Source organism: Elephas maximus, chromosome 1 (assembly GCF_024166365.1).
Source record: "Elephas maximus indicus isolate mEleMax1 chromosome 1, mEleMax1 primary haplotype, whole genome shotgun sequence".
Taxonomy (NCBI): Eukaryota; Metazoa; Chordata; class Mammalia; order Proboscidea; family Elephantidae; genus Elephas; species Elephas maximus.
In genome coordinates, this window is record NC_064819.1 from 196119576 (window position 1) to 197160343 (window position 1040768).

Genomic DNA, 1040768 nt, shown 5'->3' on the forward strand with positions numbered 1-1040768 from the left:
CCAAACAAGTTGGCAAAATTATATATATATATATATATAGTGTCAGAATTGGAAAGGAAAGAACAAAATTATTTGTTTGCAGAAGACATGATATTTTATACAGAAAACTCCAAAAATTTCACAAAATGACTGTTAGAGCTAATAAGAGAATTCAGCAAAGTTGCAGGATACAACATTAACACACAAAAAATTAGTCATATTTCAATACGGTAGCAATGAACAATATAGAAAGGCAATTAACAAAAGAATTTCATTTCCAATAGCATCAGAAAGAATAAAATACCATGCCTCACACCATATACAAAAACAAATTCAAAATATATTAATGACCTAAATGTACAAACCAGAACTACAAAATTCTTAGAAGAAAATGAAGGGGCAACAATGTCAGGCCTAGCTTTTAACAAAGGATTATCTAATATGATAACAAATGCACAAAGAGCAAAAGACAAAATAAACAAACAGGACCTCATAAAAATTAAAAACTTTGGTTCATCAAAAGACTTTACCAAAAAAGTGAAAAGTCGAGCTATCAACTGGGAGAATATCTTCTGAAACCATATATCTGATAAGAATCTAATAACCAAAATGTATATACAACTTAACAACAAAAGGACAAATGAATCAATCATAAAATGGCCTAAGAACCTGAACAGAAATTTCACCAGAGGATATTTGAATAGCCACCAAACACATTAAAAGATGCTCACCATCATTAGCCATCAGGGAGATGCAAATCAAAACCACAATGAGATACAACTTCACTCCCAGTAGAATGAGTAAGGAGTCCGGTGGTTAAGAGCTCCCCTGCTAACCAACAGGTCTGCAGTTTGAATCCACCAGCTGCTCCTTGGAAACCCTATGAGGTGGTTCTACTCTGTCTAATATGGTCTCTATGAGTTGGAATCAAATGGACGGCAACAGATTCTTTTTGCTTTTGGTTTAGGATGGCAAAGATAAAAAAACAAACAAACAAAAAATAACAAATGTTGGTGGGGATGTGGGGAAATTAGAACCCTCATCCATTGCTGGAGAAATTATTGAACAATATCATTTTATCATTAATACCATACACTAGTAAAACTTTGCTGAAGATCATTCAAAAGCAGTTGTAGCAGTATATTACAGAGAACTGCCAGAAATTCAAGCTGGATTCAGAAGAGGACATAGGATGAGGGATATCATTGCTGATATCAGATGGATGCTGGCTGAAAGTACAGAATACCAGAAAGATGTTTACCTGTGCTTTATTAATTATGTGAAGACATTTGACCGTGTGGATCATATCAAATTATGGATAACATTGTGAAGAATGAAAATTCCAGAACATTTAATGGTGCTTATACGGAACCTGTATACAGATCAAGAGGCAGTCATTTGAACTGAGGAAGGGGATATCGAGAAAGGTGTGCATCAGGGTTGTATCCTTTCACCATACTTATTCAATCTGTGTACAGAGCAAAAAATCAGAGAAGTTGGACTATACAAAGAATGTGGCATCAGGATTGGTGGAAGATTCGTTAACAAACTGCTATATGCAGATGATACAACCTTGCTTGCTGAAAGTGAAGAGGACTTGAATCACTTACTGATGTAGATCAAAGACTACTGCTTTCCGTGTGGATTACATCTCAACATAAAGGAAACAAAATCCTCATAACTGGATCAATAAGCAATATCATGATAAACAGAGAAACGACTGAAATTGTCAAGGATTTAATTTTACTTGGATCCACAATCAACAACCATGGAAGAAGCAGTCAAGAAATCAAAAGACTCATTGAATTGGGCAAATCAGCTGCAAAAGATCTCTTTAAAGTGTTGAAAAGCAAAGATGTCACTTTGAGGACTAAGGTGCACCTAACTAAAACCGGGGTATTTTCAATCGCCTCATATGCATGCTAAAGCTGGGCAATGAATAAGGAAGATCAAAGAAGAATTGATGCATTTGAATTGTGGTGTTGGTGAAGAATATTGAATATACTATGGACTGCCAGAAGAAAGAACAAGTCTATCTCGGAAGAAATACAGCCAGCATGCTCCTTGGAAGTGAGGGTGGCGAGACTTTGTCTTACGTACTTTGGACTTGTTATCAGGAGGGACTAGTCCCTGGAGAAGGGCATCATGCTTGGTGAAGTAGAGGGTCAGTGAAAAAGAGGAAGACCCTCAATGAGATGGATTGATATAGTGGCTACAACAATGGGCTCAAACATAAAAATAATTGTGAGGATGGAGCACGCCTGGGCAGTATTTTCTTCTGTTGTACATAGGGTCACTATGAGTTGTAACTGACTCAATGGCACCTAACAACAACATCCATTGCCAGTGGGAATGCAAAATATTACAGCCACTGTGGAAAACAGTGTGGCTGTTCCCCAAAAACTAAAAATAGAACTACCATACCAAAAAACCAAAACCACTGCCGTTGAGTTGATTCCAACTCATAATGACCCTGTAGGACTGAGTAGAACTTCCCCACAGGGTTTCCAAAGCTGTAAATCTTTGCAGAAACAGACTGCCACATCTTTCTTTCGCTGAGCTGCTGGTAAATTCAAACTGCTGACCTTTCAGTTAACAGCCAAGCACTTAACCACTGAGCCACCGGACTTCTCAGAACTACCATATGACCCAGAAATTCCTAGGAATATACCCAGAAGACTCGTAAGCAGAGATTCAAAAAGAGATTTGTACAGCAATGTTCATTGCAGCATTATAATATCCAAAAGGTGGAAACAAAATAAATGCCCATCAACAGATGAATGGATAAACAAAATGTGGTACATTCATACAATGGAATATTACTCCACAGGTAGGAGAAATGAAGTCTTGATAATTGCTACAATATGGATAGAGCTTGAAGGCATCATGCTGAATGAAATAAGTCAATCACAAAAAAACAAATATTGTATGACCTTACTTATGTAAAAAGAGAAGAACAGGCAAATGTATTGAGACCAAAGTTTACTAGTGGTTACCAGGGGCAGAAGGTGGGGAAAACGGTGTTAATGGTGATGAAAAAAATTGCATTGATTAAGGGTCGGGTTACACAGCAATTATTGTAATTGCCATCATAAATAATATGCCTGTAAAGAGTTAAATTGGAAAAAAGTAGCTGAGGCTGCTTATGTACAATCAAACACCCCATGAGATTTGGTTCCTTAGTTTGGAGGTTTAGGATCATGGTTTCATGGGACAATCCAGTTAATTGGCCTAATAATGTGTTTAGTGCTTCTGTTCTGTCTTCCAATGAAGTGCATAGTCTCAGGGTCTTAAAAGCTTGCAAGCAATCATTCAAGGTACAACAATTGTTTTCTATTCACTTGGAGCAACAGAGAAAGAAGGAGAGTCAAGAATATAGAATGTGTGGCTAATTGCCTTGGTGAACAACTGCCTCCTTTGCCATGAGACCAGAAATGAATGATGTCCAGCTACCACTACTGAACATTTTAATCAAAGATTCTATAGAATAATCCTGATCAAAAGGGGGGAAATGCAGAACAGAATTTCAAATTCTCATGGACTCCAGACTTTCTGGAGCCATGGGTGCTAGATGAACCCCTGATACTATTGCCCAGAGATTTTCTTTAAACCTTTAACCAAAAATATTCCCTAAAGTCTTCTTAAAACCAAATAATCAGTTGGCTTAACTAGTAAAAAATGTCTGCCTTGAGCATTACGCTTTTTTAAGAACTATCTTTTATATATATATATAGTATCAAATGGACAATTGCAACTCAAAAATTTAGGGGGCAGTGAGTTTAGGTCAATGGAGGAAGAATAACTCAGAAAAGGAGGGTGAGATTAGTTGCACAACTCAAAAAATCTAATAAATGTCACTAAATTTAACATGTAGAAATTGTTGAATTGGTTGTTTTGCTGTGTATATCCTCAAGAACAACAACAAAATAAATAGAATTTAGAGAAAAAAAAGAATAAAGTACTTAGGAATAAATTCAACCATGGAGAAGAAAATTTGTATGCTAAAAGCTACATTTGATCGAAATGTTTAAATGGAGAAAATATTGAAGTTGTGAAGGATTTCATTTTACTTGGATCCACAATCAATGCCTGTGGAAGCAGCAGTCAAGAAATCAAACAACACATTGGATTAAGCAAAACTGCTGCAAAAAACCTCTTTAAAGTGATAAAAAGCAAAGATGTCACTTTGAGGGCTAAAGTGCACCTGATCCAAGCCATGGCATTTTCAATTGCCTCATATGCATGTAAAAGCTGGACAGTGAGTAAAGAAGACTGAAGAATTGATACCTTTGAATTATGAAGTTGGCAAAGAATATTGAATATACCAGGGACTGCCAGAAGAACGAACAAATCTGTCTTGGAAGAGGTTCAGCCAGAATGCTCCTTAGAAGCAAGATTGGCTAAACTTTTTCTCATGTACTTTGTACCTGTTTTCAGGAGCAACCGGTCCCTGGAGAAGGACATCATGCTTGGTAAAGTAGAGGGTCAGCAAAAAAGAGGAAGACCCTCAAAAAGATGGACTGACACAGTGGCTGCAACGATGGGCTCAAGCATAACGATTGTAAGGATGGTGCAGGACCAGATATTTCTGTTGTACATAGGGTCACTATGAATTGGAATCAACTCAACAGCACCTAACAACAAAAACTACAAAACATTGCTGAAAGAAATTAAGGAAGACCCCAATAAAAGAAAAGATATTTGTGTTCAGAGATTGAAAGACTTAATATTGTTAAGATGTCAATACTACCCAAAGCCACCTACAGGCTTCACGCAATTTCTATCAAAATCTAAAAGGTGTTATTTTACAGATATAGAAACATTCATTCCAAAATTCTCATAGAATGCCAAGGAACCCCAAAAGCCAAAACAATCTTGAAAAAGAATAAAGCTGGAGGACTCGCACGTCTTGATTTTAAAAACTTACTACAAAACCACAATAGTCAAAACAGTGTGGTACTGGCAAAAGGATAGAAACATACATAGATCAATGGAATAGAGAAGACAGTCCTGACATAAACTCTCATGTATTTGACCAATTGATATTTGACAAAGGTGCAAAGTCCAATCAATGCAGAAAGGATAGCCTCTTCAACAAATGATCCCAGGAAAACTGGATATCCACATGCAATATAATTGAACCCTTACCTTACACCATATACAAAAGTTAACTCCAAATGGATCAATGATCTAACTTTAAGTGCCAAAACTATAAAACTTTTAGACGAAAACATAGGGAAAAATCATCATAGCCTTGGATTTGACAATGGTTTCTTCAATATGATGACAAAAGCACAAGCTACAAAAGAAAAAAATAGATAAATTGGACTTCATCAAAATTAAAACAACAGCAACGCTTTTGTACATCAAAGGACATTATCAAGAGAGTGAAAAGACAACTTACAGAATGGGATAAAATATTTACAAATCACGCATCTGATAAGAGTTTAATACCTGGAATACATAAAAGAATTCTACAACTTAACAACAACAACAAAAAAGAACCAACAACCTAATTTCAAAATGGACAAAAACTTGAACAGATATTTCTGAAAAGAAGACATGCAGATGACGAATGAGCACAAGTAAAGGTGTTCAACATCATTAGTCAGTGCTGTTGTTGATCATGTGCTACCTCCTGACATGGTTGAATGTCACTGAATACTTCTTGGTTTAGTGACTCTATATTCCTTCCACCTTTTTTTGATACTTCCTGCATCATTTAATGTTTTCCCCATAGAATCCTTCAATATTGCATCTTGAGGCTTGAATTTTTTCTTCAGTTCTTTCAGCTCAAGAAATGCCCAGTGTGTTCTTCCCTTTTGGTTCTCTAACTCCAGGTCTTTTCACATTTCATTATAATACTTTACTTTCTCTTCTTGAGCTGCCCATTGAAGTCTTCTATTTAGCTTTTACTTTGTCGTTTCTTCTATTTGCTTTAGCTACTCTACATTCAAGAGCAAGTTTCAGAGCCTCTTGTGATACGCATTTTGGTCTTTTCTTTCTTTCTTGTCTTTTTTTTTGTGGTTTAAGTGAAAGTTTATAAATCAAGTCAGTCTCATACAAAAATTTATATACACCTTGCTATGTACTACTAGCTGCTCTCCCCACAATGTGTTAGCACACTCCTGTTCTCCACCCTGTATTTCCCCTGTCCATTCAACCAGCTCCTGTCTCCCTCCGCCTTCTCATCTCGCCTCCAGACAGGAGCTCCCCACATAGTCTCATGTGTTTACTTGAACCAAGAAGCTCACTCCTCACCAGCATCATTTTCTGTCTTATAATCCAGTCCCTGAAGAGTTGGCTTTGGGAATGATTCCAGTCTTGGGCTAACAGAAGGTCTGGGGACCATGACCTCCAGGGTCCTTCTACTCTCAGTCAGACCATTAAGTCTAGTCTTTTTATGAGAATTTGAGGTCTACATCCTACTGTTCTCCTGTTCTACCAGGGATTCTCTGTTGTATTCCCTGTCAGGGAAGTCATCAGTTGAAGTCTGGCACCGTCTAGTTCTTCTGGTCTCAGGCTAATGTAGTCTCTGGTTTATGTGGCACTTTCTGTCTCTTTGGCTCATAATTACCTTGTGTCTCTGGTGTTCTTCATTCTCCTTTGCTCCAGGTGGGTTGAGGCCAATTGATGTATCTTAAATGGCCACTTGCTAGCTTTAAAGACCCCAGACACCACTCACCAAACTGGGATGCAGAATGTTTTCTTAATACATTTTGTTATGCCAATTGACTTAGATGACCCCTGAAACCATAGTCCCTAGACCCCTGACCCTGCTACTCTGGCCTTCAAAGCATTCGGTTGTATTCAGGAAAATTCTTTGCTTTTGGTTTAGTCCAGTTGTGCTGACCTCTCCTGTACTGTGCGTTGTCTTTCCCTTCACCTAAAATAATTCTTGTATACTATCTAATTAGTGAATACCCCTCTCCTCTCCCTCCCTCCCCACCATCGTAACCATCAAAGAATATTTACTTCTGTGTTTAAACTATTTCTTAAGTTCTTATAATAGTGACCTCATGCAATATTTGTCCTTTTGCAACTAATTTCACTCAGCATAATACCTTACAGATTTCTCCATGTTATGAGATGTTTCACAGACTCATCATTGTTCTTTATCGATAAGTAGTTTCCTGCTGTGTGAATATACTATAATTTATTTATTCATTCATCCATTTATGAGCACTTTGGTTGCTTCCATCTTTTTGGTATTATAAACAGTGCTGCTATGAACATGGGTGTGCATGTATCTGTTCATGTAAAGGCTCTTATTTCTCTAGGATATATTCCAAGGAGTGGGATTGCTGGATCGTATGATAGTTCTATTTCTAGCTTTTTAAGGAAGCGCCAAATCGATTTCCAAAGTGGTTGTGCCATTTTACATTCCCACCAGCAGTGTATCAGTGTTCCAATCTCTCCAAAACCTCTCCAACATTTATTATTTTGTATTTTTTGGATTAATGCCAGCCTTGTTGGAGTGAGATGGTATCTCGTTATAGTTTTGATGTGCATTTCTCTAATGGCTGATAATCGTGAATGTTTCTTCATGGATCTATTAGCTGCCTGAATGTATTCTTTGGTGAAGTGCCTGTTCTTATCCTTTGCCCATTTTTTAATTGGGTTATTTCTCTCTTTGTAGTTGAGTTTTTGGAGTATTATGTAGATTTTAGAGATCAGATGCTCATCAGAAATGTCATAACTAAAAACTTTTTACCAGTCTGTTAAGTAATCTTTTTACACTTTTGGTGAAGTCTTTGCGTGAGCATAGGTGGTTGAGTTTTAGGAGCTCCCAGTTGTTTAACTGAGGAAAATATGCTCTACCCTGCTTAGTTCTGAAATCTTTTCACCATAAAAATGCTGGAAGTTTATCCTCAAGAGGCAATGTGGCCTCATGGTTATGAATGCAGACTGTGAGCCAGCAGACTTGGGTTCAAATCCTGGCTCTGTTACTTCTTCACTCTATGACTTTGGGCCAGTCACTTAGTTGCTCTGTACCTCAGTGTTCTGATCTGTAAAAATGCCAGGAGCCAACACAGATACTGTACTAGGATAGTAGTTAGAAAAGCCTACTTCTTATTCTCTAATATATTCCAGAACCTTGCATTAGCTTTCTCATTGGAGGAATGAGATTTCAATTTGCCATACTGGTATCCTGGTAAATCATTAATGATAGAAACTTTCTTATATAATATGTTCCCACTTATGTCACATGTTATACATTCATCGACATGTCTATCATTGCATTGTTAGTAATTTTCCATATACTGTTTATGCCATGTATTAGGGCTACTAGCATTGTCCCTATTTTTTGTTCCATTATCTTTATCGTTTTAGATTTTATATTTAAGTCTTTGATCTGTTTTGAGTTAGGTTTTGTTCACGTTGTGAGGTATGGGTCTTGTTTCATGTTTTTTCAGATGGATATTCAGTTATGCTAGCACCATTTGTTAGAGACTCTCTTTTCCCCAATTAACTGACTTTGGGCCTTTGTCAAATATCAGGTGCTTTTTTTTTATGTGGATGGATTTATGTCTGGGTTCTCAATTCTGTTCCATTGGTCTATGTATCCGTTGTTGTACCAATACCAAGCTGTTTTGACTATTATGGCGGTATAATAGGTTCTAAAATCAGGTAGAAAGAGGCCTCCAACTTCATCCTTCTTTTTCAGTAATGCTTTACTTATCCGGGGACTCTTTCCCTTCCATATGAAGTTGGTGATTTGTTTCTCCATCCCATTAAAAAATGCCATTGGAATTTGGATCGGAATTGCATTGTATCTTTAGATCGCTTTGGGTAGAATAGACATTTTTACGATGGTGACTCTTCCTATCCATGAGTAAGATATATTTTTCCATTTATGTAGGTCTCTTTTGGTTTCTTGCAGTAGTGTCTTGTAGTTTTCTTTGTATAGGCCTTTTATGTCTCTGGTTAAATTTATTCCTAAGTATTTTATCTTCTTGGGGCTATTGTAAATGCTATTGATTTGGTGATTTCCTTTTCAATGCTCTTTTTGTTGGTGTAGAGGAATCCAACTGATTTTTGTATGTTTATCTTGTATCCTGATACTCTGTTGAACTCTTATTAGTTTCTTTAGTTTTCTTGAGGGTTCCTTAGTGTTTTCTGTGTATGAGATCATGTCATTGCAAATAGAAATAATTTTACTTCTTCCTTACCAATTTGGATGCTCTTTATTTCTTTTTTTTTATTAACTTTTATTAAGCTTCAAGTGAACGTTTACAAATCCAATCAGTCTGCCACATGTAAGTTTACATACATCTCACTCCCTACTCCCACTTGCTCTCCCCCTCTTGAGTCAGCCCTTTCAGTCTCTCCTTTCGTGACAATTTTGCCGGCTTCTCTCTCTCTCTATCCTCCCATCCCCCCTCCAGGCAAGAGTTGCCAACACAATCTCAAGTGTCCACCTGATGTAATTAGCTCACTCTTCATCAGCGTCTCTCTCCCACCCGCTGACCAGTCCCTTTCATGTCTGATGAATTGTCTTCGGGGATGGTTCCTGTCCTGTGCCAACAGAAGGTTTGGGGACCATGGCCGCCGGGATTCCTCTAGTCTCAGTCAGACCATTAAGTCTGGTCTTTTTATGAGAATTTGGGGTCTGTATCCCACTGATCTCCTGCTCCCTCAGGGGTCCTCTGCTGTGCTCCCTGTCAGGGCAGTCATCGATTGTGGCTGGGCACCAACTAGTTCTTCTGGTCTCAGGATAATGTAGGTCTCTGGTTCATGTGGCCCTTTCTGTCTCTTGGGCTCTTAGTTGTCGTGTGGCCTTGGTGTTCTTCATTTTCCTTTGCTCCAGGTAGGTTGAGACCAATTGATGCATCTTAGATGGCTGCTTGTTAGCATTTAAGACCCCAGACGCCACATTCAAAGTGGGATGCAGAATGATTTCATAATAGAATTATTTTGCCAATTGACTTAGAAGTCCCCTCAAACCATGTTCCCCAAACCCCCGCCCTTGCTCCGCTGACCTTTGAAGCATTCATTTTATCCCGGAAACTTCTTTGCTTTTGGTCCAGTCCAATTGAGCTGACCTTCCATGTATTGAGTGTTGTCTTTCCCTTCACCTAAAACATTTCTTATCTACTGATTAATCAATAAAAAACCCTCTCCCACCCTCCCTCCCTCCCCCCCTCGTAACCACAAAAGTATGTGTTCTTCTCAGGTTTACTATTACTCAAGATCTTATAATAGTGGTCTTATACAATATTTGTCCTTTTGCCTCTGACTAATTTCGCTCAGCATAATGCCTTCCAGGTTCCTCCATGTTATGAAATGTTTCACAGATTCGTCACTGTTCTTTATCGATGTGTAGTATTCCATTGTGTGAATATACCACAATTTATTTACCCATTCATCCGTTGATGGACACCTTGGTTGCTTCCAACTTTTTGCTATTGTAAACAGAGCTGCAATAAACATGGGTGTGCATATATCTGTTTGTATGAAGGCTCTTGTATCTCTAGGGTATATTCCGAGGAGTGGGATTTCTGGGTTGTATGGTAGTTCTATTTCTAACTGTTTAAGATAACGCCAGATAGATTTCCAAAGTGGTTGTACCATTTTACATTCCCACCAGCAGTGTATAAGAGTTCCAATCTCTCCGCAGCCTCTCCAACATTTATTATTTTGTGTTTTTTGGATTAATGCCAGCCTTGTTGGAGTGAGATGGAATCTCGTTATAGTTTTGATGTGCATTTCTCTAATGGCTAATGATCGGGAGCATTTTCTCATGTATCTGTTGGCTGCCTGAACATCTTCTTTAGTGAAATGTGTGTTCATATCCTTTGCCCGCTTTTTGATTGGGTTGTTTGTCTTTTTGTGGTTGAGTTTTGACAGAATCATGTAGATTTTAGAGATCAGGCGCTGGTCGGTGATGTCATAGCTGAAAATTCTTTCCCAGTCTGTAGGTGGTCTTTTTACTCTTTTGGTGAAGTCTTTAGATGAGCATAGGTTTTTGATTTTTAGGAGCTCCCAGTTATCGGGTTTCTCTTCATTATTTTTGGTAATGTTTTGTATTCTGTTTATGCCTTGTATTAGGGCTCCTAGGGTCGTCCCAATTTTTTCTTCCATGATCTTTATCATTTTAGTCTTTATGTTTAGGTCTTTGATCCACTTGGAGTTAGTTTTTGTGCATGGTGTAAGGTATGGGTCCTGTTTCATTTTTTTGCAAATGAATATCCAGTTATGCCAGCACCATTTGTTAAAAAGGCTTTCTTTTCCCCAATTAATTGACACTGGTCCTTTGTCAAATATCAGCTGCTCATACGTGGATGGATCTATGTCTGGGTTCTCAATTCTGTTCCATTGGTCCATGTGCCTGTTGTTGTACCAGTACCAGGCTGTTTTGACTACTGTGGCTGTATAATAGGTTCTGAAATCGGGTAAAGTGAGGCCTCCCACTTTCTTCTTCTTTTTCAGTAGTGCTTTGCTTATCCGGGGCTTCTTTCCCTTCCATATGAAATTGGTGATTTGTTTCTCTATCACCTTAAAATATGACATTGGAATTTGGATCGGAAGTGCGTTAAATGTATAGATGGCTTTTGGTAGAATAGACATTTTTACTATGTTAAGTCTTCCTATTCATGAGCAAGGTATGTTTTTCCACTTAAGTATGTCCTTTTGAATTTCTTGTAGTAGAGCTTTGTAGTTTTCTTTATATAGGTCTTTTACATCCTTGGTAAGATTTATTCCTAAGTATCTTATCTTCTTGGGGGCTACTGTGAATGGTATTGATTTGGTTATTTCCTCTTCGGTGTTCTTTTTGTTGATGTAGAGGAATCCAAGTGATTTTTGTATGTTTATTTTATAACCTGAGACTCTGCCAAACTCTTCTATTAGTTTCAGTAGTTTTCTGGAGGATTCCTTAGGGTTTTCCATGTATACGATCATGTCATCTGCAAATAGTGATAGCTTTACTTCTTCCTTGCCAATCCGGATACCTTTTATTTCTTTGTCTAGCCTAATTACCCTGGCTAGGACTTCCAGCACGATGTTGAATAAGAGCGGTGATAAAGGGCATCCTTGTCTGGTTCCCGTTCTCAAGGGAAATGCTTTCAGGTTCTCTCCATTTAGAGTGATATTGGCTGTTGGCTTTGCATAGATGCCCTTTATTATGTTGAGGAATTTTCCTTCAGTTCCTATTTTGGTAAGAGTTTTTATCATGAATGGATGTTGGACTTTGTCAAATGCCTTTTCTGCATCAATTGATAAGATCATGTGGTTTTTGTCTTTTGTTTTATTTATGTGATGGATTACATTAATCGTTTTTCTGATATTAAACCAGCCTTGCATACCTGGTATAAATCCCACTTGATCAGGGTGAATTATTTTTTTGATGTGTTGTTGGATTCTATTGGCTAGAATTTTGTTGAGCATTTTTGCATCTATGTTCATGAGGGATATAGGTCTACAATTTTCTTTTTTTGTAATGTCTTTACCTGGTTTTGGTATCAGGGAGATGGTGGCTTCATAGAATGAGTTGGGTAGTATTCCGTCATTTTCTATGCTTTGGAATACCTTCAGAAGTAGTGGTGTTAACTCTTCTCTGAAAGTTTGGTAGAACTCTGCAGTGAAGCCGTCTGGGCCAGGGCTTTTTTTTTGTTGGGAGTTTTTTGATTACTGTTTCAATCTCTTTTTTTGTTATGGGTCTATTTAGTTGTTCTACTTCTGAATGTGTTAGTTTAGGTAGGTAGTGTTTTTCCAGGAATTCATCCATTTCTTTTGGTTTGCAAATTTGTTAGAGTACAATTTTTCATAATAATCTGAAATGATTCTTTTAATTTCATTTGGTTCTGTTGTGATGTGGTCCTTCTCGTTTCTTACTCGGGTTATTTGTTTCCTTTCCTGTATTTCTTTAGTCAGTCTAGCCAATGGTTTATCAATTTTGTTAATTTTTTCAAAGAACCAGCTTTTGGCTTTGTTAATTCTTTCAATTGTTTTTCTGTTCTCTAATTCATTTAGTTCAGCTCTAATTTTTATTATTTGTTTTCTTCTGGTGCCTGATGGATTCTTTTGTTGCTCAGTTTCTATTTGTTCAAGTTGTCGGGACAGTTCTCTGATTTTGGCTCTTTCTTCTTTTTGTATGTGTGCATTTATCGATATAAATTGGCCTCTGAGCACTGCTTTTGCTGTGTCCCAGAGGTTTTGATAGGAAGTATTTTCATTCTCGTTGCTTTCTAAGAATTTCCTTATTCCCTCCTTGATGTCTTCTATAACCCAGTCTTTTTTCAGGAGGGTATTGTTCATTTTCCAAGTATTTGATTTCTTTTCCCTAGTTTTTCTGTTATTGATCTCTAGTTTTATTGCCTTGTGGTCTGAGAAGATGCTTTGTAATATTTCGATGTTTTGGACTCTGCAAAGGTTTGTTTTATGACCTAATATGTGGTCTATTCTAGAGAATGTTCCATGTGCGCTAGAAAAAAAAGTATATTTTGCAGCAGTTGGGTGGAGAGTTCTGTATAAGTCAATGAGGTCAAGTTGGTTGATTGTTGTAATTAGATCTTCCGTGTCTCTATTGAGCTTCTTACTGGATGTCCTGTCCTTCTCCGAAAGTGGTGTGTTGAAGTCTCCTCCTATAATTGTGGAGGTGTCTATCTCACTTTTCAATTCTGTTAAAATTTGACTTATGTATCTTGCAGCCCTGTCATTGGGTGCATAGATATTTAATATGGTTACGTCTTCCTGATCGATTGTCCCTTTTATCATTATATAGTGTCCTTCTTTATCCTTTGTGGTGGATTTAAGTCTAAAGTCTACTTTGTCAGAAATTAATATTGCTACTCCTCTTCTTTTTTGCTTATTGTTTGCTTGATATATTTTTTTCCATCCTTTGAGTTTTAATGCATTTCTGTCTTTAAGTCTAAGGTGTGTCTTTTCTAGGCAACATATGGACAGATCATGTTTTTTTATCCATTCTGCAAGTCTCTGTCTCTTTATCAGTGCATTTAGTCCATTTACATTCAGCATAATTATTGGTAGGTATAAAAAAATAAAAAATAATAAATATATATATTTTTTTATGAGTTTAGTGCCGTCATTTTGATGTCTTTTTGTGTGTGTGGTTGACACTTTCTTTTTTCCACTTAGTTTTTTGTCTTTTCTTCTTTTTTGTTGTTGTTGATTTTGTTTTTGCTGAGTCTTTATGTTTTTCTTGTATTTTGTTTTGATTTACAGGATTGTTAGTTCCCTTTGTGATTACCTTAATATTTACCCCTATTTTTCTAAGTTTAAAGCAAACTTTTATTTCTTTATATCACCTTGACTTCCTCTCCATATTAAAGATCTACGACTACATTTTTTAGTCCTTCTTTATTTATGTAATGTTGTCATCTTTTACGTAATGACATTGCTGTTTCCCTGTTTTGAGCATTTTTTTAAGTCTTGATTTATTCTTGTGATTTCTCTACCTGGGTTGATATCTGATTGCTCTGTCCTGTGTTCTAGTCTTGTGTTGATATCCGATATTATAGCTTTTCTAATCAGAGAACTCCCTTTAGTATTTCTTGTAGTTTTGGCTTGGTTTTTACAAATTCTGTAAACTTTTGATTATCTGGAAATGTCCTAATTTTGCCTTGATATTTGAGAGACAGTTTTGCTGGATATATGATTCTTAGCTGGCATTTTTTTCCTTCAATGCTTTATATAAGTCATCCCATTGCCTTCTTGCCTGCACGGTTTCTGCCAAGTATTCTGAGCTTATTCTTATTGACTCTCCTTTGTAGGTGACTTTTAGTTTGTCCCAAGCTGCTCTTAAAATTCTCTATCTTTGGTTCTGGGAAGTTTGATTATAATATGTCTTGGTGGCTTTCTTTTGGGATCTGCCTTATGTGGGGTTTAATGAGCATCTTGGATAGATATCTTCTCATCTTTCATGATATCAGAGAAGTTTTCTGTCAACAAATCTTCAACAATTCTCCCGGTATTTTCTGTTATCCCTCCCTGTTCTGCTACTCCAATCACTTGTAGGTTATTTCTCTTGATAGAGTCCCACATGATTCTTGGTGTTTCTTCATTGTTTCAAATTCTTTTGTCTGATTTTTCTTCAAATATATTGGTGCCATGTGTTTTATCTTCAATCCCACTAATCCTGACTTCCATTTCCTCAATTCTGCTCCTCTTTCTATTGAGTTGTCTAATTCTAAAATTTGTTGTTAATCTTCTGAATTTCTGATTGCTGTCTCTATGGGTTCTTGCAGCTTATTAAATTTTTCATTATGTTCTTGAATAACCTTCTTAATTTCCTCAACTTCTTTACCTGTGTGTTCCTTGGCTTATTCTGCATTTTGCCTGATCTCCTTCCTGATCTCTTGAAGAGTTCTATGTATTAATCTTTTGTATTCTACTGCTGGTAATCCAGAAATATACGTTCATCCGGAAGTTCCTTGATTCTTTGTTTTGAGATCTTGTTGAAACGATCATGGTCTGCTTCTTTATGTGATTTGATATTGACTGTTGTCTCTGAGCCATCTGTAAGTTATTGTATTAATTTATTTTATGTTCGCTTACTGTATCGTAGCTTCTTGCTTTGTTTTGGTTTGATATGCCCAAAGAGGCTGTTTGAGTGAACTAGCTTGATTATTCACACTTTTGAAGCTCTAACATCCTGTCACCAGATGGCTAAAGCTGTTGCCAGGTATATAAGCCTAGGGGTCCATTCAGTTTTCTTGTATGGATTCAGCTCAGGTGTCCAGGTAGTTGGTCATCAAGTGTATGGTGCAGGCTCTGTCCTACAGTCTTAGAGGGGCAGGTGTGATTGGTGTAGGCACAGATATCAGGTTGCAGCAGGGGATCACGCTTTGAATGAGGGAGGGAGCTGACAACCCTCTGCCGAGTGTCTGTGAGGAAAGTGTGTCCCTGTTCCCTAGAGTGCACAAGTGGGTGGGTTCTGCAGCCCGACCATGGGTGCCCAATGCTTTTGGTTTTAAGGACTGGGAGGTACCACTTATCCTTGGATCCCTGTAGTGGGTGGCTAGGTGATGTGGGTGGAGCCACCAGTCCTAAGCCCTCTGATGTGCATAGGTGAGGACCCTGTTTAATAGACAAAGCAGTGTCAAACATCAAAAACCTGCCTCTCCACCCCACAGCTAAAATAGCTGAAGCCCAATCTCAAGTACATACAGAGTTGCAGTCTGCCAACAAGGCCTAAACTCCTGAAATGGGCCCACACAGGTCTATTCAGGGGTGAAAGGTATTAAAAGTCCATGGACTACTGTTTGTGACTGGACAGGAGCAGCTTCTGTCCTGGGCACCTCAGCTTAGGGAAGCTGGCAGATTATCTTTTCCCCCAGTTGTTAATTTATTCCTTCTTCAAGGCCAAGAGAATGTCTGAGGACCTATCTCAGGCCCAGGGAAATAGACAGCCACTGAAGCCAGCTTGGGGTCTTGAAGCATGGTAAAATAGATGCAAGTACTAGCTTTTGCCAAGAGCTCTGTTCTTCTCTGATTCCAGAGGTGTGAGTAGACTGCGTGGCTCAGTGTCTCTCCCTGAGGAAACCACATCCTAAAAGCTACTGCCAGTCCTGTTGCAGTCGTGCCAGGGGATCGTGACTGAGGGGTGCCAGTTCCTGCCAAGTCAGGTCCGGCAACTCCTCACTGCTTCTGAACTGACTGCCCCTCCCTCTGCTGCTCAGTCCGATTTCCTAACTTTGCCTTTGATGTTCAGGGCTCCTAACTTGTCATATACATAATGATTTCACTTGTTTTTTCATGACTTTGTTGTAAGAGGGATCACCAGAAGCATCTGACTACTCTGCCATCTTTGCCTCACCTCCCTTTTCTGTCTTTTTAATGACCTCTTGCTTTCTTCATGTATGATGTCCTTGATGTCATTCTACAACTCCTCTGGTCTCCAGTCATTAGTGTTCAATGCATCAAAGCAATTCTGGAGATGGTTTCTAAATGCAGGTGGGATATACTCAAGGGGGTACTTTGACTCTTGTGGACTTGTTCTAATTTTCTTCAGCTTTGATTGAACTTGCATAAGACTATTTGATGGTCTATTCCACAGTCAACCTCTGGCCTTGTTCTGACTGATGATATTGACCTTTTCCATCATCTCTTTCCACAGAAGTAGTTGATTTGATTCCCGTGTACTCCATCTGGTGAGGTCTGTGTGTACAGTTGCCATTTATGTTATTGAAAAAAGATGCTTGGAATAAAGAAATCATTGGTCTTGCAAAATTCCATCTTGCGATCTCCGGCATAGTTTCTATCACCAAGGCCGTATTTTTCAGCTACTGATCCTTCTTCTTTGTTTCCAACTTTCACATTCCAGTAACTGTTAATTATCAGTGCACACTCATTGCATGTTTGATCAATTTCAGACTCCAGAAGTTGGTGAAATCCTTCAATTTCTTTATCCATGGCCTAGTGGTTGGTGCATAAATTTGAATAATAATCGTATTAACTGGTCTTCCTTGTAGGTGTATTGATATTATCCTATTGCTGACAATGTTGTTTTTCAGGATAGATCTTGAAATGTTCTTTTCGATAATGAATGCAATGCCATTCCTCTTCAATATGCCACTCTCGGCATGGTAGACCGTATGATTGTCTGATTCAAAATGGCCAATACCAGCCTATTTCAGCTCACTAATACCTAGGATATTGATCTTTATGTATTTCATTTCATTTTTTAGGATTCCAGTTTTCCTAGATGCATACTTTGTACATTCCACATTCGAATTATTAATGGAAATTCGCAGCTGTTTCTTCTCATTTTGAGTTGTGCCACATCAGCAAATGATGGTCCTGAAAACTTGACTCCATCTACTTCATTAAGGGTGACTCTACTTTGAAGAGACAACTCTTCCCTAGTCGTCCAACCTGAGGAGCTCACCTTTTGGCACTGTATTGGACAATGCTCCACTGCTATTCATAAGGTTTTCACTGGCTAATTCTTTTCAGAAGTAGACTGCCGGGTTCTTTTTCCTAGTGTGTCTTAGTCTGGCCCCTGCTCACCTGAAACCTGACTACCATGGATGACCCTGCTGGTATTTGAATACCAGTGGCATAGATTACAACATCACAGCAACACACAAGCCCCAGAGTACAACAAACTGACAGACATGTGGGGTCACCTCCACTAGGGTAGCTATTATTTAAAAATAATAATAATAAAGTAACAAAAATGGAAAACAGCAAGTGTTGGCAAGGATGTAAAGAAATTGGAACACATATGTGTTACTGATGGGAATGTAAAATTGTGCGGCCTCTGTAGAAAACAGTTTGGCAGTTCCTGAAAAAGTTAAGCATAGAATTTTCACATGATCCAGCAATTCCAGTCCTGGATATATACTCAAAAGAATTGAAAACAAGGTCTCAAATACACACTTTTACACCAGGGTTCATAACAGTGTTATTCACAAGAGTCAAGAAGTGGAAACAACCCAAGTGTCCATCAAAAGATGAATGGATTAATAAAACGTGATATATATATATACAATGGAATATTATTCAGGCATAAAAAGGAATGAAATTCTGTTACATGCTATAATGTGAATAAACTTTGAAAACATTATGCTATGTGAAATAAGCCAGACAAAAGCACAAGTATTGTATCATTTTGCTTATATGTATGAGTTATCTAGAATAGACAAATTCATAGAGTTAGAACTAAAAATAGAGGTTACCACAGACTAGGGGTGGACAGGATGGGGAGTTACTACTTAATGAGTATGAAGTTTCTATTTGAAATAATGAAAAAAGTTCTGGAAATGAATAGTGGTGATGGTTGCATAACATTGTGAGTGTACTTAATGCCACCGAATTGTACACTTAAAAACTGTTAGAATGTCAAATTTAAATTTGTTATGAATATTCTACAACAATTAAAAAAATAAGTCTTTAAAAAACATTGAGGATTGGCAGCAGCAGGAGAGAAAACAAAATGTAAAACCAAAAAACAAAAAAAAAATTCATTCCCATTGAATCAATTCCGACTCACAGTGACCCTATAGGACAGAGTAGAACTGCCCCCATAAGGTTCTAAGGAGCAGCTGGTGGATTCAAACTGAGACCTTTTGGTTAGCAGCCAAACTCTTAATCACTGTGCCACCAAATAGGTGTCAAATTTCATGTTTTTAACATGCTTGTCATGTGTTTTATAAAACAATAAGAAGACTGAAAGTCAATGAAATATTAACTGTTTTTTTCTTGAACATACAGAGATTATATAATTTTTTCTTAATTCTGTAATTTCCAGAATCTTCTTTTCACTCTTCTCATTCATGTCACTTATGACCACTTTAGTTTTTATTATATCTTGTGGATATTTTCATTCTGTATCTTATCTTCATATTCATGTGTACTCCCTTCTCCTTGAAATACTCTTTCCATGGCTTCCCTCATTTTTCATTCTATTTTTATGCTTGCCCTTTCTTTCTCAGTCTTATTTATTGCAGCCTCTTCTTTCTTTTAAATATTGTTGTGATGTCACTCACGACATTTGTCTTGGGTATTCAATTGCAATATCTACCTTCAAACATGATGTAAAAATAGGTAATATAAAGTACTGAAGAGGCTGAGTTTAAGAAAAAGGAGTTGCGATACTGTGATAAAGCATATGGTCCCACTGAGAGTGGGTTGCTATATCTCCAGCTCATTGTCAGGGAGGAATTGCTGGGTTTTCAAGAATGATTAAAAATGATGTTCTTTGAAGGGGGCCAAGATGGCTGACTAGGTAGAAGCTACCTCGGATCCCTCTTGCAACAAAGACCCGGAAAAACAAGTGAATCGATCACATACTTGACAATCTACGAACCCTGACCATCAAACACAGATCTAAAGAGTTGACCTGAGTGACAGAGACTGAGAACGAATAACCACGGGGAAGCAGCGACTGTTTTCGGAGCCTGGAGCCAGCATCCCAGTCAGGAAACCTTGGCGCAGGGCTTTGGACTGGGTGTGGGAGAGCTGAGCACGGCATCCTGTGATGGCACAAAGATAGGGTGCAGCCCTAGCCCCCTGAACTGACCTCGGGGGAAGCCCAGCCAGGGCATGCAGGCAGCGCAGCAATGCGGCTGACAGGAGAAGAAGTCACCGGGAGGCAGCAACTGGTTGTGGAGCTGGGAGTGTGGCGTCCCAGCCGGGGAAACTTGGTGCTGGGCTTTGGACTGGGAGTGGAGGAACTAACCGTGGCTTCTGAGACAGCAAAAGCAGAGGACGCGGGCCTGACCCTCAGGGGCAATCTCTACCAAGCCAGCGCACACAGTCCATGCACCCCTCGGGAATCTCAGATAAAACAGTCATCCCAAGCAAGATAAGTAACTTTGTCTATATTTCGGGGTGCTACTCTCTCCTATTTATCTGAACCCTCCCCTCCCCTTCCGAGGCGGTTTCATTAACAGTGGAATTTCCTGAGCCAGAGAGTGAACTGCACTGCGGGTTTTCTTTCTTTTTTTCTTTTTTTTTTGGTCTTTTCCTAACCCATTCTCCTGGCCTGAGAGAAGCAGCTACAAAAAACCCAGGGACCAAAAATCCTTCCCTAATTGGACTAAAAACACAGAACCAGCTCCAGACAAAAATATGTGATCTACAGTCTTGGACTTTCATCCCTACAGGGAACAAGGTGGCTATTATAATGCAAAGGCAATTCTGATAGGGATCTGACTGTTATTGTTTTAGCAGATTCTGGAAAGACAAGTTTCCCAGGTCTGATATCTCTGTGTATTCAACAGAGCCCTCACTGACCCACAAGAGGGAACAGAGGGCTGAAGCTCCCCCCAGACCACCTATCCTCCTGCCTTAGGGGTCTAAGGAGGGTGACACCTACCAATCTATAGAGGCACTTGCATTGGGGGCGTAAGGTACAGCTGCAGAGCCCACCCACCAAGGTGCTTTAGGAATAGACACACCTACCTCACTGGCACTTGGGGGAAGCCTGTCAGCATCCTGCCCCCCCTGGAGTGTGAACCCCTGCTGCTACTAGAATCTGGTGCACACAACTATCACCACTACTTCTCTAGGTGGATAGGTGACAGTCTGCACCACACATTTGATGACCCAAAATCAGATTCTACTCAAGAATAAAGAATGGACTTAGGCTTATATATCTGGTAACAGCCCAAACCAGCTGGTAATATGACATAAGTGAGTCAAGGGCTACAACATTCAAGACAGCGCAATCTAGTAGCCCATCTACGTATATTGAAAGAAAACAAAACAAGATAAGACTCAGTGAGCAAATATAGAATAAATCACTACAATATCTTAGTGATGGATCGGAGACAGCAGTCGATATCAAACCACATAAAGAAGCAGACCACGATAGCTTCTACAACTCCCCAAAATAAAGAATCAAAATCTTTGTCAAATGAAGATACCATCCTGGAATTGCCAGATACAGAATATAAAAAACTAATTTGCAGAATGCTTCAATACATCAGGGATGACCTCAGAAATGAAATAAGGCAATCTACAGAAAAAGCCAAGGAACACACTGATAAAGCAGTTGAAGAACTCAAAAAGATTATTCAAGAACATAGTAGAAAAATTAATAAGTTGCAAGAATCCATAGAGAGACAGCATGCAGAAATCCAAAAGATTAACAATAAAATTACAGAATTAGACAACACAACAGAAAGTCAGAGGAGCAGACTCGAGCAATTAGAATGCAGAGTGGGAGATCTGGAGGACCAGGGAATTGACACCAATATAGCTGAAAAAAAATCAGATAAAAAAATTAAAAAAAATGAAGAAACCCTAAGAATCATGTGGGACTCTATCAAGAAGAATAACTTGTGTGTGACTGGAGTCCCAGAACAGGGAGTGATAACAGAAAGCACAGAGAGAATAGTTGAAGATCTCTTGGCAGAGAACTTCCCTGACATCAAGAAAGACGAAAGGATATCTATCCAAGATGCTCACTGAACCCCATTTAAGATTGATCCAAAAAGAAAATCACCAAGACATATTATCATCAAACTTGCCAAAACCAAAGATAAAGAGAAAATTTCAAAAGCAGCCAGGGATAAAAGAAAGGTCTCCTACAAAGGAGAATCAATAAGAATAAGTTCAGACTACTCAGCAGAAACCATGCAGGCAAGAAGGCAATGGGATGACATATATAGAGCACTGAAGGAGAAAAACTGCCAACCAAGGATCATATATCCAGCAAAACTCTCTCTGAAATATGAAGGCAAAATTAAGATATTTACAGATAAACACAAGCTTAGAGAATTTGCAAAAACCAAACCAAAGCTACAAGAAATACTAAAGGAAATTGTTTGGTCAGAAAACCAATAATATCTGATACCAGCACAACACAAGGTCACAGAACAGAACATCCTGATATCAACTCAAATAGGGAAATCACAAAAACAAATTAAGATTAATTAAAAAAAAAAAAAGCTCAAAACAGGGAATCATTGAAGTCAATATGTAAAAGATCACAATAATCAAAAAGAGGGACTAAATACAGGTGGCATAGAACTGCCATATGGAGAGGGATACAAGGCGATATAGGACATTACAAGTTAGGTTTTTACTTAGAAAAATAGGGGTAAATATTAAGGTAACCACAAAGAGGTCTAACAACTCCATAACTCAAAATAAAAACCAAGAAAAACACAACGACTCAGCAAACATAAAGTCAAATACTATGAAAATGAGGACCACACAATTTACAAAGAAAAACATCTCAGCACAAGAAAGTAAGTGGGAAAATGAAATTGTCAACAACACACATAAAAAGGCATCAAAATGACAGCACTAAACAAAAAACAAAAACACATACTTATCTATAATTAAGCTGAATGTAAATGGACTAAAAGTACCAATAAAGAGTCAGAGAGTCTCAGACTGGATAAAGAAACATGATCCGTCTATATGTTGCCTACAAGAGACACACCTTAGACTCAGAGACACAAACAAACAAAAACTCAAAGGATGGAAAAAAATATATCAAGCAAACAATAAGCAAAAAAGAGCAGGAGTAGCAATATTAATTTCTGACAAAATAGACTTTAAAGTTAAATCCACACAAAGGATAAAGAAGGACACTACATAATGATAAAAGGGACAATTGACCAGGAAGATATAACCATATTAAATATTTATGCACCCAATGACAGGGCTGCAAGGTACATAAAACAAACTTTAACAGACCTGAAAAGTGAGATAGACACCTCCACAATTATAGGAGGAGACTTCAACACACCACTTTCGGAGAAGGACAGGACATCCAGTAAGAAGCTCAATAGAGACACGGAAGACCTAATTGCTACAATCAACCAACTTGACCTTATAGACTTATACAGAACACTCTACCCAACTGCTGCAAAGTATACTTTTTTTCTAGTGTGCATGGAACATTCTCTAGAATAGACTACATATTAGGTCATAAAACAAACCTTTGCAGAATCCAAAACATCGAAATATTACAAAGCATCTTCTTAGACCACAAGGCCAGAAAAGTGGGAATCAATAACAGAAAAATTAGGGAAAAGAAATCAAATACTTGGAAACTGAACAATACCCTGCTGAAAAAAGACTAGGTTACAGAAGACATTAAGGAGGGAATAAAGAAATTCATAGAATGCAATGAGAATGAAAACACTTCCTATCAAAACCTCTGGGACACAGCAAAAGCAGGGCTCAGAGGTCAATTTATATCGATAAATGCACACATACAAAAAGAAGAAAGAGCCAAAATCAGAGAACTGTCCCGACAACTTGAACAAATACAAAGTGAGCAACAAAAGAATCCATCAGGCACCAGAAGAAAGCAAATAATAAAAATTAGAGCTGAACTAAATGAATTAGAGAACAGAAAAACAATTGAAAGAATTAACAAAGCCAAAAGCTGGTTCTCTGAAAACATTACCAAAACTGATAAACCATTGGCCAGACTGACTAAAGAAATACAGGAAAGGAAACAAATAACCCGAATAAGGAACGAGATGGGCCACATCACAACAGTCTCAGCTGAAACTAAAAGAATCATATCAGATTATTATGAAAAATTATACTCTAACAAATTTGCAAACCAAAAGAAATGGATGAATTCCTGGAAAAACACTACCTACCTAAACTAACACAATCAGAAGTAGAACAACTAAATAGACCCATAACAAAAAAAGAGATTGAAACAGTAATTAAAAAACTCCCAACAAAAAAAAAACCCTGGCCCGGACGGCTTTACTGCAGAGTTCTACCAAACTTTCAGAGAAGAGTTAACACCACTACTACTAAAGGTATTTCAAAGCATAGAAAATGATGGAATTCTGCCTAACTCATTCTATGAAGCCACCATATCCCTGATACCAAAACCAGGTAAAGACATCACAAAAAAAGAAAATTACAGACCTATATCCCACATGAACATAGATGCAAAAATCCTCAACAAAATTCTAGCCAATAGAATTCAACAACGTATCAAAAAAATAATCCACCACGACCAAGTGGGATTTACACCCGGTATCAAAAAAAAAAAAAATTTTTTTTTATGCAAGTCTGGTTTAATATTAGAAAAACCATTAATGTAATCCACCATATAAATAAAACAAAAGACAAAAACCACATGATCTTATCAATTGATTCAGAAAAGGCATTTGACAAAGTCCAATACCCATTCATGATAAAAACTCTCAGCAAAATAGGAATTGAAGGAAAATTCCTCAACATAATATAGGGCATCTACAAAACCAACAGCCAACATCACTCTAAACGGAGACAGCCTGAAAGCATTCCCCCTGAGAACGGGAACCAGACAAGGATGCCCTTTATCACCACTCTTATTCAACATTGTGCTAGAGGTCCTAGCCAGAGCAATTAGGCTAGACAGAGAAATAAAAGGCATCCAGATTGGCAAGGAGGAAGTAAAATTATCTCTATTTGCAGATGACATGATCTTATACACAGAAAACCCGAAGGAATCCTCCAGAAAACTACTGAAACTAATAGAAGAGTTGGGCAGAGCTTCAGGTTATAAGATAAACATACAAAAATCACTTGGATTCCTCTACATCAACAAAAAGAACATGAAAGAGGAAATTACCAAATCAATACCATTCACAGTAGCCCCCAAGAAGATAAAATACTTAGGAATAAATCTTACCAAAGATGTAAAAGACCTATGAAAAAAAACTACAAAGTACTACCGCAAGAAACTAAAAAGGACCTACTTAAGTGGAAAAACATACCTTGCTCATAGATAGGAAGACTTAACATAGTAAAAATGTCTATTCTACCAAAAGCCATCTATACATACAATGCACTTCCAATCCAAATTCTAGTGACATTTTTTAATGTGATGGAGAAACAAATCACCAACTTCATATGAAAGAGGAAGAAGCCTCGGATAAGTAAAGCATTACTGAAAAAGAAGAAGAAAGTGGGAGGCCTCACTCTACCTGATTTTAGAACCTATCATACAGCCACAGTAGTCAAAACAGCCTGGTACTGGTACAATAACAGGCACATAGACCAATGGAACAGAATTGAGAAAAAAAAAAAATGAATTGAGAACCCAGACATAAATCCATTCACATAGGAGCAGCTGATATTTGACAAAGGCCCAGTGTCAGTTAATTGGGGAAAAGATAGTCTTTTTAACAAGTGGTGCTGGCATAACTGAATATTCATTTGCAAAAAAATGAAACAGGACCTATACCTCACACCATGCACAAAAACTAACTCCAAGTGGATCAAAGACCTAAACATAAAGACTAAAATGATAAAGATCATGGAAGAAAAAAATAGGGACAACGTTAGGAGCCCTAATACAAGGCATAAACAGAATACAAAACTTTACCAAAAATGACGAAAGAAACCAGATAACTGGGAGCTCCTAAAAATCAAACACCTATGCTCATCTAAAGACTTCACCAAAATAGTAAAAAGACCACCTACAGATTGGGAAAGAATTTTCAGCTATGACATCTCCGAGCAGTGCCTGATCTCTAAAATCTATATGATTCTGTTAAAACTCAACCACGAAAAGACAAACAACCCAATCAAGAAGTGGGCAAAGGATATGAACAGGCACTTCACTAAAGAAGATATTCAGGCAGCCAACAGATACATGAGAAAATGCTCTCGATCATTAGCCATTAGAGAAATGCAAATTAAAACTACGATGAGATTCCATCTCACTCCAACAAGGCTGGCATTAATCCAAAAAACACAAAATAATAAATGTTGGAGAGGCTGCGGAGAGATTGGAACTCTTATACACTGCTGGTGGGAATGTAAAATGGTACAACCACTTTGGAAATCTATCTGGCGTTTTCTTAAAAAGTTAGAAATAGAACTACCATACAACCCAGAAATCCCACTCCTCGGAATATACCCTAGAGAAATAAGAGCCTTCACACGAACAGACATATGCACACCCATGTTTATTGCAGCACTGTTTACAATAACAAAAAGCTGGAAGCAACCAAGGTGTCCATCAACGGATGAATGATTAAATAAATTGTGGTATAGTCACACAATGGAATACTACACATCGATAAAGAACAGTGACGAATATGTGAAACATTTCATAACATGGAGGAACCTGAAAGGCATTATGCTGAGCGAAATTAGTCAGAGGCAAAAGGACAAATATTGTATAAGACCACTATTATAAGATCTTGAGAAACAGTATAAACTGAGAAGAACACATACTTTTGTGGTTACGGGGGGGGGGGAGGGAGGGAGGGGGGAAGGGAGGGAGGGTGTGAGAGGGTTATTTACTGATTAGTTAGTAGATAAGAACTACTTTAGGTGAAGGGAAGGAGAATACTCAATACACAGAAGGTCAGCTCAATTGGACTGGACCAAAAGCAAAGAAGTTTCCAGGATAAACAGAATGCACAAAGGTCAGCGGAGCAAGGGCGGGGGTTTGGAGACTATGGCTTAAGGGGACTTCTAAGTCATTTGCAAAATAGTTCTATTAGAAAACATTCTGCATCCCACTTTGAAATGTGGCGTCTGGGGTCTTAAATACTAACAAGCGGCCATCTAAGATGCATCAATTGGTCTCAACCCACCTGGATCAAAGGAGAATGAAGAACACCAAGGACACACGATAACTATGAGCACAAGAGACAGAAAGGGTCACATGAACCAGAGACTTACATCATCCTGAGACCAGAAGAACTAGATGGTGCCCCCAGCCACAACCGATGACTGCCCTGACAGAGAGCACAACAGAGAACCCCTGAGGGAGCAGGAGATCAGTCGGATGCAGACCCCAAATTCTCATAAAAAGACTAGACTTAATGGTCTGACTGAGACTAGAGGAATCCCAGTGGTCATGGTCCCCAAACCTTCTGTTGGCCCAGGACAGGAACCATTCCTGAAGACAACTCATCAGACATGGAAGGGACTGGACAATGGGTAGGAGAGAGATGCTGATCAAGATTGAGCTGTTTGTATCAGGTGGACAATTGAGACTGGGTTGGCATCTCCTGTCTGGAGAGGAGATAGAAGGGTAGAGAGGGTTAGAAACTGGCAAAATTGTCACGAAAGGAGAGACTGAAAGGGCTGACTCATTAGGGGGAGAATAAGTGGGAGTATGGAGTAAAGTGTATATAAGCTTATATGTGACAGACTGACTTGATTTGTAAACGTTCACTTAAAGTTCAATAAAAATTATTAAAAAAAAAAATCTTAGAGTCTAAAAAAAAAAAAGATGTTCTTCTAGTCAAATCACATTTGTAACTTTGCAACTAATTCTCATTTTTAAGAAAGCTGGCCAAATTCTGATTTTCATGTGAAATAACTACCTGATCTTTATGAACTGTGTTACTTATTATCATAAAAACATGTGGTGGCAAAAAAGGAGGGGGCTACCCATTACGCCCATTGACCTGCATGGTGATGCTGCTAAATCTGTATCTCTACCCAAACTCTTTCTGAGTTCCAGACCTATTTAAATTCTTCTGGATATTTTTCAAATGTATTAAATTCAACATACACAAAACTGAGTATTTAATTCCTTTTGTGTTCTTTACTCCCAACTTCCCAAAATCTGTTCTCTCCTATATTCTCTATCTCCGTAAACGGTACCGCTTTACACTCAACTTTCCAAGCCAGAATCCTGGTTGTCATTACAACACTTATTTCTCTACCATGCCCTTCACTTTGTGGAGGATTTGGTCAAATGGATGGACCTGTATATTTTTTGCATGGGTTTCAGCCTATTGCCAGTTACTGCAAAACTGGAACACAGGTTGAAATGTGAGTCCCTGCAGAGAGAAACAATGTGATATTGGTGTTCTTTCTCCTTCTGTTCTCTTACCGAACCCTGCCCTGATGTTTTGCCTTGATTTAAGACTCAATTCCTTTCCTCAGAACCAGTCTGATCAAAAATAAAATGTATTTACTCATAAAATATATTCCAATTTCTCTCTCCAAATGGTGATATGATTGTAACATTTTCTTCTGACTTTATATGGCATTATTTTAAAACTAAGCAGCAACATGACCTAGAAAGGATACTCCAATTTTAATGGTTCTTCTAATTTTCACACATTTGTTATACCTGAAAAAAATTAAGAAAATCATTTACATTTCAGCGTGATAACACTTAGAGTCTCAAAAAAACAACTCACCCCAATAGGTTTTAAAATCAATTTCTTAAATACCTAAACAATTGTCTATTATGAATTAAACACTAAGTTGCCAACCCCATAAAAAATCAAATCTTTTAGATTTTAGAACTAAAAAATAAAATAATATATTTTATATATTACCCCTGAGTGGTGCAAACAGTTAAGTGCTCGACTACTAGCTGAAATATTGGTGGTTTGAACACATCCAAAGCCTCCTCAGAAGACAGGTCTGGCCGATCTGCTTTGGAAAGGTCACGGCCTTGAAAACCCTGTGGAGCAGTTCTACTCTGCACATGTGGGGTCACCATGATTTGGAATTGATTTGATGGCACTTAATAATGATATATTACATATGTAATACATCTCATTTATATATGAATTTTATTATAAAGATGAAATATGTTTCTCAAAGTTTCTTCATTTTACAAACTAAGTACACGGCATACAATTTGATTGAGATAATTTTCAGAGCTGGAAAAGTCATAAATACCTTGTCAAGAAAATGTGGGGCTGGAAGTACTTACCAAAAGAAGCTGGTCCATTGAGAAACTGCCCCTTAAGACAAAATCTGAAAGGAAGGGATTGAAAGAAGGGAGCAACAGAAGATATTTACCGATTTACTTTATAGAAGAAGAATGACTTTAGATTTCATTACTTTCTAGTGTATCCAATTTTCTTTTTTTGTTTATATGAAATAGCTGAGGACAAATGAAGTAAAGGGCTTGTTACAGATGATGATTTTTCACAAGATTTATAGTTATATTTCAAGTTAGCATCAGTGCTGTGTATTCCAATTAAAGTCTGAGAGCATTGCAACAAGTCTTATCATTTTGTTAGCTCATTGTTTCAGAAGATGTATTTATTTCATTCTTAATAATCCTGAATTTATCTTGAAGAGTTTGTGATCTGGGCAGGAAACTCTCGATACCATGGACAGTTAAAACCACATTAAGTGAGTGAGTGTTTTCTGACGGTATCTACTCAAAAGCAATTTAATATTTTTATTCATTTCCATCAAACCTATACCCAGAATACAATCATCTGAATAGGACAAGGCATTAGGGAAACTGTCCATGCCCCAAGGAAGGTAATTTGAGGAGTTCACATTTGAAGTAGAGCTTATAAAATAGACATCATTTTTTTAATATTTAAATAAATATTTAATTTTAGAATAGGCTTAGATTTACAGAAAAGCTTCAAACATAGTACAGACAGTTCCTGTTTACTCTTATCCAGTTTCCCCTGTTATTAACATTTTAAGCACAGTGGTTAAGAGCTACAGCTGCTAACCAAGAGGTCGGCATTTTGAATCCACCAGGCCCTCCTTGGAAACTGTATGGGGCAGTTTTACTCTGTCCTATAGGGTTGCTATGGGTCAGAACTGACTCAATGGCAACAGGTTTGATTCTTTGGTTTTTATGGTGCATTTAGAGGAGCCCTGGTGGTGCAGTGGTTAAAGCACTCAGCTGCTAACCAAAAGATCAGTGGTTGGAACTCACCAGCTGCTCTACAGGAGAAAGATGTGGCAGTCTGCTTCCATAAAGATTTACAGTCTTGGAAACCCTATGAGGAAGTTCTACTCTGTCCTAGAGGGTCGCTATGAGTTGGAATTAACTTGACAGCAACAGGTTTTGGTTTGGTTTGGTTACAGTGCATTTGTCATAACTTGGAAATGAATATTGAAACATTATTATTAACTAAACTCTATACTTCATTAAGGAGTCTCTGGGTAGCACAAACGGTTGAGCACTTGACTACTAGACAAAAGGTTGGTGGTTCAAACCCACCCAGAGATGCCTCAGAAGACGGGCCTGGTGGTCTTCTTGTGAAAGGTCACAGCCTTGAAAACCCTATGGAGCAGTTCTACTCTGCACACATGAGGTCGCCATGAGTCAGAATCTACTTGACAACATTTGTCACCACTTAGAAGCCAGTATTGAAACATGAAATAAACTCCATACATTATTAGAATTGTAATAATTTTTCCCTAATGTCCTTTTCCTGATCCAGGATCTCATCCAGGATACCATATTACATTTAGTTGCTTATTTTTTTAGGTGCCTCTGAGCTGTGACAGTTTTTCAGACTTTTCTTGTTCTTGATCTTGATCTTGACCAGGAGTACTGGTCATGTATTTAATAGAATATCTCTCAATTTGGGTTTGTCTGATGTTTTTCTCAAGCTTAGACTGGGGTTATGGATTTGGGGAGGAAGATTATGAAGTACTATTCTTATCACATCATATCAAGGGTCCCTGCTACCAACATGATTTACCACTATGATGTTAATTTTGATCACTAAGGTAGTGTTTGACAGGCTTCTCCATAGTGAAGTTACTTTCCCCTTTTTCCATACTGTATTCTTTGGAAGCAAGTCACTAAGCCTGGCCCAGAGTTGGGGGATCCTTTGGAAGCTAGCCTGCATCACACTAAGTCCTGAGGTGGGCACCTGGCTGAGAGGATTGAAGAGCTGTGGAAATCACACTGGGATTTCCAAGCTTCCACATTACCTTAGACCCAGGAATCCCTTATGTCTAGGACTGGTCTGAGAAATTCTTCACACTGGAAACTTAAATCCACATTTGAGAAAATCCACACTCATTACCTTAGAGTATGACCTTCTTCTATGGTCTAAGTTGAAGTATTAAAAAACATAATATACAACTGAAATTTTAAAAGCATTAAGCAAATGTAGAGGAGAAGCTATAATCTTACTGAAAAAATGGCAAATGTTATATATCTTTTTCTGTCACAATATTCTATAACAGTGTCTTTCATAAGTGTATTTTCTAACAGTTCCTTGCACAAGAAACAATGTTTTTTTGGCTTACAAAGCACACCCTCTTTAGTGCAGAGGATAAGGCTTCCAGAACCCAGCCTGAACTCACCACATTTCCAAGGTTCTGCCATGAATTCTGTTGTCTTGGCTAAGGGATCAACTTGTATTCCAGATTGGAAAAAAAAAAAAAAAAGTTACTGTCTAGTTGATTCCAGCTCATAGCAACTCCATGTGTGTCAGGGTAGAATGTGTTCCACAAAGTTTTCAACGGCTGATTTGTCGAAGTAAGTCACCAGGCTTTCTCTTCAGAAGTGCCCAAGTGCATTAACTATTTGTACCACCCAGGGAGCTCCTGTTTGCACCATCCAGGGACTCCAGATACATGTCCCTAATTCCAGTGGAAAGAGATTGTGTGCTGTTCTCAGTGGTGTGACTGGGTCATACACCGATTCCTGAACAATCTCAGGGACCAGGTGAATGTAATGCTCTGACTGGCCAGCTGAGGTCAGGGGCCCACTCTGATACCGGAAGTAAACCATCTGGATGGACAGAGAGAATATACTATGTTCCTAGATTACTGATATTGAATTGGTAATGACAACCAAGGACTGTGTGCACCTTAGGACTTAATCTGGAGGAAATATTGCTCTCAAACTCCTTACCTCTTTCGTTTTCATTGGCATAAATGCTATGCCAGCCCCTTTTTATGCCTCTAGACCTCAGAGGTAAGGCGTTATTCTAGTTCTAATGCATTTAGTGTTAAGTTGGGTCCCTTTTGAAATGCATGAAGCTCAGCAGACCAGAGCTGGAGCCTCATTGTTGTGTAGGTTGAGCATTCTATCAGGTAATGCTTCCTGGATGTGTTAGTTCTGTAAACTTTTGCCTTTTTTGTTTTCTTTGCCCTTTTTCTTTTATTTCTGTGAGATAAGGCTTGCAAGCATAATTACAGCTTTCCTGTATGATAGTTAGGGAGCCCTGGTGGGTTTGTTTTGGTTTTTCTGTGTCATATTTGGAAAACTAGAGGCTCTCCATGTAATCTAATGGAAAGGCACCCACAATAAATTATTTATCTAGCTCTCATTGATATATTCTCATACCACAGATCAGTGGCATTACAGCGCCACTCACCTCACTGGTGGCTTGTATTACCAGATTCTATTTCTCAAAATCCATATTACCAACCAAAAATTTAAACACATTCAATTAGTAAGCATGCATTCTGATACTGAAAACACAAGCCATCAAAAAAAAAAAAATTTTTTTTTTTTTTTGAGAAAAAATATAGTACTGAAAGGGTAACTCAACAGCACAGAGAAAGGTAGAGGTCAAGTCTTATTATTGCTATTCCTATAAGGACAGGTCTGGAAATATTAAGGAAAACGTATATTCCTTTTTCTTGTTGCTTTGTAAATCCCTAAAGGATGAATCTCTATGCAGTGTATCATTTCATATAGAGTGGACAGATGTGATTTTTTGGCCATCCCGCCTCCTCTACTGGCTTCCATCAAGCCCTGATTTTTGTCTGAGGCTTCACCACTCAAGGCACAGATGCAGCTGGAATGCTGCCTGGGGTAAAATGAAGAAGATTCAGAAACTTCATGGTGCCTTCCTATTCCAATTTCTATTCATGTGGCTCAAACAAGATCCTTCTGCCTGGCTCAAGGGGTAAGCAAGAACCAGAATCTGTCTCTGGGAAGCTTGATTATTGAGTATAGTAAGGCAAAGAGAGTAAGACAATTAGAATAGTGGCATTCATTTGCTTCAGTGGCTGGCAGCGCTCAGACAAGATAGGTAAATAGTTCCTGCTGCACTGCCTCCTGTTCAAGTTCTAAATCTGATTCTTGAGGCTTCAGGTAGAACCAGTGAGTCCCTCAATATCCTTAAAATCAATTTTCCTCCTGCTTAAGCGAGAATCAGCTTCTGTTGCTTGCAACAGAGAACCTTAAATGATAGGCTACCAGTCAATTGCTTCAGGTTGCCCTGAGGCACAGGGGAAGATGGAGACCATTAAATTGATGACAAGGTCTGAACGCCTAGGCTCCGGATCACTGGTAAGAAACAGAGACTCCCAAACCAGGACTAAGAAGTTTTCTTCCACAAGAGCACTAGGTTTGAAATGTAGTCCATGTATTCTAGATAATGGTAATAGACTGAAACAAACAAACAAAAAATATAAGAGTTGCATTTCGAGAGAAAACAAAGCCTGCCACATGACAAAGCCTTGGATTATTCAACTTGTGCTGTTGTTCTTGAGTGCCATGGAATCAATTTTCTACTCATAGCGACTCCATGTGCCAGAGTAGGACTACACCAAAGAATTTTCTAGGCTGTAATCTTTATGGGAGCAGATAGCCAGGTCTTTCTCCTGCAGAGCCTCTGGGTCGGTTCAAGCTGCAGTCTTCAGTTTGCTGCCGAGTGCTTAACTGTTGTGCTAGCAGGGCTCTTTATTCAACCCGTAAATAATCCTAAATACCATAAGCTATAAGTGGAGTGGTCCCTGAAACTCCCAAAGCTATCTTACGTATAGCCTAGAGATCAAGATCAAAAGAGCAAAAGGCAGTCAAACTTCCAGTTACATTTTGGGACTGTAACACACAACAGTAATTTCTGGTACCAATGTCTCTATGAATTACAGTCCTTTGGTTGCAAGCAACATACACCAACTCTAACTATTTAAAGCAAAATGAGAAATTCATTAAAAGGACGATGTATACAGAATTGACAGGATGCTGAAAACAGAGTAGGAACCAAGGCAGTAGGATCCTGAACATATGAATTCTGCACCTCGCTCTTTCACATTGCCCTAACCGCCAATCAGCAATTATAAGTGCTTCCCTATGCCAAACCTCCTTGAGACGACCATTGTTTTAAATACTTTTTGATCTATCTGCTCTAGCACAGGACAGTTCCCTTCTCTTGGAATGATCTGCAGGGCAGGGTCCTGTAGTCATGTTTGTATTACATGATTACTACCTGGGCCATAGTTGATTTAGCAAGACCAACATCTGAGACAAGCTAGGCCAACCAGTTTCTCTTTCTTTGGGGTTTGAACTTTGAACTAGAAGATATGCAGGAAGTTGGGGATTAAGAAAAATTAAATATAGAGCTTTTGTGAAATTATCTACAAACTCCTCTTTCTGAGGCCTTTCTGTGCTGGTTTCCACATTTCCAAGGCCTGTTGGTTCAATATTTTGTTGGGCTCCATGAGATATAATAATATATTTCTTGTAAATTCTACCCTTCTGCTTAAATTAGCATGAGTCAGCTTATTTTATTGTTATCTGAGAGAGCCCTAACCAATATATTTTCCAGTTAATGTTCTCAGTGCTAATCTTTAAGAATCATGCACAACCATTCTAACCTTGGAAGCCATCCATGCTCCTTAAACTATTTTCATAGATAGATCCTAATCCCAGCCCAGGAATTGCCTCATCATTAACTCCAAACTAGCACTTGCACTCCAAAGGACAGAATCCCAATGTTAAATAAATACTTAAGTAAACAAACCCATGTAGAACATATGTCCTATAATTAGCAGTCTAATCCTGAAGGAAGAGAATTTAAGGGTTATCAACCCGATCCTACTGGTAATAGTACTAATTCTTTTGCTGAAATTGGTATCTAGTGTAGGTGCCTGGAATTGGCCATTTGAAGGAAGAAAACTCTGACAGCATATACGTAACCAGTGGCTGTTATGGCCCTTGGAAATCTTATGCATGAGTATTGTCCCACAAAGATCTGTACATTTGATCACAGAGGCTGATGCTAAGGATTGCTATTTTCATAAGGGCACCAGACTTACCCAGGACTTCTTTCCTGCAGAGAAGAAGGGATTCCTGAAGGGTTACTACTCCTACTCCACTAGCCAAAGAGATTGATGTTGAAGACCTGTGTAAATGTAAACCCTTAATGTTCAGAATGCCCAATTTGTGAACCTGGTGTGTCTACAAAGAAGGTAGAGCTCTTACATCTTAATGTGGTTAAATGCAGATTGGGTCAGACTCAGTATTTCCTGCTGTCTTAGCAGTAAGTAAGAACAACCAATCCCAGTTAGAAAAACTGAAAGAGTAAAATTTTATGTTTCAGAATGCGTTAAAGGCATGCATGTAGCTTGGGATCAAGTAAAAACCGGAACCACAAATTGAAGAGCCATCAGGAACTCTCCAGTGTTCTTTCTCCACCTCTCATCGCATTTTTGTACTCTCTGCATATCAAGAAAGAGCCTAAGAAATCTGCTCAAGTTCACTCAACTAGTTTGCAACAGGGGAGGAACTGAAATCTAAATCTTTTGACTTCTGGTCCTGAGCAGTTTCTACTTCACTTTATACTCTACCTTGAGAGCAATTAATCAGTTATGCAAATCTAACTCCTTCTGTATTTTACTCAATGGCAAATTGCACTAAATGAATAGGTGTTAAATGAGGTTGATGTACAGTTACATAAAGGCCTACTTATTTCTGCCTGCTTCTTTTCTAATATAGAGTAGCAGGTAGAGTCATTGACCATGAAGTCACATAGTTCCGACTCTGCACCTCACCAGGCAGACCATGAGCAAGTCATCTGAACTCTCTAAGCCTTGGTCTTTTCATTTTTTTTTTTTTTTAAATAATAATTGTATCTCCCTCAGAGTGTTGCTGAGAGAGCTAAATGAGGTAATGCACACACACAGCACACATAGTGCACCAGTCATGGTAGGCTTTTTGATGGATGCTAACTATGATTATTTCTCTTTCTATGTCAACCTGCCAAACAGCTCTGCTATCTGGTCTCCAATTCTAAACACAAACACCATGGTCTTGAGTATTCTTCAAGCAGAGATATTTATACTGATGAAACATTTTAGTGTTTTAATGGAGGGGAAGGTGAGGTAAACAGATGAATTGACATTCATTTGTGACCTAATCCAAGTGTCAAAGTCTCTTTTCCCAAAGAGAGTGGTCAGTATTTCTAGGCAGCTGTCAAACCTTCCCAATTTACACAGATGCGACAGCGCCTACTGAATTAACCTGTGGCATTTACCAAAACCAAACCCTGCCCAAAACAAATCCCTCTCCTGGCATAACGAATAAGAGACAGAGATTCATTTAACATTTACTGAGACACTTCAAGATAGTCTCAGGTAACAGGAAGTGTTTTGAGATTTGTTTGGCATAGTTTAAGTGCACATAAAACAGCAGGAGACACACAGGGAACATTTCTGAGACTTTTTTTCTTTTCAATCAACCTCCTCTGTGACTTTTACACTATAATTTATTTTTAAAGAGGTGTCATAGTTTTCTGGGTACCATAAAAAAAAATCTAAAATAAATATTTTCACCCGGATAAGCACTATTAAAGGGAAAGGATACTGAATTCATTTAAATACATTTGCAAAAGATTGATTTTCTCAAGGAAGTGTACATATTCTATTTCCTTAATTATTCTTGAGGTTTTGCCTATCAACTGACAATATCCTGCAGAAGGGAAGCAAAACAGCCCGACTTTCCTGTCAGCAAAGAGTTATAATCATACCAGAACGAAAATGGGTTTGTCACTTTCCATGTCTGTTCTAATGTCTGAGTTACTAGAAGCCAGAAACACAACAACCCCCACTCTAGTGAACACAGTTTCTCAGAATATATTAAACTGAAAAGTAAATTCAAAGTCAACTTTCTCTAGTTTTTGAGAATCAGTATACTCATTCCTAACTCTAAGTAACCAGTGTGAAATTGGGACAAAATATGGTCATGTTTGCTTTATTTTTCCAACTGATCACTTCATCGACTCTATATTAGAAGGGGAGTCCATTTTTTCCCACATGGGGCCACTCAGCAACAAAATTGCTTACTTAAGATAAGGAAGGCCTCTTAAGAGAAAACTGGAGTGTTGAAATAGTCCCTTACCTTTGTGGCTTTGGTCTCTGTTATACAGTGTCACAGTGAAAGACTGGCCCTAATCATCACAGTCAATACTTTCCCACTCCATAGGGATGTCCTTCCCTGTTTAGATCCCTGTTCCTTTGGTTCACACCCCAGCTCCTCTTCTCTAAATCCCAGCACAATACTATTGTGGCTGCTAACAGCAGGGTTTCTCAGCAATGTGCAGGCACTGGAACAAGCCCTCCCAACCTGTGCACCAAGGCTACGTCACCAACCCAAGATCTCCTTTCTATCTTAGCAGCTTTTCTCTAGAAGTCATAGTTTCTTTCCTGTCATTGGACATGGTTCAGGGCAACCCTGGTCCTCCCTAAGAAGTAATTATCCTAGGGAACAGAAGCACTGACTTCCCAGAGGAACCTGGGCTTCTTTTACCGATAGGTTCACTATCATTCTGTATCTCTGTATGCCAAAGGGAAAAGCTTTGCGTGCGAAATCAAAGACACACAGAATAAAACCATCCTTTTATATCCCCTTTCCCTTCTCCTTCAGGGAATGGAATATAATTCTCTTTCCCTTGAATTTGCATGGGCTTATGACTCACTTAAAACCAACTGAATGTGGCAGATATGATGTTGTACAACTTCTGAAGCTTGATAATTAAAGGTACTTCAGGTTCTTTCTTGCTTGCTTAAACTCATGTTGGATCCCTGGACTTTCCTGTAAACAGTCCAACTACCCTGAAGCCACCATACTGTCAGGAAGCTCAAACTAACCCACACAGAGAGATTAATGGAGAAGCCTTACGACTGCGTGAACAGAGGGCAATGTAGCCCTCAGCTGCTTCAGCTCCAGTCACTGTCTAGACCCTGGGCCAGAATTGCTCAGTCAGGCCAGTCCCAAATTCCTGAACCACAGAAACCGTAAGAGATAAAACAATTATTTTGTCATTTTTGATCCAATAAATTTTGGGGTAATTTGTTATGCAGCAATAAATAATTAAAACAGAATTTGATACCTGAAAATGAGACGCCATAATAAAAAACAATAATATGCAGCATTTATTTTGGAACTAGGGAGGGGCAGATGCTGGAAGGGCCTTGAGGAGATTACTATGCAAAGCCTAAAGATCCTGGGAAAGAATTTAATTACAGGTTTTGGCCTGGCTTCTTCTAGCTGCCTAAACTAAAATGAGAGAAAAAGGAGAGCAAATAAAAACAAAGTATTCCGGTTTTAAATTAAACTAGAAGAATATGCAAACGACTCAAAATAGTCTTTTCAGCTAGCAAAACCCTTTCAAAGAAAGGAGCTTACGTCAAATATCAAATTCGAAATGGCAATATGACATTGTTAGATAGATCTAAGATAGTGGCCCCTGGCACTTTTCAGAGAATCAAAAAGATCTTAAAGGACATTAAGGGCATGCATCATAAATCTATTTAATTAAATAAAATGGTTTCTAAGAATCTTAACAGTATTGTCCTTCCACAACCTCAGAGGTAAACCCAAGGTAGAGAAGGGCTTATCTTGAAGAACATCTGAGGGCATGTCTTTTGTCTAAGGAAGTAGATTATAAATTAGAACACATGAAGTCCACAGAATTTTTAAGGAATTTTGTTAGAGAAAATAAAAAATTAAAGGAGACCTTTGGACTCTTCAGCTTCCAAAGGCAAAAAAGCAGGAAAAGAAAACTACTCAACTGGAAACACAAGAGACTTTTATTGGATGGGAAAGAATGACTCAGAAGATAGAAGCAAAAGCCTATGTAGAAGATCCAGGAAACATAAAGAACTCCCAAGAAGTAAGAACAAAACCGATTAAAAAAAAAAAAAAAAAATATATATATATATATGGCAACATGAACCTGGCTAGATTTCAGAATTGCTACAGAGTAGTGACTGCTGTATGCCTCCCTAGTGAGTGGGGGTGGCTATTGCAGCTATTGTATACCTGCCCCACAATTGTACACTGGGTATGTATAAGTTATAATGCTTAACCTTCATGCTTATAATTTTCAATTCTTTGCATTACACTTGGAATGAAATCTTAATTCTTCATCATGGTCTAAGCACTACATGATGTGGCTCCATGAGCCACTCTAACCCCAAGCCATGTGGTTCACTTCCTAGTTCATTTTGACCTAGGTACACTCGACTGTATTCTGTTCTTTGAACAAGCTAAGCTTTTTGTTAGTTTAAGGATTTGCATTTATTTATCCTTCAGAATAGAAAGATCTTCCTTTAGGTCCTTACATTGGTAGCCTCTTGTCATTTGTTACTACATTCAAAGATCATCTTCTTAGAGAGGCCTTCTCTGACCACATTTCTAATGCTGTCCACTCATACTCAGTACTCACTCCCATCACTCTATCATAATTACTCTATTTTCCTTACCACACTCACAACTATTTGAAATCATTAATTTGTTTACTTCAGTTTTGGTCTCCTCCTAAATTAGATTATATGCATCATGAAAGACAAAACCATTTTTGGTCATACCCACCACTAAGAATAGTGATTAGCATACATTTGAGATTTAGGAAGTACTTGTTGCATGAAGAAATGAGTGAATCCTGTTCTAATGAGCTCTAATTCTGCTAGAATAAGCGTAGCAAATACTGCTGATTAGTTGACCCTAAACCCATCAACAAAACCTTACTCCGTATCTTTCAATAATTACTTTAGGAATAGTCATGTGGCCCAGTTATAGACAAGAAGATGTAACTAGAAAACACAGGATGGAAATTCTTTGAAAACCCTTTAATAGGTCAAATGTTGTTGGCACGAACTTTTCGGCCTTTTACTCTTTCTTCTCCTTCCTGACTAGAACAAGTAATATGAGATGGGGAAGTAAAACAACTATCTTGCAAACAGAAGGACAAACCTATATGAGAAGGATGGCAAAAAGGAGTGATAATACGAAACAAACCTCACAGAATGGGGGAAAATTGTTTATCTAAGTAATTTTGGAAATCAGTGGAGTCTTTAAGACTAAAGGCAAAAGGAACTGTACACAGGCACGTACTCTGGCTGGTAAAGTGATTTCCCATGGGGATATGGGTTACCAATTTTTATATGGATACACGTTTATACTGGCGTTGAACAATTAAGCAAATGGACGGTGGATGGTAGGTGCCAAATTTTTCATGTTTGGAGTGGGAGGTTAGAGATAAACAAGGGTAGGAAGCTAGAATGGATTAGTATTGGAGAAATCAATATGACCTCATGTTTAGCTTAATATAGACACAAATGCACACATATAGAAATTTTTATAAATAAGTGTGTGTATATATGTATATGGGATACTATACACACCTGTTTCCTTTATCATCTGAGAGAGCCTCCAAATAACAACATCACAGTAGCAACAAGTAAACCTAGTCCACAGATCTTGGTTTCTAATATTGTTCTCCAATAAAATGAACTAGGTTTCCTTGGAGAAGTGGCTGATTTTAGGACTAGGGTAGAAAATATACAACGTGAACCTGGAGCATCTTGTAGTGTCAGAAAGGAAGTGCTCAAAACAAAGCAAAGCAAAACAAAAATCCACGATGATGGCGTACATCAAAGGGACAGAGGAGCCAAGTGAAATAATTCTCAATAGCCAAATCTGGAAAAATGTGAGCAACAAAATTAATGACATAGTATTGGATTATAACCCAAAGTACAAAATAAATATTCATGAGTCCATATCGATAGAAGTAAATCACTGAATAACTAATGGGAGAAAACAAACAGCCTGTGCAAAAGAATTCCAAATAATTTATGTAGATACTCTCTCTCTCAAGGAGGTAGAGTTTAACTTCTCACTCTTTAAGTGTGGCATGTGTGTAGTGACTTACTTCAAAGTGTACAGTATGGATAGGGGGAAAAAGGTTAACTTTACAGTGGAAAAACATAACAAACACTACCTTAGCCAGGTGATCAAGGTCAACGTCAAAAATGCATGTTTATAGCATGTATCCTTAATATAATGTGACGGAATAGTATTTCACTTCTGTCTTCTTCCTCTCCAAAACCCTAAATCCCAGCCTAATAATGAGAAAACATCAACAAACCCAAACTGAGAGATATTCTGAGAAATACCTGACCAGTTCTCCTCAAAACTGTCAAGGTTATCAAAAGCATGGAAAGTCTGAGAAACTGCCACAGACAAGATGAACCTCAGCAGAAAATGATGACCAAATGTAACGTGATATCCTGAACGGAATCCTGGAACAGTAAAAAGACATTAAAAAACAACTAAGAAAATCTAAAGTATGAAGCTTAGTTAATAATGTATCCTTATTGTATGTTTGTTGTTATTGTTAGATGCTGTCGAGTCGGTTCTGACTCACAGTGACACTATGTACAACAAGATGAAATACTGCCTGATCTTGTGCCATCCTCACAATTGTTACTATGTTTGAGACCACTGTTGCAGCCACTGTGTCAATTCATCTCATTGAGGATCTCCCTCTTTCTCATTACCCTCTACTTTGCCAAGCATGTTGTCCTTCTCCAGGGCCTGGTCTCTCTTGACACCATATCCGAAGTATGTGAGGTGAAGTCTCACCATCCTCCCTTCTAAGGAGCATTCTGACTGAACTTCCAAGACAGACTTTGTTCATTCTTCTGGCAGTCCATGGTACACGCAATATTTTTTGCCGACTCCATAATTCAAAGGCAACAACTCTTCTGCAGTCTTCCTTGCTCATTGTCCAGCTTTCTCATTCACATGAAAAAAAAAAAATTTTTATTTTATTTTATTTTTTTCATAAGGCAGTTGAAAATACCATGGCTTGGGTCAGATGTAGCATAGTCCTCAAGGTGATATCTTTGCTTTTTATCACTTTAAAGAGGACTTTTGCAGCAGATTTGCCCAATGCAATACATTGTTTGATTTCTTGACTGCCATTTTCATGGACATTGATTGTAAATCCAAGTGAAATTAAATCCTTGACACCTTCAATATTTTCTCTGTTTGTTGTGGCTTTGCTTATTGGTCCAGATGCGATCTATATTGCATCAATATTGGTGAAATAGGGTGCACAGTATATGAGAATTCTTTTTACTATCTTTGCATCTTTTTCTGTGAGGCTAAAAACTATTCTAACAAACTTTTATTTTTTTAAGAAAGTAATTACGGAAGGAACTGAGCGCTAATGGCATCACAGAGTTGCTATACCAATCCTGGTTTACCTATCACTGGACTTCTTAGGGCATCAGGCAAATTCCTATGTGTTTAAATTACTCTTGATATAATTTTGCACTCCTCCCTGACAGAGCAATGCAAAGATAAATGGTTATACTGGGTCTCAGAGGTGTACAAAAAGAATGTCAGAGCTGAGGAAAAAAAGCATCCTAGAAAAGACTAAGTCCTTTCCGAGACAGAATCATTATTACCTGTTCCTGGCTTCCAAGGCCATAATTATGTGAGTAGCTGCATTTTTTCTTTTTTTAACGGAGAGAATAGTTTGCTTTCCGTAGCTGGAGAAAAATCCCTAATTGTTGCTGTAGGTTGTTTTATGGGAAATAAAGAAGGATACTTAAAAATATAGAGATTAAAATCTATGGATGTCCAGACATAGCAAATGAAGTATGGTGAGGACAAGGGGGAAAAACAAGGCTGAGAGTATTTGGAATGGCATTTTTAAGGTCTATAGCGGAAGGAGGTCATTTGGATACAAAAGTTCATACTACCATATGAAGAATCTCTGGTGTTATCTATGATCCTCAGAGAGCTATTCTTGTTAGGCAAATTTGAAGACCCTACTATCTGCACGACAAAAAAAAAAAAGGAGGTGAAAAATCTGGCAGCCCCTTTTTCGTCTCTGAGATTTTGTGTATCTCTGAGCAGAAGCCACAGAGGGGCAGTACATAAGTGAATGTCTCATGGGATTCCACGGGAAGGGTCTGGGCCCTCTTGTTAAGTGCTTGGACGGCTCAGCAGTTTATTGTCCAAGGTCAAGGATGCCACATGCAAAGCATCATTTAAGGACAAATAAAAGGAAGTGGACTTAGGTTAGAAACCCAGATATCTGTATCTGAAGGGAAGACCAGTCAGAACCAGTTACCACTGAGCTGATTCCAAGTCATGGCAACCCTGTGTGTGTCAGAGTAAAAATGTACCCCAAACCGGCTAGCTTTTTTGGAAACCGATCATCAGGACTTTCTATCTTGGCCCCTCTGGGTGGATTCAAATTTCCAGGCTTTCGGTGAGTGCGTTCACCTTTTGCACCACCAACGGACTATGGAGAGGAAGCAGAAACAACACAATAAAAATTCTATGAGGTCAGAAATAGAGAAGCAGAATGTGGTAACCTAGCAAAGCCATAGCAGGAGAAGGCGGTAAAACAGAAGAAAAGTCGTGATTTTTGTTCCTGGGCTATTAAGGAGGAATGCCCCAAAACAGATCACTGCACAGAGGAGCTAACGTTTGTTTGCTTCTAGCTGTAACTCACCAGTTGGAAGTATGTGAAGGCAATCCCTATAGGCTTGTAATAAAGTGGATATGGCGGTCCAGTTGTGGTCCCAAACTTTGACACCCTAAGAATGGAGAGGCTTTAGAGATAAACTTTGCATTTTATTCCTTTCTCAGAAAGCTTCATGTCTCATTTCATAAATTAAAAACTTGGCATGATATATTTAATTGTAATTTCCTTCCCGGCCTATGTAAAGTTCAATCTGAAATAATTTCAAAGTGTTTCATTTTAATGACTGAAATGTGTATTCAATTCCTATAAAGATCCAAAGCTCTATTCCAAATGCAGCTGACATTCTCCAGCACATCATTTAAATTTCTCCTAGTAATTTTCAGCCTTCTGTGAGACAGTTATATTACATTGCCTCAGGCATTCTGCATATTTTGTTGATTTTAACATTTAAAGCCCTGGTAGTTTTTATTCTCTCATGATGCCCCTGTTCGTGTCCCATATTTCTCTCCACTTCTCTTTAGGAAGGAGAGAGAAAACTTAAATAATTTGTGGGATTCATTTACATACATAAAATGCCATTTCTCTAAGATGGGGACTTGTGAGGGTTTGAGACGGAAGCATTGATGAAGATATCAGTAGTCAAGAGAGCTTGCTCTGGTTACAATGGCTGTGGAATTCTTCTATCTGCTATGTATAAATACTCAAAATGTAAGCTGAAGACTAGAATCACTTTTAAGCATTTTAGGAAACAAAAGAATTAAAAAATAAAAACAGAATTAATAAAACCACTATATTATTTGAAATCTCTTAGATAAACTGATAGGAAAGATGTGGGGGAAAAAATGATAAAGTCCTCCATGTCTCTGGCTTTTCAAAGATAAACTCTGTTGAGTGGAAAAGAAACACTTGAATGAAAACAAGACAAAAGAATAAAAATAACCTGATCAAAAAGCAGGGCCAAGAGCCATTATATCTGCTGAAATTTTCTAGAGAGCTCCATTCCAATGTATTAGTATGAAAAGAAACTGTCAGCCCCGTATCTACTTATAATATATATGTTATATATTTCACATCTTAACGTCTAGACTATGATACATCCATAGGGTCACTATGAGTCAGAATTGACTCGACAGCAGTGGGTTTTGGTTTATGACACATATTCCCAGGTGTTTTTAAACCTTCAATAGTAATATTCCTTCTAAGTATTTTGGTTCTTAATATTCTCTGAGATCTAGATTTTTTTTCTGTTCATCCATCAATGCATTCATCCCTCTAACACTTATTGAGAAGTACCAGTGTGGTAGATTAAGTAAGGCCACAAATTCTTTGACACTTCTCCCACTGAGCCTGGGGTCTATGTCCCCTCCTTTTGAATCTAGGTGGTCTCTGCAACTGCACTGACCAATTAGAATATTAACCAAGCAGAATTAACGTCCTTCCATTTTTTGAGTCAAGCTTTAAGAGACTGAAAGTTTTTACTTCCTTTCTCTTGAAATGTTTGCTGTAGAGGAACTCAGATACCATGCTAGAAATTGGATGACACTGAGACTACCATAGTATGAAGAAGTCCAAGCTAGCCACATGGAGAGGACGTGTAGAAAGAGAGGGTGACCAGTCCAGGTGTTAGATATGTAAGGGATGAAGCTTTTTGATGACTTCAGCCACAACTCATCTGACTGCAACCATATGAGTGTCTGTCAACAAAGATTCATGAAAGATAAAAGCTAAATTGTTATTCTGAGCAACTACGTTTTGGGGTGGATTGTTACATAGCAATAGATAACCAGAACTAGACCAATGTAGACTGCTACGAGGGTACAAAAAAAAACATAAAACAAGAATGCTTCCCTCAGAGAAAAAGTAGAAAAGAGTTTTAATTAACATTGTGAGGAATATTATAAAAGTAGCGTGAACTAAATCTACAAGGTCAAAGAGGAATAAGGGATTAAGATGTCCAGGATCAGGTTTCAGAAAAGTTCATTGCTGAATAAAATAGATGATTGTGTTGTGTGAATCACTTATATACACTAAACGTCAGTATCTTAGTTTGTAAAATGTTATAAAGATTAATTCATGTAAAATACAGTCTAGTCTATAATATGTGGTCAATGATATATATTAGTTGCTACTATTATTGTTATTGTTTTATCAGCAGCACTAGCAATGAAAAGCACCTCCATCTCTAGATATAGCTGAAAAGGAACAGCAGCACTCCCAAGTGAGGTTTGCTAGCCATTGGTGAAAGAAGAGTCTGTAGCTATGTTCTTGTGAGCATCTTTGATCTTCAACAGCAATCACTGCTACAGTTCATGCTACTCTGTTTCCAACAATTTTTACTAAACAGCATTTAGAAGACAGATTATGGCATTAAAAGTTGGTTGAAAAAAACTTTTTTTTAAAAGTGGATTCAAATCCTGGCTCAAACATGTACTGGCTATGTGACTTTATGTGATTCAGTTGTCTTATCTCTACAACAAACAAACAAAAGATAATTCCCTCAAAAAGTTTTCATAAGAATGGAATGAGATAATGCATGTAGTCTTAACATATGGTATTGAATGTGAGCTGTTATTATTACTATTGGCAATTAATGGTAATACAGTCCCTACTACATGCCAGTCATTAAACAAGTCTGAGTTGTTTGATAAACAAAACAAAAATACAACTGGACCAATAAGCAATATTATGTAAATGGAATAAATACTGAACTTGTCAAGGATTTCATTTTACTTAGATCCAAAACCAATGCCCACAGAAGCAGGAGTCAAGAAATCAAACGATGTATTGCATTGGGCAAATCTGCTACAAAAGAAATCTTTATAGTGTTAAAAAGCAAAGATGTCTCTTTGAGACCTGGGATGTGCCTGACTCAAGCCATGATATTTTGAATCGTCTTGTATGTGTGCAAAAGCTGGACAATGAGCAAGGAAGACCGAAAAAAACTGATGTCTTCGAATTATGATGCTGGCAAAGAATACTGAATATATCAGAAGAATGAACAAATCTCTCCTGGAAGAAGTACAGTCAGAATGCTCCTTAGAAGCAAGGATGGAGAGATTTCATCTCACATACCTTGAATGTGATATCAAGAGCAACCAGGCCCTGGAGAAGGACATCATGCTTGGTAAAGTAGAGGATCAGCAAAAAAAGAGGAAGACCCTCAATGAGATGAGTGGACACAGTGGCTGCAACAATGGACTCAAGCATAGCAACAGTTGTGAGGATGGCACAGGACCAGACAGTGTTTATCGTTTTGTTTTACCTAGGGTCACTATGAGTTGCATACGACTCAATGGCACCTGCAAAAACAGCAGTTGTAGTTATTATTATTTCACCTCTATGGATCAGAAAATTGAGGTTTGGACACAATTATTTGCCCACTGCCACCTAGCAAGTAGCTGATAAAGTCAGACTTGAGCCCACAGCTAGCTGATTTTACCCTCATTCCCTTTCTACTATGTCATTCTTTCTTTAAAAAACAATAAAATTAACATAAACAGGATTAACCCACTTTTATTAAGGTTGTCCGATTTCACTAATAAAAGTAAAAAATATTCATTGTTTTTCCAAAATTCAAATTTAACTGAATAGCCTGTATTTATCTGGCAACCTCACACCTTCAGCTTTTTGCCTAAACTCATTTTTGTTTTTTGCTAACAACTGAAAATCAGAGATCTCACCTTTGGGCATTTGTTAGATAAAATTTAGTTGAGAGGTGGAATATGTTCTGGTATTAGATATTCTCCCAACCATAACCCCCAGTAAACCCAGTGCCGTCGAGTCAATTCTGACTCCGACTCATAGCGACCATATAGGACAGAGTAGAACTGCCCCATAGAGTTTCCAAGGAGCGCCTGGCGGATTTGAACTGCTGACCCTTTGGTTAGCAGCTGTAGCACTTAACCACTATGCCACCAGGGTTTCCCTCTCAACCATAGATTCACAAATTATTACCCAAACCAGTTGAAGAAAGAACCTCTACCGAGGTTTGGGTCAGGTTCATGTCTCAAAATGCTTTTGGAATGGAAACAGCAGTCAAGGATCCTCAGGAATCTTTCGTAAGGAAAGATCTGTGCAGCAAGAAAACACGTAATAAACAATGCGTACAGAAAATATAAAGCAACAAGAACTTTGTGTGGCTATCTGGCAACATAGAAATTAACACTTTTCTTTCTTCTACGTTGTTGTTATTAGGTGCCATCAAGTAAGTTCCAACTTATAGCAGCCCTATGTAAAACAGAATGACACACTGCTTAGTCCTGAGCCATCCTCACAATCAATCGTTCTTATGCTTAAGCCCATTGTCGCAGCCACTGTGCCAATCCGCCTCATTGAGGGTCTTCCTCTTTTTTGCTGACCCTCTACTTTACCAAGCATGATGTCCTTCTCCAGGGACTGGTTGCTCCTGATAACATGTTCAAAGTACTTAAGACAAAGTTTTGCCATCTCTGCTTGTAAGGAGTGTTCTGGCTGTACTTTCTTTAAGACGATTTGTTCATTCTTCTGGCAGGCCGTGGTGTATTCAATATTTTTATCAACGCCGTAATTCAAAGGCATCAATTCTTTTTCAGCCTTCCTTATTCATTGCCCAGCTTTTTTTTTTTTTTTAAGGTGACTGAAAATACCTTGGTTTGGGTCAGGTGCAACTTAGCCTTCAAAGTGATATCTTTGCTTTTTATCACTTTAAAGGTGTCTTTTGTAGCAGATTTGCCCAATGCAATACATCATTTGATGTCTTGTCTGCTGCTTCCATGGGTGTTGATTATGAATCCAAGCAAAATTAAATCCTTGACATCTTCAGTTTTTTCTCCCTTTATCATGATGTTGATTATTGGTCCAATTGTGAGGATTTTTTTATTTTAATGTTGAGATACAATCCATATGAAGGCTGTAGTCTTTGATCTTCATCAGTAAGTGCTTCAAGTCCTCTTCATTTTCATCAAGCAAGGTTGTATCATCTGCATATTGCACGTTCTTAATAAGTCTTCCTCCAATCCTGATGCTGCATTCTTCTTCATATAGTCCAGCTTCCCAGGTTATTTGCTCAGCATACAGATTGAATAAATATGGCTGAAAGGATACAACCCTGACACACACCTTTCCTGACCTTAAACTACACAGAATCCCCTTGTTCTGTTGGAACAAGTGCCTCTTGATTTATTTACAGGTTACTCATGTACACAATTAAGTGTTCTGGGATTCCCATTCTTTGCAGCGTTATCCATAATTTGTTATGATCCACACAGTCAAATGCCTTTGCATAGTCAGTAAAACACAGGTGAGCATCTTTCTGATACTCTCTGCTTTCAGCCAAGATCCATCTGACATCAGCAACTATATCTCTCATTCCACATCTCTTCTGAATCCGATTTGAATTTCTGGCAATTCCCTGTGGATGTACTACTGCGATCATTTCTGAATTATCTTCAGCAAAATTTTACTTGCGTGTGAAATAAATGATATTGTTTGATAATTTCTGCATTTGGTTGGATCATCTTTGTTGGAATGAGCATAAATATGTATCTCTTCCAGTTGGTTGGCCTCGTAGCTGTCTTCCAAATTTCTTGGCATAGACGAATGACCACCTACAGTGCTACATCCATTTGTTGAAACATCTCAGTTGGTATTCTGTCAATCCTGGGGCCTTGTTTTTCCCCATTACCTTCAGTGCAGCTTGAAGTTTTTCCTTCAGTACCATCAGTTCTTGATCATATACTACCTCCTGAAATGGCTGAACATCGACGAATTCTTTTTGGTACAGAGGCTCTGTGTATTCCTTCCATCTTCTTTTGATATTTCATTGTTTTTCAATATTTTTCCTTTAGAATCCTTCAATTTTGCAACTCAAGGCTTGAATTTTTGTTCAGTTCTTTCAGCTTGAGAAATGCCTAGTGTTTTCTTCCCTTTTGGTTTTCTAACTCCAAGTTTTCGCACATTTCATTATAATACTTTACTTTGTCTTCTCAAGCTGCCCTCTGAAATCTTCTGTTCAGCTCTTTGACTTCATCATTTCTTTCTTTTGCTTTAGCGACTCTATGTTCAAGAGCTAGTTTCAGAGCCTCTTCTACATCTATTTTGGTCTTTTCTTTCTTTCCTGTTTTTTTAATCACCTCTTGCTTTCTTCATGTATGAAGTCCTTGATGTCATTCCACAACTCATCTGGTCTTTGGTCATTAGTGTTCAACGTGTAAAATCTATTCTTGAAATGGTCTCTAAATTAGGGTGGGATATACTCAAGGTCGTACTTCAGCTCTTGTGAACTTGTTCTAATTTTATTCGGCTTCAACTTGAACTTGCAAATGAGCAATTGATGGTCTGTTCAGAAGTCATCCCTTGGCCTTGTTCTGACTGATGATATTGAATTTTTCCATCATTTTTTTTCCACAGATGTAGTCGTCGATTGGATTCCTGTATATTCCTTTCAGAGAGGTCCATGTGTACAGTCGCCATTTATGTTGCAGAAAAATGGTATTTGCAGTGAAGAAGCCATTGATCTTCCAGAATTCTGTCATGTGATCTTTGGCTTCCTTTCTATCCCCAAGGCTGTATTTTACCAATCCTTTTTTCTTTACAACTTTCACATTCCAATCACCAGTAATGATCAATTCATCTTGATTACATGTTTGGTCAATTTCAGACTGTAGAAGTTGGTAAAAATTTCCAATTTCTTCATTTTTTCCTTAATGGTTGGTGTATAAATTTGAATATTAGCTGTACTCACTGGTCATCCTGATAAGTGTGTGGATGTTATCCTATCACCGACAGCGTTGTACTTCAATATAGATCTTAAAATTTTTTTTGACAATGAATGTAACTCCATTCCTCTTCAAGTTGTCATTCCCACCATATGATTGTCCCACTCAAAATGGCTAATACCGGTCCATTTCAGCTCAGTAATGCCTAGGATATCAATGTTTATGCATTCCATTTCATTTTTGAGGATTCTAATTTTCCTAGACTCACATTTCACACATTCCACGTTCTTATTATTAATAGATGTTTGTAGTTATTTCTCATTTTGAGTTGTGCCACACTGGCAAATGAAGGTCCTGAAAGCTTGACTCCATCCACATCATTAAGGTCAACTCTACTTTAAGGAAGCAGCTTTTCCTCAGGCATCTGTTGAGCGCCTTCCAACCTGAGGGGCTCATCTTTTGGCACTATATCAGTGTTCCACTGCTATTCATAAGGTTTTGACTGGCCACTTTTTTCAGAAGTAGACCACCAGGTTCTTCTACCTAGTCTGTCTTAGTCTGGAAGCTCTGCTAAAACCTGTCCACCGTGGGTGACTCTGCTGGTATTTGAAATAGTGGTTGCATATCTTCCAGTAACAAGCAATCCACCACAATACATCAAACTGACAGATGAATGATGGCTTTCTTGTACGGCTGGGAGAAATTCCAAACCCACTTACCAAGCCCCAGGTAAATACTTTGACCATTCCACTATTCATGTTGAAGCGCCACACGGACAGAATAGACTGTCATTACCATATCTGTAACATAAAATACAATGGACCAAAGTTTGATGCAAAGCTATATTACAGCATCATCATCATCACTCTCATCATCATCACTCTCATCATCATCATCATCATGTTACATCTATTTGCATTCTGCATCATCTTAGGAATTCCATTCAGTGAGAAAATCATAAAACAAAGGAAACCTTTTGAGGAAGGCAACAGAAGCCCTAACTAAGATTTAGTCACAGGGAAGGGCAGTGGAGTCCATGAAATAAATTTATAAGAGACAGAAGCAGAGGTTGACACACAGGAAATGAAAGAAAGCAATTTTGGATCTGTGAGCTGGAAAAACTGGAAGGAGGCATGCACTCTGGGGAAATACATGCATCTAAAGAGCTGCAACCCTGACAGCCAGGCCAGCTTTTGCATGGAGCTCTCTTAACAGCATATCTCTGGAGGCATGGGGTTATCACCTCTGACCAGGCCAGAAATCTGAACTAGCAGCCAATAAGAAAACAAACAAACAAAAAAACCCACTGCGTTGAGTCGATGGATCCCAACTCAGTGACCTTATAGGACATAGTAAAGCTGCACCTCACAGTGACCCTACAAGACATAGTAAAAGTGCCACAAGGGGTTCCCAAGCCTGTAAATCTTTACCGAAGCCGACTGCCACATCTCTCTCCCTCAGAGCAGCTGGTGGGTTTAAACCCCTGACCTTTGGTTTAGAAAACCAGCGCTTGACCACTGTACCAGCAGGGCTCCTTTCCGCATCTGTAAAATGTTAATGGCAGTGTCTATCTCATGTCTATTGCACCAGCTAAAGTACTCAGTAAATGCTCACTGTTAATATTACCTATTATCCACTGTAGAAGAGAAGAATTTTTGCTTTATTAAAATAAAAGAAGCTGTAGTCTTGGGCACCAGGAACAGTTTTGAGTCTGGAATTTCCCGATTACACTGAAGGAGTGAGGGGGAGTTTCTCTGAAGGACCATCTGTCCTAAGCAGCTGAAGGAAACACAACCTTCTCAGCCTTCCCTGTAACTCTGAAACCGGTTCTCAGGCATAGTGGTGTAGCAGGGTGCTGGAGCACCTCAGAGAAACAAACAAAATGGTGAGCACGGGGCACTCTCCAACATCAGGGCAGGCATCTCGGGGTCAGCTCCAGCGCTGGGATCTGGGAGTAAATATGACTGGCTACGGTGGCCAATGATGAACACACGAAATTCCTTCACATGTAAGGGGAAGGGGGAGGTTCTGACAATGACTGAAAGCTGGTAGAACTTTACTCTTCAGGTACCACCTCAAAGTGTGACGTGGTATTCCTCACACAGACACAGGAAAAAAACAGTAGCATCGAGTATTCTTTCTGTGAAGAGCAGAGAGCATACTGCTCAGGTAAAAAGAGAGGGAGAAATATATATTCTCTTGTAGGTCACTGGTATGAATGCTTCCTGTAGTTTCGCTTTTGAGGAAAAAAAGACACAAATTCTACTTCTTTCTCTGCAACAGTTCTATTTTGCCTTAGGCAGTATAACATGTTTTAAAATTTTTAGCAAGTCTTAGATATGGCTGAGTTAGGAATTTATAATAGAATAGTAATGTGTGACATTTGATTAAAAAAAAAACTGACATAGAACATTTCTTTACCCTTTTAGTAGACTTTAAGTTCCAAAGACACTTTGGAAAAGGTAAAAATATAAGAGCAAAACATAATTTTACATATGTTTTTCAACAATCTTCCTCTTGATGATTCATCTTGTTTTTGTGATTCACTGTTTGAGTGTTTGACACTGAGGCAATTAACTCTTAATTTTTTTTTTTTTTTGTAACGTGCAGCCTCCTGGTGAAAGCACATTTACCGCTCTTTGCTGTTTCCTTCTCCTCCATCAGTTCTTATCATAAATACAGTAGTTACAGTTCATAAAATGACAGTATACGGCGCTCTTTCCAACACTTTTAGAAACACATTTAGTGGTATGTTTGTGGATGGCAAAAAGATGTCAGTGCATTTATCCATCTGCCTTGCCACTAAATTGTAGATCAATGCAGGGTATTTGCTGTATACTGCACATTATAAGGAAACCCTGGTGTCATAGTGGTTAAGTGCTACGGCTGCTAATCAAAAAGTCAGCAGTTCAAATCCACCAGGTGCTCCTTGGAAACTCTACGGGGCAGTTCTACCCTGTCCTATAGGGTCACTGAGTCAGAATCCACTAGACAGCAACTTTTTTTTTTTTTTTTTGGGTGTATTATAAACGCTGTCCTCTACACTTTTGAAAACGAACTACACCAAAAGCTATGAGCATGAATCCGTGATACATTATTTAGGGGGAAAAATACACACATCTCAGAATAGCTTAATTCTACATTGATTCTTCTGCGGAAGAGAAAAAAAATCTTTGGAGATTATGTTGGATAGAATTTTCTCTCTGAAAAAAACTAAACAAACAAAATATTTAAAATCCTGTTTCTTTCAGGGAAGCCCTTGCACTTTTTCCCAGGAATAAAACAATTGTAAGACCTCATCAAATAAGACCTAGATTTCCAATTCTATCTATAATGACATAGCTTGGGGCAGATCAACTCTTTCTCTGAGAACAATTAGGCGAGCTGGTTATAATATGCCCATATTATACCAGTTGCTGTTGGGTCTGTACTGATTCGTGTCAACTACGTGTGTGTCAGAATAGAGCTGTGCTCCATAGGGGTTTCAAAGACTCATTTTTTTGGAAGTAGACAGCCAGGAATTTCTTTTGAGGCACCTATGGGTGGACTCAAACCTCCAATCTTCTTGTTAGCAGCCGAGCACATTAAGAGTTTGCACTACCCAAGGACTTGATTATATAAGGCATTTTAATGTAAATGACTGCTCCTTCTACCTTTGTTTGCCAACCACACCTTCTCCCTGCAAGGTATTTTCATAAGTGCGCTCTTCTGATTTGTTTTTACAGCAACATGTAAAAAAAAAGTTGGCATAGCAGTGCTTTGGAGAACTGCTGAGGCACACAGAACTTAAGGACTCAAGGCAGATGCTGAAAAGAAGGAAAACTTGTATTTCCCTCAGGGCATTTGCCAAATTTTGGAGCACAGTGAGAGGCCAAGAACCTGGATACAGAGCTTAACCAGAGGGTGACTGTGAAGAGGTTGAGAATCCAACAACCTTTTGGCAATGTCAAGGTGCTGGAGAAACAAAAATTGGATTCTGCACTGCTAAGGCAACCAATGCTTGTAAGTAGCAGACAGGTTTATAATTTCTCAACTGATTTTTCTTCATCACACACACAAAAATGGATATACTGAAGAAGACTGGCAATTCCAGCGTCAGTGAGTGTGTGGAATGACTGGAACTCTCATATTTTGTTGGAGCGGGCCGGGGTTTAAGTGTTACAGTCACTGTGTGAAACTGTTTGGCAGTCGGTATCTACCAATGGAAAACGTGTATTTTCCACTGCTACGTATACACTTAGCAGAAATAAGTACATATGTTCATGAAAAGGCATGTACACTAATGCATAACACCAGTATTCTTAATAGGCAAAACTGAAAACAATCCAAATGCCCATCACAGTAGAACAGACAAATAAATGGTGGTATATTCATACAATAACATTTGATGGCTCAACAAGAGTGAATGAACTCTTCCTACGTGCAAGAGGACAGCTAATCACACAAACATAATGTTGATTGAAAGAAGCCAAATGTAAAATAATTCCTGCTATTTGATTTCATTTATATAAGGTTCAAAAACAGGCAAAATCAATCTATGCTGTTAGAAGTCAGGGTAATCGTAATCTTGGAAAGAGTAGTGACTGGAAGTGGCCATGAGGGTGGTTCTGGGATACTGCCAATGTTCTGTTTCTTGATCTGCTTTCTGGTTACATGGGTATTTTCCCTTTGTGAAAAATTCATCATGCTGTACACTTACGATTTGTGCACATTTGCATGTAAGCTATACATCAATAAATAATTACTGCTACTAATAATAAGATCTTGCCCCCATACCTTCATGGGTTTTACTTCTAGGAGGCCCACCAATTTTTCATGGTGAAGACCCAGGAAAGATCCCCTCCTGTCTGGCAGTGGAGAGGAAAAGTAACCATTTTGAAATACACTCTAAGCATTTCACATAACAAAGGACTTTCCAGGTGTCATGGATTGAATTGTGTCCCCCCAAAATTTCTTCCTGGCTAGGTCATGATTCCCAGTATTGTATGTTTGTCTACCATATTGTCATCTATATGCGATTTCCCTGTGTGTTGTAAATCCTATCACTATGATGTTAATTGCGTGGATTAGTGGTAGTTATATTGATGAAATCTACATGATTAGATAGTGTCCTAAGCCAGTCTCTTTTGAGATATAAAAGAGAGAAGTGAGCAGAGAGATATGGGACCTCATACCATGAAGAAAGAAGCTCCGGCAGCAGAGTATGTCCTGTGTAGAGAAGCTCCTAGTCCAGGGGAAGATTGATGACAAGGACCTTCCTCCAGAGCTGACAGAGAAAGCCTTCGCCTGGAGCTGAAGCCCTGAACTAGGACTTCTAGCCTACTTGACTGTGAGAGAATAAACCTCTGTTTGTTGAAGGCATCCACTTTTGATATTTCTGTTATAGCAGCGCTAGATGACTAAGAAACCAGGGAAAAAGACTTTACCAGAGCTGTACCCAGGTAGGAGGAAGGGCATTTTCCTAACACGAGCCCCTCCAGCTTTCCTGTCTCATCAAAGAGGGGAAGGAAAAAGCTAAGAAACACTTGTGAAGATTACAGGCTAGGTCACATGCCCATTAAAGACTAAGATTTAATTAAAAATTGTAGATTGCTTCTCCTCTCCCATGCCTTATCACTGCATCAAGAGGCCTCCAGTCTAGCAGTGGGTTAAAGCTGAGAGACCTGCAATGTACAGATTCTATCTAAGGAGAAATTCTTAGGGAAGCCCAGAACACCAAACAGGGAGACAAATACAAGAACATCACAGAAATGTGAAGCCTCTGGCAACCTACAGCCACAGCAAACACTAAACACAGCCCAACACCCAGCCAGCAACATAAAACCTTAATTAATAGACCTTAATTGCTATTACCCAACTTTGAACAACAATAACAAAAAATTACAAGGCATGGTAAAAGGCAAACTAAAATAAGATCTCCAAATCCAAAAAAAAACCCACTGTCATCAAGGCTATTCTGACTCATGACCACTCCTTGTGTTAGAGAAAATCTGCTCCATATAGTTTTCTTGGCTGCACTCTTTACAGAAGCAAACCACCAGGATTTTTCTTCCACAGCACCACCAGGAGGGCTCGAACAACCAACCTTTCAGTGAGTTGTTGTTGTTGTGTGCCATCAAGTTGATCCTGACTCATAGCAAGCTTATATGACAGAGTAAAACTGCCCCATTGGGTTTCCTACACTTTCAAGGGCTGGTGGGTTTGAACCACTGACCTTCAGGTTAGCAGCCGAGGTCTTAACCATTGTGCCAACAGGCTCCTTTTTTGGAGAGCAGTCTGCTTAGACTGTTTGGGCCACTCAGGCCCACTATGTAGTTTTCATATATAGTATAAGCTGTCTCCTGAAAAGCTGAATTGATCTACCTAACTTAGTAATTTTTCTTCATTGGGTAAAAGGGTTATTGTCTGTTTGAGCCATAAATAGTACCAAACTTCTGGAGATTGTAATATTGAATTTAATTAACACTTTTTTCTCCTAACATGCTTAACAATGTGCTATACCTCAGATCTCTACTCAAATGTCACCTCATCAGTGAGCCCTTATGTCACTTAAAATAACAACATACCTCTGCACCCTTCATCCACCTTCCCTGCTTTATTTTTCTCCATAGCACTTATCTTTATTCAATACATTGTGTATTTTACTTCATTGTTTATTGTTTGCCTCTCTCCACTACAATGTAAACTCCATGGGAACTGTCTATTTTACTCATTGTCCCTCCCAAAGGGCTTACAACAGTTGTTTGGTAAATACATATTCAACAAATGAATGCATGTTCATTCTGTCAACATTTATTCTTAGTTAAATAAATATATAATATTGCTAATAGTAGCTAACATTCATTCAATTCTTACTATGTGTTATGAACTATACAGCTGTGGGTTTTCCATGGATTACTTTATTTGAGCTTCACAACTCTAAATTAGATACTTTTATCTTCCACCTTTTGCAGATGAGAAAACTGAAGCACAAAGAGATTAAGTAAATTATCCAACCTCCCCCACCCCCCCCCCCGCCGCCCCACAGATATTTACATATGTATAACAGTATGTTAAATTTTCCTAATCTCTTAGGATGTTGTCTAAATTACCAACATTGTCTTTAAGGAGGCAGATCACCAGATTTTTTCTGTGGCACTACTGGTGGGTTCAAACTGCCAACATTTAGGTTAGTACTCAAAAACAAACCATCTGTAACACCCAGGGACCTGGGTAGCAACATTATAAACCACAGACTAAAGAAAAGCCAATATATACATCTTTGTAGGACTTATTAAAGGAGCCCTGGTGGTACAACGGTTCGAGCTTCTCTGAGGGTAAAAAGACCTGATGATCTTCTCCCATAAAGAAGACAGCCTAGGAAACCCTATTGGGCAGTTCTACTCTGTCGTATAGGGTCACTATGAGTCAGAATCGACTCGAGGGTACACAACAACAATAGGACTCACAAGGTATGTAAAGAGAAGACTAGGAATTTAGAGAAGGTTTCATAAAAGTAAACTAATTGTCTTTGCGGGGAGTCACTGTGCTGGGTTATGGAGAAAGCTATGTCTTTTCTTTCCCCTCCTCCAACCCTAGGCCAAACAACCCAAGAAAAACAACCCCCAAAAAAACAACTGGCCCAAGATAATTGTCTCATTTTCTGACTCCATACGTGTTGACCTTCAGAATTCACAGACCCTCCCTAGCTAGCACCAAAGTGAGGTACAGTGAGAGAAATCTCAACATCTTAACCTGTGTCCTTTTGGAGGTTTGGGAGCATACATGAACAGAGAATCAAATATCTGCTTCTCACCTGGATAATGCTGAAGTTGAATTGATAGCTGAAGTAGCCCCTGATACCAAAATCACAAGACAGGGAGCTATACTCAGCCATCACTCTCAACAGTTTGCCGTGACAGAGCTGGAATTAATTCATGCTGAAGGTCCCGTATTTGAAGGCAGACTGCTGGGGCTGTGGCAGGTCAACAGTAAGAGATCGTGGGATAAGCCCACCAGGTGTAGAAGCTGAACTGGGCATGGCCAGAAATCAGTCAGAGGGCATCCCCCATTTTTGGAGTTGGTGCAGTAAAGAACTCCCCACATCTTCTCCCAGGGACCAAATGCAGCTTAAGCTGACATTTGGGTATGTGTCCCAGAGCAGGCATTGGCAGCCTAGCTACTCGTGGTACCCAAGAGAAAATGAAACTGCAGAACCAAAGAAGTAAAAAATAAATAAGAAGGTTATCCCTTTGTTCTAATCTCTTCTCTCCTCCACAGTGCAGCTTCAGATTCCTTTCAAGTAAAGTGAGAGTAAGGAAGAGAGAATAAATAGGCGCTCCACCAACGCAAGACCACAAGCCCCACAGTCAACCTGAATTGGAATAGGGAAGGGGGATGCTTTTAACTGGAGTAAGATTTAACTTATATTGTGGTCTTTATCACATAAACTTCTTCTAGTTGAAAGGTTATCAGAAAGCTATGGGATCTGTCCAGCCTAGGAATCATTAAGGGACAAAGAAGGCAAGATGGAATCAAACATGTTGAAAGCAATGGTGGATAAAAAGAAACTTCCCTGCTCATATACAACCAGGTTTGGATTATTGTATAAAAAATTTACAATTATAATAACGATACTATCATAGCCTTAATACATAAAAATAAGTAATTAAAAAGGAATGTAAAATAATCTTCATGATCTCTAAAAACACTCTGAGATATGCTAAATCTGAACTGAGAATCCCCACTTTATATTTTGGTATCACAAGGGTGGAGCAAATGGTTAAGTGCTCGACTACTAGCAGAAAGGTTGGCAGTTTGAAACCACCCAAAGGCACCTCAGAAGACAGGCCCGGCAATCTGCTTCTGAAGGTTTGAATTAATAGCGGAAGCAGCCCCTGATGGCAAAGCCAGAAGACTGGGATCTATACACAGCCATCACTCTTGAAAACCCTGTGGAGCAGTTCTGCTCTGCACATGTGGGTTTACCATGAGTCGGAATCAACTCAATAACAACTACCAGCAACAACAACAAAAGTCTAGGTTTGTAGCTTCAGTCCTGGCACAGACTCAACACTTCAATTCTGCCAATTATTTTGCACCTATTCATTAACTATATGTGGAATTTGAACTATACAGCAAAGACCAAGTCAACGGAGAAGGTGCAGCATATTTATCTGCTAAGAGCCCATGGGATTATCAAAATTATATGTGAAGGGACAGAAAAACCTTAGGTGACAAAATGATAACCACAATCACTAATTGAGTGACTTAACTCATTTAAACCTCACAACCAACCCATGAGGTAGATCCATTGTCATTTCCATTTTACAGAGGAAGATACTCAGGCACAGAGAGATTAAGAAATTTATTTTTCAGGCAGCTAGGAGATAGTAGAGACAGGACTTGAACGTAGGCAGCCTGGGTTCAGTTTACACTTTCTGTAATACTTACATTAAAAAATGCTTTCAGTGACAAATGAGAACTAGTCAAAATTCCTAAAAAGTAGTTGAGATGAAGTATAAGAGAGTTGCTCCCTGTGTTTCTTAAGAACCCAGAACTCCTTAATGCTGGAGCTGTCATTTTTGAAAAATTTCCTCTGCCCAAAGTTGATTATAGCATTATTATAAAATTCTCAGAGCCTGTCTCTTCTGGATCTTCAAACCCAGTGTAGTGGGCAGGGATTTCTTTAATGTCAAATTTAGCCGGAGGGGAAAAATTAATCATTAAAGGTGGACTGGACCCAAAGGCTTAGCGTTTCTGTTCTTTTATCTTTATCCTTACTTCTTGTAATACTAATATTACAAGATTATATATTTCTGCATATTTTTCTTTTCTCCTTTAAAGCCTGAATATGTATCAGTGTTATACTTTTATTACTTGATTAACACCCCAGTTGAAATAAAAATTAAGCATTCAAGACTAATGCTTTAATCCCTTCAGCTGCTAAGAGTGTTGCTTCCAATGGCTCCCAGTTGAGTTCCTTTCTAGGAATTGTTTTTGGCTGCAGGAAGCTGCTTCAGTCAAGGTTAAGATGCTTCCCAGAGGACTGCTTGAATCCAGTGAGTATTTAATATTGTGGTACAAAGGTCTTAACTTCCTTGACTCAAATGACACAAATCTGAAGGGCTCTCTCAGCTCCAGAATCCTTCATAGGCTCAACTGAGGCCTCTGCTGTAACTCATCACAGTTCAATTTCTCCCTTTGTCCCATTTCACCTCTCGTATCTCTCACTCGTATTGTTCCTCAGTAAAAGCCGTCTGCAATAAGCCTACTGCATGAATATCTCAGAATCTTAGTCTGTTTCTTGGGGAATCCGGCCTAAGAGTTGGCACTAGCATTCCTAGGAAGAAAACTCAGAAATGTGATTTTGGAGCTAGATGCACTGCTGGCCATGTGACAATAAGGACACCACCACTGGAGGTGGGTGGAGCAGTCAGAGTCCCTGGCATGTACTTGCAGTGCGATTGTTATAACTTTTACCAGTGATGAACTGGAAAGAGATACTGGTAAAAGGGAATGCACTTTAATTCAAAAAACACAAAATAATAAATGTTGGAGAGGCTGCGGAGAGACTGGAACTCTCATACACTGCTGGTGGGGTTGTAAAATGGTACAACCACTTTGGAAATCCATCTGGCGTTATCTTAAACAGTTAGAAATAGAACTACCATACAACCCAGAAATCCCACTCCTCGGAATATACCCTAAAAATACAAGACCCTTCACACAAACAGATATATGCACACCCATGTTTATTGCAGCTCTGTTTACAATAGCAAAAAGCTGGAAGCAAACAAGATGTCCATCAACGGACGAATGGGTAAATAAATTGTGGTATATTCACACAATGGAATACTACGCATCGATAAAGAACAGTGACGAATCTCTGAAACACTTCATAACATGGAGGAATCTGGAAGGCATTATGCTGAGTGAAATGAGTCAGTTGCAAAAGGACAAATATTGTATAAGACCACTATTATAAGATCTTGAGAAATAGAAAAAACGGAAAAGAACACATACTTTTGTGGTTACAAAGGGGGGAGGGAGGGAGGGAGGGAGGGAGGGAGAGGGCTTTTTATTGATCAATCTGTAGATGGGAACAGCTTTGGGTGAAGGGAAAGACAACACTCAAAACATGGAAGGTCAGCCTAATTGGACAGGATTAAAAGTAAAGAGGTTTCCGAGATAAAATGAAAGCTTCAAAGGATAGCGAAGCAGGGGCTGGGGTCTGGGGAACTTGGTTTGAGAGGACTTCTAAATCAATGGGCAAAACAATTCTATTATGAAAACACTCTGCATCCCACTTTGAATTGTGGCACCTGGGGTCCTAAATGCCAACAAGCAGCCATCTAAAATACATTAATTGGTCTCAACCCACCGGGAGCAAAGGCAAAGGAAGAACACCAAGGTCACACGACAACTAAGAACCCAAGAGACAGAAAGGGCCACTTGAACCAGAGACCTACAATATCCTGAGACCAGAAGAACTAGTTGGTGCCCGGCCACAATCGATGTCTGCCCTGTCAGGGAACAGAACAGACAACTCCTGAGGGAGCAGGAGACCAATGGGATGCAGACCCCAAATTCTCATTAAAAGACCACACCTAATGGTATGATTGCGACTAGAGGAATCCCAGAGACAATGCTCCCCAGAACTTCTGATGGCACAGGACAGGAACCATCCCCGAAGACAAATCATCAGGCATGAAAAGGACTGGTCAGTGGGGGGGAGAGAGATACTGATGAAGAGTGAGCTAATTAAATCAGGTGGACACAGGAGAGTGTGTTGGCAACTCTTGACTGGAGGGGGGATGGGAAGATAGCGAGAGAAGGAAGAAGGTAAAATTGGCACGAAATGAGAGACTATAAGGGCTAACTCAATAGGGGGAGAGCAAGTGGGAGAAGGGAGTAAGATGTATGTAAACCTACATGTGACAGACTGATTGGAATGGTAAATGTTCACTTGAAGCTTAATAAAAATTTAAAAAAAAAAAAAAAAAGGGAATGCACTGGCAGGCACCAAAATATTAAGATTTTGAGATATTTGGGAAAAGTAACAATTATAAGAACTGGAATCAGATATAATTGCTGGGATCACTGAAAGACTGAAAAAAAAAATAAAAACTTCAGGTGATTAATCACCAACGTAAGGCAAAGAAAATTGAAAAGAGATTTGGGGACGATGAATGTGGCATGGAGTATGAAAATTTCATATTGCATGTTAATACCAGAGAGCATTCATCACAATCAAGTGGACAGAATTACACACCTAGTTGATGATCACATGGCCTTGGTCCTTTGCCACTTGGAAATTTTCAACCTGCTGGCAACACTGAGCCCCCAATATGGTACCATCTCTTGAGATAAAGCAGTCATTTGTTGGCAAGTTTATCACACTGGATTCATTCTACACTGGTATAACCAGTGATTTATTTTGACTAGGATCCACAGTTATTCTGGGTATGGGTTATCTTTCCTGCTTCCAGGCTTTTAACCAGTGCCACTATCTGAAGACTTACAGAGTTTTGATTCACCAACATAGATTCCACATAACAACTTATAAAACCAAGAGAACCATTTTAAAGCGCATGGGGTCCATTGGTTCTATTACGTTCCATACTATCCAGAAACTACCAGATTGATAGAGTGGTAAAATAGTTTGTTGAATATACAGATGAGGCACCAGCTTAGATATGCAGATGAGACACCAATTTGCATAATGAGAAATCATCCTTCATGATGTGACATACACCTCAAATCAATATCCATTATATTGTGCTGTGTTCCCAAAGGGTGGAGGTAGGAGTGGCCCCATTCATCAATCTAGGTGACCCAATTGGAGTTTTGCTTCCTGTGCCTTCAACTGTAGGTTCTGGGGCTCTAGAGATTCTAGTTCCCGGAGAGGAAACACTTCCATCAGAGGACACACTGATAGTCCTCTTAAAATTTAAGCCAAGATTGGCCCCTAATGACTTCAGACTCCTTGTGACCACAGACCAGCAGTTAAAAGAATGGAGTCACCATCCTGGCATGTATTATTGATCCTAATGACCAGGTGGAGGCAAGGCTGCCAGTACACAGTGGGGGCCGGGAACAATTCCTTTGGTACCCAGGTGATCCACTGGGGCATCTGTTGGTTCTCCTCTGCCCGCTTTTGACAGAAGATTGTTAATTACAGCAGGTTCGGTTTTGGAAAGGCATGGGCCACTTGTCAAGGATGAGGGCTGCATCACCCAACAACATAAGCCATCAAGACCAGCAGCTGTGCTAGTCTAGGGTGAAACAAATCTAGACGTTGTAGAAAGGGAGAGTAGGGGAGAGAGATGACATTATCTTTGAAGTCAGTCGCACAAGTGGAGTGTAGTGTGTGCTGTTAACCTTCATCTTATGTGTTTCCCTACAACCAAAATCTTGGAAGAGCTGAATCCTGATGGAGTGAATTTACTATGTGAAGTAAATGGATCCAAGAGACACAAAGGGGCAAACTGGAGTGGATGCTGTGGTGTACCATCAATCTTTCTTTAGGGCCGCGGCACTTATCTACCAGCTACTGGAAGTGTTGACTGTTGATAGTTCTTGGCAAATTTCCTCTCCATGAATTACTCTTGATTTATAGAAGTCTGCTCATCCAAAGTTACTCCTGTTCCCCCTAGACAGTCTGCAGCCAATGACTGGGTGATGCAGGGATATACAGCTCTGGTTTCTTTGCCTCAGTTGGGGCAATCTTGAAGGATCATCCCAGCAATAGAGTTCCTTAAAAGATTGCTTGAGGCCTCTGATGCTACTGTCACATTTTAACTTCTCCCTCTGCCCAAGCACACTTCTCTCAGCCCTCACAGATATTGTTCTCCAGAGCTTCTTGTTGTTATTAACTGTCTCCTAGTCACCTCTGACTTGTGGCAATACCATGTATAACAGAATGAAACACCGTCCAGTCCTGTGCCATTCCCACAATTATTGGTATGTTTGAGTCCATTGCTGCAGTCATTGGTACCTCATCTGCATATTGACATGGTGGCCTTCTACTTTTCCTTCTCAAGAATCAGTCCTTCCTGATGATGCCCCCAAAGTAGGTCAAAGTCTCAGACAATATTCTGTGATCCATAGGGTTTTCATTGGTTAGCCTTTGGAAGTAGAATACTAGGTCTTTCTTCCTAGTCTGTCTTAGTCTGGAAGCTCTGCTGAAACCTGTGTACCATGGGTGACCCTGCTGGCATTTGAAATACCAGTGGCATAGCTTCCAGCATCATAGTAACATGAAAGCCATCACAGTATGACAAACTGATAGACGGGTGGTGGATCCTCTAGGGCACTCCCCGATAACCCACTCCATGCTAATCCCCATTTCAGGGTCTTTTCATGGTAACTGACTTGTAAAGTTTACCAACTCTGTTAGAATGATGCTTCTTTTTTTTTTTTCTTACCTAGCTGTTATAGAAAAAAAAAAAAAGACGTGTACTTAATTATTTTGTCAGTGTTGTTTTTCTTTCCAAGACAATGAGTAGTACTTTTAAACTTAAAAAAAAAAAATAATAATAAAACACTGAAATGACTCATTCATGTCTCTTCAAGGCCTGTGTGTCAAATTTCAATTAGCCTTTTTTTCTTTGCCTTCTTCATAAGAAAAAATTGCCAGAGCTTGGTAACTGCTGACACAGCCTAGATCTGGTATTTACTCTTCTACTATCCCAAAGTGCTATAATCTATTTCCTCTATTTCTACAGTCCTAGCATAAAAAAAAATCTTGCAACAGCTCCATTTAATATAAAACAACCCAAAGTTTTTAACAAAGCCACCAATTTCCTGTAACGTTAAGCTTCTTTGTCTCACTTCAGGAACCACAAACACTGTCATTAACAAAAGCCAGCAGCATTCTCAACCTAAACTTAAATTTAATGTTTCAGTTGAAGTTTTACCACTAAAAACATCTCCAGGGTTTTTAGTGTCATTTTTGTTGCTTAGATAACATTCCTTAGAAAACAAAATAAAGTTCAAACTCCTGCCTTGTTAGTTTTGCATATTTGTCTTTAAATTACTCTCCACTATGTTTTCTGTCTACTAACCTAGAGGTTGGCAATTTGACCCCACCCATCAGTGCTGCAGAAGAAAGGCCTGGCAATCTGCTTCTGTAAAGATTACAACCAAGAAAACCCCATGGAGCAGTTCTAATCTGTAGCGCAAGGGGTCTCCACGAGTCAGAATCAACTTGATGGTTATACAGTGCTCCATCCAAACTGGCTGTTATACAATTCAGTAACATATCTAGTCGCTTTACGGAGTGCCTTGCCTTCTCACAACTCTCCCATTCATTAGTCAAGCCCCTTCTGTCATGCCATCTCTTCCATAAAGCTTCATGGCCAACACAGGAAAAACAGAGCAATAGTTTCTGATTGCTTTTAGGAGAAATATAATCTTCAGCATAGCCTTGAAGGTCCTGCATTTTATGGTCTCTCTCTTCCTCTCCAGCTTTACCTGCCCCTTCCTCACTGAGCTTTAGCTCTGTTGGCAGCATTTCTCTTCATAGCACCATGTTGTTCCTGCCAAAGGCTTACTTGCATACCATTCCTCATTCCTGACATACTTTCTCTGTTCTGAAAGCTCCAGTCCGTTGCCTACCTAACTCCTATTTGTGCAGATCTAAGATTAGTGTCCAATTCTTCAGGGAAACATTATCTGACCTACCATAATAAGTAAGAATTTCTGTTATGTTATGCTTTCACAGGATATATAATTCTCCCTCATAGTTGTAGTTATATGATGTTGTGATGTTGTTGTAGTTGTTAGGTGCCATCAAGTTGGTTCTGACTCATAGAGACCCCATGTACAGCTGAACAAAATGTTGCCCGGTCCTGTGCCATTCTCACAATTGTTATACTTGAACCCATTTTGCAGCCACTGTGTCAATCCATCTCGCTGAGGGTCTTCCTCTCTTTTTTGCTGACCCTCTACTTTACCAAGCACAGTGTTCTTCTCCAGAGAGTGGTTCCTCCTGATAACATGTCCAAAGTACACGAGATGAAGTCTCACTATACTCACTTCTAAGGAGCATTCTGTCTGTACTTCTTCCAAGACAGATCTGTTCATTTTTCTGACAATCCATGGTATATTCAATATTCAGCTTTAGTCTCAGTAAGTCATTTTTTTTTCCCCACTGATACAATCAGGGTGTAGATAAACCAAAAAAAAAAAAAAAAAAACCCACTGCCTTTGAGTCAATTCTGACTCATAGTGACCCTATGTAGAACTGCCCCCTTGAGTTTCCAAGGCCATAAGTCTTTATGGAAGCAGACTGCCACGTCTTTCTCCCATGGAGGGGAAGGTGGGTTCAAACCACAGATCTTCCAGTTAACAGCCAAGCACTTTAACGAAGTGCCACCAGGGCTCTACTGATACAGGCAGGGTATAGATAGAAAAACAGAAACAACTTTAAGTATTTCCATGAGGAAAAGTTAAATATAGGAGTTTAAGGCTTAAAAAGCTCTTTGGAAGAGCAGGAAGAGAGAAAAAGCCTAGGGAAAACTGACTTTCAAATTTAGGAAATCATGAAATGCATGAATCATTTAAGTCCCCGATTAGGCCTGGATACTACTGATGAAACTGCCTGCTAGCCTTCTGACAAAGCCCAGGAAATGTCCTACACCGTGTAGGAGAATACTGCCTTCTACTTCTTAAAAAACAATAGCAGTTCGGGTGTGTATATTTCACCACAATTTATCTATTTGTTTATTAATTTATTTATTGTGCTTTTTTTTAGGTGAAGGTTTACAGAGCAAATTAGTTCCCCATTCAATAGTTTATACATACATTGTTCTATGACATTAGTTGCCGTCCATGCAATGTGTCAGTACTCTCTCCTAATTACCACCCTGAGTTCCCCATTTCTATTCATCTGGTTATCCTGCCCCTTCCTGCCTTCTCATCTTGGCTTTTGGGCAGATGTTGCCCTTTTGGTCACATATAGGTGACTGTTCTAAGGAGGACTTTCCTCACTGGTATAACTGTTTATTGGTTTATTGTGTTAGGCCTCTTTATAATTTCGCTGAAAAGTGATCTCCAGGAATGGCTTCAGTTCCAAGTTAGAAGGGTGTATAAGGGCCATAGTCTCGGAGTTCCTTCAGTCTCTCTTTGACCAGTAAATCTGGTCTCTTTTATAAATTTGAATTTTGTTCTACATTTTTTTTCCCACTGTAACTGGGACCTTGTGATCTTGGTCAGAGCGGGCAGTGTTGATAACTTGGCACCATCTGGTTCTTCTGGTCTCAGGATAGTGGAGGCTGTGGTTCCTTTGGACTAATTATTTCTTTGAGTCCTTGGTTTTCTTCACTCTTCTTTGCTCTGGATGGAAAGAGACTAACAGTTGTATCTTAGATGCCCACTCACAAATTTTAAGATCCCATAAGAACACTGTCTTTATGATCTATGTTATGCCAATTGATCCAGGAGTTCCTCGACACTATAGTCTTTAGCCCTCAAGTCCAGTAACTCAGTCTCACTAAGTGTTCGGTTATGACTAGGATGTTTCCATGACAGTGACCCCTGTGTGCTCTATTATATATATGAATATACATCCAGCACATACAAATACCTATGTAGAAATACCTACTGCCAAAACTATATATGCACTTGGGTGTACTCTCATTCACTCTCCCACACCTATTCAGCATGCATATCTACCTATGTATCCACTCATAAATTATTGTTTATTACTGTCATTGCAGGATTGTATATGTTATAGTATTTACTGTTGTTGACTTTTATTCTTGTGTACCTTTCAATGTCTTCCTTTCTTAGGCTGGGTTCTCCAGAGAAGCAAAACCAGTAAAGCCTATAAATATCTATATAGAGAGGTTTATATCAAGGAAGTAGCTTACATGGTTATAGAGGCTGAAATGTCCCCAGTCTGTGGGTCAGGCTGGAGGCTTCTCCTAATTCATGTAGCCACAGGTGCTGACAAACCCATGATTGGCAGGTCAGACAGCAGGGCTTTTGCTCACAGACTGTGAAGACTGCCAAATTCCAAGATAGGCAGACAAGAAGGCAAATAAGCCACTAGCTCAAGTCCCAAGAAGTGGAGGTCAGGCTAACAGGAACCAGCTGCAGGATCCAGAGCAAGCAAAAGCCTTAGAGCCTTGCCGTTATATTGGATTCAAGTCACACCCCCAAGGAATCTCTCTTTCAACTGATTGGCTTCTCACAGCAGATCCTATCCTGGAGGTGATCATATTATATCAAATCTCATCATGGAAGTGATCACAGCGTCATACCACTTCCAAAATACATCATAACTGCCAAACCACTGAGAGTCATGGCCCAGCCAAGTTGACACACAACCTTAACTATCACACCTGCCTTGCCTTGGTCACATTGTGCTGACTTCCCCCATATTGTATACTGCCTTTTCCTTCACCAGTTAACATGTGTCTACTCTCTGATTGGTGATTTTCCCACCCTCCTCCTCTCATCCCTGGTAACCATCAAAAATGTTTCTTTCTGTGTTTAAACCTTTTCTTGACTACTTATAAGAGAAGTCTCATACAATATTTGTCCTTTTGTGATTGACTTATATCACTCAGCATAATATCCACTGAGATGTTTCACAAATTCATCACTACTTTTTATCATTGCATAGTATTCCACAGATTGTTTATTCATTCATCCATTGATGGGAACTTAGATTGTTTCCATCTTTTTGCTATTGTGAATAATGCTGCAATGAACATGGGTATGCATATGTCTATTCTTGTCACAGATCTTATTTCTCTAGGGTATGTACCAAGGAATGGGATTGCTGGATCATAGGCATTTCTATTTCTAACTTTTTAAGGAAGCCCCATACCATTTCTCATAGTAGTTGTACCATTTTACATCCCCACCAACAGTATATAAGAGTTCTAATCTCCTTACAACCTTGTCAGCATTTATTATTTTCCTTTTTTTTTTTTGATGATTCAATTCTACTCCTATATCCTTTCATTATCTATTTCTGAAATTTTAGTGTTAATCTTCTAGATTTCTAGTTGCTGTTTTTACTTGGTTTCTAATTGTCTATTTTGTCATTTTTTTCTTGTATTGTCTTCCTGAACCCTTCTAAGGTTTTTCTCTGTTTTCCTTGGTTTTGTCTGTATTTTCCTTGATCTTTTGGAGGATCCTATATATGTCTTTTGAATTTCTTATCAGGTAGTTCCATTACCATTTCTTCCTCAGGAAGGTTTTCTGGCCCTTTATTTTGGTCACTTGCTTGAGCTATATTGTTTTTGCTTCTTTATGTGACTTGATATTGTCTGTTGTCTCCAAGAAATTAAGGAGCTATTATATTTGTTTATTGATTGTATGTTTGTTTGTCTCATTCTGTTTTTTTTTGTTTTGTTTTGTTTTGAGATATCTGGGTGGGCAGGGTGGGCATGCTACTCTGGTTCCTAGTCTGGCAGTCCTGGAGCACTCACTACCTGTTTCTGGGTGGGCGGGGCAGCAGCTGGGAGTGTGAGAATGGGTTTTTATTTACTGGCTATGCAAGCCTTGGTGGGCATTGGCTGCCATCTTTCATCAATCCAGTGGCTCAGGAACAGGCAGTGCTTCTCATTGAGTGGATGGGAAGATAGGTTTGGTGGGTGTGGTGGATGAGCGGGGGGGCTTTGTCATCAGGGGGAGGGGGTGGCAAGGGAACATGCATGTGTTCATGTGGTTGTCACTACTCATGAGGCTGGAAGTGTGTATGGCAGGTGGGTGAGCACAGGGGCACATGGTCCCTGCAGCTCACTGGTCCTGGGTGTGTGAATGGTGGGGGGTGAGAGTGAGGGGGTGCACTTATTGTGCTCTTCAGGTGGGTGGGGGTGGTGGATGGGGCTGGAGGAAGGGAGAGGGACTTGTATTATGGTCTCCAGTCGGGCGGAGTGACTGAGGTATGAGACCCTCCTCTGGTTTTGGTCAGGAGTGTACCTTGTTGGCTAGCAGCAGTGTATGCCCAGGAACTCCCCATGTCCACTGCAGCCAGCAGTCAGGATCTGTTCCTGACCATGTGCAAGGAGAGGGAGCCTCCCAGAGTCTGCTGATTCACCTTCTAGTGTGCACCACCCACCTTGGAGATCAGAGCCCACTACTTGTGTGTATACCTGACTCTGGATCCTGGCTCCCTCCCTGCTCTATGGATGGCAGGATGGCAGGGTCCCTGGATTTCTTGCTCTCCTTTTTGTGTTTTCCTCCCTTAGATTTGGATCATGATCTGTTCACCTTGCTTCTCTCTGGGTATATTTATACAGTTTCTTTGTCTCTTATGAAAATGCCATGAAGTTGCTTTTCTGTGCTCTTCACCCAGGGTTGCTACTGGCTTTGTCTCAGGATGGCCACTTTAAGCCAGGATGCCTGGCAGAGCCTCTTCAATCCTTGTCACTCCTCTTTTGCTGTGTTCATTCAATTTTTTATTCTAGTCAGTATTCAATTAAATTCTTTATCTTTCCTTTTTGATATTCAGGGTTCCAGGATTGTTACCTGCACCTGTTTCACGTGGTTTCTTGAATCTTTGCTGTAGAAGGATGGCATGGTGCATCTAACTAAGCTCTTCCTTTTCACCACAATTAAAAAAAAAAGAGAAAGTTACATTGAGTCCACTCCAATGACAACCTTATGTGTGTCAGAGCAGAACTGTTTCAATAGCTGAATTTTTGGGAGTAGATTGCCAGGCTTTTCTTGTGAGACATCTCTGGGTGGACTTGAGCCTCCAGTTTTTTAGTTAACAGCCTGACATTAACGGTTTGCATCAATCAGGGTCTCCTTTACTTCTTTACTTCCTTCTAAATCTCTAGTGGAATCTAATCTGCTTTTCAGAATTTGGGACAAGGTAGTTCCCAGGGTTCTATATCAGGGTTCTATATCAGGGCATTTTTACAAAGTCGCTATTTTAGACTTTGCTATTTTAACCTGGAAATTACCTGTAGATACTGAAATTTCAATTTCAGATAATGTTTATGTGTTACAAACTCTTATTTTTCCTTTTTTTTTCCCCAACCTCCTGAAAATATAAAAATTATTCTTAGAATGCAGGCTGAGTGTAGGTCACAGGACAGATTTGGCCACAGGCCAAGCCCTGTTTAAACCCTTCAAGACTAAAGAGAACATGGAAGGGCAGAAATGGTGCTGATATGCTAACAGACAATATTTTTCTAGCATCTTAATGATGCCTGCAAAAGTGTGGTTTAAGAGAGAGGCAATCAAAAGGAGGGGAAGATGCCATGGGAATCTGAGCCACCCACTCCTGAAATGTACTAGTGAATTCTTGACCTGCTCAGGTGCAGTCTTATATATACCAATTCCATTTTATAATGGGATGTTGCTGCGTGCATGCATCTTTATAATTCCTAATATTCAGTTCATAGTGGTAGCTCCATTCTCCTAGTTACTTCATGTTTCATGGTCAGCTGTCCCAATTCTCCAAGAAGTGAGAAGCAAATGAAAAACAACTTTATAAATGGAGAATAACAGTAGGCAGAAGAGGCCATAGCCTTTCTCTAAATTTCCAGGGATCTGAATTGCAATATTATTACTGGTGCACACTGGCCTCATGCTATATCCCTTTCTGCCACAAATACTTCACGTACCACTCAGTTTGCAGGGTCATAGGTCCAAGTAGCAGAGCAGTTTGTGCAGCCACTTGGACCTGCCACAGAAGCCTCCCTTGCTCCAAATAACTCTTGAAACAGGTAGTCTTACAGGTTACCCAATAGAAGGATCAGAGATGTATACCCAAATGGGGTATTTGTTAGCTCCAAATTCCAGTGATATATACCAATTGCTAGGGCTCTTTCTTTCTTTGTGGGATTTCCAAGGTAAAGCAACTTGTCTCTCATTTGAAAGGGAATATCCTGACATTCCAACCCCTGTTCCACAAGAAACTTTACCATATGACAGGTCCATGAACTTTCACATGATTTGTTCTCTTTCTCTGGTATGTGTTTGTCTTCTTAAAGTATCTGGTTGTTAGCTACTTCCTGATGATATAGTCTATTTAGTATGGCCCAAAATGGTATTATGTTGGGTATCAAGATGATTGAGTTCCTCTAGACCAGATTACCAGCCACTCAAAGCCCTGTCTGCAACACCGAGTTAAGGAGCTTGCACCAGAATGTAGTCAGCATACTGCTCCCTCATCAAAAATGTCCTGCTGAGAAAAACATGTCAGCTGAACAGTATGTTTAGTGACATAGTTCACATTCTGGTACAACCTCTTTTATTCACTGGGGACAAGTAAGAAGCATGAACCAGAGACCAGGTTATAAACAACACTTTGAGGATCATTGCTTTAGTCTAGTCTATAACATGACAGAGGTCAGACAGAACCTTGATAAAAGACAGTGAAGGTGTACTGCTGAACCTCTGGGCAAAGGTGAGATGCTTCAGGTTATATCTGGTGGAGGGAACAAAAAAGAAAACATTTGCTAAGTCATTAGGTACATATTGTATGCCGGAGGCTGAATGACTTATTTTAGTAAAGATACCAGCCATTGCTTGCCTCAGATTACCAATGCTCTATATCTCCCTGGTAAAATGTATCCACATATGTATCAAAAGAATGGGTGACCCAGTCTCAACTTCCGATTGGATGAACAGTGTCCTAGGGCTAATTTTGGAGCCAATTATTGTGTCAGCTAAGATTTTGACAGGGAATGAATGGCACACTTGAACAGTTAATTGAGGGTATGTTAAGCAAATTTTTTAAAATACTGTTTACAGTAATATTAGTACACGCATCTCCATGAGCAGAAATCAGTTTAACAGCGATAGATTTGGTTTAGGTTTAGCAGAGTTAAAGAAACCAATAAGACTTGGAAAAGCACCGAGGAAGTAGTAACGACTGGAATTCGTTATCACCCCTATGCCTGTGAGGGTGAAGCAGTGTTACTGGAATCCGGTGAGCAGAAGCCATAGGCTGAGGGGCTGGACAATAGGAGGTTGTTAGAGGAATGCAGCCACTATAAAAAATGTGGACCAGTAAGAGAAACCATGACTTTGCTCTTCTCCTGTCAGCTGGCCACTTGCTGATACTGCCCTTTGCCAAACCCAACTCTAAATCAGAGATCAAGGAAGCTCAAGTGATTCAGTCCAAAGAGATCAGCCTCCCACCACACAGAGCCTGGTACAGAAGGGCAGGGAATGGCTCCAGAAAGTGGAGAATAACATGTATCTGTTCCCAAGAGAAAGTTCTGATAAAATAGGCTATATAGCTACAGTCCAATATCATCCCGCAATTGAAGAAATGAACTAGCTTTACAACATGAATGCAGTGGCAGTGGGTTACAACATAAATAAATCAGAACACTATCGTAAGTGTAAAACAACAAGCAGCAGAAGGATACTGTACTCACTAGGGCTGCCATAACAAAGTACCACAAACTGGGTGGTTTGAAAAAACAGAAATTCATTCTCTTACAGTTCTGGAGGCTAGAGTCTGAAATCAAGGTATCAGCAGGGCTATGCTCTCTCTGAAGGCTCCAGGGGAAGATCCTTTCTTGTCTGTTTCAGCTTCTGGTATTCCTTAGTTTGTGGCAGTGTAACTCCAATCTGTGTCCCCATCTTCACGTGGTGATTTTCTCCCTCTGTTTGTTTCTTTCTGTCTCTTTTCGTCTTTATTTTAAGGACACCAGCCACTTTGGATTAGGGCCCATCCTACTTCAGTACAACCTCATGTTATCTTAACTAATTCCATCTGCAAAGACCTTATTTCCAAATAAATTTATATTCATAGGTATCTGGGATTAGGGCTTCAACATATCTTTTTGGGAGATGCAAATCAACCAATAACAGATATCCACGGTATAACATTTATGCAATGTTTAAAATCTAGTAAAGCCATAAATATGAAGGAAAAGGCTGGTCTGGCAGTAACCATCGTCTCAAGCCTCTTACCCAGAATGAATGGCATAGCAGTCAGGTGCCAACGAGCACAGGTGGGTGACCCCATCATTCAACCAAGTGTAGTCTCTGCCTTTCCAGCCCTGATATGGTTCAGGCCCCAGCTATATGGACATATTGTGCCCTGGATCCCACCACGTCTCCTACTGTCAGCCCCGTGACTTCATTTTGGCTCTGTCCCTATCCTGTTCCCCTGACACCCTCAAGCCACTCATCTTCAGCCCCCACTCACTGCTATGTCTTTCAATTTGCTTTTTAGGAAAACCTTTCCATTTCTGATTGATGAAGTTTCCTTTTCTGGTTTTCATAGTAGGCTCTGTGTTCATAAAATAAGTTTATATATTGCTATCATTTACGTATTTGGACTCAAATGGAGGAAGATTTTGCTTATACTCCATCAGAAATATTGAATTGGATGTCTGCCACAGTCTCTGTAGACTCAGATTTATTTTATGTTTTCCATGGTCCTGAGTCAAATTACTTACTAAAGAGCGCATTAAATTCCTGAATACTATAAATGCAGTGCCAAAGTACTTAGGGGAATGAGCTATCCAGTGTACTCAAAGGATAATCCTGGAAAGTTACCAGGAGCAGGTGCTGTTGGGTTTTGTTTGTCTGTTTTTTAGAATCAGAGGCACCATATGATGTAGTGGGGAAAACACAGGAGAAGAAAGAAAAAGCTTGGGTCATAGGCTTGGCTATAAATATTACCTAATAAACATTTATTGACATCTGCCATATGTAATATGATGCATTAAGCTCTGGATTATGCAGTATGATGGAGAACAGAATGAAGGACAAAACAAAATAATAATCCAAACTCAGGCTATGGCTTACAAAATCCCACACAGTGTGGACTGGTTATGCTGACCTCCAGCGATTCCTTTGTCTCCAATATGCTCCAGCCTCACAGCCACTTTCTCTTCCTTGTACACATCCAGGCTTTTCCCATTTTAGAGCTCTGGATTGAAGGATACTGTCCTGGTTAAGATTGTGTGTCAACTTGGCTAGGCCATGGTTCTCAGTGTTTTGGCAGTTGTATAATGTTGTGATCATTTCCCTGTTGAAATTATACGTGTGATCACCCCCATGATGAAATCTGCTGAGTGGTACTGGTGGGGGTGGGGCCTGTGGCACCTCACTGCCCCCTCAGCCTTCATCTCTCCGCCTTCTGCTGCCTACTCCCTTCCTGCTCACCTTGCAAAGGTTGTTGGCTTGTTCTTGATCCAGCAGCTATCTCTTGTCCGACCTCTGGTTCTTGGGACTTGAGCTAGCAGCTTCCCTGTCCATCTTGGGTTTTGGACAAGCACAGGTTTTGATTAAAATTCTATTCTCTTTTCCTTTTCCTCTGGATGCTATTACTACTCCCACAGTTAGAGATGGAACATGCTGAAGTGGGTAATTTTTCATTTTGAAAAAGAGATTCTGGACTCAGGGGTTAATTATGACATAATATTTTCCTCTGGGTTCAATAAATGGGGAGATGACATTGGGTTATCTGCTACTGTGAAGTGGTTGAACATTTTCATAGTCATATATTGGATAGTTGGATCACTGAGAGATGTGTGTGGTGGGGAACATCTTTGAAGGCACATTAGAAACATGTATCTAAACATACAAATACATGAACACATGTATTCCACATACGCTACAGATAGTGGGTTTCTAAATCAGAACTGTTTCCTCACATGGCTGTCTTATATCCAAAATTGAGGAGCCCTGTTGGTGCAGTGGTTAAGTGCTGGGCTGTTAACTGAAAGGTGGGTGGGTTTGAATCCACCAGCTGCTCCGCAGGAGATGTGACTGTCTGCTTCCATAAAGATTTCAGCCTTGGAAACCCTATGCAGCAGTTCTACCCTGTCCTATAGGGTCGCTACGAGTTGGAATTGACTTGACAGCAATGGGTTTGGTTTTTATGTCCAAAGCCAGGTAAAAAAACAGAAAGATGCCTGTTTATGGTCTTGAGGCAGAATCTTTTCCCTCAGGAAATCTCAGTTTTTGCTGTTAAGGCCTGCTCACATTATAAACGGTAATCTGTTGTCTTAAAGTCAACTGATTTAAATTTTAATCACATGTAAATACCTTTATAGCAACATTTAGGCTAGTGTTTGACAAAAACATTGGGCACCAGAGCCTAGTCAAATTGACATATAAAATTAACCATCACTACAGGCAATTTTAAATTCTATTTTGGACATCTTGTATATTATGTTAGAAAACACTGGGTTCTATTTTATCTTAGTGGGCAATCACCTTATTTAGGTTTGTGGGCTGTGATTCCAATGACAGTTTGGTTATCAGAATTTTTTTCATGTTATTTTGATCCACTTTGTTTTATTTGGAGCCCTGGTGTCTCAGTAGTTAAGAGCTAGGACTGCTAACCAAAAGGTCGGCAGTTCAAATACACCAGCCACAACTTGGAAGCCCTATGGGGCAGTTCTACTCTGTCCTGTAGGGTCACTGTGAATCGTAATCAACTCAATGGCAGTGGGTTTGGTTTTGGTTTACCTGGTGGCCCTCAGGCTCTTACTTGTTAGTCACTACTGGTGTTGCCTGATGGGGCAGAAGGGATTTCCCCAGGCTTCTAGATGGGAGATGGGATCTCAGGTCTGATGGGACAAAGACTCTTCCTGGCTCAGGTCACTTGTAGAGGGGTCTCTTTTGCCATTGCTGTCCATAAAAATGCCCTGTTATATCTGTGAGGGGAAGGGGAAACTCAGGCCCATTGGGACAAAGAGTCTTCCTGGGCTGAGGCACTTGTCATGGCTGGGTCTCTCTTGCTGTTTCCTCCTAGCCACCCTAGTACCTCCTGGTTGAGGAAGGAGCTTCAGGCCCACAGGTGTAAAGAGGTTTCATGGGCCAATTTGCTTATTTTGGCAGGGTCCCTTTTGATGTGGCCTTGGCCTCCCTGTCGTCTACGGGAAAGGAAAGGGAGACTCAGACCCAAGGAGGCAAAGAAGCTTCATGGGTTGGGCCACTTTTCTTTCTGGTACCATTGGCCATCCCTGTTCTCTGGACAGAGTGGGGACAAAGAGGTTTCCCAGACCAGGCCACTAGTTATTATGGGGACCCTGTTTCTGGTGCCACCTGGCTGTACTGTTATAGCCTTCCCCATTTCTTCGCAGAGGATGGGAGTCTCAGACCTGGTAGAAGAGGGAGGTCCTTATCCTGTCTTCTTATTGTCATAGAGTTCCCAATCAAATCCCCTTGCTAGTGGTGCCTGGCTCTCCTGGTGTTGTTGGTGGAACTCCCATTGAAGCCAATGAAAGATGGAGTCTACCTGGGCTACCTTCTGTAGCTCTGTTGGGGGTTGGGAAAAGCTGGGTTTGCATTGCCTTGTTTTCTTGGGTGTGGGTGTATAAGATACCCTGCTGCTGTGTTGTTTCTTGAGTTATGGGGTCACAAATAACTCACATTCGTCTTATCACCTTTCAGATTTCTCCTTTCATTGTCTTTTGCATCATTTCCAAGTTTTATAATTGTATTTACTGGGAGGGCCAGTGAGAAACAGATCCATGCCATCTTGCCAGAACTGGAAATCTATACTTTCTTTTAAAGGGCTCACTTCATTAGATCAGACCCACCTAGGCTAATTTCCCTCTTAATTAACTCAAGTTCAAAAGATTTGAGATCTCTACAAAATTCTTTACCATTGTTGTATGTTGTTGTTGGATGCCGTCAAGTTTTTTTTCAACTTATAATGAGCCTATATGACAGAGTAGATTTGCCCCAGAGGGTTTTTTTGTCTGTTATCTGAAAGATCACCAGGTCTTTCTCCCACAGAGCCACTGAGTGGGTTTGAACCATCAACCTTTCAGTTAGCAGCTGAGCGCTTAATTGTTTGTGTCACCAGGGCTCTTTATAAATATTAATAGAAGTATACAAAATTGTATAAACAATACAATTATCAAAATATTTATTTTTTTGTTTATAGGTGTGTTTATATATGATCTAGTTGCATATTAAGACACCCACATGTATATCAAAAGGTTAACAGTGTTGTAAATGGGTGCTGGCATAATGAATGGTATTTATTTTTGTCTTTGCAACCCAATTGCAGGAATGATAGATATCCCACCATAGTCACAGGTGCACCCCACATTCAAGTAGAGGGGGTCATACAGGACATGTACATGGTGATGGTAGGGTGAATCCTGGGGACCTTCTAGGATTCTGCCTATCACCCCTACTCTTTTATTTAATGACCGTTAATGTTATTAAACTTACATTTTATTTTCCATATTACAGAATACACAGTTGGAATTGTGACTCAGCTGGATGAGAAATTACTGTTGCCTACAGACTGTTTATTGTGACTGATATAGTTTTGTGCACCTTTTTTTGGGGGGGGATGATGAGAATATCTTCATTTGTGCAAGGCATTCTTGCATTTTCTGAGACAGAAGCAGATGGGGGTAGTTATTGTATGTATGGAAGTTAAACATAGGTGGAGTTGTAAGAGAGGATGCCAAGTAGCCAAAGTACAAACTATGAATACCTACAAAACACAAACTACATGAAAACAGTAAACCACAAACTATATTTCATTTACAAACTATGTTTCCCAAACTCCATTATCAGCTGTTTCCAGTAAGAACTTTCCAAGAGAAGGCACTGGTAGAATATTGGAAAGTAAAAGATAAGTTGCTCTTCTCTTTCTCTAGTGATGTCTCTGGCAGCAGTGGGAAAATACAGGCTCCTTGCGGCCTTTAGGGGTTCTAACAGAGCAGGAGCCTGCCCCAAACTACTGAAAGCTACAGGTTCCAGAAGCATTGGCTTTCCCAGAGCAGTGGTTTCTACAATGGTACCAGTGTCCACCAGTGTCAACAGATGCTGACACTCTTCTCTTTGTTTCACCAGCCCTAGGAGAGGTAGCAACTCTCTGTAGTTAATATTCTCTGGTTTCCTTCATCTTCCCATTTTTGTTTCCTTAATTCTTCAGATACTTTAGCAACTCCTTCCTGTGTTAAAATTCCTCTGGTTGAAATTCCTGGCATGTTCCTGTTTACCTAACCAGACCCTGACTGTTGCTGTGAGAAAATTAGATTCTATCTTAGAATTCAAAACTTTCACAGAGATACACAGAGAATGAACACCTTGGAGCTGGGTTACATGCATTGCTACCGCTCATATCCCAGAGCTGTCCAAGTGCCTGCTTTCCCAAATCATGGATGTTCAACACTGCCTTCACTCTCCCGGAAAGCTTCAAATAAACTTCTCATTTTGTGGTTAGGAAGAGTAAGTGTCTTTTAAATAAGTAAAAGAAGCTTATGTGGTACAATTGATTCCAGGAGATGTGGCTGTAGAGATAAGTAGGTTCCAGGTCATTCTAGGCCTTGTACCCCATACTAGAGAACTTGAACTGTGTCCCAAAGCAATGGGGATCCTTCAAGTAATATTTGAAACAAGAAAAATATTCACTAATGCATTAAAAATAAAAATGGTGCCTGTTTATATTAGCTGCTGTAACAGCAACAACAACAAAATCCTAAATTATCAACAAGCTTACAAAATAGAAGTTTATTTCTGCTTCTTCTGCTTTGTTGTTATTTTGTGGTCCTGAGTCAGTTCTGACTCATAGTGACCCCATGTGACAGGGGAGAACTGCCCCATAGGGTTTCCTCTTGTGTAATCTTTATGGGAGAAGATTGCCAGGTCTTTCTCCTGTGGAGCAGCAAATGGGTTTGAATAGCAGACCTTTTGGATAGCAGCTGAGCACTTAACCATTATACCACCAGGGCTCCTCTTATTTCTGCTTACATAATAATATAAAGCAGGTGCTCTTTAGCAGTGGATGGCTTTTCTCCATGTGCTTGTTCAGGACCCATGATTCTTTCAGCTTACGGTTATTTCATTCCCTAGGGTTCCTCATTGACATCACCTACGTGCAGCAGGCAGAAGGAAATGCAAGTATTACCTCTCATACTGAACTGGCAAGAACTACATATGGCCTCACTTACATGCATTGATGGCTGGGAAATATTCTTATGGGCCGAAGCAATCACTTTCCAGGGACAATGCCATACTGTGGAAGGTGGACTCAAATTTTGGTGGACAAGTGGCTGTCTGTACCATAGGGAAAGATAGAGATTATAAAGAAATTAAGTTGATAGTGCTTTAGGGTTAATTATGTGTGGGGGGAGGTAGTAAGGAAGTGGGAAGGGTTTTAGACGGATTCTATATTTCTGATTCTAGGTGAGTTAGTATAAGATGATGTCTTAGTCATCTAGTGTTGCTGTAACAGAAATACCACAAGTAGATGGCTTTAATAAAGAGAAATTTATTTTCTCACAGTCTATTAGGCTAGAAGTCCAATTCAGTGTGTCAGCTCCAGGGGGAAAGCTTTCTCTCTCTGTCGGCTCTGGAGGAAGATCTTTGTCATCAGTCCTCCTCTAGACTAGAAGCTTCTCCACACAGGAGCCCCAGGTCCAAAGGACGTGCTTGTCTCCCAGCACTGCTTTCTTGGGGCTATGAGGTCCCCAACTCTCTGATTGCTTCCCTTTCCTTTTATCTCTTGTATGATAAAAGGTGGTACAGGCCACACTCCAAGGAAACTCCCTTTACATTGGATCAGGGATGTGAGCTGAGCAACGGTGTTACGCCTCACCCTAATCCTCTTTAACCACAGGCAGAGATTATGATTTATAACGCATAGGAAAATCACAAAATGGGGGACAACCACGCAACACAGGAAATCATGGTCTAACCAAGTTGACACACATTTTTGGGGGACACAATTCAATCCATGATGGGTGATGTCACCAAAAGAGAAAAATAAAGATAAGGGCTTGGTTTAGAAAGGAAAGAGAATGAACTCTGTTTCTGTATTTGTTGAATCTGAGATGCCTGTTGGATATTTCTATAGAAATGTCTACTAACCAGGTAGCTCTCTGAAAAAGTCATCAGTAACTAGGCAACAGTTAAAACATTTTGAATACAAATAGTACAAGGGTGCTGTTGTTGTTAGCTCCCGTCAGTTGGACCCTGACTCATGGTGATCCCACACATAATGGATCAAAAAGCTGTCCAGTCCTGTGCCATCCCCATGATTGGATGCAGATAGGACTGTTGTGATCCACAGGGTTTTCACTGGCTGATCTTAGGAAGTATATCTCTCAGGCCTTTCTTCCTAGTCTACCTTAGTCTAGAAGCTCCACTGAAACCTGTTCAGCATCATAGCAGCAAGCAAACCTCCACTGAAACATAGGTGGTGCCTGTGTGCTGGCTGAGAATTAATCCTGAGCCTCCCTCACGCAAGGCAAGAATCCTACCACTGAACCACTGATGCGCCTTTTATGATGTAAGGGTAAGAAAAGAGCCAAAAAAGAAAACGTGGGGAAACACCAACATTCAAAGTGTAGTCAGAGAAAATGTGGAAGGGAAGAGAAATGTGTCCTTTGCTGGACAGAGGACAGCGCTTGCTGTCTTGTAGGAGACCAGCAACCTGGATGGGTCATAATTTGATCCTATTTGTTTTGGCTAAATTACTCCAGTATCTCAGTTTTTAAAATAGTTGTAGATGGTGACGTAGTCCTACCCAATTCAGCTTTGACTTTGAAATGAGAGTTCTGGAAAGATTATGGGAGTTCATGGTAGAAAAATTGTAGGAAGAGAGTATGTGGAAATGAATTAGTTTCCAGATTACTAATCAGATAAATTTCTTGGACTTCTCAGCCTCCTTGTTGGCTGTTATAGCTAGCCATGAAGTTAAATACTGGCAAATCTAAATCCTTTACAAGCATTGGACTTGTACATATAGACTGTGGGAGAAAAGGCAAAAATGCGTTAAAGGGAATAATAGAATACATAGTCACAGATACAGGAGCTAGCAGGTTGCATGGTAGGCAAAATAGCATGGCTAGAGCACAAAGTATAGACCTATGACACCAATCTAGGGGTGCAGGTGCTATATCTTACATCGAGAAGAGCAAATCAACATAACATTTCTATGGAAATCTTATGAAAATTCTTTACGAAATAGAAGTTGAATATCAATATCAACTTAAGTCTGCAGATATTCTAAGTCAGTGATCTTGTTCATTCTAGGTCAGTTGAAAGAACCATCTCCTATATTATGGGCAAGACAAACATAGGTGAAACAGACAAGGCGATTTTGGCCACTGTTATGAATTGAATGTGTCCCCCCAAAAATATGTATTGTAAACCTTAAACTCTATCCTGTGGTTATAATCCCATTTAGGATAGGTTGTGTTTATTATGTTAAAGAGGCAGGATTAGTGTATGGTATATTTTGAGTCAGTCTCTTTTGAGATATAAAAAGAGATTAAAGAAGCTAGCAGAGAGAGAGATGCTGCAAGATAGATGCCAAGACACATGGAGATTTCCAAGGAACCAGGAAGCAGAAATGGAAGAAACAAGGACCTTCCTCCAGAACATACAGAAAGAGAAAGCCATCCCTTAGAGCTGGCACTCTGAATTCAGATTTATAGCTTCCTAAACTGTGAGAAAATAAATTTGTTTGTTAGAGCTGTCCACTTGTGGTGTTTCTGTTATAGCAGCACTAGATAACTAAGAATTTGGTATCAGAAGAGTGGGGTGCTGCTCTAACAAATATCTAAAATGTGGAAGTGGTTTTGGAATTGGGTAATGGGTAGAGGCTGGAAGAGTTTTAAGGTGCCTAAATTTTTTTAATAGTAAAAGTCTAGATTGCCTTGAAGAGAATGTTGGTAGAATTATGGACATTAAAGGCAATTCTGGCGATGGCTGGGAAGGAAGTGAGGAGAGCTATGGAGAAAGTCTCTATATTGAGCCAGCAACAGAATGTAGCTAGAAATGTGGACATTAGATGTGTTTCTGGTGAGGCTTTAATGCACTCCCAGGGCCCCAAAAGAAAATGGGTGAACATGTAATTGGACAATGGAGGAAGGGGGATGCATTTTATGCATCGAGGATCCACAGTGCATAGCCAACACCCAGAGTCCGGTGGGTGGGGCCGTTGCCCAGGTGGTCCCAAAGCACAGAAGATTATTTTCAAGACTTGAGAGCTAATACAAATGAGTAAATTGTTCTGCTGGATTTGAGACTTGCTTGGTGCCCATCATCCCTTTTTCCTTACATTTTTTGCTATTTGTAAAGGAAATGTCTACCATGTGCCTGTTTTGTCGTTGTGTGCTGGAAATAGATAACTTGTAGTTTAGATTTCACAGGTTCACAGATGAGGAGGAATTTTGCTCCAAGATGGAATATGCCTACGGTCTCACCCATATTTAATTTATATAATTCAGAAGGACTTTTTGGATTTGGAGTTAATTTAAGACTTTTGGGATGATGCAATGGCGTGATTGTGCTTTGCGTGTGAAAAGGACATGAATTTCGGGGGTTGGCAAAGGGTGGAATGTTATAGATTGAATTGTGTTCCCCCAAAATATGTGTTGTAAATCCTAATCTCTATGCCTGTGGTTATAATTCTATTTGAAAATGGGTTGTTTGTTATGTTAATGAGGCAGGATTAGTGTAGGGTGTATCATGAGTCAATCTTTTCTGAAACATAAAGAGATTAAACAAGAAAGCCAATAAGCAGAGATTGAGTAAGATAGATGCCAAGACACAGGGGCATCTCCAGAGAACCTGGAAGCAGGAGCTGAAAAGAAAGACCTTCCTCTAGAGCCAACAGAGAGAGAAAGCCTTCCCCTAGAGCTGGCGTTCTTAATTGAGACTTCTAGCCTCCTAAACTGAGAAAATAAATTTGTTAAAGCCATTCACTTGTGGTATTTTGGTTTTGGCAGCACAAGGTAACTAAGATAGTCACTGAAGCCACTTCTGCTTTCAAAAGCAATGATGAATCAGACCTTAAAATCTGTCATTTTTTGGTAGAATGTTATGAGCCTATATTCCCTGAGTGTTTATATCTAGTAATCAATATGTACTAGATCAATAAGCAACCAGGATTGTCCTTACTCACTCTACAACACATTTGCACGTTTTCAGAATTCTTCAACAGAATCTAGTGGGAGAATATTTTGTATTATGAGCAATAATCATATGCTATGTAACTGCCGTGTTTTTCTTTCTTAGTTAGAACAATATATTAGGGAAATCTCCACAGCCAATGAAAGAGGGTTAAAACCAAAAAACCAAACCCAGTGCCGTCGAGTCGATTCCAACTCATAGTGACCCTATAGGATAGAGTAGAACTGCCCCATAGAGTTTCCAAGGAGCGCCTGGAGGATTCGAACTGCCGACCCTTTGGTTATCAGCCATAGCACTTAACCACTATGCCACCAGGGTTTCCAAAACAGGGTTAGAGCAGCAATATTCACAATTTAAGATCTGAAAGATCTGGAAGGATTAGTAGAAATCTATCACCACACTCTAGGATCAGTTACAGAAAAATAACTAGGAATGTAAATGGCCAAATAAGTGGACATTAGTTGTCTAGCACCTACAAAAGAATCAGCAAAAACAATATTGGTCTCAGAGGCAAAGATCTCAGTCCAGGAACCAGCTCTACCATTATCTAGACTAGAAGTCCACAAATTATGGCCCAAGGGTCTAGCATCTATTTTTCTAAATGAAGTTTTTTTTGGAACACAGCCATACTCATTCATTTACTTGTTGTCTACGGCTACTTCTGTGCCTCAGTACTGGGTTTAAGTAGTTTTAACAGAGACCTAGAAACCATATGGTCTGCAAAGCCTAAAATATTTACAATCTGCCCCTTCAAAACCACCCTTTAGCAGATAGAAATATAACTTCTCTAGGCTTTAATTTTTTAACAGTAAAGGATATTGGATATGGTAATCTCTAATGTCCCACTCCATCCTCTCTCTTATTTTGTCATACTGTGGTGGATTGTGTATCGCTAAGATGCTGTAAGCTATGCTACCAGTATTTCAAATACCAGCAGGGTCACCAGCGGTGGACAAGTTTCAGTTGAAAGTCCAGACTAAGACAGACTAGGAAAAAAGGCCTGGCAATTTAGTTCCAAAAATTAGCCAGTTAAAACCCTATGGATCACAACAGACTATTGTTTGATACAGTGCTGGAAAATGAGCCCCCTAGGTTGGAAGGCATACAAAATACACCATGGCCACAACAAATGGACTTGAGCATACCAACGATAGTGAAGGTGGCACAGAACCAGGCAATGTTTTGTTCTTTTGTACATGGGGTGGCCATGAGTTGGAGCTGACTTTATGGCAACTAACAACAACGTCTTCTAATATTTTATCATTTCATGGGAAAATCAATCCTTTGATTTCGTATGTCAAGATTGGTCTTTTTCCTTTAATGATCACATTTGATATCAGGCAGTAAAGAACCTGACATTGGAAAATAAGGAATTAACAAATACTTTACCATGACAAGAATATAAAATGAAAATGAAAACAATTTCAGTCTGTAGTCTGCATTTCAGGTATTAGATTTATGCAATTGGAGTTCAGGTTCACGTTGTGGGCTGGCAAGATCCCACACTGTTTTGCACCTGCCATGGAAGTCAGCAGGTACCATCACAATCTGGAAGTGCGGTGCCTCCACAGATACTCTTCGCATTCATGACATGACTCACAGAACAAGTCCTCCCTTTTTGAGTTCTCAATACTATTATTTCCAGAAGAACTATTTTCTAGTCATCATTTTGGGGGTGCTTAGAAAAAAAAAAAAAAAAAGAGATTTCTCTCTTTTTTTTTAATAGGTGAAATGTGTGAGTTACTTCCGATATATGGTTTTTTGAATTTAGTCCAGGTAGGAGCAGGCAGAAAGACACTGACCTTGTTCTTTTTTTTTTTTTCTGTCTTCGGAGTCAAGAATCATCTGCACTTCATTTAAAACAGAAAAATATATGAAAAAAATAAGGGAAATACGAAACAAAGAATAGATGTGGAAAAAGAATTGTGATAGATATTTTAAGATAATAAAAACTCATTTTTTAAGGACACTTTTAAAAGGTCAAAACAGCAGAACGTCTAAAACAATAGCTGTTCTACCACAGAGTTGCGATCTGTGGATCTACTATGGCCCCACAAGATTCACCCTTCAGATGAGTTTTGTTTGTTCTGTAGAGTTAGGACAAAGGTTTTTGTATTTTAGTGCTTTGCCAACACTTAAAAATTTTAAGAATTTACATACAATTTTAAATTACCACAATCTTTGGAAAAAAATTGAATGCTCTGACACTCCTGGTTCACATTCCCCACAGCAAACACTGTCTTGAGACATCACATGTTCTCTCTAGTACATTTTTCTCTCTGGTGTCCTTATCAAACAACAGTTGCCATTTATCATCACACTCATGTTCTTGTGTTTCTTATAATAGAGTTAACAGTAGGATATCTAGTATCCATTTCTCAAACAACAGTGGGGAAATGCAAGAAGGACCAAGAGGGCCATGTGTTTTAAGAAAAAAGGGAGATAGGATTTTTTTTTTTTAAATAGATATGAAGAATATTCCCAGTATAAAATGCACAAGCTAAGGATGTCTATGCTGTAATAATACAACCTGAGCCTGTTTCCTTCACTCAGAGAACTGCTGGTCCTGTAGACATTTGAGTTTGTCATTCCTCTTCCTTAATAAATTAACAAATGAATGCTATGATAACCATGTTTCTCTACTTTCCCAGTTTGATTTAGTCTCTTAGACCATGGAACATAGTTTAAATGAATGGTTTTTGTCTATACAACCTAATTTCTATTTGAGAACTCATTGGTGACTCAGTTTATATGTTCTTGTTCTTCACATTCTATATTTGAATTTATTTGACCTAAACATTGTAACATTATATGGTATTTTCAATAGTCTCATATGCATGTGAAAGCTGGACAATGAATAAAGAAGATGAAAGAAGAACTGATGCCTTTGAATTATGATGTTGGCGAAGAATATTGAATATACCATGGACTGTCAGAAGAATGAACACATCTGTCTTAGAAGACGTACAGCCAGAATGCTCCTCATAAGCGGGGATGGTGAGATTCTGTCTTGATTACTTTGGACATGTTATCAGGAGGGACCTGTCCCTGGAGAAGGACATCATGCTTGGTAAAGTACAGGGTCAGTAGAAAAGAGGAAGACCCTCAATGGGATGGATCAACACAGTGTCTGCAACAATAGGCTCAAACACAGAAATGATTGTGAGGATGGTGCAGGACCGGGCAGTGTTTCCTTCTGTTGTACGTAGGGTCACTATAAGTCATAATCTAATCGATGGCTCCTAAGAAAAACAACTAATATTACATATCCCCTAATTGCATCAAGACTAATGGAGACTAATACTACTGCATCAGAATAAATCATCGATGGCACTGGGTTTGGTTTTTTTTTTTTTCTTTTGTATGTTAGATGTCAGGTATATAGATCGTTTTCTACAACTGGCAAGTGCACCTTGAGAGATGATATCTGTCATAAAATCCATCCTCTCTCCTCTCACCTGGGAAGATTTTAACATTAAAGGGCTTTCAGATATTCTATAGGGACCTTATGTCTTCTACAATGGTTTAGAAATCCCTCCATTGGTCTTTTGGGATTCGATAACAACAGTGTCTCTCTGGTGTTTGTTATCTTCCAGGTTATAATTTCGACTCACTTTGGAGGGAGCTGGGAGTTCAATAGTGTTATATCTACCACATTTCCATTGATTTTTGGACAATTTATATTCTTGCAGCCACTTGTAACTTACTTAAAGTAGATCCCAAGACAGAGCTTTTCCTAAAATAATATTATAATACTCTGCAGACTGCTTGAATAGACCAGAGTTGTGAAAAAATTCAGATAATATCTCTCCCATCCCAAGCCTCTCTAAGCTGTGGGGATACTTTTCAAATAAGTTTCAAGTAGAAATTATTAAGGGATACACAGCCAGCTGTCTTCTATCTTCACTTAGGAGAGTGGTGAATAAAATATATTGCGCCTACATTAAATAGTGGTGTTTGCTAAAACACTGAGATGAGTATAAAAAGGCTGTGAAGTTTTTGCAAATAGGAGTGTTTTATAGGGTAAAAGTCACCAACACTCTACCAGTGGGATATAGGATAGAATCTTGATTTCAGGCTATTTTGTTACGGGGAAAAAAAAAAAAGGTTACTGAAGGGCATAGAATTAGGTGTAAATACACAATGGTCATTCCTCTGTGAAAGTAAGGCAAATTTCAAAGGCATTCTTCCAAAGCTAGTAAACTATCTTGTATTTCCAGTTAAGCTACAGACAGTCATTTCTGTCCTGCATATTAATTTTTTTGATGTTCAGTAAATTTTTCAGATGCCAGGAACTTCTTTATTTACACGGTTTTCTGGAAATAGAGCAGATTTGAGCACGAGCAGCTGCTGATGTCCAACTTCCAAACTTATTACATGAGTGCCTGGAACCCAAGAGATTCTCAGTAAGGTGAATGTTGAATGAGCACATCAGCACATTATTGTAGAGGTAAGACCTTTCCTTTATCCAAAGACTATTAGAAAAACTCTAGGCAGCTCAGACAGCTAACATGTATTTTCAAGAGTACTTGGTTAAAACTCATAAATTCCCAGCTCAGTGTGTATCTCTAGCCTAAATACTTCCAACATTTCCCTACTGATTGTATGTAGGAGAGGAATCTACAAATTTTAACTTTATGATAGCCACTTAAGGGATAACTTTACAGGGGCAGGAGGCCCTCAACTATGAAAGGCATGACTACTTTTTGAACTCTGCTAGGACATCTGCTCAGGACAGAGCAAGGTGGGATATGACCACGCACAGAACTATGACAAGAAGCTCCACAGGGCTATAAAATATGACTTTCTGAATGTGGGTTTTGAGAAAAACACTTAGGTACCACCCCTACTGCACTGTCTCCTGAGAATTGGCTTCTGTGGTGCCCAAATACAGCAAACATGCCATTTTTATTTCCTGTCAGAGAAAGAAAGAGAGAGAGAGTGTGAGCGAAAGAGCATTCCTCTGGCTCTGCTTGAATTTTGGAGGCCACATGGACCTCCAGACAGCTGTATGTGTGGCGATTTTGGTGGTGTGTATGCAAGCATATGAGTAGAAATGAAATTAGGTCATAAAGCAAAGCAAAATCCTCCACAAGATCAACACCATGAACATTACTGGGTAAAGAAATCTTGGGTAACTTTGGGTGAATTCCTGTGGGCTGTTTGTTAAATGCCTCCACGCCTTTCTAGAAAAAGAGAAAGTACTTTTATCTGAATTCTTACTAATGAAAGTTGCAAATGTTCTAATAATGTAAATAGCAAAAGGGAGTTGTGATGCCCATAATGATAAAACTTTATGAGGAAACCAATTAACGAGGAACTATAAGAATGAAGTGCCAAATTTTCTTTGTCATATCAACAGGGGAGCAGTATATTTAGTGGAAGAGTGAGGTGCTAAGTCAGACTCGGATTTAATCTGTTGAAAAATCATTTTCCTTCTCATTAGCTTCAGTTTCATCATCTGTAAAACAAGATAATAATTACCATTTGCCAACTTTGTTATTACGGAAGAAGTAAGGAAATGCATATTACGTAAAAGGACAAGTGGAATGGAGACAAAGAAAGGCAAAAAGAAAAAAATAAATTGATATCAGTCCATCTTTCCCCTTCATTACCTGGACCTTATGACATTCAATTTAAAGAAAAATATGATAGAAACTAATATGGACCTTTATTTTGCTTTTAATAGAATTTCTGTGATCTACTTATGTCAATGAGTAAAAAAAAAAAAAAACAAAAACCTGTTGTTACTGAATCAATTCTGACTCATGGGGCCCCATGTGTTATAGAGTAGAGCTGAGTCCCATAGAGTTTTCTTGGCTGTAATCTTTATGGAAACAGATTGCCAAGGCTTTCTTCCACAGCATCAGTGGGTGGGTTTGACTGCCAACCATTTGGTTAGCAGCCAAGTGAAAACCGTCTGCACCACCCAGGGTCCTGTCAATGGATACAGAAATAGCCTATCTACTGGGGAAAATTAAGAACAGAAGATAATGTGCAAACAATAGTTATTGTAATTATAAAAATTTTATTTCACTCCTACTTTAATTAAATCTTTATAAGCACCATGTCATGTACTGGCAATCTAGAAAGAGGATACTGGAATGCTTTAGTCAATAACAAACTGCAAGCTGATGATGTGAAGTTACAGCTACATGGAGCATGTGAACAAGACCACATTTAGAAAGGTTCACTTGGGAATCCCATGGCAATGCACAAAACAGGAATCTGGCATTGATTTATTCACACTTCTGATGGTCGGAACCCAAAGCTTGTGCATGTAAACATCAAAAGAAATGTTTTATCACCTTGACAGTTAACAGTTTGCTAAAACTTGACCCTGAAAGCATAAATGTTGCCGTCTTGTTTTCTTGACCAGTGCTTGGCTACAGGTTGAAAATATTGATTCCTTTAAAGTTTAAATGATGCCTAAAGGCTATGTTCAACATTGTGCAGTTCAGTTATCAGCAAGGCCTTTGAATGTGTGCATTTCTCATATGTGATCACCAAACCATTATTCACCTAATGAAACTGAAAAAATTAAACATCTTCAGCCAATGTTTTAATTTGGTCCTCTATTAAAAGACCCAATTGCCAAGGTGTTTTACATAAATTTAATTCACAAGTATGTACACAAGAGAATCACTATAAAGGACACTGCTTCCTGGTTTATGAAGAGAAAGCTTGCCCTCTACATACACTAAAACATACAAAAAAATAATCTACAAAAATCATTTACAATTGATTTTAGCTAAAGAAAAAGCTTTCTTGGGGGAAAAAAAAATGATTCTGTGGTAGTAGTATTTTAACCATCAAAAAGGAATGTGAGTAACCAATAAATATAATGTGCTTTCTTCATATAGACATATTTACACTTGAGTCTTTGGCTTATGTTATTTTCTAAAAAGAACTTTAAATGATCCAGCCATCATTGCACATTAAAAGAAAATAAGACAGTTATATATATTTATATAGAGATCTGTTACACTTGAAACATATTAAAAAATGAAATATACTATGAATTTCCACGGCTTTTCTTTTCCTCTTCCGTTAAGATTTAACATCCTTTATCTAAAAAAGGGAGAAAAATGTCACATAGGAAGTATTAATTCATGCAACAAGTGGTGGTTGCTCTACTGAAACCAGGAGAGAAAAGGCTGCATATTCACTATACAAACACAGCTAAGTTCTCATTTGACCAGGTTTTTTCAATCTGGTTCTTATTAAATATAACTTACGTGGCACGAAATGTTGATGCTGTAACACAGTAATAGAAACTAATTCAGTCCTTTTTATTAAGATACACAACTTCATAAGAAAAATACTTTTACTTCTTGAATGTAAAAGTCCCCCACCCCCCACATTAAAATCTTTCTGCACAGGTGTAATAGGTACAACAATTGCTGGCTCAACAGACGGACAGGCTTCTGTTTGGATGTACTTTTAAAAGTCTCACCCAACTAAGACGATTCCAGGTACTCCAAAGCTACATCATAGCAGAAACGGTACTGCTCCTGAAAGACGTTAAACAAAAGGGTTGAGAAAAGTTAAAAAAAAAAAAGGTAATAAAAATAATAGCTATCAAATAAACACTCAACGATTTAGAGTATTTAAGAATTACATTTTTTTCTATATATGATTTTAATATCTGGGTGTACAGGGTTTACATGTGAGTCTAAATGATCCTGGGTTAAGAAAGAAACGTGAAGTAAAAAGATATGCTATCTTTGACTAATTTTTTCTATCAAACTTTGTTTCACATCTCTACAATTCTTATTTGATTATGCTAGTAATATCTGATTATTATAGAAAAATTTCCCAGCATATAAAAATACAAGAAAACAAAAAAAGTATTTCTATATATAATTCTATTATCATAAGCAATTGCTGTTAAAGTCCTACCTTATTTTGCTTCCATTTTTTTAATGAAGGTTGAAATATGGCAGTAATTATTTTGGAGTAAATATTTTTTTAAAATATATAATTATATATGTATATTTCAGGATTAATTTTATATTTTCCTTTCTTTGCTTAACATTTTGAGTCTTTTTCCATATTATTAAACATCTCTTTTAACACAATTTTGATACTACATAAAAATCTAACATATGGAGCGTTTGACCGTCAAGTTACCTTTTTTCTTTTTTCTGTTATAAATAATGCTACAAGGAACATGTGCAAACATTCTTCTCCGCATTTCAGATTATTCCTTCAGGATTAAAAAAAATCCATTTTTATCTGTCATTTCTCAATTTTAAATTCATTATTTTTTACAATTTTTGATTCATCGGAGTATTTAAGTAAATTTTTCAAGGGTGGCTAATGGTTCTTAAATTTTCTGAGGCTTTTTATACCTGAACATTTATTTCTGCTGCCTTTATAAATTTAAGGCAACTTGGCTGGCAATAAAATTTGCGTGTTTTAACCACTTTCCCTCTAAGTCCATCTCTGTGTTACTCCATTATAAAGAATTTAGAAAATTCAGAGACTGTATTCCAAATTATGACTTACAGTATGTAACTCATTAAAAAAAACTCTGTAATGTAAAAAAAAAAAAAAAAAAAAAATTCTGTAATGCAGTCAAAGTGGGTAAAACGCATGCTGAATTGGAGAATAATTTAAAAGGCAGATTATTTAAAGAGAGCTTCCAGGTGTCTCCAGCAATAAACTAGGGTAATAAGAACTTTCTGAGAGTTCTTTATTAGTCCCACCCTAATTATCAAGTAGGTGTGATTTAAATTAGCCTACCACTGTGGTAAGTGCATCTGAAGAACCAAAAATTGCCTGTAACAGTTAAGTCTCTTACATCGGTCTCTAGCAATTTTGTTTACGCTCTAAATTTTCTTAGCAAACTTGTCAGTTCAACTCAACAGCACACTAAACTAATCATTAACTGTGACTAAACACAAATTTTAAACACAAATTAGAGGGTGGTGTGTTTAGTTGGAATTCATGGGACATGAATATAAAGGAAAATAGCAGCTATTTTTTTTTTTTTTTAGAATGCCAGAGTTTAGCCCCCCACCTTTTTTTCCTTTTTAAGTAAAAGTGGAGAACCCGGGTTAGATCTGGATGTCAAGAGTTGAATTCTGAAGCTAGGAGTGGGCCCCCTGATGGTTTTAAGAAGGCTCGATCTTAGAGATGGAGGCAAAGTTCACATAAGAAATCTTAAAACAGCGAGGAGCTTAAAGACATAACCACTACCCATTCAATCTGTAAGAAAGACCTGAGAGTTCTTCCTTTAAAATCCCTCAAATCCATCCCCCTTTCTCGATTTCCTCTGCCAGCACCCCAGCTGCAACCAACGTCATCTTGTCCAGATAACGGAAATAAACTACAGAAGAATGGCATGGCATAGCGGGAATTTGGAGAAGGGGTAGAAGTCTGTTGTCACTCATAAAAGTGAAACGGTATAAACCTAACTCTTCAAATTTTGCCTCAGGAAGCATTGCACCTCTTCTGTGAGCAATCCATGAGCAGGAAGTGGTGAAAATGCTTTAACGTTTATTGAATTGCTCATTTTAGTTATCTGATCATCTTGATAAATGTAGGGCAAGCAACAATGATGTCTTGGTTTTTCTGGTTCGCTTTTCTTTGAGTATGTAAACTACACAGCTGCTCCAGGCCTGATCCACCACACACATGTTTTTAACCCACAGAAATCTCTCTCTTTAGAAGTAAGATGTATTAGAGAAGTTTAACTTTGTTACTCTGCATACGGCATCCTCACCCCAGGGGCCCCCACACACTTACGCCTATTATCTCTCTGTAAACACGCACGGACTGTGTTCTGATTTTACGAGTCCTGGCAAACTCAAGCATCATATAAATTGTGTGGTCTGGAGTACTGAGACTTTAGAAAGCATTATGCAAATAAGGGAGTTCCCTGCCATATCCTACAAATAATCATAAAGAATGCTCAAAGTATCAGTCAGCACCTGCCACTAAGCAGAGTGAGCAAGATATTGCATCCCATGTATTGGAGGTATCACGGCGATAGAAACAAAAAAAGAAAAGAATAAAGAGGTTGTGGTTGGTAAAAAAAAAATTGTACATACTTTACACAAAAGTAATGAAATGGAAAATCATTTTCAATATGAATAAACACATCCTTTTTTTTTCCCTTTACTACAGAGGCAGCTATCTAATAGGGCATTTTCCCAGTGAGCAGGCAGGCAAACCTGATCTAACGAGCAGGTTCAATAAGATCTGTGCTTACACCAGGTCAGGATCAAGACCACTCTCCTCTACAGCAACATTCTTTGTTGTTTGTTGTTGTTGTTAGGTGCCTTCAAGTCAATTTTCCACTCATAGTGACCCAGTGTAACAGAGAAGAACCGCCCCAAGGGTTTCCTAGGCTGTAATCTTAACAGGAGCAAATAGCCAGGTATTTTGTCCAGAAGAGCGGCTGGGCAGATTTGAACCTCTGAACCTTTTGGTTAGCAGTCGAGATGCTTAACCATTGTGCTACCAGGGCTCCTTAGAGTTGGCTAAGATAAAGCTGGGACTGATTCCCTAGGGGAGGTGGCTGCCTCTGCTTATTTCCTCTGTGTCAGTACTTTAGCAACCTAACCTAGGAGTAAACATTTCCTTGATGGTGGGCTGTAACAGGGCACAGTAGTAAATTGAATCATTATTCCTATTCCAGAAGGGTGGGGTCTTTTACACATAGCACCCTAACATTAGGAGCTGCACAAACATGGGTGTGGTCTCTACAAATTCCCTGCTTTGACTCAGGAAAAAGACTATTTAAAAGGTACGCCTCCAGGTGTGCCACACACATGGTTTTCCCCAATTACAATGAAGCTCTAAAATATCTAGTTATGGGTACAGTCCATCCGCATTATCCCTCATTTCTGATTCCTTATTCAGGAATTCATATTCACTAAAAATACCCATGGCACATTTACAGACGTGCGCATGCGCAGAGCAGCAAAAATATTCCAGCTGAGGTTGAATAAGGCTGGTTCGGTATTTGCTAACTTAGTATTTGCAAGGACTTTATTGAACATAGCAACCCTACGGGACAGAGTAGAACTGTCCCAGTGTTTCCAAGGAGCAGCTGCTGGATTTGAATGGCCTATCTTTTGGTTAGCAACCATAGTTCTTAACCACTGCACAGCCAGGCTCCAATTTATTGACCATAGCTACTGCAAATAATGAGAATAAACTGTATTTAATTCTGGTTTCTGATCTATTACAGTACTGACTTGATCCAGTCCACTTCACTCCTCCCACCCCCCACCTTTCCACATAAAGGATCAAATAATCAAAGAAATTATTAAATATTTTAATTATTGACTATACATTTTCCTTTCCAACCACTAGTTTTTACTAATAGCAGATGAAAACTGCTTTATAGCCCCTGTGGTTCACCAGATTTCAAAACAGGTACAAGCTGAAAATTGCCAATGAGGCAAGCTTACCAATTTACAATTTGACCACAAAATGAGGAATTACAGATTATGACTAAAATAAATTTCAGCTATCTTTCAAAAATGTTGGGTATCTAAAGTACTGATCGAGCCTATGAGTGTACTCCTCAGTTCAATGCTTTACCAGTTATTTTAATGTGCTCAGAAAACATGAAAATACACAAGAATAAAGGCTAGATAGCAGGATCTATTCCTATTTTAGAACGATTTACCAATGGTTATAGTAGCAAATATTTATTGGCTGTTAATAGAAAAAAAAAAATTTCTTTTTTAATAGAAAAAAAAATCTACAAATTTCCCAAATTAAATGAAAATAGTTCTCTTTATCATCAGCAGTTGTATGTAATGTGCGATTAAAAGTTTATATGGGTAGAATGAGATATTCAGCAATCCACTAGTTAGGTGAGAAAGTCCCCAGAAAGGCTCATTTACACATCTGATTCCCCACATATGTCTGAAGTCAAATCAACCAGGAGGTACATGACTAAACTCTACAATCCCTTCTAAGTCTAAGATTCCATGACTTACCGGGGCTTCCACCATGTTTGGCTTGCTATTCCTTAGTGTCTTTACTGCATGGAAAACATCAACAACATTTTGCCGTTTTACCATTTCAACAACAATGCCTATAGCACAGAACATGCCACTTCGCCCACCACCATTTCTGAAAGCAAAGAAAGGAAAGGCATTTTACATAGCAGCTTTTGGTGACTATAGGCTACATCATTCTATATGTTTGGGGTGAAAACAAAAAACAAAAAACTGTCTTTTTTTGTTTTTCTTTTCCACCTGCCTCCTTATTTTGCTTCATGTATGTGTGTGTATGTGTACAGGGCAGACGGGAAGGAAGCTTGAGCTAACTCCACCCTGGTAGTTTACACATACGGATGTACTATAGGCATGCATTGCTGCAACCTAGATACCTTGAGATTTCAATATATTTGTGAACTGTAAATCATAAAAGTGGTTCAGAGTAGTGCTCAGAATAGTTTCAATCATATAAAAACTATATAATAATACATATTTTTAAAAAATACAAAAATTAAAATTAGTAGTTAATTATATTTCTGGGTAGGGTAAGCAGACTGTTTTAAAACAACTATGGAGGTCTGTAAGATGTGACTCAGATACTCTTTACCATAAAAATGCAAAGGCTACTAAGAAAATGAGCACCAAGGCCCCCGAACGGCCAGGCCAAGTTGCCATACTCACAGGCAGTGGATGATCGTCCGGCCTTCCCCTTCCTCGCATTCCTCCTGCCATTTTTCCACCTGGAGTATCAGTTTCAAGAATGACCGTTTAGAGCCAGGCACTTCCCGATGAGAAGCCCACCCTAAGTACTGAAACTGCTGTACCATCAGATAACCTTCCTGTGGCTGTAAAGGCAAAAAAATTTCCATAAGTAAGTTGGGACTACAATTTTTACAAAAAAAAAAAAATTGCGTATCTCAATTTATACCAGAATATAAGCAACATTTACATTGGGTTAAGTCTAGTTGAGGTAAGTTACAGGAGCAAGAAACACGTTACCCTTTGTATCTGCCACTCCCTCACAACCCATATTCAATAATCAGTTCCCGTGAATGTACTTCCTAAATAACTTTCAAATCCATCTCTATTCCTCTCCACTGCCATCAATGCACTCTAAGTCTGAATCATCTTTCACATGAGTTAAGATATCATCTCCTGTTTGATTTCCTTGAATAATCTTTTGTCTCCTTCTAATCCATTCTTACTGCAGCCATCATGATTATTTTGAAATATAAATATGATCTTGTCATTTCCCCGCTTTTGTGGCTTCTAAATTATCTTAGCATGAAATCTAAATCCCTACTATGACTTTAAAATTCTCATGTGATCTGGCTCCACCTCCATCCCCAACTTTCCCTTCACTATGTAACATGTTGTTCACATTCTAGACACACATACACACACACACACAAATTTGTGTCATTTAAATGGTAAAAAAGAACTATATAACACAAAATTGGCTATCTTAACCATTTTTAAGTGTACAATTCAGTGACATTAATTACTTTCATCATGCTGTGTAACCATCACCTCTATCTAGTTCCAAAAGGTTTTCATCACCCTAAACAGAAACTCAGGACCCCATAAGCAATAACTCCCTAGTCCTCCTGCCCCTGGCCCACTACTACTAATAAACTTTTGTTTCTATGCACTTGCCTCTACTAGATATTTATTTCATACAAGTGAGATCACACAATATTTGTCCTCTTGTGGCTCATTTCACTTAACATAATGTTTTCAAGTTTCATCCCTGTTGCAGCATGTATTAGAACTACACTACTCTTTCTGGCTAAATAATATTCAATTGTATGTATATACCACATTTTGTTTAGCCATTCATCTATTGATAGACATGAGTTGTTTCCACCTTTGACTATTATAAATAATGCTGTAATGAACACTGTCATACAAGTATTGTTTGAGTTTCTGTTTTCAAGTCTTTTGGGTGTATACCCAGAAGTGGAAATCTGGATCATATGGTAGTTCTATGATTAACTTCCTGAGGAACTAACCACCCAATGTTTTCCACAGTGGCTGCACCATTTTACATTCCCACCCGCAATGGATGAGGGTTCCAATTTCTCCTCATCCTTGCCTATTTTTCTGATGATAGCCATCCCAGTGGGTGTGAAATGGTATTTCATTGAGGTTTTGATTTGTATTTCATTTAATGACTAATGATGTTGAGCATCATTCATGTGCTTGTCGATCATTTGTATGTCTTTTTGGAGAAATGTCTATTCAGCTACTTTGCCCATTTTTAATTCAGTTGTTTTTATGTTGTTGAGTTGTGGGTGTTCTTTATATATTCTGGACATTAAACACTTCCTGGATATATGGTTCCCCCAAATTTTCTCCCAATCTGTAGGCTGTCTCTTCATTTTCTTGATAAAGTCCTTTGACACAGAGTTTTGTTTGTTTTTTATTTTAATTTTGAGGGAGTCCAACTGATGTATTTTTTCTTTTTTTGCTTATACTTGTAATGTCATACCTAAGAATCCATTGTCAAAAAGAAGGTTCTGAGTGCCACCCCTGTTTTCTTCTAAGAGTTTTAGGTTTTAGTTCTTACATTTAGATCACTGCCTCATCTTGAGTTGATTTTCATATGGACCCATCCTAAAATGTTAACTCTTTCAATTCATGAACATGGGGTCCAATTATTTAGGTCTTCTTTAATTTTTTTCAGCAATGTTTTATAGTTTTCAGTGTACAAGTCTTTCATCTCCTTAAATTTAGTCTTAGATATTTATTCTTTTAGATGTTATTGTAAATGGAATTATTTTGTTAATTTCCTTTTCAGATTGTTCATTGCTGGCATATAAAAACAACTGTTTTTGTGTGTGTTGATCTTGTACTCTGCAACTCTGCTGAATGCATTTATTAGCTCTACTAGCTTCCTCGTGAATTCACTGGGATTTTCTACATATAGGATCATATCATTTATTAATAGAAAACAGCTTTAGTTCTACCTTTCTGATTTGGGTGTTTTTTATTTCTTTTTTTTTTTCTAAGTGTTCTGGCTAAAACTTCCAGTACAATGCTGAACAGCAGTGGTGGAAGCAGGCTTCCTTGTCCTGTTCCTGATCTTAGAGGGAAAGCTCTCAGTCTTACCCCGTTGAGTATGATGTTTGCTATAAGTTTTTCATAATGTCTTTTATCGTGTTGAGGAATTTCCCTTCTATTCTTAGTTTGCTGATTGTTTTTTATCATGAAACGGTGCTGGATTTTGCCAAATGCCTTTATTCCATCAATAGAGATGACCATATGGTTCTTTTCCTTAGTTTTATTAATGTGGTATATTACATTAATTTTCTGATGTGGAACCACACTTGAATTCCTGGGATAAATTCCACTTAATCATGGTGGTGTATAATCCTTGTAATGTGCTCTTGGATTTACTTTGCTAGTATTTTGTTCAGGATTTTTGTATTATATTCATAAGGAATATTGGTCTATAGCTTTCTTTTCTTATGATGTCTTTATCTGGATTTCGTATTAGGGTAATATTGGCCTCATAGAATGAGTTAGAAAGTGTTCCCTCATCTTCTATTTTTTGCAAGGCTTTGAAAAGGATTGGTGTTAATTTGTTAAATATTTAGTAACATTCTCCAATGAAGCCATCTGGTCCTAGACTTTTCTTTGTTGAAAGATTTTTGATTGTTGATTGCTTTACTTGTTATAGGTCTGTCGACATTTTCAATTTTTCTTGAGTCAATTTAGATATTTTGTGTGTTTCTCAAAATTTGTCCATTTCATCTAGGTTATCTAGTTTGTTGGTATACAACTGTTCATAGCACTCTGTTACAATCCCTTTTTTTGTTTCTGTAGGGTTGGTAGTAATGTCCCCACTTTCATTTCTGATTTTAGTTATTTATATCTCTTCTCTTTTTGACTTGTCATTCTAGAAAAAGGTTTATTTTTTGACAAAACCAACTTCTGGGTTTATTGATTCTCTCTCTCTTGCTCTTATTCTCTATTACATTCATCTCCACTCTAATCTTTATTATTTCTTTCCTTTTGGTAGCTTTGGGCTTCATTTGCTCTTCTTTTTGTAATTTCTCAAGGTGTAAAGTAAGGCTATTGATTAGATCATTCCTCTTTTTTAATGGAGTTTTCAGCTATAAATTTCCCTGTGAATATTGCCTTTACTGCATTCCATAAGTTTCAATATGCCGCACTTTCATTAGCTTAAGTTGTTTCCTAATTTCTGTATTTATTTCTTCTTTGACCCATTCGTTGTTTAATAGTGTGTTATTTAATTTTCATATATTTGTGAAATTTCCAGTTATATTTCTATTATTGATTTCTAGTTTCATTCCATTGTGGTTGGAGAAGATGCCTTGTACAATTTCAATCTTTGTATATTTACTGAGATTTGTCTTGTGACCTAACATATGGCCTATTCTGGAGAATGATTCATGTGTACTGGAGAAGAATGTATATTCTATTGTTGGATGGAATGTTCTATATATATCTGTTAGGTCTAGTTGGTTTACAGTATTGTTCAATTCCTCTATTCCCTTATTGTTCTTTTATCTAAATGTTCTAACATGTTCACCTTTTTTAAATCCATCGATCATGCCATGTTCATTTCCACCTCAGGGACTTTGTCCATGTTGTTCCCTTTGTCTTGAATGCTTCCTTCTTCCTTGTTCTTCTCATTCTCAATTACAGTGACTACCTTATCTCAGCTTCCTCAGAATTTTTCTGGTTTTAGCACTGACATATGTGTATCCGAGGAAACCTCTCTGTCCTGAGCAAACCAGGACAGTTAGTTACTATACACCCAGATAACTCCTACCAATTCTTTAGATTTTAGCTTAAACATCACTGGCCAAAGAAGTCTTTTTGATTACCTGGCTAAGCTACCCAGTACAATACCCATCTTGTCATTGGTGTACACTACATATTTGATGAATGAAAGATGTCAAATCAGCGAGACTGCAGACATAAAAAAAAAAAAAAAAATCATGCAGTAACAGGGACTAGTACTAGTACACCAAATATACCAACCAAAAAGCCAAACCTAGTGCCGTCAAATCAATTCTGACTCATAGCGACCCTATAGGATAGAGTAGAACTGTTCCATAGAGTTTCCAAGGAGTGCCTGGTGGATTCGAACTGCTGACACTTTGGTTACCAGCTGTAGCACTTAACCACTACGCCACCAGGTTTCCACACCAAATACAGGGGAAATAAAATAAAATTAAATAAATAAGTAAATAAAATGTTGACAAAATAAATGTAATACAGACTTCAGTTCCTAGAATTTTTTTTCATATAAACAGCACAATAGACAGATCCTACTTTCTTAGTTCAGCAGCTATGATTTCTCATCTAAAATATTACTAGAACCATAATGTAACAGATGTGCAAACATAATGAGATTCCATTTAAATTAACATCTAAGATATGGAAGAATATTATGACATGACTGAAGCTATTCCTTTTTTCTCCACTGAAATGAGCAATAGAATTGGATATGATTTTATCCTCTGCTTATAAGTTATATACTTATAGACTTATTAACCAGACACACATAGAGCCATTTTGATGAAAAACACTGAAATATGACAATCCTAATCACATACCTAAATAATATACAAACATAGAGCTGGTACTGTAAAAAACAGAGCATTTTTTCTTTTTAAAAACAGTGTAATTTCATGGAAGTTACTAATGTTTTCTTTTCAAATTTTGCTTAGTATTTGATTTCATAATCTAAAGAGTTATTAGTACTTTTTTTTTTTTTTTTAGAGAGAGTCCTTAAATTTAATTTGCCATTTAATAAAAAGCACACGAAAAGTCAGGGAACGGCCTCCTGAAGGACATAGTTGCTACTTTGCTCCTGGTAAAAGGCACAGCAGTAGCAGCACTGGTTCCACCTTCAGAGCTGGGCAAAGTCAGATGTTGGGGTATTTATTGCTGTTGTAAGATGTTGTAGAGTTGGTTCCAGCTCATAGTGACCCTACGTACAACTGAATGAAATACTGCCCAGTCCTGTGCCATCCTCACAATTGTTGTTATACTTGGTCCCATTGTTGCAGCCAGTGTGTCAATCCATATCACTGAGGGTCTTCCTCTTTTTCACTCACTGTCTACTGGTCCCTTCTGATAATATGTCCAAAGTATTTGAGACGAAGTCTTGCCTTTCTTGCTTCTAATGAGCATTCGGCTGTACTTCTTCCAAAAGAGATTTGCTTGTTCTTTTGGCAGTCCATGGTATATTCAATATTCTTGGGACATTTAGAAGTATGAAATTGTAGGTAGAAGCAGAATTGATGACAGCTGTGATTTACCTCTATCTGCATGCATAGGTCATTTTCTTATATGGAGCCCTTCTACAAGGGTCCTTCTGTTCCAACATATCCCTTCCTCCTGACGTAAAGTTTCTCTGTTGTTGATGTTATTATTATATAATTTTTCAATCCGAAGCCTTTTCTGGGCCGGATGTCAATACTAATAAAACATTCAGTCATTCTTGAGATAAATCTACATATGCTCAGGGGCCAGGCACAGACAATCAAACTAAATTGAATCAGTGCATCTGAATCTAGATTTCCAGTAGGAATAAGTTAGTCTAGCAACTCACGAGAGAACCTAGCTCCCAGCATACCTGCATTCCTGCTTTTAGAATGCATATTTCATTCTAGTTCTAAGGTGTAAGAGATTACTGGCTTTGGAATTGACTATGTGGTACTTATTATTACTGTTCTCTCTGTTATCTGAATATAATTATACCCCATCCTGGTCATAATTTTAACTCCTGTATCAGCTCAGTTAGAATGATTAAGCAATGACTTACTCTTGTTAGGTTGCATATCCTAAAAATCCGGTTGATCACATCACAATCCATTGAACAAGACATACATTCCACTTGGATAGGGCCATATCGCAGCGTCCCTTCTTCAGGCCAATACTGAGGGCAGCCCTAGAAGATGAATGTTTTGAAAGAAAAAGAAAATTGGAGTTATTTTTTCTAATTAGGGTAGTAAAGTACAGATTTTAGCATTTTACTACTACTAAGTGTGTACAAGTACACAAAAGCAGCTCATAGGCATTAACCTGGGACAAGTCGACTTCATTTAACATCACAATGGACGTACAGCCATAATCATACACTAATCTCCAGAAGTCTTTCACAGTATTTGGCAGAGGGTATTGTGTGACGATGAAAGCAGCTGGCTGCCTGTAGCTCTGTGAAATAACAAGGTAAATGGAGAAACATAAGAGACTTGAAATGCACGATCAATTGTAAAAGCAGATTCAATATACTAATAAGACCTAACAGCTTCAAATAGAGATTGAATTGGATTGCTGTTTAAGCCATGGGATAATAGATACGGACTACTGGAATATTCTAGAATTAGTAATTAGTTAGTTTGAGGGTAAGACTTTGATCTGCCTTGGCAACAAGTCTAAAATCAGGAACTGAATGTTTACTTTGCTGAGAAAAATAAACACAGGACCAAAAAAAAAGAAGAAGGAACTAAAGAACTTCTTGAGGTTAAGGACCTCCATGAGGTACCTCTTGGGCTGTTTCAGTTTTCCAAAAGTAATCACTGTCAGTGAGGCTGAAGGCAAAGTAAGCTCATTTCCTAGTGTGTGTGTGTTTGTGTAGCTATCTACTGGAAACCCTGGTGGTGTAGTGGTTAAGAGCTATGGCTGTCAATCAAAAGACTGGCAGTTTGAATCACCAGGTGCTCCTTGGAAACCCTACAGGGCAGTTCTGCTCTGTCCTATAAGGCTACTCTGAGTCGGAATCAACTCGACGGCAATAGGTTTGGGTTTTTTTTTTTTTTTTTAATAATTTTTATTGTGCTTTAAGTGAGAGTTTACAAATCAAGTCAGTCTGTCATATCTAAGCTTATATACACCTTACTACATATTCCCATTTACTCTCCCCCTAATAAGTCGGCCCGCTCCCTCCTTTCAATCTGTCTTTTCGTGACCATTTTGCCAGTTTCTAACCCTCTTTACCCTCCCATCTCCCCTCTGGACAGAAGATGCCAACACAGTTTCAAGTGTCCACCTGATACAAGTAGCTCACTCTTCATCAGCATCTCTCTCCAACCCATTGTCCAGTCCTTTCCAAGTCTGATGAGTTGTCTTAGGGAATGGTTCTTGGCTTGGGATTCTTCTAGTCTCAGTCAGACGATTAAGTCTGGTCTTTTTATGAGAATTTGGGGTCTGCATCTTGGGGGTTTTTAAAAATCTATCTACTGACTGTTATGTATACTGTCAATTCTTGTTATACACAGTAGTCATGCTCTAAAGCTGTTGCAAACACTGAATTTCCAAATATTGAACCATTTCTCTCAGGTGAAATATAGGGTTAGATTCCAGTGAGCTTCTAGTTATAACAGTTTCATTACTGATCAACATATAACCTTGTTTTGTGCGTTTCTGTTTAAAGATGCTTTATTTAATATATATTGCTGATTTATTAACATCAAACTCATTGCTAATTGCACTACAATTCATGCACAAAGCTTATCTAACTTAAGTATTTTCTTCCTAAAACACATTGCAGCCTTCTTGTGCTTAGGAACACTAGATAGCACCTCAGCACTATGCTTGGGGGCCACTTTAAACAGTGAAATCACCGACAGAAAGCACACATACACACACACAAAATGTAGAGCTAAACAGACTACAAAAAGGACACTTGTTTACAGTATGAGAGCTAAAACAAGAAAGCAGAGCATAGCCTTGTTCAACCTCAACCCATCTGGCCAGGGCAATCTGTTATTCTACAGACTGACGATGTATGTAGTGATATAAACCAATGATTTGTTAAAAAAAAAAAAAAAAAAAAAAGATGCCTGGGATAGATTTCCTCAATGTTGATAAAAAATTTTTTTTGTGCTCTCCTAAATCATTAGTATCATACAGGTGTCTTAACATCAGTGTAGAAGCTGATCCTTGGATTTCACTGGGACATGTTAACCATAGTATTCCATTCTAAAAGACTCTGAGATAAATCTAAGTAGATGGTAATTCACCTGGCTACTTTTAACTGACCAAGACCTTACTAAGTTACGCCTGCATCTGCGGTAAATACCTCCTAAGAATGGTATGAAGGGCATGAGAAAGGATCAGATGAAAGAAGTAAGCTTTCTCCCAACTAAATGTCTGATCTACTAAATGGGAAGTAAGGCAAAGCAGACTGATAACTATTCATTTTTTGAGTCACAGAGAAGAGAGGTGAATGAGGAGGTGATGGTAGGGGAGAAGACTGAAGAGTTCCTATTTGTTTTCCTTATTAAACGCAGAAGCACATCTAAGGCTTTGAAATCATAGAATCCTTGGCCTTACCTCCTAATTCTTCATAATAGGCAGGGTAAAAGGGTGTGTAACACTAACAATGGGGTTGAGGTAGGGAGAGGGGGAAGAGTCCAGTCCTATTCCTGAAACCCAAACCAACCATTACTCTCTGAAGGCCCAACCACACTATTAAAACCACAGAAAAGTTTCAACTATAAAATTTATCTTTGTCGAGTCACAGAGAGTAGGAGCAAGTAGAATAAAAGGTCCAGTGTTTATATTGAAAAGGTAATCTGGAAATTGAGATAAATGTGACAGAGATGCCAAAGACAAAACATTCAAAGGCATCAATACCTTTCTTTGTGTCAACTCAAGACAAGAACACTGGACAGAGCAATCAGATGTCAACCCAGATAGAGAAATGACGAAAATAAATCATGATAAAAAAATGCTCAAAACAGGGAAACAGTGATGTCATTATGTAAAAGAAGACAACATTAAAACAATAAAGAGGGACTAAGAAATATAGTCATAGATCTTTCATATGGAGAGGAAGATGGAGAGGAAGACAGGGCGATATAAAGAAATAAAAGTTAGGTTTAAACTTAGAAAAATAGGGGTAAATATTAAGGTAACCACAAAGAAGACTAACTATTCTACTCATCAGAATAAACTACAAGAAAAAAATAGAGACTTAGCAGAAACAAAATGAACAACAAATAAGAGGAAAAGTGAATATATAAAGTACTCAGCACAAAAAATTAAGTGGGAAAAAGAAGCTATCAACACACAAAAAAGGACATCAAAAACTCATACCTATCCATAATTACGCTGAATGTAAATGGACTAAAAGCACCAATAAAGAGACAGAGAGGGGCAGAATGGATAAACAAAACAAAACAAAACAAAACACAATCCATCTAAATGCTGCCTATGAGATACACACCTTAGACTTAGAGACACAAACAAACTAAAACTCAAAGGATGGAAAAAAATATATCCAGCAAACAACAATCAAAAAAGATCAGGAGTAGCAATATTAATTTCTGACAAAATAGACTTTAAAGTTAAATCCACCACAAAGGATAAAGAAGGACACTATATAATGATTAAAGGGACAATATACCAGGAGGATATAACCATATTAAATATTTATGCACCCAATGACAGGGCTGTAAGGTACATAAAACAAACTTTAACAGCACTGAAAAGTGAGATAGGCAGCACTACAATTATAGTAGGAGACTTCAACACACCACTTTAGGTGAAGGACAGAACATCCAAAAAGAAGCTCAATAAAGACACGGAAGATCTAAATGCCACAATCAAACAACTTGTCCTCACAAACATATACAGAACACTCCACCTGATAGCAGCCAAGTATACCTTCTTTTCCAATGCACATGGAACATTCTCTAGAATAGACCACATATTAGGTCATAAAGAAAGCCCTAACAGAATCCAAAACATAAAAGTGTTACAAAGCATCTTCTCTGACGATAAGGCCATAAAAGTAGAAATCAATAACAGAAAAAGCAGGGAAAAGAAATCAAACACTTGGAAACTGAACAACACCCTTCTCAAAAACAAATGGATTATAGAAGACATCAAAGATGGAATAAAGAAATTCATAGAATCCAATGAGAATGAAAATACTTCCTATCAGAACCTTTGGGACACAGAGAAAGCAGCGCTCAGAAGTCAATTTATATCAAGCAATGCACACATACAAAAAGAAGAAAGGACCAAAATCAAAGAATTATCCCTACTACTTGAACAAAAAGAAACATAGCAACAAAAGAAACCCTCAGGCACTAGAAGAAAGCAAATACCACAAATTAGAACAGAATTAAATGAAATACAAAGCAGAAAAACAATTGAAAGAATTAAGAAGACCAAAAGCTGGGTCTTTGAAAAAAATTAAGAAACTTGATAAACCATTGGCCAAACTGACAAAAGAAAAACAGGAAAGGAAACAAATAATCCGAGTAAGAAATGAGATGAGCGATATTGCAACAGACCGAAATGAAATTAAAAGAATCATATCACATTACTATGAAAAATTGTACTCTAACAAATTTGAAAACCTAGAAGAAATGAATTCCTGGAAACACACTACCTACCTAAACTAACACAAAGAGGTAGAACTACAGAAACCCTTAACAAAAGAAGAGATTGAAAAGGTAATCAAAAAACTCCCAACCAAAAAAAGGCCCGGGCCCGGGTAGGTTCACTGCAGAGTTCTACCAAAATTTCAGAGAAGATTTAACACCACTTTTTTTTTTTTTTTATAAAGGTATTTCAGAGCATAGAAAAGGACGAAATACCCCCAAACTCATTCTATGAAACCAGCATGTCCCCAACACCAAAACCAGGTAAAGACACCACAAAAAAAGAATATTACAGACCTATATCCCTCATGAACTTAGATGTAAAAATCCTCAACAATATTCTAGCCAATAGAAGTCAACAATGTATCAAAAAAATAATTCACCATGACCAAGTGGGATTCATACCAGGTAGGCAGGGATGGTTCTACCTTAGAAAAACAATGTAATCCATCATATAAATAAAACAAAAGACAAGAACCACACGATCTTATCAATTGATGCAGAAAAGCCATCTGACAAAGTTCAATATCCATTCATGATAAAAACTCTCAGTGAAATAGGAATAGAAGGAAAATTCCTCAACGTAATAAAGGGCATTTATACAAAGCCAACAGCTGACATCATCCTAAACGGAGAGAGTCTGAAATCATTCCCCTTGAGATTGGGAACCAGACAAGGATGCCCTTTATCACCACTCTTATTTGACATTGTGCTGGAGGTCCTAGCCAGAGCAATTAGGCTAGATAAAGAAATAAAGAGCACTCAGATAGGTAAGGAAGAAGTAAAAGCATCTCTATTTGTAGATGACATGATCTTATACACAGAAAACCATAAAGAAAACTACTGAAAGTAATAAAAGAGTTCAGCAGAGTATCGGGATACAAGATAAACATAAAAAATCAGTTGGATTCCAACAAAAAGAGCATTGAAGAGGAAATCACCAAATCAATACCATTCATGGTAGCCCCCAAGAAGATAAAATACTTAGGAATAAATCTTACCAGGGATGTAAAAGACCTATACAAAGAAAACTACAAGACACTGCTGCAAGAAACCAAAAAAGACCCACATAAGTGGAAAAACATCCCTTTTTTTGTGGATAGGAAGACTTAGCATTGTTAAAATATCTATTTTACCAAAAGCCATCTATAGATACAATGCAATTCCGATCCAAATTCCAACAACAGTTTTTAATGAGATAGAAAAACAAATCACCAACTTCATATGGAAGGGACAGAGGTCCTGGATAAGTAAAGCATTACTGAAAAAGAAGAAGAAAGTGGGAGGCCTCACTCTACCTGATTTTAGAACTTATTGTACCACCACGGTAGTCAAAACAGCCTGGCACTGGTACAACAACAGGTACATACACCAATGGAACATAATTGAGAATCCAGACATAAATCCATCCACATATGAGCAGCTGATATTTGACAAAGGCCCAAAGTCAGTTAAAAGGGGAAAAGACAGTCTTTTTAACAAATGGTGCTGGCATAACTGGATATCCATCCGTAAAAATTAAACAAGTCCCATACCTCACACCATGCGCAAAAACAAGCTCAAAATGGATCAAAGACCTAAATATGAAATCTAAAATGATAAGGACCACAGAAGAAAAAATAGGAACTATGCTAGGAGCCCTAATACATGGCATAAACAGTATGCAAAACATTACTAATAATGCAGAAGAGAAACTAGATAACTGGGAGCTCCTAAAAATCAAGCACCTGTGCTCATCCAAAGACTCCACTGAAAGAGTAAAAAGATTACCTATCCAAACTGGGAAAAAGTTTTTAGCTATGACATTTCCAATCAGCATCTGATCTCTAAATTCCACATGATACTGCAAAAACTCAACTACAAAAAGACAAATAACCCAATTAAAAAATGGGCAAAGGATATGAACAGGCACTTCACAAAAGAAGACATTCAGGTAGCTAACAGATACATGACGAAATGCTCATGATCATTAGCCATTACCCATTGCCATCAAGTCATTAGAGAAATGCAAATCAAAACTACAACGAGATTCCATCTCACTCCAACAAGGCTGTCAGTAATCCAAAAAACACTAAACAATAAATGTTGGAGAGGCTGTGGAGAGATTGGAACACTTCTACACTGCTGGTGGGAATGTAAAACAGTATAACCACTTTGGAAATCGATTTGGCACGTCCTTAAAAAGCTAGAGATAGAACTACCATATGATCCAGCAATCCCACTCCTTGGAATATATCCTAGCGAAATAAGAGTCTTTACACGAACTGATATATGCACACCCATGTTCATTGGAGCACTGTTTACAATAGCAAAAAGATGGAAGCAACCAAGATGCCTATCAATGGATGAATGGATAAATAAATTATGGTATATTCACACAATGGAATACTATGCATCGATAAAGAACAATGATGAATCCGTGAAACATTTCATAACATGGAGGGATCTGGAAGGCATTATGCTAAGTGAAATTAGTCAGTTGCAAATGGACAAATATTGTATGAGACCACTATTATTAAGAACTCGAAAAATAGTTCAAGCAGAGAAGAAAATATTCTTTGATGGTTGCAAGAACGGGGAGGGAGGGAGAAAGAGGGGTTTTCACTAACTAGATAGTAGATAAGAACTATTTTAGGAGAAGGGAAAGACAACACACAATACAGGAGATGTCAGTACAAATTGGAGTAAACCAAAAGCAAAGAAGTTTCCTGAATAAACTGAATGCTTCGAAGGCCAGCATAGCAGGGGCGGGGTTTGAGGACCATGGTTTCAGGGGACATCTAAGTCAAGTGGCATAATAAAATCTATTAAGAAAACATTCTGCATCTCACTTACGAGAGTGGCACCTGAGGTCTTAAATGCTAGCAAGCAGCCATCTAAGATGCATCAATTGGTGTCAACCCACCTAGAGCAAAGGAGAATGAAGAACACCAAAGACACTAGGTAATTATGAGCCCAAGAGACAGAAAGGGCCACATAAACCAGAGACTACATTAGCCTGAGACCAGAAGAACTAGATGGTGCCTGGCTACAACCGATGACTACCCTGACAGAGAACACAACAGAGAATCCCTGAGGGAGCAGGAGAGCAGTGGGATGCAGACCCCAAATTCTCGTAAAAAGACCAGACTTAATGGTCTGACTGAGACTATAAGGACCCCAGAGGTCATGGTCCCCAGACCTTCTGTTAGCCCAAGGCAGGAACCATTCCCAAAACCAACTCTTCAGACAGGGATTGGACTGGACTGTGGGATAGAAAATGATATTGGTGAAGAGTGAGCTTCTTGGCTCAGGTAGACACATGAGACTATGTGGGCAGCTCCTGTTTGGAGAAGAGATGAGAGGGCAGAGGGGGTCAAGAGCTGACTTAATGGAAATGAAAACAGTGAGTCAGTGGAGTGTGCTGTCTCGTTAGAGGGAGAGGAACTAGGAGTATATAGCAAGGTGTATATAAGTTTTTGTATGATAGACTGACTTGGATTGTAAATTTCACATAAAGTACAGTAAAAATTAAAAAAAAAAGAACAAACTAAACCCATGGCCATCATGTTGATTCTGACTCATAGTGACCCTATAAGAAAAAAAAAAATTTTTTTTTTTAGGACAGAGTAGAACTGCCCCATAGCGTTCCTAAGGAGTGGCTGGTAGATTTGAAATGCCAAAATTTTGGTTAGCAGCTGAGCTCTTACCTACTGCACCACCAGAGCTCCTATCTATAAATAATCTCTATTAATTAATGGTCAATGAAAAGCAGTTAGAATTAAGTTATTGGAACATCAAATGTCAGAGATAAAAATTTCCCAAATTAACACAACTTCTGTAGAATATGACATTCAAGGATTTTTCAAATTCATTCCTAAATGTATTCAAAATAGATAAACATGATTTTCTTTTTTGAAAATAATTAAGATCAAAAATATCACCTGCAGATATTTCCTCTAGAGAATATAAAAATTCATAATCAAGCTCCACAACTGCAATAAAACTATAAAATTATAGTTCCTAAGAGTCACTGTAGGAGAAATCCAAAATCACTCTTAAAGCAAAAAAAAAAAAAAAAAAAACATACAACTGTACTTCAATGGAAGTTTCCAGTTTTTTCTTTTTAGGCCATTTTTAATTTCCCAGTAAAGAAAACTAGTCAGTATTTCTGTTGCATTATGTAGCTTTTCATGGATTCCTGGCACTTTACATTAACAAAGAGGGCAGTCTCTTACGTCCATAAGAGCAGCATTGATGTAGTTACTGCTCTCCCCATCAATTGTAATTAAAAAAGGCAGACATCTGTCAGGTGGCAGCATGTCCATGAAACGATTCTTGTCATGGTTCCTTGGCAGGCATGCTATACTGCAGTCTTCAGCTTGTAGTCGAGGGGTGACTGAATTCAAGGTCTACAAAGAAAAGGGAACCCGGGTTAAAACACAGTGACCCATTTAATAGCAGAACATAGATGCATCAAGTATTTAGAAGGCGAAGTAGAAAGTGAAAGATTTGTGTAAAGCAATGGCATTTGCCACTATGACCAGCTAATGGACTTTGTAGTTAAAGCTAATAAAGCCTGAGAAGTAACAAAGAAGTAAAATATACATTGTTCAAAGTGCCCCTTCTTAAAAGAAAAAAGGAAGCAGGATAACATAGCTACCTGTAAAATGTATTGCATAACTAAAGAAAAGACAATCCAGATGGTCCATTATCATGACCCTTCACCAAAGTTGGAAATTACATCATTTGTAACAACCTTTTGGCATTCCGTATTTGGAGTTAGGCTGTGGCATGATGGAAAGGGTGCTGGGCCAAGAATTATGGTTTTAGAGCCACTGTTTACTTCATATTCACACATCTTCAGGGATATTTTAACATTTGGGGCTATTTAGACACAATGCTTAGTATAAACTTCAGCTATGACATTGTGAGTAACATAGAAGGTCAAAATCCATAAGGCTGCATGAAAAAAAAAAGTTGCAAATACACATAAATCACCACCAGATTTGACTTTATGATACCTTTTTCCACATACTCTTTCCTGAGCCTGAACTTATTTGCCCTTTAAGATATTACAGATATGAGCTCATTAATACAAAAGTGACTCCATAATCCATATAATGAAAGAGACAGGTATTATACTTAACACAGGGTCAAAGTTTATAAATTTGACTTGAAAGACCTTCCTTTAAAGAATGAATACTGCCCAGAACAAATTCTATTAAATTGCTTATAAATGAGGCCCTAGAAATAGCAAATACCTGAAATTCATCTTTGAGATGTGAAGAGTTGGTCTGAGAGTCTATTCTAATCATATCAAAATATGCAGCTTTAAATTCACAGACAGGTATGGCAGTTTCTCCACATAAGCAGGCTTCTAAAATGGCATCATGAATAAAAATGTACTGTTCCTACCAAAAGAAGGAAAAAAAAAATTCAAATGATTTTAATAAAACATTTCTGTCATCAAAGGCAGAGATTAGAGAATTTTTTTTTCTATATAGCAATATTAATGAAAAAAATCAGTATTTTCCACTATGACTTGATGAACTAAGAAGAATCTATTATTTTGTTTGATATATACTGGAAGGAAAAGAAAAGAAAAAAAAAATAACACTAGCGGTAAATCAACATACCTCTGTCTGGACCATATTGATACGACGAGATCTTAAGGCTTTGACACAGTTGTAGATGTCAACAACACCCTCCCTTTCAGCCATGTCCAGCATAATGTCAATCACAATATAACAGCCAGTCCGTCCAGCACCAGCACTAAAAAAAAATTCAAAGCCACACTTAAAGAATTCTAGGAAACATAATTGTCTATGAAACTTTAATCAATAAAAAATAACTTTATTAAAACTTTAATAAAGATGCCCTCCACTTTCAGATAGGTGAAGTCAAATTGATTCAACTAAGGGCAAGAAACACAATTTGTACACACTGTGTAAACAATGTACAAACAACGTTGTGTAGAGCATCTGCTTTCGTGTAAACTGAGGACTGGAACAAGAGTTTCAAATTAGAGGACACAACTTAAAATCAAATTGTTTTAAAAATAATATAATACATTATTCAAGAAAGTTCCATACCTTTCTTACAGAGGCCTTGTTTTAAGTACATTTAATACACATAATTTCAAAGTCATAGAATTGGGTAAGTAGTGATTTATGTTTTAAACTTTAACTTCAATCCGAAAGACTTTTATAAGCATGTAGTTGTGGCTCTTCTGGCAACATGGGAAGTTGCTGGCTTACTGTTTTAGTCAGAGAAACTCTTGTAAGTTCCAAGGAAAAACACCATAGACACCAAAAGCTTTAAGTGGGATATCTGAGGAGCCACAATTCAGGGGAGGTTCTAATGGTGAGGGTGGGAAGAAAGAAGAATCAAAGGGAAGAAGACCTATAGTAGAAAGCGTATTGGGACAGTGATCTGAAGGAAAGATAAAAAGAGCTGTTAGGTGCAGAATATGATTCTCAGCAGGTGACAAAGTTAGTTTCTGTCTTACTATATCCAATTTAGAAGTCGAATCATAATATACTGTTGATTATTTTACCCCTTGGATATGCTTCTGCAATTATATGTATATAATCACAACTGGACCAATGAGCAACATCAAGATAAATGGAGAAGAGATTGCAGTTGTCAAGGATTTCATTTTACTTGGATCTGCAATCAACACCCATAGAAGCAGCAGTCAAGAAGTCAAATGACACATTGCATTGGGCAAATCTGCTGCAAAAGATCTCTTTAAACTGTTAAAAAGCAAAGATGTCACTCTAAGGACTAAGGTGCACTTGACCCAAGTCATGGTGCTTTCAGTTGCTTCATATGCATGCAAAAGCTGGACAACGAACAAGTAATACCGAAGAAGAATTGACACCTGTGAATTATGGTGTTGACAAAGAATATTGAATATACCACGGACTGCCAAAAGAACAAACAAATCTGTCTTGGAAGTACAGCCAGAGTGCTCCTTAGAAGCAAGGATGGAGAGACTATGTCTCACATACTATGGACATGTTATCAGGAGGAACCAGTCCGTGGAGAAGGACATCAACATTGGTAAGGTAGATGGTCAGTGAAAAAGATGAAGACCCTCAATGAGATGGGTCGACACAGTAGCTGCCAAGCATAACAATGATTCTGAGGATGGCCAGTGTTTCATTCTGTTGTACACAGGGTTGCTATGAGTTGGAACCCACTCGATGCTACCTAACAACAATAAAAACATATATTTTTATATATATTAGTGAAGGAAACAGGATATAGTTTTGGTTTCACGGGGGGGGGGTGGGGAATTCACTTTGTAGCTGGCTCCTTCTTTTCTGTAATTAGAGAGACACCTGAGTGTAAGAGAAAAATAACACTTCTGCTTCAAGAGTGTCTGAGAATCTTGGCACATTTCTAAATCAAACAATTCATAAGAAAGTAAGCCTCTGTGATAAATCAAGAAATCCCTGAATTGAAAACCTATCTATCTCATTTTCTAAATGCTTAGATGGGCTACTAACATTATTTCTTTGTTGTAGAGATTTGGTCACTTCTCTTAAGCTCACTGTTCATTTAGAAATTTAAGCAAAAGATCTTGCGGCTATCTCTAGTTCTTTTTCCCCCCTACCATCTCTTCTCAATCACTGTTCCCAGGGTTTGAGACAGGAAAGTAATTGAAAAGTACATCAGATTTCTTGAGGGGGATTGAACTGAAGATTTTTTTTTTCAGGGTACATAGTATCCTGATCCTTAAGCGATGTCTTACCTTTATTTCATTCTCTGTTTCCTTTTCTTCCCCTTCTGTACTTGGTTATTTAAATTCTGAATAGGTTGGATTTTCAGGAAAAAAAAAAAAAGCTTAACTACAACCTATTATGTAGCTTGAGGGAGTAGTATGTGAGAATGGTATGTAGCATTTAGAAAAAGCTTTTCACATTCAGTACTTGTTTTTCTGGTCACATCTCAAAAATGAGGCCATGTAATTTGCTTTAAAGTGTCTCTGAATGATTGTTTCAAAAGAAGTTTCTAATCAAAAGAAAGTCTGGATATAATCTGCACATTTCACTAGCATATACTTGCTGGATTTCACTGATGTAGTTTTCAAGGTCCTCTGATGGATAGATTTTTTTTTTTTTAATTCTTAAATAGCTGTTTCGCAGTACAAATTCGGGCAATTTAGACCATTTAGTAACTTTGCATGTCTCAAATTTAGTTTTAAAAGCTAGGATTCTATTGGGAATTTACTAAATTGGCAAGAAATCTTGATTTCAACCTACCATCCTATACCATATGGGATTTTCAAAAATGATAAAAAACAACACAGATATTGCCACTAAAAGACAGATTTTCTTACATTCACAACTGTGGACAACACTGCATACATTGAGATGAATGCAGTTATTTCTTAAGTTTCTATTTTATATCCTATGTATAGCTAACTTTTATTGCTGTTTTACCTCATCTATATGCAAGCTGGAACTTTGCAAACGTACAGTAGTTTTCATGCTTAAAAGCCTTATCTTGATACTCTCTAAGAAAAACTGACTATGAACAGTTGACAGCATTGGGATTACTGCTCACCTGCAATGCACAACGATGGGGCCAGCACTGGGAGGGTTGGACAGCTTGACTCGCCGGATAAAGGAAAGAAGTCCTGTAGCATGGTATGGTACTCCATGATCAGGCCATCCAGTGAAATGGAACTGTTTAACCTCACGGATTTCATTATATCCCCTCTGTGCAAAAATGGAAAGAACTGTTTTCAAAAGGACCAAAATAAAGCCATTAAACACACACAGTCATGGGCACTAGATTTGACAGAGACAGTGATGAAAAAATGTGTCAAAGATCACGTTTTTTTAAAAAAAATTTTCCTGAGAAAGGCTTCTGACCTGACATGGCTTAGGAGTTTACCTTGATTGTCATACAATTGCCAAAGGAAGAAAATCAAAAGCCTTGCTCAATTCTTAAAGTCTGGTTAAATTTTATTTACCTTGACAATTTGTTCCTTACTGGGAATGACAACACACAAAATTATTAGGTAAAAAGGAAAAAAATGGGGAAGCTAAAATGCTGCCCTATTGACCCAATGCACTGAGTTCTCAAATGGTGTATAAAAGCAACTTTCGAGCTTCTCACCTCACAAAGAAATTTTGATGCCTTGCTTATCCATGTTGAAAATGGTTTTGAAGCATAGCATGTAGGGATTTTCCAGGATAGTGCTACTCTAGATTGGTTTGTGAAAATACACAGCCAGCTAAAATGTTCTTTGGGCAAACTATTTTTCTTAGCTCTGTGAGATAATTCAGCACACAGCACATTATTTATAGTAACAAAAATACAAAATGAAAGAAGTGAAACATCCATTGTTGTGCCCCTCTCCCACTGGGTTAATGTAAGAGAACCCTTTAAATGCACATTTCACAGCTTTTTGCTTCCCGTTTTGCTAAAAGAAGCCTGTAGATTGTGGTAGCATAGTTTAAGAGGCGAGATGAAGAGTCACAGAATTTATTTTTAAAAATATACATTTGTAGAAAAATAAAAACTTTATATAATTCCAACTCTACTGTGAGCTGTTTGTGCAACTTCCACCTCCTTTGCTCAATTAGAAAAGGTAGGAAAATTACATGAAATAAAATTTAGAAAGATAGTTTATCTTTACATTCTTTATTATACAGATCAGTATTCCCAAAACCTTGGAAGCCAGAGATCACGTCTTATACTTAGTCTTAGTTCCAGTTCTCAGCACAATACCCTATGCAAAGCATGGTTCAACAAATAATCACCACAATACTCAACATCATGAAATCAACAAACGGAAAAATCACCTTCTTTGCTTCTCGTTAAGTCATTCTAGTGAGGAAGGTCATAAATTGTTTTAAGGCCTGATTTTTGACAATTACTTTATCTTTTCCATATTAATCTTTTTTTTTTTTTTTTTTTTTTACCAGACTTGTCCTATGGGGCTTGTTCCCACTTCAGTAAATTTTAATATCTGGCAGTGCATGTTCCAAAAAAGAAACAAACAAAAATTTAAAACTACTTTGTTCCAGTTCAAAAGAACAAAACAAATTAACAATAAAAAGCCAATGATGTTTCAATTAGGATTGCACTGAATCTTTATAGTGATATTAATATCAAGTGCTCCCCATTCTGCAGAGTATTCCAATTAGGACCGCACTCTTCTTGGGTCAAACTTTGGGACTTACTATTTGCTAGAAAATCTGTCTCTAATCTATTTCTTTAAGTTTGCACATAGTGCTTTTGTAATTATCTTAATAGCATGTATAAGTGTAGTTATAGCCCCTTTGTGTTTTCTAACATTTTCTTTTCGTTGGATCTCACTTAAGATTGACAGTGGTTTAGTTACTTTGTTGATCTTTTTGAGGAACTAGACTGTTAATTTTATCATTTCTTGTTTGTGGTTTTTCCTATTCCATTTTCTCCTCTTTTTTTCCCCAGATTTTCTAATTTGTATGATTTTTCATGTGATTTTAGACTGTCTTTTCTAAACAGAAATGATTTGTGGGTATAAAATTTACCTGAGGTAAATTCTGATATAAAACCATTGATCTTTACCATATAACTTAATTTTGTGGTAATCATTCATTGACTATTATTTGAAGGAGGATTTTGTGATTTTTTAAGAGGCTAATTTGTGGGAGTATTGGCCAGTGATTTGTTGTTTGCTTTCTATTCAATTGTAGAAACATCTCAACATTTTGTAATATATTAAAGTTTCCTTTGTGAAAAAGTTATGACTGATTTTTTATAAAACTTTTATGAATTTGAGAGAAGAATGTATATTTCATATTATCTTTTTATATAGTAATGGGATCTAGTTATGTATTAAGCTTGATGATTCTCTTTTTGAAATCTGCTATATCATTGTTTATTTTATTCTACTTGATTTATCTAAGAAATTTTTATACAGTTTATAAGTTGTGATAATTGTAATTATGTTCTTTTGCATAATGGTACTTTTCATTTAATATTTCCCCTAAATATTTTTCAATAACCATTTTTCTATTATTTACAAATATCATTCATAAAAATGGTATTTCTATATCATGTCTATAATAATTTAATTATTTCTCTATTGCTGGGCATTTATGGTTATCTATAATTTTCCAAGACTAGAAGGAAAACTTTGTATTTAAAAAAAATTCCTTAGGATAGGTTCATAGAAGGTAAACTTAGTCAAAGGACATCAATATTTTAAAGCCCCCAGTGACAGACTGTTTTATTCATTTATTGGAGGTTTTCAGCAATTTGGTGCCCTGGTGGCCCAGTGATTAACAGCTTGGCTGTGAACCAAAAGGTCTTCAGTTCAGATCCACCAGCAGCTCCTTGGAAACCCTATGGGGCAATTCTGCTCTGGCCTACAGAGTCGCAAGGAGGCAAATCGACTTGACAGCAACAGGTTTGGGTTTTGGTTACAGCAATTTAAGTGTGATCATCAACGTCTGAAAACATGTCTTACTACATCCTTATAAGCAATGAGGATTATTATTCTTTCCTTAAGGTTTCTACTAATTTGAAAGTACAAGATGGTCTATCAGTACATGAGGTTAAACATTCTTAAAAGGTATGTCAGCCACTGCACTTCTTTGGAGAGTCTATTATTTGTCTATTTGAATTAATACTATGAATTAAATATACTAATAACCTTAAGTTTCTTTTTTACGTATGCACCTTTTAATACATTTTGATACAGAAAATTTTACATTTTTGTGTGGTGTGGTTAAATTTATTAAGTTTTTCCACAGCAATTTATTTCACAGCTTCCATGTCCTGCTTTAATCTTACATGGGCCACCCTGCTTTAGTCTTTCCTCAAAACCAACTTGAGTGATCCTGTTAAAAATAAAAGTCAGATCATGTTACCCCTGTGTTCAAAACCTCCAGTGACTGCCCAGCTCACTTTTAATACAAACAAAAGTCATCATAATGGCCCACAAGGCCTCATTTATCTGGCCCTGTGACCTCTCTGACTTCATTTTGTATTTCTTTCCCCTTCACTCACCCTTCTCTGCATACTCTGGCCTTCTTGCTGTTTCTTACTGTGACAGGCATACTCATGCCTCAAGGCCACTAAAATGACACTTCCCTTTGCTGGAAACATTCTTCCCTTGGACATGACCCATGACTCACTCCTTGCTTCCTTCAGGATTTTACTAACATGTCACTTTCTAAATGAGTCCTTTTCTGATCATCCTTTCAAAATTGTAAGCTATGCCTAACCTTAACTTAACAATATTTCTTCCTTCCATTTCTAACATTATTTTTCTCCATACCACTTATAGCATATATTTGCTTGCTTGGTTATCCATCTGCCTATCTACCCATCTATTTATTTATTTTTTTGTTGTTGTTGAGAATATACACAGCAAAAACATAAACCAATTCAAGTTTCTACATGTACAGTTCAGTGATGCTGATTAAAAATTCTTTGAGTTGTGCAACCATTCTCACCCTCCTTTTCTGAGTCGTTCCTTCATATCTACTTGTTTTTTATTGTCTGTCTCTGCTCAATAGATTGTAAGCTCCACAAGAACACGGGTTTTAATATGTCCCATGGTCTATAAATGTATCTGGTAAATGGTAAGCTCTCAAATAAATATTTGTAGAATGAATGAATGAATTTTGTAACAACATCAAAATAAAGCCCGATAGATATTTTAAAAAGAGAAACCAATTTCAATATACAGATTTTTAAGATAGAGTTTTAAGATACTTACCCTTTCCAGGGTGAATGTCCTAACTACATATTCAGCAAGTGGTTCCATTTCTACACAAGTTACTTTGAAGTCACCATAAACTTCAGTATCATCAGGCCAATACTTATAGCACTTTACCTAAATGACAAAAATAATAGATGAATCTAAACAGATAATACACATAAAGCAACATGACTTAATTTCAGTGATAACTATTCACATAACAATTAAATAATAGGATTTGTATTTAAAAATACATAAATGAGATAGAAGAATATGTTTGCAATAAATAAAAATGCGTTATCAGTCTCATAAAAAATATAAGCCTCATTGCGCAATTAGTTCAGTATAAAATCAAAGTTTATTACTCAGTGAGAAATCAAGTAATTCCTTTTTTTTATAAATTTATTTATTTATTTTTCTACTAAGAGCTTTTATTTAATTAATGCACAAAGGTTGGTGTATAGGTCATTGCAGGTAACAGGCTTAATGCAAGTACTAGGTGTAGGAGCTAATTCAAGACTAATGTTGATTTTTTAAATATGTTTTTCCTGCAGTCTGCTAAAATTTTTTTTTATAATAACTTTTATTGAGCTTTAAGGGAACGTTTACAAATCAATTCAGTCTGTCACATATAAGCTTATATACACCTTACTCCATACTCCCACTTACACTCCCCCTAATGAGTCAGCCCTTCCAGTCTCTCCTTTTGTGACAATTTTGCCAGTTTCTAACCCTCTCTACCCTCCCATCTCCCCTCTAGACAGGAGATGCCAACACAGTCTCAAGTGTCCACCTGATACAAGTAGCTCACTCTTCATCATCATCTCTCTCCTACCCATTGTCTGGTCCCTTTCATGTCTGATGAGTTGTCTTCAGGAATGGTTCCTGTCCTGGGCCACCAGAAGGTTTGGGGACCATGACCACTGGGATTCCTCTAGTCTCAGTCAGACCATTAAGTCTGGTCTTTTTATGAGAATTTGGGGTCTGCATCCCACTGATCTCCTGCTCCCTCAGGGCTACTGTCAGGGCAGTCATCGGTTGTGGCTGGGCACCATCTAGTTCTTCTGGTCTCAGGATGATCTAATTCTCTGGTTCATGTGGCCCTTTCTGTCTCTTGGGCTCTTAGTTATCGTGTGACAGTGGTGTTCTTCATTCTCCTTTGATCCAGGTGAGTTGAGACCAATTGATGCATCTTAGATGGCCGCTTGTTAGCATTTAAGACCCCAGATGCCACATTTCAAAGTGGGATGCAGGATGTTTTCATAATAGAATTATTTTGCCAATTGACTTAGAAGTCCCCTTAAGCCATAGTCCCCAAACCCCTGCCCTTGCTCCGCTGACCTTTGAAGCATTCAGTTTATCCCAGAAACTTCTTTGCTTTGGTCCAGTCCAGTTGAGCTGACCTTCCATGTATTGAGTATTGTCCTTCCATTCACCTAAAGTAGTTCTTATCTACTAACTAATCAGTAAATAACCCTCCCCCACCCTCCCTCCCTTCCCCCCCTGTAACCACAAAAGTATGTGTTCTTCTCAGTTTATACTATTTCTCAAGATCTTATAATAGTGGTCTTATACAATATTTGTCCTTTTGCCTCTGACTGATTTCGCTCAGCATAATGCCTTCCAGGTTCCTCCATGTCATGAAATGTTTCACCGATTCGTCACTGTTCTTTACTGATGCGTAGTATTCCTTTGTGTGACTATACCTCAATTTATTTAACCATTCATCTGTTGATGGACACCTTGGTTGCTTCCAGCTTTTTGCTATTGTAAACAGAGCTGCAATAAACATGGGTGTGCATATATCTGTTTGTGTGAAGTCTCTTATTTCTCTAGGGTATATTCCGAGGAGTGGGATTTCTGGGTTGTATGGTAGTTCTATTTCTAACTTTTTAAGAAAATGTCAGATAGATTTCCAAAGTGGTTGTACCATTTTACATTCCCACCAGCAGTGTATAAGAGTTCCAGTCTCTCCGCAGCCTCTCCAACATTTATTATTTTGTGTTTTTTGGATTAATGCCAGCCTTGTCGGAGTGAGATGGAATCTCATGGTAGTTTTAATTTGCATTTCTCTAATGGCTAATGATCAAGAGCATTTTTCTCATTTATCTGTTAGCTGCCTGAATATCTTCTTTAGTGACGTGCGTGTTCATATCCTTTGCCCACTTCTTGATTGGGTTGTTTGTCTTTTTGTGGTTGAGTTTTAACAAAATCCTATAGATTTTAGAGATCAGGCGCTGATCAGAGATGTCATAGCTGAAAATTCTTTCCCAATCTGTAGGTGGTCTTTTTACTCTTTTGGTGAAGTCTTTAGATGAGCATAGGTGTTTGATTTTTAGTAGCTCCCAGTTATCTGGTTTCTCTTTGTCATTTTTGGTAAAGTTTTGTATTCTGTTTATGCCTTGTATTAGGGCTCCTAAGGTTGTCCCTATTTTTTTCTTCCATGATCTTTATCATTTTAGTCTTTATGTTTAGGTCTTTGATCCACTTGGAGTTAGTTTTTGTGCATGGTGTGAGGTATGGGTCCTGTTTCATTTTTTTGCAAATGAATATCCAGTTACGCCAGCACCACTTGTTAAAAAGACTATCTTTTCCCCAATTAACTGACACTGGGCCTTTGTCAAATATCAGCTGCTCCTATGTGAATGGATTTATGTCTGGGTTCTCAATTCATTTTTTTTTCCCTCAATTCTGTTCCATTGGTCTATGTGCCTGTTGTTGTACCAGTACCAGGCTGTTTTGACTACTGTAGCTGTAGAACAGGTTCTAAAATCAGGTAGAGTGAGGCCTCCCACTTTCTTCTTCTTTTTTAGTAATGCTTTGCTTATCCAAAGCTTCTTTCCCTTCCATATGAAGTTGGTGATTTGTTTCTCCATCACATTAAAAAATGTCATTGGAATTTGGATTGGAAGTGCATTGTAAGTATAAATGGCTTTTGGTAGAATAGGCATTTTTACTATGTTAAGTCTTCCTATCCATGAGCAAGGTATGTTTTTCCACTTAAGTAGGTCCTTTTTAGTTTCTTGTAGTAGTACTCTGTAGTTTTCTTTGTATAGGTCTTTTACATCCTTGGTAAGATTTATTCCTAAGTATTTTATCTTCTTGGGGGCTACTGTGAATGGTATTGATTTGGTTAGAGATATCAAATAATTTTTAAGACACTGAAGGTCCACTTAGGAGCAGTGATTTGAAATATTATGCCTTGCCTATAAGCTTTTTTTTTTTTTTTAATTGAAGGATATTCTATTTTAAGTGTATTATGTTTTGCTATTCAACTTATTCTCATATTTTAGAAGAAGAACAACATAAATCTTCTTATCCCCTTACCCGGCCAACCTCAACTAAATTTGTAACCATCACAATGCAGGCAGACTGTTCTTGCCAAATCATCCTCCAGAAATCATATACTGTTTCATGAACCGGACCTATGAAGAAATTAATTTGAATATTATGTTATTAGAGCAATTTTGTAGTTTGCAAGAAGCTTAGATAAAATAAAAAGCTAAATAAACCAAAACAAGAATAAGAGAATTAAAAGTCTAACACAAAATGTCTCTGCAAGTTCTTAAAATTAATTTTATATAGGAATTCACATAATAGATAAAAATTGTGGGCATATGCAAGGTTTCCCCCCTCTAATTTTCCTTCTCTAGTTCGTTTTGTTTGTTTTAGTTCTCAATTTAGAAGAAGCTATCACTAGTTAGTAGGGTATTTATGTTTGTCACCAAGTTGCTTTAATGCATTTTCAAACACATGTGAAAAGGAGAACTTTTCATGCCACTATCAACCAAAGAGCATATAATCCCAATTAAATAAATGTACATTGTTTATAAACAGTCCGTGCTTAGGGGTTAATGAAGAAGGATTCTTATAGATAAGTACTCATCCTAATCTTGTCATTTCCAAACTGCGAAAGCATGTACTGGGCTATAGTCTATCTAGTACCTTAAAACTAGAATGTCATTCACCACGGTTGAGCTTTCTAAATTTAAAGAATGTACAATTTAATTCAATTACTCCCAGGGTATGTGCAAAACACTTAGAAAATGATCTCTGATAAAAGAGCAAACATAGCTTATATTTCACTTTCCTTTTCTATTAATAGATGTGCAGATTTTTCTTCAGATGGCCAGTGATCAATTTAGGAAACTTTTATTTCCTAATGTGCCAACTATAATAAGATTTCCTTACTTTCTACTTATTTTCCATGAAGAACGAACTTGACTAAGTTCCCTTTAGCTCTTTGTTTTGCCTCAGTCTTGGCTTGTCAAAAAATTGCTGTAAGACAGTACATCTCATTATAACAATATTGGTCTTGGGTACTGTTACATTCCAGGCTGTCAAACTGTACTGCAAAGAGACAGACACTTTACACAAGTGAGCCTTCTCTTCCTTTTCATCAGGGATAAGTAATTTCTCCGACCAGGTGACTAATGCTCTGAGACATCAGGATACCGGGAAACAAATCACACAACTACCAACAGCTTCTCTTTCACTTTTAATTTTAAAAAAAAAGGTCTTTAATTTGTTTTCCACAGGTAAAAAGACTTCCATTATACAAATGAATAAAGAGCAGTGTTATACAGAAGAGCTGATTTCTTTTTCAGCTAAATCAGATAAAAATGCAAAAAACAAACAAAAAACCCCCAAACTTATATGGATCCTTTGAAACAGCAAGTTTGTTTGTTTCATAACATTTTAAAAACGCAAAGCTTTTACCTTGGGTTGCAATATAGTGGCTTGGTCTCTGATAGCCCTATAATAGGAAACAAATTGGTTATTATTTTACATTAGAATAAGAAAGAAATGAATGAAGGCATAAAAAGATGAAGACAACCACCTGTTAAGATTAAGTTACAGTAAAAAGTCCAGAAATGAGTAGTGAACACATATAGTTCACTTCTCAAACCTAGGTTATCTGAAACGTAAACATAAAACAAAAATTAAATATTTAAAAGGCTCTGATTAGAATAAAAAAAAATATTTAAAGGGCTCTGATTAGAATACATACTGCATAATTGAGCGTTGTTTGATACGTAATAACCTTATAGATTTTGTTTGGTTTCACTGAAATGTTTATGCCTTCACGTGAATCTTTAGTTACTCATTCCTGACAAGACTGTGTTCAAAATTATTAATTCTCTTTTTATCATCCAAGGGTACAACACACTGCATTACAAATGGACAACGACATATTAGAACCTTCAAATAATAACAGAACATTCCAATGTTAAAGCTGGACAATGCATGAGTGCATGAAATCAAAGTTCTGCTGAGATTTTTTAGAGAATATTCCTGTTCTATAATCTGTTCAGGAATCTGCCAAAATTATTTTTTTGTGTGCTGATAATATTAATTTATACACACATAATTATACACACATATATAGGGAAAGAAGAGTTTTTTTTTTTTTTTTAAATGCCTCTTATCCTGAAAAAAAAAAATGTTTGGTACTTTTTTTAAGTGTGCCAAGAGCTCTGAATTGTTAAACATTTAATACTTTCTTCAGTAAAGAAATTGCTCCCATAAGGAATAATGTGTTAATTACACTTAATTGGTTTGAATTCCAACAGATCAGGAGTTGCAAAAAATGTCAATGATAGGATTAAGTTCTGAATTTGTTGTTTATTCACCAAAGGGCTTTAATAAAAACATTTGGCACAACTTGTCTACATTTTGGGGTTGTTGTTGTTACGTGTCATCGAGCCAATTTCAACTCCTAGTGACTGACTCCATGTGATGTCGTAGAACTTTCCCATGCAGTTTTCTTGGCTGTAATCTTTACCAAAGCAGATTGCTAGGTCTTCTTCCCACAGAGCACTGGGTGGGTTTGAACCTCCAACCATTCAGTTAGCAGCTGAGTGCTTAACCATTCGTGCCACCAGGGCTCCTTATATTTCAGGGTAAGCAACTCAATACACATTTAAATGCATATAAACTGAAATCTTCAAGCTAAAATTTATCATAGCTGAGCATTACACTCTTGCAAAATTTGGAAGTTTCTTATTTTTTACTACACCAATGTTACACAAGGTTTTATGGAAAATATTATTCTAAGCTTTAAGCATTTTATCTCTTGTTTTTCATGAAAATTTACCAATTGCAGAGTATGCCTTTTAAGTATAATAAAGTAACGGAAGAGGACAAATGATGAAATTGTGTAGTAATCAGCCAAAATACACTGGGGTCTTAAAAGGAAGATTGGATAACAACACAGTTTCATTTAATTCTACCACATAACAGTATTATAACAAGACTCCAGTGTATACACCTTGGCAGAAAACCAAGGTTCAAATAAAGAGGGAAGAACAATTACAAATTTGTTAAACAACTATTGCTTTTTTAGTTCTAAAGGGTAGACTGTTAGCTTAATTTTTAAGGAGGAGATGTCTGATTAATTTAAAATATTGAATGAGATTGAGATTATGATTAGAAATTTAACCAAGATACTCATATCCTATACTTATTAAAATACATTAATTCAAATACATAAATAATTACAATTCACAAAATAACTGTAAAACAGAAATATAATAAATGTGATGAAAATTATTTCCTCTTTATGGAAATCAGAAAAAGTTGGGTTCTAAATTTCCTATCTTTTATGTACATAAACATATGCATATATGTTGCAACACTTGATAATTAATTGTTCTACGTTTTGACTTATAATTAACACATATTTTGAATTCAACAATTTTTAGCACACCCAGATTTTAATTATAAAAAATAGCTAAAATTTAATGAGCATTTATTATGTGCTAGAGGCATTGTACTAATTGCTTAACATGCATTACTTCGTTTAATTCTCACAACAAAGTGATGAATTTGGTACTATTATCTTCCCTGCTATAAAGATGAAGAAACTGAGGCACAGAGAGATGAAGTAACATTCCCAAGATCTCTGTTGTGATTTGGAACCAGGTAGTATGATCAAAAAGCCTGTACTATCAACTAATATATTGCCTTCTTAAAAATACTTTATCTTTTATTTGATAATTAATTTTCATTAAATAAAGGATTTCCATGGAGGTAAGCTTGTAATCAAAATTTAGCAATGGAGTCTGATCAAAATAAACTATTTGATTTGTATGATTCGATATATATGTGTGGTATGGATACTTTACAAATGCAGTTTAGTAAATTATTTTGCCTAAGTAATTTATTACTTCACAAGCCAATACTACACACTACAAAATAATCTCCCTATCCATTTTTATCATAAGTCAAATATAAAGAGTAAAATTTCAGAAACACTAATACACATCATACTATCCAGCTTCTCACATATTGTTTGGGGGAGGGTAAGAATACAACCAGAAACAGAAATCATCAACAAAACGTGAATACATAATAAGTTGTCAAAAGCTAAAAAATGGCCCTGTTTTTTCTAAACATAGACAAGGAAAAGAGGTAAGATAGATCTTTACACATGTAAAAGAGTTACAAAAAAATGAACATAGATATATCGTATGAGGCTAATTAGGTGAAGCATGCAGAGGTGACTAGTAGTAAGCATTAGTAATAACTGTAATTAAGACTAGTTATAGTACATGTTTACAATAGGGTGTTGTTATTTACATATAGTGGTACTTACATCCCTGTACAGCCAAATCTACAGCCCAAACCAAAGTCAGGTGTGAAAGAAAGCACAACAACGTCAGTAAGTACTAGGACGTAGAACAAGGAAAAGTGTACAGTTTGTTCTTTATTTTAAAAAGCTAGGAATTACTTTATAGGCAATAACACGCAAAAAGATTCACATAGATAAGCCAACAAATTGGGACAACTGAACTGTAAAAATACTTACATCTATGTAGTTGGCATTAATGTAATCTGAAGAAGGATCATCCTCAACAGGTTGCAAAATTACTCTGGAGTGATCATCTAAAATTTTTAAATAACAAAATATCAGCTATTAACTTTCCACCCTGTTCTGAGAGAATGGCATAGTGTACACTGGCAGAGATTTAAAATAATAGCCTATCTATAAGACTGTGAATAGCTCCCTAAACATCATATTTATAAGATATTTTAAAAATAATTTGAATTGTGAGTAGAGTGGTTTAAGTCAATCAGCAGCGAGTTACAAGTTAAACTATCACTTCCCTTAAGCTCCTGCTGTATCTGATGAAAACTCCCTTATGTTTGCCAGGTTTAGATCTTAAAGACTTAATCAGGAGGAAGTTCCCAAGGGTAATCAACAGGGAACAACTGAAGTTCAGACACTGGCTCCCTGTGATGCATAAAGGTCTGCGGCAAGAATAACACTTTCTCCTTGAATATGTTTGGTGGGAGTGTTATAGTAATTTAGATAAGATCTTTCTTTTTCACTATCCTGCTATTCTCAGCTGTTTTAAACAGCCCCATACATTTTCACTGGGTACACATTTATTTATGTACAAACATGAAATCAAACAGCATGTTATCACCACAAGGTGAAGAGTCCGAGTCAATTTAATTAATGAGGATGATGACAATTTCAGAGTCACTGCCAGTAGCCAATACTGTTTTAATATTAAACAGATAACTTTATAAGTAGATATAACACCCTCTGGGAATCTCCTAACATTTTAAATCATATAAGGAGGAGTTGGAACTCACCCTTTATCTTTTTACACACAATATTTACTTTCAACTTACATGCTATAATGTTTCCATATCGGTTTTTTGCTCTATTTTGGTCTTTTTTAGCTACATCCCAAGATGCTGACTGTCCTTCAAAGAAGCTCTAAAAAAAAAAGAATTAACAAGAAGACTGAATTTAATTCCTTTTTTTTGAATCAGGTTGATCTGTTCTGAAGACCAAAATAGTAACAGCCACTTTCTCAGGGAGGAAAGAAGTCCTGCAGTAGTAAACAAGTTTCATTCTCTGACCTCAAAGTTTGTTTGTTGGATTCATACTTGTTCATCTTGGTATTGGATTTTGTTCAAATTAAGGACAAGAAATAACTTTAGAGAAAAAAAAAAGGACCTTGAAAGTATTTCAAATTTAAGATCTCCAGAACTTTATATGAGGGAGGTAGAGAAAGCATCGTTCATTTCCAACAGTACTGAATATATCAAAAACTTCAAAAATACTTTTAGTATCTTTCAAATGTGCTTACCTTATAGCACTTATGACAAAAAAAATAAAACCTCACATTTTAGTTTCTTTGAAAACCATGAAAAGGACAGAGTTTCTACAACAAGAGACCAAATGAAAATTAGAGTCACCATCTCCAAAATCTTGGAACAGATGAAGTTGTTGATTGGTTTAATTACTATATACAGCAATTAAAAATGTGGGTAGAGATGTCTTTTTTTCAGAAAATCTTAAGCTTTGCTCAACACAGGAAACGGGGTCTTCAAAGAGCCAACGGTCTTTGAAGTGAGGCACACAGGAATACACACGAAACGAAGAAAAAGAACTCGCTCTGGCAGAATATTCTAATTCCTTACACTTATTGTTACCACAGCATAGTGTTTCCAATATATATATGAAATCAACTTTCAAAATTCAAAGATAATTTCAGTCACTTCCAAACTAATGTACACGATTCATTTGTAAACTGGTCTGTTAAAAAAGATACTTCATGAAGTTGTATTTTGGAAGGTCTTTCAAAGCAAAGTATTGCTTGAATTCTTTCATTTTAAATGTGTGTGTGTGTGTGTGTGTGGTGGGAGTCCTGGGGATGAGATGGGGGGTGATGGAGCTTCCTCAAGGTCCCAGACTTATATTTCTCAGTAAGCGAAAAGTCACAAAGAAACCTTTTCCTATTTGCAATATTATGTTTATTGGGATGTCCAGATTAAATCACTTCCTTTGCAGTTTCAATCCCGGTACTTTGGTTTCAAGAGGAAGGAAAAATACAACTGGAAGAAGAATTTCCCACATCCTTCTTTTGGCTTCTTAATGTTGTTTACTGGATTTGCGGTACTCTGTTTTTCTTTCAAGCCACCCTCAACCAACAATCACAAAACTAAACTAGGGAGTGGCAAGTAGTACTTTTGGAGCACAAAGCTTGCTCTCCTTTCTCAATCAAAGGGTCAACAAGCAAAGAGGCAGAGAAGCTATTCAAATGATAGAATCTCTAATGGTACAATGGGATTCAAGGTATCTTGCTATAAATTTTTGAGTGGGGAAAATATAAGATATAAAGTGTATTTAAGAACACAGCGAAATAAAATGTGGAATAAAACATTTTTTAATTCTTATAATGAATTTAAACCCAGATAAATCCATGGGAAATGCCCTTTTAATTCCTTCCTCCCTCCCCCTCAGCCTGCTAACAGACACACACTGGATTGTATACTCATCAACACAGGATTAAAGGGCCTACAGAGCATTCCATTCCTTGTTATGTTAAAGGACGACAAAAATGGCAAATTCCACTAGTATCCTGGTTAAAAATAAAATTTTATAAAGTATTGAAACTTTTACCTCATACTCCTCTTTGAACCCATAGCTATCTGATGTCTTCATGAGATTAATGTGCTGCAGCAAGTCGGCTACCCTGATGGCTGGGTGCAGCTGTCCTGTCTGGTAAGGGGATTCTGTCCCCTCACAGAGGTAGCGAGGCACATCTAGAAGACGACTGGACTCTGCTGTAGCACTGTGGTTCTCATCTGCCATTTTTCAGATTTGAGAAGATTAAAAAGAAAACAAAGTTATCTTGTTTAATATGTATCCATGCAAAGAAGAGTTTAAGCCCTTAAGATCTTTCTGATAACAGGAAGAAGAGAATGAAATACTAGATAGGATAGGCCCAGGGCAGCATCTCCATAGAGATAAAGCCTCAGCCTTTTACCTCAGCTCTAGGTTTGAGGTTAAGAGTATATGACATGTGTATCAGCAAGAAAACAAATGCTATGAGAGGCAAGGGGACATCTGATCCACTTAAAAAAGTTATAAGCGGGCGATTTTTCTGAGTTCTTACTTTTTCTTGCATCTGAAGTCAGAGCAGTGTAGAGTGGGACCATGTGGTCAAGTTGTCAGCTGAAGAGGTATTTTCATTATTGATTAAATTGAATAAGCTCCTTCCCACCCATACCTGAACCTCCCTCAGGGACCCCGACCTAAGCAAGTCATGTCCACAGAGCTACTCTTCTTGCCTTCTTGCCTTGTGGCCTACCACCCAGGGCTTCTTACCAAAATACACTCCAGACTGGGAAACATGGCATTCTACAGATCACCCCAGTGTGTCTGCTGGCCAGGTTACATGTGTATTTATACTCAATCTCCACTCCCATGGTTAATTATTAGTAGTGTTGTTGTTGTTGTCTTTACTACTAATATATTTTGACTCTCCATATTTGTGTGAGTGAGACTAGGGTATGCCTCTGGGATAAAACACGTGGGTACCTCCGCTGGAATTCTTTCCTGCTCATCCAGGCAGGGTTACAAAGCTTCTGCTTCATATTCCCATAGTTTCCTGTTCTCATATATGTTCTTCACGTGCCCTGTGTTCTAATCATTTATTATCTTTTTTCTTCACTAAACTCTAAACTCTTTAGGACATAGACAAAGCAATATATTTTCTTTGTATTCCCAGTGCCTGCATAGCAGTCAATTTTAATTTTAATAAACTAAAATCAATTGAGTCCCCACCACCCGCATTTAAGTGTAGCCCCATCACAACTGCGTTATGAATAAAATGAAAACAAAACAAAAAAAACCTTTTTAGTCTTTTTCTGTCATGAGAAGGAAGAAAAGAACAAGAACATTTTTACCTATGAAGAATAAATATTATTTTAATGACCATAGTACTCATCATTACAATGAGAAGCATGCTTGTATTTTTCACATTTAAACTTACCACTTTAAAGAAAAAACAAAACAAAACAAATGTTTAAGGGGTGTTATTCTGAAAAGCATTACACTGCCATACTCATTAACAGAAGAGAAAGTGCACCCTTAGGGGAGCTTTTGTTTTAAATGATAATGCATACTGTAGAAAATGATATTTAATTAACAGTTAAACATATCTCAAGTGCTGGTACATTTGCCTGTTCTATCACCAACTCTACAAATAGGATATGGCAAAAAATGAATTGTTGTCCCCATGATAAACATTTTTTCTTCCTGGAGAAGGGGAAAAAAAAAAAAAAAAAAAGAACCCCACAATCAGATTTCATGTCTCTGATTTAGCTTGATTGCATTTATCTTTACATCTTTTATTAGAATGAATGCATTTTTTTTTTTTTTCGCAATCACTCCCCATAATATCACACTGAATCAAAAATCTCCTGGTGGATTCTATTGTGACCTAATCACCCAACTGAAATCAAACCCTTTACTCAGGTTCTGCCCACTGCTTTATACATAAACATTTTGCTAGCAAAACATGATTCATGAGAGCTCCTTCTTCTTCCTGTGAGGTCACTCTCAATTGATCTATCTTTGTTAAAGTATTACAATCAACAGATCAACATAAAGAATGTATACATCTCCTCAGTAAAATTAAATTCAGAAGCCACTGATGTGGGCACTATCACAATATATACAGCTTAGGAGGAGAAGTAAAGAGAATAGATAATTTCAGGGAGACAAAATGTAATCACCCAAGCTGGGATGGGCTCTCTGGATGAGCCCCAGAGCTCACTGGGTCTCTTGGAGCAGCAGAATATTTACAATTGTAAAAATCTCAGTGAGAAAGGCAGAAATTACCCATATTCCGAATCTTACACATGATGGTGTCCCAGTATGGAATAGACAGTGCCTTTTGTTTTGCTTAAGCTTTAATATGGTGTACAATGAGCAGTAAGGTCTTTAGAAAAATCACATATGAATTATTAATCTCAATACATTTTCACCTCATTAAACCACCTAATAATGTGACTAGTGGTGAGGGTACATGTATTAATCGCTACCTTTATTACACATTTAAGAATAATAATTTCAAATATTTCCTTGATTGAAAGGTTTTCTAAGAGTTCTTTGCAATACACTTACCAGTTATAGGGACTTTAACCCAATGAAGCAGTAAAACAAAAAAACAAAAACAAAAACATGAATCAATAAAAAAAAAATTTTCTAAGCCCTTTTAAAATCATTAAGTAGATATTAATATTCAGCAATATTTGAAGCAGTTTCAAAAATTGCTTCATAAATACAAAATCAGTTGGATGCAGAACAACTGCAAACACCACAATTCTGAGAATGATGAGAGTACAACACATTTCTACATCTAATATGATTAATGAGAGATTTAGCTTTTAAAGAATGAATGACAATATTGAAAAAAATATCGATAAGCTTGACTTTCAAAATGAAATAAAATGCATGATTGTGCTGCAAATAGATTTTGACTCCATTGTGTTAACTTTAGCCATCTTTAAACATACATGTTCCTTTCCACATGGAAAATTATTATAATAATCTTTTAAGCTCTACAGTTTGTTAGACTCTTTCATATACATTATCTCATTTTCTTTTTGAAACCCCTGTGAAATAAGTCTGGTGGAGGTTATTATACTCTGTTTTACAGATGAGGAAGCAAGACATAAGATATTTTTATGAGTTCGTATGTGAGTCCAGAGAGGGACTGAAACTTGGACCCAATACTACATGATCTTTTCTAGAGAATATTACTGTAATGAAAAATTTACATTTAGGCAGCTAATTATTTTCCTATGAGTTTCTTAATATTTTAATTAAATTTTATTCCCCAGTTATTAATTTAAGGCTGACAAAATCCCACAGCGCTCAATAGAAGATGACGTTTTCAGAGGCATTTGACACCTCCCCAATATTCTGGGTTCCTGGTTCTACCTACATGATCATGCCACCCCTCGAGACAAGCCCTCCCGTTCACTTTCCTGCCATTATTAGTGTCGACATCAAAGGGAGAATATGGTCTGAGATAGAGAACATTGACTTTCAGATTCTTTTAGAATACATATCCTTTACATCAATTGTACAATTTAAATTTTATGTAATTATTTTAGTGAAGAGAGAGGTGTTATTAGTTGTATCATTCTTATTTAGTTGAATTTGTTGTTTTATTCCAAAATATGTTCATAAGGTAATTGAATTTTGAGTAGATGGATAATAAACATATGTGGATAAAATGTAAAGTTCTATGTTCATGAGTAATATTAAATATACATAACAAATGTGAGAAATACAAAATTTTAAAATTGGTTTAGGTGACAATTTCCATGTTCTCTGACTAAAAGTTGAACACTAGAAATACTGTGGTAAAACTTACATGGATTTTTATATATTTAAGCAAGCCGGTCATGGATCATTGGTGTATAAGTAATCGAGGAATAGGGTACAAATAAAAATGAAACCTATTCCATTCTCAAATATAGAGTTAGATTAATAAATTAATGTAATTTTACATCTGAGAAGGCCTTAACCATCACTAGTAAAATCAGTTGTCTTAGATGTTATATAGAGGTAAACCAAATGGCTTGTTCTAAATTTCTTAAAAGAAACATTGCTTATATTATGTAAGGTTCAGAGAGGATATAAAACCTCATACCAAGGTTCTGGCAAGTTTACCTGCATTTAATCAAGACAAAAACTAAAACAAATGCACACATTCCTAATGTTCACTAGTAAATATATTCTTTGTCATAAATTAAGAGAATTTAGAAAATTTCTTTCCATCAGGCAGGCTTCTTTTTCTTCTTCTTTTTTTTTTTTTTTTTTTTAATTTAAGCAGCATTGCCCCCAGGGACTTGATATATTTGGGTTCATTCTACTAGCTTGGGAATATAAACATCAGTCATACATTAAGGACCTTTATACTTTTACTCCAAATCTATCAGAACTAAGATTTAAAGAATGGGTTTCTTTAAACAGCATACCCTTTGTAATCTGAAATCTACCTGCGCTGATAGAGTTGACCTCAGTTGTTTTCTTTGATAAAGGCATGACTGTCTATTTTCAAAAATTAAGTTGCTTCCTGCACTGTAAATAATTATTGTGTTGACAAAGCTATAACCATGCAAGGAGGAGTGATCCATGCAAGAATAGATGATAAAGAATTAGGGCCTCACCTAACACAGCAGTCGGCACAAGTGGATCATTGGGCACTGCAGGAAAACAAAGCTCATGAAGGAATATATTGCCCTAAAGTTGTGTTTTAAACACTTTTCTTTTTTTCTTTAAAATAGATTTTTCTAGTCTTAAAAAATATAATCATTAAACTTTCTTTGATTACTGTAACCTGCAAAGTAAATTTTTTTAGCTTTGGTTACCTTAAGACACAGGGAAAGGTGCATCTATGATTATACTTCAGTAAACTTCTCAACTTAAAAGCCAGAAAAGTCAATTTTACATTATTAAGGTTATAAAACTAAAAGGAAAAAATACATTTTGGATATAGTAAAAATAAGGTACTTAGAGAAATAATTATATCATATTCGTTCCAAACAAAAGTTTTTCATTTAGTTGTGGGAAACAGACATAATCCTTTCTGTAAAATCATAAGTGGATATTTACAGTTACAGCACTAATTTCAAACTTCCTAAAAAAAATTTTTTTTAATAAGGTACTAAGACAGGCAATAGATAGAGAACCTTGAGGAAGAGGAATGCTTTCAATCCTTTAATTGATCTGATATTAAACTACATGGTTAGACAGATGGCACATCTATATTTTCAGCAAAAATTACTTTCAATAATAATAGTATTTTGTGTTCTTCTCTATCATTTACCTTATAGTGACATAAAAATAAGATAGACCAGAAAGGCTCTATCACGATTAAAACTGAATTGTGAAATGACTCACACAATAGTTCTAATTACTAATTTGGTGTAGATATATACCGGGGAAATGATGGGCTACATTCAGAGCCAATAATTACTGAAGTTTCACCAAGGGCCAATAATTACTGAAGTTTCATCAAACTGAATATTTGAGAAAAATCTTCCTTCCCCGAAAAGGCATAAACACACATAACTTACAAATATTTTTGTTCTCCACCTTAACACTAAAAATCTTTATAAGCTGTAGAGAAAATAATATTTCTATTGCTTATTTCTTTCCTTATACATGTGTCTTTCAGAGTGGGGTAAGCATACCTCTGGGATCTGTGGCAGAGTGCCCCTGTCTACACAAGGCCATGGGAGTAACATGATTTGCCCTCCTCAAGCATCATTTTTACTTGAGGATTTGAACCAACAAAGTTAGGTAATTTAACTTGTAAGTAACTTAAACACAGGTACTGTATAACAGAAAACAAAATTCATAGAAATTTTGAAGATGAAATAGTAATATTGACTGTAGGACAATTATTCAAATCTTGTGCCATTAGATAGAACTTCAGTGGAAACATTTTAAAATCTCTGCCTTTGTAGATTAGTATTTGAAATTTTTAATATAGATGGATGGATGGATGAATGGATGGATGAACGGATGGATGAACGGATAGATGGATGGATTTGACCAGCCCCTGCCAATCCACCAATTCATTTATATGTTTGAACTACACACCAGATACTTACGAGCATGTATATTAATTTTCCCCTAATTAACTTTTTATTATTAAAATTTCCAGGAGTCCATAGTAGAGTTTTTAATGGACTAATTTTATCTATGCCAATAATGCTCAGAAATAATTACTATGCCTCTTGCTGCAAAAGAAACTTAATTTTATATAGAGGAAAATGCAAATGACAAAATTATAAATTACAACCAGAGATAACTTCATGTAGGCAGTTGAGTATTTTAACTTAAAAGGATGACATGATTCAATCTAAGCAGTAGATGTTTGAACTATCTCTTATGGTACAGTAATAAAATCAACATAGTTTGAAGTTAAACTAAATCAGTACTGAAAATGAGTCTTTTTTAAATTCCATAATATTCTGTATCTCTTTTTCTCTGTTTCAACCCTCTTCTTCCCTCTCTCTTTTTTACCCTTTCTCACAATTGAAAAGGTAATATGTAAAAGTCAAAGGAGACTTAATGAACTTGAGGAATTACTTGTTAAAATTTTAACGTGGAACTTACATCTTGGACTAAAGTTGTGTTGGTCCATGAAGGTGATGGAAAGAGGATCTTCTGCATGCAGGGTGCTCTGATCAGCATAACTTCGATCCATTGCGCTCACCATGTGAGTCATCTCCTGCCGGGTGTTCCCCATAGCATCTTTTCGTTTTTTAGCAAGTTTGCTGCCAAGGCAAGATGCAAAATGAAAACCTTAGTGTGAGCTTTAAAGGAGAGTTGACTCCAGCAGTAAGTAGCTCAGGACAGCCCAAGGATAAGGCTGAGGTTGATAAGGATGTGGTTTAGAAACACGAAGAGCTAGCCATAATTTCAGGAATTAAAGTTGACATTCAAACAATTACATTTTTTTGGTTGCAATAAAACTATTATATTTGTGGTATGTCTATTTCAAAATTTAAGCTGTCAGCCCAAGCCTCTCATCACTTCCTGTACGTCATTCTGTTGTTAAAATGAATATATCAGAAAATTTAACTTTATTTTATGAAAGCCATAAATAAATACTTCCCTTGTACAGTAGCTCAGGAAAATTTAAGCTAAAACTAAGTTTTGGTTTTCCTCTTGGGTAATTAATTCTTTTGATCAACTTTAAGAAGCTTCTCTTGAGAATAATATGTTTCATGCTTGTTTTACTGTTATCACCCAAATGAAATACACAAATATTCTATACTTCATTATGTGTGCTATTATTAATATATACTTATAACATTAATGGAAAACTAATCTGAAGACTGTCAGAATCAACCACAATTATACATAATACAAATACACAGGAATATGTGGGATTAAATGACATACTGTGTAAGAAAAGTACTTTGAAAAATAGTTTTAAAAATGCTCTGTAAAGATACCATAGGATTTATCATCACCTTGGGATTACAGACATGGGCAAATCCCCCAAAATATGTTTTGGAATTGCACTACAGAATGCCTCATAAATGCAGCACAGCAAATGACTCATGGGATTTGGAAAGTAGCGGAGCTCGAATTTTGAGCTACTTCACACTGACGTCTTTATCTTGCATATGAAGGATATAAAACATATTCTGGTTATTTGTGAATGTTCCACATAAAACATGCAATGAAAAAAATTCATTAAAGGTATAAAAACTCAGAACCCGGTGCTGTCGAGTCGATTCTGACTCATAGCGGCCCTTTAGGACAGAGTAGAACTGCCCCATAGAGTTTCCAAGGAGAGCCTGGTGGATTCAAACCGCTGACCCTTTGATTAGCAGCCGTAGCACTTAACTACTACGCCACCAGGTTTTCCCCATTAAAGGTATATAACACTTAAATCACTTTAACAATGTAATTTATACATGATATAAATAAAGACACTCAAAAAGCCTGTACAAAGCAGATTATGTTTCCAAGTTTATGGCAGCAGTTTATAATGCCTTGGAAATATTCTTCAGTTGTTTTAAGGAAGCTAACTCTCAGTTAGATTATAAATGAGGACATTCTCTTCTGATCCTCACTAGTATCTAGATAGGAGTAAATGTACTATAAATATTTTTAAAAGGATCAATGAATAGATTGAGTTTATGTCCAAAGTCTTTTTCCATTAAAAAATAAATACAGCAATTTGAAAGCTGCTCCTGCATAAGATGATTTTCCTCTGAGGATGACAGTGCCTAATATCTGTTGCTATACACCCAACACACTTAATACACTGACACAACCGACCTGAGGCCTAGAATAAGATTAAAAAAAAAACAGTCCCAGCTAAAATTTGGAGGTAGAAATGGCCTCAATTTTTCCAGAAAATAATAATGAAAAAAAAAAGTTAGTATTAGTAATCATAAAAAGGAAACAATGACAAAAAACATAACAAGAACTACTAGCACCACTACCACCACCATGACTACCACTACCACTACAGCATCACAACCACTACGGCCGCCACCATCATTTATGAGCAATATTTGTGATGTTCAGTAGAAGTACTATTATATCTCTTTTTTTCTAGGCTAGGGTTACAAATCGTTTACATACTGCTAGGTTTCAGGCAGGTAATTTGAATGAGTGATGCTGCCAGTGGCAAGACACCATATGGAAGTGTGGAGACTGTGAAGAACTGGACAACAGTTCAGGAGGCAGTTTGCCTCAGTGACTATTGGCAACTAATCTCAGTTTTGAGCTTTTAACTTTTAAAAATTTTTAAAAAGATATTATGAATCTGAATGTTTATATTAAACTCCTTGATCCACCCCTTCCCCAACTAGTTATTTTTTGGGAACACTGAATGGGCCATGCTAAACATCAGCAGGTCATATTTAGCCTATAGGTTTCCACTTTCTGCTAAGCCTTCATATAGGATGTTTGTTCTTTGACCCAAAACATTTTTTACGTCTAATATCTGGCTAACTTCCATCCATTCTGTCTCAAAGGATACTTTATCAGAGAGGGATTATCTAACTGATCCCAAAAACATCCGTCTCAGGTTAGGTTTCCCTGGTAAGTGTTATTATAATACCATGTTCTCTCCCTATAATAACAATCATCACATATCATTGCAATTATCCTTTTAATTACCTGTTTTCCCTGCTGTGTGTTCAATGAAGGAAAGAACCATCTCTGTCTGTACATCCCTGGGACTTAGAACAGTGCCTGGTATGCAGCAGACACTCAATAAATACTTGTTGAATGGGTGGATTAAGCCTGTTAAATGCTTGGCACATTTCATCTTGTGACTTACATCAACGCCCTGAAAAAGTCATAAGGGCTCTAATTGTATAAATGAAGTCATTGAGGCTCAGAGGAGTTAAATAACTTGCCCAAGGTTACTTATTTAATTCACAGTGAAGGATGAGCTGGTTTCAAGCCTAAGCTCTTACACTATACCTTCTTGTTCACAATTTTTTTATTGTTGCAATACAAAATACTATAAAACCCGCTGCCATCGAGTCAGTTCTGACTCATAGCACCCCATAGGTTTTCCAAGGCTGTAAATCTCTACGGAAGCAGACTACCTTATCTTTCTCTGGCAGAGCCCCTGGTGGTTTACGAACTGTTGACCCTTCGGGTAGCAGTCGATCATTTTAACCACTGCGCCACCAGGGCTCGGCACCTACTTACTCGAGAACTTAAACGTCAGTTGTTTTAATTTGAAAAGAATATAAACACAGCACAAACATTTTGTCATTTTTTAAGTTTAAAACAGCAAAATAATAGTTTAAAAAATAACTTCCAACCTTGGTTTCTTGGGCAAGAAGAATGAATTTATTCCTCAAAAATTTCGAGAGAGAGAACTGGATAAAAATAACATGTACTTGAAATTCGGTTTCAAAATAATGTTGTAATTTTGAAGATGGGCAGTTCACAGCAAGTAGAAAAGGCAAGTTTAAACTTTGAGACCTTACTTTAAAACATGAATAAATTGGATGTATTTCATCACTGAGGAATCGTAAGTTATGGGTTTGTCAAATGCACGACAGCTAAAAATTTTCCTAGCAATGAAGGACTTTTATTTTTCAGATTCAGAAACGCTTATTAGTTGACATGTTACAAGGGAATATAACCTCTGTTGAGACCTGTTGGCCATGCATTATCAGCTTGGTTCTTATACCTTAATCCTCACAACAGCCCTGTGAGGTAGGCTTTCATTCAGGTTATTACAAAACAAACACAAATTAACATCAGAGTTAACTGTTTTGATCAAGAATTGACAGTTACCACAACGTCAAAGAATATTAGCTCATAGATTGCATCTGGTTTTCTTTTAAGTTCCACTCTAATTTATTTCTACTTTTATAAAAAGAAATCTCCAATTCAGATTAGCTTCATGAAATACGTTCAAGTAGCCTTTCAAACCATACCTCTGTAAAGCTTTTTTCCCTGCTAACGAAGTCCTAAGTATTACAATAACATTTTCATAACCAGCTCTCTAGTCTAACATACTGCAATGTCATCCATCCACCAGAAATGCAATCCCATTCTAATATTACAGACACATTGATGGTTAATGGTAAGCTTATTGAGAGTCTCATAATTAAATACTTATTGATCCCCTGTATATCTGATGCTTTAATCCCCTGAGCAACCAGTTTATATAATCTGCACTTCGGGACAGTTAGGCATTTCATTTGCAACTGCTTGAATTTGACAGATGTGCAAATGGCTTCCATTATCAAAGCAACCAACAGTGTAAACTTCCGCAGGTGGATGTATAGGATGGACTATAAAGGGGAAAAGTGATCCGTAATTGTATGAAAAAAAAAGCAAAAACCCATTGCTGTTGAGTCGATTAACTCATAACGACCCTATAGGACACAGCACAACTGCCCCATACGGTTTCCTGGTGGATTCAAACACTGACCTTTTGGTTAAGCAGCTGTAGCTCTTAATCAATACACCACCAGGGTTTCCACTGTATGAAATAGTACAGTTAACTACCTCTGGCTTCATCAAAAGTGACTTAACAAGGATATTATGAGTCATCACAATAAGCTAGGAGCGCTGTTAGTTTGTACTTGCTTGTTTTAACAGATTTTATGAAGCCAAATATTTATAATATTTAAACTGTTGGCAGAATTATCAGTCATTGAGAGTCTTACCAAAAAAGTTAGCTTATCTGGTGGTATAAATACTGTGGTACATATTTCCCAAACATACTTAATCTCAATTCTTAAACCTTGAAAGTTGGTAGATCAAATATTAGTCAAAGTCCAAGAATGTTTTGTTGTAACGTTCCTTTTGACTGGATGAATAACTACCCTGGCATCCAAGGTGGTATACTGAAGATGACTCAAGAAATAGAGTAGACAATCCTCTCCATCCTTATCCAAACTATCATTCCATACCAAAGTCCAGCATGAGCCCACAGCCTCCGGAAGAGAAAAGCAGATATGTGACACCAATCTGTGTGCCTGTGCATGTAGATGGGAGGACCTTTTGGCCTTGGTGTTATAAAACCATTGTCCTGTTTAAGTCATAATAAACAAACTCAATTTTTTTTCTCTAGAAAGAATTTTTATTTATGTATTGCTGCAACATTATGATTTTATCCATTTGTTTTTATAGGAGCATACTGATTGCCTTGATGGCCCAGACCAAGGGTGTTCTGAAGTTTAACCCATTCTGGATTCCTGGAAATGTGGAGAGAGATGTTATCGTTTGCAGACCTGACCTAGTTTACATCCTGAAAATATTCTGAATGTTTTTCTATCAGCATATCACTGTGCTCATTTGGCCAAAAATAGTCGAGTGACATGGAAGATAGGGATGAGTTACAGCCACTATCTCTACCAGAGACGTGAAGTCTCATATTACTAGGATAAGGTACAAGTTGGACAAGAGTAAAATAAATGATGATTTTGGCTGTAGACTAAAGCTAATAATGAAAAAGTATAAATAAAAATTAAAAGTAGCTGAACATACAGAAATACAATATCCCTTTTTAAAAAGGATTAGTAAAATGAGTAATGGATAAACTTTATAGTTTTCGAGTTGATAAAAATGTATTTTTTGAAATGTCACCAAAATTGCCAACATTCTCTGTTATCATTGTTGTTTTTTGAAAAGGGATACTGCACCTTTAACACATGTAAAGTCGCACATCACCCATATTCTACTTACAGGTAGTAGGAGTAAGAATAGTAGCTCCTCCTGGCAAGCAAATCACAGACAGTGGAAAAAGAGAAGCAATGGTGAATGAAAAGCGTGACTCTGTCACATCCAATAAAGCAGAAAAATGTGAGTTAAAAAATAAAATAAAATAAAATTCATGTTTCTTTGGTTTGCATTTCAATTTGCTCATGCACTGGTTAGATTTCTTTTGCCATGCAATTAAACAGATATGCAATAGAAAAATAAAATTTTAAATACATAGTTGGGGGAAAAAATAACATGCTGACATGTTTTCTTGCCAAATAATTGAAAAATTAAATAAATTGTGTTTTTTGACATGCAATTAAGCATAATATCATCCATTACCATCTAAATGTCATGACAAATGGAATAGCTGTGTATAGAACTTGTACACTAATTTCCTTTAGACATAAAATATAAAGATTTATTAGGTTAATATATAAAATATGCAGAATGACACCCAACTTTCTATTAAGAAGTTATTATATCTTAATGGTACACAGGTATATACATATGTTATATGAATATACATATGCACCATACATTATATATACACAAAGAGATTTCTACAGTAAATGTATGTGATCACAGTACCAAACACATTTACTGTTTTGAAACATAATTTCAAATCCTGGTGTTTGGAAATATTAATGTGTTCATGATGCGCATATAAAATATAATACATAACCAATGAAGAAATGGCATACATTTGGAAATAAACAGCAATTAAATAAAAATAAATGACATTGTGTTTTGAAAGATGCGATATCCCTTTTCTTAGCCTAAAAACTTACTTTATATATACCCTCAGCTGTAAAATTGTACTAAATTGGACTCCAAACCATTTCTTTACAAAACAACCAGAAAGACACGGAACCTTTTTCAACATGAAAAAATATGTCTATGTGTATTATTTCCAATGAGGATAGAGAAAATTAACAGTTTCCCATAAAGGTATAGATAGGAGGCCAATATAATTTGCTTTCCCATTCTTTTCATTATAGATGCATGGATTAAAAGGGAAGCTACAATATATACTAAAACTGTTTAGCTGAACTTGATAATATGCAATCTCATCATACTATTTATGCTTTTCTATGTGGATAATAAACATAATTGTGATTAAATCATACAAGACACAAGTGTGATTCATACTACATATGAGCAAAAATCATTACAGTGTCGTTTAAGTAAGAAGTTCAGGTAATTTCGATATTATATATCGAAGGTAACATATCTAAATATGGAACTTCGTCTATCTACCTATAAAATCTGTAAGACTGTAACTTTTCCTAGCAGTAGAAGTGCTGGTGAGGAAGAGAAGCAAAAGCTCTAGCATACTTTTTATGAGAAGAAAATTAAAACACAATTATAAAAAAATTATCAAACAGTAACCATTTCAACAGAGGCTCATTTATCAAACTACTTTAAAATATAAACCAGAAAAAGAAGAGTTTGTTGCATTATGCAATTTTAGAGAGCTATTAGAGAATTTGTTCCCTCTCCCAACTAAAAAAAAAAAAAATCCTGCCTAGTGACTGTTTCATTGTACTTTAAGAAATTCTAATTTCCATTTTTTTTTTTTGTATTACTTAAACAGAGGGCCATATATAAAGAGGGCTATTGGTACCAAATTAAGGGTTTCAAAAAAGTAGCGAATGAACTAAACCAATAAGCTTAACCCAGCTCTAACTCAGGACATAATCAGAAGCCACTTTCATGCTTGCATATCCAATCTGAAGTGACTGGAATAATTTTAATTGTGAAGCAATGTTTAGTTAACTCTGTAAACATTTTCGTTAACTGTTCAAAAATAAATTTAAACTAAATAGACACATAAGATCTGAATGTTGTAGTTGATGTTTCTAATGATCTTTATTGACAAATTTCTATTACTAAACTGCTTAAATTTTCTTGCCTCACATATGATGTATTTTCCAACCACAGAGGTAGACAACAGCAAAAAGAGAAAGCACTATTGGGAAAAGCACGTATGTAGCTAAGTTAACACAAAACACTATAATGCATACCTAATGTTTCTAATGCAGATGTATCTTCTCCAACATATATATCTCCAGGGGATAATTGTAAAGAGGCAATACATTAATATAAACTCGGATTCAATTGTTAAAACATTGTACTATGAGTCTTATCTATAATGTTAATGTTTTATTTTGAGTATAAAATAATAATAATCATCTCAATAAACAACTATAGGATTTAATGTAATGTAAGCAATATTAATTATTATATCATTCAATATAATTCATAAATTACAATCACTTCTATATACAAAGCTGTTTTAGGACCATACTCTGTGTGTAAAGTTAAAAAAAAAAAGGCCAAATTATCCAAAGTACATGATTGGAAGGATTAGAGAGTTTTATTATTTTCCAAGACCGTACCTATAGATTATTATATTATATATAATGGGTAAAAATTCAAATTATAAAAAAATGTATACTTTGAAATATTTTTCAACAGGAGTATACCTTAATCTTAAGAATAGAGTTCACTTTAAATTCCAATAAATCTTAACATCTTCATATAACTCCAGAAGATGGCGATATTGGTTGTTAGAGTATGAAAGACTAATGTTCAACTTAAAAAACAAAACAAAACCAAAAACTTTATTTTTAAATGCTAGATATTTTAGCCAGGGAATGTAATATACAACTTCACCAAGAATATTTATATGGTTTTGTATCTTATTTGGAGCCAAGATTTAGAAAAATACAGAATAAGAGTACAAAAGAAGTCATAAACTATAGTCCAAGTATCACACTAAGTGTATGCTTTGACATTTTTAATAAACACCACTTCAGATATTTGATATTTAACATCTCAAGTATGTCTGCATTTGAGAAATTTGAATTCTTACATCAAATTAAAAAATTAACTTGACTAAAGGAATATGCATATATCCAAAATTGAATGGCAAATAACCAACAAGAATTTTTTTTTTTATCATGAGAAATAGACTCAGACACTAGCAACACTGTTAAAATTCAGTGCTTTTTCTTGTTATTTCCTCTAACTTAAAAAAATCTCAAGAAGAAAAGGTATTTTTAAACTATTGACATAAATGGCAGTAAGTAGGACAGGACAATATCAGGTCTTACCTCTTTTTCACAATTAATATGACAACCAGGAGTAGAACGATGAACACTAAAATTCCAGCACTAATTCCTGCTATTTTCACCACTCTGTCTGTCTGCTTGGCTGGATCTGGAATCACTTCAGGTTCTTCTGTTGCTGCTGCTAAATGAATTAAAAAAATAAGTTACTGAAAGTAGCTAATTATCACAAAAAGTCAAAAATTACTACAGAAAGGCAACTTATTTAATTGATTAAAAATAATCCAAAAAATATAAATACCGAAGCATGCTAAAGTACGGCATGAGAGATTTAAGGCAAAGCTTTGTTAACACAAAAAGTAAAAACAAAAAGCCAGAAAAAACTACCAAAGCTAATGGTGAGCTATTAGTCTCCAAATGTCCTTAAAAGTCATAAATAAAGTTTTCTAGCAAATAGTCCATTGGAAAGAGACAGGGTCAGATTTAGAGATTTGTTTATCAGTTCATTCAGCAAACACCTCAACTCTAAAAACGAGATGCTTTAAAGAATGTATAGAACACTTGTATAGGACCCAAGGAGTGAGGTTAAATAAATACCTAGTCTAACTTCTACAGGTGTGAGCTTATGGTTTGATATATAAGATTCAAGATGAATAGGTGGTTTAACAGAAGAAAACGATAAGAAAAGCATAACAGACACATGAAGGAATATTTCACATTCTCTTACCAAATAAAATCCAGATAATAAACTTGGGAAACACAACTTTGATATGAGGTTTTTTTGGAAAACTCTTTGTATCCTCTCACTTCCTTTCTTTTCCCAACTTACTCATCCCCAATATACACGTACAATTAAAATTATAAACTTTAATCCATTTACAAACTCCTGTAATCCTCAGAAGACATCTTCCTTTTACTTCATTTACCTATAACACTGTCAAGTATTATTATCTACATTTTAGGTATAAAAACCTGAGGCTTAGAGAGATAAGGAAATACTATAAATTTGCTAAAGGGCTACAATGAATCTAATACGCCTTCTATCTTCTAAAGCAGCATTTCTCAATGTTCTAGATCTGCAGCCCCTGCCACTAAGAATCTTTGTGTGACAAGAGCCCAGGTGATTCTCCGGATTGGCACGTTTGGGAAACTGCCTTAAAGTACCCATCATAGCTCTTGGATTTGGAGTCGAGAGCTGTTGACCAAACAGACACATAAATGAATCTCGAAATCTAACCTCATCTTTTTCCAATAGACAATTTGCTAACTCCCTCGAAAATTATTTATTCTTCCACATTTCAATTCCTTCTCCTTTAGCTTTTCTCTTTAGGCTTTTTCCCAAGTTCTAGATACTTAAATATCTATTCCAGTTTTCCCGCCAGCCACAGTTTTCCCCAAAAGAAAACAATGTTGTTAACGTTTAATGATTCTAAGTTAAGAAATTTAAAAAAAGAACCAATAGATCTAACATCAATATCATTTCATAAAAGAAATGGTAGTTCCATCGGTAGGAAAGACACAGTTTGAAAAAAGTGGTAGCAAGGACACTGTTAACTTTGTAAGAAAGAATTCACTGTATTGTCCTAACTTGTCTTATTCCAATTGGATAGGATAAAACTTTCCCATGGGCCAGCATTTCGGTAACCATCATTCTTAAGAAAGAAGAAAGCAAACTTTCAGCTTGTTTCTTCTAATAACCAAAGGGAGGTTTTTTCGTTCTTTTGTTTTTGAACTGATTCTTTCCATACATCTAAACTTTAGGGAATAACAATGAAGAGGCAGCGGAATGCTTATAACATTCTAACTACACATTATGGTTCCATTCATCAAGGGACAACTTTAGAAATACACATATATATATATCAGTCTTAAAGTGTATATCTATATATTTAAATGCTGAAAACAAGTGGATTGGATATCCTGAATTGGATCTGAACTGTAGAAAGAACATATCTATTTATTATTTATAATTCCCAAATTTACAGCCCTCACCACTGGCTTGACACAGTTACTGATTCAAATAGTAAGTGCAAAAGAATGGTTGAAGTAGAAACCACCACCACCACCCCCCTCCAAAAAGGGGAAAACTTAAGTCCGTGCAATAAATAATCCTTGTTCACTAATTAAAGCTTACTCTCATTGGGTTCTGTGTTATACTTAACCTTCAGAGAAAATGATCCCTTTGTGATTTTCTGACATAGATATTGCACTTACAAAATTAAATGTTTCTAGAACTCTCTGAGAGAACAGTTCTTGTTTGATGAAGCCAATATTTTTTAATATGACATTTTAATTAAATATAACCCATGCTATTATGGGATAATTTTCTAAAGATACTATGCCATAAATAACATATGTTGTATTTCATACAAATCTTCAGAACTGCTAAGCCCCACCAGAAGCAGGCGATCTTCCAAATTTACACAGGAATGAATAAAAACTGTTATCATATAAACTGAACAGCCAGCCTTAATACCACCTGGATTTAGCAACCAAATAGCAATGCAGACATGAAGGTGACAGGTAAATAATTTCAAATTCAGAAGACTAAGACTTTTCTAAAGTCTTATTAAATAACATAGATTTGTTAATGAATAAATCTCAGCATATTTCCAGAAATGAAAATCCAAATCTGAAAGTAAATTTTTGAACAGAGATACTGATAACCTTACAGAGGTACCCTAGGGTGCAAATCAGTGAGACTTTTAGTATTGCTTATAAAAACCAGTGTTATTATTTTAAAGTTATAGTCCATGTCTTTGTTAAAGACTGGACTTCAATTAATATTTACCAGGAGGTTAAAATAAACAAACAAACAAATCACCAAGTTAATTTATTTGGGTTGAGCAAGGGAGCTTGCCTGTCATGATTTCTATTCTTGTGCAGAGTTGTTCATCAATCCTGAACACAATTATTAAACATGAATATAGAAGGCTAATAAAATTCTTTAAGTGCATATAGTTTGGCAGTTATCTTCCCTTGATTATTAATCCTCCTCAAAGTCTTTAGCTGTGATATATATTATTATTATTAAAATACTATTTAATCAAATACATCTGTAGAAATTTATTACTTTATACACTTTAATCACATATTTTTCTCAGTTTCTGGCTTATCAGAACCAGGGAACAAAAATATTCTATTTAAAGTCATTCAAGCTTAGAAGACTCATTATTGGAAACATAACCAGTAGCTCTAAGTGAACATTTTCTATTTTCTTCAAAGAGAGTAGAAAGCTATTATAGTGACTGTACCCTTGAGCTCTGTTCATAATTTATGCACATACACAAAGACAATGTACAGCACCTTTCTCAGAAATGCTTTCTTTTGCCATAAATCTTTACCTTTTTTCCCTGCCAGAGAACATTCTCACAATCTCCAGTGTTCTGAAGCCAAGAGCAGCATTACCCTTTGGGCAACTAAGGCAGTATTTCATTTGTATTGAACAAATTTATAAAATGAATTTTTTGAGGGGGGCAAAAAATAGTTAATATAACTTTATAAATTGCGTTATCACTCCCAGTATTTAAAAATAAAATTATTCAAATTTCCCTACAATTTTTAAATTATCCTAATTGGTAGAATCACACAAAATCATCCTTCCATTTTCAAGCCGGATAGTAGATACAGAAGCCTCCAGGTATGACGTATCAGGTGATCTATTACAGCGGCTACAGATACACCATCCTTTCACAAATGCTCCAGGTAGTTCACCAGCTCTTTCTTCCCTTCTCATTTGTAATTCTGGAAAATCACTCACATTCACTTCATTAAATACTGTATTACTTACTCCTTAAAATCTTATAATCAGGCTTATACCTCCCAGCCCCATCAAACCACCATCACCAATGCCTCTACTGACTTTAAGTTACTGAACCCGATGTGCACTTTGTTCATCTTATTTTATGTGACCTCTTAATAGCATTTTACACTGCTGTCCACATCCTCCTTCTTGCAACACTGTTTTCCTGGGGCCTTCATTACTTGACCATTTCCCGATTTTCTTATGTTTCTGGCCTCTCCTTTCCAGATCTCCTTTGTGAGCTGCTCCTTTTTCATCCATCCCTTAAAAGTAGGTGCTCCTTTCAGTTCCTCAGGGATCTAGGCTTCTTCACGTTGCTTTCTGTACATTCTATCTTGGGGATCTCATCCATTTTCATCATTCCAGTTACTATCCATGCTGATAACTCTCACATTATATATCTCTACCTAAGAGCTCCAACTGAACTCCTGACCCACGGGTCATCTGATTACTGTAGTTTTCATTCCAGTGCATGACAATCGCCTTATACACATCATGTCCGTACCTAAACTCGTCATCTTATCCCAATACCAGTTCGACCTCTAGTATATTTCCTTTTATTTAATGGCACAACTATCCACACAGTCATTCAAGATTCAAACCTGGGGGGTATCATTCTTGAATCCTCCTATCTCTCCTTATCTCTAGGTTAATATAAAATTTATCATCCAAATCAAGATGCTTTTCATAGGGAAAGGGGAGACCCTTAATAATTGTAACAGGAAAAAATTGGGATTGTCCTGAGAAAACTGGGATGTAGGGTTACTTTACTTCTCCTTCTCATACAATCAGTTACAAAGTACTACTACTTCCAAATTATCTCTTGTCTTCACTAGTTTCCATCCCCACTGCTACTACCTTAATTCAGATCAACATCAACTCCTATCCAGATTACATAGTAGTTGCCTTTCTAGTCTCCCTGACAGCACTCTCTGTCTATTGTATACCAAAACCCACGTTGTAGCACATAATATTCTAAGACTCCAATCTTGCCATACCACTCCACTGATTAGAGCTTTCTGATGGTTTTCCACCATTGGAATGTTAAGACAAAGTCCAGGAAAGCGAGGATCATGTTTATTTTGTTCACCATTTTATTTCTAGTAGGACTTGGCAAGGAGAGAGCATACAAAAATTATTGGCTGAATAAATGAAAGAGTTACACTAAGGCTGTTTATGGCAGATAGTACTGGTGTATAGAAAATCAGTTGCCTTCTTAAAAAACAGAAGGTTTTTGATCAGTTATTTCTTTTTTTTTTGTTTTAATGCTGGGGTCTGATGAACTTGGTATGTATATTTTTGAATTGCCTTTGGAAATTTCAAGCCCCTGTTCAAGCCCTTCCTTCACAGGGCTAACTATTCCCACCTTCTACAACCATCTATCACCAAGTCAAAGTACAGTGAAATTACATCATCATGGAAAGTACAAGAAAGGTGACACCAGCCAAGACCCAGTTTTGACTCTTATCTCCTCTTATTTGTTGTGCAACAATGAGAAAGTTTGTGTTTCTTAAGAGTTAATGCCTTCATCTATAAAACAGGAATATTAACAGTACCTTACTATATACTTTTTCAAGTGAAATAATGGATGTAAGAGCTTTTATAAACTGTGAAACACTAGTAATATTAGAAGTAGTGGAAGTATAAGTATCAGTAGATGCTGGGCTTCTAAGTAGATATTGCCTAGATGTTAGCATTTTAAGTCCATCACATAAAAATTAAAAGTTATAAATAGAAGAGCTGACATTACTGACAAACAGCTTTTAAAAATTTTAGAGGCCTATTGTATAAATATATAATGAGTTTGTATTAATCAAATAGTAATGATGTTATTAATCACATAGTCTGCAACAGTGGATATCTAGGCCTTATGGGTACCTTGAAGTATGTATCATTTAGCTCAATGATCCTTTAAAGTCATTTGCTTCATCATGTCATATGATCTTAAGTTATTAGGTTCTTGACAATACTCTTAGGTTATTGACAATAAAATTAGGGTCTATCAGAAGTGCTGCATGAACTGCTTTTTATTGATGAAACAAAAAAACAGCCATATGCCACACATTTTGCTTTAATGGTATCTGGAAAATAATTTATTATTGGTTAATAAAGCTATGGATGTAACCTGAAAAATTCTGAATTGAAAAATAATAGTACAGAAGTCTATGAAGTCTTTAAAAAACTAGGAAATTAAAAGTATAGATTAATATGATAAATTATAATTTGTATTTATAAATTATATTACAAATATTATAAATATCTATAATTATTTAAATATTACAAATATTTAAAATTAACTTCACACTGCTTGAGGCATCTCCTTCCGGACAACAACTCTCCAAATTTGTTTGGTTTTAAAAACTCACTTTAAAATATTACATAAAGTTCTGAAGAAATTATAGACATACTTTAATGAAAGGAATAAAATAAACATCATGCTTTAGGAATACATTTAAAGATAAAAAATATGTGAAATATTTAGCTTCATAGCAATTTGATGAAGGGCAAATATGGTAGTTTACATATGAATTTTTCATCAAGCTTCCCATTTAATTAAATTCATACAATTAGGTAAACCAGGTAGCCTTAGGTTGTTCTTTTACTTTTTAAACTCAGTTGATTCTATTTGCTAAGTTATCTCTGAATTCTGTTAATTGTTCATCCCAATTTCCTCTGTTTTAGGGAGGACTCAATAGCCTTCCTATTTCCAATATCGACCTCTTAAGACTTATCCTATATATTGATACCGGGATGAGTTTTCTAAAATGCAAACGTTGCTTTCCATTCAAGAGAAAAAGATAAAAGTTCTTGGTATGGCATATTAAAAAAAAAAAAAATAACAACAAACCCATTGCCACGGAGTCGATTCCAACTCATAAAAATCAGGCTCCAATTACCCATTTTAACCTCATCTACCAACCATTCCTTTAGGCTATCCTATACTCTAAAAAGGAAACCCTGGTGGAGTGGTGGTTAAGAGCTTCAGCTGTTAGCCAAAAGGTTGGCAGTTTGAATCCACTAGGCACTCCTTGCAAACTATATGGGGCAGTTCTACTCTGTCCTAGAAGGCTCGCTATGATTCGGAATTGACTAGACAGCAATGGGTTATGGGTTATACTCTAATAAAGACTCCAGGGTGGCCCAAATCGTTTGCACTGGACTACTTACTAAAGATTGGCAGTTTGAATTCACTCAAAGGTCCCTTTGGAGAAAGACCTGGAAATCTGCTTCTGAAAGGTCACAGCCTTAAAAATTCTATGGGGCTCAGTTCTATTCTGTAATACATGAGTTTGTCATGAGTTGGAGTCCACTTGACAGCAACTTTTTTGGGGGGTGTGGGTAACCCTGGTTAGTCATATATGTTGAAAATATCTTCTATTGGGTGTCTTTTCTTTCACTTTATTTATGGTATCTTGATGAATACAAAACAACAACAACAACAAAAAAACAAACCTGTTGCCCTCAAATTGATTCTGACTCATAGCGACCCTACAGGACAGAGTAGAACTGCCCCATAGGGTTTCCAAGGAGCGGCTGTTCGATTCAAACTGCTGCCGACATTTCGGTTAGCAGCCAAGCTCTTAGTCACTGTGCCTCCAGGGCTCCATATCTTGTTGAATAGAAGTCCTTAAATTTACCCAAAATATATCTATCTATGTAGACAATGTATTAATCAGTTCTTTTATAATTAGTGATTTTTGTTAAGAAGTCCTTTCCTAGCATGAATTCATAAAAAATATTCTTTTTTCTCTAGAAGTTTTAAAACCTTTGCATTTCATATTTAGTCATGGATATATGTGGAATTGCTTTATGTATAAATTGCACACTAGGAAGGCACTCCAAGTGTTTTTCTCCACGAAGATACCCAGTTATCTCAGGAAAATTTTAAATTTTATCCAAGAATCTACAAAGCCACTTTTGTCCTATATCAAAATTACGTAAATGCATGAGTCAATTTCTGGACTTTCCATTACTTTCCAAGAGCCAAAATATCAGTTCTGTACTGATATCGCATGATTTTCATTACTATAGCTCTATAATATATTGTTATATATGATAGGCCTGTTCCCTAGTCTCATTGCTCTTCTTGAGCATCTTGGCTCTTCTTTATCTTTTGTTTTGGGTAACTTCTGCAGGTCTATTGTCCAGTGCATAAATTTCTTCACTTCTGTCAAATCTACATTTAATCCATCTAAAAAGTTATTTTTTAATTTGAACGATTATACTTTTTCTTCCCAGAATTTCCATTTGGTTCTTTACAAATGGTTCTTTGCTTAGTTACACCTGATAGCATCTAATTGTTTGCTACTCTTTATGATTTGCATTTCATTTCTTTAAATATTTTCTATGCAGCTTTTTTGTATTTTATACTTGACCAATCCAATACCTGTAGCCCTTTAGGGAATTAGATGTTGTTTCTGCTAACTCTCACAGTAAGTTACCTTCATGAATGCTTGGTGACCTCTCATTGTGAGTTAATTGCTTTATGTTAGTCTGTGAAAATCCTGCAACCCTAAATTAAGCATAATTTCATATAAAAAAGAATTTGCATCTGCTTCTGCCCATTTTTTTTTTCTCCCCATAGCCATGAGCACCACAGAACTCAGACTACCTATGAATCCCTCAAAAGTGCCAAGTCCATATGAAAGTCTCAGGCTAGGCAAGCCCTTCATTACCAGCCTGATGGTAAGTGTCACAAAGGTAATATAATAGCTTTGGCATCCACCTTCAGAGACTACCAACCTCTCTCATCTGTCTATTGGTCACTGTTCTCGGCTTCAGTCCCCCCCTTAACTACACTCTTATCTCTAAAACACCATCAGTAAAATGGCGATGATAAAGGTACCCATCTTGTAGGTTGATGTAAAGATTAAATGCATTAAATATGTAAAGTATTTATGACCATACCTGTACATAAAAAGGCCTCGGTAAGTATTAGCAATTATTACTAGTGTATATGTAATTAAATTCAAATGAAATTGATGTTCTAAACCTAGATTTCTTAACCATAGCTAATATAACTTCAAATCTACAGTATTAGATGTATAGAAGTCTAATTTCTCAAAATAGAGATATATTAATTTGCTGCTGTTCATCATTTGTCAAATATTTATTGAACACCTGAGTGGTACAAAACACTGTCTGTACTAGGCAAAAAACCCTGAAAGATGAACAAGTGTTTTTCCTTCAGAGAGTGTATAAACTAGAAGAAGAGATAAATACTCAAATAACTGCACTTATCAGTAGAATATGACAAGTACTACAAAAGAGGCACAAACAATGCTCTTGCACAGGGGGATGAAATTCCATCTGGTTTGCTGACATCCTAAAACTTTTCTTGGAATAGTTGAGCATAAAAGCCCAACTCTGATTTTCAGATAAAAAACAAACTCAGAAGAGGTAAGTAACTTTCTCATGGACACAGCAGCAGTTATTGATACAATTAAAACTATAGCCTATGTTTCCTAACACCCATCTGGCACTTTGAATTGGGAGAGACATGATTAGTTACCTCTACTAGGAATAATTTTCACCACTGTCTTCTCTGAGAAAAGAAAACAAAATTATACAAAGAAAAGCAACAACAAACAAAACAAATGAAAACATGGGGAAATACCACAGAGATATCAATCTAAACCACTACCTAACAAAAAGAAAGAAAAAAAAAAAAGGAGAAAGGTGGATAGAAATACGATTGAATTGGCAGTTGTTCACACAAAATATTTTTTGAAAAAAAAAAAAGCAGGCATGGATAGATAGATGGACAGAGCATCTGAGAGGATTCTTACAGGAAATCATAAAAGTGAAAAAAAAAAAATGCCTAAATAAGGCATTTTGTTCTTTTTCTCCACTTACTTTCATTAACTAAATAAATAATGTGTTGTCCCTGGCATGTGCCCAGCACATTCTAGGCTCTGAAGAATCATCACTGAACAAGACAACAAATATCTCTGATTTCATGGAGTAAGCATGTCAAGAATGATACACATGTAAACAAACATCACCCGATAAAGAAATGTTCTATACAAAGGATTAAAATTGGGTGATGAGACAGAATGCATTGGAGAATACTTAACACTGGGGACAGAAGACCTTCCAGAGGAAGACATGAAAGTGGGTGGTGTAGCTAGCTATTCACTGAGATGAGAAAGAGTTGGTCACATCTATAGCAAAAATGTTTTTAGTGCCTTGTGTATGTGTTAGGCTTTAAAGGGATTTTAGATATCATTAAAGGGATCAGAGATTATGGAACTGTCTAAAAAACAAACCAAAAAAAACCCAGCTGTCAATGAGTCAATTCCAACTTATGGTGACACCACATGTGTCAAAGTGGAACTGTGAAAACCCTCCATAGGGTTTTCAATGGCTGACTTTTTGGAAGTAGATCACCAGGCATTTATTGTGAGGCACCCCAGGGTAGATTCAAACGTCTAACCGTTCAGTTTGCAGCCAAGCTGTGCACCACCCAGAGACACTGTGGAGCTATTAAATTGATTAAAAAAAAAAAAATTATTTTGTTTTAACCTCAAATAATAGAGGAGATCAGAGAAAAAGAATAGAGTGGAATTAAAAATTAACTTGGGGAAGTCAAAGAAAAAGAAGCCAAACAATATAATGCCTTAACCCTGGTGAATAATGACCTGGTCCACACTTACGCCAAAGATGCAGAAAAGGGAACCAAAGTGTAAATGATAAGGAACTACGTCTTCCATATACTGAGTATTAGGTGTGGACCATTGAAGTAGTAATTACCTATTAAGAGTAAAATAGGTTGAGAGGAAAACTACTGAGAAATAAGAGGGATTAATAATAACAAATGATGCTCGATCATGTATACCCACACAATGTTTACAGCAAAGCAGACTACTGAACAACAACATCTGAACCTTAAAGTGTAATGTTTATGAAATGATATGTAAAGGTATCTGGAGATTTAAGGCGGAAAAAAGCTTCATGATAATGTAAACAGTTTTTTTTTTTTTTTCTTCTCTCAAAAAACTACAGGATCAGGAAAGTGTCTTCTTCAGGGAAAAATGTGAAATACTAAAATCTAGGACCTGCATGTAATTTTTTTTTGTTGGCACAGAACTCAGAATGCCAGATCTGGGCCAGTCATCCAAACATGCCATTCAAAGCACTAACAGGAAGAAAAGAAAATACACACTTAAATGTAATATAATTTGAGATATTAGAGCAGGAGTGACAGAAATCAAGTAAAACCTTCAACAGTGCTCAAACTGTACGGCTTTGATGTGATCTACAATAATAAAAATGACCCACCTCTTTAACCTATTTCTACTTTCCTTATTTAGAAAACGAGGGGTTAAGACTAGCTGATTCTTTGGCTGCTCTTTTTGAATTCTGTTTTCATTTTCAGCAGGTCATTTTTCACCAAGGCTTGGATAATTCATTAATCTGGCATATCTCAGGAGAACACACAACACGGTTTAAATCATATTAATAAAGGTTGCGCCGCAATTTTCACAGGTGTTTATTTACTAAATTAGAGAGTGCCTTAATATTGGATGGGAGAGCCAGATTAAAAAATGATTTTCTTTGAGTTCCAGCTTTTCCAAAATAATATAGTATAAAGGGTAAATTATTAATAAATGTTTATAATTTGCGATTTGTTTTTAATGCTAAAATATCTTTGACCTTGAGTGAGTTGGTACGAGCCACATTTGACACTGATATCAAATTGATCTTTTTTAAATGGCTCTTTGTCATCTAGAATTATCTAACTTTATCATCCAGAATTATCTAAGTACTCACTACATTTCCCAATGTCTACCTCTCAAAATATTTAACACTTACACCTAATAGACTTTCATTAACTATATATATATATATATATGTATATATATATTTTACCTCTAGATAATGAACCTTCTTTCATACTCAAAGCCTTCCCCTGGTTTCTAATTGTCTAAATGGGACCTGAAATCAATACGGAAGTTCCGTCTCCTCCAAGAAGCTTTCTCCAGCCCTTCGACCCTACCATCTACTGAATTCCTATGCATTTACTGGCTCTATTTCTTATTTATACTCTAAATCTCTTCCTAAAAGAAGCAGCACAGAATTGTAGGAGGGGCAAGTGTTTCTGAGGTCACCATTCACTGATTATACAGACTTGGGAAGATAAAACAATTTCTATGAATTTCAGTTTCTTCATTTATAAAATGGGGCAATGATATTCTTTCATTCATATTCCAAGATTAAACGAGATAATGTTGAAGAATGCCCATAAAGGCTTTTTCACTTGTATGTGCGTTTCTATATCTTTCCTCTCCACTTTCTAACAGAGAGTAAGGACTCAGCAAATATTTGATCCCAAAATTCCTCACAAACATTAGATTTAACCATTGGCAATCTGATACACCACTGTTTGGGAAATAAGAGTTTTACAGGGTAAATGCCGAGGGACTACCTTTTGCCTACTATCTCAAAAGCAAGGTAAGCTGATATAAATTCACTCTCAGAAGAAATTAAGCCCCTACCAGAGGTGCCTTTAGCTCTCTCGCACTCTTAGCAATACCATTTTCTCCTTTATCCCTACCTCAGATGCTACTGCACCAATTTTTAAGACATTATAGGGGTTTTTTGGTCTGTTTTGCCTCTTTGCCATCCCAACTTTTGGTTCCTTATTTTTTCCCTTAATATCTAGTTCTCGGCAGCCTTCTTTGACTTTTAGTATGTTTGTTTTTCAATTACCTCCAAACTCACTGAATCCACTGTTCACATACTTCTTCCAGTTACTGTTCTGAATCCCTTAAAGCGGGGTTTGAAACGCCTCGCTCCAAATGAGTCCTGCTACTGTCAATGACTCCTTGCTGATGGAGACAAGGAAACATCTGCATTTATCCTGAAGAGATTTCTGATGTTTCACTTCTTCCGCCATCACCAGGTCACACAGCGCAGCTCTGGGTTCGTGGCTGAGCCACTCAAACTGGATGATGTTGACCAACTCCATCTACTAACCTCGATGTAAACTCGCTCTTTTACAGGCTTCATCAAGCCTTACATTTTATGAGCATATTTCTTCGTTCAGTCCACCACAATATGTTTCTACATTTTTTGTGGATAGAAAGCTAAGCTTTTCAAAGAAAGAAATCCACACTCAATGGGTAGATCAGGAGCTAGATCCTGTCTAACTTTAGCTACTTGGGAATAAACCAACACGCTCTGACAAAGAAACTAAAAGCTTAAATTATAAAATTTCATCCTCACCATATTTTCCCTGCTTTAAAAATACTGAACAACTTCTCTGAACTGAGTAGTGGGTCTGGAAGAAACAAGGAAACAGACAAAAGAAGGATTAAACCAAAGGATAAAATCTACAAAACCAAGTAGAGCTTGAGAAATAGAGATTCATAAAAAGCATTCAATAAGCTATTAATAGTAATGCCAGATGTGAATGTTCACAATTATTCCAAAATTCTTAGACAAAGACTGATTTCTGATCACCTCACCAAGAAGTAAGCTGAAGTTACAAGTGAAGAATCAGGTGAAATCATAAGCTTTACTTTACTATTTTTTTTTATCGGTTTTTACAACAAATTAATTCCTTCAGTTTTGAAAGAATAAAGTTTAGTCTTTACTCTTATTTGCTAGTTTCCATCTCTCAACTTCTCTTCCTTTCATTTTCTCTAAGTTATGCATACTCTAATTGCTCCATATTTTCTTTACTGTATCATATCAAGCCTGTGAGATGTCTCCCAACAACCTAGTTTTGTGTCTGCAGAAAATAAGAGCATAAGTGTGGAGAGGTGTCCCTCTCAGGATAACTCCTTTCACTTACGCACTCATGCTGGATCTGTGGTTCCCATGCTGCATTTATGGTGGGAGAAGCTGGCAAAATGCCATCCACCCCTCTCTCATCAGAAGCAGACCCAGAGTCAAAGGAATTCAATCCAAATTGGCACATGAAATCTGTCCCTGTCCCTTTCTGATAGCAAAATGAATGAACATTGACAACTAGTGTGATTTCTCGTGAACAGACAGGTCTCAGTTCCTGCAAACAAGAGCCCAATGTCTCTTTGCACAATAATGCGCATGTTTACCTGCTAAGGGACAGTGGGAATGGGTAGGTCTGGTTTTACAGAATGGTGAGACCAAAACCATGCTGATGGGAGAAAGATGTTATCCTGGATTTAGACTGTATTGTGTTCAAAGGAAAAAAAAAGACGAAAAGAATAAAAACAAACAAACAAAAATGTATATTTGCAAGGTGTCCCTATATCACAGGGGATTCAGTAAGGAGACTCAACCTCAAAACAATTCCTCCCTAGAAAAGAAACAGCATCCCGGGTGGCTGCCTTAGTTATGTAGTGCTGCTATGACAGAAATATCACAAGTGTATGGCTTTAACAAACAGAAATTTATTCTTTCACAGTCTAGGAAGCTAGAAGTCTGAATTCAGGGCACAGGCTCCAGGGGAAGGCTTTCTCTTTCTGTTCGCTCTGGGGGAACTTCCTGGTCATTGATCTTCCCCTAGTCTAGGAGCTTCTCAGTGCAGGTACCCTGGGTCCTAAAGACAAGCTCCGCTCCCAGAGGTTCTTCTTGGTGGTATGAGGCCTCTCTCCTCCCTGGTAGATTCTCTCTTTTATATCTCAAAAGAGATTAACTCAAGATACAACCTAATCCTGTAGATTCAGTCCCGCTTCATTAGCATAACTGCCTCTAATTCTGCTTCATTAACATCATAGGTTAGGATTTTCAACACATAGGATAATCACGGAAACCTTGGAGGCACAGTGGTTAAGTGCTAAGGCAGCTAACCAAAAGGTAAGCAGTTCAAATCTACCAGGCGCTCCTTGGAAACTCCATGGGACAGTTGTACTCTGTCCTATAGGGTCGCTATGAGTCAGAATCAACTTGACAGCAATGGATTTGGTTTGGAGGATAATCACATAAGAGTACAAAATGCTGTGCAAACACATAAGACTGGGAATCATGGCCTAGCCAAGCTGACACACATTTTTGGGTGACACAATTCAATCTATAACAGTGGCTGAACGAGATCTGAGAGGGTGTCTGGTCATATCAGTGCTCCAATTAAGACTGAGTGGAGAGCAGAAAGCCTATATCTGGAGATCAGTGGTCACCACTCTCATGGGAGTTTGGACCCAAACAGTTTGGACCTACTGTTTAGACAGCACCAGAAGACCTCAGGCTCCACCTCTTTGTTTTCATAACGTTGAAGTCCCTCCCTAAATGAAGTAGGAGTCCCTTAGTGGTACAAATGGTTAATGAGTTTGGCTGCTAACTGAAAGGCTGGAGGTTTAAGTCTACTCAGAGGCACCTTGGAAGAAAGGTCTGGCAATCTACTTCTGAAGAATCAACCTTGAAAACCCTATGGAGCAACGTTTACTCTGACCCACAGGGTGTCACCGTGAGTTGTAACTGACTCGCGAACAAATGATGTGGCTACCACATGAACTAACTGCTGACCTTGAACTCACACCTTCCAGAAGTGAAATTTTATCCATCAAACCTCTCTGGAAGGTAGACTCACGTCTCAGCCCCTCCTGTCTCCACTCTCCCTCAGCCCTAGACCAGGTGTTGCCACTCTCCTTATCCTATCCTTCACGTAATCTTCACCACTAAATCTGCCAGCAGTATGCTTCCTTTTTAAAAAATTTCCTATGGTTTCCCATTATACAACTCTGGTGGAAAGCATTCTTTTTGAAAATTTGATAAAAAATAAACAATCACTTCTCATCTGGTATATTTTAAAACAGAATTATTTGATCTCTGATCTCTGATTTTTAACCTAAATAGAGAACATCTCTAAGGCAATCAGATAATTCAGAGATTTTAGTTTCTATCCACTTATATTTTTCTTCTCAAAATAGGTATTTAACCTACTCCTGTAGTTCAAAGCTATTTAAATATTCCAAGTCATAACAGTACCTCAATCCTTTAAGCATATAACATTTCAACTCATATGAGCACACTAAAATAATTCCTTGTAAGAGCTGTGTAAACATCTGGACAAATCTTATCCTATCACATCATAGTGTACTTTAGAAACTGAAAGTCTATTCTAAGCACATGACCACAACTACTTGCATTGTAACAGATGATGTTCTCGGTATATGATTATGTTGCTATGGCACCAGCAAACCAAGATTTTATGAATCCTTTTGTTTACCAGAAACATTTTTAAGGGGGAAAAAAAAAGATTAATGTTCCCTATGATATCATATGAGGAGCTCTGGTGGCGGGTGGCTAAACGTTTGTCTGCTAACCGAAAAGTCAAACCTACCAGCTGCTCAGCGGGAGAAAGATGTGGCAGTCTGTTTCTGTAAAGACTTCCAGCGTTGGAAAGCCTATGGGGGAGTTCTACTCTGTCCTATAGGGTCACTACGAGTTGAAATAGACTTGATTGCAATGTATTTGGTTTTTTGGTTATTAATTTTTTTTTTATATCATATGTTTGGACTTATAATCAGTGTATAAATTCAGCATCAGGTATAAAAAGTAATATTTTAATGTTTTCTTAGTGTACAAAATCACAACTACATTTTCACTAATCTTTGATAATTCCCAGGATTTATCTGTAGACTGGACAGTATCAGAACAATATTTTTGTAATTTATTAACACATACCAACCAATAGAATAAATATGAAAGAATAAAATGCAAACTGCGATATTTACATTTTCAACAAAGGCCATGCACAGTGTTAATTTATTTTACAGTATAATAAGTATATCTTTGACATATGTGGAATAAATTCCACATAGCTGAAGGAATTTGCCAGTCCTTTTGAATTAGATTATCTCAAGCTATTTCCAAATCCCCAACAGTGAAACAAGAGTTTTTCATTCTATGTGTATAAACTTGACTGACAACAAAGATCTGCATAAAACACTCTCTCCCTATGAGGCCAAGTGTTGTTTTCCTTCATTAGTTTCTGTGAATTCATATTCCAAAGTCTCTAACTCAGACAGACTGCTTTCTCCAAGTTTTGTTATATCAAAGTCATTTTAGCTAAACCTCAAAAGAGACAACGCATCCTTATAAATCTTTGGCTAAATCGTCCTACCTTACAAAGGAAGAATAAATAAGCATTAAATGAATATGAAAATCAATTGCTCACCAATTAGAAAAGCCTGGTTCCCAAATAAGAAAAAATGCTGACTAAGCAATTGCACCACAGAGAAAGGTTATATAATGATATTCCATATGTGTATTAGTTTCCTATGGTTGTTATGAAAAACTATTAGAAACTTGGTAGCGTAATTCAAAACACATTTATCCTCTTGCAGTTCTGGGGGCCAGAAGTTTTAAATCAATTTCACTAGGACAAAATCAAAGTTGTCACTAGGGCCACACTCCATCCAGAGCCTCTAGAGGAGAATCAGTTCCTTGCCTTTTCCTGCTTCTAGTGGCTGACAGCATTCCTTGACTTGTGGCCACATCACTCCAATCTCTGCCTGTGGGGTCATATTGCCTTCTCTTCTGTGTGTCAAATCTTCTGCCTCCCTCTTATGAGGATATATATGACTGGATTTAGAATCCACCTAGATAACCCAGGATAATCTCCCCATGTAAAGATTCTCATAAGGTAACATTTACAGGTTAGAACCTGATATCTTTGAGTGGCTATTATTCAGCCTGCTATAATCTATGTGCTTTACATAATCAAAAGAATCCCATAGGAGAGACATTTAACGACGGTATTGAGTGAACAAGACAAAGATTATCATTTACCACATCTGGCAGATCTTGGTAGGCAGGTCTACTTCTCTTTCTTCATTTCCCACTCTTAGTTATTTGCTTTCAGTGCTGACAGAACCTCTCTCCACATTGTCCACATACCCACACAAATAGCAGTTTTGGGCAACTTGGTACAAATCTTTATTCTTCTCCTCTTTGTATGTGTGCCAAAATATTCTTTCCTTGAAATTATGTAAAAGAACACAATCCAGTCATACTAACTGAATCCCAATAGCTGAACAGTTACATTTAGAAGAGGGATGAGACTCATTCTCTATACCCCAGCCTTGCTTTCACAAAACTTTTACTATTTCATCATCAAAAAGAAGATTTCAAGATCTATCCTGCAGTACAACGATGTCAGTGATAGGATAATAGCCAAATGACTACAAGGGAGACAAGTTAATAGTAACACTTATTATTCAAATTTATGCACAAACCACTAATGCCAAAGAGGAGGAAATTGAAGATTTTTACCAACTTCTACAGCCTGAAATTGACTAAACATGCAATCAAGAGCATTGATAATTTTAGTGATTGGAATAGAAAAGTTGGAAAAAGAAGGATTGGTAATTGGAAAGTATGGAATTGACGGAATATCAATTGAGATGTTTCAACAAATGGATGCAGCAATAGAGGTGCTAACTCATCCATGCCAAGAAATGTGGAAGACACGTACCTGGCCAGATGACTGGAAGAAACTCATATTTGAGCCCATGCCAAAGAAAAGTGATCCAGAAGAACAAACAAATTATCAAAGTCATTAATATTATACACAAGTAAACTTTTGCTGAAGATCAAGCAGTTGCAACAGTACATGAAAAGGGAGCTGCCAAAAATTCAAGCTGAATTCAGAGAAGGACATGGAACCAGGGATATCATTGCTGATGTCAGATGCATTTTTGCTAAAAACAGAGAGTACCAGGAAGATGTTTACCTGTGTTTTATTGACTATGCAAAGGCATTCAACTGTGTGGATCATAACAAATTATAGATAATATTGCAAAGAATGGGAATTCCAGAACACTTAATTGTGCTCACGAGGAAACTATACTAGACCAAGAGGCAGCTGTTCGAACAGAACGAGGGGATGCTACAGGGTTTAAAGTCAGGAAGGGTGTGCGTCAGGGTTGTATCCTTTCTCCATATTTATTAAATTTGTATGTTAAGCAAATAATTCGAGAAGCTGGACTCTATGAAGAAGGACGAGGCATCAACATTGGAGGAAGACTCATTAACAACTTGTGATATTCAGATGACACAATGTTGTTTGGTGAAAGTGAAGAGGACTTGAAGCAGTTACTGATGAGGATCAAGTTCTACAGTCTTCAGTGTGGACTACACCTCAATATAAAGACAACAAAGACCTCACAACTGGATCAATAACCCAACATCATGATAAATGCAGAAAATATTGAAATTGTCAAGAATTTCATTTTACTTGGATCCACAATTAATGCCCACGAAAGCAGCAGTCAAGAAATCAAATGACACATTGCATTTGACAAATCTGCTGCAAAAGACCTCTTTAAAGTGTTAAAAAGCAAAAATGTCACTTTGAGGACTAAGGTACGCCTGACTCAAGCCATGGTATTTTCAATTGCCTCATGTGCGTGTGAAAGCTGGACAATGAATAAGAAAGATGGAAGAAGAATTGATGCCTTTGAATTGTAGGCGTTGGCGAAGAATACTGAATATACCATGGACTGCAAGAACCAACAAATCTGTCTTGGAAGAAATACAGCCACAATGCTCCCTAGAAGCAAGGGTGGTGAAACTTCCTATCACTTACTTGAGACATGTTATCAAGACGGACCAATCCCTGGAGACAGAAAACATGGTTGGTAAAATAGAGCGTCAGCAAAAAAGAGGAAGACCCTCAATAAGATGGACTGACACAGTAGCTGCAACAATGGGCTCAAGTATAACAATTATGAGGATGGTGCAGTACCGGGCTGAGGATATATTGGCCAATAAGAAAAGAATCAGTTTGTCTTCTTAGCCTGGAAGGTGAAAGAGACAACAAATAAAAATTTTATTACTAGCTGTCATAAATGCTCTGATGTAAAGGAGAGAATATTATGTAATCATGTGAGGGAAAACTGTAATTTTGTTCTGTTGTACATAGTAGGGTCACTATGAGTGGGAACGGACTAGACAGCACCTAACAACAACAGCAACAACACCACTATTCCTCTTGCTTTTTCACAGGTTCCAAGCTCATTTGCATCTACAACCTTTAATGGGGCTGCTGACCTGCCCCATCCATCTTCTGCCAGTCCAGTTACCTTTTACTCCTTCAATGTCTGCCTCAAGTCCACTTTTTCTATGAAACTTTCAGCACTTGCTCTGGTAATATAGTATACACTGTTCATATAGTATACACTCTTGGTCTTTTTTTTTTTTTTCTGTGTAAGCCTTAATTATTCCTTGTTCAATAAAAAAAAAAAAAATACTTAGTTAAAAATATATACATTGTCCCCACTATACTGTAAGCTCTTTAAAGTCAAGAATGGTCTTATTGAAATTGATATTCTGTACCCTCATTCCCTTCCCTATTCACCCACATCTTGTTACAGAGACATCCATACAGCTGAGTTTCCATAATTGTTCAATTACACCTGTTTTCTGCTTTGGGCACAAATTCTCTAGCTATATGACATTGCTTTCCCAGCCAAATTATAAAGAAGACAGATTATTTCTTCTAATTCTTAGCAAAAAGGTAGTTATAAGACGTGTAATGCATAGTTATTTTTTAGGGATATGAATTTCTTAAAAGGACACTCTTTATACATGAAGTTGTTACTACATTTTAAATAGCTACCTAGAAAAAAAAATCATCCTTTCGAAGAGGAGAAATAGTTTTTAAAGTAGTACATTATGGCATATGCATTATTTTTTCAAATTATGTTATTTCTTCTGAAAAATAAAATTTATTTTAAAAGTGAAAATTCAAGTAACTGTTTAAAACATTACTTAAAAAAATTTTTTTTATTGTGCTTAAAGTGAAAGTTTACAAATCAAGTCAGTCTCATATAAAAATTTATATACACCTTGCTATATACTCCTAGTTGCTCTCCCCCTAATGAGACAGCACACTCATGCCTTCCACTCTCTATTTTCGTGTCCATTCAGTCAGCTTCTGATGCCCTCTGCCCTCTCATCTCCCCTCCAGACAGGAGATGCCCGAGAGTCTCATGTGTCTACTTGAGCCAAGAAGCTCACTCTTCACCAGTATCATTTTCTATCCCATAGTCCAGTCCAATCCCTGTCTGAAGAATTGGCTTTGGGAATGGTTCCTGTCTTGGGCTAACAGAAGGTCTGGGGACCATGACCTCCGGGGTCCTTCTAGTCTCAGTCAGACCATTAAGTCTGGTCTTTTTATGAGAATTTGGGGTCTGCATCCCACTGCTCTCCTGCTCCCTCAGGGGTTCTCTGTTGTGTTCCCTGTCAGGGCAGTCATAGGTTGTAGCCAGGCACCATCTAGTTCTTCTGGTCTCAGGCTAATGTAGACTCTGGTTTATGTGGTTCTTTCTGTCTCTTGGGCTCATAATTACCTTGTGTCTTTGGTGTTCTTCATTCTCCTTTGGTCCAGGTGGATTGAGACCAATTGATGCATCTTAGATGGCCACTTGCTAGCATTTAAGACCCCAGACGCTACTCTCCAAAGTGGGATGCAGAATGTTTTCTTAATGGATTTTATCATGCCATTGACTTAGATGTTCCCTGAAACCATGGACCCCAAACTCCAGCCCCTGCTATGCTGGTCTTCAAAGTGTTCAGTTTATTCAGGAAACTTCTTTGCTTTTGGTTTAGTCCAGTTGTGCTGACCTCCCCTGTATTGTGTGTTGTCTTTCCTGTCACCTAAAATAGCTCTTATCTACTATCTAATTGGTGAAACCCCTCCCCATTCTTGTAAGTATCAAACAATATTTTCTTCTCTGTTTAAATTATTTTTCAAGTTCTTTTAATAGTGGTCTCATACAATCTTTGTCCTTATGCAACTGACTAATTTCACTCAGCATAATGCCTTCCAGATTCCTCCATGTTATGAAATGTTTCACAGATTCATCATTTTATCAATGCGTAGTATTCCATTGTGTGAATACACCATAATTTATTTATCTATTCATCTGTTGATGGGCACCTTGGTTGCTTCCATTTTTTGTTATTGTAAACAGTGCTGCGATGAACATGCATGTGCATATATCTGTTTATGTAAAGGCTTTTATTTCTCTAGGATATATTCCAAGGAGTGGGATTGCTAGATCTTATGGTACTTCTATTTCTAGTTTTTTAAGGAAGTGCCAAATTGATTCCCAAAGTGGTTGTACCATTTTACATTCCCACCAGCAGTGTATAAGTGTTCCAGTCTCTCTACAACCTCTCCAACATTTATTATTTTGTGTTTTTTGGATTAACGCCAGCCTTGTTGGAGTGAGATGGAATCTCATTGTAGTTTTTATTTGCATTTCTCTAATGGCTAATGATCGAGAGCATTTCCTCATGTATCTGTTTGCTACCTGAATGTTTTCTTTAGTGAAGTGCCTGTTCATATCCTTTGCCCATTTTTTAATTGAGTATTTTGTTTTTTTGTAGTTGAGTTTTCGCAGTAACATGTAGATTTTAGAGGTCAGATGCTGATCGGAAATGTCATAGCTAAAAACTTTTTCCCAGTCTGTAGGTAATCTTCTTACTCTTTTGGTGAACTCTTTGGATGAGCATATGTGTTACTTTTATATATATATATATTTCAAAACATACAATATCACAAATACTTTTTTTTTTTAATCCAAGTGAAGAACTATAGAACCCTAATTCATTAAACACATGCTTGAGTGTTTTTACATGCCAGGCACTGTGTATATACTATGGATGTATTAGCTAATAAGAAAAGAGTCAGCCTATCTTCTTAGCCTGGAGGGGGAAAGAGAGAGCAAATAAAAATTTTATAACTAGCTGTCTGATGTAAAGGAGAGTATTATGTAACCACGTGAGCGTAGATCCTAATCTAGTTTGGGGAGTAAGGAAAGGTAATTATTTTGAGGCCTAAAGGATAGGTAGTAGTTAAAAATGGGGTGATGGAGTAGATGTGCTTTTCATAAAGGGTCAAAGGCTCTATCTCAACAAGCAGTGTAAAACATTTAGTGTGACTGCCACTTACTTAGCTTGTGGGAAGTGCAAAAGCCACAACTGAAAGCTGTGTTACAACCAGATAATGTAGGTTCTTGCAGGCCAGGTTAAAGATTTTGGAAAACCATAAAAGTGTTTTCAACAAGTGACATGATCAGATGTACATTTTTAAACAATTTCTCTGGCTCTAATATGGGGAACCAATTAGTAGATATGGGAAATATTACAGTGATATGAGAACTTCAGTGATATTAGAATAATCCAGGCAGGACATTAAGGGGACTTAGACTAAACCAGCAGCAGTGGAAATGGGGAATAAAGAGGACAAATTTAAGATGCTTAGTAAACTCCAACAGTACTTGGTGATTGGTTAGATATGGGAGGTTACAAAGAATGAGTAGTTAACCGTAATTCCCAAGAGTTTGAGCAACTCAATGGATGACAGTGTTATAAACTGAGATAGGGGACAGTATCTCAGGAGCAGATTTGGGAGGAAAGATCAGATTAGATTGGACTTCTTTGCCAGTGAGACAAAGGTGTTCAATGAACAGACATTGCAATTATGGGGTATGGCTCTGAAGAGAGGTCTGAAATAAGAGAAATAGATTTGTTAAGTCATCTTGATATAGAATGTGGTTATAGCCATGGCAAAATCTTAGAGACAGTACAAGTAAGAGGGAAAGAAGGCCCAGAACCAGGCCTGGAGAATTTCTAAAGGGAGAGTAAAAGCTAATATAAAAAACTGTGAAATTATGGATGGATATAAGAAAAAAAATGAGACAGTAAGGTGTCACGGAAGAAGCCAAAAAAGCAAAATTTTTGGTTTAGTTATATCCTAAGTTTGGATAAACAAGAGAAGTATCTACCCAAAAGATTATTTTTAATTGTAGGTCAGAGAGTAGAGGGCAAAGAACATGTAATTATTTTTATTTGGACATTTTAAAATCTTATAAAAGACTTAATTTCAGTTTTTTTTAAAGTGAAAAACATATTATTTTAAATTATATGTACTGAATAATTATGTTACTAAGAATGATGTATCTAAAATCTGTAAACTACTTATAGATAGCAATTAGAAACTGACACAGAGTAGTTTTCGGGGGTAAAGCTGAAATACCAGTTATTAATGATTGGTAATTCTCCAAAAGTTTATGGCCCATGAAAATTTAATCTACATATGTACTTTTTATTACAGTGATGAAAATCTTATTATGATTTGCTTGGATCTATATAGGCTCTTTCTTCCACACATCTTAGAATAAGTTTACAGGTGACACCTTTAAAGAGATCAGAAACCAAAAACCAAAACACCAAACCCACTGCCATTGAGAAAGCAGCAAGAAAAAATTTTAGTGAGGAAAAATTTGTGTGTTATCTGGGGCAAGTTGTTGTGATTTTTCAAGACCCAGTTTTCTCAACTTATTTTAAAGTAAATTGAGCTTACATTCCAGGTTTATTTTGAAGATCGCTGAATATATTTTTAAAGAATCTGGAAATGCTTGATACATAGTAGTTGTTGTTAGCTTGAGTCGCTTTCGACTCATAGTGATTCTATGTGCAACAGAAAGAAACGCTACCCAGTCCTTTGACATCCTCACAATCATTGTTATGCTTGAGCCCATTGTTGCAGCCACTGTGTCAATCCATCTCACTGAGGATCTTCCTCTTTTTCATTGACTCTCTGCTTTACCAAGTATTATGTCCTTCTCTGGGGACTAGTCCTTCCTGATAACGTCCCGTGTATGTGAGACAAAGTCTCGCTATCCTTACTTCTGAGGAGCATTCTGGCTGTAGTTCTTCTAAGACAGATTTGTTGGTTTTTCTTGCAGTCCGTGGTATGCTCAATATTCTTCGCTAACATCATAATTCAAAGTATCAATTCTTCTTCCATCTTCCTTGAAAACCATGGCCTGGGTCAGGCGCACCTAGGTTCTTAAAGGGACATCTTTGCTTTTTAACACTTTAAGGAGATCTTTTCAGATTTGTCCTATGTGATACATCATTTGATTTCTCAACTGATGCTTCCATGGGTGTTGATTATGGATCCAAGTAAAATGAAATCCCGACAACTTCAAACTTTTCTTTATTATCATGATGTTGCTTATTGGTCCAGTTGTGAAGATTGTTGTTTTCTTTATGTTGAGTTGTAATACATACTGAAGGCAGTAGTCTTCAATCTTCTTAAGTGCTTCAAGTCCTCTTTACTTTCAGTAAGCAAGGTTGTATCATCTGCATAACTCAAGTTGTTAATGAGTCTTCGTCCAATCTTGATGCCTTGTTCTTCTTCAGATAGTCCAGTTGCTCAGATTCTTTGCTCAACATACAGGCTGAATAAGTATGGTGAAAGGATACAACTCCGACCGCAACTTTCTTGATTTTAAACCACTCAGTATCCCCTTGTTCTGTTTGAACAACTGCCTCATGAGCACAATTAAGTGTTCTGGAACTCCCATTCTTCCCAACATTATCCATAATTTGTTATGATCCACATAGTCAAATGCCTTTGCATAGTCAACAAAACACAGGTAAACATCTTTCTGGTATTTTATGCTTTCTGCCAAGACACATCTGACATCAGTAATGGTATCCCTCATTCCATGTCCTCTTCTGAATTTGGCTTGAATTTCTGGTAGTTCCCTGTCAATGTACTGCTACAACTCTTTTGAATGATCTTTAGCCAAACTGACACATAGTAAGAACTTAGTATTACTACTAAAAAAACAAAAAAGCAAAAAACCAAACCTCTTGCTGTTGAGTTGATTCTGACTCAAACTGACCCTACGGGACAGAGTACAACTGTCCCATAGGATTTACAAAGAGCGCCTGGGGGATTTGAACTGCTGTCCTTTTGGTTAGCAGCTGTAGCTCTTTACCACTATACACCAGGGTTTCCAGTATTACAACTAGGGAGTAAAAAATTACTGGCATACAAAACCCTATATACTTGGCAAGATTACATAATTTTGAAAAATATAATAAACATTCTTTTAATATCTTTTTTTTAATCATGCAGCAGTGTTCTTTTTTATCTTAAATGGAGCACAGATTCAGTACGAGGAAGTTATTATATCAGTTTCCTTCCTGTTGCGAAAAGCACTTGTTATCACTCTGAAATTATGACTGACCATACACTTTAACCAGTGTCGCATTTCATTCATTCACTTCTTATTCAGTAATACATTAATAAATATTTTTGAAGCCTGTGCTGTGCTGACTGCTAAGAGCAGGTTCAAGATAGACACGTGCCCTGCTCACAAGGAGTCTGCAGTCTAGAAGAGGAGATAGGCATTAAGGAAATAATGAATTACAATTAAGGTCAGTTCTACAGAGGAAAAGGACATTTTACTCTTTTAAACACTGGCTTTTATTTTACAGCGTTCAGAAAATTTGGCTTCTTGGTGGCCCTTACTACTCATCTTGAAACATACACAATCATTTTTTGGCCCACTCATACGCACGTCAGAGCCCTAGTGGCACAATAGTTAAGAACTTGGCTGTTCACCAAAAGATCAGCAGTTCGAATCCACCAGCTGCTCCTTAGAAACCCTATGGTGCAGTTCCACTCTATACTATAGGGTCGCTGTGAGCTGGAATTGACTTCTGGCAATGGGTTTCGGTTTTGGTTGTAATGTGCATATCTAACACATGCTTTTACTGACAAAAGAAGAAAACTCATGTCAACATGTGATGACTAAAGTATTTGCACTTACTCGTTATTTCTTAGAACAGGATTACATCACTTTCATTAAATGCAGAATCTACTAGCATGTCTCCACTAGACAGACATATTTGTCTATTTAGCAAATAGATAATTATGCTTGGACATTCATTAGATTGCTCATTGAAGAAATATGTGTGTTGGGAAACAATGCATGACAAGCAGTGTAGCTGGCACAGGAAGATGAGTAAGACAGTCCCTGCCTTCAAAAATTTCAAAGAGTCTTTCAGGAAACAAGGCGCCTAAAAGCCAAAGTAACCCTCCCCTCAACTTGAGCTTCCTTCGTTGAATGAATGACCATTTGAAAGCTTCAGAAATATTATTTTTTTGAATATATCACCTCAATTAACTTCCACAAGCACCATGAGGCTTAAGAGGCAGGTATTTGTATGTGCCCTCTCTTGCAGATGAGCATGAGGACACCACATGGTTGGTGTAACTTCTTTCCTAGTCTACTCTGCAGCGGTTCCCTCAAGTTTCTGACTCCAAGTCCTACTTCCTTCAATCTGTTTGCAATTTTAATGCGTGACTTTTCTAAGGTCCAAATATGTTCCTATCACTGCCTTGTTTTACAGCCTATCGAGCTTTCAGGGGAAATGAAAATGGGAATACATAACAATATTCAGCCATTTAAAAAGAAAATGCATAATAATGTGGGAAAAGCTTATGATAAAATAGTAGCCACAAAGAATTACAAATCTCAATTGCTGCAATTATGAAAAAAATATTTATGTAAGCATTTTATCAGAGAAGGGAAAAATCACCAAAACGATAATAGTTGTTTTGAAATATTGTTGCAAAAACTTTTTCATGTTATTATATTGTTTCAATAATTCTTAAAGCAGAGAGGAAACTGAGATCCCACAACAATGTTCACAGCCCCCACCCCCAACAGGATAAAGTTTAATCCCTTGTGTTACATCCTTTTCTTAACTCCGCATCAACATACCTTTTAGCTTACTTTCTCACCAATTTCCATGAATACACTGTACTATGAATGTTTCCTTCAACATTCCATTAACTTTTATGGCTACATACCATTGCTCATGCTGTTTCCTATACCGATATAGTCTTTCCTTTCTATTAGCCCATCTCAAGTGCCACTTTGTCTGGAATTCTGTTTCAGGTCTAGACACATAGCATCACAATTATGAGCTTCTTGGGTTCTCTCACTACTCTTAACTCCTTGAGAGTATGGATCCCATTTATTTTTCTTTTCTCAATGCCTGGCACAGGGTACATGCAACAGTAGATATACAACAATATTATGTTGATTAAATATCTCTATGTTTTCTTAAGTGAGAATATTTTTTGTTTGATATGATGCTTCCCCCTATTTAAGGTTAGGATGTTCAGTGGATTCTACTTTGACATTATCATAACACTATTCCCCAATTCTACCAACTTCTGATTCTTCAATGAGATAAGAATTCAGATTGAAAGTGAAGTTGGAACTGTGCTGGACTGCTTGTGACTACAATTATCCATCCTCCCCTGTGAATCCTTCTGTAAAGATTTACAGCTTTAGAAGCCATATGGGGCAGTTCTACTCTGCCCTATAGGGATACTATGAGTCAGAATCAACTCGATGGCAATAGATTGATCAGTTCACCATTGACTATGAGCTAATGGAGACTGGAAGGTGGGTGCATAAGGCCCTGGACAAAGCAAATGATATTCAGCTGCCAGTGATTCTCCTGAGCAGGAAAGCTTGAGCCATTAGCAGATAACGTCCACAGACTCTGGGGAGTGGGTCCACGAGCTTGGTAAATGGACCCGGGAAGGGTATCAAAAACATCAACTAAAGTCACACAAAAGCACAAGTGACAGCATAACTGGCTCTTTAAAAAGAATAGAAAGCAGCAAGGAGAGACATTTTGAAAGATAAAAATCCTACGTTTTTTAGCTTAACTAGGAGTGTTTCTAGCTCAACCAAGAGTTGTGCATATTTATCTGTATAGCCTGACATTATCTATAGCAAGTCCTCAAAACCTGAGTCTTCCATTAGGTGACTGTGTCATGTGAGATATGAATTTTTCTTAGTTTCTGTTTCTCACTGAGCAACCTGAAATTGCCTCCTTGGATTACTGTAATCTTATCAAAGCTCTCATATATGTGACTTAACCCAAAAAAGGAGGGATTCTTCATTTCCAGAATAAGTCCTACATGGCTGATCAGATAGCTGCTGGATTACTCTTTCAAAATCAGTTCATTCTCTGCACAAAGCATGTGCATACCAGGCTTGCTTCTCATTTTCCTAGGTCAGAAATCAAGTTTAAGAAGAATTTTTAGCTGACATACAAAGAATTCCCCTCAAAAGTCTAAAATGTCATTGTCTATGGGCTCTACTCAACTTTTGTCACATGGAAATTGTCATTAACATCTGAACATTGCATGACTGAGTCATAAGCATGCATTCTTCTCCCAAAAAATATTTATTAAACACTGAGTAGAATCAAAGAAGTATGCTAAAATAGATGACAGATAAAATAAAGAAATAAAGTGAAATTCGGTTTGGAAGAAATATTAGACATCATCACAAACAGTGAGACTTTTATAAGCAGTGGATTAAAAAAAAAGAAATCTTAGGTAGAAACCCAATATATGGAATAAATAAGAAGGCAGGCACACTCATTGAAATAGAGGTTGAGTGCCCAAGCCTTGACTACTCTGCCTTCATCTTGGCTATGTCTTTGAAAACCACTCACTTGACCTGATTAACAGTTTAAAAAAAAAAAAAAAAAACAGTTTAGGCAATCTAAACTCGGAAAGGTGATTTATTTAAGGCCACACATCTGGTTTGTAAAACCCATGTCATCTGATACCAAGTACAGTATATTTTCTACCACATCACAGCTGAAGTTACTTCGCAATGTGTTTTGTGGAGAGAATAAACGTAAAATAATAATACAAGTTTGTGTGACATGAAACCCTCTACTTCCTCCCAAAAAAACCAAACCAGTTGCTGTCCAATAGATTCTGACTCATAACGACCCCATGTGTTGCAGAGCGGAATTGTAACTCCATAGAGTTTTCAAAGCTGTGACCTCTTGGAAGATGATAGACCAGGTCTTTCTTCCGAGGTGCATCTGAGTGGATTCAAACCACCAACTTTCCAGTTAGTAATTGAGCACTTAACTGTTTCCACCACTCAGGGACTTGTGTGACACCAGATGCTATATAAATGCTGCAGAATAAAAAAAAATAAATGCTGATAATTCAGAGGAAGGGGAGATGTGAAATAGAACTCCTCTGAATTACTCTCAGAAGAAACTTAAACGCTTATGTAAAATTTCTGGGTGTATGAAAGTCTATGGTCATTACCCCTTTTCAGGAAACAAAAAGCTAAGGAGAAAATGCCATTAACCAAGTAAAAACTCCAATCTCATTTTTTAAAATTATCTATGCTCTTAACCCCCAGTAGCCTACCCTCCAAACGTATTTGCAATCAAAGTGCTTGAACTTAGCCTTTTCTTTTTCTTCCTTTCTTTTCTCTCTCCATTTGTAGATTTTGAACTCCTTTTTTTAAGATAGTTTAAGAAGGACTACAATTTGAAGTGACAAAGACAAATAGATATACTGCCCCTACTTTTTTCCCATATAAGAAAAGCATCTGAATTGTCCAGTGACCTGTCTGAATCAGCACCCTCAATCTTATGTCTTGTCTTTTTCTGCACCTTCATCCAGCGTCAGGCTCCGCCAGGTATGACAAGCTACTGAACCGCGAGTGTCTCTGGCTTCAGCAGGCCACAGCCTGGCAGCCAGTCACAACAGCAAGAACTTCCTGTGGAAGGCAGGCTTTATTTTAACAGTTCATTTGTTTCTGCCTTGTTGTGTCTGCTCTGATCTCAAAATCCTTTCTGATTTTGACCTATGGCCTGTTCCTAATTTTCAGCTTCTGCCTAACTCTGTCTACTGGGGCTTCCTCTTGTGCTGCCTCTCACCTCCAGAGTCCCTGTAAGCCCTGCCTTCTGATTTAATCTTCTCTTCCAATCAATGCCTGTTGGTTTCTGCCCCACCCCACCCCCCTGCTTCTGGGCTCTGTGCCGTGTTTTTCAGCCTCTTTGAGGTTTTCCTCCTTCTGGGTTCTGGCTTTGTGTGACAGGTCACAGTTCTTCACACAAGCTTCTCCAGTAAGCTCATTCAGATCAGTAACAGGAGATTCACTAGTTTGTTAAAGGTTTGTAAAGACCATAGCTCTAATAGCTTCATCTAGTCATATGTCTAAAAGAACAATTTTAAATTTTTATTTTAAGTATTCCAAGACAGTGGAAACAGAAGAGTTTTGCATTTTCAGCCAAATATATGGGTCATTATAATGTCCTACTGGCCTATAAATTGATTGTAACTAGATTTTTAAACAATCAAGTAAACGTGCAAATATGAACAGTTAATTAAACCATAAAGGTGAAAATATTCACCTCTTGAAGAAGGATGAAAAGATGCAATAATTCTGGTCTCCAAGGGTTACAAGTCCTAAGGTTTTATAGTTCCTACATTTTCGAAATTTTAAATCAATCCTATAAAGGAAGGAGCAGTAGCATCAGACAGAGATCCATAGATCTGGTCGCTGAAGGGATATTAGCAGTGAGGTTTGAGATAGGACCACCTTGACCTAACATCAGATCTTATTCCCTTGAAGGTTAAACACACAAAAAAATAAACTATTGTTGATATTCCATATATATATCCTGAACCAGTTCAAAGCTACATGATCCATCCAGAGAGAAAGCAGCGGAGTTTTTCATGTCTGAACAACTTACGGAAAGGGTGGGTCAAGGTAATATGGGGCCATTAGGCAGTGGAGGGGGCTGTAGAAGTGGAGAAGCTAGGAAAAGAATAAACATGCTTTTAGTATTTCTAAAGTGTTTCCAGTTGCTCATATTCCCTGAGTAATAACTCTGAGAAAAGCACTACTGATTTTAGTGCATAAGGGTAGCACTTGGGGCCTGGCACAGATGCCAGAGTTATGCTTTTAATTTGAAAGGGGATTTTGTTTGGAAATGTCTGGAGATACTGAGGTATAATGGATACATTCTGGTAGAAGCCAGCAGCTGTTGAAGTCAGAGATTTAGGGCATGAAAATCCAGCTGACAAATCTCTCTTTCCAAAGGGTTTAGGACTATATTCAAACTTCATGAGATCATAACTATCTTCACAATTTTCATCTTGCCAGATTTCTGAGGATTTTCGAAAAGCATATGTCTGCTATCATTGCATTAAATTTTAGTTTTATTTTACTAACACACAGACTTAGAAGTTAAATGAAATGGTGGTTTTATATTTAACAAAAGATTTTGTATTAAAGGATAAAATTGGTAATGAAAGATCAATCTGATAATTCAAGAACAGTTTTATACACACATTTGGTCTGATTAGAGTCATATGAATGCCAAAGTGGATCTGAACCCTTGAGGCATCAACCACCTTATCACACAGAGAGAAACACTCCGCTATACATACGACCAGCTCCTTGAATCCAGACTGGCCCTCCAGAACAAGCTGTGCCCCTGGTCAATAACTGTGTAGGTAGGATAAGTAAACCATCCATATAATGGTGTTATTGATATTATCGTGGTTTTTTACAAAGAGCAGTGCATTTTTTAAAAAAATCTACAGAAAGAACTGTATGTACTGTTAAAGGAATTAAAATCTAAATATTCCTTACTACTGTATAAAGAAAGGGTAACCAAGACAGTCCAATCAACTTGTCCTTTGTATTTTCAGAAATAATTTAATACAATGATTAAAAAAAAAAAACCTGTTGCCGTCGAGTTGATCCTGACTCATAGTGACCTTATAGTTTCCAAGGAGCGCCTGGTGGATTCAAACTGCCAACCTCTTGGTTAACAGAAGTAGCTCTTAACCCCTACACCAGCAGGGTTTCCAATACCACGATAGAAAAGTGAAAACATGCATGCAAACTAAGGTTCAATTTTTAATCAGCAGCATATCATCCATCCGAGTACTGAGTATAAATTTCCTTTGGTAAGGAAAAGAATCCTTAGAATCTTCATAGAGCAAATACATTTGCTTGTTTAAATCCTTATATTTGCATGTTTAACAAACAAATTGTATTCGTTCACATCTTCATGCATTCACTCACAGATACAGTCAATACAAAACTATTAAATATCCAGAGTACTGTAAGGTAAATGTTTTGTTGTAGAGACTGCTACAAATGGAAACAAATAAGAGTTTGAGTGTTATGAAACCTATAGTCTCTATCGATTTTAAAGTAGGTCCCTATGAGTCGGAATCCACTCGACAGCAGTAGGTTTTTTTCATTAGACCAAAAAATAAAACCTTGAAGATTTTTATGATTCCCCTATGGAGAAAAGAGTAGTTGTGTTGGATTTGTTTATATGCTTCCTTTTAATCTAAAGAAAAATGATTGAAAAATAAAAAGAAGGTGAACAAGATTTGATAACTGAAACATAAACTGCAGTTTTGTAAAGTATGTAAGTCCTTAAATATTTGTGGATTAATTAGAGGCACGTTTAAATCAAAGTGGCAAACAGTGAAAAATTTATTGAAGAAGCACATACCTGAAGTAAAATGAAGTGTTTCACAGCATATGAGAAAAATACATTAAGGATAGATGCAAATGAGACAGCCACAAGATTTTGAAACTGCTTTATTTAATGTTCCTTGTGCTAGTTAAAGAAAATGCAGAGTCCTCACTTTCTGCTGCTTAAAATTTTGTGTTCCCACTCATAAGATCCAAAAAAAAAAAAAAAAAAACCCCAAGCCCGTTGCCTTTGAGTCAATTCCAATTCATAGCAATCCTATAGAACAGAATAGAACTGCCCCATAGGGTTTCCAAGAAGCAGCTGGTGGATTCAAACTGCTGACCTTTTGGTAAGCAGCTGAGCTCTTCACTGCTGTGCAACCAGGGCTCAAAAGATACTGCCCATTAAAATTTATTAAAATAAGTCTCCTTTTTAATCAAAAGTTACTGACTTATTCAGTGTTTTCTGCCAAGATGATTTAGAGTTGATGGCAACATGGTACAGTATAATACAAGCAAAGTCAGAATTTCAGTTTATGATCTGCCACTTGAAGATGTACTTAGTTAAATATTAAAAACATCATGTCCAACTATGTGCACATCTGGGATCGATTCTGAGGAACAGAAAAGAAAATATTCTGAGATTCTCCGTGCTTATGGAAGTTCCAAAGAAAAGCCTTCCTCAAAGCACCAAATACAGAGACTGATGTCAGAAAGAAGCATTGAAATTGAAGGATATGTTCTATGGTAGTGGTTCTCAGTAGAGCAAACAGGAACTTCTGGGGGCATTTAGGAAAAATAGAGCAGCACGACTCAAACTGAGAAGAAACAACTGCAAAAAGCCATTACTGACTGGAACGTGGAATATAGAAAGTATGAATCAAGGAAAATTGGTAGTTGCCAAAAATGAAATAGAACACTTAAAGATATACATCTTAGGCACTGGTGAGCTGAAATGGACTGGTATGGGCCATTTTAAATCCAACTATCATACGGTCTACTATGCCAGGAATGACAAATTGAAAAGGAATGGTGTCGCGTGGAGTCACTATGAGTCGAAAATGACTAGATGGTACCTAAGAACAACAACCAAGGAACAGGAAGTTGAAGGCCATGGTAAAATGACCCCATGGAAAGAACTGAGTCATATGGACATATACACCGTGGTGGTCAACTCATGCTTCTTTGAGCGGCTACATGCAAAAGGTGCTCTGCAGACAAATACTCTTATGAATAACCAAACTAAGATGGTTACTAACAACAGAGTTTTACAGAGAACGCTAACTTTATAGGTAAGAAATGATCACAATAAAGGGATTGTTAAGAGAAGTAAAAGTTCCTGGTAATAAACAAAAGCCTTCATCAATAGAAAATGGTAAGAAAAAGAAAGAATAGAGAACTGTGATTACGATATGAGTGCCCAAAGGTCATTGAGCATATCTTACTCATTTTCTTATTACTGAGCCTATTTATGGCAGGTACTTAATAAAATAGAATACTGAAATAAATACGAGAAATCAACAAAAATGGCAAACAATAGCTATATCACAAAATTATAAAAAGGACAACCGATCAGTGTCTGATCTTTTTGAAGGTAAATGACCTGATTTCTCTCAGTCTCCTCCTTCTCCAAAGCACATTCATTTGGTTTTGCTTGGAAGGAAGCCATTCACTGCACTCCCACGTCCTTTTATTTTGAACTAATCAGATTTTCCTGCCTCCTTTTATAAGCAGGCCTGTATATTGGATCGCCAGACCGAAGTCTCTGTCACTGATAGATCCTATTTGGGAGAAACTAGAGACATTATATACTAAGTCATTTAAGTCATCCCAGATTAAGACTGAATTAATTTACATCTTGAGGGAAATCTGAAGCAGGAGTCTCCTATCCTGAGGTCCCTTTACGTCCCGCAGAAAATTTAATTTAGGTCATTTTCTGATTCCCCGCATGATGGGCAACTGTTCCTGTGAAAGGATCCAAACAAAACCATGATGCAAATGTGAGGAAAGTCAGTTCTCAGAGAGTTACCCAATTTGAAACTTCAGAACTCTCCTCAGAGCTTCCTAGAACATTCACCGATCAAGGTTAAGAATGTCTATCTTAAAACAATATTAAAAACATCTAATTTAGAATTTGTTATGATTCACATGATGATAACACATTTAGGAAATAAGTCTAGCATAATTAGGATCTTCTACATATTTGTCATGAAGTACCGATTTAGAGAAAGAAAAAGAGAAGTCAGTTTTAGAGTATCTGCAAACATCATTTAAGCATCATTGTGATAAATAAGGAAACCCTGGTGGTGTAGTGGTTAAGTGCTACAGCTGTTAACCAAGAGGTTGGCAGTTCAAATCCACCAGGCACTCCTTGGAAACTCTATGGGGCAGTTCTACTCTGTCCTATAGGGTCACTATGAGTCGGAATCGACTCGACGGCAGTGAGTTTGGTTTGGTTGGTTTTTGGTGATAAATAAATATCTTGTTTCGGAGAAGAGGTTAGGGAGATGCACAGGAGTTATTTGGTCAATTCTAAAACTGAATTCCTGTGGAACTAAAAACGAGAAGCAATTCAAAGTTCAGCAATGTAAAACATCCTGCCATTTTCTTTGTAATATAGGCAGTGGTGGGATCACAAATGACTTCCGTTCCTAAATCTGTCTTTAAGTGGAATTTGTAAGTAAGTCAAGTTGAAACAGTTAAGTACTGTTTGTATCTAACGTCAGCTAGTCAAATGTTTGTCTTAGTATATACTATGTAGTGTGCCTTTCTATGCATAAAAACATTAAAAAAACACTTCCATATAAAACACCTTTAACATTACAATACAGTACTACTACTACTAATAAAAATGTTCTGATATGTGTTAAAAAATAGTGCCCATTCATTATTATGAACTATTATATCTATTTCAAATTTTTAATATAACAGGATTTACAGGGGTTGGTTCTTAACTATGAATTGTACTTAAGTTGGACATTTGGAACTGGGGACTGCCTGTATATTTCTTTAAATGGCTGTATGTATTATGGTGAAATTTGACTTTATTCCACAAGATTTTTAAAACAATTACTATATTGGCAGTAAAACCAAAATTGTGCTTTACCAAAAGTTTCCATGTGGTTTTAACACAGATTTCCAAAGCCATATGCTTTTTATCAACACACAGTATCTTATAGCTTAGATGTTTCATGGCAATGTCAGACACAGGCACCATTATATGGAACAATGAAAAAAACTTCTATCAAAAAAAAAATTTAAAAAATTTTTATTTTTTATTTTTGTCAAAGCACCCAGTAAACAGAAGTCAAAATGAACTGAGCTTATGAGGTACATACACTTCTTTTATCGAGTTGGTTATTTATCTTAGGAGAGATGTAGATATATTTCAGGTGAAATTTAAAATAATAAATGTATTTTTTAATGACTATTGTGACATTCATCTTGCTGTCTTCTGCAAAGTATTGTGAGAATTTTTCAAATAGTTACTTTAAGCTAGATTAAAAAGAAAATCACTCTTAGCAGTGAATACAAAAATAATCTCCACACTTGCCACTGCCACCTGGCTTACCTAATGAATTCCAAGTTACTCGTATAGCTAGTCATGATTTATTCAATGTTAATTAACTATTTTGGACACACTTTATTTTTCTAAAAGAAAAAAATACAGTTTTCATTATGGAATTATATGAATTCATTTTTTTTTTTTCCTTCTTTTGGAATCAAGGAAAGTGACTTTGAGTTATAGGTAGTGGTCTTACACGCTTCTTGAGAAAAATCCCCCTAAATTCTCTAGGGATGTGTCCCCACTTCATGTGAAAATGTCTGAAGAATTATGAAATCAGAGACTGTCAGTGATTAATAAATGAATATCATAAGCACAGATGATTTAGAATCTATCGCAGCTCAGGAATTGTGACAGAACCACTATGCACTTAAAACATTCCAAAGCAAACTAAAGTATTTCCAGAAATTCCCTAAGCAGTGAGTTTGAAAGTTTGTTGATTTGGTCATTCATCAACTTGAAACAAAATGCTTCATATAAATTGAACAGTTGATTGTGTGCATACGAACATCTTTTCTTTCTTTACGGAAGAGTTTTAGAACAAGCTGTGGTAACATTATCTAATCATTTGTTAATACTAAAATACCATAAAATGTTAATTATATTTGCCTATCAGACAGGCAAAATTTAAAAGACCAGTAACAATTAGTAGTAGTAAATGTACAGGGAATTGAGACGTAAATTTGTATAAATCTTTATGAGGGTAATTTGGTTACGATTATGTAAAAGAATGCACATATCATATGACCTAGTAATATGCTTCTAGGGATTTATCCTGTGACAGAGAATGCAAAGATCTTAGCTAAGAACGTTTATTACTTTATTGCATGTAGTACAAAGAAATAAAGTGGTGCAAATGGTTAACATTCTCTGCTGCTAACCAAGCATGTTCAAGTCCACCCAGAGGTATTGTGGAAGAAAGGCCTGGAAATCTGCTTTTGGAAAATCAGCCATTGAAAACTCCATGGGGCAGCTCTACTCTGACACTGATAGGGTGATCATGAGTTGGAGGTGACTCATCAGAACTTTTTTTGTTTTACATGCCTGTTGATACAGGAATGATTAAACAAAACATTCATACAATGAAATATTTATATTCTCTAATTTAAAAATGGAAACCCTGGTGGCGTAGTCATTAAGAGCTATGGCTGCTAACCAAAAGGTCAGCGGTTTGAATCCACCAGGCGGTCCTTGGAAACCCTATGGGGCAGTTCTACTCTGTTGTGTAAGGTGGCTATGAGTCAGAATCGACTCCATGATAACAGGTTTTTTTTTTTTTGATATCCTAAAAACACTTCCAAAACATATTTTAAGTTGAAAAATGCTAGTTTCAGACCAATATTATAGAATAGCATTTAAAAAAAATCTGTAGATCTTTTCATCTACAGATGGACACATAAAAATATATATGCCTCTATGATCATAAATAAGTCAGCAAAGATATTCTCATTTTAAGTAAATAGATAAAATTTTATTCCTACACTTTAGATTGGTGATTTGTTTTATAAAATCTGAACCAAAAAGCCTACATACTTTTCAGACAAGAATATGTTTCTTTAATGGTGGTTAATTCTAAAATTATAAGTTATAAATATTCTACCAAAATGAAAATGGAAGAACAGATCTTGGTAGAGTTGTAGAAACTCCATGAGATGGATGATTTCTCAAGTTTTAAGGCAGATGTAGTCCATGTCTATCTCTATCCCAAACCTGCTCTGCACAATGTTTACTGTATACAGTTTTCATGTCTTTCCTCCCACAATCCTCTCTTTGGAGTCCAATATCTGGCCTAGTGCATGACAGAGAATAAACACACAATATATTCTGAATGGATGACCAAATTCCCAGTGTTTAGCAGCTGTTGGGATAGTTGCACAACCTTAAGCAATGGACAAGCTCAGATGTATTCAAGGACGACTGTTTTTCACCATACTTAATCATAAATGAAAAAATCTCGCAACAATAAAGTACTTGCTACTATTAACACTTCTGAGGAGTGCTGTGCTAGGGTAGACAAGAGAAAAAGCCCGAATTAGGTGAGGCGAGGTTTTACAGATTTGTTTTGGCCTTTTAATTTTCTTTCTATTACAATTTTCTTATTTGTTTTAGCCTCTAGACTACTCTTTGACTACCAACAATGAAGCCACATATGTTTCAGGCTTTGTCCCCTAATACTTGAATTTGTCGGAAAATTATTAACTAAGGCAATACAACGAAGCTTTTTTAAAAGAGTTAGATCCAAGATGATGGTTATCAGGGTGAAGAGATGGAAGTGCTATTAATACTGTGAAGCTACCTGAAAAGCATAGCACAGTTGGGTTTAGATCCAGATAGAACAGCATCAAATGCGCCAGGAAAGCAGAAAGTGTAAAAGAATTGGGTGGTTTCCTCAAACTAAGTCCAAGACTGGCATTTTAAGAGGCAACAATGCAAAAATGCAAAGCCAGGTGTAAATAACAGCTGTAGCTAGCAATTAAAATACAATCTTTCTGAATTTACAATATGGAAGAAGACCTGCACACACAAACAACAGTCAGGAGAAGTAGCACTGCCTTAAAGAAAATCTGTATGTTTACTGAAGGGTCCTTTGTTTGAGTCCTTTGTTGCAGTCACTGGGTGAATCCATCCCGTTGAAGGTCTTCCTCTTTTTTGCTGACCCTCTACTTTACCAAGCATGATGTTTACCACCAGGGATACAAAAAATTCGATGAGGATCACTGTATCCCTCTGTCATCATATCTGTCAATACATCATTTTCTGCATTTCTTTGATATAGAATTTCTATATAAACAAGCAGAAAAAAACTTTTTTTTTTTTAACTTGTGAATTCGGCAGGGGCTTCTGAATAAACAAGAGGAAATATAAGAAGTGAAACAACATTCTAAATTTTGAAGCTCACTCAGGATCTGCATCGAAAACAGGAGGTGATGGAACTACTTAGAGGTTTGGATAACCTCTGTTTTTAAAATGAAAACACACAAAACTATATAAGTACTCAAGTATGCGATGTTTTTTTATAGCCTGTTTTCACAAAATCTGAGAAGTTTCATTTTAAATTAAATCAGAATTTCTTCATGATTTTTTATCAGTGTAATAGTGGATACACAATGTATTTGAGAAAAGCGATCACAAAAAATACTTCACTTATCTAAAATAGTCTTAAACACATAAAACAAACGAGAAAAATGTATGATTTATTATCTATTCCTCCTAGCCTCAATCATACACGGTGGTCATTAGTCATTCAAGAAAGACACAATTAACTTTCTACACTACTGTCATTTATTAAATCAGAGAGTTAATCTTTAAAGTAATCCAGATTTCATTAAAAATGGAATAGAATTAATAATTTCAGGTACTACACTGATGGATGGTAAAGAATATTTTATTTGTTATGAAGCAATAATCATGAACTAATGCTCTCTAACAATCTGCAAACGTGTTTCAATGAGGCCAAACTGGATTTTAATCTTTTTTCCCTACAATAGGATAAATATAAAAAAAAGAGGCAGAGCTCATATCACCATGATATTGCAACAAAATTAATGTAATCCTATTGATTCAGAAATTTACTCTAAAGACCTGTTTTTAATTGTTAAGAATAAAAATATATAAACTTCTCTGCAATTTAGTATTTGCCTTCCTCAAAATTAAAGTATTAAAATAGGGAATCTGTACTGCCACTAAATTATAATAATAATAATAATCATAATAGGCTTTGGAAAGAATGTACCTGCAACACTTCTCATTGCTTACAAGTTTTGCTTTTCACATAGCTGCAGAACTCAGTTCAGCTCGGTTTCTGCCATTATATAACAAGGTTCCCCTTAACTACAGTTTCCATGGCTATGTCCCTCACTTCCTTCCGAGCCTCCACCAAACAAAGCTTTTGATATTCATATTTTTATCAACAGTTTGTTTATGATGATTTAGACAGTCAAACTCTAAGATGATACAGGTTTTTTCTACTCTTCTTCTCCCTTCCTTCTGAGTTGTCCCCGGTAGCGTCTTTCACACCCATATTAGCACCTTTCACACCCATATTTCTATTTTCTCTACAGGCAGTTTAGGTTACTTTTTATCATGCTCCACTAGGTTTTTTTTTTTCCTCAAAATTTTCCAGACTTTACCCACTGTCCAATTCCACAGTCATTTCTACATTCTTAGGTACTAGTTACAGCAGCACTCCAATTCCAGGTGCCAAAATCTTTTATAGCATTCTATTGCTACTGTAACAAATTAGCGCATATTTAGTGGGTTAAAAACGACACAAGTTTCCTTCCTTCAGTTCTAGAGGTCAGAAGTCCAAAATGAGTCTTAAAGGGTGAAAATCAAGGTGATGTCAGGGCTGCATTCCTTCTGGAGGCTCCAGGGGAGAGAATCTGTTTACCTGCTTTTTCCATATTCTAGAGGCTGCCTATGTTGCTTGACTGGGATCCCCTTCTTCCTTCTTCAGAGTGCATCACTCCAGCCTCTGTTTCCATCACAACAACCTCTTCTTTGCCTTTTCACACCCCTTCTCTGACTCTGGTTTGCCAAAAGTCCTCTTCAATGACCCTTGTGGTTACATTGAGTCCACCAGGATAATCCGGGATAGTCTCCTCATCTCAAAATCGTTAATCACGTCTGCAAAGTCTCTTTTGCCTTATAAAATAACATATTCACAGGGCCCAGAGATTAGAAAACGGGCATCGTTGAGGGATCATTATTCAGCAGACTCAGAGCCTCAAATCAAGAATTACTCCTATTATAAGTCACAAATTTATTTAATGCAATATAATTCTCTAGAAATGTTAACTGGCTCAGTTTTGAATGACAGATCTAAAAAGGGATAATGTAGAGGGATAACCCTAATCCAAGAGTTTTGCCATGTCAGATAATGTTGTTTCTGACTCCTGCTCATAAATGTCTATGGAAATATGAGTAATGGAGTAATCTGAGTCTCATTCACTTAAGGCAATATTTGTAGAATTAAAGACTCTTAGCTTCTGATATTATGTGAATCAAATTCTAAATAATAAAATTCCTCCTGATAACAAATGGCATGTTTGGTTTGATGTTATCAGAATACTTTACCAAATAAAAAATCTCTGGATTGTTCTTTAAACACTTTAAAGAAATGATTAACATTGTAGACCTCAAGTAATCACATTGTCCTGATTGACATGAAATGAGGACCGAATATATATTAGTATTCAAACTGGCGACTCTAGATAGGCAGTGTGGAATAAGTATGATATATTTTTAAAAAGTACACTTTCTAGTCTGTATTCCCTCAGAAAATCAAACCATCAATGAACAGCAGTTCATGAACAGCCATAAAATGAGGGCAGTGACTAAAATCAGAGGTTCCAAACTTTTTTGCATAAAACTATTTTATAAAAGAAATCCTAAATGGAATATAGGTTTTTTTTTTTAAATATAAGTTTATAAGTTCAGATTTACTTATTACTACTTCCATTACTTATTATAAAGTCATTCAGTGGAAACATAAGAAATGTTCAGAGGCAAACTTGGAAGCAGGGGTTATGGCGGCAGCTGTAACATTATAGAAATCTGTTTATTTTAATATTTCCTTTTGATTGTACATTATCCATACATGTAATCACAAATGATACTCTCATTTTAGTACCTTACTTTGCAATTTCTAATTAAAGAGAAATAGAAGGAAATGTTTTATTTTTATATCACCTCAGAAATAAACTTTATGACAAAATTTGACATTTTTTCCTACTAGTCTATGTATAATAGATTTGTGTATATATTCATGGTTTTTGTTAATAGTAGTTTATTCTACAATAGCAATTTTATAAAAGTAAAATAAATGTTCTTGAAATCCCTAAAATGCCTGCCAAATAAATAGGAAAATCTTTGGAATATATAATCTTTAAGTTACTTTTGAGTTTGAAAATTCTGATTCTAGTTTCCAAAGACAAAACTGACTTTTCTACTATATAAAATATTACATTTTCAGTCCTTATTCTGTACAAATAATACTGAAATGACTCATGGATTTCAATTTCACCTTTCTTAGATTTCAAAGATCATAATTTTCTACATCACACAACCAAATGAAATGGCAACATCATCCACTTAGTTGTCCAAGCCAAGACTTTGTCAGCCTTAATTTTTCTCTTTCCCTCATATATTACATTTAACTTATGATTAAGTCCTATGCATTTATCTCTAAAAATATTAAATATGTGCATTTCCCACTCATTTCTACTGCCATTGTATTTGTTCTACCACCAATGTTGCATGTACGACTGCCATATTCTTATAAGTAGCATGCAATCTTTTAACACAATTTGATGATATTACAATCTATTCTCCATAGAGCATACACAGTAATCCTTAAAAAACACATATGAAATCGTATGACTCTCTCTTTAAATACTCCCGTGGGTCTATTTTGCACTTAAAATGCAAACTCCTTAGCATGGTTTACAAGGCCATCAAGATCAGAACCTGCCTACCTCTCTATATTCATCTCCAATGACTCTCTGCCTTTCTCAATAGATTCCATCTACATCAGTCTCCTCCCCTTTCTTCAAACACCCAAAAGTTTGTTCCTACTTCAATGTCTTTGCATTTGATGTTTTTTCTCTTTGGAAGGCTCTGCTGGCAATTTATATATAAACCCACTGCCGACCTTTGGTTAGCAGCCCAATGCTTAACCACTGCACCACCAGGGCTCCAATTTACTTATGAAAGGCCCATTTTTTCATTTAAGTTTCATCTCAGATATCATCTCAGAGATAGTTTCTTTGAAATTCTATCAATTAGCTTTACTTCCAAAAGTCCCTCAAAATCACATCATCTTGCTTTGTTCTTCATTGAGTGTACCAAAATTTGAAAACTATAAACCACTACCCACTGCTGTTGAATAATCTATATATAGTTTTCAGTTATATTGAAAACTATATATAGGTTATTTAATTTATACTTATATATTTTCTGCCTCCCCAGCTAAAATATAAGCTCCTTGAGAGTATTCATCATTCTAGTTCTGTAACCTACAATCATGCCTGGTACAAAGGTGGTGCTCAAAAAAGTTTTGTTGAATAAATGAATGAATTTGTTGGAGAAACTCTCATCTCACTTGTTAGTTGTAACCTTTCTACTTTTGTATATGCCATTCACATAGTTAAAAATTCAACTGACTTAAGACAGAGATGGGAATTGGTCACTTCTCAGAAATTTTCATAAGTAACTGTTGCTGAGCTTTTTTTTGAAAACTTCCCAAAACTTTAGTAGAATACATATAATAATAAAAAAAAAAACCTATGTATATTACATACATAATTTTAATTGTATTTCTGGTAGTCTGTAATTTTTCTCAGGTTTTATTATATTTATGTTATTAGACCATAAGCTTCTCAAAGTCAAGGATTCCTATACCACTTGCTTCCTCTATGTACAATAATGATGATATTTTCTCCAGGGGAAGGGTAAAAATTTAACTATTATTTTAAGTTACTCTTATTATAAAGAAGAAAGATGAAAATTAACATAATAAATGGTGAAATAAGAATGTAAGCAAACCCTTTCTTTCTACATTTTGTATGTTCTAAGAGTGTAGTGTAGTGTAGTTTATATCTGGGGGAAGCTAGAGTTGTCTGGAATACTAAGATGGCAAATATTTATTCATATTTCTTTTTTTTTCTGTAGAAGATAAATACTTTATATTGTTTCTCAATTACATCAACAAAATGGAAATGTAATAGAAAAAAGAAACCTAATATATCCCTAAGGCACTGAAAAGTAGCATAATTTTGGAAAACAAAAATATTAATTAGTCCATCCATCCCAAAGAGATGGGCTGCATTTTCATTAAATATGTGGCATTGACTTAACAAATATAAGCAGGCTGGCATCCCTAACCTCATAAGCCTTACAGCCATTCAGACAGCTCTTCATTCTAAGAAACTTCTGACTAATAAGTTGGCTAATCATTGGTCTTCAAACCCATTTTGGAAATATATTTTTATTCTACTCTAGTTCTTAAAAAGTAAAAATTTATTTCAGTGTTTCAAACAGAATGAAAAAAAAAAAATCTATTCACTGTTCCTTATTTAGTAACTTCCTCTACATGAAGAGGTCTTTGACAAGGCAATAGGAAATATTAGTGCCTATCAAAGGTTTTTTTTTTTTTTTTTTTTAATCAAAGGTTAGTTTCAAGTCATGAACCACTGATTTAAGCTTTATTAAAATTGCACTTGTTCCTGGCTTGGTTTTGCTTATATGTGCTTTCATTTCCCTCAGGCTGTATCTTTTACTGTGTTAGTAATACACTTTTCTGCTACTTCCTCCTTTCTGAGTTCAAGAAAAATGAAATCTCAAATAAGATTAATTTTTGAAAACCAGTACATAGATCCAAAAGGCAGGAAGAATGATGCACACTTGTTTCCTTGCAAGAAAAAAGACAGCTTAGAAATTCAGAGGAAAAAAAAAAAAAGTTATTTTCAATGATTACATATTTTTCAGAAGGGCTGGTAGCTTCCTCAAAGCAATTCCTTCTTAAGGTCAAAGAAAAGTCACACCCCTGTCCAAAGATTCTGAATGGCCAGACTAAACTACCATAGTGAGTAGTAATCAGTTGATCATAGTTTCCATCAGCTTGAAAAAGTGGTATAAAAGAAGGAACCTGAAAATTTCTTCCTGACACTTGCGTATTTTGTTCAACATGTAGCTGGCTAATATAAAACAAGTATCTTACTACAGTTTAAGAAATTAATGTTTGTAGATCCTGACACCCGTTATATATATATATATATATATATATATATATATATATATATATACACACACATTTATAAATATACAGATTTACATGTTGAACAAAATACGAAAGTGTCAGGAAGAAATTTTCATGTTCCTTTAAACCACTTTTTCAAGGTGTTGGCAAAGAATATTGAATATACCATGGACTGCCAAAAGAACGAACAAATCTGTCTTAGAAGAAGTACAACCAGAATGCTCCTTAGAAGCAAGGACAGCGAGACTGTGTCTTACATACTTTGGACATGTTGTCAGGAGGGATCAGGCGCTAGAGAAGGACATCATGCTTGGCAGAGTACAGGGTCAGTGGAAAAGAGGAAGACCCTCAACGAGGTGGATCGACACAGTGGCTGCAGTGATGAGCTCAAGCATAACAACGATTTTAAGGATGGCTCAGGACCCGGGAGTGTTTTGCTCTGTTGTGCACAGGGTTACTATGAGTCGGAACTGACTGGACGGCACCTAACAACAACAACAACATATATACATACACATATATATTATTCACTTATTTTCTTTAGGCTTCACCCTTGCCTTTAAGGCACCCTCCACTTTAGTTGTACTCTGTAAGGGGTCCCCACCGCCGTTGAGTCAATTTCAACTCATAGTGATCCTACAGGACAGAGTAGAACTGCCCCATAGAGTTTCCAAGGAGCACCTGGTGGATTCTAACTGTTGACCTTTTGGTTGGCAGCCTTAGCACTTAACCACTACACCACCTTTAAGTGCTATGGCTGCTAACCAAAAGATCGGCAGTTTGAGTCCACCAGGAGCTCCTTGGAAACTCTGTGGGGCAGTTCTACTCTGTCATATAAGGTTGCTATGAGTCGGAATCGACTCGACAGCAGTGGGTCTGTAAGTGATAAAGTGCAGGGATGCAATTTCAGAGATGAGATCGCTGAGTTTTTCTCAAGTTCAAATTCACCAGTAGAAGATATGATGAGGATGAGTTCAGTCAAATAGCTTCCACACACATGGCACGACCAAATGGAGCTTCCATGGTTTTCCTGTAACTTCTTGACAGATTAAGTGTTCTTTTCCTTCTTGGGTTTTTTATTTTTGAATGTCTGTCACTTAAAAAGACATTTTCATCCATCTGCGCGCTCAAAGAAAAGGGCACCAATGAAAGGTTTCAAAAAAGCAGTAAGAGACAAAATTAAGTTTATGAAGAAAACGCTTAAAAAAAAAAAAACAGTAATTAGGAATAAACAACAAAGAAGGGAAGGGAGAATAAAGGAAGAAACTAAGATGCATTAGTCTTTGTATGTTTTACCAGGTATTTTGGATAAAATATTCCTTACACACTTATGCTTTTGGGTCAGGTTCTTAACATAGGAATGCACGTTTAAATTGCCTGCTAGGATTGAAGTCAAGATTTTTTGGAGAGTGGGAAAGGACCTATATCATCATTGTCCAGCATAAGTAATATTCTGAATAAATAATGACCTGAGTTAGAGCATTCCTAGGGTAAGAATAATGGCACAGGCTCACCCCCAGCATTCCCCAGCCTCCTACCCCAACTGCTTTATTTTTCTCCAGAGAGTTTATTACCATCGCCAACTCATGGCGACCCTGCTTGTGTCAGAGCAGAACTGTGTTCCATATGGTTTTCAATGATTGCTTTTTTGAACGTAGATCGCCAAGCCTTTTTTCTGAGGTGCCTCTTGGCCTTTTGATTAGGGGCACATTAACCCTTTGCACCACCCAGGGACTCCATCTGGTATATAATAGCCATCAAATAAATATTTGCTAAATGAATGACTGGAATGCTGATGTACAAATGAAATAGAAATAAGTCAAAGAATACCTAACCGGAAGGCAAACAACAGTCTCCATGAAAACAAATTACTTATAAATGGCATTCTGGAATAAAATCTATTCATGATTCGGAAGTTAAGTGTTCATAAGGGTAATATAAAATATAGCCATATTTCATTTGCTTTCATCTTAAATGTCATGTTCAAATAAGTTTACACATATTTCAAATGTTTTGTTTTCTATCAAATTTGATAATTTTTATCAATGGAAAGGTCTCATTTCTTTTTTTTTTAAATGGACTGATTTAACCAACAAAGAAACCTCCACCAAAATAAATGTTAAGTACCCAGTTTTCTTCTAAAAACACAGAAATTCATATATGAAGGAGAAATTAGGCACAACCAAAATAGTTTCAGAATGTAAGCTATTTACATAAACAGATTATAATACTTTCAATTTCACATACTATTGCTTTTGTTTCTTAGCCATATTCAATATCTTGATTTCTTATTAATACTTGCTCATTTTACTTTCAGAACAATTTTACGTAATTGAGCACATGGGTCTACAAATGATTACATATTGAGAAAATTTTAAATAACATGAAATGCTATATATTATTAAGCGAGATATAATAAAATTTCCATTTAAATGCATGCTTTCTTAGCTTAATATGAACAAAGCATATTTCCACAGAAGTAGTTTTGGAAATCCTATGAATAAATTTTATTATAATAGATATAGTATTTGCATGAATCAGTATATTTAAATCGAACAATAAAAGTGTTGCTCATTGAAATAATTTCCTTGAGAAGAAAATTAAGTTGTCACAATATCACACTATGAGTTGTTGCACTATCGCACAAGATTTTTAGCAGCTGATATGCAAATTGTTTTGTGTTTATGTGTGGGTGTGTGTACTAAATTAGGGCACTGTTACAAATTGTATGCAAAAAGATAGGGACCAAACCAGCATGAAACAATCTGAAACACAGTATTTTTTTTCAGTGGTGGTTAGAAAGACCTGGGCCTAGAAAGAATAGAGAACTGGGGGTGTGTAAACTGCACGGGGCTGCCACCTCCATACACACATGACCTTCCAGTGTTGTCTCTTGTTTTTTATGTAACACAAACATCATTTATGAGACTTATTGTCCTTTTCAAAGATACAGTAGACTAAATTCCTTTTCATATGTTTATAACACTTCCGGTTTGGGATATGTTATTTTATAAATGACTTTCATTACTTCCAGTATCACTTTGATAAGGAAAGGCCACCCTGAGATCTATCTTCACAGCAACTTGTTTCCCAAATAAGAGTAAGAGAGCAACAATGTTATCTGTACTGCACTGGACATAACTCCCAGAACACCTCTTTACTTCTCTAATAATTTATATTTGTATTGATATTTATTCCAGACATTGTGATGTTGATTATTTAATTCATATATTTAAAAATATTCAAATCAATGTCTGTATATGCTTTACATGCTGGCTGCCAGCAGGTATAAGTTCCCAGAAGGCAGAAACAGATTATCTAGTACACTGGAAAATTTTTAGAACAGTTCTCACATGTCAAAAAATTTTCAAGATGATCATATTATTCAAATATGTCTTGTTAATTGTTCTTGGCTTTTAAATTCCTTAATATTACCCACAAAAGATTTTTAAGCCTTTTTTTAAAAGAATATTTTCTGGTCTCTTGTTGCCCTTCTGATACTTTTAGTACAGGGCTCATCTAATTTGACTCCTCCCCTCAAATTTTTCTGTTGGTGTCACTTGTCCTTTTGTCTTATGCCACAGATTCAACTATTCCCTGCTTATTAAAATATGGATTTCTCCATTTGTTTAATTCTATCACTATTTACTTCTGAGAATATATTCTCTCTTATATATCTTCAATAATTTGGCTCTATTGGTATCTTTCCTCTGATCAACAAACATGCTCAAGTTTCTACCACAGTCACTGTATCTTTTTTAACTTAAAAAAAAAACTAATAATCTTTGTCCCATCAGTGATAAATTTCTGGAATGAAGCAAATCCTTGAGATATTGCTTCTAACTACTATCTTCATGCCCAGCTGTTCTATTGAATATTCCCTTCCCAAACTCAACCATGTTGTTGTTGTTAGGTGCTGTCAAGTCCATTCTGACTCATAGCAACCCTATGTACAACAGAACAAAACACTGCCTAGCCCTTCGCCATCCTCACAATTGTTGTTATGCTTGAGCCCATTGTTGCAGCCACTGTATCAATTCATTTTGTTGAGGGTCTTCCTCTTTTTTGCTGACCCTCTACTTTACTGGCACTGGGGTGGGGCTACTTTACCGAGCATGATGTCCTTCTCCAGGGACTGATCCCTCCTGATAACAGGTCCAAAGTATGTGAAACATAGTCTTACCATCCTTGCTTCCAAGGAGCATTTTGGTTGTACTTCTTCTAAGACAGATTTGTTCATTCTTTTGGCAGTCCATGATATATTCAATATTCTTCATTACCACCAGAATACAAAGCTGTCAATTCTTCAGTCTTCCTTACTCATTGTCCAGCTTTTGAATGCATATGAAGCGACTGAAAACACCATGGCTTGGGTCAGGGACACCTTAGCCTTCAAAGTGACAACTTTGCTTTTCAACACTTTAAAGAGGTCTTTTGCAGCAGATGTGCTCAATGCAATGCGTCTTTTAATTTCTTGACTGCTGCTTCCATGGGTGTTGATTGTGGATCCAAATAAAATCACTTTTTAAAAATGTCATTCCTTCTGTGAAACATTTCATAACATGGAGGAACCTGGAAGGCATTATGCTGAGTGAAATCAGTCAGAGGCAAAAGGACAAATATTGTATAAGACCACTATTATAAGATCTTGAGAAATAGTATAAACTGAGAAGAACACATACTTTTGTGGTTACGAGGGGGGAAGGGAGGGAGGGTGGGAGAGGGTTTTTTATTGATTAATTAGTAGATAAGAACTGCTTTAGGTGAAGGGAAGGACAACACTCAATACATGGAAGGTCAGATCAATTGGACTGGACCAAAAGCAAAGAAGTTTCTGGGATAAAATGAATGCTTCAAAGGTCAGCGGAGCAAGGGCGGGGGTTTGGGAACCATGGTTTAAGGGGACTTCTAAGTCAATTGGCAAAATAATTCTATTATGAAAACATTCTGCATCCCACTTTGAAATGTGGCATCTGGGGTCTTAAATGCTAACAAGCGGCCATCTAAGATGCATCAATTGGTCTCAACCTACCTGGAGCAAAGGAGAATGAAGAACACCAATGTCACATGACAACTAAGAGCCCAAGAGACAGAAAGGGCCATATGAACCAGAGACCTACATCATCCTGAGACCAGAAGAACCAGTTGGTGCCCGGCCACAATCGATGACTGCCCTGACAGGGAGCACAATAGAGAACCCCTGAGGGAGCAGGAGATCAGTGGGATGCAGACCCCAAATTCTCATAAAAAGACCATACTTAATGGTCTGACTGAGACTAGAGGAATCCCGGCAGGCATGGTCCCCAAACCTTCTGTTGGCACAGAACAGGAACCATTCCCGAAGACAACTCATTAGACATGAAAGGGACTGGACAGTGGGTAGGAGAGAGATGCTGATGAAGAGTGAGCTAATTATATCAGGTGGACACTTGAGACTGTGTTGGCATCTCCTGTCTGGAGGGGGGATGGGAGGATAGAGAGAATTGGAAGCTGGCAAAATTGTCATGAAAGGAGAGACTGGAAGGGCTGACTCATTAGGGGGAGAGCAAGTGGGAGTATGGAGTAAGATGTATATAAACTTGTACGTGACAGACTGACTTGATTTGTAAACGTTCACTTGAAGCTCAATAAAAGTTAATAAAAAAAAAATGTCATTCTTGGATTCTTATCTTTTCTGTCTCTGATTGACACCCAATCGTCCTAGTAGGGCCAGGTCAGGCAGAAGTTCAACATCACATTCAACACTTTAGCTTCCTTGCTCCCAGAAACCTCCAAGGCATGTAAATTCTTTCTCCATTATGTTTCCACATCCATCTTTGCATTCCCTATTAAAAGCTCTAATCTCCTCTTACTTGTTTTAGTGTAACAGTTTTTAAACATTCTTTTTTAAAAATCACAAACTTACAGAAAATTTGAAAATACAGTACACAGGTTTTTTTTTTTTTTCCCACTTAACCATGTGAGAGTAAGTTGCTGATCTGATGCCTCCATCATCTAGAACACTTTAGGGTGCATTTCCTACAAATAAGAACACTTTCCTCTACAATGCAAAACAACCATCAAAATTGGGAAAATTACTCTGATATATTACTACCATCTAAAAAACTCAGGATCCATTCAAGTTTTGTAAACTGGCCTAATCATGTCCTTTATATCAAAATTATCGAATTCAGAGTCATGTGTCATATTTAGTCATCTCGTCTCTTTGGTCTCCTTCAGCCTTCCCTTCAATTTTATGACCTTAATGTTTCTGAAGATTACAGGCGAGAAATGTTGTAGAATGTTTATAATTTGGATTTGTCTGATCTTTCCTCATGGTTAGATTAAGGTTATGTATCTTTGGCAGGAATATCACAAAAGTGATGCCGTGCTCTTCTCCTTGCACTCTTGTGGTGCTGTTCACTTTGATCACTTGATTAAAGTATCTGCCAGGCTTTTCCTCTTTGCAATTAATGAGTTCTTGTGGGGAGATACTTTGAAACCATGTAAACATCCTGTTTCTAATCTCTTTTTTATTTATATTTATTTATATCTGGAAAGACTCATGGCTTCCTATTTTATCCAGTGTTATAACCCATTACTATCATTATTTATTCTAACGCTCAAATTGATTTCTATTCAGTCCATGGAGGTCTGTCAGTGGACTGAGCTACGGGAACATACACACACAATTTCATCTATGTTTATTTTCTATACCTATCTCTTTATATATGTGAGAACCATGAAATCACATCAATACTTCCAATTCCAATCCAACAATTCGGGGTTCATTCTAGTTTTCTCCCTTTCCATATTTGTACCCCCTTCTCTGACTTCGAGAAACCTTGCTATCATTTTCCTTAATTCATTTATGTATCTGATCAGTCTTCTGGTAGGTATTCTCTGCTGTCACCTCCTTCCCTGTGTAGCTGCCCTCCTCATCAGACTCAGACTTAGGCACCCTGCACCTGGCAGCTCTCTGTGTGGAAGTCCTTCTAGTCTGATTAGACTCTGACACCGTGCATGGACCATCCTCCTGGTGAAAACCTTCCTTATCCCACTTGACTCTGATTCCCCAATGTCAAGCTCCTCACCTTGCTTGAGCTCTGACTTCTCACAGCAGGATGTGCCATCCCCTGCCCCTGTGTCGATGGCTTTCTGGAACTGCTCAGTCTCGCCTATGCCAGGCTGCTCAGGCTCTGACAAGGTACGCTGAGCCCCATGGCTGCTTCTCCATTCCTACTGGCATGAATGTCTAACTTGCTCTCCTCCACTCCAATGGTTTTAGGAGATTTATTCAGAAAATGAAGGAAGCTAAGTATAAAATCCAAAAACCCAGTGCTGTTGAGTTGATTCCGACTCATACTGACCCTATAGGACAGAGTAGAACTGCCCCATAGAGTTTCCAAGGAGCACCTGGCAGATTCGAACTGCTGACCTTTTGGTTAGCAGCTATAGCACTTAACCACTACGCCACCAGGGTTTCCGAAGGGAAGTATGGTGGTTAATTTGATGTGTCTACTTAGCTAGGGTATGGGGCCCAGTTGTTTCGTAAAATAATAGTCTAGATGCTGTTATGAAAGGATACATGTGATTAAATCAGTTACCCTTTAGCAAAGTAGATTACCCTTCATGATGTGGGTGGGCCTCAACCAATCAGTTGAAGGCTTTAAGAACAAAAATGGAGTTTTCCATAGGGAGTATTCTGTCTCCAGACTATAAACAAACATCTTCCCAGAACTCCACTCTTCCCATTGCCTGAACTACAGATTTTGGGACACAAGACTGTAGGAATGCCTTCCCCAGCACCTGATCTATGAATTTTGGGACACAAGACTGACAGAATCTCTAGTGTATTGCATGAGCTACAGATTTTGGACTTACCAATCCCCACAATCATGTGAGCCAATTCCTTAAAATTAATCTGTGTGTGTGTATATATATATATATTTACTGCATCAATCTAACATGTTGTTATCATTGTTAGGTGCCGTTGAGTTGGTATCGACTCATAGTGACCGTATGCACACAGAATGAAACACTGCCCAGTCCTGCGTCATCCTCACAATTGTTGTCCTGCTTGAACCCATTGTTGCAGCAACTATGTTAATCCATCTCGTTGAGGGTCTTCCTCTTTTTTGCTGACCCTCTACTTTATCAAGCATGATGTCCTTCTCCAGGGACTGATCTACCCTGACAACTAGTCCAAATATGTGAGATGTAGTCTCACCATCCTTGCTTCTAAAGAGCATTCTGGTTGTACTTCTTCCAAGAGAGATTTGGTTGTTCTTTTGGCAGTATGTAGTATATTCAGTATTCTTTGCCTGACAATTCAAAGGTGTCAATTCTGCTTTGGTTTTCCTTATTTATTTTACAGCTTTTGCATGCATATGAGGCGACTGAAAACACCATGGCTTGGGTCAGGTGCACCTTAGTCCTCAAGGTGACATCTTTGCTTTTCTACACTTTAAATAGGCCTTTTCCAGCTGATTTGCCCAATGCAATGTGTCTTTTTGGTTTCTTGACTGCTGCTTTTGTGGCTGTTGATTGTGGATCCAAGTCAGATGAAATCCTTGACAACCTCAGTCTTCTCTCCGTTTTTCATGATGTTGCTTGTTGGTCCAGTTGTGAAGATTTTTGTTTTCTTTATGTTGAGGTGTAATCCATACTGAAGGCTGTGGTCTTTGATCTTCATCAGTAAGTGCTTCAAATCAATCTAACATATATGCTGTTAAATGATTTCCCCCGCGAGATACTACATACAGCTGTGATTAAGCCACTTCCCTCTTCAAAAGCTTTCAGTGATTTGCTGTTAAATTCATAAATGCAATTTGAAATGAAGGCCCTATAAAATGTGACCATAAACCTTCTAGCTTTTCCCCTTCTGAATCCATATTAAGGAGGGTTAGTAATTGTAATTCTTTAGATATATAGTATACTTTTAAGTCCTGTAGCTTTTGTTTTACCTGATTACTTGTAATGTGAATTGCCTTCCCTTTCATATCTAACTTTCAAAATAATATCTATCTTTAAATGTGCAGTTTAAATATTACTTCCTTCATAAAATCCTTCTCTTAGTTTCTCAAACACAAGTACTTATGTTTAATATTAATGATGACAATACTAGCAACAATAGTTTTAATAGCTGCCATTTATTGGAAATGTCTCCCTTATGAGGTACTTTACTAGCAAGTTCATATGTATTATTTCTGGTTCTTACATTAATTCTGAAAATTAATGGTTTTCAAACCCATTTTCATTTTATATACAAGAAAATTTAAGCACAGAGAGGTTAGGTAACTTGCTAAAGGCCTAATAGCTAGTAAATAGCAGAGGGAGGGCTTAAATCTACAACTTTCTGAATGCCAGGCTAATGTTCTTTGCATTGGGATAAAATCTTTGCTCATTCCACTTGTTCCCAGCAACCTTGCCTTCTTTTGGACACAGCACATTTTGCATCCTATTTTATTTAAATTTCACGTATAACTTAAAAGGGACAAAGCTCCAAGAGGGCAAGTATATCTATTCAATTTCACATTCCTACCACCATGGAAACATACCCATGAAGGACATTCAGCAGGAAGTGGAAAGAATAACCATGTACTGAGAGAGTCAGGAAGCTTGGCTTGTAATACTGGCTTTGCCACAAGCCACAGGCTATGAAATGACATTTTAAGTAGATATTTAACTCCCCTGAAATGATGTTTCCATATTTGTAAAGGACGCTGGTTAGACTGTTTGACTTTTATAACCTCTATCCAAACTTATCCAAACTATTCAAAAATGGCTGCAGCAGTATATCAACAGGGAACTTCCAGAAATTCAGGCTGGTTTCAGAAGAAGACGTGGAACCAAGGATATCATTGCTGATGTCAGATGGTTCCTGGCTGAAAGCAGAGAATACCAGAAGGATGTTTACCTGTGTTTTACTGACCATGCAAAGGCATTCGACTGTGTGGATCATAACAAACTATGGATAACACTGTGAAGAATGGGAATTCCAGAACACTTAATTGTGCTCACGAGGAACCTTTGCATAGACCAAGAGGCAGTTGTTCGGACAGAACAAGGGGATACTGATTGGTTTAAAGTCAGGAAAGGTGTGAGTCAGGGTTGTATTCTTTCACCATACCTATTCAATCTGTATGCTGAACAAATAATCGGAGAAGCTGGACTATATGAAGAAGAATGGGGCATCAGGATTGGAGGAATACTCATTAACAATCTGCGTTATGCAGATGACACAACCTTGCTTGCTGAAAGTGAAGAGGACTTGAAGCACTTACTAATGAAGATCAAAGACCACAGCCTTCAGTATGGATTACACCTCAACATAAAGAAAACAAAAACCCTCACAACTGGACCAATGAGCAACATCATGATAAAAGGAGAAAAGATTGAAGCTGTCAAGGATTTCCTTTTACTTGGATCCACAGTCAACAGCCATGGAAGCAGCAGTCAGGAAATCAAAAGACGCATTGCATTGGGTAAATCTGCTGCAAAGGACCTCTTCAAAGTGTTGAAGAGCAAAGATGTCACCCTGAAGACTAAGGTGCCCCTGACCCAAGCCGTGGTATTTTCAATCACATCATATGCATGTGAAAGCTGGACAATGAATAAGGAAGACCGAAGGAGAGTTGACGCCTTTGAATTGTGGTGTTGGTGAAGAATATTGAATATACCATGGACTGCCAAAAGAACGAACAAATCTGTCTTGGAAGAAGTGCGGCCAGAATGCTCCTTAGAGGCAAGGATGGCGGGACTGCGTCTTACATACTTTGGACATGTTGTCAGGACGGATGAGTCCCTGGAGAAGGGCATCATGCTTGGCAGAGTACAGGGCCAGCGGAAAAGAGGAAGACCCTCAACAGGATGGATTGACACAGTGGCTGCAGCAGTGAGCTCATGCATAATGATTGTAAGGATGCCTCGGGACCGGGCAGTGTTTCGTTCTGTTGTGCATAGGGTCGCTATGAGTTGGAACCGACTCGACGGCACCTAACAACAACAACAATCCAAACTAAATCCTTGACTCACTTGATTTTAATGAGTAATTAAATAAATAACTTTAAAATAAAAAGTAATAAAAAATCCTCTCACATATACTTTCTTCTTTCCATATATTTGGGAATATATGGTTTTACGGCACTTTCAGTTTTAAGAAACTATTCCATTAAAACATCTAAATCGATCATCATCCTCAGTGTAGAAAAGTTACATAGTTTTTGGTTGTTTTTTTTTTTATGTCAAAAGCCAATAGAATCCATCTCCACACCACTCATAAGCACTCATAAAAGGATGAGGAAAAAAAAAAAATATGTTAAGACAATAACAAAAAATGAAAAGGAATATTTTAATCTAAAAATGACCTACAACTAACACATACAAAGAAAGTGTTCCTATAATATTTAGCTTCAACTTTATAATTCATAATGGCTTGAATCTTAAATAACAGGTTGTTTTTGCAAGGCGCTGTCAAGTTGATTCTGACTCACAGTCACCCTATAAGGCAGAGTGGAACTGCCCCACAGGGTTTCCAAGGCTGTAATCTTTATGAAAGCAGACTGCCATGTCTTTCTGCCATGGAGCGGCTGGTGGGTTTGAACTACTAACCTTTTGGTTAGCAGCTGAGTGCTTAACCACGGTGCCACTAGGGCTCTTTAAGTAATGGGTAGGGAGTTGGATATACATATTTTTTCTATCAGGTTCTAACCATTCATGTACTTAGGATCACAAAATCCTTTACCAGTGTGTTCTTGTACTTTTATTTTTCCCCGTCTCATCCTCGTTTTCTCAAGACTCTTTGCATTTGAGATAATTGTTGCCTAAACATTTTCCCCACTGCTTATTGTATTTCTAAACTCCTGCTGGCTCCTTTACTATCAATGTTCTTCACTCAGGAGATATGCCTTTATTCTATAATAAATTTTGAGGTAAGGTGGCAAGATGAATGTGCATGTCTTTTCCTTTTCTTAGATTGGTGCTCATTTTATTGTAGTTTTTACTGAGCATAATATAACAATTTTTGGAATGACCTACAGATACCTCTATTAGGCTTCTTCTTTCTTTTCCCCTACTTTCTATTGTTTTCCAGATTTGATTCTGCACATTGCTAATATGGGCAAAGAGTATTTAATGAAATGGGACTAAGGCCAGGTTTTTACCGATATGTAGAATGTCCCCAAGGTCTACTCTTTGAATACTACCTTAATCTTCTGTGCAATGCTCTTTCTACTTACCACCACAATTCTCAAGGTATATATTATCATTTATTTTCATTCTTCAGTCTTTATTTTCCTTTTGTTCCACACCTAACATATGTCCTCAAACATTTAATCTTGCCTATTCCACAGAGGCCATCAGGTTTGTGCAAGCCTGAATTACACTTGTGTAAGATGTAAAAAGATGGTGAAAATGTGAACAGGTAATGGAAAAACATAATTGTTTCATAATTCCGTAAAAACACCAGAAAACCAAACTCGATGCCATCCAATTGATTCTAACTCCTAACAACCCTATAAGACAGAGTAGAATTGCCCCATAGGGTTTCCAAGGAGCAATGGATTCGAACTGTTGACATTTTGTTTAGGAGCCAAATGCTTAACAACTATGCCACCAGGGCTCCAAGCTCATAATTCCATAGGGACTAATAAGTACAATGAATCAGAGTATAATCAGGCAAATGTCTAAATGAGCTATTAATTCTTAGAAAGTTCTCAAAAGTGTTTTCAACAAATTCTTTCAGAACTATTTTAAATCCCTAAATAGTCTCATATTCTTTAACGACAGAAGGCTCAGGGAAGAGGTAGCCTTCTGGCCACTGTATCTTATACTTCCCCTTGAAGGTGCCCTCATGTCCTGTCCGAGTCAATAGGACCATGTCATTTTGACTATTAAATATGTCTCCAGAATGTATCTGCCTTAAAAGGGACATTTCTGAAAATATATTCATGATGTTTGATAATGCCCTACCAGAAAACTTTTTATTTTCATACTGAGAAATTTCATACTGAAGCTGACCAAACTTACATGGCGTTAGCTTAAAATGGTGTCAGGCAATAACCTCATGTTACCTGAATAAGTGTGGTTTTGCCTATGTGGAAAAATGCTAATTGTCCAGAGGAGGAATCTCATTAGATCTGGATAGCAACATTAAAAAAAAAAAATGCCCCTTTTGTTTTTGCCAAACCACATACATCGTAAAAGTTTGGGTTTTTTTTTTTGCATATATATTTCTTTCACAACTGCATAACAAAAATTATGTCCTTCTGAAGTAAGATGCAAAAAGATTATAATAATTGTAATAGTGATAAAAATAGCAGCTAACCCTTCTGTAGTACTTACGACATGATAGGCACTATTCAGGCAATTTAGATATATAATTTTTTTTTAATCTTCAGAATAATAGTAAAGGAGTTGTCTCATGGATTGAATTCTGTCCCCTCAAAATATATGACAACCTGGCTAGGCATGATTCCCAGTACTGTGTGACTGCCCACCATTTTGTCACCTGATGTGATTTTCCCATGTTGTAAATCTTACCTTTATGATGTTAATGGAGTAGGATTAGAGGCAGTTATGTTAATGAGGCAGGACACAATCTACAAGATTAGGTTGTGTCTTAAGGCAATCTCTCTTGAGATATAAAAGAGACAAGGGAGCAAAGAGACAGTGGGGATTTCAAACCACCAAAAAACAAGAGCCAGGAGAATAGCATGCCCTTTGGACTTGGGTTCCCTGCACTGAGAAGCTCTTAGCTTAGGGGTTGACTGATGACAAGGACCTTCCCCCAGAGTCCACAGAGAGAGAAACCCTACCCCTGGAGATGGCATCCTGAATTCGGACTTCTCGCCTCCTGTGCTATGAGAGAATAAATTTCTCTTTGTTAAAGTTGTCTACTTGTGGTATTTCTGTTATAGCAGCACTAGTTAACTAAGATAGGTAGGAACATGATTTTTCTATTTTGGGGATGAAGGATTAAATTATAAAATGCCAAAGAACTAGTAAGGAATAGAGTCAGTACTTGAACCCAGACAGCCTGGGGCCAGAGCCCTTACTCTTACTCACTACCCCACACTGCCAACCCTAGAGGCAGAAGTACACAGGACTATATTGTTAAACAACAAATAACTACCACAGATAGACTCTTTCTTCCTACCTCTGAGATTCTGGCTAACTTTTTATGTCACATAGTAAGATCAATTTCCATGATCTCAATCTTCCTGTAGTCTAAATAAATATTGTATTTGTCATTGTAATTTTACTTGTATTGAGACAGGAACAAAATGGCACTTGAACTACTCGTGGTAAAGCAAATAAATAATTGAATTAGAATATTATTTACAGCTATCTTTACTCAGTTATAGAAATATGGCAAGACAATATCTAAAGACTCTCTGGGAGGCTAACGTGAGATCCTTTTACATTTCTGGGTCTATTTTAAACACAGAAAAGCATAGCTGATATGCACCTAAATGTCTTCTGTCATTATCTTCTAAAAATTTCAATTCTTAACTCCTGGTCCATGAGCTAAAATTTTAAAATAAAATGAATACTTTTACATTATATGTATTTCCATATATTTTCTTTTTCCCTCCTTTAAGACACTTTAGTTTGTTTTCTTTAACTATCATGAGAAATTTTCATATTTGAATTGAAAAGTGTACTTTCCTGTGAAGCCTCTTTATTCCTTCTCACGGGTCAAAGGAAAACAATCTTTCTTTATTGCTGTTACAAATCAAGAGTTAAATACAAATGCTTAATCGAGCAGATTGATGATTAGATGGAGAAAAATGATGGAAGGAAAGATGCCAGCACAAACAGAATATGCCCTTTCATTTTTAGTCCCAACAAATTGAGTGTTGCTCATGAATGTGGGTCTAACGTTAACTCTGGCAGCAAATCACTAGAGAATCAACCCTTTGAGGAGGGCCACGTCAGCATGCAGGAAGATTCTTCTTGCTTCTCTTGCTAGAATACATCAAGTAGCTTTCTCTCTCTTTTCAGTGCAATAAAATAACTCTTACACGATGGATTATAAGGACAGCAGATACAAGAGACTCTTCCCCCACTCTGAGCACTAGAACTCATTTAAAGATGAAAATGTTTTTTCTTCTCAAAGAAACTAGAAAACTAAACCACAATATGCAGCGTCAGTAGGGATTGCCCTGGTCATTAGCCACCTCAGATCTAATTTCTTGACATCAGTTGAATTAATGGAAAAAAACAAACAAACAAAAAAAGCAAGCCATCTTTAATCAAACTGCCCTACTGATGGATATGGCCCAGTCTCTATGCCTATACTGTTATACATGCATGAGCTACCTTGATTCTTTTTATGTTTTTGTCTACCGCAGAGAGCAACAGAGGTTATTAAATAAGCAACTTAGCTATTTTGAGCTGATACTGTTGAGGTTTTCCTAATACGTTGGCTGATCAGCAGCACAAGACTTTTCAAACTCTAAATGGCTGAAGTAAGCCCTTCTAAGGTTTCCTAAATCCTTCCTATTCTCATAACAAGATTCCTCCAGTTTAGCACCCAAGTGAGGCTGAGGACTTGGCTGGCAGTGTAACTGGTCCCTACTGCAAATACTCTGTAATAGAAATGCCACATTTAATTAGCCCTGAAGCAGGGAACAAAGCTCTTTCATCTTAGAAAGGGGGAAATGAGTTAAAAAAAAAAAAAGCAGCAGCAGCAGCAGCAGCAAACATCCTACCTTTTGTAGCAATTCGTACACACTGGGTTTTAGTTTCCTGTTGGAGTAAAAATGAAAGAAAATAGTCAGTGCACAGACAATGTGCCCTGTTTCATGAACTATATTATGAGGATCAATCTGAGGTTATAAAATAGGATTATAAGGAATAGAATTCTGGCACTGAAAAACTTTAAAAAGTTTATATATATATATATATATGCTCTCAGGGAAATTAAAAAAAAAAAATTCTAAAATAAGACCTTTTAAAAAAATTTCCAGTCTTTTTTAAGATGCAGGTACCTGTTTTAACCTTGTAATGAAAAAGGCTCTTGTGTCTGGAACAAAGAGTACAGCATTATACTTGCATTTACTGGACTTTTTGAACTCTCAGAAAGAAACTGTGTTTGCAAAGCTAACACAAATCAGGCGCAAAAATAAATATCATTTTCACTTCATATCTGTAGACTCAGACCACACCTGAATTTTGCATGCTTTCACTTGGATCCTAGCATGACTAAAGAGCTAAATGATAGTACATGTACTTAGAAAGCTCATCAACAAGTTGTAGCATACTTGCACTTAAATTTATCTATTATTATTCATATTTTTTATTTATTTAACTGTTAGGAGGAAAACATTTCTCATTATAAATAATTTTCCTTCTCTTGCCAGGCAGATGGGGTGGAGGCAGCAGAAGCAGATGAAGGAAAGGGCAGGAATTATTTCAAATCTTATTCTTTTCTTACTTTTTTTTTTTTTTTTAATGTTCTGGCGTGACAGTAGAGGGTGGAAAATGTGTTGACACTGGCTACTTCTAGGCCCACACCTCACTCCTCCAGGACTTGGTTCATTTAATGTTTATCTTTAAATTTGAAAAGATGCCAAAGCCCATGCGCAAAACAGAGGCTATTTGTTGCCAAGATGCATTTATAATTCCATCTTGAGTAGTTTTATGCGTTGACAAGCCAAAAAAGTTTATAAATTTCTCTAAAGCATTTATTATTTTAAAATTAGACACAATAAAGCATTGAAGAGGAGGTTAGTAATTAAAAAATAAAACTTTGCACTTCTGTTACTTAATTGTGACCTGAGGACTTCACAGCAAACTGTAAGAGACAATTCCACATTCCAGTAATGCCCAAAGAGACTGTGATTTCCTAAAAGCAATTGCTGTTGACTACATCGGCATTATCAGCCTCTGCTGATGGGAGCCACGTTAATTTTAAAACTCTTTGCCAAGGTAACTGTGAAATACATTGTTGCTATTTGGTACTTTGATTATACCACAGTGTAGATATATTAGCAATTAGAAGAGAAAATTTATATCAAAGTGTTTAAATGGTGCCAGAGACATTAATTAACACTCCTCTCATACCACAGACCAAGTAACAAAAGTTAATTTGGAATCTCTCACCTCTCTAAAGATAAAAACCAAACACTATATTTTCTATCCCTATGCTGCTTTGTTTTTGGAACAAAATAATAATTCTGTAGTCTTCTGCCCAGTTGTACCAGTGGTATAGGATGATGTCTATGTGGGAAGTGGGCGCCTGACTCACCTCTAGACTCCCAGTTATACAGAAATAAGCTAGAAGAAAAGAAAAGTGTCTTCAACCATGTGCACTGTCTGGCTTTTCTAAGTATATCTTAGAAGATGCTTTGCCACTTTTCATTGATATACAATGTGAGCTAACCATATAGGTAAGCAGAATGATAAAAGCTTTATTTCAAAAGCAGTCCAAAAGCCAATCAAATGCCCAGTGTTCTCATGGCCTCTACAGAAATGCAAATGGTTGTCATGAATATCTTCTAATTAAATTATTGCAAGATATAATATGACTGATGCAAGTAATACCACATTATTTCACATCATCTGTCAGGTTCCCACCTTAGGGACTTAATTACTCAAATCCAGTGATTTCCTACATAGTTATTGTTCTGTGCTGTTGAGTGGATTCCAGCTCATAGCGACCTTATACAACAGAGCAGAATTGCCCCATAGGGTTTCCAAGGCTGTAATCTTTATGGGAACAGACTGCCACCTCTTTCTCCTGTGCAGCGCCTGGTGGGTTCGAACCGTTGACCTTTTGTTTAGCAGCCGAGTGCTTAACCACTGTGCCACAAGGGCTCCTTTCTTATATAGTTACAAGTGTTAAAAATGTCATTCTTGAATTGGATTTTAAATTGTAGAAGTTTCTATCCTCAACATTTTTTCCCCTATCACTCTGTAAAAAATAAAAATAAGCAAATAAATAAGTTTAAGGAAAGAAAATTTCTCAAGGAAAACAGCATGGGGCATAAAAGACCAGGTTGTTTCCCCACATATGGAACCACTGGTTAGCTTCTAACTTCCTGTTGTGTTTTCCTCTTCAATATTCATTTGGAATCAGCAGCAGTGTTCAAAAACAGCTGTGTCCAAAATGGGAAAAGGAGGGGCAACCAGGCAAACGGAAAGCCGGCTTCTCTAACGGCACAGCATCCAGCCACCTTCAGGCAGCCTTCTGTTTAGATTCTGTCAGATGTGCCAGAGAGCCCTATTACTTTGTAATCAGAGGACTGTTACTCATTATTTACTATTTGGCTTGTACTCCTGAAAAGTTTATAACGGTTTAGTAGCCTGCTATGGAATGCACATTTTGTTTATCCTGCAGTAAATTTAATCTTTTAAAGTGTGCCATTACTGAGAAAAGAAGCCTGAACAATGCCTGATATTGGGGTGGGGCCCTGGCAGCAGCACACCCACCTTCTCAAATAATTTTACTCACAATTGCTACTGTGGGCTTTCCTAAAGAAAACCCAGGTGGAGACAGTTATTAGAAAATAGGTATCCTATAAAAAGTAACTGCCTTGCGGCTGTAGCCCTATGGTAGGCCCCAAACTGTGGGCACTGTTGGAAACAGAAACAATTCCCTTGACACGCATTTTTTTTTTTTTTTTTTGACAAATGCTACTGAGTATATATAAAGTTTAACTCCTGCTTTCCCTCAGAATAGGAAAAAAAATATATTGGTGGAAACTCACCTTCTCCACACTGCTCATTGCCTGGAAATAGATGTTGTAGCCTTTGCGTGGGGCCAAAGGTGGGTTCCAAAATCCCTGGTAGGTCCTATTGTCCCCTACTGTGAATGGAGCAGGTTCGGGTAGATTCCCTGGGGGTAGCTCTGCAGCAAAGTAGTATGGCGCACCCCCACTCATGGCATTTTGGTATGTGACAGGAACCTGGTAGCATTCCATCGCCCCAGCTTCTCTCTTGGTTCGGTGTGGGTGCAGTTCTTCCACAACAATCTGATAGGCACTGTTTGCAAAAAAGAAAAATGCACATTTAGAGATTGGAGATGCTAAGATTTTTCAGTAAAGGAGCAGGGCTTTTAATATTAACACACAATAATGAAGAGTATTCCTGGCCGACGCACCTCACATACAACCGCCACCTGTTTGTCGGTGGAGGCTTGCGTGTGGCTGAGATGCTGAATAGGTTTCAGTGGAGCTCCCAGACTAAGACGAACTAGGAAGAAAGGCCTGTAGATCTACTTTAGGAAAACCAAGTGAAGCACAACAATCTGATCTACAACAGATCATGGGGACGGCCAAGACCAGGCGTTATTTCATTCCGTTATGCGTGGGGTCACCATGAGTCGTCAGGGTCTGACTCCATAGCAACTAACAACAACTAAGTTAGTCTTAACCCTCTGCATTCATATTTCCAGCTTTTTTGCACTAAAATGGAATTTCATGTGGACTCTGCTCTCCCCCAGCTTCAGTAGGGTTACTAAGGAACATAATAAAATAAGAAAAACCACCATAGAATTCGCCACATTTTTAAAATGTTGAGAAATAAGCCATCCTAATAAGGAACCTGACATTAACAAAAGACACATAATAGATTAAGTTCTTTGTCTGATATTTTAAAAGGTTTAAAGTTAACATTTTCTTTTGAAGTGATATTATGGAAGGCCCAGCTCCAAGGCCCAACAGAATGACTGCCTCAGGGAAGTGCTTGAAGCACCAGTCCGCAGTTGTCATAGCATTAGAGACAGAATGTGCTGACAGGCTTCTCCACCTCTTGACCTTGCTATGGCATCTACATTGGCTCAGAGCTATGCAGATCTAAAGTACAAGTGACATGCTGCAATACAGGCACAGATGGACAGAAATCTGTCCTCACCACTGAAAGGCACCAACTCCTCCTTTTAGAGTTGTTAATAATAAAATGTTACAAATTGTAGAAACAAATGGCATTTGGCCTATTAAAGCTCTAACCTAAATCTTCTAATACCTTTCTTAGCAGTCTTAAAGCATTTCTACAATAGCTATTATTTTATAAAGGGGAGAAAAGAAAGAAAAAATAATGCAACATTAAAATAAGGATTAGAAATTAGAAACTTTCTGATCACTAATAAAATGATTTTTTATTAATTTCCAAAACTGGTACATAAATAATATTCTTTTCTCATAAGAATTTTTTTAGGTACAGTGTACCTCAGACAGTTGATGTTATTAATATATTCAAAAGAAATATGTTTCAAAAAATCTTAAAAATTATGAGAAAATGCATTGTGGTAGCTTACATAAATTGAATATAAATAAGTTATGTGTACTTCTATATGTCTGAATCTTCAATCTCCAGGCAAATATGCTCCTTCTATATAGGGAAAGGACACCCTGGTGACGCAGTGGTAAAGAGCTACAGCTACTAACCAAAAGGTTGGCAGTTCGAATCTACCAGGTGCTCCTTGGAAACTATATGGCACAGTTCTACTCTGTCCTATAGGGGCACTATGAGTCAGAATTGACTCGATGGCAACAGGTTTGGTTTGGGTTTTATATAGGAAAAACATCTGTATTCAATGACCCTCTAGCAGCAATAGACTTCCATAAAAAGAAATAAAGAGGAGGGGGAAGGAGAGAGAAAGAAGGAGAGGGCAAGCAAGAGCAAGCATGAGCATAATTGAACTTGAATCTATGAAAATTGAAACACTTTAGAACCTGGTATAAAATTCTAACTTAATATAAACTTTGTTATACCTTCAAACAAAAGATCTTCATAGATTTAACCAAACCAAAAAACCCATTGCCGTCGAGTCGATTCCGACTCATAGTGACCCTGTAGGACAGAGAAGAACTGCCTTACAGAGTTTCCAAGCAGTGCCTGGTGGATCTGAACTGCTGACCTTTCGGTTAGCAGCCATAGCACTTAACCACTACGCCACCAGGGTTTCCTCATAGATTGAAAGAAAGGCATTTTATAAGTTAAAGACTTTCTTTCTTACTAATCATTCAAGTTTCCATTTCCCATTAAAATAGTCCTAAGAAAAAGATAGGTTGGTATCCTTTAGCAATAAGACAGAAATTGTGTTAATATCCGAACTCAAGACGTGAACAAGTAAGTTAAGGCAGAAGTCTATGTTACTAGAAATTATGCTTACTGAGCCATTCTCTCTACCTCTGCCAAGTTGGGTTGCTAAGCTTCTAGGAATTCTATTGATAAAGATACATGATCTCTGAGGCATCAACAGAATAGACACTTGTCAGTTTTCAAATCCAGGAAAAACACAAGCATAGTCCTTGGAGGGGATGTGAAAAGAAGAGCACAGCAGACATATGCTATGTTACGTAAACTTTGCTTTTTTTTTGCTTGTTTTACTTTGAATTTATTAATCCACATTTGTATATTATACACTTGCATACTGTGTGGATACTTATACGTATGCACATGAATACACCACATATGTATTTCCCAAACAAACCTAATCTCGTATTCTTTTCCCAATAAACGATAATGATAATTACCTACCCTTGTTAATCAGTTACACTAATCCTTAAAAAATATATTCCTTGTTAATTATCTCATATTTCTAGGGAAAAAAACAAACAAAATCTAGTGAACATTCAATCTTACCTAATTCTATTAAGTTGGCATAGGTTCTACTTTTCAAATTAATGATATATCATGCAAGATAATTTGTTCCCCAGATCATTTAGGACCAAAGCAAACTGCCAGTGCCGAACAGTAAAGGAAGAAAAGGTGCATCTGCTCCTTGGGAAAGGACTTTGAGTGTGGTTTCATAAAAGATAAGAATCAACACACTGGATTTCATTTTCAGATTTGGCACTGTTTCCAATTAAATGAAAGAAAAACCTGCTCTAAAATTATTTTAATTTTATAAGTTAGGGATGCTTCTTGAATGAATATAAATTAAGAAAATTACTTCCACACATATGTACAAATATACAGCTCTAGGCATATGCTTTAATCTTGTAATATGCTTTTCCTTTACTAATAATATCCACTTATCCCTTAAATAGTTATAGAAGAAATGAGGTACCATGTCTGTGCTGGGAAGGGAAAAAAAAAAAAAAAAGAGCTTCCTTCTTGTTAAAATTTTAAAGCAGGAGTCTCACTTTTTTCTTTCCACATTTTATACTATACATTATAGAAAGTCTTCTGAAAATTGGCTTTAGAGGGCCTCTAAAATATTCTTTGTGCAAGGATTGACATCAGCTAGAAAGCTAGATGGAGATAGTGTTCTCTCTGGAGAAACGTCTTCATGGTATAACACTTAGCTCAGTTTCTGTATATTTTTAAACCCCAACTATGCTTAACTCCACAAGCTGAAATAGTAACCATAGCATTTTATATTCAAGTGTGGTTTTCAAATAGGATATTGGGTATTTAAAGAGAATCTGTGGAATGAATAAATTGTTTTTGCCTTTTCCGTAGGTGCCTTTGGTTACTTAGGGTATAACCAAGGGGCTATTTTTTCTTTCTCCATGAAACTGGCTTTGTCATCTCAAATATATGAATTCTATTTGTAAATAAGAATTTCCTTAATTAACTTTCTGTCTATAACTTTGCATTCATTCAACTATCATCATTTGTCAATTGTATATTGAGCAATTACCATATATAATGAATGTACTGTTCTAGGCACTCAGAAAAGAAAGGTGAGAAGTCTCTTGTTCTCATGACCCTTACATTTACTTTTCTAGTGTTCTATTGTTAGAATACTTTCTGGTCCCTTCGATTTCAATAAGTTGAAGAATACATAAAAGTAAAAATATCTGTGTTCTTTAAAACCCTCTCCATTTGTAACCTGTGGCTGTTTACAGTAACCATTGAAAAATGACTGAAACAGTCTTTCAGAAGTAAATTTTCGGAGTCATCTTAAATCATTTTTCATATACCCTTTGCCCTTACACTCAAACCAAGCTGAAATAGTACTATTATTCTTCTATATTATCACCCATAAACACCTTTAAAAGTTTAAAATCTTGGTCCACTGATGCCTGGTATACTGCAATCCTTCCTTACAGAACACCCTAAGCATGCTATCCTTCCAGCATACTGAAAATATGAAAAGTACCCTTCCATGTAATGATACTGCTTAAATCCTCTAGTGGCATTTTACAGCCATTAGTTGGGCTCAGTCTTCAATTAGCTCCTTTCAAGACACATCACTTTCTTCATTTATATTTTTATTCATGCACATCGCAAAGAATGTGTATAATCTATACAGAGATCAACTGTAATCATGGTGAGCTCTTAAAAATTGTTTAAACTTAGTGAAAAGTCACTATAAAAATAATTTAAAAGTCATTAAAGGAAGAGATGTCATCTAACTTGAGATGGAGCTACAAACAAAATTATAAAATTCATTTTTAAAAGAAATTGTTGCTGTTAGGTGCTCTGGAGTTGGTTCTGACTTATAGTGACCCTATGTACAACAGAATGAAACACTGCCTAGTCCTGTGCCATCTCAAAATCACTGCCATGTTTGAGACCATTGCTGCAGCTGGTGTGTCAATCCATCTTGTTGACGGTCTTCCTCTTTTGCACTGACCCTCTGCTTTATCAAGCATGATGTCCTTCTTCAGGGACTGATCCCTCCTGATAATAAGTTCAAAGTACGTGCTCAGAGTAAGTCTTGCCATCCTCACTTCCAAGGAGCACTCTGGCTGTAACTCTTCTAAGACAGATTTGTTTGTTCTTCTGGCAGTCCATGGTATATTCAATATTCTACACCAGCACCATAATTCAAAAGGCATCAATTCTTCTTTCGTCTTCTTTTTTCATTGTCCAGCTTTCGCATGCATATGAGGCTATTGAAAATACCATGGCTTGGGTCAGGCACACCTTAGTCCTTAAGGTGAAATCTTGGCTTTTTAACACTTTCAAGACATCTTTTACAGCAGATTTGACCAATGCAATATGCTGTCTGATTTCCTGACTGCTGCTTCCATGGGTATTGATTGTGGATCCAAGTAAAATAAAATCCTTGACAACTTCAATCTTTTCTCCATTTATCATGATGCTGCTTATTGGTCCAGGTGTGAGGATTTTTGTTCTCTTATGTTGAGGTACTATCCATACAGAGAGCTGTAGTCTTTACTCTTCATCAGTAAGTACTTCAAGTACTCTTTGCTTTCAGCAAGCAAGGCTGTGTCATTTGCATATCACAGGTTGTTAGTAAGTGTTCCTCCAATCTTGATGCTGTGCTTTTGGTGAAAGGATATAACCTGGCACACACCTTTCCTCATTTTAAACCAGGCAGTATACCCTTGTTTTGTTCCAGTGACTGCCTCTTGGTCTATGTATAGGTTCCACATGAGCACAATTAAGCATTCTGGAATTTCCATTCTTTACAAAGTTATCCATAATTTGTTGTGATCCACACAGTTGAATGTCTTTGCATAGTCAACAAAACACAGGTAAAACACTGGTATTCTCTGCTTTCAACCAAGATCCATCTGACATCAGCAATATCCCTCATTCCACATCCTCTTCTGAATCCAGCTGGAATTTCTAGCAGTTTCCTGTGCATATACTGCTGCAAAACTTTTGAATTATCCTCAGCAATATTTTACTTGCGTGTGATACTAATGATATTGTTTGATAATTTCCACATGCTGCTGGATCACCCTTTTTTGGAATGGGCACAAATATGGATCTCTTCCAGTCAGTTGGCTAGGTAGTTGTCTTCCAAATTACATAGCATAGATGAGTGAGCACCTGCAGCATTGCATTCGTTTCTTGAAACATCTCAATTGGTGTTCTGTCAATTCCTGGAGCCTTGTTTTTTGCTAGTGTCTTCAGCGCAGCTTGGACTTCTTCCCTCAATATCATCAGTTCTTGATCATATGCCACCTTATGAAATGGTTGAACATTGACCAGTTATTTTTGGTACAGTGACTCTGTGTATTCCTTCCATCTTCTTTTGAGTCTTCCTATGATTCTAAATTTTTTGTCCATGGAATCCTTCAATATTGCAACTGAAGGCTTGCTTTTTTTCTTCAGTTCTTTCGGCTTGAGAAATGCTGAGTGCGTTCGTCCATTTGGTTTTCCAGCTACAGGTCTTTGCACACTCCATTATAATACTTTGTCTTCTCGATCAGCCCTTTAAAATCTTCTGTTCAGCCCTTTTATGTGATCATCCCTTTCTTTCGTTTTAGCTACTCTACGGTCAAGAGCAAGTTTCAGAGTCTCTTGTGACATTAATTTTGGTCTTTTCTTTCTTTCCTGTGTTTTAAATGACCTTTTGCTTTTTTCATGTATGATGTCCTTTTGTCATCCCACAACTTTGGTCATTAATGTTCATGTGTCAAATCTATTCCTGATGGTCTCTAAATTCAGATGAGATATGCTCAAGGTTGTATTTTGGCTCTCATGGACTTGTTTTAATTTTCTTCAGGTTCAACTTGTACTTGTATATGTCCAGTTGATGGTCTGTTCTGCAGTCAGCCCCTGGCCTTGTTCTGACTGGTGATATGGAACTCTTCCATCGTTTCTTTCCACAAATGTAGTTGATTTGATTCCTGTGTTTTCCATCTGGTGAGGTCCAGGTATATAGTCACCATTTATGTTGTTGAAAAAGGTACTTGCAATGGATAAGTCATTGGTCTTGGAAAATTCTATCATGAGATCTCTGGTATCCTTTCTATCACCAAGGCCATATTTTCCAAATACTGTTCCTTCTTTGTTTCCAACTTTGCATTTCAATCACTGGTAATTATCAATGTATCTTGATTGCATATTTGATCAATTTCAGACTGCAGAGGTTGGTAAAAATCTTCAGTGTCCTCATCTTTGGCATTAGCTGTTGGAGTGTAATTTGTATAGTGGTGTTAACAGGTCTTGTAGGCATATGGATATTATCATATCACTGACGGCACTGTACTTCAGAACAGATCTTGAAATTTTCTTTTTGATGATGAATGTGATGCCATTCCTATTCTATTTGTCATTCCCGGTGTAGCAGGTCATATGATTACTAAAAATATTTGTTGTGACTTAACGTCAAAAACCAATACCTTGAATTCTTAGGTGACTTTTTGCTCCTCTACCACTTCTAAAATGAAAACTACCATCATTTCTTACCTAAAGTACTCCTCCTCATTCCCCTTTTCACCTATCACTAAGCTTTATACATCTTGCCTATGTAAAACTTCGTATAGGATTCACAGCCTCACCTGCATTTCCATTGGTACTGCCTTAATGTAGCCCATTATCACTTTTCACCAGGAGCATTCCAGTCTCTAGGCTTCCCCCGCCCCAGTTCATTCTCTATATTTCAATCAGTATGATCTTTCTAAAATTAAAATTGTGATGATTTTCCAGTTAGTCTTTCTTTCAGCAGTCATCTTCAGTTTTCTGGTTAGCACTCAACAGCCTCTTCTTCTGGCCTGTGCTTCTCTCTCCAGCCTCTGCCGTTGTCACTCTCAATGGCCTGAACTACTTGCAGTTCTTGAACTCACCATGCTATGCCACATATGCAGCCACATATCACAGCTCCCTTTTGTGGGAGGCCCATTGTCCCTTCTCTTCACAACATTCTCTCCCCCCTTGTCAAAATGGCTCTTGGGCAAACTCAATTCTACCTCTCTTACAAAACTCAGCTTTTGAACAGCATTTTCTAACTGCTGTCATTGCACTTATCATGCTGAACTGTTATTAATCTTTGATTTATTACGAGTCTACCATCGTATCTGAGGGCACTTACTATATGGCCTTAAGTGAATTTGTATTCCAAGTATCCAGTTCAGTTCCTGGAACATATTGAATGTTATTGAATCAATGAATTTATAGAAACCATTGTCACCATTAGCTTTCTTTTTCTTTTTTTTTTAGGATGTGCAAATTCTAATTTTTTTTAATTTATTTTATCATTACACATAACATATACTTAAAGTACAAATAATAATAATAGGAACATTCAGGTACCCAGTTTAAGAAATAGAATATTAAGACTCTATATTTCTTCATTATCTCATCCCACTCCTTTCCTTATGGGTATCCACTACTCTGAATTTTGTATTTATCATTCTCTTTTATTTCTTTAAAGCTTTACTGCATATATATATATCCTTAACAACCATTTTTTTAGCTTTCTTAATAAAACTAAACTAATGAAACTAAACAAAACACACAGAGCCTAAACAGCAAGGCTTTCCTAGTTGTTGTAACAGAGGCTTTTGAATTTGGATTTGTTTGACATTAGGAAGACCAGGGCAGAAAGAAGAAGAGCTATTTCCACTAGAGTTTGGACAATGTATGATGAAGGGCAGGATGATAGAGGCTGATAATGGCATAAGGCAGGCAAGAAGAGAACTGAATATTTTGGGCTAACCATAGCAGACAAAGCTAATAGATGGATGCTCTCAAGAGGTCTAGCTAGGTGGAAATAGGGCAGGCTTTTGGGGGGCTAGGGGGTGGAGATAGGCCTCAGACAGAGTGGAATGGCACCAAGCATTATTTAGAGATGAGATCCTGATAGTTTGACATGCATGAATAAGAAATTGGGCAAAAAGTCAATTAGTTTCAAGTACATCTGAAGGTAGTGAGTGATATTGATTCAATTAAAGGTTTGAGGTACCAAACCATAAATTCAGTTCTAGGAAAAATTAATCACATCAAGCTGAAACCTCATTTTCAAAGGAATTAGGGCAGTGGGCAAGATAAGCCCCAAAATAAAGCTCTAGTTACTGGTAGTGAGACTTCAGGTAGGAAGGTGGTCAGAAAAAGAAAGACAGGCTCCCTGAGAGGAGGAATCAAAGAGCAAAGGAGGAAGGACTCATCTAAGGCTGAATTCCTGACTGAACCATTCTGGTTCTACCACCTGGTCCCCACCTATGAGTGATCCCAGGGAGTTGAGCAAGTCATTACAAAAGATTAGAGATGGGCAAGATGGGATAGAATATCAGTTGGAAAACAGATTTCTGCTCCCCTGGTAGTAACATTCTTTAAAGAAAAAAAAAAAAAGAACCTGTCATTTGTTTATATATCATTACATCATTTCTTCTTGTAGTGTTACAGGTTTTAAATTTATTTTGTTGAATACTAATCTCCTACAGCACATACTGTGGAGTTCTCAGCCACTGGGCTCAACTCCGGAAATGGTCAAATGTATTTCCAACAAATACAAAAAAAGTGCATTCCTGAGTTTAGAGAAAGATGGATATATGATTATTTAGAAATTCTTTTTTGCACAGCCATTAGTTCAGACCATATGAGCCCTCAGTAATTACAAACCCTAAGTAAAAGTAAACAACGTGAATGCCAGGAAGACTTGATTTAAAGATGTATGATCAATAATATGCTCATTAATTCAAAAAACTCCTTAGCACTAGCTATCAACAAAAGATTTACAAGGTTGCAGGTATCTTGGATGGCCCATGATGAACTGGACACTGGGTTTCTGTGTTTAATTGTGATAATTTTATCTTTGTTTATGTGTCTGGTGGCACAGTGGTTAAAGTGATTAACTGCTAACCAAAACGTCGGTGGTTCGAAACCAACAGTGGTGCCACAGTTGAAAGATTGGTAGTTCGCCTCCATAGAGATTTACAGTCTTGGAAACCCTATGGTTGCTATAAGTCAGAATTGACTTGATGGCAGCGGGTTTGGGTTTGGCACAAAATACATGGTCAATCATTATTTATGAAATAAATTGATTAAGTGAATAAAAAGTTAGTATAAGCTATGTTATACAACATAGTCATCAAATAATAATAATACACTAAGTTTGCAACTTACATAAAGTAAAGCTGAATTCCCTCAAACATAGAACTCTTAAAAGGTAAATGCAAGTACCCTGGCTGCTTGTTTAAACAGCAGCAGTAGACTTAACACCTACAAAGTAAATTTTATCATAGGTAGGAACATGTGAATGACCCTGATTACTTGTCAATAGAAAAAAGGCGTTGAGTGAAGAAATTTTTCTTCTTTGGATCAGCAGTCAGATTCACTCACAGATCACTGATACATGAATAGCACCAGGTACTCACTTTGAATTTTCAAGTAGCTAGTGCTTTGCAGGTGTTTATGCTACAAGAACACTCAACCATCTCTCTTCTCTGCTGTGGTATTCCCATGAGTTTTAGCCAGGCAGGACTCAAGAGAGTTTCCTATATAGGCTCATGTTCTTTTATCAAGGTTTTCTTTACTTAATTAAGAAAAAAATTTTGCCCCTTTACAGTGACATAGGATTATTTGCCTGGTCAATGTGTGCTCATAAGCTCAAATATATTCATTTTATACATAGAACACAGATTTATTTTTTAAATGAACATGCAAACAACTTGAGATGATCCAATTATGAAATACCTACACTGATTTCTTTGCCTTGATTTCTTTCTCTATAGAAGCTGGATAACAAAATATCCACAAAACCTATGAGTTTCAAGTGGAATCTTGCTTAAACTTGAGACAGTTATCAAATTACAAATGTACAGAAATTGGTTGGAATAATTTGATGCAATCTCTGAAAACAACATAGTGTTAAATTTTCTGCAAGATGACGAATATATGATAGCTTAATACTGGAAAGAAAACTGACACGGTGAAATAATTTTAATATTTACTATGCAATTCTGGAAAAGGACAATTCAGTAATTAATAGGTCACAAGGCTACATTAGTTACATTTATTTTCCTTTTATTTCCTCAAGGCTTCCTACTATTTTCAATCATTCATATGAAATTATTCATAAGTGATTTACTACATTGGACAGGAATTATTTTCTCATTCTACTTTTGACAAATATCTTCAAAGCTCATATACCATAGATATCAATAGAGGAAGGGAAATGAAATGGTACTAGAGGGAAAAAAGAACAATGACCTTTATTGACTGCTAAGCAATTGCGGAAAAACATCACTCATAGTGGCTGTTTGTTTCCTTTAACTATTATTTTTTTCCGCTCTTACCTGATAGGTGCACCTTTGGCCTGTGCTGGTCTCAACAACACAGTTATTGTGGTGGCGGTTTCATTGAGAGAGGCATCAACTCCTTCGTAGTCAGGTAAAGTTGGAGCTGATAAATGATTAATGAGGTAAAAAAGTTTCAATTAATTAACAGTAATATCACCATTCAAGAAGAATAAATAAATAATCCCAACTAAGGAAAAAATCCATTTAATACTTAAATATTTAAAATATATCTTATTTTATAGGATAACATATGCCACTGAATATTAAAACTCTGGGAACCTAAGGCATCTGAAGGTATTAAGACAAGATTTGTTGTTAAGTTTTAAATAATAATCTGGCAATTTTTGATACACACCTCAAAAATTCTGTGAAGATGCTGCAACTTTTAGTTTCCTGAGACCTTGAAATTGGCAATGATGGAATGGGAAGAAGGTAGTAACAGCATAGACTCTGGAGAGTTTTGGTTATGGAGACACATATGGAGATGCATGTGGCAGGAACTGAGATACAGACTGCCTGTTGAGGCAGCACCATTTATGATCTAACAGTTGGGGAGCCCCAGTGTTCTTATCTGTACCATTTTTACCGTTATAGAAACCTATCAAGCAAGTGTGGTGAATGGAAATGGGCACCTTAGTTTTTATTAGTTGCCAGGTTTTCGAAAAGAAGAAAGTTAATGGGGGAGAATGCCTAATCTTGAGCTAGGTGAAAAAGTAACTTCAAAATGGCTTTAGGTTATTTCCATGTAGAAAGATGTTCAAAGGAGTATATACTCAGTAAAATGTGTGCATTATCTATCAGAAAGAACTTAGAGCAAATGGCCTCAAATTTTTAAAATGTGTTTAATGCATTCCTTTAATATTCACTGAATATATACTATTGCCAAGTTTTCTGATGTGCTATAAATATAAAGACAAAGCATGATCTCTGATAAATGCTGATTTCTAAAATTAAAAGGATTCAATTTTTATCAACAGTGAGAGTCTTATAAACAAACAAAGAATATATAGCCAAAGGAGGAAGACAAATGATTTGCCAAAATGGTGGTTGTTAAAGTAGGGAGATCAACATTACCTGGAGGGCTTGTGAAAACAGACTGCTAGCTACCTACCATCAACCTCCTCTCCTGAGTTTCTGATTCAGTAGGTCTGAGGAGAAGCCTAATCAATGTGCACTTCTTGAAAGTTCCCTGGTGATGCTGATGCTTTTGGTCAAAGGACCAAACTCTGACAACCACTAGTGTAAATTAGTGTTGGAAGTTGGAAAGGTGACACAGAGAAGACTTCAGGGTCTTGGTGATGCTTGTGTTAAATCTTAAAGGAAGACTAAAAAACTTATCAAGAGGACTAAGCATGGAATAAAATTCCAGGGAGAGGAAACAGTATGTTTGAAGACCCCAACTTTGAAAGGACATTTTGTATTTGAAAAGCTACAAACATTTGCTATGTCCGGAACTTTGGGTTCAAGGTGAGAAGTGGAGGTTGGGAGGAAATATGCCGTGAAAGGCAATGAATGCTAATCATGTGTTGATATTCAGTCTTTATCCTACTGGACACAAGAAGATTTGGAAGAAATTTAAGAAGAAAATATGTGTTAATCAATGGAAAAATACACTGAAGCAGCGTGTAAGTCTGAAGGCAGGAATACTATTTAAAAGATATTTCAATGATGTGTTTTAAATATAGTCCACATGCAAAGGAAGAAAAAGTGACATGAGAAGGAGGTAACTTATCTGAGAGTTCTTTAGGAAGCAGAATCAACAGATACTAAATATTATACATGCACAATATGGGTATGTGTATTATCCATCAATGTTCAACTATCACGCCTCCAATAACCCGATCTCACTTTTACTTAAATAGCTTTTAAAAATGCTGAAGAATATAATTACTGGACCAAAAGGACAAAAAACAGTAATTTATCTCAAAGATTCCAATGATGCTGAGAACCATACTGACCATAAATTTTATCAGACTTATCTGTACATTTGTTCACTGTTCTTGTTTTTATAATTTTATGTAAATATAGTGGTAGATTAAATATCTCAGTGGTGCAAATGTCTAACACCTCGGCTACTAACTAACTGAAAGGTTGGATGCTCAGAGTCCACCCAGAGTGCTTCAGAAGGAAGCATGGATTGCCCACTTCTGAAAATCAGACGTTGAAAACTGTATGGTGCACAGTGCTACTCTGACACACAAGGGTGGCCGTGAGTCAGACTCGACTCGAGAGCAACTGTTTTTTATTTATTTATTTTTTAATTCAACATATTTGCAAATAACGTTTTAGACTTAAAACAATTTGGAGAAGAGAATGCGTAGCTATTTTTTGAGGCAAACGTTACAGATTCGGAACAATGATACATATCTTCCAGTCCTATTATAACATAAAAAACATATCACTAATATATGCTATGTGGGACTATAATGAAAATGAACATACACAAGAGAGCATTTTGGATTCAAGATTAGTGTTTTAATATAGTGAATGCCTGATCCTTAAAAAATGTATTATTAAAAATTTCCTTCATTAGCTATATAATATATATTTATTTTAGTAATCTTAAATAAGATAAAACATATAAGCTGGAGTAGATTTATGGCATATTATTTTTTTATAATGCTAATTGCTAGCAAGCATTTAATCATTGCACCTGTAAACAGTTTTGTCAAATGCAAACTATAAAATTGTGAGCACAATACAATGTAAAATTTCATCATATTTTTTCCATAAAATTCTCCTGCGCATCCCAATTTTCAAATTTAGATCCCCATACATTTATGTGAGTCTCTGAGAGACAAGAGCACATATTTGTTTAAAATTACCAGAATATCAGGAAAAGTGGAACACAGACAAAGTATGTGGTACTATAGTACTAGAACAAGGATCTTCCACAGTTCTTTGGATAAAAATTCGTTTAATAAAGACTTGAGGTTATTAGTGTTTATAATAAACTTCGGAAATTTTTAATAAAGTACAATTTTTCTTAAAAGAACACTGCCAATTAAAAGTGACTATCTTATCTGAGATATGTTTGGGATTGGACATATAAAAAGATAATGTGTACTCCAATGACTCTTTAAAGTGTCTTCAATCATGTAAAAAAAATTAAAGATTCAATAAGCAAGACAAACTCCTTTTTTATGTGTATGAGATTCTCCATCACGTGCTATTACAAACCATGAGCGTGATCAACCCTGTTTGCACTTTACTCATTTGTATACCTGAGATGTTAGTTGTCACATTGATGGCTGTAGCTGGTCCAAAGCCTTTGACTGTGCTAGCTCTTATGAAAAACTGGTAGGTGGTCCCTGGGTGAAGATGCATAAAGACATGGTGTGTACTGTTCCATAAATTTGATACAGTCTGGGGTGGTCCAGCCACTGGAACTGCAGGATCAAAAGACCTTATGCTGCTATAGCTGACCTGTTTTAAGAAATATATCTCCTGTTACATATCCAGCCTAAGTAATATTAAATTGTAAATAAACCCTTCTAAAATAAGGCTGTATGCTAAATAACATCTCTCTGGAGTCAAACATAATTTTTTCCATCTCTTGTCCTTTTCATTTTTGATATGGTTATTTTTCTGTAATTCTGTATCTATCTATTATCTATCAATCCACCCATACATAAACCTAGATAGTTATATTTGACCAGACCAATATACATTCCATTTTCTTCAAGCAAAAAAAAAAAAAAATCAGACAATATATTAATATACTTAAACATGAATATATATTCATACTAAATCTTATGGCTATAGAGTTCAGTGTAGATGAAACATAGAAAGCGTTAAAAAAATGTTTGTTACTATCAACATTTTTCCATACTCCGTCAAAGTTATACAGCAAATTTCATGCAAATATTACTCAAGGATGCTACTATAGTCACATGTTATAAGACTATGCTAGTGAAGCCAATTTCCATGATGCACTCACCATCAAAACCAAACCAAACTCACTGCCATCGAATTGACTCCAACTCATAGCAACCCTGTAGGACAGGGGAGAATGCCCCATAGAATTTCCATGGCTGTAAATCTTTACAGATGCAGGCTGTCACAACTTTCTTCTGTGGAATGGGTTCAAATCGCTGACCTTTGGGCTAGCAGCCGAGCACTTATCCACTGTGCCACCAGGGCTCCTGATGTACTCGATAGCCACTAGAAATTTGGGCATTTTATGCTCTAATCAACACTCAGTACCCAGGAAAAGAGCTATACCTTTGTGCAATTGAAATGATCCTTTGGTTTCTTCATTTTAGGTTGTCATATTTGAAAATAAGATAATGATTTATATTCAAAGTTGACATGAAACTCTGGATTAGTCAGGTTCATAATATGTTTTCTTTTTTTTTTTTTGATATTAATTACTCTGAAACCATTAACATTCATTGGTCTCATCTAAATCACAGTATGAAATATAAGCTTCTTAATTTTATATAAAGGAAAATCAGGGATTTTTATACGTGATCTTTCATGACAACCATCACTAAGTCTGTCTTGCCAACGCCAACCTTGTTTCCCTAAAAAATACGTTTAACTTTAAAAAAAAAAAAAAAATAGGAATCTGAAAATTGTAGATGCCAGACAATATTCATTTTGATTCTCATTCTTGGGATCAAAGAGCTTGTAAATCAAAACAGAGGCAACTAAAAATGATTTTAATCCCCTAACCCCTACTTACTTCTTTTCCTTTATTTCTCTCTAAACTTTTCCTTTTTCTCTCCCTCTTATCCCTTCAATCCATAATTCAATGAACTTCCTTATTCTCCCAATACCTCATATTGAGTGATGATTCCATTTGGATCCAAAGGTTCCTTCCAGTTCAAGAAGATCTTATTTTCAAAGGATGTTCCTTTAAGGGATTTGACTGGTACAGGGCCAGGCACTACAAATACATACATTTTTTGGTTAGAAGCTCCTCACATAAGAAACAGAACTAGTTAAATAAACCAAACTAAAAATAAAATAAAATAAATAAAAAAGTGCATAAAGAAAAAAATAAGCTATATGATCAGTATTCTGACTTTATTTTGATATTTGGGAATTTAAAGTAAGTCTATGAGCTTCTAATACAGAAAATTTGTAAGTGTAAAGTTATTTTTATTCAAAAGAATATACTATCACCTCAGAGAGTTGAATAAATTGTACGGTCTAGTTTTCTCTGTTGTATACCTTTAATAACATGAAGATCTCATTTGTAATTTGTTTCAAGAACAGAGCTGTAATTCCCTGAAAGATTTTTTGAAGATTATAAGTCTCTAAAGAGTTTCCATAAACAAAGTTCATAAAATAATGAATTATTGTAATAATTAACACTCCTTGGAATTAAAAGCGAAATCACATAGCACTAAATTGAAATGTTTCTTAATAATCAACCTGACTTACGTAACTGAAATTATTAAATTTCTATAATTAAAAAAAGAGTGAGAGAGAGTGTTGGTGACTACAACTTTTTAAAAAAGTTGTTTAATATTAATGGTTCAAATGTCATTGCTTTAGTCTTTTAAATGAAATGCATTTTTTCAAAGCTAAGAACCAAATCATCTTATAACATTGGACATGTTTAAAACTTTAACAATCAACATAACTAGTTCTGAAGTGTCCCCAGGTATGACAAGATTTGAGAAGCCTTCACTCCAGGCTTTATTTGCCAATGTCATATAACTGGCAATACCCAGTGGCGGCACTGGATAATTGGTCACCCTCTATTGAAAACATACACGATTCAAGATTCATTTTCTCTTGTATGTTTTCCTTTTATAGATTTTATTTAGATATCCAGTTATTATTTATTCACATGAATACCCAGTTGCTAGTTCTGATAAATGGGAAAAATAAATAGAAATAATAACAATGTTTTAAAATATATACTACCCATCCTAATTGCTTTAACACGTGTTTCCTTTGAAAATATCAACCCCAACATTCTGCAAGTATGGTTTTTAATTAATATTTTTATTAATATCTAATATTTCAGTGAACTTCACACATGACATTATCTAGAAATGTAGTTTCAGTGTATATAGCAATTTTGCGAGGACAGAAATAAATTAAAAATCACTGGATCAAAGGAAATGCTTTGCATTGTGGCTAGAAGTATCAAGAAATTGTGAATGGTATCTCACAAAAGTAAGATTTATTTCAACCTATGAGGAGACCGTGAGTGATGTTATGACCTCTGGGACCAAAAACCAAATCAAACCCAGTGGTGTCGAGTCGATTGCGACTCATAGTGACCCTATAGGACAGAGTAGAACTGCCCCCCACAGAGTTTCCAAGGAGCACCTGAAGGATTCGAACTGCCAACCCTTTGGTTAGCAGTCGTAGCACTTAACCACACCCAATGTAATTTGGAACGTTTGTAATAAATTTATAAAGGAAAGGAATCCACAGTAAACAGAAGAGACGCCAATATTGAACTTCCGAAGATGTGTTCATGCATTTGTCAGCAGAAGGTCTGGGGAGAAGTTAACCAAAGGCATCCACTCCCTCTCTGCCCCACGGTATTGGTGCAGGCTGTGCAGCTGATAAAGACAGGCCATGACAGACCCTCCCTTCTGTGCAATCCACGGTACCTGCTGAGGCTGCCACGGACATTTGTTTGTTTTCTAAGGGAGTATTTGTTGTTTCCTTCTACTCAAATGATGCAAGCTGATGAATGTGATTAGGGGAAAATATTTCTCCATCTTTAGGTATCTCCCATAGAAGATGATTGAAGAGACAGAGGGCAAAACCCCCAGGTAGTGAATAAATGTTTATTTGATGGTATTATAACTGCCTATGCTCATTCTATGGAAACCCTGGTGGCATTTATTCAGCATAATTTGGCTTGCAAATACTATGAAAAAAAAAAAAACCTGTTGCCACGAGGATTATGACTCATAGCAGCCCTATAGGACAGAGTAGAACTGCCCCATAGGGTTTATAAGGAGAGGCTGGTGGATTCGAACTGCTGACCTTTTGGTTAGCTGGTGAGTACTTAATCACTGCACCACCAGGGCTCCAATAATATTTGTATTTCCAATTGTTTATAAAGAAATACTTTTAAATGTTTGCATAATCCTGCTTTGAAAGGGGTAGAATTGGAGAGTAGTTTACCTTCCCTAAAATTTCTGTATTTCTTTGCTCTTCTTATACATAGTCTACTTTGCCAATAGGATTAACCTTGTCAATAGGACACATCTGTGAGAGGGGTAAAAGTTGTTTGTGGGAAAATTATGGAAAAAAGGGTATAATACCACTGATCCTGGACTATATAATGGGCCAGAGAAAGAACTAGGCAGGTGAACTATAACACATACTAACACATACACAAAGAGGACAGGTCAGGGTATGGGGCATAAAATAGACAAATTATATTCACTAACCATACATTAAGGAGCCCTGGTGATGCAATGGTTAAGCTCTTGGCTGCTAATCGAAAGATCAGCAGTTCGACCCTACCAGTAGCTCCTCAGGAGAAAAGACCTGGCAATCTGTTCACATAAAGACGGCAGCCTAGGAAACCCTACGCGGCAGTTCTACTCTGTCCTATGGGTCACTATGAATCTGAATTGACTCAACGACACACAACAACAGTGCATTTGAAAGAAGACAATGTCTACAAATAAAGACAGCGTCTGTATCTAAATACAACATGAAGTTAATAAGATCCTTATCATGGCAGTAATGGCCCTTCACGTTTCTACATCAAACCTTTGAGTGGAGGCAGAAAGCTGACTTGTTAACTTGCTGTGATTTATTTGAGATATTTTAGCTAATTTTTTGAGTATAGAAGTTTCTCTAAAATACAGCTGTCAGAATCGAAAAGAGGGCAAATGAGATGTGGGTGGGAAAAGATTATATGAAATAAGCATCACAGTCTTTAAAATGTAATAAATGTATATTTAGAAATAGCTTTGTAGTCTCAAAAATATACCCAAATCAAGCTTTTCTGTTGAGCTAACTTCATAATATTGATTTTTATGAATGCTGGAATAAAAAAGAAAGAAAACAAAACCTTGTATAAAAAAGGTACCAATGTGTTAAAAAAAAGTGTGCAATAAATTAAATATAAATCCTACCTTGGGATTCTGCTGGGAAATCATTCCAGCTTTGCTCTCATGATTTATGGATGTCCTCAGAATCTTTTCATGAAATTATACCTTTTTATTGGGTGGTTGATAATTTATCTTTTTCTATGTATGTAGGGCAGCAATAATTTAGTAAAACTGACTTAATCAGGTCGTCAAAATCCATTGATCTTTGCAACAATAGGTTATGATTTAGATAGTTTGGTCCCTCCCCCCCAAAAAACAAAAAAACAAACAAATAAAAACATCAAGACACATCAAATATTGCATGTAGGAACTGAAGCTCACAGGGCAGATTTGAAGACTAAAACCCAAACCACCCAATGCCATCGAGTTGCTTCTGACTCATAGCGACCCTATAGGATAGAGTAGAACTGCCCCATAGAGTTTCCAAGGAGCACTTGGCAGATTTGAACTGCCAACCCTTTGGTTAGCAGCCGTAGCACTTAACTACTACACTACCAGGGTTTTCTGAAGACTAAAGCACTTGCAAATACTTCATGGAAAGTTTGTACTTTGATCATTAAGTCTTATATATACAACAAAAGAAAAAACAAACTCACTGCTGAAGAGATTAATCCTAGTAATACTATCAACTCATAATAATATGCAACTCAATATCATTAAGACCTATTAAAATTTTAAAGGAGAGGTTAAGAAAACCTAGGATTGCAAATAATACTGAAATCGAATACATAGTTGATGGTATTTTACTCCTAGAAGACTATTTCTGGATAAAATAAACAGCACAGCCATACATTTGATCAATTTAGGACAAAATTTAAAATTCCATAGCAACTTATTTTCTGATTAATAATCTAATCATATGTGTATCCAAAAATACATTTCAAAAGTGAATGCAATATGAGAAAGATTATATAAAGATTATATAAGCCTGACTACATTCTTTGGTTTGTGGTAAAGAGAGGCAGACTAACAAAGCATACCAAAGAATATCATCAAAATGAATTGTATCGTTGGAGGGTGATTGGCTAAAGCAGTACAAAACTCATGTAACTGACTCTAAAATTACCAATTAAAAAATTATTGTTTTTAATTTTATGTGCAGTCAATAAAAAGTGTGTATACTCTTATCACTAAAAACATGAGTTACAAGATGGCTAGTGGGATGCAGATATTTTAATATCCATTCCACTTCCTAAGATTTCTCAGAGCTTTGGATCTACGTGTAGATATCCCATCTCTATCATCCACCAATGAAACATTTATCCCTAACCATTCTTTCTTGCACAAGAATGTGTTTCACTTTTTTTGTGTGTATTTATCAGAGGACAAGGTTTGTTAGCTAAAAATATTGTTGCTGCTTCAGTTAGAAGCAAGTACAAACATAATAGCTGAAAAGGTTATCTCAAAACAGACAATGATGCATTTATCATAAACAAGTCTAAAGTTTATACTTTGAAATTTTAGGAATATAAGAATTAATTCCATGCATACTTTTAGGACTATAGTAATTTTTCCCTTCAAAGACTGAGCTCAATGAGGTTAAAGAACTCTCGCTTCCCCTTATCACAATGAAAACAACCAGGACAAACCAAGGTCATTTCCACTTTTCAGAGGGGGAAGGCTTGAAATGATAAGAAGCATTTCTAGAAATTGCGGTACATTAGTCATTTCATGGCAATTTCACACTTGGTAGGTACCAAACTATAGATATGACCCTAAAGTTCAGGACTTGAAGGACATTAGCAATACTTGAGTATGAAACATATCCCGTTTTCTGAAACACAAATAAACATGTAGCCTTGCTGTCAAGGTATTTAAGTAGAAAGAATTTTAGAAGGGGACGGAACTCAAGAGATCATCTAATTTAAAATCTTCATTTAGAGATAAGAAATAAAGAGCCACAGAGGTGAAAGGATTTGCTGAGGTTACAAAGGTATTAGGGCCAGGACTTAAAGCTCATGATTCCTGACTCTCAGTTCACCTTCGCCTCAGCTCACTATGTAGCACATTTTTCTTTTTTGGGCTACATGTTTTCACTCGTAAAGGAAAATTTAGAAAATGACATGTCTTACATCAAGAGAGTACATTATCATCATTTGAAGACTTTTTGTATAGTATCCAAAACATTTTTGTTGATCAGGAAATGTATTCATATTCATATTGATCATGCATTGCTATAACAAGTGTGTACATATTATAATATTGATATAAATGTTTCTATTAATTCAGAAGAAGTACACATACAAGTACATACAGGGCAATGCAATTACTTGGATGTTAATAACTTCTTTATTAAAATAAGATGTATAAAGGATGCTGATATTGTTTTCAAATTTATGTAAAATGAAAGCAACTAGTACTGCTTTGTAAAATGCAGAAACCCAGTTTTTTTAAAACAACAAATGTATTTTCCAATATGTAGTTGATATAGTGACATGAATAGTGCAACTTTGAAATCTAATAAAAAAATTGCAAACTTTCATTATAGTTCCCACTTCAATCACATTGTATAAAGAGAGAAGACACTAGAAGTATATTTGATTTAGTATTTGGATACTTCTTTGAAGAATATTAAGCATTTTTTTGTTAAAGGCAAACTCTTTTCAATGCTCACCTCAGATTTCAGGCTTCAACTCAGTATCAGGTAATACAGGGAAAATTTTAAGCAATTACATAATTCCCTCTTTTAAATAACAAAGTATGAACGTACCATCTTCATCAGTTTGAATAATCGTCTCTTCACTCTCCTTCCTCCCTTCTGGATTGGTTAAGATCATCTTGAGGCTGACGTTTGTATAAGGTGGCAGATGGCTCACAACATGCTGAGGGGCTTTGGGATCCATGTCCAAGCAGTCTGCCTTGCTCTCGTTGTGACCACGGAAGTAATGGTAGCAGATAGTAACATTAAAAGTGTGGCAACGAGTAATGTTGTATCCCAAGGATTCCCAGTCCACAGCAATGCGTCTTGCCTGTATCTCGGCAATCTTTAAAGTCTTTGGGGTTCGCATAGGTTCTGAAAAATAAATAAAAAATTCAGACAGCAGTCAACTTTACCAGAAATAATCTTGAAAAAATAAAAAAGTGAGCATGATATAACATATGGAAACCTAGGAGAATGTGGGCACCCTCGTTGCTATTCTCATATTCTTTTTTTATTCACGATATTATCCTTGAAGGATTCAATCAGGGACTATGACTGATCAATAGGAAGAGAAATAAAATGTAATATGTCAACAATCCATAATACTTAGGAACTTGGTGGAAAAATAAAAACCTAAAAACATGGCCACAATGCCTATACTATTGCTGTTGTTACTGCCCAATTCCCTGTCTTTATTTTCTTTTGACCTTATTGAGTAAGTGAATTAGCTAATATATCCTAATGGATAAGAGTCAACACGTTCTGCACTATGATTTGTCATGTCACCAAGCTATGCTGTACACTAATTACTCTAATTGTGGTACTCAACTACCATTTACAAAAAATGATGCAGATATTAATTAACATTTATTATTTAGGTAATGATGTTGTTCATCAAAGCAAAAAAAAAATCAGAAAGATTTCAGGAGCACATGGGGATATTCACATTGTCATCTTTCCTTCTTGATCTCTTTTTGTCTTTTATTAGGCAACACACAGGTCTGGCAATCCATTCACTGTCACCCAAACCAAACTGGGAGGTGAATTTCCACTCAACTGGAAAATGCTGGCAGAACTAGGCACTCCAAAGATTGGAGTCCATCCATCACTGCTTCCCAAGTGTATTCTTTCCTTATGCAAGACTAGTTTTAAGCGTTTAACTTAATCAAAATAATTACTCTGTGAAAGTCATGTTTATGACAATGTCTACAAAGCAAAGAAACCAACACCTAGCATAACCTTAATATTTTAATTTGATGTAGACAATAAAGGCAAGGCTAGGTCATTGTCTTGCTGATGCTACCCTTTTAACTCACTAAGGATAGTCCATGTTCTTGCTAAATGAAAATCATTAGGAAAAAAAAAGAAGAAAATAGTAAAACAAAAAAGACCAATGTGGGTGTTTAAATAAATTTTCATTTTTTGAGATTAAATTCTCCCTTATGTAAAAATAACTAGCACAGTACACAGATGGCAAGTCAACATTGGGATTCCAGTTCAATGTACTTAATGTGTGATCTGAAATACACACTAAAAAATAAAACCAAACCCTTTGCCATCGAGTCGATTCCAACTCATAGCGACCCTATAGGACAGAGTAGAACTGCCCCATAAAGTTTCCAAAGAGTGCCTGGTGCATTTGAACTGCCAGCCTTTAGGTTAGCAGCTGTAGCTCTTAACCACTATGCTACCAGGGTTTCCCAAAATACATACTATGGACCTTTAACATAAAACCTCAAAACTATTAAATAACACACACACACACCCCAATGAATCTTCAGTAGAGCCTGATGCTTCGATTTAAAATGTTGTCTATCAATCTTTCGAGTGTTCACAGTACCCAGTGTCCTTATTTTACTACCACTTTTGCTTTATGTGCTATCAGTAGGCTGGAAGGAGGATGTACCTTTTTCTTCATTAAAACAAAAACAAAACTCTTTATTTGTGTAGCCCTATGCTAACATGTTTCCCACTGGGGCAAGAGTGAGGTGATGATACTCGTAGTTCAGTTCAGTCAGAATACTGAAAACAGTCTTCAGCACCACTGTCAGCCAACTGACCAGGCAGTAAGTAATAGCTAGAGTCACCCTATAAATTCTCAGATAAACTGTGAGTTTGCTGCCTGTGAGGTAGCAGCCAGATATAATTTAGTGGCCATGTTCAGGGAAGTTCATACTTTACTCTAAAACCACTTAGAATGAATAAGTAAGAATTTCCAAGAAAATACCTAGAGCATATGAATGAAAATTTCCCATTAAGAAATGACAGAAAACACCAATATATATTTACTTCCCTATTTAGTTTTTTTCAGGCCTAGCATTTATATGCTTGTTTTTATACACCTCTCATTTTGAATGTGCTATTTTCCCTCTTTATGAATTTCTCTTATTTCCAAGTCATCTATTTCACTAGTCTTTTCATTTTTCCTCACTTCAGTTTGCACTTACTCTGCATTCTAATACAATTTTAAAAGCATATCTAGATAGTTCCCACACTGTGAAAAAGACAGTAACTCTACATTCTCAATTATCACATTCATCAGAATTGGCTACAGATATATTTATTAACTATTTGTTAGAAAATACATAGAGTTCACTTTGAATGAACACTCTGTTTTGGTGTCCTCAAATGCTATTTATGTTGGTACTCATAGTGACTTAAATTAAAAACTCTTATTTAAAATTGGGGAACAGTAGTTTATTTATCTTATATGTATAAACCACCATCAAAATTACAGCAAGCAATACTTTATTAACTAGTAAAGATAGCCAAAGAGGTGTGGAAAGAAACTGTTTTTGAAGAGGCCAAGAATCTTTCTACAAGTTTAACATGGTCTTTAAAATCTATTGTTTTCTCAGTAGCATAAACAAATGCTGCAAACTGCCCCATTGTTGCAAAAATAGTGACTTAAAATATAATTTTACTTTCTCCTCAGGGCAATATTCTGAAAAAAACACACAAAGTAAACACACAATTCTAAAGGCAAACTTGATTGTTTTGAGCTCTATGACATCTCCATTAACTCAGAGAGAGTTGTCTAATTACACTTCCTCTCAATTGGCTTGTGCTTTAAAGTTTTTTCCAGATTTTTTGAGGTGGGACCTTCTCAGGAATATACATATAATAGGCACTTTACTATGCAGCACCTCTAAATTCTATTAGGTCTAATATGGGCTGACAAATATATGCAGATGGCTTTTTATAATACAGTTTTTATAAATAGCAGTGACTTGAGACTGCTCTACTACTATGAAATTCACTGAAAGGAATTCCATCAAAGAACTCAGTAGTAAAATTGCCTAAATTCCTCACCATGATCCATTATTTCTTGCACTTTACTATTATTCCATTATATTTCTGGGGTATAAAAACATAAATACAATTTTTAAATTTCTAAATCAGAATAATTACTTGAATGGCCACAGAATAACTGGAGGCAGAAAGATATTGCTTGGAACCCATTATGTTACATATGAGCTGGGTGTAAGGCCTGTTTTAAGTATTAAATAACTTATAGAAATGACCTAGCATTGTGAACAGTACATAGTGGGATCACAGTAAATCATATTTATAAATAAACAACATGAATAATCATATCGAGAGTAAAATAACAGAGACCAAAGCCAAGTGTTTTAGAATTTCCTAAATGTTTCTCCTTCCCACTTTTTCAACTTTCCATTCCGAAATTTCTTTTGAGTATTTCATACATGGAAACCCTGGTAGCATAGTGGTTAAGAGCTACAGCTGCTAACCAAAAGGTTGGCAGTTCGAATTCACCAGGTGCTCCTTGGAAAGTCTAAGGGGTAGTTCTACTCTGCCTTATAGGGTCACCATAAGTTGGAATCAACTCAACCACAAAGGGTTTGGGTTTTGTTTTATTTCATAAATGTGGTTTTATATAATAGTTCTCACTTTTTCAGCTGTTCTGGTAAAATGACAATTGGGAAAGACAGAAGAGATTGCAAAAATTGTGGGGAAAGATTTTGGTAGAAACTTAGAAGCATGGCAAGGGAGTGACCTTTGACAGCAAAGGATTACATTAAAAGACTTAGACCAAATCATCCAACCTAAGAAACAAAAATAGACTGTCTATTATATAATGTTTACAATACTAGACACTGCAGGGGGTAATAAAGAAAATAAAACAATGCTAGACTTCAAGAAGCTTGCTATTAGTAAAGATGACAAACTAAGAAAAAAAGTAAATAGTATAAGATAGCATAAGCAGTATATGAATGGAATAAAATGCTATAAGAATCCAAGAAGCGGAAATAACTTCTACTTGGAAAACAGAGGAGGCATTTGTGTCATGTCTCAATGGATAAAGATGGTATCTATAGGCATAGTTTGGGTAAATGATACAAATACAGAAGAAAAAAAGGTGAATAAAAATGCAGAACATAGTTGTAAAAAATATGTAATCCCATCTGGCTGCTGTACAAGTATCTCGTAAAACTCACTGCCATCGAGTTGATTCTGACTCCTAGCTACCCTACTGGACAGAGTAGAACTGCCCCATAGAGTTTCCAAAGAGGGCCTGGTGGATTTTAACTGCTGACCTTTTAGGTTAGCAGTCACAGCTCTTAATCACTATGCCACTAGGGTTTCCAAACAGGTATCTAGTAGGAGGTAATACAGGAAAAATGGTTTGGGAAAATTTGGATGTCATGGTAAGGGTCTGAACTTGATTTAATATTTTTTTTTTTAGGTATCACTAAGAGCTTCTGAATAAGAAATTAACATAATCAAGCTGTTGATTTGGAAAGATTAATCTGGTGATTGTGTCAAGATGGACTGAAGTATGGTGGAGACACTGGTGGGTAAGAAATCAAGACTGCAATGAGTAAAGGGAGAATAAGGGGCCAAGCAAGAAGGATGACAGCAAAACAGAACGGATGTTACTGACATGGAAGAAAAATTGAAAAGCTTGGTGGCTATTTGAATTTAAGATATGTAAGTAGATACAATCTAGCTAATGTGTCCAAACTGAATGACTAAGAAAATTTGGTCGTCTTAAATAAACAGAGAAGACACAGATCTGGGATTAAAATGATCCTGTAATTCAGTGCCATTTATTTAGTGTTTTCTCTCAGCCAGGTGAAGTCCTATTGGCACAATGGTTAAGAGCATCGTGGCTAACCAAAAGGTTTGCAGTTCAAATCTACCAGCTGCTCTTTGGAAAACCTAAGGGGCAGTGCTACTCTGTCCTATATGGTAGCTATAAGTCAGAATTGACTAGATGGCAATGAGTTTTTTTTTTTTCTTTCTTTTTTTGGTTGGCCAGGATGTATTCTAGAAACTATGACTACAAAGATCAATTACACAAGTTAACTTAGTACGCAAAGCGTGCAAAGTAACGATTGAACTGATCTGTGTTTTAGATAACTCGAAGAACATTCTGAAGGAAACAAAAAGAAAACAAACAGTTGCCATTGACTTGACTCCCACTCATGGTGACCCCTATGTGTGTCATAGTAGAAATGTGCTCCACAGGGTTTTTAATGGCTGGTTTTTCAGAAGTAGATTGCCAGCGAGGCCTCCCTTCTAAGGTAAGAGGTCTAAATGGGAGCACCAGTCAACCTTAATCAGCCTATGGAACACTCTTCTCCTTTCAAAAATAAGAGGAATAACATGAGGGAAGATAAGAGAGAGGGAGAAGAAGAGACAGAGGGCACAGGGAGGAGAAGAGAGAGGAGTAAAGAGAGGAAGAGAAAGAGAAGAGAGAGAGGAAGCTTGAAGGAAAGGAGGGTGTTCAAATCATATAAAGATACAAATTTATCCTACAGAAGCCAAAGTTCTTAGTCTAACTTTCCCCCAATCCCATTTAATAGATGAAAAAAATGAGTTCCAAGGGAGGCTACCTGGTATTTCAATAGAGAGCCAGTAAGTCAGCAAAAGTCATCTTTGTAGCCTCAGCTCCTAGAATTGGGCTTGGTCTATTGCAAAACCAAAAAACTGAATCCATTGCCATCGAGTCAATTCTGACTCATAGCAAGGTCACTGAATAAACATTTTTTTTTTGCTCAGAACAGTGCCATGACCCATATATTTGGTTCCTAATTATTAATTTGTTGAATACATGCTGTATGCTATGAACTGGGTTAGGTAAACCAAAACACAGAGCCTGATCATCAAGAATTGAAAGCTCAAATTCATTTTTATGTGTAGAAGAAAAATAGAATGGTTTTATTCTTAGTAAAATGAAAGAGGTTAGGTCATGAGAATGAAGGGAGGGTTTGGGGAAAGAGAAATAATTGTTAGCGGTAGCAATTAGAGGAATTCCCTAGGGAGTTATGGTTAGAACATTCATTCAGAATGCTTTTTGACACTGGTGGAAATGAAGACACAGATATTCAAAAAAGATCTCAAAAGGGAGGAGGCAAAAGGATTGCAGAACAAAAAGTGGTAAGAATTCAGCTAAGGAGACTGAACGTGTTTATGTGATAGACTCTAACAACACGATTTCTTTATTTTCTACAGACGTTTTGAACTATATAACCTAGAGAAAATAGACAATAGTGCTACCTTCAGGAACAGCTTGGCTAAGACAGTGAAAGAAAAACCATGAAGTCAAACTTCCTCAAATCGTTCTACTTATTTTTGAAATCTGTGTGTTTAGTACACACATCCCTTCAACTCTCCCTAAACCATCAGTAAGGGCATTTAGACTGGATGAAACCTATGAAAAAAACACTGAGAACACCAGCACAAGAACAAAGAAGGATTAAGGTCTCACATGTCTTGATAAATTTGAAGAATAGAATGGGAGCAGAGATAACATTAAGAAACAAGTGGAAGAACTGGAATTGGAAGCAAATTTAGCCCTTTTCCCATTTTGCATTTTAGCTGATGAATTTCAACTTGTCTTATTAAGAGCTCTGTGGACACATGTACAACCAAATAGGTATAAAGTTCTCTGTTCATTAACTTACAATAAACCCTAAGAAAATACTTACCTATTAAAAAAAAGCAAAAAACAAACACATGCAATGAGAAACGTCAGCTTTACTAGTTTTCTTAATTTTGCCTTCCAAATGTCGGATCAGCAAGTTTACTAACTTTTCTAATACTCTTTTTCCTTTTATTGTCTACCGACTTCCTAGGTGTTACAGTGAGAAAGGCTACATGAAGTCAAGAGGAAATAAAGAAGAATGGCAGAAAAGTTTGCTATTAAACCTATGGCCAGTATTATATAATAAGTACATAAACAAAGAAGTAATGCATTACTGCCCTCACTTAAATTCTAAATAGTTCAAGGATTTTTGCCTGTAATAATTTTTGTATCAAACATTTAAACCCATTCCATAGGATAAAATGAATGATTACTTAAGAATCCTCTGAAGGTTAATTAAAGGCAACGTGAACAGATAGAACCTGTTGACTTCCAGTCACCTCTGGACAGCAAGATGATTTAATAAGTGGTTCTAGATAACAGATAAAAGGGAGTTCAATTCTTTTTCTTTTTTTGGTACTTGCCACACAACATGTGACATAACAAGTCAATATCCATGTCCTTTTGTAGCGATAATCTCTAGTTACTCTGAAAGAGTTGTGAAAACAAAAGCTTTAGCAGCTACAAGAGAATCAAGGGCAGGGATCATATTTCTCTAGAATCAGCTTTTAATGATAAAATTTATTATCCAGCTGTCAGTCAGAGAAAAACAGAAGATGTCCCAAAGCTCACGCCAAGAGAAAAAAAGGAAGATCTTGTCAAAGATGTACACAAACTAAGAACATTGAAGCATGACAGGAGCTTCATGCTGCCGGCTGCCTTTTCATCAGAAATCCTCGAAGCTGACTGCAAAGCACAATTTCCATTCCATTTATCTGAACAAATAGAAGGGCTGTGAATTTTCCTGACTGCCAGAGAAAGTATTTGTTAACGTGAAATAAAAATGAACTGAGATAAAATTTCTGAACAAAGGTGAGTTTAAAAAAATGAAAAGGAAGAAAACAGTGCCACACCTTTGGAAAGGAAAACAAAACAAAACAAAGCCAAAAAAAAAAAAATTCAGGTCCTCTGGAAGACAATGTCTTTTACCCATTAGATGCTTTGTATTCTTTTCCTCATGGTAAAAACTGAGGATAATCAAGCTTTTACACTGCACATCTTTCAATGTATAGCAGCATTAGTCTTGCCAAAAAGGTTTTATCTCTGGTCCCACGGGTCAAACTGAGTTAATGATAAGTTGGTGAGATGACTGAATTAGTACTGTATCATGAGGGAGCCTCAGGTTCAGGAACAATCACAAGACAACTGTCAGCTCTTTTGGCCACATTTCTGGCTTTGTTGCTGAAGTGACATGCTTGGACTTAGGGGATGTGGAGTGACAGGGGTGCATGGCTTACTCAGCTCTCCTGTAGAGTCAGAGTAATATTTACCCAGTGTCATCACAACCATACAAAGCATATCATCAAATTAAATGAAAATAAGTCAATGTCTCTACTCTCAAGAGTCTCACTGAAGTTCATAAGGAAATTCTAATAAAATTAACATTTGGACTCCTGCTAATATAATGCCAAAGAAATTGTTTGATTTTTAGAGAATAATACTAACAAAGTAACATGGAAAAAAAAAAAAAAAAAAAGACAAAGAGATCTCTTTTTATAGTAGAAAAATACTATTGAATGCCTTATCATAAAACTTAGTTTTCAAAGTGTGGGCAGTTAAAACCTTTGGGACTCTTTAATTTTTTCACCTAAATTTTTATTCACAATATTAAATTTTGTTGGAAGAAACATGGATTTACAATCAATGAATCCATTTAAATATATTTCTGATATTGCATATCCCATTTATTTTGTTTTAATTAAAAAATAATAAAATATTCTCCATAGGTAACTACGTTTGGATGAAACGTAAAATAGAAAAAAGTAAAAGCAATATTCTTAATTTACAGAAGAAACAGGAAGAGAATAATCTACCCCTGCTGTACAAAAAAAGCTTTGTCATAAAATGTTAAGCAACAGCGTAAATTACACACACTAAAATGTAGAGTAAAAACAAAAAAACAAAACTAATATGGAAAGCACTGCTTCATATTATACAGAGTAAAGGTAAGGGGACTACAGAGGAGCTGCATATAAAAATGACAAACCTCTAGAGGGGATTTGTAATACCTTCTTTATCCCTAAAAAGAAGATACTTCTTAGGTTACTCTGAAAAACAAAGTAAAAATTTTGCATGCAAAGTACAGTGACTGGCTCATAGCATATGTTTGGAAAATTTTACTTTCCGAACAATATAGCAAAGAGTTTTGATATATTTTAAGCTCAAGAATTAATGAAAATAGAATCCAAGAACCCAACTGTCCTCTGTGATAGTTGCAATTAGGGCTCCATTTCTTCACCCTTCCTTGTATCCACAGTTTGCCATGTGCCTTTGCAATTCCTCACACCAAAGATTTGATTTTGGGTTTGCCTTGTGACTTGTTTTGGTACACAGAATGAGGTGAAAGTGACAGTGTTCTAGTTCCAAGCCTATATCTCAAAAAGCCGTGTGTGTTTCTATCTGCTCTCATGCCTCTGCCATCACTTCTAGAATAGGAGATACAGGTAGAGCAGATCTCAGTCACCCCAGTTGTCCCAGCTGAGGTCAGCCTAAATCAGCAAAGAGTCCGTCCATCAGCAGGTATGTGAGCCAGCCAAGGTCATCAGAGGCTTTAGACAACAGCTATGGAAGAGAAAGTCATACATGCTTGCCGTATGCCACTAAGATTTTGTGGTTAGTTTTTGCTCAACACTTGACACAGCCTTTATTCCCAATCTCTTAATTTTGTAAAGTACATTAATATTTGTGTTATGCCAGTGATTTCTTTACAGAATGGCACTTTAAGAATTTTATTAATTTTATTAATGGGTTGTGCTGAAGTACTACAAGCTTATTTAGTATTAAAAAAAAGGAAACAGTTATTAAGTGGTCGGTATATGCGAGGCAATGTGATAGTATAGCATATGCTTTATAAAATGATTTTAAATTAATGTTTTTCTGTCTTCATTTTCCATAAGCTCTTTTTGTAGGTTCATTTCTTTATTATGCTTCTACAGAGCTTAATTAATAATATTCTGAATAAGATACATCAAAATTTTATTCAAAATTATAATAATTGAGATAGTAGTTATCCAGTACCCCACTCTTTCACAACACTTACTAAATTATTTTACTTTGTTGATATGATTTTGTAGGTGTATATAAAAGGAGCTCCGATGGCACACCAGTTAAGCACTCAGCTATTAACTGAAAGGTTAGCGGTTCAAACGTACCCAGTGGCTCTGGGAGAAAAAGACTGGAAATCTACTATGGTAAAGTTTACAGCCAAGAAAATTCTATGGGGAAGTACTACTCTGCCACTTGGGGTTGCTATGAGTTGGGATCTACTCAACTGCACCCGACAGCAACAGGTATATATAAAAACGAATCTGTAATACAATCTAAATTTCTTTAATTTTGATTGCATAGAACTGACAGACAAAACATATTTACATATATATTAATCAAACCACCAAACACTGTGTAACTACAAAAGTAGATATATCTTTTCCTCAACTGCATAGCACCCTTGTAAACACCTTACAATGGTTCTTAAATAAGTCAGCCAATTAAAAATAGGGAAATTTATTATAAAACATATTAGTTTATGAAATGTTAAAGGGCCCATTTAAAGTGAGGCTATCTTATGAAATGGACCTCTCTGACCAAATCAAAGTAAAACAAAGAATTATATTATGATATTCTAAGTATGTACTGCTAATTTCCACCACTCATCTGCAGCTTGTTGTACTGTGGTAACTTGCGTGTCGCTGTGATGACGGAAGCTATACCACTGGTATTTCAAATACGAGTAGGGTCTCCCTTAGTAGACAGGTTTCAGCAGAGTTTCCAGATTAAGAAAGACTATGAAGAAGGTAGATATACTTCTAAAAAAAAATAGGCTAGTGAAAACCTTATGAATAGTAGTGGAACACTGGTATAGTGATGGAAGATGAGCACCTCAGGTTAGGAAAAAAAAAAAAAGCAAAAAACCAAACCTATTGCTGTCAGCTTGATTCTGACTCATAGTGACCCTAATGGACATGGCAGAGCTACCCTGTAGGGTTTCCAAGGAGGGGCTGGTGGATTCAAACTTTCGACCTTTGGTTAGCTGCCAAGATCTTAACCATTGTACCAATCAGGGCTCCCCTAAAGGTTAGAAGATACTCAAAATATGAGTAGGGAGGAGATGCCTCCTCAAAGCACACTCAACCTTAATGATGTGGATCAAATCAAGCTTTTGGGACATTCATTTGGGGATGTGGCATGACTCGAAAAGAGAAGAAATAGCTGCAAACATTCATTAATAATTGGAACATGTAATGTACCAAGTATGAATCTAGGAAAATTGGGAGTCATCAAAAAAGAAATAGAATGCATAAAGATTGATATCCTAAGCATTAGTGACCTGAAATGGACTGGTATCGCCAGTTGAATCACACATTCATATAGGCTACTATGTCGGGAATGACAAATTGAAGAGGAACAACATCACGTTTGTTGTCAAAATGAACATTTCAAGATCTATCCTGAAGTACAACACTGTTAGTGATAGAATAATATTCATACATCTACTAGGAAGAGTAGTTAATATGACTATTATTTAAATTTACCCACCAACCACTAATCCAAAGATAAGGAAATTGAAAATTTTTTCCAACTTCTGCAATCTGAAATCGATTAAGCATGCAATCAAGATACACTGATAATTATTGGTGATAGTAATGTGAAAGCTGGAAATGAAGAAGGGTCGGTAGATGGAAAATATAGCCTTAGAGATAGAAATGATATCGAAGATCAAATGAAAGAATTTTGCAAGACCAAGGACTCATTCACTGCAAATACGTTTTTTCAACAACATAAACGGCAACTATACACATAGACCACCCTAGATGGAATACACAGGAATCAAATTGACTATATCTGTAGAAAGAGACAATACAGAAGCTCCATATCATCACTCAGAAAAAGGCCACGGGAGACTAAGTAATAAACCATCAATTGTTCATATGCAAGTTCAAAATGAAGCTGAAGAAAATTAAAACAAGTCCACAAGAGACAAAGTACAACCTTCAGTATGTCACAATTGAATTTAGAGACCATCTCAAGAACAGATTTGATGCATCGAACACTAATGACCAAAGACCAGGGTAATCATGAGATGACATCAAGAATATACATGAAGAAAGCAATATGTCATTAAAAAGACAGGAAAGAAGGAAAAGACCAAAATGGATGTCAGAAGAAACTTGCTCTTGAACATAGATAGGGTGAGAGGGAGATCACGTAAAAGAGATGAACAGAAGATTTCAAAGGACAGCTCAAGAAGACAAAGAAAGTATTATAATGAAATGTGCAAAGATCTGGAGTTAGAAAACCAAAAGGGAAGAACATGTTCGGCATTTCTGAAGCTAAAAGAATTGAAGAAAAAATTCAAGCCTTGAGTTGCAAGAGTGAAGGACTGTATGGGCAAAATATTGAATGACTAAGGAAGAAACAAAAGAAGATATAAGGAATACACAAAGTCGCTGTACCAAAAAGAATTGGTTTACATTCAACCATATCGGGAGGTAGCATATGATCAAGAACTGATAGAACTAAAGTAAGAAGTCCAAGCAACATTGAAGGCATTGTCACATTGCTGAAAAAGAAGGCTCTGGAAATTGATGAAACAACAATTGAAATGTTTCAACAAACGGACGCAATGCTAGAGGTGCTCAGTTATCTGTGCCAAGAAATCTGGAAGACAGCTACCTGGCCAACTGACTGGAGAGATCCATATTTGTACCCATTCCAAAGAATGTCAATCCAATAGAAGGTGGAAATTCCCAAAAAATATTACTATCACACACAAGTAAAATATTGCACAAGATAAGTCAGAAGTGATTGCAGCAGTACATTGACAGGGAATGGCCAGAAATTTGAGCTGGATTCAGAAGAGGAAGTGGAATGAAGGATATCATTACTGATGTCAGATGGATCTTGGCTGAAAGCAGAGAATATCACAAAGATGTTTACTTGTAGTTTCATTGAGTGCACAAAGGTATTCCATTGTATGGATCATAACAAATTATGGAAAACATTGCAAAGAATGGGAATTTAAGAACACTTAATTGTGATCATGGGCAAATTGTACAGAGACCAAGAGGCAGTTGTTTGAATAGAACAAGGGAAAATTGAGTGGTTTAAAATCAGAAAAGGCGTGCATCAGTGTTTTTATCCTTTCATCGTACTTATTCAACCTGTATGCTGAGCATAAAATCTGAGAAGCTGGATTATATGAAGAACTGGCATCAGGACTGGAAGAAGACTCATTAACCAGCTTTGACATGCAGATGATAGAACCTTGCTTGCTGAAAGTGAAGAAGACTTGAAGCCCTTGCTGATGAAGATCAAAGACAGCCTTCTGTATGGATTATACCTCAACATAAAAGAAAAATTTCCACAACTGGACCATGAAGCAACATCATGATAAAAGCAGAAAATATTGATGCTGTCATGGATTTCATTTTACTTGGATCCACAATCAATGCCCAGGGAAGCAGCAGTCAAAAAGTCAGAAGATGTATTGCATTGGGAAAATCTGCTACAAATGACCTCTTTGAAGTGTTGAGAGGCAAGGATATCACTTTGAGGACTAAGGTGTGCCTGAGCCAAGCCATGGTATTTTTAATTGCCTCATATACATGGGAAAGCTAGACAATGAATAAGGAAGACCAAGGAAGAACTGATGCCTTTGTACTGTGATGTCAGGGAAGAATATTGAATATACTACGAGCTGCCGGAAGAATGAACAAATCTGTCTTGCAAGAAGTACAGTTAGAATGTTCCTGAGGATAGAGAAGTGAAGACTTTGTTTCATGTACTTTGGACATGTTATGGGGGGGCCAGTCCCTGGAGAAGGACATCATGCTTGGTAAAGTAGAGGGTCAGTGAAAAAGAAGAAGACCCTCAATAAGATCTATTGACACAGTGGCTGCAGCAATGGGCTCAACCAGTGCAGGACCGGGAGGTCTTTTGTATGTCGTGTGTGGGATTGCTGTGAGTCAGAGCTGACACTACAGCGCCTAACAAGAACACTGCTCATTTCATTCCTTACAAAGCTTATGATATCCATACATAACGAATAATGTCCTGTCCTTTTATTCCTCTGGAAACTTATCAAATAGACTAATTTTTTTTTTTTTGATCACATATTTGTAGGAAGAAGAGAAAACTAAGTTATAATATAAATGTTACGGAAGTTCCAAAGGTGATCACAATTATTGATACACTTTAACACATCTTTCGATTTTATAAAATGCAGTGTCTAGTAACATGCTTGCTTCAGGACAATAAAAAAACCAGGCAAAGACTGCAGGTTTGATGATTATTTGTTCATTTCCTTTTTGAAGCCACCATTTATTCTATGCTTTCATGCATGATTAACAGCTTGCAGAGCCTTCACATGTAATCAATATTTGTGAAGTTTTATATTAGTTTAGAGATTAGACAGCCTTGATTATAAATTTTTTCGATTTGTACAGCTTAGCTGCAGAAATCCCTGTACATTTTTCAGAGATTAAATTAAAAGGAGATATATGGCCTATACACACAAGAAATGCCAGTGTGATTATAAGGCGTGACCTCTTTATACTCATTCCTCTAGATGAATAAAATCTATCTAGTGCACTAAAACATGAATCAGCATGTCAACAAGCATCAAGCTGAGATAGTAAACACAGTGAAAATGTGACAAAAAGAATTACAGAACTGCAAGAAAACCTGCTTAAGATATAATTAATACAGGCGACTCGCAAGAATTAATTGCTTCAGCTCATTTTTGTAAATTAGGAAATCGGCAGAGATAAGAATAATGAAATCCTTAACTTATACCTGGAAAATCTGAACCCATATTAAAACTGAAGATTTATGATCTGTTTTAAGATAAACAATGATAACAGTTTTTTCTTAATTGCTAGATGAATAAATATGACTTTTTTTTTTTAAGGATAGTAAATAATCTAAACCCATTGCGGTTGAATCAATTTTGACTCATACTGACCCTATAGGAAAGAGTAGAACTGCCCCATAGCATTTCCAAGAGCCCTTCTAGCACAGTGGTAAAGAGCTACAGCTGCTAATCAAAAGGTCAGCAGTTCGAATCCACCAGCTGCTCCTTGGAAACTCTATGAGGCAGTTCTACTCTGTCCTACAGCATCTGTATGAGTTAGAATTAACTTATAGGCAGTGGATTTTAATCTTTATGGAAGAAGACTGAGACATCTTTCTTCCAGGGAGCGACTGATGTGTTAGGACCACTGACCTTACAGTTAGCAGCTGAAATAAACAGAAGGTAGTTCATCTTGATAAGTATTTTGAAGGATTCATTTACTTACCTTGGAAAAGGTATTCATCAATATCATTTAGATGGTGTTAGAGAAATGCTTGAATATGTTTTATATCGGCCTTAAAAGAAAATTAAATCCCCTTAAATTGTATAAAGAAAAAAGTATATGTATAATTAAATACTTTCTGGAAGAGATTTGACAAAGATATATTCATTTGCAATCTACTAATATTTTCAAATAATTCTACAGGAAACAATAAAATGATGACAACACATAGAAATGACAAGGCAGGAGATTGCTTTTCTTTGTTTTCACAGATAGCAATACCCTAGTAAGATTAGATTTTGAAGTATCAGAGAGGAATATTAATAGATATTCACAGGAGAACAGAAAACAAAGAAAAATCTGTAAAAGTTTATAAACATTACGGAAATGTTTTGTTTGTTCTGTGCATATGCTACTATAGTAATCACATTCATGCCAAACCCAAATCTATACTACCAGTTCCAGTTAAAACAATTAACCAGCCTAGTACATTTGCAATGTACAGGTTTTTAAAACACAGAACCAACTCCAAAATCAGTTCCCATTACACCATTTAAATATTAAGAATGATTATCTTTAACAAACACTTATCAAGTAAATACAAACGGGCCAGACTAGTTGCTTAGGAACCAAAGATGACTAAGACATGCCTCCTGTCCTTGTACAACTTGAATTGTGGTAAATGTACAGGCCCAGAAACAGGTAAATCGTAGTTTAATGTGGTCAGAAAAAAGCACTGTTGAACTAAGGAGATAAATGAAATTTAAAACTTCTGTTGATAGGAACAATGTTTCACCACAGAAGTTACAATGAAGCTCTTTTCCAAAGGACTACTGGACATTTTCATTGTGAAGGGAGTGGGGATAAAGGACCTTCAAAAATAATAGGATTACAGTGAATCCTGGCTGTCTTTTCTGGCAGGAAGGGAGAACTTCCGCTCACACCTTCAGCATTTCTCTTTTGTGATACTCATTCATCCCTGGTGGAACAAAGGGTGCATCCCATTGCTACTGAGTCGATTCCGACTCATTGTCAACCATATAGGACAGAGTAGAGCTGCCCAATAGTGTTTCCAAGGAGCAGTTGGTGGATATGAACTGCTGACCTTTTGCTTAGCAGCGGAGCTCTTAACCACTGTGGCACTGGGACTCCAAAAGGTGCGTGGAGAAAGTAAACACTTTTGAATGTTAATCTCCTGCTAGACCTCTCCCTTAACTACAGACTTACATACCCAATTGCATACTAATGTTTCAACTTAAGTTGTCTGATGGGTACCCCAAACTTAAAATCCTTAAACCTGAGCTAATGTTATTCCATAGCCTGGGCTTCTAACGGTCTCCACCATCTTAATAAAATAACTCCATTATTCCAATAAGTTAGTGAAATGACTCACCCAAAAGCTTTCCTTTCTCTTACCCCTCACATACATTTCATTAGTCAATTCTTTCCATTCTATCTGCAACATATGTTTAAAATCTGACCACTTATCATCGCTTCCACCACTGGTATTTATTTCATCCTAGCAATTATCATTTCAGACTGGAATTAGTGAAACTGCTTCCAAACGAAACTGGAATGAACCCCTGCTTCCTCTTTTGCAGTCAGAGGGACCCTGAACTACTCTCCAGTGACTGTTTACCTCACTCAGAATCACTTCTGAGTGGGTTCCTAGGCTCTGCACATTCTGCTCTCCACTCCTTGTCTGACTTCATCTCCCACTACTCTTGATCTTGTTCCTCCACTCTCAGCCACAGTGGCCTCCTTGCAGTTCCTCAAACATGTCGGGCACATTCTTACCTCAGGCAAGGTCTTTGCACTTGCTCTTCTCTGCCTAGAAGGCCCTTCTCCCAGATGTCTACTTGTCTCACTCTCTTACCTCCTACAGGGCTTAATTCTTGTCTTACCCTCTCACCTCCTACAGGGCTTAATTCAAATTGCTGTCTTAGTGAAGCTTTCCTTGACCATCTTACTTAAAATCCAGTGTTCCTTTACTGCTTCATTTCTCTCCTTAGCACTTATCACTATCTACTATCATTTGTATTTACTTATTTATCTGGATTATTTTCTGTCTCCCCACACTAAAATGTCTGGTACATAGTAATTACTCAGTAAATATTTGGGTTGATAAACTGCTGAATGAATATATAAATTGATGATCTTTGTATCTTCTGGCATATAATATGTAGTAAATGAACTATAAATTTTAGCTGATTGAAGGCTACTCTTTAATACTAGAAAACATACTAAAACCTGAATTTATTTGTAAAATGAATGTCAAACAACTAAACAGTCCCAGCCTCTAGAAATCATCTTACAGGTTTTAAGGCTTAAAACGCAAAGTAAAGATTTTGGTTGAATAACAAAAAATGTCAAACTGTTGGATGAAATTGTAGATCTTGAAAAACTAAGGTAGAAAATCTTTGAAAAAGTATACACTTAAAGTTGGAAATTTGAAGCATACTTAAAACATTTAATGTATCATGAATATTAGGCTGGTTTAATGATATTCATCTTGAACTACTTTTTATCATTTTTTTGATCTTTCAAGCTTTTTTCTTATTTTCTCAACTAGAGAGCAAGTTTCTTCGGGGCAAGGAATGTATTTACTACTTCACTTATTTCCTATTCAGTGCTAAATATATAGTAAGAAAGTGATGAATACATTAACTTTAAGCAATTTTACTCTAAAGGAGGTGTTGTGAAATGTAAGGGTTTTGAACATAAAATATCAAAATAAACCTCATCAAGAGGGAGGAAAGAAAAAAATCCTTGAAGTCACTCGATGCTATTTTCAAAGCATAGGAAGAATGGACCTTTGATATCTCAGATTATTTGATATTCCAGCTTAAAAATTAGATGTCCTATATAAATTGAGCTTAATTCATGAACAACTGATTTTGTTTTAGGTTACATTGTGGAACAGATGGTGTCATTAAATTCACATTAAACTTCTTTTTCATTCCCATGGAGACCTAAAGAATTAGCTCCTTAATTGGAGTCTGAGTCATTACTGTTTACCATGGGTTTACACATTCACTTGCTGTCAATCATGCCCTGATTCCTAAGCTCAGTGCCTTTGTGAGCTACTTTTAATTTATGCTAGCTTGATTATTATAGTGGCCTAGAACAAGTTTCACAAGGCTATTTCCTAGTCTTCACGTGTTTGCAAATGTGATCTAGATCTTACACTACAGAGCGTAGAGGTACCCTGATTTGTGAAAGGCCATATATATGTATGAAATAGCTTACAGGACTAGGCTGTGGAATGAGGCTACCTGTTATTTAAACACAAGCTACTTAACGTCCATATGCATCATAATCTCATCCATGAAATCGGAAAAATGTAACACCTGTGCTCAGGACTGTTGTTGTTTGATACCATGGAGTCAATTCCGACTCATAGCAACAATAAGATTGTAGTAAGGCTAAAGTCAGATATAATGTGTAACTTATATAATGAGTAGCAACTTAGAAAAACATAGTTTATGGATGAAATGTGGCTCTTATTTTTATTGTAGTTACTTATTTGTGGTTTAGTAGCATTATTACCTATAAGAATAAAATCCTTGAAAAGCATGAAGAGAGGTTTGTGTGTGTGTGTTTGTTTTTTCCAAACACAATTAAGTGTCACCTGTAGCTATTTACTCATCTTCTACCCCACTGTAGAATGTAAAAGCATTAATTTATAATTTTCGAAATGTCAAGCTAAATAATTTTTGAAACAAAGCTTGGTTTCTGGATTGTTCTACCTATTTTCAGGTTCTTGAAGCATATGTGCATAAGGTAGTAGGGGAAATAGCTAACTAGGAATAAAAATAGCACTAAAATCTAACAAAAATCTAACATAGAAAATTTTACAAAAGACTAGATATTGCTGCTAAACACAAAGATTTTCTACTAGACTGAATCCCTTGGGCCCACCCACTCGCTTTTCATACATGAGTACAAACTTTGTCTTTCTCTACAAGTGAAGTTTTCAGTATATCATTAAACACTAAACCCCAAAAAACAAACCCACTGCTATTTAGTTGATTGTAAGTCAGTGACCCTCTGGGACAGAGCAGAGCTGCCTCATAGGGTTTCCAAGGCTGTAAATCTTTATGGAAATAGACTGCCACATCTTTCTGGCAGAGCAGCTGCTGATTTCCAGCTGCTGACCTTTCTGTTAGCAGCTGAGCACCTTAACCACTGCACAACAGGGCTCCACTAGTATAGTAGTGCTTGGTATTTTAAAAATCCTTGTTTTGAAACTAAAGGTATAGGGAAAGTTGTTTAAAAAGGTTTTGTTGTTTATCTTCTTTATGTATGGTTGCTCAAGCACACTTCTAGTACCCAAATGTCATGTTCAAATGGTATCTATTTATAATGTTCCAGCATTCTCTTATGCTTTCTTGGAACATTTCAGTATGTTTTCCACAAATGTTTAACAAAACAAAACAAAACTTGATGAGTATAAATGATCTCAGCACCTAACAAAAGACATTTTCCTTGAATCGTTCAAAATCAGGTTTAATTTAAAGAAGTATCCAAGTAGTTAAGCTTTGGATTGATCTGAAATTACAATTTGTCTTAAATATAGAACATTTCTAGACATCTACTAATACAGTCTAGTACTCCGCTTTCATGCACTCCCATTGCCATTGAGTTGATTTCGACTCATAGCAACCCTATAGGACAGAGAGAACTACCCCATAGAGTTTTCAAGGAACAGCTAATGGACTTGTACTGGCTGACTCTTTTTAGTTAGGAGCCGAGTTCTTAACCTCTGCGCCACCAGGGCTCTGCTGTGGCACCATGGGTTCCTTATAGTCTAATAAATACAAACCAAATTAAATAATCCATATAATTATACTTCAAGAATTATGGTTGACAACACGTTTTTTCTTTGTTTTTAGGAGCCCTGATGATGCAATGGTTCAGTTTGGCTGCTAACCAAAATGTCGGCAGTTCGAATCCTCCAGCTGCTCCTTAGAAACCTTATGCGGCACTTACACTCTGTCCTGTAAAGTCAATATGAGTTGGAATTGACTCCATGGCAATGAGTTTTATAGCATAAGTGAGGGAAGGGCTTAAGGAAATTATTAAAATAATACTCAGCAACTGGTATATGGGAGTTCCATCTTCTTCCTATATTTTTTTATGTTTTGACAATGCAAAGCATTGAAATCTGCACGTATTTTCAAAAGCAAAGTATTATTTCATTTCCCTGGTTCATCGAGGAATGAGGTACACCAGAAATATATGTTTAAAGATATTTTGCAACATTCCTCTTACAGTTTGGTTATTGTAACTATTTAGAAAGCCATTTTTCAAAAAAGTCAGCAATACTTTTTTGACATCTTAAACACTGTGTCATGAAAATTTTAAGTAAAACAATTATTCAAGTTTATTTATGGCTGTGGTTTTATTATATGTACTCACATAGCTGTGGCCTTGTGTGCTATTAAAGCTTGAAAAGCAGTTATTCTTACACTAAACAGCAAAACTGGTAATGTTTTTGTGTTTTTTGGTCTAGATATTTTTGAAAGGGTATTTTCCTTTCTTGATATTACTTTCTTGGTTAAGCTATTTTTCCCAAATTTGAAATATTTCTTTGCCTTTTCAAATGTCTTCTCTACCCCAAGGGAATTTTGCATTTTGTGAGGACAAGTATTACATCATATTTTTTTGCATTAATTACAGACCCAAGTATAATTTCAAATAGTAGATGCTTACTTAAAAATAACCTATTGCATGAACAAATGAATAACTTCATTAATTTTAATGAATGAAAACATCAAATACATCTTTTAATATTACAATGTCATCTTTTTAATTAATGTCCTTTGAATGAGCAGAAGCAGCATGTATTAGGACTTTTAGCCCCAAGCAGTATAATACAAAAACTGATCAGAAAAAAATTGTATTTATTCAATGCCTTCAAACATTATTTATATTTATATAAAAAGTAAATATAATTTTAAAGAAAAGTATGATCAGATATTTTGTCAAAACTTATAACAAAGAGCAAAGGTGTTAATAGTACATCAATTTGCCCTAATTCAGTTATACATTATTTTTATCACATTTCTTCTAAAAAAAAAAGTCATAGCTATATCATCATTAAATCATAATGTTGCTAGCTGCTGCTGAGTTGGCCTCAGACTCATGGAGACCACATGCAAATCAGAAGGAAATGCTACCTGGTGATCGGTTTCAGACCAGGCTATTGTGATCCATAGGAAATCATAATATTAGTGATAGCTTGAGACATAAAGATTTTCAATCTTCTCCAATGGAAAAGCTGATTCTCTCACTGTGGACGTGCTTCACTGAATTAGGACTCATATCGAGAAGCATAATTGAGATGACACTGCCTGCTGAGCAAGACAGCAGCCCCATTCATGGGGACAAGCCTTATACTTCCTTTTCACTTGTAAACCATCTAAATCATCTTATCACTGTGATTTTCCTTTTATTTTACATGGATTTGAATGCTATCTCTCAACTGTTTCATGATGTCACCAGGCCTCACAAAAATCTAACCAAACCCCTGCAGAGCAAAAAAAAAAAACACACTTCACTCAAAATTAGCTATTTCTAGGCAAATGATTAACATGGGTAGGTGGCAGTACTGGTTGTCTGAAAACAGTACTAAATTTATTGATTCCTCCATATGAACCTAAAATTACAAACTAACTTAATATAATCATTTTAGTGAATAAAAATTATCTAAAACAACTAAATACTATCAATGAAAACCCAGTTAAAAAACAAAAAGAGTAAAACAAAATTTTAACTTTGTAATGTGATTACATAGTATAGCTCTAAGAATATTATCTCATTTAATATCCGTAACAACGCTAAAAGGCAAATAACTTTAGAGAAGAGGGGACTGAGACTCAGAGGGGTTGAGTAACTTATTGACAGTTGAGTCAGAATTAAAATCCAGTTTTGACTGACTCAAAATACAGTCTTTCTAACACTGTAGAGAGTTTATATTAAGAAATCTGGAGTCTTGGGGGACAACTTAGTCAATTGGCGTAACAATAGTTCACAAAGACAATGTTTTACATCCTAGTTTGGTAAGCAGCGTCTGGGATCTTAAAAGCTTGTAAGCAGCTATCTAAGATGCAACTATTGGTCTCTACTTATATGGAGCAAAAGAGAATGAAAGAAATCAAAGTTTCAAAGAAGAAACTAGCCCATATGAACCACATCCTTTTCTAACCTAAAACCAGAAGAACTAGATGGTCCCAGCTACCACTACAGACCATTTTGTCCAGGGAAACAATACAGGGTTCCAGATAGAATGGAAGAATGTACAACAAAACCCAAATTCCTAAAACAAAGCCAGATCTACCAGACTGATAGAGACTAGAGGAACCTCCGAGACTCCTGTCCTCAGATATCCTCTGAACTAGGAATTGAAGCTATTCTGTGGATCATTTTTCAGCCAAATAATAGATTGGCTTATAAAATAAACAATATCACCCATGAGTAATGTGCTCTCTTAAACAATTAACTGTATGAGACTAAGCGGTCAACATTTACCTAAAAGCAAAAATGAGAAGGCAAGCAGGAGAAGGGAAACTAGATCAATGGAAATGGATAAAAACAGAATGAAAATAATGAGAATGCCAATAACACTGTAAAAATTGTAACAAATGGCATGGAATAATTCGTATATAAATTGTTAAAAAGGAACCTAATTTGCTGTGTAAACTTTCACTTAAAACACAATAAAATATTATTAAAAAGAAAAAGAAATCTGGAAAATGTAAGCATTTCTGTATAAAACATTTTCCAGAGAAAAGGATTAAAATTTACTATAACTTTTTTTTTGTAATTTAAAACATTATGTGCCAATAATTACATTTAGTTTATACTTTTGTGACAATAACCTTTTAAGTAATATCGAAGAGTAGCTGAATGCAAATGAACAGCCACAGCAGCCTACTAAATGAGCCCTATCCTTCTTGTGATGCCCTTTTTCACGTTTCAGAAATTTGAAATGCAAGATTAATTATGATTTCCAATGTAACCCACTTACATTCTTAATAATTGTTACATTATTAATGGAGCACACCTGCCACAAGGACTGTGTTGGTCCAGTTGTCTCATCTAACTTATTTTCAAGCTGTGTGTGCTACTATTTACATACATTAAATATGCTTTTTAAATTGTTCTTTTTTGTTGCTATATGGCATCATCAACAACAAAATATACCAGTGTCTCGGAACTGGTTCACTGAATCATAAAAATAGTGACAAACATAGCCAGGTCCTTAATGCAAAAAGTGAAGAGGCACTGAGAAAATTAATGATAAATACTATGCATACAATGGGCTCAAGCGTAACAGTGATTGTAAAGGTGGCGAAGGACCGATCAGGCAGTGTTTAGTTCTGTTGTACATAGAGTCGCTATGAATCAGATCCAACCCGATGGCACCTAACAACAGCAACAACAACATGTCCACAAAAAATGAGAAAAGACTATTAGCAATATGTCTGTATCAATGAACACTGTTAGACACTGCATAAAGTCAACGAGGAGGAGCTCTACAACGGAGAAGGGCAATTTTTGTCTATTGGAAGTAGTAGCAGGCACTTCATTCAACAGTTAAACTACTAAAGTAGAGGATATGCTCTTGAAGGATGTGTGGAATAAATGTAAGGGAAAAATGCTCCATAAATCTTGGTACTAGTTATCCCAGAAAACCAGGGCTACAGATGCAGGAACAAGGCAGTGAATTTAATACTGGAGGAACATTGTATGAACATTATCTCTGCAGAGGGGAAGGTTGGCACTTTGAAAGGAAAATGACTTAAAACTCAAATGTCAATATATATATTTTTATTCATTAAGAACAGTTAAGAGTCAAGTATAATGCCACTTGAACTTGATTCAGTGTTGAAGGAAATAATAAAAACTGTGACTATAATTGCCTTCCCTTTTCAGTGTCTTGAGTGAAGAAATGGGCAGTGAATATAAGACTGGCTTGGTATACTGAAGTATGCTGACTATCAAGGGGAAAGAAGCGCTACGGGTTTTCAAATGAAGAATGAGATCAGCATTTTGCTTCCTGACACTGATCATGCTATTAAAGCCCATTTCAGAGATTTCAAGTGGCATGTCCAAATGGCCCAACTTCAGCAATATAATCACTTCATTGAATATCTAGACCTATCACAGCCAAAATATTACCATATTTTATTTTGAGGATCAGGAAGGAGATTTCTCAAGATGACTGAATAGTGGTACAAATGACACAACTGACACAAGTCTGGCTATAAACTACTTCAATGCACAATGGTTTTCTATACTTTTTTAGAGGAAGAAATTGGCTTCCTATTGGTACATATATTTAAGACCATACCTGATATCAAAACATGAAAAAATAATCTGTATTCCTGAATGCAGCAAAGGAGTGTATTGAAATCCATTTGTTGTTATGGCCTAAATTAAAACACTTAGCCCTCTAGGTTTGAGTAGGACATGCTTATGATAACTTCTACTCTGACAGCTTGTTAAAAGTAGTTTCCAATAAAATACCTAACCCTCACTTCTGGTTCCATATTAGACCCCAACATCAGGAAGTATAAAATACTTGCTAGAGATGATTCCCATGACCTAAAATAATTATGATTTAGTATTTACTAAGTTAGAGGAAAGAAAGAGTAAGAAAAATATAGATTAGACACAGCTTTAAATACTGATTCAAAAGTACTATTCTGAGGTACGCTTAATCAGTGTTTAACAATGAAAATTTGCAATTAATGGCATCATTTTTTTCTGAAATAAATATTGTCACTTTTAATTTCATATACAGTTTTACTTTAACCTAAGGAAAAAAAAATGCCTATAACCAGGTTTTCCAAGTTGCATTAACCACCCTTACGTCATCTATGTATATCAAAGCTGTGACTAACATGGACCTACTAGGTAAAGTCTAAGCTCCTTAGAAAAAGATTTATCCTCAGTGATCCAGACTCTGATTACCTGTTACCTGCTTTCCTTTACCACTGCCTACATCTTACTTCATGTTTCTGGAACACCAAACTATTTGTCCTTCTCCATATCCTCATATTCTTTTCTTACCTCCATAATTCTGTTCTTGCAGTTTTCTCTGATATAACATACTTCCCTTTTTAATAAACCTCCCTCACCCAGCCATCCCATGTGGCTACCTATTCCTCAGCATCCGTTAATATCATGTAGCTCAGGTGTCCTCCAGGAATCCTTCGCTGACCCCACATCTTCTCTTCGCTTCATTAGATGCCTTTATAACACTTTGTGGTACTAGAACCATTGAATTTATACTTCTAAAAATTATTACTTTTTATGCCTGTGTATGTACATGTCTGTCTGCCTGCACTGCACATGCAGACAGGCTTTGTCTCAAACTTCTAGGCAGCCACTAGACTGGTAGGAATGAGGCATGTAAACCCACTGACATTTTACGAGTGCTACATTCAACCATGATCGAGCTGGACACAGGGAATAGTTACACAGTTTTGGCAAAGTGAATATTTATAGAAAGCAAACAGTAAAAAAAATAACAGATTGATTCCCAAAGGGGAAATGCTTCCCTTCCCAAATTACCCGCATCCATTCTTATGTCACTGGGTAGGCACGCCATAGTTCACGTCAGACACTGTGTTCATATCACCACTGCCTTCAGCTACCACCATGCTGCTCAGGGGGTCTGCGTAGCTCCCAAGGCTTCTGCTTTGTTGCTGGGCCTTGCTGGCCTTTGCTCTTAGCTTCTGCCATAACACCCAGACCTGTGGGGCTCTCTTGCCGCCACACTACCTGGGCCCCACTGCCCAGGGAGGGAGTGTGCAACCCCTGCATGCGGCACATTCAGGCCTCTGCTCTGCACAGGCAAATGTTACAGCTCTTTTAGCTCCACTGGCAAGCCTCCTGCCCAAAGGCACTCAGCTCTCAGTCTGTTGGCCGGCAACTGCACTGCAGCTGCCTCACTCCACTGGCCTGCAAGCCCACCGCTGCTGTCTCTCACCATCTTATGGCCTATTCAGTGTTACAGCTCTTTCTTCTGGGTCTAGGAGGTTCTTAGGGCAGGAAGCCCGAGGCCTTGGTCCAAAGGATGCACTCTGTTCCACACTCATCTTGATGATAGTGAAGTCCCCCTGATCCTCTGTGGGATTAACCCTTATATAAGCAAACCCCTTATCAATTTCAAGGCATGGTCCTCCTGTCACGACAACAAACTGACCAATCCCTTTGGTAGACCGAAAGTCACTCAATTGCATACTCCTAGCCAATCGTTTTGTGAGAATAACAAGACCACGCCTAGAAAGGGCATATAAAAGTGATTCATTACACCACAGCCTGTTTCTGGTGCTGAAGTGTGAGCATCTCTAATTTCTTTTTCATTTTCATATTCACAGAATATTTACATTCACAGAATATAGCATAGTTGCCAGCACATAGGAGGTGATCCATAAATGACTTATGATTGAATGAATGCTCAATTTTAACTGAGAAGATAGAGAGAGGGTATTGGTAAAGAGATCCTAGAGGAACTCACTCATTTTAAATCTTGAAAGGTGGAATTTTGTGGAAAGGCTCAATTTTACAGTTTTAATAAATCTATCCTTCTAATGTTAAATAAATATCACTATTCTCACTCTCTATATCTGGGTGTGAATGGGGAAGTAAATCATGATGAGTCCAGTGAGCTGACTGTGAGGGGTAGTTACAGAGTAGCTTAAAAAAATTACTTTTTGAAATTGACTTTAGCTTATTATTTACACTTTTTAAGATAAAAAACAAACAAAAAAAACCCCCACTGCCATCAAGTCAACCCCATACTCGTAGCAACACTATAAAAAAAAATACCATTCATAAAGTTGTATTTTATTTTTAATGACACCAAATCCTTGCTTCCTGCCTTTAGTCAGGATCACATTAAAGAGAAATTTAATAAATAGAATGGAAAAAAATGGAAAAATATCTACAATCAAGACTCATACATATGGTATAGTTTCTTAAGGTGTATATTATAACCTTCTTGGATGGAAACACATTAAAAACAAAATCAAAGTAATGAAGAACAAGCACTTTTTAAGTTAATATGAGATCCTGGCATTTAATTTTATTATGGAGAGTACATATATTAGTAAATCACAATCAATTCTACTGGCTTAGCAACGGAAAAACCCTTGTTTATGAAAAATGTGGTACACTAGAAACATGTGACAGTCAATGTAAAAATTAGTAATATCACAGAGTCAAAGCACTGGAAGAATTCTTGACAGGTTATCTGGGCTGGCAATTCTGCTGCCCTGGCAAGACCATTTTCAAAACACAGCAGACCAATGCTTCTGTGTACTTAAACAATACTTCCAGGAGAAGAGGAGTCATAATGTCTCTTAATAATCCACTAAGCCAAATATAGTTCAACACAAAAAGCCCAAAGTCCATATTCTTCTGCTTTCACTTCAGTGCTGAATTAGAATAGCCTTCATTCACTGGGCAAATGCAGTCTGATTTCTTCCAGGCAACTCAAACTCATGTCAATAACTGAACTCATCATGTTCTCCCTCTATCTCCATTTCTAAACTGGTTCCTCCTTCTATAGGCACCTACCCAGTTGTTCAAACCTGGGAGTCAACCTGGATATACATGCTTTTCCCTTTCTTCCATACACTTATGTCAAATGGAACCCCAAATCTTACCATTTGTTACTCTGAAAATCAGCCCTTCCTCTCTACTCCCAGTCTCACATAAACTGATAAAATTCCCTCCTATCTAATCTCCTTACTTCCAGTTCTATCCATTTTCTCCTCGTACTTTCCAATTATGCAGAAAAATATTTAGTATGACAGTGACATAAAGATGGAAACAAAACACATCTGTGGTATTGTTCCAACTAAATACACTCAGATTTAATACACAGATGTATACAGAGATAGGAGAAATTAACTGGAAAGAATTACACAAAAGTGTTGACAATACTATTGTAGTGCCTGAATTACAGATTCTTTTGTCCCGATATTTATTTTCTATTTCTTTAACAAAAATCATTGAATTCTATTACATTCCAGATTCTGACGTAGGCAATAAAGAAAAAACAGTCTACTGGGGAAACAAACATTTATCCATTTAACAAATATTTTTTAAGTACATAAAATATGTCACACGAACACACACACACATATACCCACATGTATACACAAATACACATGGGTATTTTTTTTATGCATACTATCCTAATAACATAATATGTATATATGAATGGTATCATATTTTGTTTCATTAAAATTGTGATTAATGTCATAAAGGGAAAGTACAAGGAGTGATGGCAACATTTAATGAGGGAGCTTTGATCAATACTAAGACATTAAGAAAGGCTTTCTTGAAGAAGGACCATGTCAGTTGAACCTTGAAGGATGAATAGCAGTTGATCAGTCCGAGTTGTTCCAGGCAGAGAGCTCAGCAGGAAGGCGAGGCAGAGCACACACCAGAGGTAGAGCATAGTTCTCCCCAGAGAAGCCATGAAAATAAAGGGAGCTGTGGCAGGAGCAAAGGCATGTAAGTGCCGAGTGGAGCCAATGAGGCTTGTGAAATAGGAGGTGTTCACGTCAAGCTGCACCATAGACATAAGAATTATGATCTTTATGTTTTTCTGCAATTGCTTCTCTGTTTACACGTATGTTTTAATTTATGATTGAAAACATTAAATGAAAATACTGTTTCCTAGGGTGATGTTCCTAAAATGCAATCCCATCATGCCACTCCTCTGCTCCCTATTACATTCAGGATAATGTCAAAAACTCCCAGAAGCTGACCAAGCACTCTGCATTCTGGGCAGGTTCTGGCTTTCTGGCCTGCACCTCTCATCCACGACCCACAAGCACACAAGGCTCCAGCCAACCTGAACAGCTGAATGTCCTTGACTGAACACAATCACTTACTCTGTGACTTTGCATCTAACACACTTTTCCCTTAGAATTCCCTGGCTCATACAAGCAGGATTTCAGAACTAAACAACAGCAAGTACTACAGTCAACACACCCTCTGTGCTCACATATAAAATTAGGGCTGTCTGCTGTCTCTGCCTTCCCTGTGTGCCCCCCTTGGACTAATCAAATATACACTTAGGTAAAAATGTGGAAAATACCTAAAATTATAGAAAAGTAACCATAAGATGAATAATTTTATCAAGGAAAATGGATTGTAAAAGTGAAATTTGAAAGTACTTGGCATACAGTCAAAGATTAATTAAAGAGGTAAAAAGAAAAATTGTATACTAGAATTTTAGAGAAGCTTTTATTATCAATAAAATGGGAATATTAATATCTCCTTTGTAACACTCTAAAAGTTATGAATATGATATGGATTAATATACATGAACGATTTAAAAAATAATTTGTATAAATATATTTCATTATTACTTTTAGGTTTAGAATAAAAAACCTGAATGTTGACATGCTAGTGTATCAAACAAGTCTTATGATACGATAAATGTGCAATAATTAAATCTGCAATGCAATATACGTATTATTTTTCTTCACCCATAATTGACAGATACTAATCACTAACTTTCTTTATTTGATGCCCTAATCTCTCTTTTTATCTATGTACAAAATCTGTTACTGATCAGGAATCAATTAAGGTTAACTGGAACCTAGAACCATCCAAATTTAGATGTAGGACTCACAACCTCATTGAAATAATTCTCTACACTTCTGGTCTTTCCTTATTTATTTACTACTAATGAATACTTTCTATGCTTAAAATGTACTACTGATATGATCTGATCCTTATTGAAAATATCAGACCATTTCTTTTATTCCTTGATTATGGAAATGTCTTGTTACAAATACACTTTAATATACTGATAACAACATATCTGGGAGAAAATCAGAAGTCTTCTCCAAAACAATCTTTCAAACAGATAAAATGTGGCACAACCAAAGAGGAACAAAGATTGAATAAAAAATAATTTCATTAATCTTTCTACAACTGCAAAGAAAATCTACAGTGGATGCAGTGGATGTAAGAGCAGAGGTTCTGGAATTGGACTGCTGGGTTTAAATCTGGATTCAGGATTAGCAGTGTGACCATGGGCAAGTTAGGCAACCTTTTTAAACAACACTTTGATTTTCTGTAAAATGCTGGTAGAGAAAAGATCTTGTGTTGAGCAACAATATATGAAGAGATAAAATTATTATTAAAATCTAGTTTCAGAATTTCAAATGTATAACACTAATTTTAAAAAACTATATTAATCAATAGGAACAGCAAAGCTGTTTTGATAAACAATCTGAATTCCAGATTTGGATGACAGTATTCATGAGCCCTAAAGATCCTCCAAGAAGACATACAGTAAAATGCTGTCTGAAAACCAATTTTCTGTACTAGATTAGTGATATATATAATCGGTATATATATTCAATAATATTGGGGCAAAACAAATTGAGTAGGTAATATACTGGTAAGAGGACTGTACCTTTTATAGTTTTTAAGCTTTAGAAGGATGAATCTCAAGTTAATAAGTTTGAGCATATTGGCTATAGAAAGAGGAGATTCCCAAATATGACATTTTATAATTTGTTACATTTATATTCTGCTGCTTTCTGTATTTTAGGTTTCCAGTCTAACATTCTTTCATTGATTAAGATCTATACAGCTTTTTTTCCTATGTTGTCTAATTTTGGGGATATAAGCATTCACATCGTGTTAAATCTTCCTGTATTTTCACAACTAAGCTATTTATTTGTGATTAGGTAAATATTATCCAAGAATCAGAAAATGATCAAGCTCCACAAGGAGACTGCCTCAGTGTGGAAAATAGAAGGAATTCACACATCATCCAAAGGTTTTTTGATGACAACAACATTATAGGTGAACAACGACATCAACAAATAATAGTCATAGTGACCTATGACTGAAATAACTCCATTCATCCTTCTATCCATCAGACTTTCCAGTAAAGGGATCTAACGTTTGATTTAGATACCATTACTACATCTATTGCAACTAATGACAGTAAATCTAGGTCACCATGGACTTGCAATGTGGCATATTTGTGTGGCACAAATACCTTGGCACTAGTCTCAGCTATCCCATCCAAATTCTGGAAAAAACTATATATAAGAAGTAAAAGAAGAAAACACTTTTGCTCTAAAGGAAATTTTAGTATGTATGTATATATGCATGTGCATATGTTTCTCCAGTAAAAAGGCCTCTGTTTAATGAATATAGGATATAGAATACAGAAAAGCAAGAAAAAAGCTAAATTACACATTACTTCTTGTCTTATGTTAAAGATAAAACTTATCAATTTCCTCTGAATCATTAGCATGAAAATATGGAATAGGCAAAAGTCTGGAACTGATCATTTTGATATTTATGTTTACAATGACTTCTCTGAATTGTTTAAAAAAATACACATTTTTCTTTAGCTGTTGTGGTATGATTGATTACTGGTTGATTACTGATTGATTACTTTTGTGTGGCCTTTCTAGCCATAGTCTTGTAACTCCCACCCAAGTAATTGGGCAGGACTGTGTGATAGAGTAATTCAAGGGGATTGGTCAGTTTTGCCTTAAAAGAGAGCCATTTCCAGAGCAGAGAGGAGGAGTACACCACCACCAAGGAAGGAGAGAGAAAGCTGAGTGCCTTTGGGCAGAGAGGATGAGGGCCACAGAGAGGCATGCCTGCAAGCACAAATGGGGAGAGGCTATCCTGATAGAAGAATTGTACCCTGAGTGTTCTTTAGCCTGAATTGTAACTGTTACTCTAATAAACTCCACAATTGTGAGTATAGTCTGTGAGTTCTGTGTGGCCATTCCAATGAACTATCAGACCCATTAGAGAGTGCCCTGGGAGGGACAGTTGGTGTCAGAATTGGTAGCAACGGCAGAAAGAGGAGGATGTCTAGCCTCTGATTCACAGGAGTCAGCCTTGCGCTGTTGATCTTGGTTCTCCTTCCCCCTTGTGGGGTTGCAGGAGGTCAGATACCGCCCCCATGCCGTGTTTACAGCTGTATTCAAATAAAATGATGACCTCATTGAAATTTCTCCAGTTTGTCTTCTAAATCTTTAACAGATATATACCATCAGTCCTAAAATTGATCCTGAGGGCGCCTCCCCATTAACCTCTTTCCACTTGAGAAATCAGCCATTTCTTTCTAGACTTCTTTTCTACATATGTACAGTCTTAAATTTGAGAAGACAATTTCCTCTCAACAGTTGATGATCATTCTTTACTTGCTTCTTATAAAGAACTTTATAACACTTCTGTCCCTCAGATATATCATTTGTCAATCTACGTCATTACTGGATTTCTGTCAGGTAAAATTCTATTCATTCTTGAACAGAACAGTCAAAAACATTATATAAATATTCTAATCGCATAAGTCAACTGTTTTGAAAAAAGCCAGGGGAACCATTTTAAGTGACAAGAGTAAATTAAAATTTCACCCATCTGCTGGACTAATTCATTGATTAAATGGAATCTACTATGCTACTAAAATTTACTTATATGGGGTTTTTCCCCCAAATAAAATATATTAAAAACTTTAGAATGAAATCATTACTTAAAAAATTTGACAAGCATGTATATTTTTAAAAAACATACACTTCTTTGATTGTTATTCCTTTAAATTACATTCTCAAAGATAAAAACGTTCTTTTTAATACACATTATATGTAGATGAATTGCTGCCTAAGTCTCAATTTTACTCTCCAAATGCTGTCTTTTAAAACATGAAAGTTTTGAATATTTACCTTCTTGCTAATACAACAGTTCACAAACTTCCTTAGGTATACTGAAAAAATTCAAAACTATATAATACTGGCTTGAAAATATTTTCTCAATGGTTTTATTTCTAATAGTGCTGCTGACTTGGGCAGTTATTTCCAAGAGTAAGCAAAAGCTGTCTATGAGAAAATAACAGCTAGAAAAGTAAATTTACTCAAGGACCAAACTGACTTTATCCCAAAAGAGAAAGACTTCAGTTTTATATAGGTTTTCCCTACTTCCATATTAATTCTATAACAATCATGAAGGGCTAAAACACAATGAAAAACAAGGGACTCCACTGGTTATAAAAATAGCTCCAAAAATATTTATGCCAAACATTCCTTATTTTCAATTGAACCATTTAACATATTTTAAAAATTAATTAATGACAGCATGTAATGAACAACTATAGATTAGACACTTATATAACTGTTTCATATATCATTTCCTAACTCCAATAACCATATGAGATTGTTCCTTTTGTTATCACTATATTGAAATTAAATTAAATGTTTTGTCCAAGGTCACAGTGTTGCAGGAAGAACTGGACATGGGCAGCCTGATTCTTCGATATTATACTACAATCTGATAAATCTGGAAAAAAAAACAATGTTAACTGAAATAAATGTGGTGAACTAATTTACATTTCAGTTTTATAATATTTTGCTCTTATATGATAATTTTAGACTTACTCCTAACTCCAAGGATTGTTGTTGTTGTTAGGTGCCGATGACTCGATTCTGACTCACAGTGATCCCATGTACAACAGAATGGTCCTGTGCCATCCTTGCAATCTTTCTTATGCTTGAGCCCATTGTTGCAGCCACTGTGTCAATCCATCTCATTGGGGGTCTTCCTCCTTTTTGCTTAACCTCTACTTTACCCAAGGATGATTACTATTAATTCCTTTTTGCACACCAATTCTAGTCTTCTTCTATGCTTATCTATTATTAAAGGTGGCATCCTAGTCCTCTATGCAGAAATGTGAACATTAAAAAAAAAAAAATAAGTAATCCTTGTACATATATCTTTATCTCAATCTCAGATTTTATTTATTTATTTCAGGATTGAGTAATTCCACTACAAAAAATCTATCAAGAAGATGCAGATACATATACCATGTAGTGTAGAGATAATTTTTTAGTGCTAATGTATTAATAAACTTTTGACCTAGAAAACAGCTAAGAGTGAACATGTATAATGATAATTATATGTATGTAATGTTTTTGGAAAAGTTTCTTTACTCATTGAATATTCATCATGATCTAGGAAGAAAAGTAATATTCCTAACTGCACACAAAAATAGAGGAATATTAAAGTGTAAGATTTATTGGAGGAGATTTTACAAAACAAAAGTCAAAGGCTGCTTTTCAGTATAAATTAAAAAGAAGATTTTAACATATATTGATTTCAACTGCTGTCATAGGGAATAAAATGCTAGAAAAAAACTATAAAAAATTATTTTTTTATTACATATAATCATTACTAAAGTGGTAACATTTATATTACTGAAAATCTAACTTTTCATTACATGAAAAAAGAGACTGTAGCCCAATAAATATTTCCTCCATAAAAAACCTACTTAGGTATGTTAGGTGAACAATTTAACAATCCTAAAACTGTGTTCTGATTTTACCTTTTTAAATGAGTGAGGTCTACCAACCAAAATGTGTATTTTTCCTAATTTTTGCGGAAAAGATTCCATTCTCTTTTTCTTCTACAGAATTGGAAGAGGAAAAAAATGATAAAGAAATAGTTACTTAAGTAGGTTTTTACCAATCAATAAAAGTAGTTATTGAGTATTTGCTACTGCCTAGCAGTAAAATAGTTTAGCAGTAAATAAGATACCTGAAAAAAGCCAAATTTTTGTTCATGGATTTTTCACAGTAGTTGTGAAACTATCTGTAAAACAATAGCAACAAAAACCAACAAATAAATTGAAAAATGTAAGACAGTAATATAAATAAGCATTAAACTGAAGATAGTTCAAATTAAGAGATTCAGAGTTGCCTGGCAGGTAGAAGACAAGAAATCTTGCAGTTTTAGTTAGAGAATATCATTCCCAGTGGGGTCTGAAATTCATTTATTATTTCCCTGGGCTGAACACTGCAGTTGATACAAACATTAAATGGAAGTATCAAATATTTATTCATCACAATAGAAAAATAAAATAAAGTAGCAATGCTTGAATGATTTAATGTGTGTCTATGTGTGTGTTTGGCTATCTACATTTTCAAATACTTGTTAAAATGATTAAAATATTAAAAAAACATTAAAATTGTATTTTCTCCTTATTTTAGTATAATAGACCTAGTACAGTAAAGAAACATAACTGCAAACTTACCTACACAGAAAACTGTTTTTGAAAATAGTATGGTTATGTGATTTTGCATATGGAACTCAGGTAATTACTGAAACTCAAAGGAATACTTCATAACAGCTGCTTCCTTTTCCCTAAATGATTGCCTTTTTGGACCCTGTACCTTCCAAATGTTGAGCAAATTTTAAACGTCTTTTAACGTTCGTGCTTTTTTTCCCCCTCCCCAGCAATCAACGTCAAGATTATACCACACCTGCTTTCCCATCTAAGTTTCACTTTTTTGGAAGTTTGCACTAGACTCCAAGAACAGAATTTAGCTTTTTGATTAATGTCTAAAAATGAGCCAATAGAATTTTTTACTAAATTGTGACCATTAGTCATTTAACTGAGCCCCTCTAGTGTTCTGAGATGTCTCATTTCACGATAGAAGGGTAGTTAACACCTGTAAGGTAATTATATCTACCAAATGCTGTTGGCCAGGAATATGAATATATAATTGCTCCTGCCATCTGTTAATTGTTCTGTTTGAATCACTTATTTCATCATATACTTTTAGTTGGCATTACACACTTTTAATAGCCTCTAGAAACGCTATGCTTGTGGAGATTATAAGCATTTACATTATTAAGATAGAATTTTTAAGTCTTTAGGGGGAAATATAGTTGTAAAGAACAAATTAAATGGCTAGAAAAGCATGCATATGTAAGCATGTGTGTGCATGTGTGTGTTGTGGGGGGAGGGTGAGCCTAGTGACAGAAAAACCTGAATAAGAAAATAAAACATTTTAAGAGGGGAATAGGAATTTAATAGGGAAGGTAACAGTAGATTGGAAGATATCTGGATAACTGAGGTGGTGGTCTAGGTCTACATGAAATCCTGTAAATTGAAAAGCACTATTTATCTCTGCCACAAGAAACCCCCAGAAAAATGAATTGATAAGACCTCTTCACACCAAAAAGCTGAAAAACATTCAATATCTCCCCATGGCTTTAAGCCTTAAAGTGGGACCCTCAGGTTCCATAAAGGGACTCCTAACTTCTGCAAATGTTTTATACACATTTTCTTTCCAGTATTTTAACAACTCCAATAAATGGTTTTAGCACATGTCTGAAATTTACCAGCTGTGTGATTTTAGGCAAGTTTCTTTATCTCAGTTCCTCCGCTTCCTAAATATATATCAGGGATAATTGCAGTAGGAAGATTAAAAGAGATAATACATGTAGAGCACTCTTATCTGTGTCTAGCATAGTTAGAACTTAATAATTATTGCCTATAACTATAATTAGGAGTCCCTGGGTGTCATAAACGCTTAAGTGCTGGACTACTAGCCAAAAGGTTGGCGGTTTGAATCTACCTTCAGAGACAGTCCTGGTAATCTGATTCTGAAAACCCTATGAAACAGTTCTACTCTGCACACTTGAAGTCACTTGTAGTCACTGTGAATTAGAATTAATTTGACAGCAACCAACAATAACAACATTACTATAATCATCATTGTTCAGCCAATTTTAATACTTGGTAGATAGCTACTACAGGTAAACTTGTTTTTCTACTTTTTTTTTGTCATGTTAATTGCCATGTTAACGTATAACAGCTTATGAATATGTTATGGTGTAGTGGGTTGAATACGGGCCCTCAAAAAGATATGTCCATCTAAAGCCTGAGAATGTGACTATCTTAGTTATCTAGTGCTGCCATACCAGAAATATAAGTAGATGGCTTTAAGAAAGACAAATTTATTCTCTTACAGTCTAGAAGGCTAGAAGTACAAATTCAGGGTGCCAGCTCCAAGGGAAGGCTTTTTCCCTCTGTCAGCTCTGGGGAAAGGTCCTTGTCATCAATATTCTCCTAGTCTGGGAGATTCTCAGTGCAGGGGTCCCGGGTCCAAAGGACATGAGCTTCTGGCTCTTCTTGCTTAGTGGTATGAGGTCCCCTGTCTCTCTACTCACTTCTTTCTTTTATATCCCAAAAGAGATTCACTTAAGCACCATCTAATCTTGTAGACTAAATCCTGCCTCATTAACGTAAGTGCCTCTAATCCTGCCTCATTTACATCATAAACCAAACCAAAACCAAACCCAGTGCCATGGGAGTTGATTCCAACTCATAGCAACCCTGTTAATATCATAGAGGTAGGATTTACACCTGTTGCAGTCCAGTGGCTTTTGACTCATAGTGACTCTATAGGATAAGAAGAACTCCCTGGGGCAGTTCCCAAGGAGTGCCTGGTGGATTTGAACTGCCAACCTTTTGGTTAGCAGCTGTAGCACTTAACCACTACACCACCAGGGTTTCTAGGATTTACAAGGCATAGGAAAATCACATCAGATGATAAAATGGTGGACAATCACATAATACTGAGAATCATGGCCTAGCCAAGTTGACACATATTTTTTGGAGACAAAATTCAATCCATAACAGTGACCTTAACTGGACTAAGGGTTTTCGCAGATGTCATTGAGATAGGAGTCTTGATCATCCTGGTTTAGGGTGGGCCCTAACTTTAATGAAGACTGTCATTTTAAGAGACACGAAAGGAGAAGCAGAGAGATACAAGGGATAAGGCTATGTGAAGACAGAGGCAGAAATTGAAGGGATAGGTCTACCAGCCATGCAATGGCAGGAGCCACCAGAAGCTGTAAGAGGGAATGATTCTCCTGTATGCCTTTGGAGGGAGCGTGGCCTTGCCGACACCTTCATTTTGGATGTCTGGCCTTCAAAACTCTGAGGGAATAAATTTCTGCTGTTTTAAATCACCTAGTTTATGGGAATTTGTTACTGCAGCCATGGGAAACTGACAACACATGAATTTAGACAGGCATTGTTTGCACTGGCCTTTTTTAAAAGTCAGCCCTGCACATATCCACTCCACCAAACATTGTTCAAACAAGGGCACTGCTTTAAAAAAAAAAAAAGAAGTATTGATTTACAGAAAACTTGTGAAGATTCTACAGAGTTCTGACATGCCCCAGGCCTAACTTCCTCTATGAACATCTTATAGAAGTATGGTACATTTGTCACAAATCATGAACCAATACAACTAAAAACCCACCCAGCAGCAATGTGGGAGAAAGATGAGGCAATCTGCTTCTGTAAAGATTACAGCCAAGAAAACTCTATGGGGCAGTTCCACTCTGTTACATGGGGTTGCTGTGAGTCATGATCAACTTGCAGCACCTAACAACAACAACAAGAACAAAACCAAAACACCAAACTGGGTGTCATCGAATCGATTCTAAAGCATGGCCATCCCATGTGTTACTAAACAGTTAAATGCAACATCTTTGAAAACAAATAATTCCTTCTCTTTCATATTCCTGTAGTCTTTAAATTATATCGCTGTCTTTTAGAATTTTTTGTTGCCAGCCAAAGTTCACTGTCAGTCATGAGGCAAGTTATTAGTGCACTATTGCAAAGGAGACAAATAATTACTTTTTTTTTTTTGCTGCTAGAGATCCTATTAGATAAATGTCTCAACTAGAACATGGATGCGGTGACTTGGCATGCGTATTTTATTTAACTGAACCAGCTCACTTTCTTGATGCAGGGCCACAATATTGCCTGTAGGGAAGTGTCTTTGATGAAACTAAAACCTGCAGTTTAGGTTCAACATGCAAAGTAAATATGACTGTTTGCAAACTCTGACTGAACATCTGACTGAGCAGAACACTGACATATTTAAAATTATTTTAAAATGGTATCTTATAATACTTTGGTTTTCTCCACCCAAATTAAAGCATTTGTGAGCAGCAGTTAAAATTCTCTTAGTAATTCAGTTTTAAATTAAAAATTTCCAACTACTCTTCTTTCAAACTTCTGGATCCACTTAATCAGAGAGTATGTTGGGATTGCAAAATAAATTTATAAAATACATTTTTTTTTTCAATTACAGTAATTATCTACATGAAACAAGATTTTCTTGATACCACGAAACCAAAACAAAATGCAGGAATCAACTGAATGTTGAGGCCCATATAGGGCAACAGCTGTCATCCAGAAGCAACAAAGTTCAATTTCTGTTTTTATTGAAATAGTCATTGTTTTCACTAATTGGCTTACAAGGGAATTTTATCACCTTAAAAAATATATATATTTATAGAAGTATTTATTAGGCTTTCATATTGATTTCATTAAAAAAAAAATGGCCCTCCATGATAATCACTAGTATACTCTATGAGGACCAAAATCATCAGTTCACATAGTAAGCCAAACGAGGTGCTCTCTCTGTATCTTTCCATTTCATCTTTAGATAGTCTCACCCTATCCTCCAGCCATAATACTCATGCAGGTATAGATACCTTCTTTCAGCTTAGAAGGTCTTCCTCTTTTCTATTTTCCAATCTACCAAAAGCACTTCCATCTTTAAGGCCAGCTTAAAAGTCACCTTGCTATTGAAACAGGCACAGCCAGCCATCCCTTCCCTTTCCACAGCTCCCATAGTACTCTGGGACACTATCTTAATACTTCATTGTGAACTCCTTGAGAGCAATGTCTACATGAGACTGTGTTTCTCAAATGAGGGTGTATGTGCATTCACAGGAGAGAGAAGAAACCACAAAATAACTATGGCCAGCCTTCTCTGGATATTGGTGATTTGGGGCAGAAATTACATTAAAATGTGGTAAGAAAGAATGCAAAATTCACATGAATTTTTAAGCTATAATAAAAACTTCCTAAGGAATTTTCTTGTTGGAGTTGAGACAGTCAAGCTATAGTCTCATTCTTCTCTCCTGATAGAGTCATATGATGGAAAAAACTTACAGGTAAGTTACTCTTGTATAGTCACAAGCCAATATAAAGTACCAAATAGATGTTTGTGGAATAGATGATAAATGAGTGTTAAATAAGCCACAGAAATGAAATTAACCAATACTTCAATGTACTGCAACGGGCATTGTTTCTATCGAAAATGCTACTAGTGCCCATTCTGAAAAGTGAGATTAAAAGGGGCCTTTAATGATTGCACCAGGAAGTATTTCCGCTAACTGCATATACTGGTTATTTGACAACTGATTTGTAGAGCAAGAGATTTTTATTTAGTCTCAGTTTTCCTTCTTTTTTGAAAATTGTACAATTTGTCTTAACTTGATTTTCATCTCTTTAAGCTGGCTTGTGACTCTGCTACATCTACTTACTTCTTTTAATTTTGATGATTCCACACTTAAGGTCACTGTCTCCTCAAAGTTTTTTTTATATCTCTCGAAGTAAGCCATCTTATCAGGGCTATTCAAAATATAATACTCATTGATATTATTCTTGTGTGGTGCATGTTGTCATTAATAACTTGGCTTATATGAAAAATAACAATATTTCTTTCCTTATTGCACTAGAATCTCCTAGCTGGGAACACTCACAGAGCCTTACTGCTTCTATGTGATACTGTTCCATCTATTTTTAGAATTCTTTCATTAGATCGTGGATTAACTTTGATCATCAGGAATTAATTATTTGCCTAAATTAAGTTGACACTTGCAGGTCCTTCTCTTCCTTTTTGAGTTATATTCATACAAGAGACAGTTTACATGGAGAAATTACTCAGTGAATGTTTGCTAAGTTGAACTGAACAGAATAAGAAATGCTATCTCTTTTCTGAGACATAGGAGTCAAGGCAAAAGTAAGGTGATCTATTACTGTTAACAAAAGCAGTGTACACACACAAATGTAAAAACTTAATGGCACATGCAACACATTTACAAGTTGAACGTCATTACCTTCAGAACAACCTCAAACTAACAGTATTTAGAAAAAAATTAAGAAACTATTTTATTAGGCATGTCCCTACTCCCATTTTGTATACACTTTATTGTCATTTCATGGCTAGTTGTGTCATCATGTCAGCTGAGAACATTAATCTTGCTTAGACTCAATGAAAAAAATGCCAGCCAAGGAAAGCAATGAGGCATTTCTCCATATCTTCTATGTTTAAAAGCTTTCTGAGTGTCATCAGATAGTGTCACATTCAGACAATCATCTTGCCAGTTCTGAATGTACGACTCTGCTCCTATTGCTTGGCAAATAGTTATAAGAATACAGTAAGGATTATGATATAATATATTTTCTCTAAGTTATACAACGTTTGAGATGACAATAAGGCATATATTGAGTAATTGCTTTGGTCAAAGGATTAAGGCACCTTAATGTGGAATATAATTTGTTTTACTTATTCTGATTATAATTTCTCTATCTCATATTTTAAAATTCAATTTCCACCGTAGCTGGAATACCAAATCTATTTTTGCAGACATTATTCTTCTTCAAAGACTTGTTATCAATAATTTTGCAATGCACAGATTGACTTGCCTTTTTTCAAAGCAAGAAAACTAGTCACACTTTGTTGCCAGGACACCCATGAATGTCATGATAGACATGTAGCGTCTCATCTCAGTGAATGGCATCACCAGGTTACAAAGCCAGAAACCTAGAAGCCTTGCTCACCTTACCCGCATATTTCTTCATCAACAATTCCTATCAATTTTCCTTTCCATGTCTTTTCAATCTATACAATTTTGTTTATCTACACACTAATTCACAACAAGCAGTCCTGCTGGTGCAATGGGTAAGTGTTCGGCTGCTAATCTAAAGGCTGGCAGTTTGAACCCGCCCAGAAGTTCCATGGGAGAAAGACCTGGCAATCTGCTTCTGTAAAGATTACAGCCTGAGAAACCCTATGGAGCTGTTCTACTCTGTCACATGGGGTTGCTATGAGTTGAAATCAACTGATCGGCACGCAATAACAACAATCTATAACAAACCCACTGCTGTCGAGTCGATTTCGACTCTTAGCAGCCCTAAAGGATAGAGTAGAACTGCCCCATAGAGTTTCCAAGGAGCACGTGGTGGATTTGAACTGCTGACCTTTTGGTTAGCAGCTGTAGCTCTTAACCACTGCGCCACCAGGGTTTCCAATAATATTGAGAATAATCCATAATAGTGAGAAATAAAATAGGTATCATGGGGTAAAAAGGGCTTTATTTAGTAAATGCTGAATTAAACAATTTATAAACAAGTTTATTTACCATGGCTTATGAAACCTTGAATATGTGTATTTTCATTTAAATCTCAAAGGCACATTCTAAATTTTCATTTGGCAATTGCATTAAATCATTGGGGACTAGTTGATCAAACAATGAACTGTTTTTCCTGAAACAAAAGGATGGCATTTGGTATGGAAAATACATGAAAATGGATTATTTTATCTTTAATTTAGATATCCAAGACTTTTCAGAAACAGATATATTAAAGAATAAAGACTAGCTATAAAATGCATTCAAACAACTGAATAATTGAATTACATTTTAAGAAACTTTGTCTGAAAGACGCAAGATTCTGAGGTCTCCTGCTTCACTCCAGAGTGATACAATTTGCTGTTAATGTGAGTGAGCAATGCTTGCCTTGTATCTTTTAATTTCCATCCATTTCACATGCTCATGGGATTGTAAATGTCTACATTCTGTTCCTCCTGCCAAACACCTTGTGCACTATTTTTTACCCCTTTCTCTCTTCGCTTTTAAAGAGAGAGAAATGAGGAAGGGTGGTACACTGAAAAGAAAAATCAATTCCCTAAGAAGCGGTAAAAAGTATAATGGAAATAATATACTACAGATTGTGCAGGAACAGAGCTCTGAGCATTCAATTCATGCCATAGTTTTCTTTCAGAGTAACAGGAAGATAAAGCAGCAATTGTGACTTTGGCAATCCTCCCAATCTCGGCTGTGTACTGCTTGAAACACTACTTCTCTGGTGGCAAAATATGGGTGATGAGGTGGGGGCTGAGCAAAGGATGCTTGGCCTAATAAAAATCTGTGGGGAGCCACATCAGGTGAGGGAGCATCACAATGAATGATCCAATCTGTATCTACTCGTGCAGGGATGACAGGTGTGCATTTGGACACAGGTAGCCTATTAACTACAGCTCAACAGTAAAATTAGCTGTTTTCTGTTCCCAGGCATCTTAGCATCTTAGTGCATAACAGATATTCATCTCTCACTGCAGTTTTGGCTGAAAATCTTTTCGTGCCCCTCCAGCCAAGAGTGAAATTAGGACACCTGCAGAACAAAATGCCCTCCTAGAAGTCAAGTAGAGTTGTCTTACAATGCATTTTGTTTAAATGAGGCTGAGCTTTAAAAGCAGATATTCCCAAACCGCCATTGCCCAAACCACCAAAGCATGATTAACTCTTTAAAGATTATTTTTCCCCTGTATTTATTTAATATTGTCAAATTATAGGCAACAAATTCTATGATAATGTTTTATAATGTGATTTAAAAGTTGCAAACTGCATCATTCTTGTTTTTTTTTAAGCTCTGATCTCTTCACTAGAAGATAATATCATACTGCCTAATAGTTTGCAAAATATTTAAAGAAATTAGCCCCACTGATACTCGTAAATTATGCCTTCAAAGGTCAAAACTATTTTTCAGACAAATAATTATAAACTACTGTACTGCAAAAAAAAAACTCTCCTTCTGTAATTGAAGCAGTGCAATAAAACGCACAATAAAAATATCGCATAAGATAAAAGGTCAAGTATAGGCATAGTTACAGGCTGTGCGTTTTTAAAACAAGAACTAATGTCACTAGCTCTAGCACCCTCCCCTAACTCCCCAACTTGGGCCCATTCTGGAGAACATTCCTAATATCGAGCTTTACCATTGAGATTTCCTGAATCACACTGCCTATGTGAACAAAACATAAGTGGCACTAGGTAAATTTATGACATACTTCATTTTCGTTTAGCTTATGCACATTTGTATGTGTGTATATATATTTATTCTCATTCCATCTTTCATGAATATTTTACCTCCACACACCACCTGGGTTCTATATATGCTATAGCAATTGTAATTGACAAAAAGCAAACAGTGATAGGTATGGCAAGCCATCCTCTGATACCATATAAACTAGAGAATGGTCATCATTTTCCCATCAGCCATATTTGAACGCCTGAGTGTCAACATCTTTCATTCCAGTAAGAGGGAAATTCTCCACAGAGACACTTAAAAGCTACTGATACTGACAATTTTATTCATATTACCAGTTCAGTTACAAAATAAAGTGGATTTGACACTTCCCTAACAAAGAGTCATTAGACAAAAAACTCGCTGGTAAAGACGGGAGCATGCTGAAAATTTCTACTCAGGTATTTATACAGAAAGAAATTAATTCCACCTATTTAAAATCAAAAGTTAAAAAAAAAAGAAAAGCTTGAGCACATGATTTATAAATTAGTTTGATGTCTCCAATCTTGATGCCCTGTTCTTCATAGAGTCCAGCTTCTTGGATTATTTGCTCAGCATACAGACTGAATAAATACGGTAAAAGGATACAATCCTGACACACTCCTTTCTTGACTTTAAACCATGTAGTATCCCCTTGTTCCGTTCGAGTGGCTGCCTCTTGGTCTAAGTACATGCTCCTCATGAGCACAATTAAGTGTTCTGGAATTCCCATTCTTCAAAATGGTATTCATAATTTGTTATAATCCACACAGTCGAATGTCTTTGCATAGTTAATAAAATTTTAAATATTTTAAGATTCAAACACTGTCCCTCGCAACCCAAACTGGGAAAATCTTGTTTGGCAAACAACGAGTTCCGATTCTAAACTTTGAAAGATTCCAAGAGTAATATTATTGCAATACCGAATAACAAAACTATTGCCCAGTGATTATTAGCAAAGGGATAAACAATATTTGTGGGAATACATGTATTTCCATTTTCACATACAAACATATCTATACAATGTCAAAACAAAAATTCATGCATATTTGCAGCTTTTCATGGGTATGTATAACCTTAAAAAATATTCCTGAATTGCAACTGCTTCCTGGCCCATCTTAATTCTTTCCTCAGAGTCTATATTTTTGAACTCTACTGAAAATATAAATTTGATATTTTCCAAAGTAGTTTTTAATAACATTTACAACACTGTGCTTTACCTCTGCATTGTGAGGATTGAATTATTCGTTACTTAAATTTCGGAAACCTTTCATAGTCACCACGTTTTTCCCAGTGGTTTTTTTTTCTTTCCCATTTTACATGAGCTGAAGTCTAACCATAATTAGCATGTGTTCACAAACGAAGCATGGGAATCTTCTTTGTTCTATCCTTACAGTCTATGGAACTGTTGTTGAACTCTGCCTCTTGACAGGTAGGAGGAATGGTTGATGGAGACTTGGAACCAGAGCTGTGGTGTTCTTCCCTCTTGGTTTGGTAAAGCCGCTTTGCCAGGACCCACCTAGGCTTTTGCTTAGATTCCTCGAGGTACACGCAGCTGCTGTGTCTTAGCAACTATCTGCAACTTATACAACACGAAAGTCTTATTGACTTCTTGTTTGTTAATACAGCCATGTGAACCCTGGAGTTTCCCAGAACTGCTTTTAAATGCTGTTGAGATGATCCTGAGTGGTTTAACGCCAAATTGCCCTGCATACTCATACTCTTTCAAATTGGATGCTCTTGGTAAAGTTGTTTAGAAAATAGGTCTGACAAGGTCACAGCCTTCAAAACCCTATGGAGCATAGGTCTGCTCTGCAACAGTTGGGGTCACCATGAGTCAGAATTAACTTGACAGCAACTGATGGAGTTGTTCTAGGGACTGCTCCATTCAATCGCATCAGGGCAAGACCATCTTAGTACATTCACAACACTGTGCAACCACAAACTTTACCTAGTTCCAAAAAAATGTGATCATCCCAGAAGAAATACCCATTAAACAGCTGTTCCCCATTGCTCCTTCCCCCTGGCAACCACCAATTTGCATTCTGACTCTGGATTTATCTATTCTGGATGTTTCATGTAAACAGAATCATACGATATGGGGCCTTTGTGTCTAGCTTCTTTTACCTAGCAAAATATTTCTGAAGTTTATACATGTTATAGTCTATATATCAGTACTTCATTTCTTTTCATGGCAGAATATATCAATTAAATTATAAAAAACAGTTCCATCAATAGATAGATGATAAAAACAGCATCTAGATGGTAGGTACACAGGTGTTCAGTATAAAGTTTTTTTAATTGCTCTATTTTTAAAATGTTACATAAATGTAGAAAAAAATGCTCCAGAATTTACCCCCAATTCTGGTAGTCTATGTTATCCATATAGTGAATTGTCATCTTTTTCTGACTCTTTATATTCAATTTCCTCAGAAGTTTAGGAAGGGTGTGCCCAGGGCTCTTACCCAAAAATCATTTTATAACAGAAATCTCACAACCTCTTAAGAGTAACAAAGAGTTATTTACTAAGTCCAAACAGAATCCAAGGTATTCCTTTAAACAAAGGGAAGTTAACAATCTAATAAAGAATAGCCAAAAGTAATTATACTAAATGCTCCCTCAAGCTTAAAATAATAATGTAAAATTAAGTAGATCATGCAAAACTTTTCAAGAAGAGAATGCAAAGACTACATATTTTGTATGAATTATTTTGAAGAATACCAATTATTAATAAAGAAAAAGAAATGGGGAATTACCCACAAAACTGGCGTTTCCCACTTCAGGCTTTTTTTCCTGTCAATTGGAAATATAAACACCTGCCATGTATTTATAAAGTTACAGATATTTGACTTACAAAATATAGGTTGTGCTGTTCTAAGGTGCCATCTAGTTGATTCTGATTCATAGCAACACTATGTAAAACAGAATAAAAAACACTGCCCAGTCCTGTAAGAGAAAAAAAAAAAAATTTTTTTTTTTTACCATCCTCAAAATCATTGCTATGTTTGAGTCCATTGTTGCAGCCACTGTGTCAATCTATCTCTTTGAGTGTCTTCCATTATTTTGCTGATGCTCTACTTTACCAAGCATGATATTCTTCTCCAGGGACTGGTCCCTCCCGATAACATGTCCAAAGTACCTGAGACAAAGTCTAGCCACCCTCATTTCTAAGGAGCAGTCTGACTGTACTTCCTCCAAGACAGATTTGTTTGTTCTTTGGCAGTCCATGGTATATTCAACATTCTTCACCAACACCATAATTTAAATGCGTCAATTTTTATTTGGTCTTCCTTATTCATTGTCCCTCTTTCTCATACACATGAAGTGATTGAAAATAGCATATCTTGGTTCAGGCTCACCTTAGTCCTCAAAGTGACAGCTTTGCTTTTTAACTCTTTAAAGAGACCTTTTGCAACAGATTTACGCAATGCAGTGCTTCTTTCGATTTCCTGACTGTGACGTCCATTGGCGTTGATTATGGATTCAGGTAAAAGGAAATCCTTGACAATGTCAATCTTTTCTCCATTTATCATAACTGATATCTTAAAAAAAAAAATCAAAGTAGAAGAAGCTCTGATTCTTCTCATCTCTCCTTTGATTAAGTGAAGTTATTTTCACTTTGCTTTATTTCCCTTTGATTTGCTAATCTATTTCATTTTTATACTGAAATGATGATTCTTTATACCCATCATCTGGACTCCAGAGTAACAGTTATCCTGTCTTTGGAACATCAGCAATTCTGAGCCTTCCAGAGTCTCCATTTAGGTTGAAGAGTGACAGCATAATGGGAGATACAGCAAGGGTCATATACTTGGGAAACCTAATGGACATATTCTATAATCAGTTGAGTGCATTCTCTGCAGACAGCACTCATCATGGCTGTGATATGGGGAATACAAAATAAATGGCAAGCCTTCTGTCTCCTCAATAGACTTCAATCAAATGGGGTGTAGGGTAGACAATTAAGCAGCCCCATACTCAACCATTTCACCAAGTCAATTCCAACTCATAGCAACCCTATAGGAGAGAGTAGAACTGCCCCCATAGAGTTTCTAAGGAGCATTTGATGGGTTCAAACTGCCAACTCTTTGGTTAGCAGCTGAACTCTTAATCACTGTGCTACCAGCACTCCCCATAAAGATCACAGCCCTTGGAAACCCTATGGGGCAGTTCTACTCTGTCCTACAGGGTCTCTATAAGTTAGAATCGACTCAATTGCAATGAGGAAACTTTACAGAAGCTGACTGCCAAGCTGCTTAACCACTGTACCATCAGAGCTTCTTAATTAAGCAGTAGTACATGCTGGGAAGTCTTTCAGTGAAAATTCCGAGAAGGGGAGAATAGCATGAGCTAGGGTAGCACGAAAAAGAAAAATCAGCTTGAGTAAACCTTGTGGTCAGGGGACAGTGAGTGAGGAATGAAGGGGATGAGTCTGGTGGGTGTTTAGGTTCTGGTCAGAGAACATTGCAAGATAAAATTCGGTGGGCATGGAATAGCTACATTACGGAGAATCTTAAAAACAAGATGTAAAATTTATACTTCTGGCAAGCATTGATAAGCTTTGTAGATTTTGAGCAGGGAATCAAGTATGTTAAAAGCAGTGTGAGAAAAAAGATAATCCATTAGTGTCTACAATAGGTATCCCCTCCCCCCAGGTAACACTGAAAAAACATAGGTAGGCCTGGAATCTGCTGCAGTATTCCATCTACTGAGTAAAGAGAGACCAATAGTTTTGTAGCTCTCTCTGACATTTTAAGAATAAAATATCACTGAAAAAAAAGACATGTCACTAACATATAAAGTGTGGAATTTCATGAAACTGTGGTTTAAAGGGCTCCTGTCTTCTTTTGCTAATTGTTCCCTATGGAGAATGTCATAGTAAGGAATATAGGTTTTAACACTAACAAATGTGAAACTTTGAGAAAGGTCTTTGAATAATTAAAACTTATTTTAATTGTACAGTTACTGTAGTCTAAATGTGTTACTGCAGTCAAACTCTTCCCTCCCTTCCCTTTCCCTCCATTCCCCTCCCCTCTTCCTCCCTCCCTTCCTTTCCTTCTAACACTGATCCTAATATACAGGTAGTCCCCGAGGACAAACCAAACATATGTCTCAATGGTTTTTTTTGTGCATCTTATCATTAGTAATATGTACTACATACAATGTTGCAGCGCATAATTTGCTGATGTTATGATTCTCAGATGTTCATTAGCAGGCGTTTAAAGATCAGATTTATAAAGATACTGATAATAAAAGGCAATAATAATGAACACTAAAAAATAAAACAACAATGACAACAAAAAAACAATGAGGTATTTGACTTAACGTCAGAACTGACTTACACTGGAGTCATCATAACAAAATACCGTTGTAAACGAGGGACTACCCGTACACACACATTCAGACCCAGGTTGCTGATGACCAGTCTGAACTCTGTACACATCAAAGAACACTGAGCAAACTACGGAGCACTGAAGATTAATGAGAGTTCAGTTCTACTCTAGTTCTCCAAATTCTACTTATATCAGATATCAATAGCTTAGTTTTAATTTTGTATTTTTAGATACCATGGCTTTGCTTTTATTTTGCTACCAAAAATTTTTTGACCCAAATAAACTGGTGTTAGTCCCCGAGTGGTGCAAATAGTTAATGTGCTCAGTTGCTAACCGAAAGGTTGGAGGCTCAAATCCATGCAGAGATGCCTCTGAAGAAAGGTCTGGTGAATGACTTCTGAAAAATCACCTACTGGAAACTTCTGAAGCACAGTTCTACTCTGACACACATGAGGTCGCCATGAGTCGGCATCAACTCAATGGCAACTGGCAACCATAAGTTGGCACTGAGTAATTCAAAATAAAACTGAGAGAAGGGAAAGCAGGATGGCAATAAATGTTTTGAACATTCTTGGAAAATGTCATCCTGACACCTTTTCGCAGTGGAGGAAGACATTTCCTATTCCCTGAATGAAACACTATTGCACACTTGTCTTCCGTCCAGACGCACATGTTGTAACAATCTCCCTGGCTCTTTAACACTAGCAGTATGTAGAATTCACTGTATACCTGGCAACACAGATGTAATGAATCATATTTATGGCAGCGGAATACATTGTTTCACACAACTTTAAAGAATTATCCAAAACATAAGGCATCATTATAGTAAGATACACAAAACTAGGCAACTATATTAAATCCTATAGGAGTGAAATATGATTTGTACAAAGAACTTTTGAAATTATAAATTAATATATATATAGGCAATTATGTTATCCTTTAATTTCAAGTATTACCTTTGAAATAAATACCTCAAAGTATACTTTATACTAATCAAGTATTTCATAACAAATGTCAAGAGTTTGCCTAAGCATCTCTACCAGTCCCGTTCCCAGCCTGAATTTTTGCTATGGCATCCTTTGGTTTCATGATGATATCTGCAACAAATCTGATTCAGATGCACTAACGAACACGTCACATACATGTACATTTTCACAATTCATGGGGAAAAATTTTTTTTTTTCTAGAAGGAGCAAGTTGATTATTTAAACTACTGGAGACACTCCTGAAATTATTATAATTAGGAGGTAGTATGCCCACTTTACAGGTAAGCATTTTCGGGAGAAATAAACAGATCAAGATGAGGTAGGCAGACAAATACAGTTGGCTGCTCAGGTTTAATTTCTTCCATGGATTTTTTTTTTTTTTTAACCAGGAAATACTTTTAAACTCACACAAATAGTCTTATTCTATCAGATATAGCTTAATATCCTTTAAATGAAGGGCTTAGTTATCCAAATGAGACTACAGCATTTTTCTTTTAGTAGAAAGAAGACAACTTCATAAGAAGCAAGTCTCATAATGGAGATTGTTTCTACAGCTTGAAGCCTGTATCTACGTGATTTTCTGTCTCTTTTCTTCTAATGAGCCTATGAACTTGCACTTCTACACTCAATGCATTTCATTTACTTAGTAAATGAAGCTACTAAGTTCTTGACTGGGGAGAGAAAAATTAAAGCAGACGAAGATTTGAGTATTGACGAAATTAAAATACAAAGGAAGATCTAGATTATCTTGATTTGTTGGATGTTTTAAGAAATAGCACTCAAAATTATGGTACCATAAATGAAATTTTTAAAATGTCAAAGGAACATTTTTTTAGCAATATTTACAGAAATTTATTTGTAGGTTAGGGGAACCATCTTGACCAATACCTTTTAAATTTCTGTTAAAATTACTGACAAATATTGGCATGTCTCTGAGAATAAAATAATATCCTATTAAATACATTGAAGAAATATATATTATAAATTAATGTGGGCTAAATCCTTATTTATATTTGCAACTATCTTCATAGAAATTACAAAAAGCATATTAAAATAATTTGATTCCCCCAAAGACATTGATACATTAATATATGTGTGTACATACTTGTATATATAAATGCATATGCATATATATATGTGTATGCATACACACACACAGGCACACACCACACACACCATACAGATATAATACTCTCAACCACTGTAAATGACAATCCATGAACCTGTTTTCCATTTCCTAGTTATCACCCCAGAACCAAAGTACAGAAGTAGCTCAGAACATGGGCTAAACAAGCAACACAAATTCATTCATTTTTACTTTAAAATCCAAATTGAGAAGCCTGCAGAGAAGCTGATAAGCTGTCTAGTAGAGTATAAAGCCCACCACAGGTCTTAAGATCTTGCACAGGTAGATTGCGTGTAATGAAGTAAAAGAAATAAATATCATCTAAAGTGAACAAATCCATCACAACTCTCACCTAGACAAGCCAAGCAAAGCACCAAGTACACTGGAAGTTATGAATATAAATACTGCAGTGTATGTACATATTGCTTTCATAGACATGTGTCTTCCGAATGCAAATATATTTCTTGTAGATGATAATATAGAGATTCCTGAAATGTTATTTTTATAGAGAAGTGGAGCCGACTCAAGGAAATTAGAATAAATCCTAGTATAAAAAAAATAAAGTCTAATCTTAATGAGGAATGAATGCTATTCTATTCATACAATGTTTCCTCATCTAAGTTTCCTGGTATCATACATACAAATGCGTGTCTTAATATAGCAAGCTTTGGCGCTATCATAAATAAGGTATGCTATATTTTAAGCCAGAGCCAAGAAACAATTTGGTACACTGTTTCTTAATATAACTTCAAATTATTGCAATATAACTATTCAAGATTTTTATGGTGTCTGATCTAAATATTGACTTATTTCTCAAATATTTTTCAAAACTCATTCACGTTAGAGAAATCAGAATATTCAATACCGCTTTTCTACAGCTGATTAGCCCTGTAATTCATTACAAACCCTCCCCTTACTCTCCTACAATGCTGATCCCTCCACTATAAATTATAAACGTCTCTCCTCCACCTTCCAGACACAAGGGAGGCTGAAAGAAATAGCAAGAAGTTGATATTTAGTCACATGTTAGCAGGTGATAACGCATTAACTCATGTCTTCCCCCTTTCCATTCTTCCATTATTCCTACTCATCCTCATGTATCCCTCTGAAAATGGGTTCATCTCTCACCAGACACAGAAATGGATGGGATCTACACACTCTCTTAAGAAAAAAAAGAAATTATTTGATTTGAGCATTAAATGTCATCAGTCTACACATATGTTTTTCTTTCTAACAATAACTGACTTCAACTATAACGTGGTTCTATAATGTCATTTGGTCCTACCCAAGTCTGAAAATGTGGCTCTCTATTCGTGTTTTAGCATGATACCACAATGATCATGACCTCCTTCCCAATTCAGCCATTACCAATAATTGCACCCCTTCCAAAACACCAATCTGGGCATTGACTTACTGCCTGATCTTTCAGCTCATATCCGCCAGTGCTCCTGTTTCAGGAATTATTTGACCACACTGGGGCTCTAGTCCACTGATCTAACCACCTTTGCATTGGTTATCATCCCCTTACATTCTCACTTCCCTCTTTACCCAGTTTAGATTCCAGGCTTAGATTCCCTTCATAAACTCTCAACACTTTTGTTCTTCTTAATAGTCTCCTGGAGAAACCCCTACTCCCAGCTAAATCCTATTCTTTACCTACTCTACACTTGTAATGAGGTAGCTGACAGTGGCTGAAGAAAAAAATGCAAAACTGTGTGACAGTTAGTTTCACATTTTTTTTTTTTTTTAAACTTCCATTCTCTTGCAGCAATGAGAATAAGCCAGTTCCAGCCAGGTAAGAACAGAGAGAGGTGCTACCTCCAACACCTGTGCAAAGTCGTTTGGAACACAGAGGAGAATGCAGTTGTCATGGGAGCTGCTTTCTTGAAAGCTAGGACAGGGTGAGATAGAGCCCGTGTGGAAGTGTTGACTCCTCAGTTCTTCCGTCAAAGTCTTACAGAGTGCAGAGGTCTGACAGAATTAGGAAGTCAGAGGTGAAAATTCAGTGGATGGATGGATGAATGGATAGAAGGATGGATACATGAAGGGAAGTGATGTGGCCCCTAGGGCACCCTCCCAATGCTGTTGACATCACTGAATTTGGGACATCCAGTCCCTTAGTGTTCAGGCACCTCAGACCACATCCTGTCTCTTCTATTCTTCCACTGGCACTGCAGAGTTCTCTTTGTTCTCTGATGGGATGGCAAGGTAGTGAGACGCATTTTCTTGGGCCGCCTCTTCAGCCTTTGAGACCTTCCTGTAGCAGTACACCATCTCGATGAGCAGCCACAAGGTGAGGAAGACCAGCAGGATGTACATCATGATTTCTGAGACCACAGAGGTGAAGTCCTCTCCAGTGGTGTTTGAACAGTCATTTCCCTTATTTGAGACTCAGTTTCTTAATTTCATATCCATTCAGGCAGCCGCCAAAACATTTCTTTGCATACACAGTTTTCTTTTGGAATCTATGGGCATTTCTTCTTCTTAGTCCTTCCTTGATTGTATCTCACACCCCACTGTTCCTTCTGCCCCAACCTGCTCAGGTGCTTTTCGGTCTGGATCATTCTTTTTTTTTTTTTAATTTTTATTGTGCTTTAAGTGAAAGTTTACAAATCAAGTCATTCTCTCACACAAAATCACATTAACTTTTTAACCTCAAATTTTAGGTGGGTCCTCAGCACAGCTAGGCAACTCTACTACTTCTCTGACCAATTCCCTCTCCTTGAAGACTATTTCAAATCTTCTTCTGCTCCTCACATCTTCTATATCCCCACTCTTACTCTTGGCACACGGCTTGCTTCTTTTATCACTCAGAGGACAGTGTCCTTCTCCTTCTGCTGCAGCTAAGCGTTCCAAGGTCCTTTCACTCTTAACTGACTGTAATCCAGCCCCAGTGGCCTTCTCTCCCTCTAACACGATGCTTCTCATATTATCTGTGGAGAAGCACCTGGTTCCCTCCCCCAACTATTTTGAACCTATTCTCTTGCAAAAGTGCGATAAAAATAAGTTATTAAGAAATGGGAAGAAAAAAGGGCATACATCAAATATCAGATTCAACAGACAATTTCTACATCAAAATGCCAATGTCTTCATTTTGATGTAATCAATAACTAACAGCTTGTGCAGGTGCCAGCCCAGTGAGCACACTTGTCGTAGCACTGCTCCAAACACAGCAAAAACCAAACTAGTTGCCATCAAGTCGATGGCAACTCACAGTGACCCTATAGGACAGAGCAGAACTTCCCCATAGGGTTTCCAAAGCTGTAATCTTTACGGAAGCCAACTGCCACATCTTTTTCCCACAGAGCAACTGGTGGATTCAAACTGTCAATCTCTCGTTTAGTAGTTGAGCGCTTTAACCACTGTCCCACCAGGGCTCCTTTCCAACACAGCAAGTCCTGCTCCTTTCAGGCCTAACTCTTGCAGTCTCCTCTCCTGGAATATTCTCCCCTCAAAGAGCCACAGTTTATCTCAGCTCGAGTGTCACCACCTCAGAGAGGACTTCCTTGATCACCCTATCTTATAAAAATAAGATCTTGCCAGAGCCTTCTATGCCCTCACCCAACATTATTATTATTTTTTTTAAATACCATTTATCATTTACAGGCATTTTTACTCAATTATTTTTTATTGTCTGCTGTCCTGGCAATGGGGAATGGGCTGTCCCAATATAATTTCAGTTCCATGAAGGCAATGACTATTTTTTCACTACTGAGTACCCAGCATTTACGTAATACAGAATGGGTACCCAATGATGTTGAATGAAGGCATGAACTGCACAAACATAACCAAGGATAATGAGTGTGGCATTATCACACTTTTTGGAGAATGGCAAGAGGTTTCTGTAGTTGAGTAAACACTGAAGTTCATTTCCTCCCATGATAATAGACTTTTAGTGCTTTTCTACTGTGCTTTGAAATTAGGAAAAGGAAAAAATCAGGCATCAGATCTAGTCTCAGGAAGGACAGCAGTACTACGGTGGCAGAGGCTAAATTTTACCAGTTAGACTTGTTGTTTAAGATAGTTTATGTAACAAAAGCTACACAACAAGTGTCTTCAATTCTTCAGTTGCTTTTGGATCCTTGAGGTGAAACCAACTGGAAAAAGTTTTTATACAGAGGATAAGCAATTAAAATACATGGCCTTTCAAAAAAAACTAGAAGTGGATTCATAAGATTATTACTCCTTTACTTATGAAGAGACCTGAGTCTATTTAACTGTAGTCAAAGCTGATTTTACTGTGTAGTCATTACATTAAACCAGTATATTTAGATGAAAATCAACATATAAAAGAATCTTCCTTATTCTTTAGGTTAAAGAAATAAAAAATGAAAAAAAGTCTATTGTATTTGAAGGAGTTAAAAATAATCACAAGAGACAACCCTTGTTTAAACAAAACTAAACAAAACATAAATTCTTTCAGGTTATATAAATGCATACCTTATTACAGAGCCCTGGTGGCATAGTGGTTAAGAGCTATGGCACTAACCAAAAGGTCAACAGTTCAAATCCACCAGCTGCTCCTTGGAAACCCTATAGGACAGTTCTACTCTAACCTATAGGGTCGCTATGCGTTAGAATCGACTTGACAGCAACGGGTTTGGTTGTTTTATAGGTACAATGTGTATTCCATTATCTTACAATAGTATGTACACTTAAAGTATTAAAACAAAGTATTTCTCATTAAAAAAACTATTAATTTTAATTATCTTGTTGAAAGTTAATTAATTTTTAACAAACTTGGTATAATACATAGATCTCCATTATTTTATGTCCCCGGCATTCCAAGCCTCTGCCTTAGGGATGTACTCCTTCCTTCCTTCCATTTGGTTTAATGGGAGTTTCACACAGCCTAAGCCACAGCTGTTCCAAGTATGTAGCCCTTGCCATCTGTGGGTGATGGGTCTAAGGGTGGGCCCCTGATCTAGGCCAATCAGGCAAATCAGGACCTTTCTGATGGATCTGGAGTTAGAGGTTCACTGCACATCCCTTTTGGTGGTGGTGCTGTGAGATGGGTGATAGTACAGCTGCTGACATTGATGTTTGAGCACAAACAGGCATAGGGAATATAACTTGTATGAAGAAAATATTCTACATCTTCACTGTGGCAGTGGTTTGTGAAAACTCAGGACTGTATACTAAAAAGGATGAATTTCACTCTGTATAAATTATACCTCAGTACACCTGATTTTAAAAACTAAAAAATCAGTGTACTACCTTACATAATTTATTGTTTGTTGGGGTTATGTTTTGCCATATTGTTTTAAAATATATACCAATTTAGCAAACTGAAGTTTTTTTTAGCATTCTAATCTGCAAACGTGGCGTAAGAAAGATGACAAAGTATAAAATTAATACTTTAATATGCTTCCGTGGAGAAGTGTATAATACCCAACAATTTCATATCTCGTTTGCAACATCTACAAGCGTCATATAATTGCCTCAATTAGGAACATGTTTTAATACAAATGAATAGTCTGAAAAAACAGGCACTTGGAGAACTAAAGTGGGTACATTTCGCCTGTTCCACTTTAATTAGCTCGTTCATCTACCTCAGTTTGCTTTCCTATTATCTTCTGAGGTACTGCCTTTGGATAAAAATAATACTGCTTCAATTTTTAGCTATTTACGTAAGTAGTGAGTATTTGTTACTTACCACATATATATAAATGTATACCTATACCAAAAAAACCAAACCCGTTGTCTGCGAGTGAATTCCAACTCATAGCGACCCCATACCAAAAATTAAAAAATTAAAAACAAACCTGCTGCCATGGAGTCGATTCCAACTCATAGCAACCCTATAGAGCAGAGTAGCACTGCCCCATAGAGTTTCCAAGGAGCATCTGGTGGATTCAAACTGTCGACCTCTTGGTTAGCAGCCATCACTCTTAACCGCGACACCACCAGGGTTTCCAGTGACCCCATAGGACAGAGTAAAACTGCCCTGTAGGGTGCCTATGGAGCGGCTGGTGGATTCAATTTGCTAACTATTTGGTTAGCAGATGTAGCTCTTAATCACTCTGTCACCATGGCTCCATGCCATACAGAAAATGAAATTTATCCATGGTTTATGCAAATAGATATGGGAAGTATTTATGAATAAAAATGACAGTGTTTAAAATGCCTACACATTCTAGTAAAGTAATAATCTGTGTAAGGCTAATAATGACACCTACTTTTCCTTTAGATTTTATATTTAAAATTATATGGAACCAGGGACATTTTGTGATTTCTGATTTCAGGAGAGAAGTTATTCCCAAAAATCTATGAATTTTGTAGTTTTTTATAACTGAGAAAAGCATAGCATCTTTAGACATATGGACTGAAGCATACAAAGAAAATGGATCCAGTGAGTAAATCTCAATTATAATACAGAGAAATCTTCCTATTGGTAGCATTTCATTGACTGTGAGCTAACCACAGAGTGATCCAACTATATTATTTTTTTAATTCTTCTATTCATGATAAAATTATGGGTATCCTGGCTTAACAAGAGGTCATATGAAAATGGCACAGGCTTATAAATAAAATAAAAATCATGAGAAATGAGAACATGCTTTGCATAAGAAAATTTGTGATGCGTCCCCAATCATTAACAATTGTCAACAGACCTCGCCTTTCCTTCCACTCCTTAAAGCAAAGTCTCCTGCTCAATTTCCCCTCATTTTACGACTCTTAAAATGTAAGGATTCCTGCTGTTGGAGAGGAGGTTAAAGGATAAATTTATATAAAAATGAATTGATGGAGAGAAACAACAACACACACAGGAGTTCGACTGCCAAGCTTAAGCCAAGAGATGGCTGCCAAGAACTTACGACTGTGATATCAGTGAGCAGAAAAAGGGAGGTGAAAGTCCATTATATTCAGTATTGGTTGAACCACATGTGGAGTTTAGTGCTCAGTGTCATAGTTTAAGAGAGACACTGATGAACTTGTTGGAATGTTGAACACCTGAAGGACCATCACGGCAGAATTAAGGTTCTTCTATTTAGTGCCACAGGATGAATGAGAATATATGTTACTTATATAGGTAGAATGTTGTCTAAAAAACAGGGTTGCTTTGTGAGACAGAGAATTCCTGATTGCTAGAATTTAAAAATATCGATTGAAAAAAATTCTTTGGCATATATTATGTAAAAGGATATTCAAGGCATTATGAAATTACAGATAATAGTAATAATAACAATAATAATACAGTTCTTTTTCAAAGAATTTCCATTCCACAAAGATCTGGCAGATGCAGGTAATTCCTTTATAGGGATTACTGTAGAAGGCACTTCTCCCTTGGCAGAAAGAATACACAAATGTTCCTCTATAATTTCATCAAACTCAAATGGTTTACACTGACCATTGTTGTTGTTGTGTGCCATCGAGTTGATTTCGACTCATAGTGACACTACAGGGCAAAGCAGACCTACGCCATAGAGTTTCCAAGGAGCAGACAGTGGATTCAAACTGCTGACCTTTTTGATTAGCAGCCTGAGCTCTTAACCACTTTGGCACCAGGGCTCTATGCTGACCACTAGCATTTTATTATTCCTTTCCTGAAAAGACTTGATATTCCTCAACAAGTTACAGATATATTATTAGCATTTCTTCAACTTAACAGTCAGAGCAGAAACCAAGAATTGATTGATGTGCAAAAAGAACACATTGCCTTCCATTTCTTGCCTTTGCAATTTTTCCAAAACATTTTAGAGTTATCAAAAAAGTTTGCTTAAAAGCGATCTGTTCAGCTACACTGATCCACTTAGTAAGAACAATCGCTAGTGTTTGGGAAATTTATTTTCATGTTAATTAACTTTGGGAGAACGAGACCTGGCTTATTTAAGATTATGTAATTTCTTTCCAGAAGAACCAAAGTTTGGAAAAGTGTCAGAATTCAATTACCTGCTTCTTTGATTTCAAGGGGAATTCATCAACCATATCTTACATAAATGACTGATGTAATTTAATCAAAGGGAACCATGAACTGAATCAGCCTGCTTGATATTATGGTGTGGATTGTCACTGACTATCAAACAAAATCTTTACAACATAGCAAGTAACTGAAATAATTATAATAATAGGAACAACAAAATAACATTAATAAGAATACTAAAATAGAAGAAATACAATAAATGGGAAATGGATTACAGTGGTGTTATAGATTTGTCTGACTTCAGAGAAATATTTTAATTTTTGAATAGTTATTATATTGAAGCAGCAATATAGTATTGCAGAGATTCAGGAGATAGCTTTGGAATTAAATGGGCATATAGTCCAATCCAAACTGGCTGGGTAACACTGCTCAATCTCACTAAATTTATTATTATTATTTTTTGCTTATTTTAAATGGGGTTAATAGTAACCATGATCCAAACCAAACCAAACCCAGTGCCATCGAGTCGATTCTGACTCATAGCGGCCCCATAGGGCAGAGTAGAACTGACTCATAGAGTTTCTAAGGAGCACCTGGCTGATTCAAACTGCCAACCCTTTGGTTAGCAGCCGTAGCACTTAACCACTACGCCACCAGGGTTTCCGTAACTATGGTATACATTATTATTATAGGGTAATTGTGAAAATGAAAACGCAAAATACTTGGTATAGAACCTAGCACCTAAAGTCTCAATAAATATTTGGGAGGTGGGGTGGCAAAAGTCTCAATAAATAGAATCTTCATATAATCTCCGTATAGTATAGCTTTCCATTTATCTTGAGACATTAAAGCCCATTACTCTCATCACTCCTCCTTCCCTCCTCTTTCCTGCCCACGTTCAACTGGCTTGGGATGTGTATGCATATACATACGATGGGTAAGAGAAGAGGCATCATTGCTGAATGCCTTAAAAATTGAGATCACTTTTAGTGAAACGCAGACATTCACTATGTTGAAAGGTGTTTGGGGAGTTATAACAGGCCACAGTTTTTTAAGGATTACAGGATCTTCTCAATAAGCCTAAGCGAATCTTATCATTCCACTGGGTGGTGAGAGAGATAGAAAGCTTGCGCATGGGCTAGAAGCAGGATGTAGTCTTAAAACGTTCATTAGTATCAATTTGGCTCACAGAGAATGCCAAGAATTTCAGTGAATCTGGCTGCAACTTTTGCTACAATCAGTACAACAACAAGCCAAAATGTAAAACCACTGGGGGGTGACGGGGAGGGCTAGGAAAACACTTCTGTAATTACTGCAGTGGGCTTAGTGTTGCTTTTTTTTCAGCATTTACAATCATAAAGAATCATGTCTTATTTTACTCTTTTGACTTCCAGAAACACACATTGGGCTATAACCCAGTAAACCCAGTGCCGTCGAGTTGATTCCGAGCGACCCTATAGGCCAAATAAATTGAGAATTCCAAAAAAAAAAAAAAACAAAACTAGATGTGACGGGGGCTATGCTGGAACTCTTCCATTGTACGTGAAGCAAACAACCCAAAACAACTAAATTGGTATATGTCCTCTATGCCAGCCTCACGGGACTCTGAATCGTTCATACTTTGCATTCACCATTCCCTCTCTTGGGAATATCATTCCTTCCCTCCCCTGTCTGCCTTGCTTATCTTTCTAGAGGCAGTCCAAATGTCACTCCTTCTGTCAAGTTTTCCCTGGGTTTTTCAGCCAACTGCTATTCATGCTTTGAAAATGCACCTATTATCACGTTACATAAACATCTGTTTATCTCTATCTTCCCTCTTGGATCTTACTTTTTCACTGAGGAGTAAGAACTATACAAATAAATAAATATGGAAGTAGGAAATGGCAAGACTATGAAAAAAATTCAAGGTCAAATTCTGGCTATATCTCTAGGATCCAGGAGAATTGAGTTAAGCTTTCTAAATTTGGTCATCATTACAGGAGAATAATAACATCAACCTTTCAGGTGTATACTGAGAATGAGCTATAAAGTTTTTCATGTGATTACTGCAGTATTTGGCAAAGGGAAATATGTTTTGTCAGTCATCATTATGATTATTGTCAATAACTCAAATATGGCATATCATGTGACAAGTGTTTTGGTAGAGAAAAAACAAAATACTAAAGGAATACAGGATAAGAAAGCAATTTTGATTGAGATATGTCAGAAGCGTGAAGCCTGTCATTTAGAAATTAAATGTTTGTTAAATTGACCTGAATTTCTGGATCTGTTGGAAATTGAAGTGGGTTAAAGGATCGATTGAATTTTGAAAAGTCAACATAGGGAGAAGGAAGTTTTTTCCTATTTTATGGATTTCAGCTTTCTTCATTTCTACTTGGAAAGTATTCTGAACTAAAACAAATCAAGGAAATGCTATAGGATTGCTAAATTTCATTTAAAGGATGCATAAAATAAAAAAAAAAGAAATTAAGCAAAGGGGCTGGGAGACAGAAGAACACAAATAAATGCATTCTTAAAGAAACATATCTTTTATCCTACTCTGTAGCTTTAGACATCTCATTGGCAGAGTATTTTGTCATTTTAAATATGAGAAGGAAATATAAATGATAAAAGAGCCCACACACAGAACAACACACATCTAATGAGGTGATTTCCAACAAGCAGTAGAAAAGACCACCAATTTTTCATAGATGAAAACCTCAGATTGAAGAGTTCTTGAAAGAAAAACATGGATGTCTATACATATACACGCATTATATGTATATATGTCAGAGAGCAGCATAACTACAAACAAATGATATGCGTAGTCTGTAAATAAATTTATGCATATTGTATTTTACACAGAAACCTTTGCTACAGAGAGGTTGTTGTCTAAGAAGAATGACTCTGGTTTGCCTACTTGAAGATTATTAAAAACTTCTAGATGAGAAGTTTTTAATGGAGTAGTCAAGAAAATATAACAGTTGATTAATGAGTGAGTAAATCATGTAGAGACAGATTATATAACACGAAAAGACAATTATTTTGAGACCTTATTAGTGAAAATAGGAAGGATATAGTACAATGAGTGAAAACTGGGGTTAAAATAAAAGTTTTTTTTTTTTTTTCTTTGATGAGGCGATTTAAGAACACGAGTAATGGTAGGCTGACTGGAGGAACTGTTGGAATGGATGAACAGAATACATGAGATGATGAGATGAATTATTTGATGGAAAAGGTCCATGGAGAGATAAGAGGAGGTAAGATGAAGAGGACTGAGGAAGACTTTATTATACCTGAAGAAAACATAGGATATATTTGCCACAGGGTGAGAAGGAAGATAGGAGGGAGTAAATTCTGAGAAATGTTTTGTCAAGGGAAGAAAGGCAGAAAAAGGTAATCACAGAGTTGACAACAGATGGCTTTGCTTTTTCTCACTAAAATCAAAGGTAAGGTTGTCAGCAGAGAGTTAAGAGCATGGTTAGATGCTTAAAAGAAAGGGACATTGTTAAGGTCACCAGTTACTTTCAGAAATAAGAGTCAAACAGAGAAGAAGAAAAGTATTCACAGTAAACTGGGCTTCTACAGGAGCGAAATAGCACAGGGAAGGGCTTCTGGACATCAGACCAGAAGGAGGATTGTAGGGTTTATTCAGGGATGAGGCCTGGCCAGCTGGGAAAAAAGCTGGAAAGAGAGGAATATTCAGAAGAGGGAACCTAGCTAAAGTGAGCAGTACAAAGACAAGTAAGGAGAGAACAGCAGCTGACACAAACTGAGGAATTAGGTTTATAATGGGACTGAAAAAAACAATCATTGTAGTTAGGAGGAAAAAGCGGGATTGAGAAGTTTATTGTTAGAATGCAAAAGATCTAAGGAGTACAGTCCAAAAACCCAAACCCATTGCTGTGGAGTCCATTCTAATTTATAGGGATCCTACAGGACAGAGTAGAACTGTCCCATAGGGTTTCCAAGGAGCAGCTGGTGGATTCGAACTGTTGACCTTTAGGTTAGCAGCCATGCTCTTAACCATTGAACCACTAGGGCTCCAAGAAATACATTGGTGGTCACTATAAAGGAAATACTCTAATAGTTTAAGACAATGGTAGAGAGAAAAGTAACAGGAAACATGACCCAGATGGCAAAATGCTGGTTGAAAATTTGCAGAGTTGGCAGATCATACCACAGAGCAGCATTAATACATCGTGACTCACAAACGGGGAGCAACTCAAGGGAAAAAAAGCTGATGGAATTATCAATAGGCCTCACATCTCAAGAGCATCACTTAGTGACCCACGTTTGTAGAATTGACCCCAAATGTCAACTAGTTCTTTTAAAACTACATAATTCAATTAAACTCTAATTTTTCATGTACCTTCTGTTTCTCTAGACCTGAGTACAATGAGAAATATGACCCAGAACCTAAGTCACAGTTTTTGCCCTCCAGGAACGTAGAATGTGTTAGGGAAGAAAAAACAAAATATATGAATATACTGGTTGATTAATAAGACAAAATAAGGGGGCAGTGGTCGTTCAGTGGAGGAATTTTCATCTTCCCAGGTTTGATTCCCAGACAAAGAACTTTCTTTACGTGGTGCCACCATCCATTTGTGAGTTATTACAATTCTGAATAGGTTTCAGAGGAACTTCCAGATTAAGCTGTAGTAGGAAGAAAGGCATGGCAATCAGCATGAAATCAGCCAATGAAAACCCTGTGGATCACAACTGGCAAATCTGTAACCGATCATGGGGTGATGCAGGACCTGGCAGCGTTTTGTTCCATTGTGTATGAATTAATCATGAGTGGGGGAATAACTCAGCAGTAGCTAAAAACAAGACAAAATATAAGAAATAGGTTTGTATTATATGCAAACTCAAAATCAATAAAGAATCAGAGACATTAGAGAAACAGGGTTTCAATAAGTTAAAAAAAGGTCAATGATAAAAAATGGAGAACTCTATGATCAAAAGTGACAATCTTCTCAGTAAGGTATACTGCAACATGCAGCAGCCACTAGGACAGTTCGAGAAGGCTATTAATACATAAGCCAAACAAAGACCACTTCTTGTAGAGGTGATTCTAACTCACAGTATAAGAAAAATAATTAATTTTACTTAATCATGTCCATCTCTCTCTAGCATGTGGGTTTTCCTATTAGTTAAAGCATATTATGTACTTGCTATCAGAAGAAAGGAAGCCCTGGTGACGTAGTGGTTAAGTGCTATGGCTGCTAACCAAAGGGTCAGCAGTTTGAATCTGCCAGGTACTCCTTGGAAACTCTATGAGGCAGTTCTACTCGGTCCTATAGGGTCTCTATGAGTTGGAATCGACTCGAAGACACTGGGTTTGGTTTTTTTTATCAGAAGAAAGAAATTGAGTTTCCCAGAATTTGACTTAAATTATTTGAGTGTAAAGATATACCATCAGAACGTTACTGGACCATTCAAACTACAATTAGCATTACATTTTTCACCACAGCTCTACAGGCTGAAACCCATTTTTCAGGTGACAATGAACATAAGTAAATACACTGTCCCCTCGTTTAAGGATCAGCCAGTTTAAAAAGAATTTAAGAAAAAGGCATAATGATGCTGTTTTGACAGACAATGACACATTTTAGACACAATGTCTCCTAAATGAAAAATATGAGATTCAGCAAGCCCTTGTTAATCATTTCATGCAATGGAAATTTATATGTCCAATATTCTCATAAAAAAGTCCCTTACCTGTGAAATACTAAAATAGCTAAATATGGTTTATAACTATCAGTTAGGGCCCCCACATTTATTAATGTATGCTTCACTTTACATGGTCCAAAGAAAAAAGTGACTCCATAGATGCTATCAATGATGATGAATGCTTACAAATTCAGAAGCATTTATTCTTTAGCTAAGAATTGATTTATGATTGGAGCACGCTATGAGTATGATAAAAGGAGCCCTTGTGGCACACTGGCTAAAGCGCTTGGGCTGCTAATGGAAAGGTCAGAGTGGTGCGGTGGTTAAACCACTCAGCTGCTAACAGAAAGGTAGGCAGTTCAAACCCACCAGCTGCTCCATGGGTGAAAGATGTGGCAGTCTACTCCCATAAAGATTTACTGCCTTGGAAATTCTATGAGGAAGTTCTACTCTGTCCTATAGGGTCACTATGAGTCGCAACCAACTGGACAGCAATAGGTTTTGGGTATACGAAAATGATAGAAGACTTCCGTAAGAAGGATAGAGAAAGCTGAGTCAGGCTTACTGGGTAAGACTTAATAGAAGGGTTAGAATTGTTATGTATAATTTAATAATCCCATTTGCATGTCAAATCTTATTTAAGATATGCATCAATAAATAATTAATGTGTATTAATGATTAAAAAAATCTGTTGGCATTGAGTTGATTCTGACTCATAGGGATCCTATGGGACAGAGCGGAACTGCCCCATAGGGTTTCCAAGAAGTGGCTGGTGAATTGAAACTACTGACCTTTTGGTTAACCGCTGAACCCTGGTGGTGCAATGGTTAAAAGCTTGGCTGATAACTAAAAGGTCGGCAGTTTGAATCCGCCAGCCCCTCTTTGGAAACTCCATGGAGTTTTCTGTGGGGCAGCTCTAACCTGTCCTATAGGGTCACAATGAGTTAGAATTGACTCGATGGCAATGGATTTTTTTCTTTTTTTTAATTAACAATTAATTATTAACTCAAATTTTACATTTAAATCAAGGGATTAGAGATGACATCCTTTAATATCTGTTTTTTTCCCCAGAAAATGTAAATCAGTAAAGTTTCTACATTATTACTTTAAAAATAAATCGGAACACTTTAAAACCCAAGGCATGCTCATGTACATCTATATTTATATTTATAGATATATGTCACTCTAAGCAAGGAGCTACAGTCCAAAAAAAGAACTAAACGCCATTTTCTGAAGATTGTGATTCAGTGAGTTTCTATGACCAAGTTAAAAATTAAATTCTGGGTAAAGGAAGAATAGTATTAGAATGGAAATGATACTCTTACTATTGAACGAAGCCTCCATGTTTTCCAAAAATAGCTGCTGTCTTAGTTATCTAGTGCTGCTATAACAGAAATACCACAGGTGGATGGCTTTAATAAAGAGAAATTTATTCTCTCACAGTTTAGGAGGCTAGAAGACCAAATTCAGGGTGCAAGCTCCAGGGGAAGACTTTCTTTCTCTGTCAGCTCTGGGGGAAGGTCCTTGTCCTCAATCTTCCCCTGATCTATGAGTTTTCAGCGCAGGAAGCCCCAGTCCAAAGAACTTGCAATCCTGGCTCTTCTTGCTTGGTGGTAATGAGGTCCTCCTGTCTCTGCTTGTTTCCCTTTTATATCTCAAAAGAGACTGACTCAAGATACACTCTAATCTTGTAGACTGAGTTCTGCCTCATTAACATGACTGCCACTAATTCTGCCTCATTAACATCATAGTGGCGTTATTTACAACACACAGGAAGATCACATCTGATGACAAAATAGTGCACATTCACACAATACTGGGAATTACGGCCAAGCCAAGTTGACACACATATTTGGGGGATGCAATTCAACCCATAACAGTCGACGTGTAGTAAAAAAGATGCACTGTAAATGCTCTAAAGTAAGAGATTAAATTAAGAGGGACAGAAGTATTTTCTGTTTGTTTGTTTGTTTGTTTGTTAAGAACTGACAAAAAAGGTTAGGACAATTCTCCAAGATTAATTTAGAAGCTATGCCTGATAATACATTCCACATAATAAACAAACAAACAAAAAAAACCCAGTGCCGTTGAGTCGATTCCGACTCATAGCGACCCTATAGAACAGAGTTCCACATAATAGAAAGGCTAAATAAACTGTGGTACATCCAAAAACAGATATACTAGTATGTAAAGATTAAAAAAAAAAAAAAACTATTAAAAATAAGAGATAAGTCCTTAGGTACTATTTTTAACAGATGAGCATAATTTTGATTACCTTTTTGTGGGGGGAAAATTGGCTATATGGATGTCTGGATCTATTTGAATATATTAAAAAGTATAAAAACGTTTAAAAGAAATGTCACAGTGTTAGTATGAGGAGATAGAGTATTTAGAAGGAATGTGATTTTTTACTTCATAGACTTCTAGGCAATTTGATTTGTATAAACTAGGCATTCATTTTTCAATAAAAAAATCTATTAAAAAAAATGATCAGGCAAACAGGCAAAACAAAAAGGAGACCATACTTGGTGAAAAAGAAGTTAAGCCAAAAAAAGCAGTAAACAGATCTATTTTATATTGACAAAAGCTACAATTCTGTTCATAATAAAAGTATAACAATCATGAGTCCTTATGTATTAAAGGATAAAGCACCACTATGTCACAGCCAACAATATTAGAAGGAAAAAAGGATAAACTGAGCTAAATTCAATTTTATTGATAAGTCTACCATTAGCACCTCTGAAAGATCATGGTAACAAAAAAATGACAAAGCTGACTTTAATAATAAAATGATAAAGGTTCAATAATGGTAAAATGCCACATTTAGAGTAGTTTGCCTTCTTTTCGGTGTCCACATGTCTTTGCAAAAAAAAAAAAAAATCATTTATCAAATTAGTGAAGAAGAGTTAATAAATTCCAAAAAGGCATAAATTTCACTACCTCATTTTCTGGCCACAATGTAATACAAATAATTAAAACTGGAGATTTGAAAAAGTAAATCACTCGCCTAAGGAATTACTTCATCAAAAAGGAAATAAAAATGCAATTAGTGATAATTTCAGAAATAATGAAAATGATAACTCAATTTCCAGCTGTTATAAATTCTTATAATTTGTCACTTGGGTAGTGATACAAGATGAAAATGCAATGAGATAAAAAGTTATATTTCACTTTTATGTTTATTATAAAAAATGTTAAACATATAGAAAAGTAGAGAGCATAATATAACAACCCCTCATGCACCTCTCACTTCCACTGCCATGGAGTCAGTTCTGAGTCAGAGCTACCCCACAGGGTTTCAAAGGCTGTAAATCTTTTCAGAAGCAGACTGCCACATCTTTGTCCTTTGGAGCTGTTGGTGGTTTTGAACCACCGACCTTTAGGTTAGCAGCTGAACACTTCAACCACTGCACCAAGGCTCCTTTTCTTATGTACCTAAATTCAATAATTATTGACTTATTCAAATCAGGGTGTAAACCATGTCTATACATGGCATACGGTGGATATGCATTTTAAGTCTCTTTTTATACAGGGGTGCTCTACTTCTCTCATATTGCACTTTATTGATTTAAAAAATCAGTTGATTAAAAAAAATTGATTTAAAAAACTCCTTCAGAGTTTCCTACATTTTATATATTTTTTGATTGCATCCACTTAGTGTTTTTTACACTTTCCACAATGTGTAGTATTTCCTGTAAACTTGTTATTAGATACAAACTTGATCAGATTCAGGCTTCACTTTCGGCAAGAATATTTCATAGGTTGTGTTCTACACTTCCATCGGCAGACACAGACTGACCAGTGATCTCTCTTTCTGTGAGGTTAATAGTTGTTAATGATCATCTACTACTAACTCCATTATTTCCTTAAGGCTTGCCAAGTAAAAATGTTATCACTTTTTCTTTATTAACTGAAATAATTTTATAAAAAGAGTCTTCCCTAATCAGTTATTTAGGTGCTCTGAATTATAGTTAATATTGGAAAAAGGTTAAATATTTGTTTCTTTCACTTTTCAGAATGTGTTTGTTTTCTAGCACTTTCCGAAAGTTATCAATGATACCAACTTTTTTAACTATCACTGCGAACTTACATATTTTAACATATTTGATATGCTTCAAAAAACTGCCTGCTCTTTCTCCTTCCCTTCCCTCCTTTTAATTTTTTTTTTCCAAAATATTCTACTTTTGGCCAGTGGGAACAACTTCAAACTGACCTCTCAGTCTTTGTGTCACAGCCCTAGTATCTGTTGACACTAGGGTCTTTTGATTATTCTGATGGTACAAGATGTTTCAGGCTCAACTTGTACATTACCTGTTCTAAATTTAGAATCAGCTTTCTCCAAGGAGCCACAAACTTTTGGATGAATTAATTGCAACTTAAGTTACTTCAAGGCCAGTAATATGTTAGCCTATATGTGTGTCATAGATTGAATTGTGTCCCCCAAAGATATGTGTTAGCTTGGTTACTTCAAGGCCAGTAATATGTTAGCCTATATGTGTGTCATAGATTGAATTGTGTCCCCCAAAGATATGTGTTAGCTTGGTTAAGCCATTATTCCCAGTATTGTGTAGTTGTCCTCCATTTTCTGATTGATGTAATTTTTCTATGTATTGTAAATCCTAATCTCTGCCTGTGGTTAATGGGGCAAAATTAGATTATGTTAAAGAGGACTAGTGTGGGATGTAACACTCTTAGACAGGTCACATCCCTGATGCAACATAAAGAGAGTTTCCTCCTTTGGACCAGAGGTTCCTGCACTGACAAGCTTCTAGACTAGAGGAAGGCTGATGACAAGAACCTTCCTCCAGAGCCAACAGGGATAAAAATCCTTCCCCTAGAACTGACGCCCTGAATTTGGACTTCTACCCTTCTAGACTAGGACAGAATAAATTTCTCTTTGTTAAAGCCACGCAGTTGTGGTATTTCTGTTATAGCAGCTCTAGATATCTAAGCAAATATTTCTATATATTCCTGGGTGTTGAGTCAACATCAGGGTTGAAGAACTGTAAGTTCTTTGTCAATGTAGCAAATATTGTAAATTCCTGAATTTTATAATTTTGATTATTTTTTTCTTGCAATTTACTATGAGTGCTTTGTGTCTGGTAAGTATTTTTCTATAACCAATCTGTCACAAAACTTGTCCTTTCTAGTACAAGCTAATATTTTATCAATTATACCTGGAATAAAATGTGGGATTTTTAAAGCCTAAAGACCAAACTAAGAAGAAGGCCTACACAAATTTTGGTAATATTGAGCTAGAGAATTGAAAATAGAATTGTCAGGATACAGATCTAAGTGGTTCTTAATTAATTGCTGGCTAATGTATGAATATGTGTATATGTACATATGCATATATCAATGTACGTCAGAAAGGCAGTGTGGCATCATGGTTAAGAACATGGACTGTGGAGTCAGGCTGCCTGGGTTCAAATCCCGATTCACTCTTTTAATAACTGTGACTCTAAAGAAGTCAACTAGCTCCTCTATATCTTAGTTTCCTTGCTTTTAAAATGAGGATAAGAATACCTCATCTTGCTATTATGAGAATTTAAGTGAATTAATAAAGGCCTGTAATCAATTACCCAAAATCAAGAAGAAAAAAAAAAAAAAAAAAAACTGTGGAAATCATAAGTTCATTCAAACTCCGAGCTGTCATGAGGCAGTTTACAGTTTTTATTAAACTTCTCTGGCTTTTTTGAAGAGATACGAATGTATCTGATTACAGAGGGGTTGCTCTAGACTCCACTAGAGAGTTATTATGCTTTCATGTCTGAGCAAAGGCAACTGATTTTTCACTACGTCCCTTTAAATCCCCTGAATGTTATAATATCCTTTCACATTTTTTTTTTTTTATGGATTGAAAAAAAATAATTCAAGAGCTTATTTTATTCCTTTGGATTCTCTTCTTTTTTAAAACAAATAAATAGTAAATTTCACTTGACTATCATTTATTGCTTTCAATATTTCTATAAATATCAAGTATATATCTGAAGTAAATCACATTTCACTTAAAAAAACCTATAAACACTATAAAGAATGGTCAAAAACATTCCATGATCAATTGCATATCTAATTTTCTCTCTCTTCCAAAATATTAAACATAAATACGTGAGAAACATAACTTTTAAAGCATCCACGATAAAATGACGTTTTAAATGGCCTCTCTGTCCAGCTCTTATTGACTGAGTTGTATTTACCCTGGAAAGTGAATAATGCACACATTTAAATAGAGGAGGGTTAAAACCACTGAGGAAAGTCTGAATGTTTCATCCACAACACACTGACATTAAAAAAAAAAAAAAAAATTACTATGAGTTAATTTATGTAGGTCTATACACTTTTATACACTTTCCAGTTTCTATTTCCCATTTCTCACTTTTTCCTTGATCTAAGTTCAACATCACCAGTCAGAACAAGGCTGGGGCCGACTGCGGAACAGACCATTCATTGCCCAAATGCAAGTTCAAGTTGAAACTGAAGAAAATCAGAAAAAGTCCATGAGAGCCAAACTATGACCTCTAGTATATCCCACCTGAATTTAGAGACCATCTCAAGAATAGATTTGATGTTTTGAACACTAATGACCGAAGACCAGACAAGTCGTGGAATGACAACAAGGACATCATACATGAAGAAAGTAAAACACAAACCAGTAAGAGGTCATTAAAAAGACAGGCAAGTAAGAAAAGACCAAAATGGATGTCAGAAGAGACTCTGAAACTTGTTCTTGAACACTGAGCAGCTAAAGTAAAAGGAAGAAATGATGAAGTAAAAGAGCTAAACAGAAGATTTCAAAGGGCCGCTCGAGAAACAAAGTATTATAATGACATGTGCAAAGAGCTGAAGATAGGAAACCAAAAGGAAAGAACATGCTTTGCATTCCTCAAGCTGAAAGAACTAAAGAAAAAAATTCAAGCCTCAAGTTGCAATAGTGAAGGATTCTACAGGGAAAATATTAAATGATGCAGGAAGCATCAAAAGAAGATGGAAGGAATACACAGAGTCATTATACAAAAAAGAATTGGTCAGCATTCACCCATTTCAAGAGGTAGCATATGATCAGGAACTGATGGTACTGAAGGAAGAAGTCCAGGCTGCACTGAAGGCGTTCGCGAAAAACCACGCTCTAGGAATTGACGGAATATCAACTGAGATGTTTCAACAAATAGATGCAGCACTGGAAGTTCTCACTTGTGTATGCCAAGACATTTAGAAGACAGCTACCTGGGCAACTGACCGGAAGAGATCCATATTTATGCCTATCGCCAAGAAAGGTGATCCAACTGAATGTGGAAATTATCAAATAATATCATTAATATCACACACAAGCAAAATTTTGCTGAAGATCATCCAAAAGTGGTTGCAGCAGTATATCGACAGGGAACTGCCAGAAATTCAGGCTGGATTCAGAAGAGGACGTGGAACCAGGGATATCATTGCTGATGTCAGATGGATCCTGGCTGAAAGCAGAGAATACCAGAATGACGTTTACCTGTGTTTTATTAACTATGTGAAGGCATTTGACTTTGTGGATCGTAACAAATTATGAATAACACTGCAAGAATGGGAATTCCAGAGTGCTTAATTGTGCTCATGAGGGACCTGTACATTGATCAAGAGGCAGTTGTTCGGACAGAACAAGGGGATACTGCGTGGTTTAAAGTCAGGAAAGGTGTGTGTCTGGGTTATATTCTTTCATCATACCTATTCAATCTGTATGCTAAGCAAATAATCTGAGAAGCTGAACTATATGAAGAAGAATAGGGCATCAGGATTGGAGGAGATGAAGATCAAAGACCACAGCCTTCAGCAGGGATTACACCTCAACATAAAGAAAACAAAAATCCTCACAACCTGATCAATAAGCAACATCATGATAAATGGAGAAAATATTGAAGTTGTCGAGGATTTCATTTTACTTGAATCCACAATCAACAGCCATGGAAGCAGCAGTCAAGAAATCAAAAGACGCTTTGCATTGGGTAAATCTGCTGCAAAGGACCTCTTTAAAGTGTTGAAAAGCAAGGATGTCACCTTGAAGACTGAGGTGCACCTGACCGAAGCCATGGTATTTTCAATCACATCATATGCATGAGAAAGCTGGACAATGAATAAGGAAGACTGAAGAAGAATGGATGCCTTTGAAATACGGTGTAGGAGAAGAATACTGAATATACATGGACTGCCAAAAGAACAAACAAATCTGTCTTGGAAGTACAATTGGAGTACTCTTTAGAAGCAAGGATGGCAAGACTGCAGCTTACATACTTTGGACATGTTGTCAGAAGAGATCAGTCACTGGAGAAGGATATCATGCTTGGTAAAGTACAGGGTCAACAGAAAAGAGGAAGACCCTCAACGAGACCGACTGACAGAGTGGCTGCAACAATGCGCTGGAGCTTAACGATTGTGAGCATGGCACAGGACCAGGCAGTGTTTCATTCCGTTGTACATAGGGTTGCTATGAGTCGGAACCAACTCGATGGCCCCTAAAAACAACAAGTCAACATGAAGCAGTTGTTGTGAGCCATCTAGTCGATTCTGACTCATAGCAACCCTATAGGATAGAGTGGAACTCCCCCATAGGATGTCCTAGGTTGCAATCCTTATGAAGCAGATCACGAGGTCTTTTCTTCCACAAAACTGCTCATGGATTTTAACTGCCGATCCATGAAGCAATCGTGCTTTCAAATACTCGACTCTTTAAGTAATACTTTAAGGAACATACTATTTTTCTCTTCACATGTTTGCATCATGGCCACTTCACGTTTCTCTTTTTCTCTTCTAAAACATCTATCAAATGGTTATTTACCATACAGCTTTTTTTCTTTATTTCCATTTAAACTGAAACTTGTTTAATTCATCAATTTCATTTACTAATATATACCAAACCAAAAACCAAACCAGCTGCTATGGAGTCAATTCCGACTCATGGATACCCCACGTGTGAGAGTAGTACTGTGTACCATTGGGATTTCAATGGATGATTTTTCGGAAGAAGACTGCCAGGCCTCATATTCTAAGGTGAGTCTGGGTAGACTTGAATCACCAACACTTTGGTCAGCAGCCAAGTGCTTAACCCTTTGCACCTTTTCTACATACACCTGGAATATACAATAATTAACAGAAGTCTCCTTTAAGTTTCCTTTAACTCCTCTGGACTAATATGCACAAAAAATCATTTCTGGGGCAGAATGACCTGCTCTTGATATATTGTATTGCACTCCTTTAATTTCTGAACATACATGGGGTAGTCGATGAGTTCAAAATTAGTTTGGGAAAGACATTACTGAAATGTCTCCCTTAGATTTGAAAGGTAAAATTTAATAGAAAAGAAAAATAACCCTCATGAAAAGGGAAGTGAACTCATTATTAAATGAAAAGATTCTAAAACCTAAATGGTCAATTTCATCTATGTGAATAATTGAATGTTGAGTATGCTTCCAAAAAGGTATTAAAATGTTTCAAGATTCAATTTATCCTGTTTTTAATCCAATGAAATAGATCAAAAGCCCCAGACTAGTAACTTCCACAGCTTGCATATAAAAACTACGAGTAATTTCTGTCATCTTCTGATTTCTTTCTTAGTGTAACAACGTACCAGTGAGGCTTATTCCTAACTGCTGTACTGATGTAGAATATGATAAATCCGGATATATTTAGTTACCACAGTTTCTTAGCCATTGGTGGCAAGCTAATTTTACATTTAAGATATGAAATATAAATTGTGTAAAACCTATTATTTAAATTCTTTATAAACAACATAATTCATTATGGCTTTTGAAAAACATCAAAGAATGAAAAACAAAGTTTTTACACTTTCTAAAGTACCAATTCATACTCTTATATTTAAAAGGAAAATGAAGATGTACATAAAAAGAGGTACATTATTTTTAAAAGTCCACTGGTGCCAAGAAAGTCTGTTTTTTCCTTACAATCTCCTTATGAACCTCTTGTGAAAAACTGAAGATAAATGCAAGGTATCAATCATTTCCATGGAAACAGATTGTGATATTAAAACAGAGAGGAATATGGTTTTATAGCAAGAATGGAATATCTGTGGATAAACACAAAATCAGTATAAAGTTTAAAGATAGAACAGGCCAGATCATGTTAACTTATATCCTGTGATTGTTTTTTCAACGGCTCAAATTGTATATTATTATATGAATATTAAAATGTCAGTTATGGCCAGATATTTATAAAATTCTTCAAAATTATTCTATTTCAGGATGTTGTAAAAGTCCATATAACTTAAAATAGTAAGGATTAATACTGATATTTTTAAATATTCCTCATACCCTAACAAAATAACATATCATCCATATTAAGAAAAAGAAATATAAAATTATGCTATCAAATATGCAATAGGGACACATCTCATGAGGCAAAATCACTCCCAAAGGGGACAAAATTAGTTCTTGGAGGGGCAAAAACTTATTCTCTTTTATATACAAAGCAGATATATATATATAGTACATAACTGATACAGAATACATGGTGGTATTAAAAGTTCATGACAGAAAGATTAGGAAAATTTTCAAAAAAGGTAATTTCGGTAGGGCAGTGAGCAACAATAAAAAAGACTGAATACATCCTTATTAGCTGAGAAAAGAAAACAAGATGATACAAAGGGGTCATACCAAGAAACGATGGAAATTCAACCCAAAGAAAGCAGAAGAAGTTTGGAATCTAACCCTGAGTAGGTAGTGAGAATGACTTGAGTAAAGAAAAATCTGGATTTAAGTTACAGCTCTTCTTTTCATTAGACATGTGATTTGGCCAAAAATTATTTTCCTTTTTTGATCCTCACTTTCCTAAATGTATATTGGAGAAAACAATACCTAAGCCCACAAAATTGTTAAAGTGATTACAATAATACAATATTGTAGGTGAGTGAGCAGTGCAGTGTCTAATACATTGAAAATAATCAATAAATGTTATTAAGTACATAGTGTTAATAAGTATTTATTTTATTAATAAATTTCTATTTACTGATTGAAACACTGAGGCCATTTAATTTTCAAAGGCCTAAAAAGTGACATTAGAAGATGGATTTAAATTATAACAGTTTGAATATTAAACAGAATTCCTAGTTGTCAGAGTGAGCAAATTCAAAACTAGAGGGAACCTCTATTTCTATAAAAATTGAAATGACTACACCTACATTTGTGCAAGATGATTTATACATTCATGAGCCATAAGGAGAGGATTTAAACCAAAGGTCTCAAATAATTTTCTTCCTCTATTACTTTAAAACCTCAAATAGTTTAAAACAACAAATATGCTAGTTCCCAATCATATATATAGTATTTTAACAAATAACGCACCCACACATGCAACGCACACAGCAGGCCTAGGAAAACAACGCGTGAGGGGCTTTCGAGGTTGGCAAAAAACGTGAACGTTTATTTGCATAAAAATATAGTAATTGTTATAATGGAAAGGATGAGACTTGTCAGCCCAAGTTCTAAAGAACACAATAGGTTACATTTTGAAACAATTTGTTTAGTGTGTGAAATTTTGTCAAAAATAACAAATGATGGGTGCATTCATAATTAACAGTTCTGAGGCTTTCTTGAATATAAATCAGAAAGAATATTTGATTAATACGTTACTGAAAGTTTATGTTCTAGTAACCCTATGTGAATTGTCAGTGTGTATTACACAGCTCATTATGATTTATCTTCATCAGCCATAGGCCAAAATTACCAGACTCCAATTACTTTGTTTCCCAATTTCAAGAGAGAGAGGGAGAGAAATTATGTCAGTCCTACCACAGGAGATGGCTTAAAATGCCTGAGGTAAAGAAAGTAATCTACTGTTCTCTGACATTCACTGCCTGAAAGTCATTCACGTTAACAACCATTCAAACTTGTTTAGTGCAAGCCAATTGCTTCTATTTCCCTCTTGTCAGTTACATTAGCTTCAATTCAAATTTAACTCTTATAAAATTAAAAAAATAATAAAACTCTCGCAAACGCTGACAAGGGCATATATGGGTCCTGACAGAACACAATGCTTTTGAATTTCCCAGTTTTAATATAACAATTCTCAAATTTTGATTTTCAAAAAGAAAACTTTGCCCTTTAGCAGGCAAGCTCATTTTCATTCTCATATTTTCCCCTAAAGCACAGTGTGATAATGATGGACAAATAAATATGTTTATTAAGATAAAATGAAAAATAAAAAGTGTTCACTTATGCTATGTACAACATCAGCAGAAAAAAATAAGTCTTTAATTTCAACCAAGACTCTGTCATTTATCTGTGATTATGAGGTAGAGATCAGCTTTCATTTCAAACTGCATAAAATAATCTAATATTCTTTCACTAAGAACGATTAAACTCGTATAACAGACCATTAACTTCCAGACAATCTAGAGCTTATAAGGTTAACATCAGCACTTAAAAGAACTGGGGATGACATTTAAATAACAGTAACTGCGAATATACCATTATACAACCTAATGAAGATATTAGTTTTGATGTTTATCTATTATGTCACACTGTAAGACTTTAATGTTTTATAAGATGATTAAGTGATTTTTGGTATTATTTGAAACATAAATCTTACATGAGTGAATAAAAACATATGACATGTAATACATCTACAAAGGAACTAAATATAACTTTTTTTCCTCTAATTTCTCCATTTTATCTTGCTTTCTCTTTTGTGTCAATGGATGTGTTTGTGTGAGTTTGTGTGTAAAAAAGAAAGAGACAGAAAAGACTTTGACATTGGGCTATACTTTCTAGGCTTTACCCCGTCTGCATGTGGTGGGAAAGCCAGAATGTGGGCACCGTTGATAGATTCACTAAAACCGCTTTAACATTTTTCACATACAGAGTAACAGCCTGAGGTGAAAGCAATGGATCCAATTATATTTAGAAATAATTAATTGTCAAATCCTGGGTGAAGGCTTCACTTCAACTCAAGAATGAGCCAAATCCTTCTTCATGTGCTCAATTAATGAAAGAAAGAGTTGATACACACAGTTAACTCTATCTGGGTAAGAACTATTAAGGTTGAAAATGGAGCAGTAAAACAAATTGCAGGAAGCTGCAAATACTGACAAGGTCTACACTGTACTTTATTGAGAGACGGTGATCAAAATCTCAGTAAAAAAAGGGTGATGAGGTCATCAGTATTGACAGACTTTTCTGTTTTCTGGTTTTTCTTTATTCTACATGATTAGCACAATTTTGGGTGCTACTTATTACTTTATTCCTGTATCAGTTATTCCTCTTAGACTTATTTCGGACTATCAGAATGAGATCTAAGGCTATTAAGGAATATAACCTAAGATTCTTCTACCTTATCATTTATTAAAATAAAATACTTTCTGAGAAATTTTTGCTTATGCAAATATCTGCCTTTCCTTCACTATCAAGTTTTGAATGTCTTTGGACTGAAATGATTTTAAAGAAGTTATCAAGTTTTCTTTTTCCCTTTTACATTGTTAAATCCATTCCATAAAAAATGAGACAATGACATGATTAAATAGCTTGGCAGAAAAAAAAAAAATTCTCTATTTCCTTTTCAACTTTATGCTCAATGGCAGGGAAAATGGGGCAATGATGTCATATTTGGAATTGCATAAAGTTAACAGCAAGTTGGGCTAGCTTACCTCTTCAAGCAGGGTTTCCTATACTTTTTTTAAGCCATAGCTTCCCTGGCAATCTAGTAAAGCCCAGTCCCTACGTAAGAACAGGTTTTCAGATGCAAAAATAAAATACACAGAATTGCATAGAAAACCAGTTACATCAAAACACAATTATCAAAATACTTTTCAAATATATGATATAATAATAAAGGTATCACTTTATTAATGCATTAAATAAAGGCAGGTCCAATATCTACTGTAATTTCAAAGTAGAGACAGAGTAAATTATATTTCAAGGTATCTACAACTCTAATATGATAAAATAAATCTGTGATTTTTTTGGAGACAAAGCCATTGGTGCTACTAACACTATCATAATTTGTAGTCTATATGCACAATTAAAGGAAATGCTAAATTATAGCTGGAGATCAGTGGAAATAAGGATGTAAACTGGTTTCATGTACAAATTCTCCAGTGGCCTGGATTCAATTCATGGAAACGGAGACTAAGAACCCCTATTTGAGATACTATTTGCAGTCCCCTCCATCATTCTGTAACTGCCCCCTCCCTCCACCACACACAAATCCCTCACTCCCTCTCTAACCTTCTGCGAAACACCCCATAATCAATTCTAGTTATGCTTCCCCGAGTACTGGTCAACACTGAAACTATTATATAGCAACACTTATGCACACACTTACATGTTTATGGATAAATAAAGATACTTGAAAGAGGACATTAATAATGAAAGATCAGAGATAGAGTATGACTTTGAGGCAATAATTGTTCAAGTTCAGAGGTGTAGATCTCACTTTGGAAAATGCATACCTCTAGCGTTCTTGAATGAAGCATGACCCTATAATCTTTGTCGTTACAGTTATAACCCTATGTTTATCTTTCAATTGCTTTCTTCATAAAAGAAAATCCTCACCCAATGGCTATACTGGAATACTAATAGCATTATACTTTAATTGGGCTTCATACATAACACTATTATGAAATTGGCTCTCCAGTTCTATCATGGTTTATTCTGATAAAACTGCTACTCCTCAACACCTCTTGCTTAAACAAACTAAGAGACATGAGACTGGGTTGACAAGGGTTAATATCTTCATCCTAAAATATGTTATTAAAAAATACAGAACTAATTCTTAAATTTCTGCATTTTTATTGCTAGCCAACATGAACTGTGTATGTGGATAAAATAAGTAATGTTGAAAAAATCATAAAATAAAAAGCTAAGTGGGGATGGTCCTAGCCAAGCACAATAGACATAGGTCACAGCACTGAAAAAGGGTCTTACAGGTTCCCTGCTGAAACTAGCATTATCCCTTTAGTTGCTGGATCCTGAGGAAGACCTGGGCATCCCAGGAGGAAGGCCTGGGCCTGTCTGGTTAGGGAGCGCAAAGGAGAGTCTCTTGGAGAAATAGAGACTGTAGTTATGTAACAACCAGTATCAGGAGAAGACACCTCTGCTCACAGAACCCTGGAAAATGAGTAAATATGTTACTTGATAAAATACGTGCAAATAGAATTTATATGAGTTTTCAGTATGCATAGGGAAAAAAATGTGTTTCTAGGTCAAACATTGAGATTCAGCTGGAGAATGAGGAAGTCTATGGAGATGAGACACAAAACCTGGGTAGAACGAGCTGGGGGCTGGTTCTGTATCCAACTGATTGTAAGGAATATAAAGTGACAAACAGGGAATCTATAAAAAGTTATTACTTGAAGGAAAACAAAAAACATTTAACACCTACCTTAATGATGAAAAGTAAGTAGTTCCCTGCTATCAAGATACCTATCGCCCTAGAGTCGATTCTGACTTATAGTGACCCCTATATTGGAGAGAGTAGAACTGCCCCATATGGTTTCCAAAGAGAGGTGGCGGATTCAAACTGCCGACCTTTTGGTTAGCCGCTGAGTTCTTCACCATTATATCACCAGCTATCAAGATAAGCAGCATTAATGAGACATCAGCAAAAACTCAGTGCTAGACATTTTCTAAGCTATTCATATGCATTATTAATCCTTGATTGAGTATATTGGCATTCAGAATTCTAACTCAGGCGGTCTAGCATCAGAGCCTATTGTTAGCCAAGGCTCCACACAGTCTCTCTCTAGAATACGAAGAATAATTTCTCCCATAGTTGAGGTGATTTCATTAGGCCCGTAACTTTCTGTTCTAATGTAAAATAATTTTAACAGAAAAATGCACAAAAAATAAATATTTAAGGGATACTTCTCTGGAGCTAATGAACCCTGGTGGCACAATGGTTAAACACTCATCTGCTAACAGAAAAGTTTGCAGTTGGAACCCACCAGCTGCTCCACAGCAAAAGATGTTGTAGTCTGCTTCCATAAAGATTTACAGCCCTGGAAACCCCAGGGGGCAGTTCTGCTCTGTCCTACAGGGTAGCTATGAGTTGTAATGGACTCAATGGCAGTGAGTTTGGTTGGTTTTGGTCTCCGGTGCTGTCTAAGAGTAAAAAAAGGTAAACTGGGGACACTGTGTTCTCTTAGGGAGGATCTTCCAGGATAAGTACCTACGTCATTAAAACCAAAAAACCAAACCCATTACTGTCTAGTAGATTGTGACTCATAATGACCCTATAGGACAGAGTAGAACTGCCCCACAGAGTTTCGAACACTTTGTGGATTCAAACTGCCGATCTCTCGGTTAGCAGCCATAGCACTTAACCACTAGCTACCAGGGTTTCCTCTTAAGTCATTAGGTTCCTGATTTTGTGTGCCATCAAGTTTATTTAGACTCATAGTGACCCTATAAGTTCCTAGTGCTATGCATTTTAGAAAGGGATAGTCAACCTCATTCAGTGTAATATAGGACAAAAATCATAATAATAATGTCATTTCCATTTAGATGGCTATCAAATTGCCTCTGAATCCCTCTAATGTAGAATTATTGAATGAAAATCCCTTGATAAAAAATGTATTTGAAATATATATATTTTTTAAATATCATTTGAGAATTACTCTCATTTAAAATATAAGAATCTGGTAAATATGTACATTCTAATTGAAATAAACCAAAATGCTCACATGACTCTTACAAATTCATGATGTTTTTATATCTCTGAAAAACACAAAAATTATGAAAAAAATTATTTGTTTATTAAGTGCATAATTTAAGATATGCAAAGTATAAAAAGTAGATAAAAGTATTATTCAATGGAATAATAATAATGGAGTATTATTACTCAATGGAATAAATAATGGAAAACAATATTTTCTGAATTTTAATCCCTAAATAAACTACCTGGAGATTGGTAATTTTCTCCTAGGAAGAAGAGACTATTAAGATTAAAAAAAAAAAAAATGCATCACGAGACTAAAGCATTACAAATTGTTGGGAAATGGGAAAGACAGGAGAGGAACATTTGCAAAAAAGGCAGAGATGATACATAAAAATACAATCAGCTGAAGAAAAACAAGGACAGAGCCAAGTGTTTTCCCAACTTTCAAATAAATTTCAGACGATAAAAACTCTAAACAAGAATAATGAAAGCTCAAATAAGAGATTAAAAACAAAAGGAAATGAAAACAAAGTTGCAATACTTCACTAGGAAGGAAATCCAAATGGCCAACAAAGGAGAAGATGTTGAACCTTGGGAGCAATCAGGTAAATAAAAACATAGATTAAAAAAAATATTGAAATTCATTTTTACACTCATTGATAAAATTATATTCTGAAAATATTAAATATTAGTTAAGAGGGGTAGAAACTGGGACTCTAATAATTGATTGTAAAGATATTAGTAAAAATGACACTTTGAAATGTAATTTAACAATTTCTAGTGAAAGTGAAATATGTCATATGATGTTGCAATTCCAATTCTAGTTCTATAGCACAGAAAAACTCATATATTTATGAAAAGACATATACAAGGATGTTTATAACAACATTGTTTATAAACAAACAAAAAAAAACCCCACAAACTGTAAACAATTTAAATGACCATAAATAGATTGACACATAAATGGCAAGTGACAGAGTGGGGTAGTTTTTCAGTCATAAAATTAATGCATTAGATTTATATGTTTCTACATGAATAAATGGGGCCCTGGCGGCAGTGGATAAAGGTCTGAAATTTGAACCCATCAGAAAAGGCCTGGTGGCCTGCTCCCTTAAATATTACAGTCTAGGAAACCCTATGAAACAGTTCTACCCCATCTTGCAGGGTCGCTATGAGTTGGAATCGACTTGACGGCACACAACAACAACATGAATAAATATCAAACACCTAACGCTAAGAGGAAAACTTATTTATTTCTTACGTATTTCATACATAAGTAAAAACTTCAAAACACTACATATTTCAAAAATATCTACTGAACAAAATCCAGTTAAGAGGGATATATCAAAGTAAAGAACTCAGAAGTAGAGACATCATATTAATAATAAAAAAAAGACTGGTTACATGCACTGAAATGTGGAACTACGCTGAAAAAGCAGTGAGAAATATGTTTATAGAATGGAAAACATATTATATAACTTTACAATGTAAAATAATAATGTATCTAATAAAAATAATGTTTTGGTGTGAAAGAAAACAGAAATGAACTAGGATATTCATGTTTTATAACAGAAAGACAAGAGTTAACATCTGAAGTAAAAACTGAATTTCAAAAAATAATCATTTTGACCCCTTAATATTTTTCATAGTCCATTTTCTTGACTCCCAGGATCTTTAAAATATATCTGATTTCATTGACTGGATTAGTTCCCCCGTATTATAACAAATGCAACACTTCTTTGTAGAAAATTTTATAGTTAAATTTTTATATACATTTATATGGCTATATATCTCCTGAAAATTCTACATGTGCAAGGATATGCTAATAATTACTACCAAGTCACTTAGGACTTTTGGGTACACTGCATTAAAAAAAAAAAAAAAAAATACTTAAATGAAGGAAAAAAAAAGAAAGAAATCTTTGCAGGAAATTTTATATAAATGACAGTATTATTCCAATTTTACTTTAGTTTTCTAACTTTTATTAAATATTATAAATTAAACAGTATTTGCTAAAAAAAACTGGTGCATACGGAGTATATTTTGTATATTTATTTCAACTATCCATTAATCCTTCCCCTCTCTCTCTTTTTCCTCATTACACACATACATGCACACGAAAGTATGCAACAAAAGAGATGGATGGAATGAAGCTCACCAAAAGGTAACGATTTTTTTTTTCTGCATGATAGGACTTTTGGGTGATTTTTTTTCCTCAGTCTTTGTACTTTTATGTGTTGCTTTAGACTTTTAAAATCATGATAGAAATGCAATAGAAAATCAAAAAAACATCATGACTACTGAAAATGATTAGCAGGTGTGAACATTATTTAAAAAAATTTACTGATATAAATATAAAATATTTACATATACAAAGCAGATCCCAAATGTATTCACAAGCAGGAAAGTAAAATAACCAGTATTTTCATAACTAATATTGACATAATTTTCAATTTTTCATCATCTTCATTACAACAAACTTTTCAAATATATCTCTGGTTGAATAAAGTTAGTTAATAAAATCCATTATAAATTTATATGGTACTATGAGTGAATATTCAAGTATCTATGACAAATTTATGAGACCAAAGTATTATCTGTACTCTTTGTAAATGTTTATGTCATAGAACAATTGTAGTTCAATATTTACCTAAAACATGATAGAAAAGCAAAATAGGTATGCAAAAAATTAAAAAATGACTTTTAAATAGCATTGAAATTTACTAAATTTTGCACAAAAGTTGCATCTACAGGTTTAGCTCTCAGTTATAAGAATATTTCTTCTGGATGTTGAAAAGTAGAGACAGAGTTACTAAAACTCTGTCTAGCAAGTCTTCCTGATGGCTTTAATATTAACTGCTCATAGGAGACATAGCTTTTAGAAAATCAATTTGCTCATAGCCTAAAGACAAAATAATATGGTAGGAACAAAGAGCAAAGAGATATTCACAAGGATTGCCTGAAGGATGTGCCTTACAGACTTTCCTTTAGACAGGCTCCATTTTATTCTCGAATCAAGTCTGAGCGCCACAGGACATATTTTTTTCCTAACCTCAGAATCAAGGCAAGGTTTATTTTCCAAAGCAACTGATCTATTTTAGCTTATGAAAACTGTAACTTCTGCACATAAGAGTATGGATTTTGGAGTCAGACTTTTCCGGATTCACAACCCAGCACTATCAATTAGTAACTGTGTGATGCTGGGCAGGACACTTCTCTGAGATTTCTTGCCTATGTATGTAAAATATAACAACCTCACCACCTGCGATAACTAAATAAGAAAATTGTTTGTCAAACTTTGTAAACACAGTTTTTAGAATGCTAAAAGTGATTGATAAATATTAGCTGTTTTGCTATAAAAATAATAAATATTGTCATTGCTATTAATTGGTACAGATTTTGCTTTTACTAATTTTTTAATAATGAATTAGAATCAAATCTATATATAGTTTTTTCTAACTATATTAGACTTTAAGACATAAATTTTTATTTACTTGTATTAGCCCTGCATTAATCTGTTTTTTAAACCTTACTATTCTTTTTTTTTTCCAAATTATAAATTTATTACTTTCCTGTCAAATCTTATGTAGTCTAGTAAATTGCCTCAAATTATTCTTGAAACCAAGGAGGATGTAAACAAGGCATACTCTTAGGTAACTATATATATAATAAAATAAATACTATTTGCAATACATTTGATTTCCTGTGAAGTTAACATTGATATTATGTTTTCTGTTACCCAAGATCCCTTGGGTAATCAACCTCACCAGACAACTAGGAACAAAGGATAACAACTTCAGGATAAAATATTCAACTTCACAAAAAACAGTCACAATGATAACAAAAAAAACTCTGAAATTAATACAATCTTTCACCTTGAATAAATAGCCTGTGTTATACCTTATACATAAATATAAGTGAAGAACTCACCATACTACAAATTACTATTAGACACTGGTTGGTGAGAAAAGCAAAACAGAATAGAAATATGTACACAGCCAGGAAAAAATAATCAAAAGTTTAATAGTGAAGATTATATTAACATATTATTTGTTGGTAAACACTAACAAACAAAATAAACCTTAAACATACAAGTTTAAATTAAAAATTATTCCCAGTAGATCAAAACTACAATGAGATTTCATTTCACTCCAACAAGGCTGGCATTAATCCAAAAAACACTAAATAATAAATGTTGGAGAGGCTGTGGAGAGATTGGGACACTTCCACACTGCTGGTGGGAATGTCAAACGGTACAACCACTTTGGAAATCGATTTGGTGCTTCCTTAAAAAGTTAGAAATAGAACTACCATACGATCCAGCAATCCCACTCCTTGGAATATATCCTAGAGAAATAACAGCCTTTACACGAACAGATACAGGCACACCCATGTTTATTGCAGCACTGTTTACAATAACAAAAACATGGAAGCAACCAAGGGGCCCATCAATGGATGAATGGATAAATAATGGTATATTCACACAATGGAATACTACGCATCGATAAAGAACAGTGAGGAATCTGTGAAACATTTCATAACATGGAGGAACCTGGAAGGCATTATGCTGAGTGAAATTAGTCAGTTGCAAAAGGACAAATATTGTATAAGACCATTCTTATAAGAACTTGAGAAATAGTTTAAACTGAGAAGAAAACATTCTTTTGTGGTTGCGGGGGCGGGGCGAGGGAGACAGGGTAGAAGAGGGGTATTCACTAATTAGATAGCAGATAAGAACTACTTTAGGTGAAGGGAAAGACAGCACACAATACAGGGGAGGTCAGCACAATTGGACTAAACCAAAAGCAAAGAAGTTTCCTGAATAAACTGAATGCTTTGAAGGCCAGCATAGCAGGGGCCGGGGTCTGGGGACCATGGTTTCAGGGGACATCTAAGTCAATTGGCATAATAAAATCTATTAAGAAAACATTCTGCATCCCACTTTGAAGAGTGGCATCTGGGGTCTTAAACGCTAGCAAGCAGCCATCTCAGATGCATCAATTGGTCTCAACCCACCTGGATCAAAGGAGAATGAGGAACACCAAGGACACAAGGTGATTACGAGCCCAAGAGACAGAAAGGGCCACATGAACGAACGACTACATCATCCTGAAACCAGAAGAACTAGATGGAGCCCGGCTACAACTGATGACTGCCCTGACAGGGAACACAACAGAGAACCCCTGAGGGAGCAGGAGAGCAGTGGGACGCAGACCCCAAATTCTCATAAGACCAGATTTAATGGTCTGACTGAGACTGGAAGGACCCCAGTGGTCATGGCCCCCAGACCTTCTCTTGCCCCAGGACAGGAACCATTCCCGAAGCCAAGTCTTCAGGCATGGATTAGACTGGACAATGGATTGGAGAGGGATGCTGGTGAGGAGTGAGCTTCTTGGATCAGGTGGACACTTGAGACTATGTTGGCATCTCCTGCCTGGAGGGAAGATGAGAGGGTGGAGGGGGTTAGAAGCTGGAGAAAAGGACATGAAAAGAGAGAGTGGAGGGAGAGAGCAGGCTGTCTCATTAGGGGGAGAGTAATTGGGATTGTGTAGCAAGGTGTATATGGGTTTTTGTGTGAAAGACTGACTTGATTTGTAAACTTTCACTTAGAGCACAATAAAAATTATAAAAAAAAAAAGTTAAAAAAAATTATTCCCGTAAGTTAAAAAAAGTTTATTACATTAATATTTGCCAGGAGAAAAGAGTGTGACTTAATTCATTTCTAAATTTAACAAAAAGCATATATAAAATTATTTTCCTATATATTATTCTAGTGTCTTTTTTCATTTGAAATATATTTTTCTTTTTTTGTACTTTAGGTGAAAGTTTACAGCTCAAGTTAATTTTTCATTCCAAAATTTATAAACATTTTTTTTTTGTGACATTGGCTGCAGTCCGCACAATGTGACAGTACATTCCCCCTTTCCACACTGGGTTCCATGTGTCCATTCAACCAGTTCTTTTCACTTCCTGCCTTCTTATCCTGCTTTTGGACAGGAGCTGATTGAGCTAAGAAGCACATTCCTCACATGCATTATTTTTTGTTTTATACTTCTGTCTAACCTTTAAAGAGTGAGCTTCGGGAATGGTCTCAGTTCTGGGTTAAAAGAGCTTCTGGGGGCCATAGTTTTGGGAGTTCCTCCAGTCTCTGTCAGACCATTAAGGCTGGTCTTTTTACATTAATGTGAATTCTGTTCTACATTTTTCTCCTGCTCTGTCTGGGACTCTCTGTTGTGTTCCCTGTCAGGGTGATCACTGCTGGTTGCCGGGCACCATCTAGCTCTTCTGGTCTCGGGCTGGTGGAGTCTCCGGTTCATTTGGTCCTTTAGTCCTTTAGGCTAGTATTTTCCCTTTGTCTTTGGTTTCTTCATTCTCCTTTGCTCCAAGTGGGATGCGACCAATACATGTATCTTAGATGGCTGCTCCCAAGCTTTTAAAACCCCTGACATTACTCACCAAAGTGGGATGTAGAACATTTTCTTTATAAACTATGTTATGCCAATTGACCTAGATGTCCCCCAAAACTATGCTCCCCAGTCATTTGAAATATTTTGACACTGACTTTGCTTAATGTCAATTCAATATTTCTATATTACTCCTCCTCTTCCTCCATTTTACGTTACATGGTTCCTATCCAAATATATATGGTTCACATAATCGTGGGTTATACCAAAATTTCCTACAAAGGGATAATTCATGAATGATTTTTAGAAAACTTGCATTACCAAGCAATACAACAGTAACATACTCCACTATTAAGTACTCTGGTATGACACAATTTAAAAGCAGAATGGACATCTCATAACCTTGATTCTTGCTATTATGATATGTCATACTTATTAATTCATCACACAATTGGTGTGTTCACTTTTTTAATGTTACATATCTTCTAAAAATTCCACTTAGGGCAACTTACCTGCTGCACCTGACCTAGCATTTTACTGACATTAAACACTAAATGAAGATTTGTCAAAGCATTTATTGTCACCAACAACTTACCATTAAATAAAAATTTAACTGAGTTCCAGTTTGGGGTCAAATATTTTTTAGTTTTGAAATTTTCTTAAGAAACTGATTTAAAACAGCATTCTAAAAGCAAAGCAGAGTGATATTTTCTAAACTGAAAACAGAAAATGGTACTCAGAAATTGAATTTTCTTCAAACTAACTCACTGCAATAAAAATATTTCTGGATGATTAGCAAGTGCCAGAAAATGTGTTCTCTTCACAGAAGCGAACTTGTAAATCTCTAAAATAAGTAACAGCTCAATTTAATTCTCTTATGCATTTTGAATGAAGTGAAAGTGAAAAATATCTTGCTCAAAATCAAAACAGCCCAAACCTAAATTAATATCCTAGTTCTAAGTATGTAATTTTATAAAATCATCAATTTTACTTATTGAAAGAAAATTGTATGTATGCGCATATCCTAAATTCAGCATTCCATATTAACTTGCAACAGCATTAAAACATTTAATCCTAAAATGGGCCCCTTATAGTAGTATCATCACCCTAATTTTACAGATAGTGGAACCAAAGTTAGAAAGTTAAAAGAACCATGCATAGTTAAACTCACATTTGTTGCTAAAGACCAATCTCTTTGTTTCTGGTAAATTTTCTTCTTCAAAAAAAAAATTCAATTTTTTTAAAATTTGACTTCAACTAAAGCTAAGAGATGAGAGACTACTCTATCTCAATAATTATTACACAAAATATTTTTTATTCTTATTTCATCATATCTTGATGTCCTCACTTAACATATGTAACATCCAGGTTTCAAATTGTGAAGGCTTTATATATAGAATGTCAATGGCTGCACCTTTAACACAGAGATATGACATTATTTATAAAACCATTTGCTTACTGCGGAACATTTAGTTTCCAATTTCCACTACTATAAATACATGTTTTTAAGAAAAATGGTTAAGAGCTCAGCTGTTAACCAGTTTGAATCCACCAGCCACTCCATATATATATATATATATATGACCAAAAACCAAACCACTTACCATTGAGTTGTTTTCTGACTCATAGCAACCCTATAGGACAGAGTAGAACTGCCCCATAGGGTATCCATATATATATATAGGAAACCCTGGTGGCATAGTGATTAAGTGCTATGCCTGCCAACCAAAGGGTTGGCAGGTCAAATCTGCCAGGTGCTCCTTGGAAATTCTATGGGGCAGTTCTACTCTGTCCTATAAGGTCACTATAGGGTCGTTATGAGTCGGAATCTACTCAACAACGCTGGGTTTGGTTTGGTTTTGGTTATATATATGTGTATATATATATATATATACATATATAAAATTCTTAGGCTAATCTCACCATTGAGAAGAATATACATATTTTTATAATAAAGGCTATGTATCTTCCACAACAACATGGGAGGACATATTTTACCTTTGATTTGAAACACAAACTAAACTAGCAATGAGAAAATAAATGCTGAAATCCCAGTGAGTGCATTTGTTTAAGTTATAATAGGAGGTTTCCTCTTGTTTTAATTGACTTATTACTCAGAATTTATTTAAGTTAGACTGTGTACAAATTTTAATAATGGTAATACGGATTTCTAAAGTATATTAGTCCAGATAGTAGAAATAACATTTTAATTTTGAATAACACCAAGTTAAATATAAACTTCATGCAACAACTACTATAATACAGACCAAGACAGAGGTATCTTTACTAGCTTGTCCTGAGGCCTGCCTTTAGGAGCTTTTGAGTATTGAGGAAGAACTAAACTCCGCTGCAGGTCACAAATAGGGGAGTGGGGAGATGCCTGTATCTAATTTACATCTCTCTGTATATCTGTATTGGTAACTCTATTTCTATGTTTTTACTCAGCCTACTACTATGCTGAGAGACAATGATAAAGAGACTGATGACATAGTTAATTCCACTGCAATCTTATTGAGGGAGGAGATGAGAAAAACTATTGATTCTAGTCTCTACATTTTCTAAAGATAATATTCCTTAACAACTCTTTATTTAAACTACAAACAGATCTTACCTGGCATATTAAGTTAGAGAAAATTGACCTCTTTCTCAAGAGTGCCCCTTTGGGAGTTACTACTGAGAATTCATGTGTCATCTTTTAAAGTGACAACGTTGTTACCTTTAATTTCCTCTCCCTGTGAGAGAAAGACGTAACAATTAAAGAAGCAAAAATTGACATTATTTCCAGACCACACGTCACTGTGAAGGGCAATTTAGTAGTACAAAACTTGTAACTATAAAACCATAAAAGCAAAAAGGTAGAATGTTCGCATTTTATACCAAATGACAGATTATGAAGGACTTTAAGAGGCTAGGGTTATAGAAACTGTATTCACAGGTCATTTCAAAAATAGACTCCTAGTTAGTGATAGAGTAAAAAAAAAGTATGAACCCCTTAGATTGCACACAGGTGCACATGCACACACCTGCACACACAGAATTGAGAAAATAATAAAACCAAAGTGAACTACACACTTCCATGGAAAGCAGCCTTCATTTTCACTGTAAGACATTTCTTAGGTATAATGATATACCTTAACAGAACAAGGAAGTAGAATGAATCTGAACTCAGGGCAGGAGTGAGAACAGGGTTGAGCAGGGCAAAAAAAGAGAGGTGGAAAGAGAAAGGAACACCCTAAGTAAAACTGTACTTTCCTCAACAGTTAATCCAAAGCCATTTCCGCCAACATGTCACAACCTACTTATACATCAACTAGGTTTGAGTGACGAAAATTTGCCAAGCCAGAAGTGATGCAGTATTTGTCAAAAAGATTGAATTGCACTTTCATATTAGTACAAAAAAACGACAGTGCATGATTATTGCCACGAGCATGAGGTTATTTAGGGGATAATGCGAGCACCTTAACAGTAGGTAGTAATGGAAAATGTCTATTTCTTTTCCTTTCCTTTCAAGACAGGCCCTTGTACATGCCTTGTTATACTGCCAAACCATTTCTCACTCCAAACTCCTTAAATACCACCTGTCCAAGTTAAGAACGTATTTTTAACTGAAGGCATATGCAGTATTCCTCACTACAAGCTTCAATATAACAAATGTTTTACTAGTCCCATGAAAATTAAAATATTATGTACTATTTGTAATATGGAAGCAGTTCTACTTTGCTGTTCTGCTACATATAAGCACACACTTATCTCTCTATTATTCAGAGACTTTACGATGATTGGTATATTAAAGGGTTGCAATCATACTCTCTTGTTTTTTAGAAGAATTATTTCTAATTTAGAAAGAATTTCTTCATCAGATCAATTCTTGATCTTAAATTTAAAATAATAGTAACATTACTTCATTTTTCAATATTGTTACAAGTATATGCATACATGTTTCTGTCAAAAACATATTTCTAGGAGCTTAACAGATTTCCAAATTTGACACTCTGTTTCAGAGCCAATTAAGATGATGACATTAACTCATCATCTTAAAAGACAATACAGAGATTGATTAACCAATTTTAGAATATATTTTGAGAATCCTTTTACTGACATTGTACACAACCAAATAACGGATTTGATTAAACGTAGCTCTAAAAGGGGCTTACTGATTATTTACAAAATCACACTAATTATGAAAATATTGTAACTGAGAGAAAAATAGATCAGCTAAAGAAGGCAGAAATCCAATTACCCTAACTAATATAATTAACATTATACTCAAAGACTAAGGGATAGCTTAAGGAAAGAATCCCTGAAAATTCTCCCTACCTTTATTTTAAAAATAGGCAATTGTGGAATAATTTCCTTAAGATGATATTTATACTGTTGTTCTTATAACGAAATAACTTACATCTTACTGGCCTACTTTTTTAGTTGATGAGAAGATTCCACTAAAATCAGGCAAAACAGAAACACGTATTTTGTGCTCTTAGCTAACATGAAGATACGTGCTTTATCTCCCCAACTCTAGTGAAACTCCTTAGAAAGTCAAAATATTTAAGTTTGTTCTACAGAGACTTCTGATTTGAGGGTTTAGAGAATTAGACTAATTACTTTAGTTCATTTCCAAAGCACTTGAGTAGACTTTAACGCAAAGTTGAAAAAAGGTGTTACAATTTGAAATTCTAATAGTATATCAATGTAAAACTGTTCAATGTTAGGATCCCACAGAATGCACATGCCAGCACTGCTGTTAATCACAGGCACACATGCTTGTGACCCTTTCCTGTCCTGGGGATTCCTGAAGGGCACACCATGAAACTTGAAGTTAGGTACGATAAGAGACCAGCGAGTAATCAAGATGAGAAAGCAGACAGAGTGCACTCAACACATATTAAACTTCTTTGCAACTGTGCTTCTTGGTGAAAACCAACATTAAACCACATTATGATTCCGGGCTTGGCGTACTGTTCTGAGTTGCCCATCATGGGCAACACTAGAGCTACACCTATAGATGTCACACTTCAACAAACCAATCATGCTTTAGAGAGCATATTCTGAACAGGTTTAATGCATCGGTAATAGAAAGCAGCCTCTTAGATATCTTCAAGTTGTGTCCATGTAAAATCATTAACAATATTTGTCCTCGAGCAGTGAGGCTTCAGTTATCAGAATAGTTCATGCTATAAAAACAAACGTGCTTCTTGGAACTCTATCGGGCAGTTCTACTCTGTCCTATAGAGTCGCTATGTGTTGGAATCTACTCGACGGCAGTGGGTTTGGTTTTTTTGGTTTGGATACAGAAATTTAACTCCTAAGAAAGTGGTTGAAACAAACGTATTTCAATTTCTAATTCAAACAAATCACAGCATAAGCATGACTCTCACACCATGAATGAAAGGGTGAAGGCTCCCACCAATGTATATTCTGCCCTGTGCCCTCCGTACTGAACTGGACACCCATGAAACTAATTTCTTACCCGATAACTCATTTCAAAAAATAAGTACAGAGATTTCCCTTCTAAAAGTTTCCCCAAAGTTCTACTCCTTTGGGTAAAACCTATCACTATACCTTAATTTTCTGAGTGAGAATTCACTTCCAATTTGTCACAAAATTCTACTGATCGCACTTCTGAAATCTCTTTTAACTCTGCCTCCTCATTGGCATTCTTATCTCCACTGCTTCAGTTCAAGCACTGATCAATTTTTGCTTAGACTCATGTAGCAGCCTTCTAATCTCCTTGAAACTCAGTCTAATCTCCTTCTAATCCATTTCTTAAACTACCACTAGGGAAATATTTGTAAAAAACAAATCATTTGAAACAGTCTAATAAAAAGTAATTTATATAAATCATTCTTTTTTTTAATGACACCCCTGTATAAATATTTTAATGCGTTAATTAAAAAGATGGACTGATGAATGAATAAAGACGTGGATAGAAGGACAGACATACATAGAAAATATAGCAAAAGCAAATTACAATGATAGATATATGGGTGTTCACTGTGTCATTCAGTTTTTCTGTATGTTTATAATTTTTAAAATACAAAAAAATTATTTTTGAAGGTTAAGGCCGTGTGTCAATTTGGCTGGGCCGTGATTCTCAGTGGCTAGCAGTTATGATATAGTTTGACAGTTATGTAATGATATAATTTGGTAGTTTCATACTGATGTAATCAACTCCATGATGAGATTTACTACGAGCAGCCAGTCAGTTGAAAGGGAGTTTCCTTGGGTGTGTGGCCTGACTCTAGTATATAGATGGATGTTCCAGCAAGGCTCTCACTCTAGATCCTGCAGATCCTGCATCTGGCTCATCATCATCTGACCTCTGGTCCTTGGGACTTGAGCTAGCAGCTTACCTGGCCAATCTTGGATTTGTTGGCCTCTGCAGCCTGTGAACCAGTGGCCAACTGTCTGACCTGCAGATGTTGGGTTCATCAGCCCCTGCATCTACATGAGTCAGGAGTAGAGAAGCCTCCAGCCTGACACCTGATTCACAGACTTGGGACTTGCCAACCTCTACAACTTCATGAGCCATTTCCTTGAGATAAATCTCAGTCTCTCTCTCTCTCTGTATATGTACATCCACTGCTGGCAAGTCAATTCCAACTCATAGTGGCCCCATAGGGTTTTCAAGGCTGTAAATCTCCAGAAACAGGCTGCCACATGTTTCTCCTGAGGAGCCACTTGTGGTTTTGAACCATCAACCTTTTGTTTAACAGTTGGTTGCTTTAACCACTGTACCACCATGGCTCCTTCCATATATAAATATCTATCTATCTATAGATAGATAGATATTTAACATGCTTCAAAGGTTTTGCTTCTCTAGAGAACCAAGCCTAAGACAACTGTGTAATTCAGATTTTCATAGTATGCCCAACATATGGACAATACACATAAGTAGCCTCAAAAACATAGATAATGATGGGATATATTTTAAAATAATTAGAAAGTATTGAATATGTATTACTTTTATTGAAAACATAATTTATATAATGAAATAAAATTTTTAAAAATTATGGTTGAACAACTGGCTAATTTTTCTTTTTTTTTTTTTTGACAATCGACTCTTAAAAAACCATGTAAGGGGGCTCAAACACAACTCTGATTATCTCACAAAAATTAAACCAGACAGTTGCAATTGTCTATCTTTATTTTATAGATGAAGAAATGGAAGCTTATACAGATTAAGTTATTTGATCAATAGTAAATAACTAGGGCTAAATTTGAATGTAGATTTTACTGACTCTGGAACCTTAACTCATAACCGCTAATTCTCATGATATGCTGCTTGATGAAATTCTACTCATACTTCAGGGCTTGTTTTCAATTTGCACCCTCTTGTTAGAAAAGTGCAAAAGCATGGCTCCTCCTGTGTTTCCACAGAGCCTAGAAGCATATTTATTATAACACTTATTGGTCTAATTATTTACCTACCTGTCTTTCTTCTAACCTCTCTAGGCAAGTCATTGTAAAAGCTATAGAGCCAGGCAACCTTGGTTCAAATCTAACAGTTCATATCATTGGTGCAAAGTAAGCACTCAATACATATCAGTTACTGTGATCATCATTCCCTATATTCTCAGTGGCTGGAGGGCAGTCTTCATCTTTCAATACCTAGCACCTAAGGCAGTGTCTGGCATACAGGAGATACTCACATAAGTGAAAACAAGAAGATGCAGTTTAAATGATAGTCTTGGTTTTCTCATCTAATAGCTGTTTGACAATGATCAAGTCACTTCACTGATGAGGGCAAAAGCCCAGGACTCTTGCTTACATTAAAAATGCATGACTGTATGCCTGGCCTTATTGGTGCCAGTACTTTGACACAATACTTTGAGAAAGTAATTGAACAGGCATATGTCAATAACTTTTCCTTAATGTGGAAAAAAGATATATTCAATATGCTCATTGCAGCATTTACAATAGTCAATCATTGGAGGTAGTCCAAACTTTCAGAAATAGAAGAAATGGTTAAATACATTCCAGTGCATATATCCAATAGAATATTAGGCAATAATCAAAGATGGTGGTTAGAACGTATTACAAAAAAACAGGGAATGGGTTGACAAGATGGTGGATAAGATAAGCAGAATGTAAAACTGTGTATATTTTATACTTACTACCAAAAAAAAAGCCCTGGTGGCACAATGGTTAAACACTGGGCTGCTAATCAAAAAGTTGGTGGTTCAAACCCAACAGTAGCTCTGCAGAAGAAAAGACCTGGCAATCTACTTCCATATAGATTATTGTTGTTGTTAGGTGCTGTCGAGTCCATTTGAACACATAACAACCTTATGTACAACAGAATGAAAAGCTGTTGGGCTCTGTGCCATCCTTACAACTGTTGCTATGTTTGAGCCCATTGTTACAGCTGTTGTGTGTCAACTGATCTAACTGAGGATCTTCCTCTTTTTCACTGACCCTCTACTTTACCAAGCATGATGTCCTTCCTCCAGGGACTGGTCCCTCCTGACAACATGCCCAAAGTACATGAGATAAAGTCTCACAATGCTCACTCCTAAGGAGTATTCTGCCTGTACTTCTTCCAAGACAGATTTGTTCATTCTTCTAGTTGTTTTTCTGTGCCATAGAGTTGATTTCGACTCCTAACGACCATATAGAACAGATTAGAACTGCCCCATAGAGTTTCCAAGGAGCAGCTGGTGGATTTGAGCTGCCAACTTTTTGGTTAGCAGCAGAGCTCTTAACCACTATGCCACCAGGGCTCCAGGTTCTTCTAGTACCCCCAGTATATTCAATATTCTTCAACAACATCATAATTTAAAAGTATTGCTTCTTCTTTCATCTTCCTTATTCATTGTCCAGCTTTTACATGCATATGAGGTGACTGAAAATACCATGGCTTGGGTTAGGCACACTGTAGTCCTCAAAGTGACATCTTTGCTTTTTAACACTTTAAAGAGGTCGTTTGTAGCATAGGAAACCCTATGGAGCAGTTCTCTTCTGTCATATAAGGTCACTATAAGTTGGAATTGACTCAATAGCACACATATACAAGAACAACAAAAAATCCACAGGCAGAGAAACAAATAGTACCATAGTGACAAAAATGATAAAAAGCTGTACAAGTACCACAGCATTACAAAAACCAAACCAAACCCATTGCTGTCAAGTCGATACTGACTCATAGCAACCCTACATGACAGTAGAACTGGCCCGTAGGGTTTCCAAGGAGCAGTGGTGGAATCAAACTGTTAACCTTTTGGTTAGCAGCTGAAAGGTTAACCACTGAGCCACCAGGGCTCCATTATAGTTTTGTTTTATTTTTTAATTTCTATATGCAAAATTTGGTGTCATGCTTTATTACATATAGCTTATACAAACCATTTTGGTGTATTAAGTCTATGCAGTCTGTACAGAGTGTGGAATTTCTAGAAAGGGATCTCCAAGGAAATCAAACTTAGGGATACTTAGTGCTCCCTGTCACATTTTTTCCACCTAAGCAGAATGGAGCTGGGTGTTTTAGAGTGGACACATGGACAATGCACACGTGCATACCTGACATAGAATTTGCTAGAGCAGGGAGGGTGATGCCTGAAACAGAAGACTGGGACAATGAATCTGCTTTAACACTCTCTGATTACATAATTTTTAAGGTGGCATTCAAATTCTTAAAAAGGATGAGAAATTTTGAAAAGAAAGCTTAAATTGGTTCAATAAAGCTAAAAAATCAATTTATTAGTTTGTTCTTTTCTGAAAGCAACTGATTTCATTGGTTTTGTTTTTCAAAAGGGAAATTCACTGATTGCATTTAGCTTTTTAAAAATGTGATTTTACCTCAGTGGAGGGTAAAGCCAGAAGTAAAGAGAAGGCAGCAGTTAAAGGATTATCTGAGCCAGGTGGAAAGAGGATTCAAAGAAAAGATTGCCTTTCTATTGCTTTCAAAAGGAGCAGAGTTTGGTATTCTACTAATTTAGAACATATTTTAAGCGAGGTAGGAATACAGGAAGAAAATAAAACCATGTAAGTGAAATGAAATGGTATGAATCAATTTGCATAACCCACCACTTGTAAGAAGGGGTCTTCACGTAAACTGAGCCACCCGCTAACTTTTATTTTAAATACATGATGCATGAGGAACCTTGTCTTTCTCTTTACCATTTTATTCCAAGCTTTACCACAGTGCCAGGTACACTGGAGGAGTTCAAAAACTCATGACTAAATCACCACAGAAAACAGTACAAACCCTATGAGAGTTTATGTTAATAAACTGAAATAAACAGATTAAGTTTTTGTTAAAATAATAAAGCAAAGCTTCATTGTCTACAGCACTATCGTGTTTCAGGATGTCATATTAAGTGCTCTTGCTGGTGAGAGCGCAGCTGTCATCTTCATTTTGCTGTCCTTAAAATACCATAAAGAGCTCCAATAATGACCTATTCAAAAGTCATAAACTCATCAATACACCAATCTGTTTTTAAGTTATATTAAGCTTTTCTCAACAGTACTGTGCTTTAAAATGCCTGCAGATAAAGGTGATAAAATGCGTAACAGCTTAATATTATATTCATTTTGGAGAAATCGAATCTTTAAAACTTTACATATTGTTGTAATTTACTGGATGGCAAAAAGAAAGGAGTTAAAAATTAGTGAAATACTTAACCAAACTTTTCAAAATTACTGCCATTTATATTTCAAAATGGAATATCCATTATTTTAAAGGGGAAAAACTTCCTGCAAAGCAATATATTATCTTACTGAATCCTGAGAAAATGTTTCAGGTGCTCTTGACTTAAAGAAATAATCACTGCCACAGAAAACGTATCATTTTTCTTCTTTAATTAACGTTAAAATGGGAGCCTCTTATAGATAGATTAGGTAGATGATAGCTAAGTAGTTAGGTAGGTAGAAAGACAGACAGACAGATTTATGTATTAAACCTGTTGCCATTGAACTGATTCTGACTCATGGTGACCCTATGTGTGTCAGTGTAGAACTGCACTCCATATACATACGTCACATATAACATTAGTACAACAAACATGATATTTAGAATATTTTTAAGGGTCAATGTAACAAGAGAGATAATATAACAACTGCTTAAAAAAAAGTAATTTCAGTAATAGGTAAAAATACAATTTTTTTCCTGATTGTTTTCCCTTTATTCTGGCGAAGAGCTATTTAAGGATGGGAAAGAGTAACAAAGGAAGAGGATGAAAGTTAAGTCATTTAAACTCAATCTTCACCCAGATGATTTGGCTGTGACAATTAATATGAACATTAGTCAATGATTTCTAGGCCGTATCATATGTAGTGACAGCTGAGTTTGCACAGATTTTGCTTAGGGTGACATGAAAGTCATGAATTTATTCTCTTTGAAGTTCATTTTCTATTGGATTCACAAGGTATAATATAACTTACAACACTCAAGATTAGAATTCACTCATTATTTCCTTCATTTGAATATGCTTTTTGCTTCTGCAGTTCATATACAGGTTGGTGGGGAAGAAAGAGGGGGAAAGTCATCCCACCCTCTTTTTGTGGGAAGATCTATTTTGTAAAAGACAGCAAAGACCAGAATGTTAGATATTAAACCAGTGTTGTCATATTCAGAATTAGGTATATAAAGTTAAACAACAAAAATAACAAGACTTCTGTGTAAAGGCATTTTTTTTCCCCCATTCAAGAGATTGTAGGCTAGTTACTTAGGATAGTCTAGATAGGTGAGTTCCAAATATAATCATGAAACTGTACTCCTCCCTCTACCCCAGTATTTTCCCAAGAAAATTTGACTACAATTGTGTTCCAGAGCATAGTTTAGGAGTTGTCTTCTCTCTGTTTTTTTTTTCTTTTCCTATAACAACCAATCAAGCAATAAAAATTATAATTCAAATGCTGGGGTGGGGGGACAACTGAAAATTAGAATTCACTCATTATCTTTTTCCTCTGAATATATTTTTTGCCTCTGAAGTTTATACGCAAGTTGGTAGAGAGGATAGAGCGTGGTAAGATGGAAGACAGAGGTAGAATATCTGGGTACAGAAGAAGACAATCAAGGGCAAGTCTCTGCACCAGTGTGACTACCACTGCGCCATCAAACAAAGCTCTGAAGCTTGCAGGTTAGGTGTCTTGAATGTAACTTCATAATTAACACATCCCTTCAAGTTTGACATTTGGATCAGTATCTTATTTTATTTTAAATGTTCGTAATTGTGGTAAAATATTCACAACATGAAACTTCCCTTTTTAACTGTTTTCAGGTGTACAGTTTAGTGGTGTTAATCTTACAATGCTGTGAAACCATGGCTACTATTTGTTGGACCCATATCTTTTTAATATAACCTATTTCTTCCATAGGCACTACTGTGTTATTATAATTTAAGACATTATTAATATACCATTTTATTTATAAACCCTTTCTACTTCCTGATATCAAATAAGAGACCTAGGACCTGAGGGAGAAATTCAGGTCATTTCACGGGGCTGATGCTGTTATTCAAATCATTTCCATATGTCAGATTTATTGCGGTGTGCAAAATTCAACTAAAACAAATACAGCCAATAAAAAGAGTACTTAATGATACTGGTAACAAACTCAGAATATGGTAAAATACTAAGGATAAATAAATATAGTGTCATTTTCACTGGCTACCAAATTCTTTTCCACAACAAGGTAAGTCAGATGAAGACATTTTAAGCTGAAAACAACCCAACTCTATTTAGTAAAGCTAACTGCACAGCTACTAGTGATGTCACCTATAAGGGAATGTGCCATGAACTGAAATGTGTGATTAACTGTATATCCTTCCGCTGAGGTTAAAAAAAATAGTGGGCAAAATGATTTCATATTTGTTCAATTTTCATGACTCTTATCCCAGGAGAGTTCCCAGTATTATGCCAAATGTATTGCCGGTGAGTTAATTCTAACTCATAGTGACCCTACAGGACAGAGTAGAGCATTAATATTAGATAATAAGCATTGAATTGTGTCCCCCAAAACTATGTGTTGGAATTCTATCCTTTCTACCTGTGGATGTAATCCCATTTGGGAAAAGGGAATGAGGCCATGTTAGTGTAGGGTGTATCCTAAACCTAAGCACTTCTGAGTTATAAGGAGCAGTACAGACACAGAAAAAAAAAAAAAAAAGACACAGAGGCAAGCACAAACAGGCGAACGGACAGATGCCAGGTGAGGACGGCCAAGGAACCTAGGAATGCTGCAGATACAGAAGCTGAGGAAAGAATCTTCCCTAGGAGCTAACCGAGTGAGAGCCCTCCCCTAAAGATGGTGCCCTATAACTGGACTTCTAGCCTCTTGAACAGTGAGAAAATAAGTTTCTGTCCTTTAAAGTCACCCACTTGTGATATTTCTGTTACAACGGCACTAGGAAACTGAGACAGCAGAGTTTATAAAGTTTATAAACATATCTCTCTCCCTCTCCACCTCTGCCTGTCTGTTTTTCCTTTCTCTCTCTCTATACTAACACACACACACAAGCTCCAGAAATTTAGGATAACATTTTTATAATCTTGAGGCCTAGAGAATTTAAAAAGTAATAATAACTACTTTTATTACTTAAATTAGGATTTGAATTATATCTTTCCTTTGAATACTTCCATATACATGATGGTGGAGAGGGAAGGTGAGTCACCCTTGAGCTGTCTACTGGCTGGACATTATTCTATGTATTATTTCATATTAAGGAACTAGGAATAAGACTAAGGGCTTATTCAACAAAAGTAATAATCTAGTTCTGTTTATAAAAGAAAAGTTAACGTTGGTTTCAAATATGGGGCTTGGGAAACCAATTTTTTTTGGTCAGAAATTCTCTCCTTCTATTCTGGATTCTCAAATTACTTTGTATTTTGATTATATCACTTATTTTTCTTTACATTTATTATGGTTATAGCACTAGACTGTCAGTTTTTATGAGTAGAGATTCTATGTTATTAATGTTGTATCTTCTACAGTCCTGAGCGAAGAAATGTGTACAAGTCTGACCCTCAATAAATATTTGTGAAATGAACAAATATCCTACCAAATAGACAGCAGCTCTTGCATTTTTGTCCAATTTTTTTTTTTTTTAACTTATTTTCTCCTCTAAAACCACATGTTATACCAATGGTCTTGCATGCATATTAATGACATCCGGCAACTATATATTTGAAAAAGAAAAGTAAAACAATAAAGTGAGTTAGATCATCTATATCTTATAAATTCATTTATTGAAAGAAACTTTAACTGTAAGGAATGGCAGTATTTTCCAGGAATTTACAGATTTCCTATCTCTAAAATCCGAGAGAAACGCTGTATACAAGACTATGTTGTTGGTGTTAGTTACCTTCAAGCTGATTCCGACTCATGACAGAGTAGAACCGCTCCGCAGGGTTTGCAAGGCTGTGACCTTTTAGAAGCAGATCTCCAGGCTTGTCTTCCAAGGATCTCTGAGTGTGTTTGAACCATCACCTTTTAAGCTAGTAGTTGAGTCTTAAACATCTGCACCACCCAGGGGTCTCTATATAAGGTTACACCCAACATATTTTCCTTTATTATAAGCAAGTTTTCATGGTCTCTCTGTCCCAAATTTCCTCAGTTCTAATCCATCTCCCCAGAGCTGTTAGGATGACCTTTCTAAAAACCAAAGCTAGTAATGCCAGCCTGCTTAAAACGACTGCATGATAATCAGGGTGATGTCAGACCTGGTCCCAGCCTACCTACCAGCTTCATGTCTACCAGAAGCCCAGAGTTAGCCAATGCTCCACTCGACTCAATCTACTCTCAGAACCCAAAAAACATCAGCAATGTTCATCGCTGAGTTAAGCATGTGATTTTCTCTGTTTCTAATTCTGTTTTCTACCCTTTAATGCCTCAAACATTCATAATTAAATTTTAAGACCCTGTTTAAAAGTCATTCCTTTCTGGTCACAGCTTTTCTGAAACACTTCCCTCCTGGAACAGCTTCTTCCTCTCAATTGGTATCATTTTGCATTTTACTGTTTGTTTATAGGTCTGTCCCTGGTGATTATGAGGGGCTTAAGGACAAGACCTTGATTGCAAAACTGAAATGCTAGTACTTAACCTAGTGCTGTTAACAAAGAAAAAAGGTAGTAAAAGCTTTGCTGGGCAGATGACTGAAATATTCTCTAAAAAATCTGAAAAACAGTATCAGTTATTACTCCCCAAAAAGAAAGAAATCTAAAAAAAGGATTTTCCCCTTTTAGCTTTTTAAGAAAATTGAAAAAATGTTTTTCCTTACTTTTTGTGGCCATTTTGATCTTTAGTTTTGTTGTTGTTTGTTTTAATTTCAAAAATAATAACAGCACTGCCTTTCAAAATTCTTGTTCAAAATAATAATGAAGCCACATAAATTCATACATAAGAAATTAATACATTTAGAAAAAAATAAAAAGAACATGGATATAACCCATCAAGTTAAATCAAATAGTAAGCCCTCCTTACACTGTTAAACCAAACCAATTCTGACAGAGCTGTTTATTTTGTTTTAACCTCAAGGCTGACTGTCATTGATAACTAATCTTGGTGATTGATAACTATCTTGGACCACAGTAAAAATCAATATATGGTTCCATTTTGCTGATGAAGCTATAGCCAAAAGGCCCAAATTTAATTCCTTGCCTTGTGTTTTCTGTTTTGTTTTGTTTTTCCACTCCACTTTGGATTTAAGATAGGAAAAAAAAAATGCATTTCTAGTAAATGTTTATGTTTAAAATGAGACACACTCCTTTTCACTGCTTCCTACATCTACATGTTTCATGGAAAATTGCCAAGAGCACTGAACTTCAATATAAGAGTGGAGAGTAGTTTTCCCAACTGTGTAAATATATTATGTTCTGGACACTCTGAACTATTGACCTTCCCTATGAGGGAGATGCTGCTGGAACGTCAGTTAATCGTAAAGCAGTCCCACAATGGGTTACAAAGAAGCAGAAGGCAATTTAAAAGAGCAATTTGAACATGCAATTGCCAAAGCATGCGATGCAGACAATTTCTGATGATGGCTTATTTTATTTCCATTTAATAAGAGAAAGAGAAACTATTTTCTTAGCTTCTATACCAGATGGTATACCCAGAGGAAACAGACACATAGAAAAACAAACAAACAAAAACAACTTTGATTGTTCAAGAGAGTTTTGAATTATTACCCATGTATGACAACTTCACTTATATACCTGTTTTAAAATTTATAAAATGCCTGAAGAAGCATTATGTGAACAATAACATGGGTCGGGCTGTAAGCTAACAGTGAAATAATCATACCACTTAAACGCATGGAAAGACATATGGCAGGCGTAGGTGGCTTCAGCCACCAGAGGCTGTAATTACCACCCTTCCTAACTTAAGAAACCCTGAAGCAGGTAATAGCACTCACCAAATGATTTTAGAAAGAACACAAAAAATAGCTTCGGCGATCTGACAGGATTATTTTCTGAAAAGCATAAAGTAAAACTTTTTTTTTACACTTCCTTAACTGTTTAAAATTTAAAATACAGCATATATTTGAGTGTTATTGTCCTTTCAATAAAAGTGAAGTTGAAAACACTGAGTTATGTTTCTCAAGGAATAAGTCAGCTATTCAGATACTATTTTTGAAAGTGTACCAGCCCATCAGTTTTTACCTGTTGTACTTTCATTTATTCATACTAGTGTGAGGGGGGAAAAAATACCTGAGGTAAGAGTAAGTGAGGAAAGAGTTCAGGCTTTTTCAATACAAGAAAATGGGGTTGAGACTGAGCTATCCAGCTGTCTGACCTTGGACGAGTCACACCCTCTTCCCCCAACCCCAAGTCTTAGATTCACCATTTATAAAATTGAGATAACAATACACCTAACTCACAGGATTGGTATTCAAATCAAATAATGTGATAGATTCACCTAACATGGTGATTCTAAAGTAGTATAGCAATAGTGAACTATGAAAGTCCATATTTGGATTTGCAAATGTAAAATTTATTCATTAATCCACATAAGTAAAACCATTCATGTGATTTGCTGGAAAAATACTTTACAATCAATTTCTGAGAAGTAAACAACATTTACTACTGCTGGAAATAAAATGCCAATGGCTTAAATAGTGGAATTTTCAAAATAGTAAATAGTAGTTAGTTTATTCTTTTATACATAGAACCAAACCTACTGCTGTCGAGTCAATTCTGATTCATAGTGACCCTACAGGAGAGAGTAGAACTGCCCCATAAAACACCACATCTTTCTCACATGGACCATCAACTGTCAACCTTCCAGTTACCAGCTGAGCACTTAACCGCTGAGCCCCAGAGTTCCTTAAGAGAAACTGAAGTACTGCTTTATCATGAGCATTACAGGATTACAGCCTTGGAAACTCTATGGGGCAGTTCCACTCTGTCCTACAGGGTTGCTATGAGCTGGGATCAACACGATGGCAATGGTTATGGGTACAGTTTCTCTTGAGGGGCCCTGGTGGTGCAATGTTTAAATGCTCGGCTGCTAACCAAAAGGATATCAGTTCAAACCTACCAGCAGTTCTGTGGAAAAAAAGACCTGGCAATCTGCTCTGGTAAACATTACAGTCTAGGAAATCCTATGGGGCAGTTCCACTATTGACTAGATGGCCTACAACAACAGTTTCTCTTAAATCTATAACAAACTTGAAGACCTAGTCTATAAGCACTTTTTTCCTAAAAATTTGCATCAGATACACATTAACCCAAAAAAAACCCAGTGCCGTTGAGTTGATTCCGACTCATAGCGACCCTATAGGACAGAGTAGAACTGCCCCATAGATACACATTATGAGTCCATTAATTAACTACAATACACTTGTGCGACAAAGGCGTACAACATGTGGAAGATAGTTTTAAAAACAAACCTTCTACAGTGAGAAGTAAAATTGAAGGTGAGTAAGCCTGATGCTATTTTATGCCACAGGGTCCACAAATCAATGCTTCTCAAATAAAGAATCAGAAAGAAAGACTAATATCATATAATTCTAAAATGTCAAGGCATTTATAAATTTGAAAGCAGTTATGAGTACATGTTATTTTTACTCAATCTCCTTCCATATACATAAGGTTATTCTCAAAACAAAATACCTCAAAGCACTTTATAGTCACAATTTTCCTTACCACAGCTCGATATGTACTCCAAACATAAGCACTCAATAGGGATAAATCAATGTTCACTAATGTATTGTTTTCATTCACTTAATAAAACATAGCTAGCTTAAAAACACAATCTTATTTACTTAGACTCTCCATTGGCTCTCATACCAATGACCAATTTCAAATAATTTCTAGGTTAAAAAAAATCACATTACATTAATAATAAATTTATGGTACTGCTAATTTTTAAAGATCTATTTTGATGATAAAAAAATAAGAGCAGATAAGATACTTAAAGAAATTTGGGCACAGGAAGCTGGAGGAAAACTACTGCAATAATAAGCTATCATTGATGATTATAACTTCTATATACCTTACAATGATTAAATGTGGGAAATAAAACAGTTTTAGTAGGAAACATGTATAGGCAATATCCTCAGTAAACTGGACTCTGCTGTTCATGTTTTTTCTACTTTAGTACTAGACATTAATTTTGGGAGAGAGACTGAGCTACTTCTCAGTTTTCACATTGTTTCCCCTCGAAACTATTTCTCTGACTAGATGAGACTGTGGGGTCAACTTGTCTTTCTCTTAAAAAATTTTCCTACTACCATCACAAGAAGAATTTGTTACACTAACTCAAGCGGGTGGATTTAACTGTACAGAAGCTAAAAGGCAAATCGGGTGATTCAGGCTGGGCCATGGAGACTTACCCAGCATCTTCTAGGTTAAGCCGCTTTTCAACCACTTGATAGGTTTATGACACCAATCAACATATCAGTGGGCTTTTTATTGTCTAAATCTCAAAATAATGATTAAGCAATTAAACTTCCTATAAAAATTGAGTTGGATTAAAAAAAAAAACTTTGATGATTATATCAGCTAATTGAGTGGGTAGCCACAGAATATTGTTAATGCTAAACAGATGTTCAAGAATCAAGATACTTTATCACTACTTATGTTTTCTAAGATCCCCACAGTCTTAGTTTTTAATTTTCAGACCTTAAATCTTTAAAATGTTCATAGATCCATATACTAACTCTGCAGGTGTTTCAACAAAAAGCATGATGGATATAAAATGCCTCTTTAAGCTAAAAATTAAACTAACAGCTTTCAATAATAAAATAGACACTATAGTAAAAAAAGTCACTCAAATGACTTAGATTATTAAACTTTTTAGTGGTTTTAACAAATAGCTAACAATTTTTCCTACTAAGGCACCAGAATGTTTGTTTATATATATATTTTTTTATTTAATTTTTTATCCTTTGTGTCTTCTCCATATGCTCCTATTTTCACCACTCTATCTCAAGTATGAAGAGGGCAATAATAGGGCTCAAAAATTCAAGGAAAGCCTTTCTGTATTTTACAGGGGGGTATTAAGCTACGGAGCCAGTGGGCAACATTCAACTGCAGGATTTCCTAAGTAGGAGTAATCCCACCAAGGAACGATTCCAGTGGAACTTTTCTTATCTATAAGATATGGCCACTGCACTGACTATAACTTAACTACTAGGAAGACAATTTCCAAGTGGTAGAAAGGAATCCTGTATTTGCTTGAACTGCAAAGGTCTTCTCTCCCAATAGTACTTTTACCTGCATCTATTAGAGATTTTTTTGGACCACACACATAATAGGCTGGGCAAATTTGCCATGCAAGAAAATACTATAGATTCAGAATAATAATGGAATGATAATAGAGAAGCACTCACATTGCTCTGAAATCATAAAGTTATGACATAGTCAAGGTGGTGATTTACCTAGTTCACTGGAATTCTTAAGCAGGGTGACACAATCATATACTAAATAATTACAACTGTTAATATTATATGTCTTTTGCTACATTTCTTCAAAAAGTAGAATGGCTTGCCATTCAGTCTTACCTGCACATTTTGTTCTGGTAATTAGTGGAGGTCCTGGAAGCCCTGTTCCACCTTCACCAGGTCTTGTAAGTAGAACACGGATCTCGTATTCAGTATCTGGATCTAAATGCCATAATTTATAAGTTGGAGCGTTGACTGCGTGGGTTTCTGTCCAGGACCCTGATGTCATTCGGTATTCCACTTCTTTCAGGATAATGGGACCATCGCCAATGATGGAGTTGGCATTTAGTTGAATCAGCAAATATGTAGGCCCAACACCAAGCAGCTGGGGAGGAGCAATGGGTCTTGGTGGTTCTAGGAAAGATGAATATGCAATCTAGTTAGTTAAATAAACAAAACACTATAATACATAGCTATATTAATGTTTCTTAAAGCCTTGGGGCTTAAGAATGATTCATCTAGGAGTAAGTGACAAATATTGAAAAGAAAACCCAGACATGAGTTGTCTGGCAACCATACTCTTAAAGAGTAAACACTTTTGCTGATGGAATATAACGTTTTATAGCACAGCTTTTCCTTTACTAAAAACATGACTTCTTAGGAAATACACTTAAAAAGATCCAGTATACAAAAGAAATAGAGAAAATATTTAGAGATGGCTAGTTCTGATTAGCTATTCACAGAGTACAGTTAAACTTTGACATTTTTGAGACTCAAAGACTTTTGTAAACCTCCAAGCTAACGAACACTGCTGTAGCTCAGGATTTCACTCATGAAATACAGCCAAGTGGCGTTTTTGTTTTTGCTTTGTTTCTACTGTTTTGAAGTTCTTGCAGAAGAAAAAAAGAGAAAGGCAAAGCAGAGCTGAACTCAGAAGCTGATGCTAGGTGCCGACTTGCTTCTTGCTTCCACATATCCATCTCACAGTATAAGAAATTAAAATGTACACCTAGGCAAAATCACAAATCACTATCCTATCACTTCCCATTTAGGAGTAGCATACGATAATGCAATGCATCAAATATCAAACTCAAATGTCAAAGGTACACTGCAATTTAATTTTTTAGAGCAGAATGTATTTCGCTTGAAAGGAACTTTGGGAAACATTTCAATGTTTGAACTTATAGAAATGATGAATTAGAGCAAAATTTTTTAGAGCCCTTAACAACAATATAGCTTAAATTAGATGCCGGACTTTATAAAGGGCTCCACAACTCTAGCTCTATTTAAACTGTCTGTCCACAGGGGATGGAAGAAGAACTAATCAGTCTACTGTGAACACGTGAGGATTTCTTTGAAACTTTGAAAGAACACTTATCAGAGAAGCCAAGAGACTTTAACAGAAAGAAAAATTACCTTTAATCTTAATAAAGTGGTAACTGCTCAAAAATTGATTTAAAATTTTTTTTAAGAGTTAAGGCAACTATTAAATATAAGTGGGTAGATTGGACAAGGTACAGACAGAGGAGAGTTAAGAACATACAGACAATATCATCCAGACTAGGATTTTTATTTTAATGTAAATGCACGTTAGGGATGAGATACAATGCATAAATAAATAAATAAATAAATAAAGCCTATAGGATAATTTACCTTCTTATACAGGTTTTAATAAAGTAAGAGTTTTAAGTTGTACAGTATAAAAGTACAGTGTCTAGCTAATGAACCCTAAGTTACAAACATCCCTAACACAAAAGATAAGACTAGCCAACCTGGTCAGGATCACTACAGAGGCAAAAGTCATCTTCAAGAATTTTCCTTCAAAATTCATGTGACGGATATTTACTGAGTCACCACAAATTGCTAGGTTGTTCTAGGTATTACCATGTCCATATAATATAGAAGGAAGGCATAGACAGTGATATTAAATCAATAAACTCATTATTTTAAACTGAGAGTTATGTAAGGATACTGTGATAGAGAAAAAAAATGAGGGGAGGATGGTATCTAGTGAGCAACATCTTTTTTTTTTTTTCTATCCAAGTACATGTGAAGAATATAACTTACACTTGTTAATAATTATGACTCATTATGGCAACAGTTTTTTATTTTCTAGTTACTAGTAGAAACGTATGAACTTGTAACTTCCCTTTGCTCTTTGTGAAATGAAAATGAAACTCACAATACTAAGAGAAAATAAGAAAATATATGCGCTATGTCAACTGCATACATTTAGAAGTATTTTTATTCCTATAGAAAAATGGTTCCTAACACCTGATTTATAACTTTAGCCATAAAATCAGCTCCATATGTTTTGCAAATTATTTCAGCAATGCGTAGTTAAAATTTCATAGCTTGTGAACATTGTTTAATTTCACAAATAAATTCAATGGAGAAATTATTCACCAAAGAAAAAGTTTAACTCCAGAACAGTTCAGAATTTTCATTTATCAAAGATACAGACAGCATATGGCCACCTAAGATACAACTGTTAGTCTCTCTGCATCTAGATCAGAAGAAAATCCAAGAATTGGAGAAAGAGCTGGAGTACAAAACTAACTGTCTCCATGAACTGAGGCCTCCTCTTCCTTGAGACCAGAAGAAACAGATGGTGCTCTAGGTATCACTACCAAACATTCTAATCAAGGTCACAATAGATGGACCATGACAGAAAAAGAAAAGAAAATGTGGAACGGAACTTCAAATTCTCAAAGATTTCAGACTGACTGGACCCACTGAGACTGGAGGAATCACTGAGACTATTGCCCATAGTATTCTTTAAACTCTGAACAGAAGCTATCCCCTCCAATCACCTATTAACTAAATAGCAGATAAGCAAAAAAAAGTAACGTATTTCATCCTTGAGAAATGCTCTCTTTTAAAAATTATCCATATGAGACCAGATGGATAACAGTTACTCCAAAGCACAAATGAGGCATTTGGGGGGGGGAGGGGGGTAGTGAAACTAAATTAATGGAAGTAGAACAACTAGAACATAAATAAAAAAAAATACTGACACAAACTGAAGAATGTCACTGTATAAAAATTATTGAATGAGAACCTGTTTTGCTGTATATACTTTTACCAAAAATACAATAAAATATTAATGGTAAAAAAATAAAGATACAGATAGACATTTCATATTCTGACATTTTACCGAGTCTAACAACTTTTATATTTAGAGTTTTCACAAGTTTTGGTAGCCCGGGAGAAGGGTAAAGTTGATATATTTTTTAAACCTTAAAACTTAAATGGAACTAAATAGAGAAATGAACATAACGGAAAAAATGCAAATGTCTTCCCAGACTATCTGAAAGTTGCACATATTTTAAGAAGCAGTCTGTATTTTGTGAATAAACTGAGTTGACTCATACGTGCAATGTTTGTTTTCATTTGAGATGGCTCATATACTGACTAATTTAAGCAGAAGACAATGCTAAATCTACAGCTCATTGGGGTTCTACCTCAGAGCAGCAATTCCTCACTCACTTTATAGCTTACCAACAACCTTTAAAGAGGTATGATACTTAACATGACGAATGAACACGATTTATTTACTAAACAAATTATAAATAAAAAACCTTGGTATTCTGAAACCTGACCTGATACAGAGTAGAAAAAAAAAAAAATCCTGTTGAGTATATTTCGACTCATGGTTAATCCATGTGTTTCAGACTAGAACTTTACTCCACAGGGTTTTCAATGGTTGTGACCTATCAGAAGTAGACTGTATGGCCTTTCTTCTTGAGAAGAATTTTAACTTTTCAGTTAGTAGCAGAGCACTTAACTGTTTGCATCACCCAAACACACACACACACACACACACAAAAACACCAACCCCATTGCCATGCAGTTGATTCCTACTCATAGTGATCCTATAGGACAGAGTAGAACTGCCCCATAGGATTTGCAAGTCTATAAATCTTTAGGAGGCAGACTGCCACATCTTTCTCCCATGGAGTGGCTGGTAGGTTCACACCACTGACCTTTCAATTAGCAGCCAAGCAATTTAACCACTGCATTACCATTTCCCAGAGGATGTTAAATCTCACCTATGAAAACCCTATACACCATTTGCATGAAAAATAAGGAGAAAAGAAGAGAGGAGAGGGATGGAAGGGTAGGGGAGGTTTCTTCAAAAAGGGAAAAGAGAGTAGGGAAGAAGCTACTACCAAAATATATATTGGCAATAAGCGAAAGAGTAAAGCAAAGCATAATGTTTCTTCTACCCTTTTCATCTTCAAGGATGTAGTATGCAAGATAAAATTAAATTTGGAGTCAGGAGACCTAGCTTCAAAAATGCATACACACAGTGGAGGCGGGGCCAAGATGGCGGACTAGGTGGACGCTACTGAGGATCCCTCTTGCAACAAAGATTCGGAAAAACAGGTGAATCGATCACATACATAACAATCAACGAACCCTGAACAACAAACACAGATTTAGAGACGGAGAACGAACAAATACGGGGAGGCAGCGATTGTTTTCAGAGCCAGGAGCCAGCGTACCAGTCAGGTGGCTTCATTAACATCCGAATAGCCTGAGCTAGAGGGAGAACTCTGATAGGGATCTGACTGCATTTTTTTTTTAGCGTATTTTCTGGAAAAACTACTTTCCCAGTGATGGCTCGGAGACAGCAGTGCATTTCAAACCACATAAAGAAGCAGACCATGACAGCTTCTCCAACCCCCCAAACAAAAGAATCAAAATCTTTCCCAAATGAAGACACAATCCTGGAATTATCAGATACAGAATATAAAAAACTAATTTACAGAATGCTTCAAGACATCACAAACGAAATACAGCAAACTGCAGAAAAAGCCAAGGAACACACTGATAAAACTGTTGAAGAACTCAAAAAGATTATTCAAGAACATAGTGGAAAAATTAATAAGTTGCAAGAATCCATAGAGAGACAGCATGTAGAAATCCAAAAGATTAACAATAAAATTACAGAATTAGACAACGCAATAGGAAGTCAGAGGAGCAGACTCGAGCAATTAGAATGCAGACTGGGACATCTGGAGGACCAGGGAATCAACATCAACATAGCTGAAAAAAAATCAGATAAAAGAAGTAAAAAAAAAATGAAGAAACCCTAAGAACCATGTGGGACTCTATCAAGGAGGATAACTTGCGGGTGATTGGAGTCCCAGAACAGGGAGGGGGGACAGAAAACACAGAGAAAATAGTTGAAGAACTCCTGACACAAAACTTCCCTGACATCATGAAAGACGAAAGGATATCTATCCAAGATGCTCATCGAACCCCATTTAAGATTGATCCAAAAAGAAAAACACCAAGACATATTATCATCAAACTCGCCAAAACCAAAGATAAACAGAAAATTTTAAAAGCAGCCAGGGAGAAAAGAAAGGTTTCCTTCAAGGGAGAATCAATAAGAATAAGTTCAGACTACTCAGCAGAAACCATGCAGGCAAGAAGGGAATGGGACGACATATACAGAACACTGAAGGAGAAAAACTGCCAGCCAAGGATCATATATCCAGCAAAACTCTCTCTGAAATATGAAGGCGAAATAAAGATATTTACAGATAAACACAAGTTTAGAGAATTTGCAAAAACCAAACCAAAGCTACAAGAAATACTAAAGGATATTGTTTGGTCAGAAAACCAATAATATCAGATACCAGCACAATACAAGGTCACAAAACAGAACGTCCTGATATCAACTCAAAGAGGGAAAGCACAAAAACAAACAAATTAAGATTAATTAAAAATAATAATAATAAAAATACACATAACAGGGAATCATGGAAGTCAATAGGTAAAAGATCACAATAATCAAAAAGAGGGACTAAACATAGGAGGCATTGAACTGCCAGATGGAGAGTGATACAAGGTGATATAGAACGATACAAGTTAGGTTTTTACTTAGAAAAATAGGGGTAAATAATAAGGTAACTACAAAAAGGTATAACAACTCCATAACTCAAGATAAAAGTCAAGAAAAACGTAATGACTCAACTAACATAAAGTCAAACACTATGAAAATGAGGATCTCACAATTTACTAAGAAAAACGTCTCAGCACAAAAAAGTATGTGGAAAAATGAAATGGCCAACAACGCACATGAAAAGGAATCAAAATGACAGCACTAAAAACTTATTTATCTATAATTACGCTGAATGTTAATGGACTAAATGCACCAATAAAGAGACAGAGAGTCACGGATTGGATAAAGAAACACGATCCATCTATATGCTGCCTACAAGAGACACACTTTAGGCTTAGAGACACAAACTAAAACTCAAAGGATGGAAAAAAATATATCAAGCAAACAATAAGCAAAAAAGAAGAGGAGTAGCAATATTAACTTCTGACAAAATAGACTTTAGACTTAAATCCGCCACAAAGGATAAAGAAGGACACTATATAATGATAAAAGGGACAATTGATCAGGAAGACATAACCATATTAAATATTTATGCACCCAATGACAGGGCTGCAAGATACATAAATCAAATTTTAACAGAATTGAAAAGTGAGATAGACACCTCCACAATTATAGTAGGAGACTTCAACACACCACTTTCGGAGAAGGACAGGACATCCAGTGAGAAGCTCAATAGAGACACAGAAGACCTACTCACAACAATCAACCAACTTGACCTCATTGACTTACACAGAACTCTCCACCCAACTGCTGCAAAGTATACTTTTTTTTCTAGTGCACATGGAACATTCTGTACAATAGATCACATATTAGGTCATAAAACAAACCTTTGCAGAGTCCAAAACATTGAAATATTACAAAGCATCTTCTCAGACCACAAGGCAATAAAACTAGAAATCAATAACAGAAAAACTAGGGAAAAGAAATCAAATACTTGGAAAATGAACAATACCCTCCTGAAAAAAGACTGGGTTATAGAAGACATCAAGGAGGGAATAAGGAAATTCATAGAATGCAACGAGAATGAAAATACTTCCTATCAAAACCTCTGGGACACAGCAAAAGCAGTGCTCAGAGGCCAATTTATATCGATAAATGCACACATACAAAAAGAAGAAAGAGCCAAAATCAGAGAACTGTCCTGACAACTTGAACAAATGGAAAGTGAGCAACAAAAGAACCCATCAGGCACCAGAAGAAAACAAATAATAAAAATTAGAGCTGAACTAAATGAATTAGAGAACAGAAAAACAATTGAAAGAATTAACAAAGCCAAAAGCTGGTTCTTTGAAAAAATTAACAAAATTGATAAACCATTGGCTAGACTGACTAAAGAAATACAGGAAAGGAAACAAATAACCTGAATAAGAAACGAGAAGGACCACATCACAACAGAACCAAATGAAATTAAAAGAATCATTTCAGATTACTACGAAAAATTGTACTCTAACAAATTTGAAAACCTAGAAGAAATGGATGAATTCGTGGAAAAACACTACTTACCTAAACTAACACATTCAGAAGTAGAACAACTAAATAGACCCATAACAAAAAAAGAGATTGAAATGGTAATCAAAAAACTTCCAAAAAAAAAAGCCCTGGCCCGGATGGCTTCAGTGCAGAGTTCTACGAAACTTTCAGAGAAGAGTTAACACCACTACTACTGAAGGTATTTCAAAGCATAGAAAACGACGGAATACTACCGAACTCATTCTATGAAGCCACCATCTCCCTGATACCAAAACCAGGTAAAGACATTACCAAAAAAGAAAATTATAGACCTATATCCCTCATGAACATTGATGCGAAAATCCTCAACAAAATTCTAGCCAATAGAATCCAACAACACATCAAAAAAATAATTCACCATGATCAAGTGGGATTTATACCAGGTATGCAAGGCTGGTTTAATATCAGAAAAACCACTAATGTAATCCATCACATAAATAAAACAAAAGATAAAAACCACATGATCTTATCAATTGATGCAGAAAAGGCATTTGACAAAGTCCAACACCCTTTTATGATAAAAACTCTTACCAAAATAGGAATTGAAGGAAAATTCCTCAACATAATAAAGGGCATCTATGCAAAGCCAACAGCCAATATCACTCTAAATGGAGAGAACCTGAAAGCATTTCCCTTGAGAACGGGAACCAGACAAGGATGCCCTTTATCACCGCTCTTATTCAACATCGTACTTGAAGTCCTAGCCAGGGCAATTAGGCTAGACAAAGAAATAAAGGGTATCCGGATTGGCAAGGAGGAAGTAAAGTTATCACTATTTGCAGATGACATGATCTTATACACAGAAAACCCTAAGGAATCCTCCAGAAAACTACTGAAACTAATAGAAGAGTTTGGCAGAGTCTCAGGTTATAAAATAAACACACAAAAATCACTTGGATTCCTCTACATCAACAAAAAGAACACCAAAGAGGAAATAACCAAATCAATACCATTCACAGTAGCCCCCAAGAAGATAAAATACTTAGGAATAAATCTTACCAAGGATGTAAGAGACCTATACAAAGAAAACTACAAAGCTCTACTACAAGAAATTCAAAAGGACATACTTAAGTGGAAAAACATACCTTGCTCATGGATAGGAAGACTTAACATAGTAAAAATGTCTATTCTACCAAAAGCCATCTATACATATAATGCACTTCTGATCCAAATTCCAATGTCATATTTTAAGGGGATAGAGAAACAAATCACCAATTTCATATGGAAGGGAAAGAAGCCCCGGATAAGCAAAGCATTACTGAAAAAGAAGAAGAAAGTGGGAGGCCTCACTCTACGTGATTTCAGAACCTATTATACAGCCACAGTAGTCAAAACAGCCAGGTACTGGTACAACAACAGGCACATAGACCAATGGAACAGAATTGAGAACCCAGATATAAATCCATCCACGTATGAGCAGCTGATATTTGACAAAGGACCAGTGTCAATTAACTGGGGAAAAGAGAGTCTTTTTAACAAATGGTGCTAGCATAACTGGATATCCATTTGCAAAAGAATGAAATAGGACCCATACCTCACACCATGCACAAAAACTAACTCCAAGTGGATCAAAGACCTAAACATAAAGACTAAAACAATAAAGATCATGGAAGAAAAAATAGGGACAACCCTAGGAGCCCTAATACAAGGCATAAACAGAATACAAAACATTACCAAAAATGATGAAGAGAAACCAGATAACTGGGAGCTCCTAAAAATCAAACACCTATGCTCATCTAAAGACTTCACCAAAAGAGTAAAAAGACCACCTACAGACTGGGAAAGAATTTTCAGCTATGGCATCTCAGACCAGCGCCTGATCTCTAAAATCTAGATGATTCTGTCAAAACTCAACCACAAAAAGACAAACAACCCAATCAAGAAGTGGGCAAAGGATATGAACACACATTTCACTAAAGAAGATATTCAGGCAGCCAACAGATACATGAGAAAATGCTCTCGATCATTAGCCATTAGAGAAATGCAAATTAAAACTACGATGAGATTCCATCTCACTCCAACAAGGCTGGCATTAATCCAAAAAACACAAAATAATAAATGTTGGGGAGGCTGCGGAGAGATTGGAACTCTTAGACACTGCTGGTGGGAATGTAAAATGGTACAACCACTTTGGAAATCTATCTGGCATTTTCTTAAAAAGTTAGAAATAGAACTACCATACAACCCAGAAATCCCACTCCTCGGAATATACCCTAGAGAAATACGAGCCTTCACACGAACAGATATATGCACACCCATGTTTATTGCAGCTCTGTTTACAATCGCAAAAAGCTGGAAGCAACCAAGGTGTCCGTCAATGGATGAATGGGTAAATAAATTGTGGTATATTCACACAATGGAATACTACACATCGATAAAGAACAGTGACGAATCTCTGAAACATTTCATAACATGGAGGAACCTGGAAGGCATTATGCTGAGCGAAATTAGTCAGAGGCAAAAGGACAAATATTATATAAGACCACTATTATAAGATCTTGAGAAATAGTAAAAACTGAGAAGAACACATACTTTTGTGGTTACGAAGGGGGGAGGGAGGGAGAGGGTTTTTTATTGATTAATCAGTAGATAAGAACTGCTTTGGGTGAAGGGAAAGACAACACTCAATACATGGAAGGTCAGCTCAATTGGACTGGACCAAAAGCAAAGAAGTTTCCGGGACAAAATGAATGCTTCAAAGGTCAGCGGAGCAGGGGCGGGGGTCTGGGGAACATGGTTTGAGGGGACTTCTAAGTCAATTGGCAAAATAATTCTATTATGAAAACATTCTGCATCCCACTTTGAAATGTGGCGTCTGGGGTCTTAAATGCTAACAAGCGGCCATCTAAGATGCATCAATTGGTCTCAACCCACCTGGAGCAAAGGAAAATGAAGAACACCAAGGTCACACGACAACTAAGAGCCCAAGAGACAGAAAGGGCCACATGAACCAGAGACCTACATCATCCTGAGACCAGAAGAACTAGTTGGTACCCGGCCACATTCGATGACTGCCCTGACAGGGAGCGCAACAGAGAACTCCTGAGGGAGCAGGAGATCAGTGGGATGCAGACCCCAAATTCTCATAAAAAGACCATACTTGATGGTCTGACTGAGACTAGAGGAATCCCGGCGGGAATGCTCCCCAGACCTTCTGTTGGCACAGGACAGGAACCATCCCCGAAGACAACTCATCAGACATGAAAGGGACTGGTCAGCAGGGGGGAGAGAGATGCTGATGAAGAGTGAGCTAATTAAATCAGTTGAACACTTGAGAGTGTGTTGGCAACTCTTGTCTTGAGGGGGGATGGGAGGATAGAGAGAGAGGGAAGCTGGCAAAATTGTCAGGAAAGGAGAGACTGAAAGGGCTGACTCAATAGGGGGAGAGCAAGTGGGAGTAGGGAGTAAGATGTTTGTAAACTTATATGTGGCAGACTGATTGGATTTGTAAACGTTCACTTGAAGCTTAATAAAAGTTAATTAAAAAAAAAAAAAGAAAAAAATGCATACACAACTATATAGCTGGGTAAACTTGAACATGCTATTTAACCTTTTGGCATTACAATTTCCTCACTGGTAAACTAGGCATTATTTTATGAATTTTAAGACTTGGCATTTCAAAATACATCAACAAGCCCTATATTTGATGCTATTTTGCTTTGTTTTGTTTTTGCCAGAGAGCGTATAAATTTTAAAACTAGAAATTAATATTCAACACTAGTGTTTTATGTATACAAACAAATGAGTTGGGTGTAACTGGGCTCCTGGCCTGAAGAAGGACAACAACTCACTCTGGTCACTTTTGCATCTTACTTGCTATGGTCAGGCAAACAAAAGGGGCAGTCCGGTAATCAAAGCTGTGGCTCACATTCGGAACTGTGGCACTTTTAAGAGCAGCTTAGAAGCATACACATTGATTAACAGCATGATTATAAGAAGTGAAGCCTAGCATTAATGAGACTAATATACCACTACGTATTAAATTTTTTATGTTTGAAGTAAAAAGTAGTCTTACATTAGCATATGTATTTTGTTTTGAGGCCCTTGAGAACAAGAAGGCATATTTATAAAATCTCTATTCATTTCAATAAATTATGCATGAATTTTAATCAGTTTAGCAAATGAACAAGTAATTGTTCTGCAGCAATATTAATATTCTTCATAACTTAATACACTATCAGACCCAGAGGTGTGGTATGAATAAATCCCAACAGTACACTAGGTATCAACTGAAGCATGCAATCCCCAAATACAAGATAAACTTTGCCGATGTTACCAATTAACTTTCAATTAATGAGTTACATTCATTATTCTAGAGCCGAACCTATTTTAAAATCCCAATTATACATTCAAATTGCTTTATTTGTTTTTATATTTCAAATAATTTTACAGTGCCTTGAAATAAGGATAAGTCATTATGAAAGTGTATTCTCATCCAGTTATTCCTATTATAATGCTATTTTACCAACATTTTAAATTCAGTTAATTAATAAAATGCAAAATCAGAAATAGAAGCCAGAAAACCAGAAAAAAGTCAGGTTAACAAAGTAAATATCAAGGCAAATAACACTCTACAGTGGTTTTTCCAAACAGATAAGCTACCTCTCAATCCTATCTCCTTCCAAACTATTTTATTTATATTAAAATTCGTGCATGTCTGTCAAAGAGGCTTTGGTGAAAAGTATTTCAAGATTAACCCTCCCACTATAGAAGCAGGCAATGATATTTCATTAGATTCATATGGATGTTGCAACAAATTTCCACAAACTTGGTGGCTTAAAACAACAGAAATTTATTCTCTCACAGCTCTGGAGGCCAGAAGTCCGAAATCAGTACCACTGGGTTGAAATCAAGGTGTCAGCAGGTCGGCACTTTCTCCAGGGGTTCTAGGGGAGAACTGATTTCCTTGCCTCTTCAGCTTTTTTTCAGCTTCTGGGAGCTGCTGGTATTACTTGGTTCATGGCCACATCACACCAATCTCTGCCTCCTTGCTCACATTGCCTTCTCTTCTTCTATGTGTAGTCAATTCTCTCTCTGCCCTCCCATTTATAAAGACAATATGGTTGCATTTACTGGATAATCCAGGATGATCTCCTGTTTCAAAATCCTTAATTAAATCACATCTGCAAAGACAATTTTTCCTGATAAGGTCACAATCACAGGCTCCAAGAATTAGTACATGGTTGGGGGACATTTTTTGGCCTATAAACAACATGGACTGTGATCTCATCCTTCCTCCAGAGAGACATCTAAGCCCCACATTTTCTCTAGTTGAGTTCTTCATTGGTGCAAATGGTTAATGTGCTTAGCAGCTAACCACAACGTTGGAGGTTCAAGTCCACTCAGAGGCTCTTTTGAAAGATCAGTCATTGAAAACCCGATGGAGCACAGTTCTATGCTGACACACAGGAGGCCACCATAAGTTGGAATCAACTCGAAGGCAACTGATTTTTGGTAGTTTTCTCTAATTGGCAGGAAGATTGTAAGCAGAAAATACTTCTATGTAAGAAACATTATGTTTTGTTTTACTCTTAGCTTCCTGGCTAAATTCAGAGCAGTTGATATTATACAAGAGCTAATAGCTTATCCATATTGTCTTTTGGGGGGGGGGAGGGATTATCTGTTTGTGGAAAAAAGAAATGAAAACAGACATGATGAAAATTATTACTCGAAATGGCTATAGGAGTCAATGCTTCTGTACCATGTCTAAAAAAAAAAAAATTTTTTTAGACATGTCTAAATTTGTACAAATTTCAACATGGCCTTGGAAACAGATTTTTTTTTCTCATTTGCTAACATTTGTTTACTTAAACAAATGGATCACTTCGAAATCAATTTTATTTTACTGCTACAGTTAATGTCCTCACTGAAGTTTTGATCCAGTTCCGGCTCCTGTTAAACAAATTCACTAGTTCAAGATTTTCATAGTTTAATTTTCTTTCCCATTACTTACCGAATGCTCAAGTAAGAGGGAATAGGCATTAGGCGGGTAAAACATTAGAGGGAAGGAAGAATGACATCCTTATCAAATAATTCATGCATTTATTTATCAGCTGCCCTGTTATAATTTTGAAATGATTTTAAATTATGCCTCAACAGGATAACAATATCATTTAATGGAACATGACTGTTTTAAGAAGTTTGAAATAATAGCACTGATGAATAGGATGATGGCCTTCCTTAAGAAGAGGAAAGCATACTTAGAAGCATGTTGTTGTTGGGCATTTAATATCATAAGTATGACAACAGAATTTATTTCATTTTTCTTTAGATGTAGGTGTCCTTGGATGATGCAAACAGTTAAAAACTTGCCTACTAAGTGAAAGGTTGGTGGTTTGAACCCACCCAGGACAACCTTAGAAGAAAGGCCTACCAATCTGCTTACAAAAGGTCACAGCATTAAAAATTCTATGGAGTTTCACTCTACATACATGAGGTCACCATTAGTTGAAATCAACTTGAGAGCAACTGTTTGTTTGCTTGTTTTCCTTTAGATGTTAAAGCAGGAAGTGCACATTTGAAAATTTTTACATTTACTTTAACAAGGTATCTACTGCACCCATGTTTTATAAACAGTAACTCAGGTATATTTATGAGAAAAAATAATTCCTTCATGTTTTCCTTTTATGTCAGGTTTTCAGTCCTAACAATTTACTAGCATGCCAACTACCCCTACATTCACTCTTCTGTCTACTATCTCATAAATTTTGCTCATATCAGTGATGTAGTCTGCTAATTGTATATGTTCTCTTTGGTATAAATTACTATTAAGTTTTAACTACATATTTGTGCATTGGAAGATTTTTGAAGTTAATTTTTTTTTTTTTTTTACAAGTTATTACATTGAATCCTTTTTAAAATTTATCAGTCTAACTGATAGTTATCTTTTTCAAATCATATCATCCGGGTGGCTCATAAGCTTGCACTGGTCCAATGAAGTTAACTCTAAGACATCACAAAGTTTAGATGTTATCGAACTTATGCTAGCACCTAAACAAAGTATTAATCAAAAAGAGCCACGTTACCTATTATCATTTCCATGAAAATAGGTGGGCATAATTATAAAGTTATGTTGGACAATGGAATAGTATGTACTAGGCCCCAGTGACTGCACTTACAATATTTCACACACATACACAAGCCTTCTGAGGACCATGTTAAAATAAGCACAGCTTTTTTTTTTTATAAGTAGGTAGAAATTAAGTTTTAAGGATAATGAAAACAAAAACCTTACAACTGAATATCAAAAAAAAAAAATATTGTATGTTTGGTTTTATGATACATTTTTGACCACTAAAAGTTATAAACGAAGTTTTCTGGTTCCTTCCTATTGGTTCTCCACTGAGGGCCGTCGTTCAAGTGACTAAAGTGGCTACTGCCTTGAGTGGATGTGAGGGCCAGTGATGCTTAAAATCATGAAATGCCCAGGATAGTTCCATACATGAAGAATACGTCAGACCAAAATGGCAATAAGATCCTCTGGAGAAATACCAAAAACAATGATAGAAATAATTTTCCTTCCCTAATTCACTGCTTTTGTTTACCTATAGTTACATCATTCACATTTCCATTTTTTGAAAGAGCACTGGAGCAGAATTTTGAGGAAGAGGGTACAAGTCCTGTAGGGGTGATCATTTATTCAGACAGGCTTGGCTATGGTCATCAAGGCATAGGTAAATGGCCATTTGAGTATATAGCTTGCTTATAGGCAAGTGAACTGATAACAACGCTTTGGAAGACAAGCCATCAATATATATCAAGGAATACAAATGTGCTCATAACTCAAATTGATCTAATTACTGGGAGTTAATTCTAATGTAATTAAAATCTTTGTTCAGAAGAGCAAAAAAACTATACATTAAAAATATTCAACAATAAGAAAATGGTGAAGCAAATTATGATATATCTATTTAAAAGAATTTCTCACAAATCTTAAGAATGCCAGTTATGAAGGCTATATAATAAGGCAGAAATGAGATAATGACAGGGAACATTTGAATGTTTAAGATGATTTGAGTTTTCATTAAAAAGTAAAAAGTGTATCCCTAGAAAAAAACCAGCAACTACCATCACCACCCCTATACCAAAAACCTAAAAAGAGTGATTAGGCAACTATAGGACCATAAGTAGTTTAACTTTTTCTTTTATTCCTGTTTTCCAATAAAATTTGTCATGTGCTCATACAGCTTTCTCATCATTACATCCCCAGTGTTTGCCGTAGTGTTTGACAAAGTTCTCAATATTGTTACAGAATGAATAACTAGCTCAACAAAAACAGCACCTTGAATAAAAAGTCACCCATGTGACTATAAGAAAAAATTAACCCCACTGTCTTAGTCATCCAGGGCTGCTATAACAGGAATACCACACGTGGATGGCTTTAACAAAGAGAAATTTATTTCCTCACAGTAAAGTTGGCTAAAAGTCCAAATTCAGGGCATCAGCTCCAGAGAAAGGCTTTCTCTCTCTGTTGACCTTCTCATCAATCTTCCCCTAGACTAGGAGCTTCTCTGTACAGGAACCTGGGGTCTAAAAGACATGCTGTCCTCCCAGTGCTTCAGTCTTGGTGATAGGAAGTCCTCTGTTCTCTGCTTGCTTCCCTTTCCTTTCATCTCTTGTAAGAAAAAAGGTGGTGCAGGCCACACCCTGTGGAAACTCCCTTTACATTGGATCAGGAATGTGACCTGAACAAGGGTGTTACATTCTACCCTAATCCTCTTTAACCACAGGCAGAGATTATGATTAACAACACATAGGTAAATCACAAAATGGAGGACAACCACACAATACTGGGAATCATGGCCTAACCAATTTGACATATATTTTTGGGGGACACATTTCAATCCATGACACACATAAATTCTACAATACAAGAAGATGTATACTACAATTTCAGTGTGAGAATCATCATTTGGAGACAGTGATAGTAAAAGTGTATGTTATTTTTGAATGCTGAAATTAACTCCTCAAAAAGTAAGATTTGCCACTTCGTGCTTTGAACCACGTAGCTAGCCCACTGCTCGGACATTGATACACAGCACCTACAAAATGATACCATTTAATTAAAAGAGTTAGTTGACTGGAACAAAAGAACACTTTCTAAGCAATTGCTTAGTGACCAAGTGGCATCAAATGATTTATCCAGCTCATAAAAAATGGCACAGCTACAAATCTAGTAATAATTCTTTTTCGTCTTTTAGTAAAGTCAGATCAATTAATTTTTTAAGTATTTTCTATGTGAAGAAAAAGTACCCATATGTACATTTTAAAATAATTTGAACATACCGAATATCAATAATGAAAAATATCCAAAATATCTGGTTGTACCGATAAGAGACTGTATACTGATAATTTGAGTTATTTAGATAAAACTTCATTAGGGTAGGAAAAAAATTCTAATGTGACATATGGCCCTCTTCATATTAAACAGCTATTTTGTCTTTCAACTCCCTGTGTGATATGTATTCATTTCTCTAAACTGCAAAATCTGTGGAATTGTGATATTTAATCTCTACGATAAGGCTCTTTCCTGCTGCATAAAGTGCTGAAATAAGAAGAATCATTTTAGCGATGAAACTGCAAATTTTGCATGCTGAATTTTATATCCTATGCATTACCGTGGCATTTTATTCACCTTGATTTGAAAACACTGTTGAAATAACTTTATTATCTGCTCGAAATAAAAAGGTACAGCAGCAGCATGCTGTTTTAGATCTGTCAGCAGAAACTATAAACAAGGTTAGGATCATATTTAGGGTATATGAAAAGGTGAAAGGATTTGAAATGTGACGTTTCTTTGTTTATTAACCCATATAATCTAACTGTGTGATAACTACCAGTTACGTACCTCATTTTGGCCAAAAACTACTCTCTTCTCATTAACATCTGTGCAATGAATCAGATCAGAATAATGAATTATCTGCAGTAACTCAACAACTTTACAAAAGCCTCTGTCAGTATCACAGTCCACACAACAGCAAACCATATACCTTATGATGAAAATTATGTATCCCTTTGAATGAGTCATATGCTATCCAGTACAGATTACTCTTATGGTCATTTAATACTTCATTTCACCTCAAACTGTTCATAGCTTTTCAAAGGAAGAACACCGAGTTCATTCTAAGAATAACAATCAGGTCAGTAATGAAACCAGGAAAACCTTCAACTCTTGGTTTAGTTCCCTCAAGTCTATGGCCATAAACATAATCGTGCCACCATCTTGTCAGTCAACTGTATGAGGTGAGATAATTTATAATTTATGCAGATTACATATATAAATGTGTGTGTGTGTGTGCTGGGAGAAAGGAAGGGCACTATGTTTGGCAAGGACAATATATATTTTAGCAACATTTTAAATATGCCTAAATTATGCAAGTATACAGGCTATCATTCCATTCTAAGTTGGAACCAAAATATTTGGAGTAACACCATTGATTTTTATTTTATATTAGTACATATTAAGACATAAAGGCTCAGTCCAGTAAATCAAGAGCTATTAACTAAAGGGACAAAAGTCCACTGCCAAATCTCTGCAATGAGATTATAAACTCATTATACATAAACGCACACACATACATGCATGGGTATATAAAATATCATCAAGAAAACAAAGTATTAGTAAAGAAAAAAAAATTCTGAGTCCTCCATATCCAAAGTGCAACAACATTAAAAATTTTTATGACACTAACTTCAAATTTTTATGGAACTTTAGAATTATGCAATTAGAGTAATTTTCCAACATTTAATTATAACCAAATACAATGCAGGTTTGTCAATTTTGTTCCTGAATTTACACACTCCATTGTGTTGATTCATTGTAATATAATACATAAGCAGATGTTCATTATAAATGTGTATTTTGTAATAATTCCAAGTCAATACAAATTGATGTAGTGAGCAACTGCTGGCTATTTTTTCCAGTGTAATGACTCAGTTTAGCAACGAGATCAAAAGAAACTACTTATTCCCTCCACTCAGTCACCTGGTATCCCAGGATGGTAAAATCCAAGACTTTACTTACCCCAAGCTAATCAGGAGAACTATCATTTACCTATTATTTCTACATGACACTGGAAGGTACAAGTGACTATCTTGTGGTCCTTCATGTATCTCTTCTATGTAACAAGTGATATATTTATGTTTTGTTTATATGTTTTTTATGAAAAAGATTTTGGGATAACACAGTATAACCAGTTGAGCAAAACTTCAGTCACATAGACAACTCCTCTGGAAAACAGCATTTATGGATATGATACTAACTCCAGAGCAGTCATAATTTTAAGATTCGTTTCAGTTCAAAAAGCATGCATTTTCAGTGACTTTAAAAAATCTTCATCACAAAGAAAACTTGTCATTAACTTATATAGATCCAACTCAGCTTTGTGGTGTGAAGATTCCCAATACGTGTTCATTCCAATGAAACAAATAATATAAATTAGCAATTATAGAACAGTTTCCTCAGTTTTCAGATAAGAAAAACAGAAACTAATTTAGATGAAAATTTTTTTTTTTTTTTTTTTTTTTTACTGGATTAGATGCCTGGGATTCTACCTGGAGATAGAGAAATTTTATTGCAAAATGAGTTCAGCAGATGTGGCTGGTTACTCCAAATCAGCTATGTTGTTGTGAGCTGTTGACTCGATTCCGACTCACAGCTGCCATACAGGACAGACCAGAGTAGAACTAACTGCCTCATAGGGTTTCCTAGTCTGTAATCTTTATAGGAGCAGATTGCCAGGTCTTTTCTCCTGTTGAGCCACTGGATGAGTTTGAGCCACTGATCTTAATCATTTTGCCACCTTATGGTAACTAGGTAAAAGAATCTGGAGATTTGTACAGGGGACCAGACAACAGATTTTTGTGCACTTCCATTTAGCTCCATGAAATAAGAAAAGCAGGATTCTATGAGTAACTCGTGAATCTATTGTGTAATGATGGAAAGCAAGGCAACGCCATAAAAGCAGAGTGATCAATGGGGTCACCATGATTGCAAGGGCTTCTGAATACTAAGTTCTATTAGCAGTCTTTTGTTATTGCTGTTATTGTTAGGTGACTTCAAGTCAGTTCCAACTCATAGCACCGTATGTACAAAAAAAGAAACACTGCATGGTCCTCTGCCATCCTCACAATCATTGCTATGTTTAGCATTTCTTTAAGGGCCAACATACCTACCTCTAGTAGTAAAAGTACCATTGAAAATAAAATCACCACACCTATTTTATAACCACATGGAAACAGGAGGCCAACAATATAGATCTCAAAACATAATAAGTTAGTGACGTTTCTAAGGTATTTGACCACGTCAGTGGTTACTTGCCCAAGGAAATTCTATACTAGTGTGACAGCTGAGCCAGCAAGAGAACTTTTACTTCCATTCCTTTAAACGGAGCATCTAAACACTCACCATATCAAAATAAGTTACATCATTTGAAACATAAAATATTGGAAGGAAGCGCTAGTGTTGTGGCCCATCTGTGTACAGCAAGGGAAAGTTTCTAGAATGATAAGATAAAGAATGCTAAAATTACAAGCAATACAATTATACAGCTAAAGCGCTGAGCCCTTACTTCACAGCTACTGCTGTCAAGTGACAAAGTGACAAGTAACCTCCCTATTCTGCTTTCATAAATACCACAAATTTTTTAAAAGAAGGGCATGAAAAGGCTTCCAATCCAGAGTATTCATAAGTGTGGTTAGGTGCCACAGAATTGATTCCAACTCATAGTGACACTATGTACAACAAAACGAAACACCGCCCGATACTACGCCATCCTCACAATCATTATGCTTAAGCCCATTGTTGCAGCCACTGTGTCAATCCATCTTATTGAAGGTCTTCTCCCTTTTTGCTGACCCTCTACTTTACCAAGCATGATGGTCTTCTTCAGGGAATAATCCCTCCTGATAGCATGTCCAAAGTATGTGAGACTTAGTCTTGCCACCCTTGCTTATAAGGAGCATTCTGGCTGCACTTCTTCCAAGGCACATTTGTTTGTTCTTTTGGCAGTCCATGGTATGTTCAATAGTCTTCACCAGCACCATAATTCAAAGGAGTCGATTATTCTTCAGTCCTCCTTATTCATTGTCCAGCTTTTGCATGCATATGAGGAGACTGAAAACATCATGGCTTGGGTCAGATGCACCTTAGTCTTCAAAGACACATATTTGTTTTTTTTTTTTAAACACTTTAAAGAGGTCTTTTGCAGGAGATTTGCCCAATGCGATGCACAATTTGATTTCTTGACTGCTGCTTCCATGGGTGTTGACTGTGGATCCAAGTAAAATGAAATCCTTGACAGTTTCAATCTTTTCTCCATTTATCATGATGTTGCTTATTGGCCCAGTTGTGAGGATTTTTGTTTTCTTTATGTTGAGGTACAATCCATACCGAAGGCTGTGGTCTTTGATCTTCATCAGTAAATGCTTCAAGTCCTCTTCACCTTGGGCAAGCAAGGCTGTGTCATCTGCACTTTGCAGTTTGTTAACAAGTCTTCTTCCAATCCTATTCTTCAGATAGTCCAGCTTCTCAGATTATTTGCTCAGCATACAGACTGAATAAGTATGGTGAAAGGATCCAACCCTGATACACACCTTTCCTGACTTTAAGCCACGCTGTAGCCCCTTGTTCTGTTCGAATGACTGCCTCTTGATCTATGTACAGGTTCCTTGCGACCACAATTGTGTTCTGGAATTCCCATTCTTCACAATGTTATCCATTATTATTATTATCCATATTATTATTCATAAATACTTCCTGTGAATTTCCCATTCTTCTTCAAATTTAACCAGAACAATTAAAATTTTGCTAAGGAGAAAAAAAAGGTAACAAGTAAAATGGGCAAATAGATTCATGGACACTGTAGAATCTTTAACATAGCACCTCAATCAGTGAACCTGAAATAGAGAAAGAAGAATCGAAAAAGGAGACCTGCTATTTTAAGTATTAAGAAAAAAGGGAAGATAGTATTATGCTCCTCTGGTATGTATTTTTGTAAAATAACATACTTATAAAAGGTAACAGCTAAGAAGTCTCTCCATTGTAAATAAGGATATCATTTGCTGGTCCAAAGTTATATATGTATATTTTTAAATCTGTATGACTATGCTTATGTTCATGTTTTTTAAATAAGAGCCTCATACTGGGAAAATGTCAAGACAGTAAGTTTGGGAATTAATCATAGAAGTACACCAGGCATATCACTCTTATAAGCCATAGTGATACACTGAAAGTGTAAAGACGCTAATTTGTGCCTGTATATTTTTAATTTTGTTTCAAAATTATTTTAACTTAATATATGAACACAAGCCATGATAAAGGGATGCTTTCCTAATAGTAAAACATTTTTTGTCATTACAAAATGACTTTAATTTTGTGAAGAGAAAAGGTCAATGGTCAAGCCTGTGGTCTCCAAGCCATGTTACCAACATTACAGGTAGAATGGCCAGTAAAAAAAAAATCTTACATCACATTTGAGATTTGAGAATATTATCTTATAGTAACACATAAAAAATGAAAAAAAGGCATAAGATAACATAGTCAAAGTGGTGGTTTGAAAACATGGCCACAAATACTTCGAAAGCCCTCCCATTAAGAAGTACAGTCTCTGTTCCCTCGGGCTGAATCTGGGTGACCTTGTAACTGCGTCCAAGTATTTAGTGCAGAAGAAATATTCCAGTGAGGCTTCTGAAGCTAGGACGCAAGAGACAAGTTTGTTTCCTCTTTGTTCATTGGAACCTGGAACACTTGCTCTTGGAACCCAGAGCTACTATGTAAAAATTTAAATTAGCCAGTGGCGTAATTCCAGCCCAGGTGCCAGACTTCAGCATGAAGAAGTCTCCGTGTGACTTTAGCGTCCAGGATTTTGAGTCACCTGAAGCTGTTTTATTTAAACCTTACAAGCTGAGGACCCAAACATCTTGGAATAGATACAAACTACGCCCTGGTGGCACAGTGGTTAAGAGCTATGGCTCCCAGCCACAAGTTTGGCAGTTCCCATTTACTAGCCACTCCTTGGAAACCCTGTGAGGCAGTTCTACTCTGTCCTATAGAATCACTAAGAGTCAGAATCGACTCGAAGGCAAGGATCTGCTTTATTTTTTTTAATGCCTGCCATGCCTTTCCAAATTTCTGCCCACAAAAGCTGTGATCACTATAAAAAGGTTGCTGTTTATATGCCAGAATGTTTTGGGCTGTTTTATTACGCAGGAGTTGATAAATAGAACGGTCACTATGTCTTATTAAGGTAAGCTTCAGGATAAGATCACAACTTCTCAGCATAAAACACACTGTCCTTTCATGATCTGTCCTCTGCTTACCTGTCTAGCTCATTTCTTACCACACTTTTATTCAAATTACGTATCCATATTTATCAATGTGTATTTCCTAAGGGAAAAATTTTTCATAGACACATCATCCCACCTTCTCCTTTATACACAGCCTGGAGTGTCCTTTTGCCATTTATACATTTGGTAAAATATCATTCATATTCAAATTTCAGCTAATGTGTTACCAACTCTGTTATGAAATAAATGCACAATCTCTTGTAAAGACATTATCTTTTCTGTGAAAGCGAAGACTTTTATTTTTATAATTTTTCCTTTAGCTTGTGTCTTAGGTGCTTGGCACATTAGGCAATCAATTGATGTTTGCTGAAGGAATGAATTAATGAACAAATGAATGAAAATATATAAGAAAGTAATTAAAAACAGAAGGTAGGATAATGTCGAATGTTAGGGAGGATAACAGACAACATTGTGTCTTTTAACGTTATTTATTTAAACTGTATGCTGGACATATAATACCAGAAACTGAACTATGTGAAGAAGAATGCAGCATCAGTTTTGGAGGACGATGCATTAACAATCTAATGTTTAATTCAAGCAGTTAACTGTTGCTGTTGTTAGGTGTCTTCAAGTCAGTTCTGACTCACAGTGACCCTTTGTACAATAGGATAAAACACTGCCCAGGCATGCGCCATCCTCACAATCATTGCTACGTTTGAGCTCATTGTTGTAGCCACTGCGTTAATCCATCTTGTTGAGGGTCTTCCTCTTTTTCGCTGACCTTCTACTTTACCAAGCATGATGTTCTTCTGCAGGGACAGTTCCCTCTTGATAACATGTCCAAAGTATGTGAGACAAAGTTAAGTCAGCTTCATCTCAGTCACTGAAGTGTTACATTTGCTTTTTAAGATTTTAAAGAAGTCTAAGGCGAGCCTGATTCAAACCATGATCTTTTCAATCACCCCATATGAATGTGAAAGCTGGACGATGAAAAAAGGAAGACAGAAGAAGAATTGGTGAATTCAAATTGTGTAAGTGAAAAATATTGTATATACCAGGAACTTTCAGAAGAATGAACAAATCAGAATTAGAAGAAATATAATCAGAATGGTCCTTAAAAGTGAGGGTGGTGAGATTCCACCTCGTTTGTTCTGGACATGTCATCAGGAAGAACCAATTGCTAGAAAACGACATTGTGTTTGATAAAGTAGGGGGTCAATGAAAACAAGGGAAGAAACCCTCAGTGAGATGGATTAACACAACAGCAGTAGCAACAGGCTCAAACAAACCAAAGATCATGAAGATGGCACGGGACCAGGCAACATTCAGTTCTTTTATACACAAAGTTGCCATAAGTTAGAGTTGGCTTGATGACAACTAACAACAATAACTCTCATACATTGCAGGTTGGATTGTAAATTGAAGCAACGAATTAAAAAAAAAAAATGTTCTCAGTACCTACTAAAGCTGAACATAAGCATACTACAAAAAAACCAACAAAACCAGTTGACGTCCAGTCAATTCTGACTCACAGTGACCGGTAAGATAGAGTAGTACTGTCCCGTAGGGTTTCCAAGGCTGTAATTTTTACAGAAGCATAATGCCAACCATGGAGTGACTCGTAAGTTCTAACCGCTGACCTTTTAGTTAGCAACCGAGCACCAACTGCGCCACCAGGGCTCTTTAAGTATACCATACTACATGGAAATTCACTAGTAAGTATAAGCTTCTCCAAAATTAGTATATCTGTATATCAAAAGTCATGTACTACAATATTCATATAGTACTATTATAAGTAGATCAAAGTGAAAATGACTCAAATGCTTATCCATCAGTAAAATGGACATATTGTGGCATAGTCATAGGACGGAATATTTTGCAAAAATTATGTGGAATAATCTACAGCTACATACAATATGGAAACCCTGGTGGCGTAGTGGTCAAGTGGTACAGCTGCTAACCAAAGGGTTGGCAATTCGAATCCGCCAGGCGCTCCTTGGAAAACTCTATGGGGCAGGTCTACTCTGTCCTATAGGGTCGCTATGAGTTGGAACCAACTCGACGGCACCGGGTTTGGTTTTTTTTTTTTTTGGTTTTTACATACAATATGAATAAATTTCACAAATTCAATGCTGAATGAGAGGAGCCAGACATAAGAGTAAAAGATGTCATTGTTGTTAGATGCCATCCAGTCAGTTCCAACTCACAGTGACCCTATATACAACAGAACAAAAAACTGCTCAGTCCTGCTGCATCTGCACAATCCTTGGTATGTTTGAGTTCATTGTTGCAGCCACTGTGTAAATCCATCTCATTAAGGGTCTTCCTCTTTTTTGCTGATCTTCCACACTGCCAAGCACGATGTACTTCTCCAGGGATTGGTCTCTCCTGAAAACATGCTTATTCACTGACCAGCTTTCACATGCATATAAGACAACTGAAAACACCACGGCTTGGGTCAGGCACACCTTAAAGTGACATCTTTGCTTTTTAACACTTGAAAGAGGTCTTTTGCAGCATATTTGCCCAATGCAATATATCCGTTGATTACCTGACTGCTACTTCCATGGACATTGATTGTGGACCCAAGTAAAATGAAATCCTTGACAACTTCAATCTTTTCTCCATTTATCATGATGTTACTTATTAGTCCAGTTGCGAGGATTTTTGCTTTCTTTATGTTCTGGTGTAATCCATACTGAAGGCTGTGGTCTTTGATCTTCATCAGTAAGTGCTTCAAGTCCTCTTCACTTTCAGCAAGCAAGGTTGTGTCATCTGCACATATGAAGATGGCCCATTTTACTTCATATCATAGAGTTCCTTAGATTATTTGTTCAGCATACAGACTGAATGAGTATGGCGAAAGGATACAACCCTGACTCACTCTTTTCTTGACATTAAACAATACAGTATCTCTTTTTCTGTTCAAAGGACTGCCTCTTGGTCTAAACACAGGTTCCTCATAACCACAAGTGCTCTGGAATTCCTATTCTTCACAATGTTATCCAAAATTTGTTGTGATCCACACAGTCGAATGCTTTTGCATAGTCAATAACACATATGTAAACATCTTTCTTGTATTCTCTGCTTTCAGCCAGGATCCATCTGACATCAGCAATGCTACCCCTTGTTCCACATCCTCTTCTGAATCTGGTTTGAATTTCTGGCAGTTCCCTGTCAATGTACTGCTGCAGCTGCTTTTGAATGATCTTCAGCAAAATTTTAACTGTGTGTGATATGAATAATATTGTTTGATAATTTCCATATTCTGTTGGATCACTTTCTTTGGAATGGGTACAAATATGGATCTCTTCCAGTCAGTTCGCCAGGTATCTGTCTTCCAAATTTCTTGACATAGATGAGTGATTGCTTCCAGTGTTGCATCCATTTATTGAAACATCTCAATTGGCATGCTGTCAATTCTTGGAGCCTTGTTTTTCTCCAATGGCTTCAGTGCAGCTTGAACCTCTTCCTTCAGTATCATTGGTTCTTGATCATATGTTACCTCCTGAAATGGTTGAATGTTGACCAATTCTTTTTGGTACAGTGACTAAGTGTATTTTTTCTACCTGCTTTTGATACATCCTGCGTCGTTTAATATTTTCCCCCATTGAATCCTTCAATATTGCAACCCGAGGCTTGAATATTTTCTTCAGTTCTTTCAGCTTGAGAAATGCCAAGCGTGTCCTTCCGTTTTGATTCTGTCTCTCTAGGTCTTTGCACACGTCATTATAATACTTTACTTTGACTTTTCAAGCCACCCTTTGAAATCTTATGTTCAGCTCTTTTATTTCATCATGGGTTCTTTTCAGTTTAGCTACTCTATATCCCAGAGCAACTTTCAGAGAGTCTTCTGACATCCATTTTGGTCTTTTTCTTTCCTGCCTTTTTAATGACCTCTTCCTTTTTTCATGTATGATGTCCTTAATGCCACTCCACAACTTTTCTCGTCTTCAGTCATTAGTGTTCAGTGTGTCAGATCTTGAGATCGTCTCTAAATTCAGGTTGGAAGTGCTCAAGGTGGTACTGTGGCTCTCGTGGACTTGTTCTAATTTTCTGCAACTTCCAGCTTGAATTTGCATATGAGTAATTGACTGTTCCACAGTCAACCCTGGTCTGGATCTAACTAATGATATTGTGCGTTTCCACTGTCGCTTTCCACAGATGCAGTCAATTTGATTCCTGTATATTTCATCCAGTAAGGTTCACCTGTATAGTCGCAGTCTATGTTGTTGAAAAAAGGTATTTGCAGTGAAAAAGTCATTGGTCTTGCAAAATGCTACCATGTGATCTCTTGCATAGTTTCTGTCACCAAGGCCATTTCTTCCAACTACCAATCCGTCTTCATTGTTTCCAACTTTCACATTCCAACTGCCAGTAATTATCAATGCATCTTGATTGCATGCTTGGCTAATTTCAGACTGCAGAAGTTGGTAAAAATCTTCAATTTCCTCATCTTTAGCATTAGTGGTTGGTGCATAAATTTGAAAAATGGTCATATTAACTGGTCTTTCTTGTGGGCATATGGATATTAGCCTATCACTGGCAGTGTTGTGCTTCAGGATGGATCTTGAAATGTCCTCTTTGAAGATGATTACAGTGCCATTCCCCTTCAATTTGTCATTCCCAGCATAATTGGACAGCATGACTGTCCAATTAAAAATGGCCAATAGTAGTCCATTTTAGCTCATTAATGCCTAGGATATCGATGTTCACATGCTTCATTTCATTTTTGTTGATTTCCAATTTTCCTAGATTCATAATTTGTACAGTCCACATTCCTATTATTAATGAATGTTTACAGCTGTTTTTCTCATTTTGAGTTGTTCCACATCAGCATATGAAGATCCCGAAAGCTTGACTCCATCCACGTCATTAAGGTCGACTCTACAATGAGGAGGCAGCTCTACCCCAGTCATCTTTTGAGTGCCTTCCAACCTGAGGGGCTCTTCTTTCAGCACGATATGAGTCGGTACTGCTGCTATTCAGAATGCTTTCCCTAGATGATTTTTAAGAAGTAGACTTTATGTCATATAAAGTCATTAATTTTTTTTTTACCTTTGTAGCCATAAGTTCTTGAGAATTACTTATTTGGAATCTACCTATATATGATATACTATTTTTGCATATTTCATATGTTTCCCATAGTATTACAAACATAAATTTTCCTTTTATTTAATCTTATTCTGGAATCATTCCAATCTTAGGTCATTAGTGTTTATTGTGAATTTTTTGACATTGTTAATGCATAGAAAAACTGTGAGCCTGTCTAATAGCATCTCTCTAGGTTTTGACTCAGGTAACAAACACAGAAATGTAGTTACTGTGCAAGTAAGTCATTTGAAAAAAAAAAATTGGCTCATGATTTGACTTTCAATGTGCCAAGTTACTCAGAGCACACTTCTACCTTGAATATAAAAATAGACTAAGCAGAGGAGAAAACTTTCTCCAGAGCATACACTAAAAGCTTTCTAATCCATTTCACCAAGCTGAAAATAATAGGCAGGAGAAAGAGGGAGTTTATAGAGAAAGAAGGAAAAGAAAACAAGCTAGAGAGTCCAAGATTTTCATTTGACCTGATCAAAGATGACCGGGCCATGGTAAAACCCATCTTGCTAAGCAACTCTTATGAGGCTGCCTGAAATTTTCAATATCCATATTAAATTAAGGATGGTCTTTCTCTGATTTCTAAGTACTGTGCTTTGAGAAAGAGGATAGGCTATTGAACTTTGGAAGACATTCATCTCACAATCAGGGAAGTTCTGAAATCTATAGAATCTCGATATTTTTAGAGATATTTAAAATATTTCCAATGGTTCCACAGAGTTAATTACAGAGGCAATTTATAATTCTTGGTTTAAAATTCTAGAAAAATGTTCAGGGAAAGGCGGAAGAAGGTTGACTGAGTGTGAACATGCATTAATGTGTGCATGGGTGTATGCACATATTTTAATATACAGGAATCTGGGAGAAGGACGTGTGGTGGTCATAAAACAAATATTACCCATAGGAGATTTAGAAAAGGTCGTATACTTTTTGCTCCTCTACTGAGAATCACTGCTATAAAACAGTAGGTTATGTCTATAATGTTACTGGTCAGGTCAAGATGCAGACAAAAAGAATAGCCAGGAGACTCAATTTAAGGGCATTATTTCTAAAAGTGACAGTAAAATCATCATAGCAATATAATAGTTAGAATTATTAAAATATGAGGGGGGGAAGCCCCACAAATCTGTTTCTAGTTGACAATTATTTAAACATTGCTTTAAGTAGCATTTTTTCTTAAGGTAACTATATAAATTTAGATAGGTTTTTGTAAAGTGTAGTGTTATTATGGTGTAGTGAAAAGATTACAAGCTTGGATATAGACGTAAGTTACAGTCTGATGCCTGCCCTTTAGAGCCATGTGAGCTGAGTACTTTATTTATCAGCCCCAGGTTCCTTGTGGGCAAAAATGGGAATACTTGTACCTAAAATTTACAGTTGTTGTTGTCATAAGACTATAGAAATAATGTAGGTAAAGCATCTATCATAGTAGCTGGGATATTTTAAATGTATTATAAATGGGAGCTTATTATTACTATTTATACTACAAATTTGTAGTCTTTTTTATTAAATTTACATTTAATAGAAAGAAGAATTAAATGGCTGGACCATGTTCACTATCCCCAACATCAATCAGTTACTCAAATAAGTCTAGCAGTTAAAGCTAAACTACCTTAATTACCAATGTGTACGGAAATTGATGACATTACAGGCATAAAAATTTAAGGGGGAAGTCCCTAAGGATATGCCCTGCTTATTAACATATTTGATTCAAAAGAAATGTCACATTTCTGAATAACTTTGATGTCTATATGCATGTTATTAAATAACTCCAGAATATTTTTTTTTTAAGTTGGAAATAAAAGTAGAGGCACAAATTAAAACTTTATTGGCTTCTTGGACTCTCATGGAAAGAAGCTAAAGGAGGGGACAGAATTATATTTCTTAAGGTGCAAGAAAGAAATTAGAATATATCATAATTTAAAGTCTAGGTATTGCCATCACTACACATGGAACTCTAAGACTCTAAAGATTATGTATCATAGTCATTTTTATTAGCCAGAAACACAATGATTAACCAATAGTAACTGCTCAAAAGTGTCAACCAAATCAGAATAAATTAATGGAGCATTTCGATGTTTATAGTAGAATAATTTGTTATTTAAAGTAAATTAAGAAGATGGGACAGAGAAAGGTTTACAGTCTAATGATGTTTAAAATAAACACTATTTTATCTCTGTACTTCAGAGACATTCTCTTATAAGACTCAAAGAAAAAACACATTCACTAAGAGGGTAAACTTCCACCACACATCAGAAAATATGTGTTATTTATGGTAAAACTATTTCAACTATAATTTTCACAGTCCCTAAACCAATCAGTCAGTCATTTATAACAATGAAATACTTTTTTTTTCAGTAGGAAAAGATTATCAGTATCAATTGTTTAGACCCACTGTATATAAACATGATATTTTAAAAATATGGGTAGATAAGGTGAGAAAAGAGAAAATTTTAAATGTTGGAGAATTAAAAAAAAATTGTTGATAAACTTTTATAATCACCTTAAGAATAGTTTCATATAATGCCATAGCCTCAAGATAATTAAAGGTCACTGATATATTGCTAAAAACATTTTTATGAGATAAATTCAATTATAATTGCTGCAACTATTCCAGCCACAATTTAGTCATAGAATCCAATTATCCATTTCATTTTCATTTATACCTCATGGGCTAGATCATTTATCATGTTTCATGATAATGATCAGAAGACACATGGAAAGTGATTTCTGGAGGTAACAAATTACCCACCATATTAGCATAGCTTACAAGATCCTGTCAACAACTACTATGAATAAATATGAGGTAATTAAATTTACAATGTGCAGGAGTGCTTGATATGCTACTCGCTTCCTTCACTGCTGCCAAAAATTTGAGTTGCTAAATGCAGCATACCATTTGGTTACAAATCAGGAATCATTATGCCCCACAAATCCAACAGGTAGACGGTGTGCTCTGGCTCAAGATGCTGAGATGCATCTTTCATCATCTGGTATTATTACTTCTTGCCACCAAACCATCCATCATTACTGCTGAGACAGCTTGGAATGATAGTACTGGACCCTCACATTACTGCTCTTTGAACTCTGTCTCATCCATCTTTTGCATCATTCCCAATTCACAGCTAAGTACCCTCTACAGCTGCAAAACAGTGCGTGAACCTGTAATGCCTTTAACCTATATTGCCTCTCTAATAGTAATTGATTTCTCTTTATTAGGGAGCCGCTCTTCAAAAAAGACTACCCATGATTGCTGATGCAGAAAGATGATTTTTAAAAGACCAGATTTAAAGAATTCCAATAGTTGTAGCAAAATGCACACTCTTTTTTCTTTTTGCAGGTTAGGCTTCAGAACTGCATTCTGTATTTCTAACTTTTGAATATTTATCCATAAAACTCAGAAACACAGACTTAGAGACAGATGCCTCTCAGTGCACAGACACACACCAAAAAGAAAATATAACCTATAATATATATATACACGTATTTTTTTCCATTTCAAAATTATTAGTTACAGTTTCTTGTGTTAGTTTAACAAAAAAATCAGAACTTTCTTGCAGTCAGTATGACAAAATTGCAAAACATGTGTTCATCCTTGACACAATGCAAATGAAAGGGAGGGCTTTAAAGCCAGATGTCAGGATCTAAGTGGAAACTGCATTTAAAATAAGTCCCTCACCCACCCATTCTTTCCTCTCTTCACTGATTACTAAAAGAACCTTCAAAAATGACACCAGTAACACCACGGTTTGTGTACCATAAACTATCCAAGACTAAAGGGTTTTAATTCAGCTCCATCTAAATGCTCTTATGAAAGTTTAATAAATCAAAATGATCAAAATGTTCCCAGTGGCAGATTGGGATTCAGTTTCCAATTCAAATTCTCTTTAATATATGGCTTCTCTGACATCTTGCATTTTCAACCATCCATGCTGAATTCCAAACACGCTGCTTTTCATCATTACCATGCATCAGTCAGTCTGGTCACTGTAACTATTTTTTAACAATCTTGCACAATACACAGAAATGCGAAACATTACGGGGGTTTTAACATTGGAAAATTATGGCAGGTGGGAGCTCTTTATCTACCCTTAAGTAAATGTGTTAAACCACCTGCTGCCGTGAGAAACGCTATTGGCCAAGGGTCCTAGGAAGGCCATTCCCCCTCCTCCCTACCCTTCAAAAAGCTGATGTTAGACAAGTCTAGGAGCATTATTATCAAGGGCAATCGAACTCTGAAGGGCAGAAAAAGTAGAGAAGTTTTTAGACAGCTTTCTTTATTTCTAAGAAGTAAAAAGGTTTTACAAAGAACAAAAAAAAGATTTTTACTTCACCAGGAAACTATATGAAGCAGCGAGGAAAAATGTTTACATATGCTCTATATTTACATGTGTTTTAGTATGAGGCTAATGTCAGCAAAAAAAAAAAAAAAGGGACATTACATTTAACCATGTTAGGGTTCTCTTTCTAAATTTTACATTTAATTGAATAAATCGGCATTTATCTAAGTTTAACAACATGAAACATTCTAATGACATTAGCTACAGGCTATGAAATGGAAGCTTACAAAATGCAAAGAATTTCCATGTACTAGGTGCTTATTTTGGAGCCCTGGTGGTACAGTGGTTAAGAGCTACAGCTGCTAACCGAAAGGTTGGCAGTTCGAATCCACTAACTGCTCCTTGGAAACCATATGGGGGGAGTTCTATTCTCTCTTATAGGGTAACTATGAGTCAGAATCGACTCCATGGCAATGGATTGTTTATTTCATCTTTTGTTGAATCCTATTTGATACCCTAATATCTAATACCCTAAGCCTTTTCCAAATGCTCAAAGCTTTAAATCTGGACATCTATCTATCAGTCCAATCCCAAGGCTTACAGTTGAAGTTACCATCTATGCTCTCAAGTTATATACAAGTCTTCTCAATTTCTGTCTATATTTCCGCTGGCATACCAGATGGAAAACCTAAAAGGGTCCTTTGACACCTCTTTCTCATGTCATTACGCAGTGCTCTTGCCAAAATCTCTCACCCTTGACCTTCTCTTTCCACTATAATCTCCCTCCAGTATGGCTCCCCATTTTGAGCTTACATAATTTTACAGACCCCTAAACTTACTACTTATAAACTCATCATCCTTTAATACATCTCCCACCGTAGTTTCCTAAGACAGATATCAACACATTAGTGACCTACTCCAAAACACCCAAGGGATCTCAAAGCAAATGGCATAATAAATTTATATTCTTTAGTGTGTTATTCAGATTCCTCCACAGAAAGAACTCAAGTATATTTTTGGGCTCATCTCAGACTGCTCTCCTTGAAAACACTGTGTTTAATATTATTCCACAGCAATGATAGTTTCCCATGCCATTTCCTCTGTGTGGAATGTCCTTTACTTATCGTCAACTAATTAAATCCTGCCCATTGAGGGCCAGCTGAAACTCCACCATCTCCCCAGTGCACTCCCAAACCCCCAATGACAGCAATAATCCCGCGCTTCTCTGTTCTACAGACTAGTGAGTGAATTCACACAGCATTTTATAAGTCACGCCGCTGTATTTGTTTCTTTGACAACAAATATTTGGTTATATCTGCTGTTTGTTGGTGACGATGCAAGATACAGGGACCCAATTGTAAATGAGCAAAAGAGAATAGTCCTTGACTTCACCAATCTAGTGGAGGAAGCAGATGACAGGCATGCAATTATATTTTCAAGACTGGGGAAGGACCACTATAGGCAGAATAAGCAAAGGTTCCAAGGTAGAAAAAAGCACCGTGCATCCAAGCAGGTGACAGAAAATCAAGACTGCTAGAGTTTGATGAACAAAGGAGAAAGGGACTTGAGAGATGGCAGAAGCCAGAATCCTGAAGGGTCTTGGAGAATGAGAGGTCTGAAATTTATACTTACATGAACAGGAAGTCGTCAGAGCTAGAGACAGCATATTCTGACTTACTCTGAAATATGGTCACTCTGTTAGAGTGTGAATACTGATTTGGAGTAGGCAAGTGCTGAAGTAAGGAGACTAGTAAACAGGCTTTTTATAGATGTACAGGGGAGAGAGGACAGTGACATGAATATAAGTGATGGTGGTACCGATGAATTCAAGTGCTGGGCACTCACAGGATATACAATCAAAATTGGACAAATGAAGGAAGCAGTCAGTGTATCTATTTCTATGTGCTGTATCTCATCCAACAACACAAAAAAATTTTAGAATTGTCTAGTACAAATATTTGTTCTGCACAGACTAATAGAAGCATTACATAAAGATCTTTGGAAAACATCGAGCTGAATAACTTTGGAGAAAAAAAATTGTAAGATAAAATCAATGAATTCTCTTCTGTATTAGAAAATAACTGTCATTTGACCTTTAGTTATTTTGGAAAATAACTGAAGTACCTGAATGAAATAAGAATGTGAAAGTGTGCGTACCTTTGAGAAAAAGAAGTACTGTTGAGAGGAGAGCAAGTGTGCAGACCCCAAGGCAGGAGTACACGTGGAAGAACCTGCTATGGATTCAGGAAGGATGGAGTACACGTGGAAGAGCATGCTATGGATTCAGGATGGAGGTGAGTGATAGGAAGCAATTCTGGAGTAGCAGCCAGGAGATATGTCATTAAAGGCATTGTGGACCGGGAAAGGATTTTTTTTGTTTTGTTTTTCCCGCTCAATGTTAAAGGAAGCTATTGGAGGGGGCAATGTGGTGACATGAACCCAGAAGGGTAGCAATGTTACTCTTTTATATGTATAGAAAGATGAAAGAAAATTCCAGTTGCAATTGTTCTTGTTGGATGCTGAAGTCAGTTTCAACTCATTGCAACTAGATGTGACAGAGTAGAACTGCCTGCACAGGGTTTTTTTGGCTGTAATCCTCATAGAAGCGGATCACCAGGCCTTTCTGCCTTGGAGCCATTGGGTAGGTTTAAGCCAACCTTTTGTTTAGCAGCTGAACGCTTATCTTTTGTACCACCAGGGCAATGAGGAAACTACAATCAACCACATGGGTAATTTTTTTTTTTTTTTTTTTACTAACAAGCTGTCTTAGTTATCTAATGCTGCTATACCAGAAATACCACAAGTGGATGGCTTTAACAAAGGGAAGTTTATTTCCTCACAGTAAAGTAGGCTAAAAGTCCAAATTTAGAACTTTGGCTCCAGGGGAAGGCTGTCTCTCTCTGTGGGCTCTGGAGGAAGGTCCTTGCCCTCAATCTTTGCCTGGTCAAGGAGCTTCTCAGGCACAGGGACCCCGGGCCGAAAGGGCACGCTCTGCTCCCAGCATTGCTTTCTTGGTGGTATGAGGTCCCCCATCTCTCTGCTCACTTCTTTCTTTTATATCTCGAGATTGCCTCAAGACACAATACAATCTTGTAGATTGAGTCCTGCCTCACTAACACAACTGCCGCCCATCCTCCCTCATTAACATCATAAAGGCAGAATTTACAACGTATGGGAAAATCACACAATATGGGGAATCATGGCCCAGCCAAATCGATATACACATTTTTGGGGTGGGACATAATTCAACCCATGACACAAGCCTACTCACTTGTAGTTGGTTTAACACAATGACAGATTCTCTGTCATCATGACTAGATCTATCATTCCAAATTACGCAACGCTGTGGAAAAACAAAATATTTTCCTACTTTAGGGTTAAGAAAGTTTGCTTCCAAGTTATACCCCAAAGTTCAAAAATAAACTGCTTATAACTTGTAAGAGATGAGAACACATCTGTGGGTCACAATTTCTCTAAATACAAATATTAGAGTTAAGATAACGCTTTGTAAGAAGAGGCTGCTGTGGATTTATGCCTAGGGCTGAGGAGTGCTGCCAGGTATTTTGCCCTAATTATTTAATGCCTGTCAAATTTTCTGCCCCCAAATCCTCACACGTTTTTAACACTAAAATGTTCAAACTTTTCATTTTTCCCTAAAAACAAATAACTAAGTAAACACAATCTAACTGAGGACTAACAAAATATAAATGTTTATCTGTACTTATTTGTGTTGAGCTTATGCTTGCTTTTAATTCTTATTGGACTAAATATTTCTTAGAAGATGGAATAACCTAAATGGAAAGTAAAGTGCTTTCTCTAGCAATATGATAAACACTGCGGAACAAGTTGGTTTTGACTGATTTCCTCATAATAAATAAGTACATATTATTCTGTGCCTTCTTTGTAAAAATTTTTACCTAATATTCCATGTTTTCTGAGTATGTCCTTGTTTGTACTCTTAGTAATAGTCAGGTTCCTGATCTCATTTTATGAGTAACAAGATTGTGCATTAGCTAGCTTTTAAAAAGATGTGACCATTTGGTTTATGCTAAATGCAAAAAGCTAAAGATTAAAACGATCAAAACAGGGAACCATGCCCTCATTGACTCTTTTGAAGCCGAAGTGGTAGGAAGAATGGGAGAAACTCAAGAACTATAAATAGTTTAGTAATATCCCACCACAACACCTACATCACTATTATGAAGTGAACTGTGTCCCCCCAGGTTATGTGTTATAAATCCTAACCTCTATGCCTGTGTTTATAAATCCCTTTTGGGAACAGATTGTCTTTGTTATGTTAATGAGACAGGATTAGTTTAGGGTGTCTCTTGAGTCAATCTCTTTTAAGATATAAAAGAGATTAAATGTAAGCTAACAAGCAAAGATGGGGGAAGAGAGATGCCAAACCACATGAAGCTTACCCAGGAGCAGAAGCTAAACTCCTCCAGAGTTGACAGAGAGAAAAAGCCTTCCCCTAGAGCTGATACCCTGCATTTGGACTTCTGGCCTCCTAAACTGTGAAAAAATAAATTTCTGTTTGTTAAAGCCACCCACTTGTGATATTTTTTTTTTTAGTAACACTAGGTAACTAAGGCAATCACCTTTCTATTCATTGTACCGCTAAACATTTTAAATTATCTCTTGCCCTCACTATGGAGTTTCTGTTTAATTAACATTCTGTAATACTCTCACAACATTAGTTATGAATTAGTGCTTAATAAAGGATGGTCATGGAATAGTAGCTTTGGTAGAGTATTTTCTAGTTGTTAGGGGATTCCCCCTCCTCTTTTTTTTTTAACCTTATAGAATTAAAAATGTGATCAAATCTAAATCAAGTCTCTTTGTCAAGACAGTCAACAAGTCTATGCTTTCCTATAGAATTTAATTACCTTATAAATTGCTTGAGGACTGAGCCTATGTTTCTTTGGTGTTTCACAGTGCTTATTACCACTTTAAGTACTCCATAAAGGCTCCTAGCTGATTTTCCAGTGAAGCTGCAAAGGAACCCTGAGAGACAGAAAAATTTTACTTCAAATTGACTTCTCAGCTTCCTTTTTGGTTTGGGGTAAGAAAAAGGGAAATGGTGAGCAGGGAGGGGAATATAAATTACAAAGATACTGCTTGTCTGTGAAGTACACAATAGTCCCTAGGTACAAATGGGAACAAATTACCTTTATCGCAAACTCCAAGAGAAGAGAGTTGAGAAGCTCAGGAGGAAAATGATACACTTGCTATCAGTGCTCTGGAATCAAATTCCCTAGAGTTCAGAAGAAAAAATTGTTTGGCATGCAAATAACTCCACTTCTTCCTTGATGTTTCTAAATTTTTAAAGAAAAAAGTTTCAAAAGAGCAAACTCCCCAAAGATTCACTCCAAAGAGAAGTGACCATCCCCTGAACTGCTAAATGTTATTTTGAGTTACACATGTGAATCACCTATGGAAATATACTTGGAAATAATTTAGGAAAGAGCTCTTATTGCATTTTGATTTTTAAAACTAAGAGAAAAATAAATAAAATGAAAATAACCAATAAATAAAGTGAAAATAACCAATAAGGCAAAAAACAAGAGCTGTACTCTACCTTTTTTGTAGTTATAATGAAACTCAAGGGAAGAGGAAACTAACAAGAAAAAGTACTTGGAATAATGGCACACAAAAGTGAATAGAACAGAGTTTCGGTAATAACAGTGAGTCCCAGACAATGTTAGTATTAAATTTAAAAGCCAACATTTCCCTAATGCTTTTAAATAAACGAAGATACTTTTTAATGCTTTTAACTTGGAAGAAGTATTCCTAAACTGATTATATGACCAATTCAAATCAGGGTTCAGTTTCTGGTCGTATCAGAGTGTACCAGCTGAAATAAGGACATCCAGGATCTTTTTGCTCATTTAAAATTTAGAAATGTTCCAGACACCTTGAACATTGAATCACCTGAATGACAAGTAACTCCTACGAATGAGAGGAGACTCCAAATGTTTCTTGTATCATACTCAAGGGTAGCAAAGGGAAATTTTAAAATTTGAGACATTTGGAGTCTCCTCCAAATTTGAGATATTTAATACTCACTGATTGTATGTGCTTTCCTAACTACATAGGGACAACTGGGGGAAATCAGTATGTGGGATCTATGTGTTCCTAAACTTTCATTCCATTTCAGGTTTTATAAAACATAGATTTTTAAAATTTCATTCTCCCAGATAACTCCAAATGTCCTGTCAAGTTGACTAGTTTTTCACAACAGAAGCAAAGCAAAAGGATCTTCAAGTCACCATTAAGAAAAAAGATCTTTATATGAATTCATGAGTCTGGCAGCTATGCTACAAAAACCAGTTAAAAATCAATACAAAATAAAAATACAGACCTTGTGGTTTGCAGCTGAGTGCTTATCCACTGCACTGCCAATACTGCATGGTACTGGACTGCCAAAGGTCTCAAACTAGAAATTCCCTGGCCTTTAACCACCAACTAGAAAAAGTATTAGTAAAGTATGTCTAATCTTCCACTTTCTAAATGTCCTTGCTTCTAAAATAAAAACAATAAAATGAAATATTCAAACTCGATTTTTAACTGGTATATACAAAAAGGTTAGAATATGACATTTGTCAAATCATGATTTTTTTTTTTTAAGTAAAAAATATTTCATGCTACATTTAAAGTCACCCTAACTAGTTCATATAAGAAAGACAGACAGTGGTTCAGACACTACTAAAAACCACTGCTATCATCTTTTCCAAATAATGCCTGAGTCTTCTGCTATGCCAGCATACTTCATCCGTAGGTGAGGGGGTTTATTTGATTAATCACTTATTCCCTGCACCTTCTAGGGTCTGCTCATTGCTCTGACTTCAGTTAAACAATTTCATTTTTAATTTTTTGAAAAGTACTGTGTGCCTTTAATTAAAGAATATGCTATGTACAGTAGTAAAACAAACACAAATTGAAACTAGACAGGCTGTAATGGAGCATTTTGTTGTTACTGTTACGTGCCATCAAGTCAATTCTGACTCATAGTGACCCCACGGGACAAAGTAGCACTGCCCCATAGGGTTTCCTAGGCTGTAATCTTTACTGGAACAGATTGCAAGGTCTTTTTCTTGTGGAGCTGCTGAATAAGTTCAAACAGCAGACCATGTGGTTAGTAGCCACATGCTTAACCACTGCACTACCACCAGGGCTCCTTGTGATGGAACACAAACTACAAATAATTATAATACAAACAGAAATGAAAACAATGTACTAACATTACAAAGTATCAGTGTCTCAAAGGTGAGATATCACAAAGGGCTATCTCAAAGAAGAGAGAGGGAATGCTTCCAGAAGAATTCTGGAGGAAAGAATCCATGTAGAAAGTGGTACCTACACTTCCATGACTGTCTGTTTCTTCTGTTTAATTTTCTGCCTCCATCTGAATTAATCCTGAGCTATTCTTACTTGGGTGAGTTTATCTACTCAAGATATTTCAACTAGCATATCTAAACACCAGGCTACCCAAACTCAATCCCAGCCTGATCTCTTTCCTGACCTCCAGGACCAAAGCTCCAGTTGGACATTTCTATTTGTATGCCATGCTTTCACTCCTACCTAATTCCAAATATCCCTCATTTTTGTGCTGGCCATTGGAATTAATAAATCAGTAGCTATATAATCATTCAAATACAAACCTAATATTAGTTTTGCCTTCTTTCCTCTTCACATGTGTACTAGGTGCTGGTACTATGCAAGTGATTCAGTTATTTAATGATGAACAGCTCATTATTCACCAAATAAGCTGTGACCCGCTTCATGCAGTTACTTGACTTATGGTGATAATGCCCTTCTTCCACATTTCCATCATCTAAACTCTGTAAATCCTACAAGGTTAAATTTTACCTCATCTCGAAATATCCCCTCAGTTCCTGTTCTACTTGAATAGAATTAACAAACCTCTCTAACACTGCATATGCTCTGGAGCCCTGAGTACAAGACGTTCTCAAGCTGTCTCTCCAATATGAAGCCATGTATTCTTTTTATAGTTGTGGGAGGTGGTGCCCTTTCTTTCCCCAACTGGACGTGAACAAGGAAGTGTGTAGCTAGATTGCTATCCTATAAACACTGAGAGAAACTGGCTTGGAATAGAGGCCGATATCATCCACTGCTGAGTGAAGACTTGGACAAAACCTGGGTCCTTCATGATTGCATGAGCCAACCCTGAGGCACATCTCTGCACTTTTCAGTTACAAAAGCCTGTAAACATCCTTATTCTTAAGTTATTTTGTGTTGTATTACAAAGGAAAATAACATCAATTCATATTCCTTGTGATTTTGAACACCACAATTTGTTATATCGATCAACTTACTCTGAGAACGGTTGGGTAAATGGAGTGACTTTTACCCTAATTTGCAGTTAGAGGTCACTGTTATTCATCAGGAATACATAAATATATTAACTGAATGCTTTATATATCCAGAGCTTTTTGATAAGGGCTAATGGTTTTTTTAATGGTTAACACTAAAATTTAGAAAAAAGATCAAACAATAACAGCAAACAAAACCTGTGCTCCTCACATTAAAAAAACTTAAAATGTAATTGGAGAGTCACAGATAAAAATAATAGTTATAAAACCATTAACAACTTAGAACAGAAACTGAGTGTCAGTCATGGCAAACAGAATTTTATAGAAGTTTATTGTTCATCAATTTGATGAGAGACATAAATGGGTCTTTGAATCAGACAGGTAGAAAAGAGAGAGAAGACTGCAAGTGAGGCAGAGAATGAGCAGAACAAATCCATAACAGAACTTGGACTACTAAGTTGGTATTTTCAGTCTGAAGCTTGTAAACATCATTTCAACCTGTATTTCACATTATTTACACTTTAATTTTTTAGAAACATTGAACAAAAACGTCTGCTCTTCATCTCATCTCTGTAAAAACTTCTTTGTCAATAAGGATTGGCTTCTACAAGCTGAAGACATTATCATTACTCAAACTGATCTGGAAGCAATGCTAAAGTCATGACAAAGTAAATTGTGTTTCACTATACTTTTTGTTTTTTTCCCTTCCTCTGGCTGAGGGAACAAATAGATCAATACTCTTCAGCATGAGTATTTTGCAGAAAAAATTTTCATTTGTAACAAACAGCAACAAAAAGCCTTAAGCATGCCCTGTCACTTTCAGTTTCGGAGAAAATGCACTAATAAACTCTTACCCTTGGGTCATCTTTGACAACAGGCAATACCATGCCAGCTCTTATTAAAGACTATTCATATCACTGGCCCCAAAATTTCCTTTAAAATTACCATCTTTTTTACCCATGTAACAGGATGTCAGTTTTAAAAGTGCCAATGAGAGATAGGACTTGTCACCATAGTTAATTCTGAGCATTGTTTCAATACCAGGACAGCTGACCCTCAAGGGTATGCTTTTGGTTAGGAATATTTATCTGGTGGTTATCTAGGCAAACAAGAAAATATATTCCTCTATATTGGTTTTCAAATAAAACAGCAAGCAAAGTATCACCTATAACTAGGAGGTATATGCTAACAACCTAAAATATGTTGAAAAGAAAATATAAACTGCCAAATCTACCAAAATATATTTCTAAAATGTGAGCAGACTCTGGATAACAGGTTTAAAGCACCATCATATTTTAACCCAATATTTACAATATAAAATCTAAAACAAAACATATGTTACAGGTCCATATTGTCTTTAAAAAAATAAAAAGAAGAGAAAAAGGGGGGAAAAAAAAAAAAACTAAACGTCCTATGAAATGTAAGGAGTCTCCCTTTACAGATTTTGTTGAAATCATTATTTCATAATACTCCCAGCACAGTGACAATGTAGCTGTCTTTGGGTAACAAAAAACAGGCTTTCATAAAATGGTCAAATCTACTTGAAGAATAAGATAAACAAGGGAGATCTCATAATAACAAGATAATCCTCTTTCAAAATAAACAGGCATAAAATGGCTACCCCAGAGGAGCCCTGTATATATAAAGGAAGCATTCGGATCAAAGCTTTGACTCTGCCCTCAACGCGTCAAATGAACACAAGACCACTTTCTCAAACTATATGAACACAAGACCACTTTCTCAAACTTTAAGGTATTCAAAAGAACTTTTGCTGCACTATAAAAAGGCCCCATCTTGTTCATTTGCTGCATATTGGGGATGCACATACAATACCTTAAGACACAATGAGCATAATGACAATAGCACACCCACATTCTCCTTAATTCATAGCATATTAATCACTCTGAGGATAACCCAAGGACACCTTCAGGCTCTGAAACGTAAGCTCAGGTGAGAAAGGTGCTGGAATGAGGCTCAGTGAAGATAAATATACAAGAAAGTATGTACATGTGATAACTGTCCCTGTGTGAACACCAGAGTAAAATACTTTCATATTTTCTTAGTATTCAATAAATTGGGCTATGATTTCAGGAACTCGTGTAGATGCCCAAAGCCGACTCTGGAGACATGAAAGAAGTTTAAATAAAAATAGAGTCATATCCAATCTACAAAGATACATTTCTTTGATGATCTGACAAGACAAAAGCATACAAGAGGCCAATAGCGTCTTTTAATAATGTCAATGTGTGAGAAGCTGTGGTGGAACAACCAAGCCAAGCATTAGGAGTCAAGAAACATGGGGTTAAATTTTGGCTCAGATAATTATTAGATTTTTGTGGCTCTGGGCAAATCATCAAATAGTCTGAATTTCAATTTCCTTCTCTGTAAAAGTATTAAAGGCTAAAGTATTAAAATCAAGTAAGTCTTGAGATGAAATAATGTATGTAAAAGATACTCAATGTCAAGCATTATAAAATGTATTAACTTGAATACGAATGCAGCTAATATTCTCCCCTAAGTCGCTGGGCCCTGTTACATGATGTGTTGTCTCCCGGTTGGCACTTACGTCTCATACCCTTAATCCCGGACTCCCACCCCTCACCCTGGGCAACTTTCTCTCAATCTTCAGATATTATCACATAGAAGACTCATTCATAAAAGCCTCCCCTGACATCTCTGACAAATCTCAGTCCAGTTTAGATGCTGTTGTTATGGTCTCCCAAACTTCCTCTTAAAACTATTCATGTAGTTTACAATTCATTTGTGGGATTATTGATCGATGCTTGATACCTATTACAGGGCTGTTTTTCCTTTAAATATTCACATGGATGGCATCTTCATTTTTTTAAGGTACCGGTTCAGTCATCCATCACCTGCTCAAAGAGGCCTTTCTAGACTGCCTTAACAAAAATATCAATTCCTATCATTTGGTTTATCTTTTTTCACTGAGTTTAACTTGGGCTTGATACTAGTTTCATTCTTTTTCTATATTGTGTTCCTAATTGCGTTCCTCTATACTGCATTTCTATATTGCGTTCCTCAATGTTTAGTGCCATGTAGTCTAGAGCTTTGTATTTTATTTAAAATTGTATCGCAACAACCTGAAACAGTGTCTGGAATACAATAGGGACTCAGTAAATTTTGAATGAATGCAATATACACTGTGAACTAGTATTTGTTTTCCAGTATTCACTGCAAATGTACACGGATGTCATGACCCCTCCCAACACCTCTAGTAACCTTAGTGTCCAAGAATCTGAATGAGGACTTCTTAACAGTTCTAATGTTCTAAGATTGTACAGGGAGCCAAAATTCATGAACATCCACCAATAGGTTTTGAAACTGGTAAAATTTGTAGGTCAATATGGACATAGGACTTTTGACCTTGGCCTCAAAGCCACTATGCTTTGAAAAACAAAAGTAGTATCTATAGAATTATTTTGAAGAGGAAGAAATAATCTAAAGTTAAATCAAGAACTACATGATAGTAATAGAACAAGGTATTTATTATGTTTAGCCATATTAGACCTTTTAAAAATAGATTCCCTTTAAAAAACTTGACTGACAAACTTTACAACTACTTCACAATGGTATGGTTGTTACAGTGACTTGAAATAAAGAGTACTGAGGCTTAAAAATCAATCCAAATATTTATAAAGTTGCTTTTGTTCTAATAAAGCCATGTGATTTCATGAAGTGAAAACAATTTTACCTTACCTCTCACAATAAGTTGAGCAAAGTTGGACACACCGGAACCTCGTTCTGACTGAGTTACACAGCGATACAAATCCTGGTCAGTTTTTGTCACTTCCTGCAATCGAAAGGAAGCAGCAAATCTTCTGTGATTGATGTTCTTAGTCTGGGCTACTGGTATATCTTCTCCATTCCGCCTCTGCAAACAGAAACCAGTCTTTAAAAACAGGCTTTTAACCTTTCCATAAATCTAAAGCATTTTAACAATCAATATCTGTGATAAATCATTCTTGCTGCTAAGTTAGAGGGAAAAGTCTATGTAGACCCACAATTTTTTGTTTTGTTTTGTTTTGTTTTACCTTTGTCATTCAATCAGGAAAGAACGTAGGTAAATACTAGAATTCTTTAAAGGGTGTAGTACTGACACTGGGGTAATCTCAGTTCTCCATAAAATTGCTACTGGCCCAGAGTATACCTGAATTAAAGGACATTTGATGGTCCCATGGCAAATGGTTCACTGCCCCCAACTTGCCCGTTCTCCTAGCGTAAATGTGTTAGTTTCTCTGAGCCTTGAAACAACATGCATAATAGATTTTGTCCCACCAATAGACTGAGGCCGTGAGCTACACATCCCAGTATTCCAAACGTGTAGCATAGCTAACACAGAAGGATGATAAAATACTGATGAATAATGTGGAGTCAAACCAAAATCTGTATTCTCTGCAAACTTCTATATTTTGGGCATTACAGACAGTCTATTTACAGCATTTCAAAGAAGTAATCAAAAAAAAAAACTAAATGCTAAAAACATCCCTTGCCCATATTCAAAAGGAAATATTAGAAAATATATTTGTGATATCAGGGTATCTCACACAAGACCAATAGGCATAAACTATAAAGAAAATGATTGAAGTATTTAACGTTAATAAAATTTATTACTTCTACATGTTGAAAAGCATCATAAATAAGGTGAAAACTCAAGCCGCAAATGTGATATTTGTCATGGAAATATCCATCATAGGATAAATATCTGGGATATGTAAAGATCTTGAACAGTTCAGTGAGAAAAAAGATAAATAATCATATCAAAAAATGGACAAGCTACCAAAAGAGAAAATATATATGGCCAATAAAATTAAAAGAGATCCACAACCTGAATCTTTAAACTTTTATATGTCAAAGATACCACAAAGGACAGAGAAAACTCACAATGGAGAGAACCGTTAATGATCCTCAACCTCAATTCTTGTCAGTGAAATGCTAAGTAAAACACCGCAATATATTTTCATACTACTCAATATGGGGAAAAATTACAGGGGGAAGTATACAGTGTTAGTCATTTTAAAAAATAACTTGTTAATATTTAGTAAGGTTGAAGGTGAACAAGCAATTGTACATCTGGAATTCTACAATCAAATCACCTTTGCATATGTGCTAAAGGAGACATGTACAAGGCTGTTAAACTCAGCATTGTTTATAATAGTTAAAGATGGGAAAGATCCAAACATCTATAGGGGAATGAATAAATAAACTGTGACTTATTCATTCAATAAAATATAATGAAGCACTTCCTAAAAATTACATAGCCTATGTTCATCAAAAGATTTCATCAAAAGAGTAAAAAGAGACTACAGACTGGGACAAAATTTTCAAGAATGGCATATAAGAGTCTAATCTCTAAAACATATGGAAAACTTCACCAACTCAATAGCAAAAAGACAAAGAATACAATTAAAAAGTGGGCAAAGATACTTCACCAAAGAAGACATTAAAGTGGCCAACAAACACATAGAGATACTCAAGATCATTAGTCATTACAGAGACGGAAATCGAAACCACAATGGGACACCATCTCACCTCTGCAAAAATGGCACTGATCAAATAAACAGAGAATAAATGCTGGTGAGGTTACAGGGAAATTGGAACCCTGCCTCACTGCTGGTAGAATTGTATATTGGTTCAATTACTATGGAAAACATTATAGCGCTTCATCAGAAAGCAAAAATAGACCTACCCTGTGATCCAGTAATCCCACTACTAGGCATATATACTAGAGATCCAGTAGCAGTGAAACGGATAGACATATGCAAAACTATGTTCATTGCAGCATTATTCACAACAGCAAAAAGATGGAAACAACTTAAGTGCTCATCAACAGATGAATGCATAAACGTTGTGGTACATACAATGAAATATTATGCACCCATAATGAATAATGATAATTTCTCAAAATACATTACAGCATGGATGAATCTGCAGGACATTATGCTTTGTGAAATAAGTCAATCATAAAAGGACAGATATTGATCTCATCATTATAAAATGACAAGTATAGGTATACATGTGGAAAGTAACATTCTTTGGTAGTTAACAGGGATGGGAGGAAGAGGAAGGGGCAATCACTTTCTAGGCAGTAGACACTCATTTGTTTCAGTGATGGGAAAGACAATACCAAATAAGAACGAAGTCATCACATCTCGACCAAGGTAAATGATGACACTAAAAAGTACACAAGAATAAGGGACAATTTTGTAAAGCCTAGAATACACACAATTTTGTAACAGAAGTAACAACTAAAAAATATGTGTATGGTCACATAGATATGTACTTATATATAAGTATAAATCTACCTACTGCCATTGAGTCAATTCTGATTCACAGCGACCCCACGGTGTTTCTGAGGCTATAAATCTCTATGGAAGCAGATTGCCACATCTTTCTCCTGCAGAGCAGCTGGTGGTTTCAAATTCCCAACCTTTTGGTTAGCAGTCAATCACTTTAACCATTGTGCCACCAGGACTCCTTATATATAGTATAGGAAGGCACATATGAATATATGGATATGTATGCATAGGTGTATCTGTAGGCATATGTATATACATGTTTATGTGTGCTGCATATATATTCATATACAAAATAAAGCACATAGGGGGCACAGTTATGGATACTTCCTAGATAAAACCAAATACCTCAGGGGACTGGTTTACTGGATTTGAGAGCTTAGAACCATAGTCTCGAAGGGCAACTCAGACAATTGGTACAATATAGTTCATAAGATAATGTTGTACATCCTAGTTTTATGAGCAGCGCTGGGGTTTTAAAAGCTTGCAAGCTGCCTTCTAAGATGCAACTAGTAGTCTCTGACCATCCAGAGCAAAAGAGAAAGAAGGAAACCAAACACTCAAAGAAGAAACTAGTTTACAGGACTAACAGTCAATAAAAACCATGGTTTCACCTACATTGAGACCAGAAGAACTAGATGGTGCCCAGCCACCACTACCTACCATTTCAACCAGAGAAACAATAGATGTTCCCAGATAGAATGGGAGAAAAATGTAGAACAAAACTGAAATTCCTGAAAAAACTGTCAGACTTACTGGACTGGTAGAGGTTAGAGAAACTCCTGAGACTATCACCCTGGGATATCCTTTAAACATGGAACTCAAAGCATTCACAGAGGTCACCTTTCAGCCAAATGAGAGATTGGCTCATAAAATAAATAATAACACCAGTGAGTACTGTGCTCCTCTAAATAATCATCTCAATGAAACCAAATGCTAAACATCTACTTGAGACCAAAGATGAGAAAGTAAGGAGGGACAGGGAACCCAGACCAATGGAAACAGAACAACCAGAATGGAAATAATGAGAATGCTAACACATTGTGAAGAAGTAACTAGCGTCACTGAACAATATGTATAGCCAAACAAAACCAAACCCAGTGCCACTGAGTCGATTCCAACTCATAGCGACCCTATAGGACAGAGTAGAATTGCCCCATAGAGTTTTCAAGGAGCGCCTCGTGGATTCGAACTGCTGACCCTTTGGTTAGCAGCTGTAGCACTTAACCACTACACCACCAGGGCTTCTGAACAATATGTATAGAAATTGTTAAATGAGACCCTAACACACTGTGTAAATTTTCACCCAAAACAAAATATTAAAGAAAAATACAATGTGGCTATTTAATTAAATAAACTAGGTGTGTGCTGGTGTTAAACAGCTAGTTCTAGAACCAAAAGAATAAAGCACTGATTTGTAGCATTTGTGTATTTCTATGGACTAAACAGGTTCACCATGGCTAATTTCAAATTACTAATGTGTCTACTGGCTCTCAATATTCCTAAAAGTTAACAATCTACTATTCTCACAGGCTGCTGCTCCCCACCTTCAGCATTGTACTGACTGTAACTGTAAGTATGCATACTTAAATTTCAAAAAAAGCATGCTTTAACTAAAATGTTAACTTCCATTATATTAAGGTTGTATGTACATTAGTGGCAATTTTATTGTTTTGTGTAACTTTTTGTGTTTGAAATATTTTTTATTTTTAAAATAAACGTACATAGTGAAGGGGCACTCTATTTTTCAGTTTTTTTTTTTTTTAATCTTGAGATGTACTATATATCTTTAATCACTCTTTTCCATATCTGAAATGGTACATATGTGCATTTTATGTATTATATATATGTATGTGTATGCATATGCATACATGTATACCTAAGTACACAAGGTCCCAGTTACAATTTTTCATTCTTTCAGCGTTTTGTTAATTCTTCTTTCCTCAACAGCCAATTTCCTGGCTACTGTACTAAGACCTCGCCTCATTCCACAGGAACATATGGAAGAGAACAAGCAGCTCATGTTCAAAACTTCTGAGATATAAATCCATAAAATCAGCCAAAATGTTCTTTCCCTACAAATCAAATAAAGTTAAAATCATTAAACATGCAAATCTCAGACTTCATTTTTTTCAATTGTTGTTGTTCTTGTTACATGCTGTCAAGTTGGTTCCAACTCATAGAGACCCTATATACAACAGAAAGAAATGCTGCCAGATCTTGCACCATCCTCACAATCATTGCTATGTTTGAGACCATGGCTGCAGCCACTGTGTCAATCCATCTTATTGAGGGTCTTCCTCTTTCTCGCTGACCTTCTACTTTACCAAGAATGATGTCCTCCTCCAGAGACTGATCCCTGCTGACAACATCTCCAAAGTATGTGAAACACAATCTTGCCATCCTTGCTTCTAGGGAGCATTCTGGTTGTACTTCTTCCAAGACAGATTTGTTCATTATTTTGGCAGTCCACAGTATATTCAATATTCTTCACCAACACCACAATTCAAAGGCATCAAGTCTTCTTCGGCCTTTCTTATTATTCATTGCCCAGCTTTCCCATGCATATGAGGCAATTGAAAACACCATGGCTTGGGTCAGGTGCACCTTAGTCCTCAAGGTGAAATCTTTGCTTTCCAATACTTTAAAGAAGTCTTTCGCAGCAGATTTGTCCAATTCTTGACTGCTGTTTCCATGGGTGCTGATTGTGGATCCAAATAAATTGAAAAACCAAAAAAAAACAAAAAAACCAAACCCAGTTGATTCTGACTCATAGCAACCCTACAGGACAGAGTAGAACAGCCCCATAGAGCTTCCAAGGAGCGCCTGGAGGATTCGAACTGCTGACCCTTTGGTTAGCAGCCGTAGCATTTAACCACTATACCACCTTGACAAAATCCCTGATTTTGCTTATGGGTGCAGTTGTGAGGATGTTTGTTTTCTTTATGCTGCGGTCTAACCCATACTGAAAGCTATGGTGTTTGATCTTCATCAGTAAGTTCTTCAAGTCCTCTTCACTTTCAGCAAGCAAAGTTGTATCATCTGCTTAACACAGGTTGTTAATGAGTCTTTCTCCAATTCTGATTCCCACGTTCTTCTTCATATAGTCCAGTTTCTCTGATTATTTGCTCAGCATACAGATGGAATAAGTACATACCTATGAGTAGGAACTGACTCAACAGCAACAGGTTTCCAATTAGTATACCATTATTCCCATACATTCTTTTAAATTAGAAGGCAGAACAGGATTCATCGTTCCTTACTGTCTCAGACATTCTCATTTCTTTTCCTTCATTGTGTCCCTGAAGAAGCTTTCTCAACCTTGTGTCACTTTTCACCCTGCCATTTATATTTCTCAGTCTATAGATAAAACCACCCAATTCCTGATACCTGCTCTGCCTTATGAATGTATTTGTGTGAGTGAACACACGCCCACCTCTTCTGACATCATGCTTTTCAAAAATCCTTCTTTCTTGTGAAGAGATTCTGGGTGCCCATAAAGTTTGCCTCTCAATAATCAGTCCATCTTTTCACCATAATTGACATTACTATTTTCCTCCAAAATTTTCTGAAAGGAGGGCACATTTTCTTCTACTATTATATGCTCCTTTAGGGAGTGGATAACATTATTCTGGTCCTGACTTGCAGACCACCCTTTCACCGTCTCACTAAACAACTTTTCTACTTCTGTGTTATAGATTGAATTTTGTTCCCCAAAAACGAACCAAAAAATTTTATTTATGAATGTCACCCTGTTTGGAAATAGTTTTCTTTTGCCGTGTTAATGAGGTCGTAAGGAGTAGGGTGGACCCTAGATTTAATTCCTTCTGAGTGATGTCTAGTAAAAATGGAAAACAGACACAGAGAGACACATGCACACAGGAGTAAATGTCATATGACAGTGGAGGCAGATGGGTCTATTCATAGAAAAATAAGGCCAAGGATTGCTAATAGTCACCAAAACTAGGAAAGAGGCCTACAGAAAGAAATGATGGGCGTGAAGCCTTGATTTTGACTTCCAGCCTCCAGAACTGTAAGAAATAAATTTTTGTTCTTTAAAACCACCCCACCCACTTTGGGGAATTTTGTTGTGGCAGCTCTAGAAACTAAGATGTTATCTGTATCTATATAAGTACACATTTTTTTTTCTTCCATCATATCGAATATGTATTATCTTCATTTACTGGTGCTCAAATAATTTGTTAAAATGGATTAAAAACAACACCATGGGATATACATGATTTCTGTAATTAACGAGTAGAGTAGACTTAGGTGTTATTTATCTCTTTGAAATAAATTAACAATAAAATTATTATAATCGTAAAATTCAGAATTAACTTCAGTGACAATTTGATATGCACCTCCTGGTATTATGATAGCTGTTACTAAGTTCTGTCACTCCACTCATGCAAACCAACCATGACAGTCATGTCCATTGAACTATCATAAAATCAAAATTTAGGCAGCTTAGAAATATGATACGTAGAGAAGGCAGTGCCAAGACGGTGGAATAGCCAGACGTTAACAGTGGTTCCCCTTACAACGAAGACTCAAAAAAAGTTAATCAATTATATATGAAAATTTAGGAGCCCTGAACTTCAAAGGCAAAGTTGAGGAGTCAGGCTGAGCAGGAGGGGGAGGGAGAGACTGTTCAGAAGCAGTGAAGAAGTGCCAGACCTGACCTAGCCAGTACCCTACAGGCTAGATCATTTGGTGCACACAGGCTGAGGCAAGCAGTAGCACTCAGGATGCATTCTACCACATCAGGAGAAACTGATCAGTGGAGAAATCTGCACAAGCCTATGGAGCCAGGGGACAGCAGCACTGATCTAAGAAAGTTAAATGAAAGCATCTAACCTACCACACAGGATCAAAATAACCATGTCCCCTTTGAGAATTCTGTAACATAGAAGTGTCTCTCTTCCCCTCCCCTACCCCCTCCCTCGCCCCCTCCCTGCTCTGCTCTGGAGCTGGCCCAACAGTGTTCAGTGGGTGCCGTGTCCTCTAGGCCAGAAGTGGGTCCCATCACACCTGAGACACTCTCTCGGCTTTGGGGAGGGAACAATAAATAAACAAAAAAAGGAAGAAACTACCAGCTCCCCTAAGCTGGGATTGTGGGCTAACCACACCCAACCAGTCTCTCAGCTTTAAAAAATCACCACGCTCCCTAAGCTGAGAACTCAGGGCAGGCACTGACCCTTTGCCAAGGCACAGGCATAAGGGGTCCACAGACTTTGAATGCCTTTCACCGCTGCCTAGACCTGTGTGGGCCCATTCAACAGTATAGACCCTCATTACAACGGTACAACAGGGTATATACCTGAAACCTGCTTTCGAATGAAATAGCCAAGGGAGAGTGGCAGATTCATGACATTTGATACCACCTAGCCCTTTAAACAGGGTCCTTCACCAAGCTACATCAGCAACCTGAGGACTGGTGGTTTCACCCCCTCACCTAGTGACGTATGACTGGGGTCCAAGAATAAGTGGTGGTTTCCAGTTCTTACAGTCAACAGCACTGAGTGCTCAAAGTCTGACTCCAAAACCCACCCACCCACCCAAGAGTTCTAGGGGATAGGGACACACCTTCCACCTAGGCACACAAGGGCAGGCATCAGCCCCCTACCTTGTTCAGCACGTAACTCACTACTGTGGCCAGATAACAGTGCCTGCTCTAGAAACCTCTACATAACCCTGGTCATTTAGGACTGTAAATGAGAACCTGCACAACACCCTCAGTGACCGATGACATGGACACCTGAGCTGAATTCACACAAAAAAAGTAAACGGACTCCTAGGCTCACACACCTAGTAGTGCCTCTAACCACATACTGACAGGATACAAGAGCTTCAAAGACACAGATAATCAAAGTAGCTCACATACCCAGCCAATCTGGGCATAGCAAAACAAAACAAAACAAAACAAAAAAAAACAAACAAGAAGCTACAATAAATAAATATAATAACTGATTGATGGCTTGGAGACAACAGACAATATCAAATCACATAAAGAGGTAGGTTATGATGGCTCTAATAATAGGATAAAACAAAGAATCAGGAAACACCACAGAGGGAGAGAAGGGCTTGGAATTACCAGAGGTAGAATTCAAAGGATTAATATACTGAGCTCTTCAAGACATCAGGAGGAGATTAGGCAAAACTCAGACTAAGCCAAAGAACATACAGACAAAAATAGAGAAGAATTTAGGAAAGCTATTTTTATACAAGAGCAGAATGACAAATTAACAGGTTGCCAAAATCCATAGAGAGACAGCAAATAGAAATCCAAAGGACTACCAATAAAATTTCAGAATTAGACAACTCAAAACAAAGCCATAGGAGCAGAATTGAGGCAATGAACGTCAGATTTAATGACATTGTAGATAAAGCATTTGACATCAATTTATTTGATGAAAAATCACACAAAAGAATTTGCTAAAAATGAAGAAACCCCTAAGAATTATGTGAAACTTTATTAAGAGGAATAATCTATGAGTTATTGGAGTACCAGACTTGGGGGGGGAGGGAAGGGGGGTAACAGAAAATACAGAGAGAATTGTTGAAGATTTGCTGGCAGAAGACTTCCCTGATATCATGAAATACCAGAAGATATCTATCGAAGAAGCTCATCGAAACCCAAACAAGGTTAGTTCCCAAAAGAAATTCACCAAGACATGTTATAATAAACTTACCAAAACCAAAGATAAAGATGGAATTTTAAGAGCAGCTAGGGATAAACGAAAAGTCACCTACAAAGGAGAATCAATCAGATTAAGCTCTGACTACTCAGCAGAAACCATGCAAGGAAGGAGGCAGTGGGATGACATATACAAAGCCTTGAAGGAAAAAAAAAAAAAATGCCAATCAAGAATTACATATCTAGCCAAACTAACTTGCAAATATGAAGGCAAAATTAGGGCATTTCCAGATAAACGGAAGTTGAGGGAATGTGTAAAAATCAAACCAAAATAACAAGAACTAATAAAGGGAGTCTTCCAGCTACAGAAACAATAATATCAGATAGGAGGTGGGGCCAAGATGGAGGACTAGGTGGACGGACGCTACCGTGGATCCCTCTTGCAACAAAGACTCGGAAAAACAAGTGAATCGATCACATACTTAACAATCTACGAACTCTGAACAACAAACACAGACTTAGAGACGGAAAATGAACAAATACGGGCAGACAGCGACCGTTTTCAGAACTAGGAGCCAGCGTACCAGGCGGCTCCATTAACAACCGAATACCCTGAGCCAGAGGGAGAATTCAGATAGGGATCTGACTGCATTTTTTTATAGCTGATTACCTGGAAAATCTAGTTTCCCAGTGATGGCTCGGAGACAGCAGTCCATATCAAACCACATAAAGAAACAGACCATGACAGCTTCTCCAACCCCCCAAACAAAAGAATCAAAATCTTTCCCAAATGAAGATACAATCCTGGAATTATCAGATACAGAATATAAAAAACTAATTTATAGAATGCTTAAAGATATCACAAATGAAATTAGGATAACTGCAGAAAAAGCCAAGGAACACACTGATAAAACTGTTGAAGAACTCAAAAAGATTATTCAAGAACATAGTGGAAAAATTAATAAGTTGCAAGAATCCATAGAGAGACAGCATGTAGAAATCCAAAAGATTAACAATAAAATTACAGAATTAGACAATGCAATAGGAAGTCAGAGGAGCAGACTCAAGCAATTAGAATGTAGACTGGGCCTTCTGGAGGACCAGGGAATCAACACCAACATAGCTGAAAAAAAATCAGATAAAAGAATTTAAAAAAATGAAGAAACCCTAAGAATCATGTGGGACTCTATCAAGAAGGATAACTTGCGAGTCATTGGAGTCCCAGAACAGGGAGGGCGGACAGAAAACACAGAGAAAATAGTTGAAGAACTCCTGACACAAAACTTCCTTGACATCATGAAAGACGAAAGTATATCTATCCAAGATGCTCATCGAACCCCATTTAAGATTGATCCAAAAAGAAAAACACCAAGACATATTATCATCAAACTTGCCAAAACCAAAGACAAACAGAAAATTTTAAAAGCAGCCAGGGAGAAAAGAAAGGTTTCCTTCAAGGGAGAATCAATAAGAATAAGTTCAGACTACTCAGCAGAAACCATGCAGGCAAGAAGGGAATGAGACGACGTATACAGAGCACTGAAAGAGAAAAACTGCCAACCAAGGATCATATATCCAGCAAAACTCTCTCTGAAATATGAAGGAGAAATTAAGATATTTACAGATCAACACAAGTTTAGAGAATTTGCAAAAACTAAACCAAGACTGCAAGAAATGCTAAAGGAGATTGGCCTGATGACCAATAATATCAGGTACCAGCACAATACAAGGTCACAAAACAGAACGTCCTGATATCAACGCAACTCAAATAGGGAAAGCACAAAAACAAACAAATTAAGATTAATTCTAAATAATAAATAAATAAACAAAATAATACACATAATAGGAAATCATGAAAATCAATAGATAAACGATCACAATAATCAAAAAGAGGGACTAAATATAGGAGGCATTGAACTGCCAGATGGAGAGTGATACAAGGAGATATAGAACGATACAAGTTAGGTTTTTACTTAGAAAAATAGGGGTAAATAATAAGGTAACCACAAAAAGGAATATCAATTCCATAACTCAAGAAAAAAGCCAAGAAAAACGTAACGACTCAACAAACATAAAGTTAACCATTATGAAAATGAGGATCTCACAAGCTGCTAAGAAAAATGTCTCAGCACAAAAAAGCATGTGGAAAAATGAAATGGCCAACAACACACATGAAAAGGCATCAAAATGACAGCACTAAAAACTTATTTATCTATAATTATGCTGAATGTAAATGGACTAAATGCACCAATAAAGAGACAGAGAGTCACGGACTGGATAAAGAAATACGAGCCATCTATATGCTGCCTACAAGAGACACAACTTAGGCTTAGAGACACAAACAAACTAAAACTCAAAGGATGGAAAAAAATATATCAAGCAAACAATAAGCAAAAAAGAAGAGGAGTAGCAATATTAATTTCTGACAAAATAGACTTTAGACTTAAATCCGCCACAAAGGATAAAGAAGGACACTACATAATGATAAAAGGGACAACTGATCAGGAAGACGCAACCATATTAAATATTTAAGCATCCAATGACAGGGCTGCAAGATACATAAATCAAATTTTAACAGAATTGAAAAGTGAGATAGACACCTCCACATTTATAGTAGGAGACTTCAACACACCACTTTTGGAGAAGGACAGGACATCCAGTAAGAAGCTCAATAGAGACACGGAAGACCTACTTACAACAATCAACCAACTTGACCTCATTGACTTATACAGAACTCTCCACCCAACTGCTGCAAAATATACTTTCTTTTCTAGCGCACATGGAACATTCTCTAGAATAGACCACATATTAGGTCATAAAACAAATCTCTGCAGAATCCAAAACATCGAAATATTACAAAGCATCTTCTCAGACCACAAGGCAATGAAGCTAGAAATCAATAACAGAAAAACTAGGGAAAAGAAATCAAATTCTTGGAAAATGAACAATACCCTCCTGAAAAAAGACTGGGTTATAGAAGACATCAAGGAGGGAATAAGGAAATTCTTAGAAAGCAACGAGAATGTAAATACTTCCTATCAAAACCTCTGGGACACAGCAAAAGCAGTGCTCAGAGGCCAATTTATATCGATAAATGCACACATACAAAAAGAAGAAAGGGCCAAAATCAGAGAACTGTCCCTACAACTTGAACAAATAGAAAGTGAGCAACAAAAGAACCCGTCAGGCACCAGAAGAAAACAATAAAAATTAGAGCTGAACTAAATGAATTAGAGAACAGAAAAACAATTGAAAGAATTAACAAAGCCAAAAGCTGGTTCTTTGAAAAAATTAACAAAATTGATAAACCATTGGCTAGACTGACTAAAGAAAAACAGGAAAGGAAACAAATAACCCGAATAAGAAACGAGAAGGACCACATCACAACAGAGCCAAATGAAATTAAAAGAATCATTTCAGATTACTACGAAAAATTGTACTCTAACAAATTTGAAAACGTAGAAGAAATGGATAAATTCTTGGAAAAATACTACCTACCTAAACTAACAACTAAATAGACCCATAACAAAAAAAGAGATTGAAACAGTAATCAAAAAACTTCCAACAAAAAAAAGTCCTGGCCCAGACGGCTTCACTGCAGAGTTCTACCAAACCTTCAGAGAAGACTTAACACCATTACTCCTGAAGGTATTTCAAAGCATAGAAAAAGACGGAATACTACCCAACTCATTCTATGAAGCCACCATCTCCCTGATACCAAAACCAGGTAAAGACATTACAAAAAAAGAAAATTTTAGACCTATATCCCTCATGAACATAGATGCAAAAATCCTCAACAAAATTCTAGCCAATAGAATCCAACAACACATCAAAAAAATAATTCACCATGATCAAGTGGGATTTATACCAGGTATGCAAGGCTGGTTTAATATCAGAAAAACCACTAATGTAATCCATCACATAAATAAAACAAAAGATAAAAACCACATGATCTTATCAATTGATGCAGAAAAGGCATTTGACAAAGTTCAACACCCTTTTATGATAAAAACTCTTACCAAAATAGGAATTGAAGGAAAATTCCTCAACATAATAAAGGGCATCTATGCAAAGCCAACAGCCAATATCACTCTAAATGGAGAGAACCTGAAAGCATTTCCCTTGAGAACGGGAACCAGACAAGGATGCCCTTCATCACTGCTCTTATTCAACATCGTACTTGAAGTCCTAGCCAGGGCAATTAGGCTAGACAAAGAAATAAAGGGTATCCAGATTGGCAAGGAGGAAGTAAAGCTATCACTATTTGCAGATGACATGATCGTATACATGGAAAACCCTAAGGAATCCTCCAGAAAACTACTGAAACTAATAGGACAGTTTGGAAGAGTCTCAGGTTATAAAATAAACATAGAAAAATCACTTGGATTCCTCTACATCAACAAAAAGAACACCGAAGAGGAAATTACCAAATCAATACCATTCACAGTAGCCCCCAAGAAGATAAAATACTTAGGAATAAATCTTACCAAGGATGTAAAAGACCTATACAAAGAAAACTATAAAACTCTGCTACAAGAAATTCAAAAGGACATACTTAAGTGGAAAAACATACCCTGCTCATGGATAGGAAGACTTAACATAGTAAAAATGTCTATTCTACCAAAAGCCATCTATACATATAACGCACTTCCAATCCAAATACCAATGTCATATTTTAAGGGGATAGAGAAACAAATCACCAATTTCATATGGAAGGGAAAGAAGCCCCGGATAAGCAAAGCATTACTGAAAAAGAAGAAGAAAGTGGGAGGCCTCACTCTACCTGATTTCAGAACCTATTATACAGCTACAGTAGTCAAAACAGCCTGGTACTGGTACAACAACAGGCACATAGACCAATGGAACAGAATTGAGAACCCAGATATGAATCCATCCACGTATGAGCAGCTGATATTTGACAAAGGACCAGTGTCAATTAATTGGGGAAAAGATAGCCTTTTTAACAAATGGTGCTGGCATAACTGGATATCCATTTGCAAAGAAATGAAACAGGACCCATACCTCACACCATGCACAAAAACTAACTCCAAGTGGATCAAAGACCTAAACATAAAGACTAAAATGATAAAGATCATGGAAGAAAAAAATAGGGACAACCTTAGGAGCCCTAATACAAGGTATAAACAGAATACAAAACATTACCAAAAATGATGAAGAGAAACCAGATAACTGGGAGCTCCTAAAAATCAAACACCTATGCTCATCTAAAGACTTCACCAAAAGAGTAAAAAGACCACCTACAGACTGAGAAAGAATATTTAGCTATGACATCTCAGACCAGCGCCTGATCTCTAAAATCTACATGATTCTGTCAAAACTCAACCACAAAAAGACAAACAACCCAATCAAGAAGTGGGCAAAGGATATGAACACACGTTTCACTAAAGAAGATATTCAGGCAGCCAACAGATACATGAGAAAATGCTCCCGATCATTAGCCATTAGAGAAATGCAAATTAAAACTACGATGAGATTCCATCTCACACCAACTAGACTGGCATTAATCCAAAAAACACAAAATAATAAATGTTGGAGAGGCTGCGGAGAGATTGGAACTCTCATACACTGCTGGTGGGAATGTAAAATTGTACAACCACTTTGGAAATCCATCTGGCGTTATCTTAAACAGTTAGAAATAGAACTACCATACAACCCAGAAATCCCACTCCTCGGAATATACCCTAGAGATACAAGAGCCTTCACACAAACAGATATATGCACACCCATGTTTATTGCAGCTCTGTTTACAATAGCAAAAAGCTGGAAGCAACCAAGGTGTCCGTCAACGGATGAATGGGTAAATAAATTGTGGTATATTCACACAATGGAATACTATGCATCGATAAAGAACAGTGACGAATCTCTGAAACATTTCATAACATGGAGGAACCTGGAAGGCATTATGCTGAGCGAAATGAGTCAGTTGCAAAAGGACAAATATTGTATAAGACCACTATTATAAGATCTTGAGAAATACAAAAAATGGAGAACACATACTTTTGTGGTTACAAAGGGGGGAGGGAGGGAGGGAGGGAGGGAGAGGGCTTTTTATTGATCAATCAGTAGATAAGAACTGCTTTGGGTGAAGGGAAAGACAACACTCCATACAAGGAAGGTCAGCCTAATTGGACTGGACTAAAAGCAAAGAGGTTTCCGGGATAAAATGAAAGCTTCAAAGGTCAGCGGAGCAGGGGCTGGGGTCTGGGGAACTTGGTTTGAGGGGACTTCTAAGTCAATGGGCAAAATAATTCTATTATGAAAACATTCTGCATCCCACTTTGAATTGCGGCGCCTGGGGTCCTAAATGCCAACAAGCGGCCATCTAAGATACATCAATTGGTCTCAACCCACCTGGAGCAAAGGCAAAGGAAGAACACCAAGGTCACACGACAACTAAGAACCCAAGAGACAGAAAGGGCCACATGAACCAGAGACCTACATTATCCTGAGACCAGAAGAACTAGTTGGTGCCTGGCCACAATCGATGTCTGCCCTGTCAGGGAGCACAACAGACAACTCCTGAGGGAGCAGGAGACCAATGGAATACAGACCCCAAATTCTCATAAAAAGACCATACCTAATGGTATGACTGTGACTAGAGGAATCCCAGAGACAATGCTCCCCAGAACTTCTGATGGCACAGGACAGGAACCATCCCCGAAGACAACTCATCAGGCATGAAAAGGACTGGTCAGTGGGGGAGAGAGAGATGCTGATGAAGAGTGAGCTAATTAAATCAGGTGGACACGGGAGAGTGTGTTGGCAACTCTTGACTGGAGGGGGGATGGGAAGATAGAGAGAGAGGGAAGATGGCAAAATTGGCATGAAACGAGAGACTGAAAGGGCTGACTCAATAGGAGGAGAGCAAGTGGGAGAAGGGAGTAAGATGTATGTAAACCTACATGTGACAGACTGATTGGAATGGTAAATGTTCACTTGAAGCTTAATAAAAATTAATTAAAAAAAAATAATAATATCAGATAACAACCCAAGACTAAAACACAGGACAGAACAACCAGATTATCAACCCACATAGGAAGGTCACCAAAATAAGTCAAAGTTAAAACACTGAAAATAGGGAAACAGAGATGTCAATATGTAAAAGATGACAACATTAAAACAAAAAAGGGGAACTAAATAGTGTAGTCATAGAATTTTTATATGGAGAGAAAGTTAAGCCATTGTCAAGAAATAAAAGAGTGGTTTAAACTTAGAAAAACAGAGGTAAATTTTAAGGTAAACACAAAGGAAACAAATCTATACATCAAAATAAAAAAAAAAAAAAGAAAAATTTAAAGACTCAGCAAATACAAAATCAACAACAATGAAAAAGATGAAAAGAAAAATGATTTGGCTCAGAAAATTTAGTGGAACAAAGAAACTGCCAACACCACACACACACACACACAATGCACCAAAATGACAGCACTAAACTCATACCTATCAATAATTACACTGAATGTAAATAGACTAACTGCATCAACAAAGAGACAGAGAGTGGCAGAATGGATAAAAAACACAATTTGTCTATATGCTGCCTATAAGAAACTCAAAGACACAAACTAAAACTCAAAGGATGGAAAAAATGTATCAAGCAAACAACAATCAAAAAAGAGCAGGAGTTGCAATATTAATCTCTGACAAAATAGACTTTGAAGTCAAATCCACCACAAAGTAAAAGAAAGGACACTATATAATGATAAAAGAGTCAATATACGAGGAGGGCATAATCATATTAAATATTTACACACCCAGTGACAGAGCTCCAAAATACATAAAACAAACTCTAACAGCATAGAAAAGAGAAACAGGTAGCTTCACAATTGTAGTAGAAGATTTCAACACACCACTTTCGATGAGTGACAGAACATCTAGAAAGAAGCTCAATAAATACAAGGAAGATCTAAATACCACAGTCAACCAACTTGATTTCATAGACATAATCAGAACACTACACCCAACAGCAGCCAAGTATATGTTCTTTTCCAATGCACATGGAACATTCTCTAGAAGACACCACATGTTAGGCCACAAAGCAAGCCTTAACAGAATCCAAAACATCGAAATATTACAAAGAATCTTTTCTGACCATAAAGCCATAAGCATAGAAATCAGTAAGAAAAAAAAGCAAGGAAAAGAAAATTAAATGCATGGAAATTGAACAACACCATGCTCAAAAACTACTGGGTTATAGAAGAAATAAAGGATGGAATGATGAAACTCATAAAATCAAATGAGAATGAAAATACATCCTAACAGAACCTTTGGGACACAGAAGAAAGCAGTGCTCAGAGATCAGTTTATAGCAATAAATGCACAAATCCAAAAAGAAGGACCAAAATCAAAACCTTGAATAAATAGAAAGAGGGCAGCAAAAGGAGCTCTTGTGAACCAGAAGAAAGGAAATAATAGAAATGAGAGCAGAAATAAATGAAATAGAGAATAGAAAAACAACAGAAAGAGTCAACAAGACCAAAAGCTTGTTCTTTGAAAAGACCAACAAAATCAATACAGCATTGGCCAAACTGACAAAAGACAAACAGAAGAGGAAGCAAATAGCCCAAATAAGAAATGACACGGGCAATATCACAACAGATGGAACAGAAATTAAAAGAATCATAACAAAATACTATGAAAAATTGTACTCAAATTTGAAAACCTAGAGAAAATGGAAAAATTTCTAGAAACATACTGCAACTAACACAGATTGAGGTAGAAAAACTAAATAAACCTGTAACAAAAGAAGAGATTGAAAAAGGTAATTTGAAAACTCTCATCAACAAAGAAAACCCTGGCCCTGATGGCTTCACTGGAGAATTCTACCAAACTTTCAGAGAAGAGTTAACATCAGTTCTACTAAAGGTATTTCAGAGCATCGAAAAAGATGGAATATTCCTAAATTCATTCAATGAAGCCAGCAGAGCCCTGATGCCAAAACCAGGTAAAGATACCACACACACACACAAAAAGAGACTATTACAGACCAATACCCCTTATGAACCTAACCAAAAAAACCAAACCCAGTGCCGTTGAGTCAATTCCGACTCATACAGACCCTACTGGACGAAGTAGAACTGCCCCATAGAGTTTCCAAGGAGCACCTGGTGGATTCAAACTGCCGACCCTTTGGTTAGCAGCCGTAGCACTTAACCACTATGCCTCCAGGGTTTCCCCCTCATAAACACAGACATAAAAATCCTCAACAAAATTCTGGCCAATAGAATTAAATAACATGCCAAAAAAAAAAAAAAAATTCATCATCACCAAGTGGGATTCATACCAGTTATGCAGGGATGTTTGAACATTAGAAAACCGATCAATGTAATTCATCACATAAAACAAAAGGTAAAAATCACATGATCTTATTAATCAATGCAGAAAAGGCATGCGACAAAGTCCAACACCATTCCTGATAAAAACTCTCAGCAAAATAGGAATTAAAGGGAAATACTTAAACATAATAAAAGGTATTTTCAAAGCCAGGAGCCAACATCATCCTCAATGGAGAGAGTCTGAAAGTATTCCCCTTAAGAACAGTAGCCAGACAAGGATGCCCTTTATTACCACTCTTATTCAACATTGTGCTGGAGAGCCTAGCCAGAGCAATAAGGCAAGAAAAAGAAATAAAGGGCATCCAAATTGGTAAGGAAGTAGTAAAAGTATCCCTAGTTGCAGATGATATGCTCTTATACACCTAAAACTCCAAAAAATCCACAAGAAAACTACTGGAACTTATAGAAGAGTTCAGTAGGGTATCAGGATACAAGATAAACATACAAAAATCAGTTGGATTTCTCTACACCAACAAAGAGAACTTTGAAAAGGAAATCGCCAAATCAACACCATTTACAATAGTCCCCAAGATGATAAAATACTTAGGAATAAATCTAATCAGAGATGTAAAAGACCTATACAAAGAAAACTACAAGACACTACTGCAAGAAAGCAAAAGACACTGACATAAGTGGAAAAACATACCATGCTCATGGAAAGGAAGACTCAACACTGTGAAAATGTCAGTTTTACCCAAAGTGATCTACAGACACTACGCAATCCTGGTCCAAATTCCAACAACATTTTTTAATGATATAGAGAAACAAATCACCAATTTCCTACGGAAAAAGAAGAGCCATGGATAAATACTGGATTACTGAAGAAGAACAAATAGGGTGGTTTCACACTATCTGATTTTAGAACCTATTATACCACCACGGTAGTCAAAACACTCTGATAGTGGTACAACAACAGATAAACATAGACTGATGGATCAGAATTGAGAATTCAGACATAAATTCATCCACCTATGAGCAGCTGATATTTGACAAAGGTCCAAAGTCCATTAAATGGGGAAATGACAGTCTCTTTAACAAATGGTGCTGGCATAACTAGGTATCCATCTGCCCACCCCCCAAAGAAAAAAATGAAAAACTATGTATAAAAACTAACTCAAAATGGATTAAAGACGTAAATATAAGACCTAAAATGATAAAGGTTATGGAAGAAAAAATAGGGACAATGCTAGGAGCCCTAATACACAGCATAAACAGTATACAAAAATAACTAAAAATGCACAAATACCAGAAAAGAAACTAGGTAACTGGGAGCTCCTAAAAATCAAACACTTAAGCGCATTAAAAGATTTCACCAAAAGAGTAAAAAGAGAACCTACAGACTAGGAAAAAAATTTTCTCTAGGACACATCTGATAAGGGTCTAGTCTCTAAAATCTACAAGATGCTGCAACACTTCAACAACAAAAAGGCATATAACCCAACTGACAAATGAGAAAAGGATATGAAGAGACACCTCATCAAAGAAGACATTCAGGCAGCTAACAGATAAAAACAAATACATAAGGAAATATGATCATTAACCATTAGAGAAATGCAAATCAAAACTACAAGGGTATACCATCGCACCCCAAGAAGGCTAGCATTAATTCAGAAAACACAAAACAATAAATGGAGAGGTTGTGGAGAGGCTGGAACACTTATGAACTGTTGGTGGGAACGTAAAATGGTACAACCACTTTGAAAATTGATTTGGTGCTTCCTTAAAAAGCTAGAAATAAAGTATCACACAAATGGACATATGCACACCCATATTCATTGCACCACTGTTCACAATAGCAAAAAGAACGAAACAATCCAGGTGGCCATCAACAGAGGAATGGATAAACAAATTATGGTACACACACACAATGGAATATTATGCAATGCTAAAGAACAATGATGAATCCAAGAAACATCTCACAACATGGATAAATCTGGAGGGAATTATGCTGAATGAAATTAGTCAGCTGCAAAAGGACAACTATTGTATGAGGCCACTATTATGAGAAAGCAAGAAAAGGTTTAAACACAGAAGAAAACATTCTTTGATGGTTAGGAGGGTAGAGAGGGAGGAGAAGGGGAATTCACTAACTAGATAGTAGAGAGGAGTCATCTTAGGTGAAGGGAAGGACAACACATAATACAGGGGAAGTCAGCACAACTGGAGTAAACCAGAAGCTAAGAAGTTCCTTACATACAACCAAACACTTTGAGGGAAGAATACCTAGGACTGGGATTTGGGGACCAAGGTTTTGGAGGACATCTAGGTCAACTGGCATAACAAAGTTTATTAAGAAAATATTCTGCATCCTGCTTTGGTGTGTGGCACCTGGGGTTTTAAATGCTTGCAAACGGCAATCTGAGATGCATTAATTGGTCCCAACTCACTTGGAGCAAAGGAAAATGAAGAACACCAAAGACACAGGAAAATATTAGACCAAGAGACAAAAGGGCTACTTAAACCAGAGATTCCATCAGCCTGAGACCAGAGTAACTAGATGGTGCCTGGCTACACCAATGACCGCCCTGACAGAGAACACAACAGACAGTCCCCGACGGAGTGGGAGAAAAGTATGAAGCAGAGCTCAAATTTATGTAAAAAGACCAGATTTAATGGTCTAACTGAGACTGGAGGAACCCCAGAAGCCATGGTCCCCAGACGCTCTGTTAACCCAGAACTAAAACCATTCCTGAAGCCCACTCTTCAAAGATTAAACTGTACTATAAAACATAAAATAATACCCGAGAAGAGTGTGCTTTTTAGTTCAAGCAGATACATGAGACCAAACAGGCGGTTCCTGTCTGGAGACAGGATGAGAAGAAAGGAAGTGACAGGGGCTGGTTGAACAGACATGAGAAACCCGGCGTGAAAAGGAGGAGTGTGCTGTTACATTATAGGAATTGCAACTAGTGTCACATAACAATATGGGTATAAATTTTTGAATAAGAAATTAACCTGAGCTGTAAACTTTCACCTAAAGCACAGAAGAAAAAAAAAATCCCCAAAATAAATATGATATATAGTCAACAGGCAGCAGTACTAAAACTTAAAGCCAGGTTTGATGACACAAAATCCAGCAATCTTTCCTTCAAACTGAAGACACTTTTTTTAATTTGTTTTCAGCATAGGTTTAGTACAATGAATTATTTGTTGTTGAGACTTAATGAACGCATTAATGAGAAAATGCAACCTGCTTTACTAGAAATTGTTTTATTTACTTGGCTTCCAGTGAAGCATAACAGTTAGAAGTAGCAATTGACAACATGTGCATTTAAGGAGTCAAGAGTAATGACAGCTTTTCCTTTTATGACCCAAAATAATAGGTCTTCACCAGACTATAAGCTATCAATTTAGCTGAGTGGGTAGGTCTGTGAAGAAAAATATAAGAAGTAACAGTAAATTTCTGTCTTATGAAGCGGTATTTACATATAGTTCTCTAATTTTGTTACGTTCTTCAGTCCCAGGACTTTTTCCATTAACAATGGCAGACTTGAAAATGGGTGTATGTCTTGATTCTGGTTAATGAGATATAACAAGACACCAGCCAATGAATTACAGAAAAGATTTCCTCACTTCCAAGAAGACATGCAGGAGACCTGGTTCACTTCTGTTCTTCCCATTGTGATGCCTCAAAACAGAAAACCATGAGAGAGTTCAATACGAAGAAAAAGCTGACACTCTCATTAGGTTCTTGATCATGTCCTTGAAATGGTATAAACACTCCTAGAACCACCTTTTCTCTGGCCTTCTTGTTAAGTGAGATAACACATTTGATTTTTCGTTTAATTTCAGTTTGAAAATATCCTAGTTGATATGAACTGAAATTCAACCAATGTGTGCTCTATTTAATCTGGAAAGAAAGAGCAAAAACTATAAGAAAGCCATACAAAATTTTTATCTCGAGAATTAGAAAACCAATGTATACAAATACACTTATTGCACTAGTGAACCCTGGGACATGAAATGGTCTCAGACTCAGAACTTCTTAAAGTGGACACAGACGTTCTTAACAAAAATGTAAAGCTTTGTATAAGATTGTTTTTGCTTTTCTTTACATTACACACCATTTTTTTCTTTTCAATTTTCAAACTTGCAAATTTTATTCAGAAAACTTGAAATGAGAAAAAAAAAATGAATAAAATAGTATCAGCCATAATCCTGGCATTCCAAAATCACAACTGCTAATTTTCTGGTATATGGTCTTCTAGTATTTTTTCTAGATATTCCAATAGGTACTTTTTTTTTGTATTTTAACCAAAAATGAAATCATTTTGAGTGTATTATTTTGAAACTGATTTTATATCATGTAGCCCAATTGTGACATTTTTTCATGTCTGTATTTTTTCAATAATACAATTTTAATGCCTCCATTACCAGTTGCTGTTGAAGTGATTGAGACTCATGGTAACTCTCTGTGTCAGAGTAAGACTGTGCATCATAGTGTTCGCCAGTGGCTAATTTTTTGGAAGTAGATTGTTATGCCTTTCTTCTGGGGTGCCTCTGAGTTAGTAGCCCCACATGTTAACAGTTTGCAACCCCTGAGACTGCCAATGCCTCCATACTAATACATAAATGAACCTGTATGTTGTTCCCAATATTTTGCTCTATGAATAACACGAGTGAATATATGTTAAACAAATGATTTCTTTTATAAGGATCAGCACAAAGCCGGTTCCAACGACACCAGGTTAAAGATGTTTGAAATGTCAAACTCTTCCAAACTGTTGTACTACTCCATCATATCTAACGTCTCTAACATCAGCTACTCCCTCTCCCCGTGGTACTCTCCCTCCTATGTTTGGGTTCCCTAATTCGATGCAACATCTCACAAAACTCCTGAAACTATAAAGGAAATGGCACACGTGGTTGTGGAGGCCATCAGATCCCAAATCTGTGGGTCAGGCATAGGTTTCTCCTGACCCATGTAGCTGCAGGAGCTGACACACCCAAATCTGCAGTTCAGACCACAGGCTGCTGGCTCACAAGGCTGTGAAAGCTGGTGAATCAGATTAGATGATAGGCTGCTGGTCCACGGGGCTGTGGAGGTTGGTGAATGCCAAAATCAGCAGGTTGGACAGCAGGCCTCTGGCTCAATTCCCAAGAACTGGAGGTCAATTGATCACAAACCAGACACAGGATCCAGATGCAGAGAGAGAGAGAACCCCGCCAGGTCATCCACACATATACCTCAGATACAGGCCACACCAGGGAAGGGTGTGACTTGAGTAAGGGTGGGACTTGAGTCATGCCCTCCTGCGAGACTTTGTCCCAAGACATATCCTACACCGATCCTGCCTCATCAACATGTAGAGGTGAGGTATTTTATCTTTTGGGGAGCTATTGTAAATGGTATTGTTTTCCTGATTTCCTTTTCGGAGTTCTCTTCGGTAGTGTAGAGAAGAAACCCAAATGATTTTTTTATATAGGTCTTGTACCCTACCACATTGCTGAATCCTTCTCTTAGTTCCAGTAGCTTTTTTATGGAATCTCTAGGATTTTCTATGTATATAATCATATCATCTGCAAAGACGGATAATTTTATTTCTTTGTTACCAATTTGTATGCCCTTTATTTCTCTTTCTTGCCTTACTGCTGTAGCTAGGACTTCAAGTACAGTATCGAATAAGGATGGTAATAAAGTCCACCCTTGTCTGATTCTTGTTCTCCAGAGGAATGCTTTCAGTCTCTCTCCATTGAGAATAATGTCAGTTGTTGGTTTTGTATATATGCTCTTAATTACACTGAGGAATTTCCCATCTACTCCCATTTTGCTGAGGGTTTTTTATCAGGAATGGGTGTTGGACTTTATCAAATGTCTTTTCTGCATGATTGAGATGATCGGGTAAATCTTGCTCTTTGTATTATTTATGTGGTATATTACATTGATTTCCTAATGTTAAACGATCCTTGCATACCTGATATGAATCCCACTTGGTCGTGAAGTATTATTATTATTTTTTTGGATATGCTATTGAATTCCATTGGCTAGAATTTTGTTGGGAATTTTTGCATCTATATTCATGAGAGATATTGGTCTATAATTTTCTTTTTCAGTGGTGTCTTTGCTCGGCTTTGGAACCAGGGTTATGATGGTTTCATAGAATGAATTTAGGAGTATTCCTTCCTTTTCTATGGTCTGAAATCATTTGAGTAGTACTGGAGTCAATTCTTCTCTGAATGTTTGGTAGAATCTCCAGTGAAGGCCTCTGGGCCAGGACTTTTTTTTTGTTGGGTTTTTTTTAATGACTTCTTCAATATCTTCTTTTGTTATGGGTCTGTTCAGATTTTCTACCTCAGTTTTTGTTATTTTGGGTAGGTGTTGTTTTTCTAGAAATTCTCCATTTCTTCTATGTTTTCAAATTTGTCGGAGTACAATTTTTTCACAATATTCTGTTATGATTCCTTTTTATTTCAGTTGGATACATTGTAATGTGTTATTCATATCTTCTCTTTCTTTAGTTCTGACAAATTGGTCAGTGGTTTGTTAACTTTGGTCTTTTCAAAGAACAAATCTCTAGTCTTGTTGATTCTTTCAATTGCTTTTCTGTTTCATTTATTTCTGCTCTATTGTATTTCCTTTCTTCTGGCAGTTGTGGGCTTACTTTGATGCTTTTTGTCTATCTCTTCAAGTTGTAGGGTTAAGGTATTGATTTTGGCCCTTTTTTCTTTTTTGATGTATGTTTTTATTGCTAGAAATTGACCTCTGAGCACTGCTTTTGCTATGTCCCAAAGGTTTTGGTATGCTGTGTTTTCTTTCTTATTTAATTCTAGGAAATTTCTTAGTTCATTTTTAACTTCTTCTATTATTCAATAGTTTTTAAGAAAGGTTTTATTCAGTTTCCATGTATTTAACTTTTTTCCTTGTTCCTCTTGTTCCTAATTTCTTATTTTACAGCATTATGATCAGAGAAGGTGCTTCATATTACTTCAATATTTTTGTATAGACGCTTGTTTTCTAGCCTAAAATATGGTCTCTTCTGGAAAATAATCCATGTGTGTTGGAGAAGAATGTGTATTGTGCTGCTCTTCGGTGTAGAGTTCTGTATATGTCTATGAAATCAAGTTGGTTAATTGTGTTTTTTAGATCTTCTGTATCTTTCTTGAGTTTCTTTTAGTGGTCTGTCCTTCATCAAAAGTGGTGTGTTAAAATCTCCTACTATTGTTGTGAAATTGTCTATTACTCTTTCCAATTCTGTTAGAGTTTGTTTTATGTATTTTGGAGATCTGTTGTTGGGTGCCAAGGTATTTATTATGGCTATGTCCTCTTGGTTGATCGACCCTTTAATCATTACAGAGTGCCTTTCTTTGTATATTATGCTGGATTTTGCCTTAAACTATCTTATAAGAGATGAATAAAGATTAAATGTAGAGATTGATATAATTGATATATTTTTAACCATCTTTTGATTTTTATCCCTGTGTCTGAGGTATGTCTATTGTAGGCAACATATTGATGGTTCATGTTTTTTCGTCCATTCTGTTACTCTCTGTTTCTTGAATTGTGCATTTAGCCTATTTACATTCAGTGTGACTACTGGTAGGTATGACTTTATTGCCACCATTGTGTTGTGTTTGCGTGTGTGTGTGTGTGGTACTGATGGTTTCTTTTTCCGCTTACTTTTCTGTATTGAGTTCTTTTTGTTTATGGATATTCTTTTCATTTGCTTTATTGTTGTTCATTTTGTGTTTACCGAGTCTCCCCGATTTTCTTCATTTTTATTTTAGTGAGTAGGTTTACTAATTTTCTTTGTGGTTACCTGAAATTTACCTTTGTCTTCTTAAGTTTAAAACAGACTGTTATATCTTGATAGTGCCTTGACTTCTTCTCCATATGGAAGTTCTGTAACTACACCATGTATTCCCACTTTTTATTTTGAGGTTGTCATCATTTACAGATTGATGTCTTTGGTTCCCTGTTTTTAGTCTTGTACCTTTATTTTCTTTCCAAGAATTTGCTAATTAGATTGGTATCTGAGTGATGCTGTCATGTGTCTTAGTTTCAAGTTGTTCTCTGGTGTTGCTGGTTCTCTGTCCAAAGGGCTCCCTTTAATATTTCTTGTAAAGTTGCTCTGGTTTTGAAAAATCCCCTTAATTTCTGTTTAGCTAGAAATGCCCTAATTTCACCATCATATGAGAGAAAATTTTGCTAGATATATATTTCTTGGTTGGCAACTTTTTCTTTCAGAGTTTTATATATGTCATCCCATTGCCTTCTTGCCAGCATGAGTTCTGCTGAGAAATCAGTGCTAAGTCTTATAGGTTCCCCTTTGTAAGTGACAGTTCATTTTTCCCTAGCTGCTCTCAGGATTCTTTCTTTGTCTTTGGTTTTGGAAAGTTTGATTATGATATGTCTTAATAAATTTCTTTTGGGATCTATCTTGTATGGGGTTTGTTGAGTTTCTTGGATGGGTATCTTCCCATCTTTCATGACATTAAGGAAGCTTTCAGCCAGCAAATCTTCAAAGATTCTGTCTGTACCCTTTTTTTTTTTTTTTTTTTGTCTCCTCCTGTTCTGGAATTCTGAATTATTTCTCTTGATAGTGTCCCACACAACTTAGGCTTTCTTCATTTTTCTTCATTCTTTTTTCTGATTATTCCTCAAATTACTGTCAAGGGATTTGCCCTCTATTTTGCTGATTCTGACTTCCATTGATTCAATTCAATGCAGGAAAGTAGTGGTGGGTGGGGTCAGGTATGTCTGACTAAGCCACCATCAACATTCCTCCCTCCTGTGCATTCTTTCAACCCCAAACTTATTCTCAGAATTTCAAATTCCAATTTCAATGCAAAGCTGAAAGTAGGGTCTTATCCTTTAAAATTTATCACACCATCTATTCTCATAGCTAGCCTGGCAAAATGTTAGCTATGGCTTTCAAATGACAAAATCACCTAAATTTACTTTTGAGCACAGTTTTGAAGAAGGTGACTAATATTTGACAAAAGGAAGAGAGAAGAGGTAAATATTATCATTTGGATATAAAGCAGGAAAACATGTGCTGGGAATGGCAAATTACTAGAATTTTTATTAGTAATTGACTGTAAGAAAAAAGTAAAGTCAGCTATTAAAGTAAGAAAAGGGGTTTTAACCCAAGAAGCACAGGGGTCTTTGCAGTGTTGGGAGAAGTAATCTAATGTAAGGAGTCATGCAGAAAGAACATGAGTGAGTAGACAGAATCATGCCTGGCAGAGATAACACTTAGGTTTTGGTCCTGAAATGAACAATTTATTAGAGTCACAATTTCTCACTACTTCTCAAATCTCAACCTATTAATCTAAAAGTGGGAATATCACCTTACACCTGCCCACACATTCAACAGATATATTGAGAATATTAAGTGAAGTACTATGCTCAAAATTCTTAATTACAAATGCTGACAAAATCAATATTTAAAAGACAGTAATAAAAACAATAAACAAATAACTGTAATAATCTTTTGATTACAATTTGGCTAGGCTACAATCCTCAACTGTTAGAGCAAACATTAATCTAGGTGTTGCTGTGAGAATATTTTGTAGATAGAATTAAACTCAATAATTAATTGACAATAAGTAAGGGAGATTATCCTAGATAATCTGGGTGGACTTGGTTCAATCAGTTGAAAGGCAGGAAGAACAGAGGTCACACACGCCTAAGGTAAAAGAAATTCCACTCGTGATCAGCAGCTTCAGCCCGTGCCCCAGTCATTTAGTTTGTTCTTCCTAATAACCTGCCCCATAGATTTCAAATTTGCCTAGCCAACCCTGTAACAGGTAGAATTGCATCCCCCAAAATTATGTGTCAACTTGGCTAGGCAATGATTTCCAGTACTGTGTGGTTGTCCTACCTTTTTTGAACTGATCATCTTCCATTTTATGATGCATTGCAAATTCTAGCCTCTATACCTGTGGTTATGGTCCCACTGGGGAGTGAGCTGTCCATTACGGCAAAAAGGCAGGATTAGGCCATGATAATGAGGATTAGGATGGGATGCAACACCCTTACTCAAGTCACAGCTCTGATTTGATGTAAATGGAGTTTCCCTAGGGTGTGGCCTGCATCACCTTTTATTTTTCAGGAGATAAAAGAAGAGAGAAGCAAACATAGAGGGAGGGACCCCATTACCATCCAAAACGAAGGGCCAGAAGCACAGTGAGTCTTTGGACCTGAGGTCCTTGCACTAAGAACTTCCTGGACCCAGGGGAAATTGATGCCAAGACACATGGAGATTTGCAAGTAATGCGGGGCCCTCAGATGTTGACAAGGAGACAAGAATCTTTCCCAGGGATAACAGAGAGAGAAAGCCTTCCAACCTCTAAAATGTGAGAAAAGAAATTTCTATCTCTAAAAGGAAATTTCTATTTCTGTTGTAGCCCAGACCCAGTGCCGTCGAGTTGATTCCAACTCATAGCGACCCTACAGGACAATAGCAACAGTGAATAATTAAGACAGAATTTGGTACCCAGAGTCGGGTGCTGCTCTAACACATACCTAAAATTTGCATGTGGTTTTGAAATTGGGTGATGGATACAGGCTGGAAGAGTTTTAAGGTACCTAATAGTAAAAGCCTAGATTGCCTTGAAGGGATTGTTCGTAGAATTATGGATGTCAAAGGTGACTGATGAGGGCTCAGAAGGAAATGAAGAGATATAAAGTCTCTATTGTCTGAGAGAATACATATGGTGCCTGCAACAGAATGTTGCTAGAAATGTGGATATTAAATGTGCTTCTGGTGAGGCTTTAAAATAAAATGATGAGGATATGATTGGACAATGGAAAAAGGTGATGTTTTTTATGCAGTGGCAAGGAACTTGTCTGAATTATGTTCAAACATTTGGTGGAAGGTAGAACTTCTAAGTGATAAACCTGGATATCTAGCTGAGGAGATTTCTAAGCAAAATCTTAAAGGGGCTATGTAGTTTCTCGTTGCCACTTACAGCAAATGCAAGAGGAAAGAGATGGACTTAAAAATGAACTGTATAAAATGACAACAAAACTTAAAGGTTTGGAAAATTCTGTTGTACAAACTAAGGACACATGTTCTAGAATTTTCACCAAAGACACGGCTACGGAGAAAGAACAAAAGGAGAGAACACTGTCTGCCTCTTGGAATTATACAGCAGAAAACAGGTCAAAGGAGCTATGTCTGTTGTTCTCTGTGAAAAGAAAAGGACCATCCCTGGAGATGCTTGGAGATCAGGAGAACTGTTTGAAGGAGCATGGGAAACAGAGTTGACTAGGTTTCAAATGTCACACCTATATTTGATTCAGATGATTTAGAAGATGAGATTTTGGCTTGGAGCTGATTTAAGAATTTGGGGATGATATGATGGGGTGAAAGTGTTTTATATGTACCAAGGATATGAATTTGGGGGGAGGGCAAAAGGGTAGAATGTCATGGATTGAATTTTGTCCCCCCTGAAATACGTGTCAAATTGGTTAGACCATGATTCCCAGTATTGTATGGTTGTTCTCCATTTTGTTATCTGATTTTCCTCCATTTCGTGATGTGTTGTAAATTCTAGCCTCTATGCCTGTGGTTATGGTCCCATTGGAGAGTGAGTTGTGTTCCTGAGACAAGATGAGGTCATGTTAAAGAGGATTAGGTTATGTTTGTTATGTTAAGAGGTAGGATTAGGTCATATTAATAAGGATTAGAGTAGAATGGAACACCCTTGCTCAGGTCACAGCACTGATAAGACATAAGGGATTTCCCCCACCCCCTCGTGGTGTGGCCTTCATCACCATTTATCTTGCAAGAGATAAAAGGAGACAGTAGTGAGCAGAGAGGCAAGGACTTCATTACCACCAAGAAAACAGACCAAGAAGTACAGCATGTCCTTTGGACACATGTACCCTCTGCTGAGAACTGCCTAGACCCAGGGAAAGATTGATGCCAAGACACATAGAGATCTCCAAGGAACGATGGGCCCACAGATGTTGAAAGGAAACGAAGACTTTCCTCCAGAGATGATATGGAGAGAAAGTCTTCCTCAAAAGCTGGTGCCCTAAATTCGGACTTCTAGTCTCTTAAACTGTGAGGAAATAAATTTCTGTTTCTTAAAACCATCCATGGCATTATTATAGATCACTAGATAAATGAGACAAACTCCCACAATCACGTAAAACAATTCCTTACAATAAAAACTCTTGAGATGGGTGTGTGTCTGAGCTTGCGTACACATACATACATATATACATAGGTACGTATGTGTATATACATATACATAAACACACATATATATCTACTATTGGTTTTGTTTCTCTTGGTTGAAACTTTACAGATAAAGATTTTGGTACATGAAGTGGTACCTGAAGAACAGAATCTTAAAAATCAATTTTCTGAATTGTTCCGTTTTCTAGAATTGATTTTCTAATCTGACTTTGGAGCCCTGGTGGTGCAGAGGTTAAGGGCTTGGCTGCTAACCAAAAGGTCAGAAATTTGAATCCACCAGCTGCTCCTTGGAAACTGTGGGGACAGTTCTACTCTGTCCTAGAAGGTCGCTTAGTCTGAATCAAGTCAACCCCAATAGGTTTTTTTGTTTGTTTGTTTTAATCTGATTAGATTTAAAGGTATCACTATGAATTGAATTGTATCCCCCCAAAATGTGTGTCAACTTGACTAAGCCACAATTCCTAGTATAGTGTGATTGTCTACCATTTTGTCATATATGTGATTTTCCTATGTGTTGTAAATCCTACCTCTATGATGTTAATGAGGCAGGACTAGAGGCCATTATGTAAATGAGACAGCACTCAATCTACAAAATTAGATTGTATTTTAAGTTTATCTCTTTTGAGATATAAAAGAGAAAAGCCAGCAGAGAGACAGGGGGACCCCATACCACCATGAAGCAGGAGCCAGGAGAATAGCGTGTTCATCGGACCCGGGGTCCCTGTGCTGAGGAGATCCTAGACCAGAGGAAGATTGATGACAATGACATTCCGATAGAGCTGACAGAGAGAGAAAGCCTTCCCCTAGAGCCAATGCCCTAAATTTGGACTTCTAGTATCTTAGACTGTGAGAGAATAAATTTCTCTTTGTTAAAGCCATCCACTTGTGGTATTTCTGTTATAGTAGCACTAGATAAGTAATAACTAATAACTTTATTTTCAGTGGTAAAAAACATTGATGATCCATTGTGTGATGTAGCAATAGTGATGTATGAAATATCACCATGGATACTCCTAATCAAATACCTTTAGAAAAGGTATTAGGTAAACATTAATTTGCTATCTTAGGACATTTTTGTCAATCTAGGGGTATAAAAAGATTGGCTGGTTGCTCCAAACTGTGTTGCAGAAAGCGTAGAATGTAAAGCACATACTTTTACAATTACAGAACTATACTATTCATAATAAGAGGGTTGTTGAGTAGAACAAAAAGACCAATGCAGTTATACCAACAGATACTGGAGATGCTGGGAAGTTGGTGGCAGTAGCCTAGTTTTAAATCTTTTTGAATCTGCCATATAAAAACAGAAGAATAATAACAGAGAATTAGAAGTACCAGGTAAAACTGGAACTGAGAACAGAGTCTAGATATTCCAGAAAGCAAGTAATGATATTTTTGAACACAACTCAAACCAACCACAGAAGAGGGAAATCTGTGAAGGCAGGAAAGTTTTCCTGAATCCAAACTCATTTTAAATTTTCAAGATTTATTTAAGAAAAAAAAGAACAACTTAAAAAAATCAAGGTCCAATTCCATAAAAAGCTATTATAAGATTAAAAGAGAAGAATTATCAGAATATAATCCCTAGAATCAATAAAGTATGCCCACAAAACAGATCAAAACCATTTGGGCCTTAACAATATTAGTAATTGCAATGGATTCAGCCCATTTAAATATCTTTAAATCCTTGTGATCATAATGATATATTTTTAAATAGAATTAATCACTTTTGGAGGATGATAGGAAACCTACTCAGTGGAGTTAAAACTAATAAATAAATAAAAGATTTGAACAGTGGCTAATAGCTTGGCTGCCAACAAAAACATCAACTGTTCAAATTCACCAGCCACTCCTTGGAAACCCTATGGAGCAGTTCTACTTTGTCCTGCAGGGTGGCTATGAGTCAGAATTAACTCAATGGCAATGTGTTGCTTGATGAACTGTATCACTGGGTAACCAAATAATATGTGACGGGAAACATCTCTTCACCAACTAAACAAATAAAAAGAAATAAGAGAATCAAAATAATAGAATTTTCAACCTCCACGACTGAATGCAGGCCTTAAGCATCAATGGCTGCCAAGATCACAAAAAGAGAGATGAAGCATTCTGTGCCTCCCATAATTGCACCAAGCACCACCTGTAGTGTTGCCAGTGAATCAAACCTGATTCTGGATCCATCTGCCAATTTGCAGGAAATACTGAGGAAAAGGGAACATGTTGAGATGAAGGGCCATTAGTATGCAACAGCAAAATCCAGACTGAAAAATTATAAATCGAGACACCTAGGCTCTTCAACAGATAAACTGTGAGGAAAAGAAAGGGATGTGGACAAAGCTACAGATGAAAAGACGCTTAAAAATATATTTTTTTAAAATATGCAAGATGGAACAATAATGCCTAGGGCTGCACATGTAAGGGGGAAGAAAACACAAGGGCTAAATATCACGACAGTGGTTATTTGTAGCGGCAGGGAGATGGCTGTGACTGGGATAGAACACATGGAAGGAGCCTCTGGGATGGTTGGTAAGGTCTCTCTCTTGACCAGTGTGATGTTTAAAAAAAAAAAAAAAAGATGTTTACCTTATAAAAATTGAGTCAAAATGTTATTTTCATGTGGGTTTCCACTCTATATTTTATTTTAAAATATGATGATTTTGTAAATATTTGATCTTTTTTAGACCCTTCATATTAAGAAATCTACCAATCCCCATGTTGTAATAGTGATCATAGGAGCTCAATGGCAAGTGGGAAAGTGCTTGATGTGACACAGTTAAGAAATACACTGAAACAAACAGGAGGAGAGTGTATTATTCTTGTAAAGAAAGAGTAGTAAATTATTATAGCTATCAACAAGAAAATACCTTTGAGTTTCTATGATTGCCAAGCATTCACAGTCATGCTCCAGGGGTAGATAAGGTAAAGTATAGTCAACATATTATTTATTTATAATCAATTATGTATTCTGTAGACATCAAACTTAGAGTTTATAAATTATTGAAGAAGGGAAAAAATGCACTGTATCTTTAAGGCACTGAACTCTTTATGGTAGATGGCCTCATAAAGCCAACCAAAATGACCTCAGGAATGTTTAACAATCCTAAAACTTAATTGTGACTAAACTTTCTGATGGTCATCATTACATACATAAACATCAAAAATGTCAGAAGATGAAAGAGAAACACACTAATCCATGATACTTGGACGGAAGAATATTACGCCATGAACTAGAATAAACCAAGGTCTTAAAGGAAAGCTGGACTGATGAGAGTAATTTGGCTACCAAATAGAACATCGTCTCGGAAGTGGAGCAGAATTATCTGTAAACCAGCATACACACAGAAAAATCACTACTGCTTGAACTAAAGATAAAGAGGCAAAATTAGAATGAAGTAACAGGCTGTCAGTGTAAGTCAATAGCAGATTATCAAAGTTAAGACAGTACAACAAACACAGTTAACACGCCTCTGTGGTTCCACTCCTATTCTGTGAGCTGCAAGGTACAGAAGATGCCAGGGCTGAAAGCACCAACAGCCTTCCCACAGATTAATTCTGCTCAGGGATACCAGGACCGTCCAAGTGTTCAGTATGGTCATAAGCTTCAAACGTCCTGATAAACTTATATTAAAGGCTAAAAAGAGCCAAAAAGAATTGGAATGCATTCTCATCTTTCATTCCTATTCAGAATAAAGTATATAGCAATTACGAAGACAAAAAAGGCGGGGGGGGGGGGAGTAAACAAATGGTTCTAACAGACAAATCAGTTCCAAGATGGAGAATTAAAAAACAAACTCAATGACTGGCTTTTTAAAAATTTATTAAAAAATAAATTTCAAGGAAACTTAGAAAGTTGTCTCCATCATTTCACCCCCAAATCTTCCACTATTCAGTAAATTGGTACCAGCCAGACCAAAAACTCTCTTATCTTCTATAATTTGTCCCTCTCCTTTATTCTCACATATTTTTCAATTGTGAGGATGTATAGCCTTACCACAGACCTCCAACCTTAACATAAACTATATTTACCCCAACTGAATTTTTCACCTCAATAAGATCCTTCTCCATATACACCTAACCAACCCAGTATACTTTTTGCCTTCCTAGATTGCAGAAATAACCATGTCCATTTGATCTTTGCTTATTCAAGTCCTATATGTTCTTCATATAGCTTTAAAGTGTTAAAAATCAAAGATGTCAATTTGAGAACTAAGGTGCACCTGATCCAGGCCATGGTATTTTCAATTGCCTCATATGGATGTAAAAGCTGGACAATTAATAAGGAAGACTGGAGAAGAATTTATGCCTTTGAATTGTGGTGTTGGTGAAGAATAGTTACTATACCATGGACTGCCAGAAGAACGAACAAGTCTGACATGGGAGAAGTACAGCCAGAAAGTTCCTTTGAAGCTGGATGGTGAGACTTTGCCTCACATACTTTGGATATGTTATCAGGAGGGACCAATCCCTGGAAAAGGACATCATGCTTGGTAAATTAGACAGTAAGCAAAAAAGAGGAAGACCCTCAATGAGATGGGCTGACAGTGGCTGCAACAACAGCAATGACCGGGCACAAACAAAGCAACGATTGTAAGAATGGCGCAAGACCAGGCAGTGTTTAGCTCTGTTGTACACTGGGTCACTATGAGTCGGAACTGACTCAATGGCACCTAACAACAACAACATATGTTCTTCACAGCCTCAATCAAATCTTCAGTAATGATTTCACCAAACAATCCATTGCACTTTGCTCACTTTCATCTCTGAAACACTGTAACACTCAGATTCTTTACAGTCTTTTTTTACTTTTAGTTATACAATCATACCTGTAGGGCTAAAAGGATCATATGCATTCAGCCTTATGCTTGAATTCCTACCAAGGGCTTGTTCAGATTATGGCTGGATACTCCCACTAATGTTGCTACTTCCTGAAGCAGCTCATTCTAGATTTCCACAGCCCTAACAATTACAAAGGTCTTCCTTACAATCGGTTTATATCTCTCAATATATAGCTTCTAACCATAAGTCACTATTGTACTTTTAGTAAAGAACAATCTAAATCCCTCCTATATGTTCCCAACTTTCTAAGATTTAAAGAAGCTTATCCAGTATCTCTGAAATCTAAGGGTATAATTATACCATATCCCTTTAGCCATTCTGATATCATCAAGTTTACATACTGTCCTGGTAATGATGTACTTGCCTTTTGTTATTCTACTATTTCAGAATTGTGTCAGCCACTACCAAGCCCAATTACCTAGAAAATGTCAGCACTTTGATCAAGCCCAGGTACCGAGACACTTTCCACTATATCTCATTCCTTTCTTTCATTTCTTCATGGTACCTAACAAGCTGATCACATATTATGTGTTTAATCATGTTGGCTTTGAAAAATCCCTCTGAAATTAGTTTTCAATGAATTTTTCACTGTAAATTGCTTGTTTCTAAGTATAGATTAATTTTTTCAGAGAACATCCCTTCATTATAATAAATGCAAAGCTACTAGATTTATTTCTCAAAAAGAAATAGTGTTACAGATAGTAAAATCTCTCATAAAAATTAAACATGTTACAAGCAGCCAGGCAATTCATATGACAGTAGAAATAAGCATTGAAAAATGGCATAGCGTGGAGGCATCAAAAAGAACTTTGCAAACAATAACTAGACGGCATTAGAAATAGTCCAGTGATCTATTTCACCAGTTAAGAATTTTGTACTTTCAAATTAGTGCAGTATTTTTTAAATCATGTTCCAGATTTCCACTACTACATAGTGATGTTCACATGCAGCGTAGAAACCAGGCTATGACATTTCCCTGGACAGGAAGAACAGAATGTGGCCAGAAGTTTCAGACAAACCATTTTCGTTGACCCACAGCTGACAACAGTTGGTACTGCTGGGAGGTCAGCCTCTCCCTGGTTTTTTTTTGTGTTTTTTTTTTAAGAGCAATTTGCATCTGATTTTACTAATTTTACTTTCCAATTATTATCCTCAAGTCATTGCTTAAATTATCTGTTGCTCCATAAGGAATGGCATTTCCTTTGGCTGAGAAACTAGCTACATCACACTACATTAGCTGTGATGAGCCTCACCAAGGGCAAAGTGGTGGCTGACTTCCTGTCTTGGCAGGTCCGCTGAGGAGGCACTGTGCCAGCACCCTCAGCGATTACTGACAGATTGGCCCAATTGCCACAGCTTTGATGGCAATCTGCACAGGATTAGCAGTCACACATTAAACAGCCTCATTTCAGTTCACCAAAACAAATGGTGCCACCAAAACCTACCCACGAAATTCATGATTGTCAATAAATCCACATTGAATTTCTCTGACCATTTCAATGATGCATGCCTGCCAAGCTCAGTAATGATGGATGGAGTCATTAGCATTTTAGTTTCTACACTGAACCTGAAGCCAGAGCATATGGTCTGACAGATGTTCCAGCAAGAAGCTGTATTTGATTTTCCATGTAGGTGTTCACTTATACTGGACCTTCATGAAAGAATACTAATTTTTATGTTACAGTCCATCCCATTTCAACCCTTTCAAATCCTTAAAAGCTAAAAGGTATTTCAATAACAGAACACTCAGAGTATACTTTCTTCTATATTTCAGCTTAGACTGATGATTACAAATTACTTGTGAACCAAATTAAATCACTTCCAATGGAGAAGATGGACAAAAACTGCAGGTGATGTTTGTAGGCTAATGCCAGCTATGGCTTGATTAGTACTGTTAGTAATTTGGTTATTTGATAAATTGTTTCATAAATTCATTTTCCCTTATGTTTTATTGAGGCAAAATGTATTATACAGGGAATTAGACAGATCCTAACTTTTGGCAATTATATAAACCAGAACCCATTGCCATTGAGTTGATTCCAACACATAGAACCCTACAGGAGCGAGTAGAACTGCCCTATTGGATTCCCAAGGCTGCAATCTTTACAGAAGCAGACTGTCACATCTTTCTCTTGGGGAGTGGCTGGTGGGTTAGAACCACTGATGATCTCACTAGTAGTTGAGAGCTTTAAGTGTTGCAATACCATGGCTCCTGACAATTGCATATATGCCCATAAAACCAACTCGTCAGTCAAGATATAGAACATTTACACGTATCCTAGAAAGTTCTCCCCCACTCACTTCCAGTCCATTTTCACCATTCACAGGCTGTTCTGATTTCTATCATCACAGATGTTTTGTCTGTTCTGAAACTTAATATAAATGGAATTATGCATTGTACACTCCTTTGTATCCATCCTCTTTAGCAAAATATAATGTTGCTGAGATTTAGCCATGTTTTTCCATGTGTCAGTAGGATTTTTTTTTTTTAATTCCTGAGGAGCATTCCATTGCTTTAAAACCAAAAACCAAACCTGTTGCTGTTGAGTCGATTACAATTCAAAACGACCTTACAGGACAGAGTAGAAGCACCCCATAGGGCTTCCAAGGAGTGGCTAGTGGATTTGAACTGCAAAGCTTTTTTGCCTTTTTTTTTTTTTTTAATTTCTTTACTTTAGATGAAGGTTTACAGGACAAACTTGTTTCTCATTAAACAATTAGTACACATATTGTTTTGTGTGCACTAATTGTTTAATGAGAAACAAGTTTGTCCTGTAAACCTTCATCTAAAGTAGAGTAATTTGAAAAAAAAGAAAAAGAAAGGTTTACAGGACAAACTTGAAGTTGTCAAGGGTTTCATTTTACTTGGATCCACAATCAACAGCCATGGAAGCAGCAGTCAAGAAATCAAAAGGCGCATTGCATTGGGCAAATCTGCTGCAAAGGACCTCTTCAAAGTGTTGAAGAGCAAAGATGTCACCCTGAAGACTAAGGTGCGCCTGACCCAAGCCATGGTATTTTCAATCACATCATATGCATGTGAAAGCTGGACAATGAATAAGGAAGACCGAAGAAGACTTGACGCCTTGGAATTGTGGTGTTGGCAAAGAATATTGAATATGCCATGGACTGCCAAAAGAACGAACAAATCTGTGTTGGAAGAAGTGCGGCCACAATGCACCTTAGCGGCAAGGATGGTGAGATTGCATCTTACATACTTTGGACATGTTGTCAGGAGGGATCAGTCCCTGGAGAAGGACATCATGCTTGGCAGAGTATAGGGTCAGCGGAAAAGAGGAAAACCCTCAACAAGTTGGATTGACATAATGGCTGGAACAATGAGCTGAATCATAACAGCAATTGTAAGGATGGCGCAGGACCGGGCCATGTTTTGTTCTGTTGTACATAGGGTCGCTACAAGTCAGAACCGACTCGACGGCACCTAACAACAACAACATTGTTTTGTGACATTGGTTACCAACCTCGCGACATGTCAACACTCTCCCCTTCTCAACCTTGGGTTTCCTATTACCAGCTTTTCTGTCCACTCCTGCCTTTTACTCCTTACCCCTTGCCTGGTGTGCCCCTTTATTCTTGTTTTGTTTTATGGGCCTGTTTTGTTTTATGGCCGAAGGGTGAACCTCAGGAGTGAGCTTCATTACTGAGCTAAAAGGGTGTCTGGGGGCCATACTCTTGGATGTCCTCCAGTCTCTGTCAGACCCTTAAGTCTGGCCTTTTTTCTTTTAGGTGAGTTAAAATTTTGTTCTTTATTTTTCTCCAGCTCTGTCAGGGCCCTCTATTGTGATCCCTGTCAGAGCAGTCAGTGGTAGAAGCCAGGTACCATCTAGCTGTGCTAGAGAACTGCAGACCTTTTGGTTAGTAGCCAAGCTCTCAACCACTGTGCCACTAGGGCCCCTTTCCATTGCCGTAATGAACCACAAATTGTTTATCCATTGCCCTTTTCACATACATATGGGCTCTTTACAATTATTGGTTATTATGAATAAAGGTGTTACAACTATTCTTTTACAAGTCTTTTTTTGCAGGCACATGCTTTACTGGTTATTATGAACAAGCTGTTATAACCATTCTTATATAAGTCTTTTTGTGGGCACATGTCTTTATATCTCTTGGATAAACACCTAGAAATAGAACTGCTGAGTCATATGTTAGATGATTGCTTATATATTTACTTTTCCTATAATCACTTTATCCATTATTCATATTAATGAGAGTTACAATGAAAAAGGACATGAGTTAATTAAGGGTGATAGAAAAATTTGGAAACAGTGGTGATAGTTGCATATCATGATGAAAACAATGTCACTGAGTTGTACATGCAAAAAATGCTGAAGTGGCAATTTTTTATTACATACAGTCTCACTACACACACGCACACAAAAAATAAATTAAAAAGGGCATGAAAACTTTTTTAACCCACAGAAATGTATAACTTAATTTTTCTTTTACCTATTAGAAAATTATCGACCCTTCAACAAAATAACTAGACCAATAAGCAACATCATGGTAAATGGAGAAAAGATTTAAGTTGTCAAGGACTTCATTTTACTAGGATCCACAATCAAACCCATGGAAGCAGCAGTCAATAAATCAAAGGACGCATTGCATCAGGCAAAAGACCTCTTTAAAGTGTTGAAAAGCAAAGATATCACCTTGAAGATGCACCTGACCCAAGCACAGTGTTTTCAATGGCCTCATGTTCATGTTAAAGCTAGACAATGAATAAGAAAGACAGAAGAACTGACGCCTTTGAATTGTGGTATTCTCAAAAAATACTGAATATACTATGGATTGCCAAAAGAATGAACAAATCTGTCTTGGAAGAAGTACAACCAGAATGCTCCTTAGAAGCAAGAATGGAGAGACTACATCTTATATACCTTGGACATGTTATCAGAAGAGATCATTCCCTACAGAAGGACATTATGCTTGGTAAATTAGAAGGCCAGCAAAAAAGAGGAAGACTGTCAACAAGATGGACTGACAGAGCAGCTGCAACAATGGGCTCAAACATAACGATGATTGTGAGGATGGCGGAAGACCAGACAGTATTTTGTTCTGTTGTACATAGGGTCGATATGAGTTGGAACCAACTAGATGGCACCTAACAATGACATTTATTATTTTAGTATAAATTATACATTAAAATTTAATGTGTGATCTTATTTCCTATTGTGTTTTACCATAAGCCTTGAGTTATGAACAACAAATTCTCTATCATTGGGGGTTTCATAGGAATACAATTAATATGGCTTAGTGTTAAAATTGTTGTGAGAACTAAAAAAATCTGTTCACATGAGAACATTTTGTAAATTATAAAGTGACAAAAAAGTTAAGTATTTATATCTAGAATACATGCTGCTTCACTGAGCTTTCGGATAGAATAGGAATCTTAAAATCTTAAAATTCTCTAAGAATAACAAAATACTTTCTACCCTACATGAATATTCCTTAACCTCATGATTGCACCAATATTCTAGCTTCTTGACAATAAATAGGCTTCTAAAAATGTTCATCCATATACTATCAGTAGCTCATTCAGGATGTAACAGGAGGTCAGTGCAGGTTGTATATTTTGACATTGTCTTCTAAATGTGAAAAATAACCTACCTCTAACCAAACCAAAATCCACTGCCATTGAGTCAATTCCAACTCAAAGCAGCCCTATAGGACAGAGTAGAACTGCCCCATAGGGCTTCCAATGCTGTAAATCTTTCCAGAAGAAGACTGCCACATCTTTTTCCCACAGAAGGGCTGGTGGGCTCTAACGAACAACCTTTCGGTTAGCAGCCAAGCACTTAATCACCGTGCCAACAGGTCTCCTCAACATACCTCTAAGACTTTAATTAGATAGTCTGAGATCTTACAGGAAAGGACTCTCCCTAAAGGTATACAGAAGCACCATAATTGATTGCCTTATGACTTATCTTCCTAAGTTAATGCAGGAAATTCATGAAGTACTTGAATTTTTTGCTCCGTTTTTCAATTTACCTAATTTGTATGCTATTTCAAATGACAGACAATAGACAGAATCTATGCTGTACATGTATTTCTACACATAAATTAAGTATCAAATACTATCAGGTATTTTGTTCAGTGCGTTTCATAACAGTTGTAGTGCATCATTTTTTCCATTCAATAAAAAATTGGCAGCTTTGGTAGTTTTTGTTACGTCACTTAATTTTTTTTTTTTTTTTTGTGGAAAGGTAAGCTTTATCTCACAGTAACCTGAAAAGAGCAGTCAGAGGCACCACGACTACAAACTGGTAAAAGCAGGCACACAGTTATGTGTTCATTTGGAGAGGTCTCAGTACAGAGTCTCCTCAATTCCTGCTAATTGCCCTATACCTACCCAGGTTGAAACTAAAATGGTAGCATTGAATGTGCCCATTTCAGAAAAAAGGACACCCTGGGTCAACACTGAGGGATCTGCTAAGTTATTAAATGTGTGCATTGACAATGACATTAACTTAGTAGCTTTCTTCAAACGTTTAAAAGACCCAGAAGTTTCATTCATGTTTTAAGCAGCTGAGTTGAAACAACAGTTCACTGACTGAAGTTCAATATTATATAATGGAAGTGATTGAGAGGTCAGAAACGCTGATAGTCATCTTTTATTTCACCTGATTGTGCAAGTTTAACAGCTGCTGTATTATTCCATTACTTCTGTGAGAGGATGTGGTGACCTTTCATGGAGTTGCTTCAAGTACATTCACTCTCAGGACTTTCGGCAGATATTGTAAGCAGTTGTTCTCACATTGAAACTTAATTTAAGAGACCATTTTTTTCCCTCATACAAAAAAAATAACATAAAAACTTTCCATTCTTCCATCAAATAACAGAAAGTGATAAAGGCAACGTTTCAGGACATCCAAAATAATCTAAAGACCTAGATCAGCATTTATAGCTGGAAGAGGTTTCAGTGTTTATACAAGATCTTCCCTTTATAGATAAGGAAACTGAAGCCCAGAACAGTTAAATGAATTCTCCAAGCAAATGCAATTAACTAGAAGGAGGGTGAGAATTAAGGACTGGTCCTCCTAATTTCTACGCCATTGCTCTACACCAAGATGATGTGACACCCATTTGTGTGGGTTGGCTGGTAAATTCATGTTGGAACAAGAATTCTTCCTGCTTTATTGTTTTACCACTTTGAGCAAAAGATGGATACTTTTTTTTAAGTCACATTTAATTGAATACCACCAGGCAATGAATGAAAAAACAATTTATATATATATATATATACACATATATACATAATACATATATATATGTATATATATATGCAAATGAGTCTTTTCTGATTCATCTTTAAATGGAATTGTTATTTTAAAAATTTAATTTTCAAACATCCCTGAACTAAGAAATTGATAGCTTTCAATCTTTTTTGAACACTAAGAAGAATAATTTAAGAGAAGAAGTTAAGGTATTTTATGTGGTATGACTTAAAAAGGTATAGCAGCTTTTGAATTACTGAGGTAAATACGTAAACAGCAGAGAAACTGACAATGTCAAAGTGGAAGTCAAAGTCAAACAGAAGTACACAAGTTCACCTTCCTGTGGCAAGTGCAAAGAGACAGAAGGGGAGAAACGGAAAGCAGAATATTGTTCTCACAAAATATTTTCTCTCTCATCTTTGCACAAAAAAAAGAACAGGAGGAAGATTTCAAGAAATCATGATGAAATGAGCCAATCCTCAAAGCAGTAAACAAACGAAGAGCAGTATTTTGACTGCAACCCACTCAGAGCAGCAGGGTCTAGGGAAGTCTTTGTTTTCACAAGGCAGCTGGTGTCTGAGGATACAAAACCCTTTTTCTTTCAATGTCACATTAAATCGTGGGGCATTAAACTGAGGGCACATTGCAGAGCCTCTGGTTCTCCAAGACAGGACTATACAGATCACAAGTAAAGTCAAGTGACAACTAATGTTACCAACTAAGTAAAAAAATTATTAGTAAATATTTTTAGTAAAAACATGTCTTAACAAACATATTTTCAAAGTTAATTACTTGTTTAGGCTGGAAAGAGAAGGAAAGGGAGAAAGAGAGAGAGGGGCAATGCCTTGATTTTTAGCTTATAAACAGCTTGTGAGTTATATAATACACTATCCAGGAAAGAAATAATTGTCTTATATTTCAGTACATGTAGGTGAAATTAGCATAATCACTAATTAAAAAGGACCTCATTTCCTTTTCACATTTGGGCACTATCTTAGTTATCTAGTGCTGCTATAACAGAAATTTATTTTCTTATAGTTTAAACCAGTGGCTGTCAAGTCGATTCGGACTCATAGTGACCCTATAGGACAGACTAGAACTTCCCCACAGGGTTTTCTAGACTGCAGGAAGCAGACTGCCACATCCTTCTTCCGTAGAGTGGATGGTGGCTTCAAACCACTGACCTTTCAATTTGCAACTGACCGCTTAACCATTGTACCACCAGGACTCCTCTCCTCACAGTTTAGGAGGCTAGAAGTCCGAACTCAGGGCACCAGCTCTAGGGGAAGGCTTTCTTATTGTGTCAGCTCTGGGGGAAGGTCCTTGTCTCTCCTCAGGTTCTGGACAAAAGCTTGGTTCCTTGGAGATCATTATGTGTTATTGCATCTACGTTTCCCCATCTCTGTGTCTAATCTGCTCTTTTTATATTTCAAAGGTGATTAGTTTAAACACACCCTACACTGATATGGCTTCTTGACATAATAAAGAAAACCCATTCCCAACTGGGATTATATTCACAGGTCTAGGTATTAGGATTTACAATACATATTTTGGGGGATCACAATTCAATCCATAACAGGCACAAAAGATGGTACTCTGATAACTGCAAATCAAATAAATCATAAAAATAGTGATAATTTGATATATATGAAACACATCTGTGAAGACATTCAATTGGATTGCTGTGGGAATTAGATGGACTAATGCAACCTCAGCACATGTATAACACCTAGGATAATATTAGTCTCTACAGTAGGTATGGTTTCAATAATCATTTAATATAATCATTACCCCAACCACCTGCAAGCTAGTGATTACGCCCAACATTAATGTTAGCTCTCTAAAGATACAGTAAAATAAATCATGATGTGTATTTTCAAGAAGCTAAGCTAATTTTCTTCTCGGTCTTCACTGGCATCCTCAGGAATTTAAAAGTCTAACTAATTAAATCACTTTCCTCGTTCTGAGGCAGAGAAGGACCCCCCGCCAAAAAGTTACTCAAAGAATATTATTACTTACATATTATCTATATCATCTAGCTTCAAATATTTAGCTCATAGAGGTTCAGCCTCCTAGGCTTAGAATTGTTCTCAGCCCTTAGCATTCCCTTTCCCTCAATATTGCTATACATACTTACTGTACATTCTCTTAAGGCATGGAGTATTCCTTAGGCTACTGTTTTCTCTCTGATTCCTTTTAAGATCTTTATTTATATGCACCATTCACATTTGACCAACATGTATGTTAAATATCAATTAATTAAATACATATTTATTGAGGACTTGATAAATACAAGGCAAATATATTGACCTCAGATCTGTGGTTAAACCTCATACACAAGAGTTCTGAACACTTTAATTGACTCACTAACAATTCACATTTCCTGAAATACTCCTAAGGGTTTCTTAAAATACTTAAAAAAGAAAAAATTTTCAGAGTTTTATAACACTTCCTACTTAAGTATTATGTTCTTATAAATTCAGTACTCAAAATATTATTAACTAAGAAAAAATTTTTCATTTTTTACCCTATTGCCAATGGATTTAGAGAAATAATTTTTATAGCTTGTACATAACAATATTAGAGAATCATTAGGTTCCACTGTAGATTAACATAAATACTTATTATATGTACACATATTTTTATTCATATTCCCAAAAGGAAATTTCTGACATGACTCTGCAGTCAATTAAATCCACCCGAAAGACAATCTGTTCCACGTTTCCGTGTATACACACACACACACACACAGTAGAATGAGACCGAAAACAGTGGTGTAAATTTTCTTTAAATCAAATGTACCCTTTAGCTCAGCTGCCACCTTGGCCTTACCTGCAGCCATAACTTGTTATGCACAGCATCTCTCCCTGTAGCGATACACTGAAATGTAGCATTCTGACCTGCATTGACCTCTACATCTCCCAGTCGAAGGAAATGGGGAGATTTATCTGTGAACACAGAAAAAAAAATTTTTTTTTCCACATGAAGAAAACGTACCATGCTATTTTCCCAACAGAATAATGTTTTTAATACTTTTATGACTAATATCGTATGGAAGAAAATTGAGTTTTCTTCATGCAAGGAAACACCATTTTCTCTCTCCCTCTCACAGTTTTCTTTTCTCAATAGCTCTATTACTTATTTCCCCATAGCTGCTAGAGCATAGCTCTATACACAGTGAGCACTCAATAATTACCACCAATTGATTTGCATAGCATGTTGCATATGGGTGATGATAAAACAATTACAAACCAAAGCAAGCAAAAGCAATTAAACAGGCACAAATCCGAACATAATATATAAATATAATATATTTATATAAATATAATGAAAACATACCTAAAATAATGACAGGTGCATGGCCATTGAACAATTTAGCTATAATTTAGGCAGCTAGATCTTCTTTTTTTGTAAATTTCAATAGTTGTAATCCTATTTCTAAGAACAAGGAACTATTTTCATTTCCCTCAAATATAATATCAGCTTAACTGTTGTTACAACTACTTCCTATGCCTTTCTAACCCTAGGAAAGTTATCCAAAAGAAGTATTACACCAGCAAAACGTGATGACTGCAATTGGAAACTCTGGTGGTGTAGTGGTTAAGAGCTACAGCTGCTAATCAAAAGACTGGCAGTTCAAATCCTCCCAGCGCTCCTTGGAAACTCTATGGGGCACTCCTACTCTGCCCTATAGGGTCACTATCGGAATCCACTCGAGGGCAACAGGTTTTTTCCGGCAGTAAAAATGTATGTAAATTATACGATTGTCAAGCAAATCTCTCCAATTACCTTTCAAAATTGGAGTCTCATTCATGTTTTGCACTGAGAGGATATTTAAACAAGAAAAGCTAAACCTCAGAGAGTAAAAGAAAAGTACCTGGAGGTCTGTATCACACTGACCACTATTAAAAAAAATTAACATGCACAAATGATATTTTCCTGTTTACTCATAAAAGCCTTTCTTTTATATAACTTCTATCTTTCAAGAGATGAAAATGAAATGTAGATAGAAACACAATTCTCTTTTATTAACTGATTGAAAGAACCCAGAAAACCCATTTGAACATTGAGTGAAAGGGTTTTGTTCTTTTTTTTTCTTAGAAAATACCACATGCAATGTATAATTTGGCCCTCTCGAGCTACATCTTTCTCTGCTTCGAAAAAAGAAATGCTGTGCTAGAGCACGAGCTACAACAATGGCTCTTTAAGAACGACAGCATCAGCCTCACCTGGGAACTTGTTAGAAAAACCAGTTCCAAGGAATGACTCCAACTCATGGCGACCCCATGTGTTTCAAAGTAGAATTGTGTTCCATAGGGTTTTCAATGGCTGATTTTTCCGAAGTAGGAAGTAGATGCCTCTGGGAGGACCAGAACCTCCAATCTTTTGGTTAGAAGCTGAGTGTGTTAATTCTTTGCTCTACCCAGTGACTGAGGGAACTTGTTAGAAATGCAATTTCTCTGCCCCATCCCAGACTGCGAATCAGAATTGGTGGAGGGGCCAAGCAATCTGCAAATTCCCATGCCATCTAGGTGATTCTGATACATGCTGGAGTTTGAAAACCACTCAGCAGGAGCATAGTGCTTGTCCTTCACAAGCTGTTCCCTGTCCATGCTGCTTGCAATGCAGAGGCATGTCTGCCAGGAAGGATTACTGAAGAGATTATCCAGGATTCAAGGGCCCTATAAAACGCTGTTGTTGAGAGATGTGGCTAAAGTTTGAGTTTCCGCCAGTTGTTTTATGCTTGAATCTAATGAATGCATGCAACAATTGTTTTTTAGGGAATGTAATATTTAATATAAACAAAACAAATTTAGTCATGCCATCTGAAGCCTAACCAACATGCATCTAAGGGCGTAACGTAACTAAGTGGTTAGTAATCTGTGTTTCTTATTTTGGTTGTTTTCTCTCTCTTTTTTGTTAAATATGTATTATGAGAGGTTTATAATGACATTTAAAAAAAAAAAAGTTTTAAGGTTTGGAATAAAGTGAGCTATTTCTTTCTCTTGATATCACCCCAAACCTCAGCTTAGCAGATAAATTTAGAGCGGCTTCTTTAAATGTTCCTTTCAGTTGAACTCTGATTCATTATTCATCTTTGCTTTCCTAGGACAAATTAGTAATACTAAAAAAACTGAACAAGTCCTACATAGAACTACATTGACATCATACTAGTCCTTGGTAATTAAATAATTTAAGAGACCTTTTTTACATGTACAAATAAGTTACTAGTCTAAAAAATATTTGATTTAGAAAAAAAAAACAATAGTAATATTTCAGTGTTTTCTAAAGCTTAAAAGCTGAAACTGAACAGAAGGCTAAGGGTAACAACAACAAAAGGGACAGCAATGACCAAGTGATGAACAATCAACAGTCACTGTCAATATAAGACAGGTGTTGCAAGGACATACAAAAGTACAATTCTTAATCACAACCTACCACAAGGATAACTCAGGACTTGTATGTCATCAATGGCAATATAGCCGCTTCTCACTCCTGAGACTTCAGCTTCAAATATTACCTGTCAGGAGGAAAGAGAAAACATTTACAACAATCATTTATAAGGAATTTCCACAGTGGAAGGACAATAGCTATAGCTCACTTAAGAAAATTAAATTTGATTTTTTCTCCTGTAAGGATTAAAGTTTATTTTGTAGTGTAATTTCCTAAGTCTTGTCACAAGGAAACAGAAATATCTGAAGAGCAATTAAATTACTAAGGTCAAGGAGCAATCATAATTTTTTTTTAAAGCAACTAGTATTAAATGTCTTTAGCTTCCCGAAGAAGCAATATATAGGCAGAATGAATAGACATATACAGCAAATCAGATGACTCTCAAAGTAAATTTTCTCCTATCCACTTCTCACATTTTTATTATTTATTTAACATGCACTGATCACCTACTATGTGCCAAACTGTATGTTAACCACTGAAGACATGAAATAAATAAAGAACTAATCAGAGCTTTTAAATAGCTGAAGTATCAAAGATGAAAGTCAACAAACAGATTAGTGTCTTTCTAGGAAAAAACATATACACCATATATATACAATATATACTGTAATACAACACAGATGAATATTTAGGGAATAAATGAAGTAATTTGTATGGTCACAAAGTCTCAAAAAGGAAAACATAAGATTAAAGAGTTAAGCATGAATGCCACAGGAATGAAGTCAGGAGTACATTCTGTCAACATTTCCAAATCAATAAATGCCAAGCCCTCAAAAAAGAAAGAAAAAAACAAATCCTTGTTCAAATTCAAGCTTTTCTTATAGACTTTTGTTGTTATAGTCAATACCAGAACTTCTCATGGCCTCTGTTTTAATACTGTGTGCTATAACTTTCCAAGAGAATGATTTAGCATGCAGCATTTCAAAGTTTTATTTGACTAGGGGCTTGTTAGTTCATGAAGATAAACAGAGTATTGTTGGACTGAGCATTTTGCGAGGCGTTTTAGGAATTGCAATAGAAGTTGATATTTAAAGTAGGAGTACAATATAATCAAATCTGTCGATTAGAAAGACGTTTGGCTGTAAGGATGGTTTAAATAAGATAGACTGGAAATGGACAGGTAATCTAGTAACAGTAGGAATGGAGAGATGAAAAAAAGAAAAGAAAATGAAAATAATGCTAAGGAAGTAGTCAATACAGAAATTAAAATGCAAACCCTTTGTTGTTGAGTCAATTCCAACTCATAGGGAACTTACTTACTGACTCCTTAATTCTGGGGAATGAGGAAGTGATATGTAGGACAACTCTCTGATTTCTGGCTTGGACCACCAGACAGGCAATACTGTCATTAGCCAGGATTAGGAACATAGAGGTACCCATTTGGGGAAGAAGATAACTAAGTAAGTTTAGGACATTTCAAATTTGATTTGCCTATGATACATACAGGGGTAAATGCTTAGAAGATAATTACACATATATGGAAGAAAAGAGATGGACAAAAAAACAAAACCATAGATTTGGAAATCAGCACCATGAAAGCGAGTAAGATACAGATTTGGAGTTTACCTGATGGCGGTGAATAAGATAGCCTCAAAAGAGAGAGATACTGAAAATGAAAGGCCAAGACTGAAAAGACAGCAAGAGAAAATAAAGCCAAAAAAGTATGGTTAAGACGTAATGGTCAAAGAAAGAAGTGCCAGTAGAGTGGCAAGTCAAGAGAGAAGTTTAAGAAGATAGAGGATTTTGCTCCCAGGTAGGGTGTCCCAGTTGAGGCATGTCTACACTCACACTAAAATAATTAGGAAAAAGTCTGGTAAATTACAGACCATAACTTTAAAACATCACTGGTATCTAGATGATCACACACATTTTAGGAGGAAGGGAGAGTCTCCAATGTGATCTGAAAATCACCAGCCATTTTCAGTTCCCATGGGTATATTTGCCAATTTTGGAATTAGGCTGTGGTTCTGCTTGGCAGAGATTCAGGGCCTCTGATGGGAGAAAATGAAAACAGTGAAGCTTGTTGCAATTGTGCAGAAATAGAACAATAAATTGGAAATTTGGGAGGATGGATTAAAAAGAAATTGTAGACCATAGTAAACCAAAAAATCCAAACCCATTGCTGTTAAGTTTATTTTGACTCATAGCTACTCTATAGGACAGAGTAGAACTGCCCCACAGGGTTTCCAAGGCCATAAATCTTTACAGAAGCCAACTGCCACATCTTTCTCCTGCGGAGTAGCTAGTGGGTTTGAACTGTCAACCTTCTGGTTAGCAGTCAAGCACTTCAACCACTGTGCCACCAGGATTCCTGCAGACCAAGGTAAATAATATCAAATATAGGAGAAAGATCAAGAAAAACTAAAATAAAAAAGTACCAATCAGAGTTAGCCATTAAGTTAGCCATTTCTGGTAACCTCTGCAGGAACAGTTTTACTATGTATTTGATGGGCAGAAGCTTGACTGAATGGACTGATAATAAGTAACATTTATTGAACACGCAGTGCATACAAGAGGCTCTTCTAAGCTAGCATGCACATTCAAGCTCACTTTTGCGTGCACTGTTTTTGTTATTCTGTCTATATATATACACACATAAACACATTTAATCCTCACTAAGATCATAAGGTAGGTATTACTTATATCCTTATTTTAACAAAATATTACACAACTTGACCAAGGTCTAAACAACTAACAAGTAGTAGAGCCAGGACTGGAACCCAGGCATTCTGCCACCAGGCATTCTGCCTCTAGACGTATTCATCACTCACTGCCTCTCAAGATAAAGAAACAAAGTGAGAGTATTTTTAATAGTCTTGAAAATTAAAGTCATTGTTAATAGCACACTGATTAAATCTTATATGGGATAAACCGCAATATCTATGAGCGTTAAACTACTCCCAATCTCATAGGATACTCTCACATCCACCCCAAAGCCTCCAACAGTGGGACAGAGTAGGATGGGGTGGCTCATCTCCCTTCCACTCACATCCATCATAACCTTCTCTTGTGTTACTGCTTTTCTATTTCAAGGTTGCCCTTTACGACTGTTGATTTCATTGCCGTAAATTTAATCCAAGAAGGAGGAGGACAGGGTCTGTGTGGGAAAAGAAATGCTTCACTATGAAAGGATGGATAATCACTGAACACAAAAGTGTGTGTGTGTGTGACATATTTTATACATGGATTCAGTACGAATGCACAACTGTCATGGCACTTTCTAAATACTGGAACAAGAGCTTGGCAAAAATTGGAGAAGAGAATCAAATATTTTAAATAACATATCTCTTGAGTCAACTGTGGTATAGGACACTTTCCTGGAGGTGAGAAAGGTTGAATTTGACTCCCTACTTTCCTGTTTACAAATTCCCCAGCAAATCATATCACCTTTAAGAGCCTAGTTGCAACTCCAGAAAATACAAACAGTTTTTATTATAAAGTTTTATATGGATTAAATGGTAGCACATGTAAAAGCACTATATAAGCCAAATGGTATAGTTATTAACATTGCTACTATGTGAAATTTGTACAAATATATCCCAGAAAAATAATTCTTATTTGCACTGGTCATTGAAAGGGAAGGTATAGAAAGAAAAAGTGAAAAAACCATATTGAAAAAAAAATGACGTTCTTATGGACAAATCATACAGCTGTATAATTAATCATTGTTAGTTATTTTCTTTCAATTTTGTTGTAATCAGCATTTGTTAAATTATTTTTACTTCTAAGTATATCTTAGTTTTACTTGCTCGAACTGTTTAACTTCCTTTGTTTCACGTAGGTGGTAAATTTAAACAAGATTACTGCACCCCGGGGAAAAATCTTCTTATTTCCATTGTGCTTCATTCACGACAATAAACTTACGTCTTTATTTAAAAGGAGGCAAAAGCATTGTTTTTTCATTAAAGGGTGGGAAAAACTGCTTCTCTTTTTATATAGTGACCTCATTTTCCTAGCTAAGGGCTGGCTTTACCTCATTAACGAAAGCTAGAGGAAATTTCTAAGATCAAATTCCTTTACCGCTAAAGATCTAATCAGCTTTATCACTTCAACAGAGCCCTCACCTTGTAAAGGTCTCTGTCCAGTCAGGAGAAACAAATCTCAATAGCATAATTATGCAAAGCTTGCCTGAGCTAATGTTCAGGTCATATCTAATGCTTGGTGTCAAGTAGTCACCCACCGCTTCCCAGAAGAAGACAGCAATGGAAGCCATACCAGCTGTCAACATTAACCCATCCAGGAGGCCAGCCTGAGAGCAGAATGAATGGGCTCTGCTTTTCATGCTATTCTCACTTCACTCTATTACCTGAAATAGTGAAGATGATGATTCTAATCAAATATGTGCTACTCCAGCAACATTCTTGGATTACTAACTAAGTGGAGTAAAGTTAAAGTAGAAAAAAAAAAATTGCAGGCCCTAAGAAACAAGGACAACTTTATTCTCTGGTAAAACTAAACTAAATACACATCTGCAGAGGAATACTAAACATATTGAAAATCTGAGCTAGATGTCAATAAGCCTGGGATCTAATTCTTGGTTTGCTATTACAGGTAACACAATCAATTTATTTAAACTATGTCTTTCTGCCTAATCTGGGCAATACTGGCCTCATCTATACCCGTATGTCTGTTTTTCATACTGTGGGGGCTTGCGTGTTGCTGTGATGCTAGAAGCTATTCCATCTGTATTCAGAGGCCAGCAGGGTCACCTATGGTGGACCCAATTCAGCTGAGCTTCCAGACTAAGGCAGAGTAGGAGGATGGACCCGGCAGCCTACTTCTGAAAAGAATTAGCCAGTGAAAATGTTATAAATAGAAGCAAAACATTGTCTGATATAGTACAGAAAGATGAGCCCCCCCCGGTTGGAAGGCACTCAAAAGATGACTGGGGAAGGGCTGCCTCCTCAAAGTAGAAAAAAAAAGTAGAGTCAACTTGAATTACATGGATAGAGTATTGTTTCCAGGACCTTCATTTGCTGATGTGGCACAACTCAAAATGAGAAGAAACAGCTGTAAACATCCATTAATAATCAGAATGTGGAACGTATGAAGTATGAATCTAGGAAAACTGGACATCATCAAAAATGAAATGGAACTCATAAGATCGATATCTCGATATCCCAGGCATTAGTGAGCTGAAATGGACTGGTATTGGCCATTTTGAATTGGACAATCCTATTTTTTTATGGCCTACTATGTCAGGAATGACAACCTGAAGAGGGACGGTGTTGTATTCATCGTCAAAAAGAACATTTCAAGGTCTATCCTGAAGTACAATGCTGCTAGTGATAGGACAGTATCCATACGCCTACGGGGATGACCAGTTAATATGACTATTACTCAAATTTATGCACAAAAAGCTAAGGCAAAAGATAAAAAATTGAACATTTTTACCAACTTCTGCAGTCTGAAATTGACTGAACATGCAATCATGGTGCACTGATAATTACTGGTGATTGGAATGTGAAAGTTGGAAACGAATAAGAAGGTTTGATACTTGAAATATATGGCCTTGGTGATAGAAATGATGTTGGAGATCATCCTTTTTGCAAACCAAAGACTTCTTCATTGCAGATACCTTTTTTCACCAACACAAATAGCAACTGTACACACAAACCTCGCCAGATGGAATACACAGGAATCAAATCAACTACATCTGTGGAAAGAGAGGATGGAAAAGCTCAGAATAAGGCCAAGGGCCGACGGTGAAACAGACCATCAATTGCTCATATGCACGTTCAAGATGAAACCGAAGAAAATTAGAACATGTCCACGAGATCCAAAGTACGACTTTGAGCATATCCCACCTGAATTTAGAGACCATCTCAAGAATAGATTTGATGCATTGAACACTAATGACCAAAGACCAGATGAGCTGTGAAATGACATCAAGGACATCATACATAAAGAAAGCAAGAAGTCATTAAAAAGACAGGAAAGAAGGAAAAGGCCAAAATGGATGTCAGAAGAGACTCTGAAACTTGCTCATGAACATCGAGTAGCTAAAGCAAAAGGAAGAAATAATGAAGTAAAAGAACTGAACATGAGATTTCAAATGGTGGCTAGAGAAGACAAAGTAAGGTATTATAATGACATGTGCAAAGAGCTAGAGATAGAAAACCAAAGAGGAAGAACACGCTTGGCATTTCTTAAGCTGAAAGAATTGAAGAAGAAATTCAAGCCTCAAGTTGCAGTCGTTAAGGATTCTACAAAGAAATATTAAACGATGCAGGAAGCATCAAAAGAAGATGGAAAGGTAAAAAAAACAGAGTTATTATACCCAAAAAAATTGGTCGACATTCAACAATTTCAGGAGGTAGTATATGATCAGGAACCAATGGTGCTGAAGGAAGAAATTCAAGCTGCACTGAAGCCATGAGCAAAAAACAAGGCTCCAGGAATTGATGGAATATCAACTGAGATGTTTCAACAAACAGATGCACAGCTGGAGGTGCTCGCTCGTCTATGCCAAGAAATTTGTAAGACAGCTACCTGGCCAACCAACTGAAAGATATCCATATTTATGCCTATTCCCAAGAAAGGTGGTCCAACTGAATGCAGAAATTATCAAACAATATCATTAATTATAACACGCAAGTAAAATTTTGCCAAAGTCATTCAAAAGGGATTGCAACAGTATATCAACAGGGAACTGCCAGAAATTCAAGCCGGATTCAGGAGAGGATATGAACCAGGGACATCATTGCTGATGTCAGATGGATCCTGGCTCAAAGCAGAGAATACCGGAAAGATGTTTACCTGTGTTTTATTGACTATGCAAAGACATTCAACTGTGTCGATCATAACAAATTATGGATAACACTGAAAAGAATGAGAATTCCAGCACTCAACTGTGCTCATGAGAAAACTGTACACAGATCAAGAGGCAGTCATTCAAACAGAACAAGGGGATACTGCGTGGTTTAAAGGCAAGAAAGGTGTATGTCAGGGTTGTATCCTTTCACCATACATTTTCAATCTGTATGCTGAGCAAACAATCTGAGAAGCCAGATTCTTTGAAGAAGAATGGGGCATCAAGATTGGAGGGAGACTCAATAACAACCTGCGTTATGCAGATGACACAGCCTTGCTTGCCCAAAGCGAAGAGGACTTGAACATTTACTGATGAAGATCAAAGACTACAGCCTTCAGTATGGATTATACCTCAATTTAAAATTAAAAAAAAAAAAATTTTTTTTTTTTTTTTTATAAAGAATACAAAAATCCTCACAACTGGACCAATAAGCAACATTATAATAAACATAGATAAGACAGAAGTTGTCAAGAATTTCATTTTACTTGGATCCACAATCAACACCCATGCAAGTAGCAGTCAAGAAATCAAAAGGTGCACTGCACTGGGCAAATCTGCTGCAAAGGACCTCTTTCAAGTGTTGAAAACCAAAGACATCCCCTTGAAGACTAAAGTGCATGGGACCCAAGTCATGGTGTTTTCATAGCCTCATACGCATGCTAAAGCTGGGCAATGAATAAGAAAGACTGAAGATTGACACCTTTGAATTGTGGTTTTGGCAAAGAATACTGAATATACTATGGACTGCCAAGGAACGAACCAATCTGTCTTGGAAGAAGTACAACCAGAATGTTCCTTAGAAGCAAATATGGTGAGACTATATTCCACATGCTTTGGATGTGTTATCAGGAGGGGTCAGTCCTTGGAGAAGTACATAATGCTTGGTAAAGTAAAGGGTCATGGAAAAAGAGGAAGACCCTCAATGAGATGGACTGACACACTGGCTGCAACAATGGGCTCAACCATATAGATTGCGAAGATGGCACAGGGTCCTGCCATGTTTCATTCTGTTGTACATAAGGTCACTATGAGTCAGAACTGAATCGATGGCACCTAACAACAACAACGATATCATGTTTGTCATGAAGATTAAAGATACATGTCAAATGATTGAATGACACGTGAAATACCATAATAGAAAATATGGCGATATTGAAAAAAATTTTAATTGCCCTTAATTTTCTTTACAGTATAGCACAGTGTTAAGAATCGAGGCTCTAACATCAGATATTTATTTAGTTCATACTCTTTAACTGTGTGAGCGTGGGTAAGTTATGTAAAATTTTCTAAATTTTGGTTTTTTTCTTTAATAAAAGAAACAATTAGTATCCACTTCAGGATCTCAGGGAGGATCAAATGAGATATGCACATGAAACCTTTACCATAGTGCCTGGTACACAGGGAGTGCTCTACACTGAGAAGTGGCACTGCTGCCACCTCGGAAATAAAACATCCACAAAGGACACGTGTAAAATAAAATTTCTTTCCATTCCCTTCTACTCTTTCCCATCAAAAAATAACTCTCACACCCAACTGGTGAAAAAAAATAGAATAAGGTGATAAAACCTACTTAAATTGGTGTTTTTGTGATTTGAATGGTTAAACACTGAGTTTTGCTAATGCAGAGTTAAAGGTAAATTACACATTTGCTTTCAAAGAATGAGTGTTCCAAAATGAATACACGCTTCTAAATACCTATGTCCAAATTTAGATAATGAATAAAATAACCATTTCTAACATAGACAAAGATGACTAAGGCTACAGATTCAAACATATCAGTGCTAATTTAAAAGCACATACATCTATATCCCTCTATACAAAGTGAGGCCTCAAAGTTAGGAAATGTGACTAACTCAACTTTGTGCCTACGAAGCTTATTCATAAAGCGGATATTCAACAGACTTTAGATGAACAACAACAGAAAAAGTGTGTGTATATATACACATTTATTTATATTTATGTACATATTTAAATATAATTAACTTCTCTTTGTGATATGAACTTAAAATATAGTTTCTCAAGGATTTGATCTAAAAAAAAAGGCCTTCTTTTATTCCCCCTCTCCCCCCAGCCATACTTTCTACCCTGCAGGATAGAGCAAGATGAGCCTGCAAGGAAGAAAGAGGGGACCGAGGGGAAAAAGTGTACAGAGATGTATAAGAGAAATTGGAGGTATAAAAGCCAATAAAAGATAATATTTGAAGGACTAAATGCTATTTAAACATCGAATAAAATGGAGACTCAAAATACCCCTAATTTGTGCCAATAAAATTATGAATGACAAAAGGATGAACCATTTACATGGAACAAGAGGAGTAGAAAACATACTGGATGGTGAAGGGAAGGAGACGTGGAGATAAACATAAAACATCCCTACAGGAAACTTGCCTGAATGGGTGGAGAGAAATTTGACTAAAGATGGAGGAGATTAAGGGAAACAGTTAAACATGTTTAGATGTTGATGAAGATGATTCCATTTGACAGGGGATGTTGAAGTGTACATGAGAGAGCAAAATGATAACCGTTAGCGTGAGATGGGATAGGATAGGATCCAAATTAGACAGCAAAGGGCTCTGCCTTTTTAAGTAGCATGAGAAAAAAAAAAAAGAACATATGAAGGGGTAGGAAATTTTGCAGGATTGGTAGACAAGGGATTTTTTGTTTTATGGCCTCAATTTTCTCAGCTATATATAAGGAATGGGCTGGTAAAATAGGGAGTAGGTGGTGTTAGAGATAATGGAATGAAGAGGAAAGGAGATGAGAATGTGAAAGGATATTAAAAAATATATATATGCTAGGGTTTCCATTCCCAGGAGTATTGTGGGCCCACTTAAAGTTAGTGATCAGGGATTCATAGTAAACCCAACCTACCATATTGTGTGATATTTTTAAAGCATTTGTTTAAATTTAAGTTCAGAAAAAGTGCATAGAAGAAAAGAAGCAAAGGAGCTTATGGAAATGGCAAAAGTATAACAAAAGTGATCACAAAAATGATCATCACATTTTGATGTAAGGATCAAGTTGATGAATCAGGAAAAGGCATATGTATGGACTGGGGCTTTCCATGAGGTTGCTAAATAATTTCAGGTACGAGTAAAAGGTGTAAATTGGATGGAGACGTGTTGTGGTTAGAAAGTGAGATGCTTAAATGTAAATATATGATAACTTTAAGCTATTACAATATCCATTTAACCAAGGCAGTGGGTTGCTGAGGTAAAAAGAGGAAGGCTATTTCTGGAGGCAAAAGGTGAAGGAACTACCATTGGAATTTCCACAAAGACAATGAAGTCTTCAGGATGATGTTGGGCCTTAGGAGTGAAGGGAACCACCCTAAATGATGCAAGTACCAAAATTTACGATGAATAAAAGAAAATGGTTCATAGTTCTGTGGAATAACAAGGGCGGCTGCATGGCAGAAAGGAAAGTAACTAAAATGGACAGAGATGTTTTCTCTCCACTGACCTGATTCTAAGTTATATAGGAACTAACACCTGCTATTTTAGAGGTTGTATAAGTGTCCTCAGGCTAGTCACAAAGAAATTGCAAATATAATTTAATAATTAATTGTATAAATAAATTGTTGATGTTTATCTCCCCCACTAAAATTTAAGCTTATTGAGGGTAGCGACTAGATTTGTATAATTCCCTATTCCATCATGAATTCCGAGAACCCCAAGGGCTGGAAAGCATTTCAACATATATTGGAGAAGACGACAGTGATAATACTAGCAGATTCTAGTTAATAGGCTTGTCTCAAAGGGTAAAATGGGATATGGTATTTAGTTCATTTTTACCTAACTTGTAAAACTGTGTTGACATAATAAAATGAGTCTCCCTTGAGAAAGTTCCAGATAATTTTCTCGAGCCAATTTAGAAATCATGAAAACATAATTACTTCCCTTGAATGTTTAAATAACGCTGTGAGGCCTAGTTTCTACTGATAGGCCCCAGAAGATCTAAATAGGACAAGTCAAACATCTATGTGAAAATGTCAAAATTTAGAATCCAGTCTCTTCCTGTTCACACTCAAACATTAATATACACATAACTGGCAGGTGACAAAAGAGACCAACGCATAGCCCATGGTCTCTGTCAGCCACTACAGCTCCTCTCACAGGCATTGCCAATTTGAAATTCTGCTTTTTCATCTAAGGATTAGCTGAAAGTGTCAGAGAAAAAGAGCTCTCCGCGTCAGATCCCGCATGTCGGGCTGGTTTGCCTACTGATTCATGTAATAGTTCACTTCTGAGAGTCTAAAGTTTAAAAGTGCCTTTAGTAATGGCCTTGGAGCTCTCTAAAACTAAGGACTTCTTAACAGTCTTTGGCTACTGGTTGCTTGTTTATTTAGTTCCGGAATGACTTACACACCTGCAATCGCAAAAGGTACGCAGATAAAATAGTCAAGCAAGGGAAATGCTGTTATATTTTTTAGCATGAAAGCTGCTTGAAGGAGAAAGGCAAGGGAAGGGAGGGGGTGAGAAAAGAGAACTGTTTCTAATTATATGCCAACTAAATATGGAAGGCAGTTAAAACATATAATCAAGCCCTAATCAATTCTTCATCTAAAATCCTTTCAAATTTCAGATTTTAGCTATCCTTAGCATCTCCAAGACTTGTAGCTACATATTAGATTTCCTGGGTCATGGGAATGCTCAGTTAAACTGTTATACATGAGATCTTGGCCCAAAACGTTCCTACAGATGTCCTTCAACTATATCCCTTCAACTACCTCAGGCAGAACTGATTCTAAAATGGAATTCAAAATCACTTATTTCCCTTAAGATGCCCTAGGACTAACTATGGCTAGTTCTTTAAAAGGACCATTCCTGTCCAGACTTCACAATCTACAGAGATTCCAAAACCAGTATTCTTTTTACCTGAATACATTCAGACTTTCAATAATTACAGAATTTGCCACTTCAGCAGGAGCTGCTGCATTTTTTTAGATATCCTTTCTCTCCCTCTCCCTCATTTATGTAAGGAGCCTGGGTGGCACGAGTAGTTTGTGATTAGCTGCTAAGCTAAAGGCTGGAGGTTTCAAACCACCCAGAAGAAGCTCCGCGAAAGGCCTAGTGAACTGCTTCTGTAAAGATTACAGCCAAGAAAACCCTATGGAGCATTTCTACACTATAACACATGGTGTCACCATGAGTCAAGATCAATTTGTTAGCAACAGGCTTGTGTTTGTGTGTGTGTTTAAATATATAGTGGGTAGTGGGCTATACACACACACGGACACACATGTGTCCACAGTTCGATAAATATATAACATTTATATAAACATCATTATAATAATGGCATAGTGACATAACTTGTTATCAGAATGTAAATACTATATATAGGGCACCAAGTATGTGTTAATAAAACGTCAAGGCATACAATTACAAAGGCTTTGGTTACAAAAATATCCCAAGGTTATTATTATATACATTATCATATATATATAATATATATTATTATATATTACCAACTGCTTAAGTGATGAGATAGACTACTGCATGATCTAACATAGGTAGCCATATTGGTCATAACAAGACTGCACTTGCATGATAAAGACCTACAGTATCCATCCAACTGCAACCCTTTTCAGAGGGAAAGCATGTTTGCCTGATAAACAGCAGAACATCAGCCTAAGTAAGCACACGCCAGTGTCCAGGAAATGCTAAAAATGGAGGACCACAGATCAAAAGGAGAGACTAAAACCTAAGACATTTCATATAAAAGTATACTGTATGAAAGAAAAACCCTAAGAAGGAGATTTCAGAGGGCTCCACGCTGAAATGAAAATGTACGCACAGTACATTCCTAGGCTTCAAATTAGCCTGAGGTGTTGGCTATCCCTAACGTAATCACCAAAAGTATCTGGAAGATCTAAATAAAGGAACTAACTAATCATTTTCAGAGTTTATGCTGGACTGTTTAAGTTCATAATAATAGTCTATTATTTATTTAAATAAAGTCTTTCTTCCTGAAATTTTGAACGTGTAAAAAAGTTACCAATGTTCTTTTAAATTTGCCTTAGACACAAACACAAGTTAATATATATCAAAAACACATGCCTTCCATACTATGGCTGAAGAAGACCTAGACAAACTTTTCATCTGTGAAAACAAATACACTAAAACTTGAACCATGAACGAATAATACTCACAAAATAAACCAAGAGAAGTTTTGTGTTGTCTGCATGCTCTCTATATCATTAACTGCCTTTGGAAAAAGTTGTAGATTCCTCTCTCAAAGTTTTGACATATGACCCTTATGATAACGTATACAGACACGCGCACACAGAACACAGACAAGTGCATGATGGTGTTAGACAGAACCTCAGTTCTGTGCCACAGACCTCAATTCAAATCCAGCTCTGATCTCATGGGTCACTGTGAGAATTAAGAGACTATGCACAATTTAGGATGTTCCCCATAAAGGTCAGCTCATTCATCCTTTTCTTTTCCTTCTCTAGGGACTGTTTCAGTCAAAGGTAGTGTCTTAAAATCCCAGCCAGTGGGAATAAGGAGAAAAGAGAGCAGTTGCCGGTGCCAGTGATAGAAACCCTTCTTAATTCTACTTTGCTGTGACAAATTCAGGACCACAAATACACCAACTTCCGCACCGCTAATCTTTAATGTAAAGTGCTTGAGATAATCCTACGCCCTTATCATTTAAATTACCCTTACATAATTCCCTTTCCTTTAGAATCCAATGTCTAAGAGTGGCGAGGCTGGCTGAGACTAGAGATCACACTATGTGCCCCACCTCTCTGTTCACTTTAAAGGCTTCCCTGATTCCAGGTTTCCCCGGTGGTATAGTGGTTAAGTGCTACAGCTGCTAACCAAAAGGTCGGCAGTTCAAATCCACCAGGTGCTTCTTGGAAACTCTATGGGGCAGTTCTACTCTGTTCTATAGGGTTGCTATGAGTCAGAATCAACTCGACGGCAATTGGTTTTTTTTTTTTTTGTTTGTTTTGAATTCCAGGTTAGGCAGGCAGACAGTCAGAATAATGTATTCCAAATGTCTCTTAAAATGTATTCAGAAGTAAACTGAAATAAGACCCACTATTCACAACACAGCATAATTTATGTCGCAATACGAGTTTAACAATAGTGAGGAAAAACCAAAAAGACATGTAGAAGAGGGAAATGAAACAAAAGTTAGCTGAAATAACCTAAAACATAAAAATTCCACTAAATACATTTTTCATTCTGTGGGTCTATCCTTAGGTACATAAGCGAGCAACTTATACCATAAAAGATTGGGTATAAAACTGAAAGAGAAGCAAAGGCTAGTAGAAAATTCATCAGGAAAATGTCATTTCTGTATCTTTACTATCAGAGCCTCACCATCTGGGTTATATTTTATGGTTAGTTGTCTGAGCCAAAAATAAAAGATGACTGGTTCAGGTTTCTATTTCTATCAACATGACACTGAATTACAGTACTATTTTTCCTCTCTTCCAGAGATGTGCCATTTGTCTTCCTAGAAGCCACAAGCAGAACCTTTTAAATTTTAGCACCAACATTCCAATCTTACACGTAGCAGAAGTAGATCACTTCACTTGCACAACTATATCTAAAGAAGTGCCTTCAAACACAGTAACTCTGTCCCTGCCAAATGTAAGTGAATCTCAAAAGGTCTAATTTATAATCCTGGTAATCAATTTAAAAAATAAAAATTAGTAAGGCAAACTGTAGGTATCATTACACTAAACATTTATTCACATATGAAATTCCTGACAGCATACACTTATAAGGAAAAGCAAGCCTTAGTAAATCAGGATGATTAATTGCTACTGAACTGATAAAATAACCAGATTAGTCTACATCCAGGCAAAATTGTACCAGAAGCTAAATTTGAGCTCTCACATGATGACTTCAACCATATTAATAAGTAATTGTTTTGTTAAAACCTCACGTAAAAAAAGAACTCTTTATTTATATAACATTGGTTTAAAAATTAAGTAATTTCAAAAGTTGTATAGCTTTCCCTCCAAAAAAATAGGCAAGGGTTGAGGTGGATGGAGAAAAATTTTTATACAAGGTTACAGTAACTAATATGAGGTATGCATAATTGGATTTAGGAATTGAAAACCTCATGAACTGTTTTGCTGTTTTATTTTACAAGTCAAATGGGCAAGAACAATGATGTCCTTGTATATAAGGATTAAAAAATATAATTATATATTATATAATTCATGATGTTACTGCTTATACCTGGAAAGCCTGGTAAAAACCAAAAATATTTACTATGAGAAGTAACGAAAGTAATATTTATATTACTACATAATACTTAATACTATGAAAGTAAAGTTTATTATGAGAAGACATGTTATCAGGGGGACCAGTGCCTGTAGAAACAAATCATGCTTGATAAACAAAACTCTTGGAAACCCTGGTGGAGTAGTGGTTAAGAGTTTGGCTGCTAACCAAACGGCTGGAAGTTCGAATCCACCAGGTGCTCCTTGGAAGCCCTATGGGGCAGTTCTACTCTGTCCTACAGAATTGCTATGAGTCAGAATCGACTCACTAGCAACGGGTTTGGTTTAACAGGTTTTGATAAAGTAAGGGGGCAGCAAAAAAGAGGAAGACCCTGGAGGAGAAGATCAATTAACACAGTGACCACAACAATGGGCTCAAACTTAACAATTATGAGGATGGCTCAGGACCAGGCAGTGTTTCATTCTGTTGTGCACAGGGTCGCTATAAGTCAAAACCAACTCGATGGCACCTAGCAACAACATGAGAAGTAATTAACAAAAAAATTTCACAGTTAGCTTCCACGGTGGAAAATAGTGGGGAATTTTAAGAGATAGTCTAGCACTACAACCAAAATAAAACCCATTGCCTTCAAGTAGATTCCAACTCATAGCAACCCTATAGGACAGAGTAGAACTGCCCCATAAGGTCTCCAAGGAGCAGATGGTGAGTTCAAACTGCAGTAGGTCCTTAAAAAAAAAAAAGGGTGTGTGCACACAAATATGCATCTCTATCTTGCTTTGACTTTTTTTCCGTAAAACAAAAAATATTCATTTGCTTATGATCGATAAACTAAAGTACATAATTTATTTAGCTCTGCAGAATATTAACTCAAATACCTGGCAATATATTAACTAAAATGTGCATGTATCATAAAAAAAAAAAAAAATAGCAATGGATAGAATCTTACTTCAAGAATCTTGTTAAAAAATTTTAAGGCAAAAAAAAATTATCTAGAATATTCAGAGTTTGCAAGAACTGACGTCTGAAATCTTAGCCAAAAAAGTAAGCAAAATGACATCCTTTTCCACATCATAAAGTCAACATTATTTTTGAAGACTACTCATACCCTCTTTGAGATTCATGCACTCAATAAAAACGGATTTTTTAAGACAAAGAATTTTAGAAATTATAACACTGACAACAAATAAATCTTGTGAACCCCTTGTACAATTACAAAGGCCTGAAACTACATAAAACAATGTGACTTATTCGTAGGACAATTCTCCTGCTCATGTAAGACAAAGAAATGGCATAAATTTGAGTTTTAAAGATAGATGGGGAGAGATAAAGAACTCTATCTTCACTGAGAACAGATTAAGAGCAAAGGAAGACTCACTTTTTTGGCAGGGTTTAGTTACAAGAGAGGAAAAGTGTTAGATACACCAAGTGTATCTTTCAATGAAGACCATAAAGAATAGAAACCACCTATATTCCTTTAAAACCAAACCAAACCCATTGCTGTCAAGTCGATTCCGACTCATAGCGACCCTATAGGACAGAATAGAACTGCCCCATACGGTTTCCAAGGAGCGCCTGGTGGATTCGAACCGCGGACCTTTTCATTAGCAGCCATAGCTCTTAACCACTATGCTACTAGGGTATTCCTTTTTAGGTGACCTAAAAAAGGATGTCTTGCAAATAATTCTGGATGTTGTCTGAAAACAAAGACCTTTACCAAAGACTTAAGAAGATAATTAACCTACTCAACCTTTTCAATATTCTACATGTTGGCACTGAAATATCAAGAAATCATATATGTCGAAGGTTGTAAAATGTCTTAGAGAGGCTAGGTCAATGGTTCTCAAAAGATGATCCTGGCACCAGCAGCATCAACACTACCTGCAACTTGTTAGAAATGCAAATGTTCAGACACTGCCCAAGACCTACTGAATCAGAAACTCTGTGCATGGGCTCTAGGAATCTGTGTTTTTACAGGCCATCCAGGTGATTTTGATTCAGGCTAAAGTCTGAGAACCAATCATCTAGGCAGTTGTTGCTAGATGCCACTGAGTTAGTTCCCCTATGTACTTACAGTGACCCTATGTACAACAGAACAAAACACTGCCCAGTCCTGCACTATCCTCACAATCATTGCTATATTTGAACCCACTGTGGTAGTCACTGTATCAATACATCTCGTTGAAGGTCTTTCTCTTTTTCGCAGACCCTCTATTAAACACAATTTCCTTCTCCAGGAATTAGTCCCTCCTGATAACATGTTCAAAGTAAATAAGACAAAGTCTTGCCATCATTACTTTTAAGGAGAATTCTGGCTGTACTTCTTCCGGGACAGTCTTGTTTGCTCTTCTGGTAGTCTATGGTATAGTCAATACTCTTCGTCAACACCAAAATTAAAAAGTATTGATTCTTCTGCAGTCTTCCTTATTCATTGTCCAGATTTCACATGCATATATGTGATTGAAAATACCATAACTTGGGGTCAGGTGCACCTCAACTTCAAGGTGACATTTTCATTTTTTAACACTTTAAAGAGGTCTTTTGCAGCAGATGTGCCCAAAGAAATATGTCATTTGATTTCTTGACTGCTGCGCCCATGGGTGTTGATTGTGGATCCAAGTAAAAGGAAATCCTTGACAACTTCAGTCCTTTCTCCATTTATTATGATGTTTTTACTGATCCGGTTATGCAGATGACACAACCTTGCTTGCTCAAAACAAAGAGGACTTGAAGTACTTCCTGATTAAGGTCAAAGACTGCAGACATCAGTATGGATTACACCTCAACATAAAGAAAACAAAAATCCTCACAACTGGACCAATGAGCAACATGAACTAAGCCACGGTGTTTTCAATCACCTCATTTGCATGCGAAAGCTGGACAATGAGTAAGGAAGACTGAAGAATTGATGCCTTTAAATTGCATTGCAGGCAAAGAATATTCAATATATGATGGACTGCCAGAAGAACAAACAAATCTGTCTTGGAAGAAGTACAGCCAGAATACTCCTTAGAAGCGAGGCCTTCGTCTCATATACTTTGGACAGGTTATCAGAAAGGACCAGCCCCTGGAGAAGGACATCATGCTTGGTAAGGTAGAGTGTCAGTGCAAAAGAGGAAGACCCTCAATGAGAGGGATTAATACAGTGGCTGCAACAATGGGCTCAATGCAGTGGCAACAGTGATGATGGCATAAGACCAGGCAGTGTTTAGCTCTGTAGAACACAGGGTTGCTATGAGTAGGAACCAACTCGACAGTGCTTAAGGACAAAGAAAGAGAAAAATATCAAAGATTCGGTCAGTCTTCAAGAGAGTCACACTGTGGCAGAAGAGATGGATGTGTTGGGTAGGAAACAACTATACCATAGTTACTTGTGATAAAGCAGAGTTAGGGAGGTAAAACAGTTCAGAGGAGAGAGAAAGAGCAAAAGATTTCAGAGCAAGTGATCCCTGAGTGACTCTCTGGTCAAAGAAACATCCTTCATTCACCAAACATTTCAGGAGCACACACCAAGGGTTCTAGCCACTAGAGATATAGAGACGATAAAAGAGCTACAATTTCAAGGAGGTAAGAACCTATGAGACATGTATTGTAATACTGTAGAACAAGGGGAAGAGTTAGCAAAATAGATTCTACCTGGGAAAGCAGACAAGATTAAAAAAGAAAAAATGAATCCAGAACAGAGTTTGAAAAGATGAAGCAAACCAAGATGAAGGTATTACAAAACAAAAGCAGAAAATTTACAAAAGTATGACAATATGAAACATCATGGCCTCCTGACACAAACAATTTACAAGACATCTAACTATAGCTAAAAAGAACAAAACGAAGGAGCTTAGATCTGGGAGCTTGAGGCTAGGACCCTATCATCAAGTGTCTTTTCTTGTAGTTCTGCCTTCTGTTGCGGTTAGGTGCCTTCCAGTTAGTTCATTTGCAATGAAGAAGTCACTGGTCTTGCAAAATTCTATCAATGGATGCCTGGCGTTATTTCTATGAATAATAATCATATTAACTGGTCTTCTTTGTAAGCATATGGATAATATTCTATCACTGACAGTGTTGTACTTCAGGATAGATCTTGAAATGTTCTTTTTGACGATGAATGTAACACCATTCCTCTTCAAGTTGTCATTCGCAGCACAGTAAATCATATAATTGTCTGATGTAAAATGGCCAATATCTGTCCATTTCAGCTCACTAATGCCTTGTTTATCAATGCTTTTGTGTTCCATTTCATTTTTGACAATTTCCAATTTTCCTAGATTCGTACTTTGTGCATTCCATGTTCCAGTTATTAATGGATGTTTGCAGCTGTTTCTTCAGATTTTGAGTTGTGCCACATCCGCAAACGAAGGTCCCAAAATCTTTACTCCGTCCATGTCATTAAGGTCACCTCTACTCTGGGGAGGCAGCTGCTCCCTAGTCATATATATATATATTTTTTTTGGGGGGGGTAATTTTTAATGTGCTTTAAATGAAAGTTTACAACTCAAGTCAATCTCTCACACAAAAACCCACATACACCTTGCTAAAGACTCCCAATTACTCTCCTCCTAATGAGACAGCCCGCTCTCTCCCTCCACTTTCTCTTTTTGTGTCCATTTCGCCAGCTTCTAACCATCTCTACCCTCTCATCTCACCTCCAGGCAGGAGATGCCAACATAGTCTCAAGTGTGCACCTGATCCAAGAAGCTCACTCCTCACCAGCATCTCTCTCCATCCCATTGTCCAGTCCAATCCATGTCTGAAGAGTTGGCTTCGGGAATGGTTCCTGTCTTGGGCCAACAGAAGATCTGGGGGCCATGACCACCCGGGTCCTTCTAGTCTCAGTCAGACCATTAAGTCTGGTCTTTTTATGAGAATTTGGGGTCTGCATCCCACTGCTCTCCTGCTCCCTCAGGGGTTCTCTGTTGTGCTCCCTGTCAGGGCAGTCATCGGTTGTAGCTGGTCACCATCTAGTTCTTCTGGTCTCAGAATGATGTAGTCTCTGGTTCATGGGGCCCTTTCTGTCTCCTGGGCTCGTAATCTCCTTGTGTCCTTGGTGTTCTTCATTCTCCTTTGATCTATGTGGGTTGAGACCCACTGATGTATCTTAGATGGCTGCTTGCTAGCGTTTAAGATCCCAGATGCCATTCTTCAAAGTGGGATGCAGAATGTTTTCTTAATAGATTTTATTATGCCAATTGACTTAGATGTCCCCTGAAACCATGGTCCCAGAACCCTGCCCCTGCTACGCTAGTCTTCGAACCATTCAGTTTATTCAGGAAACTTCTTTGCTTTTGGTTTAGTCCAATTGTGCTGACCTCCCCTGTATTATGTGCTCTTTCCCTTCACGTAAAGTAGTTCTTATCTACTATCTAATTAGTGAATGTCCCTCTCCCACCTTCCTTCCCTCCCGCCTCTCGTAACCACAAAAGAATGTTTTCTTCTCAGTTTATACTATTTCTCAAGTTCTTATAAGAATGGTCTTATACAATATTTGTCCTTTTGCAACTGACTAATTTCACTCAGCATAATGCCTTCCAGGTTCCTCCATGTTATGAAATGTTTCACAGGTTCCTCACTGTTCTTTATCAAAGCGTAGTATTCCATTGTGTGAATATACCATAGTTTATTTATCCATTCATCCGTTGATGGGCACCTTGGTTGCTTCCATCTTTTTGCTATTGTAAACAGTGCTGCAATAAACATGGGTGTGCATATATCTGTGTAAAGGCTCTTATTTCTCTAGGATATATTCCAAGAAGTGGGATTGCTGGATCATATGGTAGTTCTATTTCGAGCTTTTTAAGGAAGCGCCACATCCATTTCCAAAGTGGTTGTACCATTTGACATTCCCACCAGCAGTGTATAAGTGTTCCGGTCTCTCCATAGTCTCTCCAACATTTATTCACCTGTGTTTTTTGAATTAATGCCAGCCTTGTTGGAGTGAGATGAAATCTCATTGTAGTTTTGATCTGCATTTCTCTAATGGCTAATGATCGTGAACATTTCCTCATATATCTGTTAGCTACCTGAATGTCTTCTTTAGTGAAGTGTCTATTCATATCTTTTGCCCATTTTTTAATTGGGTTATTTGTCTTTCTGTAGTTGAGTTTTTGCAGTATCATGTAGATTTTAGAGATCAGGCACTGATCAGAAATGTCATAGCTAAAAACTTTTTCTCAGTCTGTAAGTAGTCTTTTTACTCTTTTGATGAAGTCTTTGGATGAGCATAGGTGTTTGATTTTTAGGAGCTCCCAGTTATCTAGTTTTTCTTCTGCATTCTTAATAATGTTTTGTATATTGTTTATGCCATGTATTAGGGCTCCTAACGTTGGCCCTATTTTTTCTTCCAAGAGCTTTATTGTTTTAGATTTTATATTTAGGTCTTTGATCTATTTTGAGTTAGTTTTTGTGCATGGAGTGAGGTATGCGTCTTTTTTCAATTTTTTGCAGATGGATATCCCCCCAGTCACATTTTTTGAGTGCCATTTTATTATATTTCCAGCCTAAGCAGCTCATCTTCCGGCACTATGTCAGACAATATTTTTCTGCTATTCATAATGTTTTTACTGGTTAATTTTTTTCCAGAAGTAGACTGCCAGATCCTTTTCCTAGTCTGTCTTAGTCTGGAAGCTCTGCTGAAAACTGTCTAGCATGGGTTACCCTGCTGATATTTCAAATACCGCTGACATAGCTTCCATCATCACAGCAACATGCAAGCCACCAGAATATGACAACCCGACAGATGCGTTAGGAGGCTAGAAGTTTGAGTTCAGGGCACCAGCTCTAGAAGAAGGCTTTGGCTCTCGGTTGGCTCTGGAGGAAGGCCCTTGGCATCAATCTTCCTCTGGTCTGGGAGCTTCTCAGTGCAGGAACCCCAAGTCCACAGGACGTACTCCACTCTCAGCAGTTGTTTCTTGGTGCTATGAAGTCCCAAACTTCTAATAGTTTGCCTAACCATACTTGGATATTAGCCAGCCAATCAAGAAATATTTTTCCCACATCTACTTTGTGCCATATATTGTGCTAGATTTTGGTAATAGACTGGATAGCAAAGAATTTTTAATAGGAACACAAACAATGACAATTTTGCAGAGAGTTGAAAAAAAAAAGAATGTGCTGCTAGAAGAAATAAATAAATTCATGCACCTATGTCTTCCAAAACAGGCAGTATTCACAGAAGCTAAGAAAAAAAGCATTTCATTTGGGCTACATTCTGCTTAGGCACCCAGGAAAGGTCAGTATGCTGTAAAAGACAGATGAATATTGTACTTGTCTAAGAATAGTCAATGAAACACAATTCATGAAATGTTGTAATTCTAAAAGATTGTTCCATTGGTCACATTCCCTGTGTGTTTTGTTATGTCAAAGGCTGGTGCCAAAATTAGTGTCTGTTCCTGGAGGCCTGATTAAGGAGTTAAGAATGAAGATGTACCTTTTCACGTGGAGCATGTATCTCTGGGTCTTTATCATCTTCTTATTTTGGTGGGCTCTTCCTTCTGTATGGTCTATGCCTTATATGTTCCCCAGGGATCCATGCTCATTGCCCTGCCCCCCTTGGCACCGTTATTCTTTCTCATTCTTTCTGTGCCAACCTAATGTATACTTCCAACCCTTACCATTTTCCTCAAATGTAAACTCAGATACCTATCTCTGTGCTTTATTAGGCAGCACGTAAACACTGTTTCTGTATCCACTGCCCTGGATCAGTCATGCATCCTCTCTGGTCAATGCATTCCTAAAAGTCTCCTAACTGGTTCTCCTCTCGTCTCTACCTTTTCATGTCTATTTTCTACACTCTTACTTGAATGTAGTAATAAAAATGCAGATTTTTATTCCTGGTGCATTTAGCATCTCCTCCAAATCTAGAAAAGTGGTGAGCAAATAAATCTTTTTCCTCTGTCCATACCACCTAACATATCCAGAACAAACCCTGAGTAAAGTCTCTCATTATAGATTATGTTTCAAATATGGAGAAGGTCACAGGAAACAGCAAGGTAGAGGTATAGCCTTCAGGGAAGCATACCATTTTGAATGAGTAAATGGATGCAAAAACTAGGAGCAAAGATGAAATAGATGGTCAGCAAGAAAATGCAAGAACCGTGTAAGATTGGTACGACTGAGTATAGCTGAACACCTATATTAGATATTAGCAAAACTTTAAATGCTTTATAAAAAACATGTACATGAACCCAAAGACAGAGACTCTGTGTGTGAAATTATTTTTAAAAAGTAAACAAACAAATTAAAGATATAAGTTAAATTCTGACACTACAATCCAAGTAATCCTAAAGCAGTAACATAATTTAACGTTTACAGCCACCCCACCCTTCAAAATAAACTGAAGTGTGAGGTGGAAGAAGGAGGTAATAAAGATATCCCCAAACAATCTTCAAAGAGATGAATTTTACTGTCAAGTAGTTTCACCTTTTATACTGCTACCAAACCCTCATTAGAAAAGAGAGCAAGAAAAGAAAACTTAGATTTGCCCATGAGAAGCTAGCATAAGTAAAAAAAAAAAAAAAAAAACAGGCGAGAAAAAGAAATTGTGATGTTGGTCCCATTCTTGTTTAAACAATTCATTGACTGGGCTCTAAAGAAACAGAGAGCTTCCAGAAGTGACTATGCCATAGAAAGTGAACACCAGTTGGCTTACATTTGTACAATGTGTTGGAAGAACTTATCTTTACATTCATATATATATTTATATGAAGACATGAAATACGTGTTGATATATATCCAGGTAAAACACCATCTGTACACACACACACACAACACACACATTTTTTTTTTTAATCAAAAATTTAACTAACAACAAATGCTTAAGGTAAATAACTAAAAATCTCACAGGTTTACTTAAATCTAATCTGAGTCCAAAAAAATTCTAATAATGTCACAAATACTGCCTTCACTCTAAGAGTAACAAAATATTAGTGTAGATAAAATACCAATTTTCCACTCTCTTCACTTTAAGTTAAATTGATTTTCATAGATAAAGGAGTGGTGAAAATTCATGTTTAATTTTCTTTATAATACTACATGTCACCAAAAACCAACACAATTTGCTGAACTAATTCCAGGTTCCAACTCTCAATATTCGAGGGTTCTCTGATTTCTAAACAGGCCTAAACTTCACTGGTGATGACCTCTTAACAAATCATAGCAGGAAGAAAAATGGCCAGAACATATTTTATTCAGACATAAATTAAGATGAGTAAGAATTATTCCAATATGACACTTCTAGAGAAAAAGCCAACATGGAGGAAAAAGTCTAGAAGCAAAACTGTCTCTTTTTTATTTAAACTATAATTTTATTCTTTTTCAAATAATACTACTTTAGCTCTTTCTATACTGCCTGCACCTATTTTCTTTTTTTAAGAAAATAGACATTATGGGAAATTCCTTAAAATTTCTGTAATAAAGACCACGTCATAATGTTAAATCAAACAAGGTAATAATTAAAATTTCCATATAAATATTTACATACGAAAAGAAATAATCTTTGATGGTTACAAGGGAGGGGAGGGGTGGGGATGAAAAACACTTAATAGACAATAGTAAATGGTAACTTTGATGAAGAATAGGACAGTACACAATACTGGCAAAGCCTGCACAACTTGTACAAGGCAAGGTCCTGGGAACTCCATAGACACATCCAAACTCCCTGAGGGATCGAATTACTGGGCTGAGGGCTGTGGGGACCATGGTCTCAGGAAACATCTAGTTCAATTAGCATAACACAGTTTATAAAGAAAATATTCTACATTCTCCTTTGGTGAGTAGCATCTGGGGTCTTAAAAGCCTGTAAGTGACCATACTCCAGTGGTCTCACCCCTTTGGGAACAAGGAAGAATGAAGAAAACTAAAGATACAGGGGAAAGATTAGTCCAAAGGACGAATGGACCACAACTACAATGGCCTCCACCAGACTGAGTCCAGTACAACTAGAAGTTACCTAGCTATCACCACTGACTGCTCTGACAGGGATCACAACAGAGGGTCCAGTGCAGAGATGGAGAAAAATATCTAACAAAATTCTAGCTCAAAAAGAAAGACCAGATTTGCTAGCCTGACAGAGACTAGAGAAACCTTGAGAGTATGGCCCCTGGACACCCTTTCAGCTCAGTAATGAGGTCACTCCTGAGGTTCACCATTCAGCCAAAGATTGGACAGGCCCATAGAACAAAAAGAGACTAAAGGGGAACACCAGCCCAGGGGCAAGGACTAGAAGGCAGGAGGGGACAGGAAAGCTGGTAATAAGGAACCCAAGGTTGAAAAGGGAGACTGTTGACATGTCATGGCGTTGTTAACCAATGTCATAAAATAATATGTGTACTGCCTGTTTAATGAGAAATAAGTTCTGTAAACATTCATCTAAAGTACAATAAAAAATTTCCATTTGAATATTTTTAAAAGATCAAAATGTCTTACATGTTCAATATTGCCACAGAGTTATTCATGTATGATTTAATTTGTTAATAGATTAACTAGGTCTAGATTTTATCTTTTCATTTACTTCTTCCTGAAGTCCCCAAGCTGGTACTAGAGATAATTAAAAGTAATTCAAGGTAATGGGGAAAAGAAAGTAAGAGACAAACAGGGAATAAAAACATTAGTTTTGTTGTCTACTGACCCTTTTAGAATAGCAGATTACAAACAATTACCCATAAGATAAATATTTACCATATTGTTACGAAAATAACATTCATATTATACGTTTTTTTGCCAACAGAGCAACCTCCTCACGTGTTATTTTCTTAGAAGTGCCATACACCTTATAGGTGCATGTGGCTGCATTGTTTACATCGCCGCGTTATTTATGAAACATACACTACTGAACACCTACTGTATATAAGAAATGAACACAGGAAAAGTTGGTACCTTCATGAAACATATTCCAGTATGGAAGAAAGGCAATAAAGACACAGGTGGTATGGTGAGGCAGTGCTGCAAAGAAGCTCAAGTCAGGCACAGAGCTAAAGAACAGAGAGGGAGAGACAGGGTGACCAAGTAAGTCTCTGAGAAGGTAAATAGGGCAGAAACCTGAACATGAAGGTAAGAGGGATATGGTTCCAGGTAGAGGGAATAACAAGCACAAAGAGCTTGAGATACGAATAATCATGGAGCATTCCAGAAGCAGAAGTCAGAGAGAGGGAGGCAGAAAGCTGCAATGGATGTGGCATGGAGTCAGCCAGTAGTTGGATTTTGTGTGCATAGCCATGTAGGGCATATAATGAATTTGGAATTTATTCTGAGTGTGATGGGAAGTCATGGGAAGATTTGGGGTAGAATTTCTAGTATCTAACATGTGTTTGTAAAAGATCAGTCAGCTGTAAAGAGTATATCCTATGTGGGAAAATGGAAGCTGTGATAACCACGTGGAGGTTGATATTCTAGGTAAGAAATGATGGGTGCCTGAATTAACGCAGTGCCCCTCAAACTTTTTCGCCTTATGCGATAAACACAAAATGTTAATACCCATATGACACGCTGGAGTAAACGGACAAGGCTGCTAATAGCTCAAGGCTCCAGCCTATGTGCTAAGTCTTCCCAAAATCAAACTCTCTCTATACATGGAATAACATTTCACAACACACCAGCATGTCATTGCGCACTGGCACAGAAGCACTGACGGAGAAGTGGTCAGATCCAAGACACATTGCTTATGGACTAGATCTGGAGAAGAAAGCTCTTCCCAGTATGCTAATTGAAAAGAGTAAAACGTTATGTATTACTATTCTGTTGAAGGAAACCCTGGTGGCATAGTGGTTAAGTGCTAGGGCTGCTAGCCAAAAGGTCAGCAGTTTGAATCCACCAGGTGCTCCTTGGAAACTCTATGGGGCAGTTCTACTCTGTCCTATAGGGTCTCTATGAGTCAGAATCAACTTGACGGCAACAAGTTTGTTTTTTTGTTTTTGTTTTTTTTTAACTCTGATGAAAGGAGCTCTAATGATGCAATGGTTAAGCACTGAGCTGCTAACTAAAAAGTCAGCAATTGGAACCCAACCAGTGGATCCGTGGGAGAAAGACCTGGGGATTTGCTATCTCTATGGGGCTGTTCTACTCTGTAACACATGAGGTTGCTATGAGTAGTATTCAATTTGAAGGTGCCTTTTAACAACAACAAAAAAAAAAAAAATTTTTTTTTTTTTTTTTTTTAACAACAACATGGAAACCCTGGTGGTATAGTGGTTAAGAGCTACAGCTACTAATCAGAATGTTGGCAGTTCGAATCCATCAGGCGCTTCTTGGAAACTCTATGGGGCGGTTCTACTCTGTCTTATAGGGTTGCTATGAGTCAGAATCAACTCGACAGCAATGGGTTTGCTTTTGGGTTTTAACCCAAGTTTATTTCATAAACACACTTACAGATGCATATACATAGGCACAAATGTATCTCCGAGTGGGACATTCATCAAACTATTACAATGGATCATTTCTGGAGAGGAAAGAGGATGAGATAATGGGTTATAGTCACTTTCCAAGTATTTCTGCAATAATTTAATTATTTATAACAACTTTGAATTGCTTTATAAGCAGAAAGTATATGTATGTATATATAAGCTTGAGCAGTCTTTCATTTAAAGTAATAATACATCCTTTCATTTTCAATCATCAGGAGTAGACAGGGTGAAGAATATTTTGAAGTCTGTTTTAGTGGAATATTCACTGTTTTCAATTTTCAGTTTTATATGTGAAAATCATAAATTCTTAGGAAAGGGCCATAAACTTTCCATCTACACTACTTTTCTAGCAGCTGAAGATGTAACTTAAAACATTATTCTTTCCTTCTCATTTAAGCAAAGTTAAAAAGAAACCAGTAAATGTCCTTCTGTAACACAGAAACTCTTCTATAGGACCGCTCTCATTCTCCAGTGCATAAAATAAATAAATAAATAAATAAATTCAGTGCATATGTATATAAAAAAGCAAATATAAAATATGGTTGTAATTTCATAGAAAAAGACCTGGAGGGATATAGATCCAATAAACAGTAGTCACCTTGGAGGAAGTGTTAGTTGGAAAGGGTTGAGTGATATGAAGGAGGATTTTCAAGTTTTGCTTTATAAACCTCAGTTATTATTTGAAATTTTATGTGTTTATCAATATTACTCATATAATTAAAAAAATTGGAGTCTATTGAACATATTATTATTCCTTAGCCTACACTTTTAATGGCATTACTTCCTCCAAATAATACTTTAAATACCTTTAAAGAAATACAGAGACTGGATTTTATGCAACTATTATGAAATAAAATAGACTTATAGCAGAGTAGTATCATAATCTGATTTATGTTTGCTGGGGAGAAATGACTTTTGAGAGATCAAGAGCCAGAAATCCAGAAACAAAAACAAGACTAAGGAAATGGCTACAGTTGTTTAAGGAAAAGATGATGATGGCTTTAACTATGAAGATGGTGGAGAAAATGGAAAAAAAAAAAAAAGAGGGTTTGCCACCCTTAATCTAACATAGCAGGTGACATCCCCTCATTAAATATATATTCATATTAAGGAACGGAAGGAGGAACAGAAGGAAGGAAGGAGGAAGAGAAGAATGGAGGAAGGAAGAAGAGAGGGAGGGAGGGAGGGAGGGATGGAGAGCAGTTATTCATAGGGTTAGATTTGGAAAGGTAGAACATTTTTCCTGGAGATAACTTACATAATGTACATTTCTGAAAGCAGTTTATTAATCCCTTAAGTAATTATAGGTTATATAATCACTGTTACAACAAATTAATTTTGGAAGTGAGTAAGTAATTATTTAAAAACAAACTTCCTTCACTGTTCAACTCTTGTATTAAAGCCTGTGAAGTCACTAATGGCTCAAATGTGTTAGAGGAGAAGATATTACCAACGATATTACTCTTGAGTTACTCTAAAGGCACCTAAGAAATCCTGCCTTAACAGTTTAACAATTAATGGTATAGTTCCCTTTGACAATATGAAGAAAATTTTTAATATTGAGTTATAAAACACATTGGCATTACCTGCTCTTTTCCATCTCTCTTCTTAGTTACTGACTGAGTTCTCTAATTAGCATTTTATCCAGATCCTGGACAGCAATAATTTTTCTTTTGCCCCATTTGATCTGTCACTCTGTCCAGTCTCTGAACTTCATTTTTTATTTTACTGGAACAAATATCAATCCCATACTGTCTTTATTTTTTCTACATGAATCCAATGTTTAAAAAGTTTCAAAAAACAAATTTTGCTCCAGTATATTAGGTGATTCATTATTGTATTTTCTTTGGCTCACATAACTGGTGTTGCGGTTGTGTGCTATCGAGCAGAAGACTACACATATTGACCCTATAGGACAGAGTAGAACTCTAGGTTTCCAAGGTTGCAATCTTTATAGAAGCAGACTGCCACATCTTTCTCGCTCAGAGAAACTGGTGGATTCAAAACAACAACCCTTCAGTTAGCAGCCGAGTGCTTAAACACTGCACCATCAGGGCCACTTGCCCTCATGACTAATGGGTGCATAAGCGGAATCAATATTTATAAAGATTTTTTCCAACAGGTTGTTTAGATTTGAACTTTTAGAGAGTACAGTTTTTAGGGGAAAAAAGCATGTTATAGATAAATAATATTTAGTTTTACAAGCTAGCCCTTAAGATACGTTAGTCTACTGATATGCCTTAGGTGAAATACTACACTATATATTTGTAACAGCATTTATTAATATATTTTCTTCACAAAATACAACATATAATCAACTTCAAAATAGCAAAATATTTAAAATGTTGAAATAAAGTTTAACAACACAGCTATGGTTATTAAAGGGCAAGCATTACTATGTGGAGAGTTTCTCAATCTAGAACAAAACTGTTCAAGGACTTTCTGCCACAGTGGGACTGGCCTACATCTGTGCTATCCTGGACGGCATCTCCTAGCCAGCAACATGTGGTCATTGGGCACTTGAAATGTGGCTACTGAAAACGAGAAAATATTTTTTTTATTTTATTAAATTTTCAAAAGTTTAAATAGCCACATCTAGTTAATGACAATGTGTGATGTGATTGATTACTTTTGTGTGTGGCCTTTCTAGCCGTGATCTTGTAACTCTCATCCAGGTGATTGGGTGAAACTGTGTGATAGGGCAACTGTGGCCCACCAAATGGATTGGTCAGTTTTGCCATCTCATTGGGCTTGAAATAAGCAACCCTTGAGACAGGAAAAAGAAGATACCACCACCACCAGGGAAGAAGAGACAGCATGTTCTTTGGACCCAGGATCCCTTTGCTGAGAAGCTCCTGGAAACAGGAGACAGAGAGAGAGAGAACTGTAACATTAAAGGCAGCAACAAGCAATGGCAGGGGCCTGGCAGCAGGAGACAGTGCAGTGGGCTTCCTGGCCTATGGAGAGATAAGCTAAGTGACTTTGGGCAGAGGCCTAGGACCAGGGCGAGGAGTGCCTGCAAGCATGGCTGGGAAGAGGCTGTCCTGACAGAAGAACTATATCCTGAGCCTGAATTGTAACCTATTACTTCCCTAATAAAGTCCATAATCATGAGTATGCTCTGTGAGTTCTGTGCAGCCACTGCAACGAATTATCAAACCCAGCAGAGAAGTAGAGTGCAGTAAGAGGGTGGTTGGTGTCAGAATTGGTAAAGATGGTGAAGAGAGAAGGCATGTTCGACCTCTGCCTCATGGGAATCAACCCTGTGCTGTTGATCTTGATTCTCTTTTCCCCTTGTGAAGTTAGAGGTGGTTAGATGCTGCCCCCATGCCATTTTTACACAATCAGTAAGGTAGACTGCCATTTTTACACAGTGAATAAGGAAGACCAAAGAAAAATTGATGCCTTTGAATTATGGTGTTGGTGAAGAGTACTGAATTGACCATGGACTGCCAAAAGAATGAACAAAACTGTCTTGGAAGAAGTACAGTCAGAATGCTCCTTAAAAGCAAGGATGGGGAGACTTTATCTCTTGCACTTTGGACATGTTATCAGGAGGGACCAGTCCCTGGAGAAGGACGTAATGCTTGGCGAAGTAGAGGGTCAGCGAAAAAGAGGAAGACCCCCAACAAGATGGACTGACACCATGGCTGCAACAATAGGCTCAACCATAACAATGATTGTGAGGATGATGCAGGACCAGGCAGCATTTTGTTCTGTTGTACAAAGGGTCACTATGAGTCGGAACCGATTCGATGGCACCTAACAACAACAGTTAATGGCTACCTCACTGGACACTGCAATTTCAACATTGCAGGAAATAGCATCTAGAAGGTACACTGTTGCTGGACATAAAAAAAACATTAAGGGGAGTGAAATAAAAAAAAAAATGAAAAGCAGCACCCGACATGCCACAGCATATTTTTATATAAATGTAATAAAATTTCATTAGAATCAAGAATGTAGGTTTTACTCTTAAGGCAAGTTTTGAGTTAGGTCCTTATATGGTGGACTAATAATTTAATGGCAACAATAGGCAAGAGTTACATGACTAAATCTAGAATCCAATACCAGGAATTACTCAGCTTGAGCAAAGTTTCCCAAGGATGTTTTATTTGGATCAAGCAATACTGTACTGTTTGCTATTATAGTCAGATGTTACTTTGCAAGGTTGGATTTCATCTGAATTTTATGGACGAGAAATTATGCAGCAAGGTGAAAGTTATACCACAACTCAAAGTTGTTGACATACCAATTTTATGCCCAGTTTCCAATGTGTTTTCTCCTTAGATTAAAACAGAGGGAGACAAACTCAAGATTAAATTACTGAAACCAAATAGTCATTGGCAATGAAAACATTACAAACTATACTGTCTTGAAAGGGGATTTTAACCTTAAGGGAATCAGACTGACAGTCTTAAATTAAAAATACTAATCACTAATACCTACCTCTTATAATCGTATTTTTGTGGCTTTTTTTGGGGGGGGTGGGGCGCGGTAGGACTAGTTAAATGCTTTTGAAGAATGTTAGACTCCCCAAATACAAAGCAAATACTTATTTCTAAGAAAAGTTAACCTGTAGTGTTTATTTACTTAAGTTATCTTTAATGAAAGATATACCCTAAGCTATTTTCAGTTACAGGACTAGGGAGGGAAGGATAGAAAAAGAAGGAAGGATAGGGAATGACAGATGCTTAACCCAAAACCATCTAAACAACTGCTTTGAAGAAAAAAAACAAAAACAAAATCAGTCTAAGACAGGAAACTTAAACAATAGGAATGTTTATCTCTTAAAAATTACATGTCAATGCAAAGCATTTACATGAAAGAGCTCTTCTGTGAAATAAACAAAATAAATAAAACACTACAGCTCTTTTAGTCTTTTTTATAATAGGAGGTTAACAGGTACTTCTTTTATATAGGAACTCAGAGCTGAGGTCCAAAGCCAAGGGGAAAAAAAAACATTCCAACCACTTAACCTTATGAACGACTGGGGCCAATTGCCTTTAGTGTTTGCTAACAGGTGGCAGGCCCAGCCCTATCACAGGTTACCCCTTCCCACACGGTAATACATAACTGTCTAAGCAGACTTCCTACCACCAGGAAGGAGGAAAGGGGGATCCGTACCCCACTGGAAACTTTCCAGAGCCAAGTGGAGGGAGGGTTCTAAAGAATCACTCAGAGAGACTAGGACTGCCTGCGAGAAGGGAAGACTGGCAAGTGGCTCCCAGATGAATGCTTCACGAGAGATTCTTGGGAGCATTTAGCAAAAATCCTCCAAGAAAACAAATAGAGTGCCTGTGTCTTCCCTAGAGATTGTTAATGGAGGGAGACTCACTGCAGTAATCTGTAGCAATAGGACCAGAAGGAACAGTAATTCAGTGTGTCGAGTGACATGCTGGTAAATAGTCAAAAACTGATGGAGGTAGAGAGGGACAGAGGACAAGGTTGTGGTGCTTGTTGATTTCCCTGGTGGAAATACTCGCACCATGACCAATTTCAAACTACAAGTGTAAAGTCACTAAAGGTGAAGTGGAAAAAGATGTGTGGAAGCACACCATTACATAGCATTTTCCACCATAAAGGCAGAAATATGTAAACAACATCAAGAGCATAGATAATAATAAAATGCAGTAAACTAATTAGGAAGTGATAGATTTTGAGTATTTGTTGCTTGTTTGTAATATACTAATTGTTTTAATATTATCAATGTGTTTATATACTTTATTCTAGTATCATTTACATAATGTAATTAGTAACAGCTATGTTAACAACCAGCTTACAAAATTTCTGAAGATTTAACAGTTGGCTTTTACCAGTCAGTACAGGCTGGATCTAGCACACTACCAGTGTGCCTAGTACACAGATGGACATTTCCCTGTTGTCCTAAGGGTAGAGATGAGGTTCTCCCTTTTCACAAGGAGTAACACCTTGTAGAGGTAGTATTGCAGTGAAGGTCCTTCTTACTAGGCAGCAGATAAGTGAGGGGCCACCCCTGCTGAAGAGACTGAGTAGTGGACCAAGGAAGAGGTCTGGGGGGGACACATAGCTGTCTCTTTTCAAGGGGTTCTTCAAGGTTAGAGGAGGCTGGTATGAGCGGAATACCATGCCAAATAAACCACCCCCACCATGTACAGGAAAGACCACACTCAATAAAAAACTCAATAGTGGAGCTATAAAAGAAATACTGTCAGAATAATGCCTGCTTCCAATCCTAGTCCTGAGAAAGAGAAGAGAAATATAACAGTTGATTACATACTGGTTCCTCTCCTTCAAAAGCCAGATTTTAAGTCTAGCTGACAAGGAATGGGAGAAGGGCAAGATACAAGCATGTTGACTTAAACTGGACTGAATTTTAACAATTGAAAATGACCAAAGACTTATGAAATTTGTCCGTGTCATTAAGAGTCAGGGAAGAGGGACTTGATAAAGCATAACTGAAAGCTGTATATGGTAGTAGGAAAAAAAAAAAAAGTTAAATCCTTCCTGAGTTGAAACTTCTCAACAAACTGGTTACTTGCTTAGAATATTTATTTAGAATAATGTACTAGGTATCCACTGCTAACAACAACAACAACAAAAATAAAGTAAGCAAAGGTATTTCTTTTTCAAAAAGGCAAACTGATTTTAAATATTGATATCATGCAAAGTATGATATATGTGTTGTTGTTGTTGTGTGCTGATTCCGACTCATAGAGACCCTATATGACAGAGTAGAACTGTCCCATAGGGTTTTCTAATAAGTCAGAATCTACTCAGTGGCAATGGGATGATGATGACGATGAATCTCTACAAGAGCAGATCATCAGGTCTTTATTCCACAGAGCTGCTGGTGGGTTCAAACTGCCAACCTTTCAATTCACAGCCGAGCACTTTAACCATTGTACCACCAGGGCTCCTTATGATATATATAGTCCTGTTCCTTCTATGTGGGTATCCTTACTTCATCACAGGTTTCTATTAACTGTGAAGAGCTGCAAAGTGTTCTAAAAAAGCAATTCATAATCATTGATAACAGTAACACTGTAACAATTTGGAGAGGTCTTTAATGTTTTAAAAAATATTTTAATGTACATTACTTTATTTGATACACACAAAAGATTTGTCTATCAGGTAGAACAGTTATTACTATTAATATTAATGTAGATACTAGAAGTGAAGCACAGAGTAATGAAATGACACTTAAAAGCCAAAACATGAATACATCTCAAAGTCCTACACAGTTATCCAACATATCCGGTTCTACTCTGTTACCAATTACAACACCCCATGAGTGTACGGACTGATTTGACAACTATAAATATTGTGGCTAATATGTACACATTCTGCTAGGTTGAACAATTAATTTTTGAAACTTAAAATTCTCAGCAACTTCAAACTTTCAGGAAATAATTATAAGTAACTTCACAAATTTTTAAATTTTTTTCTTTATTAACAAACAAATAATACTGACCATGTACTAGAAACTATTCTACTTGCTTTAAAATATTAACTCATAGTGGGATGCAGACCCCAAATTCTCATAAAAGGACCAGACTTAACGGTCTAAGACTAGAAGAATCCTGGCGGTCATAGTCCCCAAACCTTCTGTTTGCCCAGGACAGAAACCATTCCCAAAGCCAACTCATCGGACATGGATTGGACTGGACAATGGGTTGGAGAGAGATGCTGATGAGGAGTGAGCTACTTGCATCAGGAGGACACTTGAGACTATGCTGGCATCTCCTGTCTGGAGGGGAGATGGGAGGGGAGAGGGGGTTAGAAACTGGCAAAATGGTCACAAAAGGAGAGACTGGAAGGAGGGAGCAGCTGACTCATTAGGGGGAGAGTAACTGGGGATATGTAGTAATGTGTATATAAGTTTATATGTGAGAGACTGACTTGATTTGTAAACTTTCACTTAAAGCACAATAAAAATTATTAAAAAAAAATAAATGTAAGAAAGAAGATCTGATCAGGAAGTGTGTTATACAAACAGATGTGCCTGTACTCACAAAGAAAATATTAGTTAGGTGGCACTTCTTTAGGAATGAAAATTATTATTGGTGCAAGATGCAAAGTCCAATTTCATGCACCAATATTAGTCTAGAAATTACAAAACATCACCAATGGAGAGGTGTCAATCTAGGTGAGCCAAAGTTTACAGCAATCCTCAAAGTGAATCAGATATGTATGTATGCAAGGAATAATCTTCCCTCATCAAGGTGATTTGGTTGTTGTTGGTTGCCCCAAGTCGATTACGGCTCGCGATGACCCCATACATTGCAGAGTAGAACTGCTCCAAATGGTGTTTAAGGCTGTGACCTTCCAGAAGCAGATCACCAGGACTGTCTTCCTAGGCACCTTTGGGTGTGTTCAAACAGCCAACCATTCAGCTAGTAGTTAAACACTTCTTATTAATAAGAGCTGATGGTGCACCTTGAGCTCAACAGAGCTTCTTTCTTTCTATTGATAAATTAGAGTAAACAACAACAACAAAAATATTAACTCATTTGGTTCCTATAACAACACTGTAAGATGTTGTTGTTGTTAGGTGCAGTCAAGTCGATTCTGCCTTACAGGGAATCCATGTGACAAAGTAGAGCTGCCCCATGGAGTTTATGTTGGCGGTCTAGTGCAAACCGTTTGTGCCATGTAGTGACCTGCAGAGTCTAGGGACTCAATTGTGTTGACGAGCTTGATATATCAATATGGTAAGTCTGAAAAGCACTGGATCAGGCAATTTTTGAAAAACAAGGTTGAGGCCAGGGTTCCAGTCCAGGCGATGGAGAGTAGTGTGATATTGGGCCACACAAGCTCTCTGGCCATGATTCCTTCTTCTGTTAAATTAAATGATTAAACCTGTAAGGTCTCTTCTAGATTTACAAATCTATTTCACCAGTAGGGAAGGCCAACATGTCCAGGAGACCAGGATAGTGCTTATACAGTTGTCCCTCGGTAGCCCCTGGGGGTTGGTTCCTGGACCCCCGCGGAAACCAAAACCCTTGGATGCTCAAGTCCCTTATATAAAATGACATAATGCTGCATATAACTTACATATGCCCTCCTGTGTACTTTAACTCATCTCTAGATTACTTATAATACCTAATACAAAGTAAAGGCTCTGTAGATAGTTGTTATACTGTATTGTTTGGGGAATAATAACAAGAAAAAAAAGTCTATACATGTTCAGTATAGAAGCAACCATCATAGCCCTAACCACATAGTATGCATCAGATGCAAGGCGAACAATGCTCAACCAACGAGTGCCAGAGAGAGGCTGAGGATCTGTGAAATGGCAGGAGGCTATGCCGGGGTTGCCCACACATGACTTTCTTCTCCCCCAAATATTTTCAATCTGTGGTTGGTTGAGTCCAAGGATGCGGGACCCGAGGATACAGAGGGCCAACTGTAATTCTAAGCACACAGAGGTCCCAAAGGGGAGACTTCAGGCAAGACTTACAGGTTTCTGGAAATAAACTTGTGATAAACCAGTTCTTAACTCAGAAGCTTTTTATGCGCTCCCCAAAAGCTGATTCCAAGCTTGCCTAACTACCGTGGGGCTTGCTTGTGGGATAACTGAAAGCCCATGATTAAAATGGGGTGTGAAGGAATATAGAAGAAAGTAATTTCTAAGAAAAAATTACTAAGCAATCCAGGTGTAAATTATATCTTACTCTGTTCTTGAAATTATCAATAAATATCAAAAGAAATAATTTATTGTTTATTATGATATTGGTAATTCTGTTATTAATCTCATAAAAGTATGGTTAATTAAATGCTAATTTTGATATTTAGGTTTTCATAAATAAGCAAAACCAAAAATATCTGCATATTAGCACACACCCAGAAAATAACAAATCAGCAAGTGATGAGTCAGTACAAAGTAAATGAAAAAAGGAAAAAGTCCCTGATCCATCTACATGCCATAAACGCATCTTTAACAGGCAAAAATGTAACATATTTCTTCAACCAATTTACCAAGGATAGAAATCACTAGGCTAATCAATATCATTTATTTTATGTTCTCTCTCTTATTTCTACCTTATGTATTGATTTACCATAACCTATTGGCTGATATACCATTTAAATGACATGTATCCCATGGGGAAAAAAAAATCCCTCCTGTATTTATTTTTGTTCTTGGCATCCATAGTGAAAAACACAAAATAGAACACATGGCTAGGAGTCGGAATTGACTTGATGACAACGAGTATTTTGGATACACATAGATATAAAACTTACATACCATAAGATGGCCCCAATTAGGTAACTGAGTAAGCATAAGATGATTGTCTTCTAAACTGATTAAAATATCCTAATCAAAAGAGAAATTTTAGAGTTGAGTCTGTAAACCAAGCTTGACTTTTCTAAATAGTTTCTAATCTGGTGTTGACCCACATGGGCTGGGATCCCAAGTCATCACTTACTAGCCTCATGACTCTGGGAACACTATTTAAGCCTTCACACCTGCTTTTAATTCTCTGAAACACAGGGCTGTTTTAAGAGGGCACATGCGATAACTCATGACCTATTCTAACATAGAGTAGGCATTCAATCAATGTTTCCTTTCCTATCAGACCCACTAAAAAGGTCAAAACTTCAGCAAAGGTTCCTACACACCTCAGCTGTCAGCAAAGGCCTCCAATCTGTTGACAAGAAACAGTTGGCCTAGCTTAGGAATCCGTTGAGTCACTCATGTTATTCCCAGGATTCAGAACAAGGGCTAGTTGTCCTTATTACTGTTTCTTATCTAAAGACATTCAAAACTATCCCCCTCACCCACCCCACCCCCACCGCAACACACATGCACATAGCCCAAACCAAGCAACCCCATTGCCATTGAGTCAATTCTGACTCATAGTGACCCTGCGGACAGAGGAGAACTATCCGATAGGGTTTTCGAGGCTGTGATCTTTACAGAAGCAGACTGCCACATCTCTCTCCCACAGAGCGGTTGGTGGGTTGAAACCGCTGACCTTTTCGGTTAGCAGTTGAGAGCTTTAACCACCGAACCACCACAGCTCCTTGACACATAGCCTAACCAAGTCTATAGGCACAATGACAATCCTGAGGAGAAAAACTTTTAAGAACTACCATTTATTGAGTAGTAACCTGCTTTTTTTTTAACCTGCCAGACAGTGACTAAGGCACTTTCAAACATATTTGAGACCCAGACTCAGCAAATTGTACAAGGAAAGAATTAGCAAATGATTAAGCTGGGATTTTAACATAGCTGGGTTTGATTCTAAAGCCCATGCTCTCTTAAACTATGTAACTCTTCCTCCAGTATTTGACTACTACAAATAATTCACAAAACAACTTCCTCAGAAAAGTTGGTACTGATTCACAAAACAAGCCACAGCACTCCACAGTTAACAATAACAACACACAAAACCTTCTTAACTCCGGTCCTGGGACCGAGGCTGTGGACAGCCCTTGAAACATCAAATACAATGTCAATTTCTGGCTTAATTATTCCAAGAAACAACAAAAATCCACGAACACAAGAATGTTCACAAAAACTGTCAACAGCAACAGAGTATCAGTTCAAACGGGAGATTTCTGGAAAAAAAAAGGACATCTAGTAAATCTTGTTGGGAAAGGCATGAACAAAAGAGCTAAAGAAAAATCCATTTTCTCTATTATATCAACTACTTGGGCTAATGGAACATTCTGATTTCCTGGTGATTATAAGGAAATGTACAGTTCAGCTAAAATATATACTGAAGCATCATAAAACTACGAGCATCATATTTTAGAGCAGGAGAAAAAATACTATTATTCCATTTTCAGCCTAATAGGAGGGGGGTGGGGATGGTGCTGGTGGCAGGGAAGACTAGAATGAAAGCACTTAGTTATTATGAAATAATCATTATGTCAAAGGAATAGATACATTTGTCTGCACCTTCCCATGCTTATGCCCTAGAGGTATGTGATTATCTTCTAATCATTGCTGTTCCCCAGAGAAGCACATTTTGCTTCGTGATATAATTTTTTAAAAGTGAAAAACGTATTACCAGAGGTGCTTGTTAAATTGATGGTGATGATTTAAATTAACCCACATTTGTCATTAAATTCCAAGAGTCAGAGTCATCAATTATTGAGCAAAAAAGACATATTTTCTACATGTGAGGAAACATAAAATGCAAAAGAGTAAGAGTATCATTAATCAAAGTTTACATAAAAGGCAAAGAACTACCCAAAATGCTTATTATAATTTCAGTCCTTTTTGGGGGGAACAGGGTCCACATTTAGATGAACAAAGTATCCAAAAAACAGATAAGAAAAGTAAAGTGGTTCATTTACATTTGCCAACTGCCTTACCAACAGAAAGTCATTACTCTGATAATCATTGGGAACCCTAGTGGCAGAGTGGTTAAGAGCTATGGCTGCTAACCAAAAGGTCAGTAGTTCAAATCCACAGATGCTCCCTTTTTTTTTTTTTTTCTTCCTAGGAAAGCCTATGTGGCAGTCCTACTCTGTCCTGTAGGGTAGCTATGAGTCGGAATTGACTCGAAGGCAACAACAACAACAATAATTACTGTGTCCCAGTGAAAAATGAAATTATTTTTCACAATTCTCTCTTTTTAACAATTTTAAAACATAGTTGCTCTAGCTAAATTACTGTACAATAACCTGATCATCTAACTTTAAATCAGTCCTTTTCTGGAGTATTGATATTCTTTTAAATATTAAGTGCCATTTAAAGTAAAATATTTTAAATATATTGAGCCCATCCTTACTACTGTATTCTTTGCCAGCTATATACTTTGATAAGATTAAATAAGACATTTAAAGTGTTTATCGATGAGCCTAGCAACTACAGCAAAGGATTTAATATATTGCCTTGAGAGATACTTTTTAAGCTTTTTTATTCCCCCACCCCTTAGCTTGGTAGGAAGAAGTGTATGTTTAACATTCCTGAAGAGACTAATCATTAGTCTTATCATCTGCTTTCCACCAATAAAATGTAAATATGAACCCTTAATGAAGATGACTTGTGTCTGTTCATCTATCCTGTGATTTTCTTTAGTCATTTCCTGTACACATGCCCTCATCAAAAGAAATGACCCAGGTGAAATCATATGCAATAACTATCACTCTGCTGTCATATGCAGTAAGAGAGATCACATCTATTAGTAATATCCCTGTCAAGTTAAAATCAGACAGGAGAGAAACATGGTAATAAGTGTCTCATATCTCACATGATAAGCGCTAATTAGTTTCAGAAAAGTCCCAGAGGGCAGGAATTTATCCTCTTCAATAAAACAAAGGCAGTTTAATGAAATGGCCTGTACGTTTCAGCTCTATAATTCCAGAGCTTATCAATTTATACTAAAAGATAGTGGTATCTAAGTGTCCTGGAAAACTGTAACTACCTCATTCATTAACTTCACTAGTTTCCCCATTATTAGAATAAGAATTAAACTGCCTAATTGTACACCTACAACCTCAAGTAAATCTCTGAACCTGTCAGTGAAATACATGAAGAAAAACTAAATTTCCACAATTACATGAATAAAAAAAGTTACGTGATATTGTAAGTAATAAAACTAACACCGTTCTGAGCACAGTATATACAGGTAAATACGTGTGGAACAAAATCATTACAAAACACAAATCAAGAATACACAAATACTTAATTTGCGTTAAGGGCTCAAGGAGCTATCCTTAATTTTAGCACCTCATTTTGTGCCCAGCATTTTGCTAGGAAGTATGGAGAAGAGATGTTTAAATAGAATACACAGATCCTGTTCTGAAGCAGCAGAATAATTCTTTTAAGGAGCCTCTCTCCGGGTGCTACTTGGAAACCCTATGGGACAGTTCTACTCTGACCAATAGGGTCGCTATGGGTCAGAATCAACTCAATGGCAACGGGTTTTTTTTGTTTTGTTTTGTTTTTTGGTTTATAATACACCAGGCAGTACAGCAGGACATTGGGCTGCAAAGCTAAAACAGAGGCCCAACGATCAAGAAAAAAGCTAGAGACAAAGAGGTAGTTTACAAGAAGACATAATACAGACTTAGATAAATATAACTACGTAAATCTGCTGAAACACAGAGGTGAGACTAAGAGCCGAGTAAGGCGGAAAGGCTCAGAAGAAAGCTATATTTGAATACAGAAAAGGGTATAATCTAACAGCTCTGATAATCAGGCAAAATATTTTGATTCCCCAAAGTCAGTTACCCCCACGCATCTGTCAGTTTGTTGTACTGGGGGCTTGCAAGTTGCTGTGATGCTGGAAGCTATGCCACTGATATTCAGATACCAGCAGGGTCACCCACGGCAGACAGGTTTCAGTGGAGCTTCCAGACTAAGACAGACTAGGAAGAAAGATCTGGCAGTCTAGTTTGAAAAAGAATTAGACAGTGAAAACCTTATGAGTGGCAGTGGAACGTCTTTTGTGTCATCCTACAACTCACCTGGTCTTCGGTCATTAGTGTTCAGTGAGTCAAATCTACTCCTGAGATGGTCTCCAATTTCAGATGAGATGTACTCAAGGTCATATTTTGGTTCATATGGACTTGTTTTAATTTTCGTCAGCTTCAACATAAACTAGCATATGAGCAACTGATGGATGGTTCTGCAATTGGCCCCTGGTCTTGTTCTGACTGATAATATTCAGCTTTTCCATTATCTCTTTCCACAGAAGCAGTTGATTTGGTTCTCGTGTTTTCTATCCAGTGAAGTACGTATGTACAGTCACAATTTATGTTGCTGGAAAAAGTATTTCCAATGAATAAGTCATTGGACTTGAAAAATTCTATCATGCTATCTTCAGTGTACTTTCTATCATCAAGGTTGTATTTTTCAACTTACCGATCATTCTTTGTTTTCAACTGCTGCATTCCAAGCACCAGTAATTATCAATGCATCTTGGCTGCGTGTTTGATCAATTTCAGATCACAGAAGTTGGTAACAATCTTCAATTTCCTCATCTTTGGCATTAGTGGTTGGTATATAAATTTGAATAACAGTTGTATTAATTGGTCTTCCTTGTAGGCTTGTGGATATTATTCTATTATTGACAGTGTTGTACCTCAGGATAGACCTTGAAGTGTTCTTTTTGATAATGAATGCAATGCCACTTCTCTTTAATTTGTCATCCCTGACAGAGTAGGCCATATGATTATCTGACTCAAAATGGCCAATACCAGTCCATGTCAGCTCACTAATGCCTAAAATACCTGTCTTCAAGCGTTCCATTTTTTCTGATGACTTCCAGTTTTCCTAGATTCATACTTTGTACATTCCATGTTTTGATCATCAATGGATGTTTGCTGCTATTTCTTCTCATTTTGAGTCATGTCACATCAGCAAATGAAGGTCCTGAAAGCTTGACTCCATCCACATCATTAAAGTCTGCTCTATTTTGAGGAGGCAGCTCTTCCAATCTGAGGGGTTCATCTTCCAGTACTATATCAGACAATGTTCCGCTGCTATTCACAAGGTTTTCACTGGACAATTTTTTCCAAAGTAGACCACCAGGTCCTCCTTCCTAGTCTGTGTTAGTGTGGAAGCTCCATTGAAACTTGTCCACCATGGATGACCCTGCTGGTGTTTTCAATACCAGTGGCATAGCTTCCAGTATCACAGCAACACGCAAGCCACCACAGTACGACAAACTGACAGACACGTGGTGGTTTTAATAGGTAGACATATATAGCCAGCTACTTATGCAAAATACTTGTTTATTTATGTGTGTTTCTTTTACTACCTGCATATGCCCTACGGAAATCCTGGTGGCACAGTGGTTAAGTGCTACAGCTGCTAACCAAAAGGTCAGCAGTTCGAATCTTCCAGGCACTCCTTGGAAACTATGGGGCAGTTCTACTCTGCTCTGTAGGGTCGCTATGAGTTGGGATCAACTCGACGGCAGCAGGTGTAGGTATAATAAGCCCTAGAGATAAAAACTGGCAGACAAAAAGGATAGTCTGTGAAATTTGGGGTAATTATTTTCAAAATTTCTTAAAATCATTAGTGTAGTCCATAGAAGGTAATGTGTTCTCCAAAAGCTTTGTGAAAATGTTCGCAGTGGATTCACGTAAGCAACTTCCCCTCTGTATTGTGTGCTGCAGTTTTTCTATGTGGTAAAACAAAATCAATTTAGCATTCTCTGTGGCTAGAAGAAAGTCTTTAAAACAATTAAATTCACCTTGCTTTCTGCTGATTGTACCTGCTAGTTAGTTATCCTTAGCCGATAACAGGCAATCCTTGCATTTTGTCCATAATGATGTCCTGGAAACCATATCATAGAGCAGATAGCTGTAAAGAGAATTATTTTTCCCATACGAACAATGTTATAATTTGGGGAGGGTTTTTGGCCAAGGCTTGGCATAAATAAATTATGACTACGTCAATCATATATTATTAAAACAAAAGAAAAATACAAATGCACAATCATGCACATATATAATCTTTTTAAATAAAGCAATTATGTCCCCTAGAACTTTGTTGTTGCTGTTAGCTGCTGTCAAGTCGATTCTGACTATAGAACTTTAGTTCCTGAGAGAATTTTAGGAAGTATCTAAAAGGTAGCATCATTTTTTTTTTCACGCAGATGAGAAAGGTGACACTCATAGCTTAAACTGGACTCCAAATGGTTTTGGTAAATTAGACAAAGAAATAGGACCTTAACTGAGTTCTATCAGTTCAAAGGTCAAAGTGTTACACATCACTCTACAATCTTACAAAGCATAAATAATTAGTATACAATGATTATTAGAAGGAAACCAATGTACTACAAAGTTTACATAATCCACTTGAAAGATGAAATTCCCCCGTATTCAATTCTGAGCATTTTCCACATACAGTACAGATGCTAGACCATCATTGATTTCTACTATATAAGAAAATCTGAACTAAAAATAACACAGCAACCAAAATGACCTTTAATTAACAATACCATTTCTTGCAGTCTTAAAAATTTAGAATGCATTTTTAGAGATTATTTAGATAGTATATATTTCTTCAAAATGCTATTTGGGAAAATATGAATTTACATCTCACTCAGAAAAGAGAAATAAAATCATGTTGCCAGTGTGGCATCTGGTCATGGAGAAAGCAGTGAACCAGTCAGGCATCAAGAAACTGAGTTTCCAACCCCTGCTTTGTTTTTTAGCTTTTTTTATGTGCTAGATAAAACAAGAGGGCAAGACTGGATAGCTACGGTCTTCTTTTTTTTTTTTAAGTTTTTTAAGAGCTCTGACTCTGACTTCAAATGTCAATTTTTGGCATCTAGGACTTGTGTTTTATTCAGGTCCTTAACCAAGAGCAACCTTAAAGGAATAAAGAGGAGAGACAAAAGGCTCCATAAGTGTTGTGGTTTATGGAAGGAGGGAATAGAAGCTGAAACCCTTTGCCTTGATTACAGTGGGAAAACACAAGCCTAAAAAAAGACTTCTGTAGTTGATCCAAAGTAAATGAGGTGGCTGGCAGAGGACCAGGTACTGAGGAAGCCACAGTGGTTTCCAAGTCAAAAAGGAAAGAAACATGGTACCCTACAATCCTGGAGTCAGAGCAGTGATTACCAGTTAAGGGCTTGAAACTTTGACAGGGATGGAGAGGGGACCAACCATACTGTAGAAGTGGTTCTCCCTGGTTCACAAAAATCAAAATGAAAGCACCACGGGGAGGTTGAAAGCAGATGATTCTATTCACTCCTACCCTGTTATCAGCTTTTATAATAGCTATAGCTGTAAAATGGCTGATAAAACCAATGTAGTAATCCCCCCTGCTACGCTTTGATCTGGTTTTCTGGCAGAAGCAGCTATTATCTACTCAAAAAAGGAAAGGTCTGCTCAGGTGCAAATCCCTACTGGCACCCTGGCCAAAGCTCAGAAGTCCCTCTCAATCTACATTTAAAGCATTCATAAAACATCAGTGTGCTCAGCTTTGAAGGAACCATTAAGTTCAGATTTGGCAAAATTATAATATATCTGGTTCTCCTCCAAGACTATTGATGCATATAATCTGTGGCCAAGGCTTTGCATCCTGAGCAAGTTTGACTGGTTTATTCAAGATTACAAACTTTAGATTTATTTGGAAAAGTTGGAACAAATACACTTAAATAAATAACAAGCTCAAAGACTTAAATATGATGTTTTCTCAGGAAAAGTATTAAATTAATAGCACTCTTTAATATAGTAACAATTTAATTTCCTAAAACAAGAACACTGATATAAACTTTAAATATTGATAAAGTCATGTACATGTTGATTATAATGGATGTATTCACATACGAATGAGTCATTAAACTTGAGTTAAAAACAATAGATATTTGATTTTTTAGTATGAAATTAAAGAAAATGTCAATGGTTTAGAAAGTGATGGTTCCTAATTTCTGTGAAGTTCCAAAACCTTTTCCATGAAAATCATAGATCCTTGAGTCCCTAATGAATTATGTACAATTGAGTCTATAAGACTTTGAAGCTCAAAATTGGAAAGTCTAGTCATTCACAGACTCAAGATTATGAACCTGAATCTCTAAAATGTTTTCAAAACCACAGTCTAATATACCATATTCCAGATGTAACACCTTTGGCTGCAACCACTCCAGGACTGAACTCTAGACTAAAACATGCCTAAGTTTCACAAATCAACAGTCCTTCTATTGTGAATACAGGAAAGTCTAGAATCATCTCCCTTGATTCTATTCATGGATCTTTCACTAAGAAGCATAGCAGAAAAGGATATATGAAATACTAGTCAATGAAGAAGTAGCAATTTCATATTCTAATACATAAAAAGCCCCATCTGTCCATTGCCACTGAGTCGATTCCAACTCATAGCAACCCTGTAGGACAGAGTAGAACTGCCCCCACAGAGTTTCCAAGGAGTGCCTGGTGAATTCAAACTGCCGGCCTTTTGGTTAGCAGCTGAAGCACTTAACCTTTATGCCACCAGGGTTTCCAAAAAGCCCCATAATAGTATGAATTTTACAGATTTTCTCTTCACTATCAAAAACAAATCATTGTACTGGTAATGAGTGAGCATCTTGGATCAAGTAGACACATAAGACTATGTGGGCAGCTCCTGTCTGGAGAGGAGATGAGAGGGCAGAAGGGGTCAGAGCCTGGCCAAATGGACACAAAAACAGAGAGTGGAGGGAAGGAGTGTGCTGTCTCATCAGAGGGAGAGCAACTAGGAGTATATAGCAAGGTATATATAAGCTTTTGTATGAGAGACTGACTTGGTTTGTAAACTTACTCTTAAAGCATAATAAAAAAAAATCATTGGGCAATAAATAAAACTATTATTATAAATGTTCCACTGCTATTCATAAGGTTTTCACTGGCCATTTTGTTTCAGAAGTAGACTGCCAGGTCCTTCTTCCTAGTCCATCTTAGTCTGGCAGCTCCAGTGAAACCTGTCCACCATGAGTGACCCTGCTGGTATTTGAAATACTGGTGGCAAAGTTTCCAGTATCACAGTAACATGCAAGCCACCACAGTAAGACAAACTGACAGACATGTGGTGGTGGAAGCAGCAGCTAAGAAATCAAACAACACATTGCATTAGGCAAATCTGCTGCAAAAGATTTTAAGTGTTAAAAAGCAAAGATACCTCTTTAAGGACTAAAGTGGTCCTCACCCAAGCCATAGTGTTTCCAATCATCCCATATGCATGTGAAAGCTGAACAATGAATAAAGAAGGCAAAAAAAAAAAAAAAATGATGCCCTTGAATGACAGTTGGTGAAGAAAATGGAATATACCATGGAGTGCCAGGAGAACGAAATAATCTGTCTTGTAAGAAGTAAACCCAGAATGCTCCTTAGAAGCAAGGATGACAAGACTCTGTCTCAACTTCTTTAGACATCTTTTTGGGGAGGGATCAGTCCCGCGAGAAGGTCGTCACGCTTGGAAAAGCAGAGGATCAGTGAAAAAGAGGAAGACCTTCAACAAGATGAATGACACAGTGGCTACAACAATGGGCTCAAGCACCTCAAGGATCATGAGAATGGTGCAGGCCTGGGCAGTGTTTCGTTCTATTGTACCCAGGGTCACTGTGAGTCAGAACCAACAAGACGACACCTAACAACAACAAAAACATTATTATTATAAAATTACATCCTACACACAATACTGCATGTGAAAGCTGGACAACGAATAAGGAAGACCAAAGAAGAATTGATGCCTTTGAATTGTGGTATTGGCGAAGAATATTGAATATACCACGGACTGCCAAAAGAATGAACAAATCTGTCTTAGAAGAAGTACAGCCAGAATGCTCCTTAAAGGCAAGGATGGCGAGACTGCGCCTTACATACTTTGGACATGTTGTCAGGAGGGATCAGTCCCTGGAGAAGGACATCATGCTTGGCAGAGTATAGGGTCAGCAGAAAAGAGGAAGACCCTCAACGAGGTAGATTGACACAATGGCTGCAACAATGAGCTCAAGCATAGCAACAATTGTATGGATGGCTCAGGACCGGGCAGTGTTTCGTTCTGTTGTGCATAGGGTTGCTATGAGTCGGAACCAACTCGACAGTACCTAACAACAACAACAACACACAATACAGGGGAAGTCAGTACAACTGGACTAAACCAAAAGCTAAGAAGCTTCCTGAATACAACCAAACACTTCAAGGGACACAGTAGCAGGGGCAGGGGTCTGGGGACCATGGTTTCAGGGGACATCTAGGTCAACTGTTATAACAAAGTGTATTAAGAAAACGTTCTGCATCCCACTATGGTGACTGGCTTCTGGAGTCTTAACAGCTGGCAAGCAGCATATAAGATGCATCACTTGGTCTCAACCCACCTGGAGCAAAGGAGAATGAAGAACACCAAAGACACAAGGAAAATATGAGCGCAACAGTCAGAAAGGGCCACATAAACCAGAGACTCCATCAGCCTGAGACCAGAGGAACTAAATAGTGCCCAGCTACCACCAGTGACTCCCTTGACAGGGAACACAACAGAGAATCCCTGATGGAGCAGGAGAAAAGTGGGATGCAGACCTCAAATTCTAGTAAAAAGAACAGACTTAACGGTCTGACTGAGACTGGAGGGACCCCAGAGGTCATGGTCCCTGAACTCTGTTAGCCTAAAACTAAAACCATGCCCGAAGCCAACTCTTCAAAGATCAAACTCGACTATAAGACAAAATGATACTGGTTAGGTGTGTGCTTCTTAGCTCAAGTAGACATATGAGACTGTGTGGGCAGCTCCTGTCCGGAGGCCAGATGAGAAGACAGAGGAGGACAGGAGCTGGTTGAATGGACATGGGAAATACAGGGTGGAGAGGAGGAGTGTGCTGTCTCACTGTAGCGAGAGCAACTAGAGTCACATAACAATATGTATGTAAGATTTTGTATGAGAAACTGACTTGAACTGTAAACTTTCACTTAAAGCACAATAAAAATACATAAATAAAATTACATCCTGTTTTCCCCTCAAATACGTATGAACATAGAAAAGCCAGGGTGTCTTTTTTAATATTAATGAAAATCTTATATCAAATTTATTATAGTAAAAGTTAAAACAACAGGAGCTCCTAGATTAACAGTGCTAAAAGATCAAGATTATATTAGGCAAGAAGTAAATTTTCCCTCTTTAAAATGTTTAAATTTGGTCTTTGCCATATAATTACAATAAAAATATTGGTCAAAAGCATAGGAAGTCTAAATAATGATTCGTTATTTTAAATAAACAAGATTTTTACACGATACAACAACAAGGTTTTGTTGTTTGCATTGTTGCTATTGTTTTTTAATTTTCCTAAAAGAAATGCATTCCAAGGACAAAGGAACGAAAGCTCATTCTTCTTGCCTAGACTTTGTCCTTAATAAACTAAATCACAGTTTCTAGTTCTTAAAATAAACGGGCATTTTATAAAAATCAGAAAGCTACAACTATAATCAAGTGCTTGGCTAAGTATATTATTACAATGGGTTTACAAAGATAACTTAAACCCGATCTGTTGCCATTGAGTCGATTCCAATTCATAGAGACCCTACAGGACAGAAAACTGTCCCACAGGATTTCCAAGGAACAGCTGGTGGATTTGAACTGCCAGCCTTTTGGTTAACAGTTGAGTTCTTAACCACTGGGCCATCAGGGCTCCAAAGATAACTTAGTGTTTATGAAATACATGATTTAAAAGTACTTTTGAGAGTCTTTTAAAACTTACTATCTAACTCATAATAAACAGCTACCTGGAATTTTACAATTTTGCTACATAGATTTAAAATTCTGTCATGTTCTCACAGCCAGATGTATCTGCAGGGGCCATCACTAGCATTCACACCCAGATGAAAAAGCTCAGGTTGTTCCGTTGGTCACCACAGAAATAAACTTGAAAGCATTTTTATTCTGGGTCCAGACATGTGATTCAGACATACCTCCTAAAGTACAAGTAGGTTGTCTCACCATTAAGTTTTTAGGCCAGCTTACAGAAAAATATAGACTGAAATAGCCTGATTTGGCTAATATGAATATATATCTGTACCATTTTAGATTGTCAAGGAAAAAATCAGAAGCATTTTCTGGTTTAAGGTAATCAACATAAACAATACATATGAATTGTTATTGCTGGTAAGGTCCTACAATTAAATTATTTGGTAGTATCACATGTGAAATCACCTTATAATTCTATCAATTCAATTATACTGTAACCAAGTTATGTTCCTCCTTTCAAAGTGAAGAACAAGTAAATCTGTCTCATGACACTATATCAGACACTAGTATGAGCCCATGCCATGTCCGTTATATCGTGTTTTATTTGCATTATGCTACATGCAACACTATTTCATTTTAATCATAACAACAATCTTATCATGCAGTTATTATCCTATTATAGAGAGGAAGACACAAAGTTTCACAGAAGTTGCGCAGCTTGATGGAACTCACAGCTGGTGGCAGAGCCTTGATTTGAACACAAACAATTCTGAAGCCTGTTTTTCTCTTTTAAATGCAATGCTAAAGTATTGTTTCTATATGTATGTGTTTGTTTACTTTTCTCAGTGTAAAGCTAAGTGTTCAGAGTCCTCAGACAGTTAACTATTCACTCATCTATCTATTTATGTATTTATTTTTACCTAGTAAATAAGTACCTATATAATGCTACATGGGAAGAGTAAAGAAAGAGTTCAAGAGTCTAAAGCAGAGATTTCACTTTGGCGCTATTAGCTGTAAAAAGAAAGGAACTAAGAACTCATAAGTGAGGGCAGTGGAATTTTATTTTAAGAATGAGAGACTAAACGGGAAAAAGAACTAAATCAGGAGTTGAAGACGGTGGTGGTAGCCACATAGTGATAGGGATTACACTACCCAATTCTATTTGAAGTTATTATATAGGGGCAAGCATAGTTCCAAAGCGTAGACCTTACATAGGTGTTTAGTATTCATTTAAATTTTCTACAGTTAGGAAAGGCTATAGCAATAGATACAGCCATGGTGGTATAGTGATTAAGCACTCAGCTGCTAACCGAAAGGTCAATGGTTCAAACTCACCAGCTGCTGCACAGGAGGAAGATGTGGCAGTCTGCTTCTGTAAAGATTACAACCTAGAAAACCGTATGGGTAGTTCTACTCTGTCCCATAGGGTCGCCATGAGTAGAACCAACTAGAAGGTAATGGGTTGATGTAAATAGACGTGGCATAATACAGAGAGAACTGGAATGGCTGCCAAGAGATACGACTTTAAATCTCACTGTCAACACCTAACTGTGTGACACCACAAAAGTGGTAAATTCTTTCAGGATTCCAATTGTTCTCAGCCATAAAATGAAAAGGCCATATGAAATGCTTTCTGTGGTCCTCTGCAGTATTAATATTTCATGAGACTAAAAGACCACTTGTTAGAACTGATGAATGATAGGTGACTCATAAGGTTATTTCAAAATATAATACTATTCTTTGCCACTCGTTAGATTCTTTGTTTTTCTTTGTGGGTTTCTTTTTTTTTTGGCAAGTCACAACTAAACCAAGCCTTAATTTCCTCCTTTAAAATGGCAATAATATAAATAAACCATACCTATTTTGTAGGTTCTTTTTAATCAGCATGATGATATATGTAAACCTTGTTTTATTAATTTTAAGTATGCATATAAAATAGTATTAAAATCATTTGTTAATATAAGATAGGATGTCTTCATTACAAATGCCAAGGTACTAAATTATTGAATAAATAAGAGCAGTAGATTCTACTCTTGAGGCAAGATGTGTGTGAAGTTTTATGATATCTGTAATTTAAACATTAATTTCTTTATGTCTACGAAATAGCATTACTAGAACACCTTATTTAAAACAATAAAAATATTGTCTTTGACCACAGGACAAAAGTTCAAAATCAGTTCAAAAATAAAACCAGTTCATTTCTTTTCTAATTATTCTTTTCTGCTACAGATGTTTTTGTATTTGTTGATTTAGATTCTGCCTCCATCCTAGAAAAAAACTAAAAGCCGAGGACATGTAAGCTAAATAAAATTGAATTAAGTATAAAATCAGAGGAAAGGAAGAGTGAAAAAGGAGAATGAAGACATCAATTAGAGCCAGGAATAATGTTTAAATATGTAAACATTCATATAGCTCTTATTGGGGAGCCATAAATTTGGCTGGCTCTATGCCTTTTAACTTGACCAAGTTAAAACTTGACTCAGTTAAAACAATTTCATTGAAAGGTAGATTAATGTGTTCCTTTTGCCCAGTCTCTGCAGATCTGGCTTTATTTGGGGATAGACTTTAGATGATATTGGAAACAGAAAGAAAAAACTACATATCTTTTAAGCAATTCTCCCCAAATATTATTTCTCTAAACAAAGGGTACCACTAAGTTCAAGACTGTACTCCCTAAAAAGTATCTGGCATAAAAATTTTTAATGATGCCTACTAAACACGGACTCACGTGTTTTAACAAATCCTAAAGCTTTTTTTTTTAAAGTATGTATATGAGATTCACATACTTTCACGAAAATTGAGGAATCTAGTCTAAGAAAGACTTGACCATTTCCAAAAGGCTACCGCCACCTTGCTGAGTAGTCACAACTACGGCAGAGATTGCCTTAGAGAAGTTTTTTTGTTTTTTTTTTAATTTTCTCTAACTAAAAGAATGAATGACTTGCTGTTTGGAATGTCTACTCCTTATAGCTTGGCACAAAAGTGCTAGTCTGAATAAAAGCTTCACTCACGTGAAAACAGTTGTCTACTTGAATCATTAAGGAAAATAATTCAATAAAACACATATTGAAAGTTTAACTTCAAGCTCAGCATTAGGAAAATTTTTTGTGAAATATCAGACAAGGTAACTTGTTGGATGGGTCTTTTAAACAGACGTGAGAGTCACAGTACATCGGCCACATTAGTGGCAGGAATAGTTCTTAATTTATGATACTTCTGGATTGAGATAACAAAACTATGAAAAGCTATCATAAAAGACAATTGTTCACTTTTGTCTTTTTTGTTAGATAACATGCATGTAAGAGCTTTATCAAAACATTAAAAATCCAAATAAAGAGAGGAGAGATCAGAACACAGTCATATTTTACTCTAATGAAATACGTAACCTTTCTCAAAACAGTAACTTTTCTGACCTTGACTCTAGGAACGGTAATAGAGAGGTAGATTCTGCAACACAACCAATAACCAGGGTAGGAGTCTATGCTGTGCTCTCGCTGCCTAGCTTATAACTGACTGCTGACCAAAGAAGTCAAGGTTGGCCAAATGACAGGCCTTAGTTTCTCTGTGGTTAGAATAACATTCTAGCATGATTCATGAAATGAAATCAGCCAATGGCTTAAATTAATAGCAGTCCTGAATTAATCCCAGTGTTCTAGTCTAAACAAACTGTATCCTAAATTATGGAGAAAACCTGCAGAACAATCTGGTCCTTTCTGGCACTTAAAACTATCTGTTGAATGAATGGTTGTATGATCTAATGTGTCATTTTCTAATATTGAGAATAATAAAAACAGGCATGATATATGAAAATGGGGATATAGTCCCAAAATTCTTAAAAAAGGGATGTTGAGTTAAAAAAGAAAAAATCTATAAACCAGTGATCATAAATTCTCAATGAAGTTCTAATGATAGTATTAAATGAGTAATTTCCAAAGGAAATTCCAAAATATTTCCAAAGAAAAGCTAGAAGTACCAGAATTTTTTTTACAGAAGTTGTCAAGGGGATTGCAACTCATACTGACTCTATGTGTTACACAGTAGAATTGTGCCCCATGACATTTTCAAGTCTGTGACCTTTTAGAAGTAAATCACCAGTTCTTTCTTTCTAGGAGCTTGTGGGTGGGTTGGAACCCCCAACCTGTCAGTTAGTAGTGCTTAACTGTTTGTACCACCAGGGACTCAATCAAAATAATAAGTAGAGGAAATGCTACAGTGTTAATTTGTCCATATTTCAGTAAAGCATTTGGCAAAATCTCCCATGATCCCCTAATGAGCAAAACGAAGAAATGAGAGATGGATAATAACATAGCAATGTCACTTCCTGGCTAATCCAGCCTCTATACTACAAAGAGTTGATTAATGCATTGTTATTAACCAGAAAGAAGCCATCCTACACAAGGCCACAGGCTCAGTCTTCAGCCTTATTCTACTTAATATTATTTTCAAACACTTAAAAGAGAATATAACTAGCTAATATTTACCACACAGAATGGGAAAAGAATACTTAAATCACTGGCTTGGAAAATTAGGATAAAAAATTTCTCAGCAGACTGTGATAATAAGATACATCTAACAAGATAAAATGTATTTGGGACAATGTACAATCCTGGGTTCAAATGCCAACCTCCTGATTTCTCAGGTCAGTGCTCTTGTCACACTCTAACACATCTATACATAAAAATGAAGACTTCTAATCAGTAATAAGAACAGTTCAGAAAGGGGTCCTGAGTGAAGAGGTGGGGGATGGGAGTAGAATCTGGAACGGTTTGGTCTGGCCTTTAGCCCACAAAGCGCTGTGTGCTTGCCTTTCTCAGGCATTAATTACCCTGCAATATGGCCTAAGCACTTATTCTTTGAAGGTTAGACTAGAAGTAGCTCACGATGTGAATGAGAGTCATTACAAGCTGCATATAACCATTCAGAGAATCATACCAATACTTGTGGGAACAATTCTTCCAAATTTCTACTGAGAGCAGATTAGAAAAAGGAAAAAGCTCCTGGAAAAATTGTTTAGTGCTTAGGCTTGTTCTGTGAATGTCTTACAGCCTGAATCTAATTAACACAAACTTTAATATAAATCAAGCCCTAGATTAAGGAAAAAAAAAAAATAATTTCTGATGTTTGAGAAAATGGAACAGCAACTAGCACACCAGCATTAGACACTTAATTAGAAACACAAAGTAAATGGACTCATTCCCCAGTGAATGGCCTTACCTATTAGCTTAAGGAATTGCTTATCAGGGAAATCTGTTACAGCAACAGCCACTTCTATAAGGATCAATGCAGGTGATAGTCACCCACCATAACCCACTGCCGTCGAGTCGATTCCGACCCATAGCGAACCTATAGGACAGAGTAGAACTGCCCCATAGAGTTTCCAAGGAGCACCTGGTGGATTTGAACTGCTGACCTCTTGGTTAGCAGCCACAGCACTTAACCACTACGCCACCAGGGTTTCCAGTGACAGCCAAGGTAGATATATATATATAGATATATATACTCTAGTGGTAAACCAAAGAGCTATTTGCTTTTCTCTCTCTTTTTTAGAGGAATCCATTGGAAGATAGAATGTTCACGAAGTTTCTTTTGAAGCATTATTTCATATAACCAAAACCAAACCAAGCCTGTTGCCATCAATTTGATTCCGACTCACAGCGACTCAATTTCACATAGTTAGGCATAAAAAATATATATGCAAAAATGCATCACTAAATTAATTACTGAAGTATTATTGTTTTAATTTTGACAAGACCAGCTGTACGATTTCTGCTACATATTCCTTACCCCAAAATTCTGGTTTAGTGAGTGCAGAAAGTATTCACGGATCATAGTCAGCTAAAGCCTTTATTATGAACAACCTCTCACGTTCTACCCCAAGCCATTTCCCAGTGTCTCAGTGCCGGCATATGTGTACACGATCCTTACCAATAGCCTAGAAAAGCCAATGGTCAGGCAGTAAAAAAGAAAAAAAAAAGCCTTGTTCATCTCTGACTTATCAGAAGAGACCCACTGAATGTGTGTGTGTATTAAAAAGCTTTTGATATCTTTCTTCCTTATTAGTAACAGCAATTTTTTTTTACATTCACATACATATTAAAAATATCAATGCTCAAAAACAAACAAAAAACCCATTCTCATCTCTTAAAGCTGAAAACACAGTTTGAGTTAAGAAATAACTACTGTACTTCCTTATCAGATTTGACAACTCCTCATCCAGCTCTCAGTTCGAATCTCCAACACATAGCAAGCTTCACAGCAACCAGCTCTCTTGTGCCTGTGCCCCTTCTGGGCCCATTAGGTTAGGGAAAGGGCTCTGGGACCTGGCATCCAGCACAAGGATGGGCACCTAGTAGCTTCTCAATGTCAGTGAATAAATTTTAATATACTTTCTATATAATCTTAGCCATAAAAGTATCACTATCATTCTCCTCTTTCTGAATAGGGTATCAGGGAATTTTATCAAAGAAGAACATTACCTAATAATATAAAAACCAAACCAAACCCATTGCCCCAAGTTGATTCCAAGTCATAGCAACCCTATGGGACACAGTAGAACTAACCCATGGGGTTTCCAAGGAACGGCCGGTGGATTTGAATTGCTGAACTTTTGGTTACCAGCCAAGCTCCTAACCACTATACCACCAGGGCACTTAATAAAATAGAAGCTTAAAAAATACTTTGGTGGCAAGATACTTTTAGAAAGTAATTTAACAATATAGCTCATGAGTCAGTCATTCTAACTTTAAAAGTTAGTGTTCAGGGAATTAAGGTCTAAGCAAATATTATAAAAAGATATATGTAAAACTCAAGAGAAAAAATATAGAATAAGTAGGAGAAATATTTACATCAATCATAATAATTTTGTAAGCTTGTTTTCCATTCCATAAAAATTATAATCACAATATCAAAATAAGGTGGGAAAATTGTTAATACTAAAGCATTTAAATTTTAAAACAGGATACAATAGTGTACATATACTATGATTACAACTACGTGAAAACCATATTTAGAAAAAGCTGAAGACAGTGTATCGACTGTAGTTATGTTAGATGTTTGGGATTTACAATAATTTTTAAATCTACTTTACATATGTTCTACAACATCCTACTTAAATAATTATTTTCAAAAAATATTTTGTTAATTAAGCAAATCAAACTTTGGGAAAAAAAAAAAACATAGGGAATAGTGATTTCATATTGTGACCGTTTAAAAGGATTATAGAAGGTAAAAGAAATCGATACTTGCAAACATTCCATCTATCACAAAGCAGCAATTAGTTTCTCTGCATCAGTATAGAAAGGCAGTTTGACACCATGCTGACCCTGCCAACATGATCCACTCTGTTGAACTCTGCAGTGCTGGTCAGGGATCATATGGCAGTCCCACCAAGCAGTCAGAGAGAAGGCAAACTGAGAACAGGATGCCCAGAAGTGGACTTCTCCAAACAAGACAAGGGCAAAAGGCTCTGACTGAGCTTTAGAGTCTAAAGTAAAGAAAACAATTTTAGTCTTTTGTCTATTAAAAAATTATGTATACCCTGAGCATATTTTATAACTAATGTGAGGCTGCCTCCTGCTCTCCTCCTACCCCAAGTAGTCCTTCCAACTGAATGTGAAAGGGGGCTAAGCCTAAATGAAGAAGGGAGTTCAGGAGCCATATAGGAAGGTCCTCTGAGGCCAGATCCATGATAATTAAAAAAAAAAAAAAAAAAATTATTTTTATTTATTTATTATATATATATTTTTTAGCTTCCCCTTAATTTCATTTTGTCTCACCCCACTCTCCCTCTTAAAATCTTTCAGGAACTCTCTAAAGCCTGGCACTTCAATAGTCCAGAATCAGGTACTTAGGAAATATTAGAATCTTATTTCCCTTAAGTCTTCCCCAGGAAGGAGCACTTTACCTCAGTGATAAGAGACCACCCCCATCCTGCTGGGGTCCATGTGCCTTTGAATTTTTTTTTATCACTGCACTCATCTTCCCAGCCATTTGAAGCCCACCACATATCCTTCTCCATTATAATCCTAATAGAGGGCAGAGAGGTGCAGAACAGCAGCCATATACTTACACACAAACTGAAATGTCTTATAATTCTCAAGCCTCTCTTATATATCCAAGAGCCCCTATCAGAAGTAATCATGTTTGCTTAGATGGAATGGGACTCTAAGAACAGTCACATTTTCCTGCATAAAACGCCTGACATGTTCAATAGTTTGAAGAAGCTGAGGGAAGAGGGGAAAGAAAACAGCATCATGTCTAAACTGAGAGGAAAAAAAAGCAAGGGGAAAAGATAGCCAAGGCCAGCCTCTCCAGGTTTTGCTTTCCATTTCCTTCCTTAGTTACTATTTTCCAGGGAATCCGCTTGAGACAGTGGGGGAGGGGGGATCACTGAGGCACCTTAGGACTATATATTGCTTTCAAAAAGAACTATAATGGAGCTTCCTTCCTTAGGAGGGTGTTGGTTTGTTTTGAAGGAAGGGTAATCCTAGATGAGTCAAATTTAACTCTGTAAAAGGGTGAAACAACCGACTAGGTTTCAATAAACATGACCAAATAGATCAATACAAAAATACTGATAATACGAGTCAATTAAGCTGTTTGTTACATGCATGTATATGAGTCACAGCCATGCCAGAGAAGCTTGTAATTTTAAAATAATGCTAACAAGAATCTAAGTTTGTCATTGCTAGAATTCCAGAAGTTCTCTATCACCAGTGTCCCCTCATTGTTCCTCAAGAGACATGATAAATGAAACAGCCTATCCAACCGAGGTTTAGTGTACAGACTTGGAATAATTCTTAAACACCACGAGTTGACAAAGCATGCTTAACAATTGCGATTTTATGCTACAGGCATGTTCATATTTCTGCCAAGAGATTTGGTTTACATCAATCTCTACAAATTTATATACTCAGTGTATAAACATTTTAACATAATAATAATCCTCTATCATAACAGAGAGACAGCATGGTCTAGTGAATTCTGCGCTGAATACCCTATCCAGCCCTTTATACCTCATAGGAATTCTATAAAGATTAATTAGTAGATACCTCCAGGATATACTGTAAGCTCTTCACACAAAAATACTTTACGAATACCATGTGTCTGCTATACACAACTTATGAGATAGAGAATAAAAAGAAAAAATAATGTACCTATGAGAATAAAAAAGAAATGGTAGTTACGATCAAAATGAATGAGGTAAGTACCAAAAGAGATTAGCAAGGAGATTGGATACAGAAATACAAGTATATTAGTCCTACAAATACAAAAAATCCTGGTGCTTCCCATACCAACCACTGCAACAAACCAGCACACTACAACGGGTTAAAACAGGCCAGACTTTCCTTTAAAAAAGTGTCCTTGTTTCTCCTGGAAGGTGAGTACAGCCAGAACACAGCTTGTCTTTGACTTGTACTCATCCCCACAGCTCATTCCCTACTTGCCCTGGCTACAGAGTCCTGTGTGTACATGTGTCCTTCACAGACCATTTCCTCTAGAGGTGTCCCAATCAATTCAGAAAATGACAAGTGTGACACAAAACCAAAAAGGAGAGGCTCTGAAATAAAGCCTAATCTGTCAACAAACTGGATTCACAACTATTTATTAGCCCAAGAGTAAAAGTTATTCAGGAGAGCTAAAAATACAGTTAATATCTATCTATATCTATATATATATATTGAAATTGATATTAATTGTATTTTTTTATATTAATTGTATGAAATCATGACAGTCAGAACTCGATGGACTGCCTTGTTTTTCCAAGTGTCTCAAGTTTTCCACCATGGACAAGTTGCAGTCTTACCACTTTCCTATCTCTCATTTTAGTGGAAAATATTTCAGTTTTCCTTCCCTTCTCTGACAAGCTTCCAACATACACACATTCCAGCTTTTATATAAAATATTTTTAAATATGTGTATAAAATATAATTGTCTTAGTTATCTGGTGCTGCTTTAACAGAAACACCACAAATGGGTGGCTTTAACAAACAGAAATTTATTTCCTCACAGTTTGGGGGCTAGAAGCCCGAATTCTGGTTGACAACTCTAGGGGAAGGCTTTCTCTCTCTGTTGGCTCTGGAGGAAGGTCTTTGTCTCTTCAGCTTCTGCTTCCTGGTTCTTTGGAGATCTCCATCTATTTTGGCATTTAACTTACCCCATCTCTGCTTTTTAGCTTAATTGTTTAATCTCTTTTATATCTCAAAAGAGACTGACTCAAGACAGATCCTACACTAATTCTGCCTCGTTAAGATAACAAAGACCGCCCTTTCCCAAATGGGATTATAACCACAGGCACAGAGGTTAGGATTCACAACACATATTTTGGGGGGACACAATTCAATCCATAACATTCCATACCTTAGCTCCCCAAAATTCACATTCTTGCCACATGTAAAACACATTAACCCCATCACATCATCCAGAAAGTCTTAAATCAACTCCAAGTCTAAAATCTCATCTTCTGAAGCATCTATATCAAATACCAGTGAGACTTGAGGCATATTCCATCCTAGGGCAAAATTTCTCTTCATCTTTGAACTTATGAAATCTAGAATACAAGTTATCTGCTTCCATAGTACAATGGTAGAATAGGCACAAGGTAGATATTTCTCCCATTTCCAATGGGAGAAATTAGAGGGAAAGAAGGAATCACAGGCAACAAGCAAGTCCAAAACCCAGCAGAACAATTTACATTAGCTCTTAAGGCTCTAAAGATGTTCATTTTACAAGTAAACCTTCAGGGTTGTTGTTGTTGTTATTGTTGTGTTGTTGTTGTTGGGAGCCTCCAAGTCAATTCCAACTTACAGCAATCTCATGAGACAGAGTAGAACTTTGCCATAGAGTTTTCTTGGCTATAATCTTTACAGGGGTAGATTGCCAGGTCTCCCTCCCTCTGAGCTGCTAGGCAGGTTCCAGCCATCAACCTTTAGGTTAGAAGCCTAAAGCTTAACCACTGCACCACCAAACCAAACCCAAGCCCACTGCCACCGAGTCGATTCCAACTTACAGTGACCAACAATCTTTAGACTTTGAAAATAGTTATCTCTCTCTCTCTTTTTTTTTTTAAATAAACTGGATACAGCTCAATCTTATTAACATGTCAGAGTTCTTCACAGTCTGGCTTCACTCAAACTTTTTATGTTCTCTCTGTCTGTCCCAAAGTAAATCCTAAATTCTATTTAATTCAGATTTCTGTAATTCACTGAAAATTCACATCTCTCAAAGGTACTCAAAGCACCTTTTAAAATGCCACTTTCTGTGCCTATGACACCTCTCCCCCAGCATCACCAAAGTAAATCCTGTCCCTTCGTCCTTGATATCTTCTCCATATCATAGTGATTAGAATCTCACCTCTTTGAATATCACCATGTTCACCTCAGTTTTTCAGTCAGAGAAGATATCCCAGATTAATCTCATGATACGTTCCACATACTGATTTGATTACAGGTACTGACCCATGTGCGCTTGTTCTGAGAGGGCAGAAACTCTGCCTTCTACAACTCTGGGCCTCACATGGTACTCTACTCGAAATGTTCACTCAGTTAATGATGTTGAATGCAAGAACGAGTATTTCTACTTTTCAAAAAAAAAAAAAAAAACTTCTAAGGGTTATTCTCAATTTCACTCAAGTTTGGAAGGACTAAAACAAAATGACCTACTTTTAAAAAATCTGCATGATATTTATAGAAAAGATGCTTTATTAGCATTTATAGGACATTTTATAAAGTATATAAAGTTTTGTAATTATTGTTCATAACACATACTAAGTAGGTCAGAAGCCTCATCTTTCCTTTAAAGTTAAGTAGACTGCAGATAATGTTTTTGTATGGTTCTAAAAAAAAAAAAAAGAGAACATCAGGCCATTGTAACTGTGCTTGACTGGGAAGTACATAGGGTTTGCTGCGGATTTTTTTTTAATCCTAATTTGTTTCTGGCATTAAACATTTGCCACCAATTAATAAATTTTTTTTTTTTTTTTACAGATAAGTTAGGAGCCCTGGTGGCACAGTGGTTAAGAGACCGGCTGCTAACCAAAACATCGGCAGTGCGAATCTACCAGTTTCTCCTTGGAAACGCTATAGGGCAGTTCTACTCTGTCCTACAGGGCTGCTATCCGTCAGAATGGATTCAACGGCAATGCGTTTCGATATAGATAAATTCATTAAATATCTTATTAAGTCCCATATGATGCAGCAGGAATCATGTCATACAATGTCAATACTCTTATTCTGAGTTTACATACCAGTACTCTCTGTACATACACAATAGTAAGAGGAAGATCGTGTTCTTCTCCTTAACAAAATTTTACAAGAACAGTTAAAAACTGATTTTTATCATCCCTTTGCAAATGTGATTCTGGTGGTGTAGTGGTTAAGAGCTACGGTTGTTAACTAAAAGGTCAACAGTTCGAATCCACCAGGCGCTCCTTGGAAACTCTATGGGGCAGTTCTGCTCTGTCCTATAGGGTTGCTATAGGTCGGAATCCACTAGATGGCAGTGGGTTTTTTCCTTTTGTTTTGTTTTGCAAATGTGGTAGCAAAACACATTGCTGTTCTAAAGGCTAGACTGGTCACTATCTGAGAATTTCAGCCAGTTCTAGCACCAAATTGTCATAAACCAAAGACAGAAAAATTGAGGCCAGATATTTGTTATAATTCTGGTAATTCTCAGGCACCAGGGCATCACTCTCACTTTTCATAGTTCTGCTCAATCTGATATGACTCCTTCCCTTCCCCACACTCCCACAAAAACCTTGTTCCATAATGCCTTTTGGAATATCCTTGCCATTGTTACATTCTCCTCAGTGTGGGATCCAGCGTCGCCTGCCTTGGAATGCTGCTGGCTTTGTCAACCCACCCTGGAGATTCCAGTCCAGCTGCTATTTCGCACTCACCCTGGGTGGTGCAAATGTTTAAGCGCTGGGTTATTTACCGGAAGTCTGGTGATTCAAACCCACCCAGAAGAACCTGAGAAGAAAAGCCTGGCAATCTGCTTCGAAAAAGCCACAGCCACAAAAACATTATAGGGGGCAGCTCCATTCTGAAACACATGAGGTTACCATGAGTTGGAATCAACTCAGTGGCAACTGGTTTGGTTTGATTTTTGTTTCTCCCCACCAGAGCAGAGCCTACATCTTCTTTCTCTGACTGCTTTTAAAATTATCTGTTTATTACTGTATTTCTCTGACTACTTCTAAAATTTTCTCTTCATCACTGTTATCCAGTCACTTTATTATGATGAATCTTGGTGTCCATTTTCCAATCGAATCTCCTCTGCAGCGATCAATTCCTCCTCCCACGAATCTATGTCCGCTATCACTATGACCTAGACCAGTGCTTCTCAAAGCAGGGTCCCTGAATTGCTTGCTTCAGATCTACCTGAAGTGTATGCTATAAATAAACATCTCTAGGTTCCAGTAAAGACTTGCATTTTTAATGAGCATACTACGTGATTCTTAGGCGCTCTAAAGTTTACAAACCACTCAAATTGGTCACATCAGAGTTCTGGGAACCGTGTCTATTTCAAAGTACAAAAATGTCTAATTATATTGTCTAACTAGGATATCTCACTCAACATTCACATTACGCCAAATACAACTCATCAGCTATCATTAATTCATTGACTATTTTTATATGATATTTTTCTAGGGAACAAGCCACAAATCATATTTATAAAATCCAAGTCCAGTCTGAATTCAAAACATTGAAAGAGAATGCCTTAGAGGTTTTAAATTACCCAAAAGTTTAAAGTATTTCAACAATGCATTTCATTCTCTATTATTATCCAATCAGTGACATTAAACTTCTTTTAAAAAAATTATCCTAAAAAAAAAAAGCAATTGATCCTTCAGGGCTATACTTTTTAAATAACATACTTGAAGGTTTTAATGAGACTTTTTGGAGCTCTTTGTTCATCCCTTTCAAATCCTCGCCTTTCACCACATAGATACAGAAAACTTGAACTGCATCACCTTAATACAATTTATGGAGATAAAAAAAGTTTCAGAAACTTATTCTATGGACTTATATCAAAGAGAATCTGAATTTAAGCATGGCACAAATTGTTAGGTATTTTATAGAAATATAACTCAAAGACAATCTCAAATATGTGTCAAAAAACATTATTAATTTAACATTTTATTTTTCATGTCATATAACAATGAGATATTTTCGTACTACATAAAAGTCATGTTGCAAAATAACAGCACTATGTTTAGCAACTTCAAGACAATATTATTAAAAGATACTTGATTTGCGAAGCAGTCACGTAACCAAATGGAGAACCATTCAGTTTTATGATTTTTCACAATAGAAAAAAAAAGTCCTGCTTAAATGACAGGAAAAAATATAGGAAATATCCAAAACCTCAATACAAATCCTAGTCAGATAGTTTTCCTTGGCTAGAAAGTCAAAGATTTTTAACATCTACTCTATGGTTACAATGTACTTCACTCGAAATAATAGTGCTTTGGAGGGAAGATTTGCATTCTGGGATAAAGAAAAATGTTTATCCAGTTTTCTCCCTACTTCTCTTGATATGAGGTGTAAAGAAGTCCCTCTTCTTTTTTTTCTCTCCAATGCCCCAGAAGTAGATAGTGCCCTCTGGTATCTACTTCTCTTCTGTCACTTGAGTTACCAAGTTGGTCTTCTTTGGAGTACCCTTAGTTTTAACAGACTGTAGTTTGTTGTGAAGCCCTGGTGGTATAGTGGTTAAGAGCTCAGCTGCTAACAAAAATGTCGGCAGTTCAAATCCACCAGTTGCTCCTTGAAAACTCTATGATGCAGTTCTACCCTGTCCTATAGGGTTGCTGTGAATCAGAGCCGACTCGAGGGCACCTAACAACAACAAGCTTGTTGTATTCGTCTATAATCAGTGAATCTTGCAAATGTCTGCCTGCATTTTGGACACTAGGTTTTATTAAGTTAACTGATTAAATTAAAATCTGGGGACAAGAGATATAGTTTATTGTATTTAATCTCTGTCATTTTGGTAGGCAGAGTATATTTGAACATACCTGAATTATACCTGCAGTGACCAACACAATTTTAAGATTTAGCCAAATATGAAATTGGCTAGGAATCCAATTATTGCTTATCTACTATGATGACTTAAGATATGCTAAACTCAGTATTTACATAATATTTGTATAATATATTCTACCTCTGCTTTATTCTAAATTCAATTAAGGCTTATTAAATAATTTATGAATGCAGAAATTATTATAGTTTTGTAAATACAAATAAATAATACAGGCCTGACCAGCTCAAAAAAAATCATGGACCTTTGGGAACAAAGGTCATTAAAAAACAGATTTGTGAAGAATTACAGTATTAAACAGAAAACATATAATAACCCTATATAAACAGGTACATAATTACACGTGTGATTTCATTACACTGTTTGGAAATTCTTCAGTAATTAATATTTTCTTTCATCAGTTAACCATATGACTAGTTTGCATTTGAGACACAGATTATGCAATAAACTACCTGTATGTCACCATATGAATATTTTGAACTATTGTTCCATGCATTTAAACTAATTTAAAAGAAATTACAGTACCAGTATTTACTGTTAAAAAAAAAAGAAAAAGAAACACATCTAAGAAGGATGAGATAGTCCAAAACAATGAAATATAAAATATTAATATGCTTAACTATTCAGTCAAGTACAGTCACTTAAATCAGCCAATTATTTCAGTTTCTGAAGAGGGATCTGAAATAACAGAATAAAAAAAAAGAGCACATAGACTTTACATAGGAAGAACAGAGGGGCAAAGAGGGGATGGATGTTATTTTTACATTAAAATATACTCAAATATATGTTGAGTACAATGCATAATCTGAATAAATTTCTAAGATTTAATATGCTTGCACTTGGTTCCCTGCTTAGCATAGGCTGCTTTAAGGTTCATTCCTCAAAAATGGATAGCCTATCATCTTTTATAATAATCTAAGGTAGGCAAAAAGTTCATGAAGGGCCACTTTAGGAGAGTACCAGTAAAGTGTGGTCTACAAACTGGCAGAATCTGCAATACCTGGGAGTTTGTTAGAAAGCAGAATCTCAGCTCCCACCCTATACTGGTGGAGTCAAAATCTCTGGGAGTGATGTCTAGGAATCTGGGTTTAAACAAGCTTTCCAGGTCATTTTTAGGCACAGTGAAGTTGACAGCACTGCTCTAGGGACAAAGACCAATAATTTTTTCTTAAAGAGTTTGATAGAAAATGAAAATATAGGTTTTGGAAGCCATATTGCATGCAAAAGCTGGACAATGAGTAAAAAAGACTGAAGAAGATTTGATGCCTTTGAATTATGGTGTTGGCAAAGAACAACACCATACACCATGAACTGCCAGAACTGCCAGAAAAATGAACAAATCTGTCTTGGAAGAAGCACAGCCAGAACATTCCTTTAGAGGAGTGGATGGTGAGACTTCGTCTCACGTACTCTGGACAGGTTATCAGGCAGGACCAGTCCCTGGAGAAGGACATCATGTTTGGTAAAGCGGGTCAGTGAAAAGAAGAAGACCCTCAGTGAGATGGAATGACACAGTAGCTGCAACAATGGGTTCAAACATAGCAATGGTTATAAAGATGTCACGGAACCGGGCAGTGTTTTGTTCTATTGTACATGGGGTCACTGTGGGACAGAACTGACTTGATGGCACCTAACAACAACACAACAACAGTGAGCCATATGTTCTATTACAACTACTCAACTCGGCCACTGTAGCATAAGAGCACCATAGGCAATAGATAACAGAATGTGTGGCCATGTGCCAATGACAATTTATTTATGGACACTGGAATTTGAATATCATATAATTTTCATGTGTCATTAAATATTTTTCTTTTCTTTTTTTTCCCCTAAACCATTCATTGGATTATGGGCCATAAAAAAACAGGCCCCAAGCCAAATTTGGCCATAGTTGCAGACCTCTGATGTGCAAAAACCATAGGACATGACTGGATTATGAATGAGAATCAAACTAATCCTGAGGAGGAAAAGAAGATGGATTGCTTTAGATAGTAATTAACAGGAAAGACAGAGAAAAGCAATGGTACTGTCACACCTGGGTAAAGATGTGGAAAAGATTAGCCATGCAAATTAAGTGGGGAAAACTGGGCTTATATTGGAACAGAAATAAAGTATTTAGTACAAATCTTGTCACAATAGGGACTTTTTGGTTCTTGTTTCTCACACTCTTTTAAAGTCAGAAAATCTAAACCCTATCATAAAAAAAAAAAAAAAAATTTAGCAAATCCAGCAGGGTAATCTTACGCAAGTTAGTTTCCACATCTACAAATTAAGGTGATTACTTTAAATAAATCTTAATTCTTTAAAAGTAAATCGCGAGGGTTCTGAAAAAAAAGGTATATGCTGAGCCAATATACCTTTAATTTCAGGACCCCATAAAGTCACACATAAATCTCGTATGTGGCCAATAGGCTACACTACAGCAATTGCTTATACCATATTCTTATTAATATTAATTAAAAATACATATATTCAAGTTAATATTTAGTATACTAAAATATTGATCTTAATATAAATTTAAAAAATTTAAATTTATAGCCCTATATTGTGTGATAAAAAAAAAAAAAACATGAAAATAATTTAACATCACCAAAATCAATTTGCTGTCATGTCAATCCTTTCTTCAGAACCTCTCAAGGATTCTCCATGCTCACTGAGTAAAAGCCAAATCTGTCCCAGGTCCTACAAGTTTCTACATGACCTAGCCTCATTCGCTTCCTGACCTCACCTCCTTCTCCTCTTCCCCTGTTCACTCAGCTCCAGCGACAGTAGCTTCCTTGCTACTCTTGGACATGCCAGGTCTACTTCTGCCACAGGGCATCTGCCCAGGTTCTTTCCCTACCTGAAATGTTCCCTAGCAAATATCCATATGGCTTATATCCCTCATCTTCTTTACATCTTTGCCCAAATGTCAATTTCCTAGTGAGGCCCACTCTCTTAGTTTCTTAGTGCTGCTATCATAGAAATACCTCTACCACAAGGGAGTGGCTTTAGAGACCTGAAATTTATTTTCTCACAGTTTAAGAAGCTAGAAGCACAAATTCAGGGCAGTGGCTCTAGGGGAAGGCATGCTCCCTCTGCTGGCTCTAGGGGGAAGGTCCTTGTCTCTTTTCAGCTGCTATTCCTTAGTTTCTTGGCAATCTTCATGTGGAGTGACGTCTATTTTCATCCATCTATGCTTCTTTGGGAAACCCCGGCAGCATAGTGGTTAAGTGCTATGGCTGCTAATCAAAGGGTCGGCAGTTCAAATCCGCCAGGCGCTCCTTGAAAACTCTATGGGGCAGTTCTACTCTGTCCTATAGGGTCGCTATGAGTCGGAATCGACTCGATAGCACTGGGTTTGGTTTTGGTTTTTGGATGCTTCTTTGCTTCTGTGCTTAATCTATTCTTTTTATATCTCAAAAGTGACTGGCTTAAAACACACCCTACACTGTTATGTTTTTATTAGCATAACAACAACAACAACAAAAAACCTGTTTCCACAGGGGATTAAATCCACAAGTATAGGGGTTAAGATTTACAACATACATTTTGGGGGGACACAGTTCAAACAATAACACCCATCCAGAATATTCAATTTAAAATTACAACCTCTTTGTCCCTCAACTCTCACCCTCCAGCCCCCATTCTACTCTATTTTATTTTCCTTAGCTGTCATTGCCTTCTCATCTTATTTATGTCAGTTTATTGTTTGTCTCCCCTGAGCCTCACAATACAAAACCTTCTCGAGAGAAATGATTTGTTTCTTTTATTCACTGCTACATTGTGAGAACCCAGAAAACTACTTGGCAGAAAGAAGGCCTTTGATAAATATTTCTTGAATAAGTGAATTAATATTTCCTTTAATGGGAAGATAATATCACTTTTTTCCTAAAAACGAAGGCATAAAAATATAGCAATTGTCTGACTGTAAAAATGTTTACTGTCAATTTTAATACAATTCTATTTTTCCCAAAATAACAATGCACTTACTCTCAATATCGATTTTAGACCTTAAAATTTAAAGTTTTCTTCTCTGTTTTCTCAAATGGCCTGACGTTTGCTGCTAAATGCATAAACCAAAATAATATTTTTCATGATTCTTAATATTTTAAAGATGCTTGGTAAAAATATGTACCAAATCAGAGTGTAGGTAAACTTTGCGTTTTGTTACTTCTTTAAAATATAAGAAATTTAAAGAAATGCTAAATTAAAAAAGTGCAGTATGATTTTAGTCATACAGTATGTTCATTTTAAAAATATTTTTTATTTAAATTCTAAAGCCAAGTCTTTTCGGCTTTTTTGTTTGTTTGTTTAAGAAGAAAAATTATAAGTTCAGGTTTATTTAATTTTGCCTGGACATACATATTGAGCCCATTTTAGAGTTAGAAAAAGGGTTATCATTGCTGATACATTCTTTGATAACTAGTTTTGACTTGTTTCCACTTTAGAAGACTACATTACTTTATTCTTCCTTTTAGGATAAGGATATTATCTCAGTGATTTATATCTTAGATCTAACTAAGCTAAAATAAAATGACTTCAGCGTATTATCTTGCCTACTCCAGGTAGGTTAGTTTGAAGCACATTCAAAAAGCTAGTCATCTATAAATGTAGCAGATAAATTCATTCTTATGTTCCTACTACAAAATTGAAAACAAAAACAAATTCTAAAAAACCTAATTTTTATGGGAAAAATAGAATATCCCCAACACTGGAACTATCTACCCTTCATTTGCTCTATGTACTGAAAGCTGTTATTTAGAAGTTAAAACCAAAATCTTCCAGGCTAAAGTCAATAAATCTTTTTTATCTTATCTTCTCTGAGATTTCTCAGCTTTTGAAATTCTTACTTATTCTCTTCGTGAAATGTTCTTTTCCCTTGAATTTCCTGTTACTCAATTTCCTTGCTTGCTCTTAACTCTGGTTATCCCTTCTCTGTCTTCTACAGACTACCATAAATGTTGGTGTCTGATTCATCAACCTCTTCTCACTCTATTCTCCCCAGGTAGTACTAGCTTCCTTTGACTTTTATCAGCATCTTTATGTTGTCTGACTTCCAAATCTATACCTCTAGTTAAGATCTTTCTCAGATGTTAAGGATATCGAAACTATTAGTCAACTCCACATGGAAGGCGCACAGTCACCTAAAATCAGCATTCTCAACTCCCACAACTTCCGTGTACATTCATATACATTCATGTGCGCCCATGCACAACACAACAAAACATCGTCCAGTCTTGCTCCATCCTCACAATCATTGCTATGTTTGACCCCATTACTGCAGCTACTGTGTCAATCCACCTCATTGAATGTCTTCCTTTTTTTTTTGCTGACCCTTTCAGATTACCCGGTGTCGATAAATGGCATGATGATCTATGACTACACTTGAACAATTAGAAAATTGGGCATTACCTTTGTCATATTTCCCTAAAAAACCAAAATCAAACCCTTTGCTGTAGAGTCGATTCTGACTCATAGTGACGCTATTTCCCCAACACTACATCGGCAATTCAACCCTTGGCTCCTATCAATTCCATCTCCGTATTAATTCCGATGAGACCCTGTGTGGTATAAACTGTTAAGTGTTTGACTACTAGTCCAAAGTTTGGATGAGTAGTCGATTCCACTCAGGCACCTCAGAAGACAGTCCTGGCAATTTGCTTCTGAAAGGTCACAGCCTTGAAACCCCTACGGAGCAGTTCTACTCAGCACTAATGGGGTCACCATGAGTCAGAATTCACTTGATGGCAACAACAAGAACAACAATTATTTCTGAAATTGATCAATTTCATGCTGTATTGCCAGTGGCTTATTTCAGGCACTCCACCCCTATCTCTGACCTGAGCTACTGCAAGAGTCTCCTAAGTGAGTAGGCTGACTCTAGTACTACCTATTCATTCCCCTTACCTCTAACTAAAGTTTCCAAAGTTAGCCCCCCTCTCTTTATACATTTAACTCTGCCACTTGATTCACTGAGATTTTTCACTAGGTATCCCTATTACTCTCATTCCTTTAAGGAGTGCAGATCTCTGTCAGACTACGGGTAGATGCGTATGGGCTGAGGTGAGAAGACCGTATGTGTGAAGGTGTACCTATGACTAAAGAAGGGAACAGAAAATGAATACTACTTTCAAAATTATAAGATCACATCCATTAGTGTTTCCCGAAACCGCAATGCCGTCAAGTCAATTCCGACTCACAGCAACCCTACAGAACAAAGTAGAACTTCCCCATGGAGTTTCCAAGGAGCAGCTGGTGGATTTGAACTGTGGACCTCTTGGTTAGCAGCTGGACTCTCAACCACTATGCCACCAGGGCTCCATTCATGTATTAGCCCTACTATATTTCACATCAATTCTCTTCCTTTCCAATGCCTGAGTTATTTCATAATGAAATGATTGATTTAAAATATGTGTGCAATAACATTCTATATTAACTTGTATTCCTCTGTTATAAATCATGTATTCTCTAAGCAGAAATGACTTTTCACTACCTCAAGATGTTAACCTAATCTCTCTTATAATTGGTTATCTGAAGCTAGAAGACTTAAGTTAAAGCTTTGGAATGAAGATTCATTAGTTAATTTCATTCCATTAAAATAAAGTCTCTAAGCAAATGTCTCTTTCTAAAATGATTTTTTTTTCTTTAAAACATTTGGAATATTTTTAAACAGAATTTATAGAACACAAGATTTCCACTTTTACTGAAGTTCCAAGAGCTGATTACCGAAATTACAATACTCATTCAAAAATTATTTGCAGTTTAGGTACCTGTTGAAACAATAGAGGAATGTGTTTTAAGAAGACAAAAGCTGCACTGTAGTCAGTATGAAACACAGCCATGGAAGATCCTACCACAGCCCCATGACTTGGGCAATTCTGGAGCATTTAATATCACTCTGAAGTGCATTCACATTTTGCCGGTGGCTTGCTTTAGAAGGAGAGCAGAGCCAGCTCCTTCTGCTCTTCTCTGGCAAATTGGGAGTGGTTGTAAGAGCTATTTCAGCATAGTCTTGCCAAACAAAACTAAAGCATAAAACTAAGAAGGAGGGAAACAACTCCCGTCTGAGAAAAAGTCTTTTCATTGTTGTTAGGTGTGGCCGAGTCGGTTCCAACTCTTACCAACTCTACCCACAACAGAACAAAATACTGCCCAGTCCTGCGCCATCCTCACAGTTGTTGCTGTGCTTGAGCCCATTATTGCAGCCACTATGTCAATCCATCTTATTGAGGGTCTTCCTCTTTTTCGCTGACCCTTTAATTTACCAAGCATGATGTCTTTCTCCAGGGACTGATCCCTCCTGACAACACGTCCGAAGTATGTGAGACGCAGTCTCACCATCCTTGCTTCCAAGGAACATTCTGATTGTACTTCTTCCAAGACAGATTTGTTCATTCTTTTGGCAGTCCATGGTACATTCAATATTCTTTGCCAACACCACAATTCAAAGGCGTCAATTCTTCTTTGGTTTTCCTTATTCATTGTCCAGCTTTCACATGCATACGAGGTGATTGAAAACACCATGGCACTCCTTATTCCTTATTCCTAAATGTGATATCTTTGCTTTTAAACACTTTAAATAGATCTCTTGCAGCCAATTTGCCCAATGCAATGTGCCTTTTGATTTCTTAACTGCTGCTTCCATGGGTATTGATGGTGGACCCAAGTAAAATGAAATCCTTGAAAGCTTCAATCTTTTCCCTTTTTATCATGATGTTACTTATTGGTCAAGTTGTGAGAATTTTTGCTTCCTTTATGTTGAGGTGTAATCCATACTGATAGTCGTGGTGTTTGATCTTCATCAGTAAGTGCTTCAAGTCCTCTTCACTTTAAGCAAGCAAGGTTGTGCCGTCTGTATAACGCAGGTCGTTAACGAGTCTTCTTCCAATCCTGATGCCCCGTTCTTCATATAGTCTAGGTTCTCGGATTATTTGCTCAGCATACAGATTGAATAGGTATGGTGAAAGGATACAACCTGACTCACACCTTTCCTGACTTTAAACCACTCAGTATCCCCTTGTTCTGTTCGAACAGCTGCCTCTTGATATATTTAAAGGTTCCTCATGAGCACAATTAAGTGTCCCGGAATTCTCATTCGTAGCAATGTTATCCTTAATTTGTTATGATCCACACAGTTAAATGCCTCTGCATACTCCATAAAACACAGGCAAACACTTTCTGGTATTCTCCGCTTTCAGCCAGGATCCATCTGACATCAGCAATGATATCCCTGGTTCCATGTCCTCTTCTAAATCCAGCTTGAATTTCTGGCAGTTCCCTGTCGATAAACTGCTGTAGTCACTTTTGAATAATTTTCAGCAAAATTTTGCTTGCATGTGATATTAATGATATTGTTTGATAATTTCCACATTCAGCTGGATCACCTTTCTTGGGAATAGGCATAAATATGAATCTCTTCCAGTCAGTTGGCCAGGTAGCTCTCTTCCAAATTTCTTGGCATAGATGACTGAGCACTTGCAGTATTGCATTCGTTTGTTGAAACATCTCAATTGGTATTGATGTTTATGCGTTTCATTTCATTTTTGATTATTTCCAATTTTCCTAGATTCAGGCTTCATATATTCAAGGTTCTGATTATTAATGGATATTTGTCACTGTTTCTTCTCATTTTGAGTTGTGGCACATCAGCAAACGAAGGTCCAGAAAACTTGACTCCATCCACGTCATTAAGATTGACTCTATTTTGAGGAGGCAGCTCTTCATCAGTCACATTTCGAGTGTCTTCCAACTTGAGGGGCTCACCTTCCAGCACTATATCAGACAATGTTCTGCTGCTATTCATAAGGTTTTCACTGGCTAATTATTTTTAGAAGTAGACCACTGGGTCCTTCTTCTTAGTCTGTCTTAGTCTGGAAGCTTAGCTGAAACCTGTCCACTATGGGTGGCCTTGCCGGTATTTAAATACCGGTGACATAGCTTCCAGCATCACAGCAACACACAAGCCTCATTGTACGACAAACTGACAGACGCATATGGGGTGTTTTCGTATAACCCTCAAAATAATATGTTTAATTAATGTGACCACTAAAGGTAGCAGCGTTTAATATCAGGGATGTAAAATGTACCAAATGTAACAATTTAATTACCCGTGATTTATTTAATCATATGAAGCAAATGACTTTAATAGATGCAAATTAAAAAAAAAAAAATACACAAAACGCCCTTTTGGTTTTTAAGGGGGAAAAAACGCATCTGATTTTTTTTTTTTTATCTTTTTTTTTTTTTTTTATAATAACTTTTATTAAGCTTCAAGTGAACGTTTACAAATCCAATCAGTCTGTCACATATAAGTTTACATACATCTCACTCCCTACTCCCATTTACTCTCCCCGTCTTGAGTCAGCCCTTTCAGTCTCTCCTTTCTTGACAATTTTGCCGGCTTCCCTCTCTCTCTATCCTCCCATCCCCCCTCCAGACAAGAGTTGCCAACACAATCTCAAGTGTACACCTGATATAATTAGCTCACTCTTCATCAGCGTCTCTCTCCCACCCGCTGACCAGTCCCTTTCATGTCTGATGAGTTGTCTTCAGGGATGGTTCCTGTCCTGTGTCAACAGAAGGTCTGGAGAGCATGACCGCCGGGATTCCTCCAGTCTCAGTCAGACCATTAAGTTTGGTCTTCTTATGAGAATTTGGGGTCTGCATCCCACTGCTCTCCTGCTCCCTCAGGGGTCCTCTGCTGAGCTCCCTGTCAGGGCAGTCATCGATTGTGGCCGGGCACCAACTAGTTCTTCTGGTCTCAGGATGATGTAGGTCTCTGGTTCATGTGGCCCTTTCTGTCTCTTGGGCTCTTAGTTGTCATGTGGGCTTGGTGTTCTTCATTTTCCTTTGCTCCAGGTGGGTTGAGACCAATTGCTGCATCTTAGATGGCTGCTTGTTAGCATTTAAGACCCCAGACGCCACATTTCAAAGTGGGATGCAGAATGATTTCATAATAGAATTATTTTGCCAATTGACTTAGAAGTCCCCGCAAACCATGTTCCCCAGACCCCCGCGCTTGCTCCGCTGAGGTTTGAAGCATTCCTTTTATCCCGGAAACTTCTTTGCTTTTGGTCCAGTCCAATTGAGCTGACCTTCCATGTATTGAGTGTTGTCTTTCCCTTCACCTAAAGCAGTTCTTATCTACTGATTAATCAATAAAAAAACCCTCTCCCACCCTCCCTCCCTCCCCCCCTCGTAACCACAAAAGTATGTGTTCTTCTCAGGTTTACTATTTCTCAAGATCTTATAATAGTGGTCTTATACAGTATTTGTCCTTTTGCCTCTAACTCATTTCGCTCAGCATAATGCCTTCCAGGTTCCTCCATGTTATGAAATGTTTCAGAGATTCGTCACTGTTCTTTATCGATGCGTAGTATTCCATTGTGTGAATATACCACAATTTATTTACCCATTCATCCGTTGATGGACACCTTGGTTGCTTCCAACTTTTTGCTATTGTAAACAGAGCTGCAATAAACATGGGTGTGCATATATCTGTTTGTATGAAGGCTCTTGTATCTCTAGGGTATATTCCGAGGAGTGGGATTTCTGGGTTGTATGGTAGTTCTATTTCTAACTGTTTAAGATAACGCCAGATAGATTTCCAAAGTGGTTGTACCATTTTACATTCCCACCAGCAGTGTATGAGAGTTCCAATCTCTCCGCAGCCTCTCCAACATTTATTATTTTGTGTTTTTTGGATTAATGCCAGCCTTGCTGGTGTGAGATGGAATCTCATCGTAGTTTTAATTTGCATTTCTCTAATGGCTAATGATCGAGAGCATTTTCTCATGTATCTGTTGGCTGCCTGAATATCTTCTTTAGAGAAATGTGTGTTCATATCCTTTGCCCACTTCTTGATTGGGTTGTTTGTCTTTTTGTGGTTGAGTTTTGACAGAATCATGTAGATTTTAGAGATCAGGCGCTGGTCGGAGATGTCATAGCTGAAAATTCTTTCCCAATCTGTAGGTGGTCTTTTTACTCTTTTGGTGAAGTCTTTAGATGAGCATAGGTGTTTGATTTTTAGGAGCTCCCAGTTATCGGGTTTCTCTTCATCATTTTTGGTAATGTTTTGTATTCTGTTTATACCTTGTATTAGGGCTCCTAGGGTTGTCCCAATTTTTTCTTCCATGATCTTTATCGTTTTAGTCTTTATGTTTAGGTCTTTGATCCACCGCATCTGATTTTGAAATGCAAAAATTAGTTAAAGTATCTTGACAGTACATGAATAGAAAGGAAATGTGGTAAAATGGTAAGACCACTAAGAGCTTCAAGATGCTCCAGTTCCTTCCAGTCCTGGATCTTTCAGACGCCTTTCTGTGTCTGACCTGCACTGATCATATGACCACTTTTCCTTGATTCCTAACAATCCCATGTGAGATGGTAGAACTGCTCCATAGTGTTTACTTGGCTGTAATCTTTACGGTAGCAAATCACCAGGTCTTTCTCCTGCAGAACCACAGGATGGATTGGAACTGCCAACCTTTTGGTTAGCAGTCAAGAGTTTAACCGCTGTGCCACTATGGCCTCTACAAGTCTCTAAACTCGGGAGTTGGATCAAATACTCTTTAAAGCTCTTCAATGTAAACTGTTTTTAAATCTATAATCCCTAAGTTTAAAAACCATCTTTATATCTATTCAGAAATACTACTATGAACAAAGAAAAGCATCTTAAGATTTCTTTGAAAGAACTGAAAAGAATCCTAAATTCCCCGAAAATTCATTTTAACATACTGTCAATATATGTTCCCTAGTCTTACAATTAAGACAGTAAAAGGCCAAAATCCAGAGAGGAAAAAGTCAATAAATCTTTGTTTTATAGAACTAAACTTAAAAGAAATCAGGCATTTTATTTACCATAGCTTTTAAAGAAATGAATTGGATAGAACTGCTCAAAAAGTGGTAGTAAATGACAGTTCTATCATGCCTATTTTGCTATTTCTATTTTTCTTTTCTTAAATAAAATTATTTCTGAAGATAAAAATAGTTCTTTTCTATACCTGTCATCTGAGTTTCTCTGTTTGATTGCTATAGAGGGATCTTAAATATGAACTTTAAGAAAGAAGACAACTAAGGTTTACATGCTTTTTAGAAGATTTCTGAAGAACTCCTCTTTCAAAGTCACCCTTAAGTTGATTTATCATTGTCATTTAGGTATAGGCCAATTAACAACTGAAATAAATTTGACTAATGGCAAGGCTTGAACCAGATTTGCTCTTTTCTTTTTTTCCTTACATGAATATTAGACTCACCCTCTACATCATTAGTAGCTTAGAGGATTTAAACTTTCCTTATCTCCAAAAAGAGCCCATAAAAATATCAGGCTTGACATCTTCTCAGACAACAAGGCCATAAAAGTGGAAATCAATAACACAAAAATCAGGGAAAAGAAATCAAAATCTTGGAAACTGAAAAATATCCTGCTCAAAAAAGACTGGGTTATAGAAGACATTAAGGAGGGAATAAAGAAATTCATAGAATGCAACGAGAATGAAAACACTTCCTATCAAAACCTCTGGGACATAGCAAAAGCAGTGCTCAGAGGTCAATTTATATCGATAAATGCACACATACAAAAAGAAAAAAGAGCCAAAATCAGAGAACTGTCCCTACAACTTGAACAAATAGAAAGCAAGCAACAAAAGAATCCATCAGGCACCAGAAGAAAACAAATAATAAAAATTAGAGCTGAACTAAATTAATTAGAGAACAGAAAAACAATTGAAAGAATTAACAAAGCTAAACACTGGTTCCTTGAAAAAATTAACCAAATTGATAAACTATTGGCCAGAATGACTAAAGACATACAGGAAAGGAAACAAATAACCTGAATAAGAAACGAGATGGGCCACATCACAACAGACCCAACTGAAATTAAAAGAATCAAATGAGATTATTAAGAAAAATTGTACTCTAACAAATTTGCAAACCTAGAAGAAATGGATGAATTCCTAGAAATACACTACCTATCTAAACTAACACAATCAGAAGTAGAACAACTAAATAGACCCATAAGAAAAAAAGAGATTGAAAAGGTAATCAAAAAACTCCCAAAAAAAAAAAAAGCCCTGGCCCAGACGGCTTCACTGCAGAGTTCTACCAAACTTTCAGAAAAGAGTTAACACCACTACTACTAAAGGTATTTCAAAGCATAGAAAATGATGGAATACTACCTAACTCATTCTATGAAGCCACCATATCCCTGATACCAAAATGAGGTAAAGACACCAAAAAAGAAGAAAATTACAGACCTATATCCCTTATGAACATAGATGCAAAAATCCTCAACAAAATTCTAGCCAATAGAATTCAACAACGTATCAGAAAAATAATCCACCACGATCAAGTGGGATTTATACCAGGTATGCAAGGTTGGTTTAATATCAGAAAAACCATTAATGTAATCCACCATATAAATAAAACAAAAGACAAAAACCACATGATCTTATCAATTGATGCAGAAAAGGCATTTGACAGAGTCCAACATCCATTCATGACAAAAACTCTCAGCAAAATAGGAATTGAAGGAAAATTCCTCAACATAATAAAGGGCATCTATACAAAGCCAACATCACTCTAAACGGAGAGAACCTGAAAGCATTTCCCTTAAGAACGGGAACCAGACAAGGATGCCCTTCATCACCGCTCTTATTCAACATTGTGCTAGAGGTCCTAGCCAGAGCAATTAGGCTAGACAAAGAAATAAAGGGCATCCGGATTGGCAAGGAGGAAGTAAAATTATATCTATTTGCAGATGACATGATCTTATACACAGAAAACCCGAAGGAATCCTCCAGAAAACTACTGAAACTAATAGAAGAGTTCAGCAGAGTCTCAGGTTACAAGATAAACATACAAAAAACACTTGGATTCCTCTACATCAACAAAAAGAACATCGAAGAGGAAATCAACAAATCAATACCATTCACAGTAGCCCCCAAGAAGATAAAATACTTAGGAATAAATCTTACCAAAGATGTAAAAGACCTATACAAAGAAAACTACAAAGTACTACTGCAAGAAACTAAAAAGGACCTACTTAAGTGGAAAAACATACCTTGCTCATGGATAGGAAGACTTAACATAGTAAAAATGTCTATCCTGCCAAAAGCCATCTATACATACAATGCACTTCCGATCCAAATGCCAATCACATTTTTTAATGTGATGGAGAAACAAATCACCAACTTCACATGGAAGGGAAAGAAGCCCCAGATAAGTAAAAGCATTACTGAAAAAGAAGAAGAAAGTGGGAGGCCTCACTCTACCTGATTTTAAAACCTATTATACAGCCACAGTAGTCAAAACAGCCTGGTACTGGTACAACAACAGGCACAGAGACCAATGGAACAGAATTGAGAACCCAGATATAAATCCACCCACATATGAGCAGCTGATATTTGACAAAGGCCCAGTGTCAGTTAATTGGGGAAAAGATAGTCTTTTTAACAAATGGTGCTGGCATAACTGGATATCCATTTGCAAAAAAAATGGAACAGGACCCATACCTCACACCATGCACAAAAACTAACTCCAAGTGGATCAAAGACCTAAACATAAAGACTAAAACGATAAAGTTCATGGAAGAAAAAACAGGGACAACGTTAGGAGCCCTAACACAAGGCATAAACAGAATACAAAACATTACTAAAAATGACAAAGAGAAACCAGATAACTGGGAGCTCCTAAAAATCAAATACCTATGCTCGTCTAAAGACTTCACCAAAAGAGTAAAAAGACCACCTACAGATTGGGAAAAAATTTTCAGCTATGTCATCTCCGACCAGTGCCTGATCCCTAAAATCTATATGATTCTGTTAAAACTCAACCACAAAAGGACAAACAACCCAATCAAAAAGTGAGCAAAGGATATGAACACACACTTCACTAAAGAAGATATTCAGGCAGCTAACAGATACATGAAAAAATGCTCTCGATCATTAGCCATTAGAGAAATGCAAATTAAAACTACAATGAGATTCCATCTCACTCCAACAAGGCTGGCATTAATCCAAAAAACACAAAATAATAAATGTTGGAGAGGCTGCGGAGAGATTGGAACTCTTATACACTACTGGTGAGAATGTAAAATGGTACAACCACTTTGGAAATCTATCTGGCGTTTTCTTAAAAAGTTAGAAATAGAACTACCATACAACCCAGAAATCCCACTCCTCAAAATATACCCTAGAGAAATAAGAGCCTTTACACGAACAGATATATGCACACCGATGTTTATTGCAGCACTGTTTACAATAGTAAAAAGCTGGAAGCAACCAAGGTGTCCATCAATGGATGAATGGTTAAATAAATTATGGTATATTCACACAACGGAATACTATGCATCGATAAAGAACAGTGACGAATCTGTAAAACATTTCATAACATGGAGGAACCTGGAAGGCATTATGCTGAGTGAAATGAGTCAGATGCAAAAGGACAAATATTGTATAAGACCACTATTATAAGATCTTGAGAAATAGTATAAACTGAGAAGAACACATATTTGTGGTTACGAGACGGGGGAGGAAGGGTGGGAGAGGGTTATTTACTGATTAGTTAGTAGATAAGAGCTACTTTAGGTGAAGGGAAGGTCTATAGTCAATACAGGGAAGGTAAGCTCAACTGGACTGGACAAAAAGCAAAGAAGTTTCCAGGATAAACTGAATGCTTCGAAGGTCAATGGAGCAAGGGTGGGGGTTTGGGGACTATGGCTTAAGGGGACTTCTAAGTCAATTGGCAAAATAAATTCTATTAGGAAAACATTCTGCATCCCACTTTGAAGTGTGGCATCTGGGGTCTTAAATGCTAACAAGCAGCCATCTAAGATGCATCAATTGGTCTCAACCCACCTGGATCAAAGGAGAATGAAGAACACTAAGGTCACACGATAACTATAAGCCCAAGAGATAGAAAAGGCCACATGAACTAGAGACTTACATCATCCTGAGACCAGAAGAACTAGTTGGTGCCCGGCCACAACCGATGACTGCCCTGACAGGGAGCACAACAGAGAACCCCTGAGAGAACAGGAGAACAGTGGGATGCAGACCCCAAATTCTCATAAAAAGACCAGACTTAATGGTCTGACTGAGACTAGAAGAATCCCGGTGGTCATGGTCCCCAAACCTTCTGTTGGCCCAGGACAGGAACCATTCCTGAAAACAACTCATCAGACATGGAAGGGACTGGACAATGGGTTGGAGAGAGATGCTGATGAAGAGTGAGCTACTTGTATCAGGTGGACACTTGAGACTGTGTTGGCATCTCCTGTCTGGAGGGGAGATGGGAGGGTAGAGACAGTTAGAAACTGGCAAAATGGTCACGAAAGGAGAGACTGGAGGGAGGGAGCGGGCTGACTCATTATGGGGAGAGTAAATGGGAGTATGTAGTAAGGCGTATATAGGCTTATGTGTGACAGACTGACTTGATTTATAAACTTTCACTTAAAGCACAATAAAAATTATTTTAAAAAATTCAGGCTTGAATAGTTAAGCATTTTCAATATTACTGATCCGTTTATAAAAGAGAGAATGAAAAGAAAATAAGTCTACTGGAAAATGCAGGTATTATTCCTGCAAGGTACTACTTTTCACTGGTTGAGAAAGTCAAGAAAGATGCAAAAAAAAAAAAAAGGAAATAGAAATCGAGAAAAAAATAATAGAAATGAACCATTTATTTACAAAAATAATACGTAGGACAGGGGAAACTCTTCATGTAGATTGAAAATTTCATTTCTCAGAAAAATACCAAATCTGCCAATTATCCTAAATAGAACTTTTCATTTTTGTCATAGTAAAATCAATAGCATCTTTTAAAATCCATGATCCCCAAATTAAATAGAATTAAAGAATTCACCCAGGATAATCTAAATAGAATCACACTGCATAAAATCTGTCTCCTTCTGCTAATCAATTCGCCAATATTTTATTAATTATCTTTTATGTGCTTGGTATTGTGATAGGTGCTAAAAAAAATAATAATAATAATATAAGAATTGGTACCTTTAGTTCAACAAATGCATTCAGGAAAGTTACAACTCAATGAATCATGAATGTCAAAAGATCGATGACAGCAGTTTGGTTCAGATTTTCGAGGAAGCAGAACAATAGGTACAATGGAATGAGCTAATAAATGAAAACAGAGCACAAGACAATCTAAAGAAAAACTAATTTAGAAATAGAGAGATTTATAGTGGGCAATAAGGTTGTAAAGCATGGTTGGGGTTAGACATAAGAAGTGCTAGAAAGACTTTAGTTTGTGAATAAGGAGGAGTTATAAAAGGCGTTTTAACTTGAGAGAATTAAAGTATTGCTTTAGAAAGATTAATATGAATATGGTGTCAGCACACATGATCAGGATGGGAAAAATAGAGATGCAGGAACTCCACCTGCGAACATTATAGAGGTCTGAGGTTTGGGTCACAAAGGTAGGAAACAGGTCAGGAGTAGGAATGAAATGATCAGACGCAAAGCTCATTTCAAAGGAAAAAAATTATCCAGGGAGCAGTTACATGTGGGAGTAAGGTGAGAAAGGGGAGGAAATAAGAGACATAATGAGTTTAAGGTGATGTGTACCAACATGAAGATCTCCAGCAAGCAGCTGGGAAGAGAATTCAGAGCTTAGAGTGAATGAGTATGAGTGTGCGTGTCCGTGTGCGTGTATGTGTGTGCGTGTGCATGTGCATGTGTAGAAAGGGAGAGAATGAAAGAGAATATAACATGCATGAATCCAGTACTAAAGAAGACTATCATAAAACCACATAATTAATGTCAAGGTTATTAAATACTTAAGTCTGTAGGATAATATAACCTCAGGGTTGAGAAGGCTTCTTAAACAATACACACATAAAAAAAGCTTTTAATAAAAAATCAGTAAAATCATCAACTTTAAAATAAAAAAAAACTTTTTCAAAGAACTACAAAAGAGTGAAAAATTAAGCCTAAACCTAGAATAACACAAATTGTCAAAGAATTCTTATCAAGACTATATGAATAACTTCCCCCAATTGATAAGAAAAAAATAAACCAAAAGAAAAATGGGCAGGTATTAAAAAAAAGAAGTAAAATGACAAATGAGCATTTTGAAAACATGCTCCTCCTCAACAGCAGTCACAAATTTTGACCACAATTTTACACCCACCCAAAGGCAAATTAAAAAAATCTAAAATTATTGGTGAGGATACATAACAACAGAAACAGATAGTGCTGGTTGAAATGCCAATTGTTCAATCACTTTGGCAACAATTTATTGTCAGTTTGTCATATTGAACATGATTAAACAATTTCATTCCTGGGAAAAATCTTACACACATATACAAGAATGTTCTCAACAACATTTTTCTACTATAGTAATTAGAAAACTCAAGAACAACCCAAATATCCTTAGGCAGAATACTAAATAAATAATTTTAGCATATTCAAAAATAGAACACCATATAACAGTGAAAAAGAATGACAGTTACTCAGAAACATGGATGTTGAGTGAGGGAAAAAAGTAAAATGCCAAAAAATGAAAAAAAAAAAAAAATACTATGCCTAAAAGATTTCAAAAACATATAAAATTTAACAAAATACCTGTTAAGGAAATAATAAACACAAAATTATGGACACTGTTTTCATTGAGAGAGAAGGAAGGTTTTAATGGCAAGAGATTCTCAGGGGGTCCTGGTGATATTACTTAAACTGATTTATAAGCACATGTATATTGTTCTTTATATTTTATACACTCTTAAATGTGTAAAATGTTTCATTAAAATAAATATTCATAAATAAAAATGAATGACTAAATACTTAGAACTGCTTACATTTAGAAGAAATGAGAAAGAAGACAAGAAAAGGAGAGAGATGAAGAAATGGTCAGAAAAGCTAAAAAAAGAAAAAGAAAGATAATGTAGGCTTTTAGATTCAAAGAAGCAAAGGAGTTCTAGTAATATCAAAAAATACATGAGAATCAAAGGGAATAAAGACTTGGAAAAAGAAAAACAACCAAAGATGCTGGGAAAAGGAGATAATTGGGCAGGTTAGCTCTTACTTTTAAATAAATAATATTATAATCTTGGTCATTAGAAAATGATAGGGTTATTATTCCCTATATTAAATGTCTCATTCGAAGGTCAGAAAACAGTCTTTAGGCTATACATTACATCTCACTGCTACAGAGCGGCTTCTAAATTCACTCAAAGAGTTAACCCTTTTAACTCATTGAATTGTCTAATCCGTTTGGGCACTTACTAGACTTTTTTAAAACTGAGTATTATTACAGGATATGGTATATTCATCACCCCCATCTCCCCAATTCTCCTAGCCCTTGGACCAAGGACAAGATTCTCTCCGCATATGGGCATTGTTCCATATGCGGAGAGAATATGACACAAGTAGTAGATGAAGGTCATGGTGTAAATGTTGCTTCTTGGAAGGGGCAGAGGGGAGTAGGGAAGTCCTGGAGGAGTCAGAAGTCTTTGGCGATCATCCAAACAATACAGAAGTATCAGAGTCTAGATTTGAAGTCCTGGTCTGTAAACAAGGCTTGGACCCTATCCAAAATAGGTGCTCCATAAAACAGCTTGGACCTCCTTGCACTGGATTGACTTCCTCCAAAATCTGTTACATCAGGGATGTAATTAATTTTTCATTGACCTAACTGCTTTGTACTGTTGAAGGAGAGAAACTTAGTAACAAAGCATTTTGTGTGGATAGGCTGCAATAAAAAGTACAAATTTCTCTTATGCATATTTTCCAAAAAGTTCCTTATAAGCTAAAATATTAAGATTTTTGAAAAATTTCTCCTTCTTAAGGTGAATAAACACCATTTTTATAGAAAATTTCTTATTTTCAGACTTACACCAACTTACTCCATCCAGGCAAAAACATCATAAATGATACTTTAAGAAATCTCTTTTCCATTGTTTTGTTCTAGTAGTGGCAATGAGATTTAAAAAAATAAAATCAGAAGTTCCAGTCTCTACTCCTACAAACCAATGTTAAACCAAAAACCAAACCAAACCCACTGCCACCAAGTCGATTCAGACTCATAGCAACCCTGCAGGACAGAGTAGAACTTCCCCATAGAGTTTACAAGGAGTGCCTGGTGGATCTGAACTGCCAACCTCTTGGTTAGCAGCCATAGCACTTAACTGCTACACTACCAGGGTTTCCAAACCTGTGTTATCAGATGGAAAGTCAGTAGCCAATGAACAGCCTTTATCTTATCTTTCTATTTTTTTTTTAAACTCAGTGAGCTATACTCTGTCTTGACCTAGCAATTACACTTTACTAAATTAGCTATAGCCAGGCTTTTACTCGGAGAACTAGCAAAGTACATGGTTTTTCCCTTCTTTCTGATTGAGTCCTAGGCACTCCATAAGAGAGCTGATAGATATGCAAGGTCTCACTGGGTGTAGAGATGAGTTGTTAAAAAGGCTTATGTTGCTCAAGTATGAGGATTGTTTCTGCAACAAGAGCTCTCTTTGAACTAGAGGTGAAGTCAAGGCTGAAACTCAATACAGGGCATAACCTCTTGACAAGATAGTCCACTGAAGGTAAGTTAGTACAGTGATAAGTAAGAAGCAGTGGATAAATTTCCCTCCTGTATTCTTTTTTTTTATTATTATTATTCTTTATTTGATGTTCTTCCAAAAAGAACCCCGACCAACGAAGATCAAAACACAGACTCATTTAAAACTTCTGTACCTTACAACTTGGCCCATAACTAAATACTCAGCTGGCTCCAAACTGGGAAGCACACGGCAATGAGAAAAGCAGAAAGGACCTTTTGCTACACCACAAAGGCGGCACACTGACAACTCTCAGAGGCTTGCAGCCCTGCAAAAAGGAACTCTCAATGTGAACAAGGAGCTTCCTGCTGCCAATCAATAAGGGCACTCCTGGTTGCAGAGTGAGTGAATGCCATTTACAAACCGGGTTGCATTAATACCATTTGGTCCACTTGTGAACAGCAACCCACTTTATTTTCCAGGAGATCTCGGGGAGAGTATGGGCTTTTATGGCACAAGGAAACTTACTTGGCATATGTGACACAGAACTTGTCTGACTTGGAACCATTGGTACATAAAGCAAATAAAGGATCAGAAACATCCCAGGTGTGGGAGATTAAGGATTTAACAGGCAGATAGAGGAGAAGAGTATCATCTGGACAGCTTTCATCATTTATAACAAGGGAAATTTCCCTGGTGATCCCGGCAGAAAGAATAAGCTCCAATGAACAAAATTTAGCAATTCTGTTGACAAAGAATCCTTGAATAGGTTTTTTTTTTTTTAATGTGAGTTTGTCTGCCAAAACCTGAGTACTTTTCGTAACACGTAAATCTCCACCTAGCAGTAAGGGAGCTAAATAACAAAATATGCCTGTCCCCCACTGATCATCATCCAAAAAAGTTGAACATTACAACTTCATGAGTCTAGTCTGAACAGATGGGGACTGTATACAAACAGTGCATGGGTGTCCAGAAAATGCTGAGTTAAAGCTCACCTTTGATATGCTAAGCTCAGTCCTAAAGGAATGACTTTTGAAAATCATCACTGTCATCACATTGCTCTACTAACCAGACTTTTCTGAGTGATCCACAAGCATTTAGGATCCAACAAAAAAAATTTCTGAGCCTGGATATGAAAACATTTCAATAATAGGATCTAATCTATTCAACGTAATCAATCATTCCTTCTCATTTCAAAATCCTCCATTTCAGCCAGACTAGTCCGGGAGAGTCTTCACACAGTATGATCATTCTTATTTTCGACCACTTGGGGGTGCTATCTATTCCTTGTTACTGGGAAGCCTAATCTTCCACCTCATCCCCTTTTACTCCTGCCTTTACATACACCCAGAAACCCTGGTGGCATAGTGGTTAAGTGCTATGGCTGCTAACCAAAAGGCTGGTAGTTTGAATTCACCAGGCCTTTGTAGGGTCGCTATGAGTTAGAACTGAATTGATGGCAATGGGTTTGGGCTTTTTTTGGTTCTACATATAAAACATATACCCAGATCCAATTCAATTTTTTTTCTAACCACAGAGCCTAAGGGATTTCTTTCTTCTTAAAACTTCTTTAGCACTGTTGTTTTCTTCACTCCTCTGGGCGTTTAATTAAATAACAATATAAGGTGGCTAGTGATGCTTTATCTCCCTCAGACTTTTTTCTCCATTTATTATTTGATTTTCATACATATATAAAATTTGAGATAATTGTACAATGAAACAATTATTTGAGATAATTGTACAATGAAGCCCCATTTAATTATCACCTACCATCAATAATCATCAACACATGACCAATCTCCTTAATGATCTTCATATTCCCTAAAGAAAGAATGATTTTTTTTTTTTTTTTTTTTTGGTTTCTCCCAGAGCCTAGGCTAGTATTAAGCATATAGTAACAACTCAGGAGACGAACTGAAATCCAACCACTAAAGTTCTGAACTATCCCTCAAGCATTTAGCTTGTTATTGTTCTTGCTATTGTTGTTAGGTGCCACGTTGACTCGGTTTCAACTTGTAGCGACCCCATGCATAAGAGAATGAAACACTGCCCGGTCCTGCGCCATCCTCACAAGTGTTGTTATGTTATCATTCTTAAAACCAAAAAAACACAAACCCAGTGCCGTCGGGTCAATTCTGACTCATAGTGACCCTATAGGACAAGAGTAGAATTGCCCCATAGAGTTTCCAAGGAGCGCCTGGCGGATTCGAACTGCCAACCCTTTGGTTAGCAGCTGTAGCACTGAACCACTACGTCACCAGGGTTTCCTTATCATTCTACCAGGGTTTCCTTATCATTCTTAGGTACCATCAAATCGATTCTGACTCTTAGCTACCCTACGTACAACAGAACAAGAAGTTGCCTGGTCTATGAGTCAGAATCCACTCGACAACAGTGGGTTTGGTTTGGTTTTTGCACCATCCTCACAATCCTTGCTGTGGCTGAGCCCATTGCTGAAGCCACTGTATTAATCCATCTCATTGAGGGTGTCGGTCTTATTCACTGACCCTCTACTTTACCAAGCATGTCTTCTCCAGGGACTGGATAGACAATCCTCAAACCTATTCAGTGTTTTCAAAGAAATATCACCAAATAGTATTAAAGAAAAATTATCCTGGTAAGTCACATGAAAGTGAAATAATCATGACATTATTCTTACCCCATTACTTAATATTTAATCAGCAGGCCAAATTTTCTTTTGAAAGACAGGGGAATCATTATCAATAAACAAATAATTTGGCACAGTGAAGAAGGACCAGAATTTATCCTTAGGATACCTATGTCAATTCTAGCTAGCACCATGACCTTAAGCATGTCACCTACAGCTTCCCAGCCTCAGAGCCTCATTTCTAAAAAGAGAAACAGTTATACTTTTATTAGTGACCTTGTAGTGCCACTGTAAAGATAGTTTTGTTTTGTTTTGTTTTTTCAACTTGTCAAACTGCTTTCTAAAGCACAAAGCACCATATCAGCATTATATTGTTTTTATGGCATACCCAGTCCCCTGTCCAACCTACTAAAACCCACTGAGGATCTATAATCCACTAAAGCATGCAAGACAGAAAAAAATCTGAAGTATTACAAGCTAAATGCCTATTTATCAATGCCGGCAATACAGGTACAAGGAGAATGGGGTGATCATTGCGTGTTGAGGTGTTCAGCACGTATTCATGGTAGAAGTAGGCCTAAAGTTGGGCCTTAAATGATAAATAGAATTTGAACAAGCAGAAGGAAGAAACAAAGACATTTCAGAAGGTGTAAATTCTAAAAAAACTATGAAAGCAGCTTGATTAAAGTAGGGTGACTATAAAATAATAATAGTAGAAAGATTGTCACAGTTGACTAAGGTTAACTTATGAAAGATGTCAAGTAAATGATAAATATTTTAACTTTAATAAGAACCATTGACAGAATCTGAGGAGCTAATATCTGCAAATTAGCATACCAAGAAGAGTAACTGATAACGCCGTTTAAGGCAAGGGAGATCAGTTAGGAAGCTGTCACCATTATCAAGATGGGACATAGTCAGAGCTGTGACTAGAGAGTAAGCGGTGAAAAAAACTAAAGCAGGATAAACATTTTAAGCATGTATGAAACAAAGACTAAGAACAAGTAACTAAGATCCTTTGACACAAATTTCCTAAAAGTGTTCAAACTCTTTCCTTGGATTGAGACCTCCATATAACTGGACCCTACCTGTCTCATCTGAAGATAGGTCTCTCCTGACCACTATGCCTTGTGTCTGTCCCTCTTCCACACCAATCTCCTTCCGGATTTAGGGCTTTGCACTAGCTTTTCCTGTGTCTCTAATGCTCTCCCATTGGTCTTTGCATGCCCAGCTAATTACTAACATTCAGATTTCCAATGCCTCTCAAAGACACGTTCCTGGACTACAGGTTTAATATGGTTTCCAAGACTCTCCCTCTGACATTATTTTTTTAGCACATACTATATTCTCATATTCTTCTCATTTGCTTATACATCTGTTTGTTTGTTTATTTGTTTTTTCTAACTCCCCTGCCACCCCTAAGTGGAACCCCTGGGAGATCAGGAACTTTGAGTCTTATTCAGCATTGCATATGTCCCCAGTGTACAGAATGGTGCACAGTACGGATTAGGTTTGCTGAATAAATACTTGTCGAATGGATAAATAAATGAATCATTCTTGGCAGAACTTCAGAAACAAAGTCAATGTTATTCTTGTCCCCAGGGCTATTTTGGGCCCCATGTCTTCAGCTTATTCTACTTCCCTTAAATAATGTGAGAGAATCACAAATTTTTTTAATTCTCTTTTTTACTTTACTTTGCAGGCTTTAGTCTGTTATTTGTAAATAAGAGTTTTAACACAGGTTATTTTGCTGCTTTCAACTTAAACCAAACAAAACTCATTGTTGCAGAGTCTATTCTGACCCTACAGGACAGGGTAGAACCAAGGTTGTAACCTTTACAAAAACAGACTGCCACATCTTTCTGCCACAGAGCAGGTGGTGGGTTCAAACCATCGACCTTTTGATTAGCAGCCAAGTGCTTAACCACTGTACCACCCAAAACCCAGTGCTGTCGAGTCGATTCTGACTCATAGCCACTATACCACCAGCACTCCTTATTACCTTCTTAGAACCTCATTAAATATAAGTGTAATGAGTAGACTAGCTATTGTTTCATGTTGTAGGGACTGCAATTCTAAAGTCCCACAACACAGTCGCCTACTGAGCATAGACCTTGACCAAACGGACCTGAGACTGAACACAGGTCATATATGGCATTTTGTTCAAATCTTTTATATAAAATGGCCTCTACTTTATTCTCTACCCCCATAAAAAAATGAGGCCTTCTGCTTCTCATTCTCATGCAGTCTGTCACAATACCTAATATAATATACACACTCAATGCAAGTTATTCAGCTATGTGTTCATTATTCTGCTTACAATTGCTCTCTTTCAAAATAATAATAATAATATGGGGGGGATAAAACAAACAATAAATAGAAATTCATCTGGCATTTATGGGGCTAAACTAACTTCAAGGCCTTGTAAACCTTTTATTCACAACCAAATGCCAAATGTCTTTTAATAAATATTAACCCAGAGAACCTCAATATCTGTTTCCAGATATTATATTTCTGCTGCTGTTGCAAAATGCCAGGATCTAAAGATGTTTAGGTCTGAACCAAACATTGATGTCTAATTGCTAGAATTTTTTCATTCTTTATTACTTTATTGAATAGGTACTCCCTATATTTTTTATAAACCATAGACTTTATTTTTAAACATAAAATGAGGATTGATTTATTATTGCCAGAAAGCTGAGAAGAATGGCTTTTTAAAAGATCATTCAAATATTAAGAATCTAATTCTCGTCAGAGAATTTCAGTGGTGTGTGTAATGGTTACTTACATAACTAAATGCAGAAGTAACATGTAGTAGCTGGTTTGATAGCGACCATTTTAAGAACAGCTTTTGGAAATCAAGAAACCTAAAATTAACGATAAACTGTCCAGTGAATTACATGAATAGATGCTTGGATTTAAGAGTTCAAGGTTTGTTTTCCTTTATATTACAACTTGCCCTGCCAACAATGGCACTGGAATCTGTACAATATTACTGGAAGAAAAAAAAAAAATAGATAGAGGCTATAAATACATCAGATATTTCCTTATGGTTCCTTCTTACTATGCTTTCTCAATTGAAAAACTACACTAAGCTAGATAATTGCATTTTATTTTTCCTTTTATTTTTCCATCATGTTCTAAGAATTGAAACTGAAGTCACCACAGTATAAAAGTTAAATTTTCGATAAAAACATTGTGTCGCTCATTTTTGTTTTTCCCTTGGAGTGTTTTTTCATATCCACATACAGTCTCAAATGAAGAAAAATCAGTCTTTGAAATGGAAATGAGCAAAAAATTCACTGAGAAATTAAAGTTGTACAGAAACCTGAACACCCTAAGAAACCAACCCAATTCTAATCAATTACCAAAATCAGTGAGCAAAATAACTGGGGGAAAAATATATTTAAAATTGTTATTATCTGCATTTTCATTCTATGATATTAGTTAGCAGTTGCTGTTGATTTGATTCCAACTCATGGTGACTCTGTGTGTGTCAGAGTAGAGAACTGTGTTACATAAGGTTTTCAGTGGCTGATTTTTCAGAAGTAGAGCTGAAAGTAAATCATGTGATATGGTATTGCATTAATAAATGGTAGAGCAGTGTCAGAAACATAATTAACTGATTCAAAAGAAACGGTTCTTACCTTTTTGGGTGTTTTGCAAGGAACTCTGCTCTGGTGGGATACAATTTTATTTCTTGGTACATGCAGAAGAGCCCACCAAAAAAACGTATGCTAAATAATTAATAAAGAGGTATTGAAAACTAAGGAATAAAGAGGGGGGGTTAATTCAGATTCAAGAAAGTTGGGCTGAATTCAAGTGAGTCATGAAACAAAAGACCAGAATTTCTTCAACTACTTCCCTTTGGATAAAACAAACTCCTAAACAAACAAAAGCCATAAACTGAACAAACACTGCCTATCTCTCCTTACCTCTCATTATTTCTCAACTAGTTATTGAAGGGGAACTGAATTAATTTTATGGAAGTATTTCTCAAAAGACAAGAGTGAAGGGGCTTTGTGGCAGCTTCCGCTATCCAAATTAAAACAAGGTATGATTCACCAGAGTAACAAGACTTGTATCTTATACTTACAGTAAGTATTTGTAAGTATTTTGGTAACAAGTAAGACTCTTTTGGAGGCCTGGTGATGCAGTGGTTAAGAGCTTGGCTACTAACTAAACAGATCGGCAGTTCAAATCCACAAGCTGCTCCTTGGAAACCCTATGGAGCAGTTCCATTCTGTCCTAAAGGGTCCATATGAGTGGGAATCAACTTGATGACAACGGGTTTGGTTTTGTGGGACTCTTGTTCATTTGCTGACATTTATTTGTCCAACTATAAGTCTTCATCAGTGAGTGAGCATAAACAGAGTTTAAAGTAAAACTACAGCAGACACTTTGTAACAAACATAAATAACTGCTAGGAATCAGGGAAAAGGTTATAAAGTTTAAGAAAGCAATGACTATAATGACATAAGAGTTTATCCAAACTTATTTGGAGTATTTTAAGTGCACCAAGTAGGCAATCATGAAGACCAAAAAGAAGCCGCAAAAGGCTGCATTGTTAATAGCGTATCCATAGAAGATACTTGCCAGTGTAAAAATGAGCCAAAGTGCCATATTATGTAACTACTTTTGCCACAACTAAATATTTAGTGGTACTAATTTCAGAAGTCACTGACATGGCTAAAGTCTAAAATTTTTAAAAGCCAGACTAAATTAATAAACAGAAAAAAGAAGAATGATTTTAACCACCATTAAATAATCAGCGACTTATTCCATATCTGAAGGTAAGAAATGTTTACTTACTCCATGTCAGGAGGTAAGAAACATTTGCTTAATATAGATTATTTTGATCAAATACTAAAATTAAACATAACATACATGAAAGTACACATCCCAGTGTCTTACACATAACATTCAACAGCAGATCTTTCCTTCCTTTCTTTCGTCATCAACTCAATGTATTACAATAGTGTTTATATCCTAAAATATCTTCTAAAGTTTTTCTTCTCTCTACTAGACTGAAAAAAATGTAAATTTATCATTCAGAGTTAGAAGTATATATTTTTTAATCTACCATATGTCCCGCAGGTGCTATTCACAAACAATATTTATTGAAAGGTGGGAATGCTTGAAAATGCAAGAAAGATATAAGGATGCTTTTGTCTGCATAGAAAATACCTAAAACTTGGTTAAACAATAGTTGTTTCAATTATTATTGTCAATATTATCATTATTATCATTACTATCCTATTATTATTTTCCTTAAGAGTAGGACCCATGTTCCTTCCATGCTGTCTTCTGTTACCCTCAGTTTGTTAACTATCTCCTTACTCATAGCTACAAGATGACTGCAGTAGCTCCAAACATCATGTTCTCATGCAACAACTTGTGTCTTTTTCCCGGAAGTCTCCCAGCAGACTTTCCCTTATAGGTCTTTGGCCAGAAATGTGTCACATGGCCAACCCTACCTGCAAAGGAAGTTGGGAAATTAAGTAAGGTGGGAAGAAATCCTGCTAACATGGAAAAAAGTAGGAAGAATGATGATTGAATAAGTAACCTAACAGTATCTACAATACTGTTACATAAGAAAACGAGTCAGAATCATGTATAATGTTTATAAATGAAGAAGTTACATCTATAAGGCGTATCTAGGAATGAAAAACCTTGATCCCCCTCCTTTCTATAGCGGGGCTCTACATGGATGATGGATGAGGAACAGCAAAAATTGCAAAAGCTCCGAGAGCTATATAACACAAGTGATATTCCCTCATCCTCACTCTTTGCATGTACAATTCATGAGCTTGCTCTTATACAGCCCCCCATGCCCAAACATCGTTTTTAAAGGCTTCTTATTTAAGTAAACAGTCATGCAGTTTAAGTCTTAGATCCAAAGCCAGCAAGATCTCTGGAGTTTAACAATCTTCCAATTGCCAAAATACCAGTACAATACATGTTAACATAACTCTTTAAAAGGAGACAAAATTAGACAATTCCGTGCCTTTCCAGATCTTTCATTTTCTCAAACGAATGGAAAAATGTTCAGAAGGACATGAGTTGCAAAAGTTTATGGTTTGTTTCTTGGTGAATTCAGGGAAAAAATCATATTCTGCTATATTATCACTTTCCCGTTTCTGGCCAAACCCCTGTAGTTTTCAACATGCATCATTTTTGTGATTAATGATGTGCACCCAGTTAATGGAAAACAGCAGATTAGGTTTCTACTAATAGTTTTGCAAGTTACATCTGCCTGCCTCATTTGGTAACAACCTTGCTGCTCAGTAAAAAAGTAATGGATTTAATCCTAGAGCAGAACTTAGTTTTATGCATACAAGCAGATCAGATTTCCAGAGTGTAGAAAATTACACTTTTAGAGGTATACTGATCTTCAGCTGAAATATCACACTGAAATAATACAATTCTAAGGGTTTTTTTTTTTTTTTCTTTTTAACATCTACTTGGCAATCAATTTAATAATCTACAGTACTTACTTGACACCAATAAAAATAGGGTAGAAGAATTAGCATCTTGGAGCCATGGCAAATAAAACATACGGTAATTTTGATAATTAGTATACTAAGCTAAAAATACATCTATTGTTGTGAATACATAGGTGAGAAACATAGATTAGTTCCTTATACATAGTGTATTACTGTAATGCTTATTTCAAAAAATAGAACTTACGTTTGCTTGTTCTGTTACACTACCAGAATGTATTGTCTCTAAATAACTGTTATACCTCCCTTAAGTCATTTAAAAATCGCTATCTCCCATCTAGACTAGGCTCCTTAAGAGCAAAAAACATATATGAATTATATTTTCATTCCTACAGTGCTGAGCTATAGGCTTCATGAGAAGAGAGACCTTGACTACATGGTGTGATCTCATAGTAGATGTCTAATTAGACATTTTAATAAATAAAAAAAAAAAATTAAACTGAAAGAATAACATGCTTTCAAAACAAAAAAAGAATAGGAATATTCTTTAAGAACTTCACCAAATTAATCCATACCATCAGTGGTTACCAGAGGTGGGAAAGAAGGGGAAAGAGCAAATCGTTGCTTAGGGGGCACTGGGCTTCTGTTAGGGTGATGGAAATGCCTAGAAACTGGTAGTAGTAATGGTTGCGCTACATGATAAATACCATGTCATTGAATAGGACGTGCAAAAAAAAAAATGTTTAATTGGCAAATGTTTTGTTATATATATTTTTAACACAGTAAAAAATTAAAAATGTAGACATGACAAATGTTTTGTTAAATGTATTTACCACAACTTAAAAAAAAAAAAAAAACCTAAGGGCAGAGCCAAAAATCTCAGGGGAAAAAAATGAAATAGAAAATACAAATTATGAGCAGTAACTCGCAAATTTGTCAAGTGGATCTGGATCTTATTATCCCTCTGACAAACAGAACTAAACTAGTCAGTCAATGGCTCCCAATATCTACTAAAATTTGAAACCACTTGGCCTTTGTAACTTTCCCTGGAAAGTATTTGTGAATTATACATCAATCAATCCCATCAATCCTCAAGACATAAAACATGAGTCAAATACTACACCACCATGAAATGAAGTTTCCCCTCCTTCTTCTGCCTGGAAAAGTAATTTTTATTCTCTGAATTTCCACACAAAGTTATCTATTCCTCACTACAATAATTTATCATTCAGATTATTTGTCTTAATCCATGTTGTTGTTGTTGTTGTTGTTGGGCAGGGCTTCAAACTGGTTCTTTCCAGTTTAGTCATGGCCAACAAAATGTGGGTGATTTGGAATGATAGCCAGAACAGGAAAAATTACAGGTTGAAGCTCTGCTAGAAACTTGATCGCCCTATTGAGAAACAAGGGCAGCCTGCATGTTGCATAGCAACCAAATCTCTTGACCTGCAGAGTTAGAAACAGAGGTGTCTCGCTCAAAGATTGCAGTTGACCACTCTGTTTTGAATGTGTATCCCTCTCTACTGTCCTGCTAATAATCCAGTCTCCCAAATCAAGCTCCTGAAAAGGCTCACTACACCTATTCCAAGTCTCCCAATCCAGGGGTTCCACTTGAAATTTTTTTAGCTCTGGTTATCATTTCGGTTCACTCAAATTTTAAAAATTAGAGTCAGCTCCAGTTTCGTTTTGTCAGCCATGAAAGAATCATTTTGAACTGGTTCGATACCCTGTTATTAAAAAAAAAAAAAAAATGCCATCAATTTGACCACAGACCCTGCAAACACGGCTAAGCAGAAAATAAGATGACTTCAGCTTAGGAAAATGACAGAGCATAATTTTCAAAAAGCATTAATGACACTTATCTTTACATATTATTCTTTTTTTACTAGCGTGCTTTATTAGGTATTATGCAATATCATATTTCACAAATTGCAACATAATCAAGTTCAGGTTGTAGAGACTTTAAGCAATGGGTGCTTTATCATTTGCATTTCGGCATAATTTCCCCCAGCCCTAAGAATAACAAATCTAGCTGTTCATCTAATTCTTGACAGAAGTCCTAGAATTTGACAAAAACCTGAAAAAATAGGGTGCTGGGGGTGCAGTGGTTAAGTGCTCAGACTGCTAACCGAAGAGTTGGCAGTTCGAACCCACCAACTGATCCTTAGAAGCAAAGAATAAACTGAACTAACTCTTCTTCTAAATGTGGTAAAAGCAGAATAATGTCCTTCATATATATAAAGTATAAAATTGTCAGCTAAAATATGGCTAGAATACATCCAATCTGCCATTCTATATATATTCATGAGTTGGACCAGTCTTGAAGAAGAATAATTATTGTCAGAACTAACAGGTGTCCATAAACTATGCTAAAACAAAGTTGAAGTATGAACTACTAAAAAATAAAAACCAACGGGTCAAAATTTATTTGGTTAATTTTTTTCACAATTTGCAGTTTTCATCATGGCAAGTCTAATAAGACAATTTATATAAAATTAGGTATTTTAGACGGGCCACACCTGAATTATTTTGTGGTCAAGGCAGTCATGCAGCATTACCTGTGTATTTTTTTCTAAACAACAAGGTTATTTTCTTTCCTTTTTTTTTTTTTTTTAATTATTCTTTCGTACTCTATATGAAACATTTCCGGAATCTCAGCCAATCACCTGACCAGGTGTTTGATCAGAGAGAAGGATAATCTTAAGAATAAGTTTGTCCATTCAGCATCCCACTTTGGAGAGTGGTGTCTGGGGTCTTAACCGCTAGCAAGCAGCCAACTAAGATGCATCGATTGGTCTCAACCCACCTGGAGCAAGGAAGAATGAAGAGCACCAAAGACACAAGGTAATTATGAGTCTCAGAGACAGAAAGGACCAAATAAACCAGAGACTACAGCAACCTGAGACCAGAAGAGCTAGATGGTGCCCGGCCACAATCAATGACTGCCCTGACAGGGAACTCAACAGAGAAACCCTGAGGGAGCAGGAGAGCAGTGGGATAAAAATGCAGACCCCAAATTCTCATAAAAAGACCTGACTTAATGGTCAGACTGGGACTGAAGGGACCCCGGAGGCCATGTTCCCCAGACCTTCTGTTAGCCCAAGACAGGAACTGTTCCCAAAGCTAACTCTTCAGACAGGGAATGGACTGGAATAAAAAATGGAAAATGATACTGGTGAAGAACGAGCTTCTTGGATCAAGCGGACACATGAGACTATGTTGGCATCTCCTGTCGGGGTGGGGGTGAGAGGGTAGAGGGGGCCAGAAGCTACCTGAATGGACACAATGAGAGAGAGTGGAGGGAAGAACTATGCTGTCTCATTGGAGGGAGAGTAATTACGAGTGTATGGCAAGGTGTATGTAAATTTTTGTATGAGAGGCTGACCTGATTTGTAAACTTTCACTTAAAGCACAATTAAAAATAAATAAATAAAAGTTACCTAACCCTGACAGTATGGCCCCCAGACAGTCTTTTAGCTCAGTGATGAAGTCACTCCTGAGATTCACCCTTCAGCCAAAGATTAGACATGTCCATAAAACAAAACAAGGCTAAAGGGGTACGCCGGTCCAGGGGCAAGGACTAGAAGGCAGGAGGGGACAGAAAAGCTGGCAATAAGGAACCCAAGGTTGAGAAGAGAGAATGCTGACATGTCGTGGGGTTGTTAACCAATGTCATAAAACAATATGTGTACTAACTGCTTAATGAGAAGCTAGTTTGTAAACCTTCATCTAAAGTACAATAAAAAATAAAACACCAAAAAAAAAAGAATAAGTTTGTCACTGTGTAAATCAAGTCTAACACTCATCTCTGTATAAATATGGAATGGTCCTATCCTTACACAAGAATAGAAACCAAATTCCCACAATGGAATCTCAAAACTGACCTCTGACACTGGTACTTAGAGCAATTAAGTTTCTCTTCACTAAAACACAGAGACTACCAACTTCTAAGTTACCTATCAAAAAACTCTACCATGTTTTGAATAAAAACCAACACTTGACAAAAAGCTGACAGATACTTTGAAAGCTATCAAATCAAAAATTTATGGGATATTTGAGGTTTTATGGTTTAAGGGACATGAAAACTATTTGTCTATGTTTTCCTAAAGCCTATTTCCTGTATTAAATTATGTCATAAAAAGTAGTACACTTGATTTCACTGGAGGTGAAATTCTTCCTCTTTTTAATATCAGGGGTCACAAAGTACAGGAATGTGTCCATAAAAGAAAAAGTAAACATACAATATGAGAGGTATCCTGGTCAACAATTACTTGGTTATTAGGTAGTAATGTAAGGTAGTAATGTTAAGTTAAGAATTGCTTGGTAGCTTTCTAAAGTAGTGAGAGAAGATCAAACTTAGGGTGGGCAATAGAGCTGGGGAAGAAACTATGTATAAAAAAAAAAACAGGAAAACATGAAACTTTTACAAGCCATACCTCTTTCAATTAAAAGTTATCACTGTCATTAAAAAAAAATAAAAACATTGCCATCTAGTCGATTCGGACTCATAGCAACCCTATAGTACAGAGTAGAACTGACCCATCGAGTTTCCAAGGAGTACCTGGTGAATTCGAACTGCTGATCTTTTGGTTAGCAGCTGTAGCACTTAACCACTATGCCACCAGGGTTTCCAAATGACTGTCACAGTACTCCTGAATTATAATAGGATTATGTGACAATAATTCCTGGTAATCCATTTGAAAAGAAATACAGGAGAATTAGAAATAGAAATATGTGAATTTTATTTATGGGTGTGTTTGTGTATGTGTGTATACACACACACATACATACATATATTTTTATGATTTAATATGCATCCTAGCATTACGTGAATAATAATAAGCACATTTATTTACTCCCAATAAAGAATACTAATTAAAGAATACAGAACAAATAAAAATATTTATTAAGGATATTAAATTAAAAAGTACTATAATTAATATGGAAACCTAGGCATATACAGAGGGCCAATATCTGAGTTGTTAAATAATAACAACATGAATTGAGAGGAAATCAAAGTGTAGAGTGCCCCCTAATCCATCCCTAAAGTATGTTCCTCACATACACCTTCTATGACGATCCAAAGCCTGGATTTTTCTCACTGGTGATCTATTACGTTGAGAATTAAAAGCTTTTCCCTTTCTAAACAATCCATTAAAATTTGAATATAATCCATTCTACTGTTCCATGAGAATATCATCGTACTCTCAAGAAAACCTGAATAAAAATATATTATGTTAAAAGCAAACTTTTCTAAGGGAAAAAGTGCTAAGGGAAAAAGTGCTTAGGGACTAGAAGGCTCCAAATAGGCAAACATTAAACTACTTTTCTTGCAGAACATTCAATAACAAAGATAATTTATAGCCCAAAGTATACAGCTATCAAACCTAAACACCTCTGAGCAAACCTCACCTGCTCTGTCATTAGCCACCACAATTCTCGCCATCACTATCAAGTGATAAACTAGACAAAGAACAAAGTCCTCAAAAAAGCAGCCACACTCAGGTCCAACAGCTATTCTCTTGCCAGTAGAGCTAGTTTGTGCTCCAACTATACATGGCTTCATTTATCCATGTCGAAAAAAAAAAACTATGCTGTGATATGTATTTTTCTTCTTCTAATTCAAGTCATCAAAATCTTGTGCTATAGGAAAATGCATACCTAAGAGAAGGGGTCATTAGCCACAAGAGAAGGGAAGGGAAAAGAAGAGAGAAAAAAAGTTTCCTTGGGTTTTTGTTTCGTTTTATTTTCCTGATCTTTTTAGACTCAGAAACTTAGAACTTCACAGGCTAGCACATAATAGAGTTTATAGATGTTTTATTTACCTATGATAATGTTAATCTAATGTTTTGGTGAACACATGTTATGTGTTAGACACTTTCTAAACACTTTACATATATTAATTCATTTAATACTCACAATAACCCAATTAAAATAGGTACTATTTTGATCAACATATTATAGTCAAGGAAACTACAAAGAGGTTAAGGAATCTGTCCAAGACTGTACAGTGGATAAATAGCAGAGCTAAGACACAACCCAGGCAGACTGGCCCCAGAATCCATTCGGCCTCCTTGATCTGCCAAAACCAACATTCGTTATTTGAAGGAGCATTTTTACCTTTATTTCATCATTTCATGTATATTATGTTTTCCCTTTTCTTATTAGATATGAAACTTTTGGGGGTTAAAACTGGTATCTCTTCTTTATCAACTAGCCCAAAGCATAAATGACTGAATGACCACAACAGTTAACCATGTGGTTACACACTGTTTAAGCATCTGGGCTGATGGGATACTTGGGAAGGGCAAATCATACCAAAGATATCCTATGTCTGTGTCAGAATTTTAGATCCCCACAAAGATGGAAAAGAGAAAAACTAGCTTGGTCAGAGAGGTTTCACTCCATCCCCGCTTTCAGGAGCATGATTGCTATACAAAGATTACCCTAAGCTAATTAAAGGCAGTAGCACTCTGGGACTATTTTCCTTTCGATTGCTTTTTACTGTCATTGTAATTTTTGGATGAGAAGGAGATGGGCTAGAGGGGTGGCCAGAAAACCTCAAGCAGATGAAATCACCTCCCTAAAAGAAAAGATAGGAATCGTGCTTAGAAATACAGCATAAGAAAAAGGAACAAGAAAATTAGACAAAAACAAAATATTAATGTAGAAGTTTTGAGGAGGGTGTAAATTTCCTGTAGAAGAGAAGATGAGAAAACTGTGGAACCAAGGAGAATCATTTCTACGTATATCATAACTCTACTAATGTAGAGTCTGAGACAAAGACGATAACATGCACTAGTTCCTTTAAGAAGGAAAATGAATAATAGCTTCTGATGTTGGCACATTACAATGGCTGTTTTAATTTAAAAATCCATAAAAATTCTGCATTAGTCAAAAGTTTTTCGTGCTATTTCCTAACAGCAAAAGTGCTATGTAAATATATTTTATGTTATACTGGTTGTTTCTAATAATTGATGTACAAGTACAACTAGGTATCTAAATGACTGAGTCGATGAAAACATCAATCAAGTAATTTACTGAGCACTAAGCACATGAATAAAAAATACTCTGTTATTTGCTTCCATTGATTGTTAAATTTTGCAGGTTCAGGAAAAAGATGTAGAGGGAAAATAATTGCTTAAGAAACAACTTATGGGCCAAATTTTAATCCACAACAAAGAGACATTTGTCCATAGGTTCTGACAATCGATCTCCAAAAATTTATCACTGGCCAGGTTGAAACTTGCACAGATACTTTCTGCCCTGCTTGCTTAAATGCACTGGAGGCACACATAAACTAGTGAGCTTCGTCATACAAAATGAGACTGAACAAAAGAAGTATTCATCCAGTTTTGGGTAGTGAAACTCAGCATTAAAGCTAATGTTGCAGAAATCTGTGCTGTAAGGAAAAAATCTGTGCAGAAATCTGGCGAGATGTCTTCATGTTATTAACAGCATGTTATTAATTAACATCAATGACTCAAAGATAGACATTACAAAAACTCAGAGAAAAAATATTTATGCCACTTATTAGTTAGAAAAGAAGAAAAATATGATAGCATACATACATTATTTTTTGGACTTATCAAAATCTACTCTTATTTTTTGTTTCTGTTGTTGTTTTTAAGGTAAAATTAATGGTTTGATTCCATAAAAAATAATGAACTCAGGTAAGAAAATAAAAGAGTTGAATGCAGGAAATCCGACTCTTGAACCTGCAATTCTAATGATTTTGCTAGACTATTATTTTTGGAGGCTTTATTTTGTTTTATGAAGACTAAGTTCTTTGACAGTTTTATCCTGCTGAATCAGAGCTATTTCTTTTCAGTATTATGTTAAGCTCTGATGACAGATTCTCACCAAGTCAGTATAATGACAATGCATTGTGAGGGTGACCCAGTGATGACAGTCATCAACCTACTGATTGTCAGAGATGAGGCCACTGATGTAGCTGCCATCACTTTAGCACTAGTTCCACACCCCCACCCACCCACCTACCACATACACATCTCTTCCAAAGCTGCAGGCTCGTAAAAAGCAGATGGCTCTCCCAGGCTGAAGAGAAACACACTTCCGTTTAGGAATAATAGAATCAACTTAATACCTTACGAAAATCCATTAAAATCTCAACAGACACATAATCCAAGAACCGTGCCTTTTGGAACCATGCCTAAGAAGTAAGAGGCTTATGATAAAATAGAAAAATCAACACGAGACAAAGCAATTAAAACAATACATTGTTTTTTTCTATGTATTCTTGGTTTTGTTCTCAGGAATAAAGAGAAGCCTAACTTGAAGAAACAGTTCATTTTTAAAAAGCAGAAATGGAACTGTTATTAGCTTATAAACTACTTGCTGACCACAAAAAAACATAAGGTTACATAAATGCATTCTCATTAGGCTCTCTAATAAGCTACAAATAAGTTATTATTTTAAAAGTTTAAATCTCAAGGTCAAATGCAAAAATGAGCTTTAAAAATGACAACTTCCTACTTCCAGATACTGAACTTTTATAAGGGTTATTGACCAACTCTTCACACTGGTAAATGGATTCCATTTTTTTTTTTTTTTTTTTTTGGCTAACCCATATAAACTCACTCAAAAAAACAGAAAGTATTGACATTATTCATTGTCTGGTTTAATCATAATTAGATTAGCATATCTGGGGAGAAAAATCCAAAGACATTGTGAACCGCTTTTCTTAGGTCCAGTGTTACAGTAGGTGTAGTATGAAGACAGTAAACACTAATACACATGACCAATTTATGGGATTAATCAGACTGCTGTATTACCACCCTAGACATAATAATTTTTTCTTTACTTACTTTCATATTCCATTTTATTTGGCAAAAATATAATTATTCAAAATGCCCCTTAAAATAAAATTTTCATGAAAGACTATTTCATGTTAATTTTCCAAATATTAGGTTCAAGAAGTCAATAAATCAATACTGTCTGAATATTACACTCAACTCAAAAAGACTATTTCTTCTAGAACAGAGCCATAGAAATATGCTTGTGAATAAACAGCTTTTTGCCAAACAACCAATAGCATTTGGACCTAAGCCTCCTTTTTTTTTTTTTTTTTCTATATGTAGAGATCTTTTTCTCTGCTTTGAAAGTTTGGTGACAAAATATTCAAACACTTTCTTAAGAAAGGGGTTGGAGGAGGGCTAGAGAGACAATGTCTCTCTCATTCCTAACTGGTGAATATTTAACTCTAAATACTACACGTAAAATCAGATCCAATGACATCAAAGCATAAACCAAAAAGCACAGATGTTTACCTGGTATTCATTGGGCCAAAAGGTGCTCACTGCTAGCTCAGCCCGAAGCCAATCTCTACCCGTGAAGCCAGTCACATTCCAAATTGGATTGGCAAGAGGTCCTTTATTCACCCTAACTAATATGTTCAAAGTGCCAGGATTCAGCCCTTTCTGGCTATATAACAGGTAACTGAAATCGATGCAGTGTGTGTCATTCTCCTTCATTGTAGGCAGCTGAAGTCTGGCTTTTTCTCCTGGGTCATGATCTGAAGAGTCCACTATCATATAGGAACCTGAAATGACATAATATATTATAAAGCTAAATAGACATATAAGCAAAAGGAAGAACATAATAGAGTAACAAAAATGATACCAATCCATTCTAAAGATTAAATTTAACTCAAAAAGACTATGTCTTCTAGAGTAGAGCCATAGATCTCTCTCAAGTAAATAGTTATATTGAATACTTACTAAGTAACAGACATTGTTCAAAGTACATAACATGTATTCACTCATTCAGTTTCCACAAGAACCTGTTTTTATCCCTCTTTTACAAGTTAGGAAATTGAAGCACAGGAATGTTAGTGATGTATCCAAAGTCAGAGAATAAGTCAGTAGAGCTCCATTTAAATCCATGTCCCACTCTAAAAATGTGTAGTCTTACTAAGCAAACATATTTTAACATAAAACAAACAAAAGCAATCATTATTGATTTAACTTATGAAAAAATGCATCATTCCTTTTGCTTACCCATGATACAGCTAAGATACAAACACTCAAATCGCTTCTGATTTCAAATACCAAAATCATCATTTATATAAGCTGTGTGATCCTATACAATGTTCTAACTACTCTGAACCTCAGTTTTCTCATTCTCATAAAAAGAGAATAAGAATACTTATCCTTGCAGCACTGGTGTGAGGAATGAGATTTAAAATGTAAAATTTCTGGAGTTGAGAATCTGGCACATTGTAGATTCACTCACTTGGAGCCTGACCAGAACACTAAGCTGTCAGCTAAGCATCATTGCTATTGGCTCAGATTCTGCAATATTCTCTACACTCTTCTAGGGCTCCAGAGAACCTGGCTTGAAAATCACTAATTTACTCCACACCCTTCGATTTAATAAATATTCATAGGTTATCTGTCATGGTGAGACACAGGACTACTCCCAGGACATAAAGATTCCCACCCTCATAGCACTCACACAGTCTTTGCATTACAGGCAAAGATCATGTAGTGTAAGTACAAAAATGGGACTTGAATTTCAAGCTCCTGATACTAGTCTAGGGTCCACTCCAGAAAAACAATCAGTTTTTCTCATGTTACCATGGATTTTAACAATGACACATTCCGGAAAAAACGTAAATATACCTATTTGTGATACTCAAGGTAGAACCCAAATGTTATTGCAAAATGTTTTTCTTGAATATAATTCTAGCCAAAATGTGTTAGGTGTAATGTCACAGAACAAACGCTAATACGCTTCACCCTCTTTTAGCCAGTCTTCCCTGACCAACTTGTGAAATTAATCAGACTTCTGTACTATCACTGACCACTAAACACTCATTGACAAGTAGTCAAACTAGTTCAATTAACTCCCAACAACATGTTCAAATTGTGACAGATGAGAGGAATTCAACTATATAAAACCCATTGCCATCGAGTCGATTCCGACTCATAGCAACACTAAAGAACAGAGTAGGATTGCCCCATAGGGTTTCCAAGGAGCGCCTGGTGGATTTGAACTGCTGACCTTTTGGTTAGCAGCCATAGCTCTTAACCACTATGTCAGCAGTGTCTGATAAACTCATATTCAGTGGTATCCTCTGGTTCAGAGTTTTGGTGAAAATTTCATGATAACACTTTAGCACAGGCCAGGAACAGAACAAACACCCAATAATGATAGTTACTTCTATGATTGATCACTTCATTTTTTTCCTAGTTCTCATCTTCTCCTATAAGGTAGAATTCTTGTTTTCTTTTCTCTGATTCTAACATACTGTATTTAAATAGAATAAATTGTCCATGTACATTTTGGTAATTGTCTTTAAAAAAAAAAACGGATATCCTGGATCCCAAGTCAAATTATAGAAGCAGAATGTTTCTATTCTTGGATTTACTCCCATTCTGAAATCCAGAGCTGACCTGGTGAAATGTTTATATCACATTCACTCTGCCATAGCAGACCAATTAGTGTTTTGAACCAGTCCCAGGCCAGAGATCTTGGACAAGTTATTTAGATTCCTTACAACACTGTCACCTATTTCTCTACTGCTATTATAGTGTTTTTTTTTTTTTTTTAATGACACATTATGTCAGTAATGCATCTGAATTATCTTTACAAACCTATAACAATTTTGGCTTCTGAGTGTCCATTTTAAAGTACTTATCTTGAAATAACTTACGGGCTTTTAAACAATTATTTTCTTCCATTAAACATTCACTGTCTCACATTTTCATTATACAGTATGATATTTACCATTAAGACCATCTAGCAATTTTCTACCAGTTGAGCTTTAAAGCTACAATAATTATTAAAAAAATAGGATTAGCAAAGTATATTAATTTGTAGACCTTACCGATTTGGTCATTAGAAGACCCATTAAACCCATTGCAGTCTAGTCAATTTTGACTTATGGCAACCCTATAGGACAGAGTAGAGCTGCCCCACAGAGGTTCCAAGGAGTGCCTGGTGGATTCTAACTGCCAACCTTTTGGTTAGCAGCTGTAGCACCTAACCAATATGCCTACCAGGGTTTCCATTAGAAAGACAAAGGTCACAAGATACAAGCTTGTCTAAACTATTTCAACATTTCATGTGCATTCAATGCATATTAGTAACAAAGAAAATCAGTGCTGATAAGTCATTTCTATAGAATGTTTCTGCTAAATGCCTTCTTTCAATGCAGTCTGACTATTGCTACATTTTTCTGATCATGGGATAATGCCCATTTATTGCACAGTTCCAGGAACGAAAAAAAAAAAAAAAAGAAGTGGAAGAAGCAGCAAGCACTCACACCAAAAAGTCACCTAAATCCTTCTGCTTACTGACTTGATATAGTGGCAGTTTCCCCAGGAGGCCCCATGGAGGTAGCTGTCTGACACTAGATTCCACCTCCATCACCCCAAACACAGAGAACACTATGCTATTCTTATCAGCTTCTAAAAATTACTTCTACACTCTCCCAGAGTAACTACCAACTCTTAAATGTCAGGCAATTCCTAATATATACTTCCCTCATTCTTTATGTTATAATTTAAGATCATTTACCAATGTTCTGACTCTAACAATCCCTCAGATTTCTAAGAAAAGCTTAACACTATTTAGTTGTGATTTAGCTGTCTCTTCTTAAGGCTTAACGATGAAATACACGTATCTGTGTTCACACCCATACCAGACACCAACTTTTAAGTAAAGTGACATTTTTACTGTGACCTTATAAACATTCTTTAGTCTCTTAAGCAATGGAGTGCCCAAATACATAATTCAAGATTGAGAAAATACATATATGTATTATAAATTAAAAAAAAAGTGTAACGTTTCTGGAGAACAATTTGGCAATAATAATACAAAAAAAAAAAAAAAAACCTTAAAGGGATGCATATCCTCCACTCTGGCAATCTTAAATCAAGGAAGGTATCCTAGATAAACATGCACATGCACAAAGATATAGCTAAAAAGGTGGTCATCTCATCACAGCACCATTTAAAATAGAGAAAAATGCAAGTATTATAACTATCTAATAATAAAAAACCAAACACCAAACCCAGTGTCGTCGAGTCGATTCCGACTCATAGCGACCCTATAGGACAGAGGAGAACCGCCCCACAGAGTTTCCAAGGAGCACCTGGAGGATTCGAACTGCTGACCCTTTGGTTAGCAGCCGTAGCACTTAACCACTATGCCACCAGGGTTTCCATCCAATAATAAAGAAAAACAAAAATTTTTTTTTCATGGTAAATCAGTTTAATGAGCTATTATTTGGCTATTAAGAATGAAATTATAAAAAACATTCAATAAAAGATAGTCACAATATGTCAAATAATATAAGCAAGTTGTAAAATAATTGTCCATTTATGAAAAATACATATTTACATAAAATAAATATAATTACAAAAATACTCTTGTGTAAATGTGTGTGTGTTCATATATAAACACACATAAACATACACATATGCCTGGGGGAAAAAAACAAAATCTAGCAAAATGTTAACAGTGTGTTATCTGTGGAGAGGACTCTAATCAACTTCTATTTCTTATTTTTGATGATGTACATTTTTTAAATGTCCAACAATGCACATGCATTAGATTTATACTTTTTTTAAAAAAGAGAGAGACTACATGAATAACTATCTGACGTGAGGAACATCAAATGACTAATGATAAATACTTAGCAAATTCAGACAGGCTTCTTGCCTTTTAATATAAACCCTATTCGCATCCTTCAGGTTAACAAAATCTTGGCATTCAAAAAACACAATACACAAATCAGATACTCCCTATCTCAATTCATTAAAAGAGACAGAGGGGGCCAGAGACTACTTAGACTAAATAGATGTTTTTATTTAAAAGAATGGCCAAAAAAATCCAAGTCTAATATTCATAAACATCACAGTGTAACAACTAGATGAATAAATAATGCCCTATGGATTATTTTATGTATTAATGGAATTTTTTTATCTTTAAGCCATACTTCTAGGAATAAAGTATTAGCATAGAAAATAGGATTAACCGCAAAGAATATAATGAATGTAAATGGGTCTCCATACCGCATTCTAAAACTCCCTCGTATATATCCGTTAGTATACTAAAAAAAAAAAAACCCAAATTCGTTGTGTTAGTATACTATGGCAATAGTTTTAAAGTCAGTTCTTATTCAAAATCCATTAAGAGTACCTTATAAACTAAAATTAAAAAAAAAAAAAAACTTCCTTATTTACTATTTACAATCTTTTATGATCTTGTCCTCCCAGGTACTTTTGTCACTTTACTTCCACAGTTTCTCTTCACAAACCATCTTCTCCAACATGACAGGCCCCTCACTACTTTCTCCACACACTATGCCAGTTTTCTTCTCCAGAACCAGCTCACTCCTTTACAAGAAAGCCAACCCAAAGCTCACCACCTATCCAGTTCTTACCTATTGTTCTTCTTCAGCTACCCCGGCCCATGTTGGACTTCCCCTGCCTTGAAGCCCCCATTAAATAGTTTCTGATTTCTGATTCTGGCTTCTGATTATACACTGTTTTGTACAACTTTTAGGTAATTTATACGGGGATCTTTTATCTCTCTCACAAGAGTAATACACCCTCTTAGAAAGCACCTGATTCATTCAGGGTCCAAATAGAAGACAGAAATCACATGATAAATTTAACAGGGAACGTGTAATTTAAAGAGTCCCTGGGTAGCGCAAACAGTTAAACACTCAAGTACTAGCTGAAAGGTTGGCAGTTCAAACCCACCCAGAAACGCCTCAGAAGACAAGTCCGGTGATCTACTTCCAAAAGGTCACAGCCCTGAAAACCCTATGGAGCAGCTCTACTCTGCACACATGGGGTCGCTATCAGTCAGAAGTGTCTCAAATGGAACTAATAACAACAACGACTTTAAGGGAAGGAATGTGGAAAGGGAAGACAGTTGCTAGTATCAGACTTCCTTGGAGAAGATGTAGGTGCAGCCTACTACGTAGTGGAGAAGTTCACTAGGGCACTCAGGACAGAATTGCTCCACAGTTGCTGGGCAAACAGGAATGCTATGTGGTGGATAGCTTTTATGTGACCGTTCTAGCCATGGTCTTGTAGCTCCCTCTGGAGTGACTGGGTGGGGGTGTGCAAATAAAGCAATTGTGGCCCACCAAGGGGACAGCTCAGTTTTTCCTTAAAAGAGGGCAAATCCCAAAGCAAAGAGAGGATCTCACCACCACCAAGGAATAAGAGCCAGCATGTTTTTGGACACAAGGATCCCTACACTGAGAAACTCCTGGACCTAGGAGACAGACGGTGAGCTGGAACCCTGAAGATGGTGAGAAGTGGTGGCAGAGGTGGCAGAGAAACGGCAGCAGGAGAGAATTCAAGAGGCTGAGCAGTGGGGTTTTGGGCCCACAGAGCAAGAAAGCTGAGTGCCTTTGGGTCAAGGCTTAATGGAGGAGGAGGGTGTCTGTGGGTACTTACTGGCAGGGGGTAAAAGAGCTTTGTAACACTTGCCTGAGCAGTGCAGAGGCCTAGGGCCAGAAAGAGTTGTACCTGTGAACACAGCTAAAAAGAGGCAGTCCTGATGGAAGAACTGTATCCTGAGCATTCCTGAATCTGCATTATAATCTAGTTACTTCCCTAATAAACCCCATTATCGTGAGTATGGTCTGTGAGTTCTGTGTGGCCATTGCAATAAATTATCGAACCCAGCAAAGAAGTAGAGAGTGCCATGGGAGGGACGGATGGTGTCAGAATAGATAAAGATAGTGGAGAAAGAGGCATGTCTGACTTCTGCCTCATAGGAATCAGCCTTGGGCTGTTGATATTGATTCTTCTTCCGCCTTGTGAAGATAGAGTAGGTCAGACACCATCCTCATACCGTTTTTACAAGGCAACACTCCTTGTATAGCAAAATCAGCAACAGAACTAGCGTGAGCTGTGTTTACGTTGGAAGGGCCACAGAGAGGTGTTGACCAGGCCAGGGCTAAGGCTGTGAGCTCACTGAGTGACTGCATGCACTGGGCATGCCAGTGGGCCGCTGGCAGCTATGCAGTACCAGCAAGAAGAAACAAAAATGGGAGCACAGAAAAATCATAAGACACTTCCTTCTAAAATGTCCTTCCATTGCCCTCTACAGACAAAGCTTAACTCTGTGCTAGCTACAAAGAAGAAATGCTTTAAAGGTCAAACTCCATTTTCAAAAACAGGTAATAAAGGATAATAAATGTGGAGCACTGAGCAATAAATTGATAAATGATGCGGCAGCTAACAAGGGCCTTGTACGTGGAAGTTCATTCAGTAGACACTTGCTAGTTGGTTGATTGGTTGACTTGGTGAGTAAGACAGACAAGAAGGCTACTTCTTAGGATATAACAATATACAACTGCTGAGGCAGTGCTAGTTCTTCCTATAGATGAGCTAATTTCTCAGAAAATATCAAAACAACAAAAAAAATAAAACAACTGAAACTGGTTTATGATGCTTCTGGACAGAATGATTTGATGGAGGAGTATAACATTTGGAAATGAGCATTTAATATTTTCATCAGAGCCACCTTGGTGCATATAAGAAACTATTAAAGCAACAGATTTCAAACATTTTAGTCTCTTAAACTCTTAAAAATTACTGAGGAACCCAAAGAACTATTCTTTCTGTGAGTTATATCTATCAATACTTATCATATTAAAAATTAAAACTGAAAAATGTTTGAAATCTTTATTAGTACATTTCAGTTTACAATAATAAACCCATTATAAGTTAATCTAAATAACATCTTTTAATAAAAAATTACTATATATTCAAAAAAATAATAAAATGACTGATTTAATAGAAGACAACTAGATTCTCATTTTACAACTCTTTCATTCAATCTGTTGTGATCTCATGTAGCTCTGGTAAATTCTACCATAATCACGAGAAAATGAGAGAAAAAAGGAAAATAACATCTTATTGTTATTATGAAAATAGTTTTGACCTCATGGATTCCACGTAAGGGGTCTTGGGGGCCTGCGATGGTTCCTGCTCTACATGTGGAGAACCACCATATTTTAACATACATAATTCTTTTTATCTTCATGCTCTAAAGAGGACATTATTAGTCCTTTTATTTATATTAAGTCTACTTCACTCATTCTGTTTCTGCAGGGTATAACGATGTACTCCGCGACATCATTTAAGAAACAAAACTTTTCACCAGGGTGTTGGATGCCTGGGGAATGAAAATAGGAAAAGCTGAATTTTTCTACACCATTCTAGCCTCCCACCCTCAGAGAATCAGGTTGTTAAGTGTGAACAGAAAAGAGAAGAAGATACAGTAATATTCTATTCTAATAACAAAAGTGTTTTTGCGCATTCTTAAAACCATTTTGAATGGCTACCAATGCACCAACACACTGTGCAACAACAGTTAGTTCTTGCAACTGAGTGAGAATTTCCCAGTACAAAAAAAATACATGCCAGATACAGTTGGTGTGAAAAAACTAAAGGCACTATACAGTGGTATACTTTCATGCCCAGCTAGTTTAAGAAGCAATAGTCAGGATCTATGAGTATAGAGAGAAGTGAGAGCTGAAATCATGATGTGGGTCCCAGCCCATCTGTGGTAATTTTTCTGGAGGGTGGGATTTGCTTTATTTCAAATTGTCTTTAAGCATGTCTATTGCTATTACCTTTGTGATGAAGGCAGTGCCATTCCCCTTTTTTCATAATATCTTTCACCTTCCCATTTTCTTTTTTCAAGCCATCTGATTAAATAACAGCATAATATACTCTTTTTTTTTTTTTTTTACTGAAACTAAGAATAAGTTTGATTTTTCCCATTTCGTCAATTTCCTTTTGCATTTTACTCTTGTAGTTATGGGCTGTCAAGTCCATTCTGACTCATAGCAACCCTGTGTACAACAGAACGAAACACTGCCCAGTCCTGCATCATCCTCACAATCATTGTTACCCTTGAGCCCACTGTTGCAGCTACTGTGTCAATCCATCTAGTTGAGGGTCTTCCTCTTTTTTGCTGACCCTCTACTTTACGAAGCATGATATTCATCTCTAGGGACAGATCCCTCCTGATAACACGTTCAAAGTATGAGACGAAGCCTTACCATCCTTGCTTCTAAGGAGCATTCTGGCTGTAATTCTTCTGAGAAAGATTTGTTCATTTCTTTGGCAGTCCATGGTATATTCAATGCTCCTCACCAACACCATAATTCAAAGGTGTCAATTTTTCTTTGGTCTTCTTTATTCATAATCCAGCTTTCACATGCATATGAGGTGACTGAAAACACCATGCCTTGGGCCAGGCACACCTTAATCTTTAAGGTGACACCTTTGCTTTTTTAACACTTTAAAGAGGTCTTTTACAGATTTGCCCACTGCAATGCTATGTCTGATTTGACTGCTGCTTCCATGGGTATTGATTATACATCCAAGTAAAATGAAATCCTTGACAACGTCAATCTCTTCCCTGTTTATCATAATGTTGTTTATTGGTCCACTTGTGAGGATTTTTGTTTTCTTTATGTTAAGGCATAATCTATTCCATGTGTATACTTGCTGTTTATGTTGTTAAAAAAAGGCACTTGCCATGACAAAGTTATTGGTCTTGCAAAATTCTATCATGCTATTACCAGCATCATTTCTATTACCAAGGCCATATTTTCCAACTATCAACCTTTCTGTGTTTCCAACTTTCACATTCCAATCACCAGTAATTATCAATGCATCCTGATTGCATGTTTGATCAATTTCAGACTGCAGAAGTTGGTAAAAATCTTCAGTTTCTTCAACTTTGGAACTAGTGGTTTGCACTTGCTGTTTTCTCTGCATGGAATGCCTGCTCTCTCTTCAACTAGTTTATTTTTCATCATTTAGGTCTCACCTCAAATTACTGGTGAGCCAATACCAGGGCTGTCAATTAAAACAGTTTCTTCTAAGATTCTTTCTAACATATCACTCTTTTTTATTCCCTTCATAGTACTTACCACTTTGGGAATTTATCTTATTTATTTACTTGGCTGAAAAACTCCAGGAAAACTTTATCTATTTTGTTTTGTCCCAGAACTTAGATCTGGAACATAAAAGACAATATTTTTTGGATCCATGAATAAATAGTAAGGTGTGTGTATATGTGTGTGTGTTTATGACTACAATGGTCTGTGTCATTCTAACCTTCAAACTTGATTGAAACATAACCCTTTACTACTCCTATTTAAAAAATGGATCCCAATTTTTCCATATATTTTTAAAGTTGTTTATTTTCCCTATAGGCCACTTATAATGATCTATAAATAGTCAAAACAGTCATAGAAAGAATTCTATTCTGGTAGGAAAAAGAGTTTTCCACTGAAACGCACAAATTCATTTATTCTTTGTGTTGGATAAAACCCTACTTTGTTGCATTCCAGATCTTTCAATCTTTAAATAACATATATCACATTTGGAGATTATCCATCTGTGCATCTCCCCAGCCCTGGTGCAAGCTGTTCCAGGGCAGAAACCTATTTTTCCCACCAACCACCTAACAGAGGGACTGTGCTCCTGTCAACTCCTAGTGAACTCAACTGCAGCAAAGCAAAAACAAAGACATTTTAGAAAGGATAAAAACATTGTTTTCAACTAAGGAATCTGAAAAGGACTTTAAATATGTTCTCAGTCTTGACAATTTCTCCAAAAGTTCTCATTACTTGGTGAGGTAGAAATAGTTGCCCTCACTTTTTTGTACTGCCTATTATTAATACTTCAAACTTTTACATTTTATTATTTCTTAAGATAATGCCTTTCTTCTAATAGAATTCACCTGTGTCTTAGTTTGTTAGGGCTGCCATCATAAAATAGAAAAAAGCAGGTAGCTTTAAAGAACAGAAATTTATTGTCCCATGGTTTTGAAGTCTAGAAGTCCCAATCAAGGCACTAAGTCTAAAGGAAGGTTCTTCTGTGTCTCCTTCAGCTTCTAGTAGCTCCTGGTAATCCTTGGTGCTACTGGGGCTGTAGACACATCTGCCCCCACCCTCACATGCAGCTCCCTTCTGCATCTGTTTTCCCTTTTTATAAGATGCAACTCAGAAGGGATTAGATTCAGGACCCATCCTACTGTGGTATCACCTCATACCAGAAAACATCTATTTCCAAACAGGGCCCATTCACTGATACAGGGTTTAGGGCTTAACATATCTTTTGAGGGGACAAAATTCAATCTATAACACCACCCTATATCATACCATTTTATAAAACACAGAAGGCAGCTCACATTATGAAATGTCAGATTAGAAAAAGTAAATCTTCTCCCCAAACTACGAAACAAAAGCAATGAATTACATCTTCAAACAGCTTAAGTCTTCCTAAAAATGTTACTCTCATTGCCTTAGCAAAATATAAAACTTTCATTTACATTCTTCAAGGATAAAATTGTTCTTAATCCCAGAGCAACAGTTTTATATTTGTTCTAGGTATTCAACTTATACTTGAAAACAGAAAGAAAGTTTTTATTTCAGAAAACACCTTCAGAAACCACAAACCACAAATCACTACATCTACTCCTCACTTACTATCTCATTAACCGACATTTAGCATTTAAGACAATAGAAAAAAAAATCTACTATCCAACTATTTTGCACATTAATGAGGTAGAAGGTGGCCAGCTGGAAGCTGGGTCACACTGCCGCATGCCCACCGGGCACCTGGAAGCTGGGCCACACTGCCCCATGCCCATCACTCCCTTCTGCCGGGGGGTGGACACCATGTCTAGCTGCCAGGCGGGGCCTCCTCCAGGCAGATGCACAGGTGGCACTGAGCCAGCTGGTGCCTGTTCTGGGTTCCCAGCTTCTATGAGGCCTGAGGTGCAGCAGCCCAAAATTCCTGTGGGATGGCAAGGGAAGAAATAAAGAGTCATTGGAGAGGGTGTTTGAAAAAAAAATACATGCAAGTTTAATGACATCTCAAAGTGAGTTGAGCTGGGCCTGAAGCCTCTGACTCAGTGGGGCTGAGTTCTCTGCCAGGCTCCCAGAACCTTCCAGTTCTTGAGGGCAGGGCAATCTCCAGGACTGTGAACACTGGGTTTGCAGCAGTGGAAGTGGAGCCTGAAGGTGGTTTCTCGAGAGAAGCTCAAACCCAGAACAGAAGGGTGAAGTGGTTAAGCCATGGGTCCTCCAGTCACACAACTGGGCTTTGTCCAGCTTTGTATCCTCCAAGCCTCCTTCTCCAAAGAGGAATAATCCGTAACTGCACTACTACAGTGTTTAAGAGTTTGACTGCTAACCAGAAGATTGGCAATTTGAATCCACCAGCTGATCCTTGGAAAACCTATGGGGCAGTTCTAGTCTGTACTACAGAGTTGTTATGAGTTAGAATCAACTCCAATGGCAATGAGGAGTTTGGCTTTTTAGTTTGGACTCGTCACAGTGATGAGCACATCAGTAAATCATAGCTGTTATTATTTCTATGATCATATTTTTCTAAATTAAAAAAAAAGTCAGACAAATGGATGGTCTGGAAACATGAAAAAGAAAAATCCTCCATTTTCACATAATGCCAATTTTCGCACAGTGACCTTGTCTTTGGAACTCCACCATGTCAATAAGTTAATACTGTCTGTAAAAAAAGGTTTCAATTAAAATTAGCACAACATTTATCCTTCCAAGGTGACTAGTCTCCTCAGGGAGTTTATTGATACATGGTAAGATTTAGGAATAGAGCCAAGGATTCTTCTATAGTTTAATCTTGTTGCCTCACATCTCAGAAAGCAAAGCAAGAATCTACTTAGCTCTCACTTTAACCACCAAAACTCCAGTTTCAATAGTATGACCTAGAAAACCTATGCAATATGATTATTAAGCTTTTAATATCATCTTCCTCCTTTTTAAAAACAGCTGATTTTATAATCTGTTGCACTATTCTTTCCAGGACCCCTCAGGACTCCAGTATTTCCTACCTCCCACACATGTATTCAATTGAATAGTCTTAACAACTAATATAACCTCAATCTGTCTCCGTTTTCTCATCTTGAACTGTTTATCACCCTTAGGTCTGCTGTGTGGAATAAATGAGTCTGTCTCTATGATGCGCTAGGACACACAGATTAGAAGAGTAGGTACGTTCTCGATATTTTTTCTTTGCACATATTCATTCCTTTCTGTAACAAGTAATAGAGAGAATCAAATCCATCTTGGAAGAAGTACAGCCAGAGTGCTCCATAGAAACAAGGATGGTGAGACTTCATCTCACATACTTTGGACTCGTTATTAGGAAGGATCAGTCCCTGAAGAAGGACATCATGTGTGGTAAAGCGGAGGGTCAGTGAAAAAGAGGAAGATCCTTAAGGAGATAGATTTACACAGTGGTTACAACAATGGGCTCAAGCATAACAACAATCATGAGGCTTGCGCAAGACCAGGCAATGTTCGTTCTGTTTCAAATAGCGTCGCTATGAGTCAGAATCAATTCAATGGCACCTGACAATAACAGAGAATTAAAAAACAAGAATACAATATTAACGGCTGGCACACTTAAAAACTTCCAATTCAGTGGACTTAATCCTCACAATCTTTCCCAACATTCTACCTTTCACAACTCCTTCTCAGCTCTTTCCTTTCCATTCCCCTTGTTCTTTCATTATTTGAAATCTGATGTTAATTTTAAACTCTGCCTTCCACCTCCAGTTCCCAGAAACAAACACAGACACATACAAAAACCTTCACCAAAAGTTTTAAAAGATTCATAGATCTAAGTTTAAGAATTCCTGTTCCAAGATTTCTCCAGTTTCTGAAATCCCAGCACTCCCCAAGGCTATCCAACCTGAATAGCTTTTATGTTATGTTTTGAAAAGCAGCCACTAAAATGAAAACCTTCTTGAGAGAGAATAATCAGAGATGCGTTACCCCAAAAAGCAAGAAAGTCTTTGTCCTGTAGCCAATTTTGTAATCATCACTTGTCTTTTGAAAGGAACCAAGATTGGAAGGAACAATGAAGGGTAAGACAAGGCAGTTCAGCCTGTAGTCCCTGGAAACTGTCTAAAGATTAAATATCATGCTAAAGTTTCCAACCTGTTGCCACGATATACTTCAACTCTATTAATAATGGACGGCCAGAACTGAAGGTCAGCAGAGGATGACTACACAGTGCTTATACATTTTCACATAAATGAATATTCTCAAAGTCACGACATTCTACCCAGTAGTCACATTATGTCTGGAGGTAACTAAAATTATTTCAATATAGCAGAAGAGCAACTATTATTTTATTTTGACTAAAAAATAACACATAGGACAGCAACTCCTCATGAATAAGCATGCAGCAAGTAATGATCTATTATAGAAGAACTCAGGTTGAACAGAACTTCTCAACTGAGTCCTCAGGTTCAAAGGTAATCTGCCACAGGAGTAGTTCAACTGGAAACCAAGGAAGTTTCACCCTTTATTAAACCTGAAAGACAATTAAGGATTCCTGATTACAATAGAAGATGATTCTTAAAAGATTCCAAAGGAAGGCATATCATATACTGAAATGAAAACATATCCCTGTCTATAAAGTAGATAAGAATTCAAGCTCTAAAGTCAGTCTAGCTCTGATTTAGGAGTGTGGCTCTGCTACTTTCTACCTCTCCCAGACTTCCACTTCTATTCTCTACCATTTTGCTGATGAAAATCTGAGACCCAGAAAACATTAGTATCTCAGATATAATAAAAAATAATGTTTCAGAGGATTATTATGAGGATTACAGAAAAGGAAACTCTGAAAGTAAAAACATGTTTTCATTTTTTTTACTTACAAGGTATTATCTAAGCCAACAATCTGCTTGTTTTGGATAGCAGTGCCTGCCTAAGAAAGCCTAAGACAAGCAACGTAAAAGAAAAGCAAAAAAGAATGAGAGCAAAAAGTATGCAAAAAAAAAGATATCAAATGATAGTGAAATTAAGAAAAGAGTCTAACTAGGAAATGAAAAACAAAGTAAGTGCTTACACTTTAAAATGTATGGTCTGGGAAGAGAGAAGAACAGGACGATAAAGAAACTGGGTTTTTTTTTTTTTTTTTGTCTGTCTCCTCATAAACCTTCCAAATATTGTTTTAAAAAAATAAATAAATAAATGGAAGCCCCCAAAAATAAGAAAGCACAACAGAAGTGTCATCAGATATTAAGGTTACTGCTTCTAGTCACAAGGTTATTAATCGCATAAAATTCAAGGTTTTGTTATCAGATTAAAATGACAAGAATAGGTAATTATATAGAGACCAATGGTCTAACTAGTAGTTACCAAGGTTGGTGCGGAGGGAAGGGCGAGATTCACTCACTGAGATGTAATGAATTTTTGTCTATGGTGATGGGAACATTGATATCAACTAAGGGCAATGGCTATACAACCAGACTAATATAGCTGCTACCATTAATCTGCATACCAGGAAAAAAAAGAGCTAGAGGGTGAAACGCCAAATAAAATGTTTTATATAATTTTACAACCACAACAGCATCCAAAAAAAAAGGTTGTACCTGTTGATATTACTTGGGTTACTTGGGTACAACTAAACACTCTATTCCATAGAACTAGTTTTCTTGGTTTGAAGGTTTAGGGTCATGTCTTTGTGGGTCTATCCAGTCAACAGGCCTAACACTGTTTTTAGAGTTTCTATTATACCCCTAGTTTGGTTAGTAGTACCTGGTGTCTTAAAAGCTTGTGAGAAACCAGTGAAAATGCAAAAATTTGTCTCTATTCGCCTGGAACAGCAGAGGAAGAAGGAGACCCAGGCATCAGAGAAGGAAATGAACTACTGATTTAATTTCCTCCATGAACTGCTATCTCCATTACCATGAGACCAAAAGAAATGGACAGTACCCAACTACCATTACTGAACCTTTTGATCAAAGACTCAACAGACGGTACTGATCAAAAGGAGTAAAAGTGTGGAACGGAACTTCAAATTCATATGGAAACCTGAATTACTGGATCATTGAAACTGGGGAAAGCTCCAAATCTAATGCCTAGAAAGAACCTTTAAACCTTGAGCCAAAACTCTACCATGAAGGCATAGTTAAACTAAACAAAATTTAGACCAATTAATAAAGGACGTTTGCCTTGAGCATCACGCTCTTATAAAGAATTATCTGTATGATTTTAAATCAACAGTTAATCTAAGGCACAGATAAGAACTGTAAGGGCCTAAATGAATGGTGATGAAATAATATGGGTAGAGATAATGAGAACGGTGATACAATGTAAAGTATGTAACCAATGTCACTGAACTGCTCATGTAGTAAATTGTGAATGAATGTATGCTTGGTTATTTATATTGCCACCAAAAATAAGTAAAATATATATTTTTAAAGAGTGCATAACAAAGTGCCAAATACATGACAGAGTATATTAACCAGGACCTTTGTATGTGTTTAAGTGATGAAAACCAAATAAAATCAGCTGAGGAAAAAAAAAAAAAAAAGGCCCAGACCCTTCTGGGAAAAAAAAAATCATGAGCCCACAGTAATTTAAGGCATTTCTAGAGGAAATAGTGGTTCCCAACAATGGAGTAAAGCATAATACTGAATCCTATCACTGTTCTCTGGAATCACCTATTCTACCTCCAGTGCTGCCAAAACTAGTTGTTACTTAAAAAAAAAAATTCACCAAACCACCTGGTAGACTGTGAAATGTCATATTGACCAAGGGTGAGAAAAGGAACAAGCCAATACTTCTCTGATTGCTGGCATACAATTATTTTAACTTCCTCTTAGCACATACAATCATCCAAGGATACTAGTCGCACAAAACATTTCTTTAAAACCTAAGCAGAAAAGCTGCATGATGCAAGTGACCTCCATTCCGACATTGCTCTTTTCACCCTGAGAGCAACTGGGGACTTGTACTTCAATGTTTTCATAAATGCTAAGTTAAGACTTAGTGGGTGAACACAAACATTGAGAAATTGTAGAGTTTTAGTTCCCACACTAACTTTTTAAAGCTTCCCTCTGGGGTGTACTGCAGAAGCCAAAATAGAAAATAATTTCAGCCAAAACAAGTAACATTTGGAACTCCAACCAACAATCAAGCACAGGTGTTTTTTTGTTTGTTTGTTTGTTTGTTTTGTTTTTGAAGGGATAGAGGGAAAAAAAAAAAAAAACCGGTACCGTGGAGTTGATTCCAATTCACAGCAACCCTATAGGACACAGCACAGAACTGCCCATAGGGTTTCCAAGGAAGGGCTGGTGGATTTGAACTGCCGACCTTTTGGCTTGCAGCCATAGCTCTTAACCACTGCACCACCAGAGATCCTGAATGGATCCTGAATGGGGAGGGAAGAAGGAATATATGTTTGTAATAGATATTTCCTTCCTTTCCCTCCAAATTTCAATAATTTGACTTTCATGTCTTTCAAACTACTATGAGATTTACTTTCAAAATTCCATTAATATTCATAAGCTAAAATGATATACTTCAAGAACACAGAATAGGATCAAATTTCTCTCCCTTGAGAATAACAAGAAGCAAAGACATGACTCTAAAATTTTCTTCTCTAGCTACAATATAATCAAGTATCTCCCTAATAAATGCTTATGTGACTGAAAACAAAATATCTATACACACACACCCACACACACACACATGGAGGGGGCAATGTGGTTCAGTGGTAGAATGCTTGCCTTCCTTGAGGGACAGCAGGGTTCAATTCCTGTCAGTAGAAGATTGCATGTTGCTATGAAACTGAACAGGTTTCAGCAGAGCTTCCAGACTTAAGATGGATTCAAAAAAATCAGCCAATGAAAACTCTATGGATCACAATGATTTGATCTGCAACTGATCATGTGTATAGCTTATACATTGGGGGCCAATTCAACAGCAGCCAACAACATATACACACACAGTGACTGGATTGAAATCATCTTATAAGAGAATATAAAAAAAAAAATCATCTTATAAGCAGTGATTAAACTCTGTCAACATCATGAACTGGCAATGACCACTCCAATCATAGTGCTATACATCCATTAGACACAGCACAATTCTGTTGCTATATATTCCAGTCTGGCACTCACAATCCTCACAAACATGGTCCATACAAATCCAGCAATATTTATTTGCCACGAATCACCAGCATAAACTTAAAGCAAATTGTTCGGTATGATATAATACACATTTTTGCCTTCATTTACCCCTCCTTTTTTTTTTTTTTTTTTGCTTAGAAGGCTTTGTACTCTCTCTTTTTCTTCCCTAGGATGCTCAATTCCTACTTTCTCCATGAATGCCAATGGTTGATTGTACTTTTTAGGTAATTACCAAATTTTACATTTTCTACCTAGCATTATTATAATGTTTATAATTTTCCAAACTCAACAGTAAACTTCTTAATGACTGTTACCTCTGATTATGACTTTCTGCATAGTGATTTACATATAACAGTTATTCTATCAATGAAATTGATGATGGTGGCTAACTGGCATATATTAATTGATAGGACATTTTAAGACAGTAAAAAAAAAATTTTAATCAATCCACCTTTCCCATGAGAAAGGTACTGAGTATGTAAAGTGCTAAATATTGTACAGAACAAGGTAAGGTTTGAAGAGGTTAAGTAATTTGCCCAAAACTCAAAGCAAATCTGTCTTACACTAAGACAAACTTCTTTAGTTATTCTATACTACACTGCCTATCAAACTGGATAAGCAGTTTAGTTTAAAAAGGAATAATAAATAATTTTATAGTATATGGAAAACCTAGTGGGCATGAATTTAAAGTAATCTAACCAACACCATAAAGTTCCTTCATGGAACGTCTTCATGGATGAAGCATCACAAATAATCAAAGCATCACAAAAATGTATGTAGAAACAAAACTGTGGTCTGAAGAATGAAAGAAAGCATTTGTCTGTAAAGAAGCGGGAAACTAATTTCAGGCAGGAGAAACCACTTGTGCCAAGGACCCAGGGCAGGACAAAGTATTATGAATGACTAAGAGTGACTCAAAGTGTATCTGGATAAGAGAAAATTGGGGAGATGAGACTGAAGATGCAAGAAATGAAGACAGCAAGAAGGCCTTGTAGACCAAGATAAGGAATTTTGCCTTTTATTTAAATGTTATAAGAAGACACTGGAAGGATTTAAACTGGGGAAGCAGAAGTTGCTGTCCTAAATCAGATTTACATTTTGGAAAGATCACTCTGACTACAGTGTAGAGAACAGATGGAGGATGGGGCGGTGGGCAAAGTAAATAAGGGGACCAGTTAGGAAATAGCTGTAGCATCAACGTAAAGTTGTAATTAATTATGGTAGTGGGTATTGGAGATGATGTGAAACAGCTATCCAAGATCTATATAAGAAGTAAACAGCAGGAAGAATTGGTGATGCACTAGATATAGAACTGACAAAGAGGCAGGTGTCCAGAACGTACAACTACATTTCTGGCTCATATAACTAAATAGACAATGGTGCCATTCCCTGAGTTACAGAACACTGGATGAAGATCAGGTTTGGGGAAGAGATTAGGTCAAGTTCTTTATTATAAACAGCAAAACCCGTTGTATCTAAAAACAATGACCCGAATACAATCAGGAAACCCACTGCTGGGTCCAGATAACACTGTTTCCAACATCCAGGCAATACTTTGCTGCCCCTCATGTCTCTGTATCCACCTTCTTCAGAAGTGAATTCTCATGAAGCTTCCTTTCTGGGTCAGTAGTGTCCTAATCAAAGTTACTACGGGAGACATACTTGGTGGAGAATAGGTCATATGTCCTCACTGTAGCTATAAGAGTGGCTGAAAAAGTGAGTTTTTTACTTCTTTTTGTCGGGTCATAAAACTCATAAGGCAAGAAATTCACCAAATATAGAAAGGCTGACATAAAAAGGATAACAAATATCTTTTAAGGCAGGAGGGGCATTAATTTCGTTGAGGAATCCCAGAGAAGTAGGCAGCTGAGTATATCAATATTTCAAAGGAAAGATCTTGGCTGCTAACACGTTCGTGAATCATCTGCATATAAATTTACCCATATGAATTCCATAGTGCCACTGTGTTTTTTGCTTTCTTTTTTTAACTTTACAACAAGTTTTAAATACAAATAAAATATAACAATAAATTTAATTGATCAAATTAATACTGGCTGGTGCATTACTATTGACCTTGGAACGGAGGACGCTGCAAACGTTTTTATCACTAATTGTAATGGAAATAGTACAGAAGACAAGGAAGATGCTCATTCTGAACCTCTAACTTACAGGGCTAGCTCTTATAAACTAAAAATATTTTTACCATCTTTTACCAAAATGTTATTTCAATAATGATTAATAATTTGGGTGGCTTCCAAGACCCCACGACAGACTCTGTCGGCAGCTGGATACAAGCCATTTAACCTTGTACTCACAAACACACGTAACTAGTTTGGGTATCTGGAGTACAGTCACCTCTTAACCCTCACTAAACACGTATTTGATTCTGAACAGTGTTCTGATTTTTTTTTTAAATATTAAACAAAAATTCCCTGTTGAGTGTGCTGTATATTTATCCTGATCAGCATTCAGTTCAAAAGACAACGTGTTCTAGGGAAGAAAAAATTGAGAAGATGCTGTAACAGACATATGCATCTGGAGAGGCAAAATTGGAACTAATTGTGATCAAAATACCATTGTGATTATCCTTTCCACAGAAGTTTTGGCCTAAAATCGCTTCTTAGATAACAGAAAAATAGGTCAATATCCTTCTACTCTTGAAAATGAAAAAAATAAATGGGAATCTAACAAACCAGTTTGTGGGGATAAACTAGCTGCAGAGATGTCTGCTGCATAAGGAAATTCACATTGCTGTCAACAACGTGAACTTCCAGGAGAGACTTGGGTCAGTGACTTCTTTCTATTTAGAAAGGTTCTGCAAGAGGCACCAGGTGTTCTGCAGGCCCTCTGATTCCTTTTTTAGAGGTAGAAATAGCCCCACAATCAAGTTCCTTAGGGTGGGTACTGGAAAGAGTGGTTTCTCCCACCTTTCTAGTTCCTCATGATCAATATTGAGGGTGAAATCCAAAGGTCAAAATTACTAGCTTCATCCCCTGCCTCCTCCAAAAAACAAACCTGAACAAGGAGGATAATGGTGGGAGAGGTACAAGCTGTTCAAGAGCAGAGCAAAAGGTTGATACAGAAGCCTGAGAGATCTAATTCTTAGACAAACTTACAAAGATTTGTTCAGATGACCTACGAGAGGGGTAGGATTTCTCCAGTGGTGACAATTTCTTCCTAAAATAAGTCAGTTTGTCCAAGTGAAAATTATTTCTTGGTTCCCTATCAAATTAATAAAAATGGTTAAGAATTCACTGGTCCCAAATGTCAGAATAAACTAATATGCCGCACAACATAAACATGACAACCAGATAGGGTTTCAAGACTTTCTCTACAGATGAACATTTCCTTCAGCCATTTCCATATGGAATCCCTGATTCTAGCAGACCCAACATCTGGGTAAGTACTACTACTTGTACCTTAAAAACCACCAAATGTGTATAAGAAAGCATCCTCCACTAAGTTCTTATAAAAATGATACAGTTTCAGCCTATATCCTGATTCAGTATTTCCCAAACATGAGTAAAATGTGGATTTGTTTAAAAGGAAAGCTTTCTTACAGACCTTATTAAACTATGCACAGATAAATATGCATAGATAACTTATTATGATTGGAACTTATTCCTACAAAAATGTATAAATAAAATAAAAATTTAAATTAACATTTATATAATCTAATAAATTATGTTTTGTGGAATCAAAATTGTAAATATTAAATAGTGAAAAATACGCTAGTTTCTTTTATAGGTTACATTTCACTATTGGTTTTGACTCTTTCAAATTTGATCACAATAAAACATTATTTAAGTCAGTGTCATAACTTTTGTTATTTTCCTTAACAGTGAAATAATTTTTAACCATTGATTCAAGCTTTTGCTGGATCAATCAGTTTAATAGTGCATACCAAAATAAAATACTAGGAAACATTTAGAGCTCTTTAATAATAATTCTTTCCTGGATAGTTCCTTCATTTATTATTAACGAGATTTTTCAAGTTAATACGTACCAACTCTGGAGCTTCAAAATATGTGTGGTAAAAGATACGTATGATAAAGTCGGGTATGGTATGGGCTACTAGGTCATCATTATACGTTTCTTTTTAACGTTGGTTGCCAGGAAGCTTAGCATCTAATTTGAGGCTCAACTTGAACAGCAATGTAGGACTTAACAGCCTGAAAATCTACTTAAGCCTCTCTCCCAACATCACGTTTCTCTCAGCAGCCACGCACTGGCAGTAGAATTGCTGTTGTTAGGTGCCGTCGAGCTGATTCTGAGCTACGACAATCCATGTGACAGAGCAAAACTGTCCTATAGGATTTTCAAGGCTGTAATCTTTACGAGGACAGATCGCCATCTCTTTCTGTGGCAGAGCCACAGGGCGGGTGGTTCGAACTGACAACCTTTCAGTTGGCAGCCAAGTGCTTAACTGTTACACCACCAGGGCTCCTTGGCTGTAGAATAGGTTATTATAAATTGATTTCTACTTTTAGGAAAACGCAGAACAAAGAGAAAATCAAAATTATGAACAAAATTAAAATGGGGGAAATCTGTTATAAATTCAAAGGAGAAATGCAAAACATTTTTTTACATGTTCATTCTAGCAAATTTCCAAAGAAGCAGCCTTTTGAATAGAAGAAAACTTTCTTATCCTGATGATAAAGGGTAATGACTAAAACCTATAGCAATCATCATTTTTGTTGGTGAAAACTGCCAGTATTCCTTTTAAAATCAGGAAGGAGAGAAGCATATCCACTATCTTTCTATTTAACACTGTTCTGGAGAGCCTGATAGCACATTAAAACAAGGAAATAATCATTATAAAAAATTGAAAAGGAAGAAAGAAAACTATTATTTTCACAGAGATATAAATGTCTACATAAAAAAGAAAAGAATCAAGAGCTGGTTCACATTAATAAGAGTAATGCCACATTTCCTAGCATTTAAAGGCTACAAAAAAAAATAAATAGAAGATGACCTGGTTTAAATAAAAATGTTATTCATATACATTAGCACTACAGTATAGTAAAACTTATTGACGAATTCCCTTACAATAATGGATTTTAAACAGAAATTCAACTGTTAAGTATTTTATCTAAAAATATTTCATAAATTACATAAAACAGAGTTGTTTGCATTTTTAGCTGCTTGACAAAATACACAAGGGCAAAGTTCCTATTTCTCCCAAGTTCAGATGAAATAAACAGGGCAGACTTAAGCCCAGAAACATCTGCAATTCTGTCTATTTTTCAAAGCATATAGTTAAGAGAATAAACTTTGTCAAAGTCAGACCAACCTTGATTCAAATCTTGACTATATCACTTACAAGTTTAGTGTTTTACAAGTAAGCTTTGCAACTTATTTCTTCTTTTATAGATTCCATCACCCTAAAATCTGTAAAAGAGAGATAATACAGCCTACCTTACAGGAATGTTGGAAAGTAAACATGGAGTAATGCTATGTTTATTCTTTTGAATGTCTCAAACATTGCACAGAAACAATAACAACAAGAAATTTCTGTGCTTTGGTTTCTAGTGTCACAAAAATAGTGCCTCATTCTTCTCACCCAAAAGGAACTCGAACTTTCTCACATGGATCCTCTTCTAAACAAGACAATAACTTCACCTGATCAACAGGATCAAGAGAGATATAATGTTTCTTACACCATCCTCTTTGAATCCAGTGATACTGCTCCCCCTCTTAGAAACCCTCCCATCACCACTTAGCCAATGAAACACACTTATCTTTCAAAGACCAGCTCCGATGACATCAAGATTCTTATCCTAAATTCTCTAACCCTTGGAGGTCTCAGTGTTCGTCAAAATATCACAAAACATAATGTGATACACCACAATGTAGGATGTATACAAGCAGATTTGACAAAATAACATTGTGATTATTCACAACCTTTTCCTTACTCCACCCCACCCCAATCATTCTCCATTTCTAGGCTGGACTATTCATTTTTTTTTTTTTTTTTTTGCATCCCCAGAGACAGAGAGAATAAAGGGGGAAAAAGAATTTGAGTTAACCTTAGGAAACTAAAAGTGTTTTTATAACAAAAAGCAGAAAGTTACCTGAGGAACAGAAAAAAACTATCCTGAACTTAGGAAAATGGAAAAGACAGGTCTCTATGTAAGTAAAACCTGTGAAAGCAGGAACCTGTGTAAGGCAGAAACCTTTCAAAGAAAGAAAACTCACTGGATGTTTATGAGGTCACACTCTCAATACAAAGTGATATAAAAGTTATAAGCACCCTGCCAAAGGCTGAAAACTTACGCAGTCCGGAAAACAAGACAGTCCCGTTGGGTTCCTGCTCTCACAGGTTTCACTATATATACGATAAGTGTAATGGTTAATGTTATGTGTCAACTGGGCTAGGCCATGATTCTCAGTGGTTTGGCAGACATTACATAACCAACCTACATTTTGTGATCTCACGTAAGCAGCCAATGAGTTGGAAGGAGAGTTATGTTGGAGGTGTGGCCTGAATCCTGTGTGTGTGTGTGTATGTGTGTGCGCACTCCTCGGAAACTCTAGGGGGCAGTTCTACTCTGTCCTATGGGGTCACTATGAGTTGGAATCAACTCGATGGCACTGGGGGTTGGGGATATATATATGTCTGGTCCACTGGTCATTGGTGGCAGGCTTCATTGTGGGGTGCCTTCCATTTGATTACACTGGACACATCTGGTTTTCCAAATATCACACACACACACAAACTCACCAGGGCTTCCTATTTATCACACAGGAAACCATAAATATGCTTACAAGGCTTATCTAGCTGTACAAAAGCCAAAAGAGACAAATGTTTTACCCAATCACACTTCCTGGATGCATTACCACACTTTTAAGCTTCATACCCCAGCTATTTTGTGCCAGCAAACATTTCTTTAGTTTTTCACCACTACACAAGTCTCCACTGGAGGGCAGTAAATAATTTTAGCAGGTAAAGTACAGTTCCAAGAAACCTGAGAAGCAGAAGAAGTGGATGGGCCACCATATACTCCACAGATCCTGAAAGGATGTTAAATGCTTCACTGCTTTTGCTCCTCTAGAGAACTCAGGCTAAGACAAGAAGTGATGATTCTGTGAAGAAACACACAAATGTGGAGCAAACACTATTAAAGTGGGACTTTGCAGAGTTCAATAAAGAGGCTTTTTAGCATTTTTTCCATTTATTATGATATATCACATACACAAGCATACAGAGCTCTGAAACAGTCTTTGCTCAGTGAATGAATGCTACTTTAAACACTTCTTTATATTTAATATACAGTTCTCTTTGATGTGACAACAGACAGAATTAAGCCTTTAGGCATAGGCAAGAAGATGCAGTTGTTTCCCCCCCCTCCCCCATTATATCTATGAAACACTTAACTCTGAGACTGGCATAAAGTATTGAATAAATACTAACTGTTTTCATCCTGTTGTCTATTCTTTGGAAACCCTGGTGGTGTAGTGGTTAACTGCTACGGCTGCTAACCAAACGGTTGGCAGTTCATATCCACCAGGTACTCCTTGGAAACTCTATGGGGCAGTTCTACTCTGTCCTATAGGGTCGCTATGAGTCGGAATCAACGGCACTGGGTTTGGTTTTTTTTTTTTTGTTGTTGTTGTTGGTTTTTGCCTGTTCTTTAATTATTCTGTGTGTGTTAGCCACCTCCTCAAGAATACAAGTCATCGTGCTGATGGCAATTCCCTATACTATTTCAAGACATAGGATGTAGCTTTGTACTAAAGGCAGGGTTAAGAATCAGCTAATTGAGTCACTGACGTTTAAGAAAATTCCAACATCTGAAACAATTATTGTATGATGAGAATCTCAGCTTCAGGAGGAGCAAGAATGTTTTCCATTTTATTTCTTCTCAACTACTGTCCAGGATTCCTCTTCAGTACATAACTCAGGCGAGAAAGATAATACATGTGCTAATCACTATGCAAGGGGAGCGTAGAGTTCATGCTTTTGTATCCCTTTTCACTGATACACCTTGTCACCATGAAGATGTTTAATACAATCCTGCTTGTTATACCAAAGGTTCTGAGATAATGAATCTAAATGTACAAGTCTTATTTCCCCTAGAATTATACATGTCTAATCCTCAAAAGGAGCTCTGGTGGCACAGTAATTAAGAGCTATGGCTGCAAACCAAAAGGTTGGCAGTTCAAATCCACCAGCCATTCCTTGGAAGCCCCATGGGGCAGTTCTACTCTGTCCTATAGGGTCGCTATGAGTCAGAATTGACTCAACAGCAAGCAGGTTTGGTTTCTGTTTTGTTTTGTTTTTTAATCCTCAAAAGGAACCCTGGTGGTGTGGTGGTTAAGAGCTTGGCTAACAAAAAGGTTGGAAGTTCAAATCCACCAGCCACTCCTTGAAAACTGTATGCAGCAGGCATTCCTGCTCTGTCCTGTAGGGTCACTATGAGTCAGAATTGACTCGATGGCATTGGGTTTGTTTTTAATTCTGAAAATAGAAGCACTCACTTTTCATTAAGTACAAAGAAAAGTGGTAGGTTTTTCTTTTTTTCTTTTTTTATACCCAATGTATCTGCTTTGTTAAAGTTGGACATTAAAAGGATATGTATTTAAGTAAAGAACAGAGGACTCCCTGAGACAATCGCCCTGAGATACTCCCTGAGCCTATCCCCTGAAATCACCTTTTAGTGAAATAAAATGGCACAAAAATAAAGGATATTACTGTAAGATTGGTGCGAAAAGGTCAATAATTACTCAAAAGCAAAGGTGTGAAGATAAGGGAGCAGGGAAACACGAGTATTAGAAATGGAACAAACCAGAACACAATTAAAAAGAACTTTGACACATTGTGATACATGTACCTAATGTCACTAAACAATTTGTGTGGAAACTGTCAAGGGAACCTAACTTGTTTTACAAACTTTCACCAAAAACTCAGTAAAATATTATTTAAAAAAAAAAAAAAAGGGTATGTATTTCAATAGTAAATGCTTTTTTATCCTGGAAAAAGGAATAGCTTTGTCTTTAGTATATATCCACTGCCTCAGACATTTTGTAATGAATAACAATCAGAACGAGGAAAGACAAGACAAATACAACTATATTACATTCCTGATTCTTCCCCAGTTATGCTCTGAGTGACCACAAGCTCACAGAATCCTGTGGTTGTTAGGGACCCTGCAGATTATTTAATTTTGCCTTACATTTAATAGATTAAAAATCTGGAATCCACTGGATTTAAGTGACATAACTTAAACGGCAAATGTGTTAAATATTTAAGTAAGCAACAGAAAACAAAGTTCAAAACTGAGATGTGGTCTTTTATTTTTGCCTGATGGTGATACTTTCATTTAAAATAAAAAAAAAAGTTGAAGGGTTTTAGATTTTCTGATACATCCTATAGTGCAATAAAAGTTCAGCTAAAAAATTTCCTGAGCACACTGTATTTTTTCGCAAATAACATGTCCACGTAAATAATGTGCTCACCCATATAACATGCAGCAAAGCTCACTTACGAAAATACTGAGAAGGGTTGTAAGTTGGCAAAAAATCTACAATGCACAAGTTATTTGCGTAAAAACACATTGATGATTTTATTAATAGTCTGCTGTACAGGCTCAATCCAAAAACATTTCATAAATTATATTAGAATTGTTTTCATTTTCAGCTGCCTGACAAATTAATCCAGTGTAGTTTCTATTTCTCTCAATAAACATGAAGATCTTAGGGAAAGATAAAACACCTAAAAGGCTTATAATTATTTCCAACAACATAGATGGAATCAAACTAATCCAGTTTAAATCCTGCTCCACCCTTATTTAGTTGTGTGATCTTGAACAAATTATCTCCCCTTTCTGAAACACAAGTCCATCATCTGTAAAAGAGGGATAATATCACCCGGTTTCATAGGATTGCTGTTAGGAATATACTGGAGAATATAAGTGAAGCACTCAACATGAGGCTTGGCACATGGTAAGTCTACAACAAATGATAACCCTTTGTTTGCTAACCCTACACAAATAGGAAAGGAATGAAAAAATGTTAATTTGCGTGTATCAAATGTCTGACCTAAAGTGATAGATTTTAACCAAGGCTCAAGCACTCTGAATCTCTGGGTGGTGAAAATGGTTAACACAAGTGAGTAGACCCAGAGGCCACTTGGAAGAAAGACCCAGCAACCTACTTCTGAAAAACGAGCCACTGAAAACCCTACAGAGCACACATAGGGTCTGACACACATGGGGTTGCCATGAGTTGAAATTGACTCAGTGGCAACTGGTTCAAGCATACTAGAAACTAACTCAGAGGCTCCTAACATAAATGACTAGCATGTTATCTCACTAGAAACAACATAAGTTAATGTTTTAATCTTTGATCTCTGACTATAAATGGAATTTTGGCCCTTCACCAGTAAACATGGTGGGATGAGTGGGGCATTGAGAAAATGGGAACACAGGAATCCTGAAAACCATGCTGGCACTGTCTACTGACCCAAAGGAAAGTCAGATTTTGTCCCCGAAGGCAATGAAAATGAGATCATCAAAGCATTGTTTATAATACTTTCTGCATTGTCAAACGGTACCACACAAATGATGCTAATTCAGGCAACTGAAAGAGTTGATCAAATCCACTGCAGAACCACTATTTACCATTTCGGTGTATCTCCAAACATACAGAAATTGGAGATACACCTATACTGAAGAAAGGTAAACATAATTATATAGCGATTTTTTTTTTCATTTTGTTTATTTATACGTTTTTGAGAAGCAGGAACATCAACCCTAAACCAGAGAGACCTTTACGTTTTTCATTTAGTCTGTAAACGTCCGTGTGTGTATCTGTATGTGTGTGTGCATGTGTGTGCGCGCACATGTTTAATACATATATGTATCGGGGGTGCAAAATGGTGCATGCAAAGGTAAAGAAATCTCATATTGCATGTGCTTCTTTCAAAGCTCAGTTACTATCCTTTTGTTTTTTGGTTTTTCATTTAAAAATACTAAGAAAAAGGAGGCATAGATTAATATCTACCATTGCAAATTCAGCTAGTAAATTCCATTATCTGAAAATGAACTTTTAAAGAATCTCGAAAATTTCCTACATTTTATTTATTTAAAACACTTCAGCCTCTGTAGTGTAATTAAACTTTTAAAAGTGCACTGCAGCATTAAAATGTAATATTCCATGAATTAGTAATATTAACAGGTTGTTTTCATTTTTTCTCAAAAAGTTTAAGTTTTGAAATCTTGCTTTTTCAGAAGTATTGCACCTAAAGGAATTATGTCAATAATGCAAAGAATATGACTTGGATCTGAAGTATAGATCATCCACTGTAGCTTTCACACGCAGAGAGATGGTAGAAACAGAACAGCAGCTCTAGGCCATCCAAGTTGCTATGATAAAAAAAAAGTGTGGAGAATAGTAATAATAAAGCCATTACAGTACTACTATTATGGAAACATGAAATGAAGAATATTACTTTCAAATGTGTACTCATTTACATAATTTACAATGAAATTTCCAATGAATTAACTCAGTATACCAATGACAATGTAATATTAACTAATAAATTTGGTTAAACAAAGCCCTAAATTATAAAATTGTGTCAAAAATAAGGTATTTTAGTCAACTTTTAACGGAAATTTCAAGATACAGTTTTTGATTCAGTACCCACCATCACTGGGTCAATGAAAAAAAATCTACTTCCAAATAAAACAGTTGCTAAATGTGTAAAAAAGTAATTTATTTAGTTACATCAAGATAAAAAAATCATTTCCCAAGTGTTTAAAATATGGCTGTAATTAATACCTAAATTTATTATATTTTATCCATAGAGAATATTATAGGTATAATAATTTATCAAAAAATTCTGAGAATTATAATTCAATATCCCTTTATAATTGAAATATTCCAACATATTTTGTTAGCAATATATACCATCAATTTTTATGTTTTCCTATTTTCATTATATGTGATGTTTTACTGGAAATCTGACAGTCAAATCAAAGAGGATTACCTTTCAGTTAGTGTAGCTACACTGTTAATAAGTCCTAGGTGAAAACACAGAAGCTTTATAACAATTTAACTTCTAAATTGGAGGTGGAGCAAATCAAACTTCCTGTTGAACACTGATAAGAAAAATAACCACTAATTTGGCTGCCGATGAATAAAAATACGTGAGCACCACAGCATAGAAATGACTGCCCTTATTAAATAAGAAAGCAAATGAAAACCCACCTATCTAAGAATGTAGTGATTGCTATGGGCTTTTGCAAACAGAGATTATCATACCACTCCCACCCCTTTCCTTATACTGTACAACAGGCAATTACAGGTAAAAAAAAAAAAAGAGAGAGAGAGAACATAAATAAGAAATCATGAAAGAGGTATAAATAAGGCATTAGAGACAATTCTCAGGAGAGTCTCAGAGAACTCAACAAGAGTTCCAGAAAAAGGAACAAAAATTCACACTCAACCAAGGGCAATAGGAAGCACTATAGCAAACCTACAGCCATGACCTAGTATGGTTCCATATACCTCTTACGATAATTCATTAACGATCCAAATGTATGCAGGAAACTAAAAGCAGAAATAAATTTGCCCATAAATATTCCCCAGTGTATTTGTTCTAAATTTTTTTTTTTTTTAATAGTGGTTTATAATTGAATGTACAACTGCAGGATGAGAGATTATATCAAGAAAATAAAAAAAATTTATTCTAGCTTAATGCCTTCATAATCTCCACCTTCTTATCTTCCTTTTATTGTATCAAATATAAATAAATGAAGAAATGAAGTGTAAGGTGAGAGGTCCACTGAGACAATTTAGCTGAAGAGCTTCTGCTGTGTTACTGCCTTAGTTAACAACAAATCAGCTTTTCTTCAGAAGCTGATTGTGTAAAGAGGGAAAGATAACTATATTCTTACTGCTCAACAAAAAATCCGTACATAGCATAGGCTTTGTTTGTAAAATACACAAAGTATTTTGATGAAGAAATGTTGAAAAGGCATAAATGTTATATTGTCAGTTTTATCTGGTTAATAAGGAAATTAAATGCACTTGAAATTTATTTAAGTATGAGATTTGGGGCTAGATTTCCAAGAATGAAAACTTACGACAATTATAAAAGTCCCATGGGTAGGGTGACAACGATATAATTCTTGCGCCAAACACAGACTGAAATGGGGCAATATTAACAATTACACCCAGGAAACAGTTATAAAGCAAGACTGTCCTGGGAAAATCAGGACATTTGAGCACCGCCCCCACCTCACAACTGGTTTCAGAGCATGAAGAAGAGTTTTCAGTGTTGACAGTACTGGGAAAAAACCAAGTACTAGAAGTCATGTAGATGAACCTACCAATATATTGCTTGATGGGGATAGGCAGAAAGAAAAAAAAGAAAACTCTAGATCACAAGACAAGACTCATGAATAGCAGGTCAGAAGGAGGAGTTAGAAGATCGAAGGCACTGTAAATTTTTGTGGGTATCCACAGACTAGCCAGCCCACAGCAAGGTAGAACTACAGGTATCAACCAGGGTCAGATATAAAAATGTTCTTAAACTTTAAAGGCTTCACTCTGTTGTAACAAGAAAGTCAGCAGATATTACATGTGTTGACGTTCAACCATTTCAGGAAGTACCATATGATCAAGAATCAATGGTACTGAAGGAAGAAGTCCAAGCTGCACCGAAGGAAATGGCAAAAAGAAGACTCCAATAATAGACAGAATACCAATTGAGGTGTTTCGACAAACAGATGCAGCGCTGGAGGTGCTCACTCATCCATGCCAAAAAGTTTGGAAGACAGCTACATGGCCAGTCAACTGGAAGAAATCCATATTTGTGCCCATTCCAAAGAAAGGTGACAACAGAACGTGGAAATTATCAATGTTATTAATAGTCCACCCAAGTAAAAATTTGCTGAAGATCACTCAAAAATGGTTGCAGCAGTACATCAACAGGGCACTGCCAGGAAGTCAAGATGGATATAGAAAAGGACATAGAATGAGGGATATCATTGCTGATATCAGATGGATCCTGCAGAATACCAGAAAGATGTTTACTTGTGTTTCATTGACTATGCAAAGGCATTCAACTACATGGATTATAACAAATTACAGATAACATTGCAAAGTATGGGAATTCTAGAACACTTAATTGTGCTCATGAGGAACCTGTACATAGACCAAGAGGCAGTCATTCAAACAGAACAAGGGGATACTGCATGGTTTAAAATCAGGAAAGTTGTGCGTCAGGGTCGTATCCTTTCACCATACTTATTCAATCTTTAGGCAGAGCAAGTAATCTGAAAAGGTGGACTATATGAAGAAGAACCGGACATCAGGATTGGAGGAACCCATCAACAACCTGTGATATGCAGATGACACAACCTTTCTTGCTGAAAGCAAACAGGACTTGAAGCCCTTACTGATGAATATTAAAGACTGCAGCCTTCAGTATAGATTGCACCTCAACATAAAGAAAACAAAAATCCTCACAGCTGGACCAATAAGCAACATCATGATAGACGAAGAAAATAATGAAGTTGTCACTGTTTGGTTTTACTTGGATCCACAACCAACTCCTGCGGAAGAAGCAATCGTGAAACAACGTATTGCATTAGGTAAATCTGCTGCAAAAGACCTCTTTAAAATGTTAAAAAGCAGAGATGTCACTTTGAGGACTAAGGTGTGCCTAGCCCAAGCCCTGGTATTTCCAATCGCCTCATATGCATGTGAAAGCTAGATAATGAATAAGACAGAAGAAGAATTTACACCTTCGAATTACAGTGTTGGTGAAGAACACTGAATATACTATGGAATGCTAGGAGAACAAACACATCTGTCTTGGAAGAAGTACAGCCAGAATGCTCCTCAGAAGCAAGGGTGGTGAGAGTTCATCTCATGTACTTTGGATAAGTTATCAGGAGGGACCAGTCCCTGGAAAAGGACATCATGCTTAGAAGAGGGTCAGCAAAAAAGAGGAAGATGGACTGACACAGTGGCTGTAACAATGGGCTTAAGTTTAATGATTGTGAAGATGGCACAGGACTGGGCAGTGTTTCATTCTACTGTACACAGGGTTACTATGAGTCGGAACTGGCTCAATGTCAGCCAACAACAACAACAAACCTCCAACATAGAATAAAGTGAAACCACAGAAAAGATGGTTTCAGCTGTGTCTGCTCCTTCATTTCTATGCACCTCTTCACACAAGTATGAGGGATACTTGTCTAGTAGCTGAATCGTGTGAGACAATTCCTGAAATTAGCCAGAAGTCTAAAACAGACAGCACTGAGTCTATGAATAAAACACGAACCATTCAGTCCTGGAGTATTATAACCTACTCCATGAAGTCCAAGGGCATAAAGAGGAAGGAGGACCATGAACCTAGCCTCAGCATTTCAAGGAAATATAAGGTAATATCCTTCTGTCAAAATGAGCAGTAACTTGATATAAAAAGAAAACAAAGACATCTGGAAATCCGAGAACAAAAATAATCCTATTTTATACAAGCAAGGAGGTGGGTGTGCTTTATGCAGTAGAAAATTAAGTGTGAATCTAAACATGACATGTTCAGACAGAGTAGAGGGAAAATCCTCACTCTAATTCCTTAAAGATCTGAGAGACCATCTGATAGATAACTGTAAAGGACATGGGAATTTAAACATCAAAGTTAAGGAAAAAATATCTCTGAGGATTGATCATCAACTTCTCACATAATTTTCACAAGTCAAACTGACTAAATAAGAATTCTTGATTGGTAATTTTTCACCTAGTTCTTAATAAAAATGTACCCCAGAGTTCAAAATTTTCGTTTTCTAAATTAAAAAAAAAAAAAAAAAAATTTTTTTTTTTTTTTTTAAATTAGCAGACTCCAGCCTGAACTCCCCAAACCTAAAGGACATGGAATTTCAAACATTTTGCTCACTGAGAATTTTTTCTTAAACTGAAATCATTCAAAGAGAATCACAAAAAAAACAAAAGTAAAAATGCCATGGTAGAGATGGTAAAGAGCCCAGAACTCACCATTGCAATGAGCCCCCGCCTACAAAGAACATGATTATTACAGTTTTAGAGAAGGATCAAGGTGACTTTGGATATAGACAGGAAGGAAGCAGGGGATACTCTGCAGTCTAGACTATCCACCTCAATTTTATGAAGAGTGGCTCAACTTTGATCAAATTTCCATATTAGTTTCCGGCTCTCAGGTTTGTACGATTTGAAAAATGTTGCTTATAAAATCACCAACTACACACAAACACCAAAACGGGGTTAAAAAAAAAAAAGCCCTCTTAAATACTAAAACAACCAGAAATTTGAATGCAAGACATTTCCATAAAATATTAAGTGTGTTAGCTGAATTGTCCTACAATTCATTTTCCATACTTCAGCAAAAGGGACCCCTCTGAATTCCGGATTTGAATGGATCAATCCCTTGGCCGTAGTACATGGACTTGTGTTTTAACATGGGTTATAACAATGACCACGCCTCCCCTATCCTTGCAGCCTCTCTACTGTCATCATTGCACTCTATGCTCAAGTCATACTGAATGATTTTTTTTTTTTTCCCTCTAAAATTCTATGCTTTCTCATCCCTCCAGGTCCTTGCATGTGCCATTTCCTCTGCCTGGAAGTCCACCCTCCATCTCTACTTAGCTAACTCATACTCAAGCACAGATCCCAATTTGGGCTTTTAGTTCTCAAGGGTTATGTGCTTCCCCACTTCCTGAGCATTCTCTATCAAAGCATTTATCACACTTTATTATAACTAGAGATAGTCCTTCCTTTCCTTAGTAATAAGGACTATAAAAATGACCACAAAAACTCAAACTCTAGAAATAAATCTTTATAATCAATGGGGAAAATTACGATTGCTCCATGTACTCTAAAAATGTTTGTTAAAACATTATAAATCTCCTTACTTTCAGTAATAAATTTACAGGAAAATTTAAAAATAATGAAATTAATAATTATTTAGTACACTAATATATAAAACACTAGACATACTGAGAATTAACATGTTTTATTTATTGGTAAAAAACATTAAAAACCCTAAAACTCAACATTAAAAAAAAATTCAGTTAAAAATGGATAAAAACATAAACAGGCATTTTACTGAGGATACTTCACAGATGGCAAATAAGTACATGAAAAAATATTCAATATCATTAGTCATTAGAAAAACACAAATTAATATTTCACTACACAACTACCAGAATGTCTAAAAAAAAATTAAAAAAACAGTAATAACAGCAAATGCTGGTGAAGATGTGGAAAAAATGGATTACTCATACACTACCTGTTTTTTTACCTGTTACCTGTTAGAAATGTAAAATGGTACAGCCACTCTACAAAATAGCTTGAAGGTCTTCTATAAAACCAAAAATGTATCTTTCAAAAGGAGACCATGAAGGCTTTCTCCCAAGGTGCTTAATAATTTGCACCATCCAGGAAATTTTCTATACATGAATAACATTCTTCAAATGAATGACTATAACAGGATAACACGAGGGGTACTGGTGGTGACTAAACTATCCTATATCTTGCCTATGATGACAGTTACATGAATCTACACATGCAATTAAATTGCATATTGTTGCTGTTAGGTGGCATCGAGTCGGTTCCAACTCATACTGACTCTATGCACAACAGAACGAAACACTGCCCGGTCCTGTGCCATCCTTACAATCATTGTTATGCTTGAGCTCACTGTTGCACCCACTGCGTCAGTCCACCTCATTGAGGGTCTTCCTCTTTTCCTCTGACCCTGTACTCTGCCAAGCATGAAGTTCTTCTCCAGGGACTGATCCCTCCTGACAACATGTCCAAAGTATGTAAGGTGAAGTCTCGCCATCCTTGCCTCTGAGGAGCATTCTGGCTGTACTTCTTCCAAGACAGACTTGTTCGTTCTTTTGGCAGTCCGTGGTATATTCAATATTCTTCTCCAACACCACAATTCAAAGCCATCAACTCTTCTGTGGTCTTCCTTATTCATTGTCCAGTTTTCACATGCATATGATGCGATTGAAAATACCATGGCTTGGGTCAGGAGCACCTTCGTCTTCAGGGTGACATCTTTGCTCTTCAACACTTTGAAGAGGTACTTTGCAGCAGATTTACCCAATACAATGGGTCTTTTGATTTCTTGACTGCTGCTTCCATGGTGTTGACTGTGGATCCAACTAAAACGAAATCCTTGACAACTTCAATCTTTTCTCCATTTATCATGATGTTGCTCATTGGTCCAGTTGTGAGGATTTTTGTTTTCTTTATGTTGAGGTGCAATCCATACTGAAGGCTGTGGTCTTTGATCTTCTTCAGGAAGTGCTTCAAATCCTCTTCACTTTCAGCAAACTAGGTTGTGTCATCTGCATAACGCAGGTTGTTAATGAGTCTTCCTCCAATCTTGATGCACCGTTCTTCACACAGTCCACTTCTCGAATTATTTGCTCAGCATACAGAGTAAATAGGTAAGGTGAAAGAATACAACCCTGACGCACACCTTTCCTGACTTTAAACCAATCAGTATCCCCTTGTTTTGTCTGAACAACTGCCTCTTGATCAATGTAAAGGTTCCTCATGAGCACAATTAAGTGTTCTGGAATTCCCATTCATTGCAATGTTACCCATAGTTTGTCATGATCCACACAGTTGAATGCCCTTGCATAGTCAATAAAACACAGGTAAACGTCCTACTGGTATTCTCTGCTTTCACCCAGGATCCATCTGACATCAGCAATGATATCCCTGGTTCCATGTCCTCTTCTGAAACCAGCCTGAAGTTCTGGCATTTCCCTGTTGATATACTGCTGCAGCCATTTTTAAATGATCTTCAGCAAAATTTTGCTTGCATGTGATATTAATGATATTGTTCTATAATTTCCACATTCAGTTGGATCACCTTTCTTGGGAATAGGCATAAATATGGATCTCTTCCAGTCAGTTGGCCAGGAAGCTGTCTTTCATATTTCTTGGCATAGACGAGTGAGCACCGCCAGTGCTCCCTCTGTTTGTTGAAACATCTCAATTGATATTCCATCAATTCCTGGAGTCTTGTTTTTCACCAATGCCTTCAGAGCAGCTTGGACTTCTTCCTTCAGTACCATCGATTCCTGATCATATGCTACCTCTTGAAATGGTTGAATATCGACTAATTCTTTTTTGGTATAATGACTCTGTGTATTCCTTCCATCTTCTTTTGATGCGTCCTGCATCATTTAATATTTTCCCCATGGAATCCTTCACCATTGCAACTCGAGGCTTGAATTTTTTATTCAGTTCTTTCACCTTGAGAAATGCCGAGCATGTTCTTCCCTTTTGGTTTTCCATCTCCAGCTCTTTGCACATGTCATTATAATACTTTACTTTGTCTTCTCAAGACGCCCTTTGAAACCTTCGGTTCAGTTCTTTTACTTCATCAATTCTTCCTTTTGCTTTAGCTGCTCAATGCTCAAGAGCAAGTTTCAGAGTCTCCTCTGACATCCACCTTGGTCTTTTCTTTCTTTCCTGTCTTTTCAGTGACCTCTTGCTTTCTTTATGGATGATGCCCTTGATGTCATTCCACAACTCGTCTGGTCTGTGGCCACTAGTGTTCAATGCATCAAATCTATTCTTGAGATGGTCTCTAAATTCAGGCGGGATATACTCAAGGTTATATTTTGGCTCTCGTGGACTTGCTCTGATTTTCTTCACTTTCAGCTTGAACTTGCATATGAGCATTTGATGGTCTGTTCCACAGTCAGCCCCTAGCCTTGTTCTGAGTGATGATATTGAGCTTTTCCATCATCTCTTTCCACAGATGTAGTCAATTTGATTTCTGTGTGTTCCATCTGGCAAGGTCCATGTGTACAGTCGCCATTTATGTTGGTGAAAGAAGGTATCTGCAAAGAAGAAGTTGTCATTCTTGCAAAATTCTGTCATTCAATCTCCAGCATTGTTTCTATCACCAAGGCCGTATCTTCCAACTACTGATCCTTCTTCTTTGTTTCCAACCTTGCATTCCAATCACCAGTAATTATCAATGCATCTTGATTGCATGTCCCATTAATTTCAGACTGCAGCAGCTGATAAAAATCTTCTATTTCTTCATCTTTGGCCCTAGTGGTTGGTGTGTAAATTTGAATAATAGTCATATTAACTGGTCTTCCTTGTAGCCATATGGATATTATCCTATCACTGACAGCATTGTACTTCAGGATACATCTTGAAACATTCTCTTTGACGATGAATGCAACACCGTTCCTCTTTAAGTTGTCATTCCCAGCATAGTAGACTATATGATTGTCCAATTCAAAATGGCCAATACCAGTCCATTTCAGCTCACTAATGCCTAGGATATCCATGTTTATGCATTCCATTTTTGATGGTTTCCAATTTTCCTAGATTCATACTTCGTACATTCCAGGTTCTGATTATTAATGTATGTTTGCGGCTGTTTCTTCATATTTTGAGTCATGCCACATTAGCAAATGAAGGTCCCAAAAGCTTTACTCCATCCACGTCATTAAGGTCGACTCTACTTTGAGGAGGCAGCTCTTCCCCAGTCATCTTTTGAGTGCCTTCCAACCTGGGGGGCTCATCATCCAGCACTATATCAGACAGTGTTCCGCTGCTATTCATAAGCTTTTCACTGGCTAGTGCTTCTCAGAAGTAGACTGCTGGGTCCTTCTTCCTAGTCTGTCTTAGTCTGGAAGCCCAGCTGAAACCTGTCCTCCATGGGTGACCCTGCTGGTATCTGAATACCAACGGCATAGCTTCCAACATCACAGAAACACGCAAGCCCCCACAGTACCACAAACTGACAGACACGTGGGGGATTAAATTGCATAAATATGGACCTAAAAAATACACACATGTACACAAATATGTGTACCGGTAAAATCCAAATAAGGTCAGGAGTGTATCAATATCAATTTCTCAGGGTGCTGGGTGAAGGCTACATGAGATCTTTCTGTATTATTTCTTAAATCTGCATGTGAATCTATAATTATCTGAAAAACTGAATCAGAATGATTTACCAAGAATAAATTTGAACAGTGCTTTCCTTCTCCTTTTTGCCATATAACTTACTACATGGAGCTAGCATCTTCTTTTATGCCTTGGCAAATTGTCATACCCTAAGTGTGGATTATTTTACAACATTTTATCCTTGGCATTTTCAATGTCATGCAATATCTTCAAGAGTCCCTTTAATGTGAATATATTTCTGGTTTCTCTTCTTCCGGCACAACTTTATCGTTTTCATCACAACCACATTCCTCATTTATGTTGATAAGTCTGTCTTTACTAAGTTCCTCTGGCAGCACTGCCAGCATCCCCATGCTCAGCAGTTTCTTCTATAACTCCATTTGTGTTTGATTCTAATTTAATTCTGGTGTTATCACTTTTCATTAATTTGCTGCACTTTCATCCTTTATAGCCAATTCCCTCTTTCAATTACCCAGTTTTATAATACATCATGTAAGTTTATCACTGGGAAGCAAAGAGGCAACATACTTATATGCACTGCTGTTTGTGCATGAATTAAACAAGGGTAAGCAGTGACCAATCATCAGCAGACGTTGAAAGAAGTGATATTTTTGGTCACTGATTGTGAGGTGCACCTGCTATTTACATAGTGATTTGCAGAGTAGGAAGTTTGTACTTTATGTAATTATGTATTCACATTTAATATATCATGGTAACTGAAACTTCAACCACATTGTGGAAGGAATGGTATTTTTTTAAAGAAACAGTAGTAAATGAAATGCATAGATATCAGAACCTTGCAAAGCAAGAACTACCTATACTTGTTTCATGGACTAGTTTCCTCCACTAGTACATGATTCCCTAGAAAAGAGAGACAGCTTCTTGTCTGATTCTTGCTATATGAAGAGCACTTAGAAAAATCCCTGGCATATTAGATGAACTCAATAAATTTGGGGAAGAAATGAATGAATGAACTTTAGAAAACCATGGTAAAATAGACAACATACTTGCATACTCCGCAAAAAAAAAAAAATAGTTTCATTCTATCCTTAATTTATTCCTCACGTATATATCTACAGGTTCTGATGCGTGTTTCTAATATATTTATACTCTCACAACCAATATGGACTAATATACCTAAAATATTTTTTGATATGCCTTAATTAGGGCTTCAAACTGGTTCATTTCAGTTCAAACCACTGTTGAGAATTTTTGTTTCCACCCCAGATATACTGAATCAGAATCTACGTTTTAAGAAGACCCCTGGGTGATTCTCATGTATAATAAATTTTGAGAGCCAGTGCTCTACAGATGGTTCTCAAAATTGGTCCCTAACTAGCAGCAGTAGCATCTCCTGGGAACATGTTAGAAATGCAAACTCTCAGCAGGGGTTCAAACCAGAACGAACCAGTTCAAAATCCTGGCTTTAGGGCAAGCACATCCATAGTCATAATGGTAGTAATAATGATGTTAATACTGAACTGTAATGAAAGAACATTACACAAACCTAGAGTATAAAATCATCTCGTATTGCTGATGTTGGGTGCTGTCCAGTTGATTCCGACAACCCTATGTACAACAGAAGGAAACACTGCCTGGTCCTGGGTCATCCTCACAATCATGCTTGAGCCCACTGTTGTAGCCACTGTGTCAACCCATTTTACTGAGGGTCTTCCTCTTATTCACTGGTCCTCTACTTTTCCAAGTATGATGTCCTTTTCCAGGGACGGGTCTCTCCCAATAACATGTCCAAATTATGTGAGACCAAGTTTTGTCATCCTTGTTTCTAAGGAACATTCTGGTTGTATGTCTTCCAAGTACAGATATGTTCATTCTTCTGGCAGTCCATGGTATATCCAGTATCCTTCCCCAGCACCATAATTCAGAGGTATCAATTCTTCTGTCTTCCTTATTCATTGTCCAGCTTTCACATGCATATGAGGTGACTGAAAATACCATGGCTTAGGTCGGGCACACCTTAGTCTTTAAAGTGACATCTTTGCTTTTTAAGAGTTAAAAGAGGTCTTTTGCAGATTTGCCCAATGCAACGTCTCATTTGATTTCTTGACTGCTACTTCCATGAGCATTGATTGTGGATCCAAGTAAAATGAAATCATTTCACGTTAACAAAGTTTAAAAAAATAATAATAATTTAAACATGGCTTGTCGGGTTCTTTTTTTTTCCCCTCATTTTCATTCAATTTTATTCTTCTTTATCCAGTAACTTCTATCCTAAACTGCTGGTTTTCACTGCTTGAACAGACACCCACTGACATTAGGACAAGCCATCTCAAATACATACTCCAGGTGTTAAAATGATCTTATCCCAGAAAATAAAAGCTGCCAAAAATGCCCGTTTAATCACTATGATCGTTGACTAAATTCAGAAATTGCTTAAATTTCTCAAAAGATCCACCTCACATTCTTAACTTTGCATTTAATTTACAAATATGTCATATTTGGAATGTTCTGCTTTATTTCATAACACTTGCTATTATTTTTTTTAACAAAATTAATACGTATTTTAACAGGAAATGTAAAAAAGCAAAAAGAAATTAAAAGCACTCGTAATCATACCACCCTGAGACGATCACTGCTTACATTTTAACACAGTTCTTTTCTCTGTGCATAGAAATACTTTTCCTCCCCCAAAACACAACAGATTTTCCATTATACCCACTTTTATAAATTCCATTTCTTTACATAATATACTCCAAATGCTTTATAAGTATATTTTTATATATATATTTTTTAATTTATTTTATCACATAACATAAAAATCAATACAAATTACAATAACTATGGCTTTTTTTTTTTTTTTATGGCTAACATCAGTAAAAGATTTGGGCATTGTGCTAAGCATTTTGTAAGTAAGCTATTAACCATTCAAGATCAGTCTGAATTACAGACAGTCCCAGGGTCACGAACGGCATCCATTACCAAGTGTGTCTTTAAGTCAAATTTGAAAATTTGTAGGTAAATTAGAACAGGTGCATGCAATTCTTATTTAGCCTTACTGTAGTGCAAGAAAAGGCTTCTAGCCTGTTCAATGATTTAAAAGCTGCACATGCGGCAAGTGAAGGTGATTGTGATGAAGAATTTGTTTTAAGTAGAAGTTGGTTCAATCATTTCAAAGTGAGAGCAAATTTACATAACATTAAATGGCAGGTATGAGTTGGATGTTCTTAACCCAAGGACTTCCTGTAATTAGGTCCAAACTACAGTGTATTAAATATATATAGTTATAGTTATTTCACTAGCATGTATTTAACTGAAATCAAGAGACTAAACATAGCATATACGCTTTCGTGAATTTAACTGCTTTGCTGGAGAGTTGCGTTTTTAGGGAAATAAAAGCTTTTTTTTTTTTCCTTAACACCTAACACTAAAATTCTTAAGGGTGAATTTCACTTTATTATTTACACTGTTAAAACATTCATTCTTTAGTATTGTTTAGAATCTGAACATTCGGATGTGACCATGAAAGCGTTTTCTTCTACCTACATGAAAAACAATGGGGTTCAATAACTACACTCTGTGTCAAAAAGTAAGAAAGCATAGGTTGAAGCTGGTTAGCAAACCATTTTACCAAAGATTAAAGAAAAGTACATTTCTACCCATGATGTCCAAATTATCTGAAGTTTTAAACAGCTGAACTTAAATACCTAAGATTAGATTATATTTAAATCTGTCTTTTATTTTCCCTTTCCTTTCTTAGCCAGTGAAAGAGCCTTTTAATGCCTTTAAAAAGGCACTTTCAACAAATATTTATTGAAGGCCTAGTGTTGATACAGTAAACTGTCTTTACAAAACAAAACAAAATTCTACATATAATTTTTCTATACATTTTTATACTAGAATTTAAATATTTGAGAGTATTACTGAATTCAGTTTTCTGGTCATTTACAATCCAACTTTCTAAAGTTTACAAAACTAGTGAGCTAACTAAATGGCATACCACTTTGGGAAAAGCAAGTAAATGAAAAATCAGTCTACGTACACAATATATACCTAGCCAATAAAGAAACATATTGGTCAAAGGTATCTCTCATTCTGTTCAAGGCTAAGCTGCCTCCGTACATGCAGGGTACCATTCCCTTCTATTTTCTTCTGGGTACTCTCCTCCATCAGTTATCCCTTTTCTCTCCTGTATTTTCAGTCTTTTCATCTTGCCTTAACTCTCCCTTGCATATAATTTCCTCCATCTTACCAAAAAACAAACAGAACACCTCATTCGGTGTTTTCTTCTCTATGTGCTTTCCCCTTTCCTTAACAAAGGGTATTCAAGGGCTTCCTCACTTGCACTGCAAGCTAGTTTCACCGCAAGCTTGCTTGTCCCCTTCTGCAGGTGAAACTAGTTCCACCAAGTCACCAATGAGCCTTTAATTAATGAGCCGTCCAGGCGTTTTTCATTTGTCATCTTGCCATATCATTCCAGAGCAACAAGAGCAATTTACATTTTTTCTGCCTTCTTGAAACTCTCCCATTGCACTTAATAACATACTCTATTTTTCTGCTACCTTTCTAATGACCTTCCACAATTTTCTCATGGACCCTCTTTCTCAGCCCATCCCTCAATTAAGAGTATTCACCTGAGTTTCTTTCATCCTTTGCATCATAAATTGCAATGCTTCATGAACAATTTTCCACACCTATAGCTGCAGCCTTCCACTTATGCTGATAATACACAAATCCACATTTCTACTTCAGATAATTTTCCAAAGTAGTACAGGCTTTAATTTGGTCTAGGTCACTTAGATAATCAGTATCAGAGTGAAAACTGGAAGCCACACCCCCTTACTCCACTTCAGTCCTATGTATTTTCTACCATAGCAATAGCTTCTCTTGGAGTACAAGGAGGAAATGTTAAGTTTCAAAGAAGCAGTAGAGGAAATATGAACTACAGGACTTTACAGAAGGGTGGTATTTCATGACGGAACTGGGGATTGGAAACAAGGAAGGCTTAAGGCAGGTGGTATATGCTGAGCATATAATCCGAGAAACTGGATTAAATAATCCAAATAATCTGAGAAGCTGGACTATATGAAGAAGAATGGGACATCAAGATTGGAGGATGACTCATTAACAACCTGAGTTATGCAGATGACACAACCTTGCTTGCTGACAGTGAAGAGGACTTGATGCACTTACTAGTGAAGATCAAAGACCACAGCCTTCAGTATGAATTACACCTCAACATAAAGAAAACAAAAATCCTCACGACTGGACTAATAAGCAACATTATGATAAATGGAGAAAAGATGGAGGTTGTCAAGGGTTTCATTTCACTTGGACCCAGGATCAACAGCCACAGAAGCAGCAGTCAAGAAATCAAAAGATGCATTGCATTAGGTAAATCAGCTGCAAGAGATCTCTTTACAGTGTTAAAAAGCAAAGATGTCGCCTTAAGGACTAAGGTGCACCTGATCCAAGCCATGGTGTTTTCAATAGCCCCATATGCATGCAAAAGCTGGACAATGAATAAGGAAGACCAAAGCAGAATTGACGCCTTTGAATTGTGGCATTGGTGAAGACTACTGAATATACCGTAGGCTGCCAAAAGAACAAACAAATCTCTTAGAAGCAGTGCAACCAGAGAGCACCCTAGAAGCAAGGATGGCGAGACTGCGTCTCACATACTTTGGACGTGTTGCCAGGAGGGATCAGTCCCCAGAGAAGGACAACATGCTTGGTAAAGTAGAGGGTCAGCGAAAAAAAGAGGTAGACCCTCAACGAGATAGATTGACACAGCGGCTGCAACAATGGGCTCAAGCATAACAGTGATTGTGAGGATGGCACAGGACCAGGCAGTGTTTCATTTTGTTGTATACAGGGTTGCTACGGGTCAGAACCAACTTGAGGGCACCTAACAACAAGGCAAATGAAAAAGAAAAAATTCTAGACAGAATATAAGATTTCTAGGCAGAATATTTAAAGCAATCAACAACTGCTAGCTGAAAGATCAGCAGTTCAAACCACCAGTGACTCTGCAGGAGAAAGATGTGGCAGTCTGCTTCTGTAGAAATTTACAGCCGTGGAAGTTCTATGGGGTTGTTATGAGCTGGAACTGACTCGATGCCTGTGGGCTTGATTTGGTGAGCTTCTACAGAATAGAAAAGTGCTGTGAGATGAGACACAACCCAGGGATCCATCCTTCCTAAAACAAGAAATACAGTTTCTCACCTTTCACATTTTCCTTTCGCTATATTTTCCATTACAGAATGAAACCATGCAAGTTAGCTCCTATGATGCCATTAAATCTGAGCTTTAAGCATGCTCATTCTGTAGTTGTAACTCAGGAACTATTTAATCAGCTACAGATCAGGGTTCACATTTTAATAGTCTGGTGTGATATTACAATATTAAGCAGTGGGAAAGAGACAAAGCTAGAGATCATGAACCTCTGATTATTAACTGTCTTTTGCAAGTTGTATAACACAATCTAGGAAGCAGTCACTTCACTTAAAGGGCAAGAAAGGAAGGATTAGACAGTAAGTATAAGAGATGGGCTATTCTTTGGGGGCTAGGTGGGGTGTCCCAGCTCCTCAAGACAGTTCCACTATGAGTATTAAGAACTCAGCATTTCTGGCCACTGTCAGAGCATACACTGTTCCCAGCTACCGTCAATTTATGTTTATAGAAGAGGTAGCCAGAATAGGAGATCAGCATCCCCCAGATAATTATAAATATTCATATACTTAAGAGAAGAGACTGACTTTGTTTTTCACAACGATAAAAATGAAACTCAATATTTCCATTTCTATTACCTTACTACAATTATCTTATTCCTGATCTTATTACATTAATGACACGTTTTATTATACTCAAACTATTATTTATGTCTGTCTGTCCAACCTGACTATAAACATTGATTTTATCAGTAAATCGTTTTGAGGAACTTAAGGCACAGCACTGCCTTTATGAATAGATGAATTGTTGGCATATTTTAACAATAACTGGTAGTGACGGTAGATAGATATCACTCCACTCAATCACCTCTCTTTGTCATCCCTACTCACATATCAAGTTCTAATGAAAAACATTAATAATTACAGAGGGTAGGCCAACTCAAAGAGTCTTTATCAATTATAATTTTATTTTAGAGTTGTGGATTTATCTCAAAGTTGAATCCAATATATTTGCATAACTTTTAAAATACATCAAAACTGGGTACCTCCTTCAAAACTTAGAGTCATAAAAGCAGTCCAATGAAATTCAAAGCAGCCAAATGAAATAAAGCAGAGACCAAATCCCACTTGATTCATAATAATCAGTATTTACTACAACGGCCTTTAGCATATTCAGGGCATATTCAGGCCAGAGCCTACAATCGCATTCAGACACCATTAGTGGCAGGTGGTAGGGTACTCACTCACACCTTCGTGTGCAAGTTGACCTTTCCTCCATAACACAGCTCATGGTTTCTATGACACTTGTAAAGTTCAATAACTGCTAGCTGTTCACAACAACCCAACTGTGTGCACCTCAATGAAAACACTGCTCCAACCACAGAGAATATATAGTAAATGAAGTCACATGTTCCTAAGTTTTGGAAAAAGATGAAAGAGAGAACCTTGACCACAGCTCTGGGGCTTTTTCCAAACACTGTGAGGTTTATTCCACCGATATTAACACTGGACAGCGGAATAACTCAATGTATAGTGCTGTCTTCAGTGCCTAGTAGTGAGATGGCTTTCTAAGTCTGCTGTTTCAAATCAAATAATTATCCTGACAAACCACACAAATACAACTGAATGACAAAATTATCCAGTGCATTATGTTAGCACATGGGTACTCAGAAAGACGATATGAAATGAGAATCGTATTTCAATTTTGTGAAAGATCCACACCCAGAAGCCAGAAAGCAGGAATATACTTCTAACTGAGAAGAGCAGGTTCTGAAATGATATTAGATTGTTCTTATGTAAATGTAGCGGGAGGGTAGTGAGGAGTCCTGGTGGCACAATGGTTAAGTGCTCAGCTATAAATCGAAAAGGTCACCAGTTTGAACCTAACCAGCAGCTCTGCAGGAGGAAAGACCGGGTCATCTGCTCCAATAAAGACTGCATCCTAGGAAACCCTATGGGGCAGTTCTACTCTATTATATAGAATCACTATGAGTCAGAATCAACTCAACAACACACAAAAACAACATATATATATGACGAATTCTGCATATACTTCAGCTATGGTTTCTACCAAATAAACTAGATAGAAAGCATGTTCAATGGGGAAAATATCCTACTAGCCCTGACTTTCACTAAGACACAGACTCCTCCTGAAATGTAGCATAGGATGCCACTGGGGATAACAACCACACAACCCAATGGCTACCTCTAAAAGAAGGGAAAACTTCCAGGTTCCCCCCACCCCCACCCCAGGTATTCTGGTTCTGGGCGCCAGGACTTTCCCTTTGAAAATAAGCACTCTAGGAAATTCTGACATTGGATCACACATTGAGAAATAGCGACATGTTTCTAATATTCTGTACCCTCTCAATCCCTGGCTGTCTAAGAGAACAAATGGTGATGTAATTACAGGAAGTTTAAGAGAAGTTGATTTATATAACACTAGAAGAATTCCTACCTTGTTGAACTTCAGAGAGCTTTATAAAATAAAAAACAGTACATTTCAAAATGATCTCCATTTTCTAGTTTGATAGCTGTATCACATTATTATAACATATATTTTATGCTTACATTCTGTGCCTCATGGATTACTATATGATATTGTATTTTACAGGCATGATTACATATTTAAGAATCACACATTTCCATCACCTGTGAAAATTCTTGTTGTTGTTTAAAATTTGCAAGAGTATCTATACTAATTTATAAATTAGTAATATTTTCACTGTATTCAATTTAAAAGACAATATTTTCTCTTTGACAAAAATCAAATGTTATCCTGTGTGCAATGGTATAATTCAATTTTTTCTTAAAGAATATATTTTTATAACATGCAATAGTAATCCAAATGAAATTAATTTTCTTTTGTGTTCAAAGTTCAACGAAAAGTCTATAATATATCTGTGTATCTATCTGTCTGTCTATTGGCTAAATTAATAAATGAGGAATTAGACATAGGCTACACAGCAATATTTCAGTCCACTGGGCGGTTGTTATTATCCTGTGGTCTAATCAAATGAGGGCTGGCCTCTTTCATAGACATATTGTACTGTTGCAGCTCATTTCACTGCCTCCTGAATGAGGCAAGCTAAGGGAAGGCCTTTCTCAATGCACATTTGTTCCAAAACAAAACAAAAAGAAATTCTTGTTTCTCTTCAAATATATATGAAGTTTTCCTTTATTTTTTGCCATTGTTGTTGTGCAGGGTTAGATCCTACCAACTTTTGACAATAACTTAAAAAAAAAAAAGCCTTTTAAGACACCCCGTGATAGGAGAGAATGACAGAACTTAAGAGACCATTTCATAAAAGTTCATCATTTCAACACAAAACTACAAAGATTTGAGAAATGTAAAACTCCTCCTATTTCCCAGGGTATTTTTCCTTTACTATCAGAAAACAAGTAACAATGGTTGCTCCCCTGATATTTATAAGGTCAGAGGACTAAATCTTAACATACATTACTTCATTTAATCCTCATTCGATGTTCATATTTCAGAAGAAGCAGTGGTCTTTACAACGTGCACTACCACTTTCTCAGTCCCAGGCCAGTGAATGGCCCAAACAGGATTCCAAGACTCTTCCCGACTCAATACCATCTCCTTGAGATTTCATCAATAAGAGCCAAAGAAGTAGTCAGAGAACACAGATGTGATGACAACTGCTAACACATAATATCAAGGTGAATCACTACTTACCATTTCAGACACACTTCCAGAGTATTAACCTAATACGTAAAATGAATGTGAAGCCAGTAATTTACCTTCAGGTTCATTCTTCTTCCATGCCTTTTACTACCCTTGGCAAAACTCCTACACTAATTCTTCAAAATTCTGCACTGATTCTTCAGAGGGCCTGATGTGACTCCCTTCAGGTGGATTTGAGCATCGACAAAACATTTAACGTGTTGTTTTCTTTTAGGAAATGTTGATGAAATTAAAAGTTAGGCAACTAAGCATAGATGGGATGGTAATGTTATTCCACAACCCACGCATCCATAATTAGCACGAGCTTGTTTTGTAGAACGTGGCAAATCTTGTTTCACATGTGTAAATACTGCCAATCAGGGTCTCTGGATAACATGAAATAACTTATATCACCATTATGAAATAATATAATTTCAACAAAAATCAGAGAAAGTTGATGTGTTAGAAAGAAAAAATTTACAGTGGTAAGTATACAATAACCTTTAGATTTTTTGAAATACTGAAAATGGCACACAAGTCATGTACTGTCCCTATTATTGCCTTCATATACCTAAGAATTCAGAGCAAATTATTGAGAATCCTTTAACTAGAAATCAAAATGGCTAAGTGTCAAATATCTAAATCTTTAAAGACTAACTTTTTTGTTTTCTAGAATGTTTCTTATTTAGCAGTTTATAGAGATTCCAGAAGTTATTTCAAATATTCAATTTATCAACTCTACTTGAGTTCAAAAAAACCAAACCTGATGTCCTCAAGTTGGTTCCTACTCATAACTACCTACAGGACAGAGTAGAACTGTCCCATAGGGTTTCCAAGAAGCGGCTGGTGGACCACTACACCATCAGGGCTCCACACATGAGTAGTCCCTGCATAAAATCATACACATAATACTACTACCTCAAGAAATACTCACCTATGAAAGAATCTGCTCTCCTTGTTCCTATTGAGTTCCAAGGAATAGTTACCCATTTTCCTCCAGGAAATTTAATCTCTATTTCTCTATGAAGGCATATCCAGCTACTCTGGGTTTTTTGTTTGTCTGTATATCTGTTTGTTTTAGTAACTCTGGTGGAGCACTATGCAGACTGTTAAGCACACTGGACAATCCTTTAAACTCATGTTATAAAATGTATAAATTTCAGTTAATATGGAAAATTGCATATAGGTAAGTTATGTATTTTAAAAGTTGACTGATTCACTTAAGTAAAGGTACTTCCGTCAGTCAAATACATTCATTACATGTAGCACATTTCATTGTTTCCAGCTTATTGTCACTTACTTATTTATCAACATTATAAAACAGTATGATACATTCCAGGCTCCCATGAAAATAAATTTATTTTTCACATTTCAGAGCACAGAAGGGAAACCTTTGTGTACTTTAATGCTTCTTCAAGTCTCTGATGAGCGTACAGGTCATTTTAAGTAAGTACTATTCTGCAGAGGGTTTATCAACCAGGATCTAAATTAAACTCTTAAAGTGATTTATAAAGACATCTCTTTTGATTCCTTGTTGACTCAAAAATTAAGAGAAAGAATACCTGTGCAACTTTCTGCTGAAGTCTGACAAAAATCCTGATTTCTGCATTTAAAATACAGATTGACAACTTCTGCATTTCTAATATTAAAATTTGGATTAACATTTTAAAAGGAATAGCATCTAGGAGGGACCAGTCACTGGAGAAGAACATCATGTTTGGTAAAGTAAAGGGTCAGGAATAAGAGGAAGACCACTAATGAGATGGAACAAGCATTTTAAGTGAGTCCCCGGGTGATGCAAAAGATTAAAGCACTCAGTTGCTAACCAGAAGGTTGGTGGTTCAAGTCCACCCACAGACACCTTGGAAGAAAGGCCTGGTGATTCTACCGGAAAATCAGTCATTGAAAACCCAGTGGAGGACAGTCTTGGTCTTACACACATGGGGTTACTACGAGTCAGAATAAACTCGGCAGCAATGAGTTAATGGTTAGTATTTTAAATGCTATTTCATTTTAATATCATTTACAAATAGAGCCAAACACTGCATCTAATATCAAAATTGCTAACAGCATAGTTAGCATGAGATGTGTAACTTTTTTCTACAAAGAGAGTACAAAACTTAAGTTGCAACAATAAATTTACATGTAAGTTTCAACTGTAATTATACTTTCCCCTAACAGATATCAATGTGTCAATGACAGTATGAATTTGAATTTGATATAAATGTGTCTACTGTGAACTAGGTTCTCATAAACTGAAGAGAACTGGTACCGAAGCAGGGAAATCAAGGTAGGAAGAAAAAGAATTACTGCACAGACAGTGGTAAAAGTCAAATATGTTTTAGTTAATATAACTCTGTAAACATAAAAAGGTAGAAAGGGGCAGGAAATGCTTCTTCGGCAGCATTTCTCCTGTGTTAGAGGCAGTGAAGTCCAGCAAGCACTCCCCGTGCTGCCCACCTCTCCTATCTTGCTTGCAGTTAGATGGGAAAACGTGACTTCGTTGTGACCAATAAGCTGTGACCTGCATCAGTTCCCGAACGAGGCAGTGGAAAGCCTATGAGGATTCTCGAATCATTGTCTTCTCTGACCACCGAGATAGAGAAAGTTCTGTGGTCCAAATGGGACCCTGAGTGTGTACATGGTGCAAAGGCCCCACTGACCTGCTATAGACGTGTAACATATGTAAGACATAATTTTTTTTTTTGTCCCGGAATGCCATGTTCATTAAGAACAGCCATATAATCTAGTCTAGCCTGTCTAAAACACCTTCCAAAATCAAAGAGATGGTCATATCAATGGTCTGTTTTAAAAAACTTGGTAAAATAATGCCTGCTTTCCTTCTTACAGTGCAGAACTGTTTTCAGGTCTCCAGGGCTTCTCCAAGCCCCTATAGTTTGACTCACAAGTTATATTCTCACTAGAAACAAGACTAAACATCTTATCTCTTTTATCTGGAAATCAGTTTCTGATGACCCATTTCTATCTATTTCTTTTACTGTGTTATGGTTGATCAATTGTGCCCAAGTAAAAATATTCACAGTATAGCTCAAACAGTCCCAATACAGCCCACTATTAAAGAAGGTCCTCTTTTGGAAATCTAGAGAATTTTCTGTGTGCTCATTTTCAGATTCAGAATCTAAGTTTGTAGTACTATCTTTTGACATGCTGCTTTGGACAAATAATGCCTTTCCAAATTACGTTTCCACACTCACATCCATGGTTATGTATCCTATCAAAGTTACAGGGTTTAAGAACGAGAAGGAACAGATAACTTGTCAGATCTCTTCCATTTTATAGATGTGGAGATGAAAGGCCTCAGACCTAGTATTTAGCAGAGCCAAGCCCTGAATTTATTGGTGTTATTTCAACCTCTAAATTAGATACGTAGCCATTTATTAAAAAAAAAGACCAGAGTCAAATTTTATTATCTTAATGATTATATGATTATGGTACTCAAATGTAGGACTAATTTATACTGTGTTATATGGTAAAATTATAATTATGACTCTGGGTCATGATGGATTTGTCCAAGGCTTATTTTTTTTCACACATTCCAAATTTTAAGCTTCAAATCTTGATATATTTCTTAGAAGCAAACGGTATCCAAATAATTATACTTTGTATCTTGTCTTATTATGAGTGGCAAATAATCCACACAAAAACTTGCTGGTTAATTACAGAATTCTGCATTACTTCTACTGAATTAAACATATATTGTATGTTAAGAGAAGATGAGAATAAAATCATATAATTAGAAACACATAACTGATTTGATACCGGAGTGAAAACTAGTTCAGTTTATGGTCATGAGTATCTCTCACACATCTTGATAAGCTATTGACAACAGCCACCAAGGAAAATGGAGGCATTATTAAGCTTTACCAATAGAATCATTAATAATCACTGACTCCTTCAAAACAAACTGAACAAATACCCTTCTCCTAAGCAGCAGTGGTGCTTGGATGTTTTATTTTATAAGGATAATAAATAAATCTGTTCACCTATGAAAGCCTAAACATGCACATTTTAACATGTATGATAGTAATGTACAGTCACATCTTCTCTTTTATACTGCATACTTCCTTTTATATTATCATATACATGCCTACAGAGTATTTTATAATCTGAATCAATTAAGAATCTTCCCTTTTCCTGTTATATCATATATCTAAATATGAGCTTATTAAATAGCATTACCGTTCCACTGTGGCAGAAATTATCACTTCACCTTTTTCTAGTCATGGTGAGATTTTGACAAGCTATATTTCTGTATTGTTAGTGGAGAATTTGAGAATGTGTTATTATAGATATGCCATATTTCCACAGAGCTGAGTAAGATATATTTGGAAAATGCCAAAGAATGTCTAATGAACACTATGGTTGAAGTCTTATCTTCCTTCATTCCTTGGGAGTGTACTACGGAAACTAGCACAACATACCACACAAAGTTGACAGAGATATGAATAAAAACTTGTAAACATCATGAGCCAAATTCAAACTCCATTCCCAAGTAAAACCCACATGCCCAATTTTCTTTTTCCTAACAGTCTTATCTAAATCTCCATAGCCGCAAACAAAGATATTTAGTCATTTTAAAAGTCACTTCTAAGTTTAAAGTACCTAATATGTCATTTGAGATTTGATTTCTCTTGAATAGGGGTAGAGGTAAAAGAAAACTTGAGGTTATTTAACTAAGAACAAATTCATTGGCAAAATCAAAGTACTGTCAGAAGACCAAATGTGGATATGGAAGTTCTTCCAAAGCCTTAAAGTAGAACTTAACATTTCTTCTAGCTAGTTACTTAGTTGCTCATACAGCAACAAGTACCTCAATTATCACATACCTTTCAGTCACGGTGTGCCTACCTGCAGCTACTGATATCATTGTGGCACTTTTGAACTGTACTTATGAATTTGTTACATAACTTGGTGTCAATATCAGTCTTGTCTATATGTTTTCAGAACACAGAACAGGTACCACTCCTAGCTTAAGCAGTGTACGTACACTAAAAGAAAATTACTGTTTACTTTTCAGTTGGGTATTTTCCAAGACGATGATCACATACAATGCTTAAGTTAAATCAAGAAAAAGGAAAACTGATAAGATTGGTTTAAAACCTAACATGGTTTGACATCCACATGCTATGCCATTCTTGACTACTTTCAGCCAAAACTTCCAGTAGTGCTATAGATGTGATACTTACCACTCAAATCTTCAGCTGGAGAGAGTAGTTTTTTATTAGTCTCTGAATCTATTCTCCAAACACTGGTTAAGAACTGCACCAGGAGATTTCCACTGAGTTCAAATAAGTCACAGAAAATGAGTTATTTCAGAAGAAGATGGACAAGCCTTTCAGTAGTATATAACTGATGGACCAGCCCTTACTATTAAAAAAAACTTGTCAGTATAGGGGTCAGAAAGAGAAGCCCAAGGTTGCAGAGAAATAAAATGAACCCTAGGTGTATCTGGGAGCAGTTTATCACTCTGACCAGCAAGCATTTAGCTACTAAATCGAAGATGTTAAGTCATACTTTTAAAAAGGCTGCAAAGAAGAAAACAGATTGCTTAGGCAAGAACACTGTAGTTATCCAAGAAAGTCCCAACTAATCCAACAGATTGTCAGAACCCTTAAGCCTTGGACTAAAGGAATTATATATAAGAATTGTGTTTTCACACCTCTTCTGTTGTGGCATATTAAAGTTCTTATAATTTCCTTAGTTCTCGATTTTTTTTTTTAATTGTGATTCATTCGAAAGTTTACAGAGCAAATTAGATTCTAATTGAACAGTTAATACACAAACTGTTTTGTGACACTGGTTGCCAACCCCACAATGTGTCAACACTCTCCCCTTCTCTACCCCAGGTCTCCTGTTTCCATTCGTCCTGTATTCCTGTCCCTTCCTGCCTTCTTATCTTTGCTTTGGGACTGCTGTGCCCATTAGTCTCATATACAGGGTTGAAATATAAAGCATGTTCCTCAAGTGTTTTACTGTTGGCACTATAGACCTGTTGAATCTTTGGCTGAAGGGTAAACCTCAAGAGTGACTTCAGTTCTGAGTTAAAAGGGTGCCCAGGGACCATACACTTGGGGTTTCTCCAGTCTCTATCAAAAGCCTGGTCTTTTTTTTGTGTGTGTGAATTTGAATTTTTTTCTACATTTTTTTCCTGCTCTGTCCAGGACCCTCTATTGTGCCCTGCCAGAACAGTCGGTGGTAGTTACCAGGCACCACCTAGTTGTTCTGGGCTCAGTCTGGTGGAGGTTGTGGTAGTTGTGGTCCATTATTCCTTTGGACTAATCTTTCCCTGTGTCTCGTATCTTCTTCATTCTCCATGGCTCCAGCCATGATGCGACCAGTATATTAGATGGCCTCTCGCAGGCTTTTAAGAACCTAGTCGCTACTCATCACAGTTGGATTTACAATATTTTCTTTACAGACTATGTTATACCAATTGAGCTAGATGTCCCCCGAGACCATGGTCCCCAGCCCTCAGCTCAGTAGCTCAGTCTCTCAGTGCATTTTAAAGTGTCTGTGAAGCTTCTGTGACTTTTCTCTGGTCAAGCTGCACTGACTTCCCCAGTATTGTGTACTACCTTACCCTTCACCAAAATTACCACTTATCTACTATCTAGTTAGTGTTTTTCCCTCCCCACCCCTCCATTCCCTTGTAACCATCAAATATTGTTTCTGTGTGGAAGCATTTTCATGTGTTTTTATAATACTGGTCTCATACAGTATTTGTCCTTTCGTGATTGACTTATTTCACTCAGTATAATGCCCTCCAGATTCATCCATGCTGTCAGATGTTTCTCAAATTCATCATTGTTCTTTATCATTGCATAATATTCCATTGTGTGTATGTACCATAGTTTGTTTATCCATTCATCTGTGGATGGGCACTTAGGTTGTTTCCATCTCTTTGCTTCTGTGAATAATGCTTACTTCACAATTTTAATTAGTAAGTAAAAGGTGCTCCTCCTTTCCACAATAATGCCAAGATCTCCATTCATTTAGCATCTGTAAGTACAAGAACTGAGCTAAGGGATTTACATATCTCAAACCTGCACAAGGCTCCTACAAAGTAGATGTCATTGTATCTGTTTTATAGCTGGGTAAATCAAGGCTTAAAGACATTTACTTTTTTTTTTTTTTTTTATCTACCACAGGAAACACAATTGAGAAATGAATCCAGGTTTTCCTGACCCCAAAGCCTTATGTCCAAAATGCCTTGCAGTCTTCCAGCAATAATGAAGGACCTTCCTCCAGAGCCGACAGAGAGAGAAAGCCTTCCCCTAGACCTGACACCCTGAATTTGGACTTTCAGGCTACTACAGTGTGAGAAAATAAATTTCTCTTGTTAAAGCTATCCACCTGTGGTATTTCTGTAACAGCCGCACGAGAAAACTAAGACAGCCACCTACTCCCCTCCAATTCTATTCCTTTTGATAATAGTTAAAGAGAGATTACCAGTATCGTAACATTCTAGAATTGAAGAGATGTATAAAACCATCCATTACCCACTTGGATCCAACATAGCAGTGTCCTTGAATTCAATTTATGCTGAGTTCAATGATTTTCCCAACTCATCCAATATTCTCCACCCTGGCACATCTTGGAGTCATTTTAACAATATCAATATCTTCGTCCTACCCCTAGAGATTTAAATTTAATTGGTCTCAAGTGGTATTTGAACAAAGACTTTTTTTTTTTTTAACTCCCTAAAGATTCCAAGCAGCCAAGGTTGATTGCCATAGTCTTTTGCTGAATCTCTGAGTTAAGTGTGGCAGAAGGCTCATATTAAAATAAAAGACAGCAGTTAATATGGCAATAGAGAACATCTCTCCTCCTAAGTTGTTTTATATATAAATCAAACCCTTAACTTGGGCCTCATTAGTACTAAGTCCCTACATCAAACACAGGTCTCTTAGCACATAATAGCAGTGCTGAAATGGAAACCAATAACAACTATTAAAAAATATAAAGTAATGCCCTACTTGAGAGTTTGAGAGAACCTTTGGGAAACGATATGCTCACTGTAATGAGTTACAGTGTTAGTTCAATTTCATAAAGCAATTAAATGAAACAAATCCAATACCAAATATTTGAGATTTGACTCTCTGATGTACATAAATAGCTCTCCCCACTTCCACAATAAAAAAATGATGCAAAATGCATAGATAGCATTTTTTTTTTTTTTTCAAAATTGATAAGCTTATTTTATTGGATTTAAATATACAGATACCAGGAAATGATAGGGTCCCAAGAGTTCTGAAATCTATACCTGGAAAAGGAAGAGGCTGTTTTTGACGGAAAGGGACAACAGAGAATGAGGGAGAGAATAAACTGTACTTAGGGAGATAGAGGGCAAAGAAAATAAATTGAAAAGAGGTAAAAAGAAAGGGACAGGGTCACGATCAGTACTTAACTCCATTCAAACAAAAAATGGTAATAAATTAATGCAAAAGCAATTCCAGTAAGGGAAAAGTGCCTTAATAATTATTCTGCTGAAAAACAAAAAAACATGTCAAAATACAAGCAAATGTGTTATAAAGCCAATGAGCAAAATTCTGTCTGTACTGGTTGCTTCCTCTGACTTACTGGAGCTTCCTCTGACTAATCCTAATTTTCCTCCAATGAAGTTTTATCATTCTTTTCAAGTTACTTCCGAATTATTTTTAACACAAAGTGACCCAAGATTGCTATAAACTGGATGAGTCAGTAGTAATTCTCTTTTAGTTTTTCAGGATTACAGGGTCAGAGTGAGGGACCAGTCCCCCAGATTATAACGTTGGCTCTAATACTGAGTAGCTCTGTGCTCTTCACCGAGCAAGTACTGCCACTTCATAGGGACTGAGTTTTCGTATCTGTAAAGTACAGAAGTTGGACTACGTTTCAAAAGTACCCTCCCAGCTCCAAAGTACTTCAAGATTATAGACTACAATAATGGTCTTTAAAATTCAGGTACTAGAAAATCTTCCATTATTCAGAAAATATGTATGTTCTTTTTGTTCCAAAAAGAACAAAATCAGCAAAGAACTAAACTGCATAGCTGACTTAATCCACTTTCCTTTAAGGAGCCGTGGCTTTGCATCTAATTTAAATTTCACCACCACTTCACAAGTAAAGTTTTCTACCTTTAGGGTGTAGTGAGCATTTCACCCAGGCGAAAACAAAATTCCTGAAAGTACATTTATGTACTGATTTTTTCACCCTCACTGCCCCACTACTCTTTCACCAAAGATTCACTGAATCATTTCCTACCTCTGTATTTCTAAAGAAAAGAAGCAGTTTTCAGAAGTGCAATAATGATAATTTTAGAAAGTAGGCTCTTCACCAAAGTATAGTTTAATGCTTTGAAGAGCTCTGAAGAGAAAATGAACGATTCCATACGTATATAAGGCTGAAAAACTGAACATACTAGGGACAACCTCAGTAGATAAGCACAATACAGACAGTCATCTCATAAGACATTTAAACTCTATATCAGGCCCTGGTGTGATAAACCTGAGTTTAATTTTGCCTTTCACCATGTGAAATAAAACTCTACAAAGTAAAAACTGACTATTCTTCATTTTTAGATGCTTAAAACTGACTATTCTTCATCTTTAAATGCTTGAAACAGAGGAGACTATTTAAAAAAATTTTACTTCTCTTCCACATCTAAAGAATTAAAGTTACTGGATTAAATTTTAATAAGCTTTGAGAAATTACTTTCTTCCAAAAGCAATGTACTTTTATTGAGAAGTTGGATAAAAATTGTCAAAACACATTAAGTTTTAAAAAAAAGCCTTAGAAATTCCTAAAAGGTTATTTATCTTAAATACTTTTTTTTCTTTTTTCTTTTTTTTTAATGTTTTTGTAAATACGTAGTGTGGCATATCACACACACGGATGTTATGTTTCTGAACAATATTCTATGGCTACCCTCGTGAGGTTGTCTATTCTAGAGCTGAGCACTTTGTTCCCATGAAGGAATATGAATAGGAAGTAGAGAACACAAGTCCCTTTCCTCCAAAGGAACTGGGGGGAGGAGGGGAAGTGAAGACCCTGATTAAGGCAAAAGCACACAAGACAGTAAGGGGGCGGGGGGGCAAAGGTTTAACCCTAAAGGAAATGATGGTGATGGCAGTTGAGGTTTAGAGCTCTTTTTCAAAACAAAATACCCTTCTAATTCATTTTGTCTCCTCCACACATGTGTGCACACGTGCACACACACACACACACACACACACATACTTTATATCTTAAGACACACTTCTAAGAATACATCATTCACATTTATGGTTTAAACAAATATCTGTTGGCTATTCACCATGTAGAAGATTCTAAGCAAGTTCCTGAATGGACAGGATACATGGTGAGTAAGAAATGGAAGCCATATTTCAAGGTCTTAGAAGCTGGCAGGAAGGACATGTCATTTGCTCCCTTGCACTTAACAGGGCCCAAATAAATATATATTTTTTTTATATTCAATTTAAAAACAACAAGTGGCTTATGATAACAGCTTGTGTTCATATTGTAGTACTTGCCTTCCCATCCACAGAGCTTAATGTACTAAATAAGCATCATCACCCACCAGAGCAACCCTGTTTTTGGTGTGGCTGGAAAGTATTATTCACTCTTTACTCAAATGAGGAAGAGGTTTTGAAAGGTTAAATTAGTTGCTCACAGCTACAGAATTCACAGTGAAATAGGGAATAGAGCTCAGGGTTCCCTAAGCTATTGCTCCAGATATATAGATATATAGATATATATACACACATATATATATTCATTTCCTAAATAAAATATTTCTCCTATAGAGGCCTTTAGGAGTCTTAAGTGTTTTCTCATAGTAATATTATTCATGAAGCAGTGTCATTTTGACATTTATATAAAGCTTCATATCAAGTTTGCATTTTTCTATTTTAAAATCTACTTAAGCACTAGTTTTCTGATAAAAACTTTCCTAGTGAATAAAATTTTAAATTCAGAATTATCATCCAAACATTCCAAATTTCTGTCCCATCATAAAAAATCATCATTTTGTAAATTAGTTTTAGATTTTTGTTACTGTCATTAAAAAAAAAAAACAATTGACCTCATTAAAAAGCACTTTTAATATATCTCTTTAAAGATGGAGAATATATGCTCATGATTTATTATAAAAATACATTATTAAACTGAAATCTGTTTGCCTTGGAAATGATTTTAAGTATTTGGTTCCAAGCGATAGCACCAACACTACTAAATACAAATTGTGTTTTCCCATCTTGCTCTTTGTTAGCATCGGCAATAACTTTACTATGTCTTGTGGCTATTGTTTCAGTACAATTGAATTCTTAAGAAGATTTCATTTGCCTCAAAACATTTCAAGAGAACAATACGAACAACTCAATTAAAGTCAGACAACTCAGTGAATTGAAACTGTATAAACAGAAGTACTAGGATTTATCTATGAATTATACCATGCTTTCCCACTTAAAAAAAAAAAAAAAATGTTTTTCCCACACTCTACCACTCCCAACACCCCCATTAGCAAGAAACTCAGAAAAAACATTTGCTTTACCTGCATTTCTTCCCCCTCACAATTATGAATCTGCTAATTCATTTTATTAATTACATCTGCTTAATCAGTTTGGCCTCTATCTGTTCTGTAACATGGAATTCTTAAAAATAAATGGCTACTTCAATGTTGATCACAACACTTTTACTGCAAAGTATTTCTAAACCAAACAGGATAACTTCTTAGCATGTTAAGTTTATATATTCTCATTAAAAATTGTAAATGCAATCTATTTAGATTTTGACTAAAGTTGTAAAACTGTCATCACTCTTACAGGTCTAAATTGTCAGTTACTATAACAACTTGAAACACTTCAAAATCCATTACAATCTGCTACTCTCCTTCTTACATTTCTTCAGCGTATTTCAGTCTATACAACCTCCTTCCTCCCAATTCTAGTTCTGGGGTCAAAATACCCATCAAATCCATCATCAACTTTATCTTCCCTGAATAACTAGTAAATGTGTCCAATCTCAAGAAAAAGACACCACTTCCGATTTTATCCCCAAATTCTCAGCTCTTCAATGACTCTTTGCATGAGGATAGGAGTTCAACAACACTTTACAGGTAGTCCTCAACTTGTGACAGGGTTCCCTTCAGAAGATTAAGTAGTAAGTCAGTTCTGACAGTAAGTCAAATATCTCTCTTTCTTTTTTTAAAGTTTTCATTGTTATTACCTTTTATTATCGGTATCTTTATAAATCTGATCTTTATTTGTCTTTAGGGGTGGGAAATATTACATATAAACTTACAGATAATGCTGCAACACAGTACATAGTACATATTACTAGCTATAAGATATACCAAAAGAAAAAAGGATGGTCTTAAGTGTAATTTGTCATAACAAATACATCATAATTTGGGGACTACCTGTATTTCAAAGGAGCCGCTTAGAGATTACAAACTTTGGTACATAAAAAAAAAAAACAGTTACATAAAATAAGCATTGGCCCAGTTTAGCTAGGTCTGTCCCTATTATCTTGAGTCTGATTTAGTTTACGCCTCTTAGATAATTTAAGTGCCCTCTCTAATGTTTCTCTAATGTTAAGACCAAGCCTTCTGATACTATGCCCAAATTCTTACGATGTAACTTTTAATTCCAATTGTCAAATATGGTTTTACAGGAACAGCTCTGCATTTACTTTTCTATATTATAATAAAGGACTTCAGAGAAAAACTAGTAAGCAGAATTCGGTAGTGATCTAGGCATTGCACAAGGATACTAGAGAATGATGATAAAAACAAATTAGAATTAAAAAAGTAAAGTTGAGGGAGAGTCTATAGTAAGGAAAGGTTTTCCTAATGCTTTGTTTAAAACCACGTCCATCCACAAGGAAAACCAAGAACAAAAGAATCACCCCAAAATTAAGCTTCAGCCCATTCCAACATGCAACGTGTCTGGGAAAACCAAAGGAAAGGTGACAGGGGTACAGTAGACACATTGTATACATCATTCATTTAATCCTTAAAACAATTTCTTAAACCAGAATCTTAATGTCAAAAAAGGTCTACTGTAGTTGGTATTTCCTACTTGGTTTCAAGTTATTGAATACTGGTAATTACATTTATAATTACTTTGTATTTTAAAGACTCACAAAAAACACTCTGATGAGCATGAATAAAGAATAGGTAGGAAGGAACTACCCCATGTTAAAAAAAATGTTAGACAGAAGAAACCCCTGCCCTGTTCTCAGAAAAGAACAGGATGACTCACTTCTTGGTACATCATGAGGACATTTCTGGTAGGTCAATGTCCTGACTCCTTCTTGGCCAAATTTTGAACAGAAACATGGAATTGGAAAATGAGCAGAAACATGTGTATATGAGTTTGGGTATATATATCACACCATATGGATGCCTCATATACTTTAAATGTTGGAAAAGATAAGGGTAGGTGAGTGAACCAGTGTTCTATACAGTTATGACTTATAACATTGCCTACAGATGACTTGAAATTATCTTTTCTTGTAGACCCAGTATCTTAATTTTCCATTATCCTAATAATATATTTATTGTATAATTGCATTTAAGAATTTGGAGAGTTATAACTCTCCAAATTCTTAAATGCAATTATACAATAAATATGCATCCATTTCCATTACCTGCTTGCCCTGTGTTAGAGGACACTACAAATTTCTTTTTATACGATAAATCTTTTGCCTGTCTATGGGCACCTCTTGGCCTCAGTACTAGACATATTTATTATTCTTTGAGAAAGAAAATTATTGCTATTACACTGTGTGTGGTTGTCTTTTATGTTGCAATTAATTATATTTCATTGTTCTCCCTTGCTATTTAAAAAAAAATGTAAACACACACTTCAGAAACAAATATGTGGTCCACATCTTCCAATTTTCTAGTGCCTATCCAACAAACATTTTAATATTAATAATGTACTTTTATATTATTTTCTTCTTTTATTGATAAAGATGGGAAAGTAGGCAAATTTTTCACAATTCTATTCTACTTTAAGTTCACCTGCATCATTCTTAATATTATTTTCAATATGGTACACATTCTTCCAATGACACTGGCTACTACTGCTTAGTCGCCATTGTATATCTGTCTTCATTTTTCTGAATTCTAAATTTGGCAAGTTTGCTGGTTCAGTCTTTGGAATTCTTCCACTCTCTATTCATACCTATCATTGTGATCTCATCTAGTCTGTGATTTTAAACACCATATACACTGGAGTAGTAGTTGATTTGTGCTGTCAAGTCAACTCCAATTCATAGCAACTATGTACTGCAGGGCAGAACTACCCCTTAGCATTTCTCAGGCTGTAATCTTTATGGGAGCAGATCATCAGGTCTTTCCTCCAACAGAGCTGCTGGTGGGTTCGAACTGCCAACCTTTCAGTTAGCAGCTGCGCACTTAACCATTGTGCCACCAAGGTTCCTTATATACTGCCTCACTCTTAAATGTGTATCTTCAGCATGGCCCTTCCCCTGAATACCATACTTGAATATCAAACAGACAATTCAAACTTAACATCCCTAAAACCTACTCCCTGTTCTTCCTCAAATATCTGCCCCTCTCACATTCATCCCCATCTCAGTTAATGACTACTCCATCCTTCCAAGCACTTAGGCCAAAACACTGATTCAGTTTGGCTCCTCTCTTTCTCTCACACCACACATCCAATATGTCACCAAATTCTATTGTATCCAATGAATGATCATCCCCATTGAAAATATCCTGGTCCCAAGTCACAATCTTCTCCCACTTGCGTTATCACAACAGCCTCCTAATTGGTCTCCCTGCTTGTACTCTTGCCCCATCCCAATGTTTCCTTTCTTTACATCCTGCAATCAGAGGCACTCTGTTAAGATATAAGTCAAATCACATTACTCTCCTCAAAACCCTATAGTCTTTTTGATGACCCTATACAATCAACCCTCTATTACTAACCTGACCATATCTCCTACTACAATCCCTCACACTCTCCTTATGCTCCTTCTTATGACCCTTAAAAATGACCCTTAGGCTCCTCTGATGTCAGGAATGCTCCTCCTTTGAGGCCTTCCCACCCAATGATCTCTCTTGCCAAGAAAGCTTTTCCCCTGGGTAACTGCATGGCTTGTCTCCATGGCACTTAACAACATTGTATATTTTACTTATCATTTTTTTTTTTAAATATATTTCTTCCGGTGGGGGGGGGATCTGTCAGCTTTTTGATGGTGAGGATTTTTGTCTTTTTTGTTCATGGATTTTTATCAAAAGTGCCTAGAAGAATGCCTGGCACTTATATAATTAAATATTTGTTGAATGGATGAATTAGTTGCTAATAGGTAACTAAAAAACTGACTAAATTATCTTCATCACAGTATTTTCTCTTATAACTCAAAATCTTGAGAAAATTAAAAGGGATATGACAGTCATCAACTTCAATAAAGCCAACAGAAACCAAAAACACAGAATCAAAGTTTACTAGACAAAGAAAAGGTACTTAGATCCAAAATAAATGTAAAAATGTCCTAATTAACATGGGAGGTCAACTAAAATGAGAACTACATGCAATTTTCATTCACCCTACAGGCGTTAATCAACTTCAGAATTGTAACAGGCATATAAATTAGGTTGTATTTTAAACACATTAAACTCTTCCCTTCTTAATATATATATATATATATATATATATATATATGCACTTTTCTTTGTTCTTTTTAACTCCAATACAGTCATCAGAAATTATGCTTCAGATGGAATCTGTGAACTGTTTGCTTTTTTAGGATCAGCAGCTTCACAGATTATTACTAAAAGATAACAAATTAACCACACATATTAAAGTGAAAGTTATATTTCAATAAATATTAACTATAAGCTACTTTAACATATATATATTAAGATATCTTGGCATCTATGCACCAGAGAGCAAATATAGTACAGCAAATTACAATAAAACATAAATTGGGGTTCATGTCAGGTCAAGACCAAATAGCTCCTATAGAAATAATTTTCAAGACATAAAAATTATAATATCTGGGCAAAATACATAAAACTACCTGAAGGCACAAAAGAGTAGCCAAAGCAGAGAGACTGTGGGGAGAGATCAACACTTGGAAGAAGGGAAAAGGCATTGGGGGGAGAGGTATGTATGTTTATATTTATATATAACATATATAATGGGAGCCCTGATGGCACAGTGGTTAAGAGCTCAGCTGTTAACCAAAAGTTTCACACTTCAAATCTACTAGCCACTCTTTGGAAACCCTGTGGGGCAGTTCTACCCTGTCCTACAGGGTTGCTATGAGTCAGAATCGACAACGGCAATGAATCTCTTTTTTTTTTTTTTTTTGGTGTATGTGTGTATGTATATATATATATATATAACGGATTTTAAAGTCAGTGAAATCAACAGTTCTTGTGGTATGGGGTGATTAAATGTTGCAAAGTTTTAAGATATAAGATCAGTATCCAAAAATAAAATAATCAGAAAATATATTTTAATTCATTTACAATAGAGTCAAAAATATAAATTTAACAAAAAACACAAAAATCTCTAAATTAAAAACCATTAACCACTGCAAAGGGAAATTAAAGTACATATAAACAGAGAGATAAACCATGTTTATGAATTGGAAGAGTCAGTATTTTTAAAATATCAATTCTTCCCAAATTTATCTATAAATTCTATGCAATGCCAGTCATAATCTCACCAGGTTTACATAGTTGTTGTTGAAATAAAAAAGCTGATCCTACGATCCTACAATTTATATGTAAATGGAAAGAAGCTAGAATATTCAAAGTATACTTAACCTTTCATGAACCAATTATTTTCTGCTTTGAATTTTTTGTTGATACCATGTTTTCATTAACGGAAGCATGCTGAATCATTGAGCATGTCTGAATTTTTGGTAGGTGATATGGACTTTTTTTGTTCTTGGCCCTTTTACAAGCCTACCCTAAGTGTTTAGTGGTACCTATAAAGTACCACTAATTATACCGCAGAGTCTCCACTGGGGTCTACTAGTACATATGTGTAACAAATAAAAATTTTCAAAATTTCTATTTTTCCTATCAAAAACTCAGACGCCTCATACGATACCCTATAAAAACTGTAACTTATGGCACACACCCATCTATTCAATTTCAAAGAGTCATAAAAGCTCCTGCCTTTGTGCAGCACGCACAGTCAGTGACACAGGTGTCCAAAGTTGGAGGATTCGCTATAAAGCTACAATAATCAATACAGGGTGGTACTGACCTGAGAACCAACAACTAGGATCAGCTGTACAGAAGAGAGCCCAGAAATAGACTATCATTTATACGGTAACTTGACATTTTTCAAAAGTATCAAAGTGATCCATCAGGTAAAGGAAAGTCTTTAAAAAATGGTGCTAGAACTGCTCATCCATAAGAAAAAGCAAACAAACAAGCAAGCCCTTGACAACTTCCTCACATCACAGAAAAAATGTCAGGGAGGATTTCTACACATTGAAATAAAAACAAAATCTTGTTGGGTAAACAAACAAACATAAGAGGCTATCTCTGTGACTTGAAACTAGCTAAATGTTTCTTAGACAAGGCCCAGAAAACAATAAACATAAAAGAAAAAAAGATAAATTACACTTCATCAAAAATAAGAATTTCTGCTCACCAAATGCATCATTAAGAAAGCAAATAAGAAGCCCAAAGGCTTTAAAATCAATATATAAATACACACACACCCAATGCTGCCACAACAAAAAATACAAGTGGGTGTATTTCTTACATTTCAGGAGTTAGACATCTAAATTAAAGGTGTGGGTCTAGGGAGAAATCCTTCTTTGTTTATGTCTGTTTCTTCTTGTTGTTGTTAGCTGCTGTCAAGTTAGCCCACCTTAGCCCTTAAAGTCACATCTTTGCTTTTCAACACTTTAAAGAGATCTTTTGCAGCAGATTTACCCAGTGTAATGTATCATTTGATTTCTTGACTACTGCTTCCATGGGCATTGATTGTGGATCCAAGTAAAATGAAATCCTTGACAACTTCAATCTTTTCTCCATTTATCATGATGTTGCTTATTGGTCTGGTTGTGAACATTTTTGCTTTCTTTATGTTGAGATGTAATCCATACTGAAGGCTGAAGTCTTTGATCTTCATCAGTAAGGGCTTCAAGTCCTCTTCACTTTCAGCAAGGAAGGTTGTGTTATCTGCATATCACCAGTTGTTAGTCTTCCACCATTCCTGATGCCACATTCTTCCAGCTTCTCAGATTATTTGCTCAGTATACGGATTGAATAAGTATGTTAAAAGGATACAACCCTAATTCACATTTTTCTTGATTTTATGACATGCAGTAACCCCCTGCTCTGTTCGAAAGACTGCCTCTTGGTCTATGTACAGGTTCTGCATGAGCACAATTAAGTGTTCTGAAATTCCCGCTCTTGGAAATGTTAGCCATAATTTGTTATGATCCACACAGTCAAATGCCTCTGCATAGTCACTGAAACACAGTTAAACATCTCTCATAGTTATCTAGTGCTGCTATATCAGAAATACTACAAGTGGATGCTTTAACAGAAATTTTTTCTCTCACAGTCCAGTAGGCTAGAAATCCAAATTCAGGGCGTCAGCTCCAGGAGAAGGCTTTCTCTTTCTGACAGCTCTGGAGGAAGGTCCTTGTCATCAATCTTCCCCCAACAGAGGAGCTTCTCAGCACAGGGACCCCAGCTATCCTCTTGGCTCTTGTTTCTTGGTGCTGTGAGGTCTCCATGTCTCTCTGTTCTCCTCTCTCCTTCACATTTCAAAGGAGACTGACTCAAGACACAACCCAAACTTATAGATTGAGTCCTACCTCATTAACCTAACTGCTGCTAATCCCATCTCATCGACATAATAGAAATAATGTTTACAACACGTAGGGAAATTGACATCTGATGACGAAATGGTAGACAATCACACAATACTGGGAATCGTGGCCTAGCCAAATTGATACACATATTTTGGGATGCAATTCAATCCATAACAACATCTTTCTGGTATTCTCTGCTTTCAGCCAGGGTCCATCTGACATCAGCAATGATATCCCTAGTTCCAGGTCCTTTTCTGAATCCAGCTTAAATTCCTGGAAGTTGCCTGTCAATATACTGCTGCAACCATTTTTGAATGATCTTCAGCAAAATTTTACTTGCGTGTGATATTAATGACATTGTTCGATAATTTCCACATTCTGTTGGATTGCTTTTCTTTAGAATGGGCACAAATACGGATCTCTTGCAGTCAGCTGGCCAGGTAGCTGTCTTCCAAATTTCTTGGCATAGATGAGTGAGTGCTTCCAGCACTGCATCCATTTGTTGAAATATCTCAATTGGTATTACACCAGTTCCTGGAGCTTTGTTTTTCACTAATGCTTTCAGTTAAGCTTGGACCTCTTCCTTCAATACCATCAGTTCCTGATCAAATGCTACCTCCTGAAATGGCTGAACATCAACCAGTTCTTTTTGGTACAGTGACTCTGTGTATTCTCTCTACCTTCTTTTGATGCTTCCTGCATCGTTCAATATTTTTCCTGTAGAATCCTTCAACATTGAAACTCAAGGCTTGATTTTTTTCTCTTCAGTTCTTTCAGCCTGAGAAATGCCACGTGTGTTCTTCCCTCTTGGTTTTCTAATTCCGAGTACTTGCACGTCACTATAATATTTTACTTTGTCTTCTTGAGCGGCCCTTTGAAATTTTCTGTTCAGCTCTTTTACTTCATTTCTTCCTTTCACAATGTTAATACTTAGTCCAGGTAAGAATGTATTAAGTTGGGCATTTAAGATTTTTTTCTTCTATCTGGTAAGAAATCTGATAATATATACTAGTAGCCTTAAATGAAATGACAGCCTTTGACCCAGAAATATCTATATGCAGGCTCTTTTCATGGAAAACTATAGGAGGTATGGATACTTATTACAGCATTAATTATGATAGCTAAAAAGAAAATGAAATCATATATGCCTGGTATTAGAGAAATGTAAACAAATGTACAGAACTTCTATCTGATAAAGAATCTTTATGCTACCCATCTAGCAACATGGTGAAGTACTAATAATGTATTAAGTAAAAAAAAAAAAAGGAATCTTACATGCTATATGGTCATAATATCATATAAAAATACATATATGTACACATAGAGACAGGCAAACATTGTATATACACATAAATATAGACTCTTTGTCATTAGAGAAAAAAAAGAACATTAAAATATTGATAGGAGTTTCTTTTGATTATGAGACCATGTGTGATAGCTTTGTGGTTTTCTGGCTTAATTTTTGTACACTATGCAAAATTGAGCATGGCAAAAATCCTCACTGAAAATTCAAATTCAAATAAAGGAAAAATATCTTTTAAGAAGACTAGACAACCAAATAATTATTGTTAATATTTATACAGAATTTCTCTTTTTTCCAAGAAGTCCAAAGAATTTCATGTAAAATATGCTATACAACTGGAAATATATATATATATATATTTAATTTTTCAGAAATTTTATAGAGTAGAATTTTGTCACTTCCTGGTTTCATCTTTTTTTATCCAATTTTTACATATGTATAATTATCATTTACTTTCACTTCCATTTCATTATAATTATTATACTATGCAAAGTTCAAATAAGATAAAAATAACGGAATGAATGTGTTATTTGTTGTGGTTAAAATGGCCTTCATCTATCATCAAACATAGTAAAGTACCATTCTAGGCATCATTAGGAAGAAAAAGAGTAAGATATAATACCTAATTATTGGCTATGTACCTCTTCTGACATCCTTCTATTAGTCTGTCTGGTTTCTGACTAAAAGTTCTATTCTGTGTTCCATTTGGGACTTGATCAACTCCTATTTCAGCTACCCTATTTCCATATATTCTGGTTTAACTGGTTATTACTTCCTACTCTGTCTCTATACTCTGCCATTGCTATCTACAACCATGAAATAAAATACCAAGAGTCAACTAAATGCTATATACTGTACTTCCATGAACGGTATAATTCTCTCTCATTCTTTGAAGTGCTGACTAGTAAAAAGTTATGGAATAAGTAAATATCCAAGATGAATTCTGTTTACATTGCCAACACTTATTGCTTGTTAGGATTACTAAAACATACTTTCATCACTCTCAAAATGTGTTCACAACCATATATTACTTTGGTCCTTGAAACTACCTTCTGGGAAAGGAAAAGCAGATATTATTGTTGTGATTTTACTTTTAAATAAAGAGAGAACCATTTGACCAAGTCATGTGACCCATAAGTATTAGACTATAGAGCCCAAGTTTTCCAAAACAATAAGCTCTTTAGCAAAAATGTTTTACTCACATCCTTTTCTTCATAAGGCACTGGGTATATCTCCCTTCCCATAATATCAAATTCTTTACAGGTGGTAGATCTCAGATTCTTGGGAAAGGCTTAGAAAGTCACACATTCATCTCTAATACTAGTTAACTATATCAGGGGGAAAAAGCTTTGGCCTTCCAAGGTTCTCACTTCAACAGGTGGAGAGAAAACTCCCTCAATGTTTTGTTTAATAATGTTTCCTATTTAATATTTTGTTGTTTAATGATGGCTCTGTGTTTATTTTTCCTATGGCTTTGTCTAGAATAAGGAACAAGTTGCACAGGAAATGGAGAGCACAATGGAGCTCCAAGAAATTAAAGATTTCTCATGAACAATATAGTTAAGTACATGTAGGAGAAAGTAGACAAGAGACTTGCCAACTGGATATAAACTCTTGCAAACAGGGCTTCAATGGCAAGAAGGATATCAAAAATGGGTTTATCTAATAAAAGAAATAACCTATGTGCATTACATGCTTGGGAGTGACAAAAGATATAAAAAACAACCCTCCAAGAGAATAAAAGATTTTAAATCTTTTAAACTCTGGATATGGCTCTCTTTAAAGTAGTGGAAGTGAAATTAAAAGGGCACAGAGGCTTGGTAGAAACATACCATCTTCGATTGAGTCACTATAAAATACCAGACCAGGAGAAGAGCAAAGTGGGAGTTTTGTTCCCCATTATAAACAATCTTTCCAATGGACTGTACCTTAGGAAGCTGTGTAATTTGGGACTTTATACAATTCTTTAGTATTCTGTGGGATTTTTCTGATATTCAGTGTCTAATAATCCTGAATAATTACATATGTACCTACACATAGACACATACAATCACATATATAATACTACAATGTAAAAGGGTTCTTAAACGCCTTATAATTAACCTACGAACCCCAAGTTAAAAAATGCTTTTGATATTCAAAGTGGTTTATAATTTATTAATAATCACAATGTGTAGATGAGATATATAAAGAGCACAGATAATTAAACTCACTCTTTCTCCACAAGAGGGAATCAAGGCATAGGAAAGATACACAACTAACAATTCGAGCATATCTGTAGTCTCTGGTGAACTGTTTTAAAATTATCTAAATATGTAGAAGCCAAGTAAGTACTTGTACCAGTTCTATTTTAAGCCATAAAACCAGTAAGAGTTCACTGACTCATGATAGAACATCCAGGTTTAAAAAAAAAAAAATCATAACGGGCAGATTCAGACTTAATTTTTAAAACCTATATATTTATTGGAGCTTGTTTGAAGGTATTTGTATAGTAACACTCAACTTTTGTAGTGTAAGGTACTTTTAACAACTTGTCCATTTTCTCAATGTTTCAAATATTGCTGCATGTCCTCCGACTGCTTTTGACATTATAGGCTTGCAGTAGTCATCAACATTAAACAAAATCCAAAGTAAAATGATGCACTTCACAAGAAAAAAATGTTAAAATAAGAATAATTTGAAAGGAATCCAATAACCGCAAGTGGAATAATGACTATGTGGAAACGGTCTTAAAGAGTTGAGAAATAATATTTTTTCAAATTATTTCCATATTCTAAGTATTCTATTTCTGTTAATAATAATATTTGGAAAGTTCAAGTTGACTTACAATACTGTTTTATAGAAATCATTTTCAGATATCATTATGTGTCATAGTGTAAAATAACTGCATTAGGTGAACAATTAAGTTAGATAGGTAATTTTCTGAATAGGACACAAAATAATTCCTAATGAGCTGCTGAAAAATTATAACGGGAAAATGCAATTTAGTCCTTGCTAAAAAAAAGTAAGTGAAGGGAATTCAAAATCAATTTCTTATAGATTAATGGATTCACTAATCAGCCATGTCACCTTGAGGGAAGAAGGTAAATAATATTTATCAAGTATCAAATACATGCCAAATACTACTAGATGCTGCACAAACATTACTTCCTTTCACCAGTACAAAAACTTTGAAACAGAAATTCTATTATTCCTGAATCACTGATGGGAAAATGGGAGCTTGAACAGGTTATGTGTCATGAAAAAATAGCAAGTAATAGTACCTGTGCTTGAGTTCAAGTTATTCTGACTCTCACGTCAGCGTACTTTCTTCTAGACTATCTTCATTTATGGAGTCCTGGTGGTGTGGTGGTTAACTCAGCTGCTAAACAGAAGGTCAGCAGTTGGAATCTACCAGTCGCTCCTTGAAAACCCTATGGGGCATTTCCACTCTGTCCTATACGGCTGCTATGAGTTGCAATCGGCTCGGCGGCAATGGTTATCTTCATTTATAAAATGAAGGGACAGACTAATCTGTAAGGTCTCTTTTAAATCTAGAGAACATTTCATTCTGATAATATTAAGCATATTATTCTGGTGTTACTATTGGGATAGTTTATATAGTATGACAAGTTTAGGGATTTCATATAACAAAAAAAAGGAAAACTGATCACAAAGGAATGAAATTGTATTATACTATTTTTTCAAATGCATCCTCTATTATACAATAGTATCTTTTCAGCCAGATGTAATTAAGTGCCTGTAAAATGTTTAAAAAGGTCAGTAAACACTTTTTTAAAAAGCACACAAAAAAATTCAAAAATTATAAATTTTTCTTATTGGCCATTCATTTCCCTTTATTCATTCAATATTAATGATTCTTTGAGGACTGGAAATGTCCACTTCCTAAACATAGACATGAAGCATTTTAAGTTCCAAATAACTTCGGACCACCGCACTTGGTCCAGTAAAGGACTGCTCTGCCTGTACAAATAAGAGAATAACAGGAAAGCTGTCCTATTTTTTTTTTTAATGGAGTTTAGTAAAAAGGGTTTATATAACATTGTGACAAGAGAGAAACCTGGACTTTATGATGAGAAATGTAACATATAACAGCAAGAGTCAGTTCTTCCCACTGGCTTATTGTCTTCATTGATTTTAATTTTGAGTCAACGAGAACAGAAGAAATAAAGTCACCTCTATCAAACTAAGGACAGTCTGTTAGTGTTATTGCCAATGAATCTACCTGAGTAATCCAGTAAAAACTCTAAATCAGTGCCTATCATATAAAGCAAGGTTTTTATAGTCACAATTACACCCTCAATAGCCACAGTAAGCCGTGACATACCATGAAAAATATTATCTTCCAATAACAAAAAAAACCTGTTGCTGTTGATTCCAACTCATAGCGACCCTACAAGACAGAGTAGAACTGCCCACAGAGTTTCCAAGAACAGCCTGGTGGATTTGAACTGCCAATCTTTTGGTTAGCAGCCGTAGCGCTTAACTGCTAAGCCACCAGGGTTTATCTTCCAATACTGCTTCAAAAATCTAAATACCAAGGATTTCACGAAGCCCAAAGAGAAAAACATGAACTATAATATTTCATTGTTTGTGTTTATGTTTTAGACATTATTTAAAAGTGATTAGTCAAAATCATTGGTAGATTATAATAAAACACTATAATTTGTCCCTACTACATGTCTTTTTTTTTTTTTTTACATGTCTGGTTTCACATTACTCTCACTGTACAACATATATAAATGAGAACACATTATACGTAATTATCATAATTCAGCCCAACTCATTCTCTTTCAATTACCTAAAGGTATCTGCTCGACAAAAGAACCATCCACCAAAGTCTTTTCAGTTTAACTGAGAAATGTTTACTTTTTTATAAAAATCTAAGTTAAATTATGTCTTATGTATGAAGTAGAATAAAACACAGTAACAAGACAAATTAAAAACCCAAGTGCTTTCTACAGTTACTACTGAATTTATTTCTTAAATGTTTCAGAAAAAGATAATTTGTTTATTGAAGTACAGTAATTTAGGAACTAAGCCCCATCTTATTAGGTTTGCTCACTGCCAGAAAGAAGTCAAAATTACAATTTCAAAATAACTTCCTTTTTTTTTTTTTTACAAAATTACTCTTTTCCCATTAAAGAATAACTTTGCCTTGACAACTGCTTTTGGAGAGAATTCTAACGCATACGTTCCATACAGTTGTATCCCATGACATGTTTTCCTGATTAACATTTTTATCTACAGAATACTTCTTGGTTTAACAGTCAAACTTACATCGATATTACTCAATAAAAAGATTTTTGGCCAATGTTGTAATTTTTTTTTTGTATTTCTGAGAAAATAATTTTAATAGACTCAAAATTTCTATACAATATGTAAATAAAACTACGTGTGAAAAAATTTATGTTACATCCAAATACAGTTGGTGAAACATAATGTGTAGATAGTTTGAAAAGTTTAGCAAGTGCCAGGTATGGAATGTGTGTAGCACACGATGACTACCTACAAAGCCACTCAGTAATAAAACACGTATTAATTGTCTGGTGGTCAGAAAACAATGTTTTAAAGATTTTACCATCCACTTTGATAGTCCTTAAGTATGCTGTGTTTTAGTTACAATTTATAATTTATTTGTTCGGGTTGGAATAATAGAAAATTGATTCCTTGTCTGATTTTCTGAAACAGACTTTTGACATTAAATGGGAGATATCTGTAAATTAAATGAAAACATATTACGTGCCAGGGTAAAAGATAGTAATTTTGTCTTTAAAAAAGAAAGAAAGAAAAATGTGGGGTTTTTTTCAGAATGTGAAAGAAGTTAAATACTAATCTTGAAAGAATATAAGAAATTGGAAATCATTTGCAAAAGGCATTTATCTTCCTTGGAGTGTAATGCCTGCAAATAATGAGATCTGAAAAGAAGCAATTTAATTTTTTGTTTTGTTTTTGCAGAGTTGGCTCACTTTTGATAGCTTTATCTATAACTTTTTTTTTAAGGTTGCGAATCTTTTTATTGCCAATTTTACAAGAATGTGAGACTGCAATTTGGTATTCTCTCTATTAAAATAACAAACTGGTCTTAGTGTTTTCAGTCTTAACAAAAGATTGTAGAATTATTCCTAATCTTCTGTTTAATTTGCCCAGAGAGCAGAGTTTCTGTATCTATTCAAATAGTTTTTTGTGTTACACTGATACTATTATGGTCTTGATTCTTAAAAACAAATATGACTTTATTACTTCTGGAAGAGCAAACGATTGGGTTACCTTCTGCTGTGTTATTTGGAAATATTAATATTAATAAATATATTGATATAATAAATATTAATATTGATATAATTCCTTGTTCTCAGGCACCCATGCTACTACAATCTTAGTCAAGTAATCAATCTCCTGTGTTAACACTTTTGAATCCACCTTTGAGGATAAGACCCTAAATAAAAATTTCAAGATGACATCTGCTCTAAATTGTTTCTGGGATTTCCTACAGGGCCCTGGACAACCAAAAAGATTGATTCTTTACCTCATAAAACCAGGGATACTAAAAAAATTAAATTTGTTTGGTGTGCCTCATATATTTTAATTAGCTCAATGCCACTGTAAGGGCTATAAAGGTAGAGCTTCCAAAGAAAAAGAAAATAAGTCCAACCACCTGTACATTAATTTTATTCAGGTAAATGTTATTAATATATGTGTTCAAAATTATGCAAATTACAGGAAGTACCTACAGATCTATTAATACTATAACTGTCTATATATTCAGAACCTCAGGTGAAACATGAAGGAAATCCTTATGAAATAGTTAAGTACTGTATACTGAAAGAGACTTTTTTCTCTCCTCCATTCTGATTGTTATAATACATTAATCATAGTCATCCAGTCTTCTAACCTGCAGATGGTTTCTGAGTTCCTCCCATGCTTGCCTGAAGGCTCTGCTATAAGATACCAAAACCAAAACCAAACCCAGTGCCGTTGAGTCGATTCTGACTCATAGTGACCCTATAGGACAGAGTAGAACTGCCCCCATAGGGTTTCCAAGGAGTGCCTCATGGATTCGAACTGCCAATGCCTTGGTTAGCAGCAGTCACACTTAACCACTACTCCACCAGGGTTTCCACTGCTATGAGACAAAAAAAATAAAAAAACAGGGTCCTTAATGGCGTCAGTGGAAAAGACTGGACCAGTACTTTTAACGATGAAATCTTCAAGGGATAGTCTCATGGGTACAGACTTCAAAGGTGTTAGTCAGCACTTACACATCAGCCAGACTGAAGCAGGATAATAAGCCAGGATTTTCAGGGCTAATGATTTCATAAAAGAGATTGCTATTCCAACACCCAAGAGAAAAAGAATTAGTTAAGTATGAGTCAAGGAACCGATAAGGGAGATCTAAATGGGTTTTTTAGAACATTATTTTTATATTGTTATTGTTCTATTTTCTAACTGGTATATAATTAAGAGCTTCATTCATTTTGATCCATATTTAATTTTTAATTTAATAGAACCTTAGGTGATACCTCTTTGTCACTAGGCACTCCCAATTCAGAAATACAGTGTTTTGTTTTGTTTGCTTGTTTGCTGAGTTTCTTTACTCACAATAGGAAATTGGTTAACAGGATAAGTTCAGTAAAAATCTGCCCTTCTTTTTACCAAAATATAATTTGACAAATCCACTGTGCAATCAAATTTTTTTAATTTTATGGAACATTTTATTCAAGAATAAATTTTATTGAACAAGAATAAATTTTATTGAAATGATATAAAAAGTCTTCCAAAGGAACAAAGGTTGTATTAGTGACAGAGGCTATTAAAAATATACTCCTAGATTCCTAATGAAATTTCCAGAGAGAAGGTTAATTTTCTGTCCTTAGTCAATGTTTAACAGTATCTGGCACCGAATATTTCGATCCTACCACAAGGAGGCTTATATTTGTTAATAAACAATTCTTATTTCACCCATGTAAATAAATCAGACCAAAGGAAAAATAGACAGTTTTATTGGTTGTTTGCATTTAGTTTTAACAAAAATAATTTATAGAGATTATTTATGATCATAAATAAAATTTTACCTACCCCCTACCAAAAAAAAAAAAACTTCAAAACTTGGAACTAGGCGAAAGAATGGCTTCATATTCTTCACTAAAAGGTAAACTATTTTCTAGTTGTACATGCCTTTGTCTTATTCACTATTTACTACTGATTAGGAAATGAGTCGGAATCAATTCAATGGCAACCGGTTTGATTTAATGAAGACGTTAATTGGTGGAAAACACATGGAATACAAATGAGAATTAAAAAAAAAAAATTACTGAAGATAATTCACCGACAGGGAACTGACTGAAGTTCAGGCAGGATTCAGAAAAGGACATGAAACAAGGGATATCATTGCTGATGTCAGATGGATCTTCACTGAAAGCAGAAAATACCAGAAAGATGTTTACCTGTGTTTTATTTACTATGGAAAGACTTTCAACTGTGTGGATCATAACAAATTACGGATAACATTGGAAAGGATGGGAATTCCAGAACACTTAATTGTGCTCATGAGGAAACTGTACCTAGACCAAGGGGCAGTTGTTAGAACAGAACGAGGGGATACCGCATGATTTAAAATTAGGAAAGGTATGTGTCAGGGTTGTGTTCTTTCACCATACTTTCTCAATCTGTACGCTGAGCAAATAATCCCAGAAGCTGGACTATATGAAATAGAATGCAGAATCAGGACTGGGGAAGACTCACTGACAACCTGCGATATGCAGATGGTACAACCTTGCCAGCTGAAAGCAAAGAGTACTTAAAGCCCTTACTGATGAAGATCAAAGATTCCAGCCTTCAGTACAGATTATACCTCAACATAAAAAAAAAAAAAAATCCTCACAACTGGACTAATAAGTAACATCATGATAAATGGGAAATACAGTGAGGTTGTCGAGGATTTCATTTTACTTGGATTCATACTCAATGCCCATGGAAACATCAGTCGAGAAATCAAAGAATAATATACTTCATTGGGCAAATCTGCTGCAAAAGCCCTCTTTAAAGTGTTAAAAAGCAAAGATGTCACTTTGAAGACTAAGGTGCGCCTGACCTAGTCTTATGTGCATGCTAAAGTTGGACGATGAATAAGGAAGACTGAAAAAAAATTGATGCGTATGAATTAGAGCGTTAGCAAAGAATAATGAATATAACATGAACCACCGGAAGAAGGAACAAATCTTTCTTGGAAGAAGTACTGCCAGAATGTTCCTTAGAAGTGAGGATGGAGAGATTTCATCTCAGATATTTGGACATGCTATCAGGAGGGACCAATCTCTGCAGAAGGACATCAAGTTTTGTAAAGTAGAGGGTTAGCAAAAAAGTGGAAGACCCTCAGTAAGAGACTGACCCAGTGGCTGCAATAATGGGCTCAAGCATAGCAACAATTGTGACGATGGGGCAGGATTGGGCAGGGTTTCGTCCTGTTGTACACAGGGTGGCTATGAGTTGGAACTGACAAGATGGCATCTAACAACAATAACAACAACAATGCAAATAAGTTTTGTCTAGTAGAGTTGCAAACAATTTCTGTCTGGTAGAAAACCAAAAAGTTTTTAATTTTCTTGCCCTGTTGGACATTAAGCAATTTAGTATATAATTCAGAAATTTTATTCCAGCATTCTTTTTTCCAGTGACTGTAAGTGCTTCTCTCGTTCCTATAATCTTCTCAACCAGATTTACCACCCTACTGGTTCCCTTATTAAAGAATTAAACATAGCTTTACCATGTGTTCATTCATATATATTTATTATTCAAATGATTTCTAGGAGTTTTTAAAAATATATATTACCTTATTTATTCTCTTTCATGAAACTCAGGGGAAAACAGAAATGCCAAAATTCTCAATTATAGTGATTATAGAATAGGGAGGTAAAATGAATGTACTAGGAAGAGAAAGTTTTCCTACTTCTCATGTTACAGATCCAGGAAATTCTTCGAAATCAAGAAAGAACTGATATTAGGCCAACGGTATATAAGTAAATACCTGGCTACCCTAATAAATACTTAATTGGTCCACTCTTCTAAATCACACAGCTTCTAAATTCTACTACCCACAGAACCATCCAAACATATCTCCTTCAAACATTCTTATGCTTGAACATAATATTCATCCCATTCTTCTTCCAATAAAATCTGTATAGGCACAAGTACTAGTCCCAGCCTCAGCCAGCTGATAGAGGAAAGTGGAGCTGATAGTCCAGGCCAGTCATGACAGTCTTTTTCTCTCCATCACTGACTGGTTTAGGCATAGACATGTGGCATGATTTTGACCATTTAAACAGGAAGGTAAATCTGTTAATAAGTAGGTTTATTTTCATACACATATAAATCAAAAAAGAGAGAGAACTTCTTTTTCTTCAGGATTTTGTCATATCTGAATTTGATACCTAGAATAGCTGCAGACTTTATACCTATGAGGGGAGCTAGTCTGAGGAAAGAGAAATGGAAAGATCCTGGATCATTGATAGGATCACTGAGCCACTAACTTAGCCAATCCACCAAAAAGCCTGTTGTCATCTAGCCAATTCCAACTCATAGTGACCATACAAGGCAGAGTAGGACTGCCCTATAGGGGTCCCAGGGAGCAGCTAGTGGATTCGAACTGCCAACCCCCTGGTTAGCAGCCATACCTCTTGTCCCCTATGCCACCAGGGCTCCTAGCCAATCCTTAGGATTTAAAGACATTCTGATCTGCACTTTTCCATTACTTCCATTACTCTTAGAAAGCCTAAGAGATTTAACTTTTGCCACACTTCCAAGTCAACCCTGAAGCATTTTTCTATATTCTGTAAAGCTCTGTACATTTGCCTGTTTTATATTCAGTTCAAAAGTCAACTCTTTATCCAATAGCCCTACGAACTTGGATTCTTCACCATGCCTTTCCCATGAGATGAAACCTCCAGTAATTTAACTTCTGTGAACCTCAGTTCTCTCATCTGTAGAATGAGTTAAATAATGTCCCAAAGGGCTTTTCTGAGAATTAAGTGAAATGACATATAAAGAGTGCCTGGGATTAGATAAAAGAAGTGGTCAGAGGAGAATTTTTTAAATACCCAGTAACTCTGGCCTAGCACAGATAAACATCATATATTCAGAACAAAAATTCTGAATAGCCACACCTTGCCACTAAGTGTTAAAAAAGTGCGGGTAGGGGGTGCAGGGAGGGGGACGGGAGTACAAAAACTGCATGGCCAGCTTAATAAGCTTTTCAAAACAGTCCTATTTAATTCTATTTTCCTAAAGTACAAGAAGCAAGTTAGCATATCTCTCTTTACTGTGATTTCATGATGATGTTGGCATTTCTGCATTGTCATGTGTTCTAAACATATAAAGTATTTGCTTTTCATTTATAAAACATTTCTTAATCAATAACTTCCTCTTGGAGAAAAGAGAGAGGCATTTACAACACGCCATACATAGCATTTCAGCAGAAATTAGGTAAAAAGCTGACATACTTCCAAGATTTTAAAAGCATCTTTGGAAACCCTAGTGGCATAGTGGTTAAGAGCTACAGCTGCTAACAAAAAGGTTGGTAGTTCAAGTCTACCAGGCACTCCTTGGAAACTGTATGGGGCAGTTCTACTCTGACCTATAGGGTCACTATGTGTCAGGATCTACTCGATGGCAACTGGTTTATTTTATGCATAGTTACAATCAAATATAGAAACACAACTCTATATTTTTTACAGCATTAACTACATGAGATAGTTAAAACATATATATTTTAAATAATCCTTAACTATATTACTTATCTTTCATTGTTTCTTTAATATAGATTTCTTCTGCCTTCTTCTTGTGTTTCAAAGATAATAAACTTTTAAACAGAGAATGCCTAAAATAACCCCTTAGCCAATTTGAGGCAAGTTTATTTTTGGAGAGTAAAAAAGTATAAGGTCATAACTATATTTTCTGCGACAGTCCTCCCAATAAAAAGTACTTTTGTTTCTTTGGACTATGTATTGATTTTAATGTATATGTTAAAGGTGACTGTACAGTCTCTGAACTTACTCTGTAGCTTATCCTTAATTCATTTAGGAGGTTGGAAGCTCTCTAGCATTGACACCATTATTATTATTATTATTATTATTTTTAATACTAGACTTTTTTTGGGTTTTTTTGTGTTTGTTTGTTCTCTCTCTGAGATATATTGGGACATATCTAACTTAGATACATTATCTACCTGAAATACCAGGAAAAAAATTCCTGTCTCAGCATGTCATCTCTGTCCACTGTAATTTGGACATTCTCCATGCTGCATTTATATCCACAAGGGTAAAAGTCCTTACATTAAAAACTAGTCTTCATTAAGTGGCTCACCCTTCAGGTAGTCCATTACAGCCTTTCTCTCTCTGACCCTGCACTGCCTCTAACTCCCACTGTCTTTAATAAGCAACCCAAAGGCAGTAAACTATCTTTTCTGTACTGAGGGCAAAAGTACCAACAGACACATGATAACATGGTTTGGAACAGCACATCGAAATACGCCCATAATTCTAGTCCCAAAATACCCCATTGCATACAAAGTCTTAAAATTATTTTCAGACCCTAAACTTTAGCTTGATTCCCTTAGACCCTGAGTTTTTCTTCTGTCATACATACTCTAATGAGACAACAGATAATATATATGTTTCTAGAGGTTTTGCTTAGACAGACAAGCAGCAAGTATTCATCAAACAACTAAAAATAACATACAGGTAAATCAAAGAAAGGGGAAAGTACTTCCCTAGGGGATGAGAATATCACAAAGGAAACTCTGGAACTCAGCAGCAATTCTAAACAACAGCAAGTCTCAGATCCCATTTCATGTTAAGATTAAGAGAAGTTACTGAAAGCTTTCAAACTTTGCAAAGAAATGGTATTTTAAATGAAGTGGCACAAAAACATTGTGAATTACATCTAATAAATTATACGGATCATTATTTAACAGGTTAAAATGCTGATGACCAAGTCAAGGGAAATTGCAAAGTCAACTATAGTGATGAAGCAGGATGGTACAGTAGAAAGAGTAACTTAGATATTAGACAAAGTTCAAATTCTGGCCCTTAGAGGCTGTAGGCAAGTCAATCACTCCACTCACCTCTAAAGTATCATGAATTTTGTAGGGTTCTTGTGAAAATTAAAAAATATATATAATGTCCTTGGCATATAAAACTCAGCAAGCTACCAGTAAGTTACCAGTGAGTCGTAGCTAACAGTGCTGGTAACTGGTGGTAGAACTTTTAGCTTAAAGATGCTTATCTGAAAGGGTAGAGTTTGCAACAAAACAAACTGTCCCCTGGAGCCCTATTTCTCCAAGTGTTTTTCACAGAAGTCTGCTTGATGAGACTGGAATAGGGAAAGAAAAAGCGTAAAGGGGATAAAGATGTAGGAAGTTCAAAGAAAACAAGTTCAAGGGCCACTGATTCTTTTTCATCAATTTTATATATTTGGTTACTGGAAAATATTTCGTTTGAAAACAATTATGTTATTAAAAATGGAAAAACAATCTGAAAACTACTGAATGACACGTAGCCCCCTGAGTTTCAACCTCCTGCGGTTTTCAGTCTCCGCTATCCTAGAACCTCATGCCAGTATCCAATACTTTGAAGTTTCCTCATCTGCGTTAATGAACTGATGTTAAGCGATTCCCTTACCCTTCTACTCTCCCTTCCTCTTTCCTCCTTCCCTTCCCCTCTTTTGCCCACTACCACCCTCATCTCTCAGTTCTCTTTAGGACAAAGGAACAGGTTTGAACATATACTGCTTTAGGTTGTGTGTAAAAGGCAATGTTAACTAGAAAACAAAAGGAAATAAATGAAAGTTTGGGCCTGATTTGCTCTATCCTCTAACACAAATAAAACTAGCCATGATATTAGCCACTCAACATCTCATTACCCACGTACACATAACCTTATTCTCCCACTCTCTGCCATGTTTTGACTCTGGCAAATTTGTTGTCAAATAATTCTGTTGATTCAAGAGAAAAAAGCCTTGCCGTCGAATCAATTCCAACTCATAGAGGCCCTATGGGATAGAGTTGATCTGCTATATAGTGTTTCCAAAGCTGTAATCTTTACAGAAGCAGACTGCCACATCTTTCTTCCCCAGAGTGCAGAAGTTTTGGTTAGCAGCCAAGCACTTAACCACTATACCACCTGGGCTCCTTGTTGATTCAGAGTATGAAATTTTGGCAGTTATGATGTTATAAAAACATGCCTTACTATCAGTTGTCTATAGTAGGATGAAAAGGAGTCCTGGTGGCACAGTGGTTAAGCACTCGACTGCTAACCAAAAGGCTGACGATCCGTGGCATCGCTAGCATTGGTGTCGCCCCATGCCGTAATTCATGGTATCAGTCCCTCCCCCACTAATTATCACAATATTTTAGCTAAAACACCAGAATTTTTGACAAAATCTGCAACTATAACAACACCGGCAAAAATGAAAACAACAGCGCATGCTTGTAGAGCCTGCAGCAAATGCACGTGATTTCAAGCCTGATTGTAATTAAGTAATAACAACAGCTCTAACTGGAGAGCGTTGGAAGATTCAATAAGTAAACTAGCATAGAGTTTTAGCCTTGCAGGTACACTGAATCATGTAAGCTGAACTTACAAAAAGTTTTTTTTTTTGTTGTGGTTACAACTAAAATCCATTGGCATCAAGTCAATTCTGACTCACAGAGACCCTACAGGGACATTTTTATTAAAAAAATAATAAGTTTCTGCTGAAACACTGCACAAAAATTTTATAGGCAGTCATTTTGGCGTCATACCCTCGATAGTGTCACCCAGTACAGTCCGCACTTCCCAGATCCCCCTAGTGATGCCACTGTTGGCAGCTGGAACCTACCAGCCACTCCGCAAAGAAAGATGTGGCAGTCTGCTTCCTAAGGGTTTACAGCCTTGGAAAACCTACAGGGCAGTTCTACTTTGTCCTACAAGGTTGCTATGAGTCAGAATCAACTTGATGGCAGTGGGTATAGTCAGGTGACAAAAAGCTTAGGCAAAGTGATACAGTGATTTCAATGAATAACTGAGGTTCCCGGAGACAGATTATAGGTTAGAAACGGTACATCAACACAAAACTCCCTTGAAATTTCTCCTCAGATGATTAAAATGTGGCACACTTAGTACATGATACTGTTTTAATAAAATTGTAAGTAAACATCCCCTTACAAAGCTAAGAGATTATATCAGTACATAGAAAGTGTAGCTGAAATTGTGTTACCTATTTGAAATATTATCGTATGCATCAAATTGTGGGCACCGATGCTTTATTTGATTTTCACTACTTCACCCTATCAAATGAAAACCAGGCAAAAACCATGTGACCCAAGCATACTCCCTATCTCCCTATTGAATACACAAATACATTTAGTCTCTGGAAATAAATATTTGAAAAGACAAGCCCTTTTTTTACTAACATTCTGACTAATAATTCATGTCTAACTCTAAGACCAAAAAAAAAAAAAAAGGAAGGTACGCAATTCTAAAAAGGAACAAAACAATGTAAAGATGTATTTCTTAACAGCAGCTCTCATTTTTCATCCTCTTCAATCTTTTTCAATCTTATACACTCTCTAAGATTTAGTTAGAGGGCTTGACAAGAGGGGGAGAATTGAGATCCATTGGGGCCTTAGGCCACTGAATCAGACTTCACTAAGTTTTATAACAAAGGAGGAATGGTTTAATCCTTCAATCTTCTGATTAATTATGACAAAGGGCTTTTTTTTTTTTTTAACACATATATATAATACACTTAAAATGAAGATACTTTTTGCAGCGATTTATATAGATGTCACTGAAAAGTGCCAGGGAAGGTGGGGTACAATTGATTTATAATTTTAAATACTGTCAAATGGGTACTCCAGAGGATCTAAACTAAAATTCAATTAGTCGCTTTACGAAAACCTGTTAAAAAGAAAAAGCAGTTATAATTATGGTGGACAATAAATGAATTGAGCTGTCAATCACTATTCCTACTCTCACCTCTATGACAGAACATGTTAAATGGTCAAAATGCATTTGTTTCTTGAGGTCATAAGTATGAGAATATCTGACAAGCAAGGTCAGGGGACACAGGTGGATTTGAGGTCAAAGAGTAATTTTCAGTTCCATGCTACTTTCCTCTATTCTTTATGGGTTTCCTTATAGGTGTGTATATACGTACGGTTGTACCCTCCGACCTGAAGGAGAGTTTTACTTATTTCACATTCTCACCAATGCCTGGAATTTTGATTTTTACCTTTCACTGAATACACAGTATTTTCTAGTGGTTTTGATTTGCATTTTCTTGATGACTGAGTTAAGTAGATTTTCATATTTTGAAACGACATATTTTATGAAGTACTCGTTCTTTTGTGTGCTATTTAAAACTAGTTGGCAGATCTTTTCAACCACCATCGTTATAACCTGACAAAAGCAGTGTATGGAGCAAGAGCTGCTAAGTGAAATTTTAAGCAGTTATTAATACCATTCTATTTCCCCACCAAGAGAAATAATTTTTGTCTTCTATTATTTTCTTCTACCTATCTTCATTCTTCTTTTATTATATTCTATTACTCAGCCCTTTATTCTTTCAGTCCAAAATGTCAAAATACTATATAGATGGTTCAGTAACAAGTCTGCATCAGAGACCCAGGATTCCTACCTTAAAACCTTACATTTGCCAAATATTCCTTTTCCTTATTTAAAAAAATAAAACGTAAGAATGCTCACCCTATTTTGTTGAAAATAAAAGAGCTCTTCACTCATGTGTTTTTTTTTTAATAACTTTTATTAAGCTTCAAGTGAACGTTTACAAATCCAATCAGTCTGTCACATATAAGTTTACATACATCTCACTCCTTACTCCCAATTGCTCTCCCCCTCTTGAGTCAGCCCTTTCAGTCTCTCCTTTCGTGACAATTTTGCCGCCTTCCCTCTCTCTCTATCCTCCCATCCCCCCTCCAGACAAGAGTTGCCAACACAATCTCAAGTGTCCACCTGATATAATTAGATCACTCTTCATCAGTGTCACTCTCCCACCCGCTGACCAGTCCCTTACATGTCTCATGAGTTGTCTTCGGGGATGGTTCCTGTCCTGTGCCAACAGAAGGTCTGGGGAGCATGGCCGCCGGGATTCCTCTAGTCTCAGTCAGACCATGAAGTTTGGTCTTTTTATGAGAATTTGGGGTCTGCATCCCACTGATCTCCTGCTCCCTCAGGGGTCCTCTGCTGTGCTCCCTGTCAGGGCAGTCATCGATTATGGCCAGGCACCAACTAGTTCTTCTGGTCTCAGGATGATGTAGGTCTCTGGTTCATGTGGCCCTTTCTGTCTCTTGGGCTCTTAGTTGTCGTGTGACCTTGGTGTTCTTCATTCTCCTTTGCTCCAGGTGGGTTGAGACCAATTAATGCATCTTAGATGGCTGCTTGTTAGCATTTAAGACCCCAGACGCCACATTTCAAAGTGGGACGCAGAATGATTTCATAATAGAATTATTTTGCCAATTGACTTAGAAGTCCCCACAAACCATGTTCCCCAGACCCCCGCCCTTGCTCCGTGACCTTTGAAGCATTCATTTTATCCCGGAAACTTCTTTGCTTTTGGTCCAGTCCAATTGAGCTGACCTTCCATGTATTGAGTGTTGACTTTCCCTTCACCTAAAGCAGTTCTTATCTACTGATTAATCAATAAAAAAACCCTCTCCCACCCTCCCTCCCTCCCCCCCTCGTAACCACAAAAGTATGTGTTCTTCTCAGGTTTACTATTTCTCAAGATCTTATAATAGTGGTCTTATACAATATTTGTCCCTTTGCCTCTGACTCATTTCGCTCAGCATAATGCCTTCCAGGTTCCTCCATGTTATGAAATGTTTCAGAGATTCGTCACTGTTCTTTATCGATGCGTAGTATTCCATTGTGTGAATATACCACAATTTATTTACCCATTCATCCGTTGATGGACACATTGGTTGCTTCCAAATTTTTGCTATTGTAAACAGAGCTGCAATAAACATGGGTGTGCATATATCTGTTTGTATGAAGGCTCTTGTATCTCTAGGGTATATTCCCAGGAGTGGGATTTCTGGGTTCTATGGTAGTTCTATTTCTAACTGTTTAAGATAACGCCAGATAGATTTCCAAAGTGGTTGTACCATTTTACATTCCCACCAGCAGTGTATGAGAGTTCCAATCTCTCCGCAGCCTCTCCAACATTTATTATTTTGTGTTTTTTGGATTAATGCCAGCCTTGCTGGTGTGAGATGGAATCTCATCGTAGTCTTAATTTGCATTTCTCTAATGGCTAATGATCGAGAGCATTTTCTCATGTATCTGTTGGCTGCCTGAATATCTTCTTTAGTGAAATGTGTGTTCATATCCTTTGCCCACTTCTTGATTGGGTTGTTTGTCTTTTTGTGGTTGAGTTTTGACAGAATCATGTAGATTTTAGAGATCAGGCGCTGCTCGGAGATGTCATAGCTGAAAATTCTTTCCCAATCTGTAGGTGGTCTCTTTACTCTTTTGGAGAAGTCTTTAGATGAGCATAGGTGTTTCATTTTTAGGAGCTCCCAGTTATTGGGTTTCTCTTCATCATTTTTGGTAATGTTTTGTATTCTGTTTATACTTTGTATTAGGGCTCCTAGGGTTGTCCCAATTTTTTCTTCCATGATCTTTATCATTTTAGTCTTTATGTTTAAGTCTTTGATCCACTTGGAGTTAGTTTTTGTGCATGGTGTGAGGTATGGGTCCTGTTTCATTTTTTTGCAAATGGATATCCAGTTATGCCAGCACCATTTGTTAAAAAGGCTATCTTTTCCCCAATTAATTGACACTGGTCCTTTGTCAAATATCAGCTGCTCATACGTGGATGGATCTATGTCTGGGTTCTCAATTCTGTTCCATTGGTCTATGTGCCTGTTGTTGTACCAATACCAGGCTGTTTTGACTACTGTGGCTGTATAATAGGTTCTGAAGTCAGGTAAAATGAGGCCTCCCACTTTCTTCTTCTTTTTCAGTAGTGCTTTGCTTATCCGGGGCTTCTTTCCCTTCCATATGAAATTGGTGATTTGTTTCTCTATCCCCTTAAAATATGACATTGGAATTTGGATCGGAAGTGCGTTAAATGTATAGATGGCTTTTGGTATAATAGACATTTTTACCATGTTAAGTCTTCCTATCCGTGAGCAAGGTATGTTTTTCCACTTAAGTATGTCCTTTTGAATTTCTTGTAGTAGAGCTTTGTAGTTTTCTTTGTATAGGTCTTTTACATCCTTGGTAAGATTTATTCCTAAGTGTCTTATCTTCTTGGGGGCTACTGTGAATGGTATTGATTTGGTTATTTCCTCTTCGGTGTTCTTTTTGTTGATGTAGAGGAATCCAAGTGATTTTTGTATGTTTATTTTATAACCTGAGACTCTGCCAAACTCTTTTATTAGTTTCAGTAGTTTTCTGGAGGATTCCTTAGGGTTTTCTGTGTATATAATCATGTCATCTGCAAATAGTGATAACTTTACTTCTTCCTTGCCAATCCGGATACCTTTTATTTCTTTGTCTAGCCTAATTGCCCTGGCTAGGACTTCCAGCACGATGTTGAATAAGAGCGGTGATAAAGGGCATCCTTGTCTGGTTCCCGTTCTCAAGGGAAATGCTTTCAGGTTCTCTCCATTTAGAGTGATATTGGCTGTTGGCTTTGCATAGATGCCCTTTATTATGTTGAGGAATTTTCCTTCAATTCCTATTTTGGTAAGAGTTTTTATCATAAATGGGTGTTGAACTTTGTCAAATGCCTTTTCTGCATCAATTGATAAGATCATGTGATTTTTGTCTTTTGTTTTATTTATGTGATGGATTACATTAATGGTTTTTCTGATATTAAACCAGCCTTGCATACCTGGTATAAATCCCACTTGATCAGGGTGAATTATTTTTTTTTTGATGTGTTGTTGAATTCTATTGGCTAGAATTTTGTTGAGGATTTTTGCATCAATGTTCATGAGGGATATAGGTCTATAATTTTCTTTTTTTGTAATGTCTTTACCTGGTTTTGGTAGCAGGGAGATGGTAGCTTCATAGAATGAGTTGGGTAGTATTCCGTCATTTTCTATGCTTTGGAATACCTTCAGAAGTAGTGGTGTTAACTCTTCTCTGAAAGTTTGGTAGAACTCTGCAGTGAAGCCGTCCGGGCCAGGGCTTTTTTTTGTTGGGAGTTTTTTGATTACTGTTTCAATCTCTTTTTTTGTTATGGGTCTATTTAGTTGTTCTACTTCTGAATGTGTTAGTTTAGGTAGGTAGTGTTTTTCCAGGAATTCATCCATTTCTTCTAGGTTTTCAAATTTGTTAGAGTACAATTTTTCATAATAATATGAAATAATTCTTTTAATTTCATTTGGTTCTGTTGTGATGTGGTCCTTCTCGTTTCTTATTCGGGTTATTTGTTTCCTTTCCTGTATTTCTTTAGTCAGTCTAGCCAATGGTTTATCAATTTTGTTAATTTTTTCAAAGAACCAGCTTTTGGCTTTGTTAATTCTTTCAATTGTTTTTCTGTTCTCTAATTCATTTAGTTCAGCTCTAATTTTTATTATTTGTTTTCTTCTGGTGCCTGATGGATTCTTTTGTTGCTCAGTTTCTATTTGTTCAAGTTGTAGGGACAGTTCTCTGATTTTGGCTCTTTCTTCTTTTTGTATGTGTGCATTTATCGTTATAAATTGGCCTCTGAGCACTGCTTTTGCTGTGTCCCAGAGGTTTTGAGAGGAGGTATTTTCATTCTCGTTGCTTTCTATGAATTTCCTTATTCCCTCCTTGATGTCTTCTATAACCCAGTCTTTTTTCAGGAGGGTATTGTTCATTTTCCAAGTATTTGATTTCTTTTCCCTAGTTTTTCTGTTATTGATCTCTAGTTTTATTGCCTTGTGGTCTGAGAAGATGCTTTGTAATATTTCAATGTTTTGGACTCTGCAAAGGTTTGTTTTATGACCTAATATGTGGTCTATTCTAGAGAATGTTCCATGTGCGCTAGAAAAAAAAGTATACTTTGCAGCAGTTGGGTGGAGAGTTCTGTATAAGTCAAGGAGGTCAAGTTGGTTGATTGTTGTAATTAGATCTTCCGTGTCTCTATTGAGCTTCTTACTGGATGTCCTGTCCTTCTCCGAAAGTGGTGTGTTGAAGTCTCCTACTATAATTGTGGAGGTATCTATCTCACTTTTCAATTCTGTTAAAATTTGATTTATGTATCTTGCAGCCCTGTCATTGGGTGCATAGATATTTAATATGGTTATGTCTTCCTGGTCAATTGTCCCTTTTATCATTATATAGTGTCCTTCTTTATCCTTTGAGGTGGATTTAAGTCTAAAGTCTATTTTGTCAGAAATTAATACTGCTACTCCTCCTCTTTTTTGCTTATTGTTTGCTTGATATACTTTTTTCCATCCTTTGAGTTTTAGTTTGTTTGTGTTTCTAAGTCTAAGGTGTGTCTCTTGTAGGCAGCATATAGATGGATCGTGTTTCTTTATCCAGTCTGTGACTCTCTGTCACTTTATTGGTGCATTTAGTCCATTTACATTCAGGGTAATTATAGATAAATAAGTTTTTAGTGCTGTCATTTTGATGCCTTTTTATGTGTGTTGTTGACAATTTCATTTTTCCGCATACTTTTTTGTGCTGAGGCGTTTTTCTTAGTAAATTGTGAGATCCTCATTTTCATAGTGTTTGACTTTATGTTAGTTGAGTCGTTAATGTTTTTCTTGGCTTTTATCTTGAGTTATAGAGTTGTTATACCTTTTTGTGGTTACCTTATTATTTACCCTTATTTTTCTAAGTAAAAACCTAACTTGTATTGTTCTATATCGCCTTGTATCACTCTCCATATGGCAGTTCAATGCCTCCTGTATTTAGTCCCTCTTTTTGATTATTGTGATCTTTTACCTATTGACTTCCATGATTCCCTGTTATGTGTACTTTTTTTTAATTAATCTTAATTTGTTTGTTTTTGTGATTTCCCTATTTGAGTTGATATCAGGACGTTCTGTTTGGTGACCTTGTGTTGTGCTGATATCTGATATTATTGGTTCTCTGACCAAACAATATCCTTTAGTATTTCTTGTAGCTTTGGTTTGGTTTTTGCAAATTCTCTAAACTTGTGTTTGTCTGTAAATATCTTAATTTCACCTTCATATTTCAGAGAGAGTTTTGCTGGATATATGATCCTTGGCTGGCAGTTTTTCTCTTTCAGTGCTCTGTACACGTCGTCCCATTCCCTTCTTGCCTGCATGGTTTCTGCTGAGTAGTCTGAACTTATTCTTATTGATTCTCCCTTGAAGGAAACCTTTCTTTTCTCCCTGGCTGCTTTTAAAATTTTCTGTTTGTCTTTGGTTTTGGTGAGTTTGATGATAATGTGTCTTGGTGTTTTTCTTTTTGGATCAATATAAATGGGGTTCGATGAGCGTCTTGGATAGATATTGTTTCGTCTTTCATGATGTCAGGGAAGTTTTCTGTCAGGAGTTCTTCAACTATTTTCTCTGTGTTTTCTGTCTCCCCTCCCTGTTCTGGGACTCCAATCATCCGCAGGTTATCCTTCTTGATAGAGTCCCACATAATTCTTAGGGTTTCTTCATTTTTTTTAATTCTTTTATCTGATTTTTTTTCAGCTATGTTGGTGTTGATTCCCTGGTCCTCCAGATGTCCCAGTCTGCATTCTAATTGCTCGAGTCTGCTCCTCTGACTTCCTATTGCGTTGTCTAATTCTGTAATTTTATTGTTAATCTTTTGGATTTCTACATGTTGTCTCTTTATGGATTCTTGCAACTTATTAATTTTTCCACTATGTTCTTGAATAATCTTTTTTGAGTTCTTCAACAGTTTTATCAGTGTGTTCCTTGGCTTTTTCTGCAGTTATCCTAATTTCATTTGTGATATCTTTAAGCATTCTGTAAATTAGTTTTTTATATTCTGTATCTGATAATTCCAGGATTGTATCTTCATTTGGGAAAGATTTTGATTCTTTTGTTTGGGGGGTTGGAGAAGCTGTCATGGTCTGCTTCTTTAAGTGGTTTGATATGGATTGTTGTCTCCGAGCCATCACTGGGAAACTAGTTTTTCCAGAAAATCCGCTAAAAAAAAAAAAAATGCAGTCAGACCCCTATCAGAGTTCTCCCTCTGGCTCAGGCTATTCGGATGTTAATGAAGCCGCCTGGGGAGGGTGGGGGAGGGAACAGAGAGATAGGAGAGTAGCACCTCAGAATATAGCCAGAGTTGCTTGTCTTGCTTGGAATGACTATTATATCTGAGATTCCCGCGGGCGCGTCGCCTATGTGTGCTGGCTGTGTGGAGATTGCCCCCGGGGGGGTCTGGCCCGCTGGAGTCACGGTCAGATCCTCCGCTTCCAGCCCCACACCCAGCGTCAAGGCTCCCCTACTGGGACGGTGCACTCTCGACTCCAAAATCAGTCACTGCCTCCCGGGGACTTCTCGTCCCTCCAGCCGCGTGGCCGTGTCACCCCCGAGAACCAGTTGGGTCTCCTCCCGGGGTTAGTTCAGATGGGTGGAGCAGCTCCCCGTGCTTGTGCCGTGACCGAGTGTCCCAGCTGGGACGCTGTTCTCCCCGCTCCAATACCAGTCGCTGCCTCCCGGGGACTTCTCCTACCGGCTGCGTCCCACGCCGCCCATGGAACCGGCTGGTCCCCCTCCCGGGGTTAGTTCAGGGGGGTGGAGCAGCTCTCTGTTCTTGTGCTGTACCTGACTGGTACGCTGGCTCCAGGCTCTGGAAACAATCGCTGCTTCCCCGTATTAGTTCGTTCTCCGTCTCTAAATCTGTGTTTGTTGTTCAGGGTTCGTAGATTGTTATGTATGTGATCGATTCACTTGTTTTTCCGTGTCTTTGTTGTAAGAGGGATCCGAGGTAGCGTCTGCCTAGTCCGCCATATTGGCTCCGCCCCCTAGCCACTCATGTGTTTTTAACAGGCTACATCCAAATGCCTCCTTTTTTCCCCAGTGTATGAGCTGATAATGTTCAGTCAACATTTTAAAGGAATATCAGAAGGAAATGGAAAAGAAAAATACTATTTATTGTAGAAAGAGAAACGCAAACAAATGTGCACATGGGTTCTTTTTCTCACCTCCGACAACTAACTACAAGTTACATTCTGCATGATTAATTGCTTAATGCCCTATTAATTGGAAGATGTGGCTGAATTTCAAACACTTTCATTTTCTGTGCATATCATCCTGTCCTAGAGCCACCGATTAAGCTGTTCATCAGGTGAGCCAACAAGGTCATCTGAGCAGTATCTGTTCAGCTATTCATCACCCACCTTCAATGGTAATTAGCAATGGTAACATTTCCATAAATCAACGTCTTTCTGATTATTCTCTGATGATAAACAGTCAAAATGTGTGCGTCTCCCAGCCCACCACCTTTTAATTTTATCTGCAAAATTCAGTCTAAATATACCACACAGAAAACCAAGGTGAAAAATTAGAAGAGTTTCTTTAATTAAAATGCACCAGGAAAATAAGGTTATGTACCTTTGAAAGAAAAATACAAACCTATGCACAAAATTAAATGTGTATGCTGACAACATAGGCATCAAACAAAAGAAGAGGTTATCAACCACATACAACCAAGTAATTTCTCTGTAAATTCTGCTTTAAAAATAACCATGTGCCTACTCAGCCATGGAATGTGACAATTGAGAACAGAAACCAGATTTGATTCACCCTTTTTTTTCTACTATCAAAGGACATGGAGCCCTGGTAACGCAGTGGTTATGCGTTTGGCTGCTAACCAAAAGGTCAGCAGATCACATCCACCAGCCGCTCCCTGGAAACTCTATGGGGAAGTTCTGCTCTGACCTATAGGGTTGCTATGGGTTTGGGTTTTGGGGTTATGTAAGTACACAATGCAGGGAAAAACAATTAAAAAAAAAAAAAAACTTTCCAAGGGATTTATTTCCTATATTCATTTACAAACCAAAATCTGGAAATACAACTTTTAAATCATATATATCAGCAAGTTCAGGGATGCTATTAATAAAATTTTCTCCCTACAATCACCAGAATTGACATTGTCACTCACAAAAGACAGGTCTGAAATCGTTATAGCCAAAATTCACATTCAGTATTAGAAACACCTTTCTAAATTGTAGAAAAAAATTAATTATAAGCTATTTAAAAATAATCATAACAAAATATCAAAAATATATTTTAAACTCGAATTATTAACAATAGACAATCAATCAATTATACATTATGTATTATAATACATATGTTGTTGTTAGGTGCCACCAAGTCACTCCTGAATCACAAAACCCACTCCACTGCCGTAGAGTCGCAGCGACTCTAATATAATTGAATTGATATAAAATGAGCTGGTCCCACGTTTCAGATTTTTTTGAAAGGATTTTCTTTGTTATGCTTTTTTTCATTATTTTTTCATTTTGCTTTTTCACTACATAGGGAAAAAACAATAATATTCTATTTTTCCAAAGACAGATACAAAGGTATACCACAGTGTGCATTCTTTAATTATATAGGATTGGAGAAAGTAATTGAGGAAAAGACAATATGTAAGATTCTTAGATGTGGTCAAGTAGCACCAATAAATTAGCTTATTGTAATAATTAAATCATTGTTATACCTCAAATAAGAAAATACTACATACTCCAAAGGTATCAGTCCTGAGTAAACAGAATAGTTCTCACCTTGAGGCATCTCAGGAGGCAAATAATGAGGTTCTTGGGCACTAACATGCACCCATTCAAAGTCATCATATAGATCCTGGTGGTAATCACAGGCCCCCGGACCATCATCAAAAGTACAACCACCTGGAAAGAAAAAGAAGGCTGTTGTTACATTCAAAAGAGATTTTCTAAAAATGGAGAAAATGCTGGAGCAGAAAATGTTACATGAAAATATTTAATGTGGTTCTCATGATTTTAACAATAAACACTGCTCCTGTTTATCACTTTTCTCTTTAAGTGTTCATATAAAAGAAATTGCTATCTTCTATTTGAGGCACGGATTTTGAAAAATTAAAAATAATGAAAGATACATACACAGTGAGCCTTTCCTGAAATATACAAACCACCTAGAATCTAAATAGCTTTTAATAACTTTTGTGGTGATATGGGAAAGGAAGGAAAAGGGTGAAAATTGTCTCTCTATAATGCAAGTTCTAAAAATGAAACTAATATTTAAATCTTGCCGAATTACACGCTTTAAAAGAACACACAGATGTCTATTCATGGTAGCAAGGAAACCCTGGTGGCGTAGTGATTAACAGCTATGGCTGTCAACCAAAAGGTCGGCAGGTTCGAATCCACCAGGTGCTCCTTGGAAACTCTATGGGGCAGTTCTACTCTGTCCTACAGGGTCGCTATGAGTCAGAACGACTCAACGGCAACCAGTAGGTAGGCAAGTAGCGTGGTAGCAAATGATACATACGAAGCATATGGGTCTAAAGAACTTGAGAGAGGTGATGCACTAGTCCAAGCTTTATTTAGATCACTTTCATACTCAACTATGATTTAAAAAAAAATGAAATTGAAGCACGAAACCTATCAGATTAGCCTATGATTACCCCACAACTCCCCCTTTATTTAATAACTTCCTTTTAAAAAAAAAAAAAAAAATGGAGATAGCCTTTCCCTTTTACATCAGCATTTTTTTTTTTTTCTGGCTTTATGTTCAGGGGTTATTTTATGGCAGAAGTAGAATGATTACTTATTTGCTTCTTAGCCTACACACATGCACACAAAACTTAACATATTAATTTAGTCAAATCATGAAAATAAGAACTGGCCTATGTGACTAATCTTGAAAGAAAATGGATTAGAATTAATGAAAATCCAGCAGTGGGTTTAATGAGAAAAACCAATAACCTGTCTCCTTTCAAGTAGTTGATTTGTTTAGTTTCCATGGGGATCTTTGTGAAGAAACTCAGCAAATTCTCTGACCAAGCAGCAAGCTAGGAGATGGTAAACTTCAGGCCCTGAAATTCACTCTGTAATCAGGGAATTCATTTCCTTCATCAATAGTTTGACAATTTGAATCTGAATAAAAATTATATGCCTCTTCAACCACAGAAGCAAGCCAGTGTCACAGGCAAAACTCAGAGATGTCAGGGTGATAAGATAGCCCTAACAATCTTTTTCAAGAGCAGGGTGTGTATGTGTGTATCCTTGAATCACTCTTAGGACCACACCAAATCTTTGAAATATCTAAACTCCAGCAGTTACCCAAACTTGAAAGTGTTATATCGTCTTTAAACTGTACTTAAATTGTCTTTTTATAAACACTGTTATGAAAAATGACATACTTTTTAAGTTAAAATGAATCAATGAAGGAATGCATATTCACATAGCAAGGGAAAAGTTTTTCCCAAAATATAATTTGCTTTTGCAACCCTAAAATGACTTATTGCTTTGCAGCACTTGCCACTGGGGCCCCATTACCCTTTATAGTAGCATGAGTCCCCTCTGTATGCAAATTTAAGCTACCAGTGGAAGGCACATTAACTCATTTGGAAGACAAATGGCCTTAATTGCTGTCCTTATAGCCACTGTTAATTTTAGACACCAGGATTCTGATTAGCAATAACAACTAGGAGTTTCTGTACAAATAAGTGGGTCAACCCCTGCTATTTATTGCACATCACTTGCATAACAGCAACAAGTCACAAAAGTCTTGGAAAAGTTGCTGGTCCACTTGACTTGAGTAGTAAGAAAATTATAAAAGATGAATTTCCATTTTAGAGTTTACAATAACTTTAACTCAAAGTGTACTGTACATCTGTTTATAACCTATATAGCATATTAATAAATGTTTAATACAGAGCTTTACACATCTTTTTGTAAAAAGTTATATATTTTAGGGTTAAGGAGCAGCACAAAGTGCTGCTCTAGATGATAGGGGATACAAAAATATACAAAATATTATTCCTGGCCTGATAAATAGGACAGACAGACATATGCCCCCTCATATATATATAATATATTATTGTTGCTTGCCACTGAGTCAATACCGATTCATACAGATCCCATGTGTGCAGGGTAGAACTGCTCCATTGCATTTTCAAGGCTACGACCTTTTGGAAACAGATTGCCAGGCCTATCTTCCAAGGCATCTCTGGGCAGGCTCAAACTGCCAAACCTTTTGTGCTGGTAGTCCAGCGCCATTTGCAACATTTGCACCACTGTAATTGACATATCCCACTGTGTTAAATGAATAATAGTTGTATGACCAAAGTTCTAAAGAACACAGAAGAATTGGCTACCTCCTCCCAGGTTGACTAGGGAACCCTTCTTTAAGTGAAATCTTTGATGAAGATGAGTAAGAATATACCAGGCAAGTAAAAGCCCGAATGGATATGGGATTCAAATTAGAAGGAAAAGCAAGAGCAAAGGAATACGTGTTTAAAAGCACATGATATACTGGAGGATCTCAAATAAGCAGCATAGCAAGTAGACAGGACAAAAACAAAACTAAGCATGAAAAGCTTGAAATACCATAAAAGGTGTCTAAATTTCATTCTATAGTTTTACTGAAACCATTAAGGGATTTTATCCAGGAGTATGACACAACTGAAAAAAAAAAAATGTTTACAAAGCAAACAAACGAAACACAAAAATGCTGGCAGCCATGTAGAGTTTAAAGAGAAATGGAGGGAAATAGAGGGGGAGATAATTTGTTTCATCCTTACAACAGAGGGCACATAAAATATCTTGATCTATTAACCTTTTAAGGCTCAATAGAAAGCCCTAAACACAAAGTCGTCTATGACGCACACTTCTCTATACACACATTCTTGAGTTCAACATGTCCTTACACACAGTGTTATAATCTACTTAAGAAAAAAGAAATGTCAAAACAAGGTTCTAATTCATAAATAAAAACATAATTCATGAATTTAAAGGTTCACTGAGATGTATGGCAGAATGAAAGGAGGCAATACTGATTTGGTGTTTGAGAAATGTAGTTAGGCAGAGAGGAAGAAAAATGAGCTGGAAAACACTTTCCTTTTTCAGTTATTTTATGTGCTACTGATAAGGCTACAATGAGTACTATAAATCATGCCAGATACAGGGAATCCACAAATCCCTTGACCTTTGGAGGAAAACTACTTCTGAAAAGCCATTTCATAGATTGCTAATTCCTCTATGCCAATCAATCAGGTAAGGGACTGATCTATCACTGCAATGGTCAGCTTCCACCACGGTAAGCCACTTAAGGGCTTTCAAGTTGTTCACTTGAAAGTAAAAATCAAGTTGATTTGGACTTTCCAAAACTTCTTTCTATTCTAAAGCTGCTACTGAAAGAACCATTTCTCAGAAATAGTGTTGTTGTTGTTACACACCGTCCACTCAGTTCCAACTCATAGCAACCCTATGTACAACTGAATCAAAAAATGCCTGGTTCCAAGTCATCCTCACAATCATTGTTATGCTTAAGCCCATTGTTGCAGTCACTGTGTCAATCCATCTTATTAAGGGTCTTCCTCTTTTTCACTGACTCTCGAATTTACCAAGGATGATATCCCTTTCCAAGGATTGATCCCTCCTGATAACATGACCAAAGTACATGAGACTAAGCCTCGCCTTTCCTGCTTCTAAGGAGCATTTTGGCTGTAATTTTTCCAAGACAGATGTGTCCATCCTTCTGGCACTCCATGGTATATTCAATACTCTTCGCCAACACCATAACTCAAAGGCATCGATTCTTCTTCAATCTTCCTTATTCATTGGCTTTCACATATATATGAGGCAACTGAAAACACCATGGCTTGGGTCAGACACATCTTAGTTCTCAAAATGACATCTTTGTTTTTGAACACTTGAAAGAGGTCTTTTGCAGTATATTTGTCCAATGCAATAGGCCCTTGATTTCTTGACTGCTGCTTCCATGGGTGTTGATTGTGGATCCAAGTAAAATGAAATCTTTGACAACTTCAATCTTTTCTCCATTTATCACAATGTTGCTTATTGGTTCAGCTGCAAGAATTTTTGTTTTTGTTTTTCATGTTGAGGTATAATTCATAATGAAGGCTATAGCCTTTGATCTTTATCAATAAATGCTTCAAGTCATCTTCTACTTCAGCAAGCAAGAGTGTATCACCTGCATATTGCAGGTTGTTAATGAGTCTTCCTCCAGTCCTGACAGAAGAAGGGGATACTGTGTCTTAAAATAAGGAAAGGTGTGTGTCAGGGCTCTATCTTTTCACCGTACTTATACATTCTGTATGCTAGGCAAATAACTGGAAAAGCTGGCCTATATGAAGAACAAAGCATCAGAATAGGAGGAAGACTCATTAACAACCTGCATAATTCATTACGATCCACACAGTCAAATGCCTTTGCATAGTCAAAAAACCACAGGTAAACACCTTTCTGATATTCTCTGCTTTCATCCAAGTTCCATCTGATGACAGCAACAATATCCCTCCTTCTATATCTGCTTCTGAATCTGGCTTGACTTTCCGGCAGTTCCCTGTCGATGTACTGCCACCACACGTGTTTTTTAATTATCTTTAGCAAAAATTTACTTCTTTGTGATATTTATGACATTGTTTGATAATTTCCACATTCTGTCTGATCACCTTTCTTCCAGTTGGTTGGCCAGGAAGCTGTCTTCCAAATTTCTTGGCATAGAAAAGCATTTCCAGTGTTACATCTGTTTGTTGAAACATCAATTCCTACAGCCTTGTTTTTCACCAATGCCTTCAGTACAACTTGGACTTCTTCCTCCAATACCATCAGTTCTTGAACATATGCTACCTTCTGAAAAGGCCGAATATCAACCAATTCTTTTTGGTACAGTGGTTTTGTGTATTCCTTCCATCTTCTTTTGATGCTTCCTGCCTTGTTCGATATTTTGTACTTTAAATCCTTTGGTATTGTAACTTAAGGCTTGAATTTTTTTTCAGTTCTTTTAGCTTGAGAAATGCCAAGCACGTTCTTCACTTTTGGTTTTATAACTCCAGATCTCTGCACACGTGATTATAATATTTTACTTTGTCTTCTTGAGCTGCCCTTTGAAATCTTCGGTTCACCTCTTATCCATCATCATTTCTTCCATTCACTTCAGCTACTGTACATTCAAGAACAAGTTTCAGAGTTTCTTCTGACATTCATTTTGGTCTTTTCTTTCTTTCCTGTCTTTCTAATGACCTTTTGCTTTCTTTATGTATGATGTCCTTGATGTCATTCCTTAACTCGTTTGGTCTTCGGTCATTAGTGTTCAATGTGTCAAATCTATTCTTGAGACAGTCTCCAAATTCATGTGGGATATACTCAAAGTCATATTTTGGCTCTGGTGGACTTCTTTTAAATTTCTTCAGTTTCAGCTTGAACCTGCATATGAGTCATTGACGGACTTTTCTGCAGTAAACTCCTGGCCTTGTTCTGACTAATGAAATTGAGCTATTTCGTGGTCTCTTTCCACAGATGTAGTTGATTTGAATCCTGTGTATTCCTTCCAGCAAGGCCCTTAAGTATAGTCAGCGTTTATGTTGTTCCAATGAATGGGTTGTTGATCTTGCAAACTTCTGTCATGCATTCTCTAGCATTGTTTCTATCATCAAGGCCATATTTTCCAACTACTGATCCTTCTTCTTTGTTCCCAACTTTCATTTTCCAATCACCAATAATTATCAATTCATCTCAATTTCAGTTTGCAAAATTTGATGAAAATCTTCCATTACTTCATCTTTGACATTACTCAGATTTGAATAATAGTCATATTAACTGGTCTTCCTTGTAGGAATATGGATATTAACCCATCACTGATAGAGTTGTACTTCAGGATTGATCTTGAAATGTTCTTTATGACAATGAATGCAACAAAAATTCCTCTTCAATTTGTCATTCCCAGCACAGTAGACCATATGACTGTCCAATTTAAAACTGCCTGTACCAGTCCATTTCAGCTCCTTATTGCCTAGGGTATTGATTCTTTATGCACTCCATTTTGTTTTTGATGAGTTCCAATTTTCCTAGATTCATACGTCATACATTTCACCTTCCAATTATTAATGGATGCTTACAGCTGTTTCTTCTCATTTTGAGTCACGCCACATCAGCAAATGAAGGCCCTGAAAGTTTGACTTCATGAGTGTCATTCTATTTTGAAAAGGTAGCTCTTCCCCATTCGTATTTTGAGTGACTTCCAAGCTAAGGAGCTCATCTTCCATCACTATATCAAACACTTTTCCACTGTCATTCATAAGATTTTCACTGGCCTATTTTTTTATTAAAAAAAATAAATAAATTAAAAAAATTTATCACCCACCTCAAAACTATACTGACAAAACATCTAGCATTTAGAGACTGATTTCTTGAATATTTAGTTAAATAGATTGTAATAACACTATGAAAGAACATGGAAATAGAGGCCTTTTCTATGGAATTGTGAAAAAATCAATAACAAATACATATCCTTTCTTAAGTCGAACTTTTCAATAAAAGCCTGAATCATGTGACTTAACAAAAAAAAAGCTGAACTGGAGAAAAATAAAAAGTCATATGGCCCTGGATAGCTTTGAACATTGTGCTGACAGCATTCTCTTTAGAGACACTGTGTGCAGTTTTACTAGGATCTTCTAACAAGTTATTCCCTTTAAGGCACCTCTGTAGTCATAATTTACTGAGTATAATAGAAGGAAACACACAAAATTATCTTTCATTGTTATCTTTGCTGTTAGTAAAGAACAAGCCTTATTTTGCTAAACATACACATGATTTTTTTTTTTTAACTTAAATTTTGTTTGGAGTATATAACGTTTTAAAAGTAAAAGGAAAGTCCTAAACAAAAAATATTGGTAAATGCAGTACCCTTGGAATACAAAATCAACCTAGTTTTTTGACCCTAAAAAGTGGACAAATTAATCTTTTCCAATTATGAATCAAACTGTGATACACAAATTTGCTCATTTAAGTAATCGACAACTTTGGAATGATCTTTCTTCCATTAAGGGCACAGAGAAAGATTAACACAAGGAACATTAGAACACATACAATACAGAGTTAAACTAGCTTTATATATGCTAATGAGAAATCATGATACAAATTTATTGATTTAACAATACATTTCATAGAAATTTGAAAGAACAAAATGCAATTTATTACCGAATATCTTAAATATAGTTACAATCCAAGTAAATACAGTTTGTTCCCAGAAATAGACTTTATTGGAAAAAGTGAAAAATAAAAACCAACCAAACCCAGTGCCGTTGACTCAATTCCGACTCATAGCGACCCTATAGGACAGAGTAGAACTGCCTCATAAAGTTTCCAAGGAGCGCCTGGTGGATTCAAACTGCTGACCCTTTGGTTAGCAGCCGTAGAACTTAACCACTACACCACCAGGGTTTCCAAAGTGTAAAATAGATGCTTTACAATAAAGTTCATATTTCTTCTGAAATCTACTGTGATAACTTACTAGGTTTCTGGTTTTTTTTTTTTCATTATTTTTAACTCTATATTTCTGGGAATACTGAATGCACAAAATAACAATTGTCATACCATGATCCATGTTTAGGTAGTTTACATGTGCTCTAAGGCAAGCAATGCTTTTTCTCAATTTAAGTGCTGAAATTCAAAGAGGAAAAAATTGAAGTAGATGCAAAGAACAAATAATGGCATAAGTATGAGTCAATGGTCATAATATATTGCCCTAGTATAAAATCAAACAAGATCTACTGAAACAAAAATAAGAAAATTTATAAATAAGAGTTCCTTAAAAGATAATCACTTCTGATCCTGAGAAAAAAAAAAACCTTTGCCCTACTTGTAGTGATTAATTAGTATTTGAAAATATTGTATATGCCTAGTTCCCTCATAAAGGAATAAGAACTTGAAACACATTGTGGACATACAGATCCATCATTTATTGATAGGTACAAATGGCTCTTAATGATGAGATTAGAGCTTATTCCAAACACACCCATAAATTATTCAATTGTTCATTCCCAGAGCTTCATCTCTAGCCAAGAATATATGTTTAATATATATAATCGAAGGTTATTTAGCTGGTACGGTTTCCATTCAAGTTGTCTATGACTGAAAGTAAATGCTATACTCCAACTGACTGAATAATCTTCCTTTAATAAGTCTGAATTAACCAAAATGGAATAATTAATCCACTTTTCACTCCCCTCCATCACTGCAGAGAAGCAATATTAAAATCTTTCTCTCTATATACACACACGCGCACACACACACACACACAGTTACAGATGCTTTCTAGACATAACCAAACACTTCATGAGATTGATTTACTGGGTGTGAAGTCTTAGGACCATAGTCCCGTGGGACAACTCAAGTCAACTGGTATAACAAAGTTCACAGAGTTTATGTTCTACATCCTAGTTTGGCAAGGACAGGCTGGGGTCTTAAGGTTGCAAGCAACCATCTAAGGTACAACTATTAATCTGTATTCATCTGGAGCAAAAGACAAAGAAAGAAACTAAAGACTCAAAGAAAAGACTAGTTAGTCTACATGACTAATAGCCCACAAAAACCACAACCTCTTCTATTCTGAGATCAGAAGAACTACATGGAGCCCAACTACCACTATCAACTGTTCTAACCAGGGACACAATAGATGGTCCCAATAGGATGGGAGAAAAATGTAGAACAAAACTCAAAAGAAAGCCAGACACACTGGACCAGTAGAGGCCAGAGAAACTCCGAGACTGTTGCCCTGAGACATCCTTTAAACCTGGAACTGAAACCACTCCTGGAGGTCACCTTTCAATTAAATAACACATTGGAGCTCACAAAATAAACAGTATCACCCACGAGTACTGTGCTCTTAAAAGTATATGAGACCAAAAGGTCAACATTTACCTTAAAGCAAAGACGGAAATGTAGAGGGAGGAGCAGAGAAGCTACATTAATGGAAACAGAACAACCAGAATGGGAATAATGATAATATTGACACATTGTGAAAACTGTGACCACTATCACTGAAAATACGCACAGAAATTGTTAAATGGAAAGTAATTTGCCATGTAAACTTTCACCAAAACACAGAAACATATTATTTTTAAAAATCTCCTATATTTAAATTAATAACACTTGTGGAATTTTAAGGAACTGGTACACACCACCCACTTAGGTGTCAGAAGAGAGATAGCATATCTCGAAGCAGCATGGATTGATGGTTAAGTACATACATGTTTTGCCATCAAGCTGATTTTCAACTCAATGCAACTATGTGAAAGACGGGAACTGCCCTATGGGGTTTTCTAGGCTATAATCTTCACAGGAACAGATTGCTAGGTCTTTTTCCCACAGAGCCGCCGGTGGGTTCGAACTGTCAACCTTTCAGTTAGCAGCAAGCACTTAACTGTTGTGCCACCAGGACTCCTTTAGTACATATGTAGTTTCTCTGTTTTACTTCTTTGAGTTTCAGTTTCTCCCCATTAAAATCGAGGTGATAACAGCTTATAGTACAGTGGTGTGAGGATTAGTGCATGGAAAGCTCCTACCACTCAGCAAGTTTTTTTTTTTTTAAATCATTTTTCTTCATGTTCCCATTTTTTACAGTTTAATCTGTAGATGTGCTACACAGATGCAACCCTATGCACGCACTTAACAGTTAAAGCCTAAATGAGAAACATATGGTTTACATCTAATTTACCCAGAAAGACTAAAGAAAGTTTCCATAGAGGTAATATCAATATATTACCATAACCAGTTTTCCCAAACATGCATACAACTTAATCAGATATGCTATCAAACAGCTAGAAAATGCCTTCCTTTAGATCAGAGGCCAGCAAACTTTATCTGTAAAAAACCAAAACCAAAAAAAAAAACCCGTTGCCATTGAGTCAATTCTGACTCATGGCGACCCTAAAGAACAGACCATGGAGAAGCTGGTAGATTTGCACAGCCAATCTTTTGGTTAGCATCATCTCTTAAACACTGCACCACCAGGGCTCCTGTAAAGAACCAGTTAGTAAATAATTTAGGCTTGGTGGGTCATACAATTCCTGTGGCAACTATAAAATCTCTCAATGTAGCAAGAAAGCAACAACAGACAACACATAATAAATGGCCATAGCTCTGCGTGAAAATAACTTTATTACAAAAACAGATGGCAGGCCGTATTTTACCAACCGGCCATAGTTCACCAACCCCTGGTTTAAACTACTCTGATCTTAAGTATTCTTGAAAACCACAGATAATATATGCCAAAAAAAAAAAAAAAAATTGCTGTCGAGTGGATTCCGACTCATATCGACCCTACAGGACACAGTAGAACTGCCCCATAGAGTCTCCAAGTAGCACCTGATGGATTCAAACTGCTGACCTTTTGGTTAGCAGCCAAACTCTTAACCACTATGCCACCAGATAGTATATAATCTGGTTAAAAGTTTACAACCAAGGGTCTTTGATTTCTGCATTATCCTTACATGATTCAACAATCTTTTTCATAACAAGGCATATATCATGACAAGTAGTAATAAGACACAACCAGGAAACAGACTCAGAAATGGAGTCTGAATGACAGTGCTACATCTGGAAACAAATAAGGTTGCGTGGCTGGTTATAAGTCAGAAAATGAGAATATGAGGGAGTTAGAGAAGCTTTCAAAATCCTCTCGTCCAAAGGCTTCAAATTTTTAAGACCATGACCCACAAGGGGAATACATTTTACAACACGATCCAGCACATATATGCATACATACATATATATAGTGTATGTGAATGTACGAATACATTCATTCATTTATTATTTCCTCCTATGGATCACTAGTCTAGTGCTCTTTCCAAAAGTGAAATAAATCACAGTTGTATAAAACAGGGAAGCAGGTATTAAAACATAAAAGACCAGCAATTCTCTGTCTCAGACACATGTGACCACATGTCCTTGGTGGGAGGTGACCCCAGAAGACAGGGGTGAGCAACCCAAGTCCCTATATATAACTGTCAGGTCTGATGCATAAGTTGGAGTCCAAAAACTAGCCCTGACAGTATGGATGTGACTTCATTCAACCTCATTATGAAGCTAATGGATGATTACATGCCAAACAGCCATAGAAATGATTTCACAGATGAAAAGAGGCTTGTTAAAATATAAAAGGATCATGTTAGTGAAAAGGACCTCATAGTAGAAAAAATAAAAATCACCCAGAGTCACAGAGCAAGGATCTGAACCCAGTATGGGTTCTTTATTCCTAAGCACCACACTAAAGGGCTTCTCAAGAGGAATGAGGTAGGATCAGACATCTTCAGACTCATCATGCAGCCCTCTCCTACTGACACAGCTTCAAGATATTACCCATCGTAGAGAACATTCCCACTCTATCTAGGTGACAGCTTGCTGCTAAAAATAATAATGTCCTCTTGCTGCATTCTTTGAGGATAAAATGCAGTAAACTTTGAACTACATCACATGTCAAAGTTTCTCAAGCATTCTTGATGACACAGACAGGCAATGGTCTTTTTTGGACAAAGCTATAAAAATCCTAGCTGATTAACTAGTAATTGCAGCAAAGAAATTTTATTTAAATAGGGTGACTTAAGCCACCTGCCCTGAGACTTTATATGATCATAACACTGTCCTGTCTTTTGTTTGGCAACCTTCACTTTCCACCTTGTCTCCCTAAAAGCATGTGTAAGTAACTACGGCTTTTTTCTATATATTTGAAAATTTTTTTTAATTAACAATTTTATTCTGATATTTTTTTACAGCAGCCCCCAAACTAATGCTAGGATAAGAAACTAGATGTTTTTTCAAAGATCATTAGAGGATTTACCAAGTTTCTTTTCCTACTTTTTGCTCTTTTATCTATCCCATAAAATCTCATCTTTTTCACTTAGCATTAGATACACAATCTAGACAAACCCACTGAACAAAGTAATAGAGAGTAAATGTACTGAAAAATAAAATTCCCAGCTGAAGTCATATTTACATTTTGGTAAAATTGGAAGCCACCCGAGCTCATATTTAAACAATTTCTTTGTTTTGTTTTGTTTCTCACGGAGGGATTCCTGGTAGGTTCCACTAGACCCGTATCAGACACATTCTGGCTTATTTCAGCAATTGCTCCTGACTCAGCTCAAGCATGATAGGTGTGATAGATCATTTTTCATTTACGAAAGGACTTTTGTGAAAGGCTGAATCCTTGTAAAAAAGAATTCCATAACCCAACTTTCTAGAAGAAGGACATAGAGCTGCTTTGAAGCTTTGAATGTAAAGTTTTATATCACATTGTCAAAGGAATCTTAAATACACTCAATGACATTTTAAGAGGGTCAATAACTGTGTTTTAAGACTTTAAAATAGTTTTAAAAAAGATAACTCATTTAGATAAATAGCTAAAATGTTTCTCAAAAGTAAAAAAAAAGGTTTATTTTTCTCTGTTTTTCATAAATATGAAGCCCTTTTCCTTTCAAAATGTTTCTAGACTTGGTATAAAGTAGAAATATAAAGATCAATGTTTGCATTTTCCATAGCTCTTAAAACACATTCTTAAGAGTCAGGAATTATGGTTCTTTCTGCCATTTTCTTCATTTAGATAAAAGGAAATTGAATGTTACCATTTCAACCAGTATATTAGCCACTGATGTCCAGTATGTATTAAATATATATTAACCAGCTCATCTCATTCGGAACATCATTTAAACAGCCTGGGCTTCTACCAGGTCCATTGCAAACAAGCCACTCACAGTAACAAAAGCAAATAGTGACGTTAATGTTGAGTGATGCCAGAAACATTGTTGTTAGGGACCTCTGCCCCTTGGTTCATAAAGAAAGCATTCTGAGCTTTAGCCAATGTTCAGTGAGGCCTTCACTGTAGCCTTTACAACTTTCAACTTCTGACCAAGCCAGTGCCGCATCCTGAACCACAAAAACTTTCTCTTCTCAAATTTCCTCTCTGAGAAGAGTACATACGGTTACCCTTTAGTGAAAATGACACATATTATAAAGATTTCTCAAGCAGCAGAAAGCACTGCTATACAGAGCCATGTTAAATAACCTGTCAGTCAATGGGCACCCTAACCTAAGGAGAATGGTAAGAGAAAGGCTTACACTGGGTCCCACAAAGATTCAGATCTTCCCTATGTCTTCATTTTCTCTTTTCTACACCAACAGGGGAACAGTCTAGCTTGACTTTCCCATCTTTTCTTCCACCTACTATATACGAATGCTGTGCCAATTAATTTGAAAATTTCTCAGCTTCCTATGACACTAGAATCTTAAAAAGCTATGCATGTTTAAGTGATCGTTAGGTTAGTATTTTAGTTAGGAAAACATCCAGGTGTATTCTTTTATTGTTTATTTTTAAAGAAATAGCACTGATTATTTGGAGGGTTAGAAAAGGAAGGATGAGCATAGAGTAATACCCCATCACTCCTGGGCCTCTGTAAAAAGATGAAACACGAATGCAGTGATCAGTTCAGTTTTACGTCATAAATACATGCCTCCACTGACTCTACTCTCAGGTAGAGTTCCTCAAGTGTAAACTTCCACAATTCAACTATTCTTCTATGATCGAAATATTTTTAAATGCTGATAGTGGCCTATAATGGAATTAAAAATATAAAAAATGATTTAGTGCAGCAAAGTCTGGGACTGAAAGAATATTTTAATGGAAATAAGAAGTCAGCTTTCTTTTGTTGCAAACTCCCTGCAGATAAGGGGCTCATGGATCTCAAAAATAGTAGATATCTACAGACTTGAAATATTCAAGTCTCACTGATTTAGAAGATGGCATTATAACCCATTTAGTCAACATCCTTACTTTTATTTTTCCCTCCAGATTTTGTTCTCAAACTATAACTCAATCAAACTATAATGTTACCGATAAAAGGCAAACACATTTTTTCAAAATGAAACATAATAACCTGGAAAATATTTAATTTCCAATATAAAGGAGAGAGTAGCTGGCAAACAAGGTTTAAATAATAGATTAAAAGCAGTGGCAGTGTGAAAGTAGCATTTGAAGTCTGATTTCTCCTGTGCAGTATGATTGCTTTCATGCCTTGCCTCAACTCAAATCATGTTTTATCTTGAGGAATTTTCAAATCTCTAAAAATAGGTAAGATAAAACACATTATTACAATGTGGAGCTGACAAGGCCACCCAGGCAAATTTTAGTAGAAACGAACTGCCTCTAAAGAATCAATGTCCAAAAAAATTTAATAAAAGCCTTTGCTATTCATTAAGAAAGGGCAAACTGCAACAAGAGTGAGGGTTTTCATCCATATCACTTACAAAAAGTCAAAGACTGATAATATCCAATGTTGACAGTATGTGGGGTAGCAATGGGAGGGCAACTGGCATTTTCTTTTTCGGAGGACTATTTAGTTGTATTTACCAAGGTTTTTAAAGCACTCATCCTTTAATATAGCAATTACACTTTTAGAGGAGTTCAGGGTGGCACAACCAGTTAAGCACTCAACTACTAGCCAAAAAGTTGGCAGTTAAAGCCTACCCAGAAGCATCTTGAAGATCTGTTTCTGAAAGGTCACAGCCTTCCAGAAATTTATCCTATGTAATTGTTTGCATATGTGCACAAAGAGAATATACATAAGAAATATCCATCCATAAGAGTTAAAAAAATTAGAAAATGAAAAATAAACAAAATATCTAATAGCAGGAGAGTGAGAATATAAATTTTGGTATATCAATACTATAGAACCATAGTAGAAAAGGAAATATAGGACATGATGTGCTTACCAAGAAAGAGGATATGTTGTTTATGGCTAAAAAAGAAAAGGTATAGTCCAGTATGTACATATGATAAAATTTGCCGTAAAAACCAATACCTACAATGTATATATACATACACATACATACACTCATCACCCTAGCCGAAACTAGTAGCATTGTTACTCACAGGGATTTGTAGGAGGAAGGAGAGAAATGCACTTAAAAGAAGACTTTCCATTTTTATTCTATATATTTCTGTATTAGATTAAAATTTTTAAATGTACTACTTTTGGGATTTAAAATATAATAAAGAATTAAAGTGAAAGTCATATTCCATACACACTGTAAAAGACCAATACGATGGAGTAACAAACAGATTAATCCAGTAAATCCTCCCAACAATGCAGTATAATTTAATAACAAAGTAACTTCATGTACTAAGGGAGTAAGGATTTCATTTACTAAAACATGAAATTTAATATTTCTCACAATTACATAAAATACATTAATCAAATAGCCCCTATCTCATCGCTCTTCTTTTAAAACCGAGTCTTACGTAATTAGGATAAACCAAACCCAAACCCTTTGCCATCAAATCGATCCCAACTCATAGCAACCCTATAGGACAGAGTAAGCCCTACAGGGTTTCCAAGGAGTGACTGATGGATTCGAACTGCTGACCATTTGATTAGCAGCCAAGCTCTTAACCACTAGGCCACCAGGGCGAATGACATTAATGAAACCACAAAACAAGTTAAAAAATCGTCTTCAAAAATGATGGACTATGTATGGATTGATGAAGAAATCTACTCAAGAGTCTATTTAAAATCTTCAAAACGGTAAACCACTAAAATAGACTTGTAGTGGCAAATTTTGCTAAAGAAACTGGTAGAATTAAAACATAAATAAAGGAAGTGACTCCAGATTCTGACCCTTCTTTTTCATTCAAACCTCTATGATCTAGGTCAGGTCCTCTAACGTTAGTCAGCGTTTCCCCTCGCCACAAAAAAAAAAAAAAAGATCTAATCACATTATTCCTTTTATTAAAAATGTTTACTCATTTTTTATATTTAACAACACAAAGGTTAAATTCCTTAGTGTAGAATTTAAAACTCCGATTGGGCTCCACCAAACTTCTTAGCCTCACCTCTCTTCTCTTCTCTGCATCCCTACAGTAGATTTTCAAATTTATAAAGTGGCCCATCAGGGAAACCTCATTCTTCTTTGCTGTTCAGAAGTCAATTTAGTCTATGGATTTAAAGGCATACCTAAATCTATAACAACCACTTTTACTGATAAACTAATATATAATCTACATGTTTCAACTATCAACCACAAACTATTCTTCCAAAATGTTTGGAACCTGAAGACTTCACACTGAGGCATATCATTCTTTAACTTAAGTTTTAATAAGCTTAAATCACAGGATGTATTTCTCTTTCCTTCTCTCTCTCTCTCTCTCTCACACACACACACACACACATGCACGCATGAATTCATAAAACTGTTAAGTCCCTACTATAACACAAGTTTTGGAAGGCTAAAGATTTTTATAAACAGATATGAAGAGAAATGCATCATGATTTCAGAGTAATAAGAATGAGAATAAAGAAACAAACTTCAGCTGACTTTAGTAGTCAAAGGGGCAAAAAGTGTGTAGTGATGGCCTGAGTGGTAGAATAAAAAATAAAAGTCTTAATCTCTTCTCTCTCCTTCCCATTAATCCCTATGAATAACACTGTTAATACCTTGGGGTTAAGTGGCAAGCGTACGTATTTTGAGGTAAAGATATGACCCAGGGAAAGTCTTGAGTCCTACATATACAAGCTAGGGCTACCAACAGCTTCAAACACACACCAAAATTAAGTATGTATCGGTCTTTCCAAAGACACCCAACAACAACAGGACCACTTTCAAGCTTAAAGGGTATTGTCAGCAAAATTGCTAGCTAAATATAACTTCAAATTTTGGACTAATGAACACTAGTATATTAATATAATAGTTATCTTAATTCATGTAGGAACCTAAATGTTATACATTACCAACTGGTAAAGATGAAGACAAAGTATATTTTAAGAGGCAACATAGAATCTAGCGATTATTTGTTGAAATGCTGTGAGGAAAAGGAATCTAAAGATATTATCCAAAACCAAACCAAACTCATTGCCATCGAGTTAATTCTGACTCATAGTGACCCTTACAGGACAGGGTAGAACTGCCCCACAGGGTTTCCAAGGAGAGCCTGGTAGATTCGAACTGCCAACGTTTTAGTTAGCAGCTGTAGCTCTTAAACACTGTGCCACCAAAGATATTACAGAGCTAAAGAAACACTGAATCAAGTATACAAGGAGATAGTGAGAAGTATCCTTAGAGATCAGCCATATAAAAATCTCCCTCCCTAGCCACCAATTCATTCAGCTGGCTGTTTTAGAAGATTGAGAAGACAAACACAGGGAAACTATTTATGAGAAATACATTTTTATGATAAGCCATTCAAAATAAGACTGATTGCGCCAATAGTATTGTAAGTCAGCCAAAAATAAAATAATCTAAAAGAATGGCTTTGAATATAAGGTCTTAGTGTTCTCCCAACATTTAATAACAAAACTTATCTCCTTTTCATTTATCACTTCAGAAACATCAGACTTCATTTGAAAATACAGGCAGAGCACAAAATGGATTAGGGTATAATACAGCTAGACATGTCAAAAAGCATTTCTGATATCACTTCATCTGCAAAGGATGGGTGTGTAACTTTGCCAGAGAATGTATACACTTCTGACACACAACCTCCAGTGTATGCCTGATCCACGATTATTAATAATCTGATATTAAAATTTATTCCTAGAAATATTATTTTCAACTAGTGGAACACAATAATACTAACTAGTGAAATCAGATGTTAAACCTATTAGGGAAAGGAGGAAAATATCTTCCAACTTCAATTCCCTTCTTAATCCTTCCCCTTATCTCTCAGTTTTGTGTTTAACTGTAGTCAACAGTTTGGACATTAACATAGACAAGTAAGGTCAAGACGATGAGTGGAGGAAGTTGGGCTGGAGAAGGTAAAGCATGAAAATCATGATACACAGCAAGCAATTGGCTGGATTTCCAAGGAATTGTATTTGACTAAGATTCTTTCAGGAAACGTTCCACAGAGTGGATAGTGACCAGAAGAGGGGGTGTTGAGTGACAGGATACAGGTGATAGAGTTCCAGAGGAATAAAACTATCTCTTGGGGAAGGAATAGGAGAGATTCTAAAAACCATTTGCCGTTGAGTCAATTTCCGCTCATGGAGACATCATCTGGGTCACAGCATAACTGTGCTCCGTAGGGTTTTTGGCTGATTTCTTGGAAGTAGATTGCCAGGCCTTTTTTCTGAGGTGCCTCTGGATGGATTTGAACCTCCAACATTTTGGGTAGCAGCTGAGCATGTTAGCCACTTGCACCACCCAGATTCTGTTGTTGTTGGCTGTCCTTGAGTCATGGTGACTTCATGATTTAACAGGGCAGAACTGCTCCATGGGGCTCCTTGGCTGTTTCTTTACAGAAGCAGATTGCCAGGCCTTTCTCCCATGGAGCTGTTGGTTGTGTTCGAACCACCAGCCTTTACGTTAGCAGCCAACGGCAACTGTTTGTGCTACCCAGGCTCCTGCATAGAAGAACTGCTAACAACTAAGAACTTGAAGAGTTCAAGAATGTGTGTGTGTGGGGCGGGGATGTTGGGAGCATGGCAGACCACCAACCTGGGGCACAGAAGAACTGCATAGCAAAGTTTGTGAACTATTCAATCTAAGTACTAAGGTCATAATCCAGACACAATTGGCAAGAGAGGTTAGGAATCCTCTCCCTGCTGTGGTCAAGTCTAGAAATAAATATTCCCAAAAGATGAAAATCATCCATTTATAGGATTCTGCAGCCCCCTCCCGGCTTTAGTAGTCCATAAAAGGAATTAGCTGTGTTTCATATGGGAAACCCTGGTGGTGTAGTAGTTAAGTGCTACGGCTGCTAACTAAAGGGTCAGCAGTTGGACTCCGCCAGGCACTCCTTATAAACTCTATGGGGAAGTTCTACTCTGTCCTATAGGGTCGCTATGAGTCGGAATCAACTCAATGGCACTTGGTTTTTTTTTTTTTTTATGTTTCATATTAAGATTTTTTTTTTTTTTTAATGTATTCTCATCTAGTAAAACAGACAAAAAGGCTTCTTCCTTTTTGCTATGGGGATGTTGGCAATAACATGGTCATGTGTTCTAGAAAACTTATTTCTACCAAAACATTAAAAGTCAGCGACTTGTCCTGTGGCCTTGCACCAGGCTAAGGAAACTTCTACAAAATGCAGACCTGAACTTGAGGCTCTATGATTTCTTTAAAGATCATAAGAGTTCAGTGAGTGACAAGCTATTGAATCTGGTTCAGTGGCATAATTACACCTCCAGGGATGAAGTGAGAATTGTGGGAGTCCTAGAGTAAAATTTGATAGTACTATAAAACACTGGCCTATAAATCACGGGACAGGGACTTCAGGGTAAGTAGTTGACAGAGGTAGAGTTGACTTCCTTCCCAATCACTAACTTGCCTGAGCCTGGGCCTCCAGTGGTAAAACCTTCTTCCCAGCATTAAATTTATAATCACAATAACAACCACAGCCTCCAACGAAAAGCAACTGCACAGACTCCTTAAACATAAGACACAAAGTAAACCTCTCTAGGGACCCAGGCTATCAGGCATATTAAGCTTTTTCTAAATTTTAACATTCCCAAGGAAAAAAGTCAGCTCTAAACAGGTCAACATTATTATATAGATTACATACCAGAAGTTATAAACATATATTTTCATACAGAGAAAGTAGGAAGGGATTTTTAAATTTTTACCCCAATATTGACAGCAGTTTTACTTCAGTTCTATGATCAAATCTATTCTCTACATATGGACAGCTTCAAGCAGGTATCAGTAGCAGCAAACTACAATATGTGTTGTTTGGTATGCAACTTCACAATTACAATCTTTGCACGCATTATAATTCACAAACAAAACTCAGAAAGGCCTTATGGATCTCAATGGGGATTAATAGAAATATTTGGTCAAAATACAAAGTATAAGCCAACAGCTATTTTTAAATTATGAAAAGATTTAACACAGTCCACAGCACTTAGGAAGTACCAAATAAAAGATACATTTTGTTATTTTAATTTAAAAAACCAAATATAATCTCATTAACAGGAGATAATCAGTGCTAATATTTTGGTGTGTATTCCTTTCTAGGCTTTCCTGCATTATATTTTCTTATTGTTTATTTATTATGGAAAGCTATACTTTATGAAAATTTATAGTATCCAGACATTTTGCTAATGCTTTAAGTTGATGCTACCGAGATTTCTAGGTATAAATTCATAAAATCTAAATAATGCTAACTTGTTCCCCCTTTGCTCCAATAGCTTTTTCATAATTATCAAAACTATTTAAATCTGCAAAAATTTCTTAAACAATATTAATAATGGTGATATTGGACAGATACATGTTAATTTATTTAGTGTTCCTCCTGCTAGCTGGAGTTTTACTTTATTGGTAGACTAACCTCTCTCTTTATTCATCTTCAACTCCACTCCTAACAGCAGATATTCCTTAGGCACAGGTAAGAGTAGTGATGGAAGCTGTAATCGTACCAATAGGACTAATAGAAATAGATGTCATTGTAGTACAACTGGAAACAGCAGCAGTGGTAATGATAGCAGCTAAGATCATTAACTGGCTACTACATGGCAGGCACTGTTCTCAGTACTTTATATAAAGTAATTCATTTAATCCTCGCAACAACTACTAAAGTACGTACTATTGTTACTACTGTACTTCCATTTCATCTATGAAGAAACTAGAGTAGTGAGAACTGAAGTAATTTGTTCAAGGTCACGTTGCTGGGCGACACCAACCCAGGATTCAAATCCAAGCACAGTTGGCATTTCTAAACTTTCTCCAAATGCATAGCAATGAGCACTTCAAAGAGAAGAGTAGCATGGAACTTCCGGGAGAAAGTCAACAAACAAGCCAGGTACTGCCAAGTCAAAAATGCAAGACTAAACACCAGCCACAAATCATAGGCTAGACAGACACCACAGGCATTCCTACAAATGCAGGAAAAAAGATATTCTTCCTGCACAAACTACGGCCAATTAAAAGAGTTCACTTAAGAAAAGCAGATTTTATGCTTCAAACATAATACAGTAATGTCTTCCTCTTGGCCCAGGAATCTCATATACTTCTCGAGCCCATGCATTTTAAGTCAGTTATTGGCACTATTTCTTTTTCACTCCTTTCTCCCTGTCCCTTCTCGTGGAGAGGGGAAGGAGGCATGGTCTCATTTTAGCAGCTGTGACTCAGCTGTCTACCCTACATGCCCACACTAGGAATTTGGACATCCCTTCAGAGATGGCATTTACAAGCAAGAAAATGTTGGGAGAGCAAAGATACGTGCCTCTCAGTTAGCAACTCTTTTGTGCAATAAGTATTTTTAACCCAGTTTATTCCAGCATCTACAACCCGTATATTTCCTCAGTAGTAGATGGCAGTTAATTTACTAGAACCAACTATTTGAGGATGGTGACCATATTTAAGCCCGCCTACGTAATGCTAAAGCAGGACAAGACAGTGGCATTTTAACCTGGCTCGTGACAGAGTTCAAAGCAATCTCATAAAGACCGTTTTCTTCTGTCAAGGGTATCTGTTAAGTGCCTATCTGCATAGAGGGCTGCTTGGTCTGTATGAGACAACATTCATTCACTTGTCCCTTTCGTCAATGAAGTTCATCATAATTAAGTTTTCTAGGACAACGCAGGGCTCTACTTGTTCTAAATGCTCAAGATGAGAAAATTAAAAAAAAAAAAAAAAGGTGTGGAGTTACAAAAGATCTTCAACCCCATCAAGTACAAGGCTTGGACATTCCAGCATAGGAATGTCTTCTAGAGTCTCAGGACAGATGGCCTCTGCATCTGCTTGAATATTTCCAAGTCCTTCATCTTAAGAAAGGGCAGGGCCTCTGTGGTATCAATGGTATTCTTCCACGCTGCCTTTGAAATCACTTGCCATGGAATAGCATGGCACACTTGAGAAATAGTTTGTTGTTTTTTTTTTTATATACCCTATTGAATGTAATACAACCATTAGACTTCAGAATTGGACAGGACTTTAAGGCTCGTTAAAGCACAGTCACTTTTTATTTTAATTGAGATCAGAATCTAGGTTTAGATTCTGAAGGTTGACAGGTGCTTGTACATAAAGTTTACCTATAATGATCACTTTATGAACATCACCCTCCTGAGACAATTTTTCAAAATACAACTTCATTGCTATTTACTTCTTCTTATCCAAATTGATGTCTACTTCTTAATTTTTTCTGTCCTTCCTATTTAATTGACCTTAATAACCCTGATAAAAAAAAAGACCAATGAAAACTAACAAGTCACTAAAGGAAAGAAGAAACCATTCTACTCGAATTCTGATGTCCCAAGGGTCATGATGGGGAGAAAAAAGGAAATCCATTCAGCTCTTAAGAGGGACTGAGTAACAAATTCTGTGTGATACTCCCCAAACTCTAAAGCACAAACCAAGCCATACTAAATATATTTGGAATATTAAGTAAAATACTTACAGAAAAGGGCCATATTTTCTAAATTTTCTAAATATATCAGAAATGGAAGGGACATCAAGATTTTACCTGAACCACAAAGTCATGAAAGCTCCATAGACACATTCAAAATCCCTGAGGGACCGAATTGCTGGGAGGGGGGCTGTGGAGACCATGGTCTTGAGAAACATCTAGCTCAGTTGGTATAACATAGTTTATAAAGAATATGTTCTACATTCTACTTTGGTGAGTAATGTCTGGGGTCTTCAAAGCCTGTGAGTGGCCATCTAAGATACTCCTCCACTGGTCTCACCCTTGCAGGAGCAAGGGAGAATGAAGAAAACCAAAGACACAAGGGAAAGATTAGTACAAAGGCCTAATAGACCACATCTACCACGGCCTCAACCAGTCTGAGTCCAGTACAATCAGAGGGTGCTCGGCTACTACCACTGACTGCTCTGACAGGGATCACAGTAAAGCATCCCAGACAGAGCTGGAGAAAAACATAAAACAATATTCTAACTCACAAAAAAAGACCAGACTTACTGGCCTGACAGAGACTGGGGAAAGCCTAAGAGTATGGCCCCCAGACACCCATTTAGCTCAGTAATGAAGTTACTCCTGAGATTCACCCTTCAGCCAAAGAACAGAGGCCCAAAAAACAAAACAAGACTAAAGGGGCACACTGGCCCAGGGACAAGGACTAGAAGGCAGGAGGGGACAGGAAAGCCGGTAATAGGGAACCCAAGGTCAAGAAGGGTGACTACTGACATGTCGTGGGGTTGTTAACCAATGTCATAAAACAATATGTGTACTAACTGTTTAATGAGAATCTAATTTGTTCTCTAAACCTTCATCTGAAGTACTATTAAAAAAAAAAAAGGATTTACATGCTTTGGAAACCTTGTGGGGGTCACTAAATATATATATATATATGTATGTATAACCTGAATCAGCTGCCTACCTTTAAGTAGGAAAGGCATCATGGCCTCCTTTTACACAGGGGATTCCCTAAGGTTAACTGACTTTTCCAGACTCACAGTAAATGATGAGAAAGACTGCATCCCAGGGCCCCTCTCTCTTAGTGCAGCAATTCTTCTTCCTCTGTTGCACACCACCCTGCAATATTACTCAGCTTGCCTCTGTCTGCCAATTTTTTTTTAATTTTTTCTCTAATGTGCAAAAATGAAATTTCCTGAAAGTAGAAAAAAACATTTAAAGATAGCAGATATTGTATGTCACTCACCTAATTAAAAAAAAAAAAAAAAGGAAAGAAAGAAAAATCAATCAAGTAGGTGAAAAGTTGGATTGCTTTGCCACTACTTATTTTTAAAATCTCATCTTCTGGAGGAGATTAGTTCTTTTCTTGCTCTGTCCAGCTGATTTAATGTTATAAAGCTTTACTTTATAGTATATAAGCTTTACTAAATGTGGTATACAGAATATGAGAAACCAAGCACTTCAGTAAAATATACCTTTTTTTTTAAATGAAAGAATGCTACCTAAGTGTTTCTTTGTTTGTTTCTTTGGTTAGTTGGTTTTTGTTTTTTAATCACGTGTGTGTCAGATACTGTAAGTGGTGTGTGTATACGTGTATGTATTTTATTTAATATTTACAAACAAGGTCAGTGCAAATGTCCTCATTTTACAGCTCTGGGAAATAACAATATACACTAGTTAATTGATTTGGTGAAGGCCGCATAGCTATTAATTGGTAGATTTAAACTTTTGTGTCTAATTCTAAAGCTTGTGTACTTTTCGATCCACCCAAAATACAAAAGACATTTCGGTCTTGATGACATATAGCAAGCAGAATGAGGAAGTGGCAGGAACTATATACCCAAACCCAAAACCCACTGCCGTCGAGTCGATTCCAACTCATAGCGACCCTGTAGGACAGAGTAGAACTGCCCCATAGACTTTCCAAGGAACACCTGGTGGATTTGAACTGCCGTCCTCTTGGTTAGCAGCCTTAGCACTTAACCACAATGCCACCAGGGTTTCCAGGAACTATACACATAAGCACAAACTGGACATTAGTCAAGTGTTACTAAGTCAGGTAATGTTGATTTTTCTTTGTAAAATTTCCTTAATTTCTGCTCCCTTGTTCACATGATTCAATGGTCAGCACAACCTGACAGAAAACATGGACACTCAGAGCTATCATCTAAATGACACTTTCCATACCTCCTCCCCATCAATCTCAGAATTCTATAATGTCAAGGGTGTTGTTGTTATTGTTAGGTGCCATCGAGTCAGTTCTGACTCATAGTGACCCTATGCACAACAGAACAAAACATTGCCCAGTCCCGCACCATCTTCACAATCGTTGTTATGCTTGAGCCCATCGTTGTAGCCACTGCGTCAATCCACCTCGTTGAGGGTCTTCCTCTTTTCCACTGACCCTGTACTCTGCCAAGCACGATGTCCTTCTCCAGGGACTGATCCCTCCTGGCAACATGTCCAAAGTATGTAAGATGCAGTCTCGCCATCCTTGCCTCTAAGGAGCATTCTGGTTGTACTTCTTCCAAGACAGATTTGTTCATTCTTTTGGCAGTCCATGGTACATTCAATATTCTTCGCCAACACCACAATTCAAAGGTGTCAATTCTTCTTTGGTCTTCCTTATTCATTGTCCAGCTTTCACATGCCTATGACGCAATTGAAAATACCATGGTTTGGGTCAGGAGCACCTTAGTCTTCAGGGTGACATCTTTGCTCTTCAACACTTTGAAGAGGTCCTTTGCAGCAGATTTGCCCAATGCAATGAGTCTTTTGATTTCTTGACTGCTGCTTCCATGGCTGTTGATTGTGGATCCAAGTAAAATGAAATCCTTGACAACTTCAATCTTTTCTCCATTTATCATGATGTTGCTCATTGGTCCAGTTGTGAGGATTTTTGTTTTCTTTATGTTGAGGTGCAATCCATACTGAAGGCTGTGGTCTTTGATCTTCATTAGTAAGTGCTTCAAGTCCTCTTCACTTTCAGCAAGCAAGGTTGTGTCATCTGCATAACGCAGGTTGTTAACAAGTCTTCCTCCAATCTTGATGCCCCGTTCTTCTTCATATAGTCCAGCTTCTCGGATTATTTGCTCAGCATACAGATTAAATAGGTATGGTGAAAGAATACAACCCTGACGCACACCTTTCCTGACTTTAAACCAATCAGTATCCCCTTGTTCTGTCTGAACAACTGCCTCTTGATCTATGTAAAGGTTTCTCACGAGCACAATTAAGTGTTCTGGAATTCCCATTCTTTGCAGTGTTATCCATAGTTTGTCATGATCCACACAGTCAAATGCCTTTGCATAATCATAAAACACAGGTAAACATCAAATGTCAAGGGTAAAAGAAAAAAAGTGTTTTTTTTTTCTTTTTCTTTTTTTTTACAAGGGTACTACATGAAAATTAAAAGGAAAAGAGATTTTCCTCTAAGAATTCTGGTTTCTATTCTTGAGAAGAATCTGGATGAGGCATCAGTATAAAAACTGAATTTATGTTTAGTTTAAATAATGACATAAGAAAATTTTTAAAATTAAGGAAAGTTTTCCTTTTCCTTTTAATAACAGTTGACTGTATTTTAACAATCAGTAAAAGGGCCATATTCATAGTGAAAACTACATGCCATCTGAGACCAACAGTAAGAAGAAGAATTTTAAGAAAAACGTTATTCTCACAAATCATTCTCCGAGTTACATTGGCTGAGGTGACTTTTGGGGGTAACTTCTATATGTCAAGGCCCCTTCACTTCTGAGAAAACGGGCTGAAAGAATAGATACTAGGGTGCAGCATCTGAACCAAATGACAGCAGATGAGTTCTGCCAAAGATAATGGCATGAAAAACAAACCCTAATCCAACAAGGTTTATGATTACAATAAAATTAAGTTGCCACCTATAAAAGATTATTGATGTCTGTTTGCTCACTCACAGTCACCCGTGTGAATCCAGGAGGTTACAGGACAACATGAAGGCATTAATAAATAGCAGTTGCAGTTAAATGAAAATATAAGAAGAAAAACTTCAATCTTACATGTATGATAAAAACTTGGTTGTGTTAAATTTGTAACGGTTGAGATTAAACATCTAGGACTCATAATATCTTTTGTAGATAACATCAGAACTCACTGAATCTAGTTACCGACAAAGACAATTCAATTTGATAAATATTTATTGACATACCAGGCACCACAGTAGCTGCTAGGAATACTGTGATGAAAAAGACCCAGTGGCCATAAAGGGAGCTAGAGAAATGTAATAGTTACAATATGAGAACTATGCACCATGCATAGATGTAGCACTGGGATAAGCGATTAATAAGTCTGGCAACGGGTTTGGTTTTTATGTTTGGATGAGTGTTCCTGCGTGATGTGAGTGGTTAACGCGCTCAGCTGCTACCAGAAACAGTGATGCTTTGAGTCCACCCAGAGATGCCTTGGAAGAAAGGTCTGAAGATCTACTAGTAAAAAATCAGCCACTGAAGACACTATGGAGCACACTTCTACTGTGACACGCACAGGTTCGCCATCCAGTCGGAATCAACTCCATGGCAAATAGTTTGGTTTTGGGTATACATGGGTGGGTGGGCAATAAAAACTTAACAGAAAATCTGGCATATTAACTGACTTTTGAAGAAAGAATGAATAACTTCAGACTAAAACACAGCAGGAAAAAAGCAAAGATTAACAAAATAGCATTAACTTTGTTTTCCTACAGTACAAAGCTGAAAAGGAGAATGCTAACAGGAGAGCTGGAGCAGGAAACACCACTGGCAACGATTTACAGATAATGGACATGAGTGAAGTGTGTGTTCCATGTTAGCACCCGTGTAAAGGATGGATTGTGGAGAAGCACACAGAAGGGAGAAAGAAAAGATTTGAAAAGATGACTGCAACAGTCAAGATGAGAATTAATGAAGGTCGGAACTAACTGACAGTGAGGGCTGGAGAGGGAGGAAATCAAGTCAGGAAATACTTGGAGGTTTAACACCAGATCTGTTGTCACTACAGCTGCATATAGTTTTCATTTTTTAATTTACATCATTTCTACAAGCCATTAGGAAAAGCAATATAAAAGTATAAATTTGTGAGTATTATATTTAAAAATATATATAAATTATATATTCAATAATTAAACATCCTTTAAACTTAAAATTAGATGAAGATGTGTATGTACACAAAAATATAAATGTGGGCATACATGCACACATACAAAAAAGACTGAAAAGATAAACCAAATACTTTTAGTAGAATTTCTTTCAGACTAGTGGGATGACAGAGTTTTCTGTATTTTTCCAAACACACGATTTTTTTTTTTTTCCTATCTTAAGAAAAAGATGTAAAATATTTATTCTTTTCAAACTAGGGGGTAAAAAAAACTTTCCAAAACTCAAATGAGAATGTTCACTTCATTCAGCAGGCATTTACCAAGTAAGGACAAATCATACTTAATTTAAATATATATACATACATAAATACATATATATGTAAATGCTGTAAAGCTGAAGAATATTATCTAGAATTCACATATCACTTTTTGTTTAATACATAGTGCTTTGACTTGTGATGGAAAAATACTACCGTGTGTGTGTATGTGCGTGCGGGCACACACTAATGTTTACATACCCAGAACACAACAGTGTTAACAAGTGGTCCAGGATTAAAGATACGTGATATGTGTGAGAAGAAAGAGCCTAGGAGTTAAAATACCAGGACAAGATGACCCATTATGAAGGCCATACTTAGGAAGACAATAGAGAATTAACTGTAATTTCAAAATTGCTCTATGAATAACACAATCCTCTATGCAACCTGACCTAAGAATAGACCATTAAATATCAGCAGTTCCATAGAGAAGTTTCTATTCTGTTTATACATGGAAAAATATAATGGCTAATAATGCAAATTAAAAAAAACAATAATGTTATAATGGAAACCACGGGAGCCATTTAATAATGCTAACAGGCACAGACCACCTTAATATAAGAAAACTAATTTGTGGGCATATCATTAGAGGCTGTCTCTGGATCTCTCACTAATATAAACAACTCTGACTTCACTAACAAACATTTAATAATTAGCCTTCTATCTTGATTTGCTTAATAACAAGAAAATTTCTTTGATCATAGCAGTATTCTTATCCCTTTTCCTCAGTTTTTTCAGTCTTAATAATAATGCCATGAATTCAGAGTTCACCTTTCCTCCCTGAGTAACAGAAAGCATTGCACAGTAAATCTCATTTACGTGATGTGAGAAAAACAAAAAGGAATACGGTCCTTTTCATCTTTGATTCCTAGAGACACTCTCAGCAACTCCTTTGTGTGTGTTCCCTGAACTCTTCGCAGTCAGGAGTAATGTACCACTTTACTTCCTGCCCATACCCAGAGAAATGGAAGGGGAAGTAAAAGTGTCTCCAATACAAGTGTTTTTTTGGTTTATGTGTTTTAAAATTAAGGCTAAAAAGACTTGCAACAAAGGGCGCTAACATTCTGTAAGACACGGAATCTTGTAAAAACAAAACAAAAAAAAAATTAAAATGCATTTTAACACAACTAAAAAAGAACCCATTGACATCGAGTCAATCCCATCTCAAAGTGACCCTACAGGACAGAGTAGAACTGCCCCATAGGGTTTCCAAGAAACAGGTGGTGGATTCGAACTGCCGACCTTTTGGTTAGCAGCCAAGCTCTTAACCACTGTGCCAACAGGGCTCCTTATCACTACTCGATGTTGTAAATTCTCCTTATTATAAAATTATGAGCATTAGAAATCCATTAACTGCTATTTTCTTAACACAATCACAGTGCCTTCAAATTCCCCCATCCCACAAACTTTCAAATGCTCAAAATAAGATTTTTTCTTTACAAAAACATGAGGCTTGAACCAGAGACTACACCCATGAAAATTATTTTCTGCACGTTCTAAAGCATGAACAAGAATATGTCTGCTGTACCCATGTTGCATGAGGCAGTCCCTGGGAAAAAGCATGAGTCTCCTCCTCAGCACCAGAGTATTAATAAAGAGAAGGTGCAAGGTTGGAAAGGACAAAACAGGCCTCAGTCAAATTTTAAATATTGCATTGGGTGTCTCTGACTTTTTAATCAAACCTCATTCTTGTCTATGACATATTCTTTCCCATCCCAATTTTTGAGGCATCCCCTGCCCAGAAATGATGTTGCTGTTGTTACGTGCCATCGAGTTGGCTCTGATCCCTGTAAAACAGAATGAAACACTGCTGAATCCTGCACCATTCTCACAATCCTTGCTATATTTCAGCCAATTGTTGCAGCCACCTGGTGAATCCATCTCATCCAAGGTTTTCCTCTTTTTCACCGATCCTCTACTTTACCAAGCATAAGATCCTTCTCCAAGGACTGGACCTTCCTAATAACATGTCCAAAGAACATGAGACAAAGTCTTGCCATCCTTGTTTCTATGAAGAAATCTGGCTGAATTTCTTCCAAGACAGATTTGTTCATTCTTCTGGCAGTCCGTGGTATATTCAATATTCTTAGTCAACTCAATAAATCAAACAAATGAAATCTTCTTTGGTCTTCCTTATTCATTGTCCAGCTTTCCTTATGCATATGAGGGAACTGAAAATGCCATGGCTTGGGTCAGGCACACCTTAGTCCTCAAAGTGCCATCTTTGCTTTTTAACACTTTAAAGAAGGCTTTTGCAACAGATTTGCCCAATGCAATACATCGTTTGATTTCGTGACTGCGATTTCCATGGGCGTTAATAGTGGATCCAAGTAAAACGAAATTTTTGACTTCGGTCTTTTTTCCATTTATCATGATGTTGCTTATTTGTTCAGTTGTAAGGATTTCTGTTTTCTTTACGTTGAGGTGTAATCCATATTGAAGGCTGTAGTCTTTGATCTTCATCAGTAAGTGCTTCAAGTCCTCTCCACTTTTAGCAAACAAGGTTGTGTCATCTTCATATCACAGGTTGTTAATGAGTTTCTCCAATCCTGATGCCATGTTCTTCTTTATATAGTCCAGTTTCTTGGATTATTTTCTCAGCATACAGATTTAATTAAGTATGGTGAAAGGATACAACCCTGACACATACCTTTCTGGATTTTAAACCACACAGTATCCCCTTGTTCAGTTCAAACAACTGCCTCTTGATCTATGTACAGGTTCTACCTGAGCACAATTAACTGTTCTGGAATTCCCATTCTTTGCAATGTTATCCATAATTTGTTATGATCCACACAGTTGAATGCCTTTGCATAGTTAATAAAACATAGGTAAACCTCTTTCTGGCATTCTCTGTTTTCAGTCAAGATCCATGTGACATTAGCAATGATATCCTTCATTCCACATCCTCTTCATAATCCAACTTGAATTTCTGGAATTTCCCTGTCAATGTGCTGCTGCAAATATTTTTGAATTATCACCAGCAAAATTTTACTTGTGTGTGATATTAGTGATAATGTTGATAATTCTCACATTCTGTGGAATCACCTTTCTTTGGAATGGGCACAAATATGGACCTCTTCCAGTCGAATGGCCAGGTAGCTGTCTTTCAAATTTCTTGGCATAGATAGTAAGCACTTCCAGCGCTGCATCCGTTTGTTGAAACATGTCAATTGGAAATTCCATGAATTCCTGGAGCCTTGTTTTTTTGCCAAAGCCTTCAGTGCAGTTTGGAATTCTTCCTTCGGTACCATCAGTTCCTGGTCCTATGCTACCTTCTGAAATGGTTGAATATCAACCAGTTCTGTTTGGTACAGTGATTCTGTGTAGTCCTTCCATCTTCCTTTGATGCTTCCTGTGTCATTTAATAATTTCAATATTGCAACTCGAGGCCTGAATTTTTTCTTCAGTTTTTCTAGCTTAAGAAATGTGGAACATTTTCTTCCCTCTTAGTTTTCTATCTCCAGACCTTTGCACATGTCATTATAATACTTTACTTTGTCTTCTTGAGCTGCCCTTTGAACTCTTCTGTTCAGCTCTTTTAGTTCATCATTTCTTCCATTTGCTTTTGCTACTCTACATTCAAGAGCAAGTTTCAAAGTCTCTTGTGACGTCTATTTTGGTCTATTCCTTCTTTCTTGTGTTTTTAATGACCTTTTTGCCTTCTTCGTGCATGATGTTCTTGACGTCATCCCACAGCTGGTCTGGTCTTCTGTCATTAGCATCCGATACTCTGATAATTCCGTTTAGCTCTTTAAAGCACTCTATTATATTTCCAGCTCACACCACTTCCCCAATGCACACAATCAATCACATAAAGGCTTTGTTCTTCTTCTCTTCTGAAACTCTTAAAAGGAATTTATGGAGAAATCTCCAAATGTATACAAATCACTACAAATCACTAGTATACAATAATTCTAAATAAAGTATAAATGATAGTGCCAGGGTTTTTTTTTGTTTTTTTTTTTAATCTTAATACATTAAGCTCAGAGAGCTGTAAGAAAATCATTTGGTTGACAAACCAAAAACCAAACCCATTGCCACAGATTTCGACTCACAGTGACACTAAAGGACAGACTAGAACTGCCCCCATAGGATTTGCAAGGCTGTAAATCTTCAGGAAAGCAGACTACCACATCTTTCTTCTGTGAACCACCAAGCTTTTCAGTTAGCAGCAGAGTGCTTTAGCCACTGAGCCACCATGTCTCCTCATTTGGGTGAAGGAGGCAACTACTTGAAACATATGACTCAGTGGACTCAATCCATGTATTACAGACCAAGAAAGGAAGAAAATAGAGGCTAAAAGGAATAGGTGTGGCCTTCAGCTGCTTCTTTCAAATACTGGAAAGGAAAATAGGACATCAAACCAGGACCCTGTTAAAGACTTTAATTTTCAGTAAGATTCCTGTCTGGGAGCCACTCACTGCCAGTGCTGAGGAGCCAGCGCAGCACTGATTCCGTGTGCTCCCAACAAAAAGCTATTAAGCAAAAGTGGTACGAAGAATATCTGCGCCTCCAAAACCTTCCCTCCAAAAGAGAAGGGAACAAAGGATTTCAAAAATTGTGCCCTCAACCTCCCCAAGATCAATTCCTTCCTCTAGTGAAAACTTTAAATTGTTGAGTTTAGTACAGTATGACATTCTTCATAATAGCTGCTTAGTACCCACTGTTGTCTAGTCAATTCCTACTCATAGAGACCCTGCAGGACGTAGAAGAACTGGCTTTCCAAGGAGTGGTTGGTGAATCTGTATTGCTAACCTTTTGGTTAGCCCCTGACCACTTAACTACTGCGCAACCAGGGTTCCAGTTGCTTAGTACTTACGCCCAATTAGTTCATGGCAAAGGAATAATCACACATAATATTAAACATGCATAAGATGTACTTTGTTGTGAGCGTCATGCAAATACATTTCTAAATTCCGTTCATCTGTGCTCAGTCTTCCTAGTATAGTGCTTAAAACATAGCTGCTCTCTCAAAAAAAGGAATTGGGAACACCGTCATCGGCTATAAATTTACAGAGAAAAAGTTATCTCAACCGACTAAATAATACTGAAAGAAAAATATAAAATTGTTTATCTCACTGAGGTTGAAATTCTGGGAATTTTTTTTTTCTATGCACAGTGACATATGCATAGAAAACACTATGCACATTTCACTTAAACACAAGACTCTGAACTGAATTTTTACACAATTTTTCTGAAAGTCTTGCTAGTAAAAGGCTAAAATCCATAGTTTTTCCCTCTTTTATCTGTGAATTAACTATTCCTTTTCAATCAACAAATGTTTAATTGTTGCCGTGTTGATGGTTGCCATAGAGAGGATTTCAACTCATAGCAACCTCACCTACTAAATGCAAGGCTCTACACTAGGTATGTGAAACGTGATTCAGTGAATCAGACCTTGTCATTTCTCTCAGAGTCAGAGCTCCAGGGAGAAACCTGGGCATGGACACAAATAACAACGGCACCGAGAAACATGTGGTAATTAATACACAAACTACGAGGAAGTTAAGTGAACCTTTAGAGGAAGCCTAGATTGCAATTTTACGTTTGCCATTTAAAGTCAAGAAAAAGAGTTTATAGAAATGGGAACACTAAGACTAAATCATAAAAGATTTTGCCAACTAAAGCTGAACGAGAACATTCCGACTATGGGAACAGCACTGGGCAGAAAGCTACAGGATGTTATTTGGGGAACAGTGCATCATGTAGCTTGGGTTTGAATCATAAAAATGGGGGTAGATAGAGTTTAAATAGTTGTCCTTAGTATAACCATCTTCAACTCTGGTAAAACGATAAACTCCAATTTTGGTATCTGGAAGAGACTTTAGGGCCGTGGTCAGTTCATCTATGCCCAGCTGACAAACTCCACCTGCCTACCTCAGTGGTTCTCCCGCCAAAGAACTTCAACTTCACTTCCCCTACGATAGGTTCTATTTGCTGGTACGCATTGCAATAATTTATTTTCTCATTCTTTAAATCAATATTTTGGTGGTTAATTATATATGCCAACTTAGTAGGCAATGGTGTCCACTTGGTAAAACACTAGTCTAGTAGCTGTTATAAAGTAATTATTGTTGTTGTTGTTGTTAATTGCTATCAAATTGGCTGTGACTCTTGGTGATATGTACAATAGAACAAAATGTTGTCCAGTCCTGCACCATCTTCAAGATTGTTGGCATGCCTGTGTCCACTGTTGTGGCCACTGTATATTTTTGGGCATTCCAACTTAGGGAGCTCATCCTCCAGCACATATTGAACAACATTCTGTTGTGATCCATAGGGTCTTCATTGGATGATCTTCAGTAATAAAATGCCAGACCTCTCTTCTTAGTCTGTCTTAGTCTGGAGCTCCTCTGAAACTTGCCCACCATGGGTGGCCTTACTAAAAAAAAATAGTTTATACCATCATAGCAGCATGCAAGTCACACAGTAAAACAAACTGGAAAATGGATAATGGATAAAGTAGTCACATGATTAAATTAGATGGCCACCAGTAAAGCAGATTAACTTCCATAATATGGGCAGGCTTCAATCAATCAGCTGAAGGCCTTAAGAACAAAAAGGGAGCTTCCTTAGAGTATGTTTTTGCCTTCAGACATTTTGCCAGAACTCTTACTTCACTCTTCCCATTGCCTGACCTACGAATTTTGGCACACAAGCCAGTAGAAATCTCCAGCTTGTCACCTGACCCTCAGATCTTTGATTTACAAGACCTCCACAATTGTGTGAGCCAACTCTTTGAAGCAAATTAATCTCTCTCCCTGTCTCTCTTTCATTCTCCCTCTCTATCTCTATATATGTGTATATATATATGTGTATAATACACATATATATGTATATATATAAAACACTTGCCATCAAGTCACAGTGACCCTACAGAACAAGCAGAGCTTCCTTCATAGGGTGTCCAAGGAGCTGCTAGTGTATTCAAACTGCCAACCTTTCGGTTAGCAGCCAAACACTTAACCACTGTGCCAGAAAGTCCCTATATATATATCGTAATATACATACAAACACAACACACTGGTTCTGTTTCTCTAAACAACTTCTACTAAGATAAATATCTATCAAATCTGACAGGTTTATTTTTCCTAATGTCATTTTTAAACACATTTACTATATTTTTTGCACATTAACTGGTAAAGAAAAACATTAAACTATTGTCTTAAAAATGATAGACAAACAAAGTTTGAGGGGAAACGAAAAAAAAAAAACTCACCACTTAGAATTAATTTGGAAAACCTAATTTTTAGTTTATGACTTTGAAAAGATGGGTGCCATGGATTGAATTGTGTCCCCCAAAAATACATGTCAACTTGGCTAGGCCATGATTCCTAGTATGGTGTGATTGTCCACCATTGTGTCATCTGTTGTGATTTTCCTATGTGTTGTAAATCCTACTTCTACGATGTTAATGAGGCAGGATTAGAGGCAGTTATGTCAACGAGGCAGGACTCAATCTACAAGGTTAGGTTGTGTTTTAAGCCAATCTCTTTTGAGATATAAAAGAGAAAAGGGAGCAGAGAGACAATGGGTCTCATACCACCAATAAACAAAAGCCAGGAGTGCGTGTCTTTTGGACCTGGGTTTCCTGCGCTGAGATGCTCCTTGACAGGGGAAGATGGATGACTAGGACCTTCCTCCAGAGCGGAAAGAGAGAGAAAGAGCCTTCCCATGGAGCTGGCACCTTGAATTCAGACTTCTAGCTGAATTCTGTAGACTGCAGACTGTCAGAAAATAAATTTATCTTTGTTAAAGCCATCCATTTGTGGTATTTCTGTTGTAGCAGTCCTAGTCAACTAAGACAGTGGGAGCAAAAGGTGATATGGAAACAGAAAAATGGACTAATTGTCAGAAATAGTCCCATAAGTATTTGAAAAAGAGTGTTGTGTCTGTGGTGGAATATATTAGTTCGTCCATTACTCAAAAAAGTGGGAAAATGAAAAAGGTGTTTATTGCTGTTTTTGTTTTGTTTGCTTGTTAAAAATATAATGAAAATATTCTTCTGGTAAAGATTCAAAACTTGTTGAATTGTAAAAATGGGATTTTTTTACAAAGCATTCAAGATTACTATTCACATGTATTCTTTCTTCAAAAGCCACAATCCATTACAGGAAGGAAGAATTCAGTAACTAAACGAGATCATCTCTCGACTTCTCACCCCACACAATAGAGCCAAAATGAATTACTAAACACTTTTTTTTTTTTTTAGAAGTGTCTGTGCTACTTTTTTTTTTTTTTTGCAAGAATCACAAAGAGTTAGAGGTCAACTATAATGAGAGAATTATCATCAAACAATATTTCTTCAAGCTCTAAAATAATTTTGAGAAGCTAAAATTCTGTTCTTAAAATCCTTCTGGTAAAAGGGTCTGAGTTTGGTTACCTTTTTGGCAGGCTTGCAAGAACACCTTACTCTTGTAAACTAACAATTCATGATTCAGGAGGCTAAGCTAAGCTCTTACAAAAACGAAAACACTTACTGCTAAGCAACATAGAAACGTGCACCACCTCAAAGTCCAGGCCAGCAACCAGGAGACAAAAAAGCTGCTTTGTACTTTGCTTAGAGTCTCCCCCGTTCCCCAATCCATTTTTCATATGTGGTATATTTTCTGTATGTTGATAACGATTATGAATGCCTTTTCGTGATATATTATTTTCCTCATGCACACATTTTTAATCTGTTATTTAAAGTATGAGTTCAATGTTATGGTTCTTGTGTGTATGCATGCATGTCTGTGTGTTGTGTGTAAACTGATTTTGATACCTTATAATCACTCCAAAAATAAAATCCCATTCCTCCCCCAACAAATATAACTCTTTTTCTGTTAAAGATCTGAATCACCACAATTTCTTGAATGTTTAACAAATAAATGTGTGCCACTAAAATAACTTCTCCAGATACAATCACTGATAATCTATTCAGAAATTTTCAAACCAAATGACACAGGCAAGTCATTACTTTTGCAGTGGTCATACATAGGGGTTTTGCCCAGCTCCTCACCTCTGTGTGATCGCTACAGCCCCCTCAACCCTAATCAACATGGTTAATCTGGGAGATGCCCTGCTAGTTTCACAGACCCCCTTCCCTTACCATTGGCACAAGGTGGCAACCAACCAAGTCCAACACATCAGAATCCCCTCCCTGGAATTCTGGACCTGGTGACCTGTACAGAGTCGGGTAAGACTCATTTCACTGACAAATTAGGATACACAATTTGGGAACTCTCAGTAGTAATACTATTATGTGGAGAAAATGGGTACCCCACAAAGAAAGAAAAATGAAGCCAACACACAAAGAGAAATAGAGAACTGTGATGAAGATAGTGCCCTGAAGGGGTCTTATATCTCAGGGTCTAGCTGTCCCAGAGGCAAAGCTGCATATCTGATCTCTTCATGGTTTATTGTTCATTGTTCAGTCTATCTTTGGACTCCATTAGATTCTCAAATATCTTTCTAACTTCACCCCTTTTCCCCTCCAGGCAGATCTTTGTCTATAAAACCAAAAGATTCTTATACCTAATACATTATTTGTCCTATTTGTTGTAACATGGGAGACTGCTTTTTCCCAAAGAACTCAAAATAGTTCATAACGTATCACAGATGTTTCTAAAAAGTAAGCAACTGAGCTATTTCTGCCATTTGAAAATACAAAATACAGAGGTTAAGAGGTTTGAGGGACTAGCATGAAACCATGGCAGTCAGTGGTATACATGCTGGGCTAAAATTAAAATTTTCAAAATTACTCCTCTTTGTCTCCTAATCTGTATGTGTTATGCAATGAACTGTGTCCCCTAAAAAGACACGTGGAAGTCGTTCCTGATCCCCGTACTTGTGAATGTGACCTTGTTTGGAAATAAAGTGTTTTTTGTTTGTTTAGTTTGTTTGTAATCAGTTAAGTTAAAAGAGGTCATACTGGAGCAGGGTGGGTCCTAACCCTAATCCCTTCTGGGTAGTGTTTTATGAAAGTGGAGAACAGACACAAAACAGAGCCACACAACAGTGGGAATACAGACACCATATGATAACAGAAGCAGACGCATCTGGAAGCAGCAAAGGAAAGCCAAGGATAGGCAGCAGCTATGAGAAACTAGGAGGGACGCACAGAACAGTTCCTCTCTCGAAACCTCGAAAGGAACTGACACAACTGAGACCCTGATGTGAACCTTCAGAACTGTGAGAAAACACATATCTGCTTTTTAAAAACACCCACTGTGTGGTATGGTCTGATGGCAGCCCAGGGAAACTAAGACAAATTCAAGACTAGAATACGTCTTTAAAGGGATTCAACTTTCTCTAGCAATTAAAAACCTCTTCATGAGTTCACTTGAGTGTGGTCTTTTTTAAGCACCTAAGACATATGAATAGGTCTGGCTGAAAAACCTTAGAAAGTCCAACTTCTCTGATTTAAGGAGGAAACTATTTCTGATTTTTTTTTTTCTTATTCATTATGCAGGATTCAACTATAGGTTAATGATAACAGCTGTAATTAACAAAGAAAAAGCATTGTCACACTCTTCTCATGACCTAGGACCTACCTAGCACATGACCTAAAAATAAAAAGGAAATGGAAACATTTCAAATTTTTATAAAGTTACTAGGCTCTATCAAACCACTATGGATAGGTTTCTGGGACTTTTTTAAAACAGCTTTGTTTTGTGGCAGAGAAGGGGGAAAAAAAAGATCATGAGTTTCATGAAAATAATATTTATGCAGGTATATGGAGTTAGTATTTCAGAGCAAATTTCAGGATTATATATGCAATAAAGCTTATGCTTTTCTTTTCATAATAATCTGTTAGGTCCATATTTCTGGGTTTTTTGTTGTTGCTGCTGTTGCTGTTTAACCCATTTAATAAAAATTTCTTGAATTCTCTAACCCATAAGAATGGAATGTTAATAATAAGCATGGTATGTAGAACAGTACAGCATATATTTTAATTAGAGTCTTTAAGAAATAATAAAAGAAATCACATAGATTAAATGATTCTTAGCAGAAGCATAGCAAATAAGATGCCGTGGTACAAACTCTTTCAGTTTAACAGCAAAGACCTATGCAGAGAAAGAATGGCAGCCACTGACAAGTCATTTTGAGACAGGAATTTTAGGACGGCTTACCAAGTCAGATTATTATCTGGAAGACGGAGGGTAAGATTCACATCTCTCTCAGCAAAGTAACATTTTATCCAGAGTTGACACTATTCACAGACGGATAAAATAAGACTAATCAGTAAGTGATACATATGGACGTTCAGAAGAATTCCCTCCTTTGTATTGAAAGCTCAAAAAAGCCTATGGAAGGTGGCAGGAAACTGGATGGGATCCTGGCTCTGATCCTCAGTCATTCTTCTCCTATGAATCAAATCAGCACTCCAACTGGTCCAAATGGCTGGAAAATACTCTTCTAGTGTCATCTCTCTTCCAGATAAGGAGTAGATAACATCATGCTGTTGAGAAACTGTTATGGCCCAATTTACTCTCAGGCTACTTTATTCCTTTACCTCAAAATCATCCGTAACTACAATGATATTTCAACAAATCTAAAACCCTATTATTTTATGTGAAGTGGCACAAAATGGTTCAGCCCTTGACTACTGGCCAACACTTCTGTGATTCAAAGCCACCCAGAAACACCTCAGGAGACAGACTTGGCGATCTGTTTCTGAAAAGTTCAACAGCCTTGAAACCCCTATGGAGCAGTTCTACTCTGCACATATGGGGTCACCATGAATCAGAATCGACTAGACAACAACTAACAACAACCATATTATTTTATGTACCACTAAGAATGAAAAAATGAAAGATACAGCCAATTAAACAATGAATAATTGCTAAAATACTTTCTGAATTTAGAGATGTTAAAATGTTTGGCGGGGGGTGTTTTAGAATCAATAAAGCATAGGCTCCTATCAATCACATCAAACTGACACTAAGGAACTGCTGACTGTGCTTAAGACATTTTCTTTCAAACCCTTCCTTTCATTACTATCACAACCACCCCAATTAAAACATTCATAACTTCAACCCTAGTCAGCTGAAAAAGGCTTATTACTGGATGCCCTTCCACAAATCTCATCCCAATCTCCAATCCATCCCATCTCATATTCAGTCTTCAGATTAACCTGTCTAAAGAGCATACCAAGTGAGGGCTCATTCCTATTGGAAAGCTTTGATAAACAGATCCATACTCTTCACTCTGGTGCTTAGGCCTTCTACCATCTGGCCTCAACCTACCTCTATGGACCAACATTTCCCATCAAGGTTCTGCAAGAAAATAGTGTCATAGCATTTTTGTGCATATTACTAAAAAGGAGGGTTTCTTCACAAATAAGCTAGTATAAAGAATATCTTTTTTTTTTTTTTTTAAACTAAAAGAATTTTCGGAACCATTAACATCTAATGTTTGGAAATCTCTGGGAGGCAGATATAGTATCCAATGCTTCCCAAAATAATTTCACCATAGAAACTTCTTTGTGCATGTTATCCTTGGGGCTAGAATTCTTGGGGAAATAAACTATGACTTACTGTTTCCCACAATTGTTCCTCTGATTTCTGGCTCTAGTCCTTGCACATTCTAGTGCCTCTGTCTAGGATGTGTTTCCCCCTCACAACCCCCAATATGTACCAGTATTTATCAATTATCTTTTTAATCAAGGCCAAGTTCAAATACCAATTCATTTTAAAAGCTCTCCTGGAGGTTCCTAGCTTGAAGTAACATCTCCCACAGAATACTGATTCTACTTTTCTTTCAGTATCTACCACCTTTCGCTTTCCATTAAAGTTATTTTTTTTCAGTGTTTTATTTAATCCCTTTAATCCTTTTGAAAGCAGCATCTAGGCCTTATTCATCTTTTTATTCTTCTCAGCATCCAACAGTGGGTTTTAATTATTTCTTAAGTGAAAAATTCAAATGTAGCCTAATCTTTATACCTTCTTATAACTCCCTATGACCCCATCAGAGACCACACTCCTTCAAAAATGCTCTTTGCTTTGAGAAAAATGAATAAAAGGAGTCAGCATTTCCAACATCTTTAAAATCACATAAGAACAAAATCCAACATTTTCAAAAGAAAAGGTTATAGTTTTATAATTTTACTGAACATTTTGTTGCTTTGCCTTGTCATTTGTAACTAAAAGGGCTTTATTGCTCTTTTTAGGGGAAGGAGGTAAAAGCAAAAGAAAAATGTCTGTTCCTGAATAAGATGCCTTATAAATCATTTTTTCTTTATTTACCTGAAATTAAATATATGTTGTTCCTACTGCAAGTAAAAACTGTCAGGGAAATATTTTTTTCTTTTTTTATAAACTGATATACTCTTAAGATTTTGGGAGCTTGACTTTTCCTGGTAATCATCAATTTCAACCTTTCCATAAGGGAATCCTCCACTCAGCCAACATTGCAGCTGGTGAGGCACAAGTTCTCCTCTCCTAACATAAAACACCAAAAATGTTCAGAGATTTTGATCTTTCCTTAATGTATTTCCCCATCATATGCTCTAACATGTCTTAATACTGAATAGATGCTGTTAAGGGTGTAAAGCTAGAATTGACTGTATAAATAACGCCAGCAATAATAACTAATTCTTAGTGCCATTTACTATGTGCCAGAGAGTACTTAAGTGTTTTACATGATTATCTTATTTAATTGTCAAAATGATTCTATGAGAAAAGTACTTTATCCCCACAAATGAGAGCTACGGAGGTGTTACATAATTTATCCAAGTTCACATAGTTAATAACAATAGTTCCAGGATTTTAACCCAAACAGTCTGATTCCAGACCCCAAACTCTTAGCCATCATGCCCTTCTGTATTAAGGCATACAAGAAAGAAATGTCATGAAGTTATGTTCATGGTTGAAGAGTCACTTCTTTTAACAAGCACACTTATTCTTGCCATTACTGACAATCTGAAGATAAATCAAGATATTGGAAAGCAATAATATCTGGGCTCCTTCCTAGACAAGTATGTCCTCTAAGAAGAAGAGAGAGTATAAAATAGAGACATGATTTTGAAAATTTTGCAATGTAATTAATATATTTCTACATTAATTAAATAGATTTAATTATTCTAATAATTATTTCTGTGTTATATAAAATAAAACAAGAAACCTTTGTCAATTCCTGGATTACTGCCATACCAGAATCATCAGTCCCTTCTCCTTAACTTCTACCTCTACCCACCCTCCCCACAGAACCAACCACCACCATCAACCAGCAAGACAATATAAAACAAAAGTTTTGGCATTGCTCTGTTCATACACAATGAAATAAGAAATTATATTATAACCTATCCACACTGTAGACTAACACATCCTCTTCCTAAGGATTCAATGGATTTACTTGTTCGGGGAAAAAACTGAATCTTTTCTTCAACTGAAGAATTAGCTTTTGCAATTGTACCACTCAGCAATGAGCCCCTAGACTAGGAGAGAAGCAACAGTATGATATAAAGATCCACATCATTAGTAGACTACTAGAAGGTCAGAAGCTTACTATTATTGATACAAATGTTCAGTTTTTTAAGCAAATAAATGTCAAGTGACAGGCACTATTCTAAGCATACGGAGGTCAACAAGACAGAAACGCCAGGAAGTATGCACTCCATAAGCATGGTAGGCAGACACAGCAATGAGATACACAGTGGGAGAGGAGATGCCTCCCTGAGGAGAAGCTGGAATGACTTCAAGTCACTAATCCTCTGTGTGTATCAATCTCTTCACCTATGAAAAAGGGACAGGAGCAGATGATCCCTAAGGTATACTCCAATCCAAAATACCTAAAGTTCTATGGTCATTAGGCCTACCCTTTGATTTGCTTTTTCGAAAGTGAATAATTTTTTGCACAGTCCACTACTACACACCCACACCACCTCCCTGGTGACAGGGCTGACAAGAGCTGTGTCAAAAATAAGCCTCTGGGAGGCGGGGCCAAGATGGCGGACTAGGTGAACGCTACCGCGGATCCCTCTTGCAACAAAGACTCGGAAAAACAAGTAAATCGATCACATATATAACAATTTACGAACTCTGAACAACGAACACAGATTTAGAGATGGAGAACGAACAAATACGGGGAGACAGCGATTGTTTTCAGAGCCAGGAGCCAGCGTACCAGGCAGGTGACCTTCTGAGCCCGATTTGGGGCAGAGCCCAGGGGGGCAGACGGCACAGACAAGGGGCCCAGACCTAGCCCCCGAACTCATCCCGGGAGGGAGCCCAGCCGGTTAGCGCAGGCAGCGTGGTGGCGCAGCCGGTGGGAAAATTCCCCGGGAGGCAGTGACAGGTCTTGGAGCGGGGAGAGCAGCGTCCCAGTGGGGGAGCCGTCCCGCCGGGATTTTGGCAGGGAGTGGGCGTGGCGCGAGCGCGGGGACCAGCTACATTCCCTTGAATTGACCCCGGGAGGGGGTCCAGCTGTTCGTGCGGGCGGCGCCCACCCAGTTCGCATGAGCGGCGCGGCGCGCCAGAGGGAGAAGTCCCCGGGAGGCAGTGACTGGTCTTGGAGCGGGGAGAGCAGCGTCCCAACCAGGGAGCTGTCCCGCCGGGATTTTGGCGGGAGCGGGCAGGGTGAGAGCACAGGGATCAGCTACATTCCCCTGAATTGACCCCAGAGCGGTCCCAACCGGTTCGCACGGGCCCAGCCGGTTCACGCGGGCGGCGTGGCGGAGCAGCCGGTGGAAGAAGTCCCCGGTACGCAGTGGCTGGTCTTGGAGCGGGGAGAGCGGCGTCCCAGCCGGGATGCGCAGTCGCGGCTCAGGCGGGGGAAGCTGCTCCGCTCTCTTGAGCTGACCCCGGGGAGGGGAGCCCACCCGGTTCGCGGGAGCGGCGCACGACGTGGCTGGCGGGACGGGGAGTCCCCGGGATGCAGCGACTGATTTTGGAGTCGGTACTGCACCGTCCAAGTAGGGGAGCCTTAACCTTGGGGGTGGGGCTGACAGCAGAGGATCTGACCGTGACGCCAGCGGGCCAGACCCCCCCGGGGGCAATCTCCACACAGCCAGTACATATAGGTGACGCGCCCCACGGAAATCTCAGATATAATAGTCATTCCAAGTAAGACAAACAACGCTGGCTATATTCTGAGGTGCTACACTCCTAGCTCTCTGATCCCTCCCCCACCAACCCCAGGCGGCTCCATTAACATCCGAATAGCATGAGCCAGAGGGAGAACTCTGATAGGGATCTGACTGCATTTCTTTTTAGCAGATTTTCTGGAAAAACTAGTTTCCCAGTGATGGCTCGGAGACAGCAGTCCATATCAAACCACATAAAGAAGCAGACCATGACAGCTTCGCCAACCCCCCAAACAAAAGAATCAAAATCTTTCCCAAATGAAGATACAATCCTGGAATTATCAGATACAGAATATAAAAAACTAATTTACAGAATGCTTCAAGACATGACAAATGAAATTAGGCTAAATGCAGAAAAAGTCAAGGAACACACTGATAAAACTGTTCAAGAACTCAAAAAGATTATTCAAGAACATAGTGGAAAAATTAATAAGTTGCAAGAATCCATAGAGAGACAGCATGTAGAAATCCAAAAGATTAACAATAAAATTACAGAATTAGACAATGCAATAGGAAGTCAGAGGAGCAGACTCGAGCAATTAGAATGTAGACTGGGACATCTGGAGGACCAGGGAATCAACACCAACATAGCTGAAAAAAAATCAGATAAAAGAATTTAAAAAAATGAAGAAACCCTAAGAATCATGTGGGACTCTATCAAGAAGGATAACCTGCGGGTGATTGGAGTCCCAGAACAGGGAGGGGGGACAGAAACACAGAGAAAATAGTTGAAGAACTCCTGACACAAAACTTCCCTGACATCATGAAAGACGAAAGGATATCTATCCAAGATGCTCATCGAACCCCATTTAAGATTGATCCAAAAAGAAAAACACCAAGACATATTATCATCAAACTCACCAAAACCAAAGATAAACAGAAAATTTTAAAAGCAGCCAGGAAGAAAAGAAAGGTTTCCTTCAAGGAAGAATCAATAAGAATAAGTTCAGACTACTCAGCAGAAACCATGCAGGCAAGAAGGGAATGGGACGACATATACAGAACACTGAAGGAGAAAAACTGCCAGCCTAGGATCATATATCCAGCAAAACTCTCTCTGAAATATGAAGGCGAAATTAAGATATTTACAGACAAACACAAGTTTAGAGAATTTGCAAAAACCAAACCAAAGCTACAAGAAACACTAAAGGATATTGTTTGGTCAGAGAACCAATAATATCAGATATCAGCACAACACAAGGTCACAAAACAGAACGTCCTGATATCAACTCAAATAGGGAAATCACAAAAACAAACAAATTAAGATTAATTAAAAAAAAAAATACACATAACAGGGAATCATGGAAGTCAATAGGTAAAAGATCACAATAATCAAAAAGAGGGACTAAATACAGGAGGCATTGAACTGCCATATGGAGAGTGATACAAGGCGATATAGAACAATACAAGTTAGGTTTTTACTTAGAAAAATAGGGGTAAATAATAAGGTAACCACAAAAAGGTATAACAACTCTATAACTCAAGATAAAAGCCAAGAAAAACATTTAACGACTCAACTAACATAAAGTCAAACACTATGAAAATGAGGATCTCACAATTTACTAAGAAAAACGCCTCAGCACAAAAAAGTATGCGGAAAAATGAAATTGTCAACAACACACATAAAAAGGCATCAAAATGACAGCACTAAAAACTTATTTATCTATAATTACCCTGAATGTAAATGGACTAAATGCACCAATAAAGAGACAGAGAGTCACCGACTGGATAAAGAAACATGATCCATCTATATGCTGCCTACAAGAGACACACCTTAGACTTAGAAACACAAACAAACTAAAACTCAAAGGATGGAAAAAAGTATACCAAGCAAACAATAAGCAAAAAAGAAGAGGAGTAGCAATATTAATTTCTGACAAAATAGACTTTAGACTTAAATCCACCACAAAGGATAAAGTGGGACACTATATAGTGATAAAAGGGACAATTGATCAGGAAGACGTAACCATATTAAATATTTATGCACCCAACGACAGGGCTGCAAGATACATAAATCAAATTTTAACAGAATTGAAAAGTGAGATAGACACCTCCACATTTATAGTAGGAGACTTCAACACACCACTTTCGGAGAAGGACAGGACATCCAGTAAGAAGCTCAATAGAGACACGGAAGACCTACTCACAACAATCAACCAACTTGACCTCATTGACTTCTACAGAACTCTCCACCCAACTGCTGCAAAATATACTTTTTTTTCCAGTGCATATGGAACATTCTCTAGAATAGACCACATATTAGGTCATAAAACAAACCTTTGCACAGTCCAAAACATCGAAATATTATAAAGCATCTTCTCAGACCACAAGGCAATAAAACTAGAAATCAATAACAGAAAAACTAGGGAAAAGAAATCAAATACTTGGAAAATGAACAATACCCTCCTGAAAAAAGACTGGGTTATAGAAGACATCAAGGAGGGAATAAGGAAATTCATAGAATGCAACGAGAATGAAAACACTTCCTATCAAAACCTCTGGGACACAGCAAAAGCAGTGCTCAGAGGCCAATTTATATCGATAAATGCACACATACAAAAAGAAGAAAGAGCCAAAATCAGAGAACTGTCCTGACAACTTGAACAAATAGAAAGTGAGCAACAAAAGAACCCATCAGGCACCAGAAGAAAACAAATAATAAAAATTAGAGCTGAACTAAAGAATTAGAGAACAGAAAAACAATTGAAAGAATTAACAAAGCCAAAAGCTGGTTCTTTGAAAAAATTAACAAAATTGATAAACCATTGGCTAGACTGACTAAAGAAAAACAGGAAAGGAAACAAATAACCCGAATAAGAAACGAGAAGGACCACATCACAACAGAGCCAAATGAAATTAAAAGAATCATTTCAGATTACTACGAAAAATTGTACTCTAACAAATTTGAAAACCTAGAAGAAATGGATAAATTCCTGGAAAAACACTACCTACCTAAACTAACACATTCAGAAGTAGAACAACTAAATAGACCCATAACAAAAAAAGAGATTGAAACGGTAATCAAAAAACTTCCAACAAAAAAAAGTTCTGGCAGGGACGGCTTTACTGCAGAGTTCTACCAAACCTTCAGAGAAGACTTAACACCACTACTACTAAGGGTATTTCAAAGCATGGAAAAAGACGGAATACTACCCAACTCATTCTATGAAGCTACCATCTCCCTGATACCAAAACCAGGTAAAGACATTACAAAAAAAGAAAATTATAGACCTATATCCCTCATGAACATTGATGCAAAAATCCTCAACAAAATTCTAGCCAATAGAATCCAACAACACATCAAAAAAATAATTCACCATGATCAAGTGGGATATATACCAGGTACGCAAGGCTGGTTTAATATCAGAAAAACCATTAATGTAATCCATCACATAAATAAAACAAAAGATAAAAACCACATGATCTTATCAATAGATGCAGAAAAGGCATTTGACAAAGTTCAACACCCATTTATGATAAAAACTCTTACCAAAATAGGAATTGAAGGAAAATTCCTCAACATAATAAAGGGCATCTATGCAAAGCCAACAGCCAATATCACTCTAAATGGAAAGAACCTGAAAGCATTTCCCTTGAGGACAGGAACCAGACAAGGATGCCCTTTATCACCGCTCTTATTCAACATCGTGCTAGAAGTCCTAGCCAGGGCAATTAGGCTAGACAAAGAAATAAAGGGTATCCGGATTGGCAAGGAGGAAGTAAAGCTATCACTATCTGCAGATGACATGATCGTATACATGGAAAACCCTAAGGAATCCTCCAGAAAACTACTGAAACTAATAGAAGAGTTTGGCAGAGTCTCAGGTTATAAAATAAACATACAAAAATCACTTGGATTCCTCTACATCAACAAAAAGAACACCGAAGAGGAAATAACCAAATCAATACCATTCACAGTAGCCCCCAAGAAGATAAAATACTTAGGAATAAATCTTACCAAAGATGTAAAAGACCTATACAAAGAAAACTACAAAGCTCTACTACAAGAAATTCAAAAGGACATACTTAAGTGGAAAAACATACCCTGCTCATGGATAGGAAGACTTAACATAGTAAAAATGTCTATTCTACCAAAAGCCATCTATAGATATAACGCACTTCCGATCCAAATTCCAATGTCATATTTTAAGGGGATAGACAAACAAATCACCAATTTCATATGGAAGGGAAAGAACCCCCGGATAAGCAAAGCATTACTGAAAAAGAAGAAAGTGGGAGACATCACTCTACCTGATTTCAGAACCTATTATACAGCCACAGTAGTCAAAACAGCCTGGTACTGGTACAACAACAGGCACATAGACCAATGGAACAGAATTGAGAACCCAGATATAAATCCATCCATGTATGAGCAGCTGATATTTGACAAAGGACCAGTGTCAATTAATTGGGGAAAAGATAGTCTTCTTAACAAATGGTGCTGGTATAACTGGATATCCATTTGCAAAAAAATGAAACAGGACCCATACCTCACACCATGCACAAAAACTAATTCCAAGTGGATCAAAGACCTAAACATAAAGACTAAAACGATAAAGATCATGGAAGAAAAAATAGGGACAACCCTAGGAGCCCTAATACAGGGCATAAACAGAATACAAAACATTACCGAAAATGATGAAGAGAAACCAGATAACTGGGAGTTCCTAAAAATCAAACACCTATGCTCATCTAAAGACTTCACCAAAAGAGTAAAAAGACCACCTACAGACTGGGAAAGAATATTCAGCTATGACATCTCAGATCAGCGCCTGATCTCTAAAATCTACATGATTCTGTCAAAACTCAACCACAAAAAGACAAACAACCCAATCAAGAAGTGGGCAAAGGATATGAACACACATTTCACTAAAGAAGATATTCAGGCAGCCAACAGATACATGAGAAAATGCTCCCGATCATTAGCCATTAGAGAAATGCAAATTAAAACTACGATGAGATTCCATCTCACTCCAACTAGACTGGCATTAATCAAAAAAACACAAAATAATAAATGTTGGAGAGGCTGCGGAGAGATTGGAACTCTCATACACTGCTGGTGGGAATGTAAAATGGTACAACCACTTTGGAAATCCATCTGGCGTTATCTTAAACAGTTAGAAATAGAACTACCATACAACCCAGAAATCCCACTCCTCGGAATATACCCTAGAGAAATAAGAGCCTTCACACAAACAGATATATGCACACCCATGTTTATTGCAGCTCTGTTTACAATAGCAAAAAGCTGGAAGCAACCAAGGTGTCCGTCAATGGATGAATGGGTAAATAGATTGTGGTATATTCACACAATGGAATACTACACATCGATAAAGAACAGTGACGAATCTCTGAAACATTTCATAACATGGAGGAATCTGGAAGGCATTATGCTGAGCGAAATGAGTCAGAGGCAAAAGGACAAATATTGTATAAGACCACTATTATAAGATCTTGAGAAATAGAAAAAACGGAGAAGAACACATACTTTTGTGGTTACGAAGGGGGGAGGGATGGAAGGAGGGAGAGGGTTTTTTATTGATCAATCAGTAGATAAGAACTGCTTTGGGTGAAGGGAAAGACAACACTCAATACAAGGAAGGTCAGCCCAATTGGACTGGACTAAAAGCAAAGAGGTTTCCGGGATAAAATGAATGCTTCAAAGGTCAGCGGAGCAGGGGCGGGGGTCTGGGGAACATGGTTTGAGGGGACTTCTAAGTCAATTGGCAAAATAATTCTATTAGGAAAACATTCTGCATCCCACTTTGAAATGTGGGGTCTGGGGTCCTAAATGCTAACAAGCGGCCATCTAAGATACATCAATTGGTCTCAACCCACCTGGAGCAAAGGAAAATGAAGAACACCAAGGTCACATGACAACTAAGAACCCAAGAGACAGAAAGGGCCACATGAACCAGAAACCTACATCATCCTGAGACCAGAGGAACTAGTTGGTGCCCGGCCACCATCGATGACTGCCCTGTCAGGGAGCAGAACAGAGAACTCCTGAGGGAGCAGGAGATCAGTGGGATGCAGACCCCAAATTCTCATAAAAAGACCATACTTAATGGTCTGACTGAGACTAGAGGAATCCCAGCGGCAATGCTCCCCGGACCTTCTGTTGGCACAGGACAGGAACCATCCCCGAAGACAACTCATCAGACATGAAAGGGACTGGTCAGCGGGGGGGAGAGAGATGCTGATGAAGAGTGAGCTAATTAAATCAGGTGGACACTGGAGAGTGTGTTGGCAACTCTTGTCTGGAGGGGGGTTGGGAAGATAGAGAGAGAGGGAAGATGGCAAAATTGGCAGGAAACGAGACTGAAAGGGCTGACTCAATGGGGGAGAGCAAGTGGGAGAAGGGAGTAAGATGTATGTAAACTTACATGTGACAGACTGATTGGATTTATAAATGCTCACTTGAAGCTTAATGAAAGTTAATTAGAAAAATAATAATAAAAATAAAATAAATAAGCCTCTGGTACTCATCAATTTCAGCCTTTCCATAGATCCAGGAAGAAAATAAAACTACGCTCCACTCAATGAAAAACCCATCTTCAAACTTACTATTTACTTGCTGCAAACTTACTACTACTATAACACTACACCGACTACAACACAAAACTACAAACTTAATACTTACTACAAACTTACTACTACTGCTACTTCAAATGTACTACTACATTGTTTGAGAAATCCATTTAAAAAAAAAAAAAGCCTATTCTTACTCACGGTAACCCTATATGTGTCAGGGCAGAAAGATCTGTCCTCAGTTGGGTGTTGAATGGTTATAATCTTTCAGAAGTAGATCATTAGGTCTTTCTTGCAAGGCGCCTGCCTTTGGGTAGATTTGAACCACCAACCTTTTGGTTAGTAGCTAAACACTTAACCATTTGTGCCACCCAGGGACTTTTACCAAGCTAATTACCTGTATCAAAATCTCCTTGGATTCTTGATAAAAATTAAAATTCATGTTCCCTAATTCTGTCCTACCAATTAAAAAATAATCTGGAAATACGGCTCCAAAATCTGTATTTTTAACAGCAAGGACAAGGCAATGATGAAACAAAGGTAACATAACGTGCCATTTCCAAAGTGATAGTAAAAGTTTAACAACTGAAAACATCCCCATCCTACTGATCTATAAAATACATCCCCTTATAATGCATTAAGGGTACAGGGGTTGGGGCAGTATTTGAAAGAAAGGAGCATCCCTATTTAAAAAAAAAAAATACATCCTAGAAGCCATTCTAGAAATTTGCCTTAGTGATTCAGAATGTAAACTCACTCTGCTCACTGAGGTGTGGATTATTAATTAGATTGCTTCTGCCTTAAGAGACTTACAATAATAAAGAGCAAATAAAACTGAGAACATCCACCATAACGAGATATGTTTGCATAATCTTCAGGGCTATTTAAAGTTTATTTTAAATTACAAGCGGCTGTTTTAATTTTTTAATTCACTTCTTAGGTATGACCTTTTATTTATTAAAGAAAGATCAGAATTCAAACTTTGGTAGTTTGTAAGAGATTTTACATGCAATTGTGATGATGAAAAGGTTACATGTAGGAATACAAGAATCACCTTGATGAATGGGTGAGAAATTGGGTATATTTTTATAATTTAAAATAAAGAAACTTAGATTTGAAAACAATATGACTCTACCATCCCAGCTTGACAATGGTCTAAGAAAGAAAATGAGCTGGAAAAATTGCAACACCATAGAAATTTAAACTCATGGAAGCCGATTAGTACAACTTTGACAGGAAAAAACTAAACTATAAGAAGTCTTAGTTCTGTACCTGTTAGCTTCTTAATTTTCCCATCTATAAAATATAAGTAGTATCTTCTTTTAATCAATACATGTTAGTTCTCTTACCAAGTCATCCTCTTCCTTTTTTTTTTTTTTTAACTGTGATAAATATGTAGGTAACAAAACATTGGTCATTTCAACAATCTTTACATGTACAGTTCAGTGACATTAAATATGTTCATCGTGCTGCTCAACTACCACCACCACCATTAATCACCCCTAAATTCTTCCAGAATTTAACAGAAGCTTAGTGTCCCCTAAGCATATCGTACCTTTCAAGTTGCCCTCTTTTGAACCTTGTTCAATTTTATGTGATTCAGCATACTTTTATTGCATGTCTATTACATGCCAGAGCCCTGGTGGTGCAGTGTTGAAGAGCTCTGCTGCTAATCAAAAGATCAACAGTTCAAATCCATGAGCTGCTCCTTGGAAACCCTGTGAGGCAGTTCTATGCTGTGAGTCAGAATCAACTCAATGGCAATGGGTTTGGTTTCGATTTTGTTATTATATGCCAGGGAGTATATTAAGACCTTGTGATACAATGATGACTAAAAAGTGATACATGCCTGTCTTAGTCATCTAGTGCTACTATAACAGAAATACCACAAGTCGATGGCTTTAATAAAGAGAAATTTATTTTCTTACAATCTAGTAGGCTAGAAGTCCAAATCCAGGGCATCAGCTCCAGGGGAAGGCTTTCTCTCTCTGTCAGCTCTGGAGAAAGGTCATTCTCATCAATCTTCCCCTGGGCTAGGAGCTTCTCCACACAGAGACCCCGGTTCCAGAGGACACACTCTGCTCCCAGGACTACTTTCTTGGTGGTATGAGGTCCCCCACTCTCTGCTTGCTTCCTTTTCCTTTCATCTTTTGTAAGATAAAAGGTGGTACAGACTACACCCCAGGAAAACTCCCATTACATTGGATCAGGGATGTGGCCTTAGTAAGGGTGTTATAATCCCACCCTAATCCTCTTTACCATAAAATTACAATCACAAAATGGAGCACAACCACACAATACTGGGGATCATGGCCCAGCCAAACTGATACACACATTTTTGAGGGGACACAATTTAATCCATGGCAATGCCTATAAGGATAGTAGAAAAGATTAAAAAAAAAAAGAAAAGATAGGATACAATAAACTAATGCAGCATGGCACACACTACCACAGAATTATAAAAACAAACATAAAAAATTTAATTCTGCTAAAAATAACAACAAAGAAGGAAAGTCACGAACAGGTGACTTCTAAACTTGACCTTGAAAAATAAGTGGGAATTTTTCATGGTAAAAAAAACAAGAAAGGGCACATCAGGGGAAAAAAAAAAAGTTAATTTAGTAAATATTGACTAAAAAGCCTAATGTGTACCTCCTGACTGGCATGGAGCATGCCTACACAAAGGCTCAGAGATGTGACTATACATGGTGCCTTCTAGAAATAGCAAACAGATACTGTGTACTCTCTTCCCAATGCCTATCCCACACTTTCACATAAAAATAAATATTTAAACCTTTATTAATCAACATGTTGATTTTTAAAATATCCATTACTATCATGCAAATATGCAGGCCTTGTATTGTGCTGATAATGTTCTCCAGAAATGCTCTTTATAAATTTTAAATAAATACATGGTCTTTCAACACAAGCCCTATGATATTTAAAACATTTTGAAGAAAAAAAAAATGTCCTTGTTGAGCTAAGTAGTCTGAAAAATGTTTTGTTTAATAAAAAACTTAGACATCAGATTTCAATCTCTCCAGTGCAATTAGTGGTTATAGCTGACAGTGTTCTAGTGAAAAAAAATTTTTAACATGTTTTACATTTTATCAGGTGCCACTGACAATGTCAAGAGCATATCAACTAAAATGAATTATCATTTCAGTTAGGACAAAGTTCATGATGCACTTGAAATGCTCAATATGTTCACAACAAACTATCAAATAATCTAGCATTCCACTGGACCTAATTGCTTTTTTAATGGGCAACTGTTTCCTGTAAAAACTCATTTATGTGCTTATACCAACTTAAATATTAACACAAGATCAGTTTTGAAATTACCAAACAAAAAAACCCATTGCCTTCGAGTCAATTCCAAGCCCTAGTGATCCTGTAGGGCAGAGTGGAACCGCCCTGTAGGGTTTCCAAAGACTGGCTGGTGGATCCAAACTTCTGGTTAGCAGTCCTATCACTTAACCACTGTGTCACCAGGGCTTCTTTGAAATTACGGATACAATGATTCCATGTAAAGCCAGGAGAAAAATTCAAATGAGTAAGACTTGACCTAGGAATGGGGTGGAGCTACCATTGTACACCGACATTTTATTGAATATTTACAGTTGCTCACTCCCAACCAACACTTAGAAATACTGAGAAGATGTTATATATTTCAAAACTCCTGGTACGAAAAAGATGAGGGAAGAAGGGAGGGAGGGAAGAAGGGAAGGAGGCAGGGAGGGAGAAAACAACTGCTTAAAACATAGTTCCTTACAATTTTCTAACACAATTTGTTAGGGTTGTCATATGTCACCTCAGGATTACCAGTTTTAGAGATATTTTTTCAAAGGATTTTGTTTTTAAAAGCTCAAAACAAAAATTCAAAAATACCACTAAAAAATAAACACAGCTCCGCACTTACGAAGTAAGTAAAATTGTGATAACTTTTTATTGTATGAATACCCAGCTGTATTTTAAACAGGATTCAGTTTATTTTTGTTTCTGTTTTTTTTTTTAAAAAAAACTGATACAAACTAAACCTTTTAGAAATTACTACTGCAATATATAAAATCAAATTTACAAATGAAATAATGTAACTGACAGCAGTTCTTAAAGTGCTGTACAGATGCAAGTTAATATTGCAGAGCTTTTTCCATTTGTAGTTATATAGTGATGGGTTTTGACAATTTAACATGCTTTATATAAAATTGCAGAACCACTTAGAGCCATTACAAACCATTTAAGATCATCAGCTCTGATCTGAATGATACAAAAATATGCTCATATCCCACAATGAACAGTTTCAGGTAGGTTACTAATTCAGGATTTTCAAAGTCTAATATTCTCACAAAGGGCTGAGTTGAGTCTCTTGACCACAGACATGAAGTATGAGACCAGTCTAAAACGAATGTTGTAGAGCACATAGGAGTAGTGTTCATGAATAAACACACACATAAACACAGATGAATATAGTTTATTCAATGTTACTCTTATATTCGTATTATGAACTGTTATTTAGTATTTATCATTTTACTTTAAACTTTCTTTCCTTAATCTAACTGTATTCTTTCAGCAGTTTTCTGATTTTGCAACTTCTATTTCATCTAACCTGATTTTAATATTATTTTAAATTTTTATCCTTTATTCTTTAATCATTTCATTTTCATGCCATTTTTTAGACACATAACTCTTACCTACTAGGAAGGCACTTCAGCATAGCAGGGAGAGTCAAAGGATCACAACCTGTAAGTCCTAACAGAGAAGACAGACTTCTTTATTTTGACTAGTTTTATACAGAAACACCTACATCCCAAGTAAGAGATTTCCCAGACTAATCTTTGATGAACTATTTGATCCTCACCATCATTATACAGTAGTGGTTAACAGATACATTTTTTATCCATTTAGACAACAGTCTAGGAACTAAAAGGACGGAATTACTCCTGCAAGAGAAAAACAAACTAGCTCCTAAAACTGCCCAAGAGAAATGAAGCAATTCACCACTATTCTGAGAAGGCAGGTGGACTTACTAAAAACCATAGTCTCTAAGCACAATTACATGATCGTGGCTTTTTCTCCAGGGCAGACCAGGGATGGAAAGACAAGAAGGCATATAGGGCATTCCTAAATGAAGTATTTTTACTCACTTTCAAAACCGCTGATATTAGAGCAAAATTAGATACTTCTGAGCCTCCCCTTCAACCTTTTTTGGGAAATGTACAATACAGAGGGCAGCAGAGCATAATGGTCGTAAGTAAGGGAAGATCTCATTCTACCACATAATAGCTATTTAACCTTGAGCAAAGTGCTTAACCTCCTGAAATTTAAATTTCTTGGAATCACTAAATGAGACAGGCACATGGAGCATGTTTGGCACTGTCAGAACTCAACAAATGTAACTAGTTTAAAAAACACTAAAAATCATATCTAAAGTATTGGAATTTCTCTTATGTTGACCCATTTTAAAATAAACTTGAATAAATACAATCATTGCAAGAAAGAAATTTAAATATTCCTCATGTGTGAGCCTCCCCAGTTCCTTGTCTTTATCATAAAAATGAAGAAAATGCCTATTTTGAGATTCTGTCCAAAAGGTCTACGACTGTTTAAAACAATTTAAAAGCTTAAAACTTCCAGAAACTTGTTTTTCAATGGGCATCCTGACAGGTTCTAATCTAATGAGACCCACCAACTTGTAATTAAATAACGTCTCCTAAACAAAAGTTGATCTTTTGAGGATAAAATAGTTTGACTTGAAGTACACTGTACATCTATTATTAATAGTGTAGTTTTTTTTTTTTTAAGTTGTATTCTTGCTACTGAAGTGATCTCAACATAACTAGCCAATGGTTTATGCTTGAACTTGCTACAGCTCCTGAGGAAAAACCAAGAGTTGCACAGTACAGTCTGGGTCAATTGATGAAAGTAGAAGAAAATGATAGTTTTCTATCTTCATGGCGAGTGATTTTAAAGCAGTTCCTTATCTATTACTTAAAAGAGAAATTCTGGCCCAAACAACCATTAGAGAGTACTCTTATGAGCCAACTGACAGAGTCAATGAATAAAGGTCAACAGAGCAATCATGACTGTGAAGTAAATTCCTGTGTATTATAATAGCTTGCCCACTGTGTAAAGCTGGACAAAAATTTACAGAAGCGCCACTACTCAGAAATTATAATGAGAGCAAGCTGTCATGTACTTTCTAGTCATCAAAAATGCCTAACAAAAATTAAGCATCTTGGCAAATGATTGGATGTAGCTTAAGAAGAGAAGCCAACTAATTGGCTGGGCAATTTTTTCAGTCAACTGGCCAAAATGAAAACCATTTTTTCAAAAAAGGAAAGAATTACACTTCTTTGAAGTTCTTAAGCAAACACAACTAAAGTAGCAAAGAATATGAAAAAATATTTAACACAAAAAATAGACAAATTTCAGATGATAATTTGTAAACTGTCCTTAGGGGTCTCAACCAACACTTTCCCAAAATGTTGTAACATGATTAGCTCACTAGGAGAGACACAAAAGTCTGATAAAACCAGAAAACCAGTTGCCATTAAGTCAATTCTGACACTTTGACTTCTCACAAGTGAGGGAATAAATAAAAGCCTGGCATCCCACTTCGGAATGGATTCCCTGGCTCTTCACTCTACCTGCTCTTCCGCACACACTAACACACTAAACCACACATAATTCTACTACAAGTTTCTTCTTTGCAATGGCAATTGCCAGCAGGGATTTCCTCTAAGAATGTGCTTTATCACTGCCGGGGCAAACAGAGTTTGAATTAAGGAAGCGGCTGGCTACTGTCCACAGGCAAGGAACGAGAGAGGAGAGAGGCAGTCAGAATTCATCTCTCCACTTCTGTCCAGCTAACTGCCTCTTGCTCTCTTCATCAACCTTCACCTTACGCCCTTTGATACTGGAATCAAATCAAAGAGCTGTTGCCCACCTCATACACATCATATCATCAGCTTACAAGGAGACATGAACAGTGCACTAGGGCTACCCAGGTGCCAAGTTAGGCTTAAGAAAGCCTAAAACAATGGTGTTAAGGCTCCAGTACTGGAACCTGAACACACTACCAGACATAAGTACCACCACTTAAGCATTTACTGATCAGTTGCTTCTGAACTAAGAACCAAGGAATAGATAACATTTACAAAGCTTCTACTGTGGGCCAAGCACGTGACAGACACCTACAATCCCTGCAACAACTCTGGGAGGTAGCCTTTGCTGTCGCATGTAGCAGATGGGGAAACTGAAGCTTAGAGAAATTTAACTTAAATCTGACCATATAATTATTAAATGATGTAATGTATACTCCAGTCAGAACTCCAAACCTTATGTTCTTTCCTTTATACAATGCAATGCAATATTTTTAGTACCAGAGACTTACTGAAATGTGCCTACAAAGAACTTTGCAGCAATAAAAGAGAATAATATGGGAAAAATATTTAGGAGATTGATTCCAATAAATGTTGATAAATTTCTTTATTAAATGAAAATTGAATATTTAGGAGAGAAATGTAGAATGATTATATATCTTTCCCTTTCACTCCTATTTCACAATATTTAAAATGAAATTATTAAGGGTGGAGGAAAATTTATAAATGAACAAGCTAGATAACATTTTTATCTATAACATTATAAATTCAATGAAAGTAGAAACTCTTTGAAGTTTCACTAATGAATCCCCAAAGCCAGGCATACTGTCAGGCCCACAGCAAGTAGTCAACATATATTTTTGAGTAAAAGAACTAATTAACAGAAAATAGAAACTGTTCATACTGACATAATTTGAAACAATCAGCCTTAGAACATATGACTAATTCAATCAGGAAGAGTTACAGGTTTAAAATGACAGAATCTCCTTTAAAAATGCTCTATTCAGAGCTGCCATCTAAGACACAACTATTGGTCTCTACTCATTTGGAGCAGATGAGAAAGAAAGGAATCAAAGATTCAAAGAAGAAACTAGTAAACAGGACTAATCATCTACTTGCAGCAAGCCTCATCTATCCTGAGCCCAGAAGAACTAGATGGTGCTACGTACGCTACTACTACTGGCTATTCTGACTAGGGATACAATAGATGGTCCCAAACAGAATCAAAGAAAATTGTAGAACAAATCTCACATTCTTAGAAAAAAAGGCCAGACTTACTGGACTGGTTGAGACCAGAGTAATCCCCGAGACTATAGCTCTGAAATGCCCTTTAAATTTGGAACTGAAACTACTCACAAAGGTCACCTTTTAGCTAAATAACAGATTGATTCATAAAATAAACAATACCATCCATGAGTACTGTGCTTCTTTAAAATATACATAAAGATGAGAAGTCTGTGGGGGGTGGGGGGGTGAGGGCGTGGCTAGTTAATGGAAATGGAAAAACCAGAACAAAAATTATGAGAATGTAGAAAATGTAACCAATGTCACTGAACAATATATACAGAAATTATTAAATGGGAATCTAAGTTGTTGTATAAACTTTCACAAAAAATATATGTTTTTTAAATGCTATATTCATGATTTCTGCTATGATTTCCAGGTTCTTTAAAATCTATGCTTTAGGGTACAGCTAAAATACCAAGCGAGCAGGCCAAAAGCCAATAATTACAGTGAGTGACAGAGTCTATAACTTTGCAAATGATTACACGCTACCCCTAATTAGTCATCTTTGAAAATTAGTTTATTGAAAGTGAAAACACAGTTGCAAACACAGAGATTTCTACACATTTGTAAGGTTCCCAGAGTAAATCATTAAATCTGGCTGGTACTATACCTCAACTACATGCTAATTAAAGCATTTCTTTAAATTCTGATTCTGATTTAAATTTTCATTTATTCAAGAAGTAGGAGAATGGATAAGGAAAAAGAGTGTTCTCATTCTATCTTTTGCTTTTCTTGGATTATTTCACCCTAGGCAAAATTTCAGTGTAGGTTAAATTAGTATTTGGCATCTTTTCACTTCCATTTCCCTGCAAAGCTTCTACTACCTAATTTTCATAACCCTCAAGGGCTCCAAACTGTCCCCACTGCAGTAGATCAATGCTATGGTGGGCCCATGCTCCACCTGAGGTTTGCATGCTATGCAATTGCTGCCTTCCTCCTTCCTTCCCAGTTAAAACATTTCCCCCCTCAGGGCAACTGATTTCAGGAGGAAACAATGCAATTAATTTAGTGCACCCTAAAGTATGAATTTTTTAATTTAATTTTTAATAGATAATACTTCTGCATATTCTGAAAATAAAAAAATATTAAAAGAAATATAGTGAAAATGTTCCTTTCCACAAGTAGCTGCTGCCATTAGTTTCTTTTGGAAAATTTCTTTATGTATAAAGGCAAGTAGGAATATACCTTCATATTTTCTCCCTATTTAATGTGAAAGGTGGCAAACTATACACACTGTCCAGCATCTTTTTATTAATAAATTGACTTAAAGACCTTGCCATAAGTAAATAATTGCCTCATTCTTTCATTGCTTTTTAAACCGTTGGAGACTATTCCACTCTAGCAGCTGAGCTTTTAACTACTGTACCACCAGGACTCCATGAATTTACTACCCAAAAAAACCAAACTCATTGCCGTCGAGTTGATTTCGACTCATAGCGACCCTATAGGACAAAGTAGAACTGCCTCATAGAGTTTCCAAGGAGCGCCTGGTGGATTTGAACTGCTGACCTTTTGGTTAGCACAGCAGTAGCACTTAACCACTATGCCACCGGGGTTTCCTGAATTTACTACAGCTGATTAAAACAGTCTCCCATTGATGGACAGTTACTTTTCCATTGTTTGCTATTTAAAAACAATGCTGCAATGAACATTTTATACATTGGTATTTTCAATAAATTCCCAGGGGAGACATTATTGGGTGTACCCATCTGTATTAGGTAATAAAACGACTCAGTGCCGTCGAGTCAATTCCGACTCATAGCGACCCTATAGGACAGAGTAGAACTGCCCATAGAGTTTCCAAGAAGTGCCTGGCAGATTCGAACTGTCGACCCTTGGGTTAGCAGCCATAGCATACAACATTAAATTATCATCCATAGTGCTTTTTCCAATTTAAGCACTGAACAGCAATACATAAAAACACTTATTTTTCTGAGACCTTTTTTCAATAGAGAATGCAATCAAATTTCGGGATAGTTGCCAGTCTGACAGGTTAAAAACGACATTTCCCTATAATTTTAATTTAATTTTTTTGTTATATGGAAAGTTGAATATTTTTTCATATGTTTAAAAGTTTATATTTTCTTTTCTGTCAATAGTTTGTTCATATTTTCTCTAGATTCAAAGCTCCTAAAAGCATTAGATATTTTAAGAGGCTTAATCACCCAAATAGTCCTTATGTGATGCTATTTCAAGGAACATGAAAGTGTGAAGCAAAAACTTCAGTCAATGTGGGGAGAACGTATTGGGCAAAAGTAAACAACTAAGAGCTTGATCAACCGTGTCTAGGTTTTTTTGTAGTGCTCTTTTATGAATAAGGAAATTGAGGATTAGAAAGTCAAGCCAACTAACAAAGAGTATTTCGTTGCCTGCTAATGAGTACCACAGTTCAAACTCAAGGCTCTCTATCATAGGCCAGTTCTCTATCCTTTATGTAAAAGCCCTATGTCCTTACTTCAACTAGTCTCTCTTCTACATACTGAGCCTAGAAAAGGGTCAGCCTACATACACTTGGGAGTCAGGCAGATCTCTTCTCACATAAAGAAAGGCAAAATAACAAAGGTATAACAGTTCCAAAGAAAGGGTTAACAAGGCAGCTTCATTAAAACAGACTCTAAAACGCAATCACCAAATTAGTAGTTTAAGCAGACACATACAGGACGGTACAAAGAGATCAAGAGGCGGTTGTTCAAAAAGAACAAGGGGATACTGCATGGTTTAAAATCAGAAAAAGTGTGTGTCAGGGTTGTATTCTTACCATTCTTATTCAATCTGTATGCTGAGAAAATAATCCTAGAAACTGGACTACGTGAAGAAGAACTCGACACCAGGATTAAAGGAAGGCTCATTAACAATCTGCAATATGCAGATGACACAACCTTGCTTACTGAGAGCTTGAAGCACTTACTGATGAAGATCAAAGATTCTAACCTTCAGTAAGGATTACATCTTAATATAAAGAAAACAAAAACAATTGGAGTAATAAGCAACATAATGATAAATGGAAAAAATACTGAAGTTGTCAAGGATTTCATTTTGCTTGGATCCACAATCAACAACCATGAGAGCAGCAATCATGAAATCAAATGACATTTACAATGGACAAATCTGCTCCAAAAGACCTCTTTAAAGTGTTAAAAAGCAAAAACGTCACCTTGAGGACTAAGATGCACCTGACCCAAGCCATGGTATTTCCAATTGCCTCATATGCGTGCAAAAGCAGAACAAACAAATCTGGCTAGGAAGAAATACAGCTAGAATGCTCATTAGAAACAAGGATGGTGAGACTTCACCTCAAGTACTTTGGACATATTATCAGGAGGGACTAGTCCCTGGAGAAGGATGTCATGCTTGATAAAGTAGAGGGTCAGTAAAAAAGAGGAAGACCTTCAACGAGATGAATTGGCACAGTGGCTACAACAATGGGCTCAAACACAGCAACGATTGTGAGGATGGTACAAAATTGGGCACTGTTTCGTTCTTTTATATACAGAGTTGATATGAGTTGGCATCAACTCGATGGCATCAAACAACAACCACATACAGAGTGGTTACACATGAAAGGGGTAGTAACTGTTTCAATTCACAAATACAAGAATAAGAAAAAGTTAGGAAAGCACAAACTGTGTAATCATCCTAAAGAGAAGCCATCAAGAAGGAAATTTAGAAACACAGTTCAGAAGATACCACCAATACTCATTAGCTACAGTAATCCCGACATTTAAATAAGCATAACTAATGCTTCAGAGACTTCTCTCCACCAGTCCCAGACCAATCAGGATGTCATCAAAAGTAGGGTTCAGCTACTGAATTAATATTTGAATAAGTATCAGAAAAGATAACCAAAGATAAAACTGGTGAGCACATCCTCTAAGTATTTCATAATTCTCTTTATGAATAGAATAGAGATACAGATTTGTAAAAGTTTAAACTCCAGAAGTTAGTTCTGGAACTATAAGAAATGAAGCCAGTGGGCTTTTCTGACTGATACTCAGGCACTCAGTGAATCCTGTATACTGTCTGCTAAGATCCTTCAAGCTGTGGCCATAGTCACCTCACTCCTCTATATGCGCTGCCTCCTTTTGTAATATATAATCTTGTAGCTCCCTCTTCCTTTATTTTATCTCTGTCCATATTCCTTTCTTTTCATGCTGGTGAGACCAGAGTCTACTACAGATAAAGGGTGTAACTTTCTACCCACTTCAGATTGTTAAAAATCACCCAAATAAACTGTATTGCAAGTAAATTAACATTTACTTGCTATCAAATGCAGCTTCAAAACAATTCCCCTGCTATCCAGCCCAGAACTGCACTGTCATCCATAAGCCCCTTCTACGTGGAAAAGCTTAGCCACTAATACCCATAACATACATCTATTTGTTTCTAACCCAGGACACATGTACCACACCTATTATCTATCTCATTTCTCCTACACAGGGAGGAAATTCCAAAGAATAAGAGCATGTCTTCAAACATGACAAAAAATATCAAATTAAAATTGTGCAGAAGTCGTAACAGTCTCTACTATGCCAGGTCTCTCCTGTGCAGAACTGAGGACAGTCAGAGGCAAATAAATGGTTAAGGAAAAAACTCTAATTTATTCATTGATTGATTCTTACACTTTCAGAGCTCTAATTAGTGTGTCCAGTACATTAATACACTATCAGTTAAGTAACGATCAGGAATCTTGATGACTAATTGGGAAGAAAAAATCAAGGTTTATTGTAAAAGGAATTCAGATTTAGATAGTGTTGGTGAGTAGCATACATATATGTACTTTGTACAGAACTCTAAAGCTAAGGACTTTAGAAATGGGTTACGATTTTGAAATAATTCGACAAATCAAGTTATAATAACATAGTTGTTGTTAGGTTCCATTGAGTCAGTTCCAACTCATAGCGACCCTATGTACACCAGAATGAAACACTGCACCATGCTAACAATCATCGTTATGCTTAGCCCATTTTTGCAGCCACGGATCAGTCCATCTCCTTGAGGGTCTTCCTCTTCTGCAGTGAACCTATACTTCTCCAGGGGCTGATGTCCTTCTCCAGGGACTGATCCCTCCTGACAACATGTCCACAAAGTATGTAAGATGCAATCTCTCCATCCTTTCTTCTAAGGAGCATTCTGGATGTACTTCTTCCAAGACAGATTCGCTCATTCTTTTGGCAGTCTAAGGTATATTCAATATTCTTCGCCAACACCACAATTCAAAGGCATCAATTCTTCTTTGGTCTTCCTTATTCATTGTCTAGCTTTCACATGCATATGATGCGATTGAAAATACCATGGCTTGGGTCAGGCACACCTTAGTCTTCAAGGTGACATCTTTGCTTTTTCAACACGTTAAAGAGGTCCCTTGCAGCAGATCAGTCCAATGCAATGCATCTCTTAATTTCTTGACTGCCGTTTCCATGGTTGTTGATTGCGGATCCAAGTAAAAAAAAAAAAAATCCTTGACAACTTCAATCTTTTCTCCGTTCATCATGATGTTGCTTATTGATGTGGTTATGAGGATTTTTGTTTTCTTTATGTTGAAGTGTAATCCATACTAAAGACTTGTGGTCTCTGATCTTCATCAATAAGTGCTTCAAGTTCTCTTCACTTTCAGCAAGCAAGGTTGTGTCATCTGCATAACTCAGGCTGCTAATAAGTCTTCCTGCAATCCCGATGCCCCGTTCTTCTTCATATAGTCTAGCAACTTGAGATTATGTGTTCAGCATACAGATTGAATGCTGAAAGGATACATCACTGACATACATCTTTCCTGACTTTAAACCACCCAGTATTACCTTGTTCTGTCCAAACAACTGCCTCTTGATCTATGTACAGGTTCCTCATGAGCACAGTTAAGTGTTCTGGAATTCCCATTCTTTGAATTGCTAGCCAAAATTTGTTAAGATCCACACAGTTGAATGCCTTCCCACAGTCAATAAAATACAGGTAAACATCCTTCTGGTATTCTCTGATTTCATCCAGGATCCATCTGACATTAGCAATGATATCCCTAGTTCCACGTCCTCTTCTGAATCTGGCCTGAATTTCTGGCAGTTCCCTGTCCACATTCTGCTGCAGCCGCTTTTGACTGATCTTCAGCAAAATTTTGCTTGGGTGTGATATTAATGATACTGTTCCATAATTTCCACATTCAGTTGGATCACCTTTCTTGGGAATAGGCATAAAGACAGAGCTCTTCCAGTCAGTTGGCTAGGTTGCTGTCTTCCAACTTTCTCAGCACAGATGAGTGAGCACTTCCACCACTACATCCATTTGTTGAAATATCTCAATTGATATTCCGTCAATTCCTGAAACATTGTTTTTCACCAATGCCTTCAGTGCAGCTTGGACTCCTTCCTTCAGTATCATCAGTTCCTGATCATATGCCACCTCTTGAAATGGTTGAACGTCAACCAATTATTTTTGGTATAATGACTCTGTGTATTCCTTCCGTCTTCTTTTGAGGCTTCCTGTGTCATTTTTAATATTTTCCCCATACAGTCCTTGGCTATTGCATCTCAAGGCTTGAATATTTTCTTCAGTTCTTTCAGTTTGAGAAACACTGAGCTTGTTCTTCCCTTTTGGTTTTCTATCTCCAGCTCTTTGCAGATCTTATTATAATACTTTGTCTTCTTGAACCACCCTTTGAAATCTTCTGTTCAGTTCTTCTGTTCATTTCTTCCTTTTGCTTTAGCTACTTGACTTTCAAAAGCAAGTTTCAGAGTCTCTTCTGAAGTCGACTTTGGTCTTTTTTTTCTTTCCTATCTTTTTAATAACCTCTTGTTTTCTTCATGTATGATGTCCTTGATGTCATTCCACAACTTGTCTGTTCTTTGCTCATTAGTGTTCAATGTGTCAAATCTATTATTGAGATGGTCTTTAAATCCTGGCGGGATGTACTCAAGGTCATACTTTGGCTCTTGTGGACTTGTTCTAATTTTCTTCAGTTTCAACTTGAACTTGCATATGAGCAATTGATGATCTGTTCTACAGTTGGTCCCTGGCCTTGTTTTGACTGATGATATTCAGCTTTTCCATTGTCTCTTTCCACAGATGTAGTTGATTTGATTCCTGGCAAGGTTCACATGTATAGTCGCCATTTATATTGGTGAAAAAAGGTATTTGCAATGAAGAAGTCATTGGTCTTGCAAAATTCTTTCATGCGATCTCCGGCATCATTTCTATCACCAAGGCCATACTTTTCAACTACCGACCCTTCTTCTTGGTTTCCAACTTTCACCTTCTAATCACCAGTAATTATCAATGAAAACTGATTGGATGTTCAATCAATTCCAGATGGTTTCTGCATCTTTGGCCTTAGTGATTGGTGCATAAATTTGAATAACAGTCGCATTAGCTAGTCTTCTTTGTAGGCATATGGATATCATCCTATCAATTACAGCATTGTACTTCAGGATAGATATTGAAATGTTCTTTTTCACGATGAATACAACACCATTCCTCCTCAAGCTGTCATTCTCAGCATAGTAGACCATATGATTGTCTGATTCAAAATGGCCAATACCAGTCCATTTCAGCTCACTAATGCCTAGGATATCAATCTTTATGAATTCCATTTCATTTTTTATTATTTACAATTTTCCTAGATTCATACTTCCATTCAATCTATGTTCTGATTATTAATGGATGTTTGCAGCTGTTTCTTCTCATTTTGAGTGGTGCCACATCAGCAAATGAAGGTCCCGAAAGCTTGACTCCTTCCAAGTCATTAAGGTTGCCTCTACTTTGAGGTGGCAGCTCTTCCCCAGTCGTCTTTTGAGTGCCTTTCAACCTGAGTGGCTCATTTTCTGCAACTGTATCAGACAATGTTCTGCTGCTATTCATAAGGTTTTCACTGGCTAAATCTTTTCAGAAGTAGAGTGCCAGGTCCTTCTTCCTAGTCTGTCTTAGTCTGGAAGCTCAGCTGAAACCTGTCCTCCCTGGGTGACCCCGCTGATATTTGAATACCAGGGGCATAGCTTCCAGCATCACAGCAACATGTCAGTACCACAAACTGACAGACACATGTGGGAATATCAGTAAAATCAAAAAATCCAAACCTGTTGCCTTGGAGTCAATTCCGACTCATAGTGACCCTACAGGACAGAGAAGAACTGCCCCATAGGGTTTCCAAGGAGCAGCTGGTGGATTCAAACTGCCAACCTTCTGGTTAGCAGCCATAGCTCACCACAGCTCTTAACCACTGTGCCAAGAGAAGTTAAATTTCATAAAGAAAGAACAAGAATACAAACAAAAAGATTAATTTCTTTAAGATGGAGAGATGGCAGAGAAAACCATTCAGGTCACTAAAAAACACTGATAATTTGGAATTTTAAGTGGTCAACAGTGCATTGTCTTTACATAAGCTCAGTCTAAATCATTAACAGTTAAACACACACTATTATTCCATGTGCTAGGTAGGAGCTGGAGAAAGGAGAGGTAGGAAGCAGATGAGGGAGAAGGAGTGGGGAAGAGAGGAAGAAAAAGGGGAGGGAGGAGGAGAAGAGGAGACAGAGAAGAGGGATAAAGGTGACAGGAAGGGAAAAGAAAAAGGACTGGCGGAGAGAAAGGAAAGAGAGGGAGAGGAAAATACTAGAATTCAAAGATATATGCTCTGTAGAAGACAGATTTGAGGGAACTCTAGGGTGCATATATGACAGTAGGTTGTTTAGGTGGTAGAAACTAAAGTGGCGAGGGAGGAGTGAAATGTAGTAAAGTAGAAAGATTTGATAAAAGACTAAATAGAATTTAATACTTGAAGGGAAGGCATGAGGGTGAGGGAGACATTAAAAATGACTCCCAGGTTTCTGAAATTAGCCATTGAGTCAAGGCTAGTGGGGAAGGCTGGAGGAAGGAATAATAGGTTTATAAAGGAATGTTATTATTTCAATGTGCTATGCCTTTGGATTGTGGTGTTGGCGAAGAATACTGAATGTACCATGGACTGCCAAAAGAACAAACAAATCTGTCTTGGAAGAAATACAACCGGGAATGCTCCTTAGAAGCAATGATGGCGAGATGTCTCACCTACTTCACACATGTTATCAGGAACAGTCAGTCCCTGGAGAAGGACATCATACTTGGTAGAGGGTCAGCAAAAAAGAGGAAGACCCTCAGCAAGATGGATTGACACATTGGCTGCAACAATGGGCTCAAGCATAGCAACAGTTGTGAGGATGGCGCAGGACCAGGCAGTGTTTCATTCTGCAGTACACAGGGTCACTATGAGTCGGAACCAACTTGATGGCACCTAACAACAATAACAACATGCCTAAGAAATAACCAAACTGGGATACGGAATAGGTGAATAGTCCTGGGACTCAGAAGAGAGGTCAGGACTACAGTTATAAATTTAGAGTAAAGGGATTATAGATGGTGCTAGAAGCTATGGGGTTAGATAAAGCTATCAAGGAGAGAATATAGAGTAAGAAGTGAAGAGGGCCATTATGCAAGGCCAAGGATGTCAAATTAAAACTTAATGTTTGAAGCAGAGATAATGAGATAATGGCTTCCCAAACTGGGCTGAGCAGGAGTGGTCAGGATGATGGGGGGGTGGGGTGGGGTACAGAAAATGAGATTATGAAAAACAAGGGAAGCATCTTTCTAAGGAGCATGTTGCCAATACAGTACAGTTGATTGAAAGAACAGCTAATTTCCTCCATCATAGTATACGTATCACTAAAAATGACAAGTAAGTACTAAGGGAAAAGACAAGAACTCAGGCCTTGGCTAGTCATGTGTAAAGAATATTACATAGGGCTGCTAGGGAAATGAATGTATACATCCCAATTAACCCAGTTGCTGTCCAGTCAATTCTAACTCATGACAACCCCATGTGTCTCAGAGTAGAGCTGTGCTCCAAAGGATTTTCAATGGCAGATTTTCTGAAATAGATCTTCAGGCCTTTCTTCTGAGGCACCTCTGGGTGAATTCAAATCTCCAACCTTTCAGTTTGCAGCCTAGCACTTTCACCATGTGCACCACCCAGGGACTCCTGGCACAGACTAGATGCTCAAAATATATGAGTGACCTTCTAATTATAAATTGAAAGGGTGATGATAAAAATGCATTAAACGAGCGTACATCTAATTGCAGTATATATTTTTTCTTCCTAACATTTGTCCAAACTTTAGAAACAAATCAATGGCAATAAATTTATAACATTTTTATATCTTGATTTTTAAAAGATGCTTTGAAGTTTCTGTTTTTACCTTTAGAACCTATACTGGTGTGTATACTATCATTATAGCTATATGACCCAAGTAAAATAAACCATACTAACAAGATTGTTAACTCTAATTTGAGACAGTCTCCTAAATAATGACTGCTGGATGCAGAATAGACTACATACAAAGCTAAATTCTTTGCCTCTCTTCCCCTGTATTTCTGAAATTGAGCAACAATTAACCTTGGTAAATTGCCAGAAACTTCCATCTGTAGATAAGCATAACTCGTTCCATCTTGTCTAGGTTAAGACTGGACCAGTTTTCCTCACGTTGAATCCTAAACTGGTATATCACCAAAAAGACAGGAGGAAACAAACAAAAAAAATTTACAGCATTCTCTAAGTAAGGTGATGAGTTCACCTATGACTTTGCAACCTGCAACTCCTCCTTCCTGCCGTTCTGAGATGTTTGGCTGGATAAGCGATTTCCAAATAAACAAGAGAAAGGGTAAAACTCTTTCCGAAAACTCCCTCAATTAGCAATCACCTTCATTTAGCAGCAGCACCTCTACCATGCCAGCTGCAGGGGAAATTAATTAAATTTAATAGAAGCCACGGGGGAAGTAATTAAATTTAATAGAAGTCATGGATTCCAAATGAAGATAAACTGTATTTGTAATCAGACCTACTGTGTCACTTACTTACTCACAGGTTTGTGAAAGCATGAGCCAAGTACAAACCACCTTCCCCAAGAACTTCAAGTTACCCGGAATCACTCCTTCATTCTTGCTTCAAAATGTAAAATGATTGATGCAGCGTGCTACAGAAAACATCCCTAATGTTTTTGTTTTTTACTTCTTTTTCCAAAATAAGAAATCTGCAACACCGTAAGATGTCAATTATGTGTAAACGAGCAGATCTGAATAGCACAGAAGCCGTAGCCCAGACAAGAAGTAATGAAAGGTTGGCATGTTTGCTTTGGGAAGGAAAACTAGCGGCCCATTCATCTAAATGCAGTTATGTTACAATTTAACTAAATTACAAGGTTTGAAATTCGCAATGTTTCAAGCGCCCCGGGCTACCGCTCCCACCAGAACACTTCATCTTTAGTACCTGCTCCAGCTTGCAAATAAAACTAAGAAAAACAGTAGGGGAAAATGCTCAAAACAGCTTTTAACAAAGGCCTTTTCTAACAAGAACTGTAATCTTATGTTTTTTACCCCTCAGAATTCCTAGCGCTTAAATGAGACAAAGCTAAGTAATACTTGATCCTTCTTTTTACTATATGTTCTACTTCACAGTTATTTAAATATTTCCCTTATTTATCATGATAAAGTATAAGCTTCTTAAGGACAGGGATAATTTTAGTTTGAAGTTTGTTATGTCTACAATATTTAGCACATTGCTTTGTACACAGTGAGGGTTTAGAAAATAGGTATTATCCCACCTGATTGCTGAAGTTGGACAGCGTTGCCTTCTAGGAAATCAGCTCCTAGTTTGACCAGACGAGCTTGTTATCTTGACTGGTAGATCAGGGCAAAGCATCAATGCCCAGATTTCTACCTGACCGGCAAAGTAAAAAATTCTATTGTGGAGTTATTTTTAGGATTAAATGCTATGCGGTTTATTAAAGTGCTTCATTTAAGAGAAAATAATAATAGCTAACATATAGTGAGAGCATTTTACCATATGCCAGGCACCATGCTAAGCACTTTACATAGATTATGTCATTAAACGCTCACAAAAACCCTAGGAGTTAGCTACTATTTTTAACTCTAATTTGCAGCTAAAAAAACAAGCTTTAGAGACATAACTGATGCAGGGATCCAATAGCTAATTAGCAATGGGACCAGGATTTGAACCAGGTTTAGCCCCAGTTATGAGTGTTTAAAGATAATAGGAAAATCTCAGTCATTTTCCAGTGTGCAAATTCAAGACCATGCTCCTTAAAGATAAAGATAAGACAGAACAAATGCAAAAGTTTCTTGTTATGGATTAAACTGTGTCCCCCAAAAATGTGTGTCCGCTTGGCTAGATCATGATTCCCAGTATTGTGGGGTCATCCTCCATTTTGTGATCTGATATAATTATCTCATGTGTTGTAAATTCTAACCTATACGATGTTAATGAGGGAGAATTAGAGGCAGTTATGTTAATGAGGCAGAGCACAATCTACAGGATTAGGGTGTATCTTGAGTCAATCTCTTCTGAGACATAAAAGAGGGAAGAGAGGGACATCATTACCACCAAATAAAAAGAGCCAGGAGTGGAGTGCATCTTTGGACCCAGGGTCCCTAAGCTAAGAAGCTCCTAGACCAGGGGAAGATTGATGACAAGGACCTTCCCTCAGAACCAATAGAAAGTGAAAGCCTTCCCCTGAAGCTGACACCCTGAATTTGGACTTCTAGCCTCCTAAACTGTGAGAGAATAAATTTGTTTGTTAAAGCTATCCACTTGTGGTATTTCTGTTATAACAGCATGAGATAACTAAGACAACTCTGTTTATTTAGAAACATTGGTACCAAGTAAACACTGGAGGATATTCCACAATTCACTAATCATCCTTCTTTACACTGTGGTGAACACAAATATTTTGTTGAACTTGTCACCCCTCAGCATGTGAGATGCTGCTCTGTACACTTCACCATGTGGGCATTTATAGAAATGATGTGACTTTCCCACTAGGCTGTGGTCCTGTCAATGACAAAGACTGTGTCATTTGTGCCCAGTTCCAAGGGCCTGCCACATAATATATGTTACATATATATTTGTGGACTGAATGAAAAACTTCTAAATTTTTAGAACCTTAGTTCTAGAGTTCTACAGAAACAATATTAAACACATGATTCCTACTTATAATTTTTAAGTCATCTGAATACATATCGTCCCAGGTGGTCACCTGTCTGACAAAGATTTTTCTGGTTTTCTCATTTTATACCCCCTTTCCATACAACAGAACTCTTACCCAGTACCCTGTACATATTTCCATCATAGTCCTCATAACACTTTTTCCCCACTAATGTTCCCCACTGTCTCCCTCTGCTACACTCTGAGGACCTAACCTTATTCTTCTTTTCTCCTATGCACCCAGCACTGATCATGGCATATATTAGGCACTATGTAATTATTGAAAATAAATTATTTTGGTGTATTGCTCCTTACAATGTTAGGTTCTTGTCATCAGGGTGAGATAGAGACAAGAAATTATGAGACATTTGCAACTTAAACTTTAATCAATAACTGAGTTTAAAAAGTATTAACCACGCACAAAATTATGCAAATATCATGTCAGTTTCTTATACGTTTCTTTCCTATACCAGTCCAGTTTTATGAAATGTATTCCTAAAGTTTGATATATACACACATAAGACAGGCATATGGAAGGGGCTTCACCAAATTCCATTTGTGCATAGTTGAAAACAGGCTCCTTTAAAACACATTTAATGTTTCATTCCTTTGTCTTTATCATACCAGTATATCAGCCGCCAACAAATCTGACTCCTGGAAATCCCGTATATCAGCTGCCAACAAATCTGACTCCTGGAAATCCCATGTGTATCACAGAACTGTGCTCCATAGGGTTTTCAGAATGCTTCCAAGGTGCTTCTGGGTGGACTCAGCTACCAACATTTCTGTTAGCAGCTGCGTGCCTTAAACATCTGCACCATCCAGAGGCTTCCTTTACCACTTTACATTTTTTAAAGCAGAGACTAATATCTATGTACACTGTTTTATCAAAATTTACTATTCTAGGTCATTTGTGGTGTTTGATGTCACCTGTAGAACTTAAGTTCTTAAAACACCTGTAGAACTTTGAAAAGACACTGCTCTATAAATATTTTTATTGTTAGAGGGCGCTCTTCTCATGATTATCTTATACTTTATAAAGTGTTGTTTTTCTCCCACAAGAGAAACCTCAAAGTGAAGGGAAATCCCAGAATGCTAGAAAGACCTACATAATCTGATCTCTGCTCCCCAGGTGATACATGTGCTGGAAAATCTGCTGGCGTAGTGGCTGAGTGCTATGGCTGCTAACCAAAAGGTCGGCAGTTCGAATCTACCAGGTACCCCTTGGAAACTCCATGTGGCAGTTCTACTTTGTCCTATGGGGTCACTATGACTCAACAGCAATGGGTTTTTTTGTTTAGGATATATCCCATGGGAATTCAACAGCTGAAGAGTCAAACACACTCACACTTAAGTAATTTTTGCCCCTATACTTACTGTAGAACACTGAACAGCAGTAACATAAAAACTGAACCAAGAACTCTACAAGCAGAAAAATGGTTAATACTTTGACAGTGGAAAAGTATGTCTCCTGCTCAAATTTGCTTCTAAGGATGCATATATCATTATAATGATGAGCAAGATCACTATTAAGAAATTCACTTTGAGGCATTATTATGTTTTATTTGAAAATTAAAAACAAATTATCCTTCTCTCAGTAATAACAATTTATTTTTTTTTCAATTTGTTAATGAGCCAATTAAACACAACCATTTATTCTAATGCATGGAAGAAATTCAACTTAAAGAAATATATACCAACAGAATCTTTTTTATGAACAAAAACAATTGTTTCAAATGCATGTGAAAATCACACCTTAAACCAGACATACTCAAAGTGTGGTCACAGGCTTCTGGGGTCAAAACTATTCTCATAATTCTAGTAAGGCACTATTTGCCTTTTTCAGTGATGGTTCAAATGAATCGTGGGTAAAACTGTTGATGCTACTGGCATGAATCAAGGCAAGCACACCAAATTGTAGTACAGTCATCCCTTGGTATCCATGGGTGATTGGTTCCAGGATCCCTGTGGATACCAAAATCCAAATATGCTCAAGTTCCTTATATAAAATGGTGTAGTATTTGCATATAACCTACACATATCATCCTGTATATTTTAAATACTCTCAAGATTGCTTACAATAACTAATACAATGTAAATGTTATGTAAATAATTGTTATACTATATTGTTTAGGGAATAATGACTAGAAAAAAAAGTCCATACGTGTTCAGTACAGACCCAGCCATCACAGGCTTAACAACAGAGTACACGTCAGACACGGGGTGAACAATGTTCAAACAAGTGCTGGAGAGACTGAGGATCTCTGAAATGGTGGGGAGGCTACAGCAGGGTATGCTGATACATCACTTTGTTCTCCCCACCACCCCCCTTGAATATTTTTAATCTGTGGTTGGTTGAATTCCTGGATGTGGAACCCATGGAATACAGAGGGCCAACCAACTATAGTCATTTTACTCTTCACAAATATGCACTTGCAATAAATAAAATACAGTTTCACTTAAGAATGTCTTTAAATTAGTTAATTTTTAAAATGAAGTACATGTCATTTTAACATTCTGTGTGATAAAAAAGGGAAGTATGCGTAAAGCACTTCTGGTGCATACCAAAACACAATGGGATGGTTGTCTCAAGGAACAGTAAGTACTTGAGACTAATACTAGCTGAATTGGTTATTATCAACACTTTTGAGAAAAGGAACGAAGTGAACCTGACACATAAAGGAAAAAACTGACAGTATCTGTTGCCAATGATAAAATTCAAGCTTTTAAAAAATTAATGTCTTTGAAAATGTGTATCTACTATGAACTTGGCAGCTTTCCAACACTAAAAACTTTTCTAATAACATTGGAGGTTATAGGTATTATCAAATTTTGTTATATGTTATATAATAAAATACAGCAACATTTGAAAGATCTTCATAACTTAGTGAACCAGTATTTTCCAAATGACCAAAGCATGACATCACAAAATCACGCATGGGTAAAAGATCCATCCAAAGTGCAAAAAAATCAATGTATTTTAATGTAGCAGAGTGAAAAAAGTTCACTGATATAGTTTCAAATTCCATGTTGCAACTAACTTTTAAGACATTACAACTTGCAGAGCTTTGGTGTAATATCAAAGAAAAATATTCACAATTCTTTGAAAAGTCTATTAAAATACCCCTCCTTTTTCCAACTACACTTATGTGTTAGCCTACATTTTTTTCTTTTCATATGTTCAACCAAAACTACATATCACAAGAGACTGACCATAGAAGCAGCTATGAAAATCCAGCTGTTTTGTATTAATGTAGACATTCACGAAACTGCAAAAAATATAAAGCAAGGCTTTTCTTTTCACTGTATTATTTGTTGGAAACCCTGGTGGTATAGTGGTTAAGAGCTATGGCTGCTAACCAAAAGGTCAGCAGGTCAGCAGTGCAAATCCACCAGGCGCTCCTTGGAAACCCTAGCGGGCAGCTGTACTCTGTCCTTTAGGGTCGCTATGAGTCAGAATCGACTCGAGAAAAACAGGTCTATTATTTTTTAGTTTTGAACTTTTTTTGAAAATATGTTTTATACTAATATGTAGTGGTCTTTTAACTTCTGTTACTTAAACTTCTGTTTTAATTTCTTATATGGCAAATATTGATAGATATAATCTACCTAAACAAAAGTTCTTTTGGGTCCTCAGTAATTTTTAAGATTGTAAATAGGTCCTGAGACAAAAGTTTGAGAATTCTTAACCTAATCTAAATTAAAGGCTAGTTTTCTACTTTAAAGTAAGATTATAAATAGGATTTTTACATATCAAAATCCTTTAATAACATTAACACACAGTTTTCATATACAGACTTAAAGAGAACCTAAAACATACCAAGTACCATGTTAATGTCTCATGATACAAGATGAAAATGCTGGGTTCTTGCCTTCAAGTTGCTTACAATTTAGCATGGAAATGTCCCAGTTATTCCAGGACTATTTGGGGAGAGGGCCTGTGGAAGGCTGAGCCCATTCCCAAAGTCTGTGTCATTGTGCAGAATGCTTGTCACCAGTTCTAGTGCCACCATGAATCTCTGCCTATCACAATTCTTAAGTTTTTCTTGTTTGTTTTTGTCTCCTTTCACTTCTCCTACGTTTCCCAACTCTCATATAAAAGGCTTTTATTTTTCTTTAAATAAACAGCCATCCATCTAAGTCCTCCCTTCTTTCCACGTAAAATATACACAAGTGCATCCGATACAGCCTTCCTAGCCCTTTATTTCTTCTGGATCGATTTCTTGCTGGTTGCTGATTGTTTCTTTACTATCAAAAAGAGTTGTGGAGATTCACTGGATTCTGCTTATAAGCTTTTAAATATTACAAATAAAAAAAAAAAACTTTAGATAAAGTGAAAAATATGCAACTCTAAAATCTAGGCTTTAATCATTGGAGAAAATAACCCAAAATTTTATTTCTTAAGTTCAAATTCTACATCTATAATGAGGCAAAGCACACAAAAATAATATAGAGCAATATCTTGAGTGCTCGTTTACAAGCACTGAGCAACATCTACTGAAAAATCACAGCAGAATTCTGAGATGATCCTGATCAGTTAACACCTCATTCCTCCACTGTTCAACACTAGGGAGTAACTGAAAAGGAAAATCAGCAGAATAGAGAGATAGGGGCAAGTTCTGGCACTGACAGAGTTATTTGAGGCCATAATCTCTAAAATTCACGTTGCTCATTGCTATGTAGGTCTCCTGTTTGAGCTGGAAAAAGACCTTAAATTGGCTTCTGGAGAAGGTAATGTGCTACTTCCCAAACGACTCTTTAAACCAGTAAACCAAACCAGTTGCCATCAAGCGTGACTCATATCTGTGCTCCATACGGTTTTCATGGCTGTGACGTTTCAGAAACAGGTCATCAGGCCTTTCTTCCCAGGCACCTCTGGGTGGGTTCTAACTGATAACCTTTCAGTTTGCAGCCAGGTGCTTAGCCGTTTGTGCCACCCAGGGACTCCATAAACAAACAAAAAATCAGTTGCCTTCCAGTCGATTCCAACTCCCGGTGACTCCACGTGCTGCAGAATAGAAATGCACTCCATAGGGTTTTCAAGGCTGCGGCCTTTTGGAAACTGATTGCCAGGCACCTCTGGGTGTGTTTGAACCACCAAACTTTCAGTTAGTAGTCAAGCACTTAACAGTCCGCACCACCAAGGACTCCATAACCACTCTTTACTGCTTATTAAATCTTCTTCCATAGTCAGCATACTATGGTTAAGAATAAAGACTGTACACCAAGTCTACTTGGTGACGCTGAGCATAGAATTCCTTTAAGCCTATTTCCTGAGACATAAAAATAGTGCAAATAACCACTAACCCGCAGATTCAATGATTAAATGGTTTTGTGAATGTAAATAAGCAGGCATGTCCATAAAATTGCACACATGTTCTTTTTCCTGTGACAGGATCTAAAGATTAAAAACAAGGAATCATTCCATTTCTTTGCCTCAGAGTGGAAGTAGGAAGAATCCATAAGAGGGAAAGGATTAAACATGTGAAATATCCCACTCTGAGAGGAACGGATAATTGGGATCCAGAGCACAGGCTCCAGGTCTCCCAACCATCTGCACCCTTCAGCCCCTGTCCACCCTTTGCTGGTCCCTTGACTTTAAGTAAGCTAATTAAGTTTCTGTTTCCTCTGTGGCGTGAGGTATTAGACCATCTACCTCATGGGGTGTTATGAGGGTCACGTGAGCTAATGGTTGTAAAGGGCTAAAAGCAGAAAGCTGAGCACAGAATAAACCCTGAACAAACGTTAGCTGTTGTACTACTATCTCCAGGTTGCCCTTGGAGTGTTTCTTCTACAGTCAGTTTACTTTAGTTTGGAGTTTAGCAAAAATGAGCAAGCATCTCCCAAAACACTCCTACAAAAATTGCTTTGAATGAAATCCATTTACTGTGATAAATTCTGGCAAAAGCATATATCATGTAGTAAAAACTATAGCTATCTTGTAAACCTGCTTTAATAATAGGTTTTTTTTTTAATAAACCTTTAAGATTTAGGCTGCATCCAAGCATTAAACTGGTGGTTCTTCACACTGGCTGCAGATTTTTAAAAATACAATGTGTGTTAGGGCACCAAATTAGTATATTGAAAACTATATAAAAAAAAAAAAAAAAGGGAAGAGAATTGTCTCACCTTCCCATTATGAACTTTATTTCCAGTTAACCAAACAGCCCTAGCAGACAAAGAAAAGGTCTTCTATATAAAATAATCCTAGAAAATATATGGAAAAGGAATGATATAGTAAGGAAACTTCAATGTTTTAATCTTTAACGGAATAAGGTAATGATCATCAATACGGATCACAAAACTATTAGTTGTAAGTTTGATGAGGGGCCCTATAATAAAGAAATCAGGCTTTACTACCAGAAGCCATGGGTGAATCTTGCTGGCTTGCCTGCTTACTTAGTTATTGACTAAAGGGGAAAGGGAGTAATGGGAAAGGAGGAGGGGCTTAGAGAAGTGAGAAGAGAGAGACAGGGAAAAGAGAAAGAGTAAGGAAGAGAAAGTTAGGTGAAGAGAGAAGAGGAGAGATGTGGGGAAGACTGGAAAGATCTGAAGGATAAAGTGGAGGAAACCAGAAGTGAGGGGGTGGGAGAGGGAGGGAACATATGGAAGGAGAGAAAGAGAGAGAAAAGAGAGGTAAGACTGAAGCAGAGCCTGAGAGTAGAGTCCTGCAGATGTTCAATTTCCTGACTATTAGATCCTGAGACTCACCCAGGTTCTTGGCCTTTAGTATCAAGGCAACTCAATTTCCTTACCCAAATTTGTCTTTTTATTGAAGAAAACTAGCATCGGGTCTGTTACTTACAAACCTCAGAGTTCTGATACAAGCAGAATTAAGAGACCAGAGGAAGGAACTACTTTATTCCTAATTTAAAACATTACAACAGCCAATTACGGGGACTAATTCAGACTGATTACTGATAATACTCTAAATGACAAAACATTAGAAAATTAATACAATCAATAATTTAATCCTGTTCTGAAATGACTCAGCCCAATGAGTTTAAATCTGAATTGTAAAAGGAACTTAATGCAAATTTAAAATGGCCACCAACAAAATGAAAAAGCAGAAAATCTGCTTAAGACAAACACATTTTCTACATGGATGCATGGATGGAAGGAAGGAGGAATGGAGGACAGGAGGGAGAAAGGGAAAGAAAAAGCACTTCTGTTTAGATGCTGCTAAGTATACTGTGATAATTCTAAAAGTGTTGTCTAAATACTATAGATTTATGTACCAATAATAAAATGCATCAAAAGACGCAGATTCTAGCCCAGGCTCCACTTAACCAATCACGTTGTCCTGAGCAAGTCATTTTACCGTTCTTTCACTTCAAATTGACTGGTCTGGGAAATAAGATTTCTTGTGAGGATTAAATGCAGTACTATATATACATGAAAGGCTTTTGCAAAGGATGATCTCTATGCAGAAAAAATTAAAATATTTAAAAAGTCAATTAAAAGCAAAAACAAGATGGAAGAAACTGGCTTCTTTAAAAACAAACTACTCTAAGTAACTCAGAAGCTTAGTTTCTCAGCTCCTAAGTGATAGGCAAATTATATATGTATGAGGAAAATAATAAAATTTAATTTCTATAAAATTATACTGTGATTCAGACTTTCAGTTAATTCAGACAGGTGTTGCCAACAATTCATAAAATTAGCAAGATTTTATTGCAATGTTATTAAGTGGCATGATAAAAAAAAAAAAAAAATTAAATGTACCCAAATGGGCATATTTGCTAATTTGAAATCTCATTATGAATTCTTACCATTAAGTACACTCAATTTCTTCTTAGCCCCATGGCAATTCTCTGCTTCTGTGACCTTAAAAGCAGGTAGAAAACTGCCATTCACACTTAGGGACTACTGTGAGATGTTCTCAGAATTTGGAAACAAGGTCACCTTCCAAAATTGTAAACAACAAAAATTCAAACATAAGATCTGTCAATCTGTAGATGACCTCAGTGGCAAATGTCCGTACAGCAGAATCAGATTCAAATCTCAGCTCTTCCATGTACTTGCTGTGTAGTTTGGGGGAAGTTACCTCTCCTTCCCTCTTGTTACATGGGGGAGAGCAACAGTAGCTATTTCGTAGGGTTGCTAAAAGATTTAAATGTGACAGTGCATATGAAGCACAGCACAATGCCAGGCACAGTGAACCCTCAACATACACAGGCAATCATCTTCCCAGAATCCCAGGGTGTACCTGCAGGGAGATTAGCGCAGGAGCACGTAACTATCCCAAGTTCACCTGCACTCCAACGTCTGAAGTAATAATTAAAGGAAGCAGGAAGATATGCGAGTCGTTTTAGAGGAAAGGAAGAACATAATTGTTCATGGTGTTTGTCAGTACAGTTCAGAGTGCAAGAACACTTTCATTCTATGGACGGCTATAAGATACCTGGACAGAAATTTCTAGAAACAATTTATACAGCAACTAGAATTTTATGGAATACCTTTGAACGCCTGATTCATCAAGTTCCAAAGCTGGTCCAATCAGGAGCTATCTAGCCTACAAGGTGATTTCCTGCATGAACTCAATCATCAAAAGAAGTTGAGAGAGACAGAATCAGGGAATTATCACCAATTATGCATCATAAGTCAGTCTTTTTAGAGTTTGCTGATCATGATTCGGCCTCCTAAAGCGATAAAATCAGAATTTTAAACCTCCAAACTCAAGCTCCAGCTTTCAAATGGGTCAACATCATCAAAATTCTGAGGATCTGTTAAGTCCTGACAATAGTGAGATCACTTCCGATATTCACAGACAGACATAAAGTACCCGCTATGTGCTGAGGGTATAAAAAAGACACAATATGGCTGCCTTCACAGTCTAATCAGGGAAGCAGAAGCCCAAATGTACTTGAATCTAATGAAAACAGCCTTATGACAAGTTATATTCAGAGGACTACAGAACAGAGAAATGTCAGAAATACCTTTAGATTTGATAAAGAAATGTTAGTTAGTAGAAGTCAAATCTAATAGTTTTCCCCCTGAGAGTTAACAGTAAAGAACTGGAGCACAAAAACACCCAAGAAGGAAAGCAAAGTACCAGAAAAGTTCTGAAGCCAAACCATCCACACAATGTGGAAAATCAACAAATCCCCTTTCCCCTGTAGTTACAACATCCCAAACCAAATACACAGATTGAATAACTTAAAGCTAAGTTTTTTTTTTTTTTTTTTTAAGGTATAGTACACTGCCACTACCCATCTGTAAGTTTGTCATGCTGTGGTGGCTTGCATGTTGCTGTGATGCTGGAAGGTATCATATTTCAAATACCATGAGGGTCATCCAGAGTGGACAGGTTTCAGTGGAGCTCCCGGCTTAAGGCAGGCTAGGAAGAAAACCCTGGTCATCTACTTCCGCAAACTGGCAATTGACAACCTCACGGATCACAACAGAACACTGTCCAAGTCACTTGCTTTGGACACGGTATCAGGAGGGATTAATCACTGGAGGTGGACATTATGTTTGACAAAGTGGAGGGCTGCAGAGGGCAAGAGAGACCCTTCGTGAGATGGACTGGCACAAGAGCTGCAATAAGGGACTTAAACATGCTGGTGATTGTGAGGATTACACAGGACCAGGTGACATTGCGTGTTGTTGTACATAAAGTCGCCGTGAGTCAGAGTCGACCTAATGGTAGCTGTCTGTCTGTCTATCTACAGGACACTGATAGTTTGTATCCATTACTTAACTAACAGTATGATGGGTCTGGACTTTTAGTATTCTGTGTTCCTGACAACTGAGTCTTTACTCTTCTATACTGTTGAGAGAAGAGTAAATCAGATTAAAACTCTTACTTGCAGCTGTCACCAATAGAGTAAATAAATGCTCATTATGTCTTTGTACATATAAAAATACAGAAGAGTATTAATTCATGTAACCTCATGTACAGTTTTATTCTCATTAAAAGTAAGCCTAGAATTTAGGGGGAAAAAATCTTAAAACTATTTTCCAAAGATATTTTTTATTTCTCTTTCTTAAAGACTTGTGTTTCAGTAAAAACTCCCAACCCACCCCTGTAATCCAAATTCTGTTTGGTCCTGCAGTGAAGTCAAATGTGGGATCTTGACATCAATTTGTTGCCATGGCAATAATTGAGATGTCAATGCTTCCACATTATGACTGTACCATAGGAGCAGATGGGCTGAAAAAAGGGAAAAATCTTTGCAAATGCCTCTGTAATAATTGGCCAAGTTGTCAGGTATTATCTCAAATTTACATCATTATGAAAACTTCAGTAAGATCTAGCCTAACATCACAGAAGACAGCCAATTTCAATGTTCAAATGTTTGCTTAGGAAAACATTTTCAAATTATACAGAGGGTTTGCTATGTTTTTTATCCATTTTATTATTTTCTTGCTTGTATCACCTTTTGGTGCTGTATAAAAATATATAACCATATTCAGAATACATTGGACTTGATAAGAGCTAACTCTCCTCCACATGAAGACATAGCTGACAATGTTGAATGCATGAAGAGACAGATTTAGTCCTTGTAACTTCCTTCCACTGTCTTACTGAAATATCTTCCTTGTGAAGAATACAGAACAGGGCTCAGTAACTCAGATATAGCTGATCACTTACCACATATTTTTGCTACAAAAATGTTTGTCAAGTTCTATATTTTCCATTCTCCTATGAATTTGTCCCCGATAACTGACCACTTAAGTACAAAGGCCCAAGCCTTTTTTTTTAATCCACAGTACTTAACCCAATGTCCTGGGCTAAACTGAATTAATAATCATTTGTGCATTCATTTAGAGACTATTTTCCCCTAAAAGCAACAAGAGTTAGAATACTTGGATTAAAATAGGTTGTGAGATTATGTATATGCACCTACATACCTGCTGTATAATATCATAAAGTATAAAACTGTCACTCTCCAATCTTCACAAGGTACTGTCATTTGCAACCTCTTACTCTACCACCCACAGTGAGCCCTTTTTATCCAAACATGAAAACACTGTTCTTCCCCAATGTGGGCTAATTACACCATCTGTTTAGCCATAGTACAGTAACACTAAGATACAGAACATTAATGTCTTAACATTGCCACACGTACTGCCCTCAAATACCTGACATTGTCAGAGGCATAAGTGGTATACAAGACAAGGCAATCAGGCTCCTGATTTGTATTCTTGATTTATTTACTGGGGCAACACTATCGTCTCCACGGTGGCTTCACCAATTGGACAATTTCTCTCCGTCTCACCTTAGTTTAATGATGCCAGACGTCAAGATTAAAAATAACAAAGCACCCATCAGTCCCCTTCCCCTCACCAAATCTAAAAATTGGAAAATATATAGATGTTTTGTGAAAGAGATAGGAACAAAGCCTGGAAGGGGACAGCAGGTGAAAGTCAATCTGATAGGCACTGCCACTCTTGAAATTAAGCCAATCCATGTCTTTTATTACAAAGGTAATAAGCTAATAAAAAGATGCAAATCTCTTTATAGAGCATGGTATACATACATATACATCTACAAGGTAACTCTATACTAATTGAAAATACAACTACAAAAAGTGCATATACTAAGAAATTGAAAATATAACTCCAAAAAGTGCATATTTGGTATTTGTAAGAAACAATCCACTACTTCATTTAAAATGCTCACAAATTAAAAAAAAAAAAAAAGACACCATTTATGAGAACCACAGAGCATTTTTAATGCAATACTTTGCTTAAACAAATGAAAGAAATCTGTTACACTCATCTTCTCCCCCTTATTGCCTATATTCATCTCTATCACCATCAAAAAGGAATACAGAATGATCAATAACTCTTCTCAGGGCCATTAAAAAACATTATTTTGAATATTAAAGTGCACAGAATGTTTGAAATACATGCATTTATCCTAAAATTACATGCACATAAAAGCCACTGCGGTGAGATGGATTGCTTTTGTGTGACCTTTCTTGCCATAGTCTTGTAACCCCCGCCCAAGTGATTGGATGGGGCTGGCAAATTGTGGCCCACCAAGGACACTGGTCAGTTTTGTCATCCCACCTGGGCTTAAAAGATAGCCAATTCTGGAGCATAGTGGGTATTACCACCACCAAAGAAGGAGAGCCATGATTGGAGCACGTCCTTTGGCCCAGGGTCCCTGCACTGAGAAGCTCCTGCAACCAGGAGACTGAAAGAGAGAGAGAGCTATAACACTGAGGACGGTGAGAAGCAGTGGCAGAGAAAGAACACCAGCAGGAGAAGATGCAGTGGGATTCACAGCCCATGAAGTGAGAAAGCAGATGCCTCTGAGGTTTACTAGTAGAGTAGGGTACCTTTGGGCATTCATCAGCAGAACTAAAAGAGCTTTGTAACACTTGCCTGAGCAGGGCAGAGGCCAAGAGCCAGAGAGAGGTGCGCTTGGGGCACAGCTAGGAAGAGGCTGTCCTACTGGAAGAACTGTATCCTGAGTATTCCTGAACCTGAACTGTAACCTGTTACTTCCCTAATAATCCCATAATTTTAAGTAATGTCTGTGAGTTTTGTGTGGTCATTGCAATAAATTATCGAACCAAGCATGGAAGTAGAGAGTGCTGTGGGAGGGACTGTTGGGTCAGAATTGGTAAAGACGGTGGAGAGAGAAGGCATGTCTGACATCTGCTTCATAGGAATCAGCCTTGGGCTATGGACCTTGATTCTCCTTCTCCCTTGTGAAGTTAGAGGAGGTCAGATGCCCACCCCTACGTCATTTTTACAGCCACCTGTATAACTTGGAAATTGAAATTTTTAAAGATGGGTATTTTGGGTTTAAATTATTGGAGTCTATCATATGAATGAGAAAAGGGATCAAATCTAACTGTGCTGGGGTCTTTGGCAAACTTGTCATCTGGAAAATGAAGAGAGTGAATTCTATAATTTCTATGTTCTCACATAGAATAAATCAAAGTATCTCTTTTAGTTAAATTACCACACAAATTAATAAATCTGGCTTTCACAAAGGACAAGGCACAGTACCAAAACTTGGCAAAATAAATCATATCCCACAGTTTTTAAACCCAGCGTTTACCATGTGTCAGAAGAAGAAAGAAAGACAGGAAACTCACAGCCACTCTTACACTTTGTTCTACCTCACCAAGTTCTACCTTGGAGGGTCCTTTCTATTGATTCTTAAATGTTGGCTCCGAAATTTTTGTACCCAGAGACGTGAGTACAAAAAGGTTGCTACCAAAAGGCAATATGACACTCATAGAAACAACAAAAGAAATCATTTGCAGGCTGGCTCTACCTTCAAATAAACTGCAAGAAGTTGCTAATGCTCTCTTATTGTCATTCTTTAAAGTTCCTCTGAATAATAAACCTTCAGCAGAAGTTTCTAACAAAGTAATAATAAAAAAATATATATGGTGTGTATTTATCAGCGTGGGTATCTATCTGAGTAACACCATTACACTGAAGATTATTAGTAGTCTATTTCAAATTAATGGGGGAAGTTGCAAGGAGGCGGAGAGTCATAATACATTATTGATTACAGATTTGTTACACAGGCCAATTGTGGTATCTTCAAGAATATTCTTTTTCCTTCCAAAAGAAGGACTAAAATAATTGCAAATTATTTTAGAGACACAAAGCACATCTAATTTAATGGATATAACACAACTGCTGTCCCGGTGTAGCAGATGGAGATGATATAAGAAAAACCTTTTCCACTGAAAACAGTGAACTTCCGTAAGAGATGATAAAACCTGAAAATTTTCGTCTCTCCACTTTTTCTCACTTAAGGTCAAATGGGTCAAAGTTTACATTAGTTTCATAACGCGTTCCTTTATATTTAAAGATTAGAAAAGTAAACCAACTCAAAATGAAGGACAGATATAAAATAAGGAACACTTAGAGGCATAAATACAAAAATATTTTCTTCTTAAGATATTGCATTTTGCAGCCATCTTTCGGAAAGGAAAACGGTGAAAGAAAAAAAATGCAGCTTAAAAGAAATGTTTTTTATAAAAATACTCTTTCACACCAATCTTTTTTTCATTTCTTATAAGGAGCCAATTTAATCAAAATGTTTCTCTTCAGCATACAGGCCTCTGTCGTCCAGAGTTGTTAGAAAAAAAAAATACATATTTATACACTTGCAGTATAAATAGATGTGTGTAACCACCTTGTGGAGAAGATTTTTGTTTTTCTCTTTTGTTGTTCTTTTTTATAGACACGCAATCCAGATGTGCTAATGAAAAGCCACAATTTATCAGATGTCGGAACATCCTGAAGATAGAAAGGAGAAAATAAAACCTATAAAAATGACACTTAAATACATTTGCCTAACAAGTGCCCTTCGCAGGGAAAGACTGCACTAAAATGAATGCGCTGCACATATATGGATTTTAAAAAGGGACTGTAACTGTTTACAAAAGTTCCTACACACATTGACCTTTTTTTTTTTTTTTTCATTTTCTAAGATGAAAGTACCTGACTGCTACTGACATCAACAAAAACACAGACTTAATTTCTAGAAGGATATACTGATTAATAAAGGTTAAGGCAAATTTTCCCTAAGAAGAAGGAAAAGGGGAGCAGAGCATCAAACAAGACCAACCTGTGACCTTCTGATGTCATGAGAATGGTCTAACACCTATCGTTTCAACAGCTTTACTGAGATATAATTCACACGTCATAGTATCCACCCTTTCAAAATGTACAGTTCAGTGGTTTTAATATATTCAGAGAATTGTATAACTACCTCCACTACCTGATTTTAGAACGTTCCCACCTCCCCTAAAAAAAGCCCTTCCCTATTAGCAGTCAGAAACCCTGGTGGTGTAATGGTTAAGGGCTACGGCTATTAACGAAAAGTTCAGCGGTTCGAATCCATCAGGCGCTCCTTGGAAACCGTATGGGGCAGTTCTACTCTGTCCTATGAGGTTGCTGACTCAGTGGCAATGGGCTTGGTTTTTGGTTTTTATTAGCAGTCACTCCCCATTCTCCTCACACCACTCTAGTCCCTACCTTCCCTAGGTAATATCTCTGATCTTTGTCTTGTCTCTGTAGATTTGTCTATGCCAGACATTTTATATAACTGGAATCATGCAATAAGTGGTCTATTGTGACTGGCTTCTTTCACTTAGCATAATGTTTTTGAGGTTCATCCATTTTGTAGCATGTATCAGCCCTTCATTCCTTTTTATTGATGAATAATATTTCATTAACAATTATTTATATTTTTAAATACAGGTTTTGGAGATTTGTCAGTTTTCTAATTTCCGGCACCCACCAAAACGTTTTTGAGGGGTAGGGATAGAACAGGCAGAAAGATGTCCTAAGAGGGCAGAAATGTAACTAAAATAATCTATAGTAGCATTATCCAATAGAAATATAATTAGACCCACATATATGTCATTCTAAATTTTCTAGTAGCTATATTTTAAAAAGTAAAAAGCAGATAAAATTAATTTTAATAATATTTATTTAAGGCAATATATTCAAAATGTTATCAGTTTAACATCTAATTGTATAAAAATGGCTTGGGGGCAGTGTCTGACCTCCTCCAACCCCACAAGGGGGAAAGACAACTAAGATCAACAGCCCAAGGCTGAATCCTATGAAGTGGAGGTTAGACACGCCTCCTCTCTCAGCCATCTTTACCAACTCTGACACCAACCGTCCATCCCACAGCACTCTCTACTTCTCTGCTGGGTTTGATAACTAATTGCAACGGCCACACACAACTCACAGATCATACTCACAATTATGGAATTTATTAGGGAAGTAACAGGTTACAATTCAGACTCAGGAACGCTCGAGGATACGGTGGTTCCATCAGAACAGCCTCTTCCCAACCATGCTTCCAGGCATGCCTCTCCCTGGCACTCAGTCTCTTCCTAAAGGCACTCAGTCTTCTCTCTCCATAGGCCAGGAGGCCCACTGCATCTTCTCCTGCAGCCAGTTCTCTAATGCTGGTCTCTCCTTTCTTGGTAGCGGTGGGTTCCTCTGCTCTGGAATTGGCTCTCTTTTAAGGCAAAAGTGACTAATTCCTTTGGAAGACCGCAATTACCCTATCACACAGTCTCACCCAATCACCTGGGTGGGAGTCACAAGACCATGGCTAGAAAAGCCACACACAAAAGTAATTAATCCACTGCAAATTGATATAAATTGTTGAGATATTTTTTTTTCTCATATCATACCCATTATGAAATTTATATTTCACATATCTCAATTCCTATTTGCCACAATAGACATATGTGACCAATGGGCACCATTTTGTACAGAATGGATCCAGAAGTAGAGTAAGAGGAGGACAGCAAAGAAAGATGAGAATGGTTAGAAAGGATAAGGAATGAGATACATGAAGTGAAAACCACTGAAGAATGGAAGAATATCAAGTGAAAAAAAAAAGAAGCAGATTTTAATTTCTACATTTAACATTTTTTGAGTCCCACATCTACAGTACCCATCACAGTGCATGATACATGGTAGAATTAATTGACTAACTGGGTTCCTGAGGGGACTACAAAGAAAGATACAATATATGCCTATCCTCAATAAACATTATTAAGAGAGATAAAATGTTTTAAAAACTCTGAGTCAATAATTTATGCCCCCTCCCTCCCTCCCTCCCATGCCCCCCCCCCCCCGCTGCCAGTATGACAAAGGAAGACTAAGTATTACAAAAAGGGTTTAGAGGTGAGGTGATGGACTTTTATTCACAACTGGGAGTACTCAGTACAGCCTCCTGCCTCAATTCCTCCTCTCTCTCTCTCTCTCTGCCATGAATTCCACATTAACGTTAGAGAAGGACTAAAATACGCTTGGAAAACAAAGCACCTATCATTCATTATCACGTAATCTCTTCAGCAAAAAGCAAAATTACAATAAACACAAAAGCTTTATGTGTTTTCATATAGCTAAGCAGTTGTTTCAACTGTGAAATTATTTAAAAGTCACAAATTCAATTATTAAATTTGAAGGGGTAGTCTAACCTCTAGGTGGAAAGAAAATGCTAGATTATAAACTGGATAAATACCGTACTGGCACAGAGACCAAAGAAAATTCCTTAAAGTCCGTAGGATTTTTGAGAAAGAAAAGAGTACATCAATAACTAAAAATGCTTATCTATCTGATCTGCATTACTGGACACTAAAAAAAAAAAAAACCTAAAACTAATTTGGATGAGATCAACAAATCAGATCTCCGAAATCTTTAAAAAAAGAAAAATATGCTGTACTGATATCTCTAAACCAAAAGTAATAAATTAGCACATTTATAACATGCCATTATTATGCATTTCACGAGGAGCCTTTAGAAGCTTCATTTTAGTAAAAAACAAAACAACAATAAAAAACATAAGACAACAGATGGCCACACAATGGGTCCATCACATTCCCCAGTGAGTACCTACAACCCCAGCAGGATCAACACTTCCATCTGGAGACAAAGGAGAAAACTCAAGCAGTAACACCAATATTGTTTTTTAAAAAAACAGTTTAGAAGAAAAAAGAATTCATTGACTTTTTTTTAAAGGCAAAAACACCGCCACCATTACAAGTCTACAATATATAGGTCACAAAGGTTATAGACAGAAAGACTAAATCTAATTTGTTCTCTCTTTTGCTTGGGTTTGTTTTCTGCACTTAAAAAAAAAAAAAAAAGTTTGCAATTTTGTAATGGACAGCCCTACACTAGTATTCTTAAGTATTAAAAGGTCCCATACAAAACGAATATGACCCTTAGTAAAGCAATCAAATAAAAATTCATGTTTTCCAACAAAAGTGGTTTAGTAATTTGAGTCAACTGAAGGTAGGACACAGGCCAAAATGAAAGGTACGTGGCACACAGAGGTAGTGATGATGAAGAAAAACTTAAGGGAAAAAAAAAACAACCTTCTGAATACTAAATCATGAAATGAAATCATACTAAAAAAGATCACAAAATATGTGTATTAAACATTACTTAAGCTCAGGGTAAAACAGTAATGGTATACATGGTATTAATTTTGAAAACTCATATTTAAAATTCAAATTATTCTTGTTACTATTGCCAGGATATAATAGCTCAATGAAAAAATATGTTTTCTGTAATGAAAAGCAAATTTAAAGATTAAGAGCATGATCTGTGGAAAGACCACTACTATTATTAAATGTTTGTTTTAGGATTTTAATTACAACCAAATTCATTGAAATGTCATGTTTCAACAAAACTAAAAATTTGGAAACCCCTCTTCACCTTATCCCTAATCATATAAATCAATAAGTAGTGCAAAGGTGAAGTTTGTTTCTAGGCACCAGCTCACTATTAATAATTGTCAGGCCCACTACATAATTTGTCCAGAGCAAAAATGAAAACACAGGCCCTTGTCCAAAAAGTAAGGAAAAAAATTCCTTTTCCTTCTTTCCACAGTCTCTCTCTCAATCTGCCATTACCCACCCACCCACTGCCATCGAGTCGATTCCAACTTATAGCGACCCTGTAGGACAGGGAAGAACTGCTCCACAGAGTTTCCAAAGAGCACCTGGCGTATTCAAACTGCCGACCTCTTCGTTAGCAGCCATAGCACTTAATCACTATGCCACCAGGGTTTCCCAATCTCCCATAGTATTTTTTATTTGTTATGTAATGTCCTGCTACCTTTGGCTCCCCTGGGCAGGGACCCTAACAAGAGCCTGGGGCACTGTAACACTACTCTCTCCAAGGCAGGCATATTCCAGACTCTACCTTCCTATAGGGTCTCTATGTGTCGGAATCGACTTCACGGCACTGGGTTTTGGGTTCTACCTTCCCCAGGCTCCCAGGAGCAGAGGGCAGCACCAGTCACTGGGCTGGGCTGGGCTGGGCAGGAGGGTGAGCAGCAAGGAACCCATCTCAAGGAGGTAGGAGACCAGGAGGTAGGACCATAAGTGAGCTAAGGCCCCAAACCTCAAGTACATGAGCCATTGTCCCATCAGATTTCCTTTACAAAACACTAACCAAAGATAAAATTAATAAGATTTCAAAGCAGTCACAGAGCATTAAACCCCAAGTGGGGGCCTCTTCTGAAAGCAGGGCCCTACGTGACTTACTAGTTTCCAGCCCATGAAGCATACCCTAACAACTGTCACCGAGACTATAAAGCAAAAAAAAAAAAAAAAATTTTTTTCTTTTTGTAGCAACTATTGCCAGTTGACTTAGTTGAATCTGTCTTTATAACATCTACTGCCAAGTTTTTGTCAATGCTACAGTTACAAATAGGAGAAATCTGACAAGAAGAAAAATAAACTAGACAAACAATATTCATATGTTAGACAAACCCATACTAAGTGCAAATAAATTAGTCCTGAAACTCAAAGACGAAAACAGCATGAGTAAGAATGGCAAAAGTGAACATACCAACCCATAAGTTTTTTTTATTTTAAAAAAATCTACAAAATAAAACAATTACAGTTGAAGGGTTTTGTATGCATAACATTCAATGGCCTCCTACTTGCCACAAGGTAACAAGTAGTAAATGCATTTCAGGTCTTTTAAATGTCTAAGTGACTAGAAACTTGGGAGGCGACAGGTGCCTAATAACTAGGGAGGAAAATAGCCAAACCAAAAAAACAATCCCATTGCCACCAAGTCAATTCCACCTCATAGTGACCCTACTGGACAGAGTATAACTACCCCATAGGGTTTCCGAGGAGCGGCTGGTAGATTCAAACTGCCAACATTTTGGTTAGCAGCTGAGCTCTTAACCACTGCACCACCAGGGCTCAGGCGTGATGCTTAGGGCAGTTAATTAATTTGCACAAAATCACACGGCTCATAAGTGGTGGAGCCAAGTTTCAAAACCAAATGTCAGACCGCAATGTATCTACTTCATTACACTGTCTTTCAAGTTGCTAGAAGAAAATCATTTGTGAATGAACTCACATACCAATACATTAGTGTAGAATAACATTTTTCCCTGAATCATTAGTCTTTTAAGCAAACTATATATTTTAATATTTATATCATTTTTAACCCTTAACTTGATTGAAGCCTTAGAACTTCATGTTAATTTTTTTTTTTTAATTACCCTATGAAAACATTTAGTTTTCTCATATCCAACCTTCTCAAATATCATCTAACCCTAGTGTATTCATTTTGGGGCACAGAAAAGTATATGAATCTTGGAAAAAAATTTAAATCTGGCAGCATCCACAAATCTGAATTTCCAAGTTCTAGTTTTTTTTAGTTAACTATGCCCTACAAATAAAAAAGGCGTTTATTAGGACCCTCATTTACCTCCCTGCCAAAACCACACCCAGACATTTCTTCTTATATAAATTTATTCTCAAGTAGTGTAATTTCTTTAAACTGACTCCTTCTTGTCAGTGATCAAGTTATATCACTGTTGAATCCATCTTTATAAAAAAGATATCTTTTATATAAAGTTTCATGAGTAGAAAATTGTTGTGGAATAGATTTAGAAAACAAACCCATCAATAAATCCATGGCTTCTCTGCGCAACATCCAAACCTCTGCATTGGTCATCCATTTATAGAAGTCTCCATCCACCCAAGAAACAGATTTCTATTAGCCCTATTTTATTTTCTCTTAATTATCTTTCTCCTAACTAGCACTTTCCTTTGATCAGAGATTTCTCCAAACCTTGAAAAGTTGCTATGTTTTATTTCAGTCCAAAACAATTTTCTAAAATACTTGTACCAAACAGAAATACTGCCTCAGGCTAGGGGAATTCAATATATACCCTGCACACCTTTTTTTTTTTTTTTTAAAAAAAAAAAAAAGAAGTCTTAATATATCTGATTTTACCATCACAGGATAAGTTCTTTTCCCACAGAAGCTTCCTTTGATAAATAATTCTCACAACTCTGAAACGAGGTATTTTGTTGATAGCAGTGATAAATGTACTTTTCACATTTGTAAAAAAAATAAGATCACCATATCCATAGCAAGATTAACAAAACCAGACCAGTATCTAACCTGGAAAAAAATAGAAATGACCACTATAAATGAGTGCTTTCCTCCATTTATTTTATCTAGCTAGAAAGAATATATTAAGCCATCTGTCAAGAAACAAAAGGTTATCTTATCTACTTAGCTGTAGATGTATGCTGAGGGAATGTGTTGTTACAAATTAATAAAGTTAGAATGCACACAAGAAGAGCATGCCTGATGTTTTCAACTTCCAGTAACTTGAAAATACCTCCAAAACAGTTGTACTGACCTGGAAACCCAATTTAAATCCAATAAAACAAAATTCCAGCCACTTCTTACACTGTTGTTATTTATTACCACCCTGAAGTAGCTTTAAAAGGGCTTTGTTGTTAAATATATTGTAAAATGTATATATATAACATAATATTTGCCAGTTCAACACTTTTCAAGTATACAATTAGTGATATCAATTGCATTAATCACTCCACGAAACCACTACCCACAATCATTGCCAAATTTCTCATCACCATAAACAGAAACTCACTGTTTCCTAAACCATGACTCCCATCTGCCGCAGTAATCACGAAGAAACTTTGTTCTCTGTACATTTGCCTATTCTTGCCATTTCAGGTAAGTGAGATCATACAACATTTGTCCTTTTGGGATTGACTTATTTCACTCAGCACAATGTTTATGGAGGTTATTTTAACACACATGTTGATGATAGAAGAAAAACGAGAGTTAAACAATAAAATAACTTTATCTGTGTCTCCAAACAAACACTTAGCTGCTTCCAGTCATATTTTCATTTTAACATGAGCATTCAAATGAGTGCTTGTGGTAGGCAGAATAACGGTCCCCCGAAGATATCTACATCCTAATCTCTGGAACCTGTGAATATGTTGTTAGATGACAAAGTGGAATTAAGATTACAGATGGAATTAAGGCTGCTAACCATCTGACCTTGAGATGAGGAGGTTATTCTCGATTACCCCGGTAAACCCAATATAATCCTAGATATCCTTAAATGGGGAAGAGGAAGGCAGAAGAAGAAAACCGGAGGATGACAACATGAGAAGACTGCCTGACATTACTGGTTTTAAAGCCAGAAGACAGGGGCACCTAGCCAAAGAAGATGAACTACTAGAAGGTGGAAAAGGAAAGGAAGCAGATCCTGCCCTAGAGCCTCCAGAAAGGATGCGGAGCTGCTGATGCCTTGATTTTAGCCCAACCAAAAACTCACTGCCCTGAAGTCAATTCTGACTCACAGGAACCCTACAGGACAGAGTAGAACTGCCCCACAGGGTTTCCGAGGCTGTAAATTTTTACGGAAACAGCCTACCACATCTTTCTCCCATGATTTTAGCTCAGTGAAAACTATTTCAGACTTCTGAGCTCCAGGAATGTTGGATGATAAATTTGTGTTGTTTTTAGCCTCTAACTTTTATAGAAGACATAGAAAACTAATATATGACTTCACAACTAACAACAACAACAAAAATTATACATTCTGCTATTCTTAAGCATAATGGGCTCTGACAGTACTAGTTAAGCATTCCGCTGCCAACCAAAAGGTAGGTGGTTCTAACATACCCAGCAGTGGCTCTGCTGGAGAAAGACCTGGTGATCTGTTTCTGTAAAGATTAAAAAAACAAAAAAACCAAACCCATTGCCGTCGAGTTATTTCTGACTCATAGCGAGAGTAGGACAGAGTAGAACTGCCCCATTGGGTTTCCAAGGCTGTCATCTTTACAGAAGCAGACTGCCGCATTTTTCTCCTGCTGAACAACTGGTAGATTCAAACTGCTAACCTCTTGGTTAGCAGCCCGGCCCTTACCCATGTGCCACCAGGGCTCCTTCTGTAAAGATTACTGCCTAGAAAAAACTACTGGGCAGTTCCACTCTGTCACATGGGGTCTCTGTGAGTCAAAATCAACTCTACCTAACAACAATATTCTTCAGCATAATAATAAACTAACCATCTTATATAATTTGTAGTCAAAACAACTCCCAGTTTATCTACAATTAATAATTAGTTAAATTACTTCCATTAGGTCTCAGTTTCCTCATTTTTAATATAATGGAGTTTATTGGAATTTTCTAAGTTTCCTTCACGCTCCATACTTCTTCGTGTTTTTGTCTCCTAAATGCTAATTACGAAGTGTTGCTTAGCTTTGACTTTTTCTATGAAATCACTTTGTTAACCTGTAATGAGTTTTTAACATAAGTCATGTCAAAATGAATCTGAGATATGCTCACAAAATTATTCATAATAACCTACTATCTTTTACTTTAGGTCTCTAACTTTGCTTTCAATGGCACTTCTCTTATCTTTCAAAAAGACCAAGTTCAAGTAAGAAAGTGCTTCAGTTAATATTTGCATGCAGCTTTTGGCTCAGTTATCCCTGTTATCTTGGAAAAGGAAAAATCAATACAGCCTAAAACTTTGCTTTTAAATAATTCTCAGCATACAGATCTTTACAGGTTCAATAAGGCATACTCAAGAAGAAGAAAAAATATATCCTCTTTTCTTTTTTTAATGGCAATGAAGCATTTACTGTAAACTATTATCAGTCCTGGCTATGTGGTTTAATATCTGCAGTAAAAGAAACTACTCATTTTCATTGCATTTAACCATGTAGTTAATTTCTTAAAAAGCAAACAAAGTAAAAAGAAACCAGACACAGAATTTTAAATATACATTAAGGGCTAAGTTAAGTCTCCTATATGTTGGAACGTTAAAATATTGTTAGGGTACATGATAATGCCTTCCATACATACCACCAAAGGACATCGTTTAGGAGTTAATTTTATACAACAATATTCTCTTGGTTTTAAATGAATTTAGTAGTCCTGGGACTAACTGGCTGTCAAGATTAAAAGTTGAAAACACTCAGAGAGTAGATACAAGCAAGATTTTCCCAGCCACTGTCAAACATAGGCCAAACAGTAAAAGGAATTTGCAGGATTACCAATTTTCCGATTTTAAAACTGTGAGACTTCTTTGTTTACACTTTTATTGACCAAAGTAAATATTCGGTTTCAGAGACATCTGGAAGGAGGAAGTGGTACAAGAAATGAATAGGAAAAAAAAAAAGAGATGGGGCAGAGGATTCCAGAGATGATGGAAGATGAGCAGAAAAAGTTGGCTCGATCTTGTTGCAAAGGAAAACCAGTTATAAACCGAGTGCCGTCAGGAAGTTTTGGACAAGGTGCAAATCTAGTAGAAATGGGATAAGGACTGTATTCATGAGTAAAAGAAAAGTCTTAAATGAAAACAGTGGTGAATTCGTGAAAAAATGTAAATCAGAAATGCACTTAATAGATACAAAACCTCATCTGAAAACAAAGTAAAACAAACAAAAAAGACAAAATAGGCCAATCAATAAGGGTAAAAGTAGCCTGGCTGGGAAATGAACCAGGGAAATCGTCCTACCTTCCTTCCTATTTGTAACCACAAGCTAGAGGCCCAGCAGGAATATGTGAGTGTGTGTGAGGTTAACACTGGCTATTTTCATACCACAGCTTTGGAGGCTGGATTTGAAATTATTGGGACGTAGCCATGCTGGTTGTGGTTTCTGGTCAATGATTAAGTGATTTAATGCATAACAAGAATTTATCAGAAGCAAGTAAGTCTGTGTGCTATGGCTATCTTATGAGAGGGAGATGATGGGTGGAGGCAGAAAAGGAGAAGGCTGAAAAAGGCAACTGCAGAAACAAGAGAGAGAGATGAGGACAAGAAGGCAGAGCAAAAACTGACAGCAACACCTCCACACTTCCTCGCCTTCTCCCCACAGCTTCTTTCCTCAAGAGAGAACAAAGCCAAGTGAAATCAGGAGGCTCTGCTGAGCTCCATGGTGTGGCACTTTATTCCTAGTTCTGGTCTTTGCGTTTTTTTCCCCTTATGAATTCTGCCATTTATGGAACAGTCCTCCGGAAGCTTGGATAGTGTAGCTTCTGTTTATTCACATGGTTCTATAAGTCACAGATGGCACAACACAGCCAAGTACAGTGAGTGGGTGTGTGTGCACGTGTCTGCTGGTTGTTAGTTTTTTTTTTTTTTTCCATTTAGTTTGGGAAACTCTCAATTTTTTAAAATCATTTTATTTTGAAATAATTTCAAACTTACAGAAAAGATACAAGAATAATACAGAGGACTCCTTATATCTTTTACGCAGATGCACGAATAGTCAGCATTTCATCAAATTTGCTTTCTCTTATACCTAGCACTCATTCTATATAATTTTATATGCTTTGTTTATATTTTCTAAACCATTTTATTGTAGGTTACATACACCATGCCCTTTTACCTGTCAACATTTAAATGATATATATTTCCAAACCACAAGAATAGTCTCCCAAATTGCCACAATCGCATTGCCGTTGAGTCAATTCTGATTCATAACGACCTTATAGGACAGGGTAGAACTGCCCCACAGGGTTTCCGAGAAGTGGCTGATGGATTTGAACTGCCAATCTTTTGGTTAGCAGCTCTTAACCACTGTAGCTCTTAACCACTGGGCCACCAGGGCTCCAATTTTATAATCAATATCTCAGCAAACCTGTGAGGGAAATCTGGACTACTGCCTATTTTTGAAAATAAAACTTCATTGTAACACAGTCATGCTCATTCATTTCTGTAATGCCTATAGCAATAATGAAAACAACAACAGAGTTCAGTAGTTATAAGAGACAGCATGGCCTTCAAAGCCTAAAATATTTACTATTTGGCCCTTTACAGAAAAAAAATTGCCAATCCCTGATATAATTCACATTCCACATACAATTTTCAATTGTCTCAACAATGTTGTTTTTAGCTTTTTTTCCCCTAGTATAGGATTTAATTCAGGATCATGCATTGCATTTAACTGTCACGCCCGAGTCTCCTTTAATCTAGAAGAGTTCCTCAACCTGTCTTTGTCGTCCATGATATTGACGTTTGGAAGAACAGAGGCCAGATATATTATAGAAAGAATGTTCCTCTATTTGGATTTGTCTGATGTGCAGTCACGATTAGATTCTGGTAATGCATTCTTGGCTGGAATATTACAAAAGTGATTTTGTACAGTGGTGTTGCTTTTGATCAGCTAGTCAATGTGTTTTCTAGTTTCTCCACTATAGAGTTATTATTATTATTTTTTGTCCATGCAACTAAGAAAAAATCTGTAGGGAAATGCTTTAAGATCATGCAAATATCTCCCATAAAACCTCTGGACCCAATCTAATACCTGTTGATGATTCTCGCCCAAATCAATCTTTATTATTATGGATGCAAAAGGATGATTTCGTAAATTCTTTCATAACATCATGGAATCCAAGATGGTATCAGTTTTTGATCAGAAATCAGATGTCTAGATACTAAATAACTCATCTGTTACTAGTTATTTTTCAAAACTAAAAAAAAAAAAAAAAACCCACTGCCGTCGAGTCGATTCCAACTCATAGCAACCTTACAGGACAGAGTAGAACTGCCCCACAGAGTATCCTAGGAGTGCCTGGTGAATTCGAACTGCCAGCCTCTTAGTTAGCAGCTATAGCATTTAACCACTACACCACCAGGGTATTCTTAATGTGGGTGATACTAGAGTTTCTCGGGCTGCAGAATATCTGTTCAGGCAAATGTCCTCAAGGCTTAAATAAGCAAAATCTTGGTCTTGGGCTTCAGGAATGAAAGCATTAGGTCTAGAGACCAGTAAGTAAGTGCTGCTTTAAGATAACTAGCAGTGATTTTTCTAGGTGACACTAAACCATACCCACTCATACTTAGATTTCCTAATTCAAAGTGGGACCAGGGTAATAATAATCAACTAGTTAATAAAACTAAAGGTCATGCTGTGGAAGGAACTTAAATGTTTATTTTAAAGTATGACGGCTGTCATAAAACAGTTGAAGGGTTCTCAAACGAAGAAGCATTATAAATTGACTTGTTTTAAGCCACTTAAAAATGTTTGAACTATGACCTGGAAACACTACATTTTTCGGTGGAAAAAAAAAATCTTTCTAACTCACCTCTCCCTAGAAGGAAAATCAGTGACCTCAGAAAATAGGACAAATGCTTAGAAAACTGTGGACTGAATAAAATGGCAAGGAGTTTGCAAAATGAGGCTGTATAATATATTTGTGTGTCCAAAAGGTCAGCAGCTCATATCCACCAGCTGCTCCTTGGAAACCCTATGGGGCAGTTCTACTCTGCCCTATTGAGTCACTGTGAGTCAGAAACACAGCAATGTTTTGTTTTGTTTTAAATGTTTTTGTTGTATTTCTTTTCTCAAACTTAACTTGAAGCCAGAAAACTTTCAATGGCTCTGCCCATCAGAATTTAAGTTATCTTAACTGCTTCAACCACTGAAAACTCATGACTGCCTCAGGCAGAACCAAGAAGGGAAATATCTTCATACCACAGTTCACTGTTATTATATTTTTCTCTAGAAAAAAAGACCTAAATGGACGTCAGAAGAGACTCTGAATCTTGCTCTTGAATGTCGAGTAGCTAAAGCAAAAGGAAAAAAATGATGAATTTAAAGAGGTGAGCAGAAAATTTCAAAGGGCAGCTTGAGAAGACAAAGTATTATGATAATATGTGCAAAGACTTGGAGATAGAAAACCAAAAGGGAAGGACACACTCAGCATTTCTCAAACTGAAAGAACTGAAAAAAAATTCAAGCTTCAAGTTGCAATATTGAAGGATTCTACGGGGAAAATATTAAACGACCCAGGAAGCATCAAAAAAAGATGGAAGGAATAAACAGAGTCACTATACCAAAAAGAACTGGTTGGCATTCAACCATTTCAGAAGGTAACGTGATCAGGAACCAATGCTACTGAAGGAGGAAACCCAAGCTACGGTGAAGGCATTGGCGAAAAACAAGGCTCCGGGAATTGATGAAATACCAGTTAAGATATTTCAACAAACAGATGCAGGGCTAGAAGTGCTCACTTGTCTATGCCAAGAAACTTGGAAGATAGCTACCTAGCCAACTGACTGGAAGAGATCCATACTGACGCCTACTCCCAAGAAAGGTGATTCAACCAAATGCAGAAATTACCAAACAATATCATTAATATCACGCGCAAGCAGAATTTTCCTGAAGATCATTCAAAAGCGGCTGCAGCAGTATATTGACAGAGAACTGCCGGAAATTCAAGCCAGATTTAGAAGAAGACATGGAACCAGGGATATCACTGCTGATGTCAGATGGATACTGGCTGAAAGTAGAGAATACCAGAAGGATGTTTACCTGTGTTTTACTGACTATGCGAAGGCATTTGACTGTGTGGATCATAACAAATTATGGATAACATTACAAAGAATGGTTATTCCGGCACACTTAATTGTGCTCATGAGGAATCTGTACATGGATCAAGAGGCAGTTGTTCGAAGAGAACAAGGGGATACTCATGGTTTAAAGTCAGGAAAGGTGTGTGTCAGGGCTGTATACTTTCACCATACCTATTCAATCTATATGCTGAGCAAATAATCCAAGAAGCTGAACTATACGAAAAAAGAACGGAGCAGCAGGATTGGAGGAAGACTTATCAACAACCTGAGTTATGCAGATGATACAACCTTGCTTGCTGAAAGTGAAGAGGACTTGAAGCACTTACTGATGAAGACCAAAGATCACAACCTTCAGTATGGATTACAGCTCAATATAAAGAAAACAAAAACCCTCACAACTGGACCATTAAGCAACAGCATGATAAATGGAAAAAAGACTGAGGTTGTCAAGGATTTCATTTTACTTGGATCCACAATCAACATCCATGGAAGCAGCGGTCAAGAAATCAAAAGACACTTTGCATTGGGCAAACTGGACACAAGAGATCTCTTTAAAGTGTTAAAAAGCAAAGATGTCACCTTGAGGACCAAGGTGCACCTGACCCAAGCCACAGTGTTTTCAATCACCTCCCATGCATGGGAAAGCTGGACAATGAATAAGCAAGACCAAAAAGAATTGACACCTCTGAATTGTGCTGGTGAAGAATATTGAATATACCTTAGACTGCCAAAAGAACGAACAAATCTGTCTTGGAGGAAGTACAACCAGAATGTTCCATGGAAGCAAGGATGGTGACACTGCGTCTCACATACTTTGGACATGTTGTCAGGCAGGATCAGTCCCTGGAGAAGGACATCATCCTTGACATCATGCAAAGATATCACTTTAAGGACTACAGCATGTCTGACCCAAGCCATGGCTTTTTCAATTGCCTCATATGCATGGGAAAGCTGGACAAAGAATAAGGAAGACTGAAGGACTGATGCCTTTGAATTAAGTTGCTGGCAAAGAATAGTTAATATATCACGGACTTCCAAGAAAATGAACAAATCTGTCTTAGAAGAAGTACATCCAGAATGCTTCTTAGAAGTGAGGGTGACAAGACTTTGTCTCACATACTTCGGACATGTTATCAAGAGGGATCAGTCCCCGAAGCAGGACATCATGCTTGACAAAGTAGAGGGTCAGTGAAAAAGAGGAAGATCCTCAACAAGATGGATTGACACAGCAGCTGCAACAATGGGATCAGGCATAACAATGATGGTGAGAATGGCGCAAGACCGGGCGATGTTTTGTTCTGTTGTACATAGGATCGCTATGTGTCAGAACCAGCTTAACCGCACCTAACAATGACAACAATATGCAATCAGAAGCAGTATAACACAGTGGTTAACACAGGGGCTCTAGTGTCTGATATCTAAGCCACATTCTGGCTCTATTATTATCAGCTATGGGATCCTTGGTCAGGTACTTAATCTCTCTGTTTGTTTCTCATTTGTAAGTGAAGATAGTAAGAATTAGTACCTTATTTATTTGCTGTGAGGATTACACAAGATAATGTATTTAAAAGGTAACGTGCGCACAGAAAACTTATAGAGGTAAACCTATATTCTGATGGCAATAGGGCAGGAATGAACAATTAAGACAGAACTCATATGAACAGATTTTTGATTCAGATAAATCACTTTTCAAGCAATGTGAAAAATGATTGGTTAGAGGTCCCTGGTGGAGCCCAGGCAGGAGACCTGATAAGGAGACATCTGCAACAGTCCAGGAAATATATTCTGAGGGTCTTAACTAAAGCAGTAATTGGGATAAACAGGAGGCACGGGTATGGGAGAATTTAAGGTAGACAGTACAGGTATGAGAAGGGGAAGAAAAAGAATCAAGGTCAACTCCCAGGTTTTTGGCTTGGCTGACTGGAACTTAGGAGGTTTGAAAAGAAGAATGCTTAAGGGAAGCAAAAATTACAATTGCCGTTAGGCATTTTGAGATTGAAACATCCCTGGGCATCCCTGTGGGTTACCGCCATAAGTAGGTCTAAAGCATAAAGGAGAGGTCTGAGCTGGGATACTGTCTTAGTTTCGTAATGCTGCTGTTAACAGAAATACCACAAGTGGGTGACTTTAATGAACAGAAATTTATTTTTTCACAGTTGAGGAAGTTAGAAGTTCGGATTCAGGGCACCAACTCTAGGGAAGGTTCATTCTCTTTGTTGATTCTGGAGGAAGATCTTTGCCTTCTTCAGCTTCTGCTCCTAGGGTCCCTGATGATCTTCATGTGTTATTATCTTCCCTAATTTGCCCTTGTGGAAACCCTGGTGGCATAGTGGTTAAGTGCTACAGCTGCTAACCAAAAGGTCGGCAGTTTGAATCCACCAGGCGCTCCCTGGAAACCCGGCGGGGCAGTTCTACTCTGTCCTGTAGGGTTATTATAAGTCAGAATTGACTCGATGGCAGTGGGTTTGGAATTTGCCCTTGCTTGTCTACAGCGTCTCTATGAGTGGGAGTCGACTCAAAGGCAATAGATTTTGCCTCTGTCTCTACTCCTTTGATATCTCAAAAGTGAGACATACCCTACACTGATATGACCTAATTAACATAACAATATATATTATTCCCATATGGGATTACACTCACAGGTATAAGGGTTAGGATTCCAACACATATTTTGGGGGATACAATTCAATCCATAACAGATACTATTTGGGGAACCCACAACCCAGTGCCATCGAGTCGATTCCAACTCATAGTGACCCTGGGTCATCATTTAATTGATGAGGAAAAATATTTATAATTTATTTTACAGAAGAAACAGCACTTCCTAATAAAAGAGAGGATTTACAGCCATATTACATTATGTGTTCAGCTTCCAGTATTTTTGTATAATATCAACTACTGGTACTTAAAGTTCTTCCACCAACATGCTGTCAAATCCTCAAAATCAGCACTGGTCACTGGCTTTGACTAACCAATTCTTTTCTCTTTAAAAAAAAAAAAGAGAGAGAGAATGTTTTTACTAAGGTTAAGTCCTCTGTTACGTTTCATTCATTATTTTATTTTATAATCCCCTCAAAGAAGAGATTCATAGTACAGATCTAATTCTACTGCCCGAGAACTATTCCTTTCCAAGGCAGTTCTTGTGGTTACCAGCACTTTTTCCTGTCATCCTAAGAGGCTACCTAGCTTTTATTAGGGTCATATAAGCAAACCCACAAAAACACCTTTCCTAGCATCTTCGTCATGGATATGTTCAGAATGTCCTGGAGTATTTGGAAACATCCTTCTTGTTCAAGGTCAACCAATCCAAAAGTATTTAAGCTGTATTACCTATCGCCTAGGCATGAATCTCTGGGAAAAAGTAAGTGTAAAATACACCAAAGGTTTATCATAAAGTAACCTTAAAAAAGCAGTCTTAGTTCAATCAGTGATATAATATGTAGATTTAGTGTTATTTCAATACACTAAATACTCTATTTACTATAGTTTGCTATTCTGTTTTAAATAATTTCATTTCATTCATGGTTTAGAATAAAATAATTTCATTTTGATTTGATTCAGCAAATTAGAGCATATTTTTCAGGTTTATGGTTTATCATTTATTTAAATCCCTGATATCTGCAAATAATAACTGTGATGTTACGGTCTAGATGAGTAAAAATTCCAACAAGTGCAGGTTGTTTCTAAACTGCCTTAAAAAAAAAAAATCAATGTTGAGATTGAAAAAAAAAAAATCAAACCTTGCTAGATTGTTACCACCAGTATGTAAAATACAGATTCTTTCAGTGTTTAGTTTCTTAAGCACTTAATAAAGAGGTAATAAAAAGTTAAAGTGTGATTTCTAAATTTTATGAAGAAGTCAGAGCAATTAAGAAAGCCAAGAAGAAGAAAAATGTTTACCCATTTTGGTGTGAAATTACCCTAAACTAAATTTTAGAAAAAGTTAACAACAAACTTATGGCAAATAAAGCAAGCCAATTTTATTTCAGGAAGCTAAGAAATTCTATTAAAGAAAATATATACAGAAACACTTAGGGATCTCTAACAGATGTACTGTAGCCAAGAGAAAGAAAGTAATAAAATTATTTCCATGGCTGCATTCAACATTTACCACAAAGTTGCAATCTCTTCTCTATAACCTATAAATTCAAGTTAAAAAGCTAAACTTCAAGAGCAGCAACCACCATAAATCAACTAATTTTATCTAAAAGCACTAAAGAAAAGTGTTTTCACTAAAAATCAAACTAGTGCCGTTGAGTGGATTCCAACTCACAGTGACCATACAAGGATAGAGAACTGCCCCATAGGGTTTCCAAGGTTGGAAATCTTAACGGGAGCAGACTGCCACATCCTTCTCTTGGTGCGCAGCTGGAGGGTTCAAACTGCTGGATTTTCAGTTAGCAGCCAAGTACTTTAACCACTGGGCCACCAGAAAAAACCTGTAGCCGTCGAGTCAATTCTGACTCATAGTGACCCTATAAGGACAGAGTAGAACTGCCCCACAGGGTTTCCAAGGAGTGCCTGGTAGGTTCGAACTGCCGAGCTTTTGCTTAGCAGCCCTGGCACTTAACCGCTGTACCACCAGGGTTTCCTGAGCCACCAGGGCTCCTCTAAAAATGAAAAACTCCTTTGTGTGACAAGCAGCAATTTATGATAGAAACTGACACATATAGCAAATATTCAAATATACGATTTAGACAATGACAAAAAATTTTCCATTAAGAATAGATCAATAATAAATAGACTATAAGTTTATATTTAAAGTCTACTTTATAGGTTTAAGAAAAAAGGCACAGCTCAATTCTCAGGCATTTTAGGACAAATTAAGGGCTCTCCTTCCTAGATGAATCGAAATCGGCTGGATGGCAACAGGTTTGGCTTGGTTTTTTTCTTGCCATCATTCTCCATATGCTATTGCCACTGCCATCAAATTGAAAGGGCCTAAGGAAAGAACCATGCACTACATGTGAGGGCATGATTGAAGCATCACCTTGCTAAGGGCGGCAGTGCTGATGCCGTTTAAAACTAATTGAAAGAGTAGGCATGGCATTCCTGTCTCCTTGGAACGTAACGAATTCAGGCAATCTCTGGAGACACTGTTTTGTTACTGGCATTCAGTTGAAGAAAAAAAAAAGTAGGGCAACGATTAAAGAGTTTAACAACTAACAAATTTTTTTTAATGATTCATGGACTGCTTTCCATCTTACCCACATCCTCCCCATGTCAATGTTTTCTGATAGCAAGAACAAATGGATAAATCACCAATGCCACCACATACACAGGACCTTTTCTTTGTGCTTCTTCCCTGGATCCAACCCTGTGTTATCACTATGCCTGAACTTCGGTGGGCTGCCACACATCAGAAACTGCCCTCCTATGAACTGTCTGGTACCTGGAGTACTATTTGATGCTTTTATTTGATATACCTATGCTAGGACTACTCTACCAGCTTCTGGTCATCTCCCTACTCTGGAAAGTAGAATCCATGTGTTCAGGGAACCCTAACATGACCTTGATCTTGACAAAGACAAAGAAAATAATGCTACAAAACAAGAGTGTAATAGAAGCCATTTTGTGTTTTTATGCTGTTTTTGCTACCCCAGGATCCCTGGGTGGCACAGCAGTTTAGTGTTTATCTTCTAACTGGTTGGTTCAAAGTTCAAATCCACCCAGAGCCACCTCAGAAGAAAGGCCTAGTGATCTACTTCCGAAAGATTATAGCCATTAAAAACCCGATGGAACTCAGTTCTACTGTGCAACACGTAGGGTCTCCATGAGTCAATGGCAACTAGTTGTTTTTTTTTTTTTTTTTTTTACTGAGGTTGTTTTGTTTTGGGTTTAATTTTTTGCCACTCTAGAAGAGATATCTCAAATACATGTGGGTTTTTTCTTTTTTCTTTTTTTTTTAAGCAAAAGGAAAGTAACCATGACCGTGATCTCTTACTTAGCAGAACATTTTCACAGTTGCCCTTCGCCTATCCACATCAAAGAAAAGTAGCATTACAACTAGAAAAAAATTGATAAAACAATATTATAAATTTTTTGACTACTTTGCAAGCAAATTTAGAAGTGCATCCAGGTATAGGCCAGGATACATTACCAGAAGCCAAATTCCTAGGACACATAATTCAGCAGCCATTCCTTACAACAACCTCCCCTCACTGAACTAACAAGTTAAGCATTCAGCTTTCTACCAGCTTCCACCTTAGCCATCACCTTGATGAATTTTACTCACCAAAGCCAGTTGGTGCCCAGTCCTTCCTAGAGAGCTACAGAAAAAGTCTGATATTCTCCATGGCTTAAAAAGGGTATATTTGAGGCTACAGTAAAATCTCAGCAAATATTTACTATACTACTCTGTACATGGCATTGTTCTCGTTGATACAAGGCTGCTTAGTGACTAGCCGATACTCTAATATCCAGAAGACTTCTTCTGGTCTTGCCACAATGTTTACAGTTTATTCAATGATCCAGAAAAGTTCATTCAGGCTCTACTTCCCCAGTTTCAATAAAAATGTGTGATTCTGGTGCTAAGTTATTGCAATTTATTAGATGTCTCAGATGGAAAAAAGAATCTGCATTTTACTTCTGAAATGATTATAACACTTAAAGTTATGGGGGGAGGTTATCTTTGCTATTCTTATATAGATGTTATTCACTGCAAGGTCTTTCAAGCTCTTATTTACAAACTAAACAAAGTCATAAAGTCCCATATTGACTCAATTCCACTGTCCAAATTTCACTGTAACAAAATCCACCTTAATCGACAGAGTTTTTACAGATGTGGTAATGAAATGGAGCTGTCCCAGGGCCTCTTTATAGTAAACAGAAGGGGGGAATGTGAGTCTTTTTAATCTCAGTAGTTGAACACGGAAGGAGCTCTGGTGGCACAATGGTTAAGCGTGTGATTGCTAACCAAAAGGTCAGTAGTTAGAACTCACCAGCCGCTCCGAGGGAGAAAAGATGTGGCAGTCTGCTTCCGTAAAGGTTACAACCTAGGAAACTCTCTGGGGCATTTCTACTCTGTCCTTTAGGGTTGCCATGAGTCTGGATCCACTCGATGGCAATGGGTTTGTTTGGTTTTGGTTAGTTGAAAAATGGGAGGATTCATACACAGGATTTCTCTCTCTCCCTTTTCCTTTGAGGAATATAATGTGTTTGGGTAGATGGTAGTGCAGTTTTGGCAGAATTTCAAAGAGAATGATTAGAAAGGATAGTTGATTACTCATAAAAGGTAGATTTAAAAAAAAAAAGCACCTCTTTTCTCTTGGCACACCACTAAATTATCATGAATTTTACTTAACACCATTTTCCTATTTATTCTGTATCTGTCTTATGGCTAAAATAAGAAGTCTAGTTTTATCATCTCCATTTCCTCTATAAAATTCTTTCTTCTGCTTCAATATTCTAGAAATAGCTCATGGCAAGTGCCTAGAGGCTATTTACTATCTCACAAGCAAACTCAGTGGCTTTCTTGACTTTTCAGGTACTCTTAGCCCTGTCCCATTTCTCTCAGTTATTTTTTGTCCTTGACTTCCACATCAATGACTCTGAATCACATGAAGGATTTTGCCCCACATCCACTCCAACATCATTCCTTAGCTCATTGTTCTTTTTTTCTTCCCATTGCTTCTTCGATGAGCTCATGTACATTCATTACGAGAAACAGCCTGACTGGCTGACACCCAGGAGCCATCACCAGGCTTGACCTCTCTCATTCCCTTTCACTGTAGTGCTTCCAGATGCCTGCAGGACATCTCACTCAGGTGTCAACTAAAATTTGACAAGTAAAAACCTGAGCTCATCTTCTTCCTCCAACAATAAGCAATACTCCACAAACTTTCTGTGACTTTCAATGTTACCTCTGTCCTAGGCTCATACATTTAAAAGCTATTTTTGACACTTCATCATTGAAATCCAACTTGTTTACAAGCGCTGTCATTTCCACTTCTACCATATCTCCCCGATCTATCCTTTCCTCTCTTCATTCTCAAATGCCATTCCAACCCAAGTCCTATTCCTCACACCTGAATTACAATAATGGACCCAGCTCATCCACCTACGTTGTTTCTTTTCTACACTGAATTATCAGAACAACTTTCACAAAATAAGAAAGGTAACTTAGAGATCAGTCTAACACCCTTATTTTCCAAGTAAAAAACAAAGGCTCAAAGAGGTGACGTAACTAACCTAAGTTTACATATCTAGATGGAGGTGGAGCCAAGGTGTATATAAAACTCAGGGTTCATGAGCTCCAGTCAAGTAATCCATCCACTATATCTGGATGCATGTAAATACCACATCAATTACCCATGGCCAAGGCCTCCTCTAGCTCCATACATCATATTGTACAAAACCTGTAAGACTGTACATTGTACCATTCAAGCATTTAAACATACTGTCATTGCTTCTCCAAATTCACTTCTCGTTATTCATCATTATGACCCCTCCTCACTAAGTCACTTTCTTTGTCACACCCACACCAACATAACCTTTAATACAATTGCTGGATCAGAGTACAGACTACGCCTTGCACAGCTGTAAGGCAAATATGGGAATGAAGTAGGCAAATAGGCTTGCATTTCCAATTCCAATTTCAGAGAGAGACAGAAAATGTATTAAAAAAAGGAAGGCTTAATTACACCTTATCTTTTGAAACGATTTAAAAAATGTATTTTCGCCATTTCATGCATATTTTTTCATTTTGTTCTGCCATTAAAACTAAACACACAGTCACCTGGCCACTTACTAGATCCTCATTTCCCAATGGTTTTGCCAAGAATTAGAACTTGAAATCCTACATCTTTTTCAAAATATCCAATTTTGCATATCAAATGCCTTGCATTTTAATTGCTTTATATTGTCAGATGCTCACAACATATAATAATCCCCAGGAGACTAACCAGACCTTGAGAAAATGGGCTGAGACAAGGTGAATGAATGGAGACTAATCTTTTTTTTTTTCCCTATAGTTGTCAATGACTTTATTCTACTTGGATCGACAATCAGTGGTCATGGAATCATAGTCAAGAAATCAGACAACATATTGCAAAAGGCCTTTTCAAATTCTAAAAAGCAAAGATGGCGATTTGATGACTAAGATGCATATGACCCAAGCCATGTTTTTTTTTTTTTTTAATTGTACTTTAGATGAAGGTTTACAGAACAAACTAGCTTCTCATTAAACAATTAGTACACATATTGTTTTGTGACATTGGTTACCTACCCCACGATAGGTCAACACTCTCTTCTCTACCTTGAGTTCCCTGTTACCAGCCTTCCTGCCCCCTCCTGCCTTCTAGTTCTTGCCCCTGGGCTGGTGTGCCCCTTTGAGACTAATTTTGTTTTAAGTGATTGGTTCACTGATTATTTTCCTCTCATGATGAGTTCTGTTTTCCCATTCAACATCTACAACATTATATTGCAGAGATCGTGATATCAAGCCCCCTTGATTAGTAATCCTTTCAATAGCTATTTTTCCTCCAGCTCTAAATTTACCTCCCTGTTTTCTGACCTGGTTCAATAAGCATTCCTCATCTTAGAGTTATTCTGATCACGTTATAGCCCTTCAGTTCATTTGTTTTCAACTGTAATACTGTTAACTTGTTCATAGCTAGTTTTCAGCTTCTATCAAGAATTTTTATAAATATACATTTAAAGAGTCTCCAGGAAGATTTATATCCTTAATGGAATTGGATCTTATAGTTCTTTTATCTCTTCCAGTACTATATAGCATAGTGTTTTCCAGAAGACAAGCACTCAATAAAGGCTTGTTAACTAACTCGAGAGGGGTTCTTAAATGGACCATCTGGCTGCTGTGCATTTTATTTTCAGAGTCTAATTTTGTTCTAATCCAGTATTGTCAAAAAATAAAATAAATGAATGAATGAATGAATTCTGCTTGCATGGATTTCAGGCACTAGCATGAAACAGCAATTTACAGACTTTTTTTTTTTAATATGATTTGCTCTTTTTTTTTTTTTTTAACAGTGGCACTCCTCAAAGTTTCAGTAATTCACCCTTAGCAGCTGGAAGCATTTCACTGCTTTCCTCAAACAAGAAAACTGAGTCACGAGCCTTAATGAGAACTGTGCTGAAGTCCGACAACACTGCAAAGCCTTCTGCAGAGGGAAAGCACCAAGTAAAGCAGCCACAGCTGTAATACCTGTCCTAGCCTAGGAGTGGAAATGAAATACAATCTTTGTAATTAGTCTGTTTACCTTTTCTCATAGTTCATATTACTCTGTAATATATTTGTTTTTAAACACAATGTATTGCTTAAGTTAGTCTGAAATGGAAGAAGACTTAAAAGTAAGTCCAGACTGAAAACATGTGTGGTCATAGGAGAGAAACAAGAGGAGGAGGTGGTAGAGAAGGAAAAGGACTAGAAACAAAGGCCTGTTTGAAATAAAATGTATATATCAGAAAATACAAATGAAAACACAGTTTAGAAGACAGGCATGATATGAATGCTAAAGATAAACTAGTAATGTGGACATTTTTAGATACTCGGCAGTTACATTACAGTAATAAAGAGCAACTAAAAAAAACAGAAAAGCAATATCGCCTCAAAAGCCACCAGTGTGCTACTTTAATCAGTCAGTGGACAATTTCTGTTACTGATGGACACACACGAACACAAAAAGCAAGGTGCTATAGATTTCAGAGAATGGCCTCTTCTACTGTTTGCAATCAACAAGACACCAATTGTTCTTGGTTGAAAGGCTTATTCTGGGAATTCTTCTGACAGAGAGGGATCAGATAGCATCTGTCTCTTACAAGTTAAGGCATTAAGCCAATGAACAGTTCTCATTATTCCAGACAACAACAAATGAAGTCAGAGCAAGGAGGAACCAGGTGGTATCCTGCTCATAAAAGCTTTTGATACATCAACATCACACTCTTTTCTTAGCTGAGCCAACTAAGGGCTAACTTCCTTAGATGTATGATTCTTGATAAATAATCATTTATTTGACAATAAATATTTACCTTGATAAACAAAACTTTACTAATCTGAACATCTACTTATTTAAACATGGTTCCTTAATAATGTAGTAATGCCATCAACACTGAGTCCAGTAATTTCTGTACTTATTCTTCTTAAAAAAGTTTACACCGTATATTACATAATCGAGGCCCACGGGAGGGGCAATGTTTTCTACCAACTGGCTTTATCCTACTCTCTCATTTTCATCTCGTTTCTGTCACGCTGAGTGTTTATAAGCAAAAACGCAGCATGCCTTTTACAAAACCAATCTAACTAAAAAATAACATAGTTCTGATTTTTTACTTTCTTTTCTTTCTCATCTTCCTTTGAGCTGATACGATGAAACAGTGTAGGTTAAGTGTAGTAATATTGAGACCAACTTTCTAAGTAACTACTTTTTCATAAAGATGAACAACGAAACAAAAAAAAAAACACAGTAGAACTCTAACGTACTAACCAAATGTACACATTTCCCTAATGCTCAGGGCATAGCACTAAGCTGTGCATTCAACGTCATTTTGCACACAATCATGACTATCCTTTGATGTGAAAAGCCAGTCCTAAATAAAACCTCTGCACTCCAGCATCACATCTTCAGGGCCTGCAACTAGCTTAGAGACATACTGTAATTAAACTGAAATGCTAATTAAAACTACTAGGCTAATGTGATATGAAATGCCCTTTATCATCACAGGCCAATTATGTCTCAGTTTGCCATTGTCCTCTGGTGTGTATAGATTTTATCTTTTTATAAAAATAACAGAACACAGATTTGGTAATGACATCCTGGACAGGATGTCCTGGTAATTTCCAGGTTCAGTCATTTCCTTTTCAGTTTATTTTCTCTTCATTATGGTCTTGTTATATATCCCCAGTTTCCTTTGACTCCTCAGAAATGTATTCTAATTACTGGCCAAAGTGTCCTTCGAATACGACAACTGGTGAATACCAGATATACGTGATACATTTGCCATATTTATCAAAACAAAGAAAAGGTACTTGGTTTTTCTCATTTGGTATTAACAGACTGACCCATCGTCCTTAGTCCTAAATTATTTCCAAGACAAACTGAAGTAGTTTTAATTACCTTTTTATAAAACCTGTATTTTTAGAAGAATAATGGGTTTCACTTTCACCAACCCTTCTTTCTACAGAAGTCTTAACATTAAATTCTAAGCAATAGTTTAAGCTCCTAACAATAAAATTACAGTCAAATTCTTCTGGAAAAGCAATGCTCCCTATAAGTTATGTTCAATCTTGTTTGTAATCTTAGTTAAATTATCAAATGAATTATTAACTTTCATTAAACTTCTACTCACATGTTATAAAAAATAAAATAATCTAAAGCCAGCTTCAAGAAATCTGAATAAGACTGAGTCTGTGATACTAATTTCACTGATGATGACCCAGTTATCAAGTGATAATACTAACACATATTTGTTCCCAAGGTCTGAAGTAAACTAGGGAAGAAGATATTTCCTGACTAATCCTTTATAAAGTAAACATTTCAAGCACAAATAAGTCACTTGTAAATTGACTTTTTGTTAATGCTCTAGTTAAACAAGGTGGTAAGAAAACATTGAGTTATACTTCTGAAATGCACAAAAAAAGGCCATGGAAAATTACTCCATTTACATTTTTCTACTAATATGCCTTCAAAAATAAATTTAATTAGCATAGTTGGTTCAAATCTAATCACATTTTTAATCTCAATAGTTTCCTTCCTTTCAGAAAACACAAATCAAATCCATAACCATAACTACTGTAATTTTAATTTGCTTGAAAATAAAAAATTAAATTTCCATTTTAACAAGCTGTCTCAATAGGATGCTCATAGGATCAAAAGCATCAGAATGAAGTCTCTGAACCCACAATAAAAAGGAAGAATAATCTACATATAACAAATGTAAATTATTCAAAGTTTTAATGCTACCCACAAATAAATACAAGCTGTATAATTACAATTCAACTATATAATTAAAAAAAATTATCAGAAATACCTAGTAGTCTATAAAAATGTTAACCTCTGGCTTTACTGCAATCAACCCATAATCACATTTTTTAAATCATTTAAGTGATAACATTCTAAATATACAACAGTTATTTATAACAAACCCATTGCCTTTGTGCCAATTCTGACTCATAGCTACGTTACGGGACAGAGCAGGACAGCCCCATAGAGTTTCCAAGGTTGTAGTGTTTACGGAAACAGATTGCCACATCTTTCTTCAGCAGAGCAGCTGCTGGGTTCAAACCGTCCACCTTTTGGTTAGCAGCTGAGCACTTAACCACTGCACCACCAGGTCTCCAGTTGTTTATAACAGAACACATAAATTTATCATCAGGCTCTAGGCAAGTAACAAGCTATCTATCCTGCTTTTAGTCTTAACTCAGTTCTGCTGTCATCAGATTTCTAACAATTTCCTTCACTGGAGGAAAAACAAAGAGAAAAAGGAAAAACACTCCTGGGCATATGATGCTAACATGACCTTCTGAAGTTCCATATCATTAAAAGGTTTTATCTAGCAAATCTTTCATTGAAAATGCGTATGTACACACACACAGTTAAGGCCTACTACATGGCCGCACCGTTATTACAAAAGTAAGGTCCCAGTCGTAAAGAAGAGACATACAGATACTGCGCAGGTGTGTTGCTATGATAAATAAAACAATACAAAACAAAAGGAAAGAAAAGTGGATTATTTTGGCGACAACTGTTGTCACAGTGAAGGATGCTAGTGAACAAAGGAAATTCCCATGGGGGAATTATGGAGCAGATCTTGCAAGGGGACTAAGACTGGAAGTAAATCACTACAGTAAGGATGTGGAAGCAGAGGAGGGAAGTCGCCAGAGTCCAAGATGAAACAGAATGGCGTTCCTGCTGGAAACATGTTACTAAGGAATTAATTAGCAATAATAAGACAAGCTGGAGTCCCTGAGTGCCAGCACAAATGGTTAAATGCTGGACTACTATCCAAAAGGCTGGCTTTTCGAACCCATCCAGGGGCGCCTCAGGAGACAGGCCTGGCAATCTGCTTTCAAAGGGTCAGAGCCTTGAAAGCCCTATGGAGCAGTTCTACTCTGCACATACGGGGTCACGATGAGTTGGAATCTACTCAATGGCAACTAACAACAATCGGACTAGCAACAGAGAATATCCTCTAGGAATGAAGAGTAATCTGCATTTTTCCTTGAGCATGATATGCTTCTCTATATGTTAAACTATGTAACTTTTTCTTTTCATTTAGTGTTTATAACAAAGCCAGAAGACAGACATTATTACCCCTATTCTGAAGAGGAAAAAATTAAAACAATCAGACTAATGTCAGTTAGTGGTTGGCAGAGTTTGACTTTTCTTCAGTTAGATGTGGGTTCCCAAGCTCATGCTTGTTTCATTATTCTGAATTTTGAGACCACAAGATGAACAAATACTTGTTACCCAACCCCAGCTTCCTAAGGCATCAACTTTGGTTTCCTCTCTAATGTCAGTACTTGTTTTGGGAACAGAGCACACCTAATGTGAACAAGGACTCTCTCAGACTATTAGAATTCTTAGGTATTCAGAAATTCAATACTTCATTAATGATCTTTAACCTCCCAATAATTGTGAGCCGAGTGGGAAAAAAACAGGAGGAGAGTGTTACGTCATGATCTTGCCTAGTATACGCAGAGAAGATATTACCAGGAGTACTGAGGCTGGTTATAAACCAGCAAAGATAGATTCCCTAAAGTAGGCAAGCACCGTTTTTTATAATTAACTTACATCGTATGTGCCAGGTACCACACTGAGCATTCTATGTGCATTATCCCATGCAATCCTCATAACCACTCTCTATGGTAGGTCTGCCATAAGCTCCATGCTGTATTAGTAAGTGATGGAGATGAAATGTGACTGCAATGGGAGGAATCAAATACATAAAATACTAGCTAGGAATTTCTTTGAATAATACATGAGTAAACTGATAAGGGGCTGAAATAGGGTGGAAGCAGGGAAACTGAAAGAGATGAAAAAGGTCATAAAATCTGGAAAAAAACTACAACGGATTTGATGAATAAATATAGAATGTCATTAAAATCCTGGTGGTGTAGTGGTGAGGTGCTATGGCTGCTAACAAAAAGGTTGGCAGTTCAAATGGACCAGGCATTCCTTGGAAACTCTATGGTGCAGTTCTACTCTGTCCTATAGGGTTGCTATGAGTCGGAATTGACTTGATGGCAACAGGTTTGGTTTTTTTTTTTTGGGGGGGGTTATTAAAATGCTCTGTTAATTCAATAAATAATTATAATAAACAAAGTTGGTACAGTTGTAGGTAAAAGGAGACATACATTGTTATTGTCAACATAAATGTACAACACCCATTTAGGAATCCAAAATTGGAATTACATTTATAGAACATTAAATTAATCTCACTGTTTTCTTAATAATTCTGCTTTTAGTTTTAAAAAAAGACTAACAATAAGTGAAAACCAAACCAAACCCATTGCCATCAAGTTAATTCCAACTTATTGTGAACCTGCAGAACAGAGCAGAATTGCCCCATAGGGTTGCCAAGGAGCGGCTGGTGGATTCGAACTGCCGACCTTTTTTGGTTAGCAGCCACAGCATGCCATAGCTCTTAAGCACTGTGCCACCAGGGCTCGCAATAATGGATGAAGAGTCACCTAAATAGTTAACATAGGAAAACAGTAAACTAAACTATGGTACCAATTCATGTTACTGAGTTCTTGTTTTTTTTTTTTTTTTTTTTTAATGATAAATATAAAGACAATATTTAGGTTAAAAAGCTTGTGTTTAACGGATATGTTAATGGGAGGAAAAGCAGAAAAAAAATGCACCTATGCTGTGATTATAATTATTGAAAATAATAATATGGAAACAGAGAAGAAAAATATGAACAGAGGAAAAAATAATTTGATTGAGGTGTATATCAGTTTGGATGTGACAGAAATTTAACTCAAACTAGCTTAGGCAAAAGGAGAAATTTACTGACTTGTGAATCAAGGAAATGTTGAATAATCAAACAATAGGAAATGAAGTGAAGAAGCTAGTTCTTATAAATAATTGGCACTAGGGATTTATAACATGACGTGGACTCCCCAGCCTTCCTCTCTAAGGCTCGCCTATTTATTTTTCTTCATGGTAGAAAAGATGGATGCCATGCGCTCTCATATTTTAAATCTTAAAATTTTCACCACCTGCGAGAAAATTACTTTCTTGGTCCATGTTTAAGAAATCCTGGGATAAGATTCTGATTTTCCTGGTATAGCTCAGCTATCTACTCCATGGACAAAGGAAGGCAGGACACCTTGACAGAAAGTCATTAACACTGCCTAAAATGAGTTGTGGTCTCCCAAAGCAAAATGTGGATGCTGCTACCAGCAGAAGGAATGGATGCTGCACTGCCACGAACTACAGTTGCCTACTCCAATATTCATTAGAATATGATATTTGTAACCTAAAGTAGATAATTACCTTTGAAAAAGGAGTTCCTTTTATATTGGGTATGCTAGATAGTACCATATTAAATGTGCTTGAAAGCAGAACGAAAACTCCATATTTACCTACAAAGTAATTCATTATACCTATATTGGTATCGGAACCCTAGCGGTCAAGACCTCAGCTGCTAACCAAAAAATTGGCAGTTCAAATCCACCAGCTGCTCCTTGGAAACCCTGTAGGGCAGTTCTACTCTGTCATATAGGGTTCCTATATGAGTCAGAATTGACTTGACGGCAACAGGTTTGTTTTGTTTTGTTTTTGTTTTGTTTTGTTTTGTTTTGTTTTGTTTTGTTTTGTTTTGTTTTTAATATTGGCATAAGGAGCCCTGGTTGTGCAGTGGGTAAGTGCTTGGCTGCTAACAGAAAGGTCGGCGGTTTGAACTCACCAGCTGCTCTTTGGGAGAAAGATGTGGCAGTCTGTTTCCATAAAGATTTACAGCCTTGGAAACCAGATGGGACAGTTCTACTTTGTCCTATATGGTCACTATGAGTCACAATAGATCAGTGGCAATGGGTTTGGTTTTTGGGGTACATTGGTATAATAGCATTGAAGTTTTTCAATAAATAAATTATAAATGTTTATTTCTTTAAATGCAGATGAAAATTCTTAAATTGAAAATGGACTTTCAACTATAATGAAAATCGTAAGAATCCTTTTCTTTCATCTTTCACTGGTAAATAGTTTAAAACTGTTTACACACATAAAAATGTACACTAAGATAAAAAGTAATTGATCTAATGGGAAAGAAAAAACTATTGTATATTAAAATAATCTCTTCTCATAATTTACCTTCCTTTATTTTACTGTGACTAGGTATGAGAAGGAGCCCTGGTGGCACACAGCTGTAGCTACTAATCAAATGGTCGGCAGTTCGAATCCACCAGACACTCCTTGGAAACCATATGGGGCAGTTCTACTCTGTCCTATAGGTTTGGGTTTGTTTTTTTGTTTGTTTGTTTCACCTTTACACAGAAGCAGACTGCCACATCTTTCTCCTGCTGAGCGGCTGGTGGGTTGAACCACTAACCTTTCAGTTAGCAGTCGAGTGCTTAACCATTGCACCACCAGGGCTCCTTTGTGCTGATCATATAACTCTCTTAATCATAGTGCAACTTCAATTTTATTCTTTTTATCTACATCCAAGTGCCTGTATCAAATTGCACTATATAAAAGGCACAAAGAAATGCACACAAACTTATCTTCACTTATTTACATCATAAAAGGAGGGTTAGGAAGAGTCCAAATACTCTTTGTAAGTTTTGTTTTTCTATACTACCTCCACAATTGCTAATTTGTACGAAACATTTGATAAGCTCAGGAGAAAAGCTTTTACAGCTTCCCAGACCAATCGCAATGTAGATATATATGCATGTATAAAAATATATATATTTATATATAAAAACCGTTGCCATGGAGTCGATTACGACTCATAGTGACCCTATAGGACAGAGTAGAACTACTCCATAGAGTTTCCAAGGAGCCAAGGCTCGCGTGGTGGATTCGAACTGTCAACTTTTTTGGTTTTTGGTTAGCAGCTGTAGCTCTTAACCACTATGCCACCAGGGTTTTCATATACATGCGTGTGTGTGTGTGTGTGTGTGTATAGCTATACATGGGTTTTCAGGATGGACCCCACAACTTACCTGCACATGGTCACTGTATTGTATTTTTGCAACTGTACCATTTCTTTAGGTTTGCTGATGAATTCGTATCCAACAATATAATACTACCATATTTGAAAGACTATTTTAAAACATACACCATATTAAACATATTTCTAAATAATTTGAAACTGCTAAATTCATCAGTTAGACCAGTCTTAGGAGTTAACATGGTCACTTTAATTCCAACAAGACTTCCCTTCCTCTCTCCTTTTCTCACTTCCTGTCTTTTTACCAAAATTCTTTTCCAAAAGTCAGTCAGAGATATACTACAAAAGCTACCTTTAACAGAAATAATGAGAGTAATGCTAAGAAAAAATGAAGGTGAGCTTTGCTATTATTTGAAGAGTTAATGCATGCCCAGAAAAAACTTAACAGTGTTTGCTGACCCTGCTCATTCTGAACCATGAAATTGCTTGAGCCAGAGCAAATAACCAGCCATGATAGGAGTAAGAGGATCTGCAGATGTATCACTCCTAGACAGTACAGCCCAAAGAGAACAGTCCATGGATATTGTGCAGAAGAAAGCAAGGGGGTGGGTAGAGGATACATGCCAAAGGCATATGTGGTCATACCACCAAGGCCCAGATATTGGGAAACTCCACCCTCTTGGGACACAGTACAGTGTGGTGAATAACAGCATTGATTCCACAGTCACACTGCCAAAGTGTGAATCCTGACTGTCATCTTCTAATTGTGTGATCTTGGGCCACTTGCTTAACCTCTCTATGCCTTCACTTCCTCATGTGGAAAGTGTGTGTTAATAACACTACATATCTCAGATGACTGTGGTAAAAATTAAACGCGTTAATATGCATAAAGTACCTGGCACTTGGAAAGTGCTATGTAAGTGTTTACTATTTATTGGGCTGTTGTTAATTGCTGTCGCATCGATCCCAACTTATGGCGACCCCAACTGTTCCCTCGGATTTTCAAGGCTGCGATCTTTCAGAAGCAGATTACCAGGCCTGTCTTCCAAGGCTCTGGGTGGGTTCTAACCACCAATCTTTCGGCTAATACTCAAGCACTTAACTGACTGCATTACCCAGGACATTTCTAAACCAAACCAAGCCCAGTGTCAATTCCAACTCATAGAGACCCTATAGGACAGAGTAGAACTGCCCCATATGGTCTCCAAAGCTTTATGAAATAGACTGCCACATCTTTTTCCCGGAGAGTGCTGGTGGGTTCAAACTGCCGAGCTTTCAATTTACGGCTGAGAACTTACCCACTGTACCACCAGGACTCTGTAGGACATTTCTAAACCAAAACAAACAAAAAAACAAAACCCACTGCCATCAAATCTATTCCAACTCACAGTGACCCTACAGGACAGAGTAGAATTGTTCCATAAGGTTTCCATGGAGTGGGTGGTGGATTTGAACTGCCACTGCACCACCAGAGCTACATTAGTACCCCGCAAATCACAGTATCAATTGGATAAAAATAGGCATTTATAGTCTGTCTTTAAGATTTCTTGTATTGGAACACTGATATCTTTGGGAAGAATGTAGGGCATATCTTGCTGATAACATTTATCTCAATTCAAAACCTGGGTGGTTAATATAGAAATGTTAGTGGTTCCTAACCAGGAGCAAAACCAATATATTGGTTTGATTTTCTCACATTCCCAGTGGGACACAAAGGCTGTTTGTGTCTCAGGATTATGTGCTGATAAAGAATGCGGAAAGAATGTTTATGAGGAAGCAGACAAAAGCAGCCTGGCTTCCGTGTATCCACACTTGGCAGCTGTAATGTAGTTTGGGCTACACCAATAATTTCTAATTATTTCACCTGCACTCAATTCCCAAGCTGGAAAACTACAGTGAGAATGTCAGATTAATTCAGACAGGCTTAAGTATGCATATGAAAACTAAAATCAACCACCAAAATAAACATTAGGCTTATATTAATATTCATTTTTATCTTCTGTTTCTTTTTCTATCACCCTTCATGATTCTGACTGGGGTTCTATATATCATAAACAAGATGAATGTAGAATGGAATGGTGTCTAGAAGCAAGGACTAGGGCAGCAAAGGCTACTGCAAACACAGAACACTAAGAACAAAGGATGGTTGGTAACCAGCTGTCGATGCATCAAGGCAGGAAGAGTACACCTACAATGAAGATTTCCCTGAGGATTGATTCACCACTCCTATCATGGTTTTTAATGAATTTAACTGTTCTAATTGAGAAACCTGATCATATCACTCCCCTGCCTAAAACCCTTCAATGTCATCAGGCCACCTTCCAGATGAGGTCCCTACTCCTTGGCACAGAACCCAAGGGTTTCATGATCTGCCCCAACTCCATTGCTACACTTACTCTCTAACGTTTTCAAACACAGCTGTAAGAGTTCACGCTATTTATTACCACGCCCTTCGCAGGCTGCTCTCTCTGCCTAGAAAACCCTACTCGTTGGGTCTCGTGCCCTGCTACCTCCTACACATCTTTAGTTCTCAACTTTGGTACCACTTCCTAGGGAAACTCCATCCATCCACCCTAATTGCCTCTATAGCATGTTCCCACAATACCCCAGACTTTATCACACTGTTACACTGTAAATACTTAAGTGCTCCCCTGCTCAAAACCATTAGGATCCTGTAGGCTAGCAAAACTTCAAAATATTACGCTGTGTGATAGCATACATTTCTCTATCAGGCAGAACCCACTTACTGCCACTGAGTCGATTGCCATACATAGTGACCCTATAGGACAGAGAACAACTGCCCCATAGGATTTCCAAGGATGTAAATTTTTTAAATCTTTACAGAAGCAGACTGCCACATCTTTTTTCCACAATATCAGACAGACCTGAGTTTAAAACCCACATCTGTCATTTACTATTCATATGAACTTAGAGAAGATATAGCATAGAGACATAATATCTATTTTATAGAACTGTTACAGAATTCAAGAAATATACGTATACTTTCTATATCATAAAAAACCCACTGCCATCGATTCGATTCCGACTCATAGTGACCCTATAGGACAGAGTAGAACTGCCCCATAGAGTTTCCAAGGAGCACCTGGCGGATTCGAACCGCCAACTTTTTGGTTAGCAGCCCATAGCGCTTAGCCACTACGCCACCAGGGTTTCCATACTTTCTATAAAAAAGCACCTGCTATATGAGGACAAAAGAGTTCCTGGGTGGCACAAACTGTTAAGCACTTGACTACTAGCTGAAAGGTTGGCAGTTAGAACCCATTTAGACATGCCTCAGAAGACAGGCCTGGAGATCTGCTTCTGATAGGTCATAGCCTTGAAAACCCTACATGGAGCAGTTCTACTTTGCACACATGGGGTGGCCATGAGTCAGAATCCACTTGACAGAAAACAACAACAACAATGATACAAAGACAAGTAATAGATATTATTATTATGCTTTGGGCTGGAATGTTTTTGCTATTCACTTCGCTATCCTCAGAGCCTAGAACAGCATGTGGTACATACTAAAACCAAAAAAAAAAAAAAAACCTGTTGCCATCAAGTCAATTCCGACTCATAGTGACCCTATAGGACAGGACAGAACGGTGGATTTGAACTGCTGACCTTTTGGTTAGCAGCTGAATGCTTAACCACTGCGCCGCCAGGGTTCCGTACTAGGCACTCGAAAATATATGTTAAGTGAATGAATAAGTGGATTGCCTGCTCTGCAAAAAGCAAGCTTTCACCTCCTTTACACTTTCATAGAGAAAAGTCCTATTCTCTAAAATCTACCAAGAAGTGGAATCTTTTTAACTTATTGAATGTCTTAGTTATTTAGTGCTGCCATAACAGAAATACCACAAGTAGGTGGCTTTAACAAACAGAAATTTATTTCCTCAGTTATGAGGCTGGAAATCCAATTCAGGGCACCTGCTATACAGAAAGGCATCCTCTCTTTCTGTCAGCTTTGGGGGAAGGTCCTTCTTCATTGGTTCCTTGGCGATCTTCAAGTGGCATGGCATCTGGCTTCCCCCACCTCTGCTTGCTCTGTCTGCTCCTTTTACATATCAAAAGAGATTGATTCAAGACACACCCTACACTAATACTGCCTCATCAACATAACAAGGAAAGTCCATTCCTAAATGGAATTAGAACCACAGGTATAAGGGTTAGGATTTACAACACATATTTTGGGGGGACACAATTCAATCCATAACATTAAGTATGAATGTCTCAAACTCAGTTCAAATAAATACACAATGATTGTGTAAAAATTATAATATATTTATTCATAGATACTATGAACTAGATAGAAGAGAGCTTAATCCAACAACTGATTCCAATTCATGGGGACCCCATATGTGTCAGGGTAGAACCTTATTTCGTAGGGTTTCAATGGCTACCCCTGGGTGTACTCGAGCTGCAAACCTTTTGGTTATCAGCCAAAGTAAAAATATTTTAATCAATATTTTAAGAAGGAATAAATTAGTGTCACTTTTCTTCCACATCTCTTCATCTGTTAAGTGTAAGCCTTAACACAACTGTCCCCTCATCTATGAGGCTTTCTCTAACTTCTCCAGGCAGAGCCAGTTCCTCCCTCATCATTTCAGTCGTAAGTGAGTCGTAACATTTATCAACATGTCGATTTCTGGCATGTTGCTTCTGGAGGGCAAAGTCTAAACTGCATCTTGCTTTTCAACCTCAGAACATAATCTAAGGCTTGGCACACACTGAAGTGGCTTAATGCATTTGCTGTTATTTTTAATTTTGAATGAATAAGGAGGAGTTACCGGAACCTGCCGTTTTATGTATAGTTAAGTTTAGGCTTTATGGTGAAGTTCACCACAACCATTTTTTTTAAGGACATAATGATTTAAATAAATTAAACTGCATACTAAAAAATAAAAGAGAACAAACTAAACTGCAATTTGGTAAGTTTTGACAAGAGTTTCCCTTCAAAATATATCCCTTAAAATTAGTATATTATGCTTCTGATGAAACTTAGGAAGCTTTCTAGTCATCCAGAATGACACTGTGTAAATAACGAACAACTTTGAAACTGCTGCCCAACAGCTGCAGCACTCAGCAGGAGCGCTAGAGTAAGAAAACACTTCTGTTTCCGGGGGGGGGGGGGTGGGGTAAAAGGTTAGACCCAAACACAATAGTATCACAGAAACAACAAAACAAGAAAAAATGTTTACAGGATTTATCTTGACTCTTTGGGAAAGAAAATAAAATATTACAAGCCTTCAATCGAAGTGGCACCATGCTGTCATGCAATCCGAAAGCATTTTAAAATCTGCCCATGATGGTTTCTAGTAAACGTTTCCACAAGAGCCTGACACTTGATTTATGCATGTGAAAGGGAATCAGAGTATACCTCCTACATTTTACAATTCACATTAAAACTGTCATAATGCCCTCAAAGTACGTGGGGGAAAATAAGAGTCAAACTCCTATTTTTCTGACTCTTGTAAGCAACCAAATAGTAAAATATTTGCTATTCTCACAAAAAAAAATATTTTTCTAAATCTCAGTTTTCAACCTCTTAGTTTGTGCACATTTTCTAAGACAAAACATTAAAGAAAATACAACAATGTTTTGAGTTTCTTTTCTCCATATTTTATGACATACAAGCAGACTGCAGGGATAATGTCTAAAAGAATGTATATATAAACCTGCATGTACATATACATATGCAGACTGCATTCATATACATTCTAGAGAAGAGAATATTAACAAGGGGAGAACCTGGAAAATAGTAAAGCTTGTCACCCAAGGAAGCTAAAGCACAAAATAGAGGATCAATACAGAAAGGTGCCTGGGGCACAGACCAATTGTTTAGAACTGAAATGGGTAATTTTAAATAACTGTTTTCAACAGACACGCATATACACATACTTACACATTTACCTTAAACCATAACATGAAGGGAAGCAGTTCTGAAAAATAGGAATATTTAGTCTTGTTGCCTAAAACAGAATTAGATAAAATACATGAAAAAAAAAGTAACATCCAAATAAAATCTGTTTTTAAATCCTCACGGAGGCAAACACTCAAACAACCCAACTTTAATGTTCCCTAAAAAAAAAAAAAAAAACAAACCCATCACCGTCGAGTCGATTCCAACTCATAGCGACCCTATAGGACAGAGTAGAGCTGCCCCATAGAGTTTCCAAGGACCGCCTGGTGGATTTGAACTGCCAACCCTTTGGTTAGCAGCCGTAGCACTTAACCACTACACCACCAGGGTTTCCTAAAGTTACCTATCTTAGTAAAAATAGGGTCGCTATGAGTAGGAATCGACGCCTCGATGGCAACAGGTATCTTTGTAAATGGAGTTCTTGTGTGGTACGAATGGTTAATGTACTCGGCTGCTAACCAAAAGGCTGGATGTTCAAGTCCATCCAGAAGCACTTCGGTAGAAAGGCCTGGTGATCTACTTCCAAAATACCAGCCATTGGAAACCCTACAGAGCACAGTTCTACTTTTACCCGCATGGGACCACTGTGAGTTGGAATCAGCTCGACGGCAACTCATTATTTTGGTAAATGTTACCATTCAACCCAGGTGCTCAGGCAGCATCTCGCATCTTTCCCTCTCACCGTTGTTGCTGAGTGCCATTGAGTCATTACCAATTCATAATGACCCCTCTCACTAAATGCCCACAAATCTATCACCAAGTGTTATCATTCCTATCTCCAAAATATCTCTCCTACCTGTCCATTTCTCTCCTACCCTAAAATCGGCTAGACTACTACCATCCATTCCTCACTCAGATTACAATGATATCCTCCTAATTGGTCTCATCAAAACCCACACAGCCCCCTTCGTTTGAAATGTATCTTACCGCGCTCAGTGATCATGCCTTTCTCCTGCTTTGTTTCTATTTTTTCCTTAGAATAAAGTCCTCAGCATTTCTCAACGGGCATTTGAGTATCTTAGTTACCTAGTGCTGCTCTAACAAATACCACAAGACAACAGCTTTAACATAGAAATTTATTCTCTCACAATCTAGGAAGCTATAAGTCCGAATTCAGGATGCCACCTACAGAGGAAGGCTCTTTCTCTGTCAGCTCTGGAGGAAGGTCCTTGGCATCAATCTTCCCGTGATCTAGGAGCTTCTCAACACAGGGATCCCGAGTCCAAAGGACGCACTATTCTCCTGGCTCTTGTTTCTTAGTGGTATGAGGTCCCCCTGTCTCTGCTCCCTTCTCTCTTTTATATCTCAAAAGAGATTGATTCAAAACACAACCTAATCTTGTAGACTGAATCCTGCCTTTTTAATATAACTGCCTCTAATCCTGCCTCGCTGACATCATAGAGGTAGCATTTACAACACATAGGAAAATCATATCAGATGACAAAATAGTGAACAATCACACAATACTGGAAATCATGGCCTAGCCAAGTTGACACATTTTTGGGTGGACACAGTTCAACCCATGACAATGAGAGATTATTTTTACTATGAAATATTAAGCCCAAAATGAAGTTTAATTTAAGTACTTAGAATTTGAAACCAGGCTCAGATTTAATCTTTATATGATTCTGTCCTCATAGCAACCCTATAGGACAGAGTAGAACTGCCCCCATAGTTTCCAAGGAGCACCTAGCAGATTCGAACTGCTGACCTTTTGTTTAGCAGCAGTAGCAGTTAACCACCATGCCAACAGGGTTTTCGCTAAGAGTTGGAATCGACTCAATGGCAACAGGTCTTTTTTTGGTTCTGTACTGGAGGATCGACAAGACATGTTATTTAATCTTTGAAATAATATAACTTTCTTCAGATTCATTATTAGTAACAATAATACAGCCTTTATTATCATTGTCTTTAAAATTATGATCATCCAGTAAATCTCATCTATCTTCTAAACAAATAACTATCATATAAAATGAATTGCTTCTAAATTTATAGAACGCATAAGCATGTGTTATATAAGGTCTGAAAATGAACTACTGGTAACATAATGTGACATTTTTAGTTGTGGCTTGTGGAATTGTGGAATGTACAATGAAATTCTTTATAAACAAAGGAGATTATAGTTTTCCCCAGAAATTTTTACTCAAAATATATTTATAGTGCTTGGCATCACAGTAAATTAAAGAAGGCCAAGGTGGCTCTAGAGTCAGAAAAAGTTATAATAAACAAAAGGATACTTATAATATAAAAAGCACAGCACCCAAAAGGATAACAAAATAACTCTATGCCTTAACCCTCCTCCACACACAACCATAGACAATTAATCACTTATTAAATCCCCTTATATCAACTGTTAAACTTGGGGATGACTGTACACAGCTGCTAAGCAAAAGTTTGGCAGTGTGAATGGATCAGCTACTCCTCGGAAACCCTAAAGGGCAGTTCTACTCTGTCCTACAGGGTCGCTGTAAGTCAGCATCGACTCGAAGGCAACAGGTTTGGTTTTGGTTTGGTACTCTATAGTACCAGCAGTTAAGTAAGTTTTCACTTCCAAACCCAAAAACCTACTGCTGTCAAGTCGAGTCTGACTCATACTGATCCTGTAGGATGGAATAAAACTGCCCCATAGGGTTTCCAAGGCTTAACCTTTACGGAAGCAGACTGCCACATCTTTCTCCTGAGGTACAAAATAAACATGCAAATGCCAGGACACTAACCTTAATAGTTTGATGTTGCTTAGGGTTGGGGGTTGAAGTGGATAAACATTATTAAATAAACTCAGACTTATTATATGTTTTAATTTAATCATGCCTAGCTATACAGTGAAGATTATAACCTTGGAAACCGTATGGGGCAGTTCTACTCTGTCCTGCAGCATCACTATGGGTCGGCATCGACTAGATAGCAACAGGTTAGGTTTGTACATAATGAAAAATAATTTTAAAATAAAGTGGACAGAAAATAAAATTGCTCTAGATATTTGAGGGTTTCGATAAAAATTTCACATTTTAATCAAATAAATATCAAAGTGAGACTCACACATTTAAGTACCTCACTTTCTCTTTTTGACTGAATTCATCCTATTTCCTCTCGTTTATGTCTTACTCCATAACATTGATACCTTCTCTCCCAGTATTAATAAATTCATATTTTGATGAGTCCTGTCCTCTTAGTTTGGACCCAAATTTCCGTGATCTCCCCTACCCCCCACTTTTTGTTAGATGTGGCTGACACAGAAACACTAAAATCTCACTAACTGGAGGTGAGGTGAGGTGATTCCGTGAATCATTTTAAAATCTGAATTGGAGAACGCTTTTAAAATATATAGTCTTTATATTGTGAAGTGCGTTTTCTAACAATAAGTGTTTTAACAGCACGTTGCCTAATATAAGTCCTTTAGGGAATGTTTCTCATGAATCGGTATAGACGCTCTGCCATTAGCATACTAACTGTTTATATCTGAAGCGTGAAAAAGTAAAACAATTTGTTCTTTTAGGAAAGGTATATAAATACCTTGAAGCTGCAGCCATCCTATTTGCTTAACACTGTCTTTTCATCAAGATGTTAAAAAGATAAATCACAGCTTAATCCCATTCTAAGCATCCTAACTTCCAAACTGTGGACAGTTCCCAGCCCAAAACAGGTAGTCTTCCCAGCCTGGGCTCCAGGATGCTGAGGAGTCTTTACGCCGGCCCCTCCCTGAAGGGGCCCAGGAAATCCACATTTCAGATATCTCAGAAATCTCAGCACTTGGAAGTACACTGGCTTTTCCTCCCCCACTTAAACTAACCAGCTCCCTCCAATCCATGAGCGGAAACATTTACTCAGTTCAATAAACAACGCTTGGCAAAGAGCCCTTCCTCCACCTAATTTACATCCCAACATCCTCCTGTTTCTAGTAAGACTAGGCTAAGGGGCTACTGGAGAACAGAGGCATCAATGCCCCTCTGTCCAAATAACTGTCTATTCCTCTAAACTTGCAGAAATATTTTTAAATATGATAGTAATCATAACCCTAAGGTTTCAGAATGTATACAAAATGAGGCTATACCATACTGACATAGAAAATAAAAAATATGTATATTTGCATCATTATATTCTAAAATGAAGCCAAAGAACAAACTGGAATAAAAACTTAAATCTTGACAAAAAAGTTAACTAGACAGCCACACCAACAGACACAGACTGAATGACAGGAAGATACAAGGTCAGGCAGCAGACGGTAGACAGACAGCTAGCTGTTTTGCTAGCTATTTTTTTTCACTCATCAAAATACCTCTACTCACAAGTTTTGGAGATTTTTGTTTTTTGGGTTTTGTTCCTTTGTTGTTCCTGTTGTCATTTAAGTCTTGGGTTTTTGTTTTGTTTTGCTTTAATCAGAAGCTTTTAGATGTTTCACTGAGTATCACCATGGTTATTTCAAAAAAAAAGGTTTTAAATCAAACTTTATTTACATAGTGTTATTTTAAAATCAAAATACAGGCTTATTTTAAGACAAAGGTGAATAATGAGTTTGTACAGGTATGTCCAAAGTACATTTGCTTTCTGTTGTTCTGTCAACAGCAATGCCAAAATAGGAAAAGTAAATATAACTAAAAATCATAGCTTTTCTATCACTACAACATCACGTCATGAGCAAGAAACAAAAGAGTATAAAAGGATTTACTCGATAGGAGTGTCTATGCTCAAAAGTACTGCATATAGACCTGTGAGTTTGAAAAAATACATTAAGAGACATTTAATCCAACCTTCTTTAGTGAAGGAGTGAGTCCCTGGGTGGTGCACATAGTTAACACTTGGATGCTAACCCAAAAGTTGGAAGTTCAGTCTACTCGGAGGCACCTGGAAGGAAGGCCTGGTGATCTACTTCTAAAAATCAGCCAGTGAAAACCCTAATGAGCACAGTTCTACTCTGGCACACGTGGGGTCGCCAGGAGTTGGAATCAACTCAATGGCAACTGGCTGCAGTCTTTAGTAGAACCTAGTAGTCAATTAGCATTTGAAATCATTGTTCAACTAGTTTGTTGAAGAACAAGCCATTGCAACAAGAACACCTTAATTTGTACATATCCTCAAGTTTGGAAAAACACTTTCACAAAAATTATATGTTCCTCATTATCCTGTAAGTAGTTAGGGTGGCGGTGGTATTAACCCCAAATTGAGGATAAGGAAACGGACCAATAATAAGCTAAATTACCCCCTTTACCAAATTAAGCAAAAATCCTATGCTCTTTCTGGTCCATCAGAAATGCTACAAAGTAACAGGATGGAGCAGGACTGGGCAACCTTTCATTCTGCAATACATGAATTCGCTATGAGTCAGAACCAACTTGGCAGCACTTAACAACAACAACGACAGCAATTGAGAGAATGGGCATGGAGTTTATGGACTAACCTTGGACAAGTTACCTTCATATGACTGGTGAACATTATATCAAACAGTTTAGCAGCTTTCCCACTTTTTTGGCAGAACCACAGTGAGAAATTCATTTTACATTTTGACTCGATATGCAGGCTCATAAAAATATATAAATACATTTAATTGAAAACAAAATTTCATGAAACAATACTTCTCTTTCCTCCATGAAATGCATGCTTATTTTTTGGTATCTCGTGATTATATTTCCTCTATTTCATGGTTGTTTTTTTAAAGCTGGTTGCCACCCACTAATGGGTAGTTGCAGGCAGTTTGAAAATACTGGGCTGATACTTATAAAAAACTTAGCACAGTCTAGGCCCACTAGCACTAAAATAGTAATTATTAAAAATAATATTTTTAAAACTATGTCACTACAGGTTAGTAAGGAGCCCTGGGGGTACAATGGTTAAGCGCCCAGCTACTAACCAAAATGTAGGTGGTTCGAACCCACCCAGAGGCTCCAGAGAAGATAAAACCTGGTGATCTGCTCCCGAAAAGATTATATAGCCTAGGAAACCCTAATGGAGCAGTTCTGCTCTGTCTTTAGGGTCAGCTTAAGTCAGAATGGAAACCCTGGTGGCTTAGTGGTTAAGTGCTACAGCTGCTAGCCAAAAGGTCGGCAGTTCGAATCCACCAGGCATTTTTTGGAAACTCTCTAGGGCAGTTCAACTCTGTCCTATAGGGTCGTTATGAGTCGGAATCAACTCAACAGCATAGGGTTTTTTTTTTTAGTTTTGAGTCAGAAGTGACTCGATGGCACACAATAACAAGAACACAGGTCAGTAGATTCAAAACATTAACAAAGGAAATACTTTTTTACCCTTGAAATGACAGTCTACACAAGCAATGTAAACAGCCCAGAGAAAAATATATCAATGGTCTCAGCTTCTGACACAGAGATAGGTAAATTTTTGATACCCACGCACTGTTGTCTTCATGTCATCAGGCTTCAATGAATGAGTGACTAAATGTAATGAAAAATGAATTACATATCTTTACCAGGCCTGAATAAACAGATTGTTGAGATACAAAGTAATAAAAAGTGGACGTTGTCTGTCAAAAGCAGATACTCTAAAATGGGTCGTCTTGGTTAATATAACCATGTAATTAACTTAGAATTGGCGGGAGGAGGAAGCCTTTCATTTCAATCACTGTGGCCATTCTTGGTAAGCTTTCCAGGCTTGCGAATTACAGTATTTCTACCATAATTAGATCTTTGACTTTGCTCAGCTAATTCAGTCATCATTCTGAATTATCAATTACTATAGTATTACAGGCATAAAGTTAAGAAATTGAGCTTAAGTCTACTGATCTAAGTCATTAGGTAGAAATTGATTTTTTTTAATAAAACCCTGAGAACATCTATTAATATATGTCTCCTTCCTATAAATATGTAAGTGCAGACAACAAAACCTCCAGTCAACTTAGTACTATACCCTGATTAATACACAATCATATTTGTTTCTACCTCTTCTCCCACTGTTTCCTCAAGAAGCCCTCAATTAGCCCACAAATTGAGAAGAATTAAAGCCTTATTTTCTTTTGCATAAACTAGGAAAACTGTTATGAAATATAGTTTTAAACCATAAAGTTTAGAATGTTTCCAAAGTATTTAAATTTTTGTATTTATGAATTTTTCATAGATTTTCCCCCGATATCAGATAAACGATTTTATATAAATATACAGAATTCTATCTGCCAAAATAAATCAGAATTGTCAGCCCTTTGTCATATATTATTAAACTCAATTAACACATATGCACACACACAAAATTCCCACCAAATGGGAAGAAAATATATAACATATTCACATTCTGCCAATTTCAAGAAATATTTTAGGCTACACACTAAATATGACTAGCTTAATTTTAGGCACCATCATTTTTTGTAGACAGAGCCTAGCAAAGGCATATGGGGAAAAAGAATTTCATTTATTGTTGCTGTTCTTAGGTGCCATCAAGTTGGTTACGACTCACAGCGACCCTGTGTATACCAGAACAAAACACTGCCTGGTCCTGCACCATCCTCATAATCGTTGCTATGATTGAACCTATTGTTGCAGCCACTGTGTTAATCCATCTTCTTGAGGATCTTCCTCTTTGTAGAGGATCCTCTACTTTACCAAACATGATGTCCTTTTCCAGGGACTGGTCCCTCCTGATACCATGTCCAAAGTACACAAGGCAAAATCTCGCCATCTTGCCTCTAAGGAGTATACTGGCTGTACTTCTTTCAAGACAGGTTTGTACATTCTTCTGGCAGTCCATGGTATATTCAGTATTTTTTCAATACCATAATTCAAAGGCATTAATTCTTCTTCGGTCTTCCTTACTTACTGTCCAGCTTTCACGTGTATATGAGGTGATTAAAAATACCATGGTTTGGTTCAGGCGCACCTTAGTGCTCAAAGTAACATCTTTGCTTTTTAACATTTTAGAAGTCTTTTGCAGCAGACTGCCCAATACAGTATGTCGTTTGATTTCTTGACTGCTGCTTCCATGGACATTCATTGTGGATCCAAGTAAAATTAAAGCCTTGACAACTTCAATATTTTTCTCCATTTATCATGATGTTGCTTACTGGTCAAGTTATGAGGATTTGTTTTCTTTATGTTGAGGTGTAATCCATACTGAAGGCTGGAGTCTTTGATCATCAATAAATGCTTCAAGTCCTCTTCACTTTCAGCAAGCAAGGTTGTCTCATCTGTGTAACTCAAGTTGTTAACGAGTCTTCCTCCAATCCCAATGCCTCTTTCTTCCTCATATAGTTCAGCTTCTCGGATTATTTGCTCTGCATACAGATTGAATAAGTATAGTGAAAGGGGATACAACCCTGACACACACCTTTCCCGGTTTTAAACTATGCAGTATCCCCTCATTCTGTTTGAAGGACTGATCTATGTACAGGCTCCTCAAGAGTGCAATTAAGAATTTCACTTAACACTGCATTATATCCTACAACATTTTTTAGGGCTTGAAATATTCTTGTTTAAAAAAAAAAATATTATAAGAGCATGTCTTGAAAAAAAATTCCACTTATATATGACATCGGCAATGATTAAATAAAGAATAAAAAAATCAAGTAAACTAATCAGAAGTAGCAGTATCTAGCTAACAACTGATAAAGCAGTGGATGATGATGATAACAATAATAAATCCCTAAGCCAAGAACTTAAATATAATATTAAGACAAAACTCATACGCTTTATATAAAAAATGTACATGTAGATGTTAACAATTTAATATACATCAAAAACAACCCATCAAAGCACTAATGAATAGCAGAACTGAATGCAGACCCAACACTTCCAATGATAGGTTTGTTCATCCAGTATGTGCGAATAGCTTAAGTGTTGCTGGGTGCTCTTGTGGGCCAAGAGAGGCGTGTTAATACGAGGATTATGTAACAATTTTCAAGCTATATTTGCTGGAAACCTAACACCTACTGCGAAATATTCCAGAAAAGATGATGCTTAACATGAAAAGTGTACACAACTCAAAGGCATTTAAAAGCTTACTCTTTATACAATTTCAGCAGGGCTCTAAGTTAACACCCTTTAAGGAGAGGCTGAACAGTCACACCAACTTCTGAGGCCAGAGATATACATCCTGTGCAGTAGGGAAGTCTGTGTTCAGTGACATCACATTTGGAGTGTGCAATCAGCCATGGTGGGAGTATTTACACCACAGAAACTGGAAAACATTAGCGGGGTGGGAGGAGTGGAGCCAATTGTTAAACATTTACAACCATCGCCATTACCTCCTCACTGTTCCACGTGCACTGTGTGCCTATTCTTGCAGAGTTTGCTGGTTGATGGTCTTCTGAACCAGAAAAGTGTAACTAATCACGCTGGGAGAGAGTGACTGATGGCATGCTTTCGATGTACCACCCACTTTGAATTATAACTGATTTATTTCTAGATCCTCTAACGAGGCTGTGAAGCTCCTGTGTGCAGGAAATTCATCCACTTTGTCACCTTTTTGCCATCTGTGCCAAACACACTGCCTGGCATAGAGTGGGCATGCAATAAATATGTGGTGAATTCACCCTAACTACTGTGTAAGAAATGAGACAAGCTCGGCCGCAAGCATTTTATTGAATGAAACACCACTATCTCACCAGCCTCTCTAACAAGGATCCTAATCAATCGTAAGAAAGCACAAATCAATGCTGCCTGCCCCAACAAGGTGTCCTCAAGAAGAAAGTGCTAATAATTTAGACTGGTGTCATTCTCTTTTAACAAGCTCAAAAGTATATCATATCTGACATGCCATCATTAAAGTTCGAGTCTATTGCCATCATGTATAGAACAGATATACCCTTTTTGTTGCTGTTCAAACAAAAGACAATACTTGATGTAGCTCTAATCCCAAAACCATGGTTGGCCTATAAGCAATAGGAGTTGCCACTTAAAAGGAAATCTCTTACTGATTTCAAGGCATCAGCACCTGAAAAGGTAAATGCTGATATGACATCTTGCCCCTCCTCTCTCTCCTCCCCCCACTTGACTATATTTGAAAACAACATGAGACATTCTTAATAAAATTACATGCTTCTCTAAAACGAGTTCCCAAAGAGGAAGTGTGAATGAGTGATGAGAGTGGATAGAGTGCTTCTATCAACTGGTGTGCCGACTCCAAGCTCTGAGCAAACTGCTGAGAGACTAAGAAAGATCTCAAATGGATACTTAAGTGAACAGCATGAAGTGTAAGGAATCTAAAGCATTGCCCTAAGGATTCCTGTACCTAACTAAGCTTGAGGAGTGAACAACAGCCCTCAAAGCTTTACCTGAGATTTGCATTCCTGATCGGAGTCTGACAGAAAAAGACACAATGTGCCCTGAAGAACTGAAGAGACTTTCCCTGAAAACAAAGGACCTGGGTTCTTCTGGAGATATTTTTTCTAACCTTTACTAGTTATGGGTTTCGCCACTTCCCTAGCATAAAAGATTGGAAGCCAGAATTTGAACCACACTGGCTGCAACTTGTACTTTCTTGTGTTTCATATTTAGTATATATTAAAAAAAAAAAAAATCCATTGAAGTTGAGTCGATTCCTATTCATAGTGACCCTATAGGACAGAATAACCAAAAAAACCAAAACCTTTACTGTTGAGTTGACTCCAGTCATAGTGACCACACAGGACAAAGTAGAACTACCCACAGAGCTGCCAAGAAGCAGCTGGTGGACTAGAGCTGCAGACCTTTTGGCTCGCAGCCAAGCTCTTAATCATTTGCCACCGGGGCTCGATATTTAAGTATGCTATCAATTACATGGAAACCCTCGTTGGATAGTGGTTAAGTGCTATGGCTGCCAACCAAAGGGTTGGCAGTTCAAATCCACCCTGGTGGCGAAGTGGTTAATCCACCAGCCACTCCTTGGCAGTTCTACCCTGTCCTATAAAAAAATAGGGTTGCTATAAGTCAGAATCGACCTGATGGCAACAGGTTTGGTTTTTGGCTTGGTTATCAATAATATGGCATTTTCATTCCATACACAGATCTGCCACTCTCAGTTAATCCTTTTCTAATTCAGTACCCTTTAGATATTGTTATGACAAATAAATGGACCTGTCTGCTTTCTATACACTGAGTCATGATTCTGGAGCCCAGGACAAACAATCCAGATATGTACTCCCTCTTTTAAAACTGTTCCATACTTAAATTTAGATGTGTCACAGAAATTTTTTGTTTTCTCTAATCAACTTTTTTTCATTTTTTAAAATAATTTCTTTTATTTTTTGTTGTTGTGGAAAATATACACAGCAGAATATACACCAATTCAACAATTTCTACATGTACAATTCAGTGACACTGATTGCATGCTTCAAGTGGTGCAATCATTCTCCTCTCACTTTTCCAAATTGCTCCTCCCCCATTAACATTAACTCACTGCCCCCTAAGCTTCCTTTGTAGCTTTTCAAGTTATCTAATCCACTTTTATTAATGTTTGTTTTTATGAAGACTGTGTCAAACAGTGTACCAAAAAGACATCTTAAGAAACTTACCTTCTAAATGGAGAGGAGCTTATGAAGACACCTGCTGCTGCCACTGACACAAAGACCTATGTCCTGAAACTTTCTATACAGTATACAAAAATTACATTATTGTGGTAAAGTGAATATTACAAGAGCATTTATTTCACAGAGATTCAAATCTGCAGTGCAAGGAAATCTCTCTGATAAGAAAGTTAACAGAAACTTTGAATTATACCTGGAAACAAATACTTTCACAATATAACACAAGGAAATGGAGAGTCTGTTTCAATTAAAAATAGAAAGGGTACAGAAAATTTGAAGTCGAGTCAAGCATAAAATCCTTGTTTAAGTTTAGATAGGCTTCTCTCTGCACTAACTGATCAAAGGGCAACTCTGCAAATCAGCTAACAACTGTCAAAACTTTAGCCAGACACTTGCACCATACGCCAGAAGTCTAATAATGGCTTGCCCATTTGATAGTGGCTTGAAAAAGTCTTGGGAATTGAAGTGGATTTCAAACTATCTCATTACTTTGAGAGCTAAGGAAGATTAAATATCAACAGCAACTTTCAGGGGAAAAAAAATATCTAGAATTCATCGGTAATGTTCTAAATCTAAATGCCTGTTGCACATTTGCTTAGCATATATGTCAGACATAAACAGCAAGCAATACAGATACCTCTTTCTGACTCTATAACCTCTGAGGAAACAAGGTCTTTAGGAATACAAAAGGCCTCTCTTATCTTTTACTTGTTTACAATTATCTCATTTCTAAATCGAGTGCCACTCCCTGACATGATATTAATCTCACCGGGACGGACAACTCTACTTGAAGTTCAGAGAGCTCACTGGTCAACTTTCTGGTAAATTCCCATTTTAATCTAATTCTCAAATCAGAGTTTTTTCATATTTGACCTGAGATTAAACCTCTTCAGGAGGTAAGCAGTCTCATGTATGCTAAGAATTTCTCACCTCTCTCAGTCCATCTAAAAAAAACTTGAATGCATTTTCCAAAGATTTTGAGGTCTTTTATACCCAAACCTGAATGCTTCCTGCACATGCACCCTAACCCTCCCCACCCCATCCACTGTTACTCATTTTTTCTCATTCATTCTCAGATTCTGAGTCCCAGAAATCGGTGTAAACTCACCTCTTGCTTTCATAAATGTTGAATTACATTCTTTACAGTGCTTGCTGTGGTCTTGTTAATCAGCATATTGAGTTGATTTATTTCAGGCATCCTATTATCTAAGCTCTGCTGGTTTTAGTTTAAAGTAAAAGATAATGCAGTTAGAGATTTTAAAAGGTAACAGCATGGGACTGCATAGTCTGCAAATATCAGTTAGTTTAGTCCAGTAATAACGATAATAATAATAATAGCTAAAATGAATGAATGTTAGTCATTGCCAGGCACTCTTTTAAACACTTTAACTCAATGTTCCTCACAACATCTGGGAGAGATACTTTGATTACCTCATTTTATACACGTGGACACTAAGGGAAAGTGGTTAGGTGACAGAGCAAGAACCCAGTATTCACCCACAGACAGTCAGATTTCAAAGTCTGTGCTCCTAAACACTATACACTCTATGCGTAGAGATCAGCATTTGGGGGCTTTTGCTTAAATATAAAATAGGCACAAAATTTCAATCACTAAAATGAAATTGTTTTTGAAATTTATATTTTTGAAGCTTTTGGCTTATGTAATTTGGCAGTTTTGATTTCCTTAGATAAAGCTTATCTATCTCCATAAGTACTTCTCTCCTTAATTCATACACTGTTGATCAGGTGGGTCTAGTTTAATAAGACATTCAGAATCCCCATTTCCTGGTGGGGCACCTGGTATATTTAAATGTGAATAGTGTTGTTCCTTGAAAATGCATGACTAAAGTTCCAGGTATTGAATTTGCACTGCAGGTGCAGGGGCAGGATGGTCAGGTCCCACTCTCATTCCTGGCTGCCACACTTCTATGTCTGTCTCTGACTTCCCTCTCTCCTGGGTGTCTACTACTCAAGGCAATGGGCTCCACTGCAATAGCAGCTACAGAGAGAAAGCTGATCACAGTCCCGGCATTTCAGGCAGTCAATAAGTAGCTATTGTTGCTTTTAGCTCACGTCAAGTCAGCTCTGACTCATGACCACCTTATGTATAACAGAACAAAACACTGCCTGGTGCTGTATCGTCTTCAAGATCATTGGTATGTTTGAGTCCATTGTTGTGGTTACTGTGTCAATCCACTGTGTGGAATAAGGGATATAACTGCTGATATCAGATAGATCTTGGCCAAAAGCAGACAATACCAGAAAGTTGTTTACCTGTGTTTTATTGGCTATGCAAAGGAATTCAACTGTGTGGATCGTAACAAATTATGGATAACATTGTGAAGAATGGGAATTACAGAACACTTAATTGTGCTCATGTGGAATGTGTACATGGATCAAGAAGCAGTTGTTCAAACAGAAAAGGGGGATACTGCGTGGTTCAAAACTGTAAAAAGCATGAGACAGGGCTGAATCCTTTCACCTGACTTAATCTGTGTGCTTTACAAATAATCTGAGAAGCTGAACTATATGAACAAGAACGCAGTATCAGGATTAGAGGAAGACTAACAACCTGTGATATGCCAAACCTTGCCTGCCAAAATGAAGACAACTTGAAGCATTTACGGAAGCAGCTGTAGGTCACAGCAAATAGGAATCTGCAGCCAAACTAGTAGGGGCACTGCGTAGGATGTACAGGTTGGGACTGTACATTTCCATACACTGTGGTCTATGAGATCACTCACCAACATTCCTGATCCCGCTTCCAGAGAGAGAGTGAGAGCCTCCAGAAACAAATGGGCTCTCTAGTCTCCCCAATTCTGTTTACACTTCAGATTACTCAACTTTGGGAAAATTCTACTTGCTGGAATTTTACTAACATTGTGGCAATTTTTACTTAATTTTTTTTTTTTTTTTGATAGCCTTCAATTTCTTTGTGTGTAGACTCAAGGGTATGGAAAGACTGCTAACACACTGCAGTTATCTCAGGCAAGTTCTAAAGTAGACCAGCAAACCTGAGAAAGACTGAATGTATGGGCAGTTACAAATCAGCCCCAGGCTTCACTCTGACTCATTGGTACATGGAGCTATGCAAAGATTACCACTCCTTAAAAGTCATAAAAGCCACATATTCTTCCCAAAAGCAGAGACCATGCCTGACTTATTCAACAACATACCAAGGACCTAGCACAGCACCTGACACATAGTAGATGCTCAAAGATTTGTGAAGTAAAGGAATAAGCAACGGAATACAAATCAAATCCAAATTATGCTCTTATTAGTGAGGCAAACCAGCTCAGATGGCAACAGCATTTTCTATTTCTTCATGAAAATATTCAAAAGGAAAAACAAGCATGCACACAACTTGTTATATATGACCAGAGACCTTAAAACAGTTGTTTAAGCTTCAATTTTTTTTATAATCACAAAAATCTTTATTGACATATCTGCAGAAAATACAAATACTATTTGACAGTATTATAGAATAACAGTTATAAAATACATAGAAAACCAAAAATCAAACCCGTTGCTGTCGAGTCGAGTCCAACTCATAGCAATCCTATAGAACAGAGCAGAACTGCCCCCACAGACTTTCCAAGAAGCAGCTGGTGGATTCGAAATGCTGACCTTGGTTAGAAGCCATAGCTCTTAACCATTGTGCAACCAGGGCTCCAAAGTATAAATAGGAAGATATATACATATAAAAATGAATTTGGGGGAATATTCTTTACAATGGTGGATGGTTTAATGGTAGACTTTTTGTCTTCCATGCAGGAGACCCAGGTTCAGTTCCTGGCCAACGCACCTCAAGAGCAGCATGTTGCTATGCTGCTGAACAGGTTTCTGTGGAGCTTCAAGACCAAGACAAACCAGGAAGAAAGGCCTGGTGATCTACTTCCAAAAATCACCTTTGGAAAGTCCTGTGGATCACAATGGTCCGATCACAGGGATGGTGCAAGAACAGGCATCATTTTGTTCTGTTGTGCATGGAGTTGCCATGAGTCAGGGACCAGCTAACAACATTCTTTATGATATATAACAAAATTACCCATTGATCACAAGAACTACATTGACTTTCTTTATCATATCATTGTCTCCAAAATATCTAACTTAGATATGCAAATATATTTGCATTTTCATTCTTCAGCATATATACTTTTTGTTCCTTCAATGACAATAATTTATTATTGAAGTTTATAGTCCTAACAGAAACAATTTACTTTAATAAAACAATTTATATTTTATGATACTTAACAATTATAAAATACTTGCATATATATTATTCGTTTTATTTTTATGAGTGTCTTATTGAATGGCCAGAGCAACTATTAAAATCACTCTTCATTGTAATATCCTCATTCAACATATAAGAAAATGAAGAATCAAGCAGAAGAGAAGTGTCCCGAACCTCAGAGCCAGAGAGTGACATAGTTAGGACTGCAACACAGGTCCTCCGATGGCAGGTCCAATGTTCCATCCAAGGAAACAGCCTCTTTTTCACACAGATCTCCCAGGAAGTCTTGCTCTCTGTCTGAAGCAGATCACTGCCAACCTCTTTGCCTTATATATTCTCCTAGTATTCAAATGTGAGTTTTGACAAAGGGGCCATAAGGAGTCAAAACTGGGAGAGCAAATTATTACAAACTTCATCATTCAGGAGTCACAGTTACCAGAACCGATAAAGATATGAAAAAGGAAGAGAAAAAAAAAAAAGTTTTCCCTAAAAAAGCAGGCAATAAAGGGAAGAAATATGTCCCTAAGCTTTTTAAGATAATAAACAAAGGTGTGTGAAGATAAGCTTCTAGTGACAGAGTTGAAGCTGAAGTTGATAAGCCTTCCTCCACAACCACTGTCTTCCCCTCTAGATGCCAGGCAAGCTTCTCCAGTCATAGAAGGGCCATACTGATCGTAGACCTCCATGCTTCTCTCAGTTTGTCATACTGTGGGGTCTTGTGTGTTGCTGTGATGCTGGGAGCTATGCCAACAGTATTCAAATACCAGCAGGGTAACTTATGGCAGACAGCTTTCAGTTGAGCTTTCAGACTAACCCAGACTAGGAAGAAGGACCCAGGGGTCTACTTCTGAAAAGAATGAGCCAGTGAAAACCTTATGAATAGCAGCAGAACACTGTTTGATATAGTGCCGGAAGATGAGCCCCTAAAGTTCGAAGGACTCAAAATACAACTGGAGAAGATCTGCTTCCTCCAAGTAGAATCAACCTTAGTGACATGGATGGAGTCAAGCTTTTGGGACCTTCATCTGCTAATGCGACATGACTCAAAATGAGAAAAAAAAAGCTGCAAACATCCATTAATAATCTGAACATGGAGTGTATGAAGTATGAATCTAGGAAAACTGGAAATCATCAAAAATGAATTGGGATGCATAAACATAGATATTCTAGGCATTAGTGAGCTGATATGAACTGGGTTTGGCCATTCTGAATCAGCCAATCACGTGGTTTACTATGCTGGGAATGATAACTTGAACAGGAATGCTACTGCATTCATCATCAAAAAGAACATCTCAAGATCTATCCTGAAGTGCAATGCTGTCAGTGATAGGACAATACCCATACATCTACAAGGAAGTCCAGTTAATACAATTATTTTTCAAATTTACACACCAACCACTAAGGCCAAAGATGAAAAAATTGAAGATTTTTACCAACTTCTGCAGTCTGAAATTGATCGAACATGCAATCAGGATGCATTGATAATTACTGGTGATTAGAAAGCAAAAGTCAGAAAAGAAGAAGAAGTAGTTGGAAAATTTGGCCTTATGACAGGAACAATGCTGGAGATCGGAAGATAGAATTTTGCAAGACCAACAACTTCATCGCAAACACCTTTTTCACCAACATAAATGGCAACTATACAAATGGACCTCGCCAGATGGAATACACAGGAATCAAATCGACTACATCTGTAGAAAGAGACAATAGAAAGCTCAATATCATCAGACAGAAGAAGGCCAGGAGCAGACTGCAGATCAGACAACCAATTACTCATATGAAAGTTCAAGCTGAAACTGAAGAAAATCAGAACAAGTCCACAAGAGCCAAAGCATGACCTTGAGTATATCCCACCTGAATTTAGAGACCATCTCAAGAACAGATCTGACGCGATGAACACTAATGACTGAAGACTCGATAAGTTGCGGAATGATATCAAGGACATCATATATGAAGAAAGTAAGAGGTCATTAAAAAGACAGGAGAGAAAGAAAAGACCTAAATGGATGTCCGAAGAGACTCTGAAACTTGCTCTTGAACGTTGAGCAGCTAAAGCAAAAGGAGAAAAAGATGAAGTAAAAGAGGTGAACAGAAGATTTCAAAGGGCAGTTTGAGAAGACAAAGTATTATGACAACATGTGCAAAGACCTGGAGATAAAAAACCAAAAGGGAAGAACACATTCAGCGTTTCTCAAACTGGAAGAACTGAAGAAAAAATTCAAGCCTCAAGTTGCAATACTGAAGGATTCTACAGGGAAAATATTAAACAACGTGTGAAGCATCAAAAGCAGATGAAAGGAAAACACAAAATCACTATACCAAAAAGAATTGGTTCAACCATTTCAGGAGGTAACATATGACCAGGAATCAATGGCAATGAAGGAAAAAATCCAAGCTGCACTGAGAACATTAGCAAAAATAAGGCTCCAGGAATTTACGGAATGCCAATTGAGATGTTTCGACGAACACATGTGGCACTGGAAGTGCTCGCTTGTCTATGCCAGCAAAAGTTGGAAGACAGCTACCTGGCCAACCAACTGGAAGAGATCCATATTTATGCCTATTCCCAAGAAAGGTGATCCAACCAAACACAGTAATTATCGAACAATACACCATTAATATCACGTACAAGCAAAATTTTGCTGAAGATCATTCAAAAGCAGCTGCAGCAGTATATCAACAGGGAACTGCCAGAAATTCAAACTGGATTTAGAAGGAGACACAGAACCAGGGATATCATTGCTGATGTCAGATGAATCCTGGCTGAAAGTAGAAAATACTAGAAAGATATTTATCTGTGTTTTATTGACTATGCAAAGGCAGTCATCTATATGGATCATAACAAATTATGGATAACATTGCTAAGTATGGGAATTCTAGAACACTCTCATTTCTCATTTGCTCATGAGAAATCTGTACATGAATCAAGAGGCAGTCGTTTGAACAGAACAAGGGGATACTGCATGGTTTAAAGTCAGGTGTGCGTCAGCGTTCTATTCTTTCGCCATACCTATTCAGTCTGTATGCTGAGCAAACAATTTGAGAAGCTGGACTATATGAAGAAAAACAGGGCATCAGAATTAGAGGAGGGCTCATTAACAACCTGCGTCATGCAGATGGCACAACCTTGCTTGCTGAAAGTGAAGAGTATTTGAAGTACTTATTGATGAAGATAAAAGACCACACCTTTCAGTATGGATAACACCTCAACATAAAGAAAACAAAAATCCTCACAACTGGACCAATAAGCAGCATCATGATAAACAGAGAAGAGACTGAGGTTGTCAAGGATTTCATTTTACTTGGATCCACAATTAACACCCACGGAAGCAGCGGTCAAGAAGTCAAAAGATGCACTGCATTGGGCAAATCTGCTGCAAAAGACCTCTTTAAAGTGTCAAAAAGCAAGGATGTCACCTTGAGGACTAAAGTGCACCAGACGCAAGCCACGGTGTTTTCAATTGCCTCCTATGCATGCAAAAGGCACAATAAGGATGACCAAAGAAGAACTGACGCCTTTGAATTGTGGTGCTGGAGAAGAATATTGAATATACCATTGACTGTCAAACGAACAAGCAAATCTGTCTTGGAAGAAGTACAACCAGAATGCTCTTTAGAAGCAGGAATGGTGAGGCTACACCTCACACACTTTGGACATGTTATCAGGAGGGATCAGTCCCTGGAGAAGGACATCATACTTGGTAAAGTAGAGGGTCAGTGAAAAAGAGGAAGACCCTCAACGAGATGGATTGACACAGTGGCTGCAACAATGGGTTCAAGCTTGGCAACAATTGTGAGGATGGTGCAGGACCGGGCAGTGTTTGGTTCTGTTGTGCAGAGGGTAGCTATGAGTCGGAACCAACTCAATGGCATCTAACAACAGCAACAACATTTACTGTAGAAGTACTGAGGGCTACACTATGATCTCAACTTGCACAGCCACATTTGAACCTCTGGTCTTCAGTCATATCCAGCTTTAAGTCACTAACACAGGCTTAAGTCTAACACGTTATTGTGTGCCATCGTGTTGAATCCAATTCACAGCAACCCTATAGGACAGAGTAGAACTGTCCCATAGGGTTTTTTCAAGGCTGTAAATCTTTACAGGAGCAGACTGCCATGTCTTTCTCCCACACAGCAGCTAGTGGGTTTGAACCGTCGATCTTTTGGTTAGCAGCCAAGTGCTTAACCACTGAACAACCAGGGCTCCTAAACTAAAACCAAACCCATTGCTAACGAGTCGACTCCAACTCGTAGTGACACTATAGGGCATAGTGGAACTGCAGCATAGTGTTTCCAAGGAGTAACTGGTGGATTCCAGCAGCTGACCTGTTGGTTAGCAGCCAAGCTCTTAACCACTGTGCCACCAGGGCTCCATCAAACCAAAAAACCAAACTCACTGCAGTCGAGTGGATTCCAACTCATAGCAACCCTGAAGGACAGAGTAGAATTGCCACATACAGTTAGCAGCCACAGCTCTTAACCACTACACCGCCAGGGTTTAGGGCTGCATAGGTCCCATAATTCTCTCACTGTGAGAGGAGGAAGCTGGGAAACAGCTGCTACTCTTCTACAATTTATTCATTATATAGTACCCCAAGATATTTCCTAGAACAACTTCAAATAGCCCATGTTGCTCAGGTATGTGTTATAGAGCTAGGCAGCAGTCTGAGAAGAGCAAAATTATAAACAGATCCACTTTCACCATGAGGTTTTTCAAAATTAGTTTCCAAAGAGTAAAGAGTTAGTAGATCTTATTTTACTTTATTGACCAGCATCATTTACCACAACTTAACTTGCCTCTTGCCTTTTACTAAGAAGCAAATGCATACATGCTAACACCTATACATACATGTACATATATATATATATATCCTGTCATGACACCTGATAACCAAGCTGCTAAGATGGTCTCTTTCATGTGCAGATGTATAATTATTACCATCTTACATTTGGATTACTATTCTAATCAAAGCCAATCATTAAATCAGGTTTGTATTTTGAAACATTGTTTTAGAAATTCAAAATAAAAACTCAAATAATTAAAGAAAACAATTAATAATTATCTATATATTATAATTATGCAAAAAATGTGTGTGTGTGTGTGTGTGTATATATATCCCCCCCCCTCCCCAATAATGCTGACCTATAAATTAAAATCCTGGGCTTGAGCTCAAGTTTTCCAAGCTATATGCCTTTGGGCAAGTTATGTCTCCATTCTGAACCTGTTTCTTATTCTATAAATGAAGGAAGGGATCATTAATTTCTAAGGTCCATTTTAGCTTTTAAAATTCTGTGAAATTTTTATCTTGGACTATTCAATACTGAGGCAGGCAGAGAATGACATAATGAAAAGCATGAAATTGGTGTTTTAAAGTAGATCTTAAAGGGAAAACCAATAAAAGACACACTCCCTAGAACAGCTGATCGGCAATGCACACAAACCTGTCAAACTGTCTCTTTCCTCTCTTCTTCCTTCACCCTTTCTACTTACAGACTGAGGCTTAAACCAACATGTTTTCCTGATGTTACCACCTAGTAGTGGTCCAGAGGAAGGAACATCTGCATCACCTGCTTTTTCCCCACCACTTCCTTTTTTCTCCCTCACAAGGATATAAATTCACACAGTGGTGTTCCCCACTCTTTCTTTGCTTTTACTGCTCACGACTTGTTTAATTCCATCTCGATCAGCCACACTGTAGCCTGTTCCCTCTGTTACCTTCCCGGAATCCATCCCCCTGTATTTTGACAACTGGTGATTTGGGATCCACAGTCTCCCTTCCTTCATCAGTCCGTGTGGCCTGAGTGGGCATCTAGGACTGAGCCCAGAATCCTGGGCTAGGCCAATCTGCACACATACTTCTCCTCAGAGCCTTTGATTCAGGGGCTAGATGGATGATGACTTCCTAGATCCAATCAGAGGGAACCCTGTGGTCTTTTCAGGTACAACCAGCAAATAAGTTTATATTTTCCTGATGGACTTGAACCTGGGAAGCTGCAGAGTTAAGAACTGCTACAGCCAACTTGCCTTTACATGGAGCCTAAGAATGAAGTTCCTAGAAAAAGCCCCAGAGCCAAGAATACCAGGTAGAGATAAATCATATTCAACAGCATTACGTTGAGTTCCTAAACCTAGTTCTACCTGAATTGTCAGTGGAGGCAATGAATCCTCTTTTGTTGCAACCAGCCTGGGTTGCATTTCTGCCAATATACAAAAAAAAAAAAGTCAAATTGCTACGTATGTGTACACATTCAATAATGAATCTTGGCTCTACTAGTTCCTCACACTATGACTTGGGGCAAGTTATTATTTAAACTCCAGGCCTCAGTTTGTAAAATAAAGATTATTTCAATCTTAAAGCATTATGCAAGGATTTAAAATCCTGTAAAACATCAATCATAGGTCCTGGCAGGTCATGGGCACTCAGTAAACGGCAGCTGAATATACCACAGACTGCCAGAAGAATGTACAAACCTGTCTTAGAAGAAGTACAGACAGAATGCTCCTTAGAAGCAAGGATGGCAAGACTTCATCTCATGTACTTTGAACATGTTCTCAGAAGGGACCAGTCCCTGGAGAAGGACATCATGCTTGGCAAGTCAGAGGGTCACCGAAATAGAGGAAGACCCTCAACAAGATGCACTGACACAGTGGCTGCAACAATGGGCTCAAACATAGCAAAGATTGTGAAGATGGCGCAGGGCTGGGTAGCATTTCATTCTGTTTGTTGTACATAGGGTCACTATGAGTCAAAACCAACTTGATGGTACCTAACAACAACATCGTTTTTGCAATTGCTGTTGGAAAATCTCTCCTCTCCAACCAACATGTGAAGGAATAAACAGGCCTATGTATCGCTGATAAAAATAAAAGCAGAGTTGGCACAAAAGGCAAGCCCTAAGAATTGGAATAAAATTAGAAAAAGTAAGAAGTCAGAGCTGTCAGACTCTAAAGCTCTTCAGGATGTACGAAAGTACCTTTCAGAATTTCTCCATCACTGAGTTCTCCTATAACATTGATCTTTCTCCAGTTAAGCCTCTTTAAGCACCAGTGTTTACTATAAGTAAAAATGGAAACATATTGACTTGCAGTTTATTTATTAACAAAACTGTATATTTTTTTGTGTTTCAGACAATATGGGTTAAGCAGACTTTCATTTACAGTTTCAAGAATACAGATACACCATTTCCTCCTATTATAATATGGCCAACTATTATGGGTTAACATTAATTCACACCTCTTGGTTTTCATTAGTCTCTGCCATAACCATGTCATTATTCCTGTATTTTTTTAATCGCTCGTGAGTGGTAAAAACAAATATAGCAGTTGTGATTTAATCAGAGACTTCACTGTTGAAACACCCAGCACAAGTAGGCACATTTAGAATAGAAAATGGGTAACAAAAAACACTTGCAGGCTCATTAATAAGAAGGCAATTAGGTCTTCTGGGAAAACTCATTTCATAAAAGAATGCTAAAGCAAACCATAAAATACAAGTAAAATTGTGTTTTGACATGAATAGTGTACACTGCCTCTTACATCATAATTTTTCTCTTGAGAAAACTGACACGAATCTCTGTTCTTAAATATGAGCACAAAAGATAGTAAAAAGAACACCAGTGATATTTAATGCATTCTGCCTACTAACTCCCATTCATTAAATCTGACTGTCCTATAAATGAGCTTCTTATTACAAAGATCCTTAAATTACACTTAGAAGAAAGAGAATTATAAAGCAAGAGACTGTTTACTAGTATTGTCAGAGGAAAGACTATTTCTTGTATCAACATTATGCTAAATAAAAATGATTTACATATATCGTGCTTCATTCCTGAAATACTGTGTTTACTTTTAAAGATCTTATATAAAAACATTAATAACCAATTTATTTACCCTCATTTTTATCCCCATTATGAAAATATTTCCTCAAAATTATCTGAACCTATTCCTTTTAAAAAAACATACAGTATTTTTGTTTTGATACGTCTGGGCTGTTAAATTATAATCAAGTAAATATTGATCATAAACATATTTCCAGGGAAATTTGTTTCATGTTTTAATTAATCCTTTCACAATACTCTTATTATTCTGCAGTAAAGTACATCGAACAAGCAAATCTTCTCTCTGTCCTAAAGCAGTTATTTCTCAAAATTAAATATTCAAGCATATCACCTGGGAATTTTATTAAAATGCAGGTTCTGATTTAGTAAGTCTATGGTGGGGCCTATAGGGTCGCAATGAGTCGGGATCGACTCAACGGCACTGGGTTCTGGGTATGGTGGGGCCTGTTAGGCTGCATTTCCAACAACTTTCCAGGTGGTACTGATGCTGCTGGTCTGTGGATACCAACTGAAGTAGCAAAATCCTAGGAACCTTGCAACTGGAGAATCCAAAGACCATGAATCAAATCAGCCATCAATTCTTGGATGGGCAGTGCAAACCCTTGAAAGGCTTCCTCTCTAGGAGCTGTGGTCAGTCTGCTGCTTAAGCAGCTGCTAGGTCGCCCTCTGTTCAACAAAGATTAAGGGAATTTCTGAAGCTAGTCAGCTGCTGCCTTGGGCAGGGTTTGGGGAATCAGCCTATGAGCAGCTGCTTCAGCATCAGGCTGCACTGGGAAGGGTCTATAAAAATAGACACCAGTTTAGAGGAAGATTTATTTTCTTTTTGAAACATAGTACAGTATAAAACCCACTGCTGTCAAGTTGTTTCTGACTCACGGTGACTCTACAGGAATGAGCAGAACTACCCCATAGGGTTTCACGAGAGCAGCTAGTGGATTTGAACTGCCGAAGTTTTGATCTCTTAACCACTGCGCCACCAGGGCTCCTAGTATAGTATAAAAATAGTAAGATAAAATAAAGGTAGTATATACTTTCATTTATTTTCTTGTTAAAATATAGTATAGTATATGGCTCATTTACTTTCCATTTCAATTTTTCCATCTATGAAATAGAGAAAAGAATTGTCTATTTTCAATATTCCTTCCAAGAATCTATTTTACGGGTGTGATCCCATCTGTAGATGTGCTTAGCTTCTTTCTAACCTGGTCCACTGGACTACGAAGTCCTATCACTGTTAATGCACAGACACACACACACACACACACACACGTGCACACATACACATCTTTCAGCTTTCCCAACAAAATGCAAACAATAATTCAACCAGACACTATTTTCTTTGGCTTTATTTCTACCTGAGCTCCTGTTATTAGAACAATTCTAAAATGACACCTGTTAGAGAACTTAGCCAGCACTGTCCTATTCATCATTTCTATTAATAGAGCTCTACAAGCATATAAAGTAGAAACTTGGATTATTTCATTTAGGATTTAATTGGCTACTAAAACAATTGTAAGTGACGAAATAAGTGACTTGTAATTTTTACGGATTATCAACACACAGGGGATTCTGCCAAAAAATTCAACTCAGAGTTAAGTGAGGATATGGCAAAGTTCCATAACAGGATTACTGTGATCTTTACATCCCAGGCCCAACGTTTTCTCGGAATGTCAATAATCTGAAAAACCTCACAAACCCAGGGATTTTTTTTATTATGTAAATTAAGTATTTATTACTAAAATATTAACTACAAATCAATTCCCTCAATCCTTGTCCAGAATACTAAAATAAATGTAATTCTCACAACAGAATCTTCATGGAACTAATACTTTATGTAGAACTATATTTCATTAACAAGATATTTCATAAAGCACATTTCCACTAAGATCAACCTGAAGTTTGTAAAATATCTACCTCCAGAGTTCACATTGATATCAACCGTTCAAACATAAAAATAATTTTTAAAGTTTTCCAAAGCATAATTGTAAGTTATCTCACCTATCTCAGGTAAAAATCAGGTAATGTGGTACTGAAAATTTTTATCCCTATTTACAAAAGGAACTTAAAGTCTCTCTCCATTCAGAGGTATAATGGCACAAACGTATAAACGTTCTATGACATTAAAGGACTTTTTAATGGATATAAACATTAGGTTTTTTGGCTTCCAATGAAACATAAATTAGCATGATTGATGTATTCTCCAATTATTTTGTTATCAAACACCATTTTAAGATATATCATGAATTGTCTGAGCACCATTACTCAGTAACTGTGACAAGCAGCATGAGTTTTCAAGAAAAAAACAAGTCATGTTCAAAAGCAATTACAACCTTTTGAGGCAAAGAGAAACATCATTTCATAAAGGAATACAGACCAGATACATATAATCAAAGGGTAAAGTCTGAGAGGAATACACAGAGGGAACTTTTTGCATCCACAGAATAAGAAATGAATGCATTTGGACAAAAGCAAAGGCTGATCAAATAAACAAGGCAAAAAGAGAATTTTTCCCCTCTTCAGAAAATTAAGTGAAAGATCACACAAACATACACATGCACACACACAGTCCAGAAGTTGGTGTCCTTTGTGTTGTCTTCAAGAACATTCTGTAAATTCCCTTGATGTTTCCTGCTCTCAATCTTCTAGCATTTCTCTTCCTGCCTTCCCTAAAGACCAAGGAGAGGAAACAGGAACAGCACAGGGCAGATGAAGAGAGCATTTTCCAGGCCTCCGGGCGTCAGGTCCATATTTAATATGATTCATACTGAGTCTTTAATACCACGTTAAGCAGACGTAGCACACTGGGCTTTAAAGGTATTAATAGATGACAGCATGGTTTCTCTATATAGGATTATATCACATGATTTAAATATTCTTTGAAAAGCCATAAAACAAAAACCTGTAATAAACTATCATTTGTAGCAACACAAGATTTGGTGGAAGGACTGGCATTAGCACTGGGTAGTGGATGAGTCATATTTTCAGTTTTTAAGAACATGTCCAGGAACAGAAGATAATGTGGCGAAAACAAAAAGGCTACGATTTTGTGGATATTCATGCAGGGCTTTGTTGTTGTTAGAGAGGAGTAGGAGGCAGTGTGGGAGAGGGGCAGGGTAGCAGAGGGGCTGATTTATTTTTCAAATTCACATTTATGAACACAAAGAGAAGAGCTGTCAGCAGCACACATGTCAATGCCCAAATAGCAGCCAGGCCTGCCTCTCCCCGTCTGGTTAGGACAGACACAAAATGACATCTCGCAATCCAGGAAAATCAACAGATTCAGATATAAGGGGACTAGAGAGAGAAAAACCAGTTCTGGGAAACGTCCAGTTACATATCATTACTATTGATTAGAAATTTGGAGTTTTAAGGATTTGAAGAACCGAGGGATCCTGGCCAATCAAAACCAGAAAACTAAAAGGCAAGCCCTAAAACAAGCTGCCTCTCATGTATCTTCCTCGTTGGTAACAAATATAAGACAAATTAATTTAGCATACAGAGACAGCAAGAGGTCAGACACACGGAAAGTGGCACTGCTTAGATGAGTTGTGAGGACCTGAGGGATCTAAGTAAGTGCACATTTACAGTGTGGCATGCCAGGAACTGTATCCAAGACAGGAGCTTGGGCTGCATTTCCAGGCTCACATCCCACTAAAGAGACAATAGTCCCTCTCTAGGTCAGTGATAAGACTGCATCTAAAAAGCTGCATATTATTCTCTACACAGAGATGAAGAACCTGAACAACCAACAGTTGAACAAACAGCTAAAGAAATTGACTGAAAATATATTTCTTCTATAGATAGAATACTAGAAATGTTAATAGAGGCTCCTTCAGATACAGTGCAAGTAACTATTAACACAAGGTAAGTCATTAAAAAAAAAAATAAAAAGGGTAATGTCTACTATTGGGCTGAAAAAATTATGGTCTGGCCAATCTAGGATGCTTATGTTTAAGAGTGATTAAAATGAATGGCTAGTTGAGCAAAAACAAAACAGAAGTCCTGAAAGGCCTGTACTCACCAGGGAGAGCATAAAAGCAGTAAAGGAAAAAGCTGAAGGTAAGGCACTTCAACTACCATCATGTATGATGATTATACTCCAGATAGCTGCACAATGCTTTGCAATTTACAGTGCTGGTTCACATAAATTACTTCACTTGATCCTCACAACAACCATGTATAAAGGTCAGGATAGATATTATTATTCCCATTTTACAGATGAGAAAACTGAGTTTGCAAGTCACATAATCTGTGACTAGTTTTGTCAGTCATCCGAATCCAGAAAACTTTCTTACATTAGGACACTGCCCAGCTATGCTAAATATCAAATGATAGCTACACAACCAACAGAATAAACTTCAACCTATTTTTGTGCATCTATGCCTCAGTTTCCCTAATTATAACACAGGTGTCATTATGAGAGACTGAACTGCAAGACGATAAATATAAATTGAGATTTATGGGAAGTTCAGGTTCTAAAAAAGCTCACTCTGCAGCATTTTTACACTTGAACTCCAAAAGCTAAGAAAAAAGTCACAATAATGAAAACAACCTTAAATTTTTGGTTTAAACAACAGATTAGATGCACACATGATGTGTCAAAGATCCAATAATCTTCAGTCTTTCAAAATTTGCTTGTGAAACACACTTTTTAGGAACCACACCATAATATCTGAAAGTGGTAAACTGGCCTTACCGGGCATGATTTAAAAGACATTTAACAGGATATTTTGAAATTCTGTACATGTTCTTGCTTTAGACTTTTAAGGTATTTTTACTGAAATTTCTCAATAGCAATACGTTTATTGTTTAAAGTGGAATAAAAGAAAAACAGCGAGAAAGAACACACCTCCGATTCTTGAATCAATGTCTTTGCAACAAATCTGACTGCCATAGGTCTTGATGACAGTAGAATACCAAATGATTTATTATAGCCAGAAAAAAGAAGTGTTTACAAAACAAACTTTTAATTTACGGAGAAAGGCAGACCCACAATCTGACATTAAACACTGGAAATAAAAGGCATTTGTTTTGTATGTACACATAAATTCTGAAGAGCAAAGTCTGAGATACAGTCCTGCGAGAATTGCGTTTATTAGAACTGCACATATTAAACGGAAACCCTGGTGGCGCAGTGGTTAAGTGCTACGGCTGCTAACCAAGAGGTCGGCAGTTCGAATCCGCCAGGCGTTCCTTGGAAACTCTATCGGGCAGTTCTACTCTGTCCTAATAGGGTCGCTATGAGTAGGAATCGACTCCACGGCAGTGGGTTTGGTTTGGTTGGGCATATATTAAAAATGTCCGCTAATGTGACAAAGTCAAATGTTATGCTTTCGTCACTAAAGCCAGGCATATTTAGGTAAATTACTTCAAACTCGATGTCTAAGAATACAATTGTTCATTTGAGATATCTGAACTCCAAGGATCACAAAAGCTCATCTGCACATTCTGCTGGAGGAAATGTAGTATTTCTCTGTTCATTAAACAATAAATAACATTTAAAAAAGTTTCTTTACTGCAGAAAATGTATCCATCAGCTGTTGGAACAGAGTCTAACTCTTGAATACATGTACGTTTAATCATGCAACTAGTAAGAGTTCAAACTTTCAATTAACAAACTACATGCCTTTTCAAGCACAGGCCCTCTGCGAAGGGACAAACACTACAGAAATCAATACTCACTCCAACCTGACTGCATATAATGACTTAACATCAAGTACAGTTCCAATACTAACGGGCATTATATGCCAGAGATGCACGCAGTAATGCTTTCTCCAGAGAGAATTAAATCAAATCATCGGATCGTTCATTGAACACAGCAGTTACTCTCTGCAGACATCACCTATATACAAGGCTTCTCCTCCACATGCTGATATTTTATCATCTCTGCCTGAGCGCACAACACATGCTGCCACTTGGATCTGCTGCCTAACTCCTTTTATAGAGTTCTAAAGGGGCTAGAGAGAACGGAAGGGAAATAAAGTATTACTCCGGAAAACAACAATTGGAGTTTATTTGCAGGAAACCAAGCAGCCACAACAACCAGAGCAACTGACAAGTACAAAGTAAATTCTTCCTCCGCGGCCTCAGCCAGGAGCGCAGCTATGGCTTTCCTCCTCTTCTCCATCACGCCCTCGACCACCTCTGCGTCTCCATCTGCACCGCGACCCCAGGCAGCAGATGCGCTCGCCAGCCTATCTGAGCTGAGTGAGTTGACCAGAAAAGTTGTCAGGACCGGCGGGAGGCAGACAAGTGCCTGGAAGCCTGCTCTCCAGCGTCCACCTGGTGAAACTTCAGAACCCTCAGAGGAGAGAATTAAAGAAGCAACAATTTACAGGAAAGATAACCAAACTGGAAGGGAGCAGAGGAGGGAACCGGGAGACCGGAGTTCACGGACTTCTCTGAGTGGCTTTACTTAAAACCCAAAGGTCTAACATACAAGACCTCACCACATCACTTCACTTCTTCTGGGTTCTACTGGGTGGGGGTGTTGGGAGGAAGGGGGGACGGTACTGGTTTGCAGCCCCTGTCACTCAAGGCGGCTCAGGGAGTTACTGGGCCACCTTCGCGGTAGCTTTGCCTCAGGAGCGGGCTCTCTCTCGGGGTCAGGATTCCCCTGCCCAGGACGGCTCTGCGTGGTTCCTTCGAATCATATTTCAAAACATCTATCTTACAGCCTCTGCCAGTACACACCAGGAACATGCTCCACGCAAAACCCTAACTCACAGTCCAAGTCCAGGAGCAACCCAGCGCTGGGGGAGGAGAGAAGAGGTGGGGGAGGGACCGGGAAGTAGTAGGACTATAGTCAGGGGAGGTTATTCCCGGGACAAAAAGCACCTGGCAGAGCGCGCCGAGGTCAGTCCCTTCGAATCTTCACATTTCTGACAATGGCCTCCCGGGGGATTTTTTTTTTTTTTTTTTTTTGAACACTCTAGTGGCAAACAGCAAAAAGCCCACACCACGAGCAAAAGAGTGGCCGTCCCCAGAGTCGTAACTACTTTCTTTCTCTCTTCTCCACTAACCCAGTGCACGCTGCGCTGGACGCCCAGGCTGCCAATTTCCCAAGCAAAGCAAGGTCTCCAAACACTACCGTCCAGCCCTGCCAGCCCGCGCCCCGAGCCAGCCGCACACAGGAACAATGGGTCTCAACACTGAAAGTTACCTGCGCCCAGTGGCGAGCGCCTGATTCAGTGCCCCGAGTCCCACCTGACACGAACTCTGGGGACCTCTCTCTCTAGCCGGTACACCGGGACCACGAAAGCTGTCCCCAAATAACTGCCCCCGGCCCTGGCGTGGAGCCGGGTCCACCCTTCGCGAGCCCCGAGCCTGGGGCATTGATCGAGGCTCCGGACGTCCCCTGGCCACTCACCTGCGGAGAATTGGCCTTGGGCAGACCCCAGGAGAGGCCACGGGGAGAAGAGCAAGAGCGCCACAAAAGCAGGCAGCGCCGCCGCCGCTGTATCCATGTCGAGTTTGGGAGAAGTTTCAAGCAGCTTTGCAAAGAGCGGCCCGGGGGACCGCGGCGAAACCCACGACAGCGGTGCTGGCTGGACCTCGCGGGCTGAGGGCGGGGAGTCGGCAGCCACCCGCCGACACTTTTTCCTGCTTGGCGGACGCCAAACTACCTCTGGGGCTCAAGCGTCGCCCGCGTCGCTGGCCGACCGCGGCGGCAGCTCTCCATGCTCGGCGGAGGCTGCTCCTGTTAGTCAAGAGTTACTTTGCTCGGGGAGGGACGGGGGCGGAGCCGAGGGGTGACGTCGCCCCGCGGGCTTCGGGCGCTTCTAAGGAATGCGGGCTCGGGCGCGGCGCCGCCGCCTCCGCCTCCGCCTCCTGCCGGAGAGACGCGCGCCGGCCCCGGCCGCGCGCACCGCGCCGCCTTTGTTCGCCGCCTGCGCCTGGAGTCCGCGTCCGCTCGGGGGCCGCGAGCGGGAAAGGGGAACCGGCGCCGTTCGCTGCCCTATTCCAGAAATTCGAGTTTGAGACAAGAGAGTTTGGTAAGCGGTGTTGCCTGACAACAGAGAACGAGTGCAAAAGCACCCGCTGCCTGAGGAGAGGCGACCTGGGGTTATTCCCCCCCGGTGGGGATCCCACCAGAGCAGTTGTTGGTAGGAAGAAGGGGAAGTGTAGAAGCGCCCTAAAAAGCACCCCACCCCCATTGAAAACTTACTGTGCCTTATTTATGTAATAATGAGTACGACACCTCACCCCATTGAAACTTATTGTTCCTTATCCGTGTAATAAATAGAACTTGAATAGAAAATAAATGTCCAGTAACTTTCCAGTGTGAACAGCTGGCGTGTCTCCTTTCTGGTTTATTTGTCATTTCCCAAATATTTGAATTCGTTCTCTGCTTCACTGGCTTTGCTTGTTCTGAAACCTTCAGGCCTTTAATTTTTGCTTCTCACTTAAGGACTGCTTCAGGGCTTATTATCCTTCCATTTCACAAGAGTCGGTGGAGTAGAGAAGGTGGCTTTGCTTTTTGTTTGTTCGTTTAAATATCTGATAGCTATTGAAGGCATTTAACAAAAGCAGTTCACACCGATAATGAAAACAGCAAGGAAATGATTTATCTGGAAGGAGAATAATGCTATATTGTGACAGTTAAGTATTTTACAGTTTGTTACTTCTTCAGCAGCTTGAAGTGGGTTCACCATACATCACCCTCACTAGTTTCTCTGATAAGACTTTATGGTGTATACTTTATTAATTTTTATAAAATATCAAATAAAAATGTGTGGTCACAACTGAATAAATATAATAATTTTTATTCAGGACTTCGATCTCTGTGTGCAGTTCCTAGAATAGATTCTATTGACTGACATCTATCAGTTACTCAGCTTTCTCCTTTGTGAATCAAGACAATGTGAAATTCAATTTACTGCAACATTGACATAATTTACCAAGCCACATACTGTTCCTTTATTCAAATTATATGTGTGTATATGTATATATATGTATATGTATATATAATTAATGACCAAGTTTATGACAAAACCTGGAAATATAAATACATGTGTATATGTGTGTGTTTGAATGAAATCAGGAAGGAAAAGACTTTGATAAGAATAGCAGCTTGATTCAAACAAAATTTGGAGTCTTATAGCTGGCTCATTAGCACACTGACTAGCCCAATACTTGTCAATTCAGTACAGCATACTTAAGTTCATCCTTCCTTGAGGTGCGATGTAGAATTTTTTAAAAACTTATTTGCCTGTAGCTATTAGCACATCACCACCATCATTCCTATTTCTTTGAGTAACATTCCCAGGTTTAAAAAAGATTGAAGGACATATATTTTCCTTTCAAAAGATGTAGCAGAATTATTTAAAATTTAGCAGCTATTTGCCTCAGAAAACAAAGCCCACCAGCCATGTACTAATTCAACTGTTATGTCCATTTAAGAAAGATGAAGGAAGAACATGACTTGTGTGTGTTTATTTAAACACCAAGAGAAAAAGCTTTTTTAAAGACAGACATGAAATGCCAGGGCAAAGTGCACACAGCTCTTAGCTTGCCCATTGAGGAGGTCAACTGATAGAAGACTCATTTCACTTTCACAATCATGGGACTAATAACTATAACAGGTAATGCTTAGAGAATGTAGTTATTCCCACTTGACAAATACGGAAATGAGATTGAAGCACATATATGGGTGAGAAGCAATAGAGCCACAGTTAAACGGAGAGGTTGGGGGGTGGGGGGTGGGGGGACAGAGTGGGAAAATGAATTCTCTTTTGAGAATTTAGCAAACCAGCAAAGATACAGTCTCACTAAAAAATCAAAGAAATACAGTAAAACTTCTTGGACAAGTAAATCAGCCCTTTTCTTATTAGTGACAGTAATTAATGCTGGCCAAAATGGACTGAAATCATTTGAATACGAACCGTGTGTGTCTTCCACCTAGATAAAAAAAAAAAAAAAAATGAATAAATCAACCAATCAATCAATTAATAAAAGTATAAATTGGGTATGACTTTTAGAAAAATTTGGGCACCATGCACTAAAAATCACTAAAATGGTCATATTCTTTGACCTAGTATCATCTATTCTAAGGAAATCCAAAACGTGGGGAAAAATTTATATACACAAAGTTATCATTTACAAAATGGAAAATCAGAAGTAATGTAAATGTTCAGCAATAGGGAGATTCATGAGCATTGTCTGGCTGGAAAATCAACCACTAGAAATGAAGATTACCAAAAAAAAAAGTTACAATGTGGAAATCCTTATGACAAAATTTAGGTAAAAAAAGATCAGAAGGCAAAAATCTACATGTACTATGACTATTGTTGTTGTTAGTTGCCGTCAAGTGGCTTTCAACTCATAGTGACGTCATGTGTGCAGAGAAGAATAGCTCCATAGAGTTTTCAAGACTGTGACCTTTCAGAAGCAGATTGGCAGGCTTGTCTTCTGAGGCACCTATGGGTGGATTTGAACTGCCAAATTTTCAGTTAGTAGTTGAGCACTTAACCTTTTGTGCCACACAGGAATCCAGCACTACGATTACAATCAAGAAAAAAGATGACTAAGAAAAATAATAAATTATAATATTAATAGAAGTATCAAAAGTTTTTTGAAAGAATGAATGACTAAATCAACCAATCAAATCAAATTTACTGGATTCTCAAAAGAAGATTCAGCAAACCAGCGAAGATGCGTTCTCACTAAAAACCTGAAATTTTATGGCTGCACTTCCTTATTGTCCTATTGATTCTGGTATACAGTTATATATCTCTTAAGAGAGGACAGGTTTGTATTTTGGCTGCAGATTTACCGCTTATTCCAGTCATGAACTTTGATCTGCATTTGGAAAATGTTTTCTGTGGAATATCAATTGCATCAGATTTTAAGAAATGTAATTGGAAAACAGGATCTCAAGATTGAATAAACTTGGAGAATTTTGGATTAGACAGAGCTAAATGAGTTTCTTTACTATAGTTTCTTTATATATATGTATAGTTTCTTTAGAAGAAGTGCCTCTGCCATGGTTAGCAATATGGTACTGTATTCGACGAGAGAAGAGAATGCAGTGTTTCTCAAAGTTTTTGATCATAGAACTTTTCATTAGGTAAGCATACCTTGAGATTAGGTTCTGGGGAACAGAATTTGGGAAGCATAGCCTTAAACAACATTTAATATCTCTGTACCTCAATTTTTTTTCATATAAACATGAGGCTAATAAATCCTACCTTAGATTTTTCAGCAGGATAAATGAAATATAAATGTAGATTCAGTTATAGGTATAGATATTTACCGTAACTCATCTTTCAGTTAGTCATACTGGAGTGGCTTACATGTTGCTCTGATGCTGAAAGCTATGCCAGTAGTATTTCAAATGCCAGAAAGGTCACCCATGGTGGACAGGTTTCAATGGAGCTTCCAACTAAAACACAGTAGGAAGAAGGACCTGGCAACCTACTTCTGGAAAAATTGGCCAGTGAAAGCCTTATGAATTGTGCAGAACATTATTTGATACAGTGCTGGAATATGAGACCTTCAGGTTGGAAGGCACTCAAAATATGACTAGGGAAGAGCTGCCTCCTCAAAGTAGAGTTGACTTTAATGATGTTGATGGAGTAAAACTTTCAGGACTTCCATTGGCTGATGTGGTACTACTCAAAATGAGAAGAAACAGCTGCCAACATCCATTAGTAATTGGAAAATGGAATGTACAAAGTATGAATCTAGGAAATTTGAAGGTTCTCAAAAATAGAACATTTGAAGATTGATATCCTAGGCATTAGTGAGCTGAAGGAAACCTTGGTGGTATAGCGGCTAAGCACTACAGCTGCTAACCAAGAGGTCAGCAGTTCAAATTCACCAGGCGCTCCTTGGGAAAGCTATGGGGGCAGCTCTACTCTGTCCTATAGGGCCACTATGAGTTGGAATCAACTCGACAGCAATGGGCAATGGGTAGTGAGCTGAAATGGACTGGAATTGGCTGTTTTGAATCAGAACAATCACATGGTCTACTACGCTGGAATTGACAAATAGGAAAGGAATGACATGGTTTTCATTGTCAAAAAGAACATTTCGAGATCTACCCTAAAGTACATCACTGTCAGTGATAGGATAATATCCATATGCTTACACGGAAGACAAGTTAATACAACTCTTATTCAAATTTATGCACCAACCACTAAGGCCAAAGATGAAGAAATAAAAGGTTTTTACAACTTCTGTAGTCTGAAATTGATCAAGCATGCAATCAAGATGCGTTGATAATTACTGGTGATTGGAATGCGAAAGTTGGAAACAGAAGAACCAGTAATTGGAAAATATGACCTTGGTGATAGAAACGACGCAGGAGACAACATGATAGAATTTTGCAAGACCAACAACGTATTCATTGGAAATACCGTTTTTCAACAAATGTAAAGGCGACTCTACATGCGGACCTTGCCAAATGGAATACGCAGGAATCAAATCAACTACATCTGTGGACAGAGATGATGAAGAAGCTTGATATCATCAGTCGGAACAAGGCCAGTGGCTGACCTTGAAACAGACCATCAATTGCTCATATGCAAGTTCAAGTTGAAGCAGAAGAAAATTAAAACAAGTCCACCCGAGCTAAGTTCAACCTTGAGCATATCCCACTAAATTTAGAGACCATCTCAAGAATACATTTGATACATTGAACACTAATGACCAAGGACCAGACGAGTTGTGAGATGATATCAAGAACATGATACATGAAGAAAGCAAAAGGTCATTAAAAAGATAATAAAGAAAAGATCCAAATGGATGTCAGAAGAGACTCTGAAACTTGCCCTTGAATGTAGAATAGCTAATGCGAATTGAAGAAATGATGAAAGAAAACAGCCGAAGAGAAGATTCCAAAGGACAGATCGAGAAGACAAAGTAAAGTATTATAATAAAATGTGCAAAAAGGCTAGAGTTAGAAAATTAAAAGGGAAGAACACGCTTGGCATTTCTCAAGCTGAAAGGAGAAAAAATTCAAGCCTCAAGTTGAAATCTTGAAGGATTCTATGGGCAAAATATTGAACGATGCAGGAAGCATCAAAAGAAGGTGGAAGGACTACACAGAGTCACTGTACCAAAAAGGATTGGCCAATGTTAAACCATTTCAGAAGGTAGCATATGATTAAGAAACAATGGTACTGAAGGAAGAAGTCCAAGCTGCACTGAAGGCATTGGCAAAAAACAAGGCACCAGAAATTGACAGATTACCAACTGAGATGTTTCAACAAATGGATGCAATGCTGGACACGCCCACCCTTCTATGCCAGGAAATTTGGAAGACAGCTACCTGGCCAACAGACTGAAAGAGGTCCATATATGTGCCCCTTCCAAAGAAAGATGAGCCAACAGAATGCAGAAATTATTGAACAATATCATTAATATCGCACATGTAAATTTTTGCTGAAGATAATTCAAAAAACAGTTGCAGCAGTACATTGACAGGGAACTGCCAGAAAGTCATGCTGGATTCAGAAGATGAAGTGGAATGAGGGATAACGCTGATGTCAGAAGGATCCTGGCTGAAAGCAGAGAATACCAGACAAATGATTATCTGTGTTTTATTGATTATGCAAAGGCTGTGTGGATTATAACAAATTATGGATAATATTGGGAAGAATGGGAATTTCAGAACACTTAACTGTGCTCATGTGGAGTGGGTAAATAGACCAAGAGGCAGTCATTCAAACAACAAGGAAATACTGAGTGGTTTAAAATCAGGGAAGGTGTGCATCAAGGTTGTATCCTTCCACCATACTTATTCAATCTGTATACTGAGCAAATAATCCAAGTAGCTGCACAATAAGAAGAAAAATGAGGCGTTAGATTGGAGGAAGACTCATTAACAACCTGTGTTATGCAGATGACACAACCTTGATTGCTGAAAGTGAAGACTTGAAACACTGACTAATGAAGGTCAAAGACTACAGCCTTCAATACGGAATACACCTCAACATGAAGAAAACAAAAATCCTCACAACCAGATCAATAAGCAACATCATTATAAACAAAATATTGAAGTTGTCAAGGATTTAATTTTACTTGGATCCACTGTCAACACCCGTGGAAGTAGCAGTTAAGAAATCAAACAACATATTGGACTGGGCAAATCTGCTGCAAAGGGCCTCTTTAAAGTATTAAAAAGCAAAGATGTCACCATGAGGACTAAGATGTGTGTCTTAGTTATGTAGTGCTGCTATAACAGAAATATCACAGGCAGGTGGCTTTAACAAGCAGAATTTTATTCTCTCAAAGCCTAGGAGGCTGGAAGTCCAAAATCAGGGTGCTGGCTCTAGGGAAAATCTTTCTCTCTGTGTCAGTTCTGGGAAAGGTCCTTGTCATCATTCTTCCCCTGGTCTAGGAATTTCTCAGCACAGGGACCCCAGGTCCAAAGAACATGCTGTGCTCTAGACTCTCCTTCATTTGTGGTAGGAGGTCTCTCAATATCTGCTTGATTATTTAATCTCTTTTATATCTCAAAAGAAAATGACTCAACATACAACCTAAACCTATGGATAGTGTCCTGCTTCATTAACATAACTGCTTCTAATCCTGCCTCGTTAACATTGTTAACATCATAGGGGTTAGGATTTACAACACATGGGATAATTACATCAGACCATAAAATGGAGGATAATCACATCAGATCACACAATGGAGGAAGTAATTACATAATACTGAGGATCAAGACCAAGCCGAGTTAACACATATTTTTGCGTGGCACAATTCAATCTACAACTATGTGCCTGACACAAGCCATGGTATTTCCAATCATCTCACGTGCATGTGAAAGCTGGACAGTGAATGAGGAAGACCGAAAAAGAATTGACGCCTTTGAATTATGGTGTTGGTGAAGAATATTGAATATACCATGAACTGTCAAAAGAATTAACAAATCTGTCTTGGAAGAAGCACAGCCAGAATACTCTTTAGAAGCAAGGACGGTGACACTTCACCTCACGTACTTTGGACATTTTATCAGGAAGGCCCAGTCCCTGGAGAAGGACATCATGCCTGGTGAAGTGCAGGGTCAGCAAAAGAGAGGAAGACCCTCAACAAGATGGATTGACACAGTGGCTGCGACAGTGCGCTCAAGCATAACAATGATTGTGAGGATGGTGCAGGACTCATTCGTGTTTCATACTGTTTTATATAGGCTTGCTATGAATTGGAACCGACTCAAAAGCACCTAACAACAAAAACAACATAGATATGAAAGTGCCTGGATGGAAGTGTTGCTGACTAAATGTTATTTTCCTTTGCTTGCTCCACTGAGGGATTGTGCACACAAACCTGCAGAAGCAAGATTTTATTTACCCAGTAACAGATCATGAGTATTCACACAGCATGTATTTATAAGCAATTAGATAATATTTTCAGCTAGTTAATAATAACCAATTACTTATATTATGCTTTTCAATTTGTAAGGTATATTCACCCACACAGTTTCAATCTTCACTCTGTCCTTGTGAAGTAGGCAGGATTGTTGCTGTTGTTAGGTGCAATCAAGTCGGTTCTGACTTATAGCGACCCTATGTACAACAGAACGAAACACTGCCCAATCCCGTGCCATCCTCACAATTGTTGCTGTTTTTAAGCCCATTGTTGTAGCCACTGTGTCAATCTATCTCACTGGGGTTCTTCCTCTCTTTTGTTGACCTTCTACTTCACCAAGCATGATGCCATTCTCCAGGGACTGATTCCTCCTGATAACATGTCCAAAGTATATGAGAGTAGTCTCACCATCCTTGCTTTTAAGGAGCATTCTGATTGTACTTCTTCCAAGACAGATTTGTTCGTTCTTTCGGCCATTCATGGCATATTCAATATTCTTCCCCAACACCACAATTCTGAGGCATCAGTTCTTCTTCGGTCTTCTTTATCCATCGACCAGTTTCACATGCATTGGAGGCAATTGAAAACGCCATGGCTTGGGACAGAGTAGGTTGTATTATTAATTTCACTAAAATGATGAGGAAAATAAAAGCTTAGAGGGACTGAAATACTTCCCAGGGTTATCTGACCTGAGTCTTCCAATTCCGTATCTTACCCTCCCCCACGCCATTCCTATGTACCTAATTCTCATCTCTTTAAAAACTTTCGTTTGAATTGTGTCAACATCCTCAATGCCAATTTATCAGGCAGGGCCTCTTGGGCTGCTAGGTGGAAATGAGTTTCTATATTCTCTTCAAAAGGAGAAAAAAAAATCCTAAAAATACTTCCTTACAGTAAAAGCCTTGCGTGGGTGTGTGTGTTGTCAGTAGACTCCCTTAGGAAGGGAGGGGCAGGGAACTTCTGACGATAAAGCCCTTGAGCAGAACAAGGACGTCCAGAAAAAAAAAAAGTTCCTGTTATGCTCTTAAAAGTTGTTGCTCTGGATCCAGTTTAGATGTGTGTTAGAGCCTTAGACTGTAGCGCAAAGGTCCATTGCTCCCTGGAGCAGCACTGTGACCTAGCCAGTTAGGCTTAGAACTTGACACCAGAGTATCCAGGATCAAGTGGAATAGTGATAGCCATATACCTAAGCCTCTAAGGAAATTTTCCTTTCTATATGTTTTAGGTAATCTGAGGTCAAAAAGAAGGAAGTGAGTGGTATTCAAAAACAGAGCTATTTTGTGAGTCCTTTGAACCCTTGAAAATGTCTATAACTGGGGATTCATTCAGAAACAGTATTCAAGAAAATGCAATGCTCCAAAGGTTTTATCAAGGGAAGAAAAAAAAAATGTGAGCAGCTTGAGAGCTCAGCATTGCCAATTTGGAAGAGCAATTTGCCTACAGCTGGATATAATTAACAAGCATGGGTCAAAAAGGAAGCCAATCATAAAAGTGTGAATTGGATTGAGGTAGAGGAATGGGACAGTGACAATCATTTCCAGAGCTGGTATATTCTGACTCAAGAGTCTCTACCCATTTTCAAAAAGCCTAGTCCAATGATGTTAATAACAGACAGAACTCCACAGAAAAAAATGCCTGGTCTTTATGGCATTAGTATGTGTTTGATAAATTACCTTTTCTGAGGCACTAAAAGGTATTTTATTCACCCATTATACTAGTGAATAATTTCCATGCCCCCCCCCAAAACGTAATTTTGTTTTTCCTGGCTCAGTATAGGAAAAAAAGTTATAAAGGGCATCAGCTATATAACATCTCATTGAGTCTTGTTTGAGTTCTTTTTGTCTAAATGGACAAATTAACCAGAAGCATTTTTTGTTTGTTACTTTAGTACAAACTAGAAAAGAGGACAACTTAAAACTAATTAAATACATCATAAACGCCATTGCTGTTGAGTTGATTCTGACTCATAGTGAACATTTAGGACAGAGTAGAACAGCCCCATGGTATTTTTAAGGAGTGGCTGGTGGATTTGAACTGCTGACCCTTTGGCTAGCAGCAGAGCTCTTAACCGCTTTGCCTCCATTCAATAATATACAGTAAGCCCCTGGATTACAAACATTCAGTTTATGGACAACTAGTATTTGCCTTTTTGTTGTTGTTGTTAGGTGCCATCAAGTTGATTCCTACATACAACAGGGCAAAACACTGCCTGGTCCTGTGCCATCCTCACAATCATTCCTACGTTTGAGTCCATTGTTGCAGTCACTTTGTCAATCCATCTCGTTGAGGGTCTTCCTCTTTTTTATGAACCTCTACCTTTTTTTTTCTACCTTACCGAGCATGATGTCCTTCTCCAGGGACTAGTCCCTCCTGATAACATGTCCAAAATCTAACATGAAATCTTACCGTTCTTGCTCTAAAGAGCATTCTGGCTGTACTTCTTCCAAGACACATTTGTTCATTCTTCCAGCACTCCATGGTATATTCAATATTCTTTACCAACACCATAATTGAAATGCATCGATTATTCTTTGGTCTTTCTTATTCATTGTCCAGCTTCCACATGCATGTGAGGATTAAAAATACCTCGGCTTGGGTCAGGGGCACCTTAGTCTTTTAGTGTTATGTAAATTTGCCCTGACTTAAAACAATTGAACCAACCCCTACTCCCAACAAATTGTTCATCACAATCACATTCACTTGCCACGTGTGCAGTTTTTAAATCATAGAAAAGGCTTCAAGCCTTTTTTGCATTAAAGCAAATCTAAATAAGAGGCGTATGCACCTGTTCCAACTTCCTACAAATTCAACTTAAAGACGGACACACTTAGAAACAGATCTTTTTGGTAACCCAGAGACTGCCTGTTTGTTGCAGGGTTAAGAGCTCATATGCAAAATTGCAGCCTGAGGAGAAATAACAGCTGAATGAGAAATTCTCTAGTGATTATGCTCCTTCCTTCCTCCCACTTACTTCTGAAGGGGACTTGGGAGAAGGCTGGCTTTACATATGGAACCCTGTGGATCTTGCTGTTTTTGCTCCGCTTTTTCTGGTCTTGAGACAGAATGAAATAGAAGCCTGAACACGAAACGTGGTGCTTCCAAAGCTCTGGAGATTTTTCTAACCCTCCAAATGTTCTCCAATAAAATCCTCCTCCCTTTACACTGTTGGTGCTGCCACAGCATTCATAACCATGGGAAGCCTGACAACAAAATGAACCATTAAACCTACACACAAACACAGGGGCTCATTTCAGGGCTGAAGTCCTCTTTAACCAAAGCGAAGAATTCATTTTGTCATTTGCAAGCATTTATTAAGTGTATAACAGTGCTAGTTGCTCTCTGGGGGATACGAGAGAATTAGTAGTTTACATTTGAGGTTAAGAGACAAAAAATAAGAGCCAACCGAGTACTTGAGGATATAAAGAAGAAGAAGATAAATACATATAACTGCTCAATTTGGAGAACTAGAAAGCAAGGTTTTAGTTATGGTGGAGTTCAGTTGCAGGGGAAAGCTTTTGGGGGACGACCAGTTTTTAGCCCTGGTGATGCAACACTTAAGCTGAAGAAAGACCTGGCAACCTGCTTCTATAAAGATAAAACCAAACGGAAAACCAACTCATTGGAACCTCATAGGATAGAGTAGAATAGTGTTTCCAAGGCTGCTACATCCTTCTCCCATGGAACAGCTGGTGGGTTCCAACTGCCAAATTTTAGTTAGCAGCCCAGAACTTATCCACTGTGCCACAGGGCTCTCATAAAGATTACAGCCTAGAAAAACCTGTGGGGCAGTTCCACTCTTTCACATGGGGTTGTTATGAGTCAAAATCAGCTCCACAAAACATAACAACAGCAACAGTTTTAAGCTAGATCTTGAAGAAGTTTGTGATGTTTCTGATTGGCAGAGGAAAAGGTCTAACCAAAGCCCAGAGGTATAAACCACCTTTGGGGACTTGAACAGGCTTTTTGTGAAGCAGCTTGCTCTTGATAACTGATCAAAGTGTACCTCTCCTTGACTGCCAATAACTGCCCATCCTGGGGATAAGTTCTCATTTTATTGCTGAAAGTTTTCAAATCACTCGAGAAGCCTTGTTGGAAGATGCACAAAATACATGACAGATTTCTCATAACATCGGTAATATGTCCTTTAAAGTTTCACAGCTGCCTAAATTCAATAAGCCCAGAGAAGAATTCATTTTGAAATAGCAACACGAGCATAGTAGAATATTAAAATGACATGCGATTTTTTGGGCCCGTAATGAAATAGGTAATTAGCTCTTTTACTTGTTGACAGCTATACTTGATATAAACTAATGGTTTACTGATCTCAACAGAAAGTCAAAGAACAACAAATTAGAACATTCTGGGAAAAGAATCAGAGGCTAAGTTGGCCAAAACCTACTTTTATTTCAGTTTTGGCGCGATGTAAAATAGCCACCTTAACTGCTTTATATAAACATTAGAGAAGCTTGGTAGACAATGCAAATGTAGATAAGCAATAATAATATTAACTAATTTTTTTAAACATTAAAGTGCTAGCACTTTATTTGATGTAATTGGCAGAGTAGTGACCCCCTCAAAGATATCCATGTCCTAATGGACCAATTGTGAGGATGGCACTGGACTGGGTAGTGTTTCATTGTATTGTCTGTAGGGTCGCTATGAGTCAGAAGCTACTCGATGGCACCTAAGAACAATAACAATGAACTGAACCTGTGAATACATTCCCTAACATGCCAAAGGGATTCTGAAGATGTGATGAAGTCAAGAATCTTGAGATGAGAAGATTATCTTGGATTTTCTGGGTGGACCCAATACAATCACAAGGATCCTTATTAGAGGGAGGTAGCGCATTTAGTGTCAGAGAAGAAGTAAAGATGAAAGCAGAGGAGAGAAAATGCTATACCACTGGCTTTGCAGATGAAGGAGGGATCCACTAGCCAAGGAACACATGGCAAGTTCTTGAAGCTGAAAAAGTCAAAGGAACAGATTCTCACACAGAGCCAGCAAAAGGAATGCAGCCTTGAAGATATGTTGGTATTAGTCCAGTTAAACTCATTTCCAGCTTCTGACCTCCAGAGCTGTTAGATAATCAATTTGTATTGTTTTAAGCTACTAAGGAAGTGATAATGTGTTCCAGCAGCAATGCTAAGCTAATACACATGGGTTATCTCATTTGATTCTTAAAACTATTATACCCATTTTGTGTATGAGAAAACTGATGTCCAAATAGGTTAAGCAATTTGCTTAAGTGGTAGAGCTAAAATGCAAACCCAGACACTCTGACTTCAGAGACCCTCCTAGAGAGAAATGCAGTGTTTCAAAACACTAATTTAGAATGATAAGGATATATTGAATTACCACATAAAGATATATTGTGATAGCAAATTCATAAAAAATTATTTGCAATTGTTTTCCCTTCTGTATTCACAGCAAATACAATTGTTAACATTCTAGTATAGTTCATTTGCAATAAATTCTAACAATCATATTCTCGACTAGTATAATCATATTATTTAATCAGAGAAATACATAAACCAAGAGATAGCCTTTGTCAGAGGTTATTTTGGAGATTAATCATCATTTACATTTTGTATATTTCCTATCATAACTACCACTATGCTGTCTTATATATATTTTAAGCTATTGAAGGGATGAAGACTATATTTCCTCTGTGTTTTACAAGGCCCACAGTCTACATCATCTAATCCATTTGCATCTTTTATATATAAGGGTGTTAGTTATCTAAAGCTGGAGGTCATTGCTTCCTTTTCTTTAATTGATTCATGGGTTGTCACTAATTTCCATGATGATTCTATCTTCCTGCTTTTGATTTTTTTTTTTTTTTTTTAGATGAAAAATGCCAAGGCCCAGAAAGTTAGGGCATCTTATCCAAAATTTCATAGTGGATACTCAAGCATGGGCTAGTTCACTGCATTTGTCAGGGTGCATTTGGAGTGGAGGTGGTTTCTGCATTATAAAGGCTATTGGCTAAGATGTAATCAAAGGTTATTCCTCTCTAAATCACAGGATTCTACTAGCTTTTAAATTCCTGTCTCCTCTATATGACAATCTGCCAGTTAATCTTTGGGTTTTGGTGAGAGAGATTAGAATGACTCACCAGGCCCTCCAAATTCTTAACAAAACTGTCAAGAAGAATAAATCTTGGTGTAGAATCTATAATTCATAGAAAATGGACATGTTTGAGGAGAGTAGGTAAGGCATTAAAGATGCCTTTAAATTATTGCAACATAAACCTGCATTAAAAAGAGACTCTGTGACTCAGATCTGAAGGTATGATTTCTCAAAGAAGAAAAATGACACTTAATTGGTAAGTGACAAGATCCATCGCAGAACTGTTTTGTTCAACATTAATACTGCTGCTGACCAGTTTACCAAGGAATCCAAAGGGCAGATTAATTATTTAGCAGCGGAATAAATTGAAAAGTTGGCCCTAACTACTTCAGTACAAATTGAAACATTGGACTCTGCAAAACTCTCAGCAATAATCACAGAAAATGCCAGTGAATTTGGAACTTGGTTTTGCGTTTGGTCTATCATCACCATCTTCTCTCTACCTCTTAACTTTCGACTTCCATTCTCCACATTCCAGTCCATACACTCTTTTCCCCTCCCCTCTTAACAAATGCATCTTACATTGTCTAATACCTTGCTAATAGGGCAATTCCTATCTGCATATTCCCTCACTCCTTGCCTCTCCCTTCCTTCCTATACATAAAATGCTCTCTACTGGGTATGGAGAGGGTAAAGAAACAGAGTACAACATCCCATACCTCCAAAAGCATATGTTGGCATCTAATGATGAGTATGGGGGACAGGGAGAATGACATGTGAAAAATAATTAGGAATAAAGGCACACATGAAAGGCAATTGAGGTACAAATAACCTGCTGTGAAAACACAGAGGAAGAGGCAATTAATTTTTGTGATTTTCTAGCAAGGATGGGTGACAAATATCTTCATTCTGCTTATTCTCCTTCTCTCTGTCTCCCTTACTTCTAATGGGGTCAATTAGGGATCTGGGTTGTCAGTTACTGCTACTGGAATGTGAAACTGGAAAATAAAATTTATTCTGATGTCAACCACAGAAGATACAGTATTTACTTAATATAGTGAGGGAGCAGTTTAGTGACCAAATCCCTCTTAGGATCAACTATCTTAGGTCTCTGTTAAGACCACATACTAGCTGCTTTCCACCATATTTTCTCTTCTCCCTCATTCCACCAACTTCCCAATATGTTTCCCAGGATTTCCTAGTGTTTTACTTCACTACCTATCTAGTTCCTTGGACCAGGCTTTTCTAGCTTTCTTATACCAGTCTATGTACCACCTCAACCTGGTTGCCTATATAATATAAACTAAGAGGGACTCTCCAGAGTCACTTTGTCTAAAATGCCACCATTAATGTCTTAACAAACATGCAAATGTCACAGTGAGGATAGAGAAAATGCTTTATCAGTCATTTGCATCTAGATTTGAATTATTCCGTCTTATTTTTCGCTAAACATCTAGCAGAGATGAGCTACCCAAGGGAGGCTAATTCATTCATTCAGCCACTATTTATTTCAAGACCCATTATATGTTAAATTTTTACAAAAATGAGTAAGGCTTGTCTGACTCATAACCCAGTTGGAGAAAGGAACAAAACTGTAATTTCAGTAAGTGATAATTGCATGAAGGAACTACCAATGCGGCCTTGGGAATTAGATAAAGACTTCAAGATGACCAATGACTTGAGGTAAATATTGAAATATAAGTTGTATTTGGCCAGAGCTAGGGAAAGAGGAAAAACAATGGAATTATGAAGACTTTAAAATGGGGAGGGTTTTAGTGAATACTGGGGTAGAAAATTAAAGCAGCTAGGAATGGCATAAGATATTGTGGGTAGGAGAGAAGAAGTAGATTCAGAATTTGGGAGGAAATGCCAAAAGAGAGAAAAGGGAAACGGGAGGATTATAAAACAGGCTGTGACTATTACAAACCTTTGCCATTGAAAGCAAAGAGAAAAGGCAGTTAGGATTAGATTAGTAGGTTAATTTGGAAGGATTAAGAATATGAATAATGGAACTGAATAGTCAATATTCCTTTTAATTAATCTTTCCCCACAACTTGGGTCTGTGTTGCTGGTTACACAAAAACATATTGGAAAGCATAGCAGTCGTCATTCTAACATTAACTCCTTGCCACTGTCGATTTGAACTCATAGTTGACTCTATAAGACAGAGTAGAACTGCCTCTTATGGTTTCCAAGGCTGTAATCTTCATGGAAGCCGACTGCCATATTTTTCTCTGACAAAGCAGCTGGTGGGTTTGAACCACAGCCCTTTGGGTCAGCTGCTGAACACTTTATCACTGCATCACCAGGTCTCCTTTAACTAAAACAAACAAAGACCATTGCCATGGTGTTGATTCCAATTCATAGCAACCCCATAGGACAGAGTAGAGTTGCCCCATAGGATTTCCAAGGAGTACATTTATTTTTTTTTTTAGCTGGTAGATTCAAACTGCCAACCATTTTTGGTTAGCAGTCAAGCTTTTAACCACTGGGCCACCAGGGCTCCCTCCTTTAACTAGCTGCATGCAAATCCCCTAAACCTCCAGGGATCCATTTCTTTATGTGTCATAAGAAAGCAAAGGAAAAAATAATCCTTAAGATCTCTTTCAGTTCTAAAGGCTGTGATTATTTTTATACTGCATTCTGGAAGAATTGTGCTGTGTATAACACTATTTAAATAGACATAATCTCCTCCAGCTAGGAACATAAGCATTACCAGAATATTGGCATCAAAAAATTCAGGAAAACATTAAAGAAGTTTTGGTTATTTAAAATTTTTAAAATAACTTCTATCCTCATTGCAAACATAATACATGCTCATTATAAAAAATATTAGAGAAAGGAAAACTGTAAAACATCACAACTCCTACCTGTCCAAGCACAAGTATGGCTAATGCTTGGTATATAACCTTATAAGAACACTGGTATTTCACAGAATATTATATTAAATTAGGAAACCCTGGTGGCAGAGTGGTTAAGTGCTATGGATGCTAACCAAAGGGTTGGCATTTTGAATCTTCCAGGCTTTCCTTGGAAACTCTATGGGGCAGTTCTACTCTGTCCTATAGGGTCGCTATGAGTCGGAATCGACTCGACAGCACTGGTTTTGGTTTGTTTGGTTTGGCATATTAAATTTATGGTGAATCATTCTCTACTAGAAAAAGTTGTTTGCTTTTCCTAGAGCAGAGAGATCCTCACAGAAATAACTATTGAGCATTTCATGGGGTTCAACACATCTAGGCAGATTTCATTCTACCTAGAAAGTCAATCAGCACACATTAAGTAAAGGCTAATGGAATTACAACTCATTACAAATGTTTTTCTTGTGGTTACAGATTAGTGCTTCTTAAAGCCCTTTCAAAGAAAGCACTCAAATGTTAATACATCCTGTAATTTATGGATCATATACCATGTATCAGGGACTTTCTCTGTGATGTCCTTAAACCTCTCTTCAATATTCTAGGGCATCTATTTTGATCCTCCTTTTACAGATAAGATTTCAGAGGCTTAAGGAGGTTAGTCAACTTTTTGGTAGCCACACTGCTAGTAAACAGCTGAGCTGAGATCTAAAAGCAAACTGTCTGGTGCCAAATCCCATACTCTTACCACTAAACCGGCCCTCACAAAACTGTTTGCCAAATAATACTAGAGTTCAGTGAGACTGCAAGAGATTTCCATAAAAAGAAAGAAAAAAAAACGGGCCGGGGGGAGGGAGGGCTTCATTGCCACCTGTTTGGGAAATATCACTGAAGGAGAGAAACACATTTAACTCAATCCGTAGTTTCTTATTTTATTTGACAGTGAAAATGCCTGTTTAAAAAGAAACCCCTGTTTTGAGGAGCACATAGTAACATTACACAGACCACCATCCTCTGTACATAAAATTTGGGAACTATAGCATTACACCAAGCTGCCTCCCCACTCCCGCTCCCATGGTGGGCTATAACCATTGGCCAGAAGGTCACAAGTTCTTACCTCAGGACACTCAATAACTGTCTCAAGAGTTTAGTTCATTGACTCCAAATTTACACCTTCAAGTTTAACTGAATTATAGCAGGGTACCTAAAAATTTACAAAGTTATGACTGCAAATTTTAGTTGTCTTAGAAAGGAGAGGAAAACCTGGTGGTATAGTGGTTAAGAGCTTCAGCTGCTATCCAAAAGGTTGGCAGTTCATATCCACCAGGTGCTCCTCGGAAACTCTATGGGGCAGTTCTACTCTGTCCTATAGGGTCATTATGAGTCAGAATTGAGTTGATGGTAATGGGTTTTTTGTTTTTGTTAGAAAAGAGATTAAGTCATCTTGACCAGGAAACTTGAAGTGAATAACTTCATAGGTAGCAAGCTTAGGCAATATCACAGAGCTGAAGGAGAAAGTCTTTTAAAGCAAGTAAGTTGTGGCATTTGGACACTTCCCATATGTTTTCTGCTGACATACCTTCAGCCATATTACCCTAGAACAAAGGGGAACAAATATGAGCAAGGGCACCCAGGAACCATCCACTGATAGAGGATAGTTTAAATAACTGCTGCTCACTAGGAACATTTTATCTAAGTTCAGGAAGCCCTGGAATAATACAGCATAAAAATACTAAAAGTCATTATTTTAGTTATAGTCTCAAATGCAAACAGAAAGTGATTCATCATGAAGTTACTGAAGCTTATTCTATAGGTCCTCTTGCATGCACCCCTTTCAAAGTCCTGGGAGGACCCTAGCAATGTATTCATATGACCATATGCTCAAATTTTTTTTTTTTTTTTTTGCAAAAGAAAGGTACAGTACCTTCAACTGGTTGTGACTTTGTCTCTTTTCTCCTTAACATCGTCTGTGCCATATTTTGCTTCACTGAGTGGTATTGGAGTAGCAATGGGCTTTTTTGGTATTCAGTTATAAGACAAGTTTTGTCTAGTGCAGTGGTTCTCAACTTGTTTGGCCTTGGCCCTTCAGGAGACATTTAACAATGTCTGGAGACAGTTTTGGTTGTGACAACTGGAGTGCTACTGGCACCTAATGAGTAGAGGCAAGGGAGATTGCCGAACATCCTAAAATTCACCGGGTGCCCCTCATCCCTGACAAAGAACTGTTCAACTCAAAGTGTCAATAGTGACACGGCTGAGAAACCCTGGCTTAGTGGAATAATTTTTTTGTGTGTGATTTGCAAACTGTTTCGTTTATAATTAAGTTATTCCTAGATGTCCTGGTATAGAAATGGCTTCTAGGAACACTCTGTGCTGATTGACCCAGTGCTGTGATATGAAGGTATGGATTGTACCACTACTACATGAACTTGCTCTATGGTTATTAGTGGAAGAGAAAATAAGTTTGAAACTTAGGGAGCTAGAACTAGTCTGACATATTTTCCCAGATACCTAAAGTGTAAAATTAAGGGAGGATGCCTAATCAAGATAGCTTCTATCAGGAATATGCTTGACAGTGAAGCATGTGCAATTATAAATGCACCACTATTTTTTCTCTTTTCTGATGTGAGTTATGCAAAATGGAATTGATAGAATTCCTGTGATTGTCAGGCACCACCAATTGCCGTATACAAACACCCTGTATGTCTGTTTTTAAAGTAACATGTTTTATGTATCCCAACAGAGGGGTGTCTTGGCATTACCCTATCAGCCATGAGTGGTGAAGCTGAAAGAAAGCTTTCTAAACCATCATTAAGTTAAAGTATATCTTGATCTACTACGCTAGAGAACAGATGAATTACCGTTTCACTCCACTTATAAAAATATTACAAAAATAGCGGTCATATAAAGAGGCAATCAAAGATACACAACCAAAAATGTTGGGGAAAAAGCATTATAGAGTTATTTTAGGTAGTTAATTAGTATAAATGCAATGTTTGTATTGACTTTTGTGATGCTATTTTATTTGTCCGATGTTAAAAATGTATAATTTGTTGTGATTTCTTTTACCATTTAAAATAATTGTTCACTTTTGAACCTAATTTTAAATTTATCATTTTAATTTCTTTTTCTTAAAGAAGGTCCCCAAAGTTGTAAAAACTTCAGCCCTCTCCCCTCAAACCTGCCTCTTCCCCTCCATACACATTTTATTTGGAAATAAAATACTAACTGACATTTCTTTGAAGACAAGGTTTGCTTCCTGCACGTGGTTCATTTCAGAATGCAGCTCCACCAAGAAGTCCGTTTTTCTCCCCTCTTCTGCTCTGTCTTCCTCAGACTGAAATATTCTCTTCCAATTCCCTTTCTTAATGGAAAATGAAGAGGCAAAGGAAAAAAAAAATCCTATTACCTCTGTGAAGCCTACTGCCCTAAAGTCACAAACATAATTTTTGGATTCTAGCCATGCTTTCATTCCTTGCCATGCCAATAAAGTTTATTGAAATTAGAATTAGAATTAAAAAGCTTAATCCAAAAGAACCAGTCCCGGGGTCAGAAAAAAAAAAATTTGTATGTGCAGGCTATACCCAAATAAGAATGTTCCCCTACCTCCCGCCAGACTGGAATGCAAGTGTGTAAAACGCAGCCTATTTTGTTTTTTAAGCCAAATTCATTATTCTAGCATTGAGGGCAATTTTCATTTCTATTTAGTATTTTATTATCTAAAACTTGTCATTCTAGATGAGAGTGGGGGTACAAGGAAAACAGAACTTTTTGCCTTATGGTTCAGAGTTCTAGGGCTTTAAGATTTGGAGAGAACATGACAAAAATATATCTATGTTAAGGCTAAAATAACTAGTCAGGGTGAACTTTATAAAAATGTAAGTAAAATGAATTTAAAAGTGATATGAGTATAGTACAGTGAATTGGTTGAAAAGCAAAATCCCACAGAGAAGTATTTGTGGATTGCTGCAGGAAAGCTACATTAAAGTACGTTATTTCATGCAGAGAGAATCTTACTGAAATTATAAAGTACTCCTATGGCAGAAAGGAAAGAACAACCCACAGCTTTAGAGCAGCAGTCAGGGTAACAGAGCACATCTCAAAATAAATCCCTCACACTTTCAGAGGAATAACTTCTGCTAATCAAATGTCTGAAAACATCTGGGCACTACTTGAAGATGCCAGAACATTTTGGCCAAAGAGATGGAAATGTAGGTTGCAATGGTGCATAATAATATTCAGAGATGCTGCTTTCAGAGCATTTCAAATTCCATTCAGTCTTAAAACGTCCCAGTCTAGCAGAAAGACACAAAGATAACGGGCATCAAGAGCCATACAGTGCCAATCAGGGAATGTTTGACTCTAAAGACAATTAATAGGCTGGATATATGGGGATAGCACAAGTTACTGATTCAATTTCTTACACTCTACTTTGTATAGCTTTGGAGTAATCAGACCAGGCTTGTTGCCAGAAACTTTTAGGGAGAACTTGTGTGCTTTGATGTTTTAATTGGAGAGTTTACTGTATCTGTAAAACATATATAGTACATATCTGAAGGTGTTGTGATGAAGATTAAATAAAATTAATATATGTGAAATGACTTCACGTGGTGACTGGAACACAGAGTGATTTTGCTGTTATTTGAATAGTTATCCTTCCTCTCTTTCTTTAACTAACCCTAGTTATTCAGGGTAGGTTTAAAGGATGGTTGTATGTCTATTAAGGAGCCCTGGTGGCACAGTGGCTAAGCACTCGAATACTAACCAAAATGTGAGCCCTTTGAACCAAGCAGTGTTCCATGGGAGAAAGATGTAGCAGTCTGCTTTTACAAAGATTACAGCCTCAGAAAGCCTCTGGGGCAGTTCTGCCCTGTCCTATAGGGTTCCTAGGAGTGGGAATCAATTTGACGGCACTGTGTTTGTACGTCTGCTATATTTTGAAATTTAATTATAATTATTTTGTTTGTTTATCCAATTGCTGTTGAGTCAATTCTGACTCAAGGTGACTCCATACGTGTCTGCATAGAACCGTACTACACAAGGTTTTCAATAGCTGATTTTTCAGAAGTAGGTCACCAGGTCTTTCGTCTGAGGTGCCTTTGGGTGGACTCGAACTGCCAATCTTTTGGTTAGCGGCAGAGCACATTAACTGTTTGTACCACCCAGGGGCTCCTGTTTATTATATAGTGGTAAATATTTTGAAACTTAAGGGAGAAGGTGTTAACAAAATGAGGAGAAAGACTTACTTATTAGATGATCGTGGAATAACAGTAGGGTTCTTACTGCTGAGAAGTGGGTATGGAGATAACCCCCCCTAAAAAAAACCCAGAATAAATCTGTTGTCATCAAGTCGATTCCGACACAGGGTGACCCTGTGTGTCACAGAGTAGAACTGCTCCATAGTGTTTTCTTGGCTGTAATTTTTACAGAAGTAGATTGCCAGGGCTTTATTCCTTGCTGCCACTGGTTGGGTTCAAACAGCCAACCTTTAAATTAGTAATCAAGCACAAACCACTTATGCCACCCAGGGACCTGTAAATAAGATCTTACTTAGCACTCAAAAAATTTTGTATACTCAACATTTCTATTTATCAAATAAATCCAACCTAATTTGAATAAAAATTGAGTTTTTTAAAATAATTTTACATATAAAATCTATGCCAAAATTTGAATATTATAAATATTTAGGAAATTTAATTTCTAATTTAAAAACTACCCCCACCAAAATATTCAAACTCACGAGGTTTCACTGCAGAATTTTATCACTTAAATCCCCCAAAAAACCAAAGTCATGGCTGTCAAGTCAATTCTGATACATAGCAGCCCTATAGGACAGAGTAGAACTTGCCCCATAGGGTTTCCAAAGCTATAAATCATTACTGACGCCAACTGCCGCATCTTTTTCCCCACAAGAGTGGCTGGTGGATTGGAATTGCCGATCTTTCGGTTAGCAGCCAAGTGCTTTAACCACTGCACTACCAGGGATCCATCAAACACTTAGGGAGAGTTAACACCAATTCTACATAATCTGTTCTATAAAATAGAAGAGAAGCGAATACCTCCTAACCCATATTATGAAGCCAGTATTAACCTGATGCCAAAACTAAAGACAAAAACAAAAAACAGATCAATATCTCCCATGAATATAGATACTAAAAGTCTTAACAAAATATTAGTAAATAAAGCTAGCAATATAAAAAGAATTTTACACCATGACCCATACTATTTATACTAGTGATAATCCCACTATACAAGGCTAGTTGGATATTTGAAAATCAATCAATATAATCCACCATATTAAAAGGCTAAAGAGAAATAACACACAATCATTTCAACTGATGCAAAAAAAAAAATCTTATCATTGTACTGGAAATTGTAGCCAGCACAGTATGCTATGAAAAGCAAACAAAAAGCATATGGATTGGAAAGGAAGAAACAAACTTTCCCTATTTGCAGATGCTACAATGGTTTTCATAGTAAATCCTAAGGAATATACAAAAAAAAAAAAAAAAAAACCCAAAAAAGTCACAGAACTACTGAGTCACAGGTAAAATGTCAACACACAAAAAAAAATTCAATTGAATTTTTTATCCTACCAATGAATATGAGAATGCCAAAATTAAAAAATACAATACAATTTACTATCACGCAAAAAAAGAAATACTTAGGTGTGAGTTGAATAAAACATGTATAAAACTTGTTTACTGAGAACTACAAAATGCTGGTGCAAGAAATCAAAGAAAATCTAAACAAATGTAGAGACATAACATGTTCATGGATGGAACATCTCAAAGTATACAGTCAATTCTCCCAAAATTGATAAAAAAAAAAAATTTATTATATTAGTATAATACACTTCCTTTCAAAATTTCAGCAAGATTTGCTTTTAATACACATAAAATTATTCAAAAATTTATACTGAAAGGCAAAGGGGCTAAAACAATTTAAAAAAAAAGAGGAATAAAGTGGAAGAAATCACTTTACCTGACTTTAAGACTTACTACATAACTTCAGAAAATAAGACTGAGGTGTTAGTGGAAGAACAGACACACGTATCTATGGACCAGAATAAAGATCCCCGATATAGTCTCAACAAGGTATGGCCTAGTGATTTTTGACAAAAGTGCACAAGCAATCCAGTGGAAGAAATATAATCTTTCCAACAAATAGTGTTGGAGGAAATGAATATCCATAGGCAAAAACAAAAACAAACAAAAAAAACTCCACTTAAACCTCACACATTATACAAAATTAACTCAAAATAGAACCTAGACTTAAATGTAAAACATAAAACTAAGATGTTTTAACATTTCAAAACATAATTTAAACCTTTAGGATTTAGGGCTTAGTGAAGAGCTTTAGATATGACACCAAAAGCATGATTCCTGTATGAAAAACAACAGCAGTGACAACAAAGCCCTATAAATTGGACTTCTTCAAGATTAAGAAATTTTTCTCTTTAAAAGACCCTATTAAGAAGATGAAAAAGAGAAGCTACACACTGGGAGAAAATATTTGCAAACCTCATATCTGACAAAGGACTCATATCTCAAATTTGTAAAGAATTATCACAGCCCAATAGTAAAAAAAAAAAAAAAAACAGAAAATGATAAGACACATGAACAGACATTTCACTGACAAGGATATACAGATGGCAAATAAGTACATGACAAGATGTTCAGTACCACTAGGCATTAAGGAAACGCAAATTAAGATCTCGATGAGCTATCACTTCATACCTATTAGAACAGCTAGAATGAAAACAGTGATAATACCAAATGCTGACCAGGATCCGGAGAGACACGATCTCTCATATATTGCTGGTGCAGAAAACAGCTTAGGAGTTTCTTTAAAAAACTAAACACACTTATTACACGTTTTAGCAATTGCTCTTTTGAATATTTATCTCAGATAAATGAAACTTGGTCCACATAAAAACCCACACACAATTTTTTTATAGCAGCTTTTTTCATAGTATCCCAAACTGTAAATGACCAAAATGTCCTTCGATAGCTGAACGGTTTAAACAAACTATGGTGTACCCATCCCATGGAATACATACTTAGTAACAAAAAGGAATGAACTATTGATACATGTGATAACTTGAATGAGTCTCAAAAGCATTATGCTGAGTTTTAAAAAGTCAGTCTCAAAGGTCACATACTCTATGATTCCATTTATGTAACATTCTCAAAAAAAAAAAATAGAAATGGGAAACAGATTAATGGGGTAAGGGATGATGGGGAAAAGGTGGTGAATGTGACTTAGAAAAGAATAGCAGAAGGGCAGTCTTTGAGGGGTGAAATAGTTCTGTATCTTGATTGCAGTGGGGGTTATATGAATCTGCATGATAAAATGACATAGAACTATGCACACACATTGTACCAATGTCAATTTCTTGCTTTATATTATATTGTACCTTTGGAAACCCTGGTGGCGTAGTGGTTAAGTGCTATGGCTGCTAACCAAGAGGTTGGTGGTTCAAATCTGCCAGGTCCTCCTTGGAAACTCTATGGGACAGCTCTACTCTGTCCTGTAGGGTCTCTGTGAGTCAGAATCCACCTGATGGCAGTGGGTTTGGGCTTTTTTGTGGGTATAGGTATGTAAGATGTATACACTGGGGAAACGGAGTGAATGGTACATGCTCTGTACTGTCTTTGCAGCTTTCTGCAAATCCATAGTTATTTTAAAATAAAAAGTTTGAAATAGTCAAATTAATTTTGCTATCTGTCATGTTGACAAAAATATGGGCTTGTTGAATTTCCTTCTATATTTTAGGTTTTAAAATTGTTTTTACTGAGACTCAAAGTGAAAATATGTGAATATTTACATAAAATGCAGCACCAAGAACAAAAAGAAGCATTTTAAGTCCAGTGGAAAAAGACTAAATTATTTAATTACTATTACTGGAAAATAGGCTATATATTAAAAAGTAAATATATAAATTTAAAAGACTCAAGTTCTAATGTTATTGGAATGAAATATGAGATAATATTTAATATAATCTGGTTTGGTATAGGAAAAAAAAAATTTTAAGTTGGGTGAAAAAGACTTTAGTCATTAAAAAAAAAAAAAGATGGACAGACCTGTGTATCAAGAAATCAGTCATCTGTATAGTAATAAACCAACCAAATTCCCAATCTTAAAGTTTAGAAAACAAAAACTGGGAAATAGTATGCATAACTCATATCTCAGGAAGCTGCTAAAAGCATTGCCTCTGGCGTCATACTAACTGGGCTCAGACCCCACCAGTACCACATAATTGCTTATCAGGCTTTGGACAATTTATACAAATGCTCTGCCTCAATTTCTGTTCTAAGAAAATAATACTAATAATATTTGGTAGGATTATGTAGGAGCCCTGGTAGAGCAGTGGTTAAGAGGTATGGCTGCTGAAAAAGTTAGCAGTTTCAATCCACCAGCCACTGTTTGGAAATCCTACGTGGCACTTCTACTCTGTCCTATAGGGTTGCTATGAGTTGGAATCAACTTCATGGCAATAGATTTGATTTTTTTGTTTGTTTAGGACTATGTAAGAGTTGCTCTGCTGGTGGCACAGTTGTTAAAGAGCTTGGTTGCTAATCAAAAGGCTGGCAGTTCCAATTTGCCAGTTGCTTCTTGGAAACCTTATGGGGCAGTTCCATTCTGTCCTATAGGGTCTCTATGAGTCGGAGTTGACTCTATGGCAATGGGTTTGGGTTTTGGGAATGTAAGAGTTAGTTGTTATTACCATGATATTTTTTACTATAAAGGGTACATAAACAGTATCCCACCCAACCCACTGCCCTCGAGTGGATTCCGACTCATAGCGACCCTATAGGACAGAGTAGAACTGCCCCGTAGAGTTTCCAAGGAGCGCCTGGCGGATTCGAACTGCCGACCTCTTGGTTAGCAGCCGTAGCACTTAACTCCTAAACCACCAGGGTTTCCAAACAGTATCCATTACATTAAAAAGAACTCTTGAAGTTTTCGGCGGGGCTTTGAACCGGTTCATTCTCGTTTGAGCCATTACTGAGAAATTTGCATTCCTAAAAATTTTCCAGCTATTGCTAATGATTCTACCCCAGACATACTGAATTAGAGTCTACATTTTAACAAGATCCCCAGGCGATTCTTGGGTAATACGTAAGAATCACCTGGGAGTCTTGTTAAACCGTGGATGTGGAATCATTAGCATTGGCTGAGAACTTGTTAGGAATGCAAATTTCTCAGCAAGGGAATGAAGGGGGTTGGAAGCCCTGGTTTTTGGAAACAATCAGAAAGATGGGCAACCTACTTGAAAAGGGGACAAAGAACCGTAAATATCAAATAGAAAGAAAAAATAAGAATGAAAATGAAAAATGTTTCACATCAGTAATTATCAAAGAAATGAATATTTGTGAAAGGAGATATTTTTCATCTCTCAAAAGAAAAACTAGGTCCTGGATAAGTAAAGCATTATTGAAGAAAAAGAACAAAGAGGTCTCACACTACCTGACCTCAGAACCTACTATACAGTCATGGTAGTCAAAATGGCCTGGTACTGGTACAGACAGACACATAGACCAATGAAACAGAATCCAGATCTCAGACAGTAAAAAAATGAATTAGGTCCCATACTTCACACCATACACAAAAACTAACCCTAAATGGATCAAAAACCTAAATGTAAAAGTTAAAACAATTAAGATCATGGAAGAAAAATTAGAGACAATGCTAGGGGCATTAATACATGGCACAAATAGAATACAAACCACAACTAACAATGCACAAATACCTGAAAAGAACTAGACAACTGGGAGCTTCTAAAAATTAAACATTTATGCTCATCAAAAGACTTCACCAAAAAAGTAAAAAGAGAAATTACACACTGAGAAAAAAAATTTGGCTGTGATATATACGACAGGGGCCTAATCTCTAAAGTCTATAAAAAGACTTCAACACCTAAACAACAAAAAGACAAATAATCCAATCAAAACATGGACAAAGGATATGAACAGACACTTCACCAAGGAAGGCATTCAGGTGGCTAACAGACACATGGGGAAATGATCACAATCGTTAGCCATTAAAAAAAAAAGAGAGATGCAAATCAAAACTACAATGAGATACCATCTCACCCCAACATAACTGGCACTAATAAAAAAAGAAAAAGAAAACAACATATGTTTGAGACGTTGCAGGTCTTATTGACCCTATAGGACAGAGTAGAACTGCCCCATGGGGTTTCCAAGGAGCACATGGTGGATTCGAACTGCTGACCTTTTGGTTAGCAGCCATAGCTCTTAGCCACCACACCACCAGGGTTTCCAAATTGGTAAAACTGCTATGGGAAACAATATCGTGCCTCCTTAGAAAGCTGCAAACGAAAATACAGCAAATCCCACTCCTAGGAATATAACCTTGAAAAATAAGAGCCATCATACAAATACACATATGCTACTCCATGTTCATTGGAGCATTTTTCACAATAGCAAAAAATGGAAGCAACCTAAGTGCTCATCAACAGATGAATGGATAAACAAATTATGGTACATACACATAATGGAATACTATGCAACAATATAAAGAACAATGATGAATCTGTAAAACTTCTCAACATGGATGAATCTGGAGGGCATTATGCTGAGTGAAATGTCAATCACAAGAGGACAGATATTATATGGGACCACTATCATAAAAACTCAAGAAAAGATTTACACACAGAAAAAAAAATTGTTGATGGGTATGAGGGAGGGAAAGCGTGGGCAGGGGAAATCACTAACTAGAAGGTAGACAATTGTTAACTTTGGTGAATGGAAAAACAACACACAATATAGAGGAAGTCAACACAACTCCACCAAGGCAAAGTCATAGAAGCTTCCTAGACAGATCCAAACACTTTCAGGGATTGAGTTACTGGAGCAAAGTCTGAGGACCATGGTCTTGGGCGACACCTCGGTCAACCGGCATAACATAGTTCATAAAGAAAACGTTCCACATCCAACTTTGGTGAATAGCGTCTGGGGTCTTAAAAACTTGCAAGTAACCATCTAAGAAATATCTCTTGGCTCCATCCTGTCTGAAGCAAAGGAGAATGAAGAAAACCAAAGACACAGGAAAATATTAGTCCAAAGGGCTAACTGACCATAGGAACTACAGCCTCCACCAACCTGAGCTCGGAAGAACTAGATGGTGCCCAGTTACCACTACCGACCAACATGGAGCACAACAGAGGGTCCTGGACAGAGCGGTTGAAAAATAAAGAGCAAAATTCAAATTCACAAAAAAAAAAGACCAGACTTACTGGCCTGACAGAGACTGGAGGAACCTCCAAGACTATGGTCCCCAGACACCCTGCTAACTCAGAACTGAAGCCACTCATGAAGTCTACCTTTCAGCCAAAATAAACAATAACTCATGTGTGGAACATGCTTCTTAGTTCAATCAAGTGTACTAGACCAAACGGGCAACACCTTCCCAAAAGCAGAGAAGAAGACAGGAAGGGGCGAGAAAACTAGACAAATGGACATGGGGAACCCGAAGTGGAAAGGGGAAGAGTGCTAACATATTGCAGGGATTGTAACCAATGCCACAAAACAATTTGTGTATATATTTTTTTTTATTAACTTTTATTGAGCTTCAAGTGAACATTTACAAATCAAGTCAGTCTGTCACATATAAGTTTATATACATCTTACTCCGTACTCCCACTTGCTCTCCCCCTAATGAGTCAGCCCTTCCAGTCTCTCCTTTCGTGACAATTTTGCCAGCTTCCAACTCTCTCTATCCTCCCATCCCCCCTCCAGACAGGAGATGCCCACACAGTCTCAAGTGTCCACCTGATATAATTAGCTCACTCTTCATCAGCATCTCTCTCCTACCCACTGTCCAGTCCCTTTCATGTCTGATGAGTTGTCTTCGGGGATGGTTCCTGTCCTGGGCCAACAGAAGGCTTGGGGACCATGACCGCCGGGATTCCTCTAGTCTCAGTCAGACCATTAAGTATGGTCTTTTTATGAGAATTTGGGGTCTGCATCCCACTGATCTCCTGCTGCCTCAGGGGTTCTCTATTGTGCTCCCTGTCAGGGCAGTCATCAATTGTGGCCGGGCACCAACTACTTCTTCTGGTCTCAGGATAATGTAGGTCTCTGGTTCATGTGGCCCTTTCTGTCTCTTGGGCTCTTAGTTGTCGTGTGACCTTGGTGTTCTTCATTCTCCTTTGCTCCAGGTGGGTTGAGACCAATTGATGCATCTTAGATGGCCGCTTGTTAGCATTTAAGACCCCAGACGCCACATTTCAAAGTGGGACGCAGAATGTTTTCATAATAGAGTTATTTTGCCAATTGACTTAGAAGCCACCTTAAACCATGGTTCCCAAACCCCCGCCCTTGCTCCGCTGACCTTTGAAGCATTCATTTTATCCTGGAAACTTCTTTGCTTTTGGTCCAGTCCAATTGAGCTGACTTTCCATGTATTGAGTGTTGTCCTTCCCTTCACCTAAAGCAGTTCTTATCTATTAATTAATCAGTAAAAAACCCTCTCCCTCCCTACCTCCCTCCCCCCCTCGTAACCACAAAAGTATGTGTTCTACTCAGTTTATACAATTTCTCAAGATCTTATAATAGTGGTCTTATACAATATTTGTCCTTTTGCCTCTGACTGATTTCGCTCAGCATAATGCCTTCCAGATTCCTCCATGTTATGAAATGTTTCAGAGATTCCTCACTGTTCTTTATCGATGCGTAGTATTCCATTGTGTGAATATACCACAATTTATTTACCCATTCATCCGTTGATGGACACCTTGGTTGCTTCCAGCTTTTTGCTATTGTAAACAGAGCTGCAATAAACATGGGTGTGCATATATCTGTTTGTGTGAAGGCTCTTGTTTCTCTAGGGTATATTCCGAGGAGTGGGATTTCTGGGTTGTATGGTAGTTCTATTTCTAACTGTTTAAGATAACGCCAGATAGATTTCCAAAGTGGTTGTACCATTTTACATTCCCACCAGCAGTGAGTGCATAAGAGTTCCAATCTCTCCGCAGCCTCTCCAACATTTATTGTTATGTGTTTTTTGGATTAATGCCAGCCTTGTTGCAGTGAGATGGAGTCTGATCGTAGTTTTAATTTGCATTTCTCTAATGGCTAATGATCGAGAGCATTTTCTCATGTATCTGTTAGCTGCCTGAATATCTTCTTTAGTGAAGTGTGTGTTCATATCCTTTGCCCACTTCTTGATTGGGTTGTTTGTCTTTTTGTGGTTGAGTTTTGACAGAATCATATAGATTTTAGAGATCAGGCGCTGGTCGGAGATGTCATAGCTGAAAATTCTTTCCCAGTCTGTAGGTGGTCTTTTTACTCTTTTGGTGAAGTCTTTAGATGAGCATAGGTGTTTGCCATTTAGGAGCTCCTAGTTATCTGGTTTCTCTTCGTCATTTTTGGTAATGTTTTGTATTCTGTTTATGCCTTGTATTAGGGCTCCTAAGGTTGTCCCTATTTTTTCTTCCATGATCTTTATTGTTTTAGTCTTTATGTTTAGGTCTTTGATCTACTTGGAGTTCGTTTTTGTTCGTGGTGTGAGGTATGGGTCCTGTTTCATTTTTTTGCAAATGGATATCCAGTTATGCCAGCACCATTTGTTGAAAAGACTATCTTTTCCCCAATTAACTGACACTGGGCCTTTGTCAAATATCAGCTGCTCATATGTGGATGGATTTATATCTGGGTTCTCAATTCTGTTCCACTGGTCTATGTGCCTGTTGTTGTACCAATACCAGGCTGTTTTGACTACTGTGGCTGTATAATAGGTTCTGAAATCACGTACAGTGAGGCCTCCCACTTTCTTCTTCTTTTTCAGTAATGCTTTGCTTATCTGGGGCTTCTTTCCCTTCCATATGAAGTTGGTGATTTGTTTCTCTATTACCTTAAAAAGTGACATTGGAATTTGGATCGGAAGTGCATTGTATGTATAGATGGCTTTTGGTAGAATAGACATTTTTACTATGTTAAGTCTTCCTATCCATGAGCAAGGTATGTTTTTCCACTTAAGTAGGTCCTTTATAGTTTCTTGCAGTAGTACTTTCTAGTTTTTTTTACATAGGTCTTTTACATCTTTGGTAAGATTTATTCCTAAGTATTTTATCTTCTTGGGGGCTACTGTGAATGGTATTGATTTGGTAATTTCCTCTTCGATGTTCTTTTTGTTGATGTAGAGGAATCCAAGTGATTTTTGTATGTTTAGCTTATAACCTGAGACTCTGCCCAACTCTTCTATTAGTTTCAGTAGTTTTCTGGAGGATTCCTTCGGGTTTTCTGTGTATAAGATCATGTCATCTGCAAATAGAGATAATTTTACTTCCTCCTTGCCAATCTGGATGCCCTTTATTTCTTTGTCTAGCCTAATTGCCCTGGCTAGGACTTCTAGCACAATGTTGAATAAGAGAGGTGATAAAGGGCATCCTTGTCTGGTTCCCATTCTCAAGGGAAATGCTTTCAGGCTCTGTCCATTTAGAGTGATGTTGGCTGTTGGCTTTGCATAAAAAAAAAAAAATTTTTTTTTTTTTTAAGATGCCCTTTATTATGTTGAGGAATTTTCCTTCAATTCCTATTTTGGTGAGAGTTTTTATCATAAAAGGGTGTTGGACTTTGTCAAATGCCTTTTCAGCTTCAATTGATAAGATCATGTGGTTTTTGTCTTTTGTTTTATTTATGTGGTTGATTACATTAATGGTTTTTCTGATATTAAACCAGCCTTGCGTACCTGGTATAAATCCCACTTGATCGTGGTGGATTATTTTTTTGATATGTTGTTGAATTCTATTGGCTAGAATTTTGTTGAGGATTTTTGCATCTATGTTCATGAGGGATATAAGTCTGTAATTTTCTTTTTTTGTAATGTCTTTACCTGGTTTTGGTATCAGGGAGATGGTGGCTTCATAGAATGAGTTGGGTGGTATTCCGTCATTTTCTATGCTTTGAAATACCTTCAGTAGTAGTGGTGTTAACTCTTCTCTGAAAGTTTGGTAGAACTCTGCAGTGAAGCCATCTGGGCCAGGGCTTTTTTTTATTGGGAGTTTTTTGATTACCGTTTCAATCTCTTTTTTTGTCATGGGTCTATTTAGTTGTTCTACTTCTGAATGTGTTAGTTTAGGTAGGTAGTGTTTTTCCAGGATTGTGTATATATTTTTGAATGAGAAACTAATTTGTACTGTAAACTTTCACCTAAAGTACAATAATAATAATAATAAAAAAAAAAACGATTTGAAATTATTGCAACTATCTAAGATTGAAGAAGACATGGGGAAATAATAGGTATTCCTGTATTACTTCTGGTGAGAGTATAAATTGTCAAATAATATGTTTTGTTCTCTGTGTTAAATATTGGAGGTTTCCCCTCAAATGTGTTTGGATTTATAGCTTCTTGCTGGTGTCCTTGGACACTGGCAATGAAAGAGTTGAAGGTGAGTGGAGTGGGAGGTACCTTTATTCAGTAGTCTTTTATTTATTTATTTTTTCAATCCAGTGCCTCAGTATCCCTACCAAACCTGGGTCTCCTGTCGAAGTTGGGGAAGTGATCTAGGGGTGGATGGGCCCCAAAGCACACCTCTTCTCGCGCCAGTGGTACGGCCTCCATACCTGTTCCTGGAATTTGGAGCTGTGAATCAGCTAGCTAGCATTTACTATTCTCCTTTGAAGGCACTTAGATTTCCATTTTCCTTTTCTTCTGTCAGTTTGATTTCCACTCCTTCATCTGCTTGTTTTCTTCAAAAAACTTTTTTCACATTTCTCACCTGCTGTTTTCTTCGAAAGGAGCCCAGTTATGCCGTAGTTAAGCACTCAGCTGCTAACTGGAAGGTTGGTGATTCGAACCCACCAGGTGCTCTGGGGGAGAAAGATGTGGCAATCTGATCTCATAAAGATTACAGCCTTGGAAACCCTCTGGGGTAGTTCTACTCTGTCCTATAGGGTTGCTGTGAGTTTGACTGGACTCGATGGAAACAGGTTTTGTTTTTGGATTTTGTTGTCTTGTAATTGTCTTTGTCTTTGTGGATTTATTCTTTTATTATTGTTACTTACTATTGCTTTTATTTCTAGAGGGAATAGAAAGTAGCACAATCTACCATGTTTAAATAAAACCTGTTTCCTAAAATTATCACAAGAAATATGATTTCATTTTAAAATTTAAAAATGAATGTCAAGCTTGACAGATTAGGCCATCCCCCTGTATTTCTATGATCCTATAATTAAGCATGAATCAAACACAGAGTAACTTGACTGTTTTATAAAGACCACATTCCACATATTTGAAACCAAACCAAGCCCACTGCCATTGAGTCGTTTCTGACTCATAGTGACCCTAGAGGACAAGGTAGAATTGCCCTATAGGGTTTCCAAGTTTGTAAATCTTTACAGAAGCAGATTGCGACATCTTTCTCCCACAGAGCTGTTGGTGGGTTTGGACCACCCAACCTTTCGGTTAGTAGGAGAGTGCTTTAACCACTGCACCACCAAGGCTTCTATATTCAAAAGATCCCTATCAAATATGATATTTTTTACAGTTCCCTTTCCATTTTTAGCCTGGATTTTGGCTCTTATTTAATTTTCTGGGAACAGTTGTTTACATCTGATGTAGAGCCACTTCCTGTGGTATGGCTGCCGAGGACTCACACATTAAAGAATTGTTAACACCTTATGAAGGCAATCTTCATGTCTAGATTCTGGGAATATTTGTCTAATTTGTATTTTTTTTTTAAAGTGGAGGTTGTAGGGAATTTATTTAAGAAGCAATTTATTAAGAACATCAGAAATTTAAAGAAGGCAGATAAACACTGGCAATTCAAGGAAAATGTTAATTGGAAAAGGCAAACATAAAACTGCCTCCTTTGACCCATATAGGATATAATTGACTTGTTGGTTTGGGTCAACTTTCACAGATATTTCCTACAAAATTTGAAATTGAATTCAGTTTACCTAGTGTCATCTGATGTGTTTATATCTCTTTTATACATGTGTTTGTCAGTATATACCTTCTCTAGTGGACTATAATACCGTACTCTCAACGAGGAGCTATACCTTTTCTGCTCTATAATTGTTTTCATTTCCATTAAAAGAGAAAGGCACAAATAATAGAACGAAAGCCTGCAATCTATGTTATGTCAGTATATCCTTGATGTCTATTAAAACCCCACCTGAACTTGCCATTCCCTTGACATAGCACGTAGGAAGGCCTTTCTCCAGCTGCTGTTTTTGTTGATGAGATGCCAAATGTCTTTACAGACACATTACCAAAAAAAAAAAAGGGAGGGGTGGGGGTGGGAATGCAATTATAGAAACTCTGCTCTTAAAAGAAGTGGTTCAGAAAAGGTGAGCTATTTTATACTTACTAGCTCACCACACAAGAGTGATTTGAAATGATGCTCATTAACAATAGAAGAGAATTTTATCTGATTTTCAAGTACTAGTTTATATCTGAGAAATGATGTATGAAATGTCCATCATCTGCCACTCTAAATGATGGAACTTCCTTCTGTCGTGATATTTTGATTAAAAAAATCTTTCAAATTTTACACTTGGAATATCCTTTTCATTTACCGGGAATCCAGTTTTTATTTTTGTACATCAAGACTCATGAGCTATACTGTGAAGACCTGTTATACCTCGATGAATATGGAGGCAATAAGTATGCAAATATTACTTATTTTCATGCATATCTTGTTTTTGTGTGTAATAATGCAACAAAGTAGAGGTACTAGTTGCTGTAAATACAAACTCTATTCTATAATCCAAAGCAAAAATTTCAGGAATTTTTTTTTCTGTTTTCAACTAAAAGGAAAAAAAAATCCAAATGATTGCCACTACTCCTGCTTCTCACACTATATCCCTTGCAAAGAGCTTTCTCCTTATATATGAAAGCTGCTAATTTGAACCAATATCAATATTAGTGAACATATTATTGCCATTAATCATCTATAATGAGGATCAGCACATCATTAAAAGTTTCTAAGTTCAAACTTGAGATTTCAGAAATATTTATTGTTCACTTATTACTATATACTATTGGAGTTACGATCGGGATTATAATTTGTAACGGTTATGGCTCAGCAAATAGAAGTCTTTGACGGTAACAACAGAAAAATAAAAATAAGGCTCTCCATCAACTCTTTTCTTTCTCTCTCTCTTCCTCTTTCCTTTCCTCCTGCCCTCTTCCTCTTTCTTCTTGTTTTTTTTTTTTTTTTATAATAGTAAACATAGCAAATTGAGTTCAGGCCATTTGAGATTGCAAGATATTTCTTATTCATTCCTTTTTAGGTTAGGTAACAAATCCATTCTTTAAAGCATCAAATTGTTACAAAAGTGTGCAGGAAAAATAAAACTGCCTTTGAGGCTGGGTGATACATTTGTAGTGTTCTTGAATATAGGTGTAAATTGAAATGAAATAAAACAAGCAAGAGCAAACAGGGTAAGAATTAAAAACACTTTGTTCTTTCATTTCCTTTACTTCAGTGTGCAATCAATACAACAGGGTTAATACACTCTCTTCAAACATGCTATTATTCTTCCACAAGAGCACAATGACTTTATTAGTTATGCTGTCTACAGTCTTTCCAAAGTGACAAGACTGTGGGTGTGTAGATTATAAACAATTTTTGGTGCCCTCTGTTGGAGTATTTTCAGTGTACGCCAATGATAATGGTAAGAACTATACAGCTGCAGGTAATCTTAATGGCGGACGTTTTAATTAATTAGCATAATTAACTGAAACAAAATAAAAGAGGCTTACTCTCTCTGCTCAGTAGTTATATACTATTCAGATCATACATCTGTGTTCCACTCAAGCAAAAGTCTGATTACATTACAGGCAGTCCACAATTAGGAACATACAAATGTCTGACTTACGGACAACTTGTAGTTGCCGTTTAGGTTATGCAAATTTGCCCTCGCTTTGAACAACAAATTCTTCATCATAACCATCTTCGTCACAATGCACATGCAGCTTTTAAATTATTGAAAAGGCTTTCAGTCTTTTCTTGTACTAAAGGCTAAATAATAATGTATGCACCTGTTACTGTAGCTTTGGTGGCACAGTGGTTAAGAGTCTGTCTGCTAACCAAAAGGTTGGTAGTTCGGATCCACCAGCTGCTCCTTGGAAACCCTATGGGGCAATTCTGCTCTGTCCTAAAATGTCTCTATGAGTCAGAATCGACTTGACAGCAATGGGTTTGGTTCTTTTTTTGGTTTGCTCCTGTTAACTGACTTAAAATTCAAATTAAAATCACAGTTAGGAATTAATATCGTTGATAACCTAGGGACTGCCTGTACTTTGTTTCAAAGCAGCCCTAGTTTGATTTCATTACGGAAACACTATCTCAACTAACCACTGTATATTTCAGCATAGTTCAATGTTACTTTTGGTGAGCAACATTCATACTTATGTTTTTTGTGTTTCTAAAAATATATTGAAAAATAAAGGCAAAAAATATAATTTGAGCAGTATATAAGACTTTTTTTTTTAACCAAAACTAGTATTTCAATGTGTCTTTTATGTGTGAAAGCAAAATACCCTTTATTACGATAAAAAAGACTAATATTAAAAAGTATCATGAGTATAGAAATCAAAGGCAAGTAATGTGAATTAACCTTCTATGATATATATAACTTCATATTTATCACTGTCATTTCAAATGAAAAGCATGGAAAAATATCCTCTGGCCAAGTGAGACTACTCCTAATCAAGGAGAGTCTGTTATATACTAAGGCCTTAAAAGCCTTACCTACTACTCGATTTGGCTGGAAGAGCAGACAATCCTGAGAGAACACTTAGCGGGAGAGGAAGACGTATCATAAACTGCTTTTGTACATGAATATAGAGGGCAATTAGCCAAACCCAAGTGATAAGCCAATAGGCCACACTACAATAATAGGATATGTTCTGATTTTCCTCAAATATTGAAATTCTGGAAAAGGAAAATGTACTATGAGTGTCATCACTTTATCATTTACCTTACACAGCTGGTGTCCTCTTTCAAACAAAAACTTTTCTGAGCAATTATCAAAGTGGAGAATCATGAAAATATTAAACAGACCAGTGGGTGAAACTTTCAGATAATATTAAGACAGAAAGTTTCAATATTTATCTTGTGAACATATTACCCTGTTTGGCCTCTTTCCCTGGTTTTTGATCTTCTGTGCTTTGGCCTGGGCTTATTACAATCCGGTATCAGTTTGCAATATTATTTGTGAATACTAGGTCTCCCTTAATACTGAGAGAGCAAAACACAGATGATCCAGAGAGGATGAAGTAGTAGATTAAGAGAATAGAGGAAGAAGATAGAAACAGAACATTGACAGATAGTCTGGACACAAAGTAATTAAAAGATGGCACATTAGACCAAGGAGAGGAAATAAACACTGGAAAGGCAGCAGGAGGAAGAAAGCACCAGAGACAGACAGTGCACTGGAAAGACAGACAAGATTGAAACAATATTAGAGTCAGGGGAAAAAAAAAAAAAAAGACCTCACTGTGATTGTTAAGGCTGTGTGTCAAATTGGCCAAGCCATGATTTTCAATGGTTTGGCAGTTATGTTGTAGTTGGGCAGTCGTATGATAACATGATAACATGAAGAGATTTGATATAATGTGATCATTTCCATGATGGGATCTGCTGTGAGTAGCCAATCAGTTGAAAGGCAGTTTTCTTGGGGGTGTGGCCTGGATCCAATTTAGGTGGACTGTCTGGGGAGGCTCCAGGGCTTTTGCTCGCACTGGATCCTGCAGCTGACTCCTGTTCTTCTGACTTCTGGTTCTTGGGGCTTAAGTTAGCAGCTTACCTGCTATCTCACCTGCTGATCTTGGGATTCGTCAGTCTCTACAACCTGTGAGCCAGAGCCCTGCTGTCTGACTTGCCCATCTTGGGTTTGCCTTGCTACTGCCTGAATCAGGAAAAGCCTCCAGCCTGCCCCATGTTCCAGCCTCTACAACCTCATCAATCATTCCCTTAATATAAATCTCTTTCTATGAAATCGATTCGATGGCACTGGGTTTTTTTAATATATATTTTTATGCTTTATGGGTTTTGCTTCTCTAGAGAACCCAGACTGATACACTCACCATAAATTGCATTTGAGATCAATATTTTAGAATAATATAGGGATTATAACTCTGCAAATATCTTTACCAAGTGATAATTAAATTCGAGACAACTACTAAATAATTATATAATGTGCAGCCTATTTTTGATCAAATACATTACTGGAGAGATTTATAATGGACTTGTCAGATATACACAGGACAATAGATGAATAGAGGTCACCACACTTCTTAAATTAGTATTCTACTTGTTTATTGAATAATCTCAGGCCTGGTAGGTTCACCTTGTTATTTCCCTTTGGATATTATTAATAGGAGCTTCTGTGATATTTAGTTAATTAGTGTTTATAAAACATGTTAACCATTTTCACAAAATGTGATACAAAACAAAAAATGTCAAAGTTGTGTGTATGCCCTGTGTATGTGTGTGTTTGTGTGTATGTGTGTGTTTGTGTGTATGTGTGTGTTTGTGTGTATGTCTGTGATGGTACCCACCAATAAACAATACAATACCTTTTTTTCAGAAAGCTTTATCTGCTCAAATAATATTCACACTCAATTACTCGTATTATGAGAACAAGTTCATCTGCTCTAAATAGATAAAAGGCACGAAGTATGCGAGAAGAGAATGGAGCGGAAGAAACAAAGTTTATAATTTATCAAGATGTGCTGTCAGTAACATTAAATATACATACACATTATTATTATAATTCTATCCCATCCCATGTGCTTTTCTATATTGTTGCCTGTTATTTTCCTGTCCTTTCCAATCATTTTCCATTTTCTACACTTTGATTTTTGCCTTAGTCCTCAAAACCATTAAGTTTCCAAAGGGATATTAGCCTGGAAAATATATATTCTTATCACTCACATTAATCGATGCTACCTCATTTCTGTCTTTTAGTCATTTAATCTCTTTTTATTGCTTACAGCGGGAACACTGGCTGTGGTAGGATTCTCGCCTTCCATATGAGAGACCCGGGTTCTATGACCCACCTGTCAGTGTGGTCAGTGTTTTGCCATGATGAACAGGTTACCGTGGAACTTCCAGATTAAGATGGATTGGGAAGAAAGACGTGGCAATCTACTTCCAAAAACTAGCCTGTGGAAACCCTATGTATCACAACAGTCTGATCTGCAACTGATCATGGGGATGGTGCAGGATCAGACAGTGTTTTGCTCATTTGTGCTTTGGGTCACCATAAGTTGCGGGCCAAATCAATGGCAGCTAACAACAACAAACATGAAAACAGCTCCAAAAGCTGGCCCTGGAGTAAAGAGATAGAACCCTAAGAATGCAGAGAACCAGGAAGATTAGAAAATGGTAGAACGGAAGGTGAGGTGGGAAGAGCTAAGGCCAAGCATTTTGATAACCCTGCTTACCAAAAGTACTATGAAAGTCCCATTGTCCAAACTTTCTTTGCCCCAGTTTCTTTAATATTCCATATGTACTGAGCCCACTAATTCTCATCTCTTTCTATAATTTGAGGTTTTTATAGTTTAGAGTTTCTAGATTTGGAAGTACAAGCAGTTTCCCCTGTTCGGTATTCTCCCAGGTACTTTCACTCTGACACCACTGAAAGCCTGTATTTGTTTGCTTTGCATTCAGATGTATCAAACAAATTCGCTAATTGGAAATAGTGAAATTTGTAATATCTATTTGTGTCTTTCCCTTTGTGTTTGATCATAGTTTAATTTTTCCTCCACTAAAAAACCTTTCTTTTAACGAGTGTCTTTTAACGAGTTTACATATCATCTCTACAGCACAAGCCTTAATTCTGTAGTTTCACTCGGTAACTTTCACACAGGGAGTTAGTTTTGTTTTACTAATGTGTCTTTTGGTTACTTGTTTTCTTCTCACTGTGTTTCATGATTAATTTTTTTCCCTTCTTCACTAGCCCCATGTTTTTCATATCCTTCTGTAAGATGGAGCCCTGGTTGCACAGAGGTTAAGAGCTCAGGCTGCTAACCGAAAGATTGACAGTTCGAATCTACAGCCACTCCTTGGAAACCCTATGGGGCAGTTCCACTATGTTCCATTGGGTTGCTAAGAATTGGAATTGACTCAATGGCAGTAAGTTTTCTGTAAGATATTCAAAGTTACCCTCAATTAACGACCAGTCCTTTGCTTATTCTTGCTCATCTCTTTCATTTTCAAGCTCCCTATGATCTGCTCTGTTTTTCTTTCTACACCATTATACTGTCTTCAACCTCAACTGTTTTCTCTCCCTGAATGTTAAGAGCCCTCTCTGTTATTACAATCATATCTACGACCTCCTGTCTCTTTTTTATTTTTGTTCTTTTCCTTTCTTCCCCTAGTCCATTTAATGTCCCACTCTCCCAACGATTTTATTTCCTTGTAAACTGCTGCATTTGTTCAACTGACTTCCACATTATAAAGGAACACCCCTTATACATAAAATCTTTCATAATTCCTTTGCCACATGCTACACCGCCCCCCAAACCAAAACCAAAACCAAGCCTGTTGCTGTCAAGTTGATTCTGACTCATAGTGACCCTACAGGACAGACTAGAATTGCCCCACCAGATTTTCAAGGTTGTAATCTTTACGGGGAAACTCTGGTGGCATAGTGGTTAAGAGCTACGGTTGCTAAACAACAGGTTGGCAGTTTGAATCCACCAGGCGCTCCTTGGAAACTCTATGGAGCAGTTCTTCTCTGTCCTATACGGTTGCTCTGAGTCGGAATGCACTGAACAGCAGTGGGTTTGGTTTTGGTTTGGAATCTTTATGGAAAGGAGCCCTGGTGGTGCAGTGGTTAAGTGTTTGGCTGCTAACTGAAAGGTTGGTTGACTCCTTGGACTATAAGCAGAAATCTTTTCAAGGCTAATTTAAGTGCTCAGTCCAAAAAAAGCTACAGCATCATCCTGTACCCCAAATACTTTGGATATTCAGGCATATCTAGAGCTGCAGTCTGTAGAAATATGATCTTAATGTGTCAGTTAATTTAATTTAATATATATTAATTACATATATATGTAAGGGGCCCTGGTGGTACAGTGGTTAAGGTTTTGGCTGCTAACCAAAAAGTTGCAGTTCAAATCCACCAGCTGCTCTTTGGAAACCCTATGGGGCAGTTCTACTCTGCCTATAGGGTTGCTATGAGTTGGAATCAACTCAACAGCAATGGGTTTGGTTTTGGTTTAATGAACTCGGGTCAGAGTTGTCAATGCTGCCCAGTTACAATGAGGCTTCAAATCATGGGGTTTTGTCTGCATGCATTACCAGAGCACTAGGTGTTTTTGTTGTTGCTGGTATTTTTATAGTCACTGATCTTGTCAAATTTTCTGGTATTTTATCTCAGTATTGTAGTAATTAGCATGGGGGTGACACCTTGAGTTACCATACTGGATAACAACAACCCTAGTGGCACCACTGCGACAGGATCCAGAAGGAGTTGAGTAGAGATAAATTATGGAAGTCCTATTCTTTGAAAGTCTTAAGAAAGAACTAACATTAATGTTTTCCTCCTTCTGTAGGTATGTGTATACCTTTTAATCCTCAAATTTTGGCAGGGTAGATGGAGGTCTTCTGCCTTCAAGAAACTGCCAATCAACAACTCTAATTGCCTCAGCTTCCCATGAATTCACATACAATCTCCAATGAGTACCTCATTGGGTTCACTCATTCACCTTATTCCTCCCCGCATCTTGGTTTAGGCAGTAATAATAAAAACAATAATTGTGGTCAATCCTATTTTATTAGACGTGGTGCTAAGCTCTTTATTCATATTATTTCATCTAATCTTTATAGCATGTCTATGTAGTTATAAATATTATCATGATTTTACAGGTAAAGGAAATCAAGGTATTTAGAAAGGTAAATAACTCTCTGAAGATTACGCAGCAAATAAATGGCAAGGCCCGTGAATGAACTTTTGTCTGTTTGACACTAATTTGTACTCTTTCATCATTCATGCATGCATTCAACAAAATAATCGGGCACTAAATATGTATCAGTCCCTGGATGGTGCAAATGGTTAACACTATCAGCTACTAACTGCAACATTGGAGGTTCGAATCCACTCAGAAGTGCCTCAGAAGAAACGCCACCTGACCTACTTTGGAAAAATCAGCCCTTGAAAAACTCTATGGAGCAGTTCAACTCTGACATGCGTGGAGTTTCTATGAGTTAGGGTCAACTTCAAGGCAACTGTGTTCTGGATTAATGTGTGCCAAGCACTTATTACTTGTTAGGTACTGAGAATGCAACAAGACAGATAAGGTACCTGCCCTCTGGGAGCTTAAATTATACTGAGGGAAACAGGAGTCCCTGAGTGGTGCAAACAGTTAAATGCTTGACTAGTAGCCAAAGTGTTGGTGGTTCAAACCCACCCAGGGGTGCCTTGAAAGGCAGGTCTCACAATCTGCTTCCAAAAAGTCACAGCCTTGAAAACCCTATGGAGCAGTTCTATTCTGCACAGATGGGGTCACTGTGAGTCAGAATTGACTCAAGGGCAACTAACAACAATAACAACTGCTGAGGAGAAATTACCCCCAAAGTCTACTGAGGGAAACAGAAGAAAGCAAGCCAATATTCTAAGTAATTACAATTTATAATAACTTTGATGAAAAAACTTTACGAGGAACGGTGATTGGGAAGAAAGTTATTTCAGGCAGAAAGTTCCAGGGTCATTTCTATGAGGAGGGACTATTTAAGCTAAGCCTTCCTTGAGGAAGACAAGTAGCGGGCCCGGAGAGAGTGGAGGGCAGCGATAAGATTCCACGCATGCTCACAGGCCAGTGTGGAGAAGGATGAATCGCTTGAAGTTTGGGTAAGACTGGAAAGGTCATGTAGGTAAAGCATTTTTTGTAGAGCAATTTGGCAATATCCACCCACATTTTAAAAAAAATCTTGTATTTGCTTGGATGCAGGACTTTCCTTTCTTGTATGTTTTAAAAAATATTTTTGCAACCGTGAGCCAAGCTATGAGAAATCAGGTAAATCCCTTTACTAAGGGTAAGGAGGATATGGGGTCCTACATTTTTATTGCTGTTTTTCTATCCTCTGGGCTCTTAGTTATCATGCTCCAGTTTGGATTCCCTTCCCCGCCCCCCCAACTCTGCAGGCAGTCACTGATAGAGATCTTTCCTGGAATAGTAATAGGAAAACAATGTACAACAAAGTTGACACACCACATGCTGGACTGTACTGAAGATGCAATCATAACTTTTAATAATAATAAAAAAAATTTTATTTTGGTAAAATAATGTCTTTCCATCTGTCCTAACAGATACCAATGAGAAATGTTCTCTTGGGACAGCATGGTATTGGGAAACCATCCCAGTTCCCCAAGGGGCATGCCCTTCCTGTGGACAGCTCTTAATTTGAATCTCAGAGCACTTATATAGTGTAGAAGTAAGATTGCAGCTATACCAGTAGAACCTGCTCTGTAGGACTGCACCAGGCTGTACTTTTATTTGTGCTTTTGCTTTCCTGTAAATCACTTTTGAGTTTCTGCCTCTCAAGTTTGGAAACAGCAGGCACGTAATTTTGGTAGAACTTTCCTCAGCAAGTTGCTAGTTGTTTTATTGTTTATTTAGAGTGTGAGGCTAAGATTTGTGCATAGGTTAAGACTGGGCAAATTTGCATTTGCAGCTTGGCCAGGTCTCCATATTCTAGGCAAAAATGAAGGGTTAAGCCAATTATCTAGGTAATTCAGGCAAAAAGGTAAAAACAAAGAGGATGTTGTAGTGCTTCCCACCCCCATCCTCATTCGTGTTATTGAGGTAACAACCACAATGTTCTGGTTTATTCTGGCTATGAAATCTGAGTTTATTGTGGCTGTAGGTGACTTTTATCCAGACAATAGACTCTGTCCAGCTCAGAAGGCTGGTACTTCTTTGTGGCATACAGAAGACATGAGGTTAACTAGTGCACGTAGATAGGCACAATCTAATCTCTGATTCAAAATATACCCTTTATCACCTGGCTGTTTTCCTTTTGTATGCTCTTAAATCTCTGGCATAATTTGGCATAAGTACATTTAATCCCATTAAAAATTCTTCAGGTTCAGATCACATGTCATTTTGGATAAACTGTGGCATGTATTCACATGGGTTCTTCCTTCTCTTGCTCTCTCCCGCCCTCTCTTCCTTCCTCCCTTCCTTCTTTCTACTTATATTTAGTGTCCATTTTCTAGGCACTGGGCTACCTATCAGAGAAACGAAGTCAAACAAGGCATAATCCATTTCCTAAAAAACTCACCATGTAGTTGTGGGGGAGATAGAAAAACAAATAAATATACTGTGAAGTATATTATGATAGAAGTGTACATTGGAAGCTGCTAGAAAATTCTAAATGATAACATCACTAACATATACGGAAAATACACAAACACCAACCAAACAAAACAAATAAAAAATTAATTAAGTAGCTATCCTAAAAGAGAAATCAAGAACATGAACACAGATGCATGTTAATGTGACTTAGTTGTTTTCAATTTTATTGTAAATGAACCTGATATAGAATTATTGGTAGTCTAGGAAAACAGATGGTCTGGATAAAATCATTCCCAAAAGAAAGAAAAAAAAAAAAGAAAAAGAGGCTTAATCTCTTTCTCTGTCTCACTGAATTGTAAACTTCATGAGAGTACGGGATATATCTATTTCATCTTTGAATTATCTATACTTTTTGACACGTAATAGATAATTAAAATGTTTGGAAGAAAGAAGAAATAAATACCACAACTTTAAAAGAGTAATGATTCTTTTTTTGAGGGAAGTATTTATAAAACATATGACATACCTCTCTATTAACAAGGACAACATTGAATAAATTTACTATTTCTTTGAGGACTCAGAGTTATAATTCTGAGCAATGATCATTTCAGCGAACTTTAGGGTACATGCAGATAAAGATGCAATATATTGGGCCAGATGAGTATTCACACACGAAGTACATCACATTTAGTTTCTTGACAAGGTTCCCAGAGTACTGTACGCTAGCTTCTGGTTTGTTTTCTTTTTCACATATTTGGAAGAAAACCAGTGTATTGGTTGGCCCCAGGGAAGTGTAATGTGGCTATTTTTTTTGCAGTGTAAATCATGAGATAAAAAGAACCTACAAATGATCTCTCAAATGATTTTCTGGCTCTTCAGAAAAATCTTCACTGCCATTGCCAGTTGATGTCTCAGTTGCATTAAAATCGTGCTTTTTTTTTTTTTTAACCTGCCACTATTAACATAACAACTTCTATATGTTTTTCAATATTTTTTATGTTAAAGTTTATTGAATAAATATTTTTTGAACATTTACTATGAATCAGACCTTGTTCTAGTTGCTGAAGATACTTCAACAAACAAAACAGTCAAAATCCCTGACTTCATGGAGATGATAACCTAGTGTGTATAACAGATGTGTGTCTCCCACTTCTAACAGAATTTGTGTTAGTATAATTGCAGGAATTCTTGTTTCGAAGAGTATTTCATAATGACAAAAACACCTACTCATTAAGGATTTCACAATATTGTACAGTTGACAACCCTCTTTTAGAGATTACAATTTCATTAGACTTCCACAGTAAATTGTAAGATAGGTAGGAGAGGTGTTGTTATTTTCTTTTGCAATGTACAGATGCAGAACATAGGCTTCAAACCAAAAAACCAAACCTACTGCCATTGAGTTGATTCTGACTCATAGCCACCCTATAGGACAGAGTAGAACTGCCCCATAGAGTTTCCAAGGAACACCTGATGTATTTGAATTGCTGACCTTTTGGTTAGCAGCCATAGCACTTAACCACTATGCAAACACAGTTTCCGAACATAGGCTTAAAAAAAAAAAGACAGGGTAAATTACTTTTTAAGGTCACACAGGTGTAAATAACAGAGATGGTCCATGAATCCGGGACTTTTAAAAATTCCACAACTGCCTTGCCATTGTTGTTAGCTGCCGTTGAGTTGGCTCTGACTCATTGAAATACTGCTCGGTCCTTTGCCATCCTCACAAGTGTTGCTATGGTTAAGCCCATTGTTGCCATGCTTAAGCCCATTGTTGCAGCCACTGTGTCAATCCATCTCGTTGAGGGTCTTCCTCTTTTTCACTGACCCTCTACTTTTACCAAGCATGATATCCTTCTCCAGGGACTGGTCCCTTCTGATAACATGTCCAAAGCATGTGGGGTATGGTCAAAGTCTTGCTATCTGTGCTTCTAAGGAGCATTCTGGTTGTAATTCTTCCAAAAGAGATTTGTTCTTTTGGCAGTTAATGGTCTATTCAGTATTTTTCACCAACACCGTAAGTCAAAGGTGTCAATTCTTCTTCTGTCTTCCTTATTCATTGTCCAGCTTTCACATGCATAGGGGGCGATTGAAAACACCATGGCTTGGGTAGGGTGAACCTTAGTTTTCAAGGTGACATCTTTTCTTTTTAACACTTTAAAAGAGGTCTTTTGCAGCAGATTTGCCCAATGCAATGCGTGTTTTGATTTCTTGACTGCTGTTTCCATGGGCATTGATTGTGGATCCAAGTAAAATGAATCCTTGACAACTTCAATGTTTTCTCTGTTTATCATGATGTTGCTTATTGGTCCAGATGTGAGGATTTTTGTTTTCTTTATGCTGAGGTGTAATCCGTACTGAAGGCTATAGTCTTTGATCTTTATCAGTGTTTCAGTCCTTTTCACTTTCAGCAAGCAAGATTGTGTCATCTTCATAACACAGGTTGTTAATGAGTCTTCTTCCAATCCTGATGTCCAGTTTTTTGGATTATTTGCTCAGCATACAGATTGAATAAATATGGTAAAGGATGTATCCCCAATGTACACCTTTCTTGACTTTAAACCACACAGTATCCCCTTGTTTTGTTCAAACGACTCCCTCTTGATCTATGTAGAGTTTCCTGATAAGTATAATTAAGCAACTAAGTGTTCTGGAATTCCCATTCTTTGCAATGTTAGCCATAATTTGTTATAATCTACACAGTCAAATGCTTTTTCATAGTCAATAAAACACAGGTAAACACCTTTCTGGTATTCTCCACATTTAGCCAAGATCCATCTGACATCAGGAATGATATCCCTGGTTCTGAGTCCTGTTCTGAATCCAGCTTGAATTTCTGGCAGTTCTCTGTTGATGTACCGCTGCAGCCACTTTTGAATGGTATTTAGCAAAATTTTACTTGTGAGTGATGTTAACAATGTTGTTTGATAATTTTCAACATTCGGTTGGATCACCTTTCTTGGAAATAGGCATAAATATGAATCTCTTCCAATCAGTTGGCCAAGTAGCTGTCTTCCAGATTTCTTGGCATAGATGAGTAAGCACTTCCAGTGTTGCATGTGTCTGTTGAAACATCTCAGTTTGCATTCTTTCAAATATTTTCATATTCATTATTTAATTTGTTCTTCACAATGACCTGTGTGTTTCTTACCCATCTCACTCTAGTTTTGCTTCCCGATGATATGGAAATGTTGGGTTACCACCTAAGGTCATCTAGCTGTAATGGTGGAAATGGGAATTCAACCATGTTCATTGAGGAAATTAACTTTGTATTTTCCATTTTTTTTGGCAAATACTGTTTTCAAAATTCACTCAATATTGTAGAAACATATTAATGCAGTATACATTAATTTCATACGAAATCAGTTTTTTTCTTATAACATTATATAATCTGAGTAACACCCAAGTATATAGTTGAAACAATGAGGTGACAGTGGCAAGCGGCAAAATCACAAAACACTTACAAGACACATTCTGCTTTTCACAGCACATTCTACAATTTTCCTTAGGTGAACCTATCATTCAGATGATGCCTTTAAACAAGTACACTGCAGGTGCCAAAATAAGATTAAAACAACCAGAAAAAACAAAACAGAACTGTAGCCACCATCCATTAACACAATCTTTGTAAATATAGAGCTAGAAATGTACATTGTCTTCGATGGATGGAATTTACAACAGTGCAGGTTTTATTACATAGAAGACAGCAGGGTTGGTATATGCGAAAGCTGTTAAGGTGTCCTTTTTCTTCTTCAACTCAGTGGTTTGAGATTATTACTGTTTGGCAAGTAGGGGTAAAATGGGTCACAATTTCACCAGCGTTTTAGAAGTATTTCAGGAGACAGCGTTCATAAGCCAGTCCTAAAATGCCATCTAATTTTCCAGCAGCTTCATTGTTTGATGACTTACTTTCCCAGGATACGCTCAGCCCTTAGGTTTCATGTCCCACGGCCAAATGTGAAAGCTGCTTGTCAGAAATCAACTAGCTCAAGTGGCACATAAAAAGCTTCTGCCTTTTTGTTAATATGGAGCACTTTGTATAGCAATCTGTTTTCTACAGAACTAATTGTTATCTTTCTTATATATACCTGAACATTGCTGTGGAAAGGATTATGGTTTCCTTTGCTACTGGATAGCCCAGTAGAGGAACTGTCACTCCATATTGTTTGGAGACCTTTCAAGATGACAACCCCTCTGATACAGCAATACCCTCAACCTCCTATGGTCAGTAGGACTCAGGTTGCCTTATTCATGGAAAGCCTAAACAATCTGTTGAATTATTGCTATTCTTTAAGTTATTGTAAGGGGCTATTAGATATTTGGAAACCCTGGTGGCATAGTGGTTAAGACCTACGGCTGCTAACCAAAAGGTTGGCAGTTCAAATCCACCAGGTGCTCCTTGGAAATCGTATGGGGCAGTTCTACTCTGTCCTATAGCGTTCCTATGAGTTGGAATTCACTCAATGGCAATGGGTTTTGTTTTGTTTTTTTATTGAGATATTTGGAGTTCCCGGGTAGTTCAAATGGATAATGCGCTGAACTGCTAACTGAAAGATTGGAGGCCCCTAGTTCACCTAGAGGTGCCTCAAAAGAAAGGACTGGCAATCTTCCCAAAAATCAGCCATTGGAAACCTTATGGAGCACAATTCTACTGTCACACACTGGGGTCACCATTAGGCAGAACTGACTCAACAGGAACTCAATTTTAATGAGGTATTTAGGGCAAGGAAAAGACAGGAAACTATTTTATACTGGGTACACCCAATATGTACCAACTAGAGCCCTGGTGGGGTAGTGGTTAAGAGCTTGGCTGCTAACCAAAAGGTTGGCAATTCAAATCCACCAGCTGCTCCTTGAAAACTCTATGGGGAAGCTCTACTCTGTCCTATAGACTCGCTATGATTCAGAAGCAACTTGACAGCAATGGCTTTTTTTGAAATATGTACTAAAGGAGCCCTGGTGGTGCAATGGTACATGCTCAGCTGCTAAACAAAAGGACAGCAGTTCAAACCCACCTAGCAGCTCCACAGGAGAAAAGACCTGGTGATCTGCTCCTAGTAAATATTATAGCCTAGGAAGCTCTATGGGGCAGTTCTACTCTGTCATATGGGGTTGCTATGAGTCAGAATTGATTCTATGGCACACAACAACAATAACAACATATGTACCCAGCACTGTGGCCTACTTTTCATGTGCTAGCTCATTTAATTTTCTCTCTTTCTGTCATACACACAGACACAAACACACACATAACAATACATATTATCACCAGTTTACAGATGAGAAGTCTGGTACTCAGAAAAATGAAATAGCTTGTCTAAGGTTAAAAAATAAAGCTGGGATGTCAGACTCAAATTTATCTTGCTCCGACAATAATGCTCTTTCTACTTAACATTGTTTTGGGAGGGGTTAATTTGCCCATATACCAAATGAAAGTGAGAGAATTTCTTTTTATGAAAGGCAAACTGGGGAATCAAATTGACTTTTCTTGAATCCATCGGTCTTTTACTTTTCATGGCTTTATTTTTTGTTTGTTTTCTGTTGTTAAGGTGGAATTTTGAAAGGTCAGGGAGGGACTGTGGTTGCTTCTCTGGGTTTTGGCTGATCTTTTAAGAGTTTTTTTCTCTTTTTGCCCCAAATCTCTATAATTTATAGGGTTTTTACTCAGTCCAGATATCTACATGTGACAATAGGTTAGAAGGATTCTGTCATGGCTTGAATGCATCCCCCCAAAATATCTGTCAACTTAGCTGGGTAATGAGTCCCAGTATTATGTGATTGTCCACCATTTTATGTGATTTTCCTATATGTTGTAAATCCTGTCACTATGGTGTAATAAGATGAATTAGTGGCAGTTATATTGATGAGGTCTATAAGATTAGGTACTGTTTTAAGCCAATCTCTTTTGAGATATAAAAGACAGAAGTGAGTAGACAGACAGGGGAAACTCCTACTGCAAAAAAAGCAGTGCCAGAAGCAGAGCGCATCCTTTGGACCTGAGGTTTCTGGGCTGAGTAGCTCCTAGACCAAGGGAAGATTGATGACATGGACTTTCCTCCAGAGCCAACAGAGAGAAAGCCTTCTCTTGGAGCCGGCTTCCTGAATTCTAGCCTACTGGACTATGACAGAATAAATTTATCTTTGTTAAAGTCATCCATTTGTGGTATTTCTGTTATAGCAGCACTAGATGAATAAGACAGATTCTTTTACTTGAGACTTCAGCAATAGTTATTATGGTCTAACCCAGTGGATCTCAGTGTAAAGTATGGCACCCAGACCAGCAGCACTAGCATCTCCTGGAAACTTTTAGAAATGTAAATATTGAATCAGAAACTCTTGGGTTGGGAAATCTGAGTTTTAACCAATCCTGTAGATTATTCCAATCCCAATATAATTTGAGAAGCTCTGGTCTAACCTTTGCTGTGATTGCCACTATCCTGTGATTTACATGTGCAGTCTACAAGTTCATTCACTTTCATTTAGTTGCTATTTGAGATTGGTGAGTGTCAGACGACTAAATGCCCAATAACTGATTTCCTTGTGGTATTCTGTTACATACAAATATAATTTTGAATTGAACCAACATTGCATAGTCAGTTCTGCTATAATGCTTTTTTTAAAATGATGCTAATTTGTTCCAAAGCTTTTGATGAATTAGGAAATGATTTTAGCGTTAGGCGAATTTTGCATTCACTTATTTGTAATTTCATCCTTGAGAAAAAATAGTTGAATGCAGGAAACTGCACACAGCTGAACTGAACCTTGTAGGAATAAATAAAATGCACACACATTCACACCTCACAAGGACAATCAGCTGTCTGCACCCCTCCACATCTGGAATTACAACCTCTTGTCGATTTCAGAAAACCTTCTTTCTGCCACTTCACAATAACTCACAAGCTGCAGCCCTACTGACTCTCATTTCAGCAAGCAAACTTCGGGTTGCTTTCAAGGTAAAGTGTCATATTTATTGTAGTACTTACGTATTTTTCAACCATTTAAAAAGTGTAAAATTTTGTAACCGTTTTTATCAGGTCTTGTCTTTTTGTTTTACGTGGCCAAGACCTACTTTTTGAGTATCGCGGCCCAAACCTATTTTCTGCATAAACCCTATGGCTTTTATTGTGTTCTTTTGTCTAGTGCAGAGATTTTTAGGAATGTATACGTTGCATTAAAGCAGAACTAAGTGTCATTTGAGAAAAAGGTAGAAAATTTATAATAACTGTTACAATCTTTGTTTTAAGGCCAACATTTTATTTTAATGTTCATTAATTATGTTGTTTCCTGAGTAGTACAGTAGGGCCTCTGTATCCGCGGGTTCTTTATGTGCAGATTCTACCAACTGCCTGTCAAATATATCAAAAAAAAAAAAAAAAGTTATGTTGTTGCTGACGTGTACTACACAGTTAGGCCTATGATGGTTGCATGGGTACTGAACATGACAGGCTTCTTGTCATTTTTCCTTAAACAGTACAGTATAAGTAATAACTATTTACATAGCATTTACATTGTATTAGTTATTACAAGCAATCTAGAGATGATGTAAAGTATACGGGAGAATGTGCATAGGTTATATGTAAATACTACACAATTTTATATAAGAGACTTGAGCATCCTTGAATTTTGGTATCTGTGCGGGTCCTGGAACCAACCCCTTGATACCGGGGGACGATTACAGCACGAAAACCTGAATTTAAAGTGTTTAACATCAGGGAATGACAACCTTTAAAAATATTTACCAGTTTTCATATTGATACATTTTGTTTGCATCTAACATTCCAGGCTATGGATACTAAAACATATTAGGCTGTATCAGAAAAATTTCTATAAAAAAATAGTATTTCTCCCTAGTTTTCCCTCTTGTTGAGAATGGATTATTATTATAGTTTACAAATACATGGAAATTGTCTCTATTATCCTTCTCTTTGGAATGAAGATTTATTGCTAGGAGCCAAAAGGTTTTTAAACAGCATTGGGAGGCTAATATGGTGGCATAGTGGTTAAGAGCTCAGCTGCTACAAAAAGTCGGCAGTTCAAATCCACCAGCCTCTCCTTGGAAACCCTACAGCGCAGTTCTTCTCTGTCCTGTAGGGTTGCTATGAGTTAGAACCAACTCAACAGCATCTAATAACAACATTGGGTCATTATGAGTCCAGATAAACTGGACAGCAATGGGTTTGGTTTTTTGGTTTGGATTACTGGGAATATGTAAGAGTCTGTGCTTAGTGGTCTACGGTAGTTTGAAAAAATGTGTTTTTAAGAATAACTAATATTAACACAGACTTTTGCATTCCTGAAAGAGTCGATTAATAATATAAGAATAAAAATCATCTTGAAAAGATTAAATAAAGAAAAAGAAATATACATTCAATTAAATAATAATAATGATAATAATAAACAATCTTTGCTATTAAATCTTCATTATTATTATTATTATTTAATTGAATAATAATATGGTTTTGATTTGCATTTTCCTCATTTTTTCGCTTTATCCTCACTAAGAAGGCTATGTTAAAAACCAAAACAAAAAAACCCTGAAAACAACAGATGTTAGCAAGGCTGTGGAGATAGAAAACCTCATCCATTGCTGGCAGGATTGTAAAATGGTGCAGCTTCTACGGAAAGCAGTTTGGCAGTTCCTCAAAAAGTTAAACACGGAATTACAGGCAGTCCTCGACTTATGGCAGGTCCCCTTCTGATGACTCTGTCATAAATTGGTTTTGACATAAGTTGAATATCTCATTTTTTTAAAGTTTTCATTATTATTGGTTTTTATTATCAGTATTTTTATGAATCCGACCTTGTCTTTGGGGGTTGGCATGAGGATGAGAACATCAGCAAATTACATATGACAACATTGTATGTAGTACATATTACTAACGAATAGTTGTACCAAAAAAAAAACAAAAACAGATGATGGTAAGTGCAGTTTGTCGTAACTCAGATATGTGCAAGTTGGGAACTACCTGGACTATACATTTCAGCAATTCCCTATCTAGGTGTATACCCAAGAGACTTGAAAGCAGAAACAGATAAATATGCAGGCAATCCCTGGGTTATGAACATTCAAGGTATGTACAGCCCAGAGTTATGAACCAACCCCTGTCCAAAAACCAAAAAACCAAACCCAGTGCCGTTGAGTCGATTCCGACTCCTAGCAACCCTATAGGACAGAGTAGAACTGCCCCATAGAGTTTCCAAGGAGCGCCTGGAGGATTTGAACTGCTGACCTTTTGGTTACCAGCCATAGCACTTAAACACTATGCCACCAAGGTTTCCTGTAAAGCCTATTAAAAATTCGAGGTACATATAATGGTTCATAATAACAAATGGGTGCTTTTTGATGTGCATCAAAATATTATTGTTATTACTGTATTATGTTAAAGATGTTTTAGTGTATCTGGAAGTGTTTCTTTAATTTTTTTATGCATAGAAAGGTACACTATATACTATATACTAAGACAAACATTTGACTAACTGAGGTTATATGTGAACCGTACCTAACAGTTACAGTTTACATACAAATTTGATTTAAAGATAGATTAGGAATGGAACTTGTACATAATTCAGGGACTGCCTGTACACCAAGGTTCTTGGCAGTGCTATTTATAATCCCCAATAGATGAAAACAGCTTAAATTTTTATCAACACATGAGTGGATAAACAAAATGTGGTACATACATATGATGGAATATTACCCAGCCATAAAGAGAATAAAGTCCTGATACATGCTACAACATGTATGGGTGTTGAAAATATCATGAGTGAAATAAGTCAGTCACAAAGGAGGAAATATTGTATGATTCAACTCATATGAAATATCTAGAATACGTAAGTGCATGAAGATCTAGATTTATTAGTAGTAACCAAGAATGAGTGGGAGGAAGGAGAAAAGGAGAACTCATTGCTTGGGGGTCACTGAGCTTCTGTTAAGGGTAATGGCAAAATGTGGAAACGGATAATGGTGATAGTTGCACAGCATGATGAGCACAATTAATGTCACTAAATTGCACAGGTGAAGAATGTTGAAATGCCATGTGTTTTGATACCCAAATATTATTATACAAAAAAAGAAAAAAAATTGGCTTAAATGGTGTTGCACATGACTATTTGAGTTTATTTACTTTTCACTAGCTTCCCTACCCTCAGCCCCCTTATCCAGTGATACAGTTCTAGGAAGTCATGATCTCTGGAGTAATGAAAGGAGTCCTGGTTGCATGGTGGTTAAAGTGCTTGGCTGGTAATCGAAGGGTTGGTGGTTCAAACCCACTAGCTGCTCTGCAGGAGAAATATGTGGCAATCTGCTTCCGTAAGGATTTACAGCCTTGGAAGCCCTACATGGCATTTCTACTGTGTCCTTACAGGGTTGCTATGAGTTGGATGGCAGTGGGTTTGGCAGTGGGTGGAGTAATGAACACTCAGTGAGAAAATAATAACACCTCACAGTCCTTGAAAGCATTTAGCAATCAAAGGTGAATTGTCCAAAATGCATTTACTCTGAACAGAAATACAGTGAAAATAATAAATTTTATCTTTGTAATTATTCATTGCTTATTATTTTGTTGTTTGTATACTCTCTAGGTTTTCCACATCCATGTTATCTGTCTTAGATTATGATCTGTCTTGACCTAGACTGGGCTTTCTAAATTGCTCTGTGCAATTAAGTGCTTAGTTATCGTGATAAAAAGCATTATAACTGTTAGAACTAGAGGTCTACATACAAAGCTGTATCCCATGGAGAGCAGTTTCTGTTACTGAGCAACAACTGAATATACTCTATTTATAACGGAGGGGCTGAGATTATTCAGTTTAAAACAATTACTTCTGCGTATCTTTCGTTACAGAACACCAGTGTAGTGTATGCGTGTGTATGTGTATGAGTGTAGTTCACTGCTTAAGCTATAATAAGGAATATCATATTAATTTGGGTTATACAGGAAGATCAATCAGTAAGTTTGTTAATTGGAGACCTTTTGATGTTTAGCTGCTCTTTCTTATGAGTTGATCTCTTAAATCTGCAGTCCTTAATAAACTCACTAATGCCTCACAGTAAGTAGTGAGGCATTTACATCTAAAATATATGTTAAAGTATCAAACTTTATATTTTGTAGCAATGAAGAAGTCCCAGACAACATTCTCAATTAGATTTCATTAATATTTACTTAGTGTCTAATAAATCACTAGGCACAGAATCACATATAAACTAACAAAATACTGTTTTCCAAAATTTAAAAATAATGGTATTTGCTGAGATGTACAAATTAAGAAGAAGAAGAAGAGGGGAGACTTAGAACAAAATAAATGTCAGTCATGAATGTTAACTGTTGTCATTGTATAATAAAAAAAAAAGTATACCCTAAATTCTTGCTGAACGAATATCTCTTATGTATAATGAATTTCCATGACATATAAACTGACCAACATTTCTAACATTCTAAAGGAAATTTCTAAAGTCTAAGTTATTTTTTCATAATGTAGAAAGGCCTTAAATCTTCAACAGAAAGTACTTTTTTATTAAAAAAACAAACTGAAGTTTGAACATAAGAGCTTCTATTTCAGAGAGTTGGTGCAGAAATAATCCATTAAAGACTGCTTTTATCAACATAAACTTCTGAAAAAAAAATAAGAATTTCAAAAGGCAATGAAAACATTCTGACGTTGCAACATGATTTATCACTGATGGAATATATCCCATGCCCTAAGTCTTTGTTTTCTAGTGGTGCCTTGTTCAGTAACTCAAGGTTTGACCTTGTGTAAATCATTGCATCTCAGGGCCTTGTTTCTCTTATATCAAAGCAAGAGTTTTGTCTGTAAAATCTTTAAAATCCTTTTTATTTCTAAAATATTATAAAGTTATTCAGATACAGTGATCTGATTTTTTTAATTAAATGTTTATAGTAAAATATTTTGAACACACATTCTACACTGAGTTACTGTGTGGAGTCTCTGAAAAATCCAGAGTTGTCACTTAAATACACTATTTCTTTTTTGACAGACTTCTACAGGAGTGGGATGGAGCGTCTCTTTTAAAACTAGTGCATTCTCCTCATATACTGATGGAGGCTGTCTTGGGCTGGGTTCTCTAGAGAAGCAAAATCAGTAAAGCATATACATAGAGAGAGAGAGAGAGAGATTTATATCAAGGAAATGGCTCACTCGTCTGTAGAGGCTGGAGTGTCCCAAGTCCGTGGGTCAGGATAGAGTCTTCTCCTGATTCACATAGCTGAAGGGGCTGGCAAACCCAAGATTTGCAGGTCAGACAGAAGGGCTCTTGCTCACAGGTTGTGAAAGTTGATGAATCCCAATATCCGTTGGCAAGGCCACAGGTAAGCTGCTAGCTCAAGTCCCAAGAACGGGAAGTCAGACAAATGGGAGCCAGCTGCAGGATCAAGCACGAGAAAAAGCCCATGAACCTTGCCAGAATGTCCACTTATATTTGATTCAGGCCACACACCCAACTGCTTGACTACTCACAGCACCCCATCATGGGAGTGATCATATAACAAACTCAACATGGAAGTGATTGCAACATTATCCAAACATTATCACAACATTATCCAAAACACTGAGAATCACGGCGAGGCAAGTTGACAAACAGTCTTAACCATCACAGAGGAAAAAGCACTTGAGCGTCTATTGTAACAACACAGATAATAAGATATAATTTATCATAATAGAACTGTAGATAACATGGACCATTAAAAAAAAATTACCTGCATATTACTTGTTAAATTGAATGTCCTCTAATGCTCAACTAATTGTATTGAACCTTCATTTGTGTAGTGTTTATCTTGAATAAAGTTTATTTGAAAGATCAGTTCCCTGAGTTAGTCAGGGAAAGGCCAAAGCTCTTAAACCAGTCCAAGGAGGCAACTAAAAGCCTCAAAACTAGTGGTATCTCTCCTTAAAATATTTTAAATTTCAGGGTAAAGAAAGAGAGAAAGAAAAATCACGAGGTAGGTATTTTTCAGTGGTTGTTGTGTTTAGCGAAGGTTGTTCTAGTAAATCATTACCTGAATATAAAAAAAAAAATTGCAAATGCATGTTTTCCATGTTTGTTTTCATGTTGTCTGCAACCCTGACAACTAAGGAGGAAAGAATGCACTTGCAGGATAGATAATCTTTGTGTTTCTGAGTTTCTTGGTCCTGAAATAATTGGCAGTGTGAATCTGAAACGCAGACACAGAAAGTCACCCTTCGTTTGATGCCTTTTTTTTTTTTGCTTTTCATGTTTTTTATATAGGTGCATTTTTTTTTTTCTTCTGATTTCAAATACTACCTTAGTGCTAAAAAATCAAGAGTGGATAAAGCAGGGAGGAGAATGAGAAAAATCAGCTCATTACTTCTTTCCCATGTATGATTGGGCTTGTATGATTGGTGCATTAGACTTTGTAGTGTCATTTCACTTCTTTTTCTGTAGACATCAATACTAGCAAATAAAAAGCAAAATCCTGAAGTGTGAGGAAAAGCATCAATTATTTATGCATGCACATAGTTTGTGTGTGTTTCTAACTACTGATCTTCAGGTAGACGTCTAGGCTGAAGTAGATTTAAATGTCTAGGTGGATGTGCTCTATTTTTACCCTTATTGTAATTAATATCTTACAAAGCAGGAAGAAAACGACAATTTGTCATGCTTATTATTTTCTCCATTTGCCTCTGCAAAAGTAGGGAAAAGAAGAATTTCCTTCTATCTACCTGAAAGAGACACTTAAACTACAATGAATTAAAAAAAATACTTAGGCATTTTCCTCAAAATTTCCTTCAGTGAAAATTGACATGAATCAAAAATTTATATTAAAAAAAAAAAGTGGCAGGGCTATTGCTTCCAGCAGAGTTATCTGATTGATTTGCTAGGTCAAGCAATCTGTCAACTCTTTTCCTCTAGATCATAGGATTAGTATATTGGACCAGATTCTCATCCTGTATAACACTGAGCAAAGTTATTTTTGGAATCTTACAGGGTGTATGATTTGACACTCCTAAAGGACTTTCTAAGACTTTACTTCTGAAAACAGAGTGGATATTATAGTAAAATATAATTCCTATGCTAAAATACAGCTGTAAAAACCAAAATGCAGTTTGAATACATTTGGAGTAAATCTTCAATGCTTATTCCATTAAATAAAAAGACTGCAAATTAAAAGTACTCAAAAATTGCAGTTGACATTCAGAAACTCATTAGCTTCATTCTTTTCAAAAATCACCATAGCAATTAGTCTAAACTTTAATTGACTATAATTGTTCATCATTAAAACACTGATTTTTTTAAGGAACTAATTTTTTTTCTCTGCCTTGAACTTGAATTTTCAGAATTTTAAATCCTTTTCCTCTACCAGTTCCTGAAATGATCAAGCATGTTTGCATTTTATCTGTCCAAAGAAGACATCCTTTCCCTTGATCTCTCTCAGGTTGTCCTCTTCTACTTGGTCAGATGTCTGTGAGCATCCTATGCCAATCAGCTAGTCTAATTACATGAATGCCAGACTCTATTTCCCAAGAAAAAATTGAAAAATGTGCGCCCAGGGATCCAATTTATATGAAGAAAACTAAGAATCTTCAGCCAATTCTTACTGTATCTTCATGCTATAATATTTACCTTTTCATCTCAATTGAACTTCTTCAGTTTAAAACATTGGCTACTTATTGAAATATTTACCACTGTACAATTACCCACTACAAGTAAATACATACAAACTTCAAAATTCCTCCTTCCTTTGTGTGTTCATTTGTTTATTCAGCAGCTTCCAGTGCAGACACTGGACTAGAAACATGGAATAAGAAAAAGAAATAGATGCAATCTATGACCTAAAAGTGCTTATTAAAAATTAGGGTCATATAAACAAGTGCGTTTAAATGTTAAGAGAACATTAAAAAAAAAAAAAAAAAAAACTTCATTGCCATCAAGTCAATGTGTTTAAATGTTAAGAGAACATTAAAAAAAAAAACTTCATTGCCATCAAGTCAATTTCGACTCATAGTGTTGCAGGTTAAGATTTCTCAGTTCAAAACTAAACTCTGCCTAGGCCCTTGCCTTCTCCTGACCAAGAATGACCAGCAGAGACTCAGAAGTTCCACAGAACCAAGGTTTGTTTTTATTAGTGGCAGAGATAAAAGGCAGAGGCGAGAGACAGAGAGTGAGAGACAGAGAGAGACTCCTGCATACGCTAGCCTCCAGTCTCCTCCTGAACAAAAAGTTACCCAGGGTTTATAAAGGATTTAGGACAGGGGGTCGGGGAGAGGCATATCTTTATTCATGAGGTGGGTGGAGATTTCTAAGAGAAGGGGAGGGATAATGGAAATCAAATGGGCATGCAGCCGGAATTCAAGATGGACGCCCCCCACCAAGGGCTGTCAGGCGAAGATGGAGTCCGCAGCCGGGACTGCTGAGGTGGAACAGGGCTCACTCTGCGATGCTGTGCAAGCTCCGCACCCTGCGCGGAACCCGAAAAACAACCCTGAGGAAGTTGCCATTTACCTGCTGCTGACAAAATGTAAGAAAAGGTTATTTACTCAGAAGAGAATACATTCTAACAATCCGTAGGTGGGGAGGGGAGGCGAAGCTCTTATGAGGCTTCAATTAGGAGTATTGAGCCAGAGTTTATCTACCTCAACCAGTCCGATGCCCCATCTGTCCCAACTCTGACCCTATAGAATAGAGTAGAACTGCCATATAGAGTTTCCAAGGAGCACCTGGTGGATTTAACTGCCGACCTTTTGCTTAGCAACCATAGCTCTTAGCCACTGGGTCACCAGGGTTTCCCAAAAAACGCTATGAAACACTAGTTGGCATTTATAGCACATTCCAGTCAGCAGAGCTGAATATATCTTCTCTTTAAAGACGCAGGAATGTTTGTTAAGATTGACTATATTCTTGGTGGTAAACCAAACCTTAACAAATGTAAAAGAACAGAAATAATACAGAGCAATGCTCTGATCATAATGAAATTAAACTAGAAATCAATAGAGATAACTGGAAAATTAAAAAAAAAAATTTCAAAGCTAAACAGCCCATGTCAATATAACTCGAGGCCAAAAAAGATATTACAAAGATGTTTAGAAAATATTTTGAACTGAATGGTAATGAAAGCAACATGGCAAAATTTGTGAGATGCAACTAAAGCAGAGCTTAGAGATAAATTTACATTTCTAAATGCTTATGCTAGAAATGAAAATTTAAAAGGCCGATGGTTGATGTTTTAATTTCCCATCATAGAAAGTTACAAAAAGAAAAGCAAATTAATCACAAAGTAAGCAGAAGGAAGAAAACAGTAAAATAAGCTAAATCAATGAAATAGAAAATAGGCAAAAAGCAGAGATAATCAATGAAAACCAAGGCTGGTATTTTGAAAAGGTCGATATTAATGAAAAATCTCTAGGTAGACATATCAATAATAATCAGTAAAAAAAGAGGGAAGGCATTAATTGCCAGGACCATAAATGAAAGAGAAGACATCACACCAGACCCTACAGGTATTCATATAATAATAGGGGAAATAATGAAGAAATGTATGCCAGTAAATTTAACAACTGAGCTGAAAAAGATAAAATTTCTTAAAATACAAAAAATAACAAGTCTGATAGAAGAAAAAAATAGAAAATTTTAATAACCTTGTATTTATTATAAAAATTTAAATAGTACTTCAAAAAGTTCCCACAAAGAAAACTCCAGGGCCAGATGTCTTCATTTGTGATTTTTATCAAACATTTAAAGAAGGAATGATGCCAATCCTATACAAACATTTTTAAGAAATCGAAGAGGAGCATTTTCTAAATTATTTTTTTTCTAATTTTTATTTATTTATTTTTTGTTGTTGAAAATATACATAGCAAAACAGACACCAATTAACAGTTCTCATGTACCATTTAGTAACATCGATTATATTCTTCAAGTTGTGCAACCATTCTCACCCTTGTTTTCTAATTGTTCCTCCCTTATTAACATGGACTCACTGCCCCGTAAGTTTCCTATCTTTCAAGTGTCTCTTGTTCTTAAAAAAGCACAATGCTCAGTTAAGGAAATTATTGTTCGGTTTTAAGATGTCCTCAGAGGAGACTTTTGGCTTAAGGTTTAAAGATGATCTCGGGGCAATAGTTTCAGGGGTTCATACAAACTCTATGATTCCAGAATTGATGGATTCCATGAGAACTTGAAATTCTGTTCTGCATTTTTTCTTTTTTAATCAGGATTCTCCTATGAAATCTTTGATCAAAATGTTCAATAATAGTAGCTGGCACCATCCAGTTCTGGTCTCATAGCAAAGGAAGCAGTTGTCCATGGAGGCAATTAGCCACACATTCCATATCCTCCCCCTATTCCTGACTAGGAAACCCTGGTGGCGTAGTGGTTAAGAGCTATGACTGCTAACCAAAAGGTGAGCGGTTCAAATCCACCAGGAGCTCCTTGGAAACCCTGTGGGGCAGTTCTGCTCTGTCCTATAGGGTCACTATGAGTCAGAATCAACTCGATGGCAATGTGTAATGGGTAAAATGTTATTCCTGACTATTCTTCCTCTGTTGTTCCAAGTGAGTAGAGACCAATTGTTTTGCCTTGGATAGCCACTTGCAAGCTTTTAAGACCCCAGGCACTATGAATGAACTAGGAGGTAGGACAGTAGCACTAAACATGTTATTAGGCCATTTAACTGGGATGTCCCATGAAACTATGACCCTAAATCTCCAAACCAAGGAACCAAATCCCATAAGGTGTTCGTAATTGTAAATATATCTGTCACACAACTTTTGCCAATTTAACTTTTTACAGGTATATAACTTATTGACAGCAATTACAATCGTCAGCTGTGCAACCCAACCCTTAATCAATGTGATTTTTCCATCACTGTTTACCTCCCCCCCTTTCTTCCTCCCTCCCAACCTTGGTAAGCACTAATAAACTTTTCTTTCCATACACTTGCCTTTTTGTATAGGTGAGGTCATACAATATTTGTCCTTTTGTGATTGGCTTATTTCACTCTGTGTAATGTCTTCAAGCTCCATCCACACTAAAGCATGTATCAAGACTTCATTTCTTCTACCCAATAATTTTTTGAAGCCAGCATTTTTTAGTCACTAAAACCAAAGACATTAAAAAAAAAAAAAAAAGACATTACAAGAACAGAAAAGCATAGATTAGAGATCAGCAAACTATGCCTCCTGGGCCAGACTTGACCCACTCTAGGCCAAGTCCATCCATGCCTATTCATTTACATATTGTCTATGACTGCTTTCCAGCTACAACTGCAGAGTTGAATATTTGTGACAGAGACTATATTGTGCCAATGCTGAAAATGTTTACATCTGGTCCTTTACATTAAAAGTTTTCCAATCCCTGGTATAAATCAATATCTCTTATGAACAAGGGAACTAGGATTCTTAATAAAATATTAGTAAATAGAATACAACAATATAACATGGATAGTACATTGTTAACAAAATATTTTCAAGATCTATACACTGAAAACTATAAAACATTGCTAAAAGAAATTAAAGAAGTCTAAAATAAGTGGCGATATATGGCATATTCATTAATTAGAAGACTCTAAACTACTAAAATGCCAATTCTCATTAAGTAAATCTGTACATTTCATAAAATTCCAGTCAAATTCTTAGCAGGGTTTTTAGAAATTGACAAACAATTTAGATTTAATATGAAAATGCAAAGGACTCAGATTAGCCAATCAATTTTGAAAAACCAAAATAACGTTAAGGACTTATACTACCTGATTTCAAGATTTACTATAAAGCTACAGTAGTAAAGACAGGTAGTAGTAAAAGAATAAACATGTTGGCCAGTGGAATAAAATGGAAAGTTCAGAAATAAACCCAACAATACGAGGCAACTCAGTGGGGAAAAAGAGTCTTCAAAAAATTTCACTCAATCAACTGGATATTCATTTAGAAAAAAACGAAACAATACTCATTTCATATCTATAAAAATGAACTCAAAATTAATCATTGACTCAAAAAATTAAATCAACAAATCTTCTCATAGAAAACTTAGAGGAAAATCTTTATGACCTTAGAGTAGGCAAAGTTTCCTACAATGGAAAAACAAATCAGTAACTATAAAAGAAAAATTGATGAATAAACTTCATCAAAATTAAGAACGTATGGTCTTCCAAAGGTACGATTAAGAAAACAAAGGCAAACCACCACAAACTAACCAACACCAAAAAACCAAACTCACTGCCGTTGAGTCAATTCTGACTCATAGCGCTTAATATATATTCTATATCTGTTTTTTTATGTGTATCTTTACCTATGTCTATCTGACAAAGTACTGGGTTCCAGTGTATAAAAAGAACTTCCACAACTTATTACTAAGAAGGTAAAACCCAATTTTAAAAGGGCAGTTATTTAATTGAAATTTCTCAAAAGAAGATACATAAATGTTCAAAAGCTTATGAAAACATGCTGACATTCAGTAGTTATCAGGGAAATGCAAATTAAGATCACTATAAACAACAAAAACAGCAAAATGCCATCAAGTCCATAGACCCACTAAAATAAGTAAAAAAGATTGACAATACTAAATGTTGTTTGTGGATATGGAGCAACTGGAACCCTCATATATTCTTGGTGGCAGTATAAGAAGGCACAGCCACTTTGGAAATAAATTTATTTTTCTAAAGCCTTTGTTCAAATGATTTAAAGCTGGAAAAAAATTAACTCTTAATATCCATCATCAGATGAATGGATAAATAAATCATGGAATATTCATACTATAAATGCTATATACAATTAAATAGAAATGAACAACTAATGCACATAAAAGCCAAGATGGGATCTCAAAAACACTATGCTGTGCAGAACAAAAGAATGTATTTCATGATTCCATTTAAATGATGTTTTAGAACATGTAAAACTAATCCTGGCTGTAGAAAATCAAAAGGATTGCCTTGGTCAGGGGATTTTCTGGAGTGATATTCTGAATCTTGATAAGCTTCTGAGTTACACTGCTGTATACATTTGTGAACAACTTACCTAATTTTATGTTTAAGATCTTTGTCATTCATTGTATAAATTTTCCCTGAAGTGAAGGGAGAAAGAACAGTAAATGAATATTGAATTCTGGTTAGTACTCCTTGTCCCTCGCCCCCCCGCCCCCAAACATAGATTAGAAACTCTGAAACTATTTTTTGGGTGTTCTAGACCTGAACAAATTAATATATTGAAGATAAAGTGAGCAAATTTTCACTCAATATCTTTGAGTGATAAACTCACTGTTGGAGAAGGAAGTTACACATATGGAAGAGAAGAAGGCTTGAATGTACTCTGTGGTGTTAGATTAGATTGGAATTGGAGGCATGTGGAACTCATGTTTTTATATAGGAATACATATCTATTGAGTGGGTTTACAGAGAAGGCCTAGAAGAAATGCCGCCCCAGTAAAAATAAGCACATCTAGAGTCCGTATCTTAATTTCATCATTAAAATAAATTAGGAATACAGGGTTGGGAGAAAGTACAAGATAATTCTGGGATAGCTTTTGTCACAGAAAGTAAATGTTCAAATAATATGGACATATAGCTAAATGTCTCCTGAGCCAATTTGAAGGGTCTCCTATTGGCCTAATGTGGAATAATTTGGGTGTCAAAATAAATAACGGTTGTAATGGAAAGTAACCCATTGAAAAAAAAAAATCAGAAGCCATGAGTGCATATGGACAGACATATGTGTAGAGGTCTCTGGGTGATGCAAACAGTTTGTACTTGAGTTACTAACTTAGAGGTTAGTGGTTTGAACCCATCCAGTGGCACTGTATAAGAAAGGCCTAGCAATCTGCTTCTGTAGAGATTACCCCCAAGAAACCCTGTGGAGCAGTTCTACTCTGTAACACATTGAGTCACCATGAGTCAGGATGAACTTGACAGCAATGGGTTTGGTTGTATATATATTTATAGATATATATGTAAATTAATATGTGGAGCTTAAGGAAACTCCCTTTTTTTAACTGCAGAATGGCAACTAATAAATGAATAAATGAGTTAAAAATCAAAAACAGATACAGAAACAAACAGGTTTAGGATTGACGCAGAACAGAATATTTACATGCATTCAAGGTACATTCTTCCACAAATCATTTATTAATTATAAGGGGAAAAATAACAAATTTACAGTGGAATAAACTGGCATATACCATCTTAATTAAGTGATCAGAATTAACATCTTTAATACTGGGACAAACTGACATCATGTGTCTCCTCAGAAGAATATATCAACATTTCTCTAAGAGTCCTGCCAAAAATGTATAGCCTGAAACTAATCAGGAGGAAACGTCAGAGAAACCCCAACTGAAGGAAATACTGCAAAATAACTGACTCTGTACTCCTTAAAAGTGTCAAGGTTATGAAAATCAAGGAAATTATCATTAAAGTAAGAATTGTTCCATTTTAAGAGACATGCAATAAGTGGTTCTGAACCAGATTCTGTAATATAAACATTATTGGGGCAATTGCCAAAATTGAATAGACTCGAGGGTTAGATGATAGTATGCATCAGTGCTAATTTTCTGATTTTGATGGCTGCATTTTATTAAGTAGGAGAATATTGAATGTCTTTTTTTATAGGAAATGCACATGAAAATATTTAGGGTGTTGAGATATCAGGCCAATAACTTACTCGCGAAGGGTTCTGGAAAAAAACATTTTTGTACTATTTGTGCTATTTTTCTGTATGTTTGAGAACTTTTTTTTAAAGTAAAAATAGATCATAAAAAAAAACAAAACAACAGGAATAACATTGAACACCAAAATAGCATTAGATGCTACAGAAAGTAGAGTAGTGCCTTCAAAATTCTGAGGGAAACTGCTGGTCAGCACAGATTTCAATACCCAGCTGACCTATTAATCAAACATGAGAATAGAATAACAATGTTTTCAGATACACAAGGACTCAGAAACCTTATCTCTTCTATCAGAAGCTGGAGAATCTATTTTATCAAACTGAAAGAATAAATAAAGTAAAAAAAATCCAGCCCAGCTCTCACTCTTGGTGACATGACATACTCAAATGACAGTGTCCAGGTGGCCTAAACAGTTAAAAGAGGGCCCTAATAGTAGAAGGGAAGCCCTGGTTGCGTAGCGGTTAGGTGCTACAGCTGCTAACCAAAAGGTCAGCAGTTCAAATCTATCAGGCGCTGGTTAGAAACTCTATGGGGCAGTTCTAGTCTGTCCTGTAGGGTCCCTATGAGTCAGAATTGACTCCATAGTAGTGGTTTTTTTTTTTTTTTTTTTTTTAATAGTAGGAGAATTGGGGGTTGGGCAGCAGTATGTCTCAAGTGTTTTAAAATAATTACATAAATTACTTCAACAATAATTTTTTAAGAACTAACACATTTAGATTGAATGAAATAAGAGAATGTGAATGACAAATTAAAGATGGTAAGCTCTTTCAAAGAACTTAGCAATAAAAGGAAGGAGAAAGCAGGAAAGGTAACTAGAAAGGAACATAAGTTTAAGATTTTTTTTTTTTTGCTGCTAACACAGGAGAAATAAGGATGGTGCTATAACCTGACAGGAAAGTGGGTGATCAGTTAGAAATAGTGAGAGGGGGTGCTTTTTCACCTAGCTTGGTAGAAAAGAGTTGATGTCTCACATACCCGTTGCCACTGAGTCAATTCTGACTCAAGGAGACCCCATGTGTTTCAGAGTAGAACTGCTCCATAAGGTTTTCTTGGCTGTAATTATTGAAGCAGATCGCGAGACCTTTCTTCCACAGTGCTGATGAGTGGGTTTGAACCATCAATCTTTAGTTTAGAAGAAGTTCAAAAACCTCTTGAGCTACCCAGGGAGATGTTCCACATAGATAAATGTAATTTTGAATACTGCAGAGAACCTGGATATTCTTCATATAAAGGCATATGCTAAGAGAAAATAAGACACAGAGAAGATGAAGAGAATTGCAAAGTTTGAAAAGATATGAATAACATTCATGGCTCATAGTTGAGGAATCTCAAAGAGGGACACATGGAACGATTGCCAAACAATATGGAAGGTTTAGCTGAGGAAGTGAACATGATTTTCAGTAGTGCTAATCCATGCATTTGTATGTGTTTTTTTGTGTTTCCTACCTCCAAATGTTTTCAGCAGCCTTAACATATAGACTAAATTTAGATTTGGGATTCACCCAGTAGGTGCTGTTCAAGGGTGAAACAAGTAATAACCCAAACCTGTTGCCATCGAGTCAATTCCAACTCATAATGACCCTATAGGTCAGAGTAGAACTGCCCCATAGGGTTTCCAAGGAGCAGCTGGTGAATTAGAACTGTTAACATCCAAACGCTTAACCACTGTGCCACCAGGGCTCTACCATAGGACCAAACCCGTTGCCATCAAGTTGATTCTGACTCAGAGCAACTCTATAGGACAGAGTAGAACTGTTCCATAGAGTTTCCAAGGAGCACCTGGTGGATTCAGACTGTCAACCTTTTAGTTAGCAGCCATAGTGCTTAACCAGTACGCCACCAGGTTTTCCCCCCATAGGGCCAAGCCCAAGCCCATTGCCATAGGGTGGATTCCGACTCATAGCGACCCTAGAGGACAGAGTAGAACTGCTCCATGGAGTTCCAAGGAGTGCCTGGTAGATTCCAACTGCTGACCTTTTGTTTAGCAGCCATAGCACTTAATCACTACGCCACCAGGGTTTCCCCCCATAGGACAGAATGGTCTAAATTCCAGAGAAAAAAAGTGAATAGCTGAACAAAAAAGGAAGTGAATCTATGCAAGGGTGGCAGAGGATTAAGCAGGAGTCCTTGGAAAACTAGAGGTCAAAATGCATGTGAATGGCAGTTAAAGTGGGATTAAAAAAGCAGAAAGCAGGAATGATGTGAAGAAGGGATGGGATTGGTGGGAGGGACCCAGTTTTGGGATCACATCTGGAAACAGTGGTGGCTTAGTAGTTAAGAGGTATGGCTGCTAGCCAGAAGGTCGGCTGTTGGAGTCTACCACTTGCTCCTTGGAAATTCCATGGGGGCAGTTCAACTCTGTCCTGTAGGGTCACTATGAGTCAGAACCGACTCCACAGCAATGGGTTTGCTTTTGGTTTTTATTCAAAAGAAGAGCTGGTAAAAATAAATATACAAGAATCCTTGTGTAAAAGAAAGAAAAGTGAGGTGCCTAGGGAACGTGGGACTCTCCAGTTCTTTTGGGGGAATTAGGCTGTCCTGAATTCCAAAACACTTAATTTTGCTCATGAGGAATCTGTACATAGGCCAAGAGGCAATCATTCAAACAGAACAAGGGAATACTGTGTGGTTTAAAGTTAGGAAACCTGTGTCAGGCTTGCATCCTTTCGCCATACTTAATATGTATGCTGATCAATAATCTGAGAATGAAGAAGAATGAGGCATCAGGACTGGAAGAAGACTCATTAACAGCCTGTGTTACATAGATGACACAATCTAGCTTGCTGAAAGTGAAGAGGACTTGAAGCACTTACTGATGATGATCAAAGACCACAGCCTTTGGTATGGATTACAACTCAACATAAAGAAAACAAAAATCCTCACAACTGGGCTAATAAACAACATCATGATAAATGGAGAAAGATTGAAGTTGTCAAGGATTTCATTTTACTTGGATCCACAATCAACACCCATGGAAGCAGCAGTCAAGAAATCAAAAGATGCACTGCCTTGGGCAAATCTGCTGCAAAAGATCTCTTTAAAATGTTAAAAAGCAAGGATGTCACCTTGATGATTAAGGTGCATCTGACGCAAGCCATGGCATTTTCAATTGCCTCATATATGCATGTGAAAGCTGGACAATGAATAAGGAAGACCAAAGAAAAATTGACACCTTTGAATTGTGGTGTTGGTGAAGAATATTGAATATACAATGGACTGCCAAAAGAATGAACAGATCTGTCTTGGAAGAAGTATAACCAAAATGCTCCTTAGAAGCAAGGATGTCAAGACTTTGTCTCACATACTTTGGACATGTTATCAGGAGGGATCAGTCCCTGGAAAAGGACATCATGCTTGGTATAGTAGAAGGTAAACAAAAAAGAAGAAGACCCTCAATGAGATAGATTGACACAGTGGCTACAACAATGGGCTCAAGCATAACAATGATTGTGAGGCTGATGCTGGACCAGGCAGTGTTTCTTTCTATTGTATTTAGGGTTGCTATGAGTTGGAATCAACTCGATGGCACCTAACAACAACAACATAAACTGAAACTCAGTACTCCATAAGCAATAATCCCCCCTTTTCCCACTCCCTCTCATCCATGGTAAACACTAGGCAACTTTGCTGTCTATACAATTGCCTGTCCTTGAAGAAACATTTCACCAAAAAGGACAGTCAAATGGTCACCAAACACACAAAGAGATGCTCAATGTCATTAGTCATCGGAGAACTGCAAATTAAAACCACAATGAGATACCATTTTACTCCCACTAGGATGGCTAAATTAAAAAAGAAAATAACAAAGGTTGGCAAGTATGTGGGAAAATTGGAAGAACACTTATTCATTGCTGATGGGAATGCAAAATGGTATAGCTATTGCGGAAAAAGCTGTGGTGGTTCTTCAAAAAGTTAAAAATAGTAATACCACATGACTCAGCAATTTCACTTGTAGGTATATATGCAAAAGACTTGAAAGCAGAGACTGAAATAAATATTTGTATACCAATGTTCATTGTAGCACTATTCACAACAGCCAAAAAGTGGAAATAACCTAAATGTCCATCGACAGATGAATGGGTAAACAAAACGTGGTACATACATACAATGGAATACTATTCAGCAAGTAAGAGAAGTCTTGCTGTCTGCTGCAGTAAGGATGGTGCTTGAAGACATTATGTTGAATGAAATACGTCAGTCACAAAAGGGCAAATATTGTATGACCTCACTTAGATGCAAAGACAAGAACAGGCAAATCTTGAATTCTTTAAGAATTGACATTTCTTGGATGAGTCAACCTTCCATCACATTAATATATCTGTGTGACAAACCACCTAGTACGAAGCTGGCCTTTTTCTGATTTCTATTTTGGCACCAGTTTAACACCTTAATCCTTCCTAACAAGATTGGTTTTTATTTGTGATTTTCGTTTCCTCTGCATTTCAGTTATAGCTGTCTTGGCACACAGTCCCAGTTGCAGACAGCTTTTATTTTTAGGCCTCTGTATTCAGAAAGAGTAGTCCTTGTTTAAGGGTTTCACTGTCATTCTAAGCTTTCCACTGAGCTATGACCCTGCAACTTTCTTCAAATTCAAGTCACTGGGGAGTCTTTTGAAATTCTGAAAAGACAAGACAACATTTTATACAAAGGGGAGAAAGCAACCAAAAAGATTCTAGAACCAAGTAGGGTACCATGAAAAGAACAGGAAAGTAAAGGCAGTAACAGCAGCCAAAAGGACAAAAGACAATACATCAAATCCTTAATAAACCAGCCAGAAGTCATAAGACCAAGGGCAGTAACCTAAAAAGGTTTGTACGCAGGGAAGAAAATTCATACTTCGTAATTCCCAAAAGTGCCAAGTTTACTATAGGTAATAACAATAATTCCTATTGTTATAAGGAAATCAGTTTCTGGTCCACAATATCAGTTGACAGTTTCCGAGGGCTTCCTTGAAATTCATTAAGACGTAAATTTTCAAAGGAAGATAGATGTATTATTTAGTAAGACGACCTTATATTGAACCTACATTATTTTAAAAAAGGAATAGAAAAGTTAAGTAGACTTGTGCCTGGATGTTGAAAATAGCCTTGCCATATTTTATAAAATAAGCTAGAGTGTCTTGTCCCTGTCTTTTTCAGTCCTAGCTATGATGCAAGAGATTCTAACAGATGCCATAATTGTAACCAAATATGGAAGTAAAATTTAGGATATATGTAATGTGCCTCTAAACTGGGATGTCAAGAGCAAATATGTACTTCACAGGTTGCCCAATTACGCCACATTTTGGTCTGTTTGAAAAGCGTGAAACTGCTGATGGTCAGGAGAGGATGCAGACAGTTACATTGTGATTTGTAACTTGTAGGTGATTTGCAGGAGAGTAGTTCCAGGAATTGTTAAAGCTTTGTGGCTCCCAAATGGTGCTTTAAAAAAAAAAAAAAAATTCCTGAACATTTTCAGAAATATTTTCCAGTCATTAATTTACTATTTATTTTTTGGAATAAATTTTATTTAATTGGGAACCAGATTTCTATTTTATTCTGAAAACATATACTTCAAACTTCTCTTATTTAAAGAAAAATTAATTTAGGAATTTAGCTGAATATTTGCTAACATATAAATACTGTTTTTTCTAATATCCAATGTTAGGTATGTTAGGTAGCAGTTCTAGAGTGTTTCATAAAATTATTGAAATGAGAAAAAAATTTTGCATTTTTTTTATCACATCTCCATAGATGCCCTTTACATCAGGGCATCAGAGACATTAAGTGAAAAATTAATTTTGGAGATGGTACAATTGTCCTAGGTCAACTTCTCCATTAAGATTCTACGAGTTCCTTCTTGTGAACTAACATTAACTTTGCCTCGTTTGTAAACACCAGCAAGAATTTTTGAGACTATATGCAATGCATTTGAAATATGTTGGGTTTGGTTTCCTATTCCAGCACCACCATGTCATAAATTTTATGAAGGTAACAATAATAATAATACTTTATTTGTAGGCTTACCATAGATTCTTGTGCATAGAAAGTGCTCAGTATGTGTTAACTATTATCACGATGAATAAAAATGATTAATGAGTCACTAAGTTTTTTTTTTTTTTTTTTTTTTTAAGATTTAGAGCAAAGATGTCACCTTGAAGATTAAGGTGCACCTGACCCAAGCCATGTTGTTTTCAATCACCTCATACACATGTGAAAACTGGACAATGGTTAAGGAAGACTGAAGAAGAACCCATGTCTTTGAATTATGGTGTTGGTGAAGAATATTGCATATACCATGGACCACCAAAAGAACGAACAAATCTGTCTTGGAAGAAGTACAGCCAGAATATGTCTTAGAAGCGAGGATGGCAAGACTTTGTCTCACATACTTTGGACAAGGTATCAGTCCCTGGAGAAGGACATTGTGCTTGGTAAAATAGAGGGTCAGCGAAAAAGAGTAAGATCCTTAATGAGATGGATTAACACAGTAGCTGCAACAATGAGCTCGTGCATAACAACAACTGTGAGTATGGCGCAGGACCGGGCAGTGTTTCATTCTGTTGCGCATAGGGTTGCTGTGAGTTGGAACCAACTTGATGGCACCTAACAACAGCAAGGTTTAGAGAAACTTTCTTCAGCGGGTGCCTGCTCCCCAAAGTTACTCATGTCCGTGGCAGTCTATCTAACCCTAGCAAAGCTTATCATAACCTCTTTTGACTCAGCTGTTCTCTGGAATATATGTATTTGTGGTTCTGGCAATCACTACTGCTGTGTAGAAATGTTGTTTCTTCCAACAGTCTTTGCCGACAGGTTCTACCTGACATAATAGCTACTGTCTAGTCAGATGCTAATTTTATGCCCTGTGGCACACCTACCAGAGGTATGTCTTTCAGAGTTTGCCAGCTGACGTTAGGAATCGCTTGGACAGGTTCACCCCTTAATATGACTCAGTATCTCTGACTGAGCCATTCATACCCCATCACCAAACAGTATCAGGAAACAAGGTCAATAGGAAAATGATACTCACCTCTCCTATTATCTCTATCTTTCCCTAGTTATGACTAGTCTGATAATTCTTAGGTTACAATGACCTACACTGACTTGTCCCTGGCGTCCTTCCTTGGCTCCTATGGCATTTGTCACTTGTGATTGTATTTGGTTGTTTCCAGCATGTCTGTCCTTCAAAATTCTAAGCTTTATAAAAACAAGATATATGTGTGTATATATATATATATATACTTTTTGATTGTTGTCACGTCCCCAGTTCCCAGCCCAGTGATTGATTGGTAGTATCGTGTAGTGGTTGAGAGCTTGTGATCTGGAGCCAGATTGCTTGGTTCAATTTATTGTTCTACCTCTTATGTCTGTTGAGTTTGGGCAAGTTACTTAAACTACTTGCACTTCGGTTTATTTGTCTGAAAAATAGGTACTTAACCATAGTGTTTACCTCTGTAAGAAGATTAAATAAGTTAATATACATAAAGCACTTAGGAGAATACTTGGCACAGAGCAAATAGCTAATAACGTAGGTGCTCAAAATATTTGATATATTGATCAGTGCCATGGTAAAGCCAGCCATCAGCATTCTGCAGACAACCTTTAATCAGCCTGAATAGTCTGGCTGCCTTGAGAGGCTTTTGATTTTTTTCACACATTTTCATTCTCTGCCTCTCAGGCTTAATTTTTTTTTTTTGTATCAAGTGAACTTGTTTAAATATTTAAAAACAAAACAGTGTTACATAGTGTTATGGATTGAGTTGTGTCCCCCCAAAATGTGTGTCAATTTGGCTAGGCTATGATTCCCAGTATTGTGTGGTTGTCCTCCATTTTGTGATCTGGTGTAATTATTCTTTGTGTTGTAAATCTTAACCTCTATGATGTTAATGAGGCAGGATTGGAGGCAATTATGTTAATGAGGCAGGACACATATTGAGTCAATCTCTTTTGAGATACAAAAGAAAGAAGGGAGCAGAGAGGACAGGGGCTTCCTACCACTAAGAAAGCAGAGTTGGGAGCGGAACACATCTTTTGGACCCGAAGTCCCTGCACTGAGAAACTCCTAGACCTAGGGGAAGTTTGATGATAAGGACCTTCCCCCAGAGCCGACAGAGAGAGAACGCCTTCCCTTGGAGCTAGCACCCTAAATTCGGACTTCTAACCTCCTAGACTGTGAGAGAATAAATTTCTGTTTGTTAAAGCTATCCACTTGTGGTATGTCTGTTAACAGCAGCACTAGATAGCTAAGATGCATAGCTTTAAAAAAGTTATAACTTGACTCTATGGATTTCTAAAACTTCACATACAAAGAAGTAGTAAAAAAAAAAAAAAATTTTTTTTTTTTTTTAATAGGTGAGGCTACATACAGTGCCTTTGATATATGTTGGGCATGGTTTCATATTTTAGCTCTACAGTGTCATAACCTTTATCATGGTAACGATAAAAATAATAACCTTATTTGCAGGCTTACCATAGACTCTGATACATAGAAAGTGCTCAACATGTGTTATGATAATGAATAAAAATGTTTAATGAATCATTAAGATTTAGAGGTACTTTCTAGAGTCCCTCTAAAATAGTGCTTAATTGCCTCATCTGGGGTTTCTACAGTGCTGATCAAATACACTCGTTCAGTAGGTGTGCAGTAATATAGTGTACATAGCAGGATGCTAGATCAAAGTTTTTTGTGTGTAGGTATGTTTGTGTGTATGTGTGTGTATTTGAGTGTGTAGGTGTTAGAATGAAGTTGGTAATACCAAAGATGAATAAGATGAAGTTCCTGCTCTCTAAAATCTTGAAATTTAGTAAAGGAGACAGCCATGCAAACAATTCACTAAATCACAAAGTGTAATTCACTGTGCATCTGTGATTGTCTGCATCCCACCCTGAAAAAGTATATGGCAATCTCTTCCTGTGTCTATACCGTTACCCAGGCTGGCATCAGAGTTAGAGTGCAAGCTTCTAATGTTTCACTTTATTAGTTTGTACTATGCCCCACATCTCTGTAAGCTAAAACACAATGTGTTACTATTGCCATACTGTGAAAGGAAAAAAATTTTTTTTCCTGGCTGGAACAAAAGGTATGTCATAAAGCTGTACAGAAAGGTAAGTCCACTAGTGACAAGACTTTCTCTAGAAGGACTTTCTAAGGAATGTTTGAAGACACTAAAAACAAAAACAAAAACCCAACAACAACAACAAAATAAGTACAGTTTAATCTTGTGCCCCTTCCATATTCTCTCATCCTAGTTCTTTTGGCCTTTAGTGAATCACTTCTTTCAGTTATTTATTTCCACCCCCACTTTGTTGTAACACTAAGAGAATTCCCAGAGGGGAGATGTTAGAAGTCTGTCAGCAGCAGGGTCTATTCTGCAAGGAAACTATTCTATAAAAGAAAAGAAGAAATGGATTTCCTCTCACCGTAGTTCAATATTTTCTTCCTCTACATATTGGCTAAATTTTTCCACTCTATTTCCTCACAAATGTCAGGGTTGGGTTGCCCCACTCTCAGACAGCTCTCTTCATTATGATTATCAGTGTTAATGCCGTGTCATTAATCCTCATGGGTATACCAAAGCCTCACAATGAATGGGGAAGGTCACCGTGGAAACATTTGTCTGCATAGCTGACTCACTGCAACCCCCCTTAACTCCCTGAACTGCAGCCTGTCTACCATCTGAATCACACTGGATGAAGCCACGTATTTGGCATCTCCTATAGGAGCACATTCTTTTTTAAAAGCTCCTCAAAATATGTGCCGGGGAAACGTTCCTCAGACTCATGGGAAGCTGACTATTTGTGGTGTGTTTAAGTAGGCGAGGCTCTACAATTAGCTGTTAACACCTTTTAATGAACACACGGAGTAAACATGACCTGTGGTTTTTCAGGTCCCGGTTACTGTGTGGTATTGTGGTCTCTAGAGATATGCACTGGCAAGGAAAAAAGTACCCGTGAAGAAAATAAGCAAAACACCTACACTATCATATTTCAGAAATGATCCTCCTCAGGGGTTAGTGTGGTCTATCAACCTGTATCACAGTGAAGTAGAGGGGAAGAAAGAGGTCTTCAAGTTTTTTTTTTTTTTTTGGCCGCATCAATGGAGAAAGCAAGCAAGATGACCCAGGTAGAAAAATTACATTTGAGAACTGCAGACTTCTCACTTAGCCTTATTGTGGGAAGGCAGGATATCAGAAGTCCTAGATGGGATTAGGTCTATGTTGGAAAATGTCAGGCTTAATATTAAACAAAATCACATGAGAAATACAGTCTGCATCCCAGTCACCTCAGCACAGCTAAGCCGAGCAATCTGCCTAGGGCTGCTGTGTTCAGAGTTGGCTATGATTATACAAACCTAAGCCCAGCAGGAGAAGCAAGCATGGCAGTGAAAAGGAAACTATTTCCCAAGCCATGCACGTTCACTGGATCTTCACAGACACAGGTCCTCCTTGCCTGTTTATACTTCGGATTCCAGATGGAAGTCTTAAACTGCAGTTATAATAATAGTAGGCATTTATATAGCACTCGCGGAAATAGATGTTAGACTGTACATACTCGCTCATTTGGTTCTGTAAATGATCATATGAGGTAGATAGCATTCTTTACGTCATTTAACAGATCAAGAAATTGAGGAATGGAGAGATTACAGGATTTTCTCATGATTACATAGCTCTTAAGTGGAGTTGGGACATAAATCCAGGTGGTTTGACTCCAGAACTAATTTGTTCATTTACTTAAACAGTAAGCCATATTGTTGCATCCTGTGGAATTGTATTCATTTTCATTCTCTCTGACTCTCTGTCTCTGTCTGTCCCTCTTCTCCTTTCCCCCCTACTCTATGTGTTCTGGTAGAGTAGCTGATAGAACCCACTTAGAACAAGTGAGTCTGACCTTTTCGAAACTAACCGATAAAGTAAAAAAAGCTAGTCTTTGCTTCTCAGCAATCTTTTTTTGTCCCTACCCCATCTCCTTTCTTGTCTTCAGGCTTCCACTTCTCTCTTTTTCATATAAATTTTTTTCTCAGAAAAAGATCCAAACCAAAACCAAACCCAGTGCTGTTGAGTCGATTCTGACTCATAGCAACCCTATAGGACAGAGTAGAACTGCCCCATAGAGTTTCCAAGGAGCATCTGGTGGATTTGAAATGCCAACCCTTTAGTTAGCAGCCATAGCACTTAACCACTACACCACCAGGGTTTCCCAGAAAAGGATGGGATGTCTTAAACTCACCATACAATGAATTTTATCTTTCTGTTACCACTCTATAGACTTTAAAAAAAATTATTGAGGTATATCATATATATATACAGCTACATACACAAATCTTAAGTGTATGGCTTGATGAATTTTTATGTATTTATATACCATGAAACCACAATAAATCAAGAAATAGAAAATATCAAGTATTTGAGGAAGCTCTCCCATGCCCTTCCCTACTCACTTTAGTTCCTTGCACCCATATTTTCACACCCGCTCGCTTTCTTGCAGAGAGGGCATCTTTAAGGTCTGCCCTCAATTCTATGGAAGGGGTCTGTCTCTGTGAGTGTCCACTGTGCCACTGCCTGATGACTGTGTCTATTCAAAGTGTCCGAGATTGCAAGCTTACTTGGCCAAAGATGCAAAGGAATGCTCTCCAATCTTTTTCATTAATGACAAAGATGATATTTTTATCTTTATCTGATTCCAGTATCTATTTCTCATATGTTTATGAACTGGGGAGGGGAAAAGGTGATATTAGCACCTTAAAATCTAACATTGTGATGCTTGCCTGGGCCCTTGAGACATAGACAGAGACTGGCATTTGGCACCAAAATTATGCCTGGATAGATTGACTCCTGGTGGGCAATAGCCTGAAGTTTTGGCTCTGGGTTTCAGCACTTAGAAACAAGTAAGTTTTGACCTTGATGCTGAGGCAACCAACTGATTTTTAATTCTGACTCATAATGATCCTATAGAACAGGGTAGAACTGCCCCATAGAGTTTCCAAAGAGTGCCTGATGGATTCAAACTGCCAGCCTTTTGGTCAGCAGCTGTAGCTCTTAACCACTACCCAACCAGGGTTTCCTTTAAAAGCATAGCTTACTATTTTTATTATGAAATATTTCAAACATACAAAACATTATAGATGATAATACAATGAACCTACCATCTGATTACAATAAATTAAAACAATTTACTATATTTAATTCTGAAAAAGATTTTTAATTTAAAATCCCATAGAAAATCAGAGTTCCTTTTATTCTTAAACCTGAAGACTCTGGGTCTTGCAAACAAATAGTAACTCTAATAGAATCAAATAAAAAACACAACACAAAACTACCATAGTTGCTTATCCCGTTTTTATCTAATACACTTCCTATCACATTGCATAAAACCATCTGTTAATCTAATGAAACACTCAAAGGCTTAACTTGGTAAATTTTAAAACTTTTCACTTGCTTTGATGTATGATTGAGGAGTCACATACAGATTTGGATTAAACCTCTGGTAGAGGAGTGGTGACAACAGGAAATTTAAGTAGATCTGGGGCTGGCTTGCATCAGTAAAGCAATTTCTCTAAATTCTCATCCTCCAGGAAGGAATGGGTTTTGCAATCCATTTAGTTATTTTACCTCTAATCTTACTTATAGGAGGAGTAAGTGGGGAACTACCCCTTGGAGACTGGGAAGCTACACAAATGGTTACAGGAAATCTTAACACAGTTGAGAAGGGAAGCATAAACTTTGCAAAGAGTTGCTGAATGGGTTCAGAGGTGACAAAGTTTTTATGGGTGGAAAGTCAGCATAAAGAGTACTGTGTCTTGATGGAACATGCTCAAAAAATTAAAAAATTTGGATTTTAAGGAAAGATAAAGACAAATTGAAGCATGGTAGGGAGGAATCAGTCAGGAAATTAAGTCGCGGCTAGGTTTGTTATTGTTTTGGTGAGATTTTCCAATCTGGGGTAGTGAAGGTGAACTATGGATGGTTTTAAAGACACAGAACTCACTGACTTCATGTACTTATCCCAGAGAGCTAAAAACGTGTTCGAAAAACAAATGGCTAGGTTTGAAGAGGGAGGGACGTACAGGGTTATAGAGAGACAGATTGAGAGAGTCAAGAACAAGAAACAGAGAGATCAAGATAATGCAAAGAAAATTATTCAGTGAAAACCTGTAAATGGTGAAAGCCCTACACAAGGTAGAGAAGAAAAGGGGCTAATTTAAAAAGCAGATAAAAGTGTTAAAGGGCCTATCTTAGTTATCTAGTGCTGCTATAACAGAAATACAAGTGGATGGCATTAACAAACACAAGTTTATTCTCTCACAGTCTAGTAGGCTAGAAGTCTGAATTCAGGACACCACTTCCAGGGGACGGCTTTCTTTCCCTGTCGGCTCTGGGGGAAGGTCCTTGTCATCAATCTTTCCCTGGGTCTAGTAGCTTCTCAGGGCAGAGACCCTGGGTTCAAAGGACGCCATATTCTCCTCGTTCTTTTTTCTTGGTGGTATGAGTTCCCCTGTCTTTCTGCTCATTTCTCTCTTCTATATCCCAAAAGAGATTGGTTTATGATAAAACTTGATCTTGTAGATTGAGTCCAGCCTCATTAACATGATTTGCCACTAATCCCACATCATTAACATCACAGAGGTAGGATTTACAACACATATAAAAATCACATCAGATGATAAGATGTTGAACAATCACACAATACTGGGAATCATGGACTAGCCAAGTTGACAGATATTTGGGGGGAATAAAATTCAGTCCATAACAGGGCCCATGCCTTGATTATCTCGTATCATCTGTTAACTGTTTGGACTTTTCCATGTGAATGAGAGACTGCATGGATTTCAGTCATAGAAATCCCAGGCTGAAGCTGCTGAGGAAACAAAATCCGTTTAGGTGTCTAAGGAAGATGCTCTGTCAGGTCTCCGCAGCAATTGTGGAGAAATGATTATGAATTTCAATTCTTTTGAAAAATTAACTCACAAGGACAAGACGAAGTGATTTAACTATTTTCAATTTCACTTCCAAATTTGTACAATCCTGTGTAGCTGGCACTATTATTGGAGCATCTTTGGGTTGTCATTTAATTTAATTGCAAGATTTTTGAAGATCTGTGTTGAAAAACTTGGCTGGATATTAATTTAAAATAGGAGGAAAAATGAAAAGTAGGACATGGTGTGGCTTAGAGCTAATTTAGTAAGTGAATCTGGCCTGTTTCAGACCATCACTGGTATAAACTTAACTACCTCAAGTATTCCCAGGAAGGTCCCTAAATTAGCTATGGTTATCATTGAGTGATAGACGTCAAGAAAAGAATTGTAGGGCTTTCTAGATAAATTCTGGTCTCCTTCCCCAAGGGAGATTGCCAACCCTGGTTGATCTGTTCAAATATAATGGTGTAAGAGAATAAAAATCTATAGAATGTTAGTAGACAGATCTTTTGCCTAGTCAAATGTTTCTCTGTGTAGGGAATTATTCTAACAAAGCATGCCCAGTTTCCATCCAGCCCTCTTCTTCACCTCTCCTTTGGAGAAGGAGGGATTTATCTGATGGGTGAGTTTGGGAGAAGTAGTTTTACATAATCAATCCAGCCCCTTCCTCTCTCTTTTTCTTGGATTTGTATGCAGAAGTGGTCCATTGCTGCCTTTTCTTTGTCCTGTGGTAAGGACCCTAGCCCAGTGTGGGGGCCTGTGCTTTTTTGGCTGTACCCAACAGGTGGGAGAGGGAGTAAACTTGGCCATTTCAAGGACACGGTCTTGTCTCATTCTGCTAAATGTGTAAGTCAGTCTTTAATCAGCTTTGTTAGGGATAAAGATGATGTTGTAATCTCAATCATGCTAACTCCTGTATCTACCTCTTTGTTGTTGTTGTTAAGTGCTGTCAAGTTGGTTCCAACTCATAGCAACCTTATGTACAGCAGAGTGACACGTTGTCCGGTCCTGTGTCATCCTCACAATCCTTGTGTTTGAACCCATTGTTTCAGCCACTGTGTCAGTCCATCTCATTGAGGGTATTCCTCTTTTTCACTGACCCTCTACTTTACCAGTCCTTCAGGGACTGATCCCTCCTGACAACACGTCCAAAGTATGGGAGACATAGTCTCGTCATCCTTTCTTCTAAGGAATGTTCTGGCTGTACTTCTTCCAAGACAGATTTCTTTCTTTTGGCAGTCCATGGTATATTCAGTATTCTTCTCCAGTGCTACAATTCAAAGGTGCCAATTCTTCTGTCCTCTTTATTCATCGTCCAGCTTTCACATGCATATTAGGCGATTGAAAACACCATGACTTGGGTCAGATACACCTTAGTCTTCCAGGTGACATCTTGGCTTTCCAACCCTTTAAAGAGGTCTTTTGCAGCAGATTTGCCCAACTCAACACGTCTTTTGATTTTTTGACTGCTGTTTCCATGGGTGTTGATTGTGGATACAAGTAAAATGAAATCTTTGACAACTTCAATCTTTTCTCTGTTTATCATTATGTTGCTTATTGGTCCAGTTGTGAGGATTTTTGTTTTCTTTATGTTGAGGTGTAACAGGGTTGTAAAGCAAAAACTTATGGTCTCAAGTAAAATTACAGATGTTTCCTAGATTTAGGCATGGCTGGACGTGTGTGTTCAAATAATATCATCAGAAATCTCTCTTCCCTCAATTTCTCAAGTCTGTTTTCCTGAGTTAACTTTGACTCTTGGCAGATTTTTGTCACTTGGCTACAAAGAGAACCTTGGTAAGCCCCAAATCTATTTCATCTTTGTAACTAGCAATCCCAGAGAATAGAGTATGACCCTCCTTTTTTTCACAGTCGTATCAATCCTCAAAAAGATTCTGATTAGTCTTACATGAGAAATACATTAAAACTGACCCAATCTCTATTAAGAGGGTTGGAATACACTTACTGGTCAGTTTGGGCTACAGCCCCACTCCTGTAGTGAGGGTTACATTGCCCTCCTGTCATGGGGGATGTGTGGCCATTTGTTTGATCAACCAACCTCAAAGTCTGAAATTGGAGAGAGACAGTACTCATGAGGAAAGGTGAGGTTCCATGACTTGAAGAAGGAGGAAGGAATGTTAAACACACCATAATTTCAGAGGTCTCCTACAGATAAAAAAAAAAAAAAAGAGAGAGTAAAAATCTGCCTTTGTCCTAAAGGTCGTGATTTCGCATGGGTAAATTCAAACTGTCAACCTTTCAGCTAGTAGTTGACTACTTAACCATTTGTTCCACCCAGGGATTTCATAACTTATCATGGATTTCATAACTTATCATGTTAGGCAGTAATTATCTGTGGTCATGTCTATCACTCCACTAGACTGTGCCTGTCGTGTAACCATAGTGTCTAGCATTGTTCCCTGTATCTGGCACAAATAGGCATAATTTTACAAAATGTAAACCTTGAATTTTATGGGAAAGCTGCAATTTAAAATATTGTCTATTCTGAAATTATTTTTTGAGGGGGAAGGTGTATGAAAAATTATTCTTACAACAACAAAAAAAATAAATTATTGTTCAGATATGTTTCTCATAATTATAAGTATCTAGATGTTTGTACATGAAAAAGCCTCTTATTAAAATATATATCAGGTGTCAGCAGTCATATTTTGACCCAGTTACCACAGGGAGCTCCTTTTGTTCAGGGTAAAGAGTGATATTGGACATATTTTCAAATTCAAATGTAATTTTAAAATGTATAATTTGTTATTTGTATTTTCATCAATGATAAGTACAATGGTAGTTTGTGGGAATTAACACTCCCAGTAGGAGTGTGTTAGTGCTATTGAATAATAACAGTATGTAATTTGAAAGGTAATTCCATTATGGCAAGCTTCCTGAGAAAAACAAGTGACCTGAGGGTTATAAAATTTGGAGTCATTGTTGGAGATTACAAGTTTACTGAATAATATATACAATAGTTACTTGGCCTTTGAAAGTAAAGTTTTGAATTGGTGCTAAAAGGGGGAAGTTTTATATAATTACTTTCACCACTTGTCTCTTCTTTTTTCAAAATTATGAAACCTGGTTTGGAGGCAATTGTGAATTGTGAAGAAAACGAAAGGTCATTGTTGTTCAAGTCAACATAATAGCTCTTTTAGTTCTTTCTAAGCCCTTTCTTTCTCTCCAGGGCAAATAATATATTTTCAAACCATTTTAATTATAACGAATGATTGTTAAAATCGTAGACCAGAAAATTCCTTTGTTACTCAGAATTATTCTAGAAAGTAATTAGTACAAGTAGATATAGGTAGTACTGATTACTAAAATCCAGTTTGACAGCATATGAATATTATTGTTATACCCCCTCCCCCCCAAAATAAACCCGTTGCCTTCGAGTCAATTTTGACTGCTCCATGTATACAAAAATGCTAGGATGTTAAATTGGGGCAAATATGTCAAGTTTTCAGAGCCCTGGTAACTCAGTGGTTAAGATTTATGGCTGCTAACCAAAAGGTCAGCAGTTTGAGTCCACTAGCTGCTCCTTGGAAACCCTATGGGACAGTTCTCCTCTGTAATATAGGATCGCTATGAGTTGGATTATTGTTATATAGAACATTATTTTATATTTACTTTCAGAATAAAATGTCATTAATTTGAATTGATAATTATTCAGGATTTATGATAAATCAAACACTTTAGTCTGATGTTTGGTTTGTTTTAAAAAGTTGATGGCAAAAGTGAAATTTCAGAAAAAATGCTTAGGGTACTTAGTTGCTTCAAGGAAAAAAAGGCATAGTCCTGTTTGTAGAATTAATGCTGATTATAACTGAATCATATTTGATTTAATATAATCAACATAAAAGAATTATATTTACCAAAGTAAATATAATCCCCCATGTGTCTGTCAGTTCGTCGTTCTATGGGGGCTTGTGTGTTGCTGTGATTCTAGAAGCTATGACACCATTATTCAAATACCAGCAGGGTCACCCATGGTAGGCAGGTTTCAGCTGAGCTTACAGACTAAGACAGACTAGGAAAATGAACCCAGAGGTCTACTTCTGAAAAGAATTAGCCAGTGAAAATCTTATGAATAGTAGTGGAATATTGTCTGATATAGTGCCAGAAGATGAGACCCTCAGGTGGGAAGGCATCCAAAATATGTCTGGGGAAGAGCTGCCACCTCAAAGTAGAGTCGACCTTAATGACCTGGTTGGAGTCAAGTTTTTGGGACCTTCCTTTGCTGAAGTGGCACCAAATTTATACACCAACCACTAAGGCCAAAGATGAAGAAATTGAAGATCTTTACCAACTTTTGCAGTCTGAAACTGATCGAACATGCAATCAGGATGCACTGGCAATTACTGATGATTGGAATGCAAAAGTTGGAAACAAAGAAGGGTCAGTAGTTGGAAAATATGGCCTCAGTGATAGAAATGATGCTGGAGATTGCATGATTGAATTTTGCAAAACCAACGACTTCTTCATTGCTAATGCCTTTTTTCACCAACCTAAGTAGTAACTATTCACATGGACCTTACCAGATAAATACACAGCAATCAAATCAAGTACATCTGTAGAAAGAGACTGTGGAAAAGCTCAATATCATCAGTCAGAACAAGGCCAGGGGCCTACTTCAGATCAGACCATCAATTGCTCATATGCAAGTTCAAGTTGAAACTGAAGAAAATTGGAACAAGTCCATGAAAGCCAAAGTATAACTTTGATATATCCCACCTGAATTTAGAGACCATCTCAAGAATAGATTTGATGTGTTAAAAACTAATTACCAAAGACCAGACTAGTTGTAGAATGACATCAGGGACATCATACATGAAGAAAGGAAGAGGTCATTAAAAAGACAGGAGAGAAAGAAAAGACCTAAATAGATGGCAGAAGAGACTCTGAATCTTGATCTTGAATATTCATCGAGTAGCTAAAGCAAAAGGAAAAAATAATGAAGTAAAAGAACTGAACAGAAGATTTCAAAGGGTGGCTTAAGAAGACAAAGTAAAGTATTATGATGACATGTGCAAAGACCTGGAGATAGAAAACCAAAAGGGAACAACAAGCTCAGCATTTCTCAAGATGAAAGAACTGAAGAAAAAAATACAGCCTCAAGTTGCAATAGTGAAAGATTTTACGTGGAAAATATTAAATGACGCAGGAAGCATCAAAAGAAGATGGAAGGAAAACACAGAGTCACTGTACCAAAAAGAATTGGTGAACATTCAGCCATTTCAGGAGGTAACATATGATCAGGAACCAATGGTACTGAAGGAAGAAACCCAAGCTACACTGAAGGCACTGGCAAAAAACAAGGCTCCGGGAATTGACAGAATACCAACTGAGATGTTTCAAAAAAGGGATGCAGCACTGGAGGTGCTCACTCATCTCTGCCAACAAATTTGAAAGACAGCTATCTGGCTGACTGGAAGAGATCCATATTTATGCCTATTCCCAAGAAAGGTGATCCAACCAAATTCGGAAATTAGCAAACAATATTATCATAGAAGCCAAATTTTGCTGAAGATCACTCAAAAGCAACTGCAGCAGCATATTGACAGGGAACTGCCAGAAATTCAAGCTGGATTTAGAAGAGGACATAGAACCAGGGATATCAGTGCTGGTGTCAGATGAATCCTGGCTGAAAGCAGAGAATACCAGAAAGATGTTTGCTTGTGTTTTATTGGCTATGCTAAGGCATTCGACTGTGTGAATCACAACAAATTACTGATAACATTACAGAGAATGGGAATTCTGGAGCTTAATTGTGCTCATGAGGAATCTGTACATGAATCAAGAGGCAGGCGCTCAAACAGAACTAGGGGATACTTCATGGTTTAAAGTCAGGAAAATTGTATGTCAGGTTGTATCCTTTCACCATACCTATTCAGTCAGTATGCTGAGCATATAATCTGAGAAGCTGGACTACATGAAGAAGAATGAGGCATCAGGATTGGAGGAAGACTTAACCACCTACGTTATGCAGATGACACAACCTTGCTTGCTGAAAGTGAAGAGTACTTGAAGCGCTTACTGATAAAAGTCACGGACTCCAGCCTTCAGTATGGATTACACCTCAACATAAAAAAAATAAAGAAAGAAAGAAGGAAAGCAAAAATCTTCACAATTGGACTGATAAGAAACATCATGATAAACGGAGAGGAGATTGCAGTTGTCAAGCGTTTCATTTTACTTGGAGCCACAGTCAACACCCAAGGAAGTAGCAGTCAAGAAATCCAAAGAAGCATTGGGCACATCGGCTGCAAGAGAGCTCTTTAAAGTGTTAAAATCAAAGATGTCACCTTGAAGACTAAGGTGCGCCTGACCCAAGCCATGGTATTTTCTGTCTTCTCATATACATGTGAAAGCTGGCCAATGAAAGAGGAAGACCGAAGAAGAACTGACACCTTTGAATAGTGGTGGTGTTGAAGACTATTGAATATACCATGGACTGCCAAAAGAATGAACAAATCTGCCTTGGAAGAAGTACAACCAGATGCTCTTAGAAGCAAGGATGGTGAGACTATGTCGACTCGACGACAGCTAACAACAACAAAGTAAATGTCATATCTATTCATCAATAATTGAATTTATGTTATTGTATATACATGCAGTTGATACATTTCTTTTAAAATGTCATAGAATCTTAGTTTTTTGTGTGTGTTTTGTACTGTGAATGAGCCCCCAAAATCTAGGTGCTTGGAGTAAGGAGAGGCCTCTGCCCAGGATGTAGATGGGATTCATTTTTTCTGATGTATACTGCTCATTGTGAGCCGACTTTCAAAAAATACCTCAGGAAGCCTGTGGGTTCCTTTCCCCTCCCTTCCTCTCACAGGATGCGTCACTCCGGTTGGTCCTCAAATATCCCTAGATTGGCAAGAAGTTAACAAAACAATGCTTAAGGTATCTCATAATTGTCTGGTGTCTGCTAAAGCATGATTTTGTAAATGTCAGCCAATCAAAATTTTTCCTTGTAAGTTCCGGATTTTTTTGTACTTAATCTCTGGGAAGAATTCCTTTTGCTGGGGTACTCTGTGAATCATTACTAAGTTCTGCCCAGTCCAAAGCACTTTATTTCATCAATAAAACTCTTTGCTTTGATTTTGACAGAGATTCCAGTTTGCCTTTTGATAGTAGATATATTCCTCTGTTAAACAATAAGGGAAAACAGATTTTAAAAGATTAACATTGAATGTTTTCTGTTGGGAAAAAAATAAATGTGTCCTCAAGTTAATGTGCAGAAATTCAAAACAGGATATTCTAGGAAGACAGTGACCTGAATCGGATGCCCTTCCCTTCCACTACCTAGTTAAAGAGTGCCTCTCTGGAGTCAAATGGTAGCTGGGTCTATTGGGGTGCTGGGTGGGAAGGAAGCCTTTGTTTCTCTCTTTCTGATGGGGCAAATGCTCAAGATCACCAAAGGAGATTTGGGCTGATTGGTGTTAATCACTGGATATTATAGACAGGGCTGTGAACAAATTTTGCCCAGTTCAGTCATGGCCAACAAAGGGAACCTGCATGAACCAGAATTTTTAAGATGTGGATGAACTGGAACAGTAACTGGAACGGGAAAAATTACAGGCCGAAACCTGGCTAGAAACTTAATCACTCTTTTAGAAAACAAGAGCAGCATGTGCATTGCATAACAACCAAATCTCTTGACCAACGGTGTCAGAAACAGCAGTGCCCCACTCAAACATGGCAGTCGATCATATCACTTTTTGTGTCGCTATCCACAGTCTGGCAATAATGCGATGTCCTGCATCAGGCTCCTGAAAGGTCTCCCTACATCTCTTCCACGTCTTCCTTTCCAGGACTTCGACTGCAGTTTTTCCCATTCTGGTTATTTTTCTGCTTCACTCGAATTGAAAAAAATTCAGGTCTGTTCCAATTTCACTTTGTTGGCCATGGCTAAACCGATTTGAACTGGTTGGAAACCCTGACTGTAGAAAGCTTGGCCCTTAGAATTAGTGGAAGTCCAGGGAAGGTTAATGTTTGTGCTTTTGGTTTTTCCCGTTTACAAGGGGGAAATGACTTTTTTTTTTTTTAATGATTTTGACCTTTGTCAGACTTCTGTGGTCCTCTGTGTACCCAAGCCTGGGAGAGAATGATGGATGCTTTAGCAAGGGCATCTACACTGCTGGTGGACAACAGAGACCTTTTTGCCTTCCAACATTTGTGCTTCTTTCATCACTTTGGTACTTCACAGTGAGCCTGGAGTTACACTGAGCTGAGAAATGAAACAAAACCAAAAACATCTGAAGGGACCCAGTGGCCAGAGATAGCATGATCAGTCAGAACAAGGAAAACCCATGCTCAACAAAATTGAGCTCCTGGAGAAGAAAGGCAATAATTTGAATAGAAAATTAAACAGAGCCCTTAAGGAGATTCAATTACATCTCAAGAAATTTTTCTGGGGCTGAAACAAACAAATATACAAAATCTACCTCCCTAAAAAACAAAATATAAACAAAAGAAAACTATGATTACATAGCCAAACAATTTGCCAGAAAAATTGAATGAGTGGTGGTCTTTAGAGAGTGTGACAAAGAGACAGAGATTGTTATATGTTCCACAAGTCTGGCCTCTCTTTCTTCTGGGCATATGTGTCCATTACATTCCCCGGCCCTCTTTGTAGGTATGAATGCCTCTGCCACTGTGCTCTAGTTAATGGAATGTGAGTAGAAGTAATGTGCACCAATTCCAGAATTGACATAAAAACTCCCAGTGGCATTCCTCCACCTTCTCTCCATCTGCCAGCTGAATATATTTTTTCTAGGAGACCTTAGAAACCCTATGTTGAAGATGAAAGTCTCCATCAACCTGGGTTGATTGAGTAAAGCAGAGTCCCTCTAATCTTTACCACTTACACTTTATGTGATGAAGAAATACACTACAATTTTGTTGAGCCGCTGAATTTATCTGTTATACTTTAATTAAGCATACCTTAATTAATAAGGTGAACTGACAATTAGTGTCCTGGAAAATCAAATTAAAAAAAATCTCAATATGCGCATTTAAATATATAGCATTTTGGACTAGTTTCTTCTCTGAGTCTTTGGTTTCCTTCTTTCCCTTTTGCTCCAGATGAATAGAAACCAATAGTTGTATCTTGGATGATTGCTCACAAGCTTTTAAGATGCCAGGCACTACTCACCAAACTAGGATGTAGAACAAAAGCTTTATGAACTTGACCTAATTGCCCTATGAGTCTATGGTCCTAAGTCTTCAAACCCCTAAAAACAAACCCAGAAAGTGTTTCGTTATGTCCAAGAAGTGTTCATAATTGTGCCCTCTATGTGCTTTATTGAAACCCTGGTGGCATAGTGGTTAAGTGCTATGGCTGCTAACCAAAAGGTCGGCAGTTCGAATCCACCAGGTGCTCCTTGGAAACTCTAAGGGGCAGTTCTACTCTGTCCTATAGGGTCGCTATGAGTCAGAATCAACTCGACGGCAGTGGGTATGGTTTTTTTTAATGTGCTTTATTATATATAGGAATATATATGCGTGTGCACACGTACATGTATATTCATAGACATGTATACAACTACGCTGAGATCAGAGCTACTACATGATGGAACAGTAAAAGAAATAAAAAACAAAAACCATTTGCTGTTGAGTTGACTCAGACTTATGACAACCTCATCTGTGTTAGAGTAAAACCTTGCTCCACAGGATTTTCAATGACTGATTTTGTACCCAGGCACCTCTGGGTAGACTTCAACCTCCAATTTTCTGTTAGCAGCTAGTGCCCTTAAGGTTTGCACCACCTAGGGATAGGGATCTTAACAAAATAGTATGAAAGTTTAAAATATGTTAAATGGTTAGAAAAACATGCATTAATACTATAATAAATATGGCGATTTACTTTGAAAAAGAACTGCAATTTGCTTATGAAAGTGGGGGTTGGAAGGGTTGTAGCTTTTGAGTTATTGTGAAGTGGTGGGAAGAAGCTTATCAAAATTTGTGTTTTTTTTCTTCAAAATTTGTGATCTTTTGCTGCATTAAATTCTGTTGTCGTTAGGTGGTTTTGAGTCGGTTCCAACTCATAGAGACTCTACGTACAATAGAATGAAACACTGCCCGATCCTGCACCATCCTCACAATCATTGTAATGCATGATGCATTGTAGCAGCCACTGTGTCAGTCCACCTTGTTGAGAGTCTTTCTCTTTTTCACTGACCCTCTACTTAACTACTGACCCTTTACTTGACTAAGCATGATGTCCTTTTCCAGGGACTGGTCCCTTCTGATAACATGTCAAAAGTACATGAGACAGCAAAATCCTTGCTTCTAAGGAACACTCCAGCTGTAGCTTTCCAAGACAGATTTGTTCATTCTTTTGGGAGTCCATGTTATATTCAATATTCTTCACCAACACCGTAATTCAAAGGTATCAATTCTTCTTCAGGCTTCCTTATTCATTGTTCAACTTTGGCTTGTATATGAGGCAATTGAAAATACCATGGCTTGAGTCAAGTGTTCCTTAGTCCCCAAAGTGACATCTTTGCTTTTTAACACTTTAAAGAGGTCTTCTGCAGCAGATTTGCCCAATGCAATATGTTGTTTGATTTCTTGACTGCTGCTTCCATAGGCATTGATCATGGATCCAAGTAAAATGAAATCCTTGACAACTTCCATCTTTTCTCCGTTTATCATGATGTTATTTATTGATGCAGTTGGGCAGATTTTTGTTTTCTTTATGTTGAGGTGCAATCCATATTGAATGCTGTGGCTTTTGATCATCAGTAAGTGCTTCAAGTCCTCTTCACTTGCAGCAAGCAAGGTTGTGTCGTTTGCATTTCACAGGTTGTTAATGAGTCTTCCTCCAATCCTGATGCCCTGTTCTTCATATAGTCTAGCTTCTCGAAGTATTTACTCTGCATAGAGATTGAATAAGTATGGTGAAAGGATACAACCCTGATGCACACTTTTTCTGACTTTAAACTGCACAATTTCCCCTTGTTCTGTTTCAACAACTGCCTCTTAGTCTATCTACAGGTTCCTCATGAGCACAATTATTTGTTCTGGAATTTCCATTCTTCACAATATTATCCATAATTTGTTACGATCCACAAAGTCGAATGCCTTTGTATAGTCAATGAAACACAGGTAAGCATCTTTCTCTGCTTTCAGCCAAAATTCATCTGACATCAGCAATGATATCCCTTGTTCCACGTCCTCTCCTGAATCTGGCTTGAATTTCTGACAGTTCCCTGTCTATGTACTGCTGCAACTGCTTTTGAATTATCTTCAGCAAAATTTTACCTGTGTCTGATATTAATGATATTGCTTGATAATTTCCTTATTCTGTTGGATCTCCTTTCTTTGGAATGAGCACCAATATGCAGCTCTTCAAGTCAGTTGACCAGGAAACCGTCTTCCAAATTTCTTGACATAGATGTGTGAGCACCTCCAGCACTGTATCCCTTTGTTGAAATATCTCAATTTGTATTCAGTTCCAGAATTGGTATTCAGTTTCTGGAGGCTTGTTTTTGTCCATTCCCTTCAGTGCAGCTTGGATTTCTTTCATCAGTACCATTGGTTATTGATCATATGCTACCTCCTGAAATGGTTGAACATTGATCAAGTCTTTTTGGTACGGTGACTCTGTATATTCCCTCCATCTTCTTTTGATGCTTCCTGGGTTGTTCAATACTTTTCCTGTAGAATCCTTCAATGTTGCACTCGAAGCTCGAATTTTTCTTTAGCTCTTTCAGCTTGAGAAATGTTGAGTGTGTTCTTCCCTTTTGGTTTTCTAACCCCGGTCTTTGAACATTTCATTATGATACTTTGTCTTCTTGAGCTGCTCTTTGAAATCTTCTGTTCAGTTCTTTTACTTCATCATTTCTTCCATTTGCTTTAGGTATTTGATGTTCAAGAGCAAGTTTCAGAGACTCTTCTGACATCCATTTGGTCTTTCCTCTCTTTCCTGTCTTTTTAACGACCTCTTGCTTTCTTCATATATGATGTCCATGATGTCATTCCACAACTCAACTGGTCTTCAGTCATTAGTGTTCAATGCGTCAAATCTATTCTTGTGGTCTCTAAACTTAGGTGTGATATACTCAAGGTTATATTTTGGACTTGTTTTAGTTTTCTTTAGCTTCAACTTGAACTTGCATATGAACAATTGATGGTGTGTTCTGCAGTCGGCCCCTGGCCTTGTTTTGACTGATGATATTGAGCTTTTCCATTGTCTCTTTCCACAGATGTAGTTGATTTGATTCTTATATATTCCATCTGGCATGATCCATAGCTATTTATGTTGTTGAAAAAAGGTATTTGCAATGAAAAAATCATTGGTCTTGCAAAATTCTATCATGCAAATTTCTGGCATTTTTTCTATCACTAAGGCCATATTTTCCAACTACTGATACTTCTTTGTTTCCAACCTTTACATTCAAAACACCAGTAATTATCAATGCATGTCAACTACATTTTTGATTGATATCATACTGGATGTTTTTCCTGCCTCTGAGATGAAGGTTTTTCATGGCATATGTTTATAATAGATAAGTTTCTTCAAAACTGGAAATTGCGTCCATTGCATAGCCTTCTCCCTCAATTAACTTCAATATCACCTCCAAAATTTCTTCTGCATCTTTCTCACCTGCACTCAGAGCTTTGCAGACAGCTTTGGACATTGTACCAATGCTTGAAACCACCAAGCCAGTCATTAAGAAGAAGGTGATCTCCAGGCCTGTGTTCTGCAGTGCTTCTTGGTGAGTTTCAACTGCCAAGCTTTTGCTAGTAGTCCCACCACCCAGCCACTCTGCTAGTAGCACTAAAAATAAAACCAATTCTGCAGACTTGGGCGATTACTGTCTTCGTATGTAGATAGTGCTTTCTCTCTATGAGAAAGATTGTTTAGATTGTTGTGCTATTTGGTCTTCAGTTCACATGCTGAGCAATCTTTCAATTTCTTCTATTTCTTTAGGCCTTGTTCTTATGGACTTCACATCACTTGAGGTCATTCCACATAAAACGTTTTCTCTGGTGATCCACAATATGTATTCCCTTATGCATATTACTTGGGAGATATCACATATTCTCTCATTTCTTTCAGAAAGCTTTATTTCAAGTTTCTCCTCAATACGTAAACTTATCCTTTTTTATGCAGTGCTTGAATTTTTGAACTAGGATGCTTAGACATGTTTGAGGTGTCAAAAGAAAGTTTTTTTTTTCCCATGTAGAAAAGTTCACATATGCAAAAGCATAGCAAAACAGATCATTTTTGTATGTACCCATCTGTCTATCTGCATTACACACAGGCCATGCCATTAGTCTGCTAGGGATGAGACATACACCCATTGGCATCAGCCATTCTATGGGTGCTATGTTCATCTGTGATCAAGCCATACACACAAGACACTTACACAGTGTTAGCAAAGTGAAAGCTGTTATTATTATTTATAGAAAGCAAATGATAAGCAATAGCAACAGATTCCCAAACAGGAAATGCTTACCCTCCCCCAAATTACCTATGTCCATTCTTATGTTACTGGGCAGGAGCACCAGTGGTTCAGGTCAGATGCTGTGTTCACATCCCAGCTGCCGCTGGCTACTACTACGCTGCTGAGAGTAGAGGTGGGGGCTGCAAGGCTCCAGAGAGAGGCTTCTCCTCTGCCCCTGGGCCTCTCTGGGCCTTGCCTTGCCAGTGGAAAGACCCCTATACGGGATTTCCTGAGCCTCTACCCTGGGCCCTTCTAAGCTTCTGCTGCTCACTCCCACCACACTACTCAGGCCTGCAAGGCTCTCTTGCTGCCACAATACTGCCTGGGGTGGGGGTGGATGAGGGGTGGGGAGGTGTGCAGCCCCTGTGTGGGGCACACTCAGGCTTCTCTTGCCCTGGACAAGCAAGTGCTACAGCTCTTTTAGCTCTGCTGGCAAGCCTCCTGTCCAGAGATGTCCAGCTCTGCCTAGCTGTAGGAAGACCACTGCACAGGATCCTCTGAGGCAACCCCTGCATGGGGCACACTCAGGCCTCTGCCTTGCATGGGCAAGTGTTACGGTTCTTTTCGCTCTGACAGCAAGCCTGTTGCCAGAAGGCACTCAGCTCTGCTCCCTTGGCCAGACAGGCCTGCTACCGCTCTCTCTCTCCATCTTCAACGTTCACTCTTTTTTCTCAGTCTAGGAGGTTCACAGAGCAGGAACTTTGGGTCCAAAGGATGAGCTCTGTTCCAGACTCTTCTTCTTGATGATAGTGAGGTCCCCTTGAACCTCTGTGAAATTCACCCTTTTAAGCCTAGCAGGATGGTAGAATCAACCAATCCTCTTGGTAGGCCACACTCACCTTATTTGCATAGTCCCAGACAATCATTTTGTGGGAGTTACAAAACCACGACTAGAAAGGCCATATAAAAGCAATGCACTTCACTGCAGTATTTTAGGGTAATCCACACTGTGGGGCAAGATAGCTGGTAGATGTTTCGAGTATGAGAATTTTGTGTATCATTATGCAAAATGGCTTAGGAGCTTTGGGTTCTCCTAGAGGGAGAAACCCCATGCCTTTCAAAAAGAACATGCAGTGCTATATTTAAATAAAGGCGTCATTACTCCACTTTGCCTTCTTCATTGACAGCTGGAGGCAATTGAGGAGAAGGTTCTACTCCTGCCTTATAGTATGTCTTCCCAGGTTTAAAGAAAATTTCTCTCACTAGCTTGAGCCACTTTCCCTTTGTGCCAGTAATTCTCAATTCTGACTGCATATTAGAGACATTTGGAGACCTTCTAAGAAATTCTCATGCCTAGGTCCCAAACTCTGAGATTCAGACTGAATTGATATGAGAGGAGGAGCTGGGTTTCTAAGTATGAGTTTATGCGCATATGTGTGTTTTTGTCTCCCCAGGCTCTTCTATCACTCAGCTAGAATTTTTATACATTCTAAACCTATCTAAAATACCTATTACAAAGGATAGTACATTGGGCTCAGTTACTGGAAAATCCAGATCCAAGGAGAGGTTGCAACATTTAGTCTGTTAGTATACTGGGACAAAATAGAGTGACCAGTACCTCAAGGCACAGAGAGAGGGGTTAAGAAAGAATGGTAATGCTTTTCATCAAGTCAATAGATATGAGGTGGCATGGCATACAGACTGGTCTAGAAGAAATGAACCTCTAAATGTGATCCTCAATCCTGAGAGTACATTAGAATCAGCTGGGAAACCTTAAAAAAAAAAAAAATACTGATTCCTTCCTTCCCCCAAGATTCTGATGTAATCAATCTAGGTGCAGACCAGGCATCAGGGTGGTAAAAGTCCCCAAACCAAAAACCAAACCTATTGTCTTTAAGTCAGTTCCAACTTAGAGTAACCCTATCGGACAGAGTAGAACTGCCCCATAGGGTTTCTAAAGAGCAGCTGGTGGATTTGAGCTGCCAACCTTTTGGTTAGCAGTCTGAGCTCAGTGGTTACACTGCACCACCAGGGCTCCAAAAGTTCCCAGGTGATTCTAATATGTAGCTAGCATTGAAAACCACTTTCATATAAGGGAATAAAAAAAGCACCAATAAATATTTGTGTAGCAGCGCAAAGACCCACTGAAATGGATGTCACTCATTTTTTAATTTATTCATTCAGTTCAGACATTCCATTTAGTCTCTATGTTCATTACATTCAATTCATTCAATAAATATGAAGCACCTACTTTGTGGTTGTCACTGAACTAGGAGCAGAGATTTTCCACCCATCATCACTACCTGATAGCTACAATGCAAATTTGTTTTCACTAGTTGTTCCTTGGATTTGGAGGAATCTCTTATCCTGGCTCTGGTTCTGTTGGAAAGATGAGAAGTTTTCTCCCCTCTCCTCCTTTCACACTTGGTATTAACAAAATAGAAAGGACAGGGTTTATGAAAGAGCTGAGGAAATCTTTATTTGGTACCTACTCTATGTTTTTTTCTATGTTAGGCAAGGGTGAGCATCTCACAGCTGGAATCTCACAAGTCCGTGAAGGAGATATTATTAACTCCATTTTATAAATGAGGATACTACCATTCAAAAAGATTAAGTAACTTGTTCAAGGTCACAAGCCACTTTGTTGCAAAGCTAGGATATAAACTGCAAAGTACTTGACAAAAAACTTTTGATTGCAGTTTCTCTAAAGCCAGAAGGGAGTAAAATTATGCCTTACTGAAAAGAGGTGTTCTGGGGGTGGGATTTCTTTGAAGTTTCTTCTTTTACCTTAAAAATTCATCTGAATTTTATTTTGTTCCCCTGTATGTTAATTAGGAGTCTCTGAGTTGCACAGACAGTCAAGCACTTGGCTACTTAGCCAGAGACACCTTGGAAGAAAGGCCTGGCAATCTACTTCCGAAAGGTCATAGCCATTGAAAACCCTGTGGAGCACAGTCCCACTCTGGCACACACAGGGTCACTGTGAGTCAGAATTGACTCTATGGTGACTGGTTTGGTATTGGTATATATTAATTAAAATATAAAAAAATTTAGCTTAAAATTAGGAAAAAATAATCTTGTCTCTATTTTAATGGGTCTAATTGCATTGAGTTTATCAATTTCAGAAAATTGTGCTGAACTGAAAAGTACTGATTCCACATATAAAGTTCAATAGCCAGGAAATTTCTCTGCTCTGGCTTGTAATCATGAAATTTCTGCATTTCATACAAACATAAACCTGGAGATAGAAATCCCAGATTCCTCCCTGTCCTCCCTGCCACCATGATTCTGAATCTCTGACAAGTCTTGCTGAAATGAGACCCACAAATACTGCCTGAAGGTCTCCACATCCAATGGCTGGTCTCACTAACCCATACTGATCACTATTTTCCCCTAGTGGTATAATTCTCATCTCATGAACCAAGAATCTCAAGTGACTCCTGGTCCCTATTATTAACTCTCTTCGTCTAATTAGAACTTCATTTTCTTTGTAGTGATAAATCATATATGCATTGTAACCATTAAATCTGTAGCACTTTGCATTTTTGTAATTATTTATTTAACTCTTGTAATTATCTGTTTAATTCGTATTATTTCTGCTGGTATGAGCTCCAGGAGGGTAGGAATTTTGTCTGTGTTTTTAACTAATGTATCACCCTGCCTAGCATTTTCCCTGGTACGTATTCACATTTAGTATTGATTAATTATTATAGTGGAAGGATTTCCCAGATTTACTCCTAAAATATGCCTTAGGAGTAAACATGCCCAAGTTTCCCTGAAAGAAAGTCTGAAGTAATTTTTTTTAATTTCATCGATTGTGATTTTTACTCTATTCTAGCCAAGATTTCTTTTTAGTTGCAAAACATTCTGAAATTTTTTGAGAGATTTGCTTGAAATGTTGCTGCAAGAATGATGATTTCTTCAGGTTATTGCCTAGAATTTTTTAAAAAACATAATGCCACCCAATGTTTGGGATCATTTAAATCTTTGTAAAATAAAACTTGATATAAATAAGCATCAAAGTACATCAACACTTTCAGTATTACTATTTCTATGTTACCACCAATTCACTGGTTTAGGTTAGAAAATATCATTTGATTGGTCCTTCTGTCAAGATCATCTCAGGAACATCTCAGCCACACCCAACTCTTGATGACATCACGCTGCTATGCATTTCCATTATCTTGTATGTTTTTTTCTAGTTTCAGTCCTAATTTTCAACTTATTGGTTTTTAAACCCCTCTCTTTTTTCAATATTACCAGTTGAAAATATAATTTAAAAATTATTTCTCTTCTTTAAAATAAAAGAAAAAGATAATAAGTTCTTTTACTGATCCCCCAATTATTAGAATTTTCATGTAATTGAGGAGCTCATAATATTAGGAACAGGAATAATGTCACACTTGCCCTGTGTGTATCTAGTATCCAAATATATACAACTGCATATCTTTCATATTATTTCATATGTATTCTTTATATCACATGTCAAAGTATGTTATCACCCCATATGTGTATACATATATGTATACATACGTGTGTATATACATGCATATATATACATATATATAAATATATAAGATGCAGTGGTTAAAAGCTTGGCTGCTAACCAAAATGTTGACAGTTTGAATATACCAGCTGCTCCTTGGAAACTCTACAGGGCAGTTTTAGTCTGTCTATAGGGTTGCTATGAGTTGGAATTGACTTGATGGCAATGGGTTATATGATAATATAAAATTATTGTGGGTCACTAAAAATTATATATAATTTCTAGTGACCCATAATAATTCTGCATTAATTATCATGTAGTATCCTCACACTAACAGGGAAGATATTTTTTCTCCCTTAAAAAAATTAGAAACAGCAGAAAGCAGCTGAGAATACAAAGTTCAGTCTTGTTCAAGGTCACATAACCTCATACAGAGTAGGAACCAGTGACAGATCTGATCTTTGATGATATCCACTCTGATTTCAAAGTAGATGCTCCTTTACATTCTTTCCTATTTCAATTTCAGAGTTCTGGCAGAATGGGAGAAGTGTAAAGGAAATGGTTCACTGCCTTCTCTCGTATATAGTCTATCTCGTGAGAATTTATGGTAGTTTTTTTTAGTACTTGCAAATAGTGCCTGCATGGCAATTCTTGCAGCATCTCTACCTCTGTATATCACTCCATTTTCTTATTTGCCATGCTGTAAATCAGCTTGGCAAATAGCAACTCATTCAGGGACATAACACTTTAGGCTGGATACTAGTAGTTTCTAATCCTATATGTAGTTTAGTAAGCTATATCTGCTACATAGACCACATTTTTCATAATTGTCATCTCTCAACTACAATTAATATTAACTGACAATGGTGATCAAGGTGACAATCCCAAAACTCTTTTGGCAAAGAAATGATGCTATTGCAGCACAACTTTGTTAGGCAGAATGTGTGTGGGTAATTAATAACTTTGTTGTTGTGTGCTGTCAAGTCAATTTTGTCAAGTGGCCAAGTAGAACTGCCCCATAGGGTTTCCAAGGCTGTAGTCTTTACATAAGCATATCCTTCTCCTGTGGAGTAGCTAGTGGGTTCAAACTATTGACCTTTTGGTTAGCAGTGGAGCACTATATTTAAATAACTATCCTAGGGGCTAAGTTTGATAAACTTCACCAGAAATGGGCAAAAACAAAGATAAAAATCATGCGGTATTTTAAGAGGTTGTGAAAAAAGTAACCTTGGCAGAAAAGCAGAACGCACACAAAGAACTATAAGCCGGTGGCTCTTTTCAAGAAAGTTTTGAGCTGGTTCAACTGAATGTAAAGTAGAGCTGCATGTCTAGTGTAAAGCTCTGTAGAAAGGGTTGAATGTGAATGTGTTTATGGTTTTCAAAGCTAGAGCTACCTAGGGTGCACATGGCTTTGACAGCTTTCAGTGCGTGGGAACCAGCACAAGTCAGAGAGGGAGTATTGGACTAGCCAGAGGCGCTCCAGTTTCAGGTTAAAGGGCTGACCTAACCTCTTCCCTGGGACTGAGAAGCTGCAGTTGGCCTAGATCAAGGTCTTGGGAAGGGATTAAGCTGATGGTTCTATCTGAAAGGCTTAAATTGGTATGCAATCAAGTAGGCCAGATGGGTGGTACACAGACAGGCATTGCAAGAGTTTTCCATTAACTTGTGGCTGTGAGAAAGCACTCCTGGACTCTGAGACCTTTTAGCCCAGGAGGTGAAAGTCTATTCTGTTGCTCTTTGCTTTTCACATTCTCCCATAGGATGGAATTTTCAGGTGTAAAACGGTCCAAAATGTTGGGAAAATGCCCATTGCTTGAAGTAATATCATATCCTTAATCACCTAGGAAAAGTCTGTATCCTGAATTAGAGCTTGTTATTGTTTTTAGTCCTCTGTAGTTCCATCTCTGGTGCTAGGAAAAGGGAACCTTTTTTTTTTCTTTTATTGTACTGTAGATGAAGGTTTACAGAAAAAAACTAATTTCTCATTAAACAATTAGTACACATATTGTTTTATGACATTGGTTAACAACGAATATCAACACTCTCCCTTCTTCACCTCGGTTTCCCTATTACCAGCTTTCCTGTCCACTCCTGCCTTTTAGTCCTTGCCCCTGGGCTGTTGTGCTCCTTTAGTCTTGTTTTGTTTTATAGTCCTGCCTAATCTTTGGTTGAGGTGAACCTTAGGATTGACTTCATTATTGAGCTAAAAGAGTGTCTAGGGGCCATACTCTGGGAGTTTCTCCAGTCTCTGTCAGGCCAGTAAGCCTAGTCTTTTTTTTTTTTTTTGTGAGTTAGAATTTTGTTTTACGTTTTTCTCCAGCTCGGTCCAGGACCCTCTATTGTGATCCCTGTCAGAGCAGTCAGTGGTGGTAGCCAGCCATCATCAAGCTGTATTGGACACAGTCTGGTGTAGGCCATGGTAGATGTGGTCCATTAGCCCTTTGGACTGATCTTTCGAAAGTGGACTCTTTTTTTAAAATAATTTTTATTGTGCTTTAAGTGAAAGTTTGCAAATCAAGTCGGTCTCTCACACAAAAACTTATATACACCTTGCTACATTCTCCCGATTACTCTCCCTCTAATGAGACAGCCCACCCTCTCCCTCCACTCTCTCTTTTCGTGTCCATTTCGCCAGCTTCTAACCCCCTCTACCCTCTCATCTCCCTTCCAGGCAGGAGGTACCAACATAGTCTCAAGTGTTCACCTGATCCAAGAAGCTCCCTCCTCACCAGCATCCCTCTCCAACCCATTGCCCAGTCCTATCCATGTCTGGAGAGTTGGCTTGGGGAATGATTCCTGTCCTGGGCCAACAGAAGGTCTGGGGCCATGATCACTGGGGTCCTTCTAGTGTCAGTCAGATCATTAAGTCTGGTCTTTTTATGAGAATTTGGGGTCTGCATCCCACTACTCTCTTGCTCCTTCAGGGATTCTCTGTTGTGTTCCCTGTCAGGGCAATCATCGGTTGTAGCCGGGTACCGTCTAGTTCTTCTGGTCTCAGGATGATGTAGTCTCTGGTTCATATGGCCCTTTCTGTCTCTTGGGCTCGTAATTACCTTGTGTCCCTGGTGTTCTTCATTCTCCTTTGATCCAGGTGGGTTGAGACCAATTGATGCATCTTAGATGGCTGCTTGCTGGCGTTTAAGATCCCAGACGCCATTCTTCAAAGTGGGATGCAGAATGTTTTCTTAATAGATTTTATTATGCCAATTGACTTAGATGTCCCCTGAAACCATGGTCACCAAACCCCTGCCCCTGCTACGGTGGCCTTCAAAGCATTCAGTTTATTCAGGAAACCTCTTTGCTTCTGCTTTAGTCCAATTGTGCTGACCTCCCCCGTATTGTGCGCTGTCTTTCCCTTCACCTAAAGTAGTTCTTATCTACGGTCTAATTAGTGAACGCCGGTGTCCCACCCACCCTCCCTCCCCCCTCTCTTAACCACAAAAGAATGTTTTCTTCTCAGTTTAAACTATTTCTTGAGTTCTTATAATAGTGGTCTTATACAATATTTGTCCTTTTGCAACTGACTAATTTCACTCAGCATAATGCCTTCCAGGTTCTTCCATGTTATGAAATGTTTCACAGATTCCTCACTGTTCTTTATCGATGTGTAGTATTCCATTGTGTGAATATACCATAATTTATCCATTCATGGGCATCTTGGTTGCTTCCATCTTTTTGCTATTGTAAACAGTGCTGCAGTAAACATGGGTGTGCATATATCTGTTTGTGTAAAGGCTCTTATTTCTCTAGGGTATATTCCAAGGAGTGGGATTGCTGGATCATATGGTACTTCTATTTCTAGCTTTTTAAGGAAGCTCCAAATAGATTTCCAAAGTGGTTGTACCATTTGACATTCCCACCAGCAGTTTATAAGTGTCCCAATCTCTCCACAGCCTCTCCAATATTTATTATTTTGTGTTTTTTGGATTAATGCCAGCCTTGTTGGAGTGAGATGAAATCTCATTGTAGTTTTGATCTGTGTTTCTCTAATGGCTAATGATCGTGAACATTTCCTCATATATCTGTTAGCTACCTGAATGTCTTCTTTAGTGAAGTGTCTATTCATATCTTTTGCCCATTTTTTAATTGGGTTATTTGTCTTTTTGTAGTTGAGTTTTTGCAGTATCATGTAGATTTTAGAGATCAGGTGCTGATCAGAAATGTCATAGCTAAAAACTTTTTCCCAGTCTGTTTACTCTTTTGGTGAAGTCTTCAGATAAGCATAAGTGTTTGATTTTTAGGAGCTCCCAGTTATCTAGTTTTTCTTCTACATTCTTTGTAATGTTTTGTATACTGTTTATGCCATGTGTTAGGGCTCCTAACGTTGTCCCTATTTTTTCTTCCATGATCTTGTCATTTTAGATTTTATATTTAACTCTTTGATCTATTTTGAGCTGGTTTTTGTGCATGGAGTGAGGTATGGGTCTTGTTCCATTTTTTTTTTTGCAGATAGATATCCAGTTTTGCCAGTACCATTTGTTAAAAAGACTGTCTTTTCCCCATTTAACTGTTTGGGACCTTTGTCAAATATTAATTGCTGATATGTGGATGGATTTATGTCTGGATTCTCAATTCTGTTCCATTGGTCTATGTATCTGTTGTTGTACCAGTACCAGGCTGTTTTCACTACTGTAGCAGTATAATAGGTCCGGAAATCAGGTAAAGTAAGGCCTCCCACTTTGTTCTTCTTTTTCAGTAATGCCTCATTTATCCAGGGCCTCTTTCTCAAAAGGGGACTCTTAAAGCCTAGGATGCACCTATCCTGAAGCAGTAAAATCCATACCTGAGAGTATCCATAAAATCTGCAGCTGTCCTTACCTTGCCCTTGGTTCTGTCAGCTACCTTACTGAAAAATAAATAAATAAATAAATAAATAAATAAATAAATAAATAAGCCGTGGGACAGAGTGATAAGATGGGTTCTCCAGAGTATATCCACCTCCTCTTCAACCTGACTGTGGGTTGACAATTTGTGTAACATTAGCTCTGAATATGTGGAACTGACTGTTGTCAAATTCATATTTATAGAAAATTGGTTCTGTATGTGCAACCAGTAGGACTTAAGTCTTAAACAGCGGACACTGGTTTTTACAGTTTCTGATCTTTTAAAAACCATCTCAGCATAACTAAATCATACCCTGGTATCAAGGTTAAGTGACTGCTGGGCAATTTTTGTTGTTGTTAGCTGTTATTGAATTGGCTCCTGACTCATGGCAACCCCAAGCACAATGGAATAAAATGTTCCCTGGTCCTATGCCATTCCTATGACTTGTTGTGGATCTGATCATTGTGATAGTCTACATTAATTAAGTGTCTCCCACAGATAACTTCATTATTATCTTTTCAGATAACCATGCTTTTTTGAAACTATTTTTTCTCCATTTATCTGTAGTCACAACTCTCACAGAGAGGTGTCTTAACAAAATTTTCATTTTCCCTGTAACATTTGTACAACATAAAGCTTCAGCATTTGGAATAAGTCCTAAAGCTCCCTTGAAGGCCATTCATTGACTAACTGTTTCTCTTTTTTACATTTATAAAATAGACAATAATCTTATGGTATCATTGTTGTTGCTGTTGTTAGGTGTCATTGAGTTGGTTCCGACTCATAGCGACCCTATGCACAACAGAACAAAACACTGCCCAGTCCTGCACCATCCTCACAATTGTTGCTATGCTTGAGCCATTGTGGCAGCCACTGTGCCAGTCCATCTCATTGAGGGTCTTCCTCTTTTTCACTGGCCCTCTACTTTACCACACATGATGTCCTTCTCCAGGACTGATCCTTCCTGACAACATGTCCAAAGTATGTGAGATGCAGTCTCACAATTACTTGCTTCCAAGGTATCATGACTCCAAGAAATGGTACAAACTGAAAATATAAATAGAATCAAAAGGCATATAAACTAAAAAAATTAAAAACATCTAGGTACATTTGAAGAATATCTGTGTCACTTAAAAAAACTATACAAAAGTATTATTTTCATAACAGGCCTCAATAGCAGTTGAATTGTCAGAGATAATATACCTTGAGCCATGAAGGTGTTTGAGAAACAATGCTTTGGTCAATGGACAACCAATGGCCAGCTTCCAAGCAGGAAAGTAAATAAGACTAGGAGGAATTAAAATAGGGAGTGTAATAAAGCAAAGAATAAAATTCTCTCTTCATTTCCTCATCAGGCATCTTCATCATCCTATATGTTTATACTTTATGTCACTTAGTATGTCATATGTTTATATATGTATGTTTTTTTTTTTTAAGTGAGTCTTTGAATGTCTGTTTCCTCAAATAAAGAATAAAATTCAAAAGGGAAGCAGCATTGCTTGTTTTCTTTATCTTTAGCCCTCCATGGATTACACATGATGCACAGACCCAGCACAAGGTCAGGAATCAATATAGTTTATATTTTTGTGAAAGAAAGAAATGAATGGAATAGTGAATGAGTCTAGCAAATAATTAGGTGTTCAGTCAGTCAGGAGTAATTCCAGGAATGCCAAGAAGAGTCAGCAGATTTGACTTTGAATAACAGACTAAAGGTTCTGTGCTCTGGGCCCTGATTTATGGACCGTTGCATGTATTGGTGGCCTTGAGCACCCAGGTGTCAACCGTGGACAGGAAGCATTGCAAGATCTGGACATGACTCTTCACTCTGATTTTGTTGGTGGCAGAGAGCTATTTTCTCACCCTGAATTCTGGTTACACACTGTGTGTACAGCAATTGTGTAACAGGCCAGGTGAGCAGTAAACAAAGTCTGTTTTCACTTCTTAGACTGCCTGTGCAATGCTTTAGCATAAGAGATGATGAACAATGTTGGCAGACAGTCAGATGTTTTAAATATATTTTCTGGGTGGTCATGAGTAGATCATTTTTGTAATTCTTCAGATTTTTGGTAACTCTTAATTGTATGTTGGATAGGAAAAAATCCAAGTTGACCTATCTAACTAGTTGGTTGTGTAATAATTAGTACGTATGTTAAAGACATTAAAAGACCATATTATTCAATAAAAGCAAGTTTATCTTCCTTAAGTGGGCTAGTTTTTTGTTTTTCCAAAATGATTTATAATTTATTTATTTGAGTTAGTTTGCATTTGCCAAATTTCTTTACATACTATCTACTAGAAGCAATGAACTTGGGAGGCCTCTAGGTATTGCAGGCAAGAAGGGATGAGAACCCGAACTGAAGCAGCAGTGGTAGGAACTGGGAGAATGCTATTGGTTTAAGCAATACTAAGGAGGTCAAATCAATAGGTGTAGGTAATAGATTGAATGGGGGATAGAAAAGAAAATGGTTAAAGCTGACTGCCCTGCTACTGGCTCAGTCTACTGGCTAGATGATGACTCTCATCAGAGTGTTTTGAAGGGCAGGGTATGGAATAGAGGTAAGGAAGATGGTTAGCCTAATTGGAGATTTATTAATTTAGACATGAATGATGTATGATAGGAATATGGATAGATGTACTGGAGCCCAGGAGAGACATCTGGAGGCAAATATGGATTTGAAACTCATTGGTGAACAGATGGTACTTGAAGTCACACATTCAGTTATGATTTTCCAGGACAGAGGGTTGACTGGAATCAGAGGAGGACAGATAAAGAAACCCTCAGGAAAAAACATATTTGTAAAGAGGAGGAAGAAGATGAAATGTAAAAGAGACTGACAAAGAACAACCATAGAAACAGAATTAAAGCCAACAGGAAGCAGAATCTTGAATGATGGAGGTAGGAGAGAAAGTCACAGTGTCAAAAGAGAGACAGAGGTCAGGTAAGAAAAGGACCTACTACTGTTCATTAAATTTGGGAGTTAAAAAGTCTTTGGTAGCCAGATTACACTACTTGTGAAAATTCAGGCACTATTTCAAGGATTTTTCTTAAGCAAAATGATTTCTCTTATACAGATAAAAGAAAACATACCATAAAAGCACTTACATATTTTTCTAAATGTTACAAGAACCATTGGTCATTTTGTTAAAAAAAGAGGGAGCATTATATTTTCTGCATCAAAATCCTTATTATTTCAGTAAATTGTTGATTTTAGTAAAATTGGTCCCTTAGATTCTATTTCTTTCTTTTCATGATATTACACTTATTTCTTTCTAAATAATTTAGGATTCATAATGTAGGCATTACAGTGTGAAATTTATCAACTTTGGAAGCAGTTATGAAAGAATTTAACCTCTTTTTTTTTTTTTTAACCCCAGTAGAATTTTATGCAGAGGGGCCACAGGCATCCCCAAGTAAATCGATCAGTAAAACAAAAGCGCCAAAGAAAGTTTATATCCAGAGTAGGATTTCTCTCCATCTGATTCAACTTTTCCAGTTTAACACTTAAATATGGGAAACACTGTACATGAAGCTTGAATCTGGTGCCAATGAAGACAGGAAAAGGGGAGGACATACAAAGACTTACCTAAATTATTTAACAGTATTATAAACAACAGGCCCAATTTTATTTCAAAGTAAAATGATCACAAAGCTCAGTGTAGCCTTGGGCAGTACAGAAGAGCAGAAAAAGCACCGATCTGGGTACCAAATATGAAATCTAATGAGAGAGAAGAAGTAAAAAAAATGTCAGCAAGCATGACATTTAAAAAAGTCTTGGGCTTAGGAAAGGCTGGGATGGGAGCAGAGGTGATTCTAAGAGGCTGCTCACTCCCTGAAACGGGACTGTGTGAATTATGTTTCCTAGATATATAGCACCTGCAATGCTGGATGTTAAAGAAATCAGGAGAAGTTAAGCTGCTTAATCCCTTTCATTCCAGGTCAATGAAAACATTTCTCCATAAACAGGGCATCTCTACAATTAAGAAAGGCAAGTTCCAGAAAATGTTGCACTTCCTAAATCAGGGTTTCCTTGGTGAACAAATAGATATGTTCTTGCTTCTTTAATCATTTGTTAGTCTAAGGAGCAGAAACAAGATTGATAAAGAGGATTCGTACCTGCCAATAAGTCTAGCAGAGCTAGCTGGGACCCTTGGCCTTCAGAATATCTACAGAGCCAGGATGTTCTAACCCAGTTTGTGAGGGAAAGAGCTTCTGTGTCTCCAGAGTCAGAGAAGCATCACCAGTTTTTAGGTGAAGTTTAGATGCACAAAAACTTTCCAGAAATCCTCCAGTAATTTTCCTTTTGCTTAATTAAAATTCTCTCATTTTGGAAAACACTTAGAATCTTCATCTAAATATTTCAGTAATCTAACAGTGTTCATCTGCTTTATGAAACCTGTTTAAATCATTGGATATATGTCTATATGAGCGCATGTATCACATATACTTTAACACAAACAAGATTTGGAGATTTGATTCAGGACATGTCTCACAGAAATGTGAGATTAAACTTACCTTGGAAAGTTCCTATTTCTGACATTTATGGCTATAGCCTAATTTGCGTCTTGCTAGGTGTGAAAAGGTGCTTGAAAGAATAGATAACCTTTTCTAGAAAATTTATCTACCAAATGATAACCAAAGGTTATCAACTAAAAGTGAGTAATTGTTCAGATTTCTATAATCTTGTGAAACATAATAGGAATGATTAATTATTTCATAAAGTTTATTCCCAGTTATGAATATGTTAAGGTTACTGGAAACAAATCAAATAGCATTAGAAAGAGCATTAAAATCTTCCCTTGGCATGAATAAAATTCTGCTAAGGATGCTGATACAATTCCTTGGCTCCTGCCTGTCAAATGCTGGACACGGAAAGTGACATCTTTTTGATGTCCATCTTCTACCAGTCCTGTTCAAAAACGTTCAGTACTGCATATTAAATACCAAATAACCCTTCCTCTAGCTCTGTCTGACAAAAATCTTACCCATTTTCAGGTTCTTTCTGAAATGTCACCTTTATGCAGTCTTTTCTGAGTCTTTTCTATTGAATGTAATCCCTCCTTCCTCTAGCCTATCAAAGTACCCTATTCTTTACTTTGTTACATTTATTTACTTAATTTGCTCATTTGTCACTCTATTTTAAAATCTCATTGAAGGCATAGAGTTTCTTCTTTAGCTTTGTATTCTCTATCTCCTTATCCCAATATCATGGATAGATACATAGAGGGAGAAAGAGAAAGAGAGGGAGAGAGAAAGATGATAAGCAGTTGATGTTCAAGTATTTTATTTTTAATTGAGTTAAATTACAGAGAGGAAAAAGCAGGCAGCCGTAAAAGGACTTTGATAGACAGAAAGATATTTGCCCGAGAGATCTTTATCAACAGCATCCCAATGGGCCTAAATTGCAAGAACTTTGGCAGTTCATGTGTGAGCTGGCTCTTATTTATCATCATATTTTTTTACTCTTATCACAATAGCTTATTTATTATATTTTTATCTTCACTCACTGTCTCCTATTGCTGGATCTTACTGCTAGGATGGTCAGGTACCAGTCTGGACAGAGTAGGATGTGTTTAGAAGTTTACTTGTGAAGGCCAAATTTGTTTCAATTTAAGGTAACCTTTATCCCTGCTCTTTTAATCAACTGTTTATCTTGATTCTTGGCTTTTGTATACTTCCAGCTCCTGAAAGTAAGTTTGCCTCTCATATAGGACCTTCAGCTCTGTGAGCTTTGTGTTTTTGAAAGACTCTTAGCTCTCCTAGTCCAGCTTCTCAGTAATTTATAATCCTGGCATGATTGGTAAAAATTTTCTTAGGTATTTTTACTGGATTGAAAGAAAAGGTAATGGCTTTTCAGTATTACCTAAATTTGCTGTGGTTATCATCATGTAGCTGTTGATGCTATATTTGTGCTTAAATGATGGTTGTTGCCCCTCAAGTGACCCTGAAGCCTTGTCCTAGGCTCCTTTCTCCTATAATGGTCCACAAATGGAGTCAGAAGATTCAAACTTGGGTTTTTATCTTCATTACTAGTTGACTCCAACTTCCAATGCTCACATGTAAAAATTCAAAGTCAAGGTAAAATTAATTAATCAATTAGTTTAAATGCCAGAGAGTTTGGGTACATTTAGACTACCTCCATACTAATTATTCTCCATGGAGATGTAAAAGTCCTTCCTAAATTACAAACCTAAATTATTGGCTGCAATTTCAAAGTCTCACAAGGATATTTAGAATAATTTTCAGCAAAGTTAAAAATGTGATGTTCTAGGCAAATCTGTGTATAGATTTCCTTGGAATAACTGGGCTGATCAAACTTATCCTAAGGTTAATATTCAGCACAAGTGAATTTAGCCCTTTCTGTTTAAATGGAAAAATTATCCAAGGTCCAGATTAGAAAGCACCAAGCCAAATCAATAGTGCAAAGAGAAGAGCCTGGAACAAAGGAAGAAATCCCATTGGCTAGCAGACAAAGGATAGTAATCAGGGCTAGAGATCACAGGTCCAACAAGCAACTAGTAAGCTTGTATTACAAAGCCAAAATCAGCAATAAAAGAAAACGAAGGTGACTAAGCCAAAGTCAGGGAAGAAAATATTTGTGAATCAGCACAGATAATCAAAGCACCAAAGTTCAAGGACAGGGTAATCAGAAGATGAGTGGGAGCCTTACGTAGTTGTTGCATCTGGTCTGATACTTCAAATGCTCCTTCTCTTCTCTACCTTTTCTTTGCCTTTCCTCCTCTTCCCTTCCCTTTCTTTTCCTTGACTTCCTCCCCTCATTCCTTTCCTTTTACAAAAATAGTCTCTGCTGTGTGCATTGTACTCAGCACTCATTATAATGATTAAGATGTTCCCTGCTTAGACAGAGTTATCAGACTATGCATGTTGAGAACTTAGATAATAACCAAAGGGTCGGCAGTTTGAATCCACCAGGCGCTCCTTGGAAACTCTATGGGGCAGTTCTATTCCATCCTATAGGGTCGCTATGAGTTGGAATCGACTCGAGGGCACTGGGCTTTTTTGGGTTAACATATTTTTAGAACTCATTTTCAGTGCTTTAGTTGTTCACAACAAAAAAATGAATATAATTCTGAATACATAGCTTGTGCTATAGAAAGTGATGTGCTTATAGGCAGGAACCCCACTCTGATCTTCAGACTGAAAGGGGTGTTCTAATTTATGTAATGTGTATAGCTAATGAAGTTATATAGTAGAATTCACTTGTAATATGATGCTGAGAGATTTGGATAATAGCCACATATAGACTTAGTGATAAAATGAAAGAAATTCATGATGAACCTTTAAGCAAGAGGACATGATTTTGAGTGTGTGTGTGTGTGTGTGTGTGTGTGCGCGCAGTATGACTGAATCCTTGCTACTATAAAAAACATGAGGGTGAAATTTTATAGAACTACCCAAAACATATTGAACTACTACTGTAATAGTATGAAGTGTGATATGTGATATCAAACTCAGACTTGGATAGAATGCACATTTAGGGTTAAAGTATATTTTATTTCAACCTGAATTTCATGACAGCTGAATAAAGGATATGATATTGCCTTTTAATGAGCTAATTTCTTCCCAATTTTAAGGGTGATGAAAGGTCAGCTATTTGGGATTGCATGACACACACTTGTAAGGTTCCTTTATAAATCATCCTTGTGCTCAAGTACAAGGCAACTATAACACAACTCCATGTATTAAATAAAAAATGTCTCTCAAAATAGGTAGCAGGAAGCAAATGTTCACAGTAACGATATGCCGACTGCTTTATGAAAGAGAAAATAAACCTTGGTAGTTTCTCAGTGGACAGGGCTTGGAGAAAATAGAAAGTTATTCCTTAGAGGATACCAAACCGCTTGGAACAATTCTCATTTTGCTGTGAAGATATGTACCATCTGTTCAGTTCTGGATATCAGGTCCTTTTCCCTTATCCCCTAATCTCAGAGGATGTAAACTAATGGGCCAGGTTTAGAAAAGGGTTGTCTGAGCACTGGAACATTACTGACAGTTCATTTAATTGTTAGGGAGATTGTAATGTAACAGGTGCCACACTTGAAATCAATACAAAACCTGGGAGTAGGTAGTTGGTCTTGGGGAATGGACAGAACTTGGGATCTACCCCCAAACTTCAAAGGAGAGTTACAGAAGTGTTTCCAGCAAGATTCTGGATAAAGGAATTTGGGAAACGGAATATTATGAATGTTCTTTCTGAATGGCAAATTGTTATTAAAAATTCCCACTAAACCCATTGCCTTAGAGTCCATTCTGACTCATATTGACCCTATAGGGCAGAGTAGAGCCCCACAGGGTTTCCAAGGCTGTAATCTTTATGGAAGCAGATTGCCACATCTTTCATCTGTGTATCATAAATTAGCCAGCATTAGTTTGGAGTCCCTGGTTGATTAAACCCTCAGCTACTAATAGAAAGGTTGGAGGTACAAGTCTACCCAGAGACACCTCAGAAAAAAGTCCTGTCAATTTACTTCCAAAAGACCACAGCCATTGAAAACGCTATAGAGAACAGTTCTGCTATTACATATATGGGATCACCATGAGTTGCAATTGACTGGATGGCAACTGTTTTTTTAAGTGTTAATATAATACTGTCTAGCCAAGAGGAAACCCTGGTGGCTTAGTGGTTAAGTACTATGGCTGCTAACCAAAGGGTTGGCAGTTCGAATCCGCCAGGTGCTCCTTGGAAACTTTATGGGGGCAATTCTACTCTGTCCTATAGGGTCGCTATAGGTCAGAATTGACTCGATGGCACTGGGTTAGGTTTTTTTGGTATATGCCAAGAGGAACCCTGGTGGCACAGTGGTTAAGAGCTTGGCTGCTAACTAAAAGGCTGGCAGTTCAGATCCACTAGCCACTCCTTAGAAACCCTATGGGGCAGTTCTTCTCTGTCCTATAAGGTCACTATGAGTCAGATCGACTTGAGAGTAACAGGATTGGTTGTATGCCAAGATACAATCAGAATGCTCCTTAGAGGCGAGGATAGCAAGACTTAAGCTTACTTACTTTGGGCACATAATCAGGAAATACCAATCACTAGGTGAGGACAAGAAAAGGACATCATGGTTAGTAAAGAAAAGGGTAAGTGAAAAGGAGGTAAATACAATAGTCAAAACAACAGACTAGAGCATATCAATGAGAATGAAGATGGCACAGGACTGGGCAACATTTTGTTTGTTATACATAAGATCGCTGTGAATCAGAGCCTACTTGACAGCACCTAAAAACAACATATGCCAACAATTGCACAAAATTATTTACCTATAGTTGTTTAACTATGTGTTAAAAATTTTAAAAGTGTTAGTGTTCTTGACCCAGTATTTGTATATCTAGGAACTGGGTGATGGGAATTAAAAGCAATTTTAGTTAGTCTTTTAAAATGTATTTTTATACTTTCCAAATTTTCCACAAGTGTGCATTAAGTTTATAATTAGAAAAATAAGCTTTAAAATTTCTCTTGCTTTATATATAATTCCCGACTTTTCTACAGAAAGATGCCCTTAATCTAGTTTCCTGCCCAACTACCATGCCTGTGGGACCTCCTGCTCATCTGAAGATTCTTTTGGACTAGTTCTTGGATCATCAGGATGTAAAGATTTTCTTCTGGACTTTGGAGAATTTAGTTTCCTTTCTTTTGGGGACTCCCTCCCCCCCCCGCCCCCCCAGCCTTAGCGGATGTTGATGGTGGCTCCACTCTTTGGTGAAATTATCCTCAGGTAGAAATGGTATACCATTCCATTCCACCTTTAGTTATTCACTTCCACTCTGGCTGACCCCATGCTTTATTAAAAATAGTGTGTTAGGGCTACTCTGAGGATACATTGAGGGTCTCAAGAGGTATTTGAAAATTTGGGATGTCCATGGGGGAATATCCAGCAGTCCTCACTTCTAAGAGGTTTGCTACAATTCTCTACACATCTAACTATCTATATTGAGGACTTTACTGGCAAGGCAGGTGACAAGAATGAATTGCATGAAAGCCCCTAGGACTCCTAGGTAAATCAAGAGTAAGGAACTTTAGGATAAAATGTTAGTGGCTCTCACAGTGCTTGGACCATAATGGAGACTCAAGAAATATTTGATGAAGGGAAGAATATAGAGGAGATAAAAGAAGCTTTCAATATAATAGGTATTTTTATTAATCAGGAGAATGCTGTTTGTGAGAGACTAGAGAAGAGCTGGAGAAGATGTCTGAGGTAGGTAGAAAAATCATTTTGAGGTAGGAAAAGTTGAGAGACAAGTGCCCCATCTTGGGAGAAAGATTTAGGGTAGATGAGGTAAATTAAGGGAGCAATGAAGGGTGATAATTATATAATGGATGTGGGACTATTCCCCTGGAGATACTTGTTATCAATTCTTCAGTAGGGGAAATTATAAATCTTTTATTCTAAATGTCCAAAAACCCATTGCCATCGAGTCGATTCCGACTCAAAGCGACCCTATAGGACAGGGTAGAAGTGCTCCATAGAGTTTCCAAGGAGCGCCCATGTCCAAAGAGGTATAATAATTTATGGCCCAGACCTTCCTTTTTATTTTTTTACATTGTACCTTAGATGAAGGTTTACAGAGCAAACTAGTTTCTCCTTAAACAATTAATACCCATATTGTTTTGTGACATTGGTGGCCCAGACCTTCTAATGCTGACTATAAAAGACCAAAAACCCAACTTATAGTGACCCTGTAGGACAGAGTAGAACTGCTTCATAGAATTTCCAAGGAGTGCCTGGTAGATTCAAACTGCTGACCTTTTGGTTAGCAGCCGTAGCTTTTAACCACTACACTACCAGGGTGTCCAGTGCTGACTAGACTATAAAAAAAAAAAAAAAAAATTTTTTTTTTTAGTTGAATATTGGTTACCCAAATATTAAGTCTTAATTCCTAGAATTTTTAAATGTTACCTTATTTGGAAAAAGGATCTTTGCAAATGTAATAAATTAAGTATCTTGAGGTAAAGAGATTATCCTGGATTATCCGGGTAAGTCCTAATTGCCATTATAAATGTCCTTATAAAATAGAGGCAGAGGGAGATTCCACACAGACACACAGAGGAGAAGACATACATTAAAAAAAAAAAAAAAAAAGGAGACGACAATTTGACCTTGGAGTTAGCAACTGAAATGCTGCTGCGCAGGTCAAGACACACTTGGAGCTACCAGGAGCTAGAAGAGATAAGGCAGGATTCTCCCTTAGAGCTTTTAAAGAGAGTTTGGCCCTGGTCACACCTTGTTTTTGGACTCCTGTGTGACAGAATAAATTTATGCTGTTTTTAGTCACCAAGTTTGTGGTAGCTTTTTTTTTAGTATAGCAGTCCTAGGAAATTAATGTACTGACTAATATAACTCCTACTTTGGAGAACTTCCTCATTTTGATTGGTTGGGGAGAAAAATGACTAAATGATGTCGTTGTAGGATAATGAAAGATAAAAGTCAGGCTTAAAGAGTAGGTAGGTGATGGTGGTATGTCTCTAGGAATAAAATGACAACTCCACCACTTGATATTGTAAAAGAATTGGAGAGTGAAAACTGGGGAGAATAGGAGGAGAGGGTTCCCCTTCCTGCCACTCCAAATCTCTTTTTTAGTTGAAATGTAAGACCTAGCCCCTTTCAGAAAAAATTATCCTAGTTACAATCCTGGGTGGAGACTGGCGTTAGATAACTCTGCGTGGTTGTTTACTCAAATTCTGGAAAATTGTGTGGCCTAGGTGAAAAAGAAGTATGGTATAGTTTATCAACAGGGAAGCCAATCAAAAGAAAATTGCCTATCTGATTTTTCTGGACCTAAGAACAGTTATTTTTAAAGGAATGGTGTTAATTACCAGCTTAAAAAAATAATCCTTCTGTTTCAAAACTCAAACTAGACCACTTTCAACGCATTCTTTCCACAAAACTACCTCATTGATGCCAGACCTAGTAAATTTACATTTGATAGACAATAGGAAGCTTTTTCAATGTTACACAAAGGCAACATTATAACATACCGTCAGGCCTTAGCTCCATTGTTGTGCAGAGATGTGGGCCAGATGAAGATAATTCAGGGAATCCAGCTGCAGCGACAGTCTCAGGGAGCCCTCCCTCAGTTAGTTGAAATCCCAAACACTTATCACAAAAGCAAAAGAAATTTGATAACAAGCTGGCAGTGGTGACTAGACTTATTCTTGCTGGAGCAAGAAAGTGATATTCAGAGATCGACGTACCTGTAAAACGATCAAAAGGGAAATGCAAAGGTTTTTTTTTTCAATGGTCCAAGTCATTCTGAGTTTGGTCAGATAGTGTGAGGGGCCCAGGCAAGTCATTTGCTAGAGTATGTAAAATAAAGTTGGGAAAGAAAGGTAAAGATTGAAAAGAGTCAGGTATTTATTTTCTAAGAGGACCAATGAGATCAATCCCCTCTGATTGTGAAAGGAGGGAGTGAGGATGCTCTGCTAGGTATTTAAAATGTGTGAGCAGAGAATTGCTCCTAGAGGATACCTAGTGGAGAGCTGCCATGGTAGGCATCAAAGGTAACAGAATTCTCTTATGTCACTTATCACAAAATAATTTATTAAAAAATCTACATTGATATTTCTGTTTTCAAAAGAAATACAGGTTTATCATTAAACAAACACCTGTTATAAAAGCATATAACATGGGGGGTGGCATTCCTGTGGATGTCCCTTCCCTGGAGACACCTGGAGTTAACAGCTTGGTGTACAAAATCATGGAAGTTATATATGGTAAGTTTCCATCTATTCCAATTTCCTTATTTTATACTGCAGGAAAAGGAGCCACAAACAAGGCTGTTGAGTTGTTCAAGTTTGCACAGCGAATTGGAAAAAGACCTTGACTTACTCTTACATCCCCTAAAGATATAGATGCTTTCATTCACCTGTTTTTTTTTTTTTTTTCCCCTTGAGCAAGCAGGGAAACACATCCTAGACATTTTGGACCCCCTAAGTTGACTAAAAGAAAGCAAGAATAGAAGTTTTAAAAGATAGATGAAGGCAGCTGAAGAGAGCTGCCTTAGGTAATCATCTGAAGAGGTAGTTTATGACTGAATTATCAGCTTAGTAAATTGAAGAGGCTGCATCCTTATTTTCAAACTTATGGAAAAAAAAACGGTAACGATAGAATATTTACCAGTCTCCAGTGCTCATTGTTGGAGAATACAGGAATATATTTTTAGCCCTCTCTCTAGAAAACCAACCTCCTGTTTCTGAATCATTTGGCCAGTGTCTATATAGTCCCAATCTATCCACTTTAGCATCCCCCCAAAGTGTTTATTTTATAACAAATAATATGAAAAATTTTTGTATTTTCTCTGAAATATTAAAAATTTTTTTGACTGCTGATACTTTTTCCTCTAAAAGAGCCTTTACAAAAGCCCCCATTCTTCATTTCTGTGTCTTATAAAAAATATATTTAATATTTACTTTCTCTTGGTGCTGTAGAGTCGGTTCCATCTCATGGGGACCCTATGCACAGCAGAACGAAACACTGCCTGGTCCTGCGCCATCCTCAAAATCCTTGTTATGCTTGAGCTCATTGTTGCAGCCACTGTGTCAATCCACCTCGTTGAGAGTCTTCCTCTTTTCCACTGACCCTGTACTCTGCCAAGCATGATGTCCTTCTCCAGGGATTCATCCCTCCTGACAACATGTCCAAAGTATGTAAGATGCAGTTTTGCCATCCTTGCCTCTAAGGAGCATTCTGGCCACACTTCTCCCAAGACAGGTTTGTTCGTTTTTATGGCAGTCCATGGTATATTCAATGTTCTTCGCCAACACCACAATTCAAAGGCGTCAACTCTTCTTCGGTCTTCCTTATTCATTGCCCAGCTTTCACATGCATATGATGTGATTGAAAATACCATGGCTTGGGTCAGGTGCACCTTAGTCTTCAGGGTGACATCTTTGCTCTTCAACACTTTGAAGAGGTCCTTTGCAGCAGATTTACCCAATGCAATGCGTCTTTTGATTTCTCGACTGCTTCTTACATAGGTGTTGATTGTGGATCCAAGTAAGATGAAATCCTTGACAACTTCGATCTTTTCTCCATTTATCATGATGTTGCTCATTGGTCCAGTTGTGAGGATTTTTGTTTTCTTTATGTTTAGGTGCAGTCCATACTGAAGGCTGTGGTCTTTGATCTTCATTAGTAAGTTCTTCAAGTCCTCTTGATATTCAGCAAGCAAGGTTGTGTCATCTGCATAAGGCAGGTTGTTAATGAGTCTTCCTCCAATCCTGATGCCCAGTTCTTCTTCATATTTTCCAGCTTCTCGGATTATTTGTTCAGCATACAGATTAAATACGTATGGTGAAAGAGTACAACCCTGATGCACATCTTTCTTGACTTTAAACCAATCAGTATCCCCTTGTTCTGTCCAAATAACTGCCTCATGATCTATGTAAAGGTTCCTCACGAGCATAATAAAAGTGTTCTGGAATTCCCATTCTTCGCAATGTTACCCATAGTTTGTTATGATCCGCATAGTCGAATGCCTTTGCATAGTCAATAAAACACAGGTAAACATCCTTCTGCTATTCTCTGCTTTCAGCCAGGATCCATCTGACATCAGCAATGATATCTCTAGTTCCACGTCCTCTTCTGAAACCGGCCTGAATCTCTGGCAGTTCCCTGTTGGTATATTGCTGCAGCCATTTTTGAATGATCTTCAGAAAAATTTTGCTTGTGTGTGATATTAATGATACTGTTCTATAATTTCCACATTCAGTTGGATCACCTTTCTTGGAAATAGGCATAAATATGGATCTGTTCCAGTCAGTTGGCCAGGAAGCTGTCTTCCATATTTCTTGGCATAGATGAGTGAGCACCTCCAGCACTGCATCTGTTTGTTGAAACATCTCAATTGATATTCCATCAATTCCTGGAGCCTTGTTTTTTGCCAATGCCTTCAGAGCAGCTTCGACTTCTTCCTTCAGTACCATTGGTTCCTGATCATATGCCACCTCTTGAAATGGTTGAACATCAACTAATTCTTTTTGGTATAATGACTCTGTGTATTCCTTCCATCTTCTTTTGATGCTTCCTGCATCGTTTAATATTTTTCCCATGGAATTCTTCACTATTGAAACTCGAGGCTTGAATTTTTTCTTCAGTTCTTTCACCTTGAGAAATGCCGAGCATGTTCTTCCCTTTTGGTTTTCCATCTCCAGCTTTTTGCACATGTCAGTATAATACTTTACTTTGTCTTCTCGAGAGGCTGTTTGAAATCTTCAGTTCTTTTACTTCATCAATTCTTCCTTTTGCTTTAGCAGCTCAATACTCAAGAGCAAGTTTCAGAGTCTCCTCTGACATCCATCTTGGCCTTTTCTTTCTTTCCTGTCTTTTCAGTGACCTCCTACTTTCTTCATGGATGATGTCCTTGATGTCATTCCACAACTCGTCTGGTCTTTGGTCACTAGTGTTCAATGTGTCAAGTCTATTCTTCAAATGGCCTCTAAATTCAGTTGGGAATTACTCAAGGTCATATTTTGGCTCTCTTGGACTTGCTCTGATTCTTTTCAGTTTCAGCTTGAACTTGCATATGAGCAATTGATGGTCGGTTCCACAGTCGGCCCCTGGCATTGTTCAGACTGATGATATTGAGCTTTTCCATCGTCTCTTTCCACAGATGTACTAAATTTGATTTCTGTGTGTTCCATCTGGTGAGGTCCATGTGTATAATCGCTGTTTATGTTGGTGAAAGAAGGTATTTGCAATGAAGAAGTCATTGGTCTTGCAAAATTCTATCATTCAATCTCTGGCATTGTTTCTATCACCAAGGCCATATTTTCCAACTACTGATCCTTCTTCTTTGTTTCCAACTTTCACATTCCAATTACCAGTAATTATCAATGCATCTTGATCGCATGTTCGATCAATTTCAGACTGCAGCAGCTGATAAAGTCTTCATCATTGGCCCTAGTGGCTGGTGCGTAAATTTGAATAACAGTTCTATTAACTGAAATCTTACCAAGGATGTAAAAGACCTATACAAAGAAAACTACAAAGCTCTACTACAAGAAATTAAAAAGGACATACTTAAGTGGAAAAACATACCTTGCTCATGGATAGGAAGACTTAACATAGTAAAAATGTCTATTCTACCAAAAGCCATCTATACATACAATGCACTTCCGATCCAAATTCCAAGGTCATTTTTTAAGGTGATAGAGAAACAAATCACCAACTTCATATGGAAGGGAAAGAAGCCTCGGATAAGCAAAGCATTACTGAAAAAGAAGAAGAAAGTGGGAGGCCTCACTCCACGTGATTTCAGAACCTATTATACAGCCACAGTAGTCAAAACAGCCTGGTATTGGTACAACAACAGGCACATAGACCAGTGGAACAGAATTGAGAACCCAGATATAAATCCATCCACATATGAGCAGCTGATATTTGACAAAGGCTCAGAGTCAGTTAATTGGGGAAAAGATAGTCTTTTTAACAAATGGTGCTGGCATAACTGGATATCCATTTGAAAAAAAATGAAACAAGACCCATACCTCACACCAAGTACAAAAACTAACTCCAAGTGGATCAAAGACCTAAACATAAAGACTAAAACAATAAAGATCATGGAAGAAAAACTAGGGACAACCTTAGGAGCCGTAATATAAGGCATAAACAGAATACAAAACATTACCAAAAATGACGAAGAGAAACCCAATAACTGGGAGCTCCTAAAAATCAAACACCTATGCTCATCTAAAGACTTCACCAAAAGAGTAAAAAGACCACCTACAGACTGGGAAAGAATTTTCAGCTATGACATCTCTGACCAGCACCTGATCTCTAAAATCTACATGATTCTGTCAAAACTCAACCACAAAAAGACAAACAACCCAATCAAGAAGTGGGCAAAGGATATGAACACACACTTCACTAAAGAAGATATTCAGGCAGCTAACAGATACATGAGAAAATGCTCTCGATCATTAGCCATTAGAGAAATGCAAATTAAAACCATGATGAGATTCCATCTCACTGCAACAAGGCTGGCATTAATCCAAAAAACACAAAATAATAAATGTTGGAGAGGCTGCGGAGAGATTGGAACTCTTATGCACTGCTGGTGGGAATGTAAAATGGTACAACCACTTTGGAAATCTATCTGGCGTTATCTTAAACAGTTAGAAATAGAACTACCATACAACCCAGAAATCCCACTCCTTGGAATATACCCTAGAGAAATAAGAGCCTTCACACAAACAGATATATGCACACCCATGTTTATTGCAGCACTGTTTACAATAGCAAAAAGCTGGAAGCAACCAAGGTGTCCATCAGCGGATGAATGGTTAAATAGATTGTGGTATATTCACACAATGGAATACTATGCATCGATAAAGAACAGTGACGAATCTGTGAAACATTTCATAACATGGAGGAACCTGGAAGGCATTATGCTGAGTGAAATCAGTCAGAGGCAAAAGGAGAAATATTGTATAAGACCACTAGTATAAGATCTTGAGAAATAGTGTAAACTGAGAAGAACACATACTTTTGTGGTTACGGGGGGGGGGGAGGGAGGGAGGATGGGAGAGAGTTTTTTACTGATTAATTAGTAGATAAGAACTGCTTTAGGTGAAGGGAAGGACAACTCAATACATGGAAGGTCAGCTCAACTGGACTGGACCAAAAGCAAAGAAGTTTCCGGGATAAAATGAATGCTTCAAAGGTCAGCGGAGCAAGGGCAGGGGTTTGGGGACCATGGTTTAAGGGGACTTCTAAGTCAATTGGCAAAATAATTCTATTAGGAAAACATTCTGCATCCAACTTTGAAATGTGGCGTCTGGGGTCTTAAATGCTAACAAGCGGCCATCTAAGATACATCAATTGGTCTCAACCCACCTGGAGCAAAGGAGAATGAAGAACACCAAGGTCACACGGCAACTAAGAGCCCAAGAGACAGAAAGGGCCACATGAACCAGAGACCTACATCATCCTGAGACCAGAAGAACTAGTTGGTGCCCGGCCACAACCGATGACTGCCCTGACAGGGAGCACAACAGAGAACCCCTGAGGGAGCAGGAGATCAGTGGGATGCAGACCCCAAATTCTCATAAAAAGACCGTACTTAATGGTCTGACTGAGACTAGAGGAATCCTGGCGGTCATGGTCCCCAAACCTTCTGTTGGCCCAGGACAGGAACCATCCCCGAAGACAACTCATCAGACATGAAAGGGACTGGACAGTGGGTGGGAGAGAGATGCTGATGAAGAGTGAGCTAATTATATCAAGTGATCACTTGAGACTGTGTTGGCATCTCCTGTCTGGAGGGTGGATGGGAGGATAGAGAGAGTTGGAAGCTGGCAAAATTGTCACGAAAGGAGAGACTGGAAGGGCTGACTCATTAGGGGGAGAGCAAGTGGGAGTACGGAGTAAGGTGTGTATAAACTTATATGTGACAGACTGACTTGATTTGTAAACGTTCACTTGAAGCTCAATAAAAGTTAATAAAAAAAATAGTTGTATTAACTGGTCTTCCTTGTAGACGTATGGATATTGTCCTATCACTGACAGCATTGTACCTCAGGATACATCTCAAAGCGTTCTTTTTGACGGTGAATGCAACACCATTCCTCTTCGAGTTGTCATTCCCAGCGTAGTAGACTATATGATTCTCTGATTCAAAATGGCCAATACCAGTCCATTTCAGCTCACTAATGTCTAGGATATTGATGTTTATGCGTTCCATTTCATTTTGATGATTTCCAATTTTCCTAGATTCATGCTTCTTACATTCCAGGTTCTGATTATTAATGGATCTTTGCAGCTGTTTCTTCTCATTTTGAATCGTGCCACATCAGCAAATGAAGGCCCCGAAAGCTTTACTCTATTCACATCATTAAGGTCGACTCTACTTTGAGGAGGCAGCTCTTCCCCAGTCATCTTTTGAGTGCCTTCCAACCTGGCGGGCTCATTTTCCAGCACTATATCAGACAATATTCTACCGCTTTTCATAAGGTTTTCACTGGCTAATGCTTTTCAGAAGTAGACTGCCGGGTCCTTCTTCCTAGTCCGTCATAGTCTGGAAGCTCAGCTGAAACCTGTCCTCCGTGGGTGACCCTGCTGTTATCTGAATACCGGTGGCATAGCTTCCAGCATCACAGCAACATGCAAGCCCTCACAGTATGACAAGCTGACAGACACTTGGGGGGTTACTTTGCCTAGGGAGATTATTTTCAGCATTATGAAAAAAATCCCAGAAAAATGGCTAAAATCAGGTTACGTATTCATAACCTATACTAACGACCATTTCGCTCTTAAATGTGTTTCCATTTTTTTCAGGTTTTTATGCTTTCTTAGTCATTCACAGTAAGATTTTGAGTAAGCTGAGTGAGGAAATGGTTAATATAGGTTTCTTACCCAGTACATTCCTTGAAATGCCACAATATATGTATATGAATGATACCCTAAGATATGTTTGAATATTCTGTATAAACACGCGTTTACTAAAAAAAAAAAAAAACCAAAACCCGCTGCTGTCGAGTTGATTCCAACTCATAGAGACCCTATAGGACAGAGTAGAACTGCCCCATAGAGTTTCCAAGGAGCGCCTGGTGGATTCGAACTGCCGACCTTTATTAGCAGCCGTAGCACTTAACCACTGTGCCACCAGGGTTTCCAAACATGCATTTATGTACGCCCATAAACAAAGATAATTATTTGCTGTTGTTGTTAGTTGCCTCTGCGTCGGCTGACTCATGGCAATCTTATGTATAAAGATCTTTGGTATGTTTAAGTGTATTATTTTGGCTATTTTGTCAACCCATCTCATTGAGAGTTTCCTTCATTTTCATTGGTCCTGTACTAAACATGATGTCTTTTCTAGCAATTGGTATTTCTGATGATGTGTCCAATGTAAGCGAGTTGAAGTCTTGTTATCTTCACATCTATGGAGCATTCTGGTTGTATTTCTTCTTCTAAGGCCGATTTGTTCATTTCTTTGACAGTCCACAATATATTTAATATTCTTCTCCAACATGTTGAATAGGAAGGGGGCTTGGACTTTCAGCGATGTAGATTTGGAATAAAATATTAGCTCTTCTACTCTCTAGCTGGGTGGTCTTGGGTAAGTCACTTAGCTCCTGAACCTTAGCTTTCTTAATTATTCTTTTTTTTTTTTTTTAATGATTTTTATTGTGCTTTAAGTGAAAGTTGACAAATCAAGTCAGCCTCTCACACAAAAACCCATATACACTTTGCTACACACTCCCAATTACTCTCCGCCTAATGAGACAGCCCACTTTCTCCCTCTACTTTCTCTTTTCGTGTCCTTTTTGCCAGCTTCTAACCCCCTCCGCCCTCTCATCTCCCCTCCAGGCAGGAGATGCCAGCATAGTCTCAAGTGTCCACCAGATGCAAGAAGCTCACTCCTCACCAGCACCCCTCTCTAACCCATTGTGCAGTCCAATCCATGTCTGGAGCGTTGGCTTCGGGTATAGTTCCTGTCCCGGGCCAACAGAAGGTCTGGGGACCATGACCACCTGGGTCCTTCCAGTCTCATTCAGGCCATTAAGTCTGGTCTTACGAGATTTTGAGGTCTGCATCGCACCTCTTTCCTGCTCCCTCAGGGGTTCTCTGTTGTGTTCCCTGTCAGGGCAGTCATCTGTTGTAGCCAGGCACCATCTCGTTCTTCTGGTCTCAGGTTAATGTTGTCTCTGGTTCATGAGGCACTTTCTGTCTCTTGGGCTCGTAATCACCTATGTCCTTGGTGTTCTTCATTCTCCTTTGATCCAGGGGGTTGAGACCAACTGATGCATCCTAGATGGCCGCTTGCTGGCGTCCAAGACCCCAGATGCCATTCTTCAAAGTGGGATGCAGGATGTTTTCTTAATAGATTTTATCATGCCAATTGACTTAGATATCCCCTGAAACCATGGTCCCCAGGCCCCTGCCCCTGCTACGCTGGCCTTCGAAGCATTCAGTTTTTTCAGGAAACTTCTTTGCTTCTGGTTTAGTCCAATTGTTCTGACCTCCCCTGTATTGTGTGCTGTCTTTCCCTTCACCTAAAATGGTTCTTATCTACTATGTAATTAGTGAATACCTTTCTCCCACCCTTCCTCCCTCCCCCCTCTCGTAACCACAAAAGAATGTTTTCCTCTCAGTTTAAACTATTTCTCAAGCTCTTATAATAGTGGTCTTATACAATATTTGTCCTTTTGCAGCTGACTGATTTCACTCAGCATAATGCCTTGCAGGTTCCTCCATGTTATGAAATGTTTCACAGATTCCTTGCTGTTCTTTATTGATACGTAGTATTCCATTGTGTGAATATACCATAATTTATTTATCCATTCATCTGTTGATGGGCACCTTGGTTGCTTCCATCTTTTTGCTATTGTAAACAGTGCTGCAATAAACATGGGTGTGCATATACCTGTTTGTGTAAAGGCTCTTATTTCTCTAGGATATATTCCAAGGAGTGAGATTGCTGGATCATATGGTAGTTCTATTTCTAGCTTTTCAAGGAAGCGCGAAATCGATTTCCAAAGTGGTTGTACCATTTGGCATTCCCACCAGCAGTGTATAAGTGTTCTTTTCTCTCCACAGCCTCTCCAATATTTATTATTTTCTGTTTTTTGGATTAATGCCAGCATTGTTGGAGTGAGAGAAATCTCATTGTAGGTTTGATCTGCATTTCTCTAATGGCTAATGATCGTGAACATTTCCTCATGTATCTGTTAGCTACCTGAATGTCTTCTTTAGTGAAGTGTCTATTCATATCTTTTGCCTAATTTTTAATTGGGTTATTTGTCTTTTTGCAGTTGAGTTTTTTTATTATCATGTAGATTTTAGAGATCAGGCGCTGATTGGAAATGTCATAGCTAAAAACTTTTTCCCAGTCTGTAGGTAGTCTTTTTACTCTTTCGGTGAAGTCTTTGGATGAGCTTAGGTGTTTGATTTTTAAGAGCTCTCAGTTATCTAGTTTTTCTTCTGCATTCTTTGTAATATTTTGTATACTGTCAGTAGTGTGTATTAGGGCTTCTAAGGTTGTCCCTATTTTTTCTTCCATGATCTTCATCACTTTAGATTTTATATTTAGGTTTTTGATCCGTTTTGAGCTGGTTTTTGTGCACGGCGTGAGGTATGGGTCTTGTTCCATTCTTTTGCAGATGGATATCCAGTTATGCCAGCACCATTTGTTTAAAAGACTGTCTTTTCCCCATTTAACTGTTTTGGGACCTTTGTCAAATATCAACTGCTCATATGTGGATGGATTTATGTCTGGATTCTCAATTCTGTTCCATTGGTCTATGTATCTGTTGTTGTACCAGTACTAGCGTGTTTTGACTACGGTGGTGATATAATAGGTTCTAAAAATAGGTAAATAAGGCCTCCCACTTTGTTCTTCTTTTTCAGTAATGCCTTATTTATCCGGGGCTTCTTTCCCTCCCGTATGAAATTGATGATTTGTTTTTCCATCTCATTAGAGAATGTCCTTGGGATTTGGATCGGAATTGCATTAAATGCATAGATCGCTTTTGGTAGAACAGACGTTTTTATAATGTTGTCTTCCTATCCACGAGCAAGGTATATTCTTCCACTTATGTAAGTCTGTTTGGTTTCTTGCAGAAGTGTACTGTAGTTTTCTTTGTATAAGTCTTTTATATCTCTGGTAAGATTTATTCCTAAGTATTTTATCTTTTTGGGGGCTACTGTAAATGGCATTGATTTGGTGATTTCTTCTTCGATGTTCTTTTTGTTAGTGTAGAGGAATCCAACTGATTTTTGTATGTTTATCTTGTATCCCGATACTCTGCTGAACTCTTCTATTAGTTTCAGTAGTTTTCCTTAGGGTTTTCTGTGTATAAGATCATGTCATCTGCAAATAGAGACACTTTGGCTTCTTCCTTGCCAATCTGGATGCCCTTTATTTCTTTATCTAGCCTAATTGCTCTGGCTAGGACTTTCAGCACAATGTTGAATAAGAGTGGTGATAAAGGACATCCTTCTCTGGTTCCTGATCTAAGTGGGAATGTTTTCAGGCTCTCTCCGTTTAGGGTGATGTTGGCTATTGGCTGTATAAAAAAAAAAATAGATGCCCTTTATTATGTTGAGAAATTTTTTTTCTATTCCTATTTTGCTGAAAGTTTTTATTATGAATGAGTGTTGAACTTTGTCAAATAATAAAATTGATAATTTTCTTTATCGATTGATAAAATCATGTGATTCTTGTCTTTTGTTTTATTTATGTGGTGGATTACATTAATTGTTTTTCTAATGTTGAACCATCCCTGCATACCTGGTTGAATCCCACTTGATCATGGTGAATTATTTTTTTTGATATGTTGTTGAATTCTATTGGCTAGAATTTTGTTGATGATTTTTGCATCTACATTCATGAGGGATACAGGTCTATAATTTTCTTTTCTTGTGGTGTCTTTACCTGGTTTTGCTATCAGGGATATGGTGGCTTCATAAAATGAGTTTGGTAGTATTCCATCCTTTTCTATGCTCTGAAATACCTTTTGTAGTAGTGGTGTTAACTCTTCTCTGAAAGTTTGGTAGAACGCTGCAGTGAAGCCGTCCAGACCAGGGCTATTTTGTTGTTGTTGTTGGGAGTTTTTTGATTACCTTTAGAATCTTTTCTTTTGTTATGGGTCTTTTTAGTTGGCCTACCTCTGTTTGTGTTAGTTTAGGTAGGTAGTGTGTTTCTAGGAATTCATCCATTTTTTTCTAGGTTTTCAAATGTGTTTGAGTATAGTTTTTCATAGTAATCTGATAGATTCTTTTAATTTCAGTTGGGTCTGTTGTAATATCACCCATCTCATTTCTTATTCAGGTTATTTGTTTCCTCTCCTGTTTTTCTTTTGTCAGTTTGGCCAGTGGTTTATCAATTTTGTTGATTTTTTCTAAAAACCAGCTTTTGGCCTTGTTAATTCTTTCAATTGTTTTTCTGTTTTCTATTTCATTTAGTTCAGCTCTAATCTTTATTATTGGTTTTCTTCTGGTGCCTGTGGGTTTCTTTTGTTGCCCTCTTTCTATTTGTTCAAGTTGTAGGGATAGTTCTTTGACTTTGGCCCTTTCTTCTTTTTGGATGTGTGCATTTATTGATATAAATTGGCCTCGGAGCACCACTTTTGCTGTGTCCCAAAGGTTCTGATAGGAAGTGTTTTCATTCTCCTTGGATTCTCTGAATTTCTTTATTCCATCCTTAATGTCTTCTATAATCCAGTCTTTTTTGAGCAGGGTATTGTTCATTTTCCAAGTGTTTGATTTCTTTTCCCTGCTTTTCTTGCTATTGATTTCTACTTTTATGGCCTTATGGTCAGAGAAGATGCTTTGTAATATTTCAATATTTTGGATTCTGCTAAGGCTTGCTTTTTGACCTAATATGTGGTCTATTCTAGAGAATGTTCCATGTGTACTAGAAAAGAAAGTAGAGTTGGATGGAGTTGGGTGGAGTGTTCTGTATATGTCTATGAGGTCAAGTTGGTTGATTGTGGCATTTAGATCTTCTATGTCTTTATTGAGCTTCTTTCTGGATCTCCTGTCCTTCACTGAAAGTGGTGTGTTGAAGTCTCCTACTATTATTGTGGAGCTGTCTATCTCACTTTTCATTGCTGATAGAGTTTGTTTTATGTATCTTGCAGCCCTGTCATTGGATGCATAAATATTTAATATGGTTATATCTTCTTGATGTATTGTCCATTTAATCATTATATAGTGTCCTTCCTTATCCTTTCTGATGGATTTAACTTTAAAGTCTATTTTGTCAGAAATTAATATTGCCACTCCTGCTCTTTTTTGATTGTTGTTTGCTTGATATATTTTTTTCCATCCTTTGAGTTTTAGTTTACTTGTGTCTCAGAGTCTAAAGTGTGTCTCTTGTAGGCAGCATATAGATGGATCTTGTTTTTTAATCCATTATGTCACTCTCTGTCTCTTTATTGGTGCATTTTGTCCATTTACATGCAGGGTAATTTTGGATAGGTATGAATTTAGTGCTAACATTTTGATGTCTTTTTTTGTGTGTTGACAGTTTCTTTTTCCCACTTGATTTTATGTGCTGAGTAGATTTTCTTTATATATTGTCCTTTCCTCATATTTGTTGTTGTTGATTTTGTTTCTGCTGGGTCTGTATTTTTCCCTGTATTTTATTTTGATGAGTAGGATAGTTTGTCTCCTTTGTGGTTACCTTATTATTTACCCCTATTTTTCTAAATTTAAAACTAACTTTTTTATTTCTTTGTATCGCCGTATCTACCTCTCCATATGGAAGGTGTATGATTACATTTCTTAGTCCCTCTTTATTATTTTAATGTTGTCTTCTTTTATATAATAACATCGCCGTTACCCTGTGTTAGGCTTTTTTCTTTGTTTTTTTAATCTTGCTTTGTTTTTTTGGATTTCCCTGTCTGGGTTGACTTTTGGTTGCTCTGCCCAGTGTTCTAGTCTTGGGTTGATACGGGATATTATTGATTTTCTTACCAAAGAACTCCCTTTAGTATTTCTTGTAGTTTTGGTTCAGTTTTCAAGAATTCCCTCAACTTGTGTTTATCTAGAAATGTCTTAATTTCACCTTCATATTAATGAGACAGTTTTGATGGATATATGATACTTGGCAGGCAATTTTTTTCCTTCAGTTTTTTAAATATGTCATCCCATTGCCTTCTTGCCTGCATGGTTTCTGCTGAGTAGTCCGAGCTTATTCTTATTGGCTGTTCTTTGTATGTGACTTTGCTTTTATCCCTCGCTGCTCTTATAATTGTCTCTTTATCTTTGGTTTTGGCAAGCTTGATTATAATATGTCTTGGTGACTTTCTTTTAATATCTACGTTATGTGGAGTTGGATGAGCATCTTGGATAGATATCTTCTCATCTTTCACAATATCAGGGAAGTTTTCTGCCAACAAATCTTCAACAATTTTCTCTGTATTTTCTCTTATCACTCCCCGTTCTGGTACTCCAATCACTCATAGATTATTTCCCTTGATAGAGTCCCACATGATTCTTAAGGTTTCTTCATTTTTTTTAATTCTCTTATCTGATTTTTCTTCAAATATATTAGTGCCAAATGATTTATCTTCGAGTTCAGAAATTCTAGCTCCTACTTGCTCAATTCTGCTCCTCTGACTTTCTATTGAGTTTTCTAATTCTATAATTTTATTGTTCATCTTCTGAACTTCTGATTGCTGTCTATCTATGGATTTTTCCAGCTTGTTAAACTTTTCTTTATGTTTCTGAATAATATTTCTAATTTCTTCAGTTGCTTTATCTGTGTGTTCCTTGGCTTGTTCTGCATATTGCCTCATTTCCTTCCTGATGCCTTGAAGGGTTCTGTATATTAAACATTTGTATTCTACATCTGGTAATTCCAGGAATGCACTTTCATCTAAAATATCCCTGGATTCTTTGTTTTGAGAACCTGTTGAGGTGATCATGGTCTGTTTCTTTATGTGACTTGATATTAACTGTTGTCTCCAAGCCATCTATAAGTTATTGTATTAGTTTATGCTTGCTTACTGTGTCGTAGCTGCTTGCTTTGTTTTGTTTTCATATACCCCTGTGGGTTGCTTGAGTGAGCTAGCTTGATTATTTTCGCCTTTGGAGCTCTGGTGTTCTGTCCCCAGCTGGCTAGAGGTGTTATCAGGTATATCAGTCTAAGAGTCCATTCAGTTTTCTTGTATGAATTGAGCTCAGGTTTCCAGGTAGCTGATATCCAGTGTGTGGTACAGGCTCTGTCCTATAGTCTTAGAGGGGCAGGGGTGATTGGTGTATATACCAGTACCTGATTGCAGCAGGGGGTCACGCTCTGAACAAGGCAGGGGTTTGAGAACCGACTCCCAAGTGTTTCTGAGGAAAATGTGTCTCTGTTCCCTGGAGCATGCTGGTGGGTGGGTTCTGCAGAGGGACCATGGGCACCCAAAGTTTTTGTTGTAAGGACTGGGAGGTAGCAGTTATCTTTGGGCCCCTTTCATGGGTGGCTGGGTGTCCTGAGTGGAGCTACCAGTCCTGAGGTCCCTGTTGTGGGTAGGTGAGGACCTTGTTTAATAGGCAAAGCAATGTCAAACGTCAAACACCCACCTCTCCACCGCATAGCTGAAGTGGTTGGAGCTTTCCAACAAGGGCCTATCCTCCCAGAATGGGCCCACACAGGTCCATGCAGAAGGGAAAGGTGCTCAAGTTCCATCGACTGTTTATGGCTGGACAGGAGCCACTTCTGTCCTGAGCTCCCCTGGTTAATGGAGCTAGCAAATTATCTTTTCCCCCTACTTGCAAATTTTTTCCTTCCACAAGGCCGGGAGGATGGCTCTAGGTGCACACCAGGGTCTATCTCAGGTCCAGGGATTCAGCCACTGAAGCCGGCTTGGGGGTGGGGGGGTACAGTAATATATATGGAAGTACTTAACTTTTGCTGAGAGCGCCCTTCTGCTCAGGTTCTGGAGGTGTGAGTGGGCTCTTAGGCTGGCTGCTTCTCCCTGAGGAAACTGTGGCCCAGTGCTAGGACCATCCTGCTGCCGCCGCCACTCTGGGAATGGTGCCTGAGGGATTCCCGTGATTCAGGTCCGGTAACTCCTCTCCACTTCTGAACCGCCTCTTACTCCCCCTGCCCCTCAGTTCATTGTCTAAGCTTGCCCTTGATGCCCAGGGCTCCCAGCTTGTCACAAATATACTCCTTTCACTTGTTTTTTCAGGTCTTTGTTGTAAACAGGGCTCGATGGAAGCGTCTATTCCGCCATCTTAGCTCTGCCTCTTAATTATTCTTAAAATGAAGATAATAATAACAATGATCTTGAGGGGTTGTCATGTGTATTAAATAATATAATCAAATAAAGGGCTTGACATAATGCCTACCATGTAAGAGATATCAACAAATGACAATTATTACCATTATTTTCTCACATAATCATATTACATTTTCAAAATACGAAGCAGTATTGCCTGAAGATATGCAGAGCTTTTTTTTTGTTTCTTTGTCAATTTCTGCCCTTTAGACAATACTGCTTTTTTTCAGATCATTTGCAGATTGTAGCTTTATTCAATCTTTCTCAAACTTACCGTTTCTCCTCTGCACTATCTCTGACAATCAAAGCTGCTTTGCTGTTATCGCTTTCTGGCTCTTCTCCTTGTTCATGTGTTGTTTCACATTGGATTGTAACATATTGTGGAACCTTTTCAGGTATTCTGCCTTCTGTGCAATTGCCCTAGAAACAACTTTTCTCTCAGTTGTCTGTCACTGGTTCCATTTTTATCAGTTGACCAAAATGCTTAGCTGAACGTAGATTAGTTTGTCGTGTCTCAGGAGTACCTCAGTTCAAAACTTTTTACTGGACTCTTTCTCTTGTCACTTGATGCTAAGAGGAACATGTCAACAGTGAAACTTATCTGGAAGCTGAATATGATGTTACTGATAGATTTAGGTGTCACATTATATAGTAGACAGTAGTGTTGCTTGGTAGAATATTGTTTGACTCTATGCCAAAGGACACATTGGGTTCGCTATAGCTGTCTAGTTCTTCATATATCAGTATGTCATTTCCTAGCATGCTTAAAAATATAGCAAGAGGCCAGTGTTATTTTTAGTTGTAAAAGCTTCATTTACTTCTTACAGGCTAAATAGATCTTTAATGAACAACTTCTTGAAGCCTCATTTTTAATACATGAAAAAACAATAAATATTCAGTGTTTTGAATGATATGTTCTCAGTAACAAGGAAATATTTAAATGCTCTTACAAGAAGCATTAATCGACCATAATTATATATACATATATAAAACCAAAAAACCAAACTCATTGCCATCGAGTAAATTCTGACTCATAGGGACCCTATAGGACAGAGTAGAACTGCCCCCATTGAGTTTCCAAGGAGGGCCTGGTGGATTCCAACTGCTGACCTCTTGGTTAGCAGCTGTAGTGCTTAACCACTGTGCCGCCAGAGTTTTCATACACACACACACACACACATATGTTTTTTACTCCCACAACTATTTTGTATCAAGTGGGTGTAGTCTTTTTAAGTTAAGCTTAAAATCAAAGCATGGACAGCTTTCATTTTGAACTTCTAATACTTAAAAATGAGCCTTTATTCAGATTGCGTATGGAGGTGTTTTTCTTAATTGGTACATGCGTAATGATCTCTTCTAAATCACCATTAGTTTTATGATTCATTCTGAAACAAAACCCTAAATTTTAGTCACTGGCATGAAATGTTTCTTGAAGCAGGAAACTGGAATTTGTCTATTAGCACTAACTCATTCATCATTTAATGCCATCTGATATTAAATGCTGTATTTTCAACTATCTAAAATGATGCATTATTGACAAAATATTTCAATTCCATTTGTTATGACATTAAATATGATAGACTATATATAGTAATATGAGCCTACTGATAATGAATTTACTGAGATTAACTGTGAAATCCAGGGGAAGGATATGCCTGTGGAGGATTACCCTGTCTTAAGAGTAAGAACCATAAAGTTCATTCATTAGACTAAAGTTTTGAGTTCACACTTAAATAGTTAAGTACTCTTCCTCCATTTCCTATAAAAAAAGTATGGAACAGTAGAAAAATAGTGTTTTTAAATAATTTTTTATTTTAAATTAAGACAACAGTAGTCCTATTTTCTCTCCAATTATCACTTGAGGTATACATAGCAAAAGTCCCTGATCTATGACTTTACCAGAACTGATATTGTGGGTCTTTTTTTCCTTTTAAATTCTTAAAGGACTATTTCTCAGTCACTTTTTGGCCATTTGAATCTTGCAGTATTTTCTTGTATCGGCAATTTCAGTCAGGAAATCAAAAGCAACACTGGATATTCAAATTAGAAAAGGTTTTATTACAGGAATTAGAAGCGTACATAGTCATCAGTGTTAGAGCTGGAGAGTGAAAGTCAGGGAAGCCTACTTGCGGATATCAGTGGCCAATAGATGTCGAGGGGATTCTTGAGAGTTCACATGGAAGTGGCTGTGATTCTCAAGAATCTCATAGGAAGCAGCTACTAGTGTTCCTATTGCCTATAGTCCCCAAAGTGGCTGATTTGTAAGCCCTCACCCATAGAATCTGACTTGTGCCTTCTGCCTGTGCATATTTTTTTAATTGCTGCCAGGAAAGAATGTTTTTTCGTTCTTTGCTACCATCTAAATCTTAATGCTTGCCTGCTATTCGCAGCCTAACCTGGAACCACCTTAGTTAAAGGGACTCAGGGAAAAGGAGTTTCAGAATCTTCTCCTTAGAAGTAGGTGCAAAGATAAAATGGGGGAAGGAGTAATGCCAAGTTAAACATAAATCTGGTATATTCCCCTTCTTTGACAACTCAACATCTATATACTCACTTCTATCCATATTTTAAGGAGCCCTGGTGGTGCAGGACAGACGGTTTGAACCCACTAGCTGCTCTGTGGGAAAAATATATGGCAGTTCAGTTTCCATAAAGATTGTTTTTGTTATTCTTAGGTACTGCCGAGTGGTTCCAACTCATAGTGACCCTATGTGCAACAGAACGAAACACTGCCTGGTCCTGTGCCATCCTCAAAATCATTATTATGCCTGAGCCCATTGTTGCAACCACTGTGTCAATCCATTTCCTTGAGGGTCTTCTTCTTTTTCACTGATGCTCTGCTTTACCAAGCATGATGTCCTTCTACAGAAACTGGTCCCTCCTGATAATATGTCCAAAATATGTGAGAGCATTCTGGCTGTACTTCTTCTAAGACAGATTTGTTTGTTCTTTGGCAGTCCATAGTATATTCAGTAATCTTCGTCAACACCACAATTCAAAGACATCAATTTTCCTTGTCTTCCTTATTCAATGTCCAACTTTTGCATGTATATGAGGTGATTGAAAACACTCTGGTTTGAGTTTCTTTGCAGCAGATTTGCCAATGCAATGCTTCATCTGATTTCTTGATGGCTGCTTCCATGGGCATTGATTATGGACCCAAGTAAAATGAAATCCTTTAGAACTTCAACGTTTTCTCCACTTACCATGGTGTTGTCTATGGATCCAGTTGTGAGGGTGTTTGTTTTGTTTATGTTAAGGTGTAAGCCACACTGAAGGCTGTAGTCTTTGATCTTCATTAGTAAATGCTTCAAGTCCTCTTCACTTTCGGCAAGCACATTTGTGTCATCTGCATAATGCAGGTTGATGGTGAGTCTTCCTCCAGTCCTGATCTTTGTTCTTCTTCATATAGTCCAGCTTCTCAGATTATTTGCTCAGTATACAGATTGAATAAGTATAGTGAAAGAATACAACCCTGAAACACACCTCTCCTGACTTTAAGCCAATCAGTATCCCCGTGTTCTGTTCAAAGGACTGCCCCTTGATCTATGTACAGTTTCCTCATGAGCACAATTAAGTGTTCTAGAAATCCTATTCTTTTCAATGTTATTCATAATTTTTTATGATCCACAGAGTCAAATGCATTTACGTAGTCAATAAAACAAATAAAACCCAGGTAAACATCTTTCTGGTATTCTTTGCTTTCAGCCAGGACCCATCTGACATCAGCAATGATATCCCTGGTCCCATGTCCTCTTCTGAATCTCACTTGAGTTTTTGGCAGTTCCCTATCAATACACTGCTGCAACCACTTTTGAAAGATCTTCAGCAAAATTTTACTTGTGTGTGATATTAATGATATTGTTTGATAATTTTGGTGGATCACCTTTCTTTGGAATAGGCATTAATATGGATCTCTTCCAGTTGGTTGGCTGGGTAGCTGTCTTTCAAATTTCTTGGCATAGATAAGTGAGCACTTGCAGCGCTATATCCATTTGTTGAAATATCTTAGCTGGTATTCCATCAATTCTTGGAGCCTTCTTTTTTGCCAGTGTCTTCAGTGCAGCTTAGACTTCTTACTTCAGTACCATCAGTTATTGATCATATGCTACCTCCTGCAATGGCTGAACATCAACCAATTTTTTTCATAGAGTAACTCAGTATTCCTTCCATCTTCTTTGATGCTTCCTGCATTGTTCAATACTTTGTCCATAAAATCCTTCAAAATTGCAACTTGAGTCTTGAATTTTTTTTCAGTTCTTTCAGCTTGAGAAATGCTGAGTGTGTTCTTCCCTTTTGGTTTTCTAATTCCAGGTCTTTACGCATGTCATTATAATACTTTGTCTTCTCGAGCTGCCCTTCAAAATCTTATGTTGAGCTCTTTAATCATTTCCTCCGTTTGCTTTAGCTACTTGATGTTCAAGAGCAAGTTTCAGCGTCTCTTCTGAAATTCATTTTGGTCTTTGTTTTCTTTCCTATCTTTTTAATGACCTTTTGCTTTCTTCACATATGATGTCCTTGATGTTATTCCACAACTAGTCTGGTCTTCGGTCCTTAATGTTCAATGTGTCAAATCTATTCTTTAGATGGTTTCTAAATTCAGGTGTGATAACTCAAGTTTACACTTTGGCTCTCATGGATTTGTTTTAATTTTCTTCAGCTTCAACTTGAACTTAATATGAACAATTGATGTTCTAGTCTGCAAATAGACCCTGGCCTTGTTCTAACTGATGATTTTGAGCTTTTCATCAGCTCTTTCCACAGATGTGTCTTTTTGATTTGTGTGTGTTCCATCTGGTAAGCTCCACATGTACAGTTGTCATTTATGTTGTTGAAAAAAGGTATTTGCAATGAAGAAGTCGTTGGTCTTGCAAAATTTTGTCATGTGATCTCCAGCATTGTTTCTATCACCAAGGCCATATTGATCCTTCTTCTTTGTTTCCAACTTTCACATTCCAATCACCAGTAATTATCAATGCACCTTGATTGTATGTTTGATTGATTTCAGACTGCAGAAGTTGGTAAGAATCTTCAATTTTTTCATCTTTGGCTTTAGTGGTTGGTGAGTAAATTTGAATAACAGTCGTATTAACTGGATGTCCTTGCAGGCATATGGATATTATCCTATCACTGACAGTGTTGTACTTCAGTATAGATCTTGAAATGTTCTTTATGATGATGAATGCAGCACCATTCCTCTTCAATTTGTCGTTCCCAGCATAGTAGACCATAAAAAAAAAAAAAAATTTTTTTTTTTATATGACTGTTCTATTCAAGATGGTCAAAACTAATCCATTTCAGCTCACTAATGCCTAGGATATCAATGTTTATGTGTTCCATTTCATTTTTGATTATTTCTCATTTTCTTAGATTCATACTTCCTGTATTCCATCTTCCTATTATTAATGGGTGTTTGCAGCTGTTTCTTCTCATTTTGAGTAGTGCCACCTCAGCAAACAAAAGTCTTGAAAGCTTGACTCCATCCACATCATTAAGTTTGTCTCTACTTTGAGGGGTCAGCTCTTTCCAGTTGTATTTTGAGTGCCTTCCAACCTGAGAGGCTTATCTTCTGCACTGTATCAGACAGTGTTCTGCTGCTATTTGTAAAGTTTTCACTGGATACTTTTTTACAGAAGTAGATTGCCAGGTCCTTCTTCCTAGCCTGTCTTAATCTGGAAACTTCAGCTGAAACCTGTCCACCATGGATGACCCTGCTGATATTTGAGTATCAGTGGCATAACGTCCAGCATCACTGCAACACGATGCCACTACAGTGCCACAAACTGACAGACACATGGGGCGGTAAATATTATAGCCTTGGAAACCCTGTGAGATAGTTCTACTCTGTTCTATAGAGTGGCTATGAGTTGGAATTGACTCAATGGCAGCAGGTTTTGGTTTATGTGTATTTTATGAAAGCCATGGTGGTTCAGTGGTAGAATTCTAATCTTTCCCATGGGAGACCTTGTTTGACTCCCACCCAATACACCTCATGCACTGCCACCAACCCATTTATCAGCAGAGGTTTGGGTGACTCTATGATGCTGAACAGGTTTCACTGGATCTTTCAGACTAAGACAAAGAAAGACCTGGTGATAGACTTCTGAAAATCAGCCAATGAAAGCCCTATGGATTACAATGGTCAGATTTGCAACATATCATGGAGGTGGTACAGGATCTTAAGTGTTTTGTTCCATTGCGCATGAGGACACTATGAGTTGGGGGCCCACTCAATAGCATGTAACAACAGTCAATATTTTAACTTCAAAGAAAACAACCACCCCACTTCATGCTTCCACATGACGTGGCATAAGTATGCCTATACACCCATGTATATGTACACCCTCTCTGCAAAAGAGAAACACAATGTTCCATAAGTCACTCTATCCATCCCTGCTGGATGCTCTATTCTTACTCTAAATCAGTTCCAATTTGCCTTTGATACGCTATAACTTATAGATTGAATTATAGGGTTAATCCCGACTAATGTACTTTCTATTAGATAGCAGAAGAAGAAGAACGCTGAAAAAAAAAACGTATATTATAAAACAGAGAAGGAACTAGGCATAGCTTCTATGTGCCTCATTTCCGCAAACAATCAAGAGGCTGTAGTTGTTATTTATAATTTCCTTCTCCCACTACACATTCCAATCAATACTTAGCTAGTAATTTTTTTTTTTTTTTTTTTTTTGGTCTGCTGAGAACTTCATTTCTGAAGGGCTCTGGTGATTAGTGGTCCTGCCTTTATTGGGCTGCTCCACTCCTTTATTAATATCTTCTCATGGGCATATGACTACTAAGGTGGACCCAGATTATTCCTTGAATCATCTCAGACTTCATTATGTAGCAGCAGCTCTATTTCTTCTTGGCTAGTCAGATTTATCACTCCAGCTTGGGTTAGTCCCTGGGTGGCACAAATGGTTAAGCAGTTGACTACTTACCGAAAGTTTGGTGGTTCAAACCAACCCAGAGGCACCTCAGAAGTAAGGTCAATCTGCTCCTAAAAGGTCATAGCCTTTAAAACTCTATTAAGTATAGTTATACTCTTTATACTTGGGGTCACCATGAGTCAGAATCAACCTCACAGCAACTAACAACAACAACAACATCAACACTGCTCCAGCTAGTACAGAAAACCCTCCCGTTGGCTCAGTGGCATGAAGAGTTCAAAGTGATAAGGGGCTTTTTAAGCTTCCAGTTCAATGTAATCATTGTTATGTTTTCTTTTCATGAATTAACCATTTACTCTTTTTGAATTAAGTCCTCTTGGGTAAGCCTGAAGAATCAGAAGATGAGAAATGGAAAGGAAAGCTTTTGTGGTTGGGTCATCAAGGGTAATAGTGAGAGGAATCACTCCCATTTCTACCTCTTGGTTCTTTGATGCATTCTGGTTGTGGGAGAAATAGGTTCAGAGCATATATTTTATAGAATAGCACATAGCCAATCAAGGTGTTATTACTTACAAAGCACTATAACTGGGTTTTTAATAGGGCTTTCCGCTGTTTTATCAGCCAAGTAGAGTTGCGATGACATGACACATGATAAGACCAATATTCCATGGGGTGAAATTTTTCCCTTATTCTTTGCTCAAAAAAATATTTTCTCTGGCCAGAAGCAAAGTTGTATGGTTGTCATGGTAGAGAATCAGGCATTCTGTTAACCTACAGATAGCGGTGCTTGCAAAAGCAGTGGAGATAGGGAAGGCATATTCATATCTAGTGTGTCTATTTTGGTGATAACTTGTGGCTCCCTCCTCCATGATGAGAGTGATTCAAGGTAATCAACCTTGCTAGCTGATTCCCTAGGCAATGTTGCCACAAAAGGGGCTCAGCATCAGAGTCAGCTGTTATCATGTTATTTAGTAATAATGGTAGCCATGACAGTCAGGTTTTTAAGTCCATGAATCACCTGTACTTCTGCTGCAAGCTTGAGTGGCTGGAGAAAGAGAGTGGCTGATGCTCGCTTAGGCCTATGATCTATTTTAGGCTAATTTTTCTGTATGGCTTGAGGTAGGGTTGAGGCTTACATTTTTTTCATATAGACTTCCAGTGGGAAAAACTGTCCTTTCTCCGTTAAATTATTTGGTCATCTTTTAAAAAAATCAGATATTGTAGTTTTCATCTCTAAAAGTTTGGCTAGGGTTTCTTTCATATCATCCATATCTCTAACACGCTCAGTTTTTCCTCTAGCCTTTCAAACATATGAGGTATGGCTATAATAACTATTTTAATATCCTTGTTTACAAATTCTATCATATTCATAATTTCTGGGTCATTATTGATTGATTTGGTTTTCTCCTCATTATGATTCCTATTTTTTTAAATATTTATTTTATATTTGCATCAGAGACATTTGGAGTGCCGTTCTATCTCACATATTTCCCTCCTTTGCTGAAGCTAATCCTTCCCACACCAACACTTGCCTGACCCTTAGCATCATGAGAGTGATGTTGGCACAATGTGATTTTTTCTTCTCTGACCACAGTTTATTGTAGTATAAGGGCTACCTGAAACAAGAGAGCCTATTTGGCATTTTTGTTCTGGGGTTTTTGTAATTTGGGCACTAAAGTTTAAATTGAAAATGAGAACAGTCATTTGAATGGCTAACATGTAAACATGGGACACTGTAGGATTGTCATCTTCATTTACCATGTCACCAGGGTCTTCACAGAGAGATGAATGAAGCTAATGCTCAGAGATAAGAATAGGTGAGAGTAGGAGAAAGAGAATTTTCTGTTTTTTTAACATCTTTCACTTTTCTTCCAATTTTTCTCTAAAGCCAGCCTACATTCTTGTGCTTGGGTGTTCATGAAGCATGCCTATAGGCTTATAATAAATTTATTTATTTTTTGCTTAATCTAGTTAAATTTAGTGTATAGTGTTTATAAGCCAGGAGTTCTAACTATTAATGTATTCTTCTTTTTCTGGCTTTTGGTAATAATTTTGGTAAAAGCTGTCAGATATGGTACCCAACATCTTTCTTAAGAGTAGAAGCTGGACAAACTATACCCTATATTTTGGGGAGTATAAGAAGGCATAAGATGCTGAGAATAAGTCAAAGACTCATTACACAGCTGTCTATCAGATCCTATGATTTCTAAGATAAAGCAGATTAGACATGAGCCAGGTTTTTAAAAAAATATACATATGTGTGGGAAGTTGATTGTATACGTGCCAATACTCTAGAGCTGGATATGTGGCAGAGCAAAATGCAAGGGTGACAGAATAAGGCTGGGAGTAACATTTTGAAAACTATTTAAGCCATGCAGGATTCATCTAGGATGATTTAGCTAATCATTTATATTTTATTCATCAAATATATATGTAGAAGGCACTGGGCAAAATTCTGGATATACAACAGAAAATAAGGCAGACATTGCCCTTTCCTGTGGCCCTTACATTCTTGGGGTGGGAAAGAGAAAACTATTAAACAACTAATTACACATTTACTTACTTCATTGTTCCAGTGATGACTGCTGTTAAGGAGAATCATGAAGGTCCAAGCTGAAGGAACTTGACCAGCTCTAGGTGACAAAGAATGATTTTTGGAGGAAGTAAAATAAAGTATTTTTGTATACATTTTCTAGGTCTGATATGAAAGAGGGAGGCTTTTGCCACAGGGCATGTGAATAAAAAATAAAATAAAAAATCACTTTTTAATAACTTGTAACCAAATAGCTACAGAAATGGAAAAAGTGTATGGATTTAAAATTCTGAGTTCTTTTTTATGCCTTTGGCATTAATTTTCTTCTTGAAATAAGTGTTAGGCTTGCAGCTTAAAAAGCACTGAATAATACACATTGTCTTGCTTTGTCAGAAGGATGCAATGAATGCAAAGGATTATCCCGCCTAAGAAATCTACCATTCTAAGTAGAATGGCTTGAAATATCAAATAAACCCGATGCTAGCTATAAATATTTCCTTACACAACTTTAGTTAGGCATGTCTTCTTTCTGATACCCAACTCGCATTGTTCAGACTTTTCTCCAAAACTTCAGGTACTGGAAAGATAAAGAATGTAGGAGAACTAACATGATTTTAAGTATGAGTTACATGTCAGGTCCTGTAGGAGTGGTTGGCCTCTTCTAGCTGTTTCTTTATCCTTAGAATTCCATTCCGTTCCTCACCAATCTATTCATATCTAACTCCTGCAACAGAGCAGAGCTTTTCCACCCAGATGATGAAACTTTCGGAGTTTGTGCATCAGCTTCAGGGAGTTGGCAAAACTTACAAGTTCTATGCTTAATTTTTTTGTGTGCATTTTTTTTTTTTAAGGAGGGGGGAAATGACAGGTGAGGGAGGGAAGTGAGTCCACAATGTTTATCAGCTTTGCGAGTCAAAATTGTTAGGTAGCCCTGTTAACAAATTCTACCTGGTCCCTGAAAACTCTAGCCCATATTGATCTCACTTTGGAAAGCAATTTGAAAGACTTAATGTACTTAAACATAAATTGGTTCACGTTGCTACTTACTGGCTTGAAAAATGAAAGCTTTCTTTTACATATCAGGTTGAAAGTTCCTAGAGAAATATTTCTTTTATGCTTTTTTTTTTTAATCTCCCCTTTGTTAATGGTAAATTAAAATTTAATTAAACAAAAGAGGGCAATTAAGCAATTCTTGTTAAGAAATAACAAATTGTTGCTCATTAAAATCATTAAAAATTTTCTACTGAAAATTCAAGCACCATCATATATTTTCTACATTTCTATAATTTACAATTGAAATTGTTGTTCAAAACAAATATTTACTTTTAAAAATAAAAATGTTTAATCTGATGACCAATATATATAGACTTAATTGATTTTGTTATTTACTAATGTTATTAGGTAATTTTGAAACAAGATATTGTAAATGTCAGTTTTTTCCTACTATGCCTAAATTTAAAAAATGGTAATGAGTATTAAACAATATTGCTTAATTACTCTGTCTGATGTAGGCAGAATAATACCCCTCCACCCCCAATGATATCCACATCCTAATCTCTGGAATCTTGTATCAACTTTGTCACGTGGCAAAGGGGAATGCAGTTGCAGATGGAATTAGATTGCTAATTACCAAATATCAACAGACCTTAAAATAAGATTATCCTGGATTATTGGGGTGAGCCCAGTGTAATCACCTGTTAACCCGTTGCCGTCAAGTCAATTCCAACTCATAGCAACCCTGTAGGACAGAGTAGAACTGCCCCATAGGGTTTGCAAGGCTGTAATCTTTAGGAAAGCAGACTGCCACATCTTTCTCCTTTGGAGTGGCTGGTGGGTTGGAACCACTGACCTATTGGTTACCAGCCAAGTGCTTAACCACTGCACCACCAGCGTTCCTTAAAGTGATCACAAGGGTCCTTAAATATGGAAGAGGAGGCAAAAGAGTCAGAGTCAGCGTGCATTGCTGTGAGAGAGACACAACAGTTTACTGCTGGCTAGACACATGAAAGTAGGCCAGGAACTAAGGCAGGCAGGCAGCCACAAAAAAACTGGAAAAGGCAAAGAAATAGGTTCTCTCCTAGGATCTTCAGGAAGGAAGAAATACAGCCTCCAGTCAACTTGATTTTAGTCCAGTGAGGCCCGTTTCACACTTCTGACCAGGAGAAGTCTAAGATAATAAATTTGTGTTGTTTAAGCCTCTGCAACAAACAACCTTATGAATTAGACTTTTACTGAAGAGGACAGAATGGAGTTTTGAATCAAGATCTGTCTAACTCCAGGGTCTATGTTTTCCAGCACTGTGCAATACCACCTCCCCGCTACCAATTATTGGATGAATGATTGAGACGTATAGCACCAAGCCAGTGTCTGATACACACGGTGTGCTCAAGAAATACTTATGAATAATTCATATTTTGATTACAAATGGAATTTGCTATTAGAACCAACCCAATTCTTAATTTTTTAAAGAGCAGCATCTTGGTCTAAAAGAATATTCAGGAGGCCAGAGTTATTCTTCCTTGCTAGAGAAAAGTGCCAGTGGCTGGAGCAACTTCGAGCTTGGCTAGTTCTATTTTAGCTGTTCATTACATCCATCATTTTAGAGATACTAGGCCTCTGAGTGTTCATTTCTTGCAATTATGAGAACCAGGAAGATATATGTACTTCCTACCACACCCTGGTGAATCATCTTAATCTGGATATTTCCCTCAAGGTGTTTCAAACAGACATTTTTTATTGTGTGAGAAAGTGAAAGCATATTGAACCTAAGGCCAAGTTATAGATCCCATAAAGGTAAGCATCGTATAAAACAACTGATCCATTTTTTTCTTCAACTTTCCAATCTTGTTTTTATCCATTTGCTTGAAATGTTTTCTCTCTTGCTCTATAAGAATGTTATGTGTAATGTCTGATTCTCCCAATGGTATTTGTTTTTCATTAACTTCTTATTGATTTTCAGTTATGTGTACACAGTGCTGCACGAGCATAAACTGCTAACACCAGGCTTAAAGAAGTTCTGAGCTATTACTGTTTTATCTTGGGGACAGAGAGCTACAACATGAATATTATCTTTGGCCTGTTTTAAAAAGAGTATTTAAAAGTAGTTGTGGCAAGTAAGGTCAAGTGACAGGCGGTCATCGCAAGGAATTATCAAACCCAGCAGAGAAGTAGAGAGTGCCGTGGGAGGGATGTTTGCTGTCAGTAGTGGTAAAGATGGTGGAGAAAGGAGGCATGTCTGACCTCCAGCTCATAGGAATCAGCCTTGGGCTATTGATCTTGATTCTCATTCCACCTTGTGAAGAGAGAGGAGGTCAGACACCACTCCCATGCAGTTTTTACACTAGCCAAGTGATGGCTTATATAAATTAATATGGGAAAAATATTGGCATCTGGGGATGGGGATGGTCAAGTACAAAGGACAGGTTGGAATGGATAAAAATGAGTTTTTAAAAAATATAACATTACAGAATTTGGAGCAAAGTATAAATATTTATGAAAAGAAAGGTATTAAAAGGTGAGAAAGTGGGGAGGAATGGTAAAGAAGAAGTACAAAGCAAATTGAGATGGCACTCCGAGGGAATACAGGTTTTGAAATAAGTAAAAGTTATTTTAACTTAATAGGAATCATAATGCCTCTCACGTTCTAAAAGCCCTCAAGTTTGTATTGTTTTGCTTTAGGAACTGAAATAAAGTATCAGCACATTGAAATCGGAAAGACTAATATATGAATTGAGCAAAATAATTAATTTTTCTATTAGTCTCAGTTATCTCATCTGTAAAAAATGGAGATAATAAAAATTAATGCACTGAGTTATTGAATGGCTTAAGTATATCTAAAGGAGCTAGTAAAGTGCATGTGTTGCTTTTTTTTAGACATAATAGAAATAACCAATATCAATGTACTAATAAAAATATATTTATAATATAGAGCCAGATAAGTAAATATTATAAACTGTCATTTATCATGCATAATTATAAAATTATTAGAATTATTTTATTATCTACTATCACATAAATTCATGAAATATTACAAAAATGGATTGAAATATCAAGTAGAAAGCACATGCTTTAATTTCTTTCAATTATTTTAAAGGTTTTGATTGAAGTTCAGAAAGCTGATTAAATGTACATCCCCCACTCAACCTGGAATGAAAAATATGACATTAATAGGACAAAATGAATAGACAAGCGTATTAGTTTCCTGGAGCTGCTATAAAAAATTACCATGAACTACGTGGTTTAAAACAACAAAAATTTATTCTCTCGGAATTTTGGAGGTAGAAGTGTGAAATCAAGGTGTCAGCAGGGTCATGTTCTCTCTCTGAAGGCTGTAGGGGAGAGTCTACTCTATGTTTTTCTCTTAGCTTCTGGTGTTGCTAGCAATTATTGGCGTTCTTTGGCTTGTAGACACATGACTGCAATCTCTGCCTGTTATCACATGGTGTCCTCCCCTGCATTTCTGTGCCTGTGTCTTTTCTCCTCTTCTTATAAGGACACACCAAACCAAATATAAACACACTGCTGTGGAGTTGATTCTGACTCATAGCAATCCTATAGGATAGAGTAGAACAGCTCCATAGAGTTTCCAAGGCTGTAATCTTTATGGAAGCACATCTTGCTCCTGTGGAGCAGCCGGTAGGTTGGAACTGCCAACCTTTTGGTTAGCAACTGAGTGCTTTAACCACTGTGCCACCAGGGCTCCTCTATAAAGACACAAGTCATACTGAATTAGGGCCCTTTATAATGAATGACCTCAGAGCCTTGGTGTCATAGTGGTTATGAGCTTGGCTGCTAACCAAAAAGTCAGGAGTTCAAATCTGTTAGCCACTCCTCAGAAACCCTATGGGGAAGTTCCACTCTGTCCTATAGTGTCACTGTGAGTTGGAACCGACTCCACGGCACCTAACAACAACAATGTAATGACCTTGGAAACCTGGTGGTGCAGTGGTTAAGACCTTGGCTGCTAATGAAAAGGTTGGCAGTTTGAATCCTCCAGCTGCTCCTTGGAAACCCTGTGGGGCGGTTCTAGCCTGTCCTGTAGGGTCACCATGAATCGGAATCAACAGGGCGGTAAGGGATATAATGACTTCATCTTGACTTGATTATATTTATAAGAATCTTATTTCTAAATATGGTCACATTTGCATGTACTAAGGCTTAAGACTTCAACACATCTTGGGGGACACTATTTAACCCATAACAATAAACTAAGGAGATTGATGGCAGAGATAGAAAAAAAATTTTTTTAAAGGTGAAGCTTTGTGGAAATGATCTTAAAAAAGTTAAAAGATTGTATCAATGTACCTTTACATTATATTCTTGCTTTAAGAATTTGTAAATATGTGATTGCATTGAGCTAAAACTGAAATTGCAGGGTTTTTTTCTATATCAAATAAGTAACATTTTCTAGAATTTTAAGATTGTATTCCACCTTTATATAGTATTTTTGGAAACAGAGCTAAGTTGTAAATACAAGAAAATTTTTATCACATTTGTGGAAAATGTTTATATAAAAGACATCTATTGCATGAAAAACATTTGGAAAATGTTTGACTCATGAATATAATGTATCCTCTGAAGCTTCTTTCTTATTAGAGGAATAAAGAACAGTATATTTTTGAAAGAAATATAAGTTGCCTGTGATGTCTTAGTTTTATGCCTTCTTCCCTACATATAATTTGTACTAAGAATTTTCTATTTACCTTTTATTAGTTACTTATTTGAAATACTATTTTGTTATTTTTACCATGTATTGTTTTAAAAATTCAAAATTCTAAAGCAAGAGTTTCAGATCTGGTTTCTTTTCTTGCCATCAAAAAGTTATTACAGATGGCTCAAGTGCAGCACATAACATTTTTTAGAATATGATTTTATTTATTTTGTTGTTGAGAATACACACAGCAAAACATACACCAATTCAAGTTTCTACATGTACCATTTAGTGATATTGAGTGCATTCTTTGAGTTGTGCAATCAGTCTCACCCTCCTTTTCCGAGTTGTTCCTCCCCCATTAACATAAATTCATTGCCCACTAAGGTTCTGCTCTAATCTTTTGAGCTGCTGTTGTTAATTTGATCCCATATAGATAGTTCTTAAATGAGCATTATGCTCAAGGAAGAGTTTTTTTTTACCAGTTAAGCTAAGCTGTTGTTTGGTTTTAAGAAGACTTCAGGGGATGTTTTTAGTTTAAGGTTTAAAGATTGTCCAACATTCATGGTTCCAGGAAGTCTTGAGCCCATGAGAGCTTGAAATTCTGTTCTGCAGGACGTAAACCTTTGCTGTTTTTCGCCTTTGGCCTGCCTGAGTTGGGCTGAATGGGTTTACTGGACTATGATTGACAGAATAAAGAGCAACTTTTTGGACAGTTAACCAACTCATAAAAACTTAATTAAATTCTCCCTAGCCCAGCTGCCAGCTTCAGCCAAGTTAAGCATTCTTTATACAAATTATTTACACAAATAATTAATTATTAGGTGCTGACTCGATGGCACCTAACAACAACAACACAAATTATTTAAAAAGATGATTTTGTCTACTTATTGAGCATCTTTTTTCCTATTCTCTCCCTTTCTCCTGCCTCCAGGATGGAATACCCTCCTGGTTAGGCAAACATCACCTTTTGATGAATTACTTTATATTGCCATATTATTAAAGGCTGCTTCTGAAACATGGTTCAGTCATGTATAATTCACGACTGAACCATGATTTGGTTTTCCTAACTAGGGAGTAGGAAGCATCTTTGAACTGAATGGATGTGCCACCACCTTTGGTAATCCTATTATGTGATCAGGGCCCAGGTCTTTTAAAACTCGCTGTCTATCTATCTCAACAAGACTTTCTCTAATAACCGATTCCCCTTGCCTAATACTATTACATCAAAATATCATGGAGAAATTGATTTATTGTTTTATTTCCTCATAATTCAGCCAAAGGACTGTGTATGTGAGGGGTTGCTCTAACTGTTATTTATCTACTACTTAATATTTCTTTGGGAAGCAACATTAAGAAATAAGAACCTTTGGTTGATCCTATTTACCCAAGTTATTTTACAATCATCCAAATTTAGAGCCAAAACATTTTACTCTTTGAACACTGCAATTTAGTTTATTTTTAGCTTTTATTTTCCAAGATGAGCAAAACCGTAGAGGAAAATTCCACTTGAATCCTAAGTCATTTATTAACTAAACCCTTAAGGCTGGATGATATAGCCAAAGTTTAAGGAATATGTCCTATACTGGCAGAAAATATTCCTGATGCTGACTTTACTTCAAATTGGTTTAAACTCAGGTCATCACTTCTAGATTGGCTTAGGTATAGCAACTGAATTTACTCCCTTTCCCAGATATTCTTTTCTTTCTGGTATGGTAAAACTTGACTCTTTTACTGTGTTCATGTTAGCACTTTGTGTTTGAAATTTAAAATGGGAGTGGGAAAATTTCAATACATCCATTATTTGTTGAGTGCCTCTTGTGTGGAAGCTTGGTGACATGTGCAGCCAGCACTGAGCAAAAGTTTAATGGGAGGAGAAACGAATGCAGACGAACAGAACAAAAAGACATGTAGTCATCAGTCCCTCAAGATGTATTTGTATTTGCTGCAGTCTACACTTTATCTGCAGACTACTTAAAATTTTAAGGTAGAGGAGGGAAGAAAGAAAAAGAGAGGAAAAAAGAAGACATATTGATAAGTGATTTGCAGAGTCCATGCTCAATAAATATTTGGGATGTTAACACAACATTAGTTACCAGCTTCAGAAGTTAGACTCCATATTGGCATGGTGTCTTAGTTATCTAGTACTGCTATCACAGAAATATCACAAATGGATGGCTATAACAAATAGAAATTTATTCTCTGTCAGTTTAGGAGGCTGAAAGTCTGAAATCAGGGAGCCAGCTCCAGGGAAAGACTTTATATCTCTGTCGGCTCTGCTGGAAGGTCCTTGTCTTCAATCTTGCCTTGGTCTAGGAGCTTCTCAGTGCAGGGACCCTGGGTCCAAACGACTCGCTCCACTCCAGACTCTTCTTGCTTGGTGGTAATGAGGTCCCTGTCCTCTCTGTTCATGTCTCTTTTTTATCTCTCAGAAGAGATTGACTCAAAATACAAACTAATCCTATAGATTGTATCCTGTCTCATTAACATAACTGCCTCTAATCCTGCCTCACTAATATCATACAGGTTAGAATTTATAACACAGAGGGTAATTATATCAAATCACAAAATGGAAGAAACCACACAATAGTGGGAATCATGGATGAGCCAAGTTGATGCACATTTTGGGGGGATGCAATTCAATCCATAACATGATAAAAAGAAATTAACTAGTCCGTGGTGGTTCAGAGGCTGTACTTGGAGAAGGATGTCTGGCAGGCTGTTGGCCCAGAGGGCAGCATTGACCTTAATGCATTCACCCCAGTCCAGGTTTGAACTGTAGCCTTTCAAGCACAGAGGCCTGACTCGTCACACCTCAAGAGTAGATCGATCTCAAGCAGTGAATTCATATTCACCAAACACAGGAAATGTATTTAAATTTAGACTTCATCTTGCCGGAGCATTCATTATTCATTATATTGAGAACACTGAAAAGTGTGGAATGGCTGCCTCCTAATTGCCCTTTCTCTCTCATTTGAGGTTGTGGCATCATTTGAAAAGTGGCTACACTCTCCAGCCAAGGGTGTTCCTCCAGGCACTCTGCTTTCTATTCTCTACCTGAATCCCTCTCCAAATATGTTTCTTTTTGTTTGGTTTTACTCTTTCCATCCTATGTCTCTTCCTTAATTATCCCTTTTTTGCTTAATCCCTTTAAACTGATGGTTCAGTCAGACATCTCATCATTCTTTTCAACTTTTACCTTGGATGTTGCCTCTCAAATGACTCAATCCTGCACTCATCTTGTGCTCTCTGAGCATCATATCCCAGCGTGGGGTCAGAGACTCAGGAACCTGCTTGACTGAATAGGAGAGTTAGTTATGTAACATGATGTTAATGGCATCTAACAAAGCATGATATATTCATTTGCAGAATAGGGAAATATCTGCTATTAGAATTGAACAGGTCACATCTTTAGGCCATCACCCCCTTCCAAAACAGAACCTGGATGACCAATCCCAATACTTATCTATAAAACACTTATTTTTCTAAGATGAAATTCCTGACCATACTTACATCTGATGGATCACTTTTTTGATATATGATTACTCTTAATAAAATCACTATAAAAAATGTTGAATTGGCAAATGTCATGTTATCTATCTATATATATATATTCACAACAATAAAAAATGAAAAAGTTAAAAAAATGGCTAACTTTGGTAACCTTCATAGTTTGCTTTTATCAGTTATGTGTTGACCTCTATTTATTCTCAGAGGGCAAGTTTTTTCTCTTATTCCCAAAACCTCGATGAGTTACCTCAGTATTTGTCCCAGATATCACCTGCAATATTTACATTAACTAAAAAAAACCAAACCCATTGCTGCTCGGTCGATTCTAAATATTACATATGAAAACTTGAATATGGGTTCTATATGCAGAGAACATAATTCCACATGTGTTTGTTAAGCAAATGATTGAGATTCTATTATATGCCAAGCACAAAAATAATTTATTGGTGCTTTCATTCAAGACATACTGTATTTCTTAAGCATATACAACTATGTATTGGATTTGGTATACCACAGTGAACAAGTTAGACATGGAGTCCGCCCTGAAAGCGTTTTCAGAGCACTTAGGAAATCAAGCTAACAATAACCGCAATGCTCTTGGCAAGACATAATGTAGAGAAAGTAATAGGGTCTTATTGGTGCAATGATGTGTGAATACAGTGGCTTTCATATTGTCAGTTTTAGTGGCAATGTAATTTGAACAAAACTTACAAAGTGACCCAAATAGATGGAGGAGGAAATTAAAATATTAATAGCAAAAGAATTAAATGTTTTAAATCTTATGGTGACACTTGCTGTGCTGGAAATTTTACCAAATCTTTTTGAAGATATTGATTCAACTACATCAGAATGAAAGAAGAGAGAAAAAAACAAAAACAAAAAAACTTACCTAGGTTTGTTCTCTAGGAAAAGGAAAACCAAAATCCAACAACAATCTGAGAAATAGAAAACCAGTGAAAGAATAAGGCTAAAAATTATCTATTAAATTTGATAACTAAAGTGAAAATGTGGAAATCAACAGAAGTCTGGTAGAAAGAACGGACGTAAAAATTGTAATCCTCTGGAGAAAAAAAGCAGTCTAGATCTTCACAAAACAAACCCTTGAAAGAGAAAAGTTAATGTCAGAAAACCTCACACAAGCCTAAAAGCCTAGAATGTTTGGCTCCCTGGAGAAATAAAGATACCATCATACAGATTTTATGGGGCATTTTATTTTCACAATAGTTGATACTGAAAGTTATTTTTTTTTCCCCCAAAGAGAATCTACCATATAACAACTAGTAAAATGGCAAGAATAACAGGTAAAATTGGATAAAAGACTCTATCCTCTAGCTGTCCAGGACTTTACCCTGTAATTTGTCTTTTAGTTTTTTACTTACTCTGTTCCTAAGTGTCTCATATAACAATTGCTTTGTAGATAATCCCATCTTTGAGTAGTTTGACTGTCCTTGAATCATAGACCTGAAAGGCATATATAAAAAAAAAAAAAAAAAAACATTATCCTTACTCTTGGCCCAACAACATTCAATCTAGCCTAAAAACATCATTCTTTTCATTCTTAAAAATATTTTGTGAAGGAGTGGCCACAATCTTCCCTTTATATACTCTGTGGAAATTTATATGCTCATTTTAGATAAATATTCAAAGATTATGCTTTTTCTAAGTCTCTTCTTAATATAGTACGAGAACAAAATGCCAACAGCCATGTTATTACCACGTCATTCTAGTACTTTAACTAATAAACCCCTGGGAGGTGGAGAATGACTTTATTCCTTTGAAATGATACACAAATTTCCTTTCTTAATTTTATCTAGACTGGAAATTTATACCCAGATTATGTCTTTTACTTCTTTTATGTATTCTATATACCACTCCCTTAGTAATTATACAATGATTAGAAGAAAAGAAGGATAGTTAAAGAGATAGCAGAATTAAAAAGAAATTTGGGCTGGAGTGAAAGGACATGGATGGGTGGTTGATGAGGCAAAAGGAAGATAGGGGATTTACCTACAGAGGAGGCTTCTGGGAGAGGCAGACCAGTATCTTTGTCAGAGAACATTCTGGAATAGGTAAACCAGGGACATTAATCTAGAATGATATCGGACTTCGAACATAGCTATAACTATGGCAGTGGGTGGTGGGATAACTACCTAATTCTTAAATTGGCTTACCTGTGTTTTTTTCCGCTGTCTTTAGGAAGTAGTTAACATTGTATTTTAAAATATTCATCTGAATATATGTGGTGGATATATGCTATTTTTGCCTACCCAGAAGCCATTATCTTTTTTACAACACAACATTGTTTTGTTTTGTTTTTTCCTCTTTGGAAAACTACCCCATCCCTACTTGCAGGGCTTGTGTTTGGAAGGGGTAACCCAACCCAAATCCAGATGTGTCTGTGATCCAGGCCTAGACAATGAGTTCACTTGATTCCTGTGTCTAAAGTGCTTGGTGTAGGGAAAAATCACACTCCCTTTCTGATATTTTCAGAACCAATCTTAGGGTTGAAGAATTTAACAGGAAGAGCCCTTTCTATGCTGGTGGCTGGAGGCAGAGAATATAGCCTGGAGCTGCAGCAGCCATCTTGCCACTCCTTGGACAAGCTTGCTAGATGAAGCCCACACAGAGAAAAGCAGACTGGAGAGAAGTTTATAATCCAAGTTCTAGGATCTAGGCTCTTCTGAATTTTCAGTGTCTTGAGCCAATAGATTACCCTATCCTCTTTTGTTCTCCATAAGCCACTATATCTTGATAGTTTCTGTTACTCTCAAACAAAATACTCCTAGGTAATAAAATATGTTTTGCTTCCCCACACGTGGAGGGGATTGAGTGTTTCTGTATTTCAAAGACTGTGTCTCCAGACACAGTCCACTTCCCTTTTGTCTTGTTTTGCTGAGGAGATAGCAGGGAAGGCAGCCATGAGTGGTTAGCCAGACACACTACACAAATGGTTGCTACAGATGATCATCTGTCTTTTGCTGATACCATAATAATAAACATTTCCTCCCTTTGTTAGAGAACAAGATGGATTTATCTTAAACTAGAATTCTGTAGTGAATTGTGGTGGAAAAGCTAATACCTTTTTTAAGAGAGAACTCCACCGACAGCCTTTGCTATAGCCTAAGAGACTGTGAAGAGAAAAGAACAAAAAGACGTTTTCACTCTCTATGCTGCCCAACTGGAATCCTGGTGTAGAAATGGTTGTCTTATATCTTTCTTCTTCCAGTCCAGCAAGGCTAATGTTGTGGGGTATTGTGGACGTTAATCACTTATTCTCACTAACCTTCAAAGAAGTGGGTAAGGGAAAGAAACAACACGCACTGAAAATACATATCCTGCAGTATCTGACATTGAGTTCTTTCCCTGGAGAGAGTGTTAGTATGAAATACTGGGTATTGTAATGCTATTTTGGTGGTTTAAAGAAGAATAAATGAATTCATAACACCAAACATTAGTTATATTAAATGATACACATCATTTCTAATAAAAAAAAAAAACTAGGATAGAAAAAAATGTTATTTTCTTTATTAATTTTCAAGATGTTGCATCTTTTTTTTTTTTTCTTAGTGCTCAGCACAAAGATCATTTCTGTACTGGCAAAGGAAATGTCAGGTTGAGAAGGTTCTAAGTCATTTGACAGTAGGGAAAGTGTTGGATTTTTAACTTGGCAGCAGATTTTATTTTATTATTTTTAGAAAACTTAAAAAACTAACAAAATTGAAAATTGAACAAATTATAAGTGGACAGCTTGATGAATTCTAATAAGTGTGCACACATTTTCACAAACACCTAAATCAAGGGACACAACATGATCAGCTCTCCAAAATCCTCTGCTCAGTCACTATCCAACACCTTTCCCACCAAGAGTACCTGTCATTCTGACTTCTAACACTGCAGAAGAGTTATTTGGCAGCAGATTCTGAAATATGGTGGAAGTTCCACCAATGGGTTTAAACCTAAAACTATATGGTTATATTTTACAATAATACCTCTTTTTTTCCTAACCCACATATGACTATAGAGAATTTTTAAATCTTGCATTTTGCTGATATAAGAGGCTTTGGCATAAAGAACTAGATAACATGGAATAAGGTTGCTATGGGGAGTGTTCTGTAATAGTCATTGGAAGAAGGGGCCAGGAGGGGGGCAGCCCTGTCATTTCCTCTTCCGTCTCACCTTGCTTCATAATTACCACACCTTACTCTGAAGAAAAAAAAAAGGGAAAGAAATTAAAGTGTCATTTGAGGGGTTTCATTTTAAGTCGCTTACTTCATTCTTAAATCTTGCTTAATCTTCCCTAGTTTTTACCTTAAAGAGTGCAAATATCTCTTGTTTTTGTGTGCGTGTGTGAATTTTTCTTGAGTTCTTATAGTAGTGGTCTCATACAATATCTGTCCTTTTGTGACTGACTTATTTTACTCAGCATAATGTGCTTCAAATTCATCTATGTTGTGAGATGTTTTGAGGATTCATCATTGTTCTTTATTGTTGCATAGTATTCCATTGTATGTATGTACCATAATTTGTTTATCCATTCATCTGTTGATGGCATTTAGGTTGTTTCCATCTTTTTGCTACTGTGAATAGTGCTGCAATGAACATGAGTGTGCATATATCTATTAGCATGACTCTTATTTCTCTAGGGTATATTCCTAGGAGTGGGATTATTGGATTGTTTGATGTTTCTATTTCAAACTTTTTAAGGAAGAGCTATATTGTCTTCCAAAGTGGTTGTACCAATTTACATTCCCACCAGCAGTACATAAGAGTTCCAATTTCCCCCATAACCTCTCTAACATTTGTTATTTTTTGGATTAGTGCCAATATTGTTGGGTTGAGATGGTATCTCAATATAATTTTCATTTGCACTTCCTTAATGGCTAATGATCACTGATATTTCCTCATGTGTCTGTTAGCTACCTGAATGTCTTCTTTGGTGAAGTGTCTGTTCATGAGCTTTGTCCCTCTTTTAATTGGATTATTTGTCTTTTTGTTGTTGAGTTCTTGCACTATCGTGTAGATTTTAGAGACTAGACCCTTGTCAAAGACAAAATTTTTTTCCCAGACTGTAGATCTTCTTTTTACTCTTTTGGTGATGTCTTTTGATGAGCCTAAATTTTAATTTTCAGGAGCTCTCAGATATTTAGTTTCTCTTCTGGTGTTTGTGCATTGTTTGTTATGATTTGTATCCTATATTTCACCCCCCACGTGCCTGTCAGTTTGTTGTACTGTGGGGGCTTGCATGCTGCTGTGATCCTAGAAGCTATGCCACCAGTATTCAAATGCCAGCAGGGTCATGCATGGTGAAAGTTTCTAGCTGCGTTTCCAGGCTAAGACAGAGCAGGAAGAAGGATATGGTGGTCTACTTTAGAAAAAAATTAGCAAGTGAAAACCTTATGAATAGCAGGAGAACATTGCCTGATGTAGTTCCAGAAGATGAGCCCCTCAGGTTGGAAGGCACTGAAAAGATGACTGGGAAAGAGCTGCCTCCTCAAAGTAAAGTCCACCTTAATGACTTGGATGGAGTCAAACTTTTGAGATCTTCATTTGCTGATGTGGCATGACTCAAAATGAGAAGAAACAGCTGCAAACATCCATTGATAATAGGAATGTGGGATGTATGAAGTATGAACGTAGGAAAATTGGAAATCATCAAAAATGAAATGGAACACATAAACAATATCGTAGGTATTAGTGAGCTGAAATGGACTGGTCTTGGCCATTTTGAATTGAACAATCGTATGGTCTACTATGCCAGGAATGACAACTTGAAGAGGAATGGTGCTGTATTCACTGTCAAAAAGAACATTTCAAGATCTATCCTGAAGTACAATGCTGTCAAATAGGATAATATCCATATGCCTAAAAGAAAGACCATTTAATACAGCTATTATTCAAATTTACCCACCAATCACTAAGGCTAAAGATAAAGAAATTGAAGATTTTACCAGATTACAGCCTGAAACTGATCCAACTTGCAATCAAGACCCACTGATAAGTACTGGTGTTTGGAAAGCGGAAGTTGGAAACAAAGAAGAATCAGTAGTTGGAAAATATGGCCTTGGTGATAGAAACATTGCTGTAGACTGCATGATGGAAATTTTACAAGACCAACAACTTTGTTGCAAATATATTTGGTCAACAACATAAACGACAACTATACACCTCACTGGATGGAATACACAGGAATCAAATTGACTACATCTTTAGAAAGAGACAATGGACAAGCTCAATATCATCATTCAGAACAAGGCCAGGGGCTGACTGTGGAATAGACCATTAAATGTTCATATGCAAGTTCAAGTTGAAGCTGAAGGAAATTAGAAAAAGTCCATGAGAGCCAAAGTATGACCTTGAGTATATCCCACCTGAATTTAGAGACCATCTCAAGAAAAGATTTGATGCATTGAACACTAATGACCAAAGACTAGATGAGTTACAGAATGACATCTAGGACATCATCCATGAAGAAAGCAAAAGGTCATTAAAATGACAGGAAAGAACAAAATGGATGTCAGAAGAGACTCTGAAAGTTGTTCTTGAAAGTACAGTAGCTAAAGCAAAAGAAAGAAATGATTAAGTAAAAAAGCTGAACAGAAGATTTCAAAAGGTGACTTTAGAAAAGTAAAGTATAATAATGACATGTGTAAACACCTGGAGTTAGAAAACTGAAAGAGAAGAACACAGTCAGCATTTTTCAAGCTGAAAGGACTGAAGAAAAAAACCAAGCCTCAAGTTGCAATATTGATGGATTCTATGGGCAAAATACTAAACGATGAGGAAGGCATCAAAAACAGATGGAAAGAATGCACCGTCACTATACCAAAAGGAATTGGATGACGTTCACTCATTCAGGATATAACATATGATTAAGAACTGATGGTACTGAAGTCCAAGCTGCTCTGAAGACATAGGTGGAAAACAAGGCTTCCGAAATTGACGGAACACCAATTGAGATGTTTCAACAAATAGATGCAGCATTGGAAGTGGTCACTTGTCCATGCCAAGAAATTTGGAAGACAGCTTATCTGACCAACCAACTGAAAGAGATCCATATTTATGCCCATTCCAAAGAAAGGTGATCCAACAGAAATGGAAATTATCAAACAGTATCATTAATATGACACACAAGTAAAGTTTTGCTGAAGATCATTCAAAAGTGATTGCAGCTGTACATCGACAGAGACCTACCAGAAATTCAAGCCTTACCCTGAACAGGATGTGGAAGGAGAGATATCATTGCTAATGTCAAATGGATGCTGGCTGAAAGCTGAGAATACCAGACAGATGTTTACCAGTGTTTTATTGACTATACAAAGACATTCAACTGTGTGGATCACAAAAAATTATGGATAACATTATGAAGAATGGGAATTCCAGAATACTTAATTGTGCTCATGAGGAACCCACACTAAGATCAAGAAGCAGTACTTTGAACAGAAAAAGGGGATACTGCATGGTTTAAAGTCAGGGAAGGTGTACATCAGGGTTGTATCCTTTCACCATACTTATTCAAACTGTATGCTGAGAAAATAATCTGAGAAGCTGGACTGTATGAAGAAGAACGTAGCACCAGAATTGGAGAAAGACTCATTAAGAGCCATCAATATGCAGGCACGAGCTGGCTTGCTGAAAGTGAAGAGGACTTAAAGCATTTACTGATGAAGATTAAAGACTATAGCCTTCAATATGTGTTACACTTCAACATAAAGAAAACAAAAATTGTCACAACTGGATCAATAAGCAACATCATGATAAATGGAGAAAATATTGAAGTTGTCAAGGTTTTAATTTTACTTGGATCCACAATCAATGCCCATGCAAGCAGTAGTCCAGAAATCAAAAGACGCATTGCATTGGGCAAATCTGCTGCAAAAGACCTCTTTAAAGTATTAAAAAGCAAAGATGTTACTTTAAGGACTGTGGTGCACCTGACCCAAGCCATGGGAAGTGTTCAATTGCCTCATATACATGTGAGAGGTGGACAATGAATAAAGATGACCAAAGAAGAACTGATGCCTTTGAATTGTTATGGTGTTGGTGAAGAATATTGAATATACCATGGACTGCCAGAGGAATGAACAAAAACTGTCTTGGAATAAGTACAACTAGATGCTCCTTAGAAGCAAGGATTGCAAGACTTCGTCTCACATACTTTAGACATGTTATCGGAAGGGACCAGTTTCTGGAGACAGACATAATGCTTGGTAAATTACAGGATCAGTGAAAAAGAGGGAGACCCTCAATGAGATGGACTGACACAGTGCTGCAACAATAAACTCAAGCATATCAATGATTGTGAGGATGGTGCATGACCAGGGAGTCTTTTATTCTGTTGCACTAGGGTCACTGTGAATCAGAATCAACTCATAAATATCATATTATGCCATATATTAGGGCAGCTAGGATTATCCCCATTTTTTCTTCCATGATCTTTATCATTTAAAATTTTATACTTAGGTCTTTGATCTATTTTGAGTTAGTTTTTGGGTATGTTGTTAGTCATGGGCCTTGTTTCTTTCTTTTTTTTTTTTTGTTTACAGATGGACAGCCAGTTATGCCAGCACCATTTGTTAAAGAAACTGTCTTTTCCCCTTCTAATGGACTTTGGTCCTTTGTCAAATATCAGCTTCTTACAGGTGGATGGATTTACGTCTGGGTTCTCAATTTTGTTCCATTGATCTATGTGTCTGTTGTTGTACCAGTACCAGCCTGTTTTGACTACTGTGGCTACATAATCAAGTAGTGCGAAGCCTCCCACTTTTTTCTTCTTCTTCAATAATGCTTTACTTATCCTGGGTCACTTCCATTTCCAGATAAAATTTGTGTTTTTTTTTTCTCCATCTCGTTAAAAAATGCTGTTGGAATTTGAATTGGGGTTACATTGTATCTGTAGATGGCTTTGGGTAGAATTGACATTTGCACAATATTGAGTCTTCCTACCCATGAGCATGATATGTTTTTCTGCTTATATAGATCACTTTTGATTTCTTGCTGTAGTTTTTGTGGTTTTCTTTGTATAGGTCTTTTACATTCCTGATTAGATTTATCCCTAAATACTTTTATCTTCTTGGGGACTATTGTAAATAGTATTGACTTGGTGATTTCCTTTTCAAAGTTCTCTTTGTCAGTATAGAGGAATTCTACTGATTTTTTGTATGTTAATCTCGTATCTTGCTACTTTGCTGAAATATTCTATTTTAGTGGCTTTCTTGTGCATTCTTTGGGGTTTTCTGTGTATAAGATCATATCATCTGCAAATAGGGATAGTTTTACCTCTTCCTTACCAGTTTGGATGCCCTTTATTTCTTTTCCTTGCCTTATTGCTGTAGCTAGAACTTCCAGCACAATGTTGAGTAAGAGTGGTGATAAAGGGCATCCTTGTCTGGTTCCCATTCTCAATGGGAATGCTTTCAGACTCCCTCTCAGTTTAGAATGATGTTGGCTCTTGGCTTTGTATAAACACCCTTTATTGTGTCAAGGAATTTCCCTTCTATTCCTATTTTGCTGAGACTTTTTATTAGGAATGAGTATTTGACTTTGTCAAATGCATTTTCTGCATTGATAAGATCATGTGGCTATTTTGTTTTATTTGTGTGGTAGAATATGTTGATTGATTTTCTAATGTTGAATCATCCTTGCATACCTGATGTGAATTCCACTTGGTCTTGATGTATTATTTTTTTTGATATGCTGTTGAATTCTATTGGTTGGAATTTTATTAAGAGTTTTTGTGTCTATGTTCACGAGGCGCATTTGTCTCTGTTGTTGTCGTTTGTTAGGTGCCGTTGAGTCGATTCTGACTCATAACAACCCTATGCGCAACAGAATGAAACATTGCCCAGTCCTGCACCATCCTTACATTGGTCTTTAGTTTTCTTTTTTTGTGGTGTCCTTCCCTGGCTTTGGTATCAGGGTTATGCTGGCTTCAAAGAATGAGTTCAGGAGTATTCCTTCCTTTTCTATGCTGTTAAATAGCTTGAGTAGCATTGTGTTAGCTCTTCTCTGAAATTTGGTAGAATTCCCCAGTGAAGCTGTATGGGCCAGATTTTTTTTTTTGTCATTGTTGGGAGTTTTTTTTTTTAATTACCACTTCAATCTTTTCTTTTGTTATTGGCCTGTTTAGTGTTTCTACCTCAGATTGCATTAGTTTAGGTAGGTAGTGTGTTTCTAGAAGTTTCTCCATTCCCTCCAAGTTTTCAAATTTTTGGAGTACAGTTTTTCATAGTATTCTCTTACGGTCCTTTTTATTTCAGTTGGATCTGTTGTGATGTCACCTGTCTCATTTCTTATTTGTGGTATTTGCTTCCTCTCCTGTTTTTCTTTTGTCAATTTGGCCAGTGGTTTGTCAATTTTGTTGATCTTTTCAAAGAACCAACTTTTGATCTTGTTGATTCTTTCAATGGCTTTTCTGTTCTCCATTTATTTCTGCTCTAATCTTTATTATTTCCTGTCTTCTGGTGACTGTGGGCTTCTTTTGCTGCCCTCTTGTATTTGTTTGAGTTATAGGGTTAATATTTTGATTTTTGCCATTCCTTTTTTTTTTTTTTGATGTGTGCATTTATTGTATAAATTGACCAATAAGTGCTGCTTTTGCTGTGCCCCAAAGGTTTTGATAAGATGTATTTTCACTCTCACTTGATTTTATGAATTTTTTTTATTATTCCTTCCTTGATTTTTAAGCCAGATGTTGTTCAATTTCCATGTATTTGATTTTTTTCCTTGGTGTTTCTGTTACTCATTTCTACATTTATGTCATTATGATCAGAGAAGATGTTTTGAATTATTTTGATATTTTGGGTTTTGTTAAGGCTTGCTTTGTGGCCTAAACTGTGGTCTCTGTTGGAGAATGTTCCATGTGCATTGGAAAAGAATGTATACTTTGCTGCAGTTGGGTGGAATGTTCTGTATATGTCTATGAGTTCAAGTTGGTTGGTTAAAGCTTTTACACTTTCTGTATCTTTATTGAGTTTCTTTCTAGATGTTCTGTCCTTTACTAAAAGTAGTGTGTTAAAGTCTTCTACTGTTATTGTGGAACTGTGTATTTCTCTTTTCAATGCTGTTAGAGTTTGTTTTATGTATTTTGGGACCCTGTCATTGGGTGTGTATATGTTTATTATGGTTGTGTCCTCCTGGTTTATTGACCCTTTAATTATTATATAGTGTTCTTCCTGATTCTTTATGGTGGATTTTGCTTTAAAGTCTTTTTTATTGGAGATTAATATTGCCACTTCTGCTCTTTTTTGGTTATTGTTTGCTTGGTGTATTTTTTTTCCATCCTTTGAGTTTTAGTTGGTTCATGTCTTTGTATATAGATGGATCACGTTTTTTAATCTATTCTGCCACGCTCTGTCTCTGTCTCTTTACAGGTACATTTAGGCCATTTACATTCACTGTAATTATTAATAGATACGAGTTTACAGCTGTCATTTTGGTGTATTTTTTAATTTTGGTGTTGACAGTTTGTTTGCTCCTCTTATGTTTTTGTGCTGAGGTGTTTTTTTTTTTTAATGTATTTTCTTTTCATCTCTTTCAATATTATTAGTTTTGTGTTTGCTGAGTCTTTTTCTTCTTTTTTTTTATTTTGATGGATAGGTTTGTTAGCTTCCTTTGTGGTTACCATGAAATGTATCATTATTTTTCTAAGTTTAAATCAATCTTTTATTTCTTGATATCACCTTGACTTTTTCTCCATGTGAAAGATCTTTGACTATACTATTTATTCACTCCGTTTTGTTTTGATGTTATTGTCATTTACATACTGATGTCTCTGGTTCCCTATTTTCAGTCTTTTAGCTTTTATTTGTTTTTGTGAATTCCTCATCTAAGTTGGTATCCGGTTGATCTGTCATGCATCCTAGTCTTGGATTGTTGTCTAATGTCAATTCTGTAACCAGAGGGTTCCCTTTAATATTTCTTGTAATTTTGGTCTGCTTTTTACAGATCCCCTTAATTTCTGTTTATCTGGAATTAACCTAATTTCACCATCATATCTGAGAGACAATTTTGCCAGACATGTAATTCTTGGCTGGCAATCTTTTTTCCTTCAAGGCTTTATACATGTCGTTCTGTTGCTTTCTTGCCTGCATGGTTTCTGCTAAGTAATCTGAGCTTAGTCTTATTGGTTCTCCTTTGTAGGTGACTTTTCATTTATCCTTAGTCACTCTCAGGATTCTTTCTTTGTCTTTGGTTTTGGCAAGTTTGATTATGATATGTCGTGGTGACTTTCTTTTGGGATCTATTCTCTGTGGGGTTCATTGAGTTTCCATGATAGATATCTTCTCATCTTTTGTGATATTAGGGAAGTTTTCTGCCAGCAAATTTCCAACAATTCTTCAACAAATCTTCAACAATTCTCTTTGTGTTTTCTGTTATCCCCCCTGTTCTGGAACTCTGGTCACTCAGAGAATTTTCCTTTTGATAGTATCCCATATAATTCTTCGGCTTTCTTCATTTCTTAAAATTCTTTTTTTCTGATTTTTCCTCAAATTGGTGTCAAGTGCTTTATCTTCAGTCTCACTAATTCTGATTTCCATTGTCTCAAATCTACTACTATTACCCTCTACTGAATTGTCTAATTCTGAGATTTTGTTATTAATCTTTTGAATTTCTAGTTTCTGTATCATTTCTAACAACCTATTTATTCTGTCATTTTTTCCTTATATTGTTTCCCTGAGTTCTTCTATGGCATTGTCTGTTTGTTCCTTGGTTTGATCTGTGTTTATCCTGATCTCCTTCCTGATTTCTTGGAGGACTCTGTGTATTAGTTTCTTGAATTCTTTCTCATGTAGTCCTTATCTTCCTCTGGAAGGTTTTCTGGTTTTTTAGTTTGGTTGCTTGTTGGAGCCATGTTGTCCTGCTTCTTTATGTGATTTGAAATTGTGTCTCCAAGGCATCAATAAGTTATTATATTTGTTTATTGTTTGTATTTTGTTTCCTACATCCCATATTTTTGTTTTGTTTTGATACATCCAAGTAGGCTGGGTATGTGTTTTACTTTGTTCATTGGCGTTGTTGAAGTTCTTACCTCCTGTCTCCAGGTGGTCCGAGCAGCTACTAGGTATGGGAGCCTGGGAGTCTGTTCACTATTCTTGTGGGGGTGTGGTTGTTCAAGGCATAGGTGCCTGGGTCATTGGTCTCTGAGTGTGTGGTGCAGAGATTCTCACCTACAGACCTAGGTGGGCAGGGCTGCATGTTGGTGTTCAGAGCAGGCACAGGTCTCTGTTTGCGGTGGGGGCAATGTGTGGGGCAAGGCAGGGTGTTGTCAACTGTCCCAGGTGCCTGGTTGGAGGGTGTACCTCTGACTGCTGGAGCATACACTAGGAGGGGGTAATGTAGCCAGTCTTTGGGTACCTACTACAGTTGGCTGGAGGGATTGGGGGCACAACTAATTCTCAGGCTGCTGTTGTGGGTAGCTATATGGAGTGGGTGGTACCATCGGCCCTCAGACTCCTGGTGTGTGTTGGTGAGGTATCTTCTTAGAGGGTGGAGCGGTGTAGAATGTCATAAATTTGCAGCTCCCACTTGGCTGCTGTAGGTGTAAATGGGCTTCAGGTAGATGCTCTGTCCATGTTGTCCCAATGAGGGGATGTGGTGTTGGATTGGCCCACAAGTCACTGGGGCAGGGGTGATAGGCAAGGGTGAAAGGTACTGTAAGTCCACGGGCCCTGTACACTAGTGGCTGGGTGAAGCAGCTGGTACCTCCAGACCCAGCTGTGAGTTCCTAGCTTAGGAGGTATTGCGTTGTTGAATTCTGGGGCTGGTCTTGGAGCAGGGAGGAGGATGAATGGGGGGAAGAGGGTGCTCCTCAGCTGTGGAGCTCTGGTGGGGGAGGGATATGCAGTGGGTTGGAAGCTTGTACTTAACTTTCACAGTTCTGGTGTTGCTCCTGTTTGGTTCTGGAGGTGCGTGCAGATTTGTTGCTGCTTGACTGCACCAGATGGGGTGGGTTTCAGCTTTGGATGTTGCTGCTTGCCTCAACCTGTGTGTGCTGCACAGATTCAGCTAGCAGGATGCTAGCAATCCCGCGATCCATAGTTCCCCATTTCTACTGTTTTTGAATTGTCTTTCCTTCCAGCTTCTTCAGCTTTGTCTTTGATGAGTAAGGTTCCTAGATTGTCATGTATATCTGATTCACTTGTTTTTTCAGATATTAATTGCGAGAGGGATGGCATGAATTGTCTGTCTATTCTACTATCGTAGCCCACATCCCCAAATATCTTCTGGAGTGCTTTATTTTTCTTCTGTGGAACCAACATTGAACATAAGAGAATGGAGAAAAACAGTCCAGGAGCACTGGCTAGTGTGTGCCCTGTGGACTGGGTTAAGAAGAGTGAAAGGTGTGATGTTCTGTGTCCTGCTAAAGCAATCTGCTGACCATTTGTCACTGAAGCACCAAATGATTAGCAGAGCCTAGAAAGATGTAGTCATTCCCTCCCCCCAAACTAACAGGTATTAGTCATCACGTTGAGTTATTGGGAAGATTTGACTTTTAGAAGTATAGAGAAATAATCTGGTTTAAAACAAAAACTCCTGGATTACATAAACACTCACAGTATTAAACAAATTAAGAATTAAATGAAAGTAACTTAAAATATTTTATTCTCTTAATTGAATAATAATCTCAGTAACACTGACAGTGAAAATCTATGGATTTAGCAATTTTTAGAGCAGCGATTTCAATTGGATTTGAAAGGAATATTATACTGTATAAAACTCTCAAAATATTTTTGTATAGGAGTGCCATGGTTTAATATGAAGAGATCATTTAAAGACATAAAAAAAAATTACACGCAGTTTATTAGATTAGCTTCTTTGAATCCCATATATTAGAATTTTTTCCTTTTTTCCAACAAGTAATTATTGAAAGAATATTGAGAGGGTAGTTATTGGTGCTCAACAAAGAAGACCTTAACTCTCAGAAGTTTGCAATCTATTCGAAGAGAGGAATCCCAAGTCTGTGCTTTGGCTCAGCATTCCCTTTGCCTGAAATAGTATGTGAAAAACCACAATAATGGGAATGAGAATGAACAGAGTGTATTTGAGTGAAGTGCTAGACAGATAACTCCAACTGAATGTGTATGTGTGCAGGAACTAAAACATTTCAACTTTAAAGAGAAAATCCTACTTGACATTGTCCATATTTAAATTTATATGAAGTTACCCACAGACAGTGTAACGAGTTAGTCAAATAAATGATAAACTTCAAAATATGTTGTACTTGGATATAAATTTGGTGGTTTAGTATCACATTATCTATAACCAATCCATCATTCTCAAAGGCAAATAGCACTTTTTTCTGTAACATTAAAAGTCTTTAAATTATACGAGCTAGAGTTGTGATAATAGCAAGAGATGTTAAAATTACAAAACCAAAATTATACACATACACACACACACATGCTTATTTCCTAGGTTTTAAAAATTACATGTGACAAGATTATGAAAAAATTTTTAAAAGGTTAGTTTATTAGACTTTCTGGTAGGAATTCAAATTTTATAAGCATTATCTTGAAGTCAAATCTGTGATTTTCTCTGTAAAGCAATTTATTTTCTTTGTGTTATATATGGGGATTTAATTGTGTCCCCTCCAAATATGTATTGAAATCCTGACCCCTATATCTATGGATGTAATGTAATGTAGTCTAATGATGTAATCACCTCCCACAATGTAATCTAATGTAATACGATCAATCAGTCTGTTGAGGTCTTACCAGTGTAGGATAAACCCTAAACCTAATCACTTATAAGTTATATAAAGAGCAGCACAGACACAGAAACAAGCATGCACTATAAGTTGTCCCCAACTTAAGACGGGGTGCTGTTCCAACAACTTTATCATAAGTCAGCTCTGACATAAGTCAAATACTTTGCTTCAGATTAACAACTGATGCTTCTTATGGTACAAAAGGCTGAATGAGATCATGCTATAGTCCTGGTCTACAATAAAGTAGGTATTAGTGTAGTAACATTGAAGTCAGAATCGTAATGGCTGTCAGGCACGTGTACAGGTCAATTGTCATATGTTCTTAGAGCTGAACATGGTCCAACTTTCTGTTACAACTCCCAGCACTGACATTGACACTGACTTCATGGTAAACAAGGCCACAGCCTACTATACAGCACGTGTTTTGAGATGAACATCAAAGAATGACAGCATTAGCAAATTAGGTACCGCAACATTGTATGTAGCACATATTACTAACGAAAAGATGTAAAAAAAAAAACCAAAAAAAAGTGTGGTCTTAATTGTGGTTTGTCATAACTTGAGTACATTGCAAGTCGAGGACTACCTAGGGAAGACAGATGCCTTGTGAGAATTGTCAAGAACTAAGAAGGCCTGGGGCTACCAACAAGGAAGAAATACCCTGATTTGGACTTTTAGCCTCTAGAACAGTAAGAAAATAAATTTCTGTTCTTAAAGTCACTTTCTTATGATATTTCTGTTACAGTAGCACTAGGAAAATAAGACACTTTATTTTATTGTTTTGTTTTATTTAATTTCAAATTTATTAAAATTAGTTATGGCCACTTGGCTTTCCTTATGTGTACAATCAATGTTAGCACATTAACAGTCAGATATAGATGCATCTCTTAATCTTCAATCCTATTGCTATACTGGCACCTTCAACACTGTTACCAAATATGAAATAGGTAATGAGAGTCAATTATTTTGTAATCCTTATAGCCTACATAATGGTTATCCCCTACACACAATCTCTGTAAATGGTGTTGGGTTCTAGAAGGTGGAACAGACAGATGGCATGTGGGGAAAGAATCATCAATCTTACTCAAGTGTATAACAGATCTGAGTATAGTATAAAGGCAGTCTGGGTCTTTCTTGTGGTCAACATGACACTTTGTTCACAAGTTTCCAACATAACATAAAATTAAATATAAAAGAGGTGAGAAAAACAAAGCTCTAGGAATATTTACAGCCTACTTTTTTTTGGGAACAAGCAAAAGAGTCTGGTCCTCGTTCCATTGCCATCTTCGCGTCATTTTAATGGATTATGTCCCAGATGGGTATTAGCACATTGGTAAGATATGGTCAGCTAAATGGTCAAATTTTTAAAATAGCAACAGCTACTGGATTGGCTTGAACTCTTTCCTTAAAATGGCAGATTAGTTTTATGAGTGGTGTTTTTAATACAGCTTCATAGCAAAGCAGATTTGTGTAATTTGGCCACCTGCTATAAACATCAATTTTAATCAATCACGTATGTCTTTGCCAATATAGTTCATCAGTATTAAAATGTTTGAGGATTTTGAAGTGAATTTTATGATAAAATTAAGCAGCCATCTGGAATTATAATACAGGTTTTTTTTCTAAATGATTTGCAAAGTATAAATTTGAAACCTTATATACAGAGAATATATACATATAAGTGTACACCCATTTCATTCTGTTTACAGTGTTGTTTGACAGGACACTTACTGTGAATAATAGAGAAAATTTGCCTACTTACCAAGGCCTGTAAACAACCATGATAAGAGAGAGCTTTGAGCTTTGCCCATGTAGACCTATGTATTTAGAAAATGAATCCAGCTGCTCTAGCCAGGGCTTCTTAATAATTAGGATCCAATCTCCATAGCTTTTCAGCCTCTGTAAAATTACTGAAAAAAAACAAAATCGGCTTTCTGATATTTATTTTGCATTGACATTGTTTTAATAATGTACCCTAAACCCAAATGCAATTTATGGGAAAATGATGAATTTATATTGAATATACATGTTAAATTTCCTTACCTTCTATAAAGTAGTAACTTTCCAAGCTGTTTAGGAAAGATACATTCAAAGAATTTCTATAAAGATTGTATTACAATCTGGTCTGTAAAACCAAAGATCTTGGAAATATAAATTAATTTCTACAAGTAATTTTTCAATTCACTTATTACAAGAGCATGGTTTATTTTAGGTTTTCTTAAGTTAAGGTTTAGTGATTTATTCATCACTAATCACTATAAAAAATTTTTTTTTAATCACTAGGTTTTTTATATCCTCACTTTTATTCCCCCTTTTATACTCCTTTTATTATTTATTTTAATATGCCACCTGTGGGAGTTTCTCCTTGAAATAACCAGTATTCCTCCAGCTAAGAATATATTTTTATTAGTTTTATAGCTTAATGTACCTTTTATTCAAAATCCTGGATATTAAAAAAGACTGGTTACAAAATTAAAAATGTAAAATCTGAAAAAACAAAAACCATTTTTTAGAAGAGATGGGATTGTCAATGAAAAATCCATTATTAATGCTTTTTAAAAATAAACTATTTTAAAGCCATTAAGGATGATGTGTTATACTTCCTAGTTCTGTGTTCATAGTACCACTATATGGGATATGAAATCTCGACTTTATAGATATTAGCTTTGAACATGTAAATAAATCAAGAATCATATAGCCACTTTTGCCCGTTCTTAATTTTATTTCAAAGTAAAGTATTTTATATATTTTAAGTGTATCTGTTGATTATCACCTCATATAAATTTAGAGAAAAATGAAAATATTTATTCACTTACAGAAACACTTATAATGGGCTAGGTACAGGGTTGTGTATGCATACATACATTTTTTTTGTTGTTGTTTTTAGCTGATGTAAAAACCCTGTAAGGTGACTTTGGCTGATTCTAGATGGCAAGCTATTATTGCTATAACACAGTATCTCTCATGCAAACAAATATTTATGGCCCAGCTTGATGCACAGTATACCATTGTGTGCTGTCAAGTTGATTCAGGCGTATAGTGACTCTATACGGCAGAGGACAACTGCTCTGTGGGGTTTCCTAGGCTGTAATCTTTACAGGAGCAGATCACCAGGTCTTTTCTCCCATGGAGCCACTGGTGGGTTTGAACAGCCAACCTTTAAATTAGCAGCAAAGAGCTTAACCATTGTACAACCAGGCCTCCTTTATGGTATATTAGTTATGAATACCTATCCTTCTTCTTTGTTTCCAACTTGCACATTCCAATCGCCAGTAATTATCAATGCATCCTGATTACATGTTTGATCAATTTCAGACAAAAATTGGAAAAAAGAAGAAGGATCAGTAGTTGGAAGATACAGCCTTGGTGATAGAAACAATGCTGGAGATAGAATGATAGAATTTTGCAAGACCAAGGAATTCTTCATCACAAATACCTTTTTTTTAAGAATATAAATGGTGACTATGGACTCCCACGTATCTGTCAGTCTGTCATACTGTGGGGGCTTGCGTTTTGCTGTGCTGCTGGAAGCTATGCCACCAGTATTCAGATACAGGCAGGGTCACTCATGGAGGACAGGTTTCAGCCGAGCTTCCAGACTAAGACAGACTAGGAAGGAGGACCCGGCAGTCTACTTCTCAAAAGCATTAGCTGGTGAAAACCTTATGAATAGCAGCGGAACACTATCTGATATAGTGCTGGAAGATGAGCCCCCAGGTTGGAAGGCACTCAAAAGATGACTGGGGAAGAGCTGCCTCCTCAAAGTAGAGTCAACCTTAATGACGTGGATGGAGTAAAGCTTTCCGGACCTTCATTGGCTGATGTGGCACAGCTCCAAATGAGAAGAGCGAGCTGCAAACATCCATTAATAAGAATTAGTTGATGTTCAACTATTTCAAGAGGTGGCATATGATCAGGAACCGATGGTACTGAAGGAAGAAGTCAAAGCTGCTCTGAAGGCATTGGCAAAAAACAAGGCTCCAGGAATTGATGGAATATCAATTGAGATGTTTCAACAAACAGATGCAGTGCTGGAGGTGCTCACTAGCCTATGCCAAGAAATATGGAAGACAGTTTCCTGGCCAAGTGACTGGGAGAGATCCATATTTATGCCTATTCTCAAGAAAGGTGATCCCAGCTGAATGTGGAAATTATAGAACAATATCATTAATATCACACATGAGCAAAATTTTTCTGAAGATCATTCAAAAATGGCTGCAGGAGTATATCGACAGGAAACTGCCAGAAATTCAGGCCAGTTTCAGAAGGGGACGTGGAACCAGGGATATCATTGCTGATGTCAGATGGATCCTGGCTGAAAGCAGAGAATACCAGAAGGATGTTTACCTGTGTTTTATTGACTGTGCTAAGGTATTCGACTGTGTGGATCATAACAAATCATGGATAACATTGTGAAGAATGGGAATTCCAGAACACTTAATTGTGCTCTTGAGAAATCTTTACATAGATCCAGAGGCAGTTGTTTGGACAGAACAAGGGGATACTGATTGGTTTAAAGTCAGGAAAGGTGTATGTCAGGGTTATATTCTTTCACCATACCTACTCAATCTGTATGCTGAGCAAATGATCCAAGAAGCTGGACTATATGAAGAAGAACAGGGCATCAGGACTGGAGGAAGACTCATTAACAACCTGCGTTATGCAGATGACACGACCTTGCTTGCTGAAAGTGAAAAGGACTTGAACACTTACTAATAAAGATCAAAGACCACAGCCTTCAGTATGGATTGCACCTCAACATGAAGAAAACAAAAATCCTCATAACTAGACCAATGAACAACATCATGATAAATGGAGAAAAGATTGAAGTTGTCATGGATTTCATTTTACTTAGATCCACAATCAACAGCCATGGAAGCAGCAGTCAGGAAATCAAGAGACGCATTGCATTGGGTAAATCTGCTGCAAAGGACCTCTTTAAAGTGATGAAGAGCTAAGATGTCACCTTGAAGACTAAGGTGCACCTGACCCAAGCCATGGTATTTTCAATCTCATTGTATGCATGTGAAAGCTGGACAGTGAAGAAGAAAGACCTAAGAAGAATTGATGCCTTTGAATCATGGTGTTGGTGAAAAATATTGAATATAACATGAACTGCCAAAAGAATGAACAAATCTGTCTTAGAAGAAGTACAACCAGAATGCTCCTGAGAAGCAAGGATGGGGAGACTGCGTGTTACATACTTTGGACATGTTGTCAGAAGGGATCAGTCCCTGGAGAAGGACATCATGCTTGGCAAAGTACAGGGTCAGCAGAAAAGAGGAAGACCCTTAATGAGGTGGACTGACCCAGAGGCTGCAACAATGAGCTCAAGCATAACAATGATTGTAAGGATGGTGCAGGACCGGGCAGTGTTTCGTTCTGTTGTGCATAGGGTCGCTATGAGTCCGAACCCACTGGACGGCACCTAACAACAACAGCAGTTACGAATAATGTTCATTTGGAAAAGAGGTGGAAGTGATTAACTCTTGCTTGAATAGTTAAGTGATGGTTTCACAGAGGAAATAATATTCATGCGGGGCCGCGAGAGATACAGGAGTTTACCAGGCAGAGGTTAAAAGTGAAGCACATTCCAGCCAAAAGAATAGCATGAACGAACATGGTCAGGTAAGGGAATGCCTAGAAGTTTCTCATGGCCGTATCATTGGATGAGGGATCAAGATGTTGTAGAAGTAGGATAAGTAGCTTAGAAGTTATCTAAGTTCAGGCTATTATGGGTATTATTGCCATGATAAACAGTTACTCCATAGGCATGCAGAGTTAGCCAAAATTTTAAGGGGACTGATATGAATTGAGAAACCTTGGTGGCCTAGTGGTTGAGTGCTACGGCTGGTAACCAAAGGATCAGCAGTTCGAATCCGCCAGGTGCTCCTTGGAAACTCTGTGGGGCAGTTCTACTCTGTCCTATAGTGTCGCTATGAGTTGGAATCAACTCGACGGCACTGTGTTTGGCTTTTTGGGTTTGCATATGAATTGATGGATTTTTATAGATAGATTATAAATCAACAGTGTGGAGGAGATTGTTCCAAATAGGGACAGATGGTAGCAGAGCCAATTATCTAGAAATACTGATCTGAGAATTCTTTTTTTTTCAGCAAAAAAAAAAAAAAAAATGAAACCATGTATCTTTCTAGATGATTTGAAAGAAATTTGCTATCTTTCTCTCTCTGATTGCACATATTAGCATTTATTTTGCTGCTAGGTTATAATAGAATATATGTAGATTGGTGAATACCTTTGCTTACCTAAATTTTAAAGTTTTATTATTTTTAACTAAAATATTTATTGTCCTTTGATGACTTTAGTTCATCTTCAAGCTTTTTTCATACTTTATTAATTTTTTTCATATATCCAAATTACTATTATCCATGTTGCTGAAGGAGGTCACGAAGGTGTATAAAATAACTCAATTGTAATCCAAAAAAAACTTCTTAAAAATGAATGTCTTATTTATCAACATTTTACACATATTCAAGGACAAAAACAGTTGGTTTGTGTTTTGCCTCCATTACCTGACTCTTCCTCATAAGCAGAAATAATATAAATTACTAGAAAAATATCTACCAGATGGTTGAAGAGAAGAGAGGAGAAGAAAATACATCAATAAGGAACTCACTAAAAGACAATTTAATTGTTGTATAATTGAAAGTTGACAAGACAAACTGTCATGGACCTTTGAAAGTAGGAACTCTTGCTATGAAGATAATTGTTATTATTGCTACATATAATGGATTTTTTACTCTACTTTCTTGCTTACACTGCTAAAAATATCTACTGTAATGGTTGTGGAACAGAGTATTCATGCTTCTGGAATTGTTTGTCCATGTCAAGTATTATTTGATGGCTTTGACTTGATTTGACAGGTCAGGTCAATCAAAACAATCAAACAAGCCTTTACACTATGCCCCAGTCCAATTATACTGTCAACACTTAGATGTTTTATAATAGGAAAGCATATTAATTGTTTGCTACAAGGAGTTTAGGGTCCTTAGCTGCCCTTTTAACATGTAAGATGTTTACTTTAGTGCATATGTAAGGAATATTTGGATTAAATTTTGAGTAAAGCAATTTATTTCCTTACTTAATTCAAGACTAGTACTAATGATTCTTGTAACAATTGTCATAAAGATGATTCATATTTTTTATGTGGCTTTATAAATGCACCATCTAGCATAAGATAGAAGATTCTTGTTTAATTGCTAACATTTATCTTTTTGAGTCTCATTCCCCCCCGGAGTAACATTTCTAGAAATGATAAAAAATAAATCATTACTAAAAATATTTGGCTTAAAGAAGGAATTCAAGGTTATTAGATAAAAAAAAAAAATTATGGGGGGCATGCATTATCCTAGTTTATATGTTTTTATCTGTTAGGCCATAGATATAGTTAAGGGGTCAATTTTCTTTTGGGGGTCAAAATTTAGATTAAATAAGCAGATTGAAATTTGTTATAGCATATTTGTAAGAGCAGTAGTTAATTTGGTTTAAGATTAGCCTTTCAAATGATAGCCTACGTGAGTAATTCTCTCCATGTCTCTCTCATTCTCTTGTTCTCTGCCTTTCCCTACTGCCATTATTTCTTCCTTATTGTTTCCCTTCCTCAAATATTAATTGAGAGCTCACTGAGTGGGTTTAAAATATGTTAAGGTAATGACAAATATATTGTCAAAAAAACAAATGCAAAGATTTCTTGGATTAAAAGTTCTGTTATGATAAGTTTTGAACAACATTTGCAGAAGGAAATAGCCATACTTATGGGGGGTGGCGGGTAGCGGGGGATGTCAGAAGCAGGAGGTGACTATCAGGATGAAATTGGCTATTTAGGACCAAGTCTAAAAGTCTGGTTAGGTAGAAGGCTTGAAGATTCCATAGGTCTAGCCTACAAGAGGTCATGTTCCAGCTAGCAGAGAGGGAGGTTCTATTAGAAAGTGACTCAGGTAAGAAAATAGCAAATAAATTACTGCTCTGTGTGGCTTTTAGCAAGCCCTTACAGTTATAGGGTTCTCTGAGTCAGAATCTACTCGACGGCAGTGGGTTTGGTTTGGGGTTTTTTACAGGGATGGGGAGAGTGTGTGCTCCCGGAAAAAGATGTGAGCATTAACGAAAAGGGAGGCACAAGTAGTGACTTTTGTGGAAGAGGGTGAGTTCATTGTAAGAGAAGCCAAGTCACTTTGTCTGGAATAATGAGCATAAACCAGACTATAATGGGATTGGCCAGTCAGGGTAGGCCATTTTCAAGAATATTAATTTGAGTTGATTGGCTAGCTGTTTGGTTTTTCTTTTTTTTTTTTTTTTTGAGAGTCTATTAAAATCTAATCATAGAACCAAAATTATACCTAAGGAGGATTAAAAAAAAAAACCAGAAACATAGCATAGTAGTAAAGATCCTGCACTCTGGAGTCAGATTGGACTCAAGTCCCAGTTTATAAATTATGTGACTTTGGGCAAATTATTTAACCTTTTTGTGCCTGAGTGTTCTTTTTTTTAATTTTAGATGAGGGTTTACAGAGCAATTTAGTTTCTCATTAAAAAATTAATACACATCATTTTATGTCATTGGTTGCCACCTCCATGACATATCAACACTCTTCCCTTCTCAACTTCGGGTTCCCTGTTACCAGCTTTCCTGTCTCCTCCTGCCTTCTTGTCCTTGCCCCTGGGCTCATGTGCCCATTTAGTCTCATTTTGCTTCATGGGCCTGTCTAATCTTTGGCTGAAGTGTGAGCCTCAGAAATGAATTCAGTACTGAGTTTAAAGGGAGTCCAAGGGCTATACTCTTGGGGTTTCTCCAGTCTCTGTCAGACCAGTAAATCTGTTTTTTTTTTTTTTGTGTGTGTGTGTGTGAGAGTTAGAATTTTGGTCTACATTTTTCTCTAGCTCTGTCTGGGACCCTCTATTGTGATCCCTGTCAGAACAGTCAATGGTGGTAGCCAGGTACCCATCTAGTTTTTCTGCACTCAGTCTGATGGAGGCTGTGGTACTTACGGTCCATTATTTCTTTGGACTAATCTTTCCCTTGTGTCTTTGGTTTGCTTCATTCTCTCTTGCTCCAGGTGGGACGGTACCTCAGTGTTCTTACCTTTAAAACAGGGAAAATAATAGTACATGTTTCATATGCTTCACAGGATTATAACAAGGATTGATTAAAATAGTATTTTTGATTGTCAAATAAATAAAATAAAACTGTTACATGAAGACTAGAAGTAAATGGTTCCTGACGAAAAGGGTAACTGCTATTGTTGTATGAAAAAAAAAGAAAAGACAAAAGGTCATTAGGGTTTGGACTAGGGTGGCTTGAGATATTAAAGGAAGGAGTGGATCTAGAATTTATTTCCTCTAGTTTTACAAGGCCAATTCAGTTCTTGCTCAAACATGTCAAATTATCCTGAATGCATTGCTGATTTAGTCATACTGGTATTAAGAGAATCTAAGATTTCAAATTCTGATTTGAAGGGCCAAGGGCTGTTGAAATCATAAACCCACTCTAGGTTAGATTGATTTAGATTAAATTAAGGTGTACCAAACTTACTTTTCCATGGGTATTGAGAATCTTGAGGCCTAGAAACCTTGGAATTTTTTAGAAAAATACCATACCACATAGTTCACACGGGTCCACAGACTTGAAACAAATAGGTCAAAGTTTAATAACTTAACATCACAGTTAAAAGGGTTTTAGAGATGGTTCAGAAACTGTTACATGTGTTTGGCTCATTAATGAGGAGCTAGCTCCTGTGATTTGTACAGTTGTTTGTTCTTACGTACCTGACACTTACTAGTATTTGAAAGTTTCATTCAGTCTTTGAGTCTGTGATGTATCCGTGTATCATGAATCCATCTTGTACAAGCTGGACAGTGATGCAGATAAAGAAATGGTTAATTGTGCTATTATGAGGTTGATTCATACTTTCCATTGTTCTTGGGGGAGAGTTCTATGGATGACAAAAATATAAAATTCTCTCTATGTCACTCTGTTTAGTCTGTGGGGAATAGCAAAAGATTATTCTTTACAGTATGTTTTCTAATGATTTGTCCAAACTAATTTTGTATTCCAGAGTCACATATTGCTTGTGGGTTTTTCTTCCCACATTTCCCCCCAGTGGATTATTTATAATTTTAACAAAATGATGAATGGTTCTTTGTATTTTCTAAATGTGTTTATATCCCCTGGAGAGTCTGAGTGAAACAAGTACATTCTTGCAGGAGAACCCTAATATGGTTACGTATTCCTGTGAAGCTGGCTTTATCTTTGGGTCTAAGAATTCTCTACAAATTGAGTGCTGTTTATTGAAAATCTACAATATTTCTTATTTTTAATAGCGGAGGTAAAAAATTGTAGAAACAAGTTACAATACAGAAGAGATTTTTGTTTATTCTGGAGAGAATTATTTCATAACATAAAATAAATCCATTTAGGGATTTAAAAAATATTTTCTCTACATGTCACTATAAAATTTTTAAAGACATGATATTTTTCTTCTTCCTTAAGATGTTGTTCTCTTCCTCTCTCACTCTCTCTGTCTTTTCTATCTCACCTCCCCCGTCCCATGTAAGTGTACTTAAATATTTGACTACAATTTTAATCTGAGATACAACTTGAGTTTTTCTTCATATGGCTTATGTAAGTGAATAAAATCACTGATTTTGGAGAAGAACAAAGCACAGTGAAGACATAGGGAAACTAAGGCACAAAATTCCCCCAGAGAATATTGCTTCATTTTCTTCTTTTTCCTCCTATAAAATCAAACTATTATCAAAAACTTAAGCTTTTGAACTTTCTAAAATTGGAAAGTCATTGAATATCATTTGGGGACTTTTTAAAATGTAGTTATGACCCACAAGCATGAGTAATTGTGGAGAAGGTAGCATGTAGAAATATGTAGAAGCTTAGCTGTCATTAATTCTATTGAAAGTTGTTTATAAGGTTTAATATACTTTTGTTGTCGTTACTAGGTGCCATTGAATTGGCTCTGAGTCGTGGCTATCTTATGTATAACAGAAAGAAATGTTGCCTGGTCCTATGCCATCTTCATGATCATTGATATGTTTGAGTCCATTGTTTTGAATATTGTGTCAATCCACCTCATTGAGGGTTTCCCTCGTTTTCACTGGCTCTTTACTTTACTAAACATGATGTTCTTTTCTAGTGATTGGTCTTTCCTGATGACATGTCCAAAGTAAGTGAGCTGAAGTCTCGTCATCCTCATTTCCAAAGAGCATTCTGATTGTATTTCTTCTAAAGATTCTGATTTAGTTCTTCTGGCAATATATTCAATATTCTTTGTGAACATTGCAGTTTGAATGTGGTGATTCTTTTTCTGTCTTCCATTTTTCATTGTTCAGCTTATGCATGCATATGGAGTTTTTAAGCTCTGATCGAGACACTGTGGAATTTATATGAAAGATGTATACATGTACATGTCATAGTGCATGTTATCCAGGGATTTAGTTGAAAGGAGAAGAAATAGAGACTAAAAAGATATAAGTTAGTTTCTGAGTCATGTGAGTGAGTCACAAATTTTACTATAGTTCTGGAGACCAAGGGCATTTTTTAATTCCTTAGGAGGATATTGGGAAGACGTGCAGATGCATGGTTTTCTGAGAAAGAATTCATAAATTCATTAGATTTTCCCAAATCCTAAAATCATAATTGCTATCATTGAATAGAAGCCCTGGTGGTGTAGTGGTTAAGTGCTATGTCTGCTAACCAAAAGGTTGGCAGTTGGAATCCACTAGTTTCTCCTTAGAAACTCTATGGGGCAATTCTACTCTATCCTATAGAGTCGCTATCAGTCGGAATTGACTCAATGGCAGTGGGTTTGCTTTGTTTTTTTATCATTGTGTAGGGAGCTCTTGGGATAATCAAGAATGGTCTAATTATCGCAATAGTTAGATAAACCTAGGGCTTAAAAGATGTCTATGTCTATAAAGAAAAGAGACCACATTCTAAGAGAGGTCAGCAGTAGAATGGATGATTGAAGGCAGGAAAGCGTAAAGTAAATTTGTTCATAAAATAGTGAGTAGGCAGCCAAGTTGAACTGGAACTAAATTAAGTTGGGCCAAGTAATAGAAGGATTTGGATTCCAATTAAGACATTATGTCCTGTAGGGTCGCTATGAGTTGGAATCAACTCGACGGCACTGGGTTAAGACATTATTAGTGAAAGGGAGTTATTGAATATTTTTGAAAATCAAAATTAGCCATGGTGTGAAAACAAATTGGGAAGTAGAGAGAGGTGAAGTTAGTATTAGGATACATATATATTTATTTACACAGTATATAAATATACATATATGTATGTATATGTATATACATAAGATGTAATGGAAGGAAAAGAAGAAACAAGAAAGGGAGAATGATGAAAAAAATAATGAAAGGTCATTTCAATTAGATGGGAGCATATAGAAGCTATAAATAAATTTCATTCATGCCAACAAAAATTTAATGAGTGCCTGTACTATGATCTAGACACTATTCTAACAACAAATCAAGCCTGTTGCCTTTGAGTCGCAACACAGAGTTCTACTCTGTAACACATGGCAACTCTATGTGTTACACAGTAGAACTGAGCTCCACTAATTGAAACAGTTACAGAATCAGGTCACTAGGCCTTTCTTCTGTGGTGCTGCTGGGTTGGTTCTAACCTCAAACAATTTGGTTAATAGTCGAGCACAAACTGTTTATACCACCCAGGAACCTCTCAGCACTATTTTAGAAACTATAAATACGTAAGTGAGCAAAGCAAAGTTACTTCTGTGGTATTTACATATAGGTGATGATACAGAAATTCTGGTGAATGGGACAAGTACAATGACAAAGTGCTAATGTTAAGAGGGAAACTTAGAAAGCAGTGAAGCTATTTCTAAATTTTTTCAACAAAACAGTAGGCAAGAAATTTGCACAGTAGAGTTTAGGAGAGATTTTATTATTTCTCAATACTGCATTTGACCTCAAGAGTAATTTAAGAGTATTTATACAAACATTTATTTCAGAATAATCTTGTTGTTGATCCAAAAACCAAACTAAACCCAGTGCCATCGAGTCGATTCCGACTCATAGCGAACCTATAGGACAGAGTAGAACTGCCCCACAGAGTTTCCAAGGAGCACCTGGCAGATTCAAACTGCCAACCCTTTGGTTAGCAGCTGTAGCACTTAACCACTACGCCACCTTGTTGTTGATAGTTCCTCTCAAGTCAGCTCCAATTCATGGCAACCTTATGTGTAACAGAAAAAACATTATCTGGCCCTCTGCCATCTTCATGATTGCTGGTATGTTTGAGCCCATAGTTGCAGATACTGTGTAGTGCCTTCCAATCTAATAGGCACTACATCAGATAATATCCTGTTGTAATCCATAAGGTTTTCACTGGATGATTTTCAAAAGTAGCTCATCAGGCCTTTCTTCCTAGTCTGTCTGGAAGCTCTGCTGAAATCTGTCCAACATGTGTGACCCTGCAAGTATTTGAAATACCAGTCACACAGCTTCCAGCATTATAGCAGCACGTAAGCCACCACAGTACAACAAATTGACAGACGGGGGAGAATAATCTTACTTTCCAGCTATTTGAATGCTCTACAGTGGCCTGAGATAAAAAGAAAGAGAAAAATTCATGGAAAGAATTGGAATTGCTTTCAAAAGTCAGATGGCAGCTTTGAATCAACTGGGTATTAAATATCATGTCTGACAAAAATTCTCCAATACAGTGGTGGTTTCAACCATGTTTGTAGTAGTGAGATTCAATTCTGAGAAATACAGTTTCCTCTATAGTATTCCTGTCAATGAGGCTGACTAATTACAATCTTACTGAGTACTGAGAAAAGATGGGAAGCAAGATGCTGCAATTCAAACAGAACATCAGCCCTATAATAATAGAAGCTTTCCCTCCTTGGTATAGATTTACATGCAATTCAAAAAAATTATTTGGCAAATATTTAACATTTTCTGTCTTAATGGTACTGTAAAACACAACAAAAATTTAAAAAAAAAAAGATAAAGCAACAGTCTGTCTCCAAAATTTACCATCAAAATGGGGAAGCAAGTATATTAAACAAAACACATCAAACCAAAATAAAATGATAATAAACCAAAAACAAACAAACAAACCCACTGCTGTCAAGTTGATTCCAACTCATAGCAACACTATAGGACAGAGTAGAATTGCCCCATAGGGTTTCTGAGGTTGCAAATCTTTACAGAAGCAGACTGCCACACCTTTATTCTGTGGAGTGGATGGTATGTTTGAAGCAGCAAACTTTTGGTTAGCAGCCAAGTGTTTTAACCACTGCACCACCAAGACTCCTTCAAAACAATAATACATGTGGATAAACAAGCTTAGAAAAAAGGGTTGCTAATTCTTCTTGGGGCTGTCTGGTAAGCTATGACCAGATGAGTGACTATTACGGTAAGTCCTCAAGGTAACCAGGTAGGAAAGGGCATTTCAGGCAGAGGAAACTAAACAGGTGAATGCATTGAAGCCCCAAGAAGAATAAGGCAGAGAACGCTAAGGAAATTATGAACTGAATGGGAGAGGTCTGGTGGAGTTGTCATAAGGTATGACACTGGAGAGTGTGGCCGGGACCAACCCATGAAAAGCCTTGTACACCAGCCTGTTGCTATGGGATATTCTGAAGTAGAGTCCTAGCTTTGTAATACTTGAAGAACTAATGCAATATGTCAAGCAATAAAGTAAATCTGTGAAGAGTTGTGAGATAGAATGGTGCAGTCTAATGGGCAGCAAGTCATCGTTTTTTGCAGGATGAATCTAGATTCTCTGGGGTGAAGGTGAATCAGACCATAAATAGAGACAGGAGTTTTAACAAGCTTCCAAAAGGCAATTTTCGTCTAGTCAGAGTATAGAAGAGTCACAAAAAGAATAGCATTACTTTATTGATTTATCCAATAAATACATATTAATTGCCCATAACATTTTTTGCCCATAACATCACTGTGGGAGATAAGAGTCTTGCTTTTAAATCTACAAGGTACCTCAAATATCATGATCTTTGAGTCTGAAGAACTAAAATAATCGAATCTGCTGGATAATGCTGTGACTATATCCTGCCCCCCAGGTGTCTTCAGTGAATTATGCTGCTGATCTTTCAAAGATTAAGAAGGTTAAGGGACAATTTTGCTTTTTAATGGGCTCTTTATTAAGTGCTTTTTTTGTACTGAATGTTAGCCTATTTACAAGACATGCCGCAATGTGGTCTGGTGGGAACTCTTTAAACTGGTGCTACAAGCTTGGGATTGAGAAAAATAAAAGAAATAGCTCATTATTTTCAGTATATAATGAAAGTAGGAGAGAATGAAATTGACAAGCACAGAAAAGAGACAGAGATAACCCTTGGCAGCCATTACAGACAATGTTGGTTGGTGGCCTACCCGAAAAAAAACTCACTGCTTTTTTCATGCTGTACCCAGGGACCTTGTGCTTCAGGATATTTTGGCTTCCTCCCCAGCTCCAGGGGTAAATCTTGATTAGTCCAAGTTAATTATGGTAATCCTGTATTCCTGCAAAGTGATTCATTTTGGCATGGGTATGTGATAGAATTTTGGGAAGTGAGATGTGAGGGGTTATCAGTTGGACAACTTTTGGGGCAGTTTTAGCCATTCTTTCTTAGCAGTACAGAAGAAACTATGGCATTCCCTCATTCTTTTGGATATGCTGCTGCAGCCATCTTGCTACCATGAAGGGACACAATCCTGAGAACTTACATGTGAATTCTGAAGATGGCGATGTCTTAGTTACCTAGTGTTTTTGTTACACAAATACCACAAGCGAGTGGCTTTAAAGAACAGAAACTTACTTCCTTACGGTTCAGAAGGCTAGAAGTCCAAATTTAGGGGCAGAACCTTCCCTCTCTATTTCGGCTTCCAGTAACTGCCAGCAATTCTTGTAGATACGTCTATCTATGCCAGTTTTTTTCTTCGCCCTGTGTGTGTCTCTGTATCTATTCTGTTTTTTTGTTTGTTTGTTTTTTAATAACTCAGAAGTAATTAGATTTAGGATCCACCCTACAACAGTATGAGCTCAACTGATTGATGGATTATATCACATTAGGTGTCATTATAGATTACATGCTCTACTCAAGTCAAATGATTTAAGCACATGCAACTACTCCGTGACGGCAACTAGACTAGTGTTTAGGCAAACAATTGGGAACTATAGACTAGCCAAGTTGACATATAAAATTACCATCACAGACATCATGGCAGAGAAAGAAAGAACCTGGGTCCTTCATGCTGTAATGGACTGATGAATTAACCAACTAAGCTTTCCTGCCTGCCTGTAGCTTTGAACCCCTTATCTGACACAATAAATGTCTTTAATGAGGCGGCTTTTGTTTTAACGACTTTCCTGTTCCTTGACTGATACAGGAACTATCCCACTCTTGGTGTGTTTTCGGAGTTTGGGCTTGAACCATTGGTTCAGGCTGACGGGTACATTTTGTATTCTCTAGGAGCTAAAGCCGATGGAAGTCAGCTTTCATATTAGACTTATTTATAAATTGCAATTTTTATATCTACGGTAAAACCAAAGTGTATGTATCATTACAGTGAAGTTGAAAGAGGTAAATGAGTTGAGAAATAAAAACACGTTGAGTTTTTTTTTGTGTGTGAATCATCAGGCAGATTTTAAACTGAGGCTTAAATAGTTAAAAATTGAGAACTTTTTCTTATTTTAAAACTACTAGGAATAAGAACAGAAAGACCCTAAAGCAAATGATTAAGCACTAGCAGTGAATTAGGCAGACAACTATTTTCCAGGTATAAAAATAAATGCAATTCTGTCTGGAAGTTAAAGGGAATGGATGACCCCAGATGTCCCTTGAAGTAGACAAAGAAGACAAAGTTTAACCCTTAATAAATAAAGACTGGAAGTAAGGAAATCAGAGATTTGAATCATATGACCAATAAACTGTCTCTTCTTATATCACTATTGGTACCATTTGTGTAGGGGTCTGAATGACGTTTAAGAACTTCTTGATGATATGAAATTGAATTTCAGTGAAACAAGGCTGTTATTTTGTGAAGTATCTGACATAGCATTTTTTCTTTAGGGAGGTATCATTTTAATTAATGTATTTGAAGGTTGAGTAGATAGCTTTATCCTTTCTAAGTAGTGATTTTCTTCACAGACTTCAGTTCTATGTCATATATTACTGACCTTTAAAATGTCTCTGAATTACTGCTGTTTTCCCTTCTTAAATTGGGAGAACTTTATTCCTGATTGAGAAGCAAGAACTGAAAATGTCACTTCTCCCTTAGAGGTGTGGTGGAAATCTTTTGGAAATGTTCAGTCTTCTAGTTTTAAGAAGTACAACTTATACTTGTATAGAATGTTAGGTCAAAATTTTTTACCATTGACATTTCTCACATTCAAGTATAAGGGCTTGATGCCGGTGTAAAAACAAGTGAAGAAGCAGAACACCTAAAAAGTCCACACCTGTTTCAGGGAATTCAAAACCCTACTGAGAGCAATTACTGGCAATATTAACATATTGGCAAGAAATGTCAGAGTTCAAATGGCCAGTCTGAACTTTCACTTTTCACTTTGTTTGCACTGCGATCCTGCCCTGAGAAGGTTCTCTTCTTAAATATGGTTTGTGATCTTACAAGGATTGGCAGGTGGCAATAATGGTGGGCTGTATATGCACCATGGCTCCTGACCAAAAGACGATTATTTTGCTCACTGAGAAGATGTCTTATGTGTAGAATTTGATGTCCTGAAACTCATCAAGGGTGAAATTCTGTGTTGGTGGATTGTCCCTGTAAGTGATCATAGTACTTCAGAAATTGTTTTAGCTGCTTCTAGAGTGCGCAAAGGGAAATTTCATTTTCTCAAACATTTATTGGGTACCACTACAGGATCTGGGTCTTAGATCTTGATAGTCATAGATAATTAAAAGCATGCAGTCTGGTAGAAGGAAATCGATTTGGATATGCAGCGATGTCTAAGTAGAACAAAGAGCTGTAGGTGACAAAGTTGTGGTTAAATTAGATAAAGTAACAAAGATTAGGTACCATTTGGCAAAAAGAAAATCACAAGTCCGTACATGCAAATATATCACAGTTGGACCAATAAGCAACATCACGATAAATGGAGAAAAGATTGACGTTATCAAGGATTTCATTTTACTTGAATCTATAATCAGTGCCCATGGAAGCAGCAGTCAAGAAATCAGATGATGTATTGCACTGGGCAAATCTGCTGCAAAAGACCTATTTAAAGTGTTAAAAAGAAAGATGTCACCTTGAGCACTAAGGTTCACCTGACCCAAGTCATGGTATTTTCAATTGCCTCATAAAAAAAAATTTTTTTTTTTCCATAGGCATGTGAAAAGCTGCACAATGAATAAGGAAGACCGAAGAAGAGTTGATGTTTTTGAATTACAGTGTTGGCAAACAGTATTGAGTATACCTTGAACTGCCAGAAGAATGACCAAATCTGTGTTGGAAGAAGTACAGCCAGATTGATGGCGAGACTTCGTCTCACATACTTTGGACAGGTTATCAGGAGGGAAGAGTCCTTGGAGAAGGACATCATGCTTGTAAAATAGAGGGTGAACAAAAAAGAGGAAGATGTTCAATGAGATGGATTGACGCAGTGGCTGCAACATTGAACTCAAGCAGAGCAAAGATCACGAGGATGGCATAGGACCTTGCAACGTTTTGTTCTGTTGTATGTAGGGTCACTGTTAGTCAGAACCGGCTCGACAGCAGCTAATAACTAACAACAATTGCAAAAGCACAGCAAATCAATGAAAGAGGGGTCCCATGATTTTTTATTATTCAAAATTATAATTAATTTTAGGAAGAAAAACACAAACAAAAAACTAGAGTTTTCTGTTATCTTCTTTTATGTCAGGTATGCAACCTCTTGATCTTTCTAGGTTTTCAAGGAACATATAGATAGCTTATTTTTGGAGAATTGCCAACTGTGATGTTTATTTTATACCTGCACATCACTCTCAACAGGTCAAAAATCATTGTATTGTGAACATTTGAATTGGTTCTTCAATGTATTTACTATGTTAGCCACAGCACATCTCCTGAAGAGCAACACCTCATAGATTCTATGGGCATAAGGATGATTTGGCATTGACATCTGTCTGTCCATTCACAACTAAGGAAGATTTGGCTGAATTTATTTCCTGATTAACCCCTTTCCCCTACTGCTCCATTTGTGTCCTTTACTAGATTGCAATCTGGACAAATTAAAGATACCTTCTAAGATATAGGGAACCCTGGTGGTACAGTGGTTAAGAGCTTGGCTGCTAACCAAAAGGTTGGCATTTTGAATCCCTCAGCTGCCCCTTGAAAACCCTGTGGGGCTGCTCTACTCTGTGCTATATAGTGGCTATGAGTTGGAATTGACTGGACGGCAACGGGTTTGGCTTTTGGCTTCCAAGATAGATAAGGGCTTTCATCAAAGGTGTGTAGTTCAAATACAGAAATGTAATATCAATTCGGTGCAATTTTCAAAATATAAAATGTTATTGGGCATAAGAAAAGCTTTTTGTACCCCCGTGCAGGTCAACAATTAAAATTCACTAACATTTCCCCATTTAATGAACATTTACTTTGTGCCAGACTTTCTCTGTAAGGTGTGGGCTCGGCTGGGGTAGAGGAGTGAGGACATGAAAATGAACACAAACACAGGCACACACAAAGAAGAAGACACTTTCAGGCTTTTAATTCCTTATGAACTGCCTATATTTCTATCGAAATATGAAGAATTTTTTTTTTTTAATTTTCTTTTCTTGGGGTTGAGGGGCATGTCACCAAAAGAGGCAGGTTATTTTTTCCTCTGTGCTTGCAACAATCTCCTTCTGTAGTTTATATTATCCTTGTTATCCACAGGTTTGTTTCCCAAATTTTCCCACATGGGAGAACCCTGTCCCTTTTCTGTTTTAATGACCATTTTTCTTTTCATGGAAAATCGGGAGAAAGTAGAACAGGACAAGCTAATATTACTTTGTTTTCCTTGTTGTAATTTATAATTTTTCTGTCTCTTTTCTCCACCACTTAAAAAAAAAAAATCCTTTGTACATGTTTGTCCCCTCCTTGAATACTTTTCTTTCTTTTTTCTCTTTCTAGTGTTAGTTAACATTAATGTTTTCTCAAGCTGTTTTTAAAAGGAGTTCCATTGTGTTTGTATAAAGTATCTCTTCATTCCTCTCCTTTCCCCATCTTCAATATGACTTTAATGTGATCTCTGTCCGAACAACCTAAATAAATATCACTGTTATTTCTGCACAGATTGCACAGCATGAACAAGACTCTGTCCTTGCACCTTGCATCTGTAAACAGTTACATGTATTGCAATTCATGCTTAAGTGCTTAGAAACTCTATTTAGAGCCTTATCTCAGCAGTGTTGCTTCTTTAACTCTTCGTTTTTTGAGCGAGGAATCCTCCATGTAACTGCTTTCAAGATGTGGAGACATTGAAAGACTAATATTCACATGTCAGCTGGAAAAAAAGTGAGGCAGTAAGTGTTGCCTTTTGGTTTTCTGCAAGGGGAACTTTGTGCTATCAAATGATAATTGCATCAGTTAGGATAATATGAATGTTGATTCATATTCACAAATAAAAAATTAGGGAAAACCTTAAAAGTAAAGGTCTTTGTGAAAATGATCACATGATAAAACTTGGCACCTATATAAATGTGACAGAACCAAAATTTTTGTAAAAAATGTAAGTTGAATTTAGCAGTATTAGAGATTCTACACTGGGAATGGGAAAAATTAAACCACAGTGAAAATACCTTTAACTCAACTGCAGTTTCCTTATTTATGAGCACTATGTCTACTATGGAAACCCTAGTGGCACAGTGGTTAAGTGCTATGGTTGCTAACCAAAAGCTTGGCAGTTTGAATCCACCAGCCACTCCTTGGGAACTCTATGGGGTAGTTCTACTCTGTCTTATAGGGTCACTATGAGTTGGAATTGACTCTGCGGCAACTTCTTTTTTTAAAAATAAAAAACCCTAATATAAAAGTCTGTGGGTGGGGCTAAAGGTTAAGCACTCCACTACTAACTGAGAGGTTTGTGGTTTGAACCCATCCAGATGCACCTCAAAAAAAAAAAAAAAAAGCCTGGCAATCTGCTTCCAAAAGATACAGCCTTGAAAACTCTATGGAGCAGTTCTATTTTGTACACTTGGGGTTGCCACGAGTCAGAATTGACTCAACGGCAACTAACACCAATAACAGCAGTGTCATTTTATCAATATTAGTAAATATATTTGTTGTTATTAAATATATAATTCCTCTAACTTTGTAATTTGATTAACATTGAAGTTTAATCTACTTGCATCATTTCTAGAAAGCCTGTCATTCCAAAAGTTATTGTTCCCTTTACACAACTATTCTGGTATGAGCTACTTTTGATATGTTAGAAAATATAATGATTCCTTAGATAACTGATACCTGTTTGATTAGTCAGGGTAATTAATGCTTACTACTGGAATAAGTTGCCCCACAAATATGACTGGCTTAACGTTAAGTCCCGTACCGGTTTGGGTGGGGGGTTTTCCTAGGTATCCTGTTCACCTCTAAGCAATGATTCAGGAATGTAGGCTCCTTCAATTGTGTGGTTCTGCCATCTTCGAGTCCTCCACTTCCTGCCTCAGATAAAGTAAAGAGAAATAGTGAGCAATCAGTGGCACTTTTAAAGAATAATCACTTCTGCCAATGTTCTATTTGCCTGAATTTAATCACATGGCTTCTACTTAGTAGCAAGGGAGGCTGGGAAATGTAGTCTTCCTGTGCAGCTAGGACGAGAGAATGGGTGTGTTGAGTTCACAGCATTCTCTTTGTCATGTTGTGCAATATCTAATAGGCATTTGGAAATTAGGAGAGATGACTGGATAATAAATATAGCCGTGGAAGACAGTGACAATGATCTAGGATTGCTTAGTTGGTTCTTGGAGAATGAAATAGATCACCCAAAAAGCCAAAAAAAGAAGAAGAAAAAAAAACCTTTTGCCATTGGGTCGATTCCAACTCATAGCAACCCTATAAGGAAGAACATAGGAAACGATTAAAAAGGGAATTTAAACAATGATTTGAAAAAGTAAGGAGGAAACATGAAACCCTGGTATGGCATAAACCTTTAATTTTCTTTTTCTTTTAACAACTTTTTATTTTTTATTCTTTTAAATTAAAGGTATACATTCGCATGAATGATTAAATCGTTTGTTACAAAAATGAACAGTCCCCCACTTCCTTCTTGTCCATTTTTCTTTTTCTTTTGTAACATAACTCTGATTACTGCCTAGCTGAAAGACATATTTTGTACTCTTATACTTGGGTATGATTAATTTCTTTTCAATGATATACAAAAGGGATTTCTGAAAAATCTCCTTAAAAAAGAGGTAGTGTGCTGTTCATCTTGCTTTCCTCCTTTCTGAACCACGTGTTGACCTTTAGAACGGAAAACACGCACTAGGATGGTAGATGAGGAAGATAGAAGAAGTCTGGATCCCTGAAAACTTTGACTGTCTTCCTCCCGAATTCTTTTTTTGTGAGAGAAAATCACACTACTATTTTGTTCAAGCCACTGTTAATTTTTGTTTCTGTCTGATGTAGCTGATCCAAATCTTAAATGGTACACCAGGGAGTGCCAGCATTTAACACAACCTAACTCCATGCACAGTGAAACTAGATTGATACTTTATATTTCTGATCCTTTCCAGAAAGATATCAGAGTTTCATAATTGCAAAAGCACAACAGATTAATAGAAGAGGTAACCTCTGACTTTTTGTCATTTTAAAGCCACTCAAAATTATAATCTATTTCAAACAAAACAAAACCTAGAGCTCCTCGTTACCCTCCTTTCTGTTAGATAAGCAACTAGTCTAGGTTTTTAATGGAACCACTACTTAGGAATGAACTTTTAATTTCCTTTTTCTTTTCTTTTAACAACTTAAATTTTTATTTTTTATTCTCTTAAATTAAAGGTATACATTCACATAAAGGATTAAATAGTTTGTTACAAAAAAAGAACAGCCCCCCACTTCCTTCTTGTCCATTTTTTCTTCTTCTTTGTAACATAGCTCTGATTACCTCCCAACTGAAAGAAATATTTTGTACTCTTGTACTTGGGTATGATTAATTTCTTTTCAATGATATCTAAATGAGAGTTCTGAAAAATTAAAAGTTTATTCCTAAGTATTTGTTCCTTAAAAACCTAGGCTAGTTGCTTAGTAGGTTTTTAAGGAACCAGCTATGTTAAGGACACAGAGAAAAGGAATTACTTATTAGGCTTTCATTGTTAAGTGAAATATACACATTTATGGAAGGTAAAATAAAAACTCTATGTAACCACAAAATTTTGGTTGATTTGGAAAACCAGTTCTTCCTTTAAGGTGTTCTGTATGATATCTTGGAAAATCTAGAGGGTAATGGAATCAATAAGAAATAAAGAAAATGGTCTTATAAAGGATAAATCACCTTGAAATTGATAGTTTCACAAAGAATTACAAACTTTGAGAACCGAGGAAAGGCAATAGGTGCAATATTATATTTCCTAGAATTTAATAAAGCATTATCAGTTTCTGAAGAAATATGTGAAAAATTAATTTGAATTGTCAGTATCATTTTGGCTGAAAAATGAATGGCATTGAATAAAAACTATCTGTTGGGTGATAAATACACTGTAGGATTAATGGCATTGCACCGAATTTTGGCACAGCTGTTCAGAAACGAGTCAGTGCTATAATGGTCTTAACTTTATTACTTTTTTTTAAAAAACCATACCTCTGTTAGTCTTCTGAAAGAATAATACATAGTATTCTAATTAATTAATAAATAAATCTATGTTGAATAATAGACTGTTGTGCAGACCAAAAATCTCTATTAACTGATGAATTGACCATAAATTGGTTGATTTGTTTGATTTGAAAGTCTTTCTCTGCTTATAATGAAGCTTCACTTCGTGAATGTGATTTCAAGGCTCTTTTACAGACTCTTGATTTATGTTGTCTTCCTTTTGTTCTTTTATAGATTCCTGATTTATCTTGCTTTCTTTTTTTTTTTTTAAAAAAAGGGAGGGACATTGTCTTATTCTAGAACTTTCTTGCCCTATTTTTAAAAAATGCTCTACTTTTTTTCCCCATTGTGTGTGTGTGTGTGTGTGTGTGCGTGTGTGTGCCTACTTTTTGTTTGGCTTCAGTGCTTTCACTAAGTTATTGGAGTTTTAAGTGTTCATAATATGAGGATAAGTGGTTAAGTGTTAGGACTGCAAAGTAGAAAATTTTGGATTTCAGTGTTAGATATGGTATAAAATTATTACTCATATTAATTAAGTAAGCCTGGGTAGTTTATCTAAAAACTTTGAGCATGATTTTTTTACTTATAAAAATTGGTATATCAATACATACCTTACAGGCATTCTGTGAGGAATAGATTAGATGGCATATATAAAAAATGTTTATTGGGCATACCTCATAGAGTAGGTAGATGCTCATTAAAGTTTTCTTTCTTTTTATTCTTTTTCTTACATCTTTCCATCCTTCTATCCCTCTCTTTATTGCAAAGGCATTCAACTGTGTGGTTCATAACAAATTATGGATAATGTTGTAAAGAATGCAAATTCCGGAACACTTAATTGTGCTCATGAGGAAACTGTACATAGATTAAAAGGCAGTTTTTCTGACAGAACAATGTGATATACTGTGTGGTTTAAAGTTAGGAAAGGTTTGCGTCATGGTTGTATCCCTTCACCATACCTATTCAATCTGTATGCTGAGCAAATAATCTGAGAAGCTGGACTGTATGAAGAAGAATGGGGCATCAGGATTGAAAGAAGACTTATTAACCTGTGCTATGCAGATGACATAACCTTGCTGGCTGAAAGTGAAGAGGACTTGAAGCACTTATGATCAAGATTAAAGACCACAGCTTTCAGTATGGATAACACCTCAACATAAAGAAAACAAGTTCTCACAACTGGACCAATAAGCAACATCATGATAAACAGAGAGAAGTTTGAAATTGTCAAGGATTTCATTTTACTTGGATCCGCAGTCTGTACCCATGGAAGGAGCAGTCAAGAAATCAAAAGACGCATTGCTTTAGGCAAATCTGCTGCGAAAGACCTCTTTAAGATGTTGAAAAGCAAAGATATTACCTTGAAGACTAAGCTGTGCCTGACCCATGCCATGGTATTTTCAGTTGTGTCACATGCATGAGAAAACTGGACAATGAATAAGGAAGACCAGAGAAGAACTGATGCCTTTGAATTGTGGTATAGGCAAAGAGTATAGAATATACTGTGGACTGCCAAAAGAATGAACAAATCTGTCTTGGAAGAGGTACAACCAGATACTCCTTAGAAGCAAGGATGACGATATTATGTCTTACATACTTTGGACATTTTATCAGGAGGGATCATTTCCTGGAAAAGGACATCATGCTTGGTAAAGTACAGGGTCAGCGAAGAAGAGGAAGACTCTCAATGAGTTGGATTGATACAGTGGCTGCAACAATGGGTTTAAGGACAATTGTGAACATGTTGCAGAACCGGCCACTGTTTCGTTCTGTAGTACATAGGGTCGCTATGAGTCAGAACCGACTTGATGGCACCTAACAACAATGATAGTATTCTAATGCAGACTTAATTTTACTATACCTCATAAACATTCTTGGCTAAATTTTTATTCAATTACCAGAGATTCATATCTACAAGAAAACAAAGAAGAAGACAAGATATTTTTGACAGTGAGTATTTTTATACCGGAATATTTAGTGTGAAGTTAGGGAAAATGTTAGCATTCGCTGCTTTCTGTATCATCTCAGGAGTATTTTCTCTTTCCACTCTTGATTTTTCTCACCACACATTCTGATTAGTGTCAGTGGTGGCAAGCATGGAGATGCCTAAAAAAGGTAAAAATCTTAGTAAGAAAAAAGGGTGTTTCAGGGCAGATTTTCCAAGTGGCTCTTTTTTGAGGTTAATCATATTTCTTTCCTGCCAGGGTTCATAACCTCAGTGATAGTTTCTAGTCAAGAACTATCCTGCTAGTGAAGAAATATAGGCATTGGCAATGATTGCTTCTAAAACTTCTCTGCTAATGTAGAAACTCATAGTGCTTCCTCATTAAGTGACTTCCTCTCCTCCACCCTCCTTTCCACTCAAGGGGCTACGTATGAAATGCTAATCACTGACCCCGTCCCTCTTTCACCGCCCACTTTCTTTGCTTCCTTCCTTTTCTTAACTGCTTCCTTCTCTGTAACACTCTGAACTATTATTCAGCTAATGAATACAATTTAAAATTGATAGGTTATGTTTCCTTAAGAGATGAAATTATTGTAGGTTGCCCTATTATTTAGAAGTAAGCATTGTTTAGCAGAAGCAAGTTATGATTGCAGAACTTGTTTAGTGAGAAGTTTCTACTTAAGTGACCGCTTTGGAAAAGAGACTCAACAATGCTTGATGCTCCCAAGGAAATACAGGCCAGTTTGAGTTAAGTGTGCAGCTATTGACATCATTTTGAATATCCATATTGTGTGTGTGTGGTGCAAATACAAAGACAAATGCATACTGTGTTTGAAAGTAAGAGGACATGCAGTTTATTTTTCTAAATCTGTAAATGTACTCTTTAATCATCAGAAACAGCAAATCCACAAACCCAAAATTGACAGAAATATGCAAAACTTTCCCAACAGTTTACTTCTGAATACATTACCAAATATGACACAGCATAGTAAATTTCTTGTCATTTTATTTTTCAAGGGAAGTGCTAGGTTTGTAAATCTTAGAATATCATCAAACTAGGTTTTGAACTTCATTACTTTGTGAGCTAGAATTTTAAAAGGTTACATATTTTCTTGCAGAAACTGTTCATCCAGTTACTAATAATGATGCTGAAGCAATGGAAATGTGATTTCTGGAAATCACTACATTTTAAAGTTTTATGGGTCATGAACTGAAATACTGAAGATTGAAGTTGGATTTAATATTTGGTAGAAATAAGAGAGTTTATTATTTATAGCTCTGGTATTAGAAATTATATGAGATTTCTGTTATTAAACTTTATAAAATATATTTAGTAAAAATAATTCTTAAATCAGGTTATAGAGTAAAAAGAGGTATGTTGAAAGGCATTAGATCTTTAACACTGTAGCTGACTTAAATTAGAGAAAGTTCTTAAACAATTTTGTTTCATTTTCCCACCAATAAAAAAATTTTTTTTAATATACCAATAAAGGGAGTGATAATAATAATTTATTGCACAGGAGTCTTGCAATAACTAATTATTGCTTTGCAGCACTTTGAAGATGAAAACAATTTTATAGGTCTCATTATTAAATGTAAATTTTTATGGTTGATACTAACTAGCCAAAATATGCATTTGGTCACCTCAGTTTTTTTTTTTTTTAATGTTCCATTTGTAGCCCTATGTTAATCTGGAATTTAAAAAACAACATTTACAAAATGGATGTGAAATCTTGCATTGAGTCTTGATGCTTAGACAGCAGATTCATGGATAATTTGTTTCTATTAATTTTATTTTTCTCATGATCATAACTTTCTCTTATATCCCAGCAAGTGAACAAGTACTGTTCCCAGCTCAGTATTACAAAAAGAGGTTTCCATCTTAGAGCCTATAAGATTTGTCCCCCTCTGAAGTCCTTTACTCAATACAGAGAAAATGTCACTATATGATGACAATTCTGTATATGAGGAAAACAAGGTTTTCATTCATTTAAGAAATATTTATTGAGCATATGTTATAACCTATGAAAGATAAACCACCAGGTACCTAGAGGAATTTTATAATGTTTTCATGGAACTTTCATCTAATGGGAGAATTCAAATAATTAAATTCAAGGTGGAAAGAGATATGTGTCCTGTAGAAGTTACATCAGTATTATAAAGGCTGGGAGAAGGAAACATCATATATGGCTTTGGGGAGCACAAAACTTTTGTGAAAGTAACATTTTAGAGATACTTTATATATGTATATATAAGATAAATTACTTTTTTATAATTACAAATTTGACTTTGATATTATCTATCAGGAATTCAAAACTTGTTTTGAATTAAAAAAATATTTTATTGTGTTTTTGGTGAACGTTTACACAGGAAATTAGCTTCTCATTTAACAACTTCTGTACATATTGTTCAGTGACATTGGTTACATTCTTCACAGTTTATCAGCATTCCTGTTATTTCCATTTTGGTTGTTCCGTTTCCATTAATCTAGCTTACCTGTCACCCCTAGCCTTCTATTCTTTGTCTAGGGTTTTACATTTTGTTAACCATTTGGTTTCATCTAGATGATTATTTTGAGGAACATAGTACTAATGGGTAATATTATTTATTTTATGGGCCAATCAGTTATTTGGCTGAAAGGTGACCTCTGGTTGTGGTTTGAGTTCCAAGTTTAAAGGACATCTCAGGCAGTAGTCTCAGGGGGTCATGTAGTCTCTACCAGTCCAGTAAGTTTGGCCTTCTTTTTTTTTTTTTTTTTTTTTAGCAATTTGAGTTTTGTTCTACATTTTTCTCCTATTCTATCAGGGACCATCTATAAAGTCCCTGGTTGGAATGGTGAGTAGTGGTAGCCAGGCACCATCTGGTTCTTCTGGTCTCAAGGTGGGTGATGTCATTTGTGTAGACTCTTGATTCTGTAGACTGGTTTCCTCTTTGAGTCTTTAGTTTCCGTCTTTCTCTTTAGCTCTAGACAAGTGGAGACCAATAGTTGAGATACCTTTATATTTAATAGGAAAAAAAGAGGAGTGATATTTTAGAACAGTGGTTCTCAATAGGATACCATTCCCAACCTTCCATTCCCCTATCCTGGGGGCAGTGGAGACATTTTTGGTTGTCACCACTGGAGAACTGCTACTTTCATCCAAGATGCTGCTAAACATTCTATAATGAACAGGACAATCCCCGAAAAGAAATAATTATCTAGCCCCAAATGTCTAGAGGGCTGAGCTGATAAAAATCTGCTCACAATGGAGAGAAAAACCTACTGCTGTAAAGTCAATTCTGACTCATAGCAACCCTATAGGACAGAGCAGAACTGCCCCCTAGGGTTTCCAAGGAGCACTTGGTGGATTTGAACTACCAACCTTTTGGTTAGCAGCTGTAGCACTTAATCACTACTCCACCAGGGTTTCCAAGAAAAATAGAGTTTCCAAGGAGTGCCTGGTAGATTTGAACTGCTGACCTTTTGCTGAGCAGCCATAGCTCTTAACCACTATGGCACCAGGGTTTCCACTGAGAGCAATGGAGAACACAGAACAAAGTATAGGATGTACTAGGAACAGTTCATCTGGAGTAGGGAAATAGTGGTGGGTAATATTAAAAATGTTAATATTAATATTTTAATATTTAAATATAAAAATGTAATTTGGAGAGCCTTGAATATTAAATTAGACTAAAAAGTTGATTCCTTCTTTCCACTTAACCACTCACGCATGCGCTCCCTTATTTTTCAATTAACACTTATGTCTTCAATTAACATTTATATCTCTGGCCATGGGAGTACAGAAGGAAACACGTTGTTCTTTCTCTCGAGGAGTTTATAGTGGTATGGGAGAGAATCAGGTCAACCAGCCATTGTATGTCTAGTTTATCTTTGCACAAATGGATTTCTCTGAAACACTGATTCTACTAATTGCCTTTCAAAAGAATTGAGTGATTAAAAATAAACTTTTGGAAAAACTACACACCCTGAATCTCTCCCCATACCCTGGGTCGGCATGAAATCCTGCTGTAAAGAAATCTGTGATTTTATTTCAGCCAGTAGTACCCACATTTCATTTACAAAGGTACCTTTCTTTCCTTTGATATAATACATATTAGTAACCCATGATGTATTGGATATCTTCCATTGTTGGTCCTTCCAGATTATTTCTCCATTCTTCTCCATGCTGTTCCATTCTCCAGGATGCTGACCTGTCTAGACTTTATGTTTGAGTGCCCTTGTGTTGGGTTTTTGGTTGTGCTTGGGCAAATTAAGACACTTGTAGGAGATGAGAGAATAAGAGGCAAGAGAGATTGGGGCATTTATTGCCTCAGCACCCTCTCCCAAGTAACCAGATTGCCACAGATTTTTTGCATTCCTCAACTGAAGGATGCAACTTTTTTCAGGTGGGCTTTTTCATAGAACTACCAGTCTGGGTACTTAAAACTTTTCTCTCCCCTTACTCCTTCAGACCTAGGGCTGGTAATGTGCCTCACCTGTTGTGAGCCTTATGACATGCACTATCTCCCTTTATGAACCTGCCCACACATTTATAAACGTCTTTTACTAAGCTCTCCTCAAATGACTTATCTAGAAACCTCCATATTTAAGTATGGGCAGCTGCTTATAAAAAGAGTCTTTCATAGGAGGGAATCCGTAAGTGTTTAAATTTCATATTATGACCCAGGAGAATCTATTGAAAAATGTACCTATTAGCTTATTTATCAGTTTGTTTGTTTTTAATGTGTCACACCTCTGACATTTGACTGTTTCACAGAACCATTCTGATCTTCTCTATGTTATTTCACTTTTGGTATGTTTATTTTTGGAGCAAAATTAAGGTTTTTGGATGAGTGAAGTAGTTCAAAAAGAACTGTGTTTTGTTCTGGCAGATGGATTGGATTGGAAAAGAGGAAAGGAGGCAATAAGGCAAGGAGAACAACTGAGATACGCAGTCAATTGTGGGTGATTAATATTTTGCTCCTTATGATTTCCTTTTTTTTTTTTCCCCTGGTTCTGGTGGAATGAAGACAATAAAAAGTCAAGATGATGACTTGAAAGAGCTAGCATTAGCAGGGAAAGCAAGATAGAAAAGTGATTATACTAGTATAATTGACAATACTTGGAAAGTTATGGATGTGATTGTGTGGAATGCTGACGTGAGATAAGTGAGAAAAGATGGTAATGAGAATGTAAAAGGTGATGCAGAGAAACAACCTCCTTCCCCCAATCTAACCCCAATTTCTTTACAGCTACCAATTATATCTATGTTTTATATGAAGTTCGATGTTCAAGTTTATATTGAGATTAGGTTATCCTGTTTATGCCTGCAAGGGTATGACAAAAAACCTTTATGTAAATGGAGATTCGATTAATGGGGAATATAATTCTTAGTGTCAATTACCTAGAGAAAAGGTGATTCTTTTTACAGGAAATTTAAACTGCAAAGGCAGACCCTACCTAAATTGCCTGAAGCAGGGACTCCATCTCCAGCTCTTGATCTTTGAAGTATCCAGATATCTAGAAGAACCTGTTGTTGTAGGCATATACCATATGTAGATGGGCTAGAGATTACGAAGGGAGACTTAGGTAAACTCTCGTATTTGTCCTAGAGTCCTACTTGAATATAATATGCCTTTAGCCCACAGAAAAAATATATTCGTTGCAAACAAGTTTAACTTAAGTAGACGTATTCTTTGTGTTTTCTTTTTTGTTCAGGTAAGTTAATTTGTACTCAACAGACACCATAGGTACCAATCACTGTTACCAATCCTGTTCTCATTGTTAGTTGCCATCAAGTTGATTCTGACTCGTATGATCCCAAGGGTAGAACTTTTCTATAGGGCTTTCAAGACTGTGACCTTTCAGAAGCAGATAGCCAGACCTTACTTCCAAGTTGCCTCTGAGTGGGTCTGAACTTCCAATCTTTTGTCGATTAGTTGAGCACTTAAGCTTTTATGACACCCAGGGATCTGTCATCAATTTGAAGAATAGACAAATAAATACGTTTACTGCCTTCAAGGGTCCTTTAATAATCTTCTGTAAACTTTTCAACTCTACCTCAGCTGTGCTATGGGGAACTAAAGAAGTCGTCATTTATACAACTTGATAAGAGAAAGATCCTCCTGATTAAGGTAATGGTTGCAGCAGTAACCCCGAAGGACAGCCAACACCAGTGTGAATCTCTGAACAAAGCCAGAGTGCTGATGTGATTCAGCTGTTTCTTCTCATCAGGACATTCTCTGCCTGAGCCAACCATGGAGCTGCTGTATTTTTGTTTTTATTTTTGCATTAAGGGGTGTGACATTTCTTTTGAGTTAATACAGAGATTTTTTTTTTCCCTAATGGACTATAATAATGATTGAATAAAAAGTTAATATCAGTTCAGTACCCATTTTAGTTACAGAATTTCAAAAAATATTAACATTTTCAGTTTGAAGGATACATTTCTGATCATCTAGAATGTATGTTATTCACATATCTTTTTCTTTACAGTGGAAAACAAAACAGATTCATAGTGCCTTAATCTGATATGCCACGATAAATATTTGAGAAATTGATATTATATAATCATAATAAATTGTGTATAACACTGAGAAAAATAGGAATCCCAGAACCATTAATTGTACTCATGTGGAACCTGTACATAGACCAAAATGCAGTTGTTCAAACAGAACAAGGGGGTACTGCATAATTTAAAATCAGGAAAGGTGTGCACCAGGGTTGTATCCTTTCACCATACTTATTCAATCTGTATGCTGAGCAGATAATCTGAGAAACTGGACTATATGAAGAAGAACATGGCATTACGATTGGAGGAAGACTCATGAGCAACCTGTCATATGCAGATGACACAACCTTGCTCGCTGAAAGCGAAGAGGACTTGAAGCACTTACTGATGAAGAGCAAAGACCTCAACATAAAACAAAAATCCTCACAAATGGACCCATAAGCAACGTCATGATAAACAGAGAAAAGATTGAAGCTTTCAGGATTTCAATTTACTTGGATCCATTATCAACACTCATGGAAACAGCAGTCAAGAAATCAAACAATGTATCTCATTGGGCAAATCTATCACAAAAGACCTCTTTAAAGTGTTAAAAAGCAAAGATGTCACCTTGAGGACTAAGGTGTGCCTGACTCAAGACATGGTATTTTACACCACCTCATATACATGCGAAAGCTGGACAATCAATAAGGAAGACTGAAAAAGAATTGATGCCTTTGAATGATGGCGTTGGTGAAGAGAAAATACCATGGACTACCAGAAGGATGCACAAATCTGCCTTGGAAGAGGTACAGCCAGAATGCTCCTTGGAAGCAAGAATAGCAAGACTTTGTCTCACACACTTTGGACATGTTATCAGGAAAGACCAGTCCCTGAAGAAGGACATCATCTTGGTAAAGTACAGGATCAGTGGAAAAGAGTTAGACCCTCAAGAAGATGGATTAACACAGTGGCTGCAACAATGGCCTCAGACATAGCAACGATTGTGAGGCTGGTGCAGGACCGGGAAATGTTTCATTTTGCTGTACAAAGGGTCAATATGAGTCGGATCTGACTCAATGGCACCTAACAACAACATGTACTTGATGTAGTCTCCAAATTCTTTTTCTTTTAAAATTTCTCTCTCATGTCTTCTTCTCCTCAGTCCACCAGCATCAACCAACATCTTCTTGCTTTCTTAATAACTTATGTATTCTATCATGTTTTTGACAACTTTATTAAGTTATACTTTAAAAAAAATATATCATAAAATCGACCCATTTTAGATGTATACTTCAATGAGGTTTAATACACTTATGCAATTGTGCAAGCTTCACACAGTTGAATTTTACAGTATTTTAATTATTAAAAAAAGTTCTCTTGTTCCCTTTTGCGGTTAATTTTTGTCTCAACTTCAGCCATGGGCAACCACTCTTTTGTTTTTCTATGCCTATAATTATAGCTTTTTATAGGTTGTTTTTATAAATAGAATCATAAAATATGTAGTCTTTTGCATCTAGTTTCTTTCAGTTTATATAATGTTTTAATATTCACCCATGTTGCTTCATGTATTAATATATTTTTGCTTTAATTGGTCAGTAGTATTCCATATTTGGACACAAACATCTTGTTTGTCTATTGACCAGTTGGTAGAAATTTTGATTGTTTCTAGTTTTTGCCTATTATGAAATGTTCTAAAAAAACTATTATGATAAGAGTCTTTGTGTGAATATAGGTTTCCATTTCTCTTGGTTAGTCACCTAGGACTGGAATTTATGGGTCATATGATAAGTTAATATTTAAATTTTAATGAAACTACAAACCTAAATTTTCCAAAGTGGATGTATCATTGTGTATTGTCACCAGCAATGTAAGAGGATTCTAGATTCTGCATATACTTACCAAAACTTGATAATGTCAGTTCTTTTGATTATAGCCACTCCAGTGTGTATGTGTCCCCAAGCTTCTGTCAGTTTGTTGTAATGTGGTAGTTTGCGTGTTGCTGTCATGCTGGAAGCTATGTTGCTGATATTCAAATACCAGCAGGGTCACCCATGGTGGTCAGGTTTCAACTGAGCCCCCAGACTAAGACAGACTAGGAAGAAGGACCTGGTGATCTACTTCTGAAAAAAATTAGTGAGGGAAAATCTTGTGAATAGCATGGAACATTGTCTGATATAGTGCCAGAAGATGAGCTCCTCAGGTTGGATGGCACTCAAAGTAAAATTGACCCTAATGATGTGAATAGACTCAAGCTTTCAGGACCTTCATTTGTAGATGTGGCATGACTCAAAATGAGAGGAAATGGCTTCAAACATTCATTAATAATTAGAATGTAGAATGTACAAAGTATGAATCTAGGAAAATAGGAAGTCATCAGAAATGAATTGGTACACATAAAGATAGATAACCTAGGCATTAGTGAGCTGAAATGGACTGGTGTTGGCCATTTTGAGTTAGACAATCATGAGGTTTGCTATGCTGGGAATGATAAATAGAAGAGGAAAGGTGTTGCATTCAACATCAAAAAGAACATTTCAATTACTATCCTGAAGTACAATGCTGTCAGTGATAGGATAATATCCATACGCCTACAAGGAAGGCCAGTTAATGTGACTATAATTCAAATTTACACACCAATCACTAAGGTCAAAGATGAAGAAATTGAAGATTTTTACCAACTTCTACAGTCTGAAATTAATCAAACATGCCATCAAGATGCATTGATAATTACTGTGATTGGAATGTGAAAGTTAGAAACAAAGAAGAAGAATCAGTAGTTGGAAAATATGGCCTTGGTGATAGAAATGTTGCTGGAGATCACATGATAGAAATTTGCAAGACCAATGACTTCATTGCAAATACCTTTTTTCACCAACATAAACAGCAGCTATACACATGGACCTTGCCAGATAGAATACGCAGGTATCAAATCAACTACATCTGTGTACAGGGACAATGCAGAAGCTCATATCATCAGAAGGAAGAAGGCTGAACACACCATTAATTGTTCAAGTTAAATTTGAGGAAAATTACAGCAATCGATGAGAGCCAAAGTGTGACCTTGAGTATATCCAACCTGAATTAAAGACCATCTCAAGAATAGATTTGACGCATTCAGCACTAATGACTGAAGACCAGATGAGTTGTGGAAGGACATCACATGTGGAGAAAGCAAGAGGTCATTAAAAAGAGAGAAAAGAAGGAAAAGATCAAAATGGATGTCAGAAGAGACTCTGAAACTTGCTCTTGAATGTAGAATAGCTAAAGTGAAAGAGGAAAATGATGAAGTAAAATAGCTGAACAGAAGATTTCAAATGGCGGCCCGAAAAGACAAAGTAAACTACTATAATGACCCGTGCAAAGACCTGGAGTTAGAATACCAAAAGAGAAGAACACACTCAGCATTTCTCAAGCTGAAAGAACTGAAAAGAAAATTTCAGCCTCAAGTTGCAATACTGAAGGATTCTACAGGGAAAATATTAAATGATGCAGGAAGCATAAAAAAAGATGGAAGGAATACATAGAGACACATACCAAACAGAACTGGTTGATGTTCAGCCATTTCAGGAAGTAAAATATGATCAAGAATGGATGGTACTGAAGGAAAAAGTCCAAGATGCACTGAAGACATTGGTGGAAAAAAAAAAAGGATCCAGGAGAAGATAGAAAGCAGTTGAGATGTTTCAACAAATGGATGCAATGTTGGAAGCAGTCACTCACCTATGCCAAGAAATCTGAAAGACAGCTACCTGGCCAATCAACAGGAAGAGATCCATGTTTGTGCCCATTCCAAAGAAAGGTGATCCAACAGAATGTGGAAGTTATTGAACAATATCATTTATATCACACACAAGTAAAATTTTGCTGAAGATCATTCAATCTGCCCGAAATTCAGGCCAGATTCAGAAGAAGACGTGGAACCAGGAATATCATTGCTGATGTCAGATGGATCTTGGCTGAAAGCAGAGAATATCAGAAAGATATTTATCTTTGTTTTACTGACTATGCAAAGGTATTCAACTGTGTGGATCATGACAAACTATGGATAACATTGGGAAGAATGGAAATTTCAGAACAATTGTGCTCATGAAGAACTTATACATAGACCAAGAGGCCTTAGTTCGAATAGAGCAAGAGGATATTGCATGGTTTAAAGTCAGGAAAGCTGTGCATCAGGGTTGTATCCTTTCAGCATACTTATTCAATGTGTATGCTGAGCAAATAATCCGAGAAGCTAAAGAATTTGGCATCAGGACTGGAGGAAGACTCATTAACAACCTACGTTTTGCAGATGACACAACCTTGCTTGCTGAAAGTGAATAGGACTTGAAGCATTTACTGATGAAGATCAAAGACTACAGACTTAAGTATGAGTTATACCTCAACATAAAGAAAACAAAAATTTTTACAACTGGATCAATATGCAACACCATGATAAACAGAGAAAAGATTGAAGTTGTCAAGGATTTCATTTTACTTGGATGTACAATCAACACTCATGGAAGCAGCAATCAAGATATCAAATGACATATTGCATTGGCCAAATCTGCTGCAAAAGACCTCTTTAAGGTGTTAAAAAGCAAAGATGTCACTTTGAGGACTAAGGTTCGCTGGACTCAAGCCTTGGTATTTTCAGTTGCCTGATATACGTTCGAAAGTTGGACAATGAATAAGGAAGACTGACGAATAATTGATGCCTTTGAATTACAGTGTTGGAGAAGAATATTGAAAATACCATGGAATGCCAAAAGAACTAACAAATCTGTCTTGGAAGAAGTACAGCCAGAATGCTCCTTAGAAGCGAGAATAGCAAGACTTCGTCTCACATACTTTGGACATGTTATCAGGAGAGAACAGTCCCTCGAGAAGGACATCTTCTTGGTAGAGTATTAGCAAAAAAAAAAAAAAGACCCTCAAGGAGATGGATTGACACGGTGGCTGCAACAATGGGCTCAAGGGTAACAACGATTGTGAGGATGGCACAGGACTGGGCAGTGTTTCATTCTGTTGTACACAGGGTTGCTATGACTCTCTGCACTTAAGTTTCCTTATACATAGAATTACAGTAACAATGGCATGTACCTGGTAGAGTGGTTGAGAAGATTAAATGAGCTAAGACATGTAAAGTGCTTAGCTTGGTGCCTTTTGCATAACCTCAAAATTTAGTTCCTAGTTATGTTTACTCACATAATAAATAGGGGAAGAATTAGATAGGAAGGCAGGCAGTTCATTCTTGCTGTAGTTATAATAATAAAAACAACAACAACAAAACCAGTTGCCCCAGAGTCAATTCAGATTCATGGTGACCCCATGTAGAGGACTGTACTGTGTAGAGTTTTCAATATCGAATTTCTTGACAGTAGATTTCCAGGCCTTTCTTCTGAGGAGCTTTTGGGTGGGCTGGAACCTCCAGCCTTTTTTTTAGCAGTCAAGCACATTAACCATTTGTACTACCCAGGGAACAAATCCATTGCTGTTGAGTCAATTTTGACTCATAGCAACCATATATGAAAGTGTAGATCTGCCCCATTGGTATCCAAGGCTGTAATCTTGACGGAAGCAGACTGCCACATCTTTGTTCTGTGAAACGACTGGTGGGTTTGAACTGCCAAACTTTTCGTTAGTAGTCGAGCACTTAACAACTGTGCTGCCATTTAAGGCTGGTCCAGTTGCAGAGGTGAAGACAGGGATGGAGACATTGGTCATGATTTATGTCCTTGAGAATTGAAAACAAATGTGAACCACACTCTGTAAAATATAAGGAAATCAGAATATCAAGGGCAGAATTCTGAGGAGGAGAAACAAAAAGAGTAGGCAAATTAAGTATAGGTTACGTAGAAAACAAATGAACAACTGAAAGAAAAAGTCTCAAGAAAGGGGACTGAAGAAATATAGAGGTGATTTCTCTGGATTGATCCATCCATCGCTAGACTACTCAAACAGTATCAGTAAGGTTACAGGGCAGAAGTACATAGCCTTCTTCACCATTATTTCTATAATAGGGTCTTTCTCTAACAACTCCTATAGACAACTGGAAAATGTCATTTAACCAGCATGCCCAGCTTCTCTTCTGTGATTTTCATGGTGAAAGCTTGTGTCTATGCAGAGACTACATATCTTATCCCAGATACCAGACTGACAATAGAAGGAAGACATGTATCTGCTTTGGAGTTTGTCTACAAAGATATAGTTTCCTATCAAATATTTTTGGTTTCATACTTTGTTGAGTTCCAGAAAAAAAGTTTGGAGAGAAGAACATTAGTGTCAACATATGCTAAAATTCAGCTGTTACCTTTTTCATGTAAAAAGAATTCCCTTTTTGAATTATATCCCATTAGGTGTGATCCGTTGTTCCTATAACATAATTAGTGGTATTTAAAATTTTCTCAGCCTGAGAGTTCACTTGGACTAATGCAAAGAACAATGAGCACTGATTTCTAAGATGCTAATAAGAGGTAGTTTAAATAACAAACTAGCTTAATTTTAGTTTACTATAATCTAAAATTTTGGAAAGATTCATTTATCACATATCACAATGTGCTTTTCATTAGACATTTTTAAGAAAAACATATTGGTTTTCAGAGATTTATAGGGATGTAATATACATGATTCTGTTTAATATACATAACTGTGGATAGATTTAATGTTGAAAATTCTAAGCACTTTCTTACAGAATTTGGATTTTTATTTTCACTCTCGATGAAAAGATAATTTTGTGATATGCGCAAGAAATACAAAGTGGCAAAACAGAACGTTATGATGTGGAGGAAAATGTGATGAAAAATGTAATTGATTCAGAGATTTTTGTTGAACAAATGAAACCAAAGATTTTTTTCCTCCAACATCCCAAACTAATTGCATTTCTTTCTGATTTCCCTGGAGACACATGTGGAATAAAATGTAATAAATACTGTACTTGTGTGTTTACTTACCAGAATGTTCTCCTCCGAAAAAGTAATGATACCCTTTCATTGACATCATCCAAGTGATAATATACTTTTGTCTCTGTCATTGGAGTAATAATAACCTTTCAACCATATCACTGCACAGTGCTTCATTCTTTTATTGTACATAATGCATAAAAATAAAAAGGATGTATTATTTCTTAAGGCAAAAGGTTGTTATTTAAATAAATTCACAGACATCAGAAAACTACAGATCCTTGTTAATGTGTACTAAAAGTTCTATAGATATTTGTAGCTTTGTAGAAAAATTTAATTTTAATAGTCTTTGAATTGTCACATTATACTTAACTGTAGTCTCTGCTATTTTACATTTGAAAAAAAACATGACTTTGAACCAGTTATAGTTGTTTATATCACAATGGTAAGGAATTGGATTTTTTGTCAAGTAATCCTCAGGCTAGATTTCAAAGTCTAGTTTGTATAAAATATTAGTACTAGATTAAAAAAATCTCAGTTGATTCTGACTCACAGTGACCTTATAGGACAGAGTAGAACTGCCCCATACGGTTTCCAAAGCCGTAAATCTTTAAGAAAGCAGGCTGCCACATCATTCATGAAGTGGCTGGTGAGTCTGAACAGCTGCTAGATAAGTTGTGTGTTAATAAAGAACAAAATTTTGTCCAAGCTTATTTTAATGGGTGAATTAAATATACTTCAAAAAGGGCTGGATGTGGGGCCAAGATGGCAGAATAACCAGGTGCTGCCAGTGATCCCTCTTACAACAAAGACCTGAAAAATCAAGTGAAATGATATTTATGACAAGCTAGGATCCCTGAATATCAAAGGCAAAGTTAGAAAATGGACTGAGCAGCATGGGGGAGAGAAACAGTTCAGAAGCAGAGAAGAGTTGACAGACCTGAATCCCTGGGATCCCTCAGGTGCCATTCCTGGGAGAGGCTACGGCAGGCTAGTAGTAGTGTTCAGCCACAGTTTTCTCAGAGAGAAGCAGCCACCTGCAGCCTACTCACACACTCAGAACCAGAGAACAGTGTTCTTGGCAAATGCTAAGTACGTGCATATATTTTACCGCTCCCTCAGCCCCCAAGCTGGCCTCAGTGGCTGTTGATTTCCCTGGGCCTGGGATAGGCCCATTTGAGTCCCCTGAGCCATGCCCCTGGCCTTGGAGAAGGAATAAATTCACAACAGGGAAAAGATAATTTGCCAGCTCCAGTAATTGGGGGAGGTCAGGACAGAAGTGGCTCCTGTCCAGGCAAAAATGGTCCATGGACTCTGAATATCTTCCCCCCCCCGCATGGACCTGTGTGTCCCTATTTCAGGAGAATAAGCTCTTGCTGGCAAATTGCAACAGTTTAAGCTGTGCAGTGGAGAGGTAGGCATTTGATATTTGACACCACTTTGCCTATTAAACAGGGTCCTCATCTACCCACATCAGGGACCTAAGGACTGGTGGCTCCCCTCAGGTCACCCAGCCACCTGTGACAGGAGTCCAAGGATAACTGGTCCCTCCCAGTCCTTAAAACCAAAAGCATTGGGTGCCCATGGTCTGTCTGCAGAACCCACCCACCTGTGTGCTCTAGGGAACAGGAATTTTCTTTCCTCAGAGACACTTGGGGGATGGTTCTCAGCCCCTCACCTTATTCAGAGCGTGACCCCCTGCTGCAACCAGATACCGGTACCTACACCAAACACCTCTGCCCCTCTAAGAATGTAGGACAAACCTGTACCACACACTCGATGACCGCTACCTGGACACCTGAGCTAAATCCACGCAAGAAAAGTGAATGGACTTATATACCTGATAACAGCTCTAGCCATCTGGTGACCAGACGTCAGAGCTCCAAAGGTGAAAATAATCAAGCTAGCTCACTCAAGCAATCCGTTTGGGCATATCAAAACAAAACAAAGCAAGAAACTAGGATACAGTAAGCAAACATAAAATAAACTAATGCAATAACTTATAGATGCCTCAGAGACAACAGTCAATATCAAACCACACAAAGAAACATATCATGATCTCTTCAACAAGCTCTCAGAACAAAGAATCCTCTGGATGAAGGTGCTTTCCTGAAATTACCGGATGCAGAATACAAAACATTAATGTATAGGACTCTTCAAGACATCAGGAACGAGTTCAGGAAGGAGGTCAGGCAATACGCAGAACAAGCCAAGGAACACACAGATAAAACAATTGCAGAAATTAAAAAGGTTATTCAAGAGCAGAATGAAAAATTTAACAAGCTTCAAGAATCCATAGGGAGACAGAAATCAGAAATTTAGAAGATTAATAATAAATTTACAGAATTACACAACTCAATAGAAAGTCAGAGGAGCAGAATCAAGCAAGTGGGAGGCAGAATTTGTGAACTTGAAGATAAAGAACTTGGCACCAATATATTTGAAGAAAAATCAGATAAAAGAATTAAAAAAAAATGGAGAAGCCTTTAGAATCATGTGGGACTCTATCAAGAGAATTAACCTACGAGTAATTGGAGTACCAGAGCAGGTTGGAATAACAAAAAATACAGAGAGAATTGTTGAAGATATCTTCACAGAAAACTTCCATGATATCGTGAAAGATGAGAAGATATCAATCCAAGATGCTCATTGAACTCCACATAAGGTAGATTTTAAAAGAAAGTCACCAAGATATATTATAACCAAACTTGCCAAAACCAAATATAAAGAGAGAATTTTGAGAGCAGTTAGGGATAAACGAAAAGTCACCAACAAAGGGGAGTCAATAAGAATAAGCTCGGACAACTTGGCAGAAACCATTCAGGCAAGAAGGCAATGGGATGACTTATATAAAGCATTGAAAGAAAAAAATTGCCAGACAAGAATCATATATCCAACAAAACTGTCTCTCAAATATGAAGGTAAAATTAGGCCATTTCCAGATAAAGAGAAGTTTAGGGGATTCACAAAAACCAAACTAAAACTACAAGAAATACTAAAGGGAGTTCTTTGGTTAGAAAATCAATAATATCAGCTATTAACCCCACACTGGAACACTGGACAGAGCAATCAGATGTTAACCCAGACAGGGAAATCACAAAAATAAATCAAGATCAAAAAACAATCAAAACAGGGAACAGCGATGTCATTATGTAAAAGAAGACAACATTAAAATAATAAAGAGGGACTAAGAAATGTAGTCATAGATCTTTCATATGGAGAGGAAGACAAGGTGATATAAAGAAATAAAAGTTAGGTTTAAACTTAGAAAAATAGGGGTAAATATTAAGGACACCGCAAAGGAGACTAACTATCCTGCTCATCGAAATAAAATACAAGAAAAAAATAGAGACTTAGCAGAAACAAAATCAACACGAATAAGAGGAAAAGACAATATATAAAGATAAACTAAGTGGGAAAAAGGAAGTGTCAACAACACACAAAAATAAAGACATCAAAATGACAACACTAAAAAAAAAACTCATACCTATACATAATTACCCTGAATGTAAATGGACTAAATACACTGATAAAGAGATGGAGAGTGGAAGAACGGATTAAAAAAACATGATCCGTCTATATGCTGCCTACAAGAGACACACCTTAGACTTAGAGACACAAACAAACTAAAACTCAAAGGATGGAAAAAAAATATATCAAGCAAAGAACCATCACAAAAGAGCAGGAGTGGCAATATTAATTTCTGACAAAATAGACTTTAAAGTTAAATCCACCACAAAGGATAAGGAAGGATACAATATAATGATTAAGGGGACAATATACCAGAAGGATATAACCATATGAAATATTTCTGCACCCAATGACAGGGCTGCAAGATACGTAAAACAAACTCTAACAGCATTGAAAAGTGAGATAGACAGCACCACAATTATAGTAGACTTCAACACACCACTTTCAGTGAAGGACAGGAGATCCAGAAAGAAGCTCAATAAAGACACGGAAGATCTAAATGCCACAATCAACCAAATTAACCTCATAGACATATACAGAACACTCCATCCAACAGCAGCCAAGTATATATTCTTTTCTAGTGCACATGGAACATTCTCTAGAATAGATCACATATTAGGTCATAAACCAAGCCTTAGCAGAATCCAAGACATTGAAATACTACAAACCATCTTCTCTGACCATAATGCCATAAAACTAGAAATCAATAACAGAAAAGCAGGGAAAAGAAATCAAACACTTGGAAACTGAACAATATCCCACTCAAAAAAGACTGGGTTATAGAAGACATTAAGGATGGAGTAAAGAAATTCATAGAATCCAATGAGAATGAAAACACCTCCTATCAGAACCATTGGGACACAGTGAAAGAAGTGCTCAGAGGTCAATTTATATCAATAGAAGCACACAACCAAAAAGAAGAAAGGGCCAAAATCAAAGAATTATCCCTACAACTTGAAAAAATAGAAAGTGAGAAACAAAAGAAAACTTCAGGCACCAGAAAAAACAAGTAATAAAAATTAGAGCTGAACTAAATGAAATAGAAAACAAAAAAAAATTGAAAAAATTAATAAGACTAAAAACTGGTTCTTTTAAACAGTTAACAAAATAGATTAACCATGGCCAAACTGACAAAAGGAAAACAGGAGAGGAAGCAAATAACCCAAATAAGAAATGAGATGGTGATAACACGACAGACCAAACTGAAATTAAAGAATTATATCAGATTACTGTGATAAATTGTACTCTAACAAATTTGAAAACCCTGAAAAAATGGATGAATTCCTAGAAACATACTACTTACCGAAACTAACAAAAACAGGGGTAGAACAAAAAATAGACCCATAACAAAAGAAAGGATTGAAAATGTAATAAAAAAAACTCCCAACAAAAAAATAAAAAGCCCTGGCCTGGACGGCTTCACTGCAGAGTTTTAGCAAACTTTCAGAGAAGGGTTAACACCACTTTTACTAAAGGTATTTCAGAGCATAGAAAAGGATGGAATACCCCCAAACTCATTCTGTGAAGCCACCGTATCCTTGATACCAAAGCCAGGTAAAGACACCACACACACACAAAAAAAATTACAGATCTGTATCCCTCATAAACTTAGTTGCAAAAATACTCAACAAAATTCTAGCCAATAGAATTCAACAACATATCAAAAAAATAATTCACCATGACCAAGTGGGATTCATACCAGGTATGCAGGGATAGTTCAACATTAAAGAAAAACAATTAATATAATCCATCATATAAATAAAACAAAAGACAAGAACCACATGATTTTATCAATTGATGCAGAAAAGGCGTTTGACAAAGTTCAACACCCATTCATGATAAAAACTCTCAGCAAAGTAGGAATAGAAGGAAAATTCCTCAACCTAATAAAGGACATTTATACAAAGCCAATGGGCAACATCATCCTAAATGGAGAGAGTCTAAAAGCGTTCCCCTTGAGAACGGGAACTAGACAAGGATGCCCTTTATCACCGCTCTTATTCAACATTGTACTGGAGGTCCTAGCCAGAGTAATTAGGCTAGATAAAGAAATAAAAGGCATCCAGATTGGTAAGGAAGAGGTAAAGTATCTCTATTTGAAGATGACATGATCTTATACACAGAAAACCCTGAACAATCCTCAAGAAAACTACTGAAAGTACTAGATGAGTTCAGCAGAGTGTCAGGATACAAGATAAACATACAAAAATCAGTTGGATTCCTCCACATCAACAAAAAGAACATCGAGGAGGAAATTACCAAATTAATACCATTTACAGTAGCCCTTAAGAAGATAAAATACTTAGGAATAAATTTTACTAGAGATGGAAAAGACCTACACAAAGAAAACTATAAGACACTACTGCAAGAAAGCAAAAGTGACCTACATACGTGGAAAAACATACCTTGCTCATGAATAGGAAGACTTAACATTGTAAAAATGTCTATTCTACCAAGAGCAATCTATAGATACAATGCAATTTCGATCCAAATTCCAATGACATTTTTTAATGAGATGGAGAAACAAATCACCAACTTCATATGGAAGGGAAAGAGGCCTCATATAAGTAAAGCATTACTGAAAAAGAAGAACAAAGTGGGAGGCCTCACTCTACCCCATTTTAGAACCTGTTGTACTGCTATAATAGTCAAACAGCCTCATACTGGAACAACAACAGATACATAGACCAATGGAACAGAATTGAGAATCCAGACATAAATCCATCCACATATGAGCAGCTGGTATTTGACAAAGCCCAATGTCAGTTAAATGGGGAAAAGACAGCCTCTTTAACAAATGGTGCTGGCATAACTGGATATCCACCTGCAAAAAAATGAAACAAGACCCATACCTCATACCATGCCGAAAAACTAACTCAAAATGGTTCAAAGACCTAAATATAAAAAGTAAAATAATAAAGATCATGGAAGAAAAAATGGGGACAATGCTAGGAGCCCTAATACATGGCATAAATAGTATACAAAACATTACTAACAATACAGAAGAGAAACCAGATAACTGGGAGCTCCTAAAAATCAAACACCTATGCTCATCCAAAGACTTCAACAAAAGAGTAAAAAGATTACCTACAGGCTGGGAAGAAGTTTTTAGCTATGACATTTCCAATCAGTGCCTGATCTCTAAAATCTACATAATACTGCAAAAACTCAACTGCAAGAAGACAAATAACCCAATTAAAAAATGGGCAAAAGATATGAACAGACATATCACTAAAGAAGGTATTCAGGTAGCTAACAGATACCTTAGGAAATGCTCACGATCATTAGCCATGAAAGAAATGCAAATCAAAACTACAATGAGATTCCATCTCACTCCAACAAGGCTGGTATTAATCCAGAAACAGAAAATTATAAATGTTGGAGAGGTTGTGGAGAGACGAGACTAGAACTCCTGTACACTGCTGGAGGGATTGTGAAATGGCACAACCATTTTGGAAATCAATTTGGCACTTCCTTAAAAAACAAGAAATAGAACTACCATATGATCCAGCAATCCCACTCCTTGGAATATATCCTAGAGAAATAAGAGCCTTTTCACAAACAGATATATATGCACACCCATTTTTTTAATGTTCATTGTAGCACGGTTTACAATAGCAAAAAAACGTAAGAAACCAATGTTCGCATCAATGGATGAATGGATAAATAAATTATGGTATATTTACACAATGGAATATTACGGATCAATAGAGAACAGTGATGCATCCGTGAAACATTTCATAGCATGGAGGATTTTGGAAGGCATTATGCTAAGTGACATTAGTCAGTTGCAAAAGGACAAATATTGTATAAGACCACTATTATAAGAACTCGAGAAATAGTTTAAAGAGAGAAGAAAATATTCTTTAATGGTTACAAGAGGGGGAGGGCAGAAGGGAGGGAGAGAGTTTTTCACTAATTGGATAGTAGATAAGAACTATTTTAGGTGAAGGGAAAGACAACACACAATACAGGCAAGGTCAGCACAACGGGACTAAACCAAAAGCAAAGAAGTTTCCTGAATAAACTGAACGCTTCGAAGGCCAGCATAGCAGGGGTGGAGGTTTGGCGATCATGGTTTCAGGGGACATCTAAGTCAATTGGCATAATAAAATCTATTAAGAAAACATTCTGCATCCCAATTTGAAGAGTGGCACCTGGGGTCTTAAACACTAGCAAGCAGCCATCTAAGATGCATCAATGGGTCTCAACCCACCTGGATCAAAGGAGAATGAGGAACACCAAAGACACAAGGTAATTATGATCCCAAGAGACAGAAAGGGCCACATAAACCAGTGAGTACATCAGCCTGAGACTAGAAGAACTAGATGGTGCCCGGCTACAACTGATGACTGCCCTGACAGGCAACACAACAGAGAACCCCTGAGGGAGCAGAAGAACAATGGGATGCAGACTTCAAATTCTGGTAAAAAGACCAGACTGAATGGTCTGACTGAGACTAGAATGACCCTGGAGGTCATGGTCCCCAGACTTTCCTTTAGCCGAAGACAGGAACCATTTCCAAAGCCAACTCTTTATACAGTGATTGGAGTTGACTATGGGATAGAAAATTATACTGGTGAAGAGTGAGCTTCTTAGATCATGTGGAGACATGAGACTGTGTTGTCATCTCCTGTCTGAAGGGGAGATGAGAGGGTAGAGGGGGTCAGAAGCTGGCCGAATGGACATGAAAAGAGAGAGCGGAGGGAGGGTGTGTGCTGTCTCATTACAGGGAAAGCAATTAGGAATACATAGCAAGGTGTTTATAAATTTTTGTATGAGAGTCCGACTTGATTTGTAAACTTTCACTTAAAGCACAATAAAAATTTTAAAAAAATGGCTGACGCTACTCATGGTGAGTGTCATGGATGAATTGTGTCCCCTCAAAATATGTATCAACTTGGCTAGGCCATCATTCCCAGTATTGTGTGGTTGTCCACTATTTTGTGACCTGATGTGATTATTTTATGTGTAGTAAATCCTAAACTCTATGATGTAAATGAGGAAGGGTTGGATGCAGTTGTGTTAAAGAGGCAGGACTCAATCTACAGGATTAGATTGTATCTTGAGTCAAACTCTTTTGAGTTTAAAAAAGAGAAGTGAGCAGAGAGAATAGGTACCTCATACCACCAGGAAAGAAGTGCCAGGAGTTAAGCATGTCCTTTGGACCCAGGGTCCCTCTGCTGAGAAGCTCCAAGACCAGGGGAAGTTTGATGACAAGGGCATTCCCCCAGATCCGACAGAGAAAGAAAGGCTTCCCCTAGAGCTGGCACCCTGAATTTGGACTTCTAACCTCCTAGACTGTGAGAGAAAAAAATTTCTGTTTGTTAAAGCCATCCACTTTTTGTATTTCTATTATTACAGCACTAGATGACTAAGACAGTGAGAATTTAAACTTTTTCTTTTAAATTAATCACTTAAATTAACTCACAGCTTTAATGTAAAACATTGATATTTAGTACTTTTATGAATTACTTTCCATCATAATAAATTGTATCCACACTAAAAAAAAAAAACAAACCAAACCCGTTGTTGTCAAGTTGATTCCGACCCATAGCGACCCTAGAGGACAGAGTGGAACTGCCCTTTTGGATTTCTAAGGAGTAGCTGGTGGATTTGAACTGTCGACCTTTTGATTAGCAGGTGTATCACTCAACCACTGCACCGTCAGGGCTCCAAATTGTATCCACTGTGAAATAAATTGTCATTTTGAACTCTTAATATTTCTTAAGATTACAGAATAAGACCTTTCTGTTTTTGGTTATTAAGTTTGATTTACTTCATCTTAAATTAAATGCTATGATTTGTACTGGATGAAGGAAATCCAAACATCATTACTCTGTATGATAGATAAGAAAAGTGAAAAAGAACCAAAACAAAACAAAAAAATCCAAGCCCATTGCAGTGGAGTCAATTCCAACTCATAACGACCCTATAGCACAGAGTAGAACCGTCCATTTTTTTCCCAAGGCTGTTGGTCTTTAGGAAAGCAGACTGACACATATTTCTCCCAGCAGAGTCACTAATGGGTTAGAACTGGGTACTCTTCAGTTAATAGTCAAGAGTTTAATGACTGCACCACCAGGATTCCTTAAGAAAAGGGAACCACATGTTAATTTTTAAAATAAAGAACCAATCTTAATAAGCCAATGAGATAATTTCATCATGCAGACATGGATTCAGGAAATAGACCTAGAGAAATTTTATAGTGATTTATTATAAAACTTTACATTCCTTAAATAAATGTTTATTAAATAAGTGCATGCCTCTGGTCTTGGTTTATCCCTTTAAGAGCTTCATCTTAGCTCAATAATATTGATTTGAACACACACAAATAAATAAAGGGCAGAAATTTTACCACTCTTTCAAGATTTCTACTACTGCAAAGGAGTCTCTCAATTAATTCGGTCAGGGAGTTGAGCTGAGAAGGCTCAGCTGAGCTGCCAGGTGTCCAAGTAGTACATTAAGAGAATGAGCCAAAATGAAAGTAACAGTGAAATCTTTGATCACTTACTGGAATAGTATAAGCAAGAGATTAAACCTGGAGAAGATTCCAGATCCCCCTGTTCCATACTGCCTCAGGAACAGCTCCACAGTAAGGGTCAGGTGGGTCAGCCTAAATATGAGGACCCATCTCCCTGCTGATGGGCACCTGACATTTTATGGATCCAAGGGCCAGGGAAAGGATGAAAGGGAAGGGCTAGAAGTAGAAAAGTATGAGTATTGTGTTGGAAGATGGAAAATATCTTCAAGGTTCTCCCTCCCTTTCCCCTGATAAGGAGGCTTCAGCAGAGGCACCTGAGGAAGGATTTGGCTGGAGGTCCCTAATAAGGAGGCCTCTGTATGGAGACACCTGGACTAGGAATTCAGATATTTGAAAGAGCATGGCTGGTATGTGTGTGTGGGGTGGGGGTGAGGGTAGGGGTGGGGTGAGGGTAGGGGTGGGGGTGAGGAGGGTTCTGAGTCTTTGACTGCAACTCCCTTCAGAGACTGCAATGTATTGGATGTTGTTATGGATTGAATTGTGTCCCCCCAAAATGTGTTGTAAATCTTAACCTCTATGCCTGTGGTTATAATCCTATTTGGGAATGAGTTGTCTTTGTTATGTTAATGAGACAGGATTAATGTAGGATGTGTATTAAATCAGAGCAATGGTTGAGAGCTCGTCTCCTTACCAAAGGTCGGCAGTTTGAATCCACCAGCCTCTCCTTGGACAACTTACAGGGTAGTTCTGCTCCGTCTTATATGGTCGCTATGGGTCAGAATCAACTCGATGGGAACTAGTTAGGTGTCATAAATCTTTTGAGATATAAAGAGATTAAACAAGCAAGCAAAAGAAGCTGAGATGGGGAAGAGAGGTGCCAACCCATATGAAGATCCACCTAGGAGCAGAAGTTTAAAGAGACAAGGACTTTCTTGGCAGAGCCAACAGAGGGAGAAAGCCTTCCTCTAGCCGGTACTCTGAATCAGACTCCTAGCCTCCCAAACTGTGAGAAAAAGTCATTGGTCTTGCAAAATTCTATCATGTGATCTCTGATGATGTTTCTATCACCAAGGCCATATTTTCCAACTACCAATCCTTCTTTGTTTCCAACTTTCATATTCCAGTCACCAGTAATTATCAATACATCTTGACTGCATGTTTGATCAACTTCAGACTGCAGAAGTCAGTGAAAATCTCCAATTTTTTCATCCTTGGCCTTAGTGGTTGGTGCATAAATTTGAAAAATAGACATATTGACAAGTTATTGTTTATTGAATTTTATTGAAACGAGAAATCTACTTAAAGTTTTTTCAAAATGTGTATTTATTCAGCAGAGCAAGAAAACAACTTCTGGACTTTTAGCTGTCCTAAAAGTCGTGTTTTGGTTTTGTTTTTGGAAAGAGATGGATCTGTCACCAAATCGCTGATAAAAAAAGTGCTGAGATGGCAACGTTATTTAGTTGGTGTCAGTTATCATGTCACATCCTTTTCTGTGGATACAAAATTGATATTTCCAGCTGAGATTGTTCTAGTAATTCTTTTTGATAACAGCTTTATTGAGATATAATTCATATACATATAAAGTGTACAAGTCAATGGTGTTTAGTATATTCACAGAGTTATGAAGCATTGCCATGATTAATTTTAGAATATCTTCATCACCCCAGAAAGAAATCCCATACCCATTAGTAGTCACTCTGTCTTTCCCCCCACGCATTCCTGTAAACCCTGACCCCAAACCAAACCCAACCTGTTGCCATCAAGTGTGTTCCGACTCATAGGGACCCTGTAGGACAGAGTAGAACTGCCCCATAAGGTTTGCAAGGAGTGGCTGGTGGATTCTAACTGCCCACCTCTTTGTTAGCAGCTGAACTCTTAACCACTGCACCATCAGGGCTCCCCCGTAAGCCCTAGACAACTAATTTACTTTCTCTATACATTTTCCTATTCTGGACATTTCTTCTAACTGGAATTATAAAATATATAGTCTTTTGTTCCTGGCTTCTTTCACTTAGCATAAAGTTTTCAGGGGTCATCCATGTTGTAGTATGTATCAATACTTCATTGTTTTCATTGTTTTTTATTATTGATTAGTATTCCACTGTGTGGATATACCACATTTTATTTATCCGTTCATCAGTTGATTGGCACTTGAGCTGTTTCCACCATTTTGGTATTATAAACAATTCTACTGTGAACATTCATGTAAGAGTTTTTAAGTCGACGTATGTTTTCATATCTCTTGTGTATACCATATTTTTATATAAATAAGATGTGCTTTCTATGTTTGGGCGTGGCTGGCAAACAAATGTAGAAGGTAAGTGTTATTTGCATAAAATATGGTATAATTGTAGTGGAATTGCTGGATCATCTGATAATTCTATATTTAACCTTTTAAGAACTACCAGACTGTTCTCCAAAGAGGCTGCCACATTTTTCATTCCCACCAGCAGTGTATGAGGAATCCAATTTCTATACATCCTTGCCAACATTTAAGTCTTTCCTTTTGATTATAACCATTCTAATAGGTGTGAAGTGGTATCTCATTGTGGTTTGGATTTGCATTTCCCTGATGTCTAATGATGTTGGGCATATTTTCATGCATCTATTGGCCATTTGTTTATCTTCTTTGGAGAAATGTCTGTTCAGATTCTTTGCCCATTTAAAAAATTGTGTTTTTTGTCTTTTTACTATTGAGTTATAAGAGTTCTATATATTTTTTTCTATCATTTTTGCTTTTGTGATTTACTAAGGTAAAAACTTAAGTGTACATATATAGTGAATAAGTTCAATAATAGAAAAAATTATTAAATCAGTTGAGCATAACTCTTGGTTGATCTGACATAGGGAAAGTAATTTGACTTAATATTTCTTTTGATTTCTCTAGAATCTGGTTGACTACCAAACCTTGTGGATTTTAATATGTTCCCCAGGGCACAGTTCATAAAATAATAGGATTTTTTTTTTTTTTTTTTATTGATTGGAGGTTACTTTCAGGGAAGAAAATTATTTGTGGTGGATCTTTAGGAAGAGTCCTCCTTTTGGAAAGACATAATGCAGAGAAAGAAGTAAGTTTTCATAGAACTACATTCTCTCAATATTGTATTTAAGTTACTTTATTTAAAAAGTATTGTGTAGTTTAGATTTTGAGTAGCCATCTTTTTTTCCTTCAAATTTCTCTCATAGTCCTTCCTTTGTACATATTATAACCTCTGAGTTGTAAATTAAGCCTAAAAGAACATAAATGCATTTATGTGTCAACCAAAACAATCATCTCTACTTTCTATTCCTTTAACTTCAATTGAACAAGTAAGGGGAAAAAAGCCAAAATCATGGCTGCTCCCCTGGTGTTGCCAGTCTGGTCCATTATCAAAGCATGGTGTGGCAGAAACATCAGCCTGGTTTTCATGGAAGAAAACTTAAGAACAATCAAGGCCTGGAGAGAAAACCAGCTGCCGTTAAAATGTCACAGTGTTAAGTATTTCTGCATGTGTAAATAAAGAAAATGAAGACAGCAGAGCGTTCATAATGAGGCCCAAGCACCCGGCATTTGAAAGAAGGGTGACAGGTTGTTGATGGCCCCTTCCTTTGGGCTTCTGTCTGTGGCTGAGTGATGTAGTATGAAAGTTGACTTAGCTATGCTGGTCAGAAAGAATGTGCAGTTCAGCAGAAACATGACCTCCTTTGTCGAAAGAAAAATTCTTGGGAGCCAAAATGAAAATTATCATCCCAATCTACAAACTTCCCGGAAAATATGAATCTCTTTTAGGACTCCCAATTTATTTTGGTCAGACCATAAACCATGACCATAAAAACAAAACAAATAGATTAAAAAACTAAACAGGCTGGGCTTAGTTATGATGTACATAGGGACCCAGCATCTAAAATACAACCCCTCTACTAAGTACTCTTCGAAATAAGGTATGATTGTAACTTTAAGAAACAGAATAACTTTAAGATAAAATTAAGTCATACATGTATATATACACACACATATACGCGCGTGCGCGCACACGCGTGCACGCACACACACACACACACCGAAAATTACAGCAAAGTCCTAAACATCAGCAAGTTTCTACTAACTGGAAGTTGCAGAATGTAAGTAATGATTCAAGACCTAAACACATTGATAACATGTCCTCTGGCTACTCATTCTTAGGGTCCACCCTTCTTTATTTTAGCTCATAGACAAGCAATTGGAATTTTTCTCATTAGCAGCTGAGCCCTGAGGAAGGATAGTAACAGTCTACTAACATGAATGTGGGGAAGAACATGTACGTGTTAGGGAGGAGGAATGGAAATTGTTCTAAAATTTCCTAATAAAAAAAGGAGAAGTAAAACCTTAAGGTAAAAAATTTTACATTTTCAAGTCCTTGTGCTACCTTTGCACTGGGTGCCTGCATTTTGTGGAATAAATAAATCATGGTTGCTTAAACCACATGTTTAAAGCTATTAAATTACCTTACCCACAGCCAACCACTAGAAATTGATATGCATGAGAGGAACTAAACCTAAAACAATAAAGACAATTTCCTATTTAAAATTTAATGCTGATATGATTAAAAACATATATTAACAGCTTGAAGGCAATCAGAACTCATCATCAAGGAATAAGTTTGTTAAAATAAAAAAAAGCCTCATTGTCATTTCTGGGTGCAAGTTTAATTTACTAATATTTTTCAAAAAGCTAAGGATGGTAGAAGGTCATGTATTTATTTGGACTGAAGACTAACTACATCTGGGTTAGAATTAATAACCATCTAAAACTAAAGTATCATTTGGAAAGGTTTAGAGGTATGCTGGAAATTTTTTATTTGTATACCACTTGCTAATAAGGTAGATATCCGAAAGCTAATAGAATACTTGATTTTGCTGAACTTGAAAAGATATATTGGACTCATACTTAATATTTTGTAGAGAAAATGTCTATTACACTCTGCAGGTTTTTTTTTAATTTTCATTGTGCTCTAAGTGAAATTTTACAAATCAAGTCAGTCTCTCATACAAAAATTTTTATACACCTTGCTGTATGCTCCTAATTGACCTCCCCCGAATGAGACAACCCCCTTCTTCCCTCCACTCTTTCCTATTGTGTCCATTCCACCAGCTTCTAACCCCCTCTGCCCGCTCATCTCCCCTCCAGTTAAGAGATGCCAACATAGTCTCAAATGTCCACTTGATCAAAGAAGCTCTTCACCAGCATCTTCTTCTATCCCATCGTCCGGTCCAATCCCTGTCTGAAGAGTTGGCTTTGGGAATGGTTCCTGTCCTGGGCTAACAGAAGGTCTGGGGGCCATGACCACCAGGGTCCTTCTAGTCTCAGTCAGACCATTAAGTCTGGTCTTTTTACAAGAATTTGGGGTCTGCATCCCACTGCTCTCCTGCCCCCTCAGGGGTTCTGTGTTGTGTTGCCTGTCAGGGCAGTCATTGGTTGTAGCCGGGCACCATCTAGTTCTTCTGGTCTCAGGCTGATGTAGTCTCTAGTTTATGTGGCCCTTTCTGTCTTTTGGGCTCATAATTACCTTGTGTCCTTGGTATTCTTCATTGTACCAGGTGGGTTGAGACCAATTGATGCATCTTAGATGGCTGCTTGCTAGCGTTTAAGACCCCAGACACCACTCTCCAAAGTGGGATGCAGAATGTTTTGTTAATAGATTTTATTATGCCAATTGACTTAGATGTCCCCTGAAACCATGGTCCCCAAACCCCTGCCCCTGCTACACTGGCCTTCAAAGCATTCAGTTTATTCAGGAAACTTCTTTGCTTTTGGTTTAGTCCAGTTGTGCTGACCTCTCCTGTATTGCGTGTTCTCTTTACTTTCACCTAAAGTAGTTTTTATCTACTAATTAGTGAATACCACTCTCCCTCCATCCTTCCCTCTTCCCTCTCGTAACCATCAAAGAATATTTTCTTCTCTGTTTAAACATTTCTTGAGTCCTTATAATAGTGGTCTTATACAGTATTTGTCCTTTTGCAACTGACTAATTTCACTCAGCATAATGCCTTCCAGATTCCTCCATGTTATGAAATGTTTCACAGATTCATCACTGTTCGTTATCAATGTATAGTATTCAATTGTGTGAATATACCATAATTTATTTATCCATTCATTCATTGATGGGCACCTTGGTTGCTTCCATCTTTTTGCTATTATAAACACTGCTGCAGGGAACACAGGTGTGCATATATCTGTTCATGTAAAGACTCTTATTTCTCTTGGATATATTCCAAGGGTTTAGGTATATTCCAAGGAGTGGGATTGCTGGATCGTATGGTAGCTCTATTTCTAGCTTTTAAGGAAGCGCCAAATCGATTTCCAAAATGGTTGTACCATTTTACATTCCCGCCAGTAGTGCATAAGTGTTCCAGTCTCTCCACAACTTCTCTAACATTTATTATTTTGTGTTTTTTTGGATTAATGCCAGCCTTGTTGGAGTGAGATGGAATCTCATTGTAGTTTTGATTTGCATGTCTCTTCACTTACATGGCTAATGATCGTAAGCATTTCCTCATGTATCTGTTAGCTACCCGAATGTCTTCTTTAGTGAAGTGTCTGTTCATATCTTTTGCCCATTTTTTAAATTAGGTTATTTGTCTTTTTGTAGTTGAGTTTTTACAGTATCATGTAGATTTTAGAGATGAGGCGCTGATCGGAAATGTCATAGCTAAAAACTTTTTCCCAATCTGTAGGTAATCTTTTTACTCGTGTTTTGAAGTCTTTGGATGAGCATAGGTGTTTGATTTTTAGGAGCTCCCAGTTATCTAGTTTTTCTTCTGCATTGTTAGTAATGTTTTTTATACTGTTTATACCATGTATTAGGGCTCCTAACATTGTCCCTATTTTTTCTTCCATGATTTTTATTGTTTTAGATTTTTTATTTAGGTCTTTGATCCATTTTGAGTTAGTTTTTGTGCATGGAGTGAGGTATAGGTCTTGTTTCATTTTTTTGCAGATGGATATCCAGTTATGCCAGCACCATTTGTTAAAAAGACTGTCTTTACCCCATTTAACTGATTTGAGGCCTTTGTCAAATATCAGCTGCTCATATGTGGATGGATTCTCAATTCTGTTCCATTGGTCTATGTATCTGTTGTTGTACCAGTCCCAGGCTGTTTTGACTACTAGGTTCTAAAATCAGGTAGTGTGAGGCCTCCCACTTTGATCCTCTTTTTCAGTAATGCTTTACTTATCCAAGGCCTCTTTCCCTTTCATATGAAGTTGGTGATTTGTTTCTCCATCTCATTAAAAACTGTTGTTGGAATTTGGATCGGAATTGCATTAAATCTATAGATCACTTTTGAGAGAATAGACATTTTTATAATATTAAGTCTTCCTATCCATGAGCAAGATATATTTTTCCACTTACGTAGGTCTCTTTCGGTTTCGTTCCAAAGTGTTCTGTAATTTTCTTTGTATAAGTCTTTTACATCTCTGGTAAGATTTATTCCTAAGTATTTTATCTTCTTGGGGGCTAATATAAATGGTATTGATTTGGTAATTTCCTCCTTGATGTTCTTTTTGTTGATGTAGAGGAATCCAACTGATTTTTGTATGTTTATCTTGTATCCTGATACTCTGCTGAACTCTTCTAGTACTTTCAATAGTTTTCTTGAGGATTCCTTATGGTTATGTATAAGATCATGTCATCTGCAAAAAGAGATACTTTTACTTCTTCCTTGCCAAATGGATGCCCTTTATTTCTTTATCTAGCCTAATTGCTCTGGCTAGGACCTCCAGCACAATGTTGAATAAGAATGGTGATAAAGGGCATCCTTGTCTGGTTCCAGTTCTCAGGGGGAATGCTTTCAGGCTCTGTCCATTTAGGGTGACATTGGCTATTGGCTTTGTATAAATGCCCTTCATTATGTTGAAGAAAATTCCTTCTATTCCTATTTTGGTGAGAGTTTTTATCATGAATGTGTGTTGAACTTTGTCAAATGCCTTTTCTGCATCAGTTGACAAAATCATGTGATTCTTGTCTTTTGTTTTATTTATATGATGGATTACATTAATTGTTTTTCTAATGTTGAATCATCCCTGCATACCTGGTATGAATCCCACTTGGTCATGGTGAATTATTTTTTTGATATGTTGTTGAATTCTATTGGATAGAATTTTGTTGAGGATTTTTGCATCTAAGTTTATGAGGGATATAGGTGTGTAATTTTCCTTCTTTTTGTGTTTTTTTTTTTACCTGGTTTTGGTATCAGGGATATGCTGGCTTCATAGAATGAGTTTGGGAGTATTCCATTCTTTTCTATGCTCTGAAATACCTTGAGTAGTAATGGTGTTAACTCTTCTCTGAAAGTTTGGTAGAATTCTGCAGTGAAGTCCTCCGGACCAGGGCTCTTTTTTTTTTTTTTTTTTTTATAATAACTTTTATTAAGCTTCAAGTGAACGTTTACAAATCCAATCAGTCTGTCACATATAAGTTTACATACATCTCACTCCCTACTCCCACTTACTCTCCCCGTCTTGAGTCAGCCCTTTCAGTCTCTCCTTTCTTGACAATTTTGCCGGCTTCCCTCTCTCTCTATCCTCCCATCCCCCCTCCAGGCAAGAGTTGCCAACACAATCTCAAGTGTCCACCTGATATAATTAGCTCACTCTTCATCAGCATCTCTCTCCCACCCGCTGACCAGTCCCTTTCATTTCTGAAGAGTTGTCTTCGGGGATGGTTCCTGTCCTGTGTCAGCTGAAGGTCTGGGGAGCATGGCCGCCGGGATTCCTCCAGTCTCAGTCAGACCATTAAGTTTGGTCTTGTTATGAGAATTTGGGGTCTGCATCCCACTGATCTCCTGCTCCCTCAGGGGTCCTCTGCTGAGCTCCCTGTCAGGGCAGTCATCGATTGTGGCCGGGCACCAACTAGTTCTTCTGGTCTCAGGATGATGTAGGTCTCTGGTTCATGTGGCCCTTTCTGTCTCTTGGGCTCTTAGTTGTCATGTGGGCTTGGTGTTCTTCATTTTCCTTTGCTCCAGGTGGGTTGAGACCAATTGCTGCATCTTAGATGGCTGCTTGTTAGCATTTAAGACCCCAGACGCCACATTTCGAAGTGGGATGCAGAATGATTTCATAATAGAATTATTTTGCCAATTGACTTAGAAGTCCCCGCAAACCATGTTCCCCAGACCCCCGCGCTTGCTCCGCTGACCTTTGAAGCATTCATTTTATCCCGGAAACTTCTTTGCTTTTGGTCCAGTCCAATTGAGCTGACCTTCCATGTATTGAGTGTTGTCTTTCCCTTCACCTAAAGCAGTTCTTATCTACTGATTAATCAATAAAAAACCCTCTCCCACCCTCCCTCCCTCCCCCCCTCGTAACCACAAAAGTATGTGTTCTTCTCAGGTTTACTATTTCTCAAGATCTTATAATAGTGGTCTTATACAATATTTGTCCTTTTGCCTCTGACTAATTTCGCTCAGCATAATGCCTTCCAGGTTCCTCCATGTTATGAAATGTTTCAGAGATTCGTCACTGTTCTTTATCGATGCGTAGTATTCCATTGTGTGAATATACCACAATTTATTTACCCATTCATCCGTTGATGGACACCTTGGTTGCTTCCAACTTTTTGCTATTGTAAACAGAGCTGCAATAAACATGGGTGTGCATATATCTGTTTGTATGAAGGCTCTTTTATCTCTAGGGTATATTCCTAGGAGTGGGATTTCTGGGTTGTATGGTAGTTCTATTTCTAACTGTTTAAGATAACGCCAGATAGATTTCCAAAGTGGTTGTACCATTTTACATTCCCACCAGCAGTGTATGAGAGTTCCAATCTCTCCGCAGCCTCTCCAACATTTATTATTTTGTGTTTTTTGGATTAATGCCAGCCTTGCTGGTGTGAGATGGAATCTCATCGTAGTTTTAATTTGCATTTCTCTAATGGCTAATGATCGAGAGCATTTTCTCATGTATCTGTTGGCTGCCTGAATATCTTCTTTAGTGAAATGTGTGTTCATATCCTTTGCCCACTTCTTGATTGGGTTGTTTGTCTTTTTGTGGTTGAGTTTTGACAGAATCATGTAGATTTTAGAGATCAGGCGCTGGTCGGAGATGTCATAGCTGAAAATTCTTTCCCAATCTGTAGGTGGTCTTTTTACTCTTTTGGTGAAGTCTTTAGATGAGCATAGGTGTTTGATTTTTAGGAGCTCCCAGTTATCGGGTTTCTCTTCATCATTTTTGGTAATGTTTTGTATTCTGTTTATACCTTGTATTAGGGCTCCTAGGGTTGTCCCAATTTTTTCTTCCATGATCTTTATCGTTTTAGTCTTTATGTTTAGGTCTTTGATCCACTTGGAGTTAGTTTTTGTGCATGGTGTGAGGTATGGGTCCTGTTTCATTTTTTTGCAAATGGATATCCAGTTATGCCAGCACCATTTGTTAAAAAGGCTATCTTTTCCCCAGTTAATTGACACTGGTCCTTTGTCAAATATCAGCTGCTCATACGTGGATGGATCTATGTCTGGGTTCTCAATTCTGTTCCATTGGTCTATGTGTCTGTTGTTGTACCAATACCAGGCTGTTTTGACTACTGTGGCTGTATAATAGTTTCTGAAGTCAGGTAAGGTGAGGCCTCCCACTTTCTTCTTCTTTTTCAGTAGTGCTTTGCTTATCCGGGGCTTCTTTCCGTTCCATATGAAATTGGTGATTTGTTTCTCTATCCCCTTAAAATATGACATTGGAATTTGGATCGGAAGTGCGTTAAATGTATAGATGGCTTTTGGTAGAATAGACATTTTTACTATGTTAAGTCTTCCTATCCATGAGCAAGGTATGTTTTTCCACTTAAGTATGTCCTTTTGAATTTCTTGTAGTAGAGCTTTGTAGTTTTCTTTGTATAGGTCTTTTACATCCTTGGTAAGATTTATTCCTAAGTATCTTATCTTCTTGGGGGCTATTGTGAATGGTATTGATTTGGTTATTTCCTCTTCGGTGTTCTTTTTGTTGATGTAGAGGAATCCAAGTGATTTTTGTATGTTTATTTTATAACCTGAGACTCTGCCAAACTCTTCTATTAGTTTCAGTAGTTTTCTGGAGGATTCCTTAGGGTTTTCTGTGTATATAATCATGTCATCTGCAAATAGTGATAACTTTACTTCTTCCTTGCCAATCCGGATACCTTTTATTTCTTTGTCTAGCCTGATTGCCCTGGCTAAGACTTCCAACACGATGTTGAATAAGAGCGGTGATAAAGGGCATCCTTGTCTGGTTCCCGTTCTCAAGGGAAATGCTTTCAGGTTCTCTCCATTTAGAGTGACATTGGCTGTTGGCTTTGCATAGATGCCCTTTATTATGTTGAGGAATTTTCCTTCAATTCCTATTTTGGTAAGAGTTTTTATCATGAATGGGTGTTGGACTTTCTCAAATGCCTTTTCTGCATCAATTGATAAGATCATGTGGTTTTTGTCTTTTGTTTTATTTATGTGATGGATTACATTAATGGTTTTTCTGATATTAAACCAGCCTTGCATACCTGGTATAAATCCCACTTGATCAGGGTGAATTATTTTTTTGATGTGTTGTTGGATTCTATTGGCTAGAATTTTGTTGAGGATTTTTGCATCAATGTTCATGAGGGATATAGGTCTATAATTTTCTTTTTTTGTAATGTCTTTACCTGGTTTTGGTATCAGGGAGATGGTGGCTTCATAGAATGAGTTGGGTAGTATTCCGTCATTTTCTATGCTTTGGAATACCTTTAGTAGTAGTGGTGTTAACTCTTCTCTGAAAATTTGGTAGAACTCTGCAGTGAAGCCGTCCGGGCCGGGACTTTTTTTTGTTGGGAGTTTTTTGATTACCGTTTCAATCTCTTTTTTTGTTATGGGTCTATTTAGTTGTTCTACTTCTGAATGTGTTAGTTTAGGTAGGTAGTGTTTTTCCAGGAATTCATCCATTTCTTCTAGGTTTTCAAATTTGTTAGAGTACAATTTTTCATAATAATCTGAAATGATTCTTTTAATTTCATTTGGTTCTGTTGTGATGTGGTCCTTCTCATTTCTTATTCGGGTTATTTGTTTCCTTTCCTGTATTTCTTTAGTCAGTCTAGCCAATGGTTTATCAATTTTGTTAATTTTTTCAAAGAACCAGCTTTTGGCTTTGTTAATTCTTTCAATTGTTTTTCTGTTCTCTAATTCATTTAGTTCAGCTCTAATTTTTATTATTTGTTTTCTTCTGGTGCCTGATGGATTCTTTTGTTGCTCACTTTCTATTTGTTCAAGTTGTAGGGACAGTTCTCTGATTTTGGCTCTTTCTTCTTTTTGTATGTGTGCATTTATTGATATAAATTGGCCTCTGAGCACTGCTTTTGCTGTGTCCCAGAGGTTTTGATAGGAAGTATTTTCATTCTCGTTGCTTTCTATGAATTTCCTTATTCCCTCCTTGATGTCTTCTATAACCCAGTCTTTTTTCAGGAGGGTATTGTTCATTTTCCAAGTATTTGATTTCTTTTCCCTCGTTTTTCTGTTATTGATCTCTAGTTTTATTGCCTTGTGATCTGAGAAGATGCTTTGTAATATTTCGATGTTTTGGACTCTGCAAAGGTTTGTTTTATGTCCTAATATGTGGTCTATTCTAGAGAATGTTCCATGTGCGCTGGAAAAAAAAGTATATTTTGCAGCAGTTGGGTGGAGAGTTCTGTATAAGTCAATGAGGTCAAGTTGGTTGATTGTTGTAATTAGATCTTCCGAGTCTCTGTTGAGCTTCTTGCTGGATGTCCTGTCCTTCTCCGAAAGTGGTGTGTTGAAGTCTCCTACTATAATTGTGGAGGTATCTATCTCGCTTTTCAGTTCTGTTAAAATTTGATTTATGTATCTTGCAGCCCTGTCATTGGGTGCGTAAATATTTAATATGGTTATGTCTTCCTGATCAATTGTCCCTTTTATCATTATATAGTGTCCTTCTTTATCCTTTGTGGTGGATTTAAGTCTAAAGTCTATTTTGTCAGAAATTAATATTGCTACTCCTCTTCTTTTTTGCTTATTGTTTGCTTGATATACTTTTTTCCATCCTTTGAGTTTTAGTTTATTTGAGTCTCTAAGTCTAAGGTGTGTCTCTTGTAGGCAGCATATAGATGGATCGTGTTTCTTTATCCAGTCTGTGACTCTCTGTCTCTTTATTGGTGCATTTAGTCCATTTACATTCAGGGTAATTATAGATAAGTAAGTTTTTAGTGCTGTCATTTTGATGCCTTTTTATGTGTGTTGTTGACAATTTCATTTTTCCACATACTTTTTTGTGCTGAGGCGTTTTTCTTAGTAAATTGTGAGATCCTCATTTTCATAGTGTTTGACTTTATGTTAGTTGAGTCGTTACGTTTTTCTTGGTTTTTGTCTTGAGTTATAGAGTTGTTATACCTTTTTGTGGTTACCTCATTATATACCCCTATTTTTCTAAGTAAAAACCTAACTTGTATTGTTCTATATCGCCTTGTATCACTCTCCATATGGCAGTTCAATGCCTCCTGTATTTAGTCCCTCTTTTTGATTATTGTGATCTTTTACCTATTGACTTCCATGATTCCCTGTTATGTGTATTTTTTTTTTTTTAATTAATCTTAATTTGTTTGTTTTTGTGATTTCCCTATTTGAGTTGATATCAGGATGTTCTGTTTTGTGACCTTGTGTTGTGCTGATATCTGATATTATTGGTTCTCTGACCAAACAATATCCTTTAGTATTTCTTGTAGCTTTGGTTTGGTTTTTGCAAATTCTCTAAACTTGTGTTTGTCTGTAAATATCTTAATTTCGCCTTCATATTTCAGAGAGAGTTTTGCTGGATATATGATCCTTGGCTGGCAGTTTTTCTCCTTCAGTGTTCTGTATATGTCGTCCCATTCCCTTCTTGCCTGCATGGTTTCTGCTGAGTAGTCAGAACATATTCTTATTGATTCTCCCTTGAAGGAAACCTTTCTTTTCTCCCTGGCTGCTTTTAAAATTTTCTGTTTATCTTTGGTTTTGGTGAGTTTGATGATAATATGTCTTGGTGTTTTTCTTTTTGGATCAATCTTAAATGGGGTTCGATGAGCATCTTGGATAGATATCCTTTCGTCTTTCATGATGTCAGGGAAGTTTTCTGTCAGAAGTTCTTCAACTATTTTCTCTGTGTTTTCTGTCCCTCCTCCCTGTTCTGGGACTCCAATCACCCGCAGGTTATCCTTCTTGATAGAGTCCCACATAATTCTTAGGGTTTCTTCATTTTTTTTAATTCTTTTATCTGATTTTTTTTCAGCTATGTTGGTGTTAATTCCCTGGTCCTCCAGATGTCCCAGTCTGCATTCTAATTGCTCGAGTCTGCTCCTCTGACTTCCTATTACGTTGTCTAATTCTGTTATTTTATTGTTAATCTTTTGGATTTCTACATGTTGTCTCTCTATGGATTCTTGCAACTTATTAATTTTTCCAGTATGTTCTTGAATAATCTTTTTGAGTTCTTCAACAGTTTTATCAGTGTGTTCCTTGGCTTTTTCTGCAGATATCCTAATTTCATTTGTGATATCATTAAGCATTCTGTAAATTAGTTTTTTATATTCTGTATCTGATAATTCCAAAATTGTATCTTCATTTGGGAAAGATTTTGATTCTTTTGTTTGGGGGGTTGGAGAAGCTGTCCCGGTCTGCTTCTTTAAGTGGTTTGATATGGATTGTTGTCTCCGAGCCATCACTGGGAAACTAGTTTTTCCAGAAAATCCGCTAAAAAAAAACTGCAGTCAGATCCCTATCAGAGTTCTCCCTTTGGCTCAGGCTATTCAGATGTTAATGAAGCCGCCTGGGAAGGGTGGGGGAGGGAACAGAGAGATAGGAGAGTAGCACCTCAGAATATAGCCAGAGTTGCTTGTCTTGCTTGGAATGACTGTTATATCTGAGATTCTCGCGGGCGCGTCGCCTATGTGTGCTGGCTGTGTGGAGATTGCCCCCGGGGGGTCTGGCCCGCTGGAGTCACGGTCAGATCCTCCGCTTCCAGCCCCACGCCCAGCGTCAAGGCTCCCCTACTGGGACGGTGCACTCTCAACTCCAAAATCAGTTGCTGCCTCCCGGGGACTTCTCGTCTCTCCAGCCGCGTGGCCGTGCCGCCCCCGTGAACTAGGTGGGCCCCCTCCCGGGGTTAGTTCAGATGGGTGGAGTAGCTCCCTGTGCTTGTGCCGCGACCGAGTGTCCTGGCTGGAACGCTGTTCTCCCCACTCCAATACCAGTCGCTGCCTCCCGGGGACTTCTCCTACCGGCTGCGTCCCACGCCGCCCGCGCGACCCGGCTGGTCCCCTTCCCGGGGTTAGTTCAGGGGGTGGAGCGACTCTCCGTGTTTATGGCGTACCTGCGTGCAGTCCTAATCCCTGCGGGACGGTTCCCCGGCTCGGATGCTGCTCTTTCTGCTCCAAGATCAGTCACTGCCTCCCGGGGACTTCTCCTACCGGCTGCGTCCCACGCCGCCCGTGGAACCAGCTGGTCCCCCTCCCGGGGTTAGTTCAGGGGGGTGGAGCAGGTCTCTGTGCTTGTGCCGTACCTGACTGGTACGCTGGCTCCAGGCTCTGGAAACAATCGCTGCTTCCCCATATTAGTTCGTTCTCCGTCTCTAAATCTGTGTTTGTTGTTCAGGGTTCGTAGATTGTTATGTATGTGATCGATTCACTTGTTTTTCCGTGTCTTTGTTGTAAGAGGGATCCGAGGTAGCGTCTGCCTAGTCCGCCATCTTGGCTCCGCCAGCCCCAGGGCTCTTTTTTGTTGGGAGTTTTTTGATTACCTTTTCAATCCCTTCTTTTGTTATGGGCCTATTTAGTTTTTCTACCTCTTTTTGTGTTAGTTTAGGTAGGTAGTGTGCTTCTAGGAATTCATCCATTTCTTCTAGGTTTGCAAATTTGTTAGAGTACAATTTATCATAGTAATCTGATATGATTCTTTTAATTTCATTTGGGTCTGTTGTAATATCACCCATCTCATTTCTTTTTTGTGTTACTTGCTTCCTCTTCTGTTTTTCTTCTGTCAGTTTGGCCAGTGGTTTATCGGTTTTGTTGATTTTTTCAAAGAAACAGCTTTTGGTCTTGTTAACTCTTTCAATTGTTTTTCTGTTTTCTATTTCTGGCATTTAGATCTTCCATGTCTTTATTGAGCTTCTTTTTGGGTGTCCTGTCCTTCACTGAAAGTGGTGTGTTGAAGTCTCCTACTATTATTGTGGAGCTATCTCACTTTTCAATGCTGAGAGAGTTTGTTTTATGTATCTTGCAGCCTTGTCATTGGGTGCATAAATATTTAATATCATTATATCTTCTTGGTGTATTGTCCGTTTAATCATTATATAGTGTCCTTCCTTATCCTTTACGATGGGTTTAACTTTAAAGTCTGTTTTGTCGGAAATTAATATTGCCAGTCCTGCTCTTTTTTGATTGTGGTTTGCTTGATACTTTTTTTTCCATCCTTTGAGTTTTAGTTTGTTTATGTCTCTAAGTCTAAGGTGTGTCTCTTGTAGGCAGCATATAGACAGATCTTGTTTTTTAATCATTCTGCCACTCTCTGTCTCTTTATTCGTGCATTTAGTCCATTTACATTCAGGGTATTTTTTTTTATGAATTTAGTGCTATCATTTTGATGTCTTTTTTTGTGTTTTGTTGACAGTTTCTTTTTCGCACTTAATTTTTTGTGCTGAGTACTTTATCTTTATACATTGTCTTTTCCCTTTATTTGTTGGTGTAGATTTTGTTTCTGCTGAGTCTCTATGTTTTTCTTGTATTTTATTTTGATGAGTAGAATAGTTTTTTCCTTTGTGGTTATGCTATTATTTACCCCTATTTTTCTAAATTTAGGCCTTACTTTTATTTCTTTGTATCTCCTTTTCTTCCTTTCCATATAAAAGATCTATTACTATATATCTTAGTCCCTCTTTATTGTTTTAGTGTTTTCTTCTTTTACGTAATAACATCCCTGTTTCCCTGTTTTGAGCCTTTTTTTGTCTTGATTTATTTTTGTGATTTACTTATCTTGGTTGACAGACATCTGATTGCTCAGCCCAGTGTTCTAGTGTTGCATTGTTAGCTGATATTGTTGATTTTCTAACCAAAGAATTCCCTTTAGTATTTCTTGTAGTTTTGATTTGGTTTTTATGAATTCCCTAAACTTCTGTTTATCTGGAAATGTCCTAATTTCACCTTCATATCTGAGAGACACTTTTCCTGGATATATGATTTTTCGTTGGCAATTTTTTTCGTTCAATTTTTTATATAAGTCATCCCATTGCCTTCTTTCCTGAATGGTTTCTGCCAAGTAGTCGGAGCTTATTCTTATTGGCTCTACTTTGTAGGTGGCTTTTTGTTTATCCCTAGCTGCTCTTATAATTCTCTCTTTATCTTTGGTTTTGGCAAGCTTGATTATAATATATCTTGGTGACTTTCTTTTAATATCGACCTTATGTGGAGTTCAATGAGCGTCTTGGATAGATATCTTGTCATCTTTCACGATATCAGGGAAGTTTTCTGCCAACAAATTTTCAGCAATTCTCTCTGTATTTTCTGTTATCCCTCCCTGTTCCGGTACTCCAATTACTCATAGGTTATTTCTCTTGATGGAGCCCCACATGATTCTTAAGGTTTGTTCATTTTTTAAATTCTTTCATCTGATTTTTCTTCAAATATATTGGTGCTAAGTGCTTTATCTTCAAGTTCACAAATTCTACCTTCCACTTGCTCCATTCTGCTCCTCTGACTTTCTGTTGAGTTGTCTAATTATGTAATTTTATTATTAATCTTCTGAATTTCTGATTGCTGTTTGTCTACGTGTTTTTCTAGCTTATTAAATTTTTCATTATGTTCCTAAATAACAGTTTTAATTTCTTCAGCTGCTATATCTGTGTGTTCCTTGGCTTGTTCTTCTATTGCCTGATTTCCTTCCTGATGTCTTGAAGGGTTCTGTATATTAATCTTTTGTATTCTGCCTCTGGTAATTCCAGGAATGCATTTTCATCTAGAAGATTCCGTGATTCTTTGTTTTCAGAGCTTGTCAAAGCAATCATGTTCTGTTTCTTTATGTGACTTGATATTGACTGTTTTCTCTATCCATCTATAAGTTATTGTATTAGTTTATTTTGTGTTTGCTTACTGTATCATAGCTTCTTGCTTTGTTTTGTTTTGATATGCCCAAATGGGTTGCTTGAGTGAGCTAGCTTGATTGTTTTCACCTTTGGAGCTCTGATGTCCTGTTCCCAGATGGCTTGACCTGTTATCAGGTGTATCAGTCTGGGAGTCCATTCACTTTTCTTGTGTGAATTCAGCTCAGGTGTCCAGGTAGGTTATCATCAAGTGTGTGGTACAGGCTCTGTCCTATAGTCTTAGAGGGGTATTGGTGTTGTAGGTACCGGTGTCTCATTGCAGCAGGGGGTTATGCTCTGAACAAGGCAGGGGGCTGAGAATCATCCCCAAAGTGTCTCTGAGGAAAGTGTGTCCCTTTCCCTGGAGCCTACAGGTGGGTGGGTTCTGCAGACAGACCATAGGCAGCCAATGTTTTTGTTTGTAAGGGCTGGGATGTACCAGTTATCCTCGGACCCCTGTCATGGTTGGCTGGGTGACCTGAGTGGAGCCACCAGTCCTTAGGCCCCTGATGTGGGTAGGTGAGGACCCTGTTTAATAGGCAAATCGGTGTCAAATATTAAACACTCGACTTTCTACCACACCGCTGAAACAGTTATAGTCTGCAAACAAGGGCCTATTCTCCTGAAATATGCCCACACAGGCCCGTGCAGAGGGGAATGGTACTCAAAGTCCACAGACCATTTATACCTGGACAGGAGCTGCTTCTGACCTGAGCTCCCCTGGGTAGTGGAACTGGCAAATTATCTTTTTCCCCCAGTTGTGAATTTATTCCTTCTTTAGGGCTTGCAGAATGGCTCTAGATGCTCAACAGGAACTATCTCAGGCCCAGGGAAATTAACAGCTGCCGAAGCTGGCTTGGGGGAAGGAGTGCGGTAAAATATATGCAAGTACTTAGTTTTTGCCAAGAGCGCTGTTCTTCTCTGGTTCCGGAGGTGGGAGTAGGCCGTGTGGCTGGCTGCTTCTCCCTCCAGAAACTGTGGCCGAATTCCAGTACCAGCCTGCCGCAGCTGCCCCCAGGAATGGTGCCTGAGGCCTCTGGGCGATTCAGGTCCGGTAACTCCTCTCCACTTCTGAACTGTCTCTTCCTCCCCCTGCCCCTCAGTTCTATTTCTAACCTTGCCTTTGATGTTCAGCGCTCCTATCTTGTCACAAATATACTCATTTTCCTTGTTTTTTTGGGTCTTTGTTGTAAGAGGGCTCACTGGAAGTGTGTGTCTATTCTGCCATCTTGGCCCCGCCTCCCATTTTCTTTTTTTTTTTTCTTAATCCAACATAACAGTCTCCATCTTGTGCTTTACAAAATGTTTCTGTATTGGTTGTATATGCAATAAAAAAAGGTATAAAAATTAAAATAGGATAATATTCTGAACTTATGTTTTAAAAAAGCTTCAAATATTTAGAAGTATTCCTGATTTAAAGAATTCCTTGGTTAATATTTGTACTGTATAAATTCACTGGTTTCCACTGTTGTTACGTGCTGTTGAGTTGGTTCTGACTCATAGCGACCCTACATACAACAGAACAAAACATTGCTCAGTCCTGCACCATCCTCACAATTGTTGTTACGCTTGAGCCCATTGTTCCAGCCACTGTGTCAATCCATCTCATTGAGGGTCTTCCTCTTTTTCACTGACTCTCTACCACGCATAATGATTTCTACTAGTATGTACTAAATTCCACAAAGCCTGTATTTGGAGTATAGTTATAACAAAGCATTTTTTTCCTTTGGCTCTAATGGGAAGAAAGGTACAGTATAGGGAAATGTAAAAGTATTCAGTGAATCATATTCTAACAAACTAAAGTTGAGAAAATTGAAGAAGTTAGAGGCAAGAGAATGCTATGACCAAAACCAGACTTACATTTAAATGTGTGTATTTAGTGTTATAATATTTTTAGAAAGTAATTATTTTTATATTTGATTTTCTCTCTATTCATTTCCTTTTTTTTAAATATTCTTTCTACTTCACTCCTTCATTCCTTCTTGATCCTTTTCTCTGTCCCTTTTTTCTACAGAAATAATTTTCTATCACAAACAAGACATGGTTCCAGCCAAAGAATTTTAGAATGCTGATATCCCTCCACTTATTTTTGCAAACTCTAGGCGCACATGTGTATATACCCTTGTGTGGGTAAATGTACATATGTGTGTATGTATGTAGGTATTGGAAAAGTTTTTTAAATCTAAGAAAATTTAAAATATTTATTTGAATTTATTACCATTTTTTGCCTAACATTGTATACAAATTCTGTATCATTTTAAGAACAAACTGTAATAAACAAATTATATTGTTCCCTTAAAATTTTCTACTTATTATTATTATTACCTATAATACTTTTCTCAGGGTTCCAGCTAAGGAACTGTAAATATGAAATCATCATAACTTATTTCCTCAGCCCTTTACTTAAAATAGTCTTTGCTGAATTTAAAGGTCAATTTCTTTGGCAGAGACAGTTTTGAGTTAAAAGTGGTACATATTTTTTTAAGCTCATTTACAAGTATTGTTTACAACATTTGCAAATAATGCTCCCTAAGCAACAATATCAAGATTGGGCCTTTTTTCCAAAATGGTCCAAAGAAATGGTTTATCTCATAATGAAACTGAAGTGTAGAAATCTAGGATCTAAGTTTTGTGCCATGCTTTGTGTCTTAGCCATCTACTACTGCTATAACAGAAATTCTACAAGTGGATAGCTTTAACAGAGAAGTTTATTTCCTCACAATAAAGTAGAGTAGACTAAAAGTCCTAATTCTGGGCTTCAGCTCCAGGGAAAGGCTGTCTCTCTCTGCCGGCCTTCTCATCAATGTTCCCCCGGAATAGGAGCTTCTCTGCCAAGGGACCCCAGGTCCAAAGGGCAAATTCTGCTCCTGGCACTGCTTTCTTGGTGGTATGAGGTTCCCCTGTCTCTCTGCTCACATCTCTCTTTTATATCTCAAGAGATTGGCTCAAGACACAATCCAATCTTGTAGATTGAGTCCTGCCTCACTAACACAACTGCCGCCCATCCTCCCTCATTAACATAGTAGAGGCAGGATTTACAGCATACAGGAAAATCACACGATACCTGGAGTGGCCCAGCCAAATGGGTACACACATTTTGGGGGGGACATAATTCTGTCCATGACACATTGTTTCCAGGAAAAGAAAATGGGTTGAAGTGCTCTTGCTTTTCTGATTTACCAGGGGATTGTTCTGCCTTTTAATCTGATCCCTATCTATAGCTGCTATGTATAGCTGCAGAACCCCACTGAGAGAAGACAAGGAATTGTTCATATTTTATTTATCTCTTATTGCTTCTCTAACAAAATATCTAACAGGGAAAATGACACGTACATTGTTTTAGAGAACTATACCTTTTCCTCTCATATTTTCAGCCTATATTCCCTCCATTCTCAAGTCCATTCTTATTCCTCATCAAATGCTTCTTCCTATTTATTTGAAAAAATCAAGGGCATATAGTGTGAACTCACTTTCCTTCCTCTACCATTTTTCAATTTATGATGCCCTTCAATTTTTGAGAAAGAGATGATTCTACCCTAAAACGAATCTGTTTTATTTGTCTTTGACCCTGTTTCTTCCTGTTTCATAGTGGATATTATTTTGACAGATATTCTTTTCAAGTCAAGAATCTCAAATCCTCCTTAACACACTCATTGGTCCCCACACTCCCCCTCTAATCACTGTCCTCTTTCTATCTTTTACTTCCAAATATCATCAATGTCCCTTTCATCTCTATCCACCTGGCCTTAAATTTATCTGTTTTCTCTTGTCTCTCATTCTATTGGATTTATTCTCTTAAAGTGGATTTATTATCATTTCTATTAGATTTTTTTTTTTACTTTCAATCTACTTGATGCTTTGATGTGTTTCATCCCTCAAAATCATTCTTCTCTTGACTCCTGAAAAGCTTATTACATTGTTCTGCAATACTAAGATTCCTCTTCTCTTCTCACTTCCTAATTATCCAGTCTTTCCGAATATTTCTTTTCACTCTTCTATTCTCTTTCTCTATTAAATACTGAATCTCGGAGATCTCATTTCCCCCAAGGCTGCAACTCCAAGGTTGCAACTCTCCCTTCTGTGTGAAAAATCATAAAATAACAATAGTTTCCAGTTTTCAAAGGATTTTTATTTGCATAATTATATTTAATCTGCATTACAAACCAGTATGTTATTCAGGGTTGTATCCTTTCACCATACTTATTCAATCTGGATGCTGAGCAAATAATATGAGAAGCTGGACTATTTGAAGAAGAATATGGCATCAGGATTGGAGGAAGACTCATTAACCATCTGCGATATACAAATTATACAACCTTGCTTGCTGAAAGTAGAGAGGACTTGAAGCACTTACTATGAAGATCAAAGACCACAGCCTTCAGTATGGATTACACCTCAACTAAGGAAAACAAAAACTCTCACAATTGGACCAATAAACCACATCATGACAAATGGAGAAAAGGTTGAAGTTGTCAAGGATTTAATTTTACTTGAATCCACAACCAATGCCCTTGGAAGCAGCAGTCAATAAATCAAAGGATGAATTTTATTGGGCAAATATGCAAATGTGTTAAAAAGCAAAGTTGTCACTTTGAGGACTAAGGTGCACCTGACCCAAGCCATACAGTTTTCAATTATCTCATGTGCATGTGAAAGCCAGACAATGAATAAAGAAGACTGAAGGAGAACTGATGCTTTTGAATTATGATATTGGTGAAGAATATTTTATATACCATGAGCTGCCAGATGAACGAACAAATCTGTCTTGGGAGAAGTACAGCCAGAATGCTCATTAGAAGCAAGGATGGCGAGACTATGTCTCACATACTTTGGACGTGTTATTTTGGGGACCAGTTCATGGAGAAAGACATCATGCTTGGTAAAGTAGAGGGTCAGTGGAAAAGAGGAAGACCCTCAATGAGATGGATTGACACAGCGGCTGCAACAATCAGCTCAAGAGTAAAAATGATTGTGAAGATGACACAGGACCAGGCGGTGTTTCATTCTGTTGAACATAGGGTCCCTATGAGTCAGAACCAACTTGATGGCTCCTTACAATAACAACAACACAAACTAGTAAGTTGGATTTTTATTATACTCAGTTTACAGTCTTCCAAATTTGTATTTTCAGCTACCATTTATCTGGACATTTTTCCAATTTCTACTAGAAATTTATTGTAGTTAAGCATTCTGCGTAGCTCAGTAACATATCTAGGATTAATCCTTCACCAAGTCTTTCCGTATGTTGGTGGTTTGAGCCCACCCAGCAGCTCCACAGGAGAAAGACCTGGCAATCTGCTTTCATAAAAATTATAGCCTAGAAAACCATATGGGGTGGTGCCACTCTGTTGCATGGGGTCTGTATGAGTCAAAAACTGATTTGGTGGCACCTAACATCAACAATAACAACATCCCACTGTTCCTAGGATTCTTTTCATTCTCTTGGTTTCTGCAGCACATTTTTCCCCTTATGTTGCTGATAGAGGCAGTTGAACATGTGATATTGCTGCTGATAGTGTGGCTTTCAGATGGTCAAGTTGAGTGATCTATTGAAAGGCACTTACCTCTCTGAAGCTTTGGTTTTTCACATGGCTAAACAGTGTTAATAATAATAATGTCTAATTTGTGGGATGCTTAAAAGTGTTAAAAATGAGATAAAATATAGGTAGCTGAGATATAGGACATGTTCAAAAAAACGTTTGTTAACTCACCTCCTGTAATGTTTAAGGCTGTGTGCCAACTTGCCTGGGCCATAATTCTCAGTGGTTTGACAGCTATGATGTAGTTTGGAAGTTATGTGATGATGTAATCACCTCCATGATGAGATCTGATATAATCTCCTCCAGGATGAGATCTGCTATAAGCAGCCAATCAGTTGAAAGGGAGTTTCCTTGGGGATATGGCCCTCATCCAATATATATGGACTTTCTGGCAAAACTTGCTGGCTTTTGCTTTGCTCTGGATCCTGCATTCTGCTTCTCATAATTTGACCTCTGGTTCTTGGGACTTCAGCCAGCAGCCTGCAATCTTACCAGCCATTCTTGGATTCATCAGCCTCTGCAGCCCTTGAGCCAGCAGCCTGCTGTCTGGCCAGCTGATTGTGGATTTGTCAGCCCTTGCAACTACGTGAGTCAGGAGAAGCCTCCAGCCTGATGCCCAACCCATGGATTTCGGACTACCCAACCTCTGCAACTGCATGAGCCATTTCCTTGATGTAAATCTCTGTCTTTACACATATGATTTTGTTTCTCTAAAGAATGCAGCCTAAGACACCTCCCAAAGCATACTATTGTGAAAACATTCGGAACCTGAAGTTTGAGGATCCAGGTCCCAGTTTTGTGCTCCCTGGATTTATAGCAATATGATCTAGGAGTGATATAGTTTTATTCTCTCTTCTATACAGTGGGATGACATAACTTAAATGAGTGTTCATAGTATAAAGTGAGAAAAATTTCTGTAAAGATGTTTATAAACTATAAAATTCTTGGAAAAATGTAAGCAATTTTTAAAATCAAACAGTTGAACAGAGGGATCAGGTTTTGTACATCGTTGCTTTTCATATATTTCCTGAGTCAAAACACAGTGGCTTATATATATATAAAGCCTTTATTTATTTGTTGATTGCATTTACTTTGACTGATATCAGTCTCCCATATGTCATATTCAGATACTTTCTAAATCCTGTCGATTAAAAACATAGATCTCTTATTTTTATTGGATCCCTGGTAGTGTTGTGATTAAGAGCTTGGCTGCTTACCAAAATGTTGGCAGTTCAAATCCACCAGCCACTCCTTGGAAACCCTATGGGGCAATTCTATTGTGTCCTGTAGGATCACTATGAGTTGGAACCGACTGGACCTAACAACAAAATCTTTATTACTTCCCCTTGTAACCCAAAGTTTCTCTCTAAATCAGGCCCCAATATCCTCATTGGACCATGTTCAATTGTTTAAGAACCTTCAACGGCTTGCTGTTTCCTAATACAACAAAGCTAAACTTCTCTGCTGAATTTTAAAACTCTCCACCATCTGTCTGTACTTTTCCTATGTAATATTATTTTCCATTATTCTTTAACAAGCTTCCACTGCCCTACTGAGACAGGTATACTTTTTATGTCTAGTAAACTAGACCCTGAAGATAAAAATTTCCATAATATATTCAGTAGCATGTTCCTTATTTCCCCCTCACTTTTTATGCTTTTACTCATGCCATTTTAGTCTCCTGGAATGTCTTCATCTCTTCCATCACCTTACATAAATCTAAATAAACTCCATGACCTAACAAATGTTTTTACTCCTCCATCAAATCTTTCCGCCAGGTCTCATTAATCTCCTTCTCTTAATGTCATTACATAGTCTTTCAAAAGTCTAAAATAGATGATTGGGTCTTGTGGTACAAGGTTCAGAAGAAACATGAAACTTATAAAGTCTGCGCCCGCCAGAAGCTCTTCATTTCCCTTCTCCTTCAGAGATGTTCCGTACATAAAAAATATATATATTCTTCCGTCTTTCCTATCTCTCTTCCTTTTAATACAAATGATGGGCAGAGAGTGATAAGGCTGTCTGTAACGAGGTCATATTTGAGCACAGACCAGAATGAAGTGATTGAGCACATCTTGGGAAAGAAAATTCCACGCAAAGTAAATAGCAATTGCAAAGTCCTTCATGTGGTAAACTTTAAAATGACCATGTGACAACTCTGTTGAGAATTGACATTAGGCAAGTAGGAACAAGTAGGGAGGCTTCTTAGGGGTCTATGCAAGAGATGGAAACCCTGGTGGTGTAGTGGTTAAGAGCTACAGTTGCTAAACAAAAGATTGGCGATTCGAATCCACTAGGCACTCCTTGGAAACTCTAAGGGACAGTTCTACTCTGTCCTATAGGGTTGCTATGAGTCGGAATCGACTCGATGGCAGTGGGTTTTTTTTTTTTTTTTTTTTTTGATGCAAAGGATAAAAAGTTTCCACAAGAAATCTGTAAAAATACTTTCTTGAATGTGTCTTGACCTTGAGAATCAACTGAAATGATAGATTACTTAGAAATTAATAACATTAAGATTACCGCATAGTAAAACCTATACAATATAGGCAAAGTGGTACTTGGAGGAATTCATAACAATAAAAGCACCTGTTTAAGATGTTAAAAGTAAATGAACTAAACAAAAGTAGAAAGATTAACAGAATAAAATAAAATAATTTAGGAGGAAGGGATGAGGAAAACTACAACAGGAATTAAATATTAATAAAATGAAACCAAGAACTAGTTACAAAAAAATGAAAAGAAAATTGACAGGTTTGAAGAAGGAAAAAAAAGACAGAGAAGAAACATTAATGCTTGTTGTGGGTAATTTTTGTGACAGTGGTCCTCTTCACAATTTCACCCCTCTGGGATTGGCCCCCAATATATAGAGATTTATCCCTAGTTGCTCATATGTGGTATGTTGTCCTAGTAAAGTAGCCACAGTTCATTGAGCAGTGACTAGAGAACTCACCCAAGCTGAACCAATTATTTTCTTTTCTTGGATATTTGACATTTAAAAATGTGAGCAGCAGACTGAGAGTGGTTAAAGACATGGACAGTGGTCTTTGCCTGGAGCTCCATGTGTCTCTGTGGATATGTGTAGACTCCCCAAAGGTTAGTTGGACCTATGAAAAGTTAAGGAATCAATTTCTCTTTTCTAAAATTGATCTGCCTGAAAGGATGCAATTAAAAAGTTATGATTTTCTAAGTTTTTTTCCCACAATAACCTTTTTCTTCTTTACAAAAAAAGGCATATGCTTCTGTCATCCTTCCTGAATATTAAAAAGGTGTATAAAAACCATTAGAGTGCCAAACAAGGGACAGATGGAAATACTGATGTTAGTGTTGAGAAAGTGAATAACTAATGTCTGGATAACAAATCCTCTTGCAAATCACTGGATTTCTTTTCCATTGAATTAAGTAATATTTAAGGAGGATCTAATAGAATTTCCATTGATTAATCACTAAATAATCATTGATAAATCCTTAGAAGCAAGGATTGTGAGATTTTGTCCCATGTAGTTTGGACATGTTATCATTAGGGACCAGTCCCTGGAAAAGGACATCATGCTTGGTAAATAGAGGGTCAGCAAAAAAGAAGCAGACTCTCAAGGAGATAGATTGACACGGTGGCTGCAGTAATGGGCTCAAACATAGCAATGATTGTGAAGATGGTGCAGGATTGGGCAGTGTTTTGTTCTGTTGTACATAGGGTTGCTATGTGTTGGAACTAACTCAATGGCATCTAACAACAACACTCATTAAATACCATTTTTGAAGAAATATCAGTAATTTTTGTCATAGAGCACTGATAGCACTATGGTTAAGTGTTATATAGCCAATAATGAGTTCAAAGAATTGAACAACATTTTTATATCAAAACTCCTTCTAGGACCAGTTATTAATTTCTATGAACAAGCTTCTCTCGCACTTAAAGCTAGGAAATTGAAAATAGGGATACTATGGATGTTAAACTATTTCATTCTAGCAGTAATAGCATTCATCAATGAATATATGAATTAATGATAAAAATAAACAAAAAAAACAAAAAATATCCTGTTCCATTAATTTCATTAAAAATGCACTTCCAATTAAAATTTACATTTTATGATGGATAGTTATCAAACTATACATTTGTTATTTAAACAACTGAGTACAGCTAATGGTTATAATAATTCAATCTAGAAAAAAAATAATTTAGCACTTTGATTCTTATAGTTAGAGAAAATTAAAAATGAAAAACATGCACACTTTTCTTGAAGAAAAAATATTAAATGAAAATAAAAGATGCACAAGCAGAAAAGTATATATTGTCTTAGCATGAAGTTTTTTTGGGGTGTATATGAACCAGAAATAGTAAAAAAGGATTGATGTAGAGTTTTGAGTTAAAATGAAAAGCTTCTGCATTAAAAAAATGGATTATAGGGGGTGTCAAATCACTATGGTATTTAGATTCTGCTGGATACATTTAAAAGAAATATAACTGTTTTGTTTTTAAGCAATATATTTAAAATAAGCAGAAAGTTATATTTTTTAACTACTTAAATTCGTATCAAAAAATTTTAGCTCTCAACTTAAAGCTTCTTTTGGAGGATACATAAGCAAAAAATGTTTGAAGAAAATTCACCCCTGAAATCCAGTAGAGATCTCCTTTCTTCCCCAAATCTAAATTTGATTTGGAACTGATAGAGCCTTAACAATTGACACACATTTACAGGCACAGTTAAGAACATAGGCTTTGGGTTTCATTCTTGTTAAACCACTTGGTCTCTGTATGATATTGGGAAAGAAACGTCTGATATATACCTCAGTTTCCTCATCATCTGAAAAATATGGTACCTATCTCAAAAAGTTGTTCTAAGAACTAAGTTCATACAGTGCCCAAGATACACTAAGCATCCAAAATATTAGTTATTGTTTTTTTAGATATTGTTAATATGATGAAAAAATGGACTCCAATCAAAGATATGGGAAGGAGAGAAAATAGTAGAATGTTTTAACCAATTGTTTGAAAAAATAATGGTGAAAAACTAGATTAATTGGATTTATCTGTAATAAAATGTAAATTACCAAATCCGATCTATGACAGTGTACAAAACCCAAACAGAGCAACAATTATAGAAGAAACTGAAACACGTTGGTCAATGTCTTCCTCTAAGAAAGATACCGAGCTTAGATGATTTTGTGTGCAAGTTCTTCTAAACCTTCATGCAGTGAAAATTTCTTTTGTTTCTAAAATCTGATATTGGAAACAGAACAAGATGGGAATCTTTCCACTATATTGATACTAGTGTAATACTGATAGCTAAACCTGCCACAGAAAAGACTCATTTATATATTCACACCTACATAAACACACACACGACAAAATGTACTTATAAAATATGGTTTAAAACAAAAACTAACTGCAGAAATACAACCATGCATAAATATTAGAGAAAGTACTCCCATAAAGGGACTAAAAAAAAAACAAACAAACATCGCATACTTATATTCAGAGTTGCTGATATGAGCAACAGCGATATATAGGATGTTCTTTGGTGGAAATACTCGATATGTAAGCATACCAATTCTCCTTAAATTAGTCTATAAATTGAAGGAAATTCAAATAAAAATTTCAATGGGATCATGATTCTAAAATTTATCTGAAATAAATTAATGTCCATGAAGAAATGGATGTTCTTGGACAGTGTTGGTGGGAGTGCTATTGCCATAATATTTTGGGGGCTAATTTGATGATCTGCCACCCACCTTTTAGTTTGTCATACTGTAGTGACTTACGTGTTGCTATGATGCTGGAGTCTATGCCGCTGGTATTTCAAATATCACCAGGGTCACCCAGAATGAACAGGTTTCAGCAGAGCTTCTAAACTAAGACAGACTAGGAAGAAAGGCCTGGTGGTCTACTTCCAAAAATTAGCCAATGAAAACCCTATTTATCAAAACAGAATATTGTCCTCTATGGTGCTGAGAGATATCAATGATCATGAAGAGGGTACAGGACCAGGCAACATTTCATTCTGTTGTACATGAGGTCACCATGAGTCAGAGCTGACATGACACAACTAAAATCAACAAAAATAATAACAATATAACCAGTTAACAACAACAGTTTGGCAATAAATATCTAAATGTGTAACATGCGTATCCTTTGATCTAGCAGTTAGGTAGATATATATTTATTGATTGGTGGAGATCCTCATTAAATATTAGTAAGTGAAGAAAATAAGTTAAAAATCTATGTTTAGTGTAATTTCATTTTGCTAAAAATCCATGTTTATGTATTTAAATATATTTATATATACATAGAAAAATATCTCAAAAGATGTACATCCAAATGTTAACTGATGAGGATATAGAAGGTTTTTGCTATATATTTTACATACAGTCTTTACATATAATTCTGCAAAATTGGAGGTTTTTTTTTTTTTTAACTTGGTTGAGCTACATGTATTATTGTTGGTTTTATGGCCAATCTAATCCTTGGTTGAAGGGTGAACCTCAGGAGTGATTTCATTACTGAGCTAAAAGGGTATCCAGGGGCCATACTCTTGGGGTTTCCCCAGGCTTTTTCAGACCAGTAAGTCTGGTCTTTTTTTGTGAGTTAGAATTTTATTCTACATTTTTCTCCAGCTCTGCCTGGGACCCTCTATTGTGATCTGTGTCAGAGTAGTCAGTGTTGGTAGCCGGGCACCATCTAGTTGTACTGGACTCAGCCTGGTGGAGGCTGTGGTAGTTGTGGTCCATTAGTCCTTTGGACTAATCTTTCCCTTATGTCTTTAGTTTTCTTCATTCTCCCTTGCTCCCAATGTGGTGAGACCAGTGGAGTATCTTAGATGGCTGCTCACAAATTTTAAGACCCCAGACGCTACTCACCAAAGCACAATGTAGAACATTTTCCTTGTAATCTATGTTATGCCAATTGAGCTAGATGTTCCCTGAGACTATGGTCCCCACAGCCCTCAGGTCAGCAATTTGGTCTGGTTGGGGACTTGTAGTCAATCAAAACAACACCATTTCTTCCTAGTTCATGTCATGTTATATATTTATTTAGTTATTCCTTAAAAGCCTTTCATTGTATAGAACCAAGACTAGATATAAGTTTGAGTTTTGGTGTCAAAATCTCCATGTTCCTGAAGCAGAGCCAGAAGCGCCATACTGCCCCTCCACAGAAAAGACTCGAAAAACTAAGTAAAACAGAGACAAACATCAATCCTGGAACCCTGAGCACCAAATGAAGAGATAAAGAACTTAACCAAGCTCCAAATGGAATCCCAACCTTGGAAATGAACTCTCAAGAGTTAATCAAAACCAAGATTTACAACAGGGAGCCAGAGAGGTTAATCTGTAAATGACAAAAATGTCAGAACAATAAAAGAGGGAATAAATAGTGTAGATATTGAATTTTCAAGCAGAGAGGAAGGCAAGGCAATACCAAGCAATAAAAGACTAGTTTTAATATATGAAGATAATTGTAAATATCTAACAAAGAAAGTTAACAATCCTGTTCATCAGAATAAAGGAAAAATATAAAGTCTCAGTAAATGCAAAACCTACAAAAACAAAGAAATGAAAAAAAGTCCATAATGAAAGGAATTCAGCACAGGAGAGTAAGAGGAACAAAGAAAACATCAGCACCACAAAAAAAAAGCATTACAAAATGACAACAATAAACTCACACCTATCAATAATCGTACTGAACATAGTGACCTAAATGCACCTACTATTCTATAATAATAGTAGGAGACTTCAAGACATCACTCTTGGTAAAGGACAGAATATCTAGAAAGTAACTCAACAAAGATATGGAAGATCTAAAGGCCACAATCAGTCAACTTGACCTGATAGACATATATAGAACACTCCACCCAAGAACTGCAAAGTACAAGTTCTTTTACAACACACATGGAACATTCTCCAGAATAGACCACAGCTTAGGCCACAAAGGAACCTTCAACAAAATTCAAAACGCTGAGATAACACAAAGTATCTTCTCTGATCAAAACAGAAATTAACAACAGGAAGAGCAAGGAAAAAAAAAAATCAATTACATGGAAACTGAATAACACCCTGCTTAAAAACCACCGGGTAATAGAAGAAGTCAAAGATGAAATCATAACATTCCTAGAATCAAATAAGAATAAAAGCACATCACACCAAAACTTTTGGGACACAGCAAAGGCAGTGTTCAGAGGTCAATTTATAGCAAAAAATGCACCTATGCAAAAAGAAGAAAGGAACAAAATCAAAACATTAGCTACACAACTCGAACTAATAGAAAGGAAACAGCAAAAGAAGCCCACAGCCACCAAAAGAAAGAAAATATTAAAGATCAGAGCAGAAATAAATGAAATAGAGAATAGAAAAACAATAGAAAGACTCAACAAAACCAAAAGTTGGTTCTGTGAAAGGATCAACAAAATCAACAGACCACTGGCCAGATTGACAAAAGGAAAACAGGAGAGAAAAGAAATACCCCAAATATGAAATGAAATGGGGACATTACAACAGACCCAACTGAACTAAAAAGGATCATAAGTGAGTACTATGGAAAACTATACACCAACAAATTTGAAAACCCAGAGGAAATGGACAAATTTCTAGAAACACACTACCTACCCAAACTAACACAAAATGATGTTGAAATTCTGAACAGACCCATAACAAGAGAAGAGATTGAAATAGTAAAAAAAAAAAAAAAGAAAAGAAAAAACACTCCCAACAAAAAAAAAAAGACCTGGCACAGATGACTTCAATGAGGAATTCTATGAAACACTCAGAGAAGAGCTTACACTGGTACTACTCGAACTATTTCAGAACACAGAAAAGGAAGGAATACTTCTGAATTCAATCTAGGAAGATAGCTTAACCCTGATACTAAAATTAGGCAAAGATAACACAAAAAAAGAAAATTACAGACCGATATCTCTCACGGACATAGGTGCAAAAATTCCCAACAAAATTCTAGCCGATAGAATTCAGCATCATATCAAAAAAATAATACACCACGACCAAGTGGGATTCATACCAGGTATGCAAGGATGGTTCAGCATTAGAAAATCAATCAACGTAATTAATTCACCAGATAAATAAAAAGAAGGAAAAGAAACACATGATCATCTCAATTGATGCAGAAAAGGCATGACAAACTCTAACACCCATTCCTGATAAAAACTCTTAATAAAATAGAGAAATTACTCAACATAATAAAAGGCATCTATACAAAACCAACAGCCAACATCATTCTTAACAGAGAGAGGCTGAAAACATTCCCCTTGAGAACAGGAACAAGACAAGGATGCCCTTTATTACCACTTCTATTTAACATAGTGCTAAAAGTCCTAGCTACAGCCATAAGGCAAGAAAAAGAAATAAAGGACATCCAAATTGGTAATGAAGAAGTTAAACTGTCCCTATTTGCGGATAATGTGATACTACACATACAGAATCCAAAAGACTCCATGAGAAAACTACTGGAACTAAGAGGAAGATTCCCAGAATAGTAGGATACAAGATAAACATACAAAAATCAGTTGGATTCCTATACACCAATAAAGAGAAGGACCAAAAGGAAATCAGGAAAACAATGCCATTTATAATAAAAATAAATAAATAAATAAAATACTTAGGAATAAATCTAACCAGGGGTGTAAAATACCTGTACAAACAAAACTACAAAACACTACTGCAAGAAACCAAAAGAGATCTGCATAAATGAAAAAACATACCATGCTCAAGGATAGGTAGACTCAACATTGTGAAAATGTCAATTCTAGCCAAAGCAGTTTACAAATACAATACATTCCCAATCCAAATACCAACAACATTTTTTAAAGAGATGGAAAAACTAATCAATAACTTTATATGGGAAGGGAAGAAGCTCCGTATAAGTAAAGCATTATTGAAGAAGAATAAAGTAGGAGGGCTCTTGCTACCTGTCCTCAGAACCTATTGTACAGCTATGGTAGTCAAAAACAGCCTTGTACTGCTACAACAATAGATGCATTGACCAATGGAACAGAATTGAGAACCCAGATGTAAATCCACCCACTTGCGGTCACCTGATCTTCGACAAGGGCCCAAAGTCCATCAAACGGGGAAAAGACAGTCTTTTTAACAAATGGTGCTGGCAAAACTGGATGTCAATCTGCAGAAAAATGAAGCAGGACCACACCATACACAAAAACTAATTCAAAATGAATCAAAGGCCTAAATATAAAACCCCAAACTATAAAGATCATCCCCAACCCCACTGCCGTCGAGTCGATTCCGACTCATAGCGACCCTACGGGACAGAGCGAACTGCCCCATAGAGTTTCCAAGGAGCGCATGGTGATCATAGAAGAAAAAATAGATCAACGCTAGAGGTCCTAATGCATGGCATTAACAGGATACAAACCATAACTAAAAACACACAAGCTCCAGAGGATAAGCTAGGTAACTGGGATCTTCTAAAAATTAAACACTTAAAGCTTATCAAAAGACTGCACCAAAACAATAAAAAGAGAACCCACAGAAACTATAGATGTTAAAGGAAGATAGACTTTTGCAAAAACTGTGGTATCAGTCATTTATCCTTGCTGTGTTTACTCATTTCCAACTTTCCTTTTGCTGCCCTGCCTACCAGTCACACCTTCCACACTGACCCCATCCAGAAGCACTGTATTCTCTTCAAATTTTCCCTATGTTTGTCCCTGCTTTTCCTACAGAGCTCTTAAATATGGACCTCACAAGTCAAAGCTCCTCTCCCCCATTTCTCTCTCTTTATTTTTTCTCTCTCTCATCTATCATCCATCAATCTATCAATCAATTTATTTATCCATCTATTTAATCTTTTCTGTATAAGCAGTTATACTTGCTTTTCACATTAAGTCAGATAAACACATTTACACTTTGTTTTTAACAACTTTATATGTTATCTCTTTTAAAAAAAAAAGTTTGTTTTTTTTTTTTTGTGTGTGTGTGTGGCTATGCCACAGTGTCTTAATCCATTGTAAAGGAGTAATTATGATCATTGTCCCATTTTGAAATTGGGGTTCTAAGCTGTTTACTAAGTTTTTAGCCCAAGGTCACAGAGTGAGGCTGAAGCAGGGATTTGAACTCCGCTCTCTCTGACTCTCTGGGTAATGGGGCCTCCTGTACACCTGGGGTACTGAGGGCTGGCAGAAATGTCCTTCTGTCCTCTGTGGTCATGAGCTCCTTCTCCCTGAGGTACAACTGGGAGTCGGGGGCAGCTACCTGGCTGGCTCCAGGTGATGAGAAAATTACCACAGGCTTGGCCATGGCAGATTTTTATTTTTTCTGGCCCCCAAACCAATAGCGCAGGTTTGGTCGTCACTCACAACCCTGTACCTTGAGCCCTGGGCTTTAGCAACATGTTGAAATAACTGCAAACAGCTCAAGAGACCAGCAGCTGGCTCTTGTGGGTGGGGAAGGAGCCCCACCTGGCTTGTAGGCAGCCCTGGCCCTATTAAATTAAAAAAAAAAAAAAAAATTTTTTTTTTTTTTTAGGAGAGTCTAAATCTGAAAAGAGAATTTTGACCTCAAACATTTCCATAAAGGTGTCCTGAATAGAAAAATAAAATTTCTATAAATAAAATATATCTTTATAAATAAAAACCCATAGTACTTAAGAAAATAGCTTAAAGCACTCCAGTACATACAAAATTTCCTTGAAGTCTCATGTTTTATCTCTATAATTCAAGCATTCATGAATTCCACTTCATAATATGGTTAATTTAATATGTTTATGGTTTCAAATTTGAAATAAATCATTTATTTCATCAAATCTTTAAAAAATCGGTTTTTCAAGAAAATATATTCTGTTAATACTACCGCTTCTCATGTTTCCTTGCATGCCACTCTCCCAAAAGGACAGTATTTAACAGACAAATTTCATCTGCATGTATGTTTGGGAGTGTGAGTGTGTGTGTGTGTTTGTACAGGGCAGTATTTTGTGGTATTATTTTTTTCAGTGAGAGGTTATTTGACCGATGCTTCTTAGAGGCCTACTGTAGAAGGTATATGCAAAAAGAAGCATAAAATCTGCATAAGTTCTTTCTGGGATTTCTATGCAATTTTGTTTTCCTCTCTGCACTTTTGAAAGCTGAATTTCAAAAAGCCCATTTCAGTGTCCTATGAATTTAGTCACTGGGAGGAATTGATACAGCTTTTAAAAGAAAAAGAAGTTCCCAGAGAGTGCTAATGCTCTGCTTGAATGAGCATCAGTAGGCAGGTAAATCAGTCATACGAAATTAAATTATGTATGCAACTATTAAAGATTACCTTCTTGCTAAATAAATGAACATTTTTCTGATAGACATATTGCTTGTAATTCAAAGTCCTTGATTGCAGGGCTATAATGACAGCAGGAACTTGAGGCAACCTGTTTGAATGAATTATTTTTAAAAAATATTGAAAATGCAGATTAGAAAAAGGTATTTTGCTTCCTTTCAAATGTTTGAAATCAGTAACACCAAAGGAGTAAAATAAATCTCCTAATACTAATCTTAGAGAATAAGATCTTTTTTTATTGTTAATATAAATACAATTCTTTCAAAGCATTATTTTAAATAATTTAGTATCTATGATCTAAATAATTTACAGTTACAAGCTAAATAACAGGTAAATAACATGGTTACTAGAAACCACGTATGCAAGACAAAAAAGAGGTATCTTTCTTGATAAAGCTGAGGGGACACTTACAGGATAGAAATCAGAGGACATTGGAGAAAAATAAAAACTGCAAATCCAATATGAGCCAAATTTAGGGACTTCATTAAGGCTTAGAGAGTTTCAATGACTAACAAAGTTATTTTTTGGTCGAACTGACACTTGGAAAGCATAAAATGCTAGTTGTGCTGATCTCACCAAGCAAAAGGTGCTGTCTTCTTGTGGAAGCATTAGAACAAGCGGAGAACGAATGTATGTCATAAGAACTAAATGTATTGTAGGCGTAATAGATGCCATGTCAGCAGTCTTTGTTAATAGATGGAGTTCTATTGTCCTTTTCATTTCTATCTACCATATTAAACTGGAAATTTCATCACCATATTCAATTTCCCTCTCATCCTTGTTTCCCCCACCATTCTGTAGTTTTCCCTGTCCTGTCCATCCAAAGAAAGGGAGGTGGCAGCGCTGACCTCAGCACAAACTTTGCCTAAGCAACTCTTATTTCATTTTGGCACCTGGAACTAAAAAGGAGAGCATTAAATGTCTAATTTTTGCTTAGCCCTATGCTGGTGCCAAGCCAGCTCCAGTCAAGAGCCTTAGTAAATAATGGCAATAAAACTTCACAGGAAACAGCTTCAGGGCTTTCTTATATACTATATTTTTCCCCCCAGGAAGAATTTCCCTTCACATGTAAGTTTTCCCTCTCCCAGCATATCCTTTTTTTTTTTTTTTTTGCCAAAGTCTCCTCTTGTTGAGTGATGATGGGTTCAAATGATGCAGTAAGTTACTTGTGACCTCTCATTTCATTTCATTTTGTCACAAGTGACAGTTGTCTAAGTTGCACTATTTTCTTTTTTCTGCAGGACTGGTGTCCTTGACCTTGCTAAAGGTGAATTTTTCCATACAAAATCTAAGAAGGAAGTAAGCGATTTTCTCAAGATTGCCTTCCTAAATACTTCATACAAGTATAATGCTGTAAGTATAATTTGTTGTCTTCAATGCAATATGGAGTTAATGTTTAGGCCTCATTTTTTTTCTTTGGCTAGTTCTCTTCACTCATTCAGTTAACACTTGTGCCTTTTCCTATGAGCTATTTCTTTTTGATTTGTATACTTGCTGTGAATGAAAGGGAGTTTATGTGGGAGGAACTGTGTTGTCATTCAAAAGATTTTCCTAAAGCATTTTAGTAATATCTTAAATAATAGTGATTTGTGTGTCAACAGACAATTAAGGTAAATAAATTAGATATTTTGACTTGTTTTACAACACATGCTGCTGAATTCTTCCCATTTTTGAGTTTGGTGGTTTAACTCGAATTTGGTTTCTAAAGGCCAACACTAGGGGTCACTCTTCCTCATTTTAAGATTTTATTCATTGCCCAGAACCTGTGGACAGTCCGTTAATCTCAGAAGTAAGCAATTTTATAAAGGAAAGCAAAAGACTTTTGACTCTAAGAGTACTAGTAATTTTGCGTTTTGTCCTTGTCCTGTCCTGAGCTCAAATTTGTAACAGAACTTTATGAATGTGGGGATCCTGTTCAGCTTTGTTGGGCAAAAATATTTTAAGAATAAAAATTAACTCAGTTGGTTTGAAACAGGGCTGTTAAAACAGTAGACAGTCCCCAGGCTATGAACATCTGACTTACATACAATCTGTAGTTATGAGCCAACTCCTGTAAATCCTATTATATTAAAAATTTGAGGTACATACAATGTCTTGTAATAACAAACTGGTACTGTTTTTGTGACTCACATCAAAACATTATTATTATTACTGTATTATTATGTTAAAGATGTTTTACTTAACTGGAAGTGTTTCTTTGATTTTTTTATTCATGGAAATGTACACTACACCTACTCCTCACTTATCAACTGTTTCATTGTCCGACATTTCTCATTTACCACAATCCTACTATTTTGTGCATTAATGACATACATCTGGCAGTAACAAACACCAAGTTGCGAGGCAAGGATAACACTAGTTGTGATGATTAAGGTTATGTGTCAGCTTGGCTGGGCTATGATTCTCAGTTTGGCAGTTATACAATGATGTGGTCATCCTCCATTTTGTGATCCGATGTAGTCATTCTCCATTTTCACATAACACCGGTTTTCACATAATAACCTGGTCTTTGGAACCTAACCATGTTGATAAGTGAAGAGTAGGTGTACATACTATACACAAAGACAAACATTTGGCTAACTGATGTTAGATATTAACCATACCTAACTGTTTTGACTTACATACAAATTCAACTTAGAGATAGACTTAGGAATGGAACTTGTTCATAATCCAGGGACTGCCCATAAGCATTTTAGAGTCTAAGTATACAGAGTATTACCTGAAACCATTATGAAAATTTCAATTTTTTATTTAATAATTTCCTTATAGATATGATAATGATTTTTCTTAATGATATAGCTTGAATATCTTCATAAAATTAAATGGGAAGATTTAGGTAATTAATGTTTATGCATTTTATAACTACGGATTTATAAAAATGAGCTGAGAATGATATTGTGGTTTAAAAAGTATATGCTGAAGTGTACAATATTGTCTGTCAATGCTTTTTGTTTTTTTTGGTGTGTGTGTGTCTGATTGGGAGTTACTTCCATTTATAATAATGCAAATAATTTGTAGAGTAGCAATTTGTGGAGTAGCAATCACTAGTGCATAGATTTGCTCCACAGTTCAGTTTTGAAGATGGTTCTTATGGTTTTATTAGGAAGTTTCTATCCCTGTCTTCCTTCTCAGTTGGAATACAAAGAAATCAAAACTGTTTCTTCTTCCTAGAGTTCTGTACAACAGTTATACTTATTTTTTTTTCATTTCATTTAAAAATACTTAGCTGTGTCCTTTTTCCCCTATACTTTTTCCTTTTTTTGAATGAGTTCCCATTGGTCTTTCATTTCAAACATCCAGATAATAAAGTTAATATTCTCAGTTACTGAATGCTCATTATGTGCTAGGCATTAAATCTTTCACAGCATCTTGATTTCATAGATGAAGACATTGTAGCACATTGGTTTAAGAAGAGGGACAGAGACAAGTTCTGAACTGAGGCTGCCAGATTCCAGAAAACATGTTCCTCAGTTCTAAGCTATCCCAAGTTTGCCAGCTGACGGTACCCATAGAGCAAGCATGCATACTTTAGATGGCAAGTATATTCTCACCTATAGCCTTCTGGAGACAGTGATGCAATTTCAAAGGTATGATTATAATTGCGGCATTATGAACGCAGTATTGGGATCTGTAGGGTAGCTATTTGGGGATAAGGGATCATATGTCACCCTAAGTTTTTCTCACAAAGGAAGCCATGCCATCTTAGAGGAAAGAGTCTCATTCAAGTGGTTAGCAAGGCCAGCAGCCTCTATGGACAATAACTGGATGAGGCAGCCCCTGCTGCTTGGTAACAGTGATGTTCCATTGTGAAGAATAGGAAGGCTGGGCGTGTTTAAATGAAGATTTGATTACATATAACTGGCTCTTTAGGTAAGTTTTTTTGTTTGTTTGTTTTTTCAGATGTAGTTTTTCCCAAACCCTGAGAAATTTCTCCTTTCTTTCTGCTTCTATGGCAATTTGCGTATATGTTATTACTCTACTTTTCTCATTACCTCATAATTTTGTCTTTAGTTGCCTGTTTCTGCACCTGAACAACAAACTTGTTGAAGCTGAGAAAATGTCATTTTTTTTGTGATATCTTCAACTTGAACCACAGTGTGAGACATATGAGCAGTTGAATAAACATTGAGAAATGAGCTCTCAATCTTTAAGGAATTTCTTGCCATATTTTACAGTATGAAATTTAAATATTACTCAATATTAGCAAGAAGTGGAGTTTGGACCAGGGTATATGGGGATGCTGTGCTGGAAATGTGGGAGAGAGAGCCTAAGTTGAATTCTCTAAAACAGACAAGATGATCTGAGGCCAACCCTACTTCTGACCCAAAGTGACTGCTCTGTGTCAGTTCCTAGGTGGCAGTCTCTAAATTGTACTTGAAAGGTTAAAACAACTTGTCACCAAACCGAGTTTGATAAAGCCAATTAGATCTTGCCCACTTCATTTTCAGTTGATAGTTGATTTGGCGACTAGGAAGCAACCTTTTGGAATCTAGGTGTTCAATGAGGCATCCCTGTCACTATGCATGCATATATGCTGCTTCTCTTTACATCAATTTAGTTATGAAATCTGCTAGTTTCCCACGTTTGTACACAAAATTTTCATTTACACTAAGTATTTTTTGTTTAGAAACTTCATTAAGACTTATAAGATCACAGAAAGCAGTCAAATTCTCACTGCTATGTAGATTTTATTCTGCCCTTTTAACTCATCCCATCTACCTCTCTCTTCTCTACCCTTCCTCTCTCAGTAAATCATTCTCACTGCCTCGTGCAGCCTTGGCGCTAGCTGGTGAGGAGAAGAGAAGACATAGGCAGATTGAAGACATAGGCATAGAAGATTGGCCAATCTTTTCATGAGCTGGCATTGAATTCTATGAATCTTGTAGGTGTCTCAAGTTGCCTTTTTTCTGAAACGGCATTTTTGTGGCTCCTCACAGAGTACCCTACTTCTACCTTCATTGCTGGGGAGCCTCTACCTATAGCTCCCTTGTGAGGGACAGAGCACCTTCCCTAGCTGTCATTTATATTTAGACACACATCAATTCCTCTAACTGGTTTCTTCAAAGGCTCTTTGTTTGGTCCGGAGTTAAAGACAAAAGAACCACTAATCCCTTCCCCTTGGGTAGGGGAAAGGCTCAGCACACCGACTCCCTTCAAAAAGTCTCTACTAAATTCTTCCAATCTTTTCATGCACTTAGTGTGAATGAGGGACTTAAGACCCCAAAACCAGTTCTTCTCACCATTTTTGGCAAGCCTCTTTGATGGTCTTGGGTCTTTAGCTGAAAACAGAAATTAAATAATTCCATTTAATATCCTGTAAATCAAGATATAATATGTGATTGTTAAGGATGTGTGTCAACTTAGCTAGGCCATGATTCTAAGTGGTTTGGCAGTTTAGATGTAGTTTGGCCGTCTTATAATGATGTGATCACCTCTGTGATGAGATTTGATATAATGTGATCACCTCCATAATGGAATCTGATGTGAGTAGACAATAAGTTGAAGGGGAGTTTCCTTGAGGGTGTGGCCTTCATTCAATATAGGTGAACATTCTGGCAAGGCTCTTGGGCGTTTGCTTTTACCGGATCTTACAGCTGGCTCCTGTTCATCTGACCTCTGGTTCTTGGGACTAGAGCTAGCAGCTTACCTGCCGTCTTCCCTGACAATCTCAGGATTCGTCAATCTTTGCAGCCTGTGACCCAGAGCCCTGCTGTCTGACTTGCCATTCTTGGGTTCACCACTCCCTGCAGCTACATGAATCAAGAGAAGCCTATAGCCTGACTCATGGACTTGGGACGTTCCAGCTTTTACAATCATGTATTTCCTTAATATAAATCCCATATTTACCTTTATCAATAAGTGCTTCAAGTCCTCTTCATTTTCAGCAAGGTTGTGTCATCTGCATATCACAAGTTATTAATGAGTCTTTGTCCAATACTAAGGCCACATTCTTCTTCATATAGTCCAGATTCTAGGATTATTTGTTCAGCACACAGATTGAA

General features: G+C 37.0%; 1 protein-coding gene across 5 annotated transcripts; it reads right to left on the bottom strand.

Annotated features, from left to right (window-relative positions):
* Window positions 1-90110: 90110 nt before the first annotated feature.
* PTPRK (protein tyrosine phosphatase receptor type K) lies at window positions 90111-784768 on the bottom strand. Of its 5 annotated transcripts, XM_049901316.1 has the most exons (31): window positions 784416-784768; window positions 629615-629737; window positions 535338-535609; window positions 431946-432027; window positions 429339-429454; window positions 383694-383868; window positions 339664-339957; window positions 231587-231889; window positions 225613-225722; window positions 224056-224257; window positions 220829-220934; window positions 209648-209921; window positions 206648-206684; window positions 145786-145924; window positions 137081-137241; window positions 130556-130740; window positions 128776-128863; window positions 127943-128019; window positions 124789-124888; window positions 123460-123557; window positions 120151-120267; window positions 115992-116146; window positions 113054-113189; window positions 112679-112828; window positions 111653-111826; window positions 103123-103254; window positions 102863-102988; window positions 96739-96902; window positions 96055-96190; window positions 91548-91605; window positions 90111-91162 (listed from the first exon to the last, which is right to left on the bottom strand). In XM_049901316.1, exons 1-30 carry the CDS (start codon window positions 784510-784512, stop codon window positions 91552-91554), a joined length of 4383 nt encoding a protein of 1460 aa, XP_049757273.1. In that variant the 5' UTR covers window positions 784513-784768; the 3' UTR covers window positions 90111-91162; window positions 91548-91551. The 5 variants fall into 5 exon arrangements, with proteins under 5 accessions (XP_049757273.1, XP_049757342.1, XP_049757513.1 ...); XM_049901385.1 differs by lacking the exon at window positions 90111-91162 and having other exon boundaries at window positions 91173-91605; window positions 145786-145921; XM_049901556.1 differs by lacking the exon at window positions 90111-91162 and having other exon boundaries at window positions 91174-91605; window positions 124852-124888; window positions 145786-145921.
* Window positions 784769-1040768: the final 256000 nt, after the last annotated feature.

Coding starts and splice junctions, on each gene's coding strand:
- PTPRK (XM_049901316.1), bottom strand. CDS start 784,512: ATGGATACAGCGGCGGCGGCGCTGCCTGCTTTTGTGGCGCTCTTGCTC. Junction 535,610..629,614: donor GCCTCCTGAGATGCCTCAAG/GTGAGAACTATT, acceptor ATGTCATTTCAG/GTTCCTATATGATAGTGGAC. Junction 145,925..206,647: donor TGTACGAATTGCTACAAAAG/GTAGGATGTTTG, acceptor TAATTCATTTAG/CAGCAGCAACAGAAGAACCT.